At 47.1% G+C, this 1,056,737-nt stretch overlaps 1 protein-coding gene and 1 pseudogene across 1 annotated transcript; both read right to left on the bottom strand.

Moving 5' to 3' along the window:
* Positions 1 to 191,790: 191,790 nt before the first annotated feature.
* Positions 191,791 to 1,029,112, bottom strand: ZNF451 (zinc finger protein 451). The gene is made up of 14 exons (XM_086926452.1): positions 1,028,786 to 1,029,112; positions 983,840 to 983,920; positions 942,575 to 942,700; positions 798,998 to 799,109; positions 748,731 to 748,878; positions 706,775 to 706,901; positions 652,800 to 652,959; positions 649,111 to 649,258; positions 561,860 to 563,493; positions 554,573 to 554,731; positions 432,697 to 432,827; positions 311,337 to 311,523; positions 290,594 to 290,695; positions 191,791 to 192,079 (listed from the first exon to the last, which is right to left on the bottom strand). Exons 1-14 carry the CDS (start codon positions 1,028,939 to 1,028,941, stop codon positions 192,003 to 192,005), a joined length of 3,348 nt encoding a protein of 1,115 aa, XP_086782578.1. The 5' UTR covers positions 1,028,942 to 1,029,112; the 3' UTR covers positions 191,791 to 192,002.
* LOC147707440 (small Cajal body-specific RNA 14) lies at positions 974,891 to 975,019 on the bottom strand (annotated as a pseudogene).
* Positions 1,029,113 to 1,056,737: the final 27,625 nt, after the last annotated feature.

Genomic DNA, 1,056,737 nt, shown 5'->3' with positions numbered 1-1,056,737 from the left:
AAAATTTCTCAAGAAGGTGAAGAAGCACTTATGCGCATTGTCCATGATTTAAATAAAGTGGGGGTTGTGGAAGAAGTTCCTTATAACATTTGTAATAGTCCTATTCTTCCTATTTTAAATAAAAAGAAACTGACACTAGGATTTACAGATTCATCATTGATTTACGAGAAGTTAACAAGGTTGTAGTACCACAATACCCAGTGGTTTCTGATATAACGACACTTCTTACCCTAGTTCCTCCAACAGTAACTACTTTTACTGTGATCAACCTTAAAAACGCTTTCTTTTCGATTCCCATTCATCATGATAGCCGATATTTGTTCGGCTTCACTTTGAATAATCGATCGTACAGATTTTGAAGAATTCCTCAAGGGTACACTGAGAGGTCTAGTATTTACAGCCAAGCATTGAAACGACAACTCGATTCTTTCACTTTGTCTGAAGGAGTGGCTCTCATACAATATGTCGATGACATCTTGTTGGCAGCAGATGTGCCTGAACAGTGTGAAAAATGTACTTTGTCTTTACTTTCCTTTCTTACTTCACATCATCACAAAGTGTCACGGAAGAAATTGCAATATTGCAGACCGAAAGTTACCTATTTAGGTCACCTTCTGTCTAAGGAGGGACGTGCACTTACATCAGACCATATTCAAGCAATTTTAGACACACCAGTACCTTCTACTCAGAAAGATGTGCGTGCATTTATTGGTCTTACTTCTTTTTATAAGCAATGGATATTAGGTTTTTCACACATTGTTAAACCCCTGTTAGCGCTTTTGACCAAAGACACTCCAATGCCCCTTCCATGGACGACTGAATGCCAGAATGCTTTTCGTCAGTTACGTCAAGCTCTTTGCTCTGCACCAGTGTTAGGCACTCCAGATTACACGAAGGTTTTTACACTCTATGTACACAAGAAAGAAACATGGGTGTGCATTGTCAGTTTTAGTGCAGACACACGTCGACAAGCAGCGTCCCTGTGGATATTTTTCAGCGGTTCTGGATCCTGTTGCTCGTGCATTGCCTGTGTGCTTCAGTTCAGTTGCAGCAGCAGCTGTGTCCATACGTCAGAGTTCAGGGATAGTTTTGTCACATAAACTGTTTGTGCTAGTACCCCATGCGGGCGATGCTCTTTTGAATCAGACCAAAATGCAACACTTGACTAGTGCTCGTTTGACAGGATACAAATTGATACTGTTGGCCCCTCACATTACCTGGAAGAGGTGTGCGTAACTGACAGTTTGATCTCTATTCATCAACAGGTTCGAGAAGCTCTTCTTGACAGATCTAATGGTGAGGCCCACGAACTCCGACCCAGTGACCACGTGATGGTCAATGTTTTTGAGAGGTCAGTTTGGAGCCATGGTGGCGAGGAACAGAGCAAGTGCTCTTAGCTACGAGGACAGCGTTTCGAGTGACAAACAGAAAGAATTGGATCCATAGCATTCACTGCAAACGAGTGCTGCCTACCTTTGTGGAACATGCTGTGCTGACTGACCATCGAGAGATTCTGGAAACAGTAAAAAGCCACGCTATCTTACCTGACGAATCTGAGGAAGTCTTCCTGGACCACACGATCGCCGGAGTATCCCGGTACCAGCTGAGACCGAGGAAAGAACCTACATTGTTGAAAAAGACTGGTTGAGCTACCGTCCTGGGTTTGTGAAACGGAGTGCTGATGTGGCAAGGGGGGGATCAGTCCTACATAGTGACACCGGTCTTGACCCTCGGCGAAGAAACCAACGGCTGCCCAGGACTTAGAGCTCCAACGATTGACTCAACAACGAAGTGATTATGTCTGCAGGGAGGTCAACTGTTGCTAACATCTGTAGTAAAACGACCATTTGTGCTGTAGGATTTATTGTTACTATGGTGGCTGTAGCAGTGACAAGCTGGTTTGTTGAAAAAGTGGCTCCTGCTCGACAGCTTTTGATCGCCACTACTCCAGTACCAGTTGAGCATCATTACTTTACGCTTCCATACCATGAGCAAAAGTATCGACAATCCTACCTGAACAATTCGTTTTTTCAGATGTTGCATCACACTCATAATGACACAAATGCTACCAACTGTTGGGTGTGTGGGATGTAACCTGCTCACCAGAAGAAGGGAGGACCACCTTTTATTCCTCTTCCCTTTTCTCATAATGGTTCTTGCCAAGCCTGGTTTGCGCTTTTATTTTCTTCTGAAAGGGCCAACATCTCAAGGATGACAGTAGAACAGATTAATTATCACCTCAATAAAGTGTGTTATCCCGATGAAGATGGTTACCCTCAAGCTAAAGGGACTGAATGGGAATGGGAGGAGTATCAACCTGAGAATATTTCTATGCCATATGATTTCCCAAATATGAGAACTATTAAGAACAATGGACCTTTTGTGATTTCTGTCACCAGAGCTAAAGCAGACTTGTGTATAAGTAGTGTTGGGAGAATTCCAGTGGGGAGAAGTGAGAGTACTGTGGTTTTGACTATAGAAGGTGGCAATAACAGCAGCTTCATATCCTCACATAATACCTACTTTGTCTGTGGTAACAAGGGATATTACTAACTACCGACTGACTGAAATATTTTTAAAGCGCTCGATTGCCGCGGCGTCTTGGCGCTGTAGTACAGAAGAACAGGGGAGAGCAGGTTAGGGCAAGGTTTTCAATGCCTTCCTAAAGCTCATTTTGGATTTTTGTGAGCGAAGCGCGGGAGGCAACGCGTTCCATAATTTGGAAGCTTGGTGGGAAAAAGATTTTCCACCCCATCAGGCTCTCCTTATTCTGGGCTGACATACTAGGTCCTGGTTGGCTGATCTTAAGGTACGTAGTGGCGTGTAACGAGGAAGGAATTTGGCTAGATCGTCAGGACCTTTGCCATGCAAGGATTTGTGGACCAAGCAGAGGGCCTTGAACTGTATTCTATGCCTAACTGGGAGCCAGTGAAGTTCGCGTATGGCTTTGGAGGTTGGGTGACGCTTTGGCAGGTTTAACAGGACTCTAGCTGTGGCATTTTGAATTGCCTGTAGCTTGGTCAGTTGTTTTTCTCCCATGCCCAGGTAGAGTGAATTGCAATAGTCCACTCGGGACATTACAAGGGCTCCCATCACAGTCTTTTTTAACGTAGGCGGGATGTACAGCAAGATTTTTCTGAGAACCTTAATGGTGTAGAAGCAGGCGGAAGTCACCTGGTTGATTTGCGCCATACAGGAAAGGTCTTTATCTAACAGAAAGCCAAGATTCCTGACCTTATCTGCTGCACTGGGGCAGGAGCCCGCCTCAGGAGGCCACCAAAGGTCGCTCCAGTCGGATGGTTTCTGGCCGAACTCTATTACTTCGGTCTTATCCATGTTTAATTTCAGGAAGTTATGGCTCATCCAGCTTTTTACACACAGGAGGCAGTTCCTGAACCGTTGTGCTGTAGCTTCTACTGACTGGGAGATCGACACTACAATTTGAGTGTCGTCGGCATACAACACTAATCGTAGGCCATGAGATTTAATTATGGTGGCTAAAGGTGTAACATATAGATTAAACAATGTAGGCGACAGTGCCGAGCCCTGGGGAACCAGAGAATTCGTCAGATTGAAGACCTCCCCAGTGTACTTGTTGAATTTGGGTATCCAGAAAAGATGTTAAAAGGGCCAGAGCAGTACCGGTGAAGCCTAAGGATCTTAGTCTATTTAACAGGACTGAATGGTTTACAGTGTCAAACGCTGCTGTAAGGTCTAATAAAATCAGGGCCGTTATGCCACCTTCATCCATTGATCTGCGTATGTCCTCCGTTGCCATGATTAGGGCAGACTCTGTTGAGTGACAGGGTCGGAATCCGTGTTGTGAGGGGTCTAATAACTTATTCTGGTCTACATATCTCATTATCTCTTGATTCATGGCTTTCTCCAGAATCTTGGCTGGTAAGGGCAAACAGGATATGGGCCGATAGTGCTTAGGTTCAGAGGGATCCAGGGTATCCTTCTTAAGGATGGGCCAGATACAGGCTTTCTTCCAGCTACTGGGGAATTCACCTAAGTTGATAACCTTGTTTAACAGGGGTGTCAGGACTTCCGTTATAGCCACTAGGATCATATGCAGTACATGGGGAGGACAAGGGTCTAACGGAGACCCTGATTTCATCTGTGTGAGTAGGTCACTAACCTGCGATTACTCTAATAGAGGGAAGCAAGAATAGTTGGAAGCAGCCAGAGTGGTATTCTCACTGTTGTCAGTAATTATGTGTGCTGCTAGGGTGCTAAGATCATCATAGACTGCCTGGACCTTCTGTTGAAGGAAGGTGGCGATACTCATCACAAAGTTCTGGTTGGGACTAAAGACAGTATCACGGGGGCTCTTTGCCAGGTGGGTGATTGTTTTAAATAATTCCCTGGAAGTGTTAGAGGCTGTAATCTGTGTGCCCGTTGTACCTCAATGTCCCAATTCCAAGTGGTGAGCTCTGGAAATGCTTCTTTTAACAGTGTGACTACGTAGGCCCTGGGGTTCTGCTCCTCTACCCCTTCCGGAATCCCTAGAAATCTTATATTGTTCCTTCTCTGTCTATTTTCCGCATCTTCTGCCTTCCATTGTAAATCCTCATTGAATTTCTCCTGTGCCGTCTTGAACTCTTTCCACTGTGAGACTTCATCCTCTAATTGGCCAGTTCTCTCTTCCACCTCTGTCATTCTGCCTGCCATCTCCGCATATAACTTGTTCACTTTACACAATGACCCCTCGATTTTCTTACTTGTCCGTTTGGCTCTTTTAGCTTCAGCCCTCACCTCATCCTGCATTTGCCCTTGAGAGGGCTATTTACGCTAGAAAGGGGAAAAAAGGAAGAGCACTTGGGTTACAGTTGTGGAAGCCGATTGCCGATTGGAAAGACAGGATGTTAAATGTATAAGGGGGCAATACAAGGTAGTAGGTCCTGAAGAAGTGAATGATAAGTTTTTTCTTATTTCCCTTCTACTTTAAATACTTAAAGTTTTAGTTGGTAGTCTCAAATCAGGATTTCTTTTTCGATTCTGTTATTTTATATCGTATTATGTAAGAAATGTTATTATTGTAATATGCATCATCTGTAAATGAGCAATGAGAAATTAGGAAAACATTTTTTTTTTGGTCTGGCGCGGGGTGGGGGGGGAAAACTGTTGTAAAATCTCAATTAAAAAAAAAAAAAAAAAAAGGAAGTGTTAGAGGCTTCTTGAATTCTATTTGTGAAATAGGCTGATTTGGCCTGGACTATCGCTGACTTATATTCATGAAGGACTTTGGTGTATTCTAGTTTATTTTGCTGACTGTAATCCGAGCGCCACATGTGCTCCAGTCGCCGGCATTTAAGTTTAATTGATTTCACCTCTGCAGAATACCACTGTGCCGTGGCGGACCGTCTTCTGGGCTTTTTTGTTACCATTGGGACTAGCTCATCGACTGCCTGGCTAATCCAATTATGGAATTTGATCGCTCCATTTTCAATGTTACAGGGTTCGAAAGCTGGGGGATCTTTAGCAAGTGTCTTAGCTAAAAGGTTGGGGTCAAGCTTCTTCCAGGGGCGTATTTTTTCAGGGAGCATAAGACCTCTACGACAATTTACGAGGTTACTTAATTGCAAATTGAAAAAGATAGCCTTGTGGTCGGACCAAGGAACAGGTTGGACCGAGAAGATTTTAATATGGCCATTATTTGTAAAGATCCCATCAATGGTATGTCCTGCTGAGTGCGTGGAATTCAAGATTATTTGATTCATGCCAAAGCTAAGAAAGTTATCAATTAATGTGGTTGAATCAGAGTCGTTATTTGCTTCAAGGTGAAAATTAAAGTCACCCAAAATTGTATAAGTAGTTGAGTCTAAGGTAGTTTCTAGGTAGGTGTGTAGTGCTCTGGTAAAAGGGGCTCTAGGACCTGGGGGACGGTACACCAGCAGGCCCGAGAATATCAAACAATTGTTGTCTTTAATTTTAAAGCTCATGGCTTCGGCCTCCAGGTCCAATTGCCTGAAAGCGAATATTTTTAGGTGGGATTTGTAGATTATCCCAATTCCACCAACCACTGCTCCTGATCTATTTACGTGTTCTACAGAGTAGCCTTCAGGAACTGCAACATCCAAGTCCGGGCCTGAGGCATCAGATGCCCAAGTCTCTGTAAGGAACATTAAGTCAGCAACCTGGTCAGTGATCAATGCTTCAATTTCGTGTTTATGCTTAGACATTGATCTAGCATTTAGCAGAATACATTTCAGGATTCTTTTCCTACTGGTTAGACGCTCTGATACAGCTTATGGTTGTTGTTTGTCCGCTGAGGATTATTTAGAGTGGTACACTCATTTATAGCCAAAAGCGGGACTAGCGATTTGTGTTGTGTGGGGGGAGGATTAATAAGGGTCTGAAAACCACAAGAGACACAGCTGGAGGACATGGAGATATCTACAGGGTGTGCCCTTACCGGATGATCACAAAAATGTTGATCCAACCTGAGCAGCTCAGACCTTGAGTAGTGTTTTTTGGGAAAATGAGCATAGTTTTCAGGGCGAAGCGCGGGCCCGGCACGGACAGGCGCAGACGGGCTTGCCTTTGGTGCGCTGCCGGCGCACCCGCTGCGCTTCCGGCACAGCATAAGGCTATGTAGGCTCGTATCCCGGAGAGTGCTAGAGCGCGTCCCTGTCCTCCCACCACTCCTAAGATGGCAGCGATGTGGCTATTCTAGATGACCTGTGTCTCCCTCCGCTTCAAACGGGACTTCCCGCGGCGGACCAGGGATGGGGTGTCAGGTAGGTGATAGTGCAAAATTCGCAGTCAATTGTGCAAGTGGTTCTAAGCAAAACAATTCTTCAATCAATTGTTTGAAAAGCAAGGTTAAAAAACGAAGCTTCAAGCAAACACACAGTTATCACGATTTAAAAGCAACAGATAGATTCTGGCAGTACGTATACTGGGTAACAGAGTGAGAGCTAACCGCTCCACTGCCTTCTGACTAGTGGTGGTACCAGTTGGATGGTCAGGAGTATGCTATGCGTCCTCTCTGTTGCCCCCTGTGTTTCTGGCACCTGCGTCGTATCACAGAGACTTTAACCTGTACAACAAGGGGGCGTGGCCAAGATGGTGACCTGATTGGACGCAGGTCTCTGTGGCTCCCTGCCCCGATCCCTGATAGCAGCCTTCAAATATAGCAAAATCCCCCCAAAACCTGCAGCTGAGGGTCGCTAAGTGTTCACAGCAGTGGTCCTGACCATCGACGTAACTGACGGACCTGTGCGACCCCCGGAGGGGACAGGAGGACGAGGGGCCGGCGGTCGCGGTGTCGAGACGGGCGGCCGCCCGGGGCCCGCAACAGCTTCGCGCCGAGCCGCAGCTGAGGACGGGGGACACGGAGAACAGCCAAGAGCCTGGGGAGCCGACCGATGGGCTTTTGCCGCCCAGGCACGATCAACGGGTGAGAGCGTAAAGCACCACCTGCTGCTGCGAAGCTTCGGCCGGTGGAGTGGAGGAGGGCCGGCCAGCAGCCGCGAAACCTGAGGCCCCGGCTTCTGGGCCTACGGAACATTTGCGCGCCAGGTCGCGGCGCAAATTGAGGAGGAGGGGAATCACCCGGAGACTTGGATGCCAACGGAGAGACAATATCTGCCGGAGCCCATTTGGAGGTGGGGAGAACTAGGGCGCCGCCTGCGGCTACCACGACCCGGCCGGCGGACTCAGAGAGAACCGGCCGGCAGTCGCGAAACTCGAGACCCCGGCTTTCCCGGCCTACAAAGACTCACAGCCAGCGCTGGCGGGGCGTCCCATCGGCTCCTCGAGCGCTTCAACGGTGGATGGCCTCTCCCTGACTGGGGCTGTGCCTGGAGGTGGACAAGGTGCGAGATGAAGCTCCTGCAGGAGAGGCAGCAGAGCCTCCTGGGAAGCAGTAAAGTCGGAGAGGATGCGGCCTACGGTGGAGTACCCCCGACACACCAACGGTCCAAAGCAGTGGCGTCTTCAGGAATTGAGGTGAGGAGGGACGCTGGAGGGCGAGAGGGGCATAATCGAGCCCCCGGAGCTGGGCCCACATGACTTGAGAGCCATTTGGCGACACGAGGGCATGGACAAGCCCTACCATATGCGCAGGAGCAAGCCACAAGGGATACATCAGCTGTCGCCCCGACCCTCACGGGACTGATCCTCTGAAGGGGAACGCGCCGCCCTGTGCCACTCCTTGCTGCCGGGACTGCTGGGCCACGGACTGGCTTTTTAAAAAAAAAAGACATCTGCATGAGCGAGGTGGGAGCAGAACACTCCTGAAGCACCTGCGTCGCTGTGCCCCGGAGGGGCTTGCCGGGCGGAGCTGTCTGCGGGCCTACAGTGAGATTGGCCGGTCACCAGACACGAAACGCCGGGAATATCCGGCCCATAACCTCGGGCCCGGGAACGGCCCGGACACAGAGGACACAAGTGGGCCCAGACGCACAAGCGCTTCGCCAGGGCAGGTGCGCAGAGGGGCATCAGTACCGTGACCAAGGCCTGAGGAAGAAGCGCTCGGGCGCAGCCAAGGGGAAATATGGCCCGGCCCGTGCAGATCTGGGCCTCTCGACACGACTATATAGGAGGGACCCGGGGCTCCAGGCGCCCTCATGGGAGGGACCGCAACAGCGACGGCCTAGCCACCATCTAGCCCGCCAGCTCTGACGGAGGGTGCCTGCCGAAGCCTCTGCATAGGTCTGCCAGAAACTCAGAGTAGCCTACACTATAGGATTGGGAAACATCAGTGGTCTAGATACCAGAAGGCTGCAAGGGGCCCCGACACCGAAGGCGGAATGGCGAACGCAGGCTGAAGGCAATCGCAAAATCACTGATATGCTGACGAAAACCACCCCCAAAGGAGGGAAAACTCAGGCCCCCCACTCGCCGACAGCTACCACTACTGAACCCAGGCAGGAGAAGGAAGAGGTGCCTATCACGAGGGCCTTCCTGGAATCCCTCTTTAACACCCTACGGGATGACTTCCAAGCACTGAAACAGGACATAGCGGGGGAGCAGAGGGAGCTCCGTAGAGACCTTGATGGACTAGGCGAGCGGGTTGCCGCAGTGGAGGACACAGGCCATGCCCCCAGTGAAGAGCTGGTTCAGCTTCAACAGGAGGTACTTCGCCTTCAGGAACAACAAGTAGACCTTCAGGCCCATGCGGAGGACCTCGAGAATCGTTCTCGAAGGAACAACATCCGAGTCCGGAATGTCCCGGTATAAGCAGAGGGGAATAGCGTTGCCGATTACCTGCAGGACCTCTTCAGAGACATTCTTGGAGGACCACCTGACTTAGTCATCCGCATCGACCGAGCATACAGGGTGGGCCTAGCGAGACGTGCGCCGGCCCCACCACCAGACATTCTTGCATATCTCCCTGACTTCCCCTTGAAGGAACGGATCCTCCAAATGGCGCGCCAGAAGCAACCTCTGCAATTCAGGGGTGACACCATCGCCTTATTCCAGGACTTGTCGGCCATCACGTTGCAGAAACGGCGAGCTTTCAAGAGGGTCACAGCGTTCCTACGCGAAAAGGAGGTACCCTACTCTTGGGGCCACTCTTTCAGAATCATCTTCAAATGGCAAGGGAAATTGCACCAGCTCCGCTCCCTCAGTGACACCTGTGCCCTATTGCAGCTCGACCCCCCTGAGGACGAAGATGGAGAGGGGGACTCACCGCCTAGTACGCAGGATGGACCCGGGCAATATTCCAAGGAGGAATGGCAGCGAGTTAGGCGGCGTCGCCGATCCAGGGGACACCTTAAGCCGGACACAGCGACAATTGCCCAGGAGCAAGCAGCTGCCGTCCAGGAGGTGGCAGAAGAAACCACAGACTCATCCTGAATAACTGAATAATGGGGGGATCCCTCCACAATTTGCAATAGTGAGGGGGAGGGGTGGGGGGCCAGAAGGGTTGCCGCTGCCACATTTCCCACCAAGATGACTTTCTACGGACCTACACGCTGTTTGGATAGGCCCGAGACTTTGGTTCGCAATGGGAGTTTTCCAGTTGGGGTGCGGGTGGGAAGGAGGGAGTGGGTGGAAGAGGGGAAGGAGTTGTGGGGGATAGGTAGGGGCTTCGATGTTGGGGTTAGGGAGGGATCCGGGAGCGTAGAGGTTGGGATTGGGGGGGGAACCGGGGGGAGAAGAGGGGTCGTCCAGTGCAACGTACAGGTTACAGAAGCCCCAGAGGCACTCACACACATAGCTCCGCCCAGACAGGGATACAACGCTCATGCTCCCATTACTCCACATGCCGTCCACAACCCTTAAGGTTCTGACCCTCAATGTCAGAGGGTTAAACAACCCAGTTAAGCGGCGCGCAGTACTGTCCCAGTTAGAGAGTGCTCAAGCGGACATTTGCCTATTACAAGAAACCCACCTGCTGCCACGCGACTGCCACCGGCTGCGTTCTCGCAAATTCCCAACACCGTTTTTCTCTTCTGGCAACACCAAGATGGCAGGAGTGGCGATTCTGGTGTCAAAGCAGTTCAGGGGAGAAGTCTTACACAAATGCACGGAACAAAGGGGCAGGTTGCTAGCATATAGATTTAGGACAGAGGGTATTACACTCACAGTTGGGACCTTGTATAGCCCCAACGATCAGCAGGAGCGCTTCCTCAGAACAGCCCTGATAGATATTACAGCTACGCCAGATAGGCATATAATTCTTGGAGGGGACTTCAACATGGTCTTTGATGCGGTCGTGGACACGTCCGCACAGCGTACCCCACAGGCTGGGACATTCTCAGCTGGGTGTAGGGAGCAGCTGGCGGAATTGGGTCTGCATGATCTCTGGCGCCGAATGCACCCCACTGATAGGGAGTACTCATACTATTCCAACGCACATAAAACGTACGCAAGACTGGACTATCTTCTGGTCACAGAGTCTGTGTGTGAGTTAGCTACAACGACGGAAATGGGAGTCATCTCCCTGTCGGATCATGCGCCAGTCATGACCACGCTCACCTTGCCGCCGACATCTTACTCACCTATAGTCTGGCGCCTTAGGGACACGCTGCTGCACCGGAAGACAGTAGTGAAACACATTACAGAATCTGTTCAAAACTACCTTGCACACAACGCTAATGGTGACACTTCCCTCGCAACACAATGGGCGGCCATGAAGGAGGTGAGCAGGGGGGAGTTCTTGGCCCTCTCCGCAGCGGAGAATAAAGAGCGGCAACACAAACGGGACGAACTTACCCAACGCGTAAGCGAACTTGAGCAAATGCATCAGCGAACAGGAGCGCCCAGAATATGGAAGCAACTCAAGGTAGCAAGGAAACTTCTGGCGGCCCTAGACATGGACCGCGCAGAGTATGCAGCGCTTCGTCTGCGACACACCTACTATACAGGGGGGGACAGATGTGGCAGACTTCTAGCACATAAGCTTAGAGCGACACGTCAACAGCAGTTGGTAAAAGAGATCTCAGATTCAGAAGGGTCGCTGGCCACAGAAGATGCCCAAATTGTGAACACCTTCCGAAGATTCTATGCAGATCTTTACAAAGGTGACCCCCCAGATCATCTCACAACGGCATCATATTTAGACTCGGTCATCCTACCCGCTCTGGCTCCCTCACAGACGGAATACCTCGAAAGGGATATTTGCATTGAGGAGGTCGTTTCAGCCATTGCCAAACTCAAGCATGGTAAAGCCCCAGGGCCAGACGGCTATACGACCCTCTTCTACAAAACGTTCTGTACAACGCTGGCACCGATACTCACCCGCCTTTTCAATTCCTTCTCTGCCCCTGGCACCATCCCGCTTGATCTTTTGCGGGCTTCCATCTCGGTTATCCCCAAGCCAGGGAAGGACAGAACCAGGTGTGGCTCCTACTGGCCAATCTCGCTCCTAAACGTGGACCTTAAGCTGTACACTGGAATTCTGGCGACTCGACTGGCCCTACACTTACCGGGACAGGTGGAACCGGACCAGGCAGGGTTTGTACCTGGCCGCCAGACGGTGGACAACACCAAACAGATTGTCCATCTTATAGGAAATGCCTCCCGGATTCCCGGGGAGAGAATGTTGCTAGTGGCAGATGCGGAAAAGGCATTTGACCGGGTACATTAGCCATACTTAGAGCAAGTGCTTGCGAAGGTAGGTATTGGTGAGAAATTCCGCTCCCTAATATTCAACTGCTACAAACTCCCCACAGCGGTAGTACGGGTGAACGGGCATAGCTCGCAGAGTTTCACCATCGAAAGAGGTACGAGACAGGTGTGTCCGCTGTCGCCCCTGCTCTTTGCTCTATATATGGAACCGTTTGCCCAACTGATACAACAGAATCCGGCGGCTACGGGGGTGAAATTCGGTGGCTTTGATCATACCATCAGCCTTTATGCCGACGATGTGATACTGTCCTTGGACAACCCGCGGGAGGCTCTCCCGGCATGCGTTGCGGAGTTAAACGCTTTTGCCACCGTTGCAGGCTTCAAGATGAATATGGACAAATCGGTAGCCCTGGACCTGTCACTCACACCAGCCACGAGAGCTTATCTACAGGGCCTTTTCCCCCTGCACTGGTCGTCGGACCTCGTGCCATACCTTGGGATTCAGTTGACTCCTACCCTACCTGTAATGGTACAGGCCAACTATACTATCCTGGGCCGAAAAATTCGAGAAGAGCTGGGGTGTTGGAACCGCAGCACTCTCTCCTGGCTGGGAAGAATAGCCGCGATTAAAATGACAATTTTGCCACAGATTCTCTACCTCTTCAGGCTACTACCGCTGCAGTCACCTGGAGGGTGGATTCAACAAACACAGGCGGACCTCTCGCGCTTTATATGGCAAGGCCGGAAACCCAGACTGAAAACAGCACTGTCCACATTGGCCCCGTAAGCCAGAGGATTGGGGATAGCAGACCTCCGCAAATATTTCCAGGCGGCACAACTGCGTTACCTGGTGGAGTGGAGCAGGTGGGAGTCGGACAAGCACTGGCTCTTTCAAGAACAGGCGGTGGCGGGCCAACCCCTGCAGGAAATACCGTTTCTACATAGAGCTCACCGCCCCGCTAATCTGTATGCGTCTCTTGTCACAAGGGTTCCCCTGCAAGTATGGGATGCAACTAACACCACGCAAGGACTCACCACATTCCCTTCGTTGCTAACTCCTCTGGCCGATAACCCAGACTTCACCCCGGGACTAGAGAACGGAGCCTTCATGTACTGGAGATCGACAGGATGCCGGGCCTTGTGCCACATATACGGCCCAGAAGACGAAATGGACCATAGCCTGGAGGGGGGAGGTAGGCACACTATCACACATCCTATGGGGCTGTCCACTTCTACACGCATATTGGAAGGAAGTGATAGATGACATCGATGCTCATTTCGACACTGAACTGCCGCGATTCCCTGCATACATACTATTGGGACTTCCTAACGATCTGACGTACCCTCTGAGGTCCCGTAGGGGACACCAGATTGCTATTGCTTTAGGCTCGGCAGTGCAGAACATCCTCTCGCATTGGCGCACCGCCACACTCCCCTCTATAACAGGGTGGTTACATAGGCTGTGGCATGTGTTGGGAATGGAGAAGCTATCGCTCACTTTAGCTGGGGATGTGGAGCAGTTCGATGAGCTTTGGCAGCCGTTCCAATCTCTGTTGGCCTCAGAATTTAGAGAAATCACTTGCCTACGATACCTTCGCCTCTTGCGGCTCACGACACTGGAGGGGTCAGCCCCTTGATCGGGCTTTAACTGTGTCTCTCTTTTCTTCCTGAGAGAGTGGCGGGATGGACCGGAATGGGGCAGGTTACTGCACTGGACGACAGGAGGGATATAAGTGCCTCGGAGCGCAGCAGCCTTACACCTTCTATGCAATGTATGTTGTATTTCTCTGTGTTGCCACAATAAAAATGATTTCAACATAAACTGTACAACAATATCTCTAAGAGCAGATATAAGAGGACAACAAGTACTGATGAGGTGGACCAGACTGACACCACCTTGCAACAATACGTTGATTTCAATTTTTTTTTCTTTGTGGGTGCTGCATTAAACAGTAGAAAGATAAGACGATTCAATCAATCAATCAATCAGTGACACTTATATAGCGCGCTAACTACCCGTAGGGTCTCAAGGCGCTGGGGGGGGGGGGGGGGGGGGTGCCGCTACTGCTCGAACAGCCAGGTCTTCAGCTTCTTCCTGAAGGAGAGGTGGTCTTGGGTCAGGCGCAGGTCGGTCGGGAGGGAGTTCCAGGTCTTGGCGGCCAGGTAGGAGAAGGACCTTCCTCCCGTAGTCGCTCTTCGGATGCGGGGGACGGCGGCGAGGGCGTGGTTGGCTGATCGGAGGTGGCGATTGGGAGCGTAGAAGTTGATTCGGCTGTTGAGGTAGCTCGGGCCCTGGTCGTGTAGGGCTTTGTGTGCATGGGTGAGGAGGCGGAAGGTTATTCTTTTGTTGACGGGGAGCCAGTGGAGGTCTCTCAGATGTCCGGTGATGTGGCTGGTTCGTGGGATGTCGAGGATGAGTCTGGCTGAGGCGTTCTGGATCCGCTGGAGTCTCTTCTGGAGCTTGGCGGTGGTACCGGCGTAGAGGGCGTTGCCGTAGTCCAGTCGGCTGGTGACGAGGGCCTGGGTGATGGTCTTCCTGGTCTCGGAGGGGATCCACCAGAAGATCTTTCGTAGCATGCGTAGGATGTTGAAGCACGCCGAGGAGACGTTGTTGACTTGCCTGGTCATGGAGAGGGAGGAGTCCAGGATGAAGCCCAGGTTGCGTGCATGGTCTGTCAGTTTCGGTGCGGTGCCCAGGGCGGGAGGCCACCAGGAGTCGTTCCAGGCGGAGGGTGAAGAGCCCAGGATGAGGACCTCCGTCTTGTCAGAGTTCAGTTTCAGGCGGCTGGTGGTCATCCACTCGGCTACCTCTTTCATCCCTTCGTGCAGGTTGGCTCTGGCGGAGGCGGGGTCGTTGGTCACGATTGACTCGTGTTGTAGAAGCTGTTACCAATCAGACAGCTATGGCACTTGGAAACATTACAGAAGAACTACAGATTGCGAGGATTGTAGCACTCCCAAATTGTATGGTTCTGGATGTAATTCTGGCTTATCAAGGTGGTGTATGGCGCATCATTGGTCGCAGTTGCTGTGTTTACATTCCGGATCACTCACCTTCAGTGTTTGATCCAATTTCTAAACTGCATAAGATTACTGCTGAAATTCACCCTGAGACAGGCACCTGGACTATGCAAGTTGGTTTAGGACACTCTTTGCCACTTGGGGCGGGAAACTATTGACCATCCTATGTGTAATACTCATGATATTATTTACATGCTGTGTTTGTGTTAAATGTGGTCCAATGCTTTGCTCCATCTGTAATACTGCCTGTACTCCTGCCAAGCGAAATGTTGCAGAAATTAGGACACAATGTGTGCTAAATAAAGAAGCCACTGAAATGATAAAAATAGATGTACAAGATGTGAACCTAGATTAACCCAAATGAACGAATGTCTTCAGCTAATGCTAAAAGGGTCGTCTGTTGTAAATTAGCAGCGATCGCGGTTAGCATTTAGCTGAAGCCATCTTGTATTCGGCAGCCATCTTGTCTGCCATGTACTCACCATGTGCTCTGTCCTTCCTTGCTGTTGTTTGCTCCTGTACTCTGCTTAGAGACAGACTATATTTGGGCTCTACTACTCTGCACATGCGCAGAGGAGACTGTGACTGTCCATGCACCTGTTCTAGTCTGTAACTGTCAGGTTATTCTTACCAGAGTCAGCAAACTGCTAGCTCCTCCCTTTTGTTGACTGTGCATTTCTGTATGACCTTTTATGTATGTAACCCATCTCTTCTGTACTTGTACCGCCTTCTTTTGAGCCCCTGTGTTGGTATAAAAGAACCATGCTCCTTCTGTTCAGGGTGCTACTTCATACACTACCGAAGGGTGTTGTGTGAATTGGTTCTACCTCATGAGGTTTATTAATTAAAACTTTGTTTTATATTCCAGTTTCCGTGCCAACTTCTATTCTATTGGTCTGAGGACTTGTGCAGAGAAGGGTGAACCCCTAGCACTGGTAGGCCTAGCTGAGGCCCACCCTGACAACCCGTTATCTTTCTGACACATCTACTGTACGCTATATCCAGGTGTTCAGCATAGCTAGTAATTTGACCCAAGAATCCCAAGTAATCATCTCATATTACAGATTTCCACGAGTGCTCTTCAACTGAATTTATTCCTGAAGAAAAAAATCTTCAATTATAGTCGTAACCTATGCTTTTTTTAGGCTTTCTCTGGCTGACAGATTTTAGTTATATGCGGTTGACAGCCTCTTGTGAACCATGTCAAAAATAGTGGGACCACTGATTTATTTTTACTTTCATTTGCTTTCCTCTTATTCAGCGGCTTGCCTTCCTTTTCTTGTGTTTGTCCGTCCCATGTTGTATACCCTTTTTTTGATTGGATGACATATTTTCTCACTAGTCACATTCTGTTAACTACATTTTTCTTTTTTTTTCTTTCAGCATTCTATGGGAGTGCACATGTTTTTTTCTACTGCTCTCCCTTGTGTGTTTGCTCTCTCCCCTACAAACACTCGCACCCCATACCTGCTCCATGTGGCTCCCATTAGTGAACCAGATAGCTGAAAAGGTTGCAATATCAGAGAAATTAACGGTAAACACCGGCCCACCTGGCCATAAAGCTGGCACATAACTGCAAAAAATCAGCTCACACACTGATTTGTCAGACCAGCCCATCGGGCACTGCCTGATTGCCCTATATGCCAGTCCGACCCTGCATTATTGGCATAAGAAAGAAAACAAAAAAGTTATGTATTGAATGTTTGAATTAATGTCAGCCACTGGTAAATACTCTGACCACATCTCAGTCCATCTTTTTTCCTTCATCCTTTCCAAGCAACCCTTCCATTACTTTGTTGTTTTTTGCAGTAGATGCTCCAAATGCAACAGGTATGCCCAGAAGTGTATTCTGTGCTTACTGTGCCGTAGGATTCAATCTATACCTCACTGATGAGACCTAAATAGGTTAAAACCAACCTGTGTTTCCTCGTGGTCCCACAAGTGGCATGGCCGAGCAGTTCATATTGGACTGTTCCTAGTGGAGCAGAGCCAAGACTGATTTGAATTGGGTGGGGTCTCTGTTTAGAAAGACACAGTGGGTAGAAAACTATGGTCAGGAATGCGGCCCAGTAGCTGAGAATAATTCAGTCATTCCATCACCTTGTTTTTACAGCATCAGGTAACCATATTGCAAAGCCAATTAGTCCAAAAGGTGAACCATGTTGGCTTTGCCAAAACTTGTCTATTCTTCTCCGGTCTTTTTTGTCTGTTTGCTGTAATAAATCTGTACAAATGTACTGGGTATAAAATACTGTAGAGCAAGTTATTATCTAACAGCAGATTCCTCACCTTAGAATACTTCACAGGTGCCAGACTGGATTTGGAAAGTTTTGTTCAGTAGTGGTTCTGTGAACCACTAGGTGGTGCCATGCTGTTCGTTGCTGGCTCCATACTGTCTCGGAGGTGAGAGCGGAGCCAAGTATAAGTGCCAGCCCTGCTCGCTGACATCAGTTTGTTATTTCCCTATCTGCACTGCCAGATGGGGAGGATGAACCAATGTTAGTAACAATAGACTGAGCTCTGACTAGGGATCTTTTTAGATGATAAAATGAGGGCACTCCAGAGAACGGGGAGGTGGGAGAACAGTGAGGAATCCACCAGAAAGAGAGTTAACAAAGATTAAGTAGCTTGTTCTTCTGATGGATACATCTAACCATAGATTGTTCAATTTAGAATAGATACCAAAGAGGTACCTCCCTTGGTGGAAGGTCTGGGGAGTGGAGTCAGTCTAAAAGGTTCTACAGGACCAAGTTGATGAAGTGTCCTTGCAGCAGGACTCGGCCTTCAAGACACTAGTGCTTTGTGAATATATGCACTAATGCCCACATTACAGATAGGCATACATCAAGAGCAGGAACTCCATGAGCCAATGCAGGGGTAGCACAATTAGTCCTGGTGGAATAAGCTCTCAGACCTTCCAGGGGCTGCTTCTTGGCCAGTACGTAGCAGATTTGAATGACTACTTACTACAAACTAGGAGTTGGGAGGGGTGGTAAACCATTACCCCAACCCGGAGGAGGGAGAGGTCCTTTCGGAAAAGAGAGGTGGGATACGTCCTCCGTAGCCATATATACAAACCTCGCTAGTATACCACCTAAAGTCACAAAAATATAGTGTGATGGGAAGTTCTCGCCCTCAATAGGGCAGTTCAGGAAATCTTTAAAGACTCTCCTTTTCCCTCAAACATAATTTCCGTTAGACGGCTGAAACCCCTGGAGAAGCAGGTCCGCGCTGGGATGCTCATTGAGTTACTACGCGCTTTACAAAACCATTAAATAATAATAATAGATTCCGCATGACTAGGCGTGGGAAAGGAAAGACTTCCTTTTCTTTAAATAACCCTCACACACTCTAGTAGTGTCATGCTTCATCACCGTGTTCACACTGACTCCCAAAGGTCAGAGTCGGCTCAATCATCTTCCAGGGAGCTCTTAAAAGAAAAATACTACATGGTGTGAATATAGATTAAAAAGCCCTTGATTGCTCCATGGTATCCCTTTATTAGCTAAGTGGTCTGGGCTTTTGAAAGGAAAATAGCAAAGAGTAATTTACAATGGTCTTATTACACTTTAATGTCCACCATGTTTCAGCCCTATGCTAAAACACTTAACAGGTCCGTACTTTCATCAGGGTGATACATCTCATCTCCCCAGTTTTTTAGGTCTCGCTTGCGATTACTGCGCATGCGCAGTCTCGCTGGCGAGATCTTATGATCTTGAGTGAGATTCGCTGGCGGGCTTTAAGCCTGCCCCTCTTTCCCATTGGCCAGCGTCACCATTTAGGCTAAACGGTGGCCCGTCATTGGGAAAGAGGTGTTCATGACATACACTTTTCTCTTTTACAGACGGCCCACTCAGACTCGGTTGTCTGCCTTCCTTGTGCCGCAAAAGGTTCCTTATCTTTATGGGCCACATGGCCCCATAAAAATAACAAACATTTTGCAGCAGAAGGAAGGCAGACAAACCCATCCAATTGGGCCGTCTGTAAAAGAGAAAACTATACGTCAAGGTGAGCCCATGCGACTTCTGATGCACACCTATGGGAGAGGGAGGGAGGAGAGTGTCTCTTAGCATTGCGCTCCTGTCTTCACAAGTCCACCCAGACGCTTCCCTCACCCCCGGCCCCCACTCTCACGTCTCGCATTGGAGGAGGGGCTCTTGGGTGAGCGTAGCAAGGGTACACCGCTCACATGCTGACAAAGGGCTCTTCCATGAGCGTCTGGCTTAGCCCGGACAGCATTTCCCCACCCGATGCCTGAAAGTTCCTGCCGAGTGACCTGCAACAGCGACAAGCGGGCACATTGGCCAGCAAGATGGGCGCTCTCCTTCCCACGAGGTGCCTGGGACTCCCGGTGTGGTGGTTTGCCTGCTCCCTACTAAGTGCCCCTCACAGAAAGTGCCCCGGGTCCCTGTGAGTACCACTGACGGGCGCTGAGAGGATCCGAGCCGGGAGCACGTCCTACCTCCTCCAGTGCCACTGCACACGCCTGTCACAAAGAGCGCCTGCAGACGAGTATCACTTGTACGACTATCGCCGTCCTGCACGCAGTGCACCCCGAGGCGCTGCTCGGGGGAGCTGGTTCCTCTGAAGGGACTCTTCTCCTCCTCCAGTGGTCCTCTGGCAGGTCAGGGGTGGGATACACAGCCAGCGGTGCCTCCACACAGTGGGCACGGACCCTCCTCGGGCATCCCCTGGTAACACAGGGAACCAGAGAGACTAGTTGCGGCCGGGGAGGAGGCGACGAGCCTGGACGGGGGTGCAGGCATGAGGCGAAGGGATGAGCAACAGCGACTGGCAGCGGGTGGGGAGGAGGGGAGGCAGCCAGCCCAAATTTGCAGCACAAAGGGGGGGAAACTTCGCCCAGAAAGTGATCGGCGTTGGGAAGGCAGGGTGCGGGGTGTAGGTTTGAAGTTGCGGCGAGCTGGGAGGGAACCTCTGCACTCACAAGAATCAGCATACACAAGAGGAGGGCAGGGGCAGAGCCGGGGGTTGCACAGATCCTGAAAAGTTGTTGCCAGTGGCAGTCTCTAGGACAAAAGGGGGAAGGGACCGAGGCAGACAGATTGCACATAGAGACAGAGGAACAAGCGGCGGTGGGAGGGTGCATGCCACCGGTGGAGCGGCGGCAGACGTGCACATCTTTGCTTATTTTTAACAGCATGGCAACAAACTCTCTTCAAAAGGCGGTCTTTCATACCATTTGAGAGAACACAGTTATGGTCGCTTAAACCCGGGGTGATAACATGCTCTTTTTCGGGTAATGTTCACTCACCAGGGAGATCCACGCAATAAGCGTGAGTGCTGAAATCATTTTACATAGACACAGCACCCTGTCTCGACAGGCGCTAGAACATAACATATTCTCATCAGCCTGGTACCGTGAGCCTGCTTCAATTCAGCACTCAATGCCTCTTTGTTATCGCTCCCGCGGAAGTTGAGTGGTGCAGTGGGAAGACACTGTGTGTGTTTGGTTGTGCAGCATATCTTTAAAGTCGCCTCCTCCTACATGCTCCCCTCACCCCCGCCTCCCACTCTCGCATCTTGCATTTGAGGAGGGGTGTTGGGTGGGGGTTTGTATTCATATGTGGGGGGCGGCCCACAGTTGCTCGTACCGAGGACTGCCTGGTTGTGCTGCGGGGGAGGGAGGGGGACTGGCAGTGATTAAAGGTGGGGCAGGCTGGCACCAGGCAGCAAGAGATCCGGGGTGGGGGCAAAGTTGGAGACCGGGCAGGGGCAGAGTAGGAACAGAAGGTATAGGGGGGTAGGGAATAAGAGCGTAGAGTTGTGTGTGTGTGTGAGACACTGTGTGTGTGTGAGACACTGTGTGTGTGTGTGTGTGTGAGACTGTGTGTGTGAGACTGTATGTGTGACAGACTGTGTGTGTGAGACACTGTGTGTGTGTTAGAGACACTGTGTGTGTGTGAGAGACACTGTGTGTGTGTGAGACACTGTGTGTGTGTGAGACACTGTGTGTGTGTGAGACACTGTGTGTGTGAGACACTGTATGTGTGAGACACTGTATGTGTGTGTGGGACACTGTATGTGTGTGTGGGAGACACTGTATGTGTGTGTGAGACACTTTGTGCGTGTGAAAGACACTGTGTGTGTGCGAGAGAGACACTGTGTGTGTGTGAGAGACACTGTGTATGTGTGAGACTGTGTGTGTGAGACTGTGTGTGTGTGAGACACTGTGTGTGTGAGACTGTGTGTGTGTGAGACACTGTGTGTGTGAGAGAGACACTGTGTGTGTATGAGAGAGACACTGTGTGTGTGTGAGAGACACTGTGTGTGTGTGTGAGACTGTGTGTGAGACTGTATATGTGAGAGACTGTGTGTGTGAGACACTGTGTGTGTGTGAGAGACTGTGTGTGTGTGAGACACTGTATGTATGTGTGGGACACTGTATGTGTGTGTGAGACACTGTGTGTGTGAAAGACACTGTGCGTGTGTGCGAGATAGACACTGTGTGTGAGACACTGTGTTTATGTGTGAGACTGTGTGTGTGTGAGACACTGTGTGTGAGACACTGTGTGTGTGTGAGACACTGTGTATGTGTGTGAGAGACACTGTGTGTGTGTGTGAGAGACACTGTGTGTGTGTGAGAGACACCGTATGTGTGTGTGAGACACTGTATGTGTGTGTGAGACACTGTGTGTGTGTGACACTGTGTGTGTGTTTGAGACACTCACTCTACTACTCACTCTACTATTCACTCTCTACTACTCTCTACTCTCTACTACTCACTCTCTACTACTCACTTCCTACTACTCACTCTCTACTACTCTCTACTACTCACTTTCTAATACTCACTCTCTACTACTCTCTACTACTCACTCTCTTCTACTTTACTACTCTCTACTACTCACTCTTCTACTCACTCTCTACTTCTCTGTACTACTCACTCTCTACTACTCACTCTCTACTAATCGCTCACTGTTACTCTACTACTCACTCTATACTACTCACTCTCTACGACTATACTACTCTCTACTACTCATTCTCTACTACTCATTCTCTACTACTCACTCTCTACTACTCTCTACTAACTCTCTACTCACTCTACTACTCACTTACTACTTACTTACTACTCAGTACAAACTCTCTACTACTCTCTACTACTCACTCTCTACTACCCAATCTCTATTACTCTCTACTACTCTCTACTCTCTACTACTCACTCTTTAATACTCACTCTCTACTACTACTCTACTCATTCTCTACTACTCATTCTCCACTACTCACTACTACTCACTCCACTACTCACTCTCCGACTCACTCTCTATTACTCTCTACTACTCTCTACTCACTCTCTACTACACACTCTCTAGTACTCACTCTCTACTACTCTCTACCTACTACTCTCTTCCTACTACTCTACTACTCTATTCTCTACTCACTCTCTACTACTCACTCTCTACTACTCACTCTCTTCTACTCGCTACTACTCTACTCACTCTCTAATACTCTCTACTACTCTATCACTCTCTTCTACTCTACTACTCTCTCTACTACTCTCTACTACTCACTATCTACTACTCTACTACTCTCTACTGCTCACTCTCTACTATTCTCTACTACTCTCTACTACTTACTCTCTACTATTCACATTCTACTACTCACTACTACTCACTCTACTACTCACTTTACCTACTTATGTCTACCTACTACTCTCTACCTACTACTCTCTACTCTCTACTACTCACTCTCTACTACTCTCTACTACTCACTCTCTACTCACTCTACTACCCATTCTACTACTCACTCTACTATTCACCCTAATATTCTCTCTACTACTCTCTACTCACTCTCTACTACTCACTCTCTACTACTACTCTCTACTACTACTCTCTACTACTCACTCTACTCTCTACTACTCACTCTCTACTCTCTACTACTCACCCTCTAGCTCTCTACTCTCTACCTCTTGCTCTACCACTCTCAACTACTCTGTACTCTCTACCTCTACTTCTCTACGCACATACATATGCACACATGTATATACTTATATATATGCATATGCGTTTATATATATGTATGTGTATGTATAGTGGACACTGACGAAGCTTGTTACAAGCGAAACGCGTCGGTTAGGGGTGATGGGGTTGCAATAAACATTCTGGAATCGGAGACCTGTGTGCTGGCCTGTTTTTCAGCCCTATTGGAGTGAAAAGGTATTCGAATATACATACATATATAAACATATATAATCTGCAGATCTATATAAATGCAAATGTAAATGCATGCATACGTAAAAATATATGCATACATATGCATGTTATGTGTAGGAACGTTTGAAAGACACTAATAAAATCAAAACTAAAAAGCCATCTAATTTCAATCATTTTTGCTGGCAGAGGTAAGCGGGAAGTGGGTCGGTAATTGTTGGGGGCCTTTATTATCGAGGTTGTGTTTTTTGAGTAAAGGGAGAATGGACGCCGTTTTCCATTTGTTAGGGAAATGCCCCAATTCAAACATAGCATTAAAAAGAGGCGTTAGTGCCTTGCTGATAAGCTCCGGGACAAGTTTGATTACTGGAGCTGGGAATGGGTCATTTGGGGATCCTGATTTAATGGCGGCAAGGAGTTTAGTTGTATCCTGTGTTGTCAAAGACGAGAAATTGTTTAGCATTGGTTGAGGCTCGGTTAGGTTACTCAATGGCATAACTGGCTCCAGGGTCTTTATGGTTGAGGAAAGGATAAACGAGGAGAAGATAGCTTCCACCTTCTGTTGGAAGAAAGTGGCTATTTCCTCACAGATGCATGATCTCGTCATTCTATAACTCGGAGGCGAGAATTTAGCAAGAACTACATGTTGTGCGTTATCGTATTTTGAACTGGCTTAACATGTCTGTGCCTGCCTTCTGCCATCACCCTCCAAAACGTGTTTCGTAACGGATATTTAATAAACCAACTTCTTTAAAAAGAAGGAACAACCACATATCATGACTCTAAGCATAACATTCATTAACTCACCCAGGTTGTATGAGTTTCTTACTTCTCAGTGGCTGGAGGTCAAACCATCTGATGTTTTAAGGATAAAATGCCATTAGCGTAATCATAGGGCCTTTAGCCGATATTCACATACAATTTTAGGTTAAGTGTGATCTGAAATAGAGACTTACTTTGCCAAGGGTCCTACCCTTCCTTTTCACCTGTTCGGTTCCGCTCTCCCCGGCTTGTGGCTTCCAGGTCCAGTGGAGAGCGCGGTTCTATGTGCTGTGTGGGGCGCAGCTGTGCTCGATTAATGATGCTCGCGGGCAGAAGGAGTGTGAGCTTGTTGTATCCAATTAATAACACGTGCGCATGTAGTCGTGCAAGCATTGCACTTTTTTTTGTCGTCCGGAGTGTGCGTCACTGAATTTCGGTGGCTGCCCTGGCAACCTGCTGGTTGTGCTGAACTACAATAATCCCAGAGATTCATGGGACTTGAGTTTTTTGTCACAATGTTGTATCTTTGTCGCGTTGTGCTATCCTGAACACACACACACATATACACATACTTAGGTAGGGTCTTAGTCCAACTCGTTTTTTCGGATATTAAAAGAAACTTCATTACGATGATGTAACCATTTTATATTTAAATAGTGTCATGGAGATAGGCTTTGCCTTCACACTGTGTTAAGTTAGCATGAACTTATTAGAAGTTTAAACACCATTTTTCCTTTCTGCAGCTTCTGCACACAGCACATATTGTTATTAGTGCTTTGAGCCTAGTAGAATATTTTGCTTCGCATTAGAATAATATGTTTTCCTATAGTATCAGCTTTGCTTGGTAAGCTATGTCTGTACAGTGAGTGCAGAGGCCTTCAAGGTTATTTCAACACAGTGGTTGTTGTTCGGTCTGATCAGCGTACGTCCTAGACATAACACATATGCAGCTGTGGCCAACTCTGGCTTTTGTCGCGTGCACACACACTTGATGAATATTCGCATGCAGAGATTTGGTGTAGAAGATGATGTGATCCCTTTCTACTAAAACCAGAGGTATGGGGCCGCCCTGCTAAAACCCAAAGAGACCTTCTTTAGATATAATATAATTTACTAGCAAGGGAGGGTAAGACTTAGGTGTAATTTAGCCTTCTTCCTTTTAGCATTTTACCATGCTTTCTCGCTTTGTATTTTATGGAATAGTAACTATGCTGATAATCTTGTTGCTTATAATATGTTTGCTTGTATTCGCTTAGATACTGTGCCTGAGAACACGGCATTAGAAATAAATACTTCAAACTTGCACGTGTCCTCATTTACTCTTTGTTCTGGACTGGTATGTTAGTATAACGAAAGAGTGTTCATGTGTTCCACGTGACCTGAGGTGTTCTAAGTTCATGTTCTGGGTGGTCTAATCATTGGGGGTGTGTAAGAACCAATGAGACACTGATTGCTAGTCTGGTAGGGGATTTTGGATACTAAGGTGAATTTTGGCACACCCTAATTCACTGAGGTTCCAAGTCTCTATGCACAGTTCTGTGTAGGAGCAGAATCCCTGCGACATGGCGCCCAATCATTGGTGGTCTTATTACATGACACTTGAGTAGTGCTTATATTAGTCCTTAACCCCCCTCGCTATTGTTTCCGGAAGACAGTGGTATCAGACAAACCTACCTATATTTACATAGGTCTTTTCAAGCTTGAGTCTATTCAAACGGTTTCCTTTTGAATTACTACCCAGTTGTGCTACGTAGGTTCTTATTGTACCGCTTTCTTTCTGTGTCGTTATGGCTGGCGTTGACATACCGCAGCATAGTCGCATTGCGGTGCGCAATCATTTGCAGACTTATAACGTCCCCGTGGATGGCATGGCTGTAATTTTGGCTGTGAGTGCAGAAGTGGCTTACCCTTTTGAGATTTTCTACTCATGGGTGACCTTCCCAGCAGTGAACGCAAATACTAATGTGTTCGACGCGTACACTCCCACTGCCGTGCCACAGGAATATGTTCCGTATAGGACACAAGAAGTTCCGATTAATGCTTGGCAGCACCGAGTTTGGTTTATTGGCGCCCTACCCCACACTTTATTGACTCCGAGATTAGGTCCTTTGTCCATTCCAGGCGCTACTTGGCCTGTTTTGGCTGGATTTACACCGCATCCTCAAGCAGGAGCGTGCCCCCTTTCAGATATAAGACGACTACATAAAGTCGCAGTTAGAGTTATTAGGTCGTTAGTACAGTACATTACTCGCAATCTTCCGGGCGGGGCCCCAGGTGTTGCGGCGCTTCCAGCCGGACAGGGCGAAATGAAGCTTAGCCCTGTGATGGTAACCGCAGGGATGGACACGCGCGCTCAGAATAAGGATGATTTCCTTTCTGGCTTGCCGAGAAGTTTGACCAGCTGGAAGCAGTATTTCCTAACACGACTCCTGGTGAAAAACACAGGATTCTGACAATTAGTATGCCTAAAGACTTGATCCCAGAAGCTGGTGACTGTGAGTCTTGGGGTAAGATTTTTGCGGCAGTGTATACAAGGTGCTTGGGCACTCCATCAATGACTGTCCATCCCTCCGTCATTAAGCGTGTTCAAGATGAACACGGACCTGAGGCAGCGATTGAATTGAGTATGCGCATATGCGGCAGTTTTGACGTAGTTTCTGATCTCGTACTTGCTAATGTCAAGGGAGATGCAGTAAGCTTTCAGGTGTCTAATGCTTTGCTGGCGGTTCCCGATAAACCCTGACAGTTACCAAGAATTATTGTGGTGGCTTATAAAACCTTGGGCAGCAATAGTTTAGGTGTCAATCCTTTCTCTGTTAAGGAGAAAAAGCAACCGCAAGGGCCAAAGTCAGAAACAGACGAACATCCCAAGGCTAAAAAACAAAATGGGCCCAAAAACAAAATACAGGGTAAACAACAACAGCAACAACAACAGCAGAAACAGGAGTCACGTCCTGCATCTCCAGTGCCTGTGTCTACAGAACGTGTTTATGACTTGCGTGATCGTGCGACGATAAAATCACCTGATCGTTTTCAGGTTTCTGGACAACGCTCCCCTCGTTCTTTTCAGAACTCATCGGCCTCATTGACCGGTGGTGGAGGAGGAGGCAGAGGTTGGGGTGGCCAGCAGGGACGTGACCAGCCCCGCCCCAAAGACAGTAAAGGCAAGCAGGACGATTCGACAACGAAAAGACCCCAGTTTCAGACAACACCCAACTGGTTCTGGCGATCCACAAGGACGGCCCAGCGGTGGCAGCTAATTTTCAAAGGGCCATGCTTGCTGTCAGTACCTGGATATCCTCCAATTGTCTGAGGCTTAACTCAGACAAAACCGAGGTCATGACCTTTGGTAAACTCTCCCCGGACTGGTCTTCCACTTGGTGGCCTAACCAGCTGGGCTCTCCACCTGTCCCAGTTGAAAAGGCTAGAAACCTGGGAGTCATTTTTGACAGCAAGCTGTCATTTAACCTTCATGTCAACAAGGTTGTATCATCTGCGTTCTTTATTCTAAAGAAAATTAGGAAAATACTGCCTTACCTCCCCACCTCAGCTGGGAAGACCCTGGTCTCCACTCTAGTGTTTTCCAAAATTGACTACGGGAATGCCCTCTTCCTTAATACTCAGAAACTCGTTCTATCTAAGTTGCAGTCCATACAGAATGCGGCTGCAAGAATTCTTCTTGACATCCCCCGCCGTCAGCCAACCACCTCAGCCATTCGTCACCTGCATTGGCTAAGAGTAGAGGGCCGTATTAAATTCAAGGCCCTCTGCATCGCCTACAAGGCAGTGCATAGCGTCGGTCCAAAGTTTCTGATTGAAGCGTTCCAGTTGTATAGCCCCAAGAGACAGTTGAGATCCGCCAACACCTGCCTGCTTCCGGTACCTCGCACGAGAACGGCAACCTGGGGAGACAGGCGCTTCTTGGTTGCCACACCCAAACTTTGGAACCTTCTGCCACTCACCATAAAAACTGCCCCCAATCTGATGAGCTTTCGTAGGCTCTTAAAGACATGGTTGTTCAACCAGTAAGCCTGCTGCTCGGTCTCTTTATCGGCCACATGCGCCGAGACACCTTCGGGTATTTGTTTGCGCAATAAAAATCTCGAAAATAAATAAATAAATAAATAAATAAAAAGAAAGCTGCCGCTTTAACAGAGAGATATGCCACAGATAGTGAGAACGCGGCTTCGGAATCTGACATGGGCGCTGACGTTGGACAGCGCGGCGGAGATTACCATAGTGCGAGAGGCCCTGCGTCCACTACTGAAGTTGACAGCGACTGACCGATATGTTGTTGTGGAGACAGATGGTACTAGTGTAGCTCCCCCGATAGACTTTATAAAATAGTACTTTTAATTGAAGGTGACATACAACGCACCATTGAGGGGGTATTTTGGGAAAATCTTACATCTACCTATGACATTTTGTTAGCACAGGCTGACTGGCCCCCACCTTTTGTGCTCGCGGCTCCGAAAGGGGAGGAGGTAATCCTCCGTAGTTTCGCGCACACGGTCTTGAAAGAGCATGCGCTGATTTATGCAGAAGAGTGGGCTAAGGCTCTTGCGCCAGCTTTGTACCATACACATTGTGGGTGAGATACATTTTCCCCACACCACAAGATTCCTTTACGGTCTATGGCACAGCCTCAACCTCAATATCCCATCTGACGTGAAGCTAAGGCTTCAGTCGCGGAAATCCTTGAACAATTGGAATATCAAGGTGTAATTGAAACTTGTGTGTCACCAATGAATAACCCACTTTTTACTGTGACTAAGCAAGACAGCTAGTACCGTTTGGTATTGGATTACCGGCATTTGAACTCGCATTGCCGTACCTCTGCAGTACAGAATACCCACAGCTCTGCTCTTGTGGATGGTCTTGTGCGAAAATGGTTTAAAACCACACTTGACATTTCCAACATTTATTTTGCCCACAATTTGGATGGACTGAGTTCCCAATGGACCAGTTTTACCTGTGGCGGCAAACAACGCCAATTTAAACGCCTAGCAACGGGCTATAAGAATAGTCCAGGCGTGTTTGCTGCCCGTATTGTCTCTCTCTTGGAGAGAGAGGACACGGATGCGTGTTCGTATGTGGATGACATATATCTCACAGACGACGAGCTTTGGGTGCATCTGTGTCGCGTTAACAGCATCATTTGTAACTTTGCGTACTTTGGTTACAAATTCAACTTTGCAATTTCTCACATTGCAGAGTACCCAGTGTTGTTCCTGGGCTATGAGCTCAACAATGAAGGTCGAGGATTGGCCCCTCACTTCTTGGAGAAATGCGCACAACTGCGTGCTCCTACAACTCTGAAAAAAATTACAGTCCTTGCTGGGATTTTTGAATTTCGGGCACACTTATATTCCCGAATATGCCCAGCGTATCAAGCCTTCGTATGCTTTGATACAACCTACTTTTACCAAATCTTGCTGGCTTCCAGAACATTCAGCTATTTTGCAATCTTTGCAGGCTGATCTTCTAGAATCTAAATTCTTACTGACTCATGACATCCACACCATCCTAGTGATAAGAATCATCCCTGGGGCGGTGGGTTTCACGTACCTTACTTTTAACGAAGGAGACACAGTACCTATTGCTTACAAGTCAGACTTGTACACCTCGGCTGAAATGCGGTTTTCCTCTGTGGAAAATGTTTTGACAGCAGTGGAAATGGCGATTCTTATGGAACGTGCGCTGTCGCAGGGAAAGCGCATATTGGTTGTTACCCCGTATCCTGCACTAGAAGCAGTGACGAAGGCCAGTGTACCGAATTCTAAATCTTTGCACTCACGGTGGATACAATGGGCAGCATCATTGACATCTCCGGATGTCACGTTTATTTTTGCTGCCTCCTTACAGTCGCAGGAGTTTTTGCAGTATGAATTTGTTCATCCTGCGCCTTTGGCTAGGTGGCCTTTGGAGGATTTCCATTGCATCATATACACTGATGTTTCAGCGCAAGTTGCGCATGGGTCTAAGCACGCATACGTTTCCGCTTACGCTATTGTGGTAGGTGCCATGGTGAATGATGAGTTCAAGTCCAGAGTCGTGCACACGCAGACTTTAGGGGACTGCACCGCACAATTGGCAGAGCTTCGTGCTCTGATGCCTGCATTGGAGTACGCTGATCCTAGTGTGACAACTCTTATTGTGAGTGATTCTTATTATTGTGTCCCGTCTTACAATGAAAACTTGTTCTTTTGGATTCAGAATGATTTTCGTGATTACAAGTGGCTGAACTTAAGAACGGTTACCACTCGTGTTTGTAATTCACACTCTCGGTCATCAGCGCGTTTGAGTCCGCGCTGTTGGCAATTCGCTGGCTGATGAGGCCTCAAAATCAGCAGTATCAACATATTTGGTTGCAGCAGTTATACGTTCCAAAAGTAAGACCGATGATGATATCTTGGCAGCTGTTGCTGCAACTGAGTGGGAAAGTAAATATCCTAAGGGATTCCCTTCGAAGTATTCATACCACTTAAGTCCCGGTAAAGTTCCTTATGTGAAAATACCTGACGTTGGTGAAAGGTTAATTCCCAATGCGGACCGCAGGCCCAAACTGCTTACTACAGCCCATGAAGGTGCTGCGTCTGCGCATGCGGGCGTTTCGGCTACTGTAGCTCCGTTACAACAATGTTTCTGGTGGTGGAGACTGTACAAACAGACGCGTGATTATGTCCTTCAATGTGACATTTGCTAGCAGATTAAGCCTTTAACTGCTACGCGTCCGCCCCAGACACAGTTGTACATTTCTAATAAACCACTTGGCTGTGTTTATTTAGACCACCACTGTCCTTTTTCTTCTGATACTGCGTATAAGTACATCTTAGTAGCAGTTGTTTCATGCACACGCTTTGTGTGGGTGTGGCCACACCGCAGCGCTGATTCATGAACTGTCATAAGAGACTTGCGTGTCTTTGTAGGAATTTTTGCCTGTGGTACCTTCCATTCGGATCAGGGTCCGGCTTTCGCCTCTAAGGCGTATAAGGATGACATGACTTCCTTGGGGGTCCAAGTCAAGTTTTCGTCTCCATACCGACCTGAGGGTAATAGTGTTGTGGAACGAATGGACCGAGATTTAAAGCAGTCTTTGACAGCTAGAGTTATAGGCACTGGCAGGAACTGACGGACCCACCTCAATGGCATGCAGCATGCTCTTAATAATCTCCCTAGAAGGTCTCTGGGTGGGCGGACCCCATACGAAATGCTCTTTGGTATCAAGATGTTTGTACCGGACCTTGACGGTCTAGACCAGGCGGCTGTTGCTGTCTCCTTTGACGTAGATGAACATTGCAATGTTTACAGAATCTACAAGAGACAGTCTTGCAAAGGAACATTTGCCCTCCACCTCGGATGATGCGTTGCAGATCCCGATAGTTGGCTGGCTACCCCAAGTTGGAGAACTGGTTTGAGAGAAGATCGAAAACAAGAAAGAATTTGGTCCCACTTATCGAGCCCCGGTTCCAGTGCTTGGTGTGAAGGGCACTAGAACAGTCATTTTACCACCACTTCCAGGTCGTAAGGAAAACGGGTACATCTCCATTGACAATGTCAAGATACACAGAGTGGCCAATTCTTCTTAGTATGACACCGGCGGTCTCATGTCCTTCGATTTTGAGAAATTCTGTTTTGGCTCCGGCTTCTAATCCAATGCCTGATGTTGCCATTGAGATGCCTACAATTTCTAGTCCTTTATTGAGTACACTGCCTGGTATTCAACTTAATGAAACAGACTACACTTACCCAACTGACTTATCGATGCCTGATTTGCAAACTGATTTGGCTACGGAATCCAGATTTTCATTTGACACTGATTCACACACATTGGGGAAATATTCAAGAATTTCTGTTTTGATAAGACTGTTAAAAAAACATTTTTTGATTCCCCCTTGGACCTACATTTGGCTGGTGCTTTTTTCAATTTACCTTTTTATGTCAATTGTCTTTGTGGTGTACTTTTTTCCGACTCGTGAATGGACACTATGTTGAGGAGAGAACATGCATCCGACATATCAATGGAACATTGGCTCCTCATTCCTCATCACACAGATTGAAGAGGGACCTGGCTTTTGTTAACATCACTGCTTGGCCTGTCTTAGATGGGATTGTATGGGATGCTGTTCGATTTCAAATCCATGGGCCCACTGAGGTTATAAATGTCCCTAATGTGCTTAGATTTTCTATGGGGGATGTATTTAAACAAAATATACGTTCTGATGATTGAACGTCAGTTAAACTACATTTGTCTAAACTGACTGACGATGTTGATCTGAATGATATTATTAAGGGCCCGGCTAACGTAAGATCTAAAAGATGGATATATGCTATTTACAACGAAGTCTGGAAAACATCCCAGATTGAGGCGTCTACCCGCATTAGAGCTATAGATCAAGCCAATTTAGAAAAAGTGCTAGCGGTTGTAGATAATAGCATAAACACGCTCTCTTCCCGCATTTACACATTAGACAATATTGTATCATCTGTTGTTGATATTGTGCAAGATGAAGTGTCTGTTCTGTACCATGGTCAAAATCAATTTCGTTCTAATATGCAGTTTGCATGGAAATTGCAGACCTTAAAGGCAGGAAAAGTGCCCTGGCATTGCATGAATACATCGTCCTTGTTTGCCCCGTTTAATTTGACTGACAAGCAACGTTTAATGTCGATGAAAGATGCATCTTTTTCTATGTTACATATTGAAAGGTTGGACCCTTTACCATTCTCTGAGTCAGAAGCCAATACTGCAACGTGGCTTATCCACGGTTTAATAACTCTCCCGTTTCCTCTGTTCAAGTTCGAGGGATGTATGAAGTACTTTGCCATTGGTAGATATGAACCTCTTGGCAGTGCTAATCTTAATGAAGCTTGGTCGCTTCCATTTACCTATAGATGCCTTAGGGAGGGAAAGGAAGTTCATTTGAATGGTGAAGATAGCACTGAAACACCGGATGACTTGTTGATGTGTAGACTTATCCAATTACACTGCTCCTGTAATCAGAATGAGCCAAATTTGGCCTGTATTTTGAAAGGTGCCTGCTATCGTACCCACATTCACATTACTGGCAAACGAGAGTTATTTACTTTTAAATAATGAAGATTGTTGTGGGTTAGTAGCGGGAATTGCTTATGTTGTTACCGTCAGTGAAAGGGTGGTTTGCTGTAAAAATGTAATGTATCCTCCTCCGTATGGTAGACTTGATGTTTCCATCTGGCCCAAGATTCCGACCTTGAAAGCAGAGTTCAACAAGATGAGTCACATAAGAGCTCTATTGCCTCAAAAAGAAGTTTCCCTCACATCTGCTCGTGAAACATTTTTCCTTCATATGGCTAACAACCACACAGAAGTGCATGCTTTATTGAATACTGATTTGCCATTGCATTTCGGTGAGTTAATTCACACTATCTTCAATGCATCCTCCACAACGGGGCTGGCTCACTTTTTTAAAGTTGTAAGCAGTGGCCTTGTCACTTCTTTTCAGACTATATTTGGTGTCTTTCCAGCATTTTTTCATTCTATTTTTTCCAGCCTGTTTGGTGGATTTCCCTTACTGCTGGCTCTGGCTGCTGGTGTGCTTTTACTGTTTTGCTTGTTTGAAAATGGATGCACATCCTGTGTTACAAGGAGAGCTGTTTCGGCTGGGGCTGCTTCGCGCCCGAATGCTTGAGTACTATGGAGTGCTGCCTCTTGCTACATTGAGTGCAGTTTATGGATTATCATTTTGATTTTCCTACTTTACATGCGTCCAGCCTGTCTTTCATTGCCTGAGTTGCGACTTCGAATGGGCCCTGGATTTGTGTCTCTGCAATACGGTGTCTCTCGATGCGGATTATAATCAGCTTATGAGCCCCTTAGTTGCTCATGAATTGCTTTGTTCTGATGGAGGGATTATGGCCTTTGCAGCGATGCATGGAGTACTGGGTCTTGGAATGTATTCGGCGCAAGATTTCTTGGCAAGCAGCTTAATTGAAAACCCACGAGCTGTCCTCTGAAGGTGCTAGAGGCTTCGGTAATTGAGGAACATGTATGTTCTTTCCCTTTGTTAAATTGGATGGCCGAGTTATTTTCGGATGAGAACAGTGACTTCCTGTTGGAGACTGTTGCTGCATATTTTGCATATTGATTATTGGGATGAGTTATATCTACTCTCTCTCATCTATGACCGGCGCCACTTATTGGACATCGGATATTTTTTTAACTTTTTCATCAATATTTTTTTGGCCCAGACCTATTGACTTCGCTATGTCCGCAGGTTACATTTTCATTTTTATTTTTGACAAATTGAACTGTTGACAGACTATGAGATTTTGGCTTCCAATTTTTTTTTTATCTCCATCGTTCTAGGAACAAATTGGATACTTATGTTCAGACTATTGTTCTTGGACTCTGCATTCCTAAATTTGCCCCTTATCTTATCTTATCTTATCCGTGCTCGGATCAAGGGAGGCTGTCATGGAGATAGGCTTTGCCTTCACACTGTGTTAAGTTAGAATGAGCTTATTAGAAGTTTAAACGCCATTTTTCCTTTCTGCTGCTTCTGCACACGGCACATATTGTTATTAGTGCTTTGAGCCTAGTAGAATATTTTGCTGCACACAAGAATAATGTTTTCCTATAGTATCAGCTTTGCTTGGTAAGCTATGTCTGTACAGTGAGTGCCGAGGCCTTCAAGGTTATTTCAACACAGTGGTTGTTGTTCGGTCTGATCAGCGTACGTCCTAGACATAACACATATGCAGCTGTGGCCAACTCTGGCTTTTGTCGCGTGCACACACACTTGATGAATATTCGCATGCAGAGATTTGGTGTAGAAGATGATGTGATCCCTTTCTACTATAACCAGAGGTATGGGGCCGCCCTGCTAAAACCCGAAGAGACCTTCTTTAGATATAATATAATATACTAGCAAGGGAGGGTAAGACTTAGGTGTAATATAGCCTTCTTCCCTTTAGCATTTTACCATGCTTTCTCCCTTTGTATTTTATGGAATAGTAACTATGCTGATAACCTTGTTGCTTATAATATGTTCGCTTGTATTAGCTAAGATACTGCGCCTGAGAACACGGCATAATAAATAAATACTTCAAACTTGCACGTGTCCTCATTTACTCCTCGTTCTGGACTGGTATGTTAGTATAACGAAAGAGCGTTCATGTGTTCCATGTGACCTGAGCTGTTCTAAGTTTATGTTCTGGGTTGTCTAATCATTTGGGGTGTGTAAGAACCAATGCAACACTGATTGCTAGTCTGGTAGGGGATTTTGGATACTAAGGTGAGTTTTGGCACACCCTAATTCACTGAGGTTCCAAGTCTCTATGCACAGTTCTGTGTAGGAGCAGAATACCTCGCGACAATAGGAAGGAGGCATATTTTGGATCAAAACAGTATTTCAACAACAAAAAGCGGATGAACCACAAAGTGTTCGTTGGTATGATCAATGTAAAAGCTTAAAACCCTTTTTGGTGTCCAGACGATGGAGCCTCTCCTTTTTCAAGGGGTTAGGAGGAGCAAAGAACACAGGTATGGTGATGACTTGCCATACATGAAAGGGATTCAGAACTTTTGGCAAGAATACTGCCTCAGTCCTTAGCACCATCCATCCAGGAATAAGGTGGTGTATTTTAGTTGCACCTGATGGAGTGTGGATATCAATCAATCAAAGACTTTATTTCAGCAACAAAAAGCAGCTATAAAAGCACAACACAGAATTAGCTTGGATATTATCACATCATTATAAAATTGCAAAAACGCATAAAACAGAAATATGAAAAACACATCTTAAAATTATTAACACATTGGGTGAAAGGTCATTTAAATACGATAACCAGAAATAAGCAAGCCCACCTGGTGGTCTGGTCCAAAGTTCCCATTTCTCTTGAATCTTAATTCAGATAATAAAATCACCATAAAAGAATACAAACAAAATCCTTTATTTCAAATTCATGGTGAGGGAAGTGGGGTCCTAATAAATAATGAGCCTACCTATTAGCGTAAAAGCCATATTAAAATAGGCAATCCACGGTATTAACTGAGCCCAATCAAGAGCCAAACAGTCAACCAGGATCAACTGATTTAACTTAAGTTCAACACTACTCCAAATCTTAACCCAACACAGAAGCGGGTTTATGGATATCAGGTGCAACACTTGTGCAAGCCCAAGCTCTTCCTGCACTGAAAAAGGTGGAATGGAATGTGGAACCTGTACCATCTGACCTATAAATGTATTCTTCGCCGATTGAATCCATTCCAGCTTGGCATACCTCCATACCTCGCTGTCATATTGAAGTTATGAGATAGATATTTCCTGATGGATTTTTAAAAGGTCCTTTGGAACCCTGGTGCCTAACCTATGTGAAAAAACTAGAAACCACCCCATAGTTTTAACAAACTCAGATCTGTTTGCCTCAATTGAAGGGTTCCAACAGTTTTTAACTTCAAATAAAACACCCAGGTAAGGGTACACCATGACTTTACCCAAAGTAGAATTAGCAACCTTAAAGTTCTTGCTACTTGTTGATTTATAGCCCACTACCATCACATACGGCTTTGAGAAGTTGGCCAACAAATCAAGGTTCCCCATAAAAGACACATACCTGACCAACAGTAGATCCAAACAATTTGCGGACCGAGCAATAATGTCAGCGTAAAAAAAAACAGGGAAATATCTATCACCAGCCTTAGGGCAATCCGCCAAAACTGATAATAGCGCAGACTCGAGCCCATTCACATAAAGTGTAAAAACCAATGGGGCAAGTATGCACCCTTGACGAACACCATAGCTTGTAGGGAATAAGTGAGTGCAGGCAGTGCACTGAGAGAAACGCACAGAGGCAGAGGTCTTTGAGTGAAGATTGGCTAAAAGGGCCACAATACTAGGATCAACCCCCATCTCACTGAGCAAAGCCAAGAGTTTTGCACGGTTCACCCTGTCGAATGCAACCGCGGCAGAAAAGCGGCAGACGGTCTTCCCGTCCGCCACGGTCCCCCCGCCATTGTAATATGGCGGCGGGGAAATAGGTGGCGGATGGGCAAGGATGGCGGACGGATCGCCACCGCCTGCATGGCGGTGGCGATCCGTCCGCCATCCTAATCGCCCCTTAGTTTGCACACGATTTGAGTCTGCTAATAGACCGGCCGGCAATCATTAACCAATTGCCCATCCCTCGGTGACTGCTTCAGAGCAGTCTTTAGCTAACGCAGGGATCTCGGACAGCCCCTGTCAAACCATTTAGGGTTTTGCGGTACCGGGCTACTAGAGACTGTTACCATCATTAGAATCCCTGAAGTAATACCTTTCAAAGATTCCAATACCATACCACCCCCTGCATTGCTGTCTAGACGAATTTCAATCTCTCGAGAACACATTGCAAAAAGGGAAGCTTTAAAGCACTGAAGCACATCTGGGACCATTCCAGCCTTCTCCCCTGGTCAACAATAGAGAACCTCGTTAGAGTCCCCTTTTGCTGTGATTGAGAGACCTTGGCAACATCCAGAGTTAAATATAAAGAATTATGATCAATAAAAGCACTAAAAATAATATTAAAATGATAGATCAGCAAGTATAAAGGGGCTTAGACAAATATAAAGCTCATAAATGACCTACAACCCCCTCCCTTTAAAAGTCAGACAAATTACAGGGTTCAGAGAGTTCACAAGTTTCTCCATGGTGAAAACCAAATTATGAGATTCTAGGAACTCATTGAGCTCCTGGCCTTTATGTGAGTGTACAAAGTGTACCCCTTCCTTCAGCAGACAGCTATGGATTAAAGAATCACAATCATTTTGAGGGGGGTCGCATAAATGATCATTAAAATCACCAGCAAGCACGATTAGATCTTGCCCATCACCCTTAACTGGCATCGAGCTTAAAACACGATCCAGGTGGGAAACACCACAGGTCTTAAAACTGTCCACCTTGCTGTTGAAAAAGTTAATCTACACGAATGGTAAACAACCTGGCAGTGATAACTATACCCCGTGCATAGTGTGCTCCTGCCAGTGGAGGTCCCAAATATAACCAGTTCTACTGTAATTAACATAATTAAGCGCCCCTTCACCCTGCCCGCGGGTTCAACATAAGTTGTATAACCCTCAAGAAAAAAACTATTTTAATTTCCCATGTTTTTTTAAGACAAAATATATAGAAAGATTTAATAATCAGTGGCCACTGGATTCAGGTGCCGGAACACATAACTTTCACCAGTGGTATCTCGCAGTGCGGAACCCTCGTTGTAGTGCTGTTGTGCTGGGCAGGATTTCTGTTGCTGCTGGGGAAAGGAGACCACACTCCCCAGTATTCCCCGTATGGAGAATGAAGTCTGCCTAACTAACTAATAAACACCATTTAAAAATACAGTCAGCTGTTTCTAGAACATCCATATCTCGCTCCAACCACTGCGAGTCAATCTGGTAACCACATTTGAGGGGAGTGATATATTCCCTAAGTTCCCAAATAATTAGGTACGCAGCTGCTAACCTTGCATTTTATTTCATTGTAGAACACAGTGAACAGAAGGCCTTCTCTCATCATCGGTTGTTCACAATTGTTGTCAACTTTTCTCTTCCAGGCCTCACTTTCGGCCATCTAATACTCAACAATGAGCCTTTCATTAGCTAACGAGAATCACATGAACACACCTGCAAAGAAAGGAGAGCAGCATACTGGCAGTATTACAACAAACATTGTCAACTAAGGCCTAATGTCAGGTTAAGTTAACTTGAGAATCAAAATGAATGCATGTTACAGTCATATAAATCAATGAAAATCAAACAATCAATATTAAATGGGAATATATGTTGAAAAGGAATATATGAATTAGCCTAATGCAGTTATATGTAAACTTCTGACAATCATAATGGTTACATGTTATTATTATTTTGATTAAATGTGCCACACAAAATAAGATTAGACCACGCTTTGAGTACAAAGGTTGTATATAGGTGCATAAATCTATGTACATGTAAATAGCTCCACACTGAAAGTGCCTGAAGTTTATTCATGTGAGGATCTCATGTGGAAAATAACGAAATTGATGTACATAAGCAGCGTTCATTTGCCCTTTCCCATTCCCTTCCCTGCACGTTAACCACACCACTCCGCCAGTAAAAGCCCGTGCCCACATGTACCTGATAGCCATTTATAGGCACCATGGCCTTTTGCCCGCTCATCGGAATCCCCGGCTTCCCTCCTGCGCGTATTTGAACCCCCCCCCCTCTCACATACATAGACCATGAAACCCTCTCCCTCTGCGCGACCCTGCTACGAAAAGCAACCCTCCTGCTCGACCCACGCAAAGTCCCCCATTTCTTCTTGAAGAAGCATCCCTCGCCTCAGCTGACATAACCCCCCCCCCAGCTGTATCTGACTGCCCCCGTTCTCTCATGTGCGGGTCATAAGACCTCTCTCTCCGTGCGACTCTGTCCCTGTGCGCACCCTGGCTCTCCCCTCCTCCCTCACATGGACAAGTCATAAACCTCCTTCTTCTGCAAGACCCTGTCCTTGGGAGTCACGGCCGCGCCTGACCAACACCTCCTTTCCTTTCATGAATAACCCCTCTGTCAGTAACCCTCCCTCCGCGATGGACTATCCACACATGTCCGAGGCCATCACCTAAGCCGGGAGACACTGTTTACTGCCCCTTATTGTATGAAATCGCTCCTCCTCAAAGGACCCACTATTGATCCTGGCCTCCCCACCCCCTGGGATACGATCAGGCGCACACATCCAAAGAATCGGCAGAACACTCAGCTGCTTGATTACCCCCTCCTCTTATCAGCAGGTCAAGGGCTTCTATTGTGGATGCATGTGGGGTGGGATTGACACGAGGATTAGGGGGATGTCGTTTTCTTGTTTCACAATGCCGTTGTTGCAATAAGGAATGTTCTGTAAGGTATAAAAGGCGATGCCTCTGAGAACTTGTCAGAGCACCTCCCGAAAGACACTGTGTTTCGTGTCCGAAATGACAGGCTCTCCTCATGTAATAAATCCTGTTCTGGTATTCCTGCCTCCAGCGCCCGTCTCTTTATTTGGTAACTACTCAGAATGGGAACTAAGAGGCGACTTGCGCCAGCAGCCCGGGCATCGATAGTAATTTGGGCTCACTTTCCACAATTGGCGTCCCAACGCGGGGTCCATCAGTGACATAAGGTCCAGTAAGAGAGATCCAGACGATGAGGTGAACATCTAAATGATCGGAGTATACCTGCTGAGAGGGCCCTCGTCCGGCTGCCGATCGAATGAACTTCACCGATTCTGAGCGGACCTCTCTCGAGTGACCTACTGTCCTGACTGGAATCCCACAGGAATGCTGCATGGAGTAAGAGAACGATCGGGCGCTGGAGGAGGAAGACGAAGAACTGTTCGTATGGTCCGGTCCGGGTAAGATTAAGTAGGGCATTTTTACGCCTGATTGGTAGGATGGTTTTATCCATCTGATTGTTTGATTGATTGTATTGGAATCGGTATTTGGATACTGATATTGTTTGGTTATTGGTTCATTTAGCTTTGGATGCTACTTGAAATATTGGTTCTCTTCTTGAGAACGAGACATTCTCTGTTTACAAACAGCGGCGAATAGGAACGTTCGTCTCTCTTTGCAGATAGAGAAGGGTAGGTAATGCAGACTTTTGTCCCCGTTGTAATCCGTCATGCCTACCTTTCTCCCCACTGATTGTTTGATATCGATTAATAATCGATTGTTGCTCTTTGAGATCTTCCCTGTCCACAAACAGAGACGAATAGAAATATTCTGTCTCCCTTTGCAGATAGCGAAGGGCAGGTAATGCAGACGTTTGTCCCCGTTGTAATCCGTCATGCCTGTTTTTCTCCCCACTGATTGATTGATTGACTGGACATTGTTGTCCAAGGAATTGTTCGTTTGAGGTATTTTCTGTTTGCAAACAACGTGGAATAGAAATATTCTGTCTAGTCTTTGCAAGTAGTAAAGGGTAGGTTATGCCCCTTTATGATTCGTCAGGCCTACCCACTCCCCACTGATTGACTATTTATTGGGGGTAGCTCACCTGGTCCGCCCAGGAGGCTGCCCTACTGGAGGGACATATGCTCCCCACTCATTGACCCTTTATTGGAGGTAGGCCATCTGGTCCGTCCAGGAGGCTACCCCAGTGATTGGAGGTACATCATTCGGTCCGTCCAGGATGATACCATAATGAAGGGACATGTGTTCCCCACTGATCGATAATCTAGTTCCACCCGGACCATTTATTGGAGGTAACTCATCTGGTCCGTCCAGGAGTACCCCTAATGAAAGGACATATAAAAATGAAGTGATCACCGTACCCTACTAACAGAAAACTTTAGCTCGAAACACGCTAAGGAAAGGAAGGAAAAATAAAAGAAATCGGGCTAAGTCAGTAACCCCCTGATGAGCTTTCGACTTCACTAAAAATAAGAAACATTAGAAACAGTTCGTAATAAGAAATATAAAATGGCGAAAAGTTTGACAGCAAAGACAGCCACGAGGTAGCTAGGCTCCACTGCCTATTCCTGCTCCCAACATGTCTGCCTCATTGTCTGCCACGCCCAAATAACGGTAACATGAAATAGATACAAATCAATAAAACACCTACCCCCATTCCGGAAAACTCCCGAAGTGCAACAGGTCCGCGGTTACGCCCATCCGGAAGGCGAGGCCTCAGCGCGTGCAGAGCAGGGCCTGGCTGGTCGCCATCGGAAGGGGAGGCTGTAGGGCGGACGGCCCGAAAAATCGTAAAGGTCTCCCCTTTTCCTCTCTTCTGCTGCCCTGCAGGCCACGGGGGGGCTGTCTTGCCTCAGCCACCGACCCCCCCCCCCTCTCTTGCCTGATCCGGCCATCATCGAAGACCGGAGCCAAGGCGAGGTCGTCAGTGTTTTTTTCAATTATGTCTTGGACAACCCTTGAGAGTTTCAGGTAGTCCCGCCACAAGCAGCAACCCCTGAAAGTTGCAGGTAGTCCCGCCACATGAAGGGGGGGGATGTCTTGCCTCAGCCACCGACCCCCCCCCCCATCTTCATTAGCTGGCACGGCCAATACCGAAGCGCTGGAGCTGAAGAACGGCGCGGGGTCGCTGGAAGGGGGAGGCGGCGCGAACGAGCCTCCCCCACCTCCCTCCAGGTGGAGGCTTCCAGCGACACCCCAACGCTCCTGCTTAAAGAGGGTCCATATCAAAAAGCGGTTCTTTGCCCGGGACGGGCACACGTCCTGTGCTTTCTCTCCTCAACTTTGAAGATTCTATGAGAGCCGGGGGGGGCCCCCCGACCCCTCCGCATGGGCGCCCCCGTCCCCCTCACTGGGAACCGCGACATCGGCGCACTCCTGCCATCGCCGACCTCAATTTTGAAATGACTAAAATGCAGCAAAGATACAGACTTGTTCAGTTCCGGTGGAACACCAGTATGACCCGGTAGGAAAAATCGTTGCTTCCCTCCCCACCCTTTTTTTTGACTGATGGCTCATATCGCCAGTCTGTTGCCCTATTGCGAAAAACTTTTGAACTACCAACGGAAGGTTCTGGTCCTACTACGAGTCAGTGGAGGCAATCTGACTATACTGGGACTTGCCTGACCTCGCCCAAAATGGCGCCGATACAAAATGAGACTTTTAAAAATCCTTGTTGCACCCTGATTGCTCAGCTTTGATGCCCCAAGATATGTATGCAGTTTTTGGACAATGAAAGTAGATAAGATGGATATTGAGTATGTGCTTGGAAAAGAAAGCGATATAAGATGGATATTGAGTATGTGCTGGGACGATGAACTGATTTAGAGTGGGTACTAATTATGTGTTGGAAGCAATGAATTGGTATAAATAGGCACTGATTGAGCATTTGAACAATGAATTGATATACGTTAAGTCTTGAGTAAATAGTAGGATAATGAGATGATATTATTGAAAGCTTGACACGCATTATACTTGCCCCTTAAGAAAGTTCGATATGATTTTCATTGCACTGCTGCACTTTATGAAATAAATGGCCACCGACTTCGTTCCTCTTATGCCCAGTTCCAGTCTGCTCCGTAGCCGGACCACTGGGTTGTAGGCCCGTATTTGTGCGCCAACCTTTTCATTAAAGTTTTTGAACACGCAAATATTATCGTAGCGTTTGTATTTATGAATGTTATTGAAATGTATGGCTACTTTCACCGACATAAGTAAAATGCATGCAGTATGACTAAGGTTGGAGGTTAAAAGGGTCCGATACTTAGCAGCTACATTATGTGTCACAGACAGCCGGAAAAGTGTTTCAGACGCCCTTAAAACGATACCGAAGAAATGCCACTTGACCGCCACCCTTGCACATGACCTAAAACGCCACGATCAAGTGATTCATGTAGATACGCAGACCATCGATGATTATCTATCTAACACTACTGGTCCCTCTGGGCTTAAACGCCGAGATGGTAGAGAATGCACCCCGTGGAGATAGGTCGAGTATGTGGTAGGTAAAAACATTTTCGGATCTATGCTCGTTGGTGTGTTTTGAATGCTGCCCCCACCCCCTTCTTCTCCTCCCTTCTGCAGGTCGCGTCGGAACGTCGGCTGAAGTATGGAAAAGCGATGATCGAACGACTGACGATAAGGGAAGGAGGGGATTTCAGCATAGTATTTATGCTAGACTTAGATATGACTGTTCCTCCTTAGAACATAGCGACTGGGAGGATGGACTGACATAGAAACTTGACGGGTACTGTATGACGGAAATTGACTCGAAATTAGCACGTTAGATAATACAACTATGACGTTTAACTAGATAGGGAAAGGACAAGGAAAAGTCCCGGGGTAAGGGTTACCCAGGCACCACCCGTCTGGGAAGGGAGAAATATTGTTGATGTTCGAAATGTACCACCTCCTTCTCACCCTCTTATAGATATAAACAAGCGGTCCGACTATTCTCCTGATCAATACCCTCTGTTGCATCAGCCTGGAGAACTTCCCACCAAAAGAAGAAACTCAAAAGTGGTTTAAGATCCAACCGTGGGCAATAGCTTGACCAGGTTAATTTCCGACCGGCTGACCGAGGTATGAGTATTAGTAATTGAGAACGCTCGCAAAAATAGCAAGCGAGAGGAACAAGGAGGAACAGGTAAAAAGAACTCAGCCTGATCTTTTTGGCCAATAACTGTTCTATGTCTTGTCACGAATTTCTTTGTATGTAATACATGTACTGTCTTCCTTCGTCTGAAGTTTTTGTGTGTATGTACTGTATGAGTTTATGTCTCCCCTCTGTTCGCGTCTCTGTGCTACCTAACCCCTGCTGTCCTGTTTTGTGAGTTCACTAAATGACCTATTTTCGTACACGTCTCTCTCTCTCTCTCTCTCTCTTTCTCCCCCTCTATCTATCTCTCTCTCTCTCTCTCTCTCTCTCTCTCTCTTTCTCTCTCTCTCTACATGTCATACGTGTACTGAATGGCTCGTTTAGGTTGCGGACGACTCTCACTCTCTACGAGAGTCCCCCTGTTCCATCTTCCTTTTTGTATATAAAATTGTGTCCCGCTGACACCGGTCTGATTGGATACTTATCGAACACGAAGGTGTTCAGCGAAATTGACAGAAAATAAAATGATTGTAATTTGCCATATTACTACCCCTCCTTTCTGCAAAATGAATGAACTCGAATTGGCTAAGAAAGAAAGGACAGGTGAGACGGCTAAGGTCCCCTAATCTGGCCTTCTTAAAAGGGGAACTATATGTCAATGGCACCCTATTTTCTCGTTCGTTAGAAACAAGCGCCAATGTCCAGATTGACCCTAATGCTCAAATTGGCCCACCCCCCTTTTTTTCACTTAAAGCGCGAATGCCCGAAGCGTCCCCGCCCCACCTGATTGACCCCAGCTGCTGTCCCCGATACATAACTAATGACCATGACCAACTGTCGCCCCTCGAGAAAAATGCGTTAGCACTGCCCTTCGATTATTGCACCCCCGCTCTGCTTAAAATGTTAGCCGGCTCTAAAAAGGGAAATGTAAGACTGCTAAGGCTCGGGTTGGAAGGACGAGTCTCCCCTGAATGTTTATTTTTGATGAAATACGCAAGTGATAGGAGTCTGACCTCTGTCCATATGTGTCATGAATGAACGCCGATTAGACTTGGTACAAACACAGTAGAAATACCCACATACTTACTTCATAGTAATAGACTTCTGACTTTGACCAATGAGCATAACACCCAGGTGCTAGGATTGCGGGTGAAATTCGAATGTAAAAATCTCTTATCCTGTCAGTTTCCTAAAACTTGTTTTTACCCCTTCAAAGATATATGACCATCGGAGGAGAAGGGTCGGACGTGACACACAGCCTGGCTGCAGATCATGGGACGCATGCGACCTTGACCAAAGGTGGAGCCAGAGCACAGCAGGAATACGGGACGAGGCAGCACTCTCCAATGTGGTAAACGAAAGGATGAAAGGCTGTCCTGAAGCCCTCTGTCCGCCTACCCACGCGTGCCTGAAGCCTCCGTCCCCCTTTCCAAGCCCGGTTGATGGGCCTGCTCGCTTGTTATCCATTGCTCCCTTGGTCCCTTTGGTGTGTCCCAGGAAATCTGACCCCACTCCGCTCTCTCTCTCTCCCATCGACTACTGAACCGTACCCCCTTTTTCCACGTGACTTTTTGTCGAAAGGAAGAACAGCATTTAGGTGGAAATGGGGTTACGCCACAGGAATATAGGTGCCGAGCATAAGGCGCCACTAAAAGGATTGGTTAGGGAACAGGACTGTGGTCTAACAGCAGAGGACTGACCGCACCCTGCAACGCGTAAGGATGGATCCGAGCTGGACCTATAGCTCCACCGCCGGTGCTCAACAGCGCCAACGAAAGGACACGGACTAGAGCCTACCAGTGATGGCTCACTGCTAAAAAGACACTGTGACGAAGAGATCTTGTTTGGACTGAATTCCTCCCTCAATTGCTTGGTCAAAATGTTCATTGGTCACATTTTTGAGAAAGTCAAGAAGCATTTATGCTATGTAGTATGTTTAAACGTTAGGAACCCAACAAGTGCAATTTCCTATGTGCTGCATTCTGCCAATCACACCAACTGTTCATGATTATATGCAATGTGTTAGTATTTACAAATGCCGTTTCGTCAACCACACATGTTTATATGTACGCCCATTTACTGGGAAGAATAGGGAAAATGAACTTTGTTATGTAAAAAGCGGCGACTGTGGAAAATAACGAAATTGATGTACATAAGCAGCGTTCATTTGCCCTTTCCCATTCCCTTCCCTGCACGTTAACCACACCACTCCGCCAGTAAAAGCCCGTGCCCACATGTACCTGATAGCCATTTTTAGGCACCATGGCCTTTTGCCCGCTCATCGGAATCCCCGGCTTCCCTCCTGCGCGTATTTGAACCCCCCCCTCTCACATACATAGACCATGAAACCCTCTCCCTCTGCGCGACCCTGCTACGAAAAGCAACCCTCCTGCTCGACCCACGCAAAGTCCCCCATTTCTTCTTGAAGAAGCATCCCTCGCCTCAGCTGACATAACCCCCCCCCCCCAGCTGTATCTGACTGCCCCCGTTCTCTCATGTGCGGGTCATAAGACCTCTCTCTCCGTGCGACTCTGTCCCTGTGCGCACCCTGGCTCTCCCCTCCTCCCTCACATGGACAAGTCATAAACCTCCTTCTTCTGCAAGACCCTGTCCTTGGGAGTCACGGCCGCGCCTGACCAACACCTCCTTTCCTTTCATGAATAACCCCTCTGTCAGTAACCCTCCCTCCGCGATGGACTATCCACACATGTCCGAGGCCATCACCTAAGCCGGGAGACACTGTTTACTGCCCCTTATTGTATGAAATCGCTCCTCCTCAAAGGACCCACTATTGATCCTGGCCTCCCCACCCCCTGGGATACGATCAGGCGCACACATCCAAAGAATCGGCGGAACACTTAGCTGCTTGATTACCCCCTCCTCTTATCAGCAGGTCAAGGGCTTCTATTGTGGATGCATGTGGGGTGGGATTGACACGAGGATTAGGGGGATGTCGTTTTCTTGTTTCACAATGCCGTTGTTGCAATAAGGAATGTTCTGTAAGGTATAAAAGGCGATGCCTCTGAGAACTTGTCAGAGCACCTCCCGAAAGACACTGTGTTTCGTGTCCGAAATGACAGGCTCTCCTCATGAGTAATAAATCCTGTTCTGGTATTCCTGCTTCCAGCGCCCGTCTCTTTATTTGGTAACTACTCAGAATGGGAACTAAGAGGCGACTTGCGCCAGCAGCCCGGGCATCGATAGTAATTTGGGCTCACTTTCCACACTCATATATTTCCGATGGAGACACAGCGAGCAGCTGTGCATTGCCTCGAAGGGTGTATACATGACAAATGTCAAGACCACGGTAAAATCCACTGTGATATCACATAAAACTTGGTAGGGAACATCTGTGTTAAACCTTTAATAAATCTTATCAATTGTAAGTAAATAGTATAGGCCTCAGTTAGCCAATGCTGAATTGCTACAACATCATGCTAACCAATGCAGCCACCTCTCGGTCCATTATAGCTCATGCATCGTTAATTTTCCGCTGATTAATCGTATACCTTGTTACAACCCCCGTGTTGTGGCTTTTAAAGCTTTGTAAACTATTCCCGGACTAATCGTATGCTGAATAAAATTGATAAATTCTTCAATCTTATCCGTCATACAGACTTTGAATTCTTCTTCAAGAGTAAGTGTCTGGAAAACGTCCAGCAGCTTACTTTGCTAGTTGGTTTCAATGTTATAGACAGAGGCAAGAGGATATAATCAGAAAAAATACTGATTAACCATTTGTCAGAACCCCTTCCAGTCATGCTGATTGAGGCCTTTTACTCCTGAAGTCCCAGGTCCGACCTATCAATCCTGAGCAACTGGTTCAAGTGCTCCTTCTGCACTTGCGTCTCAGTGGTAGCTGTGGACGAGCAGTCAAAGGCTTCCTCTGGAGGGAAGTGTAGATACAAGTACGTGAACACGACTCATAACTCAAAGTGCACACAGTATGAACAATAAATCAATGTCTATTCATATCCTGACTTTTCTAAGAAAAATAAGTATTTTATTTCTAACTCTTTGCATGCAAAGGAATAAAGATACTCATATGCAATAACACATTCCCTTTGAGATCAGGGCTCTAGTAGTTGTCAGGCAAATCCCTGTCCCACCCTCTACCTTGTAAATTGTTCAGGGTTATTCCCCATTTACTGGTGGACGCATCCAGGGAACGTGTAGTAGTAGACCGTACTCAAAAGTTTCCCTTTGGCTCCTTAGTTATTAGTGGGCCCGGGTGTAATTACACTGGAGTGATTTCAGTAAATCTGCACTACTTTTTGATGTGGAATAATAACACAAGTAAATTGGGGGAAACAATCCTACCGCAAGAGCAAATCTAATAACAGCTTGTGTTCACTATTTGTGTTCTGCTGTATTTCTTAACGCAAAATGCATCCTTGCTTCCATTTTGGAGGCAACGGTGCATTTTGCGCTAGACACCTGAAGTTAATAGTGGGACAATTGTACCCAAACAGCATATTTAGCACAACTTCTAAGCACAAAATGCCTCATGCACCCATTTTGGAAACGAGGGTGCATTTTGTGATAAGAAAAATAGCACTGAATTCCAAGGGGTACGTTGAGAAAGAAATCCTACCCCAAGAACACATTTACTGAGCGTAAGCACTAGTGACTACTCGTACTTGCTACTCATGTTCTGTTCTGTGGGGGGGGGGCAATTTTTTTAGCTCCTGACTAGAGTCCTGACAGAGAGGGCGCGTTGTCCTCCTCCTGGTCCAGGGGGTCAATCAGGGCAGAACTCATGGTGTGGATAGATCCGCTGATTGACAGTCGAGGGCAATGGCCTGAAGTCTTTGGTGATTTCGTCCTGGCAACCCCATCCTGGCACACGAGGTTGCCGCAGTACCTTCTGAACGTAACATAGACTCCTCCAGTGCAATCGCTCACACCAAGGCGGCCCCTCCTTTCATACATGGTCGCACTAAGTCGTTTATGAGTGCTGGCATGCTAATTTCACAATTACTGCAACAGTGGCACCCCTCTAGCATACGGAGTCACCACAATAAGGCTGTGTGGGCTTGGCACCCTCCGCACAGCGCTCGATTCTTGGCTCAGTTTACAGCAGCCCTAACCAGGCAGATGGGGCTCACCGTAAACAATCCTGCACATGGATTACAGCCTGATTGGTGCACAGTTGAGTCTTCACAGTAGGGCTCACTACTGCACCTCGCACCCCCCAACGCTCTCCTCTTCCTCACAGAGCACACTAGTCGCAGCAAGCAGGCAGTCACTGGTGAGGCAGGCAGGTGATCTTGGTTTTCCTGGGTGATGTTGTGGAATTTTAGTTTGCGATCTGAACATCATCTGCGCCAGCTTGTCGCCTATGTACTACGTGCACGGCAGCCATTTTAGATATCATGGTCTCCCTGTCCACGATCGATCGCCAGCGCGCCCCTCTGACCCAGCAAGCATCCTCCGCGCACCCTGGCTCCCCCTCCCTCCTCCTTATGAGCATGACCCTACTGCATGACCCTGTCCTTGGGAGTCACGCCAGCGCCTGACCAACACCTCCTCTCCTCCCATGAATGCCCCCCTGTTGATAAACCTCCCCTCTGCACTGGATTGTCCACGCAGCATGAATACCACTCCATTGATGGCCACACAGGTCCGAGGCCATTGCCTAAGCCGGGAGATATCATTCACTGCCCCTTATTGTATGAGGTCGCTCTCCTTCAAAGGACCCTCTATTGATCCAGGCCTCCCCACCCCCTGTGATATGATCAGGCGCACACATCCTAAGACTCGACGGAACACTTAGCTGCGTGATGACCCCCTCCTCTTATCAGCAGGTTGAGGACCTCTATTGTAAAGGTATATGGGGGTGGGATTGACACGAGGATTACGGGGATGTCTTTTCCTTTATACCACAATGTTCTGATTGTAATAAAGAAAGGTCACATGCCATAAACCGGTGTATAAGAGGCCAGGCCTCCGAGAGGCTGTTAGAGCACCTCGCGACGATACCTTGTTGTCTGATCTGATGTGTTCTGCTCCGTCGGAATAAACTTCTGTTTCCTGCCTTCTGGTCTCCTGCGCCTGCCTCATTGCTTGGTAAACTTGAATGGTACAAGGGCGGTTAGCGCCGGGCAAATCCTGAGAAAGGTCCTAGCCTTACCTTTTTCCACAATTGGCGTCCCAAAGCGTGGGGCCCATCAGCGACACGTGGATCCAGTGGGAGAGGTCCCGATGACAGAGTGAACGACTGCAACGATCGGGAAGAGCTCGTGTCCGATAGACCCTCGTCTGACAGCCGATCATCCGACCTTCACTAGTTCTGAACAGACCTCTCTCGAGTGATCTACGGTCCTGACTGGGAACCATCAGGAGTGCTGTGAACATCACGAAGGAGAGAGGACGATCGGGCGCTGGATCCAGAGGACAGAGGACAGGAAACCGTCCATGCGGTCCGGGTAAGGTCGTGTAAACACGACGAATTGAGGAAAATTGTTTTTGTTTGGATAATACTAGTATTACGCTTTGTTGAAACCTCTGGAGATTCGCTGTCTGCAAACGGAGAAAAACAACAGGCTCTCTCTTTGCAAACAGTGAAGGATAGGTAACGCAGACTTTTGTCCCCGTTGTAATCCGTCGTGCCTATCTTCCTCCCCCACTGTTTCCCGAACTGTCGTTCGTGGATTATTGTCTGGAGATTCTTTTTCTGCAAACAGGGAAGAACAAGGTCTCTCTTTGCAGGGAGAGAAAGAGTGGGTAACGATAACTTTTCGTGCCCACTTATTCTCCCCACTGAATTGTTTTGATTGACCGATTGTTCGGTATTGGTTCGTTTGAGGTATTCACCGCCGGCAAACAACGGAGAATAGAAATATTCTGTCTAGTCTTTGCCCGCCGTGATAAGATAGGTAGTGCAGACTTTTGTCCCCGTTGTAATCCGTCATGCCTATCTTCTCCCCACTGGTTGGTAGCCTGTTTAGCCCGGACCGCTTATTAGAGATGAACCATCCAGCTCCACTGGAGGGCACCCCTAATAAGGACATGTTCACTAAGTATGGACTAGTCGCTATAGCTTACACTAAACTATGGCATAAATATACGAAAAAGAACCCTGAAAGTCAGTGGCCACTGATAGGTTCCTTTAATGAAAATAAAATAAAAACATTAGAAATAGCGCTCCAGAAGAATAAGACCACGCCCACTATGCTCGACAGTATCGGCATGTGGCGCAAAGAAACGGAACAACGAAAGAAAAGAGAAGAAGCAAAAATAGGGAAAGCATTACGAAAGGCAGCCCACCTGGCCGCAAAGCAACTAGAAGAGGAAATAAAAGAAAGAAAAGAAGCTACACAGAACCAAGAATCAGGGTCAACAGGCCAATGTCCTGTTAGGACCCCCTCTGCGCTCTACCCTGAATTGCCCTCCAAACAACGGGCAAACGATGAGTTACTGCTAGGTCCCCCAATCATCTACATGCCCCCTCCATATGCTCCCAGCCAACAAAACCTGCAAGCCCCGAGTGTGAGTGAAAGTGACCCTAGTGCTAGTGCACCGGCCCTCACGGCCTCCGCACCAGCCACATTAACAACTTCGTCAGACGACCCCGAGGCTGGCAAACAGTCATCAGCCAGGCTAAGTAGGTTAAGCAAAGATGAGCGGGATGGGATCAACAAAATAGCAAAGACGTTGGTAGACCGAAGGGAGAGCGAAGAATACACAATGAGCATATATAATTCACATGCCGACAGCCACAGACGGCATTTCATCTTGCGATTCAGCTACCACACCCTGAACGCGTATGAAGATAGGTATCAGAGTAAGGGTCCCGCTAAACTAACAACACTGTATAGGAAGATTGATGTTGGAGATGGGACTGAACGTGAGGCGACGGAGCTCTTCATGCAAATGCTTGAGGTCTTCCGCCACCTCGCGGAACAGAAACCAGAAGCCAAGGTTACGGTCCCTGAAACAACCTCGGCAGAAGTAGCCAATACTATGATGCCTATCAGAGAAGCGGCTCCTTACTGGATCCCGCCACGGGGCCAGGGAACGAGCGATGATATTAATAATGAAAATGCAAAGGGGAGGGTTGTGTACAATTGGGTTTACCAACCATGGGGCCGACAGGATATCTTAACCTTCAAACAAACCCTGCCCGATTTAAGAAAGAACCCGACGGCATTTTATACCGAATTAGGCACAGCCTTGGGTTCGACAATAATGACTTTAGCGGACATTGACTTGTTCTTTGGGTTATGCCTGCCAGCTGACGTGTGGAAGCAAATCCGGAAGGCTGACCACACGGATCTGTTTGGACATACCTGGGACCAACTCGGTAAACTAGATAGACAGCGAGAGCCGGGGAGTAAACCAGTGAAAGACATACTGGAACTCCCAGACAAACTGGTTCAGAAGTTAAAAACACTGGTCCCGGAAAGAAAAGTAGACTGGTCGATAGTCACGGCCTGTCGACAGAAACCCCAGGAAGATGTGTCAGAATACTTCTCCCGATTGGAGACAGTGTTCTCCGACTACAGTGGCCAAGACATGACCACCGCAACCGGACAGCACCTGTTTGTGCAAAATTATGTAAAGGGACTAACACAAGAAGTCTCCCAAAAACTGCAGACGAGTGAGAGTAGTTGGGGGGCCTCCAAACCCGCAGCTATCCTTCAGATGGCTCAGTATTACGAGCACCAAAAGAATGAGAATGATAGGGCGTCCGAGAAAAAGAAGAAAGATTTAAAGGAAAGGGTAATGATAGCCCAGATACAGGGTATAGCGGTAGGACGGGAACACCAAAGGGGGAACTACCAATCAACCACCCTCAGAGACCTACCTCCTAAAGATCACACCCCAACATCCCACACTGGACGGAGAGACATTAGCAATGACCAATGCGCCTTCTGCAAAGGGTTCGGCCATTGGAAATCCCAGTGTCCGGTCTTGCTAGAAGTGAATAGAAATAGAGACTCCAGGGATGTGGCAGGTGGTCCGAGAAATAGAGTACAAGGACGAGGGAGCACCAACGACACCAGCAATGACAGATCAGGGAGACTGAACACCTTTGACCGTCCCCGACAGAACCAATATCAGCTGTCCGAAGGTGAAAATGCCCCCGACTTTGCATAGGACTGCCAGGGGCAAGGGAGGGATCCAGTCGAGCTCTGTGTTGACCAGCAAGGTCCTTATGTCACCGCTAAGGTCCTGGGTACAGAGTCCCCATTCTTGGTAGACACTGGGGCGACACGTAGTGTGTTATCAAAACGACTGATTCCAAGGGCACCCTTGTCTGGCTCACACATAACGTCGATAGGTTTCGATGGAACGCCCTCCACTAACCCCCTGTCCGTACCTATTACCTTTGACCTGGAAAACAACACCACTGACGCGACATTTCTACTCTCCTCCAACTCCCCTGACGCCATTATGGGCATTGACTTACTGAAACATTTTCGAGCTACCATTAGGTGTTCCCCAGATGGAATACGAGTCATCCTGTACGACAACCCAGACATGCCCAGATCCCGTCCCCCACGACACATGTGCTCCATAACTGACGCTGACCTGTCCCTGCTTGACACCCTGCCTCCGTACCTGTGGGCCAAAAATGACTCTGATGTGGGGCGAATGATGATTGATCCTATTCACATAACTGTACGACAGGACGCTATGCTCCCGAAACTCCCGCAATATCGGATATCGCCAGAGGGTGAGAAGGCACTGGTAGCGATCATTCAGTCTCTGGTAGATGCAGGAGTGGTTGAAGAGGTGGTTAGCAACGTCTGCAACAGCCCAATCCTACCTATTGTTAAGAAGCAAGGTGAAGGAGATGAGAAAGCGTACCGCTTCATCATCGACTTACGAGAGATTAACAAAGTGGTTGTACCCCAATATCCTGTAGTCTCTGATATCACCACCATTCTGACCCTCATCCCGTCCACTGCCACCACCTTCTCTGTTATCGACCTTAAAAACGCGTTTTTCTCTATCCCCATTCATCCAGACAGCCGGTATCTCTTCGGCTTCACTTTAAAATCCCGCTCGTACCGATTTTGTAGAGCTCCCCAGGGGTACACTGAAAGTCCCAGCATTTACAGCCAGGCCCTCAAAAGACAGCTGGATGCCTTCCAGCTACCAGAGGGAGTGGTGTTGATCCAATATGTCGATGATATCCTTTTGGCGGCCGACACCACCCCGCTTGCAACGACAGCCACCGTCCAACTCCTACACTTTCTTGCAGAAAATGGCCATAAAGTCTCCAAAAAGAAGTTACAGTTCTGTCAGCCACAGGTGACTTACCTAGGCCATCTTCTGTCCAAAGAAGGGAGGAAACTTACACCCGACCGAATCCAAACCATCCTAGACACCCCCATCCCAAAAACACAAAAGCAGGTCCGCTCTTTGGTTGTCCTAACCTCTTTTTGCAGACAGTGGTTGCCTAATTACAGCCTCATTGTGAAACCATTACTTGCCCTGCTGACCAAAGATGTCCCCTCCCCGCTTCCTTGGACCGCTGAGTGTCAAGCCTCCTTTAAGGAATTACGGGATGCACTCTGCTCAGCGCCTGTCCTAGGAACCCCGGATTACTCCAAACCCTTCTCCCTCTTCACCCACGAAAGGGAGGGATGCGCATTGTCTGTCCTAACTCAATCAATTGGTCCTAAGCAGCGCCCTTGTGCCTACTTCTCCGCCACTCTTGATCCTGTAGCCAGAGCTTTGCCTGCCTGCCTTCGAGCAGTAGCCGCCGCTGCTGTCTCTATCCGTCAGAGCGAGGGAATTGTACTTTCCAACTCCCTCACAGTGCTAGTACCCCATGCAGTCGACACCCTCTTGAACCAGACCAAGACCCAACACCTGACTAGCGCACGACTGACAGGGTACGAGTTGACTCTGCTTGCACCCCACATCACACTAAAGAGATGCACGACTTTGAATCCTGCCACATTGTTACCCCTGCCTGAAAATGACCCCGACATTCCTCCCATCCACGACTGTGTGACCCTCACGGACGAACAAACTAGGAGTAGGGTTGACCTCCGAGACACAGCTTTTCCTGACCCCGATGGAGAGCTATGGGTAGACGGCTCATGCATCAAACTCCCAGATGGCACCACTTCAGCTGCCTATGCAGTAACGACAGCCCGAACAGTAGTTGAGACAGCCTGCATCACACAACGATCTGCCCAGGCAGCAGAGCTGATAGCCCTCACCCGAGCATGCATCATAGCCGCAGGGACCACCACGAACGTATATACGGACAGCCAGTATGCCTTCGGAGTGGTCCACCATTTTGGGATCCTGTGGAGGGAGAGGGGATTCCTGACGTCCCACGGCACCCCGATCCTCCACGGAGATCTAGTCTCCGCTCTGATTGAAGCAGTTCTCCTCCCCAAACGATTAGCGGTGATAAAATGTCAGGCACACAAAAGGGTGACAGACTTGGTCGGACAGGGGAATGCATTGGCCGACATCACTGCACGAACCACAGCTGAGAATAGGACGGTGACACGCATGTACATGACCAGGTCACAAGCAGAAACATGGAGTGACACAAGGATAATGATCAGAGACATACAGTCGGCCAGCACCCCTCACGAGCTGACTAAGTGGGCAAGGGTGGGTTTGAAGGATGAGGAGGGCTGTTGGCGAACGAAGGATGCAAGCAAATGGTTGCTGCCCGACTCATATCTGATTCCCATACTGACAATGGCTCACTCCCCCGCACACATAGGATCTGCACCCATGATCGAACTCATTTCCAAAGTCTGGCATAACGACAAAATCCCTGACTCAGCCAGACGCCTAGTTCAGCAGTGCCTTATCTGTCTGCAACACAACCCCGGGAAAGGAACTGTAGTACCCCGGGGAGGGTTTGGGACCCCCAATCACCCCTTCGAGGTCCTTCAGATGGACTTCATCCAACTAGAGAGATGCCAAAGCCTGAAGTATGTACTAGTCATTGTGTGTGCCTTCAGCAAATGGGTAGAAGCCTATCCAACCCGTGACAACACTGCCATGACTACTGCCAAAGTACTACTGAAGGAATTCTTCCCTCGCTATGGCCTTTGTCGAATTTTATGGAGCGACAATGGCCCCCACTTCATAGCTGAGGTTATCCAATTAATCCTAAAGGGGTTGGGGGTGAAGCAACGATTTCATGCGGTCTTCCACCCCCAATCCGCCGGTCTAGTGGAACGCCATAATGCCACACTGAAGCTGAAACTGGCAAAAATAGTGGCCACCACTGGACTTAACTGGCCGGATGCCCTCCCACTGGCTTTGTTATCGATGCGCTCCACTCCCACCAAGCACCATTTGACCCCCTACGAGGTCGTGTTTGGGCGAACGATGAATCTCTGGACTGCTCCCAAACCGACCTCCATTCATGACGTCCCGGACGTCCTACTGTCTGATTATTTGTGCAAGTTAACTAAAACGTTGTCTGTCATTCATCAACAGGTGCAGCAGGCCATCCCCGATGCTTCCAGGGGCCCCGGCCATGACATCCAACCGGGAGATTTCGTATTGATACGAAATTTCCAGCGAACCAAGAGTCTGGAACCTCGGTGGACGGGCCCCTGGCAAGTGCTGATCACCACCCGAACGGCACTCCGAGTGGAGGGGAAGAAGCACTGGCTGCACGCGCATCATTGCCGGAAGGTCTCTGCAAACCTGGCCACGACAGAAAACGTCAGCACCCAAGAAGAGCTCCTGAGCAAAGACCGACCGATATTGGACTGTTATCCCGATACTGAGGCACTCGAACTTGCAAAATTCTCTGATCCCACTGTGCCATCCAGAGAAGGGTATTTCCTGCGTCGAAAGGAGGGAGTTTCGGCTAAGTAGGCCACGGACTAAGTTAAATCTCAGAACGGTGACCTAAACACAATCAAGGGTTGCCGGGAGAGAAGCTAAACGAAGTCTGTGGTTCTGCCCACTACCGAGCCCCTTGAAGGTGATGGAAGCGCCAGATAAGAAGATGATGGAAGCGCCAGATATGAAGATGATGGAAGCAACAGGAAATACTCAGTATAGAAATCCAAAGACTGACAACTTGCACAAATCAAAGACAATTGCACTCTTCATTGTCTTCCTCTTCTGCCTCCTCCTCATGACCTCCTTCTGGATTCTGGAGGAAAGCACACCGGCCCATGAGGCATTGCTACCTACTGCACAGCCGACCCCCCTGAAAGAGCATCACCTAATCTCTCTGTCGCCTCAGCTCAGAGAAAGGCGCAGGGAATTCTGGAACAATTCCTTCGTGCAACTGTTGCACCAACACAACCTTGCTGCGAATGCTACGAACTGTTGGATCTGCGGGTTGCTCCCGCATGCCACTGGACACTCCATCCCCTTCATCCCTTCACCCTTCTCAGTTCACGGCTCTTGCCTCGCCTGGTTGATCCTCATGCAAGAGAGCCACAAGGACAACGCCACCTCCAGCCGGACAGTGTCACACTTCTACTCTGGGTTCTGGCTGAACAAAACAGGAAAGACCCCTGCTGCCCTGTGTCCTGCGCTCGCAGGCGCCACCTTCATCAAAGACATTCCAGCCAAAGAACGAGTCGAAGTACAGGTGCTCCACAATCCAGCCAGAACCACCTTCACTCATCTGCAAAAACAAACTACCGCCACTCTAACTGTGGCCCTGTCTGTTATCAATGTCACAGGTCTCGTGTGTCTCGAAGGCCATGGAACGCAGCTGGTGGGTCACAGCGCCTGCCGAATCACCAGAACATTGGACTCAGCTGACCCCCCTTCCTTTGTTGCTTCTCCGAACATGTACTTTGTGTGTGGCACCAAAGCTTACACCTGGCTCCCGAAGGGTTGGAGGGGTATCTGTTACATTGCCTTCGTTCTTCCACCCACATATGTAGCCCCTGCCAACCATCACCGGCAGAGGCGTGCAGACGACCTTGGACAAGCCGACTCCACCGGAGCACAGTTCCTGGATGCAGCAAAGGGTCTTGTTCCTCTGTGGGGCCCAATGGCAAACAGCCGTGCTATCCGACACCTGACCCAGGCAGTAGAAACAACGATCAACATCACGGCTGGCATCCTCGCCAACAACACTGCGGAGCTTCAGGCGGTCCGCCTCGTGACCCTTCAAAATCGTCTTGTCCTAGACGTGGTCCTAGCCGACCGAGGAGGAGCATGCCGCATCATCGGATCCAGCTGCTGCACCTACGTGCCAGACAACTCGCCTTCAGTCTACAAAGCCATTGAACACCTCCACAGACTTTCCTCAGAGGTTCACCAAGAACAGGAAGGATGGTCGCTCGGGAGCTGGTTTTGGGACACTTTGAAGAATTGGGGCTGGAAGTTGTTTTCCTTCGTGCTGATACCTGTTGTAATATTATGTGGGTGTTGCCTAGGTATCCAATGTCTGCCACCTTTGTGCGGCCTTGTTTCTAACTGTATGTGCCCAAAGACTTTGGACTTCCGAAATGAGCACATGAGCCCCCTCTATGAAGTAGAAATACGTGGCCTTATGGGGATAAATCCAAACTGACAAGTTGGCGAGACATGTTAAAAGGGAGGACTGTGGAATTTTAGTTTGCGATCTGAACATCATCTGCGCCAGCTTGTCACCTATGTACTACGTGCACGGCAGCCATTTTAGATATCATGGTCTCCCTGTCCACGATCGATCGCCAGCGCGCCCCTCTGACCCAGCAAGCATCCTCCGCGCACCCTGGCTCCCCCTCCCTCCTCCTTATGAGCATGACCCTACTGCATGACCTTGTCCTTGGGAGTCACGCCAGCGCCTGACCAACACCTCCTCTCCTCCCATGAATGCCCCCCTGTTGATAAACCTCCCCTCTGCACTGGATTGTCCACGCAGCATGAATACCACTCCATTGATGGCCCCTCACCCCGTGTCCGACTGTCCACACAGGTCCGAGGCCATTGCCTAAGCCGGGAGATATCATTCACTGCCCCTTATTGTATGAGGTCGCTCTCCTTCAAAGGACCCTCTATTGATCCAGGCCTCCCTACCCCCTGTGATATGATCAGGCGCACACATCCTAAGACTCGATGGAACACTTAGCTGCGTGATGACCCCCTCCTCTTATCAGCAGGTTGAGGACCTCTATTGTAAAGGTATATGGGGGTGGGATTGACACGAGGATTACGGGGATGTCTTTTCCTTTATACCACAATGTTCTGATTGTAATAAAGAAAGGTCACATGCCATAAACCGGTGTATAAGAGGCCAGGCCTCCGAGAGGCTGTTAGAGCACCTCGAGACGATACCTTGTTGTCTGATCTGATGTGTTCTGCTCCGTCGGAATAAACTTCTGTTTCCTGCCTTCTGGTCTCCGGCGCCTGCCTCATTGCTTGGTAAACTTGAATGGTACAAGGGCGGTTAGCGCCGGGCAAATCCTGAGAAAGGTCCTAGCCTTACCTTTTTCCACAATGTCCCCTTACCCAGCAGGAAGACCTGCAGGCCTGGGCACCCAGTCTTGGTCAAAAGCAGAAGTCTTTCAAATCTTCCCCTTCTCACACAGACTGTCTGGCTGCTTGGCAGATGATAATGTTTAAGGCATCAACCTTCCCTTCTTATAGTGCATTTTCATACACCAAAATGTAATTTAGAGTCTAAGTCTTTGAAGTTTGATGTTGGGGTTCTGCTTCTTTTGTAGTGGACACTTCTCTTTCTCGTCTTTCCTCTTGAAAGACCGTCTGTCACAGCAGGCAAGACTCCTAAGCTGTTCGTCCCACAACACAAATCATTGGAGTGACTAGAGTTCAAACTTGGATGTCGGCCACAGTGATATATGCATCAAAAGTTTAATCTCAGCCTCATCTCATTTCATGAGATGCGTTCACTCCGCTTTCTTGTGATCTATCAGTGATTTAAAGAGCAGTCTTTTGAAGTGTAAAGGGAGTCTGTTCCTTTTCCCTACAGCGTGTGTCCCACCCAGTTCCAAGGAATGCAACAATACAAAAATTGTCTGGAGAGATTCCTTACTTCCTCATATCTTCACCAGGCAGGCCTGGACTTTCCAAAGTGGAACCCAGGATCCTCCATGTAATGTACAATTGCAGACACATTTACTCAATGCACAGTCATGGCACATTTACTGTCTAGCACGGGATCCTCCATGCATTGTACTTTTACATGTACATATGCATTCAGCAAACACACTCAATATGTGGGCACTGTTCATCACTGAAGCTTCTTTATCTATTATCAGAGTGTGCTATTTACAAACACACACTCTGCCAGCACACACATTGTTATGTTATGTTATATTTACTTTTGTATAGCGCGCGGCTACTCAAAAAGAGTGTCCCGGCGCTTTGAGTAAGGAGGGCTACATTCAATATGTGTGTGCTGCACACCACTTTACCCTTCATGTATAGTACTCCATGCAAGCACACCTACACCCAGGACATGCTTTCATTGCACATACACTGCACAACACTACAACTCTCATGTAATGTATACCTCACAGGCATACATACACCCAGTACATGCACTATGCACACATGCTCTGCACATTATTCCTCTTTTCCTGTACTATACCCTTCCCAGACACACATACATCCAACGCTGTGTCACTACTCCTGTGCTACGTAGCACTCCACATCTACCTGATGTAGGCCAAGCGTGAGTTAAATGCACAGAAGGGGGACGTTTAAAAGGTGAGTGAGCCTATTGGCCTCACTCCAGTGACACAGGGTAAAAAGATCCTGTTCACCCCTACTGATCACTACACAGTATGCTGCCACCTCCACGCTTGTGCTGCTTAACTCTTGTAAGGCGGTAGCCTTCCACCATTATTAAGGTAGCAGTTTGCGCATCCCTCCCGATCCTACAAGACCTTAATTTGTAAGACAGGCCTATGTCATGGCACACACGCATGATCTGGTCTCGCCTGTGACAAAAAAATCAGCATTAGCGATCCAGACAACGATACGGCAGGAGTAAACGTCTTTATCATGCCGAGGACTCACTTTTCTGTCTCAACACCTTTTACCAATACATTGATTCATAAGCTCATCTCAGGCAAAGGCATAATCAATACGAAAATATTGCACATGGAATAAGAGTAAAATGTAAAGCAATCAACCCAACCTCCTCTACCAATAGTCAGCCAGCCGTCTCATAGTCCCAAGACCCTGATCAGATTTTTAACTGCAGCTCTAACCTTAAGAAGTTACGATATTTAGAGGGATTGGTGACACCATGAAATCTTCCCAATAACAGTTGATATTGCCACAAAGTATGCATGGGTATGGCCAAATAGCCTGTTACAAACGAAAAAAATTATAATGAGGGGTAATCATTGTTAGTACCATACGCAGAGCAGACTTGAATTTACAAGCTCTTATGATAAAATAGACTAGTAACTATTTTTATCGGCTACTTTTCTTCCAAAGCGTACACCTTGTGAATATTATTGAGAGACGGCAATTACTACCCTCACCGTGCTTGTGGGTTGGGCAGTACATGCAGCCAAAGTCAAGCCCAAATGTTGAACCAAGCTCGGTCTATATATATGTAAACAAATAACATTACAGGCAACAATATCACGTTCAGAACGAATCTGTTGGCGCTTACTGTGTGTGTTCAAACATTGACATTACAACTGAAGATCTTAAGTGAGGATATCGCAAACTATATCCAAAGAAAAAACTGGCATGAAAATATGCCTAAGAGTGGTCTTATTGTTGTAGCCCAAAGTGGGTCAATTATAACTTTCAGTTTGTTTCTCTTATACCCTCCTCCTCCCCTGCAAGTTAAGTCCCAATTAGCAAGGGCATCAAAACAAAAAAACGCACAGCAATATTTGCAATATGCTACCTCGACATATGAGTATGATGAATCTGTTAGACTGATATTATCTTGTAAGGTGAGAGAGCGCCAATATCAGGGATGAATATTAATAAGATTAAAAATGGTCTAGGGGAGGTGGTGGTAGAACATGACACACTTTTAGACGCCTTTCATCAGTATTAGAAGAAACTCTACTTAGAGGAGGGCAGTAAATGTGAGAGCTCTTGCATAGATTATTTGGGGGTATACAGTTCAAGAGAGTTTCAGGGGATGAGGCTGCCATGCTAAACTCTCTAATTCCATTGGAAGAAGTCAGGTCTGCTAACCGAGCACTCGCAAATGGAAAGGCTGCTGGGCAGGGCTCCATAAAATGTTCATGGAACCAGTCTTCCCACTGCTGATGGATGTGAGCAAAGGTATTTATGAAGGGCACTCAGTTTATCTGTCTTGGGAACACATTATGATCATAGGCTTTTTAAAGAAAGACAAACCAGCGATAAAAGGGTATCATATCGGCCCATCTCCGCGATTAACGCAGATGCCTAAAATCTATTCAGTCACAGTAATTAAAGGGCTGGTATCAGGAGAGCAACATGGCTATATCCCAAATTGGGATACCACTTTGCAAATTAATAATGCTATTACTTTGTTTGATACAGCCAACGCGCTGTCGGAATGGGCCAGTGTGATCCTTTTGGATTCAGAAAAGGTATTCAATAGAGTGGCCTGACCATGTTTATGGCAGGTTATGCCGCAATGAATATATCAATGTGGTTTGGAAACTATATCAAAATCTTACTGCGTCTATCATAATGATTGCAAAAACTACAGAATGTCTGAACTGGGGTGGTGTGGAGTGCAAGAAAACGATGGATTTAGACCCAGATCTCTGTACTGGGGTGAATGTATGACATTGTTCTGCATTCTGTCCATCAACTGTGGTTTTTGCATCTATTATAATGATGCCTATCGTCCGAGTTTCTAGTAAAGAGAGTTACACGCTAGTGTCCTCTGTCACCTTTGTTATTTTCTCTCTATTTAGAGCTTTAGTTGGTCAAGATCAAAATGGAGGAACAGATACAGGTAGTACGACTGAACTTGCTGGAGGTATGGGTAGGCACCAATGACATTGCTATTTATTCTCAGGATATCATTAATGCTATCCCGGTTAATCAAAATATTGCTTTTCACTATAACAGATTCTTTGGATATGAGCTGAATACTGCCAAAAGTCAGGTTTTGACTAACTATGACATCAATCAGACCATTTGCAAATCTAAGTTGGTGATTAAATATCTGGGTATTTCTATTTCTGCCACCTTAATCATAATTTCGAGCTAAATTGCAAACCACTACTGGCAAGATCTGTCATCTTAATGTACCAGTGGGATAGACTGCTGATTACCCTGGCGGGTAAGTGCAATTTGATCCAAATGATCATTCTCCCTAGGTTTCTATAATTGCTTAGATCTATCCCCATATATGTTTTGCAGGTCTTTTATCTTCAGCAGTAAACGGACATTTCTTCCTTCTTAGGGGGAAATAAAAAGGTTTGACATGCGCGTTAATATATAAATATTCTGCATAATGAGGGTGGCTGGGCACTGCCTGTCTTCAAATTGTTCTATTAGATGGTGATGGATAAAAGAATGGCAAAGTTGTGAAATGATTCAGGTGATTGCTCCAGTTAGAACAGATGAGCTCTGCCTAGGAGCAGAGGTGACTGGGTGGCTTTTTTGGGTGTTCGATTCAAATTACTACAAAAGGTTTAGGTTTAAATTTGTTTAAATGTAAAAAGGCTCTGGAGATAGTGGTGTCAATGTTTAGAGATACCCAAGATACATTGGTATCTTCTGATAGGGGTGAGAAATATCCTGCCAGAAAGATATCATAACACCAATGTTAATTTATGGGTACAGTCGGGAATTACCCATAAAAATATGCTATTTAGAAAAAACATACTTTACTATTGCTTATCAACTTCCTAGAGGTTTTTTATTTTATAAATGCCTTCAAGTTTATAGTTATCTGATCCAATCTACAATATACACAGACAAGATAGAGTTATTGGAAGTCTTAGGTAACCCCTTCTTAAGTAATATTAAGGTCTTTTATAAATTATTAAAAAAGTATGTGCCCAATTGTAATGATGATTTGTCAGAAGCTTAGGCGAAGGCACTTGGGGTAACAGTTACTAGGGATGCCTTTATCAATACTATTGTGCTAGTGACAATGTCTACTGTTGGTGAATTTACTACTCCAGCATTTTAAGACAGTGTTTCAACCTTTTATACACTCCTAGTCGATTAAATAGCGCGACTAATAAGATAGATTCTAGATGCATACGATGCACGTTAGACAATGTATTTATTTATTTTGACGGTTTTGTATAGCGCGAACAAGACCCTTGCGTGTATCAGAGCGCCACACAGGGTAAGTACAGGTGAATGACATATACATATAAATAAAATGAATTATGCAAACATATTACTGGTAACTATTAGGGACTAGCACATATCTATACGAGTGAATAGAAAGTTCATGTGAATTTAGACAGGAGAATGGATTTCACTTCTTTTTTTAAAAAAGCATCAGAAGGATTGAGTCTCGTTTCTGGGGGCAAGGCGTTCCAAATCCTGGGGGCCATTCCTGAGAAGGTGCGATTGTATATTTTTTTCTTGGAAAAACGTTGTGGTTTGAGTAGAAGATTATCAGAACTCCTTGTAAATCTGTTACCACCCGATAGCTCTAGTTTCTCCGCAAGGAATCTCGGGGTTTTGTGGTGCAATGCCTTATGTGTCATACAGGTGATTTTCAAATGGATTCTGGCTTCAAATGGTAACCAGTTGAGGGAGTGAAGGTCCGGGGAGATGTGGCAGTTTTCATTTGGAGCCTGTGATGAGTCTAGCAGCAGTATTGATTGATGCTCTTAGCGGAGCGGTTGTTGATCTAGGAAGGCAGCTGAGAGAGGCACTCCCACAGTCCACTCTGGGAATTACTAGAGTTTGAACTGCCTGTTTAAAGTCATTTGAGGGTATGAGGGTATGTAAGGTTTCAGTTTTCTCCGGGTGTTCATCTGAAAATTAGCTCCTTTTAGTTGCAGCGCTGATGTGTTTCTGCATACTTAGCTTATTGTCCAGAGTTATTCCTAGAGATTTAGCAGAGTCAATGATAAGAGGTTGACCGTCGAGTGCGGTTAGGTGCCTCATCCACTCACGGATGATGGTTGTTTGGTTGGGGGGGGAGCGATTAAGAGGAATTCTGTTTTTAGTGTGTTTAGTTTTAAATGGTTCTTTGCCAGCCAGGATTGTGTTTTTGGAGCGTTGAGTTAAGGGACTTGATGTCTTCAAGAGATTGGACCTTAATGTAGAGTTGTGTGTCGTCGGCGTACATGTGATATTGGATGTTTAAGGAGTAGAGAAGCTCAGTGAGTGGTTCCATAAACAGATTGAAGAGTGTTGGGGAGATGGAAGATCAGTGGGGTACTTCCAAGGTGACTGGAGTCGGGTTAGATAGAGATTGGTTGATTTTTTTTTTTTTTTAAATAATTTTTATTGTAGACATACCTGTACAGGCTAATATACGGATAGCAGTAGCAACCTAAATGTCAGCAGATATACAGTACGTTTCATCAATCATTACACAGCCTTCCGGCCCACAACCCGGGGGTTGGGCGGCGGTAAAGTATCTGCACTTCCATGCCTGACGTTCCGTAGAGAGGAGTGGTTATTGTCCGGATTAAGTGTATGCCTACTTTTATTGTCCTACCAAACTACGCGCTGAACCCCAACTCCCCCCTTCCCCGCGCTAGCCCCTAAACACCCCCCCCCCCTCTCACCCCAACCCGCACACCATCCCCCGCCTAAGGCTACGTTAATACTAACCCTGGGATGCTAGCCTCATGCTCCCCGTATTCCTGCTGTTCCTGGGGCCTCAACTCGCTCCCTCTGTGCCCTCCCCTCCGGGAGTTTCCTCCTGTGCGTCAGCCTCGCTATCCCTGAGCGCCTGCACCATTACTTCCCATGCTGTCGCGGTGTCAGCTGCTGTCTGGTTAGGGGTCCTGCGCGCTACTTGGTATCTATGCGTGCTGTCAGCCGAGGCCCATTTCAGAAACTCCTGCCGCCACCTCCGTGGAGTAGGCCCTAGCCGCGCCTTCCAATTCCTGGTAATCTCTCTCTTCGCTATCATCAGCCCCATGTCGATAAACTTACTCGTGAGCTTATTTTTGGGAGTGTGGGGGAACCAGTGCAAAAGGCATTCGGCCGGTCCATACTCTAGCGATCGTTCCGTCACCTCATTCAGTACTTCCCCTACTTCTTGCCAAAAGTCCTGCAGGAGCGGGCACGCCCATAGCATGTGTACTAACTCAGCTCCCTCTTCCGGGCACCGGGGGCAGGCTGCTGTTTCGTCGCCAAAATACCGCCGTATTCTACCTGGTGTCATATACGCCCTGTGCAACACATAGTAGTGTATCAGCTGGAACCTGGCGTTCCTTGTGCTGTTACGAGCTCTGCGGACGAGTTGTGCCCAGGTCGTGTCCGGGATGTCCTTGTGCAGATCCGCCTCCCATTTGGCTTTCAGGGATGTGAGAGGAGGGATATTCTCCCTAACCATTCGGTTATACAGGCATGTAACTGCCTTAACCGTGCCCGCCGCCATCATGGTGTATTGGCAAGCCGCTGCCGTCTCGGGCTCCCCAAGCCCCGTGCCCCAGTGGGCATGCATCGCCCGGGTCACCGCTGCGTGCAGCAGGAATCCCCCTCTCGGGATATCGAAGCGGTCTGTTAACTCCCGGAACGGGAGCAGTGTTCCACTCTCAAAGAGGTCCCCAACCACCTGAATTCCCGCTTCTTCCCACTCCTGCAGGCTCGACCAATCGCCGCCATGTGGCAGTGCCGTCAGCATGGCCAGTGGTATCTCAGGCGCGTAGGGGCGTCGGGAACCCGCTCTCTTCTGGGTCCGATTCCAGCATTGCCGGTATGTGCGCTGTTCCAGCGATAAGTCCCGACTGTCCAGCCGCTGCTGGAGGGTTATGTACGCCAGGACGTGCCTGGGCGTTCCCCGCAAATTTTCATCCTCCGGGCCCCGGAATACCCTCGCTACCTCCTGCGTGAATATCTGTAATTGGGCCGCTAGGTAATAGAGCTCGAAGTCCGGCACCGCCAGCCCCCCCTCATCCTTCGGGCGAGAGAGCGTGGCCAGCGCTACTCTGCATCGTCCCGCTCCCCAGATGAACGATGTGATCTGAGATTTGAGGAGCTTAAAAAAGGAACCAGGTATCCAGATTGGGAGCGTCCGGAAATAGTACAGTAATCTCGGCAGGGCTACCATCTTTAGCAGGGAAATCCGGCCCGCTACTGATAGCGGTAATGTGGACCAGAAGGACATACAGCCCTTCAGTCCGCGCACGCACCGTCCCAGGTTGCCCTCGAGTAAGTTTTCCGGCTTATGGTAGATATGAACCCCCAGGTATTTCATGCAGGTAGGGTTCCAGGTCGCCTCCGACTGGTGCTGCGGCTGGGCAGTGCCCTCCAGCAGCGGGAACAAGCTTGTCTTGGGCCAATTGACCCGCAGGCCCGATATCTCTCCGAATCTCTCAAGTAGAGCTTCCGCCTTCCTCAGGTCCTCACCCCCGTCGCGGAGGAAGAGCAATAAGTCGTCAGCATACAGTGAAATGAAATGATGTCCGTCACGGGTCCGCACTCCGTGGATGTGCCGCCCCGTTCGGGCCGCGGCCGCCAGCGGCTCAATGGCCAGTGCAAATAGGAGCGGTGATAGGGAGCAGCCCTGTCGAGTGCCCCGCTCCACCGGGTATCGAAGGGATACCGCCGGACCTACCCTCACTCTCGCAATCGCTTCCGCGTAAAGGACCTTAGTCCAGTGGATATAGCCAGCTCCCAGGCCGAAGCGCTCCATGACAGCGTAGAGGTAGTCCCACTCGAGGCTGTCAAAGGCCTTTTCAATATCAACCGACAGGACCAGCTCCGTCCCTGTCCTCTCGGTGAGCCCGTCCATGATGCGGATGAGCCGTCTGATATTAGCCGTGGTGTTGTGGCTCGGTATAAAACCGTTTTGGTCGTCATGCACCAGCCCCGCCATGTGCGGTAGGAGTCTCGCCGCCAAAATGGAGCTCAGGATTTTATAATCTGCGGTGAGCATAGATAGGGGCCTATATGACGTGGGGTCAGTGCTCTCCCTGCCGGGCTTCAGCAGTGGGACCACCAACGCCTCCCTCATCGATTGCGGTAGTCGACCCGTTGCTTTTGCCTCCTTGTAAACAGTCTGGAGACGGGGGGCCAATACGTCCAGGTTTTTGGCGTAAAACTCTATGGGGAGTCCGTCTAGCCCCGGCGATTTGTTCCTCGCCATCCGCCTCACCGCTAGTCGTATCTCACCCGCGTCAATGTCCGTCCCCAAGTCCTTCGCCTGCTCCGCCTCTAACTGACCTAGGGGCAGGTCAGCCAGGAAGGGACCCACCAGTTCTGCCCTGCCTCCCGGGTCACTCTTGTACAGGCCCTCATAGTATTGCTGGAACACGTTGACTATGCCTAGTTGAGTCTGCTGTACCACTCCCGTCGCATCCCGCAGCTGGAGTATGGGAGCGCATCTCCTGGAGGGGTTCGACAGCCACGCCAGGAGGGTGCCCACCTTATCGCCTTCTACATGGGAGCGTAGCACGTACCGCTTGTGGTCAAAAGCTCGAAGCCTTTCCACCTCAACGGCTACCGCCTCCTTGGCCGAGCATAGAGAGTCCTGGACTTCCGGCCTCCCAGGCCTCTTCCTCTCCGTCTCTCTCAGGTCCGCGTCCGCCTTCGCCAGATCCCCCAGCAGTACTCTCCGTACGCCCACATAGTCTCGGATGCAGATGCCCCTTACCACTACTTTAAAGGCATCCCACTCCATCGCCCTTGAAGTTGCCGTCCCTGCGTTCTCCGCGAAATACGAGGTCACGCCTTCCGCAAGGGCCTCCCCGAAGAGGGGGTCCTCCAGTGTCTCAGGCCTCAGTTTCCAGAGCGGAACCCTGGGCTTCCCCATTACCCACGCCAGCCGGATCAAGAGCGGGTTATGGTCTGAGATTGTCCTCGTTAAGTATTCTGAGCTGGTGACGCACGGTAGCACCTCCCGGGAGCAGAGTATGGCGTCCAGTCGGACGTGCAGGTCATGGAGCCCTGAGAAAAACGAGTAATCCCGATCAGTCGGGTGTTGCCCTCTCCAGACGTCTACGAGTCCCCAGTTCTCCTGCCAGTCCCTCCTTCCCTTAGAGAGTCTGTGTACCGGGGAGTCACGAAGGGGGGGGTGAGACCTGTCCAGCAGGGGGTCGGCAATGGAGTTAAAGTCACCCCCCAGCAGGACCGGGCCCGCAAGGGGGTGGGCCAGCGTCCCCGACAGTGCAGCTAGGAAAGCCAATTGGTCCGTGTTCGGGGCATAGATGCTAGCTAACACTATATCTCTACCTTCGAGTTTCCCCTCCACCACCACATATCTCCCTTCCTGGTCAATCCAGTGCCGTGAGAGTTGGAAAGGCGTGCCTGCCCTAATCCATATGAGCACCCCTCGCGCATAAGCCGAATAGTTGGTGTGATAAACCTGGCCCCGCCATCTCCTTTGTAGGGCCTCCCCCTCCCGTTGTGTGAGGTGCGTCTCCTGCAGCAGCGCGATGTGTACTCCCCTCCGTACTAAGTAGGCATGCACTTTGTGTCTGCGTTGCATAGTGTGAAGGCCCCGGACATTCCAGGTCATACAAGTCAAAACATTTGCATTAGCCATTATCCCAGTGATCCGGTCGAAACCCTCCTCCCATGTCCAGCCCGCTGGCGGTGATGGTGCCCCCTGTGTGAAAAACAAAACCCCCCAACAGCCCTGTCGCTGGCGCACCCAGGGTCAACAGTGTCAAAAAAACAAACCAACAATCCCCAACTGTGGAGTCCCCCCCCTCCCCCAGAACAGGCCCCAATATCGAAATACCAGTCCCCATCCAAACTCCCGTACCTGATGACCCAGGTCTCAACTACACAGCCGCAGCTGTGGGTGCCTTAAGGGCCTACGGAGTGCGGCCTTGTCCAAAGGGAGGCCGCGCCGTCCAACTCCGTCCCCCCCCCCCAGTTCCTCATGGATCAACTGCCCCGAGTCCCGCCGTGTACCCCGGCCCCCACTGTGTGCGAGGGCAGCAACCCCCTCTCCCGTACATCCCAAACATTACCCGATCAGCATCGACAGTAGTTCATATATTGAGGACCTCATCCGCCGTCTGCGGTGTCACCAGCGGCCCCTCCATGCGATGTAGTCCCGACAAGTCTGATTCCGATCCAGAGGCCGAAACATGAGTGTCCGAGTCTGAGGCCCCTCTGGACCCGGAGCCTTCTGCTCGGCCGAGCTTCCCCACCTCCAACAGCGCCGCCTTCCTTTCCGCCTCCGTTTGTGAGGCCGATGGGCCCAGCTGCCCCTGACCCCTTTTCCAGAGTCTTTTCGATTTCCGCTGCCGCTTGGGCGAGCGCTCCCGCTCCTTCTCCCGCTCCTCTCTCATTCTGGCTCCATCAGTCCCGGCCTTGTACGTCTCCCACCAGTCCCAAGCGTCCGCCGATGTCGTGAAGAAAATCGCCCTGTCGTCCACTACCACTCGTAGTCTGGTTGGGAAAAGCAAGGAGTAGGGGATGCCCTCGGTCCGCAATTCCCTCTTGATCGTGAGGAAGGAGGCACGCTGTTTCTGCGTCTCAAAGGTGAAATCCGGAAAGAGCGTGACTCTACTGTTTGCAATCTGGAAGGGGCCATCCTCACGGGCCCTACGCAGGAGCAGATCTCTGTCCTTGTGGTGTAGCAGCTTGGCTATGATCGGTCTGGGTGGGAGTCCGGGTTTGGGTGGTCCTGAGGGGACTCTGTGGGCCCGCTCCAGAGTGAAGAATGGCGATAGTCCTTCTGGCGCCACCACCGTCTTCAGCCATTCCTCCATGTAGGCAATCATGTCTCCCGTCCCCTCCGTCTCCGGCACACCTACGACCCGAATGTTGCTGCGTCGGTTTCTATTTTCGGCGTCCTCCGCCCGTCTCTCTAGGGTGCTTATGCGGTCCAGGGCCTCCGTCAGCTTACTCTCCATCGCCTTGTGAGCCGGCGCCATGTCCCCGATCGCCACCTCAGCCTCCTTAACTCTGTCTTTCAGTTTATCATGGTCAGCCCGGAGTAGGCCCAGCCCCGACGCCACCTGCGCTATGTCGTTGTGGAGCGCATCCCTGGTGGCCGTTATGGCGTCCAGTATTCGGTCCTGCAGCCGCTGCAGGTCTGTCTGTTCCGCAGGGCCCCCTTCCCCTGCCTTTGATGCTGCCGCCTCCTCCGCCTTGGTCTTCGGCTTTCCCATCGTGGCCGGCCCGCTGCTCTCGTTCACCCCGACTGCCCACTGGCTCCGGCGTCGTGGACCGCCCCTGTGCTCCCCGGGGCTTCGTTGGACGGCTACTGCGCCCCAGGATGGGCGTCCCAGTATGTGCGTTTGTCGCTGTGTCCAGCCCCCAGGTGCTGTGGGGTAGCGTACACTTCGTCACCGAGGCGGTGTGACAGGCCGTATGTCAGGGGCCCTTTTACCGCCCGTTGCAGCCTCCGTGGGATCTCCCAGCGTCTCCACAAGACGTGTGTGTCACTGCCGCGGGGGAGGGGGGGGCCAGAATGCGCTGCAGCGCTCGCCGTCTCCCTCAGTTCCCCTGCTCCCCAGGAGGTCCTCGCTCACTTACTGGGCCGGCCGATGCCTGAATCCGGGTCGGTCCGCCGGACCACTGCTGTACGGGGCCACCAGGAGGCCACGCCCACTCCGCTCTCCACCGATGGCGCCGCTCGCCGCGGCCGGTCGCCGAGGAACAATCCTTTCCGTGCGGGGCTCGGCACCTCCAGCTATCGCGCCCTCACCCTGCACGCCGGCAGTGCGATTCTCAGCGACCCGCCGCTTTCTAGGGTTTCGCTGCGGCCGCCATCTTGCTCGGCGCTAGTCCCTCAGCCGCTCCAGAGGCCGCCGCGATCGGCGGTCGTTCCCAGGTCCGCGGAGTCGCCGGCTGCCCAAATCACGCCCAGGCGGTCACCGCCGGGCCACCATCCGGCGCCGGGGCACACACGGGCTCTACGGGCCCTGTAACAGGATTCTTGCGGGGGAAGAGGCGCGGAGCTCCGGGCTCACGCCGCCATTCCCTTCGGCGCTCAAGCCACGCCCCCATTAGATAGAGATTGGTTGATCTTGAATCTTTGTGTTATGTTTTGGAGGAAGGAAGAGAACCAGTTAAACACCGTCCCAGATAAACCCATTCTATGTTTCAAGGGTTCTAGTAGATTGTCGTATTTGACTGTATCGAAGGCTGAAGATAAGTCAAGTAGTATTAACAAACAGGCTTTGTTTGATCCAATATTTGTAGTGCGTCATCTATTATCTGGGTCATGGCTGATTCGGTACTGTGCCCTGATCGAAAGCCAGATTGGAATTGGTCGAGCAGGTTGAAGTGGTCAATGTGTTTACTAAGCTTCATGTGGACACATTTCTCGAGAAGTTTGGCCAGGGTCTAGATGTTGGATATTGGACAATAGTTATTCAGGTCCAACGGGTCTGCTGATACTTTCTTTAGGATGGGGATACCTGACCAGCTTTGAGGATGTATGGGATGGTTCCTTGAAAAAGCGAGGTATTTATAATCCTGGTCCATAGGGGCACTAGCAGTGGCGTGAAGGTCTTTAAGTGGGTTGCTGGGAGAGGGTCAGTAAAATGATTGGAGGGATTCAAAGCCATGAGCGTGTTTAAGATTGTTTCTTCGCTGTAGTTGAAGGTGGGTTAGAAGGCGTTGTTCGTGGGGCCGAGCCTTGGAGATGAGTTAAGCAAGGACATTGGTGTGGTCAGCGAGGGGTTCAAGTGTAGGTAGGTATGGGATAATAGGTCATTAAGTAGGTCTGTCTTTAAGTTTTCAGTCTTTGTTGTGAAAAAAGAGGCAAGTTCCTCGTGATTGGGGAGTGTTTCCAGATTAGCTTGGGGGGAGTGGGAGACACCCTTAGATTGAGCTTTGATAATTTCGAATAGCTTTTTGGGGCGATTCGTAGCTTGGTCTAATTGTTTGCATATGAAATCAGCTTTTGAATGTCTTGTCTTTCTGTAATAGGAGTTTCTGGTGCTTCTTAGTAATTTGAGGTGGGCAGCAGATGGAGCGGCTCTCCATTGTCTTTCAATAGCTCTCAGTGATCTTCTGTCTTCATTTAGCCTACCATCATATATGGGGTTTGAGTCTTTTGTGGAGACTCTTTTCAGTTGTAGGGGTGCTTGGTTGTCAAGTCCCCTGTTCATAGAGTGGAAGTAGTGATTGGTCAGATCCTGTACATCCTCTAGTCCATCTGGTGGGGGCGAGAGGATGCGGCTAGCGGTTGCGGGTGCAGGAGGATTGAGGTTTTCTAGGTTCCTCTTCTAGATTTTTGTTGTCATGGGTTGGACGGAGAGTAGTTTAACTACTTTCTTGATATGGAAAGTGATTATGTGATGGTCGGACCAGTCACAGGGGAGAATCAATTCCAACTGGGTAGAGTCTTCTTTGGAAATTACTAGACCAAGGGTTGAGCCTTTATCGTGGGTGAGGCTGTCACAGATTTAGGAAAAATTGAGGTCGGACAGGAAAGCTTTGAGGCTATTGACCTCTGGGTCATTAAGATCGTTCCAGTGGATGTTGAAGTCCCCCAAGAAGATTTGAGTATTCTATTGACCTACATTTGTGACTAGAATATCCATTATGTGTTCGGTACGGTAAGGTTGTTACCAGGAGGATGGTAGAATGAATGAAGGGTATATATTGGTTTGTTATTTCTCGTGATATCTAGGCAAAGATATTCACAGGAGGAGAATACCAGGGAGTTGGAGCGGTTCACCGATAGGCCGATAATGCAAATGACTTACACATGTTTGTGACTTGCAATAGTCTGAGGCAGTGTTGACAAGGTATTGGACTTAACATTTCCAAAGTATTCCATATGGAGCTTCTATTGACACCTTTGTTTATTCTGCTGGGCTCTTGGGATGATGCCTTGCCCCCAGAGTATGTTGGGGTAAGCTTTGTGGCAGCAACTGTGGCATGGATGGTTATTGCCAAGGTATGGAAGGATGCTAAAATACCCAGTTATTCACTGTGGTGACAGATGATGTGCTCATTTTTGGAACTAGAGTCCACAACATACAGCTTGAAAGATAAAAGTAGAGACAAGTTGTTACAAATATGGGGCAACTTTCATTGACATTACATGCATCATTTGAATTACTGGTTTCAACTTAGGTATTACTTTCATTGCTTTCAGATGTTTCTCTTTTTATCTTCCAAGAAGGATGTGAAGCAGTGACGGAGGTGGGCAATGGTTATATGATTCTATGTTTACATATATCTAAAAAACCACAAAAATCTCATCACAGCAGATGAGTTAAACAAGGATGGTTGGTCCAGTGTTCAGTGGACACTAATAGTGTCCACTGAAAGGTCTTGCTGGGCTTAGGATAAAATGATCAAAAGAATGTCCAACATCTTTCCTTCTAAGGCATCAATCATAATCTTTTGCAGGAGTATGTCGAGTTAAGAGTGGGGTGCAGTGTTTGCAGTTTCACCCGAAGAAGGGCTAATTAAGCCCGAAATGCATTAGGTTGAAATAAATGCACACTGCTTAATGATACATCATGCGCTTTTTCTGCATTCTTGAAGGAGTTACGGATGGGCACATCTTGAATAGTTTAAGCTTTCTGAAAAGGCATGACCTCGCATGTGGACTAAGATGGAAAAGGATTTAAAACATTGGAATAAGCATGGGTCAAATATATAAAAATGAACAAAAGAATAATAGTGGTATATCAGAGTATACTTTTCTGTGCAACTGGGTATGGGGCGTGATGTCGCCCCACACTGTATGGATTTGCAGTTTTGTGCCACTGGGCAAGGCATTAGCTTAGTTTGCATGCAGACTTAGATTAATGTTAAAACAGACAGTTATACTTAGCTAAGGAAGGTGTGCATTCCGTCACTCCTTTGTGTCATCAATCACACGAGTGCCACACCAGGCCTCACATTTTCCCCAGTACCGGTCATAAATGGATTTGGTGGTAGGGCACATGGTGGGAAGGATTGTATCCACCACCTCAGACAGCCATCGGTTGCTGCCACTCAGTCTTCATGCATGTAGGTGTAGATTACCAGATTTGGGTGGAGGACCCCGTCATGTTTCTGCCACCGAAAATCCCCCAAAGTGGTAGCCTGAATAGAGGGCAGATGGTCATGCCCAAGATTTTGAGGTAGTACACTCTTCTGGCCCAATCCGGAGGTACTAGGATGACATAGGCCAGGTCATTCTTGATCTTTCTCAGAACACGGGGCAGGAAAGCCAAGAGCTGAAAGGCGTACAGGAGTCCAGTGTTCTATTCCAGCTAGAATGCATCTCCTAAATAGTATTCTTCCGGAAACTCCAGCATGCTAAACATTTGATGTTACTTGTTTTCGCCAATGGCAAAAAGCTGTAGACAACGGTTTTCTCCACTGTTAGAAGATGCACTGTACTAGCTCAGATGTAGGCACCACTCATTATCTGCTAGATAGACCCTACTCAACTCATCTGCCCTCGCCAGGTGGTTCATGATTAGGGAAATACCCTTGCACTCCAACTCTAAATGTGCAGGGCCTCCTGGCCTAGGACCCAGAATCCCACTCTGCCATGATTGTTGCAATACCACATGGCATGGGTGTCTGTGAGAACCTGTGCCAGGCTCCCTTTTTTGGATGGCAGGAAGGCTTTCAGAGCCAGACAAATAACCTGCAAATCCAACAGATTGATGTGCAACTGAGTTTCTGTTGCAGTCTAAATTCCTCTGATCTCTAGCTCCTCCAGATGGTCTCCCCAGACAAGCAAGGAAGCGTCTATCACCACCTCCACACTCGGTGGGGAAAGGAGAGGGCCTGCCATTGGGCCATTTCAATTTGATAAGCCACCGCTGTAGATCGTGAGCAGTCTCCTTCGAAATCTGGATGACAAAAGGCAGATTTCCTTGATGCTGGACACATTGGAACTTTAGATTCCTTAGCAGAACCTGCCTATGCCACCTGGAATAGCTGACAAGGAGTTTACATGAAACTAAGAGGCCAAAAAACTCTGAGCTGTTCTCATTATGATCCAGGACTGAGGATGAAACTTCAGGATTATAGCTCAGATGTCCTGGACTTGTGGCAGAGAGAATGCCTAGTACTGCATTATATCCAAGACCGCTCCAAGAATGGAAGCCTTTGTAAAAGAGTTGGCTGCAACTTTGGCTTGTTGATAGTGAACCCCAACAATGTCAAGAGTTTCATTATTGTCTGGAGGTGGTTTACGACTGACTGTGTACCAAGTCTGCCTTCAACAGCCAGCAGTTGAGGTAGAGAAGGATTGGAATTAATGACCTCCGAAGATTGGTTGCAACCACCACCATCAGTTTCGTGAACACTTTAGGAGTGCTGATGAGGCCAAAAGAGAGCACCTTAAGCATCTTGCACATCAAAGGATACTATCCATGCATCATGATCCAGAGCACACTGGATCTGGGCCAGCATCAGAATTTTGAATTTCTCCTTTTGCAGCAGGGCATTTAGCGGTTGAAAGTCCAAAATAGGCCAGAGATTCCATCCTTTTTTGGCACAAATAAATCATGAGAAAAAAAACAATCCCCTCTTTACAGGTTTGGTATCCTTTCAATAGCAATACATACAACAGGGGGGTCTGAGGGAATTTTACCGACCTACAATGCTACAACCCTCAAACTGAACTTCTACCAACAACAGAGTAGCATTAGGTCAATGTCTCCAAGAAAAATGACTACAGGGTGTGAAAGAATTATTTACAGGAGTCGTACACTGGGCACTCTCAGACCTACTGGTAGTGTTCCCATCAGGCAACCAACCTGTACCGCCCTTCATCATTTGGGACAAACATCTTGAGGCTCACTGGAAGTCGCTCAGTGTGCGAGCACGCACAATAGTGCTCTAGTCGTGTTTCTTTTGTACCCCAATGAATGGCTTAATCGAGGAGTAGATAACAGGGGTTGCTCACAAGCAGTGCAAAAAACGTGAAATTAAACAAATTAGATATAAATGGTAGTGGTGCCATTAAAATAGGGTAAAGGACGGACAGCAATTTAATAAAGACCTTCCCTTCCCAATATTAAAAACAGTGGAAAAAAGGTAGCTTCAGCAAATAACTACCTTGACAGTTCTTATGGTCGACATGTTTCTGCAGTGTTTACCTTGGGCCCAGAGGTCACCTACTGCTTCTTCAGGACCTATACATTCTACTGCTTGTAGTGGAATTTTAAAGTAAATAAAGTGTAAACAATATCACCTTTTTGCTCTCCTGGACTGTGGAAATTTCCAAGTTTCAAAAAGTAAGAAACACACCAATATGCAAAAGAAATGGAGAAAGAAAACATATTAAGATATTTTTCTTAGACTGTTTTTTATGTACAAAACACCACAGCTTTGTCAATTAACTGAGGCTCACACCCTCCTAGTAATGTCCATAACTGTGTGTCACAACTACACAACTGTGATTTATGTAGGAGCTGCATGACCTCTAGTCACATACACTCACCTATTATTAAGGAGAGTTGCGCCTCACCTCACCCGGCATCAGCGCAGGTAACAGGGAGCCCCGCTCTGTGGGAAATAATACACGGATAAAAGCACGGGCAAAAAAGGGTCAGAGGAAGCACCTGCAAAGCGGGGCTAACCAACGTGTAATTTGCTATGATCGGAATTCCGAGGAAAAATCTCGTCACAGTTAGGGAGGCTTAAAACATTATAGCTCGTTTGCATGGTCTAAGCTATTGAAAAACGCCCCCCTCCTTCGATCTGGTAAAAATTACCAGAATGAGTAGAATTCGCTTTACATGCGTGCGCTGTCATTGAGTTACTGACACGCGCGTCAGAGTGTCGCTGCACCCGCTGACTGGTAATCATTCTCCGGTGGCTTACCTGCCCGTCGGTACTCCAGACGTCCTTCTGGGCTGTCTATGGGAGGTGCCGAACGGGCAGGAAGTCCCGCTATTTAACAGTATACTCTTCCGTGATTCCTCCGTGTGGCGACATGACGTCATCACACGGCGTCAAGGAATCATGGGAACTGTAGTTTGAAGCTACTGTAGTAGTTCCAGCGCCCGCAATCATGAGAGCTCATCATATCTAACCGTTGATATGCACTATTAACCGTTCGGGAGATCACACTCTGATTATTCAATATGGCAGTGAAACCCAGCCTAAATACTTCAAGTTGAACAGAGTTACAAGGACCTAGTGAAACATATTACCTCGTGTTTGAGGCATAAGTGGGTCAGTTAGTTAGTTAATCAGTTACATCATCCTATTCAGGAAATTCACTCTCACAGAAGGATCAATGGATGGTCTCTCAACCTCCCTGAGTGCATACCTTGGATCCCAAATTGATGCAATGTTCAGGTCTCAAAAAATTATTATCAATGTAAGACTTTGATAATGTGAGCCAGACGAACATTCCATCAAGGATCTTGGAGAATTTATAGAGACATCCATGGAATGTCTTCATTTAATCCATCTTTGTCCGTCCCAAGCTTGTGCACCCATTTCTGTTCACGTCTGAACAAAAACTTTTTTGTGTCGGTAATATGTGTGGGAATCAGTGGTTGTTCTAACACTGTCCAGTGTAGATCCTGCGGAGTGTGTTTTACTTGCAAAAAGTGATTCCTGAGTTTCGTTGACTGCCTGGAACACCGAATCGAACTTTTGTGCTCGGTGATACGTATCCTCACTTTGCGAGTCGTCATGCCAACATACCTTTTCTCGCAAGGGCATGTGACAAGGTAAATGAGATTGGAGCTGTTACACGTGGTGAATCTACGTTGCTCCCAGGGGCGGTCTGTACCAATGTCTATGGTTAGTGATCTTGTAGTGTTGGGACATACGGAACAGTTGCCGCAGGGATGGTGCCCGGTGGCGGCAGGCATATCCCATAGGGTGCCCACTGCTCTTGGTAACTCGTCTTTTGGCCGTGTGTGCACGAGTCTGTCTTTGAGATTTTGTCCCCTCTTAAATGCAAACAGTGGCATCTTAATGCCATCTGCCCCCGTATTAAGAATACTCCAATGTTTCTTCACTATTTGTTAAATACTGTTGGATTGTGTTGTAAAAGTACTCACAAAAGTCATACGTTCTGGTTCAGATTTAGATGGTAAAGTCTCTAGTAACCCCTCACGGTTGTTATTTGAGGCTCGTTTCTTACATCTCCGAACCAGATCCCTGGGGTATTCTTTATGAAGAAGATCTTGTTCCAGACTTCTCGCATGATGTTCGAAGCGCTCTCGTGAGGAACAATTCTTCTGAATCCGCAAAAATTGCCCGAACGGCAAATTGTCCCTTAAGGATTTAGGGTGACAACTATTGTAATTCAAAAGAGAATTACGTGCCATCGGCTTGCGGTAGAGTTCGGACGCCAAACCAGTGGCCGTTGCAGTGATAAGTAGGTCCAAAAAAGGCAAGTGTGTCCTATTGTATTCAATGGTGAATTTCAGGAACTGATTCCTGCCATTTAGCCATTCATGGAAAGCAGTAAGTTCAGCCTCACTCCCTCTCCACACCACCAGCACATCATCTATATACCGTTTCCACAGATGTAATTTGTCTGTGAACGGATTGGTTTCAGAGAAGATGTGGTCAGATTCAAATTTGTGAACATATAGATTCGCTAGGGAAGGGGCAAAAAAACTGCCCATGCTGGTCCCACTGATTTGTAAATACAGTGAGTCCTCGTAGCGGAAGAAGTTCTCAGTCATTGCCAATTTCGCCAGTGTCATTATTAGACTAACTGGAGTAATAGAGTCTAATTCCCTCTCTGTAAGAAGTGCTTCCACTACTTCTAATGTTTCTAACTGGGGAATCGAGGTGTAAAGACTCTCTACATCAAATGACACCAGGATGTCTGTGTCCGCATTAAAATCGATGTCGGGAAGGAGCCTCAGTACATCGTTGGTGTCCTTGAGGTAAGTCGGCATTTCGCTCACCATGGGTTTTAAAAATACGTCCACGAATGTCGATAGTGGTTCTAAAAGTGACCCGATTCCGGAGATAATCGGGCGGCCTGGAGGTGGTCGTTGTGGCTTATGTATCTTGGGTAGATGGTAAAAATAAGGCACCCTGGGGTTATCAGTAGTTAAAAAATGTCCTTCCTTAGCTGTTATCCAGCCCTCACTAAGGGCTTCTTCCACAATGCAACGTATCTCTCTAGACAATCTCTCTGTAGGGTCTCTTGTCAATTTCTGGTAGGCTCTGGTGTTGTTAAGTTGACGAAGGCACTCTGTCTGATAGGCAGCAGCATCCAATAGCACAGTTGCCCCGCCTTTGTCCGCCGGTTTAATAACTACGGCCTGATTATTTGATAAGTTGGTAATGACATCTTGTTCTTTTCTTGAGAGGTTGTGGAAAGGTCTATGCTCTTGCTGAAACAGTTTCTTTAAGTCAGCATCTACCGCTTCCTCAAAGGTCAATACCTTTGCAGGGAGCCCGATGGTTGTGGGGTTAAAAGTGGAGGGTCTATGAAGACCTGTATTCACCACTCTTACAGTCGTCTCTTCAGGAGACTGTTGTTTCTGGCCAAAAAAGTAATGTAACCTTATTTTCCTGTAGAGCTTCCCCATTTCAATCTGGGTGACAAAAGGGTCACTCTTGTTAGTAGAAACAAAACCGAGGCCTTTATTCAGTACCTCTTCTTCCTCTTTAGAAAGATGGTAAGAGCTCAGGTTTATCACAATGTTGGTCCTGTCGACGTCTCCGCCTGTTCTTGGCCAAGAACTCTCCCGCTCCTCAGGCCCATTGCTTGGGGGGGAAAGGTTCCAACGTACCTGGCCCTGTTGGGCTATTCGTTGTCTGCCCCGCTTTGCAGGTGCTTCCTCTGACCCTTTTTTGCCCGTGCTTTTATCCGTGTATTATTTCCCACAGAGCGGGGCTCCCTGTTACCTGCGCTGATGCCGGGTGAGGTGAGGCGCAACTCTCCTTAATAATAGGTGAGTGTATGTGACTAGAGGTCATGCAGCTCTTACATAAATCACAGTTGTGTAGTTGTGACACACAGTTATGGACATTACTAGGAGGGTGTGAGCCTCAGTTAATTGACAAAGCTGTGGTGTTTTGTACATAAAAAACAGTCTAAGAAAAATATCTTAATATGTTTTCTTTCTCCATTTCTTTTGCATATTGGTGTGTTTCTTACTTTTTGAAACTTGGAAATTTCCACAGTCCAGGAGAGCAAAAAGGTGATATTGTTTACACTTTATTTACTTTAAAATTCCACTACAAGCAGTAGAATGTATAGGTCCTGAAGAAGCAGTAGGTGACCTCTGGGCCCAAGGTAAACACTGCAGAAACATGTCGACCATAAGAACTGTCAAGGTAGTTATTTGCTGAAGCTACCTTTTTTCCACTGTTTTTAATATTGGGAAGGGAAGGTCTTTATTAAATTGCTGTCCGTCCTTTACCCTATTTTAATGGCACCACTACCATTTATATCTAATTTGTTTAATTTCACGTTTTTTGCACTGCTTGTGAGCAACCCCTGTTATCTACTCCTCGATTAAGCCATTCATTGGGGTACAAAAGAAACACGACTAGAGCACTATTGTGCGTGCTCGCACACTGAGCGACTTCCAGTGAGCCTCAAGATGTTTGTCCCAAATGATGAAGGGCGGTACAGGTTGGTTGCCTGATGGGAACACTACCAGTAGGTCTGAGAGTGCCCAGTGTACGACTCCTGTAAATAATCCTTTCAATAGCACCCTTGGAAAGTAACGCTCACACTTCCTGCAGAAGAATGAGCCGATGCTCTTCTCAAACTCTCTCTCTGATGTGGGTGAAATGTTTGGCAGGACAAAAATAAAACGTAGGGTACAGCCAGCTGAATAATTTTTAAGACCCATCTGTCAGATGTGATGAATTACCACCCTGGGTGGGAGTGCTGGATACTGCCCCCCCCCCCAATACACACTGGATGGGCATGCACCACTAAGGCAAACTATAGTGATTTGGTGGCTGGGGCAGCAGAGAAGGGGGAATTGGGAGGACTCATGCCCCTACTGGCCGACATTGCCTTGAGGAAATATAATTTTTGATCGAGTAGTGTTCCCCAGCGAGTACCCCACCGTCTCCATGTACTAGCTTGCAGTGCATGTTATTTCCCTCCTGTGCCAGCTACGAAGACGCAAATACATTTGCGTCCATCTTTAACTTGTCCTCTTTCAGATCCGCCATGAACGGATTGAATATTCAGTTCCTATATATGTCGTGCCACCGTCTTTTTGTGGTACACTTTACACGTTTTTCAGCTCTGGCGAAGTAGGCCCAGAATATGCCATTGAGTCTTTTTCCGAGTTCTCTCCTGCTTTCTGACTCCGAGGGCCTCAGTCCAGGCTACCTCTGTACCAGTGGCCCCCACCTTACTCCTTGCGCGGCTCCGGCGCATAGCCTAACCTCTGCCTGCCAAGACTGTATTCAACCTTCGAATTATCTGCTCCACTCCTCGAAAACACATTCCTGTCTCGTAGCTCAAGTAAACATCCTCCCAGCTGCAGGAGCAGAGGGCCCGGTTCTTCTGTCTCCGTGCAAGTAATTCATAGACTCCGTTGCCATGGTAGGCCCATGCCCCCTCACCCCGCATACCAACACGTAGACGCATACATGCAGACAGTATAGAGTAGTCTCCGCCCGAGAGACCTTTTCCCTTCCAGATACTACTGTTCCTTAAACATACGATACCAGATACAATTTGGGATTAGGTTGATCTGACATCCCAGACTTATGTCTACACTTATGTCTACACTTGTAGTGCTAAATGTCAAGTTCTTTCACCTTCTGGTTATACGTCAGACCCACGTCAAGCTGCTGCGCGCGCATCTCTGCCATATATTTCTGCTGACATTGCAGGATTCTCCTATGGATCCACCTACTTGTGACCTCATGACAAGTGACGTTTCTAGTGTACGCCTTCATGCACGCCCATTGTACCGCCTTTTTGATGACGTTTCCATGTTTTATCTCTTCTTTTCCAGCTGTTACGCCTACTATATGCTCATACATTGTAATGCATTGACTATATATATGTACCTCTGTAAACAATATGTTGTCTGTCTGTCCCTTCCTGAACCTGTGTGGTGATGGAATGGTTATGCCACCTTGGCTCGAGCCAATAACCCAATTCCTTTTACAGGAATAAAACCCTTTTGAGTTTACCTCAATATCCCGGATTTTGCCTCTTATTTTTCTGAGTTATTCTTATTGATTATTGATAGCAAATTAAGTATAGGTAATCGATTTTACCACAGTTCTGGCGCCCGAACAGGGACCCCTCCCCCACCCCACACGCCGGCGGTGCGTTGCAGGCCTAGCCCCCTGCCACAGCCGGACGGACAATTACGCGTACCCGCAGGATTTCCTGTATCTCCCTCAGGCCAACGGAGGTGACTGAGGCTGCGATCGACACCCAGACGAGGCGGTGAGGAGTGCGGAGGATCCCGACCTGAGCCTAGCTGAGAGAGCAAGATCCGTGGTATACCGAGGCCCACCAGAGTCCGAGGTTCCGAAGTATCTGCGTCGAGTCCGAATCCAGTCCGTGTCGAGTCCAGTCCAGAGTTTCCGAGGCCTTCTGTTTCCGTGCTTCCTGGTGAGTACCGTTGCTAGGGACGCATCCTGATGTGCGCATTAGTTTGTGCCGGTCAAGTCGGGTTCGGGTACACGAGCCTGTTCTGCACTGTTTAGCAGTGTATCTGTACTGTATAGCAGTATATCTAGTCTGCGCCTGTATAAGGTGTATCAGTGCCGTTTAGCGGTACATCCTGTTGTACTTGTCACTGTTACCTATTAATGTGATTCGTTCCTGAAATGTTTTAATGTGTCATTCAAATGTCGTGGTATGAGTGAATGTTCGATTTTCATTGTTGTGCTTAGACGTGTCTTATGTATAGTGTGTTCATATCTGAGTAAGAATCAAGTAGCCTGATTTCAGAATGCCGTTGTTCTCCAAACTAAGACAAATAAAAACCCGCAAAGGGGTTCTAGAAGAAGCTGTTCCCATTCCACCTAGGGACACTCCAGGGTACTTTATGTACCATAAACACGGCCTAGACGCTGTTTTATTTCTCGACTTGTGGGTAGACTACACTAAAGAACTGTCAGAGAATCAGAGATGGCCCGCTGCAGGGACATGGGATGCAGATTGCATCATGAGAGTAGAAGAAGCATTATGGAAAAAGAAAGCCAGACAGTCACAGAAAGATGCCATCGAGTTATGGCGTAAAGAGTCGCATAGGCGCACAGAAAAAGCTCACAGACTAGAAGAAAAGAGTAAGGAGGAATCCGACAAGGTCCGAGAAAACGCAATAGTTGAGGAAGGTATCAGAGTAAAATTAGAACAAGTAGACAGACAGCGTAATACGCTTATGAATGGCATGTTCCCCATCCTATCAAAAGGCTTGCCTAAGGCCTCTCCAGAAGTACCGAAGGACCTACCACCCCCATTGCTCCCGACTAAAACGTACCCGAGGACAGCAAAGGACGTTTTCCTTTCTTCCTACTTAGATGATGTTGCTCCCACCTATGTTAATACCCCATTGCCTGCGCCAGGGCCTGCGCCTAACGGTCAGAACCCTTATGCTCTTCCTCCCCGACAAGCTACTCCTCCCCGGAATCCTCCCCCTGATCTACCTCCTCCTACTCCCCGTGATACAGATCTGACTAACCCTTTCGGAGCCGGTGCCTCAGGAGGCGCGTCCGGAGGGGCAGGTTACCAGACTCCGCCACCAAACCATCGCCTGAGTCTTAGAGAAATAGCGCAACAGCGTACACCTAGAACAGATATTACATTTTATGGAGATCGCCTTTCAGATTGTAGATATGATCCTGTACCTGGTAAAAAGAGTGACGTGGACATGTTACTCGCATCAGTACGTTTACGACGAGTCACGAACTTCCTGATGTCACTGCCTGAAATGACAGATCACTTAGATCGAATATATAAGTTTGTGCAGACAGGAGTAGGGCCTGAAAGCATTAAGGAGGCCATGGCCCATCAGAAAGTGGATACTAAAGCCAAGTTATTACGGTTTCTTATAAACTGTTTCATTCGAGAAGCAGATAGGCCGGGTACGAGCCCGGAAGATTTGAAAGCACTCCACAAATGGGGCCGACATATAGCCGATGGACAGCATGACAAAGAAGCCTGTATAGATAACATGTACCGAAGAATCAGAACTGCAATAACTAAGATGCACGAGAAAAGACAGCCCGTACCGGAAGTAGATTCCGACAAACATGAATCCACAGAGGAGGAGGCAGAGGAAGAACCAGAGACATCAGCACAAGCACAGTCGCCAGTCAGAGAAATGGTAGCGTATGTAGGTAAAGGAAAGCCATTCCATAATTCGATGCGCCCAGTGCGCCCAGAATGTAAAAGAATATATCAGGAAGCCATGTGTAATCCTAAAACACCCGAACACCTATTCCAAGCCACCGACCGAGTACTTCAAGAGCGCATGGGGTATCATGTACTTGACTCTATGGATGAACAAGAATTAGCCAGGTCAGCCGTGCAATGGGCTGACAGCTCTGAGAAATATGGTGATGATGTGTTAGCACATACGTTCCTGAACTTGACACCGAGTGAGCAGCGTTTAGCTGGTATGTACATGATACAGCATCTGCTTTTGTTATATAAAAGCCAACATTCTGATCCAGGTCCCCTGCGCGATATACTAATAGAACTGGTCACGAACAGATGGAAAGGTCTAAGTACTGACCTGATTAAGGTAATTCTAGAACACCGCCACAAGTATGATACATTTTTATGTCCACAGATTAACGCAGCACCCGTTATGGAACGAAAGACCATGTATTACATGGATAGACAGAATCCGTTGCGAGAAGTGCACCCCGTACAGAACGCAGACCACACGCTTAGACGCGTGTTCGTGTATACTCCTGTAACTAAAATGGAATTATTGGAAATGAAGAAATTAGTACCCAGTCACGATAAAGACCCTGCAGGTTTTCACCGCGAAATAAAGGATATGTTATTAATGGGCGATTACACTTATCCCGACCTCATGAAAATACTGAAAGTATTACTGCCTCCAGGCATATATGAGAAACTCAAAGAAAAAGAGTGGGAGGTGGGTGATGCAAAGATTGATTGGGTTGCATTACAAGATGAAGAGAATACCCGAGTGCCAGGCCTAGGGCTTGGAGATAAAGTTAAAGCGTTACCAGGTTTATTAGTACAAGTGTTGCCACGTTTATTGAGTACGAAAAAGGAAGATTGGGGTGCAATTTCAGCATGCAAACAGAAACCTGATGAAGACACTAGTGATTTTTATACACGATTTGAGAAATGTTTTGGTATTAACAGTGGTCTGAAACCAAGTAGCGAGTCATATCCACATCTTTTTGTAACGAAATTAGTCGAGAATTCCCTACCCCAGGTCAAGAATAGAGTATTGAAAGTAGAAAGCACTTGGCAAGCTAATACCCCTTCGCAAATGTTACAAATGTTACAGTATCACCAGAATAGAGTTAGAGAAGAACAAGAACATGAACAGAGACGTATGAAAGATACGAAAATGAAAATGTTAGTTGCTCAGTCGGTTCCTGCTGATGGTCAGAAGAAGGGTGCGAACCAATCTAGTAATTCGTCAGCTCCCGTAAAGGGTTTATGTAATTATTGCAAGCAGCCAGGTCATTATATAAATGAATGTGCCGTTTTGAAGCATAATATTGCCACGGGCAAGACTAAAGAGAGACCACGTCCTCCTAGACAAGATCAGACTTCACAACAAGTACCCCAGAACATACAGCAGATCGCACCCATGCCAGCTCCTTCACAGACAGTAGCGATACCTCAGCAACAGCCCATTGCTGCAACACAAACCACGACACAGCAAATGTATCAGTATGCACAGAACGATTACCCTGATTACCAACGATACACATGAAACAGCCTAGAGAGTGAATTCCGCTTGCCTCTTATTGAAGTTCCTGTAGATCAGAATGGTCCTTATGTACATAGTCAAGTTTTAGGGAAAGACAGAAAGTTTCTCATTGACACAGGGGCAAGCAGAACCACGATAAGTCACAGTGAAGTACCAGGGGCACCCCTCTCAGGCTCACAGAACGTGTCCCTCGGATTTTCAGGAAAACCGATTATCAACGAAGTATCACAACCCCTCCCTCTTGCAGTAGGTCCTCTGACACGGACTACAGACTTATTGCTCACGAAATCATGTCCAGAAAATCTATTAGGCATAAAAACACTGAAAGCTCTAGGAGCCATTATTTGTTTTTCTCCCGAGGGAGTACGATTATTTTTGCGAGATTTCAAAGGCCATTATGTATTGAGAGATATGGATCCCCGACTACAGAACGTCCCTGCCCACCTGTGGGCGCAGGGCCCCACTGATGTAGGTTGCATGCACATTACCCCGTATCGAGTCACACTTAAAGCAGGGGTGGTATTACCACGAATTCGACAATACAAGTTACCTCCAGATGCTGTAGTGGCTTTACTGAGAATCATTGACGAGCTAATCGCACAAGGAGTGGTTGTGGAAACCGACTCTAATGTGTGTAATTCTCCTATCATTCCTGTTCTCAAACGTACTGACCAAAATTCCCCACCTGTTTATCGATTGGTTATTGATTTGCGCGAATTGAACAAATGCATTGTACCACAGTACCCTGTGGTCCCAGATATCTCTTCGTTACTGACAGCCATTGATTCCGAAGCAGCGTTCTTTACTGTAATCGATCACAAGAATGCTTTCTTCAGTGTCCCCATTGATCCGGAAAGCCAATATTTGTTCGGATTCAGTTTAAATGGACGATCTTTTAAATTTGCCCGTGCACCTCAAGGATTCACAGAAAGCCCCAGCATCTATAGTCAAGCATTGAAAAAACAACTAGACAGTATCCACATGCCAGTTCACACTGCTCTGCTTCAGTATGTCGATGATCTGCTGATCACCGCTCGAAGCGAACCCGAATGTGAAAATGCATCTCTGATTGTTTTGAACTTCCTGGCTGACAAGGGACACAAGGTGTCTCCTTCGAAGCTACAATTCTGTGTTCAGCAAGTTGTGTACCTGGGTCACTTGCTGTCCAAAGTGGGGAGACAGCTCACACCTGATCGCATTCAGTTAATTGTTAACATGACGCCACCCAGAACACAAAAGGAGGTACGGGCTTTTATAGGCCTCACCTCATACTGTAGACAATGGATTCCCCAATATGCATTTCTAGCAAAGCCACTCATTCAGTTAACAACACAGGAGGCAGCGACTTCGTCTGTCCTCCCTTGGACTCAGGAACATACACAAGCTTTTGAGGACTTAAAGAAAGCCTTATGTCAAGCACCTGTTTTAGCAACACCATGTTACAGTAAGCCTTTTACACTTTTTGTTACAGAACGTGAAGGTACTGCATTGTCAGTCCTCACCCAGGAACAAGCAGGTTCACACAAGCCTTGTGCTTATTTTTCCAGTACATTAGACCCAGTCGCACAAGCCCTTCCTGCATGTTTGAAATCAGTTGCAGCCACAGCTTTAGCAATCAGACAGAGTGATTCTATTGTGTTAGGACATCCATTGACAGTACAGGTTCCACATTCTGTAGAAGTCCTTTTGAATCGGACTCAAACCCAACACCTGACCATAGCAAGATTGACAGGTTATGAATTGACATTGTTTCAGCCACACATCGAAATCAGACGCTGCAACACATTGAATCCTGCCACGTTATTGCCAATAAATGGAGTAGATCCATTGGCACATGATTGCATCGAAATTATCACTATCACAACAAAGCCCAGACAAGACTTAACAGATGTTCCGTTACCAGATCCAGACCTGACACTTTATGTGGATGGTTCATGTATGAGAACAAAGACAGGTGAATTAGTGGCAGCCTACGCCGTCACGACAGACACGGAAGTCATTGAAACAAATTGTATTGACACTTTGTCAGCCCAAGCAGCAGAGCTTATTGCTCTGACACAAGCATGTATACAAGCTAGGAATAAGAGAGTTAACATATATACTGATTCACGTTATGCATTCGGAGTCGTTCACGATTTTGGAGTCCTCTGGCGAGAAAGAGGTTACTTAACTTCTCACGGTGCCAACATCCAGCATGGTCCCCTCATTCAAGCTCTGTTAGATGCAATACATCTACCTACTGCAATCTCTATCATGAAATGCAAGGCACATACTAAGGTTACTGATGTCATTTCCCAGGGTAACGACCTGGCAGACCGAACAGCAAAGCAAACTGCTCAAAACCGAACTCATGTAACTGATCAGACACAAATAGGGGTACCAGCACACTGTATGACAGTTAGGGATCCCGCACATGATGTGATCGACATACAGTCACATGCAACACCAGATGAAATTAAGGAATGGACTAGACTAGGAGGGGTCCAAACAGATCAGGGATGGATGACGAAGGGAAAATCTACATGGTTTCTCCCCGATTCTATGGTACAAGTCATCATTAATACAATACATAGTCCCGCACACCTTGGAGAGAAAGCAATGCTAGACAGTATTCAACACATATGGTCCAATAAAAACTTACGGGCAGCAGCCAAACAGAAAGTGCGTACTTGCATGATTTGTGGTCAGTTCAATCCAGGTAAAAGCATCCCCGTAGAACAAGGTGGATTTCAGCCTCCCGATCACCCTTTTGAAGTCCTCCAGATGGATTATATCCAGATGGAACGGTGTCGAGGATTCAAGTATGTTCTCGTAGTCGTGTGTGCTCTTTCCCGATGGATAGAGGCATACCCAGTTCCCGATTACACTGCTCCGACCACTGCCAAGCAGTTGGTTCGTGAATACTTCCCGCGGTATGGTTTGCCCCGTATCGTGTACTCAGATAATGGTCAGCCATTCTCATCCGAACTTGTGAAACATATTACACTTCTGTTAGGTTACCAGTGGAAGTTCCATTGTGTCCGGCATCCCGAGGCAGCAGGTCTCGTGGAGCGTCATAATCAAACACTGAAAATCCGACTTTCCAAGATCTGTAGAGATAAAGGTATAGACTGGATAGTTGCCTTGCCGGTCGCCCTCTTCTATATGAGGATGGTGGCCCATTCCCGTTCTGGACTATCCCCGTATGAAGTGGTCTTTGGTAGGCCACCGAATATGTGGGGGACGCCCATTCCGCGAAAAATAACTGATGTTGATTGTCTTATGCTGACAGATTACCTTGCCTCCTTGATGTCTGCACTACAATCTTGTCGTTCACAGGTAGCTGCAGCCTTTCCCGACAACACCGAGACGAAGCCCCATGAGGTGGTTCCTGGCGATTACGTCTACGTTAGGAATTTTGATCGGAAGAGCCCACTGGAGCCCCGCTGGCAGTCGCCGAAGTTGGTTTTGCTTACAACAAGGACAGCGGTTAAGATAGAGGGCAGGAAAGGATGGCTGCATTCCAGCCATATTAAAAAAATACTTTGGACTTCCTTCGGACTTGGACACTAAGCCCTGCCCTCCTCCACAAACTGACACGAAACTCCCTTTGGTTGAGAAAACTGCTTCAGAAATTTACAGACAAAAGTTACGATCTAGCAAGTCAGACAGTTTAATTGTTTAAGTCCTCCCCTAGGTGAATCGGTTGAATTAGTTTCTGACATGTATCCCCTAGATCGAGATAGAGAGACAGATAGACAAAGACAACATAAGAAAAAGGCGTATTGCAAATCACTTCGTAGTCGCTGTATAGTGACATTACTTGTTATGTTTTTTCTATGTTTGCTGGTTATCATTGCTGGTATTCTTCTACATATCTATTATCCTATATTCAAGCGTGCACAATCTACTTATAATGCTTCTACTGAACATTCTTTTAGTGACTTACCGCCTCATGAATTATCATATAGACTTGCGCTGCGCAACAACACTTTCATTAGTATGTTACATCACTCCCATCAGGCTACCAATGCTACTAATTGTTGGATATGTGGTCGACTCCCTCCTTACCAAGAAAACAAGGGTGTTTTGCCCCTTTTCCCGTACCCGTTCACTCATAATGGCACATGTGGTGCATGGTTTAAAATGCTCAATTCCTTGGTCTCTACTGCTGCTATTTATGAAGGTAACTGGGTTTGGGGTAACCTGAACTTAGTCCTGCTTAAGGTATGCTACCCTGACAAGGAGGGACTTCCCGTTGATACTGGAACTGATCTAGAAAACGAAGTATATGGGTTAGGAAATTACACAGTCACTTTCATGATTTTATCTGTCGAATCCGAAGCTGCTCCTGTTCTACCTGCTATGGTAGTATTGCCTATTACTGGTGAACTATGTGTTCGCAAGAATGGTTCTGTACACGTAGGCCATAGTAAATGTACCACTGTAGTCGAATTTACTGACCATGGTAGATCCACGTTTAGGGCTCTACGTCATTCCTATTTTGTTTGTGGTCATACCGCATATGTCCGTTTGCCTTTAGACTGGGATGGCACCTGTTATATTGCATTCCTTCTGCCACCTGTTTTTCTAGCCCCTCCCGACTATCATAGAAATACCAATTTGGTAAAGCATAGATACAAGAGAGATCTCCCGCTTGTCGATTATAAAGAAACTACATGGGAACAATATACAGATTTCAATAAAGGCTTCTTCCCCTACCTAGGTACTGTTTCAAATAGTAAACTAATCCGTAGATTAACCAGAACCCTCGAAGCAGTGGTACTTGAGACCGCTTCAGCTCTAGGTAACTTAACGGAGGAGCAGTCCGCCATGCGGGTTGTTGTTCTTCAAAATCGTCTTGTTATTGACGTCATCTTGGCAGATAGGGGTGGAGCTTGTAAGGTCATCGGGTCAAGCTGCTGTATTTTCATCCCCAATAACGCGCCAACCGTGTACAAAGCTATTACACGTCTCCATAAAATTGCGAGTTTAATTCATCAGACTCCAGGCACCTGGACTTGGTCCGGTTGGTTCTGGACAACGTTGTCAGCTTGGGGGTGGAAGATCCTATCCCTCCTAGGTATTGGTTTTCTTGTAGTATTCAGTTGTTGCCTGTGTATCCAATGTGGACCGGCAATTTGCGGCCTGTGTGCCACTTCATGTGTTCCAAGTTCAAGTTCCCATTCAAAGCGAGTAAAGAAAGAAGAGCAAATGATGTTAAGTGAACAAGTCGATCAATTAATGAGAATCGATGTATCATGAAGGGTCCGTGGGGAACAAGGAGGGAATGAGGAAATATAATTTTTGATCGAGTAGTGTTCCCCAGCGAGTACCCCACCGTCTCCATGTACTAGCTTGCAGTGCATGTTATTTCCCTCCTGTGCCAGCTACGAAGACGCAAATACATTTGCGTCCATCTTTAACTTGTCCTCTTTCAGATCCGCCATGAACGGATTGAATATTCAGTTCCTATATATGTCGTGCCACCGTCTTTTTGTGGTACACTTTACACGTTTTTCAGCTCTGGCGAAGTAGGCCCAGAATATGCCATTGAGTCTTTTTCCGAGTTCTCTCCTGCTTTCTGACTCCGAGGGCCTCAGTCCAGGCTACCTCTGTACCAGTGGCCCCCACCTTACTCCTTGCGCGGCTCCGGCGCATAGCCTAACCTCTGCCTGCCAAGACTGTATTCAACCTTCGAATTATCTGCTCCACTCCTCGAAAACACATTCCTGTCTCGTAGCTCAAGTAAACATCCTCCCAGCTGCAGGAGCAGAGGGCCCGGTTCTTCTGTCTCCGTGCAAGTAATTCATAGACTCCGTTGCCATGGTAGGCCCATGCCCCCTCACCCCGCATACCAACACGTAGACGCATACATGCAGACAGTATAGAGTAGTCTCCGCCCGAGAGACCTTTTCCCTTCCAGATACTACTGTTCCTTAAACATACGATACCAGATACAATTTGGGATTAGGTTGATCTGACATCCCAGACTTATGTCTACACTTATGTCTACACTTGTAGTGCTAAATGTCAAGTTCTTTCACCTTCTGGTTATACGTCAGACCCACGTCAAGCTGCTGCGCGCGCATCTCTGCCATATATTTCTGCTGACATTGCAGGATTCTCCTATGGATCCACCTACTTGTGACCTCATGACAAGTGACGTTTCTAGTGTACGCCTTCATGCACGCCCATTGTACCGCCTTTTTGATGACGTTTCCATGTTTTATCTCTTCTTTTCCAGCTGTTACGCCTACTATATGCTCATACATTGTAATGCATTGACTATATATATGTACCTCTGTAAACAATATGTTGTCTGTCTGTCCCTTCCTGAACCTGTGTGGTGATGGAATGGTTATGCCACCTTGGCTCGAGCCAATAACCCAATTCCTTTTACAGGAATAAAACCCTTTTGAGTTTACCTCAATATCCCGGATTTTGCCTCTTATTTTTCTGAGTTATTCTTATTGATTATTGATAGCAAATTAAGTATAGGTAATCGATTTTACCACAGCCTGACCCATGTCCTGCAGAGGACTGGGGTGACTGCTGGACTGGTTGGGGAGACTGCCTTTGCCTTTGCCTTTACCCCAGCCCTCTGGAATAGCCCTTGATATTTTTTCATTGCTGTGGAAACTACTTGACAAGGGTCAACAGACCCAAGGAGCATGTTGTGTCTGTACTTATCATAATAGTAGGGAAATCAAAAAGGGGGGAGGAAGAGGTGGTGCTGTATGGCACCGAGGTGGGCACGTCCTCCTCTTGCGAAAGTAACAGTAATCAGAGAGGTCCACCTCTAAGAGTATCAGTGTGTATCCTGATGTCTATGGAATACACACAATGTGTTAAAATACCCCTCACACACCAAAAGGGCCCTTGGTGTCATGCTTCATCATCGGGGTCTTCCGGCCCGGCTGCCGGACGGGGCAGTGCTGCGACAAGCGACTACGCTTGAGCACCTTTTAAATGTGGGTGCTATGTGAGTGAATTGGAGTGAGTGTCAGTGGGGTCAGGAGTGATGAAAAAGTGATGTTAAAAAATACCTGGCCTAGTGATAGAAAAATTATTTAATAAACACTGGCTGGTATTATTAAAAAAGTGGTGTCGGAAAGGGTAAGCGGGTTAATGGGCTTACTTTCCTGTGCGGGTCAACATGTTTCGGGGCGCCATGCCCCTTCGTCAGGACCGGGGACAGATCCCCCTGTCACTCACTAATGTTTCTCCACAATAAAGTGTATGTACAAGAAAAGGTGTGGTGGTAAATTAATTTATCAATGTGTATAGATATACAGTTTATATTAATACACTTCCCTTGCTAATGCTAAGATACTATTGTAGTATGCTTAGCAAGTTGAGGAACAATGCCCCATAGTGTAGATATCACGGAAGCCACGGACGGAGGAGGAAGCACAACGAGGCTGGGGGTTGATTGGACCCTCAAATACCCTTCGATCTAGAGTTGGCTCATGGGGCATTGTTCCTCAACTTGCTAAGCATACTACAATAGCATCTTAGCATTAGCAAGGGAAGTGTATGAATTTAAACTGTATATCTATACACATTGATAAATTAATTTACCACCACCAGAGCGGCAATGACACAAGTACGGGTACAATCAAGTTGGTCTTCTCAGGGCTACATACAATGACGATCACGGTGACAATCTGGGGTAATAGGAGAATAGGAGTAAAAATTAAAAAAGGAGGGAGTGGTCTTCTAATTTCTCTCATTCCCCGGGTTCTGTCTTGTTGAGTTATGCACCTCCCCCTCTCCCACCTCTAACCCATAATATTTTAACCAGGGGGTCAGGATTTTTCAGAGTTTTTGGAGGCATCCTATCGCCTGGTATGTCACCTCTCTACCACCATATAGAGATCCATATAGGCCTTCCATTCTGTAAGTGTGGGCAGATCCGGGACTCCCCAGAAGCGGGCTATGTTTCTTTGGGCCACTGTTACCCTATGTTGCATAATAGGAATAGTAGGGTAGGAATGCCCAAAGGGGCATATATGGGCTCCAGCTCAAGTTGTGCTCCTAACACTGTTCAGTTCCCCCAGTACGGGTTCCAGTATATTTTGATTTGGCTACAATCCCAAAGCATATGTATGTATGTACCCTGCTCTGTTCTACATTGTAGGCAGTAAGGTTTCTCTGCTCTGCCCATGGTATGAAAGCGTGCGCTATCATAATACACTCTGTGAAGAATTTTAAATTGTATGAGGCTTAGCCGCTGTTTAATGGCCACTTCCCTCGGGTGCATTAAGGCCGCCTCCCAGTCAATGTCCTCCAACAGTCCGGTGGTGATTTCCAATTTGGCCCTAATAGGTCCCAGCTTATCTGGAATGTTATTCATTAGCGTTTTGTACGTCCATGAAATAGCTCTGTTGGAGAGTTCTTCATTAAGTGAGCTGCCTTCTAGGGTTGTGAATTATGGGTTGTCTGTAGCATCTATCCCCTCTGCCCTCCATGCATGTTGCAGCCTAAGATATAAATATCTTTGAGAGTCACATAGTTGGTATGTATTTTTTAGCATATCAAAAGGGGCCAGGGTGTCTTGTTCCAGGATATCACCAGGCCCGGACTGGCCGTTGCGGGCACCAGGCAATCCCCCGGTGGGCTGCACGGGTGGTGGCCGGTTTGGGGCCCGTTTTTGTCACAGGGTCGTTTTTGCAGCATAGCTGCAAAAGTGGCCCTGTAACAAAATCGGCCGAAAACCGGCACTGGCAGAGAGCGCGGTCGCCCCCTCTCCCCCAGGAGAGGGGAGGGGGGGCCGGCCGAGCACTTTGCCAGGGCCGGTTTTGGTTCCCAGTCCGGCCCTGGTATCACCTAGTTTACATGACCCCAATTAAGTCCCACTGTTTAAGCCCCTGGAGCTTACTAATTTCTGGCATTCTCGATCCCACCTAGAGAGGGGTCGTCTATCCCACTTCATTTGCCTTTCTGCCTCTCTCCAGGCCTCTACCATCCTCTGAGTGGCCGGTAGCAGTCAGTGGGTTCCCTTACCCCCGTATAGGTAATGAAGGTGTGTGTGGCGTCTAAACAGAAGTTGTTCTAGGGCATATGTGGGGTGATCTCCCGCTGCGTGTCCCCATTTGTTATTCACTATGAGGTGAGCCGACCTATAGTAAGCTCTGGTGATGCAAGTCCCCTGTTTTATTGGTTTCGCTGGAGTGTCTGTAATGCTAATCTTGGGTGTGCCCCATCCCATAGAAGTGTACGTAGGTCAGTGTTTATCGTTGTGAATAAAGCCTCGGGCATTCTGCAATATGTATTTTGTAGCGTTTAAAGAAGCTTCAGGAGTGTGATCATTTTGTATAGTGCTGCTCTGCCCCTTATTGTTAGTGGGAGCTGCCTCCATCTCTCAACGTCCCCATGGAATTCTGTGAGTACCCTTCAAAACTTTTCGTTGAGGCTTGCTATATAATTGATGGTGATGTACAGACCCAAATAGAGGAGCCCCTCCCTAGCCACCTGAAAACACCCTGGGAGTCCTCCTGTGTCTATGGTGCCCCTTACCAAGTAAAGATTGGATTTACTCCGGTTGATGCTATATCCTGCGTGTCGGCCATATTCTTCAAAAATGTGCAAAACTGTCAGGAGTGTCCTATCAGGGTTAGTGACATACAATAGGATGTCATCAGCATAAAGCGATATGCGCTCGTCTTTTAGGGCCTCCTCACTATCTTTAAAACCACTTATTCCTGGGAGCATTTTAATTACACTGGCCAGTGGTTCCAATACTAGCCAGAACAGCAATGGGGACAGGGGGCAGCCCTGTCTAGTACCTCTCTGGACCGGGAAGGCCACCGAGGTCTCCCCATTGACTCAGACCCTGGGCACTGGATTGGTGTATCACAATTCAACCCAACCTATAAAGACCGAGCCAAATCCAAAACTCGACCGGGTTTGTCGCAGGAATGGCCAATGGATTGTATCGAAGGCCTTCTTGGCATCCAGAGAGGAACACTTGTGCAGTGGAGCTGTTCTTCACCATATCCAGCAAGTTGGCTAGTCGGCGGAGATTAAGTCTTGTGGCGCACTTTGGCATAAAGCCGGACTGGTCCCAATGAATGAGGAATGTTATTACTGATAGAAGGCGTGTCACCAGGATAGTGGCCAAGATCTTTGTTTCCACGTTAAGCAATGATATGGGTCGATAGGACCAGCATTTTGATGGGGGTTTCCCTGGTTTATGTATGACCACCAGTGTGGCATTTCGAAGATCAGGTGGGAGTGTCCCCTCTTAGTGGGAAGGCAAAACATATTCAAGAGGTGTGGAGCCAGCAGGCTGGCATTACGTTTGAAAAATTCAGCAGGAAGACCATTCAGGCCTGGGGCTTTTCCCGACTTCAGTCTGCCAATTGCATCTATCACTTCCTCCAGGGTCAGTTCCTTCTCTAAAATTTCTCTGTCCTCTCTAGAAAGGGTAGGGATCTCTACGGTTTGTAGATAAGAGTCAATTTTGGGCGCTATCTACCCACTGCCTGGCCCTGTATACTTTTGTGTACTAGTGGGCAAAGGCGCTCTCTATGCTTAGGGATGCAATATGGATCTCATCCTGCTCGTGTATAGAGGCTACCCGTCGGGCCTCCCTTTCTTTCCTGCTGAAAAAGGCTAGCAGTTTTTCTGCTCTGTCTCCTGCCTCGAATAGACGGTGTTGTGTGGCTAGAAGTTGGGATTTAACTTTACCAGTGTTCTATACTCTCCCCATGTTATCTCTATCTGACGTAACTTGTGTTGGTCGACATTGGAGTCTATTTGTTCTTCTAGTTCTACAAGCCTGCGTTCCGGTGTTTCGATTTCCCGGGTCTCTACCCGTTTCTTGTGAGCTATTATATTTTGCGCCCTATCTCGTAGAACAGTTTTATACGCCTCCCATAAAGTTACTGACACTAAGGCCTCATTTTCTTGAAAGTAGAGCTCCTAATCAATTTGTATCTCATTGGCGATCTCCTTGTCCTGTAGAGCCCAAGCCTGCAGCCTCCATTCCCATCTGCTCCCTGTTGCTCTCCCACCCACAGTGGTCAGAGATGCCCCTCGCCAGATATTCCACCTTATCTACTGTCTCCACTTCTCCCACAGGTGCAAAGAAATGTCTAATCTGGAAAAGACCTTATGAGCTCCCGAAAAGTATGAATATGTGCAGTCAACTGGGTGTTGTGGACTCCAGAGTTCAGTCAGACCAAGTATGTTCTGGAATTGTTCTAAAGGGGTGAGGGAACGTGTTCCGGGGCCTACATGGGTATGGTCCAGGTGTCGATGTGCGACGTAATTGAAGTCACTGCCAATAATATGCATGGAGGAACCCAATTCTAAAGTCTGCTGTTGTATTCTTGGGAAGCATAAACACTGATCAATGTAAGCTTTCTACGGCTCCACGTACCCTGCAACAATACAAACGTGCCATTTGGGTCTGCCCATGCTCTAGCGGTGTGAAAGGGTGGAGATTTCCTAATCAGTATGGCGACTTCCCTAGACTCTGAGGAGAAGCCCGCGTACACGAGTGTGGTATACATACCCCTCCCAGAAATGAACAGTCTGAGCCTATTAAGTGTGTCTCTTGTAGGAGAACAATGTCTGGTTTGAACCTTTTAATGTATTTGCTGACCAGCTCCCCTTTTAATTTTGTTGCCTAATCCGTTGACATTCCATGTCAACACTGAGTAGTTTCCCTCGCCATTTGCACGTGTTTGCGTTTTTTACAAGCATTTTGATGTGTCTTCCCTAGATTCTGGTCACTCCTATCTTTGTCCTTGATCTCAGTATTTTTATGGGTACTTTTTAAACACAATAAAACAAACCCCGAACTTGAGCTTTGGCCTTTCTGTAGTTTCAGGTTAACCCCCCCTTGCCCACACTTTCCCTCTACCCACGCCACTCCCCAACTAGTCAACATGACAACTGTAGCACAGGTGAAGGGTGAAGCTTGAGAGGGCTGTCACCCCCCCTTACCACAGCTTCCGTTCAATAACTAGAGATTATTAGGTTGTTCTCAATCTATCGCCCCATGGGCTTAAAGTGAAGTGTCTATTAGCACTGAACAAATGTCTTACTCTCTCTCAGTGGCTTTCCAGCCCCAACATCTCAGCCTTCTTCGCCACTTTTAGATAATTACTGCTGCTGGATCTCAATGGTAGCGGATTCCGAGCCTAGTTCTTCCAGCTGATGAATATTTTGCAAGATTGGGTGGTCGCTATCTGCGTCTGTCGAGTATTCTTTGTCAGATGGATCAGAGGTGGTGTGATCTCGGGACTTGCTGTGTTGTCGGCTATCTTTGCACTGTGCGGTTTCTTCGTCTGAGTCCAATATCTATGTCTTCTTTTGTGTGAGTCATTTAGCATGGAATGGTGTTCCAGTGTATGCCCTGCATGACTCCGTTGATCTGCGTAGTCTTTTCCCCTTCTATTTTCCAGAGCCTGAGCTCCCCTGCAGGACCGCGTGGCAAGTTTCCATAGTTTCCAGTTGGGATCTTATGGGGGGCTACTCCTCAAGCCAGGCCCTTGCCTCTTCTGGCATTTGAAAAAAATTTGATGTGTCCAGGAATATGACTGAGTTTTGCCGTGGACAGCAGCATGTATTGAATCTTAGGTGTTCTTAGTTTAGCCTTGACCGAATCGAAGGTCTGCAGTTGTTTTTGTACTTCATGGGAATAGTCTGGAAACACAATTTTTCTTGTGTTGGCATGTTTGATTCCACCCTTTTGCCTTATTTCCCAAATTATGAGGTTGCGGCCCTGAAAGTTATGGAAGCGTGCAATCAAGGGTCTCAGAGGGGCTCCCGGAGGTGGCTGGAAGCCCGGCATCCTGTGCGCTCTTTTATGAAGCAGGTTCAAAACTGTGTGTTCGGGAGGGAGTCCCTGGAGCCATGTCATCAGGAAAAATCCAGGTTCCTTTCCTTCCATTATCTCTGGAAAACCAATGAAGCATAAGTTATTCCTGCGGGCCCTGTTTTCCACGTCGTCCACCTTCCAAGCCATTTCCTTCAGTGAGGCAGCCAGTCCTGTGACCTCTTTCTGCATTTTATAAGTTATATATTCCACCACTTTGGAAATACAGGTTTCTGCTTGAGTCATTCTTTTTGAGACTTTACGCAGGTCTTGGTGCAACAGGGTCACCTCCGTAAGCACCTCTGCCATCCTCCCCTCTAGAGCTTCTCTCGAAGCATGCATACCCTGTAGTATGGCCACGTTGTCCAGCACGGAGCTGGCCTCACCCTCCCTGAGGTTGGTGCACCACTTTGGCATATCTGTCCATTCACGATTGTTTTGTGGGTTTAAGATCTGTTATGTTATGTTAAAAATACTTGTAGAGCTCACTTACACCAGATGGTTTCATGGCGCTATCAGTGGAGGAATGACGGCAGGGGGAACAAAACTTTAATATTAGGCTTGAGAGAACAGGAGAGTTTTAAGAAGAGTGCGGAATTGCATGTAGCACGTAGTAAGTCGCAGCTCATTCGGGAGGGAATTCCAAAAGCGGGGGTCAAAACAGAACCTAAGGCTGCCGTGTTTTTTGCATTTGAAGGAGGGGGTAGTGAGTAAGTTGAGCTGAGAGGAGCGGAGTTTGCGTGAGGGACGTACCGTTGGATCCTAGATTGGTGCAGCCCAATTTAAATGCACAGCTTTTGGCTACCGGGAGCCAATGAAGGCTCTTCATTATGGGGCTGACATGTTGATGTTTGGGTTGACCGAAGATGAGTCTAGCTGCTTGATTCTGTACCAGTTGAAGACGGTGGAGCTGGTATGCTGGAATGCCCACATAGAGTGAATTCGCATAATCAGTGCGAGAGGTGACCATGGCTAAGATGACAAGGTTAAGGGCTGGGTTAGTCAGGAACCTGCAGATCTTCCGAATTCTGCGGTGGTGAAAGAAACAGGAGGATACCACAGCATTAATCTGTGGCTTTAAGGAAAGGTCACTGCAGATGATGACCCCGAGACTTTTTACAGAATCTGCCGGGCAAGGGGAAGTGCCCAGGGATGATGGCCAGAAGCAGGGGATCCAAGGCTTAGTGGCGCCTCCGGTAAGTATAAGTTCTGTTTTGTCGGGGTTTAATCTTAGTTGATTTACGTACATCCATTCACTGATGGAAATCATAGTGTATTGGAAATTGCTAATGGATGTGTTGGAAGAGTCTACGTTGAAAATCAACTGGAGATCGTCAGCATAGTTAAAGGTAGTGGCTGGACTGTTGTGCAGAGACACAATCAGAGGTTGCATGTATAGGTTAAACAGGAGGGGCGATAGCGCGGAGCCTTGGGGGACTCCACAGGTCATGTCTTCTTCCCCGAGAAGTTAGCTAGGCGGACTGCCTGGAAGCGGTTATGTAGGAAGGAGGTTATCCATCTTTGTCTCTTGCCACGGTACAATCTGCAGCTGGGATCGGCGGGTGGCCGCGGTAGGGTCTGCGCTTCCATCTCCAATCAAGGGACCATGTCTAGACGGCTCGTGAGTGGTGACTATGTTGGACTGCCTGTTAGTCTCCTTTCCAGCATACCTGGCCAGTGAATCGTTCAGCCCCTTCTCATTACAGGACCTCACTCGGTTTTTATCTTTTCCCTCGAGGCCCCGTCTGTTTCTGCCTCCTCCACGCGGGTAGCCGCCGCTCAAATCTGCCAGTGCCCCCATGAGAACAGATCTTCTTTGCGTGATCCTTGATTTCATCAAGTCCCGTGCTCTTGTCTGCCAGCCACCGGTGTCGGTCCAGCATCTACGGCCACTCACCAGCTCTCCTGTGTGTTGGGCCATTTTGGCTGGGTGTGGTCCCTTCTCTTACAGGTGTTATGGAACTGGTTAGCTGGGAGCCTATAGGTGCGTCGCGGAGGAACGTCGCCTCGGCGCCCCAGCCGGGGGCCTCAGCTTCAGGACCAAGACCTCCCCCACATCATTGGGGCACCTATCTTCTCAGCCCGTTATAAGGGGAGGCATCTGACTGCCTCTCCTGCCCATCTCCAGCACACTGCCCTCTTCGGGTTTGTGCCACTTATCACGCAGGCCCCCTATCCGGTGCATATTACTGGGGCCTGCGCTATGTCTACAGCAGTACCAGGTGCACCCCCACTCCCAGGATGTGGGCCCGCAGCCACAGGTAGCTGCAGGGGGAAGCAACACGGAGAATCCCTCACTGCCGCAGAGGGTACCACCATCCCGCCTCAGTCAGTGGCCACCCTGTGGCTCACCTCTCCGTCACTCACCAGCGTTCTTGGCAGTTAGGCCCCTCACGTTTATTGGGCCATAGGCTCCAACACTGGTATTTAGAAGCTGCCTCAGGCCAACCAGGCCTCTATGTTTGGCGCTTCGGTTTGCGGTTCTCCCTTGTCTAGTGTAGGCCCTGTGGGGAGCGGCCGCCCCAGGGGCTCCCACTGGCGTTCTGTGTAGGTAGGCCCCTTGCCGTCTATGGGGCAGCGGGCTCTATCACGGGCATTCAGTAGCTGGCTCTGGCCGATCAGGCAAATGTTCATCACTCTTCTTGCTGTACAGATGTAGGCCTCATGGGGTGAGTCAGGCCTCTCTAGTAGGGCGTCGCTCGCCTCCTTAATGTCAGATGTGGCCCCACAGCATCAGACTTCCCGCTGCTGGCGGAGGCCTTGCAGTGCCCGGCCAACTCACTCTGCTGCTGCCGCAGTACCTTTCCCATCAGCATTCGCCGATCCGCCTCTCTGTCCGGCCTCACAGTGCTGGTCCTCTTGTGTCTCCAGGGGCAATCAAAAGCGGGCACTCTGGAGCCGGCCATGTCCTATCAGGCCTCTACGGTCGACATCGCCATTTGCTGTTCTCCCCCCTCACAGTGTGTATGCCTCGCAGGAAGAAGTCAGGCCTCCCTCACCAGACATCGCACGCCTCTCCAACGTCCAACAGGGCCCCACCGCGCCAGACCTCCCGCCACATTAGGGGGGGCTTGCAGCACCTGCCGCCTCACTCCACTTCAGCTGGTGCACCTTTTTGATCGTCCGGTGTAACATATTTGTACAAAATGGCTATGAGCTAAACAACATGTCAAATGCTAATATGGCATTCAATCATCATGAAACAACAAAAGGAATTCACAATAATAGTGCAGCAGAATTTGATATGATCTGGAGAAGCAATGATTTTGTACAATGGACGCTTCCCTTGTAAGTTAAAGATACTAAAATCCATTAATATTACAAAAAACATCAATAGTAAAGCATTGCAGAAGAAAAATAGGAACATCCAAAAAAAGTAACTACCCAGTTTGATCAATAAATTACAGGGAAGACTAAACCCTGGAAACTTCAGGCATCATCCTGAGCTACAGAAGCAGACTCGGGCATGTGCCTGGCGCGAATGGATGCATGGATATGGAGATGCAGCCTTTTCTAGGCTTGCCTAGACTGCCACAGTGAATGGGCAAATCATAGTGTTCGTTAGTAACTGATAAATAAAAAACATTGTAAAGCCACTCCACACAGGGACTACCAAAAGAACATAGAGCCAAATTATTTACCAGATAGACTTGGCAAATTCATTATGTGATGTGTTGTTGTCATGTCGATCAGTTATATGTAATTGATCCTTAGCTGTTAATAGAATACCCAGGTGATATCTCAATCACGGAGATGCATGCGAGTGTGATCATGGTTTATGACTTAAGATAATTTAGGGGTGTGGAATTGAATGCCCAGGACAGATTGTTTGGGGTCAAACACAACAAGTTTTCATGTTTATTTTGTCCTTGGGAGTGGACAAGTAGGTCGAACCCCTGCAGCACAAACCCTCTGAATGCTAGTTTACTTTACCGCATTATGGATCAGGGAAAGGCATTGTCTGCAGTTAAGGTAATATTTGTGTCCATATGTTAATGGTGCTCCAATTTGTATTTATGGTGCTTTAATGCAGAGTCTTTATTATTAGGTTGAGTCCTCTAAGGAAACGTTGTAAGCTCCAACTGAACTACAGAAAGTGGTTTCAGTATACAAATGTGTACACAGATCTGCAAAGTTTAATATGAGGCTTCGTATAATGCACCAAGAATGCCCTCTGATTAAATGCAAATATTTGCAGAAGCTTGAAAGCAAGACTGAAGATGTTTTGCTTCCAAGATAAAATGTTCACAAAATATGCAACTAGGAAAAAAATGATTTGCTGAACTACTGTGAAATTTTAGGGACTACTGCTTTGAAGTATCATTTGTGTTAATCCATGCTCGTACTTCCCCAAAAAATATTCATAATGGAAAATTATTTTAACACGTTTGAACATGATTATGAGAAACATGAAAATATGTCTGACATTGGGGGTCAGTCTTTGATTTTTATTAATGCAGGTCTTGTTTCAACATGGTTTTTGTAAAACTTTATTGTTGTGGGAGTTGCCGGGCCTTCGCCATTATAACAAACTTTGGCAAAAAGCCCAAATACGTTAGGTCTCAAAAAGCACAAATTGCCACAGTAGTCCTAGCACTGAATAAAACTACTTTGTGTTCCAATATGCTCCTTGGGATCGAGAAGAATGCTGTCACTCACTAGAGAGAATTAAATAAAAACATAGGTCCTGGTTAATACCAAAACAAATGAGGGGCACAATTCTTAAAGAGGATCACAAAAGTGCAGACATGGTATTCATTTCATTAGTGTTGATTTAAGGCTTTCATGAATTCACAAGAATTTACAGAAGTAGGCCAGGAAATCATACTCTTAGAAAATATTTGTGAACTGAATTTTAGCACAAGCAAATATGCATGTGGAGATTTGCTCATGAGAAATCGGTTGTGCATTTACAAGTTCACTTTCCCTCCAATCACTTTTTTCGCAACCCTGGAAGACGTTTTACTTCTGCCCTTGTCAGGAGTAAGTTTCCAACCTTTCTCAGTATTGGAAAAGATTAGAGAAAAGCTAGCGAAAATCCCTAAAACATGTCAGTTAGTAGGTTTACACAGATTGAAAAAGGAATTCCAAACCTACAAGTTTTGCATACTCCTACCTCCAGGCCTTCTACATAGATCCTCGGAAGGTGGCAAAATAAGAAAATTGCTAGTATTAAAACTCTACAATAGCCCTGGCATAATCAGAGAGGTTTTTAACTGAGCTCTTATAGAATGAGATTGCTGCCATAATTTTCTGCCACACTACGTGGGAACACATGGAAAAGTGGATTTTATTATAGGACAAGTAGATTTATGAAACAACCTGTCCCATGGACAAGTAGATATTTTATTAAATTCCACACCCTTGCAAATATGTACATTTCTTTTTTTCCACGTACTGTGTTTTAAGGTTTTTAAAGGGAAAATGTGGGAAGAAGTAAATTATAAAGCACTCTGGTGAAAACAGACAGGAAGCAAGATTTGCAGTTTATGTCACATTTCATGTATTCAGGGCAATTAACCTGACAAACAATCGGTTCTAGCATTTCATTTAGAAAATATTGTGGCAAGTAGTTAATTATTTAATCATACTGAGATAGCCAAAACCTGGAATTCAGTTAAATATAACTTCACTGGAAGGATCCTTGCTCTGCGGTTATCTTTTAATTACATTAGTGTACAATAATACATTTCGAAGTGTATTTAGCAACTGTGTCAATGGCAGTACAATGGGATTCAGGAGCTGTTCAATCGGGAGCTTCATCTTCATAAATAATGTTGATAACATGTACACCTCCGTGCTAACTGCCCACACCAGGCTCATAGCTAAATGATGGTGAGAAGCAGTACATGTACCAGGACTGCACCATGATAGAAAGGCATTCATTTTCTACAATGGTAGCATGATACACATATCTTCCTACATTGATGGATATTTTTCTTTGCTGCACACATTTATTTAATGTCCACAATTCCACAGCCATGCACATTTGCCCAGTTTTTGCTTTGCTGCCGGAAAGATGTTTCCCACGGTAGACAGCATGGGAGAGACACCACCGTCTTGATATGAGCTGTGACTTACCTCACACCCTGCACAACAGGCGAATCTTCAGAAGTAAATAAGTTTCAATAAGGGTATTAGTATTTGGTAGCAAGTCAGAGTGTGAAACCCATCCCGAGAAGAAAAATGCGTCGAGCGTGTGCACAGCAAAGCACCATATGGGTGCTTCGCAACAGACCAAAAGACATGAAATGTGAAATCTAAGCTAAGTAAAACGTTTAATAAGAAAAATTACACCAAACTGAAGAAAAATAGATCAAACATTCAAATTGTATATAGAAATCAAATTATTTCTATAGAAGATCAAAGGAGGGCAAAATTGACTCTGTCAAGTGCAATACAGTCTAGGATAATTTGTTATCCAAAATGGCCCTGGAGGACAGGAAGGCACCAATGATGCACATCAGCTGCTTCTATGGAGCCTAAACCTCATAAAGTCTATTTTGACAAAGTGCCTACTAGTTTAAACATGCCCACAATGCTCTTCTCACTGTATGTTCTGGTAGTTCATATTCTTTAGAACAGGTTTCCAAGATACCAGTTGAGTGTCAAAAAGATTCAAATATGGTTATTTCCTTGAAACCAACAAATACATGATTTCAGTCTGCAGACTCATGCGCTGATCAAGAGATCCCACATACATTACAGATTGTTCTTTGATTTTAGACGCTTTATTGCAGGTTTCCCTCCAAAGTCCAGCAGTTCTCAGCATCATAGGAATCTCCAGCCAAATGGCATTAGAGTGCCCAGTATTTGTGGTACCTCCAATAAGCTCTAATAAACCAATCCACAGTGCTTCTGCAAGATGTAGCAGCTTCTCAGACCCAGCTTTCAGTTGCGGTTTAAGTAAGAATATTCCTACGTAAGTTAAGTATGTAATGACATTTATTCCTCAACCCTGTTCATGTCTTAGTCGATGCGAAGTCAGGTGCAACTGACTTCTCTATTACAAAACCAATCACACCTTCTAAACATACATTATTACCTCCTGAAGACATGAGAGAAATCCAATTCCAACATCAAAAACTCCTAGATTCTTCAAGGCTCAAGCTCTTTCCTTAGTAACGACAGATATGCTTAAGATTACAAACTCCCAGTGCCCGACCAGGCCAGACTAATTCGGCCGACGTCTTTGAAGTATTGTGGTAAATAAAATTACCGGGACTATTTTTCCATACATTAATAACAATAAGAATAGCTCATAAAATGAGAGGCAGAGTCCGTGGTATCCGAGTCATACGGGCTTTAATTAAGATGACTCGAGTCACTGAGAATCGGGTTCCATCACCACTAAGGTTCAGGAAGGGATATCTAACGTTTTATTAACATCACACATTATATATAGTAAAACCATACAATGGTAATGAATACAGTAGGCGTAACAAATGAAAGTAGAGAGAGATAAGAACATATGGGCGTAAAAGAAGGCGTGTAAGGAGGCGTACACGAAGGTGTGCACTTGATGAGTCATAGAAGTGTCGTAGGTGGGTGGATGCATAGAGAAAATCTGCAGGGTCAGCAGAAACCTTTACCCTACATGTGCGCGCAACTAAAACATGACGTGAGATTGACGTGTAGCTGGGGAGAGCTGGGGGTTTGACTTTAGCACTAGTAGAGGAGTCTGGAGTCTGGGATGTCAGAACGACCTGCACCTTTGGCATATCTGATATCTTGTGTTTGGAGGAGGTATTATCTGAAGTAAAGGTCTCTCGAGCAGAGGCCGTTCATCACTGAATGCTAGTGGGTGCATATATTTCTTCGTGCAATACGCGGGCCATGGGCATACTATGGCAACGGGTTCAGTAAATCACTTGCATGGAGACAGGAAGGCTGGGCCCTATGCTCTGCAGGCGGAAATATGTTTACCTATTTCACTAGACTGGAATGTGTTTTTGCGGAGGCTGAGCAGATAACTGTAGGCAAAATACCGTCTTGGCAGGCAGGCCAGGCCGGGCACCGCTCGGCTGGGCAGGGAGTAAGGTAGAGGTCAGGGATGCATACCTAAGCCGTAGTTTTCAGAGACAGAAGAGGCTCAGAGCCTGAATTCAGGGCCTGGCTCGGCTGAGCCACAAAAACGTGTGCTTCGCGATATTTAAAAGTGCACCATGTAAATGCATTGGAAACATAGGCCTCAGAGTGGAATTAACATTACATATATGGAAGGCCTAATAACTGACATGCTAACGTTTGAAGGAAATGCAGGGGCATTATTATGACAGGCACGGGAAGGGAATTACATGATAACAAGGACATACATGGGGCATAGGTACATAGATAGGGTGCGAGGGGGGGACACACTGACTACCTCAAAATTTCTGTTTCCTCAGTATTGTCAACCTCCCTTTATGCCTCCAAAGCACAAACACTCCTCCTTCCTAAGTGTCATGACTGAATTCTCGTGAGCCTGGCAGACACTCATCTTCATCTTTTCCCTCTTGTGAGCTCAAAACTCCAGTCACTGCGTCCACATTCTTGCACCATTCTGTGCGACTCAACGAAACACATTTCACAAACCAAGGCACCACAAACAGCCTGCTATTCAACCACGCCATCACTAAAGTGAGTTAAAACAGCATACATTCAAATGCATACTTGATACTGTTTGTGCAGCTAATGTAATTCATTTGTCGTTTCGGAGCCAGGCAGGTAATGCTTAAATCATACACAAAAAGGAGCGCAAGAGGGAAATAATAATCAGGTTGCCCCCCCCCCCCACTCATCAAATTGCAAATACACAAGACATGATTATTCATGAACACTAAAAACTTTTTAAGGGATACCAGGAGCAGTTTTAACAATATCTCTGCCCACGGGGTGGCCTTTAAAAAACATTTTTGCCAGTCACCTCCAGATCCAAGTGTTCAATTTTCACTGTTTGTCAATACACCAGGTGGAATTTCATCTTGTCAACATAGCCAAGAGGAAAAATTGTGTGAAAGGTTAGAAAGTACCTCACATGAGCATCACCAAGGGAGCTGCTGGTTGCTACCCACCAGTTTGCCCACGCTATCATCATTGGTAACTTTCATAACCATAAAGTAAAAGAAAAAGTGTTCTGATTTAAGAGGTGAAGAAAAGAAGGAAGTGATGTCTTTAAGAATGCACTATAAGTGCTTGTGTCATTCTATGCCAACAGGACACCATCGTGAAAAGATAAAAAGAAATTTGCTTCTCCAAGCTAAAATGAGGTGTGACTCACTTGCAAATGTACATACTTTATTGGATGCCATGAGTACCTCCAGATTAAAAGAAAGGTATATATTTACCCATTTCAATTAGGAAAAGCCGACATGTTTTGTTGCCAATCTACTTGCGGCAACTTCATCAGGACTCAGGGACCAGTCTTCACCTCACTGGTACATCAAGCATAGCCAGGTGGTTGCTGTCAGCTTTCATACCCTTCAACACAGCATTGAGGGGTGCCCACAACTTTTAGCCACGCATCCCCTGGAGATAATCAAGGTGGCTGTCCATCAACCGCAATCACGGACGCCTCTGTCTTGTGCTCAGTCTGGGGCTGCGTGGCTAAAAGTTGTGGTTATGGATATTGAGGCACTTTACACGAATGTCCCCCAAAATGAAGCTCTAAGAGTGATTGAGGACATTCTTAGGAAAGAATAAACAGTGACTAAATCTAAATGTATCCTTCAAAGTCTGGAATTAGTATTTTCATACAACTTTTTTGAGTTTGATGGAGTTTGTTACCAACAGACGAACGGGGTTAGCATGGGGGCTGCCTGTGCTCTCAGTGTTGCGAACCTCTATATGGGACATTTTGAGAACAAACATATTTGCAATGAGGTTGCCCCTTTCTTTGAAAGCATCTCTTACTGGTATTGATATATAGACGATATCTCCTTTGCATGGCACTGCAACAAACAAGATCTCAAAGAATTCAGTCTTTGGATTAGCCTCTGTGACCCCAACTTGAAATTTGTGATTAAATCCAGCAAATACAAAATTGAATTTTTGGACCTTTGTATTGAGCAGCAACATTCACAACTCCAAGTGTCACTGTTTACTAAATCTACTGATAGGAATACTATCCTTCACTTTAGCAGCTTTCATCCACAGTGCCTTCAGCCTATTCTCCGTTTACGTACAAATTGTACTAGTATTAAACAATTTATGTCTCAAGCTGAAACCATCAAAACCAAACTCTTGGACAGAGGCTACCCTAAGAATGTAGTGAGAGAGGCCTACAAAAGGGCTAGATACTATAACCGAGACAGTATGTTTGAACCGAGACAGTGGCAGACTGAGGACAAACTCATCAGTGTGAGAAAGTGGCTCTATATATACTGGACCAGAATAAGGTACAGTGTGTATAGAGTCCACAAACCCCCGAGGTATAACAGAGGTTAAAGTCCGGGCTGACCTTACTCTCAAAAGTGGTAGCATGGTCGGGCAGTAAGGCAGTACCAGAGGACCATGTAAAGCATTTGTTGTACACACTCAGTCAGCAAAAGGTTTCACACACTCAAGGACTGAACTCCAGGCCAATTGTTTTTATATCAAAAGTTATAGTTATTTTATTTTTAGAACCAACAGGTATCAAAATACACTTTTCTCACTAGGATTACTCTCAGGTCATAACTTCGCAAAGAGGCAATAAACCTTGTAAATACAATAGGTACAATGGCTGCAGTAGGCAACATAATTCTAAACACAATTTAACATTGAGCTCAATGGGTTTTTCTAAATAAATGCAGCAGATTACTTTATAGATTACTTTTGTAACTTCAGGACAGGATCCTAGATTCAGTCCTGGGGTCTAAGCTGAAAACAGTTTAGTAAAAACGTTTTAGTTATTTCAATGATTTTTAAAGAATATAAAGGTGTTTTAAAAGTTGACATTAAGAAACTTTTCAGTGAAAAACTAGCAATGTTATCCAATGGAAGGAAATTCAAAGCACCGGTAAAGCAGGTTCTCGTTACTTTTGTAATCCAGTACTCGACTCCTAGGTTCAGCACTGGGGTCTCTACCTAAGACAGGTATGTAATTACGTTTTAGTAGTTGGTCTGATTTTTAAGGAATATTTGTAATTTTCAAAAGGAGACAAGAATTTTCACAGAAAAACAGTCAATAGTTTCCTATGGACTAAATTTAGATTACTAATAATCACGGTTGTGATTAATTTTACGGTTCAGTACTGGGCTAAAAGATACAGCTCCGGCATCTCTCCTGATTACAGGTGAGTACTTCGGAATTCGATATTAGTCTGATTTTAGATGAATATTTTAACATTTCAAAACTTCACATTTAGAAGAAATTTCGCAGAAAAACAGTCAATGGTTTCCTATGGAAGAAATTTAGATTACTAGCAAACACGGTGGTGATTACCTTTGCAGTACAGTACTGGGCTACAATGTACAGTACTGGCTTCTCTACTGATCACAGGTGAGTAATTCAAAATTCGTTGTTCGGCTGATTTTAGATGAATATTTTAAAGTTTAAAAACTTCACACTTAGAAGATTTTTCGAGTCAAACCAGTCAATGTTATCCTACGGCAGGAAAGTGAGTTATTGGTTTCAGGTGAGTACTCGACTGGTGAAGTGAAGGTTCTGGGCATAGACTATGGGGTCCCCCAGGGTCAGGTAGGTACAGTTGGTACACCCTCAGCGGCACAGGGGCATCCGGGTGCAGCGGTAGTTAGGCCCAATGTTATCCAAAAAGAGGCAGGGGGCCTTCGGTTGGTGGCTGCTGGCTAGCAGGCCACATGGCTCAGGGAGCGGGGCTCCTGGTCACTTGCTCAGGGAAAATGGGGAAGTAGAATAGGGTACAGGTTGCACTGCCAGGGGCACTTGGGCGGCTGGGGGCAGTGTGCTTTTGAGCCGTCGGGCACTCAATGTTATTCAATGGAGATCTTGAAAAGGGAACGAAGGCTGCAGGCTCGGGGACGGCAGATCTTCTGGAGCAACCAACACTTCGAGGGGTAAGTTGGGATCTTGGAGGATATGTAGGCACCCAGGAGTTGGGCACAGGGGGCCGTGGGGCGCCGGGTGCAGGGGTGTCTTTTAAGGTCTGGAAATCTTACCCCCTGCTGGTCGCAGTCGGAGGGGTTCTTTGTCCTGAGGCTGCAGGCATTGTCAGGGTCGTCGAGGAGGGCCCTTGGGCACTGGATTCCAGGTCACAATCGCCGGCGGGACGTCCTCAGGTTCTTTCTGGCACTCCAGCACAGGCCAAGCTTGGCGGGTGCAGAGTGTGCAGGGTTCGCGGTTCCGGGCTGATGCCAGGGCTTGTTACTTGCTGTGAGCAGTACCACTGCTCGTGGGAGACCCAGGTAATCAGAGTCACAACCCAGTAAGGTCTCCGGGGTTTTTGAGGTTGCTGACCACTGGAGACGCCGGGGTTTAGCAGGAGCAGGTTCGAGGGTCGACAGGCCGGTAGGGCTGGGGCCAAATCAGTTGGTGTCTTCCTCTTTTTAGCAGCTGCACAGCAGGTCTTCTTGTTCCTTGTTCTTCCTTTTTTTTTAACTTTATTTTTGAGAGTTTCTGGGTACATACAGTCAGACAGAGTAACAGGTGCGAGGCAGCAGAACAGCAAGTAAATCGGTGAGCATTGGTGTACAATATAACACGAGGGCAGCGCCCATGATTATGCAATACATATCCATACATATAATTGTTCATACAGTGTAAACAGGAGGCACCATATATCACATCAGAACATAACCAACATACGCATTGAGGAAAAAAATAATGCCAGGAAAATGCAGTCTGACTCCCAACGTGTGAGCATACTTCCTGATCAATACAATCCCAGCTGGCCACATTCTCCTTATCCAACAGTATTGCAGTCAGCAGTAGTGTCTGGGTTAGGTATATCTGGGGAACGCCCCCCATCTGGTGTTGTCTCTTGTTGTAGTAAGTAGGACTGCAACGGCCCCCATATATCTGTAGGCTTAGAGGCTGTGGGTAGAGTCTCTGCATGAATCCTATTCTGGTCTTGACAATAGACCATATCCTGAACCCATTCCTTAAATTTAAGAGCTCGCCCCCTACCCCACCTGTATGCAAGTCGTCGTTTGACCTCCAGCAATGACACATCTAGGAATTTCCTGCTGCTCTTGGGTATCTGTGCCGGGTAACCTAACAAAAGCAGCAATGGGTCTTTGGGAATACTGACTTCTAGCATCATATCTAGTGCATCATGTACCTGTTCCCAATACAGCGCGACCTGAGGGCAGTCCTACGCTAAATGCAAGAACCTGGCCCCAGGCCGCCTACATCGCTCACAGCAGTCCGAGTCAGTGAGGTGAAAACGGTATTTACGCGCAGGAGTATAATATATTCTGTGTAAAAATTTGTAATGGATGATTTTAAAACAACTGCTAGACGATATGTGTCCCGTGACCTCACAACAATGTTCCCATTGCTCATCCTCACTCCAGTGTCCCCTAGCCGGTCTAGTCACTTCCAATGTGTGGGTGCGGAGGCTATCATATATGCGTGATACCATGTGTGCACCATCAGTGCTGCCTAAAACAGTGTCTAAGGGGGCAAGGCTGATCGGTTCCTTTGGGTAGTCTGGAAGGAGAGCCTTCATACCTTCCCTTAAACGTATATAATAAAACAGCTCCAATGGGTTAGTAGCGTGCTCCCCAAAAAAACAATCACAAGAGCGAAACGCTCCTCCAATGAACAGATCCCCCCATGAAGTCATGTGGAGCACTCAGCACATTTTCTGAAATCCCACATGAGTTGTATACGGGGATGATATGTAAGAGGCAGTCGAGGGGCATAAAGCAAAGAAACTTGTACTCTATTCGAAATTCTTCGCCACGCATCCATCGTGCATGATACTGTGGTCGGTGGAGTGTCCAACACACCAACAGGCCCGTAAATGATTCCATTTAGAGGTACATGATGAGCAATTCAATCTTCCACAGCGATCTGGGGCATGTAGCGGACAGGCTTAACCCAATAATAGAGATAATGAGCCTGCGCACTGAGGTAATACGCTTCAAAATCTGGTATGTCAAAGCCCCATTTATCATATGGCTGCGCCATAACAGCCCACTTAAGTCTCGGCTGACGGTCCCCCCATACTAGACTAATTAATTCGGACCTCAGAGTCTTAAAGAAAAAAGCACCTGGGTAATAAGGAATATTAAGAAAATAATATAGGAAGCGAGGTAACACAACCATCTTAATAAGGGAAACCCTGCCAGCCATCGATAAGGGAAGAGCAATCCAACGCGTGACAGTGTCAGACAATTTCGTAATAGCTGTACCATAATTTAATCGTATTGTCTCCTCTCTATCCCTGGAGATCTGAATCCCCAAATAGCGCAAATCAGAGTGACACCACTCCAGCGGGAAGTCCAAGAAAAATTCAAGCACCGCGGAAGTCAATGGGAAGAACTGGGAATTCCCCCAATGAATGGCAACTCCCGATAGCCTGCCAAAGACAACGAATTCACGCAGCAAAGCAGTCAGATTATTTTGAGGATCCTTGACATAGAGGGTAACATCATCAGCGTACAATGAAATAGACAACTGATGCTGAAAGCAGCGAAATGCTCTGGCTTGATGTAACTGTTGGATACGACACGCTGACGGCTCAATCGCTATAGCGAAAAGTAACGGGGAGAGAGAGCACCCCTGACGAGTGCCCCTCATAATCCGGAAGGGTGCCGATAGATGCCCATTGGCAAGGACTGTCGCCGTAGGGTCAGTGTACATCAACAGTATCCATGTTACAAAAACTGAGGGAAACCCCATTTTGCCTAAAACAGTAAAAAGATAGCGCCATTCCACCGAATCAAACGCTTTGGAGGCATCCAAAAACACTGCTGCAAGTGGGATCTCAGGAGCAACCGTGTGTATGAGCGAAAAGAGCGTACGGAGGTTGTGAGACGTTGCTCTCGTAGGGACAAAGCCTGATTGATCGGGTAGTATTATCTTAGTCATGAGTAGTGACAACCGTGTGGCCAGCACTTTAGCCAGGATTTTAGCGTCACAGTTGATGAGGCACAGTGGCCGTTAAGAGTCACACTGTGTAGGGTCTTTACCCGGCTTCAATAGGGAAGTGATCACTACTTCCCTCATCGACCGGGGCAGTATTCCCATCTCCAGAGAATCCTCAAACACCTCCTTCAACACCGGCGCCATAATATCAATATAGCACTTGTAGAATTCAGTGGGAATTCCATCTAGCCCCTGTGCCTTACCGTTACTCAGAGACATTACGGCCTCCCTTATTTAATCCACTTCCAATGGGGCACTCAGGAATGTTCTCTGCACATCGCTCAACTAGCACAGTGCCAATTCCCCTAACAAACCGTCCAAATCAACTTCCCCCTCAGACTGTGTAGTGTATAAGTACGAATAGTGTGTGTGAAGAGAATTCAGGATGCGATCATTGTCCCTACAGGCCTCACCTTCTCGGTCAACAATTTCCAATATGGTGTTAGTGCCCTTGGTCGTCCGCATCACCTCCGACAATGCTCTCCCTGGTCGTTCCCCCTCGCTATATTTGCGGGCCACCCAATATTTATTTCTAAATTTCGCTTCACGTTGAGCCTCCTCAAATTCAGACAATATATGTCAAAACTGTTGATGTGCAGTCCCCGCGTCCCGTCCCGTCATCTGCCTCTCCAGTGCCCGTAGCTCACCCTCAAGGTTATGTAGCTTGCGCTGGATATCTTGGAGTACCCCAAAGCTTTTGGCAATACACCAAACCGTGACCTTGAATGCCTCCCACACCATCTCAACACTATCCACTGTGTCTTTATAACAAGGGAAGAAGTCCTTTATATCCTCCTCAAGTTCGGCCCGGAACACAGTGTCCAGGAGAGCAGTTGGTTGGAGCCGCCAGGTGCGTCTAGGGCAGTCGTAGCCAGGTATAGCCATTGTGACCATCACCGGGCAGTGATCGGAATGTGTCCTGGCCAGATGTCTAGCCTCAGTGATGCCGAGTGCCTGGTCCCTGGACAAGAAACAGTAATCTAGTCTCGCCCATGAACCTGTGTAAGAGGTGAAGTATGTACCTTCCTTAAGCGTTGAATGGAAATATCTCCAGCTATCTACCTGACCGCCCTCCTCCACAATGCCCGCAGCGCCTCCCGCATCCTGGGATTATACTGTGCATGGCCATCCGCCCTATCTAACGCGGGTGCCACTGCCACATTAAAATCCCCCCGCCCCCCAAATAATATGCCGAGATCCCACATCCAATACCTTCCCCATAATAGTGTGAGAAACTCCGGCGTGTCCGTGTTCGGAGCGTAACAATTGACAATGGTGATCGTGTCTTGTCCTAGTCTACCCCAAAATATCACATATCGTCCTGCCTTGTCCACTTGTTGTCCCAGTAATGTGAAGGGAACCGCCCGGTGTATCAGTATGGCAGTGCCTATAGCATAAGAAGAAGAATTAGAGAATACTCTGATCCCCGCCCACTTACTAGCAAATGAGGAGATGGTCTGGGGGGGGTATATGCGTCTCCTGTAACAACACCATATTTACCTTGAGTCTATCTAGGTAGGCTAACACCTGTCTACACTTACGGGCGTCTTTAAGCCCTCGTATATTCCAGGATAATATCGTACACTTGTCTGTAGGGTGGTCACCCATCACCGTGCCGCATCATATATGCAAGATACGACCACCTTGTGCGCACCTGTACCATCAGCAGCCAGCAGCTAAAGTCACCCATAATCCACCCTTGGTCAAACAACCCCACTATAACAACATGAAACATTACCCTCAAGTCTTCTTGCGTTACGAAGCATCCCCAACTGCTCAACAAATCCCTCCCTTGCCCAGTCCCCCCCTGCAGTGCAGTTAAACAGTAGAGGTAAACATAGTCCAATTCACCCCCCACTGCCTCCCCATCCCCACCCTCCAAAACAACCAGTCACACCGCATTATCCCCACTGTCTTCCATCCCCTACCCACTGAAGCATCCCCAACTTGCCAGATTCTACCACCCTCCCTCCACCCCTCACCCCCAAAGAAATTAACATCGCCAGTGAGATAACATGAACCAATATTGGAGAATACCCATAGGGGAGAAGCATCAGACGTTCACACAGTCCCGTCTCCAAGCCCTTGAACCTGTGCTCCCACTGGGCCCTAACGGAGAAGGGACGGTGGGGCCTGGAATACGTTACCATAGGAGCCACTGCAATCGTCCCGGGCCTGTTGAATACATAATGTCCCCTGCCTGCCTGCTGTTTCGAGGCATTTCAGTACCACACATACAAGCCATTAGTAAGGCTACCAATGACAGGCGTAATAAGTCAAGCTTCCTCATCTTCCTCTTGCAGGTTGTCGTGCTGTGGCGGATCTCGCCCAGTCTCTCCCCGCTGCATCCGTTTCAGGTGTCGTAGATAGTCCTCTACCTGCTGCGGGGTAGTGAAAAAGCGTTGTTTGCCCTGGTGTGTCACTCGGAGCCTCGCCGGGTAGAGTAAGGTATAATCTATCTGGGCCTCCCACAGCTTCTTTTTCACAGCTAGAAATTTGCGCGTTCTTCCTGCACTAATGGGGTGAAGTCAGGATAAATAGAGAATGTCACACCTTCATACACCAGTGATTGCTTCGTGCGCGCAGCGCGGATGGCCACATCGCGGTCGCGATAATTGAGTAAGCGCGCAATTATGGGTCGTGGCGGCTGTCCCGGTTTCGGTTGTGGGCCCAGGGACCTGTGCGCACGTTCCACTATGAATTGTGTGGAGAAAGCATCAGCGCCGACTGCAGACAGGAGCAGCTTCTCAATGTAGCCTTCAATCCGTCCTGTGTTGGTTGATTCCGGAATGTTAGTCACGCAAATGTTATTACACCTACTACGGGCCTCCAAATCCTCATTCTTTCTTGCAATGACCCGCAGTAGGTTATCCATCCTCGCCAATTGCGTTGTATGACTCGCAGTGGTATCATCCGCATCCAAAATGCGCCGCTCCGCCTCTTTCAGCCGTTCCTCATGCTGGTCCACCTTGTGTACCATTGCGTCCATTCTAGAGGACATCTGGTCCACCTTGTCCACCACAGTAGCGAACCCCTGATGCATTTCTTGCAATATTTGGTGCATGTCTAGTTCCGGAGGCGGCGCTCTGCCGATCGCCCCTTCCATGCCTTGTGGAGCAGCCACTGACGATGCTGGTTTGGGCCCCCTCTTTGACGCGTCAAAAGATAGCTTCGGCTGACGGGCATCCTGCTTCCCCATAGTGCCGCGCATGAGGTAGTGTCACAACCCTGCTTCAGCCACACAATCGCTAGCCGCTGTTTTTCTGAGTCAAGGAAGGTCCTTGCACCGGCAGGCAGCAAATCACCGTGTCCCGGTCCCAAGAACACCAAGCACCTGCACCAGATGCTCGTACAATCCCGGCAGCCACGCGCCGAGAGGTCAGGCACCCATCAGGCCGCAGGGTAGATCAATCCCCTTAGCATGCCCCAAATGTATAGTGTGGCACAGATAGGATTGCTTCAGCAAGGGTCACCACCATCCACCGCTCGAGCCAGTCCTCTGGACTCAATCCAACGTCGCCCGCATCTCAGCGCCTAGCAGCCCCTCCACGCATCCCGCCAGGTATCCCATCAGTCGATGCGGCACTACGTTATCAAGAGTTTGCCAATCTTCCAGCGGGGATCCCGGGGAGCGGCTAGTATATGTCCCCCTCCGCCTACAGTCAGCGCCACAAAAATAATGTCCAGCGCCACCACAGAGGGTCGTAGCACACTGCAACAGCGATCTTGCGTCAGTTCTTACCAGCTCATGTGTGCTGCAGGAGCCCCTGATATTACACCAGTCGATGCAGCACCACGTTGTTGAGAACTCGCAGATAGTTTAGCGTGGGGCACAGGGGGCAGCTGGTTCATGTCCTCCTCTATCCACAGACAGTGCCACAGCAATGATGTCCAGCGATACTGTCGAGGATCACAGCACACCGCAACTGCAGTCCGGCGCCATCACCCGCCAGCTCATGTGTGCCGCCGGAGCCCCCGGGGCATAGCCGCCCAACCACCGCGCTGGCGTTCACTGCTGCTGCCCATGATCTCTGCAGGCGATGTCCGTCGTCCCAGGTGTCTCAGTAACGCACCTCGTTCTCATGCGTTGTCCCTCGGTCCCCCGACAGCAGGCAGCCCTCCACTCCGGCGTGCATCCGGGTGCCACTCGGTCTCCGGCTGCGCTCAACTCAGCAGGCCTACCACCCTCATGGCGAGCCACAGTCTTTCCTGCCACAGGGCGCCGCACACCACACTGTCCGTTGTTCCAGCGCTGTCCCCGGTCAAAACCTTCACACCGCCTCGGTCCGCCTAGGGGGGCCGGCTTCGCTCCAAACTTTCACCGAGGCCAGGATTCAGGTACTTGCACACATTTGTACAGTGACTTCCCGATGGTTACTGATTTAAGCAGGATAGATGAAGGATTAACGGTCCAGGCAGCGGGAGCCTCACCAAATGGCGGCCATTTCGCTTGTGCGCCCTCTAGCGCCCCCTCTTCTTTCTTGTTTTGGAGTCTGGATCTGTGGAAATAGGTTCAGGGTGCCCCTAAATACTAAATTTAGAGGCGTTACAGGTAGGGCAAGGGCAGGGACCAATGGGTCCCTGCCCTGGGGTGGGTACACCCCCTAGCCTGCTCCTCTCCTGTGGGAGGGGGGCAGAAGCCTATCTGTGATTGGGCAGTGCTCCCCATCTTTAAGATGGCCGGAGCCTGGGGTCGTGTATCACCTCACCTCTTCCACCTTAGGGGTGGAGTTGGCACAGGCTGGCACTCTCCCCTGTCTGACGTAGGGTTTCCCGCTAGTCTTCCCGCCAGAGTGGGGGTCAGAACGGGTGGGGGCCAGTTGCTGAGTACAGCAAGTGGTCTGGAGAAGCTCATAAAGGCCGAATGCATTTGAGGCTTCCCCTGCCCATCCTGCGGGAGGAGGCTTGGCACCTCGCCCCAGGATGTACATTGTTGCAGCCCAGGAGAGCAGAAGCTCTCCACCCAGGGGTCCAGCAACAGGTCTGCTGTGTGGCAGCCTAGGCAGCCACTCAGACAAGAGGTGGATTGTAGGTTAGGTTTCAGGGGGCATCTCTAAGATGCCCACTGAAGTGCTTTTTACATTAAATCCCACACTGGCATCAGTGCGGGTTTAATGTGCTGAGAAGTTTGATACCAAACTTGTCAGCCTTCAGTGTAGCCATTATGGTGCTGTGGAGTTCGAAATGACAACCTTCCAGCACCATATACTCTTAATGGCTTCACTGCACTTACAGTGCCCAGGAATGGCCCTGGGTACTGTAGGGGCACAGGGCTCATGCACCTGTGCCCACACCACTGGCGGTAAACAACCGTTACAACGCAACTATTATAACGGACTACTTTTACAACGCAACTACTACAAAGCAGGATCCTTTACAACGCATGACATTACATCACAGATGCTATTACAACGCATGCCATTACAACGTAAGTATAGGTAAGTATATCATTTTATTGAAACATGTATTTAATTTAAAACATGTTTTAATTAATTAAATATTAATAATTTAATAAATATTAAAAATAAAAATAATTATTAATCAAGAAAGTACTTTAAATAAATTAAATAAATTAATTTAAGTAATTTTAATATTAATTAAAAAAAGTTCTAAAAATTAAAAATATAAGTAATTTTTACCCCTACACTATCCAGCACTTACCCTACTATTACATCCCCCTGGAGTTTGAATAGTAATTTTTACCCCTACACTATCCAACACTTACCCTACTATTACACCCCCCTGGAGTTAGAATAGTTATTTGTACGCCTAAACTATCCAGCACTTACCCTACTATTACACCCCCCTGGAGTTAGAATAGTAATTTTACCCCTACACTATCCAGCACTTACCCTACTATTACACCCCCCTGGAGTTAGAATAGTAATTTTTACCCCTACACTATCCAGCACTTACCCTACTATTACACCCCCCTGGAGTTAGAATAGTATTTTTTACCCCTACACTATCCAGCACTTACCCTACTATTACACCCCCCTGGAGTTAGAATAGTAATTTTTACCCCTACACTATCCAGCACTTACCCTACTATTACTCCCCCCTGGAGTTAGAATATTATTTTTAAACACCTACACTATTTTTAATATATATATATATTTTTTTTCAAATACATTAATAAATCATTGTAATTATATAAATTAAATATTTATTAATTACATTTTTATTTAAAATGATATACTTACCTAAACTTACGTTCTAATGGCATGCGTTGTAATAGCATCTGCGATGTAATGTCATGCGTTGTAAAGGCATTCGTTGTAAAGGATCCTTCGTTGTAAAAATTGCGTTGTAATGGTATGCGTTGTTAAAGTATGCGTCGTAATGTCATACATCGACCACTGGCATGGGGCACCCAGCTAGAGGGTTGGCTGATGTATGCCAGGGCAGTGGGTTTGTGGGCATGGCACACAGGGATGTGTGCCATGTCGACTCTTTGTTTAGTTCTGCACCAGGACACTCCGCCTGCAAAGGCAGTGTGTGTGTCAGGGTAGAGTGGTGTGGCTCACTGGTTAGAGGTGGCAGACCCGTAAGCAGAGGACGGCCCGGGACCAGGGTTCGATTCCCGATGCGGCAGGGTCGTGGACCAGGGTCAGCGGGCTCGATAATTCTCGCCTCGGTGCCTACTCCAGTCAGGGACCACACTCGGCAACTCTGGGCATTAGCTTGCCTCATCTTCACAACGGCCCCCCCAGACCGCCGGGGATGCTTGGTCGCACCTTAGAGATACCCATTAGGGACCATCTCTCAGGGTGAGCCAGGACGGGTTCCCCAGTGGTCGAAGTGTGGAGATACTCCTCCGGGAGTCGATTCTAGCGCTATATAAACCCACAATTAGGGTACAGGGCCCCTAAGGGTGGCACAATAAGTGCTGCAGCCCTTAGGGGTCTTCTCTGGTCACAATGCCCTGGGTACCTAGGGTACCATTTGCTAGGGGCTGACTTGTGGCCAGAGATGCCAATTGGGTTTAAGCTTTAGCACAGATTTTGATGACGGGACACAGGCCCTGGGTACCTGATTGGCAGGGACCCAGGGTAGACCAAGGTGATAGTGCATCAGGCATCAGGTATCAGGCAAAAAGTGGGGGGGTACTGCAACAGAAACTCACTTTCTTACAATCTGCGTTACCCAAAACTCACATTTTGACCATAAGGTGAGACAAACTATCAATTCCCAATGGCATCCTCTGAACATCAATAAGGATGAGGCCAAAGATTCGCATTCAGGTGAAACATAAACCTACGCAACCTACTAGTCAGTGCTAAAATCAAAGAGACAAAAACCTTCATAGAAAAATCAATACATGGGACACAACCGATAGTGGGGAACCACATATGTGGGACCTGCCATACTTGTGAAAATGCTATTGTGTCAGATGTGATCACTGTAGGAGCAAACACCATCAAACTCAAATGTATGACCAACTGCAGACATAGTATATCTTGTTAAATGTCCCTGCGGACTGGCGTACGTGGGAAACACTGGACACAAATGTAGAGTAAGAATGGGAGAACACAAATCCAATATCCGTATTCAAAAAAACACTGCCCCTCTTGTTCAACACTGGCTGAGGCAAAAACATCTTGAGAAAGACCTCCAATGGACGATTTTTGAATAAATTCATCCAGTTAAAGGAAGGGACAGCAAAAACATTGTAAGAAGAGAGAGGTCCTCTGGACATTTTTTCTTGACACTGAAAAGGGCGGACTAAATTAAACAACACCTTAGGAATGCTCCCTTTGATGTGTTATTCTGCCTTCCCGTGTTATCCCTCCCACATTGTCCCGTGACACTCAGCATTTTCTCTGTTTCAGAGATTTTACCTGTGGGGCTGCATGCGCACATGAGACTTGTTCTCTCCCATTTTGGATACCATTTTCCCTGGCCCCTTACTTTTGTATTTATTTTGATATTCTTAGGCCCATTTATTCGGGCATGTCGACTTGTATTTAGTAATATTATGTTCTGTTCACGTCATCTCACACCTTTGTGTACACCTCTCCTCTCGCTTGCTAATTCTGTCTATGTCCTTGTGATATCTCTTGGTAAAGCATTCCTAGGCATTAGCACTTGGCCTTCTTCCCCTTCCCCGTTTATCTATTTTCGGATTCTGTTTTGTTTTGTTAGTTACTCTGTTGTTCTCGGTAACCAACTTCCATTCCAATATGGGGCTGGTGGAAATCAGCTGACCGCTAGCACTGAGCTTGATGTTGACTGGAGCTGCACCCTCACCTGCCTACGTTGACGGTAAGCTACTGTTGGACGTGGCCCTGTTTCTTTCTTATCCATATTGTTGTGAACGGGCTTGCGCGATTATGTTAATTGCGTTATCTGCTCAAGTAGCGATGCACTTGATACAGGTTCCTGCTTATTTTATGGCAGTTCTTAGACATCTATCTTTGCGGCTGGTGCACTCTGTCTTAATACCAGTTATGGGACTTAGATCTTTGGTTCTGGATATACGCCACAGTTAGTGCCCCATGTGCCTTAATCCGTTTGAACGTACACTGCATTGGAGCCAGTGTCTGGACCCTGATCTGTTCTGAGATATCTTGTATTCTCTATTTTTTTTTCAGATTTGTGTCACTCATTCAGTTCAACCAAAGTCTATTTCATCTGAGGGATGGTAGATATCCCATGATTCTCTTTCTTCCCTCTTGAAGCCCTTTACCCACGCATATCTTTGTCGAACACTGGTCTAGGTTTAACCATCAAGAGGACCGTTACGTAAGGTATTTCCCCAAGGTATGTGAGAGCTGGGACCAAGCCCCTGGATTGACCCCCAGTTGTTCTTGTTATCCCATACTGATTAGATTATTCTTATCTTTCCTTACATGCTGGTTTTAGGATCCCTTTCTGTTGGGCCGCCTGTGTCTTATCATGGTTACTTCCAATGTTATTTCCTGGACCTAGACCCTTGGACAGGTAAGTTCCATGGGTTTTTGGCCCTACAGGCACACTGCACTCATAGTGACTCTTGTAAATGTAAATTTGTTGTATTTGTATAGCGCGAACAGTAACCCGGAGGCATCCCGGCGCTTGTACTCCTACCACAAGGGAACCCCTCCTGCCTTTTCCTTGTGAGGTGTCCACTCCTGGGCATCCCATGGTGAAACCAGGCATCCCATGTGCATCGGGGGCCGTTGTGGAGACTAAGCAAGCTATTGCCCAGAGTTGCAGGGTGGGGCCCATGCTTAGATTCGGCACTGAGGCGAGAATATCCGGTCAGAGGAATTTAAGCCCGATCCCGCCGAGGCGGGAATCGAACCCTGGTCCCTGGCCAGCGTTCTGCATCAAGGTCTGGAGCTCTAACCATTGAGCCACACTTCTCCACAACCTCTTAAACCCTCTGTGTCTGCAGTTATCCTCTAGCAGATACTAGTACAACAGTTTCTATTCACTCACACCCCTTGATGTCTAACAGCTGTTATTCTCGATAGTACATATAGAGGGGGATGTATGGTGTAGTTATCTGTACTTCATTTTTCATCACTTGTTTTTCCAGTGAACCCTATTCTAAGTTTCATACTGGACACTCCTGGCATTCTTTGCACGTATCAAATTAGCAGCCAGACTACGAGCGATTTTCTACTCTTCCCCCTTCCCCTGTCTATTGCGTAGTATGTCCATTAGTACATGAGCCTAGCTATTCCGTTCACTGTTTCATATAACTTTTTTTACTTTTAGATTTTGTCTTCTGCTTGACACCAAGACCCAATGATTCTCCTACTTTTTTATCACCCTGAAGGTGCGATCTCTTTGTTAGGACAATGCCGAAACGTGCGTTGGCGCACACTGAGACCACCTTAAACAGAAACGTTATACAATATGCTCTTCGTAGCGATAATACATATAGTCACTCAGAACTGTACTTCCTCACCATACTGAAATATCCCTTTTGTGACTAAACAGCTTTATTGTTAGTAATATCTGCTTGCTTTCATTATCGGTGAAGGACACTAAGACCGATCCAACTTTACATAAGCAGATTGCTTATCCTGGGTTGAGCTTCGATCATTGTAATAGGATGATCTTCCTAAAGCTGTCTATTTCTTTGTGTTGTTTTTAGAATGTGTTAACTTTTTGTGAGACAAATGTGGTATGTCTGGAAGTGAGAGATCAGATATAAAGATACTTTCTGTGTCTTAGTGTTTTTGTTTTCATTAATTAATTTATTCTTTGTATTGTATTAATCATCCTGATATGGTCATAAAATGTTTAGTCTTGATTGTTTTGATACGAATAAAAATAAGACTGCAATTTATGTTTATTTTTGTGATCTATTTAAATGTATATTTTTTGACTGAATTGCTGTACTCTCATCAGCCATATACCTAGTGATCTGAGCTCCGCTAGGCTCATGCTGTGACTCGTGAGAGCACTATTTAGAGATGAGATTTGCCGTCAATTGAAGCATTTTGCAGACAGGGTAGTGCCATACAGTCCCCGGATATCCTGCCTGCATATATTCTCCCTGGGCCCCTCTCTTTTTTGTATTTATAGCGTTACAGAGCAGTCTAAGGCTTACTCAGGGAGCTGGTGTGGGCTAGTACTCACCATTAACAGGCATGCAGAAATAACACTCAATAATTGATTGTCCAGTCTGTACTTTGCTTTATAAAAAGGAAGAGTACATTTATTACACACACACTACTCAATACTATGCATCAATTTACAAATATACATAAGCTGTTGGAAATACTTCTTGACATTGCATACCTTCCCATACCTCCCGCCCGTGGGGGGGCTGGGGTCTAATACCACCACTCACATGTATGCACATCAACTTGCCCTAAATGCAGTGCGTTGACCATAACCTGGAGCGAGGGCCCTCCCCACCGGCACCATCCCAGTGGAGGCCCACACCATTTTCTCAACAAGCATTTATATTGGGTACACCTGCAATAGTGACACATAACCCTAACTGAGTATTTCACACTGACCATACAGTATACTCACTTAAATCACAGTGGTTGACAATGAGTTGTTCAACTAACAAGAAGCAAGAATACATGTCTAAGCATCATTTAGAATGACAGGTACTTATCATATCTGATAACAGATATAATGCAAGTCAATCGAAGCCCCTAAAAGCCCTTACATTTATAATCACATGATTATGCATTTACTACCAGGCACCCTGCCTAACCACACATTTCCAATTTACTTATTTCACATGTTAAATGTCACTTCCAGTCCCCATTAGGAACAACATCATGTAAATGCACCATTTGTGCCAGTACACCTTTCCCCCCTAGGGGGCGTCACCTCGATGACAATCCATGTTTAACCTCGCACACTTCAGTGCAGTCCTAAGCAACAGCTGCAGAAAAAAAGTTCCAGCATTAGGTCACCTTTAATAAACATAAATAGCCCTTAGGGGGTTATTTGCTTTCAGTCCCCAGAGACTGAGGGTGTGGATGTTTCACTTTTGTGCTGGGGGATTCTGCGTTGCTCCTGCAGATCCCCCTGCACCTTAGCCAACAAATGGCGATGGCCCCATCCTTCTGGGGCCACAACATGTAAAGAACATGCTGCTTTTCCGTGCAGGCCTATCTGCGTCCTGCAAGGCATTACGGGACGCTTCTTCCAGCGCATGCATATTGTAGCAGCGGCTCTCCCGCTGCACCGGGGAGAACCGCCCTGCCTCGTTGGCGGCCCCTCGCCGAGTCTCCACTTCTTTGGGGGCCCAGTCCCACCCTGGCACTCCGCATCCAGGCGAGGTTGGAGAGCAACTCAGGGAACCCACCGCTAGCTGCTCTCGCCGGCTCCCCGACTGGCCAGCACCCTTACGTGCTGCCACAGGAGCCGGCTCTTCATTCTGGTCTGCCCGCTCCTGCGGGCAGACATGGATGATGTCGCCGGGCGGGGCCGCGGGGAGTGCGACAGCACTCCCCACCTTCTTTTTCTTGCTGCAGGGGAGTGCAGCAGCACTCCCCCCTCCTCTCCGCTCTCACTGGGCCCAGAGTTGAGGGTCCCGAGCTCCAGGAATTTCTTCACAGGTGCGTGATGGCGTGCCCCAGCTTCCCACTTCACGGGGGCTCGATAGCTTTCCAGACTTCTGTAGGGCTTGGAGTTGGGGGTCCCAGGCCCCAGGCAACACTTCACAGGGGGCACGAAAGCACTCCCCGACTTCTGTTTTTGTTGGGGGGCAGGGAAAGCTCCTGGCACTCCTTGGGGGCAATTTCACAGGGAGTATGATGGCGCTCCCCGACTATACTTCCCGAGGGCCCAGGATGGTGAGCCTGGACCCCGTAGGCACCTTTCCGGGAGCGCGATGGTCGTCCCGGCATCTCTTTTGTCTGGGGGCAGCCCCGGGACCTGAGCCACCCCGGGGCACATCCAAGACCAGCAGTGGAGCCCCCCTACCCCTGCGCTTCTTCGTCGGTCTTCTCTGAGGTCAAAAGTTGCATTCAAACAATAATGGAGCTCAGAGGGAATACGGAAAGGGTCGCCCTCCACTCACAGTCAATAATACACAATAAGACCCAGTCCAATGGCGAGCTCATATATCAGTGACTCAAGGGGGGTCAACTAAGTCCTAATCCCCACTACTCTCTTATCCACATTATAATGAGGTAATGCACTGTGCTCTGCCCTGTTTAAAATATCTGTTCTCCAAGACAACACAACAGAACGAAGCACTCAGAGTGACCCAGATCGTAGTGGTTCACAATAGTCCACACCACACATTGGACCTTACTCTGAATAGAGGAAAAAATGTGCGAGAAGCAAGTGACCCCTCACGGAAACACCACCAAACGGGGTAACTGGTATGCAATTTCCAGACAGGCCCCTGTCTCATCATCGGTGGTCACCCGCTTCTCGGAGGAAAATAAGATGAAAGGAAAGAAGAAGTGTCCAAAACAAACAACATATAATGTGCTAAAGTGAAGTGCAGAGAAATCTGCTAGTGACAAACACACACAAAAATAATGATAGAGTGCCTAAAACCACACACAGTCCACCAATCCCTTAGCCACTTTTATTCGTAGGGTGGTGATCGCGTGCTGTTGATTATTAAAAAGGCTGGTAGCTAGTCATGCGTACCATTACCTACAGTGCCGACATGTTTCACTGCTGTATTGCGTAGAGCAGTTTCATCAGGGCTGCACTCAAGTGCTGCCACTTCACTCTTTTTGGACACTCAGTTCTGTAACGTGCTGTCAAGGGAGAACAGGTACGTAATTAAAAACATGTAGACTCAAGGATGGCCAGAGGCATACTCTGAAGGGATACACAGATGGGTAATGTGAGGAATATTTACCCGAGAGCAGCAAAGCTTTGCATACCAGCCACTCCGGTATCAAACAGGGACCCTAGGTACTTCTGACGTAAGTGTGCCCCTTGTTTTTTTGATAAAAATATTTTATCTGTAGATGGAGGAAACATATAAGCAATTGTAATATGCATTGTACTGCTGATTTTCAAAGTGCCCCGTCGCACCTCATATACAATCCACCGGTGCTCCAAGTGAAGCACAAAATGACATATACACTCAACGCTGACCCCACAAATCAATGTCTGGGGTTGCTGCCCCCTAGAAAAGGTAAACCACTTAAGCGCTAGTTGTAAATACCGCTGTGCAGCGCACCTAACACAATGACCACACACAGATCCTAAACAGTGTTGCCTAAGCGGTCAAAACGTCCCTAGTCTCGATCGTGACAAACTACGCTCCGAGGTTGTAACACTACATGGAGCCCACGGACTCCAACATATTGCATTTAGACCAACACCAAAAGTCAGCATTATACTTCCCTGGCGCGTGGTTAAAGAACACCGCCTCACCGTGACAGGCTCGGAAGACGTCTTTCCTCAGCCGTGACGGAAGCCTGGTCCCGGAGCAGTGTAAATCGGAGCGCCGGCAGGGCCACGCCCATAGCGTAACACCACGTGATCGCGCCTCCGTGCGTGGCGGCCATCTTAGCCTAGTCAAAGGGCTAGACCTGTAAGTCGAACTATGGGAGTATTCAATGACTTGACCTCACATGGGGAACCCGGTGCTATACCACTGCAACACCCCCATAACAAGGGTCCTAAATAATGAAGAAAGGCTCGGGAGACAGGGCCATAATCATAATCGTTGCCTGCAATCCACCCCATAGGCATTATGAAAACAGTGTGATGAGATCCCAGGTTACTCTAGTGAGACACATAGGAAGGGGATGCTGTGCCATGTAGGGACCCGTACCACGGGGGCATCTACTGTAGCCTCTATAGAGTCCGGATAATGGGCCCAGCTAGGGCAAAGGCAAACATTCCCTCACATAGCCTGGGAGTTTGTAAACTCATGTGGTACCCAGGAGTTGGTCCATGGAATTAGAGGGGTTCCTTTTCAAGCTAAGACAGGTGAAATGGAATTATATTTCTGGGTAAGACCATGATTCACAATGTAATCCTGTTCCATTCTATGATTTTGTTGAGCCCAACTCTATCCGTTTTCTCATTATAGATCCAGCGTGATTCTTTGGCTAACAAGATCTCATCAATATTCTGGGGGGAGCCTATGATCTTCTCGAGCACTGTCCACTGGAAGGTGTGTTTTTCAGTAGAACAGTGCTGGACAAGCTTAGTTGTTAATTTGCCTGCCCTAATTGTGCTAAGATGTTCCTGTATACGCACTTTGATCTTGCGCGAAGTCAGACCTATGTACTGTAACCCACACTGGCACGTTAACCTGTATACAACTTGTGTGGAGTTACAGTTACTAAACTGATTTTGAAACCACTCCTTCCCTGATGTGAGACTCACACTTTTGCTCTTCTTAGTGAGTGGACATACAGAGCATGTCCCACATGGAAAATGGCCTTTGGGTACGGTGGAATTGTGATCAGTTAGTGCCTGGGGGGCCTTCAAATGTACAAGTTTATCCTTCAAATTAGTCGCCCTCTTAAATGCAAATCTCGGTGGTGGCATACGAAACTCGCTGTTAGACAGAATGGACCAGTGTTTGCGGATGGACTGACGGATTTTGGTGGCCATAGGATCATACGTCATGACCACAGGTATACAGTCATCCCTCTTCTTGGCTACCTTTTCTAAAAGGGCACTCCTAGGTGTGTTGAGCGCTCTCTTTTTAGCTTGTTTTACTATCTTCATAGGGTAGTTCCTATTAGTCAACTTAGATGTCAGTCCTTCAGATTGTTCTAGGAAAGTACTGGTGCTGGAACAGTTGCGTCTATATCTCAGGAACTGCCCTACGGGCAAGTTGTCCCTCAAGGCTCTAGGATGGAAGGAATCGTAAGAGAGCAAGGAATTCCTGTCTGTGGGCTTTTGATGTACACAGGTGTTAATGGTGCCCATGCTGTATTCAATGTCTAGGTCAAGGTACACTGCCTTGTGTCTGTCATATGTCCAAGTGAACTTGAGGTTCTCATCTTGTGCATTCAGCCAGTTAAGGAATTCCAACAGGAGTTCCTCCGTTCCTGACCAGATGCATAGCACGTCATCTATATATCTCTTCCAGAGCCGGATCTGGCTCTGGAAGGGGTTGTTGTTATGATAGATGACGTGCTCCTCGAACTGTCCAACATAGATACAAGCTATGCTGGGTGCCATTGTAGCCCCCATAGATGTACCAGACACCTGGAGATAAAGCTGGTCTTTATAGCAAAAATAGTTCTTAGTAAGGGCTAACTCAATACACTGCAGTACGAATGTCTGAGTTGTGTCATAGAACCATTCCTGGTCACCCAGGGCGCGGGCCGCTGCCACCAGCGCCGCGTCCTGGGGGATGCAGGTGTACAAAGATTCGATGTCAATGGTGACAAAGAACTCATTTGCAGGGTCATACTGGATGTCTTCAAGTACATTTAAGATGTCAGTCGTGTCTTTGACAAATGACTTTTGGTTGACCACAGACTCTCTAAGGAAGTAATCCGCGTATTGGGATAGCGGTTCCAGAATAGATTGAATACCCGCCACAATTGGGCGCCCAGGACGTGGACGAGTGGGCTTGTGGATTTTTGGAAGGATGTAAAACGACGGAGTCCTAGGGCTGGTGTTTACAAGGAACTCCGCCTCTTTAACTGAAATCCACTTTCTTTCTTTAGCTACTCCGACCATGTCGCGGATGGTTTTTGACAATTCTTCCACCGGATCTTTATTGAGCGGTACATAGTTAGACCTGACACTCAAGAGGCGTAGTACTTCGGCCTCATAATCAGTAGTATTGAGAAGGACAATGGCACCGCCCTTGTCCGCCGATTTTATAGTCAGCATGTGGTTGTTTTGGAGACTTTTGACTGCTTCCCAGTCTTCCTTCGTCATGTTTTTGTGATGAAACTGTCTCTGAGTGTGTTCTATTTTTTCTATGTCCTGTAGGACAAGGGACTCAAAGACCACTATTTCAGGACTCACCGCAGAAGAGGGTGGGCAAAAAGTGGAAGGTTTTCTCAAGTTGGAAGTATAGGTGATGTTCTCTGATTGTTGCTTATCTTTAAAAAACTTTTTCAGCTTAATTTTACTCATAGTTTCCTGGAATTCAATCCTACATTTAAATGCGTCATGAGTAGGAGTAGGAATGAAACCCAAACCTTTATTCAGTACTCTTTTCTCATTGTCTGACAGGACATGATCAGAGAGATTGACTACAATGTTGCCGCTTACTTCTGAGTCCTGCCTCTGCTGCGGGTCAACCTGGGCGAGAAAGTCTGCCATTGCTGGCGTTGCTGGTTCAGCTGATTGGTGTGGTTTCCTCTGCCTCTTCCGCCTCCTTGACCTCCTCCACGGTTGGTTGTTCTCTGGCCTTGGGCTAAAAAAGACCTAAGAAGTGCCCCCAAGTCCTCACTGTTTTGATTCTGTTGTTGGAATCTCACCCGACTGCCTTGAGGTGTTTCTTCCTCGTCCTCACTGGACGTGTTATCGAAGGTCCACTGGTTGGGGGTCCGTCTTGGTTGTTGTCTGCCTCCTCGGCCCCTCTGTCTTCCTCCAAAGGACTGAGATTCCTGAGGAGCTGTGTAGTACTCGTCCTTCACATAGGGAAAAGCCCATTCATGTGTGTATCTCTCAAGATTACGAGTGAGGCCCTTCAATTTTTGGGTTACCATATAGTTTCTATATTCAGAAAGATCGTCCTGGATCCTTTGGAGTTGTTCTTTGGTATCCAACAAGGTGGTGTCCCTCTGTATGGATTCTTCCAGTTCCAGGATCTCTTTCAGTAGATCCTGGAACTGGAACAGTGCATTACCTCATTATAATGTGGATAAGAGAGTAGTGGGGATTAGGACTTAGTTGACCCCCTTGAGTCACTGATATATGAGCTCGCCATTGGACTGGGTCAAAAGTTGCATACCTTCTAAGGGGCCCATCTCGGCCCCGTGCAGACGATTGTCACAATCTTGGCCTCTTCTTGCTCCTGGTGGCAAGCCCTGGCCATCAGGAGCACTTTTCACCACTCTCCAGGCCACCAAAAGGCTAACACTGCAAGGAGCGGTCTTCACTGGTTCCCTGTGCCAGCCTTTCACCTGGCTCTCTTTCTGGGCCTCTCTTCTCCTTGCGCAGAGGCCCAGGCTTCTCCACACTGGGCCTGGACTCTTCAAAGGCGCAGTACAGAGTCTTGGTACAGTTAGGGGGTTCCTCCTTAAGCACCAGTCTTCTGCAACAAGACCACACCACAGACAGAGCTCTTCTTCCTGTGCAAGACCTTTTAAGAGAACTTGGAGAGGGCTGGCAGGAAGGCACTTCTGCCCTATCCTGCAGCAACACATCATCTCTCTGCCCCTGCTCCCTCCTTCCGGCACAGACCTCTGGGATACTTCAAGATGGAGTCGTCCAGTGGTCTCATGCTACATGATCTCTGAAAAGCCCCCTTCCCCTTGCTGACTTCAGGACCCGGAGCAGGCCTGGTGCCTAGCACTGGGTGACAGCTACTGATGGATAACCTGCAACTTAACCCCCATATCTCCCTCCTGGAGAGAAGACCTTCGCCGCTTGGGAATGCTTGCAGTGAAGGGCTAGGCCTCTGATGCTACAGCTTGGAGAGGAAGATAATTAATCAAGCCTGGCAGGGTCACACCCGGCCAGGCTTTGGTTATGAGCTGAGTCAGAGGAATATGACATTTCTGGATGATTCATAAGAAGTACAGATATGGCTTTGGACTACGCAGAATACTTCTTTTTACACAACTTGCGGTGTACTTTGGTGCACGTCTGGAATTTATAGGCCCTAGGGAACTGAAACTACCCCAGTGGGTCTCTGTCTCCATAGGAGTGTAATGGGGTGTTCCTACAGTGAAACAGTAAAGCACACTGACTTTCCCTTACATGTGTCTCCCCACATTATAAAGCCTATTCCAAGCCACCACCCAACTCTGCATAATTCCTGCTACACCATTCTATCTGTACCTGCTCCTGGTGTGCGCACCACAGGAATCTCTCCTGCGCAGCCATTACACAGGTGCACACGTGTCAACATGCAACCAGTCCGGTGCCCCTTACCCAGGATGCAGCGCAGCGACCTTCTTCCACAAGGCGGACACCAGTGAAATCCAATTGCAGTCTATTTCCGCATGAGTTCATTGTGGGTGAGTCCCAGCTTATGAGGCTCTCCCACAGTAAAAGCAAAAAAATTAGGTGTTCAAAAAGCGAACAATCCGGGAGGCTCAGACTGTCAGAACCACCTTATCACAATCAGTGATTGCCGGTCTGACTTTTGTGGCTTGGATGGGTTTGCTCCTTGCGCTGAAGCGCTTAGTTACTAACCCCAGTCGGGCGTATGGGGGAGCTGTGCATGTCCTGGCACAAGCTTAGGTTGGGCGATACGACTGCTGCATTAGCTCGTAAATTGTCCGTGGGTGGGGAGTTTGGTCTTACTGTTTATGTGTTGTGTTGCGCACCTCGAGGGTAATCTGGGCAGGGAGTGTTGATGGCAGCTGGGGGTCTGTGCCCGGCACAAATTCCAACGTGAGACAGTATGACAGCAGAGGTCAGGTCCTCTGCTGGAATGTCAGGGGCATGGGTAGTTGCATGACACGGCTCTTAATCATCTACCTGCAGGAGACACTGTCTAGAGGACAAGGGGGGCGCCAAAGTGTCCAAAAAGTGGCGGGCAGTTATTTCATTGCTCCTAATCAACATCTGCTAGAGGGACTTTGGTGTGGGTGGCCCGGGTATCCTGTTCATCCCACAGTATGTGGAGGCTGCTGTGGGCGGCAGCTACGTACCACTAAGAGGTGTCCTTGATGGGCGTGAACTCGCAATATTGAACACCTATGAACCAAACACAGACGAGCTTGCCTTTTATCAGACAATACTAGACCTGGTAGCCACGGATCTGGATGTGCCACTTCTGTGGATGGGGGACTTCAAATGCATTCTAGATTCTGACTTCGACAGGCATCCTCCCAGAAGTGGCACAAAACCACAAATGACCAAGAAACTGCGTGCTGTCATGGGGGAACTGGGCATGCATGATGCCTGACTGGTACGGCACCCAACCCAGAAGGTTGTTATGTGTTATCCGCCCACACACAACACGAACAGTAGATTAGATAGGGTGCTGGTGTCTGGTGTGCTGGCCTTTCAGGAGTTGGAGGTGAACCATCTGGCTAGATTCCAGTCAGACCATGCCCTGGTTATTTTCGTGGCTCAGTGGCATCCTCCAACACTGGGGCCCAGGCGATGGAGGTTGTTGCCTGACATACTGAAAGATCAGGAGGGTAGGGATAAGCTTTCCCAGGCCATAACAGACCATATGTCGGATAACAGAAGGGTGACCTCTAACAGAGCAAAGAAATGGGAGGCGCTGAAAGCAGTGTTACAGGGGCAGGCTATGAGGTTAACCTGTGGGGTTAAGCGTCTGCTGCAACCGGAATTAAGAGAATGGGAAGATTAAATAGTAGAGACCCAGACGGATAACTCAGCACATTTTAAAGATGACAGTCACGAGCACAAGATCCGTGAACTGATTAGCGACACATGGGACAGGCTGGACAAATACATCTCCAGCCGGTATTGCCAGGGGCTGCACACAAAAGGAGATAAATCCAGCCACCTATTGGCATGGATACTAAGATGGGAGCCATCTCCACTAGCGCTGACGTGTCTGAAGGATTCCACTGGGGGAATGGTTTACAATAGGGCGGGCATAATGGAAATCTTTAAACAGCACCTACAGAAGGTTTACATGGCGGATCTTACCATTTGTGCGGACAGCTATCTCCCTTTCCTGCAGATGAAGGAGTTGGATGCACGGTTGACACTAGAGGTAATTCTAGAGGCACTGAGGAAACTCCCTAGGGCTAAAGCACCGGGGGGGAGACTGGTTTCCCCAGTAATTTTACTAGACCTTCTCGGAGAAGCTCGCCTAGCATCTGTTACAGGTTTTTGAGGAAGCATTTGAGCTTGGAGTTTAACCCTCAACCATGTGGGATGGGGAGATTTGCATGCTTTTGAAGCAGGGGAGTGATGAACGCGACCCAGCAGCACATTGCCCTCTAACTATGATTAACACTGATGTCAAAATACTATGTAAAGTACTGGCTAAGAGTCTGTCTCCATACATGCCCCTTTTGATACATGAAGATCAATTCGGGTTCAACTCTGGCTGTAACCCGGGCATGAATATATGACGCTTAACGCACGTCATGTACGAGGTTTCGGTCTCAATGAGGAACTAGCACAGAGGGGCCATGGACCTCGAGAAAGCATTTGACACCATTGACCTGGGGTACCTGCTGGAAGTCCTAGGGTCGACGGTGTTTGGTCTGGGTTCTGTAGATGGAAGGTGCTGGAGTTGTAGGAGACATACTGTATGTGTTCAAACAGACCGTACAAGTGGGGCAATTGTTTGTAGAACGTGTATCAAAGCACAGGGAACTCCCAGTATGGATACTCTCCTCAGTGCGAAACATTATGGAGGGGATGTTGTTGCAGGCATGGAGGGAGGGGGGGGGGGGGGGGGGGGTTGCCAGGTGTTGGCGAGCCTGTACCTAAACGAAATGTTTATCTCATATGAGCAGGCTTGTGACTGCTTTGGGTTGGGATGGGTAGGGTACAATGTCTTCAATATGCTGGACTCTTAGACCTAGCTAAGGCAACATGGATCACACACCATAACATCCCGCCCAGAACACAAATGTTGGATGTAATGCTTACTTGCGGCTCAGGTGTTCAGCTTATCTCCCTTCTTTATAGTTCTATGAGATCAGACGTGGTGCCCCCAAAGGGCTCGCTTGGCATGGAGAGCCATAAACACCCTCACACGTAGTGTCCTGCAATACGCACTTCAAGCTGATGCACTTTAACTACCTACATCGCACATATATGACTCCGTTAGGCCCGAGCCGCATCGACCCCACACGTTCAGATATGTGCCCACGCTGTGGTGCCAAGGGGCAGATTTTTTACATCTGGCATGGGGCTGTCCCGAGATACACTGCTTTTGGTCCCGCGTTGTGGTGATGAGAGAAAAGGGTATGGGGTTTTGGGTGCAGATGTTCCAGCTACATTGTTTACTTGCTCATGTTTCAGAACCCAGGAAACGCAAACTGGAGTACAAACTAGTACAACTCCTTCTGTTCGTGGCCGAATTCAGGGTGGCGATAACCTGGATGGGGACGCATTCCCTCTCCTTGGATGCATGGTTGAGGGATGTGCTTGAGTGAACTTTGGCTGGGAAGATGCACATTAAGGTTAGCAGAAGGGATGAGGGGCTGGAGGAGGACCTCAGGTCTTGGAGGGAGCTATGCCATGTGTTCTTGAGCCCTGGGGGGCACCCGGGCGATCAGCTTGACTCAGATGCCAGTGGAGATACAGCAGTGGAGGATGCCTGTTGAGGCTTTGATATTCTTATTATAATGTTAATGCTGTGTAATGGCTGCTAATGTTGATAATTTATCATGCACTGGTTTGTGATGTTGTGCAATGACGAAGATCTGCCCCAGCTGTGCTCTCCCCTCTGTTAGTGGTGCTGTCCAAGGTAAACTAAGATAATTGTTACAATTTTTTTTAACTGATTATATTTATTCCCCCACCTTATTTAACAGTTCATCTGACCCAGGATCACTTCTCAATCTATTTCCACATATTTTATGAACACTAAGCATATTCAGTGAACTCTGCACGTCAACTCTACCCATTCTTTCAATAGCTCAGGATGTGGTTTCTTGTAGCTAGCTGTTATCATTATTCTTAATTCTCTGGTTATTTGTCCTACTTCCACATATTTTCGGAGGGACATGCCCTTCCACCTCTTGGCGGGCTCAGGCTTTGGAGTATGGCTTTCACTTATAAAACCAATTCCTTCCACCCATTTCACCGAGAGAATTCCCTATGCCCACAAGTGTCCTTCGACCCTTCTACCACGAATTTCACCTTCAGGTGTAGCTCTACAACCACTGAGATTTCTATCCGTCATTCATCCCACTCAATGAAGTAAAGGAATGGCACACCAGGGCTAACTGCTTGATTCATTTATTCTTAATTGTTAAAATGCAGAGGTGCAAAACAAGCGTTAATGTGTTTCATCTTTTCAGCCTTGATCGGTACGCTGGCCGCCATTCTACAATAATATTGAAAGTGAACATTAAAAAAATGGAGTGCCTCACTGGTGTCATATTGGCCTACTAATACATTAACCGTTTTAATTTTAAGTTGGGCAACTCCATATTACTCTACTACATTGTTATGCATCATTACAGTGTAGCGTTCAGCCTCGTGAACTTATTGACGCTTGTTTTGCAGCTCTGCACTTTAACAAGAAAAGAAATTCAAGCAACAAGGTTGGGAGTGCCATTCTCTTAATTGAGTGGGAGAAAATATATGTCATATGAGCAAGGCTCCTCGGAGCCGAAACGTCATGCGGCTGAATTTGTACGAATAAAGGTATTCAGCACTTATTTGGCCCGTGTCCGTTCAGTTTCTATAGCGGTGGTGGAACCTTGCCACTGGGTGGAGACGCGGTGTACCGGATATATATATATATATATACATATCATCTTAACGATCAACATTTTCAAAGGATTCTCTTTTTTAGAAGAAATACTAAATATAAACAATTCCTACTGCGTATTGTACACAAAACATAATAATTTATCAAAAGTTAATTGAAATGTAACAATTGATCAACAATTAAGCACATACTATGCCTACTCGAGAAAAATCTATGGTAAATATCCACACTTGATTCCACAATCTCTTCACGTGGATTTATATGCAATACGTACTATTCATCCTAACCCAAATACTATACTATGTTTGTACTTCGTTGAAAAAGCACTGTATAATTTACTGCGTATGTGCAGTTATAACCTCTATTTCGCACAAGTGGGCTATTCAAGGACTCTATTTCCCAATCCTATGACAAATTATAAAGCTCATATCAATATCTCTAGGAAAAATTAAAATGCAATGTGGAAGAAACACGAAATAATACATCAATTGTCTATAGTGCTCATGATAATTTTTAAGAAATAAAATACTACTCCGCACTATATCATCGCATAAGGAAGGAAATCAATGGAACATACATTTATAAAAAAAAATATATGCAGATCTTGCTATCTAATTCAAGGATATATATTTTACCTCTAAAAACCTTAATGTTCCTTCACAGGTACCTCCCATGTAATTCTGTTTACCTGCATCAATCACAAAATCCTTGCTACCTGTCCTTAATTTTAGGGCCATGATGCACTGTAGGATTCTCCTACGTACTGGTAATGTCCTGCTCCCCACATATCTAAGATTAAATGAGCAGGATAGCACGTAAACTGGAAATCTAATGTTTTTGTTGGTTTTTCACGGAATGGAATAATATACTCAGTGGAATTTACACCTACTTGTTATGCCTTTCATCTGCTGCATTTACAAAAGCATCTACTATGGTGGAGCCAAGTTTTTTGTATGGTTATTTCGGGCTGCTTCTTAGCAAGTCGTCACGCATAGAGCGTGCTCTCCTGAAGGCGATACTTGGGGCCCTTGGTATTTTTGAACCAATTACTGGCTCACCCTCAATCAAATGCCGCTGTTACAGTGGCGTAGCAAGGTCAGGTGGTACCCGGTGCAGAAAAAGTCTTGTCTCAATTCATTCTAGCATCATAGCATTGTGTTCCGTAAATTTTTTTCGGGCAATTCTTTAGTAAAAATGCTACTGCCTTAAGGCCATCTTTGTGTACAATGAATGTACACAAACTAGAAATGTCCAGAACCAGCATTTCGAATCCCCTTTCCCATTGTACCCCCGTTAGGTGTTGCTAAAAGTCTTTGGTGCCCCTAATGTATGTATTAGGAAACCACTGAAAAACTCAAAGGTTAAGAACCATAGAAATTCACCAGTTATTGTTAGTTATCTCAAGTAACTATTATTACTCGCGCCCCCACCATGCACAGTTTTCTCATGAATAATTTCACCGCTAATGTTGCAGTGATATTATCAATTATGTCATAGAAGATGTCATGAGTGATGTAATGTGGGGTTTTTAGCAGTGCATGGGGAGGTTGCGAGTGATAGTTACAGTAGAGCACGAGTTATAGTTACTTGAGATTGTGTGGATTTTAGAGTTTAAAACGTTACGTTGTTACTGAACATTTCACCTAACTATAAGGTTATTTTAACCTTTGATATTTTCAGTGAATATCTAGTTTTTTAAATATAAAGTAATATTTAATTACCATACATAAATCCACCCACTGCCATGCACGGCCAGCAAACCCCTGCATGCAGTTAACCCCATGCTGCTCACGCCCTTAGGCTATGAACACTGAGGAGGTTGGCCACAAGACGTAGTGGCCAACCCCGTAAAGACAGCAAACCCCACAGTATGCAGGGCTTTTGGTCATGCGTAGTGGGGGATAGCCACAAAGCCTGTTCTGTGGTCATGGAGCCTACCCGGTGCTCCTCCGAACCTAGTATGGCCCCAGGGTCCCCTTTTCCCTGGGCTTTATTTATGTAAAGGGGAGGAGTCTGCGTGACCCTCCTCCCAAAATCTATTATGACTCCAGGGACCCCATCACATGAGAATTATGCACAGCATTATTAGAGGGGCTGGCTCCATTCACGCTGCAATCCAATAAGTTCCTACTTGTAGGAGACTTAATTCACCATCTCGAGGCTCTCACTAACAGTGAGTCGGCCAGCTTGCTTGCAGCCATGGTGTTCCTTGAACTTCTCTCTAGAGTAACAAGACAAACTCATTGGGCAGGCCATGTTTTGGACACCATCTTTTACAGTATCTCAGATTTAAGAGTAGATCTCCCGTTAGGGGTAGACTGGACAGATCACTCACTACTACGCTTTTCCTGGGCCCCTCTGAAACCGTACGGTTGTCCGCAACCCCACAGAGAACCTCGTAGAGTCTGGAAAAAGGTAACAGCCTCTGCTTTTAGCATGATCTAGCCACCCCACCTGCATTGTTGAACTAACTGTGATCTGGCATTAGAACAATTTGAGGCCTCTATAATAGAGGGCCTCAACGTGATTGCACAGTTGAGGTTGGTAAATATCCAGGTTAGAGCAGCTCCTGCTCCGTGGTATACAGCCACACTCAGAAAGGAGAAGGCCTTATGTAGAATAAAAGAAAGAAAGTGGAGAAAATCCAAATCCGAGTCAGATGAACGATGCTATCGAGAGGCCCATAGAACTTATTTAAATAGCTCCAATGCAGTTAGGAGCGCCCTTGTAGGCTCCTGTATTGTGGAAGCCAAGGACTCATCGAGGGAGCTCTTTACCATCTTGAGAGAGTTCACAAATCCACAGGCAAATAACCCTCTTCCGCCAGCCACACAGGAGCTGTGTGATCGTTTAGCAAGCCATTTTACTAATAAGATCGATATAATGTATTGCTCCTTTGGCCGGAAGAGGAAGCCCACGAGAGAAACCCCTCGAGGTGATCCCCGGCTCCCTGACCCTAGAAGGGTTCCCTATTATCACGGGGGAAGAGGTGGCTGTTCTACTGTCTCAGGCTAAATCGGGTTCAGCCTTAGACCCGGTACCACCCACGGTCATGACTGAGCTAGCCCGATTTTAGCGGACACCTTGGCTGATATCTGCAATATCTCACTAGCAACTGCCACCTTTCCACACAAATGGAAAAATGCGCGTATTAAGCCCCTGCTCAAAAAAGATCTAGCAGACCCAATAGAACTACAGAATTACAGACCTATTTCCCTTCTCCCTTGCTGTTCTAAAATCATGGAGACACTAATTAACCGACACCTGTCCAGTTACTTAGAACAGAACAAGATACTGGACCCATCTCAGGCCGGCTTCCGGGCATCCTACAGCACTGAGGCTGCCTTATTGGAGGACACTGACACGCTTAGGATGTCTCTGGATAAGGATTCTCCAGAGATGCTGGTGCTGCTGGGCCTGTCGGCAGCCTTTGACACTATCTCTCATCATATCCTGCTGAACAGGCTTCAAGAGATTGGTGTCGGCGGTTCGGCCTTTAAATGGATTCAGACCTATATTTCCAAAAGAACACAATGTGTCCAGCTGGACTCCTATGTGTCACATACAGCGGCAGTGGACAAGGGGGTCCCTAGAAGCTCTATATTGAGCCCTACATTATTCAATCTGCATGTCGCCCCCTTGGCCTCAATCATCAGGAACAGTGGGTTTGAAACCATCTCCTACGCAGCTGATACTGCACATAGAGAATGATCCTGCTGTAACCAAAGCTAAGTTCATAAATTGTATGACTAGCATAGCAAACTGGATGAGGAAGAACTTTTTGCAACTTAACTACTCTAAAATGGAGATACGTCTGTTTGGTAAGGCAGAAGAACTGTGGGCTTCTGATAGGTGGCCATCAGAGTAAGGAGAAGCTCCCTCCCCCAGAGGTTGGACGAAGAACCTAGGGGTAAGAATAGATAATAAGTGGGGGCGTGGCCGAGGAAGCCAGCATGGCGGACGCAGCCTAGACAAGCTCCGTCCCGCCGACAACTGATCCGCTGAATCATCCTATCCCTCTCCCACCCAGCACTAACCCAGTGAGGTGCTCTGGCAGCGAAAACAAGCGGCGAGCCTGGCAGGTGATTTTGAGGCGCTGCAGTGCTCAGAGGGCCGAATGGGAGAGGCCTACATCGCACCGCGCAGCCGGGACCTCGAGTTTCGTGAGGCCCGGCGGCGGCTACCGGAGAGCGCCGGACCGGGAGGGCGGGCAGCGCTGGTGTCGAGTGGACCCGTGCGGCGCCCCGGTGGCAATACTGGGGCCCCTGACCTCACTGTGCGTGGATTGGAAGCAGGGGCCGTGGCCATCTGACGGCCCTGGGGACACGCGTCGTCGTGAGGCCTACGCGACGAATCAGAGCCGGGGACTGAAGTTGCGGTGATCCGCTCGCCGGTCTCTGTGGCGACCTTCCTTGGCGGTGCCTGGCCCTGTGGGGCGGAGGTGAGAAGGTGTGGTCCCCCGAGAGTGCTGTGCGGGCCCCGGTGGTGCGGGGCCTGTCGGGGTTGACGCTGGATTACTCGGCGGCTAATTCAGGCCACAGGGGCGTAGTGTGGAGGGTCGGAGCGGCTGTGGGTCTACATTAACTGAAGGACAGACTATTGAGGTGCAGCACGCTCCGGGACCTGGGCGGTGATGCCCTGCTCGCCATTGGCCCCGTGCGCGCCGGAGGAATCTGCCCGCCGAGGGGACTGTGAGGGACAGGGGCCCACGCCGGGAGTCGCTTGGTGGACTGCAGAAAGGCCCAGGTGGAGGGGGCCTGAGTCCCGGAGCAACGAGGGGCAGTGAGGTGTGTGCCCCAGACCGCGGACTGCTGTGGGCGGATAGTGCCGCTGGACGGTCCCGGGGTGGGCCCTGAATTGGAGCTGAACTTGTGGACAATGCTGGGAGGGGACCTTAGTGGCGCCGTGGGCGATTGCAGCCGAGGAGAAGAGCGGTAAAGCGGGGCAGTGAGACACTGAGTGCCACATTGGCAGTGCGGCTGGCGGGTCCACTGGGCCTTGGAGACTGAGTGAAGCTTTGGTGAAGTGGCCCCTCTCCGGCAGTGCCATAACAAGAACCTGGGGATACGCACAGCGGGGCCCGGAGTGGGGACCCCAGCCGCGATCAATTATGACCTGAGGCGGGAGTGGTGGAGGAGCCTCGAAGCAGGGGACCATAGACAAGTTCACAGGCCCAAGTGGGGGTGCGGGGCCTCAGGAAGCCAGCAATCGCCGGGGCCGGACAACGCAGCTCTCATGGCGGCAATTACACAATCTAGGAATATGCTAGATGCGAAGATTGGGGCGGACGTTACACTGCTACGCCAGGACCTGAGGAATACCGTGGCCCGTATAGCAGAAGCTGAGACCAGAATATCAGGAGTGGAAGGCGATGTGGCGATCTTGAAGAAGAAGGTGGCTCGCATGGAGGGGATTCAGAGGGGCCTGGCACTCCGGGCGGAAGACGCGGAAGGACGGCTCGGCATAACAACCTGAGATTTGTTGGTTTTCCAGGGGGCTGCGAGAAGGGCAACATGGAGACCTTCCTGACTCAGTGGCTGGAGGGATAGCTCCCGCCGGAATCCCTCTCACGCTGCTTCGTAATTGAACGAGCACATAGAGCGCTTATCAAGAAGCCCCGACCGGTGATAGCCAAGCTGTTAAATTCCCATGACCGGGACACTATCCTGCGACAAGCGCGAGCAAAGGAGCCCCATATGTGCGACAATCAGAAAATCCTGATATTCCCGGACTACACAGGCTGGTGCAGCAACAACGACAATCCTTTACAGCGGCCAAGGGACGCTTGCGAGACCTTAAGATCCCTTATGCCTTGCTTTACCCGGCCCGCCTACGAGTGGAATTTCAGTCCCGTACCCTCTTCTTTACCACTCCGGAGGAGGTGTTCACTTGGACCGATGAAACTGTCCAAATCAGGGTGCACACTCCGCCAGGTCGAGACTCTGACTCATCCTCCATGGCGGCGCCACCGCGGACCCCCGTCGATCACGGAGCAGGAGCAACTGGAGATCCCGACCTAAGAAACAATCTCCCTGCAAGGAGGTTGTGGTGGAGACAGTTGATGCTCCTGACACTCAGATGTCGGATCAGTGAAGGCTCGATTTGTACTGATCAAAATTTTGGTGCACAGATACATGTGAGAGGCGTGAGAAGCCACGAGATTCCTGGCAGAGGATTCACGAAGACTTCGGGAATCATCACTAGACATGTTTGGACGACTATGGGTTTGCTGACATGGGATGTGTGAGGGTGGGGGGGGAGAGAATGGTGGGCGGACGCACTCCCCGAGTTCAGAGGAGTTTATTCCTTAAGGGGGGGCAGGTTGGGGATTGGGGGGGCAGTTCATGGGGATCCATTGAGGTAGATGGTCTCCGGCCTCCCGTTGGGGGTCGGCGATAACCTATATCACTTCAATATTGCTGAGGTATGGGGGGGAGGCTGGGGAGTTGAGGGGGAGTTGGGGGGGTGGTATGGGACTTGGAGTTGGGGGGAAGGGAAGGGGGGCGGGATGGGAGTTGGGGGGGAAGGGGTTGCTCTGCACAATGTCGTTGAGATCTTCATTCTTGCTGTGTACATGCCCACTATGCCCGTTGCTAGGTCCTGTGATGTGCTTGCGATTGGATGGCGGTTGAGAGTATTGGGCTGAAAGCGCCTAAGGCCTCTATGCAAGTGTTGAGCAGGAATGTGCGGGGGATACTGGATAAAATTAAGAGAGGTGCAGTTCTGAGGTTGGGGAAAAGGGAGAGAGTGGACATTCTCTTGTTACAGGAGACGCATCTGTTGGGCAACAAAACGCTTAGCCTGAAGAGATACGGCTATGACCAAGTTTATCATGCTGGGTTTGCGAGGGGGTCTCGAGGGGTGGCCATTTTGGTCCATCGTAGACTGTCCTATGTCCACTCGACACAGTGGATTGACCCACAGGGCCGATATGTGTTTATTAAGGGGATGATTGGTGCGGAATCCCTGGTGATCGGAAGTGTGTACGCCCCGCCCCCTTTACAGTGGTCACTAGTGGAGAAGCTGTTTACAGTGTAGGCGGAGATTTCGGAGGGACTGGCTGTGGTTGGGGGCAATTGGAATGATGTTATGCATTGTCGAGTGGATCGATGTAGGCCCGGGGGTGGACAAGTTACAGACACACCCACTAAACTGAGAAATATGGTGCAGGGAATGGGATGGGTAGACGCGTGGCGTTATCTGCACACACATAGTCAGGAGTATACATATGTTTCAGCGGTCCATAAATCGTTTTCTAGACTTGACTACATCTTTATCCCCACTGCAGTGATAGGGAGAGTTGACTCGGTGTCTATCCTTCCACGGGGGCTATCTGAGCACTCTCCAGTCACTGTAGACATTACTCTAGACAGGGTGAGACAACCATTTCGATGGCGCCTATCAGCGTGGAACCTACAGCAGGAGGATTATCATAACCATATGGGGGAGGCCATAGCTCATTACTGGGAGGATAATCTGGGCTCAGTGACAGATGTAGTGACGCTCTGGGAAGCCCTGAAGCCCATGCTCCGTGGCGTGGACATTGCCTGGTACTCGGCGGCTCGTAGGAAGCGCAAGGAAGAGTTGGCGAAGGCCGCAGCAACGGTGGAGTTGCTGGAGACTCGATGCGGGGTGGCCCGAGACGGTAGGGAGGTGGGGCAGTTACTCTTGGCCGAGCAGTCTTATGTGTCCCTGCTGCTCGACGAGGCCCGGCAAATGTGGTTAGCGACACGGAGTAGAATCTATCAATGGGGCGACAAATCAAGCACAATGTTGTATAGACTCTGCCAAAACACATTCCGGGCGCAGGCCCTGCCCGGCCTTAGAGATGAAGCTGGGGCCTCGATCTCGTCCCCAAAAAAGCTGGCACACAGCTTCGCTCGGTACTATGAGGCTCAGTATGCCCCACAGGAGTGTCTATCTGCGCCGGACATAGATACATTTATTGCTGATCGCCCACCATGCGCACTCCCAGAGGACGTGCGAGAGCGCCTCGAACTTCCGCTGTCTGCCGAGGAACTGGGCACGGCCCTAGGGGAACTTAACACTGGCAAGGCCCCCGGGCCTAACGGGTTTCCGAGCGAGTTCTTCAAGAAATATCATCTCCAATTAGGGCTACACTATAAGAATGTCTTGGAGGCGGTGAGAGAGCACGGACTCCTGCCGGCAAATAGGAGACATGCTGAGATTGTAGTGTTCTGCAAGCCCGGACGACCCCCGGACAGACATGAGTCATATCACCCGATTTCCCTTCTAAATATCGAAGCCAAGATACTGGCCAAGGCACTCGCAAACCGGCTCCTCCCCCTTATAACGGACCTGATCCACCCGGACCAGGCCGGGTTCATGCCCATAGGGCCACAAGACACAACATCAGACGCGTGCATGTAGTGGTAGAGGCGATTGGGGGCACCGGGGCCCAGGCGGCACTGTTACTGGCTGACATTGACAGGGCCTTTGGCTCCCTGAGCTGGGTCTACCTCTTTGCACTCCTCTCACACTTTAAGTTTGAGCCACACTTTATGTCCTACCTGAAGCTATTGTATACTGAATTGACGGCCTCGGTGAGGGTGGCGATGGCCACGTCTGCGGCCTTCTCCATAAGGCGGGGCACTCGACAGGGATGCCCCCTCTCGCCGTATCTGTTTGCTCTCGCTATGGAGCCGCTGGCCGCGTGGGTCCGAGTGGACGCACAATTACGGGGCTTCGAATGGGAAGCTGGTCCATCGGACAAAATCGGATTGTATGCGGATGACGTCCTGTTCTTCCTTACAGATTTGAATAGGTCGGGGCCTCGAGTCCTGGAGATCATGAGAGTATTCGGCGAAGTGTCGGGATTGTACATGAACTCGCGTAAATCCACTCTGTGGGTACTGGGGCATTCCGGAGGGCTCGGCTCGTGGGCTTCGCCACTGCAGGTAGCTACCGGGGGAAACAACACTTACAACACAACTTTTACAACGCACTACCTTTACAACGAAACTTTTACAACGCAACATCCATTACAACGCATACCATTACAACGTAACCATTACAACGCATGTCACTACAACGCATACCACTACAACGCATGTCATTACAATGCATACCATTACAACGCATACCTACACTATCCAACACTTACCCTACTGTTGCACCCCCTGGAGTTAGAATAGTAATTTTTACCCCTACACTATCCAATGCTTACCCTACTGTTGCATCCCCTGGAGTTAGAATAGTAATTTTTACCCTTACACTATCCAATACTTACCCTACTGCTGCACCCCCTGGAGTTAGAATAGTAATTTATACCCCTACACTATCCAATACTTACCATACATGCAATGTAATGGTATGCGTTGTAATGGTATGCGTTGTAAATGTAGTATGCGTTGTAGTGGAATGCGTTGTAAAAGTAGTTTCAAATTATCCGTTGTAATGGCATGCGTTGTAATGGATGTTGCGGTCTCTTTACACCCAGTTGATCTCGGCAACATCTCCAGTGATTTTGGGCGGAGACTTTAATATTATTTTAGATCCAAACTTGGACCGGAACCCAAGAGGCAAACAAGCAAGTTTGCCAAAAATGAGAGAGTGGTTGGGAGTCTATAAAAGAGATCTAAGTCTAATCGATATATGGAAAGAGAAGGGTGTTAAAAAGGGCAATTTCACTTTCATTAATAAAAAACTCGGAATACAATTGAGAATCGATTTTTTCCTAGTTGACCTAGGGTTACTAGAAAAAGTCCAGTCTGTAGTCCATCTCCCAGCTCATCTCTCTGACCACCCTGCCGTTCAAATCACTTTAAAAATAAATGACAAACTAACGTTGCCAAGATGGACGCTGGATCATTCAGTCCTTTTGGATTCTAAAATTATTGACCAGCTCATACAAGATACAGAGCTATATTTTAAGGATAACATTGAATCTGCTCCTTTACAAGTGGTCTGGGAAGCTTATGAAGCAGTAATTAGGGGGAAAATCTGCAGGCTAACCACACATAAATCAAGGGAGCTTAAAATAGAAATTCAGAAAATAGAAAGTAATTTAAAAATCTTGGACCAGCAAATATCTTCAGACAGCTCGTCCACGAGAGGGCAAGAACTAGAAAAGGAAAGACTAAAACTAAAAGACAGCTTAGCGGCCATATTAAAGGTCAAAATTAGAGAGAGATGGGACTGCAGCAAACTAGCCCATTACGAATATGGAGAGGGATGTGGGAAAATGCTTGCTTGGAAGATTAAAACAGATCAAGCAAGAAACAAAATTGGCAGTATAGACCCAGCCAATCCCTCCCTCAACGGTTCGGAAGAGGCAGTGATCAAACAGGAATTTTCAACCTTTTTCTCAAATCTATACTCGGAGGATTGTAATCCGAAAGTCGATGAAATAAAATCATTCCTGGACTCGCAAAATATCCCCACTCTGTCCCCTGAAGAGAAAAAAATTCTAAATTGTGAAATAACAATTTAGGAGGTAGACAGAGTTATAAAAAATCTAAAAAGAGGTAAAGCGGCAGGACCTGATGCTCTCCCTAATGACTTCTATATGAAATTAAAAGACACCCTGGTCCCCTATCTAACAGTTCTCTTTAATAACATTTTTCTGGATTATGGCAAAATTCCTGAGACCTGGAATGATGCAACCATCTCCATTCTTTTAAAGCCAGGAAAAAATCCCCAAAAATGTGAGTCCTACCGCCCAATATCTATTTTAAACTGCGATTATAAGATCTTCACCCAAATTATGGCTAAAAGATTAGGGAAAATTGCGGGGGCTCTTATAAACTCCAACCAAAAGGGCTTCGTGGCAGGAAGACACCTCCAAGAACTTACACATGAACTCATTGGAGCAATAGACATTGCCATCACTGAGAAGCTTCCTCTATCGATTGTTACAGTAGACGCAGTTCCATAGAGTAAATTGGATTTATTTAAGCAAGGTCCTAAAGAAATTTAATTTAAGGGAAAACATAATAAAAATGGTAGAAAACATCTATAATTCACCTAAAGCGAAAATTTTGGTCAATGGCACGCTTACAGAGAACATCAAGATAGGCAGAGGAACACGCCAGGGATGTCCCCTTTCCCCCCTGCTTTTTAATTTTTATATTGAGCCAGTAGCGGAATGCCTTAGGATCCAACCCTTAATTTCCCCTTTTCATTACCAAGGGTGGTATAAAAAAGTCGCACTTAACGCGGATGACCTCATGATTTTTTACCTCTAACCTAAAAGAAGCCCTTAAGGCAACAGAGAAGACTCTGATTAGTTTTGGGAAACTATCAGGCTACTAGATAAATCAATCCAAAACTGAAATAATGAGTTGGAATGAGGAATTCTCAACCCCATATTGTAAAGAAAAAATAAGATATATGGGTATCGACCTGGTAAAAGACATCGAGAAAATAACTCAAATCAATATTCATAGAATCGAGGTCGAGGTAAAAAGGTTGTTGAAAGTATGGAGCGGGCTACCACTAACATTCCTGGGTAAATCAAATATCCTAAAAATGTCAATATTGCCGAAATTTACTTTTATCTTTAGCTCTATTCCATTGGAGGTAAATAGAGAATCCATCAAAAGAATTCAGGGAGACCTCTGTAGCTTTATTTGGTCCTCAAAGAAACCAAGGATTGCCTGGCACAAATTAAGGAGAAGAAAGGAACAGGGAGGCATTGCTAGCCCAGACCTCCTAGAATATTGTAGGGCGTTTCAACTCAAAACCAGCAAGGTGCTGCTGGGCTCTTCCAATAACTATCCAGTATTTTTACAGAAAATGACGAACAACATCAGTTATTTCTTATACAAGTTCGGCCACCCGAAATTCTTTAAAAAAATTAAATTAAAGATCCTGAAGTCAGCCGCTAAGTTGTGGTTCTGCTTAAGATCTACGCTGGATATTCCTCTTTACAGCGACAAGGCTCCCATCAAGGACTCCCCTACCACTCCAGACTGTCTCAAGGACAGCTCAGCAGTTCCTCTAAAAACAGCAGGAATACTGGAATGGGGGCAACTCCTGTTTAAGAATGAGCTTCTATACTGGGATCTATTATCAGACCGTACAAAATTTACACTTTCGAAATTTAAATATTATCAACTTCTGAGTTGGTCAAAGTTGCTTAAAGATCAACAGATCCCTAGAAGTAAAATTATTGGACAGGAAACCACTCAAGAAATAAGTCTCTTACTGGTATTAGGCCCTAATCTCAGCAGGGGAGGAGGACTTCCGGATCCCGGAGCGCATCTGGGGGAAAGACCTGCCGACGCTGGATATAAACAATACATGGCAAGTATATACGAACAAATGCTGGTCGATTGTTACTTCTGCTGCCCTTAAAAGAAACCACTTACTTACCATCCATAGAGCCTACTGGACCCCGATAAGATTATCAAAACTGAACGGGGCCACAGTGAAGAGCTGTCCAAAATACGGATTGCAGAGGGCCGACGACTTGCACATGTTCTGGCAGTGCCCTAGACTCGATGGTTTCTGGAAGGACGTGGGTAACACCTTAGATGGGGCAATGGGAAGACATCTAACTAAGTATAGATTTTATCATTTTCGGGGTAATGGGCGGACATGCACTAAGGCTACTTACTAAAGCCCAGGAAAACCTTATGTTTATTTTGATCCTGTCGGCAAGGAGGGAGGTATGTCTACAATGGATAAGACCAAATCCATCGACTCATAAATGGTTAGCCTCAGTCTTAAAGGTTCACAACTTGGATAGAAATAAGAAATCCCTTTCTAAGAATTACAAATTCTGGGAGATATGGGAAGAGTTTCATAGAGCTTAATCGGGTTTAATGGGGGGATACCATATATGTTTGAAGCACACCTTTGTTTGGGCACGTTAGTCAATCACCAAGTCCAATGATTACGTGAATGCAACATCTCAGATGAAGGCTTAAAAGAGTAGCCATAATGGCTAGCTCATCCCCCAATCATAAAAAAAATCCTTCTTCTTAAAAGCATATGGAAGTAAGGGGATTCCTGTTCTCTGAAAAACCTGAAGGTTATGGCCCAGGACCCACAAATAAACAACAGGTTGATTAAGAGAAAGGACCCTGAGAATCTCCTAGCTTCAAACTGTTGCAAAATGAGGACACAAAGAAAAAAAAAGAAAAAACAATTACGGGGCTTCGAATGGAAAGCTGGTCCATCGGACAAAATCGGATTGTATGCGGATGACGCCCTGTTCTTCCTTACAGATTTGAATAGGTCGGGGCCTCGAGTCCTGGAGATCATGAGAGTATTCGGCGAAGTGTCGGGATTGTACCTGAACCCGCGTAAATCCACTCAGTGGGTCCTGGGGGATTCCGGAGGGCTTGGCTCGTGGGCTTCGCCACTGCAGGTAGCTGCCGGGGAAAACAACACTTACAACGCAACTTTTACAACGCACTACCTTTACAACGAAACTTTTAAAATGCTACATCCATTACAATGCATACCATTACAACGCAACCATTACAACGCATGTCACTACAACGCATACCACTACAACGCAACCATTACAACGCATGTCACTACAACGCATACCTACACTATTCAACACTTACCCTACTGTTGCACCCACTGGAGTTAGAATAGTAATTTTTAACCCTACACTATCCAATGCTTACCCTACTGTTGCACCCCCTGGAGTTAGAATAGTAATTTTTACCCCTACACTATCCAACACTTACCCTACTGCTGCACCCCCTGGAGTTAGAATAGTAATTTTTACCCCTACACTATCCAATACTTACCATACATGCAATGTAATGGTATGCGTTGTAATGGTATGCGTTGCAAATGTAGTATGCGTTGTAGTGGAATGCGTTGTAAGGGTAGTTTCAAAGAATCCGTTGTAATGGCATGCGTTGTAATGGATCTTGCGGTGTAAAAAATACGCTGTAAAAGTATGCGTTGTAACGACATACATCCAGCTACCGGGGGCCTCAGGTATTTGGCTGTGTTTTTGATGGTTTCACCCGCCATTTCTTGGGAACGCAACATAGTGCCAGTCTGGGACCGGGTTCGGACAGATATGAAATCTTGGTCTCGCATGCCCGGCAGATCGGATATTTTTAAGATGGTTGCCCTTCCACGCCTGCTGTACCAGTTGCAGATTCGGCAAATAAACTCGGCTCTGGGTCAGTTCCTGTGGGCAGGGGGGGCTTTGAGAGTGGCCTTGCGCACCTGCTTTTTGTCCACATACTGCAGAGGGCTGGCAACATCAGATATTCTGTCTTATTACCAGGCGTCCCACCTCCTCATTCTGAATGAATGGTGGTATAGAGATAGGGGGGACCCGGCGTATGCCCTTGAGAGATACCTCATGGAACCTGATACTCTACACACCATCTTATACTCAGCACGGCTGAGAAAAGGGCTGCCCAGGGTTACCCAAGTGGTCTTCCAAATTTGGAGGCAGGCGTTGCGACGCATGGGATGGTGGGGCAGACTGACGGAGGAGACTCCGCTCTGGCAAAATGGTCGACTGCCGGCACTGGCGTCACTGGGGGGCTTTCAGGGTTGGGATTCTATAGGAATCTCCACATTAGGACATGTTCTGAAAGGCACGTCACTCAAATCCTTTCAAGAGCTCAGCGAGGAATTTCACATGCCCCGAACGCAGTTCTTTATGTACTTGCAATTCCGTCATGCCATTACACCTACCCTGGAGGGACTGGACTCCTTGGCCGAGTTCAGCCCGATAGAGGCAAAAGTGTTCATGGGAGACCTGGAGGAAAAGAAAATATCCTGCATCTACCAGACACTGGTCACACATTGCTCCTCCTCATTGCAGAAGCTGCGGGATTCCTGGGAAAGGGATGTGGGGGAGCTAGAGAAAGAAGATTGGCGAGAAGCCCTTGAGGCCCCAAGAGGAGCGGCTATTGCCATGCGCCTGCGCTTTATCCAATTCAAGTACCTACATAGGGCTTACTACACCATGGAGAGATTGTGGCGGGCTGGACTGATTGAATCCCCTGAATGCTTGCGATGTGGTCATGAGGTGGGCACTCTCCTACATACTGTGTGGAGCTGTGGCAATTTGGCTAGATTTTGGACCAGGGTGTGGGACGGCTTATCCGAAGTGCTGGGCTGGGACCTTCCTTGTACTCCCAAACTAGGGCTTCTCCAAGTCTTCGAAGGAGTAGGTGGCAATTTATATAAGAGACATCTGCTCCAGTTGGTTCTTACGGTTACGAAGCGAGATGTGGCTCAGGCCTGGAAAGACCCCCAGGCTCCTAAGGTTGTGGTGTGGAAAAAGGGCCTTGATTTTTGTATGGGGTTGGAGAGGCCAGTCTTTGAAGCCAGGGGCTGCCCTAGGAAACATTACAAAATATGGAAACGATGGGCGGACTACAGAGGTATATGGCCAGCGCTATCAAGAGACACCGAGGGGCTGTTGTGATGGGGTTATGGGGGCGACATAGTACACATTGCTATATGTATGTAATCTTCTTTTCTCTACAGGACTGAAATGACATTGTGCCGGGGGGGGGGGGGGGAGGGAGGGGGGAACCCGGGTTGGGGGAGGGGTGTTGGCAGAAGGGGTGGAGTAGGTAGGTGGGGGGTTAGGGGTTATGCTCTAAGATGCTGTATAGATCGCTGCTTATGATAAGTAATGCTTGTTTGCAGTCCTTCCGGGGTACGGAGTGCTGCGTCTTTTGTGCGATCTGTCAATAAAAAGAGTTGTTAAAAAAAAAAGAATAGATAATAAGTTATCAATGGAGGAACAGGTGAAGACTCTTGCAGGCACCTGCTTTGGGACCATGCGGATGCTTAGAATGATCTTCCCATGGATCCTGCTTAATGCCAGGAAGGCTCTTTTTCATTCTCTCCTAATCAGCTGCCTTGATTATGGCAACCCTTTGCTGGTAGGAATTAGGGAGGATCTGTTAACTAAATTACAGGTCGTGGAAAATACAGCAGCCCGTCTTGTCCTGAATAAACCAGCACAAACCCCCTCTCTTCCTCTCCTGCGCCAACTGCATTGGCTTCCGGTCAGGAAACGACCATCTTCAAGCTGCTATGCTTGGTCTTCAAGTCCCTGCATGGAATGAGACTGGTCTATGTGACCTACAAAATTGAGCGGTATCAACCTGGACGTCAACTCAGATCTAGTAATCTCAGCTTGCTCTGCAGCCGAAGAATATGGAAAATTAAAATGGGTGGTCGCGCTTTTTCTTATCTGGCACCCAATCATTGGAATGACCTCCCCGATCAAATTCGTAAATGCCCTAATCTGCCTCAATTCGAAAAAATGCTCAAGACCTGGCTATTTTAAGATCTTGCATTGCATGAGGTCTTTCTCCCTCAGGCACCGAGAGATTCCCCTGGGGATGATTTGTGCGCTGTATAAATGAATCTAATAATCACTCAGGGCATTTGTTTTTTAATAAGGGCACGGCCTTCCTCCCTGAGCCTTATTAGGCCCTGGGGACCCCACCCAGCAGGGGCATTTCTAAAAATGAAGGAGATGGGGCCACCCCCAGAGTCTTAAAAGGGCCAAAGGGACTCAAGGTGTTTTTTTTTTAAGGGTAGGGGGTCTTGCAGACCCCCTCTCCGAGCCGCTATCGGCCGCGGGGACCCCATTCCTGGTGCCCACCTAAGGCACTCATATCAATGCGGGCAGGGAAACAGATCAAAAGTCTGCTCCTAGCCAGCGGCAGCATTTTTAAAGCTCCCACTGGCTGGGAAAAGATTTTGTTTGGCTGGAGTTTTGAAAATGCTCCCGCCATTCGAGAGCAAACACAGGTTTCCCTGCAGGTGCGGGCAGAGAAACCGCTGCATCCTAGAGGTGTGTTCCTTGGGACATAGCTTCTGATCTGGCCCAGGTGGTAGGCTCCCCAGGGCCTTTAGAGGCCCGGGAGGGCATGTGTCCCCCTTCCCACTTCTAAATATGCCAGGCCCAGAGGCCGAAATTGGTATGGGCCACATGTTTCACTTCGCCTATACAAATTGCTGTGGGATGAGGTCCCCAGTGCTGAAAATGGCCAGAGGAGGGAGGGCCGAGTGCCCCCCCCCCCCATGAAAACCATGCCGTGCCCAGGGGTCCCTGCGGCCAGGTACTAGCCCTGGGAGTGGGGCTGCATGCCCCCTCCCCCTAAAAATCATGCTGGGCCTGGGGAGATGGGTTCCCAGGATCCAAAATAGGCCTGGGGAAGTGGGCCACAAGCGCCTCCCTCCTCCCAAAAATAAACCCCTCTTATCCCTGGGCCTTGGCCCACTCTGGTGTTTATTTGTATTTGTTTATTTTGGCATAGATTTGCAGATCCTCTGCAAATTTGTAGCAAAAACAAAAAGGTTTAGGCACCGCACCACCAGGCCTAGGGGGTCAGGGGATCCCTACCCTGCCCCCTTATGTTTTTATTTACCTTTTCCTAGGCCTTGGGACTAGTCCAGAGTTCTGAGATGGCTGCCACCACTTCCTGATTGAAGTGGTGGCAGCCAATCAGATCTCAGCTTGGAATCTGTCGGAATCCATAAAGGCTCTGTGTCCCTAGATATACAAGGTTTTTGAGTATTAATTGCTCAAAAATTACTGAATGAATTTACACCAAAACAAAAGTATTTTTTCTGGACCAAGATTTAGCTTCCCCCCAAATTTGTTAAAAATCTGTTCAGCGGTTTAGATGGTAGTTGTGTCTAAATTTCCTATGGGAAAAAGAACTGGGAAAACTCGTTTTGGAATCCCCCTTTTTTTCTCTGCCCCTGCTTGATGGATCACCCCAAAACTTTTCATGCACAAACTAGGCAGAAAGAGCATTTTTTTTTTAGGAAAAGTTTCATGCAGATTTGTCAAGCGGCGCCAAACACACATATTTATAAATATATATATTTGCCAAAATTATAAAAGACAGGAACAGGTCTTGTGCCCAAGGTCCGCACAGAGTCACGTTGTGGTGCTCAACTCAGCTCTGCACTTCTGGACATGTTGTAAATGGTTTTATTTAGTCATTGCATTATTTTTAGTGTTAAATCTTTTTATTTGTGAGAAGAAAAAAAAAAAGAAGGGCTCTTACACACAGCTGGGAAATATCAAAGTATCATACAGACAACAAAGTGCCCAATGTATTGCAATATCCGCAGAGCTCCACCCTACGAAAAAGTCACATTGTCTTGTAAGCCGTGGGAGCTGCGAGCTCAACCAGCAGAGTTTGTCCAGCGCTCATAGAGCCACAAAAGGAAAAACACATAACTTCAACCCATCCCCTTAAACTATTCCCCAATCCCCCACCCCACTCCCACCCCCCCGGATCCATCTTCCAACACCATACATACCCCACCATACATTCACACAGGTTCGTCATTCACATGTGACAAGCGGAGCAACCTTAAATACCTAGGACAGGTCACTTCTCGAAATTCGGTGGCTAGCAGGGATAGAAAGGGCTGCCACAGCTCCGCATATCTCGCCCCTTCCCCGGCTTTCAACAAGGAGAGTTTTTCCATACCAAGGACAGACCAGAGTCGCCATAGCCAATTCTGAAGGGTGGGGACTTGCGTGGTTCGCCATAAGGCTAACAGGGCCTGCACAGCGGAGCCCAGCGCTATCGCTATCAATCGACCCCTGCGGGCTCTTAATGGATAGGTTAGAGCATTAGGAAGCCCCAATAGGACATAGGCCGGAAATCACGGGATCTCCGTCTCAGTGTGCATCGACCTCATCCAGAATCAATTTCCAATAACACTGTATATGACTGCAATCCCACAAAAGGTGTGTCAGAGTGCCTCTCTCCCCGCAACCCCTCCAGCAGAGTGCATCCCCCATTTGGCCCATCTCATGCAAGCGCTCCGGTGTGTAATACCAATAGGTTACTAGTTTGGCAAATGTGTCGGTCAGCCCCATATGGTAGGCCGAGTGTTGGGCGCGGTAGTAAATGTCCTCCCACTCCTTGTTGCGCAGAGTCCGCCCTAGTTCCCTTTCCCATCTTGCCCGTCCTGCATTATAAACGTGCGAGTATCTGTCCAGGAGTTGGTATATGTCTGAGATGAGCCGCTTATCTGTGGTGCACGAAAGAAGCCAGTATTCATATTTACTGAGCTTACGCGTTGCGTCCCCACGGGTCAGGGGGTGAAGCGCCCAGTGTCGGACCTGTAGATACCTAAGGCATTCGGCCTCCGGAAGATCATAGGTCGTCCGGAATTCCTCAAAAGGCATCACTCCTTCACCGGAGTACACATGAATGAGGCACCGGCATCCTGCTGGGCGCCACCGTGCAAAAGCCTGGACATCCCTACCCGGGCCAAAGTCAGGATTCTCCAACAGGGGTCTGAGGGGGGACAGGAAGGTCGTCAAGCCGTGCCGGATGCAGGTTCGATCCCAGGCCTCCAGCGGTACCCTCGTAATGAAGGAGGCATATAGATTTGGGGGCCGGTGTTGACGACGCAAGAAAGGCACCTCCTGTAGCGTACGCCCCGCTACCGCCTGGTCCTGGAACAACCAATGTCATTCCGATTCCCATTTGCTCCATTCCACCAGGGTCCAGAGTTGGGTCGCCTGGTAATAGAGTTGTAAATCCAGCAGGCCCAAACCACCGCCCTCCGGAGGAAGCATCGCTAACCTCAGCTTGAGCCTGGGCCGTTTCCCGTTCCAAACGAACTGAGCCAACTCTGATTGTGTGCGGCGGATCCATCCCTCCGGGGGGCGGAGCGGGATAGCCCGAAAAACATATAGAACTTGCGGGAGGATCGTCATCTTTACCGCTGCCACGCGGCCTAGCCAAGAGAGCGGGAGGTGCCGCCACCGCCCGACCTCCGTGCGAATAGTGCGACTAAGGTTAGCGTAATTGATACGCACCGTTTCCGGCAGCGTGGCCGCCAATTGTATGCCCAGGTAGGGGACAGCACCATCCGCCCATCGGAAGGGGAATTGCGCTTCTAGCGAGGCCCGCGTCTGCGCCTCCAGGGAAAGATCAAGGGCTACTGACTTCGCCATATTAACCTTAAAGCCAGAAGCCTTTGCAATCGCATCCAAGATGGCCACACCGGCCGGCAAACATGCCGCAGGGGAAGCAAAGGAAAGCAGGAAGTCATCAGCGTATAAGCTGATCGTGTGGATATAAGCCCCGAATTTAATTCCTCTAATGGTCGGATGTGTTCGCATGGCCTGCGCCAGGGGTTTCATATACAGCGCGAAGAGCAGGGGTGATAGCGGGCACCCCTGCCGAGCTCCGCGTTCGATTGCGAATGTGGGTGATGAGCAGCCATTTACCCGAACCGATGCTGTGGGGAAGGTATGGTATAAGGATAAGGGTTAACCCAATAACGTCGCTGGGACCTGGGTGACTATCATTAAGAATGAGGGGGTCCCAGAGAGGGAAAGAAACATATTATTTAAAGGCTATTTGAATAAATCTTAGTCGAAAAAGAATACCTCTACAATTTTTTAATTCACATTATAGGAAAAAGCAGTAATAAGCATTTATGAAGCATACAAAATTGTGGTGGTACAGGTGCCCCTGGGGGTGGAAGGGACGTGATGTAGTGAGGGTAGAGTGGGGGGTATTTGATACGCACCGTTTCCGGCAGCGTGGCCGCCAATTGTATGCCCAGGTAGGGGACAGCACCATCCGCCCATCGGAAGGGGAATTGCGCTTCTAGCGAGGCCCGCGTCTGCGCCTCCAGGGAAAGATCAAGGGCTACTGACTTCGCCATATTAACCTTAAAGCCAGAAGCCTTTGCAAACGCATCCAAGATGGCCACACCGGCCGGCAAACATGCCGCAGGGGAAGCAAAGGAAAGCAGGAAGTCATCAGCGTATAAGCTGATCGTGTGGATATAAGCCCCGAATTTGCGTTGGAAAGTGGCGGGACTTAAGCCTATGACAATCTTTAGCTAGCAAATGCGTTTCCTGGAGGAGACAGATATCTGCTTTCGAATTCTCTAGCAGGGACAGCACAGCCTGCCTCTTAACGGGATTGTTAAGCCCACGCACATTCTTTTTTAATTTTTGAAAACCTTTATTGTGCATCGAATCAGAACAAATACGGGCCTACAACCTGCCGGCTGGCCACGAAAACAGTGAAGCACCAATGCAGCGTTACGGCGACACAGTAATATCTCTCATTGAAGCAAGCATTAAAAAGGTTACACTGTAATTACCATATTACCATGTCCCAGAATCAGTGAAGGTTAATTTTTAAAAGTTTTCATCGCAACCATTAAGAGCAGGTCGTATTACTCCGTACTTATACAAATAAGAGAAAAGAAACTAGGTCCATGTAGGTGGGACTCGAAAATAGACACCCTTACCAATCAGTACAGTTCGCAACATGCAGGTTCCAGCCAGAGGATGGCCACAAATTATGCACACCCCTAGAGAGGGCGCAACATCCCAACTAATACCGCGCTATCACCCATTCCCCAATATGCCTAACACGGGCCAAGAAAAAAAGAAGAAATTATATAATAGCAAAAAGGCACCATAGAAAGAAACACGAACTAAAATTTACCCCCCCACCCTACACACATGCAGAGGCTACGGCCTACCCCCCCCCCCTAGCAGAGTGTTTGTCACCCCATAACCCGAAATATAGCGAGAGAAGAGAAAATTGAGAAGGAGAAAAAGAAAAGGAAAAAAGGAGAGAGAGGAAAGAATACAATTCACTTGGAGAAAGAGTTCCGTTAGGAAAGAAAAAGAAGGAGTATGAATCACATAAGACCGGGGGAGGGCCGTAAGAACATGTCCAAAACCGCCAAAGTACGTTATTCCGGCCACCCTTACCCCGACCCCACCACCAATACAGTACCAACATATGAAATCCACCGGCAGTCCATCAGTGTCCCAGCATTACAAGAAAGACAGCTCCGAGGGGAAAGGGGACACCCTCAACCTTGCCCCTTACGGTAAAAGGCAGCGACGCAGTCCAACTGGATCGAAAACGGAGCAGATGAAATAAGGGGATGAGAAGACCTCGTCAGGATAGGAGAATGGTCACAAACGTTCATCCAGTCCGCTGCCGAGAAGACGGTAATGATACAGGAAGAGGCATCGCAAGGTAATGGTCCAACGAGTGCAGCCAGTCCCAATATTCGCCACCGCTCCAAGAAAGGGAAGTGCATTCCGCTAGCCGCCATTGAGGGATCTTCAAAAAATGGCGCCTGATGCCGTCTCTCCAACCGTAAAACAGTCCCAGACATTCCGGTTCTACCCAGGGGTGTTCCCGCCAGTTCACATGCAGGATTGGAGTCCCGCGTCGCCCCCACTTCAGCGGCGACCGGGGCAGTGGAGCCACGAGGATGCATCACCGGGTGTGGCGTAGCGGCCAGATGCTGCGGACTTTCACGGACAGATAGGGGGGCCGCGGACAGTATCGCGTCCATCTGAGCCCCCAATTCCCCAGCGACGGTACGCAGGTCAGCCCTCAAGGCAGACAGGGTGCTCAGGATGTCACATAGCCGCAATGGCTCCATGGGGAGAGAGGGCGCAGCATTGTCCTCCAGTTGGGGCAGATGTGCACAGAGCCGTTCCGTCGGTCGATAGCCTTTATTGCCAGCATTCCCTAATAACTCCAGCTGGTTCATAGCAAAGCGAGCCCGGACGGGGGGCGCAGGGGCAACAGTCTCTATCACCCGCGCCGCAATGCTTTCCCAGTCCCGGGTGTTCACCTTCGGAGGATGAAGGCAGGCGAGAAGATGGCGCCCGTCCCTGCACTGCAGTGAAACAAAGTAGCGGCGGAGCCGATTCGGGTCCGAGGGAGTGCTACAGTGTAGCTTCAGCAGCTTCGGCGCACAGGTCAGAGGAAGCGGCAGGCAGGGCTCCAGGATCGAGATGCAGCTTCGGTGACACGGCAGCCAGCCCCGTCCAGCAGTCCCAGGCGATCGTCGTTTCACACGGGGCTGGGCTCACACTGAGGACAAAGACCCCGAGTCAGCCTCGCCGAGTCCGGAGAAGGTGAGGGCGTCGCGGCGCTTCCACTGCCGGGAGCAGGCGTCAAAGCACAGCGGCAGGATCAGGCTCTCCTCCCGGTTCCGCCAGCGCCATGTAGTCCGAGGAGTGCGTGCAGGATATCGCGGAAACCGGGAAAGCAGTAAGAAGGCGAGCGGAGCCGAGGAGTCAGGCGGCCATCATGGTTGCTGGCCAGGCTCCTCCAGCCCACGCACATTCAACGTGAGAACACACAACTCAGTCGCAGGCATAATGAGTCATTCCCCACACGCGCTCCGAGACACCATCCATTGGCCGAAACGTCAGCCATGGCCCGTTTCGTAGTTGCCCCGACCACCCGGAACCCTCAGGTCTTCTCAGTTCACCGCTCCCTTTCGTCCCAGCACTCACTCGGATCCGGAGTTCCCCCCCTTACCAACAACACCCCCCTCCCCACCATGAACAAAACCCTTGACAACCCCCATCCCTCCCACAAACCCAAGACACAAACTTTGATAGTCCTTCATCCAGAGATGAATAGGAAATATCTCTCAACACGGGGTAGTTTTACTAGGGCGTTCGGGATCTCTCTGCCGCCAACGGCCACGTGTATTGAACGGGTAGTATGCCACCAGATCACCGTAGGTCTTTCACCCTGTGGGGTCAGCACCCCCATCAATAGCTACTGCCTCCAATGCTGCACGCTGGCCCTCTGCAATTTCTGTCGCTGGAGGTTTCGTCACTCTTTTCCGTCGCCGTTGTTGGTGCCATTGGGGCCTGTGGTCCCCCGTCTCTGAGGCGGTTCTCTGAGTCTCGTCATCGTCTTCCGGCTGCTCAATTCTCAACAGACGGCAGGCTTCCTAAACTGACCGTAGCTGGTATTGCTTGTTCTCCAGCCTAAAAACTAGACGGAAGGGGTGGCCCCAGCTGTATGGAATGTTCTTTTGCTGTAAATAGGAAGTGATCGGCCTGAACAGACGACGCTTGTGTAGTGTGAGGGCCGCCAAGTCCTGGAAGTGCAAGGGCGACGTGCCCTGGGATGAGAGCGGGTGCTTCTGTAGTGCCCTCTGCAGTATCTCTTCCTTGGGTCCGAAAATCCTGGACGCACACCAGTATATCTGGGGGGGGCGCCGTTGATGCTCTGGGAGGACCCGTTCTGTGTGCCCTATCGAGTGGTAGGGCCGAGTCCAATGGGCGCCCCAGCACATGATTGAAAAGTTCCCGGGCATAGCGGAACACGTCCTGGGTGGCCTCGGATACGGCAACATTGCGAATGCGGATGTTATGGCATCTCAAGCGGTTCTCCAAATCTTCCATGTGGAGCTGAAGATCCACCTGCTGGTCGTGTAGGCGGATGATTTCTTGCTGTAGAGCCGCCAGTTCCGTGTCCTTGTTGTCGCTTTTGGTTTCAAGGTCCGCCACCCTTTCACCTGGACCATCCACTTCCCGCCGGACTTCTTTAATTTCGCTAGTAAATTCAGTTTTGAAGGTTTGGATGTCGTCCCGCAGGAAAGTAAAGAGGGATTCCAAGAACGCCTTTGTGATGGGTTCCGACCCGCAGTCTGCCCCCTACTGCATTTTCCTCGAGCCTGGAATCGCGGTGTCTTTTTGTGGCGGGGTCTGTGGTTTCGCAAAAAGGTCTTTCACCGTCTTGCCGTGGTTGCCCCTGTTAGCCGACATCTCAAGGCCCCTCGGACTGTAGGTCTAGTCCTTTCCCATGCCGCCCCTGCAGGGCGATTCTAGACCTTCGCGACGTCCGCACTGCCACCCTGCCACGTCTGTCGCAGTCGGCACGGTCGTCTCCCCTGCTGACACCCTCTTTTCGTCTCTTCACCCCTGGCCTCGCAAGTTCTGGGGCAGCCGGGCACCTCTTCACACCTCCAAGATGGCTGACCACTCCTCCGGGCCTCAACACCACCGCCGCCCTCAGTCCCCGCAGCGTCCTCCTCACTGTGCTACAGCCCCCGAATCAGCAGGCCTCCTCTCTCGCCCAGCCTCTCATTTCAATGGGCTTCCAACACTGTCCACTCCTCAGCTGCGGCCCCAGGTGCCAGCCAACACCACCCAATGGCATGGACACACCTCGAAGCCTCACCACTGCTCTCGGGCGATGCAGCCAGGGCTCACTCTGCACCCCGTGTTCGCCTCAGCTGTCATATGCAGGTCTTTCTATTTAAGGGCGCCTCCTCTGCCGCTAAGCACTCTTCTGCCCCACTCGCCAGCCGCCACACACTGGCCGTGTCACCGGCTGCCTCCGTCTCACCTCAGGCCGTTAGTCCGGCTCCCTGGGTTCCTCTCGCGGCTCCGCAGCTCCGCCGCTCCTCCGGGCCTCAGCTGCCCCAGGACCTCGTCACGCTCTTCTCCTGTGGCGCTCACAGCTCTGGTGTCCTCACTCTGCCGGACTCACCCAGGGAGCCCCAGCCGTAGCCCCGTGCTCACCGCGCCCGGGCTCCGCCGCAAGGCCCCTCTCACAGGCTCGGGGAAGGCCTCGCTGCAGGCTCTGTGGGGGATGGGCGCTCCGCAGCTCACGAGCGCCAGGCAGCCGGGTGGGTGCGATTCTCCCCTCCCGGCACGATCTCGAGCCCCGCTCCTCTCTTTCTACAGTCCCGGCCACTCACGGATCCAGCAAGGAGGACTCCAGAGCGCCGGAACCGATGCTATAGAAAGGCCGTCGGCATGAGCGGCGAAGTTACACGTCTGCTCTCGCCGCCATCTTGGCCACGCCCTCATTACATTATTTTTAAACATGTTCAAAATTCAGGGACAGGAAGTCAAATGTTTCCCATACAGAAGAAGGGGTGGAAGGACGAAGCCCTTAATTATTCTCCCACTGTCTTGGTTGAAGGAAAATATTTGCCAGTGTTATACTAAACTACTTAGAGACATGGGTTTAATAGAAGATAGATAATAAGTTTTATAAGCGGTATTATCAAAATATCTGTTGAAAACCAAAATCTAACACATGAATTAAAATGCAGAATACTAGCTGTTTTGTACATAGAATTATAATATCGTAAAAATCTTTTTAAAATATTTTTTACAGCATGATGGTACAGTCCTGAAGAAGGCACGTTAAAGTGTCGAAACGCGTAGACAGGAGACAGTAAACCATCCAATTGTTTTTTATATCTATGAATTACTGTATATTTTTTAATCATGCATATGCTATAATGCAAAATAATTTTTTATATCTTGTGTGTATAATTATGTCAATTTTATCAATTGTGATGCAATTCTAATGAGTATTAAATTTGAATTCTATATATGTACAAACAGTAGTGGAATATCTTTTCTTTATGTGGTTTAAAACACTTTTTATGTGTTAATTGGTTTATAAATTTGCCTGGGTAATTTACTCACACTCGCTGCCATCTTGGCCACGCCCCCATTGCATTATTTTTAAACATGTTCAAAATTCAGGGAAAGGAAGTCAAATGTTTCCCATACAGAAGAAGGGGTGGAAGGACGAAGCCCTTAATTATTCTCCCACTGTCTTGGTCGAAGTGCAGAGGAAAATATTTGCCAGTGTTATACTAAACTACTTAGAGACATGGGTTTGTGCAAAACATATTTTATCAATTGAGAATCTGGGTTTTCGAGATTCATGCTCAGAAATTGATAAAATAATGTGCCAGCGACTTTTGAGTGTCTAATGTGTGGAGCGGGCAAATGAAACTATATATTATATGTGTTGTTTGTATTTGTGCATGTTATCCCATTGATAGACCAAAGTTGTTTTTTCCAAGTACCTCTTCATTGATTTTTCATTATTTTGTATAGGACAATTTATCACGAATTCACAAAAGGTGATCGAAGGAATGCTTGCAATTTGGCTAACCACTGGCAATCGCTCTGGGTAGCGTTCCAGCCCGTCATTCTTTTGCTCATCATGCCACCTCTGTTTGGACCTAGCCATGTGCAAAACAGTCTTGACCCTGCTCCTCATGGGAACAGCCAGGCATGAACAATTAGGAGAATTTACTATAACATTTCTGCAATGTGTAACGTCACACAAGTCGGCGTCTTAAAAATCATCTGATAAAGCTACTGTATCACCAACACGCCTATAGGGAATCACCTGGAATTTTAAATGTAATTCAGACAATAAATTCGAAACAAAATGAAAATTCTGTATCCAATTGCTATCTTAGTAGACTTTACTTGCAGTAGGCTACACGTGCAACCCTTAGCTAGAAGTGTAAAGACCCATATCACAATTATTAAGCATGCCTCCCATAACCCCTCCAGTCACCCAACTTCAACTGGCAAAACAGTTCTTGTTTAATAACCACAAATCTACATCCAGTCAATCATGACGAGGCACAACAACCACATGAAGAGATACATTACATTCATATGATTTGGCTTCAAGTTACCCAGGAGGCCATCCGACAGTTCATAGCGACCTTCTCCACCCTTCAACCTCTGCACACTACTTAATATAGAAATGTAAGCATATGTCTGTTTTCTAAAATCTCTCAGCCAGACCGACTGTGGCCTTCCGTTGTACAGCAATGGCATGCACCTCTTCGTTAATACCATTGCCAAGCCTATGAACTTGCATTTATGCTTTGTTCTCTTAGTGAATTTCATCAACTCTAACAGGCATCCCAGCGGATCCTTTGGTGTCAACCTACAAGTCAACTTCACAACACATTCCAGCATGTGAGCCCAAAATTGAGATGTTACAGGTCATTGACATACCATATGACATACAAACAGTTGTCAAGCCTTTGAACATACGCCTAATAACTTTTGGAACCAAGTATGTACAATTCATTTAACTAAATTGGGTGTACATGAATGAGGTATTTCTTGAGAACGTCTTCACAGATAGTAAACAGTTGACCAATTATTATCAGACAATGTCTGCTTTTTATGTTCTTCCCATCAGCCCATGAGGTCCCCCAGCCTTTGCGATGCTGGTGCAGCAAGGTGGCATATCATACTCATGGGCTTCTTATCATGCCCATGAGTCAAGAGCACCTGTCGCACTGGAGAAGTGTCTGGCATTGTTTGGGACGGGAGCGACATGCAGTCACTACATAACAAAAATGTACCCTGCCCAAGGCCATATACGTCCACTAAATGGTCAAAGGACCTCAACTCCCTGTGCTCTGTAATATCGTCCCATGGTAGTAACCTCACCTTTGCCTAGGATTGCGTGTTTTATGAAGCCCTGAGACTTAAACTCCGGGATCACCCAAAACAGCAAACCAGGTGCAAACGAGGATGTCTTGGACCATATTCTCACATGTGTTTTTCTGAACTGTCGTGCTACTGTTATGAGGATGGTCATTGTTAGATTATTAACATTCCCTCCAAACAATCACTTTAGCATGTTGCCCCCTTCTCAGTTCAAATTGTATATCTGTCTGGACTAACATGCCCTGGTACTCTCTTATAAAGTTACCACCCCTCTAATCTGGTCGGATCACTTGTGTATATCTTTTGACATAACTGGTCATCGTGAATATGTAACTAAAAGAGCCCCAATAACCCGTACCTGTAGACAGTGGCACAAACTCGCCCTCAGCGAATTTCGTGCTGCTTACACCCCTGATTACTCTTCCACTTCGGATACAGTCGACAATGAACTGTCGTCCTTTCATAACACAATTAAGCTCACTCTAGATGTCATACTCCCTGAGAAGAAATCTTGTGTGGCCCCTACTCGCATACCAACACCCTGGTACACAGTAAATCTGCGCCTAGAGAAAAGTAGGTGCAAAAGGCTAGAGCGACAATGGCGCCGAAATAAAGTTACTACAGCCAAGGAACATTATAAACTGGCCCTAGACATTTATCACAAAAACTTAAAATCCGCACGAAAAAAATCAAATAGCCAGCCAGCAGGAGCAAGCAGGCAATACCTCAAAAACACTCTTCCACATCCTTAACTCTCTCATCAATCCAAAAGCGTGCATTTCAGATGAGGAAGCATCTTAATCACTGTGTGACAATATAGCCCTCCATTTCTCTAAAAAAATAGAGAACATTTATAATAAGATACTAGCTTCTCCCATTAACACCAATTACATTCTTCCAACCTACCATGACCTGGCTCCAAAAAATCAGCCTACTCTAAATGAATTTCCCTTGCTTACTACTCAGGACACGGAATCTTTACTGAACTCCGCTAAATCGGGCTCTCCCAAAGATTTACTACCCACCAAAGAAGCTAAAAAACTAGCAGCTGAATTAGCAGAGCCCCTTTGCTCTATTCTTAATTGCTCTATCAAACAGGGCCGTCTCTCAAAAAGAATGGAAGGAGGCGCAGATCATGCCCATTAAAAAAAATCTAAAACTACCCCCTAATGAGGTGTCCAACTATCGCCCAATCTCTTTACTCCCCCTGTATAGCAACATTCTGGAAAAGCATATTAATACTAGTCTTTCTGCTTTCATAGAAGCCTCCAACTGCCTTGACCAATCCCAGTCAGGTTTTCTTCCCATGCATAGTACTGAACTAGCATTGGTGAACGTAACCGATGACATTCGTATGCTGACAGACGATGGTCAAGCAGTGATTTTTATACTGCTTGACCTGTCCGCCGCTTTTGACACCATCTCCCATCAAATCCTGCTGAGCAGATTGCGCTCTATAGGCATCCAGAATTGCGCTCTGGCCTGGCTCCAAAATGTCCTCAGCAACAGAACGCAAACTGTGAACCTTGACCCTTTCTTCTCCAAAACTAGCCAAGTCACCAAAGGGGTACCACAAGGGTCCTGCCTGAGCCCATCCTTGTTTAACATATATATTGCCCCTCTCTCAGCGCTGCTTAGGAAGTTAGGGTTCATCCCGATCTCTTATGTGGATGACACCCAACTTATCCTATCTTACAAGAAAGACACCCCTGACATCCAAACCATGTTCAAGGAAGGGATGAGAGCCATAACAACTTAGATGAGCAGTAACTTCCTACAGCTGAATGCAGGAAAGACCGAAGTAATACTCTTCAAAGATGCAATCAACAGCTGGGACCCTAGTTGGTGGCCTGATGATTTGGGGCCATCACCTCTGCCAAAGACAGTTGTTAAAGACTTAGGGGTGCTAATGGACAAAGATCTTAACGTGGGTGAAAACATAGCTGCAACCAAAAGAGCTTGCTTCCATGCACTTAGCCTCCTTCGCAAGGTTTTTCACTTTTCACCCGTATCTACACGTAAAACCCTGGTTCATTCCCTGGTACTCAGCCGCCTAGACTTTAGCAACGCTCTGCTGATCGCCGCTAAGGAATCAGCACTGCAAGGTCTTCAGGTGGTCCAGAACACAGCCGCACACCTGGTAACAAATGCCCCCTACCGTGCCCCCTCCTCCCCCTGTTGCGTAAGCTTCACTGGCTGCCTGTTTGTAAAGGAATACATTTTAAAGTCTGTTGCATTGTTTTCAAAGGCATAAACCAGATGGGCCCTGCCTTTCTTGCAGAAATGCTAATGCGATACATACCACCTCGCTCCCTTCGTTCCAAAGGGAAGGGCCTGCTCATTGTCCCGCGCATAATGCGAGCCAGGTTGGGAGGAAAATATTTCTCCTACCTGGCCCCCAAACTGTGGAATCAACTGCCTCTCGAGATTCGTCTCACCACTAATTACCTACGCTTCAGAAAGAAGCTCAAAACGCTACTTTTCTAACTCTGTTACTCATACCAACTGCTGTCCTCAACGCGGAGATATCCCATTCGGGGTGATTCAGACGCTTTATAAATGATGTAAATAAATAAATAAATAAAACCAGAAGCAGCTGGCCAAAGCCTCGGACATTGCTGCTGTGTCACTACATAATTAAGTTTGTAATTAGGAGCTCCCAGCCCTAGCAGAGCACACACTTTACAGATAGCGACCCTGCCCCTCCCTCCTCTGCACACCAACAAGGTAAGTATGCTTTGTAGTTCCCTAAAGTATGTTTTGTAAGTATCAGCGGCAGTGCTTCAAAATAATAAAGCAGCCTAGAAAGGACCACTGTTTTTGTCAGCACAACTCTTCCCAAAGACGACGATAGAAGCGTGTTCCAAAAGGACACAGATTGGCAAATTGCAGACATCGCTGTACCCAAGTTACCCACAAGATCAGCCTAACTGTGTTAAATGTTCACACCTGAGTATTTGTAGTCTCAAATGTCCATATTATTCTAGCATCAAGGGGAAACCTGAGCTACTTGTCCAATGTCTTTCTTACCTCAATTTATTTTAAGCCGGACATGACTCCACATTCATACAGTAAATCCATCAGTGCTGTCAGCAAACTCTGGCCTTCTCGAAGATAAATGAGCACATCATCAGAGCACATAGATATTATATGAGAGGTATCAATTACAGCTAATCCCCATTCCACTCGTTTGGCCCTCAGCAAGCAAACCAAGGGTTCCATTGTTAGTGAGAAAATGAAGGATGAAAATGGGCACTTTTGTCTTGTGCTTCCCCCCAATATCTTTTCTTTCATATCACTCTTCCTGTGTGGACTTGTGTCATCTTGCTTGTGCTTGAGTACAGTAGGCATTCTCACTGCAGATACCCAGGTCAATTCTATAATGGACCTCCAACAAATATAACAAACAGAGAGTATCAAAGGCCATTACTGTGCCTAACGAAGCCACCCAATGCACAGCTTCCTGTCTTCAGCACCAATACATCACTTTGAGTAGAGTTCATAAGTTAAAAGACATTTCTCCCCAGAATAAAACCATTCTGGTCTGGGTGGATTACCATTTGAGCTATGGGCCTTAGGTGGTTAGCCAGTAACTTACCAAGAACCTTATAATCAAAGTTTACCAGGGAGAAGTGGTGGTACAAGCTCATATTCAGAGAATCTCTGCCCTTTTAAGGGCTTCTCTAATACATGAAGGTAGCATCCTATTATTTGCCTTTTCGTAAAACTGAACTAGTCAGGCATCAATAGTGACCCCCCTATACTCAATAAATTCAATGGGCAGCCCATCTGAACCCGGTGTCTTACCTCTGGCTACTTAACCAATCGCGAGTTGTAACTCCTCAACCTTTACTGCTTTCCTCTAGTTCTAAGAGTTGTACTGCATTCATTGTAGGAATTGGTATCTCCTTAAAATCATTATATAACACTCTTTCCTCTACGTCGGAAGGAGTTTCAAACAGTTTTCTACTATATGCCCCAAATACCGAACACCTAGGTATTGTAGATCAGGGCCGGAGTAGGAGTATAAAGTAAATAAGTGCTTGAGCCCAATTAGGAGCATAAACAGCTACCATCGATAGCAGCTCTCAATCAAGCAATCCCTCAGAAATCAATCAATCAATCATTGCATTTGTAAAGCGCGCTACATACCCGTGAGGGTCTCAAGGCGCTGGGGGAGGGGAGGGTAGCTGCTACTGATCGAAAAGCCAGGTCTTGAGAAGTCTTCTGAGGGTCAGCAGGTCCTGGGTCTGTCGTAGGCTGGTAGGGAGAGTGTTCCAGGTCTTGGCGGCGAGGTAGGAGAAGAATCTACCACCAGCGGTGGTTTTTCGGAAGCGTGGAACCATGGCAAGGGCAAGGTTAGCAGAGCGGAGGCTGCGGGTGGGGGTGTAGAAGCTGAGTTGATCGTTGAGGTATGCTGGTCCGGCGTTGTGCAGGGCTTTGTGTGCGTGGATGAGGAGTTTGAAGGTGATCCTGTTGTTGACGGGGAGCCAATGCAGGCTTCTCAGGTGGGGTGTGACGTGGCTGCATCGGGGGACATCGAGGATTAGTCGTGCCGAGGCGTTCTGGATGCGTTGCAGCCGTCTCAGGAGCTTGGTTGTTGTTCCTGCGTACAGTGTGTTCCTGTAGTCCAACCTGCTGGTGACGAGGGTCTGGGTGACGGTTTTCCTTGTGTTGGAGGGGATCCATTTGAAGATCCTGCGGAGCATTCGGAGAGTGTTGAAGCAGGAAGCGGAGACGGCGTTAACCTGCTTGGTCATGGAGAGGGCGGAGTCGAGGATGACCCCCAGATTGCGTGCATGGTCGTGGGTTTTGGGACTGTGCCTAGTGATGTTGGCCACCAGGAGTCGACCCAGGCTGAGGGGGTGGGGCCGAGGATGAGGACCTATGTTTTGTCTGAATTCAGCTTCAGCCTGCTGTTCTTCATCCATTCGGCGACGGCCTTCATTCCTCTGTGGAGGTTGGCTTTGGCGGTGTGGGTGTCTTCGGTGAGGGATATGATCAGCTGGGTGTCGTCGGCGTAGGAGATGATGTTAAGGTTGTGTTGTCGTGCGACGTGGGCGAGTGGTGCCATGTGGTTGGTCAAACTTGGTCTTAACACTCGGAAATTTTTACTAAACTTGGGAATCCTTCTCTTGTGGTTACTCACTCAGCCTACAACACCTGCGCTGCAAAATGTGAGCCGTTCTCCATCCTGAGTGTGCACCACTTGGCGGGCATCACGTCTTCAGTCCATCACTGTGTGAATTACAGGTATGATTCACATTCTCTAAGGCCTTGCGCTATTGCTCTAAACATCCCAGATACCCCGTTTGTCATCGTGCTGAGTACTTTTTTGTATGTTCTTTCAGAATTGACTGCTCATTGAGATTTACCGACACTACGGCAACTTGTGTGCCCCTGTGCAGGTAATCAATTTTTCTTTCTTGTGGAGTCAGAGTAGACCGTTATAGTACTTTGATATACAATTCTGACACCAACTCTGTATATCTTTACAGATTTACCGTCCCCAGTCCCTGTCCTGAAGAGAACCTACAACATCTAGGTTCGAAACGCGTCGACACTCCCACCCTGTGGCAATCTCAAAGGGTGCATCTAGGATATAATTCACCTCACTACTTTGGACCCTAGTCGTGCAACCCCATATAAACATTTGACCACAGGTTTTGGTAGACAGGCAGGCACTCCTTTCTATCTATCCCGCCTGTCCCTTGGTTTCATAGTTCTAAGGACTGGTTCTCTCTTCTGTTTCATGCACTAATTTTGCACTGTATATAACTGCAATTTATTTGGATCACTGTATGTTTTACTGTTCCTTGGTGTGTCATTATTATTTGCTTCGTTTGACTCGTTGTTGTAAGTACTGTACATTTGTAAATTTGTATTTTTGTAGATACTGTATACATGAACTCACTGTTGTGATGGTTTTTTGTTTGTGCCCGTGTTTTTGAAACTTTGACAATTTCAGTAAAAAAGAAAATAAATTTGTTTGGGATATAAACTCTGTGGTCACGTGGTACATATTGACTGCGTGTCTGTATAACTTTTTTGCCAATTTTCCTGTCCAGCCAATTTGTTCTGTTTTCCCTGTTGTTGAGATCCGGGCTGGGCAGATGTAGGATTCAAAACCTTCACTGTTCCACAGTCTGGTTGAGCGAGCGCTCACTCGCAAGGTTCTTCTTTCGTTTCGACATAAAATATTGTGGTAGATTCTGTACATTAATTGTGTACAGGAGGGCTTGCCTTCCTGTAAACTTAACATGGCAGAACAAGATACGCTGTCGTTCAGTGAGGATCATATAAAAAAAACTCCTCTCTGACTACTCTTTTCTCTTCTGTTAAACTCAGCAGCACAGCCAAACAGCTCAATTATGCAGAAAAACTGACTAGACTTCGGAAAAAACATGTCCGAACGGAGCTACATGGCCATTTCTTACTTGCTAACCTTAGAGCTGGAAGAATCCCTTGGGGCCTCCAGATCAAGAACGTCCCTGTCATTTTCACCGACGACCCAGTCTACCGTAAAGGGTTCAGCTTCATCAGTACCAAATGCAGTAGGGATTTGATGGTACACACAGTGGAAACTGCCCAGCGAATCCTTAAAAAAGAGGAGGAGGAAATTGAAGAACAACTCCAAGCCATCAGAGACAACCACACTGAAACTGAGGCAAAGGCCCTTTTAGAAAAGATCGAAAAGGAACTGGTCACATTTAGAGACAACACCATCAATTTCAAGACCTCAAAGTTTGAGAAAGATCAGAAAAACTTTAACATCGAGACTGTGTATCCCTACTTGAAAGATGAATTCTACAGTAGATCTGATTCTATTAGGTATCTGAATTCCAACCAGGGGAGATCCAAGAGAAGATTCACTACATTCTCTGAGACATCCTCTTCCGAATCAATGGAGGACTCCGATGCAGGAGAGGGCACCTCGAATAGAAATCAGCAGAACAGAAACACCCCCAAGAGGCCTTTTTTAGGCCAGGGCCAACAGCCGAAGCGGACGAGATTCAAACCCCAATGGGAGATGACCACACGCAAGAAACACTACAACTCGTGAAACCATCTGCCATTATTAACATCTCTGAGAAGATCTTGTCAAAAGCGGAGCAAGAAGTTCTGGAAATGGGCCTTTCTTTTGTACCTGGGGTTGCCATGGATTTCACTAAGATCAAACTGGAAGTCATGGAATTCTTCCGAAAGGTTCGTTTGAGATGGTTTTTCAAGGATGCGACCGAACAAGTTTCCACCGAGGCCTCAGGATTGAGGAATAAATCCTTCTGTCCCCCTAACCACAACGTCTCCAAAAATATTTTAGCCTTTGAACGCTCAGTAATGTCACCTTTGAATATGTTGGAGAAAAAAACGTCCCTTCGTTCCTAGAAACATCACGAAGAAACACAGAGAAGCCATTCAAGAACTTAAGACTCAACAGGAAGCTGTCATCAGGCAAGCTGATAAAGGGGGTGCGGTGGTCCTCTGGTCCAAAGACTTATATCGTACTGAGGGGCGGAATCATGTGTACAATCAGGAGTGGTACCGCCGTATCACCCATGATCCAACTGCCCGGATTCAGGATGAAGTAAGAAGACTTGTCAACGCTGCGAAGGAGGCAGGGATACTTGGACCTAAAGAATCGGAATACCTCGTCAAGCAACACCCACGGACCCCGCATCTGTACTTCCTCCCTAAAGTACATAAAGACCCCAAAATACCACCAGGACGTCCAATCGTGTCCGGTTGCGACTCTGTTTTTGAGCCTATTTCTAAATTTGTGGACGTATTTCTGAAACCCCTTGTGGTCCAGGTGCCATCCTACCTGAGGGATACCATGGATTTTATAAACAAAGTCGAAGGCCTGCCGTTCGATCCTTCCAGTCAACTGTTAGCTTCTATGGATGTGTCATCTTTATATACACAAATCCCTCAGCAAGACGGCCTGGATGTCATGGAACTTTACTTGGACAGTCGACCACGCCCTCATAGGGTTCCCACCGAACTTATAATCTCCTTTGCAACTGTGGCTCTTAAGAAGAACTTTTTCACCTTTGAGGACGAAATGTTCTTACAAATCAAAGGCTCCGCAATGGGCTGTCCATTTGCCCCCGAAATGGCCATCTTGTATATGGGCCAATTTGAGGAGAAATATGTTCTGAATAACAACCCCTACAGAGGCTATATTGGACAATGGCTCCGATATATAGATGACGTGTGGTGTGTGTGGAACGGAACGTCGACACAACTGGAAGAATTCCACGTATGGTTGAACGATAGGAGCCCGGACATAAAGTTCAGCTTGAGCTATCATGAAAGATCTCTTCCATTCCTGGATGTCGAAATATCAGTCAGAGACAATGTGCTGTCATGTTCATTGTATCAGAAAAAAACGGACAAGAATAATGCCCTTCATTATAAGAGCTACCACCCGCGGAGCTTAAGGGATAACCTCCCTTATGGTCAATACCTCCGGGTGAGACGAAACTGCTCCACCATCCAGCAGTTCAAGTTGCACGGACAAGGACTGACCTCCAAGCTACAAGAAAGAGGTTACCCTCATAAACTCTTGAAGCACTCTATGAAGAGAGCGAGATGGACACCCAGGGAACATCTTCTTGAGAAGAGACCCAGGCCTGCGACTGAGAGGATGGTATGTGCATCCACCTTTGGCCCCCACACCAACCAACTCCAAAAAATCATCAAAAGAAGTTGGCATTTGGTGCAGGAAATTCTTCCGGACATAGGTGCCCCTCTCTTTGCTCTCAAAAAGAACAGGAGCATTGGTGAAATGATTACATCTACCAGACCACCTCCGAAAAGGGACTCTCAAGGCACAATTTTCGGAGCTAATCCAGTCAAAGGGCACCGAAAATGCGGGACATGTTCCGTCTGCAACCTCACAATAGAAGGCTCACTTTTCACGGATGGGAACAAGTTTTGGCGTCACAATGAACACACGAACTGCAAGACCAAGTATACTGTGTATGCCATACAATGCCCGTGCAAGAAGCTGTACATCGGCAAAACCACGCAGGAGGTCCGCCAGAGAATTATCCAACACCGTTCAAGAATTAACAACAAAAACATGACAGCACCCCTGGTCTCATTTCCTGCAACAAAAACACTCCTGTCACGACATAAGATGGACTGTTCTAGCAGTTATCAGGGGTGGCAGTGGTGACCCTGATCTTCGCCTTTCTCAAAAAGAGGCGTACCTCATACTAAAGTTCGATACATCCAACTCCGGTCTGAATGAAATGTCCGAAATTGCCAGTTTATGAACTTCTTTCGATCTATGCTGTTGAGCTTGGCTGTGCTGCAATTCTTTACTGTTTTTTCCTTCTTTCATTAACTCCAAACGGCTGTTTGGTTTCTAACAGTCATTTTCTGACACGATGATCAAACTGGTCATGGGATTATAGAGTCTTGTTTAAAAACCTGTGAATATGTGCCGTCTCAAGGCTTTAGACTGATGTTGTAAATATGCTCACGATATGCTTCTGTGATGAACCATCTATACAAGCAGCAATGTTATTGTTGAGACTATGCGACTATACAATGAGATCGTATGTTCTTAATTGTGGTTTGTGGTATTCAGACTCTTATGGAAAATGTTAGATGTCTTCAAACTGTTACAATTGTGGAATTGGGTTCTCTTGTATCACTGTGAGCGTGGTATATTCAAACGACATCTACCAGCATTCCTTAGCAGTCCCCCATTGGACACACCCACCAGTCTCATGACCCGGTTGTTTTAAATACCCCTTTAGGGCGCCGCGCCTTATTCACAGACTGAACTTCTTTTGGAAACGACTGATTGTTTCCTTCCACACGAGTAAGTGTCTCGCGCAAATTGTGTGCGCCCTTCTGTGCTGTTAGCGTTGCCGGCTATCAGACCACGAGACCTACACTTAATCGTTTCCATTCCTTTTGTAGCGGGCCTCGGTTAAATCGAAAACCGCCTGCCGGCTTGAATTTGGTTCAGTGACCAGGCGCCCCCATTATCGCTATTTTGAATTCAGGTAGGAATTTTTCCCTTTCTCCGTGCCTGTGACTTGTTGGTCAAACTTGGTCTTAACACTCGGTAATTTTTACTAACCTTGGGAATCCTTCTCTTGTGGTTACTCACTCAGCCTACAACACCTGCGCTGCAAAATGTGAGCCGTTCTCCATCCTGAGTGTGCACCGTTTGGCGGGCATCACGTCTTCAGTACATCGATGTGTGAATTACAGGTATGATTCACATTCTCTAAGGCCTTGCGCTATTGCTCTTAACATCCCAGATACCCCGGTTTGTCATCGTGCTGAGTACTTTTTTGTATGTTCTTTCAGAATTGACTGCTCATTGAGATTTACCGACACTACGGCAACTTGTGTGCCCCTGTGCAGGTAATCAATTTTTCTTTCTTGTGGAGTCAGAGTAGACCGTTATAGTACTATGATATACAATTCCGACACCAACTCCGTATATCTTTACAGATTTACCGTCCCCAGTCCCTGTCCTGAAGAGAACCTACAACATCTAGGTTCGAAACGCGTCGACACTCCCACCCTGTGGCAATCTCAAAGGGTGCATCTAGGATATAATTCACCTCACTACTTTGGACCCTAGTCGTGCAACCCCATATAAACATTTGACCACAGGTTTTGGTAGACAGGCAGGCACTCCTTTCTATCTATCCCGCCTGTCCCTTGGTTTCATAGTTCTAAGGACTGGTTCTCTCTTCTGTTTCATGCACTAATTTTGCACTGTATATAACTGCAATTTATTTGGATCACTGTATGTTTTACTGTTCCTTGGTGTGTCATTATTATTTGCTTCGTTTGACTCGTTGTTGTAAGTACTGTACATTTGTAAATTTGTATTTTTGTAGATACTGAATACATGAACTCACTGTTGTGATGATTTTTTGTTTGTGCCTGTGTTTTTTAAACTTTGACAATTTCAGTAAAAAAGAAAATAAATTTGTTTGGGATATAAACCCTGTGGTCACGTGGTACATATTGACTGCGTGTCTGTATAACTTTTTAGCCAATTTTCCTGTCCAGCCAATTTGTTCTGTTTTTCCATGTAGATATTGAACAGCGTTGGGCTGAGGATTGATCCCTGCGGAACGCCGCAGATGATCTCGGTGGTCTTGGAGCGAAAGGGTGGGAGGAGGATGCTCTGGGTTCTGCCGGAGAGGAAGGATGTGGTCCAGGCCAGGCCCAATCCTTGGATTCCGGCGTCATGGAGGCGTGCTGTTAGGGTGCGGTGGCAGACCGTGTCGGAGGCTGCTGATAGGTCCAGCAGGATGAGGGCGGCCGTTTCTCCTTTGTCCATAAGGATCCTGATGTCGTCGGTGGCGGTAATGAGGGCGGTCTCGGTGCTGTGGTTGCTGCGGAAGCCAGACTGGGATGGGTCTAGGACGTTGTTGTCTTCGAGGTAGCGGGTTAGCGGTCTGTTGACGATCTTCTCCATGACTTTCGCCGGGAAAGGGAGGAGGGAGATGGGCCGGAAGTTCTTGAGGTCGTTAGAATCCGCTTTGGGTTTCTTCAGTAGGGCGCTGATCTCGGCGTGTTTCCAGCTCTCTGGGAAGGTTTCTGTTTCGAAGGAGATGTTGATTGTTTTCCGGAGATGGGGTTCCGATTGCTGTGCTGGCTTTGTTGAAAACGTGGTGAGGGCATGGGTCAGATGGGGATCCGGAGTGGATGGAGTTTATGGTCTTGATGGTGCATTCGTCGCTGATGTTGGACCAGTCGGTCAGGCGACTGGTGCGGGTGGTGGTCTCAGGGGTGGTGGTCTCTGCGGTGGATGTGGGGGTGGCGGTGTTGAAGCTGTCGTGGATGTTGTGATCTTGCGGTGAAAGAAGGTGGCCAGTGAGTTGCACAGGTCTTGTGATGGTGGAATGTCGTTGGTGATGGAGCTGGGGTTGGAGAGTTCTTTCACGATGTTGAAGAGCTCTTTGCTGTTGTGTGCGTTGTTGTCTGGGCGGTCCTTGAAGGTGGTCCTCTTGGCGGTCTGGATGAGTTGGTGGTGTGTGCTGGTGGCGATCTTGTGGGCTGTGTAGCTGTCTGATGATCGGTCGCGAATCCATCTCTTCTCCAGCTTCCGACAGGTGCGCTTGGAGGTTCGAAGGTCTTCGTTGAATCATGAAGCTTTCTTGTTGGTGTGATTGGTGGCGGAGGTCTTGAGTGGGGCGAGGGTGTTGGCACAGTCGTTGATCCACTGTTTGAGGTTGATGGCGGCGGTGTCTGGGTCGGTGGGTGGTCCTAGGGTGAGGGTGGTGGTCAGTTGGCCCTCGGTGACCTTGTTCCTGCCTTTGTTGGGTGTGGTGGTGGGTTTGCTGAAGGTGAAGTGGACGCATCTGTGGTCTGTCTAGTGAGTTTCAGTGGTTTGGTTGAAGGAGACGTGGGGACTTGCGGAGAAGATGGGGTCCAGTGTATGTCCAGTGGCGTGGGTGGGTGTCGTCACGAGCTGTTTGAGTCCGAGGTTGGCGAGGTTGTCGATCAGGGCGGTGGAGTTGGCGTTGTTGTTGTTCTCGAGGTGGAAGTTCAGGTGTTCGAGGAGGATGTAGTCCGTGGAGGCGACGGCATGGGTGCTGATAAAGTCGGCGATGGAGTCTCTGAACTGTGGTCGGGGTCCGGGTGGTCTGTAGACGAGTGTTCCTCTGAGGGTGGTGTTGGGGTCGGTGCGGATCTGGAAGTGCATGTGTTCGGCAGTGGTGAGGGTGTCGTCGGTGTTGGTTGAGATGCTGAGGGTGTCCTTGTGGATGATCCGATTCCCCCTCCCACTCCGTTGGTGCGGTCTCTAGGGAGAAACCACATATCTTCCCTCCGTATCTATTCTGGTGTGTTACAGTGCGAAGGGGACCCTGGGCACAATCCATAGAAGTACTCCCCTAATGTACGAAAATTATGTGCTTCAGATTAGCATTCCCTGCCACCTTTTGGGTAACTTAGTCAATTCTTGAGCAGTGATGTGTGTCTCTTTTAAATATGAAAATTATATGTGCCTATGCGTCAAATATGTTTGAATGCTACATTGCTTCATTGGATTACCCATGCCCCATATATTCAAAGTGAAGAAGTTCTCTCTTTCACTGGGTATTGTATCATCCTAGGTTCGCGTTTAGACGCACGGCGAACCTAAAGGACAAATTGGTGCATACCAGACCACTGAGAAAAGAGACGATTACCCAGTGCACTTTGTGGGACCTACCCCCTGTCACTGGGCACTACCCTTGTGGTGGTTGTGCGGTCTGTAATCCGAAAAGCATTCATAAAGATATCAAACTACGTGAGACGTTCACCTGGCACCTTAAGAGACATTCAAACTGCAACACACCCAGATGCATTTACCTTCTCATATGCCCCTGTGAGAAGAGATACGTGGGCATGACCATGAGGCAGGTTAGACTACGCATCAGTGATCATAAGAGTAATATCAGATGTCAAAAAACCCACACCAGATTATACACACATTACAAAGACATGCACCATTCTGCAGAAAGCTTAACATGGCTTGTATTGGAATCACACCCACACATAACACAACAGGTTCTCTTCACTATAGAGCAGAGGTGGGTGCACCGTCTTGGTACTGATGTCACTGGGCTTAATGATTCAATTCCCTGGGCTACACTAGCCAGGGTTAATTGATGCACCACATTCTCCCATGAGTGCGACCATACTCTCCCATGAATGTCTCTGACACAAGTAATTACAAGAGACGGATTATTACACTACCTGTCTCAGTTTAAACGCTCCCAGGCTTGTGTTGGTTCCTGATAGTTACCATCGTGAGAGTGCACTGGTTTGTAAAAGTAAAGAAAATAATTTCTTTCCCCTGTAATTTTCCTTCTCCTAAATAACAACCGACTAATATGTCCTGATTCTATTTTATTTTACACAGCTTAAGAGCAATAATATCCTCGTGCTCATAGGGTGGGCTTCATTTTACTCCGGATATCTACATAGCCCCAGTCATTCCAATATGGAGCATGCAGCAAGATACCTTCTCTTACTTGCATACGCGTCTTTGCAGCTCCGCCCATACCGTTGCTTGAGCATACGCAGTCTGGCCGCCCACCACATACTCAGAAGTACGGGATGCACGAGCGGTTGGACGTGTATTTAAACCGTGGCCCTCCGGCTCCTGCACCCCGTGTCTCGTGAAGGTAGGTTCACTAACGGAACGTGCTCTGGCACAAGGTTAAGTGCGAGCTCCCGCCACCAAGATCCCCGGTTGCTGGCTCTAAAGGCTGACAGCCGCCCCTTGGTGCCATTACTTCCCCTGCCATGACCGGGTTATATTAGAGTGGTGCCATTGGTTGCCGGTTTTTATTGGTTGTAATGTCCTTTCCATGCAGCCCTAGGGTACACGTGGCATGTGTGGCTGTGCCCTGGATTTTCTAGCAGCGGAGCCCTTGGGGGGCCGCGGGGCCCCTTCCCCACTATCACCACGACCCCACCCGCACCCTGCTGGTCTCCTGTGGTCCAGTTGCCCGCGGCGTTTACCTCCTGAGCGCCGGCCAGCACTACCTGGCACTAACTGTACTGCCACTATACCCACTGTGTTGCTCCCTACTCCCTAGGGGGATAGACCTGCAGGGGCTGCTGGCCTGCCCGTTGAGAGCCGGCTACTCATCCCACATTCCCCGGGGTGGCCATCTTAACCACTCTTCCCTACTTTCCCCATCAGGGCACCTACTATTGAATGCTCGGTACACGGGAGGAGACCGCTGAAGCCACTTACTGTAAACATTAGGGTGAGGATGAGCGTTCCTTTGTTGTCTCTTCTTATTTAGTTGCGCGCTTGACATGCGCGTTCTGTTCCGTTTTTGTTTTTAATTGTGCCACGTTTTTAAATATGCACTCGCCTTGACAGGGGTGAATTAGCTAACCCTTGCCTAGCATACTCTTGAGTAATTAGGGGTGTTCATAGGTCTGACAGTAATCTCACTGTTTTTTCCTGTATCAATTTGTTTTTTCCTCCCCAGGTTCCACTAAGAAGTGGTAGGACCATCGGCCTACTCTTAAACTCCCTGTGGAGTAGGTAATCTTTCTCCTTCCACAGCGTGTAGATAGTCTTCTAGCTTTTAGGTCCTGATGAATTGCATTGTATCCCTCAGAACATATGCATGAAACATGTTGACCAACCACTATCCGACCACCCGGTAGAGTATACTTCTTTGGATCTTAGTACGAGGAAGTCCTCTCTCCTCACTGTTTTTTATTAGGGTAGATAGCCACGCCGTTAAAAACACATAGTGGACTACTTAACCTTTTTTCATCACCACCACTTCTTCACATCTACACCTCCCACTAGGGCCCTCATACCCACATGCACCCACTGGCAGGGACAGAAGATCTCCGATAAACAGCCCCGACTGGGTGCCCGTCAGACATTGCACTGCCAGTTTGACGAGGAGCAAACGCCAGATGATGAAGCATGACACATAGCTTGCTGGGTGTGTGAGAGTTTTAGTCCCGAAAGGGAGGATCCCCCTCCCCCTTTCTTGTGTTTCCTTCCTACGTGTGCACCTGGCTCCCCCTCTTTCACTCCTTGGGTATACCATTTTGGGAACTGCGTACCTTTCTTTATTTATATATTCTTTGGGCCTGTACGCTGGACCCCGATATTAATAGCCCAACTTGTCCCTCTCAATGTGAATCGTTCTATGCAAGGGTAACCCCCTTGGGACTTCAAAATAGGTTACCAGCGGTGTACTATACACTGTCTGGCCCATCTCTACTGCATTAGCTTGATTGGTATTCTCCTGAAATCAGGTAGCTTTATTCTCCATACAATATGGAAGATACACCAGGGCTAAGCTTCGATGAGGAAGCAATAGCTGATATCCTGAGAACAGCTCCTTCCTTATTTGGTACATGGGTAGTTGTTGCCTCCAGTTCAACAACAGACGAATGGGTCACCATTACGCAACTAAAAAAAGATTGGCCCCACATCACACTCCATGGGGCCCTCATGACTGAATACTTTTGAGCGAAAATAGCACCTCATGGCCTGATAGTCAATATCTTGCCTAGAATCTTCCTCGAGGATGGTCCATTCAAACTTGACTGGTGCCAGATATCCTGGAAGTGCACCAATGACCTTCTTTTCCTCATACTACAAACTGCCAAGAGGTTGGCTGATGCCATCCTCGTGAAAATCCAAGCAGCTGAGACAGCCTTGAAAGGAACTATTCCCAAACCTGCATTCATGACTAAACTAAAAGAAATCAATAATGAAATTGCAGAAAACAAAGAATTTCTACTAAAACAAAAAATGAACAAACTCCAGAAGGACGTGGCTAGATTTGACAAAGAGAAAGTCTATCCCTACCTCAAGGATGACTTCACCTCTGCAAAAACCAGCTATTGCTCGGATGAGAGCTCAGAAACAACAGGCCGTAGGGGTTCATCTAACTGTGATTCCAGTGGAAGCAGTTGGAGCAATCGCAACCAACGCAGACCCCCTTTCACTCCCTTCCAGGGTTTTGATAGTGGCCCGCTCTACCAAGGACCACCCCCGCCACACCCTCCCCCGCCCTGGCACTACCCTATCTACCCACAGGGCCCTACACAATACTACCCCTTGAGTAACCCCCCTTTTTAGGCAGAGGTTGGGGCAAAGGAAGAGGGCGCAGAAGAGGACAGAAGGGTGTTCAGTGGCAGGATCAACCCACCGCGATGGTGGAGACCAGGAGCACAACCTGGGGAAGGAGAGTTTAGTAGTTAACCTCTCCACAAGGATCCTCACTCCAACTGAGCAGTCATTTCTGGAAAAGGGTTTGGGATTTGTCCCCACTCCTACTCCAGATAGGTTTAATGAAACCTGCGAACTTAAATAATTCTTCAGAAAAGTCCGCCTTAGGGCATTCTTCCAAGACGAACCAGAATCTGAGAAGACAGACACAGGCCTCCGTAATCCTTCCACCTTTACCCTTACCAACAACATGGTCCCACCTGAAATTCTGGCCTTTGAGGGGGCAGTACTGAAAAGCATAGAAAAGATGCCACGCACCCCCCCTTTTCACAACTTGAGTAATTCTAAGAGAAAGGCAATTGAGACACTCTCCCAAGACCAAACCATAATCATCAAACAAGAAGACAAAGGGGGCGCCATAGTTATTCAGGCACTCAATAATTACGATGTAGAGTGCAGGCGACAACTTTCTGACACCAGATATTATGCCCCTTTGACCAGCGATCCGACTCCAAGACTCAAAAATGAGATCACATCTCTGGTCATGGAGGGAGAAACCAATGAGTGGTTGAGTAGGAATGAGGCCCTTTTCCTAGTCACGTCCAACCGTAAGACATCCTATTTCTACACCCTCCCGAAGATACATAAGGGTACCACCCCGGTCCCAGGGAGACCTATCGTGTCTGGAATAAGTTCCCTCCTTGAGCCCTTGTCCAAATTTTGTGACATTTTCTTCCAGCCATTAGTCAAGAAAATACCATCATTTTTCCAGGACACTAGCGACGTCTTGAGACTAATAGACACCTTTGAGGGTAGGGAGGGGGTTGACTTACTGGTTACCCTAGACGTGGAAGCACTATATACGAACATTCGCCAAAGGGCTACCCTAGAGGCAGTAGAAGCGAGTCTACTCAAGGAGGAATGGTGATCTCCAACTCAATCCCTGCATTTTATATTTATTTTATCTTTGTTCAACCCGTTTTTTTCCCCACTGTCCAGACCTCCTTCCCCCTTCCTCGCCGTTGCATCCCCACCCCCTTCGCTCGCCCATTTGTGTATCCCTCCCCGCCTCCCAGCTGCTCCTCCCTCCCACCTCCCCATATTATGGCAGCAGTGCCAAAGGCAAGCCCGTCTGCGCCTGGACCGCACCCAGCGCCAGACCCCTGGCCCGCACAATCTCCGACACCGCTACCCACTTTCTCCATGCTCTCAACGTCGACCGCTCATCCGTCAGGTTCCAGGCCTCACCAAAGGGCACCCATGGACCCTTTAAGCCACCACCGCAGGACACAAAACCCTCAACTGCATACTACTCAACACCCGCTCCATACACAAGCACGCCATCGAACTCTGGGACCCATTAGATTCATCCTCCCCGGACGTCACCTTCCTGACAGACCTGGGTGAACCCTGCCTCGGCACCCGACATCGCCATTGCCATCCCAGATGGCTACAAAATCACCCGCAGGGACCGCACCAACAGAGTTGGAGGAGGAATCGCCATCATCCACAAGAACACCCTCAAAATCACGACCAACCCCAATGACAACCTCAGCGCCGCCGAGCACCTGCACTTCCACATCGACCCAAACACCACCCTCAGAGGAACCCTCATCTACAGACCCACATGGACCATGGGCGCAGTTCAGCGACGCCATCGCAGACCTAGTCAGCACGCATGCCCTCGCATCCACAGACTACATTCTCATCGGAGACCTGAACTTCCACCTCGAGAACACCGACAGCCACTCCACTGCCCTACTCGACAACCTCGCCAACATCGGACTCAAACAGCTCGTCACGACCCCCACCCGCTCCGCGGGACACACGCTCGACCCCATCTTCTCCGCCAACAACGTCCCCTTCAACTACACCACCGAGCACCTCTGAACCGACCACTGCTGCGTCCATTTCACCTTCGAAAAACCCACCACACAACACCACCGTCTACAGCCCCCCTCGCCGCAGCTGGACCAAGGTCACCAAAGCCCAGCTTATTGCCACCCTCGCTCAAAACCCACCAACCAACTTCACGGACACACTCACAACCTCAGGCAATGGCTCGACAACTGCGCCAACAGCCTCGCCCCAATCAAGAAACCCTCCAAAAGACGCAGCGACAGGAAAGCCATCTGGTTCTCCACCGACCTCCAGGCATCCAAACAGACCTGCCGAAGACTCGTAAAAATTGCGCCACGAACAGACACCAGATAACAACGCAGCCTACAAGAACGCGGTCCGCAAGCACCACCAACTCATCCAAATCGCCAAAAGGTCCTTCTTCATGGAACGGATCAACAACAACGCACACAACAGCAAAGAGCTCTTCAACATTGTGAAGGAACTCTCCAAACCCAGCTCCAACTTCATCCCGCCGTCGCAAGACTTCTGCAACTCGCTAGCCACCTTCTTCCATCATAAAATCACAGACATCCATGGTAGCTTCAACACCTAGACCACCCCCCCTGACATCAACAGACATCTCAGAATCAATGCCCCCCCCAGCCACACAAACCTCTTGCTCTCCTGGACCCACGTCAACGATGATGACACCATCGAAATCATGAGCACCATCCACTCCGGATCTCCATACGACCCCTGCCCACACCACATCTTCAACAAAGCAAGCACCATCATCGCACCCCACCTCTGCAAGATCATAAACACCTTTGAGATCACCACTTTCCCGGAAATCTGGAAGCACGCCGAGATCAATGCCTTACTCAAGAAACCCAAGGCAGACCCAAAGGACCTCAAGAACTTCAGGCCTATCTTCCTGCTCCCATTCCCGGCAAAGGTCATCAAGAAGATGGTCAACAAGCAACTGACACGCTTCCTCAAAGAGAACAATGCTCTGGACGTATCCCAATCGGGATTCCGCAGCAACCACAGCACCAAAACCGCCCTCATCGCCGCCACCGACATCAGGACCCTGCTAGACAGCGGCAGAACTGCGGCCCTCATCCTCCTGGACCTGTCGGCCGGCTTCCACACAGTCTGCCACCACACCCTACGCACACACCTCCACAACGCAGGGATCCGCGACAAAGCCCTGGACTGGACCACCTCCTTCCTCACCGGCAGAACACAGTGTCCGCCTCCCCTCCTTCCGCTCAGAATCCACCAAGATCATCTGCGGCGTACCCCAAGGATCATCACTCTGCCCTACACTCTTCAACATCTACATGACACCGCTCGCCAACATCGTCCGATTACCCAACCTCAACACCATCTCTTATGCAGACTACACACAGCTGATCCTCTCCATCACCAAGGGTCCCACCACTGCCAAAAACAACCTCCACGAGGGAATGAATGCTGTCGCCGAATGGATGAAGAACAGCCACCTGAAGCTGAACTCAAACAAGACGGAGGTCCTCCTCCTAGGATCCACCCCCTCCACCTGGGATGACCCCTGGTGGCCGGCCACACTGGGAGCAGCACCGACAACCACTGACCACGCACGCAACATGGGAATCATCCTAGACTCATCACTATCAATGACCCAGCAAGTCAACACAGTCTCATCCTCCGGCTCCAACACCCTCCGCATGCTTTGCAAGATCTACAAATGGATCCCCACCGAGAGCAGAAGAATGGTCACCCAGGCACTAGTCAGCAGCAGACTGGAATACGGCAATGCCCTCTAAGTGGGAACTACGGCCAAACTTCGAAGTGACTCCAATGCATCCAGAACGCCTCTGCACTTCTCATCCTAGACATCCTCCGCCACAGCCACATCACAGAACACCTGAGAGACCTACACTGGCTCCCCGTCAACAAGAGGATCATCTTCAAACTACTCACAAGGCCCTCCACAACACCGGACCAACATACCTCAACACACAACTCATCTTCCATACCCTGAACCCTCAGCTCCGCTCCGCCGACCGCGCCACCGTCCCACGCATCCTAAGAACGACCGGTGGCGGAAGATCGTTCTCCCACCGAGCCGCCAAGACCTGGAACACCTTCCCCATTGACCTACGACAGACCCAGGACCTACTGACCTTCAGGAGACGCCTCAAGACCTGGCTGCTCGAGCAGTAGCAGCACTCCCCCTCCCCCTCAGCACCGTGAGACCCTCAAGGGTGAGTAGAGCGCTTTATAAATGATTGATTGATTGAGGTGTTATCTGGACCTTCCCCAATCAATGTTTTAATGTCCTCAGGTGCATCATTTTCTGGGTGCCCTATCACCTCTTGACCAACTGACAGAGTTGCGCTATTAGAGCTTTTGTGACACTTCACCCATCACTAGGGCGATAACGGTCTATTACTTAGTGGGTTTGCTCCGCAGTCTTCTAGCAGTTTGTCTTCTAGGCCTTTGCAGCAACCACCAATCGTCTACCAGTGACCTGTCCTTTGCTGTCACATTACTCATGACACTAGCTACGTTCAGGCCTCTGCAGAAGTCTGAAAGAAATAAGTCTTATCACAGTGTATCACTTGAAGCTTAGCAGGAAACATGAATACATTTGACAGTTGTTTTTTGACTTCGAGAAAGGATTCAATTTTTCTATGTACCTGAGCTGTGTAGTCTGGGAAAATATTGACCTTCTGGTTTTCCACTGTCCAAGGCCCTTTGTTTCTTGACACCTGAACGATATGATCTCTGTCATGATAGTTAAATAGCCTTGCCACTACTGGTATTGGAGAAGTTCGGTAAACGGCATGCCGGCCGGAACTCTATGCATCATCTCCAGTGAGTCTTTTTGCCTTCCAACACTGTGTGGGGCAACCATTCTTCGGGGTATAATTCCATACTTAGACCATATGCCCCCTCCAAAAGGCCCACAATCCCATTATTACAACGTAAGCAGCCTTCTGAGTAGTCTGCATTCATCTTAAGAACTCTCACTTCGTCTTGTGGTTCTTTCGGTTGACTTTGCATATCTTGTACAAACAGTCTCACCGCTGCCACACTAGACTCGTTGCTCATGACCCTGTCATTACTTTTCTGCTCTCATAAGACCTATCTCAATTGCCAGTGTGTCAGGTTTAGGTTCAATTGTGGCTTTATTGACTGTGATAGCCTGCAGAAGTTTGCTAACTTTTCCTGCGTGGACCTGCAGAGTTTTCTCCATCTGGTTCAGAGGAGCATCAGCTTCCTCTCACCCTGAGTGCGGGCAAGTAACATTAGCCTTCCAGGCATTATGTCTCACAAGAGCACGTTATGCCAATCACATCGTCGATATCTAGAGTAAATCGGCACCATAACTGTATCCAATGTGGTTTCCCCAGCTCCTCTCCTCTCAGGTATTAAAACAGCACTCTTTATGTTAATGCAACCTACTCTCCGGGGATGGACCATGTCGACGCCAGACTCCTCCTTTCTTGCCTCATGGGTAGGCAGGCCACAACTTACCTTCACCACCCGTCATGACGAATGAGACAGCTTTCATCCGCTAAGTCCGAAATGCAGGTAGGCCGCCTGGCTGACTCTGCAGTAAAGTGCAGCCTCCTAAGCCCCGACATTGAAACGACTTACAGGGTAGACCACACACTGTAGTGTAGTTCCTATTTTCCCTATAGGCCCTGCACATTGGAATAACAAACAGCAGTGTAGACGTAGGAGTGCGGTCTTCTAGGTCTCTACTGACTATGTTAGACTTAATTTGTTTTGTATCAGCTAGCTCAGAGGTCACTGGAAACTTTCTTGACTGTATAGGAAGTGATCAGCTTCCCTGGCTCAGACAAGAAGGGATTCAGTTTTCCAACAACCGCATTAACATGACAACTTTGCTTTGAGTCGTGTGAAACAATAGACAGCTATTTCACTCAGTCAGTTGTGCAGAATTACTTTCACCAGTTATGCAGAGAATAGAGAGACGGGCGTTTTCAATAAAAGGTATTATTTATTGAACAGTCTTTCTTCTCATGCAAGAGAAATGAATTGCCACAACTGCAAGACTGGTTATTATAAAAAGTGCGTACAGTAAAAGGAGTATTACGAAATAATACTGTAAAAGCATAGATATGGTTTCGTAGCCATAAGATGGTTAAAATGAATAAAATATATACATTCATATATACATTTGGCTATCGTACTCAACTGGTGCTTCTAACTACGCCTACCCCAATGTACCTGACCTAAGCCTAATACGTGGGAGGGAGTAAGTAAGTAGCAGTTTAAGTTAAGTTGGTTTTGCCAAGGGTTTGCTTCAAGAATTCTCTCTATGGGTTTAGTCAGCACCGTATGGAATAGAATGTTGGAGGTCTGGTATCTCCTCTCAGGACTCGATATTCCAGTTACCCGCAAGGGTAAGCTGGAAACGCCGGAGCTGGATTTTCTCGGCAGGAGAAAAGACAGCGTCTTTCTCAGCGCGTCAAGGAGGAGGGGCAGCGTCCTTGGGCTTCTCGCATCTGCTGGGCTCTCTGCAAGGGACAGCTGTTCTGCTCCAGTATTCACCACCACCGTGTTTTCTTAAGGCAACGTTGGTATTTATACCTGAAACGTGCAGAGTTTGACATAAGTTTTTGGACATAAGACGTCAATAAAGATGTCACTAAGAACTGGTCGTTCTTACAGTGCTTGCAAGAGTTCTATTACTAATCAAAACAAAGCAAGCGGGGCTTTCCCAGGTTGCCGGGGGTTTTGAGCTGTCGAAAGAACTCGGTGTGTTATCTAGGAATCTAAGGAAGTGGCTTCTGCTGTGTCATGTACTGTAATGAGCTGCAGAGACGAGTTACTGAAATATGGCTCTGATCGTTTATGCCATTATGGGGATATCTATTGAGTATAGCCGTATAGGGGCATAAGGTCACAATATTGATCGGGGTCCTAGATAGAACACAACAACACTTCAAAATTGGGCCAGGGGAATCCAACCAGGGATCACAGCGTGCCCTGAAGACAGGACCCCAACTCCACTCCAGCAAGGTCCAGGGTTGCCTTCCCATGCATCTGATGGCGCTGCCATACAGCCAGTCAGAGCATAAAGAAAAGAAAAGCACCACAGACAATCGGAGCGTCAGGGGGAGAGTTCCAACAACCCACTGATGCAGTAACAAAGTGGCTAGCAAAGCAGGATCCTTGTAACAGGGCGCGTATGCTAGAGCTCATAAGGTCGCGTCTGACTCAGATGCCATCTGGGCCACCTGTGCGCTTGAAACGTTATGGCAAAAATTCCAGAATATGAATCTTCACTTCGACAACTGTGTACATGTTTTGACTGGGACTAGTATTTAAGTATCAGGCAACATTTACTTTATTACTGGTATAAAACAGGTTTGTTTCCTAGCCCCCGTTATTTCATTGTATGCAGTGCAATTCCCAAAATTTATAAAAACGTCGAATCCCTTTTCACCTAAATTAGAGTTGAAAGAATAAGTCACTATAATGTACACAGGTCATTTAGTACAAGTCCACCTTACTTTGCTAGGGTTACAATGACAGTTTAATTCTTTGGCCAACTAATCAAGAGCCATATTAGTAAATGCAAAAAAAAATCATGATGGGCACTAACAGATTGGGAACTGCAACTCTCCTCCAAAGGATGATGTAGTCAACATGAAATTATACATGGACGATATGAAATTGTAACTAGCCTCTGCCAACAGTGTGTTGTTATCCAATAACCTAACATCTGAACACTGAATCAGTGAAGACTATCTCTGTCTGTCTGGGGCGACTTACCTTTTTTAAAGTTTTCTTGACAAGAGGTATGACTTTATTAAGAGTCTAAGGACCTGATTCACAAACAGCACTTAGTAGTATGTTTTGTTGTAATTTTGCCCATACTAGTAATTGCGGAGGTCTGTGCACACATAAGTATAGATTTCAATAGTAATAGTAGAGTGACACAAGGGTGTGGGTGAGAAAAAGGGGCTGACTTACTGTTCAAGGCTGTGGGATTAGGGAGGAGTAGGGGGCTTAAGGGGGTGTCAGAGAGAGGTTTACAGAGGGACGTCACCCACCCTCACAAGAGTAAGCCAATTGCATTACTCTGGGGGTGGAGACATGTAACCTACACTTCTGCTGTACGTTTACACTCTGAGTTTGTGAATACTAAAAGAATAAACTTCCTAAAAAGTGTAAACTTACTCAGAAATGTAACTTACTTTTGTAAATCAGACCATGCGTCCCTAAAATTTCAACCATTGTTTTGTATGCCATTGAAACCTAACCTCTAATGGCCAAGACATGTTGCTATCACAAATTGAATATGGTTGATTCCCGACTCTAGAACGCATACTTCGGAGTAAGGCAGTGTACTGTAATTGACAGCTTGAGACTGGAGTTAGGTTTAACCTTATTGAAATTCTGTGTGATCTCTTAGGTGGTATGCTATTTTAAGCATCTATCTAAGACACCTCCTTCAGTCCTCAAAATTATTCTTTTGACTTAATAATCAAGTGATGTCACACTTGAAGAAAATCAACTTTAACACATGGTTCCTGTCCTCCTCTCTAGAAGACACTGTTGGTATTTTCATTGTGCACTGAGAAGCCACAAACTGGTTTCTCAGTATGTGTTTACTTTATGATATATGAGTTGATTGTATTAATTTCTCAGCTGCAGGCACACAATCGGTCTGTTCTTTGCACGAGTGTTGATTTTATTTGCACTGCCTAAAACGGCCTGCAGTCTAAAGGGGGAGGTAGGGGCTTACAGCTATCTTCCTAAGAATCCCAAGAGTGGATAAAAGAGGAATAGACACACACCATTTTAAGCGATGAGTCGTTGTGTATTGCCTGTTAGCCACCGAGCCCAGACTTGTGAGGATCCCAAACAGACAAAAAACTGCAGAAAATCTGAGAAGACAGATAGACCCATGCAGATTTGCGTGGTGCAGGACTTCGAGCAGAAAAGGACTGTAGAAATGTGTGTGGGAGGGCGATACCCGACCTCTTGAAGAGCTAAGAGGATTGCCCTCTAAATAAATATAAAATGCACTCTTCTGGGAACTCCAGTGCTGACTATGCTAACACTTAGGGGTGAACAAAACTTCAACAGAGAGACCTTGCTTACCATTGTTGATTGAGACCAAGCAGCTCAAAAATTTCCTTCAACAGTAGGTTGGTGGGAATCCATGCGCCCTTAGTTGTTACTTTTTCTGAGCCAAATTTACTTAAGAACAAAGTAGAAAAACAAACATATCTATTATTTTACAGTGGATTTTCATCAATATCAATAGGGATCTTAGATCAGGATTAAAATCCTCTCTCAAGTAAATTTAACATATTATAAATTAATCATCAAATATTCAGCGGCATTGTGTTCTGGTTGCATTATATGTATTAATAAATGAAACTTAGGTTTGTTTGGAGCGGGATGTCAAATAGAATTTGTTTGTGTAGACGTCTCACATGTTGCGAGAGGTTGCAGTATTATTTTAACTCTGGCTTGTTCCTTCCTGACTGGTTACTAGGCATTTGTAGAAGTTCAGACCAGACCGTTTAGTTTCCCCTCAACCTATTGATTTACTAAGGTGTAATTATCCCAATATTCACTTTTTAGCATAGTTCCACTGCATATGTTTACTCGTATCTATATAAACAGTAAGTAGAAATTGGTGTTTCCAATCACACACTATGGTCCCATATGTGAATGCAGACAAATGTACACATTAATTTTTTGCCTTAAAATATATTTATTAATTTGAATTTAATGTACATTCATCATACGACATGTATATCAACATACGACATGTAAACTCTACAACAGTCTGCAGAGTGCAAATATTTCAGATTACGTTTAGCTTTCCGACCCGAAAAGATTATTCACATGTTTACAACGCATGTGTTTTTGAATATGTTCCACATAAAGATACATGAGTGACGCTTTAGTCTTCATTCAGGGAACATTCTGTGGGTGGTTTTTCCGCAAGACTTCTTCTGATTGCTTCCTTCATTTCTGCCTCTAAATAGAAAATTTTACAAAGCTGTATTATCCAGTTAAATGCATCACATATCAAATATGTCAAAATAGATATTCAATACATTACTAATGTTCATTCAGTAAATGATCGAAGCGTACTCAATGCAATGCAGGAGTCATATGTTTTCAAAATGAATACACTACACATGATAACAACCATGCTTTATGACAATTCGAAATAAGGATCTACTGTAAAACGTTGACACACCGGATCTATTACTTTACTTATGGCTTTCAAAAATGTACATCATGTTGTGAGATTACAAACATAACGTGACTGATACTGACCCTCAAGAGGATTTGTGCTAATGTTGAAACGCAGCTATTCCAGGCAAACCAGACAGGCAATGGTGTAAATTAACGAGAAAAATATATCAGAAACTGTTTATATTTGCAATGTATTTTCAAATAATCATCTGCCCAGCTGTATACATGATTTTCCTCACTCAGTGACATTATTTACCATAAAAAAGGTGATTTTAACAGGTAGTCTACGGGAACACAATGTGTTACAATATAGAGTCCGGGGTATGGGGCTATCATTCAACTCGTCAAAACTTTCATACCCAGTCATTCGACTAGTATTAAGCAAACAGGCCGAATTAAAATTACAATTTGCTTCAACCGCTTAATTTCCTAATTGAACATTTAAAGACGAAAGAGTTTTGACTGAGGAAAATCACTCTATATGCCAAGGTATTATTGCATTTTTATTCTGAAAAACACTACATTTCCATGCTGCAGCTCAGGACTGAAAAGGTCAAAGTGTCATTGTTAGTGACCTCTGAGAAAGGGAGAGAGAATTGCACAAACAGTGGCACTGTGCGGTATTCTAAGAATGTCGGTAGTCATGACAATGGGCATGCTGGGAGAAGAGCAGAACTGAAGGAAGAGGAGGAGACAGTTGGTAATGGCTGAGGTTGTTAGGGTCTAAAATAAAGACGCTGTTTGGAAATTAATAAAACAGACTATTATCACTGCACTGGTGACCTCCACATACGACCTCCGCATCCTTTCAATTTCATTACAATAGATGAACCTCATTTTGGTATTTTTTTTATACTCTGTCTCAATAAACATAACAAGCATTTGCAATGCAATAGGTCTCGAATCTATGCGAGTTTGAGCTATTGACATTGCAATTAATGCCTTTTATTTTTGTTTTTTTCGTTATTAAAACATAAATAAAAGGCATTGTCATTTACAATGCCAATAGCTTAACCCCTTAGCCGCGGCTTCGCAGCAGTGCGGCACTTCCACAAAATGGGCGGGGCCGCGTCAGCCGTTGGCAGCACTAGTGAGGTAGTGCTGCCGTCGGCCAACGGCAGCACGCAAGGAGTTAAACTCGCAAAAATGTGAGACCTATTGCATTGCAAATGCTTGTTGTGTAAGGATTCAGTTTCCAGACCTGTTCTAACAAAGCTGCCTTTGACCCGTAAGATGGAGTTCAGAGCCTTGAACTTTGATGGTTATTTATTTACCTGGCTACCAATAACCTGCCGAGAATTCCTATGCAGGGAGAAGCGTCCTGTGACTTGAGCACAGATTTCATATTAAATCAAAGTTCGGTGTAATGCCTTTTCATAAGCAGAAACAAGCAACGCTCAGGCCACTCTAACGTGATAAGCCCACCACCCAAGATGTACTACAGACCCCGCTAAACCACCCCCCTCTCCTCATGCCCCCCGTACAGAGCCGAGTGCTCCCCTAGCACTTTACGGATCTGCTAACCGGGTGAAAATCCCAGGGGGGATTCTCACCCACCACATACAGATCTAATGTACCACTGACACACGCACGCACACACAAACGCACACCCACACAAACACTCGCAATCACACGCACACAACCCAAAATAAATCACAGTCCAACTACCTACACCCCTCTTGATGCGTGAGAGGGTGTCATTCCCAGTGCCGGCGTGTGTGTTGGGGGTACAGCAGCGGGTAACTTCTTATCCAGGGTGAAGGAGAGGAGTCACAGCCACACCCAGCCCTGGGAGTGGCCAACGACTCTATGCATGTCTGCCCGGGTGGGATGAACGGCCCTCCCCAGTACCGTCGAACCAGGCGTTCGTGTGAGCGGGCCCTTCCCACCCCACACCCCAGGTGTGAGGACCCTCGAGTGAGGAGCATCCACCATTCATATCTACATATGGGTAGCGGTAATATGCCCATCACCCCCGTCGCCCCTGCCAAACACCACATCTATAATGCACAGTCAGCACCGGGCACAGTGGAGAGCATGCCCTTCCATTGTCCCCCTCTCCGTAGCAGCGATGGTGCCTTTATATCTTACATACACCCATCACAGAAAGAAGACAATAGCTGGCCCCTCATACTTACACTCACATTGGGGGCTTGGAGCATCCGCCAGGGAGCGCCCCCCAGCCCTGCCCGAAGATGCCCAGCAAGCTGAGGCGGTGGAGCCCCCCCCCTCCGCACTAGCATCTTCGGAGCCCCGGTGTGTCCCCCCTGGAGCCTGCTCAGCCAAGCGTGGTGGGGGCGGCAGGGACGCAGGGCTGCGGAAGAGGGAGCGCTAAACACAGCGCCCGAAGCTGGGAAGCGCAGCTGCGACAGAGCAACCTCCCTGCCAGGCTTGGAGTAGATCCGGTTACATAGTGATTGTTTGGCTCGCCCCTTTACATGCAGCAATCCATGAACAGAGAATCAGCAGCATCTCAAGGACGACAGGAGGATAGGTGCACACAAGCACGTCACACAGCGCTATGCAAAATCTACCATTCCTACTGCCGTGTACTCGGCACTGCACAAGGAAGAACAGCTTCTAGGCCATGGATGCTCGCCTAGCTACACATGCGGGAACCCTCGCACTGCGTAATACTATCAAACAAGCCCTCGCCATTGCGCAAAGGCAGCCGCTTGTTTATATTTGCATCGTGCTTTCACTTTAACGCGATGCAAAAATAAACACGCAGCTGCCTTTGCCAATCCCAAATGATAAAATAGAAGTGCTTACTGACTAATTGAAGGAGACTGTGTCACGCCCCAAGTGAAAGATCCAGTCGGGATGGGAAGTTCGGGAAGGAGATAGGGCGGTAACAAAGAAGCCTCGTTTTGAATCAGAAGCCAGCGTTTTATATAAATGATGACGCCAGCCACTAGGATTGATGGGCGGGGCTTCAAGTCCCCGTCTGAAATCTATAAGATTACAAGAAGCTTTGCAGTGCGAGCAGCGCATGTGCGCTGCAACGCAGGTCTGCAAGACCTAAAAAGGATGTGATTTTTTTCGCATTTAACAGAAACCCCTTCACTAATGACTGTCAAATTTCTGAAAAATAAAACCTTGGGATAAAGGAAGGAAAAATTGGAAATCGAAAGATAACACTCCTTGCCTTCAGGCCAGTCTTTTTGAGATTACTGCTTTATTAATAGCATATATCTTTATGCTGCCCGCCCCAACAAAATTAATTTCAAAAGATGCTTATCAAGTGCCCTGTCTCGTGGGCCCTGCCTGGCTCCTTGCCCCATGGGTCCAAGTGCATCACAGCAACGAAGCTTTGGAGCATCACAGCAATGGAGCGTCTTCTCTTCATGCACAATAACCACATGCCTTCGCGCCTCTGACCTCCTATTTGGGGAAATTATTAACTTTGTAAATAACGGATATTTCGGTGAGAGTACGATCGATCTTCAAGCAACAATATTTTTAATTTGATAAAATATTGAATCCAAAGAAAATTTAAAAAAAAGCCTCCTGTCTACTGGATAACTAGTCCTAAACTAGAACATTAACCCTTTCTTCCACAGGCTGGGGCCTTAACTCGGATGTCATATTGGAAGCCGGTGAACACAATCTGAAAAATGATCTTGGATATTCAATGGAATACGGGCTTCCATTTTCATTCTTGATACTTTACTGTTTGGTCATTCTTATTTACGAAACATTATTTTTTCCTCTCTATGCCAGATGAACCCATACTCAGTTGGGGTCAGTAGAAAAGTTTTGAATCACTATGCAAGGGTTTGGGGCACATTTGTCAGTGTTGAGTGTAAAATGTCTCTCTTAATGCATTACTTAAGCCTTGAAGAACAGGAAGTATTTGGATATCTTCCTGATCTCCTGAGGATATTTCTGGATTAAATGAACTCAAAATCTGAACTAAAAAATGTGATCTGCTATTCCAACTGTTCGGCAGGTACTACGGCTAACAGATACATCAGGAACAGTGCCTTGTAATCGTGCTGGCTGGGGATGCACCGGCCTTGCTGTCCAGTGGAAAAACGTACTAATTAAAGACAAGTTTAAATACCTGGGCATCATGATCTCCAAGTCAGAGTACCTGGCCGACAATTTCTACCCACAACTACAAGAGTTGTGCAGGGATGTGTTACATTGGAAGAAACTGCCACTATTGCTATTATTAAGGGAAACCCTGTTTAAAATGATGGCATTGCCATGTCTGGGTTAAGTCCTTCGAAACACCCCTTGTAAGATACCATCAGACTTCTTTCAGAAGATTGACCATGAAATAAGACCGCTTCTGTGGGATGGGGGAAGCTCCAGGATAGCCCTACACAATTTACAGAGGGGAATGTTTGAGCGTGGATTGGCAATTCGGATATAAGGGAATATTACTGGGACTGCGCAGTTAGTCATTGTTAATGCCTGGGTATTTGCATGATGGGAGGAACCTGCTTAGAGAGTCGATCACCATGCAATGGGACGGGGTGGGGTGTATGTGCGGATGGGAAGACCCTGCGTAATACTGTAGAAAAATGACTCCCTCGGTACACACAAACAGTGGTGTGCATATAGCGGGAAGCGACTAATTTCCTGGGCTGGGACGGGAAACTAACCGAAAGTACTCCCTTGTGGGACAGTGATGTCCTGAGGGAGTTTGGCAGACTGAAGGGTTTCAGTCCCCGAGGGCTGCTGGGGATTGACCACCTAAGGGCTGTTTGGAGAGGATAAGAAATTGCTGAATTTCCGGACTTGCAGGCAGAATATCAGTTGCCAGATTTGTAATGGTTCCGATATTTGCAATTGAAAAATGCATTGCGAACCCACATTCCGATGGTGAAAAACGACCAGATTATACACTGCTTGAAGACAGGGTATTATTAGATCCAATGCCTGATAAGGCCATCTCCCTAATAAATAAATTTAAATGAATACCACCCCAGACCCCTTAGAGCTCTACAAGAGGCATGAGAGGCAGAGTTAGGCATATTAAAAGAGAACGATTTTAAAAGAGGCGACCCAGAGTCCCCGGGAGGTGGCAATAAGAGCATGGCTCCGCCTTATACAACTTCGTATTTTACACAGATCATATATCTCTAGGGTGCTGTTACACAGAATGGGTTGTTGTGCTACTACACATTGCACAAGAGGCTGCGGTGAAGTGGGCACTTTCTTTCATACATTGTGGGCATGCCTCCGAATTCAGCAATACTGGAATGGGATTATGCGAGTCATGTCTAAGGTGGGGGGTCAGGAGGTCATACTGGAAGCCCAATGGACTAGACTATGTGTGATAGTGGATGACCCGTGGCCAAAATACACACTAATATGGCTAATGGTGGCGAACATTGTGGGCAAAAGTAATATTGCAAGAGCGTGGAGTGCGATTCAACCTCCGGGCGTTACAGAGCAGAAAGCGGACCTCGATTGGTGCTGTACAGCTAAAACAATTGTATACCAAAGACGTGGATGTCCGAGGAATAAGGGGCAAGATATGGGGTTGGTGGGTGGAGTATAGAGGGACCTGAAATGTTTACACAGTGGACGATGCTATGCAAGGGAGGGTTGTATGGAGTCTCAAATTGTAACGGAATGTGGTGAGGATTGAACACATTGAAACTATACTGTATTGAGCGGACTGTATTGATTACAAGCAATTTACCTGATGCCCTCACTGACATTTGTCAAATGATTCTGTACACTAAAGTGTTTTGTCAAGTATCTGTTCAATTAAAAGAATTTAAAAAAAAATGATCTGCATTATCTCCCCAAAGTAAGCATGATATTAGAGTGCCATTACTTTGGGAAGCGAATGCAAAGATCATGGGAATCAGAAGAAGATTATATAACTGCTTTAGGAAAATTAGCAAACACTTGTAACTTTGGAGCAGCATGTTAAGCAGGTTTGTGTGATCATTTTTATAGAAAAGACTAGAGAATATCTATGGTAAAAAGATGATTCTGCATTGAATAAACTTATCTCTGCAGAAAACCTTATACAAATTCATTAGCATGTGTTGAGGCGATTTAAAAGGACTCTTATATGGAGGGGGCGATAATGAAAAAATATACTTTGTAAAAGAAAACCCATCACCCAAGAACAGACAAAAAAGGATGAGTTAAAAATCTCAAAGAAACTCCGATGGAAATGTTATTGGTGTGAAAGTGTGGGTCACATGGCGAATGTCTGGGGAATGTCCGGTTTGGAAAGCCCTTTGCAAAGCATGTGGGAGGAACAGCCATCATACCAATTGTAGACCGGATTGGATTTAAATGAATGTTAAAGAGAGAGATCATTTTACTGAGGATGATTCGGAAGAAATAATTTTACAAATCAACGGTAGTAGTGATGTAGGGCCATTTGTGGAGGGACAGAGTGAAGGTATTCCAGTCGAAAAGTTGTTCGTCTCAGGAGCAAGGGTTTCTTCAAAGCCGAATTAGAAGTAAGGTGAATACAAGCCTCACATAAAATCAAAGGGTTATGGTGGTGAGTCCATCAAATTGCGGTGTTATTTTTGGGGAACTATAGAGTTCGGAGGAAGATTTGTTGCAGGGAAAAAACGTGTGCAACAAGGGTGATTCCATAATTAGTTGGTTTCATCAAAGGTACCTTATTGTGCATCTTAAACCTAACGAGACACCTTCAGTTAGATTGAAAAAGAAAGCTGAAAAAGTTAAGGTTTCCTTTAAGGCTTCCAGTTATGAAGATGACATTTCTGAAGTTTTTAAGAAAGAATTGGGTTGTCTGAGAAACTACAATCACCTTATTAGACTTAAACCTGGTTTGCAACCTAAAGAAAGTAAGGTAAGAAAGTATTCAGTAATGGTAAAGGAGGCTATGGCCCAAGAGATTGAGAAATGGAAACTGAATGGCATTATTCAAGAAACTAAAGCAACATAATAGTTTCCGCCAATAGTGATGGCATTTAAGGCTAAAGGCAAAGCATGATTATGCAGACCTGAGATGGCTTTCTAAGTGCGTTATTGTTGAACATTGCCCTTTGCTGAATATTACAGCGATGGCATGCTCACTGGGTGGTGCTAAGCATGTTTCTTCTTTAGATTTGACATATGTTTACCACCAGATTAAACTACACCCACAATCCAGGAATTTACCTCAATCGTCAATCCTTTGGGCACTTTCAAATTAAGTGAGGATGCCTTTTGGATTTATTTCAGCAACTTCAGTTTTTTTCAAAGAGTGATGAGGTATGTGTTACAGAGCATATATGGTGTTAAAATCTCCCAAGATGATAATTTTGCTGAAAAAAGTAAAAGCATGACAGTTTAGATGGAAAAAAGGACGGAGTTTTTGTGGGATCATATTTGTGAAGAATTTAACAATGTAAAGATGTTTTAAGCAAAACACTTTGTTTGAGTAGGGAACCAGGTAATGACAGTATTTCTATACCAGATTGAAGGATTTGGGTGTGGAGCGTATGTGACGAGCACATGGCATCGGGAAAGCCATTTTTATTATTTTGCATAGTTTGAAAGAGGCAGAGCTTGATTACTCAGTCAATGAAGATTTGGCAGTATACTGGGCAGAGAGAAAGTTAAAAAAGAAATTTTAATGGGGTGGTCGATTCGCGATCAAGACTGATCACAAACTAATGAAAGAAGTCTCTGCCATGAAAGGGATTGATTTAGTTTCTAGCAGGATATGCCAATGGGAAGTCGCTCTCCAGGAATTGTATTTTACGTTGACATACGTTTTTCTAAGTTGTGTGATGTCCAACTTGATGAAGATTTGATTACAGATGATTTTGATGATGACATTGATAAGGAAGACATAATGTAAGCACCGTCACGGGCGGCAATATTTAGGAGGAAGAATGGTAAAGAGAGTTAGGGGATTACAATGTTTTGCAAAAGGTGGTTGTCATGTTGAGGGGAGGATGGAAATCTAGGAATGAGAGTGATGAGGACATCAAGTATTACTGGAGTATTAAGGATGATCTCCCTCTATAAGAAAGCAATTTTTATTATTTTGCATAGTTTGAAAGAGGCAGAGCTTGATTACTCAGTCAATGAAGATTTGGCAGTATACTGGGCAGAGAGAAAGTTAAAAAAGAAATTTTAATGGGGTGGTCGATTCGCGATCAAGACTGATCACAAACTCATGAAAGAAGTCTCTGCCATGAAAGGGATTGATTTAGTTTCTAGCAGGATATGCCAATGGGAAGTCGCTCTCAAGGAATTGTATTTTACGTTGACATACGTTTTTCTAAGTTGTGTGATGTCCAAATTGATGAAGATTTGATTACAGATGATTTTGATGATGACATTGAGAAGAAAGAAATAATGTAAGCGCCGTCACGGGCGGCAAGATTTAGGAGGAAGAATGGTAAAGAGAGTTAGGGGATTACAATGTTTTGCAAAAGGTGGTTGTCATGTTGAGGGGAGGATGGAAATCTAGGAATGAGAGTGATGAGGACATCAAGTATTACTGGAGTATTAAGGATGATCTCCCTCTATAGGACGGTTTGGTTTTAACCTCATCCATGCTCATGACGAGCCCAGCTCGTCATGAGTCACAGTGGAGCTGTGCTCATGACGAGCTGGGCTCGTCACAACGGCCGCGGTCCGCCCACGCGTAATTTATTCCCCGCCTGTGCGAGCTAATTAATCAGTGGGCGGAGTCGTGACGAGCCCAGCTCGTCATGAGCACAGCTCCACTGTGACTAATGACGAGCTGGGCTCGTCACGAGCACCGTGGCCCCCCGTGCCGTGGGGGAATTACCCTGCAGCTAAGGGGTTAAGAGGTGATTGATTAATTGCTTTCAGTGGTTTAAGACGACACTCATTTGACAATGCCCATGAGAGTCGTTAAGGCATATCCAAAATCAAGGAGTGTATCTGAGAGGGATATTGGTGGCCTGGCACAGACATCATTATAGAGAGAGAAGTTAGGGACTGCTGTGTATGTCTTAATAGCATCAAGATTCTTAAGTGCCGAAATCAACCTCTGGTTATGCGCGAGGCAGTGTCTGAGCTGTGGGTAGATAGCATTGGACATTAGAAGTCCCATCGGAGCATCTTTTTTTGATAAGTATGTTTTAAGTTGCACTGAGAGGCACTCATGGTGGCCTGAAATTACGGTAGTCAATTCTGTAGAAACTGGTGATGTCATCTGTTTTCTAGATGAATTGTTGGAAGAGAAGGTTACCCCTCCACCTTAGTGACATACTATGGTGTACTAAAACAAGAAGGTGGGGAAGAAAAAAGAAAAGACCACGTTGGCAAATCTTAGGGGATCCTAATGATTATTTCTTAATACCCTCACACATCCAAATGGATGTCATGCTTCATTATAGGGCATGCTCCTCGTACGGCTGGTGCTGCAATGTCCTATGGGCCACCCAAGAGGGCTCTTTTCGGAGATCTTTTTAGATTTTGATGTAATGATGCATGTTGTGCGAGGAAGTCAAATGTGTAGGGTAGAGTGGGTTCAAAAATAGTGTGAAAAATAAATTGCAATTGTCTAAGGAATACCAAAATGTATTCAATGTGAGGGTTCCCTTGACAGAGTTAAAACCAATGAAAGGGGGCTATCATAAGGGCTTAATGGACCAAGATACCCTTAACAAGTGTGTGCTGTCATGTCGACATATTTCGGGTCTGTCGGTCCAAACAGATCCCTGGTGTTTCTTCAGGACCTAAAAAGATCTCTACCGGACACCTAGGATGTGACGTATAGTGCCAGGTACTCCCCTATAGAAAAATACCTTGTTGTTCTCAGATTATCCAACATAGATAAAATATAGAAAGGCAGTATAAAACCAGTTTTTATAACATACGAAAAGGTGCTTCTCAAGTAGCACACTAATTGCTTGTGTCTCCTCATGGTAGACATACTCATGCTTTTACCAGCGCTAAAAAGTCACCATAAAGTGAAAGTGTTCATACACACAGCAGGCCAGGAAGAGGGACACACGTGTAAAAACGACAAATATATACCATGATATCGCAGCGCATACAAGGGAATGTATAATGTGGTCATATGCTACTTTGTGTATCATAAAGAGGATTTATGAGTGCCACATTTGAGAAATATATGAGCTGTAGGAACTTGAAGATGAATCAAATATGAGGCAGCAGCCTAATGGTCCATATCTCCTCTATGAAGGGTGTGACATACGTAGCAGGGTGTTACAACAGCAAACTATTCAAACCTCGCACAAGGTATATCATCATTTAGACCCTAGTGTTGGTAGAGAGGCGAAACACCCATTGTTGCTCTCTCAAAGAGTGCTGTGCTACTCCATAGGTGGTTGGCCTCCAACATTGTCCACCTCAGATTATCTGGTGTGTAATTGAAATTGCAGAAATGGACGCACATTTTGGTGGAGCTGCGTCTGCAGCAGATATTGCTGTGATGTTCATTCATACTAATGCTATAGGTCTTGTGGTCATTCCACATAGTGGAGGCGACGGGCAAGTTATGAGATTTTACACAATTTTTGGTGTTGCAATTTGTGTGTATTCTTTCTGTCCAGATCTGCCCATGCCCCAGTGGTATCTCTTTGGTGCTTCTGGTCAGGTGGCAAACTCCACAAGACCCACAGGGGTAATGCTCCGTGACAGGTGGCAGAGTCTAAGGAGAAGTTTGTATTGGTGTCGGGTTTGATTTGGGATCTAGTGTGTACTAGAAGGTCTTTCAAATTGTGGGTGCACTCAAAAACGAAGAGCAGTCATGGAATTTCCAAAAATCCTGAGTGCAGACTGTTCCAGTGCTTCATGATGATGCGCTGGGTGCGGTTGGAAGTTGGAGTTAAAGGTGGTTACACAGGTTAAAAGATCCTCTGTAGGTAGGTCGGTTTTTAGTAACCACCTTTACGCCGAAATATAACCACACCCAGCGCATCCTCATGATTAGATCGTCCGCTTTGACATTCAAGGATCCTACCAGGTGGTTCGCTATCAGGGAAAAGACCTGATGTTCCAACCAACTCCAGAGGCACCGATCCTCTACTAAAAGACCCCACTCCAACCTACTTGTTGCAATACCAGATGGCAGTGGTGTTGTCCATTAAAACTTGCACCAGCCCGTGGCAGCAGGAAAGCCTTAAGTGGCAGATGAATGGTCCACAAATCTAACAGACTGATATGGCACCGGGCGCCCGTTGGAGACCATACTTCTCTGATCTCCACATCCCTAGATAACCTCTTCAACCCAGAAGTGATGCCCTAGTCACCACTGCCAGGTCTGTTTGTGTGTGTGCGTGTGTGTGGGGGGGGAGGAGGGCATGGAGAACAACCTTTTGCTGAACCAGTTGGATTCAAGAAGCCACTACTACAAATTGTAAGCCATCACTTCTAAAATGTAGATGGCATTCAATAGGATTTCTTAAGTGCAATGAAACTTCAGATCCCGGCGAAGCACCAGCATGTGCCACCTGGTGTAGTCAACCAGGAAGTTGGAGGAGGGTAAGAGGCCAAGAATCCTAAGCGCTGTCCTCGCCGAAATTCAGGACTGAGGTGGAAACATCATGCTCATATCTGAATGTCCTGGACTTGTCGCGCAAAGAGAAGGTCTTGAACTGCACTGTGTCTAGGATAGCTCCAATAAATGGTAGCCTCTGAAACGGAGTCCGATGCATTGATTATGTACACCAACGATATCAAGAGGTTCACCATCACCTGGAGGTGGTCTACAACTGACTATAGTGATCCAGCCTTCAACAGCCAGAAGCAGAGTACGGGAGCCTAGGAAAACTTTAAAACCAGCGCCTCCTGGCACGAAGCAAATTCGGCCGGCTTCCTGTGGTGGTGAAAACTGGGGCTTGTAGCCCGCCCCTCTATGTTGCATACCACGGCCCCCGTGCTGCAGGAGCCCTGAAGGACTTTAAAACCAGCGCCTCCTGGCGCGAAACAAACTCTGATGGCTTACTGCGGCTCCATGCCGCTGCAATACCTTAGGCTTGTGATCCACCCATCTATGCTGCTTACAACAGCTCCCGTCCAGCTTGTCTCTTTGGGTATTAGAACTACTTTAGCTGGAGCATTATGTTATGAAACCGTCCATTTGGTTACATTGTTCTGGTGTGGCGGATCAGAGAGCCGTTTTTTCTGTGCTGTATCTTTATTGGAGAGGATGGCACTTTCTCATCACAGCTCTTGAAAATACTGTTATAGCCTAAGTCTTAGCGAGGGATAACTGCACACTGCACTGTTTTTATTGTGGTATCTTTTTTAGAGGAGTGGGGGGACTTTGGTTTTTGGTCTCTGTTGTTCCTCCTTCCTTGATTTGGCGGATTACCTCATGATGCATGCCTAATTTTACTTATTTTGCTTGATTATTTTTACCCCCAGGTTGCTCAGTGATTTGCCCAGCTGATCTTTTCTCACCTGCTGTGTGATCCATATATCAATTGACAATTGACTGATTCGATGTCTCCTGATTTACATACTCATTTTGGGCACGGAAACTAGCAGGCCTGTGGTTTTCTTTTGGTGCTCTTCCACAAGTTGCCTTCAAATTTGCTTCCTTGTGGGTTGCTGGGCTCGCAGCACATGGCAAGAGTCAGCTGCTCTCAGCCTTCTATTGACATGCTTGCCACTACGATACTTTTCAGAGTCTCACTATGGCTCTGCAGTGTGATGGAGATATGAAGGGGGTTCGTACTTTTGTCAGTTTGTCTTTGCTATTAAATTTGGTCAGACCCTTTGTGTTTAGTGATAATCAGGAAGAAGAAGGTCCTTTAGAGTACCAGCCATCATCTGTGGGGGGGGGGGAGGGGGGGGGGATTGGGGGGGGGATTGGAGGGGGAGAGGGTAGTGTACCAAAGTCCACTCTCATGGTTGTCTTACCACTCTATTATTAAGCTCCTTCCTCACATATGATATGTTAAGCTGAATTTGCCCAGCAGGGTTATTTATAGCCGATGGATCGCCCACAGTCTTGGGTAACCATAACAGTAGCTGCTGGCATAGCGGGACCTGCCACGTTTGAAAATGTTTCTGAGGATGATCCCTCTTTCTGGGGACATTTTAGGAAGTTATAAACCTCAGCCTTCCTTAGAAGATTTAAGAAAGTCATAAACCTTGGCCTTCACTATCTCCGATTTGTCTCCGAGATAAAAGCATTCGTCTTTGCTTTGGTCATGCCAATTTCTGGTTTCTCCGATTTCACTTCCTTATTCTTAGTTCTTATTTGCTCCTGTCTTACAGACCTCGATATAACATGTGTGCCCCCTATTTTGGCCGGAAGATCAATCAGCTTGTCTTACTTCCAATGGAGGTATGGAAATATGCCCCCCATTGAGCGGATTCTGGTCTGCAATTTATCAACTAACTTTTGCCTCCACTTCTGCGGTGAGGTCGTGTTCTACTGTATTATTTTCATGTAGATTAGCTCAGAAGTTTGATACTTCCCTACTTGCACTGCGCTAATTATGCTCTGCTCTTCCGCCTCAGGCTTTTACATCCTCTTGACACTACATTATCTGCCTCTCTGGGAGTGCATTTAACCGTGTGCTTATAAAGAGGTATAAGTGTGGATAAGTGACCCTGCCCTCACTCTTTCAGGGGGTCAATCTCAGTTAAATCTCAAGTGTACACTTGTTAGACGGAGACCCGGAGGGTCGGCCGAGTACAGGGGGAGAGGCCTCCGGTGAGGGCCTTCTCCGGTGACCGTACAGACAAGTAACTTTCCCCCCACAGATGGACACCACACAAAGAGGAGTTCTGCACACTTTATATAGAAATCTTGAGGCAAGGTGATAAACGATACAGCGGGACCAGGATACGAGGATCCTGCCAATTCTAGTCTCTTTGGGGAAAAGGGGTAGCGGGACAGTCTTAGTACCGGGCCGGTACGGGAGCAGCAGGAGATGGAGCTCACAATCCTCGAGCTTGAGGGTTCGCAAGGATGGGCTGCGGCAGCGCCAGCAGGCTACGAAGATGGTTGAAGATGATGAGGGCCGCGGCAGCGCCAGCAGGCTTCGAAGATGGTTCACGATGATGAGGGGCGCGGCAGCGCCAGCAGGCTTCGAAGATGGTTTCACGGTGAGGAGGGCCGCGGCAGCGCCAGCAGGCTTCGAAGATGGTTTCACGATGAGGAGGGCAGTGGCAGCGCCAGCAGGCTTCGAAGATGGTTTCACGATAAGGAGGGCCGCGGCAGCGCCAGCAGGCCTGGAAGATGGTTCACGAGAAGAAGCCGCGGCAGCGCCAGCAGGCCTCCAAGGATGAGTTTGTCTCGGTGTCTCTCGACTCCAGGATACAACGGCCTTCCTGCTCTGGAGCTGCCCCAGTTATAGGTCTGGCGCCCTTTGATGTCCGGACCCTCGCACTTGGAGGTCAGGTTGTCCGGGATGAGGGAGTCCAGACACCCAGCAGGGCGGTGGAGCCAGCGCCCGGGAAGGCCGGGGGCGATCGACACCTGGCAGAGGGGAGCCATTGACACTCCTTCTCCCATTGACCTGCCAAGTGGTCTCTTCACCTCCTGGGTGGATGGTGGTGCCTCGATGTCGGGGCCTGGCCAGGCCCGGGGTCGGGGACGATCCGAGGCCACGCGGCCTTGTCGTGTAGTGTCTAAAATGGCGGCTGGGCCGGGGTCATTGGTCCTGGAAGGGGCCCGGGCCAGCCGAAACCGGGGTGTTCAGGAGCTGGAGTTCCGTCGGGGACGGGCCGTGGGTAGTTCCGGTGGGTTGCAGGGATAGTTCTGGTCTAGGACACAGGAGGAGCAGGGGCCCGGGCCCCGCCATGCGGGGAGGGAGCGGGCCTTCCACGAGGCCTGTCCAACAACACTGTTTTCTGTTTGAGTGTTCACAAGTGCCTCTTATGCCTGTGGTTACGATACTGTCGCCAGAACTGGGCTTCCCTGCATGGGTAAGATAATTAACCTACTAACTAATGTAAGATGTGGAATTGGGATCCTCACCTATTAAGATAAACAGTATCATAGCAACTCTGGGAAAGTAGCAACATATGGCTAAATGAGCAGTAAGCTCCTTCACAGCTGACACAAATGGCACCTTGTTCGTGGCATTGAAGATGTTCCTACAACTTTGACCCTTCCTGAAGATGAGGACAGGAATGGCAAAGCAGTGACCCAACAAGCTCTTAATATCGGCCAGTCAAAATGCTTGAACCCTGGAACCTATGGCACAGGTCGTGTCTTAGAACAAGACCTCTAACAAGGGGGCAAGGAAAGAACCGTTGATTCCAAACTGCCAAAGTGGGACCCTCGACCTTTCAGCATAGAACTGCACAGCATTAGTACATTTTGTGAATTTCTATGACTCATTCAAAGGCGATCATCCCGGCAATTACACTGAGTCCACTTTCCCATGACAGCAGGTTTCTTTACTGTAGGAGGCTGGCTTAGTATATGGTGCACACTTATTTAAGTGAAGCAGCTTGCACTAATAGAGGCAATCCTTAAAGTGAGTTTAGTGGTCTTAGACAACCATGGAAAGCTCTCTAAGTGGTAACTGTGGAGAGCGGCTTTCAGGCTTAGTCCAGGTGGAGTGTTAAGCAGCTTGCTTTACCAGAACTAATCATATAGTGCAGGTTAAACGAGAAAAAACACACAGTGTAGTTATATAGTTATAAAAATAAGTATATTTATTATACACAGTTACCAACACATTGGTATAACTCCTACCCGGAGATATCAACACAATACACAATATTTCTAAAGTAAACCAGTAAGTAAGCAAGCACAAATACACAGTGGTCTCCAAGGGAGACCAAACCATATACTAATGAAAGTTGAATGCAAACTGCGACGGAAGTCGGAACTTGGACCAGAAGAGCTGGGGACCCAAGGAACACCACAGAGGCTGGGTACAGATTGGAAACAGTTACCTCACCCGTGGAAACCCCAGAAACCAGGATACCTAGATCAGAGAAGCCGGTGCATAGGTGCGAAGTAACGTTGGAAACCTTCTTAGACCACAATGGAGGACTTCAGTGAAAATGCAGCTGGAGAAGAAGGTGAATGAGTCCAGAGGAATCCAAGGACGGATTCTTGAAAAGAAGTACCTGCAAGCAGAGGGGACAGAGTCTATGCCACTCAGAAGGGACCAGGAGGCATGGAAGACCAATTACCACCGATGACAGAGGATGCAGGAGTGTTGATAGTGACCTTGTCGCAGCAGCTGTAAGGACCAGGTGACTCTGTGGAAGACCAGGAGCCGTTCACGAGCTGCCCCACGTCGGAAGCCAAGGACAAGGGAGTTGGGTCCAGCAGGAGCACCAACAAGTTTTGGCAGCAGCAAAAGACGTAGTAAATTAAAAAGGTGCAACGTTGGGACCTGCAAGGTCCAATGGACTCACCAAGTGCAGGGTAGTCCGAGCAGGCACCGAGCAAGCAGGGGAGCCCACTGAAGCCAAAGAAGACCCTCAAGAAGAACCACAGGTCGAAGGCACAAGAGTTGCAAGAGGACCTTGAGCAGCTCACCAAAGATGCAGGCCCACGGTGCAGAGGATGCGGTGAGAACGAAGATCTTTTCCAGCAAGAGATGCTGGAGCTTCTTGTAGTCCGAAGATCTGTGGAGAATAAAATCAAAACGCCTTGGCAAGTCAACGCGGTGCACAGAGTTTCTGGTCAATCGGTTCAGACAAGGGATACTGGTCTCAATCTTACAGAGAGGACAGGTCAGGCCTTGAGGGACATGTAGCACCACCAAATGTGTTGCAAAGCCTTTTGGAGTCTGTGGGACGTCAAGAGCAGCAGACCGGTCAGCTTTGATGTGGTGCCTTCTGATGCAGGAGAGTGACTTCTTCACTCCAAGGGAAATTCCTTTGTGTGTCTGTGATGCCCACAGGCCTGGAGAGTAACCTGGATGAAGCACAGGCACAGATGACGAAGAAGACTTACAGAACAGCAAGACCAGGAGCAGCGGGAGTCTTCCTTGGTGCAGTCTCAGTTACAGGTGAAGGCCAGCGAAGTACAAGGTGCCCATATGGTTAAAGTTTAACTGGTTTCGGATTTAAATCTTGTCCAACAATTAATCTGAAGAGCCACCCACAGGTAAGCTCTAGGGAAAGAGGTGGGACGGTTCAATGATCCCTCCCAGAGGGGAAGATACTCCCATGTCCTTTGTTTAGTTTTGTGCCAGAGCAGGAGCCTAGGCTCCCTGAAGTGGCTCAAACTGGAGTATGCAAGGAGGGCACCAAATGTGCCTGATGGTGCTGGTGGCAAGTACCCACGCCCCAGCCCAATACACTAAGTCCTGTCTGGGAGGTGGTCACACCTCCCTGAGGCATGAAACATATTGTTCTGCCTTCCCCTGCTTGAGCTCAGCTCATCAGCAGGAGTGCAGAAATGTTTCTGTGGTCGGCAGCAGCACTAGCTTGCTGTTAGACTCTCAAAGGCTAGTACCGGGAATACAAGGGGGGCACTCTAGAGGGCCCCCCCTAACCCCGGTGCATGGAATCCTACATCCAATACTGGAATCTGTGTTGGGGTAAGATTACAACATATTTGATACCAAACAGCCAATATATAGTTAGACATCTGGTAATTGACTTGATGTCCATTATATATATTAAATGGCCGACCATACTTACAAAGCCTGGAGAATCGACTCAGGGGTTTGTAGGGGTGCTCCGCTCATGCAGGGGCACCCTCACACTTGTAGCCAAGCACCCTGCCCTCAGGACTGACAAGACTGCCATAGTAGTGACGTATAGGTTTTAAGTGTAGCGACCTCAGATATAAGGAAACATATCTGTGGTTAGGGGTGCAAGTACCCACTCACGCAGGTTGCAATGGCAGGTCTGTAGTCAGAGTTTGAGTGATATTTCATGGGTGGCATAATAAATTCTCAGCCCATGGGAGACTCCGGATATACCTATGCCCTGGGTACCTTAGTACCATATACTAAGGACTTACAAGGGTACAACAGTAGCCAATTTTGGAGGTACCAATGTACTTACCATTGTCAAATTAAGGGAGACAGCACAGTGACATGGGTCCTGATTAGCAGGATCCAAATAAGACTAGTTCGAAACGAACAAGTTACTTACCTTCGGTAACGCTTTTTCTGGTAGATACAATATCTGCATGTGGATTCCTCACCTTGTGAATATCCCCTTGCGTCAGCAACATTCGGAAATTCTTTTTGTAGCTTCGAGGACGTCACAGAGGCACGGCATCGCGCGCGACTCCGCTGACGTCACCGACTATATAATAGGTCCACACCGGCGTGATGACATCAGTTCCGCCCTTTTTTTCTGTGCCTTCGAGGCACACGGACGGACCGATGACAGCAGATATATACACAGTACACAAATGTCAAGATAACACACACAGAGTGAAGCCAATGCAGGAAAACAAATTGCAATAAACATTTCCTTTGACAATAAAAATATATACATTACAGTAACTCAGGTATAGAAGAGAGGACAACGGGGAGGCGGGTGGGTCAGTGAGGAATCGACAGGCAGATATTGTATCTACCAGAAAAAGTGTTACCGAAGGTAAGTAACTTGTTTTTCTGATAGATACATCTGCCAGTGGATTCCTCACCTTGTGAATAGAGTCCCACAGCAGTCCCCACTCTCCTATACCAGAAAATCCTGGAGGACAGAACGTGCAAAGTGGCCGTCCCTCCTCACCTCGGAATCCAAGCAGTAATGCTTCGCGAAAGTGTGGAGGGAGGCCCAAGTCGTCGCTCTACAAATATCCTCAACAGGTACACCCCTAGAGAAAGCAGATGTAGAAGACTTTGCTCTAGTAGAGTGAGCTCTTATACCCTCAGGAGGTTTCTTACCCACCAGGGCGTAGCAGATCTTAATGCAGAGGATGATCCATCTCGAGAGCGTGCGCTTGTGCATCGCCTTCCCCTTTTGCAGCCAGCAAATCCAACAAACAGCTGGTCATCCAACCTGAACTCTCTTGTCCAGGTAAAAGCTCACCGCCCTCTTAGGTTTCAAGCGGTGAAATCTCTCCTCCTCCTTGGAAGGGTGAGGGGGAGGATAGAAGGTAGGGAGGGTAAAGGACTGCCCCAGATGGAAAGGAGTTACCACCTTAGGCAGAAAAGCAGCCCTGGTCCTGAGAACCATTCTTTCAGCATGAATGGATAAAAATGGGGGCTTTGAACTAAGAGCTTGAAGCTCACTTACCCTCCTTGACGAGGTAATTGCCACTAGAAAAATAGTCTTAAAAGACAAAAGTCTCAAGGGACACTTGTGTAAAGGCTCAAAAGGCGAACCCATCAAGAATGTAAGAACAAGGTTCAAGTCCCATTGAGGCACATTAAAAGGTGTAGGAAGAAATGTATTGTTAAGGCCCTTAATGAATCGTAATACAATAGGAGATTTAAGAAAGAGACTGGTTCGGCAAACAAAGGAAAGCCGATAAGGCCGACAAATAACCTTTGATAGTTGCCACCGCAAATCCCTGCTGGGCCAAGGAGAGTGCAAATTGAAGTATATTGGACAAACAAGCCTTTAAAGGGTCAATGGAATTCTCCCCACACCAAGCAACAAATTTAGACCATCTATAAGAATAAATGGACTTGGTAGAGTCACGCCTGGCCGATAAGATGACATCCACCACATCGTGTGGGAGAGAAAAGGAAATCCTGTTACCCCGCTCAATCTTCAGGCATGAAGGTGTAAGGTCTGGAGGTGGGGGTGTAGAACCTGCCCCTCCATCTGGGAGAGGAGATCTGCCCTGTGAGGGAGACAGAGCGGAGGGCACGAGGAGAGGTGGAGAAGATCTGTGTACCACACCCTTCTTGGCCAATCCGGGGCGATCAATATAACTTGGGCCCGGTCTTGGCGAATCTTCCTCAGAACCCGAGGAATCCAGGGTATGGGAGGAAACGCGTAAAGGAGTTGCGAGTCCCAGCTCAACTGAAACGCATCCCCCAAGGCTCCCTGCATCGGAAACTGGAGGCTGCAGAATGACGGGCAGTGATCATTCTCGTGAGTGGCGAACAGGTCCACCTGAGAAGTTCCCCACGTCCTAAATGCGTGACGAACTACCTCTGGATGAAGCCTCCACTCGTGGTCGGCGGAGAACTGCCGACTGAGACTGCCTGCACGAACGTTCAGAACTCTGGCCAAATGATATGCCATCAGACAAATCTGATGGTCCTGAACCCAGGACCAGCGACGCAGAGCCTCCCTGCTGAGACACTGCGACCCCACTCCTCCCTGCTTGTTGACATACCACATCGCGGTCGTGTTGTCTGTCAGGACTTTAACTGACTGACTGCGAAGGGAAGGGAGGAAGGCCTTGAGCACCAGACGTATAGCCCGCAACTCTAGAAGGTTGATGTGAAGTAACCTTTCCTCTGGAGACCAAAGACCTTTCACTTCCAGATCCCCCAGATGAGCACCCCACCCTTGAGTTGATGCATCCGTTATCACTGTGGCCACTGATGGAGGTAGTTGAAAAGGCTTTCCTTGTGACAGATTGCCTTCCACGCTCCATCAAGACAGATCCGCTGCAGTTTCTCTCGAGATCCTCACTGACTCCCTGAGATCTCCGCTGTGCTGATACCACTGCCTGCGGAGGCACCACTGGAGTGCCCTCATGTGCCAGCCTGCATGGTTGACCAACAGAATGCAAGAAGACATCAGACCGAGCAGACGAAGGACCTTCAGGACTGGAACGACTGCTCCATTGAAAAATAAAGGAATCATTTCCTGTATGTCGTGAATCCTTTGAGGTGGAGGGAATGCACGACACAAAGTAGTGTCCAGTACCGCACCTATGAACAGGTTGAGCTGGGAGGGAACCAGGTGAGATTTGGGTACATTTATCGAAAAACCCAACCTGTGCAACAACTGAGTTGGCTCTTGCAGATGATGGAGCACTATCTCTGGAGATTCTGCTTTGATCAGCCAATCGTCCACATACGGGAATACTGGTATCCCCGATCTTCTGAGATGTGCAGCCACCACAGCCATCACCTTGGTGAAGACTCGAGGTGCAGTAGTAAGACCAAACGGAAGGACCGCAAACTTGTAGTGTTGCGATCCAACCGTGAAACGGAGATACTTCCTGTTCGACTTCAGGATGGGAATATGAAAATACGCATCCTGTAAGTCGATTGACACCATCCAGTCTTCTTCCAACAGCGCTTGAAGAACCTGTGCAAGGGTGGGCCTCTTGAACTTCTCCTGCTTCAGGTAAAGATTCAAGATCCTGATGATGACGATGATGATGATGATGGGGGATTTGTATGGCACAACTTAGCCCAAGGGCATCAAGGCGCCGACAATAACAGAGAAGAACAAACAAACACAGAGTCCTGCAACGCCAGATCCAGGATCTACGGGTGAGCATCCAGAAAGAGACAGGTTTTTAGTTGTTTACGAAAGAGCCAGGCGAAGATTGAGCAGCCAGCAGTGCAAGGAGGGAGTTCCAGAGCGTAGGCGCCAGAGTGAAAAAGGATCTACCTCCCCATCTAGCCTTTGCAAATCGCGGGACAAGAAAAAGATTTTTAGAGGAGGAGCGCAGCACTCTACTAGGACTGTAGGGCTGAAGAAGGGACCTGAAACCTTCAGAGCCAGCGCCATAAAAAGCCCCATGAGCAAGACGAGAAGTTTAAAAGAAATCCTAGACTGGACAGGGAGCCAGTGTAGGTTTTTCCGGGCCAGTGATATTGAGGCAAGCCAAGGGAGATCCAGAACGATCCTGGCCGCAGCATTCGGAACCATCTGAAGGCGATGGACAGAAGACTTATTCACACCCCCGTACAAAGCATTACAGTAGTTCAGTCTCGAAGAGCCTAGAGCAACTGTAGCTTGCTTCCGGGCAGCTGGAGAGAGGTATGCAGCAATCTTTCTGAGGACCCTGATGATACCACAACAGGTGGACACAGTCCTGCTGACTTGAAGGTCAAAAGAAAGAATGGCATCAATCAGGACCCCCAGATTTCTGGCAGAGTGAGAGGGGACAGGACAATCCCCAAGAGAAGCCGGCCACCAGTCACTAGACCAGATATCATGATTGCCTCCAAAAATCTCCGTTTTGTCGCCGTTGAGTTTTAAAAAGTTCCGATCATCCACTTAGAGACTGCATCCATACAAGATCTGAACTTCGAGGCAGAGTCGGCCACCGATTGAGTGAGGGAGACCAAGATTTGTGTATCGTCAGTGAATGATAACACCTCAAACCCAAAGGATCTCACAACTGAGGCAAGGGGGGTCACTTAAATGTTTAACAATAAGGGACTTAGAGAAGAACCCTGAGGGACCCCACATTGCACAGGCTTGGAAGGGGACAGAAACTCGCCCAGCTTGACTCTCTGCTCCCTTTGATGGAGAAAGGAAGCCAGGAGGCTAAGTGCTGAGCCTCCAACCCCTATCTCCCCCAGCTTGGAAACCAAGACCGAGGGGGACAGGGTGTCGAAGGCTGCCGTGAGGTCGAGAAGGACTAAAAGAGTGGTATGGCCCATGTCAACCTCAGCACGGATGTTGTCAATAACGACTGAGGGGGGATTCTGTGCTGTGTTCACTTCGAAAGCCAGGTTGCAAAGTATCCAAGAGGTTTGAGTCCTCAATGAAGGTGGTGAGATGGCAATTTAGGTGGGCCTCCAGAATTTTAGCAGGAACCGAGTAATTGGACGAAAGTTTTTAAAGACCCCCGAGTCCAAAAAAGCCTTTTTCAGAAGCGGTTTAACCACCGCCATTTTCCATGGGGATGGAAAAATTCCCTCTGTAATAGCCCGGTTCATCACCTCAAGGAGGGGGGGAACAATCACCTCCCTACAAGTTTTCAAGGTTTTTAAGGGACAAGGGTCCAGGGGAGAACCTGACCTTGTGCTATCAAGGAGGTGATTAGTCCCTTCTAGAGTGAGCAAAGGAAAGTCAAGAAAACTCGACACTGGCTTCACAACCGGTGGGACAGGTGCATGGGAGGAGGGCAGAAGAGCGCTAGCATCCAGTTCTGCGTTGAGGAGTTCGAGTGAGTTATAAATATCAGCGATTTTAGTGTGGAAAAAAGTTGAGATGTTGTCACAGAGCTCCTGGGATTCAACTATCGGATCCTCGGTCTTAGAGGCAGAGAGAGAATCAATGATGCTAAAAAGATCTCTGGATGATTTTAGCGATGCCGTCAGATTGGCATAGTAAGCCCTTTTCTCCTCCATTATCGCTGATTTGTATGCTTTAAGGAGAAGTTTGTGTTGTGTTTTTCCAGAGGGTTCAGGATGGGCATGCCACTTCCTTTCTTGTTTTCTACAGGCCTGCCTCAGACCTCTAAGACGATCAGAGAACCAAGGCATGGAGGGACTCTTACGAGCACAGTAGTGTTGCTTAGCGGGAGCCAGAATGTCTACGGCTCTAGAGATGGAACTAGCCAAGTCCGTTGTTGCAGAATTTATGTCATTATTAGAAGAAGAGCTAAGCTCGTTCACAAAAGGGGCCAGAGTTTCAGTTCAGTTTTCAGTTTTCAACGTCTTTATTTCGATTTTTCATCATAAAAGACACACATATAAACAAAAATTACATAAAATACAATTGGTGTGACAGAGTCATAAAGTCATAAATATTTATATGAGCATACTAAGCAAAATCAGGAAAAAACAAGACAAGAATAGTTAAAGCAAGACAAAAATAGTTAAAAATCTCAATTAAACATACATATAAAGACGTCAGGAGAAATTGTAGAAACATTTAAGCATGTATAAAAAGGCAGATCATCAATACTGGTAAAATCAAAGACCAAAAAATAGTAGACTAACATATTATATGAGTTATTCAGGTCATGATGCTATGAACTGACTTAATCCTTATTAGCCAAGCCCACCCAAGGAATTTGGGCAATCCAATGGTTAGCCATTCAGAAGTGTTAGTTCTCAAAATGTACAATGCTTCACTACTCACTCGGGTGTTTAGTCTAGTACATATAGGTTTCAGCCACTTATAACGCGGTTCACGATAAGCAGTACAAACAAATAAAAAATGACCTAGTGTTTCTTTACAATCGGTACAACAGGGGCAGAAGGTTGACTCAGTCTTCTGCCAGCCACTAGTAAAAGCCCTCAGTGGCAGTGTACCTACACGAAACTGATGGTATAGTTTCCTATCTAATGTTTTAAGGATAACATCCCAATATACTTCTTTATGGGGAACTGCTTTATGGAGCAAAAACTGGCCTGTCAAGTTCGATTTCTCTGAGAGTGCGACGTGTTCCGTTTTTACCATGGACCAAAAAAGAAGTTTAAATTCTTTCTTTGTAGGGAAGGTATGAGAACCCGGCTCCGACCAAAGCAAGGGAAGACCCATTTCGGTAAGAGTATTCTTAATTAGCTTTAGCCATGGTATATCACCCGCCCCTTGTTGCTTTCTCACATCCTGTAATTCAAGGGCAAACATAGCCAGTTCCGGGGTACACCATATGCGTCTCCATAACGCCACCATCCTATAGAGGGCCTGGTGTTTAATGGAATAAATGCCCATATCCATCAAGAGTGGAAGGACTGGTGTTGAGGGAGGGAGACTGACTAAATTTCGAAGGAATTTATTCTGTATCCTATCTAGGACAGCCAAGTCCACACAACCCCAAATATCGGCCCCGTATAATATGGCTGAGCTAATTTTAGCACTATAAATTTTAAGTGCGGGCAGAACTCTTTTGGTCAGGGAACACCGCTGCTCTTTTACTAGACAACCGGACAGGCGAGCAAATTTCAGACTGAGTGCCGCTATTTGCTCTTTCCATCGCAGCCTATAATCCAAAGTAACACCAAGATAAGTCATTACATCAACCTGCTCCAGTCTAGACCCATTCATTAAAACATGGCCCCTCAGTGGTTTTTTCTTTGTCAGGACCATGAACTTGGTTTTATTAATATTGATCTCAAGATCGTTTTCATTGCAAAAGTCCATAAATTTATTTATTGCTGCCTGTAAACCCTTCTGTGTTTTGGCCAGTATGAGAGTATCATCTGCAAAAATTAAAAGAGGGAATTTAGTCCCACCCAGTGAAGGAGCATCAGTAGGGGTTTCTGAGAGGAACTTAACCACCTGATTAATGAAGAGTATGAATAGGGTGGGGGCCAGGACACAGCCCTGCCTCACACCGCGAGTCACGGGGAAGGATTCGGTAACCTGGCCCGGACGACCCCATCTGACTCTTGCAAAGTTTCCCTCATGCATCCTAATGGTAAGTTCTAGTAGTGCAATAGGGACCCCCATCCTTCTCAAAGCTGCCCACATCTTCCCTCAGGGGACCAGATCAAACGCTGATTTGAGGTCCACAAATGCAGCGAAAATCTTCCCATCTCTCAGTAACACAGTTTTCCAATAGATCATGACAAATCTTAGTATCTGATCAACTGTGCTAATGTGAGCCCTAAAACCCGCCTGCAGTGGAGACAGAATATCGACTTCTGACATCCACGTATGGATTTTCCCTAAAAGCATTCTGGCTATTACCTTTTGTAGGGCATCGATGAGGCTGATGGGTCGGTAATTTCCCGCATCAGATCTATCCCCTTTTTTGTGCACTGGCAAGATCTCAGCCCCTTTCCAGGAGTTTGGGATCCTAGTCCCTCTGGCTATTGCATTTGCTAAAATTGTTATGAACGGGACCCAATGTGGTTGATCATACTTAAAGAGGTCCGCAGGGATGCAGTCCATGCCGGGGGCTTTGCCATTCTGCACTTGTTTAAGAGCAGAAATAGCTTCAGTTTCAGTGAAAACAATGTGGTCAAGTGAGGGCACCTCAGACTGCACACTGGCATCTTCCCTAATAGTGAGGGAGATCCGTTCCGTGTGGCTGAACTGTGCCTCATAATGCTTGACCCATTGCTCTGCAGGGACATGGTTTACCGGAGTGTGCAGTTCCCCCGACCCTCCCCATTTCACAACCTCCCAAAATTTTTGTTGGTTAGATGAGGTACTTGCCTGATATAAATCTAACCAATGCTGATCATCCCATGTAATTTTTGCCACTTTTAATGCTTTCCTATAATTAACCCTAGCTATCCTTATATCCATAGGTGATTTGGATTTAATAGCAGTTAACAGAGAGCTATGGGCAATACGACAAGTCTTGTCATACCATTTCATCCTAGTTTGTGCTGGGCCATTATTTCTTCCTTTTACGGGTTCAATAAAAAAAGACTTAATTTTACTAAAAAGAGACTCATGAATCGTCCCGATTTGATCAAGTGAGGTTCACGCATCAAGTATGGGTACCATCAGGTTTGTAGCCGCTAAGACCTCTGTGGCAACCCTATTGGTAGTAGCAGGGTTGTCTAGGAACCTAGCCCATCGTACCCTTCTGCAATCATTCGTAAGACCAGCGTCTGCTGTAGCAATATTGGTTGCAGAATTCATGAGGAGACCCTCATACACTGATAATTTTATTACCAGGGGATTATGATCACTCTCAGGTCTTGTGACTACTTCCATGTCCACCAATATTTTCCAAAACTCTATCCTTAACAAAAAATAATCAATGCGGCTCGATTTCTGGGAATTATCAAATGTAACCTTTCCCATCGAGTCTGATTTGGTCCTTCCATTTGCTGCACGCAGATCCCATTCAAGACAAAGACCCAACCACTGCATAACTGCCTCCGTAACTTTTTTAATTGGAGGAATAGACAAAGGGGGAATATTCCAAATCTGATCAGTTTCCCCATATCCCCCACTGTCAAGATTGGGAAACGGTTCGAAAGAACAGTTGAAATCACCTGCCACCATGACACATTTGTCTCTACTAATATTATTCAATAGGGAGTCTAGTTCAGCTACCACTCCCGCAGGCTTCCCACCTGGTTGCCCTCTTGCATATATATTAATCAGGAAAAGGTCCTGGTTATTTTTACCGGTTAATTTCAAGGCTAGAATGTCATTGCTCAGAGTAGGAAGGTCTGTAATAGTAATAGCTAAGGATTGTCTAATCCAAATAACCAGACCTCCTGAAGGGCGACCCTTAGGTCCTTTACAGGCTGGTTTATAATAATTAAGGTAGCCAACCCGATATATAGCGTCAGTTGACCAACTTTCCTGTAAGATGATTACATCGTGTAAATCCATAAAGGAGCCCCAGTCCGCCTCTGACATTTTCCCCTTTAGACCCGCTATATTCCAAGACAAGACTGCGAGGGTGTGAGTTGGTTTCTCTGCCATCTTGGCAACTAAGTTCACAACATCCTCAGAGATCGAAGGTCTAGGGATACTGGATGAAAATGTTTCCCTTGTTACCACCCTCTGTGTTATTGCACTTGATACTGGGACAGTCTCTACCCTAGGGGCACTCACGTTATTTGGGGAGCAGGTTACTACAGCGCTAGAAAGCCCAGTGACCAAAGGTTCTACATCATGTCAATCCACACCTTCCAGACCAGAAAGGGGAGCAAACCGGTTCGCAAGGTGGGGATAGAACATTGGATAAAGCGGAGTGTCAAAGTGGAATCTCCCTCTAGACCTGTCCCTTCTTGAGTGATGAAACGGAGTTTGGGATCTATTTGCATATAAAGCTGGGTAAAAATAATGCAACGATAAAGTTTGCACATCCCCAACTCTTCCGAATTTTGGTTCCCTGCAGATGTATTCAGCAACCCAAGGCTCTCTAAAGCTAACTACCACACAATCCCCCTCAAGATCTTTCTTACCAAAACCTATCCAATCCACCCTCCTTACATTGAGTATTTCGGGATTTAGGTTAGGAGGGAGTGGCCGGTTTTTATTGAGCCAGAATGTAACCTTATTATAAAGATCCTTGTGTGTTTCCCTCTTACCATCTACAAGCGGAGCCACGCCAGTTAAGATGATTGTATAAGGCACTGACTCTGGTGGGAGGTTCACACACTGTTTTTTTGGGATGGGTTAGGCGATGGGCTGGTGGCTTGTGTTTTGGCCCCTAGTGGAAGTGGGGTTTTTCTGGACCTGCAGATTTTTTACAGGCTTTGGCCTTGAAGAGTTCTCTGTAGAAGTTGCTTTCTTGGGAGCGGGTACAGTTTTTTGCGGGGCCTTTGGTATAGAGGGTCCCACCTTAGAGCTATTACCCCCTGCTTTATTATTCATGATGGTGGGGTTCGGGATGGTCGGGACAAGAGGGGTCAGACCAGCAGATGTTAGGCTGGCGAGGATTCTGTCAGAGGTCGCTATATTATCTTTTACTAGCATATCTAAGGAATCCATTTTAGTGTTTAATAACCTTGTCCTTTCAAATAGCGGTAAAAGTAGAGATTTGAATAGCAGCTCAATTTTAGCCAAGAATATCCCTTCTGTGATGCTAATTATGGTCTCACCTTCCCCTGACTGGACAGCAGCGTTAGTGATAGGTAGCTGTGGGGGGGGATGGAGTGACGTTTCCCAGCCCCTCAGTTTGTTCCTCCATGTCCGGTGAGTCTATCCTTTTGCGTTTCCCAGGGTTATGAGTGGGTGTTTGTTGTGATTGGGAAAGGGAATCCATTTGTTCAGTACTAATATTAAGTTTTGGTGAGTCCGAGAGACCAGAATTATCCCTGGACTGATCTAGGTAAATGGTCCCACCATTTGGTAAATTATCATGCGCAGTATTAAATGCACTTTCCTGGTTTGAATCCACTATCTCCACAGTGTGAGTCTCAGGAGCAGTTGCCAACACTGCTTCTACATTGTCAAGAAGGCTATCAGCGTTCAACGTGGAGAGTGGGACAGGGGAGACAGCCTCATTAATTTTACCTAGTGAAGAACGCTTGCCTGTAATGATATCAAGCGAAAGGCGTTTTTCAACTAAGGCGATCTCCTTCTCCAGTATAGCAGTTGAACGTTTAAAGAATTGATCAATTGTACCAGTAAAAGTACCATTGGAGGTGGAGACCTGAACTTGCCTCTCTTTACCAGACCTTAAAGTCATTTTTTTAAAAATACAACGAGCGAGATTAACACCAACCTCAGTACTCAGTCAACAAAGCCACAGGATTATTTCCTTCCAAATATGGGGACTCAGACGTCACTTTAGACTCAAACAGTAAAAAATAAATATACCAGTTAATATGACTTAAAAATAGGAAGAAAATGTTAGTAAAATGGCCCAGCCCGGCCTCCTCTGGCCCCGGACGGCCACAGACAGTCCCGCCCTTGTCCCGGGCTTCTCCCGCTCGCTCCTGCGAAGCGGGGATACTGCGCTCCTTATGTCTCTACAACTATGTCTTCATTGGATGTTAGGCGAGGGGGCGTGGCCAGCGGGGAGAGCAGCCCAGGTGTTGCTGATTGGGCGCGCAGGGGCTCCTGGACACTGGAGTCCCCTGCCTATACTCGCAGCCCCGCTGGTTCACTCGCCTGTCCCCGCGCTCCTCCTGGAATCCTTGGTGCTGCCTCCTGGCAAGCGACGCGCTGCGGGACCCGCGAAGCGGGTCCGGCGAGTCGTTGAGACAGTGGTAGCAAAAGGGTCAGCTAAGCAGCAAGTCCGCCGTGCTCCTCTGGCGTCCTGGTGCAGGCAATCCGTTTAGAAAAGGGTCCCACAGGCTCAAGGTGAAGTCAGCTTTTACCTCCGTTGGCGGGGGGGCGTGGCCAGCGGGGAGAGCAGCCCAGGTGTTGCTGATTGGGCGCGCAGGGGCTCCTGGACACTGGAGTCCCCTGCCTATGCTCGCAGCCCCGCTGGTTCACTCGCCTGTCCCCGCGCTCCTCCTGGAATCCTTGGTGCTGCCTCCTGGCAAGCGACGCGCTGCGGGACCCGCGCTGCGGGACCCGCGCTGCGGGACCCGCGAAGCGGGTCTGGCGAGTCGTGGAGACAGTGGTAGCAAAAGGGTCAGCTAAGCAGCAAGTCCGCCGTGCTCCTCTGGCGTCCTGGTGCAGGCAATCCGTTTAGAAAAGGGTCCCACAGGCTCAAGGTGAAGTCAGCTTTTACCTCCGTTGGCGGGGGGGCGTGGCCAGCGGGGAGAGCAGCCCAGGTGTTGCTGATTGGGCGCGCAGGGGCTCCTGGACACTGGAGTCCCCTGCCTATGCTCGCAGCCCCGCTGGTTCACTCGCCTGTCCCCGCGCTCCTCCTGGAATCCTTGGTGCTGCCTCCTGGCAAGCGACACGCTGCGGGACCCGCGAAGCGGGTCCGGCGAGTCGTGGAGACAGTGGTAGCAAAAGGGTCAGCTAAGCAGCAAGTCCGCCGTGCTCCTCTGGCGTCCTGGTGCAGGCAATCCGTTTAGAAAAGTCCAGAGTTTCATTACTAAACTGCTTAAAATTTCGTCTGAGTTCCCATATCTTGGTGTCAGCGGGAGAAGGCGAGGATTGGGGAGCATTCAGCTCAAAGGGCACTGCCAGGTGGTCTGACCATGCCAGAGGAATCGGGGTTCCTATCTTGAGTCTGGTGTTATTGGAAAAAATGCCATCAAGCGTGTGGCCGGCTAAGTGGGTGGAACCACCCACGAGCTGAATCAGGCCACATGGGGCTAAGGATTCCACCAAGGAAGTAGTGTCTCTAGAGCTAACTTTCTCTAAGTGAAAATTAAAAATCGCCTAGGAGAGTAAAGTTAGGCCTATCCAGGAAAGGTTCAAAAAGATTCCTCAAGCCTTGGGTAAAAGAAGTTCTAGGACCCGGAGGCCTATAACAAAGGATACCTGAGAAGGAAACTGTAGAGGTGGAATTTATTGAAAAATATAAAGCCTCAAAGGTATCGGACGAGGTAGAAAGAAAATCAAACCGGCAAATGAAAGAGGTCTTATGCAGTATTCCTAGGCCACCACCTCTTCACCCCGTTCTGTCCATTCTAGTCAGAACATAGCCCGGGAAATGGCGGCGACCAGGTCAGGGCCTGAAGATTCTGAGGCCCAAGTCTCAGTGATAAAAACCCAGGAAGGATTCCTTTGCAAAACAAAATCATTGAATGCAATATTATTTTTGCACAGAGACCTAGCGTTAATAAGGAAACCTACCTCTTTTACAGAGGAAGTAGTCCTCGGTGCTTTAGTGGACACAGGCAACTTTTTAAAATGTATATTCCTATTGTATCCATGATTACAACCACAAGAGTGAGCAAGATGTATCTTGTCAGGGGGAAAAGTATGCTGACATGATTTAGATGGGGGCCTTAGGGAAAGTAGGGTGTTTAAGGAATAAAGGGAGCTCCCTACCAGTAAGCAGAAACGAGGGGCAGCCCGCCTGGCCCCTGGCACGTCCTCTGCGCGGACGGGCACAGATGGGCCTTCCTTTGGCGCTCCATGGGCGCGTGGGAGACGCGTCCGCTGCGCCGAGCCAGGACTGCCTTGATTTATAGCGTCACAGCGCGATCCAGCAAGCCTGGACCACCGACCTGCGAGCCTGCCTCCCCCAAGATGTCCCCCTAAGCCACAGGCAGCCTGCTAATCCCCAACTGCAGCCCCGCTCCTAATCGGCTGAGTGAATGCAAAAGAGGCGGAGTGCGGCGCAGATTAAGGCAGTGATGCGGTGGGTATACAAGTTTCACTTATTAAAAATATTATCTTGAGAATATTAGCGTCTCCCGGCTTCCGCCTCAGGAGAAATACGAAGTGCAGGGATACACGGCGCAGGTTAAAACACAACAAAGGAAAGCAGAATAAGTGTCCAAATTACACAATACAGTTTTAAAAATCACAGAGATAGCCAACTCGTAGCTCCCGGCTTCCGCCTCTGGAGTTATGCAGAGGGTGCAAGAACTAACTAACTAACTAACTAACCATGAGATCCAGGATTGGACGAAGTCTGCCATCCTTCTTGGGGATCAGAAAATACCGGGAGTAGCATCCCTGACCCCTCTCCTGCTCCGGAACCACCTCTATCGCACCGTTTCTGAACAGTGCCAGGACTTCTTCCTGCAGGAGCAGCAGGTGGTCCTCCTAACAATAACCCTGGCAAGGAGGGTAATTGGGGGGAAATTCCCGAAATGGAAGAGCATACCCATTCTCCACGAGATTGGGAATTGATTACATCGGATCTTTGGGTTCTCAATCTCGTAGAAAATGGGTAAGCCGGCCCCCCACTGGGCCCACATGATCCGGAATGGCGGATCTAGGGCTGCTTTGCTGTGGTGGCAGGGGGCTGGGAAGGGGAAGAGGAGGAGGAGGAGGAGGAAGAAGAGGAGGAAGCTTGGCGACCTCTAGGACGAACTCTCTGTCTGCCCCTGTACGACTTGTACAGCGTATTTTCCTGCTGCTGCGGCTGCTGCTGTGATTGCTTGTAGGCCCGAAAGGAAGATCTGCCAAATCCTCTGAATCGCTTTCCAAAAGAGCCCCTGGTCTGAAGGCCCAAAGACTTTGCTGTCACTCTGCTGTCTTTAAACTGCTCTAAAGCAGCGTCAGCTTTCTTACCAAACAACCCTGACCCATCAAAGGGCAGATCCATCAAAGCAGACTGAACATCTGCAGAAAATTCCGAAGATTTCAACCACGCAGCTCTCCTAGGGGCCACTGAAAAGCCCATTACTCTCGCCACTGAATCGGCCGTGTCCAGCCCACTCTGGATTACCTGCCTCGCCGCAGCCCGAGTGTCAGAAATCACCTCCTGAAAATCCTTCTTATTGTTCTCAGGAATTTTAGGCACCAATTGTTTGAGGGAATCCATCAAAGCATGGATGTATCTACCCATCAGGCAAGTTGCATTTGTAGACTTTAGCGCCATGCTGGCTGAGGAAAAGATTTACTTTGCCGCCTGGTCTTGCTTCCTCGTTTCCTTTTCCCCAGTAACCTGTGGAAAAGCACCCGTAGACTTTTTGGGCAGGCAGCCTGCACAACCAAGCTCTCTGGCAGGGGGCGCGTTGACAAAAAGTCTGGGTCACCATATGCCACTCTATACCTCCTCGCAACAGCCCTTGAAACAGCAGGAGCTGTCAGAGGTTTTTTCCACACTTCATAAATAGGCTCAGCCAAAGCGTCATTAAATGGGAGCATTGGTTCAATAACAGAGGAAGGAGAGTGAAGGACCTCAGTTAGAATGTTAGACTTGTATTCAGCAGTAGGCAGAGTAATATTCAACAAGTCTGCAGCCTTCTTAATAACAACGTGATAAGGTGTTACATCCTTGGAAGGTACGTCAGATACAGAGGCCAAATCCCACTCAGGAGACAGCTCAAGACCACTAGCCTCTCTCAGGTCATCAAAAGGATCCTCCGAATCCAGCAGTTCACCTTCCTCCAAATTTTCATCACGATACCTCTCTTCTTCCAGAAGCCTCTGTGCCTCACGCCTCGACCTCTTCTTCATAAACGAAGTTGACGGATCCGGGAGCGACTCCACCGGAGCCGCAGCCGACACCGACCTCGAAGTCGGGCGAGGCAGCTTAACCCGAGGACAAACTGGATTCGGCATCGGAGTCGAGGGTATCGGCGTCGATGGATTCGGCGTCTGAGGCTTCGGAAAATGCCAATGCGGAGCTGGAGCTGGCATGAAAGGTATAAAAGGCGCAGGAGCATAAGCCTGGGGTACACCTAGATTAAATGCTAATGGGCCCGTCGGACCAACTGGTGCACCAGAGGGGTACATTGCCCTGGAGTAAACTCCAAACATGGCATTCAGGAACTGAGTTGGATCCTGACCTGGAGCCGGAAAGGCTGGATAAAAGCCCCCAGGTTGCTCTTGAGGGAGCACAGTCTTCTCAGCCTCCACCTCAGGCTGGTGCACCGGGGTCGACGATCCCGTAGACAATGAAGCCTCGCCCTCTCCTTCTTCCTCATCACCTTCATCTTCTTGACCAGAAGGATGGGATGGATTCGGAGAAGGATTCAGCAACTGCTTCGGTGACACAGGTGAATCCGCACACGAAGCCTCACCCTCGGAGACCTGTACTTCCGAAGCCGAGGCCACTGCCTCCTTTCGAAGTAACTTCACCTGTGACTTCGGCCTTGAACTCGAGTCTTTCTCAGAGTGATGGCGAGATTCATGACTCGTCTTCTAATGCTTTTTTCTCGAAGACCTCGAAGCATGCGCCGACGACGACTCAGAGTGCGACCTCTAACGAGACCTCGACCTCGAAGGCCGAGTTTGTGACCTCAAACTCTTTTTATCCTTTTTGCTTTTCAACTTCGCTACGAGGAGTTTTGTCTCCCTCTCCCTGAGTGCCTTTGGAGTCATCTTTTTACAAGGACAATCTTCGACGTCATGATCGGAGCTCAAGCACCAAACGCAGCACTCGTGTGGATCAGTGATAGACCTCATCTTGCCACATTCTCCGCACGCTTTAAATCCAATCTTCATCGAAGTCATCACGACAGAAGACAAGAAAACACCAGTAGAAACGCAAAGTAACAAAGTTACAATGCAGCTACAGACGATCCCTTGAAAACCATTTGCGTCGACGACGCAGAAAAAAGGGAACTGATGTCATCACGCCAGCGTGGGCCTATTATGGTGTCGGTGACGTCAGCGGAGTCGCGCGCGATGCCGTGCCTCTGTGACGTCGTCCACGTCGGTGCGAACTACAAAAACAATTTCCGAATGTTGCTGATGCAAGGGGATATTCACAAGGTGAGGAATCCACTGGCAGATGTATCTATCAGAAAGCATAACACCAGCAAAAAGTGGGGGTAACCATGAAAGCAGAGCCTACATTTACTCTCAGCTTTTTAGGGACGCATGGATGTTGGGTTAACCTATGCTGCTACGGGGAGGTGATGAAAATGTCAGTAGATCACAATGCAGTGGGTCTGATGAGACGGCAGCGCACATGGTAAACTCAACCATGTGTACAATACAGCGACGAGGGTGGCACCATGTACTGCGGAGGGCTGGGGCTAAGGGAACGAAGTAAGTGAGGCCATGGCAAAGAGTAGAGGCTCATTGAACTACTGTATGTGAACTTAACGTTGATTTTGAGAACCTAACTGCAGTTTTTTTTTTACAATATATTACAAATATAGGGAAAATCAAACCTTTAACATTTCTAAATTCAAATTGAAACTGACATCATTGTTGCGAAATAGAGAATTCCTTGGATTTAGTTTGATTTTTTTTCCATTTTACATCTCTCACAATGATATTATTGCATGTACGATGCCAAGATTTACGGGTTTAAAACTTGTTGGATGCAGGAATAAATGATATCATTTTCGTGTTAAATTTTTCTTTTTAAAGAAAAAAGGATTCAATTATTCCAGACTTTAAAAGAAAACTTCTTCAAATAACACTGAGAAGTAATTTACGGTGCAATGCATTAAAAAAAAACAGAATAATTTACGTTAATTCCAGCTGATTTAGTTAGAATAACACAAACTATTAGTTATGGGATGAAAATGACTGACTTATTGAAGAATTCCGCTTGATCATGGCAATAAACTGGACTAAAACAGTAAAGTCAAGCAGCCACTATGTAATAACCCATCTCCTTTCACCGGAATTCCCATTGTTTTTGAACCCCTCAGGCATGGACACCTGGGAATTGAACGCAGTGTGTTACATTTGTTGGAACAGGATGCTTCCATTTAGAGAATGCACTCACCGAATGAGTCTTCAGGCAGGTGGCACAAAATCAAGATGTGGGCTCACGTCCAAGCACTACAGTCTTTCTGTTAAGCACGCAATGCAAACTCCCAAAGTGTACGTCCTCAAAGTAACGCCGAGGCAGGAAACATGGTGGTGTTATAATTGGGCTGGCAAAGTATTGTGATTTAGCCTTCAATGCACGCGGCCGGAAGGTCTTCCAATCAAAGCCGCGAGAGCCCCACCGCCCTCAATCTTTGGTCTATCCTCCATCTTCCTCAGCATCGCTAAAAGGTCCGCATTTGTCATGAACCATTAACAATGACACTTTCAAAACTAACTTTTTACATAGCATGATCATTTACAACGCGTGCATTTATTTCGCATACATTTATCTTTTTTCAAAAGGATTCTTAGTCTATGTAACATAGCATGTACATAAGTGTACATTATTTTCAATGAAAACGGTGATGAGATTAGGACAATTTTTCAGCAATAAATTAAATTAAATTAGCACTAAAGTGTATTTACGGAACGTTATCTAGCTCAAGCATCTTCGTATATGAAAACGCTGTTTAAAAATGAACTTAAAATATAGTAGACGACAGCGTTGAGTGTTGAGGTAACATCCATATACAGCTCCACTTGCTGTTTTTCAAAGCGACGACAATGTCCAGATGACAACTATTCACCTTAAAATATTTACCTTTTAAATTAATTGTCATTTTCATTAAAAAGATGCAACAAAATAAACATACATTCACAAGGTGGAGGGCAAATAAGAGGGGAGAACGGGGAAGCAGTATTAAAAAAATGATTTCTATCTGAAACATTACTTTCTATTATTTGTACAATTAATCGTAACATGCCAGCCATACGCAGGTCGCTACTCCCGCATCGAAGTTCGGATAACATTGGCGGCTATTAATATATAGTGGCTATATAAGCATACCGCCCTACTTACAGCCAATGTATTGATACAGCGTATTGTGCTACCTTCCATACAACGGCGGGCTGTGCTGGGAACACTAACTTTAAAAAAAAAAAAAAAAAAAAATTCCAAAAAGGGGGGAGGTAGAGGAAAAAATTAGCCAGGTTCGCCCTCCACAGCTTTAAGTACACAAAAAAAGATCTGAAACATTCAGATCAAGAGAACCTAGCTAGCTACTGAGACATTTCACAATTGGATCTGTCTTAGGAAAAACAAAATAGGGCAGGGAAAGAAAAACTTTTTTTTTTAGTCCCCTCACTCACCGGAGTTTCCTCACGGTGACATGCTTCATCATAGGGGCTTCCCAACCCGCTGCGGATTGAGGCGTGCTACAACTAACGATATTGCGTAGGAGCACTTTTTTCGTGAGGACTATGTGTCGTGTAATGTGAAAAGGGGAAAGTGAAGTGGAGTGATAAGGGTTAAAAATATCCTACTAGTGAGCTAAACTAACTTTATTCAGGCGCCTAGCGGATACATTAAAAATGGGGTGATTTACCAGGTGAGCCGGTTCTATTATGAAACACAGTACCCTAGTAAAAAGTCAACTAGTTTCGAGCTGTACCCCCCAGCTCTTCTTCAGGACTACACAGGGTCCCGCCCTGTGAGTACCACTCCAAAAAGAACTTGAAAAGTATGCCTATGGTAATATATGGTTATGCATACTATTTTTTCTGCAATTCAATGGCATATCTGTAAAGAAAAAACACAATTTCAATGTTATATGCTCAGAACCATATCGATATTAGAATTTCCAATGGTCTTTTTTACTTTTTTTCTTTTTTCAATGTTCAAGTAGTGTCTAGTGACATTCATAGAAGAAAAGTGTATTCATAAAGAATTAATTACACATTCACACGTTTTGCACATACGCTCCAAAAACGAGTGATCCCCAAGTGTAGGAACACCCTTAGTGATTTGCCTGTGACGATATTTACATTAATTTAAAAGTAATTTAAAAGAGCACAAATGCGGCGCAGTCTCTAGGTTCAACACAAAACATGACGGACATACAAACAAATGAACGTAGAAGCAAAACATACTTTATCAGAGGCTTAACTGAACCTCATGGTCAATCGCGGGAAAATTATTTGTCCCCGTAAACACCTAAAAAATTGAGTAATCAGAGAATGGTATAGGTCTTAAATACCTGGGTTTAGGTATTTCAAAAAACGCGCGGCATCGTAACTGTTCCATTTCATTAACTAAGACAGATCTTACTTGTTACGAGGCTCTGTTATTGCGGAAAACCTACTCGGCTTCCCTTGAGACCGGCGGACCCTGTCTCGTTCTCACAGGGCGATTATCAAGCTTCCCTGATCCTGGTCTTACTTCCGGTGGGTAGCTAGACCGCGTTTGTTATTCAAAGATGGCCGTTCGTGTTGGAACCGAACGAGGGCCATCTTTGAATACTCGGGATGGAAAAATAAACAGATTCAAATGGAGATTTAGAATATACAGTAAAAATAAATGTAGATACAGACAACATGTGATGGGACTTACGATTATTTCAGAATATTCATTTTACGATCTTTCCATATAGAGATCTTCAGGGTATGGTCGTTCGCAGGGGGTGTATTTATGATGTTAATAGAAACAGACCCTTTACATTGTTTATCATTGTTTTGCCAAAAGGCCCCAAGGGATGGTATCCTTTAATCCCTGAGTGTCAGTTTTCAATTTATACACCCACCGTTGTTCTTTTTCCAGCAGACGCTGTTCCAAATTGTCTTGTCCATACAGTTTATCAAGGATTACCCACTTCATATCATTTGGCGTATGATTGCATTCAATAAAATGGGATATCATTTTGGTCGTGATCTTTTTCCGTCTGATATTGCTTCTATGTTCTACTATCCTGGTGCTGGCTTTTCTGGTTGTCATGCCAATATAGTGTAAATTGCAATTACAAGTAATCATATACACTACACCAGAAGTGTTGCAATTGGTGAAATCTTTTATTTCCCAGGTCATGTTATTGTTGAATGTTATTTTCTTCGTGATACTAGTCAAATGACACACTACAGTCCCCACACGGGTAATGTCCTGTGGGTACTGTGCTGATAGTTCTTTGTTTTGGGTTCCTATTTTCCACTTTTGGGCGAGTATGGACTAGATAATCTTTCAGATTTTTTCCTCTTTTGTGACTGAACATGGGTTTAGGTATATCTAGAGTTCCGCAGTTCAGGGTGCGCCAATGTTTTCTGATGATATTGGTTACCTTATTGGAGGCAATGTTGTAGGTGGTGATACATATGGGTCTTTTTTCAGAGGTATCTTTGATGGTTTTTGGTTCCAACAATGCCTCTCTGTTGTTGTTGGCCGCTCGTTTTTTTGCTTTTTTTACCAGGTGTACTGGGTATTGTCTGTCTAGTTGTTTTTTTGTGAGATCGTTAGCTTGTTGGTTAAATGCTTCCTTGGAACTGCAGTTGCGTCTTAGTCTTAAAAACTGACCAAAAGGTAAGTTCTCTTTAAGATGTCTCGGATGGAAACTATCAAAAACTAAAAGGCAATTTCTTGCAGTTGGTTTGAAATGAGTAGTTGTACTGAGGGAATTTCCATTAGCCATAATATTTAAATCCAAGAACACCAATTGTGACCTACTCATAGTGTGTGTGAACTTGAGGAAAGGATCCTGTTGGTTTAACCATATCAGAAAATCTTGTGCCTCTATCTCCGTACCTTCCCAGATGAGAAGGACATCATCGATGTACCTTTTCCAAAGACTCACATGTTGTCTGTGAGGATTCACGTCGTTGAGGATTTTCCATTTTTCAAGATGGTGAACGTATAACCCTGCTACGCTCGGCGCGAAAGTACTTCCCATGCTGGTACCATGGGACTGCCGGAAGAGGGTATCTTCAAAACGAAAAAAGTTTTCTGTTAAAGCCAAGCGACAGCATTCCAGGACGACATGGCGAGGTGTTTGATACTCCCATACTTGTTCAAACAAGACATCCTCCAGTATCTGTAGTGTGTCAGCGTGGGGTAAGCTTGTATAAAGACTTTCCACGTCTAATCCAATCAGAATATTCTTGGAGGGGTCAAATGGTAGGTCTTTGAGTACTGTAAGGACCGATTTGGTGTCCTGTAAATAGGTTTTAGTAGATTGAATCAATGGTCTTAGGAAAGCATCGGCATATTTTGATAAAGGTTCCAATATTGATCCTATGCCAGATACTATCGGTCTGCCAGGGGGGTGTGTTATGGATTTATGAATTTTTGGTATTGTGTAAAAGTAAGGAGTTACTGGATTTTTGCTTTCTAAAAATTCTGCTTCTTTTTTCGTTAGCCAGTTGTTGGCGGTAGACTCTTCTACTAGATACGCTATCTCCTTTCTAAGACGATTAGTAGGGTCTTCTGTGATTTTCACATAATTCCTTCTGTCAGACAGGAGACCAAGACAGACTTCCCTGTAGGTGGTAGTGTTCTGCAGCACTATCGCACCCCCCTTGTCCGCTGGTTTTACTGTAATCTCCTTTATGGATGAGAGTTTCTTCAGCGCTTCGTTTTCTACTTTGCTGAGATTGTTGAAAACTTTAATAGTTTTTGGGTCAATTTCATCAATGTCCTTCATTACCGCCTTTTCAAAAGCTAAAACCTCCACAGGAAGGTTTGCACTGGGGGGAGTGAAGGTAGATTTTTTATGTAGACCTGTGTCTGTGGTAGGTTGATTGGTTAAAGGTTTATCTTTAAAGAAAACCTGTAATTTTATCTTCCTTATGAAGTCATTCATCTCACGGGCTAGAAGGAACTTGTCCATACTGGGGGTTGGGACAAAACCTAATCCTTTCTCCAAAACCTTTCTTTGGATATCTGTGATCTGGATGTCAGATAAGTTTACTACTAAGCTGGTGGTTTGCTCGTTGTTGGTTGGTCTACTGGTCCCATGCTCCTGGTGTGACTCCGGGATGTTTCTAATGGTTGGGCCCATTGGACTTGTTGAGTTTTTCTTGTCTTTCCTCTTTGTTGACCCCTGCCTCTCGATAAAAAAGGCTGCTGTTGTTGTTCTTGTCTTTGTGTGTTTTCCCAGAAATTATGTGCTTGATGGGGATATTGTGGAGGGAAGCCTGGTGGTCCGTAGAAGAAATGATGAGGTGGTGGCGGTGGGCCATATGAGGAAGGGCCAAAGAATCCTGGCCAGTTCGGATTATAACCACCTCTATTCCTAAAATGACCTCCTCTGGAGCGTCTAGTTTTATTTCGACCATAATTGTCACTGTTGTTGGAATTATCTGATCCTGTATCAGAATTGTCTGAATCCGTATTGTAGCCTGGATTTCTGTTAGGAGGGACGTAATCATCTTTTGTGTATGGATACATTTTTTCACGTGACAAATTCTTTAGATCTTTCTTGAATTTAATGGTCTTTGTGTCTTTTAGACTTATCTCAAAGTCTGCCATTTGTTTATTCAGTTCATCCAAACGTTTCTTAAGGTCAGTTACGTCCTGAAAGGTTTTCAATTGTACTTCAATTTTTATGGCCTCTACTTTCATCTCCTCACCTAATCTTGCAGCAGTTTTTATTATCAAAACGAGCCAATCTCTGGTACAGTGCCAAGAGATTAGCGACCAATCAATTTTGAATTGTTTGTCATGCTGGAAAATGAATGGTTCGTTCCTTACTACTAATCCCCTTGGTGCTGTATTTGCCCTTAGGTACTGTGCCATCATTACACCATGTATGAAAGTTTTTACTTGATTTCTTTTGAGTTCCGTTAATTCATCCCAAACCTGGTTGAAGCCATCTGAGTCCCTGTGTGTGTTGGCTGTAAATGGAATCATTGATGCCATGACTCTCTCAATTTCTTTCTCCGAAAAAGTTAGGCCCGTGATCTCTGCCATTGTCCCTATTCTACGCCAAACAAATGTGCTACTAGTGAAAAGAAAGGATAAACTCCCACAGCTTCACACTGAGAATAACAAAATTCCAAAAAGGGGGGAGGTAGAGGAAAAAATTAGCCAGGTTCGCCCTCCACAGCTTTAAGTACACAAAAAAAGATCTGAAACATTCAGATCGAGAGAACCTAGCTAGCTACTGAGACATTTCACAATTGGATCTGTCTTAGGAAAAACAAAATAGGGCAGGGAAAGAAAAACTTATTCTTTTAGTCCCCTCACTCACCGGAGTTTCCTCACGGTGACATGCTTCATCATAGGGGCTTCCCAACCCGCTGCGGGTTGAGGCGTGCTACAACTAACGATATTGCGTAGGAGCACTTTTTTCGTGAGGACTATGTGTCGTGTAATGTGAAAAGGGGAAAGTGAAGTGGAGTGATAAGGGTTAAAAATATCCTACTTGTGAGCTAAACTAACTTTATTCAGGCGCCTAGCGGATACATCAAAAATGGGGTGATTTACCAGGTGAGCCGGTTCTATTATGAAACACAGTACCCTAGTAAAAAGTCAACTAGTTTCGAGCTGTACCCCCAGCTCTTCTTCAGGACTACACAGGGTCCCGCCCTGTGAGTACCACTCCAAAAAGAACGTGAAAAGTATGCCTATGGTAATATATGGTTATACATACTATTTTTTCTGCAATTCAATGGCATATCTGTAAAGAAAAAAACAATTCCAATGTTATATGCTCAGAACCATATCGATATTAGAATTTCCAATGGTCTTTTTTACTTTTTTTCTTTTTTCAATGTTCAAGTAGTGTCTAGTGACATTCATAGAAGAAAAGTGTATTCATAAAGAATTAATTACACCTTCACCCGTTTTGCACACACGCTCCAAAAACGAGTGATCCCCAAGTGTAGGAACACCCTTAGTGATTTGCCTGTGACGATATTTACATTAATTTAAAAGTAATTTAAAAGAGCACAAATGCGGCGCAGTCTCTAGGTTCAACACAAAACATGACGGACATACAAACAAATGAACGGAGAAGCAAAACATACTTTTTCTGAACCTCATGGTCAATCGCGGGAAAATTATTTGTCCCCGTAAACAAATAAAAAATGGAGTAATCAGAGAATGGTATAGGTCTTAAATACCTGGGTTTAGGTACACCACGCCAACAACAACAGAGAGGCATTGTTGGAACCAAAAACCATCAAAGATACCTCTGAAAAAAGACCCATATGTATCACCACCTACAACATTGCCTCCAATAAGGTAACCAATATCATCAGAAAACATTGGCGTACCCTGAACTGCGGAACTCTAGATATACCTAAACCCATGTTCAGTCACAAAAGAGGAAAAAATCTGAAAGATTATCTAGTCCATACTCGCCCAAAAGTGGAAAATAGGAACCCAAAACAAAGAACTATCAGCACAGTACCCACAGGACATTACCCGTGTGGGGACTGTAGTGTCTGTCATTTGACTAGTATCACGAAGAAAATAACATTCAACAATAACATGACCTGGGAAATAAATACGCCAAATGATATGAAGTGGGTAATCTTTGATAAACTGTATGGACAAGACAATTTGGAACAGCGTCTGCTGGAAAAAGAACAACGGTGGGTGTATAAATTGAAAACTGACACTCAGGGATTAAAGGATACCATCCCTTGGGGCCTTTTGGCAAAACAATGATAAACAATGTAAAGGGTCTGTTTCTATTACCATCATAAATACACCCCCTGTGAACGACCATAACCTGAAGATCTCTACATGGAAAGATCGTAAAATGAATATTCTGAAATAATCGTAAGTCCCATCACATGTTGTCTGTATCTACATTTATTTTTACTGTATATTCTAAATCTCCATTTGAATCTGTTTATTTTTCCATCCCGAGTATTCAAAGATGGCCCTCGTTCGGTTCCAACACGAACAGCCATCTTTGAATAACAAACGCGGTCTAACTACCCACCGGAAGTAAGACCAGGATCAGGGAAGCTTGATAATCGCCCTGTGAGAACGAGACAGGGTCCGCCGGTCTCAAGGGAAGCCGAGTAGGTTTTCCGCAATAACAGAGCCTCGTAACAAGTAAGATCTGTCTTAGTTAATGAAATGGAACAGTTACGAGGTCCGCGCGTTTTTTGAAATGCGTGGTGTACCTAAACCCAGGTATTTAAGACATATACCATTCTCTGATTACTCCATTTTGTTAGGTGTTTACGGGGACAAATAATTTTCCCGCGATTGACCATGAGGTTCAGTTAAGCCTCTGATAAAGTATGTTTTGCTTCTCCGTTCATTTGTTTGTATGTCCGTCATGTTTTGTGTTGAACCTAGAGACTGCGCCGCATTTGTGCTCTTTTAAATTACTTTTAAATTAATGTAAATATCGTCACAGGCAAATCACTAAGGGTGTTCCTACACTTGGGGATCACTCGTTTTTGGAGCGTGTGTGCAAAACGGGTGAAGGTGTAATTAATTCTTTATGAATACACTTTTCTTCTATGAATGTCACTAGACACTACTTGAACATTGAAAAAAGAAAAAAAGTAAAAAAGACCATTGGAAATTCTAATATCGATATGGTTCTGAGCATATAACATTGGAATTGTTTTTTTCTTTACAGATATGCCATTGAATTGCAGAAAAAATAGTATGTATAACCATATATTACCATAGGCATACTTTTCACGTTCTTTTTGGAGTGGTACTCACAGGGCGGGACCCTGTGTAGTCCTGAAGAAGAGCTGGGGGGTACAGATCGAAACTAGTTGACTTTTTACTAGGGTACTGTGTTTCATAATAGAACCGGCTCACCTGGTAAATCACCCCATTTTTAATGTATCCGCTAGGCGCCTGAATAAAGTTAGTTTAGCTCACTAGTAGGATATTTTTAACCCTTATCACTCCACTTCACTTACCCCTTTTCACATTACACGACACATAGTCCTCACGAAAAAAGTGCTCCTACGCAATATCGTTAGTTGTAGCACGCCTCAACCCGCAGCGGGTTGGGAAGCCCCTATGATGAAGCATGTCACCGTGAGGAAACTAAAAGAAAAAGTTTTTCTTTCCCAGCCCTATTTTGTTTTTCCTAAGACAGATCCAATTGTGAAATGTCTCAGTAGCTAGCTAGGTTCTTTGATCTGAATGTTTCAGATCTTTTTTTGTGTACTAACACTAACTTTAGACATGGAGCACGACTAAGCTCGCGCCCAGTACCACTGTTCGAAGTAATGGTGACGTTTTATTCCCGTTCAGAAGCTTTAGTTTGGATTCTGTCAGTTGCTATTGTTCTTCACCAGGGTGCAGTTATTGGCTGAAAATAAACGTACCTTCTGTAACTTCTGCTCGCACGAGCCATCCTTACAGCGTTGGCTGCGAGCTGGAGCAGCCCCGATGTACGAGTCTGCAGTTTCAGGATGCGGCACACGGCTCCGAGTCCTGGTTCGCGTTGCAGAAGTCTCTCTTCAGTGCTGTGCTGCCAATGCTCTTTCCCTCCATTTAAGGGAGTTTGGACATTTCAGCCTGCTATGGTACTTAATTAGTTGGTGAGTTTTAATCACATTTTCTAAGCGTTAAGATCGAGTGTACACACACAAACGGTCTCGACGAATCTCAGAGGGGCCCTTGGTAAAATAGCGCCGCATGTAGAGAGAAATTTGGCGTCATTGCCAATGCTAGAGAATAAAATGAGGCAGCAGGGACCCGTTTTTTTGTGTTCACTGGTCAGGCCCTAGCTGACCAGTGAATGGTCCCTGAACACAAACCTCTTCGAACCTCACCTAAATTGCCCATAGCTTAGCTGCCACACGCTTAATAGGGTGTTGGTGTGTGTCAGCAGGGGTGAGAGGGAGACAGGCGGGTGAGGAAAGGGGCTAACGGGGTGTGAAAAATATCCTTTAGGGTATGATAACGAAAGACCACTTTAAGATGGCGAATCTGACAAAGAAATACGCATCCAGGGACGTGGATAAGGCTGGAGCAAGATGCGGTGCCCTGCATAACCTGAATGCACACAGCTCCATGCGCCTCAGACGACAGACGTCCAGGGTCTGTGCCCAGCTCTGAGGCGCCCTGCTGTTTGCACAACCTGAATGCATAAAGCTCCGTCCGCCTCTCAGAAGACTGACACCCTGTGTCTGTGCCCAGCTCTGAGGCACCCTGCTGTGTGCCTAACCTGAATGCACACAGCTCCGTTCGCCTCTCAGAAGACTGAGGTCCTGGGTCTGTGCCCAGCTCTGAGGCGCCCTGCTGTTTGCATAACCTGAATGCACACAGCTCCGTTCGCCTATCAAAAGACTGACGCCCTGCGTCTGTGCCCAGCTCTGAGGCGCCCTGCTGTGTGCCTAACCTGAGTGTACACAGCTCCATGCGCCTCAGACGACAGACGTCCTGGGTCTGTGCCCGGCTCTGAGGCGCCCTGCTGTTTGCATAACCTGAATGCATAAAGCTCCGTCCGCCTCTCAGAAGACTGACACCTTGGGTCTGTGCCCAGCTCTGAGGCGCCCTGCTGTTTGCACAACCTGAATGCACACAGCTCCGTTCGCCTCTCAGAAGATTGAGCCCTTAGTCTGTGCCCAGCTCTGAGGCGCCCTGCTGTTTGCATAACCTGAATGCACACAGCTCTGTTCGCCTCTCAGAAGATTGAGCCCTTGGTCTGTGCCCAGCTCTGAGGCGCCCTGCTGTTTTCATAACCTGAATGCATAAAGCTCCGTCCGCCTCTCAGAAGACTGACACCTTGGGTCTGTGCCCAGCTCTGAGGCGCCCTGCTGTCTGCACAACCTGAATGCACACAGCTCCGTTCGCCTCTCAGAAGATTGAGCCCTTAGTCTGTGCCCAGCTCTGAGGCGCCATGCTGTTTGCATAACCTGAATGCACACAGCTCCGTTGGCCTCTCAGAAGATTGAGCCCTTGGTCTGTGCCCAGCTCTGAGGCGCCCTGCTGTTTGCATAACCTGAATGCACACAGCTCCGTGTGCCTCTCAGAAGACTGACGCCCTGCGTCTGTGCCCAGCTTTGAGGCGCCCTGCTGTTTGCATAACCTGAATGCACACAGCTCCGTTCCCCTCTCAGAAGATTGAGCCCTTGGTCTGTGCCCAGCTCTGAGGCGCCCTGCTGTTTGCATAACCTGAATGCATAAAGCTCCGTCCGCCTCTCAGAAGACTGACACCCTGCGTCTGTGCCCAGCTCTGAGGCACCCTGCTGTGTGCCTAACCTGAATGCATACAGCTCCGTGTGCCTCTCAGAAGACTGACGCCCTGCGTCTGTGCCCAGCTTTGAGGCGCCCTGCTGTTTGCATAACCTGAATGCATACAGCTCCATCCGCCTCTCAGAAGATTGTCGCCCTGTGTCTGTGCCCAGCTCTGAGGCACCCTGCTGTGTGCCTAACCTGAATGCACACAGCTCCGTGTGCCTCTCAGAAGACTGACGCCCTGCGTCCGTGCCCAGCTCTGAGGCGCCCTGCTGTTTGCACAACCTGAATGCATAAAGCTCTGTGCACCTCAGAAGACTGACACCTTGGGTCTGTGCCCAGCTCTGAGGCACCCTGCTGTTTGCATAACCTGAATGCATAAAACTCCGTGCACCTCAGAAGACTGACACCTTGGGTCTGGGCCCAGCTCTGAGGCGCCCTGCTGTTTGCACAACCTGAATGCATAAAGCTCCGTCCGCCTCTCAGAAGACTGACACCCTGCGTCTGTGCCCAGCTCTGAGGCACCCTGCTGTGTGCCTAACCTGAATGCACACAGCTCCGTTCGCCTCTCAGAAGATTGAGCCCTTGGTCTGTGCCCAGCTCTGAGGCGCCCTGCTGTTTGCACAACCTGAATGCACACAGCTCCGTCCGCCTCTCAGAAGACTGACGCCCTGCGTCTGTGCCCAGCTCTGAGGCGCCCTGCTGTTTGCACAACCTGAATGTATAAAGCTTTGTGCACCTCAGAAGACTGACACCTTGGGTCTGTGCCCAGCTCTGAGGCGCCCTGCTGTTTGCACAACCTGAATGCACACAGCTCCGTTCGCCTCTCAGAAGACTGAGGTCCTGGGTCTGTGCCCAGCTCTGAGGCGCCCTGCTGTGTGCCTAACCTGAATGAATACAGCTCCGTCCGCCTCTCAGAAGACTGAGGTCGTGGGTCTGTGCCCAGCTCTGAGGCGCCCTGCTCTGTGCCTAACCTGAATGTACACAGCTCCGTTCATCTCTCAGAAGACTGACGCCCTGCGTCTGTGCCCAGCTTTGAGGCGCCCTGCTGTTTGCATAACCTGAATGCATACAGCTCCGTCCGCCTCTCAGAAGATTGTCACCCTGTGTCTGTGCCCAGCTCTGAGGCACCCTGCTGTGTGCCTAACCTGAATGCATACAGCTCCGTGCGCCTCAGAAGACTGACACCTTGGGTCTGTGCCCAGCTCTGAGGTGCCCTGCTGTTTGCATAAACCTGAATACACACATCTCTGTGCGCCTCGCAGAAGATTGATGCCCTGGGCTCCGTCCGCCTCTCAGAAGCAGAGGTCTTCAAACGTTTTGAAGGCAAGACACCCCTGTCAAATTTTTTTAGGCTTAAGGACCCCCTCCTGACAAAAATTTTGGGAACTTGGTACTCCTCATCATTGACAACTATCGACAACCATAAAAGCCCCCAATTCCCATAGCAAATCATTTTTAAAGTGGGGAAATAATGTGTAACAGTGATTATCAAGCGAAAGATCACTGAGCGTGGGGGAGTGGTCAAAGGTGTGGCTTGAAACAAAAGGCCTAATTTATGAGGAACTGGCCTTGGACAGCGCCGCAAGTCTTCTTGTTGCGCTGCCTATGCCAATGTAAAAGGGCAGGACTGCACCTTATTTATGAAATATGGAGCATTCCTGTCCTTTCCGACTGCATTGGTGCACAAATTGCTGCCTAGCGCCAATGCAGGCAGGATTGTTTTTGTGCAGGAAGGTGCCCAAGAGGGGCTTTTCTCTTTCTTTGTGAGCTGCAGAATGCAGCACACATGGAAAGATGAAAAAATATGAGGAGACATGAAGACATTTCTCCTCATTACACCTGCTGTGGAGATGCGCAAGGTTTTGCCGCTGCCCCGGGTTTACATGGTTTAGTAAATCTAGGGCAGTGTCATAATCCATGGGTGTTGCGTGGGAACACCCACCACAATGCCCATGCAAATCCTACTTTACAGACTAAGTTAAGGCAGTGACTTGCACAGCTTTGTCTTAATCCATATGTACGAGGCCACACAGGTTGATTTTGCGTCACCTCATAGATACGACTGCGATGATTGTGCACCCGGAGCTTTAAAAAAATAATGTTCCCGGCGTCTCAAGCCTCTCATAAATCAGCCCCAAAACATTTTGCTAGTTTTTTAGGTCTTTTACCATCAGGTAGCTACATATAAAATAATGGGTAGCTTAAATGAAAAATGTATTTTACAAAGTTGTTACTCGGTGGGAAATGCACTGTAGTACATTAGGAAACCTCTATTAAGTAATGCACTGCAGAGAGCCGCAGAATTAAATTTGGTTGGTAAATTGGGGAATAGTGGCTTGTGGATTTTTAGTGCTACGAGGTCACAGCCTGTGGCAGAAAGCACTGTGAAAGTGTAAGTCATAAATTTATTCTTGCATTACTCGCATTATAAGGTAGAAAGCTACAAACGGTGAAAATAGTTTTAGGATATAACGGAGCTTCCAAAATGCAGATTTTAGCAATACTATAACATAAGTAATTAATTTTTTTGAATAACTGTCCCGTTAACACCTCCTCAGAGGTACTAATTGATTAAAACACGCACTTTACAGCCCAGTTGTTAACTCTTCTGACTACCAGTAAAATAAAAAAATAAAAATAAAATGTTTGTCATCACAAAGTAATTAAAGCCAGAATCACTCCCAAGCACAATTTACATTTGCAGATTAACTCAAAACACACATTTGCATTTCATTCAGGCAAGCAGGCACCCTGGAACAAAGGATTGTTTCACCTGTCTGCCCAGCCTCTTCCTTTCACATAACAGGAGACTCCATTACCTTCAGCTGAAGCATTTTAAGGAGCTGAAGCGTCCCGTTTTCAAAAGGAAGAGCACATGTTTAGATTCCAGGCAGAAGTGGGGCCTGGAAATGTGCAACCCCCTTCCCAGAACTCAAGAGTCCCCATAGGGGTCGCGCCCCACAGATTGAAGACCTCTGCTCTCATTCTCTTGGTCCTGAAGAGACGAGTACTTACAATCAGAACGTAGGGGGTGAATTTTCACAGGCATTAATGAATTTAGAGGATTATTGTTGCACTTTCTATTTGCATTGCCAGCGACCGCTATATGTTCGAGCCCCCAGGAAACCAGAGCAGAATGAAAGCATTGAAGACTATGTATCAGCCTTGAAAAAGCAATCTCTTATTTGTTAGTGTATATTTGGTACTTTACATAATGAGCTTATCCAAGATCAAATTATAATGTATGTAAATAATGAGGCGATTCAGGCAAAGTTGTCGGTACATGGGGACTCGGAACTGAAGCAAGTAGTAGCTATTATACAGAAGGCTGAAGTTTCTTACAAATACTCTTTTTGTTCTCATCATTAATAACTGCTGTAGCTTAAGTATAAAACAAAGATGACAAAGAAAGGCTACGAACCTAACAGCTCTGAATCAGAATATCATTGTGATAAGGTTTCCCCTACTCAAGATCAATGAAATGCTGGCATTCGCGAAGGGTACACAATTGTTTCCTTTTATTGACATCTGGTTTGCTTATCACCAGATTTGTTTACATACAGAGAGAAAAACATTTAGAGCATTCATGATGGTTGTGTACAATATGGAGATATACCTTTTGGATTAGCAGCAGCATTGCTTCAAAAACGAATGCACACACAGTTTTGCTCTCATGAAGGAGTTAGGTTTCCCCAAGATGACCTCTTGGTCATTGAGGAAAACAAGAAAAGTCATGATAAACGCCTCAGTGATGTGCTGTACACTATTGGAGAATGAGGATTAACTGCTGAATATGCAAAATGTAAATGTGCTGTACAGAAATAATTAAACTACCTTGGTCAGGAAGGTATTAGGTCAAAACAAGACTTACCACCTGTTATTAATGATGCCATATGTCCCTCCAGCAAGGATGAGCCAAGGTCTCTACTACAATTACTTGAATTATATTCCACATTTCTAAAGAATTTTGTGGGAAACACATACTAGGAGACAATTATTGAAGAATAGGATTACATTTGCATGATTGGATGTTTGTCAACTGCTGCTAAAATTGAGAATGTGTTCATCTAACCCCATTCTTGGTTTTGATTCTACATTACAAACTATTATAACCACTGAAGCCAGCTGTAAGGGACTAGGGGATGTGTTAATTCAAAAGGCTCATGGAGGCAACGAAGTAACAATTGTGCTTGTTCGAAGGCACTGTCCCCACCAGGGATGCACCATTCAGTTACATAGAAGGAATCTCTCGCTTCTGCTTGGGGTTTGGACCCTTTTAAACAATTTGGGCGGGGAGCACATGTTGTAAGGTGTTATCATAAACCTTTAAATAATGTTCCCTTACAAAAGGCTTACTTAGTGCCACACCCAGAAATGCCAACTTTTCTGTAAGGTTGGTGGACTATGATTATAGTGTTATATATGACCTAAGTATTAATAACAGGGTGGCTGATTACTTGAGAAGATTTCCTTTCCCTCTAGAATAATTTTCTCAGGAAATTACAGAGGACTGTAGTGTAGCAAGGTTGAATAATGATGTTTGGAAAATGATTACCAAAGAAGAATGGAGTGAAACCAGAGAAGAGGATGAATTGTTGTGGGTTTTGTGTGAACATCGAGAGCATGGTTGGACTTCCAAATGTGGCTTGGATTCTCGTATCAAGCCTTTTTGGGACATTTGTAATGAACTGGAAGAATGCAATGGAATAAGAGGTTCCAAAGTTGTTCATCCAGACTAGTTAAAGAAAATAATTCTGAAGGTATGTCATGAAAGACATTTAGGGATTCTCAAATGTAAAATTTTTCTGGAGGTCAGGGTTTTATAAGGACATGGATATCTTAGTAAGATTGTGTACTGATTATGAGGGTGCCAATAAGTCACGTCACTTTGAAACCGCCTCTTCATCAGTTGGAGTGTCCCAACATGATATGGGAGACAGTAGGTCTTGATATTATGGGACCGGTGGAAGAGTCTAATTGAAGTTGTTTGTGATGTCACTAATGGATTATTTTAAAAAATGGCCTGAAGTGAAGTTTGTGGAGTCAGCCAATACTAAATTAGTCTTAAAAAAGTGTCTTCCTGGAACATTATTTATGATAATGGTGCACAGTTTACTGCTATTAAATTCAAAGGACTGATGGAACGGAATAGTATTTCACACAAGCACACATCAGAATATCCTCCTGAGGGCAACTGTAAAATTGAGAGGTTTAACAGAGTTATAAAAGGAACATAATAATTCGGTAGGTAGAATAATTGGAAAAGGGAGGTAGCGAAGACTGTTTCGGAATATCGCATCACTTCGATTTTGACTGGTACTCGCTCATTTTCTATTATGTTTTGGAAGACAGCTTTAACTAAAGATAATCGGACTTGGATGATGAGAAGCAAGACAATTGAGTGATGTTGCTAAGGGAAAATTTCTGAAAGCACAATTTAAGTACAAAAGGCATACAACGAGAAGAGAGGTGTAAAAGGGTGTGTGTGTTGAAGAAGGGCGATTTTGTTAGGGTTAAATAGTCTGGGACGGTTTGCAAGAGATAGATCTGCTTTCTGATCCGCTCGAGGTTTTAGAAGTCTCAACCAATGCAGTCAAACTGGGTGATGGAAGAGTGTGGTGTGTGTAGGTTGGCGGGTTGTAAGAATGGATAGAATACCCTGAGAAGGGAAGCAGTGTGTGGAAAGAATTTACTTGATATAAGGATGAGGAGAGCATTCAGATGAGTGATGTTAGTGGTGTGGGTGAGGATTCAGTTCGCCTTTTGGTGAGCACGGTAACATTAGTGGCGAGGGTACACAAAAGAGCAAATTTTGACGTGTGATTGAAGTAAAAGATTACTGCAATACTTTTCAAATCTCTCACATCTTCTGAGAGGAATTCTAGACCAACCTCTCCACCTTACAAAATAGCTTAAGCTCTGTGATGTTGAGGGTCGTTCTTTCCAAAGTCCTCTTTGGCCTCTCGCCATAAAGCCAATTCCTCTTCTGCCTGCTCATCTATCAGACACCCGCGTAGGCAGAATTCCTCCGCTACAGCCCATTCTTTGACATCCTTACTCCACCATAACAAATTAGGTCCCCCAGTGCCCATCTATGTCATGGCTACTCGATTTTTCGCAAGCAATAGCACCAGTTGTGCAAATCGCCATTGAATTTTTCCTTCCTTACGTTGTTTAAGCATGCCCAATAAACAAGCTGTGGGTTCCGGCTTTAGTGATGCACCCCCAACACACTGTAGTGTCTCAACCACCAGGCCCCAATAAGTGTGTACCGCGGGACAATCCCAGGCCAGGTGTAGAAATGTTGCCGGAGCCGTGTGGCATCGTGGACATGTGTTCGGTTTCGGGGGTCTGTGCGGTGTAGTAGCACCGGGGTGATATATGTGCAGTGTAGAAAATTGAAGTGGGCTAATTTAAATCGCGTGTCGCATGAGCCCTTTTAAAAAAACTAATTTACAGGCCTTCTTCCACTCTGAGTCTGTAAAGGGTGCCCACAGCTCCTCCTCCCATGCCAATCTCGCCCTTGGTCTTGGTATGTCCATATTCATAGCGTTGTATAAGTGGGATATCAAGTGTCTACTCCCGCTAAACTCCTGTAGCGTTCTAAACAAGGCTGAGGACTCCGGGGCAACTGGGCACGTAGGCCAGATGTCTTGTACTATATTAGTGATGCTGGCGCAGAAAAGCAATTGCCCCTGTCTCACCGCAAGACTGTCTTGTACTGCTTCAAAGGAAATCAGTGTGTCGGGGAAAAGATCTGCCAACGTTATGCATCCCCTGTCTTTCCAGGCCAAACCCTCTATCACTTGGTCTATATTGCATTGCTTCTGTTTCTGAGCAGTGTGCTTGACCATGATGCCCAGGTATCTGACTAGTCAGTTTCCCAACGTAACAGCATCAGTGGAAGCACTAGGGAATCTCCACGACCCAGGGCACCAAGCGGAAAGATTATGGACTTGGCCATGTTAATGCACAACCTGTAGAGATCACTGAAAGTATTAAAGTGTTCCAACAAAAGTGGCAACAACACCGCCGTCAGGTAAAACAACCTGCCGTCAGAATATAGTGATATCAAATGCACTTTTCACCAATTCGTCTCTCATAGCACCCCATTTCCTTTCTAACTCTGATAGCTAACAGTGGTTGTGAGCGGGCGGTAGGAGGCCGGATCCGAGGGATCCCCTCCTGACTTTGGAATCATTACCATAGTGCCCTCTCTTAATGTGGGAGGAGGGCTCCCTCCCGCCAGGTCCTCTGCATAGACCTCCTGAAGGCGAGATGCCACCACCGCCAAGAATGTTCAGTGAAATTCTGCAGTAAATCCGTCACTACCTGGTGCTTTCCCAGATGGGAGCAAATGGATAGCCATCTGTACTTCTTCTACTAGCAATGGTTCGTCCAAGATTTGGCTCCCCTCCTCCCCCAGTTGAGGGATCAAGAGGTCTCTAGAATACTCATAAAATTGATCCTCCCCGTGGGCTCCAATCAGCTATGATGACCCAGCCGGGCGTAAGGACACTCACCCTGCTGCTCCTGCAATCTCAGTTGGCAGGAGGCATAATCAGTTGGCCTCGCTATGTAGCTTTCTTTGCCTCCTTGCGATCATGATTGAGAACGGGAGTTTCACCCTGCTGCTCTCGCAGCACCGCTCTTCTACCTAGCAGGCCCGGGTTGAAGGCTCAGTCCGGATGCAACCGCAAGTCTTGTGTTGCTGCTTGCTCGCGGCCCCACCTCAGGGCCACCTGCTTCCCAACCGCTGGATTTTCTCTGGAGCGAGAGTTCCCAGGTCACTGCCTCTCCTGCCTGCTGGGGACCGCAGCCTGCTGCAGACGCCGATCCTGGGCACTGCAAGACGGGTCTCTGATGTCTGTCACGCCCTGTTCAGCCAGGTCGAGTCACTCACCACACCATCTGCTGCTATCGACGCTGTCTTCCCTCAACTGCTTCTGGTAGGTGGGTGTACGGATTACTGTTTGTTTTCATCATGACCGCTTCTGTCCCTGTGCCCTCTGGGCCGCAGGCAATTGGGCCTGTGCCACCTCTGGAGCAGATCGCAGGGCAAAAATCCTTTGCATTCCCACTGTTCTCCGCGCTGGATTTACTGGGTCCTTACATTCGCTGTTGGGGTGTTTTTAAATGATGTCTTCCAGGATCACTTCTTTTTAGAGGATTATAAAAGGATTACGGGGTTCACTGAGACCTGATGAGGAGAGATCTCATGTCTTCACGGCCATGATGCCAGGCCACGCTCCCAGTGTTCTTTATTTTTAAGTAGGCCTACTTCATCACCCCTTACCATCATGCTTGATGGTTGGCATGGAGTTTCTAGGACTGTCGTTGCACCCTTGGTTGGCAGGGGCATTTACCATGAGAGCATCTAGGAATTCTGTGTACGTTGTATCTATTTCCTGTACCCCTTCATGATGTTAATGACCGATGTGTGAATATATGTGATAGCCACCAATTTATCTGTAACACTTTATGGAACCCGCTCAAACAATCCAGCGACCTGCATAAATTGATTTCATGGCAGACCTTTTGGCAGCCAAGATGATGCCTGTAATCTCTGTTCAACAGATAGGTGTACCATATCCTTTTCTCCCAATCGAGGGGAAAGCACCTTCAGAAACAAAATTGACAAAAAAAGGAATAGGTGAGAATATGTTAAGCACGCCCCACGACCAATTGAACTGAAGACTTTCTCCAGGGAACTATTCAGAGGAAATTGTGTGGCACAAAACTGATGCCACTTCTTGTTCAGGGCTATGGTGAGGCTATCCATGCATGGAGCTTTCACTTATGGTTATTGAGGGAGAGATGATTCAGCACATCCACTATCATTCTGGGAGCCTGCAAGGGGGGCCTCTATCAGAAAGAAGCCCACTTGCTGTGCCCAGTTCATAGCTATATCACCACAAGGTCCTAGACTATACACTGTCAACATCTTCCTGCAATGGAAGGGAGGAGTACCTCCAAAGTGAGGCGGACAGACTGCATTTCCAACACCTTTATATGTAGGTGAGGCACCAACACAGATAACAGGTCCTGCACTGTGTTGTTCTCTAAGTTGGCACTACAGCACAATGAAGAATCTGTTACCATGGTAGCCTGCAACTATGGAGGCTGAAGGGTTGATCCTCAAGAAGGTTAGAGGGGCACATACAACAGTGCAGATCCAGTTGAACAAAATCAGAGCTATGCACATCAGCTGAGCGGCTAGCTTATGCTGTAGGCACAATCTCCCCACACACTACTGAGGGGTCCTCATTTGCCCAATGGCATTAGCCAACAGCCTGCACTAGGCCATCAGGCCTAATAGATGTAGGTCTTGGAAATGGAGTCTTAACTAGAAACATTGAAATGATTTAGATTATCTACAATACTCTGAGGAGGAAGAGGAAAACCATTCAAGGACGTTGGGTCTAGAACCACACCTATGAATATCAGCCTCTGCATGGGCACTATATGGGACATTAGTGAAAACTCAAGTGGTGCAGCAGAAACATGGTACACGTAAGATGGTCAGTGGCCAGCCACTTGGATACACCTACACTAGCCAGTTGTCCAGGTATGGAAATACATATACTCCCAACCTCAGTGAAGTTACCACACTACTTCCTGCGTGCTGTCGTCAGTCCAAGTGGTATTGCTGAGACCCAATGGTGAACCTCCATGAATACCTATAGGATGAGATTGACAGATGAAAGTAGGTGTATACTTGGTGACACTAGGGAGATACAGAGTGCTTGTCTTAAATAGTGTTCATGTATATCACTTCCCATGATGACCCAGAAGTAATTTTGTAAAATCTTGACTTGGAATAACTTAAATGTATTCCTATTGAAGTCTTGAGCCATCTGTAATAATGTTTGTGGCCAGCAAGTGCACTTTTTTCAAGGTACACATAATTTAAGAGAAAGGAGTGTTCCATTTCTTTTTTCATTAAAATGAATGTTGGATGCTAGATGTCACCTATCAAAGACTCATTACAGCAGCCCGAGTGAAATCAAGCAAAAGACCAGATAGAAGCATGAGAAGCCCCTGGAGTTAGTTACAGGCATAGTGTTGTGCGTCAAAACAGTTGTCGGTGTGCAATTGCACAAGTCTTGTGTGCCCTTTGGTGCAGCATTACCTGTGTTGCTAGACGGCTCTGCTTCTAGGAGCAGTTCACAGCCATTTGCTGTTATAAAACTAAAGTTGGAGTGGGCTGGTTAACTGTTTAATAATGGAATTGGTGCTCAGTGTCACATGCTGCAGTGAAGGCTCTAGCGCGGAACTTGTAATACAAAGAAGGATGTCTGTAAGAACTGGGGTCATCAATCCACGGCGGTAGCTTGGCCTGAGCGGGAAGGCACCCGAAAGCTAGGTGTGAAGTAGAAGTACAGCACACACTCACAGTGAGAAAGGGAACACACGCAATAAAAGGACACCACTCCAGCTAGTCTTTTTAAAACAAGATGCTTTTATCTAGATTTGGCTCATTGCTGGTAAGTAATTCATTGTAATCAATTCAGCATTACCTCATCAGGCAACATTTCATTGTGTAGTCATAGGTAAAACCATTCCTCGAGAACTCAGGCAACATTTCATTAGGTAGGCATAGATAACATGGGATTAGGCATATGCAGTAACATTCCTCATTCACTGGTTAATTATGGGCAACATTGCATAAGACCACTGGCAATTGGAAGTATTCCCTATGCATAAAGCGTATCAAAATAGATCAACCCCTGCTTAAGCGTATCAAAATAGGTCAACATCTGCTTGAAATGGCATAGCCCATCAGAAACAGTTCCCTGCTGCAGGGCAGGATATAAAGACCGGCCCCCCAAGCCAGGGGTTAACTTCCAGCATCCAAACAGTTAATAAGTGAGGCTAATGCCCAGTTCAAGAGGTACCCTCAGTCACTCCACCCCCTCTGGTTCGGGCCCTTATCAGGCTACCTGGGGCTAACTATAGTTCTCCCAAGGGGAGGGGCGGTCAAGGGGCTTCCTTCCGGTCTGCCGCCCTCTTCCCCAGGGGGGTTACCTTATTCTTCAGCCCTCTGGGGCCCTTGCAAGGTGCGGCAGGCTTTGGGGCCGGAAAGGGGGCTAACGCTCTCTTGGGACCCCCCGGGTAGTGGTCTGGCCCGTCCGGGCTGGTGTTGGCTGGTGGGGGGCTCTCCCTCTCCTTGGAGCCCCCGCGCTTCTTCCGGACCCGATCCCGGGCCTCCAGATGCTTCCTGGGCCCAGAACCAGATGCTTCCTGGGCCCTGAACCAATCCGTTGCTGGCACAGACGGGGCGCGCCCACAGCCGCCAATAGCAGCGCGGCCTGGCAGGGGGCGCGGCCGATGACGTGGCCGGCGCCCCAGCCACGTGATGACGCCCTCTCCGGCCTCAGAGGCCGGGCGTGGGCAATCGGAATACTGCGGCGGCCCTCCTTTAGCTTCAGGGGAGGGAACCAGTAGCGGCGGCTCCGCTCGGTAGGCGCCAGGGGCCGCGGCGATGATGTCAGGTCTCCAGACTTCGCAGGCCTAGTGCGGGCCTCTCCGATACCGCGGCAGCCCTCTCCGGACTCCGAGGGCTGCAGCGGGGGCGCAGACAGCAGCGGCACGTTGCTGAGTAGGCGCTGGGCCGCGGCGGTGATTGAGCGGGCTTCCAGACTTTTTGAGTAACCGGACAGGGGCCTGCGGCGGTGAGTTAAGGTCCGAACAGCGCTTTGAGGACACAGTGCTTCGAGGGGCAGCAAGGCAGTTTTGGTCACAGCACTCTGGAGGCACAAGGTAGTCTCTAGTAGGTCAGCGCTGGGAGGTTATTCTTGGCAGAATCGCTCTGGGAAATATTAGCGCTTAGAGAACAAGCCGTTCGGGGCAGTCCAGAGTCGGCAGCGCTGGGGATCAGGCACAGCTTAGGCAGGGCAGCGCAGAGACACAGTTCAGGTGGGAAGCGCTGGTTACCTGGTCGATCCCCCAGCAGACCCCACGCAGGTAAGTGGTTCCTTGTGGCGCTTGATGGTTCTTGAGCCCTTCTTATGTAGTTTCTTGGGGGGGGGGAGAAGAAGGGGGGTTGAGTTGGTGGCACAGAGGCAGGATGGTTTCCTTGGCTCACTGGAGGTGGTTCCCTGGGTTTCCCAACGCTGGGCCAGATCAGTGGGTTTGGTAGAGTCCCTCACCTAACTTAGAAGGCAGTGCCTAGGCCCAGTCACTCCCAGTGATGTAGGTTCCTCCCCTAGGCCCTACCGCCTAAACTCCTGCAGAGGTTCCCCCAGGTCCAGTGATGCCCCAACTGACAGGCAGGTTTCCCTCCTTTCCCCTTATACCCCTAGGTCAGGTGACCACTCTCTGAAGGCGGCCAAGTGTAACCCCTCCCCTATTCCAGAAGGTTCCAGGAGCTTCCACAGTCTAGGCAGTAAAGGCGGGATGGCAGTGCTACTGTATCCTAATGTTCCAGCCTGCTCCGGACTACTAGTGCTTGACTAAAAAAAGACCACTCCGCAGTAGCAGGGGCCTGTGGCAGCCATGTTGTTAGGAGAGAGCACCTGCACCTTAGCACTGATTGTCAGTGGTAAGACGCCCAGAGACCTAGGTCCAACGAAAAAGATGGTGGAAAAAACAAGGCAAAGGGCGTAAAAAACAGGGTAAAACCACCCTAGGGCTGACAGGTCTAACAATGTCGGAGCACATTCACAGGGAACATTACTCATGAGTAGGATGAGGGACGATGTAGTGCCCTTTGTGGTTGTGCTAGTGGCACAGGCTGAGCAATGCAGAAGGCCGTACAGCACTGTTGTCTTTGTTACACGGGAATTGGCAGTCACAGGTGACAAAGAGCACTTTGAGCAATCTCCACAAAGCAGTGGATCACCCAGTGGGTTCTCTCTCCTCTCTCAGGCTAACATAGATAGTGGTTGCAGTAATTAGATTGCTTTATTTGTTGAGGTCGTGCTGTAGAGTGATAGAATCACACGTCTCAAGCAACCCTTCTCTTGAGATGCACTTACAGTAGGAAATTCTTCTTCAGTCCTGGAATGTTTCCTATTGTTTCTGGAATAACTACCTGTTCCTGGCTGAATCCTTTCCTTTGAATTTGAGCACAGTGATCCTTGAAGTAAAAGGGGACATTGATATCTGCATACAGACCAGTTTATATCAAAAGACTATTGTAGTTGAAGTTGATCAACTGGTCAGTTTGAAAATTTTGAGGGACCCAACGATGAACGTATGCACTCTCAAAGAGGTACACTTGAGTCCTGATGAACTAGTATGTCAAAATGTGCAGTCACACTGGTTACCTTGGTTATGATTAGCACCCCATAACGTTCACTGGGTTAGTGGATCTGACCTAGATACTCCTACAGTCAATCAGTGACTTTAGCTGAGCACAGCTCTCCTAGCCATCGCTAGACACAGAATGTGCTGACAGTCAGTCAGTTCATCTCTTATGATGTGACTATGCACTTTGCCAGTCACCTGGCTTACAATAGCTGAGGAGTAGAGGGGGACAAGGAGAGAACAGTGCAGGGGTCATAGAGGATAGGGGAATACACATGCGCACTGTGTAGGTATATTTAAATCCGAGTTTCCACAGGAAGATAGTTTTTTGCTTTTCTAATAACTATGGAGCAGTTTAATGGATCAGCACAAACGTTTTTCCCCTGCAGGCCCAAGGGTGATGCACCCATTAGGCATCATGGTAATTGTTGAACGGGGGAGCTGATGTTCATGCTTGCACCCCATGGGTAATGCAGTTTCCCTGAGAAAGTTTGCACAGTACTGCAGTATCATGGGGCGGAAAATGAACTGGCAAATGTTACCTGGAGACCCACTGGATGGTTTTAACGAAAATATAAACAGCATGCCACAGCGCAGAAACTACTGAAGGGTGAGAATTGAATAAAGGACACTATAGGTCCCAGCCTGCACCAACAATTCAAACTTATTTGAAAGGCCCACCAGAGGGCAATAAATGCAATCAACACGAGTGTCCTTTGATCTGAGCAGTTGCACCAACAGCTTGTTGGCAAAAAGCGAGGCAGCTGCGAAACAAGTTAGGCATTTCATAATTTGGATGTAAGTGGCAGTTTGCCTAAATAAAGAATTCAGCCGAATGACCTGTTGTGGAGTGCGTCTTCGTGCATGGATTAATCTTAAAAAGATATATATATATATATATAACAATACTTCGTCTCACAATTCACCACGCTCTCAGACACCAAGTAAATGCCAGAGATCAGCAGAGTCCAAGGGTGTTTATTGACACCTTACCTAGTAAGGTGTCAATAAACACCCTTGGACTCTGCTGATCTCTGGCGTTTACTTGGTGTCTGAGAGCGTGGTGAATTGTGAGACGAAGTATTGTCATTTGAAGCTACCGGCGTGCTCTGCCGGCATTCACGCCACTTCCCACGGGGCCGACCGCAACCCTTTGGAGCAACCTAGGAACTTGGATAGATATATATAGATATATATATATATATATATATATATATCCAAAACTGAAGTTTCGCTCTGAACCCCTGCCCCTTACAGCGGAGGGCCCAGACGGGGTAGCGAATCCCCAATAAATCCAAAGATAATTCCCAACACGATAAAGAAGGAATGTCCGGGCCAGCTTCTGCAGTTTAACGAGCTTTAATGGTTAGCTCCACTCGACGCGTTTCGAGGAAGTGTTCCTCTTGGTCACAAGTATATATATATATATATATCCTTGTATTTGATCCTTGCATTTGTGTGTGTATGTATATATATATATATATATATATATATATATATATATATATATATATATATATATATATATATATATATATATATATATATATATATATATATATATATATATATATATATCCTTGTATTTGATCCTTGCATTTGGCGCGCTCACCAGCTGGTGCTCTGCATAGGGGACGGATCCTGGCCCAAGGTAATTTTTTACAACAAAGGACGCAGCACTCCGGAACTGGCTTTTGCACATTTATTCAAAGCAACTTCTCAAAACCAACTCGTTTCAGCCTCCCCACGGCTTTTCTTATGGTTAGTGAGTTCTATGTTAATTACACTTATTTATACCCACGTCATGCCTTAATGGTGTATTGTGGAATCTGTAGTATTTTGATTATAAAACTTTATTAACAATGAAAATAAAATAAATTAAAGGACTTGACATTTATTGTCAGGTTTAACCATGCCCATTCATTTTAAATTTAAATTACTATTATGTCAAGCGCTTAAATTATTTGTATGTGGTAAAATTTCTTGGCATAGTACCATAGTATAGGTCACATTATTGACAGTCATATTGACTAGGAATAGTTCCGATTAACCTTTTAAATTAATTCATTTGATATAGTATCAAACAACTATTTCGGACAGTTCTCATTATTGGTATAGTACCATGGGACATTTATTTTATAAATCTATTTTTCTGTAAGCCTCTCTTTTTAATTTAATTTATTTATTCCAGATGTATAAAAAGTTCTTCATTGTTATTGATGCCCCTCGGAGCCTTAGTTCTGAGTCTGATGATAAACCTTGATTCTGTTGGTCTCAGTTGTTTGATTCGATCACCACCAAGTTCTTCAATTGGTATCATGTCGATTCCATAATAGCACATATTTTTCCAGTCACCATTCTGACATTGTTGCATGTGTTTAGCTGTGGCATATGTCATGTCTTTGTTCTTTACCGCAAGTATGTGCTCAAGAATCCGTTTTTTGAGCATACATGTTGTGCTCCTGATGCATTTCATTCCACAGTCGCACTCAATTATGTAGATTACAAAGAGATGTGCAGGAAATGTTTTGATCAATGTTTGTCAATTTTCCATTTACTTCCATGATTGCTTTAATATTTTTTCCGATTTTACAAGCCTTGCATAAGTTTCATTTTTTAAAATCCTTTTGTTGAACCAGTACCACTTCGTTTTGGGTTTTTATTGAAGTGACTCGGAACAAGCATATCCTTTAGAGACTTCATCTTTCTATAATTAACTGCAGGTTTTTGTCCCCAAGATTTTTCCAATATCTGGATCACTAGCATTGAGATGCCAGTATTTTTTTATTTTATTAAGTATTATCCCACTTTCTTTACTGTATGTTGTTATGAATATTGGCGCTAGTTGTTTATTGCCTTCATCTTCCTCAGTTTTATGAATTAATGTTTTCCGTTCTCGGTTTTTGGTCAATCTTTTTCTTACATTTTTTCTGAGTTCTTTCACTGTATCCTCGTGCTTTCAATCTTACCATGGTTTCTTGTATTTTATTCTCTGCATCTTCTTCCTTAGAGCACGCGTTTCATGCGCGTAAATTCTCTGTATGGAATACTGTTTTTTTAGTGGGGTCGGGTGGAAATTTGTTCCATGTAGGACACTATTGGTTGCAGTTTCTTTCCTAAATAGGGTAGTATGTATCTCTTCATTCTCAATAAAAACCATAGTGTCCAGAAATGCAATCTCTTTCTTACTGATTGTGTATGTAAAGGACAAGGCAATATCGTTGTTGGATAATTTCTCAACGTATTCTTTAAATTCTGCCTCTGACCCATTCCAATTTAAAAACAAATCGTCGATGTACTGGACCCATTGAACAGTTTGTTCCAGCTCATCTTGAAATGTTACAACATACAAATAATTCAAGCGCTCCACATAAAAGTAATTTAAATTTAAAATGAATGCCCATGGTTTAAGCCGAAATAAAATGCCAAGACCTTTAATTTATTTTCATTGTTAGTAAAGTTTTGAAATCAATACACTACAGATGCCACAATGCCCCATTAAGGCATGACGAGGGTGTAAATAAGAGTAATAAGCATTGGACTAATAGTGAGAAAAGACGCGGGAAGGCTGAAACGTGTTAGTTTTGAGAAGTTGCTTTGAATATATGTGCAAAAGCCAGTTCCGGAGTTCCGAGTCCTTTGTTGTTATATATAAACTATATGTTAAACTCCAAGATCCCGTTCGGTTTGAATGCGGATGAAGCCCTTAGTGTCCACCTATAACCCAGCCAATTCCTCCGCTTCTCTTTCCGAAGTACCCTTTAAACATCTGATGTTTCACTTAATGTTTCACATTATTCACTTAACTTCACCTCACATGTAAATTGGGTTTGCGCACACACAATTGTGTCGTTTCACTCACCTCACCTCACGTCACTATCTAAATCACCCACCCTGCATCACCACGTAGATATTCTATACAAGTCCTAATGAGTAGCTCCACTTGGAGTCCGGTAACCCCTTGTATGTAACACGGCACCTTTTGCAATATGGTATCAATACCTAGATCCCAGTAGGTAACACACATCATCAAGCAGCACTTTAGAGTGGTCCGCGGCTGTGGTATTAAACATGTATAATGTGCATGAACCGTGAATTATAGCAGGCACTGGCCTTTAATATGCGACAAATTTTCAACAGTTTGAGAAATCACTCACTCGCTTTATCGGTCCGTAATGTCAATTTCACTGGGCCGGCATTAGCAAACAAACCAGCAGTCTACATATCGGTATTCACCTCCCGCCTGACCGCCCAATAGCAGGTTAACCTACTATCAACATTGCAGCAGTAGCCAATCACGACTCGCATGACACTCATCAACCAGGTATGAGCGGACACACACGAACTTACCCCGGACTTATGTAAACAAACAGAGTAATGAATCCATAGGAAATAGTTTAACGTGGAATGTTATGTGGGTATGCTAACACAGTCAGCACTTTGAAGTAATGTTTTGTAATGAGAACACAATTCATGATTTTATAATTTTCATTTAAACGCATTTTGGCGAAAACAAGTGAAAAAAGACAGCCATGAATTTCAAATGTGCAAAGTCATGAACTTGTCAATGCATGGGGAGTGAGTATGAAACCATAGCAACAACAAGTTTAAACCAGTCTGTTAATTGAACCCTTGACAGCATGTATATGTATTTATACTCCAGTAATTAACAATGCAGATGTTAGTGAACAAGGCGGGAGCAAGCCGCCGAAATGCGTCTGAGCAGCAACTGATCATGTAATAAATCGTTTGGATTAAGATTCACGGAGTCAGCGCCTTCTTTGATTCGAAGTTTGGTGTGGTAAAGAATATATATATATATATATATACATATCGGTTGAGTGAATGTGGCGAGAAGTAGACCAGGACTAGATATGCTCTTTTTGTCAGATGGCTATTTATTGAGGCTTATAACAGAAGAAGTGATTTAGAATGGGGCTGTTCCTTCACAGAAAACCCAATTAGAAAGTTCTCACAAAGTCTTTTCCCGGGGATTATGGGAGTGGTAGTCCTCTTCCTTTATGGAGTTCGGGGAAGAACAGCTTACTACTCTCTGGTACCGCCTCCCTTCTGGTCTCGCTCTCGTTGCACCGGGTTGAAGGGAAGAAAAAGAAAACAAAGAAATATCAGGAAGGGGTTTCTCCTTCCTATGTCGCGGGTTGCCGGGGAAAGTGTAGGGAAATCACCACCATCACCAGTGAGCAGCGAGATAGCACAGCGGGTTTTACGCTTTCTCAGACGTGCCGTTCCCAGCCTTCCCTGAACCCCGAGTCCCTCCCAGTGATAACGCGAGTCTACCCCGTACCTTGTTAAGCCACGACCCTTCTCCTGGGCCGTAGCGGGCTTCAGCGCGATGCCAGCTAGGGTCTGGCTGCCCTTCTTCGCATTCGTCAGGTCTTCGGTCGCACAGTGACGACTCCTCAGCAGCAGCTGGTTCCGGATCCTCCGACGCGTTGCTCCAGGGAAGAGTTTCCTCCGACGCGTTGCTCCAGGGGGGAACCTCGAAAGTTGTCACCAGCGTCTGCTCCTGACCGGTAGGTCCAAACGAACGCCGGTCATCCTCGGCGTCTTCCTTTTTCAGCAACTCGCGACCACGTGATCCTACCAGCTGACCGGCCCAGGCACAGGAATTAAAAGGGTCGTATTCATTCCGAACGTTCTGCGAACACAGAATAGGAGAGCAATGAGGGGAAAAGTGCCCAGAGTGGGCATCGAAGGAGTCCGTGTCCTCACAGTGAACAAGCGGCTGCAGCTGTGAAACGCGTCTTTGACACATCAGCAATAAAGAAAATTGAAGCACTTACTTTGGGTCCGTGTCCATGTTCGGCGAGCAGTGTGAGACTGTTGGAGTCGTTTTTGGAAATATATATATATATTTCCACAGCTACCCCTTCAGATGAAGGACACACTTGGGATCGCTCCTTTTTTGCAGGTAAGTTTCCAACCACAACCTCTTTAACTTTGGCCTATGCGTTTCAGGCAGGAATGCCCTTCTTCATGGGCCATGAGTAAAGATGACGACAAGCAAGCGATGCAAGTGAAATCCCTCTTTTATTTCAACAATCAGCATGTTAATTTCACCCAATGAATTCTGGGACTCGCAGTGCAACATTAGCTCACCCCTGTGGGCGTCATCAAAGTCGCTCGTTTGCACAATCAAAATTGGGATAAGTGTGCTGTCCACTCCTCTGCACAATATAATTGGCATCTCCCGCTCCACTCAAACTGTACAATCCAAACAGCAGGCGGACCCGTGTGGCTCGGCCGAAGTTAAAGAGGTAGTGGCTGGAAACTTACTTGCAATAAGGATCCCGAGTCTGTCCTTCATCTGAAGGGGTATCTGTGGATATATATATATATATATATATATATATATATATATTACCTACTGGCTATCGCCAGTAGGTATATATAGTTAGGATTTTTTCCCTATGGGATTTTTGAAAATTCTATGTCTAATAACTTTGGCGTTTGTGGACGGAATCGGCTGAAATTTTCAGGAAAATGGCACATTTTGTTTCTGAGCAGCCCCTGAAAATTTGGTGGGGTTTCGTCAAGGGGGGGCTGAGAAAAAAGGGGGGTCCCAAAACGCGTTTTTAACATTGAGTTTTCCATAGGGCGGTTGGACTCACTTTTAGCTCGAACGGCTGAATGGATTTGCACGAAACTTGGCAAAATTGTAGGGACTGTTAGCCCGATGTGCCTTTGCTAGGTCTCAATATATGTGCTTCAGTGGATTTTGAGAAATTAACGTTTAAATCAAGATATATATCTGTAACAGCGCTCCGGGCAGCGATCCGGTCCGCTTACTTTTCGCGTTTCGGAACTTTGCGCGCAGAAAGCTGATTGGCTCTCCGGTGTCTGTCAACATTCTAAACAGTCCGGAGCGGCCGCCATCTTGTCTCTCGGTAGGATCGAGAGAGAAGAAGAGGTGAAAAACGAAGGGGGAATTTAATGAAAGGGGGCAAGGTATCCCCCTCTTGACCCCCTAGGAATGTTGTTGGGGTTATTAAAGGGTCCCGTGGGGAAAAGAAAAAAAAAATGATTTTTCACGGTAGAAGCGCTTCACGGGCCGCGAACTGGGCCGCAAACTGGTAGCGAAACGGGAATTCGCCATTTTGTGCTTCGTTAATTAAATTACTAGGTATAAGGGGGTGCGGGAGACGTATCCTAATCCCCTATGTTTCCTGAGGGTGGCTGAGGAGGCTGATATATGTTGATACATCTCTTCCAGCGGCTGTGCGTGAGCTTTTTTTTTTTTTGCTGCGTGACAGTCCGGAGCGGCCGCCATCTTGTCTCTCGGTAGGATCGAGAGAGAAGAAGAGGTGAAAAACGAAGGGGGAATTTAATGAAAGGGGGCAAGGTATCCCCTTCTTGACCCCCTAGGAATGTTGTTGGGGTTATTAAAGGGTCCCGTGGGGAAAAGAAAAAAAAAAAGATTTTTCACCGTAGAAGCGCTTCACGGGCCGCAAACTGGTAGCGAAACGGGAATTCGCCATTTTGTGCTTCGTTAATTAAATTACTAGGTATAAGGGGGTGCGGGAGACGTATCCTAATCCCCTATGTTTCCTGAGGGTGGCTGAGGAGGCTGATATATGTTGATACATCTCTTCCAGCGGCTGCGCCATCTTGCCTTTTTTCCAATGCCACAATTTTGTCGTGCACGGCAGCCATTTTAGATGCCAGGCTGGTCCCAGGCTATCACCTACCCCTGCGGATGTAGTTTATGGCCCCAGCTGTAGAGAATTCAGACATGCCAACCCTCCCGATTCAGGCGTGAGACTACTGATTTCAGTGCTAGTCTCCCGCCTTCCGATTTCTGCAAGCATAAACCCGGGGGCATATTACGAACAACTAGCGATAATTTTTGTCTCTAACTTGTTTAGAGACAAAAATTATCGCCGCACATCGGCGATTTTTATCGCAGATAAACCTTGCTATTATCGCAGAAAAGTCAGCGATATTCATGTATTATCGAGAAAATGCTCTTAGCCATGTTATCCACCTCCCATTGGATAACATGGCTAAGAACTGCTCAAGGCAGGTGTTAGATTTTGGAGATATTCGCGCGGCGGCCTTCGACACGGTCAATCACACCGTTCTGATTGACCGTGTCGAGGAGATGGGCATTTGCTCAAAGGCCAAAGAGCTTCTGGCATCATTCCTGTCCAATAGAACACAGGCAGTGACATTGGGCGCATTTCAATCCCCTCAGCTCGCCCTCCCATGTGGCGTCCCGCAAGGCTCATCCCTAAGTCCGACACTCTTTAACATCTATGTGTCGGACTTAGCAAGGGTGATCAAGAACTACCGGATGAGCCTTACCTCCTACGCCGACGACACCCAACTGGTGATCGCTATCAAGAACAACGGTGAGGAGGTTGCCGCCAGATTCCAAGAAGGCATGCTTGCCATCAAGGAATGGATGTCTGAAAACTGCCTGCGCCTCAACTCGGAGAAAACCGAGGTAGTGATCTTTGGAAATTTATCACCACAGTGGTCCACTCTTTGGTGGCCGACACCCCTCGGAGCCCCTCCAGAACCAGTAAAAAAGGTCAGGAACTTAGGCATTATATTTGACGACAATCTCAATTTTTCCAACCATGCCAACCAGGTTGCGTCGTCTGCTTTCTACAAGCTTAAGATAATTAAAAAAATCCTGCCCTATCTCCCTGAGAGTGCTAGGAAAACAGTGGTGAGCTCCTTAGTACTCTCTTCACTCGACTACTGTAACGGACTGTTTGTAAACGCCCAGGCAAGGGTGGTGGCCAAACTCCAGCTTATACAAAATGCGGCCGCAAGGCTACTAGCTGGTATTCCTAAGTTTCAGTCCACCAAGCATGCGATAAGAAATTTCCACTGGCTAACAGTGAGAAATCGCATCAGATTCAAGACTCTGTGTCTCACCTACAAAGCTCTTAAGGGTCTCGGACCAGCTTTTCTCAAACGAAAACTTCATTACTATTCACCAAAAAGATCCTTACGCTCCGAACACAGTCACCTACTGGTAGTGCCACGCACCAGGACGGTGACATGGGGCGATAGAAGCTTTACCAACGCTGCAGCCAAAATCTGGAACATGCTCCCAAAGGAAATAAAACTGTCACCATCGTTATTACAATTTAGAAAATTGGTAAAAACCTGGTTATTCGATCAATAATCCGCTCAGTAACAATACGTTTGAAGGCAGATACCACCTTATTCTGGGATTTTCAGCAAAATTATAGCGCCAAGACACCCATGGGTATACGCCGCGCTTTATAAATTTTTAAAATAAATAAAAATAAATAAATAAAGTTGGTAATAGGAGATAGCGATGTTAGGGACTGTTTCCAGTCGCTAACATCTTGGCACGCCACTTTGCATGTCATTAGTGATAAGTATCACTGACATGCAAAGCGGGGCCCAAGATGGTCGCTATCTCCTTTTAGCTGTCACTAACTGGTGTTAGCGACAACTTGGTAATAGGGAGATAATTTTATCTCCGCTTTCTTGGCTTTTAAAGCCAAAAAAGCGGAGATAAACCCCCTTGATAATATGCCCCGCGATTCCTCGGGGGTTTCAGCTGACAGGGCTTGGTATTGTGTTACGTGGTAATTCTTCCAGGAAACGTCAGAGGGTCGATGCAGGGGTTCTAGCAGGGGTGATAAACCATTTAAGCCTCATGAACAAGCGCATGGTCTTTTAAAGATTTGTGAAGTACTCGGGGCGGCGGTGTGTGTGTGCCCTCTTTCAGGAGCGGGCGGGGGGGGCACTGCCAGCAACTTGCCAGGCCAGGCAGTGTTCAACACGTACATCACCCTTTCTCTGCCTGCTATTGCGCTCCATGCTTCGGAAAGGTAAGAAAAAGAACGTGCATTTGAGTTTGAAATGTCCGATCTTGTAGCAGTACACTTGCAAAGCCCACACATGACAATAACCCGATTCAAAGCCCCATTCACCCGATTTTTTAAACATATATAGCACTCCAACAAAGCTTTATTAACATTTAACTATAATGAACGGAACAAAAACTGTAAAAACATTTAAAAAATGTTCACCCAAAAAACAATGGTCAGAAGCTGTCTTTTGTGCGAATAGTCCCAAGGCAGCACAACGTGCAGAGTTCTGGACGGCACCCAGGTGATGTCGCCTGGGTGCCGCACTGGTTTTGGGATCCTACAATGCTGCTCCGAAAATTGGCGTGGGGCGTCCCGGGTGGGGCGGGGGGAGGCCTCGTCAGTAGCGGTCTGTTGTGCGAATAGTCCCAAGGCAGCAGAACGCGCTGAGATGTTGATGGCACCCAGGTGATGTCCAGTAAACTGCTGCACTGGTTTTGGTATCCTACAATGCTGCTCCAAAAATTTGCGTGCGGCGGCCCCGGGGGCGGGGGGGGGGGGGGCGTGGGGGAGGCGGCGTGAACGGGCCTCCCCAGGTGGCGGCCATCCAGCTGAGTTGCGCCCGCTCTTGCGGCTACAGCGTCTCGCTCACCATGTTGTTGAGTTGCTCCCACTCTTGCAGTGCAGCGATAGGCGCCTGCCACATGACTCTTAAAATGGCGTACGGCTCTTCGGTTTTGGGCCTGGTCCACTGAAATGGCCCTGGGACACCTTGGAACTCGGACGCTTGCCTGCTAGGGCTTGGGCTCCATTCTCGAAAAGCGTCCCCTCAGCCGTGAAGATTCTACAAAAGTCTTGGGGGCCCCCGACTCCCGCAGGCTTCCGGTGGGGAGCGGCTGCCATGATTGCTCGCGGAATGACCACGACGGAGCCACGAGATGGTGGTGCTCTCATGCTGACGCCAGCTTCAGTCTGAATGATCCAGAAACAAGGTGGGGCTTTCATCGTTTGGGAAAAAAAATGTTCTAAACCAATGAAAAGTGTTATTTTTAGGTCATATGACCAAGCCTTCCATCTTTAGGAAACCAAAAGTAAAATGATCCAATGAAAAGTTTTATAAACAAGTCACATGACCTGTTATGCGGCATAGGGCTACAAAATGCGTAGAAAATCCGTTGGCACGTGAGGCGGCGTCAGTAGCGGACCAATGTGCTAATAGGCCGAAGGCAGCACAACGCGCCGAGATCCGGATGGCACCGAGTTAGTGCACTGGTGTGGCTATCCTACAATGCTGCGCCGAAAGACGGCGTGTCCAGCTGAGTTCCGGTCACTCTTGCGGTACAGTGAGTCGAACGTGCCGAGATCCGGATGGCACCGAGGTGGTGTCCAGCAAATTGCCGCACTGGTGTGGCCATCCTACAATGCTGCGCCGAAAGACGGCGTGTTCAGCTGAGTTCCGGTCACTCTTCCGGCACAGTGACTCGAACGCGCCGAGATCCGGATGGCACCGAGGTGGTGTCCAGCAAGTTGCCGCACTGGTGTGGCCATCCTACAATGCTGCGCCGAAAGTCGGCGTGGGGTGCCCCGTTGGCTTATGAGGTGATGTCAGTAGTGGACCGATGTGTGAATAGGTCGGAACCAGCACAAGGTGCCAAGATCCGAATGGCAAGTCCTGGATGTTGAGTGCCTCAGTTGAGATTTCTGAGCAGTGCTTGTAAGACTGTCTGAAGCTTATTTGCACCTGCTGCAGCTTCACTATTGCCCTGGTGTGGCCAAAGGTCGCACATGACATAGGCGGCCGGCTCCCGAGGTCCGGCGGAACTTTTTTCCTTTTCCTTTCTGCTTCTTTTCCTACAATGCGTTTCATCTGAAGACACGACCAGGTCCCTGAATGTGTGCAGGGGGACGCTATTGATTGAATGAAAATGGCGGCTTGACACAAAGCTGACTCAAGCGTTGCTGTTGATGCTATACAGACAAAAATTGGTTTTCAGTTTGTACATTCTTCAGGATTTTTTTTTCTATCCAAGTCTGATTGAGAGTTTGTAGAAAAATGGCTTCAGATTTTCCACATACTACTCTTAAACATTCTTCCTAAATGTAACAATGTGAAACTCACTAGGAGAACGGCTGTTTCTGTTTCCTTTCAAAATGCTGCCAACAATATTTTCTGAATGGAAGACACCGTCTTGTAGCATAAAGGGCCGAAAGGGGTTCTGGTCTGGCCGATGGTTGGTGGAGACATTTTGACTATATCTTGGACCTGCCCGGCCTCGCACAAAATGGCGCCGTTATAAATGGGACTCGTAACTCCTTGCCCGCAAATGTATATCTAGAAAATGTTATTGTAAGTGGCCCTGTCGTATTTTAATTACAAAATGTACGTCCACCGATTCCGCAACTGTTAGACACCTTTGTTCTTGCAACCTAATGGCCCGCTCGTTACGTTCCTCTACAGTGTAAATGTCTCCTCATCATATACGATTTCAGTTTGCTCCGTGGCCGGCCCACGTGGTTATAGGCCCGTATTTGTATACTGACATTTTCACAATAAAGGTTTTTAAAACAAAACACAGTAGTAGTATTTACATTGGTAAAGTTTTTACTTTTAGTCACTGTTTTCGAATCAGTAAAAGGCAAGTGAAATAAAGCAGTCCAATTACATGACGGATAAAAGGTATAATATGTAGGAACGCAGTAAAGATAAATGGTCAAGGGCAGTTGTGTTTTTCATTTCTGCAACATAAAGTGATCGATAAGAATCTGATAATCAGGCGTATCGGCGACTAAGACAGCAGGCCGAGTCTCTTTTACTCAACGGCTCCGTCATGGAACGAAGAAACGCCCTTTTTCTCGAAAAAGGAATATATTTTACTTGCAGGACAGTTGTAAATTTTCCGGGAAAGTACATTAGCCTGGAATATTATAACATATATGTTTTTAAAAAAATAATGTTCGAAAACAATAAAAAGCGTAATTTTTAGGTCCTATGACCAAGCTTTTCATCATTAAAATAACAAAAGCAAAATGAACCAATGAAAAGTTTTATTAACAAGTCACATGACCTGTTATGCTTACGTTACGCGCCGCGCCTCGGATCACTTCCGGGTGCGCTAACGCGGCGTGTCATATCACGCATTACGCGACAACGTAGGTCAAGAATATAGTCAAAATGTCTCCACCAACCAGCGTTCGGAACACAACCCCTTTCAGCAGTCCAAAAAGTTCTGTTAAATGACAACAGAGGGGACAGGCAAGAAGAACCATCAGTCAAAGAGGGGAGGGCAAGTTCTTCTCTTCCGGGTCATGTTGGGGCGCTACCGGAACTGATCGAATTGGTAGTCTAAAGTGTTTCTGGATGTTTCAGACTAAAGCTGGCGTCAGCATGAGAGCACTACCATCTCGTAGCTCCGTCGTGGCCATTCCACGAGCAATCATGGCAGCCGCTCCCCACCAGAAGCCTGCTGGAGTCGGAGGCCCCCAAGACTTTTGTAGAATCTTCACGGCTGAGGGGACGCTTTCGAGAATGGGACCCAAGCCCTATCAGGGAAGCGTCCGAGTTCAAAGGTGTCCCAGGGCCACTTTAGTGGACCAGGCCCAAATCCGAAGAGCCGGCCGCCATTTTGAGAGTCCTGTGGCAGTCGCCTATCGCTGCACCGCAAGAGCGGGAGCAACTCAACTACATGATGAGCGAGACGCTGTAGTCGTAAGAGCGGGCGGTAAACAGCAGAATGGCGGAAGAGGCACAGTGTAGCAAAAGCGGGCGGAATGGCAACTGAAACGGTAAAGGGGCGCCCCACTACAGCGTGTCTTCAGGTCAAACGGATTGTGGGACAAGGTCCAGAATTGAAGAGTCATCAAAAGGCAAAAAGTTCCGCCGGACCCCGGGAGCCGGCCGCTTATGTCGGGGGCGATCTCAGGCTACACCAGTGCTATAAGACTTGGGGAGGGTGTTGGAGCCAAGCGTCTTCTCCGAGTCCATGGCCATCACACCGCCCCTCAGGGGCCTTCGTCAAGCTGTTTAGGAATGTAACATATCACATTGTTTTCTAATGCAGTCAGGTCCACAAACGACACTCACTTACTTTGAGAATAGTGAAGCTGCAGTAGGTGGAAATAAGCTTCAGACAGTGTTACAAGCACTGCTCAGAACTCTTAACTAGGGCATCCAACATCCAGAACTTATGCCATTTGAGAATGGCAGTGACATCGAAGCAACTCAGGGACCAAAACCATTAACGTACTTTCACGTATGAAAATCTTACTTGGGGAGGGGGCAGGAGCGAGTTTTTCCCCCATGCAATTTTCCATAGGAACCGTTCATCGCGGCTACAGACCGAACTGCTGAACGGAATTACATCAAATTTGGCGAAGAGGTAGTCCTTAGTTCAGACTCGTGCCTTTTTGCTTAAATGGTGTAAATCAGTTCAGCAGTTCCCGAGAAAATTACAATTAAAGGTACATATATATCCATGGCCGTGGTGAATCCGCGCATCCTGAGCGCACTCTTAAGCGCACCATCCTGATCAGGCACTGAATGCTAATTGGCTGTCAAGGGATTGTCAACATTCGAAAACAGGAAGTGTTGGCAGCCATTTTGTGCCTCAGTAGATGCGAGGCTGAAGAATTCAGTGGAATAAGTGTGCAAAACGTATAAAGGGGCAGGGTAGAAATACCTTGACCCTCGAGACCTGCTTAGGGGGTCCCACAAGGACTTCCAGGCCCCCCCCCATCCCCCCAATTTTTTTTTTAGTGCGTCAGGGTGCACAGATAATGCCATAAAAATATAAATAAAACGGAGCTTCTTTAATAATTAGCCCCGGGGGGGGACCAAATCCTGAGGGGAAAATTATAATAATGGGGCTAATTTTGTAATGGGGCTACAAAATAAATGGATAGGGGGGCTCAAAGACCCCAAGCAAAATATGTGGGAGGGGGGACTCAACAGCCCCCCCAAGCCCCAGGGACCACCACCCCAGGACTTTGTGTATTGTTGGAGGGGAGCTGCGTGGCCCCCCCCTCCTGGAGCCGTTGAGGGCCCTGGTGACCACCACCTCCCAGGGCCGGCTCATGCAGTGTTCCGGGGTGCCCACCCCCGGGACACTGCTGTTTGCTATGAGAGGGCAGGCGTCTCGCGGCTCCCCCACTCCCACAGCATACTTGGTTTGGATTTTGAATAAAAGAGCAGGGAAACCTGCTCTCTCTTTCAAAATCCAAACCATATTGCTTTTCCACACTGGGAGCTGCATGTTAGCAGCTCCCCATGTGGAAAAACAATGCCGGCTCCCGAAGGACGCAGGGAGCTGGCAGGGACCGCTGGGGTATTGGAGCTCCCCCCACGGCCCCCAACGTTTTATGTAAGCCCCGGGGGATGGGGTCCGCGGGGATAACAGAAATTAGTGATAGGGGCTATTTTTTTTTAATGGTAAAATTTGGAGTCACGCACTCAGTGCGGCCCCCTGGTGTGCGCGTGTTCGATACACGACTCCTAACGTGTAGGGTGTGCGATTCTAACACGTTTGGTGCGCGACTCCAAGCAAAAAAATTTTTTTTTTACATATACATGTAGTTTGTGTTCAGATCTTGGGTGGCTCTAAAAACATCCCTTGTGTTTATTGAGAGATTTTGGTACCTACAAGTAAGTACCTATGCAGAGTCTAAAGTTGATGAGGAAAACTCTGTTACCCTAATCTGTAAAATGTACACCATTTCTCCAATAGATGAAATCCATATTGAAACGCAGATGGTTGTGGTAAATGGACCCCATCCTATAATCTCGGAGAAAAGCAGAAACAGATTTATTGACATGTTTCCTAGCTTTCTCAATCTGTGGACAGAATTGATTTGCCCAGTTCCACTTCTGTCTTTGACATATGTTAGAATGGACAAAGGCAGATTGGGGGAAAAGTGACATCAATTCTGTAAAGGTGCCCTTCATAAGCATTTCCATACCTACCCCAGTCAAAGTGCCTAGGTCATTGCCACCACAGTGCACAATTATGAGGTCAGGGTGTTGGAGATGCAAAAAGGCTTTAATCAATGGCATCAATTGGTGCCACGTTAACCCTCTCTGAAGAATCCATTTAATGTCTACATTTGGCAAAGCTAGGTCTTTGTCCATGCCTCTGTTTTCTGCATACCTTTGGCTCCAGAAAATATAGCTGTGTCCCACAATCCACACTCTAGGCATCTTGAAGGGAGGTCTAGATGCACTCAGAAGGTGTCTGTATGTGAAATGGCAGTTTGAGAAGTGAGATTTTTCTAAAATGGTAGATAAGATGCAGTTTTGAAAAAAGAAAATAAATGATAGGCTGTTTGAGAGCATTCTAGTCTGAAAAGTAGGTTGCATGTTTCTTTTTTAAAAGCATGTTTCTTATTGGTTAAGAAAAACTGTTGGAAAGGAACATTACATAAGATAAGGTGATATTTTGAAAAGTCAGGCACACTTGCTGTTTGGATTAGCAACATTGTGTGCTGAACTTGTGACCTGTGTGCTCATTTAAGTGTTCCTTGAACTGTTATTATGGTAACAGGCAGCGAGCAGATTGGGGGTAGGGTTCAAACGCATTTGAATTGGAAAGGGTTGAAATGTGTAACCAATAGAAATGTGTTTGCTTTTGAATTAATGTGGGAAGCAATGTGATTTGATATTTACATGTATATGTGTGCAAAATCAGAGGGAAACTTTGCCATTTTTTGGTTTTGTAAGAGCAGCACAGTACAGAGATTCCGCATAAGAAAATCTGGTGTGTGACCGATATACGTCTTAATCTACAATCAATTTGATAGGTGAGTTATTAATTTGTGAGGGGTTGTATGTGGTATGTTTGTTTTCAATATGATTAATGTGTTTCTCCTAGTAAGGTCCAGGGAGTAGTCTTGCTTGTCTAGAATCAAACTGTGAGCCGGTCGAAATTTGGGCAACCATTGTGAGAGAAGGATTTGGTAACTTCATGTGTTTGTTGACAGATAACTGCTTTAAATGATGTAATGTTTTAGTAGCATTAGAAGCCAGTTATTGGTTATGTATTTGTAAAACGAGTAAGGCTTCCACAGTACAGTGCAGTTCTAAATATGTGGAATGTGTGCAGTCATCTCACCTGTTCCAGACTACTAAATGTTTTTTGGTAAAATGCAAAGGATACTGTTATTTGTCTAGAATCACACTGATTCAGTGTGCATTTGGGAGAATTGTGAGAGAAGCATTTGGTTGCTTCATGTGTTTGCAGTTACATAAGTGCCTAAAAACCTTTCTTGTTGTCCATTTTTGATAGAATTAGAAAATAGTCATTGCTTATGTATTTGCAAAATGAGTTAGGCTTTAACAGTAAAATGCAGTACTGAAATATGTGGAATGTGTGCAGTCATCTTACTTTTCCTAGATCAGTAAATGTGTTTTGATAAAGTCCAAGGGATAGTTTTGCTTGTCTAGAATAACACTGTGAGTCTGTGTACATTTGGAAACTGTTGAGAGAAGCCTTTGAGTACTTCACGTGTTTGCAGATATATAACTGGTTAAAAACCTATCCTGTTGCCAAGTTTTGGTAGAATTTGAAAGCAGTCATTGCTTATGTATTGTAAAATGTGTCAGGTTTGTACTTTAAAGTGTATTAATGAAATATGTGGAATGTGTGCAGTCATGTTAACTCTTCCAGACGAGTGAATATTGTTGCTTGTCTAGAATCACGCTGAGAGTCTGTGAGCATTTGTAAAGCATTGTGAGAGAAGCATTTGGTAACTTCATGTGTGCGTGTACTGCTGTAATCATTCGATCATTATCCAAGTACTCATGCAGCGATTTAGGGCCTTAGCACATGTACTGCTTCAAACTCCTATGGACTATGCATGTAGTGGTTTAACCACCTTCACCCATGTGTTTCAGGCCTACAATTCCACATGTCAGTATCCATAGACTCCAGCAAACACCCTGTAACTGCTTTGCAATCCCATAGTGATCCTTTAAGCTACATGTACTAATCCATTCCGTAAAGTAAAACTCAACCAAGTATTAATACACCCAGTGTCTCTCCTTATAGTACTGTAATCTTTCAGACTGTATGCATGTACTCATGCAGTGAGTCAGGCTTTAGGGCATGGAGTGATTAAAACTCCTATGCACTATGCACGTAGTGGTCTAACCCCCTTATATTCAACCATGCCTTCACAGATTGTTTTTGTGCAAGAAGGTGCGTCTTCCTGCACAAAAACAAATTCTGCATGACACAGATATCCTTGCGCCATGGTGCAAGGGTGCCTGTGTCACCGCATGGCTGCAGTTTAAGCAGCAGTGCAGAGGGAAGCGTAGACTTGCAACATATTTATGTACATATGTTGCATCGGAAGTACCACAGCACTCTGCAGCTAAAGAGCTTAAAGTGTCATGCTACAGCACTTCCTTATAGGTCTGTACTTATACATACACTATACAGTACTAATGCATTCTTTCAGTCAATTATGCACTATGCGGACATTCAAAAAAACTTCCACACACTATCATACAAATATAGCTCTTTCTTTAACCAGAGAAGTTCGTTCTGAAAAGAACTTTTTTTTATAGTTTTTTTTAACAATTTTCTGATTTTTGTTCTTTTTTCAAAAGAAAAAAGGACGAAAAAACAGTGAACTTCAAGAACTAACAGCCCAGAAAAAAAATTCTTAACAGTGGTTTCGTTGTGCTGTACAGAGTAAGTCCACAGGCTGCTCTCCGTAGCACAGAAGTTGGTTGCACTTCATGCAGTGTATTTACAGGTGTGCAAATTTGGAATGTATGTCCGGACGTGCTGGCGAAGAGGAACTGGCAGAAGTACTTGGCACTGCAGTTGGAGGGTTGTCTCGAAGTCTCCTGCACTCCTCCCGAGACAGATTAACAGGGTGCAGATTCTTTAGACATTTTTACATACTTGCAGTGCCGCACGAGTACTTCTTATCGGTACTGCCTCTTGAAAGAACGTTACCACAAATTTTACAGGTGACTTTTGTGGCATTCACCTTCTTTTGTCCTTCAGGGTAGGTAAAAAACTTCCGCACCACCGAAGGTCTTTTTGGAGGTGGAGGTTCCACAACAAATTCTTCGTTCGAAGAAAGGTCCGATTCTTGTGGTGGCAGTTGTCCTGAAGCATTTTGACCTCAAATTGGAAAATATTTGAAAAGAAATAATCCAAAATAAGTTCTTAGCTTAGAGATCTGTCGCCAAAGAAGCTCAAAGAAGAATGATTGAAATGGGTGGGGTCTTTCAATAGTTACAATGGGAAAAGTTATGAACCAATCAAAGCTTTTTATTTTTCAGGTCACATGGGGTCCACGCACAGGCAGCATGCACACAACACGACTTCGTGAAATTGCATTTAAAAGTAATATAAGTTTATTAAAAGTAAAAATATATTATTTTTATGATTAGGTTAGATAATGTCTTGCCCTAATATGTATATTAAATACATATGTATATATCATTTTAGACATTTAAAAATTACGCGGGAGTGGCGCACCCACCGCGTCAAACATGTATATGACGTCCCGCGTAAGCGTGCGAGCGTTGTATAAAGTAATGGTCATATGTCGCGTATGTGCCTGGAGTCGCATACCAGTCACATAGCGATTGCGCATGAAAATACGCACCCGCACACCCTACGTGGATCCTACACAATAATTCTAAAATGGCGGCTAGGTTCCGTGCAGTGATCGAGTAAGGTGCGCTTTGGGTGCGCAACCCCCCCAAAAAATAGAAAAAAATATATAAAAAATTACATATTTTTTATAAAAACATTTATATTACAAATGTGTGTAATGTAATTTAAAAAAGTAAGACATCTAAAATAAAAAGATAAAAAAAAGTAGTAAAACAATATGAAAAAAATTAATATAACAATTAATACATTTAAAAATTATCATTGAAAAAAACCTTTGAAATTCACTGAACAAACCTTAGGTTTTAGACAGGTTATAGTTAGGAATTAACATTTAAAAAAACCTAAGAAATTCACTGAAAAAAACACAGTTTTCAGAGGTGTTATAGTTAGCTGGACATTTCACTCGTACAAACCCATTGAAATCCCTCCGTTATAGTTAGTTGTACTCACTATAACTCGCGCGCCCGCAATCCACTGCTGATGAGGTCACATATTACTCGCGCGCCCGCAATCCACTGCTGATGAGGTCACATATTACATCTTTCATGACATGGTCGGTGACATCATCCATGTGACATCTCATCATACACTAGTACAACCTTTCAACACTCATTATAAAATATGGAGTACCATATTTGAAACCATTAACACACCAATACAAGTTTCTAAAAACCCACTCAGTGATTCCTACATCTAAACACTTACCTATATATTCACTTATATATGCTGACAAAGATCAAAAGAACAATATTAAATATACTTGTACACCTATATCGACATTATACACCAGCACACATCCTATTCACTTATGCAGTCATCCTACTCACTTATGCAAACAATTGATCATACTTACATTTACTAAGCTACACACTTATACAAACACCACTTTATTTAATCATTTAAATAGTAACTCATACTTAACATGTTATAAAATCACTATTACAAGAATACAGTTTGAGATACAGTCACTCATACAATCACTGAGTCTTATGTATACTTATTTATATACAACTGTCACATACACTGCCTTTTATATTTCTAGTTTGTTGTACATGTATCATTGAGAAATATATTTACTCATCACCACACCCATAAAGAGATTCACTCACCCAAACAACTGTTTCCATATACAGTCTTAACCTCATATACATATTAAATCAACTATTTACACATCTTTGGACAGTCACACACCTCCCACCCAACCACACACACACACACACACACATTCACTATCCCATAGAAATTCTCACTTAACTAATTAATAACTAATATAGACTTTCACACAGCTAGTAACCAACTTATGTAGTAGTTTACACAAGATATAGGGTGATACAGATATTCACACAGTTTAATCAGTATCACATATATTTAGTGAGATACTTTAAATTAGTCATTTAGACAGTCAATCATAGTGCTACTAAATCCTCCATCCAGACACTTACACATCCGCCCAGTCTTCAATTCAGATAGATAGCTATATATATATATATATATATATATATATATATATATATATATATATATATATATATATATAGATATATATTCAATGAAAAAACCATTGGTTTTAGGCCATATATAGTTAGGGATTTGCATTTACAAAACCTTATTTTACTCGCATAAAACCATTGAAATTCCATATATAGTTATAAGCGCTAACTATATATCGCGCACCCGCAATCCACTGCTGATGATGTCACATATTACATCATTCATGACATGGTTAGTGACATCACTGATGACATCACTGATGACATCTCAAATGACATCACTGATGACATCACTGATTACAACATCCAGTGACTGTATGTTTCTGTAAAGTTAAAATATGTTTTACATATTGAAGAATGAGTGGATATATAAGTGTCTGGATGAAGGATTTACTAGGTGCATGACTGACTGATTGAGTGAGTGATTAAATGTGTCTCACTGAGTGCATGGGTTAGTGAGTAAACTGTTTTAATTTGTGCATCATTATATCTGTTGTTCTACAAACTGCTGCATATGTTGATCAGTAGCTATATGAGTAACTGTATGGGTTATTGATTGGCTGTCCAAGTATTTGTATGGGAAACTGAGTGTGTGTGTGTATGGGTGGCTGGGAGGTGTGTGACTCTGTACATAGATGTGTGAGTAGTTGATTCACTATATGTATAGATTCAAAAGTGCATGTGCAAACAGCTGTATGGGCGGTTGACTGTGCATGAGTGTATTAGTGAGTGAATGGATATCTCAGTGCTACATGTCAAATTAAGTACATATGTAAAACACAGTACATGTAAGAGTTGACATCTATAAATAACTGTGCATAAGAGCCAGTGAATGTGTGAGTGGCTGTATGGATCATTGTGAACATGTATCAGAGATTGTATAAGAGAGTAAAGTAAATATGTGTTAGTATATGTTTGAATAAGTAAGTTGTGTATAACTGTATAGTTGAGAAAATGGAGGTGTGATAGATTTTTGGCATAACTGACTAGGTGTGTGAGTAACTCCATGGATGAGTGACAGTCTGTGACTGTCTGTTTACACTGATTGTATCTAAGGTTATATTAGAGTCTGAAGAGGTTCATGGTATTATCACATGAATGATATCATCAGTGATGTTATCAGTCATGTCAAATAAGATGTTTTCAGTGATGTCATCAGTGATGTCATTTGAGATGTCATCAGTGATGCCACTAACCATGTCATGAATGATGTAATATGTGACATCATCAGCAGTGGATTGCGGGTGCGCGATATATAGTTAGCGCTTATAACTATATATGGAATTTCAATGGTTTTATGCGAGTAAAATAAGGTTTTGTAAATGCAAATCCCTAACTATATATGGCCTAAAACCAATGGTTTTTTCATTGAATTTTCAAGGTTTTGTAAATGCAAATTCCTAACTATATATCCACTATAACCTATGTTTTTTTCTGTGAATTTCATTGGTTTTTTAATAGCAAATATTAAAAGCTTTAAAATGTCAAGTACGTGATAGATAAAAACATTTTCGTATTTATGCGCGCTGATGTGCTTTGAACGCTGCACCCCCCCCTCCCCTCTTTTCTCTTAGTAGTACTCTCTCTTTGCAGATAGTGAACCGTAGTTAACGCAGGCCTTTGCCCCCGTTGTAATCCGTCGTGCCTGCTTGTCTCTCCATTTGATTGATTGTTATCCAATCATTTACTGTTTTAGAATTGGTTCTCTTTGGATCATTCTCTATTTACAAACAAGCACAAAGTCGCAATACTCTGTTTAGTCTTTGCAGATAGTGAAAAATCGTGTAAAAAAATAAAAGTAATCGAGCAAAATCAGTAGGCCACTAATTGGATCTCTTTTTGACCTCGCTAAAATAGAAATATTAGGAACAACCCTTCATGAGAAATACGAAAATAGTGAGATGAACTGAGCTCCACACCATGAGGGCTGCAAGACAGCTCGACTCCGTCACCCACCCCGCCCAAAATAACGACAAACCCTATGCAAATATTAAAAATATAGACAACACACCAGCAAAGAAACAGGGTAAAACATTTTATTAAATAACTATTTACATAACTATTTTATACTTTTTATTGCCCGATCCGGCTAGCTCAATCGATCGAGCATGAAACTCATGCACTCTGATAGCAAGCGTTGCTACTGATGCTATGCAGACCAAAACTGGTTTTCAGTTTGTACATTTTTCTAGATTTTTCAATCCAAGGTTGGTTGACTATGTAGAACGATGGCTTCAGATTTTCAACATACGGTGTGGTGGCGCGGACTGGGAGGGGGCGCTTCGCTCCTGCCCCCTCCCCAAGTAAGATTTTCATACGTGAAAGTACGTTAATGGTTTTGGTCCCTGAGTTGCTTCAATGTCACTGCCATTCTCAAATGGCATAAGTTCTGGATGTTGGGTGCCATAGTTAAGAGTTCTGAGCAGTGCTTGTAACACTGTCTGAAGCTTATTTCCACCTACTGCAGCTTCACTATTCTCAAAGTAAGTGAGTGTCGTTTGTGGACCTGACTGCATTAGAAAACAATGTGATATGTTACCTTCCTAAACAGCTTGACGGAGGCCCCTGAGGGGCGGTGTGATGGCCATGGACTCGGAGAAGACGCTTGGCTCCGACACCCTCCCCAAGTCTTATAGCACTGGTGTAGCCTGAGATCGCCCCCGACATAGGCGGCCGGCTCCCGGGGTCCGGCGGAACTTTTTGCCTTTTGATGACTCTTCAATTCTGGACCTTGTCCCACAATCCGTTTGACCTGAAGACACGCTGTAGTGGGGCGCCCCTTTACTGCTTCAGTTGCCATTCCGCCCGCTTTTGCTACACTGTGCCTCTTCCGCCATTCAGCTGTTTACCACCCGCTCTTGCGACTACAGCGTCTCGCTCATCATGTAGTTGAGTTGCTCCCGCTCTTGCGGTGCAGCGATAGGCGGCTGCCACAGGACTCTCAAAATGGCGGCCGGCTCTTCGGTTTTGGGCCTGGTCCACTAAAATGGCCCTGGAACACCTTTGAACTCGGACGCTTCCCTGATAGGGCTTGGGTCCCGTTCTCGAAAGCGTCCCCTCAGCCGTGAAGATTCTACAAAAGTCTTGGGGGCCCCCGACTCCCGCAGGCTTCTGGTGGGGAGCGGCTGCCATGATTGCTCGTGGAATGGCCACGACGGAGCTACGAGATGGTAGTGCTCTCATGCTGACGCCAGCTTTAGTCTGAAACATCCAGAAACACTGTAGACTACCAATTCGATCAGTTCCGGTAGCGCCCCAACATGACCCGGAAGAGAAGAACTTGCCCTCCCCTCTTTGACTGATGGTTCTTGTTGCCTGTCCCCTCTGTTGTCATTTAACAGAACTTTTTGGACTGCTGAAAGGGGTTGTGTCCGAACTCTGGTTGGTGGAGACATTTTGACTATATTCTTGACCTACGTTGTCGCGTAATGCATTATATAACACGCCGCGTTAGCGCACCCGGAAGTGATCCGAGGCGCGGCGCGCAGCGCGTAACGTAAGCATAACAGGTCATGTGACTTGTTAATAAAACTTTTCATTGGTTCATTTTACTTTTGTTATTTTAATGATGAAAAGCTTGGTCATATGACCTAAAAATTACGCTTTTTATTGTTTTCGAACATTATTTTTTTTTAAACATATGTTATAATATTCCAGGCTAATGTACTTTCCCGGAAAATTTACAACTGTCCTGCAAGTAAAATATATTCCTTTTTCGAGAAAAAGGGCGTTTCTTCCTTCCATGACGGAGCCGTTGAGTAAAAGAGATTCGGCCTGCTGTCTTAGTCGCCGATACGCCTGATTATCAGATTCTTATCGATCACTTTATGTTGCAGGAATGAAAAACACAACTGCCCTTGACCATTTATCTTTACTGCGTTCCTACATATTATACCTTTTATCCGTCATGTAATTGGACTGCTTTATTTCACTTGCCTTTTACTGATTCGAAAACAGTGACTAAAAGTAAAAACTTTACCAATGTAAATACTACTACCGTGTTTTGTTTTAAAAACCTTTATTGTGAAAATGTCAGTATACAAATACGGGCCTATAACCACGTGGGCCGGCCACGGAGCAAACTGAAATCGTATATGATGAGGAGACATTTACACTGTAGAGGAACGTAACGAGCGGGCCATTAGGTTGCAAGAACAAAGGTGTCTAACAGTTGCGGAATCGGTGAACGTACATTTTGTAATTAAAATACGACAGGGCCACTTACAATAACATTATCTAGATATACATTTGCGGGCAAAGAGTTACGAGTCCCATTTATACCGGCGCCATTTTGGGCGAGGCCGGGCAGGTCCAAGATATAGTCAAAATGTCTCCACCAACCATCGGCCAGACCAGAACCCCTTTCGGCCCTTTATGCTACAAGATGGTGTCTTCCATTCAGAAAATATTGTTGGCAGCATTTTGAAAGGAAACAGAAACAGCCGTTCTCCTAGTGAGTTTCACATTGTTACATTTAGGAAGAATGTTAAAGAGTAGTATGTGGAAAATCTCAAGCCATTTTTCTACAAACTCTCAATCAGACTTGGATGGAAAAAAAAATCCTGAAGAATGTACAAACTGAAAACCAATTTTTGTCTGTATAGCATCAACAGCAACGCTTGAGTCAGCTTTGTGTCAAGCCGCCATTTTCATTCAATCAATAGCGTCCCCCTGCACACATTCAGGGACCTGGTCGTGTCTTCAGATGAAACGGATTGTAGGAAAAGAAGCAGAAAGGAAAAGGAAAAAAGTTCCGCCGGACCTCGGGAGCCGGCCGCCTATGTCATGTGCGACCTTTGGCCACACCAGGGCAATAGTGAAGCTGCAGCAGGTGCAAATAAGCTTCAGACAGTCTTACAAGCACTGCTCAGAACTCTCAACTGAGGCACTCAACATCCAGGACTTGCCATTCGGATCTTGGCGCCTTGTGCTGGTTCCGACCTATTCACACATCGGTCCACTACTGACATCACCTCATAAGCCAACGGGGCACCCCACGCCGACTTTCGGCGCAGCATTGTAGGATGGCCACACCAGTGCGGCAACTTGCTGGACACAACCTCGGTGCCATCCGGATCTCGGCGCGTTCGAGTCACTGTACCGCAAGAGCGGGAGAAACTCAGCTGGACACGCCGTCTTTCGGCGCAGCATTGTAGGATGGCCACACCAGTGCGGCAATTTGCTGGACACCACCTCGGTGCCATCCGGATCTCGGCGCGTTTGAGTCACTGTACCGCAAGAGTGACCGCAACTCAGCTGGACACGCCGTCTTTCGGCGCAGCATTGTAGGATGGCCACACCAGTGCGGCAATTTGCTGGACACCACCTCGGTGCCATCCGGATCTCGACGCGTTGTGCTGCCTTCGGCCTATTCGCACATCGGTCCGCTACTGACGCCGCCTCACGTGCCAACGGATTTTCTACGCTTTTTGTAGCCCTATGCCGCATAACAGGTCATGTGACTTGTTTATAAAACTTTTCATTGGATCATTTTACTTTTGGTTTCCTAAAGATGGAAGGCTTGGTCATATGACCTAAAAATAACACTTTTCATTGGTTTAGAACATTTTTTTTCCCAAACGATGAAAGCCCCACCTTGTTTCTGGATCATTCAGACTGAAGCTGGCGTCAGCATGAGAGCACCACCATCTCGTGGCTCCGTCGTGGTCATTCCGCGAGCAATCATGGCAGCCGCTCCCCACCGGAAGCCTGCGGGAGTCGGGGGCCCCCAAGACTTTTGTAGAATCTTCACGGCTGAGGGGACGCTTTTCGAGAATGGAGCCCAAGCCCTAGCAGGCAAGCGTCCGAGTTCCAAGGTGTCCCAGGGCCATTTCAGTGGACCAGGCCCAAAACCGAAGAGCCGTCCGCCATTTTAAGAGTCATGTGGCAGGCGCCTATCGCTGCACTGCAAGAGTGGGAGCAACTCAACAACATGGTGAGCGAGACGCTGTAGCCGCAAGAGCGGGCGCAACTCAGCTGGATGGCCGCCACCTGGGGAGGCCCGTTCACGCCGCCTCCCCCACGCCCCCCCTCCCCGGGCCGCCGCACGCAAATTTTCGGAGCAGCATTGTAGGATACCAAAACCAGTGCGGCAGTTTACTGGACATCACCTGGGTGCCATCAACATCTCAGCGCGTTCTGCTGCCTTGGGACTATTCGCACAACAGACCGCTACTGACGAGGCCTCCCCCCGCCCCACCCGGGACGCCCCACGCCAATTTTTGGAGCAGCATTGTAGGATCCCAAAACCAGTGCGGCAACCAGGCGACATCACCTGGGTGCCGTCCAGAACTCTGCACGTTGTGCTGCCTTGGGACTATTCGCACAAAAAACAGCTTCTGACCTTTGTTGCTTGTTTGGGTGAAAAATGTTTAAATGTTTTTACAGTTTTTGTTCCGTTCATTATAGTTAAAAGTTAATAAAGTTTTAAAATCTAACTTTGTTGTAGTGCTATATATGTTTAAAAAATCGGGTGAATGGGGCCTTGAATCGGGTTATTGTCAAGTGTGGGCTTTGCAAGTGTACTGCTACAAGATCGGACATTTCAAACTCAAATGCACGTTCTTTTTCTTACCTTTCCGAAGCATGGACCGCAATAGCAGGCAGAGAAAGGGTGATGCACGTGTTGAACACTGCCTGGCCTGGCAAGTTGCTGGCAGTGCCCCCCCCTGCCCGCTCCTGAAAGAGGGCACACACACACCGCCGCCCCGAGTACTTCACAGATCTTTAAAAGACCATGCGCTTGTTCATGAGGCTTAAATGGTTTATCACCCCTTCTAGAACCCCTGCATCGACCCTCTGACGTTTCCTGGAAGAATTAGCACGTAACACAATACCAAGCCCTGTCAGCTGAAACCCCCGAGAAATCATGGGGCATATTATCAAGGGGGTTTATTTCCGCTTTTTTGGCTTTAAAAGCCAAAAAAAAAAAGAGATAAAATTATCTCCCTATTACCAAGCTGTCGCTAACACCAGTTAGTGACAGCTAAAAGGAGATAGCGACCATCTTGGGCCCCGCTTTGCATATCAGTGATATTTATCACTAATGACATGCAAAGTGGGCGTGCCAAGATTTTAGCGACTGGAAACAGTCCCTAACCATCGCTATCTCCTATTACCAACTTTTGGAGATATTCGCGCTAAGCGCGAATATCTCCAAAACCTAACACCTGCCCTGAGCAGTTTTAGCCATGTTATCCAATGGGAAGTGGATAACATGGCTAAGAGCATTTGCTGGATAATGCATGAATATCGCTGACTTTTCAACGATATTCATGCATTGCGGCCGTTTTTTATCGCATTTGCGATAAACCTTGCTAATAGCAAGGTTTATGTGCGATAAAATTCGCCGATGTGCGGCGATAATTTTTCTCTCTAAACAAGTTAGAGACAAAAATTATCGCTAGTTGTTGGTAATATGCCCCCGGGTTTTTGCTTGCAGGAATCGGGAGGCGGGAGACTAGCACTGAAATCAGTAGTCTCACGCCTGAATCGGGAGGGTTGGCATGTCTGGATACTCTACAGCTGGGGCCATAAACTACATCCGCAGGGCTAGGTGATAGCCTAGGTCCGGCCTGGACAATCGGACACAGAGGAAGAGGAGTGTCAGAGGGTGCGGTAGTGAATAGGGTGAAAGGGAGGTGTCGGGCGGGCACAGGGTGTGATTCTCAGAGAAGAGCAGCGCAGATGGGGGGAAGTATATGGCCCATGCATGAGAGAAAGAGCGGGGGTGACCAGTGCGTGGGGGAGATGCTTGCGAGGGTGGGGAGCCATGCTGAGGATCGGCGGCGTGCAGAGAGTGGCCCTGGTCAAGGCATCTAAAATGGCTGCCGTGCACGACAAAATTGTGGCATTGGACAAAAACGCAAGATGGCGCAGACAATGTTTATCAATAAGGATTCATTTATAACAAAATATTTACTCGCAGTGACAAAATGGTGGTCAACACTTCCTGATTTCCATCGAATCGAACGTTAACAAACGTCACGCAGCAAAAAAAAAAAAAAAAGCTCACGCACAGAACAGTTTTTAGCCATGTTATCCAATGGAAGGTGGATAACATGGCTAAGAGCATTTGCTGGATAATGCATGAATATCGCTGACTTTTCAGCGATATTCATGCATTGTGGCCGATGTGCGGCGATAATTTTTGTCTCTAAACAATTAAAACGAAGCACAAAATGGCGAATTCCCATTTCGCTACCAGTTTGCGGCCCAGTTCGCGGCCCGTGAAGCGCTTCTACCGTGAAAAATCATTTTTTTTTTATTTTCCCCACGGGACCCTTTAATAACCCCAACAACATTCCTAGGGGATCAAGAGGGGTATACCTTGCCCCCTTTCAATAAATTCCCCCTTCGTTTTTCACCTCTTCTTCTCTCTCGATCCTACCAAGAGATAAGATGGCGGCCGCTCCGGACTGTTTAGAATGTTGACAGACACCGGAGAGTCAATCAGCTTTCTGCGCGCAAAGTTCTGTTTCGCGACCAGATCGCTGCCCGGAGCGCTGTTACAGATATATATCTTGTTTTAAACGTTAATTTCTCAAAAACTACTGGAGCACATATATTGAGACCTAGCAAAGGCACATCGGGCTAACAGTCCCTACAATTTTGCCAAGTTTCGTGCAAATCCATTCAGCCGTTCGAGCTAAAAGTGAGTCCAACCGCCCTATGGAAATTAACATGGGGAAAACGCGTTTTGGGACCCCCCTTTTTTCTCGGCCCCCCCTTGATGAAACCCCCCCAAATTTTCAAGGTCTGCTCAGAAACAAAATGTGCCATTTTCCTGAAAATTTCAGCCGATTCCGTCCACAAACGCCAAAGTTATTAGACATAGAATTTTCAAAAATCCCATAGGGAAAAAATCCTAACTATATATACCTACTGGCGATAGCCAGTAGGTAATATATATATATATATATTCACAGAAAAAACCATAGGTTATAGACCATATATAGTTAGGAATTTGCATTTACAAAACCTTGAAAATTCAATGAAAAAACCATAGGTTATAGACCATATATAGTTAGGGATTAGCATTTAAAAAACCTTATTTTATTTGCACAAAACCATTGAAATTCCATATATAGTTAGTTGCACTAACTATATATCGCGGACCCGCAATCCACTGCTAATGATGTCACATATTACATCATTCATGACATGGTCAGTGACATCACTGATGACACCACTGATGACATTTCAAATGACATCACTGATGACAACACCCAGTGACTGTATGTTTCTGTAAAGTTAAAATATGTCTTACATATTGAAGAATGAGTGGATGTATAAGTGTCTGGATGAAGGATTTAGTAGGTGCATGACTGACTGTATGAGAGAATGATTAAATGTGTCTCACTGAGTGCATGGGTTAGTGATTAAAGTGTCTTAATTTGGCAATCATTATTTATGTTGTTCTGTAAACTGCTGCATGTGTTGATCAGTAGCTATATCAGAAACTATATGGGTTATTGAATGGTTGCCCAAGTATTTGTATGGGAGACTGAGTATGTGTGTGGGTGGCTGGGAGGTGTATAACTCTGTGCATAGATGTGTGAGCAGTTGATTCCCTAGGTGTATGGGTTCAAAAGTGCATGTAGAAACAGCTGTATGGACAGTTGACTGTGTGCATGAGTATATTGGTGAGTGAATGGATATCTCAGTGCTACATGTCAAAGTAAGTACATATGTAAAACACACTCCATGTGAGAGTTGACATATATAAATAACTGAACATAAGAGCCAGTGAATGTGAGAGTGGCTGTATGAATCATTGTGAACTTGTATCAAGGATTGTATAAGAGAGTAAATATGTGTTAGTATATGTTTGAATAAGTAAGGTGTGTATAACTGTATAGTTGAGGAAATGGAGATGTGATTGATTCTTTGCATGACTGACTAGGTGTGTGAGTAACTCCATGGATGTGTGACAGTCTGTGAGTGCCTGTTTACACTGAGTGTATCTATGGTTATATTAGAGTCTGAAGATGTATTATCACATAAATGATATCATCAGTGATGTAATCAGTAATGTCAAATGAGATGTCAGTGATGTCATTTGAGATGTCATCAGTGATGTCATCAGTGATGTCATTTGAGATGTCATCAGTGATGCCATCAGTGATGTCACTGACCATGTCATGAATGATGTAATATGTGACATCATTAGCAGTGGATTGCGGGTCCGCGATATATAGTTAGTGCAACTAACTATATATGGAATTTCAATGGTTTTGTGCAAATAAAATAAGGTTTTTTAAATGCTAATTTTTAACTATATATGGTCTATAACCTATGGTTTTTTCATTGAATTTTCAAGGTTTTGTAAATGCAAATTCCTAACTATATATGGTCTATAACCCATGCTTTTTTCTGTGAATTTCATTGGTTTTTTAAAAGCTAATATCTATAGCTGTAAAATATATTCTTTATTAAGTGACGTATCACGTAGCCCGTGAGACGCCTCATGATGCATCGCATAACCGTGACGTATCGTCTCTGCAGCGCAAACCAAACCCAAAACGTAAGCGCGCCAGAACACGCTTAAAGATATATATATATATTTTTTTAACCTTAATTAGACAAAATCTACACGTGCACATATCACAAACGTTCAAAAAACACAATATGTCGGACTACCGTTACGCTGCCGGTTAGCTGCCCGGTTAACGTACCAGGAAGCACCTTTACCGCGAAAAATCGCAATTTTTTCTTTTGCCCCGCAGGGAACTTTAATAGCCCCCTCATCAATCCTAGGGGTTCAGGAGGGGTCTGCCTTACCCCTTTCATTCATTTACACTTTTTTTTTTCCACCTCTTGTCTCTCGATCCCACAGAGAGACAAGATGGCGGCCGCTCCAGACTATTTACAATGTTGACAGCCAATCAGCTACTCCTCAGACTCCCGTTACACTGCCGGTTAGCTTCCCGGTTAACTGCCCGGTTCGCGTACCAAGACGCGTCTCTACGGCGAAAAACTCGGAATTTTTTTTTTTTTTGGGCCCCGCGTGGCTCTATAATATCCCCCTCATCAATCCTAGGGGGTCAGAAGGGGTCTACCTTGCCCCCTTTCCTTCATTTCCCCGTTTGTTTTGGCCTCCTCTTGTCTCTCGATCCTACCGAGAGACAAGATGGCGGCCGCTCCGGACTGTTTAGAATGTTGACAGACACCGGAGAGCCAATCAGCTTCGCATCGCAAAGTTCCGTTACGCGAAAAGTACGCGAACCGGAGCGCTGCCCGGAGCGCTGTTACAGATACATATCTTTTTTTAAACGTTAATTTCTCAAAATCCACTGAAGCACATATATTGAGACCTAGCAAAGGCACATCGGGCTAACAGTCCCTACAATTTTGCCAAGTTTCGTGCAAATCCATTCAGCCGTTCGAGCTAAAAGTGAGGCCAACCGCCCTATGGAAAAATGAATGGGAAAAACGCGTTTTGGGACCCCCCTTTTTTCTCGGCCCCCTCTTGACGACCCCCCCCCCCCCCCCCAAATTTTCAGGGGCTGCTCAGAAACGAAATGTGCCATTTTCCTGAAAATTTCAGCCAATTCCGTCCACAAACGCCAAAGTTATTAGACATAGAATTTTCAAAAGTTCCATAGAGAAAAAATCCTAACTATATATACCTACTGGCTATCGCCAGTAGGTAATATATAATACCTATTTAAATATCGAACCAAATCACATTCACTGGATTATGTCATCAGTGATGTTATTTGAGATGTCATCAGTGTCACTGACCATGTCATAAATTATGTAATTTGTTACATCATCAACAGTGGATTGCAGGCGCGCAAGTTATAGTGAGTACAACTAACTATAACAGAGGAATTTCAATGGTTTTGTACGAGTGAAATGTCCAGCTAGCTATAACACCTCTGAAACCTATGGTTTTTCCAGTGAATTTCTTAGGTTTTTTAAATGCTAATTACTAACTATAACATGTCTGATACCTATGTTTTTTTAATGAATATATATATATATATATATATATATATATATATATATATATATATATATTTTTTTTTTTTCACTGAAAAAACCATAGGTTTGACACCAGTTATAGTTAGCTGGAAATTTTACTGACATAAAACCATTGAAATTCCCACGTTATAGTTAGTTGGACTCACTATAACTTGCACGTGTAATGCACTGCTGATGACATCACATATTACATCACTCAAGACAAGGTCAGTGACATCACTAATGACATCACTGATGACACCATCCAGTGAATCTGTGTCTTTCTGAAAAATAAATATGTTTTATATATGTATATGTAAAGGTCGATGGAAGAATAAATGTTTAAATAAGTGTCTTAATGGAAGTTATTTTTTTAAAAAATGATTGGTTAACTGGCTTATTAAGTGTATTTTAGTGAATACATATATTAGCGAGTATTGTTTAAATATTTAAATGTTTGTATCAGTGTTTCACTTTGTGTGTAAGTGGCTGCATGGGTTGGTGAGTAGCTACATGTGTGTGTATATGGGTTATTAGATTTTTTTTAGTATCAGTATTAGTGTCTGTATTGTTTGGTGGGGGTATTACTTAGTACATAGATGCATCAATGACTGACTCACTGTTTATGTGTTTGGAAGACGGCATATGTGCAGGATTGTATGGATGGATGAGTGTGTATATGTGTGTGTTAGTAAGTGAATGACTGTCTCACTAGTGTCTTTATCAGTAACTACATATGTTTTAATCTAGTATATGTGAGTATTGATGTATATAAGTGAGTATATGTGAGAGTGAGAGATTGAAAGAGTTCTTGTTTAAATAAGTATGTGTTTCTATAAGTGTTTGTTTAAGAGAGTAAGTATGTGTAAGTTTCCTTAGAAGTAAGGTGGTAATGTGTGTATAGCTGTATATGCAAATAAATGGATGTTCAATAGTTTATTTGCATGTGTGAGTAGGTGTGTGAGCAACTTTTGGAAGACTGTCGGTGTGTTACAGGATGTATAGGTGTATCACTACATATGATGAGTGAGTATATGTATGAGTGACCATATAGAACTGTTGGTGAATGAGTGAATGTGTATATAAATTGTGGAATTACTGAATTGGTTGTTGTAACTGGTATGGGTATCTCCACTTTTTTGAAAATGTTAGTTTCTATTTTTGAATATGTGTTTCAAGGGCTACTTTACAGTGAAAGGAGGTCTGTCACAAGGATGGTGTCATTAGGGATGTCATGAGTGATGTCACTGACCATGTCATGAGTGATGTAATATGTGATGTCATCAGCAGTGTATTACACATGCAAGTTATAGTGAGTCCAACTAACTATAACGTGGGAATTTCAATGGTTTTATGTCAGTAACATTTCCAGCTAACTATAACTGGTGTGAAACCTATGGTTTTTTCAGTGAATTTCAATGGTTTTTTAATAGCATTTCTCTATAGGTATAAAAAGTAAAAATTTTTATAACTAATTTTATATTGTATAATTATGTAATATTTTATTTATTTATTTTGTTTGGCCCCGGAGCGCTCCCGGGGCGCGTACCAGTGAACGCACGGGTAAGCGCAGTGCTTTTGCGCGCCCCGGGGCGCGTACCGGTGAGCGTCCAGTTAGCGCTATTCTCGCGTACGAAAACAACATTGTGACGTTTCGCGTAACCGCGTGATGCATCATATGACGCACTGCGTAAGCGCATCTGGGAGCACGCGAGCGCATACGATCGCGCAATGTCCTGACGCGCTTACGCTACGCGCCCCCGACTACGGGCGCGCCTCGAGGCGCGTAGCGTAAGCGCGTCGGGTCATGGGACATGAAAATAAAACTTTTTATTGGTTTATTTCACTTTTGGTTTCCTAATGATGTAAGGCCAGGTCATGTGACCTAAAAATAACACTTTTCATTGGTTCAGAACAGTTTTCATTTCCAAATGATGAAAGACTCCACCTTTTTTCCTCATTCTACCTTTGTGCTTTGAGAGAGGTAGACCTGCAGTTATTTCAGTAGAAAATGGCTACATTAGCTGCTGGATCTTCTGGACCACCACCACCACCACCACCACTTCACAGTGGTGGAGATCAAAAAGAGGAGGAGGATGAGGAGGAGGAGGAGGGGGAGGAGAAGAGATTCGTCCCAGAGGACAATATTACCTACAAACCTAAAGAGCACATCATCTGGCAATTATTTTCAATCCCCAACGACAAAAAAAAGTAAATGCGCCTAAGGCAACCTGCTTAATATGTCATCAGGAGCTGTCAAGGGGGAATCCCAACAAAAAATACTCCTTTGGAAACCACACCATGATCAGACACATGCAACGGAGGCATCCAAATACCTATTCTAGGGCAGAGGTCAGGGAACTGGCCAGAAACCCTGTCCAATCTTCTGCCAGCACCTCCCAAACTAATGTTTCCACCCCATCAAGACCGGAAGTTGGGGAGATGTGCTCCACCATACAAACCAAGTTTTCCAATTTTAAAATGGTTTGTATTTTTTGTGGACAAACAATATGCTATGGAGAGCAATGCATCACACTTATAAACCGTGCTTGGGATAACCACAAGTGCCCAAGGAAACATTAATTTTTTAGGCTTTTTTTTTGCTCCTGTTGAGCCCTTTAGAATTCCCTGTTTTTCGTTTCTCCCCTGAAAAAATAAAAAAAAAATAAAACAACAAAAAGAATAAAAACAACAGTCCTTTTTAGAACTACCTCTAATGTATAAAAAAAAGCAACTTTTTGGGTAAACTGTCATGGTTTTTTTTCCACGGTACCCTCCCCAGTACGCGTACCGGGGCACGTACCAGTCGCTCCCCCCGCGAAAATCGATTTTTTTTTGTATTCAGCGCCGGGGCCCTTTTATGTCCCCCACATCAAACCTAGGCGGTCAGGGGGGGGGTCTACCCTGCCCCCTTTTGGTTATCTCCCCCTTTGTTTTTGGCCCCTCTTGCGTCTCTATCCTACCAAGACACAAGATGGCGGCCGCTCCGGACTGTTTAGAATGTTTACAGACACCCGACAGCCAATCAGATTTCCGGGCGCAAGTCGCGTGGCGCGTCCGGTGTACTGGGGCGCGGCCATAGATATATATATAGTTTTGAACCTAAATTATTTAAAATCCACTGGAGCACATATCTTGAGACATAGCAAAGGCACATCGGGCTACCAGTCCCTACAATTTTGCCAAGTTTGGTGCAAATCCATTCAGCCGTTCGGGCTTAAAGTGAGTTCGACCGCCCGATGGAATTTAACATGGGGAAAACACGTTTTGGGACCCTCCTTTTATCTCGGCCCCCGTTTGACGAATCCCCCCAAACTTTCAGGGAAGGGCCGGAGCTCGGCGAGGCAAATTTGAGGAAACTTTCAGGCAGATTCGTCAACCGACGCCAAAGTTATTCACAATAGAATTTTGAGATTTTGCATTGAAAAAAATCCTAACTATAACTACCTACTGGCGACCGCCAGTAGGTAATATATATATATATATATATATATATATATACACACACACACCAATTTATGTATACATACATACACATTATAGGTACATATAGGGAATCATCATAATACACATGTAAAAGTTTCAGCCTCAAGCCTTCTCTGACCTTTCATGTAAACTAGGCAGCAGTGGTAGAAAGATTTCCAAAATTGGAAAACGTACGCCACATAGGATAGACAGTAAACAAAACAGTTGATAACAGTAGTTCTTCCACAAACACCTTCATTCTGAAAGCCAATCCCCGACAAATGTGGAGCTCGATGAAGCAGGCATGGCACTCAAAGGTTGCAATAAAAGTTATTATTTCAGAGAGAACCATTAATTCAGATAAAGTAAGACATTAACAAAGAGCAACCCAGCTTTTAATAAAAGGTTGACATGGCATACTTAAAGTTAGCTGAACCAGCCTCTTTTATTTAAGCTACATTAAAGTAATATTTTTGTGGATCACTCTGATAATGGAAATGAAAAACTGAACAGCATATTATTCTTGGAGTATGATAGTATGCCAAAGTAGCAGACTTTGACAAAAAATGTTGATTGGATATGGGGTTTAAGGGGTCTGATGAAATGTGCAAGTTTAATTATTCATTAGGAATGATTTATTTCATTTTTACTAGACTGATTTAACCGACACTTGCATGTACATAGGCTAGTTGATATGAGAATTACAGATATGGACTGGAGTAGTGTGGCTGAATGGTTAGAGCGGCAGACCCTGATGCAGAAGTCGGGCCCGGGACCAGGGTTCAATTCCCGCCTCGGCGGGTCGTGGGCTCAATTTCCTCAGACCTGTTAATTCTCGCCTCAGTGCCTATTCTAATCATGGGTCCCACTCTGCAACTCTGGGCAATAGTTTGCTTAATCTCCACAACGGCCCCAACAATGCCTGGCTTCACCTTGGGGGTGCCCAGGAGTGGGTACTTCACAGGGAAAGGCCAGGAAGGGTTCCTCAGCGGTATTCGTACAAGCGCCGAGATGCCTCGGGTAGTCGTGCGCTATACAAGTACCTCTACATTTACATTTACATGCGGGATGAGATAAATATGTCCTGAGAACGTCTCTCATGTTGCTGCTAATAAGATGACAATCATCTACGTATCACCCTCTTTAAACTGTGATAAAGCAACTAAAAATGCAAACAGGAAAAGATGGTGGAAATGATCCAGGGTATGGAAAACTGCAAACAAAATTAAGTCCCAGTCAACATCAAATAGTGGAAAAATGGTAACTGGCCAGTGGGCAGACAAGCCTAAGTGTATGGTCGCATAAGCATTCACCAAAGCAGCTTTGGTTTTGTTAGCTAAAAGCAGCAGCTTCTGGCCTAGAGATATGGCAGCAGTGGCGGCTGCCACAAACAAAAAGTGGTGAGGCGGGTGGATGGGGTGCGGGAAGAGGGGAGGTGTAATGATAATTTTTAAAATGGAGACTTACCTTAACCTGATGACCGCCTTGCACCTCGGTCTTTCTGTGCTTCCTGGCCAGCAGACACTAGGACAGCATCACAGATTCCCTGTGCAATACTCTTGCTGCTCTCATGCTATGAGAGCAGCGCAGGGATTGGCCTGATGAGGCTGGTTTAGCGCTCGTTCAGGCACAGAGATCTGTGCTATTTTCCAACCCGGCTTTGCAATACAGCTGGGTTGGAGAAACCTAAGTATGCATGTGTGTTTGGCCACCCAAACACATATGCGCACTTAGGAGTGCACCAACCAGTCCTCCCCACCCCCCTGCCATTGCCTCTCCCCACCCCCCTGCCATTGCCTCACCCCTCCCCACACAAGCTGGCTGAGCCAGCAGCTGAAAAATAGAACAATGATAAAATATTGTTTTATTTTTCAGCTACTGGCTTTGAGGCAGTGGGGCGACGCTCCTTCCCCATTGAGGAGGAGCTACCCCTGTATGGCAGCGTGACACAGGCAAGATGCAAAAGAGAGCAGGAAGTCGGAATATTTATTGAATAAGTCTTCTTTGACCCAATATACTATAAGCATGAAGCGGTTCAAAATGATGGATTACTACACATATTGCACAGAGTGGCTAGAGGACTTCAACTTCACAACCATCATTTTTTCTGCCTGCCCATTTTAATAATTCAATGAAAGGTGTCCACAATAGATTATTCTGTCTGAGAACACCATATTTGGGTAAGCAATCGTGTTTGGTTACATCTCACTACAATGGGGTTATCGGAACAAGAAACACACACAACCTCCACGCCGCAGTGAAATAGCTTTTTAGTTGACTAAGAAGCACCTTCATCACAATTTAGGCATCATCTTCCCTTTTCCATCTGCCCTTCAATAAAAATAAAAAAAAATCACCTTCATCAAGTTGTTTTTCATCAGTTGTCATTTGAAGTTCTTTCAAACTTAACTCCATGGTCAGTTTAAAATCACAGTCCTCTTCAGTGTCATCATCACTCTCTGTGAAACAGTAAATAGATTGTACATTTATATTCTATCATTGTTTTGCAATGCTACTTTAATCAGTGGATCGACAACGTAAAGATGCCAGTACACAGAGAATCTTAAGTGATTATCGTCAATACCTACAAGAGCCATTGCAAACAGTCTGTCGAGGTCCACTTTTGACAGACAATTCTGGCATCAGATAGAAAAAGTCCCTCACATACTAAAAGATAATAGAAAAATACCACCTTCAGAAACTTTGTTCTTCACACTGCAAGTTCCCCTGCATATTATTTAATATTGAAGTGTCACTCAGGTTGTGATGCTGAAATTTTGTATATGGACACAGGGGGATACCTCATAACAGCAGTGGACTTCAGAGCCAATAACCAATAGAGAACTCCAGAAGAGAGGCTTTTCACTTTTGTCTCATAGTTTAGCCTGTCCGAAAAGTCAGAAGTTCAGGATCTTCATTTTGGGAAGAACTGTACAAAGTCTTCTTGCTTGTGCTGAATGTTTCATGTTGCAGGTAACTGAAGTACTTAGCCTGACGGAGAGGCTGTGTGCCTGCCCAAAGGCAGGGAACCCATGCACCATTATGGACCTTATGACTCCAGCCTCGTCTTTCCCTAAATAATACTGCTTTGGGACACATCCATATGGCTGCCATATGCATGTGATCCCGAAAATCTCAGGGTCAGTCAGACTCCACAGACTAATCCATTAAAAACTCCATAAGCATCATCCGCTATAGCACCAAGTGCGTAAGCAGCCTGATGAATAGAGTCTACTGGAAGATTGCTCAAGGGTGTGTCACTTAAGAAAGGACTGTGGCAGGTAAGTGCTATGTAAAGGCCTACTGAAGGGATTTCTGGAGATGCAATAGAGCAGGACCCAATGATCCAACATGTCATAAAAGCAGCAGGCCTCTACCTCAGAAGCAATGGCAAACAGTGCATCATAGGTGTAGTACAAAAGCCTGAGGCGAAGGCAGGAACACCTACCTTCATTGTGTTCCATGCACGATTAGGCTTTTGTAAAAATGTGGGTTACTGGTGGGGGGTAGGCGGGGGGGGGGATTGCAAATGCTACTTACTAGTATGCATCTGTTCTTGGCATGTAGGGCTGCTGACATTCATATCTGTGCATAGATCGCCGCCTAGTGTTGGGTCCGGATGATCGCACATTGTTGTCCTGGAAGAGTCTTCGAAGTATCACGAGATAGGTGGCTCCTCCCCTGGACTACAGTGCGCATGGGCATCGACTCCATCCCCAGAATGTGTTTAGCCATTGTGGCCGAGATGGAGTGAACTTTGTGAATGATGACCATGCCATGAAATGATATGTAAACACTGCAGCTGCTACAGGCGCCGGGGAGGAGGGCGGGCGATATGAATGTCAGCAGCCCTACATGCCAAGAACAGATGCATACTGGTAAGTAGCGTTTGCAGTTCGAGGCATGTGGGCTGCTGAATTCATATCTGTGCATAGAATACATAGCAGTCCCTCCATTAGCGGCGGCCGCCCGTGCCAGCTGCAGCAGTTTGGAAAAGTGTCTTGAGAACAGCCTGCCCTACAGCTGCCTGCTGTTTAGAGTGCACGTCTACACAGTAATGTTTAGTAAATGTATGTGTGATAGACCATGTGGCTGCTCTACATATGTCCTCTAAGGGAATGTTTCCAAGGAAGGCCATAGAGGCCCCCAACTTTCTGGTGGAGTGGGCTCTCGTGGAATTGTAAGAGTGCGTTTAGCCTTTGCATAACAGATCTGAATACATTTCACAATCCACCTAGCAATACCGGCCTTGGAAATAGAGTTACCTTTGTGGTGTGACGCAAAGGCAACGAAAAGCTGCTTAGTCTTTCTAAAATCCCTGGTCCTATCAATGTAATACATTAGGGCCCTTTTAACGTCAAGGGTGTGGAGCATCCGCTCCGCCAGTGACTCAGGATTTTCAAAAAACACCGGCAACTCAATTGTTTGGTTTATGTGGAACTGAGACACAACCTTGGGTAGAAATTTTGGGTTAGTGCGGAGCCCTACCCTGTTAGCATGAACCTGGAAGAAAGGCTCTTGGATTGTGAGGGCCTGCAGCTCACTAACCCTCCGTAGCGATGTAATTGCTACTAAGAAAGCCACTTTCCAAGTCAAGAACTGAAGTTCGCAAGAATGTAGTGGCCCAAAGGGAGGACCCATCAGTCTTGTAAGAACCACATTGAGGTTCCATTCTGGAGCTGGTGGGGTCCGTGGTGGAATGACCCGTTTGAGTCCTTCCAGAAAAGCTTTGATAGCAGGCACTTTGAAAAGTGAAAGGTGGTGTCTATTCTGGAGGTATGCGGCCATCGCAGACAGGTGAATGCGGATGGTAGTATATGCCAAATTACACTGGTACAGATGGAACAGGTAACAGATGATGTTCTGAATGGAAGCATCCAGTGGATTAATGTTGTGGTTTGCGCAATAAATGACAAACCGCTTCCATTTGGCCGCATAACATGCTCTGGTAGTGGGCTTTCTCGCCTCCCGAATGATGTCCATGCAATTGGGAGGAAGGTTAAGGTAGCCAAACTCTAGGACCTCAGGAGCCAGATCGCCAGGTTGAGCTGTCGCGGATCCGGGTGCTGAATGTCGCCATGGCTCCGCGTCAGAAGGCTGGGTGTGAGATGAAGCCTTTGATGCGGTACCACGGACAGTTCCAGAAACGTGGTGTACCATGGTTGGCGAGCCCAGGTTGGAGCAACCAGGATGAGAGTCATCGAGTGTTGCCTGAGCTTGCGTGCCACCAGCGGTATCAGGGGGGCTGGGGGAAAAGCGTACGCAAATTTGCCTGACCAGTTCATCCATATCGCATTGCCCTGCGATTGCGGGTGTGGGAACCTGGCGGCGAAGCTTTGGCATTTTGCGTTCTCCCTTGTGGCGAACAGGTCTATTTCTGGATGACCCCATCTTTGAAAGTACGGCTGGAGTACTGATGGATGTATCTCCCACTCGTGCATCTGGTGGCTGTGCCTGCTGAGCAAGTACGCCATCTGATTGTCTTTGCCTGGGAGGTGTTCTGCCATGAGGAAGATGTTCCTCTGAATGGCCCACTTCCACATGCCCTGAGCCAGATGAGACAGCTGCGGAGAGTGTGTTCCTCCCTGTTTCTGAATGTAGTACATGGCCGTCATGTTGTCCGTCCGGATCAACACGACCTTGTTGCACAGATGTACTTTGAACGCCTTTAAGGCCATGAAGATCGCCATCAGTTCTAGCACATTGATGTGCATCTTCTTTTGCTGTAGTGTCCATAGTCCCTGCACTGTGTAATGGAGTACATGCGCTCCCCAACCCTGGAGAGAAGCATCCGTCGTCAGGATAATCTGTGGCACAGGCTCCTGGAACGGTCGGCCCTTGCAAAGGTTTTGTGGATTCCACCAATGCAGAGAGTTGTATGCCCGACCGCTCACCAACACTAGGTCTTTTAATTGCCCGTGAGCCTGAGTCCACTGACGTGCTAAGCACTCCTGAAGCGGACGCATATGTAGTCTCGCGTGCAGGACAATGGAGATGCAGGAGGCCATCATGCCTATCAACTGCATGAACACTCTTGCTGGAAGCGAGTGCTGAGGTCTGAATCTTTGGATCAGCGACTGAATGCTGGCGACTCACTGAATTCGGCTGCGCAGTGGCCGCCAGAGTGTTTATGGTCGCACCCAGATACTGCCGTATGTGGGCGGGCTGGAGATGGGATTTTGGGTAATTCAGTGAGAACCCCAGATCGTGCAGAAGGTGAATGGTGTGGGACACGTGGTCGGGGCACTGCTGGTCCGACTTTGCTTGAATGAGCCAGTCGTCCAGATAGCGGTAGACGTGGATGTTCTGACGTCTTAGATGCGCCGCCACCGTCGCTAGGCACTTCGTGAAGACCCTGGGCGCTGTGGTGACCCCAAAAGGCAGAACCTTGAACTGGTAGTGCTGGTTTTGAATGGTGAACCTTAGGTATTTTCTGTGTGAAGGATGCAGGGGAATGTGAAAGTATGCATCCTTGTGATCCAGAGTCGCCAGGAAGTCCCCTTGCCGAAGCAGTGGGAGAACCTGCTGCAGCGTGAGCATATGGAAATGTTCTGACAGAATGTACTAGTTGAGAGGTCTGAGGTCTAGGATGGGCCTGAGGGATCCGTCCTTCTTTGGAATTAGAAAGTACAGGGAGTAAACCCCTGTACCCCTTTCTTGCAGTGGAACGAGCTCTATTGCCCCTTTTTGCAGCATGGCGTTGACTTCCTGCTGGAACAAGTGCAAGTGCTCGCCGGACATAGGACGGCTTTTTGGAGGTATGTTGGGTGGAGTGGATGTGAGCTCCAGACAATAACCGTATTGGATAAGAGATCTGACCCACCTGTCTGTGGTGATGGACTTCCACACGGGCAGGAACTGCTGGAGTCTCCCCCCGACCGGTGTTGCGTGGTCGGGGGGCAGTGACAAGGCGTCACTGTTTGTTTGCTTCCTTGAAAACCTCTGGCGCATGTTTTAACACTCCTTTGAGCATTGGCAATGTCTTAACAGTCTTTTCAGCCACTGAAAAGGTGTCAAAAAGAAAATCGACGTCCACTGGGTCTGCATGGAGGTCTACGTCATGATTGGCTGCAGCTCTTTCAATTAGGGCGTTGAAGGCCGCAGAGTCTTCTGTTGGGGAAGTCTTTGCAGCAAAAAGCTGCGGCTCCTGTCCCGAATGAGGGTCCCCAGGGTCGCCCCCGGCAGACCATGGCTCCGTCACATCCTCTGGGTCTGAGTAAACTGGATAAGCATACTCATCCTCATCGTCTCCATCACCCTCCCCAACATTAGAATGAGTGGGTGAGAGTTCCTGACTTTGTGGAGATGCAGGCTCCATAGGGGCAGATGTACCCGCAGAGTCCAACTTCTTTTTAAGTGGGATGTGGAAGTGCTCCAAAGCCGGCTCCGGGGTGATCCTCCGTTTAAGGAGAGAGAGCTTGCCTGTGTTGGCGTCGATGATCACCTCTCAACGCTCCTCCTCCGCCAGTGGTTGGTGGCGCGGGCTTGGAACCACCAACGATGCCTTTGGCGTCGAAGTCAACTTCAAGGGCACTCCGGCCCCAGGTTTCGCAGTGAAAGCCTTCGGCGCCGTCTTCGGCGGCAACGTGAAGAGAATCGGCGTCTGCGCCTTCGCCGGTTTCTGTAGAGGCTTGGGCGGCACAGTGTTTTTTGGCTCGACCGCCGCGGCCCCCTCCCGAATACGCTGAAGGGCCTCCGAGACCTTCTTGGTGAACGAGGCGGAGGGACTGACCGGCTCGAGAGAATCTTCCGACGCCGGGTTCGGGTCGGCAACCAAGGCCGCAGTCTTCGGAGCCGACGCAGCTCCCCCCTTTGCCTTGTCAAGTGGAAGCGGTGCAGCCAGAGACTTGGGGTCGTCCTGCCGCTTCTTTGGGGCCTTCTTATGGTCATCGACCTTCTTGGTGTCGACGCGACTCTTCAGAGCGTCGACCAACTTCGGCGCCGACGCAGCCGCGTCGGGCGTCTTCGCCTTCGACACCGTAGTCTTCGGATTGACCATTTTGGCGTGGCTCTTGAGCTCGACGGCCATCTTGGATTTCTTCGGCGCCGAGGCCTCCGAAGTCTTCGACCCAACCAGTGCGACTTGCGCTTTCGGTTTCGATACGGGTGGCGTCGACACCGATGGTTTCACTTTCGGTTTCTGCACCGGGAGTGGTGCCGCACCAATGTCCGTGGCCGGGCCGGAAGGCGGAGCCGTGGGACGGGTATCGAGGTCTTGGGTAAGGCCCGAAGGCGATCCCTCGACCTGGGCCTCATAATGGCGGATGGCCCCGGAGTCAGTTTGAGGAAGTTCCTCCTCCGAGCTATCCTCTACGGTGGCAATGGCCCCGTCGTCGTCCCCTACCTCCTCGACGACTTCCTCGAACTCCTCGTCTTCCGCGTCGTAGTTTTCCTCGACCTCCGACGCCGGGTTAGAGTCCGAGACATTCTGGACGGAGTCGTCGTCAACATCCTCCTCGAAGATGTTCGCTGGAGGGGGTGCCGAACTCTGGGCTTGCAGTCTTGCGGCCCGGCGTAGCTTGAGAGTCTTCTTCGACCGGAACTTGGAGCAGGCCATACACTTGGCCTCGTCGTGGTCCGGTGACAAGCACTTATTGCACACTGGGTGCACGTCAATGTGCGGGTACTTCGAGGCACACACTGGGCACCTCTTAAATGGACTTCGTTCCATGATGAAGTAGTCTGGAGCGTCGTGTAGGCCTGTCCGCGCCGAAAGCACGCGGAAGGGCAGCAATGGTTTGGAGCCGATGAACAAACAAACCCGAACGATAGACAATACCGACGCGAGTCCTAAAGACCTTTTGGTCTCAAGTAAAGAAAGTTACACAATTATCGATTCCGACAGAGGGAACCGAAACACATCCGAACCCAATGGCGGAAAAAAACAATCTGGGGATGGAGTCGATGCCCATGCGCACTGTTGTCCAGGGGAGGAGCCACCTATCTCGTGATACTTCGAAGACTCTTCCAGGACAACAATGTGCAATCATCCGGACCCAACACTAGGCGGCGATCTATGCACAGATATGAATTCAGCAGCCCACATGCCTCGAACAGCAGTGGACTGAAACCTTACTCAAGCAGCAACCAGCTCGTCAGGGTGAAGTCACAAGTCAACCTGAAATTAACGGGTGCTCAAGCCTCTTGTAGCTTGGCACAGAGCAGTCAGGCTTAACTTAGAGGCAATGTGTAAAGTATTTATGAAGCACTTCAGACAGTAATAAGGTGAAACAGAAGAAAAATCTCACATCAATGTAGAACAACTGAATAAATATTTTAAGGCCAAAACGACAAATTCAATGAACAGAACTGGAGACATGCAATTTTAAAGATTTAGATGGAAATAGCACCAAAAAATAAAGTGCCAACTGTGGTTAACTGGCGCACAGGACTAGGACAAAGTAACAAGTTCATGCCGACCGTGATGGAGCGCGAGCTAGCTACATTGAAAAAGTCTGGTCAGCTGAACAAGTGTAACATAAATCCTGGCTGCGGAGAGTTGAGCGATTGTGTGTCGAGGATGCATCACACAGCCGAGGTGATCCGAGGTCCTGGTGTTAAGATGTGTCGCGCAGCAAATGTTCCAGGAAGATGCAAGGCTACAATGCAAGATCCTGCGTCACAGTCAAATATGTCGTCGACGAGGGGCTTGTGATGCGAAGTCCAGTATGGAAGATGAGTTGCACACCGGCTGCTTCAGAAGTTGTGGGGCTTGCAATGTGGTGCTGGGTTCAAGATGTTGATCCAGTCCTTCTCACTCAGACAGGAGGACAACACAGCAACAGTCTTCCTTGCTGAAAAGCAGTCCTTTTTCTGATTCTTTGACAGGGGCAGAGGTGCACCAAAGAGCTGAGTACGACGGGCCATTATTTATAACTGGTGCCGACTTTGAAGTATGAGAAGTTTTTGGAGGTTTCCACGCTCCTGAGGTGTTGGGCATCTCCTTCCTCCCTGCCCAGCCCGTCATGGGACACAAACGACTAGTGATAAACCATCTGTGAGTGTGTTCAGGCAGAGCCTTTGTGATGTGCAAGTGTGGTAGGTGACAGCTCCATCCTCTCATTAAGTCAGAGCGGCTCATCCTGCCAAACACCTATGTTCCCCTCTGTCTCACTGCCTGGGAGTAATACACAAAGACCAATTGCCAGCTACACCTAGACATGCGAGCCAGGGACAGGCTGTAGGCACCAAATGGTTAGGACAAGAAAATGCCAAGTTTCTATAGTGGGAGTTTCAGAATAGAGACTTTAAATAAAACTTACCATTAAAGAGAGATTTGAAGTACAGTTCTTTAGACACTTGCTCCCAATTGAACGTTACCACTTATTAAATGTAACAAGGGAACCACAAAATAACCTATTGGAGAAGTAGGCCTTGCAGTAGTAAATAACAAATGTAACAATAAAATAACTTCCAAAACATATGTAACTTTAAAAAGTACATTTTCAATGCACTTCCCTTTCCCTATGGGCTATTAATGCCTACACTAGGGATGACATACGCATAAAAAAAGTTAGGTCTGGCAAATAGGTTTATTTTGCCAGGTTATATTTGCAGTTTAAAACTACACACATAGGCTGCAATTGCAGGCAGAGACATGTTTTTACAAAGCTACTTAAGTGGCACAATCAGTGCTTCAAGCCTACTAGTAGCATTTGATTCACAGGCCCTGGGTACATATGGGTATCACTTTACCAGGGACTTACAAGTAAATTAAATGTGCCAATTGGGCACAAGCTGATTCCCACATGTTTAGGGGAGGTAGAGAGAGCACAAGCACTGGCTAGCAGTGGTAAGGTGCACAGAGTCCAAAGGGCAACAAAAACGAGATCAGCAAAAATAGGAGGGGTGAAGGCAAAACGTTTGGGGAAAGACCCCCCTAAGGGTGACAGTTCTAAATCTTGCCCCAGCTTATCTACAACACATTTTACAATTGTCTACTCCTGCAGGCAGGATTAGAAAAGCGTTCTCAAATAAGTTGTTACTCTAACAGTTTTGTTGTTTTTATATGCCAGATACTCAGATTCATATTCTATTTAAATAATTCTGTTGGACTCACTTCCCATTGTAAATTTCGCACACTATCAGACCTAAGATTTCAATCTGAAGATTACAGGGCAGAATCCCTACAGCAGTGGTTCTAAACCTGTGGTTCTAAACCTACGGTCCAGGTACTTCTGGGGGTTTACGTTCCCTACGCAGAGGGTCCGCGACTGCTCTGAAAAATTAAATATGAATTTAGAAAAGCCTCAACCCTCCCATTGAAATGATTTTTAAAAAATGTGTGTGAATTAAATAAAATATTTAACCCGTTTGCTGCATGTGCGGCCAACGGCCGACGCGAGCACTACCTCTGTTGTGCTGTGCACGTCTGTTTGCCAAAAAGGCCGTTCCCGCGCACGGAAAATGCTGCACCACGGCGTATTCTATGCCGCGCTTAACAGGTTAATAATTTATGCTTTTGTTTGATGAATGTTTATGTATTTCTGTATACTATTTTGAGGTTCAAATCATCGAAATTGCATAAACCAGGACCCCGGCTTCCAGCGTGTCTCAATAGGGGTCCTCGGATTCCAATATTGACTCAGTGGGGGTACCCGGAGTCCTTTAACGATTAAGGAGTGGTCCACATAAGTCGAATGGTTAAGAACCACTGCCCTACCAAATTCTGGGTGCTGTACTGAAATACATGAAACTCCATATTGGGGTAAGTCAGCAATTAAAAGTTATTAAGAAGTAGGCAAGTCAGCAATTACAAGTTAATTGAGAAAAAGGAAGGGATTCGAACAGTACTGGAACATGAGATACTTCGTAAACCAGAACTTGCGGTGAGACGGAGATAAATAAAACAAGGGCAATGATCTATATGCATCTCTGAACACTTGTTCACACACAAAGTGTAGACAGAGGTTTACCATAGAGACGATCTCGGTCTGGAAGAATACTGATTTGGCTTATAGAGAGTCCAAGCAGGCCTATCCTTCATGTTGTTAAACACAATGGGGGAAACGACAGACCGACACACACACTCTTTTATAGATATTTTAAGTGATTGCACTTGAATACCAGTACTCCTGGCCCATACATATCCCAAGCTCTCTGATGGGAATGAAACTCCCACAATTGAATGCAGAGCAAAGGGAGACAATGGATAGTCCATTAAAAAAAGAAAGAATTACGGATCACCATGGAACAAATGAAAAAAGGGTAGACTTCTGGAATACATCAATCAGTCAGTCAATCAATCAATCAGGGGTTTATAAAGTGCAGCTGCTCAACCAGAGGGTGTCAAGGCGTGGGGCCAGGGGTTGCCAGGGGGCGTGCAGCTCCTGGAAGTTCACAGAGCTGCGTCAAAGAGCCAGGTCTTGAGGTCTTTCAACAACTTGGGGAGTGATGGTGTCTGTCGCAGGTGGGGAGGGATAGAGTTCCATGCCTTGGCAGCGAGGAGGGAGAAGGAGCTCCTCCTGGATCTGGTTTTCTTGATACGCGGTACTATCGCAAGGGAAATCAGGGCTGACGAGGGATCTTTGGAGTGCATGGTGCGCGAAGCGGTGGTTCATGTAGGCAGGTCCGGTGTTGTGAAAAGCCTTGTGGGTGTGAAGTTTGAAAGTGATTCTCTTCTCAACTGGGAGCCAGTGTAGTGTCCGTTGGTGTTGACGGACATGGTAGTGGCGCAGTAGGTTGAGTACTAGTCTGGCGGCGGCGTTCAGGAGTTTGCTGGTGAGGTTTCTATTGATCCCGGCAAAGTGTGCGTTGCCGTAGTCCAGTGAGCAGTTGATGAGGGCGTGGGGGACGGTTTTCCTGTGTTCAAGGGGACTCCAGTTGAAGGTCTTTCGGAGTAGGCGGAGGGTGTGGTAGCAGGAAGAGGTGACACGTTGATCTGGTGGTACATTTTGAGTTCGAAGTCCGGGATGATACTGAGTTTGCGTGCGGTAGGCAGCTGTTCTTCATCTACCTGGTGACTGCTTCAATTCCATCTCTAAAGTTGTATTTGAAGATGTTGGGTTCGTTGGATAAGGAGAGGATTGGGCGTCGTCTGCGTATGATAAAGAGTCCTTGTTATCTGATGATGGATGCGAGCGGGCCATGTAGATGTTGAACATATGGAACACATTACCTGAGCCACTACGTAAGGAAGGAAACCTCCTACGCTTCAGAAAGGGGTTGAAAACGTTGCTATTTAGGAGAGCCCTGTGAGCCACTTAGGCTAGTGGATGCCTTCTGTATTGTCAAAGTTGTTGTTTTACCATCGATTCCCGAGCGCTTAGAGGCCTGTAGGTGATTGAGCGCGCTACAAATCAAAAATAACAATAACAATAACATGGTCGGGCTGATGGAGGATCCTCGGGGGACTCTGCAGGTGGTCGGTGTGGGTTCCGAGAAGAAAAGAAGGAGTCTGACCCGGTGCGTTCTACCGGAGAAGAATGAGCAGATCCAGTCGAGGGCCTTGTTCCGGATTCCCACATCGGGGAGTCTGCGGGCTAGGATACGATGAGAGACTGTGTTAAAGGCCGCGGAGAGGTCCAGGAGGATGAGGGCCATAGTCTCTCTCTTGAGGAGGGAGCCAATGTCGTCTGTTGCACCGAGAAGCGCAGTTTCAGGGCTGAGGTTCTTCCTGAAGCCTGATTGGGAGGAGTCGAGGACGTTGTTTTCTTCTAAGAAGCAGGCAAGTTGAGTGTTGAGGGCTTTTTCCATGACTTTCGCCGGGTACGGTAGTAAGGAGATTGGTCTGAAGTGCTTGAGGTTGGTGGGGCCCACCGAGGGTTTTTTCAGGAGAGGGTTGATCTTGGTGTGTTTCCAGTAGTTTGGGAAAGAGGCGATCTCGAAGCAGGGGTTAATGATCCTTCGAAGTTCGGGGGCAATGATGTCTGCAGCTCTGTGGTAGATGTGATGGGGGCAGCGGTCTGTGGGGGCCCCGGAGTGGGTGGTCTTCATAGTCTTTATGCTGTCTTCCATGCGGAGTGCAGTCCAGCTGTCCAGTGTCTGCTGCGTGGTGTGGGAGAGGGTTCCTCGTGGAGGTTGTCGTCATCAAAGTTGTCAGATATGGACTTGATTTTGTGGTGGAAGAAGGTGCTGAGTCTGTCACAGAGGTCCTGGGAGGGGATCTTTGATGATGCCGAAGAGTTCCTTGCTGTTGTGTGTGTGGAGATTCTGTCCTGGAGTGCTTTCTTCCTTGGGTATCTGATGAGTTTGTGGTGGGCGTTGGTGGCTGCTTTGAAGTTGTCGAGGTCTGCTGGTGCATCTAGATTCCCTGAGTTCGGTGGAGAACCAGCTGGCTTTCTTGGCGTGAGGGTTGGAGGCTTTCCTGAGGGAGGCAATGGTGTTGGCGCAGTCGGATATACAGTAGTGTAGGGTGCGGGCGGCGGTGGTAGGGTAATCATCTATGGGGGTGGGAGTGGAGCTGCTGAGTGCGGCGGCGAGCTGGTCATCGGACATCTTGTTCAAATTCCTGCATTGGAGCTGGCGTGGACGTATGTGGGAGATGTTGGTTTTGAAGGTGAAGTGGACGCAACGTTGGTCCGTCCAAGGGAGTTTGGAGGTGTGGCTGAAGGTGCTGGAGTTTCCTGCTGTGAAGATGGGGTCGAGGGTGTGTCCTGCTGAGTGCATTGGGTCTGGTACGATCAGTTTGAGTCCGATGTTGTGGAGGTTGTCCAAGAGGAAGGTGGAGTTGGGGTCTTGGCGGTTGTCGAGGAGGAAGTTGAGGTTTCCCAGCAAGGTGTAGTCGTTGGAGGTAATGGCATGCGAGGTATGATGTCTGTGGTATGGTATGGAGAAGTGTGGCTCAATGATTAGAGCGGCAGACCCTGATGCAGAGGTCTAGCGGGGGACCAGGGTTCAATTCCCCGCCTCGGCGGGTCTTGGGCTCAAAAATTCCACGGACCTGATAATTCTCACCTCGGTGCCTATTCCAATCATGGAGTCCCACTCTGAGACTCTGGGCAATAGCTTGCTTAATCTCCACAACGGCCCCCACAACACTAAGGATGCCTGGCCTCCACCTTGGGGGTGCCCAGGAGTGGACGCTTCACAGGGAAAGCCAGGATGGGTTACACAGCGGTATTCGTACAAGCGCCTGGAGACCCTTGCGGGTGAGTAGTGCGCTATACAAGTATCAATTTACATTTACATGTCTATGATGGAGTCAGAGGAAGGTGCGCTGGGTCCGGGGGTCTGTAGATGAGGGTGCCTCGGAGGGTGGGGGACGGGATGGTCAGTAGCTTGACGTGGAGGTGTTCCATCAGGTCTGTGGGTCCGTCAGTGTAGGTGCTCAATCGAAGGTTGAGCTTGTGGGGGATGGTGATGCCTCCACCGTGGCGGTTGGGGCGGTCCTTCCGGGAAATTTTGGATTCTTCGGGGATGGGATTGAGATGTCTGGGCCCAAGGCAGCGTTCGTCCTGGTTTCGGTGAGGAAGGAGACGTCAGAGGAGGCGCTGTCGAGGTCTCTGATTTCCGCGGCTAGTCTGTGGAGGGAGCGGACGTTTAGGAAGATGCAATGCAGGGTGCAATAGAGATGTTGCAGGAGGTGGGTCCTGGGTCTTGGTGAAGGAGTGTCGGCAGGTGAAGGGGCAATGGGTGTCGAGAGTTCGCAGTTTTTTCTTGTCAACTTTCAGTGTGTAGAGACCCGAGGAGCTGTATTTCTGGTAGGTCGGAGGACCAGGGTTCCTGGTGCTGATCGGTCAGGTACGGGCACAGATGGGCTTGCCTTCGGCGTGGCTGCCATTAAATGGGGGTCGGGGGAGGGTGGGATAGTTGGGAGGGGGGTGCAGGAGCAGGAAACACGCAGGAGTGGGAAGGTCCGCGGGGACAGCAGCAGCGGGAGCAAAAACGGCACAAAAGAAAGCGGGGAAAATAAAAAAGAAAGAAAGAAAAATAAAGGAAAAGGAGGGAAAACTGAATTTGGTATACAAGTGTGAGGAAAACAGAAAAAGGGAAACCAGGGACCGAGAGGAGGCAGTCAGGCACGCAAGAAGCAGAGAGGCCGGCTAGAAGCGAGGCAGTCCAAGAGAGAGGCACAGGGCCTCGAACCGAGGTCCGCGGCCCTGGCTAAGCAGGGCACTTATGGTGGAGCTGTGGGAGCAGAATCCTGACCAGAAGGTCAAAGGTCTTGCTCAGTCCAGTGCAGTGCACGCCACTAAGTAGGGGTCGGGCGGGAGGTCTAGGAAGCGGCACAGGAAACTAGTGGGAGCGGCCACGGGAACAGCAGCTGTAGGAGCAAAAACGGCACGAAAGAAAGCAGGTAACGTTAAAAATAAAGAAAAATTAAAGGACAAAGAGGGAAAACTGAATAAGGGATACAAAACTGAGGAAAACATTAAAATGGAAACCATACATGAGCTCCAACGATAGTTCTATCAGACATACCACAGAATACTGAAACAAACATTTAACAGATAAAACTGGCTCCTTCATTCCATAAGAACAGCTATAATTGTAGAGGTTTCTAAGCCATATAAGGATCTGCAGACTTCAGGTCTTACCATCCTTTCTTAATGAAACATGTTGACACTGAGATCCATAGTGGAAGTTTAGAGTGAAGATTATTTACTGTAATTTCAGACCTAACACACTCTGACCAGTTGGGGGTTCCTCCCATGATGCAATGCTACATGTAATTTGTGTATCTTTGTATTTGTGAAATCCTTTCTAGAAATATCTGTAGAAACGTAATGTGTAGTTGCCTCTCTAAACACAGAGAAGGCATTTGATCCAGCAGAACGTAACTCTGTGTTCCATGTGCTGGAAAAGTCTATTTTTTATAACAGTACTGTAGTGGCTATGCCTGCCATACTTAAAACTAAAATTTCTAGCACGCATCAGAACAGGCAAGATAGTATCAGACAGGTGGCCCTAAATTGAGAGATGACCTAGAAAGCTGGAGAGAAGTCTGTGTGTGCGCGCACATATATCCACACACAGGTTGGTACAGATACTTAAGACTGAGGGAACACCAATTTAAATACCAGGAAATCCTTCTACTCCTTTGAGCTACTGAACATCTATTTTAGCCCAACAAACCCCTAAACAGGTGACTAATCATCGATATTATAAATGTAGACCTCACTGCAAATTGGCTTAATGTTATGTTTTCCCTCTTCTGACTTCAAAACAATGAAAATAAACTTCAACAGTGTAAGCGTTCCACCATACGAATAGGTCTTGCTTTCTTCCTGTGAATCAACAACCTCTTAGCACATTTCCATGGCATAATACTAATGTGGATGATGGTTGAACAGCTGTTGAGAAGGAAGGCAAACAAAAACTAGGAGCATCATAGCGAACATGAACAGGATTTTCGCTTATCCTTACCTGAATGGGGATCTGATTTCAGTCCGAATGAATAGTGAAGGTTGACGGACAACCTTAGGAACCGGGCAGAACCAGATAAAACACTTTTACTTGGGACCAACAAGGCTACAGCTGGTACTAAGTTAGATTTAGATGTAACCTTTACCTGTTTGAGTCCAATTTCTGTGTGTACAGGATTACAAATGTGGCCTCCTGAAGGGTTCTGATAGTTGAAATGTTTTGACAATAGGCATTAAGTGCAGTGGGGAAGTGGAATGTTTAACTACCACAGTATGAAAGTGCAGCCTGGAGGCAGTTGGAGAGATTGCTTTGTGTTTTTTTATCTTGAATTTTGAGCCACTGCATTGTTGATCTCTTGTAGTAAAGAGGAAAATAACACTGTGCAGTTAGCCAAGACAGTACCAGGATTGGATAGATAGGGCTAATATCAAGTGGATAATCGTATGGATTCATGGCAGAACCCATATACGCCACTGCTTTTGAAGGCTAAATAATGAACATGCTTGTTTAGAGTACATCTTAGGAACACATGGCCTTGGTAGACTTTGAAAATGCCTTTAATCGAGTGCACTGGCTTTTTATTTTTCAGATGTTGAAAGGTATGAATGTTGGTTCTCTTTTCAGGGGTCTAGGTCACTCTCTCCCCGCACCTTCGCTGTGCCGTCTCCTGCCTCCAGAACCCGATCTCCTCCTTGGGAGGTTAGAGGCTGCTGCCCACTCCTGCACATGCTGCCAGCTCCAACTGGGACCAGACTACCTGCAACCACCGTACCCTTTCTCAGACATTTTTTTTCTTAATTTTCTCTGTTGTGCCACTGTTCTTGTGCCCATCTGTGCCTTGCTCTAATTCCACCACTGTTTTCATTTTCTTGTGCCTGCCTGTTCCCCCCCCCCCCGAATTACCCCGCTCGCTCCTACCAGCCTCTCCTGCCTCTCACCTCCCCTACTTAATGGCGGCTGCTGTGCAGTCGCGCCAAAGGCAAGCCCGTCTGCGCCCGTCCGCGGCCAGCGCCAGGAACCCTGGACCTCCCACTACCCATCACTACGACACCACCACCCTCCACGCACTCAACCCTGGAAGACTTAGAGAATGCCAACAGGCCTCGCCAAACACGACCCACGGGCAGTTCTCCTGCCTCCACTGCCGCCAGACCCTCACTGCCACCCCAGCCTCCAACACCGCCGACGCCAGCACCGGCAACACCCGAAAATGCATCCTTCTCAACGTACGCTCCGTACACAAACACGCCATGGAAATCTGGAACCTACTCGACTATCTCGCCTGACATCACCTTCTTCACAGAGACCTGGACCAACCCATCCTCCACCGCTGTCAGCACCGCAATCCCAGACAGATACAAGATCCAGAGGAAAGACCGCTCCAACCACCCAGGAGGGGATCTTGCCATCGCCCACAAGAGCACCCTCTGCCTTACTACCTCCAGCGAAACCTTCCCCTCCACCGAACACCTGCACTTCCAGATCCAGACCAACCCCCAAAGCCACACTCCGAGGAACACTCATCTACAGACCCCCCGGTCCCCAAACACGCTTCGCCACCACCATCACCGACTTCATCGCACCACACGCCTTCGCCTCAACAAACTACATACTCATTGGAGACCTGAACTTCCACCTCGACAACCCCAGCGACCCAAACTCCACTATACTTCGTGACAACCTTGCCAACATCGAACTTAAACACGTCAACACACCCACCCACAGAGCAGTACACACCCTCGACCCCATTTCCGCGGCAGGAAACAGCATCCAATTCAGCCACACAACCCAGCCACCATGAACTGACCACCAATGCGTACACTTCGCCATCAACAAACCCAAGGCACCCAAACCAGCCCAACGCCCACCAAGAAGGAACTGGAGCAGGATTACCAATGAGCAACTTAACTCCACCCTCACCCGAGACAACCACACATGGGCACCCAACGCAAATGACACAGCCAGAGAACTCCACACCTGGATCGCCAACTGCGCAGATGAGCTCGCCCGCAACGCCCCAGGAAAGCCACCTTGTTCACCACCGCTCTCCAAGAAGCAAGACGCACCTGCAGACACCGGGAGTAGTACTGGAAAAACACCAAGACAACCGAAAACCACACCACATACAAGAATGCCATGACGGATTACCACAAGCAGATCAAAGCCACAAAGAGGAACTTCATCCACAACAAAATCCTGGCCAACTCCACCAACTCCAAGGAACTTTTCAGTGTCATTCAAGAATTCACCAACCCACGCAGCAAAGCCGCAGACATCACCCCATCCCAAGACCTCTGCGACAAGCTTGGAACTTATTTCCACCTCAAGATCAAAAACCTCTACGACAACTTCATCAACCATCCACCAGGTGCCACAGACGGACCCCGCCCCGCAGAAACAGCAGCCAGCCCACCGTCTCCAACTGGACACCGATCACGGCGGAAGACACCGCCTCCACCATAAAAACCATTCACTCAGGGGCCCCCACCGACCCCTGCCCCCTCAAATCTACCACAGGAAACCATCACACCCGAACTATAACACACCATCAACATCACGTTCATAACAAAGCAAAGCAAAGATATGGAACGAGCTACCAGCCGATATAAGATGCGCCCCCTGCTTGAACACCTACAGGAAGACTCTCAAGACCTGGCTCTTCAGATAAACAGATCTGCGCCCCCCCCCACCTCTCCCCCCCACTCTGAGCGCCTTGAGATCCTCACGGGTGAGTAGCGCACTTACAATTCCCTGACTGATTGATTGAGGCCGATATGTCCGGATCCTATATAGACCCATAGGTGCAGGTTTCGGTGAATAGCATCCTTTCTATCCTCTTTGAAGTTAGATGGGGCACGAGGCTGGACTCTTGCCCCTGCTTTTTACACTGATGATTGAACCACTTGCAGAGTGGATCCGTAGGGATGCACTATTAAGCCAATTTAGTTGGAGCATGCAGTGGAAAGAACTTCATTATATGCTAAAGAGATCTTAATAGATGGTTAGAACCTGGCAGTCTCTATGCCCAGACAGATGCATATACTGCACATATATGGTGAGATAGCTAGCTTGGTAGCAAATTGGAAAAGTTCAATGTAAATGCCGGTGTCGGACAACCATGGGGATCGTCTGGGACTGGTTAATTTACAGAGGGTGGGTGACCACTTCAAATACTTGGATACACATAACTAAAACTGGAATGGTGACCTGGGATTTAAATATGGTCATATTATTTCAACAAATTAATTATGACATGGAGGCCCAGAACTCTCTTCCCAGTAATTTAGCCAGAAGAGATGCCTTGTTCAAGATGATCTCCCTTCCTTGTCTCCTCCATGCCTGCAAATTTACACATATCATAAACCACCAGGTTCTTTCCGACCCTACAAGCAGCAATCACTAACTTATTAAGGGCTGACACACAACCTTGTACTGACTTTAAGATATGTGTGCTGTACCCATATGAAGGGACTGCGACTAGCAGACATCAAACTATATTAATGATCTATTCAACTTGGCTTTTTGCAGATCGTGATGATGCTAGTGTTTGCTTAGCAATAGAATGTGTACAACGGTATGGCACAGGGAGATTTCCAGAAATTTACCCTGCTACAAGAACCACAATACTTTGTTGGCAGGACAGGATGGGACAGTACTTTGACTGATGAGATTCCAGAGGGGCTTTTGCTCTTGGGACCTTTTTGGTGTCTCGAGGCTGGGAAATGTGTGGGAGGGGGACTGTGTTAGATCCATTGCACAATTGACAGAGGCATTTTACTACGCTGCTCACAGTTCTACAGATACCTACAATTGTGACACACTTCAAGGAAAGGTGAATGCAGGATGTGAGCCCTCTCTCGGATTCTGATTGAAATGAGGCAAGGATGGGTCCATGGAATATCTATGCGACTTCGACTTATCCATCTGAAATATTTCCACAGAATTTCCTATTGTCCCACCAACTAAGTGCAATGAAAAGTAAGATAATACCTAACTATCTGAGATGTGGGGTGGAATGGAGTACCTTGATCCACAGATCTTGGAGTGCAGCGTTATACAACGTTATTTGTACAAATTCCACAGCACACTTACTTGTGTTATTGGCAAAAGGGTGACACCCAACTCTATGATGAGCTTCTGGGAATGATGGATGAGCAGGCGGTCTAAGGGGCACAAGGCTTTGGGGGCTGTGGGAATACTGATTGCCAAGAGGAACACTGCGCATCACTGGCGCTTGGAGTAAGCCCTCTCCAAGGAGGAATGGAGCCGTGAACGGATTACTGTGCTGAAGCCAAGGAATATTTCTACAAACTTACTGGGGCTGCCCTCAGAAGTATTATATTGTTAAGGTGGCAGGGTTACTTGAGGCATACCAGTCTGCTCCTGACTTTCCCCATTATAAGATAAAGCTTGAAGAACTGTCTGGGGCAGTCAAACATTACCTGGGACAGATGGTAATGCTGAAACACCTCATAATTGCTGATGTAGTTCTATTATTCATTTTAGTTGTCACTCACTGGCTTTATTTGGACACCTGGGGTTATCTTCCATGATTTGGGGCAGGTCTTCCCTGTGTGGATAGATCAGATGTTTTTTCGCAGATCTCCACTGCTGTCTTTGGTGGTTGTGTCAGAGATTCCATACATACCCTCTATTGGATATCAGTGTTCTTAATAGTCAGTTTAATTTAATGAAGCATAAACCAGGGATAAAGCACAAATTTAATAAGCTAAATTACTGCCCCCAAAAGACTGGTATATGGTTTATTAAGGTGCTATTATATTTCTGTTGCAGCTTGTGAATTATCATCCAGCGCTCTTGAACTTCCCGGGTGAGTACCTCATACAGTCAGGGTTATCCTTTGTATTCTCGGATTTGTAGTTCTATTTTTACAATGGGATAAACTCATGCACATTCGCAGGATACAAAAGGAAAAAACTTGAACTGGATGAGCTACTCACACGTAGACACAGGATACTTGAGAGCTATGTGAATATGACCTTCTGAAGCAATGCAGCTGTTTTAAAACGGTTTCTAATCCATTATATTACAGAGAAGGGAATCTTTTTCGAAATCTATCTCACTGCATATCCATAACTACTTAGATCTACTGTTGGTGAAATGTCACTCAATGTGTCACTGACAGCACTGAAATGTCACACACTGGAAACATGGAAATGTCACACATAAGCAATCTGTAAATTTGGTAGCTATGCAATAACTGCCAATTGCTCAGGGGGCATTTCAACCTATCGTACTTTTGGCCATCTGCCATCTCCATTTGGTCACAGCTATATGCACACCAGGCTTGACCCTGCTCCAACAGAAACAGTCCAGCCCGAACTGCAAAGCCAGGTCCTCCCTGAGCCAGAAAACAAACAACCTAAGATCTGTTTCGCAAGGATTGGGGCAATTCAGACAGGTGTAGCTTGGTTCCACTGGTATAGTGAAAACATGCACGTGGAGTTTGGGTAATGCCATTTAAAACAAACAAAAAAACCAACAAAAAGTAACTCAATGTCTTTCAATTAAAACTGGGCCCACCAAACAGAAACAAAAAGGGCTGAAATGTGACAACACATATTTCTAATAAAACGACACTTTGAGAGACATTGTACGCCCATTTTCACTAAATTGCGTTGGAAAAAAAACGTTTTACGACAAATTTGATTTAAATCAACAGTTTATATTTTGTAAATATCAGACTTTAATCAGAAATGAGAAAGCCCCGATTCTATTTACTCGAGTCTGGAATAGGCTGCATTCAGCGGTTGCCTTGCCACCGTTCTCTACCTTTAACTGTATCGGCTATGCTGTTTAGCAATGCGCACATCAGTTCCCCGTCGATGTGGTGAGGGTTCAACACACGTGCAGGCCGCAGGGTCTTATTGAACTGACTCTCTAACTCCAGAAATCCTTTGTCCCCGGAGAGGATCGTGAAAGGGATTTGCTTGGGCAGCTGTTCATCCATTCGACCAGCCTATAGTAAAAACCAAACGAAAGCGTGTTAATACCAGTGAGAGGTCTGTGCCAGTGGGTTGGACATACTGCAGTTTAATAGAGTATGCACAAAAAAGACACTTTAGAAGATTATTTCATTTAATTCAAATTAAACCTTTGTTGAATCCTGTCTGCAGCACAATATTTTCAAGTGTCTCTCAAAAGTCTAAAAATAAGTTGGCTTACCTGTAACCATGTAGGAAGGATATTATTCGGTCTTCAGACTGTGAAGCAGGAATCACTAGCGAAAAGTTAAAGCATTTATTATAACTGCTGTGCGACAAATGACAATGGGGAAGCAACTGAGAGGAAAAGCAGATCGGACGGCATGCGTCAAGTGGAGGAGTGGGCCACAAAGCCAAGGTCTCGCTTTAAGGGCTAAAGCATGATGGAGGCTCAATCTGTTTAACACCTTGGCTGCTAGGCGTTTTCCCCCTCCTGTGCTGGGAATTACCATTTTGCTGTTTCCATGACGAGCTCAGCTCGTCATCAGCACACGACACCCGTGGGTGATGACGAGCTGAGCTCGTCATCAGCATCGAAAGGGTTAAGGAAACCGGAAGTGCTAGATATAGTTGGGCTGGAGAGGAAACCTAAAACTGCAACTCACGACGATCCTAAAAGAAAGGAAACACTACTGAGCAATGTGCCCTCCCTATGGTGAGGTGAGGAGATAGGATACAATGATACTTTTTTGAGACTTGGTTCGCACATTGTGGCGAGGGCGTTGTCACCATGGAGTTTTACTGCAAAAGGCCAAATGGAGATCAGGACCAAATCATTGGCTCTCCCTGGCTGGCTTGGAACCAGCGTGGAACAAATAAAATATAAAAGTGAAACTCTACAAGCAGAGTTAGGAGTGACTGGAGGCAACTAAGGGATGGAAAACCACATCAAGCCTGGGAGAATATAATCCAGCTTCTGGTCAAAGATGAAGATTGTGGTACTGCTAGGGACCGACCATACAGTCGTGGTGGCCTTCTTTCTTGCTGAGATTCAAATAGGTGAACTTCATGGTACCCCATGAGACTAGTGCTTCATAGCAACAGATAGCTCCAAAACAAATGACTCCATTAAGCTCAAGAACTGGTTTCTGGGACGTCCACATAAGAACTCTGCTGGAAGCCATTCCCTATTGTAAACAGTGGCAGTGGGGAAAACGAAAGTCAGGTTTTGATTGAATAACCAACACGGAATATTTGAGACAACAAACTATGTGAAAATGAGATGGTGGCGTCCTCTGCCTTGATTTCCTACTTCCCATGCAGTAGTCGCGGTGATGGCGAATAGCAGGAATAAATAAGAGTCCTGGGTGAAGGAAATTTTGAAGAGCAAAATAAAAAAAGAAAAAGATCCCCCTTAGCTTGAAAAAACAGACCTTACGAAACACTTCATGCAACAATTCTAGAAGTGATGTTCAAGGAAGACATAACCATAACTAAAATGGAAGATATACGAACATTTGGATGGGACTCCTTACTGACTAGATACAACCCTACCCTAGTGTTCTCATCTACATTTCTACTACTATATTGACCTCCATAAAAAAATGGTGTATTCACATACTCTTTTCTAGACACCATATCAGACCTTGCCATCAAGTACTGCCAAACATTTGGGCTCAAGAACCAAAAACGCCACTACCTAGTATCTGCATTTTGTCCCTCAATTGTTCTTTTTGCAACTACCTAGTATCATCACATGGGAATAGCCACCCTCAATCTCTTCCAAATCATCTCTGAGCTGACTCACACAGTTGGATACACAATTGCCAATATCTTCTGCAATCCAAAGCTAATGCACATCACAGAAATTGCTCATCTCATGGCGTGACCATATCCTCATGCTGAAGAACCAATAATATTTTAATAAGAACTCTAACCAATTTTATGTCTCACGTGGCAGCATACTGACAATGAAAAAAGCTCTTCATGGACAACAGGAGGACAACTTTACAAAAACCATAGCTGCACCAATAAACTCAATAGAGAAGGTGTGTAACTGGAAGAACATTATCTTCAACCAAGTTCTCACGAAGACAAAAGAACAAATATGTATCCCAAAATGATCATAATACAAATCAACCACCTGCCGGAAATTTCACATTCTTACAATACAACAGGATGAACAAATCATACATCAAAAAAGACCTAGATATTAACCCCTTCGCTACAAGACCTCCACCCCCCCCCCAACCCCCCCCCCCACTGTGTTAAGCCTTTTCTTGAGTATTTGGGGTAGTTCACGCTTAGGCCCCAGTAACATTTTGTCCACATAAGGTATCCATGCCAAATTTGCATCCTTTTCTTCCAGCATCCTGAGGATCATAAAGGTACCCAGGGTTTGTGGACTCCTTTGGAGGGGACCGGGAAAGTAGCCAAAATACAGCAACATTTTTTTTTGTGGTAAAAGTGGGGAATAAGTGCTTGTTGGACTTGGACCTCTGGGCAGGGTCATCCTTGAACTTTTTGCCTTCCTGTAATATTCTCTCTGACCTGTTTTTGTTGGTTTAATGACTCTGGGCACTTTACCACTGCGGACTAGTGCTAAAGTGCATATGCTCTCCCTGTGCAAAATGTATATGTGATTGATTTCCATGATTGGTTCATTGGATTTACTGTCAGTCCCCAGTAAAGTGAACCAGGAGTGCCAGGGCTTGTAAATGCCAATACTGCTAGTGGGCCTGCAGCGCTGGTTGCGCCACCCACAGAAGCAGCCCTTTAAAATGTGTCTAGGGTCTGCCATTGCAGAACCTGCGTGCAAGTCTGTCATGCTGGCTGGGCACGTGCACACTTGCCAGCCTCTAAACCTTCCCTTAACTTCATATTAGTCACCCCTATGGTAGGCCCTATGGCAGGGTGCATTGTAAGTGTAAGGTAGGACAAGCCCTGATGTGTGTGGCATGTCCTAATAGTGAATTACAGCCAATTTCGTTTTTCACTATTGTTAGGCTACCTGTTCTCTTAGGCCAAGATGGGCTGCTGGAATTATTACACTCTATAATCCCAGCAGGCTCAGGGAACATGGTAGAAAGTCAAGTTTAGTATGCCTGAACTCAGAATAACAAAATACATCTTTTAGTAAAGTTAATTTTAATATCCTGTGTTTGCAAATGCTACTTTTAGAAAGCTAGCATTTGCTTGCCTGACCATTTCAGCCCGCCTCTGCTCGGATGTGTATCTGACTGTCTGGGTTATGTGAGTGACAGGGCTGGTGGATGAGAGGTGGTGAATGCAAGTGGTGCGAGGTGGGAGTGCCCCTGGACTCTGAATAGGGCTGTGCTCTACCACCACAATGCTGGCTTCGCCCCCTGGGGAGCGGCTGATGACTCAGCCCGACACCTGGCCCAGGAAGGGAGAAGCACTGTTAACAAGGTACTCCTGGCTGCCCCTGTCCACACAATGCTGGCTCCACCTCCTGTGGAGCATCTGATGTGCCTGTCCCTTACACTGAAAGAAGAGACCAGAGTACACCCAACAAAGTGCTCAGAGGCTGAAAGAAGTTATGCTGAGGTCCCCCTGGCCTGCAAGAACAAAGAAAATGATGTATAAAAGTAGTAGCCCTTCTCCTTGTAAATCAGAATCCTGTTTCCCACAAAGAACCTCTGCCAAACTAGAAGGGGAAGACGCTGGAAGGACTGGCCTGCTGCTTGCTTTGCTGAGGAAGGAGAGGAAAAGACTTGCTGAAAAGACTTTGCTGATTTGTGCTAGAAACTTTCTCCAAGGGCTTGACTGAGCTTGCCCCCTGACCTGAGCCACAGGATCATCTGGCTCAACCTGCTCTCTGCTTGTCTGCCGGTAATTGTGAAGATTTCTGCTCCCGCCGGAGCAGTGACCCTGGTGCCCCCAGCCCCTCCTCGAGGCAGTGACCAACTGTGTTTCCCCATTCCCGCCGAGGGAGAGCGCCGAGCCGCTCCCGCCCCTGCTGAGGGAAATCGCTGTGTCACCTCACAATTTGGAGGCTCGCTGCTGTGACCTTGGTGCCCCCCAGCCCCTCCTCGAGGCCGTAATCAACTGAGTTTCCCCATCCCCGCCGAGGGAGAGCCCCGCTCCGCCGAGCCGCTCCACCCGCTGAGGGAAATCGCTGAATCACCTCGCTATCGGAGGCTCGCTGGTGTGCCCCCCACGCTCCCGCCTGAAGCCTCCGCCGGACCCCAAAGACCCAGAGGACAGACCCACCGAAGCCCGGACGCCTTGGACGCCAGCCTCGCTCTGACCGGGAGCGGCTGTGTGCCTCGCATCTGCCTTCTTGGGAAATAGCACCGAGAACCGAGTCGCACTGCCCAGGCACGACTCGGCCTGAGAAAAGAACTGACATCCTAAGGTAAGTGGTAGCACCAACGGGCTCAGGCCCGCAACGCTCTTATTTCCCCGTGATCGAGTTAGAATCACCTGTGCACCTCGTACCCCCAAAGAGAACTGTACCTTGCACCTTCCCTGCGCTTGACAAGTACGCCCCGTATTGCCGGAGTGCACCAAGGACTGGGAGCTGTGCACGCTGTGGAGTTCGCCAGTGCGCTGTGAAATCCTCCTCTCCCCGCCGTACGTGTCGCACCAGCTGGGTACGGCTCGCACCCTTGTTTTCAGCAGCTAGGAGCGGTACACGTCGTACCCGTGCTCACGCTAGATGCGTGAGACGCGGTAGGGTGTCGCCCGTTCTCACCGGGAGAAGCGCACAGTAGCGCTACGAAGCGGCTAGCAAGCTCCCATAAGGTACTAGGGAACTAAGAACAGTTTTAGGAGTCAAAGAGACTAAGAAGAACATTTTTGAACGGTAACTGAGAAGAAACGCGTGTCTATTTACAACCTTGTGGCTAAACTAAAATGTTATTATTGGTCTTGTGATAAGTCTTACCTGAATATATATTTTTACATAAAGAAGACGTATTTTTATATATCTACAGCCTGGTGTCCATTTGTGGGGGGATTGGTACATTTACTGTGTGTGTTGTTACAAATGCTTAACTCAGCAACGCCTGGAGAATAGCCTTGGCAGCTCACGCCACGCACCTAGAGGGTGAGCAAGGGTAATTCTAAGGGGTCACCCTTCGCCCTGACTTAGAGGAGAGGGTCCCTGCTTGTCACAAGTGAATACTTGCGCCAACCAGAGACCACCAATTCTAATAGTGCTGCAGAATAAAGAGGTTTTTTTCCCCTGGCAAATGGTATCCACAAACTGAGGTGCTGATATCAACATCCAGCTTTCAGGAACAGGTAGACTTTTGCCAGAAAAATAAACTTTCTACACAGTTTTGGCATTTTACTGGGGCATAGCCTATTGTTTGTTCTTTCAACCTCATTCCAATTAGTGGTAGAAATGGGTGTGAAACAAATAATGGATCACGGAAAGTTAGACATTTCTGAGAAGTCTGAATTCAGCAAGGAGTCATTTGTGTGAATCCTTCAAGTCTAACCCACAGAAACTAACAGTTGAAATACATAAATATTGAAATAGAGTTGAAAAAAACAGCCATTTGTGCTTAGGCTTTCACCTGTAACAAATTATAAATATGGCAGATTTTTAAAAGCAATATACCATTACGTCCGCGGGAAAGGTCTGGTCGCGGGGATATATAGGACTTGTAGGTTTCACCAAGAACCAAAGATAACCAGATCCAATAACTGAGCTGCACCTTGCAATGGCAATTAATTTGGCAAAATATAAAAAGTGAAAATTAGGTATCATAGAAACCTATGTATTTCCGAAATTAAAACAAAATATACAGTTTGGAAGCAGTGGTTATTTGAACATCTCCGAATTTGGCATGTGAATTAGAAGGCATTTTTAATAGGATTTCTTTTTTACACATTGTCTTAATTTGGAACGCAGAAATGTATAGAAAGTCAATTGGTAATAACACTTGTTCTACTGTTCCATGTTCTCCTAAGTCTCCCGATAAAAATAGTAACTCACTTGTGTGGGTAGGCCTAGTGCCCGCGACAGGAAATAGCCCAAAGCGCAAAGTGGACACAACACATTTTTACTGTAAAAACTGACCTTTTTTTTTTTTTTGCAATGTGCCTAGGTGTGGATTGGGACACTAGCTCAGCTAGCACCTAGCTAACCTGTACAATTTTTAAAACTAGACACCCAGGGGAATCCAGGATGGGGTGACTTGTGTGGCTCTCACCAGGTTCTCTGACCCGGATTCCTTTGCAAACCTGAAACATTGTTAAAAAAAAAAAAACATTCTCCTCACATTTCTATGATGGAAAGTTCTGGAATCTGCAGGAAGCCACGAACCTCTCCCCATCCAGCATCCTCCCAAGTCTCCCGTTAAAAATGGTGCCACACCTATATGGACACAACAGGAAATGGCCCAAAACATTCTGTGGACACTTCAAAATGATGTATCACAAAAAAGACTTTGTTTTGTAAAAGTCGCCTGTGTTTTTGGTCCCGGGCTCAGCGGGCATCTAGGGAAACATGCCAAACCCAGTCATTTCTGAAAACTAGACACCCGGGGAAGTCCAAGGAGGTGTGGCTTGCGTGGATCTCCCAAAGTATTCCTACCCAGAAACCTCTGCAAATCCCAAATTTAGCAGAGGGATCCACGCAGGTCACACCGCCCGCCAGGCAACTCACACCACCAGCCGAGCACAAACCAAGGCACACCGCCAGGCAAGCGCCAGTCTACACACACCCCCACCAAGCGCTAGCCCACACACACCACCAACCAAGTGCAAATCCACTCAAACAGCTAGTTAAATGCCAGTACACACACAGCCAGCCAATGCAGACCATCAGATGAACTCCAACTCTCCCACACACACACTTTTCCTGGTATCTAGTAGTTTTCTGCCAGACAAGCCTAACAATATCACTGTCTGCCCCCAAGTAGAGCAGAAACGGCTAAAATATGTGCCTAAAAAAGGGGGAGCGACCTTTGACTACGTAGTCACTCCCAACATGCCCATAAACAAATCCCTGGTGCCTAGTGGGCTTCCTGCCCCCACCGGGGAAGGAGGGGTTGGGTGGAAGAGTAGGTCTGTAATAACCACCATCTGCCCCAAAAAGGGGGTGAGGCCAAAATGATTGGCCATTTTTTTGAGGGGATGGGGGCATAGACATGCCCATTCTGGGCAGCCCCACCCCTACACAAAATAAAAATAGTCCCTGGTGTCTAGTGGGCTTACTGCCCACCTGCCCCGGGGATAAATTGGTGGGGATTGCTTCATATGACCCAGGTGGGCTGAAAGACTGCGCCCATTGAGGAGGGGGGGGGGCATTGGCATGCCCATTCTGGGCAACCCTCACCAATTTACAGAAAAAATAATCCCTAGGGCTTAGTGGGCTTTCTGCCTCCACCCCTCCCAGGTTGTGGGGGGGCCTGGTCTGACCAAAAGATATGGGAGGAGCAAAGCCCTTGCTCAATGGGTCTCGCCCCCCTCCCTGGTGCCTAATGAAGTGGATCCCTGCTTGGGGATCACCGTCCTGTGGCGATCCTCAAGCAGGAATCAACTAGGGAAGGGTACCATTTGAAAGGAGGGGGAATTCCTATCTTCGCAATGGTATCCGTCTGCCTAGGTGCTTGGGGGCTGAGATAGCCCAGCAAATATGTAGGCAGTGAAAGTGAAATGAGGCGATCAGCAGAGGGATTTGGTGCTCGCGTGCAGAGGACGAATAGTTCTGTCTTTTGCACACGAGCACTGTGGCGCTTGATGGAACCATTCACTCATGCGCACACAAGTGTTTTTTTTTATTATTTTTTTTATTGCAAGCGAGTCAGATACAGACAGTACTCAATACAAAAACAGTGTTAGAAAAACAGAAAATAAGACATTACAATTCATTAGGAGATCAAAATACAAATAATGGTAAATGAAATTGAACCAAGGATGACTTGCCTTCTAACCCCCCAATTCCCCCTGAATCCATTGCTGCACGGGGGCCATATCTTCCCCCTGCAAGTCTTTTAGTGCGATCTTTCGTGGCATAAATGGCATGTTCCAGATTATATTTAGCTAGGAGCCGTGCTCTACAAATATGGAATAATGGCGGGTCTGGGCTTATCTATTCTTGAGTAATACAAGCATGAAAGACAGACGTGCAAATAAAGATCAGCTTTTTCTTTTCTTCAGGTATGTTATCAGAGGATAACCCTATCAGTACTAACTCTGGCGTCAGGTTTACAGAGCTTCCAAGTATTAACCCCTTCGATGCTGATGACGGCCGGGAGCCGTCATGGCACACAGCGCTCGTGTGCTGATGACGGCTCCCGGCCGTCATGGCGCCTACCTGCGGGAGGAGGGCTGCAGCTCCACCCGCGTGTCGTCGATTTTTTTTTTTTTACTGCGGGAGGCAGGGGAAGACCTTCCCGTGCCTCCCCCACCCGCCCCCTCCAACGTCACTGATGACGTCAGCGCGCGAGCCGCGCTGACGTCGGCACTTGTTTACTTTCTGTTTCCCCACCGGTGGCCGCCATTTCCAAGCTGCGCCTCGGTGGGGAAACAGGTACGTACAGCGATCTCGCTGCAACAATCTTTCTTTGCGAGGCACCGGGGGACAGAAAAGGGTTTGCCTTTCCCCCCGGTGCCTCTTTTCTGCATTCCTGCTGCACGGTCGTGCAGCAGGAATGCAGAATAGTCTGATTTTTTTGTTTTTTTTTGGGATTCCTCTATCGGGGAGCGGCCCCTTGAGCAAGGGTCGCTCCCCCAGGGGTGCATATTGTTTTACTGTGCTTGCCCCCCCCCGGGGGGGGGGCAGGAGATATATTGCTGATTTGTGTAGCCCACTGGACCACCAATCCAACATTGTTTGGGGAGTGGCCCCTTGGGCAAGGGTCACTCGCCTTGGGGGCATGTTTTTGGCGATCTGCCCCCGTGGGGGGCAGATCAAACAACGCTTTTTGTTTTTTTGTAGCCCACTAGGCCACCAGGGATGGGGCAGGAGATATATTGCGGATTTGTGTAGCCCACTGGACCACCAATGCGACATTGTTTGGAGAGTGGCCCCTTGGGCAAGGGTCACTCGCCTTGGGGGCATGTTTTTGGCGATCTTCCCCCATGGGGGGCAGATCAAACAACGCTTTTTGTTTTTTTGTAGCCCACTAGGCCACCAGGGATGGGGCAGGAGATATATTGCGGATTTGTGTAGCCCACTGGACCACCAATGCGACATTGTTTGGAGAGTGGCCCCTTGGGCAAGGGTCACTCGCCTTGGGGGCATGTTTTTCGCGATCTGCCCCCGTGGGGGGCAGATCAAAAAACGCTTTTTGTTTTTTGTAGCCCACTAGGCCACCAGGGATGGGGCAGGAGATATATTGCGGATTTGTGTAGCCCACTGGACCACCAATGCGACATTGTTTGGGGAGTGGTCCCTTGGGCAAGGGTCACTCGCCTTGGGGGCATGTTTTTGGCGATCTGCCCCCGTGGGGGGCAGATCAAACAACGCTTTTTGTTTTTTTGTAGCCCACTAGGCCACCAGGGATGGGGCAGGAGATATATTGCAGATTTGTGTAGCCCACTGGACCACCAATGCGACATTGTTTGGAGAGTGGCCCCTTGGGCAAGGGTCACTCGCCTTGGGGCATGTTTTTGGCGATCTGCCCCCGTGGGGGGTAGATCAAACAATGCTTTTTGTTTTTTGTAGCCCACTAGGCCACCAGGGATGCGTGAAAGGAGAGTGATCCCTCGAGCAAAGGTCACTCTCCATTTAGGCCCCACTAGATCACCAGGGATGTGTGTGGGGAGTGGCCCCTTGGGCAAGGGTCGCTCCCCAAGGGGGGCATATAATTTTACAGTGTCTGCCCCCCGGGGGGGGGAGGGGCAGGACATATATTTATGTATTTTTGAGCCCCCTGGACCACCAATTTTACTCTGTATGGGGAGTGGCCCCTTGGGCAAGGATCACTCCCCTTGGGGGCATGCTTTTGGCTGTCTGCCCCCGTGGGGGGGCAGATCAAGCCATGCTTTATGTTTTTTGTAGCCCACTAGGCCACCAGGGATGGTTATAAGGAGAGTGTCCCCTTGGGCAAGGGTCACTTTCCATTTTGGCCCACTAGACCACCAGGGATGTGTGTGGGGAGAGGCCCCTTTGGGCAAGGCTCACTCCCCAAGGGGTGCAAATATGTCTATGGTGTCTGCCCCCCTTATATTTTGTATTTTTCTGCCTGCCTGAACCACAGATTTTGTGTTCTATAGGGAGTGGCCCCTTGTGCAAGGGTCACTCCCCTTGGGGGCATGTTTCTGGCAGTCTGCCCCCTTGGGGTAGGCAGATCACGTCGGTATTCTATTTTTTTGTAGGGCCCACTAGGCCACCAGGGATGTTTAGAAGCAAAGTGACCCCTAGGGCAAGGGTCAGTATCCATTTGGCCACTAGACCACCAGGGATGTGTATGGGGAGCGGCCCCTTTGGGCAAGGGTTGCTCCCCAAAGGGTGCAATTTATTTTGGTACATTGAATGTTTGATAATGTATTGGCCCACTGGACCACCAATGAAGCCATGTGTGGGGGGTGGCCTCAAGGGCAAGGGTTTCTCCCCTTTTACAGGGGTGAATATTTTATTTATACTCTTAGGCCCACTTACCCCTTAGCTTTTTTGGTGTATTGTGTGTTGACTGGTGCATTATTTCAATATGTGATTGTAATGTTTTTTCTTCTCCTTTTTATTGTAGTGTAAAGCTTGTGATTCCTGTTTGTGGTTTTGGCAGTGGTTGTTCTGCAGTTTTGCGTATTTGCATTTATTTGGTAAGAAAAACATTTTTGTAGGGTTTACTTCAAATGAGTATTATTGTTATGCATAAATGTCTTTTTTTGTAAGTGCTGTCATAATGGCTGTATTTCTGTTTGTGTTCTGAGCATGAAATTAATTGCGATGTTTTTTGCGTTGTTTTATGTGTAATTTGTTTTTTTACCTTTTTCTTTTTTAGTGGGATATTGTTGATCCTTTCCGTGTCTGTGCAGAGTAGGTGGTGCTGAGTCTAGCTGCTTCTGTCAAGTGAGTGGTATAGTGTTGGAGTATATAGGTCTGTGAGATAAAGCAACATTGTGTTTATTTCTTTTTTTTCAAAGGATTTGTGGTTCACGTGTTTGACAAATAATCTTTTTTAGTTAGCATTATGGCTAGCCGTAGAATGACTGCTCAGCAGGTGATTAGTTTGCTTCTTGAATCTTCCTCTGAGCTGGATTATGAGACTGACAGTGCGTCTGAGGGAGAGGATGATTCAGGCAGTGAGTTTTCTCTCCACATGGAATCATCGGATGATGAATCCAATCTCAGTGCGGACGAAGTGCCTGTTGTAGAGGAGGAGATTGATGTGCCGATGCAGCAAGAGACATCTGGCTTGCAACCTGGTGCTTCAAGCATTCCCATTGGAAGTGCTGGACTCTGGGTTGATCCAAAAATGGTGCAGCCGGTGTTGTCTGACTTTACTGGTTATGCAGGGTGTAAAGTGGATTGTGAAAATTTCTTGCCTATACAGTTTTTTAAGTTGTTCATGGATGATGTCTTTTTGGCTGAGATTGTTGAGCATACTAATTTGTATGCGGAACAGTTTTTGAGGAAGAACAGTGCCAAACTTAGGCCCCACTCTAGAGCTACCCGTTGGACTCCCACAAATCTGGATGAGATGAATAGGTTTTTCGGTTTGACTTTTTTGATGGGCTTGATAAGGAAGCCTTCCCTGGCTTCATATTGGTCTTCCAGTCCCTTGATGGCAACGTCTATATTTCCTGCAGTTATGACTCGTGATAGGTATTTACTTTTGCTTCGTATGCTGCATTTCGTTGACAATGATTTGGCGTTGCCAAGAGATCACCCTGACTATGACCGCATTTTTAAGATTAGGCCTGTTATTGATCATTTTGTAGATCGATTTTCAGAGATCTATTCTCCAGGCAAAGAAATTTCTATTGATGAGTCTTTGGTCTTGTTCAAGGGTCGTTTACTTTTTAAGCAGTACATTCCTAGCAAGAGGGCACGTTATGGAATTAAGCTGTATATGTTGTCTGAGAGTAGGACAGGATATGTCTCCAATTTACGTGTGTACACTGGTAAGGATTCCACTATTGACCCCCCTGGTTGTCCGTCCACTTTTGGAGTGGCAGAGAAAATTGTCTGGGATCTTGCTAGAGGACTGTTTAACAGAGGCCACCATTTGTACCTTGATAACTTCTACACTGCTTTGCCATTGTTTAAGGAGTTGTTGAAAGTAGACACTTTTGCCTGTGGCACAATCCGCTCTAACCGTAAAGGTTATCCGAAAGAGCTTGTTTGCAAAAAGCTTCAGAGGGGACAGTGCAGTGCCTTGCGTAGTGATGAACTGCTAGCTGTAAAATTTGTCGACAGGAGGGATGTGTACATGCTGAGTACCATCCATGATGAAAGTACTACATCTATGCCTGTTTGGGGTGCTGTTGCTGAAGTGCGTAAACCTGTGTGCATTGTAGACTACAATAAGCACATGGGTGGTGTTGACAGAGTTGATCAGAGGTTGGAACCTTACACTGCTATTCGTAAGTCTTATATTTGGTATAAGAAGTTGGCCATCCATCTGTTCAATTTAGCAACTTTTAATGCTTTTGTTGTGTTCAAGGAGTGTTCTCCTGCGTCAAAGTCGACTTTTGTTCAGTTTCAGGAGTCTGTGATAGGCAGCCTTGTTGTTGTGGAACAGGCACATATTCCTAGAGTCGGAGTGGTGGAGGAAGTGGCTAGATTGCGAGATCGCCACTTTGCTGATTACATTCCTGCCACGCCCAGAAAAAACAATCCCTGTAAGAGATGTAAAGTCTGCTATCGAAGAGATGTGCGGAAGGATACTCGTATGCACTGTGCTGATTGTCCTTCTAATCCTGGGCTTTGTGTGCCCAGATGTTTCAAAATGTATCACACTCAAAAGAAATTTTGGGAGCTACCGTGAGTCTAATGGTGTACTGCCTGGTCTGTAATGTTTTTTATTGGTTATTCAGTTGCATCTGTGGCATTAGTATTTTGTTTTTTAGTTAATGCTGTTTGTAGTTGTAGTTTTATATCTAGTTCCAAATGGTTTGTAATTTTTTTCTTTGTTATTAAAAAAAAAATATTTGGCGGTGTGCATGGATTGGTGTTTGGCTGGCGGCGTGCATGGACTGGTGTTTGGCTGGCGGCCTGCATGGACTGGCACTTGACTGGTGGTGTGTCTGGACTGGTGCTTGGCTGGCAGTGTGTGTGGATGGGCGCTTGGCTGGCGATGTGCGTGGGCTGGTGCTTGGCAGGCGGTGTGCGTGGGCTGGTGCTTGGCAGGCGGTGTGCGTGGACTGGTGCTTGGCAGGCGGTGTGTGTGGTCTGGGGCTTGGCAGGCGGTGTGCGTGGACTGGTGCTTGGCAGGCGGTGTGTGTGGTCTGGTGCTTGGCAGGCGGTGTGCGTGGACTGGTGCTTGGCTGGCGGTGTGTGTGGAGTGGCGCTTGGCTGGTGGTGTGTGTGGAGTGGCGCTTGGCTGGTGGTGTGTGTGGAGTGGCGCTTGGCTGTCTGTGCATGGAGTGGTGCTTGGCTGGAGGTGTGTGTGGAGTGGTGCTTGGCTGGTGGTGTGCGTGGAGTGGCGCTTGGCTGTCTGTGCATGGAGTCGTGCTTGGCTGGCGGTGTGTGTGGAGTGGTGCTTGGCTTGCAGTGTGCGTGGAGTGTTGCTTGGCTGGTGGTGTGTGTGGAGTGGTACTTGGCTGGTGGTGTGCGTGGAGTGGCGCTTGGCTGTCTGTGCATGGAGTGGTGCTTGGCTGGCGGTGTGTGTGGAGTGGTGCTTGGCTTGCAGTGTGCGTGGAGTGTTGCTTGGCTGGTGGTGTGTGTGGAGTGGTACTTGGCTGGTGGTGTGCGTGGAGTGGTGCTTGGCTGGTGGTGTGTGTGGAGTGGCGCTTGGCTGGTGGTGTGCGTGGAGTGGTGCTTGGCTGGTGGTGTGTGTGGAGTGGCGCTTGGCTGGTGGTGTGTGTGGAGTGGCGCTTGGCTGGTGGTGTGTGTGGAGTGGTGCTTGGCTGGTGGTGTGCGTGGAGTGGCGCTTGGCTGGTGGTGTGTGTGGAGTGGCGCTTGGCTGGTGGTGTGTGTGGAGTGGCGCTTGGCTGTCTGTGCATGGAGTGGTGCTTGGCTGGCGGTGTGTGTGGAGTGGTACTTGGCTGTCGGTGCGCGCTGAGTGGTGTTTGGCTGGCGGTGTGCATGGTCTGGTGCTTGGATGGTGGTGTGGGTGGACTGGCGCTCGGCTAGCGGTGTGCGAGTAGTTACTTTTTGTTGGTCACTACACACACTGCTAGGTGAGTGACACTCCACGCAGTCCATCATTTTGTGTTGTTGCAATGTCGGAAATGTGGGCGTGTGAAAGTGATGGGCCCTTGAATGGCGCTGTCTGCTGGTGTGAGTGTTGAAATGTGATGGGTCCGCGGCTGGCGGTGTGAATGTTTTGTATGTGTCACACGTACGAAAGGTGTATGAATGGCCTGTAAAGAGGTTGGTGCCTTGACGTGGCTTTACAGCTCACGAGCTGTGAGTCAGTGGTTCAGTTTATCATACTTTCAATTATACGCAGTGTATTTCATTTTTTTGAAATTACTTGCGAATACAATTGTATGTACTGAATCATCACTCACCCTCGTGCCAAATCCAACCAGAATGTGTGTGTGCTTGCGGATTAGATGGCTGTGCAGTAATGTTTGTCTTTTATCTCTTTCTGAAGTAGGATGTACCTTGTCCCTTATTGTGATTGTTGTAATGTGTTGCTGTTCTTTCTGGATGGTGTCAATGGTCTGGTTTGTATCAGGTATGAAAGGCGCGTGAATGGCCTGTAAAACGGTTGGTGCCTTGTCGTGGCTTTACAGCTCACGAGTTGCGAGTCACTGGTTCGGTTTTTATGCATTTATTTATTGACAGAGCATTTCATTTTTCGAAAGTTCTTGTTAGTAAAATTTTATGTACTGAACCATCACTCGCCCTCGTGCCAAATCCAACCTGTATGTGTGTGTCTTTGAGGAATAGTTAGCCATGCCTTGAATGTTTCACTTTGGAGTAACTCTGTTACGGTGTACATTATAGCTATAAATAACGTACTAAATTTAGTTATTATTGTTAAACCATGGAAGTATATGTCATGTCTTTCTGGTGAATTCTATTGATTTTTATACAGAATCTCCTGCAAACTTGAAATTGTCTGTCACAATTTCCTTGAATCACACGCTCTCAAATTGAAAACTTAATTCTCCACCGTACAATTTGAACCGTTTCCTGTTGCAGCCACTATGCCTACCCACGCAAGTGAGGTACCATTTTTATCGGGAGACCTGGGGGAACGCTGGGTGGGAGGAAATTTGTGTGAGCCCAGTGACGCCACGCTTTCCCACACAAAAAAAGTGTGTCAAAACTGATTTTTCCATCAAAAATTGTGGTTTGCAAGGGATTCTGGGTAAAGGAACGTTGGAGGATCCACGCAAGCCATACCTCCTTGGAAGCCCCCGGGTGTCTACTTTTCAGAAATGTGTGGGTTTGCTAGGTTTTCCTACATGGCCGCCTCGCACGGGGCCAAAAACCCAGGTAACCCCTCTTTCAAAAGCTGGTGGGATTGACATTCAATACCACCAGCTTTTGAAAGAGGGGTTACCTGGGTTTTTGGCCCCGTGCGAGGCGGCCATGTAGGGAAACCTACCAAACCCACACATTTCTGAAAAGTAGACAAACGAGGGCTTCCAAGGAGGTATGGCTTGCGTGGATCCTCCAACGTTCCTTTACCCAGAATCCCTTGCAAACCTCAATTTTTGATGGAAAAATCAGTTTTGACACACTTTTTTTGTGTGGGAAAGCGTGGCGTCACTGGGCTCACACAAATTTCCTCCCACCCAGCGTTCCCCCAGGTCTCCCGATAAAAATGGTACCTCACTTGCGTGGGTAGGCATAGTGGCTGCAACAGGAAACGGTCCAAATCGTACGGTGGAGACATTACAATAACCAATAGCAAGATTACCTTCTTTTTTTTGGGGGGGGGGCTGAGTTTTTGGACCGGGGCTCGGCGGGCATCTTTGGAAACTACCAAACCCAAACAGTTCTGAAAACTAGACACCCGGGGGAGTCCAGGGAGGTATGGCATGCGTGGGTCCCCCAATGTTTTCCTACCCAGAAATCCCTGCAAACCACAAATTTAGGTTAAAAAAACAGTTTTCCATACATTTTTGCGTGGGATCGCCGTGTCGGCACAAATGTCCTACCACCCTGCGTTCCCCTTGTTCTCCCGAGTAAAATGATACCTCACTTGTGTGGGTGGGCCAAAGGCCTGTGACTAAGGCAGGGGGGCTTAATTTGTTACACTGAAATACTACTTTTTTCAACATTCGTTTTTGGCCTGTTCTGCTTTGGGGCACCCACACAAGTGAGGTATCCTTTTACTCGGGAGAACAAGGGGAGCGCTGGGTGGTAGGACATTTTTGCCGGCACGGTGATTCCACGCAAAAAAGTTTGAAAAAGTGATTATTTTACCTAATTTTAAGGTTTGCAAGGTGTTCTGGGTAGGAAAACGTTCGGGGACCCACGCATGCCATACCTCCCTGGACTCCCCCGGGGGTCTACTTTTCAGAACTGTTTGGGTTTTGTACTTTCCTAAGAATACCACCGAGCCCCGGGCCAAAAACTCAGGTGCCCCCCCCCCAAAATCAAGGTTGTTTTGCAATTTGGTATTGTAAATTCACCACCGTACAATTTGAACCATTTCCTTTCGCAGCCACTATGCCTACCCAGGCAAGTGAGGTACCATTTTTCTCGGGAGACCTGGGGGAACGCTGGGTGGGAGGAAATTTGTGTGAGCCCAGTGACGCCACGCTTTCCCACGCATAAAAAGTGTGAAAAAACTGACTTTTTAGCAAAAATTGAGGTTTGCAAGGGATTCTGGGTAAAGGAACGTTGGAGGATCTACGCAAGCCATACCTCCTTGGAAGCCCCCGGGTGTCTACTTTTCAGAAATGTATGGGTTTGGTAGGTTTTCCTACATGGCCGTCTCGCACGGGGCCAAAAACCCAGGTAACCCCTCTTTCAAAAGCTGGTGGGATTGACATTAAATACCACCAGCTTTTGAAAGAGGGGGTACCTGGGTTTTTGGCCCCGTGCGAGACGGCCATGTAGGAAAACCTACCAAGCCCACACATTTCTGAAAAGTAGACACCCGGGGGCTTCCAAGGAGGTATGGCTTGCGTGGATCCTCCAACGTTCCTTTACCCAGAATCCCTTGCAAACCTCAATTTTTGCAGAAAAAGTCAGTTTTTTCACACTTTTTATGCGTGGGAAAGCGTGGCGTCACTGGGCTCACACAAATTTCCTCCCACCCAGCGTTCCCCCAGGTCTCCCGATAAAAATGGCACCTCACTTGCGTGGGTAGGCATAGTGGCTGCAACAGGAAACGGTCCAAATCGTACGGTGGAGACATTACAATAACCAATAGCAAGATTACCTTCTTTTTTTTGGGGGGGGGGGCTGAGTTTTTGGACCGGGGCTCGGCGGGCATCTTTGGAAACTACCAAACCCAAACAGTTCTGAAAACTAGACACCCGGGGGAGTCCAGGGAGGTATGGCATGCGTGGGTCCCCCAATGTTTTCCTACCCAGAAATCCCTGCAAACCACAAATTTAGGTTAAAAAAACAGTTTTCCATACATTTTTGCGTGGGATCGCCGTGTCGGCACAAATGTCCTACCACCCTGCGTTCCCCTTGTTCTCCCGAGTAAAATGATACCTCACTTGTGTGGGTGGGCCAAGGGCCTGTGACTAAGGCAGGGGGGCTTAATTTGTTACACTGAAATACTACTTTTTTCAACATTCGTTTTTGGCCTGTTCTGCTTTGGGGCACCCACACAAGTGAGGTATCCTTTTACTCGGGAGAACAAGGGGAGCGCTGGGTGGTAGGACATTTTTGCCGGCACGGTGATTCCACGCAAAAAAGTTTGAAAAAGTGATTATTTTACCTAATTTTAAGGTTTGCAAGGTGTTCTGGGTAGGAAAACGTTCGGGGACCCACGCATGCCATACCTCCCTGGACTCCCCCGGGGGTCTACTTTTCAGAACTGTTTGGGTTTTGTACTTTCCTAAGAATACCACCGAGCCCCGGGCCAAAAACTCAGGTGCCCCCCCCCCAAAATCAAGGTTGTTTTGCAATTTGGTATTGTAAATTCACCACCGTACAATTTGAACCATTTCCTTTCGCAGCCACTATGCCTACCCAGGCAAGTGAGGTACCATTTTTCTCGGGAGACCTGGGGGAAAGCTGGGTGGGTGGAAATTTGTTGATCCACGCAGATTCCGGAACTTTCCACCACAGAAATGTGAGGAAAATGCGTTTTTTTTCCAATTTCTTAGCTTTGCAAGGGATTCTGGGTAAGAGAACCTGGGGGTAGGCAGTCGAGTGACCCCATCCTGAATTCCCCTGGGTGTCTACTTTTCAAAAATGTATAGGTTTGCTAGGTTTCCCTAGGTGCCGGCAGAGCTAGGGTTCAAAAACAAAAGGTAGTCTCTTTGCCCAAAACGTGCACAATTTCACTGAAAAATTGAGTTGTGACCACGTTGCGTTTTGCACTGTTTCCTGCAGCAGCCACTATGCCTACCCAGGCAAGTGAGGTACCATTTTTCTCGGGAGACCTGGGGGAACGCTGGGTGGGTGGAAATTTGTTGATCCACGCAGATTCCGGAACTTTCCACCACAGAAATGTGAGGAAAATGCGTTTTTTTTTCCAATTTCTTAGCTTTGCAAGGGATTCTGGGTAAGAGAACCTGGGGGTAGGCAGTCGAGTGACCCCATCCTGAATTCCCCTGGGTGTCTACTTTTCAAAAATGTATAGGTTTGCTAGGTTTCCCTAGGTGCCGGCAGAGCTAGGGTTCAAAAACAAAAGGTAGTCTCTTTACCCAAAACGTGCACAATTTCACTGAAAATTGAGTTGTGACCACGTTGCTTTTTGCACTGTTTCCTGTCGCAGCCACTATGCCTACCCAGGCAAGTGAGGTACCATTTTTCTCGGGAGACCTGGGGGAACGCTGGGTGGGTGGAAATTTGTTGATCCACACAGATTCCGGAACTTTCCACCACAGAAATGTGAGGAAAATGCGTTTTTTTTCTCCAATTTCTTAGCTTTGCAAGGGATTCTGGGTAAGAGAACCTGGGGGTAGGCAGTCGAGTGACCCCATCCTGAATTCCCCTGGGTGTCTACTTTTCAAAAATGTATAGGTTTGCTAGGTTTCCCTAGGTGCCGGCAGAGCTAGGGTTCAAAAACAAAAGGTAGTCTCTTTGCCCAAAACGTGCACAATTTCACAGAAAAATTGAGTTGTGACCCCGTTGCGTTTTGCACTGTTTCCTGTCGCAGCCACTATGCCTACCCAGGCAAGTGAGGTACCATTTTTCTCGGGAGACCTGGGGGAACGCTGGGTGGGTGGAAATTTGTTGATCCACGCAGATTCCGGAACTTTCCACCACAAAAATATGAGGAAAATGCGTTTTTTTTTCCAATTTCTTAGCTTTGCAAGGGATTCTGGGTAAGAGAACCTGGGGGTAGGCAGTCGAGTGACCCCATCCTGAATTCCCCTGGGTGTCTACTTTTCAAAAATGTATAGGTTTGCTAGGTTTCCCTAGGTGCCGGCAGAGCTAGGGTTCAAAAACAAAAGGTAGTCTCTTTGCCCAAAACGTGCACAATTTCACTGAAAAATTGAGTTGTGACCACGTTGCGTTTTGCACTGTTTCCTGTCGCAGCCACTATGCCTACCCAGGCAAGTGAGGTACCATTTTTCTCGGGAGACCTGGGGGAACGCTGGGTGGGTGGAAATGTGTTGATCCACGCAGATTCCGGAACTTTCCACCACAGAAATGTGAGGAAAATGCGTTTTTTTTTCCAATTTCTTAGCTTTGCAAGGGATTCTGGGTAAGAGAACCTGGGGGTAGGCAGTCGAGTGACCCCATCCTGAATTCCCCTGGGTGTCTACTTTTCAAAAATGTATAGGTTTGCTAGGTTTCCCTAGGTGCCGGCAGAGCTATGGTTCAAAAACAAAAGGTAGTCTCTTTGCCCAAAACGTGCACAATTTCACTGAAAAATTGAGTTGTGACCACGTTGCGTTTTGCACTGTTTCCTGTCGCAGCCACTATGCCTACCCAGGCAAGTGAGGTACCATTTTTCTCGGGAGACCTGGGGGAACGCTGGGTGGGTGGAAATTTGTTGATCCACGCAGATTCCGGAACTTTCCACCACAGAAATGTGAGGAAAATGCGTTTTTTTTCCAATTTCTTAGCTTTGCAAGGGATTCTGGGTAAGAGAACCTGGGGGTAGGCAGTCGAGTGACCCCATCCTGAATTCCCCTGGGTGTCTACTTTTCAAAAATGTATAGGTTTGCTAGGTTTCCCTAGGTGCCGGCAGAGCTAGGGTTCAAAAACAAAAGGTAGTCTCTTTGCCCAAAACGTGCACAATTTCACAGAAAAATTGAGTTGTGACCACGTTGCGTTTTGCACTGTTTCCTGTCGCAGCCACTATGCCTACCCAGGCAAGTGAGGTACCATTTTTCTCGGGAGACCTGGGGGAACGCTGGGTGGGTGGAAATTTGTTGATCCACGCAGATTCCGGAACTTTCCACCACAGAAATGTGAGGAAAATGCGTTTTTTTTTCCAATTTCTTAGCTTTGCAAGGGATTCTGGGTAAGAGAACCTGGGGGTAGGCAGTCGAGTGACCCCATCCTGAATTCCCCTGGGTGTCTACTTTTCAAAAATGTATAGGTTTGCTAGGTTTCCCTAGGTGCCGGCAGAGCTAGAGTTCAAAAACAAAAGGTAGTCTCTTTGCCCAAAACGTGCACAATTTCACTGAAAAATTGAGTTGTGACCACGTTGCGTTTTGCACTGTTTCCTGTCGCAGCCACTATGCCTACCCAGGCAAGTGAGGTACCATTTTTCTCGGGAGACCTGAGGGAACGCTGGGTGGGTGGAAATTTGTTGATCCACGCAGATTCCAGAACTTTCCACCACAGAAATGTGAGGAAAATGCGTTTTTTTTCCAATTTCTTAGCTTTGCAAGGGATTCTGGGTAAGAGAACCTGGGGGTAGGCAGTCGAGTGACCCCATCCTGAATTCCCCTGGGTGTCTACTTTTCAAAAATGTATAGGTTTGCTAGGTTTCCCTAGGTGCCGGCAGAGCTAGGGTTCAAAAACAAAAGGTAGTCTCTTTACCCAAAACGTGCACAATTTCACTGAAAAATTGAGTTGTGACCACGTTGCTTTTTGCACTGTTTCCTGTCGCAGCCACTATGCCTACCCAGGCAAGTGAGGTACCATTTTTCTCGGGAGACCTGGGGGAACGCTGGGTGGGTGGAAATTTGTTGATCCACGCAGATTCCGGAACTTTCCACCACAGAAATGTGAGGAAAATGCGTTTTTTTTTCCAATTTCTTAGCTTTGCAAGGGATTCTGGGTAAGAGAACCTGGGGGTAGGCAGTCGAGTGACCCCATCCTGAATTCCCCTGGGTGTCTACTTTTCAAAAATGTATAGGTTTGCTAGGTTTCCCTAGGTGCCGGCAGAGCTAGGGTTCAAAAACAAAAGGTAGTCTCTTTGCCCAAAACGTGCACAATTTCACTGAAAAATTGAGTTGTGACCACGTTGCGTTTTGCACTGTTTCCTGTCGCAGCCACTATGCCTACCCAGGCAAGTGAGGTACCATTTTTCTCGGGAGACCTGGGGAAACGCTGGGTGGGTGGAAATTTGTTGATCCACGCAGATTCCGGAACTTTCCACCACAGAAATGTGAGGAAAATGCGTTTTTTTTCCAATTTCTTAGCTTTGCAAGGGATTCTGGGTAAGAGAACCTGGGGGTAGGCAGTCGAGTGACCCCATCCTGAATTCCCCTGGGTGTCTACTTTTCAAAAATGTATAGGTTTGCTAGGTTTCCCTAGGTGCCGGCAGAGCTAGGGTTCAAAAACAAAAGGTAGTCTCTTTGCCCAAAACGTGCACAATTTCACAGAAAAATTGAGTTGTGACCACGTTGCGTTTTGCACTGTTTCCTGTCGCAGCCACTATGCCTACCCAGGCAAGTGAGGTACCATTTTTCTCGGGAGACCTGGGGGAACGCTGGGTGGGTGGAAATTTGTTGATCCACGCAGATTCCGGAACTTTCCACCACAGAAATGTGAGGAAAATGCGTTTTTTTTTCCAATTTCTTAGCTTTGCAAGGGATTCTGGGTAAGAGAACCTGGGGGTAGGCAGTCGAGTGACCCCATCCTGAATTCCCCTGGGTGTCTACTTTTCAAAAATGTATAGGTTTGCTAGGTTTCCCTAGGTGCCGGCAGAGCTAGAGTTCAAAAACAAAAGGTAGTCTCTTTGCCCAAAACGTGCACAATTTCACTGAAAAATTGAGTTGTGACCACGTTGCGTTTTGCACTGTTTCCTGTCGCAGCCACTATGCCTACCCAGGCAAGTGAGGTACCATTTTTCTCGGGAGACCTGAGGGAACGCTGGGTGGGTGGAAATTTGTTGATCCACGCAGATTCCAGAACTTTCCACCACAGAAATGTGAGGAAAATGCGTTTTTTTTCCAATTTCTTAGCTTTGCAAGGGATTCTGGGTAAGAGAACCTGGGGGTAGGCAGTCGAGTGACCCCATCCTGAATTCCCCTGGGTGTCTACTTTTCAAAAATGTATAGGTTTGCTAGGTTTCCCTAGGTGCCGGCAGAGCTAGGGTTCAAAAACAAAAGGTAGTCTCTTTACCCAAAACGTGCACAATTTCACTGAAAAATTGAGTTGTGACCACGTTGCTTTTTGCACTGTTTCCTGTCGCAGCCACTATGCCTACCCAGGCAAGTGAGGTACCATTTTTCTCGGGAGACCTGGGGGAACGCTGGGTGGGTGGAAATTTGTTGATCCACGCAGATTCCGGAACTTTCCACCACAGAAATGTGAGGAAAATGCGTTTTTTTTTCCAATTTCTTAGCTTTGCAAGGGATTCTGGGTAAGAGAACCTGGGGGTAGGCAGTCGAGTGACCCCATCCTGAATTCCCCTGGGTGTCTACTTTTCAAAAATGTATAGGTTTGCTAGGTTTCCCTAGGTGCCGGCAGAGCTAGGGTTCAAAAACAAAAGGTAGTCTCTTTGCCCAAAACGTGCACAATTTCACTGAAAAATTGAGTTGTGACCACGTTGCGTTTTGCACTGTTTCCTGTCGCAGCCACTATGCCTACCCAGGCAAGTGAGGTACTATTTTTCTCGGGAGACCTGGGGAAACGCTGGGTGGGTGGAAATTTGTTGATCCACGCAGATTCCGGAACTTTCCACCACAGAAATGTGAGGAAAATGCGTTTTTTTTCCAATTTCTTAGCTTTGCAAGGGATTCTGGGTAAGAGAACCTGGGGGTAGGCAGTCGAGTGACCCCATCCTGAATTCCCCTGGGTGTCTACTTTTCAAAAATGTATAGGTTTGCTAGGTTTCCCTAGGTGCCGGCAGAGCTAGGGTTCAAAAACAAAAGGTAGTCTCTTTACCCAAAACGTGCACAATTTCACTGAAAAATTGAGTTGTGACCACGTTGCTTTTTGCACTGTTTCCTGTCGCAGCCACTATGCCTACCCAGGCAAGTGAGGTACCATTTTTCTCGGGAGACCTGGGGGAACGCTGGGTGGGTGGAAATTTGTTGATGCACGCAGATTCCGGAACTTTCCACCACAGAAATGTGAGGAAAATGCGTTTTTTTTTCCAATTTCTTAGCTTTGCAAGGGATTCTGGGTAAGAGAACCTGGGGGTAGGCAGTCGAGTGACCCCATCCTGAATTCCCCTGGGTGTCTACTTTTCAAAAATGTATAGGTTTGCTAGGTTTCCCTAGGTGCCGGCAGAGCTAGGGTTCAAAAACAAAAGGTAGTCTCTTTACCCAAAACGTGCACAATTTCACTGAAAAATTGAGTTGTGACCATGTTGCTTTTTGCACTGTTTCCTGTCGCAGCCACTATGCCTACCCAGGCAAGTGAGGTACCATTTTTCTCGGGAGACCTGGGGGAACGCTAGGTGGGTGGAAATTTGTTGATCCACGCAGATTCCGGAACTTTCCACCACAGAAATGTGAGGAAAATGCGTTTTTTTTCCCAATTTCTTAGCTTTGCAAGGGATTCTGGGTAAGAGAACCTGGGGGTAGGTAGTCGAGTGACCCCATCCTGAATTCCCCTGGGTGTCTACTTTTCAAAAATGTATAGGTTTGCTAGGTTTCCCTAGGTGCTGGCAGAGCTAGGGCTCAAAAACAAAAGGTAGTCTCTTTGTCCAAAGAGCTCAAGATTTCACTGGGAAATTGAGGTGCGACCACGTTGCGTTTTGCGCTGTTTCGTGTCGCAGCCACTATGCCTACCCACGCAAGTGAGGTACCATTGTTTTTGGGAGACCTGGGGGAACACTGGGTGGGTGGAAATTTGTTGATCCAAGCAGATTCCAGAACTTTCCTCCACAGAAATGTGAGGAAAATGTGTTTTTTTTGTCAAATTCGTAGGTTTGCAAGGGATTCTGGGTAACAAGACCTGGTGGTAGGCAGTCAAGTCACCCCATCCTGAATTCCCCTGGGTGTCTACTTTTCAAAAATGTATAGGTTTGCTAGGTTTCCCCAGGTGCCGGCAGAGCTAGGGTGCAAAAACTACAGGTAGGCACTTTGCTAAAAAAGGGTCAATTTGTAACTGCAAAATTTAGGTGTCACCACTTTGCATTTTGCGCCGTTTCCTGTCGCAGGCACAAGGGCGACCCACACAAGTGAGGTACCGTTTTTATCGGGAGACTTGGGGTAATTCAGATTTGTAAATCAACTGTTATTACCAATTGAGCCTTTGCGCATTTCTCCCTTTCAATGAAAGACATTGTGTAACAAAAAAATAATTTTGAAAAATGACCAATAATTCTCATGCTAGTATGAGTATTCCCAATTTTGAAAATTAGCAATAATATACTGTTTCTGAACTCTATATTTTGTACCCAATTCAGAAATACATAGGTGTCTTTCATACAGATTTTTCCATGTATACATTTTCCAAGACAAAGTGCTCTATACCCAGTAAATGAAAAAATACCATTGCAAGTTGCTGCTCAGTTTTTGGATCTGGGTTCGTCGGGTTCTTGGTGAAACTACAAGTCCTATATATCCCCACAACCAGGAAGGTCTAACGGATGTAACGGTATATTGCTTTCTAAGAGCTGTCAAAACTAGAAAAAGTTATAGGTGAAAACGTTGAGACAAAAGGCTGTTTTTTTCAACAAATTTTCAATTATTCAAATATTTAACTGTTAGTTTCTATAAAGAAACCTTCATGGATTTAGACAAATGACCCCTTTCTGAATTCAGAATTTTGTCTACTTTTTGAAAATGTACAGCTTTCTAGGATCCATTATTGCTTTCAAACTCATTTCTACCATTCACTGGAAGGAGGTGGAAAGCTCTAAAAATAGCAAAAATAGGCTATGTCCCAGAAAAATGCCAAAACTGTGTGAAAAATGTCGGTTCTCTGACAAAAGACTGTCATTTCCTAAAAGCTGAGAAAATGGAGATTTCAGCCCCACAAACCCTTTTTTGATAACATTTTCAGGGAAAAACCCAGAGGCTTTCATTTGCAGCCCATTTTTCCCATTTTTCTGAAAAAAACAAAAAAATCACTATATTTTGGTTAATTTCTGGGACCCCTCCAAGGTAATCCACAAACCCTGGGCACCTTTAGAATCCACATGATGTTGGAAGAAAAGGACGCAAATTTGGCGTGGATACCTTATGTGGTCAAAAAGTTACAAGGGCCTAAGCGCGCACTACCCCAAATCGCCAAAAAAGGGCTTAGCACAGGAGGGGAAAAGGCCTAGCAGCGAAGGGGTTAAAGACAAAAAAGTTTGAATTTCAGAAATAACAAGTGATAGCTGAGGGCAGAGAAAAAACATGTGAATTGAGTATTCGGCCTACAACAAACATCTATTACAAGCTGTACCAGGTGATGTTCCCCATTTAGAGATTTTTGCGGGTGTATGATATAAATCAAAGGGGACCATGTAGTGCTGAGTACGGGATCTGCCCGTCAGAAGGATAGAATTAGCTATCAGGATAGAGTCTTCAATCAGCACATTTGTTTCCCCCAAGTTCACCGCCCACCGCTCTTGTACTGTTATTAGGTCATCTGAGTACAGTGAGATCAATAAGTTATAAAAAAAATCCAATCTTTCTTTTGCTATATAAGGAATCAATCAAGGGAATCTTGTGAAGCCCTGAACGTTCGCCAGGTGATAAGGTTTTAAAATAACTATGCAATTGAAAATATTTAAAGTAATCAAAAGATGAAAGGTTAAACTTAGCTTGAAAGGTCTGAAAGGGAATCATTTCATCATTCTGCCATAGATTGCCAATGCAGTTAATTCCTTGGTTACTCCATTTTGTCATAATATAATCCCTAAAAATAGCAGGAAAAATATGCTCAGATGTCAAAGGGGTGTAGCTCAAAATTTTTGGAATCCCCACATGTCGCTTAATAATCTTCCAGGCCCGGTATTCTGCGATTACAATCTTAAATTTCGTTTTCACACAAGTGGTTTAAAAGAAATTATCACCGGCAAACATCCCTCTAATAAGCTGTACAAAGTTCTATCACAATTCCATAATCCAGATTGTACAATGACATTAACTTCTCAATCTCAGAGAGTCTGCACCCAAATAGCCAATTATTTCATCGTTTAAGCTAGTGCCCTATATGACTACCTTGTACATAGAAGCGAAAACATGCTGTTTCAAAACCCGGAAAAGGAGCTCATTGTTGAAATCACACTCACTCTGCCTCCTACAAGGAATTTTCTCTTACAGGAGGCACAGATGGTGCACCCGTATTTCCTTACCACAGACACATTTCAGTACACTTCCATCAACTTCAGTAGCAATTCCAACAGTGAATATCATATCAAGTGATTAACCACAAGAACATTTCAGTCATAACTCTAAATATACACAACTGCAACTTGAGAATAACTTAGAGCTAACATACCCCATTCACTACAGACCCAGTTCCAATGGAACATTCCTTGGAAAACCGATAAAAGTGACTGCTGTCTGCTAGATCTAAATATCGGAGGGAAACTCCTTACTATCGGACCATCAAATAAGTTTCAAGTTGGGAACAGGCACGGAATCTGCCAGATTTTCATTTGGGACGACCTGAAAACCACACTGGATAAAGTGGGAGTGGCAGGCTCTGTCTCTTCAACATCATTTGGCAATGTCAATCATGAAATTTTACTGAGCAGGCTTAATGGGTATCAAAAGAAATATCCTTTACTTGATCGCCCCCTAACTTAAAAGACAGGTCAAACTTCATCCCTATCCCCCATCTACTCCAAACCATAGAAATATGAGTTATTATCTTACCACTTTTGCTAAACATTTACATCAAACCACTCTTGAACCTGATCAGTTGTTTCAATCACACTCGGAATTCTAGATAATCTTTAAAGTGGGAAAATCAAATGACCGAACTAAAAAAAAAAAATAGATGACTGCTTCAAAGCAAGGAAAATTAGATAATACGGAGTCACCTCAACGCCTCAAAAATAGAAATCCTAAAATGTGGGGAATAAAAAAACTACAACATACTAACAAAGAGGTCTGAAGAACTAGGAATGCTGTTATCCTCCTCTGAGGTACTGAACATAAAAATTATTTTGGATTCATTCCTCGCCATGATACCACAAGTCAACCAATGTGTCAAATACACATTTCACATCATGTGAACACTCACAGACTAGCATCGCTCATCTTGGATTCCCATAATAGCTCCAGCCCACCACTCACTCATCTTATTACATCGAGATTAAAAATGAAAACATCCAGCTGCAAGACAACTTCTGCACTTTAAGATTCACAACCACATCTCACCTGCGTGGGGTTCTGCACTGGCTACCTGTTGCCAGAGGACCTTCAAACAACTGTGCATAATGCACAAGACAATAAGAGAAAAACAATCAATATTTGTACAAATGACACACAAGAAATACTCCCAGAACAGGATGCTATGCTTCAGATTGGCCCTACAACTAACTGTTCTGCCATACAAGAAGAAATCTATCCGTGATGCATCCTTCTAAATCCAAACTGCCAAATGAATGAATTTAACCCTAGCCAGATACAATGACTGTAAATCACCTGATATTTTAGAAGGATGCTGAAAACATGGTTATTTTTCACTTAAACCTTGGCGTGTAAAGCAAATGAATGATCTCAGGAGTTAGGGACTAAGTGTAACACCGTGGAACAAGAGGAATCACGTTCATAACCTAAATCGAACAGCATCCCAGAAAAACACATCACTGACAAATATGGAATACCAGGTTACACCTGAAAAGCAGAATGAAACCCTGATTCTATCCAACACATCTATATAGACCAGAACCACCAATTGAATTCTGACAACTTTTGGTACTTGCATGACCTGAAGGACACAACTTTATAATTACAAATAAAAAATCATCAATAAAAATCTCTTCTTGTACTAGAGCTCCTTTACATGACAGCATGTGTGCCATGACCAAAATGTGTATGGCCTTTATTATTCTGTCCTTCCCTACTATACATGTCTTCCTAACTATAAGAAGACTTGATAGGAAATGGAAAGCAAGGGGAACTGCAAAGAGCAACACAAAGGCCACCCAATCAGAACATCTCTGCACAAGAAAAGGGATGAAAGAAGGAGGAAAGTCAAAGGAGGAGTTCAGAAACCAAGATGGAGCAAGAGAAAGAAAAACCAGCAAAAGACACCCAGATCACTGAATGCGTGTCTACGAACGTCTCAGCATACATTCTCAGGGAAAGCTTCCTTTCTGAATTTGAAAAAATCCAGCGGAAGCCCTGGTCCCCCTCTCCCTTAGAGAATGTCAGAGTCACTCAGCTTTCAGGAAACGCCTAAAGACTGTACTATTCTAGGAGGAGTTCTTCTACCTGCCCACCTTACAGCACCGCGCGGAGATACACCTTCGGGTGTGATGCCGGCGCGTAATAAGCCCATAAATAAATAAATAAATAAATATTGTTCCATGATGAAGATCCACAAATGCTGAACATTTTCGTTTCAAGACCTTTTTTTGCTGACTGGTGCTGTGGTAATTCTGTTGTCCAGTGAAGATCTAAGCGTACATGAAGGCTGGTACTTTGATAACAGTTCTGACAAGTTTTTTGGGCCCTGGGACCAGGATGCTCCGTGGGTGGCAGTGAGCACCTTGAAGGTTATTCATTGTTTAATGGGAAGTTAATGATGGGTGTGAGGGTTTGGGTAATGTGCTCTGATCTTTTAAGACCGGGTGCTAGTCTTGGAACTCTCGTTTCTGGACTCGTTCATCCTTCCTTATTGTGAAGGACAATATCCATACTATTACAAAAACCAAGCCAAGAAAATACTGGTGCACATATGAGTCAGCTTAATAATGGTGTCACTTTTCTGAGTACACTGAAGTAGATATGTGCTCTCATTATCACAGCATTCAAGTGGGCAGAGAAAGCCATTTAGTGATCATAGACTACACCTAGGTTTCTTGCTTCCCATATTGGAGATGGAGGTTCTCCTAGTGAGTGTAGCCATTTGAATGGTGATGAGGTGATGTCTGTTAAATTGAGGTTGTTTGGAAACTGAACAGGTTCTGAGTCTGGAATGGAATCCCTAGTTTCTTGATATCATCTGATAAGAGACAAACATAAGCAATGAAAAGAAACAATCACTGGGGTTCCTACAAAGAATGGGACGGGTATCCAATGTGAATTTCCCCAGATTGATCTGTTGAGTAAGAGTCTAAAGAAATGAATGAATCCAGGCCAGTACTATGCAATTTATTCATATCATAAGAATATTGTGGTCTAAGGTGTCATATGCAGCAGACAGTCGAATAGTATTAGAGCAGTAGTTTGAATCGTGTCTAGTGCTTTGAGAATCTCTTCACAGATGTCAATCAGGGTATATTTGATGCTACTACTGCCAATCGATAACAGTGTGCTAGGACAATCAAAAATAGTTACTCACACTCTCTCTATTCACTTTAATCACGTAGACATGATTAGGAATGCAAATTGACAGGTAACTAAAGTATCTGTAGCAATAAGCATTAACAAATAACTTGCTTCTAGATTAGAAACTGCATGCAACTAATCGATACACTAAGTCTAATATTGTTACATAACGTGCTATACTCCTAACAGCAAAATTTATAAGTCATGTTACAAAATAACTGATTCCACACAAGGGTAATAAGCTCTATATACATATACAAATCTATATAAATCTACAAATCTACAATGCAAAAAAATCAAAACTTAAGTGAGTGTGTTACAATCACACATCGAAACATGCTTCAAAGAACCTTTCTTCACTGAGGACCAGTGTGGACAACCTTATTAAACAAGCATTTACAATGCAATAGGTCTTGCAGCATTAAAGTTTGAGTTATTGGCATTGTGTATGACAATGCGGTGCATAACATTTTTAGCAAAATTTGAATTGGTGAGCAGTGAGAGTGTGTGCAAGAGTATGCTGTTTTTGAAAGCAGTGTGGTAGAGAGTGCAGGAATTTGGGTGACCTGAGCAATGTGGATGATGCACCTCACGCACGGGGCTGCCGCAGTTATTATTCACACAGCTCTGATGGTGCACCTCCGGCACGGGCTCACAGCTGTTATTATTCACACAGCTCTGATGATGCACCTCCGGCACGGGCTCACAGCTATTATTCACACAGCTCTGATGATGCACCTCACGCACAGAGCTGACGCAGTTATTATTCACACAGCTCTGATGATGCACCTTACGCACGAGGCTGACGCAGTTATTATTTACACAGCTATGATGCACCTTAGGCACGGGCTCACAGCTGTTATTATTCACACAGCTCTGATGATGCACCTCACGCACGGGGCTGACGCAGTTATCATTCACACAGCTCTGATGATGCACCTTAGGCACGGGCTCATAGCTGCTATTATTCGCACAGCTCTGATGATGCACCTCACGCACGGGGCTGATGCAGTTATTATTTACACAGCTCTGATGCACCTTAGGCACGGGCTCACAGCTGTTACGGTGCTTCCTTCTTTTTACTGGGGGCAACCTGGCTGGATAAATGCAGTGAAGTTTCTCAATGTAAAGACTTTGCTGCCTCAGCTGCATGTTTAAGTCTAAGCTCGGGACTAAGCTCGGGAGAGGATCCATGCAGTGCAGGTCGGACCCCGTTTCACTCTCACGGGCTCTCTTCCACCTGTTGCTCCGCAGCAGGAGCCCTCGGGAAGCATCACACGGGTCGTGAGGAGAGTTCAGCCCACAACGAACAAAGTGTCCAGCAGTCGGAAAAAGATGTCCACCTATCAGGCTGTTATGGGGCCAAACCAGTAATAACGAGCAACACCTTGGGGTAAAGTTCGCGCTATACAAATTTGCATGACATAAATAACAATAACAATAAAAAAAGATCGCTATTGTAAAAAAAAAAGGTAAAACCCATACCAGATATGCGACCCCAGGGCGAGAGAGCGGAAGCAGGAATAGACGTGCGCGTGCACTGCCGAAACCTGCCGTGGGGCGGAACTTCCGTTTCTGCTGGAAGCCCGTGCCCACGGAGTGCCCGGCCAGAGGAGCAGTGGTGACGCGGGGCTCCCATGCCCGAGGGAGAGCCCTGCGGTGGCGGCTGAAGTCCGGAGTGAGGTGAGTGGGGCTTAGTTGAATTGGGGGGTGGCGGCGGGGGAGGGGGGGTGTTTCTGTGCGCTGGTGTGTGTGTGTGCTCGTGTGTGTGTGCGCGCGTGCCCTTGTGTGTGTGCGGCGGGGGGTGTGCGCTCGTGTGTATGCGTGCGTGCGCGTGCGTATGTGTATGTCTCTGCGTGTGTGCAAAGAAAATGAAAGCTGGCAACACTGTCCCTCTAACCGCGAACTCCCAGAGCCATCTGGACAGCAGTAAAAACGAAACTTAAACAAAGTGAAAGCACTGTCTCTCTAAGCACGCATTGGAAGGGAACCATAAGCTGCTCAATGGAACGCGCGTGCGCGTGGTCAGCTCAATTCCGACTTTCACATGCGCGTGGCCAGTCTTGTCTCCTGGAAAGCAGAGTCGCTAACAATAGGTCTCTGGCGAGACCGCGCTTCGCGTGGTTAACGCTACGAGACCTAAAAACCTCTTAAAGTGTGAGGTGTTATCCATGGGCAGCAAGGTCAGAACATAGAGAGACAAATTGAAGACCGAAGAGTTGTAAAACAGACCTTAAATAATGATGTATGCATAAGGGGTCTTCTAAGAGAGGTAGTATGCGGAGACAATCAAATCATTGTCCAAGAATTGCTGCATGACATTAGAGGAGAACCTGGGAACAGCCCATACATCTTGTCTACACACACACACTGAACAACAGACTTTGGAGGTCCTTACCGAAATGCTTGACTCTTCCCCCGGACATTCTCACAAGTGCCCACTTTTTTGCAAGAAAGAAAACATACTGGCTGGGACGTGGCCTGGCCAAGCACCAAGATTGCAGCTCGTCGTGAAGCTCCGAGCCAGCACTATGCAGCCACGTTTTTTTCTGGCCCTGTGGTAGTCTCAAGGTTAGGGGATGATTCCAGACTTCCTGTAGATCCTTGGGGGCTACTGGGGGGCTACTGGAGGACTGAACGCTTGCCTAATGATGCGGCGGCCTACGAGAACGGCAACCTGATGCAGCCCTCAGGGGGCTCGTGGCGACAGGGGCCACTGGTGAGCCTGAGGGCAGGGCTGCTGGCATGCAAGACAGTGGTGCCTCATTGCAGATCGTAGCCGTTTCGCAGCCCCGCAATGTAAGAATGCCTGACCAACAGAGGTCCCAGTCTGCTGCCAACTCTGGGCTGTGGAGGTGAGTGTCCCCGATCATTTGGCTGCTGCCTCTTCTCACTCCTGGCTGGCTGGGCCTCCTGCCTGGTTGTGTCCTGGGATGGTTGGGTACTGTGACCCATGGAACTGGACCGAGAACACTCCTTCATTACAGTAGCCCAAATGCCATGCACAGCAGATTAAAAAGGGAGGATTGCTGGAGGGCACAAGCTCCCCCATTTGATACCAGGGTGATCTTACGATCCCAAGGATTACGGGCAATTATAGTGAAACATGTGGGATTGGTGATGTGATAGCCGCACAGAGCTCTACACAGACACATGCTTTACTGAACCACTGAACCCCTCTTTGGCACTCTTTCATGCTCCTGCACTCCTTGCCTGCTCTGACCTCAGAGGGTGCTGCCTCATCACGCAGTGTTTTAAATGGGAAAAAATAAGTGCAGGAACTCGTTAATTTAAGCAGTGAATGGAGGAGGGGCAATTGTGGGCAGGGCTAGAGGCGGAGTTTGGAGGCAGGCATTTAATGGGAGCCATTTTTTCTTAGTGCCAATAATGCTTGATAATACAGAAACATTTCTTCTATCTGTAGAGTATTTGGTTTTTCCTCCCATGTGTAAAAGGTTACGTTTATTATTGTGCAGATTGTCTCCTGAGCCTAGGCACACATGAAACATAAAAGTAATTTGCCCAGAATCACAGGATGTTGAGCTGAATCTGGGACTCAAACTTATTTCCATAGTTCCCTATTAGGCAGCTCTGTCCCTAACATTACATCCTCTCAATGTTCCTATCTGGGAAAGATGCCTCACAGCCTATGCAAACATACACCCCCACCACTCCACCAAGGCCTGAAAAGACACTGGAGCAAAGGTGTTAACAGGCACACAACAAGGCCAATTCATTAACTCTCTCCCTTTCTTAGCAAACTATAGCTTCAGGGCGCTAGCCTGGACAAGCAGGGAAGAAAAGCAGAGACCCTTAGGCACCATCTCATCACCCAATATCTGCCTTCCCAATCTGATGCTGGGTAGTGTGTGAAATTCCCCCCCCTCCGCAGACTTGTGCTGAGGTGCACTCATCTCAGGTGTCATGCTGTAGTTCGATCTGTGGGGTAGGGATCGGCTCAGAGTTTCACACCTACAGTGTGTGATTGGCTGGGCAGGGTCTGATTGGACCCTTAACTTTCATTCACAGAGGGCCCCAGGGCATTCACAACCCTAAACAGCCCTGAAGTGATCCAAATGAGCCGCTGTGGGATTTCTCAGCAGGGGCTTCATTCAGAAGTATACACTGCCCCTCCCTCCATTCTGCCTTCTCTTATTCGGCAGCAGCTGAGCAGAGCACTTTGTGCGCAGCAGCACAAACCCCAATGCCACCAAGTCTGCACTGCCTAACTTTCCCCTAAGAGTACCGGTACTGTCCTTGGCGAAGGAAAAGTTCTGGTTCTAAAAAGGAGAAAAATAAAAAGTGGCGGTACTCCGTATCGGTGAGTACAGGCCCATTTAAAGCACTGCACACACGGATATACTGCCCTCCTCTCCTGGCGCTGAGTATTTGGACCTTTTTGCTGAGAAGTAGTGTCCCCTCCAATTCTACTATGGGGCATGGTGACCCAAAATGGTGCCGGCTCTCATTTGATGCTGGCCGGACCCCCACGGATGGGGGCCCTCAGCGTAGGGACACCCAAGGGCATACTGAATCGGAGCACTCCCTGCCGGATAGGGCCACAGCCATTATGGCAGAGCTGCGAGCTGGATTCAAGGCCATTGATGCACGCTTTGATAGCCTAGCTACTTAACTGGAGGAAATGCTTCGCCACATAGAACATGGGACTCGCATCGAGGCTGCTGAGCACCGAATACCAGTGATGGAGAATACACAATCTACGCTTTACAAGTGGTTGAAGTGCACAGAGCGACTCCTCAAAATGGTCACTGCCAAAGGTGAGGACTTGGAGGCACGTTCGTGGTGGAATAACTTCTGCATAGCTGGAGTGGCAGAGTCCACTAACACGGGCCCTATGAGTGAGTACGTGGACCGCCTGCTGAAGGAGCTGTTTGGAAGCGACGCATTCTCACCTAAGTTTGCTGTGGAACGGGCCCATTGCTCGTTACCCCCTACAGCTTCTCCTGAAGCTCCCCCATGCTTAATTATAGCTCGGCTCCTCATCTACCACGACCACGATGTCGCTCTTCACCTGGCCTGGGACAGAGAATCCATTCAATATCAAGGCACAATGCTTGCCTTCTATCCCTCCTGTTCCCCCTTGGTACAGGAGGCCTGGCTAAAATTTGTGGATATAAGGCGGTCTTTACAGAAAGCGGGAGTACAATATGCGAAGCTTTACCCAGCGTAATTGCAAATCCATCTGAATGGTAAAACTCATGTTTTTGACTCACCTGCTGAAGCGGCCAATTTCTTGAAACAGCACTGAACTAGCTTGCATCGTCCACTGGTGGTGGAGCGACTGGCTCATCGCGTTCACCTTTCACTGACCCGTAAATCTTGAAGCATGAAGCAAACATTTATGTATTGGGCTATCATGCTTTTCTATGCTTCTCTAAACCACTGACTGGTTACCCCTTTTCTTCAGATAAGCGGACCAGTGGTTGTTATTAATGTTCTTTAGCTATATCAGACTTGGTCATGCACCATATAATTTTTCTTATATTGTCAATTTTCCTGCCTTAGGCAATATATGCTTGCATCAATTCATGGGTGTCGTCGGTCGTCTCCTCTGAGTGTTGCCTCCCCCCAAGGAGATCACCTATTGTTTAATGGGGAATGTTGGGATTCAGTGGATACTGGTTGGGTTGTTGTCCGAAGTGGGTGGGCGGTTGGGGATAGTGGGTGGTTAAATGTTATATGTTTTATGACTGTTTTGCACAGGGCACCGATAATACTAAATCAATCAATCAATCAATGACATTTATAGAGCGCACTACATACCCGTAGGGTCTCAAGGCGCTGGGGGTGGGGGGGTGCCGCTACTGCTCGAACAGCCAGGTCTTCAGCTTCTTCCTGAAGGAGAGGTGGTCTTGGGTCAGGCGCAGGTCGGTCGGGAGGGAGTTCCAGGTCTTGGCGGCCAGGTAGGAGAAGGACCTTCCTCCTGTAGTCGCTCTCCGGATGCGGGGGACGGCGGCGAGGGCGTGGTTGGCTGATCGGAGGTAGCGTTTGGGAGCGTAGAAGTTGATTCGGCTGTTGAGGTAGCTCGGGCCTTGGTCGTGTAGGGCTTTGTGTGCGTGGGTGAGGAGGCGGAAGGTGATTCTTTTGTTGACGGGGAGCCAGTGAAGGTCTCTCAGATGTCCGGAGATGTGGCTGGTTCGTGGGATGACGAGGATGAGTCTGGCTGAGGCGTTCTGGATCCGCTGGAGTCTCTTCTGGAGCTTGGCGGTGGTACCGGCGTAGAGGGCGTTGCCGTAGTCCAGTCGGCTAGTGACGAGGGCCTGGGTGACGGTCTTCCTGGTCTCGGTGGGGATCCACCAGAAGATCTTCCGTAGCATGCGTAGGATGTTGAAGCATGCCCAGGAGACGTTGTTGACTTGCCTGGTCATGGAGAGGGAGGAATCCAGGATGAAGCCCAGGTTGCGTGCATGGTCTGTCGGTTTGGGTGCGGTGCCCAGGGCGGGAGGCCACCAGGAGTCGTCCCAGGCGGAGGGTGAAGAGCCCAGGATGAGGACCTCCGTCTTGTCTGAGTTCAGTTTCAGGCGGCTGGTCGTCATCCACTCGGCTACCTCTTTCATCCCTTCATGCAGGTTGGCTCTGGCGGCGGCGGGGTCGTTGGTCAGGGAGAGGATCAGCTGGGTGTCGTCGGCGTAGGAGATTATGCTGAGGTTGTGTTGGCGTGCGATGGCCGCGAGGGGGCTCATGTAGACGTTGAAGAGGGTGGGGCTCAGTGAGGATCCTTGAGGGACGCCGCAGATGACTTCGGTGGCCTCTGACTTGTACGGTGGTAGGCGGACTCTCTGTGTTCTTCCGTCGAGGAAGGAGATGATCCATTCCAGCGCCTTGTCCTGGATTCCGACGTTGCTGAGGCGCTGTACTAGGGTGCGGTGGCAGACAGTGTCGAATGCCGCGGAGAGGTTTAGGAGGATGAGGGCCGCTGTTTCTCCGTTGTCCATCAGGGCTCGGATGTCATCGGTGGCGGCGATGAGGGCGGTCTCGGTGCTGTGGTTGGCTCGGAAGCCAGACTGTGAGGGGTCGAGGGATCCATTCGTCTCGAGGAAGGCGGCCATCTGCTTGTTGACGGTCTTCTCGATGACTTTGGCTGGAAACGGGAGGAGCGAGATGGGGCGGTAATTCTTGAGTTCGGTGGGGTCCGCTGTGGGTTTCTTGAGTAGAGCGCTGAGTTCGGCGTGCTTCCAGCTCTCAGGGAAGGTGGCGGTGTCGAAGGATGTGTTGATGATGCAGGTGGGGTGCGATGACAGCGTCGGCCTTGTTGAAGACGTGGTGAGGGCAGGGGTCGGTCGGTGATCCGGAGTGGATGGAGTTCATCGTGCGGATGGTGTCTTCGGTGCTGATCGGGGTCCAGGCGTGGAGGGTGGTGGTGGGGGGTGGTTGTTCGGTCTTGGTGTGCGTTGGTTGGTTGTTGAAGCTGTTGTGTATGTCCGCGATCTTGTTGTGGAAGTATGAGGCGAGGGAGTTGCAGAGGTCTTGCGATGGGGTGATGTCGTTTCCTGCGCTGGGGTTGGATAGCTCTTTCACGATGTTGAAGAGTTCCTTGCAGTTGTGTGCGTTGTTGTCCAGCCGGTCCTTGAATGCAGTTTTCTTGGCGGCGCGGATCAGCTGGTGGTGCTTCCGGGTGGCCAGCTTGAAGGTGGTCCTGTTGTCCGGTGTAGGTTCCCTTCTCCAGACTTTCTCGAGGGCTCGGCAGTTCTTCTTGGAGCTCTTGAGTTCGTCGGTGAACCACGGGGCTTTCTTGCTGCCGGGTCTGCTGGGCGGGGTCCTCAGCGGGGCGAGCTCGTCCGCGCAGTTGCTGATCCACTTCGTGAGGTTGTCGGCGGCCTGGCTGGGGTTCGCTGAGCTGGCAGGAGGGTGCTGGCTCAGGGAGGTGGCGAGCTGGTCTGCTGTGATCTTGTTCCAGCTTCTGCGGGCAGCCTGTTGCTGGTGGTGGTGGGTCGTCGTTCTCTTGAAGGTGAAGTGGACGCAGCTGTGGTCCGTCCCTTGAAGCTCTGTGGAGTGGCTGAAGTCGATGTCTGTGCTGGAAGAGAAGACTGCGTCGAGTGTGTGTCCGGCGAGGTGGGTGGGGGTGGACACCAGCTGCTTGAGTCCAAGGTTGGCGAGGTTGTCGAGCAGGGTGCTGGTGTTGCGGTCGTTGTTGTTCTCCAGGTGGAAGTTGAGGTCCCCCAGGAGGATGTAGTCAGCGGAGGGGAGGGCATGCGGGCTGACGAAGTCGGCGATGTCCTCGCTGAATTGTGTGCGTGGTCCCGGAGGTCGGTAGATCAGGGTGCCTCTGAGGGTGGTGTTTGGGTCGGTGTGGATCTGGAAATGCAGGTGTTCGGCGGTGGTCAGGGTGTTGTCGGTGCTGGTCGTGAGACGGATGGTGTTCCTGTGGATGATGGCGATGCCTCCTCCCATCTGGTTGGCGGTGCGGTCCCTCCGGACGATCTTGTAGCCCTCTGGGATGGCGATGGCGATGTCGGGAGCTGAAGAGGCGTTCATCCAGGTCTCTGTGAGGAAGGCAACGTCAGGGGCTGTGGCGTCTAGGAGGTTCCAGAGTTCGATGGCGTGTCTGTGGACGGAGCGGGTGTTGAGCAGGATGCACTTGAGGTGGGTGCTGCTGGTGTTCGACTTGGCGGGTGCTGGTACGAGGCAGGTCCGGATACAGGTGAACTTGCAGGCGTGGCAGCTGAAGGGTCCGTGGGTGCGTCGTGGTGTGGCTTGGTGGCATCCTGGGAATCGGCCGGTGTTGAGTGCGATGAGGGTGGCGGCGGAGTACATCAGGCGGGTCGGTCGGGGTCTTCGTGGGCCAGGGGTCCTGGCGCTGGGCGCGATCCGGTCGCGGACGGGCGTAGACGGGCTTACCTTTGGCGCGCCTTCGGCGCACAATCGGCGCGGTCGCCATATATGGCGAAGTGCGCGGGTGGGCGGAGCAGCTGGGAGGCGGGAGCGGGGAGGGAACAGAAGGAAAAAAGGGGCGGGTCAGCAGTGGTGGCGGGGAGCGGGGAGGGACGACGGAGGGCGGCAATAGGCAGGAAAGATGCAGGCAATACAGCGGGGGAGACAACAATACTAACAATAACAAATCTACTCAGGCAATACAGCGGGGGAAACAAAAATTCTAACAAAAACAACTCTACTCGGAAAATACACCAGGGGCACAGGAGCGCCGATCACGGACCACGCCGCTCGGAGGAGGGGGCGTGGTCACGAGGCAGCAGTCGGGCAGTGAGGCACACAGGGAGGGAGGCGCACGCAGCAGCTGGTGGCCGTGCGGCGCGGGAGCGTCCTAGGACTAGGACACACTCACCTGCGTCGCACGGTCGCCATATATGGCCAAGTGCGCGGGTGGGCGGAGCAGCTGGGAGGGAACAGAAGGAAAAAAGGGGCGGGGTCAGCAGTGGTGGCGGGGAGCGGGGAGGGATGACGGAGGGCGGCAATAGGCAGGAAAGATACAGGCAATACAGCGGGGGAGACAACAATACTAACAATAACAAATCTACTCAGGCAATACAGCGGGGGAAACAAAAATTCTAACAAAAACAACTCTACTCGGAAAATACACCAGGGGCACAGGAGCGCCGATCACGGACCACGCCGCTCGGAGGAGGGGGCGTGGTCACGAGGCGGCAGTCGGGCAGTGAGGCACACAGGGAGGGAGGCGCACGCAGCAGCTGGTGGCCGTGCGGCGCGGGAGCGTCCTAGGACTAGGACACACTCACCTGCGTCGCACGGTCGCCATATATGGCCAAGTGCGTGGGTGGGCGGAGCAGCTGGGAGGCGGGAGCGGGGAGGGAACAGAAGGAAAAAAGGGGCGGGGTCAGCAGTGGTGGCGGGAAGCGGGGAGCGGGGAGGGACGACGGGGGGCGGCAATATGCAGGAAAGATACAGGCAATACAGCGGGGGAGACAACAATACTAACAGTAACAAATCTACTCAGGCAATACAGCGGGGGAAACAAAAATTCTAACAAAAACAACTCTACTCGGAAAATACACCAGGGGCACAGGAGCGCCGATCACGGACCACGCCGCTCGGAGGAGGGGGCGTGGTCACGAGGCGGCAGTCGGGCAGTGAGGCACACAGGGAGGGAGGCGCACGCAGCAGCTGGTGGCCGTGCGGCGCGGGAGCGTCCTAGGACTAGGACTAAAGGCCATCTTGTGGCCCTTCCATGCAGTGTCCCAAGCTCATACACACATCCGCAGGCTACATGACACCACCAGCTAACAGTCCTGAGGTAGTAGGGCTGAAATGTATATCATGGAAGGTGCAGGGACTGTCCAACCCTCGGAAAGGACAGATACTATCTCATCTTAGCCGACAGGATGTCCAAGTGGCGTTCCTACAAGAGACACTACATCCCGGTACTCTGTTAATCGGTTTGCATCTAATTAGGGTGACAATCGTTTCTTCACAAACTATAGTTTCTTCTCAAAGGGGGTGTGCATCCTCATTCATAGAGCAATACCTTTCCAAACACGAAGTAGTTGCAAACCCGAGCACCTCTATCTGTTACTGACAGGAACCCTGGGGATGGAGGATATACTACTAGTGAACATTTATGCTTCCTATGTCGAATTGCCAGATTTTTTTCCCCTAGTAGATCTACACATATTTCCCAACTGGACATTGACACTATTTTAATGGGTGGGGATTTTAATCTCACATTGAATCGGACTGGACACAACAGGCACTGGGCTGATCACCAGACCCCACTCTGTGCAGGCGCAGACTACATTGCTGCGGTCCTTTCTTTTGGCGGATTCGTGGCACACCGGTAATCCTCTAAGTAAATAATTTTTCATTTACTCGTCCCCGCATGGGATATGGTCAAGTATAGATAATTGGTATCTCTTGCCCAATCTTGCATTGGCTCCCCTCACTCTTAATGATCTCCCTTGCACACTTTCAGACCATTCGCTGGTGCATTTGACCCTCTCCATTCCCAACGCCATGTGAACGTGTGCACCTGGGTGCTTCCTGGCTGAAGCTCTACAAGATAGCGATAGGTCAGGGATGCCATAGTGGAATTTTTTAAGCTGAACACTGGCTCAGTATGTAGTTATGCCAAACTTTGGGGAGCGTTTTAAGTCTAGATTTAAGGAACTTGTATAGCTAAACAGTTTGGGGTTCTTCGCTCCATCTGTCGGGACCTTGAGAGTGTGGAGAGGGCCTTGTTAGACCTTGACGCACGGGTTTTGCAGGGAATTACCTCACCTCCACTGCATCAAAGGGACTGGTCAGGGAGTTCCAGGAACTTGCTGCTCGTGAGGCCAAATACCAAGGCAAATATGCGCGGGCCCGGGTATACGGCGAGGGTGAAAGACCGGGGCGTAAACTGGTCAGACTGCTGTACCCCTAAAATCAGTTTTCCTTTATTACACAGGTTCAGATAGCAGATGGCACTTTGAACACGAACGGTGCCGACATCACCCCCACTATCCTCTCATATTAAGTCAGTCTATAGCAGATGACCCACAACAATTCTTGGCATTGCCTGTCACAGTCGATGAGATCTCCCAAGCCATCGTTGACCTCAGCGGAGCACCCACTCCCGGTACAGACGGGCTAGCTGGCAAATTCTATAAAGCATTCAAGCCATTGTTCATCCCTCACTTAATGGAGGTCTATGCAGAACCCCTTGAAAACGAATCTCTTTCCCCTATGAGGTGAGAGGCTGTTATATTTCTGCTCCTTAAACCTGACAAACCTCCATCTCGCTGTGCTTCTTATAGGCCCTTTTCTCTACTAAATCAAGAGTATAAGATCTTAGCTAAGATGCTCGCAACTCTTATTTCTCGTTTGGTGGATAAAATAATATTGCCGTTTCAAACTGGATTTAACGAATATGCTACTTACCAGTATGCATCTGTTCTTGGCATGTAGGGCTGCTGACATTCATATCTGTGCATAGATCGCCACCTAGTGTTGGGTCCGGATGATCGCACATTGTTGTCCTGGAAGAGTCTTCGAAGTATCACGAGATAGGTGGCTCCTCCCCTGGACTACAGTGCGCATGGGCATCGACTCCATCTTCAGATTGTTTTTAGCCATTGTGGACAAGATGGAGTGAAACTAAGTGAATGATGACCATGCTAGAAGTATATGTGAATTCTGCAGCTGCTACAGGCGCCGGGGAGGAGGGTGGGCGATATGAATGTCAGCAGCCCTACATGCCAAGAACAGATGCATACTGGTAAGTAGCATATTCAGTTCGAGGCATGTGGGCTGCTGAATTCATATCTGTGCATAGAATACATAGCAGTCCCTCCATTAACGGCGGCTGCCCGTGCCAGCTGCAGCAGTTTGGAAAAGTGTTTTTAGAACAGCCTGCCCTACAGCTGCCTGCTGTTTAGAGTGCACATCAACACAATGTTTTGTAAATGTGTGTGTGGTAGACCATGTGGCTGCTCTGCATATGTCTTCCAAAGGGATATTTCCAAGGAAAGCCATGGAGGCCCCCAACTTTCTGGTGGAGTGGGCCCGTGGTGGAATGGTGAGAGTACGCTTGGCTTTCAGATAGCAGATCTGAATACATTTAACGATCCTCCTGGCTATACCAGCTTTGGAAATGGGGTTACCTTTGTGTTGTGGCGCAAAGGCAACAAAGAGTTGTTTAGTTTTTCTAAAATCCTTGGTCCTATCAATGTAATACATCAGGGCCCTTTTGACGTCAAGCGTGTGGAGCATTCTCTCCGCCAATGACTCAGGATTTTGGAAGAACACAGGTAGTTCAAAAGTCTGGTTAATATGGAATTGAGACACTACCTTAGGAAGGAATTTAGGGTTAGTGAGAAGCACCACCCTGTTAGAATGAATTTGAATAAATGGCTCTTGGATAGTCAGTGCCTGGAGTTCACTAACTCGTTGCAGCGACGTGATCGCTCAAAGGAAAGCCACTTTCCATGTCAAGAATTGAATCTCGCAGGAAGGCAGTGGTCCAAAAGGGGGACCCATCAGCCGGGTGAGGACCACATTGAGGTTCCACTCAGGAGCCGGTGGAGTCCGCGGAGGAATGACTCGTTTGAGTCCTTCCAGAAAGGCTTTAATGGCTGGCACCCTGAAGAGTGAGAGGTGCTGCCTGTTTTGGAGATAAGCAGCCATTGCGGACAAATGTATGCGAATGGAAGCATAGGCTAGATTACATTTGTACAGATGTAAAAGATAACAAATGATGTTCTGAATAGATGCATCTAGCGGGTTAATGCTGTGGTCTGCACAATAAATGACAAACCACTTCCACTTTGCCGCATAGCATGCTCTAGTGGTGGGCTTCCTTGCCTCCCGGATGATGTCCATACAGTCAGGAGGTAAGTTGAGGTAGCCAAACTCCTCAGACCTCAGGAGCCAGATCGCCAGGTTGAGCTGTTGCGGATCTGGATGCTGAATGTCGCCATGGCTCTGCGTCAAAAGCCTGGGTGTGAGGCGCAGCCTTTGATGCGGTACCACGGACAGTTCCAGAAACGTGGTGTACCATGGTTGGCGAGCCCACGTTGGAGCAACCAGGATGAGAGTCATCGAGTGCTGCTTCAGCTTGCGTGCCACCAGCGGTATTAGAGGTGCTGGGGGAAAAGCATACGCAAATTTGCCTGACCAGTTCATCCATATCGCATTGCCCTGCGACTGTGGGTGTGGAAACCTGGCGGCGAAGCTTTGGCCTTTTGCGTTCTCCTTTGTGGCGAACACTCTATCTCTGGATGACCCCACCTTTGGAAGTACGGGTGGAGTACTGATGAATGTATCTCCCACTCGTGCATTTGGTGGCTGTACCTGCTGAGCAGGTCCGCCATCTGATTGTCCTTGCCTGGGAGGTATTCTGCCATGAGAAGATGTTTCTCTGAATGGCCCACTTCCACAAGCTCTGAGCCAGATGAGACAACTGTGGAGAGTGTGTTCCTCCCTGCTTCTGAATGTAGTACATGGCCATCATGCTGTCCGTCCGGATCAACACGACCTTGTTGCATAGATGTACTTTGAAGGCCTTTAGTGCCATGAAGATTGCCATCAGTTCCAGAACATTGATGTGCATCTTCCGCTGCTGTTGAGTCCAGTAGTGTGAAGTAGTGTGGCTCACTGGTTAGAGGCGGCAGACCCGAGAGCAGAGGACGGCCCGGGACCAGGGTTCGATTCCCGGTGCGGCAGGTTTCTGGACCAGGGTCAGCGGACTCGATAATTCTCTCGCCTCGGTGCCCACTCTGATCAGCGATCACACTCGGCAACTCTGGGCATTAGCTTGCCTCATCTTCACTAACGGCCCCCCAGACCGCCGGGGATGCCTGGTCTCACCCTGGAGATACCCATTAAGGGACCATCTCTCAGGGAAGCCAGGAAGGGTTTCGCAGCGGTCGAAGCGCCAGGACGCCTACGGGTAGCAGTGCGCTATATAAATGCCTACACATCTACATTTACATTTACATAGTCCTTGCACAGTGTAATGGAGTACATGAGCTCCCCATCCTTGGAGAGATGCGTCCGTCGTCAGGATGATCCGTGGCACAGGCTCTTGGAACGGTCGTCCCTTGCAAAGGTTTTGTGGATTCCACCAATGCAGAGATGTATGCCCGACCGCTCACCAACACTAGGTCTTTCAACTGTCCGTGAGCCTGAGTCCACTGACGTGCTAAGCACTCCTGAAGCGGACGCATATGTAGTCTCGCGTGCAGGACTATGGAGATGCAGGAGGCCATCATGCCTATCAACTGCATGAACACTCGTGCTGGAAGCGAGTGTTGGGGTTTGAATCGTTGAATCAGCGATTGAATGTTGTTAACCCTCACTGATTTGGCTGTGCTGTGGCTGCCAGAGTGTTTATCGTCGCACCCAGATACTGCCGTATGTGGGCGGGTTCCAGGTGGGACTTTGGGTAATTCAGTGAGAATCCCAGATCGTGAAGAAGGTGAATGGTGTGGGACATGTGGGCGGCACACTGCTGGGCTGACCTTGCCTGGATGAGCCAGTCGTCTAGATAAGGGTATACGTGAATGTTTTGTCTCCTCAGGTGCACTGCCACTGTCGCCAGGCACTTTGTAAACACCCTGGGTGCTGTGGTGACTCCGAAAGGCAAAACCTTGAACTGGTAATGTTGGTTTTGGATGGTGAACCGGAGGTATTTTCTGTGTGACGGGTGCAGCCGAATGTGAAAATACGCATCCTTTAGGTCTAAAGTTGAGAGAAAATCCCCTTGACTGAGCAACGGGAGCACTTGCTGCAGGGTCAACATATGAAAGTGTTCCGATAGAATGTACTGATTGAGGGGTCTGAGGTCCAGTATGGGTCTGAGGGACCCGTCCTTTTTTGGTATCAAGAAGTACAGTGAGTAAACTCCTGTGCCTCTTTCTTCCACAGGCACGAGCTCGATTGCCCCTTTTTGCAGCATGACTATGACCTCCTGCTGCAATAAATGCAAGTGCTCGTTGGACATAGGACGGTGTCTTGGTGGCAAGTTGGGTGGAGTGGATTTTAACTCCAGACAATAACCATACTGTAATAGCTGTGTGACCCACCTGTCTGTGGTGATGGTTTTCCAGACCGGCAGGAACTGCTGAAGTCTCCCCCTGACCGGTGTTGCGTGGTCGGGGGGCAGTGACAAGGCGTCACTGTTTGTTGGTGGCAGAGGATCTGGAGTTGTTGTTTCCACGACCCCTGCCCTTGGCGCTGTTACCACGATATCCACCTCGACTTTGTTTGGTGTATGTGGACAGCGTGTTGCCTTTGTAGTACTGCGTGGTTTGGGAGAGCTGGCCTCTGGAAACGCCTCTAGTGCTTGAGCGACGAAAAGACCCACCCCTGAATTGCTGGGACTGTAAGGCCCCCATGGACTTAGCAGTTTGTGTCCTTCTTAATGTTTTCTAAGGTGGTGTCCACCTCTGGGCCAAACAGATGATCTGGATTAACTGTCTGATTAAGAATGGTGGTGTGCATCACTGTCTTAAACCCCGAGATTCTGAGCCAGGCATGTCGTCTCAATATGACACTAGTGTTGACAGCCCTGGCTGCGGTGTCAGCCGCGTCTAGTGCACATTTAATTGAAGCATTGGATATTAGCTTCCACTCCTGAATAAGCATCTCAGCTGCCTCCTTGTATTCGTCTGGCAGGTGCTGCAACAGGGTCTCCAGTGTGTCATAGTGTGACCTGTCATACCTCGCTAGAAGCGCTTGTGTATTGGAAATGCGCCAGATATTGGCCGCTTGGGCTGCCACCCTTTTCCCTGATGCCTCAAACACCTTAGATTCTTTGCCTGGGGGAGGAGCATCACCCGTTGTCTGAGAATTAGCCCTTTTTCAGGCATTTGAAACAACAAGAGAGTCCAAAGGCAACTGTCCTTTGATGTAAGTAGGATCAGTAGGCGCTGGTTTATACTTCTTCTCAATCCTAGGGTTTATCACCCTGGCTCTGGTAGGCTCCTTAAAGATCTCCCCAGCATGTTTTAAGACACCCTTTAACATAGGCAGAGTCTTGACAGTTCTCTCTGAGACTGAAAAGGTATCAAAAAGAAAATCCACGTCAATGGGGTCAGCATGGAGCTGGACGTCATGGTTTTTAGCCGCCAGTTCAATGAGGGCATTGAACGCTGCTGAATCTTCTGTAGGTGATGTCTTTACAGAATAAGGTTGAGTGTCTGGGGCAGCATGAGGATCACCTGGGTCAGCACCAGCAGCCCAGGGTTCATTGGTATCATCAGGGTCTGTGTAGACAGGATAGCTGTACTCATCCTCATCATCGCCCTCCCCAGCGTCCACGTGAGAGTGAGTGGGCGAGACATTATGGGCATGTGGAGAAAGTGGTTCCACAAGGACAGGAGTCGAAGTAGAGTCCTTCTTTTTCATTAAAGGAATTTTGTAGGACTCCATTGGCTGTTCCGGGGCAATTTTCCGCTTGTGGAGGGAAAGTCTGCCCGTTTCGGCATCAATAAAGTGTTCTTGTTGTTCTTCTAATGAAGATTGCCGATGTTTCAAGTTGGGAACCACAGTCGTCGACTTCGGCACAGAGGGCACCTTCTCGGGCACGCTGACGACCATTTTAGGGGTGAAAGCCTTCGGCGCCACCTTCGGCGGCAACGTGAAGTGAATGGGCGTCGACGCCTTGTGAGGTTTCTCGACCGGCTTCGAAGGTGGAGGGTCTCTTGGGCCAACCGCCGAGGCCTTGTCCTTGATGCGCTGTAGGGAGTCCGTCACTTGCTTGGTGAAAGCGGCGGACGGTTGCGTCGATCCGAAGGGATCCTTCGAGCCAGCCGCAGGTGTGGACACGCGGGCTGCGCCGCTTCTGGCCTTGTCTTGTTGACGCGGAGTCTAGAGAACCTTCGGATCACCGAGTCCTTTGTTGGTGTCGACCGTCTTCGGCGCCGATTTACTCGGCTCGACCACCTTGACCTTTGTCTTCGGCGTGGCAGACTTCGTCTCGACGCCCTTGACTTGCGCCTTCGGATCAACAACACCCTTCTGCTTCTTTGGCGCCGAGGGCTCCGAGGCCTTGGATCCGACCAAAGTAATGCGCACTTTCGGTTTCGAGGGGGGCACCAGTGCTGTTGCTTGTGTCGAGACCGTTGGTTTCACTTTCGGTTTCGATTTTGCACGGTGCGGCTCAATAGTAATGTCCGTGGCCGAGCCCGAAGGCGGGGCCGTAGATCCCATTGTAAGATCTTGGGTAAGGCCTAGTGGCGATCCTTCGACCTGAGCCTTATGAAGCGGTACGGCCCCAGTGTCAGTGTGAGGTAGCTCATCGCTCGAGCTACCTTCCATGGCCCCAAAGGCCCCGTCGTCGTTCCCTACCTCGTCGACGACTTCTTCAGCTTCGAACATTTCAGCGTCCGCGTCGTAGTTGTATTCGACCTCCGACGCGGGATTCGACAGGTTGTCACCGATTTCCCGGTCGGCTTCCTCCTCGACATCCCCAGCATCGAAAATGTCCACAGGCGCAGGTGCAGTGTGCTGGGCCTCCTGGCGCGCAGCACGTCGATGCTTAAGCGTCTTCTTGGACCTGAAACGGGAACAAGCCATGCAACTGGCTTCCTCATGGTCCAGTGACAGACACCTGTTGCACACCGGGTGGAAGTCAATGTGGGGATACTTTGAGTTGCAGACGGGACATCTTTTGAATGGACTTCGGTCCATGATGAATAGTCGATAGGGTCTGTGGCGTCAACTGGGCCCTCCGCGCCAAAAGCACGCGGGTGTATGGAATCCGGCTCGGAACCGAGCTGGAAGAATTAGGCACCGAACGCAAGACTATACCGACGAAGAAAATTAAAGACCTTTTGGCCTTAGGAAAGTTTTTTAACGATTCCGACTAGAGGGAACCAATATACATCCGAACCCAATGGCGGAAAAAACAATCTGAGGATGGAGTCGATGCCCATGCGCACTGTAGTCCAGGGGAGGAGCCACCTATCTCGTGATACTTTGAAGACTCTTCCAGGACAACAATGTGCAATCATCCGGACCCAACACTAGGCGGCGATCTATGCACAGATATGAATTCAGCAGCCCACATGCCTCGAACCCCAAATCACTCCACATCGGTTAATTTCCGCACGGTATTTGCAAGTATTAATCCAATTACTCCTGAGCTTCCAACAGCACCGATATTGCTTGGCGCTGAAAAATCGTTTAACTCCTTCGAGTGGTCCTTCCTCTAAGCCACATTGCAAAAACTGAATCCCAAGAGTTTCTCTGACCTTATCCACGTCTTGTACAGGACTCTTGTTGCTTGATCAATCAATCAATCAGGGTTTGTGAAGCACAGCTACTCACCCGGGAGGGTCTCAAGGCGCTGGGGGAGGGGCACGTGGCTCCTATGTCCTCGTGGAAAGATTTGGATAGATTCGAGCTCTTGCAGGGAACCAGACAAGGCTGTCCTTTGTGCCAATACTGTTTTTCATTGCGATGGACCCCCTTGTCTGTCATTTGAAGGAGCGTCATCTTCACCGCAGGCTCCGTTTTCACCGAGACACCTTATTGGCTTTACTATATGCAGATGACGTCATACTGTTCATTTGGGACCCTGAAACTAATCTCCACCCCTTCTCCAGGAAGTTATGCGGTTCAGGGTCTTTTCTGGGCTTGTCATCAATTGGGCCAAATCTGAAATATGGCCGCAAACAGATGCCACGCCCGTTTTACTCTCGACTTCCTCATACGCTGGTGTACCAACCCACCAGATATCTTGGTGTTTTTTTTGCACCGCAGTGCAGTGGTGGTGATTCGGACCGCTTATCGACGCAAATTGATAGATGGATCACCCTCCCTCTGTCTATTGATGGAAGAATTGCCATCAATAAAATCGTGGTATTCCCTCGCTTCCTATATTTGTTTCTAACATTCCCATTTCACTCACCTCTAAATTTTTTGACACACAGTGGGGTATGCTTACCGGACTGATATTGGCTGGTGGACAGCCGCGTATCAGTTTGCAGACATTGACAATGCATTATCAGCAGGGAGGGTTCAGTGTCCCGGATTTTTATTTGTACTACCTGGTTTCACAGGCACATTTTGTGTACTACTGGTACCATCCAGATGCCAGATTGCAATATCTAAAACCTGAGTGGACCCAGGCTCGGCCTCACTCTCTCAACTATTATTCCTCACAGTCTACCTAAATCGCCCACTGAAATAGAGATCCGCCAGACAACATTTTGGGCCTGGACAAGACTATGTCGATATTTGCGTGCTGATCTTCTTTACTCTTTGCACATATGGATCCAGGACAACCCATGGCTTTCCTCAACTAAGGAAACCTTGGTCAAAAGAACCTTAACTCAATGCGAGATGCGCAGTCTTGGATACCTTTTCCATAATGCCCAGCTACAATCAATCTCGGATTTTGTGGGGGGACATGCTGTGTCTCATATGAACAGGTTTTTGCTGCATAGGAAGCATGCCTCGTGGCGGCCACAATTCAAACATATGCTGCAGAGCCGGCGGAATTTCTCCCACTTTCACTTGTTATTACATCTACTTCTGGTGCCCACCTGGACTCCCGACTAGCTCTTACACTTCAGCCACAGGTGGGCCTGGGGGCACCCGGGGCTTGGGAAAATGATCTGGTACACCCCTTGTCAGACAAGACCCGGACCTACTGCTGCAAATAAATCCATTTATCACTTGAAATCATCGCCATAAGCTTTTGCACTTTAAATACATACATAGAGCAATTCCATTTGGTGTGGAATTGCACACAAATATTAGCATACTGGTGTGAACTTTTTCGCTACCTTGATTTGATGATTGACTCTGAGCTGACCCCCACCCCATAAATGGCTATGTGAAACCTCTAGAAGCTGGAGTTTGTTGCTTTTCTGCTATGGCCTTGCTCCTTGCTAAATGGCAAGTCTCTAAACACTGGAGCAGCCCCAAAGCGCCAACAGTTAAGGCCTGGATGAGAGATTTAGTACAATGATTCACTACTAGCAACATTTATGCTTCCTTGCAATAATCACCTACAGGCCCAACGACATTTGGCAGCTGCTTCCCTCTTACTTACATTTGCACCCCGAGGAGACAGAGTAAGTATAAACCTGTATGTTGCACAGTAGTGCCATGTATACACGCAGATTGAAGATGATAATGAGATTGCTCCTGGTTCTGTTCCGCTTATGCAATGTAGGGTCCATCCTGCCTGATATAATGCGGTTTGCTTGGAGACACATTTTTCCTCTCACGCCATGCTTTTTGTAATACCCTCCCCCTCTGGACTATAAATGACCAGTGCCTCTAATAATAATGCTCTAATCCGCATTGTAAACGATATGGTTTTCCTATTGGTGCCCTGTGGGGGCAAGCGAAATACCCCTATGTGTTTATGTTCTTCTGATTTGTTCTTTTGTATTTGTTCTTTTTCTGTATTGTAGAAAATGCAATAAATAAAAATGTTTAAAAAAAGAAGAAAACATACTGGATAAAGCTCTGCCAAAAGGAAAAATCATATTCCGAAGCCATAAAGTACAGCTGAATCATGGTTTAATGGCAACAACGATGAAGAGAGAGACAGAAATTTGAAGCCTGTCAGAGACTTCCACAACACCCAGACAGTAGCAGATCAATGGGTACACTTGTTTACTTGATCTTCACCTGACAAGGTAAAAAGGTAAATGTCAGATTGCTTCAAGAGGCAAAGAAACTTCTGGACAAAAAGGACGGCAAAGGTGCCAGCACAGCAGATATACACAGAGAATATGGTACCTCCACATGACGTTCACTATGGCAAAGAGCACGGGGCCACAAAAAATAGAACAAATCATGTCCAGAAGATATGGCTGCAGACAGAGAAAACATTCTTTGACACTTGACAGCATTTAGCCATCAGAAAGACAACCCTTAAAGCAAAGATGAGTTTACATCCGAATCACATACCAAAGGGTTCACTCTTGGCGTCCCCTTAATCATGTACTACTTTCATTCTATAACACAGGAGTCTTGATGTACAGTGTAGGGGATTGGAGAGATTGGGCGGTTGCTGAATAGGACCTCGGGCAGTAAGCTCAAGGTTCCTGGGAGGGGTGGAGGACTCTCAAAATGTTTCGATTTGATCCTAAGTTTAGTCACAATGATTTTATGGACTTAAAGAGGTAGTTATATTTTCAAGGTTCTAATTACCATTATATTATCTCAGGCAAAGGGCTATGCATAGGTGAAATAATGCAATGTTATGTTATATTGGTATTTATAGCGCGCACAACTACTCATGAGTATCCTGGCGCGATCAATGGTTACATCAAGGCTGTTGGATTCCCAGGTCTTCAAACTACCCAATTATTTACTCCCATATACAGACATTGTGTTGAAATACATTAGCCTCAATATTCCTGTTAAACATTTAGTGGTTAGGAATATCTCGCATTAGGTTAAGTGTGATATCTGCTAATTGGCTGAAAAAGACGTGTTGTGACTTAGATTTAAGTGATACCTGCTCCTCTTTTCGGATCCAACCAAAATGAAAGTGGCCAGCATTTAAAATGTCTATTTCCTGTACGTATTAGCTTGCAAAAGTTGTAACCAATTCCAACAGAAGGCTGAAGTGATTGTAGCTGGTGATTTTAACTCCTAATTTGAACCCACTCAAACTCTTAATATAACAGAAAAGGAGGATGAGCAATGGGGCATCCCTAACCTTGAGGGTAAATCTGTTCAATGCCTGTCCAAAAGAGCCCAACAAATTTCATCTGTGGTGGCCAGCCGGATGTATGATGATACATCGCCAACCCTAACAACGCCAGCAATGACCACGCAGTTTTACATCGCAAAGGGCATTACATCGCACGCACTCACTGCGCATGCTATTCCCACGCTATTGTAGTGTCTCTGCTGGTTTAGGAAAATACAACGCAGTTCACGAAATCGCATGCTATTACATCGTTTTGACAAGATAACTTTACACAAAATGTCCGGCATCCTTTCGCCTTTATCCTGCACTTCAGAGTGTTTGAAACTATCTTGTAAAAAATTACAGATTGCGTGTTTGTGTTGCGCAATGCTACTTTTTTTTGTCTATTAGCTACTTGAATAATCTTGTGCACGCATCTGTCATCTTGCACGGATGCATCGTAGCACTCATGTCGCATCATCTGCTATAGTGGCAGTTTTTGGCTAATATGTCATCCATCTGCAGTGGCAATGCTAAATGCATCTTCATGTCCCGTGGCTATGCTAGGACGTCATCCTGCATCTGTCATCATCGGTGCACGCATCGGTCATCTTCCGTGTTCCTGATCACCCCCAAAATATTCTTTGCCAGGTCTTCTTGCATCAGTCATAATGCGCATCTGTCATGTGCACGCATGTGGCATGTTATATGTCATCTTCCGCATCTAGTGCCAGCCTTTGCCAATATGTTTTTTATCGCAGCACATAATGTCGCTAGATTACAAACACAAAATAAAAGGGGAAATCAAACTCATCTAAAAGTCCACCTGGCAGTGCACACCTAACATCTTGCATCAGTCAGTCATAATGCGCATCTGTCATCTGCACGCATGTGGCATGGTATTGGTCATGTTCCGCATCTAGTGCTAGCCTTTGCAATATGTTTTTCATCGCAGCACATCATGTCACATCATGTGCTATAGTGCCAGCCTTTGCTAATATGTCATCCATCTGCCGTGGCTAGGCTAATTGCATCTTCAGCTCCCGTGGCTATGGTATGACGTCATCTGTCACGCATGTCATAATTAGTCATCTAAAACTTCTTTTCCATCTGCAATGTCATCTTGCATCAATCAGTCATAATGCGCATCTGTCATCTTCCGTGTTCCTGATCCTGCCCAAAATATTCTTTGCCATGTCTTCTTGCATAAAGTCATAATGCGCAAATGTCATGTGCACGCATGTGGCATGTTATATGTCATATGTCATCTTCCGCATCTAGTGCCAGCCTTTGCCAATATATTTTTCATTGCAGCACATCATGTTGCATCTCCCGTGGCTATGCTATGATGTCATCTGTCACGCATAATGTCATAATCCGTCATCTTCCATCTCCCATGTCATCACATAATCCGTCATCTTCCATCTCATGGCAGCACGCGTTGTCATTGCTAGCGATGTTAATGCGCATTAGTAGCATGCGTTCTAAAAGCATGCGATGTAAAGCCTCCTGCGATGTGAAAGTCGCGTTGCGATGGCAGCGCGTGTAAAGACTGTCATTGTAATGGGTGTTTCGCAGCAGGCTGGAGCTCGAGAGCCCGCTCCAACCAAAAGAGAGCACCCACATTTAAGACGGGAGGCACTAATGGTGTGATTATGTTTTTCTGGAGGTCAGTCTCTGGACACTTCTGCTTGATATGGAGATTTTGCCGCACACAGATAGTGACCACAACCCCCTGACAGTCACACTTAGGGGAAAGGATCTTGCAAGATTATTATCTATACATACCGGTTGTGGTCAACAACTACAGAAGAGTTTCTTGGTCTAAGGTTCTGGCAAATGAGAACCTTTAAGCCAAGATATACCATGATTTACACATTTTCTAAATCTATTTATGAGAACTCCCCTTGCAGGCTATACTAATCCTAGATATAAGTGATAGTTTTTTTTTAACAAGACCCAACATGGTATTCACCTGATTTTGAGCAGGCAAAGAAAGCACTGAAAAGCGCTATTAGGGGCCGTAACCAATTTGAGATTTGCACAGCCCGTCAGGAATATAAACAAACACCTGATTTAGCAAAAAGGAAGAGGGAGAACGCTACCTAGCAAGAAATGGATGATGGCAGGACATTTTGGCGCATTGTCCATGGGACAATAGAAACCTTTATCCTCAGAAGGGATAATATCCCGCCAGAGAGATCGAAAGAAGATTTTGCAAAACTATATACTGAGGATCTGCCCACAAAACCGCCCCCCAATGTTGGTAAGGAGTGCTCAGAGAGTGTTACTACTATGCAGGGAACTGAGAAGACAGATAAGATCATCATCAGCCTAGAGGACACTCTCTCGCCTATTAATAGTATTAAGGCGATAAAGGCCCCTGGTCCCAATTGTATCCCAGGTGACTTATATAAATCAGAACCTGGGCTGTGGGCTAGTTATGTGAACATCTTCTCTAATGCAATAGCATGGGGTGGGGAGATCCCGGACACCTGGAGAGGGGCAGTAATAATCCTGATATTTAAAAGTGGATAAAATATCAGAGGATTTGAACTCCTTTTCGGACAGGGTTTCATGCTAAAGATAGTATTATAGATCAGGTTTTTAAATTTGCCCTGCTTTATTTGAAATATGCCCTGTTGGGCAACCAGAAACTTTATGTGGCATTTGTCGATCTGCGTGCAACATTTGATGTAATACCCCGGGAAAGCCTATGGAGAGTACTGGCAGGCATGGGAGTTCCAGGTGGGTTAATTCAGTTCCTAACTAGGATGCATTAAAAAAAAGTATGAGCAGGTTAGGTGGGGCAATAGAGGAGAGTTGACAGGGCGCCTCCCAATCGCAAGAGGGGTACACCAGGGGTGTGTTTTGGCTCCCACCTTCTTCACCCTATATAAAAACGATGTGGTCGGGGAACTGACAAAAGTGTGTAAATGACTCCCTGACCCTTAATGGGGCTAAAACACCTATACTATTGTTTGCAGATGACTCATTATTCATTTCTAAGTCTCGATGGGATTACAGAACCTGCAAAATAAATTCTTGGAGATCTGTGGTCAGAGGTTTGGAATTAAATGCTGCAAAAACCAAATTCATGGTCTTTGGCAAGAATGAAGGCAAGAGCTGTCTGGTTATAGCTGGTAAGGACCACCTGTAAAGGGTCTTCTACATCGATTATTTGGGGGTGACCCCATCAGAAAAATGTATGTGGGCCCAACAAATAAATAAAGGAGCCCTCACAATATTACATAGATCAAAGGCCATCCTACGTTTTCAGAAAAATACATATTTGGGTTCTATCTCCCCGGCCTTGGAAGTCTATCAAGCGAAGGCCCAAAGTGCTGCACTATATGGCGCCGAAGTTTGGGGTTACACCGACACCTTGAGGGTCGCAGTGAGGGAGAATGAAAAATGTCCTAGTAATCATGAAGGAAAGTTTCAATTCTATTAAGGACGCAGAGGCGAGCATTATGCTGAACTTTCTTTATTCCTTTCTCCAGCAGATTTCAACTTAATAAAAAATTAACATTCCCATAAGTCAAATAACACAGGGCATCCACAATCCACCAATAGGCAGTACTTGCAGACCCGAGGGCGTGTGCTTCCTGTAAGACTTCCTTTTTCTCAACTGCAACCATTCAATCCTCGAGCCCGGTTAGTCCGTCTTGTTACCCTCCGAACTTGGAAGACATGGAGAAACAACCACTTGACTTGTATTTCAGGGGAAACTCAGGAAATACAGCAGACATGAAGTTGCTTTATCAGAATGCGAACATTAACAACTATGGACATTATACATATCCATTTAAGGACCTTAAATTAGAACTAGGTAATAAATAGTCAGAATCACATACTTATACCATACGATGGTATACTACTTTCTGGTATCATAATTCCTCTGTTCCGGGTTGGATCAGGTCTCTAGTAGCCTCAGGTGGGAATAATACTCGCCTCCGCGTCCTTAATAGAATTGAAACTATCTGTCATGATTGCTAGGAAATTTTTCATTCTATGTCAGGACTGGAGGCGAGGATTATGCTCATTCTAAGCTTATCCACCACAACCCAAGCCATATCCACGACTGGCTTCAAGTAGAATCTCTTGAACATAGAATTGGAAGACCAGTCTGCAGCGTTTATGATATTTTCTAACCTGGCACCCAGAGACAAAGCTTTTCAAGCCATAGCTCCCCCACTGAATGGGCACGAAACTGGGAGACATTTATACTAGCCTCTTGCATCACCCATCTGATCCAACGGGCTATAGTTGGTGGGGAGACTGCTTTAAAAGGCTTCCTACGAGAGATCAACAACTGATGTTCCCCTTGTGGATGGGTTTCCTCAGTCATATTCTCATATTCCTTGAGACAGCGAACCACACACAGCTTAGGGGAATTATCGAAGGTTGGATAGGACACTATCCTGGAATCCGTCTTGGTTCTACGAACAATGTGGAAGTTAACTGGCTGAGGAGTAAACACCCTTCCCGAAATATGCAGGGCTCTAACATCAGATACGGTCCGACATGACACTAGACACAAAAGCATAGCCAGTTTAGCCGAAAGCTCTTTATGAGACAGGCTTGTTGGGTTGCTAAGATTGTAAAAGGTGTAGAACCTTATTGACGTCCCACAAGGACGAGTACCTAGGTTCTGGAGGAAGGGTGAGGTGGGTTCCTCACATCAACTTACAAATGTGGTGATGCTCCTTGACCTGGGCACCTTGTACAGGCACATAGCCCGCTGACATTGCAGACCTATAAGAATTGTTAGTGCGGTATATTAGACCCTGACCCGCTAGAGATTAATAATGGCAACCACTTCGCACCCAATGGGATCTTGGTCATTCCGAAAACACCAACTGACCCATGCCCATTGGTAGCACTTTCCTGTGCTGTCAGCCCAAGCTGCTACCAGTAGCATCTGAGCATCGTTCAATAGGCCTGAGAGTCTCCAGCGATGCCAGAAATCCACCAAGCCACCAAGGGCATTCTCCCTTGCTGGACTAGAGGGTGGGGATGCCCTGAGGATCCCTCAGCATAAATAGTCGGATTGGAGAATCACAGGAAAGTTCCAGAATAACTGGAAACCATACTTGAGAACTCCAATAAGGCGTTATCAGCACCACTTTTGCCCGTTTCCTGCGGACATGCGCCATGACTCATTATCATCGTGAATGGTGGAAAGGCGTACCCCATCTTCCTGAACCAATCTGGAGAAAAGCGTTGGTTGCCGCTGCAAGAAGGTCTGGTTTCAAACTGAAGAATTGCGTGGTTGGTGGTCCAGAAGGGATGCAAGAGGTCCATGGAAAACGGCCAGCAAATTGTGAAGTCTCTGAAAGAACGGTGGTTGAAATTGCCACAGGCTCATGTCCGACCAGCTCCTGGAGCACCAGTCTGCTATCACGTTGGATGCTCCGGGGAGATACTCTGTAGTCACCGAAATGCTGTGGGAGTGTTTCCTGTACGAGAGCACACTCTGTGGGCACTGAAGCGCATCGACTCATTCCGGACACGGGCTCCGTGCGGTCGTTATTCGACTCCTTACGACTTGTCATAGCGCAACTCAAGCCCACACACAGGATCAAATTTAAATTGTACACTGCGGACATTGACCCACACCAATCATTTTTTCTGCAACGGACGCCCCAGGCGGAATTGTTCGTCGCCGGGTTGTTTTGGTTGGAGGCTCCTCACCAGTAGGAGCTATGAGGTCCTGATGAGAACTCCTAACCCATTTGGAGTTCGAAACGGGTAGACCGTTTTGTTTATTCAAGACTTAACTAGTAGTCTTTTGAAACCCACATTTGGTTCCAGTTCAATGTGCTGTGAAGAATAATGGAGATTGAAGATAACAGTACTGGCAGTTGTTTTGTTTATTAGTAGTCAGTGGCTTGGCCTTACTGTTGGGAGTCCGTACCCAGTTTTGTTTTCTGTGGGAGAGACAGAACATCCAAAGCTCCTTGGCCAGGTCAGACAGGGCTTTGGACTTTGTTCCCCGTAGATGATTGATGTAGCGGACTGCCGAGACATTGCCCATCTTCTGAAGGACATTGCAAGAGACCTTGTCCTTCATCCATCTCTGAATGGTGAAGGAGCCCGTCATCAGTTCTAGGCAATTGATGTGGAGGCGGCTTTCCTCGGCGGACCGCTTTCCTCCTGTAAAGGAGTCGCTGCATCAAGCACCCCAACCAGTCTTGCTAGCGTCGGACTCTATCACTAAGTCTGGATCGAATACAAAGATGGCTCTGCCATTCCAGGCCTCTATATGGTCTAGCCACCACTTCAATTCTGTGCGTACTTCCTACGAAATGGGCACCTGGTTGAAATACTGAGGCCCTATGCGAAGATGACAGGCTTTCAGGCATTGCATGGCTCTGTAATGTAGTGGCCCGGGAAGATTGCCTGAATTGACAAGGCTAGCAGGTCTACCAACCAAGCTATTTGCCTCAAGGAGGTGGTGAAATACACCAACATCCGCCTGAGCTCCCTGCGAATCTTGGTCATTTTCCTCGCCGGGAGACTTGGGGTGCGGGCCACCGAGTTTTTGACAAAAGCCAGGAAGGTTACCTGCCTGGAGGGTACCAGAAGTGACTTCTTGGCATTGACCACGAATCCCAGGTTCTGGAGAAGATCTACCCTCTCCTGCAACCTTTGTGAGAGTTAGTGCGGACATTGCTCCAAGAGAATAATGTAGTCCAGGTAGAGGATCAGGTGGCAGCCTCTCACCATGAGTGTCTCCACCACCAGTTTGAGCATTCTGGTGAAACATCACAGGCTTAAGAGAGCCCGTAAGGAGGGATGCAAACTCATACATCCGATCCTTCCACCTGAACTGTAACAACCGGCGGGGGAAAAATAGCGGACCGCCAAATAGGCGTCTTTCAAGTCCAAGCGCGCTATCCAATCGCTCGGTTGGTGGAGGTCCTTCAGAAGACAGATGCCCTCCATCTTGAAGTGGTGATAGACCAACCATTGGTTTAACTCCTTTGGGTTTATCACTGGTCTCTGACCCCCATCCATTTCGCCCACCAGAAAAATATCGCTGAGGAACCCTCTGCGATGGAGACATGTTGATACAATCACTCCATTTTGCAGCAGATCAGCCACTTCTCATCTATAAGGGTGACTTGATCTTGTGCAAAAAACAGCGGTTTGGGGTGAGCACCTTGTACAGGAGATCTGCACAATTCTATCTGAAACCCTTGTTTGGTCTGTAACACCCATGCATGGTCTGTAACACCCATGTGTGGGAGGTAATAGATTTCCAGTTGCTTTTGAAAACTGCCAACCTGCCGCCCACCTTTAAACGGGGAAAGGCTCATCTGGATTGTCCAGGGATTGGTCTCTGGCTGCTCCTCTGGCACCGTGACTGTCTGGATCCTAGGTCTTTTTATCACCTCATTGAGAGCCGTGGGTATAGTTGCGCCCGACTGAGCACCCTCTACCACGCCTGCTTCAACAAAAATTCTAGGGTTAAAAACTTTTTTCATAGAGGCTTGCGTCTTGTCCAAAGATGTAAATGTGCCCCAAACATGGTGAGCTCTTTAATGATCGGTTCTCTGATGATCCGGCCCTGTGCCACCATGCCCGATTCAGAGGAAGTCAAGTCTCCTAGCTTGGGGTCGATCTTCAGCAGAAAGGGGCGTCTCCTCTCGGTAGAGAGTGCACAATTAGCGTTCCCCGGGAAGGCTATGGCACGTTGTGCCCAATTAGAGATTCTTTCAGGAGAAAGGGGGGTGCCTGCCAGTTTGGCCTTCTCTGCTAATTCTAATATTTTCGTAATGGGACTGGATATATCCAAAAGTTTATCCTGACAGGATTTCCATTAACTATCAATCCCTTTCTTTGGATCTCGTATATATTTTTGGAGGAACGTAGCTATTTTGGGATCCACCTCCGGTGTTAGCGCCACTTTACCTGGTGGGTTGAGGGCACTCTGCCTAGAGACAGGCTCTTACCTCTTTCTCCAGTGGCTTGCGCAAGCACCCGGCTACAAAAGCTGAGACCTTGGGAGAGGGCGCCCTCTCTGAGGACCGGGGGTTGACCAAATCCTCCGGAACCAACATGTCGGAAATTTCCCCAGGTTGCCTGGAATCCAAAATGGGGACACCACAGGGCGCCAAGGTCTAGAGGGGCCTGCCTCATCTGCTGGTTCCCCTAAGAAATCTTCCCCTTCTTCTTGTACCAAAGGAATTCCTGGGATGTCAGGGGCTGTGTCTTGCCCCCCCACATCTGGGTGTGCTAAGAAAGCTTGTTTCAAGCGCTCAAACGCCCCCATATCTATGCCCGCGGCACTCTTCCGCTTCTGGGCACGTTGAGGTTGACCTGTTTAGCAAGCGTAAGCTACTTGCATAATACAACGTTCAAACGGTCCCATGGCTGCTGACACCGCCTGCTAGATCGTGACCTCCACAGCGTCACAAAATTCATCATCAAGGGGAAGAACCTCCAGACTCCTACTCTACATATCCTTCTTCCATGATGATGAATGCCACCACGACCTCTCAATAGTAATCAGTATAACTCACTCGCTCTAAGCACTAGTGGTTTGCTCTGTTGAAATATGCGATTGTTATTTTTGTTATATTTATCTGTTGGAATATGCAGCAAGCATTCTGAGACTTGACTGTTTTGGCGTGACCAAATGTACAAGTTACTTACCTTCGGTAACAGTGTATCTGGTAGAGACAACTCTACCTGCAGATTCCTTAACATAGAATATCCCCAAGGCATGAGACTGGACCCGGAAAAACTTCTTGCCTAGCATCCCTGCGTGCTGGGGGGGCCGGTGCCATGGGACTCCACCAGACGTCCTCCGCGGGCGTGATGTCAGCGAGGTCACATAAGCCCCACCCCGGCGCGCTGATGTCAGTTTGCTTCCGAGAACTTTTATGCGCCACAATGCGGAGCCATCACAACAAAACTGAGGAGAACATGGGAACAGTGTGCAAAAACCTGAGAACGAATAGAGAGAAATAAAAGGCAAGGCACACCACTTGAAGGCCCCAAGGCACTAAAAGGCGACAACAGCGGGCCAGAGCAGAAAAAGGAGCAGAGCACCACACTAAGGATCAACTCGTACAAGCCAAGGCGAAAGCACCGGGTGGCAGTAAAGCACCAGAAGGTTACAGCAGCAAAGCCATAGCAAGAAATCGCAAAGCACCACTCAGTGGAACCACCCTGCAAGCCAAGGCTAGAGCCATTCTGAAGGCACAAGCATGTGAAAGCGCCTCGACAGAAAGAGAGAGAAAAGAGAGAAAAAGATGAAGAAAGTCTGCAACTACAACCACAAGGGGAAGGGTCACACCCCCAGGATAGAGGAGCAAAAGTAACCCAACCCCAGATTACCCTGCCAAAGAAGGACATACCACCTGAAAGGAGGAGGAGTCAAGGAAAGGAAACCCATCTGCGGACCACAGTAATATCTGTAGGGAACAGGAGGCCAAGGACAGGTAAAAGAACCCCCGAGGTAGAAGACCATGCGAGGATCAGAAACTCCAACTGAGGGAAAGAGCAAGGTAGGCCCCCACGCTGAACAGAAACCAGCTGGAGGGAAGCCTGACAGAAAAAAAACGAAGAAGATACCCACAGAAGACAAGGCACCCAGAGGGAGGCAACTGCAGAAACCCAAGCAGAGGGTCCTCGCAGAAACGGGGAGGAAGGGTGGTTCATGAAGGACTCTGCGGCTAGAATCGTCTCTCTACCAGATACACAGTTACCGAAGGTAAGTAACTTGTACATCTGATAGAGACTAGTAGCCGCAGATTCCTTAACGTAGAATAGATACCCCAGCCATACCCAAAGGGAAGGAGGGTCTGCGAAAGGACCCATAAGCCCGGACTCAACAAAGGGCCCCGAGGGGATGAGTCAACCGGACAGGGAACAGAGCTGTGTCCCCCCCAGGCAAAAAAGAACCCCCTCATCCAGAAGACCACCAGTACAAGAAAAGAAGCGGCCCGCCCTGCCCAGCAGGAGGAAACAAGGACAAGGCGAAGGGAGGCCAGAGTACCCGAGCCCAGTCAAAGTACCAATGATCTCCACCGGAAGTCCCAGAGGCATAGGCAACGCAGAGGAGCACCAAGAAAGAAGAGCTACCCAGAGACTCCAAGGAGAAGAGGCAGAACCAAGCCCCCCCCCCCCGGTAACAAACCAGTGAAGAGGGCATCCAAGTCTGTCACTACCGGAAGGCAACAGATAGGACCGAACGGCGCCTCAGCAAAAAGGCGGACGGGAAAAGAAGGGACCAAAGGCACAATGGTGCAGAAGAACAACAGGTCTGCACTGGCATGCACAGCCAGCACCACGGAACAGTGCACCCGGAAAAGCCGGACGCCAGCCGAATCCAGAGGCCACCGAGGGCCAAGAAGGGCCCGGACACACCCCAAGGGAGGGGTCATCCCACACGGGCCCACGAGAGAAGTGGAACCAGGCAGAGTTACCAGGAAAAAACACAGACAGCAGGCAAGCCCAGGCTAGCGACACAGCGATCCAGAAGAAGGACAGACCGTGGCGCAATGCAAGCCACTCCAAAACCATTAGTAAGAGGATCGCACCTGCGACATACTGTGACGCCACGGAGAAGGACGACCACACCTCCCAGCACATGACAGAGTTATATAATAGCTACCAATACCCCACATATTGCATGTTACGTCCCTAGTCATGGGAATCCTAGAAGGAAAACGTATACGCAGCAGAGGACTAACAAAAAGACCTACGGAGGAACAGCAGACGGCTTGCCAATCAGCCAACAAGAATACACAGAAGGCCTAATCTCAGGGCCAGCACGGCTTACCAACAGCCAAAACCACAATCAAAAAGGGCCGGACCAGCAGCCAACAGCACCAAAGTCCTAACAAAAGGACGGGAGGCACAACAATCACACAGAACCCACACAACCGGGGCTACTCGCAGCAAGGCCCCAGAACACAATGGAAGAACACCTCCCAAAAACCAGAATGACTCACTGGTCACTGAGGGGGAGAAGGATGAGGACGAAACCCCACCAGAAACGTCTGAATGGCAGAGTACGCAGGGGCGTGGAACAAAAGAGTGCCAACAAAAGGAAGGTCCACCAGCCATTTCCTGGGAACACACTATCCCGCAGCCAGGCATGTCGTCAAAGGGCCACAGAAGAAGCCATGGTACGACCAAGCACCTCCGAAATGTCCAAAGCGGAGCAAAGAATGAATGAAGCCAGCTCCCGGCCATCCAACACATGGTTTCGCAGATCAACACAGGCACCCTCCCGAGAAATGGCAGACAGAAGGGACTCAGCTGAATTCCACGAGCAAGAAGTGGCCCTAGCCAAGACACACAGAGTGTTAAGGGCCCACAAGGCCGCGCTGGTGGAGGTGAAGATATTGCGCCCCCAAGAATCTAACCAGGGGGCCTCCCGTGACGGGGGAGATAACACCGATGGCAGGGAGAGAAGGGCGGTCTGTAAAAGACGGCCCGTGGTAGAAAGGTGAAAGGAAAGATAGAAAGGGTCATGCGGCGCAGAAGTTGTTGGGGCACCGGGTCCTCCGTGGCGGGCCGCCCTCAAGCCCCCAAAAGCGAAGTGTGGAGCGAAGCCTCTAAGGGAAGAAGCAGCTGGATCGCCCATGCGCAAGATTCCCGCAGCCGTGAAAACAGCCCGAGCGAAGGCAGCACCCGCCTCCATAGGGTCCTGCGGTGGGGAAAGTAGCTCCTCTGTGGGCGATGGCTGCAAGCTAAGGTGGCTGTCCCCCAGGCCCACCGGAGGAAGGAAAGGCCAAGTCCAGAAAGGGGGAAAGGTGACTGAGGAATGGGAAACCTGAGGCGCCTCCGGCGAAGACTGCGGTCGCCGCGATGGTGAGGAGCAGTCCTTAGATGACGCCGGTGAAAAAGCCACGATGCGGCGACCTGTCTCCGGAGAAGATGAAACCATCAACCACCGAACCTCTGGGGAGGAGGGGGCGTCTGAAGACAAATCAACAACCTGACGCCGGTCTGGCACCGTTGAGCGGCGCCGAAGTGGACGCCGAACGACCTCCGCCTCAATGCGCGGCACAGGAGACCGCAGCTGTGCTGGGGCGGCCAAGGAACGTCGCCAGAAAGGCGTCGACTTTACCCCCAACGAGGTAGCCACCTGCGAGGAGGGATGAGATGGGCTCGAGGACACGCCCGACCCCTAGGCGGCCCCTGCGGCGCCGCCAGGACCAGCAACCACCAGCACCTGAGCGGCGCCGGCCCAGAGGACCGAGGGGGAATCGTAGACACGCCCCAGCAACCTTCTGTAACACCACTGGGACCCCGGCAAGGGTTTGCAACAAGGCAGAGGCACCGTGGTCTGAAGGAGGGAACCCCAAAGGGTCGCACCCCGACTGCACCACATCCTCCGAACCTAGAGCCGAACCTGTCGGCGCCGGGGACGCATCAGAAGTTCCCGTATGCGGCAAGGGATCCACAGGCGTCCCAGGAGAAGGCAACGAGGCCTGCAAGGCTGCCGCATAGGCCTCCATCTGGGCTCTCATCGCCCCCGCCCCGGGAAACGGTGGATAGGGTGGTAACGGGCGGGGCCGCACTACCCGCGGAGAAACCACGCCCCCTGCAGGCCAGGGACCAGCCGTCGGGGACAAACTGCGACACTTACCAACAGGTGAGCGACGCTCTTGCGGCCAGGGAGGACAATGTCGGAGACGCAGGTGGCGGTCCTTAAAGCCGTCCGCGGGGTAAGGACGCGGTGACGTGAGTGCCGATAGGAGTTTCATCCGGCACTCCAGCCGGTACTTCGGTTTCATTTGCTGACACGCCTCATAGTCTGTGGAGTCTTGGTGCTCCCCCAAACACCACATGCAGACGGAGTGAGAAACCGTCGCCACCATCCAACGCGCGCAAGATGAGCACGATTTGAAGCCCGAAGGCATTCCCACACTGTTCTCAAGAGAAACACTCAAGGCGAAAAAGGGAGGCTTGAAACAGGCCAGGATAAACGATTCGGGTCCGCGTTGCACGCGGAAAAAAAGAAAAACTGACGTCAGTGTGCAGGGGTGGGGCTTATGTGACCTCCCTGACGTCACGCCCACAGAAGACGCCGCGTGGAGTCGCGTGGCACCGCCCCCGGCACGCAGGAATGCTGGGCAAGAAGGTTTTCCGGGTCCAGTCCCACGCCTGGGGGATATTTTACGTTAAGGAATCTAAAGTAGTCTTTATCAGATACACTGATTTTATGCACGCTAGCTGGAATACAAATAAACTGCTAGGGGCAACTCACCCTACTTGCATCGGGTGTCTTAACGCCTGGGTCCACCCCATTAGCCTTGCAAAGAGAAAAAACAACGTATATATGCCTTTGCAGCGATTTGTATACAGACCGGCAAAGCGGGCGTCAAGCAAGTCACTGGGCAGATACGGACCTGCAAGTGAGGGGCTTCAGGGCTTCCATGCCGCTCCGGCTGTTTGCGGTTGCGGCGCTGTGTCCGGTGCTGGATGGTCTTTGCAGCTAGGGCCCCTCAGACCAACGAGATACGCGCCCCCTGTCAGTTTCACCTGCGCACCGCAAGAGTGAGACAAAGCAGAGCCGCGAGCAGAGCGAACAAACACGCTCCTGTGATCCCGATTGGAAAAAATAAACAAGCAATTAATTAACAAGAACCTTAGAATACTATCCTGCATTAAGGAATATGCTCAAAACATATAACAAACAGTAAATTCTCTGACACCATAGGAGCAGGAGGAAAAAGTTTAAATCTGATGGGGACAGGAATAAAGAAAGTTAAGCATCATCCTCGACATAATCCTGACCTAGAACTCATTTTTCAGAACATTTCCCTCAGTTCCTACAAGCACCCCCATGATCCTGCTCTGTTTTGACACAGGGATAAAAAGAGTATCTGTCCAGGCGCACTTAAAACCATTACTTTTCTGGATTCGACTTTGGATTACTCCTGAATTAGGCGAATACAGCGATTTTTTGAGGGATGTACTGAATTTGGATCGCGCCACTGCGATCCCTTGGTTAAGGTTTATTCGTGACTGGTGCAAAAAATTGGGTTTCATCAGAATGTGGGATTCGCCCGTAGTTCTTTGGAGGGCGGATAAGCGGATTTTAAAATCGACCTGTTAGTCCCTAGTGTGGCAAGAGACAAGTAGGGGCTCTCCAGACAATCTTACTAAGTAGTTCTTGTCATTTAAACCTATTCCAGGTTTTGAAAACGACATGGACATTATTACGTCACCACTGGCCAAGAGCTTGTTTATCCGATTTAGAATTGTTTGCTTTCCCCTTTGATCATTCAGCAAAAATTCTAATAATAACTCTCCTGATTTATTCTTAGTTTGTGGCATGAATCCTTAGACCCTTGATCATGTGATGTTTGTATGTCCAGAATACTGTGGTGCATGCAGAAAATGATATGGTAGTGACCAATCTGTTTGTTCTTGGAGGTACTTCATTTTAGGGAGGCTAAAAGAATATTTATGACTGTTACATATGTTCTGGTTGTTTTTTATGTGAGCCTTTTCTTGTTTAACATCTGGATTAAGCGGAAGAAGTTTTTTAAAGTAGTGTAAATTCAAGTATCCTCATTGCATGTGTTGGCTTAAGAAAACAATTTTTAAAGTTTTAAAAAAATTCTTTTTACTGAGTTTTACAATAGAAAAATAGACAACAAAGGCTTCTAACAAGCCTTCAACACAGTATAGCATTGAATTATATAAAGTTGTCATGGTAGATACTATTTGGTGCATTCGAAGTGTGACTCAACATTAATAGAAGCATTATTACTTATGTCTGAACCTCATCCTTCATGTTCCAGTACAAGAACCCTGAACCTCTTATAGCAGACTCTTCTCTGTCCCACCGTTTCTATACATTCACTATAGGTTCTGCTTCCTGTGTTCGCACAGAACCCTGAGCATCTTCTCCCCCTTCCCCATCTACAGCAGAATGTTGGAGTAAATATGTGCGCAGGGGCTCCAATACATCTTCTGGCCAGGAAGAGGGCGGCATTAGCTCTGCATAAGTGGCCAGATGCTCCTGACAGATTGTAAGATCATTCAGCCATTCCTTGAATTTAGGGGCCCTCCCTCTTCCCCACCTACAGGCCACCCTACGTTTGGCCATTTCCATGCCTAGTGAGGCGTATTTTCTGATTGAAGGATCAAGATCTTTCGTGTATCCTAATATCACTGTGAGTGGAGCATGCGGGATGGGAGATCCAATCATCTGGCTCAGAGCTTCAATCACCATCCGTCAATTCTCCTGAATGGGGCCGCATTCCCACGCCAGATGTAAGAACCCAGCTCCTGTCTCTCGTCATCTGTCATATTTATCATTTTGTCTTAACTTAGAGTGATGTAGTTTCGCTGGAGTGTAATATAGACAATGTAAATAGTTTAAATATATGACGTGGAGTCTGCTACTAGCAGTAATTTGTCCAGTCTACTGGCAGCAGTATGTCCATTCCTCGTCTCTGAGGGTGCTACCCGGCTCCTCCTCCCAATAAATGAGTGATGTATGATTCACCTCTGGACTATCTGTCGGCGTGGTGTGGTATAGCAGAGAGACCACATGCGTAGGTGTGTCCCTTTGCAGTAGGGCATGCAGAGGGGCCATGGTCGAGGGTTCGGCGAAGAAGTCAGGAGTAGCAGCCCTAACGTCTTGGTGCAGCCTGACATACAAAATAACCTCCATTGGAGTAGGCTGTTGATTACGAAAGAACGTTTCACGATCACGAAAGGTCCCGTCTTTATATAGGTCCCCCCAAGTCAACACATCCATTTTACGAAGCAGTTGCCGAACAATTTTTTAAGTATTTATGCGTCATGTGTAAATGTTTTATAGTTCTTACTATTGACTATTTTTCTTTTAAAACACATTTATTAACAATGCACTTTTTAATACATAATTAATTTTAAGCCATTAGGAACTGGGGAGAATTTAACATTTTTGCAGAAATAAGAAAGTTATGGATTATTTTGATAGTTTGAGAGTAACATCGGTAACAAAATCATATTGTGGGTGGCTGTTGGGGACAAGTTTTATGATTGCATTTTATTGTTTTATTTTTTATATATTTATATATCAAGTTATTGAATGAGGCAAAATTTATTGTATGTAATATAAATAGGTTTTTTGGTTCCTTTGAAGGTTTGAAAACGAATAAAGTATCATAACTAGACCAACACAATGGTCAGCAGGACGCCACATTAATTTGGAAAAACTATTGTAAGCTTGAATGAAGCAGATATTTATTGGATTGGTTTAAATACTTTAAATGCAAAGAAACACAAAGGCTAGAAGGGAAAGGAAACCTGTGAAGGACATTTCCCATAAGCTGTAATAATAGCTACATATTTATTAATAAAGCAGTGTTGCAGACCATACTGTGAAAGATGCAGAAGATATGGGAGGATTGGAGATATTCTGCAAGTATTTGCGTCATAGGATATTTGTAAGCACAAAATGCATAATCTTTTCTACGTGAAGGCATGATGAGATGGCTATGTGGAATAATATCATACCTCCTTTGGTAAGGTTATAAAATAACTTTAAATTAACCTATTGCAAGGCAGCGATTAGTGATGGTTACGTAAGGTGAAGAATTCTGCCACAGAGACTGGAAAGCACATCTGCCCCGTATTACAAACTCCTGTGAGGGCTTCCTGGCATGTGTGGAGAGACAACCACTGATGAGGCCACTCCGGGGCGAATGAGATCAGGCTGCAATGAACTTCCAGATCTTGTTGATGACCCCTGAAGTCAGAGGAAAAGCATACAGAGCTGTGACCAGGTGATCAACATTGCATTAAGTATGGATGTTGGTCAAGCGAAAACTAGATGTGTAATCTGTGCATTTCCTGTCACTCATGAACAAGTGTATGTAGAAACCCACAAAACTGACTAAAAGCGTTATTGTTAATGATGATCCATTATTGATTTTCTGGAGGCATACTACATAATTGATCTGCTTCAAGATTTTGCATACTTGGCAGATGTATTGCTGTCAGGTCTCTGACAATTAGTCTGTTCCAAATATTTTTGGCTTCAAATGATCGAGACTTCAATCCTGTGCTCTCTTCCTCCAAATAATGTAAGGATGAATTTTGCTTGCCTGTCTTAGAATTGACCTGTCTCACCGAGGAATACACAAGTTTAGGACTACATTAACTGCCCTTCTCTATTACAAATTGACATGGTGCATTTTCTCCTGTGCTGGGCATAGGCATGCATCAACCAGGACCAATAAATGCCTCCCATCTAATCAGGGAAGAATTCTGCACCACTTCTACAATTCCAGGCTTTGATGGAATATAATGTCCACAAGCAAACTGATTTGAGAACACCACCACAGAAGTGGCTGAACTATCTATTGCATCTCTCTATCAAATTCTTGATCTTGCTGTACACTTTCAAACCCTAGGATAAAAACATTACTCACCAGGGATTTTAACTGATGGGTTGACAAACCGGACTAGAAACTAGCCATGGACCGCACCTAGACACTCTAGATTTTGGCAAAGGAGTCGAACACATTCAGACGACCACACTTCGAACCTCAATTCTCAAATAACATTGTAATTACACTTAAAGGCATATCAGTAGTCACAGTCATATCACTCCCTCAACTCCTGAATTTGTTCTTCTGACTGAATCCTCACATTAAGAAAACTCAAAAACCTGTCCCACTAGGCTAGAAAAACACAAGTGAAGACAGTTTCACAAGAAGGTAACTGCAAAATACCATACATCCAGAGTTTACACTTAGAACTCTACATTGATATATAATTAAACCCCCTAGATGAACTGCACTCCACTAAACTAAAAATCAGATGAATACACATGAATTAAATGGGTTTGCTTATCTTGAGCCGCACATCACAAAGTAAAGCCAATTATGTGAGAAGCATCAATTTACATCAAAAAGCAACTGAGGCTAGGGTGCTCTTAAGGTATATGACACCTACCCACCAAAGTGTCAATAAGTACCTGGATTCAAATGAACCCAGGTCATACATACATACACAGTACACCTGAGCACACCAGTATCATTATTTCCAAAATAAGTTACATAACTAGTTTGCAAAGCAATCAATAATGTCTCGGCGTCCTACAAGTTTTTTTTGGTCCAGAGGTTTTTCAAAAAGAGAAAGTAAATAGTCCAGACAGATCTTCTTGGGTTGGGGTCTGTTTTTAATTTCCAAAATTTCACAAGAAGAAAACAGCAGCCGACGCGCGTTTCGCCCGCAGGGCTTTCTCAAGGCTTAATATTTGTTTCTCCAACCGTCTATAATTGTGAAGATTCCCTTAGATTTGTCACTCTTATTTGGATGGAAAGTTCCCGGAAAATTGAGAAGAATTTTATGCCAGATTATAATTTGCCGGTTTGCACTCCTATTTTTCAATCATCAATATGATAGTTGTGGTCCCAATATAGGAATAATTGTCCTCTTTCGAGTTTCACATTTAATCCTAAGGTCCCATTCCATCCAATAAAACGTTTTCAATTCCATTCAGATCATGATAAATCCAAAAGTGTGCTTTTCCAATCTTTAACGCACAGAGCAAGGCGCCCACTCGTACTTCTCGGTCGTGTGCTAAAAATCAGCACACAATTTGATGACCCAGATGCTCTAAAAAGAAATACAATCACATAATACAGGCAAACAACATTTCAACAACTTCAGGACGTGCTTTGAAACAAAAGCTGCAAATCTGACTTAATCATGCCCCATCACCATACCACTTCCAACATGTAGTGTCGTTCCTCATTCAACTTGATGGAAGAAGACCAGGTTATAGCTCTAGAATGGAAGATCAAATCATGTAACTTTGAAATAGAGCTGCTTGCTGCAGACCCTATGAAGCCATCTCTCAAGAGTCTAGGTTTCACCTCAAACATATTAAATACTCTCCTTCCCAAGGGAATCCTCCCCAGCCAGTTGAAACATGCCATTACTACACAGTTGCAATACAACCACCGAAAAAGGAAAAGTTAGTCACTCAGTGTTCACTTCACCTCCAGTTCCAGCTAGCTACGATGACGGAATCCCCCCCCCCCCTTATCCCTCCCCCAACCCCATTCCCCGGCAAGTGCTTCGCAATGTGCAGCATTATTCCTTAACCAAGTATACATCCGAGCCTCAGAGTGTATGTTCCTCACATCTCTCATATCCTATCTTCACCCCGAAGGTCCCTCAGGGTTGAGCCAATCCCCCTCCCATTGTCCTCGAACTGCAACCTCTGTGTATAGTCCGAATGTTCGGTGCCCTGAGATTGCAACCCCCGCTCAATGCCCCCAATTGCCCCAGTCTGCATGGCCCCCAACAGTGTTGTCTAAATTTCCAAATCATCCTGCAGTTTGTCAACCTGTCTATTATCATGTGTGCCTCATCTGCTAGTGCCCACTCAGTGTCATCATTATACCACAACGTGGTCGAAGGGGCTCTCGTACTTAGTCACCCTATAGCCACACTCAGAAAAATTATTCTTTGGATGAAAAAAGGGTTGAATTCTTCAGTGCCCTCATCACTCCATGTTAGATCTCTTCTCTACTTGGCTTTCTGGTCTCTCTTCACTGTACCTAACATGAAGCAAGACATCAGGCCTATTTCCACCATAGCTGGAAGATAAGCAAAATCAGTTGAAAAAGAGTAAGCTTCAGTCGATTTTTTTGGAGGTTTTATATGGTGCAACACATTGTCTTATTACTTGAGAGTGCTAAGCAGATGTGAATTAAAGTTGCGGTTGTTTAGGACAGCAGGGCATAACCCTGATATTACTTACTTGCTACCACGATGTTTGTGGTCATTGATTGGGCATTGCCCTGCTGCTACAAAGCATTAAAATGAACACCATAAAGTTCACTTTCCCAATGTTTTTCAAACCTGCAGTGATTAGTTTCTGTTTTAAAGGAAGGATTCAAACAAGTCTAGTGATTGGAGCCATGTCTGTGTTTTGTTGTCAACAGATTTGTTATTTTGTAAGGTACAGGTTGGATAATGAAAGGTCCCTGGTAGTAGCCATGAGCATAGCACAGAGCATCTGGAATGTTACTCTCTGCTGCACTGAGAGCTCCTTGGTCATCTTTATTGTGGTAGCTTTTCCACCAGACTGAGGCTTAATTTGGCTGCCTGCTTTTTTTTTATACCATTTGCAGTATGTCACTAAGCTTTGTAGGTAGTGAGGTGCTGAATATATCACAATAGTCCAACAATCCCATTACTAAGGATCTGGATCTAGTCATCCCAACAAGGTGGTTTAGTTTGCAGAAATCGCAGTATTTTCCTGAGTAAGGAAAGTTGTAGGTTCATGACTTTAACTACTGCATTGGTTTCTGGTGAGAATTAACAGCTGGGTGTCGAAAATTATTCCCTGATTTCTAGGTATTGTCACCAATAGAATATGAGCCCAGGCATTTAGTAATGTTTGCCTATTTTCTTGGTTGGTCATTTATTCATGTATGGAATCACTGGATTCCATACAGCAATTGGATTTGCCCACTCTGTAGTATAGGGGCCAGCGGGAGCATGTATAGTTTGAACAAAAAGGTTGTGAGAGAGGCGCCCCTGTGAAATACTAAGTCACCTTTTAGATTTATAATTCAACTTGATCACTGCCACTTACTGACAGGGTTAATGGAGCAAGGGATTGATCTTCTTTACACCTGTGCCTGATACCCCTATACATACATTTAGTCTGTTTAGTAGGAGTTTGTGGTCCGCTGTGAGGTATTGAAGTATTGGACCGCAAACTTCACCAGTATGATGAGATCTTGCCTGTTAGTGAGCATTGTGTTTGCTCTTCGCACTGGCCTAAAGTGTGATTGTAGGTCATAAGAGATTTTTTGCTCAATATAGTCTTACAGTTGGTGTGTTACCACTTGCTCTATGATTTTGCTTGGAAGCGGAAGATTAGAGATTGCTTTTTTTCAGGAGGGGTAGTAATGTCATTATATGTGAACTTGGCAACAGGCTTGCTCCGAAAAATAACTAATAAGATTTATTTTTAAATAAAATAATATTAATTCATTTTTTTCTATAAGGAGTTGAACTCAGAAAATAAACTGCTATCAGGAAGTTTGGAAATCTAAATGTTTAAACAGCGGTCCTGAATTTCAAGAGGAGTAACTTTCATTTGAGCTATTTAATAAGAGAAAGCCTTCATCATTAATTATTTGCTTAGAAATGCATGAAAATAATTTGTTTCTGACGTTGAACTGCCCTCACTGCAGTATACTTAGAAAGTGTGTATGGGACTGGTTTGATGCCAAAGGGGAGGACTTTGTAATGATAAGAATTCCCCATTGTGAACTGTACAAATTTGTTCTATGTCTTTAAGACTGCGATATCAAAGCAGTGTCAATATGGTTGATGGTGGACCTTCATTCCGGTTGATGACACTGAAGGAAGATTAGAGGTAGTGTCAAAATGGAATGCTTCTTCCGGATAGATTTTAAAAATATTTTTCTAATATAATATGAATCTGAATTTCTGCTCTATACCTATCTTCTATAAAAGTAAGTCCATTTTCTTTATGAAACTAATGAAGAGGTTCCACCACTTGTTTCTGCAATAATTAATGCACCTCTTTCTGCAGCTGCTGATGATGATTATTGCAAGATGCTTTGCTTGGACTGGCAGGTGGAAGAATTGTTATCCTCACAGCATAGCCATTTTGCACACTATTCAGCTTCTGGCGATATTTGGTAATCTTCCATTCTGAAAGATTATAAGTGGTGATTCTTCGTCCACTACCCAGAGAAATGGATGAATGAAGGGGAGTGGAAGAAAGTCATAACTTGTTACTGGATTACACAGTAATGATCGGTAGACCATAACAAATGAATAACGCAGTTTGCTAACGAAATGCCTTGACATCTTTCCTAATCGAATATCCTTTGTTTAGGCTGAGTGAATGAAGCTTTGAAACAAGTGTTATCCCTATGATTTATAGTGAAGATTTCCAGTCAACTGGGTTTGGTTTAACATTACACTTTGAAGTCAAACGTTTCCCTTTACAACTCACATTCCAGCACAAGAGCAGAGTGAAAAAGAAAATAAGTTACTTACCTGTAACTGTATTTCGCCAGTATTTGTAGGTTTCATAGATTCACATGCTTGAATCATTCCCTGTCAAAATGGAGTCCCACGGTACCATAGCAAGCAGTAGTCAAAGACCAACATAGGAATTAATGTTTAATACATTTACTAAAATAGCTTATCCTCATCATTTAATAAGACCCAAAGTCCAGCCAATCAGTAAACAGCACGTTTTAGAACCCTCACCACAGAGGTTTAAGTCCCTTAGTTTTTCTAGCATAAGTGAGATATAGTCAGGGCTGGACTGGGACCCAAAACCGGCACTGGCAAAGTGCTTGGCAGCCCCCCAGAGGTTTGGGGAAGCAGCCGAGCTGCTTACCAGAGTCGGTTTCTGTTGATTTCGTTACAGCGGCCGATAATGCAGCCATGCTGCAAAAACGGCCCTGTAACAAAATCGTCCCCCAACCCTGGCAGCCTACCGGGAAAAGGCCCAGTGCCCGCTATGGCCAGTCCGGCCCTGGATATAGTCACTTTACAGACAAGAAGGTGTGCTTTAGGACGACTCTATCCATGTCGACCACTTAGGTAAGGATTGCCCCAGGGATCATACCGGAGTCCTACCCTATTTGCTGTATACATGAGGCCACTGGTGGACATTGTCCTTCCATTTGGGATAACAATCATCACCTACGCTGATGACACACAGAGTGGTCTCTCTACAGCACCTGCACAATGCCCCCTCTGACCTAGAAACATGTGTGGAGAAGGTGGCTTTATGGATGCAAAACTCCTGCCTTAGGCTCAATGGTGACAAATCGGAAATCATGTATCTGAGCAATCTACTAAACACTGACTTCAAAATGCAATGGCCTACATGCCTAGGACAAGCACCTATGCCAAATCCCAAGATCAAAAGTTTGGGAGTGTGGCTTGAAGATCAATAAAATTTGAGCAGCAAGCTGTGGAGGTGGCTGGTACGTTTTATGGCATCATAAGAATGATGAGAAAAATTCTCCCCTTTCTCCCCAGCGGTGCAAGTAGAACGGTGGTCCAGGCCCTAGTCCTCTTGTGCCTTGACTATGGTAACTCCTTGTAGCTGGGAGCGCCAAATCCACCATTAGGAAACTCCAAGTGGCCCAGAACTGTGCAGCCAGGATGCTGCTTGGAGTGCCAAGAACACAATCCGAGAATCCATGTCTGAAAGAGCTTTATTGGCTACCTATTCTGGAAAGAGTCAAATTCAAAGCCCTTTGCATAGCACACAAAACGTTGATGGGAAATGGCCCCACCATCTTTAACTCTCTTTTTACCTTTTACCACTCCAGGAACCTTCTGCACTCTGCCAGTAGGAGCTTGGCTGTGGCCCCCAAAATCCATAGAACTCGCAGTAGGGGCAGCTCCTTCTCGTATAGCATAGCCTGGTTATGGAATGCGCAACCCTTGCAGCTACGCTCAGAGACCCATCTTCTCACTTTCCGAAAGTACCTGAAAACGTGGCAATTTCAAAACATCAGTCTGTAGACCCACCCTCCATCTTACTGCTATACCGACAGCGCTGAGATGCCTCTGGGTAGCTACTCACTCTAGAAATGTTAAGTAATATTAATAACCCCAGTTGTTCAGCCAGGTTCTCTCTGCTGCGTGTGTCTAAGATCAAGACCCTGTTAGGACCTTGGGCTCTCTGGATGACCCCTGTCTGTCTAAGGTCCTGCAATTAGTGCGGGATCTGATGGCTGAGGCTATGGAGAAGATCTATTCAGCGGTCCTGGAGTGTACCCAGAAGGCTGGAAGGTGGCAGTTGTCATCCCGCTGAAGAAGCTCGATGGGGACTCCAACGATTTGAAAAACATGCGCCCAATCACTTTGTAGCCTGCTCCTGTGAAGATCTTGGAGAAGCATTTAAATCAGGAATTAGCCAAATACCTCTTTGATTAAGAACTTTTGGTCCATTCACAGAATGAGTTCAGGAAGAGTCACAGCACCAAATCAGTGCTTATTGCTACCGCGGATTCAATTCGCAGACAAGTAGATAAGGAAGGCACGGCTATCCCGGTTTTAGTAGATCTTTCAGCAGCCTTTGCCACCATATCTCCATTGTTGCTGGTACAAAGGCAGCAACAGGCCGGGCTGAAGGATGTGGCCCTAAAGTTGTTGGAGTCTTTCCTGTGTGATAGAACAATCAGTTAGTTGCAGAGACTTCAGAGAAGCACCCCTTTAGCTCCCCTGTGGGGTTCCCCAAGGGTTGTCCCTTATCCCTACTCTACTTAACTCTGGCGACAGTGGTACACTCTTTCGTTTTCAGGTATTGTCCGATGCGGACAATACCAGATCATCCTTTCCATCTCCGTTGACTGGGAAGAGGTGTTAGAAAGGTTTATGGATGTATGCGGGAGATTAACAGGTGGATGACGGAGAACTGGCTAAAAATGAATGGGGAGAAAACAGAGATGGTGGCATTCGGATATGACAGCTCAATCTGGACTAACTGCTGGTGGCCGGAAACATGTGGTACCTTACCTTGCCTCTTCTTTTGAAGAAGCTCAGGGTGTCAGTGGTCATTGCACTCATCACCTTCAACTTAGACTACTGAAATGCCTTGTGACCAATTCTCTTTGAACAAGTTCCAAATCATTCAGAATGCAGCCGCATGCTTTGTCCTGGGAGTACCCAAATGCTCCTTGTTCAGGGAATGCATTGATATGGCTTCACTGGCTATCAGTAAAGAAGAGGATCTACTTTAAAGTTCTTTGCCTGGGGCAGAAAGATCCATTCTTAGGGGTCTGGTTATCTTAGGACAGCCCTGAATTGGCATGTTCGCAGGTGTTCTGAGGTCAGCTGGATGTTATAAGGTGAAGGTTTCTTGATGGAAGTAAGCCAGGTTGGGGGGACATGATTTCAGAGTCGCGCCTGTCAGGCTGTGGAACTCCCTTCCTAAACGTATCAGGAGCCTTAGCTTGCACCTGAGAGTTTGTAAGTGAATTAAAATGTGGCTCTTTGAGGATTAATCTTTTGTTTGAGGTTGTCTGTAGAGGGGTTTTCTGGTTTGGGCTGTCATTGTTCACACTGTGCTCTTCTATTTACAGCGCTTTGATGCTTTCTGGTGCAATGGGTTATAGAAATGCAACAAATACAGATGGCGCAACACTGCTTGTCCCACAGTTACATTCCTCGTCAGAGGAACCTAGGCAGTAATGCTGTGTAGAGTTGTGCCTGTTGGACCATGTTTCTGTCCGCATACTTGCTGAATAGGCACACCAGCAAAGAGAGCTGTGGTAGTAGAAACAGTTCTGGTAGAATAACCCTTGATCTTGTATGTCAAGGGTTTTCCAGCTTGTCTGTGACAGAACTGAATAGCTGCTGCAATCAATCTAGCTATGCTTTGCAACTGGGAACCTTTCCGCAAATTTCCATATGCCACAATTGATCTGCTTTACAGAATTATCTAGTCATGTGCAAGTAGGATTTGACACACCTTTTTACGTCCAACGTGATTTTTCTGCGACAGCTTGAGGATTGGCAACAAATATTCTCAGTATTATGTGTTCATTTAAGTGGAAATTCTAAGGGACCTTTGGTATAATCTTAGAATTGGTTCTCAATGCCACGTTTTGAATTGCAGATTTTTTTTTTATTGTGAGTGCTTCAATGTCACTAACCCTTCTAGCTGACATTAGCACTAGAAGCAGTGTTGTTTTCCATGTCAAATATTTTGAGTCTGTCTTCTGAATGGGCTCAAACGTAGCCTTCAATAAATGTCCTAGTACTGAATTTAGATGCCAAGCAGGAGGAGGTATTCTTACAGGGGGAAACACTGACAAGTCCCTTGAAAAACTGTTTTGATCATTCTGTTAGTGAAGGTAACTTATTCGATCTTCGAAATGATATTGCTTCCAGATGTACTTTAATGGACGAGTGAGCTAGCCCAAACTTTGCCATCTATAGCAGATACAGAAGGAGTTGTTCAGCAGAAGATGAAATAGGATCAACATTGTTTACCTGACACCGCAAACCAGCACTTCCACTTATGCATGTATATTATTTTTGGTTGTATCAGCCCTGCCTTTGCAAGAATTTCCCTGCAATCTGTCCGAATATTCAACATTGCAAAGTCATTGAATTCGGGAGCCAGCCCTACAAGTGTAGCAATGTCAGATTTGCATGAAGTACCTGGCCGTGGTTCATCATCAGCAACGTTGGAATGGGATACAACTGAATGTAGACCTGTTCCGAGAGGACCAGGAGTAATGTGAACTGGAATAGTCTGGGCCATATAGGAGCATTCAGGATCACTCAGTAAGGTTCTCTCTTGAGTCTACAGAGGAACCTCAGGATTAATGGGACTGGGTGAAAAGCATACACAAAGATCCTTGACCATATGATTGAAAACGCATTACTCCTTTACCCCTCCCATTGCTGCCAGCTTGCGTAGAATTACATTTTTGGGTTGTCCCTGGTCGCAAACAGATCCAGGTTTGGTTTGCCCCAGTGATCAAAGATGTCTTCCAGAATTTGCAGATTCAGCTCCTACTTGTGAAAGCTGGTAGTCTGTCTGCTTAACTTGTCCGCTAAGACATTGGTTGCGGGGGAACACATTTCCTGCCTTAAGTGTTACTTGGTTGTGCAGGGACCATTTCCAAATTTCTTGCTGATAACCTCGTCCCTCACTGTTTGTTCATATAATGCATGGTGGTGGTATTGTCCGTGCGGATTAGCACAGATGATGTTGCTATCCTGGGAAGGAAAGAGATAACCGCAAGTGCAATGGCTTTGAGCTCCAGCAAGTTTATGCGCATTTTCTTTTGGAGGTTGGGGATTGTCAAACCCAGGAGATGAGAGCCCAATCCCTCCAAGGACACGTCCGTTGTTATTACAGTCTGAGATCTATGTCAGGAATGTAAGCCCATTGGCTAGGTTTCCACTCTGAGCCTACCATTGCATGGATGTTATCATGGCTGAGGTAATCAATGATGTTGTCGAATGACCCTTGGCTTTGCAGCCATTGTTTGTCTAACTCCTCTTGTAATGGTCGCATTTGAAGGTGGCAATTCGGAGTTAGCAAAATACAAGAGGATATCATTCAGAGAAGTGATTTGTACAGTCAAACTGAAACAGACTTTCTTCTACTTAGCTGCCATGCCAGCTGTTGAATGTTCAACTGTCTTTGCTGTGAGGCGAATGCCTTGTCCTGCTTTGTATCTAGAGCCGCTCCAAAAAAAGATAGAGTTGTTGACGGTGTGAGATAGGATTTTTGTTTGTTGACCCTCAGGCACAGTTCTTTCAAGAGTGTGAGACAGGGTGATGTATCTGTTGTTGCTTGTCCAGACGTGGCAGCCTTTATCAACCAGTCATCTAGGTATGAGAATATCTTCACTCCTTTTTGTGTCAAATGCACCGGAGCTAGAACTTTGGTAAAGATACGGGGAGCCGATTTTAGTCCGAAAGGTAGAACCTTGACTCGTAAGTGTTTTAGATGCTTTGGGTTAACTGGAACATGGAAGTATGCATCCTGGAGATCTAGTCATCATGTGATCCACAAGAAGATGCAAGATATCTTGCAGGGTAATAATGTGATTGTTTTCTTAAATATTTGTTGAGTTTTAGAAGATCTAAGATGGGGCACCAGTCTCCTTACTTTTTCCTTATCAGGAAGAAACCAAACCCCCTCCAAGTCTTCTGTACTTCTTCTATTGCTCTCTTTTTAGCATGGTTGCTATCTCTAGCAGAAGATGTTTTAGATGGGGAGGTGGTTCCCCTTTTGGGGGAACATTTGGTGGTCTTGTGATGACCTCCAGCGTGTATGGGCGAGTTATGACACCTAACACCCATCTGTCCGTGGTTATCAGGGACATTTAACAGAGATAACTGGAGATATGATTGCCAAGTTTCCTTTGTGAACTGCGGGGTTGGGAGGGGGGGGGGGCGGGTAGGTAACCGACCCCATTGAAAGGTAACTGCTTTCTGACAGTGTCTCTCCCTCGGGGAGGTTGTTTACAAATAGGTGTCTGTATTGCTGCTGGAAATATTGGGAGCTTTACTGGGTTTGAAAGGGCTGACATTACTGCCTGTATGATTGATAGCCTCAACTATAGAAGAAGGATGATTCTCTGCCCCAGGCTTCTCAAAAGGGCTGTTTCCACATATGTAGCATCCCAAGGACTTGGCCATATCCATGTCTGTCTTTATAGCTTGTAGTGTGTCGTCAATATATCTACAGAATAAAGCCTCACAGTCATACAGCATATCCAGGATCTGATCTGGAGAAAGGGTCTGCGGAGATCGCAATGGCCATGGTGACTGCTGTGGAGGATTATTTGATGCAGGATCTGGCAATTTCCTGTATCGTTTTGGAGCATATGCTGGAAATTAGTGACCAAAGTCCGTGGCATTTGCACCGACTGTTCCTGTTGACCCTAATCACGGTGCTTGTCAGCATATTATGCTTGTTGTTCATCTAAGTATAATATTGGTCCCATAATATTTGCCATTTTCGTCCTGGCACTTCACATGAAGCTCAGAGAGACTATACGGCAGTCCGAAGGAGCCCTCATTCTCCAATTCAACGGCATCCAATAAATGTGCAGGTGGGAAAGATGAAACCTTACTAGGCGACGTATGAATAGGTAAAATTGTTTTTGTAAGGGATTTTCATTGTGTAGAAATGATTAATACAGGCATCAGTGGTGTTAATAGTATCTTTGCCGTCAGTGCCGTCGTTGATATGATTTGTAATGATGGGGTCTTCGTTGACGCAAATTGTTGAAAACTGAGCAGAGCTCAGGGAGACTCCCATCACACGACACACAGTAGAAATGAAGCCTCCGTGGTGAGGGTCCTAAAGGGTGCTGTTGCCTGATTGGCTGGTCTTTGGTTCTTATTAAATGATAAGGATAAACTATTAAAGTGTATGTTTTTTAACAAACTCATATGCAGGTCCTTGACTACAGCTTTACATGGTACTGTGGTACTCCTACTATGACCACGAGGAATGAATCATGCATGTGAACCTATGAAAGATCCAATCTGGAAAAGAAAGTATATATTAATAAGTATTTACCCACAAACAGGAACAGAACATAAACATATGTGCATACAGCTGTTTAATATACTGAGAGGTAGCCTGAATAGCCATTGAGAGTAACTATCTCCAAGTAAAACCGCCACCTCTAACCACCTTTCCTCAGAGATGTAGGGACCACAAAATTCTGGCCTGACACTTTTATCACTGACTGAATTATGTCATAACCAAATTGGCCCTTACACAATCTCTGTTCAGAAGTGATTTGCATTTATTTTTTTATAAATATATTTAGGAACAAGTAGTCAGCATGTTGCTTGGAAATGTCTTTTACGTGGTTGACTGCACACATAGCTAAGTAGATATGATGTAATACAAAGGCCAGAAAGGAGATTTAAGTTTTTGAACAAATAAGCTGTTCTGTCAAGAATAAGCAGCTAAGCACATACAAATGGAAAATAACTACTGAGTATAGTACCATGGGAACCTACTTAGGCACAGTGTGCTTCATTAATTGTAATTTTGTCTCAGAAGCATGAGCTGGTACTTCAGGATAATCTTAAGCACATTCAGCGTGGGGCATGCTCTACTCAGCAGGAACAGTGAGTTATAGTGATAGGGGCCTAGAAGGTAAAGAGAAAAAAACTACATGCTGCACAAAGTGATCTTGGTGAAACCGGCATGTTCTGGTGAATAGATTGTAAATACCTGCAGCAGGAGTAGTGGATCAGTTTGTTGGCAAAGTAACTTGGAGAGGAATAATGGACAGCTATTATTAACAACAAGCATTGGCATAGCAAATAGGTGTCGCCTTTGGGACCTTATGAGTGTTTAATTATGCAGCACAATATCCTTGGCGCAACATCAACTGTTGTGTGGCTAAACACTTATAATGTCCCGAAGGCGAGACCTATTGGCTATGCCAATGCTTGTTTATTTTTATGGCCAGTGCTGGCATGTCAACAAGCATTGGCAAAGCACTAAGCAGAAGGTCAGATAATGCCTTGTATATCATGATCTATTGGTTTTGCGGTACAAAAGGAGGTGGTGATGGACGGAGCATCTGAACCAATCAAACACTCACACCCAGTCAGCAGATTTGGGCTTAATCCATCACCGTTCTTTAGCTCACTCTGCCACCCCAGTTCAGACATGGCCTTATGCAAATCAGTCTGACCCTGTGCCTCATGGGAACCGTCCAGCCCAAACTGCCAAGCCATGCCTTCCCTGGACAGGATTCAAGCTTCCTAGGACCGGATTGTGGCATTACAGCCGTCTTCAGCCAGGCTTGCTTGAATCCAGTGGCAAAGTGAGCAAGGGACTCACGTCTGAGCAAACCCTGCCAACTTATGGCGAACAAAGCGGTACAAAAGGGAGTGGTGATGGACGGAGCATCTGAACCAATCAAACACCCACACCCAGTCAACAGTTCTGGGTTTAATCCATCACCGTTCTTTAGTCCACTCTGCCACCCCAGTTCAGACATGGCCATATGCAAATCAGTCTGACCCTGTGCTTCAAGGGAACAGTCCAGCCCGAACTGCCAAGCCATGCCTTCCCTGGACCGGATGCAAGCTTCCTAGGACCGGTTTCTGGAGAGCGAAGCGTACGGTCGTCTACCAACACCAGATCTGTAATCTGACCTTGAGCCTGATTCCACTGTGTCGCTAGACACTCCTGTAGTGGACGCATTTGTAGTCTGGCATGTGGTATTAGCAGTATGCAGGAGGACATCATGCCTAACAGTTGCATAAACACTTGTGCTGGTAGTGAGTGTTGTGGTTGAAATCTTTGTATTAACCCGACCATTGTTTGTATCCTGATCGGATTGGGGTATGCTATTGCTCTTTCTGTGTCTATAGTAGCCCCCAGGTATTGCTGAATCTTGTTTGGTTGCAGGTGTGATTTGTTGTAGTTCACCGTAAACCCTAGGTGGTGCAACAATTGAATTGTCTTCTGTGTGTTGTGAAGACATTCTTCTTGTGACTTGGCCTTTATTAACCAATCGTCCAAGTAGGGGAAGACATGTATTTGTTGTCTTCTCAGGTGTGCTGCCACCACAGCTAGGCATTTTGTGAACACTCTTGGTGCCGTTGTGACACCGAACGGAAGGACTTTGAATTGATAATGTTGTCCTTCCACTACAAACCTTAGGTATTTCCTGTGGGCTTTGTGAATTGGGATATGAAGGTAAGCGTCTTTTAGATCCAGTGTAGAAAGAAAGTCCCCTTTCTTCAGTAAAGGGAGTACCTGTTGGAGCGTGACCATGTGGAAATGTTCCGAATTTATGTATGCATTGAAAGGTCTTAGGTCTAAGATTGGTCTTAGGGACCCATCTTTTTTGGGGATTAGGAAGTATAGAGAGTATACTCCTGTCCCTTGTTGATGTTTTGGAACCTTCTCTATTGCATGCTTTTGTAGCAGTGCTAGCACTTCTTCCTTTAACAATGTCAGATGATCTTGACTCATTGGACGCTGTTTGGGGGGGATGTTTGGTGGGATAGCTGTGAGTTCTAGGCAATAACCATGTTGGATAATCTGTCTCACCCACTTGTCTGATGTGATGTTTTCCCAGACAGGTAGGAACTGTGATAGACGTCCCCCGACCGGTGTTATGTGGTCTGGGGGAAGTTCTATGAAGTCACTGTTTTGGGGTTGAGGCGTTGCGGTTGTTATTATTTCCGCAGCCTCTACCCTTGTTGTTGTTACCCCTGTAACTACCTCTTGAATTACCTTTGGGTGATGTAGGTGTGAAAGAGGTGGATTGCTGATTTGTTCCTGTATTTTTTGAGCCTCCTCTATAGGTGGATCTACGAAAGGAACCTCTTTGTGTTGGCTGTTGCAATGCTCCCATTGACTTATCCGTTTCTGTATCTTTTTTAATTTTTTCTAAGGTCTCATCTGTGCTTGAGCCAAAAAGTGTTTTTTGATCAAAGGGTTGGTTCAATAAGGACGTTTGTACTTCCTTTTTGAATCCTGAGATTCTAAGCCATGCATGTCTCCTTAACATGACACTGGTGTTGATGGATCTTGCTGCAGTGTCTGCTGCGTCTAGGGCGCACTTAATGGAAGTATTAGTTATTATCTTTCCTTCCTGTATTAACTGATCTGCCTTTTTCTGATGTTCTTTGGGGAGATGTGTGATGAGTTTTTCTAATTCATCATAATGTGCCCTGTCATAACGTGCAAGTAGTGCCTGTGTATTGGCTATACGCCAGCTATTTGCCGCTTGTGATGCTACTCTTTTGCCTGATGCATCTATTCATTTTGACTCTTTATCAGGTGGAGGAGCCTCTCCTGTGGATAATGAGTTCGCTCTTTTACGAGCGTTTGAAACTACAAGCGAGTCCAGAGGTACCTGCCCTTTGATAAATATTGGATCCTTTGGAGCTGCCTTATATTTCTTATCAATTCTTGGGTTTAACACCCTAGCCCTCACTGGGTCTTTGAATATTTCTTCTGTGTGACTGAGAAGACCCTTCAGCATAGGAAGAGTACCTGATGTTCTTTGTGCATTAGGTAGCGTCTCTAATAGGAAGTCCTCTATTTGAGGTTCTGTATGTATATCTACTTTATGATATTTTGCTGCCCTATTAATGAGCTGTACAAACCCTGTGTTATCATCAGGTGGTGAAGGCTTTGAGGGATATAACTCTGGGTCGTTGTCATCATCTGACCCTACGTTATAATTTTCCCATGGGTCATCCTCATCTGGGATAGTTTCATCATCCCCTTGAGGTACTCCCTCCCCTGGATCACTGTCTACATCAGACTGATGTGTAGATGGTCTTAGTGTAGAAGGTGCAGGAATATTTGGCATAGTGTGAGGAATAGGAGAAGAGGGTGTGACTTTAGGTCGAGGAGAAGTAGGAGGAGTTGTATTTGTCCCCAGTGTTCTCTTTTTTGAAGGAAGAGATTTGTCTTCTATCTGTTCATTCTTCCTCTTCTTCGTCACTACTTTGCGAGTTTGCGGATCGATAAACAAAATCTTTTGTTTGGGATCTGTCTGCTGCTCCTGTATCGGTACTGAAGGCCTTGCTTCCGAAAGGTGCTTTTGTTTTCGATCGTCAATGTTCGGTGTTTTCAGCACCGAGTATTTACTCGATTCCGACTTCTTCGGTGTCGAGTGAGTCTTCGACGTCGAATCATGTTTCTGTTTCGACATGGAATGTTTCGATGCAGAGCTTTCCCTTGCATGAAGCTTCGGTGTCGAAGTCGATGTCGACCGTTTCTCGGATCCGACATGGTGGGAGACAGAGTGTTTCGGTTTCAGTTTCGGTTTCGTTGCCGGGCCCGAAGGCAGGGCGTCGGAAACTTTTTTCTGCGGTTTGACCGGGCTCGAAGGCGGGGTCGTTACCACACGGGGTCGGTTTTTTGGTAAGGGGACGTCGTCACTCACGGTTTGTTGCACGTCGAGTTCTTCGACATCCGACTCGTCCCCTTCCGACCCCGACTGATCCTCATTATCCTCTTCTTCCTCAAGTTGCTCGTCTCCGAACAGCTCCGGGATCGCCTCCGACTGCATTCTGGAAACCTCGTGTCTTCGAGCTCGACGATTTCTAATCGTCGACTTGGAGGAGAATGCTGCGCAGGCTTCGCAGTCCCTGGATTCGTGTTCAGGCGATAGGCAGAGGTTGCACACCTCGTGTAGGTCCTTGTGTGGGAACTTAGCACCACACGCTGGACATTTCTTGAATCGAGTCCTTTCCATGGACTCCGGGCTTGACTGCCTTGAGAAAGGCCTCCTGTTCGTCGACGTAGATCAAAGTTTTTTCTTCGATGTTGAAGTCGAAACGCGCCGGAATGGAAATGAAACGCGTTTGATAACAATACCGTCGAATTGGAAAGGGAATACGCGCCGATAAGTCACTTCTTTTCGAAGTCGATCTGGAGCGTCTCAATCCTCATCCGAACCCGATGGCGGAAAAAAACAATCTAAGGATGGAGCCGATGCCCATGCGCACTACCAACCAAAGGAGGAGTCACCAAGATACAAAAGACTCTCCAAGAGAAAAACAAAGTGCAATCATCCGAGCCCAACACCAGATGGCGATCTATTCATAATGTACCATCTGCAGCCCATATGCCTCGAACATGCCTGTTTCTTCCAGTACAGCCAGGAGGTAGCCTTACGCAAAGTCTGTAAAGCAATTTGTAGTTTCATTGGTCATTAGCTGGCGGATAAGCATATCTAATGGGACAAAGTCACACATTTCAATCCACACTTTAGTAAAATGTCTTTGTTTTAAATGCATGGTTAAAAAATGAAGACAGCTTTGGGCAAAGGGCTCACCTCAAACCACAGAGGTGATTTTTGCCCATCTGTGTGTGTGGCTCTGATTTATTGGGAATCAATAGCTTCTGTATTAAACACGTTTTGTTTTTCTCTGTCTTTCTGTACAGCCGCTCTTGCGCGTGCCGACTAATTCCGTTAAGGATGCAGCCTATATTAAATGCGACAGAATAAAGAGGTGTTAATTCTAGAAAAAAAGACATGTGGATGCGAGATGTTAATTGCAGCTGCGATGCACTCCTGCTCCTGTTGCATTGCAGAGAAAGTTCTTGGAATGAAGTGTTAATAAACAGAAAATAAGGAATTTGCTGGCGAGTGTTCTTACTCGCCGATTACATCAACCTCATGGTGCTAATTGACAACAAGATGCTATTTAGCACTACGTTGCGAATTGTAAGGGCGGGGAATCATATGGTTTCATTTCTTATTGCACCTGTAAGTTCTATTATGCGTCAGCAAAAATAAATGCCTTTATCTATAAAATAAAATATAAGTTTAAAAATAATACACGAAAACAGCACACCCTTCCACATTAACGCCTCGTCTGGAGTAGTAAGCGCTATATAAATGCAATTAAATGTAATAGGGTAATAGCAGTTCGATGTAATTGAGTAGCCCCCGCACAATTTATGCACTCTGACCTCCAAGACACGTTTTAATGGAAAAAGTGTGTCATTTTTTATCCACAAAGCATAAAACCTCTTGTATTTAGCAATTGAACGGTGACTCAGTTACACCAGGTTCAGCCAGAGGCCTCCATATGAGATATTATCCACATGTGGCCAAACTATCAAAGGCTTCATAAAAATAACTCTTAAAACTCACTGAAAGACGCTGCTACTCGCAGGAATGGTATTTCTGCCCAAGGCACGTTGACATGACAATTAGAGTTTGGGCTGTTTTTTTTATTTTTTATTATAGCACGAGGGAAAAAAACTGTGGACCTGAAGGGAAGAATAGAGTCAGACCTGGGCTGGGATGCCGCACGCAGACAGCCGTATGAGTCTCACAGAATGCACAGCGCAGACCCGGGCCTGCCTGGAGATGGTGGCGCTGCCCGCGAGACATGGCAACCTCGTGGCAAACCGCAATTCAGAAGGTGTAAAGTACACCCGGGACAGTGTTGGATCCCTCTGCCAGCCAGCCGCCAGGGACCCAGAGTGAGGATTTGGAAGGTGAACCTCCCTCTCTGCATTTTCAAGCCTCTAAAAGAAGACTTCACTTGTAGGAACTAGTTGTGGGCAAGCTAGAGAGTTTTTGGTAAGGGGTGAGCTCGAGTCGAGGAAAAGGGTTCGGCTTGGCTCTGAGTCAAACACAAGCAGAGCCAGCCAAAAAACAATATTGTCAAATCTAAAACAAGCACGGCAGGCGCTGGCAGCAGGGGGAAGCACGTGTGCTGGCGCTTTGCGCTGCAGCAGGGGGGAGAAGGTGGGGCTGCACGATTCCCTTGCGAGAGCGATAATTGCTACCAGATGGCGGCGCTCGCTCCCGCAAGTGAATCGCCAGACGTGCACGCGTTGCCATTTAATGGCAATGGAACGTGTGCAAGTTTTTTTCTGAAAAGCCAAAGCGATAGCTAAAGGTCTTTTTGCGCATGCGCGCTGCATAGGCGAGACCTAAAAAGGGCACCAATTTTATCTGAGACACCCAACTTTGAGGTGAAAGGGAGCGATGAGTCTAGTGTGTATAGGCAGACTGAACAAGATTTTGGTGGCAAGCTGAAGACATTGCCCATTGGGGAGCAGGCAGCTGCAATAGGACTGGAAACTGAAAACATCCCTGGCAAACATGTCCAAACCAACAACCCAATTTTCGTCTTTCCACTCCTTCTCTCTCTGCTTTCACCTTATTCACTGTGGTCCAGGAAAGTAAAGAGAATGACATAGGCAGAGGTTGCAAATTACAATAAAACACAGCCTCCAATAGTTTGAGACCCTAGTAAATGCCCAATGGAATAAAATGCCACTCCAGACCTGCTTTGCTGTAATCCAATGTACTAAGTACTAGTGACTTAATTAGTAACTTGGAGGAGTGGAATGAGAGACGTGTGCATTTATCATTTAATGTCAGATAGCATGCTCCTGGGGCGTTGGCAGCAATAAACTACTACATAGATATAACAAGCATTATCAATGCAATAGGTCTCGCAATTTTAAAACTTTGACCTGTTGGTATTGTAAATGACAATACCTTTCATTATTGCAGGTTTTATAAACACATAAATAGAAGGCAGTGTCATTTTCAATGCCAATAGCTCATAATCTCGCACATGTGAGACCTATTGCATTGCAAATGCTTGTTACTGGTTAAAGTGGCAGAAGATGCCAAGAGAAGCAACCGGTGAAGTGGCTTATCCACAACTGCAGAAATTCAAGGAGAGTTAGTTAAGCTATTTTTTATTTCTAAATCACGGATTGTTCCACAGACATTAAGCATTTTAATGGGTACTGTTACGGAAGGGTAAAAATAGTGATACATTTTAAAATAACGCTCATTGCTTGAGTAAATGCTTGCACTCAGGTTAAATAATCATTCGCAGAAAATAACGACAGTCTCCTGACATCTTAAGCAGTGTCTACAGTGACTGATACTTTGTTTCGATATTATTAATGCTCTTGATTACAGATTACAGTTTACACTTTTGAATAAATTAAAAGTAGCAAAGCATTTAAAAAAGGAATGATATAGCATGTGGGTCAAGTAAGTGAAGTGAAATGGGAAGAAATATTAAGAAGCAGAATGCCACCAAGAATACAACAGAAAATAATAAAACAGAAAGAGTGGCTACCTGCATCCGCGGGAGAATGGCTGGATGGTGACGTTTCATAGATGTATCTTAAAAATTGATAAAATTCATGTGATGTCATGTTTGACGATTTTTTATGCTGTCGATTCGATTTGTTCTGCCGGCTTAACGCAGTTTGAAACACGTTTTTTTGAGTTTTAGTATGCAGGTGAGCTTTGAGGCATACCCATGCAGATAAAGATGGTAATTTAATTAAATCAAATTGCAGTACAAGTTTGATTCGGATATGCGTGGCAGCACTTATTCACCCTCACTCCTAGGCGCTCAGTAACCCTCTTTACTTGCATTTAATGCACGCGGGAGCAATAAACATGCCATTCACTCCTGCATTACGAGAGCACAGCCGTGGTGCCAGTGCTATAAATCTTTGCCATTGGCTGACGTTTTATTGCTGACAAATACCGTTTTGTAGCGTTGATTCATTTCTGAGTCAGCCCTCACTCTGGCAACCTTGGCTCCCCGCGGACCGCAGAGGTTTTTAGTTTGTGTTCGTAACTAAACATGAACATTCATCTTTGCTGCTGTGCAAACCTGGTAGATGTTAGCAACCTTTGACAAAAATAAAATAGAAGCAGCTCCACTCGTTCAGTACATCTGCTCTCCACGCTTGCAGCCACCAGCGGCTCTGGATTGATTTGTATCACCTTGCTTGAAGGGGGAAGTGAACATTTCGCAAGGGAAAGGGAGGTGTCGGACAGCAGCAATTGCAAGTCTTCTTACTAAACGGCTCCCAGCCTCAAAGGGGGTCAGATGCCTCAGCGAGGAATGGAAACACCCGCTCACCAAAAATATAATAAACAAAAACGACATGCCCAGGCTCCACATGTTACAAGCATCTCTTTCCAGGTTTAAAAACAAGCTGGCTCCGTGGAGCCGACTGGGGGAAGGAAAATGAAAGCGCAATGCGCTCGCTGCCAGCCTCCGGGGACAGGAGATGTGCACGCGTATGGAGTGCACATCTCCTGGCCGAGCGTGCCACCTCCTGTCTCCCTTCGGGACAGAAAGCGGCAGCAATAGAGTCTCGCAAGGCAAATCAGCGCACACGCTGCGTTCACTAGCGACAAGGCGAAGCAGCGCATGTGCTGAGTTCGCTAGCGAGACCTAAAAATGGTATAGAATCCACAGGCTCGTGGCCGAGGAGGATACAATCAAGGTCTCCAGGGGAAATTGTACAGAACTGTGTTTGTGTGGGGGTTCACAGGAAGAGGAAATGTAAAGGACCTCATTTTGGAGGTGCTCAACATGAGACCTGACGCCCATTAGAAGTCGGATAGCAGTGAGGCATTAAGAGTTTTGTCATTGGGTGAGAGGCTGAGAAAGGAGTAGATATTTCTGTGTCATCTGTATAAAGGTGATATGAGAAGCCAAAAGGAGGAGGAGTTTTAATGTATGTCCTTCTGGAGGGAGAGAAGAAGCAAAACAGTAGTGAACTTGAGCTAACCCTTGAGGGACCCCAACTGGTAGAGGTGCTGATGGTGATCTCTTGGAGTAATGTGCTACTTAGGAGGGGCAGTCTGATCGACTGAAGGAGAACTAGGGATAAGCAGAACCCTTGATCCTAGTGGAAAGGAGAGAGTGGAGTAATGTGCAGTGATCTACAGTGTCAAATCCCACAGATAGATCAAGATGACTGACTACAGAAGATATGCGATTGTGGTGAGCAGAGAAAATGAAGTTGATAACAGGAGGGAGTAAAGTTTCAGTACCATGAAAGGCCTGGATGTCTAAATGAAAGGGTTTGAGAAGGTGGCTGGAAGAGCAATAAGCTGTAAGCCAACTAAAAATAACCAAGTTACTTACCTACAACTACAGCTTTCCAGAGTTGGCATTTTTTATGGCTTCACATGTTTAAATCAGACCCATCATTGAGGTGGGTGTCTCGATTGTCCTACAATGACAGTTGAAACTAACATCAAGCTGCCATAGAAACAGATCTTAAACAGTGTCAATTTAGTAGCACCTTTACCTGTTTGGAAAGCATCAAAACGTTTAGTGAGACGAAGGGCTCTGAACTGCACTCCCATTGCAGCACAACATACCTCAGATTTTGGAACACAAGCAACTATAATTTAGACTTGGTGAGCCTGGAATGTGCTGACACTTTTACCCTCAAGGGGCAATTGGCCTTGTTAGGTGAGAAAGTGAGGTAGTAGCCATCTGGCATATGCTTTTTTTGCCAGTGACATCCTATGTTTGACTCACCAAAGTCAGACAACCGATCTGCAGATCTAAAATGCTTTGTATTGTCAAAGTACAACTTCAAGCACTTACTGTTGTCCAGATACATTCAGAATCTCTCCTTCAGTGTTGAGGAATTTGGAAAGATGCCAAGATGAGTGGCTTGTTCAAGTGAAAGTCAGTAGGAACTTTCAGTGGGAATTTAGGATTACTTTGAAAAAGACTTAGGGCCCGATTCAGATTTTGGCGGTCTTCCCACTGGCCCGTCATGGACGTGGGCCTGAGTACTCCATCAAGCTGACTGGCTCCCGCCCACCTTATTTAGATGTGTATGTGACACACACAAGACCGCGAAGCCAGCAGTCTTCTGTGCTGGCTTCATTGCAGACTTGGTGGCGGGCTCCTGATGAGCCGATTTAGATGTTCCTGTTGAGCTGGCGGTATCCTGTTGACAGACTCCAGACAGAGGGCGACCGCGGTGGTGGGGAGACAGTTAAGTCACATTTTTTTCTTTCTTCTCATAAAACATGTATATGTAGTGCATGTGTACATATGTGTATGTAGGATTTTTTTTAAACTCTTTTTATTAACAGTTAAAAACAAAACAAACAAACAAGGCAATAGTAGGCAGCACATCTGGATACGCGTTCAAGCAGGGGAGGAAGTGCATCACAAATTGGTATAAATCATTAGTGCAAAAAAAGGGGGGGAGCAGGGGGGAAACAGCGTCACAACACTATTAGGACTAAACAACACTAGGAATGTCGGATCAGGGGGGAAGTTACATCTGGTATATCGGTGAGGGGCGGTGTGCAAACATCACCCCGGTACGAGTTCCACTGGCCCCAAATTTTACCCCACTTCCTCGGTCTGCCGCGCGCCACATACACCGGTTTCTCACAAAACATACACCAGTCCATATTCTCCTTCCATGCCGAGATAATGGGTGGCCTCTGGGACCCCCACAACTGTGCTTTATCTCTCTTGGCAATCATATTCCCAAGGGTCACCCACCGAGTCTGTGCCACATCATAATCAGTCGGTTCCCATACGTTCAACAAACAACGCCTAGATTCAGGCAGCAGTGGAACACCCGTGACTTCTTTCATCACTGCATGCACTCGATTCCAAAACAATACCACTTCCGGGCACTCCCAAATTATGTGGAGGAAAGTACCAGTTGAGCCGCATCCACGCTTACACAACCCTTCCACAGAGTATGCCATACGAATCAGGCGAGGGCCAGTCAAGTAAATCCGATGCAGAATCTTAAGTTGCACAAGTCGGAGCAGGTTGGTATCGCGACCTCCTTGGGAGAGGATATCGCAGACTGCCAGTCCTCATCATACAGCTCTAAACCGTTGCTGGTCCAAACCTCTCTGAGGTGTACCAACAGGTCTGTACGATCATTAATCAATTTCTTATAGATCAGAGAGATAGTGCTGTCTGGTACGTATCAGTCGAGCACCCGATCTTCGAGTGGGGATGATTCCGGGATAGCTACACCGGCAGGAAAAACCGAACTCAAGGCGTGGCGGATCTGTACATAGCGGAAAAAATCCTTATCACTAAGTTCATATTCTACCATCAACTCCTCAAAGGTCTTAATCCTGTCTTTGGTCCAGAGATCCCTAACCTTACATATACCTATCATATCCCACTTCTCAAAGCCTTTCGTCCTCCACAAGCTGCCCAGTCTTTCAGACACATATAGCAGAGTCGCCCGGGTCAATCGATCCGTCCACCCCATTGCCGCATTCGCACATTGCCACACTCGCACTGCTATCTCAGTAGGTCCCGAGAGTTTCCCTCCCACAGATTTGGAGTAAAGCATCCTATTATAATCTCCACCCGGTAGTTGCCACTTATCCATCTCAAACGCAGAGTTTAACGCGGGGCGGTAAATTGCATGATCAATCGCTCCCAGCTGGGAGGCCCAATAGTATTGCTTGATATCCGGAAGTGCGATACCGCCGTCATACCAGGGAAGCGTCAATTTGGCGAGGGCAATACGCGGACGCCCACCCTATATCAATCGCCTGTGCAGACTCTCCACCCCCCGGAAGTAACTTGCTGGAATGACATCAAACGTGTTCTGAAGTGAGTACAAAAACCGTGGCAAAGACATCATTTTAAAAAGAGCTGCACGCCAGAGGGGGGACAATGGCAGACCACACCAGGCCGCAACGTCAGATTTTAACCGCTGGAGCGGAGGAAGCAAATTACGCTCATAGCGGACGATGGGGCATAGCGAAATAAAGACCCCCAGATATTTAAATCCCATCTGCGTAACTTGTATGGGGCAGACGCGTGGCAAAGGCAGAGTGTCTCCTGAGAGTAAGTAAACACAGGACTTTGTCCAATTAATCACTAGGCCGGAGTTCCTCCCGAACGAATTCAGCACATCAAACAATACTATCAACGACTTCCGAGGCGACGTAAGATACAGCAGGATGTCATCTGCATAGAGTGATATTCGATCCTCAAAGTTAGGGGTCCACTGAATACCCTTAAGCGATGGTTCCCATCGGAGCCAAGCCGCCAGGGGTTCCAAGGCGAGGGCGAATAGGAGTGGGGACAAAGGGCACCCCTGCCGCGTGCCCCTCCCCAGAACAAAGGACTAAGAAACCCGACCATTCACAACAATCTCAGCCAGTGGTTCCTCGTACAGGAGTTTCACCCAGCCGATGAAACCAGGACCGAAACCGAACTTTGCAAGAACAGCCCAGAGATATGGCCATTCCACTGTGTCAAAGGCCATTGTAGCATCCAAGGAAACCAAAATGACCGGTTCACGCAGCGACGCCGCTTTCGCCAGGACGCCATGTAGGCGCCGCAAGTTCAATGCTGTATTACGATGTGGGATGAAACCAGATTGATCCGGATGAATCAGATCACCTATCACCTTTATCAATCGGTTTCCCAACAATTTTGCGAGGATCTTGGGCTCTGCATTCAGGAGCGATATAGGCCTATATGACGCGCAGCGATCCCGCAGTTTCCCCTCCTTGTGAATCACCACGATGATCGCAAGACGCTGATCACGGGGAAGGGAGCAGATGTCTCGCGATTCCAGGAACATATCACGAAGATACGGCGCCATTTTGTCAGGACGTAACCTGTAAAGCTTGATGGGGAGACCATTAGGGCCCATAGCTTTTCCGGAGCGGATGGAGCGAATGGCAACCGCTACCTCTTCGTCAGTAAATGCCGTGTCCATCAGATCCCCATCTGGGTCCGACAGACGAGGCAAAGCAATGTCTCTTAACAGCAGATGTGAGTCTTCCTCTGGTCTGTCAGAAACTGGGGAATATACATTTCGAAAATGTTTAGCGAAACACTCGACAATCTCAACCGGGTCAGTCACCTGCACCCCGTCAGCTCTCTCAACCACAGGAACCACACGACTCGCCCTTTCCTTTCTGTCCAACCAAGCGATCAGCTTTCCTGCCTTATCTCCCACATCATACAGCCGTCCTTGCTGCTCTCTACTCCTAGCTCTAGCAGCGTCAGTTACCATCATGAGTGACACCCAACTCCAAATCCCCTTCCAACTCAGTTATTTCGGTCTCAAGGCGGACCACTGCCTCATTTTTACTTTTCTTGGCGCCAGCGATTAACAATAGTGCCTGACCACGGATAATCGTCTTGAAAGCCTCCCACAGCGAAACAAAAGAGGACACAGACCCCACATTTTCAGCAAAATAGTTATCCAAAGACTTAACCAACTCTGTCCGGGTTTAGAGGTTGCGGAGATGCCAAGGATTGATCGGAGCCACTCGACCCTCAGAACCCATCTTCGTGTCCATCAAAAGCCACAGTGGGGAGTGGTCCGAAATACCCCTGGCCAGATGTCTGACTTCCCTGACCGAAGAGGCCTGCGCTGCTGGCATCAAGACATAGTCAAGCCTAGAGAGACTACTGTGAGCGCCGGAGTGAAAGGTGTATTGCGCCTGTCCCGGGTGCAGCAGCCTCCAACAATCTACCAATCCCAACGTCTCCAGAAAGCCACTCAACCAAGACTGTGATCTCGTAAGGTCTCTGAGGGGGTTACGGTCCTCCCTACCGGAAACGACAGAATTGAAATCTCCACCCATCACCAGAATGCCCTCAGGGAGCCCCAACACTACTCACCCCAGATCAGCAAAGGTCGTAGTCTGCAAACCAGGTGGAACATACACAGAAAGCAGTGAAATAGTTTTCCGCTCCCACCTGCCAGTGAGCGCCGCATAGCGTCTCCTATCGTCAAGGATTATGTCGTCCAACTCCAGGGGGAGGGAACTCCTAACTAGGATACCCACCCCTCTAGATCCAGTAGTAAATCCAGAGTGTGCTATTAGACGATATCCTCGTTGATTCATAGCATGGCATGCATTTCCGATCAAATGTGTCTCTTGCAATAACACTACATCAGGGGAGAGGCGTCTCAATAGCTGCAACACTACTCCACGTTTTATCCTATCCCCCAACCCGTTAACATTCTTACACAATAATTTCAACCCCCTAGCCCCCCATCCAGGCAGTAAGAGCAGAATCCACCCCGCAGCGACCACAGCACCCAGATCAGAATGTAAGATAATGCGTTGCCTTGAAACAAAATGAAACACACCCAAACCCCCCCCACCCTCCAACAAATACCCGAAACACACCTCTCCACCCTGCACCCCTGCGTTAGACTCAAAAAGCCACCCCAACTTGCAGTGTGCCTGTCGCCCTAACATTAAACTAGTCTACAAAAAGAAACCCGGAGGAGGGAGAGTTCCACCCCCCTCGCCACCTCTGGGTATAACACCATAGGTATCGCAAATGCAAAACTCATCAAACCACAGCTGCCAGTTCTGTACATTGCCCGGAGACCAGAAACGACTTCTCATTCTTATTCCAATGGGCCACCTTCAGCACCTCCAGAATGTTCAGAGCGCTCACACTGTGTAGATAACGTATCCAGCCAGTCACTAACGTTCTCAGGGTGGTCAAAGAAGAACGTCCGGTCATTGTGTTCAACACGTAGCCGAGCTGGAAAAAGCACCGCATATTTCATACCCATGTCTCACAGTCGCCGCTTCACACCCTAGAACCCCATCCTTTGTTTCTGAACGAACTGGGTGAAATCAGGGTAGAAGCTCACCGTTGTGTTTTCAAACTTCGTGGGACCACCCACCCGAGATGCCTGTCTCTGAAGTTGAAGATTCTGGCGATTATAGGCCGTGGGGGGGCACCCGGCTTCGGCTTCCCACCCGGTACTCTGTGTGCACGTTTCACAGCGAAAAAGTTACTCAGGCCTTTGGGGGCAAGATGGTTTAAGATGAGGTCTTCCACAAGGAGATCCGCGGTTGACTCTTCAGATTTTTCAGGGACCCCAATGATACGTACGTTAATGCGTCTTGCCCGACTTTCAAAATCCTCCAGCCGGCGAGCAAAGACATCGTTAGAGGATCGCAATTTGCAAACCTCAGTCTGTAAATCGGACATATCAGTCGTAAGGCTGGAGGTCTTCAAATCTAGGGACTTGACCTTTTAGTTAGTCTTTGATAAGTCTGCCCTGATCAAGTTGACATCGATTGCCACAGTGTCAAGCTTTAGAGCCAGTGCCTCATATTGTTGGCCTATGGAGGTCTTCATGCCAGCAATGGCGCCCATAATATCTCGCAGGGTCAAATCATCCACCCGCATCTTCCAGAGACCTACCCACACCTCCGGGGGACCCTTTAGGATGGGTATAGCGATCCATAATGTTCGATTGGGTAGCGCCCCCTCGGTGAATGGTCTTGGTCTTCCGTTTCTCGCTATCGGGTTTGCCCGCCATATTAGATGCTGCGCCCCGAAGGGGCCTTTGAGACCTGGTAAAAAATGACTCCTCACAATTCACCCACAGGGATCTCCAAGTGTGAGTCTCAACAGGATATCACGACCAGGAACACTCGGTAGCTGGCATACGGTGAAGTTGAGGGGTCCGGCTCCCGGTCTGCCAGAGCGATGTTGAGATAGGAAGAGGCAGAGGAACCAAAAACGAAACCGAAAGTTAACTCCAAGGACTTGGGCAGGACCCCTCAGACCGTTGTTGTTCAACTACCACCTGGGCACCACAGTGACTCGAGCCCCGAGCAGATCCATGGAGCAGGCCGCAAAAGTTCAAAGTACCGTAGTTTCGGTTGCCAGGGTCCAAATCGATTTCTGAAAGCAGCTATTATATCAGCTGGGTTGCGATTTCAATAACCAGTCATCATAATCAGGATAGAATTCAGGATAGATGCGGGAGGCGGCGAGGGTCTCGGGAGCCCTGTGCTCACGCGACCATCTTGGTTGCGTGCGAAGCTCCTCCCCCTATATGTAGGATTTATGAAGTAAACTTAAAATGTTCATACTGCAGTGCACACAACCAACATACACACACCATGCAACGTATACCCGCACACACCACGAACATCTACCTTTGATTCTGTCAAATGTGGTGCCGGTCCGTCGAGGTCAAGGTGCTGCAGGACGGGGGAGCTGGACAATGGCGAAGAGGACAAAAGCACATCTTGTACCACCGAGAAAAGGTGAGTTCTCACCCCTTTTCTTACCTTTCCTCCGACTCTAAGTAGGAAGGATTCCCACCGTAATTTCTTTAGAAACAGCCCACATCCAAATCTGGAGGGCGGGAATCCTAGCTGGAGTTCATCCGCTGCCTGTAACAGCCCAATCCGCTGTAGGGGCAGGGAGAGACGTCCTGGCAGAGTCTGCTGGACCATGGCAGCCTCGTCTCCCACTGCCAGCCAACGTCTAAATAGGGCGGGCGGACCGCTAGGTTGGTGGGTGGAAAGCCAAAAACGCCCACACTGTCGCTGTCCCACCAGCATCTAAATCAGGCCCTTTGCCTTAAGGAATCTGGCAAACATTTACTTAATGTTTAACACTCTAATCTCGCTTTGCTAGAAGCTAAGATACTTTCTTTGAGGTACAATTAAAGTTTCCTTTATGAGTATGCTATATAAGCCCCTATGGATAGACAGAAAAGATGTGGAATGGCGGCATTAAATTTCTATCTGGCTGGAGGCTGCAGTACCCGAGAAAGGACTTCTGAAAAGTCATTTGAGTGAATTCCTTAATTATCCTATTTAATAGCTGAGACACTGCATTGCTGGAAACCTTGAACTTGCAACAAGGTGCACTCTATTGAGCTGTGTCTGAGTCCTGACTTTGAAAGCAGCAGGAAGCATCTCAATATTTCATGCATTTCACATATAATTAAATTCAGTCCCTGCGTCCCACACTAACTGCAGAATCTTTTCCATTTGCTTTATGGGTCTTTGTAGTCGACGGGGCACTAGCTTGGACAAACACTGTAATAGCTTGTTGAGTAAACCCTGCTTCCTCAGGAGCCACACAGCCAAAATCAAGGGTACTGTGCCTTGATAGAGGACCTGACCTTTGCACCAGGACAGTAGGGTTGGATGCCAACACAGAGGAATATGCCAGGCTTCTGAGAGGCGAAGAAGGTTCCCAGTAATGTCTCATCTATGATGCAGCTATCAGCATCAGGAACCATGGTCCTAGATTGATCATGGCAATTATTCTTGGGATATGGTGAAGCAGTGGAAAGGCACAGGTTTTGTACTATGTTCTTTAAAAGGCATACCCTCTTTTTCTGGACTGCTAGTTCCTTCTTGCAGATTACTACTAATTTTTATTGGTCTTGGTGGCAAAGAGGGCTAGAGTGAGCCTTCCTCATCTGCAAAATATCTTGTATACCTGTGCTTAGCTCCCACTCAGAACTCTCTACCACAGTCTTCCTGTAGTATTGCTTATAGGTCCATTGTCGACATTTGCTAAGTTAGCATGAGCTTCGCTGCCATGAGGCTGCTTTTGCACACAAAACTGCATGCATATATTTCGCAAAACCCTGTTCATGCCCATTTCACAAGAGAACTGCCTACATTGCACATTCTGTGCTGTGCTCGGAGGTTTAGTCTGCACATGCTGTTAAAGGTTAAACAACAATGCCCCTTTTTATTCCGTTCTGGTCAGTCCCTCGCACCTAGACATAACATGCTACACACAGCTGCACTATTGGAAATTGTGTGCTTTAATATTGCAAGTGCAACAAGTATTGAGGTACTTGGAGAGACACCTTTCCTAAGAGAAGAGCTGTGGTTGTCCGGAGATGTGAAAAGTGCATCTATGCCTTGAGGTATGGGGTCTGCTGACAAAGCGCAGAGGTCTTCTTTTGTATAATAAACTATCTCTTACCACGGGGTCGTTCAGTCCTTTTTCACAGTTTTTTATAACATTATATTCGCGTTTGTATTCTATAGTATTGTAACAATGCTGACTATATTGTGTTTATGCATTTTACTGCTAGTATTGGCTTGTGTACTGCACCATAGAGTACGTTAGTTGAAATAAACATTTTAAACTATTCCTCTTCTCAGATTACTCGAATTGTGGACTCGCGATTCAAGATAGGGTGACGTGTTCTGGGTTGTATAATCATTGGTAGCTTTGCTGTAGACGGAGAACGAATGAGACACTATAGTTAGTCGGTTTGGGATTTTGGGTACTAATGTGGTAGGTTAGTACACCCCTATTTACTGAAGTCCTGTTTTCCTGTGCATAGATCTGTATATGTACAGAATCCTTGCAACATTCCTGAGCAAGTTCGCTCACTCGTTAATAATCCTGTGCAAATATTCTCTTTTTAGAGAGAAGCTGTATCTTATTGCTCACTTCCTTAACAGCTGTGCTTTCTTTAACAGGTCTTGAAAACAAGCTCATATAAAATACAGATATTGTGTTATCCAAGTATCCTTTCAAATCCTTGAAAGGAAAGATGACAGCCCTCTGCAAATTGTTTGAAGTTCCAGAGCATTTACATGCAGCAGTACTTTTGACTGCACCCACAGATCTTTTGCTGATAACATTTGAAAGCGTGCTCCCCAGTCATTCATGGATACGCTCTCCGTAATGCTGAAACGAAAACGCTCAGATTGGATGTGTAGTTGGACTTAAATGTGGCTCCTGCAGTGCACCACTTAAAACACAGAAAAGATATTGACATAAAGGTGTCTCTGGGCTTCTTCCTCAAGTGTACATTTGAGGCTTTCTGCTGTGCGTCACACTCCACAGTATAAACCAGAAGGATTAGGTGTAGGACTCACCTGTTTGAAGTGATGCACACTCATTTTAGTGCACAGGTAGAGATTCTCTAGAGATACAAGATGTACTGAAAGGAAGTGTAGCCTGTGCTTACGTAAGTCACTGCCGCCTTGAGTCTTTGATCTCAATTGATGCCACTTCTCTTTTTGGTTTGTGAGGAATACAAATGTGACATATATGGCTCTTGTCCTGCTGAGGAGAGAGGTAGATTTGCTGTCTGTAGTAGTTGCTGGTGTTGCGACTGCCGACAGTGATAGTAGTCTTGAAGTAAAGACGGGCTGCGACTTGGGGCTCCCTGGAAGGACTGTGGATGTGAGCATTGAAGGATGCTTAGAAAGCAGGCGTCTAGGTACCGTTTTTTTGTTCCAAAAATTTTCATCCATGTGAGGGTCGAATTAGGACTCCCCATCGAACAGCATATATATTTTTTTAAAGATATTTTTATTGCCAGTTTTACAAATCTGTACATTGATTGCATTAAGGATGAAAAAAAAAGAAACAGACAATGTTGCATCAACACTTATTGTCAACTTTCTGGAGTGTATGCTCCACCAAACCATTTACATCATGGTAAGTATCTGTGAGGTCATCCAACCACGGTTCAATATATATATATATATATATATATATATATATATATATATATATATATATATATATATATATATATATATATATATATATATATATATATATATATATATATATATATATATATATATATATATATATATATATATATATATATACATATATACATATATATACATATATACATATACACATACACATATACATATTTGAAAATGCATTCATAGCATGCCATTATCAGTGCTTGAAACCAAGAAACAAAAAGAAGAGGACAAATATGGAAAAGAAAAGGGAGAGAAAAAGAAAAAAAAATGAGAGAGGAAACTAAGCAACTCGTGCAAGGGAGTGATGTTAACGCGTCTGGGCTATGACATCGTTGGAATTTTAAACATAACCTTACCATGAGCGGGACTACTGGGGGGATCGCCCCCGTCCCCACAGCTGGCATCTCTCTTGTATGGAACAGCATAATTAAACACCTTTTCTGTACTTCTAGGCCTAATGATGTAGCCACCTCCAGCTGTCTAAAAGAAACATTGGAGATGTCCATAGATAACTGCTGCAAGTGCTTTCTCTCTCCCTTCCTTGCGTAGAATGAAAATTGGCCTCTACTCACTTATTCTCAAAATGTTAACCAATTTGCAGATCACAGCACTCCATAATTGCCTTCGAGAGGGCAGCCAGGAACGAATCTCTCTTCTGTCTGGGCAAGCCGTGCATAGGGATGCACGCTTGTCCCAAGGCTGCTTCGATGAGTAGATTGAGCAGAACTTTTTTTTGTTACCATCTAACTACAAATGGTCTACCACCGGGTTTGGATTGCAATATAGGAAGCAGAAAGTTTGTAATACCGCCTGTGGCAGGACACACCTTGTTGAAACTTTCTACAAGGGCGTGGAATCTTGTGGCATAATCCGGTGGCGAATTTGCCAGAGGATGATTTGAATCAACGGTTGTGGCAGCAACATAAACATCCCATTCGTTGCCCTGAATAAGTGGCGTATCATCTGGGACTTGTGCCTCTTTGTCCTCCCTTTTGTCGGGCCTCTGCTTAAAGCAGAAGTGGTGGCAATTGTGTTAGTTGTGGAGGGAGCAGTTGAATCGAGTACAGTCATCAGCCATCATGTATTTGGCTACCTGCCTTATCGACTGCTCTTGATAGGACCAACCTTTAAAATATGGGCTGTATGAACTGTCTTAATGTAGATGCCCGGTATTTATTCCCAACATTGGCCTTTCTGAAGGTAAGGGTGTCTAAAGCTGTGCTCTTCTGGACACACTGGCAGATCCTGGGGAAACGTGATCATCGTTGTTTTGATTCTTCACTTTCATCACTTCTATATAAAAAAAAACAAGCTGTATGCGGCAACAAACAATTTATGGTCCCTGGGCCACAGCCTTAGTTTTTTCCCCACCCTGCCACATCAGCAGGTACCAGACACATGCAAATCAGTCTTGGTCCTAACTCCAATAGGAGGAGAAGAGTCCAGCTCTAACTGCTAGAACAGATCCCCTCTACACCCCACACCAAATGTGGGCTAGTTAGACATCCTCAGAAAGGTATAGCTGGAGTCCAGAGGTACAGTGATGACAGGGAGGTGGGAGGTAGGTAGAGGTACCCATATGTAACTTCAGACGGTTGACAACGAGTAACCTCAGTACACCCCAGACAGATGAGCACGTTCTCTGATACTATGGTCAATGGCACTACATCTTAGGTAAGCTTCCACTCCCTCAAATATGAGACATCGATTTGACAAATACATACCTGCTCAAATAATGCAGGCTTATTCCTGTTTAGTACTGTTACTGCTAGACAGTAGCATTGAGCAAACAAACAGAAGCTATATTGAAAGAGAAGTCACTGATTTACAGGTGTAGTGAATTTCTGATATCATGTGTTTACAGGTGTCATTAAATGTTCAAGACACATGAACTGTTTAGACTGTGACTGAAGATGTTATAACATAATTAAATATAGTTAAGAAGATCAGTTACACTTTAGAAAAAGGCAAAGATGATCCAAAGTGAACATATATAACTGGGAGATTGCTATCCATACTGACTGTAGTCAGGTGTCATTACAAATGAAAAGGTTAATGTAACAAGACTCTTCATACACATTATTTTTAACACTGAGAATGTTGAGAATCTTCACACTTTGTGGCTGATAGATGCGTCCTATTTCTGTACATTGAATAGTTCCCTGGGGAAGTGTTAGTATGAACTCAAGATGCACCAGAAGTCATTTTTATTATATTCTGACTTCAAATATGAGACTACAAATAAATAAGCTTGTTTGATTGAATAAAACTGCAATTAATTAACTAGACAATAACAAACCTGGATTATTTTCTTATGGACATGAAGAACAAGTTACTTACCTTCGGTAACAATATACCTGTAAGAGACATATATATAAGTTATTGATTCCTTACCTTAGAATTACCCCCAGGCGTCAGACTGGATCCAGAGAATGTTTCTTCAGCAGTACGCCTGTGCGTCGATAGGTGGCGTTGGTTGACTGCATTTATCTTTGGCGTCGCCATCGCTGGAATGATGTTGCGGTATCTACCCCTGCGCGCTGACGTCAGTTTTTTACATGACACTCCACATGAGAAGTCCAGAGCCATGCAAGACAGACCACTGGTGCACAAAACTAGGGAATCAACAACAAGATCCCTGTACCTGGGGCGCTAATAACTTAGCAAAGACATGAGTACACATTACTCGAATTGCGTTCATTTTTTTGCATAACGAGCTAGACCCCTGCTATCTATCGCAGTGTGGTATTGCTCCTCTAATGTCTAGTAGTCCCCACTCATTCTATGGTTCCAAAAAAATTAAATACTGTGGTCTCAATTCAAAAAATGTCCAGCGTGATGTCCCATAGATGTCTGCTGTATAAACTAACAGTGCATCTATCCACACTTCACCATATGTGTCCACACCTTAAGAAGAAAAAATGTGTGGTGGAGAGGAAGACACCTCACGGGCGAACACCCTCGGGGATGTTGGCAGATGTTACCAACTCAATGCCCCTTTCTCATCATCGGTTGTCTTCCAATCCGAACAGAAAACAGAAAAAATTACAACACACAAAAAGAAATGCGTGTAGAGGTGCAACATAAAGAGTCCAACAACATTAACTCATAACAGACAGAGTGACATAAAATCAACAGCCACACCCACTCAATTACTTTATTCTTCGTATTAGTGTGAGCTGAAGAATTAAAAATAAGGTTGGTAGCTTAATATCGCCTACCAGTACCTGATACCGACATGTTTCACTGCCCTGTAAATTTCGGCAGATTCATCAGGGTATAGAACACTCGGTCAATGCACCAATCTGTTGAACATCCGTTTTGGACACCCTAGTCAGCATGTGTAACTCATACCGGCTGACTGAATCACGATTTGACTCGATTAAAAACGATTGAGGTAGCAATCGTACGGTATGGAAACCGGGACCGTCTCTCATCCCAGGAACCCACACAAAACTAGGGCCCTGAAAGGAAGTCTCTTACCCTAGAAGTCAGTTCGCAGAACAGTGAGGATGGGCGGGGAGGTAAGAAATCCATAACGAATATATGTCGCTTACAGATATATCGTTACCGAAGCCTCTCCTCCTCTTTAGAAGGATGCGGGGTGGGAATAAGGTGGGCAAAGCTGTTGTACGTGGAAAGTGGCAGCCACTTTGGGAAGAAAGGAAGGCATAGTGCGAAGGACAACCGTGTCCGGATGAACAGCCAGGGAAAGAGGTTTCGAAGAAATTGCCTGAAGCTCTCTCACCCTGCGAACAGACGTGATGGCAACCAAAAAGGCAGTTTGAGTGTCAAATGTCTGAGAGGACAGTTAGGTAGTGGCTCGAAAGGAGCGCACATAAGGTAGGTCAGAACAAGATTCAATTCTCACTGGGGCATTACGAAAGGAATAGCAGGAAACATGTGAGTAATGCCCTTAAGGAAACGATTTACAATAGGGGATTTGAAAAGAGAAGGTTGATCTCGGAGGCGAAGAAAGGCCGAAATGGCTGAAAGATAGCCTTTAAGAGTGCCCAGCGCAGAACCTTGCTGGGCCAAAGAAAGAATGAAGAGTAGAACCTCTGAAAGAGGGGCTGAAAGGGGATCCACAGCCTTTGCTGTACACAATGCCACAAATGTAATCCATCTACAGACGTATACCGTTTTGGTGGAGGGACGCCTGGTTGCCAAGATAACATTACAGACTTCAGGAGGAAGGTTAAAAGCTCTCAACTGTCGCCACCCAATCTCCATGCAAGGAGATGGAGGCTGGACAGGTTCGGGTAAAGGACCGTCCCCTACTGCTGCGACAGAAGATCCACCCGAAGGGACAATCTGATCGGAGGATCGATGGGCATGCTAAAGAGCTCAGGATACCCGACTCTCTGTGCCAAGTCCGGAACCACAAGAATGACTTGGGCCTGGTCGTGCTGGATCTTCTTCAGCACTCTGGGCAGAAGTGGTATAGGCGGAAAGGCATATAGTAGATCGCAACTCCACTTGCGACGAAAAGCGTCGCCTAGCGAGTGCCACCATGTAAATTCCAACACGCAGAACTGCTGATATTGCGCATTCTCTTTGGTGGCGAATAGATCTAACCAAGGCTCTCCCCACTGATGAAAGAGACCTTGCACCACCTTCGAGAGAAGACGCCACTCGTGATCCATCATGCACCGGCAGCTGAGTTCGTCCGCCCTGGCGTTCAGAGAACCCGCCAGGTGTTGAACCACCAGGGACATGCCCTGATGTTCCTGCCACTTCCAGAGATGAACTGCCTCCTGACATAGGGTCCGCAACCCCACCCCGCCCTGTTTGTTGCAGTACCACATGGCGGTGGTGTTATCCGTGAACACCTGCACTACTCTTCCTTTGACTGACGGAAGGAATGCCTTCAGTGCAAGAAGGATCGCCCAACGCTCCAGAATGTTGATGTGGAGCCCGGACTCCGCCGGAGACCAGAGGTCTCTGATCTCCGCCTCACCAATGTGGCCACCCCACCCCAGAAGTGATGCATCCGTCAGCACTGTGAACTCTGGTTGGGGAAGGGAGAGTGATCTGCTGTTGACCCAATCCTGGTTCATTAGCCACCACTGCAATTGATGTGCAGTGCCCTACAAGATCTGGATGCAATTGGAAAGATTCCCCTGATGCTGTGCCCACTGGAACTTCGGGTCCCACTGCAGAGCCCGCATATGCCACCGGGCATAGTCCACCAGCAGGATGCAGGAGGCCATGAGGCCCAGCAGCCTCGGGGTCTTTTTGACCAAAATCCGGGATAGAGGCTGAAAGATCACAATCATAGCCAGAATATCCCTGACTCGCTGCTCGGGAGGATAGACCCGAAACTCTGCTGTGTCCATAAACACTTCCATGAAAAGGAGCTTCTGAGAGGGAATCAGGTGTGACTTCGGCACGTTGATAGTGAACCACAGCGAATGCAGGAGGTCCGCTGTAGTCTTGAGGTGGGAGACGACAGCCTGGGCCGAACCCGCCTTCAACAGCCAAGTGTCGAGATAGGGCAAGACTGGAACCCCTGATCTGGGCAGATGAGCAGCGACCACTGACATCACTTTTGTGAACTGTTGAGGGGCACTGGTAAGGCTAAAGGGGAGCACAGAGAACTGAAAATGCTCGTGGCCCAACATGAACCGTAGGTAATGCCGGTGGGCAGGCAGGACAGGGATGTGAAAATAGGCGTCCTGCAAGTCCAAAGCTACCCTGCAGTCTCCAGGGTCGAGGGCAGACAGGACCTGAGCCAGTATCAACATTTTGAACTTCTCCTTTCAGAGGAAGCAGTTGACGTCCCTGAGATCCAATTTAGGACGCAGACTTTTGTCCTTCTTGGGTACCAGGAAGTAGTGGGAATAACAACCTCGGCCTTCGTCTGGCACTGGGACTGGCTTGATGGCACGCTTGGCTAAGAGAGCTGTAACGTCCTCACGGAAAATGGCTAAGTGATCCTCCGACATGCAATGGGATTGCGGTGGCATGGATGGAGGAGTAGTGTCGAAGGGGAGGGAGTAGCCCCTTCGGACGATCTGCAAAACCCACCTGTCAGACGTGATGGTTTGCTAGTGGGGGGAGGGGATGGCGGATCCTGAAAAGTCTGACTTGGAGGGCTTGGAGGCTGCTGCTGGGAGGCTGCTGCTGAGGGGCTGCTGGAGAGGGACCGCGGGTGGACTGGCTCGCCTGTTGGCCCCCAGACCCACGACACTGGGTCCCACGTCCCCGGCCTCTCAGAGGCTGGACAGCTTGCGCAGGCCTGTGGCTCTGGTGGAAACGTGGCGAGCACCCCTTCCATAGCCATGAAAGGGGCAAAAAGCAGACTGCGCGGGCAAGAGGTGGTAGCGAGGCCCAAGGATCTGGCCGTAGCCCTGGAATCCTTAAAGCGCTCGGGCGTGTTGTCCCCTTTGTCGCCAAACAAGTGACAGCCATCAAAGGGCATGTCCAACAGTGTTGATTGGACATTACCCGAGAAGCCAGTAGACCTCAGCCAGGCGTAGCGTCGCAGGGCTACCGACGTTGAAATCATCCTGCCTAGCGAGTCGGCGATGTCCTGTCCACATCTCATGGCGTACTTGGCTGCGTCTCACCCTTCCGCAACTGCACGGGAGAGTAAGGCCCAGGCCTCCTCCAGGCACTGTGGCAGTACCTGCACGACCGTGTCACACACAGAATGGGAGACATGCGGTGTTCACCGACCACAGTCCTAAGCTGGCGGAAGTAAACATCTTCTTCCCAAAATGGTCCAGCTTCTTGGATTCCCTATCAGGTGGAGCAGTAGGGAAGGCACCCTTGGACTTCGAGGCTTGGACCACCAAGGCTTGGGCCGGGCAGTGGCGTCGGGCAATCATCCTATCCACAGGTGCTCCTGTGCTGGGCTTGGACCAAGTGCCCAGAAGGATGTCCCCGAGGGCCTCATTATGTTAATGTTTTATATGCTTGTAAAGCGCTCGAATGCCGAGGCGTCTTGGCGCTGTGATGTGTGGAAGGAATGGCTAAAGGAAGTGAGGTCTTATATGGCTGTAAACAGCCAAGTCTTCAGGCTCCTTCTGAAAAGCTGAAGATTGGGTTGGGTCTTCAGAAGGAGCGGCATCTTGTTCCAGAGTTTGGATGCACAGTGCGTGATTGCTGTGATAGGCCATCTCGCCTGTCTTACCTTTGTGGTATTGATGAGGCCCTGATTGGCTGATCTGAGGTGACGGGCGGGGGTGTAGAGTGTGGAAAGAGCTTGGAAATCTTTGGCAACGCCACCATAAATTGCTTTATGTACCACAGTTAGAGCTTTGAACTCAACAAGCTGTTTGATGAGCAACCAGTGTAAAGTTTTTATGCAGGCCGAAGTTGGCTGACCTCTGGGAATACCCAGTAGGAGTCTCGCTGCAGCATTTTGAAAAAACTGCAGTTTTTGCAGCTGGTACTTGTCAATTCCCAGGAACAGGGCATTGCAGTAGTTCAATTTCGATAATAAGAGAGGAACCATCACTGTCTTTTGAAGCTCTTTTGGAATATAGGGGTGTATTTTCCTCAGAATTTATACATAGCAACACGACGAGGTCAGACTATTTATCTGTGGACCAAAATGCAGTTTGGTATAGAAAATGATACCCAAATTTCTGACTTTTTCTACTGGGGAGGGGCAGACTCCACGGGCCACCAGGACCGGTCCCATAGGGGTTGTCCCGGCCCGAACTCCATCACCTCCGTTTTGTTGGTGTTTATTTTCAAGTGATTCTGGCTCATCCAAGCCATAATCTCGGAAAGGCAGATGTGAAATCTGGCTGCAGTGGTCTCTGGCCGATCGCTCATGAATATGACGAGTTGAGTATCGTCGGCGTACGAGACCAATGCACAGCCATGCCTTCTAACGAGAATGCCCAACGGGGTGATGTACAGATTGAACGGCAGCAGGGGCTCCGTAGAGGCAGCTGCCGGTTGAGGCTCCTCAGTCAGGAGGCTGGTCCTGACCGCCATCATAGGAAGCTCAAGGCTCAAGGCCCAAGGCCTCAGCTGCCCTACACAACACTACTGAGTATCAGGCTCCCTCCTCTGTAGCCACGGTAGGGGAGAAAGCATGCAAAGGTAAGGAGAAGTGACCAGACCACTGGCTTCACCTAACTCCTCTTTCCAGTCCGGTCCTTCTAACTGGCCTGCCAGAGGGTCCCCAGACCCCTCCCGGTCCTTCTCACCCTCCTCTGATAGCCACTCAGGGCGATAGGGAACACCAGGGAAGAACAGGGTACAAAAGTACCAGTCAGTGCCGGTCCTGACATCGGTCAACAGCGGTCCGGCTCTGTGTCCATGTTGAGAAGGAGGCTGGGGTCGACGTTGGTTTGGGACACAACCGGCATTGAAGGAGGCAGAGGTGTCGCCAATGGATTCGGCGCCAGAGGAGGTGTCGTAAGGTCGACCAGCACCAATTCAGATCCAGGCCTGGATCCCTGGGAGCCCAGCGGTGCCGGGACCGAAGTCGCCGGCATCAAAGGCCTAGAGCCCGCAGCAGAGTCCGCAGGGCCCGAAGGCATGCCAGCGGTGCTGTGATGGTGCTTCTTCGCCTTCTTTTGGGCTTTGAATTACCCGAAGACGAAGCCTTCGACAAGGAGGGGTATGATGGCTCGGCAACCAGTCCCGCAACCTCCCCCTCGAGCGGGACCTTGAGCGGCACGGAACCGACTGCCGGGCTCCCAGAAGCTTTCGGGACTGCTCCCGCAAAGAATTGGGGGCCATGGCCAGCAGTCGGATCACATCTTCGAGTCGTGGTCGTGCTCCAGACACCAGAGGCACACAAGATGGGGATCCGTCACGAAAATCATCTTGTGGCAGGAGCCACAATGCTTGAAGCAGGTGCGCCGATGAGACATCCCTGTGCACCAGGAGTCAAACGACTCGACAAAAAGTCGAAAAATGTTAGTCAGAAAGTGACTAGAGGTACCACTCTCTCCAGTTCTGCGCTGGCTGGCGAGGAAAAAGAAAGAACTGTCATCAACGTGCAGGAACGGAGTCTAAGTAGATACCGCAACGTCATTCCGGCGATCACGACACCAACGATAAACACTGAGTCGACCGACGCCACATACCGACGCGCATGGGTACTGCTGAAGAAAAATTCTCTGGATCCAGTCTGACGCCTGGGGCAATTCTATGGTAAGGAATCCATAACTAATAGTCTCTTTCAGATTGGAATGTTATGAAAATTGGATGGGCGAACAGTGGTGCCCAGCTTACAACACCCAAGTTTAGGGCGGTGTATACGGAAAATACAGTGAGGACAGGACGCATAAGAAGCAATGTCAGTATTGATTTGCGTAATGTGGACCTCTGGCTAGACTAGAACAGTGAGGGAGAAACCCAGAGCGATTGCCAGTTTTTTAGACTTTCAGCAGGGATTACATTTGCATCACCTTTTGTGTGTTTGATTTAACCATTAAGTGGTCAAAGATGTAGCTAGATGTTGGGGCCATTGCTTGCTGTCCCAAATGATCTAAGACATACCTCAGTGAAGAGGACTATCAAGAATTATTTGCTCCGAGTTTCTTTGTTCTCTTACGAAGGGGGCATTACCTAGCAGTTCAGGATGAACTGTTCCCAGGAGGAGCAGGGTCAGTACTGATTTGCACAGGATGGGCCTTTGTCTATAGAACCCGACTTAGAGCGCCCTGCTGGCAGTATTCTTAGGACCCCTGACGGCTGACATTGATGTAATTCAATTACTCGCTCACCACTTCTTTATCCGAATAATTGGTGACGGACTGATTACTCACTGCTACGACTTGGACCTACGGTAACCAAGGGTTGCCGTGAACAACACCAGCAGCCGACTTGGTTTTAATTGACAGGAACATACCCCAACTGGACACCATCTGAAGCACCCTCATTTACTTAGGAAGAATTCTACATTTTGGGCGCTATTATGTGCTAATTATCCCCAGAACTTTTGTCCTGAAGAGAGACAGTATCTCGAGAGGGTTGAAACGTCGTGGACTACTAGAAAGAGAGAGCTTAAGAAAACTAAACATTTCTTACAGAATTGATTGTACTAAAACTCCCAAGAGCTCCTCTTCTTCTAATTAGGGGTGGGCGGAATTTGCGTAATCGTTTTACGCAAATCTCCGCGAAACGGTAAAAAATCTCCGCAAACATGCACAAATTCCACAAACAAGCAATTCCGCAGTGTGATATGAGGAGCTTCTGAAGACATGCTGATCACATGGAGAACTCTGACATCACCGCTGATTATGACCAGTCTGATTCATGGCTGTTTTTGAGGACTGCAGCTTGGTTAAGGACAAAGGCTCAGTATGAGAAACTTTGGGAGGAGGACATCAACAAAGTGGTCTTCAACTCTGACCATGATTTTAGCTGGACTTCTTTTTAAGAGAGGTTATTCACCTAAGATGGAGATGATACGTGTTTGTTGAATTTTTTCTATGCCTTTTTCTGCTCATTCAGAGGTGGCTCCAGCAACTTTATATTAAATTAAAGCTGAATTGAGTGCCATTTTGCCTTTTTCCAAATCTATTTTTTACTTTTTTGTTTGTGTGAGGGGCACTCATTGGTTTGACACATCAAGGAGGTAGGATGTTTCGTCAGGCTGCACAGGACACCGTTTTCCTTGTCCCGGGGAGTTTCTACCAATCGTTTAAAGCAGAAACTGATTTCTTCTGGCTTGTGAGTACAAGTAGTAAATGCATTTCACATGTGAGTCAGTATGGAGACTGCTTCTTTCCAATGGTTTCACAGGGCTTGAAAAAGGATTTCCTGAGTAATTCTTTCATTATAGATGAAGCGAAGACTCTGTCTGGTCAACAAGAACGGCAAATAATCTAGCAAGGAAATCGGCCAACTAGGCATACTAGGAAACATTTAAATGAAGAACAAAAACCAGTTTGTGAGAAGTTGTCATCTTACTGTAGACTCCCAATACATAGGACAGAAATGGTAGAAATCTAAAGTATGGTAGCTTCTTGGGGAGTGGGTAGCAGGAGTTGAGCTCAGAGCACTTCTCCTCACTGGCTGAAGTTTGGGTGTTTTCCAATCAGGTGAATGATCGCTATTGAATGCCCATTTTTATGTCAGATTGATATGTTTGCTACTAAACTGTTAGTTATTGTTCGACACTGGAAGCCCCAACCTGCGGGATGTTTTAAGCATGTGAATCTTCGAAAGCTTCAATGGAGGAGAAGATGCATGAGAATATTATCACTATTCGGGTAAAAAAGAACAAAAGCTGGCTCTGAAATCACAAGGAACTCAGAAAAGTTTCATTCTTCACAACAATGAACAATGATAAAAATAAGATTTCATACTTCTCAATTACTTCTGTGAATTGAAGAACAGCTGTTAGGAGGGAAGCCAAGGGATTTTACCAGAGACCTAGTTGTTCTAACTGAAACATGGCTAAAGAACGACTATGCACCAATCCTTGACATCTTAATCCCTCCAGGCCATGACATTATAAGAGCAGACAGACCAAAAAGACCAAGGGGTGGCATAGAATTCATACACTGCATTAACCTTATGTTGACCTTACTACGTGCGAATACCTAGGCATAAGCATTACGAAGAACAACAGTTCCCTATGTAAATTACATTTAATCTACCACGCCCCAGGCAAAAATCTTGCATTCATGGAACAAATCATGGAAATCATTTCCTCCAACGTGGGGCAACACTGCCCCCAAATCTTCCTCTGTGACTTCAAACTTAATTGGAACAACCATAACAATCTCACAGTTAATAGCCTAAAAACCTTCCTAACTGACCTCAAACTTGTCCAATTCTGCGATACCCCAAAACACATCCTGGGCGCAACACTGGAACTTGTCATTACTAGGGCAAACTCCATCATACTTGAACCGATCGTCCCATGTGACTGGACAGAGCACCACTGCATCTCCTTCCTGATCACTAAACCAACGAAAACACAAAATCCAACTTAAGAAACCCAAACAATGGAAAATGAACTCTTGCGACATTAACCACAATAACTTGACATCCCTCAGCAACAATTTACTATCGCCACCGGAGGACATGACAGATGTCCACGACCTCACAATCCACTATAACAACTCTATGACTAGCATCCTTGACACTGTTGCGCCCTATCAACTGAAAAGGCTGTCCTCTAAAGACTCCAAACCATGGTCCAATGGGAGTCTAAAAGATAAAAGACGCAACCTAATAGAAGAACGAGCCTGGAGATCTTCATCATCCCTAGAGCACGCTAAGCAACTAAGATCAAGGAGGAGCAAATACAACAAACACACTAGAATCTCAAAAGCGAATTTCTTCAAAGATCAACTAAACAATGCTAGAAATCAACCAAGAAAACGGTTCGAAATTATCAATCATCAATCCTTTTATCAACCCAACGACTCCTCATCAGGTCCCAACTCACAACCTAACTGCAACACATTTGCCTCCTACCTCCTGGAAAAATCTAAAAAGATAGAAAAAGAGCTCCAACCAGCAAAGGAACAACTCACATTGTCTGTTCAAATCCCTAACTAACACTGTCTAACCCTCAAAAACAAAGTGTCTTGGAACACTTTCAAAAGCTTTGATGAAAACAACATACTCAAGTTAGAACCAACACTTAAACCATCAAATCACTACTGCAATTCCTCTTCCAGCCAACATCTTCAGCGAGATCAAAACTTCTGTTATACCCATCTGGACAAAGGTAGTGAATGCATCACTACTGCAAGGAACCCTTTCCAACTGCCTAAAAGCAGGACAGGTAACAGCTATTCTAAAAAAAACTACAGCAGACCACACAATCCCAGATAACTACTGTCCAATATCCACCATTCCTGCCCTAGCAAATATACTTGAGAAATGCATCCATTGCCAACTATGCAGCCATATAGCTCAATTCTACCTCATTGACCAGTTCCAATCAGCTTCAAGCAGAATCATAGCACGGAAACTGCCATGACACACATTGTAGATGACGCGCTCAGAATCCTAGATCAAAACTAATCCTGCCTCCTAATCCTCCTGGACCTATCATCAGCTACGATACAGTCCAACATAACAGTCTCCTGGACTTACTTGAACACAGAATGGGTTTATCAGGGGCTGTCCCTAAGTGGTTCGCCTCTTACCTGGACAATCGAACTCAAAGACTCAAGATTAACCAATCACTGTCCATGACAGTCACACTGGGAGTCCCTCAAGGTTCCTCCTTATCACCTACCCTCTTCAATCCAGTCATGGAACCCTTAACCGATATTCTGAAACTCTCTGATGTTTATGTGGATGATACCCAACTATACCTATAAATATCATCCTCGGATGATATCAGTCTACTCAACACAACACTACAAAAAACACACAACTGGCTGACAAAAAACACCTCAAACTCAATGCGCTTAAAACCGACTTTCTCTTAATTTCCCCACCACATAGACTTGGTGACATAGAAAACTGGACGAAACATTTAACAGCCTTTAACTGCACCGCACACATCATAGATTCCACAAAATCACTGGGACTAACACTAAACAAGAATCTCACCATGCAGGAACACATCAGCACAGCCACCAGAGGAGCAAGCTTTCATATGAACATTCTTAGAACACTAAAACCGTTTGTCAACGATGACGACCTAAAAACAGCTGTACAAGCTCTAGTGAAACACCGAATAGACTACGAGAGTACAACACTTTGTGGTTTGCCGAGATCCAGCCTGGCTCCACAAAGAGCCTCACGCAATGCGGCTGCAAGATTCATCACCGGCTCTATAAAGAACAACCACATCACCCCTGATCTAAAGGAACTGAATTGGCTCCCTTATGAGGCAAGATCACTGCTACAAATTGCCTATATGACACACTAGGCCCAGCACTTCAACACACCAAAGTAACTAGCCAATAAATTGTAATTACCAGGAGGTAGCAGAACTTAGAGAAGCACCAACATCATGCAATTGAAACCACAAACATTTCGGAAAACTAAAACCTACAAGTACACCTTCTCAGGCTTCGCACCTAGGATCTGGAACACCCTGCCCCCAGCAATCAGAATGAACCCTTCAATCTCCTTCTTAAAAAAAAAGTCAAACTACTTCTACTGAACACAACTCTCCTCTGATCCCAGTTCTAGAGCAAGCTGGGTACCATCTACCGCTCACCTAGTAGGATCTGTGATGAATGAACGTGAAGCGAAAAGGACTTAAGCACTCCTAAATTCCTCTAGAGCTACAACGTTTACTGTCAACATTTAACATTCTTCTGTAAGCTACTCATTTTTTTCCCTTCAAATCTCTTTATTGTGTTTTTCATAGTTTTCCATTTTCTTATGTTACATGACAAAACAAAAATATCAAAAGCATTATTCCATTCACATATTACAATGTTGCAACAGTACTGTTGTGAATTAACTACTCATGTTACAGCAAATTGTTTTCCGATGTGTTACAACACACCAACTTATCATCAAGAGACCGTTTCTCATAGCGTCTTCGTGATTGCCAGTCCCATACTTCACCCCACAGTGCCCAGTCGCCTACGAAGAAATAAGAGTTTGACAGAGAAAATAGGAGATTTGCCAATACCACATAATAGCATTGCCTCGAACATTAAAGCCACTCATGTCCAACTGACATAAAATTAACAGACGTTGAAGACAGTTCAATAGGCTGACAAGAGGATTTTTCCCAAGGAATAGGGATAAAGGCAAATGCACCAATAAAGTGTATATTATCAATAGAACAAATGTCAACAATCTATTTAAAGGGCTGCTATCTAGAAACAATTAAATGAGCCATTACACATTACTGAGTGTGGGACTGTACAGTGTGTGAGTTACGACATGACAATACCCTAGGGTGGCACTCAGACTTGTATGGGTGTTGGGGGCTAGTTTCACGAGTGCAGGTGCCAGGGCCAGGAGGAAGCAGGGGCCCGCTACACCAGGCCCTGCCTCCGAGGTGATACCTAATGGGGTGCAATTGTTTGCTGCCATCCTCCCGCCCCCGCCTCCTGGGATCTTTGGCATGTGCATCATGGAACAGCTGGTTGGGTGTCATTGCCCTCCCCATTAACTTCAGTACTTAGAGCTGCTAGAATGCTATCCCATTGTTGCGCTATGGGATATTTGCGGAGCCCCACCGTTTCCTCCCTGTGCAGTGCTGTACTCTCTGCCTGCGCCCATAACTTAAGTGAGTTTGTCCAGCCTGCTTCCATCGTTTCGTAATTAAGCGCTTGGCAACTATGAGACCTGAATCTCTGTATTGTGATGTAACTTTATTCCTCTTGGACCTGACATAGACCCCTAATAGGCAGAGTTCCCATGTGGGCGGCAAGGATATGTCGGTACAGAGCGCTAACGCTGCTGCAACTTCTTGTCAGTAAATTCGGAGGGAGTTGCAGGACCATAGCATGTGGAGCAGATCCTCATCAAGCTGTTGACAACGTGGACACTCAGATGTAGCAATGTTAAAATATCTGTTTATTTTGTCAGGAGAGAGATACGCCCTTTGTATTATGTATGTTTGTATTAACTTGAATTTAGAGCTTCTTGGTATATCTATAGCACCTGCTAAGATGGTGGTCCACTCCTTGTCTGTCCAGGGTTGGCCTCTGTCAGCCTCCCAGCGGGTGCGGAGTGCCAACATTGGCTTCAGCGTGTGCAAGGCCGTCACCAGCCAGTGTACTATGTGTGAACCTGCCCCCCATTACGTGTAGGTATTGCAGCAGCAAGTGTGTCGGTGGCTCGGACATTAAGCCTCCTAGAAGGGCCGAAAGGGCTCTTATGAGAGAGGTATGTAGAAGGAATTGTCCAGCAGGCAAGTCAGTGTCTTCCACCCGTTCCTCAAAATGTAAAGAGTGTGCCATCTCTGTAAAAATCACCCAGAGTGTCTATTCCTGCTGTGTGTCAATGCCTGAGACCGACTTCAGAGGTGCCTATGTCCCCTCTAAGAGTCCCCAAGAGCGGTAATATTGGGGCGTACAGGAGTGTCGCACCGGTAAGGCATAAGCTCCTCCTATAACATCAATGGGCTAGACCCAGATACAGTTGGAGCAGACGTGGGGACCAGGCAGCCGGATGGAATAAATGATATATTTGAGTGTGAGTCCATGGTTGCTGCAGGGTCGCCGTGTCTTCCAAATTAGTGCCATTGAGCCACTTTGTTACCCACTGCAGCTGAGCTGCTATGCAGTACAGCTCCAGATTGGGAATAGCTAGTTCTCCGCGAGAAGTGGGAGCATATAATTTCCACAACGCAACTCTGGGTCTGCCATTGTTCCATATAAGGTCTCGGGACATACGCTCCAGCTCATGGAAAATCTTAGTTGGGACATAAACTGGGAGGTTTGAGAAATAATACAGTAGTTTGGGAAGGAAAATCATTTTTAGCAGGGTAAGGCAACTCATGACATTCAACGGGAGTGACTTCCAGAAGTGCACTTGGGCCCTTACCGCCGAAATCGCCCTTGTTAAATTGCCCTCCAATAAATCATCTGGAGTTTGATATATGTGGACTCCTAGATATCGAAAGGTGGTGGAGTACTATGGGAGCCACAAACCATTATTCAACACGTCAGTTTCTGTCGTGGCCGCGCTAAAGGCGACACTCCGGACTTGGCTCAATTGACCCGGAGGCCTGACATTTCTTCAAACACACTCAGCACATCCACCATGGGTGCGGGTATGTCAGTGACATTGCGCACATACATGGACACAGCATGTGTCCCATCTCCCAGCTGTATGCCCCACTCCTCGCCTCCTCTGTGGATTAGCATCGCCACTGGTTCCATGGCTACAGAGAAAAGTAGCGGGGTCAGCGAGCATCCCTGGCGCGTTCCTCTTTTCACTCTAATGGGAGCAGATACGAGCCTGCCAGTGCGGACACAGACAGTAGGGCGCTGATACAATAATTGTACCATATTGTAAAAAAGATCACCTAGCTCATATTTGAGCAGCACTGCCACCAGATAGGGCAACTCCAAAGAATCGAAGGCCTTCTACAGGTCTAACACGTCCTGTAAGCTACTCATATCTATGTTCCTAGTTCGCAGTGCTCTTTTAGTTGTAACAGTTGTAAAGCGCTCTGATACCCTCACTGGGTCTAGTTTGTGCGATATAAAACTTTATAAATAAATAAAATAAACAAGTGTTGGGTTCATGAAACTGGATATGTGGAGAAAGGAAGTGAGATAATCCTAGACTTGGAAAGAAAAGCAAGAGTTGGTTAACAAAAGTAATGGTTTTTCACTGGGTTGAGCTTCAAGCCCAAAAGAGAAATCCACTCATTGTAGCAAAATGTCCACGGATGACAGTATATGTTACTGTTGAACAGAGATATTTAAGCCAACCAACGTATCCCTCACAGGCTCCTTATAGAAATAAAATAACATTGGAGTAAGAGCTAACCCCCTTGGACATTCCACTCACAGGTGAGGAGGGTTGGACCCACATGTACCCACCAAAATGAGCTGATTACGACCAGAAAAAGTAGAATAGAAAAAATCTAATCTGTACAGCATGAGTTGGATTACAGAAACATAGTCACAGTCAATCAGGAATATTTGTATGTTCTCTTGTAATAAGAATGGCTCATCAACTAGGCCTTTATAGTCCTGTGAATGAACATTGCCACTGGAAAGCGGTATCCTTTTTGCACGCCCCCACACCCTTTCTTATTCACATTACTGGCAGAGAATGGGTACAATAGTAGGGTCTGAAAAAAACAACCCTACTAAGGGAGACTGCATCCTGATTCTGAAGATTTAAAAAAGGCTACACAATTCAGCAGTTAACTTTATCATGCAGCATGTGAGATGACGAAGGAACATCCCTATGAGGATGTGAATCTTTAACAATTTACTTCGAGAGAGCTAATTGTCCCCTGAGTCCAGTGGGTTCTCCCTAGAAAAGTAGCATAACGGTGGAGCCATGAAGATTTAGGATTGAGTATTGCTGGACTGCCTCTACTCCTTTGAGGCATTGCAGTGTTGGAGGGATTACTGACATCAGAATTCAAGGTATTGTTTATTGAAGTAGTTAGGTCACAGAACTCCAGTCAGCAAATGTTATTTTTGGAGCAAGATGTAAGGATGAATGACTTTCTATAGGTCATGGGACACTTTTTAGTTCAAGTGAACTAAAGCTAACTGGCTCTAATATTACTAAGAATAGCTGTTGTAGCCAGTAATACAGTCACTTACGTGAGTGGATGGAGTTGTACAGTCTTTTCCTGGCTCAAATTACCTCTCAACAAAAGATCCAGCAATAGCCTATGAATGGCTTTCTCTAAGCTATGTATGATCTAAACAGCAACAGGATTCTAACTTTCCTCTACCTTTCACTGTTTTCATGCAGCCACTGGTGAGGGACGCACCAAGTTTAATTTGGAATTCCAGACATACATTGAAATTTCATTGAGATTCATATGAATCAGAACAAAGGAGAGGACTAATGAAGGCTACCAAAACACACTCGAGTCAGTCTCCAGCTACCCCATGACCACCAGAGGGTGAATGATTATTCTATCCTCACATACATCATTTTGCCTCAAAAACCCAATAAACTCTGAGTAGATTCCAACTCAAACAAAATAAAGGAGGAGAGGATATTGCCTACTGGCTAGGGCTGTCAACCTCAAATCTAGGGAACCAGGATCGAGTCTTGGGAAGACGCTCAACATCCTGTGATTCTGAGAAAATCAAGTAATCTCCCTGTGTCTAACAAAAAAATGAACGAGTCCTTGTGTAACTCAACTGGTGCGAGTTTGAAGCACTCGGATACCCGATACCTTCGGGTCAAGTTCACACTATATGAAACTCCCAAAATAAAAACTATTTAAAAAAAGCAAGCGGAATGATTTTTAAGCAGAAATCTACATCCATACCAGGTCTTCTCTGAAAAGCCTAAGCTTGTTCCCAGTCAGGGCTCATGTGATTTTTCAAGTCCTCCTGCATCGTGCAAAAAGCACAAGCCCATAAAGGTCCTGCATATTTTCAGTGTGGGGTCAACAGATATGTGCCTTCTGGGCAACCATGATTAACATATGACATTGCCTCATGATTCACGTATCCAAAAATGTGATTTAGCAAGACAATGGATATTCATCCTGTGTGCATCACAGGGAGATGACAGACATTGACACAAACACCCAAGAGCCAGTCTCTTTCCTTTGTCATCCGATTCTAATGACCAGTCAACTCAATAGTACCTGCCCCCTCCTTCTCCACCAAGTGACTTGCCTCAATGTTACACATTCTGAAGTGACATTATACAGCAAACTCCTAAAAGAAATGTACAATAAATACATACACATTCTTGCAGATACTTCAGTCCTTTTATACTCTATCAAAGCTTCTCAATGAATCACCTATTTTCACCTACATCATCTCGCATCATATGCCTATCCATCGGAATGTAAATATGTCACTTTTAAACATTGTTGCCACCAGCCAACATAGCTGCTTTGTTAGGTTTACATTATGATTAGTTCAGCAGCATTGTCCTAGTAAGAAAACTATCAAGAGGCCGTGGCAGTGTGATCTCAGTCACCGATACCGATATGGGGTACCTTAGGAATCGGATTTGGAGTCATAAAATCGCAAGATTTCGAAATTATACAAAAACTGATGTCATCAATTATATATAAACCCTGCAGAAGAGTACTTGTCCCTCGAAACGCGTGTTTGCAGCTGTACAATTGGATTTAAAATAATGTATTTAAAGAAATAGGAATTTAGACTGCTTCGAATTACTGCGAGATAAAGAATAAAACAAGGATTATAATTGACTTTGTACCTCCTTTGATGGATTTCGATGATTGACATAGGAGTGGTGCTGGTTTGGAAGTGAAGGTGCCGGGCTTCACATCCCTAACAAGATCTTTTTGTTTTTCTGTTCCTAATCATCGTTTAACTGTAACTCTGATTAGCACTTCTGGTAGTCTGGGAAACTGGAAACTCGTTATAAACATATTTAACTACCTATAATTAATGCCAAGGTAACATATGTTTATAGGTTTTTTCAAATCTAGCATATACAAACATTTATTTGTAACAAGGCATGAACTTGATCCTTGATATCATGCCCAAATGTTTAAAGTCAATACCACATTTAACTTCTAATGTAACGTTACTTACATGCATACAGATTGCAAAATCTGCAGCATCTTTACGATTACTGCAGCGTGGATGTAAGAAGAAACTTCCAATGTTTTCTAGATGATTGAAGACTGGGCACTTTTCTGGGGGTCTCCAATTGGTATTACCACCTGCATGGATATAAGAAAAGTTAGGCAAATAAATGTATTGGCCTATCACTAGATAAATACCCAAAAAGACAACATTTCTGCATAAAATGTAAAGATAAATCTGATACTCATATACTACATTTCATACCAACCACCACATGGTTGCCAATCTATGTGTTGCAAGCATGATACATCTAGACGAGCTAAGCCTAGAATGGAGGGTCATGTGCTGGAAACAAAAATGCAGTTGTGTGTTAGATATAGTCATTACTCAACAAGTAACAAGGGACTACAACATTTCTAACAATTACCACCTCTTACTCCCCAGTTATGCTAAAGCCAATGCTATATGAAAGAAGAGTGCGCTGGTAACAGAGCAAGGCTGAAAGTCATTATATATAAAAGTCAGACAAAATCAGAGTGCTTGCATTATTCTGACTATTCCCCATAAGGATCTGTTGGCAAGAAGATCCTCTGCATGGCTTTGTAAAGCCTTGCCACCCTGCTCATATACAGACAGCCATGTTCTTCTTTAACAGCCATGTCGGCCCACTGAAGGGGTTTCATTTGTCAATTCATTTTAAAGTCATTCTGTGGGAACCCAATGTGCATTCTCTTTTGTGAGAGTAGTTTTGGTTCTCTGAACCCAGGCTGTGGGTTAACAGCAGCCAGGGCTTTCACTTGTATCCCTATATGAAGAATGAATGTCTGCTCTCCACTTGGAAAGTTCTGTTTAATCCACACAACACTGGTCACTGGCCTTCATATGGATTGGATGTGGACATTGTGGAGTCCTTTGAACTCAATGTGTGCCCTTCAAAATGGTGGCTGGCTTAGCGTATCAGGTGCCCAGGGTCCATGCTAAGCATGGGAACGTTCAGGTTTGCATTCATTTGCCTTCTTCCATAATTCAGTTGTTTCTGTGGGTGGGGGAGGTTGCCCTTTGCTGTACTCACAGTGCCTCCACCAAAGTGTTTCTAGTCTCTCTCTCATTTTTTCTCAAAATGATCAACATCCTAACGCATGTGACAAGATGTCTGATGGGACTGGACCAACACACAAGTGAGAGAGAGGATTGTGTGCCATAACCCCATCATCCACTGTTCATGCAGACCCAATGCCATTCCAGGACCTGACGGGATCCTCAAATTTTAAAAGTGGAGACAATGTTACAGGTCAGGACTAGAAGCCGAGAATAGAACCTGGCTGGGTGCGACCTGTTCTGCGCAAGGACTATGTACGAGGCTGATCCCCAGACAAGTGTTGCTGGGACAATCCCTTGGTGAGCGAGATCTGTTATCCCGTGGCTAAGTCGCTGGAATGTTTCTTTCAGAAGTAGTACTCACCTGACACCCTAATACCAGCAGATTAAGAGGACCTACCTGAGCAGTTGTGGGATTATGCCAGCCAGCTCCATGGCACAAGGTCACCGCCAGACAACTGTTCAGGAAGTCATCCATCATCTTCTGCAGCACATCACTATCAGGCCAAAGGAAGTAGTCATTGCCTTTGTTCTGTAAGGCGATAAGTCGGTTTTGTCCATGTACTCCTTATAAAGATGCTGGTAGCCTGTTTGTGCATGCTGGTTGCCTCCAGAGGCCTTGAGGATTACATAAACCAAAGGTGGAGGGCTCCCCCATTCTGCACCCCCCCCCCTCAAGCTCCCCCCCACCCTTGCCACCCACACCCCTTCCTTTATCCCACCACAGGCAATACAGGAAGGCACCTGCTCCTGCCCCATCCTATGCGCCTGTCACCACCATGCAACCAGACACATAGTGCACCAATACCCTCCTTAGGGAGGTAACCCCACTCTGTCCCCCTCTGCAGTATCCAGCTTTAGATCACAACAACCCCCATAACCATCCCCATCATCACACCACACCCTACTGCCCCCCTATTACCCGTCATTGATGTTCAAGATCCATAGTACTCTTTCAATCCACATCTGCCAAGGGGGTGCCCACTCCACCTCTCTTCCTACACCACCTCAGTCCCCCCTCCTATTTCCACAGACCCTTACCACCTCGTGGACTCCCCCTCCTTCCCCTTGCTCAGCGGATCCGCTACAAGCTGAGGCATCACCTCTACAGTCCACTACCTTGAGTCAGAGTACTACATATTAATATGTTTGGTTTCTTGCAATGTTTATGATGCTGATATACTCAACAGTTTTATTTATACCACATTGGTATGCTCTCTCATACATAAGCTAGGATAAGTGACCTGGTGTGACTTAAAGTACCTGTAACAGCTAGTTTTCAAAAAGGCATGCAGATATTGTATTATCCAGGTGTATTCACGCAGTACATCACATATATACACACACAAAAAGGAGAGTTAATACATGAATGTAAGTCATCAGACTCCTAGTGTTTCCGGTGGGGGACATATGTGGCAGCGGAGATTATCCAAGTCTCATTGGAGCAAATGTAGGGACTTGTTGTGATCAAATGTCACACCCTGCAAAAACATGTTAGAGATAGCCCTACATTACTAGAAAAAAAGAATAAATATACCATGAATGACACAAGGGGATAACCTACGGCACCAATGCTTAGTGAGGACTTCCCAACCAACCTTTGTGGACCGCCTCTACCTAATGTGGTAGTGGGAGAGCTTGAGCTAGTCCTTAAACAGTGCAATGTGTGCTCTGATGATCAGATACACCTGGAATTTTTCAAGAGAAATTAGTCCCAGCAGTCGGGGATAGCCGAGGCCATTTTACAACAGGTTTCACTGCTAAATATACTAATGGTTCTATCCCTATGTCCAGGTGCAGCATCAATTGCTACTGATAGATAAAATTATTTCTTCCAATCTTGACCCAGAGACAAAGTCATTAATAGATATTCATAAAATGCGCATGAGACGGGCGTGGCTTGCGCGCCGCTTCAGCATGGCGGTCCGCGCTTGAGCTCCGTGGCAAGAGGCTCCCGGCCGGCTATTTCTCCGCTCCCCAGCTGCCCTTGTGAGCGGAAACGGTGGTATTCAGCAGCGGAATATGCAGGGGACAGAATGACGGTGTTTTCTTGCTGTTTCTGTCACAGGCTGCATGATTTCTGCCTCAGGCGTCCGAGACGCTCATTCTCTTCACGGATGGCCGCCATTTCCTGCTCCTGACGCACTTGGCTGTTCTCCTCAGGAATGCTGTCGTGGATACATTATTGCAGCTCGTGGGGTCTGTCCTGGCAGTTTCTGCTCTGATGCTTACATTTGGTAACATTTTTTCCTTTTTTATGCTCTTTTCCTGCTACTTGGCTGGCAATTCACTTGGCCTCGCGCTGTTCTCTCTCAGGGCAGTTCTATTATACTAGTGTGGTATTTTTCGCAAGAACTCTTTGCTGAACCCTCCTGCACTACTTGTAGTTATCTAACTCAGTAACTACCTATCTACCTGGCATGTAAGTCCGCCGCTATTCTCTCCTTTGCGCCTATTGAGCTCAGTGTGCTATATCTGTACTTTTTTGGACTTCAGTCTGCGCACTTTTTTCATTCAAGTGGTTATTTATTGTTTCTCAGCGGCTACTCCTTCATGGCTGCCAATATGGGTCGTTCCTTGAATACCAAAGACTCTAAAGATGTTGGCACGTCGCTGAAAAGGCTTAAGTCGGTGTCTCCTACGCCTGAGTCTACTCATTCAGATTCTACTTCCACGCTGGACACCATACGCCTTAATGAGGTGCATGATATTGCACAGTCCACAAAAACTAACACAGACTTACTGCAAGTGGAGGTATCTGCTATCAGGAATGACTTTAAAGCCCTCTCTCTTCGTGTTTCGACTGCGGAATCACGGATTAGTTCTGCGGAGGATGGTATGCACAAACACTCCAGATCCCTTAACCACTTGGAGCGCTCAATGGCGGCATTGCGCAGAGATCTTACTGAGCAGGAGGATCGTAATCGTAGATCTAACCTACGCATTTTTGGCCTGCCGGAAGATTCGGAGAAGTCATCTTCATCTATGATAGAGTTCTTATCTCATTGGATTCCAGACACCTTACAAATCTCATTTCACAGAGAGTTTGAGATAGAAAGAGCACATCGTGTTCCAACGTTTCGGTCTAAAGCGGCAACCCAGCCAAGAGCAATCATCTTTAAGCCTTTGCGTCATCAGCATACTGAACAGATTCTCTCTCATATGCGCAAAGCTAAACAAGTTCTTTGGGATGGTCATCGTATCTCAATTTCTCAAGACTTTGCCAGAGATACTGTCATAAGAAGAAAGGGTTTCCTTAATCTTCGTAAACGTCTCTCTGAAATGGGCATTCCTTTTTCGTTTTCTGGTCCATCGAAGTTCCGCATTACTTATAAAGGTCGTTCTAGAATTTTCGATGAACCGGCTGACTTATCTACATTCCTGGACAACCAGCTGGAGATAGAGATGGAGATTCAGAAGGCGACTTCGCAGTCTGCTAGTGCCTCGGGCACTTGATGTGTTTTCTTATTTTTCCTGGCTGTATTTTCTTGTTGCTCTGGTTCTCTTCTCTCTCATGTTGAGTTTATTTGTCGATTTTACCTTCCAAGGCTGTTGCTAGACTTTTTCTGATTTTTTTTTTCTGTTCTTCTGATATCCGTAAGGGTTTTTGTTCTCTTCTTCTTCTTTCTTTTCCTTTTCTCTGCTTCTATCTATTTCTCTCGTTTTTTAGTTAGGTTTTCTCCATTTCTGCCGCTCTTCTGACCTTTACCTTCGGTCATTGTTTATCTCAAGTTCTGTTTGCGCTCTCTTTTTCCTTTCTTTCCTATCTACTTTCACTTCAGATATCTGTTGTTCTTATCTACAGGTAGTGTTTGTTCACGTACGATGTCTCTATTTCTCGAATATGCATTTTGACCTTCATTAATTTCTCTACTATTTCTGGTTACCTCTTGCATTGGTTATTTTCAATTAGTTTCTCGGATTGTATGCATTCCTTTACCTATGTATTTTTGATATTAGACTGCTAACTATAAGTGTTTATGCAAGCTTTCCTAGTTCAGTATTGCCTATTTACATTTTTCTAGTTGTTTTGGATTGCTACTTGTGTTAGTTCTTCATCACTATTTTCCTGTTTCTGCTTGCTATGGTTTCCTTTAGGTCACTGTTATTTTGAATCACTCTTCTTTTTTCATGACGTTTCTATCTTCATATTTCTTTTGTTTTTTTTTTCATATGTGTAGTTTTTCTCTCTTTCTTTTATCTCTCTATTTCACTATCTTGCCTCCTTGTTACCTATGTATCTCCTCTTCAGGGATATATTGTTTTATATACAGTTATAGTTGGTTTATTCACTATATTGCTATTTTTCGAATATGCATTTTGAACGTCACCCATTTACCTATTGTCCATGAGTTACCCTATGCTTTTGTTGGTTCTCATTAGTTTCTCTGCTAGTTTTCAATACTATTGATTAGTCTATTTATTTTCAATTGCTGCCGTTCTGTGATTATTCAATTACATTTGTTATGTTAAGCTTAATTGTATTATCTTGACGTTTTTGCGTTGCTACTTCTGTTTGTTCCCAAGTCCTCTATTACTGCTATCAGCTTAATATTTTTTTTGGGGCTATTGATATCACTCAATTTTCCTCCTGGTGCGGGTCCCTCATCTGCCCTCTTCCACGTTCTCCTTAGTATGATGTTGGTCTCCTTTAGACCTTCCCTCCTGCTTCTTATCTCCCTCTTTTCTTTTCTCTTTTCTTTTCTTCTCCCTTTCTCTTTTTCTTGGATTCCCCAAATGAACCCTCCCACAGTGTTTCTTTTGCCTGAAGATTGGCTCCTTGTAGTTCTGTCGTTGGTCATGTTTCTGTCACCCTTGTTGTCGTTTTTTGATTTTTATGTTTTTCCATGCCGGGTTTGAATGTATTGTCCCTTAATGTTAAGGGGTTAAATCATCCGGTGAAGAGGTCAAAAATTTTAGATTATTGTAAATCCCTATCGTCTGATGTGGTTCTTTTTCAAGAGACCAAGGTCACTAACAAAGAAGCGTTGTTTTTGAGGAAGGAATGGGTTTCGGATGTTGGTTGTTCTGATGCCCTGGGTAAACGAAATGGAGTTATTACATTAATCTCCAAGAATTCTGGTTTATCGCTACTTTCTTCCGAGCATGACTCTGACGGTCGTTGGTTGTTATCTAAATTGTCGGATGGCCAGCATGAGCTGTATGTGATGAATATTTATGCACCTAATATTGATGATCCATCATTTTGGAAATCGGTTACCAAAAAACTAAATGACACCCCGCACTCTGGCAATCTTATTGTTGGGGGTGATTTTAATTTACCAATGGACCCTCTTTTAGATAGGAATTCTGCATTCCAGTTTCGTCCTCCTAAATCCCACAAACAAATGCTTAACATGTGCTCCATTACTCATCTTCAAGACATTTGGCGTCTTCATAACCCCACTGGTAGTGATTTCTCTTTCTTCTCTTCGCCTCACTCTTCCTTCTCTCGTATTGACTATCTCTTAGTTCATTCTTCTCTTGTTTCATCTTCTTCTTCTCCGCTTATACATCCTATTTTAATCTCTGATCATGCTGCGGTCACTTTTACTTTATCATCGTTTGCCCCTAAATCACGCGCTCGCTCGTGGAGATTGAATACCGAAGTTTTACATGATTCTTCTCAGGTTGATGAATTCTCTAAAGCTATAGATACCTTTTTTCGTGAGAACGAAGGCTCTGTCTCTTCCCCAATTGTTCTATGGGACTCCTTTAAATGTACTTTCCGTGGTCAGGTCATTAAATGTATGTCCAAACGTAATTCGGATATTAAAAAAGAACTTACAGACTTGTCATCTGCTATAAAGGCTTTGGAAGCGTCCTTCAGGCATTCTAAGGATCCCACTTGTTTACAGCAAATAAAGTTACTTAAATACAAATATAATACCATTGTTACTAAAAGAGCCTATATTGGGGTACAAGCTCAAAAATCGAAGAAGTTGTTGTTAAAAAATCGAGCTGGGAAAATCTTGGCTGCTACATTAAAATTTCAGGACTTCTCTTTTAAATCCTCGCAGATCTCTTCTATTACTGACCACACCGGTTCTAAAAAATTCCAAACACATGACATACTTGAAGTTTTTCGTGATTTTTATAATAAGCTGTATACTCCTTCTAATCAGTCCTCTTTTGACCAGTGTCAAGCTTTTTTAAAATCGGTTCCGATTCAGTCGGTTTCTGATGCTGATCGCTCTTTTTTAAATAAACCTATATCCCCGACGAAATTGAGTTTGCGATTAAAGCTACTCGGTCTGGTAAAGCTCCAGGCCCTGATGGGTATCCAATCTTATTTTATAAAACTTTTCTTCCTACACTTGTCCCCAAATTAAAATCTGTCTTTGACTCTTTTATTGAAGGTGGGTCTGTATCTGGCACGGCCGCTGAGGCTACTATAGTAGTGATCCCGAAGGAGGGGAAAGATCATTCGGATCCTAAAAATTTCCGACCTATCTCTCTCCTTAACATGGAAGCAAAGATTTTTGCTAAAATCCTGGCCAAAAGACTAGAATCCTTTGTCCCTCTTCTTGTTCATCCTTCCCAAACTGGTTTTGTGAAAGGCCGTCTTGCGCGTGACAATATACGCACTTTCTGTCATGTTCTCGGGGCTGCCAAACGCTCTTCACTTCCTGCCGCGGCCTTGGCCCTTGATGCGGAAAAGGCTTTCGACAAGGTCTCTTGGCCGTTTCTGCGTGCTGTTTTATGCGCGCACAATCTTGGCGACTCTTTCATTAATATGATTATGTCCTTATATTCTCAACCCAAAGCTAACATTAGAGTTAATGGTGCTACGTCTTCTTTTTTCAATCTTAGTCAGGGCACTCGACAGGGTTGTCCCTTATCCCCGCTCTTATTTTTATTATCCATTGATCCTCTTCTTCGTTTGATTGACCTACATCCTGATATCAAGGGTTTCTCCTTTGGCCCTAACTGTATTAAAACTGCTGCATACGCAGATGATGTTCTTATTTTTTCAGACGACATTGCTCTGGCAATCCCGGCTATTTCTAACATCATTTCCTTATTCTCTTCGGTTTCGGGGTATACCCTAAATAAAGACAAGACTGAAATGTTCCCTTTGAATGCCTATTGTTTCCCCGCGCATATGGGATCAGCGGGTTTTAAGGGCAGTCTACACACTTGAAATACTTAGGAATTTATTTTTGTTCTACTCTGTCTGCCACTATTGCCTATAATGAATCTCAGACTATACTTAAAGTGCGTCGTCTTTTGGATACATGGTCTCCGAAACATATTTCTTGGTGGGGCCGCCTCCAAACTCTCAAAATGATGATCACGCCGATTATTAATTTTGTTTCCTCCATGCTGCCGATTAAATTGTCAGATTCCTTTTTTCGCGAAATCGATATTCTGACTTCTAAATTTTTGTGGAATGACAAACGTGCTCGACTTGCATATAAATTTTTACGTCGTCCTTGTGATATGGGTGGTTGTAATTTTCCTGATTGGGAGAAATATCAGATTGCTTTTTTAGCGTCTCAAGGTGCTTTATGGTTTTCTCCACCATCCCTGCATGTTCCTTCTTGGCTGCTCATAGAACAGCATTTAGCATCTCCTTTGACTACTGCCTCTTTTTGCACTACATCCACTTTGCATTTCCTATTTTCCCGGTCTATCATTCTTGATACAATTGCGGCGGTCAGGAAAATTGACAAGGTGGCAATTCCGTTGCATAAAACCAGGTGGACATCTATTTGGCGGAATTCCAAATTTAAGCTTCTCATTTCTCCCACCCTAATCTCCTATTGGGCAGGCAAAGGAATCTCTCTTGTTAAACAGCTCTATGGCGCTTCTAATGAGCCATTACCCTTCTCTACCTTGGCTCAGAAGCATTCCTTAACGAATCTTGATTTTTATACTTTTCTTAAAATTAAGGTGGCCATTGCCAAAGTTCGTCTTCATCCTACTTCTTCTACCATTTCACTTTTTCATATTTGGGTCAAATCGGGTCATGTTGCTTCCAAAATTTATAAATTTCTGTCCTCTACTTCACTCCCCGACCAGACGGTTGCTCATCAAAAGTGGTTACATCACTTTGATCCTGCCGTTACAGAGCATATTTCCTCTGAAACTTGGCAATTAATTGGTAAATCTTCTCTTCGTAATAAAATCGCGCCTTCTTTAATGCAGTCTAAGTTTTTTTCTATTAACCTCCTCCATTGGACGCCTGTACGTCTTCACTCACTTAACCTTAAAGTGGACAACCTATGCTGGAGCTGTGGCCTGATGGTAGGCGATTTTCCTCATATGTTTTTTCATTGTTCCTTGCTTCAACCTTTTTGGAACCTCATTCAGAAACATCTCTCTCTTATCTTTGGTATTGAGCTCCAACTCTCCTTCCCCGTAATTTTATTAGGCCCACTGGCTGCCCCTACTCCTCTCCCTTTAGATCCATTGGAGCTACAGTTGTTGGATCTTCTCCTGACTGTAGCGGTGAAAATTATTCTTATGGAGTGGAAATCCTTTGCATCGGTTTCCTATCATACGTGGTGGGCTTGGGTCTCCTTTTTACGCAGTGCACACACTTCGGTTGATCAAGCTCACCTCTCTCCATCGATCTCTAGTGGGGTTTGGAAAGCGTTGGATGATTATATGGAATTGTCTTCCAAAGGGTTGGTTCCTCAGTTTCCTTTTGATGTGTCTGTCTAATTGTTGTCTGCTATTTGGTCTCTAGGCTGGGTTAGTCATGTGGGAATCCTTCTCTTCTCTTTTTTCCTTTCTCTCCTTCCTGTCTTCTTTTCCTACTCATCCTCTTTTTGCTCTTTATCTTTTCTCCTCTCTTCTTTTTTTCTTTCTGTTTCCTTCCCTATCCCCTTCTCCACATTTTGATAGTGATACGTCTGTTTTATTGCCTTGATAGAGGCTTTTACTTACTGAAATCTATATCTCTCACAGGCTAATGCTCCTTATATATATATGATTTCTTGGTTTTAATATCAATTTTAGCCCTTTGCATATCTCTATTGCATCGATTGTATCACTTATATTGTCTTTTGTATTCATTATTCTTACCATTATTCTCATCAATAAAATTTTTTTGAAATCAAAAAAAATAAAAAAAATGCGCATGAGACCGCCCTAATGAGCAGGGATGCGGCAGCCATCTTGAAATTCTCAACAAACTGTATATAGGATTGTGTCAAGCTGGACCGCTGCTGTAACTATTCAGTCATGAAACGTGGCGGCCATCTTGAAATTCTCAGAGGGGCATCTAATACTTCTTGCTGAAATATCTTGAATTACATTTTTTGAAGCAGCATAGTAGTAATTTATAAGATTACGTATACATTGCTGTAATCTAAAATAGATGGATGTAAGCTAATGGGGGGATGCTAACAACGTGTCCCCAGGAAAAAAATAAAATGAAATCAAGAACGTGTCTGATATGTCCCCTTAGCACTGTGGTTGTATACACTGTGAATCATTACCTATCACAATGTGAGTCTGAGCAGGATCATATAGTGACTCCTGACACTGAAACCCATATGTGTTTCTTCAACTGGGTGCATGGAATGTTGTTGTTTAGACTGTGAATATGCATGTCCACAATACGAAGAGGGAGGGACAAGGAGCTAATTGTAAAAAGGTCCTGTACAGATGCTCCTGAAGATAATGTAAAATACTAAAGATGGTACCAGTTCCTAAGAGAAGGTGAGAGGACGGCAGCCTGTTATGGTTGCAGGTGAGGATAGGGTGTCTCCAAGGACAAGGAATGAGTGTGTCAGAGTGGGAAGTGGTAACTCCTGTGTGTGTCGTGCCCTCACACACCCTTGCGAGTGTAAAGCATCATCATTTGGCACTGCTCCTCGTGGGGGTGGTGCTGCAGCCCCTCACGGGCCCTCCAAGAGGGCACTCTGATGGAGATTAGGAGTTGCCGCAGTTGTGCATGCGGGCCAATTGGATGTGTGAGATAAAATAACCAGTTGGTACCCTTATGTATTTATTACAGCGTCTTCAGGATTAAGCTAAAATCTGGACGGGGATGGAGATGCACTTTATGCTGATAGAGTGGGGAAAAAACCAAATAGATTCCCACTTCTCTCAACCCGTGTAACAGTGTTGTTGTGGTGTTAAAAGTGGGAGGTCGACATGTTTCGCGCTGCTAATGGGCCCCTACTATGCATGTCCAGCCTGTAAATCCACTGTTTTTCTTTTTCTAGAAGTTGTTTGCTCAAGTCAGTATCGGTTTGGTGCAAGATGTATGCGTTCGATAACAGTCCAATGAAAATCATTGGCAGAGTGGGTTTTAATAATGTAATGTGTGGTCATCTGGGTGGTTGCTCTTCTACATTGGAGATAACTCCTATTCTCACGGATTCTCAGCTTTAATTATTCTCGTGGTCATGTTCACATATTTCTAGTTACACAGGAATGTAATCAGATACACTACATTCATGGTGTAGCGCTTTGTGTGTCCCTTCTGTAGCCACTTGCGTGTTAGTCTCAATTTCAAGTCTGTGCTGTTCTTTGGCAAACACTACACCCACCGTATGGGTGATATCTCATGAAAGGTGGGAGGTGCCACAAAGTTGTATTTGTGTTCCTTACACTAACTGGAATTCTTTTTGCGTGTGTGTACTAAAGAATTATGTACATTTAAGTTGCATTTGATCGCAAACAGAGGTTTGGCCAAATGTTGAGGATAGTCCAGTTCTGTTAATAATCTTTTTGACCTCATTTGTGGCCTGGCTATATATGGTCGCACATAAAAGTTGTTTAGTCTCATTTGTTGTTGTTGACATGCTTTTGGAGGGCTTCCTGTTGTCACCTTTAGCATGTTTCTGTGACTTCTGGAGATTCTAAACGCGGGGAGCTCAGGTTTCTCATTGCGAGTGGTCGCATATGCATGTGACCGCTCGCGAATGGAAACTACCAGTCCTTGTTGAGAAAGCTGCCACTTGAGTAAAAATTTACTCGAGCGGCAGAGAAATACAGCTCGCACTGTGCAAGATGCCATTTTCTGCACAGTGCCGGATGCTTGTCCGCACTGTGCAATCATTGAAAACGGCATCTTGAACAGGGTACTACGCAGTTCGCATAGTGCTGCGCGTAGCTCGTGTAGTGCTAAGTGCACTTCGCGTAGCTACACGTAGCGCTACTTCGCGAACTACGCCCACCCCTAATTACGACGACACGAAAGTCACTAATGAGGTTTAGTCTGACTGCAGTCTAAAACAGACTGAATTTCAAACAGTAAATAGGGTATGGGTTAGTTAAAACCAATGTATGTATCTTGGTTTCGAAGTAATATTCAGGTTATTTCATTTATATTCGTTTTTAAAAGAAAGTACTTTTCTTACTTCTATTTTAATAGTTTTTTATTTTCTGAATCTGGTGAAGTACGAAAACATCACAAACTTTATTTACAGGAAATGAATATCAATATCCATAAATGGAACATCCAAATAACAGCTAATTTACGTACAAAAGAAATTACATTTTTGGATGTTACTACCTACGTATAGCAAGGATGGGAAAATACATACTATTTTATACAGTAAACCTACATCTGCAAATTCCATTCTAAGGGCAGATGTTGCCACCGGCAAAGCACAATCAGGAATTACCTTAAAGGAGAACTCCAACACATTAGATGCAATATATCGACAAAGAGCTCTACTGATCCAAGAGCAAAAGAACTCATTGAGCTTCAAGAACAAAGATGTTATCTGAGAAACTATCTTCAAGGTTCAGAATAGTAGAGTTTTAAAATTTGGACGCAGCAAAATTAGTTTTTTCATTTTCACCTGCAATTACCATTTGTGTTATGTATTGGATTAACTGTAACATCACTTACATAATTGAACGTACATGCAATACATTTTTTGTAGGCAGTATCAGACCGTCATAGTACAAAAACATTATCGGAATATCAATAAACTCAAAATTGGCCAACCATTAACCGAATATTTCAACCAGTGCCATCCTAACTACAAACGTTTTTGGGGACTGCAATATATTAAACCTCGCTCTTGAGGCGGTAACAGAACTCATTATGAGTAGGCAAGGAAGTGAACTAATACTCAGGTTAGGCCTGTTAAAACTTGACTGAATAAGAATTCAGATATTCATTAACCGCTTAAAGAAACCCAACAACTCTTGTCCATTACCTTGGAATGAGTGAGAAACTCAAACCTTGTCCCCCCAAATGGGTTACACATACATCTAAATAAAGTGATACAATATGCCAAATATTTACTAAGTGCGAAAGGATATGCCTAAGAATACCAACTAAAACCCTAGACCATTATGTGTTTTTCACCCTCTGAGACAAGTTACGGTACAAATATTTAAGTTTGTAAATAGCGAAGCTTACTGATTTTTACTTATATGAATGACATGTAATGGAAAGGAATCTTTTCCCTTCTAAAAGGGAGTCAAAATCAGACAGTATACAGCAACATCACCTGTAGCCATTAACCACTATATTAAGTAGTATTCAGATTTGGGGGGCTTGGCCACGAGCCGAGCATGGCGGACGTGCTGTAGAGCGGCTCCGTCCACTGCCTACAATATTAGCAAAATATCCTGCTTTTCCCTGCTCCCCCGATCGCCACAATATGTCCCCTGGTTCCTGGGAGGCAGTGCGAACCTCCCAACAGCAGTCTGCTGTCCCTGACAACCGCCGGAGAGAAAACGCGGAACACGGCCTGACCGCGGCCTGGACCCTGTGGCGCAGCCGCGGGCTGGAGTGAGGGGGCGGCCCGTTGCTACCGGGGCTGACTGCGGGCGAGACACGGGACGCTGAAAAAAGGTGAGCCGGCCTGCGTGGGTAGAAGACCTTAGTAGCGACGGCAGCGAGGACCCTGAAGCCCACCGGAAATCGGGGAGAAGCCGGTGCGCTGCTCGTATGAGCTAACTGAGGAGCCTTCCTGAGCGGAGGCGGCGCCGGGCATACTGGGCCCCTAAATGAATGTGCCTCCCCTTGACAGGCTGGGCTGGAACCACAATGGCGCTGGCTGCTGCTGCTCTACCCCGTGCAATTGTGACCGGGAGGGCCGGCAAAGAGTGTTGACCGAATTGCGCCGAGCAGAGGACCTTCACAGCTTCGGGGAACATTGCTTGCCGAGCACCTCACGCTGTCTGGAGATATATCCAGTGTGGAGAAGGTAGTGAGAGTAATCGGCCCGTCATTTTGAAACTACACTGGCATTGCAGCACTGCGTCTACAGTCCCGGTGTCTCCTTCGCGTGCTGAAGCCCTGGCGGTGAAGTGCGACAGCCATTTAAGTGACTAGGGGCCGCCATTTTCCAATTGATCGCCTTCGGTGCCCTGGCGTACTGTGCCCCGGGGGTACTGGTGAGGCCTCCTACTGTAGAAGACTGCGGAGCGGTCACACTATGGGCCACTGATTCACACCCTACTGCCAGCGACTGCACGCAGACCGCACTAGTGGCATACTACTTGTCTGCGAGACCCCTTTGACTGCCCTGACCCGGTGGCACAGGAGGAATGCTACGACCGCCACCCTGCAAACGAGGGCCATGGGCAGGAACAAGACCAAGGTGCAGGAACACGGAGCCAGCGCCGATGTGCAATCTACGGGATCTGAGGATCCGCTGGCCTCCTCAAACGTGGAAATGATTCCCCCAACGGGCAAGACCTCGCAGGACGAAAAGCTGGACCTCATTCTAGCTGAAATCAAGGCGCAGGAATCCGGAATGGACAATATGGCGACGGGCCTGTCGCTACTCCGGGCAGATCATACCAAACTGGCGGAGAAGGTCACCGAGCACAAGATAGCGCTGGACGACCTTTACCGCAACAAACGGTCCACTCCACGAAACTCGAAAATATGGACAAACAGATTAAAATGATATGGGACAAACTGGATGATGCAGAAGGGCGTGCGCGCCGAAACAACGTGCGCATCCTGGGTATTCCGGAAAAAAGCGAAGGGAAGGACCCTACACAATTTGTGGAAGACTGGCTGAAACAGATAGTGGACCCCTTAGGATCTCACACTGATGTATATTGTGGAGAGAGCGCACCGGATGCCGGCGAGACCACCGAAACCGGGGGCGTCGCCGCGCCCTCTAATCGCACGCCTGTTGCACTACAAGGACCGAGACTCTGTCCTGAGAGCGGCAAAAGAAAAAGCCCCATTGCGCTATGAGGATAAGACTATCTCGGTGTACCCGGACTTCACCCCGGCGGTAGAAAGAGCTAGATCATCGTTTCTGGGGGTGAAACGCAAACTGCGGGACAGGAACCTGAAATATGCACTACTGTTCCCGGCCCGGCTTAAAATACTTTACGAAAACAAGTCATACTTCTTCGAAACACCGGAGGAAGCGGCGGAGTGGATGGAGATCACTCTGACGCCCCCGAACACGCAGGACCCCTTCCAAGATGACCAGGGGGGAAGGACCTTCGCGCCGGGAAGAGCGGAGCCAAACTGGAGAGACCATGGGACGTACGAACAGACACACGGCCCCAGGAAGGCCACCATCGGCCAGGTCTAAGGATGCGATGGGAATCGGTCAGCTAACGACGGCCGCTCTGGCAGAACACAACGCTCAGGACCCTGCAGCCTCGGCTAGCCACTCCGCCACGCACACGGAGGTGTCGGGATCGGCAGACAGCCTCCAACTGTTCCCCAAGATCACAGCACAAGAAGCGAATGATCTATGACTGTAGCTGTGGAAGACTTCGGGTGGTAACGTATGAACTGTATGTAAGGCGATCGGGGTGGGGGCCTCACTTGCTGTGGGCACAACGGAGTACTACCAACAGACTCTGGACTGGTGTAAGTGGCCCCAGCTCCCCACTATATAGACATGTTTAGATGTAATGCACGCCCACGTTGGGCAGTACTGTTTGGATCCCGAAGGGTTTTATTCGGGGACCTGGTAGTTATGGGGTTGTTTTTTGTAATGGCACGGGACTCATGGCTGATTATGTGCACCTGCTCTGTGGTGCGATACTTAATGACTTTACCTGCTACTAACTGGAATGGGGACTCTTAATGATTACAAGCTGTGCACCTGGAAGGTCCGTGGTATGGGGTCAATCCACAAAAGGCACAGAATCCTAGCTCAACTGAACCGTAGGAATGTCAAAATTGCCTGTCTTCAGGAGACCCACTTAACAAAATCAGAAAGTGGGAAATTGCTTAAAAAGTGGAAGGGGCAATTGTTTGCTACCTCTTATTCAGTTTTCTCGAAAGGGGCAGCTGTATGGCTGAGGAACTTAGTCCCCTTCAAACTGGTGGAACTGAGGTCAGATACTGAAGGCAGATATGTGTTCATCCGAGTGTTATTGGATGGCTCCCCTGTTGTGTTGGGCAGTGTATATGCACCGAACTCGAGCCAATCGGCCTTCCTAGTAAATGTTAACGGAGTGCTAGCCGACTGGGCAGATTTTCCTTGGTTAATAGGTGGGGAATTTAATGCTGTACTGGATGTCTCCCTGGATAGGTCCCACCTGCCCTTACAAGCCACTGAGAGTAGAAAACAAGCTGAAGCGCTAGCGCAGTGGGTGGAGGGATGGAACCTAGTGGATGCATGGCGGGGTAAACACCGTTTAGACAGGGAGTACACATTCTACTCACCGCCCCATAAATTACACACCAGAACCCACCATGTTTTTTGCACTACAACACTGCTGGGGTTGGTAACAACAGCGGAGCACATGGGGAAGACTTTCTCGGACCACAACCCGGTGGAAGTCAGTTTCCAGTGGGGTAGGATCCCAACACCCATTCCTACTTGGCGCCTTACGCCAGACCTCCTTGAGGATACGACTTTCCACACAACACTTGAGGAAGCCATCACATCTTACTTTGCTGCAAATAGCGGGTCCGCGAGTTCCCGCCAAGTAGAATGGGACGCTTTTAAAGTGTCAATTCGGGGGGAGGCGATGAGCAAGCGGGTGGGTATAAGACACAATGTGCTAGATAGACTCCAGGACGTGGAGGGGCTGCTGGCCATGCTCGAAAGTGAAGCTGCCGGCACGAATGTGCCCTTCACACCACTACAGGAAGCACACATCCAACACGCAGAAATACTAGAGGAACTACGCATACTAGACCACAGGGAGTACACGAGCCGACAGCATGCCCAGGCAGATAGGGCAGGTCCTCTTGGCCCGATTGGTGAAAGATGAACCGGTACAGCTACCAATACTAGAGGTACTTGAACAAGGGGGGTCGATGGCAACAACACAGCTGAGTATTAATACAGCATTTAGAGATTATTATGGGACGCTATATGGCCTCCCGCAGACTACGCTGCAGGCCCTAATAGTGTCACTACTGAAGCCGGGAAGAGACGGCTTACATATGGCAAATTACAGGCCGCTATCGCTAATAAACACGGACTACAAAATATTAAGTAAAATACTAGCGACGAGACTGGCCCAATATATTCCGTCTCTCATTCACCCAGACCTTTGCAGCTTTGTACCGGGCAGGAGCACTGCTATGAACCTGCGACGACTTAGCCAAATTATGCTAGGTGCACCAGGACGTCCGAGCGCGGAGGGATGCATCTCACTAGACCTGAAACTGGCGTTTGACTCGATTAAAAGGGATTACATGTTTGCGGCACTCGAATACTTTGGGATACCGCCAGAGTACATTAGCTGGGTAAGGCTGCTTTACACCTGCCCGACGGCACGGGTCCGCACGAACAGATGCATCTCTACGAAACTGGAAATAGCAAAGGGTACTAGGCAGGGCTGCCCATTATCCCCGCTATTATTCATACTGGCACTAAAGCCACTACTGTGCAGACTTTGCGAGTCTGCACAACACAGAGGCATACAGAGAGACGGGGTAACCCAAGTAGTGTCAGCATATGCGGATGACATTATCCTTTACTTTGGAGACTTGGGAGGGGACTTGAGACCTGTACCTGACATATTCGATAGCTTCAGCACGATGTCGGGACTTACAATTAGCGAACCCAAATCGTACGGGTTTTTCTTCTCTGCAGACAGAGCGGAAACCCACTTACTCTTTGCACCTCACTCTTTCCAGGTGGCGGAGACCACCTTCCGTTATCTGGGGATACAAATCTACAGAGAGACAAGGGATCTGTTAGAAGGCAACCTAGGAAGGGCGATAACGACATTGAGGTCACAAAACCAGTTCTGGACCACGCTGCCGCTTGCGGTGGCGGGCAGGGTGATCATTTCCAAGATGGTAGTTCTGCCCCGACTGTTGTACTACTTTACTGGATTGCCGCTGAGGGTCCCTGCCTCCATTTTCAAAACGCTAGATACCCTGCTGATCGAACTGGTTTGGGGCTCCGGGAGGCGACGTATCAGCCTGAATAAATTGCAGCTCCCCGCGGATGCGGGTTCCAGACCTCCGGGCTTATAACTTCGCCTGCCAATTGCAATGACTCGCCAACTGGCTGGCAGGACGCAACCTACACGAAATTGGCATGTCAGACGCGGAATGGAACAGGGGAGGTGTCCATACCCTGCTACTCCCGAGGGCGGAAATTCCGAGGTCAACGCCCCCCCTGCTCCGCATAGCGATCGAGTACTGGAAACGTGCGGTGAAATATACGTCTTCCACGTCAACTTATGCCCCCACGATACCACTACTAGGACTCCCAGTTGGATTGAGAACACTCGACTCAAATGCTTACGGACTGGCATGACTCGGGCGTGACACAGGTAGGGGACCTATTTAGAGATGGCAGGATAATGGCATTCGAAGACTTCCGGAATACACACCTCACACCCGGAGGATCGTTCCTGCAGCATGCAGGGGTAAAATGCTACATCGCGCAGGTGTGGACTCTGGACGGGCTGGAGCCGCCCACAAACCCACTACTCACAATGCAGTACCTGATGGGCTCGGGAAGCCATTTGACCAGGTGGATAACACACGGTATAAGGGAGGGTAGAGCTATCTCATTGCAATCCATACGAGATAAGTGGGAACATGATATTGGGAGGCCACTCAGGGACAAGGAATGGGATCGGATTTTGAAATACCCTAAAAAGATGTCAAGAAACCAGAAATTCAAATTCATACAGCTCATGCTCCTACACAGGGCATACCTGACACCCCACCGCCTACACACAATGTTCCCAGACACACCTGATACATGCCCAAGATGCGGGGCAGAGGATGCCCGCCTGGTGCATATGTTATGGACATGCCCCAAATTAGGGTATTACTGGACTACGATACAGAATGACCTGGCTAGGCTGGTCCCCGACAAACCATACACCACACTGGAATACACCCTACAGGGATTAGGCCCTGTGGAGCAGAAAAAGAGTGTAGGCACACGCTTCACTGACTTAGCCATGATCTTAGCGAAGCGTACCATAACCATGAAGTGGAAGTCGCCAAGACCACCGGACCCTGAGGTGTGGAGGGCGGAATTGGTGAGATGGGGGAAGGCAGAGAGCGTAACATTGCAACGCGAAGAACGCAGAGGGCTCAGGAAAAACCCCATTTCCCTGGACTGGAATATGTTGTTGGGGTCATTTGAGATGGGAAGTGACAGAGTCAGACCACGCAATAGATATTGGGCAACAGGAGTGATGGCAACTACAAGTATTAAGATACCCCTCAGTTGTATTGTCTTAAATAGGATGGATCTGATGCACGCAGTTCCGGGTGCTCAGGAAGCGTCTAATAAACGTAAAGCATCCTGTACACCTTCAGTACGGTTATAGCAGGATATTATTACGCGATGTCCATGTTTAGAGAGATCGAAACCGTGAGCGAATGTAATGTTACGTGGATAAGTGCCATGAGGGAGAGGGAGGGGGGAGTTATGGTTGGGCTGTTCTTCAATAGTAACATGAAAATGAAAATGATTATATCCTGCTATCACGACAATATCATACAAATGAATAATATGTAAAATGTGAATAATCTGCACTGTCGAATAAGAACTGCATTTCTCCTGTTAATAAAGAAATTTTCCAAAAAAGTAGTATTCAGATTTTTATGACCAACATAAGGACAACGTCTCATATTTGTAAATCTGCCCAGGAGCACCGTGGGACGGTTGGCAACCTTTCTTTTTTGAACCACTCGAATCTATTTTCCATTACATATTTTTAACCTCACATACACTCATTTTCAAAACCAGATATTTAGAAATATTTGGTACCCTGGGATTAGGCTACTGTTCCAATACGATCAAACCACTTCATACTCTGTTCCAAGATGGCCACCCCACTTTCCTTTCACCTTGTTTTTGAGATGGTCTTTCTTGTACATACCAATTTTGAACTATTTTCCAGGCGAGTAACCATACATTTCTGGTCTCTCTGGGTTTCAAACCAGACAACGGCAAGAACGAAAGCAAGAAATAATATTTCTTCAAATACGACTGCAGTGAATGATTGCAGCCTTTCTCACAATATTCTGAGGTAAGCGCTCTGTCGAATATATTGGACTCTTCACCCATAGTGACATTTTCTTTCCTGAGGCCACCACTAAGAAACTAATTTATTTTTATCAGGTCAGGTCTTTTTTCCTTGGCATAGGTAAGCTTTTCTATTTCCTTCTGGATTTGCGACTACCGTATTTTCTGGCGTATAAGACGACAGGGCATATAAGACGACCCCCTACTTTTCTTTTTAAAATATAGGGTTTGGGCTATATTCGCTTCTTATAAAATGACCCCGGCGTATAAGACGACCCCCAACTTTTGAAAAGATTTTCAAGGGTTAAAAAGTCGTCTTATACGCCAGAAAATACGGTACATTTTTCAATACTGTTCACAATAATTTCAGATAACGGCAACATTGGTCCTAAAACATTATTTTCTTACTTCTCATGCACCGATGATATTTCTGCCATACATGAGACCATTTCTCATCTACTCAGGAACAATATAGCACCAGCAGAACCATTTGCCCTTCTATTTAATTATTAATTTGATTTCATTTGTCCTAATCCTTTATCCCTCTCTTGACAGACTCCCTGAGACAGTTTGATATTCAGCTTTATTAACTGGTGGATTGGTAGGAACCTCCTTCAGTTGAAATCCTCAGCATGATGTCCCACCTCTAGTCACTCAACCCAGCCTGAATTCCGTTGAGACTCCTTCGTACTAACCCGGCTTCAAGCAGATTACTTCTGATTCATAGCTCAAGCCAAATGATGTTTCCTTGACTATATCATCTGATCAGCCTATTCCTATCTCCTCACTTCCTTAAGGGCCTTAAAATGTACTGGAATAATTTCCTCCTATTAATTATGATGGCCTCGGTCCTCCCCTCCCCAGTTACTATTTTACTTGGACAACTCTCTATGGCCAGCAAAATCTCATCAAGCATAGTGGCTAGCAAACTTTGTTCTAGCTGGTAGTTCTAAGAATAAACTGCTTGTCTACAGCTTTACCTTTAATGCACATCTGCACTAAACTAGCACTGCACTGACACTCATAATTTAAATGTCATCAGCATTAATCTCGAGTGCGGTGTTTCCCACCCTTTTGACACCTTTGCAGTGAACACATAACATTGTCAAATAATATCAGTTACTTTGATGTGATATCTGGCAAATATGGATTTATTCTGCAGTTTATTTTGACTATTTGTTTGTTTTTACTTGTTCGTACCATGATGTTATTCATAAATGTTGATTATTTTGTTATAATTTGGTTCAATATATTAACTTCTTTATTTAATGACTAGAATATGGATGCTATTTGTATACAGTCTTGAAAACTAACTTCTCCCATTGCTTGTTATTGTATGAAAAAGAGGCCGTTAATATTCTAGAATAATTTGCATTATGTTAAACATAACTATGAATGTGCAGCAAAACTAATTCCCTCTATCTGAATATTACTGTTTTAGCACAGAGACCAATGCTTAAAGATTCTCAAAATAGCTGTAGGAAACCAAGAAAGATCTTGTTCTGAAAGCAATTTTCTTAGGACTGTACTAGCCTTGCCACAGAAGCCCAAATGTAAAAAAAATAGGTCAAGATATACCCCTATCAACGGAAAAATATGGTTTGAATATATATTTCACTATTATTCACAGTCAAAGTATACAAGTGAGCAGTAAATGTTGTAAGCTGATGATCTGCATAAACAGAAACAAAATAGATGTAATATTTGCACAACACAGCCATCAAATAAAAACCCTCTGAAAACTGTATGGTTACAGTAGCATAAACGTTTGAGCATATGTCTGCAACTGATGTGAAAATTCACAACAGTCTCAATAAACACAAACTGATAGTAGTTTAGTGATCGACCAATAGCATGATCACAAGCAGCATAAGATCTAAAATGTACACATTGTCACATAATACATTTAAGGACATTTCTTAAAAATGATGATTTCAAACCTTGCTTAAATCAACTGTCAGGCATAAAAGTTACCATTTTACAATTCTAAGAATAAAGATTCAACTATAAGACATGTTTTAAAATCAGTTTGACCTCAGCACTTATTGAGACAAAGGTTTCGATCTCTGCCACCAAGCATATAACAGGTATCTACGTATTGCAAAGACAAGCCGCTTTGTTGTGTCTGACTGGAATATGCGTAGTGCTTCGGAGGGGTGTGAGAAAGAAAGCAGTTAGCAGGCTGGAATTATCCAAGTTTTCCTTATGCTTCCATACGCAGGTCACAAGAAAATAAAGTGCTCTATGGTCTCTTGCGTAGCCTGACAGAATGGGCACACGGGAGAGGTTAATACATTTGCTAAGCTATTTTTATATGCATGTATTGCAAGAGTTCCTAGCCTGAATTGAATATAAAGTGCACGTGCCTGGGGTGGTTCAATTTCATCCATATACATGTCGAAGTTAAAACTGCTTTTAACATTTAAAAATTGCAGGGTTAAAGTGCCACGTGCTATAGCATCATTACAGGAGCTTTCTATAAAATCCTAGTATCCCTTCCTTAGCAAAGGCGTTATGCTTTTTTTGTAATAGAGCTAGGAGCCTCCCACATCTTACCCAGGCCCAGCCTATACAGCCACTTCCTGACCCAATTAAACCAGGGCAGTTCGCCTTTCTGACTTTGGAGAGTTAGTAAATTCACCACTGCTTCTTTTACAGGGATCTCTGTATTATTAATCAAAATTCTAACCCAAAACATCAATGCTTTGGGGGAACAGCAGAATTTGAAATGGATTTGATACCTAAATCGAGGCGTAGTGGTAATATTGGTGTATTGATTGAGACACTGAGGATTGCCCTTAAAAATGTATTTACCACTACCTCTAACTGTTTTGTATTCTCGAGGAACCATAGTTTAGCTCCGTATAGGGCTGCCCCTAGGCCTTTGGCTCTGTGTATTTGAAGTATAGGGGAAATTAGGCGAAAAGTTGAGCACCTTAACCTCCTTGCTATTGCACAGGCCACTGTGGTAATACCAACTCGCTCTTCTGTATTTGGGGAGGCCATGCTAGGTTGTCACTAATTCTGACTCCCAGGTAATCAAATACCTTAACCTGCTCTAGATGTGGGGTACCCAGCATCAGTTTCCCTTTGGTGGATTTGTAGGGGTTAAAACATATATATTTGAGCAATTAATCTTAAGGACCAATCTTTAAAAGCTTCAGCAAACTTACTTAAAATATTCAAGATACCCATCAGGGTCTTGGAGAAGAGCAATGTGTCATCTGCGAAAAGCAAGGAGGGCAAAGGGCTGCCTGCTAATCTGGGAGGATCACCCCCACAGTCTTATAGCTCTTTTATTAACCCATTAATGTACAAGGTAAAAAGGGTTGGGGTGAGCACACATGCCTGGCGTACACCTTTAGTAATGGATATACTATTGGAAAGACTGCCATCTGACTTCCACCTGACTTTGGCATAATTATCGTTGTGTAGGCAAACCAGTAACTGAAGTAAGTCACTTGGAAGTTCTAGTTTTTTAAGTGTGGCCCACAGCTTGTTGCGGTCAATGGAGTCAAAGGCTGTTTTAAGGTCAACGAATACAACATATAGGTGACCCTTCCAGATCTTCTCTTCATCCCAAATAAGCAGCAAAAGTCTAAACACTTGCTCTAGGGTGATTGTCGATGAGCTAAAGCCTGCCTGCAGGTGGGAAATAATGTTATTCTCATCCAACCAATTTTGAAGACGTAGCAGAATTACCTTGGAAAAAACTTTTTGGGAGACGTCCGTCTGTTAGACTTATCGGTCTGTAATTAGAAGGATCCCCTTTCTCTCCTTTTTTAAAAATGGGAATTATTTCAGCTCCTTTCCAGGTTGGGGAGATATCCCCGCCACATAGGGTAGCATTAAAAACCTTTTGGAACAATGGGCCCCAGATATTAGGCTCAGCTTTATACAAATCTCCTGGGAGTTTATCCAAGATAAGAGCTTTCCCTACCTGGAGTTGGTTAATTGCTACTGTGATTTCCCTTACACAGAGGCCTTCTACATGTTACTGTGTTGACACTAGAGTGTCTTCCCCTGTGACTACTACAGTGCCCTCTTCGAGATTAGGGACCGCTCCAATATAAAACTTTTAAAAATATTCTTCCCAAACCTGTGGTTGTATATAATATTCATCTTTGCTGACCTGCTTAGTAGAGCCCTTAGAAAGCAGGTGCCAAAACAATTGACAATCCCTCTGTCTAGAGGTCTTACCAGTTATCGGCCTCCCGGCTCTTTTTTGCTCCAACCTGGGCCCTCTTGTATATCCTTCTTCCATTCTTAATGTCCTCTCGTACTCCCTGCTTAAATACCACGGTTAGATTAGCCTTTGCTAATCTACAATCCTCGTTAAACCCTGGGGCAGTATTCAATTTAAAATTATTAAAATTAGATGATTTACTAAAATATTGTTTAATGCTATTGGACAATTTCTGATAGCTGGCTAAGATAAGATCATCCTCATTTTGGTCTAGCTCACTAAAGGTCATAAGAGTCTGAGCCACTTCTTCATAGATTTTTGGGAGAGTTTTCCCGTCTGCCATTACCCTGGGCCATTTAATTCTTCTGTCATTATTTGTAGTTACGATCAGGGCTGTACTTTGAGGGGTTTGATTATCAAAAATTATAAGGCCAATTAACTACAAAAGGAGGGCATTATGATCACTGTCATCGCAGTTTTGGACAGTCATATCCTTAACATATGGCCACAAATCCAGGTCCACCATGATGTAGTCTATCCTGCTTTTAATACTCCCCATCTTAAATGTAAACTTGGCTGCCTCATCAGATGGTGTCCGCCCATTACAGGCTCGGACCCCGTGCACTTATGTAAGAGACAATACCTGCTGCCCAACTTTAGTAAGTCTTTTAATGGCGGAGGTATGTAGCTTATTAACACAATCTACCGGCCCATAGGTCGTGCTGAAATCGCCAGCAAGATTAAGATAGGGATCTTCCCTACAAATCTCTAGACAGTTAACTAGCGTTGTTATAGTTTCCGAGTGCTTGTGGTGGCTGCTGAACCAGTTATAAATGTTAAACAATCAAACTGATTTAAATCATTGTATTTTGTAAACTACCAAGTACTTCACAACATCTTCTTGTGCCCTGCTTGTTAGCTAGAGTCCAGTGCACAGAAATGAGTGCAAGCAGAGCAGTGCATTAGTCGAAAGACTTTAAAGGTCAGGTCTCAGTATGGAATAGCACAGTCAAGCTGCTCTTAGTAGCTGGACAAATTCTAACTTAACTTCTGATGGATACTTAAAACCACGTATTTCTCGCCTTGGAGTAATTCCTAGAAGCCAGACTTAGTAGAGAAATTGTTATAGTAGCACTCAGCTAGGTGGTTCTGTGTTGGCTCCATATCACCCAGGAAGTGAACGAGCTGATCCCTGCGTGCTGTCAGTTCTTTTCTTTACGTACTCTGCTTTCGATTATCATACCTTCCGACGACTCAGAAACAAAGATTTTTAGGGAACAATATCCCACCACAAGCTGTGCTGACTGCAGGAAGCAGATATTATTCATAGACCTGCACAGAATGTGTCTCAGGATAAGACTCCAAGTCATATAATAGGTGTATACTCAAGCACCCAAAGGTAATTTAAAACAGAGAAGTGAAGCTGTAGGTCTCCGAACACAAGAAGAAGCTGACCGAGGCCTGGTCATGGTGCTGTTCCTGAGCCCGCTCCACTTCTTGCTCACAGTTCTCCAGTATGTCAAATCCAAACAAAGGCATAAAAAAGTGAAGCAAGATTTGACCTCATCTTTCCAGTACGACTCGAGGAGAAGGTGCAAGGGCATCAAGATGTGACAATCTGTTGAGGCTGATTGCCACTAAGCACATTACTTTGCTTATACCGACAAGCGTCGAGTTTCTCAGGCAGTCATCAACTCCACAACAAATCGAGGCCCTCAAAGAGGCCATGTTGCAAAGATTCAGTGTGCTACCGGCTCCCTCTGTTGCCCTTTCAGGCCCCAAAGAATAGCACAGGACTCCAGTCAGGTTACAGTGAGTGGCCCCTCCCCACCACCTTGGGTCCCGTTACTAGGTCTGTACCAACTCTGGAACACATTTCCACCCTGGCCCCGCAATTCACCTGGTTCCCACCACCTTGGCACCATTGATGTGGCGGATGATCTGATGTAGATGCCCATGTCAATCTATAAAATTACAAAAGGGCAGCAGATTGTCAAACATATTGACACTAAACCTGTTCCTCTACGTGCCACATATTTTAGCAGAGGCTTCTTTATCTTTTTGGTTTAGACTCGCCACATGGGCCACCATCAGAAAAGTCTCTCATTCACAGTGGTGATTTGAAGGGAAGCTGAAGTGCCAGAGTTACAGCTGACCTCTGTTGAGACGAACACGTTTTAACAAAAATCCTGCAGCTTGGTCAGTAACTTCTGAGCACTTATTTTCGTTTAACAATGCCCTCACAGATACTTAGGCGGTATATGGTTGAAAGCATGTCCTTGTTGACGTGTGAGCAGAAAGGTGGCCAAATGTCACAGACTAGCACCTGGAAACCCATACATTCTCATTAAGGAGTCTACAGAGCCTTTTTGTGGAGACTTGAACCAGTAAAGTGAATCCTGAATAATTTTCCACTGCCCTAAAGGGCAGATAAACTAAAAGGATTAATCCCTTGGGCAAACTCATAATTTCTTCGGCCAGTTTGGCATTGTGGTCTGTTAACGCAGTATGTCTATTGGGCTGACACACCCTTGCCCTTAAGGACATGGTCAGCCTGATCTTGCCAGCTCAATAAAATCTTAGGGACTCTGGCCAGGCAATAAATGATGACCAATACCAGACCAAATAGGATATCTAGACAGGTTTCAATACCACAGGATTACCTTGGTTGAGCTTTTGGTACCAGTGTGGAACTTTGTCAGCATGCCTGGATGAGGTTTACTGGGTTCTCCAGTAATGTGGAGGCTTCTCTGATGGATATGCCCGTACAAGGGTAACATCTCTTCAGTGAGAAGGTGGACAAAGGTTTGTTGCTTTAAGGACAGCAGTGTTACAGTGTGTGTTTCTTGGGGCTAGTGGAGGCCTGCTAAACAATTTTGCAGCAGTTTTGGAAATTTAGAGGCTACTCCAGAGGTGTGGCACATAGACAGGGACAGGCAGGCAGCCATCTCAACTAGTGATGCAAAAGACAGCCCAGTTCTTTCAGGGCCATAGACATGGGCCATGTAGACAACAGGAAGGCAATCACGGACTTCCGTTGTCTAACTTCTCCTTCCCTGCAACAATGGCTTACAAACCACTGTAGTTTGTCCATGGGACAGCATGCCCACCAAGTGGAAGGTAGTATAAGACACTTCCTTCCGGGATGGTGATCCATCGCATCTGACAGATTGGTCTTACAAATCAGTCCAAGTGGTTATGCCCTACCATTTCTTTCCTCCCATACCAACATTGCTGTCACACTTAACAGAATTCAGAGGAGCATCTCCCCATTCTGCTACAGTAGGTAGGCCTCCTTTTCTGCAAAGGTGCCACAGAGAGGTTACCAGACTTAGAGAAAGGCAGGGGTTTTTACTTTTACTATTTCCTTGTGCCAAAAACTTACGGGGTCCTTTAGTCTATCCTGGAACTTCATGCCCTCAATAACTCCGTAGCGAAGAACAGATACAAAATAATCACACTGGCCCAGTTCCTATCTGCTCCTGATAGAGGCGATTAGATTGTGTCCTTGGGCTTGAAGAATGCATATCTTCATGTACCTGTTCTGTAATCCCACAGATGTTACCTGTGTTTCAAGGTGTACCGTGAGCATTTTTAGTTTCCCGTGCTCCTCATTGGCCTCAGTAGTGTCCCATGAATGTTCACAAAAGGGATGGCACAGGTCAGGAGTTGCTGTATTCCTGCACCTCAAACTATGGCTGCTGAAGGCGGGTATGCAACAGTCAGTCACTGACCACCTTCAGACAACGTTGACCTTTTGACATAATGGGGTTTCACCATGAACGAGCTGAACTACAACCTGATGCTCTCTCAGACACTGCCACTGATTGGAGCAATCCAAGATACTGTGAATTTTAGGACTTATCCTCAGCAACAATGAGTCCAGGACATTCAGACTCAGACTTTGAAGTTTCAAGCATGCTCCAGGATCAAGGGAAGGGTGGCTCTGAGGTTTCTTGGCCTCTTAACCTAGTGCATCCACGCCAAGTGGCACATTAAGCCCTACAGTGCAACTTGAAGACCCATTTGGCTCAGCATCAAGGCCACCTTTCCAACACCATTCAGATCTCAGAGGAAATAGCTCAAAATGTGCAGTGATGACTGACCGACCGCAGTGTGTCCAGCAGCAGGCCACTCTGGCTTCCCCACTCAAGGCTAATATTGGTTCCTTGATGATGGTTTCCAGTGCGCAAAAACGCAATTGGCTGATGCCGTGGCCTGCTTCAAGAAAATGCTGCGCTATTGTGGATTTAATTTGTTTGGTTCTTATGTTAGACTTATGTTCCGTTAGTCTTGTTTTAAGTTTTCTTTCGGTCTGTTCAACATACATTTTGCCGCATGGGCACTTCAATCCGTATATGACGTTGGATGTATCACAAGTAGCTGTTGCTCTTATTTTGATTTGATGTCCTTTCATGGGATGATTGATTGTTGTGCCTTTTATGACACTGCTACAGTGGCTGCAGTTCCAACATGGATTGGTTCCTTTGAAAGTTTGGTTCGTGTCTTTAGGATGTTTGATGAGTTCTCCCAAGTTTTTAGCTCGAGAGTAAGCGAAAATGGGTTCTTTCTCGAAGATTTTGTTGAAGTCCGGTTCGACTCGCAAAATATTCCAGTGTTTTTTGATAATTTGTTTGATTTTACAACTTGCTGTGGAATATTTGGAAACCATGGTAATGACTTCTGTTTTGGGTGTTGTAATCGAATCTAAAAGATCGTCTCTGGATTTGGTCGCACATCGTTGTTTTGCCTGCTCAAGGATCTGGTTTGGATACCCTCGGGTTTTGAAGCGTGATGTTATGTTGTTCGCTTCCTCAATGAATTTATTAGGATTGGAAGTTATTCTTTTGGCTCGAATGAGTTGACTGTAAGGTAAATGATTTTTGAGTGGTAGAGGGTGAAAGCTTGAGTAGTGTACCGTGTTATTCCTGTCAGTTATTTTTCTGAACAAGCTTGTTTCAAATCCTGTATTAGTCTTGGTGATCTTGACGTCCAGATAAGTTATGGTGTGTGATTGAACTTCATGGGTAAATTGTACCCGTGGATCAATGGTGTTGAGTTGGGTTAACTCGTTAAGCAAGATATCTTCTGGACCCTGCCATATTAAAAAAATGTCATCAATGAATCTGACAAACATTTTCAGATGATCTTTCCATGTCGTTTTGCTGAGAATATGATCCTGCTCAAACCTGTGCATGAAAATATTTGCATAGGCAGGTGCTGCAGAATTGCCCATTGAAGTACCAGTCAATTGTTGAAACCATTCGTCTTTCCATGAAAAATAGCTGTGTAGTAAGCTGAATTCTAGTAGCTCCATTAACAGTAGTTTCAAATCCTGGTTTAGTTCTGTCCTTAATAGACTGTGTTCTACTGCTTCTATTCCCATGGAGTGGGGAATGGACGTGTATAGAGATGTAACATCTACTGTACTTAAGATTAAATTGCTGTAATCTTCACTCTCCACTGTTTTCAATTTGTTGAGAAAGTCTGTGGTGTCCTTCAAAAACGTGGGTGTAGAGGTGACAATTGGTTGGAAATATTTATCCAAGAATTTACCCACTGGGTCATGAATACTTCCGCATGTGGAAACTATCGGCCTGCAGGGATGCGCTCGGAGGTCTTTATGAATTTTCGGGACCAAGAAAAACTTGGGATTTTTTGGATATTGGGTTATGAGGTATCTGGTGGTTTTGTTGGTTATAACTTCGTTCTCTTGAGCTTTGTTAATGATTGCGTCAAGTGTTTCCTTGTATGAGGTGGTAGGGTCATCGGGCAGTTTAAGATAAGTATTGGTGTCCAAGAGGTGGAAGGATGCCTGACCTTCGTAGTAAGTGGTATTAAGGATGACTATAGCACCCCCTTTATCAGCTTTAACGCAGGTCACTTCTTTGTTGGATGCAATGGATGTGAGGGTGTCAATTTCTTTAATCGTGTAGTTCTTGTTTTTAGATCTGGGTTGACAATTGATTTTGGATATATCGTTTTTCACCAGGATCTCAAAGGTGTCTAAGCTTTTATGTGAGACAGGTGCTAAGTAAGTACTTCTCGGTCGTAGTCCCATAAGCTGGTCTGGTTCTGTGTTGTCAGAAGTTTGAGCAATGTTTTGGAAAAAGTGTTTGAGGCGAAGCTTTCTCATCAGTTTGAAAAAGGAAACTTCCAATTCCAGTTTGTTGGTGTTGGACGTAGGGATGAAAGATGTCCCTTTTTGTAGAGTCTTGGTTTGTATGGGGTTCAACTGGTAATTAGAGATGTTAATGACTAAGTTGTCGTCGGTTTCCCCTTGACTTTGTCCTTATTGCTGGTCACAGTTCGGGTTTGTGGAGGTTCTTTGGTTTTTTCTTTTTGCCCTCCTGGGTCTTCTTGTTCTTGGCCAACCTCTAAAAAAGGCTCCGTTGAGGTAGATGGAATATCAGAGCTGGTGGAGGTAGTTTGGATGTTAGTCGTGGCCTTTTGAGGGGGAAAAGGTCCTCTTCTCCCTTGTGGATTGAGTGTGTCATCTTCTGATGATGATGTTTCTGTGTTCGCAGAGTAGGGTTTGTTTTGACGACGTTTGGCGTAAATATCTGCCCACGTGTAAACTTCTCCCATCTTGTAGTCGAAGGTGTCTCGTCTTAGTTTTCTCCCTTTGCGTTCACTCACTTCCGTTGTGTGTCTAGAGAGTTGTTGATTGATATCCTCGAGAACCTTAGCTAACTCCTGCGCATTTTTCCACTCCCTTGGTCAGAGGGAGATACTCCGGAGCACCTAACAAGCTTTAACATTACCAACAACAACGCAGTGCGTCCATCTATACCCCCTTTGAAATGTTTATGTACGTCAGGTACAGGGATTAAGATAGGATACCAAGGGCCTGGTTGTCGAAGAGAGAAGTAAGCTACTAGTTAAAAGGTTACCCGTGTTTAGGAACATTATGTCTTTTGGATGTATCACAATTTATGTAATCGGTGTGTACATGATGGGAATATCCTAAAGAACATGACACCCACTCCTCATCAAAAGGTCAACAAGGTCAGCCTTGGAAAAGATAGCGAAGCCAAAAAAGGCATAATAATTGTGTACATAAAAATACACGAAAAAGCTCCTAACAAATTCTTTAAAAATGTCCATAAAAACAAGGTCTATAGTTAAAGCATTCTTCTCTAAAAAGCGTTCATAAAAAGGTCCTTTATATGTTTGAATATATATTTTCATTGTTTTTATGAGCACCTTGAAAGCCACTATGTTGGGATAGAGCAGAGAAGAAAAACAAAGTCAGTTTGATCTTCAATTTGGCACATGTTAAAAAAGTTGGCAAACATTTCCCAGCACAGGAGAGGCCAGATTGTTCAGGTATCCTGCGCTGAAGACTCAACATCACTGAACATTTCATCCGCAGAAGGCAGTGCTTCTAGCACCTTCAGTATGATATCAAGGGAGCAGAGGTGGTCATCACTAGTTCCCATGGCAGCCGTCTGAGAAGAATTAGAAGTCTGTGTGCCTGAGACTGATGCCTGCACATCCGAGATGGAGCCGATTTCCGTTCCAACAGGATTTGAAGCATCCCGTGGAGGCTCTAGGAACAGTGCACATGGGCCCGCAAAGCAGCATGTCTATGTCGAGCGACGCAACCGATGGAAGTGTCAGACAGAGGTCCAACACATGTCCGAATCCGCAAAAGAGGCAACAGAATACTAGCAGGATGCAGTCAAGCCAGGCCGGTCTGAAAGACGGGAACCAATGCTCACTCAGCTCTCGTAGCGGAGGTATATCCACTAATAACACCAATCACTCACGACAACGTTGCCCCAGCAGTGTTCTCTCCATGTCCCGAGTGATGTTGATATTCATTGGGAAGCAAATAGAATTAAAATAAGGATGTCCCCTATTGAAAACAGGACCAAAGGAAGCCCTCCAAAAATGCTTCCAAGTACGGAGTGAATAAAAGATGGAATCACTCCGAAAATGGTTTGAAAGGTGATTAAAATACCTGATCCAATGCTCTTAAGTGTACTATCCCTCGTGTATCTGATATGTTAAAGATACGATGGACCATTTCTCCAAAATGGAGCAGGAAGTTCGTACGGACAAGAGCCTGTATCTCTGCTGAAGACCTTGCCACTTGGAGATCAAAAGTCTCTCAGGCTTAAGTTAAGGCCACAGTATGCTGAAATGGCGTCTTTCAGTCTGAAGGCAAAACAGGGGGGAGAAAAGAGGGTTTAGAAGCTAGATCCACCCTCCATTTATAAACTGTAAATCATCCCAAATTAATGGATAAAGGATCTAGCAAATGGGTAGGGTTGGCTATCCTAATCAAAATTGATGGGAAAAGCCTACAAGAAAGAAAAATTTCCTTGAGTCCCCTCACTCACCAGGGTTTCCCCACGGTGACATGCTTCATCATTGGGGACATCTCAGCCCTCTACAGGCGTGCTGCAACTTGCGAAAATACATAGGAGCACTTAATCGAAGACTATGTGTAGTGCAGAAGAGTAGTGGAGTGGAGTGGGTTAGGTAAATAAAAATACTTTCCTAGTGGGCGAGAAAAATGTATTGTTGCTCCTAGATTGATATATCTAAAACTGGTACCAGGGATCCTAACTATAATGGGCTAGTGATTCTGGATATGTGTCAACAAGTTTAGAGCGTTCCCCCAAGCTCTTCCTCAGGACCACACAGGGACCAGCCCTGTGTTTGCCACTACTTAATGAAACCTAATGTGGTGCTATAAACAAGATAAAATAAAAGGGAAGAACTCTGCAACTAATAAAGCATGCGTTAATTACATACATACGATCAAGGCCTGTCACGTAATATCTGTTTTGGATAAAGAAGATAAAGAAGTTAAAAGGCCACCTCTCTCTGTTAGATTTGGTGAGCATGCATTCATTTGATGTAGACATCTTCCATCATCGTATACAAAACTCCTAATCAATGCGTGCACACATTCAGCTCTGCGTGAGGTTTAAACATGTGTAGGAAAACGACATGCTGAAAGTACATGTGTCTCAAAAGATTGCATTATTGTTTATCAAGGAAAAACACACATCGTGACTACATAACATACAATACACATATAACACAAAGTGATGGTATATTTGTCCGGTACATACTTAAGAGTAGAGCAAGATTGTGCCCCATGGACCGTGGGAGGCAAAGTACTCCTGAACCTATGTCTGGAGAAGGGGAAAATAATGGGGTTAATTGCGGGAAACCTCGTTGTCATGAAGAATTGAATTCGGCCAGGCTCCGTGTCTTGTATGCCTGGGAAGTAGCTAAAGCCTGTTGAAAAATGGGTTGATCACTTACTCGTAATGTGAGCGCTTCGCGGGTAAATACCTAGACACGTCTCCCCACCGGACCGCATATTGCCGTTTTGGTGGAAGGAGACTCGTTATGTATTTTCCGTGTCCGGGCTGAGTCATAGTCGTGGATTAGAATGACTAGACCGCGCAGAGTGTATAAAGATGGCCGCTGGTTATGGCAAATGATCTCGCCCATTTTTCATGTGGTGAAATGGGTGCGTAGTTCGTATATAAATGCTACAGGCTGCACATAATGAGAATCAGTGTAACATATGTTTAGCGGAATTATGAGCTACCGCCCAGAATATGTAATGTCTAAGTACTACATAAACCATGTGCTCGTATATATGTAAAAAGCGCTATGTTGCAGTATTATATATTTCATATGTTTAGCGGATTAATGAGCAGAAGTGCTATCAATGCTCTGTATAGACCATGTGCTCGTAAATGTGTGAAGGCGCTATGGAGCCAACGATTTCATAGTGGTTAAACCAACAAGATCCTTACCTCAAATTCACATGTACCATGAGCCGAACACATTTGGTGTTCCTTGACCTTAATATCCTGGCAAGAAATGGGTCCCTGGCTACCACAACTCACTTCAAACCGACGGCAAGGAACTGTTTACTTATTTATGACAGTTTCCATTCGAGACATCTAAAAGACAACCTCCCCTTTGGGCAATTTTTGCGCCTTAGAAGGAATTGCATGGACATAGTAGATTACAACACACAAGCAAAGGACCTGTCCACAAAATTGATGTGGCGTAAATATCGCAAACACTTGGTATCCCAAGCAAGAAAGAGGGCTTCCAACAACCATAGGGATGCCCTTTTGGAAGACAAACCAAAAGACTAACTCTGAATACAAGAGAGCAATATGCATCACAACATTTAATGTAGCATCAGACAAAGTGACTAAGATAGTCAAAAAACATTGGCGTACACTTAATAGTGGCGGCCTGAGTATCCCTACACCCATGTTTAGCCACAGAAGGGGCAGAAACCTAAAAAACTATCTAGCACACACATCCCAACGATAACCCAGAAAAAACGGGCTACACCCTCTCCGCAAGGTCATTACCCATGCAGTAATTTCAAAGTTTGCCATTTGACAGCAGCCACTAAAGAAGTCAAATTCAACAACCACGCAACTTGGGAATTAAGAGGTTTCACAAACTGCAACACAACAGGTGTTGTTTACCTTATCACCTGCACATGCAACCTCCACTATGTGGGGATGACTACCAGGAAAGTAAGCACTAGGATAGTGGAACATCGTAGCAATATACGGTGCAAACGTGCAACCACAAAGATGAGTACACACTTCCTTGAGACATTTCATACCCCAAATGACATGAGATGGGTAGTGCTGGAACACATCAGTGGCAAAGAGAATTTGGAAAATAAACTACATGAGAGAGATCAACGTTGGGTGTTCAAACTACGCTAAGATACACATGGTCTAAAGGATGATATCCCGTGGGACAGTTCAGCTGATTTGTCTAAAACGTGTGCCTATTTTCTCCTTTTTGTTCCGCTGAAACAAACTTCCGACAAGAGATCGCCTTGTTTAGCCATCTGACAATAAATAGGTGATGTTTAACTTACCTGTCTCGCTCCATGAGCCATATAAAGCGGTTTGAGCCAATACCTCTTCATACTCCAGGAGTGTCGCTTCTAAGGGAAAGAAGCCCAGACTACTTGTTTCTGCACCTATAATTGTATGGTAACTCAGTTTTTTCGTATTTACCCTTCGCCCAATTCTTCATACCTGCCTACTGGGTAATCTTTCAGGCAGTACTGGAATTGGAATGTCGTGATGGCAGTGTGATATAGCCATGGATTAATCATTCCGTAGACAGTGACCCTGCTACAGTAAAAGGTAACTTCTCTAGATTTTCAATGAGCAGCATGCTTTACCACGCATACGTTACAACGGAATGCTTTTTTTACGCATAACGTTTCCCACGAATATTCCTTTACCACGCATAGATTAACAATAATTTTTCGTTGTTAATTTATGCATGGTAAGGGCATACTCTTGGGAAAGGTTATACCCCTCCCATTTACCCATACGTGTCTCCCAGCCATCCAAACCATCGTCTATTTACCCCTGTCCTTAACCCTCAATCTTTTTTTTATTTTTTATTCCCCTTACCTCTTCACGTCTTTCTTTCTTCGTCTTCATCTTCCTTGATGACGTTCTTCGTCGGATAGAGGAGGCAGAAGTTTCTTTCCGTTTCCTCTCTAATGACGCCGATTGTATCCATTTTGCTTCGTAATTTCTTTTTTTTAGGTGGGGACCCCCCTTTTTATTCTCACTTTTGTTTTTTTGATTGGGTTGGCCCCCGATGCCCCCTTTTGTTATTTTTTGCATTTACCACACATGCATTTACTACGCCTCTTGTAGTAAAGGTATGCGTGGTAAATGCTTCCGTGGTAACCACGCATGCGTTCTAATGCATGTGTGGTAAAGCCTTTTGTGGAAACGGCTGCGTTGTAGTGGCAGTTTACCCTTTGCATCTCGGTGTGCCATGGTCAATTGTCTGTCATCCAGATTGTAAGCTGAAAACAGATTTGTATCCTTAATGTATCGCCATGGAATGTGGCCAGAAGGCAATGATTGAAGCGTCCAGCTTAGAAGCATAATAGCACGTAGCGGAGATTGCCCATGTTGTAGAATAGACAAACCTTGTTCCATTATGTCGAAAGCTGAGGACACAATGTTACCCAGTGAATAAATACGAGACGAGTGTGGGGTCATGACTGTGTCTACCACAGCTAAAGCCTTTTCCAGGTTAATTCTATCTAGTTCACAATGTCTCTCTGGGACACTTTCCAAACCTCATTATAGATGGTATATAAGAAGCGTTTCCTACGAGGTTTCTTGGGACCTAACCAGAAATTCCTAAGAACCATGTTGTCTGACAGACAAGACAAGTGTTGTTTCACCTGTTAAAGTGTTGAGGTCTTTAGCCAATCTAGGCACAACTTCCCGACACAATAGGAAGTCACCACCCCTGGGTCGTCTGTGTACATAGCGTGGGTCGGCCTATGGATACTAAACCCTTAGGTGGTACCCTTGAATCTTGCATTACACATATTCGTGTCTACAGGCCAAACCAACCAACCCTTCCAATCAGGAGATGAACTGTATGTACTAGTACCATGTGTCCCCTCATTAGTTAGTGTGTTAATCGTGAAAACCCTAATAGGTGCGGGTGAGAGGATGATCTGTGTTTCAGGTCTTTGATTTTTGCAAACCCATAACAGGTAGTCTGTTGCGCTGTTCTGTACAGGAAAATCATCTGTAATGGTAGGAGGCAAGCCTCAGTTCCCTGAACATGTCAATTTCTTTCCCCCAGATAGATTTGGTGTCTATGGTGTCTCTTCATTAGTCGAAACAGTGTATTGACAGTTGGGAGATAAAAGGTGCTGAATATATCTGTTTAGTATTAGTCAGCATAATCTTCGCAGTTGTATTAGTCTGTGCAAGTTTGCTGTAAAATGATTCTGGGTCTGATGTATTGAACCCTGAAAAGTATGCGAATTTCTGTGCAAATGTGGCAGAACTACCTTTTGGTGGCGTTTGGCAATGTTACCATTGATGGTAAATGTTAGCATTGCGAGGTACACTTGCTCTATGCAAAAAATGATGACCATAATGCTGGTAACCAAACATGGTATTGTGGTCAGTTGTATACTCATACAATTACCTGTAACAAAATGCAGCAGATTGTTCTAAATCGGTGAGCATAGTATTTACAGTCTCAAGGTCACAATCATCAGATAGTGTACCGGGGGTAATTAAATCATCTAAAGAAATTTTTAACAAATGTGGAATTTTCAAATGCTCAGTTTGACCATATACATCATAATAAATGTTATCCCAGACTATACCATGAGGTATTAGAATTGCTGACCTGGGAATTCAGATATATCGTCAACCGGCAGACCTTTTTGATGGTAACCTGGGAAGGGCCTTCACGGCCATCAAGTCGCAAGTACGTTTCTGGAGCACACTACCGCTAACGGTCAATGGCAGGGTAGCACTATCCAAAATGGGGATTCTCCCCAGACTACTGTATTACTTCGCTAACTTGCCTTTATATGTCCCGTTGCCTTCTTTGCCACACTCTCTAAACTGCTCAGGGACCTCATCTGGGTGAGCAGCCGACACAGGATGACACTAGCGAAGCTGTAACTCTCCATGCACCAGGGGGGACTGGCTGCGCATTGCTTCAAGCACTACTATTTAGCTGCACAGCTGCAATGGATAGCCCCCTTGCTTGCGGATAAGGGCCGGGAAGATAGGGCATCTACACTGCCCACGCTCCCTAGAGCCGATACTTACACTCTTCCACCCAGCCACCAAATCTGGGACGCTGACACCGCTCCTTCTGGTGGTGGCGTACAAATGCTATCGCAGGAACCTATTCCTCACCAGAGCTTTGATCCCCTACGCACCGGCAATACTGCTGGAAGGCTCCCCTAGTGGGGCAAGGGCAATCACCTCTCTTGCACTCATGCGCTGGCGAGACGCTGACATACAAACCCTGGGAGATCTAGATCGTGATGGCACACTTATTCCGTATGGCTCCCTGGTGAAGATGAGGGATTACCACTGGGGCAATTCCTAATACACCGCTCACTGATTACGACCCTGACAGCTAAATGGGGAGAAATATCCACAGAACCCAGCCAACACCTCACCATACAATACCTCCAAGTTATGGGGCGAGGCAAATACCTGGTCTGTTGGTTCGCGGCATCACTACGTACGCATGCAGCGATTACCCAAGTACCCCTTCGACACAAATGGGAACTAGACCGGGGGAGACAACTAAAGGACAGGGAATGGGAACGGGTACTGAAGAGTCCAGTGCGCATACCCAGAAATATGAGGTTCCGACAAATACAATTGTTCATTGTGCATAGGGCATACCTTACACATGAGATGATCAATAGGTATTTCCACCGCACGGATGCAGTGTGCCCTAGATGTGCCGGGCCCGGGGCTGATCTAGTTGCCACAGATTACACACATATTGGCACACAATCAGTGAGTTACTACGCATATGCCACAAAAGTAACATCCCGGTTTCATGACCTGGGGTTAGTGGTCGCCAAGTGACTTCTCACCAAAAGGTGAAAGGCGCAAGACCCACCTCATACGCTAGCATGGAGGCACTCGCTCTCCGCATGGGCCAGGGCAGAGGGAACTGCCATCCGACAGGAAGAGGCACTAGGATTGAGGAAGGAGCCCATAGTTACTCAGTAGAAGGGACTGCTCCAAGCACTTCAGCAAACTGGGGAAGTATGCTTAGGGGGACAACCCGAGGGGAGGGATGTGGCCCTGAGTAGGTGCCGTGGGCCATGTCCGTGTGCGGCTGTAGTGTTCCATGTATATGAATGTTCGAATAGACACCATGAGTGAACACAGCTGATGCCAATGTAGGAGAGTAACAGCCAGACTCACATGATATGGCGCGTTGTTGGGGAAGCAGAGGGGTGGTCGGGATACTTGCATTAGCACCGGTCCGTGTTGTGGTTGTTGGTTTCAACTGTTTTAATTACACGATATCTGTTCAGAAGTCCACAATGATCCATCTGAAAGACTTTACACGCTGGACTAATGGAACCATGCTATCACTGAAATCTAACCTATAACATTTATGGAATGAGCTGAATACTGGATTCACATACACGCTGGTGCAACAGGCAACCTATGTCTACTTGTATTTCTCAAACGGTATGTAACATTAGTATGTTGATAACTATTGATAAGTGATCCAATGCATGGATAGTTCTAAGAGTATATCACCTTTCATGTAACCTAAAAGTCAATAAAAACAGATTTAAACAAAAACAAAAAAATTAAGTATTGGAAATGCTGTAATGTTCACCAGGGACAAGTCTCTTTGTTAACGGTGACAGTCACTGTGCCAATCCAAACAGGTATACTATCCCTATTGCAAACCTAATATGCAACCAAGGTGGCACTAAGTAAGTCCTTTTGAGCAAAAGATAGAATTGGCAAAATTTTGCTTTCTTTTAAGTGGGTGGCGTATGATCAGGTTCACCTGGATCTGAAGAAAAATCATCAAAGTTGATGAAGTATACAGACGCAGTTCGATCTATCTTTAGTAGCTCAGCAGGTTTTGCAGAACTGGCATATTTGCTGTTTTAAGGCACATTAATGTAGACATTGTTGGGCCGAATTACACTGTTTCTTCTTGAGGTTTTTTAATTTCAACTGGAAAGATTTGTGCTCCATTATTTGTTACTCCTTCACATTGTGTAGTGGAGTCTTGAAAGGTTATTAGTCTTTCCATTTGACCTTCCTGCATAGGCGGAAGAGGAATTCTGCGGCTACCCAGGAACCAACGTGGCCAACTGTTGAGAATCGGCCACATGATGCAGTTTGAGCAGATCAATGGAGATTAATCTTTTTTCCTTTTTTGCTGCCAAGAGGCAGAAGTACTGTTCTTGTTCCCACTGTGAGAAGTTGGCCTGATATATGATGCTCACTTGTTCTAGTGATCACCTTGAATCAGTCCAAACATCCCTTATGGTGATTGGTTGTAAAGGCAACCTTATAGACCAGCTATCCTAATGGTAGCATGGACAAAGCAGTCTTAGGCTAAACTCTTTTGGCATGTGAAGCCAGCTGTTTTACCACATATAACCCCTTGAATACCAAGTGAAAGGACACCACACAGGTTGTTATAAAAATAAACAATATATTTATTAACTAACACACACCTCTGAACTCTTTATGAGATCAGAGGGCTAAGCACATGACAATCTCTTAGGAAAAATACGTTTAAGTTGCACAAATTACAATGGTGCCCTAGGGGCACGACAAACCATGTTATGTTATGTTATGTTAAATAAATTTATTAAGCGCGACTAACACCATTAGGTTTCTTGGCGCTTTGCTGAGGGAACAAGGGAAGAGAAACGTGAGATAACAACTAATTATAGGACTCAGTGAAAAGGAAGGTTTTAAGAAAAGATCTGAACGTGGAGTAAGGAGAAGACAGCCTAAGAGGAAGGGGTAGGGAGTTCCAAAAGGAAGGGGCTAAGAATGAGAACCTGAGGCCGCCATGTTTCTTCCTCTTGAATCTGGGAACTGATAACAAGGCCATCTGAGATGACCGAAGAGTGCGAGGAGGAACATACGGGTGAAGAAGGGAGGAAATAAAAAGGGGGCTGTGACCTGCAAGAGATTTGGAGATAATGCAGCCAAGCTTGAATTTACAGCGGGCGGATACCGGGAGCCAATGGAGACTTTTTAAAAGGGGGCGAACATGTTGATCTCTGGGTTGGTGATAAATCAAGCGAGCGGCCTGATTTTGGATCAACTGAAGTCTCCTGAGTTGGTAAGCAGGAATGCCTACATACAGTGCGTTTGCGTAGTCAAGCCTAGACATGACTAACGCAAGCAAGGCCAAAGTAAGGGCCTCGGTAGTAAGTAGGCGAGAGATTTTACGTAATTTCCTGAGTTGGAAGTGGCTTGAGGATACTACTGCGCTTATCTGGGGCGTCATAGAGAGGTCGCTACTAATGACGACTCCTAGGCTTTTGGCTGAGTTGACAGGGCAGGGAGGACTGCCCAGGCTTGCAGGCCAGAAGGAAGGGTGCCAGGGGTTGGAGGGTCCCCCGACAAGAACCAGCTCGGTCTTGTCGGGGTTGAGCTTCTGGTGGTTTGAGCTCATCCAATTACTGATGAAGCAGAGCGTATTTTGGAAAGTGGTGATTGATTCGTCAGAGGAATCAATAGTAAAAACCAGTTGGATGTCATCCGCGTAATTGAACGCGGTGACATTAAACCTGCGGAGGGAACGTATTAACAGAGCCAGATACAAATTAAAAAGGAGGGGGGATAAGGAAGAGCCCTGTGGGACGCCGCAGTTCAGCTCGACCTGGGTAGCGGAGAACTGGGACAGCCTGACGGCTTGATGGCGTTGAGTTAAGAAAGACCGAACCCAGTCCAGGGCGGTACCCTGGATGCCAGCCTCTCTGACACGGTCGACCAAGATATCATGGTCGACCGTGTCAAAGGCGGCCGACAAGTCCAGGAGGACCAGGGCCTGACAGGTGTTAGCGTCGGCCCCCCTGCGCAATTCCTCCATCACAGAGAGGATGACTGCTTCTGTGGAGTGCGCAGGTCTAAACCCGGCCTGCTGGGGGTCCAAGACGCACGAGTCTTCCACAAAGGTGCTGAGGGTTTGAGTAACATGCGACTCCAGAACTTTACTGAGGAAGGGAAGAAGGGAAATATGGAGATAGTTGCTCATGATGGAAGGGTCTGCTGAGGGTTTTTTCAAAATGGCAACCACCTCGGCCTGTTTAAAGGAACCAGGAACCTCCCCAATAGTCAGAGAGTTGTTTAAAAGGGCTAGGGGGGGTTCAGGACAGGAAGTGAAAGCTTCCCGGAGGGCCGAGGGGGGGGGGGGGGGGGGCAATCGCCAGGGGAACCAGAAGAGATACAAAAGAGTGGGGGATACCAACCAATTATGGGCGCACTAACCTTAATATCAGGGTACAAATTTATACAAAATTTACAGTAATAAGATGGTGCCTCTAGAGAAATGATGCGTATCCTACACCACTGGCTCCTAAAAGAAGCGGCAATATATATAATATCCTCTGAGCACACACCCACAGTTCACTTGTATAATTCAAATGTATATTTGGCAAGTAACTCCAATCCTCAGGAGTCGAATTAGTAAGTATAATTTCCAAAGTCAATGTCAAAAAAGTCAAACTTCCAATATGAAAAGTCCTTGTAGTTTATTTCATAGAATATTCAATGTTGATTACACCAGCCAACACGTGTTTCGTCGTGTACTTTATAATACTTAGACTTCTTCAGGGCTCTGAATTTAACAGTTGTCTTTCACTACAATACGGTCCACCCAGCATAAATCAATAATCAGTCTCAGTGTTCTCATTTAATCCAATCCAGCACTAGCATACAGCGTTCTATTCTCCACTCGTCTATCTGCTTCCACCAGTTTCTATTATCTGGTGTGTTCAACAAAAATATATCTTAGGCTTCACTTATCCACTACGCTCCGTTAGTGGTCTGTCTATACACATAATACCCCCAACGTATAATTCTCTATCCACGGTCTAACAATAATATATTCAGCACAGGGTCGTTTTCTTCTCAAGATTCTATTTGCGGCTATCAAAATTACCGTTCCTTCTAGTTTCACGACCACCTGTGTTTCGCGCAATCGTAGCGTGTCCAGTATCCTTCGGCGTTATCAAGCACTGGCGTCTGTGCTTGATAACGCCGAAGGATACTGGACACGCTACGATTGCGCGAAACACAGGTGGTCGTGAAACTAGAAGGAACGGTAATTTTGAGAAGAAAACGACCCTGTGCTGAATATATTGTTGTTAGACCGTGGAGAGAATTATACGTTGGGGGTATTATGTGTATAGACAGACCACTAACGGAGCGTAGTGGATAAGTGAAGCCTAAGATATATTTTTGTTGAACACACCAGATAATAGAAACTGGTGGAAGCAGATAGACGAGTGGAGAATAGAACACTGTATGCTAGTGCTGGATTGGATTAAATGGGAACACTGAGACTGATTATTGATTTATGCTGGGAGGACCGTATTGTAGTGAAAGACAACTGTTAAATTCAGAGCCCTGAAGAAGTCGAAGTATTATAAAGTACACGACGAAACACGTGTTGGCTGGTGTAATCAACATTGAATATTCTATGAAATAAACTACAAGGACTTTTCATATTGGAAGTTTGACTTTTTTGACATTGACTTTGGAAATTATACTTACTAATTCGACTCCTGAGGATTGGAGTTACTTGCCAAATATACATTTGAATTATACAAGTGAACTGTGGGTGTTTGCTCAGAGGATATTATATATGGAACCAGAAGAGACTTTATGCAGAAGTGAAAGAAAGTTGACCTTTGAGATAAGGGGGATCTGGGTTAAAGTGTGGGTGTTAGAATGACAAGAAACACTGGACGGAGGGGGGACAGGTGAAGCTGGGGCAGAGATGCTGGTTTTAATCTTGACAATCTTGTCCACAAAAAATTGGTTCAGGGAGTCACATAGGGACTGGGAGGGGAGGGGCGCAATAGTGACTCTCGACGGATTGGACAGTTCCTCGACAATTGAGAATATGTCCTTGGACTTGTTTGAGGAGTCCAGAATTTTATTGGAGAAATAGCGAGATTTAGCCAAAGTTATTGCTGACTTATACTCCGTCAGCCGAGAGGAGAAAATCTCTTTTGTCTCGGGGGAGTACCCCTGGCGCCAGCGCCGTTCTGCCTGACGAAGACTAAGTTTTAAGGCTCCGAGGTCCTCGGTGAACCATCTTTGGGCGTCATGACTGCGCCTCGTCTTAACTGGTTTTAGAGGTGCCACCGAATCAGCAGCAGAAGTAAGCCAGTGGGTGAGGCCCTGTGACTGAGAATCAATGGAGATGGTAGGTCCAGTGTTGGATGGAGCAGATGAACTAAGGAGGGAAGTGAATTTGTTTAAGTCAGCCTTGTTCCAATTACGTGCCAGGAAGTTGGTTTCTCGGACCGTAGTGACAGGGAAGGCATAGCTAAAGTGAAAGTGATTAAAAAATGGTCTGACCAAAGACAGGGGAGGATAAGTGGTGCAGAAATGTCTAGGCAAGAGGTCCAAACCTGGTCCAAAATATGGCCCTTAACATGCGTGGGTGAATGTATATGTTGGGTACAATTTAAGCCTAGCATGAGGTCTGAAAAGGCCAATGAGTCAGGGGTTTCATGAGGGTCCGACGGCCAGTAATTGAAATCTCCCAGGACCAAAACGTTAGCGTTATTAATGGTGAGCTGGGAGATGAGGTCGCCGAACTGGACTGAGAAACTGGGCATACATTGGGGGGGGGGGGGGGGGGGGGGGGCAGTAAACCAAGACGCATATGAGTGATGACCCTGGCTGCTCCAATCTGAGTACGAGACAGTCGGTCAAAGGGATGCTGGGAACCATATACTAAGTAAGTGGAATGTGAAAGTCGATAGAAGGAATGGAGCTGTCCAGAGGCTGTAGGATCGCTGGGCCCACGCTACACTAACTTTAGGTAAGTAATAGGAGGCCCACGGAACGCGTGTGCAGAGTGTGAACTCACACGCGAGATGCGTAACAACGTCTATGGACAGTACAGTTCAAGTAAAAGGTAAGTACAGACAATCCTGACTAGTTAGGACTAAAATGACAATGGAACTGGACACTAGGAGAGTCAAGCTACCCTTGAGCACCGAAATGCTCTTGTTACCTCACCCACAGGCTGCGGGTGCATAGGTGCAAAGTCGTGTTGGGTTCCGGCGTTGAAGTCTATGGAGCCTGGAAGAAAAGATGCTGCAGGCGACCAGGAGGAAGATGTCCGGTGTGATCCAAGGGTGGATCAGAGATGTTGAAGACCTGAAAGCAGAGGGGACAATGTTCAAAGTCACTAGCCAGTGACTGGAGTGGAAGCAGGAGTGGAACCAGATGTCGTCGCGATCAGGTGAAGTGTGGACGCTTGTCTCTGCAGCCACGTGGACAAGGAGGTGTCTTCGACGACCAGGATGGAGGCACGAGCTGTCCCACGCAGGCTCTCGCTGTCGGCGGTGTCGGATCCGGATTTGGAGTCAACAGGCCGTGGCAAAGGCAACCCACGCGGTGAGTGGAAACGGCGTCTGGTGCGGACCAGGAGGGTCCAGGGTGCTCCTCTTTTGGAAGGGAGCAAGGGCCAGTCTGGAGCAACCAGACCAGCAGTGAAGATTTCAAGGTTCGTCGTCTAGGAGGCCACAAGCCAGCCGGCAAGTGACCAGACAACGCGTTGAGCAGCAGGCAAGCAGAAGGGCCCCACGCAGATCTCGTGGAGGCTGGAGGGCTGATCTTTGGTGCAGGAGCTGCTCGGGGCTGGGGCTTCTCAATCCCCAAAGCACTTCGTCGAGGTTACCTCAGAAGTCGTGCTGGAAGCGAAGTGCAGTTTCTTTCAAGATGGCGGGTCTCACGTGTCTCGTCGCACCCACGGATCTCAGCTGTGCTGCAGATGTAGGTAGAGGTCGGAGAGGTCTGGGAATCTGGGTCTCGTCAGGCTCTGAAGTCTGGATCCTTGAGGGAAGACGACAAAGTGAAGCCGCTGGACGCTTGATGGTGCCTGCAGTTGCAGGGTGGATACTCCTTGCCCACATGAAGATTCTTCAGTCTTCTGTGGAGCAGAACGTCGAAGTCCAGAGTTTCTTCTTGTTCAGGATAATCTAATTTGGAATGGGACCAGCTCCTACCTTTATCCGGCTAAAGGGGGCTGTACTACGACTAGGTCCCTCCTCTGGGTGGGACCAGGAAGGGGGGTGGTTACACCCCCTATCCTTTGTCCGGTCTTGCGCCAGAGCTGGGACTGGAGAGCCCCAGGAACTGGTTTAGACCGGTGTATGCACAGGGACACCTAGTGTGCCCCAGGCATGTCTCATTCCTTTCAGCCCTGTCCTACCCAATACACAAAACCCTGTCTGGGGTGGTGCTAGCACCTCCCAAGGCAGGAAACCATTTGTCCAAGCCTCCCTCGCTGGAAGGACTCCCAGCAGCAGGAGGTCAGACTTCTCTATGGTGGCAGCATCCATTTTGTGATGCTGAGGCTCGTGTTAACTTTAACCGGGGTTCACAGTTACATACATGCCGTGTCCCTCTAGAAGGGTGGAATGCTACCCCCGTCGCCAGAATTGGCGAGGGGGTAGCATTTCAATTCGTATGACACCTTACTCGACATGTTTTGATAATGCTGTACCAAAGTTAGCAAGAACCGCGAGGATTATTATGCACTTAAGAGTATATGGTATAGCGTTATCAAGGAAACAGCTAAAGGACTTGGTTCCGAAAGCTGCAGACAGGCTCAGCTCATGCTAGAGCACCATCTCACATAATTCCAAGCACTCTGCCTTCAGGATTGATAAGGCCTGCCATAGGAGTGACGGATAGGAGGATATGTGTCCATTTTAGGGTTAGATATAGGGATACTATATCTAAAGCAAAGGGTGATTACACCACCTTGCCCCAGCTGATTGATCAGCCAGTTGTGTCAGATTTGGAAGGCCAGCCAGGGGTGGCATAATACATGCTGCAGCCCCTGAGTGCACCTATGCCCTGGGTACCTGAGGTACACTGTACAGGGACTGATAAGGTGACTCAGTATCCAATTGGATATGCACCTAAGGTACATGGATGTCAATTTAGAGAGAGACAGCTAGGCTGTGGGTCTGATTAGCAGGCCCACAGCCAGGGAAAGTCATAAACCAGTTGAAGCAAAAAGCAAAACTCGGGGGTGACCATAGGATTGCTGACACCACTCTCCTACATAACCCCCCCCCCCCCCCAAAAAAAAAACTTAGGGACATTAAACTAACCGTGACCAGGTGAGTCTTCCTGTTCTAAGTGGAAATACCTGGAGAGCTCCACTGTAAAGTCCATCCCCTGTAGGGAAATGGACCACCTAAGAACTTTGGGGTTTTCTCCCTTCATTTGATTTAGCCATAAGAGGGGCTTATGGTCGGTCTGAATCTTGAAGTGAGTTCCAAACAAGTATGGCCTCAACTTCTTCAGGGCCCAAACCACAGCAAAGGCCTCCCTCTCAATAGCTGACCAACATTTCTCTCTAGGGGTCAGCCTTCTACTTATAAAAGCAATGGGCTGGTCATGACCATCAATATTCAGTTGAGATAGAACAGCTCCCACACCCAACTCAGAAGCATCTGTTTGGACAATGAAAGGTTTGGAGTAGTCTGGACTCTTGAGAATAGGTGCAGTGCACATGGCCTGCTTTAGGTCATTAAATGCCTTTTGACAGCTAACTGTCCACTGAACTTTCTTTGGCATTTTCTTACTTGTCAGGTCATTAAGTGGAGTCCAATGGTTCCTTAATTTCAGACAAATTTCCTATAGTAACCAGACAGGCCCAAGAAAGCTCTGACCTGTGTCTGGGTGGTTGGAGGAGCCCAGTCCTTTATGGCCTGTATCTTGCTCTCTAAAGGTTGAACCTGGCCTCCACCTACAAGGTGGCCCAGATATACAACTTGACTCTGCCCTATCTGGCACTTAGTAGTCTTGATAGTGAGGCCTGCCTTTTGCACGGCCTCCAAAACTTTCCTCAGGTGGATCAGGTGATCCTCCCAGGTGGAGCTAAAGACAGCAATATCATCTAGATATGCTGCACAAAAGTCATCCAGCCCAGTGAGAAGTTGGTTCACCAACCTTTGAAAAGTTCAGGTGCATTTTTCAAACCAAAGGGCATCACCACAAACTGGTAATGACCTCCTGGGGTAGAAAATGCTGTTTTGGCCTTGGCATCCTCAGCTAACCTGATTTGCCAATAACCAGCGGTCAGGTCAAATGTACTCAAGAATTTGGCAGAAGCCAATCTATCTATGAGTTCATTTGCTCCTGGTATTGGATGGGCATCTGTCTTAGTGACAGCATTGAGACCCCTGTAGTCTACACAAAACCTCATCTCTCTCTTACCATCCTGGGTGTGAGGTTTTGGCACTAGAACTACAGGACTAGCCCAAGGGCTCTCTGAGGGTTCAATGACTCCCAATTCCAACATCTTTTGTATTTCTTGTTTTATGCAGTCCCTGACGTGGTCAGGTTGCCTGTAGATTTTACTCCTTATTGGCAGACAGTCACCAGTGTCCACCTCATGGGTGCACCAGTTTGTCTGACTGGGTGTCAGAGAGAACATTTGTCTAAAGGATTGAAGAACCTGTTTACAATCCTCTTGTTGATGCTCAGAGAGGCTGTCAGAAAAGACTACACCATCTACTGACCCATCATCAGGGTTCTGAGTGAGCAGGTCTGGGAGAGGGTCACTCTCTTCCTCCTGTCCCTCATCTGTGGCCATGAGCAAGCCCATGTCCTCCCTGTTGACAAATGCCTTGAGCCTGTTCACATGAAGTACTCTGTGAGGGCTCCTGGGAGTTTCAAGGTCCACTAGATAGGTGACCTCTCCCTTTTGTTCAATAATGGTATGGGGTCCAGACCATTTGTCTTGGAGAGCTGCTGGGGCCACTGACTCCAACCCCCACACCTTCTGTCCTGGGTGATACACAGTCAGGACAGCCTTTTGGTCATGCCAAGCTTTTTGAAGTTCTTGGCTGGCCTCCAGGTTTTTAGATGCCTTCTCCATGTACTCTGCCATCCTAGAGCGGAGACCAAGTACATAGTCCACTATGTCATGTTTAGGCTTTTTGAGAGGTAACTCCCATCCTTCCTTCACAAGACATAGGGTCCTCTTACAGGGTGCCCAAACAGAAGCTCAAAAGGGCTGTAGCCAACCCCCTTCTTTGGGACCTCTCTGTAAGCAAACAGAAGGCAGGGTAAAAGGTTGTCCCATCTTCGCCTAAGCTTTTCTGGTAACCCTTTTATCATCCCTTTTAGGGTCTTGTTGAATCTCTCCACAAGCCCATTGCACTGTGGAGGATAGGGTGTGGTAAATTTATAATTTACTCCACACTCTTTCCACATAGCAGTCAAGTATCCTGACATGAAGTTTGCACCTCTGTCAGAGACAACCTCCTTAGGAAACCCCACTCTGGAGAAAACTCTAAGTAGGGCCCTGGCCACAACAGGAGCTGTAGTCGTCCTAAGGGGAATAGGTTCTGGATACCTGGTGGCATGATCCACTACCACCAGTATAAATCTGTGCCCAGATGCTGTTGGGGGGTCCATTGGTCCACCAATGTCAATTCCCACTCTTTCAAAGGGCACCCCCATCACAGGTAGTGGTATACGGGGGGCCTTTGTTGTGCCACCTGATTTGCCACTGGCCTGACAGGTGACACATGAGCGACAAAACTCTTTAGTGTCTTCAGACATATGGGGCCAGTGAAAGTGTGGGACAAGCCTGTCCCAAATCTTGTTCTGGCCTAAGTGACCTGCAAGGGGAATCTCATGGGCCAAGGTAAGAAGGAAACCTCTCAGAGACAAGGGGATGACCAGCCTCCTGGTAGCACCAGGCTTGGGGTCTCTTGCCTCAGAGTAAAGGAGTCCATCATCCCAGTACACCCTGTGGGTACCTGTGGCATTCCCTGCAGCCTCAGCAGCAGCCTGCTGTCTGACGGGTTCAAGAGAGGAACAGTCTAACTGTGCCTGCCTCAAGTCTGCCCTGGAAGGTCCCCCTGTCCCAAGAAACTCAACCTGGTCAGGTTCAAGTTCCTCTTCTAGGACAGTTCCTTCTGGGGTCTGTAGGTCAGCCTCCTGTGAGGGATGATCCTCCACCTGAGGCAGGGGGGAAGGCACCGCCTTAACCCTACTGCTCTTACTCTTGGTTAGTGTCTGGTCCATTGTTCCAGGATCCAGCACTAGTTCAGCTGGGCATTTCTTGGCCTGTGACCTGGTCACAGCAAGGACGTGTGCTGACAACCCTAACATTTCCACATGAGTCCTATACTCCACATCTGACCATAACGAGGATTCCAAATCATTGCCCAAAAGACAGTCCACTGGGAGGTCTGAACTAACTATAACCCTTTTGAGGCCAGTTACCCCTCCCCAGGAGAAATTAACAAGTGCCATACTATGGTTGGTAGTGACATTGCTAGCATTGGTCACTAGGTAGTCTGAACCTAGTATTACCTGTCCAGGGTCCACAAATGCTGGTGGCACCATAGTGACACTGGCACAGGTGTCCCTGTAGGCCTGAGCCATTTTTCCATTGATCAAATGCGTTTGCCTGTACTTGCCCAGAGTACTGTGACATATTGTAGGGGTCATATCTATGTCCCCAGTACAAACAAGAACAGCCTGAGTAGGTATCCTGACTAAGTCAGAACCCACCTCAGTTCCCAGGGTTAACCCTACTATAGCCTTGTGGGGAACACTACCACTACTAACTGTACTAGGGGGTGCAGGTGCCTTAGGGGCAGTAGTGGTAGGAGCTGGGCCTTTCTTGGTGCACTCACTAAACCAGTGAGTTTTACTTTTACAGTATTGGCACCATGGTTTCCTCTGACCATTATTCTTCTTCTTTTGGGAATTCTGGGACCCACCCTCCTTAGATTGTTGGGGCCCTGTTGAAGACTTCTGGTCATTTTGCTTATTCTCATTACCCTTCTGGTCTGCTTTCTTCTGGACACCACCTTGGTTCTGGTTCTGCTGCTTGACCCTTGTCCTGACCCATCTGTCTGCCTTCTTTCCCAATTCTTGGGGAGAGGTCAGATCTGAGTCAATAAGGTGCTGATGCAACAACTGATTCTGACAATTATTCAAGGTTTGCTCTCTCATAATTAGATTATACAATCCTGTGTAATCAGTAACTTTACTTCCCAGTAACCAGCCTTCAAAAGCCTTAGTGGCACAATCAACAAAGTCAGCCCAATCCTGAGACTGAATTTTCTGGGTGTCTCTGAACAGCAACCTGTACTGCTCAATTGTTAAGCCAAACCCATCAATCAGGGTATTCTTCAGGACTTGGTAATTGTTAGCATCCTCAGCTCTAGTAGTGAGGAGCTTATCTCTACCTTTACCTTCAAAGGAGAGCCACAATATAGCTGCCCACTGACTCTGGGGGATGCACTGTACAGTGCAGGCCCTCTCCAGAGCAGTCATCCATTTGTGGATGTCATCCCCTTTCTTAAAGGGGGGCACTATTTTACTCAGGTGTCTAGTATCAAAACTCCTGTCTTTATCTCTAGGGATAATGCTGCCACCAGTGGGTTCTGACCCACTCAATTTCTGCTCTCTGGCAAAGGCAAGTCTTTATTTGGCAAGGGCAAGTTCTTCCCTCCCAATCCTCAGATTGACTTCCCTCATCTTAGCTTCATGCTCTCTTCTCTGAGGGAATGTCATCCCTCTCTGAGAAGATGCCTGAGAGACATGGATGTGAATAGATCTCTTAGAGCCTCTGGAGCGAGACCTAACTCGTCTATTCCCAAGGTTAAGCCTGCTTGAGGATAGAGCTGGGGCTCCCCCAGTTCCATTCTCATGCCTGCTTAAGTTGGCCCTGGTAAGTCTGCTGACTCCCTGACCATTGTCTACCTCTCCATCAGATGAGTCTCCATCTTCCTCTACTTCTTCAGTTTCAGGGAGATTAGAGTCCTCCTCTAGTAGGGGTACGTTTCCCTCTGTAGGGTCAGATGGGCCTGGATTAGAAGCCCTTCTGGCATCAAATGTCTCTAAGAGACCTATCAGAAAAGGAAGGGTAGGGTTTGAACCCTGTTTTAGCTTCCTGGAGGTACACAGTTGTCTCATCACCAGGAAGCTAAGGGCTGCATATCTTGACATGACCTGTGGAGGGTCAATATCACCAAGGGGAGCCACTGTGTTCTCTCCTGTGATAGACATGCTTTTCTAGTGAGGTGTAAGTGGTGCACTTACCTACACTATGGGTTCTCCTACTGATCCCTTGCTAAGAGTTGTAGTCAGGGTGTGCTACTCCCTTTATACTACAACAGCAGGTTCATTAGAACTCAGAGTATTTCTAAGCTTGTTATATGTATCTATGGTACCTTATGTGATCTTTCAAATTATATCTTAAGATTATATTTGGTAAAAACAACAGCAAGCTCAAATCCCACCGCTGCCACCAATGTGAGAAGTTGGCCTGATATATGATGCTCACTAGTTCTAGTGATAACCTTGTATCAGTCCAAACAACCCTTATGGTGATTGGTTGTAAAGGCAACCTTATAGACCAGCTATCCTAATGGTAGCATGGACAAAGCAGGCTTAGGCTAAACTCTTTTGGCATGTGAAGCCAGCTGTTTTACCAAATATAACAACCTCTCTGATTGAAACAAACAGGACAGCACAAACAAAAAATGTGTGAAAAAGCGAGATGGCACCTCACGGGCGCACCACCAATGGGACCCCTGGTTGGTACTCACCAGGATGGCCCTGTTCTCATCATCGGTGCCATCAAGCTAAAACCAAAAACGTGTCTCGAACCTCCAAAATAAAAAGACAGTGAATGGTGCAGTGGACACAACTTATATGTGACAAAACTGACAACATTTAACATATAAAACACTGTGCAACTGGGACCATAAACTTTACTTTCATTCCCTTCTCTGTCGCAAAACAGTGAACACACATATACTAAAAAAGAAGAGAGTGAATACTACCTATCGATTCACTCTCTACTTACAGCTGTACCAACCAGGGGTCCCATTGGTGGTGCGCCCGTGAGGTGCCATCTCGCTTTTTCACACATTTTTTGTTTGTGCTGTCCTGTTTGTTTCAATCAGAGAGGTTGTTGTTTTAAAGAGGCAATACATTGAATCATCTCAGGATTTCCTTCAGACTAAAGGAACCCTTTGGATTAGGCACTTTGGCCAGAGATGTTTTACAATGTTGCGATGGAATATTGCCATGAGAACTAGGACTGTTGTTGTTGATTAGCTTTCAGAGTGGAGGGCGTCCTAGCTCGGTTTGTCTTTCCCTCTAGACTCCCATTTTTGTAGTTACCAAATATAACCCCTTGAATACCAAGTGAAAGGACACCACACAGGTTGTTATGAAAATAAACAATATATATATTAACTAACATACACCTCTGAACTCTTTATGAGATCAGAGGGCTAAGCATATGACAATCTCTTAGGAAAAATACGTTTAAGTTGCACAAATTACAATGGTGCCCTAGGGGCACGACAAACCATATACTAAGTAAGTGGAATGTGAAAGTCGATAGAAGGAGTGGAGCTGTCCAGAGGCTGTAGGATCGCTGGGACCATGCTACATTAACTTTAGGTAAGTAATAGGAGGCCAACGGAACGCGTGTGCAGAGTGTGAACTCACACCCGAGATACGTAACAACGTCTATGGACAGTACAGTTCAAGTAAAAGGTAAGTACGGACAATCCTGACTAGTTAGGACTAAAACGACAATGGAACTGGACACTAGGAGAGTCAAGCTACCCTTGAGCACCGAAATGCTCTTGTTACCTCACCCACAGGCTGCGGGTGCATAGGTGCGAAGTCGTGTCGGGTTCCGGCGTTGAAGTCTATGGAGCCTGGAAGAAAAGATGCTGCAGGCGACCAGGAGGAAAATGTCTGGTGTGATCCAAGGGTGGATCAGAGATGTTGAAGACCTGAAAGCAGAGGGGACAATGTTCAAAGTCACAAGCTAGTGACTGGAGTGGAACCAGGAGTGGAACCAGATGTCGTCGTCGCGATCAGGTGAAGTGTGGACGCTTGTCTCTGCAGCCACGTGGACCAGGATGGAGGCACGAGCTGTCCCACGCAGGCTCTCGCTGTCGGATCCAGATTTGGAGTCAACAGGCCTTGGCAAAGGCAACCCACGCGGTGAGTGGAAACGGCGTCTGGTGCGGACCAGGAGGGTCCGGGGTGCTCCTCTTTTGGAAGGGAGCAAGGGCCAGTCTGGAGCAACCAGACCAGCAGTGAAGGTTCGTCGTCCAGGAGGCCACAAGCCAGCCGGCAAGTGACCAGACAACGCGTCGAGCAGCAGGCAAGCAGAAGGGCCTCATGCAGATCTCGTGGAGGCTGGAGGGCTGATCTTCGGGGCAGGAGCTGCTCGGGGCTGGGGCTTCTCAATCCCCAAAGCACTTCGTCGAGGTTACCTCAGAAGTCGTGCTGGAAGTGAAGTGTAGTTTTTTTTCAAGATGGCCGGTCCCACATGTCTCGTCGCACCCATGGATCTCAGCTGTGCTACAGATGTAGGTAGAGGTCGGAGAGGTCTGGGAATCCGGGTCTCGTCGGGCTCTGAAGTCTGGATCCTCGAGGGAAGACGACAAAGTGAAGCCGCTGGACGCTTCATGGTGCCTGCAGTTGCAGGGTGTATACCCCTTGCCAACAAGGGAGATTCTTCAGTCTTCTGTGGAGCAGAACGTCGAAGTCCAGAGTTTCTTGTAAAGTTGTTCAGGATAATCTAATTTGGAATGGGACCAGCTCCTACCTTTATCCGGCTAAAGGGGGCTGTACTACGACTAGGTCCCTCCTCTGGGTGGGACCAGGAAGGGGGGTGGTTATACCCCCTATCCTTTGTCCGGTCTTGCGCCAGAGCTGGGGCTGGAGAGCCCCAGGAATTTGTTTAGACCGGTGTATGCACAGGGACACCTTGTGTGCCCCAGGCATGTCTCATTCCTTTCAGCCCTGTCCTACCCAATACACAAAATCCTGTCTGGGGTGGTGCTAGCACCTCCCAAGGCAAGAAACCCTTTGTCCAAGCCTCCCTCGCTGGAAGGACTCCCAGCAGCAGGAGGTCAGACTTGTGTCTGTGGTGGCAGCATCCATTTTGTGATGCTGAGGCTCGAGTTAACTTTAAACGGGGTTCACGGGGGCGTGGCCAAGATGGCGGAGTGAGCAGACGCTTCTTCCCGCAGCTCCTCCGGCCCGACTAGGCCCGAGTCCTTTTTCGGCAGCTTCTCTCCCCCCGCTGGAGCACAGCGGCCGAGGGACGGGTGGCGGAAACCATGGTGCACGCATGGCAGACAAAATTAAGTCCTGGGTGCTGATGTAAGGGACCATTTGGGCGATGGCGAATTGACCGCGAAGTGCCACTGAATCACGGCGGCGCGAGCAACTGGAGGCGGGGTCCCGAGGACAGAGCCCTACAGCTAGCCCCGGCACGGAGGCCGCGGCTGGGAAGCGTGGCGTCTCTTTGCCACTTTGCAGTGGTTCTGTGACTTTGAACCCGATGAGACGGACGAGCAACCCGTGAGGGACGCTGCGGAGAGGAATTGTCGCTGCCTGGGAATAGCGACAATCGAGACCGCGGCTGCGGCCTAGAATGCCACGCGCCTCCCGGTCCCGACGAAGCTCGAGAAGAAGCGTGGATTGAGGGAGCAACGCAGTTGGCCCTGCTAAGGACCGGGAGACCCCGAAGGGGATTCATTGCTGGAGCCCTGGGACTGAGTGGTGACTTGAGCAGTGGCCATTGGAGAAGGAGGGTCTTCCAGGAGAAGCCTGGCCGCCATTTTGTCCCCGAGGGGACGACGGAGACAAGGCCCTGAGGTCGCGGCCTAAGTTACTACACACCCCCCGGCCCTGAACGACGAGTGTGAAGTAAGGGTGCAGCACGGTTGGCACTGCTGCAGACCAGGAGGTCTCAGAGCGGACTCATTGCTGAGGCCCTGGGACTGTGTAGTAGTCTGGACATTGGGTATTGGAGAAGGAGGGTCTATCCGGTGACGCCCGGCCGCCATTTTGTCCTCGAGAGAACAGAACGGACGAAGGCCCTGAGGTATCGGAGCCTCACCCTAGCCGCATCTGCTCCATACGTGGAGCCCCAGCGACGCTGGGACCTGCTATTGGAAGTCTTGAACTCCTTCTCCCATCGGGCGGTGTGCCGCGATCCACGGTGAGCAGATGGCGAGCGGCCGGGGCGTGAAGAAGGGGGATCGTACGCTCCCGGACATGCTCAGCAGGGCCCATCAACAACGGGATAAGGCACAGCCATCACCGAGCTCCTCCAGAGGCTCAGGTGACCCGGCTGGGGGGGGAGACCCCAGTCACGAGATCTTTCATGGAGGCCCTTTTTAGCTCACTCAAAGAGGACTTCCAGACGTTGAAACAGGAGGTGGCTAGCAAGGTGCGCGAGGTTCGCAGAGAAGTGGAGGGCCTGGGTGAGCGCATAGACACGGTGGAGACGGCGGCCCACCGGAGGGACGAGGAGATTGTCCACCTACAGCAGGAGGTACTCCGCCTCAAGGAACAGCACGTGGACCTCCAAGCGCATAATGAGGACCTGGAGAACAGGTCGAGACGGAATAACATACGGGTCCGGGGGGTCCCGTCCGCCGAAGAGGGGGCTGATATTGCCGGCTATCTGAGAGACATGTTCAGGGAAATCCTGGGTGAGCCAACGGACTTCCCAATCCGGATCGATAGGCCAAAATGGCCGGTGGAGGTGCCGTCGATTGTCGCTGACGGCCAACCCTGTGGGCCCTATCTACCTGATTTCCCCGTGAAGGAGCGCATAATGGCGGAGGCGCGCAAAAAGCAGCCACTAAGCTTCCGAGGACGCTCTGTTGCACTGTTTCAGGACTTGTCTGCCATCACGCTGCAAAAACGCAGGTCCTTCAAGATTGCGACGGACTTCCTGAGGGAACGTGAAACACCGTATACTTGGGGGCATCCCTTCTGCCTCATCTTCCGCTGGAATGGCACGATGCACCTACTGCGCTCCCTGCAGTAGATATGTGGGGTCCTGGGACTCACAGCGACGGAGGAAGACTAAGCCGGCGGCGCTCAGATAGAGGTGGACGGCGGAGAACAGCGAGAAGGCGGTCGGTGGCTAGTGTGGGGAGGCCAGATTTACCCACCATCAGGGCCGAAATGGCCAACGCTTCGAGAGAGGCGGCCAGGGACTCTGCTGCCACGAACAGCGTGGCCCTGACAGCGTAGAAACGCTGCGGGGGGGAGAAGGACATAGCATCTGAAGACAGCAGGTTTGGGGCCGAGTGGAGGGGGGGGGGAGGCGGGAAGAACGATTGGCCGGACGTCCACTTTAAGTACTTTCCACAGACTTGTCCGTTCTGGGACATGGCTGGGACATTGGGTTGCACAAGTTGGGGAGGGGAAGGGGGATTGTTGGCCAGTTGCCGTGGGGTTGGTTCAGGGGAAGTTTGGGGGGAGGGGGGATACTGTCCAGTGCCTTACACATTCTTGCATTTTTTCAGTAGAGCGCCCTTTCGCTGCCACCCCGTGACCTGTCCTACTCGAGTGGGTTCCCGCTGCTTAGCGCACACTGGCCTTCATGAACATGGCAACGCTTAAAGTGGTGACCCTTAATGTTAAGGGGTTAAACAATCCAGTTAAAAGAAGGGCAGTTCTGTCTCTGTTAGAGGGAACACAGGCGGATATTTGTCTCCTGCAGGAAACCCACTTGTTAGCACACGACTGTCATAGGCTGCGCTCCCGCAGGTTTCCCACGCAGTTCTTCTCCTCCACTACTTCTAAAAAGGCGGGAGTAGCCATATTGTTATCGAGTTCCTTCAGGGGAGAGGTGCTGTAAAAACTCGCAGAACAGAAAGAGAGGCTGTTAGCGTACCGCCTCAAGCTGGGGGGCGTGACACTCACCGTTGGCTCCTTGTACAGCCCGAATGAACACCAGGAACGTTTTCTAGACTCAGCACTGGTGGATATGACGGCCTCCCCGGACAGACACATCATTTGGGGGGGGGGGACCTGAACATGGTTTTTGATTCTACATTAGATAGATCCGCGCAGAGAAACCCGCAAACTGGGGAACTCTCACAGGCAGGGAAGGCTCAACTCGCTGATCTGGACATACATGACCTCTGGCGCACGCTGCACCCCGTGGATAGGGACTATTCTTACTATTCGCATGCGCACCGGACGTATGCGAGGCTAGACCATCTGCTGGTCAGCGGACCGATGTGCGCCTCGGCCATGTCGGCGGACATAGGGGTCCTGTCATTGTCGGACCACGCACCGGTTTCGGGCACATTCAAGTTGCCTCCGGTCTCCCCCTCCCGTGGTGTTTGGCGTCTCAGGGTCACTCTGCTATACAAGAAATCTGTAGTGAAACACATTGAGGAGTCGATCCGGGAGTATCAAACGCATAATAGCAACCCGGACACATTGTTAGCGACACAGTGGGCGGCGTTGAAAGCGGTCCTGAGGGGGGAGTTTATTTCTCTCTCCTCGGCTGAGAATAGAGAGAGACAGCGCAAGAGGGAGGAGTTGACTTCCAAGTTTCGAGAATTAGAGCACGTACACCGCCGCACAGGAGCCCCTAGGATATGGAAACAATTGAAGGCAGCTAGGAAATTCCTTTTGGCGCTAGACATGGACAGAGCAGAATATGTGGCGCTGCGCCTGAGACATGCGTTCTGCAAGTTGGGGGGGGGGGGGGGGGGGGGGGAGACAGATGCGGCAAACTCCTGGCAAATAAGCTTCGAGTGGCGCATCAGCGGAACTCGGTCAAGGAATTGTTGGACTCTGACGGGGTGGCTGTCTCTGAGGACGCAGCTGTTGCGGAGGTGTTCCATAGGTTCTACGAGGACCTCCACGCAGGGGAGCCCCCTTCGCCGCAGGATACCGCGGACTACCTGGAGTCAGTGGCCCTTCCGGCCCTGACCCCGGCACAGGCGGAGCATCTGGAACGTGCTATTCACGTCGAGGAGGTGATCGCCGCTATCTTCAGGCTCAAGCATGAGAAGGCCCCGGGCCCGGACAGTTACACGTCCCTGTTTTATAAGACCTTTTGCCCGGTTGTGGCACCTATCCTTGCCCGCCTTTTCAACTCTTTCTCTGCACCGGGGGCTATTCCACCGGATCTACTGAGAGCTACGGTATCAGTCATTCCTAAACCAGGGAAGGACCGGACCCAATGTGGCTCGTACAGGCCAATCTCCCTCCTGAACGTTGACCTCAAGCTATACACAGGGATTTTGGCTTCCAGACTGGCTCTGCACCTGCCAGGCCTGGTGGATTTACAAAAGGGGGTGGTGATGAACAGAGTGTCTGAATTGAGCAGACCACTCTTACCCAGTCCAAAGATCAGGGCTTGATCCATCACCGTTATTTATCTCACTGCCCCATCCCAGCTCAGAACCTGGCTATATGCAAATCAGTCTGTCCCTGGCCCAGTGCATCATGGGAACAGGGCAGACTAAACTACCAAGCCAATTCTTTACCAGAAAGGAGACAAGCTACCAGGGACCGGTTTCTGGCATTTCAGCCTCTTCGGCCCGGCTTGCTTGAATCCTGATGGAGCAGTGAGAAAGGGACTCATGTCTGAGTATACCCTGCCACACCTATAGTGGCCAAAATCGATTTACAAAAGGGGGTGGTGATGAACAGAGTGTCTGAATTGAGCAGACCACTCTTACCCAGTCCAAAGATCAGGGCTTGATCCATCACCGTTATTTATCTCACTGCCCCATCCCAGCTCAGAACCTGGCTATATGCAAATCAGTCTGTCCCTGGCCCAGTGCATCATGGGAACAGGGCAGACTAAACTACCAAGCCAATTCTTTACCAGAAAGGAGACAAGCTACCGGGGACCGGTTTCTGGCATTTCAGCCTCTTCGGCCCGGCTTGCTTGAATCCTGATGGAGCAGTGAGAAAGGGACTCATGTCTGAGTATACCCTGCCACACCTATAGTGGCCAAAATCGATTTACAAAAGGGGGTGGTGATGAACAGAGTGTCTGAATTGAGCAGACCACTCTTACCCAGTCCAAAGATCAGGGCTTGATCCATCACCGTTATTTATCTCACTGCCCCATCCCAGCTCAGAACCTGGCTATATGCAAATCAGTCTGTCCCTGGCCCAGTGCATCATGGGAACAGGGCAGACTAAACTACCAAGCCAATTCTTTACCAGAAAGGAGACAAGCTACCGGGGACCGGTTTCTGGCATTTCAGCCTCTTCGGCCCGGCTTGCTTGAATCCTGATGGAGCAGTGAGAAAGGGACTCATGTCTGAGTATACCCTGCCACACCTATAGTGGCCAAAATCGATTTACAAAAGGGGGTGGTGATGAACAGAGTGTCTGAATTGAGCAGACCACTCTTACCCAGTCCAAAGATCAGGGCTTGATCCATCACCGTTATTTATCTCACTGCCCCATCCCAGCTCAGAACCTGGCTATATGCAAATCAGTCTGTCCCTGGCCCAGTGCATCATGGGAACAGGGCAGACTAAACTACCAAGCCAATTCTTTACCAGAAAGGAGACAAGCTACCGGGGACCGGTTTCTGGCATTTCAGCCTCTTCGACCCGGCTTGCTTGAATCCTGATGGAGCAGTGAGAAAGGGACTCATGTCTGAGTATACCCAGCCACACCTATAGTGGCCAAAATCGATTTACAAAAGGGGGTGGTGATGAACAGAGTGTCTGAATTGAGCAGACCACTCTTACCCAGTCCAAAGATCAGGGCTTGATCCATCACCGTTATTTATCTCACTGCCCCATCCCAGCTCAGAACCTGGCTATATGCAAATCAGTCTGTCCCTGGCCCAGTGCATCATGGGAACAGGGCAGACTAAACTACCAAGCCAATTCTTTACCAGAAAGGAGACAAGCTACCGGGGACCGGTTTCTGGCATTTCAGCCTCTTCGGCCCAGCTTGCTTGAATCCTGATGGAGCAGTGAGAAAGGGACTCATGTCTGAGTATACCCTGCCACACCTATAGTGGCCAAAATCGATTTACAAAAGGGGGTGGTGATGAACAGAGTGTCTGAATTGAGCAGACCACTCTTACCCAGTCCAAAGATCAGGGCTTGATCCATCACCGTTATTTATCTCACTGCCCCATCCCAGCTCAGAACCTGGCTATATGCAAATCAGTCTGTCCCTGGCCCAGTGCATCATGGGAACAGGGCAGACTAAACTACCAAGCCAATTCTTTACCAGAAAGGAGACAAGCTACCGGGGACCGGTTTCTGGCATTTCAGCCTCTTCGGCCTGGCTTGCTTGAATCCTGATGGAGCAGTGAGAAAGGGACTCATGTCTGAGTATACCCTGCCACACCTATAGTGGCCAAAATCGATTTACAAAAGGGGGTGGTGATGAACAGAGTGTCTGAATTGAGCAGACCACTCTTACCCAGTCCAAAGATCAGGGCTTGATCCATCACCGTTATTTATCTCACTGCCCCATCCCAGCTCAGAACCTGGCTATATGCAAATCAGTCTGTCCCTGGCCCAGTGCATCATGGGAACAGGGCAGACTAAACTACCAAGCCAATTCTTTACCAGAAAGGAGACAAGCTACCGGGGACCGGTTTCTGGCATTTCAGCCTCTTCGGCCCGGCTTGCTTGAATCCTGATGGAGCAGTGAGAAAGGGACTCATGTCTGAGTATACCCTGCCACACCTATAGTGGCCAAAATCGATTTACAAAAGGGGGTGGTGATGAACAGAGTGTCTGAATTGAGCAGACCACTCTTACCCAGTCCAAAGATCAGGGCTTGATCCACCACCGTTATTTATCTCACTGCCCCATCCCAGCTCAGAACCTGGCTATATGCAAATCAGTCTGTCCCTGGCCCAGTGCATCATGGGAACAGGGCAGACTAAACTACCAAGCCAATTCTTTACCAGAAAGGAGACAAGCTACCGGGGACCGGTTTCTGGCATTTCAGCCTCTTCGGCCCGGCTTGCTTGAATCCTGATGGAGCAGTGAGAAAGGGACTCATGTCTGAGTATACCCTGCCACACCTATAGTGGCCAAAATCGATTTACAAAAGGGGGTGGTGATGAACAGAGTGTCTGAATTGAGCAGACCACTCTTACCCAGTCCAAAGATCAGGGCTTGATCCATCACCGTTATTTATCTCACTGCCCCATCCCAGCTCAGAACCTGGCTATATGCAAATCAGTCTGTCCCTGGCCCAGTGCATCATGGGAACAGGGCAGACTAAACTACCAAGCCAATTCTTTACCAGAAAGGAGACAAGCTACCGGGGACCGGTTTCTGGCATTTCAGCCTCTTCGGCCCGGCTTGCTTGAATCCTGATGGAGCAGTGAGAAAGGGACTCATGTCTGAGTATACCCTGCCACACCTATAGTGGCCAAAATCGATTTACAAAAGGGGGTGGTGATGAACAGAGTGTCTGAATTGAGCAGACCACTCTTACCCAGTCCAAAGATCAGGGCTTGATCCATCACCGTTATTTATCTCACTGCCCCATCCCAGCTCAGAACCTGGCTATATGCAAATCAGTCTGTCCCTGGCCCAGTGCATCATGGGAACAGGGCAGACTAAACTACCAAGCCAATTCTTTACCAGAAAGGAGACAAGCTACCGGGGACCGGTTTCTGGCATTTCAGCCTCTTCGGCCCGGCTTGCTTGAATCCTGATGGAGCAGTGAGAAAGGGACTCATGTCTGAGTATACCCTGCCACACCTATAGTGGCCAAAATCGATTTACAAAAGGGGGTGGTGATGAACAGAGTGTCTGAATTGAGCAGACCACTCTTACCCAGTCCAAAGATCAGGGCTTGATCCATCACCGTTATTTATCTCACTGCCCCATCCCAGCTCAGAACCTGGCTATATGCAAATCAGTCTGTCCCTGGCCCAGTGCATCATGGGAACAGGGCAGACTAAACTACCAAGCCAATTCTTTACCAGAAAGGAGACAAGCTACCGGGGACCGGTTTCTGGCATTTCAGCCTCTTCGGCCCGGCTTGCTTGAATCCTGATGGAGCAGTGAGAAAGGGACTCATGTCTGAGTATACCCTGCCACACCTATAGTGGCCAAAATCGATTTACAAAAGGGGGTGGTGATGAACAGAGTGTCTGAATTGAGCAGACCACTCTTACCCAGTCCAAAGATCAGGGCTTGATCCATCACCGTTATTTATCTCACTGCCCCATCCCAGCTCAGAACCTGGCTATATGCAAATCAGTCTGTCCCTGGCCCAGTGCATCATGGGAACAGGGCAGACTAAACTACCAAGCCAATTCTTTACCAGAAAGGAGACAAGCTACCGGGGACCGGTTTCTGGCATTTCAGCCTCTTCGGCCCGGCTTGCTTGAATCCTGATGGAGCAGTGAGAAAGGAACTCATGTCTGAGTATACCCTGCCACACCTATAGTGGCCAAAATCGATTTACAAAAGGGGGTGGTGATGAACAGAGTGTCTGAATTGAGCAGACCACTCTTACCCAGTCCAAAGATCAGGGCTTGATCCATCACCGTTATTTATCTCACTGCCCCATCCCAGCTCAGAACCTGGCTATATGCAAATCAGTCTGTCCCTGGCCAAGTGCATCATGGGAACAGGGCAGACTAAACTACCAAGCCAATTCTTTACCAGAAAGGAGACAAGCTACCGGGGACCGGTTTCTGGCATTTCAGCCTCTTCGGCCCGGCTTGCTTGAATCCTGATGGAGCAGTGAGAAAGGGACTCATGTCTGGTGGAGGCTGACCAGGCTGGCTTTGTCCCAGGAAGACAAACAGTCGATAACACCAAGAGGGTGGTGCACGTCTTGGAGAAAGCCTCACGGATCCCCGGAGAGAGAATGTTGCTAGCGGTGGATGCGGAGAAAGCATTTGACCGCGTTCATTTGCCTTATCTTGAACAGGTACTGGGGAAGATGGGTATCGGAGAGAAGTTCTTCTCGATGATTTTTAACTGCTATAAGTCCCCATCGGCGACGGTTAGAGTTAATGGCTGTAGCTCCCGCAGCTTCGAGATAGAAAGGGGCACCAGACAGGGGTGCCCGCTCTCCCCACTTCTCTTTGCCCTATACATGGAGCCATTTGCCCAACGGATTCGCCAGAATCCGGATGCGATGGGGGTGAAGATGGGACAATATGTCCACACGGTTCGTCTCTATGCGGACGATGTCCTATTGACCCTGGATGACCCGATGAGGGCCCTCCCTGCATGCATTAAGGGGCTGGATGATTTCTCGAAAGTGGCGGGCTTCAAGATGAACATGGGCAAGTCGGCGGCCCTGGATGTGTCCCTGGCAGCTGATACGAGAAGAGACCTGCAGAGGCTTTTTCCTATGCAGTGGTCATCGACCCTGGTACCTTACCTGGGGATTCTCTTAGCACCAACGCTGCCGGCGATGGTGACGGCCAATTACGCAGCCCTGGGCAGGAAAATCAAGGAGGAGTTGGGCCGCTGGGGTAAAGGGATGCTGTCTTGGCTCGGCAGAATAGCTGCGGTCAAGATGACGGTCTTGCCCCAGATCTTATATCTCTTTCGGGCCTTGCCACTTCAGCCGCCCACGGGATGGCTCAGACAGACGCAGGCAGATATTGCACGCTTCGTCTGGCAAGGCCGCAAGCCGAGAATGAAGAGGGTTCTCTCTACACTGGCTCCGGAGGCGGAGGCCTTGGCTTCCCGGATCTCCGGAAATATTTTCAGGCTGCACAGTTGCGCTACTTGGTGGAATGGAGCAGATGGGAATCTGACAAGCATTGCCTCTTTCAAGACCAAGCGGTGGCGGGACGTCCCTTACAGGCGATACCGTTCTTGCGGCGGGTCCACCACCCCCCCAATTTGTACGTGTCCTGTGTTACGCGAGTTCCCATGCGAGTGTGGGACGCTGTTAATGAAGTTCATGATCTTACCACGTTCCCCTCTCCATTTACACAGATAGCCGAGAACCCTGATTTCACCCTGGGTCTAGAACCGGGCGCATTCATGCGCTGGAGAGCGGCGGGCTGCCGTGTGCTCTTCCAGTTGTATGACACGGAAGGGGTGGTCCCCTTTCAGCACCTGAGACAGGAATACCAACTGGCCGAAACAGAGAGGATGAGGTACATGCAGGTTAGACATTGGGCGCTTCACCCGCAGGTACGCGAGACGGCGGACCGTCGGTTGACACCGTATGAGAGGTGGTTGGTGACTCGCACCTCAGACGCTAAGCTGATCTCGGACCTATATAAGTTGTTGCAACCTCCCCCATTTCACTTTTATAACCCTGGTAGGGAGCGCTGGAATAGGGAGCTGGGGAGGACGCTTAGCCGTAAGGAATGGGATCAGATTGCATACCGCGCGAGACACTCAGCATATCACACGGGGCTCACCGAAACCCTCACAAAGGTGTCTACATATTGGTATTATATCCCAGAGAGATTGCATGAAATGAATAGGAACATTGGGAAGGTGTGTTGGAGGGACTGTGGACAGACTGGGACTCTCACACATGTGCTTTGGGATTGCCCTTTGTTGAAGGATTACTGGAAGGAAGTTATTGATGAGGTGAACGCTCACTTTGGCATAGAATTGGCGCGCTTCCCAGCGTATGTTTTGTTGGGCCTGCCAAATCAGCTGATGTACCCGCTGAAGTCCCGTAGGGGTCGGCAAATAGCGATAGCACTAGGTTCAGCGGTCCAGAATATACTGATACACTGGCGTACCACCACAGTTCCCTCCATGACAGGTTGGCTTCACAGACTCTGGCATGTCCTGGGCATGGAAAAACTATCGCTCATGGTGGCGGGGGACGTGGAACGGTTTGATGAGCTGTGGCAACCCTTCCATGCGCTATTAACCACAGAATTTAGAGAACTTACCTGTCCGAGATACCTTAGACTCCTGAGACTAACGCCTCCCATAGACCCAATTGCTTAAATGGACAACGAGTGGGGAGCTCACGTAGGGTGGGGTGGGGGAGGGGGGGCAGGGCGTAGGAATGACCCAGGCACCGGACGGGGGGAAGTTGGGGGGGGGGGTTTGGGAGGAGTTGCGGGAGTTGGAGGGGTGGGGTTCAAGAAGGGAGGGAGCTCAATCTATTGTTTGCTTTTTCTTATGCTTTCCAGCTTTATTGACAATGGCGGACACTCCAGGACTCTTTTCAAAGGAGCTTTATATGCTACTGCCATTGTCTATCACTAAGCTTTGACTACTTATGCCTTGTATTCTCTTGTATTTTGCAAACCCTATACCCTCCTTGCCCCTTTTTTTATGTTATGCCTTAATAAAATGCTTTAAACCTAAACGGGGTTCACAGTTACATACATGTCGTGTCCCTCTAGAAGGGTGGAATGCTACCCCCATCGCCAGAATTGGCGAGGGGGTAGTATTCCAATTCGTATGACACCTTACTCGACATGTTTTGATAATGCTATACCAAAGTTAGCAATAACCGCGAGGATTATTATGCACTTGAGTATATGGTATAGCGTTATCATGGAAACAGCTAAAGGACTTGGTTCCGAAAGCTGCAGACAGGCTCAGCTCATGCTAGATCACCATCTTACATAATTCCCAGCACTCTGCCTTCAGGATTGATAAGGCCTGCCATAGGAGTGACTGATAGGAGGATATGTGTCCATTTTAGGGTTAGATATAGGGATACTTTATCTAAAGCAAAGGGTGATTACACCACCTTGCCCCGGCTGATTGATCAGCCAGTTGTGTCAGATTTGGATGGCCAGCCAGGGGTGGCATAATACATGCTGCAGCCCCTGGTAGGATCTGAGTGCACCTATGCCCTGGGTACCTAAGGTACACTGAACAGGGACTGATAAGGTGACTCAGTATCCAATTGGATATGCACCTAAGGTACATGGATGTCAATTTAGAGAGAGACAGCTAGGCTATGGGTCTGATTAGCAGGCCCACAGCCAGGGAAAGTCGTAAACCAGTTGAAGCAAAAATCGGGGGTGACCATAGGATTGCAGACCCCACTCTCCTACACCCACTACCGCTAGGACAGGTACAGCTGTTCTGTAAGATAGCTCAAACTCTCTTCTGTACATGATCTTTTCTCTAACCAGGCCCCCAATCTTCGGGATCCAGGTAGGTCTTGCTGGAACTGGTTTTACTTCCCCATTGGTGGTGCGTTAGACTTGCATGTTGCTTTGTAACACTCAGAATTCATTGAGATCCTGTAAAACAGCCAAACGGTCAATCAGTTCAAATAGTTTTGCATGTGCCACTGTGCTGACACAATCGAGATCAGGTACCCACATTTTTGTCGCAAACAGGATTTCATAAGGGGTACGACCTCCCAAGGGTTTTCTTGGCATGTTGTTGAGTGCTCTCTGGACCCCATATAGGTGATTGACCCATGTACCACCCGAGACCAATACCCTAGCTGTTAAGGATTGCTTTAGGTCCCGGTTTCCTCACCACCACCGAATTTCCCTCAGGATGGTAGGAGGAGGAGTACCGCAAGGCCACGCCCATACCTTCCATGGCTTCCTTGTAAGCCCGAGTGATAAACGCAGGGCCACAGTCGGAATGTAACTTGTCAATTGCGTATGTCCTGATGAAGACTCACAAATCCTGTATAAAGTTCGAGCATCAGCCGCGGGCTGGGGCCAAACCCATAGGAACGAATCCACTGCCACCAAGATGTACTTGTAAGTCCAATCTGCATTTAAGGGGCAGCAGCGGTCCAAATAGACACATGCGAGTGGTCTGTCTGAAATCAGTAGTTGTGTTTGTGTGATGGCTTGTGATTGGTAGAACCCTTAATCTGCAGGCATATATCGCACTGCAGCACATATCCCTTTGTTTGTTTTGTCAGACCCCACCACCAGTAATTCTGCTTCAATAATGAAATTGTTGCAGTGACTCCTGTGTGTGCTGAGCCCAGACCCTCGTGTGCAATTAGTAATAAACCTAATCTGCGATCTTTGTTTGGTATTACTCTGTCCCCCACTCCTGGAATTTGAGCATACGGTGTTATGCGCATCTAACTTGTAGAGTACTTGAGTGGACAGCCTTTTGGCAGGGCAGCAGAGCCATTCTTTGTGGCATTGATAGCTACTAGTATATATCTCGGTCTATTTTTGTTTGTGAAAGAGTGATGGCGGGAACAGCAGCAGTTTGCACTGTCGCATTGGTGGCTTCATCTGCCAGAGAATTCCTTTCAATGTGTATGCTAACACGCTGATGACTCAAGGTGTGAATAACTTGAGCCCATGGCAGGCATGCTTTCAGCTTTGCTGCTTGCTTCCATAAAAATGTGTGTTTTATCGTGCAACCCTTGGAGTCTCTGAACCTATTCTTGCCCCAGCAGTGAAGATATTCCTTGTACACAGTAAAACGAATCGCACACAATCAGTGTGGGGAATTCCCAATCTGTATACTGTAATGCTAGTATCAGGGCTTTCAGTTCCGCCAGCTGTACTGTACAATCTCCTAGAGACTGTGTAGTCATATTGCTTGCAACTTACCATCCCGCATCCGACCTTTCACTATAGCGCGTGCGGCGCTATGTTGTTGTATACTTCCAACAGCCGGTTGGGCAGAACCATCAGGGCAAATGATATATTCATACTGATCAAGAGACAAGATCTCATTCGGGAGAGGGTATTCTTGTTCATACTGCAGAAATGCTTGTGTTTTCAGTGCAGGATCAAATCGGTATTCTACATCTGTTGCAGTGGGAGAATTAGACCATAGAAAGGTTTGACTCTTTCCGCGAGTCTTGAATTTATGTTCTGCTGAAATGTAAAAATCCTAAAATGGATTGTAAATCCTTCAGAGTCTTTGGAGGCCGGATTAGCGCACATTTTTCTAGAAAATTTGCGGCCAGGCTTTTGCCTTCACTTGAAAGCTTATATCCCAAAAATAGGACGCGGCGATGGGCAATTTTTGATTTCTTGAAGTTAAATTTGTATTCCAAAGTGGCGAAACCAACAATTATGTTGTTCAACCTGCACAAGTGATTCATCGTCCTTCAGATAAATATCGTCTACGTAGGACTCTTCATCGCAAGTTTGTAATAGTTCCGACACTCTTGCCGAAAATAACCCAGGGCTGTTCCTATAGTCTTGGGGCAGGCGACAAAATTGACGCTGAAACCGAGGCCAGAAAATCGTGTCAAATATCTGCTTTCAGGAGCTCTATTTTGGCATAAAAATCCATTCGAGAGATCTAGTGTTTTATATTTCTTCCGCAAAATGTTATTCATTAATACGGCACTATGTGTGTTCTGAACTGCAAATGTTTTTGTGCATGTTTTCAAGTGTCTAATCTAAAACCAAACGATATGTGTTGTCTGGTTTCATGACGGGAAAAAAACAGGTTGTTCTTTGGCGAGGTGCAATTTTCAATCACACCTTTTTTAGTCAAGTTGGTCTAGGATTTCCTGACCTGTTTCTTAGCCTAATTTTTAATAGGGTACTGTCTCTGTGGAGTTGGAGTAGTTTTTAATGGGATCTCGTGGTATTTGGACTCCACGTCCCACCCTACATGTCTGCGGTATAAAGCCGGAGCTAGAACTTGCACCCACTACGGCACATATGTGTTTTTTAAGGAAACGGGAACAAGGTTGGAAAAAGCAGGCATAATGACGCTTTCACCTTTTAGGCAATCAATTATAAATTCAGGCAGCAAATGTTTTGCTGCTCATAGGATGTTGTATCCAAATGTCAAATATTTCCAAAAAAACCATTTAATTTTTCTTGAGATGTCCCCCTCTATTTGGAGATTAATTTAGTGTAGAGCGCGTGGGACACTCACTCTTGTATCAGGTGTTTCCACCGTGATTTATTTATTAAATACTGCTACCACTAGAAATCCCTTCAGGTTCTGGCGAGCTATTGTTACTTATGCCGTGTTGTCTAGCATCGGCAGAGCCTATTCCCCGTTCAGAAGTTGAGTCCTCAATAACCTGGGCATTTCTAATTTTTAAGCAAGCTACTTTCTTCTTTTTGAATTCAGGTTTTGCTTTATGTTACTATTCCTGATTGGTAATGAAATCTGAAGTGCGATGTGTTTCCCACTTTCCCTTTGGTCGATCTTCAATTTTTTGTTCTGTCTGACCCTAAATGGAACGAAAATAACGCGTATCAGTATCCTAATACCTGTTGGGTTTCTTGATGTTATCAAGATTCCTAAGGTTGTACCTCTTTTCAGAGGACTCCCGTTTGGGAGACCCACCCCTTGAGCGTGAAGTGTTTCCTTTATTATTATTATAATTATTTCTGGATTGATTATCTGATTTCTTTTTAGAAGAAGTTGGTGCTCTGCCCCAGCAGCTCTGCTGTTGTGCCACTGGCCCCTACACCTCTCTGAGAAGGTAGGTGCCCGAGGCCCTCATCCACTTGCAGGCTCCAGCCTGCGCCTCATCCCGGGTGGTCCAGTGTAGAGCCTTGCTCTTCTGCTGGTCCGCTGTTGTCTGTCTTTGTGTTTGAGCCTGTTTCCTGTCTTACATCTGTCTTTTTGTTATTGTGCCTTTGTATTTGTTATTTTCGGTCTCTTGTTTCTTCCTGCCTGTTTGTGTCCTCTGTGCCAGTTTCCTCTCCTGCCGCTGCTGCCCCTGCGGTCCGTCACTCCTGCTGGTTCGTGCTTCCGTCTCCCAGCTGCGCATCCCTCCCCCTTCCCCATTAAATGGCGGCCGCTGTGCGTCCTGCGTAGCGGGCCCGCCAAAGGCAAGCCCATCTGCGCCGGTCCGCGACCAGAGCCAGGGACCCTGGCTCTCTGACCACCCACCACTACGACTCAGCTGACCTCTGCGCACTCAACCCCAGAAGGAACAACTACTGCCAGCTGTCTACGCCGAAAACCAACCACGGCCAGTTCTCCTTCCGACACTACCGGCAATCCTTCACCATCCTCTGCACCCCCACAGCCACCACACTCATGCCAGACACCAGCACCCCCGAAGCCCTGAGGTGCATCCTCCTCAATGTGCGCTCCCTGCACAGCCATGTTGTAGAGATCTGGGACCTCCTCGACACCCGCTCCCCAGACGTCTTCTTCACAGTAACCTGGACCAACCTCACCTCCGCCCCGGACATCACCACTGCCATCCTCAAAGGATACAAGATCCAGAGGAAGGACCGCCCCAACCATCTTGGAGAAGGACTCGCCATTGTGCACAAGAGCTCCCTCAGACTCTCCACCTCCAGCATGAGCGACTCTCCACTCCGCCAACCTCCTGGACAACCTCGCCAACCTCAGATTAAAACAGCTCGTCACCACCCTCACCCACAAGGCAGGACATAGCCTTGACCCCATCTTCGAAGGAGGTAACAACATACACCTCAGCCACACCACACAACGCCCCAAGACGGACCACCGTTGCGTTCACTTCTCTTTCGACAAAGCCACTGCCCTCACACTACACCACACATTCCGCGGAGCACCTCAACTCTCCCCTCATCCACGATCCCCCACCCGCCTCGACCAACACCTACTCTGCACCTAAAGAACATCACAGATGGATTGCTAACTGTGCAGACAAGCTCGCCCCCTCCGCACCCCGACAGACAACACCCCAGTAAGGCCACCTGGTTTGCCGCCGACCTCCAAGAATCCAGACGCACCTGCAGATGTCTCAAGAAGAACTGGAGAAACAGCGAAACCTCAGAAGATCGTACCACCTACAAGAACACCATAACGGAATACCACCAACTCTTCAGATCCACCAAAAGGACCTTCATCCGAAACAAAATCCAATCCGACGCCAGCAACTCCAAGGAACTCTTCAGCATCATTCAGGAATTCACCAAGCCCCCCCAGCGAATTCAAACCCTTCCTGGACCTCTGCAACAAACTCAGATCCTTCTTCCACCTGTAGATAAGGTCCCTCGACAACAACTTCAAGTAATAGAATCCGTACACCGAACCCCTACCCACCCCCAGCAACGACATCCAGCCTCCCATCTCCTCCTGGACCCCAGGCATGACCAAAGACACCGCATCAAACATGAAAGGCATTCACTCAGGAGCCCCCAGGGACCCCTGCCCTCCGCACATCGTCCACAGAGTCGCCACTGCCATAGCACCTGAGCTACGATGCACCATCAACGCCACCCTTGAAGAAGGCACATTCCCAAACGAATGAAAACGAGCAGAAATCAAGCCCCTCCTCAAGAAGCCCTCGGCAGATCCAACGGACCTCAAGAACTACTGACCCATCTCTCTCCTCCCCTTCATGGCCAAAGTCACAGAGAAGATCGTCAACGGCCAACTAACTTACTTCATCGAAGAGAACTCCATCCTCAACCCCTCCCAATCAGGATTCCGCAGCAACCACAGCACAGGGACCGTCCCACTTGCCGCCACAGATGACATCCGCACCCTCATCAACCAAGGCCACACGGCAGCCCTGATCCTGCTTGACCTCTCTGCAGCCTTTGACATCATCTCTCACCTCACTCTTACTGCCAGGGTCCACGACGTGGCATACAGGGAGCCGGCCTCGACTGCCTGACTCTGCTCCTTCATCACCTGGAGGACCCAAAGTACCAGACGCACATCTCTCGGAACCCATGGAGATCAACTGGGGAGTGCCTCAGGGATCGTCGCTCTGCCCCACGCTCTTCAACATCTACATGGCCCCCCTCGCTGCCATCGTCAGACAACATGGACTCAGCATAGTATCCTACGCCGGTGACACCCAGCTCATCCTCTCCCTCACCAAGGACTTCCACACCACTAGACTCTGCTACCAGGAAGGAATGAAGGGCGTCGCATACTGGATGAGCAGCAGCTGCCTGAAGCTCAACTTGTAGGAAACCGAAGTCCTCGTACTCTCCCCCTTTGCATGGGACACCACCAGGTGGCCCAACGCCCTCGGCAGCCCCTGTTGTACATCCCTGTTTTTACGCAGCATTAACACCTGGTCAACAGAGACCGGCAGAGTATGTGAGGGTGGCTTGCTCAAAAGAGGTTTGCTTATTTTAGTATAATTGTAGTTTGCTTCAGCTATGTTTTCCTGCTCATGATAACATTGCCCACAAGTGCCCATTTCCGACATGTTTTGCACTGGCACTAGAGATGAGAAACTGTACAAAGCATGTTCTGGCAAAAAATGTTTACATTTTTCTAACTCTTGAAGGCCATATCCTATGGGACAGTGAGCAAGGGATCCATGGCTCGGCATACCTGCCAAACTTATGTAATCTACTACAAAAACTGCTAAGTGGCTAAGGATATACCCAGATGTGGGTCCCATGCACATGGAGCCACTGGACCTAAGTTACACTCAACTGAAGAGCTCCAATCAGGGGGAAACCATTCTAACGTTGTTTGCTTTCCAGTTCAGGGAGGACGTGGCCTGGCAGTTCGGGCTCCACTGTTCCTTTTGGAGCACGGCCAAGTCTGATTTGCATGTGGCTGGATCCAAACTGAGGTGCATGACAAAAGAACGATGAGTTGGAATGCCACCCCAAGAGATTGCCAGCAGTGATACTTATTAGAAGCATTCCAATCATCACCTTGTGTGTCTCTTTTTTTGAAAATATTTTTATTAACATTTTTCAAATATACTCCTATTACAGTATGACATGAATGTACAAGTCACCAGAATATTGGCAGTCAATTAGTGGACATATCGCCTGCATCACGCAGGGGTACATGAATCATTAGTCCTCTTGTCCTTGCTGTAAAAACAAGTTTTGGTGGAGGAAATAGGGGTGATAAACCGGGTATGTATTGCGAGGGGGGAATAAGAAAAAAAGGGGGAGACCCATGTATAGATCGGGGCTATCTGATTAAGGGTGTCACGGGGTATAGCCGGGGGTGACAGCGCACCTCAGCACTTGTATGTTGCCCTGAATGACTTGGGGAGGGGGGGGGGGGGGGGAGACTCAGGGAAGGTTGCCGTGTGTACGCTCTATTATGAGGTTTGTGTTGTCAGGGTTGCCGGAGCGCTGTGTGGAATGACCGGGGCCGCGTGGGTGTGCTTTTGTTGGAATTGGTGGAGGAACATGGCCCATTCCATTGATATGGGGTGCTTCCTCTGCCCTCTTGCCTCCTCTTCTCTCAGAGTTTCCTCCTCGGCTTTCGCCCATTTCTGCACCACCTCCACCCATGCTTCTAATGGGGGCCCGACGCTGCTCGCCAGTGCATGGCGATGTTCCTTTTGGCCAAGACTAGTGATAGAGCTGCGAAGCGGACCTGCACTTTGTGTGATTTTGGTCTGCGGAAGACTCCAAGTGCCACCGCTTCCCACGAGTGTAGCTCCGTAAGACCTGTGAGTGTTTGGACTGCATCCAGGATGGTGGTCCAGTAGTGTCGCAAGGCAGAGCAGCCCCAGAACATGTGTTGGAAATGCGCATCGGGGGAGTGACACCTGGGGCATAAGAACAGTGAATCTGGGTAGAACCGTTGGAGGCACGCTGGTGTCTGGTATGCCCTATGCAAAATGTAGAATTGTATGTTTTTGAAGCGTGCATTCATGGACACTTTCTTCGGGAATTTTAACGCCCTGAGCCATTCTCTGTCATGCAACTGTCGCCCAGTGTCGTCCTCCCAGGTGGCCCGGAGGTCATGCAATGGTTTATGTGCGAGCTCCCTTATGGCTTTGTAGAGCCAAGTGACCAGGTGGCGCCCGACTCCCATGTATAGGATGGTGTGGACTACTGGGTTTGCCGCTGGCTCGCCTATCGTGAGGGCATGGTGCGGACGAAAGCCGCGTATGAGCTGGCGGTGTGTTAAGAATTGTCCCGGGGGGGAGGTCATAGTCGTTTATCAAAGGGTTGTAGGGGCGGAGTTGCCTGTCCGCGAAGAGCTCCCCCGCCTCCGTCAGCTCGCGGTCCGTCCAGACACGTAGCGTGGCGCATGTGAAGTAGGTTTCTCGCCTAGGCCAGCCGACCAGCGGCAGCCGAGGGGAGTAGCATGGAGTCGTTGGAGGAAACATGAATGAGCATGCAGCGCGAGCCACCGTCACTTGCAATGGATACGTCTGTCGCGGCTTGGTACCCGGGAGTAATAAACAGCATAGTTCGGGAGTAGGCATCAGTCCCTGTGCGGTGTGCGCTTACCCGGTGTATCTATTCGCCGTCCACTACGAAAGCCATTGGAGTTGCGCCGCTTGGAAGTCCGACTCGAAGGCTGGGGCGCCCAGACCGCCCTGTGTGGTGGGTAGATGCAGTTTGGCGAGAGCTATCCTGTGGCGACCCACCCCCCAAATTAGTGTCCGAAGGAGTGTGTTGAGTTCACAAAAGAAAGTCCTGGGTGGGATAACCGGTAGATTCGTAAAGTAGTATAATAATCGGGGAACGATTATCATCTTGGCTATTTCTACTCGGCCAAACAGGGCCAAAGTGAGGTTCTTCCAGAAGCCTACTGATGCCCTGATGCCTGTTGACGGAAACATAATGGAGTCTGAATGTACAACCTGTATTTAATAATTTTCATGTTTTACCTTTTCTGTCTCTAGTTTCAATTGTGCAGGCCATAATTGATTGTCTCGTTTTGTTTTATGTATTTTAGACTAGGGCACTAGATTAGTTAGCCCAACAATATTGTTTTTATTACAATGTATTCATAATAAATGATTTTTTAAACTGTCATTTTTTAGTGTAATATATGATTGTACTCTTTGCATTTGGAGGTATGTTTATGTGAACCTGTATTTAATTTGACTCAAGGGAACCTTTGGAATTTTTGATATCTCCCCCCACCAAGGTGTGCAGGTGACCCTGAAATCTGTGCCCCCGATGTGGTGTAGGGTAGAAGGTAACTGGGAAAACAGAACATGTAACTGGGTAGGAAAACAGTCCCAATACCTGGGACGTGTCGGCGGATCCGACACGTCCAAAAGAGCTCCCATGTAACCGGAGAGCGAACAGTTGATGCGCGGGGGTGGTAGCTCGCGCCTGCGAGACTGGGTCCTCTGGTGCGTTGGAAGGATCATTGATCGTCGGGTGAGATGGTGGTGAGTCGGTCATCTGGCGGTGCAAAATGGAGGCGGCCATTGTGTGGGAGGGGCCGCTTCCAAGAGTCTATCTGGTCAGAGTTGTGCTCGGCAGTCTTTTTTTTTGGGGTCCCTCAGGGTATAGTGTCGCCAGTTTGAGGGATAGCCGGGGGCAAGGTGATGGAGTTAGCCGTGGACCGGGCTTCATTGCGGTCATCGTCGCTCACGGATGAGAAAAGGTGGGGGAACCACCCGATATCCTCTTCGAGTGGGGGGATCCCTAAATCAGTCAGCTTGGAGAACCCTGCGACGTTCCTTAATGATTTGTTCCAAGTCAGGGGAATCAATCGTGTGGCACCCCGTGGACTCTCTCCGGCTCTGGCTTCTCTGCGTTTGTGGTGGTTGTGTGGCGCGTTTCCTGTTACGTGTTGGCCTTTGGGTGCGCCTGCGTGGTGCTTCCGTCGTAGGGTCTAACGTGCAGTGGCGGTCTGCCCACTCACATGCATCCAGGGCGGTGAAGAAGTGTGTGGTACCTGCGTGGATCACCTTAAGGTGGGCAGGATACAGCAGGGAGTATTGAATGTCATTTGCCCGCAATCGGCGTTTTACCTCGAGAAAAGAGGATCTCAGCTTCTGTACAGCCCTCGCGTAGTCTGGGAAAATCATGACGTGTTTGTTCTCCACTTGAAGTGGACCTGCGAGTCTGGCGGCTCGCAGCACTGCATCTCGGTACTGGAAGTGGAGGAATTTTACCAGAATTGCCCGCGGTGCATTGCGGGTGGAGGTTTGCCAGCAGGTACCAGGTGAGCCCGCTGTATGGAGAAGAAAGTGGTGCGGTCCTTGGTCGGGGTGAAGGATTTGACCCACGCCTCCACATATTCGATTGGGTGTGTCCCCTCGATGCCTTCCGGCAGGCCGAGCACACGGACGTTACAGCACCAGGAGCCCCCTTCCAAATCATCAATGCGCTCCTCCACTGTAGTCAGTCGCCCCAAAACTGTGCGGATCGTTTGTTGTTGTGCTGTAAGAGCGGGCTGCATGTCTGCGAGGGATTTTTCCACCTCCCTCACATTGTCCGCCAGCTTTCGATGGTTATGTCTGTAGTCAGGGTACCCAGGCGTTCCTTCATGGAGGCCCGAGAGAGTTCAATGGCCGCCAGGACTTGATTCAGTTTGTCCGAGATGGTTGGGTCTGGCTGGGTCGTGGGCGCCTTCGTGAACGTGTTGGTGCGAGGTTTATTCTCCGGCGCCATTTCGGGGACCGATGTCTGCTGCGTGGGCCTGGGCTTCCCCATATTGTCACTCTGGGCGTGCAGTCTCTCACCTGGTGGTGCAGGCAGTGGGTCAGATCTAGGGACCCCCGCGAGGCCGCTGCCCTGTTCGTAGACCTATTAGTATAGGGGGCGTAATGAGTTTGCAGGTCGCCCACGCCCCAGCGGGGCTTGCCCTGGCGCACCGCCAGTCGTAGTAGTAGGCCAGATCTCAGTGCGGTGCTTGATACCACGAAAGATGTTGTCGTCCCACCCCGCGTGGGGGCTCTCCCCGCTCTGCGCGTACGTGGTCCGGCAATCTCTGTGGCATCGTGGAAGGAGGCGTGCCCATATGGCCACTGGGGGTCTAATCCGCGATGTCCACAGGCGAGGTGTGCGCCCGTATGGGTGGGGGCGCAGTGGCAAGGCAGTTGAGGCCAAATTACAACGCCTGGGCTGTCCCGGCAGGCGCCATAGTGAGGTCAGGCATGGAGTGTCCCACCTCTCAGGTTCGCAGTGGCTGGCAAGGGTGAGGAGGGTTGCAGGGCAGAAAGATTGCAAGCATCTGCGTCCCGCTCACCTTCTCGAGCCGCTCACATCCAGGCTGCAGGCGATGTGGTCGGCAGGCGCGGGAGCATCCCTCTCGTCGGCGCCATCTTGTGGTCAGGCTGTGGTAGGCACAATGGGCAGCTTCGGGGGAGCCGTCGCGAGGGGGGGTCCCCCCAGTCCTCTTGGCCGCCGGATCCGTCTCCAGTGTTGTGGTCAGGGTAACTCCGAAGGCTACTCCGGTGCCAGTCGTGTCAGGAGAGTTCCGGCGTTATGGCGCCGTTTCCGGCCTCACGGAGCTCCCGGTGTAGTGTCAGATCGAGATATGGGGCGCCGAGGCAAGCGTACAGCTGTGCTCCGCTCCGCTTGAAATCGTGGACAGTAGCTGGACTTCCCGCCGGATCCGGTGAGTAGTGCTGGTAACGGACTTGGTCAGGGTCGGGTGGCCGCCATGTTGGTTTCAGGCCTGGGGTCTTCTTACGCCTGTATCTCCGTGGAATGCGCCGCTCACGGGACCGCAGCAACCTCCTCGGGTGCAGCTGCCGCTCCGACGGTAGAAACGGTGGTTTACTGCTCAAGTCGACGAGATGGAGTAGATTGCAGGGCCGCCCTGTAGCGGAGCCTCAGCAGAGCGCCTCCGCCACTGTGGCTTGCTTAGCCACGCCCCCTCACCTTTTGTCTCTCTTATGTAACACACTAGGTGGCCAACAATATGCTCAGGCATGCGTCCTGTGCTCATTGTGCCCACTGCAATTAAGCTACACCCAACTTAAGAGCCCCAATCAATGTGAAACCGGTCTCCGGTATCTTGTGTTCCAGTTCAAGGAAGACCTGGGCTGGCATGTTCAGACTGAACTGCTCCTATTAGAGCAGGGTTAAGACTGATTTCCATATGGTTGGATCCAAACTGAGGTGGCATGGTGAGCGAAAGAACAGTGGGTTGGAATGCTAACCAAAGAGATTGCCTGTGGTTAGACTTATTGCAAACATTCCTCTCATCACCTTTTGTATGTTTAATAATAATATACTTATAATAATATTTAGAAGGCGTCTGAGGTTATTGTCCCATACATTTTTCATATCTTTCACACTGCACAGTAAATAAGAAACCTTTAGTATCTAGAATATAGGAACCTAGTGCTTTACGAATTGTGATGTGTATCTTTAAAGAATTCAGAACGTTTTTATGTAAAGGAGTGATTAATGGTAAAAATGTCTCTTCCTCAAGGCAACAGCTGAGGTTTATGCGCTTTAGGTCAAAATATATTATCAGAAGTCTTGATGTTTCTTGATTAGAATTTCTATTCTCAGTGAGTAATCAAACTTGTCTCTGAAACACTTTTTGTAATAAGCTCTGAAGAAGCTGCTCAAAGCTGCAAAACACATGCTGGCTGTATCTTATTCAAATATGTTATGGTGCAATTTGGAAAACAATAAAAAGGAAATATTTCTTGCCTGTAAACTACAGGACATTTTGGAGCATTTAAAGTCAAATACCTGTGTACACCCCATGCTGGTTCATTAGACCTGAATATCCTAATCTCTCTGTAACATAATATACGTGGCTTAATTAAATAAAAATCGCAAACTCCAAAAGCATCTATAAACTTAACTAATTATTTGATGACAAATGCCAAGATAAAATAAAGCTTAAAAAACAAGAGAAAGGAACTTGGCTACTGAATATTGAACTCAAACGGGTGAAACTATTTGGCTATATATTCAACATCCCAAGCAAACATTATTTTATTTAAAAAACAGAAAGTTTGTGACCCTTTAAAAAAAAAATAGAGAAACCTAACCTAATAATCTTGTCAACTGACAATGTTAAACAGCTTTACACATGCAATTAACTCATCAGCAGAGTAGCAGTAGTTGAGGATGGCAATGGTTGTCTGTCCAAAGTGGAGCTGCTAAACTAAGAAGTATTGGTGGAACTAACCAACTTTATCACTTCTGAGTCACCGCTCAATTCAATCCTTACCAGGATTTGGAAAGAAATATCTTCCTAAGTAGCAACCCCACTGGTGGACATCTACAACAGATTGGTAACTAAGGCAGTGGTGCCTGCTGAGCCGAGAAGAGTATTAGTAGTTCCTTTACTGGAAAAGCCGGACCTGAGTCCACCAGTTCTGCATAACTGCTGCTCAGTATCATTACTGATATTTCCTCTTAAAATCTTGGGGGAAAATGTCCACAGGTAGATTACTGGTTTTATTGAAGATCACTATTTTTGCGATCCAGTCCAGTCTGGATTTTACCCTGCCCATTAAACAGTGACTGCACTAGTTTTTGTACTGTATGATTTGAGATTGGTGGCTGACAAACGTCAATGTCGCTCATGTGGGATTTGACCTTTCTGCTGCATTAGACATGCCATCTCACACCAGATAGGCATAGAAGGACCTGCCTTGTAATGGAATAGGATCTTATTTGGAGGACGGACATTATGTGGTAAATCTTTGACCTCAGTTTAAGGTAATGGAACAGGGCATACCAAAAGAGAGAAGTCTTCTGGATTTCCTACTTGAACTCAGTAAACAGAGGATTGAATGAAGAATGCCTATGGGCTAATGCCATCCTGTAAGGATGACCCATTGATGGTCTGGGTCTTGGCCCTGAGCCCCTTATGACCCAGTGCTAGTGGCGTTTAATTCAGCTTATCATGGGTATAAACATCTACCAATGAGTTCCTGCTGGCGGGTCAGTAGATACATCCAGCCACTTTGGATGTATGAACCAAGTTGGATTGGAGATGTGAGGCATCTTATACTTTATATTTTATATTTCAATCTTGGGTTTACGAGCCCACTTGGATATTGGGTTTCCCATATCTTTACCTTCGATTTAATTTATGATATTGTGCAGCCCGTATGATTTACTAAGAGTTATGATATCTTTCGATCCGTTAGGGCTCTCCTCAGTTTCCATTCTTGATCCTGCCTTAACACGATGGATCTTTGCACTAGTTCATCGACCAGGACTTTGTTTGTGATTTTAGATACAAGTCCGGCTCCCATCAATCCATTCATAGGCCCTACCTCGGTTTCCATTTTTGATCCTGCCGTAACACGATGGATCTCTGCATCAGTTCATTGACTAGGACTATGTTTGTGATTTTAGATACAAGTCCTGCTGATGCATTTCGGCCCCCATCATTTCATTCATAGATGGCCGCAAAGCGCGTTTTTTTTCCGGGTCTCATTAGGAACAGTCCTATTTTCATCTTCAGATATAAATCCCTATGATGAGTCTCGGCCCCTGCTACTCCATTTAAAGATGGCCGCCGACTGTCTTGTTGCGCGTTTATCAGGGAACTGTCCTATTTTGTTTTGTTTTTTATCTTTCCTGTAATCCACGATCCGGCCTGTTAGCCCGCCCTCGGCACGTCCTGATTGGTAGTGCATTAATACATGCGGCCCTTTAAATGTACGGGCGGAACTTCCCTCACCTGATGGAACCGGGGAGGTTTCCGACTCCTTTGCCGCACGTTCGAAGGATGGGAGCGGTCTCATTGAATTAAACCAGGTAAGCGGACTCTGTGTTTCCCTATCCCCTGCGCAGGACATTGTTCGACCCTTAACACGCATCTCTGGGCAATGGTAACTATCTATCTTCCGTTTTTTTACAGGTCGCGTTTTGAAAACCTCGGCTATACCAGCCTGTTGTAGTATCCATGCATTAGCGCAAGTCCATGTTTTTCCTTGCGATGACATTTTACTAAAATAACGGGGATCCGCACCGGACTTTTTTTAAATATAGGTATGTCTGCCCCTGGCTACTTTTGACATCTTTGGACACCAGGCCATATCTAGAAGCATCTCTGGGCCATGGCAACTTTATCCATCTTCTGGTTTTCTACAGGTCGCGTTTTGAAAATCTCGACTATGCCAGCCTGCTGATGTTTCCATGCATGAGCGCAAGTCCATGTTTTCCATTGCAACGACATTTTACTAAAAAGACTGGGATCTGCACCGAGCTGTTTTTAAATATCGGTATGTCCACCCCTGGCTACTCTTGATATTTCTCGACATCTTCTTGAGGATCCTCCCGGGGGTTGGGCTCTTTATTAGGCCCCTCCATTGTTTTAACTGCGAGCTATGCGACAATAGATTCTTACACCTTTCTTTCTTTACCTGCCTGGAATAGAAGAACAAGTTACTTACCTTCGGTAACGATATATCTGTAAGAAACATTAGTTAGTGTTAGATTCCTTACCTTAGAATATCCCCAGGCGTCAGTCTGGATCCGGAAACTTTTGCGTAGCAGTACCCTTGCGCGTCGGTAGGCGTCTCCTGCGGCTCCGCGTCCGTCGTCGGCGTCGTGCGCCGTGATGACGTCGCTGGAGTATATAGACGCCGCCTCCGCGCGCTGACGTCAGTTCTTCGTACACAGCTTTTCCGCGCCAGAAGACGCAGAGCCATGAGAGAACCAACACTGGTGCCATTTGAAACTAGGGCCCTGAAAGGGATGTCCTTAACCCTAGGTATCCGTTCGCAGAACGGGGAGGATGGGTGGGTTCGGTAAGGAATCTAACACTAACTAATGTTTCCTACAGATTTATCGTTACCGAAGGTAAGTAACTTGTTCATCTGAAAGAAACACGTTAGTGTTAGATTCCTTACCTTAGAATAGATACCCCAGCAATACCAACCCCGGTGGTGGGTCTGCGAACCAATACATTCCTACATCAGAAAGTCCTGGAGGACAGAACGGCCAAAGAAGCCATCCCTCCGGACTTGACTGTCCAGGCAGTAGTGCCTCGCAAATGTGTGCAGCGAGGCCCACGTAGCCGCTTGGCAAATGTCCTGCAAGGGGACTCCCCGGCCCAGGGCAGTAGTAGCCGCCGTGGCCCGAGTGGAATGGGCCCTCAGCCCAACAGGAGGCTCCTTCCGAGCCAAAGAGTAGCACGCTTTGATGCAGAGAACGACCCACCGCGAGATGGTCCGTTTATGTACCGCCCGTCCCTTCTTCGCACCCACGTAGCCAACAAACAGTTGGTCATCCACCCGGAACTGGCGTGTGCGATCCATGTAAAATGAAAGCGCACGTTTTGGGTCCAGACGATGGAGCTGCTCTTCATCCTTTGAAGGATGCGGAGGCGGGAAGAAGGAAGGGAGGGTGATGGACTGCCCTATATGGAAAGCAGAAACTACTTTGGGCAGGAAAGAAGGTCTAGTCCTCAGAACCACCTTGTCAGGATGAATGGACAAGAAAGGAGGTTTGACAGAAAGAGCCTGGAGCTCAGTCACCCTCCTGGCAGAGGTGATGGCAACCAGGAAAGCCGTCTTTAAAGTCAGGAGACGGAGAGGGCAAGAATGAAGGGGCTCAAAGGGAGCACACATCAAAAAGGTTAGAACCAGGTTCAAGTCCCACTGAGGCATCACAAACGGAACAGGAGGATACATGTGTGTGATGCCCTTCAAGAATCTCGTTACAATGGGGGACTTGAACAAAGAAGGCTGATCAGGAAGCCTAAGAAAGGCTGAAAGGGCAGAAAGGTAGCCCTTGATAGTGCCCAGAGCAGAGCCCTGCTGGGCAAGAGAGAGAAGGAACAGCAGAACCTCGGAGAGAGGGGCAGAAAGAGGATCCACAGCCTTTGCTGTGCACCATGCCACAAACTTGTTCCACCGACAGGCGTATACCGATTTCGTGGAGGGACGCCTGGCTGCCAGAATTACATTACAGACTTCAGGAGGCAAGTCAAATGGTCTCAACTGCCGCCGCTCAATCTCCAAGCATGGAGGTGGAGACTGGACAGGTTCGGGTGGAGGACCGTCCCCTGTTGCTGCGACAGAAGGTCCTCCTGAAGAGGCAGGCGGATCGGGGGACCGACTGACATGCTGAGTAGCTCGGGATACCAGTACCTTCGAGCCCAGTCCGGAGCCACAAGGATAACTTGGGCCCGGTCGCGCCTGATCTTCTTCAGCACTCTGGGCAGAAGTGGTATAGGCGGAAAGGCGTATAACAGACCGCAACTCCACTCGCGCCGAAAGGCGCCGCCGTGCGAGTGCCGTCTTGGAAACTCCAACGCGCAGAACTGATGACATTGCGCGCTCTCTTCTGTGGCGAATAGATCTAACCAAGGCTCTCCCCATTTCCGAAAGAGGCCTTTCGCCACGTCCGAGTTCAGACGCCATTCGTGATCCATCGAGCACCGACGGCTGAGTTCGTCCGCCCTGGCGTTCAGAGAACCTGCCAGGTGTTGAACCGTCAGAGTCACGCCCTGACGTTCCAGCCACTGCCAGAGGCGCAGAGCCTCCTGGCAAAGGGTCCACGACCCCACCCCGCCTTGTTTGTTGCAGTACCACATGGCGGTGGTGTTGTCCGTGAACACTTGCACTACACTCCCGTTGACAAAGGGGAGGAATGCCTTCAGTGCTAGACGAATCGCCCGCAGCTCCAACAGGTTGATATGGAGCCGGGACTCCGCCGGAGACCAGATGCCTCTGATCTCCGCCTCTCCCAAGTGGCCTCCCCAGCCCTGGAGGGACGCGCCCGTCACGACAACGTGCTCCGGTTGGGGAAGGGAGAGGGACTTGCCCCTGACCCAATCGCGGTCCGTAAGCCACCACTGCAGTTGTCTCGCAGTGCCCTCCGAGATCAAGACGTGGTCGGACAAGTTGCCCTGATGCTGGGCCCACTGAAACTTCAGGTCCCACTGCAGAGCCCGCATCCGCCACCGGGCGTGATGCACCAGAAGGATGCAGGAAGCCATCAGCCCCAGCAGCCGCAGCGTCCACCTGACCGAAACCCGGGATAGCGGCTGAAAGATGGGAATCAATGCCTGAATATCCCGGATCCGCCGTTCCGGAGGATAAACCCGAAACTGCGCCGAGTCCAGAACCGCTCCGATGAAAAGGAGCTTTTGAGAGGGACACAGGTGTGATTTCGGCACATTGATGGAGAACCCCAGGTCGTGCAAGAGGTCTGCCGTCATCTGGAGGTGGCGGACGACTGTCTGGGGCGAGCCCGCCTTCAACAACCAGTCGTCTAGGTAGGGGAAGACTGAAACCCCTAACCTGCGCAGATGGGCTGCGACCACCGCCAACACCTTTGTGAACACCCGTGGGGCGCTGGTAAGGCCGAAGGGGAGCACGATAAACTGAAAGTGCTCCTGGCCTACCGTGAACCGCAGGTAACGCCGGTGGGCCGGCAGGACGGGGATGTGAAAATACGCATCCTGCAAGTCCAACGCTACCATCCAGTCTTGCGGGTCTAGGGCAGCCAAGACCTGAGCCAAAGTCAACATCTTGAACTTCTCCTTCCGGAGGAAGCCGTTGACGTTCCTTAGATCCAAGATAGGACGTAGGCCCCCTTTGTCCTTCTTGGGTACCAGAAAGTAGTGGGAATAGCAACCACGTCCTACTTCTGGCCCAGGAACGCGCTCGATGGCCCCCTTGGCCAAGAGGGCCGTAACTTCCTCCTGCAGAAGTTGCAAGTGGTCCCCCGACACACGGTGGTTCTGCGGTGGCATGGCTGGAGGAGTCGTCTCGAAGGGGAGGGAGTAGCCCCTTCGGACGATTTGCAGCACCCACCTGTCCGATGTGATCGTGCGCCAGCGGGCGTGGTGATGGCGAACCCTGCCACCCACTGGCGTCACATGGGCCTGAAAGCACAGACTAGGAGGATTTTGAGGCAGATGCTGCGGGGGGAGATGTGGCCTGACCCCGCCGTTGTCCCCGACCGCCTCCACGGCGGTTTCCACGGCCGCCACCGCGTTGAAGTGATTGCTGCGGTGCGTGGCTGGCAGCACGTATGGGGGCGCCCCTTCCGTGGCCACGAAAGGAGCGAAACGAACCCGTTTGCTGGCGCTGGGTCGATAGACCCAAGGACTTTGCCGTGACCCTGGAGTCCTTGAAGCGTTCCAGCGCGTGGTCCGCCTTGTCACCAAACAGATGACAGCCATCGAACGGCATGTCCATCAATGTGTTCTGGACATCTGCCGAGAAGTTGGCGGATCTCAACCAGGCGTGGCGACGAATCGCCACCGTCGTGGACATCGCTCTGCCTAGCGAGTCGGTCGTATCAAGACCACATCGAATAGAATATCTAGCTGCATCTCGGCCCTCAGCTACAGCTTTGCCGAGTTTAGCCCGCACCTCCATGGGGCATTCTGGCAGCAGCTCCGCGACCGTATCCCACACAGAGTGGGTGTAGCGGCCCAAGAGGCAAGCGGTGTTGCAAGACCGCAGTCCTAAACTCAGGGACGAGAAGACCTTCTTTCCATATTGGTCATACCTCTTGGATTCCCGATCGGGCGGGGCCGACGGGAATGCGGACTGGGAAGTAGAGGCCTGGATCACCAGGCTCTCAGGGGTGGGGTGGGTGGACAGGAACTTGGGGTCGTCCGGACAAGGACGGTGGCGTCTGGCCACGTTCCGATCAACAGGCGCACCTGAAGAGGGCCTGGACCACGTGCCCAACAGAACGTCTGATAAGGCTTCGTTAAACGGCAGCAGAGGCTCCTGTGGGCATGACCGCGGTTTGAAGACCTCGGTGAGGATGTTAGGCCTCACGGCCGCGACGGGGAGCTCAAGGTTTAAGGCCTTGGCAGCCCTCATCAACACCACTGAATAGGCAGCTCCCTCCTCCGATGCCACGGAAGGAGGAGAGACAAAACCAGGGTTAGGAGAGTCATCCAAACCACTGGCGTCCCCCAAATCACCTGTCCAGTCCATGTCATACTGACACTCACGTGACAGAGGGTCCTCAGACCCCTCCCAGCCCTCACCGTACTCTACATCATCACCATAGTCGGTGTCAACCATGTAGACCGGCTCCACGGGGTCGACAGGCCCCATCGGCGTCGATCCCGGCGTCGAGCGACGCCGGTCCGACTCCGCGTCCGGATTCGGTGAGGGTATGGGGACGGCGCCGCCCGGAGCCGGCGCCGGAGCCGGAGCCCCAGTGCCGCCCGAAGCCGGCACCGAGGAACCGGCGTCGCGCGGAGGCGGCGCCGGGGGCAACCCCGATGGAATCGGCGCCGGATTGGATGGACGTCCATCCGGCGTCGACCCCGAAGGCCCTAGCGGCGCCGGGATCGGCGCCGCCGGAGTCGGAGCATCCGACGGCGTCGAGGTAGGGTCAGCTGAACCGCTAGGGCCCCTGGACGGGTTCACTGGGCCCGTAGGCGCCGTGGAACCCGCCGGAGGAGATAGGGCCCTCATGGCCACGAGGAACGCCTCTATCTCCTCAGGCGTCGCACCTTGCCCAGGGACCTGAGGGTATGGGGCAGGCCGCGCCGGCGACTCTCGCGGAGCCGCGGGGTTGGGGTCACCCTAACCCCCGGCCGCATCGCGCGAGCGTCGGGGGAGTCGGGGGTACGATGACGACGCCCCGACTTCTTGTGTTTCTTACCTGATGAACTCGACGAGTGATGTCGACTTCCGGAGTGCCCGGCGCGGCTCCGCGACCGCTCCCTCGAACGCTCCCTGGATCTCCGGCCGGACCGCGACCTCTCTCGACGCGGGGCCGACACCCGGAGCTCGAGCAGCTTGCGGGACTGCTCCCGCCTAGCCTTGCTAGTCAGAGCCCGGCAATCGACGCAGGAGTCGACGTCGTGGTCGGGGCCCAGGCACCGGAGACAGAGTCGGTGATGGTCCGTGACCGACATCATGCGGTCACAACCGTCACAGTTTTTTTAAACCGGGCATCCTACCAGGCACAAAAGATAGATATAAGTTGAAATAACTTGGTCAAAAGACCGGGTACCGCTCTTCAGAACTGCGTCCACTGGCGCGGAAAAAAGAAGAACTGACGTCAGCGCGCGGAGGCGGCGTCTATATACTCCAGCGACGTCATCACGGCGCACGACGCCGACGACGGACGCGGAGCCGCAGGAGACGCCTGCAGACGACGCCTACCGACGCGCAAGGGTACTGCTACGCAAAAGTTTCCGGATCCAGACTGACGCCTGGGGATATTCTAAGGTAAGGAATCTAACACTAACGTGTTTCTTTCAGATTTTTGCTTTTGGTGATATCCTACCATAGAACACCATCTCAGCGGCTCCCTATTGAAGAAAACCATTGTGTGGACCTCAGGCTGATGTCTCCCTAGACTGACCGAGTTCCATGGCCTATATCCTTGCGAATTCTACACTGGCGAGTCTGGCCGTAACCTGCGGCATTTTCGATTTAGATCATTCCTAGGTCTTGAGATAACCTTTCCATGGCCCCGATAAGCGCCAGGGTAGGGATATGTCCATCGCCCCCATAGACTGTCTAGATCACAGCATCCCGCTACCATATATTTGTCGCTCAGTCTTCTGTCCGAAGCTGATAGTGACGGAGGAAAGTATTGCATGTGGATTGAAAAAAATTCTAACATATCTCTTTATTTGATATCTATAGATCTCTGATCATTTTAGTTATTGTATTCGATGTTTTATAAAGCTGACAATCAGGGTAAATAATTTCACATGTTGGTCTAATGTTTCTTATGCACTATTCTGTGGAATGCTCTAGCTTTCGTTCTGTTTGTTATATTTTACACTTTTCATTCCTTATTCTTTATTTAACCTATATGTGCAGACTCACTGTGGTTTCTGCGATTGAATGAATTGGTATTTATTCTGAACACTATGAAGGCGGATTTGTGCCATAGGATATGAATGTGCACTACCGTTTTGTAAGCCTTTTTGTGCATGAACTGTTCTGGCCAGGCCACGAGTTTTTTTCCCTCTTGATAGTATATATATATAAATGGTATTCTAGGGCACGGAGCACCCAATAGAGCCTCAGGAATATTTGGTGCGAGAGCCATAATGTATCAGATGTTCTACTGCGCATTATTGTTATAAATTTTTATATATCATTGATACATGTATATATACCTTCATTCACAGACGTTTTGTCCCCTACTCCGTGTTACATCATCGCCCTGACTAAGGTGTGGCCCTTTACTGGGCCGGACACCGAAATGCGCGTTGGCGTTAACTTTGTGGGCTACAGGATTGTTCTTGCCACCTTCAGTCCTAGCCGTGTTCCTGCCCCCACCTTTGTTTCACTTGATGATCGTTTTTGTCATCTGGTCATCAATTCAACTGATGGCGTTAATGTAATAGTGTGACTATATGTGGAGTGTTGAATAAGAGATTTGCTGCAGGAGTAAGAGTGGAGAATGTGTTATGAGTGTGAGTTTGAACGGTGTGTGTGGGACGGTATATTTTGATAATCTGATGTGCATGTTTTATATAATGGTTGTATAATGAAATGGTCTCTATTTTTGTAGCATCTATGCACTTAATTTGAATTTTGAAAAGAAATGAAAAACTGAAAAATAAAGAATAAAAGCATTTGCTTGCACATCATTGGTTGTGCCCTTCCTCTTGCTCATGGGTGACTGTTGACTTGCCTAATATCCAGGACCCTTTATAGGGCCTTATGTAAAAAAAAGTGTTTGGCAAGGTTCTCCTCTGTTCTCATTGACTGTTTGGTTTCCCCCCCTGCAAATTTGCCTACATTTCCTTTCTGGGGGGCCTTCTGTTTAGCATACCACAGGTTCTGCCCTAAGTTCCATTCTTTTTAATCTGTACATTTCTCCCTTGGCTAAGCTCATCAGATCATATGGAATTAATTGTATTAACTATACAGACAATATTCAATTGATTATTTCAATGGACTACTCGATGTCTCACCCTTTTGAAGTTTTTAATCAATGTATGAGAGATGTTTCGGCTGGGGTGATGCTTACTTCATTGAAATTTAATGCAGACAAGACAGAAGTACTGTGAGGCATGAACAGGAACCTGGCCCAAGCCTTACCCTCTTTAATCAACCAAACTAATAAGATTTCAGCTACCTGTTTTGCCTTGCTCCATGTGTTGTCGAAAACCTTGCCTCTCGTGTTTGACCCCAGGTGTCAGGTAGTTATCCAGTTGACCAATAGACCACTGCAAATCTATATTCTTGGGCGCCACTACACATTGTTTAAATTGAATGCAACAAATTCAAAACGCTGCAGCCAGATTGGTATTACAGTGGTCTTGTTACTCATCAGATTCTGTAGCTTTCGATGCCCAACACTAGTTGCAAGTGACTAAGATGGTCATGTTTAAATTTATCTGTTGTGCAAAAATTATTTTATAAGACTGCATCTTTTTACTTGCAACACACATTCTTACAATATGCCCCTGTCTGTTTGTTATGCTCTTCGGAAGCAAACCTTATTATCATTCCAAAGTACAGTACAGTGACTGGGGGCACAGGCTTCTTAATAAAGGCGCCTCACTTATTAAATCCTATTTCTTCCTGTGTTAGCCACACACAATTTGTTGGCCTTCAGAAAGGCTCTAAAAGCGTTTCTTTATATATTATAATCAGGTTTGCTAGGCAGTTTCTTCTATGGCAGTTTACTACAGCCAGTACCACTATATAGGTAGCAGCGTGTTATACAAAATGATTAACATAACTTGTTGGCCTTCTCACAGGAAAATGGAGACTTCCTATGCATGCTTTAGAAATTCCTGGTATTTATATGTTTTGGCTTCAAATTAGGAAACTGAACAAGCAAATTATGAAGAATAAGGTATCTCTATTATCTCAAAATATCTTTCAGGTAGTTGTCTTAAATTGGAAAATAGAACGAGTGAAGGCAGAATATCTGATTTGTTATTAGCAATAGTGTTCTAGCAAATTATGATACACAGGAAAGATACTTCAAAGATCCAATTTACAGCATGATAGAATGGTATTGAAAGAAATAGAGTTTTTAATTGATGTGCATCCTTTACAATTAATAAGTCTGCAATCTCCCTCTACTGGGACCTAAGTACCCCTTTGTGCCACTTGACTCTCTCATGATAGCGAGGCAGAGCAGTCCAAAGCCTACTCATGGGAGGTGGAATGGGTTAGTATTCCAGTCACGCAACAAACAACATTCAGTAAATCATTGTCCAGCTTGTGCTTTTTGCAGTAAAGAACGATCTACGTTTATAGTCAACCCCACATTTTGCCTGATGCAAAGCTGTATTATGACTAGTCTGACTGGGGTCCTGCTAAACAGGACCCCAGTCTATCTGCTTTTTCCCTAAATTGGTGTTGAGTACTTGGGTACACTCCAGATTGGATACTGGGGTACCCTTATCAGTCCCTAGTATATGGTACCAAGGTACCCAAGGCATAGGTCCCCTAGAGTGCTCCCATGGGCTGAAGCATGCATTATACCACCCATGGTAGACCATGCAAAATGGAACTACAGGCCTTCCATTGCAGCCAGTGTAAGTTGGTGTATGCACCACTTTCTGAAGGTATAGATGTACTATTTCGAAGGGTCACTGCACCTAATACCTATAAGTCAACCCAATAGCAGGCCTATATAATCCTGAAGGCAGGGTGCCTGTAGCCTACGGAGTCCATTCTCCCGGGTTGTCAGTGAAGTGGCCATATACTATATAGAGGGGCAGGCCCAGTCACTGCAGGCAAGTGAGACCCTCAGCAAGTGGCGCAAGGTCTAATCAACTCCCCACTTCAGAGACGCACCGTTTGTGACGGCCCACAGCCACATGTAACATGACTAGGATTGGGAACGGTATTGAACATCGAGTCGGTTGGTGCCTGCCTGACCCCAACATGGCGGCGGCCGCACGGCCTCCGTGGAAGAAGATCCCCAAACTTAACGATTTATATGTTTGTATAAAGTGCCTCTTAAGAAATGCGCCTGGTTCCAAAATGGCTCATGCAGTAGATTGACGCCTGGGGTCTTAGCAACACCATAAAGGATTCCCCCGCTTTGCATCTACGGCGTAAATGCCACATAATAGAACGGAAATTGTATCTCCTGTCCAGACCTATAAGGATGTCCCAGATTTGCCCCCGGATTATGCGAAAATGACTCTGGAGGCATCACTCACCCCCTCTGAAGACATGCGGACACTGGCCCTGTCCTCCTGCCGCCTAAGTGCATAGATTACACCCCCTATGCTTTTGAGTCATTGAGAATTTAACTTAACACCAAGGTCACAACCCACCTGCCTGACCTAAAGATGGCCGCCTCAGTTGGTCTCTACACAATGCTCCACCACTCCTGGATAATAGAACTGGTCATCGACCTGATCTTAACCACATCCCTCACCTGATCTTGATCCTGCTCTCCCTCTAGGTTGAACTTTCCTTCGATCGTGGAGACCCTGTCATTTGACTGATGCCCGGTGGAGCTACCTGTTAGCTGAAGAGGAGACGGGCTGTGGATCCCCCTATGCCGTCACCTACCCAGCCGGACATTGGGCAGACGTTTCTTCGTCTCTGTCGTATCTCCCTCCTACTTCTTCACCCTACCCCCTTCCCCCTCTAAGCACCCTTCTTCTTGCCTTCTATCCCTAAAATGTTTTTCTGTTGAGACCTAGCTATTTGACTGATGCCCGGTGGAGCTACCTGATAGCTGAAGAGGAGATGGGCTGCGGATTCCCCCTCAGCCGTCACCTACCCAGCCGCACCGTGGGCAGACTTTCCCTTCGTCTCTACGTTGTATCTATAACCTACCCCTTTTTCCCCTACCCCCCTACCCTTCTCACTCCATTTTCCTTTTCTTCTATGCACCTTAAATGTTTTTACTGGTATCATAGGTAATATGTAACTGATGTAAGTTTGCAACTATGTGGAAACCTATGTAAAGCACTCTGATACCTTAGGGTCTGCCAGCGCTATATAAAACTCTTTAAATAAATAAATAACGACACAATGGCCATCTCGAAAACGGCTGCAACAAATCTTATCATGTATGGTATCAAACATGTTGGAATCATATCCCATACCATAAACAGTGTGGGGGTATGATTCCAAGCACTGGATGAGCCATCCGTTAGGCTCTCAGTGTGGCTGGTACCAGTCTTCTATACCCATCCAGCACAAAATGGTTGCTGCTGACCAGAGACACATTTCTGATCTCCTGCTGCTCTGCCAAGCTCGAGCAGAAGAAGGTGGAACAATAGTCATCTTGTCACAGGGAGATGTGACCACCTCCCAGAAAGGATTTAGTGTATTGGGAGCGGGTGGGTGCGTTTGCCAGTGCCAGAAAGTCTGCATGAGGGGCACACTTGGTGTCCCCATGCATAGTCCAGTTCAAAACAGTTCTGCAAGCCGTTGACTCCCGCTGTTGGGCGAAACTGGACAAAGGACATGGGAGTATCCTCCCACCTGTCCAGACATTCTCATGAGAAAGGACTCCTGAATCATCCCAACCCTTTCCCTAGGGTAATTAGGAGCTTACCTGGGTGTAGGTCCCTATATTCGTCAAGGGATAAGATTCAGATCAGACACCACTGCACTTCTACCGTCTGGGCACTCTGGACTTCGCTGGACTTCGTTTGGGCCTGACTTAGTATTCCTGCCAGTCTGCTGCATTGTCTGTCTTGTGCATCATACAGGAACGTTCCAAGGCCTGCGAAACACCAAAGACACCTGAAGTAATCTCCTTTGGAGTGAAGGAGTCACTCCCTTGCATTTGCAGGCACCGCAACTAAGTCAACCGGTCTGCAGATTCAGTCCTACTCCGGACTCCGCGGGCTCTGCTGAACATGTGGTAGTTTTCCACAGCTCCCGGGGCCTGCTCTACCCTCTCACCAAATTTGAGGCAGTATCCTAGTATAAGATTGCAGAATTCCTCGTTGGGGTTGCAATAATCCAACCCCGGTCTACTGCGTCCAACTTGCAGTTGCAAATGCTTGTTGGTTTCTTTGCAAGAAGATCTTTGGGCTCCAAGCAGCCCCAACCTTGAGCATCTCCTGTGACCAGGATCGCGAGCCACACCACATTGTGTGCACCGTGACCTGCATCTTTTGGTGAGCTGCTTGAGGTCCTCTCGCAACTCCAGTGCCTCCAGCCTGTGGGTCCACTTGAGGGTCACACTTGTTTCTTTCGGGCTTCCTGATTGCTCGGGGCCTGCCATGACTCCCCTGCCTTTGTTGATTCCCCTGGACTTTGCTGGTTCCGTCATTGCTCCTTCTTTGATTCCTGCATGGCTTGCCTTTGGCAAGTGCAAAAACAACAGTTGATGGACAGAATGCAGAACAATGTCATACATTCACCCCAGTACAGAGATCTGGGCCTAAATCCATCGTTTTTTTGCTCACCACACCATCCCCAGTTCAGACATGGCCATATGCAAATCTGCCTTGACCCTGTGCCTCATGGGAACAGTCCAGCCCGAACTGCCAAGCCATGTCTTCCCTGGACAGGAATCAAGCATCCTAGGAACGGTTTCTGGCTATCAGCCGTCTTCAGCCAGGATAGCTTGACTCCGGTGGCGTGGAGAGCACGGGACTCACGTCTGAACATACACGTCCCACACGGGGTGACAAATGCTAAAACAACAGTTGATGGCCAGAATGCAGAACAATGTCATACATTCACCCCAGCTTGATTCCTGTCCAGGGAGGACATGGCTTAGCAGTTCAGGCTGGACTGTTCCCATGAACAGCGTGCGCCAACAAGAGCTATATAAATATAAACCCTTTTCCTCCTCTATCCTTCTGCTATCAATCCAAATAACTGACTAACCTATCCACCACTTAAACATACTTGCATGTTTCACTATACTAATTCAACACTAATCCTCTATGGGTCCCGGAGTAGCGTGCTAATTGCCGAAAAAGCGCTTTATCGCCTCGTCAGGGGTAGTAAGCGCTATATAAATGCAATTACATTACAATACAATAAAATAGGCCAGCTTCTCACACTTATTTATGGAAAGGAGAAGTATTTATTATGAACACACTACTCAAAACTATTCATTAATTTACAAATATACACAATTTTTTTAACCAATATTTTTCGTTTTCACTATGGTACATACTTTGAAATACTGTATCAATTGAAAGCATTCATATACTTACGACAGCATGTCAGAAACAGTATTTGGTAAGGAGTAGACAGTTCACCATATATAAAGACCAGTAACAAACTTCAGATCACAACAGTGAGAGTCACACCTCATCTGTTCAGGGCAGCAAGTTAACAATCTCTGTAATGTTTATGCCTCCACATTATCCCTACACACCTAGAATGATGGACATTGTGCTGTTTCGCCCGCCTCCCCTACCAAATAGCGTTGGTTACATTTGTACCTCTGAGGAAAAAGAGCCAGAGCCGATTGGAGGGAGATCCGAAGACCACTAGTGAGGTGGATAAAGAGGGTTGACGAATGGGCTGGCAATTGGTTTTACCAGTTTTAGATGTAAGATGTTCCCTATCTAAGCCACATCCTTGAATGTCTGTAGCTCGTGCAGTAGACCATCCCACGAGGCTGCTATGGGAACCCTAAGCAACCCCCAGACTGTTCCCGCCTCAGTACCACTGCTTCGGCCGCCATACTTAAGAGTTGCTGTGCACCTGTGTTGTAGTTTCAGGAGGGCGTGGGCCTTCCAATTCACTGCTTTGGACTGCCAGGTTAAGAGTAAAGCCAAGTCTAGGAATTGGTATGTGCTTTTATCAGGTTAAATGTAAATGGTGAGAAACCATTCCTGGCCCTTCACTTCTAGTAATGCCTCAGCATCCTTCAGCCAGGGAGCTGTGGCAGTCGGGCAGCTCCAAAACATGTGCGCCATGCTGGCATTCAGTGCTCAGTACCAGAGGCAAAGTGGAGAAGACCCAAACATTTTATGCAAGCTATCAAGGGGTGAGGTATGCCCTGTGAAGAATATTATGCTGTATCTACTGGAATTAAGCATTCCGGGATACTTTCCCCAGGTAGTGCAGGGCTTTTTCCCATTCTTTGGATGTTAAATCTCGGCTGATCTCTCTTTTCCAGCATCTGCGCGTCGCCTGTGAAGGGTCTAGTGTTCTGTGCGCCAGTGCCCTTCCAAACCAAGTAATGAGCCTGCATATATTGCCCACAATGTGAAGGATATGTTCAAACGAGTGTTGCTCCAGTTCAGTGTCTGTAATCTTCCATAACAGTTCGGTCATCAACCTGCCGTATGCAAGGAAGTGTCCCAGCAGCAGCTCACATTCCTCTTGTAACTGGTCAAAGGGGATAAGTGCACTATCACAGAACAAGTCACCCAGTGTTCCCACCCCAGCCTCAGCCAATGTCACCACACCCTCCCTTCCAAGTAATGCACAGAATGATTCAATATTGCTGGGGATTACGGAGTGATCACCTGCATGAGTCTTAACCCCCTAAAGTAGCTTCTGTATGCTATGCACATTAAATTATTGGACTCCCAGGGTATTTTGCCTGTGGGAGTAGTCGGCAGACCCATTTCTTCTGTAAGACATCCGCCAGCCATCTCTCAGGCCACTGCAGCTGTGCTACCAGATAATAATGCTCAAAATTGGGCGCCCCCTTTATCTTCGGGCAGTTGTGATATAGACCATAGAATATGCACCAGAAGGAAATAAATGCAGGAGGCAGGAGAACATCACCATTTTAGATTAAGATATTTCCCCTTGAACTGTTAGGGGCTCCAAAATGTCATCTGAGGGTGGAGCATATGGCTCTAGTAAAATTCCAGACTATGAGATCGTAACTACTATGGTCCATGCAAATCCCCAGATAACGAACCGTTCAAGGCTCCCATTTCAATGAGTGGGTGTCTACTATAAGTTGTTGTGGGGGCCAGTCCTCCTGGATCGGGAAGGCATACTACTTGGTCCAACTAACCCCTAGCTTGAGGCCTTCCGAAACTCCTTGAAGGTCTCTTCAATCCCATTGATCCCATCCTGAATGCAAAGGATATAAATGAATAAATCATCCGCATATTGAGGAAATATAAATTTTATGGTCAAGTTGTGTTCCCTATCGTGTACCCCACCGTCTCCATGTACCAGCTTAAAGTGCATGTAACTTCCCTCCTGTGCCAGCTATGAAGACGCAAATACATTTGCGTCCAACGTTAACATGTCCTCTTTCAAACCCACCCTGAATGGGTTGTATAGTCCGTTCCTAAGTATGCTATGCCAACGTCTTTTTGTAGTGTACATTAAAAAGGTTTTTCAGCTCTGGCAAAGTAGGCCCTGAATTTCTGCCATCGAGCCTTTTTCTGGCTTCTGACTCTGAAAGCCTCAGCCCAGGCTGTCTCTGTACCCGTGAACTCTGACTTACTTCCAGCGCGGCCCACCGCGCTTAGCTCAGCCTGCTGCCTGCCAAGACTGACTACAACCTTCGAATTATCTGTTCCGCTCCTCGAAAAAACATTCCTGCCCACTAGTTTAAGTAAACATCCCCCCAGCTGCAGAACTGTCTCCGTGCAAGTAATTCATAGCCTCTGTTACCATGCTCCCATGGAAGGCCCATGCCCCCACGCCTCTCATGCAGACACTTAGGCGCTTATACACGCACTCACAGTCAGTATAGAATAGCTTCTGCCCCAGAGACCTTTTCCGTTCAGATAATATGGTTCCCAAACATCAGATATCAGATATGATAGAAGTACGAGTTGATCTGACATGCCAGACTTCTGTCTCTTTCCGCTAGTGTAAATGTCAAGTCCCCTGCACCCTCCAGTTTCACGTCAATCACACGTCATGCAGCTACGCGCGCATCCAAGCCTCCGATTTCTGCTGACATTGCAACATTTCTGTTTTGTGCCACCCACTTATGACACCTACCTGTGACGCTTCTAGCACACACCTCTAGTTCACGCCTAGTTCACGCCTCCTGATTACGTAGTATTAACACGTGGATGCTGTTATCTTGTCTTCTCTCAGCTGTTACGCCTACTATATTGCTTTCTATGATGTGAATTAAGTATATAAGCTATGTATTGTCAATAAAATATTGCTCTATCCCTTCCTGAACCCCTTGTGGTTGCAGGAACATGATATCCAGTTCCGGAACGATTCCTTTTTAAGGAATAAAACCCCTAAGAACTCTAACACCACGGACTCTGTTTTTTTCTTCCGATTGAGTTATTATTGATTAAGTACTTACCTGCATAGAAATTAAGATGGTAAATTAAATATTTACGACATTTTGGCGCCCGAACAGGGACCCCTCCCCCACCCCACGCGCCGGTTGGTGCGTTGCAAGCTCTGTCCCCTGCCATCAGTTAGACGGAAACTACGCGTACCGGCAGGATTTCCTGTATCTCCCTCTGGCCCACGGAGGTGACGAAGACTGCGATCAGCACCCAGACAAGGCGGTGAGGAGTGCGGAGAATCCCGACCAGAGCCTAGCCGAAAGAAGCAAGGTCAGAGGTGTCAAGAGGCCCACCAGTTTCCGAAGTATCCACGTGTCGAGTCGAGTCGAGTCTGGTCCAGTCCAGTCGAGTTTTCCGAGGCCTTCTGTTTTCCGTGCTTCCCGGTGAGTACCATTGCTGGGACGTATCTAGACGGGTTTGGGTACACAAGTCCGGTCTGCACTGTTTTAGACAGTGTATCTGTACTGTTTAGCAGTACATCAGTTATTCAAGTTTTTGCATTGTCTCTGACATTGTATCTGTACTGTTTAGCAGTACATCCGGTATAGGGGGTAGTCATATATGTCTCAAATGTCTTTTCATGTGATTAATGTCGTGGTGCGAGTGTGACTGTTTTAATGTGCATTATTGTGTTCTTGTATAACTAGCTGTATTCAGTATTAAGTAGTTAGGATTGAGCATTCAGTACTAAGTAAAACAAGATGCCGTTTTTCAGCAAGTTAAAGCAGATAGGAACTAGGAAAGGGATACTAGAGGAAGAAATTCCTATCCCCCCTAGGGACACTCCTGGAAATTTTATGTACCATAAGCATGGCTTAGATGCCATATTGTATCTAGATTTATGGGCCGATTATACTAAGCATCTAGACGAGAGACACAGATGGCCTGTTACCGGAACATGGGATGCCGAGTGCATCATGAAGGTAGAGGAAGCATTATGGAAAAAGAAAGCCAGACAATCTCAGAAAGACGCCATAGAGTTTTGGCGTAAGGAATCACATAAGCGTGCTGAAAAAGCACTACGTAGAGAAGACAGACTCAAAGAATCAGATCAAGCCCAAGAAAACGAATTAGTTACTGAAGGGATCCGAGTAAAATCAGAGCAAATAGACCGTGCACGAAACAATCTCGTAAACGGTATGTATCTCGCGGCCGAGGGTTCGCCTGAGGCCATTTCAGAAATACCGAAAAATCTGCCGCCACCCTTGGTTCCAACTAAAGTAACTCACAGGACCACTAAAGACATATTCCTGAATTCCTATCTAGAGGATGTAGCACCCGCTTACACCAATCTGCCTGTTCGCGTCCCGCCTACTGACGGTGACGGAGGTGGCAACCCGCCACAACTGCAACCAGGTTTCCCCGTTCGATCGCCCACCATTCCTCCACCTCCACCACTTCCCGCACCTAAAGTTGATCTACCGAAAACGCTTCTACCTGACCCTACTAAAAGACAAATTCAAGTACAGATACAGACTCCACAGAGAGATAATGTCCAAGCTTCCGCCTCAGGGGGTGCGATGGGGGGTCTTCGGACCCCGCCATTAACACACAGATTACACCTTAGGGATATGCAGAGTCCTTTCACGTTCAAATCACCCCGTCTTGACCTACTCAAAGAACCCCTTGCAGTTTGCAGATATGATCCAGTACCCGGCAAAGACGATAGAATGATGATGGCATCACTACGGTTACGATCTGCTGCCGATTACCTGCTGTTATTTGCAGGAATGAAAGAGCGCCTAGATAGAATATATCACTTTGTTCAGACTGGGAAAGACCCTGACAGTATTAAGGATGCCATGGAGCACCAGAAAGTTGACACTCAAGCATATATACTACGTTTTTTTATAAATTGCCTAATAAGAGAACGAGACAGGCCTGAAACGGAACAGGATGAATTAGATGGACTCAACAAGTGGGGCCAAAATATATCTGAAGGAAAACATGATAAGGGGACTTGCATAGCCAGTATGTACAAGAAAATAAGAAAAGCAGTGATAGAAATACACGAAAAAGAGAAAGAAAAGGCCTCCTCCGAGGAGGAGGAAGAACTTGAAGAACCAGAAAAGACTACAGATACGATAGCGTATGTAGGTAAGGGAACTTACCTTAGGAAAGGTATTCGTCCAGAAAGCAAGAGAGTTTTTCTCTCTGGCTTAACGAACCCGAATTCTTCTGAACATCGGTTCCAGGAGACTGATAAAAGGCTTCGAGACCGAATAGGGTACCATGTACTCAATTCTATGGATGAACAAGAACTAGCCCGGTCAGCAATATTATGGGCTGACAATCCAGACATATACAATGATGACACCGTAGCGCAGACATTCCTGAACCTTTCCCCAGACGAGCAGAAATTAGCAGGTGTATACATGATGCAGCACCTCCTCACGTTGTACAGAAACCAACATTCTGATCCAGGTCCCTTACACAAAACATTAGAAGCGCTACTCATGGATAGATGGAGAGTTCTAAGTACCAAGTTAATACAAATAATTCTAGAACAACGACATAGATATAACACTTTCGTAAGCTCCGAATATGTTCCCCCTCCACCCCCAGAAAGAAAAATGTATCATATGGAGCGTCTGCATGGCATTGAAAGTCAGAACCCCTTACGAGAAGTACATCCAGTTATGGGTACCGATCATACCTTGAAACGTGTGTATGTACACACGCCTCTGACCAAGTTAGAACTGTTAGAAATGAAGAAACTAGTACCGTGCCATGATAAAGACCCTGCAGGTTTTCACAGAGAGCTTAAAGACATGTTACTGATGGGGGATTACACATATGAAGATATCATGAAAATGTTAAAGGTACTGTTGCCCACGGGCATCTACGAGAAACTGAAGGAAAAGGAATGGGAGGTGGGAGAGAAAAAGATTGTATGGGCAGAAATAGAAGACGAAGAGAACAAACGTGTCCCAGGGGTAGGCCTTGGGGAGAAAACTAAAGCATTACCAGGTTTGATAGTACAGGTTCTGCCAAGATTATTGACAACAAGAAAGGAAGACTGGGATGCAATCTCAGCATGTAAACAGAAACCCGACGAAGATACTAGTGACTTCTATTCAAGATTCGAGAAATGTTTTATTATTAACAGCGGTCTTAAACCAAGTAGCGAGTCGTACCCGCATCTTTTTGTATCAAAGTTAGTCGAGAATTCCCTGTTAGCAGTTAAAAACCGTGTATACAAGGTTGAGAGTACATGGCAAGCAAATACGCCCTCACAGATGTTACAAATGTTACAATACCATCAGAACAGAATTAGAGAAGAACAAGATCATGAACAGAAACGTATGAAAGACACGAAAATGAAAATGTTAGTAGCCCAATCAGTTCCAGCCGACGGTCAAAGAAAGGGTACGACCCAGACAGGTCACACCGCAGCTCCCGTTAAGGGGACATGCAACTATTGCAAGCAGCCAGGTCACTACGTACATGAATGTCCAGTTCTGAAACATAACATATCAACAGGTAAAACTAAAGAGAGACCGCATCCACCAAGACAAGATCAGGCCCAGCAACAGACCTCGCAGAATGTACAGCCCATGCAGAACACGCAGCCTATGCATGCTTCATCTCATACAGCACAGACAGTAGCGGTATCACAGCCACAGCCCATTGCCGCGACTCAACAAGTTTCCCAACAGATGTACCAGTATGCCCAAGCTGCTTACCCCGATTACCAACGATACGCATGAAACAGCCTAGAGAGGGAGTTGGGATTGCCTCTTATTGAAATTCCTGTAGATCAAGAAGGTCCTTATGTACACAGTCAAGTATTGGGAAAAGACAGAAAGTTTTTAATTGACACAGGGGCAAGCCGCACCACAATAAGCCATGACGAAGTCCCAGGGGCACCCCTCTCAGGCTCACAGAATGTTTCTCTTGGGTTTTCAGGACAGCCTATTGTAAATGAAGTATCAGAACCAGTCCCCCTGGCTGTGGGTCCATTATCACGTGTTACAGACTTATTACTTACGAAATCATGTCCAGAAAATCTGTTAGGAATTAAGACATTAAAGGCTCTAGGAGCCATAATATGCTGTTCCCCGGAAGGAGTTAGACTCTTTCTGCGGGATTTCAAGGGTCATTATGTATTACGAGAGTTTGATGTCAGATTGAAAAATGTACCAGATCACTTGTGGGCAAAAGGCCCAACTGATGTAGGTTGTATGCATATCACACCGTACCGTGTTACACTCAAGACAGGAGTTGTTTTACCCCGAATCAGACAATACAAGTTACCACCTGATGCTGTAGTGGCTTTACTGGAAATCATTGAAGAGCTCATTGCCCAAGGAGTGGTCGTAGAGACCGACTCCAATATCTGTAATTCACCCACCATCCCGATTCTTAAACGTACTGATCCCAATGCACCACCAGTATATCGGCTGGTGATTGATCTGCGAGAACTGAATAAATGCATTGTACCACAGTACCCTGTGGTTCCCGATATCTCTTCCCTATTGACTGCTATTGATTCTGAAGCAACGTTCTTTACTGTAATTGACCTCAAGAACGCTTTCTTTAGTGTACCCATTGATCCAGAGAGCCAATACCTCTTCGGATTCAGTTTAAATGGACGAAGTTTCAAATTTTCCCGCGCACCTCAAGGATTCACAGAAAGCCCCAGCATCTATAGTCAGGCACTGAAAAGACAACTAGATTGTATTCAAATGCCAGTTAACACCGCTTTACTGCAATACGTCGATGATCTGCTGATCACCGCACGAAGTGAGCCCGAATGTGAACAAGCATCACTGACAGTATTACATTTTCTGGCCTACAAGGGACACAAGGTGTCTCCTTCGAAGCTACAATTCTGTGTTCAGCAAGTTGTGTACTTGGGTCACTTGCTGTCCAAAGTGGGGAGACAGCTCACTCCCGATCGCATTCAGTTAATTGTAAATATGCCACAACCCCAGACACAAAAGGAAGTGCGGGCCTTCATAGGCCTCACCTCGTACTGCAGACAATGGATTCCTCAATATGCATTTCTAGCTAAACCACTCATTCAGTTAACAACACAAGAGGCAGCGACTTCGACTGTCCTCCCTTGGACTCAGGAACACACACAAGCCTTTGAGGAATTAAAGAAAGCATTATGCCAGGCACCAGTTTTAGCGACACCATGTTACAGTAAACCGTTTACACTTTTTGTTACAGAACGTGATGGTACAGCGTTGTCTGTCCTCACCCAAGATCAAGCAGGTTCACATAAGCCTTGCGCTTATTTTTCAAGTACATTGGATTCAGTAGCCCAGGCACTCCCTGCGTGCTTTAAGTCAGTAGCAGCGACAGCATTAGCAATCAGACAAAGCGATTCAATTGTTTTAGGCCATCAGTTAACAGTACAAGTTCCACATTCTGTAGAGGTTCTTTTAAACAGAACCCAGACTCAGCACTTGACTATAGCACGACTGACAGGTTACGAATTAACGCTATTCCAGCCACACATAGAAATCAGACGCTGCAGCATTCTGAACCCCGCAACATTGTTACCTACAAGTATGACAGATCCAGCCCCGCATGATTGTATAGAGATCATTAATGCAGTAACAAAGCCTCGACGAGACTTAACAGATGTTGCACTGACAAATCCAGACCTGACACTTTACGTGGATGGTACATGTATGAGAACAAGTACAGGAGAATTAGTGGCCGCGTATGCAGTGACCACTGAAACTGAAGTCAAAGAAACATATCGTATTGATACACTGTCTGCTCAAGCGGCAGAGCTCATCGCTCTGACCCGAGCCTCTATACTAGCCAAGAACAGAAATGTTAACATATACACTGATTCCCGTTATGCGTTCGGAGTTGTACACGACTTCGGAATGTTATGGCAAGAAAGAGGTTTCTTGACCTCTCATGGTGCCAAGATCCAACATGGTCCCCTCATTCAAGCACTGTTAGAAGCAATACATCTGCCTTCAGGCATATCCGTCATGAAGTGTAAGGCATATACTAAAGTTACAGATTCTGTTTCCCAGGGTAACGACCTGGCAGACCAGACAGCAAAACATACAGCATTGACTCACACTCAGACAACTGACGTGACAAAGACAATAGTACCGACACATTGTATGACAGTTAGGGATCCCACACTAGATGTAATCGATATTCAGACACATGCTACCCCAGATGAAATAAAGAAATGGACTGAACTAGGAGGGATCCAGACAGATCAAGGTTGGATGACGAAGGGAAAATCTACATGGTTTCTCCCTGACTCTATGGTTCAAGTCATAATCAATACAGCACATAGTCCAGCACACCTAGAAGAGAAAGCGATGTTAGACAGTTTACAAAATCTTTGGAGCAATAAACACTTACGAGCAGCAGCAAAACAGAAAGTGCGTACTTGCATGATCTGTTGTCAGTTCAATCCAGGTAAAAGCGTCCCTGTAGAGCAAGGTGGATTTCATCCTCCCGATCACCCTTTTGAAGTCCTCCAGATGGATTATATCCAGATGGACCGTTGTCGAGGATTCAAATATGTCCTCGTAATTGTTTGTGCACTTTCCCGTTGGACCGAAGCATATCCAGTCCCAGATTACACTGCTCCGACCACTGCCAAGCACCTGGTTCGAGAATTCTTCCCACGAAACGGCTTGCCTCGTGTCGTGTACTCAGATAACGGACAGCCATTCTCATCCGAATTAATGAAACAAGTTTCCTTGCTGCTAGGATATCAGTGGAAATTCCATTGTGTCCGACATCCCGAAGCCGCAGGCCTTGTAGAGAGGCATAACCAGACATTAAAGACCCGCCTTGGTAAAATATGTCAAGAGAAAGGGGTCGACTGGATAGTCGCCCTGCCAGTTGCACTGTTCTACATGAGAATGGTTGCCCACTCGAGATCAGGACTATCCCCGTACGAAGTGGTCTTTGGTAGACCACCGAATATGTGGGGGACGCCCATTCCTAAGAAAATTACTGATGTTGATTGTAACATGTTGACAGATTACCTTGCCTCCTTGATGTCTGCACTCCAATCATGTCGTTCACAGGTTGCCGCAGCCTTCCCTGACAACACTGATGTAAAGCCGCATGATGTCCGTCCTGGGGACCTGGTCTTGATTAGGAACTTCGACAGGAAAAGTCCGCTGGAGCCCCGCTGGAAAGCGCCGAAGACCGTCCTTCTTACTACGAGGACCGCAGTAAAAGTGGAAGGCAGAAAGGGGTGGATCCACACGAGCCATATTAAACAATACAACGAACTGAAACCAGACCCAGACTCGTCCACCCCTTCCAAAGACTGTACTGAGCCTAGTGACTTTAAAGTTTCCGAACGAGAAAAAACTCCCCAAGAGGAGTATAAACTAAAACTCCGATCTAGCAAGTCAGACAGTTTAATTGTTTAAGTCCTCCCCTAGGTGAATCGGTTAAATAGTTTCTGACATGTATCCCCTAGATCGAGATAGAGAGAGAGAGAGACAATTCAAGAAACGTACATATTGCAAATCACTGCGTAGTCACTGTATAGTGACATTATTAATTATGTTTTTTCTAAGTCTTCTGATTATTGTTGCAAGTATACTGCTTCCTATCTATTACCCTATTTTCAAGCGTGAACAATCGGCTTACAATGTTTCTGCTGAACATTCTTTTAGCGAGTTACCTCCACATGAACTTTCTTACAGACTTGCGCTGCGCAACAACACATTCATTAGTATGTTACATCACTCCCATCAGACTAATAATGCTACAAACTGCTGGATATGTGGCCGACTCCCTCCCTACCAGAATTACAAGGGAGCTCTGCCCCTCTTTCCGTACCCGTTCACTCACAATGGCTCCTGTGGTGCATGGTTTAAAATAATGAATTCCTTAGATCCTGATATTGCTGTTTTCAAAGGGAGCTGGGTTTGGAGAAACTTGAATTTAGTTCTGCTCGATGTCTGTTATCCTGATAAGGAGGGACTCCCCACTTGGATTAGGAACTTCGACAGGAAAAGTCCGCTGGAGCCCCGCTGGAAAGCGCCGAAGACCGTCCTTCTTACTACGAGGACCGCAGTAAAAGTGGAAGGCAGAAAGGGGTGGATCCACACGAGCCATATTAAACAATACAACGAACTGAAACCAGACCCAGACTCGTCCACCCCTTCCAAAGACTGTACTGAGCCTAGTGACTTTAAAGTTTCCGAACGAGAAAAAACTCCCCAAGAGGAGTATAAACTAAAACTCCGATCTAGCATGTCAGACAGTTCAATTGTTTAAGTCCTCCCCTAGGTGAATCGGTTAAATAGTTTCTGACATGTATCCCCTAGATCGAGATAGAGAGAGAGAGAGAGACAATTCAAGAAACGTACATATTGCAAATCACTGCGTAGTCACTGTATAGTGACATTATTAATTATGTTTTTTCTAAGTCTTCTGATTATTGTTGCAAGTATACTGCTTCCTATCTATTACCCTATTTTCAAGCGTGAACAATCGGCTTACAATGTTTCTGCTGAACATTCTTTTAGCGAGTTACCTCCACATGAACTTTCTTACAGACTTGCGCTGCGCAACAACACATTCATTAGTATGTTACATCACTCCCATCAGACTAATAATGCTACAAACTGCTGGATATGTGGCCGACTCCCTCCCTACCAGAATTACAAGGGAGCTCTGCCCCTCTTTCCGTACCCGTTCACTCACAATGGCTCCTGTGGTGCATGGTTTAAAATAATTAATTCCTTAGATCCTGATATTGCTGTTTTCAAAGGGAGCTGGGTTTGGGGAAACTTGAATTTAGTTCTGCTCGATGTCTGTTATCCTGATAAGGAGGGACTCCCCACTAGAATAGGAACTGATCTAGAAAATGAAGTATATCGATTAGGTAATTACACAATTAACCTTATGATTCTTACTGTTGAATCCGAAGCTGCACCAGTTCTGCCCGCTATGTCAGTATTACCAGTCGCTGGTGAATTATGTGTCAGTAAGAGAGGTTCAGTACACTTAGGTCATAGTAAATGTACTACTGTGGTCGAATTCAGTGATCATGGTAAATCGTCCTTTAAAGCTATCCGTCATTCTTATTTTGTTTGTGGTCATACCGCATACATACGCTTACCTCCAGATTGGGATGGTACCTGTTATATTGCATTCCTTCTGCCACCTGTTTTTCTAGCCCCTCCTGATTATCACAGATATACAAATCTAGTAAAGAATAGACTCCGAAGAGATCTCTCGCTTGTCGACTACACAGAAACGGCATGGGAACAATACACCGATTTTAATAAAGGATTCTTTTTCTTTTTAGGCCCCGTCCAAAATAGTAAACTGATACGCAGATTAACTAGAACACTTGAAGCAGTAGTGAATGAAACTGCCTCCGCCCTAGGTAACTTAACGGAAGAGCAGTCCGCCATGCGGGTTGTTGTCCTTCAGAATCGTCTTGTTATTGAAGTCATCTTGTCAGATAGAGGTGGAGCCTGTAAGGTCATCGGGTCAAGTTGCTGTGTTTTCATTCCAGAAAACGCGCCATCCCTATACAAAGCTATTACCCGTCTTCATAAAATTGCCAATCTGATACATCAGAATCCAGGCACCTGGACTTGGTCCGGTTGGTTCTGGACAACGTTAACCGCTTGGGGATGGAAGATCCTATCCTTCCTAGGCATTGGCCTAGTCCTAGTATTCAGTTGCTGCCTGTGCCTACAGTGTGGGCCAGCGATTTGTGGACTGTGTGCCACATCATGCATTGAACATTCCAGTTTTCTTTCAAGACGTGAAAGAAAGAAAGATGAGCAAATGATGTTACAAGAACAAACTGATCGATTCATGAGGATCGATATATCATGAAGGGTCCGTAGGGAACAAGGAGGGAATGAGGAAATATAAATTTTATGGTCAAGTTGTGTTCCCTATCGTGTACCCCACCGTCTCCATGTACCAGCTTAAAGTGCATGCAACTTCCCTCCTGTGCCAGCTATGAAGACGCAAATACATTTGCGTCCAACGTTAACATGTCCTCTTTCAAACCCACCCTGAATGGGTTGTATAGTCCGTTCCTAAGTATGCTATGCCAACGTCTTTTTGTAGTGTACTTTACACGTTTTTCAGCTCTGGCAAAGTAGGCCCTGAATTTCTGCCATCGAGCCTTTTTCTGGCTTCTGACTCTGAAAGCCTCAGCCCAGGCTGTCTCTGTACCCGTGAACTCTGACTTACTTCCAGCGCGGCCCACCGCGCTTAGCTCAGCCTGCTGCCTGCCAAGACTGACTACAACCTTCTAATTATCTGTTCCGCTCCTCGAAAAAACATTCCTGCCCACTAGTTTAAGTAAACATCCCCCCAGCTGCAGAACTGTCTCCGTGCAAGTAATTCATAGCCTCTGTTACCATGCTCCCATGGAAGGCCCATGCCCCCACGCTTCTCATGCAGACACTTAGGCGCTTATACACGCACTCACAGTCAGTATAGAATAGCTTCTGCCCCAGAGACCTTTTCCGTGCAGATAATATGGTTCCCAAACATCAGATATCAGATATGATAGAAGTACGAGTTGATCTGACATGCCAGACTTCTGTCTCTTTCCGCTAGTGTAAATGTCAAGTCCCCTGCACCCTCCAGTTTCACGTCAATCACACGTCATGCAGCTATGCGCGCATCCAAGCCTCCGATTTCTGCTGACATTGCAACATTTCTGTTTTGTGCCACCCACTTATGACACCTACCTGTGACGCTTCTAGCACACACCTCTAGTTCACGCCTAGTTCACGCCTCCTGATTACGTAGTATTAACACGTGGATGCTGTTATCTTGTCTTCTCTCAGCTGTTACGCCTACTATATTGCTTTCTATGATGTGAATTAAGTATATAAGCTATGTATTGTCAATAAAATATTGCTCTATCCCTTCCTGAACCCCTTGTGGTTGCAGGAACATGATATCCAGTTCCGGAACGATTCCTTTTTAAGGAATAAAACCCCTAAGAACTCCACGGACTCTGTTTTTTTCTTCCGATTTAGTTATTATTGATTAAGTACTTACCTGCGTAGAAATTAAGACGGTAAATTAAATATTTACGACAATATAGTGAGACTATTCGTATATCCTCATTCAGAGGGATTCTCCACTCCTCACCCCATTGTCGGAGCCGCTGGGCTAATAACTCCATAGTGATACCAAATAAAATCGTGGAGAGGGGACATCAGAGTCGGGTCCTCCTACTCACTTTAAATGGGAGTGAAATAAGCTGACCAATTTTTACACAGGCCTAGAGTTGGCAAGTGATACTCTTTATACTTAGGACAGCGAAGGGTTAGTGGTAGTCCACCGTGTCGAATGCCTTTTCAGAATCTTGGACTAGGCAGGCTGTTCATGGCCACCAGCTAGGGTCAGCTCAATTACTCTATACAAGCGTCAGACATTAAGGACGTTAAATTTTCAAGGAATAAAAGCATTTTGATCTGGATGTACCAGAAGCGGCATGTGTTCCAATAGGCGGATCACTACATTCTTACTGAGTATTTTATAATCCGTTCCCAACATGGACAAGGGGCAATAAGAAGTGACTTCCATATTCTTGTCTGGCTGGGTTAAGGACACCAGTAAACATTTGTAAATGGACTACGGAAGGTGGCCCTCTATGAGCGCAGCCTGGTACAGCTCCAACAGTTTACGGGCTAAATTAACTCATATGCTTCGTAAAATTCAACAAGTATTCCGCCAAGGCCTGGGGCCATCTGCATGGCTGCACCTCAGATTTCCTGAAGTGGGTCTTCTCTAGCCCTCCCACCACTGCCCGAATGCATTGGCCCCTGATTATCACTTTTAGCGCATACCATTCAATTTGCCTGAAAGTGGCTGAACCCCAGTTTCCCTTAAAATAATGTTTTATGACCTCTGTTGTCTCTTCTCTTAGGACCTGATCTTCAAACATAGTCGGCTGGAGGTGCCATGTGGGGACTGGGGGTCTCGCTTCCCCCAAGATGTATTGGTAGTGTGCTATGGTTAGACAGGGTTTTCCTGAGGTACTCAGCATATGTAACCTACGTTTGGAGAGTAGAGTGACATAGGATGTAGTCTAACCGCACATGCAATTCATGTGGGGCTGAATAGTAGGAGTAGTCCCGAACCTCGGGATGTAGTACTTGCCATCTATCATGTAGGGACCAATGATTAAGCCATGGCGTAAGGCAAGTGGCAGCTGCCACCACCAGTGAGGTTGGTAGCGGAGGATGTGAACTGTCAATCTGTGGATCTAGGACACAATTTAAATCTTCTCCCAGCATCCATTGTACACGAGACCAATGGATAAGAATTTCAGATAGACATGTAAAAAATGCCAACTGCACTGTGCTTGGGTTGTAGATACTCCGAAGCAACAGTGGCTTTCTACGTAGTTGGCTCTCCACTAGTATGCATCACCCCTCTGAGTCGTCCATCTCCTCAACCGTGGGATGGAATGGGACTTCCAGCCAGATCCATATGAGTGCCCTTCTCATAAACCTTGAATAAGTAGTGCTAAAACATTGCCCTCACCAGCGCTTCTGTAAGTGACACTCTTCACCTTTGGCAATGTGAGTTTCCTGGACTCGCGCTATCTACGCTCTTCTTCGTCATATGTATTGCTCGACTGCATGTTGTTTCCGCATTGTCCCCATGCCACACACTTTCCATGACAATATACCAACTTTAGCCATATTCAAGCGTGCTGATGGGAGAATGGAGAGGGTGAGACAGGTTGGCATAGAACAATGGCGGAGCATGTAGGACTGCGCAAACCTAGTCTACGTACTGCGTTTGGGAGGGGGGTGCAGCAAAGTATAGCTTGTCCTCTTTCACCATGTTATCTGAGTAATACATACTAGAAGCAAACCCCTCAACTCCCAACATAGGGCAGTACCAAACATGGGACCACCCAAACAGTTAACCAAAAGACCCATGATTGGAGAACTCTAAGTCGCTCTCACATACGCTGTTGCTGCGAAGATGGGGGGGGGGGGCAGGAGGGGGGGTGAGGTGATGTTGTGTATAAGTAAATCCTTCACACTGAGGGTTCTTAGAGCAAACCAAAATAAAGAGAGAAAGAAAAGGTCAGGGGAGACATGTCAGACCCAATTTTTCACTGTAACCGTTAAGAGACAAATAGTTAAGTCACATTCAGGTACTCTGGTGAGCCATTTCAGCCGCAGCATAGTAGTTTTACGATGGTGGCACAGTTGCATCCTCCAGGTGTGGGGCACTCCTTTTGAGTGGATCTACAGTTCCACCAACCGCAGTTCCCAGTAACAGAGGTCAGTCAGCCGCTAGAAGGGACACTCGTCAGATAGCATCTATGTTATCATATCAGACTGTCAGCTGTCTGCGTTGCGACATAAGGGAGAACCACAAAGTCTGTGCTCCCCGCTGAAGCATGGGAGTCGGTCTCTGAAAGGTTGTCATCCTCCAGACCGGACGTCAAGGAGAACATCTCAGCCCACCAGGATGTTGCTGTGGACAGGGCATTCGCCTGTGCCGGTATGAGAGTTCTGCTTATTTATACGGTTCCGATCCCCGACTCCCCTTCTGAGGCCATCCACCTGCGTCCTCTCTAACAGTGAGGTTGGAGTGCCTGTGTCATATTGGCACTGCTCCACCCGGTCCCAAGCATCTGTGGGTTCGGTAAAAAAAAAGCTGGTGTTCTTGGCCACAACTTTTAGTTTTGCTGGTAATAGCAGAGAGTATCAAAGCCCAACTCTCCAGAGCTTCTGCTTCACTCCTAGGAAAGAGGCTCTACAACCCTGTACTGCCACTGTGTAGCCTGGAAAAAGGTATATACGTGCATCTCATGTAAGAGTTGGCCAGCAGATCGGGTCGCCTGGAGGATGGTTTCCTTGTCTCATTAATTCATCACCTTCGCCACCACCAGTTTAGGGGGGGGGGGGTGTCAATGTCAGGCTGGGACTCAGTGGGCTTGTTGGATTAGAAAGTGTGAAAACAGTTTTATAGGTGTCACTGTCTTCAACAGCCTGTCCTCAAATAATAATATGGGTCTGACCCCGCCGCTCCCTCCGGGAGGCCAACAATGCGTAGGCTGTTGCAGCAGGACAGCCCCTCAGAGTTTTCTGCCCTTCCTTCGAGATACTGGACTTTAGCGGTGAGAGATTTGACTTGGTTTTTTAAGTCCCTTAGGCCAAATTGTAGATCTGTTGTGGCATTCTCAACATTGTGGACACAAAATAATCAAGTTGGCAGGTGGAAATACCTATGGGGAGACGCTGCAACTGTGTACATGCCAGCAAGCCCTGAACCCTAAAACTACAATACTCCCAACCCCACCTATGCTGAATCCCATGTAATGGACACAGTTATCGAGAATCAGATATACTCGCTGTGCTGGGGTGTCACCATGATGATAAAAGTAGAAATAATTTAGGAGAACCCAAAAGACATCAAAAATTCTCAAGATGGGACCTTCATACAATAACATTCATTAATATATGCAATATTACATTTCTAACTTGGCCATTGTCAATAAAGCAATACATTATTAATGTATAAAGTAGCCTTAGTTCGAAAAAAAAAAAAAAAGGATCCATGCACCCCAGAGGCATAAGTTTTAAAGCCCTAACACCAAGAATGCTCACCTTGGGAAAACGTCTCCAGGGTCAACAATTCAAACCACTGGGAGACTTAGGGCAAGTCTGTAAATGCGAGTGCGTGCAGGGAAATGCTGTATAACATAAGTCCAATTCCCTAAAAACAGGCAGTGGGGTGGGAGGCAGTATGGTGCTCTGATACTGGGACTCTGATTCTCCTCTAGAGCCTGTAGGGTTCGGAGTGCGACGGCTCTCCCAAGCTCCTCAGCCGTCCCTAGGGGGATGGGAGCTCCCAGGGGACAATTTTATTTCATGTGCATTTTCTTTTCACTGCACCAGTCATTGGGGATTAAGCGGAAACCAAGGACAATTTCATAAATTGGGGTGGGGGGATGCACAACCCCTTCCCCTCTGGGGAGTCCTCTCTCTGGGCCCTTGGAACAACAGAGGGGGGGGGGGGCGTTAATCATAGGTGTAATGTGCCTTGCGGTACCAGGCGAACTTGTTCTCTCTGGGAAACCACCCCTCTTTCGGTTTCCTGTGACCTCATTGGCCAATTTTTGGTGGGGTGCACTGCATTTTGTTCCTGGCACAGTGCTCCACCCATTAGGAGGGTTTATTTTATGCAACCTAGTCTTTAGTAATTTTCAATCCTTTAGGAGTTTGGTATTCTACACTGCTCTCCCTTCATAGAGGGAGAGCTCAGAGCATGCTCTGCTGCCCTTTAGCAAATCACCAAGGTCCCATCCTCTGTCAGAGCTCCAGTTTCCTGTCATCCAGCAGAGCACCCCTCTCTGACTGCATCCCCTAGGTGCCACAGTCACCTTTGGTCACCTGTACAGTGTCTACGTGTTTTGGAGCCACACTCCTACATAATTAGTCCACAGAAGATCCAGGGAGCCCTTTGAGGTCCTCCTCGCAAGTCCATACCTCTTAGTGTCACCCTGAGGGAGTAGGAGGCCAGTACTACTGGCCGTGGAGAAACAAATCCTAGTCCATGGGTACCAACTGAAGTCCAAAATCTTTTAGTCCGTCTTTATAGTAGCGGTCAAGTGTCTAATCCATTCCAGCTGAGAATTTCTGTGGTGTATTTTCTCCCAGATACATACTGTTCTTAAAAGTCTCTACCTTGCGCATAGACACTGAAATTGGAGGGAACAGTGTCAGCAAGTGGGCTCCTCAGCCCAATCCTAGGATGACATTACTCTACTCCTGCCCTATCCTTCCTGCACAGCATTTTGGGACTTTCCAAAATTACTACTTTAAGTGCAGCCTTAAAAGACCTTTTCCGAGGGCCTCAACCAAACCCTTTGGTGCCACAACTGCCTGGTTTCTTATCTCCAAAACATCAAAGAGGAGCCCCTTTGACTGGCTTTCAGAGGTCTGGCAACCCTTCTTTGTTTCTGTGAAGTCGAGCTTTCCTAAGAAAGGTGCAGTGTGAAAGTAATAAGCACATGTCAATCCTTTTCCCACATTTTCCTCTTCCAGGTACAAGACTGAACAATGTCAAATGGCCCTATTGCACGAGAAAACCTTTGACCCTCCTCTTCGTTTTTCCCCAGAGTTTTATATAGCGCAAACTTGACCCGCAGGTATTGGGCATCAGAGCGCTTCACACGAGCAACAGGCGTGTTACACAAGGACACATTCATTTTTGTTAGGCACTGGGAGATTAAGTGATTTGCCCAGAAACAAAGGATGTTGAGTGTTGTTGCCGAGTGTTGAACCCGGTTCCCCAGATTTGAGGTTGACTGCACTAGCCGTTAGGCCCATCCTCCCCTCTTGACCAACAGAGTAACTCACTTGGCCCAGCAGGACGATTTAAAATCCAGAAACTAAATAGAGGCTGAGTCAGAGAAAATGTAAATCTGGAAGCGCCAGATGGAAAACAATGTCATGTGCATTTGGGAACCTGGTTTACCATAAAATTGGCGCATCAGTCTAGGTTTAACTGGCAAAACTGTAATTTAGGGCATTTTTTGCCCACAGTGTGTAGTACAGTGAAACACACACTTCCCAGAAAAACATAACAGATAAATATAGTCACCTTATGAATGCCCACTCAACTTTAAAAGTGATGCAGAGGTCAGCACCAATCCATAAAGGGTCCCTTCTGCAACAGGCTACCTGTGCACAGATACCGGGCCGCGCAGATAACGGACTGTGTTAGACGGAGTCTCACTCACCCTTTACATATTTACACACAAACAGGTAAACGTGTGTTCACATTTAGCCATCCCAGAGTCTCTTAACCCAGTTAAACATCAGTAGACCTAATCTTAAAGCCAACCTAATCTTAAAAGACAGATAATGGCAGTTAGCATTTCAAATACATTTAATGAAGCTTCACGTGTTTCACTCAGTGAAAGCAACTTATGGTAGAAGTCCAAACTAGGCAGTCCAAAAAGCAAACCTTTAGGGGGTTACTTGGGTAGGAACCCATTCTCAGAGCTACATATTATAATCCTATATATATTCATTTCAACTAGTCTTTCAATTAAAAGACAAATGGAGTGGGCTCCTTTCAACTCACAGATATGCAGTTCCAGGTCTGATGATTATTTATTACTCAGTACTCATGTATAGGTTTTCGAACCTCTTTATGCACATACTTGTTAGATTTTCCTCTTATTTTTACAGTGATTAGATGATTGCACATAATAGGTAATACAGACATATTACATATGACGTAGTTTCTCATATTGCATGCATGTTTTAAAGTGCTTTAAACAAAAATGCATCCTAAAACAGTATGGAATATGCTACTTACCAGTATGCATCTGTTCTTGGCATGTAGGGCTGCTGACATTCAGATCTGTGCATAGATAGCCGCCTAGTGTTGGGTCGGGATGATTGCACATTGTTGTCCTGGAAGAGTCTTCGAAGTATCACGAGATAGGTGGCTCCTCCCCTGGACTACAGTGCGTATGGGCATCCTCTCCATCCCCAGATTGTTTTTCGCCATTGTGGCAGAGATGGAGTGTAATACTGAAAGTGATGACCATGCCTGAAAATGATTCTGAGTGCTACAGCTGCGACAGGCACCGGGGAGGAGGGCGGGCGATATGAATGTCAGCAGCCCTACATGCCAAGAACAGATGCATACTGGTAAGTAGCATATTCCGTTCGAGGCATGTGGGCTGCTGAATTCATATCTGTGCATAGAATAAATAGCAGTTACCGCCTTAGTGGCGGTTGCCCGTGCCAGCTGCAGCAGTCTGAAAGAGAGTTCTGAGAACAGCTTGTCCTACAGCGGCTTGCTGTTTGGAGTGTACATCTACGCAGTAGTGTTTGGTAAATGTATGTATGGTGGACCATGTGGCTGCTCTACATATATCCTCTAGAGAAATGTTACCTAGGAAAGCCATGGATGCCCCTAGCTTGCGTGTGGAATGCGCTCTTGGGGGAACTGTTAAAGTGCGTTTAGCCTTGTGATAACAGATTTGTATGCATTTAACAATCCATCTGGCTATACCGGATTTGGAAATAGGATTGCCTTTGTGTTGTGGGGAGAAGGCAACAAACAGTTGTTTAGTCTTTCTAAAGTCTTTTGTCCTGTCGATTTAATACAGGAGAGCTCTTTTGACATCTAAGGTGTGCAGTGCCCGGTCTGCCACTGAATCTGGGTTTGGAAAGAAAACTGGCAGTTCTATAGTTTGATTAATGTGGAACTGCGAGATTACCTTAGGCATGAATTTGGGGTTGGTGCGCAGCACTACCCTATTAGCATGAATTTGTAGGAAGGGCTCTTGAATTGTCAGGGCTTGAAGCTCACTGACTCTTCGTAGCGATGTGATGGCTATCAGAAAAGCCACTTTCCATGTAAGAAACTGTATCTCACAAGAATGAAGAGGCTCAAAGGGTGGCCCCATGAGCCTGGTGAGAACGATGTTTAGATTCCAGACAGGCGAAGGAGGGTGTCTGGGAGGGATCACTCTTTTGAGGCCTTCCAAGAAGGCTTTAATGGCAGGCACTTTGAAGAGGGAAAGATGCTGCCTGTTCTGAAGATAAGCTGCCATGGCGGCCAAATGTATCCTAATGGAGCTATACGCTAGATTGCATCGATATAGATGCAGCAAGTAACATATGATGTTTTGCGTGGACGCATCTAGCGGATTAATGTCATTGTTGGAACAGTAGATGACAAAACGTTTCCATTTGGCTGCATAGCACGCCCTAGTTGTAGGTCGCCTTGCCTCCTTGATGATGTTCATACAGTCAGGGTGCAAGTTGAGGTAGCCAAACTATGACCTCAGGAGCCAAATCGCAAAGCTCAACTGTTGCGGATCTGGGTGCTGAATGTCTCCATGGCTCTGAGTGAGGAGACTGGGCGTGAGGCGCAGCCGTTGGTGAGGCACCACTGAAAGTTCCAGGAACGTGGGGTACAAATGCCTGCCGTGCTCACGTTGGAGCAACCAGGATGAGCGTCATGGAGTGCTGCCGCAGTTTGCACGCCACTAGCGGTATGAGTGAGGCTGGGGGAAAAGCGTACGCAAATCTGCCTGACCAGTTCATCTATATCGCATTGCCCTGAGACTGCGGGTGTGGGAACCTGGCGGTGAAATTTTGGCATTTTGCGTTCTCTTTTGTGGTGAAGAGGTTGATCTATGGATGACCCTACTGCTGGAAATATGGTTGGAGCACCGAGGGGTTAATCTCCCACTCGTGCATCTGATGATTGTGCCTGCTGAGCAGGTCCGCCATCTGGTTGTCTTTGCCCGGGAGATGTTCCGCCATGAGGAAGATGTTCCTTTGGATGGCCCACTTCCACATGCTCTGGGCTAGGTGAGATAGCTGCGGGGAGTGTGTGCCTCCCTGTTTCTGGATGTAATACATGGCAGTCATGTTGTCCGTCCGGATCAACACGACCTTGTTGCACAGGTGCAGCTTGAACGCTTTCAGTGCCATGAAAATCGCCATCAGCTCCATAGTCCTTGCACAGTGTAATGGATGACATGCGCTCCCCAGCCCTGGAGAGATGCGTCCGTCGTCAGCACTATCTGTGGGACAGGCTCTTGGAACGGTCGTCCCCTGCAAAGGTTTTGTGGATTCCACCAATGCAGAGGGTTGTATGCACGACCGGTCACCAACACTAGGTCTTTCAGATGCCCATTAGCCTGGTTCCACTGTTGTGCTAAGCATTCTTGAAGGGGACGCATGTGCAGCCTCGCGTGCGGGACTATGAATATGCAGGAGGCCAATATACCGACCAGCTGCATGAATACTTGCGCTGGGAGCGATTGTTGAGGCCTGAACTTCTGAATTAACAGCTGCATGCTGTTGACTCTGGCAGAATTTGGCTGCGCTGTTGCCGCTAGAGTGTTCAATGTTGCCCCTAGGTACTGTTGCACATGAGCGGGCTGAAGGTGCGACTTTTGGTAGTTTAGTGAGAATCCTAGACTGTGTAGGAGGTGAGTTGTGCGTGACATGTGGCTGGCACACTGCTGGGCCGACTTCGCTTGAACAAGCCAGTCGTCCAGGTAGGGATAGACATGGATGTGTCGTCTCCGAAGGTGCGCGGCCACAGTCGCTAAGCACTTGGTGAACACTCTGGGGGCAGTGGTGACCCCGAAAGGCAGGACCTTGAATTGGTAATGCTGATTGTTGATGGTGAATCTGAGATATTTCCTGTGACTTGGGTGAATGGGAATGTGGAAATATGCATCCTTGAGGTCCAGGGTTACTAGGAAGTCGTCCTGACTGAGCAATGGTAGGACCTGCTGTAAGGTTAACATATGAAAGTGTTCTGACAGTATGTATTGGTTGAGGGGTCTGAGGTCGGAACCTCCTTTTTTGGGATTAAGAAGTACAGAGAGTACACCCCTGTACCTTGCTCTTTTGCAGGCACAAGCTCTATTGCCCCTTTTTGGAGAGTACTTCTTGCTGCAATAAGTGCATGTGCTCTGCGGACATAGGACGGTGCCTTGGGGGTAGGTTGGGGGGAGTGGAGGTTAGTTCTAGACAATAGCCGTATTGGATAAGTTGTCTCACCCACCTGTCTGTGGTAATGCCTTCCCAGACTGGCAGGAACTACTGGAGTCTTCCCCCGACAGGTGTTAAATGGTCGGGGGGCAGTGACCAGGCGTCACTGTTTGTTGGGAGCGTAGGATCTGGCATTGTTATTTCCACGTCCTCTGCCCTTGGCGCTGTTCCCACGATATCCACCCCTGTTATTCTTTGTGTAGGTGGTTTGTGTGCTCCCTTTGCTGTACTGGGCTTGCTGTAAGGCTTGTCCTCTAGAGGCTCCCCTATTACCGGAGCGACGAAAGGAACTGCCCCGAAACTGCTGTGACTGCAGAGCCCCCATGGATTTTGCCGTCTCAGTGTCCTTTTTAATTTTTTCGAGGGTAGTGTCTACCTCGGGACCAAAAAGGAAGTCCGGGTTAACTGGCTGGTTGAGCAAAGATGTTTGAATCTCTGGTTTAAACCCAGAGATGCGGAGCCAGGCGTGACATCTTAACATTACACTAGTGTTAATGGCCCTAGCTGCCGTGTCTGCCGCATCCAGTGCACATTTGATGGATGCATTAGAAATTAACTTCTCCTATTGTATGATCATTTCTGCTCCCTCTTTGTAAACATCAGGCAGGTGCTGCAACAGCTGTTCTAACGTGTCGTAGTGAGCCCTATCGTATCTAGCCAATAGGGCCTGTGTATTTGAAATCCTCCAAAAATTAGCAGCCTGTGCTGCCACCCGCTTTCCTGACGCCTCCAAGATCTTTGATTCTTTGTCCGGAGGAGGAGCATCACCACTAGGTTGCAATTCGCCCTCTTGCGAGCATTGGCCACTACGAGGGAGTCCAATGGGAGCTGGCATTTAATGTAGGTAGGGTCCACGGGAGCAGGCCTATACTTTTTTTCAATCCTCGGGTTGATAACCCTTGCCTTTGTGGGCTCTTTGAAAATGTCTGCAGCATGTTTGAGGACTCCTTTCAGCATAGGCAATGTCTTTGTCGACCTTTCAGAGGTGGAGAAAGTATCAAACAAGAAATCTTCTTCCACAGGTTCTGCGTGCATTTCCACGTCATGGTTGAGGGCTGCCCTTTCTATCAAAGCGTTAAACGCCGCCGTGTCTTCAGTAGGCGAGGTTTTGACATTGTAAGACTGAGTGTCCGATGCAGCTTGTGGATCGTCAGGGTCTACAGCATCAGTCCATTGCTGAGGTTCCTCCTGATCAGTGTCAGCCTGATAAGTGAACGACGTCTGACCGTATTCATCACCCACGTCCTCCACGCTTTGCGCTGGAGTATATGCCATTTGTTGTGAATAGCTCTCAACATGTTCAAAGAGAACTGGTGAGGTGGTCGAGTCTTTCTTCCGTTTAAGAGGTATTTTGTACGCCTCTAAAGGATGTTCAGGTGCGATCTTCCGTTTATGGATGGTGAGCCTGCCAGATTCCGAGTCGATGAAGAGTTGTCATAGGAGGGTTCTTGGAACATAACCCCCTCAGGAGTGGACTTCGAAGGCGCGGACACTGTTTTGGATGGGTCGGTGCCTTTGTGGTGCTCGAGATGCTTGGGTCGAGCCGTTGGCGGCAGACCGTATTTAATTGGAGGGTGACCTGTAGACGGGCCGACCTTCTTAGAGCTTGCCGTAGTGTTCGATCCGAGCTGTTTCGGCGACTCACTAGCATGCTTGCTTCCTTGCGTCGACTCGAGTTCACGGAGCGTAGCATGTACGGCCTTGGACGTCGATGCAATATGCTGCTTTGGGTCGGTTTTGGTCTTCGACTCGAGAGCTTTGCCCAGTAGCGGTTTGAGCGCTGGAATCTTCGGCTCGACAGCCTTTTTGGTCTGGAGACCTTTGGTCTTGTCGCCATGCTTGGGCGTCGACGTCGAGTCCGAATGCGTCGATGTGACGTGCTTGACTGTAGAGCCTGGCTTCGGCGCCCCGGTCTTCGAGGCGGCGCCCCCTTTCGACCCCGAAGGGTTGCCAACAGTCTTCGACTTGACTGGCGTTGACATGTCTGATGGCGTCGATCCGATGACCACCTTTAGTAGTTTCGGTTTCTGTTTTGGCTCTGTATGTTTCGGTTTCGATTTTGAAAGATCGATCGATGGCTCCTTTGAAGTATTCTTAGCCGGGACTGGACGCGGGGCTATAGAATGTGGAGTACGATCTTGGCTAAGGCCTTCCGGCGATGCCTCGACCTGAGCCTTAGGGAGCGTATTGTCAGTATTAGGCCCGCTACTACGGTTGGGCCTGGCTCATCACTGGAGTCGTCATCGACGGCCCCGATGGCCTCTTCGTCGCCCCCTACCTCGACGACGTCTTCTTCATGGACGTAGTCCTCATCCTCTTCGTCCACATCGAAGTTGGAGTCATGCTCCGACGCTGGGTCAGACTGCTCGTCAGGATCTTCTTCGTCGGCGCCTTCTTCGTCACCGGCCTCGAAGATGTTGACCGGCTCGGGCGCCGACTTCTGCGCTGACTGTCTTGCTGCGCGTCGAACTCGAAGCGTCTTCTTGGACCGGAACTTCGAGCAGGCCATACAGCTGGCCTCGTCGTGGTCCGGGGATAAACATTTATTGCACACTGGGTGCACATCAATGTGAGGGTATTTAAAATTGCAGACGGGGCATCGTTTGAACGGTCTCCGTTCCATCGTCGTCGTAGTTTGGGCCTTTGGTGTCGAAAGTCAAAATCTGCCTTCGACGTCCGGTTCGAAGAAATGGAGAAAAACAGGCACCGAACGAGACAATACCGATGCCCTGAAGGCCTTTTGGCCTTAGTAAAGAGTTAGAACAAAGTTTCCGAACTGGAGTTGAGAAAGTACATCCGAAACCAATGGCGGAAAAAAAACAATCTGTGGATAGAGAGGATGCCCATGCGCACTGTAGTCCAGGGGAGGAGCCACCTATCTCTTGATACTTCGAAGACTCTTCCAGGACAACAATGTGCAATCATCTGGACCCAACACTAGGCGGCGATCTATGCACAGATATGAATTCAGCAGCCCACATGCCCCGAACACTAGTCTATGTACTATAATATCTGTTAAAATATAACCGTCAACACAGTACAAGTGACTCCCAGGTTCTCCACAAGAGATGGCTAACCACTCTGGTACATGAGGTAGGTGGTAATAGCCCTGGATCTACCACCCCTTGTCACTACCAGCTAGCTCTCTTCCATTTGATGTTTACCTTGTGGTACATCTCTTTGAGATCACAAGATGGTGTCCCATTGGTTAGGAAAATGGTGGCTATGTTTCGTCTGCACATTATCTTTGGGGACAGGTAAGCAAACGGTCGCCCGGAGTTTGGAGAATCTCTTCTATTGTTGCGCCATGCAGGAAATGTAAATATTGCTATAAAATGCTACAAATGAGGTCTGTTCCCATAAATATCTCGTGAAGCATCGCCTAGCACATTATACTTTTCTCCTGCAGTATAAATGTCACAAAGGTGAAATATATGTTTATCATTCCATAATCACCAGACAGATGGAACATTTATCAAAGAAAGCTGACATGTTGAAACCAAACAAGATGACAAACTCAAGTTAATTTTACAACAGCAAAGGAAAGTATCCACATTGAATGTAGTGCAAAATTCAATTCCAACTCAGATTTAAAGCTCAGTTTGAGTGCACTGCAGAGCCATCAAAATGAACCTAGGGTTGGCAAAGCAGTGCGGTGCGATACTAAGAAAAAGTGCAGATTTGCAGTGGTTTGAAAAAATATTTTTGGAACAGAGATTCCTCTCAAACTTGTAGAAAAGTGATAAGATTAGGTTAGTACTGTGGCTGTCATTACCTTGAAACCCCCAAACAAATGTTCCCTGGTTGAGCTGTCCTGGAAGGCGATTGAAAAATGTTGCCCAGTTGTCCAAATCAACAAAAATGATATGAGACATTGTCCGGAGATAATCCAAATCCGGAAGTTCGATAAACTCAGATGAATCTGTTGAATACTCTATAATTGGCAAAGGCAAATTGAGAAAAAAATGCACAATTTAAACATGCATTGTAACAGTTGAAAAGAAATATTAAAATATAGTTTTGTACACAAGTGCATTCTCAAAATAAGTTCATAAATAAATGGTTTTTGGTTCTAAACACCCTATTTCTCGAGCTGATTTCCCAGAACTGTGACACTTCTAAATGTTGACATTTAAAATACAATTATTAAGACCAGCGAAATTATGCAGCAATAGTGTATCAAAGTATGTGCAGGGTGGACTAGAGTAGGAAGCAGGATTAAGCGGAAAAGGAAAATTATGAGTTAAGGAAGGCATGTTATTTGGCATCTGATAAACAGCAAATTATTCTCTGGATTTTCAGCTACAAATGACAGACTGACGCAAAGGAATGCTAAAGCTACAGAAAATAGAGGTTCCCAAATAAATAAAATAATATGCATGAAACAGATCTTAAACAGATATTAATCATCAACTACGAAAGATATCATCTGGCATTGCAGCAAAGGAAAGCAGTTTTATTACAAACGAGTGTTCTTAATCTCCGGCAAGTAGTTTATTTAAAACAAGGCTACACTCATCAGAAAGGAAATTTGCATGAACTGGTCTTATAGTAAAAGTGTGAGAATTATTTTGTGATCACAGCAGTGTTTCAAAACGTGTCTTTACTCTTGGCCATAGTATAGACGAGATTAGTGGCAATGCTATCCATGAGCAGACCAACGCCTAGGATGGAGCAAAGGGAGGTGGAAGACAACACAAAGAAATATGTTGGGATGCATGCAGTAAACTACACACAAACAAACAAAGTTAAGTCATAAAACTTCCTCAGGAATGCCCCAAATATTGGTATCATAACCTGAATATCCTGGAATCGCCGCTCGGGAGGATAGGCTGGTATCTGCAGTGTGTTCAGAACATCCCCGATTAAAGGGAGCGTCTGAGAATGAGTCAGGTGTGATTTTGGCACAATGATAGTGAACTCCAGTGACTGCAGAAGGTTCACCATAGTCTGAAGGTGGGAGACTACTGCCTGGTGCGAGTGCGCCTTCAACAGCCAATCGTTGAGGTAGGGAAAGACTAAAATTCCTGACCTACGCAGATGAGCTGCAACCTCTGCTATTACTTTTAGGAACCTCCGTGGTGCGCTGGTGAGGCCAAAGGGGAGCACTTCAAACTGAAAGTGCTCTTGGCATTCAAACATCTGACAGCCATGCCAATTAATGAAACATGGACATCCTCCGAGAAGCCAGTGGTTCTCAGTCAGGCAGAAAATGCTCTGCCAGCGAGTCAGTTGTGTCCTGCTCACATTGTATTGTGAACGTGGCTGTATCCCTTCCATCAGCAACTGCTTGAGAGACTATGGCTTGGGCCTCCTCTAAGATCATGGGCAGCCCTTGCGCAACCAAGTCCCAGATGGTATGGGTGTTCATGGACTACACTGCCAGGCTAGCAGAAGGAAACATCCTCTTCTGAAAGGTATCCAGCCTTTTAGACGACCTATCCGGTGGAGCGGTAATGAATAAGAACAATAGTTACTTACCTGTAATCTGTGGTTCTCCAGTATTGGTGTCTAGATTCACATGCCTGAATCATTCCCCGTCGTCGAAGTGGAGACCCACGGTACAAAAAAAAGCAATAATATGCCATAAATATGTAGTAAATACTAATAAAAATAAACCAGGAAGTAAAGTAGCCAATGCTACAGTGGGAAAAACTTCCACATCTATGACTATCCTAGTCATCTTGTATAGTCCAAACTACAGCCAATCAGGCGCCAGCACCCACCAGAATGTTCTCCCCAGAGGCTCAGGCTCTCAGATTTTCTACCGACTCCAAAGTGCAAAAGAGCTGATATTGTGCTCCCAATTCGCAGAAGAGACCTTGCGCCACCTCTGATATTAAGTGCCACTTGTGATCCACGAGGCGCCGATGGCTGAGCTTGTCTGCCTTGCCATTCAATGATCCTGCCAACTGGTTCCCCACTAGGAAGTTTCCTTGGTGCTCCAGCCACTTCTAGAAGCACAAGGCCACTTGGCACAAGGTTCGTGACAACCCCACCCCCACTCATTTTTTTGCAGTACCACATGGTGGTAGTGTTGTCTGTGAGTACCTTCACCAGCATCACTTGGATGGAAAAAGGAAGGCTTGCCTCAGCTCCAGAAGTTTGATATGTAGCACGGACTCCACCAGAGACCAGATGCCTCTGATCTCCACCTCTGCCAGGTGGCCTCCAACTCCCAACAGTGACTACTGTCAGCTCTGGGTGTGGACTGGAGAGGTCTACCGTTGACCCAATCATGGTCCCGTAACCACCACTGCATTGTTTTTGCAGTCCTCCAAAATCTGGACGTGGTCGAAGAGGTCCCCTTGATGTTCGGCCCACTGCGACTTCAGGTCCCATTGTAGAGCCCAGATATGCCACCTGGTGTGCTCAACCAGCAGGATGCAGGAGGCCATCAATCCCAGTAGCCTCAGAGTCAACCTCACTAATTTCCAACACTGAGGCTGAAACACCAGTATCATGGCCTAAATGTCTTGGACATTCTTTCCCAGGGGAAAGGCACAACATTGAAACGTGTCCAGAGTGAGAAGGAGTCAGCTGTGACTTCGGAACGTTGATAGTGAATCCCAAAGATGACAGGAGGTTCTCTGTAGTCTGGAGGTGGTTGACTACGGTCTGGGGTGAGCCCGCCTTTAACAGCCAATCGCTGAGACAGTGGAAGACTGGCATTCCTGACCTCCGTAGGCATGCCCCACTGCAATCACATTCATGAACGCTGGTGGGGCAACGTTGAGACAAGACCGGGGCCAGCGTGAGCTTCTCAAATTTTCCCTTCCAGTAGAAGGTGTTGAGGGCGCAGATGTAAAATAGGACAAAGGTTTCCATCCTTTGTGGGCACCAGAAAGAAGCTAGAATAGATTCTAGAACCTATTTCTGGGGCAGGCAGCTCTCAATATACCACTTGGGCAAAACAGCTTGCATTTCCTGCTGCAAAACAGAAAGATTGTCCTCCAACAGCTGTTGAGGAAGGTGCGGTAGTGCTGAAATGAAAGGGAGGCCATAGCCCTTCCAAAAATTTGCAAGACACACCTGTCTGATGTTATGGCTTGCCACCCCTGAACGAAGCTTTAGATTCTGCCTCCAATTGGGTGGCTGTGCCCCACGAAGGGCACGCTAGAGGGGTTTGGCAGGTGGGGCTGTAGTGGCCTATTGATCTTGGCCATGGAGGTCGTGGACACCATGGCCACACTACTACTGGGCATCCTGCTGTGGCGGGACAGGCTGGTGGTATGGGGCACCTTTGCAGAAGCTGAAAATGGATTGGTATGTCTGGTGCAGACGGCGAGGTACGGCAAATAGGCCTAGAGAGCTTTGGTCCTGCACTACTTGAACCGCTTGAGAGTAGAGTCTGCCTTATCCCCGAACAGGCCACTCTCATTGCACAAACACAACAATTGATGGGCAGAATGCAGAACAATGTCATACACTCACCCCAGTACAGAGATCTGGACCTAAATCCATTGTTTTTCGGCTCACTATGCCATTCTAGTTGGAACCCAGCCATATGCAAATCAGTCTTGACCCTGTGCCCAATGGGAACAGTCCAGCCCGAACTGCCAGGCCAGGGCCTCCTTGGACTGGAAAAAAGCATCCTAGGACGGGTGCCACTGGATTCAAGTTGGCCTGGCTGATGAAGGATAATGCCTAGAAACCGGTCCCAAGTTGCTTGTTTCCGGTCCAGGGAGGACCTGGCTTGGCAGTTCGGTCTGGACTGTTCCCATGAGGCACAGGGTCATGAGTGATTTGCATATGGCTGGGTCTAAACGGGGGTGGCATGGTGAGCAAAAAGAACGATGGATTTAACCCAGATCTCTTGACTGGGGTGAATGTATGATTTTTTCAACATTCCGTCCATCATTTGTTTACAAAGCTCTTTTCACCCCAAGTGGATGGATATGCCCAGACGTGGGTCCCTTGCTAACTGTGCCACTGGATCCAAGCTAGCCTGGCTGATGAAGGGTAATACCCAGAAACCGGTCCCAGGATTCTTGTTTCCGGTCTAAGGAGGACCTGGCTTGGCAGTGCGGTCTGGACTGTTCCCATGAGGCACAGGGTCAAGACTTATTTGCATATGGCTTGGTCTAAACTGGGTGGCATGGTGAGCAAAAGAACAATGGATTTAACCCAGATCTCTTGACTGGGGTGAATGTATGATTTATTCAATATTTCGTCCATCATTTGTTTGCAAAGCACTCTCATCTTATGCCATGTCCATGAGAGATGAATGGATGTCACCTTAAAAATTACAGGAGCACAACCAAGAATGGCGGCGAATGGCGACACTGTTGCCAGTGGCCAGCCTGACAGACTCAGTGGTGTCCAATCCACAACAGATTTTAAACTTGGCTGCATCCTGACCAACTGGATGGCTTGGGCAAGGGCAGGTAGGAAAACTTCGGGGACACCAAGGAAGACTTGAGCCACCGAGTCTCACAACAGAGATTACAGAGCTCAGTTGAAGAGCCAGGTCTTGAGGTCCTTCAAGAACTTGGGGAGTGATGGAGTCTGTCGGAGGTCGAGAGGGAGTTCCATGCCTTGGCAGCGAGGAGGGAGAAGGAGCGTCCTCCTGATCTGGTCTTCTTTGTGCCTGGTACAGTTGCAAGGGAGAGCTGGGCTGAGCGGAGGGATCTTTGGGGTGCGTGGAACTTGAGGCTGTGGTTTATGTAAGCGGGTCCGGTGTTGTGGAGGGCTTTGTGGGCGAGGGTGAGAAGCTTGAAGGTGATTCTCTCCTTGACAGGGAGCCAGTGTAGAGTTCGTAGGTGTTGGCTGATGTGGCAGTGGTGCTGTAGGTTGAGGACTAGTCTGGCGGTGGCGTTCTGGACATTCTGTAGTTTGCGGGTGAGGTTATTGTTGATCTCTGCGTAGAGTGAGTTGCTGTAGTCTAGTCTGCTGCTGATTAGGGCGTGGGTGACGGTTTACCTGTGTTCAAGGGGAATCCAGTTGAAGGGCTTTTGGAGTAGTCAGAGGGTGTGGTAGCAGGAAGAGGTGACGGCATTGATCTGGCACCCTTTTTGAATTCGGAGTCAAAGATGATTCCGAGGTTGCATGTCTGGTCCGTGGGAGTCCTAAGGGCAGGGGGCCACCAGGTGTCATTCCAGGCGTCGGGGTGTGGGCCCATGATGAGCACCTCCGTTTTGCCAATGTTGCGTTGAGGCAGACGTTCTTCTTCCATCTGGCGACAGCTTCCATACCATCTTGAAAGTTATGTTCGGAGAGGTTGGGTTTAATGGACAGGGAGAGGGGGAGTTGGGCGTCGTCTGCGAACAATAAGATGTTGAGTGCGTGTGGTCCGACGATGGATGCGAGCAGGCCATGCAGACGTTGAACAGCTGATGGAGGACCCTTGGGGGACCCCACAGGTGGTCTGAGTGGGTTCCAAGAGGAAAGGAGGGAGTCTGACCCATTGCGTTCTGCCAGAGAGGAAAGAACGGATCCAGACCAGGGCCTTGTTCCGGATTCTGACATTGTGGAGTCTGCGGGCTAGGGTGCAATGGGAGACAGTATCGAAGGCCGCGGAGGGGTCTGGAGGATGAGGATCACAGTCTCTGCTCTGTCGAGGAGGGAGCGGATGTCGCAGTGAGTAGGACAGTTTCGGTGCTATTGTTCTTCCTGAAGCCTGATTGGGAGGATTCTAGGATGTTGTTTTCTTTTATGAAGGTGGCTGTTGATGGCTTTTTCCAAAACTTTCGCTGGGAACGGGAGTAAGGAGATCGGGCTGAAGTTTTAGAGGTTGGTGGGGTCCGCCAAGGTTTTTTTTTTTTAGGAGAGAGTTGATTTCGGCGTGTTTCCAGTCGTTGGGGAAGGAGGTGGTCTCGAAGGAGTGGTTGATGATTTGTTGAAGCTTGGGGCGATGTCTTCTGTGGCTCTGTGGTAGATGTGGGGGAGGGCAGGGGTCCATGTGGGCCCCCAGAGTGGGTGGTCTTCATAATCTTTAGGGTGGCACCAAGAACGAACCCACCTGTAGTACTCCAGATGAAAAGCCTTTCGTTTTTTTGGGCCTGATGGCGCACAATAGGGAGTTGGCCTCTGGTGCGGGAACAGGACCAGGACCGAACCTTTGACATGGACCGTGACTTCCACCTTTCTTGCTGCAGGGTCTTCTTATGCTCTGCAAAATAGAGTTTTGCCTCTCGGTCTCGGATGGTCTTTGTATTCATTGAACTGCCGTCGCTGCAGGCTATAGTCACAAAACTCGACCCCAAGCAGCAAATGAACAAGTGATGGTATCTGTCATAGAAATTTGTATACAACAGTCCTTACAGGGCTTAAATCCTGTCGTTTTGGGGAGTGACATTTGCTTGCACACTGTGAATTTTTGACAAACTATAGGAAGAAAATGACTATGGATACTACAGGGTGCTCGAGATCCATAAATAATGTCATAAGGGGCGCCTAAATAAATCAAGCACATTTTTTCTTATTTTTGGAGCAGAATCGTTACGATGCAGTAATGGTATGTCGCCACCTACCAACAAGCAGAGGTACAGCAAAAAAAAAAAAAATATCCAAATCTAGTCTGATGCTTGGTGAATAGTCAAAAGGTGAGGAATCTGCAGCTAAAAGTCTATCAGAATGGAAAGTACTTACTCTTGCATCTCACAAGAGCAATTCTGCAAAGGTTTCCAGAGTGTGAAACTCCCCACATGTTAATTGTGAAAAGCCATGAAGTTTCGTATTCACTGCAGTTTACATCTCATACTATTAAATATTCAGAAAATCCAATATGCGAATGCATCTTTCAGATTCAGAATGTCATTTGTCAGAGTGATACTCCACCAATTGTGAATAAGAAAGTGAAGTTTACTTTTACAAATGGCTTTTTTTGCTCATCTCAATCGAATTTGGTTGTGCATAAGCATAATCATTTTACAAACAGGCGTTCAGTAATTAGTTTACATTACAAACAAACAGAGTGCGTTTGTGGTGCAGCTTCGAATATCCATAAGAAAATAATGTATGATGTGAGTACAATGCAAAAGTCCTCATTTCCTCAAAATGTTTTCTAACCATAGACATTCATTTTAATGGCATACATGGATAAACACATAATGAAAGTTACCTGTGCCCGTACTAGTTGACTCACATCCCCGACTGGTGTCAGAAGATGACGATTCTGTGGTGGACATCGAACTACAGGGGCGAATACTACTTTCTACATGTCTTGGATGACTTGAGACTTTGCTGGCAAGCGGCTTAGCTGTACATGTGCTGCTGGCAGTAAACTTGAACACCCCATCTTTTGGTACAGTGGATCCAAAGGGATGACTCAGATTTGGCTTCTGCAGAAAGCTGTGGCAGGCGTGGTAGTGCTGTTGGGCACCTTCCATGTCATCGAACGATTTTGTGCACGTTCCACACTTTACTTCGAATGATACCCGGCCGGACCGCTCTTTATGCTTAAAACAAAAATGTTCCAATATGTCGGCTTCCTTTTGGCCTGTTGCTTTACACATGCTACAGCTGTACCACATAGAACCTTTGGCCAAAAGATTGTCTTTACACTTCACTAGGTCATCTTTTCGGTGATTTTTATTTGTGTAAACTGTCAGACAGCCGCATGTTAAACGTGCAGTGTCTTCTGGTGTTGAAGAAATGGTTTCTTGGTCTTTTATGGACACTTCTGCCTGATCAGGCAAAAACACATACTCTCTGCTATGGACATTTGTGTAGTGCACGAGAAATTCTTCCTCTGCATCAAAGAAAAGGTCCTCACATAGGCCACACACATATTTCATCTTGATCTCCCCGTTGTGTTGCTCTTGACAGTGCCGGTAGAATCGCTCTACCTTGTGATAGCTCAGTTTGCAAAGGTCGCAGCAAACCTTGTGGAATTGATGACTACCCAATGATTTACAGTGTTGCTGAACGCTTTCTTCACTATCAAAGAGCTCTTCACAAATGCTGCATTCCCACTTTCCTCTAACAGGTGAGGGAGGAGATGCTGACAACTTCTGTTTGGATGAGGGCTGTGGCAAAATTTTTGACGAGGATGAGGGTGGCTCTTCTTCAGCCTCTTGATCATAATAATAAGTGTGGCCACTATGACATTCAGCTATATGTGCCAGAGCGTTCTCCTTCTTTGACAGCTCGGCTTTGCAAGTATTGCACCAAAAATAATAATTTTTCAAATGCGCTCCACCATGGAAACGGCTCATGTGCAACTGAATGACGGTGGACTCTTCTGACTTTTTCCCACAAACCATGCATTTATAACAGAGGCTATTTGCAGATAAAATGTGTTTCTCTGCCACTTGGTCAGTTTCAAACTTCTGGTTGCACTCACAGAACCATACAGTTTTAGTGACTATCATATTTTCTAATTTTAGTAGTCCCCCGGTTGCTTGAGATTTTCTTTTCAAATTATTGACTTTCAAGGATTCATTCTTCGAACTTAGGTGATCAAACGCTCTTTTAAGCATATTAGAGTTCTGATTGGACCGACCCACGGATAAGCGCACATCAGAAGGATCTAGGACTCCTTCGTTGACATAGCAGAAGACCAAGACCGATTCTTGCAATTTGGTAATCAGTTTTGGATTGTGGTTAGTGCTTTTTTTATGCTGGCAGACTTGCTCATCACTGCTGAACAACATTTTGCAAGATAAGCAGTGAGCTTTAACAAGAAATATCTCCGCAACTTGGGCTATGGTCTTCTGCGACACTGCAGCGGCACCTGCTTCACGGCATCGGGTTCTAAATGAGGAAAACCGAATGAGAATATTTCACATTACAATATCCAAAATACTTTTAGAGATCAACGCAGCATAAGCAGGTAAATAGCGCACATAAGATGAAATTGTGTACAGAAACAGAATATCTAGTCTAGAAGGCTTTAGGTCCAGAGAGGTGCTATGAATTTATGACAAAAATGGAGGCCTCAGACTATGCCCGATCTTTCTCTACATATTGCTCAGCAGCATAGTTCCCAAACAAAAGATTACCATGTCATAAATGAGTAAAAAAGTAACAAAGGAACGGTGCAAGGCAAAATCAGTTTACAGCTAGAAAACCCTGCTGCTCAAGAACAACTCCACTTTCTACTGTTTTGTGTATTTCAAATGCATTTTCCTGTTCCTTGGCAAGGTCACAATGTACTCTCCGGTTAATCTAGTACAGGCGTCTCCAATGAGTAGCAGCTACCCGAGAGTTGCGCGCTTCAGCCTACTAACATGAAAGCCTTTGCTCGGTTATATTATTTGTATGCTAAAATTAAAAAGCATGAATTTGAGACGAAAATGTGTGTATTTTCAGAACTCATAAGCTCAAGCTTGGAGAAAAATTGTTCAATATCCAAAATAAATCTAATTGTATTATTGGAGTTGGAGACATGTATTACTCATATTATTACCTTGGTTCCGGGGAATAGCAGCAATGGATGTACTACAATGCATTCCAAACGGCTTGTTTTTTACTTTACTGCTAGCAACCCTGCCTAATGCACTCATCACTGCTGACAGTCTTCAATAGACTATCACATCACTTACAGTTGCTCGTGATAAGTTTGATTGAGCATAAGTAGCCCTTTTACAGAAAAGGTTGTAGACCACTAGCTAGACAGGTTTCATGGTCTGGCTTGACAGCTTAGCTGTCGCCATACAATTATGTGATCCTCACTAGGAAGGGGTATTATCTCCGCACACATGTTGGGAGTAAGGAGTATGTTTTGATTGGGCAGAAGTTGTGTGCTTCTACAAAAAGTGCTTGCCTTCCATGCAGAAGTGATTATATTTACTTATCCAGCTGCCTAAGCTTGAACGTTCAAGGGCAAGTGCATTGCATAGGAGTGCTATTAAAGTATATTGAAAAATAGATAATTTATATGTTTTTTTTCTGCAAGAGCACAGATGAAGGAGGGCAGTCATTAACCTACATGGATATGTAGGTCTGGATTGACTGTGCCTCTGTCACCCGGCCTTTTAACCTACATCAATATTATTCTACAGTTATTTGCTTCCACACAAATACATGTGTATTTCCATGCTATTTAATTGTAATTCTTCACATTACCAAACAACTTTCCTTTAAAGCCAGACGTATTGGCATTACTAATACTTATGGTGTATTGTTTGAAAGGGGTGTTCGTAGAAGGTTTCAACTAGGAGTGGTGCATTTGTTGTCATACATGAGTCCGGGAGATGTGCTTTTGACTTAATGTGGCAGTAGAAAGCAGTGTCTTATGAGTGGAGTCGTAGGCAAAGGGAGCGTGAGGGCCAGTTTTAAGCAATGCATATACAAACCATAGTGACCTGTGGTCTGACAAGTAACTGTGTAATGTTTATGGTAATAGCAAAGTCTTTATTGCGTTTCTGAATTTTTTTCATAGTTGATCATCCTAGTCTTTGGAGCATGCTGCTCAGCAGATATGTTTCCTTTCGATAAGTTATGACCTTGAAGATGCTTTTATTTTGGACTTATTTCATGCTTTGCCAAGGTCAATCTCAAGAGTACTAGTTTTAATGTAATTTTTGCTGACAAGTGTACAGTAAAAAAAAGTAGGTAAGGCCTCAAATCTTGGGAGAGGAGGTGCCCAGCGTTGAAGGGGGAGCGGAGTTTAATTTGGCAGATTAGTGTGCTAAAAAGCAGAAACGAGCATGTGATAAGCATGATACGAGAGGGGTTGACGGTCGTTGATAACTTTTGATTTACTCTCTGTTTACTGCTAATAATTGTCACAGGGCTACCACTATCTATGTAGATGTAAGTATGAGTAAATTCTGCTTGCGAACAGTGAAGAGAGGAGTTGCTGTCTTTTCTCCCTGTGATCACTGTACTTTTAATAAATGTGATTACATATTTTACCAAAAATGCAGGCTAAAAATGTTTTCTTAGTCATCCAGGAGCTGTGTATTCAAATCACAATGCCAGTCTCTGGTGACCACTGTTCTAGGACCATATTCCCTCCTAAAACCCAGCGTTCCAATAGAAAAGCACCATGTTGGTAGGCTAACACATTTCAAACACAATAACAGCGTAATATGTTTTTATTGTTTCTGCATTGACACATTACGTTTGTAAAAGGGAAAATAATATATACCTTTAAGGGTCCAAAACAATTTAGTAAAATATTTAGGACAACGGGAATGATGCCCAGGATGATAAAAACGGTTGGTTCCACGCAGAAGAGACTTTCAATATTAAAAAAGTTTCAGACCTTCAGGGTATACTCGAGGAAAATGCAAACAAGGTTTTGGATGGTCACTGGAAGGCACTTATTAGATTGATATATGCAGAGGTTGAAGTGCATACAAAAATGAAGGGGAACTATTCGGAGTGCAATGAGATGGGGTCCAGGAATTTGGGGGCGAGGTAAAAAGAAGTATGGGAACTGTTGAAAAATACTTACCTTGAGCGACTATCTAGCTTCAGATTCCTTACATTCAAATTATTCCCAGGAGTCAGGCTAGATCAGAAATTTTCGTGAGCAGTACCCCTACATGATGGTAGATGGCCTCGATCAGCTCCGCATGGCATTGTTAGTGTTGTCTGGAACATTAGTGACGTGCACGGTGCCTAAACAGAGGGCACCCCTGTGCGCTGACGTCAGTTTCTTTTTGTGACAGCCAACACCAGGAGCGCTGAGCCACGAAGAACACTGGAGTGTGGAACTAGGGCCCTGAAAAGAGAATAGCAGAGGACTTAGAAATCCCTTTGTAGAGTGTGAAGGATGGGAAGGTAGGTACGGAATCTGCGTTTAAATAGTGTCTCTACTAGATCAGATGTTACCGAAGGTAAGTAACTTGTTCATCTGATAGAAAATTCAACCCACACAATTCTTATCATAGAAGAGATTCCATGCAATACCTCCCCGGAGGAGTGCCTGCTAACTAGATTTAGAGCAGAAAGTCCTGCAGGCCTGAATGGGCAATGTACCTGTAACAATGGACTCAACTGTCCAGGAAGTAGTGCTTGGTAAACACATGCAGCCAGGCCCACATTGAGCCTGGCAGATGTCCAGGACTGGTACTCTGCATGCTAATGCAGTGGTCGCAGCCTTTGGCCTGGTATATGAGCATGTAAACTCTCAGGTGTTGCTTCTTGGCGTAGCAGATATTAATGCACAGTACAATCAAGTAGATGGTTAGTTTATGCACAGCCTTCCCTTTCTTGGCTCCGACATGCCTCACAAAGAGTTGATAGTCTATCCAGAACAGTTTTGTACGATCAATGTAGAACAACAATGCTCTATTTGGTTCCAGTCGTTAGAGTGTCTCCTCTTCTTAAGACTTATAGGTTTTAAATGCAGTGACCTCAGATATAAGGAAACATATCTGTTGTGAGTGGTGCAAGCACCAGCTCACAAAGGCCTCAATGGCAGCACTGTAGTCACGGTTTGAGTGGTGTCTCATGGGTGGCATACTACATGCTGCAGCCCCTGGGAGACCCCTGGTGTACCTATGCCCTGGGTATTTTAGTACCATATACTAGGGACTTAGAAGGGTACACCAGTAGCCAATTAGGAAGGTACCAAGGTACCTACCATTGTCCAATTTAGGGAGAGAGCACAGTGACTGGGGTCCTGTTTAGCAGGATCCCAGTCAGACTAGTCCAAAACACACGGACACCTGGCAAAAAGTTGGAGTAACCATGCCAGAAGGATCCTACCTTCCTACATGCCTTTCTAGGAAGAAATTGAGAGGGTGCAGGTCTAGAATAGGACGATGGCCTCCATCTTTCTAGGGCACCAGAAAGTAGAAGGGATAACAACCACGACCTATGCCAACACCCTCTCTATGGCTCCTGGACCAAGAGAGCCACCACTCCCTGGCAGAGTGATGAGATGTGGTACTCTGTCATCCAGTCAGTAGTGGGTGGCATGGGTGGAGGTGCTGTCACAAATGGGAGGAAGTAGCCCCTTTGGATAATCTGGAGAACCCCGCGGTCGGATGCTATGGAACTCCAGCAGTGCAGGGGATGGCATGCACTGTCTCTCACTGGATGACCATTATTATTAGAGGGCAAACAACAGAGACTTGGAGGCTGTGCGGGCCGGAGGGGTGGTGGACTAGCCTGAACTCTGACTGACCCACAAGGTCTGCAGGTACTGCGTCCTTGACTACGCAGGGGCTGGGAAGGCTGTGGTCCATGGTGTCTGATTGGGTAGAGACATGGCTGGAAACCCCGTTCTCTGCCACATAAAGAGTGAAAGGTGGATTGTGGATGTCGAGGGGCCATGGAAAGGCCCAAGGACTTGGCCGTAGCTCTGCTGTTCTTTAAGCGCACCAGCGAGGAGTCCGCCTGGTCTCCGAAGTGAATGGAGCCATCAAAGGACATGTTCATGAGCAAGGCATGGACATCCCCCAAAAAGCCAGTGGAGCTCAACCAGGCTAAGGACTACGGACAATGAAAGCGCTCTGCGTTGAACTAAGCTGTGTCCCTCCCATCAGAAATAACTAAGGAGAGTATGGCTCTGACCTCCTCCAAGACCATAGGCAGCACATGCGCAACTGAGTCCCAAAGCGAGTGGGAGCATCTACCCAAAAGACATGCAGTGTTCACCAACTGCAGTTCCAGGCTAACAGAAGAAAATATCTTCTTTCCCAAGGTATCCAGCCTCTTCGATTCCTTGTTGGGGAAGTGGTATGAGCTGTGGCAGGATTTACTTTGGAAATGGAGATTTGGACCACCAAGTGGTAGGTGAGGAAATATGGGTCCCCTGGGGTGGGGCAATGGTGGAGGGTATTTGTCATTCACAAGAGCAGGGCTTGGACTAGGTTCCGAGTGGGACGTCCGTGAGGGTTTCGTTAAATGGGAAAAGCAGTTCGGATCGGGTCACTCATAGCTGAAGCACCTCCATTAAGACGTTCATCTCGACAGCCAACAAGGGCAGCTGAAGGTCCAGGGCCTCAGCCGCCCTTTTCACCACCGTAGCAAATGAAGCTCCTTCCTCATTAACCATGGTAGGAGCGACCAAACCAATATCTGAGGAGGTATGCAGATCAATGGCATTTGCCAGATCCTCACACCAGATGTCCTCAGTCGAGGGCCTGTATTCATCAGGGTCCAGTGGCCCCTCCCAATCATCTCAGAGTCCTAGCCCAAAGGAACAGGGCACAGGCTCTGGCCTGAAAGGAATGCCTCCTGTCGGCATAGGACTACACCCATCCAGCTCCGTGTTGGAGTCGGAGAGGAGTATGGCGGTGCGTTGACGGCAAGGGGCTAGCGCCGCAAGAGTTAGAGGTGGATCGACCGGCGCTGGCACGGATTCATCCATGAATACAAGGGGCCTAATAGGCGCTTAGGGCGAGCCTGCCAGCAGGAAACCATTAAGGGCCCCTTCCAAAGCTGCAGGGCCCGAGGGTGCGCCAACAGGGGCAGCCCACACAACTATTTGCTACAAAGCCCTATAAAACTGATTGGGCAGGGGACGCTCCCGTAAACTTGGGGAGGCGTGGAGACGCCCTGGCACAGGCTCAAATGCAGAGCCAGGCCTTGAATTCCAGTGTTCCCTTGTCTTGCCGGATGACTAACGGACAGGGAGATGTTGAAGAGACTCCCTAAAGCCAACAACGCCATAAGAATTAGCTGAGAGAGTTGATGAATGGGGACTTCCCTTTTAGCCCTTGGTCATTGGAAATCCTCCATTAGAAACAGGGTTTTGGGATTATTGCCCAACTTCACACGGAGCAGAGAAGGGGGAGCCTCCAGATGACATTCTCTGTCTTTCAGCGTGGAATATGGTGAGATTCGGGAAAAAGCTTGCAGCCACAGAATGAGGGTAGTTCATAGACGAGTATCAAATTATCCGTTTCCAGGAGACTTGGGCGGTGGAACCAGTTTTTAGATCGGACTATGTCACATTTAATGTTAACGCTGTCCCATCCTTGACGAGGAGAGCATCAGGGACCTACTGATATGGCGAAGGCTGGATCTCTTTCCAGCAGCTTAAGTAATTCCCTCAAGTAGCATGTATTTACAGGGTCTAGAAATCAAAATACATACCCCCCAAGGGGCCAGGCATATTGCTACTGCAAATATGTATATTAGATCGGTACCCTATAATACTCAATCTTCCACTGTGAATTATCTCATAGATATATGTTGGACGTTTTAATAGGAGTACCCTAAAAATCAACACAGGCGATTGTAACACGAGACTCACTGTAGAAAAGAAGAATTTAAGAAGGTTTACCCACTTCTTTGTATCATCAACTACAGCTAGGGGGGATGTCATAAAACCTACGTCTGTGGCAGTGCAGTTGGAGGATATGGTTGTGGAATATAGCTTAAGAACAGCAAACGGTAATACTAGATCTGACGATCCCCCACCAGCCCAACTTTCAAAAGGGGACTTACTACTAGTATTATTGATTATATACTCCTGGATCAGACATTATGGCCATTTTTAGATGACATGGAAATTGTCCCAAGATCAGACGGTGAGATCAACATTTGTAATTAATATGTTTTTGAACTCAAGCTGGTCTCTGCTAACATATGAAGATGCTAACATCACAGTTCAGACAAAAATCTATTAGATATTTGCAGAGAAACTGTCCTTGACAGGTGAAATAGATATGCCCAGGTGGATTTTGTCATTTTACATTGCTATTTAAGTTAATAGAGCAATTGAGACCTCTTTTTGTGGGGACAGGGAAAGGGGAGTGATGGGGGACATTGAGATTCCATGGGACACTCTCAAACGCTATTAAACGGGGAGTAAAGCAGGGTTGCGTACATCCACCTACACTTTTTAGTCTCTACATTAACTGGACTGTCAAATGGCTATCAGAATGCAAGCATGATGCACTCAAGACTGCAGGGGTATTTGTGCCACTTCTAATGTTCGCTGATGAAATTCTACTTATTTATAGAACGTCTATGGGTTTACAGGAGGAATTGAACTCCTTTGCCCACTTTTGCAAGAACAAGGGCCTAGAGCTAAATCCAGCAAATTCAAAGTATATGGCAATAAATCCACTGCGGTCTTTTCAAAACAGAACAGGTCAAACATTTTGATTACTTACGAGTAAGGGTGACAGATACTATGGCCCAGGGGGCCACTTGGAAAAGAGTAAAACTTTGCCCAACCAGAGAATGTTGCCTATTAGGAGAAAATATTAGGCCACCTAGGGCGATGCGGTGTCACCTGATATATATATATATATATATATATCTCCACCTGTAAGTTACGATAAGTAACTCAATGACGGCCACTCCAATTGTGCTGTTTGTAGTTTCTTTTAATGGAGACAGCATTGCACATTGCACGACGCGTTTCGCCTCTATGAGGCTTAATCATATGCAGCTTTGCAGGGGATGGGTTCGTTAGCTTTCTTAAAACGTGACTCTAAACATCGAGAAGGGACTAGTGCCCAACAGTTCAAATTAAAGTGACAGCAAGGTTCTTGTAATTCATCATTTCATGGCATAGTGCAGGGAAGTACTCCGCAATTACCTCTGGACAGTTCCTTAGAAATGCAGTATTTTTAATACAGGTTTCCCGTTACTATTTTTCATTACTGTTTTCTCCCTGTGTCCTTTGCACCACAGTAACCAGAATGCACCATTGCTGTCTCTTCGTAAGTAGTGTCCCCCAATGTAGTTTTTGGCAAGACTTTCACCTTCGGGTTAATCAGCAGCTTAGTACAAAATGCCTTTAAAAGGAACAATTCCAAGTGTGGCTTGTATTTCCCAGCAGTGATATGTTCCGAAGGGTATCTCGCTACCATCCACGTATTGTTCCGTTTTTTTTCCTCATTTGTCCTCCAAAAAGCATCTTTCAGCACGACGGGCTCGGAGACAGTCTCCGTCGCCGACTCTGGCTGCGTTGTGTTCTTCTCTGCAGTCGAGGCGGGCCCCTCACCGAGGCCACTTCATCTTTCTGTAGTAGAATTGCATATCACAGCCGGCGGGCGCTTTTAAATTGGATTCTCTCCACTCTCACGATCCTGACAAGGAAAGCGCCTCCACCAAGCGCGTCAGGGCCGTCCTTCCAAGGTGTGTCAGACACCTTACAAATCTCCACCTGTAAGTTACGATAAGTAACTCAATGACGGCCACTCCAATTGTGCTGTTTGTAGTTTCTTTTAATGGAGACAGCATTGCACATTGCACGACGCGTTTCGCCTCTATGAGGCTTAATCATATGCAGCTTTGCAGGGGATGGGTTCGTTAGCTTTCTTAAAACGTGACTCTAAACATCGAGAAGGGACTAGTGCCCAACAGTTCAAATTAAAGTGACAGCAAGGTTCTTGTAATTCATCATTTCATGGCATGGTGCAGGGAAGTACTCCGCAATTACCTCTGGACAGTTCCTTAGAAATGCAGTATTTTTAATATATATATAGAGCTATGACGGTGGCTGCAGCATATATGGGAAAGAAATATGGGGGTATGTTGATGCAACTGTTCTTACCTTAGTTAAGAATACATTTATAAAGGGGACTCTTTACCTTACCTATGAACATTCCCCTTACGCTCCCAAGGATGGATCCAACCCTAAAATTGCATACATATGGTCTCCTCTCTAAAATCATTGATGTACTGGGTGTGGCTTTGGTCAACTCCAGAGCAGACTCCCTACATGGAATCGCTAGCAGCATTATTTGCATGTGACCGGCAAGTTCGCACAACGTGGTTAAAATATGTTAAGAAGTATTGTGAAATGGTGAAGATGGAGCAATTATTTAACTTCCCATCAGCAATAAATAAATCCACCAGATTTCTTTTTCAGAGTAATATTGAATCACTTCTGTGCCTGCCGGCTGGCTTTGACGTGATTCCAAAATGTGGAATATCTGTTAATTGATTTGGTGCGGTTTCACATTGAAATGTTTAGCTAATGAAGACAAGCGGACCTTGCAGCGGAGAGGCAGCATCCCTGGCGCGGACTTGGCATGGCACGGACGGGAGCAGACGAGTTTGCCTTTGGCTGCTTGGGGAACAGGGCATGCTGTTTATATAGGTATAAAGGTTTGGCTCACTAGAGCACTAACACCCCGTCTCCACCCCTTGCCAGCCGGCAGAGGAGCAATGGAGCCACCTATACCCTCAACACAAACGGTAGAGACCCAGGTGGACCAGGGTGCACGGCGGAAACAGACCCCCGCCCCTCCCACCCAATCAGGTAACAATATTGAGGACAGGAAACAAAAATAATGATTTTAACACACACAAAGCAGATCCAAGGTTTAAAAACAATGTCCCCCAAGAGACTGTTCTCAAGCAGGAGAAAAGTACCTCCATAGGTCTGTAACACAGCGGGCACAACTGGCTGCATTTGAAGGTTTGGCGCACTAGAGCGCTAACCCCCCTGTCTCCGCCCCTCACCAGCCGGCAGAGAAGCAATGGAGCCGCCTACACCCTCCACACAAACAGTAGAGACCACGGTGGACCAGGGTGCACGGCGGAAACAGAAACCCCCCGCAGATCAGGTAACAATATTGAGGACAGAAGGCAAAATGAATGATTTTAAAACACACAAAGCAGATGCAAGGTTTAAAAACAAAGTGTCCCCCACGAGACTGTTCTCGAGCAGGAGCAAAGTACCTGCATACGTTAAGTGGCTGTACTGCTCTCTGTCGGAAGCAATACGTAAATGTTGGACTTGGCCCTTTTTGCAGGGTCATCCCTGAACTTTTTGCCTTCCTCCTATATTTGGTCTGACCGGTTGTTGGCTGTTTTATGACTCTGGGCACTTTACCACTGCTGACCAGTGGTAAAGTGCATATGCTCTCCCTATTGTAAATTGATGTATGGGTTAGTGACTCCATGATTGGCTGATTTGGTTTACTTGTCAGACCCTAGTACAGAGCACTGAGTGTGTCCAGGGCTTGTAAACCAGACGCTGCTAGTGGGCTTGCAGCACTGGTTGTGCCACCCACAGAAGCAGCCTGTAAACGTGTGTCTCAGGTCTGCCATTGCAGAGCCTGTGTGCAGTCTGGTACTGCCATGCTGAATGGGCAAATGCACCCACTTGCCAGTCCCTAAACCTGCCCTTTTCTTCATATCAGACACACCTATGGTAGGCCCAAGTGAAGGGTGCATTGTATGTATACGGTAGGACATGCCCTGGTGTGTGTGACATGTCCTAATATGAATTACATCCATTTTCGTTTTTCACTATTGCAAGGCTACCTGTTCTCCATAGGCCCAAGTGTGACTGCGAAGATGCAGATTTTGTCCTTATGGTACGGGCATGCCCTGGTCAGAGGTCATATTGAAAAGCAGTGGTGGTGGCAGTGAATGTAACACAGGGGAGTACACTCTATCCTACTGTCGAGGGCTCCCTCCTGGGACTTCCCTCATCCGTCTGAACGGAAAGTTGGGAACAGATTTCTAGATTTGGCCCTGGTACTAGCCAAAAGGAGAGTAGCCATGGCCTGGAAGTCTGCAGCTGTCCCAGTGGTAGTGACCTGGAGACAAGACGTGATTTATTAGGCAGATGCAGATGGGAGGGCGCAGAGTAGGGAGGAGGCGAGGGGCTTGCGAAGGTGCCCCCATTGTGGAGCAATGGTGGAAGACCCTAGATGCTTGGGAGCACCAGGAACGGGAAGAAGATTCTGAACAAGGTCAACTGGATAGGTCTCAGACCAGTGATTGATGAGTGTCTACAACCGGGGTTTGGATGAGCGAGCTGGCTCGTAATAAGTGACAAGAATAAGCAGTGAGGATAATAAGACACTGAGGGCGGGACTGGTGGGTTGAAATGGGATGGAGAACATAGACAATGGGTATCCCTGGGAGCCTGTCTGGATGTCATGGTGTTTCGAGTGTATGGGGTTGTAATTTGAAGATTGGGCTGCTCCCCCAACCCCCGACTACCTAGTGTAATCCACATCTAGATTGGGTTGTTTTCAGATCCTGAAGAATAACAGGTCACCCTGCATATGTTCGCTAACTGTCAAGTTTAAAAAGGCACCGTGAGATGGCTCTGTCGGAGCTCCTACTTGAGATGGATTGTTCCATCAGACATATATAGGTACATGAGGTCTAGAGAATATATTGTAGCGGTTAGAACTTTATTAGTGTAAAGTACTCAGAAAAGTTTAACATCCCCGTTTACGATATGCGAGTTATCCTTCTCAGTTGTGTATAGTAAATACTGGGTCTGAATCTGGTGGGATGAAAATGGTACCCGACTTGTGTGATACTCTGTAACAAAATGGATAAATGAAAGTTAGTCATGACTGTATCGGTTCATGTGAGATTGTGATAAATGCTAATAAAAATATGTTACAAAAAAAATGATGTGCCTATCAGAATGCATTTTTCGAAGGCTGGAGCAGTCTCTAACAGAATACACATTCCACGACAGAAGGACATTGCCTGACCTCTAATAAAGAGAAAGGACTCTGATCTAAAAATAAATGAATATCCTAGAGCAAATCGATCGGTATAATGTCATTAAAGTATTTGTTCAAAGGTGGGTATTTTATAATCAAGCTTTCAACATTCTGCCAGCGCCGCTGTGGAGCAGACTGGTCAAGTTCAGAAGAGAACAAACTAGGGGTCAGGAAAATAGTTCTAATGAATAGTGGACATATTCTACATCAAGAGGCTAGACTTATGTGGCCAGGTAACCCACTCCTAATTACAGTGCAGACTTTATCTTATATGGAGAGATGAAGTGCCGCCTGATGATGCATAAAGAATCTAGCACTGGGAATATTCTGTCTAAATGTATTATTTAGCATGCCAAAAGTACCTACTTTCGAATCACTTCCTAAAAACATGATCACTAGAGCGTTACTTTTTAATTATTATAGCAAAATTATGATGAGGGGTGCATACATGAATTGGCCAATGGATGCAAATGCAATTTTCTTGCCACCCTAATGCTGACTTGGTTTTTCAAGGAGGAAAGCCAAGTGGAATAGGATCACTCAGACATTTGACAAAGAAGAAATAAAGTTATTTGAGCATACTAAGCAGGTCAGCTGTTACCACAGGATAGAACATTCATTAACTTTTTATATAAAGATGCTCTATATATACAGAGATCAGTACCTGCAAAGGGATTCATGTTCACTACTTCATATGCCAACTTTTTCATGAGGGTGCCTGAAAGTGAGTGAGCCTCAAATGATGAATTATATATGTGAAAGATATTATGAGAAAGCATCCCTATATGTTTGGTTTGTAGATGACATTTTGCTAATCTACCATGTTATTATGAATGAACTGCAAGATTTTGTCAAACTAAATCAGATTATGAATGTTTCACTGTGATTTACAGATATGAAACCATGGTGTTTCTTAATGTAGAATTACATGTTAAAGAACACTTTCTGCAATAAAAATTACATGAAATCAACCCTGATTAACAGTATTTTACAATCGACCTTAGCCCATTACTACTATCAGAAAAATAACATACCATTTGGTGAATTTTTTCATGATCTCCATTATTGACAAACATAATAAAGCTGAGGCTGGGAATTTTATTACATAAATAGCTGGTGGTGGACGAGAACAGTCTATTATGTGGTAAAACGAAAATTGAAACAGATGTAACATTTCACTAACGGTTCATAGCTAGACATTTAAGAATAATGCCAGTGATTTTAAAGACATGACTGTTCGTTTTAAATACAGTGCTAAGGAGCCAAGTGACAAACCACTAGTGACATTTAAAAATCTGAAAAATACTATGAACCCCAGCAAGACCATCTCCAGAAGCAGCATCCATTGACGGAAGAGAACTTTCGCCATTTAGGAAATATGCTTTCAATAGAGAACGTATCTGATGTGCCTACACGATTGTCATAAAATTGAGAATCCAAGCAATGGAAAGAAAGATTTGTAAGTATTTTATGATTTGCACTATACACTTTGTGAACAGGTAATCAATCGTATGTGCCTAAAACTACAGAAAGGCTCGACCATCAGACCTCTGAAAACCAGAAGGAACACATAAGGGCAACCGCTTATATGAACTTCCAATATCCAATGGCCCAACAATATGGATCTGATAATCTTTAAGATATGAAAAACATTAAACTGCTATGAATTCATCATTTGCCTGCAAAACAAAAAGGCAGTAAAAGGGAATACAAACTATGTGGGCAAGAAGCATTTCAGATCAATAAACTCTATGTTGCTGCATCTAGAGGTGCAAAAGCCTGCGCAACTACATTGCGATTGGTCGCGAATTCACACGCCAAGAGGAGTGCAGTGATTGGTTGGCCACAACCTGTGTAGAAAGTTACTGCTGCCATTTTGTGTAACGGTCACGGGGGTTAAAAAATGAATGATGAAAGAAATAGAAGGGGTCAGAGTAGAAGTACCCTGACCCCACTTTTTAGGTCTCGCCTAGGACAGCGAGCATGCGCTGTTCTGGCGAGAGTTTCAGTAAGGGGCTTCAAAAAGTGACCACAATTTTTTTGTGTGGCCTAAAGCGTGCGGTTACACGCACAGACGCCATCTGGATTTCCTCTCTCGTCATGGCTCATTAAGCGCACCGCTCGCAGGCACCCTTACAGGGCGCGCACACCGCAAACCACTCGCAAGACGTGCCTCCTTGTTTTGAATGCTTCCTGGACATTTTAACCACTCACACAAAGGTACCCAACAACAAACTACTGCGCTTGCCAAACCTCTTTGCACACTAAAGAGACAGTTGATTTACGGATTCTTTTTCTGGTTCTTCTTTTACTGTGACAAGCACGCGTGTGACGCACGCTTTAAAATATCCGCATTGCTTTAAAATATCGGCATTCGTTTTTCACTAGTGCACAGCTATTTTTTTATTAACCATTCACAATTTTTTTTTTTTTATTATCCCACAGGGCAAGGTATCATTAGCTGTGTGCTTCAAAATATCAGCATTTTTTATTCACTCATGCACATTTGGAGGGAGTTCTTTACCACTGTGACTAGCAAAGACACTGTCACGACATCACTCAGCGCCACCGCAGCTCCACTCCGCGCCACCGCAGCTCCACTCCGCGCCACCGCAGCTCCACTCCGCGCCACCGCAGCTCCACTCCGCGCCACCGCAGCTCCACTCCGCGCCACCGCAGCTCCACTCCGCGCCACCACAGCTCCACTCCGCGCCACCACAGCTCCACTCCGCGCCACCGCAGCTTCACTCCACGCCACCGCAGCATCACTGACCATCGCCTTTGCACTAGTAAACCATCACATCATCATCACTCAGCAAGACCTAAGCATCATTCAGCAGTGGAAGAGGTGTGGTGCCGCGGCCAGGGTGACTGATGCTGGAATCTGGGGCTCACGGTTCGATACCCGGCGCTGGCGGCAGGTCCGCCCAGCACCATGTGACTCTGGGCAATAACTAGCTTAATCTTCCCGACGACCCCTAGCGCCGGGATGCCTTCGGGTAGCTGTTCAGGCTTTACAAATTCTGGATTTACATTTACCTCAGCATCGTCTCCGCACCAGTCACCACCACCAAATACTTTTTTTATTATGTTCGTTCAGTTGTACATAATGCTTTCTTGGTCATATACAAGGTAACAGAAATGCTTCTGACACTTTATCGCAACTTTTCAGCCTGCTGCACAGGAGCCACACTTCTCTACAGCACAGCTTAAAGACATTGGCAACGTCAATAGCTCTGGCTAAACACTTATAAGGCCCCAAAGGCAAGACCTATTGACTATGCCAGTGCTTGTTTTTAATATTCTTTTATTGGGACTTTCCACAGTATAATAAGATCAGTAATACAGTAGGAACTACTCTTATACAATCATGAATAACAGGAGGTGTTGAAGTTAACAAGCGTTACATGCATAACAGGTGGCATTCTTAGTCCCAGCAGAATGTTGAATCAAACCAGAAAATGCAATAACAAGTAAAAAGTCAAACAACAGGATAGGGGGACGGGGTTGGAGGTACTCACTGTAGGCATTGCAAGTATAGGTATATGATAGGGGTGGGAGGGGATAGCGTAAGATGTATGAGTGGAGTAATCAGTGGTAGATTTCGCATGTGGCATATGCACATTTCACAGGAAAACAGGGGACATGGAGGACTATCTCTGTGAGGTTTAGGGTATCTTAGGCAGGTCGGAAGGGAAGCATGTATCCAAGTCGCTCATATTTACAGCATCAACTATGCTGAGTCCCAAGAGGGGTCCTCTGGGGTATCGGGTGTAGGAACTGGGAGAAAAGCCAGCCCCACTCAGGAGAGATGAGAGCATCTGCAAATTCAGTGTGTCTCTTCATATCAGAGAGCTCCACAATTCCCCATTTCTGCATCGCACCAGGCTTCCAAGGGTGGGTGCATTCCAATGCATTGTGTTTGTTTGGCTAATAGTAAAGCCAGGCTCACAAATCTGGTGCGGCAGCAAGGCGTAGTGTTATATATATATTTTTTTGGAAATGCTCGCTTCAGCCACCAACTCCCATAGGGTCAGAAAGAAAACGAGGCAGACCCTTCTTAGTGCTTTCGTTCAGTTTATTTCACCAGTCCTCACGACGCGTTTCGGCAGATCCCTGCCTTGATCACATGACCAATATATATATATAACCAATAGGCGTGAAGCACTGTGCAGGCCCATAGCATATGTTGGAGGTCAGCTTCATCTGCCTGGCAGCAGGGGCAGTTTAGATTGCTGTAGTAAAGTTCTTGTCTAGTTGTGTCAGGGTTATAGAAGCATGGTGTAGTATTTGAAAATGCATATTTTAAGAAAAAGAATAGACCTTTGAGGCATTCCTTCAAAAGAACATATCGCCCATTCTTATTATAGTGTCTTCTACCTGGAAGGGAGTTCCCGGGTGAATCAATATTAATGTGCCCCTGGCATATGTTGAGTAAATGGTGGCATAAATGGAACCTCGTCATCTCTTTTGAAGTCGGGGTAATTCTGCTAGGATAGTGTAGGTTTCTAGAAGGAAGACGATGTTAGGATGGTGCTTTTTGAGATAAGTATATATGGAATACTGTTAAAGTGTGGTGTGGATATCCCTGAAATTGAGGGTGAGGAATCTAGTGAATATTATAGGTGCTATTGTAAGAGCACTGAGATAAAGTGGAAGTCAGGCAAAACATGCTTGGCAAACACCCTGGTGAACTCCCCAAGAATACATTCTTGTGAATGTGAAGTCAGGTGAGTATTGTGTGCCTCTGTGGTGCGCAATCGGGAACAATACAGGATAAGGGGAGAACATGTACCCGGAAACATTAAGAGCCTCCTGCAACAAGCAGAATGCCCAAAGCAGGTGTTGATAAAAACAGGTCATGTTGAGTGGGGAACGATTGTGATGTAAAATAAGAGTGGGTTTAGAAGGCCACCCTTTAAACGTTTAAAAAGGTTATTGGGTCCCAGCAAAGCAGACGCAGCAGCTTGCGGCAGGTGTGGCCCTGTCTCGCCCTCATGCATGCAGTAAAGAGCACTGCAAGGTGGAGATAGAACATAGTGAGAGTAATGGTGCAACATAGCCGCATGTAAAATGAGATTCAATAATTTAAAAAAAAAATAGCAAGCATCAAATTATTGTCTCTGAAGTTTAAAGTGCCAACAACGGGAGAACAGGTAAGGACTAGGTGGAGATCTGGGAGGGGCTGTCAATGTGGGTGGCTTTGGGGGGCCCTCCATGTTCATTTCTTCACTTTCATTGACATCTGAGCAGCACATAGGAACCAGCAACTTAATATGGTAAGAGAGCATCAACATTTTTGTCTAACCAGTCCTTTATCGCTTTCGGATCAGTAAAAAATTGAGGTTTGCCCTGATGCATGGTTTTGAGTTATGCAGGATATAGCAGCGAGTACTAAATCGCCAACGGTCTAAGACATTTTGTGGCTTCAAAAAACGTGGTGTGCGGACGCTGTACTGCTATTCTATAATCCAGGAAATATAATTATGTGCTTCTCCTTCGGCATTGGAGGGCCGCTTAAGTGAGCAGCACGCAGCACAGCGTTCCGATAATGCAGGAGTTTTGCCAGCATAGGCCAAAGCGACGTCCCTGGGGGGTAGTGTGGTACGCCGAGTAGGAACATGATGTGCTCACTCCAGTGAAAAGTAGGCAGTGAGGTTGAGGCAGGGACAAAGGAGGGAAATCAGGTGTCCAGGAACTGCGCTGGGTCCTTATTCCTCAATCCATTCTGTCAACCCAAATATTCAGACGTTGCACCGCTGGGAGCTGCCCTCTGCTTCATCGGTATGTTCTTCAAGTGTGTGAATTCGGTCCTGCAACTGATGACTTGACTGTGTATGGTCATAGGTTTGAGGCTGAAGCACCGCCTGAGTTTTCTCCCCCTGAGCTACCTGATCCGCGAGTTTTCGATCATCATTTCTGAGGAAGGTTAGTTCTGTGATTAAAGAACCCAGGGCTGTCTCCATGGATTTGCTAGAGCTTTCAATGATTGCTAAAATTTGATCCAGTCTGTCTTGTGGGGGCTGCAAGGCTGCGTCTGGTATATCTTGTTGTAGGGTATCAAGAATTGAGAAGGGTGGATCGGGTTGCGGCATTTGTGGTTAATGCATTTATATTTGGGCGCCTCATGATGTAATATTGCAAGAGGCTGCAAGCCGTCTAGTGTAGTGAAGAGCAGGCAGTGGCCTAGATCAAAAGTGGTTGGATGGCTTCAGAGGCTCTGGGAGGGGTATTTCAATCCTGTAAGGAAATTGTCGAGAAGAGACTCCAGCACGTTGAGAGGAGCATTGGGTCCCTATGAATATGTTGATGCTGACCGGGGAGGTACGAGTACCGTTCTCCGCGATGGGGTGAGAGTCGCTGTGTCTTGGACACAGAGAATGTCTGGAGCGTCCCACAAGGCTGGGGAGGCCCAGCCTGCTTTGCAGCCCCGTCATGCCCTGTCCCGGATACTGAGAATCCCAGCTCCTTCACAAGATATATTAATTGGCAGTCTGAAGAGGGGCATGTGCATAGGAGTTCACTGCAGAACATCATTGTAGAAAAAAATTGTGTGTTTATTGATGTGCATCCTACAGGCCGCTTGGGATACGGCGCCAGTCAGAGCAGAGGTCGGCAGTTGAGGGTGGCTCCAGGGGGCCACATGGAAAAGGAGGAAGGCCACCACTGGTAGAACTGGATGGAGCGAAATGGGCCAGTAATCCTCTATAGTCTCTGCGCAGGCCGAACAACCCCCAATGCATGGGTTTTCCCAGGTTGCAATAAGTGGGGGTGACGAGCCCCTGGGAAATTATCAGGTTGAGAGGATAGCTATGTCTGATCGTCAGCTGGCAGAGGTGCAGTTCCAAGTGTCCCAAGCAGAATCAGAAAATGTACACGGGGAGTCGCGGCCTACCATGTTTGTCTATCACTGTAGCTACAGCCAGATGTGAGGGGGAATACATATTGAAGTCTCCCACCAGGCAACCAGACAGTTCCTGTGCCGTGCGCCACGACTGCGCCAACACCCTCGCCCCACTCAAGAAACCCTCCAACAACCACGCCAGCAAGAGAGCCACCTGGTTCACAGACGAGCTGCAGACCTCCAAACGCGCATGTCGGAAGCTGGAGAAGATATGGCTCCACGACGCACTACGGACAACCACGTAGCCCACAAGGACACCACCCGCAGACATCACCACCTCATCAGATTAGCCAAGAGATGCTCCTTCAAAGACCGCCTGGATAACAATGCACACAACAGCAAAGAGCTCTTCAGCATCGTAAAGGAACTCTCCAACCCCAGCGCCAACGACGTATATCGCCCTTACAAGAACTGTGCAACTCACTAGCCATCTTCCACCGCAAGTTCGCGGACATCCATGACAGCTTCAACACCATGACCGCCCGACTACGCCAGACCCCACCTCCCCTGTGAACACCACCAGCGCCAACAGCCTGACCTTCTGGTCCAACGTCAACGACGACGAGACACGCAAGGTCATGAATTCCATCCACTCAGGATCTCCGTCAGACCTGTGCCCACACCACGTATTCAACAAAGCAGATGCAGACATCGCACCCAAACTACGGAAGGCCATCAACATCTCCTTCGAAACAGCAACATTCCAGGAAAGTTGGAAACAAGCCGAAATCAATGCCCTCCTCAAGAAGCCCAAGGCAGACCCCAAGGACCTCAAGAACTTCCGGCCCATCACCCTGCTCCCAGCGAAGGTCATCGAGAAAATCGTCAACATGCAACTGGCCCGCCACCTGGAAGACAACAACATCTTGGACCCGTCCTAGTCCGGGTTCAGACCAAACCACAGCATCGAGACAGCCCTCATCGCCGCCACAGACGACATCAGGCGCCAACTAGACAACTGCGAAACATCAGCCCTCATCCTACTGGACCTGTCAGCCGCCTTCGACGCGGTCTGCCATCGCACTCTTAAGACACGCCTCCTAGAAGCCGGAATCCAAGAGAAGGCCCTTGACTGGACCACGTCCTTCCTCTCCGGCAGAACCCAGAGCGTCCACCTCCCGCCCTTCCGATCCGAAGCCACCGACATCTGCGGCGTCCCCCAGGGCTAACCCCTCAGCGCGACGCTGTTCAACGTCTACATGGCACCCCTTGCACAAGTGGCCCGCCAACACGACCTCAACATCATCTCCTACTCCGATGACATCCAGCTCATCCTCGCCCTCACTAAGGACCTGCCTACCGCCAAAACCAACCTCCACGAGGGTATGAAGGCAGTCGCCGACTGGATGAGCAACAGCCTTCTGAAGCTAAACTCGGACAAGACAGAGGTACTCATCCTCGGACCCACCCCCCTCAGCCTGGGACGACTCCTGGTGGCCGACCACACTGGGAACAGCACCAACACCCACCGACCATGCACGTAACCTAGGATTCATCCTCGACTCCTCCCTCTCCATGTCTAAACATGGTCAATGCTGTCGTCTCCTCCTGCTACAACATCCTCCGCATGCTCCGCAGGATCTACAAGTGGATCCCAACCGAAACAATAAGAACAGTTACACAGGCCCTCGTCAGCAGCAGACTGGACTACAGCAACGCACTCTACGCAGGAATCCCAGCCAAACACCTACGACGACTACAACGCATCCAAAACGCCTCTGCCCGACTGATAGTCAACGTCCCCCGCCGCAGCCACATCACCCTCCACCTGAGAGCCCTACACTAGCTCCCCCTCAACTAGAGGTTCACCTTCAAGCTCCTCACCCACGCAAACAAAGCACTCATCAACGCCGGACCAGCCTACCTGAACAGCAGCTCCACTCCTCCAGCCTTGCCCTCGCCGCTGTCCCCCGCATCCAACGAACAACCTCTGGCGGCAGATCCTTCTCCTACCTCGCTGCCAAGACCTGGAACACCCTCCCTACCCACCTACAGCAGACCCAAGACCTACTCGCCTTCATAAGACTCCTCAAGACCTGGCTCTTCGAGCAGTAGCGGCACCCCCTCCCCTCAGCGCCTTGAGACCCTCACTGGGAAGTAGCACGCTTTACAAGTACTCTGATTGATTGATTGATTGACGAAGTTCGTACTATTGGCTTTGAAATGCCGTCATGTCCTCTTGAATCCTGACTCTGTCTTGCTACAGCAGAGCTTTCCAAACTCTGTGTTGCGACACGGTACTGTGTCGCCTGCTAATAGTGGGTGTGTCACGGGATGACGGCGGTACTGCGATGCTCGTCCGCCAGACGTAGGTGGAGAAAGGAGGAGATCGGTAGGCGATCGTGTGCGTGCGGCACATGTGCAGTTTTGAGACGAGGAGGAAACAGCAGGTGTTTAATTTTCTGAGGTAGGGCACAGTGCGTGCTTTTCTGTCTGTGTTAACTGTGCTTCAGATAACACAGCTTGCAGCAGCCTCAGCTGATCCGACCAAGGCGGATAATTGCTGCTGGGGTCACTGGCTTGATTTAGCAGAGCTGCCCGGGCAGACTCGTGAAAAGTCACTTACGCGCCACACCACGCTGTTGCAGCTGGCTAACATTGACGATCTACGCCTGCCACTTCACTTCAAGTACTTGTCATAACTTCTACTTTTTCCGTTATAAATACAACAAAATAAATGCTAATTATGTCGAGCAAATAACTTTTTTTAATGTTCCGTAGGAGCGAGTGATCTCGTTAAGGCCGTTTGGGGAACTTTAATCCATCAGCTCACCCAGACCCCATGAAGGGAATGCCCGACATGAAGTAGACTACAGAATTGGGGCGGGTGACACACACAGCGAGTTGTCAGTCACTCGGGGCATCACTGTGTGCTGCAAAGATCCTAATATTTTCACAGCACTGTGCCGATCACGTTTGGCTGCCTTCGGTGCGGTCCAGCAGGACTGGCTGTCCATTTGATCCTTCTCTGCAGCTAATACGGCCCAGGACAGCCCAACACTGACTGGAGGACAAAAGCTGGACCAACAGGACCCTAAGAAGGCTGGAGGTAAACGGAACCTAAACTGCCAAGGTGACTTGCAGTCTGCTTGCCTTGCAGTTGCTACCTGCAAAAGAATCAAAATAAGTGCCAGTCATGGGAGCGTGTGTGTGCTTATGCGACCCAGCGAAAATACATGCTGAATATTTGGCTAAACCACAAACAAGCCAAAATAAGTGATAATGGTGATGTACAAAATGACAAGAACATTGATGCAAACATTAGGAAATGCCATGAGTCTGCCTGAAATTATGAAAATGTCACACGTGGCAATCTGAAACCTTCGCAGCCATGAATACATTTCCTAGCACTTTCAGGTGCTAAGGCACTATGCAGCATATGTATAAAGATTAGAACATGTACACGTGAATGCAGTTTGTAGTACTGCTTGAAAAAGGCTCCACTTGGGCATTATCTACCAGTCCCCTCCACCCAGCCCCCAACTGCATTAATATGGTCTCTTCATTTTCAAATTAGATTTTTAAAGTTTCGGGAGGGGGAAAGGGGGGGGGCGTGGATTTGACGCCGAGAGAAAAGGCGGCTTAGGGCTTTTCTCCTCCCGTGATGTAGCTTTGATTACGGGATTGGAACCTCTTCCGGTGACCCAAAATCGGATCCACTCCCAGAATCGTGAATCGGAGTGTAAGGAGCGTATAATGAGCAGTCTTCAGGCGTGGATCTTACCTCACAGTTGCTGACGGCCAGTTAACCACGCCGTGATATACCTACGATCTAGCGAGGGAGGAACACATAAGTCCCACGATCTTACAGCTGCTGACTTCACAATCCGGCGGTTAAAGTCCAGATCCGACGTAATGGAGACCAAGGAGCAAAAAAAACTGAAAAGCGTCAAATCTTACCATTCAAACCCAAGCTCACCCGTTAAAAGCAAGAAAGACACTACTGAAGCAATAGAAATGATCCTAAGCAGATTGGACGAGGTGAAAGACTTAGCCAAATCAACTAAGGACGAAGTAGTAGCAATACGACAAGACATTCGAGATACCAATGCAAGGCTTACAGAGACGGAATCAAGGATTAGCCGGTTGGAGGATATAGAAGTCATAACATGTGGAGCTTTCGAGCGTCTGAACATAGCCTCGGACCAAACAACAAGGAAGCTGGCCGAGTTGGAGGACAGGAATCGGAGGGGGAACTTCCGCATTTTCGGCATACCAGAAGGGTCCGAGGATTAACAGGGCTCCCTGTGTGCCGTTCCTGGAATCATGGTTCACACAAAGCACACCAACTTGACCATCATTCATCCTCTAGAATTCGACAGGGCGCATAGAGTGCCGGGTAGGATTACTAAAACCCAAAAAGGGCCTAGACCCATCGTATGCAAACCATTACGATACCAACATGTGGAACAGATCCTTGCTTTTGTTCAGAAACACAACCACATCTTATGGAAGAACGCCAAAATTTACATCTCGCAGGATTACAGCAAGGACACAGTGGATGTGAGGAAAGCATTTCTAGCGCTTCGTCCACAGCTGAAATCAAAAGGTTATCAATATGGCTTCATAGGGCCAGCGAAATACAGAGTGATCATACAGGGATCCTCTCATATCTTTTCAGATCCTATGAAACTCAAACGAATGCTGGATGACCTTGAAGAACGAGATATGGACACTAACAGCTCAGGCACCATGGCAGCCTCGACCTCCGGCAACAAATGAGTATCCTTTGCTTACAAACTAGCTATGTAAAGACGCTCTTTCTGATATTTTGCTATGCTATGGTCAATGGTAAGACTTTTCATGGGTATGGCGTTGGCAGGTTTGTTGACCTTCATGTGGCATAATGGTGCTACTGACACCTGGATGAATAACTGTTGGTGCCTTGCTGACTTCTGCTTGTGATTCGACATGGTGAATTAGTCACCAGGTCATGTTCAAGTTATTGACTACTTCGTCACACGTCATGACTGACTCAACGCACCCTACTGTACTGATCTATTACTGTGCTACGCGCCATATACAGTTGTATTTGGAAATTACTGGTCTAAATGGGGATGATGGGGTGGATTTGGCCATCGGGCGTTGTGTTACAATCTGTACTTGAAATGTTGAAATGTTGTCCTTGTTGCAGATTGGTAGGATATGACAGGAAACCTCATTCTACATTCGATCTTTTAGGCCTAGAGCGACACTGATTTCTAGTGGTGGGGATGAATACAAATTTGTCCACCGAGTTATCCAAAGCGCAAATTTGATCGCATATTTGTTACATGGTTGGGCGCTTGCCTCAACTTTAGTGTAGCTGGGATCCTGATTTTGGTATACATCTCTAGTTATGATTAGCAAAAAGTTTATTTGTTTAAGGAAACAGTTCCAATGTTCCTTTGATGTTACGTATTCATGTGAGGAGGGCGCTGCAATTTTTCTCAAGTCACCATGCCTACAGCTTACTGCTTACTGTTGGGGAGGGTGGGGTGGGGGGAATAGGGGGCTAGGGGAGGGTATGTGTTGCATGTTTTCTTTTCCTCTCTTATTTTTTGTACTGATAACATCTGACGATTGCATGTCATTCTCACAAGCTCATATGACTATTTGCTATCTAGGTTGGTCTGCTGCTGCACTTAGCATGTCTCTTAGGTACGTCACTGTCTCTACACGTAGTGACTCGCATATAACAAGCTTAGCTAAGGGTCAAGTGGATTATGTACTGTTCATAATGTCTTAAGATGGTACACCCTACAATTGATACGCCGCTTGGCGTGGCCGCTGCGGACACATTGAAAATACTGTCCCTGAATGTAAAAGGTTTGAACCAACCTAAAAAGAGGCAAAAGATACTAGACTATTTACGCAGACAGAGAGGAGATATTGTTCTGTTGCAGGAGACCAAAATTGATGTTAAACAATTTTACACGTTAAGGAATGAATATTACTCTGAGGTTGTGGGGGCTGAGGCGGTGGGGAAGAAGAACGGAGTTTTGGTGTTGATAGCGAAAAAATCAAAAGTTGAACTTCTTTCATCCACATCAGATGAAAAGGAAGGTGGGTTACAGTTAAGCTGAGCAGAGACAGCACGGAATTCTATGTTACTAACATTTATGCCCCTAACACTAGCGACCTAAAATTTTGGGAGGACTTGGCTAAACAAATCGAGACCATTCCGGATTCGGCCGTACACCTATTGGGTGGGGACTTTAACCTTCCCATGGACCCTACCCTAGATAGAGACTCACGGTGCACCTTTAGGTCGAACAAATCCCACAAAACATTTATTAACTTATGCAACCGTTTCCACTTTGTTGACGCGTGGAGACTACAAAATCCCACAGATAAGGACTACAAGTTCTATTCCTCCCCACATGACTCTTACTCTCGTATCGACTACATTCTTATAACACAGAAGATACGTCAATAGAGCCAAGAGTTATGTCCGATCACTCATTTATTTCCCTATCCATCACCAACGTGAAACCCTCTTCCCGACAAACGTTGTGGCGCTTGAATGTTGAAATACTGAGCAAGGAGCAGCACCTGGATCACTATCCAGTCTGCTATTAACTCATATTTGGTCCTTAATAAGAGGGGAGATACCTCCGATCTCATCCGCTGGGAGGCCCTGAAAAGAACGATTAGGGGGGTGTGCATTAAAATTCGATCAGCGATTAACAAAGACCATAATATGAAATTGGAAACCTTAGAGCGTGAAATATTGGACTAGAAAGTAAACACCAGATAGACAGGGAGAACACGACACTGAATGCAATGGCTAGCAAGAAGTATGAATATAATAAAATAGTGAGTGAGAGGGCTGGAGTATGGTTGGAAAGGAGACGGAGGTTTAAACTCTGAGTCTAATAAAGCGGGCAAGAGCCTGGCCGCGTACTTGAAATTCAAAGTTCAGAAGAACACAATCAATGTCATTAAGAACGCATCAGGGGATGCGCACTCAGAGCCAGACAAGATAGCGGAGGTATTTAAAGACTTTTAATAAGCTTTATATGCCAAAAACGCATCTTTGGAGGACAAGATTCAGGAATACTTAAACGAATGTGACCTCCCAATGCTCTCATCTGAAGAGCAACTACGCCTTAATGCACCGATCACGACTACTGAAATAGAACAAGAAATAAAATCATTAAAGTGCGGAAAAGCCCCAGCCCAGATGGGTTCACAGCTAAATTTTATAAAACCTTTCCCTCTCTGCTGGTGGAACCTCTTCTCCACCTCTTTCGGGAAATAAATGACACAGGTGAAGTTAAAGGTACCCTGGCAGAGGCTATAATCGCAATACTCCCAAAATGGTAAGGATCCCTCCCTCCCGAAAAATTATAGGCCCATCTCCCTAATTAATCTTGACTGCAAACTTCTAGCTATGATCCTCTTGGCTCGCCTTCAACGAGTACTACCCCAACTAATCCACCTTCTCAAGCAGGGTTTCTAAAACACAGACTGTCTAGTGATAATACTAGGGTACTAGCGCACGTTCTGGAGAAAGCGAAACTCCTGGACACACCCGCTGCAGCAATAACATTAGACGCCGAAAAGGCTTTCAACAAAGTCGATTGGTCCTTCCTGGAAGCAGTTTTACATAAGTTCAACCTGGGGGTAACATTCACAAAACTAGTAATGTCCCTTTATTCCTGTCCTACTGCAAAGGTTAGGGCAGGTGGCTCTTTCTCCTCCTCTTTACGGTTACAACAGGGAACGAGACAAGGGTGCCCCCTCTCTCCTTCTTTGTTTATGTTGGCAATCGAGCTATTCCTTTACCACATAAGACATAATGATGCTATTGCCGGTATTCCATTTCAGGATTGTACTATAAAACTCACCGCGTATGCGGATGATGTGCTTATTATGTCGGAGAAAGCAGATGAGGCCTTCCCCGCACTCATGGCAACCATCGATGAGTTTTCCCGGGTCTCGGATTACAAGCTGAACAAGGATAAAACGGAGGTCAAACTCCTGAATAACATTGGTAATAGATATATCCTTGGAAGCTTCGGTCTTACTTGGCAACCACATTGTTTTAAGTACCTAGGACTTGATTTTGATAAAGATCTAATCTCCACTTTAAAAGTCAATGAGGAACTAACCCTAAAAAAGATCTCCTCCTTATTGAACGGATGGTCACCCAAGTTCCTTTCATGGTGGGGCAGGGCAGAAACCCTTAAAATGATGTCCACCCTGCTGGTGAATTATCTGGCCAGCATGCTGCCTATGACATTCACTGATGACTTCATCAACAAGGTAGATAAACTGTTTGGCGGATTCCTGTGGCAAGGCAAGAAAGCCAGGGTATCACTGAAAAAGCTGCAACTAGCGAAAGATAAGGGCGGCCTGGGTCTTCCCTCGTTCAGGAATTACCAGACAGCATTCCTCTGCAAACAGGGAGCACAATGGCTGGTTGACTCCCCATCTTATGTCCCAATGTGGTTAAACATTGAGAAATCTCTCATCGCTCATTCGCCTTTACCGACCCTGCTTACCATGGATCTAGCTCACTTGCCTCCAAGTACATTATGTTAAATACCAGGCGAGCTCTGTTAAGGCTCGACCAGACCCACAAAACTAACTTAATCAAAAAATCCACGTTTATGGCCCTTTGGAGAAACCCCTATTTTAAATCTGACGGCAAAACTCTCTATTGGGAATCATGGTCCAAGAAAGGCATTAACATGGTTACGGACCTCTATGAGGGGGACACAGCCCCTTCCTTTCTTGTCTCTACAGGCGACATATAACCTAATGCCCATGGACTTTTACGAGTTCTTGAAACTGAAAGCCATCATATCAAACTGCGGCCTTGCTCCTCACACACCTTGGCTTGTGACCCATTTAACATGTCTCATACACGCTGGCCACTTCGTCTCTAAAGTGTATAAGCTTCTGCTCCCTCTGCCCAGGAAATCCCACAGACAGGTTGAAGTCAAGTGGGAATCAGAACCCAATTCTACTGGGGTGGGGTTTGACAGGGATATGATCCATAGAACCGCCTTATCCAATAAGGTGTCCCCAATCCTCTACCAGACTAACTACATGTTATTGAACAGGACGTTCTGGACCCCAATAGACGTTTTAAGTGCCACTTGAGATACCCCCACTTGTTGGAATTGTCCGTCAGGGATTGGTGATCTTGCCCACATGCTCTTTTACTGCCCCTTCTTGCAGACCTACTGGGGGAAGATCTTTGATTGCGTACACCAGGGGTCTCCAAACCGGTCCTGGAGGGCCGGATCCATGCCAGATTTTTAAAATAACTACATGTATCTCAATGGGGATATCCAAAAAATCTGGCACGGATCCGGCCCTCCAGGACCGGTTTGGAGACCCCTGGCGTACACCATGTTTTCAATATAAATCCTGTGAGGGAATTTGTATACGTTATATTGGGAGCCCTTGATCCACAATTACCAAACACACAGGATCGCCAACTCTTGGATTTGATGCTAACACTGACGTGTAAGGTGATTTTGTGTAAATGGAAAAACACATCAGAAGTTAGCTTTAAAGTCTGGCAGGATTGGCTCTCCTTCCTGAGAGGAGCGGATAATCCGGCGCTGCAATCTGCCACCAGGCGAACTTCCAATAAGAGACTCTGGAAATCACTTAATATATCTTCCTTTCATTTTGACCCTCCGTGATGGAATACTTCATGCTGTATACTCCCGCGACGGGCCTATTGACTGCGGAGTCCTGCACCTGACCTCATTATTAATAGCTTGGATTGTCATGTAACTGTACATTTTTTCACTTCTTTATTTTGTCTGTGTAATTATCCTCATGTAGTCCTGCTTACAGACTGCTAAACATGAGACGCTGGTATTAGTTTATACAGAAAGAGCTGTGCTGTGTTTTTCCCAGCTGTCATTTGAGGTGTTCCTCAGAAAGTTTGGTGACAGAAGAAATTATGACTCCTCTAAATTCCAAAAATGAGCATCAATTGCTTTGGAGCAGTACTTGTCAATAACTCGAAGGAATTTTCCATTCAGTGTATCTGCTTTAGAAAGTACAATGGATAAATAAAAACAAGCACACACCTGCATGATACAGTACGACGTGGTTTTAAAATAGAGTGCAAAATCTTCATGGTAAAAACAATGTCCACGTCCAATCAGCGAAGAGCTTAAAGGGATTGTGTCAATTTTTAGAACGGTGCAAAGTTCTATATATAAGAAGCAGTGAAAAAAGAAAAAGGGTTTCAATCACAAAAACAATTCTCTTTGTTGTCCTCTTTTTCCACATTAAGAAATTCAGTCCTGCATTGGAAATTAACCCTGCAATCCCAAAAGCTTTGAAAGGCCATGGCTTGCAGGTGGACTCTTTCATGCGTTGGGCCAGTTTGTTGTCATCCTCAGCAATGCTCTGTTTGATGGCTTGGCAAGCTGCCCAGGTATTGTTCACGACTGAGCGTCGAGTCACAACACATGGGCGCAGAAAAACAACACTAAATTTAGAGGGCAGGACGTGAGAGTTTGGTCTCCAATTAATCTGGCAACAACAAAACATTAGTTTCACCTCGTGTGAAAGCACCTCAAAGGATTTTGCTAGAGCGCTTGTGAAACAGCACTTGTCACATATTTCTATAGATTTGTCTTTAAAATTGAACATTGTTACATTAAAAAATAGGTACATTGAAGTTACCTTTACAGTGGTGCGGCGAGGGGGGGCGCGGTCTGCCCCAGGTAGCACTCTTTTTGGGGGCAGCCACCTAAATGAAGCTCACAAAACTGTGGTTTACGCCTTGCGCCTACGCTTGCCTTTTAGACATAGGTTGTGCCATAGAAGTCTATGTTCATGCTTTATTTTTTCATATATTTTATTTTTCCTTGTGAAGTTTGCCATTGTTGTATATAAAAGGAGGCAGAAGTTGATGCACAATTTGAGTTTCTGATACAGATATGTGGTACCTCTGGCTATTTTATTGTTTGGTAACCAATATTCTCGGCCAGGCAGGTTGCGTTTTGCCACTTCAATTCTGCATGATGTCTGCTACATTCACCGTCTCTCTTGATCTTACCCTGAAATAAAACCCAATACAAGATTTTTTATTTTTAAGAGGAGGTCTTTCTTCAAATTCATAGTGGTCTTGCCCCAGCTATATCCCTTCTTCCGATGCAGACATTCGGAAAATGCCACTATTATAACTCGTTTTCCGTTTCAGACATTTACTGTTGGGATTTGGGAAGTTGATGCACAAACTTTTGTGATCTTTCTGACACAGACTCATCACTTGCTCCGTATTTTTTTGGGGTGGAGTTTTATATAGCGCAAACTAGACCTGAAGGTATCAGAGCGCTTTGTTCCACTGCAGGTAACTGGTGCTCATGTAGTCAGCTATGCTTAATACAAGTTTCCAGACGTTTCTTTGAATTGAGGCTGCAACAGACCTCTTTGCTTCCTTATATTTAGAAACAAGACGGATGTAATGTGTCTGGATTACATTACATGCTCAAAGAGAAAATAACATCACAAAATAAGACTTTTTATTGGAAAGAAGCGCTATGACTTATGAAGAATGTGGTATTCAACTGTACATAATGCAGTATAGTCGTGTTCAGTTACTCTGTCACTCACTGGACATTGTTACCGGTTTCCCACAAGAGACTGGTCCATGGTTAATTAGGAAAATTCATAGCACTTTATCTTGCTTCACTGAGAAATCTCACTACTAGGAACTTGGGGTGAAGTCAGGTTTTCAGGACATTCTTGGTGCAGTGTCTTTCTGTGACTGAAGAGATCAGTCAGAATTACAGCAATTTTGACTCACCCTTCCATACTTCCAAAACATTGGTAACTATATTGCCTGTATTTTACAGCACTTAGAAACGGCCACATGCAAAATGTAGCACAATATTTAAGGCATAAGTTCTCTTTTTCTCTTCAGTCTGCCTATGTTTAATTTTTGAATTCTTCTATTTTTGCACAACATTGCCTTCAAGGTCATGAACATATTCCACACCACCTACATTTGCTGTTGGTGGGTACTTCAGTAGCTTGCAATGCATAATAAAGGCAGAAAGATGGAATTAAAATGTTTGCATTTGCTATTGTTGGCAAAGAGCTGAGTCGCATTTACCTGGATGAGCCAGGGTGGGCCTAGTCTCAACGTTTGGTAGATGGATGTGAGTGAGGAGGTAGGTAGGCAGTGGCGGAAGAAGTACGCCTCCGTAAAATGAAGATATGATGATAAAGTGGAAGATGATCTGCAGGTTTGGGGCGTGCTGTCTTTGTTAGAATAGATTCACAATTGCTTTATTAACCTTCCTGCTTTTTCAAATGTGTTTGAAAATGCACCATTTGCCCACTATTTTTTCAAAATATTCTTGAGGGGAGAACCCCCCGAACCCTCCTTAGGTGTTTCAAGCTTGCTCTCTCGCATTACGGGTCACTAAAGCAGGAATGTCGAAAAAGTGTGTCACCAACATGAAAAGTTTGGAAAGCTGTGTGCTAGAGCTTTTCACGATCACAGGTTGGCCTTCAGATTACTCATGTTGTTTAGGTTATTCACGTGCAAGGTTGCTTTGTTAGGTCTCAGAGAGGCGTGGGCTTGAGCAGCAAAGCTGCTGGCCACGCCTCTTTGAGAGATATTGTTTGTAAAAAGGGTACTGTCAGCCCTGCCCCCTTTTCCATTGGGTAGCGTCAGGGTTCATGGTAAACGCTGGCTGTCCAATGGAAAAAGAGGGGTTTTGGGTGCCACCCTGTCAGCTTTTTAGACAGCCCTTCCAGACACCGTGGCCTGTTTTACGACTGTGGTGAAGAACTTGTGCCTGCTTGTTTATTTTAACAAGCAGATAAGAACATTCCTCACCACAGCTGTGAAGCAGACACGGAGAGTTGAGGCGCAGGGGGCACAGGGACTGCAGCTCTCCCCCACCCACCCACCCACCCGTCTGGGCTCTCCCTCCCAGCGTCTGCCAGCAGACAGGGGAGAGTATCTCCCCCGCCCTCCCACCTTCAGCCTCTTCCTGGTCTTTGCTGCAAAGACCTGTCATTTGTTTTTATAACGCATCCATTGCCTTAAAGGAATGGGGCTGCTTAAAAAAATTTAGAACTTGGAACAAGATATTAGAGGAGCAGATTTTAATATTTTCTTTTTCACTTACTGTACATTTCACATGACTTGGTATTTGGAGAATTAGGAAATGAATATCAAATCCTATTTTTACATCTCCCATTGAAACTCGGCCTACATGACTCAGCAGGTCGTGTACCTAGTGCAGTAATTTCTATAACATGCTGCTCACAGTGAAGGCACGTTGACTCAGTCTTTCATCTTTCGATGGTTGATGACAATCATTGTGTTGGGTCCTAATGAGAACGGTTCTCAGAGGGAAGAGGCGCTAAGAGTTGCTGTTTGTTCTACATCAATATCTTCATTATGTGCTGTAAAATCTGGCTTAAGTCTTCAAGTCTACCTGTCTGGAAGGGAGTGTCTATATCCTATTATGGAATTCTTATTCTCCATGCCGTAGGAAGGGAGACAGGAGAAAGGGGAGTAAAGGTATTGCCACGTCAGACCCATGGTTGGTACTTTTCAAATGGAGAGGAGATAGGCAGGCGTGATCTGGGTAAAACCAACCGATGGTGACAGAGGCTTGGACAAAGATGTGAAGGGGGAACCAGCAAAATACAGTTTACCCACCCACTCCTACCTGGTCCCTGCCTGCACCTGTCCCTTTGAATCCAAGAAGCCCCATGGAATGTGTAACTCCAAGCTCAGCCGGTATATGTCTTTAGGAAAGCGAACATGTTATTTTCAACTCATACATACATTATTGCGCTCGGGACTACAAGTACCAGAATGCAACTGGCAGGTCTTCTGAGAGGGACGTCGGAGGCGTCACACATGGGAGGGGCACTGATGGCAGCGGTCCACACCAACCTTTGACCCCTCACAGACCCTTCCACTTCACCCCACGCGTCGCATGTCACAGAGGCAGAGTCCATACAGATGTGCATTTGTCTGTCTCGCTCAGCTGGCTGAGGTGCGTAATGGGGCCTGGCAGGGCTGGCACGCGCCTCTTTGCCTCTGTCCAATTTCCCCATAATTGCACTTTCTAAGTGATCATCATCTGCGGAAGATCAGATTCTGACAAACGCCTGTGCCAGCGCGTGAGTGCACAGAATGGGGGGTGAAATGTTACGCCATCCCATCCTGAATTATAACAAAAGTACCAGCGCACATCCCGTTCTAGTTACTGTGATCCAAATGGCATTGAGCCACGGCAATCCAAAAAACATTTTTTTTTCTCACTCTCCTTGTAGTCCTCAAAAAGACATGTGCAATATTCGTTATTATTCAAAGTCCATTTATTAATAGTTTCTTTCTGTTGCTACACCGTCACAGCCGACACGCGTTTCGCCCTTTCGCGGGCTTTTTCAAGGCAAAGAAATTATACGATGAGCGAAAATAGATTGGCAAATTCAGAGTATCATATGGCCTGTTGGGCTGTTGGACATTGATCCTTTAGATCTTTTGTCTATCGCACCATAAATTAAGCATATAGGATATGGGGTTGAGTACTCCGTTCTTTGATTAATGCAACGGTTATTGCACACTACATGGAGCCATAATACGTTCCATCGCCGTAGCGAGTTATCGCGGCGTGCGTGTGGAGTCCTTTCAGCAGCGTAGATTTTGACAGCAGCCCCCATTCTGAATGTAAAAACTGTGAAGAGCGAAAAGAAGGCAGTAATATACTGGCACTCACAATCTCCAGCACCCCATCCAGGAGGGGTGCAATCTTAGAGGCTCGTGAGGCACCACAGTGCCAATCCTCAACTAACCAAAGACGCGGGGCTCCTCTCCACACTCTGCACACAAGGGGAAACCAACGGTCACCATTGAGGGGGCCTGGCGGAGAATTGTAACACAGACGACTGATCTCCACTGCTCCGCATGCACGGGCCCCTGCCCCTCAACCTAGGGAAAGACAGCGTTGCTCAACAGACTTCACCAGACTCCACAGGGAAAGGTACGAAAAAGGCTGCCGCCTTGACACAGACGGCGCCCCCACCCAAGCGTACACTGCTATGACTACCGGCCACTACGGACGTAACTCGGATCTGCCCACCACCAAGATGGGCAGGAATAAATTGGACAGACCTCAGACATAAACAGGGGGTGCATCTAATATCGTAGACATACCACCTGACACTGCCCAAACAGCTAGCTTTGCTACTAAAGACAGACTCATCCCAAACACCTTTCACCGCCATTCATGATTCGGAGGGATACATGGGTAACTCACAGGCTGAAATCAATCTAGCCTTAGAGAAATACTACGCCTCCTGGTACAGTGCCCCCTTTGGCCTACGATACGACAGAGTTAAGGTCCTTCCACAGGGCAAATAACACTCCCTCAGATCTCCTGCGAACACTATATAACCTAAGAGTCGCCCATCTTGAATGTAGAGATAACAGAGGCAGTACAACAACTAGTTTGTCATGGATGCCTTCTGTTTGCCACAGGTGCCCCATATGACAAGAATTACATACAGTACACTAGAGCTAGAATTTTGCCATTGACTGGATCCATATACAAGTGGTGACCTGTATGTAAAAATTATCTCTAGTACGTCGGGGACAGCATTTCGTCATGGTTCTAGGACCACATATCCTATTTGCCTGCTGTGGCTGTCTTTAATAATGGCATGCATTTCCTCCAGTATGTTAGCAACAACATTGTGTCAGGGGTATCCCCATATTCCAACAATTGCTTCTGGTGTGCCCACTCCAGCATTGTGCCATGGGTAGTCCTTATTCCTAAAATTATGTCAAATAACCCAGTGCCCGTATTTTGCTATGAGTGCTTTTATGCCAATAATTATATCCCATATCCCCGTATTCTGTGGTGGGTGTCTCTTCCATCAAGAATTATATTCAAAATGCCATCGCTAGCTTTTTGCCATGGGTATCTCATGTATGAAGAATGATATCTAGTGTGCCAGCATTTTGCCATGAGCCCTCCTTGTGACGAGAATTATCACAAATATGCCAGTATTTGCAATCGGTGCCCCTGTAAGCTAATAATTATCTCCAGGCCAGTGGCAGACTAACAAGTTTAACTCAAACATGGTCACTTTCATTCATTCAACCGTGTTCTCACTCATACACCTTAACTCTTTCACACTGTCTCACACTCATTTTCACTCACTGTGTCGGATGGATGCTACAGGCAGCTCAATGCACCTGCTCGAATATGACTCGATACAACGCAAGTCATCACAACGCGTGCCAGATACTACTTTGGTATCCGACGGTTACACAGTACCAAGCCACGCGTTACGTCATGTACGTATGCGGCCGCGTCTGCTGCTTTCTGCGTATTCAACGAGTACACGTTACCAGGCCCTGTGCTACGTCACAGATGTATAGTATCGCGCCTGGTATGCCATTCCCTTTTTTTTTTGTCTCAAAAGTATATCTAAATAACTTTAAACAGTATATGAGAGCATGCGAAAATCTAAATTATTTTACACATTTATATATTTCTAACTGTAATAAACTTATATTATGATAAATATATTTTGTCAAAATTGCGTCGGGTGCAGCCTCCTTGCGTTCGGTGAGGGATTGCCATGTGACCTTAAAAAAAAGCATTTAATTGGTTCCTAACATTTCCCATTATAACAGTTGTATGACCCCACCCATTTTACACATTCAGTATTTTCCTGTATACACATAGCTTATACTACACACGACATGTAACGATCAACTCTATCAATATTCATGCTCTGAACATTAGCCTTCCACGTGAGATTGCCATGCATCTCAAGCGTTCCATCAAAAAACAAATGTGTTACACGATGCCCCTGGTGTGTGTGTGTGTGTGCACATTGTTGTGCTGCCTTTCGGCCTAGGTATTGGTGGCTCTAAGGAGTATCATCAGCCACGAGCAGACTGCACATCCTAGATCACATGCCATCTCATTAACGATAGTTTTCGCCCTCCCGACACATGCTACACTAATCTAAATTGCACACTCTGTGAGGTCAAAACTACAAAAGAAACACACATAAGTACACGTCCTGGCCAGGCAGGAACTGAACAACGCCCAAATCGCCGGAATAATTATTCACACTCCTACGCTGGCCTGGCGTACGCAAGCCCAGCCCACTTTGCATACGTATTAATAGGATAACCACGACCCTACACGTCCCTCTTCTTCCACACTACCTCAAATGATATGAAGCATCCACCTCTCATATCACAATGCACAATAAAAATGAGAAATGGATCCATGAGGTGTACACCATCCTGGCAATCAATACGGGCTCTAAATTGTGAGCCCTACTGCCAGTCGTCTACGAAAGGGATCCATGAGGTGTACACTCTCCTGCAATCAACACTCCATCTGAATTGTGAGCACTGCTGCCCGTAGTGTTTGCTCATACAACGACAGCAGGTAAGCAGAGCGATCTGGGTACACAGGGCCTCCAATTGAGCACGGTGCGGCGGGAGGGGTGGGGTGCTTCAGCTTGGCTGCGCAGGTGCGTACAAACTATATTGCTGTACGTAATGAAGAGATCTCTGACCTTATTCAGTCTCATTTTATAGACCTTCTAGACCGTACATTAGGCCTGAGCCAGCGGGCAGCGCCGCCCTACAGACACCTCTTCAGCCTGGTGCTTCGGGAGGGGTGGGATGCATCAGCCAGACTGAGCACGTGCGAATAAGCGATATTGCCATGTTGTGATGTGATCTTTGACCTTATTCAGTCACATCTCTGTCTCATTTTAAAGACCTGTTGTACCATAAGGTAGGCCTGAACCTACAGGCAGCGCTGCCCTCAGACACATGTTGAGGGCAGTTCTGCGGGTGGGGTGCATCACCCTGAGAGCGCATGTGCGAAAAAGCGATTTTGCCGTGCGTAATGATGTGATCTCTGACCTCATTCAGTCACATCTGTCTAATTTTAAGGACTTGCTGGACCGTACTGTAGGCATGAGCAGGCGGGCAGCACTGCCGTACAGACACGTGGCGTTGGCTTTTAGGCCACTGTAGTGACCTCCTTACTAAGTGTACATGCACACAGGCTTTTGCCGAGCACTTCACAGGTCATTAAAAGACCATGTGCATGTTGAAGAGGCTTCGTTGATGTTTCAACCCTTCTAAGAGCCCCTGCAGCGCCACCCTACCCACTGCTTAATGTTTCAGCCCCCCCCCCCACTGAAATATGGCTCTAGTTGCGCCTCTGCGCTGGGGGGTGTCTGCTGCTTTTAATATGCTCTGTAGCGCCTCCCTCCACCCTGGGCCCAGCAGGCACCAGTCTTGCCTGCCAAGCACCAGCCTTAGCCAGGGGCACCGGCTGCTGCGAACATGATTCCGGCTCCTTGACATTGTCGGACACCTGGCAGTGGCAGCTTCCGAGCAGTTTCGGAAGGAGTCTCTGCTTGGCGCACTGGTTCAAGGCGCTGCATCTTATTACTTCGAAAACTCAGGCGTTAGCAGAGAGGTAGGGACTCTGTCCAGCCTCAGGTCCATGGGCTTTTTATCTTATGACCTCCGCATTTATTTATAAACATTACATCATTGTATTTGTCTATTTTGTTGAATTTATTTCTCAGCAGTTGCAGTATAAGGGTAACAGCCCTGGCATCAACTCGAATGAGTATATGTTTATGTTCACATTGTATCTATTCACATTATGGTTTGGCAGCGCTAGTCTGCTTTCTATGGTTATGCTCTAAAATGTCACATGTTAATTTAAAGCCTATCCAGAATGAAACACTTTCGCTCGTGAGCAAGGGAGGTGAGCTCCTGAAACGCGTTGAGTTTTGGTTGCCTTTACACTGCATTAAAGGCTATTTTCCAGCAAAGAAGTGTTCGTGTGTTCTTGACTAGAAGCAACAGGTCAGGATTTGAATTGATGTGTAGGCTCGCAACCTACACATGAACCGCCTTCGTCCAGAGGCTTAAGCAGAGCGGAGCTTGGCGGCTGCTGAGCTATTTGAATTGGGATATATATATATATATATATATATATATATATATAAAACCTACCGGCGGACGCCAGTAGGTATAGTTAGGACCTAGTTTCCATAGGAAATCCGCAACATTCTATTTGGAATAACTTTGGCGCCGGTTGACAAATCTTCGCAGATTTCTCCAAGAAAATGGCCTGCTCCGCTCCGCTCCGTTCCTTCCCCGAAAGATTCGTGAAGCGGGGGCTGAGAAAAAAAGGGGGTCCCAAAACGTGTTTCCCCATGCAATTTTCCATAGAACCTTTAGCCAGGGCTACAGCCCGAACGGCTGAACGGAATTACACCAAATTTGGCAGAGAGGTAGAGTTCGGTTCGCAGATCACCCATTTTGTTAAATGGTGTAAATCCGTTCAGTAGTTCCTGAGAAAACCAAAAGTAAAATCATTGATATATATAGGCACTTACTGCACGCGTACTGTCCGCGTACAGGTCCATGTACGCGTAAGTACGTTTACCTTTCCAAGCAGGAGCTGCATGCTCATTGGCTATCAACACTCCAAACCAGGAAGTGTTGGCAGCCATCTTGTGCTCAGTAGACCGAGGCACAAGAAAGCAGAAAAACAAACGTGTAGAACGCAAAAAGGGGGCAGGGTAGAAACACCCTGACCCCCTAGGCCTGCTCAGGGGGTCCCACAAGGTTCCCCATGCTCAAAAACATTTTTTTTATTTTTTCCAAAGAAAAAAACAGTCTGCTTTTTTTCAAATTACCCCCCGGAGGCACCAAATCCCAGGGGCATAGTGAAAAAGAAGTGTGGGGGGCCCCAATCCCCCCCACAGTGTCTCGGGGACCGCCACCCCTGGGGCAAAGTAATTATTTTACAGCTCTCTGCAATGCAGCCCTCTGGCGCATACTGGAGGCTCTTGGTGGCCTAGTTGGCCCCCAGGGACCCTCAGTATGCAAGGGAAATTAGTTCCCCCCTCTGCAAACGTGCCCCGGGGGCTGCGTTGCAGAGGTGTAAAAAGGGGTGTGGTCTCATTACACCTCTCTGCAATGCAGCAACCCTGGCGCGTACTGGAGGTTCCTGGTGGGCTAGTTGGCCCCCAGGGACCCCCAGTATGCAAGGGGACTTAATCCCCTAACTTAGAACACTCTACAGGGCGCGTTTTCACAGTGGTGAAGGGAGGGGGCGGGGATTGAAGTGATGTGAGTGCATTTATGCCCTGAGGCGCGTTTTAAGCTGGGGAATTATTTCCTGTTAAATCCAGAGATCCCCTAGGGGGCAACTAGTTCAACAGGTATCTCCAGTAAGCGCCACGGAGCTGTGTTGCAGAGTGTTGTAAAAAGGGGGCGTGCCCTTTGAACACCTCTCTGCCACACAGCTGCCTGGCACATACTGGAGGTACCTAGTGGGCTAGTTGGCTCACAGAGGACCTCAGGATTGAAGAAGAATTAATTCCCCAACCTAAAACGCATCACAGGGCGTGTTTGTACAAATGTTGCCACAGGCCCCGCCCCCTTCCTTCACTATTGAGCAAAATATTCCTGTAAATTCTGCCGAACTATGTGATAACAGGTTATCACAAGAAACGTCAGTGCTGCATCTTTGAGTGCACTACTGATCCGGAAAAGTAATTCTAACCATATGTACAGTAACTTGAAATTCCTTCCATAGGCTAACATTGACTGGTTTCATTTGGAAAGTTTTTTAAGTGTGGAGTTTTGGAACTTAAAAAAATTCCTCTAAAATCAGCCGAACTACAAATTCCACTGCTGATGATGTCACATATTACATCACTCATGACATGGTCAGTGACATCACTCATGACATCACTGATGATATCTCAAATGACATCACTGATGACATCACTGATGACATAATCCTTGTGAAAGAGTGGCAGACCTCCTCTCACCCTAATATAACCTTTGATACACACATTCAAAAATAGAAACTAAAATATTTAAAAAAATGGGGATACCAATACCAGTTACAACAACCTATTCAGTAATTCAAACATCTACATACACATCCACTCATTCACAAACAGTTCTATATAGTCACTCACACATGTACTCACTCATCATATGTACTCATACACCTATACATCCTGTTACACACCGACAATCATCCATAGAGTTACTCACACACATACTCACACATGCAAATAAACATCCATTTATTTGCATATACAGCTATACACACACACCACTACACTTACTTTTACTGAAACGTACACATACTTACTCTCTTAAACAATCACTTATAGAAACACATACTTATTTATACAGGAACTCTTCCAATCTCTCACTCTCACATATAATTACTTATATACATCAATACTCACATTTAGTAGATTAAAACATATGCAGTTACTCATAAAGACACTATTGAGAGTCATTCACCAACACACCCACTCATCCACCCATACAGTCCTGCACACATGCTGTCTTCCAAACACATACAGTGAGTCAGTCATTCATGCATCTATGCGCTAAGTAATACACCTCACCGAACCATACAGACACTCATTCTGATACTCAAAAAAGCAACTAATAACCCATATAGACACCCATGTAGCTACTCACCAATCTATGCAGCCACTTATAGACCGTGAGACACTGATACAGATATTTACATATTTAAACATTACTCGCTAATACATGTATTCACTAAGATGCACTTAAGTCAGTTATGCAATCATTTTTACAAAACAAACATCCATTTAGACACGTATTTACATATTTATTCTTCCATCGACCTTTAGAAATACATATATAAAAATATTTATTTTTCAGAAAGACACACATTCACTGGATGATGACATCAGTGATGTCATTTGAGATGTCATGAGTGATGTCACTGACCATGTCATGAGTGATGTAATATGTGACCTCATTAGCAGTGCATTGCTTGCGCGCGAGTTATAGTTAGCTGAACTAACTAGAACGGGGGAATTTCAATGGTTTTGTATTAGTTAAATTGTTAAATGGTGTAAATCCGTTCAGTAGTTTCTGAGAAAATTGCAAGTAAAATCATAGAGATATCTAGAGACGAAGTTCAGCACGTGTACGCAAATCTGTTCAATTATGAGCGCGAGCTGCATGCGGATTGGCTGTGAACTGTCTGTCCACACTCGAAACCAGGAAGTGTTGGCGCCATCTAGTGCCTCGCTAGAGGCACAAGAACAGAGTCACAAGAAAACAGTAAAGCAAAGTTGAGAAATAAGGGAAGGGGGTAGGCTAGAAATATTCTGACCCTCTAGTCTTGCTCAGGGGGTCGTACATGGATGTTTAGGCTCTATTTTTTCTTCTTCTTTTTTTAAAGGAAAATCGAGGCGTACGCGTATGGAAATATGTACAATTACGAGCAAGAGCTGCATGCTGATTGGTTGTCAATACTCCAAAACAGGAAATGTTGGCAGCCATCTTGTTTGTCGCGAGAGCAGAGTCATAAGATAGCGATAAAACAAAGTTAAGAAATAAGGAAAGCGGGCAGGGTAGAAACATTCTGACCCTATAGTCTTGGTCAAGGGGGTGGTACATGGATCTTTAGGCTCAATTTTTATTTAAAAAAAAATAAAAAATGGCCGGGTACTCGTGCAGTACTTGTACGCGGTGGAAAAGGTGAAAAAAAACTAGAAGTCCGTTTTGTTTATTAGGTCGGGGGGGTTGGAAGGGGGCAAATTACGGGGGCAATTTTTAGAGCTATATTTCTATAACATTATTGAAAACTTTCAGGTTTTTTTTGCTGCATCAGTTGTACTCTACGCATGCGCAGCCTTGTTTGCAAGTGCACTTTTTTTTCTTTTTCTTCAACTTCGCCAAGCAAACCTCACCTGATTTTAGGTATTAAATTTGCTGCTTTCTTTTCCCAGGTCATGTGTGTTATCCGGTGCTATACTTTTGTAATATATTAATAAACATATTGTATGTATATTTATTTGAAATGTAGTGTTGAGGCGCCAAACGTTGATTACATATTCCATCCAACCGACATTTTAGTAGTTTTCCTCTGTTATTATTATTATACCTGTTACTTTCATTTTACCCTGCGCATATTTTCTCTGTGTTCGATGAGATTTCGTGCCACAGATACCACGGTGTTTGTCCTTGGCTTCCGATCTTATGAGACTTGGTCACACATATACCTAGAAACTAATTTGAAGGACGTAAGGCACAGGCATTACAACACATGTTGGTCAACAATAAAAACATTATTAAGATTATGCATTTATCATGTGTGGTAAATGCATACTAGTTGTAAAAGCATGTGTGGTAAAGCGATATGCGTGCTAATGGTTTTGTGGTGACGATCACGCGTGCTTATGAACTGGGTCTGGGCATGGTGGAGTCTAGGGTACCAGGCGGAGGGGCACACAGCTGCACTCATACAATATATAAGTAATATAGGATTTTTAAAAATTAAAAACAAAATATTCATTATCCTAGATTAAGTCTTCTGTTAGTATGTTCATTAAATACATGAATATGTGTTTTTAAACAATGAAAAACCATGCGCGTCTTTTTTGTATGGGGTGCGGTGCATGACGTCACACGGAAGATTTGATGCAACACGAAACCTCGAAGCGTATTCGTAGCGTATGCTGAGAATGATTAGCAGTACAAACTATAGTGCAATCACTCTCTCACTGTCAAATCAGAGCAAAGGGCGCGCAATGAGAATGGTTAGAAGTGGTCACTCATTGGAGATCCAATTCAGGTGTGTGGCTTATCCACAGTATCATAACATTATTTTTTAACCTGGTTAAGTTTGAGGTTTGCAAGAAATACTATGCTATAGGCAGATATGGCTGTTTAGGGAGCGGTTATCTGCATGACGCTTAGTTATTACTATTTACATATAGGTGTCTGAGGGAGGGAAAAGAAGTCTATGTGAATGGCGTGGATTGCACAATAGCAGCAGATCACTCCTTAATTTGTAGACACATACAATTGCATGGCTCTTGTATACAAGATGCGCCTAATTTGGACTGAGTTTTGAAAGGTAGTCCGACACCTGCTATCATAACAACGTTCAGTTTACTGGAAATGGGCGTTATTTACTTTGAAATAATGGAGATTTTTTTGCAATGTTAGCAGGCATCGCTTACATGATTAAGGTAACTGAGCGTGTGGTTTGATTAAAAAAAAGTTGTGTTAACTCCTCTGCATGGGAAGCTGGATGTTTCCATCTGGCTGTCTATTTCAACCTTGAAAGCAGAGTCAACCAAATGAGTCGTATAAGAGCGCTATTGTCTCAAAAAGAGGTCGCTCTTATCTCTGGTACAGAAACATTTGTCCTTTATGTAGCAAACACCCGCACAGAAGTGCATGAATTATTAAATACAGACGTGCTCTTGAATTTTGGGGTGTTTCTTTAATGTGTCCTTGACTACGGGGTAACCTCACTTTTTAGGTTTCGCTGGGGGACGGAGCCGTTAGGCTCCGCCTCCAGAGAAATCTATTGAGTACAGTAAGCACTCTGGAACACGCCCCCCGTCCCATTGGCTAGCTCCATAAATGGAGCCTAGCCATTGGAACAGAGAGGCGTCCGTCATGGTCGGACCAGACACGGGGGCGTTCCCGAGATTCTTTGGCTTTTGCCGACGTCACGCGACGCCGGGAACGCCCCCGAGTCTCCTCCGGCCGGGCCGTGCTTGCTGCTGTCCTGCCTTGTGTCCGGCCGGGCCGTGCTTGCTGCTGTCCTGCCTTGTGTCCCTCCTCCCGCTGTCCCCACGTTTCCCGCCTCCCTCCCGACGTCCGTGTCCTTTCCCGCCCCCCTCGTCCTCTCCCGCCCGCCCCCCTCGTCCTCTCCCGCCCCCCCCCCCCGTGTCCTCACAAATTGTGGTATCCCGTCTCGCCCGGGGGTCAACCGGCAGCTGCTCGGCACCTTGACCGAGGCACGAAGGGGCTGCGACCGCATTGGTGGCTTTTCGGAGGCTCGTCGGCAGAGGCGCGCTCTGATTGGCCGCTGCAGTGGGCCTGTCCCCGTGAGCTGCGCCGCCGTTGGTTGGAGCCTCGCCGCGTCATCAGGATCTGCCCCGGGAGCCGCGCTGTGAGTGGCTGACTCCGGGGAACCCTCGACGTCAGCGGAGGCCAGTGGGAGCTGCGACGGGGGCCGTGCCTGCGAGGGTGAGTCTTCGGCCCAGAAGCTGGGGGAGATCGCCTTCCACCCCGCACCCGGTATTGACACCGGCTGAAGAGAGGAAGCGCTGGGGGGCTGTGCGCTCGCTCGCCAAAGCGTCACGGACGTGCGCCTCGCCTCCCGAGTGCCCCGCATTGCGCGTGGGTTAAGTTGTGTGCGTAGGCAGTGGTAGTGTTGCACACACACCGCTGTCAGAGATATGGAAGGAATCCTATGCCTTCAACTCTGGATGTGTGTAATCTACCTACCGATTAAGGGGAGGGCCAACTGCTTCCTGATTGTATTCAACTGTGCCTTTAGAATACAGGGGTTCACCAGCAACTCTTCAATTGGACGTTCATACACAATGCATTTCCCCCTGTACCCCAGGGATGATACTCAGTAACAGGTTCTCCAATGAGAAACGGCGCCCATTCAAGTGCAGCACGCACTCTTAGTATGATCGCTTTTATATTCGGCACCGCAGTGGAGCTTATTGTTGTATATTTATTTGACGTTACAAGCATTCCGTGGTGATATGTGGCAGGTTTCTATGTTTAAGTTAAGAACGCAGACTTCCCACCGGCAGTAAAGCACTTTGGTCGACGTGGCCTTTTTCGGAACGATACTGTGTATTCTATATATATATTTTCCTCACAGCAACATTAAAGGTTTCAGAAACGCCAATATTTTCGATACAACGTACTGCATAATGTTTCCTCATGCATGCATTGCATAGGCATCGCTAAGGTGTATGTTTTCGTTGAGGACCCCTGCACAAACTACTATCGCAGCTAAAACTCAGGGCCCCAGATTAAGAACACACTTCCGTGGAGGCGGCCACGCCATCTGCCTGCCTCTGGAGGAAGTAGCAGCTACAGTAAATCAGCCCCTTTGATGTCAGCCAGGGATCCTGGGATGGCATTCGAGCTTGAGCTTGTGACCTGGTAACCATAGAGACATTAACCCATTGGAATTATTTTGTCCTATGCTTTTCATGCACGGAGGACGTTAAACGGAAAAAACGTTGTTCCTAATTCTTAGCGGCATCAAAGCAGACTTTGCTCCAGACCTTGTACTAAGTGGTGAAAAAATGATTTCTATGTGCGCTCTAAATATTTTCTTCAGTATTCCTTTTCTTTGAAAAAGAACAAGCGATATGTGGTTGAATGAATAATACAGTCTGACTTAGTTTGCACCAGTCATTCTTTTTTTTTATTAAATCTTTTTAATATGCAGTTTCAGTTTGGGGTTTCTACTTCAAACTGTACTTGGATTTAAAAGGAACCTGTCTTGTATTGATTAATACATCATATGATTTTAAACCTTCGCCGTTTTGTGCAACAGGCAATACACTGTTACCTTGCTTCATCAAAGAAACCTATAATGATTTTGTATGAGTTACGCAATGCATATAGCTATGAGGATCACCTTGCAACTAGTTGACAAGCTGTGTGTATACAACAATAGCAGGATTATATATATATCTATTTTTTTTTTAGCAAAAATACGCCGCACTCAGAAATCCTTCACTTCAGGTATTTAATTAAGTAAACAGAGCCAGTCTGTCACACCGACCTGTTTCGGCCACGCAGGGCATTTCTCACTGTTGGAGGACACTACTTTATAGCCTGATAACATTTCTTGCTAATAAAGAGATCAAAGAGGGGTTCTCAATACCAATCATTAAGAAAACAACTGAGATGCTAAAACTTACAAGAGCAGGTGGCACAGATAACTTATCAGCAGTAATAATAAAAACAGCTATTCCCCTTGGAACAACTTGCTCCACCTGCTTTTTCAAACAAATTCTCCTGAAAAGAGCTTCCTAGATTGCTGGAAGGGGCAGTCCCTCGAATCTGGGGTACACCTCCTCCACCTCTGGCCAAGTTCGACCCCCCGCCCCACGTATGGAGCTCTCCCTTCATTGTTTACCTCCTCTCTTTCATCACTTCTCCCTTACCCTCCCTCTATTTCATGCTAGAGGCTTCATGCAAGCCTCAGCTGGTGAAACTCTGCTTCTGTGCCACCCCTGACCTCTGCGTGGGGCTCTTTGCATGTGTGTGGGGCTCTTTGCGTGTGTGTGGGGCTCTTTGCGTGTGTGTGGGGCTCTTTGCGTGTGTGTGGGGCTCTTTGCGTGTGTGTGGGGCTCTTTGCGTGTGTGTGTGTGTGGGGGGGGGCTCTTGCGTGTGTGTGGGGGCTCTTGCGTATGTGTGTGGGGGGCTCTTGCGTGTGTGTGTTTGTGTGGGGGGCTCTTGCGTGTGTGTGTTTGTGTGGGGGGCTCTTGCGTGTGTGTGTGGGGGGCTCTGGTGTGTGAGGGGGGCTCTTGTGTGGTGTGTGAGGGGGGCTCTTGTGTGTGTGTGTGTGGGGGGCTCTTGTGTGGGTGTGTGTGTGCAAATGCAATACGTCTTGCATTTGCGACAGAGTAAGCTATTGGCATTGTAAATGAGAATGCCATTTATTTATCTGTTTTCAAAACCAACACATAAATAAAAAGTTTGTCATTTACAATGCCAATAGCTCAAACTTTTCCGAAGGCGAAACCGTTGCATTGTAAATGCTTGTTTAAAGTTAGAAGCAGTGGCCTTGTAACTTCTGTAGAAAGTATATTTGGTGTCTTTCGGGGTTTTTTTCATTCGATTTTTTCCAGCATCTTTGGTGGATTGCGCTTAATACTCGCATTAGTTGCCGGTGTGCTTTTATTAATTTGTTTACATAAATATGGATGCACATCCTGCAGCAGACGATAATATTTCCCGGCTGTTGCTGCTCCGCAACCGAATGCTTAGTTACTATGGAGCGCTGCCTTTGGCTACATTGAGTGCAGCTTATGGATTATCGTTTCGATTTTCCTTTTTCACATGCGTTCAACCTGTATTCCATTGCCGGAGCTGTGATTTCGACTGGGCCCTGGATTTGTGTCTCTGCAGTATGGTGTCTCCCAACGTGGATTATGACCAGCTGATGAGCCCCTTACTGGTTCATGACTTGCTCTGTTCTGGTGGCGGGATTATGGCTTAGCAGCGACACATGGAATAATGGGACGTTGGAATGGTTTTGCAGCGGCGCTTGAGTTCTTGGCACTCAGTTATATTGAAGATCACCAGAGTTTTCCTCCGATGGTGATAGAGGCTTCGGTTGTTGAGGAACATGTATGTTCATTCCCACTATTGAATTGGATGGCTGAAATGTTTTCAGATGAGAACAATTACTTCCTCTTGGAGGCTGTTGCTACAGACCGTGCTTACACACGGTTGGATTAAGACTCTGATTTTTCTACGTATTCTTTATTATTTAGTTACTGTTTTCTATCAAAGAGCGAATAACTTTTTTTAAATCTGAACTTGACTCTGCTTTTTAGGCTTGGACTCTGCGTTCCTAATTTGCCCACGTTTATATCACGTGCTTTGATCAAGAAAGGGTGCCGTGGGGCTGAGCGTTGCACTCACACCCTGCAAAGTTAGCATGGGTTTATTAGAAGCTTAACCGCTATTTTTGCTTTCCTACTCTGCTTTGCACACAACACGTACTTGTGATAGTATTGCTGAGTATTTTGCTTTATATAAGAATAATTTGCCTCGCTAGTTTTGTGTGTATAGTGAGAGCATGGAACATCAAGGTTATCTTGAATACTGTGTCTGTTATTCAGAATGATCCTCACACGTTCGAGCCATAATACATATGGAGCTGAGGCCACATCTGATACTTGCGCGTTTCATGATCCATTGTGGAGGCAAAGTTACACACAGTTGGAGAACATTTGTATCTTGACAGTTTGTGGAGCACTGAATGTGATCCACTACTGCTGAGTAGCAGAGGTATGGGTCTGCCCATGTAATCCTATGAGACTTTTGTTATATTTCTATCTAGGACCCTAATTCGATATTCCCGACTCATGCCCATAAGTGGTTATAATAAATAGTATCCTTATAAAGGCATAAGAATCATATCCATATTCAGTAATAGCACATGCAGTCAAAAGCACGGCAAGGCTACTCTCATAGACTCCTAGAAAGCACAACGCGTTCTTTACACAAACCAAGCCTCCAGCAGCCCGGGAATCCCCCCCGCTCTTGTTTTGATTTGCACAAGAACTCCTGGAGTCCAGAAAGAACGGTTAGTTCTCAGTGACGTCTTATGTCCAACCTTACGTCAAACCCGGCACCTTTCAGGTATAAATATACCAACGTTGCCTTAAGCAAACACACGGTGGTGTGGAGCAGTGCGGTTATCTACTTATCCAAAGCCCAGCTGATGCGAGAGCCGAAGGAAGCCGCCCCTCCCCTTTGACGCGCTGGAGAAACTGCCTTTTCTCACGCCGAGAAAATCCAGCTCCGGTGTTCCCGAGTCACCCTCGCGGGTTGCTGGGAGAGCGAGTTCTGTGAAACGAGATACAAGACCTCCTTCATTCTATAACCAAGGTACGGAGCTGATTAAAACCTTAGAGAGAATTCTTGATTCCGATACTTGGCAAATAACTTAACTTTAACTTAAAACTGCTACTTACTTACTCCTTCCCACATATTAGGCTTAGGTCAGGTACACCGGGGTAGGCGTATCTTAGAAGCACCAGTTGAGTTAGTTAGTCAATGTTTTTATGTATGTATATATTTTATCCATTTTAAGTATCATATGGCTAAGAAACAATATCAATGCTTTTACAGTATTATTTCATAACACTACTTTTACTGAACGTACTTTACTAGATAATAAGTATTGCAATTGTGGCAATTCATTTCTCTTGCATGAGAAAGAAGACTGCTCAATAAATAACACCTTTTAATTGAAAACGCCCGTCTCTCTATTTCTCTGCATTCTGGTGAAACTAAGTATGCACTGCTGATTGAGTGAAATAGCTGTGCCGCTCGAAGTTGTGTGGGGCGGACTTTGGATTTTGGAGTGTTTTGCGGACGGAAGCCGCCCCTCCTGTTTGACGCACCGAGAGAAACGCTGTCTTTTTCTCCAGCCGAGAAAATCCAGCTCCGGTGTTTCCAGCCTACCCTCGCAGGTTGCTGGGATATCGAGTCCTGAGGAAAGAGATACCAGACCTCCACATTCTATTCCCAAGGTACGGAGCTGACTAGACCCTTGAGAGAATTCTTGATGCAGATTCTTGGCAAAATTATCTTAACCAGGGGGGGCGTGGCTTGGCGGGCGAAGATGGCGGTCGCAGCCTTGTAGAGCTCCCGCCGGCCCGGACTAAATCCGATCATTTATCCTGACCCCCGAGCCCACTGTTGGTGCCCAGTGCCTGTACTCGATCCGGTGAAGTCTCCAGTCTGCATTGGTGTGTGGATCCTGTGATTCCTCCCTTCCTGTGATCGAGGGGAGTCGGCGGCAGAGTGCGGCCTGGTGGCCGGCCGGAACCGGGGTCCTCGAGTTTCGCGACGCCTGGTGGCAGCTGTGACCTGGCGGGTGCGGGTGGCATCCGCTGCGCCGTCCTGGGCTTATCTCTCCGCCAGCGATCGCCTGGAGTTTGAGGCGGAACCAGCGACTCCTACCCATCGGCTCTTCCCCTGCACGACCGGCGAGTGGTGGCGGCGTGGCCGGGCCCTGCGACAGTCTGGTGGCGGGACTCCTTGTGCCCGGGGGCGACCGGGGCTGGACTGGTGGTCGGCTGGCCCCCCTGATCCGCCTTCCCTGGCTAGGCCCGCTGGATACGGCGACCCCTGGCCCGCGGACCCGCTGATTCTTCCTGATATATCCTAGACGGCTGCCCGTGGGGACGAGTGTGGGTGCGGCCTGTCCTGCTGGGGTGACGCCGGGGCCTCGATTTTCGCGACATCCGATCGCAGCGTCCCTCCCCGGGGCCTCATCTGGGCCGCCCCGTTCCAGTTCTTGCGACAGTGCCCGAGAGTGGTGTGGGCCCTGCCCGGCGCTTGCCATGACCAGGGACAGAGGAGGTGGCCCGCCCAAGCATGGACCCATAGATAAATTCACAGGGCCGAGTGGTGGCGCTGGGGCGACCGGTGGCAGCGGCGGCCCCGGGCCAGACAATGCAGCTATCCTAGCGGCCATAACCCAGTCTCGGGACATGCTCGATGCCAAGATAGGCGCGGTCGGGGCGGATGTCACGCTCCTACGCCAGGACCTCCGCAATGCAGTGGAGCGGATTGCTGGGGTCGAAACCCGGGTCACGGAGACTGAGGCGGACATTAGTGGCCTAAAGAAGCGCCTTGCGGAGGTTGAAAGCGTCCAGAAGACACTGGCGGCCCGCGTGGAGGATGCAGAAGGGCGCGCGCGGCGCAACAACCTCCGCTTCATTGGTTTTCCGGAGCGGTGCGAGAAGGACAGCATGGAGAGGTTCCTGACCGGGTGGCTGGAGAGCTGGCTCCCTGAAGGGGCGTTATCTAGGTGTTTCGTGATCGAGAGGGCCCACAGGGCCCTGACCCAGCGGCCGCCGGAGGGTGGGCGCCCGCGGCCGGTTATAGCCCGCCTGCTGAACTATCATGACCGTGATGTTATCCTACGGGAGGCGAGGAACAAGGGCTCCCTCGCCTTTGAGAATCATACCATTATGATTTTCCCGGACTACACAAAAATGGTGCAACAACAGCGGCACTCCTTCATGGACGCTAAGGCTAAGCTCCGGGGCCTCAAGCTCCAGTACTCGCTCCTGTATCCGGCTCGCTTGCGGGTCATATACCAGTCTCGTACCCACTTCTTTGACTCGCCAGAGGAGGTGTTTCGCTGGACGGATGAGGCAGTGCGACTACGTCCCCACGCCCAACCGGGACTGGACCCGGGCAGGTCTCCAGGTCCGTCGCCGGAGCGGACACAACGCCAGCCCAAGAAGGGCCGACATCGGAGGTCTCGCTCCAAGAAAAGATCGGCTTCCGCCTGTGCGTCGCAATCGGGTGGCACCAGGGACTCTGAACACTCCGATGCGGGCAGCTGAACACTGTTGGGCCTCCATACATTCTGTCTGCTGCATATGGACATGCTCTGCCTTGGCTGGTGAGACTGTTTTATTTTGCCCTTGATGTGCCAGCCGGCTCCCATGTGGAGACTTCAGCTATAGACATGGGGACACAGTGTGGCTCGGAGGGTACCTTATACGGGCCTCAGACCCTCACGGATGTGAGTGTTGTTGGGGGGGTGGTGAGTGTGCGTCTTGGTGGGGTTTTGGGGATCCATTGGTATGGCGGGCCCTGAGTCCTCTGTTTTGGGCTCGGGTCTCTCCATGCCGCGACAGGTACTTCACTGTTTTCTGAGGTATTGGGGTGGGGGGGGTGGGGTATGGGGAGGTGTTTTGGTGTTGCACTTGTTGTTGGGGGGGCTCTGGGCTGGAACGGGGGAGTTGTGTTTGCGGGCTGGGGGGGTGGGTCCACACGTGTCGGGGGCTGTGCTTTTTGTCGTTTTGCGGGTAGCACCTGGGTGGGAGGGTGGGCCAGATCTTAAACTGTGTGTCGATAATGGCTAGTGCTGCGAGTGTGACTCCTTTGAAGACCCTGCGGGTGGTGACGTGGAATGTGCGGGGTGTCCTGGATAAGATTAAGCGGGGGGCTGTGCTGCGGTGGGGGAAAAGGGAGATGGTGGATGTTCTTTTGCTTCAGGAAACGCAGATGCTGGGATCCAAAGCCCTTAGCCTCCAGAGGTTCGGCTACCACCAGGTCTATCATGCTGGCTTTACGAGGGGCTCGAGGGGGGTGGCCATACTGATTCATCGTAGGGTGGCCTATGTCCACGAGAAGCAATGGATTGACCCCCAGGGCAGATTTGTTTTTGTTAAAGGCCTACTGGGTTCCGAGCCAGTGGTTTTTGGTAGTGTCTATGCCCCTCCCCCCCTGCAGTGGGCACTGTCTGAACGGCTGTTTGCGTTGTGGGACGAAATCCCCGAGGTCCTGACTGTGGTGGGGGGTGATTGGAATGAAGTCATGGATGTGGGCCTGGACCGCCAGCGGCGAGCGTGTGTGGTACCTAACCCCCCCCCCCGCGGCTGCCCCCACCCGGTTGAGTGCAACGGCACGCAGTATGGGCTGGGTTGATGTGTGGCGGCATTTTCATCCCGCAGTACAGGCCTTCACGTATGTATCGGCGGTGCATGGGTCATTCTCGAGGCTGGATTACTTGTTTGTACCCGGGGCCTGCCTGAGCCGTGTTAGGGACGCCTCGATACTCCCCAGGGGCCTTTCGGATCATTCCCCTGTCCTGGCCACTCTGACCCTCCCCGTTAAACGGCAACCTTTTCGCTGGCGTATGTCCGCCTGGCAGTTGCAGCGGCCGGACTATGTGGCGCACCTACGGGTGGCAATCGACCACTTTTGGCGCGAGAACTTGGTGGGGGGAGCCGATGCTGTTGTGGTGTGGGAGGCGATGAAGCCCACGATCCGGGGCATCGACATAACTTGGTGTGCGGCCGCTCGGCGGAAACACCGGGAGGCCATTGTGGCTGCCGCGGCCCGCGTGGAGGAGCTGGAGCAGCGTGGTCGACTTGGAGGTGAGGAGGGCGTGGTGCGCCAGCTCCTGCAGGCCCAGCAGACTTACTCCTCGGTCCTACATGAGGAGGCCCGGCAGGCGTGGCTCGCCACGCGCAGTAGGGTATATCAGTGGGGCGATAAGTCCTGCACCATGTTGCATAGACTTTGCCAGGCGACCTTCCAGCCCCTGGAGCTCCCCGGTCTCACGGCGGGGGATGGCTCAGTCATAACCGACCCGGACCAGTTGGCGGCCAGCTTTGCCCGCTACTACGAGGCACAGTATGCCCCTCGCGATCCATCGGGGGAGAGCGGGATTGCCCCGTACCTGGATGCTTTACTCCCGCAGGCAGTCCCGGAGGAGACTAGAACGGCCCTGGAGGTCCCACTTACGTCCGAGGAGCTAGAGGAGGCCCTTGGCCAACTGAACACTGGGAAGGCGCCCGGCCCTAGTGGCTACCCTGCCGAATTTTATAAGAAATTCCACGTCCAGCTGGGACCCCACTTTCGCAATGCGCTGGAGGCAGCGCGGTCTAGGGGCGAGCTGCCACCTGACTGGCGTCATGCTGAGATCGTGGTCTTTTTGAAGCCTGGTAGGGCGCCTGACCGTCATGATTCATACCGGCCTATCTCCCTCCTCAACATCGAGGCCAAGATATTGGCGAAAGCCCTGGCGAACCGCCTTCTGCCCCTCATAGCCGACCTGGTCCACCCCGACCAGGCCGGGTTCATGCCGCACAGGGCCACCCGACACAATATCCGGCGGGCACAGGCAGCGATCGACGCCATGAGTGCTAGGGATGAACAGGCCGCACTTCTCCTTGCGGACATGGACCGGGCCTTTGACTCGGTGAGCTGGGCGTATCTCTTCACCTTATTGGCTCGCCTAAACCTCGGGCCGGTCTTTCTGTCCTATATCCGCCTCCTGTATACCAATGTCACGGCGTCGGTCCGGGTGGCAGGCGCGGTCTCAGGACGCTTCCCAATCGGCCGCGGTACGCGCCAGGGTTGCCCGTTGTCCCCATACCTATTTGCCCTGGCCATGGAGCCCCTCGCAGCGAGGGTGCGGCTAGATGCCCAGCTGCGTGGCTTTGTCTGGAACGATACTCTTACAGATAGAATTGCACTCTACGCGGACGATGTCCTCCTGTTCCTTACGGATCTGCGGCGCTCTGGCCCTCGAATCCTGGAGATCATGCGGGGGTTTGGCGAAGTCTCCGGCCTTACCCTTAACCTATCTAAGTCGACCCTGTGGGTTTTGCATGGCGGAGTAGTGGCCGACGATTGGGCTGCTGATCTACGAGTGGCGACAGACGGCCTGAAATACTTGGGTGTTTTCCTCTCGACTTCGCGGGCCGTGGCCTGGGCGCGTAGTGTCCTGCCGGTATGGGAACGGGTCCAGACGGATGTTAAAACGTGGTCCAGGATGCCGCTTACGATCTTTGGAAGGTCGGCCATCTTTAAGATGGTGGCGCTGCCGAGACTGCTGTACCAACTCCAACATTTCCCGCACCCTATCGGCATGGAGTGGTTTCGCCAGGTGAACTCTGTGCTGGGCCGCTTCCTGTGGGAGGGCGGAGCAGCCAGGGTGGCCCTAAAGACATGTTTTCTATCCACCTACTGTGGTGGCCTGGCCACGTCTGATCTCCTCTCCTACTACCAAGCATCACATCTGCTTGTTCTTAATGATTGGTGGTACGGGGATAGGAGTGATCCGGCATATGCCCTGGAAAGGCATCTTATGGGTGACCATACGCTCCACACCGTTCTATACTCGGCGCGTATACGCCGTGGGTTGCCATCGGTGACAAGGGTGGTCTTTGCAGTGTGGCGGCAGTCCTTGCGCCGCATGGGATGGTGGGGCAAGTTGACGGCGGAAACGCCGCTGTGGCACAACGGTCTGCTTCCAGAGCTGGCGACTCTGGCTGGGTTCGAGGGTTGGGAGACTATTGGGATTACTCAACTGGGTCACGTCGTGTCCGGCGCAACCCTCAAGTCCTTTGCAGACCTCCGAGTGGAATTCCAAATGCCTCAGTCCCAGTTTTTCCGTTACTTACAGCTGCGCCATGCCCTCGCCCCAAGCATTGCTGGCCTTGACTCCCTTCCGGAGTTTAGCCCGATTGAGGCGAAAGTCTTTATGGGCGACCTGGGAGACAAGAAGGTTTCCAGGATCTACCAGACTCTGGTTATTCACTGCTCGTCTACTCTCAGCTCCCTCCGGGAAGCCTGGGAGGTGGACGTGGGCACCCTGGACGAGGACGACTGGAGAGAGGCCCTGGAGTCTCCTCGTGGCACCGCTATCGCGGTTCGGCTCCGTCTCATACAATTCAAGTATCTACATCGTGCCTATTACACACGTGAACAACTGTGGAGGGCTGGTTTGATTGAGTCATCGGAGTGCCTGCGATGTGGGGAAGTGCCTGGCACCTTGTTGCACACAGTGTGGTCATGTGGTCGCCTGGCTGGCTTCTGGAGGGGTGTTTGGAATTGCCTGGCTGAGGTCCTGGGCTGGGATCTTCCCCGTACTCACCGGCTGGGCCTACTGCACGTCATGGACGGGGTTGGGGGCAACATCTATAAACGTCACCTATTGCTGCTGGGCCTGGTGGTGGCTAAGCGCGACTTGGCTCGGGCCTGGAAGTCAGTGAGGGCCCCCCCCCTGTCGGCATGGAAGGCGGGACTGGACTATTTTATGGGTCTTGAGAAACCGATTTTTGAGGCGCGGGGCTGCCCACGCAAGCACTTCAAGATCTGAAAGCGGTGGGCTGACTACCGTGGCCTATCCTTGGAACCCCCGGCGGAACCGGAGGAGGACATTTGATCGCAGCGCTGTCTCTGGCCCTAAAGGCACATCCCAGGTTGCTTCATGCCTGCTTCTCTTATATGAACCATCTCTGTATTGCCTCTGTACATGTGTGGAAGGGGGGGGGGGGATAGTGGGTACGGGTGGGGGTGTAGTTGGGGTTGGGATGGGTAGTTGGGATTTTAAAGCTGAGCTTCCTTGATACTTGCATAGTATTTCTTGTGTATATGATCCATACATTGATTTTGATGTGGTGACCTTGGTGTGGGAAGGTGCCTCATGCGTGTCATTCTTTTGCTCAATAAACTTGGTTGTGAAAAAAAAATTATCTTAACCAACTTAACTTAAAACTGCTACTTACTCATCCCTTCCCAAGTATTAGGCTTAGGTCAGGTACACCGGGGTAGGCTTAGTTAGAAGCACCAGTTGAGTACCTTAGTCAATGTATTTATGTATGTATATATTTTATCCATTTTAAAGTATCATATGGCTAAGAAACCGTATCAATGCTTTTACAGTATTATTTCATAATATTACTTTTACTGTACGCACTTTACCTTACGTTAAGTATTGCAATTGTGGCAATTCATTTCTCTTGCATAAGAAATAAGACTGCTCAATAAAATAACACCTTTTATTGAAAACGCCCGTCTCTCTATTTCTCTGCAATCTGGTGGAACTAAGCATGCACAACTGACTGAGTGAAATAGCTGTCGATTGTTTTCACACGACTCTAGAGATACACTCTTTAATCTGAGGGAGAAAAGTTGTCATGTTTATGCGGTTGTCAGAAACGGAATCCCTTCTTGTCTAATCAGGGAAGTTCACTCCTCCCTGTTCATTCGAGAAAGTTTCTAGTGACCTCTGAGCTAGCTGGCAAACCTAAATTAAGTCTAACATAGTCAGTAGAGACCTAGATGACCTAAGTCCTACGTCTACAATGCTGTTTATGTTATTCCAATGCACAGAGCCTATTAGGAAAATAGGAACTACACTACACTTTCTGTAGTTATAAACTAATCTGCTAGGTAGGGAGGGTGAAATGTAGGTATATTTCAAATTTGTTTAAATTTAGCATTATAGGATGCTTTTTCCATTTGTATTTCATAGAATAGTAACAATGCGGACAACCTTGTTTCTGATAATATGTTTGGTTGTATTTTCTATGGTACTGTGCATGAGATTATGGCGTTAGAAATAAACATTTCAAAGTTGCACATGTCTTTATTTACATCTTGTTTTTGACTGGTGTAAGAGTTTATTGAAAGAGTGTTTTTGTTATCCACTTTACTTCATGTAATCTAAGTCGCATGTTCTGGGTTGACTAGTCATTGGTGTTTTTGCTCTAGGGCGAAGAACCAATGAGTCACTGATTGCTAGTTTGGTAGGGGGTTTGTGTAGTAAGGTGGGTTTTGGTACACCGTAATTCACTGAGGTCCTAAGTCTTTATGCACAGTTCTGTGTATGAGCAGAATTCCTGGAACAGTAGTTACAACAAAAAGGCTCGATAAAGGGCTTGCACTTTGAATATGAATGTAAAATAGAAGAATAGTTGATACACACATCTAATTGCTGCATTCCTTAGCTGTGATTATGTGTTGATGATGTGTCGATTGAGTGGAAGATGAAAAACTTGAAAAATAAGAAAGGTTGGAGAGACGCAAACTACCCACTGCATTGTCAGTGAAGGATAAGTTACTTACCTGTAATCCTAGTTCTCTGCCAGGGGTATCCTCATCAAACTCATAAGCACTGAATATTCCCACCCATGTGCGGGACCCCGGAAACAATATAAAAATATATATGTAAAAACACATATCTCGCTCCCCATATATGTAGATACATATATTATTTTTCTCACACCAATGCAGCTCCAAAACTGAGGCTAAAACAATGTAAACACGTGTATATGTACTGCAATTAGTAAGGAAACAAAAAAACACATTAGGTCAAATATCCCTTGAACTTTGTGTTTTAATGAGTAAAACCACTCATAAATCCTGATAATTGCTTATAAATAGACATAGTTAGCCCTCAGGCTGCATTGTAAAACTATAGCATAGAAAATGAAACCATTTTCAACAAAAACTGGCACCGTGCCTTTAAGGCAGCCCTCACCCCAGGCTTCCCATCATGCCTCAGGGGGGACAGTTAGGTCAGTTCTTTGCATAACCCTGAAGACAGGGCTCAACCATAAGATTGCAATAGTACCGAATCTCATTTACCTGGGGAGGCGGGTGGGTTGCTTATGACTTTGATGAGGATACCCCTGGAAGAGAACTAGGATTACAGGTAAGTAACTTATCCTTCTCTTCCAGGGGATCCTCATCAATAGTCATAAGCACTGAATAGAATAGCAAGCCCATCAACCACCTGCAGGTAAATGAGAAGTACATGACCCAACTATATCATAACAGCCAATATCTCAGCTGCTAAACAGATTCCTCAAGGAGGCCTGGCCCACCTGGGTATCTGCTCTCGTGTCCGAATCTAGACAGTAATGTCTGGTAAATGTATGGACATACCTCCAGGTCGCCGCTTTACAAATCTCAGACATGGGCACATTCTATAGGTAAGCTGCCGTGGCAGCTCTACCTCTAGTGGAATGCGCTCTAGGGGTAAACCCCAGAGGTTTTTGCGCCAATTGGTAAGCAAGTTTGATACAGGAGACGATCCATCTGGAAATGGAATGTTTCGATGCTGCATGACCAGTTCTGATCGATCCATAGTTAATAAATAACTGATCAGAATGCCGAATAGACTTGGACCTGTCCAGATAGAACTTTAAAACCCTTTTCAGGTCCTAAGAGTGTAAAGCCCTCTCAGATGGAGTAGAGCAGAGGTCTTCAATCTATGGGGCGCGACCCCCAGGGGGGCCGTGGAGTCCTGGGAAGGGGGTCGCGCATTCCCCAGCCTCACTTGTGCCTGGTTTCCAAAACGTTTGTTTTCGTTTAGGAAAAGACATTCCTCCTGGGACTGCTGATTTCGCAACTTAAAGTACTGTGAAAAGCTTTTGTGCCACGATGTCTGGTCGCCTGAAAGAAATGCAAATGTGCCCCATTAGTTAATCTGCAAGTGCAAAGGATGCTTGGGACCCCGTGAATCATGACAAATATTTGATTTTCTTTTTAGTGGTAATGCAAACGGCTAACACCTGGGATGTGAAGTGTTTATTTTTAATCCTAACTGTATTTACTGCCCTTAGTAGCCCTAAGAAGGTGTTGAACGGACATTTATGTAAAAATAAAATGCATTGCATATGCCCTAGTATTACTAAAATCTACATTTTGGAGGCATCATTTAATCGTAAAGCTATTTACAAATGTTGTATCAGTCTATCTTATACTGTGTGTAATGCAATGCAAATATAAAATATTGACTTACATATTCACAGTGCTTTCTGTCACAGGCTGTGACCTCTTAGCACAAAAAATACACTAATCACTATTCTCCACTGCACGAACCAAGATTTAACTTTGTGTCTCCCTGGTTAGACATAGACCTTTGCAATGCATTAACTAATAGAGGTTTCCTAATGCACTACAGTGCATTTCTCACTAATACATTTTTTAATGTATTTTTCATTTACTCTGCCCATTATTTTATAACTAGGTACCTGATGGTGAAAGACCTAAAAAACGTACAGAATATTTTGGAACGTATTTATTAGAGGCTTGCGCCACCACAGCATCACTTTTGTCATGCACCAGCAGTGCAAGTGTCTCAACCATACCTATGAGGCGACGCAAAGTCACCCTGCATGGCTTTGCATGGCCTCATAGATATGGAGTAAGACAAAGCAGCGCATGTCACTGCGCTGCCTTACTATGCGCCAAGGAGATGTTCCATAGGTGTATCGTGGGTGTTTCCATGCAACACCCATGGATTTTGATACTGCCCTATATTAACAAAATTTCGTAAACCTGGGGCAGCGCCAAAAATGTATGTCTCCTCAGCAGAGGCGTAAGAATGAGAAATGTTTTAATTTCTCCTTGTTTTTTTTTCTTTCCATGTGTGTGCATTCAGCCACTCACATAGAAAGGGGATAACGCCTCTTTGGGTTGTTTTTGTGAAGGAAGGTGCCCCTTCCTGCACAAAAACAATCCTGCCTATGTTGGTGCTAGGCAGCAATTTGTGCATCAATGGGAAAGGACAGGAATGCACTGTATTTCATTAATATGGTGCATTCCTGCCCTTTCACATTGGTGCAGGGCAGTGCAGCAAGAAGGCATGTGGGGCTGCTCTACGCCAATTCTTCATAAATTAGGCCCTTAAGGTACACCTCTGACCACGCACCCACGCTAACTGACCTTTGGTGAAAGACTGTTCAATATGATTTCCCCACCATAAAAATATTTTGCTGTGGGAATTGAGGGAGTTTATGGTTGTCGATGAGCAGCATCAGGTTCTAGAAATTTTTGCCGGGAGGGGGTCCTTGCACCTAAAAAATCTTGACAAGGGGGTCTTGCCATCAAAAAGTTTGAAGACCTCTGGAGTAGAGGGATTGGGAAAGAAAGTGGGCAGAGAGATCGACTGATTGACATGAAAATCTGACACCACTTTCGGCAGGAAAGAAGGGTGCGTTCTCAGCACTACTCTATTCAAATGAAACACTGTATATGGTTCCTTGGTACAGAGGGCCTGAATCTCGCTCACCCTACGGGCTGACGTAATCGCTACCAAAAAAGCTGCTTTCCAGGAAATATGCTGTAAAGTAGCTTTATGAATGGGCTGTATGTGGTAGAAAAGACGCAAGAAAGGACAGAAGTGTACAAATTACCCACTGCTATTCACGGGTAGTAGTTACCAAAAGAAGGCTGAATAAAGGGCCTGCACTTTGAATTTGAATTAAAGAAGAATAATTGATAAGCTTAGGCAAGAATGGTAGCAAGTAGGTGTGTGTATTTGTGGTTGTTGTGTTGATTGAGTGGAAGATGACTAAGGTGAAAAATTAGAGAGGTTGCAGAGATGCAAACTTTCCAATTCTTTGTATAGGAGGTGGGTGTTTAGTTTTCCAGTGCATATATATATATTCACTGAAAAAAACATAGGTTTCAGGCACGTTATAGTTAGGAATTAGCATTTAAAAAACCTTAGAAAATCACTGAAAAAACCATAGGTTTCACCCACGTTATAGTTAGCTGGACATTTCTCTCATACAAAACCATCGAAATTCCCCCGTTATAGTTAGTTCAGCTAACTATAACTCGCGCGCCCGCAATGCACTGCTGATGACGTCATATATTAGATCACTCATGACATGGTCAGTGACATCACTCATCACATCACTGATGACATCTCAAATGACATCACTGAAAGATATCAATTTGCACTTTACTTCAGAAATCAGCACTACTTGCGTAATATTCTTGGATGTGGAGCTATATGTAGAGGGTGGGACAATAGAGACAAAAATACATAGAAAACCCACAGCGGTAAATTCCATCTTACATGCCAATAGTCACCACCCCAGACATCTAATACAGAGCATCCCCTATGGGGAAATGCTCAGACTAAAGCGCATATGTAGTACATCACAAGAATCTAAAAATAGCCCAACAAACAAGCAAAATGAGGTTCCTGCAACGAGGGTACTCGGTAACATGCATTGACACTGCCATAAGAAAAAGCAATGAGGTAGACAGAACATTACTCCTACAACCAGCCCTAGCAAAAACGACAGCAATGATAAAGGTACCAGACACATCCTCACAATCAGAAAAGGAATTTAGGATGATTGTAAGGTACAATAAGCACCACAAAGAAATCAGACGTATAATACAAAAGAACTGGCCCCTGGTAAAAAATGATCCAGTGTTGGGACCCCATCTTCCTAAAAAACCGACCGTTACGAATAGGAGAGCCCCAAATATGAGAGATCGTCTGGTGGTCAATAACCCAATAGAAATCCCCTAAAAGAACTGGTTCAATCAAAGACGGGGTTTCTATACATGTCAAACTTGCAAGGCATGTATAAATGGAGTAAACACGAAAAGTTTTGCATTAGCATTTGGTAAGGGAGAACACCAGATACAACAATTGCTAACTTGCAAGACAGAATATGTGATCTATGTTCTGGAATGCCCCTGCAAGCTGAAATATGTGGGAAGCACAAAGCTGCAGGGACATAAGAAAATACTTCAACATATACGGGCAATCAAACATCGAGACCCAACATATCCCGTTGCCTGTCATTTTAACGAGAAACATCAAGGGGATGTTAGACTTTTAAAGTATTTCCTGATAGATACCATACCCCAAAGTAAGAGAGGAGGAGACAGGGATGAAAAACTTAGAAAACTGGAAACCAGGTATATCCTGGAATTAGATTCCAAACATATAACGGAAGACCTATACACCCGTCTATGAAATGAATAACCTAACAGGCCATCAAGGAAATATGGGGGTCAATCTCAATACCATAAGAAATTTTGAGATTGGCAAATTTAATGAACTAAAAACTAACATCCCAAATGAGAAAGTACACAAACAAGAAACCTCATGAAGTAGAAGAGAAGATTTATAAACTACATCTTAAAAAACAGAGATAAAAATTCTTTTAAACTAAAAAAATGCACATATGGAAATCTGTATGTCCTTTTTATCAATTTTCTTTCTCACCAATTAGATTCTAGCACTAATTTTATCCAACCTCACTTTTATAACACGTTTTACCATGGATGTACTCCCACCAGAGGCTTCTGAGTGAAGAGATACAAAAGCTACAATTGTTGGAGAATCAAAAACATATAAAACCTAGACACCCTTTAAGATCATGGGAGATAGTGACCATACTAAAGACCAAAACTATACAAGTATCAACACTTTAATTGATAAATACAAGGAGAAATAATGCAAACTATATGTAAATATTTTATGTATGGCAAATGTATAGAGTTGTATTTGTATATAGATAGATAATATAGTTCTTATGAAAGCTTTTATTTATATAGGGGCTTGAATTTGCACAATATCTGCATACAATATCGATTTGCTCATTTGCACACTTAAGCGAGATTTGCACAGAGGGTATTTAAACCGAGATAACTGTTGCGAGCTTTGCACGAAAAACAACAGAAATTTGCACAAAAATGATGTACTGTATTGCAGAATTGCACATAATGCGAAAAAGCACAAATCAATATGTAAAATCATGTGTATAAACTTGTAAAAAGATCAGTTGTAATTGGGTATTATACCGATATAACAACTAAGATGTCACTAATGTAGCGTTTTGCACATAAATATGAGCACTGTCACTTTAAGAGTGCATCACAGAAAAAGTGAAAAAATTTTAGAACTGTTGGCATTTAAAGATCCAGGTGAAAACTTTCCGTGTCATGTGATCAAGGTACGTGGAGTACCTAAACGCGTAATGGCCAACGGCACAACAGCTAAATAAACAAAAATTCTTGGCACCAACCTGGGTCTGTGCTCCACGTTTTTTCTGGAAAGAAAGCGCAAGCAACCAGCTCGTGGGAGATATATATATATATATATATATATATATATAGGTCGCCAGTAGGCAGTTCTAGTTAGGACCTAGTTTCCATAGGAAAAGCGTTTTTAGATTTGCCAATATCTTTAGCGCCGTTTTATGAATCTTCGTGAAAATGTCAATACTAATGGCCCGCTCCGGTCTTAAAAGTTTCAGGGTGATTCATCAAGCGGGACCAAGAAAAAATGGGGGGTCCCAAAACGCGTTTTCGCCATGTTCATTTCCATAAGAACTTTTGTTGTGGCTACAACCCGAACTGCTGAACGGAATTACACCAAAGTTAGCAGAGAGGTAGCTCTTGGTCCACAGTGCACTCTTTACTTTAAATGGTATAAATACATTCAGTAGTTCCTGAGAAATTTAAAAATAAACAATATTGATATCTGGTGACCGCAGTGGATCCGCGAACCCTCCCAATCAGGATCTTCATTCAGATTGGCTGCCAAAACTGCAAACCAAGAAGTGTTGGCAGCCATCTTGTGACTCTGTAAAACCGAGTCACAAGCAAAAAAGAACAAAATTATATATTTTTTTTTAAAGAAAAGGGGTAGAGTATAAACACCCTAGGCCTGGTCAGGAGGTCCCACAGGGACCCCTACGACCACAAAAAATAATGTTTCTTTCTTTTTTTAAATGGCAGGGTTTGCGCTGGGTGAAGTGCGGTCTCCTGATTTTTGTTTTAAACGGCCCCTGGGTGGGCCAGGTCCTGGGGGCAAACACAAAATATGGTGCGGGGGCACCGCAGCCCTGGGGACCACCACCTCTCCGGGACCATGCTGATTACACCTCCCCCGGGCTTTTTTCCAAAATAAAATGTGGAGGGGGGGGCTCAAGCCCTCCTCCCCCCCCCCCCACTCAGCCTTGGGGGCCGCCACCTCCCCGGGCTGGGTGGGGGGGGGGGGGGCGGGGGGGGCTCCACCCCCCCCCCCCATTTTATTTTGGAAAAATGCCCTGGTTCCTTTTTAAGCTTCGACGGGTGTGCCCCTTGGAGATGTAACCCTTCCGATCCCCATATTCGTGTTAAGTTCACTTTACTTGTATGTTCCCATCATGTTTTCACCACCCCACAGCTTGTACTCCCCACAGCGTGACCGCGCCCTCAGTGCGGCCCCGACTGTAGTCCTAAGGTGTTCCAGTCTGGGTGCACAAACCGTGTTTGAGCAGAGTGACGCTACCCTGATTGGGTAAGGACCGCTCTTTTCGTTTTTTTTGTTTTAATTAATCTACACAGTGCACAAGTCCACACTCACTTTAGTCCCTTAATGCCTTGCTTTTCCCACTCACTTTTCCAACACTCGGTTTCACAGAGCATTTGGACACGTTCTCTTAAGAGTTTTTTTTCCTTTGTCCTTGTTTCCTTCTCTTCTTTGTTCTTAACTTCGGTGGTTTGGTTTCTGTACACCATGTGACTCGTACTAACATCCAGATGGTGATTGTAAAGGCTGTTACCTAGTATAGCTTTCCTAACCGCATGTGTAAGCTTATGAATTTACGCCCTTCAGCAGAATGCTAGTAGTAATGATTTGTATAAACTATTTCACAGATTCCCCTGATGAAGGGCGTGATGTGTTGCCTGAAATGCATTGGGATTTTTAAGTTGATTTGATGATGCCATTGTTACGGATATTGTGATTGACAACAATTCCTATGAACAATCAATAAACAAGCATCAGAACTACGTTGGAACACTCCAAGATTTATGTTATTTTGTTACCAAACTCTAAAGTGTTGAGTACATTTTATCTTTCGTTTGATAAATGTCCTTGTAAACAAGATTAACATTGTGTAAAAGTGTTAACACTCTTTCGAGTGTTTTGAGCAGTGCACTAGTTTTTCCAGACCAACATCTGGAGATTACTCTACTGTTAGTACTGAAGGCTTCGCATGGCCTTTCACCTGGTGCACGCATGTTGGTAAATGTGATTTCTCTTACAGATAAATTGTATAGTTAATTAGTTAGTTGACCGAGCTCAGCTGCTTCTTTACCAATGGGTCAGCTGAGGCAGGTCCCCCAGTTCAGCCACGTGTTCCCCTGTAGGCTCTAGAGAATCCTCCTCAAGGTTTGCCTCCTCCTGGACCGTGGGAACTTTGGGGGCCGGTTTCCCATGCTCCCTGCCTCTTCTTTTTAGGGCAGGAACCTGGGCCACTCTTTCAGGCTCCAGGTCCTCTTGAATACCCTTAGCAGGAGCCATTGACTGAGTGGTCACACACGCCCACTCAGGCAGACCCAACATCTCCAAATGAGACCTCGCTCCACCTTCGCCCAAGGGGAGCTCTCCAAATCTGGCTGGCCTCACAGCTACTTGAAAGGTACTTGACACCCCGACCCCCCCCCCCCGTCCCCCCACTCAAAGGGAACCTGTGCCACCTTGCAGTGGCACTCTGAATTGTCAGCAGTAAACTAGGGGGTAGAATGCGTTGGGATAACCTGCTCTTCAGACACCAGTTGACAACTGACAGCTGTCACACTGGCTCCGGTGTCTCTCAGAGCCTCCACCCTATCGCCATTGATGGTCACCCACTGCCTGTACTTCTTACTGTTATCAGGCAGTTGAGTCCTAGGGACCATCTCACTGTCTCCTAAACAGACTAGGTTTTCTTCTTCGTGGGAGGCTGGGAACCCTTGCCTTAGTTCCCTTGGGGATTACTTTGGGGCCCGTTCTGGAACTGTTTCCCCTTTTCCCTCCAATCATCTGCTGGGGACCCTGCCCACCTTTGGTGAAGTCACCCACAGTATCCTTGTGGACCCTGGTACTGACCCAGAGGTCCGCCTCCACAGCAAGCTTCCTGGGCTCAGTAAGCTTACTGTCAATCAAGTGTTGGCGTAGCCGTGGAAAACAATTACTGGACAAGTGCTCCCATGCAATTAAATCACAGAGGTCCTCAAAATCATTTACTTTGTTACCCTTCACCCAATCATCCAATACTCTGCAAAACAAACACACATACTCCACCCAGGTACTAGACTCCAGCTTCTTGCAATTCCTAACTTTCTGCCTATAAAGCTCTGGGTTGTCAATCCATACCTGGCTATTAAGGCTTCCTTCATGGGGGCATAGGACATCTGATCCTCTTTGGGCAGGTCTAACAAGATGTCCCTCCATTCACTGACAAAGCAGCCCCACAACCCCACTCCCCAGTCTCTCTCAGGGATTCTATGGGACGTCATGGTTAACTCATAAACCTTAAACCACTGCCCAATGTCCTTATGCTTTATGAAGTCCTTCATCACATCTTTGGGAATGTATACTTTTCCTTCTACAGGATCTGATGATGAGCTGCCACCAGAGGGAGTGATCTCTAAGCGCTTTGCTTTCAGCTCCAGCTCCCTCATCACTCTCTTACGCTCTAAAAGCATCTTCTTCTCTTCCATGGCTAACCTCTTATTTTCTAACTCCAATTTCTTACTTTCTATGCTATTTTGACTCCCCACTTTGAGCTCAGTTAGTTCCATCTCATGCACTCTGCTTTTCTTCCTGTCCTCCAACTCTTCTGGGGATGGGTCTTTTGAAGAAACACTGCTGCCCACCCTAGAAGGCACTTTCCCCCCATACAGGCCCAATTGTCCCTCCAGCTACCCATCTTAATTCTCTGCCTCCTCTCTTGGCTCTTCAGGATGCTCACTGGCATTCCTAGATTCCAACCAGGCCTTCAGCACCTTTTGGTATTCCTCCTTCCTGGTGAGGCCTCTTATAAAGATTTTACATTTCTTGCAAACAGCTTTGAGGTGTGGTACAGTGTAGGTATCAACCCTCTCTTCTTCAAACTCAATATCCACAAATGCAATGGATCCCACTTTGCTTATGGTGAAAAAGATTGGCAGTTCTCAAAAAATAGAAGTTCCACAGAAAAAGTTCTACCAATATGTACTTGGTCGCGTAATGGTCTGCACTCACTAGTAGTGTACAGCAATCACTGTATATAAATCACAACTGCAAGTCCAAATCCCACCGCTGCCACCAATGTTAGAAATTAGGATCTCTAGTTGGCAATGGTTTGCACCTTTGTCCAAATAGGGACCCTTGTTTCTAGTCAGGGAAAGGGGGATACACTCCTAAAATAGCCCCTGTCACCGCCATTGGTAGCTTGGCACGAGCAGATAGGCTTATTTCAGAAGACATGTAAACACATACATTAACACAGTGAAAACACTACAAATGCACACCACACCAGTTTAGAAAAATAAGTAATCTTTATCTAAACCAATACAAGACTGTTGGAACTGGGGTAGCCTGGCCTAGGGCAAGACTAGCATTCAGAGGCACAGTGTAAAGGTTGCAGACCACCCAAAAGTAAAACCACGCAATAGCACTCAAAAAGAAAACGCTACACCAAAAATGTGGAAAAATAAGTATTGCTTTATAAAAATAATATTCTCTTTGTTTTCAAAATCTTACAATTTAAGCATTACAATTTGTCTTGAAAGCAATTACTATACTCTTGAATTCTTATCACAATTTAGCAAACAGTATTTCCAGTACTATATATTTAGTAATCTTCAAATTAGCAGCCCCACTTCCAGGGATGATAGCTCAATACATTATAGTCACCAATTGATACAGTCCCTTCAGAAATGCTAACTCAAACCATCAATTTCACATCACTAGCACCGTTACTCAGATTCTAACATTTAACTAGGTGAGGTTATGAAGTAGAACTCTAACCCTTTAATCACATCAAGGGCGCACACGCAATGAGAAGTGTAGAAATCACACAAGCTGTATGAAACCACCTGTGTGCTGCTTGAGGAGCTTAAAGCTTCCCTCAACCCAATAAGAGTACCACAACACCACGTTAGTAAACTCCTCCTTATAACCACTGTTGATTAGCTTCTTCACTTGACCCCCTCTGTAAAGGAAGCCGACATCATTTTCACCAATATTACTTGAATTATTGACTGGGCCACTTTGCCCTGCCCCAATGACCAATAAGGCTTCCTGATGCAATGCTCAAGTACTTTCCACTTAAGAGAGAAGATGATTTGGTTGTCTAACACCTTCTAAACACTAGATCCTGTGCATAGTAACAATCCCCAAGAGGGCACAGCACCTTACTTCCTCACCCCCACTCTCCTTACTGTCTCCGTGGTAGTTCTACCACAGTCCTCCGGCTTCTAGCTGTCAGCCGGCCTCTGGCGATCCTGCTACACTTCCCCAACCAGCTACTTGCCTGGTGCTGGCGTGGGGGGGTAGATCAACTATCAGAGCGTGGGGGGGGGGCAGGTTTCCTCAGCCCAGGCGCGCTTCCTTTTCACAGCGCTGGGCGAGGGGCCTCGTAAATGGACAGAGCGATGCACTTCTCACTATCAGGGCGTGGGGGGGGGGGCTGGTCAGATTTCCTCAGCCCAGGCGCGCTTCCTTTTCACAGCGCTGGGCGAGGGACCTCGTAAATGGACAGAGCGATGCACTTCTCGCTGGCTCCGTTGGCGAGAGGCTGCTCCGCCTTCCGCAGGTTCTCTTCCTTCGAGACCACTTCGCCGGCCTCCCACTGGGCTTGCGCGTCGTTTAGACGCTTCCCGCGATGTCACTCAGGCCGCCGGAATACGGAGGCGGCTCGCCTCCGAGACACTCCTCTTCCCGCAGACACGCCTCCCGCAGGCCTCGCCTCCTCAGATCCGCCTCCCGCAATGCAGAGCTGAACAGCGCGGGCGCGAGGGATTAGTATTCCCGCCTGGCGCCGCGCTGTCTCCGCTCCTCTGCGCAGTCTCTCCCCTCACCTGGCTCCACCGGAAATACACTCCAGAGCGGCGCACTCGCTCCCCAGGTCGCTAAGGCTCCACAGACACGCGTCTTCCCCACAGCGCGTCAAGGGAACACCGGCCACAACACGGGGCTCTCAGCTGCTCTTCAACGCTGGTATGTGAAGCGCTGGCAATGGGAAATTAGGGAAGTCCTCTAATAAGAGCGTCCTGACAGGGTTCACTGGGGCTCAAATTTAGAAGGGGCTTCCTTCACAAGTAGATTGATTTCCTCAACAGAAGAAGATGGTTGGGAGGGATTGGTCAGGGGTTGAAGGGGGAATGTCTCCCTGTAGTGGCTGTCTGTCACAAGGACAAACTAACTGCTCCCAGTGCGTCCTCCTCCTCTCACCACTGCCTCACTCCTCCACTCTCTGGTCAGCACAAAATGGCCTCCTAACCTCTGCCCTTATATAGACAACCCCCACAGAGTCCAGTAGGGTCCAGAAGGTTCTGGAAGGCCTAATGTTATCCTATGGGGCTGACTAAGGTGTGGCAGTTGGAAACAGTTAGGGCCCTCCATTTTGTGAATACAGGAGTTTCCTGACAGAACAGGCCTCTGGGCCTGAGGTAAAAAACTATGAGGGACAAAAGAACACCTATCCCCTTGGCCAACACCTATAAAAAGTCAGTGGACCAAAAGTATCAAGGGTATGAGGGGCAAAAAGGGGACAAAATAAATAATAATGAGGAGGGACTATGTCAAAAAGCCAGACAGGTCTAACACTCGTCCCCCCCAGCTGAAAGTGGGGAGAACTACCCAACCCCTTGGGAGTCCTCATCACTAAGGCGGAAATACCTGGAGAGACCGTCTGCATTGGCGTGGTCCACTCCAGGCCGATGTTCCACCCGGAAGTCCATTCCCTGTAGGGAGATGGACCACCTCAACAACTTGGGATTTTCCCCCTTCATTTGCATCAGCCAACGAAGGGGTCGGTGGTCAGTCTGAACTAGGAAGTGCGAGCCAAAGAGGTATGGCCGCAGCTTCTTCAGAGCCCACACCACCGCAAAAGCTTCCCTCTCAATGGCACTCCACTTCTGTTCCTGGGGAAGCAGTCTCCTGGACAAGAAGACTACAGGTTGATCCAGGCCCTCTTCATTCAGTTGCGATAACACTGCCCCAATGCCATGTTCTGATGCATCTGTTTGGACAATGAACTCCTTGGAGAAGTCTGGGGCCTTCAGGACCGGTGCCGCACACATTGCCTGTTTCAATTTCTCGAAAGCTTGCTGACAAGCTCCCGTCCAAACTACCCATCGAGGTTGTTTCTTGGAGGTGAGCTCTGTGAGGGGCGCTACAATAGTGCCATACCCCTTCACAAAGCGACGGTAGTAGCCTGTGAGGCCCAGGAAAGCTCGGACCTCAGTCTGTGTCTTGGGGGGTTCCCAGGCCATGATTGCCTCAATCTTCGCCTGCAGGGGCTGCACAGTCCCCCTACCCACCAAGTGTCCAAGGTACACAACCGACCCCTGCCCAATCTGGCATTTGCTGGCCTTGATTGTCAATCCAGCTTGTCTCAGGGCCTGGAGAACTGCCTGCAAATGCTGCAGATGGTCCTCCCAACTGCTACTGAAGACAGCAATGTCATCCAGGTAAGCAGCAGAGAAACTCTCCATTCCAGAGAGGACCTGGTTCACCAGCCGCTGAAATGTGGCAGGGGCGTTCTTGAGCCCAAAGGGCATCACACAGAACTGGTAGTGTCCCTCAGGCGTGGAGAAGGCTGACCTTTCCCTTGCTCCATCTGTCAAGGAGATCTGCCAGTACCCTGAAGTGAGGTCAAAGGTACTCAGATATTGGGCAGCTCCTAGCCGGTCAATCAATTCATCTGCCCTAGGGATCGGATGAGCATCAGTCCTTGTCACTGAATTCAGTCCTCGGTAATCCACACAGAACCTCAGTTCAGGTGTGGTGCCTGGTGGTGCGGCTTTTGGCACGAGCACCACCGGACTGGACCAAGGGCTGTTGGAAGGTTCAATTACTCCCAGCTCTAGCATCTTGGCAACCTCTCCATGGATGCTAGCCTTCACCTTGTCAGACAGCCGGTAGGTCTTTGACTTCACTGGTGGGCTGTCTCCTGTGTCCACGTCATGGGTACACAGGTGGGTCCTTCCTGGGACAAGGGAGAACAACGAAGAGTACTGCTCCAGTATCTGGCGGCAGTCCTCCCGTTGCTTAGGAGTTAGAGTGGGAGAGAGAATCACTCCCTCCACTGACCCATCCTTCTCTTGAGACGAAAAGAGATCTGGGAGAGGTTCGCTTTCCGCTTCCTCTTCCCCGTCAGTCACCATCATCAACATGACTTCGGGCCTCTCCTGGTGGGGCTTGAGACGGTTGGCATGCAGCACCCGTAGGGGCTGTCGAGGGGTCTTAAGGTCCACCAGGTATGTGGCCTTACCCTTCTTCTCCAACACCTCAAAGGGGCCTGTCCAGCGATCCTGGAGGGCGCTAGGCTCTCCAGGCTCCATCACCCACACTTTCTGTCCAGGCTCCAATTCCACCTGGTGAGCATTGTGGTCATACCACTCCTTCATGACTGCCTGGCTGGCCTCCAAGTTGTCAGAAGCTTGCTTCCACAACTTCGCCATTTGGCTCCTGAAGGCCAGCATGTAGCTCACCACATCCTGGGGGGGTTTCCTGGGAGACTTTCCCAACCATCCTTCACCAGGCTGAGAGGACCGCGTACAGGGTGCCCATACAGAAGCTCAAAGGGGCTGAAGCCCACTCCCTTCTGGGGCACTTCCCTGTAGGAAAAGAGTAAACAGGGTAGGAGGACGTCCCATTTCCTCCGCAGGCTTTCGGGCAGACTTCTGATCATGCCCTTCAAGGTCTTATTAAACCTCTCAACCAGTCCATTCGACTGGGGGTGATAAGGAGTGGTGAACCGGTAGGTCACTCCACACTCCTTCCACATTGCCCGCATTTAAGCTGACATGAAGTTGGTCCCCCTGTCAGACACAACTTCCTTGGGAAATCCCACTCGGGTAAAGATTCCCATTAGGGCTCTTGCCACTACAGGTGCAGTGACTGTCCTCAGAGGTATTGCCTCTGGGTACCGTGTGGCATGATCCACCAGCACCAGGATAAACCTGTGACCAGCTGTGGTTGGTGGATCTAAAGGCCCTACAATGTCGATGCCCACCCTCTCAAAGGGTGTGCTAACGACTGGAAGTGGTTCCAGGGGAGCCTTTAGCTTCACCCCTGGTTTCCCACTGGCCTGGCAGGTTACACATGTCCGACAGTATGTGTTGGACGCCACTTTCATCTGAGGCCAGTAAAAGTGGAGGACAAGCCGTGCAAAGGTCTTGTCCTGGCCTAAGTGTCCTGCCAGGGGTATGGCATGAGCCAATTCCAAAAGAAAGGCTCGGTACTGTTGCGGGACTACCAAGGCCCTTGATGAACCAGGCAAGGGTACCTTGGGTTCACTGTAGAGGAGTCCATCCTCCCAGTAAATATGGTAATGTCCCGTAACATCACCTGCTGCTTGGGCTTCAGCCTGGCGCTTCAGTCCCTCAAGGGTGGGGCACTCCCTCTGCCCCTTACAGAATTCCTCTCTGGTAGGACCTCCCTCCACATGCCACTCCGCAGGGATGGGTAAATCCTCCAGAGAGTCTACTTCCCCCTCCACGGACTCCTGGTCCACCACCGCAGGTGGCCGATCTGTCTCATGGGGTGTGGAAGCCGGAGCAGGCTGTCTCTGTCTCCGGGTCTGTCCCTTCTTAGCAGCGGGTTGGGCCATTGTTCCAGGCTCCAACCCAGGCGAACTCCCTCTCCGGGCAGTCGCAGACCGTGTGCTGACACAGGCCCAGTCAGGTGTACCCAGCATCGCAGAATGCGTCCGGTATTCCACCTCTCTCCAAGTGTTGTGTTCCATGTCATTCCCCAACAGACAATCGACTGGCACGGCAGGGCTTACGGCAACTCGAAGTGAACCTGCAACCCCCTCCCACTCAAAGGGAACCTCAGCCACTGGATAGTGGCCCATTCTGCCGTCAGCCATCGCGGCGGGGTGGAGTACATTAGGAACAACCTGCTCTGGAGACACCAGCTGACTTCTCACCATAGTCATGCTGGCTCCTGTATCTCTCAGAGCCTCCCCTCTCTGGCCATTGATGGTAACCCATTGCCCATACTTTGTAGTATTTGGGGGCACCTGGATCTTTGGCACCATCTCCCGCTCTCCCAGGGACACTAAGGTGACACCCTCCCACTCACCCCCCTTATCTAAGGGCAACTCCTCCCCAAGCGCTACACTAGCTACTCCCGGTGACTTTCCTCCGGTGGGAGGGGGTGGTCTCTTTGGGCATCTGACATCTCCCTTATAATGTCCAACACCACCACATTCAAAACAGTGGAGAACCCTTGGCTGCTGGCTTTGGCCAGGATTAGGGTTTCTGGGCGGGTTTGCCCTAGGGGTGAAACTTGCTCCCTTCCCTTGGAAGTTATTTTGGGGACCTTTAGAGAACTCTTTCTTTTTCTCCCCCCCCTCCTCCTTCTGGGGGGCGCCCTGTCCGGCTTTTTGAGATTCCCCTCCAGTCCCCTTGGAGGACACCTGGGTACTTGCCCAGATGTCCGCCTCCTCTGCATGCTTCCGGGGATTGGTCAGCTTGCTGTCCACCAGGTGTTGGCGCAGCTCGGGAAAACATTTCTCGAGGAGGTGTTCTCTCAAAAATAGATCGTACAGCCCCTCATAATCTTTTACCTCACTGCCCTTGACCCAACCCTCTAAGGCCTTTCTGGCGTAGTCAAGGAAGTCCACCCAGTTCTGAGTACTTAATTTGTGGCTCCCCCTAAACTTCTGTCGGTACCTTTCTGGGGTAAGCCCAAACTTCCTTAACAACGCCAGCTTCATGGTGGGGTAGTTTGTTTGTTCCTCTGGTTCCAGGGCCAGCAAGGTGTCCCGACCAGCAGGAGGCATGTACTTATACAAACTACCCCCCCCAGTGCTTTTCCTGCACCCCATGAACCCTCAAAGAAACCTCATAAAAAGCCAGCCACTTAGCTATATCGTCCCCCTGACTGAAGCTCGCTATCAGGTCTTTGGGTAAGTAGGGTTTGGTCTCCCTGGCTGTCTCCTTTGGTTCTCTGCCACCATTCCTACCAGGAGAGGACCCCCTTCGCAGGCTTTGGAGCTCCAGCTCCTTCAATCTGAACTTGTGGGCCATCCTCCTCTCCTCTTTCTCCTGCTCCAACTTAGCCAACTCCCACCTTAACTGTCTTTTCTCCCTCCTATCGGTGAGCTCGGCTTCCGTTAGGCTTCCCCCAGAGATGCTACTGCCCCTTCTGGAGTAGGACACTGGTCCTGGGAGTAAGTTTTCCCCTTCAGTGTGGAATAACTCTTCTACCTCCCCCACCGTGTCCTGGTCGGCCTCTTCTCCTCCTCCTTCTTTTCTTGGTGTGCCTCCACCCAAGCCCTAAGACTGGTCTGAAGCTCCCCTTTCCTGGCACCATGTTTGAAAAATACCCCCATTTGCTGGCAGAACATTTTCAATTGTGACACGGAATAGACCTCTAGGTTTTCCACAGCGAACTCCATTGTGAGTCAGGCAAACCTAGATGCACACCAGAAATTTCAGAGTTGCAAGGGCAACCTAAAGCCAACTCCACCCACCACCAGGAATAAATTTGGAAAAATCGAAAAAGACAAATTGTGAGGGCCGCAAGGAGAAAACTCCTGGTGTAGGTTTAGTGTATTACGTCGAATTACTAGTGAGTAGCCGCAACCAAGTCAGTATCCCACCGCTAGGCACCAATATGCTGGAACTGGGGTAGCCTGGCCTAGGGCAAGACTAGCATTCAGAGGCACAGTGTAAAGGTTGCAGACCACCCAAAAGTAAAACCACGCAATAGCACTCAAAAAGAAAACGCTACACCAAAAATGTGGAAAAATAAGTATTGCTTTATAAAAATAATATTCTCTTTGTTTTCAAAATCTTACAATTTAAGCATTACAATTTGTCTTGAAAGCAATTACTATACTCTTGAATTCTTATCACAATTTAGCAAACAGTATTTCCAGTACTATATATTTAGTAATCTTCAAATTAGCAGCCCCACTTCCAGGGATGATAGCTCAATACATTATAGTCACCAATTAATACAGTCCCTGCAGAAATGCTAACTCAAACCATCAATTTCACATCACTAGCACCGTTACTCAGATTCTAACATTTAACTAGGTGAGGTTATGAAGTAGGACTCTAACCCTTTAATCACATCAAGGGCGCACACGCAAAGAGAAGTGTAGAAATCACACAAGCTGTATGAAACCACCTGTGTGCTGCTTGAGGAGCTTAAAGCTTCCCTCAACCCAATAAGAGTACCACAACACCACGTTAGTAAACTCCTCCTTATAACCACTGTTGATTAGCTTCTTCACTTGACCCCCTCTGTAAAGGAAGCAGACATCATTTTCACCAATATTACTTGAATTATTGACTGGGCCACTTTGCCCTGCCCCAATGACCAATAAGGCTTCCTGATGCAATGCTCAAGTACTTTCCACTTAAGAAAGAAGATGATTTGGTTGTCTAACACCTTCTAAACACTAGATCCTGTGCATAGTAACAATCCCCAAGAGGGCACAGCACCTTACTTCCTCACCCCCACTCTCCTTACTGTCTCCGTGGTAGTTCTACCACAGTCCTCCGGCTTCTAGCTGTCAGCCGGCCTCTGGCGATCCTGCTACACTTCCCCAACCAGCTACTTGCCTGGTGCTGGCGTGGGGGGGGGGGGGTAGATCAACTATCAGAGCGTGTGGGGGGGGGGCTTGTCAGGTTTCCTCAGCCCAGGCGCGCTTCCTTTTCACAGCGCTGGGCGAGGAGCCTCGTAAATGGACAGAGCGATGCACTTCTCGCAGGCTCCGTTGGCGAGAGGCTGCTCCGCCTTCCGCCGGTTCTCTTCCTTCGAGACCACTTCGCCGGCCTCCCACTGGGCTTGCGCGTCGTTTAGACGCTTCCCGCGATGTCACTCAGGCCGCCGGAATACGGAGGCGGCTCGCCTCCGAGACACTCCTCTTCCCGCAGACACGCTTCCCGCAGGCCTCGCCTCCTCAGATCCGCCTCCCGCAATGCAGAGCTGAACAGCGCGGGCGCGAGGGATTAGTATTCCCGCCTGGCGCCACGCTGTCTCCGCTCCTCTGCGCAGTCTCTCCCCTCACCTGGCTCCACCGGAAATACACTCCAGAGCGGCGCACTCGCTCCCCAGGTCGCTAAGGCTCCACAGACACGCGTCTTCCCCACAGCGCGTCAAGGGAACACCGGCCACAACACGGGGCTCTCAGCTGCTCTTCAACGCTGGTATGTGAAGCGCTGGCAATGGGAAATTAGGGAAGTCCTCTAATAAGAGCGTCCTGACAGGGTTCACTGGGGCTCAAATTTAGAAGGGACTTCCTTCACAAGTAGATTGATTTCCTCAACAGAAGAAGATGGTTGGGAGGGATTGGTCAGGGGTTGAAGGGGGAACGTCTCCCTGTAGTGGCTGTCTGTCACAAGGACAAATTAACTGCTCCCAGTGCGTCCTCCTCCTCTCACCACTGCCTCACTCCTCCACTCTCTGGTCAGCACAAAATGGCCTCCTAACCTCTGCCCTTATATAGACAACCCCCACAGAGTCCAGTAGGGTCCAGAAGGTTCTGGAAGGCCTAATGTTATCCTATGGGGCTGACTAAGGTGTGGCAGTTGGAAACAGTTAGGGCCCTCCATTTTGTGAATACAGGAGTTTCCTGACAGAACAGGCCTCTGGGCCTGAGGTAAAAAACTATGAGGGACAAAAGAACACCTATCCCCTTGGCCAACACCTATAAAAAGTCAGTGGACCAAAAGTATCAAGGGTATGAGGGGCAAAAAGGGGACAAAATAAATAATAATGAGGAGGGACTACGTCAAAAAGCCAGACAGGTCTTGGTAGCTTGGCACGAGCAGATAGGCTTATTTCAGAAGACTTGTAAACACACACATTAACACAGTGAACACACTACAAATGCACACCACACCAGTTTAGAAAAATAAGTAATCTTTATCTAAACCAATACAAGACCAAAAGATAAAAATCCACAAAACGGTATAAAAAATAAGGCTCTTAAATGGTAGAAATAGTTCAGTTCAATGCAAGTTGTAAATGCAACACTTTCCCCACAAAGTACTTTAGATGTGTCACGCAAATCAAACAAATGGGTCACAGGGAAGATGATGTGTCAGTTCCTTGCTTCGGGGGAGGCGATGCCTCTGTTCCTTAGCAGAGAGGAGGCGATGTTTGTCTGTTTCTTGTATAACATTGTCGATATAAGGTTTTGTTCTTTTTACCTCTTAAACAAATTACAACTTGTCCACAAGAGACCTTGCAGTGTCCACCTCCATCTTGGGATGACACTACACCAAGACCCCCTGAAACTTCAAGTGCTTCAAATCTGATCACTTTTAAGACACTGTATCTAATGCACCAAACACCCAAAGAACTGGAACTAAGGTTCCTCCAGGAGAGTCTCCAACCTCACCAAACACAAGACAGCTTCAACTTCAATATTTCTTTACAAATTAAACAACCACAAGTTAACAAATCATGATGGAAAAGTAGGTCTCTCTCACTCCAAGCCAGCAAACTCCTACCATTTAACTAAAAAAAAAAATGAAACCTCTGTAGGGCCATGGAAAATCGAACTCTTTGAGCCTTAGATTGTCTCCCTGATTCTTATCTCTGCACAAGACCACAGTGATTAATCTACTGAACACAATGACCTATTTCTCACTCAGACACATCTAGGCCCCATGGCAAAATATAAACTATGGTTGTCAGCACATTTCCGGACCCCCTCCACCCCTGCCACCTAAAAGTCCCTCAAAACTATTCTGACTCTCCATAACAAAAACTTGATAGAAACCAAGTGGGTAGAATGACCACCATGTTATGATTCATCAACTATTCACAAAGGATAAAAAATGCAACATGAACTGTGCTCTATCCCATCTCACAGGTTTTCCTAACAATGGCATGAACAGAAATGACGTGCGACACAATTGGACCATATGTCAGGACCTTACACATCACACCCAGATCTTCCCACATACGCCAGAGAAAACTTCAACCACACAATCAAGCAACCAAGCATACAGATATGGCTGTAATTGCTCCAGAAGGAGTAGGCACTTCTCTGCTAAACGTTTAACAGTGTGCACTATACAAATGCTAACTACCATAACATATCACTCTTACATAACAAAGCATAATCTAATCAATCAATCATGGCATTTGTAAAGCACTCTATACACCCACGAGTGTCTCAAGCGCGGGGGGGGGCTGCTACTGTTCGAAGAGCCAGGTCGTGAGAAGCCTTCTGAAGGTCAAAAGGTCTTCAGTCGGCCGCAGGCAGTGGGGAGGGTGTTCCATGTCTTGGCGGCGAGGTGGGAGAATGATCTGGTGCCAACGGTCACTCTTCGGATGCGGGGGACGGTGGTGAGGGCACGGTCTGTGGAGCGGAGCTGGCGGTGTAGAGGCTGAGTCGGCTGTTGATGTACGTTGGTCCGGTGTTGTGGAGTGCCTTGTGTGCTTGGGTGAGGAGTTTGAAAGTTATCCTTTTGTTGATAGGGAGCCAGTGTAGGTCTCAGGTGGGGTGTGATGTGGCTGCGGGAAGGCATGTTGAGGAACAGGCATGCGGAGGCGTTCTGGATGCGTTGAAGCCGTTTCAGGATTTTGGCCGGGGCTGCTGCGTAGAGTGCGTTTTCGTAGTCCAGCCTACTGCTGAAGAGGGCCTGGGTGACCATCCTTCTTGTTTCGTGGGGAGCCACTTTAAGATCCTGCAAAGCATGCAGAGGTAGTTTAAGCAGGAGGAGGCGACTGTGTTGACCTGCTTCGTCATGGAGAGGGTAGAGTCGAGGATGACCCCTAGGTTGCATGCGTGGTCGGTGTCATGATTTCCTCCCCTCGTCATGCCTTCGCTGTTGTCGCGCGCCGCTGGCAGACCGGACTACAAATCCCAGGAAGCCTAGCGCGGCGAGATTACGCAACACCTATAGTACGTGTTGCATAACATGAAGGACCGCCTATATAGGCGGAAAGGGAAAGGATGCCATGTCGGATATTCAGACTCCAAAGCCGACGTATCCTGAAGCAGAGCGCTCCGTGAGCAGTGACTGTTGAAACTATTGTGGATCTTCAAGAGAACGGAGGTAGGAACGCCCCGTGTCTCTGTTACTAGCGGAACAGTGGTCTGCAGCGCGCAAGCGTCGTCTGACTCGGAGGAGTCAGCGAGGCTCGGCTCAGGATCCCGAGTTGAGGCTGGTAGGAGCGGCTGCTCCCAGCCCGGTCCAAGGGTCTTATTGGAAGCCAGGTAAACGGAGGTTGGTGTGAGCCGTAGCTCCCAGGCCCCGTCCTTGTACTAGTCCGGGATTAGTGTTGAGACGCACTCCGGGAGGAGTTTGCGGCGTCTCCGCGGTCCTAGCATCCAGAGGTAGGTCTGATCGAGTGGCTGCTCTCGACCACCTCTCTCTTTTGGTTCTTGGGTGATAAGCAGCGAGAAATCGCCTGTTTGAGATACCGGTAGAGCGGCTGCTCCCCGTATCCACAAGGAAGTTGTGGTAGAGAACCCGGCTGGGCGACTCCCACCTTCCTCACGTCTGCTACCCCAACGTCAGAGATCAAGACCCCTCACAGCTATCGAATGGCATTGTCGGCCCCTTTTAGCACAGTGCCCTCCGTTGGCGTACAACGGGACCGTTGTACATGCGGAGGACGGTGCATAACACCAGCTCTGTGAATGGGGTAACATATACAGACCTGGTGAATTCTAAAGAACATTCTGTGTGTTTACTTCCCGCTACCTTGCACATTATCAATAAATCCCTAACTCACAATAAGTGGTTTTGTGTTCTGTGGGTGTCTGTCCCCGATCCTGGGAACGCCAGGTCGTTACAGTCGGTGGGTGTTGGGGGTGTTCCTAGTGCAGTCGGCCACCAGGAGTCGTCCTAGGCCGAGGGGGTGGATCCGAGGATGAGGACCTTCGTCTTGTCCGAGTTCATCTTCAGTCGGCTGTTCCTCATCCAGTCGGCGACGGCCTTCATTCCTTCGTGGAGGTTGGTTTTGGCGGTGTGGGGGTCCTTGGTGAGGGAGATGATCAGCTGGGTGTCGTCGGCATAGGAGATGATGTTGAGGTCATGCCGTCTTGCGACGTGGGCGAGTGGTGCCAAGTAGACGTTGAACAACGTTGGGGTGAGGGATGAGCCTTGGGGTACGCTGCAGATGATCTCGGTGACTTCAGAGCAGAAGGGAGGGGGGGGGACGCTCTGTGTTCAGCCGGAGAGGAAGGAAGTGTGTAGTAACCACAGAGGCAGTGGTTAATGAATAAAAGCCTTTATTCATGGAAGTACATCTTCACAGGTGTACAGGGACCTCCAGCTTCTTCAACTAACTGTTTTCACAGAATCTCTCAGTGATGTCATTCTATGGCATCACTGAGTTCTACAATGAAAGAATGAAATCTCCACAAAGTGGTCCAGTCCAGGGTCTTCTCTTGGATTCCAGCGTCGTAGAGGCCTGTTCGTAGTGTGCAGTGGTAGACCGTGTCGAAGGCAGCGGACAGGTCCAGGAGGATGAGGGCTGCGTTTCTCCGTTGTCTAGCAGGGACCTGATGTAATCGGTGGAGGCAATGAGGGCAGTTTCGGTGCTGTGGTTGCTGTGGAACCCGGACTGGGATGGGCCCAGGATACTGTTCTCCGAGGAAGCTGGTCAGTTGTTTGTTGACGGCCTTTTCGATGATCTTCGCCGGGAACGGAAGCAGGGAGATGGGTTGGAAGTTCGTGAGGTCCTTGGGGTCCGCCTTGGGTTTCTTGAGTAAGGCGTTGATCTCTGCGTGCTTCCAGCTCTCCAGGAAGGTCGCTCTCTCGAAGGAGATGTTGATGGTTTTCCGGAGATGGGGTGCGATGGTGCTCCTGGCTTTGTTGAAGATGTGGTGTGGGCAGGGGTCTTCCGGGAATCCGGAGTGGACGGTGTTCATGATCTTGATGGTGTTGTTGTTGATGTTGGTCCAGGAGATCAGGCGGTTGGTGCAGGTAGTGGTCGTGGGAGCGGGGGTCTCAGTGTTTGCCAGGGTGGGGGTGGCGTTGAAGCGGTCGTGGATGTCCGTGATCTGCGATGGAAGAAGGTGGCCAGCGAGTCGCACAGGTCTTGTGTAGGTGGGATGTTGTTGGTGTTGGAGCTGGGGTTGGAGAGTTCCTTCACAATGTTAAAGATATCTTTCCTGTTGTGTGCTTTGTGGTCTAGGCGGTCTTTGAAGAAGATCCTTTGGCGGATCTGATGAGATGGTGGTGTCTGTGGGTGGTGTAGCTTTCCGGTGTTCGTTCACGGATTCAGTTTATTTTTTTTAGTTTTCGGCAGGTTCGTTTGGAGGCCTGGAGGTCTTCGGTGAACCAGCGGGCTTTCTTGCTAGTGTGGGTGTTGGAGGGCTTCTTGAGAGGGGTGAGTGTGTTGGCGCAGTCGTTGATCCACTGTCTGAGATTTCGGGCGGTGGTGTCCGGGTCGGTCGATCTGTGGGTGGGTTCCGGGCGATGGAGCTGGAAAGCTGGTCTTCGGTGACTTTGCTCCGGCAGCAGCGCAGCATTTGGTGGGGGCAGTGGTGCGTGGTGGATTTCACGAAGGTTAAGTGGTTGCAGCGGTGATCGGTCCAGTGGAGCTCAGTGGTGTGGTTGAAGACGTGGGAACTTGCAGAGAAGAAGGGGTCAAGCGTGTGGCCGGCGGAGAGAGTGGGTGTAGTGACAAGTTGTCTGAGTCAGAGGTTGGCGAGGTTGGCGATCAGGGTGGAGGAGTTGGTGTCGTGGTTGTTCTCCAGGTGGAAGTTCAGGTCCACGAGAAGGATGTAGTCCATGGAGGCGAGGGGGTGTGTGCTGACGAGGTCGGTGATGGAGTCGCTGAACTGTGCTCATGGTCCGGGGGATCTGTAGATGAGGGTTCCTCTGAGGGTGGTGTTGGGATCGGTGTGGATCTGGAAGTGCAGGTGTTCGGCGGTGCGGAGGGTGTCGTCAGTGTTGGCTGAGACTTTGGGAGTGTTCCTGTGTATGATGGCGATTCTTCCTCCTACTCCATTGGTGCAGTCCCTGTGGGTGATCTTATAGCCTTCCGGGATGGCTATGGCGATTTCGGGTGCTGAGGAGGGGTTCAGCCAGATCTCCGTCAGGAAGGCGACATCTGTGGTGTTGGAGTCCAGTAGGTCCCAGAGTTCCACAGCGTGTTTGCGTGCGGAGCGGGTGTTGAGAAGGATGCATCCAAGGTAGTTGAGTTCTTCGTTAGGTGGGTTGGCGGTCCGGATACTGGTGAAGCTGCAGTTCCGGCAGGAGAAGGGTCCTTGGGTGCGCTTCTGGGTGGATAGTTAGCAGGTGCGTGATTGTCCGGCGTTGAGTGCGTGGAGGGTGCTGGAGTCGTATTAGAGGCGGGCATTGTGGTGTTCGCGGGGGCCAGGGGTCCTGGCCCTGGGTGCGGTCTAGGCTTCGGCGCGCCAGCGGCGGGCCTGCTGCGCGGCCGCCATATATGGGGAGGAGGGAGGCAGAAGGAGGCGGGAGGTAGGGGCAGCGAATTGGCAGTCACAGGAGCGGAGCCGCAGGTGATGCAGTGGAGGGAACGGGGGCGGGGGAGAGGGCACAGAATCACGGGGTCACAGGGGAGAAAAAGGGGCACAGAGGAAACAAGCATTTGCAATGCAATAGGTCTCGCAGCATTAAAGTTTGAGTTATTGGCATTGTGTATGACAATGCGTTGCATAAATGTTTTAGCATACTTTGAATTGGTGAGCAGTTTGAGTGTGTGCAAGAGTGCTGTTGCTCACAGCTGTTATTATTCACGCAGCTCTAATGATGCACCTCACGCACGGGGCTGACGCAGTTATTATTCACGCAGCTGTAATGATGCACCTCACCACGGGGCTGACGCAGTTATTATGCACCTCACCACGGGGCTGACGCAGCTATTATTCACAAAGCTCTGATGACGCACCTCATGCACGGGCTCACAGCTGTTATTATTCACGCAGCTGTAATGATGCACCTCACCACGGGGCTGACAGTTATTATGCACCTCACCACGGTGCTGACGCAGTTATTATTCACAAAGCTCTGATGATGCACCTCAGGCACGGGCTCACAGCTGTTATTATTCACACAGCTCACAAAAAAGTGTCACTCCAAGTGTCACACGTGAGGTATTGAAATGTCACACATAAACACAATGCAAATATGGGAATGTCACACATACATACACAAACCAAAAACTTGGCAGCTATGCATAAGCAAACTGACAATTTGGCAGCTATGTGCAGCCTGCCCTCTGCTGAGAACTGCAGTCAGGCAGTCTGTCTCCAGTTAGTGCCCTTCCATTTCAGGTATTTTGCAGCAGTGTTGAGATCTTCTTAGAGTTGTTCCTTGCTCAAATGGGTGTAATTTCTGATGTTTATGTTTTGCTTGATTTTGCTCGGGAGAAAGTGGTACTCATAGTTATAATGGTTGAAATGTCACTCATAATTACACTGAAATTATGAAAATGTAACGCATAGCACATAGCTGCCAAGGTTTCAGATTGCCATGTGTGACATTTTCAAAATTTCTGTGAAATTATGAGTGACATTTCAACAACTTTGAGTGACATCAAGTAATATCAGAAATAAAGTATATGCCGAACGGCTCCCCCCACACACAGATGTAATGCCTGTGATTAACATTAAAGGTATTGGTAAGGTTTTCCGAACTCAACGTTATAAGTAACAGCTTTTATCTTTAATTGACTGTAGGATGTGACCAGCTAAATGGAAAAACTGTACTTTTCAATTCAACTTTAAACTCAAAATTATGGCGTCGCAACCGTGACTGGAAAAATTAATTAACATTTTCGCACCAGACACAAAAGCGAATATAAGCTGCTCCCTCAGTTGAGCCAGTTTGCGCAGCATATAAACAAGCTCGAACCTGGAAAATTACTGCTTGCGCATTAGAAATATAGATATCTTGGTAGTCAGTATGTCAGCTGCTCTATCGTTGTCCGCCGTTATACTCTAAAAGCTAACACCGGGTTCCCAAATATACATCAAACATCTGCTAATAGAAAGTATTTCTTCGAACTCTTGACTCTGTGGTAGCTTCACGCTTTTCCGGCAGAGCTCATTAACCAGTGTAATTTTATCAATAGATGCGCACTCACACTGCCCCCGTGGTCTGGTGTGCAGCCACCCGCTATTTGTAATGATTTGCATGCACCTCTACACACCCAGGACCTACCACGCAGAAGAAAATAAAAAAACGGATGCTCCAAAGACACTGCTAACTTTAATTTCAAGTGACTCCATCTGAAGAGCGGGACGTCACCAAAGGAAAGGAAAAGGCCAGGGGGCAGCAGCACAGTGGGATTCAGATCATGCTGCAAAGGAAGGGAGAATGGCACAAGCACCCCCTGCGGCTCTTGTTAACTACTAACAACACGCCAAACTGCCAGTCAAACTTTAGAACAATGAAATTACAGCATGGCAGGTTTTAACTATTTAAAACAATTACTCACTCGGACAACACTTACTGATGAGGCGCCATCCAGGCTGGGGTCAGTTGCATGGCCAGGGTGAGAAGATTCACGTTGCTCCAATCACGGGCAGTGGTGGCGACGAGGAGCACTTGGCTCTCACCTAATCTCTTTTCCTGCCCCGCGCAGCATTCGACTCTCACCCCCCACTGACCTTAGGCTAATTAACACGGACAAGCCGTGACTGGCCGGGCACTGATTTTGACTTCAGTTATGCTGGGTATTGGGGCTGAGGGTGTAAAGCTTGGAAACGTTGCCAGTCCTTTATGCTGCCGGGAACAGTGCGCACTGCGCTACTTCAGCTTACATAGTTATGACATTATAGTGCATTATAGCAGTGCTCTGCAGTGACGACTGAGCAGCGCTATAATGCGTCACTAATTCATTTCAGTGCGGTGATGCGGATCTTCACAATGAAATGCACTAGAATCACGCCTGATGCGTGATTCTTGACAGGACTGATAGCATTAGGAAACCTTGGCCACTATGAACACAGTATTGAACGCACTGTAGGCCCTCGAGAGAACGCGCTAGGACCCCCTATATCACCTGCTCCCGTTCAGAATTATTCTAACCAGCCTTTTCAAAGATGGCGGCTGCCTCCGCAGGCCACGTAGAGCCCCGCTCCGTTTTCTATGTTTATGCCGGCTGCTATCTATGCTAATGATATAGGAAAGCAGGAAGTGATAGGCGGAGTCCCCGCTGCGCGCTGGTCGATGGGATCGCTGGAGGTCCTCCCTCCGGCCGCGCGCGGTGCAGGCTGGGATCGCGGTGGCGGCTGCGGGCACCGGCTGACGGAGCCCTGGGAGATAGCTGGAAAAGAGTGCGGAGGACCCGGCGGCAGCCCGCAAGGAGCGGCTCACACCGGGGAGGGGGGCACCCGGCACCAGCGAGCGACCCCGCCCCCCCCCCCCCCCCCCCCCCCGGGATGGGAGATAGCCGGGGTGAGCTGCGGCAGCACGCGGGGCACTGTGGGAGCTGGGGGGAGCTATGTGACCCCCTCAGGGGAAGGGGGGGATGCCTATATGTGTGCGTGTGTGTGTGTGTGTGTGCGACGGCGGAGGGGTGGGCGGGGGACGTCTCCCCGTGCTTGTATGAGCGCTTGTGTATGTGTGTGGTGCTGTGTGCACTTGCGTGCAGGGGGAGGTGTGCCTGTGTATGTATGCTTCCCAGGAGACAGCCACGGCGCGCGCGTTCGCGCGCGCGTGGCCTGCGCCGATCGCCTTTTGCGAGATGCGCACGGCCAGGTGCTGTCTCCTGGGAAGCACAGTCAGTAACAAAAGATCTCGGCGAGACAGCGTTTACGCGCTGTTTTCGCTACGAGACCTAAAAACGGGGCACAGAAAAAAACATGGCACAGAGCAAGTGGCGCAGAGGAAAACATGTAGAACTGTTTCAGGAAAGGACACATACACTGGACATTTCAGTGTCACAGACACACTGACGTACCACCGGTGGAGTGTGCACACAGTGGCTTGTTGCGTCATCAAGAGTGAATCCTGCAGGTGGCTGCACACAAACGGTTAAGGAGTCCTTGAGACACTCAGACAGACACACATGCCCCCAAAGGTTGAGCTTTCACTCTGGGCAGCTGTGAGCAGAGGCTTTAGTGAATCCCACATGAGGACCATATGCAATGACATCTTCACAAATTGGATGAACGGCAATTGGTTATACTCAGCCAAATGCTACATTCATGAGCCAAACGCAGAGCCTGTAACCTGACAGCTGTCGAAGAAAGAGTATGTGGGAGTCTGGTTATACATCTGCACCAGACCCCTGCGAAGCAAACTGAAAGTAGCTACTTGCAGATGTTGCTAAAGACCCCCCAAGCGCTTTTCTTAGTTCTGTGTGGTGCTATTTATGAGAATAAGACAGCCATATTCCCTGGAGGAAGCTACACAGACCCTTCTAGGTGCCTGCCTACACAACAGCACCAAAGACTACACCTGGATATGGCTGCATGTAGATACTCATGGGGCTCACATTTATTCTGAAATTTTTAACAAGGAAAATAGATTAGACAGTTGCAATTTTTTTTATTTATTTTTACAAAGTAAGGGACACTTCTTACCTGAAATGGGCAGTTACTTCCACGTCGGAACGCAGCGCCCTCCGGCAAGCGGTACACCTTACTTGGAAAGTTACATCTTTGCATAATGATATTAAAATCTTCTTTGCATAGGACGGAAAAGGTACAGGAACTGCTACTCCCTTTTCATCTGAAAAAGAACGTATAATATTAAGGTCTCATTTTTAGCTGACATGTGATCTACACATTTGACTTCTACAAAACAAATTAACAATTACCAGGTTACAGCTGCAACTTAAATGGGATAAGTTACCTTTTGGTAAGGAAGCTATTTAACTGCAAAAAATAAGTAAAACAATACAAATTTATTTACCATTTTTATAGTAGCGGACAGTGCACTGTATTCTATGGTCAGCATTATGCACTTATAAATCCACCAAAATTTTGCTAGCCCATTAAATATCAAGCAGGTCTTCCAAACAATCATAAATGTTTATTAAATCATCATACTATTTATAAGAATTCCAGACCACCTAAACACCAAACTCAAATATTTCCATCTCTATTTAAAGACCGGTTGGAATTACATCACCATCCATCTCTTCAGTTCTGAGTACGGTATTTTACAGAAAGGTGATTCCCCCAAGAATTTCATACCTCTAAGCTCAGGAAACCTCAATGTTACTTTGCAGAGGACCAACTGTTGCATAGCATGATCTCTAATGTTGTCTGAACGCACCTAAAAAGGACTACAACAATTGAGTAATATACAAGTCATGTTAAAATTGCCCTGATCTCCCAAATTTTTGATTCCCACAAAACCTAGGACAGCATGGGTTATTGTGGTGCCAAACTATACAGGAGAGGGCTCCCTTTCATGTTACGGTGTGCAAAGTTGTGCAGGTAATTACACACCATATATGGTTGCCTCCAACTAGTTATCAGGGTTTGGGTAACCAGTCAGGCTGTCTCCAGTCAAGGAACAATTCTCACGGAGAGACTGAGCACCATATTCAGATGTTTACTATACAGTGTACTTTCTTTTGCAGAAGGGCAAAGCAACAAACTATGTACATGGCCATAGCTATCCAGAAGGCAGTAAAATTTGCGAAACACATAAATCACCAGTCCTTCACAAGCTGGACATTGTGGTTCATATATGATATTCTTACAATCTTAGTGTTTATCAACATGTATGAGAGGGCACCTAAACGGTAATAATTGTGCTCAAGAGTCCTAAACGTGCTCAGGGGTGGTAGACATTCAAGCATTGAGATGGCACGGGAACGTTTGAATAGTAGTGGGGGGTTGCAGGCTTGCTTTGAATCCCTAACTGGGAAACATTTGTCTTTCTTGTGTGACAACTGGTCAATATTAGAAGGAAGGGAATGGTGTGTGGTCCAACCGAATGCACTTACTAAGGGTTGGTAACTAGAAATGTGGTGATTGCAGACCACATCCCGCTGAATGCTTGTTCAGTGATCATCAGATCAGTGTTCCTGCAAACTCTGTCCACGTTCTGTCCCTCACACATGGTAAGATGGAGTGCCAAAAGCTGGATGGCTGCAGTGAATCTGCTGAACAATGACTAACACCTAGCCTAGCTTTAGCCCATCCAAACATGTGTCCCTGAGGACCTATTTGAAGGCCTGAAGGAGGAACATTGTTTGTCTGCTCTCTACCACAAGGGAGGCTAAGGCTGTACACGCTGCTTGCCTAATCTATCTGCAGTCTGACTCCGCCTAAAACGGAAATCCATCAAATTTTTTGTATCTTTCACAGCATATGTGCTTATTTAGCAACCACTCTGCCGCTGGTATATAAGAATTACTTTGTTGCATACATGAGGATAGCTCTGGACTCAGCCCAGGCATATCTAGGAGTGTGAACCTACCTTTCAAACAAGATACAATATTTGTGGTTCCTCTAGCACACCTTAACAGTGGTACTTCAAGGGAATAAAAATAGCACCTGTGCTGCCAACACTCTCTGTACTCTAAACATACTCTGTAATTAAAATCGCTATACAGGTTCTCATTCGAACCCAGGTCAGTCACTCTATACTGGTCCTAAGTTTGTATTCTCCTATGCTGACATCAGGAGTCTTAGTATACTAACAGGGCACGAGTCAGGTTACCACACCAGTGGACGGCGTCCCCCTACTTATTTTCCAGGGTGGACGCTGTCCACCCTGCTTATCAAAACAGCGTCCACCCTGCCATGCTCATCCAAAGCGTGATAAAGCACGCACCAACCAAACCACGCATTTCTGGGCGATTGCCTCCGACTGGTGTGCAAAAACACCACCACATGGTTCTGCTGAAGAACGTTCGGTACCGGCGACCTCACATTTTTAACCCCTAGTGAAAATACCTCTACAGGGCATTATTACCTTTTAAAAATGTACAACTTGAGTGCTCTACCACATCTGACTCCATGTTAGTTCCTGTACACACATACTCTTCATTGTTTTTCTCTACATTAGGTGAACCATGTAAGTCAAGGAACCCCCCTTTAGACTAATCTTAGAGCGTAGGAAAGAAATGGACTGATACAGCACTCAGGCAGTGCCACTCTTCGGTGCTGATCACATATTGAAGACATTTGAAATTATAATATCTGTCATTTACCCCTATTGACCCAACTCATGTTGATCTTGGTGTTGATATTCTTGGATGATTGATACGGCTGGTGTTCCACGCCCTTACTAAGGCTCTTCTCCCCATGGACTGGTCGAGCCTGGAAGCTAGAGGCCTGACTCGAGCTGCATTATTTATTTTCCTGGGCATGATCTCCCGTCTTATCGGCTTGCTCTGTGGGGATCCCACATACTTGCTTCTTTAACAGCCTGACTATGATACTATAAGGCAGTGTTTTTTCTTGAAAATAAAAATAAAGATGGCAAAATATATTCATCATGAAGCCTGCAGTGATAATCCTGGTGAAATTGTATTAATGATGTCCACAACCGGCGAATCAGACTTGGATAAAATGCAAGGACATGGTAGAAGAAATATAGCAGGGAAAGGGGTGTCTTCACAACTGCACGATCTAGAAATTAAACATGAAGTTCATACAAGTATCTACATTTTTAATTGAACTGAAGAAATATTTAAGATGGGATATCCCCTCACCCGAATATGGACTAGGAAAGAATTGCTTATACACAAAAGTCTGCTAACTCAAAAACAAAGGTTTTAGAAGATATGAATGTCCAATTAAAAATCCAATTACTCATTAAGACAAATCTCAAGCATATACACTATCGACCAATTCCTTCTCAATCAGCAAAACAAACCTGGTAGCTTCCTCTCGCTGGAGTACAGCACAAATAAAAATAAATGTAACTGGAAATGATTAAGTCTACGTAAGTCTCAGAAACTGCAACTCTGAAATCATTATGAAGAACCGTATTATCACTATCAAAGGTATTTGTACAGATCAGCATCGCTGCCTTGCTTGATGCAAGAGCTAAATGTATGGTTGGAAGATATGAACGGTGAGCTGTCTCATATGTGAAAAGAGGTGGCGTCATGCATGAGAGTCCAAGAGTATGCTCAGATTGTGTTGTATCAAATATTGCACAGATGCCAGCATTCAAATATCACATGTTCATAAAAATTTCACGGACCCACTTTTTTACCACCTCTCAGGAGCGATTTTTGTTCACTACCTGTTGCCACGTTACATACAGAGAAAGGGCAGAGGGCATTACAGAATTTAGAACGTACCCTTTAATTTAAATCGGTGTACAAAGTGATTATCGGCAGACATATGCTTCAGACACTCGTCCCGGATATTAAAAAGGAGGAAACAACTTGGGCAGGCAAAGCACTGGATGACCAGGGGAGGAGGGTTATTGAAATGTCCATCTGTCCGCTCATCAGATTTCTGAAAGGCAAAAGAGATACCAGTGACCATAATCTTCATCAGAAATTGTGACTAAGGATGTTACTATCAGTTTGGGGGAAGACACTTGCAAATCCTCAAACAGAAATCATTTGTTTGAAAAAAGAAATTATACTTACCTGCAGAACCAATTCTAACCAGAATTCCCATTGACTACATGACGAGCTATAACGCTTTTAAAAGTAATAGATAATTGGCACATATTTTTTTTTTGGCCAAGAAATGCAAACTAAAATACGTTAGAAAGTTCTAGGGAATGACAGACCAGATAGAAAAAAAACAAGCACCTACAAAGCCAATCTCACCTTTAAAATGTGAATGTTGACCTGTTGGCATTGCCAATGTTTGCCTATAAAGCATTGTTTTAAGAAACAGTACAAGAAAGGAAAATGCTACTTACCAGTATGTATCTGTTCTTGGCATGTAGGGCTGCTGACATTCATATCTTGGAAACAAGCACTGGCGTTGCCAATAGGTCTCGCAGTAGGAAAGTTTGAGCTATTGGTCTTGTAAATGACATTTTTTTTTATTTATGTGTTGGTTTTGAAAATAGCTAAATTAATATCTTTGTCATTTTCAATGCCAATAGTTATAACGTTCGCAAATGGGATACCTATAGCATTTGTAATGCAACATGTTTTGTATTTACGTGACTTGGACGTATTGATATTACAAATTACAATGGCTTTTAATTTTTTAAAATAATTAATACTTAAATAAAAGTGATTGTAATTTATAATGGCAATAGCTTAAACTTCTGTAAATAACTTTTGTGAAGATTATGTTCAGTGTATTTTATTGTGATGAAAATCCAAGAACAGAAATGAAATATTAACTTTTTTTGTGACATTTGTAATAAAGCTTGAAACATTGAGAGAACATATTTGAACCAGTTGTTGTTAATTGGTTGCAGAGATTGATGCAGGGGTTGTGCTGAGTGATGCAGGGGTTGCGCTGAGTGATGCTGCGCTGAGTGATGCAGGGGTTGCCCTGAGTGTTGCAGGGGTTGCGCTGAGTGATGCAGGGGTTGCACTGAGTGATGCAGGGGTTGCACTGAGTGATGCAGGGGTTGCGCTGAGTGATGCAGGGGTTGCGCTGAGTGATGCAGGGGTTGCGCTGTGTGATGCAGGGGTTGTGCTGAGTGATGCAGGGGTTGCGCTGAGTGATGCTGGGGTTGCAAGGGAAAAACGAGTCTAACAGAGGGCAGAAGGGCAGAAAAACGCGGCCGCGAAATAAAATTAAATAAACGCGGCCGGGAAATGAAATTAAAAGCGGCCGGGCCGGCGCATTCCTTTGTACTGAAGCAGGGGGTGGAGGAGCGGATGCCTTTGAAGTTAAGCTCATGGCCTCGCCATACAAAAATTAGCCTGTGAAATAAGAGCTGCTTGTGTCCAGAATGGCAAAGTAATTGAATAAAAAGAAAGCAAAAAAACAGAGGTGGGGGTATAACGTTGGCAGGGTAATAAATCGTCTTTGATTCGTACTGCCAACGACACAGGGCCGGATCCCTAGGAAGCCTTTGCTATAATTATAAAATCAAGTTTAAACATAGATAACGACCCCATCCTACCCTTAAACGCGACCAATTATTATGCACCTCTCAGAGCAAAATACACAAAAGCTGCTGCGCAGTGTGCCGACATACGTGTATAACCCAAAGTGCCCCCACCACACGTGGACCCATGTGTGAAAGGACTAGCAGCCCGTCCTGATCATAGCAAGATGGCCCGTTTAATAGTTGTTCAAAAAAGCACCATTGTTGGGTAATCTACACCCGAAAGTACGCAGGGATGTCACACTCCCTTCTTGGCACTTGAGAACTTTGAAGTGCCAGGTCGCTAGAGCAAGCGGTCAGGGGCCATGGTGCAATTAAGTGTTTGGATTGTGGCAAGCTGCGTGTAGGACAGTTTAAAGTGCAGGTCTGTGGAACAATACATCAACGACAAAACTGAATTTAAAGTGCTGGATAGTGGGTGAAATGGCTACTGTATCCTGCTTTTTGCACCACGTCCAGAGATCTGAAAGGCAAAAGCAGGGGCATGCACGGTGCCCCGTTTTAGGTGTTGGCACTTGTGGCGCATTACAACATGATCACAAAGCAATGGCTGAAGGGGGCTGACCGGAAGTAGGGAGCTCAAGGGGCTGGGCCAGAAGCCCACTGTATGTTAAAAAAAAAAAATCTTGGCTGCATTAGTATATTAAAGCAAGACCGACCAGCTTTGGCGTGCGGGCAGAATCAAACACTGACACACAATTGCACGTCAGAGAGACACACACACAGACTGACACATACTCAGAGGCACACACACCATCCCCTTCCACGACAACAGTCTTGCAGAGCAGCAGACCTTGATGAATGAGATCTCATTAAGGTGATGTCAGTGCCCAGCAAATAAACACGGCCCGGATGTCAGGCGGGACGATTGTTGTTAAACTGCTGGTAACCTGCGCATTTGTCCCCAGTAGCAGCAGATTGCAAAGGAGTTGACTCACTGCGCAGCAGCTCTCGGAGGGCTGGAAAGATCAACGGCAGAGTCCAGAAGTCAATTACGAGGCTTTTGTTCAGAGCGAGGGTTTTAATAAAAGTACAGCGTCGCCAGCCTCTTCCTTGTCCTCAAGAATGCCCGAAGCGGAGGGAGCGGGTTTCTTTTTTTACGCAAGGGGCACTGGAAGAGGGCACTTTTGAGTTAATGAATGAAGGAAGGCTCCCAGCCCTCCAGGCCGTAAGCGGAAGTGGGGCCGAGGGGAGGGGTATTGATTTACACATATCTATAGAACAGGTTTTACGAACAAGGTGAGAAGCTCCCCCTGCTTACACAAAGGGGCTTGTGGGAGGAGCTGGGGGGCCGTGGGTGCACGCTTAGCGGGGAGGGGTCTAGGGAACAGAGATGTGTGGGGGAGAGCAGATACCCAACAAACCGAAACTGCCCCTCCCACACCGCAATAAACGTGTGCCCACAAACATTGCATTTCAGTGCACAGAAGAAAAAAATATGAGAGGGAGCATTTCAGGTAAGTACCTTTGTGAATCAATGCCTTATGGTGCAGTATACACTGGTTCCCTCTTGGGCGCTGGCGGTAGTAGCTGTTTGCTGTATTTAATACACATGGTTAAGCTTCTTACTACCACAGAATGGTAAACCTGTAATATTACACTCACTCTTGGTTTTCTATAAAAATATTATCCTTGGCGGTGGAACACGTGTCTTGTGGTAGAAATCCTTTTTGCCATGGAACGGTGCCTGGCAATGAGCAGAAGAACACATTAATTGACGTTTTAATAACTGTATATACTGGTTAGTAATCTGTGGACGCAGTGTTGAGATCGTGATCATTTCCAACCCCCCGCCGTGTTAGAAGCTCCCGGGTAGTTCCTTGCCTCGGTTACCGCAGTTTCCCAGAAGTGTGCACCGGTTGTGGAGCCGGGTGAGCAGAGGGGTTTGTTGCTGCTTGGTTTGAGTAACAGGCCGTCCATCAGCTCATCTCAGCTCAGCTCGTGAAGGGGACATGCTGGACGGGAGGGAGCTTGATGGGCAGAGAAAACCCAGTTTAGCAGCCTTTGCTCCTCAGAATTTTTTTTCACCTAGTATGCTGACACCCATGCCTGCTTACACGCCCTTTTACACACCCTACTACAGAAGGGAAATACGGAGCAGGAGTGGTGGGGTCAAAGCAAAGCAGATGCTGCTGCAGACAGAAAGAGAAACTGTGTTTTTTTTGTTGTTGAGGTTTTATCCTGAAATGATATAATGATTGCAGCTGTTAACGAGAGAGCTGGGCTCCGAGTTGCCATAGCTTTGTCTCATCAGTTTCAATGCGCTCTGCTGCTACGGCCTGCGCTCTTAAAGGGGCGGGTGCCCCTGTACAGTGAGAGCCGGTAGCATTGCCCTTCAGCATCCTTGGAAAACTCATATGGCTTTAAACATAAGGTCACTAGGTCCGGTGCCGCTGCACCTGCTGCACTGTTACCAGCTAAGCCTCTGGGATAATAATTCACTTTTTCTGTAGTGATATAGCTGACAACACTATGAATCACGAGGGGGATTTTTTTTTCACCCAGCTCATGTCTGTCAGGCAACTGCACAAAGCATGCTGGAACTTGTAGTTTCAGTTGCCCTTATGAACATCAGCCGAAACTGGATCAAACGTTGGGGTGTTAGAACTGCCAAGACTGAAAAGTGTGTTGTTTATGAATTTTAGTGCATCATTTTTTATCAGCAGCTGTCTGCGTGAATGGGGGATCGGCACGTAGCCTTGACAAGTGAGGACGGACTTCAGAGGTCAAATCAAGGAAAGCAGGCGAGATAAGCCTGTTAATGAGGGGAAAGAGAAGGTCTGATGCTGATGCGAGGCACAGCAAATGGTGGTGTGTGACATGGCTGGTTAGCAATTAGGGGGGGAGAAGTGAGGCCAGCGCTGGGTGCAGCAGGGGGCGGAGCGGATCACTTTGAAGCAGCTCACGGCCTGGCGACCGTGAAAAAAACAAACAATTAGGGGGGAGGAGAAGGGAGCTGGGGGAAGCTGTGGGAAGCTGTGGGAGGGAGGCAGGGAGCCAAAAGTGCCGAGAAGCACACAAGCAGTACGTGCTGTTGGGATAGGGTAACCGATGACTGACAGTGATAGAGGTCATTCCACAAGAGAAAGGCATGTTAGATGCTTTATGAATCCAAGGAAGTGATATCGGACCGTTAGCTTGCTTATAGTTCCTCAATTGGAATGGCAGGGGCAGTGTGCGAGAACACAAACGTAGTTACAAGGGCAGGGTTTAACAAGCGATGCGCGCTCTCTGCTGGGGGAGGGAGAGGGCCATTAAAGGAAGGGGGCGGAGAGGAGCCTGAAAGTTCAAAGAAAAGCGAGATCAAAGGAAGGGTGGAAGGGACATTGGCGAGCGAGCGTCATTAACACACAAAACATGTAAGCAACAAGAACAAGTTGAAGAGTTAATGGGAAGATGCTCCTGAAACAAGGAAAGCGAAAGTAAATGGGAAATCTAAAGCGGAGCTGGAGAGTGAGCGCACGCACGAGCTGCCTGTGAGAGGGAGGCTGATTACCTGATATGTGTCACTCGAGTGCATTCAAATATATGCGTAGATAAGTGACGGTTGCACAGAAGTATATAATTGTGGTGAAGGCACACTATTAAGAGAAGGAAGGGAAAAGAGCCAAGCTATAGGTCGGTCAATAAGGCACTTATGTTTAAGAGGTAACAACCAACATAATCACGTGAAACACTAAGGGAGAAGCATCGTGCCATGTTTTAACAAGTTGAAGAGTTAATGGGAAGATGCTCCTGAAACAAGGAAAGCGAAAGTAAATGAGAAATCTAAAGCGGAGCTGGAGAGTGAGCGCACGCACGCGCTGCCTGTGAGAGGGAGGCTGATTACCTGATATGTGTCACTCGAGTGCATTCAAATATATGCGTAGATAAGTGACGGTTGCACAGAAGTATATAATTGTGGTGAAGGCACACTATTAAGAGAAGGAAGGGAAAAGAGCCAAGCTATAGGTCGGTCAATAAGGCACTTATGTTTAAGAGGTAACAACCAACATAATCACGTGAAACACTAAGGGAGAAGCATCGTGCCATGTTTTAACAAGTTGAAGAGTTAATGGGAAGATGCTCCTGAAACAAGGAAAGCGAAAGTAAATGGGAAATCTAAAGCGGAGCTAGAGAGTGAGAGCGCACGCACGAGCTGTGGGAGGGAGGCTGATTACCTGATATGTGTCACTCGAGTGCATTCAAATATATGCGTAGATAAGTGACGGTCGCACAGAAGTATAATTGTGGCGAAGGCACACCAGAAACAAAATGAAACGCCGGATGGGGGCGGGAAAGCCTGGTGGGAGGCGTGAATGCGCGAGGGGAGGCAGGCGGATTGGGAGAGAAGCCTGATGGGGGCGGGAGAGCCTGGTGGGTGGGCGTGAAGGAGGGGAGGACTGGGCTGGGCTTGCATGCGGATTGGGAGAGAAGCCTGATGGGGGCGGGAGAGCCTGGTGGGTGGGCGTGAATGAGGGGAGGACTGGGCTGGGCTTGCATGCGGATTGGGAGAGAAGCCTGATGGGGGCGGGAGAGCCTGGTGGGTGGGCGTGAATGAGGGGAGGACTGGGCTGGGCTTGCATGCGATGCGCGTGCATGTTGACGGGCACTGCATGAAAACCGCGGGCTGAAAGCCCTTTGGTTTGAAGAGAAAATAGCCGACTTGAATTCTCCCCATTTCCCATTCCTGCGGAATGGTAAAGGCTCGACCTAAAAAGAGGGAAAGGCTGGGTCCTGTCTCTGACCGGCTTGGACCACTCTTATGAAACAAACAAAGCAAAGTGCCGGACAGTAAGTTATTAGCAACAAATCCACACCTAGTACAATGAATTGCTAGGCTACTAAACCATTTGTGTTTTAGTCACTTGTTTTTTATGAAAAAAGATTTTTAAACAATTGTTTTGGCATCAAGGGATACACCGCCACATTTACAGAGGTTCACAAATGCATTGAAAAAAACCATATACAATACATTCAATCAAATCATACACATATAACAATTGTGATAGCAATAAATATGGACAACTGTGCAAGGCCTCAAAAAGTTACGTCGTTGAGGCACCAATCCTGGATACACAATGAACAAGTGGACTGGCAAGATGACAAACTAGCCTACTTGTTTCCACCACCACTAGATACGTATTTAATTTGTCATATGGTGCGCAAAATAGGAAGACACAAAAAACTATGCAACAGTGTAGAGTTGTGTGAATTCTATTCCTATTGCGCCCTGGTAGTTCAGTATCTGGGTGGAGCTGGACGCCGACGCGTTTCGAACCCGTTCAATAAGTTAGGGGTTCTCCTCAGGACTTGGATTGGGGAAGTCGTTGTCACTTATGCTTGGGATGTCCGGTTGCTCCCTTGATATGTAAAACACTGGGAAGTGTTTAGAGTGCCGGTGCGCCTAAAGTCAATAGGTAAAGTGATGCGCCTTAGTTTGTAGGCTTGCAAGTCTTTGTACGAACGCGAGCGGCAGCCGCCGCGGCAGTTCAGTAAGTTTAGGTTGGATATGTTCGAGCTCTTCCACCGGCACCCGAGCAGCAGAGAAATGGCAACGCGAGTCAGCTCCACCCAGATACTGAACTACCAGGGCGCAAAAGGAATAGAATTCACACAACTCTACACTGTTGCATAGTTTTTTGTGTCTTCCTATTTTGCGCACCATACGACAAATTAAATACGTATCTAGTGGTGGTGGAAACAAGTAGGCTAGTTTGTCATCTTGCCAGTCCACTTGTTCATTGTGTATCCAGGATTGGGGCCTCAACGACGTAACTTTGAGGCCTTGCACAGTTGTCCATATTTATTGCTATCACTATTGTTATATGTGTATGATTTGATTGAATGTATTGTATATGGTTTTTTTCAATGCATTTGTGAACCTCTGTAAATGTGGTGGTGTATCCCTTGATGCCAAAACAATTGTTTAAAAATCTTTTTTCATAAAAAACAAGTGACTAAAACACAAATGGTTTACTAGCCTAGCAATTCATTGTACTAGGTGTGGATTTGTTGCTAATAACTTACACTGTCCGACATTCATATCTTAGCATAGATTGCCGCCTAGTGTTGGGTCCGGATGTTTGCACTTTGTTGTCCTGGAAGAGTCTTCGAAGTCTCACGAGATAGGCGACTCCTCCCCTGGACTGCAGTGCGCATGGGCATTTTCTCCATCTCCAGACTGGTTTTCACCATTGTGGCAAAGATGGAGTATAGAAAAGTAAGAGATGACCATGTAAATGTATGTAGAAAGAATTACCGCAGCTGTGACAGGCACCGGGGAGGAGGGTGGGCGATATGAATGTCAGCAGCAAGGAAGAATGGGGAGTATACTCCTGTCCCTTGGTGTTGGAAAGGGACTGGCTCTATGGTTCCCTTTTCTAGCATGGATGTTATCTCTTGTTGTAACAGCGTGACGTGTTCCTTGGACATAGGACGGTGCTTGGTTGGTATGTTGGGTGGAGTAGAAGTGAGTTCCAGGAAATAACCATACTGGATAATTTGTCTCACCCACCTGTCTGTGGTAATTGCGTTCCAGTGTGATAGGAATTGTTTTAGTCTGCCTCCGACCGGTGTTGAGTGGTCTGGAGGGAGTGTGAGCAAGTCACGGTTTGGTGGCGGTGGAGGCTCTGGTGTTGTTGTCACCACGTCCTCTGCCCTTGTTATTATTGCCTCTATAACCTCCTCTGTTGGAGCCTTTATTAAAGGTGCTCTGGGTACTTTTGAATGTAGAGGAAGTTTGTGTTGTGTTGCCTCTACCTGAGCCTCGAAAGGAGGAGCAACGAAAGGAAGTTCTGGCTTGTTGTAATTGAAGTGCGCCCATTGACTTAGCAGTATCAGTATCCTTTTTCATCTTCTTTAAGATGGGATCTCTACAGGGCCAAACAGAAAGTCTTGGTTAACTGGCTGGTAGAGGATGGTTGACTGCACTTCATTTTAAAATCCGGAAATGCGTAGCCACGCATGCCGGCATAGTAATACACTAGTGTTAATAGACCTAGCTGCTGTGTCAGCTGCGTCAAGTGCACACTTAATGGAAGCATTTGTTATGAATTTGCCTTCCTGACTTAGGTCGTTAGCTTTAGATTTGAATGGTTCTGGGAGGTGTTGTAGTAAACCTTCCAGCTGGTCATAATGTGCTCTATTGTATCGTGCTAATAGAGCCTGTGTGTTTGCAATTCTCCAAGTGTTTGCTGCTTGGGATGCCACTCTTTTGCCCGAGGCTTCTAGTATCTTTGACTCTTTGTCAGGAGGGGGAGCATCTCCTGTTGTCTGTGAATTAGCTCGCTTTCGAGCGTTTGCTACCACTAATGAGTCTAAAGGCAACTGTGATTTAATATAAGAAGGGTCTGTAGGGGCTGCCTTATACTTTTTCTCAATTCTGGGATTGAGGACACACGCTCTGGCTGGATCTTTAAATATGTCTGGTGCGTGTTTTAGTACCTTTTTTAGGTCTCGCCTAGACGAAAGCAAAAGAGAAGCTTTTGCTGTCTAGGGCGAGACCACTTATGTAATCACTTTTGGGGGAATGTGGACAGCAGACTGTCACGAGCTTCTCCTGCCGGAGATTGGACCTCGTGGGCGCGCACGCCCAGCCGGCGCCGTGCACATCCCATGCCTGGTGCGCGCTGTTCAATGAATTAAAGTGAAACTGGCTGCAGTGCCTCGCATCTCGGGCTCAGGGCAACAGCAGGGCATGGGCGGAGTCCCTCTCGGGGGGACTCGGACGCGGTTGGAGCCTCTCGGGGCTCAGGGCAACAGCAGGGCATGGGCGGAGTCCCTCGCAGGGGACTCGGTTTTTGTTGGGGGCGTCCCGGGCCTCTCGGACCGCGGCGGCAGGGCATGGGCGGAGTCCCGCTCGGGGGACTCTATGTTCGTTGAGGCCTCATGGGCCTCATGGCACAAAAAGTCTTGGCATGGAGGGGAGGGGAGGGGCGGGCACCAGCAATGTGCCCCGACGCCCCTCCTCACTATTCGGGACTCACCGGGTCGGCTGGCGCTCGGCGGCGGGCCGGTCTCTCCTTCTCCAGCGGGGGCTCCCTCTTCTGCACAGGGCCCCCACGCCATGGCTGGCACGGCATCTCCGGTCTCCCTCATGACTCGGGAGACCGGAGGACAACAGGCAAAGCTTCCGCAAGGCAGTGGGAGCGGACACACCTCTTCCCGGCCCCGCCCACAACCAGGCGGCGGGCCGGACATCTGCTTCCGGTGTTTTCCTCCGGGCTGCGGCGGTGATTGTTCTCTCGTCTTATCTTAGTGGGAGTGTGCACGCACCAGTCCAGCTCTGTGGTTGGGCATGTATTAGAAATCACAATGCCTTCAGGCCGCATTCCCGGGCTTGTTATTGCTTCCTTCATTGACTCCGAACGGCAAGGACTCATGTTGCACAGGCACAAGTCTGACATTACGGCACAAATTGCTCTCTGTTACCTAGACTCGGCTCGTTAACATGCGCGCTCAGTAAGAGCCAGCACGACAACTCTTCCACCCCGGCCATTACCGACAGCTGACAGGCCAAGGAATCATTACCGAGAGCGGGAGTCATGGATGGGTCGAGGCCTGTCTGTCTGAGCAGGTGCCTCTCACGCACACCCGGATCTGCCTAGGGTCTCAAGTTATTGCCATTAGCCTGCCCAGCAGTGTTTTTTTCAGTCAGAAATGAGTGCTCTCAGCAAGACGCACCGCGGGAAGCGCAGGCAGGATGGGCATTAATAATGCAGCCTGACTTCGGATCTTCCTGTGATTAGTAATTCACGAGCATGGCCAGCTCGTTGGATTTTGTCCTTCACTTGCCTTGGCCCCATCACGCGTTGTCTTTGTCTGCTAACATTACATTTTGAAACTCGGGACGACGGTAAGTGTTTTGTTTCATTTCACTCCCATCCGCAATCTTCTCGTCATATCTTTGTCCTACACCACCCCTCTCGCACCCACCCTCTTGCAGCCTTCCCTGTTCTTCTGAGCACAACCAGCCTGGCTCACACCCGTGCCAGCCACCCCACCCCCACTCCTCCCTCAGGTTCCCCCACACCAGTCACAGGGCGGTCTGTGCTGCTCATTACCTTGTAGGGCCGGCACAGGAGCCACACACTCCACACATGCACTGGGGTATCACTGGTGATGGTGAAGTATTGAGAGGGGGGCCTCAAGATGGAGAGTGCGGCGGCAGAGAGGGCCCCCACCCTCTCATCCCTGCCCTTTCTCCTGCTGGATCAGGCCGCATTGCTATGGCGCCTCTGAGAGGCCCTTCACTGCGCTCCCAGCCCCTCTGTGCACCTCTGGCAGCAGACTCGGGGAGGGGTGTACCTGGCATATTCCCCCCCTTTACCCCTCCTCCGGCACCACCACGCTGCTGAGAGCCCCCTCCCACCAACGCACATGTTGAGCAGATTCGTCTGGGTCTCTGGGCTCTATATGACTGTCCACCCTGCCCTCGTCTGTGTGTGTGCTTCCGTGAGTGGGGGGAAGGGGGATCTGTGTGTCGGGTAGGCGGGGGTGCGTACGTGTGTGTGTGCGGGTAGGTGCACGCTTGTGTGTGTTTTGAAGGCCCTAATCAAATGTGGGTATATATATGAATGGGTGTGTGCTGGTCTGTGTGTGCATAAAGTAGAAGTGCATGTTTCCTTCTACATGTGTCAGTGTGTGCTTCTGTGTGTGCTTGCACGAGTGAGTGCGTGCACGCATGTGTGTGTTTGCTTGCTTGCATGAGTATGTGTGTGCCTGTCTGTGTGTGCATAGATATATAAGTGTTTGTTTCCTTCTGCATGTGTCAGTGTTGGCTTGTGGGTTTACTTGTTTTAAAATGTTGATAATAACCTAGCAACTTTACCAGCAAAACCGAGTACGTGTGAAATATGTGGCAGTACTGCGAGCCAACCACCCACTCTTCATGTCCAGCACTGTCTTGACCCCTCTCCCCCACCCCCCACCTCCCTGCACCGACGGTCCGCTGCACTCTGCATTCCCATAATCTCACCCCCCACCCCACCCGATGAGTCAGAATGTGACTCCTATACTCGAGCCCGTGTTGCTCTGTTATCCTGTTAAGGCATGTTTGCCTTCATCACCTGATCTCATCCGTGCATTCCTGAATTTACTGCCTTTAAATAACTATTTTCGTCTGATCAGGGAGGCTAATGGATGAGTCTCCTTCGCATGGCTGGTCCTTTTGCAAGCAGTAAACAAGATCAGAGAACTCTTTTGAACGTATGCAAATCGTAACTGTGTGAGCAATTCAATCTCATTTGTGCAAAGTGTTGTAATGGGCTTATTGGAGAGTTAGAGAAACGTGCTCACAAGTTACATTTTGATGCAAATCATCCGAGTAAATAAATAATAGCATGTTGCCGTTTGCGTCCTTGACTTGATCTGGTTTTTTTATTTTTCTTTTGCTATGCTTCTCACAAAGGCCAACGTCTGCCTACTTTAGTAATAAGGGCTATACGCTAACTGAATTGTACCTAGACAATATCCTGTATCTGCTTTGCCACACAATGCAAACTCTGTCATGTATATAATATGACTGAATGTTGTTTGCGTCTGAGCAGCGCAAAGTGTTCCATCGGTATGAAGTCACATTTCGTTGACTAGGTGTGACTTTCCAAAACGTGCCGCGTTTTCCGCTGCTGATTGCAAACTGATTAGGCTAAATAAGGTGCTTCAAGTAGTATTTCCCATATTAGGCGAATGTGTCCACTTATGTGGCAGTGAATGAATGGCTGAATGCAGGGCTTTGAGTGGGATGAAAAAACACCACATCCTCCACCACATGCACCATCCACCACCACCACATCCACCAGATCCACTACCACCACATCCGTGTGTGTGTGTGTGGCTGTGTGTGTTTGGCTCTGTGTGTGTGGGTGCAAATGTAATAGGTCTCACATTTGCGAGAGATTAAGCTATTGGCATTGTAAATGACAATGCCATTTATTTATCTGTTTTCAAAACCAACACATAAATACAAAAGTTGTCATTTACAATGCCAATAGCTCTAACTTATTCAAAGGCGAGACCGTTGCATTGTAAATGCTTGTTAACATAGGAAGTGTACGTACGCTTTTTTCTGAAGTAGGAAAAGTGTTGAATAGGAAATCCTCTTCTATTGGGTCAGTGTGCATATCTACATTATGATATTTAGCTGCCCTATCCACTAGTTGGTTAAAGACAATGGTGTCGTCAGTAGGCGACGTTTTTGTAGGATATGTAGAGGTGTCACGGATGGGTTGTGGGTTGTATGTATCATAAGGATCATTCTGGTCATCCCATGTGTTATCCTGTACATCCTGATCCTCAGGGTCTACAAAGTTATCTTGAGGATCGTCACCTATGTTTTCTGTCTCATCATAATGTGAAGGAGAGTAAGGTACATAAGGCATGTCAGGAAAGAAAGGAGGAGGAGTGAAAGGCCTTGAGGGAGATGTTGCAACGTCTTTCTTCTTTGGAGGAACAGGGGAAGAAGTGTTCGTGTCTGAAGGTCTCCTCTTCCTGTGGTAAACTATCACCGGTGCTGTTTTAGGGTCAATATACAGTTTAGGCTGTTCTTCCTCCACTGGATCCGGGTGGAAAAGTTATTCCTCAACTGTCCGTGGTTTTGGCGCCAATGATTTTGGCTTAGTCACTTGTTTATGAGTCTTTGGCTCGAGGGCCTTCGGCTGTGGAGCCTCTTTTGGCTCGACTGCTGTTTTCGGGTCGGTGATCTTTTTCGGGTCTTTTTTGGTTCGGCGACCTTCTTTGGTTCGACGACCTTTTTCGGATCGACCGTGCTTTTTGGCTCGATACCTTTCTTCGGGTCGACCGGTGTTTTTGGTTCGATACCTTTCTTCGGGTCGACTGGTGTTTTCGGTTCGATAACCTTTTTTGGATCGACCGGTTCTTTCGTCGACTCAGCTGCCTTCTTCGGGACACCAGGAATTTTAGTGGGACCTGCTTTTGGGAGGTCGACACTCTTTCGGCTTGATGGCCTTTTTCGGGTTGACTATTCTCTTGGGATCGACAACCTTTTTTGTTTCGATGTTTTTCTACGGCTTGACAACCTTTTTCGTCTCGGCTGCATTTTTGGGAATAGTGTAGCTAGTTCCCGGAGTCTCAGAAGGCTTGGGTTTGGTCTTCGGAGCCGAGCCGGAAGGCGGGGTCTCTGAAGGAGTTTGTCGATCTCGGCTAAGGCCTTTAGGCGATGCTTCGAACGGAGCCTCGTCTTGAGATGGAAGCGGGGTAGGGGGCGTTGTACTCACAGTTTGCCCCGGTGTGATCTGGTCATTGGAGTCCGACTGGTCTTCTACTGTGACAATTTCTAGGTCGGAATCCGCTGCTTTTGGGAGGTCATGTTCGTCATCGAAAATGTTCTTCCGTTCCAGTGCCTGCCGCTGCATCTCTTGTCTCGCGGCCCTTTGGTTCCGGATAGTTTTCCTCGACCGGGACTGAGCACAAGCTGGACAGTTTTCCTCGTTGTGCTCGGGAGAGAGTCACTTGTTGCATACTGTATGAGTATCAGTATGTGGGAACTTGGAATGACATTGTGGGCACCTTTTAAATGGGATATTTTCCATTGGCAGAAGCCCACGTGGAATTGAAAGGGCCCAATCGAGATGGAAAGTGTTATCGAGTGAAGGTTTACCAAACGAGAACAATACCGTCGAGGTAGAAGGCCTTTTGGCCTTAGAAAGTTGAAAAGTTTCGGTTCCGAAGTTGGAGTTGAGGAATAGCATCCAAGCCCAATGGCGGAAAGAAAACAATCTGAAGATGGAGAAGATGCCCATGCGCACTGTAGTCCAGGGGAGGAGTCACCTATCTTGTGATACTTCGAAGACTCTTACAGGACAACAAAGTGCAAACATCCGGAGCCAACACTAGGCGTCGATCTATGCTAAGATAATAGCAGCCCACATGCTTCGAAAATCCATTTTAAAATACAGGAGGAAAAACAAAAATATCTTATGCTATCTGAAAACTGCAAATTAAATTCAGTGTTTACAATTTTTATAAACAGCATGGTTTGCATGTTTTTAAAGCAAAATGCTACTTACCCATATGCATCTGTTCTTGGCATGTAGGGCTGCTGACATTCATATCTGTGCATAGATCGCCGCCTAGTGTTGGGTCCGGATGATTGCACCTTGTTGTCATGGAAGAGTCTTCGAAGTATCACGATATAGGTGACTGCTCCCCTGGACTACAGTGCGCATGGGCATCTTCTCCATCCTCAGATTGCTTTTCACCGTTGTGGCAGAGATGGAGATAGTAAAGTAAGAGATGGCCATGCAAAAGATAATGCTGCAGCTGCAACATGCACCAGGGAGGAGGGCGGGCGATATGAATGTCAGCAGCCCTACATGCCAAGAACAGATGCATACTGGTAAGTAGCATATTCCGTTCCAGGCATGTGGGCTGCTGAATTCATATCTGTGCATAGACTGTATAGCAGTATCTCCTCTAGCGGTGGTTACCTGTGCCAGCTGCAGCAGTTTGAAAGAGTTTTGAGGACAGCCTGGCCTAAAGCAGCTTGCTGCTTTGCTTGTACGTATACACAGTAGTGTTTTGTGAAAGTGTGTATAGTAGACCATGTGGCTGCTCTACATATGTCTTCAAGAGGAATATTCCCTAGGAAAGCCATGGATGCCCCCATTTTGCGCATAGTGTGTGCTCTTGGGGGGACAGTTAACGTGCGTTTAGCTTTTTGATAACATATTTGAATGCATTTAACTATCCATCTGGCTTTTCCTGACTTTGATATGGGATTTCCTTTATGTTGTGGTGAAAAAGCAACAAATAATTGTTTTGTTTTTCTGAATGATTTAGTTCTGTCCACATAATAAAGCAGAGCTCTCTTAACATCTAGTGTGTGTAGGGCTCTTTCAGCTACCGACTGTGGATTTTGGAAGAACACTGGCAGTTCTATTGATTGATTAATATGGAAAGTGGATATGACCTTTGACATGAACTTAGGGTTTGTTCTAAGTACTACCCTGTTAGCAGGTATCTGCATGAAGGGTTCTTGAATTGTTAGTGCTTGTAGTTCGCTAACTCGCCTGAGTGAAGTAATGGCAATCAAGAATGCCACCTTCCATGTTAAGAATTGCAATTCGCATGAGTGTAGAGGTTCGAAAGGAGGTCCTATGAGTCTGGTGAGTACTATATTTAGGTTCCAGACTGGTGAAGGTGGGTGTTTTGGAGAAATCGCTCTTTTGAGACCCTCCATAAAAGCCTTGATTGCTGGTACCCGAAACAGTGAAAGGTGTTGTCTGTTTTGGAGATATGCTGCTATAGCAGTGAGGTGTAGTCTTATAGAAGAGTATGCTAGGTTGCATCTTTGAAGATGCAGTAGGTAACATATAATGTTCTGTATGGAAGCCTCTAATGGGTTGATTTGGTTACTGTTGCAGTAGATAACAAATCTCTTCCATTTAGCTGCATAGCATGCTCTAGTAGTCGGTCTTTTTGCCTCCTTAATGATATTCATGCAGTCTGGAGGCAAGTTAAGGTATCCGAATTCTAAGACTTCAGGAGCCAGATCGCTAGGATCTTCTGATTGGGATCTGGGTGTCTGATTTCTCCATGGTTCTGAGTTAGAAGATGGGGTGCGAGGCGTAGCCTTTGATGAGGAACTACTGAAAGCTCCAGTAACGTTGTGTACCATGGCTGTCTCGCCCATGTGGGAGCAACTAGGATCATTGTGAGTGACTGTTGCCGTAGTTTGCATGCCACCAGCGGAATCAGTGGTGCTGGGGGAAAAGCATACGCAAATCTGCCTGACCAGTTCATCCATATCGCATTGCCCTGGGACAACGGATGTGGGAACCTGACGGCAAAGTACTGGCATTTTGAGTTTTCTTTTGTGGCAAACAGGTCGATCTCTGGGTGACCCCACTTTTTGAAGAATGGCTGGAGAACTTGGGGGTGAATCTCCCATTCGGGTAGTTGTTGGCTGTGTCTGCTGAGCAGATCCGCTATTTGATTGTCTTTTCCTGGGAGGTGTTCTGCCAGGAGAAAGATGTTTTTTGGAATTCCCCACTTCCATATGCTCTGTGCTAAGTGGGACAGCTGTGGAGTGTGTGTTCCTCCCTGTTTCTGAATATAGTACATGGCTGTCATGTTGTCCGTCCGGATCAACACAGTCCTGTTGTACAAGTATTTCCGGAATGCTTTTAGGGCTAGAAATATCGCTAGCAACTCTAGTTGCTTGATATGCAGTCTCGTTTGATTGTCCAGAGCCCTTGTACTGTGTATTGAGGTAGGTGGGCTCCCCAACCTGTCAGTGATGCGTCCGCTGTTAGTACTAGTTGTGGAACTTGCTCTTGGAACAGTCGCCCCTTGGAAAGGTTTTGTGGGTTCCACCATTGCAGAAAGTTGTAAGCTCGACTGTCTACCAACACTAGGTCTTTTAGTAGTCCTTGAGCTTGGTTCCACTGTCTTGCAAGGCACTTTTGCAGTGGGCGTATTTGAAGTCGGGCATGGGGGACAATGAATATGCAAGAGGCCATCATGCCTATGAGCTGCATGAAGACTCGAGCTGGCAAGAGTGTTGTGGCAGAAATTTGCGAATGAGCATTTGCATGCTGGTTATCTTCACCAAGTTTGGATATGCCTTTGCCACTGAGGTATCTATCGTAGCTCCCAGATATTGTTGTGTCTGGGATGGTTGTAGGTGGGATTTTGGGTAGTTTATTGAAAAACCTAGGCTGTGTAGCAGATGAAGTGTCTTAGACGTGTCTCTTAGACACTGTTTGTACGATTTTGCTTGTATTAGCCAATCGTCTAGGTAGGGAAACACATGGATGTGTTGCCTCCTGAGATGTGCAGCTACTGTCGCTAAGCATTTTGTAAACACTCTTGGAGCCGTGGTTACCCCGAAGGGGAGAACCTTGAATTGGTAGTGTTGACCTTCTATTGTGAACCTGAGATATTTTCTGTGAGCTGGATGGATGGGTATGTGAAAATACGCATCCTTGAGGTCTAATGTTGCTAGGAAGTCTCCTTGCTGGAGCAACGGGAGCACTTGCTGTAGTGTGATCATAGGGGTCTGAGGTCCAATTTTGGTCTGAGGGAACCGTCCTTCTTGGGAATAAGGAAGTATAGTGAGTATACTCCTGTCCCTTAGTGTTGGAAAGGGACTGGCTCTATGGCCCCCTTTTCCAGCATGCATTTCACCTCTTGTTGTAGCAGGGTGATGTGTTCTTTGGACATAGGACGGTGTCTGGGCGGTATGTTGGGTGGAGTAGAAGTGCGTTGTAGGCAATAACAATACTGGATAATTTGTCTCACCCACCTGTCTGTGGTAATTGCATTCCAGACTGGTAGGAATTGTTGAATTTTGCCTCCGACCGGTGTTAAATGGTCTGGAGGTAGTGTGATGAAGTCACTGTTTTGTGGCAGTGGAGGCTCCGGTGTTATTGCCTCCACGTCCTCTTCCCTTATTATTGTTGCCCCTATATCTTCCTCTGTTGGAGTTTTTGTTAAAGGAACCTTGGGTGTTGCTTTTGTATGTAGACGAGATTTGTGAAGTATTGCCCCGTGTAGCTGCTCTGTATGAGGAGCGTCGAAAGGAACCTCTGTGTTGTTGAAACTGTAATGCACCCATTGATTTTGCAGTTTCTGTATCCTTTTTCATTTTGTCTAAAATGGTGTCGACTGCAGGGCCGAAAAGAAAGTCTTGATTGATTGGTTGGTTAAGAATGGTGGATTGCACCTCGTTCTTAAAGCCCGAAATACGTAGCCATGCATGTCTTCGTAGTAAGGCGCTAGTGTTAACGGACCTGGCTGCAGTGTCCTCTGCATTAAGCGCACATCTAATGGAGGAGTTTGTAATAAATTTCCCCTCTTGTATGAGGTCATTAGCTTGGGCTTTGAAAGGCTCAGGCAGGTGTTGATTTAAACTTTCAAGCTGGTCATAGTGTGCTCTGTCGTAACGAGCTAGTAGAGATTGTGTATTTGCAATTCTCCATGAATGGGAAGCCTGTGATGCTACCCTTTTACCCGAGGCCTCTAGTATTTTGGACTCTTTATCAGGAGGTAGAGCTTCTACTGTTGTCTGTGAGTTGGCCCTTTTGAGTGCATTAGCCACTACTAGTGAGTCTAATGGTAACTGGCCTCTGATATAAGCAGGGTCTGTAGGGGCCGCTCTATAATTCTTTTCAATCCTGGAATTGATTACGCATGCCCTGGCTGTATCTTTAAATACATCTGGTGCGTGTTTTAATACCCCTTTCAACATAGTAAGTGTTCTGACATTTTTCTCTGAAGTAGGGAATGTGCCAAATTAAAAGTCTTCATCTATAGCAGTGGTTCCCAAAGTGTGCGCCGCGGCGCCCCGGTGCGCCGTGATGAGAGGCCAGGGGCGCCGCAGCGCTGCGCAGGATGTGTCTTCCGGGGTCAGAGGTGTGGTGCATCTCATTGTGGTTTGAGTGGCGATTCAGGAGCCTTGTGGGGGTGTGCTTGTTTCAGCTTCAAATGTAAGTGACTAGGGGAAAGAGTGATGTACACGGCCAGCCGGTTGCCAATTTGCGTCGCTAAAAGCACTCAGGGGTTGACTGCCTGCTATATAAATCTGTGTGCGCGGGAGATTATACCTACCCCACCTGGGTGACACCCGACTTTCAACGGTCTGAGCTGTGCAAACTGGGCACTTTTCACGTTTGTTATTGCAGCGCCTAGATTTGGGTTTCCTCGAACGAGGAACTGTTTAAAAATCTGTTTATTAGCATACACGCTGTAGAATAGAATAATTTTCTGAGTTCAGCCCATGCTGATGCCAGTGTACTCCTTCATCCGCTTCTCGGATGGGCTCACCCCAGAATGAAGCTCAGGCGGAAAGAACACTCAGAAACACACATTTTAAAATGTAAAATCGAAAGGCAGTGTCAATCTGTCAAACCAAAACACATTTCTCAAAAACGTTCAACAATCATAGATTTGTTTGTGCCTGTTAGACTGCTCTAATATTTTGGTGCTTTTGGCTTTAACAGTAAAGTAGCTTGAAGGAGGTATGTAGAAATGAGGAATGTATATTTGTGCTTCAGAATAAATTAAATCTTTTATCATTTTATTTATTCACCTATCACCTATCATGCCCCCATGCTATAGACTTTTGCAGAGTATTGAGTCAGTGAAGCAAGTTTGCCTGTTTCTCTTTGGGCGGTCTTTGGTCAAATGTTGCATTTTACAACCCAGGGGCATATTTACAAGGGAAGTGCCAGAGTGAGGCATTAGCCTTTCTGCCTTAATGCCGTACTCCACCACTTCTGAAACGCAGGACTGCACCATATTTACAAAAATATGGTGCAGCCCTGCATTTCCCCCTGTGCTGGCGCTATATTTAGCAGCATGGCGTCAATGCAGACACTCTTGTACCAAAGTGCTAGGGTGTCTGCGTTGAGGGGAAGATTTTTTATGTGCAGGAAGGTCACCCTTCCTGCATGTAAACAACCTTATGCAGCAGATGGCGAGCCATGCAGCTCATCCCCAATCCTGCAGAGGGGCAGCTTCAGCAGAATCACACCACTCCAGCTGCACTTTTCAAAACACAGACCCATGCAGCTAGTAGTAGCATGACGGGTGAAGCACTCCTACATCCATGCAAATGCAGGGCCCCAAGTGGGATGAAGGGAGACTGGGGGGGGAGGGTCTCAAAGTGGCGTGGCTGATGCAACAGGGGGCGTGGCCTAAAACACTCAAGCCAAAAATCCGTGCCTAGCACAGTGCGCTGCCTGACCCACTGGCAAAAAAATGGTGGGGAGCCGCGGCCAGCCGCCAACCCGGTCGGGGGAGCCACGAGTCAAAAAAGTTTGGGAACCACTGATCTATAGGGTCATTGTGCATGTCTACGTTGTGGTTACTGCGCTGCCCTATCTATTAGCTGGTTGAAGACAATGGTGTCGTCAGTAGGTGACAGCTTTGTTGGGTATGAGGAGGTGTCAGGGATGGGATGCGTGTCATATGGATCAGTTGGTTCACCCAATGGTTTGTCTTGAGGGTTAGTCATAATCATGTTGAGGATCTTCCCCTGAGTCACCCTAATTGTCCCCAGAGTGCGTAGGAGAGTAAGGAGCAAAAGGCGTAGTAGGCATAGTGGAATAGAAAGGAATGAAGGGTCTAGAGGGAGAAGTCCCAAAGTCCTTTTTCTTTAGAGGAATGGGGGAATGAGAGTCCGTGTCCAATGGCTTCTTCTTCCTGTGTAGGATTGTGACTTTACCAGTCTCAGGGTTTATATATATATTTTTGCCTGATCCTCTGATGGATCTGGATGGAAGAGTTCTTCTTCCACTGTCCGTGGCTGTGTCTTTGACTTCTTTGGCTTAGACTTTTTTGGATCGACTATTGCCGCCGGGTCGATAAGCTTTTTTGGTTCGACAACTTTCTGAGCCTTATTGCTCTCTCTCGGCCCGGCCTCTTTGTCCGGGTCGACGAGTGATTGCGGATCGACCGGATGTTTAGGTTTGGCACGCTTTTTGTGCTCAACAGGTTTTTTTTAGGTTGACTGTCTTTTGTCGAGTTGATGACTTTTTTCGGATCGACCGGTCTTCTAGGAGCACTTGTATTTGGTTCGATGCCTTTCTTTGGTTCAATAGCCTTCTCTGGCTGGACCACAGGCTTCGGTACAACGCCCTTTGTGTCGACGACCTTCTTCGGTTAGACGACCTTCGGCACAGCGGCCTTCTTTGGGTCGACGGCCTTCTTTGGTTCGGCGCCCTTCTTTGGCTCGACAGCCTTCTTTGGTTCGGCGCTTCTTGGCTCAACGGCCTTCTTTGGTTCGGTGCCCTTTGGCTCAACGGCGTTCTTCGGGTCGACGCCCTTAGGCTATACGGCCTTCTTCGGTTCAACGCCCTTTGGGTCGACGACTTTTTTGGGTTCTAGAACCTTCTTTGGGATAACATTACTTGGACCTGAGGGCTCTGAAGGCTTAATCTTTGTTTTCAGAGCCGAGCCGGACGGCGGGCTGCTGAATTATGTTTTGGATCTTGGCTAAGGCCTTTAGGCGATGCTTGGACCGTAGCATTCTGTAACGGGGTAACTGGTGTCGGGGGAAATGTACTCACGGTTTGCCCCGGTGGGATTTCGTCATCCGAGTCAGAGTGGTCCTCCATGGTGACGATCTCTAGATCCGAATCTTGCGCTTCTGGAAGATCTTGTTCATCCTCGAAGATGTTGTCTGGTTCCAGTGCCTGTTACTGCATCTCTTGCCTAGCGTCCCGTCGAATCCGGATGGTTTTCTTCGAACGGAATTGGGCACAGGCTGAGCAGGTTTCTTCCTTGTGGTCTGGCGATAGGCACTTGTTGCATACTGTGTGTTTGTCAGTATGCGGGAACTTGGAGTGGCATTGTGGGCACCTTTTGAACGGGCTCCTTTCCATCGACAGCAGACCCACGTGGCGTCAAAAAGGCCCAACGGCCCGCGTCGACAACCAAGCCGAGATGGAAAGCTTGATTGAGTCAAGAATTACCGAGTGAGAACAATACAGTCGAAGTCGAATGCCTTTTGCCTCTAGAAAATGTTAGTTTTCGATTCCGAAGTTGGAGTATAGGAATAACATCCGAACCCAATGGCGGAAAAAAACAATCTGATGATGGAGAAGATGCCCATGAGCACTGTAGTCCAGGGGAGGAGTCACTTATCTCGTGATACTTCAAAGACTCTTCCAGGACAACAAGGTGCAATCATCCGGACCCAACACTAGGCGGGGATCTATGCACAGATATGAATTCAGCAGCCCACATGCCTCGAACATAACTTTTAATGAAGAACTGTGAACGGAATCTAAAAAGAATAAGAAAGTGGCAGAATGTAAAGGCAAATGCTTGCCAAATCCTAATTTACTTTCCATGTAATTCAATCATTTGCTTCAATGCCCTAGGCCAGGAAACAGATTTATAGGCCTTCCTGAAAAAGTGTTATGTTAAATACACTTTCTGCCTCCGACGTAATCTATTGAGTGCAGCATATATAGCCCCTCACCCAATGCCAGGAAAACATTTGGGTGCCTAGGCTTGTGTTTTTACGCAATATGTGAAATGCAGGAGAACCAACAAAAAACACTCTCAAAGTTTGAAGGTCAGCAATACACCAGCGCTTACAGACAAACGGAAAGGGGGGCAGTGTTGGATGAAGGATGGTATGTGAGGGGTGAAGCAGCATGGGAGGAAGAGAACTAGCAAACAAACTCATGGAAAGCTAAATGAAAAAGAAAAAAAGGAGTTTCTAAAACATGAGCGTTGAGAGATACATGTCAGCCATTCAAAAGAATCATAATAAGGCTATGCTCCAGGGATGAGAAAAACATAAGAGGAAGGCCAGCCATAGAATAAGAAGCAAGCAAATGAGAATGACAAAGCTAAATCACAACAGATCTTTTCCAACTACTGTCTGGTAGGCTTCACCTAAAATGGGTACAAATGCCATCAAACACATCAACAGATGCCAATTCCTAATCTTAAAGCACAATATGAAGAGAAGTATTCAGAAGAACCACTGTAGCATATTTATTAAGGACTGAGCTCAATCATGTAGTAACAAGTATTCCTCACCATACCTCTTGTGAAACCTTTAAGTGCTTGTAGTAAGATTTCTTGTTTGAAAGGTTTGAAATTATAATTTAATAAGCATAGACTGAGTAATCAGTTGTTCTCATTCAGTTTTCCCCATGATCAACCCAAGCTTCTTACAGTTTAATACATCCTCAAACAAAATCATAAGAGAAAGGGGTCAACAACACCCAAAAAACTCCTGTTTACTCTGGAAATATTCTTGAGGAGATTAAGCATGTATCTGAAAAGGAAGGGACATGTCACATCTGCAACTCCCTCTGTCACATTATTAGTGACAATCGTCAACTACAGCTCTGTGAAACAAAGCTATGCATATATTTACCTGTGAACACTATTCACCAGTTCTGGTACTTATACAAACACACAATTTTAAAATATCTGTAATCTTGATAAGAATTCAGTGTCTCATAATAAACTATTAGTATAAAAATTCATCCAATGTAGTTAATTACTTCCAACACTTGGCCTCTTTCTAGTTCAGCCAAAGAGTTAATGAGACTTAAACCTCCTACAGAGGTGCTTTATCACTAGAGTTATAGGTTAGCAGCTTCTGTACTCAGCACTAGACCCTTTAAATATATTACTTAGTAAGGTGGGAAGGGTCTTCTTTGGCAAATAAATTGCTCAGCATCAACTGTCTCACTTCCAACTCCTCTGATATCATCCTTCACATAGTAAAGTTTAAGGAAAGCGAGTGGAGTTCATCACACCTCCTTCAGCAGCTCTCTTGCAGTACAGAGCTTATGTGCAAAGCTATCACTATTACTTTGGTATTCTTCTTGAGAAACAATTCCATGGCTCCTTCAAAAGAGTAACAAGGTGCCTTCTTCATGCTGTAACTAGGCAATGCATTCACAGCAAGATTGAAAGGCCTGTGGAAAAAACGTAAGGCAAAAATATCTGGTTAACAGGAAAGTCTCAAAGCATACTAGGTATAAATGTAAGAGAAGTTGAGAACCACCCAGTCTTTAAAGAGTCTTACAAAGTAAGCCTCCAAAGAAAAGATTTGAATTTGAATGCTAGCCTGCCTAGAGGTTGGGCCAACTGTCAAGTTTTATTTTTAATAAATATTTGGTATTGTACCAATGATTGGGTTTGAAATGTGCGCTAATCAGGTGAACGGTGCGCCAATCAGGTGTGAGTGCGGTACTGAACAGTAAGAAATGGTTACTTAATTGTAGCCCTGGTTCTGCATTACATGAATCTTTTCTTGAAGTTATAAACACTGGAATAATTCCCTGCTGCAACAAGGGACTCCGAACACTTTAAATCCATACTTATTAAAGAGGTTGAAAAGTCTAGCCTTTCTACTGCAAACAAACACGCTCCTGAGAAGGTCAGCAGCATTTTCTTCTGAATTAAACTGTTACAATACTGCACTGTAGTACATAGCAAAAAAAAATATCTACTTGCTGCCTAGGCAATATGAATATAAAAAGCTGCAATAAATGAGAAAAGTGTCGTCCGAGATGTTTTTATGTTGGAAGCACTGACAAAGCACTGTCTGGATTTCTGCCACAGCTCATCTCTCTTGTGCATCACAATATACCATGACTCATATCATTCCTCCCAACACTTATGAATGAACAAATGTCTTGTACCATTGTATATGCTATTGGTAATAGCCAGCTGCAGCTTGTGCTCACCTGTTTGTTTGAAAAGGCGTAATAGATTTTACGAATGTTCCACCATGCAGTCTTCCGGACTAGTTTGTTTTCAGACAGAGGCTCTAACCTTAGTAATAATGGGCTTGTCTTTGAGCTAATAGACACCTTTGGGGTAATTTTGGGCGTACTTTGGCTAGGACACTATAATCCAAAAATGGATTGGGTACACTGTACTGTAACCTTGGACTCGCCATTCTGCACTACTACCTGCTGCCAATAGGCTCCAAAGGTGGAAATACCTCTGCTTTGTGCCTTGGTCCAAAGAACAGAACACTTTAAACTGGACCGATGGGTCAGCACCTGCCTGTCAACCCACCTCGAGCAGCATCACGTTCTGGACGACTTCCAATTCGGATTTCGTCCAGCCCATGGCACCGAAACAGCAGTGCTTACTGCCATGGAAGAACTTCGAGTGCGAGCAGACAGGGGCCAAGCTGTGGCCTTGATCCTATTGGACCTGTCTGCCGCATTCGATACTGTCAACCACGTGATCCTGCTAGAGAGGTTGAGAGAGGCTGGGGTTGATGGCACGGCCCTGCTCTGGTTTCACTCTTATCTCAGAGATAGGAAACAGGCCGTATCCCTCCCTCCTTTTCAATCTGCCTTCTCCCCAGTCCCTCACGGTGTACCCCACGGTTCTTCTATCAGTCCGATCCTTTTCAATGTTTACTTAAAACCACTGGTCACTTTAATCAAATCCCATAATATGACTACAGTAAACTATGCGGACGACACCCAGCTCCTTTTCTCTTGGGAGGGCGAAGATTCCATTCCCTTGGAAGCCTTCCACAACTGCCTAAGAGACACTGCAGGTTGGTTACACCGGAACTCCCTCCAATTCAACTCCTCGAAAACCGAGGTTCTGTTCTGTCCTGCGAGCCGTATCCCTCGCCTTCTGCCTGTGGAGTTCTGGCCCCCGGAAAACCCAAACAATCCGCTACCTGTCGCCAGCGTTCGCAATCTGGGCGTCATGCTAAATAACAAACTTAGCATGGAAACGCAGGTAACAAGAACAGTCGCCACCTGCTCGGCCCTTATGCGCTCATTACGTAAAATCCTGCCATTACTACCACCTCCAGCCCGAGCATTGATAGTCAGGTGCACTATTCTGAGTCGCCTCGACTATTGCAATGCCCTCCTGCTTGAATCTCCTACGGTACTGTTGGACAGACTCCAACGAGTCCAGTCGGCAGCAGCCAAACTGGCCCTTGGATGGACCAGGAGATCCTCGGCCACCGCTGCCTTAGCCGAGCTACACTGGCTTCCCTTGAAGCAACTAATAGCCTTCAAGGTCCTTTGCTTGGTCTTCAAGGCACTACACGGATCAGGACCAAGACCTCTTCAACATCTGTTCTCTTGGTACATCCCTACCAGAACGCTACGATCCGCGACCGCCTGCCTTGTGAAAGTACCCAGATTTAAGAAGGCCAGGATCGGGGGAAGATCTTTCAGAGTAGCTGCTGCCAAGCTCTGGAACAGTCTGCCTGCCGACATTCGCCAAATTCCACAGCTCCTACCTTTCAGGAAACGAATAAAAACATGGCTCTTCCCCCAGCCCTCCACCCCGCCCCCCCCCTAATCAATTCCCATCGCTTCTAACCCAGGAGTAAGCTACCAGCGCCAGGATACCTGCCAGGTGACAGCCGCGCTCTATAAATGTTTTAAATAAATAAATAAATAAATACCCAAAGAATACCAGGATTTTCAAGATAGATGTTTCTGACCCAGTAAAAGGCATCCAACTGCCCCCACACAGAGCATTTCATTGCCGCATAGATCTCCTCCCAGTTGAAAAGTTGCCCTGCAGTAGAGTTTACATGTTAAACAAAATATCCTTCCCGTTGTTCCTTTGTTATAATCCTCCACGTGGTGGGCAGACAAACATGGACAACAAACTAAGGCTGGGTGTGAGATTCCTATATGTATAGTGTTGACTCTCTCTAGATTTTCTCGATGCTCTCAGTAACACAATAGTTTGTTGTCCATGTTTGTCTGCCCACCATGTGGAGGATTATAACAAAGATACAACGGGAAGGACATTTTGTTTGTTTACAGTGTATAAAGGAGGGAGGATGTGCCCTTTCTAACCTCGTGATCGAGGACCTCTCTACCCACCCCGGGCATGTGTGACCCTGGGGATTTGTGATATAGAGTTTACACGTTGACAGAACCTGAAACTCAATATCTACTCAAATATCTAAATGAACAAATTAGAGATTATATATGCCACTCCACGTCACCTGCGTCTTTCCCAGTCTTCTTTGTATAAAAAAATGGAGTTGAGGGTTTGTGTGGATTATAGGGCGGTCAATAAGGTGACTATTAGAACCGCAATCCTCTCCCGTTAACACCTTCAATGCTATGGGAATTCCCCTGCTGCGCTGACTTTGGCCCATTTCCATTAGTTCATGACGAGCTCAGCTCGTCATGAGTGTAGCAGCAGGCTACTGCATGACGAGCTGGGCTCGTCATGAGCGTGGAAGGAGTTAATTCCGGTACTACCTACTTGAGCACGTCAGAAATTCCACCATTTACACAAAACATGATTTACGGGGAGCTTACCACTTCATTCGTGTACGAGAAGGTGATGAATAGAAAACTGCCTTTAGAACTAAGTTCAGGCTGTTTGAGTATACTGTTATGCCCTTTGACCTATATAATGCTCAGGCAGCATTTCATTAAAAAGGTCTTGAGAGAGTTTTGGGATGTTTGTGCAATCGTCTACATAGACATTAAAATTTACTCAAACTCAGAACAAGAACTTGTACAGCATGTACCATCTTGCAGCGCCTTAGGGAAAATGCACTTTGCAAAATGAGACAAAAGTTCCTTCCATGTACAGTCAGTAGAGTTTCTGGGGTATCACTTATCTCCGACAGGCATCACCATGCACCCCAAAAATTTAGAAGCCACTACCAATTTGCCAACTCCAACAAATGTCAAGATAATTCAACAAATACTTGGCTTTGCCAATTTTTATCGTCGTTACATCATGCACTTTTCAGAGATAATGACGCCCATGCTGCTAAAAAAAAAAGGGCAATCATTCGCATGGTCCCCAGAAGCCAATCAGGCATTGCAACAGTTAAAATCTAAATTCCCGACTGCACCCATTCTTCAGCATCCTAATCCAGCCAAGCCCCATTTTGTTGAAGTTGATGTTTCGCAGGTAGCCATAAGAGGATTTGTATCTCAAAAGAACTCAAGAACTATTTAATTGCATCCCTTAGGCTTTTATTCCCCAAAACTTCTACCAGTAGAGCAAAACTATATGTTGGCTGAAAGAGAACCTCATCCCATCAAAGTTGTATTGAAAATGAATGGAGGCATTACCAACAGGGGACTAAATATACAGTCACAATATTCTCAGATCATTAAAATGTACAATTCTTTAGCTTCGTCAGGGCTCTCACCCCTTTAAACGTGATGACTGCATTTCTTTAGTGGGTTAGAGTTCATCATCGCCTATAGGGACCAAGCAGTTACAGTCTAATGTTCTTTCTAAACTGGGGTATGCTCCGTCTTCCCATTCCACATCAGATCAGTGGTGGCTCCTTCGCTAAGATGGAGGGGCATCACCCCACTGCGTTGCAGCAGTGACGTAAAGAAAACATAAAATGATACTAACTCACATTATCATTTTGGGTTACCTTCTGCTGCAGCTTAGCATTTGAGGCAGGGCTGCTCCAGATGACAGACCACGTTACGCTAGCTGCAGCTGGTTTTCCCCGGTTTGTTTGAAAAAAGCTTAATAGCTTTTACAGATGATTTACCATGCATATGCATGGTCAGGTTTCAGGCACCACAGAAACAGCAAGAAAATGCACCAGAATAAGCATCAAGCAACCGGCATAGATGACCTAAGTGTGAACCTTTCGGAAGATAGCCCTCATCAAAATAATCTCCTTCAACTGTTCTTTGCTATAAGCAATTAGGACGCGACCTTTGTGAACATTCTAAAACACCTTCTGGAAGACTGCCTCAAACTAATCCTCTGCACCTGTTCCTTGCTATAAGCATTTGGAACACGATCTTTGTGAACATGTTAAAACACCTTCTGGAAGACATCCTCATCAAATTAATCTTCTGCACCTGTTTATTGCTATAAGCTATTAAAACAAAACCTTTGAGAACATTCTAAAAAACCTTCTAGAAGGCATACTTATCAAGTTAATTATCTGCACCTGTGCCTTGCTACAAAAAATTTGAATGTGACCTTCATGAGCGTTCAAAAGCAGTCTTATTTAAAGACCTTCCACACTCCTCCCTTTCGCCTCTTCATCCGCCACTTATTGGTTTCCAGGCTTGCCGGCTTCCTTGATCCTCCCGCTTCAACCTCGCCACATGGAAAATCCCGCATTAGTCTCACATTAGGATGGAAAAAAGAAGAACAAGAGAAGGAGTGACGCCTTAACAGACTTTATTTTACTATGTGTTGAGCCCATTCGCAACATCGTGCTGCAAACAAAGGTAAACAGTATTTTTGTTCAACTTGTACATACTGTTGGCAGGGTTCTGTCAGACAAGACTTGGGTGAAGCTAACACCCTTCAAATTTACTTGTGGGTTTGATGCTGAAATCCTACTCACTACAGTTTTCAGAATTTTGATGAAGGGGTCTCTACGGACAATCTAAATGAAACAGAACTAAAGGATGGTTGAGAATTGAAAAGGTTTTGTGAGGTGATACCTTAAGAAACAGAGTGATTACTAGACTTATTTGTTTGTTTATATGTACCATATCTGCCGGTACCATTCATCAGATGGATGTGAATGCCTGCTGCAGTGCTGCTGATGAGTAGACAAACCACAGCCTCTGAATCTACTCGCTCTCTACATCCCAACCCTGTTGCCCCTCGGATTTGCCACCGGAGCAGTGTTTCCGTAAGTCTCAGGAGGATTTGGGAAATAGCGTTGTCGCCCTATTGGAATCTTCTGGGATCTAGGTAAGTAGCTTATGACAGATATAGTTGTATACCGTTCGTTAAGAAGACATATTTTGTTGTTTCACTTCACCTGAAAATGTTCTTATTATTAGTTAAAAGATTGCCTATCCCTAGGGAAAAATTCAGATGGGACAGCCCTAAACTGCTGGAGTACCTCTTCACCTGAAGAAACCTATATATACATTTAAAAAGAAAATATGTTTCCTGGCTCTGGTATTCAAAGATTTGATGGTGATACTTCGACATATGGTACAGCTGTACTCATTATGATCAGGGTAAAAGTGATGAATGCAGGTATGTGCAATTATTATTGTTGCACATTGTGCCAAAAGCATTTGTTAGTGTTTAAACCGGTCAGCTTTTACTTTTTCAGCCATATTTAAATTAGGGAGTAGACTACTGACTGACACATTGAGTCCAGAGTACTGAAGCAATTATCCTCAGCACTGTTGATCAGACGTCTGCCAAAAGCTTCCAATTGCAAATAATATTGCAGCTTAATAAAGAAGGAGCTTGACAGAATAATTAAAGCTTTAAAAGTTGGAATTAGTAAAACAGCAAGTGCACAGAGGATGCCCTCACTCTAGTGATCTGAAAAATATACTCTGCATGGTTGTATAAGCTGTGCCTTCCTTACCTGTCCCTTTTGTCTGACTTGACCTATACTTTCTTCGAGTGTATTCGAGAATTTGAAAGTACAGTGGAGAGGTGCCACAGTTTTACTGTATCATTTGTCAACAAAGCCCTGTTCTGGTGACAGCGAGTCGCCAAAAGTGGACCTCCAACCAGTCTGAGCACAGGTACTTGCCCAGCCCCCATCCCAAGTCTATGACGAGACTGCTGGTGGCGGCAATGTAATTTATGTCCAGAGGCACGGGGCTATTGAACTGTAGCTTCAAGGAAAGACTGTCTATTGGCTCTACTCTCTAAATGTGCACCAAGTTGAACATTATTGGGACACCTTTCACACAGTCACATGCAGGACATGTATGAATATGGTGTACTTGTTACTGGAAAGTTTTTGACAACATAAATATTGGTATTTCTTAAGGGCACAGTAAGACTGCTGTACATGAACGTATATACTTCCATTCAGATTTTCTTTGTCCTTTTGTGAACGTTTCAAATTTGCTTGTTCTACTGAAACAACTTGCTGAAACTGATTAACTGCAGATGTTGAGTCTTCCCCTTTCTTTAGAGCAGGATTTGCCAACCTTTTCTGTAGTGAACTACTTCTGAGCAGTGTAAATCATTGTGAGCTACTGAAGGATAAACAACTCGCACATTCTTACCAGACACCCCGCTACGACCAGCTTCACTGATTTTAAACAAAATGATTATAAAGGACACCCGTTTAGCAGCAGGAGGAGGAGGAGCAGGACCACATGCCCAGGCCCACCAGGGGCCAGTAACGCCGCAGCTGGCATTCTGCGCCAGGAGGCACCTATATTAACGGCCAAGGGCTCCCACTCAGTGGGCCGCCCGTTTAGGAGCAGGAGGAGGGGCAGGACCACTAGCCCCAGCACCACCATGGGCCATTGACGCCGCAGCTGCCATTCCGCGCCAGGAGGCGAGTATATTACCGGCCAGGGGCTTCCGCATGCACCCGGGCGAAGACTGACCCGTCTTAGCCTGTAGGAGTCCGGAAGAGGCTGGGCTGGCCCCACCCCTGGTTTCACTATTTGCAGTTCCTTTTATTTTTCAATATACTAGTTCTATACTCGTTACAACAAGGCTAAGTATACGTACTCATTCTACTTGACAGTCATTAACTAACACACCCAAGCCCATAACAAGATCTTTTCTTGGCAGTATCCATGTGAAAAGTCAACAACGCCAAACAGTAAGTGGCCATTTTATTTTATTCTCTTATTGAATTGTTACTTTGCATTCTATCCCTTGAGGTCTGTCTTTTATGGTGGTCATCATAGGAGAAGGGCCCTATTAATTCCTTTGCAGTTGAAGAGCAAGAATGGGGAAGCGACCTAATCCTGATAAACAGCGAGGGCAGCCCCATATACTGTTCCTATCCTTACCACAAACTTCGATCAGATGCTACAGCGAGCTATAGGTGTGGTGGCTACCGAGATAGAACTCAAAGAAAGACGCCTGTCCTTGAGCCCAATTTTACGATGTTCCCTAACCGGCTCAGCCTCTCCACACCCATAGTTGGAACCGCCCTGGAAAGTACTCCCACATTGCTCCTACAAGCTGCTGGCACGGAAATGATAGCTATAACCACACCACACATGCAGAAGGGAATCAAGAGTAAAGGCCCACCTAAGATCACCAAGCTCAAACATACAACAAGGGTAGGGGTAAAAAGTAAAGTCTAACAATGGGACACCAATAAGGTCAGCGCCACTGATCGATCATGTCCTGGACAATGGATTCAGCTCACAATTGGGTTTGTCCTCTCCGCCTTGTGTGACTTCTCTGATGGAGGATTTAAAGGATCAGATTAGAATCATTGTGAGGGATGAGTTTGCCCCTCTGGTATCCCGTCAGGAAAAGATGGTCAATATCTATGATTAGATGGATGGAAAAGACGATGAAAGGGCAGCCTTGGTCAGAGCTAGAGGAATTGTGTCAGCTGCTGCGTGTGCTCCCCGCCTGCCTGCCTCGCTGCCCCGGCCGCCTCCGTGTGACCACGCCCCCTTCCACCGAGCGGCGTGGCCTCGTTGTGCTCGCCTAACCTGCTGCTGTTGTTTTCTGTGTCCCCCCTGCCTGAAGTGCTATTTTGCCCTTTTGTATTGTTTTACATTGTGTAATTGTCTTTTTGGTTATCTGTTTTGCCGCCTGACTCTCGCTCCCCGCTTCCCGCCACCACCGCTGACCACGCCCCTTTTTCTTCTGTACCCTCCCCGCTCCCGCCTCCCAGCTGCTCCGCCCTCCCTCGCACTTTGCCATATATGGCGACCGTGCAAACGCGCAGCGGTAACGCGCAGCGGGCGCGCCGATTGTGCGCCGAAGGCGCGCCAAATGTAAGCCCGTCTGCGCCCGTCCGCGCCTGGACCGCGCCCAGTGCCAGGACCCCTGGCCCCCGCCAAAGCAAGACGACCCGCCGGACTACGACGCCGCAACACTCATCGCACTCAACACCAGCGGGATCCCTGAATGCTACCGAGCCACTCCGAAGCACACCCACGGACCCTTCAGCTGCCACGCCTGCAAGTTCACCTGCATCCGGACCTGCCTCGCACCAGCACCCGCCAAGCCGAACACCAGCAGCAACCACCTCAAGTGCATCCTGCTCAACACCCGCTCCGTCCACAGGCACGCCATCGAACTCTGGAACCTCCTCGACACCACATCTCCTGACGTCGCCTTCCTCACGGAAACCTGGATGAACGACTCCTCAGCGCTCGACATCGCCATCCCAGAGGGCTACAAGATCACCCGGAGGGACCGCACCACCAACCAGATGGGAGGAGGCATCGCCATCATCCACAGGGACACCATCCACATCACGACCAACACCGACGACACCCTGAAAACCGCCGAACACCTACACTTCCAGATCCGCACCGACCCGAAAACCACCCTCAGAGGCACCCTGATTTACCGACCCCCGGGACCACGCACACAATTCAGCGAGGACATCGCCGACTTCGTCATCCCGCATGCCCTCCCCTCCGCTGACTACATCCTCCTGGGGGACCTCAACTTCCACCTGGAGAACAACAACGACCGCAACACCATCACCCTGCTCGACAACCTCGCCAACCTTGGACTCAAGCAGCTGGTGTCCACCCCCACCCACCTCGCAGGACACACACTCGACGCCATCTTCTCGTCCAGCAAACACATCGTCTTCGGCCACGCCACTGGACTCCACTGGACGGGCCACAGCTGCGTCCACTTCACCTTCAGGAAAACGACGATCCACCACCACCAGCAACAGGTTGCTCGAAGAAGCTGGAACAAGATCACAGCCGACCAGCTCGCCGCTTCCCTGAGCCAGCACCCTCCCGCCAGCTCAGCGAACCCCAGCCAGGCCGCCGACAACCTCACGAAGTGGATCAGCAGCTGCGCGGACGAACTCGCCCCAATAAGGACCCCGCCCAGCAGACCCGGCAGCAAGAAGGCCCCTTGGTTCACCGACTAACTCAAGAGCTCCAAGAAGAACTGCCGAGCCCTCGAGAAAGCCTGGAGAAGGGAACCAACACCGGACAACATGACCACCTTCAAGCTTGCCACCCGGAAGCACCACCAACTGATCTGCGCCACCAAGAAAACTGCATTCAAGGACCGGCCGGACAACGCACACAACTGCAAGGAACTCTTCAACATCGTGAAAGAGCTCTCCAACCCCAACGCCGGAAACAACGACATCACCCCATCGCAAGACCTCTGCAACTCCCTCGCCTCCTACTTCCACAACAAGATCGCGGACATACACAACAGCTTCAGCACGCAACCGACACTAGCCACGTCCGAACCACCGCCCCCCACCACCAACATCCGCGCCTGGACCCCGATCAGCACCGAAGACACCGTCCGCATGATGAACTCCATCCACTCCGGATCTCCAACCGACCCCTGCCCTCACCACGTCTTCAACAAGGCCGACGCTGTCATCGCACCCCACCTGCGGGACATCATCAACACCTCCTTCGACACCGCTACCTTCCCGGAGAGCTGGAAGCACGCAGAACTCAGCGCCCTGCTAAAGAAACCTACAGCGGACCCCACCGAACTCAGGAATTACCGCCCCATCTCGCTCCTCCCGTTCCCAGCCAAAGTCATCGAGAAGACCGTCAACAAACAGCTGGCCGCCTTCCTCGACCCCTCATAGTCTGGCTTCCGAGCCAACCACAGCACCGAGACCGCCCTCATCGCTGCCACCGATGACATCCGAGCCCTGATGGACAACGGAGAAACAGCGGCCCTCATCCTCCTAGACCTCTCCGCGGCATTCAACACTGTCTGCCACCGCACCCTAGTACAGCGCCTCAGCAACGTCGGAATCCAGGAGAAGGCTCTGGAATGGATCATCTCCTTCCTCGCTGGAAGAACACAGAGAGTCTGCCTACCACCGTACAAGTAAGAGGCCACCGAAGTCATCTGCGGCGTCCCTCAAGGATCGTCGCTGAGCCCCACCCTCTTCAATGTCTACATGAGCCCCCTCGCGGCCATCGCACGCCAACACAACCTCAACATCATCTCCTACGCTGACGACACCCAGCTGATCCTCTCCCTGACCAACGACCCCGCCGCCGCCAGAGCCAACCTTCACGAAGGGATGAAAGACGTAGCCGAGTGGATGACGACCAGCCGCCTGAAACTGAACTCAGACAAGACGGAAGTCCTCATCCTGGGTTCCTCGCCCTCCGCCTGGGACGACTCCTGGTGGCCCCCCGCCCTGGGCACCGCACCCAAACCGACAGACCACGCACGCAACCTGGGCTTCATCCTGGACTCCTCCCTCTCCATCACCAGACAAGTCAACGCCGTCTCCTCGTCATGCTTCAACATCCTGCGCATGCTACGGAAGATCTTCCGGTGGATCCCCACCGAGACCAGGAAGACAGTCACCCAGGCCCTCGTCACCAGCCGACTGGACTACGGCAACGCCCTCTACGCCGGAACCACCGCGAAGCTCCAGAAGAGACTCCAGCGGATCCAGAACGCCTCAGCCAGACTCATCCTCGACATCCCAAGACACAGCCACATCTCCGGACATCTGAGAGACCTGCATTGGCTCCCCGTCAACAAAAGAATCACCTTCCGTCTCCTCACCCACGCACACAAAGCCCTACACGATCAAGGCCCGAGCTACCTCAACAGTCGCGTCAACTTCTACACTCCCAAACGCCAGCTCCGATCAGCCAGTCACACCCTCGCCGCCGTCCCCCGCATCCGAAGAACGACAACAGGAGGAAGGTCCTTCTCCTACCTGGCCGCCAAGACCTGGAACTCCCTCCCGACCGACCTGCGCCTGACCCAAGACCACCTCTCCTTCAGGAAGAAGCTCAAGACCTGGCTCTTCGAGCAGTAGCAGCACAATCTCTGTAATGAGAGCTTCTTATTTTCAATGAAACTCTTCGAGAGCTATCAATAGTATTAGTGTTGTAACAGTAACCAAATCAGACAAGATTTCATTAGTAGCCACCATATGCAACGGGGAATGATTCAGGCATGTGAATCTATGAAAGACACCCCTAATACTGGATAAGCAAGATTACTACCAGTGCCTACATCAGTGCATCAAGCATGGTTGCCAGCAGTAATGTCTATGAAAAATTTTAAAAAAGATTTGTCAATCTAGAATGTCTCTACATGGGTAATATAGAACAGACCATAGCTGCAATGTCTTCGGCACCAAGATAATATTTGTAAAAGGTATCTCCAACGCCACATGATTTATCACTCGAATATCAGCTTCAAATATATTTTGAAAATACATCCATTCTATGTCAGGACACAGAGGAGAGGATTAGGCTTTTCTTTCCTCGTTTATTACACCAGCAGCCATTTTCAAATTGAACAGAACCAATACCGAAGACTTCATATCCCATGAGTCTTCAGAAAAGCAACACATTCCAGAACAAAGAGTCTCTAGCTAATCAGGAGTCTCCTGGTTCCATAACTGACAACGAGTCCTGCAGCACTTCCTCTTTCTTCGATGCTGCATCCTCGGTGTCAGTTAAGTGCCTCACTTCCTCAGGGGTTTGGGGATTTCATGTGGCCTTGTTTTTTTGGCACCTTTCTTCATTTTAAGTCATTTATCGGTACTGTGTGTGGCAGCGCGTTCTAGTTGTTGCACGTCACGTAATGACGTGACGTGCCAACGGCCATTTTGAGGCAGCGCGCGCATCGCGCATTGTGTGGAGCGAAAGCCGAGACCACGGACGTGGCGCTCGGCGCTCTTTGTACAGCGTAAAATAAAGTTAATTATAGCGCAACTACCTGAGGCTGCAGCATCATCATTGGGAAGATAACAACATTACAATGGCGACGAGGGTGGGATGCTGAACCCTGGTGTGCCACGGAGGACGAATTTCACAACAAAAGTCACCGAGGGAAACATCACAGCACCGGTGCACAGCCGAACCCTGGCAGTGAGCAGGACCACGAAGCCAGAGAGGCCAACAGCCACTGACGGGTACCCCACCATAAAGAGCGCGGCAGAGCCCACGCCCGCCCCTAAGGGAAGCAGACCAAGCTAAAGGGGAGAGAACAGAAACCAGAAAAAAGTTAATAAGCGCGCTAGCCCACACAATGGCCCACATACAAACGCAACTGCGCTGGCTGCTCCACAAAAGAGTGAGGGGGCTGACGCAGGTAGTCCCCAGTATCACGCAGAAAAGGAGGAACAAGATAATACACCGGGCAGTCCCAGAAGCCAAGGGAGCACACAACCCGAGCTCAAGAGAGAGAAGATGAGTGCGCAATGGTGCCAGTGCAATTTCTGCCCAGGCCAGGCGAACCATTAATGAAGTGAGAGGACTGGAGAGAGTATATTGATAACTTCATAGGGGTCTTGGAAGATGAGAATGAAGAACAATTCAATCCCAAGAGGAAAAAACGCATCCTATTGCTCAACTTAGGCCCGGAAGGTCTGAGAATCTACAAGAGCTTAGTACCGAAACAAAGAGCGAGCACTGATGATAACATGTATGCCCACGTCATTGAAGACCTGAATGAACATTACAGACCAGCGGTGTGTGTGTCTGTGGACAGGTTTAATTTCCAACAAAGAAAACAACGCCAAGGTGAAACGGTAGAAGAATATGTAGCGGCCCTGAAGAGACTAGCGTCCACGTGCAGGTACGACAATTGGGAAGAGGAATTCATCAAAGATCAGGTAGTGATGCACACCACAAGCACGGGCGTGCAGGACAAACTATGGGCCAGTGGGGACACGACACTGAAAGAGGATGGTAATCGTCAAGAGAGCAGAACTGGCGTGCAGGTGCGCGGAGGCAACGAAGAAGGAGACAGTGCCCAGCACCATGGTGAACAAGGTAGATGAAGAGGAGCCCCGCAGAGACGACAAGTACAAAGGGTCGTTGGCGAAGGGACCCATCAGATGGCAATGCAACCCTGGTCCCCCAGGAAAACAAGCAGGGGGCGGAAAGAAATCATGTTACATGTGCGGGAGTTGGTCTCACGAGGCGCACAACAGAAGTGCCCGGCGTTTCGCGCCAAATGTATGTTCTGCGGCATCGTGGGCCACTATGAGAAAGTATGTCGAAGGAAAGCATCTAGAGGCATGGTGAAATACGTCGGCCAAGAAAGCGAAGAGCAAGACGAAGGCACGGAAGAGGACGTGGTCACGGTACTCTGCATTTACGACCAAATCCTGAGTGTAGAGGGTCAAGTGCTGAGTGTGGACGGCAGAAGAACGATGAAGCCCATCTTGGAAATGTCGATCGGGGGCGTACTGATAAAAGTGGTAGCCGACACATGGTCGCCCTACACCATTGTCCAGAGAGCGGTGTGGGAGGAGAGCTTCGCCCCACATCTAGGCCCGGAACTAGATAAGTTGGACATCCGCCCAGTAACTTACAACGGGGACCGCATACCCATGGCAGGTTTCAGACCATTGAAATTTGAGTTTAGAGGCCGGTCCGCGTTCTGCAAACTGTACATCTCAGAAAAAGGACCCTCGGTCCTAGGGTGGCTTGACCAAGGCGACCTGGGCATCAAGCTGGATCCAGGCGGGAAGGAACAAATACTACTTACCGAACTAGAAGACTGGCCCTGTAGGAAGGTGGATACCTGACTATGGTTGCCCTCAACTTTTTTGCCTGGTGTTTTGCTGGTTTTCCGACTTAGTTGACCTGGGGCCCTGCCAATCAGGACCCCAGGCCTACTGCTCTCTCTCTAAAATGGATTCCATGTACCTTAGGTACATTTCCAATTGGTACTGGGCCACCTTATCAGACCCTGTAACTCAGGGCATAGGTGTACCCAGGGCCTACCAGGGGCTGAAGCATGTATTATGCCACCCCTGGATGGCCATCTAAATCTGACACAACTGGCTGCACGACAGCTGGGGCAAGGTGGTGTACTCACCCTAAAAATGGACACACAGATTCCTATCAGTCACTCCTATGGCAGGCCTTGACAATCCTGAAGGCAGAGTGCTTGGAATCGTGTGAAATGGTGCTCTGGCATGAGCTGAGCCCGTTTGCAGCTTGCGGAACCAAGTCCTAATAGCTGTTCCATGATAACGCATACCATATACTCTTAAGTGCATTATAATCCTCGCGGTTAAATGCTATATCTGGTATCGCTTTATCAAAACATGTCGAGTAAGGTGTCATACGAATTGGAATACTAACCCCTCGCCAATTCTGGCGACGGGGTTAGCATTCCACCCTTCTAGAGGGACACGACATGTATGTAACTGTGAACCCCGGTTAAAGTTAACTCCAGCCTGAGCTCCACAAAATGGATGCTGCCACCACAGACACGAGTCTGACCTCCTGCTGGCGGGAGTCCTTCCAGCGAGGAGAGCTTGGACAAAGGGTTTCCTGTCAGGGGCGGTGCTAGCACCATCCCAGACAGGGTTTTGTGTATCCTGGGTAGGCAGGGCTTTACAGGAAGGTGACTGCAGAGTGGCAACCCGGTGCTCACTACGCATCTGCCGGCTAGAACCAGTTCCAGGGGCACACCAGCTCCTGGCCTGGGGAAAGTCCGGCATGGGAGAGGGGTGTAACCACCCAACTTCCTGGTCCCACCCCTAGGGCAGGACCTAGTCGCGTACCCACCCCTTTCTTTAGGATAAAGGCAGGAGCGGGGACCCTTCCGAATTAGATCATCTTTGAATCAAGAAACTACTTTCTACGGAAGGAACTCTCGACTTCTTCTAAAGATTTCTCCCTTGTTGCTAAGGAGTAGTCACCCTGCATCCGCAGGCACCATCTAAGAACTCTGCGGTTTGCTGCACGTCCTTCCTCAGGAATCCGACCGACCAACACGACGAGACCCGGCTTCCCTGGCACCTCTGACCTCTACCTACCTCTACAGCTAAGCTGAGAACCGTAGGTGCGACGAGACCTCGAGGGACCGGCCATCATCAGAACTGCACGACTTCTATCCAGCACGACCGCCGAGGGATCCTCTGGTGAGTGCTTTGGAGTCCGAGAAGCCCCGACCCTGAGCAGCTCCAGCACCGAAGTCCAGCCTCCCAGCATCCACGAGATCTGCGTGGGGCCCTTCTGCTTTTTGCTGCTCACCGCGTTGTTTGGCTACTAGCCCGCTGGCTTGTGGCCTTCCTAACGACGCTCGAAGACATCACCGCTGCTGGTCTGGTTGCTCCAGACTGGCCCTTGCTCCCTTCCAAAAGAGGAGCACCCCGGACCCTCCTGGTCCACCCCAGACGCCATTTTAGGTCCACCGCGTGGGCTTGAATTTGCCAAGACTTGTTGCCCCAATCCTGGGTCCAGCGACGTCGACAGCATCATCCATCGTGGGACAGCTCGCACCTCCATCCTGGTCGCCGACAACGCCTCCTGGTCCGTGAGACTGCAGAGCACAGCGTCGCCCACTCACCTAGTCGAGGTGACTACCATCCGGTGCCCTCCTGGTGCCATCTGACTACTGGCTAGTGGTCACGAACTTGGTCCCCTCTGCTTTCAGGTGTCATCCATCTTCGATCCAGGCTTGGATCACTCGAACAATCTTCACGGGTCGCCTGCCAGCAACTTCTTTTCTTCAGGCTCCTGGTTCGTCTACGAGGATTCCCGACGTCTTTTGAGACCTATGCAGCTGCAGCCCCTGGGCTAGGTAACTTCGGCATTTCGGTGCCCCAGCATAGCCTCACTATCCAAGGGTCAGGATCCACTGTCGTTTTCGATCTACCTTATCGGGTTCGCCCGAGAACACTAACTTTGTCTTTACTAGCTCCCATAGACTTTGTCCCGCATCCCGCGTGAGAGTGCACACTCTGCACCCGAGTCCCCTAGGCCTCCTACTAGTAATCTGAAGGCTCAGTAACGTAGTTCTAGCGATTCCAAAGCCTATTAGTCCAGTACTTACCTGCTAGTAATTTCGCATTCCACTTCCATAGTATATGGTTTTCCGTGCCCCTCGGGCATTTGTGTAAATTGTGCAACTCAAAGTATTTTCGTAAGAGTTTTGTTGTGTGCTTAGTACCCTGTCCTCATAAAGAGTACAGGGCTGTTGTGATTCTAATAAATACACTGTATATTTTCATAACACTTGTGTGGTGTCCTTTCACTTGGTGTTCAAGGGGTATATGTGATGGTATAACAGCTGGCTTAACACGCCCTCTAGAGTTTAGCCCGAAGACTGCTCGTATCCACGCTACTAGGATAGCTGGTCTATAAGGTTGACTTACAACCAATCACCATAAGGGTTGTTTGGACTGATGCATAGTGATCACTAGAATAGTGAACACTGCATATCAGGCCAACTTCTCACAGGCCCAATCTGGAAAAATGGTAAAGTGAGTACCCCAAAGTATTCGGGGGCACGGTGGGAAGGATGGAGAAGTTCTCCCACAAGATAATCCTGAAGGTGGATGCCATACCAGTCGCCCACAAGGTGAGGAACGTACCTCAGGCGGTGAGAGAGGCGGTACAGGAAGAACTGCTGGACTTGGAAAAGAAAGGGATCATTGAACCCATCACGTCCGCGGAGTGGCTGGCGCCCTTGGTGGTAGTCATGAAACCAAATGGGAAGGTCAGGCTGTGCGTCGACCTGCGCAAACTGAACAAGAACATTGTGGTAGAGAAGTTCCCCTTGCCTAGAATTGAGGAAATGCTGGCCAGCACGAGGGGAATCCAGTGGTACTCCACTATAGACTTGACCTCAGCCTACCACCAGATTGCACTACACCCAGAGAGCCGAAAACTAACATCGTTCATCACCCCATTCGGGTGCTATCAGTTTTGCCGCATGCCGTTCGGACTAGCCTCGGCGGCTGCGGTGTTCCAGAAGCTGATGCACTAACTGTTTAAAGACACAGACGGCGTCCAATACTTCCAGGACGACATCCTGATGATGGGGCGAGAAAGACCAGACCATGATGTGAAGCTCAGCAAGGTCCTGAGGATCCTAGAAGGGAAAGGCCTCACTGCGGAATGGACCAAGTGCAGGATAGGAATGGAATCGGTGACCTACTTGGGACACGAAATAGGGGTACGAGGAGTGACCCCGAAAGCAGAGAACGTAAAGGCAATTTGTGAAGTGCCACCGCCCGCCAACAAAGAGGAAGTCAGGTCATTTTTGGGCATGGCGGAATATTATAGCAAGTTCGTGCACCACTTTGCCTCCAAAACCCATCACATGAGACAGCTGACGAGGGACAGTACGGAGTTTCGTTGGACGGAGGAGGCACAAGGAGAATTTGAAGTCATCAAGAGGGAAGTGGCGGGAGGGATACCACTCCAAGGCTATGACCCCAGGGCAAGACAGTACTTTCCACCGATGCCAGTGACAAAGGACTGGGTGCTGTATTGATGCAAGACAGCGGACAAGGGAGAATGGAAACACTCAGCTTCGCGTCCCGCACCCTGAGTGAAACGGAAAGGAAATACAGCGTGATAGAAAAAGAAATGCTGGCAGTCGTGTGGGCAACAACCAGGTTCAGGCAGTTCCTATGGGGCACACGATTCCAGCTGAGGACGGATCACAAGCCCCTACTGAAGGTGCTAACATCTAGTGGACATGCCAATGCCACGCCCAGGATCTCCAAAATGACCATAAAACTGCTAGAATTCCGATATGACGTGGAATACATCCCGGGTAGTAGAAACAGAGTCGCAGACTATCTGAGTAGAGCAGCGGCCATGGAACAGGGCGAGGAAGACCAAGAAGGAGCAGAAGAGCTAGTGGCGCTCACAGAAGACCAGGAAAGAGTGATAGGGAACCAAGAATGGAAGAAAGCGTACGATGAAGACTAGATTTTAGTGGAAGTGAAGTTGTATATCACAAAAGGATGGCCAGGCAAAAGGCAAACATGCGAGGATCTCAAGCCTTTCTATGAGGTCAGGGATGAGTTATCAATGGACGACCAAGGAGTGTTTGTGCATAGAGGGGAGAAGGTCATTCCCCCAAAGGACATAATCCCCACATTATTAAGCATGCTCCACGAAGGACACTTGGGGATAGGAAAAATGAAATTGAGAACCAAGCAGAATTACTGGTGGCCCGGAATGGACATGAGGGCCAAGACACATGTCAGGGACTGCCCACAGTGCCAAGGAGCAGATAAAACACTCAAACCTCTACGCCCGGCCATAGGAAAGTTTGACCATCCACTGAATCTGTGGGAGGAGTTGTCAGTGGACATCCTAGGCCCGATTCTAGATGTACACGGAGTCCAAAAGTATGTGTGTGTCCTCATGGATAGGTACTCGAAGTGGACGGAGTTGAAGGTAGGAGAAGCGATGGACACAGAGACCATCATAAAGTTCCTATCAGACACCTTTGTGAGGGAAGGCATCCCAAAGTTCATTCTGAGCGACAATGGCCCCCAATTCAGATCGGAAAAATGGAGCGACTTCATGCAGAGAAATGGTATCCTAGCCAAACACACAGCCATTTACCATCCCGCAGGAAACGGACTAGTAGAGCGATTTAACAGAGTAGTGATGGGCTCGGTCCAAGCGGCTATCTCCAACAACAAGGATTGGGAGAAGGAAAAATTGCACATGGTGAGGCCGTACAGGATCACCCCCACAGGGACAGGATACAGTCCCTTCCAGATATTGAGGGGCCATGAACCATTCACCCGGGACAATCGCGTATGGAAAGAGAAGGTCATAACGAGTGAGTGGTCTCCAGCTGTGGTGAGAGCTAATTTGGAAAAAGCACAAGCCATTTACTCAAGACACTAGGACAACCGGAAAAATGTGAGAGAGACAAAACTAGAAAAAGGGGAATGGGTGCGAGTAAAACTGGCCACTCTACAAAGAAAAGGAGAAAGCAAATACAGTAAGCCCCTACAGGTCAAGGAAGTGCTAGGCAGAGCGGCCTTGTTAAGTGACGGAAACGTGTGGTCGCAGGATCGCATGGCAAGATGCAACAGAATGGTAGGTTGGAACCAAGGTGGAGCGGACCTAGAAGACACAGAAAGAGACAATGAGGGGCAAGAAGAAGCAAGGGAAGAAGCAGATGACAAGAGTGAACAACAGCGAGAAGAAAGAGAGGAAGACAACTACCAAAGGGCTGTGAGTGCTGGTAACACGGCGAATCGAGAAGGAAGCGCGGCTGCGCTTGGAGGTGGAGAGATGAGCGAAGAGACTCAGGAGAGGAACATTCCATCTAGCCTGGTGAGACTGACTCGGAGGGGTAGAGCGGTAGTCATACTGGCGAGGTTCAGAGACTTTGACATGAACGGCGGACTGTGAGTTACAATTGCTTTGTTGGGAAAAAAGGGGAGATATGTGGCGGCGCATTCTAGTTGTTGAACGTCACGTAATGACGTGACGTGCCAGCGGACATTTTGAGGCTGCGCGCGCATCGCGCATTGTGTGGCGCGAAAGCCGAGACCACGGACGTGGCGCTCGGCGCTCTTTGTACAGCGTAAAATAAAGTTAATTATAGAGCAACTACCTGAGGCTGCAGCATCTTCATTGGGAAGATAACAACATTACACTGTGTGCTGTTTTTTTGGCCTGTGAAGCTCTGCTTCTTCAGCTGCCACGGTTATCCCCTCCTACGCGTCCGCATTCATCAGTTTCATTTGCTGGCTTTGAGGGCACGGCAGTCCGCCGGCCACCAGAGGGCGGGCGTCTCTGCGTCTGTCTTCAGGCGCTCTTTGCTTGGCGGGCGCAGGTCGGAGGTCACGTCAGTTTCAGGCTTTGCCAAGCAACTTCGTCCACGTCGTTAGGCTCCCCGGCTGCCTGGTGTTTTTGATAACCCCCTCTCGTGGGTTAAAACCTGCAGGTTCAGTAGCCTGTTGTAAAATCTTTCCCAGGCATTCTTCTGTTTTTCAAAGCCTGTGTAACATTACGGGCGTTTACATGTTTCTGTAGAGCAGTGTCTCCTATCAGCCTATTATCGAGAGCCTGTTACTGCTGTACCTCAGTGGGTGGCCCCATCCCCTTCCCACCCTTATTAACATTTAACTCTCCCTTTTCATAGTCCCTTAACCTGGGAGTTCCCACCCATTACTATCAGCCCTCTGACCCGGTGGGTGGCCACCTTGCTTACCTGATACTAACCTCTTGTCCTCCATTTCTTCAGGACCGCGTTGGTCATGGAGGAATTTGACGACTATTAAAGGGAGGGTGAGGAGGCTCAGTATTTCCCTATCACTGATGATTTTTATGATGCTGCAGACACCTCAATAGTCAGGGAGGTCTCTATGCCGGTGGCCCCTCTGGAGAAGATCTAGCGCAGAAGCACCTCCAACCCCTCCATGCAAGGAGAAGCTTCCAGAGCCTTCGAACCCTCAGAGCAGGCCACCCCCCCCCCCCCCCTCTGAGAAACCGTGCAAGCACCCAAATCCTGGAGGGGTGGATTTGGATGCGTTTGCCCAAGCCTTTGGCCCCAGCCCCTCAGGAGGTCCCCCCCCCCCAGGGGGGCAGGTGGCAGTGGCTTCTCCACAGCCCTCAGATGACTCCCATGGCTGTTAGGACGGAGAATCCAGTCTTGGCGGCCATCCCCTTCACCTGCGCAGGTTACCCAACAGGCTTCTGAGGCAGTTGCGGATCCTCAATCGGATCTCTTGGACCCGGAGGATCTCCTCCATCCCAAATCATCAGAATAGGTTCCTTGTGAAAAAGTTGCAAAATACGTGGCCAGTCGGCTGCAGAAGACCCTGGACCAGGAGGTCCGCCCCTCCTCGAGGCGGAGTGCCCGTGACCTTGCCTCGAAGGTAAGGTATCCAGCCTCCCGAAATAGACACCAGGATGGCGACATTCCTTACCAAGTATATCAAGTATCCCAAAAAGGGCACCAACAGGTCCTGGTGGACATGCCAGGACAAATTCATGGACGTCACGGGCCCTTTGGTAAAAATATTTGACAAGGCTGAGGACGCCAAGGCGTCGGGAGCCCTCATTCCCCCAGAGTTCTTGTCCAGTTGGGCTCAGTGAGCCATTATTTTCTCGGTAACGCAAACTGCGCCACCTCAACCGAGAGGCGCAGATCGCTCCTTATCAAACTGAACCCAAAGCTGGGCGAGTTAGCCACTTCTGAAGTGGGTCAGGTGGCCCAAGGAGGCCTCTTTGGAGATCCTTTTGTGAAAAGGGTCAGCAACTTAGTCTCCACCTTTAACTCGCTGAACAAGGCCCTGTCCACTGTTAAGGGTATTTTTAACGCTCTGGGCCGGCCAACGTAGGGGGTGCTCGGCTGGCAAATCTTTACAGACAGCCTCCGGCAGAGTACAGTAGTCGCAAAGGGGACAGTGGCAGAACTGCTCTCGCTTAGGAGGTTTCTACCCGACCAGAGGCTGCTCCGGTGCAAAGGCCAACGCAACGGAGCCCGGGCTGGCGGAGCTCCTCAAGCCCACGGTAAGTTGTGGACTTATCTCTTGTCGTGCTTTGGGGGTGATTGGGGGAGGGGGTTGGCGATTGGCACAGTTTCTGGAGAATTGGTGGTCCCTGACAGCAGACGCCTTGGTTAGAATCCAATCGCAGCGGTTGCTCCCTAAATCAAATTTATGTTTGGGACCTGCCATTGCATGTTTCACCCTGTCAAGGTCTAGTCACTTGAGGAGCTAACATAGCTTTTCTAACTCCATCCACAGTCTAGGGCCCGTGTGAGCTTGTGTATGGCTTCTAGCTCTTGCACTTTCTGTTCCAGATTGTGTCTTTTCTACTTCTAGCAGCAGTTATCTGCTGCTGAAATAGCAATTAGCTCCCCCCGACCACCAGCGTCAGAAATTCCCATAGAGAGGGCAGTGATGTCTCACCGGTGTCATTGTTCCGGAGAAAGTAATCGGTCACTTTACGCAACGCCTCTGGAGTGGATTTCGGCTGGAGGAGACTATGTCTGAGCCTCTAGTGAGAGGTCAGATGCTGACACAGGTCCACCAAGAACACCAGGGTGAAGGGGACATGGCCAGAGAGGGACATGGGGGCAATGTAACCTCTTGGATAAGGGTTTGTATCGCAGGGGACTCTAGAAAAGTGGTACATGCGGGGTTACGGATGTGGGCTGCGAAGTAGTATGTATAATCTTTTGTGTTAGGGTGGTAAAGTCCCCAGACATCCCTCAAGCCACAGTCATTTAGCCACTAAAACCCTGTGCTAAAAAGGCACCGGACTGGTCAAAATGTTGACTGGAACTGTCCATGTCGGTGCTCATAACTCAGTTCAAGTTCCCTCCCATCAATATGGCAGCATCCGCTGGTTGAAACACAGAGGAGATGGCCGATGTGATGAACATCTCTTGGTGTTCATTGGGAGTGTAGATGGAAGCGAGCGTAAAGTGAAGGCTGCCCAGCTGTAGCCGATAGGCAAGGAGTTGCCTTTTGATCGCCACTTTAATCACAACTTCTCTGAACCCCTTAGAGAGGAAGATCACCCCCCACCCTCTTTGTTCGCATGGCCCGAGAACCGATGGGGGAACCAATAAGATTCCATCCTGTGTTCATCCTTGGGGAGTAGGAGGTCTACTGTAGAAGGTACATGTCACTGCCAGAGCGTTCCAGGCGTGACAAGACAGCTGCACATTAAGTCGGGTTGTTAAGGTGTCACACGTTGAGGCCTATCATTTTAATCTCCATGGAATTGGGATAGGTTGGAGGGCTGTAGTCTGTTCCCTGAGGAGGGGTGTGGGTGGGTTGGATGTTATGGCTGTGGCTTGGGGGAATATAAAGCTAAGTTGTAGACCAGAGACTTGAGCCCCGAGCTAGCTTAGCAGTATTAATAGGTCACGGCCCGGGACCAGGGTTCGATTCCCGACGCGGCAGGTTTCTGGACCAGGGTCAGCGGACTCGATAATTCTCTCGCCTCGGTGCCCACTCTGATCAGCGATCACACTCGGCAACTCTGGGCATTAGCTTGCCTCATCTTCACTAACGGCCCCACCAGACCGCCGGGGATGCCTGGTCTCACCCTGGAGATACCCATTAAGGGACCATCTCTCAGGGAAGCCAGGAAGGGTTTCGCAGCGGTCGAAGCGCGGAGATACTCCCCCGGGAGTGATTCTAGCGCTATATAAACACGCAAATTAAAATTAAATGTGGTGTAGAGGAGTAAACACAAGTAAAAACAAGTCCCAAACAAGATTTCTATTAAAGCAATAAAATTAAATTCATTGACAAAGGAGGATCACACATTAGGCATGAAACGGTCGGACGGGCAAGGTACACTCACCATGGAGTCTTTTGAACCATCCACCACCACAGGCCAGGACGACAAAACCTTGGTATGTTTCATTTGGGGTAGGCGCAGATTGCAGATAGGACCAAAGCCACAAGTTAGACTTGCCAGTACCTGATGCCAACTGTCCAGAACCGTTTGGAGCTCCTGAGCACACTCATTTGGACTGGGGCATGGGTACTTCTTGTGCTTATAATCAACCTCTGGTGGAAAATTCTACTAGTTTACCAAGCGCACTCCTATATGTTTAAAGTATAACCAATGTGAACAATTGATAACCTATAATATTTCAATGTTATCACTCGAAGAGAAAATTCAAAGGAAGAAATTCTTTTTCAAAACGTAGCTTTATATAATCTTTTGCTTGTAAATCTTGTTCATTACAACATATTCATTTTGAAATCAATACACAATCTGAAAATTAACAAGTAAATGTCATCACATTATAAATTTGTTGTAATAACTCTGATGTTGAAAAACTTTTTGATGAAGGTGAAGACATAGTTGAGAAATAAGCCCAATGCATTTCCGGGGGTTCCCTTCTTCAGGGGCACTGTAAGAATGAGACAACGTATCAATAATCCGTGTTAACATTTCATTTGTTTACAAAGAACTTCAACTAACATCTCATTAAATAATTTGCGAAGGCAGTTCATGAAAAACACTGAAGCTAGATATATGTGTTCTGGCATCTAATTTGAACAGTTGATTACATGAATGATTGTAGACGGGCCCTGTGTACCAGGAGTTGGGGTGGTATCGGATGGTGGGGTAGGAACAGGCAGTACACTAATTCTTGGTGTTAACGAGGGTTTTATTGGTATTCCCCGTTGGGTTTTTAACATGAGAGTTCTCCGGGTTCGGAACGTAAGTCTCTCCCTCGCGAACCGACTGGGTTCCGTTGTGGCGTCTGGATGGTATTCCTCTCCTAGGTTGTGTGTCGCGGTCCCCTCGAGGTCTGGTCACTGATGGTGGGGTGTTTTCTGGCCGTCGTCGTGGCTCCGGTGACCCAGGGAAAGGGGAGACCAAGCAGAAAGGGGCCGTTAGTTCCAGCGTCCACTGGGAAGGCATGCACCGGGGGACCCAGGTGTGTAGTGTAGGGAGGCACCACTCGTGATCACACACTCGATATAATGCAGTGCGGAGGTGAGGGGAGGTGACAGACTGTGAGGGGGAGTAATCGCGGGATAAATGGACACAAGAGGGGGGAGGGGGACGCAGGATCTCACACGGGGCTATTTACACTAAAGTACACGCTTGCTCCCCACCCAAGCCGCCATACGCTGACGTACCTGGGCAAGCCACGCTCCTCCCCCGGGAGAGTGGCACGGCGACTCGCAGGGTCGTTGGCCTCCTGGCTTCCCCTCGGTCGCTCCTTCGCTAGCTCCCAGCTGTTCGTCGGGTTCTCCGCTTCTTCCTCCGTTTCTCTCTTCTCCGGTTCCTGGTTCTCCGTCTTCACTCTTCTCCGGCACTTCGGGGGTGACGTCACACGCCATCCACATTGCTTCCTCTCTTTTGGCCAATCCAGGCCGGCTGACGTGAACAGTGGGCGGATCCTCCTCCTCTGTGTAAGTCCAGTTAAAGGAGCCACGTTCTTCCTCGGCGTACTCCTCGGACTCCGTTTCCCATGGATCAGTCTGCAAAGAATGAGGACGTGTCGGGTCAGAACCAGGTGCCCACCAGTCACTTGCAGCGCACCCCCCTACAGCACGTGGCCTCACCCTGTCACAATGATATAAACATCGGACAATTGATCCAGGTCAAAAAATATGGTTTCTATTTGATACGTTGTCTCATTCTTACAGTGCCCCTGAAGAAGGGAACCCCCCAAAATGAATATGTTGAAATGAACAAGATTTACAAGCAAAAGATTATATAAAGCTATGTTTTGAAAAAGAATTTCTTTCTTAGAATTATCTCTTCGAGTGATAACATTGAAATATTATAGGTTATCAATTGTTCACATTGGTTATACTTTAAACATATAGGATTGCGCTTGGTAAACTAGTGGAATTTTCCACCAGAGGTTGATTGTTACTTTGGGCTGGCTGCCTTACAACCAAACAGTGTACAAATATTATATGAACAGTATATTAGTATTACATTAGGGAGTGCGCAGATAAGAAAAACATTTACTTCTTGTGCTTGCCAGATTTTCGGTATTGCAGTGGTCGCGCAGGGAAGCCCTGGGGAAGTCCGGCACGGAACAGGGAAGAGAATCTTCTGGCAGGACAAGAATGTGGTAAGACTCCCTGAGTGTCTTTGGTTGAAAAAGGTAACCCTCCCATCAGAAGACCAGTCTAAAGGGGTGTCCCCATCCATAGGTCACTTCTTTGGCACGAAGAAACCCAGTAACAGGCTTGAAGTCTCTGTGGCACTGGAGGTTGAGAAGCGAAATGTCTTGGAAGAGTCCAAATTGATGTCTGCAGAAGTGGACCGGTTGCTGGGTTCTGGCTGATCTCAGTATGCCTTCCATGGCTGAAAAGTCAAGCACGCTGTCCAGGGTGTCCGTTGACTTGGTGTTGGGAACTTAGTTCAGTGACCTCAGCCCAGCCCAGCACGGGATCGAGCGAAAAGACCTGTACATATGCCTGGATATGAGAACCTTCGGAGCCCATGGGGATCCCCCTGAGACAAACATTATTATGGCGGAACCTGTTCAAGGTCCTCCACCTGGGCCAAGAGGTTGTTGTGATGCTCATGAATCCAGATTATCTCCTGACGCAGCATTTCCAATTCTTTGCTTCTGGACGATTTGTTGTTTTCAAGGGAGGAGACTCACTAACCCCTTGAGGACAGATCCTGTCTCACCTCACCTGACTGAGGTCTATCTTGAGGGCCTGTATGTCTGTCTTAAGAGAGTCAAACAGGGAGGCCAGAAAAGCCTGGGTCACCAGGGCCTGTTCTGAGTCAGGGGCCTCTTCCGAGTCTGCTTGCGTAGACCAGGCCGGGTCCTTGGAGAAAGCACGTCTGGAGAAAGTGAGCATATCCCGCACTGATTGGTCAAGCTTGCCTTTCGCCCCTGCCATGTCCTGTGAGGTCGAGCGTGTGATGGTGTCTCTGGACACCGCCTCACACCGATTTTTTAGTTACAACGCCCAGCGCGCCTCTCGGCGGGAGAGGTCAACTTGGGCCATCCCCGTGTGAGTTTGGGAGGGATAGGGATAGGGAACAGCTCCTTGCTAAGAAGTAGCTCATTTGGGTGCTTATACTTCGGCATGTGTGCAGGCGGGGCAGAAAGGAGTTTAGCGTTGATACAAGTCATGGCAGTGGAACCATAGAACCCCCAGTGTATCACCTCACGGACCACTTGCTCCCTCTACTGGCTGTGCTTCTGGTGCCAGGGGCCCCAGGGAATGCCCTAGTATCCACATGGCCCCCACCGGGTGAACAAGGTTCTCTCTAGGGCACAGTGGCGTTCCCTTCCTCAGCAACCCCCATCCGGGGTGACCCACTGGAGTTGGTGCAGTAATCCCAGAGTAAGGGGGGTGCCAGGCGCCAAGATGAATGTAGGGGAAGGTGCCATTTTGTAGGTCTCGGGTTTGTCCAGGCAATCAACTGGGGCCAGGTGAGGGTCCCAGGTTCACAGTGTGGCCTAAAACCAGCCCTGGGGAGGAGGAACAGAGTCTGTCCATTTGCCAGCCGTTAATGGCGTGGGAAAGGTGATGTATCAAGGCCAGTGGCTGTGCGACTTGTAGCTCTGGCCACAGGGCCCTAACGTTTCTGGTGCCAGGAGCAGTTATTGGCAGAAGTGGAGGGCCTGGCTGGTGGAGGATTGAGGAGTATGTCTTACTCCAATGCCATCTTGTCCACGCCCCAAACATTTTCTTTTTTAAATGGGCAAAATTCTAAGTTCAGAAAAATGTTCAACAAAAATGTTCATACTATGGAAACATGTTTAGCACTTTAAATTCTCCCACCTAAAATAATGGCTGTATTTTTCAGTTATGAATATGACACTGTATCTACCAGCCACTGGGTGCCAGGGGCCCCAGGGAATGCCCTAGTATCCACATGCCCCCACCGGGTGAACAAGGTTCTCTCTAGGGCACAGTGGCGTTCCCTTCCTCAGCAACCCCATCCGGGGTGACCCACTGGAGTTGGTGCAGTAATCCCAGAGTAAGGGGGGTGCCAGGCGCCAAGATGAATGTAGGGGAAGGTGCCATTTTGTAGGTCTCGGGTTTGTCCAGGCAATCAACTGGGGCCAGGTGAGGGTCCCAGGTTCACAGTGTGGCCTAAAACCAGCCCTGGGGAGGAGGAACAGAGTCTGTCCATTTGCCAGCCGTTAATGGCGTGGGAAAGGTGATGTATCAAGGCCAGCGGCTGTGCGACTTGTAGCTCTGGCCACAGGGCCCTAACGTTTCTGGTGCCAGGAGCAGTTATTGGCAGAAGTGGAGGGCCTGGCTGGTGGAGGATCGAGGAGTATGTCTTACTCCAATGCCATCTTGTCCACGCCCCAAACATTTTCTTTTTTAAATGGGCAAAATTCTAAGTTCAGAAAAATGTTCAACAAAAATGTTCATACTATGGAAACATTTTTAGCACTTTAAATTCTCCCACCTAAAATAATGGCTGTATTTTTCAGTTATGAATATGACACTGTATCTACCAGCCACTGGGAGCAAGATGCCTGCTGTGTCTAAAGGCGTCACTTTTTCTAGGTTGGGCCCTTTTTAGCAATACCAAAGAGGAACTAAAGTTTGATTAAATCTGGGAACGGGATGATAATGCTCAGAAGGTTGGACACAGCTATTTTCTCTGAAGTGCTTCTCCTACCACTTAGGTACAAATGACATGTAGAGAAAGTTTTTACCTTGTCCCTATTCTGTTCCTCTTACCTACCACAAAGAAGTCCTTGCATATGCGTCACATAGGAGCACATGGATCTCATAACAGATCTTTAGGTCTATTGACTACAGCCAAAAGATGGCAAATAAAATGGTACTAGACATTGTGCTGTCTACATTTTCCTGGTTTCCGAAAGAACGTATGGCGTAGTGGAGACTTTTAGGAATTGTCTTAATGCCCATATTTACTCAGGAATTCTGGACCTTGTCAGACACCATCCGACAGGACTTGTTAGTGGGACTTGATTGAAAGTGTCCATGGCAGGAAGAGCGTGCTACATGAAAATCCTTCCAAACAAACTGACAGCTCAAACTCCTCAAAGATAGACTGCGAGTGGCGGAAGAAGGTAACATATAAATGAAAATGTTATCCCCCAAAAGAAAGCAATGCAAGTTGTCCCAGAAACAGTTATGGTGGAGGCAAAAGGGATTGAATTGAGATAGAGTTGAGGGTCTGTGCATTCAAACCTCCCATATGCTAAGTAATAGTTTCCTCCCCGACCTCACCAAGAGGGAGGTGGAGAAGAGAACACATACTAGCACAGTGTGCTCTTGTTTTAAGACCCTATAATTAGTTACAAGTGTGCCCACAGAATTATAAAGTTGGGTTTCAGGCAGTTGCAAACTGATAACATCTTTGTGGCCATCTCAGTTAGTATACTGCAGATGTTACATAAACAGCCCTTTCCTTCAACAAGTTTTAAGTGCTCTCAACCTCTTCTGTAGTGGCTGCTTCTAAGCGGGCAATAGCTATGCTACCCACCACAAACTGTCCATAGTTGATCACAGTACATCATAAGAAAAGCAAAGGAATCGTTATTTTTATGGCAACTCGTTTGCTCTTCGTTAATTTTAGCACCACATTATGGTGTCAGTTGACATGATTTATGAATGCAAGAGACCAGCATGACTATAGTTTAATCATCATAAAAAAAGATTAAAGAATCTTGTACTCCTGTGTACACAATAAATTTCATGCAGTTGTGAAACAATTTTTGCTGTAGTCTTGCCTTCATTAACAGGTGATCTGTATACTCCTGTTGAGTCGTGAATCTTCTGCAGCAAACCACACAGGCATAGCTGCTTGAGGGAGTTCCATGAAGAGTAACTGTAGGATCACATGGAGAGTGGTCAAACCTGTAACACAAAAAAACTAATATTAATACTGAAAACAAAACCATCTAGTACTGAACTTAATCAGATTTTCTTAAACAGCATTACTATAAAGTAAAAACCAGAAGGAAGAATCACTTTAGACAAAGAGCTATTAGAGATATCGCCAATGGGGATGTTTGGTGATGCTAGGACTTTTACTGACAGAGTGCAAAGGCCCTATCGGGTGCTTTCTCAGACCATGCTGTACTGTAATAAAAGAACATTTGGACGCAGTGGCAGCTTTGATACCAGTAAGCACCTGCTTCTAATAACTTGTAAGAATTGAAGAACCAGTAAGGGTAAGTCCACAGTGGTGACCCTTACAAGCCAATGAAGGACTCATCACTGGCAAATTAAACTTCGCCACTGTCGCTAACATGCTTCATTCTATGTCAGGAAATGAGGCTCAGATAATGCCTTCATCCTCCGCTTAATTTTTTACAGCAGACATTTGTTAAACATAATAACAAACTACTAGTCCCATGAACAGTAGGGAAATAGGAAAGTTCAGAACAAGTCCTTCTTCTCTGTCCACACCCCAGCCTCCACTTGGTCCTTTCACTCTGTTTCATCTTTCTCTTTCTTCGCTCCTGTTGTGGGGGTAATGCCTTGATTAATTGCCTGAATTGTGGTGCGGTTTCACCTTATCTGTTTTCTTTGGAGATTCCTATAGTTGCGGGACGCGTTTGCTTGTCTTACACAACAGTATGCCCAGCTAATACTGCGGTGGGGTCCTCCCACCACTTGGGGGCGCTGTGCCCTCTCTATGGACAGCGCCAGTCAGGCACTGACAGAGTGCTGAGGAGCGCTGTCTGGTAGAGAGCCTAGCCTGGCCACCACCTACCCGAGAAACACTCGTTTTTGGGTCTGTAGATGAAACTTGGGCCAGGAGACTCGGAGGAGCCAGAGAAAAAAGGACTCAACCCTATGTAATTACCTAGGAACTCCAAGGAGGCTGTATGTAGAGTGGAAACACAGCTGTGTGTCCAATAGAAGTCAACGGGGAAGTCGTGGCTGCAGTTCTTTAGAAGAAGGACTCTTCCCAGTGGACCATGAGGAAACCTCGTGGAAGACAGAAGGTTGGAAAGTCACCCCACCTGTGGATACCCCGGGAACCAGGACACCTAAACCAGGGAAGCCGGGTGCACAGGTGAGAAGTGACGTCGGAAACCGCCGTAGACCACAAAGGAGGACCTCAGGAAAGAATCCGCTGGTGAGGACTATTCAAGAGTCTGGTGGAATCCTAGGGTGGATTCTTGAAGAGGAGAACCTGCAAGCAGAGGGGACAGAGTCGATGCTACTCTGAGGTGGCCAGGAGGCACAGAAGAGCAATGCCTACCAAAGTTGGAAGGTTCCGGAGTAAGGACAGTGACCTTATCGCTGCAGCCGTGAGTACCAGGCAACGTTGAGGAAGACCAGGAGCCATGCATTAGCTGTTCCACGGCGCTTTGGAAAGGTTAACTTGCTCACCTATTTGAATTTGATTATTGTAAAAGTTTTTACTAAGCTTGTTACGGCATGGGGAATTGTGGGGAATGTTTTCTATAAATACTGCAAGAATATAGCTGCTATTTTTTAACCACAGAAATTGTTTTACTTTTGTGTGTTATCTCTTTTTAACTTCATTTGGAGTGTGCTATACTCCACACAACTTTATTTGCACTTTTGGGAGGCTACTGCCGGTTAGAGGCCATCTTTGACGTGACTCGCGCTGATCGCGGTTAGCGTTCCAGTGGTTGCACGCTGCATGCCAGTATCAGCCATACCCTTTTAAAATGGCCTCCGTTCGAACATGCAGCGGTCGCGCCGATGGTGCACCTAAGGCAAGCCAGTCTGCGCTAAGTCAGTGCTCAGGGCGAGTCATTCCGCCCGATTTGAAATAGGGACTAGAAAGAACACCAAATTATCGAGTGAGTTCTTAAAATCCCTCAGACCTCCATCATGCCCCTCACATAGCAGCAACTCAGTAGGTTTTACAAGTTATTCTGTCTGCTTGGATTGTGGGTACATACTTACACCGGAGCTCTCTCTGAATAACATGTTTGCTGAGTCATTCATGCTTGGGAACATCAGTGCCTGCCTTATCAATGCCAGATCACTGAGAAAGCACTATGTAGATGTTGCAGACTTGGTCTCTGACAATCTTTTTGATCTACTGTTCATTTCTGAGACATGGCTTAATGCCTTTTCAAACCCCATCGTGGCCTTGGCCACACCTGTTGGCTTTAAAGTTCATTGGATGGATCGCCCAGTTGGCATAGGTGGTGGTTTGGCTATTCTGTACAGAGAATGCTGGACCTTTCATAGTGAAACAGCCACTCTCTGGAGTGACTGTGTGGTCCTGGATTTCAGCCTACAACTTTCGGCTCATTTTACTCTTGGGGGTGGGGAGAGGTTCCCTGATATATCGGCCGCCTGGACCAGCCAGCATCTTTCTGGAAACTTGCGGGGACGCGCTGGCAGAGCGAGCACTGCGCTTTTCGAACTACATGCTCCTTGGGGATGTCAATCTCCACCTTGACCACACAGAGGCGACCGACTGCGGCTTTTCTCGACTTCCTTCACTTGGCCCAGCTCTCCCAATGGGTCAGTAATCCTACCCATCAAGGAGGGCACACTTTGGTCACCATCTGCTCAAATGTCTCCATTTCGGTTGTGAAGCCGTTCCTGGTCTCCTGTTGGACCACTTTCCCATATTTTTCTCATGGGATATTAAGTATCCTTCACAACTGACAAGCTGCCATCGTCCCCCGACCTCTAGGAAAATTGACCCTGGGCAGCTTAGTAGCTCTCTGGCAGCCTTGCGGCCTACCCTTGAAGGGGACATGAAGGAAAATGTGTCTAGATTTGCAATTTGGATCTCTGACTCGGTTTGTGCTCTATCTGCACCATGTCGGCCCAAGCTGAGGAGAGATACCCCCTCGAAGCCTTGGTTTACCTCTTAGCTGAAAACTCTGAAACATGCATGGCGCTCCAGTGGTTATTGTTCCATTACCAAACAAGCTCTTAGCGCCAAAGAAAATCTCTACTATGCGGCTATTGGAGTGGCCAAAGGCCAGCATTACTCCGCACGCATTGACCGGGCCAAGAACGATTCGAGAGAAATGTTTGTAATCGTGCAGAGTTTCTTGGTCCTCAGCGCCCAGGCTAATGTGGCGCCAGCCTCGGAGACCTGGTGTAACACCTTGGCAAAAATTTTCAGGGACAAAATAATTAGTATACAAGATACTTTTTCGACTACTTCCAGGAAGCTTATGGTCGCCCCGTTAGGGAAGCTGGTGTCAGAATCTGCCTCCATTTTTTCCACGTTTAGGCCTGTCGATCTGCCCAGCTCTCAGAATCCTTAAGGCACTGAAGTCAGGATCACCTAATGACCCGTGTGCAGCCAGGCTTTTGTCCAAAGTGGCGGATACTATTAATCCAGAGGTGAATTTAATGGTTAACAGGTCGCTTTGCGAGGCGCTCGTTCCAATGTCGTGGAAGCTGGCGCTGATTTTGCCCCTTCTAAAAAAGCTGTCGCTTGACCCTCTGTTACTTGGGAAATATCGCTCTATCTTGCTTTTGCCAAGCTTGGCTAAGGTCTGCGAGAAGGTGGTCACTACTCAACTTACCAACTATGTAGAGGCTTCAGGTCTGCTTCATCCAGCGCAATCTGGTTTCCGTGCCTCGTATAGTACGGAGTCAGCATTGCTAGAGGTGACAGAGGCGATCCGGGAGTGTTTGGATGCTGGCGGGAGAGCAGCCTTGGTTATGCTAGACTTCTCAGCGGCATTCAACACTGTGCCCCACTCCCTGCTCCTTGATCATCTACCAGAAATAGGGATATAGGGATTTTGGAATCTACTCTGCAGTGGATCAGGTCCTTCTTGGAAGGCCGGTCGCAGCAGGTCTGCCCCCCCCCCCCCCCGTGTGCCTCCGTGCCTATGCAGGTGACAACTGGCGTGCCGCAGGGGTCATCACTTAGCCCGCTACTTTTTAACATCTATGTGACTCTGCTGGTCTATCTCGTGGAGTCATTAGGGGCCAAACTGATGGCATACGCTGATGATACTCAGCTTTTGTTTTCCTGGAGTAAGGAGGATGACTCTGTTGTGGCTGCGCAACACTGTCTGTCTTCTGTCTTTCACTGGCTTGCGAATGCACAGCTGAAGTGTAACGAAGGAAAGTCCGAGGTGCTCTTGTATGGCTCTTCCCTGGCCCATTGCGGGAAAAGTGCAGTAAAAAATCTTGGCGTCTGGTTCGAGGAAAATTTGAACTTCGACACAATTGAAAAAGTTGGCAGGGATCCTGAGGAAGTTTTGTTCCCTTCTGCCTAGAAGTGCCACAGAAACTGTGGTCCGTGCCCTGATCTTGTTCCGCTTGGACTATGCCAACGCCCTTCTGGTTGGTAGTCCGGGTTTTCTTGAGAAGAAATTGCAAGTAGTCCAAAACTCGGAAGGCAGACTGCTATTGGGTCTGTCATCTAGGCATAGTGTACGCACAGACCTGCGCACCTTGCATTGGCTCCCAGTTGAATCTCACCTAAAATTCAAAATGCTGGCCTTCACTCATCAGGCCCTCTACGGTTTAGGCCCTATTTATCTTCAGAAGAGATTTGTGTTCTATAAACCAGGGAGACTGTTGCGCTCGTCCTCTCAGCTGCTGATATAGACCCCCAGGTTCAATTGGCAAAGGCTCGGTGGGAGCTCCTTTGTTCGGAAAGCTGGTCTGGCCTGGAACATGTTGCCCCTGGCGCTCCAGGGCACCCAGGATCCTTTGGTTTTTTTTTACAACTAAAAAAGCTACTCTAGCTTTTGATCTGTGTGCATTTTCCTTTCCGGAGCAAGCAGAGTAGCCGTACGCTGTATAAATTAAATATAACATATTACATAACATAACATCGGAAGTCGAGAACCAGGGAGTCACTGTCCGGCTGCAGCACCAACAAGCCATGGCAGCTACAACAGGCATGGAAAGAGAAGAAGAAGCACCATGTAGACAATCAAGGTCCAAGGGACTTACCACAAGCAGGAGAATCAGAGCAGGCCCCAAGCAAGCAGGGGAGCCCACTAAAGCAGAGGACCCTCAAGAGACTGAAGGCACAGGAGTCGGAAGAGGACCTTAAGCAGCTCACCAAGAATGAAGGCCCATGGCGCAGAGGATGTAGTGAAGATGCTGTACTTGGAATGACTCTGGTGTCCCTCCCAGAGCGTCTGGACAGCGGGTAGTATACTCCCATGTCCTTTGTCCAGTTTCGTGCCAGAGCAGGAGCCAAGGGATCCTAGACCTGGTTCCAAATACAGTATGGAAAGAGAGCACCAAATGTGACCTTCAAAGCAGTCTGGTACAGCTGCTAAGTGCCCCCACCTCAGCCCAATACACTAAGTTCTGTCTGGGAGGTGGTCATACCTCCCTGTGACAGGAAACCTATTGTTCTACGTTCCCCTGCTCAAGCTCGGCTCAGCAGGAGGAATGCAAAATCGGGTCTCCGGTCTGTAGCAGCACTAGCTTGCTGTCAGACCTGGGAAGGCTGTAACAGGGCATACAGGGGTGGGGGGTACCACAAGGGAGGGCCCCAGTACATGGGATCATACTAATGTTAACTATACGTATCAAAATGGAGGACCTACAAAGCCTGGTGAATCGACTCCGGGGTTTGTAGAGGACTCCTGATAATGCAGGGACCCCCTCACACTTATAACCAAGCACCCTGTCTTCAGGACTGGAAGGCCTGCCAGAGGGGTGACATAGGTTTTAAGTGTAATGACTTCGGGTATAAGGAAACATCTGTTGTGAAAGGTGCTAGCACCAACTCACACAGGGTGCAATGGCAGGGCTGAAGTCACAGTTTAAGTAATCTCTCATGGGTGGCACAATATATGTTGCAGCCCATGGGTGACCCCTGGTGTACCTAAGCCCCGAGTACCATATATTAGAAACTTACAATGGTACATCAGTAGCCAACTGTGGAGATACAGAAGTAATTACTATGGTTAATTTAGGGCAGAAGCACAGTGACTGGGGTCCTGATTAGCAGGATCCCAGTCAGTCTAGTCAAAAACACACAAACATCAGGCAAAAAGTGGGGGTAACCATGCTAAGAGGATCCTACCTTCCTACACCAGGCATAAACCTTCCCTTTTTATACATATAAGTCAGGCCTAAGATAGGCCCTGGACAACCCAGAGGGCAGGGTGCAATGTATTAAAAAGTTACAGAATGTACTATTAAGTTTTACATGCCCTGGTAGTGAAAATCGTCCACACTGTTTTTCTTTTATTGGATAACGTTGGGATTATGTTATTATGGGCCAGATGTATCAAAGGGTTTTACCCATTCTGTGTCTATGGGAAAATGTGTTCATACATATGGCCCTATATCCTAATTCTAATTCCCAATTGTGAAAAGATGGACTTTTTAAGTTTCGTGTCTGAGGATTCAAAATTTTATACCCCTAATTATGGTGAAGTTAGATTCTATGTCAGGACCGGAGGCGAGGATTTTGCTCATCTTTCTTTTTTTTTTATTCAAATCTTTTCTATTGAAGATTGAAGAAAATGAAAGCAAAGACAATACAATAAATCATCCAATACATAGATAAATGCATTATTGGCCATAATGACGCGCACCAAAAGTCAAAGGAATAGATAAAAAAAATAGGGAGAGTCGAGAGGAAAGGAGGAGTAAGAGAAAAGGACAGATGCATCAATATATCATTAGCAATCGGCTTACAGAAATATGGGTCGCAGTATAGGAGACATTAAGTATACAGTAAAGTATTTAAACATGGAATATATGGGGTCAAACAGAGATACTGATGTACATAAAGACAGCCAATCTGTTGAAGTTTGTATCATGGAGGTTCAAATCATGGAGGTTCAAAGTGGGAGGATGACGCATCTAAGGAGGACCACAATTTCCTGTTAGAAGGCTTCCATGTGGCTGATTGCAGTGCTGGATTGTCCGCCCCTCTCAAAAAGGAGAGCCATTCCAACCATATTTTAAAGTTGACTTCCTCAAAGTTTTTCCATTTACAGAGAATGACCTTGCACGCCAATGTCAACATGATATCTAACAGTTGTCGGTCATGTATGTCAGGTAATTGTGCTTCTAAAGGGCCCAAAATGACTTATAAAAATTCCTGAATGGGTGTGATTCCAAATACTTGTTGGATATAGGCAAAGATTTTTCTCCAAAATGTACTTAATAGGGAACAATCAAAAAGCATGTGCGCCAGGTCTCCAGGTGCTGCATGGCAGTTCCAACAATTGGGCGTATCTTTTAGATTACATTTGAACAGCTTCTGAGGGGTCCAGAACACTATTCAGCAACATGTATTTCGTTTGACAGAGAATTTGGGAGACCTTATTTGATAATGCAGTGTTGTGTATTACCTCCCAATCTATTGATATCCCTGTCGAGTTTGGTTCCGACTCCCACTTGCTTTCCGTTAACTTATGTGGCTTCTTGGGCAGGGGGAGGAGCAATTTATATATTCTGGAGACAAAATGGTCAGCATGGTACAGTAGCCGGAGACGTGTCAAGAGCCATGGTAAATCTGTAGTGCGGGCACGTTTAGAGATAACGGCATTCAGTTTCAAGAATTGATAGAATTCTATGGGTGGCAAATAAAATTTCTCTTGCAGTGTCGAAAAAGGGATGGGCATACCGTTTTCATAAAGGTCATTTACCATATGGATACCACGTTTAGCCCACAACTCCCAATAAAGGGTTTCCCCTCTATCCGAAACATAGGGTTATGCCATAGCGAGACTAGGGTAGATTTCTTAATCACCGCGTCAGTTTTATGGGACTGGTCAAGCCTGAGGAGGGCCCTTCTGGTATTTAGTAGGATGTATTTGTAGTGAGGTAAATGGGTCAAGTACATGCTGAGGAGAGCCGAGAGGGGTGCATGCGCCATTAATGATCGCTCAATAGATAGCCATACTGGAGTATAGGATGTAGAGTCAACTAGCCAAAGAGCCCCCTGCTTACAAAGGAAAGCAGTCTGGTAGTTCCTGAACAAGGGAAGGCCCAGGCCGCCCTTTTCTTTTGCCAGTTGCAACTTTTTAAATGATATCCTGGCTTTTTTCCCTCGCCTCAGAAACTCTCCAAACAACCTATCCACTTTTTTGATGAACTCGTCCGAAAAAGTCATTGGGAGCATGCAAGCCAGTTAATTAACCAGAGGCATGCACATCATTTTAAGGGTTATGTTATGTTAATTTCGATTTATATAGCGCCAAATCACCGACAGGTCTCTCAGCGCTTGCTTTGGGAACCCGTCCTGGCTTTCCCTGCGAGATAACCCCTACTGGGCATCCCCAAGGTGAAGACCAGGCATCCCATCGCGGTAGGGCCGTAGTGGAGATTAAGCAAGCTATTGCCCAGAGTTGCAGAGTGTGAACCCATGATTCGAGTAGGCTCCGAGGCGAGAATTATCGAGTCCGTGGACATTTTGAGCTCAAGAACCTGCCGCGCCGGGAATTGAACCCTGGTCCCGGGTCTGACCTCTGCATCAGGGTCTGCCTCCTCTAACCAGTGAGCCACACTTCTCCACTCAGCCCTACCCCACCAGGACAAAAACTTGGGTGACTAGCCATCTAATAACGCAGAAATCTTTTTTAATGTTAGGTCCTCATTCACCTTCAAGGTTGTTATTAAGTCTTTCTCAAAATCTAAGCCCAGATATTTAAAAGCTTTTGGCTGCCAGGTGAGGCCGGATGAACCAAGTATTCTTTACACCCGATGTTATTTAACAGCTTGACTTCTGTTTTGTCCTTATTCAGCTTGTTCCCTGAAACTTTAGAATACTCGTCAGCTTTCTCCGTCAAAATGAGCACATCATCAGCGTATGCAGTTAATTTCACAGTACAGTCATCAAACGGAACACCAGCAATGGCCTCATTATTCCGGATATGGTATAGAAAAGGTTCTATCGCTAGTAAAAACAGAGATGGTGATAATGGGCATCCTTGCCTTGTTCCCTGTTTCAGGCAGAAGGATGAAGAAAAGGAGCCTCCCGCTCTAACCCTAGCTGTAGGTCTGGCATACAGAGCCATTACAAGTTTAGTGAATGTCGTCCCTAGATTAAATTTGTGTAAAACTGCCTCAAGGAAGGTCCAATCTACCTTGTCGAAGGCTTTTTCAGCGTCTAATGTGATTGCTACCGTGGGGGTATTCAAAAGTTTTGCTTTTTCTAAGGCGTGGGCTAATACTCTGGTGTTATCACTAGATAGTCTGTGTTTTAAGAAACCCGCTTGAGATGGGTGTACGCGGATAGGGAGAACTTTTTGTAATCGGGCTGATAAAATCATGGCTAGCAACTTACAATCTAGATTAATCAGGGAAATCGGCCTATATTTTTTTGGTAACGATGGGTCTTTGCCATCCTTTGGTAGAACTGCGATAGTCGCCTCCGCCAGTGTGCCCCTTACTTCACCTGACTCCGTGAATTTGTGGAAAAGGTGTAGAAGAGGTTCAACTAGATCTGTTGCAAACCTTTTGTAAAATTTAGCCGTAAAACCATCAGGGCCAGGTGCCTTCCCACATTTCAACCCTCTGATTGCTTTCTCTACCTCACTAATCGAGATCGGTTCATTAAGGCTGTGTTGTTCTTCCGGCCTTAGCTTTGGCAGATCGCACTCCTGCAAATACCCTTGAATTTTATCCTCATCAACTAATTCATTTTTAGCATACAGGCCCTCATAAAAGTCTTTAAAGACCTCAGTTATTTTTTGGGGGTCAGAGTGGCTTACTCCCGTAGAGTCCTTTAGGACATTAATAGAATTTTTCTGCACTTTGAATTTTAGGTATGCAGCTAGGTTTTTACCAGCCTTGTTAGATTCGCAGAGCTTAAATTTCCGCCTTCTGTCCAGCCACATTCCCGCCCTTTCGCTCACTAGCTTGTTATATTCATATTTTCTATTAGTCATGGTATTAAGTGTCTCCCGATCCCTTGTCAATTGGTGTCTGTTTTCTAGATAAGCTATCTCTGTTTCCAACGCTTCTAATTTTGCATTGCAATCTCTGTTCATTGCCAAACAGATTTTGATGCACAGGTACTTTTCAAAGCCTCCCAGCGCACAAGATCTGAAGTGTCCCCTCTACTGTTTATATCTAAATATGACCGGATGGCTGCTTGAATGGCAGCCTTATTTTGTTCTTTGTTTAAGATTTCCTCATTGAGTCTCCATGACGTTTGTTTAGGGGAGGGTTTAATGTTGCTGATGGAAAGGGAAATGCATGAGTGGTCTGACAGTACTCTTGGTTCCTTTTGATGTATCTTCTAACCTTGCAACTCCATTTTGTGAAATGAGGATGTAGTCAATGCGGGAGTACGAATCGTGAGGGGAAGAGTAAAATGTGTAGTCCCTGTCAGTAGGGTTTTGTATTCTCCACGTATCAACCAAATTAAAGCGTTGACACAATTTAATGAAAGCGTTATGTGATTTGTTCGGTTTAAATATACACTTCGAATCTCTGTCCAGGGGAGGATCAAATGGAAGGTTAAAGTCTCCCCCTAATATATGTACTGCCGTATCAGGTATCGTTGCAATCTGTTTGGCTAAGTCTTGCCAAAAGTTTAGATCATTAGTGTTAGGTGCGTAAATATTCGTGACAAAAAAATCTGTGTTGTCTCTGGCGAGCTTTACTGTGACCCAGCGTCCCTTTTCGTCTGATGATGAAGACAATAGTTCTATCATGGATCTTTTCGATAATAATATCAGTACCCCATTCTTTTTACCAAGTGCACTTGACCCCACAACCTCCGAATAAAACTTATTACGTAGAGTATAGAACTGTTTTGTGTCTAGTTTGGTCTCCTGTAGCAGAACAATGTCTCCTCTCTGCCTACGTACATAGTCTAATATCTTCTGTTTTTTTATGAGTTGGTTCAAACCTTTAACATTCATACACAGAATTTTTAGCTGGTCAAGTGAGGTCGTTCCAAGCGGAGTGTAGAGTGTAACATTTATATTATTACATGTATCATGAGTGCATTATGAATCCCAAGGAGTAATGTGCCACGCGGCACCTTATGTGAGGAGTACCCTGCTTTAACAAATATGTGGCTAAATTGACAGAAACCATGAGCAAACGCTGGTACATGAATGATCCAAGTGTGGGTATACAGATACAGCATGTAAATGATACAACTTGTCCAGTCAAGAGAAAAGGAATAGATTTGAAGAGAAAAGAAAAGCAAAGAAAAAAGAGGAGGAATCAAAAGCAAAAATGAAAACCATAACATACAACACCCCCCCCCCCATCCCCCCTATCCCCACCATCCCCACCATCCCCCACCCCACCCACCCCAACTGCAGTGCAGAAGCATGGCGACGTGAGGAAAACCGCAGTAACCCTCCCGTCCATACCAATCTTGCATAAACATTCGAACAACTATGCGCAATGCATATAACCATACACGTAAGCAATGAGAACATTTAAATGGTGTGGTTTAACCAATAAAGTACATTCTTGATAACCTGATATAATCTGAAATACTTCTATGAGATTGTAGCAATAGAACGGCAAGTAGAAGCAATATAAAGTACAATGAGGACCCTTGTAAGATATTATAGCATCATATTGTTCGTCAAGGGCACCCTAAGAGCTAGTAGACTCTAGGCCTATTCAATATTGATAAGTAGCATAAACAAGAGCAATAAACTACCAACGAGCGTTCCCTTAGTGAAAGAATCTCAGCGCGGCCGTGATGAGACCTGATCAGCACCGAAGTAACATGCCGGTGCGCTGAAATATGGACATATTTAGATCATTCCAAATTACGCCTCTTCGGGACTAGTGACAGTATAAACCAAACAAGGCAAATCAAGTCAAGTCAAAAAGGTTAGATCAGCAACAGCAGATCGATATCAGTTCGATAACAAGAATTGAAGAGCAAAGAGATTGCCAGAACGTTGAGCCAAACCCTTACGCCATAGTACAACTCACGGTATCACTTCCAGTGTCAGAAGGTGACTACGAGCATGGAGCCTGATCCGGCAAGTGACAAGCCTACCAGGCCCGCGATCCTATCAGGGTAGAAATAATCAATTGTAAACAGCAACTCCCAGAGATGTTAATTTGTATCCTGAAGCCGAGGCCGTCGGATTGTCTGGGTTGTTGGTTTCCATGTCGCGTTCCATGTCGCGTTCTTCCAATTCCTCGAGCATGCGTACGAGTTTCATAGGATCTGTGAAATAGTGAGGCGATCCACGTATTGTTACTCTCTATTTCGCCTGGCCCACAAAGCCAAATTGATATCCCCTCGATTTTAGTTGTGGTCGCAGGGCTAAGAAGGCCTTCCTGATTTCTACAGTCTCCTTACTGTAGTCTTGAGAGATATAGATCTTTGCGTCCCTCCACAGGATATGATTGTGCTTCCGAACAAAGGCAAGTATTTGCTCCACATGTTGATAGCGCAACGGCTTACAGACGATGGGCCTAGGACCTTTTTGCGTCTTAGTGATTCTTCCAGGCACTCTGTGCGCTCTGTCGAATTCTAGAGGGTTGGCAAAAGTCAGGTTCGTGGCTTTAGCACACCATGATTCCAAGAACTGAATACACGACTCCTCTGAATCTTCGGACCCCTCCGGAACCTCAAAAATGCGTAGGTTCCTCTTCTATTTCTATCTTCCAACTCGGCCAGCCTTCTAGCAGTTTGATCGGAGGAAATGTGTAGGTGTTTCAGAGCCGCAGAGGTCTTAACCTCTATATCTTCCAAACGACTGATCCTGGATTCCGTTTCTGTCAAACGTGCATTAGTGTCTCTGATATCTTGACGGATTGCCACCACTTCCTCTTTAGTGACCTTGGCTAGGTCCTTCACTGCATCCAACTTATTCAGTATCATATCAAGTGCTTCCATAGTAACTTTCTTTGTTTTGTTCGGTGATCCCGGGTTTGAGTGGTCCGATTTAAGTCTTTTAAGGGTGCCCTGATCTTTGGTATCCATAGTGATATTTGGAGCCTTGAGTGGAGTTTCGACAATTTCTCCACCGCACGCGTGAAAAGCAGACTTGGCAATGGTCTATATGGCTGACGTAGACGCAGTCACGTCTATGTAGACAGAAGACTGGAGGTAGGTCGGCAAAGGAAATTGTGGCGCCTCGTAGGGATGAAGAACAGAGAAGCTCGGGAAGACCTGCCTTGAGGATTGCAACTCGATCAACTTAACGCCATAGAATGCCACACACCAAGGGTGCACACAAGCAACGCTGCTTCCTGTATGATCGGTCAACTCCCAGGACACCTAGCAATTATGGTGCACCACAAGGAAGATCTTGGAGTTGCCTCAGGGTACAGAATCACCTAGAATCCACACGTGGCATCATGGGAGGAGTCACTGTTTGAGAACATGTGCTTCCTCAAATGGTGCAAATGTATTAAAAGCATTAGGTTCCCGTTGCCAGATCCATAGTACATGCCCATTGCCTTGCCAAAAATCATTAATTCTGTTAAGACTGCCTTACATCAGTGGGAGTCTATATTAGAGCCATTCACACTCGATTTTCGTTACTGCAAAAGCGGTGGCCGCCATCTTGGTAAAGGCATTAGAAGCTCAGGGTGTCCACATGGTGGGTCTGACTGTACTCATGCGTCCGCAATACAGGGTCTGCAATTCAATCCTCCTCTGGGACACCTCCGCACACCAGCGTTCAAGTCCACTGTGGTTACAGTCCTTAGTAGCACCTCAGTGAACGCTCGGTGTCCCGCATTTGCTCCCTCGCCTTAGACGCTGCAGGAACCGTCCGGAGTCCCGCTCGGCGTATCTCCCGATCTGGAGCAGCTCCCGACCTGAAAAGCAGTTCACTGCATGCCCGGAGTTTTCCGATCCCCTAATCTGCGTTCACATCGCAGTTGTGGTCGGAATGAAGCGTTCCAATGTTAAAGTGGAAATTCGTGACGGGAGGAGAGACGCTCTACACCGCCATCTTCCTCGGCATCCAAGCCACGCCCCGATTATGCTCATCTTTCTTCACTTTTAATGATAGCAGCCATTTTAAGAAAACACCTCAACAAAACGACAATTCCCATGTTGCCTTGGGAATTTCAACAAACAAGAAAACAAGCATTTACAATGCAATAGGTCTCGAAGCATTAAAGTTTGAGTTACTGGCATTGTAAATGACAATGCTTTGCATGAATTTATTTTTTTTAATTTGCAATTATGCAAGATTAAATATTAGGGCCATGCTCAAAGCGTGGGGTTAAGAGGAGGGTTAGGTTTTCACGTTATTTCTAAGAAAAAATGTTGATTGTTAAAACTGAAGTATTTTCGTGGGTATGACTGAATACAATCTTTCAAAGAAATGTTTCAACCCCACCTTTCACGGAATCATCAGTTTCAATGTAATGTAAAGCAAATCGCACTTCAGATTGTGTTCAATGCAAACATTTTACTAGCACTGTAGTCGTCCTACATGCACAGAGAAGAAACAGATCTAACAATTCACAGTCTTTTAAACACAAAAAATAAATGTGTGGACATTGGCGCGCTTTTTAACGGGACGCTAATCACAACCCCGCCAAACCTAACGAGGAACCTAATGGCTAGCTATACAGGGTTGTGGAAATGTTCGCCAAGGTACTAGTACCGTGGTCCTTTTTTAATACACAGCAATTCCAGAATCTACAATGCACGCAAGTTTGTCCAGATTACTGATGTTTCACAAGTTTAATATATTCGCTGGCAGCACGCATCTCACTGAGCGAAAAATGTCAGCATTTTCGCAGCATATTTTTAGACGATACTAGTATGCCCACGACCGCTTGCATTCTCTTGTGAGCTAGATTCCGAACCAATCTGCCCCTCATCATAGACACCATTGAGCATGGTCTCGCACATGCTTTGTCTGCACATAGTAGTCTTTGTGCGCTGTTATTGATAAGGGAGAATAAATACCCTTTCGGCTTGTTCCGGTCATCCCTCACCCCCTGTCGGGTTCTTATATGCCCTGTCCAGGACTGTTTAAAGAAGCCGAGTTAACAGACTGAACGTCCGTACTTGTTGTCTTACCACTGTTAGTCCTCTGCCTCCCTTTAGCCAAAGGCAGGGAAACACTTGAAATTGGGGCGTTTGACGGCGGCAGTTTAATGGACAAATCACTGAAAACCCTCTTTATTACTGTTGGCCATTGAACGCCCGAAGTGAATGGGGCACAATTGCGAGCGTTAGTGTAAACTAGTGCGAGTCGGGATCACAACGCTGCTCCATCTCTTCAACGCTTCCTCCCTGGAATCAATGTTCATATTATCAAACATACGGTCATCGAACTCCTTTTGAATGTGGTTCCGCAGATGAATATTAGTTAGGGATAGGTAGTCGTAACATTGTCAAAAGGGGCGGCGGGTGTTCTGAAACGTTCTTGGATCCACTTTGTTTTGCACCCATGCCTCAGCCCTACAACAGCTCCACAATACAACTAGATTGCGCAACTGGCCAGCACGCTGCGTTGTTTGGGTTTGGAAAGGATCACCCCCGTCTTCCTAGCACTGAAGATGAAAGTACTGGGCTCGATTGGAGAAAACATCAGAGCTGAGAATATTAATCAAAATCACGTCTTCAGCTGTTTCTTGAAGTTTAGAGATGGTAGCCACAGGTAGAGAGCATAGGGTCTTTAAATGACGAGCTGCCAAGAAGGAAAAGGAGCGGCCGCTGTGGTTGTGTAGTGGTTACGGGGGACCGAGGCAAATAAGGTCGGGTGAATAGGAGCTGGAGGATTTGTAAGGGATGTTGCTTCAGTGCTGGGAAAACATTTTACTTGTGGAATCCATTAATTAGGCGTTAAAGATGTGGCTACAAAAGAGGGTAGAGTGTGTGGTGTGTCTGTGTGTGCATGCATGTATGTATGCATGTGCACTCGTGTGTGTGCCTGCATGTGCGGAGTGTGTGTGTGTGTGTGTGTGTGCCTCCGTGTGTCTCTCTGTGCTCTGGCTCGTAAGGATTTTCTTTTCTGTGCTATTTCGTCTCACCCTTGTCCTCGATAGGATACCTTGGTTAACAGCCTGCGTTCACAAGGTAAATTTGCCACATTTATTTTTCACCTCATTATAAGACTGAATATTTAATATGGAAAGGTTGTACCTGAGCGCAGAGCTGCATTTAACAAACCCCCAGTAAATCACAGCCGAGCTCTTCAGCAAACTCCACACCGTTACTTTTAGAAGCAATAAGGCGATGACAGGTTGGCCCTGTGTGTAATAAATAAATGCAAACAGGAAATATCTTGTGTGATTTCAGACTCTATGACCCATTACATTTTAACACTGTGTACCCATGTACTTACTTTTCTCACGGTGACGGGTCTTATTTTATCCAGTTGTCCGTTTGAGCCCAGAGCTTTTACTGGCCAGTCACATAATGGAAACAAGACTTGCGCGCGCACTTACAAAAACGAAACCTATCGTGGGGCGGGACTTCCGTCTTGTGAAGCCCGCACCCACAGAATGCCTGGCCAGAGGAGCAGCGGTGACGCGGGGCTCCCATGCCCGAGGGAGAGCCCCGCGGAGGCTGCAGATGTCCAGAGTGGCAGTAAGTGGGCCTTAGTTGTAGGAGGGGGGGTCTTTGTGTGTGTGTGTGTGTGTGTGTGTGTGTGTGTGTGTGTGTGTGTGTGTGTGTGTGTGTGTGTGTGTGTGTGTGTGTGTGTGTGTGTGTGTGTGTGTGTGTGTGTGTGTGTGTGTGTGTGTGTGTGTGTGTGTGTGTGTGTGTGTGTGTGTGTGTGTGTGTGTGTGTGTGTGTGTGTGTGTGTGTGTGTGTGTGTGTGTGTGTGTGTGTGTGTGTGTGTGTGTGTGTGTGTGTGTGTGTGTGTGTGTGTGTGTGTGTGTGTGTGTGTGTGTGTGTGTGTGTGTGTGTGTGTGTGTGTGTGTGTGTGTGTGTGTGTGTGTGTGTGTGTGTGTGTGTGTGTGTGTGTGTGTGTGCGCGACGGTGGGGGGGTCTCTGTATGTGTGCGTGCATGTGCGCTCGTGTGTGTGTCTGTGCGTGCGCATGCGTAAGCAGGGGGAGGTGTGCCTGTGTATGTTTGCGCTTCCCAGGAGACAGGAGATGGCCACAGCGAGCACGTTCTTGCGGGCGCGGCCGGCTCCGACCGCCTTTTGGAAGATGCGCGCGGCCAGCTCCTGTCTCCTGGAAAGCTGAGTCGCTGACAATAGGTCCCTAGTGAGACCGCGCTTTCGCGCGGTTAACGCCACAAGACCTAAAAATAGAGTTCCAAATGGCGACAGTCTCTTCCTTTAGCCAATCAGGAGCCTGCAGACCCTGATATAGAACTTTAACTCTGTCCACCCATCCCCTTTCTTCCCTACTACGCAGCAAGAGTAGTGTTTAACCTTCTTTGTAAGTGTTTGTGCTGTTTTGATATTTTACTCATACCGTGGTATACTCTTTATTGCTGTACTGCTTTCAGATGTACTTCTGATATATTTCTGATGTATTTCTAGTTGTTTCCGCGCTCCCGCAGACCCATTTCTCTGTTAATTGTTGAATTTAATTGCCTGAAGTTTACTCTGTGCTTCATTTGTTTTTTTTCCACTCTGACGTTGCCTGATTTAATGAAACGTGTTAGCCGCGGGAGCATTCTTTGCTCCTTTGCGGCCTCTGTGGTGCGGCTCTGCAGTGCATTCCTCCCCCCACTTGAGGGCGTCTGACTGGCGCCTCCGGCCGCAACAGCTCTCGGGATTACACGCATTCCTCAGTTTCCCGAACATCTCGCCGCGGTTGGGAGCCTTTTAGTTGTGACGCCCTTCGTTCTGGAGGGTCTGTACTGCCATTACGCAGCTTTGTTGTTGAAGCCCTGACTGGGTCGGTATTGGAAGTAATTTTCCTATTACGTTCCCGCAGGAGTCTGCATTTTGTTCAGTACGCTGTCCTGCAGGTACCCTTCCAGGCACTTTCCCCTTTAAATTGCTTTTTATTGCACCAGGGGTGTACAGTCCCTGGGGCTTGGAACACATGCAGTGAGCCTTTCACGACCAAGTTTAGTCTGACACCCAGCCCTCCACATAACAGCTGCTCTGCCTGAGTGCAGCATATTTTCTTCCCTTTGCGCTGCATTGTCACCAAGGGACATCTTCCAGTCATGGAACCCTTTGATGACTTCCAGGGGAGGAGGACACCTTGGCAGGGCTTCCCTGGGATGATGAGTTTTATGATGCAGTAGATGCATCAATTCATAGGGCAGTGTCTGAGAACATGGCCCCTCTGGAAGAGTGCCTTACGTGCCAAATAGCCCAGGCCTGTGACCATCTCACGCGAACCTCACCCCCGCTTTACCCGCAGACCCCACCCCGCCCCAGGATTCAAAACCCCCTCCCCCTAAGCGTCTTTGCGAATCGGGTGGATATAGACGCCTTTGCTAGGCTGTAGCAGGCATTGTTGGCCAGTACTGTGCCCACCTCAGTTTCCCCATCCCCTGCTGATGCTAACCCCGCCCCAGGATTCGACGCCCCCTCCCCCTAAGCGTCCTTGCGAAGCAGGGTGGATATAGATGCCTTTGCTAGGTGGTAGCAGACATTGTGCCCACCTCAGTTTCCCCAACCCCTGCTGATGACGAGCATCAGGACACGGATGACGATGCAGGTCCGTCCCGCCCCTGGCACCTCTCCTCTCAACTCCCGACCAACCCTCCCTAGATGGCAAGGTGGCGATGACGCCGGAGATAGATCCCCAAATGGCCACTTTCTTGCAAAAAAGTATCAAAGATCCGAAGAAGGGGATAGACAGATCCTGGCGTGCTGAGTGGTTCTGTGGTGGTGCTGAGTGGTGCTATGGTGGTGCTGAGTGATGCTGGGGTGGTGCTGAGTGATGCTGGGGTGGTGCTGAGTGGTGCTGTTGTGGTGCTGAGTGATAATGTGGTGGTGCTGTGGTGGTGCTGTGGTGGTGCTAGGGTGGTGCTAGGGTGGCGCTGAGTGGTGCTGTGGTGGTGCTGAGTGGTGCTGTGGTTGTGCTGAGTGGTGCTGTGGTGGCGCTGAGTGGTGCTGTGGTGGTGCTGAGTGATAATGTGGTGGTGCTGAGAGGTGCTGTGGTGGTGCTGAGTGATAATGTGGTGGTGCTGAGTGATAATGTGGTGGTGCTGAGTGGTGTTGTGGTGGTGCAGAGTGATAATGTGGTGGTGCAGAGTGATAATGTGGTGGTGCAGAGTGATAATGTGGTGGTGCTGAGTGATGCTGGGGTAGCGCCGAGTGATGATGTGGTGATGCTGAGTGGTGCTGAGTGATGCTGTGGTGGTGCTGAGTGATACTGTGGTGGTGCTGAGTCGTGCTGTGGAGGTGGTGAGTGGTGCTGTGGAGGTGGTGGGTGGTGCTGTGGAGGTGGTGAGTGGTGCTGTGGAGGTGGTGAGTGGTGCTGTGGAGGTGGTGAGTGGTGCTGTGGAGGTGGTGAGTGGTGCTGTGGAGGTGGTGAGTGGTGCTGTGGAGGTGGTGAGTGGTGCTGTGGAGGTGGTGAGTGGTGCTGTGGAGGTGGTGAGTGGTGCTGTGGAGGTGGTGAGTGGTGCTGTGGAGGTGGTGAGTGGTGCTGTGGAGGTGGTGAGTGGTGCTGTGGTGATGCTGAGTGATGCCGAGTGATGCTGTGGAGGTGCTGAGTGATGCTGTGGAGGTGCTGAGTGGTGCTGTGGAGGTGCTGAGTGGTGCTGTGGTGGTGCTGAGTGATAATGTGGTGGTGCTGAGTGATAATGTGGTGGTGCTGAGTGATAATGTGGTGGTGCTGAGTGATAATGTGGATGAACCGCATGAATGACGCAGTGTCATTTCTGATAAGGGTTTGTCCATTTGGTCAGGTGACTGTCTTGTTTGGTGGTGGGTAGGTTAGCAAGGAGTAATCTGCTGTTTGTTCCGTTTGGACAGTTGCTGTAGAGGTTTGCGATTTTGCTGTTAAAAAAACCTGGATAGACTTGTATACAGAATGTGAGGGTTCTTTACAACGGATACACTAGTTTAATTGTGAAGTATGGGGGTTTATGTGACCAGATAAAGTAGCTTCTACAAGAATAAACATTTAGTTGAAAATAAAAAACAAAGCAGTAGTAAAGTGTGCATGTGGCCCGATTTGGAACTCGGTAAACCATAATTACCAGAACTATGCCCCAGCAGACTCAGTTCTTCCCTCATACATTTTTACAGAGGCAGCTGCAGATTGTGTGTCAAACACCAGAAAGACACTACTACTGAAAAGTTTGTGCATGCACACCGGTTGTTGATTGTGCCTGGAAAGAGTTTAGCCGCAGTCAAATGATAGATTCAGCAGGGTCCTTGAGGAAACGCTGCAGTGCACGATACAATTGTATACATACACATCCCTATCTCCCCTATTCAATCGGGTCTTTCTCTAGCTATACCACAAAGACACTAATATCTTTCTAGAGACTTAAACTCCTGTTCTTATTATACATTTGTTGTTGTTGACTTATAACTTTGTCAGGTTCTTGTTAGGCATTCTGCCACTCTGTGCTTAAGGTCCAGACACGCTAAGTCAAGAGGTTAAAAACAATAAATGATGCCCCATCGGTGTTTAAGAATGAAAAAAGTAGATGTATAGCACTTAGCGTCTCAAAGTGTATTCGTCTCACCTAAAGCCCTCTCGATCTAAGCCACCCTCAAGGCCCCCGCTGACTGATTCAAACTTCCACCCTGGAAGAAACATTTATGTCTTTTAAATAGTTAGCCTGTGTTCCAAAAAGCGTCAAACCTCACTCGGATGGATAATTGATATCAAGAACCATGATTCCGCCCCCTGTGTGTTAGAATTGTGGTGTAACCCTTCTAGCCCGTGGACCGCTATTGTCTGCATTGAAATTCTTAGACTTTCTCAGAGGGAGAATACCGGCACTTCTCAGAAACAAGCAGGTTCTATGGTACAAGGTATCAGCACTTCTGCAATCCTTTTCTAGCACGGTCATGGCGTCTGAACCTTCCAGTGAAATGGAGCTATGTGACTGTCAGCTCCCTTGGAAACATCCCCGCCTCTTGTAGGCTCACCTGGCATCAGTTACAAAAGACCTGTATTCTCTGGGAATAAAAGAACGCTTTGTGGGCTGAACGGGCACGGAGTCACTCGAATGGACTAACGCACTGTGAGGATGTTAGGAAGCATGTTTCTTGAAAAGGTGCTCGACGTGTCTCGAACCGGGGCAGAGCGACCAGGGCAAGCAGGGGTAAGGATGATTTGCTACAACGCAGACCAAAGAAGATCATGCCAGCACTATTCCCAACAGAAACTCGCAGAAAGAGCAGTTTTAGATGGGAGCACGTTACCCCTCTATATTTAAGCACATAAACGTAGGCTATTTTATTACAGTGAGCCAGCCATATAAAATACTTATTTGGCTATGGCACTACTAGGAGGTGCGGGGCGCGCGCAGGCAGTGATGATGATGGTGCTGCAGATCTGCGGCCGGAGTCTGTGCGGAGGGGAGAGCGAGCGCTCCAGCAGTGAATAATTAGGGGAGAGAGAGGGGAACAGATGGCTGTGAAGCAGGGGGCGGGGCAGCGGAACCCTTTGAAGTCACGGCCTGAGGCCGTGAATAAGTGACGGCGGGGGGAAAAAGAGTTTAACCGCAGTCAAATGATAGATTTAGCAGGGTCCTTGAGTAAACGCTGCTGTGCACGATACAATTGTATACATACACATCCCTATCTCCCCTATTAAATCGGGTCTTTCTCTAGCTACACCACAAAGACACTAATTTCTTTCTAGAGACTTAAACTCCTGTTCTTATTATATATTTGTTGTTGTTGACTTATAACTTTGTCAGGTTCTTGTTAGGCATTCTGCCTCTCTGTGCTTAAGGTCCAGACATGCTAAGTCAAGAGGTTAAAAACAATAAATGATGCCCCATCAGTGTTTAAGAATGAAATAACTAGATGTATAGCACTCCAGCGCTCACACTTAGTGTCTCAAAGTGTATTCGTCTCACCTAAAGCTCTCTCGATCTAAGCCACCCTCAAGGCCCCCGCTGACTGATTCAAACTTCCACCCTGGAAGAAACATTTATGTCTTTTAAATAGTTAGCCTGTGTTCCAAAAAGCGTCAAACCTCACTCGGATGGATAATTGATATCAAGAACCATGATTCCGCCCCCTGTGTTAGAATTGTGGTGTAACCCTTCTAGCCTGTGGACCGCTATTGTCCGCATTGAAATTCTTAGACTTTCTCAGAGGGAGAGTACCAGCACTTCTCAGAAACAAGCAGGTTCTATGGTACAAGGTATCAGCACTTCTGCAATCCTTTACTAGCATTGTCATGGCGTCTGAACCTTCCAGTGAAATGGAGCTATGTGACTGTCAGCTCCCTAGGAAACATCCCCGCCTCTTGTAGGCTCACCTGGCATCAGTTACAAAAGACCCGTATTCCCTGGGAATAAAAGAACCCTTTGTGGGCTGAACGGGCACGGAGTCACTCGAATGGACTAACGCACTGTGAGGATGTCAGGAAGCATGCGTCTTGAAAAGGTGCTCGACGTGTCTCGAACCGGGGCAGAGCAACCAGGGCAAGCAGGGGTAAGGATGATTTGCTACAACACAGACCAAAGAAGACCATGCCAGCACTACTCCCAACAGAAACACGCGAAAAGAGCAGTTTTCGATGGGAGCACGTTACCGCTCTATATTTAAGCACATAAACGTAGGCTATTTTAATACAGTGAGCCAGCCATATAAAATACTTATTTGGCTATGGCACTACTAGGGGGTGCGGGGCGCGCGCAGGCAGTGATGATGATGCTGCAGACCTGCGGACGGAGTCTGTGCGGAGGGGAGAGCGCGCGCTCCAGCAGTGAATAATAATTAGGGGAGAGAGAGGGGAACAGATGGCCGTGAAGCAGGGGGCGGGGCAGCGGAACCCTTTGATGTGGCAAATGCTGCTGGCAGGGGGAAGCCTGTGGGGAAATGCAAGCTTGTGCACGAAGGAGCTTGTGGTCACGTGATTTCACGTGAACTTTTGAAAATCTGCATCGTAAAAAGTCAGCTTTTGGATGGACAGCAAAAGGTTCGAGTAAACTCGACCTAATAAAGGGGGAAGAAGGGGGGGGGCAAAACAAGAGGAAAAAAAACGTCCGAAAAGGGCCCCAGAGGAGGTTATCAGCAGTGATGGGTCGGAGAGTGCCAACAGGAAGCGAGCGAAGTAAAGTGAAGAAGATAAGAGGCTGGGGTGAGAGCGGAAGGAAAAGGCAGAATCGGTGAACGGGGGAGGAGTAGGGGAAAGGCACAGGAGGGGGGCAAGAAAAGTGGGTGTGCGTAGTAATAGGGAGTGAGTCAAAGAGGGGAGGGGCTTATATAATGGTTAACTCGCCTAATTTCATTAGCATGAGAAAGGAGGAACGGCTGTCAGGTGGCCTCGTGCCACGTCAGTTTCAGCCAGCCCGGGCTTTTCGCTCTCACAGCGCTTTGTATTCTGGGACTTGTAGTTCAGCTTTTACAATTAAAACGCTGGGGGTTTAAAAAGTAAAATAACTCGAAGGGCGGATTTGGTAAAAACATAGGATTGACTGGGGAATGTGACTCATTAAATCTGGCCCACTTGACCGCCGCTACTCTATTTAAAACACGGAAATAAATACATGAAGGTGACTTCAGTCAGTCCTGCTTTTTTAACGAGAGCTCTAACTATGCTGGCACTTTAGACCAACTTGAAACCGGTGTCTAATAAATAAGGAAGTACTTATAGCCCCCTTGATGAAGGCTGTAACTAATTCCTGCCAGCTGCAGGGCACAGCTGGCGGCTGACCAGGCACACAGAGCCGGCTAGGGAACAGCAGCTTTCGGTCCCCGCCTCGGCTTCCAATAGTGAACCCTTGTGAACAGACATCCAGCTGAGCTGGGGTGGGGGGAACGCTGGAATTTATTTCCAGATGTTTCCGAGAATGATGGAGGGGCTAGAAATATCAGACCAAGCGACTGAAGGGATTTGATTCAGTGTTCTGTACTGGGTAACAGTGATTTTAATGTGCTAATATAGCACAAAAAAAGTCTCGGCTTTTCATCAATGTCCACCGAATAATTAACAGACGAAGACAGAGGTGGGGGGAGACAGCGAGCAGGGGGCGGATAGAAGAGACAAGCAGAAACAAGTGGGTCGGGCAGACGAGTGCAGTGGGGGGCAGGAGAGCCTTTCAAGGAATGCAGAGTCTGCAGGGGGCACACAATGTAAAACAAGGCAGCGCTGGGAGGGGGGCTGGGAACGAAGGAAGGAGAAACGTGAGTCACGGCGGCCGTGAAGTGTGAAGCAAATCTCTTTGAAGCTCGGAGGCAGGAGCAAATGGTAAGGGGAGGAGAAATGCTGCTGGGGTGAATGCCTGAGGCCAAATCCGGATCGTAAAAGTCAGCTTTGTGGATGGACGGCATTAGGTCTCTCTCTACGAGACCTAAAAACCAGCATAACAGGTTTTGTAAAGACAACATATGGCGCAGAAGCTCCCTCTGGTGGCAGCTAGACTGGAATTAATTATTCTGTTTCAGTTTCTCAGTCGCTGTAGAATTCTTATTAATAGAAACGGTATACTGCAATCAACATTCTGCGCTCTACACAGCCTCGTCTTGCTATTGCCACCCTAAAATGATGCGTGTATATGTTTGATACGAAAAAGGATCACATGACAGAAGAAAGCAAATTGTTGGTAAACAGGCGTGTGCACAGACACACAGGGAAGTCATACGGCCACGCTTACATCTTAACATACAAAATGACAAAAGAAATCCCCAAGGAAGACATACAGACCCAAGCTCAGAAAATCAAAAATATACCCACAGGCACCAGCACAAATAAGTGCACCTATATATACTTGTAGAAATGTGTAGACTACCTTTAAAGACATGTAACATTGATTGTTTTTATCTCACGCTTGATATTTAATCGGAAAAACCACCACTGGGTCTGGGCTCCCAACGGCACAGCTTGCCACAAGCTTATAATGAACAGAATAGGTGCATGTGCCGCTAATAAATTACCTTGACATCATTTAGTCCAAACATACGAAAAAAACGTTATGTTTGTTGGATTGAATTCCAATTCTTCTATTTGCTATTTATTTTGTTCGATGATCTTATACTTAATCTTATACTTTCTCAAATTTGCATTTATTTTAAAAAAAGAGACCTTATATACACAACAGAAAATTGTAGTCAAATTCCTATTTCAAAACAGGACATTCCTATTTACGAAACATAAATATACATTCCAAAAGTTTCATCATTCAAACCATCAGTCATCCATCAATCAAACCAATACATATATATACACAAACAAGACAAAAGTGCATCAATGATTAAATGAGTGTTGGAATCACAGTATTCACAAACAAAGCCAATAGTTATTTTTATACTAAACACAATTCTATTTTATTAGCGTCCTATCACTTTTTTCAATTGTATGGCTTTTTTACAGTCTACGCGTTTCGAACCGTCCGAAATGTTCAAATTATAACACTAAGGTTTTGTATATTCTTTTATCCACTCACACGGTCTCTTCGAGAATTGACAATTTAATTATCTGCAGTAGTACAATCGAGAAGTTTAGACCCTCAAAACCTGCGAGAGGATTAGCCAAAAGAATCGTAACACACAAACTGACACGATCATTTGCTTTTAGTGTTGTACAATTGAAGAGTCGGCACCGTAACATCAGTTACGAAGTTTCCAGACACACAAGCATCCCCAGGACCGGCGCCGATGTATGTGGAAACTACAATTCCCACCATGGCCGGAGAATAAGTCGGGTCACGACATGAACGATTTCCCACCAAAAACTGTTCCCATATATTGCCAGAGTAAGAAAATTATTGCAACACATGTGTATTAAAATATCAGACAGCCAAGAGTCTTCCTGGCCATTTCTACACGTGGAAAGCATACCCATGGATTGATGCATAAAAACGATCCCGACCGCACTACACCTCCCATGATCCTTTGCGGACCCAGAAGTGGATACCATTGAGACGAACCGTTCGAGATAGGAATAAAGTGATCGGTACACTGCGGTGTGCCCCGTCCCTGGAAAGTAAGCAGCCACAACCGACTCAAACTGCTGTTCCGTCTTTCGAATCTGACTGACTTCTCCAGAAACTGACTGCAACGTTTTTCATTACAGTTACCACCGGCGGGGTGCAAAACTCTTGAATCAGCCTGAGCCCTACCTGAGGTAAGCACTGCGAAATGACCGCTGCATGTGCTAAAAAAATAGTCACATTGAACCATATGTTAGACATGGCTGATCCGGTTCCTCTCTTCCTCCAGAGTGGTGAGAGCCAGATAGTGCAAAAAGAAAATAAGGACACTTACATCCACTTAGAAGTAAGTGATGACGTGTGCATTATAGAAGAGATTGGTGTTACATGGCTACAAGCAGGTTGTGACTTTGAATTTTTCCGTAATAGATTGTTGTTGGACGTCGCGGACAATACAACTTCCTCTGCACTCTGATGAGCGAGAGGTAAGATTTGGAGGCATCCTAATAGTGGATAGGGCAGCAGACATATTTTGAAATGCTTGTTTTAAAGAAAGGTTTATTTTCTTTATTACAGATAATGGTCCTGATGAGAACTCCTAATTGACGTAGTTCGAAACGCGTAGACTGTAAAAAAGCCACAAAATTTAAAAAAGTGATAGGACGCTAATAAAGTAGAATTGTGTTTAGTATAAAAATAACTATTGGCTTTGTTTGTGAATACTGTGATTCCAACACTCATTTAATCATTGATGCACTTTTGTCTTGTCTGTATATATATGTATTGGTTTGATTGATGGATGACTGATTGTTTGAATGATGAAACTTTTGGAATGTATATTTGTTTTGTAAATAGGAATGTCCTGTTTTGAAATAGGAATGTGACTACAATTTTCTGTTGTGTACATAAGGTCTCTTTTTTAAAATAAATGCAAATTTGAGAAAGTATAAGATTAAGTATAAGATCATCGAACAAAATAAAAAGCAAATAAAAGAATTGGAATTCAATCCAACAAACATAACGAGGCTTTTTACTGAACCACTGCACAACAGGGGCAGCGCTAGGCATGGGCAGTGTGAGCAGCTGCCCAGGGCCCCGTAGTCACCCCTCCAACTTAGGGCCTTGCACCAATAAGACCCAGCCAGGTTATGGCATTAAAGATGCGACCTTGTAAGTGCGCCGCCACCACCTTAGGGAGCCCCCTCCCCTGGCCTTATTGCTTTGGTGTAGGGAAGCGAACCTGAGGGGGGTGAAGGGTGGGGGGCAGTACCAGGTGCAGGAAAACACATTACTAATTTTTGTCCAGCAATTAGGTCTCCACCCCCACCCATGCAGAGGCACTGTGTGATGGCTATTGTCCCTCTGTTTAGCTCCCTGGCAGTTTGCACAGATGCGCATCCCTCACATCTCCAGCCCTTTATGAGCTGTTAAGAGGCACTTAAGGAGAGGGATGGGCTGCATCTTCATAAGCAGGGGCATCTATTGAGATGCAGGCAGCCCTTTATGTGTCACATCTATGAAAATTAGAGGGGCCTAACAAATTCCCTTTCTGCCCAGGGCCCCGAGAATCCTAGAACCGGCCCTGCTGCACACGCCCGTGAAAAAATCTCTGCACCTCAGAGCCATCGGGGATGACTTAATAAGTGACACGCGCTGCGTGCACTGTGCCTCTCGCTCACTAGATTTCTTTAGGCAACCTCCTTGACCCTGCCAGCACATTTACTCACCCTGCCCTCACTGTACTCCAGAGTAAATTAAGACAGCCTGGAAATACGGCAATTAAAGATCGCCGCACATCCAGGCCATCTTAATTTACATGCATCTGCAGAGCTATTTGCGCCCCCCTTGGAACCACTCCACGCCCCCCTAGGGAGGCGCGCCTCACAGTTTGAAGACCTCTGCTCTAGTCCTAATGCATATGGCAGGCTGCAGTGGTCCATGTGATGCTCAGAGAGGATGGAATATTGGACACAACTTCAGGTGTTCGCTTCACAGTGCCCTCCTCTGTCACACTGTGCCACATGCTTCGGCAGGGCATGCGTTTTTCATGGTAAACCATCATTCTCCTATCTTAGCATGACCAGGCCCAACATCACAATCGCCAAGAGATAGATCTAGAGAGTTCTAACTTTGATTACATTTATGTATTTCAGAATTGACACCTGCCCATCCAAAATAACTGGGTAGGTTGGTATGGTACGAGTCTCAGCCCCTTTCCCTTAAAGTTGTATCACTGTGAAAACAACCATTGGCACCGTCTTGGTCTTGCCTTTTTAGGTCGAGCCTTTACCATTCCGCAGGAATGGGAAATGGGGAGAATTCAAGTCGGCTATTTTCTCTTCAAACCAAAGGGCTTTCAGCCGCGGTTTTCTTGCAGTGCCCGTGAACCACGTGATAACATGCACGCGCATTCAGGGCCAGCCAGCCCAGCACATCAAAGGGCTTCTCCTCCCCTAATTATTCATGGCCGGCCGCAGGCCGGCCGTACTTTCAGTTTCCCCAGAACGGCTAATTAGGGGAGGAGAAGCCCTTTGATGTGCTTCACACCAATGCGCCTCAGTCATTCCTCTTCTTTGTATTTGCTTCCAGACTCCGATCTGCTCATGTGCACAAGACGCTTTACACATTACACTCATCTGCCTGAAGTGGGAGTTTTAAACAAGCAAAGCTGGTCCTTCTGTACTTGCAGTTTCACTTCTAATGTGTGTTGTTATTTATCATGATTTTTAGCTGAGGTGTATCACGCTTGTTCATGAGTTTGATCTCTTCATACTGTCAAATGTTTTCTACGTTGTTTTTGATTGTCTTACCACTGGAGGTCTCCCTGTGCTACATTTAGCCTCTGACACATGCAACGCCACTCAACCACGCAACGCCACTCAACCACGCAACGCCACTCAACCACGCAACGCCACTCAACCACGCAACGCCACTCAACCACGCAACGGCACGCAACTACGCAACGCCACGCAACTACGCAACGCCACGCAACTACGCAACGCCACGCAACGCCACTCAACTACGCAACGCCGCTCAACTACGCAACGCCGCTCAACTACGCAACACCGCACAACTACGCAACGCCGCAATGCCACGCAACTACGCAACGCCACGCAACAACGCAACGCCACTCACACATGCAACGCCACGCAACTACGCAACGCCACTCAACTACACAGCGCCACTCAACTACGCAACGCCACTCAACTACGCAACGCCACTCAACTACGCAACGCCACTCAACTACGCAACGCTGCGCAACTACGCAACGCCGCAACGCCACGCAACTACGCAACGCCACGCAACTACGCAACGCCACGCAACTACGCAACGCCACTCACACATGCAACGCCACGCAACTACGCAACGCCACGCAACTACGCAACGCCACGCAACTACGCAACGCCACGCAACAACGCAACGCCACGCAACAACGCAACGCCACTCAACTACGCAACGCCACTCAACTACGCAACGCCACTCAACTACGCAACGCCACTCAACTACGCCACGCCACTCAACTACGCCACGCCACTCAACTACGCAACGCCACTCAACTACGCAACGCCACTCAACTACGCAACGCCACTCAACTACGCCACGCCACTCAACTACGCAACGCCGCGCGCAACGCCGCAATGCCACGCAACGCCACGCAACAACGCAACGCCACTCACACATGCAACACCACTCAACTACGCAACGCCGCTCAACTACGCAACGCCGCTCAACTACGCAACGCCGCTCAACTACGCAACGCCGCTCAACTACGCAACGCCGCTCAACTACGCAACGCCGCTCAACTACGCAACGCCACTCAACTACGCAACGCCACTCAACTACGCAACGCCACTCAACTACGCACACATGCAACGCCACTCACACATGCAACGCCACTCACACATGCAACGCCACTCACACATGCAACGCCACTCACACATGCAACGCCACTCACACATGCAACGCCACTCACACATGCAACGCCACTCACACACGCAACGCCACTCACACACGCAACGCCACTCACACACGCAACGCCACTCACACACGCAACGCCACTCACACACGCAACGCCACTCACACACACAACGCCACTCACACACACAACGCCACTCACACACGAAAAACCACTCACGTTGCCAATAGGTCTCGCAGTACGACAGTTGGAGCCATTACTATTGCAAATAACAATGCCTTTCACTTTGGTTATCATTTTAAATACATAAAGGGCTTTGTCATTTACAAAACCAATAGCTCCAACTTTCCTACTGCGAGACCTATTGGCAACGCCAGTGCTTGTTGAACTATTTACTTTGCCAATGCTGTACGGTATCTGCAAAAATCAAAGCTTTATACCTGATGCTATGCAGCACGAGTAAAACCCCACCCCCCACTCCTTAAAATAAAATAAAAAAGGCTCAATTGCTGGTGACTGCGTGATGACGTATGCACTTAAAAGCGTTATGAAGGCTAGACTTAAAACAGATATCATTTACACCGCCCTTCTAGAGTATGTTTTTGTACCCCTTCAGTGAGTCAGGTAAGTGTATGGTAAAGTGCACACAGGAATCTGATGTGCGAACGAGGAAAGGAGGAGGATTCACAATTGTATTATCAGTAAATCAGTTTTACAGATATACATTTACTTATCTATTTAAAAATGCCAACCAAAAGGTCTCAGACTGCTGTTTGCCCCTATTACGGACGAAGCAATGTCACTGCAAATAAATGTTGGTGTTTCTGGCAGCAGTGCAAACAAATTCATCTTCTACCTACAGATTGATATGTGAAATTCTCCTCTACCAGAACTTTTAAGGTTTTATAATGGCTTTGAATTTGTTTATATAGTTTACCAACTGAAGAGTGGAAAGTGCCAGAGCTCAAAAGATTCTGGGGTGTACCACACATCTCGAATTCGTGGGGCTGGTCAGTGGGCGGAACTTGACATGAAACCAATATCAGCACTTGCATGAAGGTTAAAACCAGTCCTGCACAGCAGGAAGCAGCAAATCAAATAGGGCCATGGAGTCTGTCTTGACTGAGGAAAATGCAAGAGTGCAAAAATGGCTATGATGGTGGGTGGTTCAGTCACTAGGGCCTATTTGTTCGTAAGCACCACACCTCACACAATTCATTCATATCTCTCTCTCTCTCTCTCTCTCTCTCTCTCTCTCTCTCTCTCTCTCTCTCTCTTTCTCTAGAGAGAGAGAGAGAGAGAGAGAGAGAGAGAGAGAGAGAGAGAGAGAGAGAGAGAGAGAGAGAGAGAGAGAGAGAGAGCGAGAGAGAGCGAGAGAGAGAGAGAGAGAGAGAGAGAGGACACACACACACACACACATTCGCTCTTGCATCTCTGCGCCCCCTATTCTTTTGAGGAACCAAGGGGCAGCTGCGAGAGATGGGGAAGAGAAAGGATCCACAGAATGGTTTGCTGGGGACTAACAAGAGGAGGGTGTATTAGGAAAAGGCAAAGACGCCAGAGCATCAACAGCAGAGGAGAGATCAGGAAAGAGGTAGGCGGCACTTAGTGCAGTGGCTTCACGTCGCTTTTCTGTATATCATGCTTTCATGAGATACAGAAATACATTTCTGATTACAGCATAGTTTTAAGCCAATGGTTTGTCTAGTCAATAGCCATGAATGCCCATGGGCGTCTTGGCGCTGCTTTCCAGACAGATGCCAGATTGCTACCGATGATAGGAGTAGTTGTTACTTAGTGGATAAAAAGCCAGGTTTTCAGGGATTTTTGTTATGTTTAGAGGGAGCGTGTTCCAGAGTTTTGCTGTTTCTGAAATAAAACTTGCTCATCCCCAGTGCACACTCTTGGCTCTGGGGAGTATACGTTTACTAGTGGAGAACACTAGATTTCTAGTAAGGCATTCCAGATCAGACGGGCCTTTAAATATTTTGGGCTGATGCAGCTCAGTGCTTTAAAGGCTAGACAAAGATTTAAATTTGATCCTTTAGTCGACTAAAAAACAGTGCAATTTGGTCAAGAAGGGGGGCCACCGACTGATATTTTGGGATATCCAGCAGCAGGCGAGCTGAAGCATTTTAAAGCTGCTGTAGCTGTTGCAGATATGATTTTGGGATGTTTACATAAAGGGCATTTTCATAGTCCAATTTAGCCAATAGATGTAGGGGATTGCCTCAAAGCCTACTACAATTATATTAAAGACAATATATCTGTTCAAGCTATATTTTCCTTGGTATTCAACATGCTGATCCTGCTTCACTGTCTACCTATTAACATCCAGGTTGCTGACATAACAGTCGACTCACCATCTCAATGCTGCTTATTAAACATCCATTCTGTTGTTAAAAATCAAGTACAAATTACTACAGGCTTTCTAACACAGGAAAGTATACGTAAGTGATTTCTTACAGAAACGCGGTTGTCATAAGTAGCGGCTCTATCCAGTTGGACACTATTCCTGTGAGTTCTTTTATTACTCCACCAGGACTAAGTTCAAGTTCAGGAATTTGTATAGCGCACTACTCACCCAGAGGGTCTCAAGGCGCTTGGGGGAGGGGGTGCATTATTTATCGAATAGCCAGGTTTTAAGTTCCTTTCTGAAGGATATGTGGTTCTGTGTGAGGCGGAGGTGAGTGGGGAGAGAATTCCAGGTCTTGGCCGCCAAGTAGGAGAAGGATCTTCCTCCCATGGTGGATCTGTGGATGCGCGGAACTGCGGCGAGGGCTTGATTGGAGGATCTTAGTTGGCGGGTGGGTGTGTAGAAGGACAGTCGTGTGTTGAGGCATTCGGGTCCTAGTTTGTGAAGGGCCTTGTGTGCGTGGGTGAGGAGACGGAACGTTATTCTCTTGTTGACGGGAATCCAGTGGAGGTCTTTCAGGTGACCGGTAATGTGACTAGCCTAACTATATTTTAGATTCAGCTCCATCTTGCTTTAGTTCATGCTGCAGTCCAGGCAATCTTTGGTGTTCACAAAAAAGGTACAGGAGCCATCAATCTCTGATCAAATTAGGTTTATGATTATGTGTCTGGTGTAAAATTGCTTTCACCATTAAGCATCTGAGTATCTTTGCCCTAAAAGCTCGCTCTATTGCTCTGGATAGTATCTTTACAGCAAGGGCAAACCTTTGCTTGAAATCCTTAGGTATACCATCATTATAAAAAAGTCAAAAAGGTTTATTGCATAATTAATTAAAATTATTAAAATTTTAACATAAAAATAGTAGTACAAAATGAAATTAATTTTAATAAAATTGTTACTGCTCCGCGGCTAGGAAATGGTATAAAACAATATTCAAAACTTTGGTCCAGAGCATCTCCACCCATCTCGGGGTCTCAGTCTGTTTTTAAAGGTTAAGATTTCCTTGACAATCCCTGGAGTTAGGGTGGCCACAATGTCCCGCCTCCTCGGCCTTCCCCCGGTTTGTTTTGACCCAGATGGTTTTTCACCTCTCCTCATAAATTGGAGCTTAGAGGGAGGAACATAGGACCCAGGTTGCCCTCCACTCACAGTATACTAAACAAAAAGACCTGGTCCTAATCATTATAGGCAATATTTTTATCATCAACTGTCTAATCATGTGTGTGAATTTACTTAAATCTAACACTGATATTATTTCTATCGACAGAGTGTGCCTTCTTAATATCTTCTAAAACCCACTATGTGTCTATATGTGCCTGCTTAACTGTCATTCAGGCAATCTACTAGGTGTCCGTACAAAAATGTGTGGGGAAGGAAGGAACCTCACGGGAGCAACCACCAGGGAACTACTGACTGGTACTCGTCAGTTTGTTCCTCTTATCATTGGCTCCTTCCAACCATAAATGAAAAGAATTGCAAAAATGATGTAAAAGGAAATAGTAATAAACAACTCAAAAGGTGATTCTAACTAGTTACATTCATGTGCACCTAAACCCCCTAGGGTACAAGAGCCGCTATTCGTCACTCTACCTATGCTAAAAATGGGTTAGATATCCCTAGCTGTGTGATACTCTTTATTCTGTGCTGGGTATCTACTCCTATTAAAACCTACACTCTACAGTTGAGCTTCGTTTTAATGTATAAGAAGACAACATGTTTCGTTGCCGGTCTATCTTGGTCGTCAACTTCTTCAGGGCTGGGGGTTACCTTTGCCACACATTTCTGGATTCTTCCATTGCTTAAATCTTCACGAGGGTGTACAATGGCATACCTGTGGTTACTCATATGCCGGTATTCAATATTGGTCCCCTTTCGTGTGATGCGGCCGCTATGTCGACCATCATCTGCACTCGGTCTTCACTCTTATCGGGCTCCCGTTCCCGCTGCCGTTTTTTCACCTCTGCCAGGAATTTGATTCCCCGGCATGCCAGAATTATAGAACTGCCTCCCAACCAACTTGTTACAGCTTGTCTACAGGAACGGATCTTTCGCTCGTTAAAGATGGTTTTCAAAAGTCGTTGCCTCTGTGCTATAAATGCAGGACATACACAAAGAAAATGGGCTAAGGTTTCCGTTTTGTAGCCACATAGACGACATTGCTCCGTCTGGTGGGTACCTTTCCAGGATGGTAGTAGATCCTTCGAGATATGCATACCCATCCTGTAATCTATAAAGGCTCTTTTTAGATACTCGCTGAAATGGGAAGTTAAATAAGCGTGTGGTTTTCCTGCTGTGAACGAGTTGATGATGGTCCAGCCGTGCCGACGTTTTGTTAGTATGTATTTATCTTCTTGAAAGGATTTACTTTTTGCTGCCATGTTGGCCGATCTACTCAGGCCTGCTTTATCCATCCTGGATTCCCATGCTGATTCCAGCTCCAAGTCTTTCAGACAGGATTTCAAATACTTTCCCCAGGTGCACGGGGTTTCGGTATCCACCTGATTTTTAATTTCTTCCCAATTTAGCCAGTCCATTGTATTTGGGTCTGCAGATCTAAGTTTATGACAGAGTTTGACGAAGCCGCTCATGCTCCGGAATCTCTGATTTTGCAGACCGAATTCAAGCCTGACTTGCGACGCTGAGGCAGATTTTGGAAGATTAAAAACAGCTTTATAGATTTTGATTTGCAGATCATTTGATAGGTCGGCTTCCTTGCCACACCAAGTAACCAGGCCGTAAGATAGGCTGGGTAGAATTTGGGCCACCATAACTTTTAACAGGTGCTTGTAATTCGGGCAGTCCATTTTAGATTTTAGTAAACGGTAAGCGAAAATGAAGGATTGGGCTATTGCTTGTATTGCTGTTTTGTGCTCTGTGTGTTTCGCTCCTTGTGATATTATTATTCATAGGTACTTGTATGACCCTTGTTCTTCCACCTTTGTACCGTTCGCCATCCATTTATACTTCAGCTTATGTGGATCGACTAGACGGACCACTTTCGTTTTTTCTTTGTTTAATTCCAGTCCTTCCTGTTTCAAATATGCTGTTAGTTTGTTTAGTGCTCTTTGTAAGCCAATTAGCGTTTTACTTAACAATACGATATCGTCTGCGTATTGTAGACAAGGAATTCGATTGTTAGCCAAGGCTGGTGGGTGAACTTCTGTCGACTCCAGCACATCAGAGAGATCCGAGAGGAAGAGATTAAAAAGGGTAGGTGCTAAAACGCAGCCTTGTTTTAGACCTTGGTGCGTTGGCATACTCGATGTTGTACAGCCTCCATTTCCCAGTTTCACTTTTGCCCAGGTTTTTTTATATAGTGCTTTTATTGCCTTTATTAGTTGGCTCGGCACACCGCAGATCTTTAATTTTTCCCACAGGCACTCTCTGTTGACCCGGTCGAATGCAGACTTGATATCGACAAAGCAGGCATACAGCTACCGCTCTGTCCATTAATAATGACAGGCTGGTCAGGTTTGTTATTGTTCCCATACTTCGCCTGAAGCCTGTTTGAAACTGGGGCATTATATTTGTTTCTCCTATCCAGTCTTGTATGTTTGATAGAATGCAAGAGGCGTAGAGCTTAGCCTCCACATCTATTAACGATATCAGCCTATAGTTTGCTGGATTACGATGGTCACCATGCTTAAATATTGGATGAATAATATTACCCTTCTAAGAGGAAGGGACCTCGGCTTGTTAGTAAAGGTGGTTAAAAAGTGGCGTTAGGGTCTCTGCCCAAAAGGCCGGATCATGTTTGAAGATTGCGTTTGGCAGCCCATTCGGGCCTGCTGCACCTTCTGACTTCAGTCTTGATATTATATTGTTCAATTCGTCTCTGGTGATTAAATCGAGCAATTCGGTAGGCTCTTTTGGATCCTCCTCCGACTAAGCCTTTAGATTCCTTATTCTTTCTACCCTTTATTTTCTCCTTGTTTGCATTTGTTGCCCGTAAGCCATTCACGAGGCCTGCGGCTGTGTCACCATATAAAGTTTGCACATGCAGGGCCCAAGAATCAGCACAGACCCATGCTTCCTGATGAAGTTTTGATCCTTTGTTTAAATCGTTAATAATTCCCCAGAAGTCTCGGCTGTTAGGAAGTTTTCCTGCGCTTAGAAGTTTGTTCCAGAGCATTTCCTTGTAAGAGGACTTCGCGACCCTCAGTGCCTTCCAGTAAATGCTCCTAGCTTCCTTCAGGTTACCTTTAGTTACGTTTAACCCCCGTTTTTTTTGGCAGGCAAGTGCTCGGACCTCTTTAGCGACCTTTCTTTTTTTTGTTCTTAATTCCGAATTAAACCAAGGCTCCTTCTTGAAGTTTGAGTTACCCTGTTTCCCTGGAGCTGCTGGAAACTTTTGAAGTAGGTCCAGAATCCTTTGCTCCCAGTTGCTTGCGGTGGACTGACTTTTTTCCAACCCTTCTCTGCGCCATTTTAATTTTTTTAAGTTGAATTTTGAGGCATGATGTAAAAGGGAGGTCGTTTTCGGCGCCAGGGTGGGCGCGGTATTCAATCTTGTTATTTGGGGGAAGTGATCACTTTCTGCAAGTTGATCGATATAAAATGCATCAATGATGGGGTTAGCTTGGCACTTACTATGGTGTAGTCCATCGTTGAGTGGACCCTGCCACTCAAAAACGTTATGCCTGCAGGCCTGTCCCCCTTTGTGTTACCGTTCAGAATCAACAGACCTAGTTCTCTTATTCTGGTTGCTAACTTAAGTCCACCGCTGGACGATGACCTCTTTGCTTTTGCCCAGTTTTTGCCAATAAGATCGTGGTTGAAGTCCCCGGAGATAAACAGTGGGCATCGCGAATACGTTCTTTGCATCACTTTTATCAATGATATTAGGCTTGCATGTTTTTCTTGTTGCGACTTCCTGTCGGGGTGGATATAAACATTGATTATTAAGAGTTGCCACTGTTTAGACCCAAGTAGCGGTGTTTCGGTGATTCTGATCACTTGAGCCCAATTGAAGCCCACATCCATTCCCTCCGATACCCAGATGTATTTTTGGGCTATGTAGGTGCCCAAAGTTTGAAAAATCTTTCTGCCAATATATGATGGTCTTTGAATCCTGGTATTACTGTGGGGGTTAGTTTCCATGACTCTTTGATCAGGATTACGTCTTGTTGATGAAAGAAGGCTTGTGTGTCGTGGTCGAGCACCATTTCTTGGAAACCGTGTACGTTCCATGAGCAAAGTGAGAGACTTGGTGGTTTGTTTTCGCTCTGCATGTTTTTCCCCATATCGGTCACCATGGAAAGATATTGCTCAGGGTTAGGTAGCTTTATTATCCAGGACCGTGGGAACCCAAGACCAAACCATTCTGTCAATATCGTACTGCCTAGTTGTTTGCGCGTTTTCTGTCGGGAGTACCATATTCCTTGTACTTGATGCTACAGGCGAGGTAGCACGGGCACTTTGTAAACAGGTGAGGGGCGATCCTCTGTTTCCGTTCCCGTTTTTTTGGTTACGCGAACTGTTTTGTAAGGGATAAGGATTTCTTGGGCGTTTATGTCGGACAATGGATATGCCCAATGTTTCGAAGTGAGGTTTTGTGGAATATATCTTGTCTGCAATGGCCTTTGAGGCCCAAGTTGTAACGGTATTTTCAGTGTCCGCGTTGTGACTGTTTTGTTGAAATTCAACAGCTAGAAGGTCCAGAGAAGTGATCTCTCTTAATGCTGATGTTACGTTAAACAATTTTAGCAGGTTGCCTCGATTGAGAATATCCTGTGGCCCCTTTGTTGGATATTCTGGGATGAATGTTAATTTGTGATCAGGTGACTCAGGATGGTAGGGGAGTTCTTTAGACAGTAGTGTTAAGCCTGCTTTGGTCGATAAAGGATTGTTGGGTTCATTGGAATCGCTCATTGTCGAGGGGACGTGTCGTTCTTGTTCCGTCTTTGCAAACTTCATTGAATTTTTTGTGTTTTGGTTTTGTCCAGTACTGCATCCCTTGGTTGGAAAAGGGATAGATTCCCTTTGGGTTAGCGAGCAGCTACGCTCTTTTGCAGAAACTGATTCGCATAGGGATTTGTACGATTTTAGTCTCTGGTGCTGGTAATTCTCCTTGTTTTTCGTTTGAGTTTTTCCCCAATCTTACAGATGTATACTGCGTGCTGGAGACTATTGAGCCCTGGTTGGTGTCCGCTTTGGGCATGCTGTATATACCCAGGTTTTCTCCCAGCGCTCGTGTTGAATTTACTTGCTCGGGGCCTCAGTTACCGACGATATTTATAGGCTTTATATTTCCTTCCAGCGGCTTTTGATCTTTCGTTCGCAATACAGATCTTGTTTCTCTTTGATGACTAAGGGCTGTAGTCGGTGAGAAGCTCATATTGCTTTGTTGTTTAGAGGGGATGTTAATAGCTCCCCGACGTACACCTCCTTCCCGTGAGGAGATTTGTAGGACCGACTTATCTGGCGAGCGATTTAATCCCTCTTCTCACCTAGCGAAAGGTTCAGCGATGTAGTGTTAATTTCCTGGGGGTTGTTTTGTTTAAAAATCGGGAAGATACCGCCTAGATCTGTATTTAGTTGTTTTTTATACTTTAATCTGGCCTTCCTGGCCTTTTTCCTTTGTCTCTTTGTTGGTTTTTCCTCCCTGATGGATTTTGGGTGGACTGTGTTACTTACAGATCTAAAGCTGGTCTTATTAAACCCGCTTCCCTTCAGTTTTGATCTGTATCCGTTAATAGATTGCTGCTTGTGTGCTCATTTCTGAGCTTCTTCTTGGCTAATGGCAACTTGTCCGGATTAAGTACGGTTTCTTTCCTCAACGGGCTACGGGATTGTTTTACCTCCCCTAAAATTCCGTCAGGATGACCGGCAGGATTGCTAACTTTTCAATTACACTCCCACATCCACAGTTACACTGTTGTTTATTAAAGCAAGTGAATGCATTTGATTTCCCCTGGTTTGTGAGAAGCGACGATAGTGTGTCCAATTTTGTGTTTATGCCTGAAATGTGACCTGCCACTAAGGGGTCTATCTGAATCTCCATTTTATTCGATTGGCAGTTCAGGACCCTTATTACTTGGTCTAGGGAGCTTAACAGGGACTGAGTCCATGATGTAGATGGCTGATCTTCTTTAACCCCTTCCATGCTCATGACGAGCTCAGCTCGTCATGAGGCACAGTTGAGCTGTGCTGATGACGAGCTGAGCTCGTCATGAATAGAGGAGTTCACCATAAATCAGCACAGGAGGGGAAAATGCACAGCAGCCAAGGTGTTAAGTTTGCTTGGGTCCTTGAGATCTGAATCCAACGTGTGACCTGATGAAATAGTAATCGGCGCAGAATGATTTGGGTGAAGATGGTTTATTGGCATGATAATACTGCCGTTTATTGTAAGGTTTTGTTGGTCTCTTTTTGCCGCTGGGCAACGCGGAGTTGAAACCACCATGCCAGGTCTCAAGTGGAGGTTGTTAGAACCAGGTTCTGTTCGCAGAGCTCTACCTTGGGTATCTATATACTTCGATATTCTGTCCGTAAGTTCCTCCAGTTAGGAATCATTTGGTAAAAAAAGCGGTTTTAGCCATGGATCCCCTTCATGAGAGGATATGGAGGATAAATTGCTATGTCTTACGGTTCCCTCCTTGGAGCCATTGGGAGCCTTTTTTCAACCGATCTGGTAGTTGTTACACTGTTACTCGGGTTCAAACAAATATCCTTTACGAGGGGATCATCCATGATGTCCTTTGAAGCTTCCCATTCAGTATATTCTTTTGCAGCTGAGGGGGAGTTCGAAGGGTGCACTTGCGCGGTAACAACCGCTGATTTTCCCTGGGGTAGAGGACCCGGAAGCTGCGGAGAGGAATGTGACCCTTGTTGATCGCTGATCCCATTCAACGGGCTTTTGGCCGATAGGGAAAGTGCGTTAATTGGGACGATGGGGCTTGGCAATTTGCAAGCCTCGGCTGTAGGTGCGTAAATCGTAGCAATTGGATCCTTTAAATAAAAGAATTTTAAGAGACCAGATTTTCGTGTGGAGTTCAGTGTAGGTTCTGGGGTTGGTGCTGAAACCAGCCTCTCCCTTGGGCTCAACAGGACCCCTGTCAATTTATCTTCCGCGTTTGACTTCCTCGATTTCTTATTTTTTTTTGCTTTCTGCAGGTTGTCGCATTTTCCCAGATCTCATTTCCAGTATGAGTTTTTCACGATGCTTTCAATCCTGCCTGGTAATCTGGGCGTGACCGTTTTGAATTTTTTAATTTTTTTATATTTCTCATTTGTCCCTCGATTGTAAATTGCGGTAATTAGGTAACCTAGTGGTGGCATTTGTTTAAGGGCAAGCTTTTCAGGTGATGTTGTTCTTATTGCTCCGGTTACTCCTTACACCAAGGTTGGCAGGATAAAAGCAGGAACGGAAGCAGAGGGAGTGCAGATCCTCGTTACTCAGGTTTGTGCGCGGCACCTCTGCTGCTGGTGCTTCCGTCTTTAGTGCCTCCGCTACCGCACCTTTTACAGCTTCTACCCACGCTACGCACTCCCAGCTTCTCCTGCCTTGTAATAGATGGCAGATAGCAAAGCTAGGCTTGGCTTGGCGCTTGCCGATCTCTGAGGCAGTAATAGGAAAGCGGGTGCAGCCCGCAATGAACTGCAATGTACTGGCCCCGTGCATTGATGGTAACTGCTAGAAGGGCAGGTATGTGCTATCCTCGCAAAGTTTGCCTGTAACCGGCACAGCGTTCCTGTGGACCAGGGTCAGCCACACCTCAGCACAGTCTAACCGCTGGACCCTCTGATAGCTATTATCCTGGCCCCTGCGTTCCGGGTCACTGGTCACGGGTACATGACCCAGGTCGCATGTCGAGGCACACAGGGCACACGAGGCACAACTGGTCGGGGTCTCACCTGGCTGGCTGGGCTAGCCTCTGGTACCGCAGCTGCTGCTGGTATACACCAATTGCCAACCACCAACCGCCTCTCCGCTTCTTTGCTGCTCCGCTGCCGCCAATGATCCTGCGGTCTTACAGGCCCGTGCAGACCCGTGCTCCGGCGGCCATACCCCGGCGGCCTCGTCAATTCCCCTAAATCGGCCCTCGAACCGCCGTGGAGCTTACAACAAGAAAGCAACGGGGCGGGGGGGGGGAGGGGGAGGGTGGTGGGGGGGGAAGGGTGGTGGACGGTGGGGAGGGTGTTCGAGCTTTTCTTCCAAGGCCGGTGCCGGAGCCGTCTGGAGCCCTGGGTGCCTCGGGCGGCTCCTCCTCGGCAGCAGCGCTATGTTTGGCGTCTGACGTCACAAACAGCTCCGACCACTCAATCACTCACTCGGAACTGTGGCTATACCGTCATTATATCGCATGGCGCCAGTCCTTTTTAAGTGCCATGTCCAAGATTATGGAATACACTACCTCTAGTCCTTAAAAAATCCTCCTCCCTCCTGAACTTCAGACAAACGGAGGACTTGGCTGTTTGGCTAGGCAGCAGGTAAAACTTACACCAAGAGACCATTGTGAGAGCACGTGCTATACAAATGTCAATCAATCTATAGAGAAAATGTAGTGTAAGCATGCAAATCTTACTGCTCTAAAAATAATCCTGTAGGCAACCACACTCACCTTTTCAAGTGACCCAACAAAAGATGCCCGTTGTCAAACTTTCTGTTGCAGTACGTGATGGGACATGTGATTGGCTTGTTATTCTGTGGACTTTGCTGAGCAATAGGTAACCGTTTGCGACCTGTAGTGACTGATCCTGGTCTAAGACCTACAATTTAAAACAGAACAGATCAATCAGACACATTTTAGGCTGCAAAATTTAACAATACCCAAATCATGGACGTTTGCACACTAACAGTGCAAATAACACAGGCCGTAACTACAGCATCACAAATCCGATGATAACTGGAACTTCAGCAATCGCAAAATATATATATTTTAAAAAAAGGCAAATATATGTTTAGCTGAAGCATTTGTACTGGTGCCTGCTAATTAAAAACAAAACCACAGTTAAAAAGCGTAAATCTACTGTTCTTAAATATCCCTTTAGGACATTTGTTAAAGTTTCTAAATATCAAGAAAATAATGTGCACCACTGCCACTGGGCAATTTCTAAAATAGTAATCTTTAGCATACACAAGAAATTCGGTGGTCCAAAATTAGCATCAAACTACTTGTCAGCGATCTTCTTCACATTGAGTCTAACTTTTCGTAACAACAGGCTTTATAATTGAGGTTGACTCCAACCCTGGATGGCAGGTTACTCAGCGAATTACTCTAAGAAATGTGTGATTCTTAAGCCCTACCCTTCCCATAGGTACAAATATATGGAACTAACCTAAAACTCTTGCCCATGAAACCCAAGCAGTATTTGTGGCTGAAAAACCAAGGAAGTCCCAACCATGAGAAATTTTAACCACTAGGGTTGTATGAAGGAAGATTTAGCCTCTTCAATGAAGAACACCTGTGTGTAGCCCTCATATTATTCCTGTTACAAGATAGGGCACTATTTTATTAGATTTTGAAAATCGAAGAGGACATTCTGAGAAATTCACAACCATCCAGCCCACTAAGGCAATATCCTTTAACAGAGCCTGGAAATTGATGCAGCGAAGACCAACATCTAGAAAACTGCAAGCTGGAGAAAGTGTTTTCACCCCTATAATTTCCCAAATCAACGGTCAAGAAAAGCAAGAACTTATTCCTCTCCCAAAGTCCTATCGTTTGCTGCAAGTGATCTTCATGGTCTACACTATGTTAAACCAAAATAAGACCTGGATTCAGATAAGAGGAGTGACAGTCAACCATCTCTTCAACATGAACATAAAAGAAAGATTAACTAAAAGAAACATTTGTCAAAAATTCATGTACCAGAAAAAGCATATTTGCTAGGAAAGCCTGCAATAAAGCCTTGTGTAAACAAGGGTCAGACCTATCTAAGTTCATGCTTATGTCACAGCTATGAAAACAAATTTCAGCAAATAAAAAGGTTCAATCTTAACTTTTCCACCCACAAATTATACCTCAGGCCCATTATCTGTGTTAGTGCCCGAATTCACCCTTAACAAGGTGTTCCTGGTGCAGACTAGAAAAGGGCACCCAATTACACTAAAGAAGAGCTGTTCTCTGTGCTGTTTTAAATCCAGACACCTGGCACCTGTGCAGAAGACAGCCTATTAGCAAAAGACAGAGAAACTGTTTGAAATTGAAGCTCAGTCATTCACTGGAGGCAGACCAGCCTCTGTTTTAAGATGGGATAGGAATTGTAGGAGGCTGGCTTAGTATATGGTGCACAGTTATTTAAGTGAAGCACCTTGTACTAATCCAGACAACGCTTATGGTGATTTTAGTGGTCTTAAACACGCATAGAAAGCTCTCCAAGTGGTAGCTGTGAAGAGCAGCCTTCAGGCTTAGTGTAGACAGAAGGAGTGTTGAGCAGCTTGTTTTACTAGATCTAATCATGTAGTGCAGGTTAAACGAAAAAGAATCATACAGTGTAGTTATAAAAATAAGTACATTTATTATACACAGTCACTAAAACATTGGTATATCTCCTACCAGGAGATATCAACACAAATATTAAATAATACTGCAATTGCAAGAGGTAAGTAAGCACAATACACAGTGGTCTACTACCCAAGGTAGGAACCCCATTGAGGCTGTGTGAAGAGTGGAAACACAGCTGCATACCCAATAGATGTCAACTGGAAAGGTGCGTTTGCAGTTTTTAAGAAGGACCCTTCCCAGTGGATCCTGAAGAAACCCTGTGGAAGTCAGAACGTTGGAGTCACCCCACCCATGTATACCCCCGGAACCAGGATTCCTACACCAGGGAAGCAGAGTGCATAGGTTCAAAGAGACGTCGTAACCTGCTGTAGACCAAAATGGAGGACTTCAGTAAAGATGCCCCTGGCGAAGACTGTGCAAGAGTTTGGTAGAATCTGAGGGTGGATCCTTGAAGAGAAGAACCTGGAAGCAGAGGGGCAGAGCCCATGCCATTCGGAGGAGAACAAGAGGCACGGAAGAGCAATAAACACTGATGACGGAAGATGAAGGAGTGAAAACGGTGACCTTGTAACTGTGAGGATGAGGCGACGCTGAGGAGCCATGCACAAGCAGTCCCACCTCGAAAGTCGAGAACCAGGGGGTGGGTGTCTGGCGAGAGTACCAACAAACCTTGGCAGCAGCAATAGACTTGGTAAATGATAAAGGAGCAACTTTGGGACCAGCAACGTCCAAGGGACTTACCAACAGCAGGAGTGTCAGAGCAGGCCTGGAGGAAGCAGGGGAGAACACTGGAGCAAGAGAAAACCCTTGAGAGGATCCACAGGCCAAAGGCACAGGAGTAGCAAGAAGACCTCGAGCAGCTCACCAAAGAAGAAGGTCCACGGTGCAGAGGACGCAGTGAGGATTATGATCTTGGCAGGAAGAGTTGCTGGAGGCTGGAACTTCTTGTAGCCCGAAGATCTCTGGAGTGAAGAGCCAACAACCCTTGGCAACAGCAAGTCGACACAGTGCACAGGTGTTCAGTACCATCGGTTCTGACGAGGAATATGGCCCTCAAAATTGCAGAGAGGACAGGTCAGGCCTCGAAGGAGTTGAAGAACCACCACCTGTGTTGGTGAGCCTTTGGAAGTCCGTGGGCACCACTTTGTTGCGTTGCCTGCAGATGCAGGGGAGTAACTCCTTCACTCCAAGGGAGATTGCTACAGGTGTCCTTGATGCCCACAGGTCTGTTGAAGATCCTGGAAGAAGCACAGACACAGACGACGAAGAAGACTTTGGGAACAGCGAGAACAGGAGCAGCAGTCCTTGATGCAGTCTTGGGTCCAGGCGAAGTCCAGTGAAGTCCAAGTGTCCAGATGGTGGAAGAGTTACATGGTTTCAGGCTGGAGTCTTGTCCCACAATGAATCTCAGGACCCACCCACAGGTAGGCCCTGTTATACCCTAAGAAAGGGGTTGCGATGACTCAGGGGTCCCTCCCAGAGGAGGGCCTGGACAGAGGGGAGGGTACTCTCCAGTCCTTTGTCTAGTTTCGTGCCGGAGAGGGAGCAAAGGACTCCCTGCACTGACTCAAACCTGAGTATGCAAGGAGGGCACCAAAGGTTTCCTTCAAAGCAGTCTGGTGGCACTGGCAAGCGCCCCAACCACAGCCCAATACACCAAGTCCTGTCTGGGACGTGGTCACACCTCCCCTTGCCAGGAAACCTATTGTTCTACCAGTCCTGCTTGAGCTCACCTCAGCAGCATGGGGGCAGAATCGTATCGGTGGCGAGCAGCAGCACTAGCTTGCTAGCAGACCCTGAAAAGCAGTTACCAGGACTAGTGTGGGCTTCCGGGAGGAGCCCCCCAGGCCATTGAATCCTACCTCCAACACCAGTGACGGTGTTGGGATATGATTCCCACAAGTTTGACACCAAACATGCCCAAGTTCGGCACAGCTACTATATAGTTAGCCATCACATAACGACGTATGGTCACTATATGTAATGGCTGATAACACTTACAAAAGCCTGGATAATCTACTCCAGGGTTAGGAGGGATGTCCTGCTCATGCAGGGGCACCCTCACACTTATAACCCAGCACCCTGCCTTCAGGACTGAAAGGCCTGCCTTAGGGGTGACTTATAGGTATTAAGTGTAGTGACCTCACATATAAGGAAATGTAACTATCGTAAGTGGTGCTAGCACCAGCTTCAGTCTGCAATGGCAGGCCTGTAGTCACAGTTAGAGTGGTCTCTCGTGGGTAGCATAAATACATGCTGTAGCCCATGCAAGACCCCTGATGTAACTATGCTCTGGGTACCTTGGTACCATATACTAGGAACTTACAAGGGTACACCAGTAGTCAATTGTGGAGGTACCAAAGTACTTACCATGTCCAATGTAGGGAGGAAGCACAGTGACTGGGGTCCTGATTAGCAGGATCCCAGTCAGACTAGTAAAACAAAAACATACTGACACGGCAAAAAGTGGGGCTAACCATGAACGCAGATCCTACCTTCCTACAGGAATCCTCACACCTCCTGACAGCTTCTTTGCCAGTACACCCACATATGTTGAATGGCAATAGTGCAATGCCAAGAGGAGCGTTCACCTGCATGGGCTCTTCTCTCATGCAAATTAGTAAACGTCCCCTGGTGATCAAACTGGCACAATTCATCTTCTCAGTGACTACTCCCTTCCTTGCACAATTCCACCTGATAGCTGCTGCCCCCAAGCTCCCTGCTGATGACTCGCCTACGCCTCAACCCTGGAGGCCTAGTGGTAGAGCGTCTCTGCTCTGCTGCTGAGCTTCCCTCCGTCCCTCTTTTCTGCTTTCTCTGATTCTTTTTCTTTCCTTTCACCCTTTAGTTCACTGTAACTTTTCTTTTTTGCAACTTCTTGACACTTTTGCCCCGTGATAACGCTCTCTTCAGTGCCACTTTCCGCTCCCTGCGTTTCCTGCCTCCCAGCTGTATAGCCCCCGCACACTAAGTAATGGCGGCCGCTGCAAAGTGAAGGTGCAATTCACTGCTTGCTTCCTTGCACAGCTCTGCTTCATAGCTGCTACCCCGAGCTCCCTGTTGCTGACCATATGACTCTCGGGTCAGTGGTTCGAGGTCGTCCTAGACGTGCCAAAGGCAAGCGCGTCTGAGCTTGTCTGCACAGGGACTGAGCCCAGCACCAGGAACCCTGGTCCTCGGACATGCCACCGTTACAAAGCCAGCACCCTCCACGCTTGCAATCCTGCACGCAACACTGGCTGATTCCTTTGCAACACCCAAGGTCCCTTCTCTTGCTGCCACTCGAACCTTACCCACCTCCGCACTCCAGCTTCTCCTGCCGCCGGATCGACCCATAGTGTACCCAAAAATCTCAGCTCATCCTCAACACTTACTTCCTCCACACACACGCCACAGAAATCTGGGACCTTCTTGACTCCAACTCCCCTGACATCACCTTCCTCACAGAAACCTGGAGGAACGCCAGCTGAGCCCCAGATATTGCCACCAGCATCTGGAACTGAAACAAGATGATCTGCAAGGACCGCAGCACCAAACCAAGAGAAGGCATCGCCATCATCCACAAAAAGAACCCCCGTCTGACCACCCACTCTAATGACCCGACAAGCATGGATCACCTCCACTTCCAGGTGCAGACCAACCCCAACACCACCCTCCACGGCACCCTCATCTACAGATCGCCTGGCCCTGCCCGTCCTTCAGCGCCACCAACATTGACCTCATTTCACCCCAGGCTCTTGCATCCACCAAATACATTCTACTCAGTGACCTCAATTTTCACCTGGTCAACCTCAATGACCTGAACACCGCATCCCTCCTGGAGAACCTCGCCTGCATAGGACTCAAGCAGCTAATCACCTCTCGTACCCACTCAGCAGGACACACGCTCGACCCAGTCTTCGACCACACCTCTGAACTTCTGTGGACCAACCACCACTGCTTCCAATTCGCTTTCAACGCCACTGTGTACCACCACCTCCCCCACAGAAACTGGAACAAGGTCACTGAAGAACATCTCTGTCTCCCTTAGCACAACCCCACTGCCGACATCCACAGACGCCAACACATCAGCACATAACCTTCACCGATGGATCTCTAACTGCTCCGATACACTGGCACCGCTCAAGTAAGCCCTCAACATGCAACACTCCAAGAAAGCCTACTGGTTCACTCCTGCCTTTCAGCAGTCCAGACGCACCTGCAGACGGTTTGAGAAGAGATGGAGGAACAGCAAACTCCAGAAGCCCACAAAGCCTTCAAAGCTGCAGTCACCGCACACCACCTCATCCTCAAAACTACTAAGAACAAGCATTGGCATAGCCAATAGGTCTCACTTTTGGGACCTTATGTGTTTATCCAGATCTTTTGGCTATGTTGTAGAGCATTGTGGATGCTGTGCATTATGTGGAAAAGTTATAATAAAAAGTTTTAAGCATTTTTGTTACCTTTATATAAACAAAGAAAACCTTATATACAACTGAAAACCCGGATTAAAAAAAGACTTTAACATAAAAAATATCTTCTAGTTTTTTTGCACTTGCACGGCTGGCAACTTCTCCCTGCCTATTCTCAAGCTTGTTGGTTATCATTTTTTTTGTTATGGGGGAGCTGGACATAAATAACGGGGGAGTGGAGGTTGGAAAACGACAATTTAATTAGAACACAAGCGGCGGAAGGACAATAGGGGAGAATAAAAAGATACCCGATTCCAAGGGCAGACTGAAGTGACGCTTAGGTGGTGCGCTGATGCAAAATGGTGGTGGTGAATGATGTTTGGTGCTCAGGAGGTGAAACTATATGGTGTGGATTGGAGGTACGTTTTGGATTGTGGAGTTGAAATATGTTGTTTGATGTGTAATTATGCGGTGTGTATTGGAAATGTGTGGAGTTGAATTGTGTGGCCTGGAACTGTGGTGTTGAGTGAAATGCTTAGTGAAATTGTGTCATGTGTGGAGTGCATTTATGTTGATTGGTGGTATGTGGTATAGAGTGCATTTACGTGGAGCGTATTTATGTTGCATTGAGTAGAGTGCATTTATGTGGCATGTAATTATGTGCCACAGTGGTATTATGTGGAGTGTATTTAGAGTAAGTATGTGACGAGTGATATGGTGTTGTCCATTTATGTTGCATTAAGTAGAGTGTAAATATGAGGCATGTAATTATGTGGCACAGTGGTATTATGTGGAGTGTATTTATTTTGCATTGAGTAGAGTAAGTATGTGGCATGTAATTATGTGGCACTGATTGCTATTATTTGGAGTGTATGTTGCATTCAGTGCAGTGTAATTATGTAGCATATAATTATGTGGCACTGAGTGGTATTGGGTGGAGTTTATGTTGCATTCAGTAGAGTGTAATTATGTGGCATATAATTATGTGGCACTTTGTGGTATTATGTGGAGTGTATTTATGTTCCATTGAGTAGAGTGTAATTATGTGGCGTGTAATTATATGGCACTGTGTTATTATGTGGAGTGTATTTATGTTGCATTGAATGGAGTATAATTATGTGTGTACAGAGTGGTAATATGTTGAGTGTATTTATGTTGCATTGAGTAGAGTGTAATTGCGACGTGTGATTATGTGGTACTGAGTGGTATTATGTGAAGTGTATTTATGTTGCATTGACTAGAGTGTAATTGCGACGTGTGATTATGTGGTACTGAGTGGTATTATGTGATGAATAAGGAGTAGTTTCTGTCCTGTAACTCCAGTTCTGTAGTAGGGGTATCTCTGTTAAAGTCATAATCTAGTGAATAGTCCCGCCCATGTGCGTGGACCCGGGCAATCAAAAATAATCTCTTAAGTTGTCAAATCATGCAGAAACTGCAAAGACACTTGAGAATTTAAAGACAAATAATGCAGCCTATATCCACAGGCTACACTGTCCAGTACTTCCACTAGAAATTCCACCAAATAACACCACACATAATACAGCCAGCCCAGTTTCTACCATAGAGAAACTTGCCTCCTCCAGTAAAAGACTCTGAAATGATAGAGAGGAAGGCATGGACAGACAAGCCCCATAGGCTGCCATTATGTGGCTTATCGCCACTACTGTGCGAACAAGTTCTGCAGCGAAGCCTGCCCAACCTGAGCGTCTGCCCTGGCATCAGTGTCCAGGCAGTAATGCTTAGCAAAGGTATGGACCGACTTCCAAGTGGCTGCCTTGCAGATTTCATCAATCGGCACGTTACGGAGCAAGGCTTTCGTGGCAGCTTTGCCCCTGGTGGAATGAGCCTTAGTCTTATTAGCCTTTTGTTAACATAATTGTATGCAGGACACAATCTACCTAGAGATGGACTGCTTAGAGGTAGCAAGACCCGTCCTGACTGATCCATAATTAATAAACAACTGGTCAGACCTACGAATATCTTTGGTTTTATCCAGATAAAATTTCAACACCCTCCTAACATCCAGGGAATGGAGAGACCTTTCCGCTGGAGACGAAGGGTTCTGAAAAAACGTAGGCAAAGTTATGGTCTGGTTGACATGAAAATCAGAAATAACCTTGGGAAGAAATTTAGGGAGAGTACGCATAACAACCTTAGCAGCATGAAATACAGTATAAGGTTCAGTACAACACAACGCCTGAATTTCACTCACCCTGCGGGCCGATGTAATGGCCACGAGGAACGCCGCCTTCCAGGACAGGTGCTGCAACGAAGCCTTATGAATAGGTTCAAAAGGCTCCTTCATTAATCTGGACAGCACCACATTCAATTCCCATGAAGGCGAAGGAAGCCTGACAGGAGGGAATACTTTCTTCAATCCTTCCAGAAAATCTTTGATCACAGGGATCTGGAAAAAGGAAGTCTGTGAAGGGCATTTCCTGTAGGCAGTCAATGCAGCAAGATGAACCTTAATGGAATGAACATTAAGGCCAGACTGCGCCAAATGTAAAAGGTAAGGAAGGATGACATCTTCCTTACAGGTCGTAGGGTCATGGTTCTTAGACTGGCACCAAATACAAAACCTCTTCACTTGTAAGCATATGAAGTTCGAGTGGAAGGCCTCTTAGACTCCTTCAGTATGTCCATGCAATCCTCAGGCAGATTCAGATGGCCATATTGCACTATCTCAGGAGCCATGCCGTCAAAATTCAAAGACGAGAGGTTGGGGTGTAGCATCCGTCCCCCGAACTTCATGAGAAGGTCCGGCCTGCACGTCAGCCGAATGTGTGGAAGGAGAGATCGGTGAAGCAGGTCCGTGAACCACCACTGCCTGGGCCACTCCGAGGCAATGAGTATCATCCGAGCCCTGGACCGGGCCAGCTTGATGAGCACCGCAGGAATCAGGGGAATGGGAGGAAAGGCGTACAGAAAGCTGTTCGTCCAGTTGATCCATAACGCATTCCCCAGCGTCCCCTGCTGGTAGTACCTGGAGGCGAAGTCTCTGCACTTGCTGTTTTCGGCGGGGGCGAACAAATCTACGTCTGGAGTTCCCCACCTTGCGAAGGCTTCTCCTAGTACTTCGTCGTTTATGACCCATTCGTGGTTTTCCTGAACCAGCCTGCTCAGTGCGTCTGTCTGAACATTCTGCACACCTGGCAGATGGGTAGCCGTTATCGTCAGTCCTCTGGCTAGGAGCCAATGCCAGATCGCCTGCGCCTCCTGTGACAGAGTGCGTGATCTCGAGCCCCCCTGCTTGTTGAGGTAGTACTTCGTGGTGGTATTGTCCGTCTGTAAAGCAGAGAGTTGGTCTGGAAGGACGGAAAAAGGGCCTTCAGTGCCAAGTGAACAGCTCTGAGTTCCAGGAAATTGATTTGATACGTGGCCTCCATCGGTGACCACGTTCCCTGAATCTGTAGGTTCCCGGAATGCGCTCCCCATCCCAGGAGAGAAGCATCCGTCACGACAGTCTGCGAGGGAATGTCCTTGTGGAAGGGAACCCCTCTCAGGAGATTCTCCGCCGAACACCACCACTTCAGAGACTGAAGAGCATGCAGAGACAGTCGTATCTTGTCGTCCCAAGATCCTTTCCTCTGATCCCACTGGTCTTCCAAGCACTCCTGCAGCGGTCTCATGTGCAGTCGTGCGTGTGGCGTCAGGAAGATACAAGAGGCCATCGATCCCAGTATAGAAGACACCGTCCTCACTGTTGTAGATAGAGTTGTCATAAGAGCCTGAGCCTTCCGAAGGAGAGATAATCCTCGCTCTTCCGAAGGAGACACGCTTGCTGACTGCGTATTGATGGAGGCTCCCAAGTACTGTATGCATTGGACCGGAGTCGGGACAGACTTGGCGATGTTGATGTGCAACCCCAGCTTGTTCAAGAGAACGCACGTCTTCTGGAAGTGTGCTCGCGCTTCCGAGAAGGAGGATGCCTTGATCAACCAATCGTACGGGTAGACAAACACCTTGTTCTTCCTCAGGTGTGCTGCTACCACCGCCATGCACTTCGAGAACGTTCTCGGCGCAGACTTCAGTCCGAATGGGAGTACTGTGTATTGATAATGATTGGCGCCGACTTTGAACCGCAGGAACTTCCTGTGTTTGTGTGCAATGGGCACATGGAAGTAAGCATCCTGTAGGTCTATAGCACATAGCCAGTCTCCCTGTTGCAACTGAGGATAAATCTGATGCAACGACAGCATGCAAAACTTTTCCCTGCAAATCCATTTGTTTGCCTGTCGCAAGTCTAGAATGGGCCTGAACTCATTCTTGTCCTTCTTGCGAACCAGGAAGAACCGGGCGTACAGACCTCTTCCTCTTTGAGACAGAGGTACGTCTTCTATCGCCCTCTTCCTTAACAGGATATCGGCCTCCGCCTGGCGCTCGCGCAGCTGAAACTGCGAGCTGACCGGAGGAATCGCCGGAGGCGGGCTCGTGAACCGAAGACTGTATCCATTGCAAACAATATTCAGCGCCCACTTGTCCTGAGTAATTTTTCTCCACTCTGCCAGAAAAAAATTGAATGCTTCCCCCTACCGGAGTGGGTAACAGCTCCGGGGGAAGTAGGTTTCTAGGGCCTAGACCCAGCCTGGCCCTTGGGCGCCGGAGCTGACTGCTGGCCTCCTCTGCCCTTCTGGCGCTTCTGGAACGGCTTACGGAACTGTTGTTGTTGCGACTGTCCCGAAGCTTGGCCACGTCCTCTGCCTTGCCCACCGAACCGCCGTTGGAATGGGCGGTACGACTTCTTCGTGTCTTTAGGCTTCTCCAGGCCCACAGCCGTGAGCGTTTCGGCCTCCGCCTTCATGCGGGCCATCTCATCATCCGCATGCTTCCCGAAGAGGGTCTCGCCGGAGAATGGCAGTTTGGCTACCCTCTGCTGCGCGTACGGTTTCAGGGACGTAAGACGGAGCCAGGCGTGACGTCGTTGGTTAACCCCATGGCAAAACCCATGAGCTGCCAACAGGGAAGAGTCCGCTGCAGCGCTGATAATCTGGTTCGCCACCAGCATCCCTTCATTCAGCACTTCCTGGAAGTCATCGCGCTTCTCGCGAGGTAAGTGCTCCGCAAACTGCTAGAGGGAGTCCCAGAGGGCGCGGTCGTAGCGTCCCAACAGCGCCGTGGCACTCGCAGCCTTCATGGAGGTCGCCGGTGTTCCACACACTTTCCTCCCTGCCGAATCCATCCATCTGGACTCCTTATCAGGGGGAACCGTGGATGACGGGGTGGTGGCATGTTGTTTGCGGGTCGCCGTCACAATCACAGAGTCCGGAGGGGGTTCCGCCCTCAGAAAGGCCGGGTCCGAATCGGGAGCCCGGTACTTTTTCAGCAACCTCGATGGAGCCGCCTTCGTCACCGCAGGGGTGAGAAAAAGGGCCATAGCCGGTTCCTCCAGGCCCGGCACCAGAGGCAGGAGTGGACGAGACAGGTGTTTCAATGCAATGTCTCAAAAATGACTGAAGTCTTAGGAGTAGGCACCGTCAAGGATATGCCCAACTTCGCCGCGCCTCTTAAAAGGACATCTTGGAACGCCACCAGGTCATCAATCGGGGACACCCTCGTGTCTGGTGACCCCGACAAGGTCGGAGAATAGTCCCTGGTACCAGAGAACCTTGTGTGAGAGCGAGAGTCGTGCCTCCTACGGCGGCGTCTCGACCGAGTGGACGATCTGTGTCGCGATCTCTCCCTCCTCCCAGAGCGAGAGCAAGACCTGCCAGCCCGTGGCCGCTCCACCGGTTTCCGTGGTGGGGTCTTCCTTGGCTCCTCTCGGGGTTTAGGTTTCGGCGTCCCCTTAGGAGGTAACGACGTGGACCTCGGCGGAGGAACCACCGACCGAGGGGCGGGCCCATGCGGAGGAACCGGTGGCGGTGGGTCGCCTGACGGAAGCAGAGGGTTGGTGGGGGGGTCCTCTTTAGGTACAGGCGGAGGTGGCGACCTAGGCCGAGATGGCGTGTACACCTCTGAGTACACCGAGCCCGGTGACCCCTTAGGCGAAGGGGGCTGAGATCCAGCCCCTTCAGCAGGTGATCGCTTCCTCTTGCGTCCTCCACTAGAAGCAGTCTGACTTCTGGGACCAGAATCCCTCTTGCGCCGTTTTGGAGAGGCAGAACGACTCCTAGACGCCGACCTCTTCCTTCTCGATGCTGAGCGTCGCTTTCCCGGCGTCGAACGTCGCCTCCGGCGTCGAACGCTGCCTCCGCGACGTCGACCTCTTCTTCCTCTACGTCGAAACGCCGTCCCCGCTACGTCGAACGTTCCGTCTTCGACGACGAGCGTCGATTCCTCCTTCTTGATGCCCTTGACGTCGAGGAGCCCCTCGACGTCGACCGGTGCTTCGACGGCGATCGGCGGCGTCGCCTCAACGGCGAGCGCCGATGCTGGTCATTTCGTCTCCGACGTCGATAGGAAGACTCCGACAATGACGATGACGTCGACTGTGGCTTCGACGGCGACCTCTCCAGGCCCTTCGACGTCGAGCCGTCACGCCGTCTCGACCCGGAGCCCCGGGGAGAAGGGGAACACACCGCCGTCATCCCTCTCGACGTCGTCGATGCAATCGACGTCGATGGAGACCGGGACCGTTTGCTGGACTTCCTGCCTCTGGGGAGCCCCCCAGAGGCCTCAGCAGAGGCAGAGGGAACCTTCCCAGCCTGCCCAGACCCACCTGCCGCGTGCAGACGTCTCTCCTCAAGGTCTGAAAGCCTAATCTTCAGCCTGTCCCTCAGAGTCCGAGCTGTAAACTGGTGGCAGATGACAGTCTTCAGGGACATGATCTTCAGGGAGACAGACGATGCAGACGTCGTGTGGATCACTCTTGGCCTTCTTCCTCCCACATGCTGGACACTTATCAAAAAGACAAGGCATTTTAAAGCCCTAAAACGCCTGAACCAACACACAAAAGAGAAGGAGAACACCAAGAAAGTAAACTGAAACACTTTTAAAACACAAAAGTGCCAAAATATCCAATAAACCCTTGAAACAAGGGAGAGCTCAATGCCAGGGTCCCGTTAGCAGGAGCTGGAAAAAAGAACTGAAAGTAGAGGGACCTGCTATGCATTCTGGGATACTGGGAGAAAGTTCTAGAAAGCTCTCTTAAAGGCACAGTATCCTATTTAAGCCACATAATGGCAGCCTATGGGGCTTGTCTGTCCATGTCTTCCTCTCTATCATTCCAGAGTCTTTTACTGGTGGAGGCAAGTTTCTCTATGGTAGAAACTGGGCTGGCTGTATTATGTGTGGTGTTATTTGGTGGAATTTGTAGTTGAAGTACTGGACAGTGTAGCCTGCGGATATAGGCTGCATTATTTGTCTTTAAATTCTCTCTTAAGTGTCTTTGCAGTTTCTGCATGATTTGACAACTTAAGAGATTATTTTTGATTGCCGGGGTCCACGCACATGGGTGGGACTATTCACTAGATTATGACTATACACAGATCCCCTACTACAGAATGGGAAATGCAGTGATGTCTCTCCCTTTGTAGGTGTGTGAGACTGTTCAGTGAAGTATGACAAGTCTGGCATGCAACAGTCTCTACACCAGTCCAGGAGACTGTAGATGCCAGCTGGCATCACATTATTGGGTTGGTGGCAGAGATTGCGGGGGAGGAATAACTTTCAATCATTCCTGGTTTTTAGTCAACAGCTGCAGCTGTAGACCTACCTATCATTTGAAACTATAGCTCCCAGAAATCGTTGCTCCCAGGGCTGGTGTTACAAATGAGAGAGACCCGTTTGGCAACTATTTAAACCGTTTCCTTAATAGAGTGCCACACTACTCGACAGACCCATCTGTTTATTTCTACATGTCCGTTCACTGAATATCCAAGAGCTCTAAATAACAGGGTCTATTATTAGCCAACTGAATTGAGCTCCGTACTAATTTTTGGAGACTGAAATGCTAAGCCAGTATTTAAAGGCTGTAAAGCTGTAGCTCTGCGAAAAGATCTTTGCAGCGGGTGCATTAGTCCAGTGAATTAATTGACCTGTATAGCATAGATTAAGAACATTGTTTTTCAGCTTTTCAAGCCTAGTAGCAAAGATGGTGCTCCTAGACAGAAGTAATGCCAATCTTGGTACTGCTGCCTGCTAGAGCTATCCAGATGCAGCCTTCTCTCTAAATAGTAACACTGAAGAGGGCACTGTAAAGTTGAACCCGATCCCGCTTAGTTGAACCCAATCCCGCTTACCAGCCCTGCCTTGATATGAACTTGTGCTATGAATTAACAGGACGCGCTTGTATTGTTGGAACATCTTTACTGGTACTATGCCAAACATGCGACAAAGCATGGTTTCCTCCTCGTAGCGACTCAGTTTACACTGCCAGCTCTCCCTTCAAAACACCAAGCATCCCATGCGTCATTGCATTCCATCCGCATCATCACCCAGCATGCTGAAGACCACACAGCAGGCTCAGCCCAGTAGCACACCTCTTCAAAAGTCTACCACAGACATACGTTTTGGGTACAGTTATTGTTGCAATCGTTGCTAAATCATCTCGGTCACACTGCAGTACACTTAAAATGCTACTACCGGGTGCATCCATATATATTTATTTAGGAGTTTATATAAAGCGCAGACTCTACCCGTCAGGGTTTCTTAGCGCTCGGAATTTTAAGGTAGGTATGTAAGAGTGGGTAGACCAAAGGGAGTTGGTTACAGAGCAGGCCATAGTACTGCGAACCCTGGAGTGCTGTGAATGCGAGCGCTGCGAAGAACGGAGCGTGGGTAGGCTGAGTGCTGCGAAGCAGAGTGCTGCCAAACTCGAGGAGAGCTGTGAGTCTGACAGCACTGTGAGGCCCGGAGCGCGGTGAGTCAGAGTGCTGCGAAGCCGGGGAGCTGTTAGGCTGAGTGCTGCGAAGCCCGTAGCCCCGTGAGCCAGGGTGCTGCGAGGCCTGAAGCACTGCAAGTCAAGAGTGCTGCTAACCCCGGAGCGCCGTTGCTAGGAGTGCTGCGAAGCTCGGAGCACTGCAAAGCAGAGTGTTGCGAGACCCGGAGCGCTGTGAGTCAGACTGCTGCGAAGTCTCGAGCGCTGTGAGAGTCATGTGAAGCCGGGAGCGCTGTGAGTCTCAGATGATCTTTACGAGGCCCGGAGCGCCCGAGTGCTGTGAAACCCGGAACGCTGAGTCAGCGTGCTTCGAAGCCAAAAGCATTAGAACCAAATCCCGTAGGCCAAGCACGGCCTCAGAACCAAGCCCAGAGTAGGTGTCCTTAAACTATGGGCGGACTGCTGGACACTGGGATGGTGGTGCCCCCAGAATGGCCTGAAGCCTGGTGCAAGTTAAAATACTGTTTATGGTAATGACGACAAGTTGGTGGGCTATTAACACTTCTTATAGCAAAAGTGTTTTAGTGAGAACTGGCAGAGTCTGCGTTGGTTTAAAAAGTGAGGCTTGATTAAAGTGTCACCTGTAACACAGGGCCATTAGGCAGCTGCTTCAAAGCAATGAAAGCGATGCGTTTGCCCATCTGTTTTCAATTAACGGGATCGCGAGACGGGGTGCGATAATTGGAAACAGATGGCGCTGCCTGCTGCTCGCTCCAGAGCACCCTAGGCCAGGGGACAGAGAAGGCAGGACATGCACCCGCCTTGGGCCATTTGCGTGCTATCTTTCTTAGAAAGAGGCATGCAAAGCCCAATAGCGGTGGAATTAAAAAAAAGCACACGCACAAGCGTGTGTTCAGAGTTCAAAAGCCCTTACTAAAAGCCTCGAAGAGCAACTCATGCGCGCTGGCTCAGGCGAGACATTAAGCGGCCCTCCAAGACAGATTCAACGTAAACGTACACAATAGAAAAGAACTCTTTGCCATTGTCAAGCAGTTTTCCAGACCCAACAGCGAAACCGCCCTCCCTAGGCCTCTGTAACAAACTCTGCACCTTTTTCGACCACAAAATCAGGCAGATCTGCATCAGCTTCGACACCCAAGACCCTTCCACCACACCCGTCACTACCGCTCCCAATGAACGCCACCTCCCCAACAGACCATGCTCAACTAGATCCCACTCAAGATCATGAAGAGCATCCACTCCGGAGCCCCCTCATTCCCCTGTCCACACCATATCTTCAATAGAGCCTCCATTGTCCCCGAGCTACGCAGCACATTCAATTGCTCCATCAAGACCGCCAACTTTCTTGAAGACTGGAAACATACCAAGATCAACCCCCTGCCGAAGAAGCCATCCGCCGAACCGACAGACCAAGAATTTCAGCCCCATCTCAATGCTCCCCTTCCCAGCCAAGGTCATCGAGAAGGCCATCAACATTGAACTACCTGAGTTCATCAAAGCCGACCACGTCCTGGACATCTCCCAATCAGGTTCCGAAGCAACCACAGCACCGAGACCACCATCCTTCCCTCCACCTACATCTGCTCCCTCTTCGACCGGGGCGAAACCGCATCCCTTCGACTTCTTGGCCACCTTCGACACCGTATCCCACCACATAACTCTAAAAGGCAGGCATCCGCGACAAGGCCTAGGACTCCTTCCTCACCAGTCGAACATAGTGAGTCCGACTACTACCGTTCCTCTCAGAACCCACAGAGAGCAGCTGTGGAGTGCCGTAGGGCTCCTCCTTGAGCCTCACCCTCTTTAATGTCAGCATGCCCCACTCATAACCATCGTCCGGAACCATGAACTCAACATAGTCTCCGAGGCCAGCGACACCCAGCTGATACTGTCCCTCACCAACAAACTCCTAGCCGCCAGAAACAACTTCCACATCATGATGAAGGCTGTGGCCAACTGGATGAGAGAGAGTTGCCTCGAACACAACTCGGACAGGACAGAAGTCCTCATCATGGGACCCCCTCAGCTTGGGAGGACTCCTGGTGGGAGCCCCCTCACACCTACTGACCATGCATGAAACCTCAGCATCATACTGGAGTCCTCGATCACAACGAACCGCCAGATCAAAGGCATTTCATAGTCATGCTTTCACACACTTCGCCTGCTTAGAAAGACCTTCAGATGGATCCCCACCGAATCCAGAAAGACAGTCATCCACTCAATCATCAGCAGCAGACTACTACTGCAATGCAATCTACGCCTGCATCACTCAAACTCCTGAGGAAAGTACCGAACATTCAAAACGCCGCAGTCATACTGGTCCTTAACACCCCCCACCGCACCCACATCACCGAACACCTACGAGAACTCTACTGACTCCAAGTAAACAACATAATTACTTTCAAGCTCCTCACATCTCCCTACAAGGCCCTCCACGACACAGGACCAGCATATCTGAACCACTGTATCTCATTCCACTTACCCACCAAACGCCTCCGCTCCGCGCAACCGGCCCTGGCCACCATCTCACATATTTGCAGGACCAGGACTGGAGGTAGATCCTTCTCCTACCTTGCTGCCAACACCTGAAAAACCCTGCCTCTCCACCTCAGCCAATGCCTATCGCTGACCCAATTCAGGAAGGATCTCAAGACCTGGCACTTCGACTGAACCCCAGGGCTCAGACGGATCAGCAGCCCCACTCCTCCCTCCGCCCAGTGCCTTAAGACCTTCACTACACAACCCCTGATTGATTCAAATTCATACCATTAAAGCCCTTTACTGTAATGCAAAGGCACCTGGGGAGCAAACAACGGGTGCATAGGCCTGTACGCCAATGAAGTCTTTTGTATAATGGAATGTATAGGTGAGCCTGCTAGAAGGCTTCCAGAACTAAAGGCCATTAAGGGTACTTTGATGAACAACTGACACTCAAAATATTATTCCATTGCTCTTTTCACACCATTACCAGTAAACCCATAGGGGAGAAACTGATAGACCCCCACACTTAAGTCCACCAAGTAAAGATCAAGAATCTCAAGATGATAGGAAACCGATTGCCTGTTAATTATAGATAATACGGGCCGATAGAAAATACATAGGGCTGAAGCGAATGCACGCTAACACCACGTATTGATAGGAATTGTTGATGGACACACACATATAAACCAAAATGTGACGGGGCAAACATCAACATTTCATGGTGCTAAAAAGAAATAGAGTAACCCGTAAACTAGCAGAAAAGCAATGAAATATAAAAAAATTTGACAAAGTAAGAATGTTTTGTTTCCAAAGCATAAAAAAACAGTTGGAATTGTAATAGATCATTTTGATGTCTCTACAATAAGTTTGGGGCTCTTCCATGTCACAGGCACCAACGACATGAACGCTGGGTGGTAGGAAATGTGGGCGGATGCAGTGATCCCACAATTTTCCGTCAAATGTGAGGAAAATGTGGCTTTTTAGCGATAATTTGAGGTTTGCATTGGATTCTGGGTAAGAACACGTTGGGGGATCCGTGCAAACCACACCTTCCTGGACTCCTCCAGGTGTCTAGTTTTCAGAAATGTTTGAGTTTCGTAGCTTTACCTAGATGGCTGCCGCTCACAGGACCAAAAACGGCAGTGCCCCCTAGCAAAAACAGGTCTTTTTGTGAATGATAATTTTGATGTCTCCACAACACGTTTTGGGCCCTTCCCGGTCACCGGAACTAGGCCCACCCACACAAGTGAGGTAGCATTTTTATCAGGAGACATAGGGGAATGCAGGGTGGTAGGCCTGTGGCTGCCTGCAGATGCCAGGACATTTCCTCACACAAATGCAAGGACAATTAGTTTTTTTAGGCCAAGTATGAGCTTGGCAGGAGATTCTGGGTAAAAAAAAAAGCTGCTGAGACCCACGCAACCCCACCCTAGACTCACCCAGGTGTCTAATTTTCCAAAGTGTGCTGGTTTGGTAGGTTTCCCTAGGTGCTGGCTGAGCTGGGGCCCAAAATCCACACCTAGCCACATTGCAAATAACTTTGGGGTCGATTACGAGTTTGGTGGTGATGCACCGGCTATCCACCAACGCAGCACTGCCAAAGCTACGCAACGACCGACTGCCCACCTTATTATGAGTGGACCATATGTAAAGTTGACGGTCCTTTGCCTTTCCCATGGCGGTGCTTGGAAAATAGGCAACACAATTGTTGGACCTGGCCTCGTGGCGTGGCCCTCGCTGACCCCCATAACCCCGACCGACAGAGCTCATTTCCGTCCACCCAGAACTATACCCAAGACTCCTACATCAGACCTGAAACGACCTCCAGACCGCGTGCCTGCACCCATGCACGTGACCGGCAGACTCCATGTTTGGCCACCCCGGCCAGCCGGCCGCCTTCTTCCCTTTCGGCAGCCTCTGGTCGCTCCCGGCTGCAGCCAGGCAGGCGCGTCCGGCGCGCCCCGACTCATCCAGGGGGGTGAACGACTCACCAAGTACCCGAAACCAAGGCTTCCATCACACCTCCGGCTCCCCTCCAGAGGAGCTGGTTGTCCTCACACCTCCGAGCCATCCCTGGGGGCTGGTTTCGATCGCACCTTTTGGCTTCCTAGTGAGCTGGCTCCAGGCCTTGATGGGCGTCTGGGATCCCCTGGACACATGGTCCAAAGCATCAAAGATCCAACCGCCCAGACAATCAGGCGCCTGGCCCTCGGACCTCCGGCCTCCTGCCTCTGAGGGTCCGGACATCAAAGAGCTCCTAGACTATAAGACAGCCTGCCTTCCATCTAGCCGGCAGTTGTATCTTGGACAAGAAAGCCCTGCTGATCTGATCGCGGCTGACCTTGAGGAGAACAGACTCTGACCCACGAGCCCTGCTGACGTTGTCGCAGCTCATCCTCGAATCCACGGAACTGAACCATCGGAGCCCTGCTGACGCTGTCGCGGCCCCCTCTCGAAGCGCAAGACCTGAACCATCGGAGCCCTGCTGACGCTGTCGCGGCTCCCTCTCGAAGTACGAGACCTGAACCAGCCAGAGCCCTGCTGACGCTGTTGCGGCTCCACCTGCCTACGAGTACGACGGAGTACTCCTGACCAAGCCCTGCTGACCTCGTCGCGGCTTGAAGAACTCTCTGGTCCGGCTGGACCATCAACGCTACCCTCACGACCATCTAAACTAGAAGTGAGTAGGACAGCAAGTCCCATCGCCAGCCCCGTACCCCCAGTTCGAGGATTGAGAACTGTGCGCCGGGTACGTGGTGCGCCAGCTGGCCCTTTAAGACTGTCCTGCTTCCCCGTTCCCCTGTTACGAGACTTTCGCGATCCCTCGATCGCTGTGTATTGCTCCCTACTTTTATCTTGATAAAGTTCATTCTTGATAAAGATTCACGGTGTGGTGTCCGTTCGTAAGTGTGGTGTGTCAACAGTGTGTACGATCAGTCCTCCCCGGTGGGGACTCCCCCTCGATAAGACTCGGCAGTAATTGTGGGAGAGGAGGTTCCGGGTGGTTAGGAGAGTCCTCTTGACCCCTGGGGTCACCGCCTTCCAACATTGGTGGCAGCGACGAGATACGAACCTACATCTAAAGATCGTACCACTGACACACTACCTGAACCCACACGCAGCAAACGCATGAGAAAAGAAGAGCAACAATGACGACTACAGAATCTGGTGTAAAGACAACCTTCGACAAAGACCTCCTGGAGGACTACACCCATAGAGAGCTAAAGCAGTTCTGCAGAGAACTGAGTATCCCGAGTACCGGACTAAGTACTAAGGAAGATTTCCAGAAAGCGCTAACCGCTTGGGTAGAGTCCGGAGCACCTCTTCCCCCGACCGAAGACGAGGGAGGGAGGCCACAGACCGAACCCGGTACACCGGCCGGTGAGAGAAACCAGCAGCCGACCCGGAGCCCAGCAACAGGGAGAGATCGGTCATCGGAAGAGATGGCCGACCGAGAACGTGACCGAAACCATGAGTTCGAGTTGGCGCGCCTCAAATTGGAGGGCGAACTCAAACTTGCAGAGAAGAAGTTGGCAGTTGCGACTCCAGTGAGAGCTGGAGGAAAAGAAGCTCCAGAGGGAGCATGAAGGTCGGAAACTTCAGCTCGAGCACGAGCGCAGCCTCAAAGAACTCGAATTGAAAGCCAGAGCAGAAACAACCAGATCACCGGGACTTGGAGAGCAGGTGACCCCCAAAGAAACGAAGGTGCACATCCCCAAAGATGTCGTGAAAGAGTTTTACAAAGGAGACGACATCCAGCAGTGGTTCAAGGCCTACGAGGTTGCCATGTCCGCCCACCGGGTCCCCGAGAAGGACTGGGGGGCCGGCCTGTGGAGCCGCTTCCTCAGCGAGGGAAGAGACACTCTGCTGGACCTACCGACTGCACATATGGACGCCTACCCCCACATGAAAGACGCTCTCCTATTCCGCTACGGCCTGACGCCCGAAATGTATCGCCAGCGGTTTAGGGAATGCAAGAAGATTCCTGGCACCACCTGGGTAGACTACGTAAACTACTACACCCGGGCCCTAGATGGGTGGATCAAGGGCAGCAATGTGACCACCTTCGAAGGCCTAGTCGACCTAATCGCTTATGAACACCTGTCCGCCAATTGCTTTGTGGAACTAAGGCAGCATCTCCTGAACAGCAAGCTCGCCAACCCACGGAAACTGGCTGTTGAAGCCGATCGCTGGGTGGCCACCCGAGTCCAAAAGGGGCCCGGGGGAGACCCCCCACAGAACGACCAAGGATCTTCCCGCCAGCGAGGTGGGGGGAGGTCGAGGCAAACAGCAAGGATCCCAGTCAGGGCCCCAGTGTAGTCCCCCCAGAAACCAGGCCCCACGCTCTCCTCCCGCGACGAGAGCCGCCCCGAGTGCAGGACCCCCGGGGCTCCGCCCCAGCTCCACATGCTACAAGTGTCAGCAACTCGGGCAGTATGCCGGTGATCCCCGATGTCCCATGACATCGAAATCCACTCCCACTGGCCCCTCCACCAGACAGATATCCTCAGTGGCCTTAGAAGAGGAAGAGCCAGAAGAACAGGGGGAGTGGGAGCCCGCAGCCATGGTCTTAGCCTCCCTGGGGAATAGCGAGATGATCCCAGGAGGTTACCTGCCCGACAACACAGAAAAGTACCGCCAAACAGTGAAGGTCAACGGGCGCAGCATAGGAGCCCTTCGGGACACAGGAGCCAGCATCACGTCTGTTAGATACACGCTAGTTCCTGAGTCCATGATCATCCCCCACACCTCCTGTAGGGTGATAGCAGCCGATAATTCCGTCCGCACCTGCAGGATAGCACAGGTCCCGTTTGAGTGGGACGGAGTTTCGGGCGATCTGCGGGTAGCGGTCCGCACGGACATGCCTGTAGACTGCCTCCTGGGGAATGACTTAGAGAGTTCCCAGTGGAAAGAGGTAGAGAGAAGGACCCATTTAGCAATGCTGGGACTGCCCCAATGGGCCTGTGTGAGCACCTGAGCCATGACCGCCAGAATGTCCAACACCGGGAACGAAGAGCCCGAGTTCCCCAGTTCAGCCCCCGATGTCCCCGAGGGTGGCGAGCACCCCACGGTCCTCTACCAGCCCTCCATCGAAGAAAACGCCTCCGACGAGGGTCCCCTTGGACCCGATGTCGAACCCGTCCCGACCCTAGCCGATCTCCTTGAGTTGGCCCAGTTGCGCCAAGAGGGAGGACCGTCCCGAGAGGAGTTCTGCCAGGAGCAGACCTCCTGCCCTTCCCTTGAGGGGCTCCGGCGACAGGCCGCAGCCCAGGCCGCTGGAGACCAGTCCGGCTCCCATTACCTTTACTGGGAAAACGGCCTACTGTACAGTGAACAGAAGACCGCTGAACTAGGGTCAGCCCGCGTGCTGGTGGTACCCCTACGTTTCCGCGGTCTCCTCCTCAACCTGGCCCACGAGGTGCCCCTGGCGGGACATCTGGGCCAAGATAAGACATTCCAACGACTAGTGACCCATTCATACTGGCCCCACATGCGGGCCGATGTGGAACACCACTGTAAGTCCTGCCCCCCGTGTCAGGCTAGCGGCAAAAGCGGAGCCAAGCTTAAGGCTCCCCTCCAGCCCTTTTCCGTTGTCAGCACCCGCTTTGAGAGGGTGGGGATCAACATCGTCGGACCTCTGGACCCCCGGACCTCCTTAGGCCACCGGTTCATTTTGGTTCTGGTCGATCACGCCACCCGATACCCCGAAGCCATCCCCCTCCGGACCGTGACGGCCCGGTCGTGGGCCGGGCCCTCATGGGGGATCTTCTCCCGGGTGGGTTTCCCGCGAGAAGTAGTGAGCGACCGAGGCACAAACTTCATCTCCCGGTATATGAAGTCCCTTTGGCAACAGTGTGGGGTGTCGTACCGGTTCACCACCCCATACCATCCCCAGGGTAACTGCCTAGTCGAGCGGTTCAACCGCACCCTGAAAGGGATGATCATGGGTCTCGAGGAGCCCCTGCGACGCAAGTGGGACGTCATCCTGCCCTGCCTCCTGTTCGCAAACCGAGAGGTCCCCCAGAAATCCTTGGGGTTCAGTACCTTCGAGCTGCTCTATGGGCACCCCGTCCGGGGTCCCCTCAGCCTGGTCAAGGAAGGCTGGGAGACAGCCTCCCCAAGCACCCCCCCCAGATGTGTTCTCCTACGTCCTGGCCCTCCGGAACCAGACGCGGAAGTTTCGCGAGCTGGCCGAGGCCAACCTGGAGGCCAGCCAAGAGGAGATGAAACGCTGGTACGACCAGAATGCCACTCTGGTCGAGTTTCAACCAGGCCAACAGGTTTGGGTCATGTCCCCAGTGGAACCTTGTGCCTTGCAGGACAAGTGGACGGGACCCTTTAAGGTGATAGAGCGCAAGAGCTAGGTCACCTATATATATTCTTATATAGCGCCAGATTCGACCCCCGAAGGGGTATCTCTGCGCTTGCCTTGGGAACCCGTCCTGGCTTTTTCCCTGTGAGATAGCCCCTACAGGGCATCCCCAAGGAGAAATCCAGGCATCCCGCCGCGGGGGGGGCCGTTGTGGAGATTAAGCAAGCTTAATGCCCAGAGTTGCAGAGCGTGAACCCATGATTAGGTCAGGCACCGAAGCGAGAATTATCGAGTCCATGGACATTTGAGCTCAAGACCCTGCCGCGTCGGGAATTTAACCCTGGTCCCGGGTCTGACCTCTGCTTCAGGGTCTGCCTGCTCTAACCAGTGAGCCACACTTCTACCTCGTTGATACGAAATCAGCCAGGAACGCCCTGAAAGTCTTACACGTGAACCTGCTCAAACCCCACTTTGTGCGTTCTGAGTTAGGCTTACTCCTTGCCACTGACGACGGAGAGGAAGAGGAAACGGACCCTCTCCCAGATCTCCTGTGTGCGAAGGATCAAGACGGCTCCGTAGAGGGAGTGAGTCTCTCCTCCTCCCTCACCCCCTTACAGCAGGAAGAATGTCGCCACTTGTTGGGACAATTCTCAGACCTCTTCTCCCTCACCCCCGGCGTCACCAGTTGGTGCGTCCACGACGTGGATACCGGGGACAGCCCTCCGGTACGCCACAGAGCCTACTGAGTCCCCGACCGAGTTCGAGCCTGCATCAAGGCAAAGTCGACAAAATGCTGGACCTAGGAGTGGTAGAAGCTTCCGACAGCCCATGGGAAAGCACCGTGGTCCTGGTTCCGAAAGCAGCCGCCCCCGGCACCGTCCCTGAGCTGAGGTTCTGTGTGGACTACCACGGACTCAGCGCAGTCACCCGAACAGACGCACACCCCATCCCCCGAGCCGACGAACTTATTGACCGCCTAGGGTCGGCTCCGGACCTTCGATCTCACCAGTGGCTACTGGCAGATCGGCCTCACGGAGCGGGCCCAAGAAAGGTCTGCTTTCTCCACTCCAGATGGCCATTTTCACTTCAGGGTGATGCCCTTCGGCATGAAAAACGCCCCCGCCACCTTCCAGCGACTGGTCAATCACGTCCTGGCCGGGTTGGAAAGCTTTAGCGCAGCGTATCTCGACGACATTGCGGTGTTCAGTGCCCACTGGCCCAAACACCTGCACCACCTCTGGGAGGTGTTGGACGCCCTGCGGCGCGCCGGGCTCACCATTAAAGCTAGCAAGTGCCAAATAGGACAAAGCTCCGTAGTATACCTCGGCCACCAGGTCGGGAGTGGTCTCGTAGCCACTCTCCAACCCAAGATAGACGCTATCAATGCCTGGGAGACCCCCACGACCCAGACCGAGGTGCGGGCCTTCCTAGGCCTCAGAGGGTACTACCGTAGATTCATCAAGCGGTACGGGAGTATTGTAGGCCCCCTCACCGAGTTGACAGCCAAGGCCAACCCCAAGAAGGTTAGTTTGACCCCCGCCTGCCAGAAGGCGTTCGAAGAATTTAAGCAAGCCATGTGCACCGCTCCAGTACTACAGGCCCCTGATTACTCCAGAGAATTTGTGGTCCAGATGGACGCCTCCGAACATGGCATCGGAGCCGTGCTCTCCCAGATGGACGACCAGGGGATTGATCATCCAGTGGCCTTTATCAGCCGGAGGCTACTACCCCGGGAGCAGAGATGGAGCACCATCGAGCGAGAGGCCTATGCCGTAGTCTGGGCCTTGAAGAAGCTGAGGCCCTACCTGTTCGGTACCCACTTCCGGGTCCAGACCGACCACCGCCCTCTCCGGTGGCTCATGCAGATGAGAGGAGAGAACCCCAAACTGCTACGCTGGTCCATCTCCCTCCAAGGGATGGATTTTACTGTGGAACACAGGCCCGGTGCAGACCACGCCAACACCGACAGCCTGTCCCGCTTCTTCCGCCTCAGCGATGAGAACCCCCAAGAGGATGGGTAGTTCTCCTCGTCTTTCAGCTGGAGGGGACGCATGTTGGACCGGCCTCGTGGCGTGGCCCTCGCTGACCCCCCATAACCCCGACCGACGGACAGAACTAATTTCCGTCCACCCAGAACTATACCCGAGACTCCTACATTAGACCTGAAACGACCTCCAAACCGCGTGCCTGCACCCATGCACGTGACCGGCAGACTCCATGTTTGGCCACCCCGGCCAGCCGGCCGCCTTCTTCCCTTTCGGCAGCCTCTGGTCGCTCCCGGCCGCAGCCAGGCGGGCGCGTCCGGCGCGCCCCGACTCACCCAGGGGGGTGAACGACTCACCAAGTACCCGAAACCAAGGCTTCCATCACACCTCCGGCCCCCCTCCCGAGGAGCTGGTTGTCCTCACACCTCCGAGCCATCCCTGGGGGCTGGTTTCGATCGCACCTTTTGGCTTCCTAGTGAGCTGGCTCCAGGCCTTGATGGGCGTCTGGGATCCCCTGGACACATGGTCCAAAGCATCAAAGATCCAACCGCCCAGACAATCAGGCGTCTGGCCCTCGGACCTCCGGCCTCCTGCCTCTGAGGGTCCGGACATCAAAGAGCTCCTGGACTATAAGACAGCCTGCCTTCCATCTAGCCGGCAGTTGTATCTTGGACAAGAAAGCTCTGCTGATCTGATCGCGGCTGACATTGAGGAGAACAGACTCTGACCCACCGAGCCCTGCTGACGTCGTCGCGGCTCATCCTCGAATCTACGGAACTGAACCATCGGAGCCCTGCTGACGCTGTCGCGGCCCCCTCTCGAAGCGCAAGACCTGAACCATCGGAGCCCTGCTGACGCTATCGCGGCTCCCTCTCGAAGTACGAGACCTGAACCAGCCAGAGCCCTGCTGACGCTGTCGCGGCTCCACCTGCCTACGAGTACGACGGAGTACTCCTGACCAAGCCCTGCTGACCTCGTCGCGGCTTGAAGAACTCTCTGGTCCGGCTGGACCATCAACGCTACCCTCACGACCATCTGAACTAGAAGTGAGTAGGACAGCAAGTCCCATCGCCAGCCCCCGTAACCCCCAGTTCGAGGATTGAGAACTGTGCGCCGGGTACGTGGTGTGCCAGCTGGCCCTTTAAGACTATCCCGCTTCCCCGTTTCCCTGTTACGAGACTTTTGCGATCCCTCGATCGCTGTGTATTGCTCCCTACTTTTATCTTGATAAAGTTCATACTTGATAAAGATTCACGGTGTGGTGTCCGTTCGTAAGTGTGGTGTGTCGACAGTGTGTACGATCAGTCCTCCCCGGTGGGGACTCCCGCTCGATAAGACTCGGCAGTAATTGTGGGAGAGGAGGTTCCGGGTGGTTAGGAGAGTCCTCTTGACCCCTGGGGTCACCGCCTTCCAACAACAATGGTAACTGGAAGGGGGGGCGTGGCTTAGCATCCAATGGAGACGGACGCACCCAGGTAGAGCTGCTTAAGCTCCCCTATCCCGGGTCAGTTCTCCGGCGAAAACTATCCTCACTGGCCTGAACCTGCTGGCCGACCTGCCCGCAACCTCTCCCTACCTGCTGGCTGACTTCAGTGAGAATTGGCTATGGGACCCCGCTCCGGTGACGACCGCAACACTACGGCCAGCCTGACTGCGACACAGCTGGGGTGCCTACCTACGCGAGACCGAGGCTTTTGGCGGGCTGCTGGGCCTCGAGACACGGCCTGCGATGGGAGCCACTGGAGCTGGCGTAGACCCGCGGCGATAGCTGGGCGGCCCCTAGCAGAGCCGGATTCAACCCTGCAAACCCACCCGACCTGAAGCAGCAAGGCCTGCGGCCTCCGGAGGTGCCGACGTGAGCAGCGGGGAGCCCAGGACGGCTGAGACTCTGTGCCAGCAACGGCTTGGAGAGCTTCGAAGGCGCAAAGGTGAGCTGGGGCCCAAGACAGACGAAGCGGCGCCTGGTTGGGAGCAGTGCCTCTCCCCTCCCCTGCTGCACGTTGTCCCTGCCGAACACGGCCGGGAGGAAAGAGCTGCTCTTGGGGGCGCTGGGGCCAGGGGACACCTGGGGACGACCGCGTGCCCTCCCCCACCCCCTCCGGACCTGGTGGGCTGCTGAGTTTGGGTGCCCCCCCCCCCTCCCCCCTCCTGAAGAGAACTACCTGCTGGGGGCCGCGGACTGCAGCAGGCGGAGCTTTGACACCCTGACACGGGAAGGGACACTGGTGAGGTGCGGCGGTTGCTGTGGACGCCCGCACCGCCCAGCGCCGGTGCCAGCGACGCAAACCCTAAGAAGCTGCTGGGGATAGATTGGAAGGCTCCCTCGTCCCCCCCCCGAGGCGAACCAGCGACACCACCGGTCAGATCCTGCTGCCCACCACCAAGTCGGGCCTGCGCGCCTGGCCGCCACGGACACTACAGGACTGCCCCGTGCGGACCAGAGACTCTAGCGGAGCTGCGAGTGCTGCCGGGGGGCGCCCACATTCCACCTGAAAGACACTCGCCTCCCACGGCCTGGCACTACTGATGCTGCGATGGGCGGCGCTCATCGCACACCGCCCGGAGGCCCACAGTCACGATTTTCGGACGCTCACATAGTGAGCACCCCTCACCACCGAGGAGGCCTGAGACTTGCAGAGACGATCCCGCCTCAGCGACTACGTACTGCACATTGCAGCCTCTCCCCCTCTTGATAGCAGGAGCCACTCGCACGCTCTGCCTGACCCATGTCTGGAGGGGTAATGACATGCACTGAATCTGGAAACATGTCGGCGAAAGGAAAGCAAACAAAAGCGGCGCCCAACATGGATGCGGAACACGTGGCATCAAAACTAGACAGTGTGCTGGCGGCCATGGAGAGGATGGAAGAATCCCTTCAGCAGACGCGCACCTCCCTGGAGACCAGGATAGATGGTGTGGCAATAGACCTGACTCACCTCAGAGCCGACCACAAGAAACTTCAAGATCGCACCACGACGCTGGAGGGCACGGTGACAGCTATTGAACCAAAGGTGACCCAGACAGACAAGCACATACAAGACCTCCTGAACAGAGTGGAGTTTCTAGAAGACCGTGCTGAGGATGCGGAAGGGCGGGCGCGGAGAAACAACATCCGCTTAGTGGGCATTCCGGAGAAATGGGAAGGGACGGACCCTGCTCGCCGCGTAGAGGACTGGCTACGAGACCTGCTGCCAGAAGACGCGCTCTCACCCCACTTCGTGGTGGAGCGGGCCCACCGAGTGCCCACAAGACCCCTTCCCCCTGGCTCAAACCCCAGACCATTTCTCCTCCGCGTCCTAAACTACAGGGACCGCGACGCGATCCTGCGCGAGTCCAGGAAGCTCGGGGAAGTCAACATAGACAATGCCACAGTGATGTTCTTCCCTGACTACACCGTGCAAGTACAAAGACAGAGACACTCCTTCCTGGCAGTGAAGAGACGACTGCGCCAAGCGGATCTCAAGTACTCACTACACTTCCCTGCCAAACTAAGAGTGATATTTACAACAAGGGGTGGTGAGGGACAGAGTCTCTGAATTAAACAGAATACTCTCACCCAGTCAAGAGATCAGGGCTAGATCCAACACCGTTTTTTAGCTCACTGCACCATCCCAGTTTCAGAACCTGGCTGTATGCAAATTAGTCTGTTCCTGTCCCAGTGCATGATGGGAACAGGGCAAACCAAACTACAAAAGCCAATTCTTACACTGGGAAGGAAACAAGCTACCGGGGACCGGTTTCTGGCATTTCAGCCTCTTCGGCCCGGCTTGCTTGAATCCTGATGGTGCAATGAGCAAGGGACTCACATCTGAGCATACCCTTCCACGCTTAGGGTGGACAAAAATATTTACAACAAGGGGTGGTGAGGGACAGAGTCTCTGAATTAAACAGAATACTCCCACCCAGTCAAGAGATCAGGGCTAGATCCAACACCGTTTTTTAGCTCACTGCACCATCCCAGTTTCAGAACCTGGCTGTATGCAAATTAGTCTGTTCCTGTCCCAGTGCATGATGGGAACAGGGCAAACCAAACTACAAAAGCCAATTCTTACACTGGGAAGGAAACAAGCTACCGGGGACCGGTTTCTGGCATTTCAGCCTCTTCGGCCCGGCTTGCTTGAATCCTGATGGTGCAATGAGCAAGGGACTCACATCTGAGCATACCCTTCCACGCTTAGGGTGGACAAAAATATTTACAACAAGGGGTGGTGAGGGACAGAGTCTCTGAATTAAACAGAATACTCTCACCCAGTCAAGAGATCAGGGCTAGATCCAACACCGTTTTTTAGCTCACTGCACCATCCCAGTTTCAGAACCTGGCTGTATGCAAATTAGTCTGTTCCTGTCCCAGTGCATGATGGGAACAGGGCAAACCAAACTACAAAAGCCAATTCTTACACTGGGAAGGAAACAAGCTACCGGGGACCGGTTTCTGGCATTTCAGCCTCTTCGGCCCGGCTTGCTTGAATCCTGATGGTGCAATGAGCAAGGGACTCACATCTGAGCATACCCTTCCACGCTTAGGGTGGACAAAAATATTTACAACAAGGGGTGGTGAGGGACAGAGTCTCTGAATTAAACAGAATACTCTCACCCAGTCAAGAGATCAGGGCTAGATCCAACACCGTTTTTTAGCTCACTGCACCATCCCAGTTTCAGAACCTGGCTGTATGCAAATTAGTCTGTTCCTGTCCCAGTGCATGATGGGAACAGGGCAAACCAAACTACAAAAGCCAATTCTTACACTGGGAAGGAAACAAGCTACCGGGGACCGGTTTCTGGCATTTCAGCCTCTTCGGCCCGGCTTGCTTGAATCCTGATGGTGCAATGAGCAAGGGACTCACATCTGAGCATACCCTTCCACGCTTAGGGTGGACAAAAATATTTACAACAAGGGGTGGTGAGGGACAGAGTCTCTGAATTAAACAGAATACTCTCACCCAGTCAAGAGATCAGGGCTAGATCCAACACCGTTTTTTAGCTCACTGCACCATCCCAGTTTCAGAACCTGGCTGTATGCAAATTAGTCTGTTCCTGTCCCAGTGCATGATGGGAACAGGGCAAACCAAACTACAAAAGCCAATTCTTACACTGGGAAGGAAACAAGCTACCGGGGACCGGTTTCTGGCATTTCAGCCTCTTCGGCCCGGCTTGCTTGAATCCTGATGGTGCAATGAGCAAGGGACTCACATCTGAGCATACCCTTCCACGCTTAGGGTGGACAAAAATATTTACAACAAGGGGTGGTGAGGGACAGAGTCTCTGAATTAAACAGAATACTCTCACCCAGTCAAGAGATCAGGGCTAGATCCAACACCGTTTTTTAGCTCACTGCACCATCCCAGTTTCAGAACCTGGCTGTATGCAAATTAGTCTGTTCCTGTCCCAGTGCATGATGGGAACAGGGCAAACCAAACTACAAAAGCCAATTCTTACACTGGGAAGGAAACAAGCTACCGGGGACCGGTTTCTGGCATTTCAGCCTCTTCGGCTAAGAGTGATAGCACGAGACAAGACGCATTTCTTCACAAGCCCTGAGGAAGCGGAGGCCTGGCTAGATGAAGGGATGCCAGACGCGCCTAGGAAAGCACAGAGAACCAACACCACAGAGCGAACCAAAGGACCGAGACGAAGACGCCGTCGCAGGACGCCCTCATCCCCACAGACTCGAGAAATGGCAACACACTCCCAGTCCATGGATCAGATCCTGCAGGAACATAGGGATGCCCTACGCAGAGTGGCGAAATCAGCAGCTCCCCGGACCAATCGCCACACCCGAACGCCAGCCCAACCGCATCCCTAATGGATGATGAAGCGATTTACGGCTTATCGGACACCCAACGCTCTGAGGAACTCCCGGAGGTCACACCGCAGACAGCAGAACTTTTTGGCTGACCGGGACCAGGATACACCTCACCTCCGGAACACAGCGCAGCCTCAACTAGGCAGCTGCCTAACTGACTCGCCTCCTAATGGGTAAACGGTGCACCTATCTATAGAAGTAGACTCTTCAGCTCGAGGGATACAGAGTGGGCCGGACACTGTGAGTAGCTTTTTGCTTTATATACCCGGCCCAACCACCCACTGACACGAAATAAACGTTTAGACTGTAGCGGTCTACATACCTACCGCCACTACTTTGGCCGCACGAAGAGGGGGATTTCCCCCGGAGGCCCTGCCCCCACCCTCGACACTTGGGAGCGCCATTGGCGTCGTACTGGGCGGCAAGAACTGGGCGTCCGCCAGACAGCAACGGCCTCTTTGCTCACCCGGGAGGGATGCCGCACTCCCCACGGACTACACTGTAATTCCTATTGTTACACAAATAAGTCACACGATACCCCCTAGAACTGTATAGTTTACGAGCTCATTCGAGTGTTTGGACGGCGACATGTTGTGCAGCCGACCTTTTGGTATTTTCGATTGTGTTGCCATGTTGAGGCTATATGTTATCCCTTTCACCCCTACCCCTCTACACCACTGGAGATCACTCCGCTTTGTACTGAAAAATGGCAGCTATGTTGCGATGTGGATGAGCCACTGGGCTTGGTGGGGAGCCGCGCGTGGGGTTTTGACATGCGAGGGGGCTGGAATACATTGCATGAGTGGTAGCTATGGCTGACATAAGAATATGCACTTGGAACGTCAGGGGAATGCACACACCAGCTAGGCGCTACCAGATTTATTCATACCTAAAGCGGCACAAGATAAGCATAGCACTGCTCCAGGAATCACACCTGAACAAGGCAGAGGTACAAGCACTACACCGCAGATGGCGCGGCCAGCTCTATGCCACGGACTACTCCTCATATGCTCGCGGCGCACGGATATGGGTCCATCCTGGAACCCCCTGGATAGTCACTGATACCACCATAGACCGGGAGGGCAGGTTTGTTGTCGTACAAGGCAGACTAGACGGGCAACAGGTAGTACTAGTGTCCCTATATTCCCCAAACACGGACCAGGGAGGCTTCCTGACGCGCCTCTCCACAATAATGGCGACCTGGCATGTGGCTCCATGGATACTGGGCGGGGACTACAACTGCACACTTGATACGGCACTAGACTGCTCCTCCCCACCCACAATTAATGCACCTACGCGAGGCGCCACAAAGGCATTGCTTGAGTGGGCTGCGCAGTGGGACCTCCATGATGTTTGGAGATCACGCAACCCTGGGACACGGGTTTACTCCTATTACGCAGGCGCTCACGACTTACATGTCCGCCTGGACAGATTCATGGCATCCACAGACCTCCTTAGTAACTGATACGCGCTACATGGGCTGCACGCACTCAGACCATAACCCGCATTTTCTATCCATAGCTTGGGAACGCCCGCGCCCTCCCATACCCACCTGGCGACTACAGCCTGCACTGCTACTTGACGCGGCTTTCTGCGATTCCCTCCTCACACACACTTCCCAATACTTTGAGGACAACACAGACACAGCGTCCTCCCCCAAGGTGGAATGGGACGCTTTCAAGGTAGTGATCTGAGGCCACTGTTTGAGGACACAGGGACACATGAGGCACCAACTGGAGGGCGACCTGACTAGGCTGGAATCTGACTTGCTCGACAGGGAGGAGGAGGCTATTGAGGGCGATGCTGACTCGTTACAGGGGGCGCAAGCGGAACATGCGCGCCTACTGGAACGACTACGCAACATCAACTACGCTGCATACTCGGCGAGGACGCACCACCTGAGTGACAGACCTGGCAAGCTCCTGGCCTGGCTGACATCACAAGAGACTCGCTCGACCCCAGTGACAGCAATACACGTGGAAGGGAGGGGCTTGCTATACATGCAGCACAATATACATGATGCGTTCACCGCCCACTATGAAGCACTATATCGCTCCAGACTACTAAACCTCCACCCGGACATTGCTGAATACCTCTCCCCCCTGCAGCTGTCGCAGCTAACCACTGCGCAGCAGGATGAGCTGGGAGCCATGCTCGAACCGGACGAGGTCCGCGAAGCCCTATTTAACTTGCCTAACGGCAAATTCCCGGGCCCAGACGGGCTCCAAGACGAATTTTACAAAGCTAACTCTGATCCCGTCCCGGAACTCCTGAAAATGTACGCCGCGGCTGCGGAAGACGCAGCCTTGCCCCCAATGCTAAATGAGGCCACTCTGATCTCTATCCTCAAACCTGACAAAGACAGCACACGAATGGGCTCGTACCGCCCCCTGGCGCTGCTTAACACGGACTACAAAATACTGGCCTCCACGTTGGCACGGAGACTGGCCCCCTATGTGCCCCGACTGGTACACCAGGACCAGAACGGCTTTGTTCCGACACGACACACCTCTCACAATATCCGCCGCCTTTTCCGATACAGAAGTATGCTGTCCAGCAGTGGCCCAGGGCAGGATGCCTGATATTAGATCTACAAAAGGCCTTTGACTCGGTCGAGTGGCCGTACCTGAGAGCAATTACTGAGAAGTACCAGCTAGGGGGAGGCTATGAAACTATGGTGGGCCTACTATATGACAAACCAACGGTCCGAGTCCGCACAGGCTCACTACTCTCGGACGTCATCCGGGTGCGAAGGGGCACTAGGCAAGGCTGCCCCTTATCGCCTATACTGTTTTCATTGGCCATGGAGCCCCTGGCCACAATCCTCAGGACCCAGGGACCTAACTGGGGGATACCGCTGGCGGATGGCCTGCACGCAGTGTCACTATATGCTGACGACTTATTGTTGTACGTTAGAGACATAACTGACATCCCTGCCTCCTTAACTGACGTCTTCCGGAAATTCGAGGAGATGTCAGGACTACGAGTTAACTGGTCCAAATCGGTGGCCTACCCCTTTAGCCTGGACCCGCCCGAGTGCGACATTCACCTGTGTGGCGGGAGATTACAATGGTACCCCACAACATTCCGATACCTAGGGATACGAATATATCGCGATCCACTAGACGTCCTGGAAGGGAACCTCCTGCGGACAATCGCTTCAATTTGAGCGCAAATCGGCTTCTGGAACACCCTACCCCTCAATGTGCCTAGCCGTATAGCACTGACCAAAATGATTGTGCTGCCTAGACTGCTGTACTATTTCGCCAACATTCCCACATATGTGCCCAATAAGATATTTCGCGACCTGGAGATCCTGCTGCGCAGCCTCATCTGGAATGCGGGCCGCCCCCGCGTGGCGCTGGCCAAGCTGTACATGCCCACTGAATCGGGAGGCCTAGCGGTTCCCAACATGGAGCTGTACTACCTCTCGGCGCAGATGCAATGGGTGACGTGGTGGCTAAGTGGCAACCATCTAGACGATACTACCTCAGACACTGCTGCCTGGACGCAAACACAGATTTGTACACTGTTCCATCCGCTAACCCGGACCCCCTGCCCCTCCCAATTGCACCTCGCTGTGGCGCGCAAGTGCTTTCTGCGATGTCTACGACTCACCCGGGCAACAATACCATATGCCCCCATATTACCCCTCCTGGGCACTCCCGGACCAACGGGCACGCTGTCTGAGAATCGCTTGACCAGCTGGACGCAAGCAGGGGTAGACACGCTGAGTGACCTGTATGCAGACGGGGAACTACTCGCTTTCGCTGACCTGGTGGCTGGCACGAACCTTCCAGCTGGTCAGTTCCTGTTGCATGCGTCCCTCTTGCGCACGCTTACTGCCTCCTGGGGCGACATGACTGAGGAACCTCCGATGCACACCTTCATGCAATACCTGCACGTTATGGGTAACGGCTCACACATCATACACTGGCTGGCGCAAGCTCTATAGACACACTCGCAACCGTCCACGATGCCGCTACAGGAAAAGTGGGCAGCAGACAGGGGAAGGGACTGGACTGAGAAGGAATGGAAAATGATCTTAGCCGGACCGACGAATATCCCGCGCAACCCCTGCTTTAAAATTATTCAATTCTACATTTTACACCGTGCTTATCTCACCCCGACAAAATTTATAGATATTTTGCAACCATGAATGCCGCCTGTCAACGCTGCTCCCTGACTGGAGCAGACCTCTTGCACGTGCTGTGGCACTGCCCTGACATACGAACATACTGGGACGACGTCACAGCGCTACTCACATGCAACACGGACAAACAGCTACCTCACACGTGGGAGGAGTGTATCCTGGGACTGTACAAGCGCACAAAACTCAATAAAGTACAGGCGCGCTTCTGGGACATGGGACTCATAACGGCCAAGCGCCTGCTTACTAAACACTGGAAGGCCACGACCCCCCCACACATTAGACACTAGTACGCCTCCTTTACCAACTGAGCACGGGCGGAAGGCACGGTGCTACTCCGGGAGGAAATCGCGGGACTCCGAAAATTCCCCATTGCTCAGCTCTGGGATGACCTCCTTAAAACATTTCAGCGCGCCTGCCAGGAGCAGGGGATAACTTGAGATAACTGGCCCCGACGCCACTACGACGTCAACCGACGTTCACAGTGACCATTGCTCTGTATCCCTTTCCCCCATCCCCCTTTGCCTCCCTTGGCCTTAAGCCCTACCCTCGCTGACACTGACAATTACACCCCTCCGCCATGGACCTGACACTCACCCCGCACGACGCGCCCACCAATACCCTCGCCTCGGCCTGCCTACGCTCCCGCTGACCACTCCCCCCCCCCCCGCTTCCCCCCTTCACACTGCAGAAAACCCCGCCGTACCTCGCCTCGCACCAGCTGACCCCCCCACAGGAACCCACGCTGATCTCCCCCCCCCCCCCTATCCTCACTTGCCTTCCCTTCCGCAGGATTTTCCCGCCATTGCACAGGCATAGGGAACAGTTAGTTCACTGGTCATGTTTCCCGACCAGGCCCCCCTTTCTTTTTTTATTGCAGGCGAAGACCACGGAGGCATTAAATCGCTAGCGCGACGCGATGCCTTACTTACCACACGCTACCCACCGACTGCTGAGACGCGACAGCGCTTGCGGACCACAGAAAGGCGCGGACTCTCACTAAAACCTCACACACACTAGCCAAGGTCATGATATGCGGTACACCAACCGACGGCCGACCACTGCCCCAGTTTTTGCGACCTCCCAATCACAACACTGGGGAGATACATATGCACCACGCTGCCGAATATCCGGGCCTCCACGCAAAAAACGGCTGTAGACAAGCTCCGCCGAACATAACCGCTTGCTTCTATGCCTCAGCGAGCTATACCACTACACATTTTACCACACCAGCGTAAGCATTACGTACACACATCTGGTGCACTGCTTATCGACAGCTCCCTCACTATTGACCGACCTCGGCGGATTCCTAGGTCCTCAGTGGGGACTTGAGCGTTGATCACAATGGCACTAATGCTAGATTAAACCTGCACTGCTCTTGTTGATAATAAAAGACAAAACTATAGACCTGTCACTTATAAAACTGAATACCAGATAATTGTACATGCATGTTCAAAAGTTTCACCGCCGGACCCCCGGGTTACCGGCTAAATGGCTGTGTCATCCAGATAAGGATTTGTTTGATTATTATTTGCCCGGCTGGCCTCTGAGCGCCGCAAAATGTACACTGTATGATGACGAAATTGTGCAAAATAAAGGTCGTCCAAAAACAAACAAAATAAACCAAAAAAACAATGGTAACTGGAAAAAAGTTTCAGAGCGGCATGGGCGGTGACATCCATGCTGGAACTTTGGGAGAGTACAGACAGGGGAGCACATGTTGTGGCCCCCTGAATGTATCCCCATGGCAGGGGGTGAGGGTGGGGTGGCATGGAGATACTGTAGGGCCCCCTTTGTTCCTACACCATCAGTCTTTTCATGAAATGGCTGGCGATGTAGGAACTCGTAATATACTCAGCGGGACTTCCATTGTGGCGTAGCTCTGCCACTGCCAGGGAATCACTGTTGCCGAGGCAGCCGGTGATTCTCCGCAGCAACGACTTTTAAAGTCGTATTGCGACAGACGGACCACCGCTAGGACGAGTGCGGCTGTCTTTTATGACCACCGCACTCGTAATCATCCCCATAGTTTTTCGGTGGAAAAAATACAATGCCCGTAAGTTGCGTTTGCTGCCTGTTTGTGTAGTGGGCACTTGTTGGGGGGCAGCATTTTTTATCAGGAGTCTTGGGGAATCTTGAGTGGTAGGAAATGTGTGGGTGCCTGTCAATTCCAGAACTTTTCCGCACAGAAATGCAAGGAAATCAGTTTTTTAGGCAACGTTTAAGCATTGAAGGGGATTCTTGGTAAAAAAAAAAAAAAAGCCTGGTGAGAGCCACACCCCACCCTGGATTCCCCCAGGTGTCTAGTTTTTTTTTAAAAATGCTAGTTTGGTAGGTTTCCCTAGGTGCCTGCTCAGCTGGGGCCCAAAAATCTACAGATAGAAACCTTGAAAAAAAACGAATTCTGCTGGGTGAAATAGGATGTCACTTGGGTCATGTTTTGTAGGTATTTTGTGTCAAAGGCGCAAGGCACAGTCTCACAAGTGGGGCGGCATTTTTATAAGGAGACATGTGGGAATACAGAATAGTAGAACATTTGTTATTGTTAATGGGATTTTATAGCGCGCCTAATCACCTGCAGGCCTCTAAGCGCCAGGAAAGATGGTAGTAAACAATAACTTAGCAAGATGGAAGCTGGATTATACTGTGCTCATGCTTTTGCTGAACAGGAATGTTTTTAGGCTCTTCCTGAATCGTAGTAGGTTCCCTTCCCGACGCAGTGCCTCCGGCAACCTGTTCCATAACTGAGGGACTAGCACTGAGAAGGCTCTCCCTCCCTTGGTCACTAGCCTGTAACGGGGGCAGACCAGTCGTTGGGAGTCTGAGGATCGAAGTGTTCTCGTAGGGCAATAAAGTTGCAGACGATCTTTGATGTAAGTTGGGGCTTTGCCATAGATTGCCCTATGGGCCGTGCATAAGTTCTTAAATTCCACTCTTTCTTTAATGGGGAGCCAGTGCAAGCTTTGTAGTAGGGGAGTAGCTTTAGATCTCCTCGGTAATCTGAAAATCAACCGGGCAGCGTCATTCATTATGACCTGGAGTCTACTGGTCAGAGTTTTCGGTAAGCCAAGGTACAGGGCATTCCCGTTATTACCAATTGAATACCTCTATGTTTGTGCCTTTCAAATGTAAGTAGGTTTGCAAGACAGAAGACACTTTACAAAATGCCCTCTGAAACACATGCCTGTAAGGTTACCCATACATTCAGAGATGTACAAACAACCACTGCTCCTAAATTCAGTATTTGGTGTACATTTCAGAAATACAAAGTTTTCCTTCATGTCCCTTTTCCATTCTTTTTAAACGATAAACAATTAAAAACCATTGTAAGGTGTAGATCGGGTGGTGGCTCTGGTTACCTCAGGTTCTTAAAGACAATCAAGAACCTGTAGAGTGCTGTGAAAGTGCTCTGAGAGGGACATAATGCCAAGGATTTTTCAAAATGGCTGCTCTAACAGATTATAAAATGAAATACTTAGCCTACTATCCCTATCTGAACACTTACACAATACATTGTGCAGGGTCTTCCATTCCAGACCATCTGCAAAACGGCTGCATCTCTGGGCAGCACAGACAAATAGAAGTTGTCACAAATGTCTCTGTGCCATCATCCATCATAAACAGTTGTAGACTGAGCAATCCCTGACTATTAAGAGCCTAGCCCTGCCCCAAACTACTCACAAAAACAAAACTAACGTAACTCTAGAGGAAAAATTTACAATTATTAGTCGACATTATTACCTAAATTATTATATGACTCGTGTCATCATTTATGAACACATACATCGACTTATAAATACATTCACACAATTCCTTAACCCCTTCGCTGCTGATGACGAGCTCAGCTCGTCATCAGCCATGGGTGGCGTGTGCTGATGACGAGCTGAGCTCGTCATGTAACGCAGCTTTTTAAAAAAGCCGCTCAGCGCGAAAATCGCCGCAGCAGCGATGCGGTTAATGTTGCTCTATATCAAACTTATTTGTAAATGCCCCTATTAAATCAAATTACACCACCTTAAATCCAAGACCCCCCGTCCTCATATATGTAGCAGGGCATAGACCGCCCATAACATTATTCCTCGTTGGGTCCGTCATGAGGTAGTCCACTTTATGTTCCTTGCACCCGCTGCCTAATATTCTCATACTAAATAAATATATCCGGTTTTTGTAAAGCTCAAACTAATCACCCCTAAGGGTCTCAAGGCGCTGGGGGCCATCAGGGAGATTAAGTGAGCTATTCCCCAGAGTCACATGATGCTGGACGGAGCTGCCCCCGGTGCTGGGGATCAAACCACTAATTTCATACTCCGGAGTGTGCTGCTCTGGCCACTGCGCCACACCTCTACCTTACATACTGAATATCAATTGTGATTAGGTCGTAATCAGAGCATAAATCTTCCTTTTCTGTCCTTGATGCGGACTCTTCTTGAGCAATAGTCACTGCATTTCGACCAGGCAGTTTTAGGCCAGGCAGTTTTAGGCCTCTTCAATCAATCAATCAATCAATCAATCACAGCATTTGTATAACGCGCTACTCACCCGGAGGGTCTCAAGGCGCTTGGGGGAGGGGGGGGTCCGCTACTGCTCGAAAAGCCAGGTCTTGAGCTGCTTCCTGAAGGCGAGGTGGTCTTGGGTCAGGCAGAGGTGGGTCGGGAGGGAGTTCCACGTCTTGGCGGCGAGGTAGGAGAAGGATCTTCCTCCTGTGGTGGCTCTTCGGATGCGGAGGACGGCGGCGAGGGCGTGGTTGGTTGATCGAAGCTGGCGCTTGGGGGTGTAGAAGTTGAGGCGGCTGTTGAGGTATCTTGGGCCTTGGTTGTGTAGGGCTTTGTGTGCGTGGGTGAGGAGTCGGAACGTGATTCTCTTGTTGACCGGGAGCCAGTGCAGGTCTCTCAGGTGTCCGGAGATGTGGCTGTGTCGGGGGATGTCCAGGATGAGTCTTGCTGAGGCGTTCTGGATTCGCTGGAGTCTCTTCTGGAGTCTGGCAGTGGTTCTGGCGTAGAGGGAGTTGCCGTAGTCCAGTCAGCTGGTGACGAGGGCCTGGGTGACCGTCTTCCTGGTCTCGGTGGGGATCCACCGGAAGATCTTACGTAGCATGCGCAGGATGTTGAAGCATGACGAGGAGACGGCGTTGACTTGTCTGGTCATGAAGAGGGAGGAGTCCAGGATGAAGCCCAGGTTGCGTGCGTGGTCGGTTGGTTTGGGTGCACTGCCCAGGGCGGGGGGCCACCAGGAGTCGTCCCAGGCGGAGGGCGAAGATCCCAGGATGAGGACTTCCGTCTTGTCTGAGTTCAGTTTCAGGCGGCTGTTCTTCATCCACTCGGCTACGTCTTTCATCCCTTCCTGTTGGTTGGCTCTGGTGGTGGCGGGGTCGTTAGTGAGGGAGAGGATCAGCTGGGTGTCGTCGGTGTACGAGATGATGTTGAGGTTGTGTTGGCGTGTGATGGCCGCAAGGGGGCTCATGTAGACATTGAAGAGGGTGGGGCTGAGCGAGGAGCCTTGAGGAACGCCGCAGATGACTTTGGTGGCTTCTGATCTGAAAGGGGGGAGGCGGACTCTCTGAGTCCTTCCGGAGAGGAAGGAGATGATCCAATCTAGTGCCTTTTCTTGGATTCCGGCGTTGCTGAGGCGCTGCTCTTGGGTGCGGTGGCAGACAGTGTCGAAAGCCGCGGAGAGCTCCAGGAGGATGAGGGCCGCTGTTTCCCCGTTGTCGAGCAGGGCTCGGATGTCATCAGTTGCAGCGATGAGGGCGGTCTCGGTGCTGTGGTTGGTCCGGAAGCCGGACTGCGAGTGGTCGAGGGATCCATTCGTCTCAAGGAAGGCGACCAGCTGCTTGTTGACGGTCTTCTCGATGACTTTGGCCGGAAATGGTAGGAGCGAGATGGGGCGGTAGTTTTTGAGTTCGGTGGGGTCCACTGATGGTTTCTTCAGTAGAGCGCTGAGTTAGGCATGTTTCCAGCTCTCCGGGAAGGTCGCTGTGTCGAAGGAGGTGTTGATGATGTCCCGCAGGTGGGGTGCGATGACGGAGTCGGCTTTGTTGAAGACGTGGTGAGGGCAGGGGTCGGTTGGGTATCCGGAGTGGATGGAGTTCATCGTGCGTAGGGTTTCCTCGGTGTTGATCGGGGTCCAGGCGCAGAGGGTGGCGGTGGGGGGTGCAGGTGCTCTCGTGGGGTGAGTCGGCTCTGTGCTGAAGCTGTTGTGTATGTCCGCGATCTTGTTGTGGAAGTAGGAGGCGAGGGAGTTGCAGAGGTCTTGTGATGGGGTGATGTCGTTGGTTCCGGCGCTGGGGTTGGAGAGCTCTTTGACTATGTTGAAGAGTTCCTTGCTGTTGTGGGCGTTGTTGTCCAATCGTTCCTTGAATGCGGTTTTCTTGGTCGTGTGGATCAGTTTGTGGTGTTTGAGTGGCGAGCTTGAGGGTGGTCATGTTGTCTGGTGTTGGGTCTCTGAGCCAGGCTCTCTCGAGGGCTCAGCAGTTCCTCTTGGAGCTCTTGAGTTAGTCGGTGAACCATGGTGCTTTCTTGCTGCCGGGTCTGCTGGACGGGGTCCTCCGTGGGGCGAGGTCGTCTGCGCAGTTGCTGATCCACTTCGTGAGGTTGTTGGCGGCCTGGCTGGGGTTCGCTGAGCTTGCGGGTGGGTCCTGGCTCAGGGAGGCGGTGAGCTGGTCGGCTGTGATCTTGTTCCATCTTCTGCGTGCAACCGGTTGCTGGTGGTGGTGTATCGTGTTCTTTTTGTAGCTGAAGTGGACGCAACTGTGGTCCGTCCAGTGGCGTGGCTGAAGGAGATGTCCTTGCTGGAGGAGAAGACAGGGTCGAGTGTGTGTCCGGCGTAGTGGGTGGGGGTAGTCACCAGCTGCTTGAGACCGAGGGTGGCGAGGTTGTCCAGCAGGGTGGTGGTGTTGCGGTCGTTGTTGTTCTCCAGGTGGAAGTTGAGGACCCCGAGGAGGATGTAGTCAGCGGAGGGGAGAGCGTGCGGGCTGATGAAGTCGGCGATCTCTTCGAATTGTGTGCGTGGTCCCGGGGGTCTGTAGATGAGGGTGCCTCTGAGGGTGGTCTTGGGGTTGGTGTGGATCTGGAAGTGCAGGTGTTCGGCGGCTGTGAGCGTGTTGTCGGAGTTGCTCGTGACGCGGATGGTGTTCCTGTGGATGATGGCGATGCCTCCTCTGGTCTGGTTGCCGCGGTCCCTCCGGATGATCTTGTAACCGTCTGGGATGGCGATGGCGATGTCGGGCGCTGAAGAGGCGTTCATTCAAGTTTCCGTGAGGAAGGCGACGTCTGGTGATGTTGTGTCGAGGAGGTTCCAGAGCTCGACGGCGTGTCGGTGGACGGAGCGGGTGTTGAGCAGGATGCACTTCAGGTGGTTGCTGCTGGTTCTCGGCTTGGTGGGTGCGGTGTAGGTCCGGATGCAGGAGAACTTGCAGGAGTGGCAGCTGAAGGGTCTGTGGGTGCGCCTCGGAGTGGCTCGGTAGCATCCAGGGATCCCGCCGGAGTTGAGTGCGATGAGTTCGGTGGCGTCGTAGGACAGTCGGGTCGTCTTACGTCGGTGGGGGCCAGGGGTCCTGGCGCTGGGCGCAGTCCAGGCGCGGACGGGCGCAGACGGGCTTACCTTCGGCGCGCCTGCAGCGCACAATCGGCGCGCCCGCTGCACGTCAACGCTGCGCGCACGCACGTTCGCCATTTATGGCGAAGTGTGAGGGAGGGAGGAGCAGCTGGGAGGTGGGGAGGGCACAGAAGGAAAAGGGGGCGTGGCCGCACGCAGGCGGCGGGGAGCGGGGCACAGGGACAGAGAGGGAAACGGCACTTGAGCTAAACAAAGGGAAACAGGCAAAATTACACTATAATATGGGGAACAGTACAGTGGGGAGTAAAATACGAAATAAAACACACAAGTCAATCACGAACACGAAAACAGCGGCGGGGCGGGCTCAGCGAGGCGGAGGACAGCAGTGGGGGAGGACCGCACACGCTGAGGGCAGGTCACACTCACCTGCGCAGCACGGTCGCCATTTATGGCCAAGTGTGAGGGAGGGAGGAGCAGCTGGGAGGCGGGAGCGGGGAGGGCACAGAAGGAAAAGGGGGCATGGCCGCACGCAGGCGGTGGGGAGCGGGACACAGGGACAGAGAGGGAAACGGCACTTGAGCTAAACAAAGGGAAACAGGTAAAATTACACTACAATATGGGGAACAGTACAGTGGGGAGTAAAATACGAAATAAAACACACAAGTCAATCACGATCACGAAAACAGCGGCGGGGTCGTCGGGGCGGGCTCAGCGAGGCTGAGGACAGCAGCGGGGGAGGACCGCACACGCTACAGCTGGTGGCCGTATGGCGCGGGGGTGTCCTGAGGACTATATAAGGGTGTGTGGCCCCAGTTTCTAAAGATTTCTCTGGATTGCTTATAGTCGGATCTCTCACATGCAAGTCCATAGTATGTTTAGTAGATCATATATCCACATGAGTGGGAATCTATTAAGCAAAGCTTGTGTCTTATTAAAGGGCATCAGCTTTGCGGCGGCTGCACGCATGCAAAGTGTATTTCTTCATAAGTGTCTCATTGGGTGCTACACACCAAACTACACAGCATAATTCATTGAGCACCTGGACTTATTTATTTCCATTTAAAGCAATGTATGCAAGTAGCATAACATCAGCATCAGTGCACTCATGCTCAACTGCTGTTCTTAAGAAAAACTCTGTCATACCCTTACATAAGAAATGTATACTCAAACATAGCACCATTCACACACTAGCTGCAAAGTCATCTTCTCTGCCTCTCCAAATCAAATCACCATTATCTCTTCGGTCATCCATCCCAAATAACAGAGTCAAACTATAGCACAGCTCTAGGCAATGGGCTGTTCCCATCCTACTGAACAACGGACACAATCGGGCTCACTCACTATAGCAAAACAAATACGCTTGCTGCAATAAATGGAATATATATTATATATATATATATATATGTATATATATATATTACCTACTGGCGTCTCGCCAGTAGGTATATATAGTTAGGATTTATTCCCTATGGGATTTTTGAAAATTCTATGTCTAATAACTTTGGCGTTTGTGGACGGAATCGGCTGAAATTTTCAGGAAAATGGCACATTTTGTTTCTGAGCAGCCCTTGAAAATTTGGGGGGGTTTTGTCGAGGGGGGGCCGAGAAAAAAGGGGGGTCCCAAAACGCGTTTTTCCCATGTTAATTTCCATAGGGCGGTTGGACTCACTTTTAGCTCGAACGGCTGAATGGATTTGCACGAAACTTGGCAAAATTGTAGGGACTGTTAGCCCGATGTGCCTTTGCTAGGTCTCAAGATATGTGCTCCAGTAGTTTTTGAGAAATTAACGTTCAAAACAAGATATATATCTGTAACAGCGCTCCGGGCTGCGGTCCGGTTCGCTTACTTTTCGCGAAACGGAACTTTGCGCGCAGAAAGCTGATTGGCTCTCCGGTGTCTGTCAACATTCTAAACAGTCCGGAGCGGCCGCCATCTTATCTCTCGGTAGGATCGAGAGAGAAGAAGAGGTGAAAAACTAAGGGGGAATTTATTGAAAGGGGGCAAGGTATACCCCTCTTGACCCCCTAGGAATGTTGTTGGGGTTATTAAAGGGTCCCGTGGGGAAAATAAAAAAAAAATGATTTTTCACGGTAGAAGCGCTTCACGGGCCGCGAACTGGGCCGCAAACTGGTAGCGAAACGGGAATTCGCCATTTTGTGCTTCGTTTTAATTAAATTACTAGGTATATGGGGGTGCGGGAGACGTATCCTAATCCCCTATGTTTCCTGAGGGTGGCTGAGGAGGCTCATATATGTTGATACATCTCTTCCAGCGGCTGTGCGTGAGCTTTTTTTTTTTTTTTTGCTGCGTGACGCGCTCTGGATCGTTTCCGGGAAGCTGCGCCTTGCGCACCGGAGCACTTCCGAGGCGCTAACGCGTCGCGTCATATGACGCATTACGCGACAATGCAGGTCCAGAATATAGTCAAAATGTCTCCACCAACCAGCGGTCGGAATACAACCGCTTTCAGAAGTCCAAAAAGTTCGGTTAAAACTTAAGAGCGGGAGCAACTCAACTACATGGTGAGCGAGACGTTGTAGTCGCAAGAGCGGGCGGTAAACAGCTGAATGGCGGAAGAGGCACAGAGTACCAAAAGCGGGCGGAATGGCAACTAAAACGGTAAAGGGGCGCCCCACGACAGCGTGTCTTCAGGTCAAACGGATTGTGGGAATGGAAGAGTCATCAAAAGGGAAAAAATTCCGCCGGCCGCCTATGCCGGGGGCGATCTCAGGCCACACCAGCGCAACACGACTTGGGGAGGGGGCAGGAGCCAAGCGCCCCCTCTCAGTCAGCGCCATCTCACCGCCCCTCGGGGGCCTCCGTCAAGCGGTTTAGGGAGGCACCGTATCACATTGTTTTCCAATGCAGTCAGGTCCACAAATGGACCCCACTTACTTTGAATAGTGAAGCTGCAGCAGGTGCAAATAAGGTTTAAACAGTGTTACAAGAGCTGCTTAGAACTGTGAAGTATGGCACTCAACAACCAGGACTTATGCCATTTGTGTAAGGCAGTGACATGGAAGCAACTCAGGGACAAAAAGCATGAACGAACATTCACGTATGAAAATCTTATTTGGGGAAGGGGTAGAATCCAAACGCCCCCTCCCAGTTCGCGCCACTACACCGTATGTGGAAAATCTGAAGCCATCGTTCTACAAACTCTCAACGCTTGCTATCAGTGCATGAGTTTCATGCTCGATCGATTGAGCTAGCCGGATCGGGCAATAAAAAGTATAAAATAGTTATGTAAATAGTTATTTAATAAAATGTTTTACCCTGTTTCTTTGCTGGTGTGTTGTCTATATTTATAATATTTGCATAGGGTTTGTCGTTATTTTGGGCGGGGTGGGTGGCGGAGTCGAGCAGTCTTGCAGCCCTCATGGTGTGGAGCTCAGTTCATTTCACTATTTTCGTATTTCTCATGAAGGGTTGTTCCTAATGTTTGTATTTTACCGAGGTCAAAAAGAGATCGAATTAGTGGTCTACTGATTTTGCTCGATTACTTTTATTTTTTTACACGATTTTTCACTATCTGCAAAGACTAAACAGAGTATTGCGACTTTGTGCTTGTTTGTAAATAGAGAATGATCCAAAGAGAACCAATTCTAAAACAGTAAATGCTTGGATAATAATCAATCAAATGGAGAGACAAGCAGGTACGACGGATTACAACAGGGGTAAAGGTCTGCGTTAACTACCGTTCACTATCTGCAAAGAGAGAGTACTGCTAAGAGAAAAGAGGGGAGTGGGGGGGGGGGGGGCAGCGTTCAAAGCACATCAGCGTGCATAAACACGAAAACGTTTTTACCTATCACGTACTTGACATTTGACAGCTTTTGATATTTGCTATTAAAAAACCATTGAAATTCACAGAAAAAACCATAGGTTATAGTCGATATATAGTTAGGAATTTGCATTTACAAAACCTTGAAAATTCAATGAAAAAACCATTGGTTTTAGGCCATATATAGTTAGGGATTTGCATTTACAAAACCTTATTTTACTCACATAAAACCATTGAAATTCCATATATAGTTAGATACGCTAACTATATATCGCGCACCCGCAATCCACTGCTGATGATGTCACATATTACATCATTCATGACATGGTTAGTGACATCACTGATGACATCACTGATGACATCTCAAATGACATCACTGATAAAATCACTGATAACATCTCATTTGACATGACTGATCACATCACTGATGATATCATTCATGTGATAATACCATGAACCTCTTCAGACTCTAATATAACCTTAGATACAATCAGTGTAAACAGACAGTCACAGACTGTCACTCATCCTTGGAGTTACTCACACACCTAGTCAGTTATGCCAAAAATCAATCACACCTCCATTTTCTCAACTATACAGTTATACACACCTTACTTATTCAAACATATACTAACACATATTTACTTTACTGTCTTATACAATCTCTGATACATGTTCACAATGATCCATACAGCCACTCACACATTCACTGGCTCTTATGCACAGTTATTTATAGATGTCAACTCTCACATGTACTGTGTTTTACATATGTACTTACTTTGACATGTAGCACTGAGATATCCATTCACTCACTAATACACTCATGCACAGTCAACCGCCCATACAGCTGTTTCCACATGCACTTTTGAATCCATACATATAGTGAATCAACTACTCACACATCTATGTACAGAGTCACACACCTCCCAGCCACCCATACACACACACTCAGTTTCCCATACAAATACTTGGACAACCAATCAATAACCCATACAGTTACTCATATAGCTACTGATCAACATATGCAGCAGTTTGTAGAACAACAGATATAATGATGCACAAATTAAAACAGTTTAGTCACTAACCCGTGCACTCAGTGAGACACATTTAATCACTCACTCAATCAGTCAGTCATGCACCTAGTAAATCCTTCATCCAGACACTTATATATCCACTCATTCTTCAATATGTAAAACATATTTTAACTTTACAGAAACATACAGTCACTGGATGTTGTCATCAGTGATGTCACTAACCATGTCATGAATGATGTAATATGTGACATCATCAGCAGTGGATTGCGGGTGCGCGATATATAGTTAGCGCATCTAACTATATATGGAATTTCAATGGTTTTATGCGAGTAAAATAAGGTTTTGTAAATGCAAATCCCTAACTATATATGGCCTAAAACCAATGGTTTTTTCATTGAATATATATATATATATATATATATATATATATATATATATATATATATATTACGTCAGTTGCAGGTTTCCCCAAACGAACAGAGGCAACTGGAAGACTGTCTTATCTCACTTTTGTTTAATGGCAGCAGGCGCGCACAAGGCTACACAGCAGTTCCACTTCAATTGAATAGTTCGCCTGACGCGTTTCAGGAATACCTTTCCTTTCCTCAGAGGCGTGTTTCTTGCTGGCTTCTATGGCATCATTTTAACATCTCGCGCTCTTCCAAATAAACACCTGCCTTAAGTGGGCGTGGCCAAACCGGCTTTCTGGGTGTTGTAGTGCAATTTGTAGTGCGAAATTGTCTCTTACCCCAGTGGGTTTGCGCATAGTGTCCAATCTTAAAACCATTGTTTTTTCCCCAGTGGGTAGAAGCGGTTCCGCCGCTGTCCTGTGCTTTGCTTTGTTGCTGTCATCGTGAAGGGGAACACTCTCCTGCAAGGATGCTCACCCTGCTTCCTTCTTGTAATTCGAACACCGATGAAGTGCTCGAAAAGAACCGCTCTTCAGCGATGGGCTTCTGTCCTCGGCCGAGGCCAGCCGATTTACATTACGTCAGTTGCAGGTTTCCCCAAACGAACAGAGGCAACTGGAAGACTGTCTTATCTCACTTTTGTTTAATGGCAGCAGGCGCGCACAAGGCTACACAGCAGTTCCACTTCAATTTAATAGTTCGCCTGACGCGCCTGCTGCCATTAAACAAAAGTGAGATAAGACAGTCTTCCAGTTGCCTCTGTTCGTTTGGGGAAACCTGCAACTGACGTAATGTAAATCGGCTGGCCTCGGCCGAGGACAGAAGCCCATCGCTGAAGAGCGGGTCTTTTCGAGCACTTCATCGGTGTTCGAATTACAAGAAGGAAGCAGGGTGAGCATCCTTGCAGGAGAGTGTTCCCCTTCACGATGACAGCAACAAAGCAAAGCACAGGACAGCGGCGGAACCGCTTCTACCCACTGGGGAAAAAACAATGGTTTTAAGATTGGACACTATGCGCAAACCCACTGGGGTAAGAGACAATTTCGCACTACAAATTGCACTACAACACCCAGAAAGCCGGTTTGGCCACGCCCACTTAAGGCAGGTGTTTATTTGGAAGAGCGCGAGATGTTAAAATGATGCCATAGAAGCCAGCAAGAAACACGCCTCTGAGGAAAGGAAAGGTATTCCTGAAACGCGTCAGGCGAACTATTCAATTGAAGTGGAACTGCTGTGTAGCCTTGTGCGCGCCTGCTGCCATTAAACAAAAGTGAGATAAGACAGTCTTCCAGTTGCCTCTGTTCGTTTGGGGAAACCTGCAACTGACGTAATATATATATATATATATATATATATATATATATATATATATATATATATATATATATATATCCCCCCCCCCCCCCCCAAAGCCATCTTCCCTCCTCCGTCGTCGTCCAATCGGTAATGGCACTAAATTAGCTGCTTTCAGAGGCATACTAACTGGAGGTGCAGTAGGCCATTCTTAAGTGTTCCACTGTCCTTGCACAGTCCCTAAATTTGCAATTACATTTAGAAGAATATAGTGATTATTCAATGCTTGTGAAACTGAAAATATTCTTCCTGCTTAGCAGCCATAAAAAGTCAAATATGTAAAACAGTACATGAGGGTAAAGCTGCATATGTACTAGCATGTCCTGATTTAAATACCTGGCATTTTTACCCAATGGTCCACACATCTTCGTGCCTCTTCAGTGCCTTCGTGTCCCTTTATAAACTCTAGCTCCTGTAATCCATGGGCATGCAGCGAGTCCTTTCTTTCCTGCAAATTGAAATAATAAAACATTAAGACAAAGATGGGAGGTAAATGACAGAATCCTAAAATGTTAAGTCTCATTTTCAAGTGACTATTGCCGTAATTATATTTTCGACTGGAAGTAGGAAATTTATTTTTTTCCCATTGTGGGTATCACCCTCGTTCACAAACAACCTGTGTTTCTCTCCCACATTTTCAGAGTAGAATCCATTGGTTCTTACACTGCTATTGTGGCAGAGCATTCTGGGGGGTGTCTTACTTGGGCGCAATCCATTGGGGACCAGTTCATGATCTCTTATCTTATGTCCTTCTTGACCGGAATAATCTTCGTCATTACTGGTGTACCATATCATGTGCTTGGTATGAGAGGCTAGTAGGTGATCCAGCCAGATCCATTAAGTTACACAGAAGTATCCAATGCTCAATAGCACGGAATGAAATGGCACTTGGTGGTCACTAGTTCACTTGACATATAGAAGGACGTACACAGCAAGCACAGAGCAGGGGGCACGACAGTTGTTTCAGATGGAACCTTAGGGTGACCAAAGAACATATAAAGAAAGTACTTCACCCTGAGCTGTCATGCCATACATAGGTCATATTCGTGGGTTCCAATAAAGCTTTCAAGGAGGTAGATCATCTTACCATGACAGCTGGTGATATATGACAACAGTTAATCCAATAGCTGTGCATGATTTCACTGATGAAGACCCAATTAGCTAACCTGGAAAGAAAGTAGCTTGATGGGAACAACTACATGCCAAGCAGAACCAGATTCTGTGCTAATGGATTGCACTGCAACAACATTTGGATCACTAGTGGAGCGAGGCATAACCAATAGAATGTGTTATTTTACAAGGATGCTGCCTGAATTCAATGCACCTACCAAGCCAATGACTATCCTTCTACACCCCCTCCCGCCAACTTCGCTCTTCCAGCCAAGCCCTCGCCACTGTACCTCGCATCAACAAGACCACCATGGGAGGCAGATCATTCTCTTACCTGGCTGCTAAAACATGGAACTCACTCCCCGCTTACCTTCGCCTCACCCAGAACCACCTAGCATCAAGAAAGCAACTTAAAACGTGGATATTTGACAAGTAATCCTCCTCCCATTTCTAAGCGCCTTGAGACCCTCTGGGTAGGTAGTGCGCTATATAAATTCTCTGACTTGACTTGACTTGACTACTAAGTCACTAGAAGCAGCATGCAGAGTCATTTTGTTTTTCTAATTAGTTGGTCAACTGGCAAATATATCCTACAAACTGCGTGTAGGTTTAATCCAAATAAAGTACACGAGGAAAGGACAAACAAGCATTTGCAATGCAATAGGTCTCGCATTAGTTGGACTTTGAGCTATTGGCATTGTAAATGGCAATTTTTTGTTTCAGTGGACTATATATATATATATATATATACTTATAATGTGGTATATGTGTGTGTGTATATATATATATATATATATATATATATATATATATATATATATATACATACACACACACACACACATATACATATACCACATTATAAGCTTTTATAGGAACTCTGCAGTAAAGTTATGGCTATGTTAAAATAAAGGGGTGCGAATGGATGAATGAAAATAAAAAAAAGGGTCTTAAAATGCAAGATACAATGTGTTGCAGGTGACAGCGACGACCTATCGTTTAATAAAAATACATATAGAAAAAGCACCTACATAGAATGTGAAACCTGGGAACTTCAGGAAAGTGGCTGGCACCAACGCGGTGACAGACAGATAGGGATTCATGTTTAAGTATATATACATACAAATACACCACGAGATGGTGTCCTTTATGTTCTAATTTACCATTTTAAGATGGTTAGACACCCACATTGGAGGGCTAAATTAAAACAAAAACTGTTAAGAGCGGCCCACTAAACATTTCTTTTTTTTTTTTAACAAAGGAGCAGCCCCATCTCAAGTTTGAAATAAAGCAGGATGTGGGAAAAAGAATGAGGGGGGCAGAGGGAAGAGGAGGTCACATTGCTGAGCGCAGGAGGAGCGAAATAGGAGCCGACTTTGCTGCATGTAAAATGAGGGGACAAGAGACTGGGAATGGTTCAGCTGCCTCCTGCATGCACCAGTCCTTTTATGTTAGGGAAGGTTGCACTGCTGCTCCAATGCTTGCTAAAAACATTTTCGCTATACAAATGCTAAAACGATTAGCTGGTCAGTGGCGGTTTATAGTAAACCTGAAACACTATTCGAAGGTGGGTGTAATGCTTTAATTCTTTCAAGTATTCACACCCTGGGGATTAACTCCTTCCAAGTATGTATATACTCGAGGCCAGAAGGGATAGTTCGCCTGTTAATAACGAGGAACTAATTCGATTACAACATGAAGTTAACAAAAACATCTTTGTATACCTAAAGGAAGTGCTGACACGCTTGCAAAGGCCTGTGGTATGTTCATGCAGCTTGAACACGGTGTCCTTACTGCATGCACTGTACTACAAATGGCCCGAGTGCTCCTAAATCAGAAAGGCAGATTCTTGGCGCTCGATGACGACTGAATTGAGGCGTTTCGTTGCGTGCGTGCGTCAGTGTTTTAAAGCACCAGGCCTCACCCTTTCAGAAGTAGACACCTCACCCTATGTATCCTCGCTCTATGCTCCCTTGAGTGGCATTGGAAAGGGTTCCTTAAAGCTTGGTTGCCAGTCAGTGTTGAGAGGGCTGTACAAAAACGAGTTTGAGCTATTGACATTGCAAATAATAATGCCTTTCTTTTTTTTGTTTGAAAAACCAATAAAAGGCATGGTTATTTTCAATGCCAATAGCTGAAACTTGCGTAACTGCGAGTACAACATTTGTGGGAATGCAAAACAGCAAATATAACGGGTAGATGTTTGTTGTTTGTAATTGAGGGCGGGCGATAGATGGTGTGGTAGATTAGGGTAAGGGATTTTTCTTGGAGACAGTGGGCAGTGCTGCAGGCCGGGCATGATTCTGCTATGCGCAAGTATGGAGTTGGCTAAAGGATTATCGGCTAGTGTGGAGTGCAGCGAAGGGGCTTAAAGATGTATTCATTATAAATAACTTTGCCCACAACTTCCTCGGGCTGTGGTTTAAATATAGTACAGTAATAGAATGCAAGTGTGTGCAACTGTATACGGTTACTGACAAGTGTTATATGTACATGTGTGTGCTCATAACACACTACACACAATATTCATGTATGACTGCCCACAGCTTAAGGCAAATCGCGTGAACATCTCGCTCTACCTCTTTTTTCACCTTAGTTGCTTAGCATTGCATTGGATCTTGTGGTTTTGTTGACACTTTAGGAATACCGAGACGACAGGGGGGGGGGGGGGGCACTCCGGGTGACAGCGCTGCGGGCAGCGTCGAGGCACATCCCGCTAGACTCTCTGTTTAATATGGCACTAAGTGGGTGAAAGGGGATAGCATAGGCCTGTGCACTCTCTGCCAGGACTTACACAGATACGGTGCTCATGCAGTCTCTGATTGTCTGTATCATTAAAAACATGTGGAAGACTCCCCCACAGACACCTGCCGAATGCGGTACACCCCCTCCCTTCCGTATCTTAACTCTTAAAACAAAGGTGTGCCAAATCCTCTTAACGCACGTCACTCTAAAAAATGGACCTGATAAAAATTCTTTATGACAAAACATCAAGGCTGCTATACATGTGGATACATGAAAAATCCTAAAAAGGCGTACGGCAAGCAGAGGTGCAAGATGAAAGGGTAGGTATATGACTATATACTCACCCCCCAAAAACTTCTACTATAGCTTCAGTAACCCTACATAGAAGAAAATGTAAAGGTAACCCTGAGATAGAACAAGGACAACAGGACTGGGAAGGAATAAAGACAACAAGGACAATGGGGAGGGGTGCGGGAACAAAGGAATACGAACAAAGGGAGAGGGCAGGAACAAAGACAAAACAAACTACTGCAGGAGGGGAGGCGGGAGCAAAGTGAACACAGGTAATCGGAGGGGGCCAGGAGCAAAGCAAAACACGAATAGGAACGTTACAAAACAGGCCGAGGCAAAAGAAAAAGTAGTGCGCATACCAAAACGTATGGCCCATATTGAAAGGATCCATGTAGCACGGGCGGTCCGCAGGGCGGGAACAAAACAACCACAATGCGGGACAAATGTCCTCTAGTCATAAATGAAAACTATGAAAATTATGAAGGCAGACCAGCAACCAATGAACAACAGTGGACGTGTGATGATGTGTTCAAACTCCACAGTGGTATTACAGCATTCCTCACGACACAGCGAATGCACGCTGTCTCTAGGCTCGGCATAAAAACGCTGATGCTGTACAGCATGAACAAAAGGACAATAGGTGCAATGATGAATTGGTAATTAAACAAGGTAACCAACCACAGATTCAAACGAGCGCAGGCGGGCCCGCGGCCCTTGTACCTTGTACTTCCATGGCCCTGGTCTGCCCGCTGTCCTCGGGCTCGGTCAGGCGCAGCTGATATTAGATCCGGGTCTTTCTTTCCGCGGCGGGCTGGCACGCGCGCGCTCACTCAGTGCGTAGGAGCTTTCGCAGCTGTATAGGAGGGCGAGAGGGGGCACGCGCCGGCAGTCAGTCAGGCAGACTGACGGACCGAGCGCCATGGAGCCGCTGCTGCTGCTCACCGCCTGCCTCCTGCTGCTCGGCGGGGCCCGCGCCGACCTCTCCGGTGAGTGTGAGGAAAGGGGGGGGGAGGGGGGGGGGCATCTCACCCCTGGGCGGGTGGCGGCAGGCAGGCGGGCGGTATGTGTGTGTGTGTGTCTGCGTGCATGTGCGCTCGTGTGTCTCTCTGTGTGTGTGCTCGTGTGTGTGTGTGTGTGTGTGTGCGTGCTTGTGCGAAAAGCTGTGGCTGTGTGTGTGTATGCGAGAAGTGCATGAGGCACAAACTGTAGAGGGTCGCGTGTAAAACTGAAACTGCCACAGTTGACGCGCGCGACCTAATCCCAGTCAAGGAGCTGCGCGTTCACATTGCTTGTCCGCTGTCTGTTCCCCTTGAGCCCTTGAAAGATGAAATGATCACAATAAGTCTCGCAGCGACGGATCGCTTTCGCGATCCGGTTCGCAGTGCGAGACCTAAAAAAGAAACACTTGAAACCGGGAGCCCTACTTAAGATTTATTAAAATTCCAACTTCAACATTGGATTGGATATTTATTAACTATTAAAACAGAATTCTCATTATATGTCGAGCTGATCTCATTCCTTAGATACAGTAATAGCATTTTCATCTGGATTCTGATTTCCTACAGAGGATAGCTAATAATAACAGTGAAAATAGCTGTTAGGGCCCGGTCACTGAAGGGACATGATATGTTTTACATGTACCACTTTTAAATACTATCAGTTGGCCCCTGTGGGCAACAAGGCCTACATAAGAAGTGACCAACTGATATTTAAAAGGGAGGATTTTTACCCATCAAAACGCTCTTTTAACAGATTGCACTGCAGATCTTACACTGCAACAGTTAGGCTACAATGTTTGGTATGAAACCATGTTTTCCTTTGTCACACTAGTGGATGGCACAATAAGTGCTGCAGTACAAGTGTGACATTTAATTTTTCATAAGAGTTTAGATCAACCAAAGGGTCAATCCAGTCACGCACTGTTCACTTGGTGTTATGCCACACCTTGTATTTTTACGAACGTAATCAAAACTTAATAAATTGCTTTACATTCATTGATTCTATTATTATTATGTCTAAAAAGTTCATGTTTTAAATCACATGTTATTCGACAGTCACTTTTCATTGTATAAACACGACATTTATATCTTAATTATCACATTTCCCATTGATAATTAACAACAAGCTTTTTAACACATAACACCTCTTGATCGCACGCCCGGTGCATTTCGGCACCCAATTGGTGCCTTCCTCAGGGGCCTCACTATAAGAAAAAAAAAACCATAATGATTGTCTTATATGCTCATGGATGCTCACTAATGTATTGAAAACTTGCCATGTGTGGTCATACCTTGCGGATGGTAAGGTTTTGCGTGTGGAATCTGTAATAGATATATGTAAGAATCAATAGATGTATTCCTCACTTGTAGTACGGGGGAAGAACATAATTAATATGTATAAATATCTTACCGATACAGTGCTGGGGTGTGACAACATATGTGCTGTAAAAAGAAACACAAAGAATTTCATGCCTTATAGTCATACTGTAAGTGTCATAAACACTTAGATCTTAGTGCTTAACTGTCTCATTTGAGACTGAACGTCCTACCTGTGACTGTTGCTCTCTGTCTCTAACCTGGATATCAACAAGAAAACGCATGTAGCAGTGTTAGGTACGGGCTTATATTTAAGGAATAAGTTCTGCATGAATAAAGATAATGATCCAGATCTCATACCTGTAGGAAATGTGATATTGTGATCTGCGGAAAGATACAAGAAACAGCATTAAGAATAAGTATCACCACGCTACCATTCGTTTTTAAAAAAAACGTTTTAAAAAACTAATCAAATTAGAATGCTACTCGAGACAGATATTGCCCAGTGGTCGGCATATAGTTTAACTTGGACTGTGCCCTGTATGCTAATAGAAACAAGATGGTTACGGCTTACCTAAAGTCGATATCTCTGCGTCTGTAATCAGATTCTCTGTAGTCGTGAGTACGGAAGATTTGCCTTCCTATGCGGTGATCGCGTTAAGACGGCGTCTCGCTTAGTGGCCACTAACGACGGACTATTCGTCGGCAGTGGAACGTAACAGATGTTCCGGCGTTGCCATCTTAGAATGACCTAAAACAAGTGCTTATACGCTAGTTCTCGAGTGTAAAAGAAGAATTGTCCTGTAGAGCGGATTCCGAATATTGATTAATAATAATACGGTTAATGTCTGGAGAGATGTGTGAATTTATTGTGTCAGATGCCGGATCGAAAAAATTGTCCACGTAATGTATGTGCCAATGTGTATATTGCCAATATATTTCGGAGAAAAAAAGGTCCTAAATGTAGGTGTTTGTGGTGATGTGTACTAGTGCGCTTTCTGTTCACAGAATAAATGTTCAATGAAGTGTGAGTGTTTCCATAAAAAATATTTATTTGCATCAACATTTCTGCCCAAATCAATATTGATATTACAATCTAAGGATCATACATGAATGCCCATTTGTTCAAGTTAAAGACATTCATGAAATCTTTATCCAATCCCCATTGTCAGATAAAATTGCACAGTCTGTCTAGGTATATATTGAAGTTATGAAAAGATATCATAGAAACCCTTGTCACCTATTTACTGCAAGTGGTGAAAGTTCTATGTCATTGCGTACTCTTTATTCAGTCTCTGTCACAGAACTGATTCATAAATGGCACGATAAATCATATCTGTCATTAAGCCCTGCCGGCTTCATGGTATTCCGATTTTTTACTAAGTAACCAGTGGCAGGACGCCTCCCGCCCTCCCGGATATTTAAGCAGTAGTGCCCATCATTCTATGTACTTGTTTACTCTCCCCTGAGGCGGAAGTCAGAGGCTCTACTCTCTATCCCTTTTGCGGTGTAATTGTGGTAACTTTTAAAACTTGAAAATATTTTAATTGTTGCGCTTTTAATACCACTGCATAACCGCGCTCCTCGAGTGCAAAATTTGCTTTGCACCGAGGCACGCTCCTCTCACCTTTCCTTCCCGGCGTGGCCGATTAGGGGCTGACGACGCGGGGTAAAGGCGACATCTTGGAGGGAGAAAGGGTTGGCGGTCCAGTGGCAGGACGCCTCCCACCCTCCTCTGCAGAGTATAAAATGATGAGGCCATTCCGTCCGCGCAGCGGGCGCGCCGGACAAGGGCCTAGGGCCACCACCCCTGGCTCTACCGAATGCACTCGCCTCCTATCCTACACTCACTCCTCGCTAACTGATCTACGCCCACAACTTATGGAAGGATGTACCAGATATAGTCCGGACTCCATATCTTCCACTACAATTTTAAAATGTAAGCACTGTCAGGCTGCCATCCCCCTTTTAAACAAATCGGTGGGAAGCGACAATCAAAATCAGACAACACAAAAATTTATAACTGCTCTCATTAATGTTCGCTCTTTGGCTAAACACAGGCAAGAAATTGCCGACCTACTTCTAGACAGGAACATCGATATAATGTTCCTGACAGAGACTTGGCTGGATAAAACATCGGATCCAGATCTTGTGATAGCCGTCCTAAAAGGATTCAAAGCCTACAGGCTGGACAGAACAGGCAAAAGAGGAGGCGGGATAGCTAAAATTGCCCGGGACTCTCTCAAAATCCGCACCACGGCAATACCCTCCACAGCATGTGAGGCGTTCCAATTTGATATCTACCTGTCTCCCTCTTATAACTTTAAAGGCATACTATTATATAGACGACCTGAAATTCGGTCGGGATTTCTTACAGAAATCCCCACTATCTTAGAAGCCTTTGCAACTGAGAAGTCTATAACATTGCTAGGAGACTTCAATTTCCATCTGGACTGTAATAGAGATAAAAACACCATATCTTTACAGTCGGAAGTGGAGGTCTTCGGTCTATCACAGCTGGTGATGTGAATTACCCACAATGCAGGACATACACTAGACGGAATATTTACTAATCTAGACAATCTGCTAGTTACTGACGTCCTGCCAATGACTTGGACTGACCATTACTTGGTACTAGGTACGATAAAAATTTGCGAAACCTCCACTGTTAAAACACCTACCCCCAAACAGGAACCTTTTAAGGTATGGAAAGACATCAATATTCCTAACCTTAAGGTAGCATTAGACAATTCTAAGCCCACCTTGTCTAATGATCTAGAAATAGCTACTAAGCAATACCAAGCTTGGCTGTACCAGGCTACTAACAAATTAGTACCAGTTAAAAAAATGTGCAGGAATAGAAGTTCCCCATCAGCACCCTGGTACACAGAGGAACTCAGAAAACAAACAGCTATGTAGAAATAAAGAAAGACACTGGAGGAAAAATGAGGACGATGAAAGTAAAAATATGTATAAGGAGCTTCAAATTCAGTATAAACTTGATTATAGAGGCTAAAAAAAAGTACTACAAATTGGAAGCGCAAAAAACTAATAAAAAGCTCTATGACATAACCAAAGAGCTTGCAGGAGGTGCTCCTGACTTGAACCCCCCTTGTTCACAAAGTTTCTGTGACTCATTAGCATCCTTCTTTTTCACTAAAGTGAATGATATCTTTTCAGCATTTAACTCCGCTGATAATCAAAGCACCGAGGATATAACAACGCCACTTACTGACAATATTTTTCCTCAGTTTGCAGAAATTACAGAAAATCAAATCCAGGACATCATCAAATCCATTAAGTCAGGCTCAGCATTGGATCCTTGTCCCCTGAAAACTCTCCGCCAATTAATGGACACCGTGGTTCCAGTCATAACCCAAATTTGTAATCTAATGTTCCGCACAGGAATTTTCCCTAATCCTTTAAAAAAGACCTTACTGAAGCCACTTCTGAAAAAATCTGGCCTAGATAAAACGGAGTTGAAAAACTACAGGCCTATAGCCAACCTCCCGTTTCTTGCCAAAATAGCAGAGAAAGCCATGAATACTGAACTTGCGGAATTTATCGAGCAACACCATCTGCTCGATGAAACCCAATTTGGATTCCGCAAGTTTCATGGAACAGAAACGGCGCTTATCAAAGCGGCGGATGACATCCGATTAATCCGAGACCAAGGAGGCGCAGCACTGTTGGTGCTTCTAGACTTATCGGCCGCCTTCGACACGGTTGACCACAAGATCTTGGTCGACCGTGTTGAAAAGATGGGCGTGCAAGGCCTAGCTAAAAAACTACTGGCATCTTTCCTGACGGATAGATCCCAGGCAGTCACCCTACGACAATTCGAGTCAGCAGAGTTGTCCTTGCCATGTGGGGTACCTCAAGGTTCATCCCTTAGTCCGACACTATTCAACATCTATGTGTCGTACCTCGCTAAAACAATCAAAGCGCATGGGATGAACCTTACCTCATGCGGATGACACCCAGTTGATTCTGGCCGTCAGAGATGATGGGGAAACAGTAGCGGAGAGTTTTAAAGCAGGTATGATGGCCATCGGACAGTGGATGTCAGCAAACTGTTTAAAACTGAACTCCGATAAAACCGAAGTGGCAACCTTTGGTCATCTCAGCCCAAATTGGTCCCCGGAATGGTGGCCGTCATCCTTTGGAGCCTTGCCCAAACCAACCACGAAGGTGAGAAACTTGGGCATCATTTTTGACGACAACTTGAACTTCATGGCTCATGCCAACCAGACGGCCGCCACAGCGTTTTACAAACTACGCTTGGTTAAGAAGATCCTTCCTTTTCTCCCCAAAAATGTAGGCAAGACATTAGTTAGCGCCCTTGTCCTGTCAGCATTAGATTATTGCAATGGCCTGTTTGCCAATGCCCAAATTAGTATCATCAAGAAAATGCAGAAAGTACAGAACGCAGCGGCCAGACTTCTCTCGGATATTCCCAAATTTAAGTCCATAACTGAGACCTTGAGAAGCTTTCATTGGCTCCCTATCAGGAATAGAATTAAATTCAAAACATTGTGTATTGTTTATAAATCGCTACACCAACAAGCCCCTCAATTCCTGAGAGACCACCTTATTCCATATATTCCTTCTCGACCTCTCCGTTCAGCTAAGCTGAACGATCTGGTAGTACCACGGACTAAATTAGTCAACTGGGGAGACAGACATTTCCTGGTTGCCGCCCCTAAACTATGGAACACACTTCCTCAATCCATTAGATCCAGCCCAAATCTCCTGTCATTCAGAAAGAAACTGAAAACATGGTTGTTTAACCTCTAAGAGCCAGAAGCCAAGCATAGGAGTGTTCACAATAGTACAGCGCCGAGACGCCTGCGGGCATTTGTTCGCGCTTAAGAAATGCTAAAAATAAATAAATAAATAAATAAATATAATTCTCGCTGCAAAAGTTTCTGCCTCATGTCGATGCCTTGTTTAGATTCCACTCTTTCTATGATCAAACACCGTAAATGAGAAATGGAATGATTCTGATCCTTCCAATGGGTGGCCTGGGGTGATGTTAGAGACTGATTTCTGATTTTACTTTTATGCTCTGTGATTCTGATTTTAAGTTTACGCTCAGTTTTTCCCACGTACATCTGGCTGCACGGGTATTTAATACCATATATCACATTCTGTGTATTGCAATCACTTGTGTGTCTTAATTTTATCAGTTTGCCAGTTGAAGGGTGGTTAAAAGAATTTCCAGTAATCACATTATTGCAATGTGTGCAATTTAGACACCGTGATGTGCGCTTATTGATGGTCTCCTTAGGAGGGGTATTGGGTCTTTTAAGAAGTTCCTTTAGGTTCCTGCCTCTGGTATATGCATGCATTGGTGGCTCCTGGAATATGCCCTTAAAGTCTGGTTCGTTAGATAGTAGTTCCCATCTCTGGTTTATGATCTTTTTGATTGCTGTGGATTGTGTTGTGTATTTAGACACAAAAACCATTTTGTTGCTTCGTGCTTTTGCTTGGACTACGTTTTACACAAATTTGTTCAAGGTTGGCAATCATACATCAGGGATACAACTGATTTTTTAAATAAACTTGCAGATTTAACCAAAGATTTTCAAAACAACTGGATTCTATGTACCATCGACGTGGTAGTGCTCTACACGTCTATCCCGCATATGACAGGTATAGAGTCAGTTGAATGGGCACTTTTACAAATGGAAGATCTACAGACAGAAAAGATTTTGATATTACAACTCTTGAAATTCTGTTTGCAAAACAGTTATTTTGAGTGGAACAACAGGCATTACGGTAGGTTAACAGGTACCTCCGTGGGTTTTTCGGGGGCATCTGGGTATCCAAACATCTTTATGGCTCAATTTGAAGCAGACAACTTGATGAGCACAGAGCAATGGAAAAACATCAAAATGTATTGTCTATTCATAGATGATATATTCTTGATATGGCAAGACACGCAAGAAGAACTGGAGCAATTGATCATACATTTAAACGCAGTAAATCCGAGGATACAATTCACTCATAAAATTGATCATCAAACTATGGATTTCTTAGACGTGAGAATTATCAAAACTCAGACTGGGTTTCAGCACCAATTGTACACTAAACCAACAAACCGGAATAATGCTCTGGCCTATACCAGTTTTCACCCAAAAAGCCTAATCGGGAATCTACCATATTCGCAATTGATACGAATTAAACGGATCTGTTCTGACCCCCAGGTTGGTCAGGCTAAAATGGAGGAACACCTAACCAAATACAAGGACAGAGGATACCCAATAGAGGTGTTGAACCAAAGTAAGGACAGAGCCTTGAAAATAAGCAGACAGCAATTACTCCAAAGAAAAGCAAAAGCACGAAGCAACAAAATGGTTTTTGTGTCTAAATACACAACACAATCCACAGCAATCAAAAAGATCATAAACCAGAGATGGGAACTACTATCTAACGAACCAGACTTTAAGGGCATATTCCAGGAGCCACCAATGCATGCATATACCAGAGGCAGGAACCTAAAGGAACTTCTTATAAAACCCAATACCACTCATAAGGAGACCATCAACAAGGGCACATCACGGTGTCTAAATTGCACACATTGCAACAATGTGATTACTGGAAATTATTTTAACCACCCTACAACTGGCAAACTGATAAAATTAAGACACACAAGTGATTGCAACACACAGAATGTGATATATAGTATTAAATGCCCGTGCGGCAAGAAGTATGTGGGAAAAACTGAGCTTAAACTTAAAATAAGAATCACGGAGCATAAAAGTAAAATCAGAAATCGGTCTCTAACATCACCCCTGGCCACCCATTGGAAGGATCAGAATCATTCCATTTCTCAGCTACGGTTTTTGATCATAGAAAGAGTGGAATCTAAACAAGGCATCGACATGAGGCAGAAACATTTGCAGCGAGAATTATACTAGATAAAAAATCTGAATACCATGAAGCCGGCAGGGCTTAATGACAGATATGATTTATCGTGCCATTTATGAATCAGTTCTGTGACAGAGACTGAATAAAGAGTACGCAATGACATAGAACTTTCACCACTTGCAGTAAATAGGTGACAAGGGTTTCTATGATATCTTTCCATAAGTTCAATATATACCTAGACAGACTGTGCAATCTTATCTGACAATGGGGATTGGATAAAGATTTCATGAATGTCTTTAACTTGAACAAATGAGCATGCATGTATGATCCTTAGATTGTAATATCAATATTGATTTGGGCAGAAATGTTGATGCAAAAAAATATTTTTTATGGAAACACTCACACTTCATTGAACATTTATTCTGTGAACAGAAAGCGCACTAGTACTCATCACCACCAACACCTACATTTATACACATTGGCACATACATTACATGGGCAGTTTTTTCGATCCGGCACCTGACACAATAAATTCACACATCTCTCCAGACATTAACCTTAATATTATTCATCAATATTCGGAGTCCGCTCTACAGGACAATACTTCTTATACACTCGAGAACTAGCGTATAAGCACTTGTTTAGTTCATTCTAAGATGGCGACGCCGGAACATCTGTTACGTTCCACTGCCGACGAATAGTCCGTCGTTAGTGGCCACTAAGCGAGACGCCGTCTTAACGCGATCACCGCATAGGAAGGCAAACCTTTCGTACTCACGACTACAGAGAATCTGATTACAGACGTGGAGATATCGACTTTAGGTAAGCCGTAACCATCTCGTTTCTATTAGCATACAGGGTACAGTCCGAGTGAGACTATATGCCGACCACTGGGCAATATTTGTCTCGAGTAGCATTCTAATTTGATTACGTTTTATAAAACGTTTTTTTTTAAAAACGAATGGTAGCGCGATGATACTCATTCTTAATGCAGTTTCTTGTATCTTTCCGCAGATCACAATATCACATAGATCTGGATCATTATCTTTATTCATGCGGAACTTATTCCTTAAATATCAGCCCGTACCTAACACTACTACATGTGTTTTCTTGTTGATATCCAGGTTAGAGACAGAGAGCAACAGTCACAGGTAGGACGTTCAGTCTCAAATTAGACAGTTTAGCACTAAGATTTAAGTGTTTATGACACTTACAGTATGACTATAAGGCATGAAATTCTTTGTGTTTCTTTTTACAGCACATATGTTGTCTGTCACACCCCAGCACTGTATCGGTAAGATATTTATACATATTAATTATGTTCTTCCCCCGTACTACAAGTGAGGAATACACCTATTGATTCTTACATATATCTATTACAGATTCCACACGCAAAACCTTACCATCCCCAAGGTATGACCACACATGGCAAGTTTTCAATACATTAGTGAGCATCCATGAGCATATAAGACAATCATTATAAGTTTTTTCTTTCTTATAGTGAGGCCCCTGAGGAAGGCACCAATTGGGTGCCGAAATGCATTGGGCGTGCGATCAAGAAGTGTTATGTGTTAAAAAGCTTGTTGTTAATTATCAATAGGAAATGTGATAATTAAGATATAAATGTTGTGTTTATACAATGAAAAGTGACTGTCGAATAACATGTGATTTAAAACATGAACTTTTTGGACATCATAATAATAGAATAAATGAATGCAAAGCAATTTATTGCGTTTTGATTACGTTGGTAAACATACAAGGTGTGGCATAACACCAAGTGAACAGTGCGTGACTGGATTGACCCTTTGGTTGATCTAAACTCTTATGATTCCAGGACTGACAACCCTCATCAGTCACAGCACCTTTAGAATAGTAGGATACATTTGAATATATCTGGAGTTCCCCCCACGAACTTTCCAATAACCATTTAATTTTTCATGCCATGAGTGTATTTCCAACCACATATGGCCTTATAGAAAAGTTAAGGTTGCCAATTAGGAGTATGGCAAATTTGTCAAACTTTGGAGGTCAAAGCACATACACTGGGACCTGTTTGGAAGTGCCCCAATGCCAGGGTAAAACAAGCATTGGAAATGCAATAGGTCTCGGATTGTTTTGAGTTAGAGGTAATGGCATTGTAAATGGCAATGTGTTTTATCCATGTGTTCACCCAGCACACTCATACACTGTAATCACTGTCACTCCGCAGTGGCAGTCACTCCGCAGTCACTCCGCAGTGGCAGTCACTCCGCAGTCACTCCGCAGTGGCAGTCACTCCGCAGTGGCAGTCACTCCGCAGTGGCAGTCACTCCGCAGTGGCAGTCACTCCGCAGTGGCTGTCACTCCGCAGTGGCTGTCACTCCGCAGTGGCTGTCACTCCGCAGTGGCTGTCACTCCGCAGTGGCAGTCACTCCGCAGTGGCAGTCACTCCGCAGTCGCAGTCACTCCGCAGTCGCAGTCACTCCGCAGTCGCAGTCACTCCGCAGTCGCAGTCACTCCGCAGTCGCAATCACTCCGCAGTCGCAGTCACTCCGCAGTCACTCCGCAGTCGCAGTCACTCCGCAGTCGCAGGATGTGATGGTGGGCGGACTGCAGGCTGGAAAAGCAAGCGAGGAGGCCGAATGTAGTGGGCGATGTTGTTATTTATTCAAAAACAAGGTAACCAACAGGGTACGGGCCACATAACATAGTCCAGGTAAGGGATCCGAGGTCGGGTAGAGGGCTTGTGTCTGGTTCCTTTCTTCAGGTTCGTCTCTGGGGTCCTTCGTCGGGGAGGTACCTCGGAGGGCAATAAGAGACAAAGAAAGGACCTGTTAGTCTGGTCGCTCACTCTAAATACAATGCTTCCACCGTCAACCGGGTAGTGAGGGAGAGAAAGGAATGACTGTGAGGAAGGGGGGAGGGGGGGAGGGGGGGGGGGGGGGAGCGGTATCCAGAAGGGAGGTAGGGTGAGAGCGAGTCAAATGCAGTCGTGACGGGCAGGGGTTTCACGCAGTGAGGTGCTATACAACTAATATACAGTGAGACGAAGTGCCTAGGGGATAGTCTATACATACAGTATATACAACAAGCACCTAGCGAGCTCTCAGGTGGAATTACGGTACTCACACGGTCCGCCGTGACTCTCCGCTGAGTCACGGCCGCTCTTCAGCCACCTCCTCGGGTCTCCACCAATCCTCCGTCCACACGTCTTCTTCGGGTGCCTCGTCTCCGTCGCCAGCTCCGGTTCGAGTGTCCTGCCACGATACTCCAACGTCGGTCGTCTGCCAACTCTCGGCTTTTACCTGTTCTGACGCTGCCACGGGGTTGGAACTTCCGGGGTTAGCGGGTTGTCCTTCCTGTGGTCGAAAGTCACTGATTGGCTCCTGCAAGAGAGAGGAAGGCGGAGTTCCGTTGGACATGGTTGTAGCGCCTATGTTCGTTACTGTCGTGGGGAAATGATCGCGGCGCTGCAGTCCTGGCGGGAAGGAAGCTGATTCAGGTGTGTGGGAGTGTTCGTAGGATAGGGGGCTCCGGGACTCCGTCTTACACAATCACTCCGCAGTCACTCCGCAGTCACTCCGCAGTCGCAGTCACTCCGCAGTCGCAGTCCCAGTCACTCCGCAGTCGCAGTCACTCCGCAGTCGCAGTCCCAGTCACTCCGCAGTCGCAGTCACTCCGCAGTCGCAGTCACTCCGCAGTCGCAGTCGCAGTCCCAGTCACTCCGCAGTCGCAGTCGCAGTCCCAGTCACTCCGCAGTCGCAGTCGCAGTCCCAGTCACTCCGCACTCGCAGTCGCAGTCCCAGTCACTCCGCACTCGCAGTCGCAGTCCCAGTCACTCCGCACTCGCAGTCGCAGTCCCAGTCACTCCGCACTCGCAGTCGCAGTCCCAGTCACTCCGCAGTCGCAGTCACTCCGCAGTCGCAGTCGCAGTCCCAGTCACTCCGCAGTCGCAGTCGCAGTCCCAGTCACTCCGCACTCGCAGTCGCAGTCCCAGTCACTCCGCACTCGCAGTCGCAGTCCCAGTCACTCCGCACTCGCAGTCGCAGTCCCAGTCACTCCGCACTCGCAGTCGCAGTCCCAGTCACTCCGCACTCGCAGTCGCAGTCCCAGTCACTCCGCACTCGCAGTCGCAGTCCCAGTCACTCCGCACTCGCAGTCGCAGTCCCAGTCACTCCGCAGTCGCAGTCACTCTGCACTCGCAGTCGCAGTCACTCCGCAGTCACTCCACAGTCGCAGTCACTCCGCAGTCACTCCGCAGTCACTCCGCAGTCACTCCGCAGTCACTCCGCAGTCACTCCGCAGTCACTCCGCAGTCACTCCGCAGTCACTCCGCAGTCACTCCGCAGTCACTCCGCAGTCACTCCGCAGTCACTCCGCAGTCGCAGTACCTCTGCAGTCACTCCGCAGTCGCAGTCGCTCCGCACTCGCAGTCGCTCCGCAGTCGCAGTCGCTCTGCAGTCGCTCCGCAGTCGCAGTCGCTCCGCAGTCACTCCGCAGTCGCTCCACAGTCGCAGTCACTCCGCAGTCGCTCCACAGTCGCAGTCGCTCCGCAGTCGCTCCGCAGTCGTAGTCCCAGTCACTCCGCAGTCGCAGTCGCAGTCCCAGTCACTCCGCAGTCGCAGTCGCTCCGCAGTCGCTCCGCAGTTGCAGTCGCTCCGCAGTCGCTCCGCAGTCGCAGTCGCTCCGCAGTCGCTCCGCAGTCGCTCCACAGTCGCTCCGCAGTCGCAGTCGCTCCGCAGTCGCAGTCGCTCCGCAGTCACTCCGCAGTCGCAGTCGCTCCGCAGTCGCAGTCGCTCCGCAGTCACTCCGCAGTCGCAGTCGCTCCGCAGTCACTCCGCAGTCGCAGTCGCTCCGCAGTCACTCCGCAGTCGCAGTCGCTCCGCAGTCACTCCGCAGTCGCAGTCGCTCCTCAGTCACTCCGCAGTCACTCCGCAGTCGCAGTCGCTCCGCAGTCGCAGTTGCTCCGCAGTCACTCCGCAGTCGCAGTTGCTCCGCAGTCGCAGTCGCTCCGCAGTCACTCCGCAGTCGCAGTCGCTCCGCAGTCACTCCGCAGTCGCAGTCGCTCCGCAGTCGCAGTCACTCCGCAGTCACTCCGCAGTCGCAGTCGCTCCGCTGTCGCAGTCGCTCCGCAGTGGCAGTCGCTCCGCTGTCGCAGTCGCTCCGCAGTCGCAGTCACTCCGCAGTCGCTCCGCAGTCGCAGTCACTCCGCAGTCACTCCGCAGTCGCTCCACAGTCGCAGTCGCTCCGCAGTCACTCCGCAGTCGCAGTCGCTCCGCAGTCGCTCCACAGTCGCAGTCACTCCGCAGTCGCAGTCGCAGTCCCAGTCACTCCGCAGTCGCAGTCGCTCCGCAGTCGCTCCGCAGTTGCAGTCGCTCCGCAGTCGCAGTCGCTCCGCAGTCGCAGTCGCTCCGCAGTCGCAGTCGCTCCGCAGTCGCAGTCGCTCCGCAGTCGCTCCGCAGTCGCTCCGCAGTCGCAGTCGCTCCGCAGTCGCAGTCGCTCCGCAGTCACTCCGCAGTCGCAGTCGCAGTCGCTCCGCAGTCGCTCCGCAGTCACTCCGCAGTCGCAGTCGCTCCGCAGTCACTCCGCAGTCGCTCCTCAGTCACTCCGCAGTCACTCCGCAGTCACTCCGCAGTCGCAGTCGCTCCGCAGTCGCTCCGCAGTCGCAGTCGCTCCGCAGTCACTCCGCAGTCGCAGTCGCTCCGCAGTCGCAGTCGCTCCGCAGTCGCTCCGCAGTCGCAGTCGCTCCGCAGTCACTCCGCAGTCGCTCCGCAGTCGCAGTCACTCCGCAGTCACTCCGCAGTCGCAGTCGCTCCGCTGTCGCAGTCGCTCCGCAGTCGCAGTCGCAGTCGCTCCGCAGTCGCAGTCGCTCCGCAGTCGCAGTCGCCCCGCAGTCGCTCCGCAGTCGCAGTCACTCCGCAGTCGCTCCGCAGTCGCAGTCACTCCGCAGTCGCTCCGCAGTCGCAGTCACTCCGCAGTCGCTCCGCAGTCGCAGTCACTCCGCAGTCACTCCGCAGTCACTCCGCAGTCACTCCGCAGTCACTCCGCAGTCACTCCGCAGTCGCAGTCACTCCGCAGTCACTCCGCAGTCGCAGTCACTCCGCAGTCACGTCGCAGTCACTCCGCAGTCACTCCGCGGTCGCAGTACCTCCGCAGTCACTCCGCAGTCGCAGTCACTCCGCAGTCACTCCGCAGTCGCAGTACCTCCGCAGTCACTCCGCAGTCGCAGTACCTCCGCAGTCGCTCCGCAGTCGCAGTCGCTCCGCTGTCGCAGTCGCTCCGCAGTCGCAGTCACTCCGCAGTCGCTCCGCAGTCGCAGTCACTCCGCAGTCGCTCCGCAGTCGCAGTCACTCCGCAGTCGCTCCGCAGTCGCAGTCACTCCGCAGTCACTCCGCAGTCACTCCGCAGTCGTAGTCACTCCGCAGTCACGTCGCAGTCACTCCGCAGTCACTCCGCAGTCGCAGTACCTCCGCAGTCACTCCGCAGTCGCAGTCACTCCGCAGTCACTCCGCAGTCGCAGTACCTCCGCAGTCACTCCGCAGTCGCAGTACCTCCGCAGTCACTCCGCAGTCGCAGTACCTCCGCAGTCACTCCGCAGTCGCAGTACCTCCGCAGTCACTCCGCAGTCGCAGTACCTCCGCAGTCGCAGTCCCTCCGCAGTCACTCCGCAGTCGCAGTCCCTCCGCAGTCACTCCGCAGTCGCAGTCCCTCCGCAGTCCCAGTCGCTCCGCAGTCGCAGTCCCAGTCGCTCCGCAGTCGCAGTCGCTCCGCAGTCGCAGTCACTCCGCAGTCACTCCGCAGTCGCAGTCGCTCCGCAGTCGCAGTCACTCCGCAGTCACTCCGCAGTCGCAGTCGCTCCGCTGTCGCAGTCGCTCCGCAGTCGCAGTCACTCCGCAGTCGCTCCGCAGTCGCAGTCACTCCGCAGTCACTCCGCAGTCGCAGTCGCTCCGCTGTCGCAGTCGCTCCGCAGTGGCAGTCGCTCCGCTGTCGCAGTCGCTCCGCAGTGGCAGTCGCTCCGCTGTCGCAGTCGCTCCGCAGTCGCAGTCACTCCGCAGTCGCAGTCACTCCGCAGTCACTCCGCAGTCGCTCCACAGTTGCAGTCGCTCCGCAGTCACTCCGCAGTCGCAGTCGCTCCGCAGTCGCTCCACAGTCGCAGTCGCTCCGCAGTCGCAGTCGTAGTCCCAGTCACTCCGCAGTCGCAGTCGCTCCGCAGTCGCAGTCGCTCCGCAGTCGCTCCGCAGTCGCAGTCGCTCCGCAGTCGCTCCGCAGTCGCAGTCGCTCCACAGTCGCTCCGCAGTCGCAGTCGCTCCGCAGTCGCAGTCGCTCCGCAGTCACTCCGCAGTCGCAGTCGCTCCGCTGTCGCAGTCGCTCCGCAGTCGCAGTCGCTCCGCAGTCGCAGTCACTCCGCAGTCGCTCCGCAGTCGCAGTCACTCCGCAGTCGCTCCGCAGTCGCAGTCACTCCGCAGTCGCTCCGCAGTCGCAGTCACTCCGCAGTCGCTCCGCAGTCGCAGTCACTCCGCAGTCGCTCCGCAGTCGCAGTCACTCCGCAGTCGCTCCGCAGTCGCAGTCACTCCGCAGTCGCTCCGCAGTCGCAGTCACTCCGCAGTCGCTCCGCAGTCGCAGTCACTCCGCAGTCACTCCGCAGTCACTCCGCAGTCGCAGTCACTCCGCAGTCACTCCGCAGTCGCAGTCACTCCGCAGTCACTCCGCAGTCGCAGTACCTCCGCAGTCACTCCGCAGTCGCAGTCACTCCGCAGTCACTCCGCAGTCGCAGTACCTCCGCAGTCACTCCGCAGTCGCAGTACCTCCGCAGTCACTCCGCAGTCGCAGTCCCAGTCGCTCCGCAGTCGCAGTCCCAGTCCCAGTCACTCTGCACTCGCAGTCCCAGTCCCAGTCACTCTGCACTCGCAGTCGCAGTCCCAGTCACTCTGCACTCGCAGTCGCAGTCCCAGTCACTCTGCACTCGCAGTCGCAGTCCCAGTCACTCTGCACTCGCAGTCGCAGTCCCAGTCACTCTGCACTCGCAGTCGCAGTCCCAGTCACTCTGCACTCGCAGTCGCAGTCACTCTGCACTCGCAGTCGCAGTCACTCTGCACTCGCAGTCGCAGTCACTCTGCACTCGCAGTCGCAGTCACTCTGCACTCGCAGTCGCAGTCACTCTGCACTCGCAGTCGCAGTCACTCTGCACTCGCAGTCACTCTGCACTCGCAGTCGCAGTCACTCTGCACTCGCAGTCACTCTGCACTCGCAGTCGCAGTCACTCTGCACTCGCAGTCGCAGTCACTCTGCACTCGCAGTCGCAGTCACTCTGCACTCGCAGTCGCAGTCACTCTGCACTCGCAGTCGCAGTCACTCTGCACTCGCAGTCGCAGTCACTCTGCACTCGCAGTCGCAGTCACTCTGCACTCGCAGTCACTCTGCACTCGCAGTCGCAGTCACTCTGCACTCGCAGTCGCAGTCACTCTGCACTCGCAGTCACTCTGCACTCGCAGTCGCAGTCACTCTGCACTCGCAGTCGCAGTCACTCTGCACTCGCAGTCACTCTGCACTCGCAGTCGCAGTCACTCTGCACTCGCAGTCGCAGTCACTCTGCACTCGCAGTCGCAGTCACTCTGCACTCGCAGTCGCAGTCACTCTGCACTCGCAGTCGCAGTCACTCTGCACTCGCAGTCGCAGTCACTCTGCACTCGCAGTCGCAGTCACTCTGCACTCGCAGTCGCAGTCACTCTGCACTCGCAGTCGCAGTCACTCTGCACTCGCAGTCGCAGTCACTCTGCACTCGCAGTCACTCTGCACTCGCAGTCACTCTGCACTCGCAGTCGCAGTCACTCTGCACTCGCAGTCGCAGTCACTCTGCACTCGCAGTCACTCTGCACTCGCAGTCGCAGTCACTCTGCACTCGCAGTCGCAGTCACTCTGCACTCGAGTCGCAGTCACTCTGCACTCGCAGTCACTCTGCACTCGCAGTCGCAGTCACTCCGCAGTCACTCTGCCGTCGCAGTCACTCTGCACTCGCAGTCGCAGTCACTCTGCACTCGCAGTCGCAGTCACTCTGCACTCGCAGTCACTCTGCACTCGCAGTCGCAGTCACTCTGCAGTCGCAGTCACTCTGCACTCGCAGTCGCAGTCACTCTGCACTCGCAGTCGCAGTCACTCTGCACTCGCAGTCACTCTGCACTCGCAGTCGCAGTCACTCTGCACTCGCAGTCGCAGTCACTCTGCACTCGCAGTCGCAGTCACTCTGCACTCGCAGTCACTCTGCACTCGCAGTCGCAGTCACTCTGCACTCGCAGTCGCAGTCACTCTGCACTCGCAGTCGCAGTCACTCTGCACTCGCAGTCGCAGTCACTCTGCACTCGCAGTCACTCTGCACTCGCAGTCACTCTGCACTCGCAGTCGCAGTCACTCTGCACTCGCAGTCGCAGTCACTCTGCACTCGCAGTCACTCTGCAGTCGCAGTCGCAGTCACTCTGCACTCGCAGTCACTCTGCACTCGCAGTCGCAGTCACTCTGCACTCGCAGTCACTCTGCACTCGCAGTCGCAGTCACTCTGCACTCGCAGTCACTCTGCACTCGCAGTCGCAGTCACTCTGCACTCGCAGTCACTCTGCACTCGCAGTCGCAGTCACTCTGCACTCGCAGTCACTCTGCACTCGCAGTCGCAGTCACTCTGCACTCGCAGTCACTCTGCACTCGCAGTCGCAGTCACTCCGCAGTCACTCTGCCGTCGCAGTCACTCTGCACTCGCAGTCGCAGTCACTCTGCACTCGCAGTCGCAGTCACTCTGCACTCGCAGTCGCAGGCACTCTGCAGTCGCAGGCACTCTGCAGTCGCAGGCACTCTGCAGTCGCAGTCGCAGGCACTCTGCAGTCGCAGGCACTCTGCACTCGCAGTCGCAGTCACTCTGCAGTCGCAGGCACTCTGCAGTTGCAGTCGCAGGCACTCTGCAGTCGCAGGCACTCTGCACTCGCAGTCGCAGTCACTCTGCAGTCGCAGGCACTCTGCACTCGCAGTCGCAGTCACTCTGCACTCGCAGTCGCAGTCACTCTGCACTCGCAGTCGCAGTCACTCTGCACTCGCAGTCACTCTGCACTCGCAGTCACTCTGCACTCGCAGTCACTCTGCACTCGCAGTCACTCTGCACTCGCAGTCACTCTGCACTCGCAGTCACTCTGCACTCGCAGTCACTCTGCACTCGCAGCCACTCTGCACTCGCAGCCACTCTGCACTCGCAGCCACTCTGCACTCGCAGCCACTCTGCACTCGCAGCCACTCTGCACTCGCAGCCACTCTGCACTCGCAGCCACTCTGCACTCGCAGCCACTCTGCACTCGCAGCCACTCTGCACTCGCAGCCACTCTGCACTCGCAGCCACTCTACACTCGCAGCCACTCTACACTCGCAGCCACTCTACACTCGCAGCCACTCTACACTCGCAGCCACTCTACACTCGCAGCCACTCTACACTCGCAGCCACTCTACACTCGCAGCCACTCTACACTCGCAGCCACTCTACACTCGCAGCCACTCTACACTCGCAGCCACTCTACACTCGCAGCCACTCTACACTCGCAGCCACTCTACACTCGCAGCCACTCTACACTCGCAGCCACTCTACACTCGCAGCCACTCTACACTCGCAGCCACTCTACACTCGCAGCCACTCTACACTCGCAGCCACTCTACACTCGCCACTCTACACTCTTTCGGTGCCCGGATCATATCCTATGCTGACGACACCCAGCTTATTTTTACGTGCAACAAGGGTGAGGACTTTGACAGCGGCCGGATTAAGGAATGCCTGGGCGCTGTATTTGACTGGTTCCAGAGGCACAGTCTGAAGTGCAATTCTGATAAATCAGTGCTGCTTTTCTTCGGATGCCCGCCAGATCCCTGTTGGAAGACATGGTGGCCCGCGATATGTTCCCGCCTGATGCCGCCTCGTCAAAAGCCAAGAATCTGGGTGTCCTGTGTGATGAAGATCTCTCCTTTAGACCCCAGATCATAGGGCTGACAGGGAAATGTTTTGGTATCCTGAAAATGCTGCGGAAATTTCTTCCACTGCTGTCTCTGCAACATAAAACAAGCATTTACAATGCAACGGTTTCGCCTTTGCAAAAGTTAGAGCTATTGGCATTGTTAATGACAACATTTTTATTTATGTGTTGGTTTTGAAAACAGATAAATAAATGGCAGTCATTTAAAATGCCAATAGCTTATTGTCTCGCAAATGCGAGATCTATTGCATTTGCATACACACACACACACAGAGCCACACACACACAGAGCCACGCACACACACTGAGCCACGCACACACACTGAGCCACGCACACACACTGAGCCACGCACACACACTGAGCCACGCACACACACTGAGCCACGCACACACACTGAGCCACGCACACACACTGAGCCACGCACACACACTCAGAGCCACACACACACACTCAGAGCCACACACACACACTCAGAACCACACACACACACTCAGAACCACACACACACACTCAGAGCCACACACACACACACTCAGAGCCACACACACACACACTCAGAGCCACACACACACACACTCAGAGCCACACACACCTGTTCAGGCGCTTTTTGTGTTAAAAAACACAATGTTCTTTTTCCATGAGAGTGGTATTTCTAGGTGTACACCAATATTTGACTTCGAATGAGCATTGAAAGGAAGTTCGACACTATTTCATGTGCTCTTTTGAATGTGTTTCTATACATTTTAAGACACAGAAGCGCTGAAAAGGGAATTACGCATAAAATGAGTGTAAATCAAAAAGTTAACTAGCACATAAATGCTCCCAAAAATATATTCTGTGCCACAAAAATGTTTTGTCTTATGCCACAAAATGTGTTACTCCATGCTTAAATCTTCTAGGAGTTTGGAACCGCTTATGGTATGGTTCTGGCTAAAATTAATGTATAACGTCTGCACATAGAAAGCTGCAAGACATAAGCCGTAAACAGAACTGCCAAAAGTACTGTGCCATTAAATTAACAAAATTGAGGAAGGAAGCGCCTCTGTGACACCCTTGAGGTTTCAACTCTTGTGAGTCAAGACATCTCTCCTCACAGTCAGAACTGGTAATAAATAGCATATTACATATTACACTTCTAACACATTCATATATTCCATCCTCACACAACCACTCACCTGCCCTGCATTTATGTGCCTTAAAATATTAGTAATAACCAATTGTAACCAAACATAAACCTGACAATATGTTCATACACTGAATTGACACCCAGTTTGTACTTCCTATTTCAGCCCACGTTTTCATACAATATCAAAGAGTGACTTTGAACAGGTTATGCCAATCCATCATCGTCTAGCATAAAACATACAATGGTGGTAGCAGTTGCCAAACTTAATGGCATAACCTTCAACCACTCCGATGGGTTCAATTCCAAATAAAGCGCAGTAGCCTAGGATTAAACAAATGATAATACACATTTAGGTAAGGATGTTTATTATCACACCTATAGAGTAATATCTTCAGAAAATTCCTTATGGGATCTGAAACGATGATAACATTAAGATGTAATTGTGCACTAAATACTACAGGCTGCAGAAAATCCAAATGAAAAGACAAGTTCAAGATCACTGTTCAAGAGAGGCATTCTGGGTAATTCCCCACCCAAAGTATACAACATGTGGACATAAAAACACACACCCTCATTGGCAAAGAGCACGTTCATGGCAATGCGTCTTTCTTCATTTACTAAATGTGTTCTCCAGGCCCACACGACTGACCAATGAATTGAAGGATTTTCCTCGGTGCTTAAAATGGAAAAATAGAGGTGCAGGAAAAATAGAAGGGCTTGTTTCTGGGAAGTGCTGCTACTTTCCAAGTAAAAGTATTATGTTTCTCTTGAGAAGAGCAGGTACGCTCTCTCTCAAAATAAAACCAAGTGCAGGTGCACAGTACCGGCCCATTTAAAGCACTGTCTTTCTATACCAGTGCTGATTTTGTGCTTGCTTGGAGTGTCCCTTACTATGGGTTTTCTTCCCTTTTCACTGTAAGTTTATTGTGCCAGGGCCTCGTTGTGAGGGCGCGTTTTACTTAGTTGTTTTTTTAAAATATACAATGCTCCGGTTCACGTAGGTTGAATGCTTAGCCTGCCGAGTTTGGGTACCACTTTTCTCACACCCAAAAGGGTGTTCGGATGAGCCGAGCCAGGGTGTGGCGAGCACCGTGGAACGACTAGCAGTTCTGGGAAAAGGAGAGAAAATAGTTGATAATGTGGCATTATCCTGCCGCTCGGGCTCACACCACCGGGATGTTGTGAGACTGTCTGGGTGAGCTGATGTCACTTCAGAGGTGCGTCATTTGCTCGAATGAAGCATATTTCGAGAAAAGGGGAGGGGCGAGCCTAGTGGAAACATTGGTAATTAGCAGTGGAAAGCCTGGAGGGTTGTTGTTTTTTTTTCTTAATGTGACTTGCACCCTATCAAAAACCATCAGGAATAACAAACATTCATGTGCAAAGAAACGTCATGATAGCCTATTTAGTTGTTATAATCTTATTTTTTCCCAGCAGACCGATTTAGTTGCAGCATAAACGTTGGGGATGTCGAGAAGCTTGTCCGGGGCGGGAAACAGAGGGGGAGAAAGGGTGGAGATATTGGGGAAGCAGGGAAAGAGTGAGGTTAGGCACACCCAAGTGGGGATAGAGAGAGGACACGCAGATGAGACAGAGAGGAGAGACTGGCAGAGTCACTGGAAGTTTAGATTACTAGATCTGTTTATATTAAAAGGAAGAAAGCGGAGGGGGGCAAAGAGACGAGAATAAAGAGAGAAAGAGATTGGGTGGAGTATACTGCAATCAGCTGATAAACTTGTTTTTATTACTGTATATGTTAATGTTTGTGGGTGTGCCCTCGCGTGCTTGCGAACCTCGTTGTACAACAATAAATTATTGTGTATTTTTTTTTTCAATTTCTGTACCCACCCCCTCTTGCCTAATCTTTCAAATCAGTTTATTATCACCTGGCATACATGATGTGCAACAGTGTATTGTCACAGGCAAGTGCCACATTGATAAAAAAAAAAAAAGTAGTGGTTAGGGGGACGACCCCACTTTTATCACGATGGGATATTTAATAAAGGACGCGCACTTGAATAGCTCCATTTTATACATTGCTGAAATCCCAGCCCACGACCTCCGAGCTCAGCGGCCAAGTGAAGGAAGAAGGGCGAGTTGGGCGGCCTGTGTCACCCGAGCAGCCTGCAGCTGGACTCCCGGCTACCTACCCCTGGTCGGGCTCTGAGCCTGGGCCACAATGCGGGATGAAAGCGTGCTCTCCCTGTACCGAAACGGATAATGTGCCCCCACCCCTCCCCCTTCTTGACACAACACACTGAGACTAATCGCTCATAATTTAGGGGGAGGGGCAAGGGGTCATCTATTGTGCCGAAAGTGCAAATGGTCAGCACATGAGGCGTCACTCCCTGTGCTCCTGATGGAGAAAAGGTACCACAGGAAAAAACATAATATTTCAGTTTACATCCCTATTAAATCATTGCCTTGTTTGGAATGATTACCTGTGAATAACACCAACAGCGCCAAGTACCTTGCAAGATCATTCCATCCTTTGCCCCTCGTCTCTAATGTGCAGCTCTGTAATTCAAGGCATTCATGTATTTAATAATGATATGTGAGGCACTTAGATTTTCCATCCATCTACAACACTGTGTGCCCAGGCCTGAGCTTTTCCTTTACAAGTACTTGTTATTATTATATGCATTGAATAGTTGAAGCAAACAAGAACTACAATTCCCAGAGTGCATTCATTTTCAATGGAAAGCCCAGAACCAAAAAACATGGTGCCAAGGCTACTTGCGCATTTACACATTCCGGCTTTAAAACAAATTAAGCGCGCCCTGACATTTCACAAGATAAGCACATTCACTGGAATTTTTCTGTGCTCAGCATATTTGGTCTTTATGAAATGTTATTGTTTGTTACTACTTTCAATAGAAAGTAAGATTTTTGCCAGTTGGCAGCACGAGTAGCAACTGCTCCCCAAGTTCTCATTAGTTTATTTACCACCCTTGGCTATCTGCATCTGTGTATTTAATTGCTGACGATTGATTCTTGGTGATAAATCACTTTATTCCGAGGAGGGAGTCGTTCTTTCAAAATGAGGGCGTGTTACCATCAGCTGGTAGGCATTGATGTGAATCGGATAACTGTGCAACAAATGCCTGCCCGGATGTGCTCGCTGCACAAACAGCCCATTGTTTCCAGCAGTGCCAGTTGTCTATTAATGAAAAGAGGAATACAATTGTATTAATTTGCGGGAAAGGCATACTCAATTTCTGATGTATGACACTAGTACACTTTTTTCATCCGCTCTCTCAGCAATCCTTCACACTATCCCCGAGCCCCTCCTGTACATTCAGTGCTATGAATGTTAAACGTATTCTTAAGTTAAACAAAAATGTAACACTGCAACAGTTCGAAAGTACAGAGTGGCAGCGTAAGAGGTGCAAACTGATATTTAGATTTATTTTGGTCTATTTCAGGTTTTTGTACTATAAGAAATTTACACAACATAAACGTTCTTGTTTTGTGCAAAGGTCGGGAGAGCGTGACACTGGCGCCAGAACACAGGGATTTCAGGGGTGATTTTTGTATCTAATCAGGCTCTCCAGGGGAGGATTTGTCCGCCCTTGCAAAGGTGTCTTGGTGCTAGAAAATAAGGGAACGGTGTCTGTTGTGGGCTTAGGCGCAGTCAAGCTGGCATTACGGCTCAGTGAGATAAGCACGCGCCAGTGAGCTGCTTGGTGGTTGAGGCTTTAAGTCTGAATCTGCTAAGGCCAATATAGCTGCCAAGCCTTCCGTGGTCAATACATTGTGTGGCGTGTATTGCATAATAACAACACTTGCGATTTATAGCGCTTAGAAATAGCAGGTGTGGGGTGAAGCGCTACTTTAAAAACAAAGTATTTCTATTTTTTACAGGCTCCGAGTTATGGTGACCAGGCTCGGATGGAATTGTTAGCAGAGGTGGCAGACGGTTGTGCAGCCTCAGCAGTCCCTGCAGATAATGATTTACACTTATCACAAAGTGTGCATGAGAGCTGCATTGACGCCTTCTCGAGGGTGCCAGAGGCCAATCGAATCTGCGCTTTTAACCCTTGCGCGCGGCGCCGAACACGTCACGCGAGGCCAGTCTCCCCTCCCGCCCCCCCCCCCATACAGACCACACCCGCCCCCACGCATGTACCAAGAGCGGCGCCTCTTCACGACTGCAGATGTGTCTGCTGAGAGAGAAGCAGTGCGTGTGTAAAAAGGTCGGCAGCGCCTGTCGTGACATATCACAACCACTAGTCTCGGTCGTGTCTGTCGTGACACCATCATTCACAAGACGCGCCTGCGCTGCATTTATCTCGACATATCATTCGATGCTGGGTTGCTACGGTGAAGGCACAGGTCATCAGTCATACCCCATAGAGACACTGCCCATCTGTGAAGCAGCTGTAGGTTGTCTTGGTTACACGAAAAAATGAAGACAACAAAAACAAGTCAGGTCCCGGGCCGCGCTGTGATGGGCTGACGTCACGGGGGTGTCCCGGGCCGGCAGCCAATCATAGCGCGGCCCGGGAATGACGTCACGGGAGTGTCCCGGGCCGGCAGCCAATCGCAGCGCGGCCCGAGACAAAGGGGCGGGGCTTAAAAAAAGCACCAGAAACGCCCCGGAATCGCGTTTTCTAGAGAAAGCGCGATTGACAGCCTCTGTCTCCCAATGGCTAGCCTCCATTTATGGAGCTAGCCAATGAGAGGCAGAGGCTGTGCCGACATCCATACTGAAGACAAAAGTTTTCAAACTGGGAGGGGCACTTTCGTGCCCCTCGCCAGGTTCGAAACCTAAAAATTACTGTCCAGGCCTTGTTAGGCTCGCGTCTCGATTACACGAACGTTCTCTACCTTGGCCTTCCCAAATACCTGATGGCACGCTTGCAGGTTGTGCAGAATTCGGCTGCCAGAGTCATCTTTGGATTACCACGAAGAGCAGGAGCTTCGGAATTACTCAAGAGACTGCATTGGCTCCCAGTCTCTAAGAGAATTACTTTTAAGGTCATGACCCTTGCCTCTGACACTGACGAATTTGGTGTCGGCAGACCGGTAATGATTAGGACATTATCCCTATGCATTTGCGTCGTGATTGAGTGATGCTAACACCCTTAAATCATGGTTTCCGTCTCGAACCCTCGGGTTCCATTTTGTGAACGGCATCCATCTTGTGGCTTGCATATAGTCAATTGATTAAGTCCAAGCTTGATCTGAAAGGACACGTCCACCTTAGCTGACTTCCCCATGACCTGGCCGAGCTGACTCCACTGCCTCCAGCCAAACCTGTTCGGGCAGTTCCTCGCCCAGTGGCCGAGTAAGATAGCATCAAGGCACAACATGCCATAAACCATTCACTACATACAAACCATGTTATCCACACACATACACCTGTCCATGTTTCTTGTTTATGGCCGGTTTTACGATGAGGAGGTGCCTGATTTTATTGGGGTTTCATCGATATCTGATGGGAGTTCTGGGCCTGGCTGGGTAATCCATCACAAACTGGACACACGAAAATGTGGGTTTGCCATCATGACTTTGCTTTTTTAGTGTTTTGGAAATATGTATATGACCGTATTGTAAACTAAAGAATTCTTGCCTGCAGCTGTTATTTTTGTAGAAAAGGAGAAGGCTGGTTCTGTAAAAACGAACAGTCTCCTGAGAATCTACAACCCGTGCTGTTGTACTTCTAGGACGCTTGTTACTAGGTTGCAGCCAATAAAACTCGATCCTTGACTTCACCTAGAAGACTGTGTTTCTGTGGTCCGGAACAGGGAGAACTCAGAGGTCTTTGGGTGTTTTCCCCTGGCACCACCGGGTTCCTAAAAACCCGGCACCTCAGTTGGCGCCCAACTCGGGGCGGTATCAAGCGGTGACGGTACAAGCCAGATGTTCGTGAGGAGCTTCTTGTGAAAAAATTCCAGAGGACGGCCAGCCACTTCAGCGACCCCTGTATGTCGACGTGGTTCCGAAGGTCTTTGCTGCGAGGTTCCCCGCGTCCCGACAGCTACGAAGGACTGCTGCCCTGACTATCGCCCTGTTTTGGACCCAGTGATCCTTGGTAGAGCGAAACGATAGACGAGTCTTCTAGTGACGTCATCGATCTTCAATACTTCAGTTAAGTATAAGTGGAGCGTCTCCCAGTTCTTAGTTTGATTCTTAGTTTTGGTATCCTTGAGATACACCTTGTTTGGAACTTCAAGCGCCAAAACCAAGGGATTCGTGTATTCACGAAAATATCGTATTCGATAAATCCATTGAAGTTTGAAGCTAGACTAGTGAGCGAAGATGCCTGGTCTTAGCAGACTTGGAAACTTGTTTTGTCTTGGTTGTAGTAAGGACTCCCGATTAGAGGATGTGTGTCCGGTTCCTCCGATTGGAACTCCAACATATGAGATCTATATAAAGCACGGAGTAGGCCCTATCACATATAATGAAGTGTGGATAAAATACACCAGAAAAGATGGTGTTTTAAAATGGCCCCAATATGGTAGCTTTGACTTAGAAATTTTAGATAATCTCGAGGTCAAACTCTTTAAGAAGAAAGCCCGGCCGGCGATGTTCGACTCTTTTCGCTTATGTCGCAAAGAAGCCAAACAGAAAGAAATGAAATTAGCAAAGAAAAATAAAAGAGGTATGTCAATGGAGCAAGCTGCCGTTGCATACAGGTTCAATAAGGAAGAGCAAGAGAGTGAACAAATGCTCAGAAGCAAGAAGTTAGCAGTAGATAAATGCTACCCAATGTTGCCCCATGAAGGACAAGGTTCAAAAGAGACATCAGAGAAGGATCCATTAATGTCCCATTTATTGAGTTCACCACCCCCATATGCACTAGATGTTACTGCTCCCCCGAAGCGCTTTGTTATACCGCGCCCCGGTGCACGAACTCCAGTTCTTACACAAGCACCAGCTCCTCTTCAGCTGGTTCCTACTTCTCTGGCGCAGCCCTCTCAAGGGCCGCCGCCTTTGCTACATACTCCATCTACTTTTTCTACGGCTTTGCATACTGCTCCAACTGTTCATCATGATACTACTTCTGCCACTGCCTCGACTTCCTCTTTACATCAGCCTGTCTTTTCTGGCACATCTGCCTCTCCGCAAGCTTCTCCTTCTGTTCGACAGAGAGTGGCAAGTACTGTCACTGGTCTGTTCTCACCTTTCTTTGGGTCGCCTAAGACGACCCCTAAAACAGGAAGTAGACAGTTGCGTAGTCAACTGCCTGATTATCAGGAAAGAGAAGTGCTGAATGAGTTAGCACGAAAATGGGTTACTGATACTGCAAGGTATGATGTTCAGTCTGTCATGAAAGTCTTCAGTCAGAGGGACGCACCCACTCAGAGATATGTATTCGAAGAGATGTGTGTATATCTTTGCGAAGATTTGGAGACAAATGATCCAAAACGCAAAATGCAGGAATTGTTCCGTATGCGATTCAAGTTTTATGAAGGCATGATTGTAGGTGCCGATGTTGAACGAGCAATAGATTTGTTGTTATCTTATAGGAGTAAGGGAAACGTCTCTAGATCACTGTATGAGGATGACATGCCAGGTAGGAAAAAGGCGCAACAGTACCCCATGAGAGAAGTTCCTCCAGTTTGGAGGGAAGGTGACGCAAATGCGAATCCAGCAATTCTGCTACATTTCCAGCGTGTATGGGTACATGTCCCCTGGAAAAGATCTGAAGTTTTGGCACTCAAGCAAACATTGCCTGATCCTCATAAAAATCCTGCAGGGTATTATAAGGAGCTATCACAGACTGCCAGCTCATGTATAATGAATTTAGCAGATGTAGACATGTTGTTTGGGAATGTTGTTCCACAGCCTTTATGGAGTAAGATTCGTCATGCAGATCATGATCAAGAATTAGGTGACACATGGGCTAATATTGCTGCTGCTGATGCTAGACAAGTTGGTGGCGCTAAGCCTGAGCCTTTAGTAGCTTTACTTCCTGGTAGAATTATCACGTATATGAAAACTTTAATGCCTGAATAACGTGTGAATTGGGACAAGTTGTCTGCGTGCAAGCAGAAGAAAGATGAGAATGTGTCTGACTTTTTCACGAGGTTTGAAGAGACTTTTGTCGACCACAGTGGTCAGGATATGGCTACCGAGGGTGGCCAGCAATTGTTTGTAGACAAATTTGTACATAATTTGATTCCTGAACTATGTAATAAATTGAAAGATTCAGAGAGTGCTTGGGCTGTTTCCACGTCAGCGCTGATTTTAGCCACAGCCCAGTACTACGAAAATAGGTGCAAAGACGAGCTAGAGAAGGCAGATAAAAAGACTAAAGATTTGAAAACTAAAGTCCTTCTCCAGCAAGCCTATCCGCCTCGCACTACTAGTCAGCCCGATTATCAGCAACCTCAGCAATATTCGAGAAACTCAAAAAGAAATGAGTCTTCTCAACAGCGTTTATAGTATGGTCCGAATCAGTGTGCGTATTGCAAGGAAGAGGGTCATTTCAAGAATAGTTGTTCAGCTTTATTGCGACGTTTAAATGGTGTTTCTGGTGGTAGAGGTGTTCAACAGGCTCCTAGGGGTAGGGGCCGTGGAAATTTCCCCCAGAATACTACCTCTTTTCCGCCCCAGAATTCCATGAACAGCTTTGACCAACAGAATAATGCGTCTTCTAGGTCAGCCCAGTACTATGCTGATGATTACTATGCAGAAAACGAGAATGAGGGTAATAATTGCTGAGACAGCCATGGACAAAGAGAGGGAGTTGTTTCAGTTCCAGTAGATCAGAATGGACCTTATGTTGAGGTGATTACATCAGGAGTGTCAGAACCCTTTCTGCTGGATACTGGTGCTACAAAAAGTTCTATTATGCACTCAAAACTTCCTGGCGCACCTTTGTCTGGCGAAATGAATGTTTCAGTAGGTTTTTCTGGCGCCCGGTTAGAAACCCGATTTCTAGTCCTATGCCCCTTTCTGTTGGCCCATATGAATTAGAAGCACCCCTCATTCTTACAACAGGTTGTGGCGAAAATTTGTTAGGTTTGGATTTGTTAAAGAGATTATATGCGACTTTGTACTGTTCTCCTTCGGGAGTACAACTTACCCTAGGTAAGAAAGCGAACTCCCCAATGTATTTGTCAAGGGAGAATATTCCAACTGAATTGTCATTTCTTCCAGATATACTTAGGGCTACTGGTTCTAACGATGTGGGTCTTTTGGAGATAGCGTCATATGTCATAACATTGCGAGCCAATGTTAGGTTGCCACGTATTCCCCAATACAAGATCTCTAGCGAATGTGAAAAGGCGTTGTTAGAGATCACTTACGATCTGATTGAGAAAGATGTCATTGAAGAGACAACAGGCAACATTTGTAACAGTCCTATTTTGCCTGTTTTAAAGCGTACTGATCCTTCACAGCCACCTGTGTACAGATTTGTGATTGATCTCAGAGAAGTGAACAAGATTGTTGTACCACAGTTTCCAGTTGTTCCCGACATTACAGCCCTACTGACTATGGTTCCAGCTTCAGCCACTTGGTTCTCGGTGATTGATTTGAAGAACGCTTTCTTCAGCATCCCGATTGCTGAGGAGAGCAGAGATATTTTTGGCTTCAATTTAGGAGGTCGAAGCTTCCGCTTCAAACGCGCTCCTCAGGGCTACTGTGAAAGTCCATCTATATTCAGTCAGGCTCTGAAATCACAACTTGACACGGTTGTTCTACCTGATGGTGCGACTCTCATTCAGTACGTAGACGATTTGCTGGTCGCTGCAGATACTGAAGAGATTTGCAAGGAAGCCACATTGTCATTGTTGCGTCATTTATGTGACATGAAGCACAAAGTCTCTCTTTCGAAATTGCAATTTTGTCGACAAGAAGTGACCTACTCGAGGGAAGGAGACTGACCCCAGAGAGAATACAGGCGATTGTAAGATTGAGTGTCCCAAGAACACAGAGAGAAGTGCGTGCTTTCTTGGGCATTACATCATATTGCAGGCAATGGATACCAAATTTCTCATTGTTGGCCAAACCTTTACTGGCACTAATCTGTAATGATACACCCAATCCTGTGCCTTGGTCTGAAGGTTGTCAGAAAAGTTCACAAGTTGCGTGATGCATTGTGTTCGGCTCCTCTGTTGGGCAACCCCGACTACAGTAAGCCTTTCACACTATACGTCCATGAGAAGGAAGGTTGCGCATTATCAGTCCTAACACAATCCTTTGGGGACAAACAGCGTCCATGCGCGTACTTTTCCGCGACTCTAGATCCTGCAGCTAAGGCATTACCAAGTTGCTTGAGGGCCACTGCTGCATCAGCTGTCTGTATTCGACAGTCTGCTAGATTAGTAATGACTAATACACTGATCGTTAGGGTCCCACATGCAGTAAACATTTTGCTAAACAGAACGAGGACACAGCACTTAACTAGTGCTCGACTGTCAAGTTATGAGCTGACACTATTAGCGAGTCACATACACATAAAGAGGTGCGATACACTGAACCCCGCTAAGTTATTGCCCATTCCAAAAGAGACAGATGAGGTCGAAAAACATGATTGCCGTTTTAGGACAGAAGAAGAGACAAAAGGGAGAGTAGACTTACAGGACACTCCCCTTCCGGAATGTAATGATGCTTTATGGGTTGATGGTTCATGTTTCAAGTTGCCAAATGGTGATACGACTGCAGCATATGCTGTGACAACATTGCACACGATTGTAGAAACTGCACGTATCCCACACAATTCTGCGCAAGCAGCAGAGTTAATTGCACTTACAAGAGCTTGTGTGTTGGCAAAAGGAAAACGATTGAATGTGTATACAGACAGCACGCCTTTGGCGTGGCTCACAGTTTTGGACGATTGTGGCGTGAACGTGGGTTCCTGACGTCGCATGGTGCAAAAATACAACATGGTCAGCTAGTTAACGAGCTTCTTGAGTCACTGACCTTGCCACTACAAGTTGCGATCGTGAAATGCAGTGCACACAGAAAGATTCAAGATGATGTTGGTCGTGGGAATGCATTTGCAGATGAAGTTGCGAAAGAGACTGCAAGGAACGCAATGAGTCGAATGTATGTTGTAGGTCCTGCGAGATGGATTGCTGATGTGGGTATGTGTGAGGACACTATTGAAAGTGTGAGGTCTATACAGTCCGAGGCCACTGAGAAAGAGGTGAATGAATGGAGAGAAAGCAAGGGTAGATTGGATGCGAATGGTTGTTGGGTCGAATTATCAGAGCATCAAAGATGGCTGTTACCCGACGCATATGTACTTGCAGTGGTGACAATGGCTCATGGGATGGCTCACATCAGTGTGAAAGGAATCTGTAAGTTATTGGCCCCAGTATGGCAGAATAGTGGCATCCCAAAGTGTGCAGACAACTTGGTCAAGAACTGTATGGTGTGTCTGAAGTACAATCCTGGTAGGGGAACTCCAACTCCAGCTGGTCATTTTGCGCCTCCAACGTATCCGTTCGAGGTTTTCAGCTCGATTTCATCCACATGGAGAGGTGCAACAATCTGAAGTACGTGCTTGTTGTTGTTTGCGCGTTCTCCAAGTGGGTGGAAGCGTATCCCCTTGAGGACAATACTGCCTTGTCCACAGCCAAAGCTCTGGTCAAGGAATTCTTCCCTAGGTTCGGTATGCCTAGAATTGTCTGGAGTGATAATGGAAGTGAATTCGTGGGACGAGTGATGGAGAGTGTGTGTGTGTCTAGGCATACACCAGAAGTTCCACGCTGCAAATCACCCCCAATCAGCTGGATTAGTAGAATGCTACAACAGCACATTAAAATTGAAATTAGCCAAGATCCAAGCCAGCACAGGTCTTAAATGGCCTGACGCCCTGCCTCTAGCACTCCTGTCTACCAGAATGACTGTCCATTCTAGACTGGGACTTAGCCCGCACGAAATCGTGTTCGGTCGCCCAGCTAATATATGGGGAGTACCAAGGCCCAAGAAACTCAGCGAGATAGAGCACCCTGTACTGCTTGACTATTTGCACGAATTGACAACTAAATTGCATGTTTTACACCAACAGGTCCACAGTTCCTCTCCGCCAGCGTCTGATGATCCAGGCCACACCATTGAACCTGGCACCTGGGTACTGGTGCGGAATTTTCAGCGCACGAAGAACCAACAGCCCAGGTGGACTGGCCCGTACCTCGTCCTTCTTTCCACAAGATCAGCCGTTCGGGTGGAAGGTAAGAAGAACTGGATCCACGGGATCCATTGTAAACTGATCCCTCTGCCCCTTCCATATGACCGATGGGTCCAGGAGGGAATTGCTGACTCTGAAACCGAATCCGTGCCACGCTTTGTACCCTTCAGTGATGCACGATTGAAAGGAACTGGTACAGAAAAGGAGAGTGATCACATTCTGCAAGGATTTGTGCCACCGTCAATGCAGTTGGACACTACAGAACCTGAAATCTTGTTTGAAGACCACACCGTACCTGGGAAAAAGTAGACAGGATATGTTTTGATTCTGTGCATATGTGGGAGAAAGAAGTACGAGAGAGAGTGAAGACAGCAGAAGCTAAAGCAGAAATAGATCAACAAAAAACGATATATCAAACACCGCTAGAATTTAAAAAAGGAAGAAATAGAAAAAGAAGATGGAGAACGGCGATTAGAGGTGGCGAGTACCCTATTAAGCAACCTATTTATCCTATACTTAATAAACCTCAGGATGACGGCATCCTATTAGAACGCCCCCTCCACCCCTGAATACATTTTCCACTCCAAGTGCCCCTAATGAGGTTTCTAACTACGGGAATTTGTCTTCAGACGACAAAGAACAAGATAAACAAGATGGGCGACAAATTCACTGTACTTTGACTAAAGCAGAAAAAGATAAATTAAAAACCGCTGCTAGGAAGGAGGCTCGCCGGCCTCATGCTGCATCACTCATAGTAACTATGGTTCAACAGTGGAAAAATATGGAGCAATTTTATTTTGTAGAAAAATTTGTTTGGGAGGTAATATTTGATTATAGACAAATTCCTCAGGAATTAGAGCCAAAGGATATAAATACTGATTATAAACGATTAACAGATGGGACTTTCCCTTTTTCGGCCTTATCTGAAATGATTAGACAAGTGGTTACAATAAGAGATGCAACATTGCGTTTATGAAAGGAGCAAGAAATAGCTAGAAAACAGGCAGATGTAGAAACAGTTCAATCCCCAGCGCAGACAGTAGATGCCCCGGTGGATGAAGTTGCACCTGTTAGTAGTACAGTTGCTATAAAACCTATGCGTGAAGCTGCATCGTTTTATGTCCCTCCAAAGGGTGCGGGAACAAATGATGATAAAACTTCGGGTGATGCAAAGGGATATTTTATATATAATTGGGTTTATACTCCTCGGAGTAGAACAGATGTGATGGCTCTTAAAGCTGCTTTGCCCGGCCCCCGGAAAAAAATTCGGCCACCTTCTATGAGGAGGTAGAAGGAGCCATTAGCTCCTGCACTATGACCTTGCCAGATATTGAAATGTTCTTTGAGCTTATTTTGCCTCTTGATATGTGGAGAACAATACGCAAGATAGATGATTATGTAGCATCTGGTGATGTCTGGGAACATTTAGAACAAATAGATGTGGAAAGGGAACCTGTGCAGAAACCTCAGAAGGGGATATTACATCTTTCTAAAGCTATTGTGACTAAGTTAAAGACTCTCATACTCCCTAAGAAAATAGATTGGACTACGTTAGCATCCTGTACACAGGAAACGGATGAGTCAGTTTCTGACTTCTTTTCAAGGTTTGAGGAAACATTCCATGATTTTAGTGGTCAGTCATTGGCCGATGATACGGGTAAGCATTTGTTTGTTGACATATTTGTCGCTAATATGTTACCGGAAATAGCTAGTCGCTTAAAGGCCAGAGGGAGTTCTTGCACCACGTCTTCCCCAGTTTCCCTTTTGCCTATGGCCCCATATTAATGGTGGCAGGAACAGGGAGATAAAGGAAGGGTTGATAAGAAGGTTAAGGAGTTAAAGACAAAAGTTATGTTGGCTCAAGTATATGGTCCACCATTTAGGGGAGGTGGAAGTGCAGGGAATTTAGGAGGTAGGGGAGGTACAGGAGCTCGCCCCAAATTTGAAGCAGTCAAACAAGGACCAAATTACTCCAATACTTTTGATAGACTAAATCAATATCAAATGTCTGATTATTCTGCTAATGCCCTTGGGGATTCAGATTATGCATAAGGATGCCTAAGATAGGGTAAGGAACCGGTTGAGGTGCCAGTAGATCAAATGGGTCCCTATGTTGACGCAAACGTCTTGGGATCTACTGATCGGTTTCTGGTCAGTCTAAAAAATGGTTCCTAGGGATCCCCTGTCTGGCACAATGATAACAACGATAGGATTCGATGGGACACCTACACCTAGCCTACTTTCACAGCCACTTGAATTCGAACTTGACAAATTCTCTGCAGCATGTCCATTTTTGCTTTCCTCTAACAGGCCACAATATTGTGGGTATCAATATGCTTAAATATTTTTGTGCCACAATACGTTGTTCTCCAGAAGGTGTTTGTGTTATTTTGAATGACAATTATCCTATGGTTGAGAGATCTTGTGTTATCAATGAGGATGTCGCTCTGGCATTGTTACCCAGTACTTTGTGGGCTGGATCAGATACAGATGTGGGTCGAATGGTAATTCCACCTGTGCATATCCAAGAAAAGAAAGGTGTTTCATTGGCTCGTCTGTCCCAATACAAAATATCCCGAAAAAGTGAAGAAGCATTGGCACACATTGTTAAGGATTTGATTAAAGTGGGGGCAGTGGCAGACATCCCCTATAACACTTGCAATAGCCCTATCCTTCCCATTTTGAAAAAAGGCACAGACACTAAAATGTACAGATTCATTACTGACTTGCGAGAAGTTAATAAAATAGTGCCCCAATATCTGGTAGTTTCTGACATCACTACACTTCTCACTATGGTCCCTCCTACTGCCACTACATTTTTGGTGATCGATTTGAAGAATGATTTCTTCTTGATACCCATTCACCTGGACAGCCGTTATTTGTTCGGGTTCACCCCGATTCCTTTCCTGTACCCAAAGGGGTGGCTCTATTTCAATACGTAGATGACATCTTGTTAGCTGCAGATACACCTGAGCAGTGTGAAGGAACACTGTTCTTGTTATCACTCCTTTCCTCTCACAATCAGAGAGTCTTGCGAAAGAAATTGCAATATTGTAGACAGGTTACCTATTTAGGTCACCTCCTGTCTAAGTGGGGGACGTGCACTCACACCAAACCGCATTCAGACCATTCTAGACACTCCTGTACCCTGCACTCAGAAGGATGTTCGTGCACTGATTTGCCTCCCTTTTTTTTGTAGGCAGTTTTTCGCACATTAATAAACCTTTGTTGCCCCTTTTGACTAAAGACACTCAGATGCCCCTCCCATGGACTGCTGAGTGCCAGAATGCCTTCCAACAGTTACCCAAAGCCCTTTGTTCTGCACCACCATTAGGTACCCCAGACATGTTGATGAGTGACTATTTGTCCCAGTTAACCGACAGCTTATTTTCTATTTATCAGCAGGTGTGGGAAGCTCTTCCTTCGTGAGCCCTGCTCTGCTGATAGATCATCACAACATTTTGGTAACCGAAAAAGGAATAGCTGTGTCGCCTGAAATACCGGAGGAAGTCTTCCTGGACCACATGATCCCTGGTACATCTAGATATCTGCTTCAATCCAGGAAGAAAGACATTTCATCGCAGAAAGAAACTGTTTGAGCCACTGTCCTGGGTGGTTAACGGCGGACTACAAAGAGGAGTAGCCTATTTGTGACTACTCGTCTCAACGTGAGTGAAGAAACCAACGCTTGCCCAGAACCTTAGGGCATCATCTATTTTGTTGTTTTCCAGTGAAAATTAGCTCGCCTAAGAAGGAGATCGCTGAGACAACGTGCAACGGCTATACAATCTGCATCCTTAGTCTAACTTTGACTGTTGCCATCATCGCTACTGTAATGTGGGAAGTGGAGGAAGTGATGCCTGGAGCCTCCTTACCTCACATTAAAGTTACATCACTTGCTGCAAAAGAGCACCATCATTTTGATTTGCTGCAACATGAACAGGGATACCGGCAAAATCTGAGAAACAATTCATGTCTTCCAACACCAGTCAAAAATTCAATGCAAAACACAGGGAGCCCCACTGGTACATCATTTTTTGGAGTGTGACCAAAATGAAAATGACATCAAGCGGTCAGTCCTGCTGGTCGTAAAAGCTCAAAGTAAGGTAAATGTACAAACGGCACTAAATAAATTAGAGGCACGTATGAGTGAAAAATATGAAACTGCGAGGTCTGGCTTGAATGACCGGGACGAAATCTGGGCACTTATAAGGTAATAAACTTAGTTTCATCAAAGATCTGATATATTGGAATTGCTGAACCCTCCTCGTCTCCCCTATACTGTATGTTACATGATTCTGTGAATATAGTTGAATATACTTGCATGCGTATATACTCATTGTATAGATCTTTATGTTCAATATTTGTATAAGGTTGTGTTGTGTGATTATTGTGACGAAGGGTTTGTCTATGTACACTGTGTAATTTGTCCTAAGATTGTACGTCTATCTCTGTGCCCCCTTGGCATCCCCGGATCCTTTTCTGGCCACCCCTTATATGTTTGATAGACCATGAGCACTGTGGAGTAGGTATGTTTATCTATGGTTATCGTGCAATTTTTGTGCCCTTTAGACGGGAATTTGATTTTCGTTTTTTTAGTTTTTTCGCAACTATGTTAAATCTTCAGTATGTTTCGAGTTGGCTAAGTGATACATAGTGTCTTCTCTTTACGAACGTTTTCGTTCGTGTTTACCGCTTTTCCGGGCGCTTTACCTGCTGTCTAGAGTATTGGTGGTGTAGAAGTCCTCTTTCGTTGTCGGTGACCCTACTCTGCGCGTGGTGGTCACGTGGGACGCCTCCGCCTATCTTTTTGGAGAGCTAGCGGGCAGCCACGTACATGCCGGTAATTGATTTACTTTGATGGCGCCCGTTCGTTGTGGATTAAGAGATTTGAGCTACATTGAGTGAAGGTGAGGCAGCGTTCTTGTAATGCGTGGTCTTTTAATTAGGATGTGTGCCTTGCTCGCACTGTATTTAGTTTTATTTGCGTTATCATGGATATATATATCCTTTGAATTGAGTAGTGTTTGTGTGTTTCTTTGTTTATAGCTGGTCATGTAGGGATATTGTGATTGCGGAGCAGGATTCCCGCAAGGGCTTTTCCTCCCTATCTCTTTCCGCCCCCGTACTTTTGGTATTTATAACAAAACGGAGCAAGCTGCTCATTAAGGTATGACACTTGGGGATAAGGGTCTGCGGTGTGGGGCGTCATGTGGTATATGTGCCTTGTTTTACTAATAACTTGCTGTCCTTATTGTGTGTTTTGTCCAGGACAGATTCTCTCACTACTGTGAGTTCTTACGTAGGGTGCCATTAGATTAGCTCCAGGAGTAAGTGTTTGATCTTGATTTGTTTGTTTTTTGCACTTTGGCTGGTTTGAATGCCGTGGTGATATTTTCACGGAGTGCTTGGGCTCCCTGTGGATTTAATACATGTGATTTTTCTTTTCCTTGCCTTGGGGCACCACCTGTGTTTTTAGCTCCCCAAACCTACCATCAAGATTTACAATTGTTCAATCAGTATGCTGGTAGTAGGGGAAAACGTGCAATCAATGTCTCTGTAGTCGACCAGACAGACACTACATGGGAACAATATAGACTGGAGCATGCTGTATCATCGGATCCAGCTGTTGTGTCTTCACACCGGGCAATTCACCTTCTGTATATGCGGTCACCTCCAATCTACAAAAAATTGCTACTCAGATGCATCAATATTCAGGAACATGGACTTGGGCTGGATGGTTATGGAGCGTATTTTCTGTATGGAGCTTAAAAATATTATCGCCCTTGTTCATAATTATTGCAATTCTTTTCTCTTGTTGTTTATGTATCCAATGCAGGCCGATGCTTTGTTCCCTCTGTATTTCCACTTATATTACTTGTCTACCATCTAAAACTAATGTCGAAAATGTAAATGCCCGTTTAGCAACAGATCATTAAGTCAGCAACATAATGCTAATTGATATACATAACAATTATCGTACCCCTTTAAAAAGCATAAGAAAATGTCTTAGCTTATGCCAAAAGGGCCGTCTGTGGAAAACGTATAATATTTTACTTGGCATAAGCTGCAGCCATTTGGCTGTGGTGTCTATTTAGTTTCCTTCGTAATTCTCCCGTCCTCTCCTGCTTGTCTTTTTACTGTGCTTGTGTTATCTAGTTTAGTTAAATTCCTGACTCAGCTAAAAGCAATGTACATGCTGAGAGTTTGTAGCTGCCAGTACACCTCTTAAATGTCTATCATTTACTGCTGCCATAAGCATTTCTGCTCCCCCTCCCACTTTGCTCACCACGTAGTTATTCATCTGCCCTTGTTTGCTGAAACTATTTCTAAAACTTTTTGTTCCTATTTCTGTTACCCTGCTTACACTGCACAAAATCTGTATAAAAGGGGACTGGTTTGTAAAACCAGTGTACTACTACCTCCAGCACGAGAGTGCTGTTTGGATGTGGTTCCACTCATGACTGATTAATAAACTTGTTATTTATTTCCTACTCCAGTGCTGATCTCTACTTTGTTAGTCTTTGAACCCGTGGACAAAAGGGTGAACACTAGTGTACCCCTAAAAATGTATATTTCCACATAATGTATGGGGTATCAACATTCAGCATTACTTGATTGAGGGATTATTGTTGGGTAACCAATCTTGGGTTGCTTGTGTTCCTGTTCGGAGGGAACCTGGCCAGGCAGTATAGTATGGACTTTTCTTACTGGAGCATGATGGCTGTGTGTTCTCTGAGGTGACATGGTGTACAAAAGTACAATGAACTGGAATGTGGCCCAGAGTAATTACTAGTTCAGAATAGCTCCAATAAATGCAAGCCTCTGTGGAGGAGTCTGGTACGACTTTGGCTTGTTGATAGTGAACCAAAATCATGTCAAGGTGGTTTGCCATACTCTGAAAGTGGTCTACGAATGACTAAAGTGAGTCTGCCTTGAACATCCAGCCATCACGGTAGGGGACAACTGACTTACTGGTACTCTGGAGATGAAGAGCAGCCACTGCCATCACTTTAGAGAACACCCAAGAGGCGATGGTGAGACCAAATGGAAACAAGACAAGCTGAAAATGCACCTGGCCTATCTTGGACTGACCATGGCACTGTAAGAGGAGTATAAGATTAGGTCCGGCTTTGGCAGGATCTTGCCCAGCATGAGCATTTTGGATTTGTCCTTTCACAGAAAGGGACTTAGAGAGCAAAGGTACAAAACAGTTTAGAGACCCCCGCTATCCTTCGGCAAAAGGAAACAAAGTTCAACAATTTCCTCCTCTTTCACAGTACAGAACTCAATAACTCAATAGCATCCTTGGATATTAACACTTGAAACTCTTGCAGATGTTCTTCTGAAATTCACTATGTTGTGAGACAAAAAGAAAAAGCAGAGCATAGCCATGTTGAACAATTTGTCAGACCCATCTGCCGGACATGATGGATCGTCACCTTAGGAGGAAACATTGGATCACGCTACAGGATGGCCTTGCACCACTAAGGGCAAACTAAAGTGCTTTGGTGGCTGTATCAACAGGGAAAATGGAATTAAAGGACCAATAGCCCTGCTGGCCCATACACTGCCTGTCAGAACCACATCCACAGCCTCAAAAGGATTGGGGTGACAGCAGTACCGGGTGAAGACACTTTCCTTTGGATTAGTCTCTGGACTTTTTGAACTGGTGTGGAAGTTATTTAGCAGAGGTCAACAGACCCAAGGAGCGCGAGCTGTAGCTCTAGTTTCGTTAAAGCACTCCAATTCAGAATCTTCATTCCCACTGAAAAGATGTGACCCATCAAAATCCACAGCCACGATAGAGGCATGTACAATGCTGGAAAATCATTTTTTCTCACTTGTGCCCCACCCAGGACCCATTGCATGCTTTTGTTTCACCTTAATGCACACCCCAGATTCAGGCGTTCAGGTTGCTACAAGGATTCATTTACCCAAGACATCCTTGGCTTTGGTGCAAAGAGGTATTTAGCTTTTTCATTGTAGCACATCTAGGAGATTTTGCCACAGTGTTTCACATGTTCTTTTGCGAAAATAGTGGGTCTGCCTCTAGCTGTACATAGTTTGTATACAGCCATGGCTACAAAGGTTGACAATAGTATGGTTCATCTTGCAGTACACAGTGGCTGATCAGTCTTTCCTAGGACCAGATTAGAAATGTGGTTTGTTTACACCTCACACAGGTTATGTTATGGGATATGAGTTTATAACACGCGCAGCTTCTCATGAGTGGTCCGGCGCGGTGCCAAACAGGGTAAGTGAAGAGGGATTCAGGTAAATAGATGTGTTTTCAGTTTCCTCTTGAACGCAACTGGGTTCTGGATGGTGCGCAGGGCAAGAGGAAGAGAATTCCAAGCAACCACAGCTTTTACTGCAAATGAGCTGCCCCCTATCCTATGAAGCTTGAAACGAGGGGCCTGAGCATAACATGAGAACGAAGAAAGCAGGGAGCGCGCAGGAACACAGAAGGAAAGACTCCTCTGCAAATAAAGAGGGCCACGCCCATAGAGAGCACGGTGGGCCAGAGCCAAAAGTTTAAATTTCACTCTATCCACCATAGGAAGCCAGTGCAGAGAGCGTGCAGTTGTTGGCGAACACTGTCCCTATCCGACAGGCCCAATAAGAGTTTGGCTGCGGTATTAGGAACCACTTATCACTTCTTCAACATGTAGCCTGGGATACCAACATAAAGGGCATTAGCATAGTCCAGCCGTGACAAAATCAGCACACAGGTGACCTTTTTCTTCGCCACCTGAGGCAAGAGTGGGAAGAATCTTCTAAGAGTTTTGAGCAGGCCAAAACAGCAGCCAGCCAGCTTCTTGATTTGTGTTGAGAAGGAGAGGCCTTCATCGAACCAACCCCCCTGATTTTTAGCTGCCTTCACTGACGTGGTAGGTAGTGGAAACCCAGGAGGAATCTCTGACTTTTCTTCATTGCACTTAAGCTGTGCTTCCACCAGCCATTCAAAGATAAATGATAGGCAATGTTGAACCACTAGTACAGAGTCCGCTTCTTTGTCCCATGTAAAAAGCAGCTGGGTGTCATGAGCGTAAGCCATCACCTTGGCCCCGCTCCTCCACCAAGTATATCAGAGGAGTGACAGATATTGAAAAGAAGGGGACTATGGGAGGATCCCTGGGGAACTCCCGGTTACTGGCTGAGGGGAAGAGGACGGTGGAATCCAAATCTGCTATACCCACCCTTCCAGGAAGGATCAGAGCCAGCCACACACAGCACCAGACAAACCAATCTTGGCCAGATGTGACAGAAGTAGTGAGTGTGGGACTGTGTCGAACGTCGCCGAGAGGTCAAGCAAAATTAAAGCAGCCCTCCCGCTGGCGTCCAAACAATCCCGAATGGCCTCCACCACCGCAACCAACACCGGGTCTGTACTGTGGGACGCCCAGAACCCAGATTGGGCTGGATGCAGGAGCGCCTCCTTTTCCACAAAATCGGTGGGCTGTTTATTTACCACTTTCTCACACACCATCGTCAAAGCAGGAAGGAGGGAGATAGGCCGGTAATTCCCCGGACAGAGGGGGTCCAATTGATCACTTGCCAAAACCTCAACATAGGTGGTAAGGGACTTGCTTTGGGAATTGGGGTGGCAACCTCAGGGGGAGAAACCAGTGGTCCTGCGACACATGTTGTTCTCCCTGGCGTTTTCCCAAATGGAAACTTTTTTTAAAGCATCAACAGTTCCTCTAAGGAATATGGGCAGCTTAAAAAAATTATATTCAATAGGCATGTCATTCTGCGTCTCCCTGCAAATGGTGATTTTGAGTGTTGACTTACAAGTACTTATGTTCTTTGGCCAAATCATATTCTGGCCACAAAAAGACAGTGCGCAATTTGTGATCACTTTTTGTTATCAGTATATAAATACATCTTGCTGCAGGCAATTGTCAATGTTTACTGCAGGTCCACTAAACAAGGTCCAGCAGTTATTTTATGTGTTTGGGGTTCCTATCTAGCAAAGAAAAACCATTTCAAGTTCATAGATTTCTTTGATGAACAAAGACTGTCTGCACAAGTTACTCCCTGTAAAGACCTCCGACTCCCTGATATGAAACGACACTGGGTATTCAATTGGTCTTTATTTCGATTGTCAAATCATTAAAGACATCGTACTTCAATAAAAATCTAAGAATTCATTATATAAACCATTTGATGCAATCATATACTAAAAACTTATAGCAAACTGGATCGCAAGTATAAAACATTTGACATTAAAATAATAAAAACAGGTTAACATGATTTACATAAACCACTGATATACCACCTCGGAGGACTTTCATGATTTGGCGCACAACAGCACTAGCTCAGTTGTGGGGAGGGAATCCATATGCATAGACAATAAGGAATAAACAGCTATAAGCTCATAAGTGCTAAAAGTATTAATAAAAATTGTCACAGTTGTATTGTTCTTGTCATTTTTGCTCGATTGGCCCACACCCATCCTAAAAATTTAGCGAGAGCAAACGCTATGGACTCACATATATCTGACTTTAGGATCCTTAGTGCCTCTGCGCCCGACCTAGTACCAAGATTTGAACAGACTGGTTTAAGCCATCTGTTTTGGGGGGCTTTGAAAGCAGGGCAGACAAACAGAACATGTGCTATCCTTCTGTGATGGGCCTACTGTACATTTGTCTTCATTCAGAGGGTGCCATTTACATGTAAAGGACTTGATTGGGAGGGAACCAACACTGAACTGGTGGTACAATTTCCTATCCTTGAGTACAGTAATAAAATCCCAATAACATTCGTACATGTACTCTTGTTTGTTCTCCAAAAAAAACCCTTGTCATGGTAAGCCTCGGTAAAGATGAAAATCGCTTCATCATAGTCATGTTCCAATAAGCTACCTTGAACTCTATCTGAAGGGAAAAAGGTTACCTGCAGGATTTTCCCATAAGCTGCTCATCCCCATATCACTCAGGGTATCTTTTATCCTTCTTAACCAGGAGATCTTACATGAGCTGTCAGCCCGCCAGGTTTCAAGAAGAGCTTGGGCCTTCAGGGACAGTTCAGGGATAACCCATAGCCTTCTCCAGTATGCCACAGGTCTAAATTGAGCTATATCCTTGATTTTGTTACAGCCCAAATCTAGATAAAGAGGCATCAATGGAGTTGATGGTGGGAGACCTAATAAGGCTCTCACAAACTTGTTTTGGGCTGCCATCAGGGGTGTTAGATCTTCAAAGCCCCACAGCTCCGCCCTGTAGAGTACCGAGGTACTAATTTTCGTTTTGTATACCTTAAGGGTAGACAGGCCTATCAAACGCGGGGGAGGGGTGGCCATTATCCTTAGGGACCACTTCCCGGTTAGATTTTACCCGACCTCCACACCCTTTTACGAGTCCTTACTCTTTATAATCGAGCTGAATACTAAACAGACTTTTCTATCGGCCCCCCGGGTTCAGGAGCCATTTTATCTCCAACATAGACAGCCTCTTAGAAACCTCTTTACAAAATGATAAATTCACTATTTTAGGAGATTTCAACTTCTATCTCGAAGACAGAAACAACAGGGAGACTGAAGCACTATTGGAGACCCTGGAAGCAGTAGGTCTCAAGCAAAATGTTCAGACCCCCACCCACGAGGCTGGCCATACGCTAGATAGCTTTTTCTCCTCAGTTAATAACCTTGCCCCTATTGAAACCCTAGATTTAACTTGGACCGATCACGCACTTATTAAATTCGCACTTCCTTTCACCCCCCCCCCCCCCCCACCCCCCCGGACCGTCCGAGGCATCGAAAACCTCTGCCACAACAAAAAGAAAATGAGAGCGTACGGATAAACAATCCCTCCGCTCCCTGCTAGAAGTGTCCCGTTGCCTACTTCTAGGGCCCCCTGAAATCTCAGCCCGAAAAATCTTAAATGGCTAAACGACTTCTTTAATACCGTCGCCCCTATAAAGAAAACATCAGGAAATAGGCGAAACCCCTCAGCACCCTGGTTTACCGAAGTTCTTCGGAAAGAAAAACAGCTCTGCCAGCAACTAGAAAGACGCTGGCGGGCCAACTATTGCCCAAACCAGAAAATGATCTATAAAACAGCCCTATCACAATACAAAGACCACCTAATAGCCTGTAAAAAAGAGTGTTATACTAAACAGATCGAGGAAGCAAAAAACTCATCCAAGGAACTTTTCCGAGTGGTGAACATACTCACCTTGGCAAAGAGTCCAGGGATCAAGTGTAACCAAGAGTTATGCGACAACATTGCAGCAGCCTTTAAAACAAAAGTGTTGAATATCTTTAACAACTTTCAGGATTCCACCCCTCCATCCCCGACAGAATCCACTTGTAAAGAGCATTACGCCAATACGCTGCTCGCTTTCTCACCCATCTCTTCTGATACCCTAGCCAGATATATCCAAGATTCTAAATCAGGATCCCCTACTGACCCCTGCCCGCCAAATATTCTTAAAGAAATCGTTGACCTGGTCAGTCCAGGTCTCTCAGAAATTTTCAACTCCATGTTCAGGTCCGGATCCTTTCCCTCCATCTGGAAATATACCTCCATCTTACCTTTACGGAAAAAAAACTTCCCTGGAGCCTGCGGACCCTAACAATTATCGTCCCATCGCTCGGCTACCTCTACCAGCCAAAATATTTGATAAAATTATGAATTCCCAATTGATCCAATTCATTAATGACAACGACCTGCTCAACTCCTCTCAGTTCGGCTTTGGCCGCGAACATAGCAGTGAGACGGCTCTGATGAAAGCTACAGAAGAGATTAGGGTGGTGATGGATCGGGGCGGCACAGCCGTGCTCATACTCCTCGATCTGTCACCCGCTTTTGATGCGGTTGACCATTTTCTCTTGCATGAGCGTCTCGAGAGGATAGGGATTGGGGCAGCACAGGCTTTGCTATCCTCCTTCCTTAAAGATGAAAGACTCACGGTCGAGATGGACGCCTTCCGTTCAGACGCGTACACCCTTCCCGGTGGAGTGCCACAGGGCTCTTCCCTAAACCCTTCACTCTTAGTTTATGTCTCAGAGCTGGCCCCATTAATTCAGAGCTTTGTCTTCTGCCTCACGTCTTATGCAGACGACACTCAGATTGCCGTAACAGTACATAAAAATGAGACTTCTCCCACTGTGCAATTCCAAAACTGCATGTGTACGACCAACCATTGAATGAACACTCACTGCCTCAAATTAAACTCCGATAAAACAGAGACCTTGATCTTTGGCAACGTTCTACCGTGCTGGGGCAACCTTTGGTGGCCAGTGGAGATGGATGAACTCCTAAAACCGGCGACGAAAGTCAAGAACAAGGGGGTGTGGCTGGATCCTAAACTTTCTCTTATTCAACACACCAATGCTACTGTGTCAGCTAGTCATTTTCTCATCAAAAAGATCAGGTAGATTCTTCCATACATTCCAGCAGGATCTAGAAAAACGGTAGTAACAACTTTAATCTAGTCTAAACTGGACTATTGCAACGGATTATTGGGAAATGCACAGAAACAATGCTAAAAAAATTCCAAAATGTGCAAAACTCTGCTGCAAGACTTCTACTCAATATCCCCAGAAACAACTCAGTCACCACCGAAGTTCGTAAGCTGCATTGGCTCCCAGTGGAGCAACGGATCAAATTCAAGGCACTGTCTTTAGCCTACAAAGCCCTGAACAAAAAAAGGGCCGATCTTTCTTCAGAAACTGCTTTCTTGGTACGAACCCCCCAGAAACCTCCGTTTCTCTGGCACAAAACTTCTGCAGGTACCAAAAATCCGCACTGTGCAATGGGGCGGGCGCAGCTTCCACTTCAACACCTCAAAGCTCTGAAACTCTCTTCCTTTCGAGCTTTAGGAAGGGCCTGAAGACCTGGCTATTTCAGAACTAGCCGCCAGTGCAGAAACCTCACTGTCCATAGCTCCAAGACACGGGTATACGTGCGCTCTATAAATTATAATAACATATCTTTATAACAGGGGCCACTGGCTTTGTATAGGAGAGTCTCTGTTCCTTCTTAAGAACTCCTATCAGTTGGGCATGTTTGAGAGGCAGGATATCGGTCTGGGGTTCCCAATTTAATTTCCTTCCTAAAGTGATTCCCAGAAACATAAAAACAACGGTCTGCTCTAGTTGGCCTTTATTCATAAAAACACACCTTTGATGACCGTACGATTGTGGAGAACCATAAACTTGGTCTTCTCCACATTTACCACAAAGTCATTATTGCGGCAGAACTCCTTGAACCTAGGAAGGGCTGTCTGCAGCCCTCTCTGGGTCTTAGATATTATCAGAGTATCGTCCGCGAACATTAACAGGGGTATCTTCAAACCTGTTAGGGTGGGGGCATCTGTGGGTTAGTTAGAGTAGTATTGCACGACTCTGTTAATGAATAGACAAAACAAGGTCGGTGCAAGGACACACCCCTGGACAACCCCCTTAGAAATGGGGAACTTGTTCGTAACATCTCCATTCATACCCCAGCGTACCAGGGCGAAATTGGAGTTGAGTAAGGTAATTAAAATAGCCAATATTTCGGGTGGCATCCCATTATCCATGAAAGCTCTCCACATTTTAGCGCGGGGCACCAGATCAAAAGCCGATTTAAGATCAATAAAGGCAGCGAATAATGGACCCCCTCCTATAATAACCCCCCTCCAGTAAATAATCACAAACCTAAAAACCTGGTCAATAGTGCCAGTGTGTGGCCGGAACCCTGCCTGCAGTGGTGACAAAATATCAGTTTCATCCATCCACGTCTGGATTCTACCCAAAAGGAGCCTGGCAATAATTCTTTGAATGCAGTCGATGAGGCTTATTGGCCTGTAATTTCCAGGTTTGGATTGATCCCCCTTTTTTAAGATCGGGATGATCTCTGCTCCAGACCACGATTCCAGGACGGGAGCGCCACTAGCTATCGCGTTACCAAGTAGCTGAATATATGTCACCCAATTATCCCTATCATGTCCGCTGGTATGCACTCTAGGCTGGGAGCCCTACCGTTCGGAATTAGTGTGAGGGCTATTTGGACCTCTTGCCTAGACAAGTGCAGGGTGGTAGTGTCGTTGGGCATATTGAATTTAACTATGCTATCATTACTGGCGGCAAATTGGGCCTCGAAATGAGAGGTCCACATCTCGGGTGCAACATGGTTGACAGGGGCTGGGTTTGATGCGCCACTACCCCATTTGACGAAATGCCAGAAATTGGCCATATTTTTTTCCTTACTCGCTCTAAGCAAATCTTGCCAATGGTTTTCATCTCAAACACTTTTGGCTCGTGATAGGGCTTGCGTGTACCCAGCCCTTGCCCTTTTGATGTCTTCCATGTTCTTTAATCTAATGGCTCTGGATAGTGTCCTGTAGGCCTCTCTACCTGGTTTATTATACCACGAGGCTGCCTTTGGACAGGATTCTTTCCTTGAGTTTTTTTACTTTTTGGTAAAAAAGGTTTTGAGAACAGCTCGTTATAGACCTGCAGAATAATTACATTTATATCCTCCTGAGTGTCACAATTTTGAAAGGGTAGCTATTGAACGCTCAACCAGTATCTTTATCTGTTCTAAGTGCCCTTTTTGACAATAACCGTAGCCCATTTGACTCTCCTGGTGTCATTGGTAAGCTCCACTTCTACAGTAGCCTTCGCGGTTTCCTGGCAATCGTAAATAGGAAGACCAGGGACCTGCAGAGAAAGTACTAAAGGGTTATAGTCGCTTTCGAGCTGATACTACCATGTCCTATATGGCGGACCAGAATTCCATATTAAGAAAAATTTAATCAATACGGATGCTTCTCATCCCATTATTAAAAGTGTGTGAGCCCCGCCTGTCTGACTTGGACCTTCCATTCACTGCCCTTATTCCCCGTTCCAGACACAGCCCTTTCCTCTGTAATGCCGACTCAGTCCATCTTTTTATGGGTAGGAGGTCAAGGGACGGAATGTCCCATTGTGCATCCTCCTCAATACGAAGATTGCCATCTTCATAATCAAGGGGCTCAAAGGTACAGTTGAAGTTCCCTACAATTATCAAAATACTGCGCCCCCTTTGCTGATCTAAAAACCCATCTAAACGCGCAACAGTACTAGAACCTCTGCGCCGGGAGTCCCTCTTGCATAGACACTAATGACCAATATATCCAGAATATTTCCCATCAGCAGTCTGAGGACTATAATATCCCTACTGTCAATCATGACTTCCTCCACTGTATAGCCTGCTTGCTGTCTGACCCAGATGACAAGTCCCCCTATGGATATACCCCTCTGTCCCCCCAGGGCTGGTTTGTAAAAGTTTAGGAAGCCTAGGTGACAGATTTGTTCTAATGCCCAGGTTTCCTGAAATGCCCAAATGTCATGATTATCAATGAATGCGAAACATTCAGATGAGGAACGTTTGGTAGAAAGACCAGCAATGTTCCAGCAAACTAGTGATAGGTTAGGTTTACTGGGCCCTTGGGTAGGAATGCTGGAAATAACAGCGGGATTGGGAACGATGACATTATCCGTAGCCACCTGCCTAAATCCGTTATTGGACATAAGGAGCCCTACAAGAAGGAGGGTGGAGAGATGGTCCTCCTTCAGTGCACTACTCTATCCTCCCCACTTTGGCTATTTTCCACCAAATCAAGGGTACCACCCACATGTCCTGCCCCTATCGGATTGTATTTTTTAATTGAAATTAGTTCCTTAATGGACAAAGAATTAGGATCAGAACCGTTCTTACAAAAGCCCCTGAGATCATACAAACCTAAGAACGGTAAATCAGTATCAGATCCAAGTCAATCAATATCATATAAAGAGGCAAAAATGGCAAAAAGATTATAAGTGGGGATTGAATAGTTATGTGTGAGACAAGCTTGTGGTGCCACCCCCGTTTGGTGCCCCTGTTAACTGTAGTCGGTTGATAAAAAAAAAACCCAGAGGGAGGATGTTAATATCATCCGTCTTAATTTGACGATTTCCTGCCCTGTCCGAAACCTGTTGGACCAACCCTGGGGACCCAAAGCTTAAAATCACACAGTCCCCAGATAGTGACTTACTTGAACTACTGATCCATGGTATTCTTCGGACCATTTTAAAATCGGGGAAGAGGTCATGCTTGATACCTTTCTTAACAGTCAGCAGATGTAATGCTCTATTCCTCAGCGAAGACCAGTGTTCCTGTGCTGCAAGCTGTAACACTGGGACATTGGCCAAAACAAATGTATAGAGTGTGGCGTCCAGAGGGAGATGTGAAGACGTATGGGCATGAAAATTGCTAGTGATACATTGTTGAGGGACCCGAATACAAGAATCACCTGCTATCATAGCTGATGTGGGAGGTGTGCCGCTATAAATGGAATGCAAGGGTTGTTTGGTCGTGGGTGCTGCAGTGGCTGCAGGAGGGTGGCAGGGTGCAATGTTTGTGGGTGCCCTTGAGTATGTTGCGCTCACTAACTGAGAGGCCGACCATTCACCCTGCAGCTCGTTGGAATTAGTTAGCAGGGTGCTCGAAATAGACTTCTAGATTTTAGTTAACCTTCCTTCTATCAGGATCAATTTGTCTAAGAGCGGGTTGATCAGGGCTAGAAGTTTGTTTTCTATCCGTGTGAAAAGAACATCCTCAGACGGACATGATGGTAAATCGGTTATTTGTTGGTGGAGGGGATTATACATGCTTTATTAGGGGCAATATTATTCTTTAAACTGCCTTTGCACACATTTTCACCCGCCTTACGTTTATACGGTCTAAGTACCTGCTGAATGGTCTTTAAGGGACCCGAGCTTTCCTTTTTTTAGAGGGCGCTTCCCCACCACTGACCTGGCTCTACTTTTGGCTCCTCGTATGTACCATAGGGGTATCGATGGTGTGGACTATGTTCCCCGTATAGGGGGGTGGAGAATTTGGTGGTGCCAGTGGAGCCTGACTAGTCAGTGAGATTGCATCAGTAGTGATGTTGCACTCGGAGAGAGACATCTACACTATACTGGTCAGAGGTAGTGAGGGCTTCAGCGACAATCGACGTTCTCATGAATCAGAGCCGATTCAGCCCTAGAAAGGAACAAGTCTAATGTCCCCACAACTCCAGAACCCACACTCAAAGTACGCTTGTTCATTTTAGCCGTGATTTAAGATCATCAACAACAAGGACTACCAATGCAAAGCTTACAAATTGGATGTTACAGGGGTGGCCCGGCCCAGTCTCGGACGGGCTCAGACGCACCCGGCCTTGGTTCGGGCGTTATGCGCAGTGACCACACCTCCCCCTCACTCGTGGCAGCTGCAGTGTTACTGGTGCACCCTGGGGGCTGTAGTGCTCTCCCAGGGTAATGTGGTAATTAACAACTTGGGCGGCAGCACGTCTGCGTCCTGCGCGGCCAACCACCAACAGGGCAACAGGTAAGCAAAAGAGGGCTCTCCCAGCAGTAGAAACAGCAAGGGCAGGGCCATGAAAAGTCTACCGCACCGCAGGGGGAGAGACATTGCTTTATGCACCGGTGATCACCCCTCCCCCTCACTCGGGGAAGCTGCAGTGTTACTTGTGCACCCTGGGGCGGTAGTCCTCTCTCAGGGTGATGTGGTAATTGACAACTTGGGCGGCAGCACGACGGCTTCCTGCTTGGCCGACCACCAACAGGGCAACAGGTAGGCAAAAGAGGGATCTCACAGCAGTAGAAACAGCAAGTGCACGGCCAAGACAAGTCTCCTGAGTATTTGTTTTTATTCTTTTTTTATTGTTTTACAGCAAGAACCTGAAATTGTATTTAAACTACAAGTACATGTAATAAACTCACCCATCCCCCTGGCCTTAGTCCTAAGAGCATAAAGGCTCTTCTCCCTTTGACTTAAGCTCCTTATGTCTCCACCAAAAGATTCGATACAGATGTCTGTAAAGAGGGGTGGGGGTGAGGTAGTGGATTACCTGGAGAAAAGAGGCCAGTAGGATAAAGAATAAATTAGTATTTGTGGTAAGTAACTATTTATAAGTTCCTTGTTACTGATCAAGGGAAATATTTCCTTGCATTGAAAAACCCAAATGACAGGAGTGAAACATCGGCGAAAGATGTGAAATTTCTATTTGGATGCACAGCCTGACTAAACTGATTCTGATCAAAAGTACCTAAAAAGCACGAAGGTAGCCCACGTTGCTGCCATTAATGCAACAATAATGTGCTGCTGTAAAGACGCCACCACTTCCTTACCCGTAAATGTATGTGCACGATTATCAGGTAGAGGCAACTGTGTAATGTTCCAGAATACCAGGCACAACCGCGAGCAATGTAGGCTTTGAAGGCCTAGTTTCAGGTTAGGCCACTAAAATTTCAAATAAGGTATTTAAGTTCTTTCTGATCAAGCTAAAAATAGACATCCCTCTTGACATACAGGTAATGGAGCCACTTCTACGGGTGACGTGAATGTCTTGGAAGATAGATTTCGAATTGACCTGCAATGTCTTTGGCAAAAAAGAACTCTGTAACTGTAAAAATAAAAAAAAGTGCATAGAGTTTACCAGTGAAATAAATAAACTACAGTTCACTTGATTATCCATGAGTTACGATACATTGATATACTTGCATGCCAGCCTTCACAAAAGCAAATCACAAAACATGTTCCAATGTATAAGAAAGTAGACTATTTTCTTATGAAGCCACGTTACCATACATGAACACATTAAGTAGCAGATTGCTTTCTGCCCATTTGAATGATTGCCATAGCAGCTATAGCCCGTGCAAGAAAGCTAGTCAAGTTACATAAGTCATAATTAAGAAGTAGGTACCACTAATTTTAAGGTTGACAATTGGGTTTTATTTCCGAAAATCAATCAATTTCATAAACCAAAACCTATTTGGCCACTTGAAAGTGACTAGAATTATCAGAATTGCATAGATTCAACAAAACATGAATTTCAATTTGGAGAATCATGAAAATTACGTAAACAAGTTGTTCGAGAAAACATTCAACAAGGAATCCAGTGTCTTACGTACCTAGGAAGGTATTTCACATTATCCAGGTTTAAGAACAAAATAAACTAGGAGCATCATTACCAACATCTTTATTTCTGCTGGCAACTGCTAAAGAGAAGGATATGCATTAACCCACGGGTACCATAAGCCAGCACTTTCAAAACTCCATCCAACCACAGAATTGAAGGACAAATAGATGTTATCTCCCACGCCCCACAACACCACTGCCTTTAAGCATAATTGAACTCCACTGCCTTTAAGCATACTTGTGGGGAGTTTGTATGGACCTGTGGGTTAATGTGAAAATATATAGACCCCTATACATTGAACAAGAATTTTTCCTACCACAGATGAGACAAAGGCCTTCAAAGTCAGGTACACCATCTTCACGTTTAGGGGGTTATGAATGTGCTGGAAATCTAATGGTATGAATCTATGGTAGACTTCAATTGATTAATGGCACCTGTAAAGCCATCTTTAAGATGAGTTGCTCATCAATGGGGAATTTTGAATTCAGGATGAAACCAATAACAACCAAAAACTGTTGGGTAGACACATCAATCAAAGTTTAGGATCATTTAGTTAGAAATGGGGATCAGATGAGGCAGCATCTTTATCTTAGCCCCACTAGTGACACAACCACAGTTCTGTGCACTTTGAAAAAACGAAAAGAAAAAGAAAAATCTATTTTTGCAAAATTCTGGTCTTTTGCAATTTACTTCACGATTGGTGCTGCCTCCACGCTTTTCACAACCACAGTTCTGCACAGTTCATGTGAAGGGTGAGTAAAGGACCACCTAAAAAGGAGGTCCTCAAACCATATGGCTCTCTAGAGGAGTTCAAAAAAGAAAGAAGAACTTAATTTACTGAAAGGATACTAAACTTTTCAGGGAGCATTGAAATGAACAACAAAGCTCAAACAACAGTGCTAGGACCAGAAAATAATGTAACTTATTTAATGAGTTATAGATACACTTTGTAAGTAGTTACTTAGTTGCAGTCATTCAAGGAAAATATCTCAACTGGCAATCACCAAAGTAGGAACTGAACTGACTACTCTAAAACTCAACTGATCGGCTATTTATGTCACGACCTTGGTGAAGATACTTGTGGAAAAGCCAACCCCAAAAAGGCCACCTGTAGTAACAGCATATTCTGAAACTAAGAACCAGATGCCCTTCCTCTATAGTTGTCACAAAGGGGAATAACGGTGCATGGCTAGAATAGATTAGATTAGGTTTTATAAAGCGCGTAGTCACCCGTAAGTATCCCAGCGCTAAGATCCACACATCTGAGGGTCACTGGGGCGGGGGGGGGGGGGATGGGGGGAGTCAGATCAGGGGAAAAGGTGCGTTTTAGGAAGCTTGATGGACACTTGCAGGGAACAATATGACTAATACAGACTCAGTGTGGTGACAAACTGTATAGAAGACTTTTTATAGCCTTTCTTCTATTGATTGGAACAACTGCTTTTAGTGGCTCATGTTAAGACCAGGAACCTCATGGAACGGCATGTAACTTACCACGGATTTTTTAGCACGCAGTACCGTTACCACGGATCCGTTACCACGGATCCATTACCACGCAGGATCCATTACCACGGATACCTTTACCACGCATTTTTTTACAACGCAGGTACTATTACAACGCATACCATTACATCATAAATTTAGGTAAGTTTAAAGGTAAGTATTGGGGTATTGGGTTTGTGTTTTGGGGTACAGGGGTATTTTTAGGTTTTAGGGTTGGGTATGGGTTTTGGGGTACAGGGGTATTTTTAGGTTTTAGGGTTGGGTTTGGGTTTTGGGGTACAGGGGTATTTTTAGGTTTTAGGGCTGGGTTTGGGTTTTGGGGTACAGGGGTATTTTTAGGTTTTAGGGCTGGGTTTGGGTTTTGGGGTACAGGGGTATTTTTAGGTTTTAGGGCTGGGTTTGGGTTTTGGGGTACAGAGGTATTTTTAGGTTTTAGGGCTGGGTTTGGGTTTTGGGGTACAGAGGTATTTTTAGGTTTTAGGGCTGGGTTTGGGTTTTGGGGTACAGGGGTATTTTTAGGTTTTAGGGCTGGTTTGGGTTTTGGGGTACAGGGGTATTTTTAGGTTTTAGGGTTGGGTATGGGTTTTGGGGTACAGGGGTATTTTTAGGTTTTAGGGTTGGGTTTGGGTTTTAGGGTACAGGGGTATTTTTAGGTTTTAGGGTTGGGTTTGGGTTTTGGGGTACAGGGGTATTAGGTTTTAGGGCTGGGTTTGGGTTTTGGGGTACAGGGGTATTTTTAGGTTTTAGGGTTGGGTTTGGGTTTTGGGGTACAGGGGTATTTTTAGGTTTTAGGGCTGGGTTTGGGTTTTGGGGTACAGGGGTATTTTTAGGTTTTAGGGCTGGGTTTGGGTTTTGGGGTACAGGGGTATTTTTAGGTTTTAGGGCTGGGTTTGGGTTTTGGGGTACAGGGGTATTTTTAGGTTTTAGGGCTGGGTTTGGGTTTTGGGGTACAGGGGTATTTTTAGGTTTTAGGGCTGGGTATGGGTTTTGGGGTACAGGGGTATTTTTAGGTTTCAGGGCTGGGTTTGAGTTTTGGGGTACAGGGGTATTTTTAGGTTTTAGGGTTGGGTTTGGGTTTTGGGGTACAGGGGTATTTTTAGGTTTTAGGGTTGGGTATGGGATTTGCGGTACAGGGGTATTTTTAGGTTTTAGGGCTGGGGTTGGGTTTTGGGGTACAGGGGTATTTTTAGGTTTTAGGGCTGGGTATGGGTTTTGGGTTACAGGGGTATTTTTAATATATATTTTAAAAATTTACAATTAAAAATAATTTCATTAATATAAATATTTAATGATTAAATAATAAATAATTAAATTAAATATTTAAAAAATAATTATTTTAAATATAATAATGAATTATTAAATTAAATATTACAAAAATATTTTTAAATTAAATATATATACTTACCTATACTTACGTTGTAATGGTATGCGTTGTAATAGTATGTGCGTTGTAGTGTATTGCGTAGTAATGGTATCCGTTGTAACATGACCTGCGTTGTAAAAAATCCGTGGTAATGGTATGCGTGCTAAAAGTACGCGTGGTAACATGGTACATCCCATGGAACACCATGGCCTCTTTTGAGCCACCTTTCATAGATTCACATACTTGAATCATTCCCCGTCGAAGTGTGAGTCCCACTGTACCATAGTAAGTAGTAAGACTTGTACCATAGGCCATAATGGTAAGAGAAGACACTCTTAAAGCCTATCTAGGCCTTTTTTTTGTTTAAACAAACCAAACTTCACATATAGCCATTAAGGTTACAGCACTCTCTAGAACACTCAAGACAGAGGCTGAATCCCTCAGAATTTCTACCGCACACCCTGTGAAGGGAGTCTTCCTGAGTTTCTTCAGATTATTCTGTATTTGGTATATCTTTACCATGTCTGACTCTTCAAACACAGGTCTCTTCAGATCCTGCTCATCCTTTGGGAAAAGAGCCTTCATGTGGATGATCCGCATAAAGACTGCCTGTGCTGCCTTAACCCTCAACACTAGGTGGAGGATTTGTTGCAGTTTTTCTACAGACTCTACAAGACAGACCAAGATGTCTTCTTATATGGCTGAAGAAGTCAAAACCCCCAAAATCCAAAGCTTCTGGTGAACACAGCAGCGACTCTTCTCATGCCACCCTAAAAAGGTCAAGATCCTCTGACTATGGAGCTCCTGAAGGTAGTAGGAAAGCCTTAAAGAAAGAACCCCTTGGAAAGGGGAAATTTCAAATTGTCTCCAAAGGGGCGACCACTTTTCATCCCTCTACTCCTGACAAGAAAAGGAAAAGATGGAGGGCTCCTTCATAGAAGCAGTCAACGTCAAAACCGGATAAATTGTTGACAGCCCAGACAACAGGTACATCGATATCGTAGTCTAAAATAACGTTGTCCAAATTGATGGCAACGACTCCTGCCGTTGCGGTCGTCTTTAAAGCATTGTCGATGGAAGATCAATCTTGATAGGACCAACATTTCTCTGAAGATGAAGTGAGGAAGGCGACATTCAGGAACACCAACCACCACCTGATGAATGAGAAGACTATTTGATTCCTATGCCATCTCTCCGCTTGCCTCATTTGGCAGATTGTCCCCCAAAGGACATTGGGTGCTTTCATAACTTAATGGACAGAGCAGCGGCAAGATTCCATCTCCCCATGTCTATCAAGTAATCCAATCGCTTCCTCCATGATTTTAAGGAGCAGGAAAGAAATCTGTTAGAGCGATTCCGATCATTGATTACCACATGCCTGGGTAAAAAAAAAAAATAGAAGGCCACAGATAATTCTCCAGCCTGCCTTGTTAGCCATCTCAAGACATTACGTTATATTGCAGGCTGCGGAAAGGCATTCAAAAAAACTGTCCACTCCTATTTCAAAGCCTCTGGATAAGGAAAGGCGCCTCGATAATATAGGGAAGAGGTTCTCACTTATGTCAGCAATTACAGTCCGAGCAGCAAATTCCCTAGCTATATTAGCGTGCTATGACTGGTAGATTTGGTCAGATGTCAATAGCCTTCTTGACCTTATTACTGAAGTAAAGAAAGCAGAGGCACACAAGATGAAACCGAGCGCCCTTCTGCAGAGATTATTGATTGCGCTCTAGACATCACCGCAACTGGGTTTTCGGCAGCTAGCAGGAGCGGCTGTCAAAGGTAAAACATTTGGACCAGAGGTTCAAACGAAAATACTTGATATGGCCTACAATGGTGAGTCCCTATTTGGGAAACATGTTGACGAAGCATAGCTGGTGAGAAAGACTGATACGGACACTGACAGATCCCTTGGCACTTTGCAATATTGGAAGTTTCCCTTTCGTGGTGCCACAGGAAAATGTTTCTCTACCTATATCGGAGGATACCAATGATATCCACTGTTCCAGTCCAGGACAGGCTATCAACAACCCTACCGCCAGCCACCTTCTGCGGCCTACAACAAGCAAACCACAAGGTGTAAACAAGCTACTCGGGGTCGACGACACCGGTTGCAGGCAGTGACCACGATCAGGCACTGGCTGCTCCCCCTCCAATTAGGTAGTTGGAGACATCCCCAACTACTTCACACAATGGCAGGAGATAAAATCCGACAGATGGGTGTTGGATTTGGTAGCATACGGGCACATCCTGGAATGTGTGCAGAGACCTCCAGTTAAGCCTCCAAAAGGAGCGCATTCACCTCGCCTTCACTTATTATGGAAAGAGGATCAAATTATGTTAGAAAAGAAGCATTAAAGCAAGTCCCTGTTCCACAGAAGAATAAAGGTTTCTACTCCCATTTCTTCCTTATTCGACAGAAGTCTGGGGAGTGGAGAACCATCTTAGACCTCAGAGCATTAATCAATTCCTGCGCAAATAGTCTTTCCGTATGATTTCCCTTTTCCGACGTTCTCCCTCTCCTGAACAGCTGAGATTTTGTGACTTCCCAGGATTTGCAGGATCCTTATTTTCATACCTCTATACATCAGAAGCATCGCAAGTAACTCTGTTTCACCGTAGCCAGTGCCCATTTTCAGTTCAAAGTTTTGCCTTTTGTGCTCAAATCTGCCTTGAGAATCTTTACAAAATGTCTTGCCCTTGCGGCAGCTACACTTCACAAGCAAGGTCACCTCGATGTCTGGCTGCTGAAAGCTTCGACACGTGAGGGAAGGGGGGGGTTTCCCCAAATAAGTCACTAGGGACCTGGGTGCTATATAGTACATGAAATGAGGGTCCCAGTGAACTGTTATCTATTCCTTCTCTTCTTCACAGCATTACGCTATTTCACTTTTTCCTTTTCTCTTGGGGCACTGTTATCATAATTTATATATTGTAGACCTTGCCCATTGTGATTAATTTACAGTGTGTTTGCTTTAAAAAAAAATGTTGCTATTGTTGGTTTAAATAAGTGTGAATAATGTCATAACAGTTCACTGGGACCCTCATTTCATGTACTAGAAAGCTTCGACACAGCAACAAACCTCCTATAGAGGCATGTCTGGCGTTATTTCAGAGGTTGGGTCTCAATGTAAACTATTGGAAACCCTTTCACTTTCAGAGCCAAGAAAGAATTTTCTTAGTATCCAATAACATCAACAACAAGGCTCATCTGTCTCTGGACAGACAACTGCGACTGTCAAACCTGTCCTTAGCAATCTCACAAAGAAAGTCAGTTTCAGTGTGGATGCTCAAATCAATCCTTGGTATGAGGTTCTGTGCCACAAACGTAGTCCCACTGGCAAGACTAAAGATGAGACCTCTGCAGGAGAAACTTCAGATACAATGGGTCTAGTCGACCAGCTCATTCGACGACTTCATATATGTCACCTCTGGAATGCAAGAAACACTGACTTCGTTGTCCCAACTGCCTCGTTTATCACAAGATCTCACATTTCCGTCTCCAACACCAGATTACATCATCACCACAAACGTGTCTCTAGAGGGCTGGGGAGGCCATTTACAGGACCTCAGGATTCAAGGGAGGCGGGCCCAATCCCAGAAACTACTCCACATCATCCTCTTAGAGTTAAAAGCGACTTTTCTCATTCTCCAAGCATTCCTCCCACCTATTGCAGGATTGTTGGTTCGGAGAGACAGCATGACAAGCATGGTCTATATCAACGAAAAAGGCGGCACAAGATCTCTCCCTCTTTCTCAAGAAACTCAAGCCCTCTGGAGATGGTTGCAGACGCAGCAAATCACCCTGTTCCAGGCATCAACAACGTGTTAACAGGCGTGCTCAGCAGAACCATGGACAGTTGCCACAAATGGAAATTAGATCAACAAGTGCTAGAAGGGACTTTAGCACTTAGGGAAACACCAGCACTCAACCATTTGCAAACAACAAGAATGCAAAATGCTGACTTTAAGCCAGTCGATACCGCTCTCCGGGGCATGCAGAAATGCCCTTCCAATCTGGTCAGGGATTTATATATACGGTTTTCCCCCCTTCCCTCTCATTCCGAGGACTATCACCAAATTGAAGGAGGAAGGATGTCGCCTCATCCTTATAGCTCCTTGGTGGCCCTGACAACACTGATTCACCGAGCTTCTCCAATCTCTGAAGCCCAGCCCATTAGGCTTCCCAAGAAACACAACCATCTGACGAAGAACAAAGGACAAATTCTCCATCCCGAGCTGGCATCTCTTCTATTGCATGCATGGCTCATGAATACCATGAATTCTGTAAACTAGATAGTTCTCAAGACTGTAGAGACATTCTGGCCAAAGCAGACTCCACAAGTCAAGACACACAAGCTGAAGTGGAAGAAGTTCTGCTTGTGGTGCCAAGCTTCCAATATTCATCCTTTGGAATCATCCCAGAACAAGTTCTTCACTGTCACCAAAGCTACCATTGCCAGATGGATAGCTGCTATGATTCAATTTGGTCACTGTAAGGCTGAGAAACCCCTTGCAGCCAAACCAAGAGCACACTCTACAAGGGCAGTTTCTACTTCTGTAGCCCTGTTTGGCGGCATTCAACTGGATAGAATTTGCAGAGCGGCAACACAGAAGAATGCGCATAGATTTACTCAACACTACTGCTTGGAATCAGACTACAATAGGGATGCTGCTGTGGGGCAAGTAGCTTTACACCCTTTATTCCAGTGAGGTGAACCTTCAAAAGTGATTTGGCTATATTTAAAATATTTAATAATTTACGTTGTTATATTCATTTTTCAAAAGTTGATGTATAACATGTTACATTGATACCCACCATCAACAATGGTAAATTTATGTGAATACCTATGTATATCTATACAGTCATGGATTGCTTGCTAGTCTGATTTAAGCCTGTGAATCTATGAAAGATACCACAACACTGGATAAGAAAATAGTTACTTACCTGTAACTACAGTTATCCAGTATTGGTTATCTTTCATAGATGCACATGTAACCCACCCTCTTCCCCGCAGAGGCTCCCCTCATAGTTTGGGATGTTTTATTCCCACTTGTGCTTGAAAATCTAAGGGATTCAGCTATGTCTGTAATGTTCCAGAGGGTGCTGTCACACAATTGGCTGTATGTCAAGTTTGGTACTTTTTTTTAAAAATGGAAAAGGACTAAGAAAAGCTTTAAGAGTGTCTCCTATTGCAATTATGGCCTATGGGACAAGTCTCATTGCTTACTATAGTAGCTTGGGACTCCCACTTCGACTGAGAATGATTCAAGCATGCGATTCTATAAAAGATACCAATACTGGATAACTGTAGCTACATGCAAGTAACTATTTTCATCCACTGCAAGGCTAACTGGATAAGAAAACTCCCGGAAATTGGAGAAGGAACCCCAAGAGATCCTTCATGTAAACTCACAGAGTGAAAGTTTAGTGCTTCCAAGGAGACTCAATTAAGCACTTGAGGGGGGAAGGGTGTTAAAGACCATATAAAAGCACAAGCGACCTTTTCCTTCAAAGCAGGCAAAAAGACTTACCACTTTCCTTCAAAAGTGTGTCAACTGGAAAGCCAAGAATGTTTTTCTTTTGTATTAATTACTTGAGGACAGGATATTTCCTACCAAAGCAAGGAAGAACGTACCACAGATCTAGCATGGGGATTCACTGACTTACCCCTCTAGAGTGAAGAGAACACTTTACAGAAGCAATACCAGGATGGAAAAATAGAACTCTGACAGCATCTGCGCCAGAATCTAGACTACAAACAAAGCAAGATTAGATTTGCTATGACAAACTGAACGCAGGTAGTTAAGATTAGGAATGGTTTCTCAAATGGGTGTGACTTTAATAAAGATGTAGGTTCACAACATGGATTCAGTAAGGAGGAGAGGGACAGGTGTAGAACACTTTTGTGTCACTGGCAATCAGTATCAAAAGCAGAATTAAGTACATGGAGCATCTCTGGGGAATACACTTGCTAAGCCTAGTGGATAGACCGCCAGTGCAAAGTCGAACTTCAGGATTAGGCACCAGGAGCACCTGATTATAGACACCAGTATTTGCCCTGGTTGACACCTACCTAAAGATGGGGAATTAACTGGAAAACTGATTGTGGAAAATCGGCTACAGCCTTAGTAAGCATAGTTAAATAGGTCTGTCACTACTTCTCTCCCAATTGCTTGTGAGGCCTATAAGAGGGATGTGTCCACCTACCAAACAAACTTTTAATAGTACTAGTTGAAAAAGAATGACAAAATAAGCTTAATTACATGGGGCAATAATGCTCCGGAGGCAGCAGATATAGGTTCTAAATGACATCTACCAAAATGATGTATGGAGGACTTAATTATTAAAGCTGGGGCTCGGTGGCAATCAGGAGCAAAGGAATAAATGCAAATCAACAAACCGGAATAATACATTCTTAGTCTTAAAAGCCAATAAGGTGATCAAGGAGACAAAAGTTCTGTATGATCCTCTGGAACAAAATCTGTACTAAGTTAGAAGATTACAGAAGAAATTCGAATGTCAGAGGCCCTTTTGTGACTGTGCTTTAAAATGAAATCCATTTTATGCTGTAAAAAATTATTTTCTGTCCTTTTCCAAGCCTGGATGGAATCCCAATAGTTGGACAGAAGAGGGGACTTGGGTAAACTATTTCATCTTTTTCACCTACTGCTCGCTCCTGGAAAGGAAAGGACCTCAGTTTATTAAAAGACATGAACAATGTACACTCACAGATATTCGAGTAGCGCTGTTCTCATATTGTCCAAAAATATTTGATTCCCATAATCTGATAAATGCACACCGTCATTGAGAAACAAATCTGGCACATCAAAATGAATATTATTGTTGTAGATCGACTGCATCCCATAATCCCGGAGGAATGCCGAAACTGCTTTATTCACATTACGACGGGCTTTCTCTACTTTTGGACAATACTCAACAGATCCATTCCACTGTTGTCTTTGTCCGATGTTTGAGAACACAAACAGTGAGTTAGGATAAAGTTGCATTAGATTGGAAAATGTTTCTTTCATCTGAATTACGAGCCCAACACCAGTTAAATTACAAAGGTCTTCTGCGCCACAGTGAACAATTATCACTCTGGGAGGCACAAAAGTAGTTAATCTTTTGATTGTCGGTAAGACCTGATGCCACCTCATCTTATAAAACCCATGCCAAGCAATTTTCAGGGTAGGGATTCCGAGGTCATGGTTAAGTCCATTACGAATGGCATACTTCAGCAACCAGTGGATCCATGAATCGCCAATAATCCATGCCTGCAATCTTCCGTATCCAAAAGCCACATGCTTCTATTGAAGAGAGAGTAAAAGCTGAAAAAGCTTTATTATATACAAGAAGTATTATAAGCAAATACATTTCTGAAATTCAAACGAGTATTTATTAATGCAGAATTCTAATAAATGAAACTGTTCAAGCTTAGTCAAACTCAAACTTATATCTGATTACATTTTTTATTTGTTCACTTTCATTTGAAGGAGCTCAAATATGTAAACTTTCCTATTGCTTTCATTGTATAGATCTGCAGTACGACCAGGTGATCAGTGTATTAAAATTGAATAATACACTTAATTTAAAGCCACATGCAAAATACATATTTAGAAAAACAAATCGATTTAAAAAAACAAATTCGTATAGTGCAATATTGGATCAGCCATGAAAAATAAACCTGTACATAACAATGAATGGACAGTAAAAAAAATACAACCTGAAACAGAAAAATACTCAAATTATTAAAGGATTGCGGTAAACAGATACTCATCTTTTAATAAAAAATACAACAGAGTGTAGTACTCAAGTTCGAGAACACATTTGATAATATATTTTCCCTAATGAGCTTTCAACAGGCAGTTAGAGCATGGTCTAAAGAAAATTTGTGTAACAGATCTGCATAAGAATTCAAGAATTGGCAAACTTAACTATTCCATTCAACTCTATGCCGGTCAATTTCTTTAAAAACAAAAATAACCTATTGACTACTAGGTTGTTCCCTGTTGGGGGCTAACACCCTTTTTGGGATGTTCGGTGTTAAACCGGCATCACTGTTTTCACACCCCTTCCATCCCGCACCACCAACATCCTCTGGATTCTAAAGGTACTTCGTTTGTACATTTCCCGGGGGGGGGGAGGGGGAGAACACTGCCAAAATGTGGCTTAATTTGTGTTGTGTGTGAAAAATGGTATAAAAAAGGGTGATGCAAAAGGCCTTCTGCACCATCTTTCAAGAAAAATATTTTTTACAATCGTTTTTGTATTTTCCTAAGAGGCAGTCAATTTTTCCTAATTTTAGCCGACTTACAGTTTGTGGTGGAAACAGTTTTGAAATCCATGGGTGGTCTCCGAAAGCTATCTATTTCTAAAAGTAGACACTTTTAAATTCAGAAAGTCTGTCATTTGTGTAAACACCCCCTAGTTTCCTAAACTTTGGCTAAACACACACATTTTACTCTGCAGTGGTCCACTGAAATAAAAATAATGAAAATAAGTAGGAAAAACAGCCATGTATGACATTTTCATCTGTAACTTTTGCCATAATGGCCGATTTACAAATGCAATAAACAATTCTATGTCAGGACAGGAGGACTTGGATTATGCTGTACTTTATTCACTTTTATTTTTCAGTAGTCATTTTGTAAAGATTCACAAACCACATTTCCCAGAACACCAGGGAAATTGGGAAAAACAAAGAATGGACAACAAGTCCATAACCGTCCTCAGCCAGTCAAGAGCCAGGATGCAGCACATAGCCCTTCCTCAGTGTCCAGGTCTCCCTCTTTCGTTGCTGCTAGCAGCTACAGATAAGTGCATTCCTGTTCTTCTCGCACTGGAATGTGATTGCATGCCTTTTACAGTGTAGGTGTTGTGTCACGGGACTGCCTTGCGTTTCTATGCAACTTTAACACCATCAATGTTGGTCTTATTCTCCCTCTGTGCTGAACATTATTGAATCCCATTGTTCATGACGAGCTCAGCTCGTCATGAGCACAGCTCCACTGTGCCTCATGACGAGCTGAGCTCGTCTTGAGCATCGATGGGGTTATGGCCATGCTGGTATCCCTTCTTGGTAGTAGAGTACGGTGGTGATCTCCGACCGCTAGGTGGCACTGCGGGAGCTCTAAATCTCTATGGCTGCGATGCGCGAACTTTGGTTTCCCTGACAGGATCCAAAATTGGTCCATTGCCTGCCAGAGCCTCGGTCAGCCCCTGGGGAGTGACGCCCTCTCCGAGGGTCCGTACAGGCTAAGAAGTCTGCACTGTGTTGGACACCCCGGGGCCCCTGAGGGTAGGTGTTGTGTGTGCCTTATAGACGCCCAGTGGGTCAGTAGTTGGCAGGTTGGCCCAGGGGACCTGCAGGAGACACGCTCCAAGGAGAATATTGCGCCGACAAAAAAATTAAAGGTGGCAGGACGGTGTTCGCTGAGGCTTAGAGCCCTTAATTGTAGGGACGAAGACCCCGTAGCCCACCTCCCTTGAGAGGACGATTTTTATGGCACTGTGGATGCATTCATCTATAGCAAAAACAACAGTTGATGGACAGAATGCAGAACAATGTCATACATTCACCCCAGTACAGAGATCTGGGCCTACACCCATCGTTTTTTTGCACTCCACACCACCCCAGTTCAGACATGGCCATATGCAAATCAGCCTTGACCCTGTGCCTCATGGGAACAGTCCAGCCCTAACTGTCAAGCCATGTCTTTACTGGACCGGAATCAAGCATCCTAGGACCGGTTTCTGGCTATCAGCCATCTTCAGCCAGGATAGCTTGACTCCAGTGGTGTGGAGAGCATAGGACTCGCGTCTGAGCATACCCATCCCACATCCATCTATAGGCCAGTAGAAGAGGTTATGACACCCATGGAGGAGCGTATAGCTCAGCAGATTGCGCGGTAGTGCGCTAAGTGGGGCCCACCTCAGAGTTCAAACCCTAAAAATGCACAGCCAGAGCAGGGGGATTCACAACCGACCCCTCCTAATGCTGGATGCCTGTGCGCGCCTGCGGGATGCCTGCGCGCGCCTGAGGGAGGCCTTCTTTGCCCAGATTCAGCCATTACCCAATACCTCAGATCCCTTCCCTGCCCCAGTACCGTTCGACCTGCGACCCCCGGGGTGGGGGATGATGCCCAGGGAGACACTGAAGAGAAGGCCAACCCCTCACGGCTTAAGGGCGCCCGAGGAACCCAGCTGTGCCTACTGACTTCCAGGGGTCGGAGAACACGTCCAACATGCTGGACCTGGAACTGATTCTACACCCACAGTCCTCCGAAAGGACACAAATCTAAGGTGGCCAACTGTGTGTCCAGTAAGATCCGCACCTCCATGGACAGGGAGGCCAGTAGCAGAATCTGGACGGAGTGCCCTCATCCTTACCTCAATAGCAAGGTAGCCCAGACGCCGGAATTGGACCCTAGGATGGCCACGTTCCTGGCTAAGTTTACCAAAGATCCCAAGAAAGGGGTCAACAGAACCTGCCGAAGATGCCAGGATAAACTCTTGGTCGCTCTAGTCACGCCAACGATGATCCTGGATATGGCGGAGGACGCGAAAGCCTCGGGAGCCTTTATTTCTCTGGAGGCCCTGTCTGGTTGGGCGCAGCGGGCTGTGGTGTTTCTGAGTAACGCCAACTGGGTGCTCTCTACTGAGCAAATGCGCTCTCTCTCAATAAAGGTGGACCTGAAGTTGGGGGACTTGACGGACTCCCAAAGCGGGAGCAGTGGCCGAGAGTGGTCTGTTTGACGAGCCTTTTATAAAAAAGCTCAGATAGTTTGTGAATACCTTCACTTCCCTGGACAAGGCCCAGTCAACAATTAAGCAGATCTTCTCTCCTCGGGTTTTCCATGGGGCCGGTCGAGGTAGGGGCCGGTCGAGGTAGGGGCCGGTCGAGGTAGGGGCCAGTCGAGGTAGGGGCCAGTCGAGGTAGGGGCCAGTCGAGGTAGGGGCCTGTCGAGGTAGGGGCCTGTCGAGGTAGGGGCCTGTCGAGGTAGGGGCCTGTCGAGGTAGGGGCCTGTCGAGGTAGGGGCCTGTCGAGGTAGGGGCCTGTCGAGGTAGGGGCCTGTCGAGGTAGGGGCCTGTCGAGGTAGGGGCCTGTCGAGGTAGGGGCCTGTCGAGGTAGGGGCCTGTCGAGGTAGGGGCCTGTCGAGGTAGGGGCCTGTCGAGGTAGGGGCCTGTCGAGGTAGGGGCCTGTCGAGGTAGGGGCCTGTCGAGGTAGGGGCCTGTCGAGGTAGGGGCCTGTCGAGGTAGGGGCCTGTCGAGGTAGGGGCCTGTCGAGGTAGGGGCCTGTCGAGGTAGGGGCCTGTCGAGGTAGGGGCCTGTCGAGGTAGGGGCCTGTCGAGGTAGGGGCCTGTCGAGGTAGGGGCCGGTCGAGGGAGGGGCCGGTCGAGGGAGGGGCCGGTCGAGGGAGGGGCCGGTCGAGGGAGGGGCCGGTCGAGGGAGGGGCCGGTCGAGGGAGGGGCCGGTCGAGGGAGGGTCCCGGTCCTCCCAAAACTCCAGAGGGCAAGGCTTCAGGCGCGGTTAATTCCAGGCCTGCTACAACAATGTCTACCCTTCCCGTGACACACGCTCCAGAGGACGTGGATTTCAAGGAGGTGACAATGCCTCAAACTCAGGTGAGTATCTACTTCTTTCCTCTTGCAAGAGGGTGGCCACTTGGCCAATTATGTACATGTATGGGAGACGGTCAGGAGCGATGCTTGGGTACTGCAAACTATGCAAGGTTTTCGCATAGAGTCCTATGGCTCCCCGCGCTGGTGGGCAAGACCCAGGCCTATTCAGGTCTCGCTGCTAGAAGTAGAGCTTATCAACGCAGAGCTGGCCTCCCTCCTCGAGAAAAAGGCTATTTCCCCACGACACTGCATCCGCCAGACTTTTTAAGAAATATGTTTTTGGTAGACAAGGCGGATGGGGGACAGCACCCGGTGCTGAACCTGCAAGAGTTCAAAAAGTGGTTGGTTCACCGCCACTACAAAATGGAGGGGATTCACCTCTTGAGGGACGTGTTGCGAACAAACGATTGGATGATCCGTTTGAACCTAAAAGATGCCTACTTGGCCATAGTGGGTAAGGTGTTCATGCAGGTATCGACCTGTGAAGTTTTGGCGCTCATTCGGCTAGAGAAGCAATGGCATCCAAGGCCTTCTCAGTAGGGGCACGTTTGGAGGACATAATGAATGAAGTCAACTGGTCATCAGACTCAACCTTCCACAGATTCTACTTCAAGCTGATTATAGACATGGCTCGTTTGGTGGTGAGTAAGCTTTAAACTAGCTTAATCCGAAGCCTCCGGTCCTGACAAAGAAAGAAACATTTCGTAGCTATCACAACTGAAAGTTTCAATTCTATTAAGGGCTCTGAGGTGAGGATTATCCCTCCCTCGGAGATGCTCCGGGTGGCCCGCCCGTAGCGAGAAAGTAAGGTGTTCCTGAAATGATAACATGACATGACAGCATGCTACTGCTTTGACATAGCCCTTTTCTTACACGCTGAGAGGAGGAGGAGCCACGTACCACAGAGAGCTGCCGCTTCCACCATTCTCTGCTCTGCTGCCGCCGCCGCTGTTTCCACCCTCGCCCCTGCTGCCTGGTTGTTCCCATCATCGCAACGCCGTTGCACCGCCTCTGCTGGTCTGTGGTTGGCGTTGGGGGTTGCGCGGTCTCTGGCTTGGGGAGCTCCTGCGGCGTGCAGTGAGCTAACAGGCAGGGAGGAGGAGGAGGAGGTGGTGCTGCCGTGGGTCGGATTGCAAGTGTTCACCGGAGTGTGGAGAGCCGCAGATTGTTTTCCCTGGCGTGGCAGAGGTGGATGCAGAGAGCCTCTCTGTGGGGCAAGAGACAGGAGCCACTAACATTTCCTGAATGCAGCCGAAAATATACAGAACAGCCGGGAACTCTAGGTTGCTCTAGGTTGCCTCCAAAACACGGCCTGGAGCCAAAGGGAAGAAAAAAAAAAAAAAAAAAAAAAAAACTTTCTTTTAAACGAAAGCTGTGAGTCACTTTTAATGTGACAGACAGACAGAGGTATAATCACAGTACCACGACCAGAGCCCTACCTGACAGCGCCTCGACGAGGGAGCGCTCGGAGACCAACACTTCGCGGACCAGTAATCAACACCGGAATCCCGCCACCAGTCGCGCCGCCGCCTTGGGACTACGTTTCCCATCAGGCTCAGCGGCGGCGGCGCGTTCCCCGACGCGGCAAAAGCGCCGGGAGGGGCACTACTAATCTGTAAGCCCTCGGTGGAGCGGGGGGAGGTATAATCACAGTACCACGACCAGAGCCCTACCTGACAGCGCATCGACGAGGGAGCGCTCGGAGACCAACACTCCGCGGACCAGTAATCAACACCGGAATCCCGCTACCAGTCGCGCCGCCGCCTTGGGACTACGTTTCCCATCAGGCTCAGCGGCGGCGCGTTCCCCGACGCGGCAAAAGCGCCGGGAGGGGCACTACTAATCTGTAAGCCCTCAGCGTCGCGGGACGCCCGGGGCGAAGCCCGGGCAAAGGGCGGGCCCTCTACGGCCCTCTAAGGCCGGGCTGGGCCATATTCTTTTGCAGCTAGGATCATGCCTACATCAGGATCTGACGTTCTAATACCTGCAGCAGAGACCCCTATTCTCGGACCCCTTGATCAATTATTTTTCAAGGCAACAGGTGAAATCGACAGAGACCTGGCCCTGGCAGAGCGCCGTATTGCGCGGCGTCAATCCATAGAGTTATTAAAAAACATCACTCTAATACCAGATCCGACTCCTACTCCTGAGCCCCTTCCTCTTAACTCGACCCTAAAAAACATTGATGAAGATCTAATGAACACGGACAATGTTCCCTCAGTGTTCCGATCCTATTTTTCACCAAAAAATGGCTCTTCTCTCCCATCCCCATTAAAATCCACTCACAATACTACCTCTGCATCCCCTGATCTCATCGATTTGGTTACTCCAAATCTCCCAAAGATTGCAGGGTTCGTCCCTCCTGAAATTATTGAAATCCCTTCCTCTTTGCCCACCCAAAAAGTAACCATGTTTCAACCTTTGCCACTTGTTTTAAAGTTAGACAAACCCCCACTTTCTAAAAATCAACCCAATAAGAAACAGGTTACTATTAGATCTCCACCCAAAAAACGACGTAAAAAAGCCGCTTCGAAAACTATTCCAAAAATCCAACCTTCGGCTAAAGATCTATTGACCAAAGAACTACTACAAATTGTGGAAGGAACATCCAGACCATCTAGGGAAAGCTTTACTTCCTGCGTGCCCCCTACGATTAAAGATTTTGTAGACGCCATGGAACACCTTGTTAAGGCATTGCTAATACCCATACACGAGAGAGTCAAAAGAATAGCTACCCAACTTGACACTCTCTCAGAATCACCGACCCAAAAACAACCAACTAAGGGGGCTGCAAATGCAGTCTCAAATTTAACAGTTGGTAACAAACCTAGTCATGATCTAGAACCTAAAACTTCAAATACAAAACTCACTACATCGGCTGATGGGGGAACAAATTCAAAAATAGAAATAACGTCCAAAGCACAGAAATCTAACAAGCAATCCACGGCTTCAAATCAGCAAAAAACCCATCCCCCAGCCCAAATAAAAAAGACAGCAACCACGCATAATCCTGTTCCCCCTCCAAAAGTGTCTCCTGATACTCACTCAACACAAATTAATTCCCTCATAGCCTCAGCAAAAATGGGCAAGGCACAAACCACTTCTGAAAAAATGCAGCCCGCAGCCCCACAGGAAAAACGTCCACCCAAAAGATATGTTGACTTACCCCCTTCCGCAGCACAGAACGTTATCGTTCTGACGGGAGTGTTACCATTACCTCCTACAGGAGGCTATGAAAACCATCACAGCCTAAAAAATAAGGTGATTTTGTGGCTTAGAGAGAATAGGCCCCTACCCCCTCACATAAATGGTGACATAATAATGGTCAAAAGAACCCATTGGATTGGGATTCGCCCCAAAGATATTGAAGGGGACGTAGTAATTGTTACTTTCAAAGACCCAAGGGTCATCACGCACATCATAGACTGGTTTTCGGGTTTTAACAGGGGTCCCATTTCACCAAAACCCCTAGCCTATTTTTATCCTGAGGCATTAATGCACCCTAAATTACACCAATCAAAACCTTACTATGATAATCCCACGTCTGTGCACTACAGGAATTACAACCGAAAGAATGGAATAAGAGAACAGCCATTTTTTCCTCTGATTGACTACACTCATCTGCCGACTCCACGGCATTACCCAGAGGGGTTCCTTCAACCCCCCCCGTTTGTTAATCCAACATGGAACTTACCTTGCCACTACTACTATGAGACACTCTACGGGCTGGACTGTAGCAGGGTTTCCGTTCTCCCACAGAACTGTGCATAGAGATCTAGAACCTCAGTGAGTTAGGATGATCCAAAAACTCATCTCAGTGTCAGAAATCTCCTTACCTAGCTAGCTACAGTGTCTCATGGATCATTATGGAATGATCCATGTCTTAGACAAACCAGAACATGATCTTTAGAATACCTCAGGAATCGTGGAACACATGAACACTCTTTCGTTATATAATCATTTCAAACCAAAACTGAGAGTCAAAGAACACAAGTGCAAGTTTGAAATATTTATTATTCAATGCAAAGTTCTCAAACGCAGTATCTTGTATAATACCAAAATGCAGATTATAAAAATCAGAGTCAGCAGCATAGTCACTAATCAATAGTAAGCAAAAGGTGCTAGCATGTTATAATGCAAAATCTATAGAAATCTATAACACCTATATTTCGCGCACCCTATCTAGCATATTATTTTATATCTAAGAAGGTCTCATTCGGGCTTTAGCAGGGCGGCCCCATACCTCTCAATGTCAGTAGGAGCAGTTCACATCAACCGCTACCAGCTCTCTTCATGCGCAGCACCAAGTGTCTACGTTCATTCCGTGTAACTCTATCTTAAACCCGCGTAGAGCCCAAAATGTTGGCATCAACATTATTTGTGTTATGTCTAATGTGGTGCGAGGATCAAGCCTCCCAGCAACCTTGTGTTAGGTTAATTTTAGAGTGTGCAGCTCTCAGTGTGCAGACAGTTGTACCAAGTGTACCAGGCAAAGCTGATAGCATAGAAATAACATTTTATTCTCAAATAAACCACCTCACCACTTCTAGGGTGAAGGCGACAACAACAAGTATGTGTCGTGTGCAAAACTGAAGCCGAAGGAAAAAAGGCTGTTTAAACATGTAATGCACTCATGCTAACTTAACGCAATATATGTAACGAAGTATCCATATGACACCCCCCCATTGGTCCGAGCACCGTCAAACATAAGGGAAAAGGCAATACTAAATCAGATACAAAAATTGAAAGCAAAGTTCAATAATCTTGAGCTAAAATAAGCTAAAAATATGTATGAATGAATATGTATGAATGCCTACAGTGGCCTCAATTCTAAAAATAGAAACAAAACTTTCGAACCAAAAGTTATTCGCCAGGTCTCAAAAATATGAAAGTAGGACCAGGTCGCATTAATCCAAATGTCTAAGAGAAAAAACAAGGCACTTATCCGATATCCAAAGTCATGTGCCACAATGACGTTATCCTCAGCGACATCACGTGATTGAATTCTCCATCAGCTGAACACACTCCATCTCTCCAATTCAGCGAGGGGAAAGTCATATTTCACAACAAAGCACTCCTCCCAGGTATGTCATGAATGGAAAGTATATGCAAAGAAAGTTGCAACAGCCTCCAGTATGAAATCACTGCCATCATCCGAAAAAAGTTCAGCAATCCAATTCAGCAATGGGAAAGAACATACGTGCTCCTCCAGCATCGGATCCTCCTGTAACGCCAGAGGACAACTCGGTGGGTTCACCAGATCGCTGTGTGTCAGAAAGGCATCCGCCGCTGCAGAGATCTCCCATTGGCCCAAAACTCCATTTATCGCTGCCAAGGCCATAACTCTTCCGCCAGAACAGATCAGCTCATGAGCCACCACGGGACGCATTAGTTGATCAAAATCGACGTCAGGAGCAGTCCTCAAGCATAGGCACAAATCAATGGCCCAATCGAACTCGCAGCTCAGGCAGTGAAACACAGGTTGGACACACGTGAAGTCGGTGAACCGAAATGACAATCTATAGGCCGTGCTTAATGCTGCAAGCGGCAATGTTCCATAGTAATTGAGCATCCGATTACGGCACAGTGTCAGGAGGCGTTGAACGGCGTCTTGCGCAGGATGGGCATCCATGTTTTATGAAGAAAAACACCAACAGAATGCCTGCGGCTACAGCCAGCAACACAGGTAGTCCACCAAACAAACTCGAAAAAATAGTGTGGAAAAACGTGGGAATGATACCAAAAACTTTTTCAAACGTAGTCACGAGGCCACTGCTTACTAACTTGAAAAAATGTGCAAGCCCAGTCGTTGAAGAAGCATTAAAAATCTGGTGTACCAGCTCGCAGAAATGAAACGGCAAATCAGTATTTAAAAGCGCCTGCACCTCTGTGCGGGTGTTAGCTATGTGAAGGACATAAGTTTCCCGGGCCGAACTCAGGGTCACTTGTTTTTGAGACAAAAGGGCCCTTATTCTGCTTAAACCATTGAATTTTGCTTCCAAGGTTGGAATCCGTGGCCAGATGGAGACATCTAAAGACCCATGCGTGGGTGGGTATAGAACATTCTTGCAGCACACCACACGCTCTGATACAGTTACCACATAAGCCACACCAATTAATAAACCACAACATAATTCGTTGTTTAAAAGCAAATAACTATCATTAGCTAATAATGTGAATGTGGGAACCACTGCTGGAACTGGCGTGCCTTTTAAAACACATGCTAAATTTGGGCGGTCCTGATTACAAGAACCGTGTAACTGAATGTGTCTGCATATTAATGAATGGTCAGGTGACTGTGTGCATTCCTCACCATTAAGATTCACTTCTTTCCCATCCTTCAGACATCTGTATGTGTATGGTAATGACCATGCCTTATGTAGGAATGCATTGCCTAGTGGTTCATATCGTCCTATAGCAATATACCGCATACAGTTAGTAAATTTATATAAAGGAAATGGTAATGTAATTAAACCATGAATAAGCCACGTGGCAGTAGTGGTTTCAGCAACAGAAAAAGGCAAGGATTCTAGCTTCTCAATATGTAACATAGAAAATGATGCATCACGCATTGAAAGCATGCGCTGTTTTTCAGTAAGATTAAAAGGGGCGAAAAGGGATGAAACGTTCAATGAGGTCCAGGGAACTCGACCAGCCTTAATTGTCTGTAGAGTCCAGGCAAACTGCATTACAGAACGCAATTGATTTTGACCATGGTATAACGTGGACACTTCATCATGTACAATATCAACAACAGAAGAAACAATATTATCCAATGTGTAAATTCTGGAAGAAAGCATGTTAATACTGTTATCGACCACTGCAAGCACTTTTTCCAAATTTGCTTGATCAATAGCCCTCAGGCGTTTAGCAGCTTCAACTTGTGAAAATTTCCAAATTTCATTGTAAACAGCATAAATAAAGCGTTTAGACCTACCCCTAGTCGGGCCTTTTATAAAATCATTTAGCTCTATATTCTCATTCAACTGGGACAGATGCAGTTTAACTGCAGCCAAAGTGGAATGTTGTAACCAGTTCTGACACAATTTGCCTACTGAATAAGTTGTAACAGTGTGATCTGTTTCAAACCTGGGATCTGGCCTGATGTGTGTAAAACCTTCAGACAAACCCAAAAAACGACGTTGGCAAGAATCAGAGCTTCTTTGCCACAAAAGCCACCCATCTGGATCAAAACTGGAAATATTAAAGGAGGAATTCTGCAAAAGTGCTTGTATCCCACTGATGGATAATGTAGTGAAATTACTCCAACCTGAATATTCTTCCAAATCAGGGATAGTAGGGGTATTTAATTTTTTAGATGTAGCCAATCCAAAACATGTTGTTTGGGAAATAGTAGAATTTAAAAACAACATGTGATTCGGGATGAGACATGCACGATGCAAAGCCTCAGTGCCTTGTACCTGCCAATCTTTGGTACCCCAAACCGATTTAAGGTCAATAGCATCCTTCCATAACTCATAGCCATCCACAGATAGCCTTTCTAGAAAGGACTTTGAATACAGCAATTTTGTATCAGTAAGTCTAACTTTGGGCATGAATTTCTGGTTCACTTTAAAATAAAACGACTCAGGATTTGATTGATTAAAATCTGTAAAGTAAGAGTATTTTCCCAGAAATGTACTTGAGCTCCCCTGTAAAGGAGTAGGGCAATGTTCCCACTGAGTGTAATTCACAGGAACCCTCCTGGAACTTGTCTTGTGTAAGAAATGATTTCCATAATGTTGATAACAAAACAAATCACCATAATTGACAGAATCTAAGTACAAATCCTCATCATCAAAGGCCGCATAATATTTAAAATCAGAGAACAATGCTTCTACGGCCTGAAGATCCCAATCATCAGAACGAATATTTTGCTTAATCACATCTCCCATGTTTACTCTAAGCACATTAGGAACATTAATAACTTCTGTGGGGCCATGTATCTGAAACCTAACCGCATCCCACACAATCCCATCAAGGACAGGCCAAGCAGTAATCTCTACTGAATGTAAGTCTCTCTTTAGTCTGTGTGCTGCATGTGAGGAGGAAAGAGGGGCCAATGTTCCATTAAGGTACCGAATTCCTGTTCTTTCTTTCACATAATGGCCATCGATCAGGCGGAAAAAATAAAACACAAAACCAATGGACATAAAAAGATAAAATGAAAATAGTATCAGCCAAATGTATGTCCAAGGTGGAACTAAAAAATGTTTTTTAAACAACGTGGCATATTTTGCAATAGTCGATGGTTTCTTTGAAAGTTCCGAATCAGAGTCAAAAGAGAATCTGGACTGGTTAGCCAAACGAGCATGTAAATCGGACATAGATAAATCAGCAGGATCTGCATATGTCACTTCATCAATGTTAGTAACAGGAATAGTATTTAATAAAGGACTGGATATGGCAGGCATCTCGAGGGACACCTCCTGATCTGCACCAGATGTAATAGCCAGCACAGAGTGCCTCACCATGGAAGGACAGGATACAGCCGGTGTCATGCTATGAAGAATCGGCCACCCTGTGTGTCTTGACATTGTCAATAGAAATAAATCTGTTTTCTTTACGACCTGGAAGTGGTGGTAAAATGACTGTTCTTGTGCCCTTCACTCCAAGGACTCGAACTGGTGCACGATACGAGGGACCAAACTCTTTCTTGTTATCGATCTTCTCTCGAACCAGTTCTCCAACTTGGGGTAGCCAGCCAACTACCGGGATCTGCAACGCATCATCCGACGTGGAGGGCAAGTGTTCCTTTGCAAGACTGTCTCTGGTCTTTTGTAGATCCTGTAAAACATTGCAATGTTCATCTACGTCAAAGGCCGCGGCCTGGGCCTGGCAGTCTGCACCATCAAGGTCAGGGACGTACATCTTGATACCAAAGAGCATTTCGTATGGGGTCCGCCCACCCAGAGACCTTCTAGGGAGATTATTAAGCGCACGCTATAGAGGTGGGTCAGCCAGTTTCTACCAGTGCCTATAACACGGGCTGTCAAAGATTGCTTTAAGTCGCGGTTCATTCTTTCTACTACAGAATTGCCCTCAGGCCTGTAAGGACTTGAAAACTTCACCTGTACTCCCAACGAAACCATAGCATCCTTATACGCCTTAGAGGCGAAAGCCGGACCCTGGTCCGAATGGAAAGCACCACAAGCAAAGATTCCCACAAAGACACGCAAATCCTTAATGACAGTTCGCGAATCAGCGCTTCGATGAGGCCATACCCATACAAAGCGTGTGCATGAGTCAACTGCTACTAAGATGTATTTATACGCAGTATCAGAAGAAAAAGGACCGCAGTGATCCAAATAAACACAACCAAGTGGTTTATTAGAGATGTACAACTGTGTCTGAGGCGGACGCGCAGCAGTAGAAGGCTTAATCTGCTGACAAATGTCACACATAAGGACATAATCGCGCGTCTGTTTGTACAGTCCCCGCCACCAGAACCTCTGTTGTAGCTGAGATACAGTGGCTGAGACGCCCGCATGCGCAGACGCCACACCTTCATGAGCCGCTGTAATCAGAGACGCTCTGCGATCCGAGTTGGGAACTAAACGCTCTCCAACTTCAGGAATTTTCACATAGGGAACCTTATCGGGACTTAAGTGGTATGTGTACTTCGAAGGGAACCCCGCAGGATATTTACCTCCCTTCTCCGTGGCAGCCACAGCTGCCAAGATGTCATCATCTATTTTGCTTTTGGACCTCGTGACTGCTGCAACTAAGTATTTTGATACCGCTGACTTCGCTGCTTCATCAGCAAGCGAGTTGCCAACAGCGTGGACCCCCACGCGCTGGTGGCCGAGAGTATGAATCACAAACACGAGCGGCAGTTTCTCTTTAACCCCTTTAGCGCTAAGGTACAATTGCACTTTTGGTTTAATTTCCATTGAAATCAATGGAAAGTCCATGACGAGTTACCCTTGTCATTAGCGGCGAAGAGGTTAAGTTCTGCCACTCGGACCCAGATCATTTTATGTTTTATTGTGCTACCCTTGGAATCATGAAAATCATTCTGAATCCAAAAGAACAAGTTCTCATTGTAAGACTGGACACAGTAGTAAGAATCACTTACGATTAAAGTCGTCACACAAGGATCAGCGTACTCCAATGCAAGCATCAGAGCACGCAGCTCAGCTAATTGTGCGGTGCAGTCCCCAAGCGTCTGCGTGTGCACGACACTGGACTTGAACTCATCGTTCACCATGGCACCGACCACAATGGCGCAAGCGGAAACGTAGGCATGTTTAGAGCCATGCGCAACCTGCGCCGAACGATCCGTGTAAATGATACAATGGAAATCCTCCAACGGCCGCATTGCTAAAGGAGCAGGATGAACAAATTCATACTGTAAATACTCCTGCGACCGTAAAGCGGCGTCAAAAATAAACGTGACATCCTGAGATGTCAAGGATGTAGCCCACTGAATCCACCGAGGGTGCAAAGCTTTAGAATTCGGTACACTGGCTTTCGTGACCGCCTCCAAGGCAGGACACGGGGTAACAACCAACATGCGCTTTCCCTGCGACAGGGCACGTTCTTTAAGAATTGCCATCTGCACAGCCGTTAAAACTTTCTCCACAGTGGAAAAACGCAGTTCAGCCGAAGTGTACAAGTGTGACTTGTAAGCAATAGGTACAGTATCCCCCTCATTAAAAGTCAGGTACGTGAAACCCACCGTCCCAGGGATAATTCTTATCACCAGGTTGGTCTGGTTATCACGCGTCTGTAAGTAGTCAGAAGTGAGCAAATCAGCCTGCAAAGACTGCAGAATGGCTGAATGCTCAGGCAGCCAGCATGATTTGGAAAAAGATGGTTGTACCAAGGCATATAAAGGCTTGATACGCTGGGCATATTCCGGAATGTATGTCCTCCCGAAATTTAAAAAACCCAGTAAAGACTGTAATTTTTTCAGCGTTGTCAGAGAGCGCAACTGCGCGCACTTCTCCAGGAAGTGAGGAGCCAATCCCTTTCCTTCATGGTTAAGTTCATAACCTAGAAACAACACTGTGTACTCCGCAATGTGTGATTTTGCAAAGTTAAACTTGTAACCCATGTCTGCAAAGTTACAAATTATGCTGTTTACTCGACACAGATGCACCCAAAGCTCGTCGTCTGTGAGATAAATGTCATCCACATACGAACATGCAACTGGATCGAAACTCTCCAAAAGAGAGACTATGCGGGCGGAAAACACTCCAGGACTATTTTTATATCCCATTGGGAGTCGCTTAAACATTTTTTGTACGCCGCCGCACGTAAAACTGGTCCATTGGGAACTTAGACCATCTAATCTATGTGCATAAAAACCATTGGAAATGTCAAGCGTGGTTTTGAACCGTTTACGCTCAAGACTATTTACTAGGGCAGAGCCGTGAGTATTCTGTACTGCACAGTTACGGCAATGCGAGTTCAAATGCCGGTAATCCAAAACTAGACGATACGAGCCGTCCGGCTTGTTAACAGTAAAAAGGGGATTATTCATTGGTGACACACACGTTTCAATTACACCTTGATATTCCAATTGTTCAAGGATAGCCGCGACCGAAGCTTTAGCTTCACGCCGTATGGGATACTGGGGTTGTGGCTGCGGCTGTGACCGTAAAGGAATCTCATGGCTAGGGGACAATTTATCCCAGCCACACTGATTTCGGTACACAGCCGGCGCAAGCGCCAGAGCCCACTCTTCTGCAAAATGCAGCGCTTCCACTCTCGGTACAGTGTGCGCGAAACTGGGGAGGATTACCTCCTCCCCTCGCGGAGCTGCGAGAACAAAAGGTGGGGGCCAGTCAGCCTCCGAAAGCAAAATGTCATACGTATCCGAAAGATTCTCCCAAAATACCCCTTTTACAGTTCGCTGCATGTCACCTTCAATTAACAGGACAATTTCAAAAAGTCTTTCAGGGGGAGCAACATGCGTATCTGCTGTTTCAATCACAATAAAAGTCTCAGTCGCTGTCACCTTCAACAGTGGACGGAGGGCCTCTCTCACTATGGTAATCTCCGCCGCGCTGTCCAGCAAGGTCAGAGCCCACGTCAGATTCCGAAGCCGCGTTCTCACTATCTGGGGCATATCGATGCGCCGTTAAGGCTGCGACTTTCTTCTTGGCAAACTGCGGTCTCTTTGGCGTAGAGTCGTCCCGCTGATCCCCTTCACTTCGCGTGCGGGGCTGGCCACGTCCTTGCTGGCCACCCCTGCCCCTGCCGCCCCCCCACCACCGGTTGACGGAGCCGATGAGTCCTGAAAGGAACGAGGAGAGCGTTGGTCAGAAGCCTGATATCTCTCTGGCGTTTTAATCATCGCGCGATCGCGCAAATCATAAACTCGATCTGACTGCGCAGGCTGCGAAGGTGCAGGACCAGAAACCTGTGTCTGCTTTTGTTGTTGCTTACCCTGCTTCTGCTTTTTAGGCCAATTTTGTTTTTTTGGACTTGGGTTGTCCACCCGTTTCCGAAGACTGTCCCTGGGGCTGCTTCCTCTCTTTTTCAGAAAAAGCTTTCAAACCCTTAGAAGTGCGGCCAACCATTTTATAAGCCGCCACAATAATTCTTGCCAGCTGACGGGGTTTCTCGGCCTCGGGAATTAACGCCAGAGCATTGGCCACCTGAAAGTTCACTGCATCCCCCTTGACATTTGCAAGGATAAGACCGCAAACCGTCTCAAACGAGCCGCTCAGGCGCATACCCAATTCAACCGCCGACTCAGGTCCGTGATCATCCTGAACACGTTTAAGGACCTCAGAAAGGTTTGACACAGACGGGGTGCCATAGCACCTCGAGTAAACCGCTGCAAAAGTCTTACCCCATGTTTCACAGTCAGCAAGTTCAGGGGCTAAATCTTTCGGTAAACTAAGCGTAAGAATCCGGTGTTTTTCACCCGGAGTCGTATTAGGAAACACAGCCTCCAGCTGGTCGAATTTCTCGGCAAGCCAGTAAGGAAAATCATCCTTATTCTCTGGCTTTCTGCCCATAACGGAATTCACCAAGACAGGACTGATTTTCAAACCAGCCTGTTCTGCCCGAAGCTGCGCACCTGCGGGGGCTGCGCCATGAATATTACGACCAATTTAATGAACAAGCGCTCTAATCACTCCAACCGCGACCTCATGAAGACGCCGCAGGTCACCCACGTTACAAGTGGCGAGATTAGGATGAGGAGTAAATCCACCCAAAGCGGGCCAATTTGTGCCCGGAATGGACAAAGGACCTAACCTCGGAGCCGTTAAAGAATGGGGTAGGGCGCCACCAAACCAAACTTCGTGCTGCCAAGCGTCGATAGGTACTTCCAGTGCCCTGTACGGAGCATAAGCCGCCGGTACATCCGTGGCAGTGTATGAATGGAAGACACCCGAATTAGCGTCCAAAGCCGGAAATGTTACCCAGGAATAAAACAATTCGTACGGGTACGCATGTTCCGCACTCACCACTAGAACCACAGCTAAGCCTTCCGCAGGTACATTATAACCCCGCAAGTGGTCGCGAACCGCGACGCGGCTATGCTGCGCTATGTCCACGGCCATGTTAGCACAGGAAGTGAAAAGAGACAAAGAACAGTTTGTAGCACAACTGGGTAGTAATTCAAAGAAACCGTTTTCAGAAGAATTCAAGCTTGAAAAGACCTATTTCAAAAATAGGTAGGTTTTACCGACACCACCGTTTACCGGAAACGGGAATGAAGGTGTAAAGGTTTGAATGATATACTACTCGAGTGTCATGAAATAAGGCCAACCAAAACGTTGGGCGCCATGTAGCAGGGTTTCCGTTCTCCCACAGAACTGTGCATAGAGATCTAGAACCTCAGTGAGTTAGGATGATCCAAAAACTCATCTCAGTGTCAGAAATCTCCTTACCTAGCTAGCTACAGTGTCTCATGGATCATTATGGAATGATCCATGTCTTAGACAAACCAGAACATGATCTTTAGAATACCTCAGGAATCGTGGAACACATGAACACTCTTTCGTTATATAATCATTTCAAACCAAAACTGAGAGTCAAAGAACACAAGTGCAAGTTTGAAATATTTATTATTCAATGCAAAGTTCTCAAACGCAGTATCTTGTATAATACCAAAATGCAGATTATAAAAATCAGAGTCAGCAGCATAGTCACTAATCCATAGTAAGCAAAAGGTGCTAGCATGTTATAATGCAAAATCTATAGAAATCTATAACACCTATATTTTGCGCACCCTATCTAGCATATTATTTTATATCTAAGAAGGTCTCATTCGGGCTTTAGCAGGGCGGCCCCATACCTCTCAATGTCAGTAGGAGCAGTTCACATCAACCGCTACCAGCTCTCTTCATGCGCAGCACCAAGTGTCTACGTTCATTCCGTGTAACTCTATCTTAAACCCGCGTAGAGCCCAAAATGTTGGCATCAACATTATTTGTGTTATGTCTAATGTGGTGCGAGGATCAAGCCTCCCAGCAACCTTGTGTTAGGTTAATTTTAGAGTGTGCAGCTCTCAGTGTGCAGACAGTTGTACCAAGTGTACCAGGCAAAGCTGATAGCATAGAAATAACACTTTATTCTCAAATAAACCACCTCACCACTTCTAGGGTGAAGGCGACAACAACAAGTATGTGTCGTGTCCAAAACTGAAGCCGAAGGAAAAAAGGCTGTTTAAACATGTAATGCACTCATGCTAACTTAACGCAATATATGTAACGAAGTATCCATATGACAGGACGACGTAGAATGACTCAATCAACACAAGGAACTAAATCATGATAAGGGGAGTCGGGATCATATAATTACTTATACTGATGCCATTCAGGACGATCCAGTAGATGGGTCCATTAAAAACCTTACAGTAAACGAGTCTAGAAACAGAGTAACAATTCTAGAAAGGGGCAATCCCATAAGCCCATCCTGTCTTTCCTTAAATACATCTGACAACCTAATCTCCATCCACAAGGCAGACCGAGACAATACGCTCATCCTCCAATTCCTTTCATGGAATTTGGCAGGACTCTCTTCAAAAACTACAATACCGGAATGGCTACAGGTTGTTAACCAATATTCCATCTTGTGTTTTCAGGAAACCTGGGCCATTTCTCCCATCCATCTCCAAGGTTTTCAGACATTTCACTCCCCGGCTGCCATGAGTAAACAGGGCAGACATAAAGGGGGGCTATGCTCTTATATTAGCGTAGAAGTTGGTCATAGGATTAGGAAAACAATACTGAGAGACTCTTTTCAGGTAATTGTAATGGACATTGCCCCGTCACTGTTATTGTTAATTGTCAACTTCTACAACAACCTCCCGGCAGAAAAATTGGGGGCTGACTTGGAAAATCTTCATCAAGCTTTGCTAAATATTAAAGAATCTTCTGGCGGAGAGTGTGCAATAGCCTTTTTGGGCGATCTAAATTGCCATCTCTGCCCACACATGGTTAGAGACGATTGTGACATCTTCGTGACATATGATTCAGACTCTGTCAACACTACGTTTAACCATTTTTCGCACACAATACCTGGGGATCTTTTCAATAATTTCGTGACCTCATTTAATCTACGTTTTGTAAATGAGCTTCTTCACACCCCGCGACCTCACAAATCAACCTTTCATGGCAGAGGTTTAAATACCACCATAGATTTTATTCTATTCTCAAAAACACATGCAACGTTAATACAAAACTGGAACACCCTTGACCACCTATACAGTGACCACTATCCTTTGTCCATGTCCATCGAGCTACCGGGTTCTATGAAAAATCAAAGCCCACACAAGGTTAACTATCAACAACCTATTAAAATGGGAGCTACAAATGGATATTGTGTTAAATGGTCCAAAACCAATCCAAATAACCTTCTTAAAAACTTAGTCGAAAAGAGGAAGGAGGAAATCTATACCTGTCTTACTATTAATAACAACCCCGATGACATCTGTAAAGCCTTCATTAAAATTCAGGACACCCTGAAAGAACTTCTAACAAGACAGTTTAAACCAGGTCCCATTGAACATAAAGGATGGTTTGATGCAAATTGTTCGAAGGCTTTGAAATATCTAAAAAACTTACTGCATGTCACACCCAAACCCCAAACAGAAATACGTTTGGCAAGGATTCAATACCGTTTAGCCATAAAAAATAGGAAAAGGACACTAAAACAGGAAGCATGGCAGAACTTGGTCTTAACATCAGAAATGGGTGATATGTCAGCCTTCTGGAGACTTATTAATTCCCCCTTACCATGGGTGAAAATACCTGAAAGGAACTTGGATATGGCAATAAGTGGAGAGACGTGGGTGGAACACTTCCAGAAGTTATATTCGAATCCCACATGTTCGAATACTCTGGAATTAGAATGCATCTCTTTATTAAAGTCAAACCCACACCAAGAAAGTCCCCGGATAACTCCTTTTTCACTTGAGGAGGTGGAACTGGCGATCGCAGAAAGCCCTGCAGGGAAGGCACCTGGCCCGGATGCAATTCCTGCAGACATATACAAGGCGGAAATGAAATTTTGGGTACCTCTTCTGACCTCTGTCCTAAACTCGATAAATATGGTCGATCTCCTTCCAACATGGGGAGAGGCAATTGTAATTCCGATTTTTAAAAAAGGAGACAGACATTCGCCATCATGTTATCGGCCTATATCCCTCCTCGATACCCTGATGAAAATCGTCGGTCGAATAATTCTGAAAAGACTCACCATCTGGCTGGAGGAAAAAAACGTATTGTCGCAATTACAATATGGCTTTCGGACAGGCAGGGGGACGATTGAACAGGTCCTCAATCTGCATCTAATTAAATCCAAATACATTGATATTAAAAAATGCAGCCTGTATATAACGTACATAGACCTCGCGTCAGCATTTGACTGCGTCCAGCATGACCTACTATGGGACACGTTACAACAATTTGGGATAGATCCATCAATCCTACTATTCATTAAGGCGCTGTACAGAGAAGCCGGAGCTAGAGTTAGATTTGGTCTTAGGGGAGAGTGCTCGCCACGTTTTAATATCAATAGAGGGGTCAGACAGGGGTGCATTTTGGCACCTCTGCTCTTCTCCCTCTATATAAATGCGATTGGCGAGCATCTCAAAAACATCGAGTGTGATTTCCCAAAAATAGGAGGACAACCGATTCCAATTCTGCTCAATGCGGACGATGCCGCAATCCTTTCCCAGACTAGAATGGGCCTACAAAAGGCAGTCTCAGAGTTTACGGTTTTCATGAAGATCAAGGGTCTTAAGGTGAATATAGGAAAATCTTACTCCATGTTAAGCAATAAAGGACTTAAAAAAATCCCCTGCCCTATCTACATCGAGGGCCAAAAATTGGAAACAGTGGAGGTATTCACCTACTTGGGTATCTGCCTTCATAGAAAGTTATCCTGGAAGGCGGCAATAGACAAGAGGAAACTTGCTTTTGTGAGTGCTATTGGCGGGCTCCGTGATTTCGCAAGTAAAATAGGGGGAAGACCGGTGAAACAATTACTAACAGTATATAAAGCAAAATGTGTTAGCACTGCTACATATGGGGCAGGCCTCTGGGGAATTGACAAAAACCTCTCGCCAATACAAATTGTGGAAAATAACTTTCTTAGGTATCTCCTGGCCTCCTCAAAGGCAACTTCGGTGTATCAGATGCACATCGAATTGGATCTACCGTATATATCAGATGTCATAAAATCTGAACCTCCCTTTCTTTGGCACAAAATTTGGACCACGCCTGAGACTGATTTTAACAGAGAGGTGATACAAGACATCTTGAAATTGGAAGGGGCCACACATTCTCTACCAAAATGGTTGGCCTACGTGAAAAAGTTCTTTCTGGAAATTGGGCGCCAAGAATGGTTTACAGATCCTTCTTCATTAGAAAATATCTCACGGAAAGGCCTAAGAAAGACGCTAATGGCCCACCTGGAAACAGCCAGATGGAACAAACAGAAGCACTGTGATACTATTCTGGCATATCAAAGGGTGACACCACACAAGGGCCTCCAGCTTTACCTTTCAACAGACTTCTCGTGTTATTCAAGGATGCTGCTTACCAGATTCAGACTGGGTTCTTTTTTTCGTTATGTAACATTTCCATTAAGTAATGATTGGTCTCGGACTCTTTGCTCCTGCCCCTGTGATAACATATCTCAGCAAACCAATATCCATACCATTCTTTTCTGTAAATATTATGGGTTATTGAGAAAAGCTTTATTATTACCCCTGCTCAAAAGATGGAACCTCAGGTCGTGTAAACTTGCCTATGAGCGATTACAGGAACTCGAAGACAGGGAGGTGATAACAAAAATGGAGCAGTTTTTAAAATTGATAAAATTTAGGAATACTTTAGACTAATATCGGAGAAAACAATCAGTCTTGTTTTTAACTGTCGTCTTTTATGTATTTTTAATAGTCTTTGTACTAATGTTTTTTAATTTGTTTTCGACCTTTTGATGATTTTTTATCTCTCCTATTTTTAATGCTTTACAAATCTGTATAACAATGTATGCTTATATGATATTTGTTTGAATATCGAATAAAGCTTATTTTGAACCTTTGAACCTTTGATAACATGTGTATGTTGAGACACGGAAATTAGAGACATGCTCCAAGGTTTCTTCAGTTAGTAGTTGCACTTCTGAGCATGCTCTTCGCTGAGTTAAATGTTGAAAGACTGTGTTGCATTCTATAATTGTAGTTTCTGCGGTACTGATCCAATTTCTTTGATTCCAGGAGGGGACTCGAGCAAACAGGACTCATAAGCAGAGACAAGTGGCGTGACTCGCGCCCGTAAGAGGGAGACCTTAACACTGAGGAAGGGCTATATGCTGCATCCTGGCTCCTGACTGGCTGAGGACAGTTATGGACTTGTTGTCCATTCTTTGTTTTTCCCAATTTACCTGGTGTTCTGGGAAATGTGGTTTCTGAATGTTACAAAATTGCTGCTGAAAAATAAATCCTTACCTCAGAGTCATTAATAGAACTGAAACTTTCTGTTACTATAGCTAGGACATTTTTCATTACATCCGACAGACCCTTCTGGTCACAGTGACATATAAGGTTTGTAGGTTCTCCAAAAATCCGCAATACCCAGAGTCAACAAAACAACTGAGCTACACCGTTCAATTATTTTTCATTCTGTAGCGACTATGCAGCAATTCATGAAGCAAAATCTAAAGAATGTGAAATAGTTATGAGGGAAATCTATGTATTTCTGAAATGTACAAAAGTTACAGAGTTTATGAGTGTCAATTTGAACACCTCTGAATTTGTGGTGAGCCAGGCTATAATATGAATCTAAGGGCATTTCGCAAAATGTCTTTCTTACACCCTGGTTTACATTTGGAAGCCACAAATGTAGAGAATCCAGTTGGTAATAACAAATGTTCTACTATTCTGTGTTCCCACATCTCTAGCAATACAAATGGCATGTCACTTGTACGTCTGGGGCCAGTGCTTCTAACAAAAAACAACCCAAAAATGCAACCTGAACAAAAATCACATTTATTTTGGTAAAATTAATGCTTTGTTTTTTTGTTTTATTTACAAAGCAGGTTGCTGTGGATTTTGGACCCTTGCTCAGGAACCACACCAGAAAAACTAAGCCCAAATATTTCTGAAAATTTGACACCTGGGGTAACTTGTGTGGTTCTCACTATATTTTGTTACCAAGAAGCCTTAGCAAACCACAAATATTGGTTAAAAACACATTTTCCTCTCCAGGGGTCCATATATTCCCTACCACCCAGCATTTCCAAGAGCCTACCAATATAATTGCCACCCCACATAGGTGGGCCTAGTGCCTGCTATAGGAAAGGGCTCAAAATGCAACAGACACATCAAAATATTCCATGCAACCGCATGTTGTAATACAGGACGTCCCTCTCTGCAGGAATCTTCATGTAACAGTAAACTGTGGTGGGGTACTCCTTATCAGGTGATCGATAGTAGCCGTTTGCCCCCTGTGTGGAATCAGGGGGGCATTGATAAACTTTCCACCCACAGGTCTATATAAAACATTAAGAAAGTTCTGAGATAAACTGAGTCCACACCCAACAAAGTGTACACAACTCCAATAAAAGTTCCTCAGATCTCATCGCCTATATATAACAAACATTACATTGTGCATTAGGATGTAACTGTTACAGAAAAGTAACCAGAGCCTCATAGAACAGACAACGCTGCATTAGTGATAAGTCTCACATTAATAATCTCACGTGCTCAGTCCTCAAAATCAGCATCAGCTCCCGCTGTTTGTGTTGATTCCGGTCATTTAATCTGGCACACATATTGTAGGGCTTCTTTGGGAGACGTGAAGATTCGGGCCTTACCGGCATTTTGTATGTGCAACCGCGCAGGGTATAGCATAGCATATGGAATCTTAAGTATTTGCAGTTTCTTTTTTACAGCATGGAATTCACGACGTGCCTGCTGCACAGCCACCGTAAAGTCCCTTTTTCCCTGGCCAGCCGCAGGTTCGTATCTTGATAGTTCAGGAGTTGAGCTATGATGGAGCGCCAACAAGTGGTGGGTTCTTTCCACAATCAGTACATTTGAGAAATGTTCTGCTCCCAGCATATCTTTGAGCAGGGTCTCGATGTAAGACTCCATGGGGCCGTGTTGGTTGATTCCAGGTTCCCCATAATGTGCAGGTTGTTCCTGCGAGAACGGGCTTCAAGATCTGCGTTCCGCCATTGGATCACCGCCTGCATCTTTTCCATGGTGGAGCATGAGGCACTAACGACCTCCACCTGGTCTTCAGTAGTCGCGATGTGCTGCTCCTCCTCTGTTATCCGCGATCCATGCTTATCAAGCTTTGTTGCCATACCGTTCATTTGCAGGTTTAGGTGGTCTATCTTAGCGTCAATGGACTGCAGACTCCTGCATTATTAGCATCATGCGCTCCAGTTTGTTGCTGGCACCGGATTCCAACTCTGGTTCAATGTCTGATGTAGCTGGAACCAGGGACTTTGTCCGCCTCCGGGTCTCAAAGTTCAATTTTGCCTGTTGCTTGTCCGTCCGGCCCATGATGCGATCTACCTTGTGGGACTGCTTACCTGGCGTCACTGCATGATCAATGCTAGGGCTATGTCCTCCGCTCAGTTTACCGTGCTGATAAGGTACACGTGTTACAGATAGTGTTGTGGCACTGTGCTGTGTGTAGTTCCCCGCAGATGGAGCCCCTTAACATGCAGGCGGTCGTCACTATAAGGGTGCAGTGTGGGTCCCAGCCACGTCAATAGAGTAGTCCGCGCTGCCTAGTGCTCCCAGCATCTCACCGCCCGTTTCAATATAGGGCCACCAGTGATGCGCAATCTCAGACTGTCCAGGCGATGTACGTACCACAAGTAATGCAAGAGGACAGGTTGCATTCAAACTTCAGCACCCCAGGAAGACACTTTGACGGCAACTCCACACCAGTCACCCAAAGCGAGCTAGGCCACAAGCAGCAATATGTTTAAAGTAGCCGCAGGTTACTGAGCAGTGTTCTGGGTTGTGATAGGCAGACCAGGCTTCCTTGGGCTCAAAGATGCCCCTGTAGTGTCCGCTGTCTCCCCCTGGAGAATTAAGGAATGGAGCTCCCTCGGCAACACCGGCAACAGTGGTTGAGCCACTCTCCCGGCTCTATGGAGCACCACAAGTAAAAGGCCCTTCCCGCGACAGGCACGAAAGCAGCAATATCAGCGGGCCGTCTTCAGCAGGATTCCAGCACTCAGCAACGGTGGTTAGCAGGCCGCCGGGCGACCTCTGCGCCACGGTAGCACGAGCCGGGCATCCGCATAGACAGGGACGTGGGCTGCACAGTCGCGCTCCATACCGATCAGTCGCTTCTGCAACACTCTGAGCACCTCAGATCTCTCCGGCCGCCAACAGCTCCACGGAGCTTCGCCAGGCAGTATTCAGCAGCGGCGCAGGCGGGAATGGGCGTAGTATACATATATATCTATATATCTATGAAATTCAAGCAATGAGTGACCCGCAACAACAAAAAACTAAAATGAATGAGGAAATGGAGCAAAGATTACAAAAAGGGGAAGAAAAGATAAAAGCTCGCAAAACCTATAAATTTAGAAGTGACAAGCAAGATTATGAGAATGGAAAAATATTTACTTTCTCAAGGAAATATGATACATTTCGGCACAGTGAAAAAAAGTCATCAAAGTGAAAATAGGTCTTCTCAGATAGCTGAGGAGCCAGAGCCTGAAATGTCATCCATATCAGAAGAAAGCTCAGCAGTGGACAGTGAATCCGACCCTGAAGGGCGTGATGAGCGGCGAAATAATATAAGCTCACAATGGGTGAGGAATTGGAATACATCAGACGCAGGTCGGCGGGAAACCCTACGTCCTAGAGTAGCACAGTCGGCAAAAAACAGCGCACAAGAAGGAGGAGGGTCGCCAAAGAGCAACGGACCAAACGAGGAGGATGGGGTCGGGGGACATGGAAAAACAAACAATCCAAGTAAATAAAGAAACCCCAGAGAATCAGTTAAATGCCAATACTATCAACCTGGCAAAAATCAATTTATCAGTGGCAGAAACCCAACTGCTGTCCCTAGGACTGTCATATTGCCCTTAATCCAACTTTGAATCCACATAAACAAGGACAGATGTGTTTCGATACATACGGAAGCTCAAACTTAAAAAATGTCATAAGTTGCAAACGAACGCCAAACATGGACCCTGTCCATCACAGAGAACTGACATATCAGTGTTAGCAGCAGGAGACAATGAATTATTAACAGATCTCCAGTCAATGGTTAATTTACCTACTGGATCACAGACCAGTAATTCTTCGCAGTTATCTGGAATGAGCCCGAAAGGATTCCAACAACTAAACACACAGGAGACGGTGGGAATAGGAAATAAAAAACCTTTGACAACATTTAAAAAGGAATCTAAATTTATTCGAGTGATGGCTAAGGATCCAATTGACGTTTTCAATGAAATAAGTTGTGGCGCAAGTTAAAAAACTCAATGTAACTACACACATGACTAGAAGAAAGTTCACTAGTCAAGAAAGAAGATATGGACAGTTAATGGATAAACTGAAAAAGGAAAACAACATTGTGATAAGGGGGGGAACATCGTGTTGTGGCCGCTTTCAGAATATCTGGCAGAAGCAAATAGCCAACTGAATGACACCAGGATGAACTGTGCAACAAATGACTTGCCTGGAAAAGTTTGGGGCTTTTGAGTCTGGAAGAATTCAAGTTTTTAAAAAAGGAATACCCCAAAACACCTGTGATATACTTCATACCGAAGATCCACAAAAATAAGGAAAAACCGCCAGGAAGACCAATTACAGCGGCCTGTGATGGACCCTTCGAAAACCATAGACTTCTTTTTACAATAACATGTATAAGGGTTGGAATCTAATGTAAAGGACACGGGTGATTTTATTTGCAAAATTGGCAAAGTTAAGTGGCAGGAAGGATACCTATTAATTACCTTAGATGTATCCTCGCTGTATACCTGCATAAGTAATTACGATGGTTTGAAAGCGGTGGAATACTTTTTATCCAAAAGATCCATAGATTTTACACAACACAACAGGATGTTAATGGACATGTTGATCTTTTGTTCAGAACATAACTTCTTTCTTTTCAAAAAACAGATGTTTCGACAGATACAGGGGGTTGCCATGGGGGCCAGCTTCTCCCCCAGCTATGCCTGTATTTTTATGGGCTGGTGGGAGGAGCTGGTCCTCAGAAGGCAATACCAAAACACATACAGGGGAAAGATAGTGTCTTGGCTTAGATACATAGATGACCTCATTATGTGGAACAGAACAAAAGGTGAAGCTGAGGATTTTATCAAATGTATCAATTCCAATGATATAAACTTAAATCTTACATCCCACATAAGTAATCAGAACATCCCTTTCCTTGATGTACAGGTTACCATAGACAACAATATAATAAATACATCTTTGTACCGAAAGGAAACTGCAGGCAACACGTTGCTTCATGCAACGAGCGCGCATCCTACGCACTTAATTCACAGCATCCCCTATGGGGAGGTGCTAAGACTTCGGAGGATATGCAGCAATGATTTGGAGATGAACAAACATTAACAAGAGATAAGTTACGATTTATTGATCGTGGATACAGTGCCAAGACAATTGGCACAGCTATCAGGAAGTCGAGGCTAAAAGCAAGGGAAGATCTGTTTAAGGAAAGGAGACATCCTGAAATGAGTCAAGTGAGTAGTGCATCAGATACTGAGGATGCTCCAAGACTAATCTAGACTTTTAGCCGACAACAAAAAGAATTACGCAAGATCATTCAGCGTAATTGGCACATTGTTAGAGATGATCCAGTCATAGGTAACTTACTTCCAGAATATCCGTTAATAACCTATAGGAAGTCCACATCGATGGCCGACATTTTGGTAAAAAGCAGCCCAGAGTGTAAGGAAGATACATGGTGGCTCACGGCTAAAAGGGGATTTTTTAAACGTTCAAGCTGCAAAGCCTTCTCTTTTGGTATTAACTAAACTTCTTTTCTGACCGCCTTTAGTGCAAAACCCCAAATGATTAAATATCACTTAACATGCAAAAGTGAATATGTGGTGTACATCCTAGAATGTAGTTGTAACTTAAAGTACATAGGAAGTACAAAATTGGCAGGGCACAAAACGGTGTTACAGCATATTAGGGCTATTAACAACAATGACCCCAATTACCCAGTTGCTCGCCATTTTAGAGAACATCATGGAGGAAACACAAAGGATTTGAAATATTACATCATAGACACTGTTCCGATACAAAGAAGAGGAGGTGATAGGGAGGGAAAATTACGTCGATTAGAAACCCACTACATATTGCAACTTGATACCAAACAGCCAAATGGGCTCAATACGAGTGAATACCTGCATACATATCTAGACTAATTAACCCTACCCTTATACATCATGTCAATGTTCACCTCTCCCGAGAGGGCTGTCACAGAAAGGAAGAAAAATGTGTAGATATAGTAATCGGTTATGGCATCCTAATTTGCATTAGCGACTATTTTAGTTTTTTGTAGGATCAGATCATGAAATTTTGTAAATAATGTTTAGGAATTTTTATGACATAAAAATATATATTTTTTGTATCAGGGATTTTATGGAGATTTTACAAATTAATGAATTGTATTTATACAACTTTTAAGATAAGCATGAATTCTGTTTTTTAGCCTAAGAGCTGAATTGATTCTTCTGAGAAGTTAGTATGTATAATTGTGGTAATCATTCATCCATTTACCTATGTCCCTCTTTTTGGTACCCCGACTGTTTACATTACTTGAGACTTTGCACATATTGCGTATTTTGCACAAAGTATGGTTGCATATACAGCATCAATTTAAATTTTACTTAACAATCATTCAGTAAATATTGAATTTAGTCTCTAGAATAGCAAATATGGCACCTATGCACTTTATGGTAGTTTGTATTGGTTATTGTAATTTTTGCACACTTAGGAGAATTATCAGGTGATTTTCCTACTAGCACTTTTTGCACTTTATATAAATAAGCAAGTTTTGGACAAAGACGACGCAAAAGCTCAGTTACGACATCACCTAGTACAATGACACATAAGAAAGATCATAGTCTAAATGGTTTTTAAATATATTTGTGATGAGTAATTAGGTCTTGGAATACGTGATCAGGAATTTATTAACTGAATTATAGTGGCATTGTGTTTTTTGATTAGGATTAGATTCCAATGATCCGTATGTTAGGGTTTTTTTTTTTTAAATGGGCATTTAAGCCATTATTAATAATCAAAATGTATTATACAACAAATAATGTGTTAACCAAACAAGACATTATTGATGAAATATAGGAGCTTTCAAATGCACGTCTTCTAAAGCACTGTCACTTTAAATAAGGTAGTGGTTCACAGAAATGTTGTCATGTGATCAAGGCAGGGATCTGCCGAAACGCATATATATATATATATATATATATATATATATATATATATATATATATATATATATATATATATATATATATATATATATATATATATATATATATATATATATATATATATATATATATATATATATATATATATATATATATATATCTCAGGAAGTCAGCCTCACGTTCTGTAGAAGGATGACAGCGGACCCAGGAATTTTCAGGTGCAATCTTTATTATGTGCAAAAGCGCCCCCGCACCATAGCCATGACGCGTTTCGGGTCTTCCTCGACCCTTGATCACATGACAGCGCTTAGGAGGTGAAATTCAAACTTTAAAGTGGCAGTGCACAAAGGAAACACATACGTCATCATAGATATAAACAACATACTATAACAGTGTAAAATGTCGGTAAACCTATTTTTCAAACAAGCAGCAATAAATGTACTGTTTTGTATATTAAAAAATAAGCTAAAAACGTTTCCCATATAAATACAAAAGATAGATATATTAAAATATCATATTTAAAATGTATCTAATAAAATTGTGCAAAAAATAGCTGCTAAAATAGCAAATAGCGACTTTGGGCAATCATTCTATCAGTAAATGTCACACTGGGAAAAGCTACTTGTAGGATACTACCTGTAAAATACACATTTACTATCCAAAACCAGACCTAAATGCCTTTCAGTTTAAAGTGCGAATCCGACATGAAACGTATGTTAAATAGTATTATACCAAGTTAAAATGTCTAGGTATGATCCAATGTGCAAAGTAGTGCATTGTAAACAATAAAAGGTACAACCCTTGTGAATGTGCAAAAAGTGCAAAACATGAATTAATAACATTTAAAACAAATGCATGTTATAATCACATTCCAAATAATAAATTAGTCAAACAGATTAAAAATATTATATCTGTTTACGTACTTGAAAATTCATTATGGTAAGAAGAGTTAGCATTATAAACTATTACCATATACTTAGATTTCATAAATAGAACCAAAGATATCGATGAGATGAATGCACATGAGTGTTATTCATTACAGACATGTATACTGATCTTCCTCTGCATTCAATCCATTAGGATGTTTGCTATCTAGGTTCAAGATGTAAAATGTTTCCAGTTTGCGAAGAGCACCCTCTCTGTCGCCTCCTCTTCTAAGGGGCATAACAGCATCTATTGCATAATATTTTAATAGATGGGGATTTTGATTATGATATTCCTTAAAATGTCTGGCGACAGGGTAATTTTCGTCAGTGTATAATCGCTCTTAAATGCTGGAGCACTCTCCTATGGACTGGGAGTCTTGTGCTACCAATATATCTAAGTCCACAGGGACATTCAAGAACATATATCGCAAACTCAGTTTTGCAAGTTAGGTATTTTGAGATGCTAATCTCTTTCTTAAAGAAAGGAGAAGTAAACGTTTTCTTGTTGACTCCATTCTGACAAGCTTTACATATGGAACATTTAACAAACCCTTTCCTGTTACTTAACCAATCAGTCTTCACAAGGATTTCAGGGCTGCTACTAGTCAGACCCCCCAGGATATAGCGGCATGGATTGGCAAATTTAGCGGCACAAAAATGAAAATTTAGCGGCACAAAAATGGAAATTTAGCGGCATTTAGCGGCATTTTATTTTGGGTTTTTTGCAACACCAAACACAGATATCTTACTGTTTGAGTTATTTGACAACATGGAGCTATGTACATTTTGTTTATTTACAATTCAACCCATTTGTTTTAGGTAAAAGGCATGTTAATCTTGGCCATGTACGTTCAGTTCTTCAGAGCACTCCAAGTCTAGACCAGTATTGTGTTGCTGGTTATAATGTAAAAACAATAATGCCCGGATCGATTGTTCTGAAAGGGACCGTCGTCTGGAAGAGAGAATAATTTTGTATATGCTGTTGCTCCTTTCAGCATCTGCAGAGCTTGTTACACAGTCTTTGTACACAGCTGCAAGTTGGGAAAGAGCTGGAATGCGGTCAGCCAGCCCACGCCAAAAGAGGTCGGTGTCAATAAGTCCAGAAACAGACGCCTGCACTGCTTCTGGCCCTACATTTTCAAAGTACAGGCGAAGCTCCTGATCGGGAACTTCGCTGAAACCAGGGATGGCTGAATAGGCAGTCTTGTCATTAGGCAGGATGCAGAGCCGCGCAGGGTTAAAAATGCGCACTTGTTTTAAGAATTGTATGCCTGGCTGGGCCTCCCCCATGTATTTGGCCACCTTGTCTAATGAATGTTCAAAAGCTTCATTAAGCTGGGCTGTTATTTTTTTTTTCTGTGCCAGACTTAATTTTGCCCCTGCAGTGGTCCGTAGAAATGGCTCTAGTGACTCCACAGTGAGGACTGAATTGTTGGTAAGGTTCATGTGGAGGTCCTCCAAATAATCGTATACCTTCATGGTCACTGGTGTCTGGCTCTGGAATAACTCCATCAGGTTTAAAATGCTTTGGCATTTTTCTGCCACAATGTCCAATTGGACTTTTATGCACTCCCTTTGGTCGGTGTTAAAAATCTTCTGTAGGTTTTCAAGGGAGTCTGGGGGAGACTTGCTGAGTTGCATCTCTGACTCCACAAACCCAGCATAGGCCTCAAAGTGCTTGCAGTGGTACTGGACAGCGGCAAACCAGGAATTCCAGCGGGTACTGCAAGGATCAGGTGCCACCAGTGCCTTCATCCCATGGTTCTCTGCAAGATGGTGCAAGTACCTTCTCTTTCTGCTGCCGGCCATGTAAAAGATGCGGGAGAAGTACAGCAGGAAAGCATTTAGCTCCACAAAAGGCTTCCTAAATGACTCTCCAACAAGATTCATTATGTGTGCCAAGCAGGTGATGTGGATGGAGTTTGGGTACAGATTCCTCAACACTGTGTTGAATGCCTTGAGCATGTATGCCGCGTTGTCAGTGTTGAAGGAAACAACGTTCTGGAAGTCTATGCTGTACTCTGTGAGCACCTTTACTACAGCTTGCGCTACAGTCCCATGGTTGCACTGGGATAGGAAGACTGTGTCCACCAGGTAGGTATGGATCTGGCGAGCACCCTGCGGAGAGACTGCTGCAACTAGCACATTCAAAACACACCGCCCTTCGACATCTGGCGTTTCGTCAAAGATAACGCTGATCTTCTGATCTTTCAAGAGCTCTTTCAGCTCGTTCTTGGCACTTGTATATCTCTCTGGGAGATACCGTTCTTGCAGCTGATGACTCCCAGGTATCGCTCCACCATTCCGTACTCGCTCATGCAGGAACTTGCGCAACACAGGGTGGTCGGTTTTGCTGAGCGGAATGTTCAACGCGGTGCAGACGTTAACCCACTCAGTTATCATTTCGTGGTTTGCGACACCGGCAGCTGTACTCTTGGTGAATAGCGAGTTCACTGTCATCTGCCGTGCACGTTTCGGCGAAGATTGAAGGTCAGGATCATCTGAACAGCGCTTCAAATGTTTTTGGGACCGCACATGCATATCCACAGTGTGCTTCCGGATGTGGTCCACCGCTACATTGCACACACTGCAAAACAGCACCCCACCATCAGCGTGCATCACATTGCTGTAGTCTCTGGCCCGGTCTGCTGCGGTTATCTGGGTGGGCAGATGTGATCTGTGCTTCACACCCTTTGCAAGCTGGACAAACTTATCCATTCTGCTTTTCTTGTGGTGGCTTGTGGCTCCCTTGTAAAACAGAAGATCTCCCGGTTGTGGCGCAGTCAACAGCAGACCCTTCCCAGTGATGCTCTGCAAAAGAAACCAAATAAAGAGTTAGGAAACTCATCAGGTGCCCACAACCCCAAACTTACCAGTGCGCTGCGGCAGCTGGGCAAATGAGTCTCGAAACCGCATGCCCCGTTCCCCACAGAGAAAACAGCAATTGCCTCAAACCAAAATAAACAAATAATAAATTCCCCTGAGGTGCCCACAACCCCAAACTTACCAGTGCGCTGCGGCAGCTGACCCAATTCTGGCTCTTTCAACAGCAGACCCTTCCCAGTGATGCTCTGCAAAAGAAACCAAATAAAGAGTTAGGAAACTCATCAGGTGCCCACAATCCCAAACTTACCAGTGCGCTGCGGCAGCTGGGCAAATGAGTCTCGAAACCGCATGCCCCGTTCCCCACAGAGAAAACAGCAATTGCCTCAAACCAAAATAAACAAATAATAAATTCCCCTGAGGTGCCCACAACCCCAAACTTACCAGTGCGCTGCGGCAGCTGACCCAATTCTGGCTCTTTCAACAGCAGACCCTTCCCAGTGATGCTCTGCAAAAGAAACCAAATAAAGAGTTAGGAAACTCATCAGGTGCCCACAACCCCAAACTTACCAGTGCGCTGCGGCAGCTGGGCAAATGAGTCTCGAAACCGCATGCCCCGTTCCCCACAGAGAAAACAGCAATTGCCTCAAACCAAAATAAACAAATAATAAATTCCCCTGAGGTGCCCACAACCCCAAACTTACCAGTGCGCTGCGGCAGCTGACCCAATTCTGGCTCTTTCAACAGCAGACCCTTCCCAGTGATGCTCTGCAAAAGAAACCAAATAAAGAGTTAGGAAACTCATCAGGTGCCCACAACCCCAAACTTACCAGTGCGCTGCGGCAGCTGGGCAAATGAGTCTCGAAACCGCATGCCCCGTTCCCCACAGAGAAAACAGCAATTGCCTCAAACCAAAATAAACAAATAATAAATTCCCCTGAGGTGCCCAACACCCCCAAACTTACCAGTGCGCTGCGGCAGCTGACCCAATTCTGGCTCTTTCAACAGCAGACCCTTCCCAGTGATGCTCTGCAAAAGAAACCAAATAAAGAGTTAGGAAACTCATCAGGTGCCCACAACCCCAAACTTACCAGTGCGCTGCGGCAGCTGGGCAAATGAGTCTCGAAACCGCATGCCCCCTTCCCCACAGAGAAAACAGCAATTGCCTCAAACCAAAATAAACAAATAATAAATTCCCCTGAGGTGCCCACAACCCCAAACTTACCAGTGCGCTGCGGCAGCTGACCCAATTCTGGCTCTTTCAACAGCAGACCCTTCCCAGTGATGCTCTGCAAAAGAAACCAAATAAAGAGTTAGGAAACTCATCAGGTGCCCACAACCCCAAACTTACCAGTGCGCTGCGGCAGCTGGGCAAATGAGTCTCGAAACCGCATGCCCCGTTCCCCACAGAGAAAACAGCAATTGCCTCAAACCAAAATAAACAAATAATAAATTCCCCTGAGGTGCCCACAACCCCAAACTTACCAGTGCGCTGCGGCAGCTGACCCAATTCTGGCTCTTTCAACAGCAGACCCTTCCCAGTGATGCTCTGCAAAAGAAACCAAATAAAGAGTTAGGAAACTCATCAGGTGCCCACAACCCCAAACTTACCAGTGCGCTGCGGCAGCTGGGCAAATGAGTCTCGAAACCGCATGCCCCGTTCCCCACAGAGAAAACAGCAATTGCCCCAAACTAAAATAAACAAATAATAAATTCCCCTGAGGTGCCCACAACCCCAAACTTACCAGTACGCTGAGTTGCGTCCTGAGTACACACGCTTTTAGTATGATGATATACACATTCTTGTTTAAAGCAGGCGTGCTGAGCGCCACCGCACCTCTCCTTCTCCTCGGGAGACCGGACCCGTCCGCCAAGCTAGGAGCGATTGCCGCTGTTCAGCAAATGCCCCAATTGCTCCGCTACATGTGAGGACAAAGGTGGGATCAGAAGACGGGCTAGAGCAGCCTAGATCCGGGTTCGTGCATAAAGAATGCATCATGATAAAGAAACTGCTTTTAATAAAACTAACCAAATAGATGAGTATAGGCCAACAATGATAAATAGTGGATGAGACCTAGCTATCTTGCTTACAGAAGCCCCAACTGTTTGCTTTGAATTCACTTAGGCCCACCTTTATTAATGCAATTCATTTTTAACAGAGCAACTTGGGTTACTAGGACTTTTGGGGAAGATGTAGGGTGTTGTCCACTGGTGCTCATCCTTTGTGCGTCACTCAACTTAGGAAATTTTGGTGTGCCACTGAAAACAAGTGTGATGTACGAAGCCTGGCATAAAACAAAGCTGGGCTCTGCTTCAGCTGTGGCCTTCAGCTCAGTGCAGATTATTCTGCTAGTTTCCACTATAAAAGGTTCAATCACAAGCTGTGGGGTTCAGTATAGAAAGATAATTTGAATGATTCAAGTTCAAACTTAAAACAGGCTAGCATTGAAAGTGAACTGGTAAAGCAAACATTTCGCTAAAACAAGTTATTCAAAGGTTCATGGATGTTGGAGCTTCAAGAATGCTAGCATGGATCAACTACAACAAAATCCTAGAAAACTGTTTGTTTGGGTGACTGCAGGTTTTCTATAACAACTCTTACTTTCTAACAATTTGTTGCAGGTTCTGATCAATGACGTTTGTTAAGCAAATAAAAAGGTGAATGGCCTAAATAATGGACTGTTACAGCACCCACTTTTTACCTGATAAATTCTCCGCACGAGTCCTCAAATGTTTAATGTTTCCCCTTGAAGGCTGGTACCTAGCATACTGGCACCCTTCCTCACATCTAAAATCTAGCCATCCTGAATTATCTATGGTGAGCATTAAGTCGGGGAAGCAAACTAACCATGAATTGCATGTACAAGTTTAATAATCAAACACCAAAGTTTGTCTTCTGGGGGTTGAACAGAGAGGGAAGAGGAGAGCGTATGAGAGAGACAGGGGATGAACAGGGAGGGAAGGAGAGAGTGTACGAGAGAGACAGGGGGATGAAAAGGGATGGACGGGGAGAGTGTACGAGAGAGACAGGGATGAAAAGGGAGAGAAGGGGAGAGTAAGAGACAGGGGGAAGAAAAGGGAGGGAAGGGGAGAGTGTACGAGAGAGACAGGGGATGAAAAGGGAAGGAGAGAGTGCACGAGAGAGACGGGGGTTGAACAGAGAGGGAAGAGGAGAGTGTATGAGAGAGACAGGGGATGAAAAGGGAGGGCCGGGGAGAGTGTACGAGAGAGACAGAGGGATGAACAGGGAGGGGGTGGAGGACAGTGGAGGGAGGGACACGGAAGGGTAGACACGGAGGAAAACCACACTGAAATGGTCGGTTAACCACACAAACTCTGCAGTCTGTCTCTGTAATGGCTCCAGGGGAGAGAAGGAAAGGGGCAGTCTGGGGGGTGAACAATAACCATGGCAACCGAAACTACCTCCATGACAGGCACTGCCCAGGGCAGACCCCTGAGGGCCCAAGGGGAAAGAAGAGCCGGTGTGTGTGGGCATCTGAGGGCCCCAGGGAGGACAATAGCCAGTGTGTGGGGGCATCTGAGGGCCCCAGGGAGGACAATAGCCAGTGTGTGGGGGCATCTGAGGGCCCCAGGGAGGACAAGAGCCAGTGTGTGTGGGCATCTGAGGGCCCCAGGGAGGACAATAGCCAGTGTGTGGGGGCATCTGAGGGCCCAAGGGCCCATCAGAGCCAGAGTGTGTGGGCATCGAAGAGCCACAAGGGCCACCAAGAGGCAGTGTGTGTGGGCAGTGCCCATGGTTGCTATCTGAGGACTCAACGTATACATGCCCTGCAAGAGGCTGACCTCTCACTGCCCATGGGCTGTCCAGTGTGTGTTGGCACTGCCAAGGGCTGACCTCTGAGGATCCCCGGACTCCCACAACAGTGCTCTGCTGTGCGCAGCGCAGCTTCTAGGAGCTGTACGAACTTCAGGAGGCATGGACATCAAGTCTCACTCATTTTGGGTGAGAGTCTCACATTCTGAGTTCGGGTTGAGCTCACACTCACAAAAGGTTACATTTTACAACAGGTAAGGGTTATAACTTGTACTCTGAATGAAGCACTTTTAGAATCTGCGCCTCTGTGCCATGTTTCCCCACAAGGCCTTCGCAGGGACGGAGGAGAGGGGTCACGTCTAACAATTATCAGATGAAGCCGCTCCGGATTTCATTAATTATTGTGAGCGGTAGGTACAGGAGCAGTGTGACCTCGGAGGCAGGTATCTGATTAACCCGGAGCTCCAACTCTCCAGCTGCGGGCTGCAGCAGGTGAAAGGCGGAGCACCGAGCTTGAGACATGTAACAACTTTACGGACTCCATCTGCACTTTGCAGTGATTTCCAAATTGGAAATCACTGCAAAGTGCAGATGGAGTCCGTAAGGGTTAAAACTTGTACTCTGAATGAAGCTCTTTTAGAATCTGCGCCTCTGTGCCATGTTTCCCCACAAGGCCTTCGCAGGGACGGAGGAGAGGGGTCACGTCTAGCAATTATCAGATGAAGCCGCTCCGGATTTCATTAATTATTGTGAGCGGTAGGTACAGGAGCAGTGTGACCTCGGAGGCAGGTATCTGATTAACCCGGAGCTCCAACTCTCCAGCTGCGGGCTGCAGCAGGTGAAAGGCGGAGCACCGAGCTTGAGACATGTAACAACTTTACGGACTCCATCTGCACTTTGCAGTGATTTCCAAATTGGAAATCACTGCAAAGTGCAGATGGAGTCCGTAAGGGTTAAAACTTGTACTCTGAATGAAGCTCTTTTAGAATCTGCGCCTCTGTGCCATGTTTCCCCACAAGGCCTTCGCAGGGACGGAGGAGAGGGGTCACGTCTAGCAATTATCAGATGAAGCCGCTCCGGATTTCATTAATTATTGTGAGCGGTAGGTACAGGAGCAGTGTGACCTCGGAGGCAGGTATCTGATTAACCCGGAGCTCCAACTCTCCAGCTGCGGGCTGCAGCAGGTGAAAGGCGGAGCACCGAGCTTGAGACGTGCAACAACCCCATACAGCAACCCGGGCAGCGCTGTCCCAAATACGCGGCCCAAGCCGGGGGCCAGGTCTGCCACATCTCTACTGAGCCCCCCTCCAACCCGGGCAGCGCTCTCCCCTATGTGCGCGGTGGGCCCCCACAGTGTAGGACGGACGTACCTGTCGTCTGTTTGCCGGCCGGCTTTCCTCCTGCTCCGAGCCCCGGTTCTCTTCGTGTCGCTGCTGCTTCGTGCTCTCTCCCCCTCTTGGTGTGGTGCAGGTCTTCTCCGCTGATCTTCTCCCTTCGCTCGGCCGCCGTCCTCGCCGTCCACGACCTCCTGGCTCCTCCTGGCTCCTTCTCCGCAAATGAATCCTGGGGGGAATGGGAAAATGGGTGCCTCGCGCCTTCTTTTAAGCGGAAACGGCGGACGGGCGCGGAAACGGCAAATTTCGCGGGCTTTATGCCAAATATCGCGGCATTTGCGGAGATCGCGCGATTTCGCGATTTTTTTGCAAATCGCGAAATCGCGATAAGCTGGAGGGTCTGACTAGTCAGACTATTCTGCATGGAGCCAGCTTTTTTGAATGTTATATTTGGAGACATGGTATCACCCATTTTCAATACAGAATCATCTATACTACTATTATAAAGAGAGAACACAAACCTTTTGGCAAGGTAAACTCGGGAACCACAGCGCCAATCCACACACCCAATACATTTTTGTAATCCCCAGGGTGTGCAGATGGCCATAGGCTATAGAAAATTAAAAAAAACGTAAATTTAAAAATATAACTTTAAAAAAAAAAAGTAGTGCCCTGAAAGTAGCGCCGGCCGCGACATAGCGCTGGCCGCAACGTACGTGACGACGAGAAGGAGCGGCGGTGAAGTCAGGAGCGCGGGGAGGAGCGGCAGCTCAGGTGCGTCATGACGAGGAGAAGCGGCGGTGAAGTGAGGAGCACGGGGAGGAGCGGCGGCTCAGGTAAGTCTCTGGGACACGGGAAATATCGGGGCGGGAGGGAGCCGGTGCGGGAGGTTGGCCCTGAACAAATGCGGCTGAGGTAAGGCTCTGGGGGCAGCATTTCAGGCTTGCGTGCACTCCCGCCCCGGCCCCCGCCGCCACGACATTGTCCGGGACACAGACAATGTCGTGGCGGGCGGGGGCCGGGGCGGGAGTGCATGCAAGCCTGAAATGCTGCCCCCAGCCCCCTTCTGCCCCAGGCAACGCTGGGGCGGGCTGCTAGTTCTTAATAAGATCCCAATGTTTGGTTAGAATTTTTCTGATATCACGATGTTGCTTGCTATATGCCATGATAAATCTTATAGTATCATCAACAGGGACCTCAGCAACCTGCTGTCTCATCGCTTTTGTGACTAGGGCCTCATCTCTAGGCAAAAGTTGTGTTCGTTTCACTGCTGCCTGAATATTTTTGTCCGAGTATCCTCTTGCCAAAAAACGTTCCCGACATGCAGACTGTGCTTTTACCATATCTTCATGCCTACTACAAATCCGTTTAATCCGAAGCATCTCCCCATAGGGGATGCTCCGAATTAGATGGCGTGGGTGATTGCTGGTAGCATGCAATAAGGTATTGCCAGCTGTTTCCTTTCTGTGTAATCTCGTGTGGAGTACTTGTTCATGAATGAATACCTCTACATCTAAGAAGTTAGCTGATGTTTTACTGATATGAGAGGTAAATTTTAAATTAAGACAATTTACATTAATTTCTTCGACAAAAGTGGCTGCTAAAGCTTCCTCTCCCCTCCAAATCAGAAACAAATCATCAATGTATCGATACATGCATATGATGTTGTTATTGATATTTTCAGCAAACTGTAGCCCGGGTACCTGCTTCTCCCACAGCCCCATGTGCAAACATGCGTATATATTTTTTTTTTTCATCAAACTGACCCTTTGGGTCTGCCAGTGTGGGCCACACCACCTTTTTCTATAAAAAGACTATTGTACCTGAGGGCAAACCTCAAAATCTGCCTCTAGGAGGAGGGGGGCAAAAAGACTATTGTACCTTTGAGGGTCGGTGCATGAACATATGCCAGGGTGTACCATCTCCCATAGTTGTGTTTAAAAAAAAAAAGTATACTTTGCCTGGTGTCTAGTGGGCTTTCCTCCACCCGCGGATGGTGGTGGTGGGAGAGGGCAGATTAAGGGATATCCACCCAAACTGCCACCTATGAGTGGGGAGAGGGTAGAAAGACAAATGTCTCTTTGGAGTTGGTGCATGGCTTAATGGCAAGATGGGCCACCCCCTTCTTATTTCCCAATAAAATGTACTCCCTGGGGTCTAGTGAGATATTTGCCTCCCAAGGAAAGTACGCTGGGGGTAAAGGTCTTTATCAGCCCCTGGTGCTTGGGGGGAGGGAGGGGGCAGAAAGACTTGAGCCTTGGAGGTGAGGGAAGCTCTAACCAATTGCTGGGGGTGGGGAAAACACTCCCTCACCCCATAAAACAAACTCCCGATGTTCAGTGGTCAAATCCTTGCTTGGGGATTGCCCTCCCATGGCAATCCTCAAGCAGCGCTCGCTCCATTAGGGAGAATACCATCCACCCCTTTCCAACGAAACCTCCCCAAACCAATATATCGCCACCCGAACCACTGATGTAGTAAAAGTAAAACGAGCCAGCCGAGGGGCTTGTTTTACTTTCACTTTTAGCAGTAAAGTCACCAGCCAGCCATGTGCACTGATAGTCATTACATTAAAAAATAACTCTGGCTTCTGGGGATGCTCTTGCCCACCGGCCTGATTTGAAAAGACAGAAAAAGGAATCCCTGCGTTGCCAGCACTGGGCCTATTCCCTGCTCTTGGAGGTGTGAAGTTTGACAAACAACACTGTGTCCCAAATCATATCCAACAATAATAGCTCAATAGCCAACCTTCCAGAAAGGAACTGGTTTCCTAGAACACTAATACAGGAATTCACTGTGTGAAATCCACTGACACTAAAATGCGTGTGCTGATGCTTTAATTCTTTTTTACATATACTGGGCATGAGTGTGGCACTTCTGGTGGTGCTGTGTATCCCACTTTTTTTTCTATTTCACCAACACCTCATAGCCATTTCTATGTGAAGACCGGAGACTCCGGTTATACTCAACTTTCTTTATTTACTTTTACTCAGAAGCCCAACATTAGCTTGGAAAAACAATACCATAGCGGAGGACCACAAATCCCATGAGCTCTAGCAAGCAGAAACAAATGGCCATCAATCAGGAATGTCAACCATCCCACAATAACATCCACTGAGAAAAGGACTTTCTTCACAGCTCAGTGCCCAGATAAGTATGTTTCCTTGCAGATTTTCTGGCCTTAGGGTTATGTGTGCTAATTAAGTGATTTTAGTGATGTCTGTTTAGTGGCAATCATTTTTAGGTCGAGCATTCAAGACCTCTTGTATATACTTTAGTATATACCTATATGTGTATGTACTTTGAAGGCTCTGGAAATCAGCCCTAGGACTTGTATACTTCCGCTTAGGGAATTATTTTTTCTGGTCAACTGCCTCTATTTAACTGTCTTGATAGAAAACTACTAGTAGGTCAGTAAAATACCAGAATCACTTAAGCATTCTATAGATTCCAGTCCCTAGAAATTGTCTTCCAATAGCACCCGTAGACAATAATATATTTTTTAAATCTTGTATTTTCAGAGGGGAGACAGCCTTAATAACGAAGCCTTTACAACGAATGAACTGAACAACAAATTCCAAACAACGACCTTTCTATGAACCACTACATCATTAACCACGACTTACACGAACAATGATTTTCAACTCTATGCAACATCCTGGGCTACCCAGTGGAGCATGAACCTCTCAGGGCCTTACTCAACATTCACAGGGTGCGGGACAGTCCAACTGGGGACAGGATACTGTAGACCTCACCCATTTTGTTAGCATGAATAGGGTGCCAACGAGAAATATTTTTTTTAACCAGAGTCTAGTGTGAGTTATGTCCAAGCTTGAACAGGCACTTTCTTTCTCGCACTCCCGCCACACGTGCAATCGATTTTTATTTTAACACCATTTTCAGGATTGGTGAGCATTATAGGCATTCTTTAATACACCATACCACAGAAGAGGTTTATTTTATAGCATATTTAATTTACAACAGAGTGAATTACATCCAGAATCAGACAGTTCGTTTTCTTTAACATGTTCTTGCCTCATCACTTTACACACATTCTACCCCACCATGAGCTGAATTTTCAAAGTTTATTTTCATGGGACTCTATCTAGTTCCAGTGAAATCACATTAACTATGCTTAGAGTAGTTGCCACAAATCAAGCATCTTCTTTGACCAGCAGGGGGTGGACTTGCATAGCAAACCACTGTTGGCATTTATCAAGAACACAGTAGCTTTAAGCGTTTATTAATGTCTTATTGTAATTCGCCTGTCTCTGTAAAAAATGAATATCTAATTGATAATTTGTTACTTTAAAGATTATTAAATTAAAAATGCTTATTCTAAAAATCATGTTTAATTTAATTACATGTTTTTCCGCGTTTCAAACATGCGTGTTTTTTAAGAACACAGTGGTATATTCAGGGAATGAGCCAATTAAATAATATTCGTAGTTTAGGAAGTCGTTGTTAAGAATGTAGTGGTTTGGAATTCGTGGTTCAGGAATTCGTTGTTAAAGTAGTAGTTGTTAAATCATATAACCTTTTCAGAGATATGACCACCGAAGGCCATGATTTTATATTAAAAACAGAGTTGATAGGCAATATTTCTCTCCATGTGTTCCCATACCTGGCATGTCCCGCTGTTGGGTGCTTACTTTCTCTCCATGTTAAAGAACAGTTAATGTTTCATCACCCAGGCTAATGTGTTGCATAGCTGAATACATATAAAGGTCCCAAAGGCGAGACCGATTGCATTGCAAATGCTGGTTTCTTTTGTGGTAGGTAACATTAGGATCGGTTTTTCACTCATCTTTTTATTCTGCTAACGCATGTGTGGCGTGTATGTACATGTTACTGTACAGTTCTGTTCCACTTGCCCACATTCCTTTTCGCCAGGGGATGCTACCCATGCATTTTGCGTACTTGTTCGAAATCCTACAGCTGGCTGCGCAGGCAGCTGCTTTGCAGCTCAGAGCCTGTGGTTTTGCATCAGCACTATTAAAGGTGCTTTGTGCGGGCCAGCCGAGTAACCCTGGAAGTCTCATTCATCTCCTAATCCAGTACCGGGCAGGAGACTGAGTTTGCGCTTGCACCGGGACTTGCTGCTGCTATCTGCCATCTGTTCATACTACACATTTTACTCATCGCCATCAAAGAGACACAATTTACGGCACGGGCTGCAGCTGCTCCAAGCCCTCAGTTGACTTTCGCCCAAGGTAACCTGTCCCTGTACCTAGTCTATTATATCCAAGGGCGCTTAGACATAACAGGTTCTTCCCTCTCTTCCAAGAGCGCATCCTGAGGCACCCATACATGTACATATTGCCAAGTTCATGCACTCAACTGCTACTGATTATCATGGCAGGGGTTTCAAGGGAGAGCTTTCACGAGGAGACCCAAGAAGGGCTTCCGCCTTCCTCTTGACAAGGAATTTGTAGATGCAATAGATGTCAGTCCAAAAAGAAATGTCTCATCCTTGAAACTCTGGAACAGACAGACTGATGTCAGCATGAACCCTGTTGTATGGCTTGTTTTTTTCTCAAATAAAACAATGTTTGTTGGACTACAAAGGGAACTGTGTGAGACTGATTCTGACCAAACCTAAGGATATGTTGGCATTTAGTACTGCTAGCTCACAATGAACCATCTGTACACCTAACCTTACAGGGTAACAAATGGATGTGCAACCTCAGAACATGACAACCCTGATTCCCCAAGGAAATCGTGGTAACAGATCTAGAACGCTTTAACTTAGTCACTTACGCATATCCAAAGAGATGCACAAGAAATTCCCAGTGCAGAGCTTCAAAATGTATTGAAGCATTGTGATTCTTGAGTAGAATACTTTCACAGCAATACCAGAAGAAAACAGAATAATGTAATTAGCATTATGCGAATGGTAAAACAGATATAGTTCAACTATTTTGCTGATTACAGAGGGCATATATTTGTATATAAGTACTGTAATATATAGTACTCCTACCTAGAGCATTCTAGCCTATCATGTATTGGCCGAGTGAATCTGCCAAATCCTTATAGGGTGGTCTAACTCCAGTAGTTAAGTGTCAGCATGCTGCCCGACTTAGTGTAGAGTTGAATAGCATCCCTTGAATGAGATGAGCTAGAATTCTGCCATGCAAAATTCTCCTGTATATATATATATATATATATATATATATATATATATATATATATATATATATATATATACACACGACGTTGCTCGCACCAACTGGCCTGTTCTTGCTGATTTCCCCGACGCGTTTCGAGGCTTCAATGCTCTTCCTCATGGGGATTGCTTGTACAAATGGCATCACAGACTCACTTGGTTTTCGGCATCTTTTATTTCTACCCCCCCCCCCACAAAGATTGGCTAAGTGCAGTTTCATCAGGGTGCATCATGGGAGATGTAGTTGCTGAATGTGAGTCAAAGTTTATTCCTTTAGTAGGTGCGATGTCCTTTTCTAAAATTACCGCCTTTTCAATGTCCTTAGTAGGATGTGGAATACTGGGGGAGAACACTCTGTTGCAAACGGAGCGACGCGCTGAACGGAATGAAGCCGTTTCATCCCACAGCCTCTCAGGTGAGTTTTGAGATGGTGCTCCTTCCAGGACGGGGCCGCCCTGCCAACAATGAATCACTAAGGACAATTATGCACAATTGAGCAGGAAAACTCGACCTTACTGAAAAGTAAAGAAATGTACTTTGCATCATTCAAGGACCACAAGTCCCAACAAGTAGTGCGAGCGGTGTACTAAGCACACGCCCACTTGGAGGCTTGTTTAAATAAAATGGTCAAGCAATGAGAAAGATGCCTTACGAGTGTTTCCTACAGCAGCCCATGAGGAAGGGGGTGGTTTTCCCTGAAACGCGTCGGGCAAGGTAACAAAGAGAAGCGGAAAGGCATGTTAAAAAACCTGCAAGCCCTGTGGGCGGAGAACTGTTGTGTGCCTCTTGAAAGCTTTGGGCTATTGGTGATTCATGTTCCTGCACAGCAGCTCGGCCGTGGAGAGTGCACCATCGTGCACTGACATTGAAACGAACTGTCAGCGCTACGAGGCTCTGAGGTCTCAACTACTGGGAACTCCTTGAGCACGGGACTCCAACCCTCAATAATCAACGTGCCGGACCGCAACTCAGCCTACTGAAGGCTAAGGACAATTATGCACAATTGAGCAGGAAAACTCGACCTTACTGAAAGGTAAAGAAATGTACTTTGCATCATTCAAGGACCACAAGTCCCAACAAGTAGTGCGGGCGGTGTACTAAGCACACGCCCACTTGGAGGCTTGTTTAAATAAAATGGTCAAGCAATGAGAAAGATGCCTTACGAGTGTTTCCTACAGCAGCCCTTGAGGAAGGGGGTGGTTTTCCCTGAAACGCGTCGGGCAAGGTAACAAAGAGAAGCGGAAAGGCATGTTAAAAAACCTGCAAGCCCTGCGGGCGGAGAACTGTCGAGTGCCTCTTGAAAGCTTTGGGCTATTGGTGATTCATATAGATATAGATATAGATATAGATATATATACACACATATCATATATATATACACATCTCCATGTTTCCATGCCGAAGCCCCAGCCAGGCTGCTATTATTTATTTTTGTTGTGATAGCTCTAGTGCCGAGCAGCCAAAACAAATGACATCTTGTGTGATGAACTTCGCCCTCGTACAAGATATTCAAGGTGTTCTGATCGAGTGCCTATGAAGTGGTAGTGTAAGCAAAACTGAGTTCTAAGAAATGTTACCCTGCAGATACATGCAAATTAATGTGTGTTAAATGTCATTGTGTGCAGGGAGTGAAGGCAACTTAAGAAAGTGAGCATGTAAGATGGCGTTTAACGGGACCTAGTGTACCCACGTGACATCCGTTGGGGAAAGAATTTGGCCTACCACATCCCCTACAACCAACACATGGTAAGGCTGAGGCCAGAAGATTTTCTCCAAATCCCCTCAAACACTTTTGAAAGGCTGGGTTAAGCATTCTTAAAAAGGTGTGCTACTACCTTAAAAGAGCTTAATGGCCAAGACCGCCCTGGGCATACTCCCTTGAAGGATGAAGGATTCACCAAATGGAGGGCCTCCAGGATGGGGAGAAATTTTGTGACCCCGACGAGGATGAGCTGGGGTCTCAGGAGACCAGAAAGAGGGCCCTAACTGCCCAGGGTGGAAGGCTCCCTTACGGAGGTCACAGTGGTGGGGTAAAACACACAGTGGGCATGATGGACCCAAAGAACATCTATCACCTGCACTCAGCGGAGTCGGCTCTGGTGGCAAAGGTAGCCGAGTATATGGGCAGCAGGATTAAAAAGCCCATGCATAAGGAGGTTCTGAGACTGTCAACAACTGTCCTTAGACGGCAAGGTAGCCCGAATCCATAAACTAATGGCAAAGTGGCAAACATCATAACCAAATTTATCAAGGATTCACAGAAAGGGAGAGGTCATTCCTGGCAAGCTTGCTAGGACACGTTGCTTGATACCATAGGAACAATAATAAAAAAAGATTAGCTATGGTCGAAGAGCCGAAAGATACTGCCAATATAATATCCCCAGGAATCTTGTTGTGCCGGGAGCAGAGTTATATGCTATCTTGGGAATGCCAAATATGCTCTCTCCATGGACAGACGGCACTCCATAGTAATCAAGATTGACCCAAAGCAGTCTCAGGATAGCACCAATATGAACTGGTGGAGAAATTGGGGGCCACTACTATGGGATCTGGGGTTAAGCAGGTAGACTGACTTGTGGACCCACATAGACAATATTGTTTACTGGTAGGTGCTTATAAATGGTCCTTATGTGAGAAATATTCAGCACTAGTTGGCAGTGACTTTCTGTTTTTTAATAACATAAAAGACTTGTTTTAATTACTTTTCATGAAATGTTAACCACAACTGTTTAAGACTGACCCAAAGCTGGGCATTCTTGTCAACTTCAAAGTGGGCTATTCGCAGGAGGGAGTCTTTTCAGAGATCTACTCATTAACCCCTTGTGTGCTGATGACGGCTCCCGTCAGTCATGCATCACAGTGCTCCTGTGCTGATGAAGGCCGGGAGCAGTTATGACCGCGCCCGCGATCTGAATGTCCAGCACAGGAGCGGAATTTCGGCCGCGGGCAAGGGGTTAAATAACTGGGCAAGCTGGTGACAACTTTTCTTGTCTGGACAAAGTGCAGCAGCCCATGAAGAAAGTTTTTTGCACAAAGGTTTTTGGAGGGAGTGCTCAACTGGTTTTCCTTATTCTCAAGAGTCCCATAAATAGCAAGGATCACGGCAGTTCCAATATCAGGATCATAAAAGATTTGGAGGTTTCTTCCTGACAGATGAGCGTCTCAATGGCATGGATGAAGGGTAAGCTGCTGCGAAGATGCTCCGGAAGGAACCTCAGGTAAGGGGTTTCCCCTTCTTTCCAACTAAAAGTGGGGGAGAAGGCTGGGTCTATTTGTTCACAAATGGAGGGAATCGTACCAGATGCTTTGGCTCTGCAGATGTGCTGAAGTTTTCAGAAAGAGTTCTATGAACTCCAACTCAAGCAAAAAGAACAAAAAAAGATTTCTACAAACAGATGAACAGCTCAAGAGGTATGCTCTACCCTAGAGAAGGGATCGATCACCCCTTCCTCACTACACCCATGTGGGTTTTGGAGCTACCTTTTCACAGTAGACAAGAAAGACAAGGGCGGTGCCTAGTGGTAAACCTAAAAGAGTTCAACGAACAGCTGGTTTATCGTCATTTCAAGATGGAGGGGCTCCATCTGTTGAGAGACATCATACTGCCAATTAACTGGATGGTCAGATTGGATCTAAAGGACTCATAGTTCACAATCTCAATTGTTCTGCCCCAACAAAGGTTCCTTTAATTCATGCGGGCCGAGAGATATAGGAGTTCATGGCCCTTCCCTTCAGATTCTCTTCTGTTCCTAGGTGCTTTACCAAGGTGCTCAGGTACAGAAGGGCAAGATTAATGATCTATCTGGCGATGTTTTACTAATGAATAAGCACTGGCAAAGGCAGAAGCTAAACGGCTGAGAGAGGGGCCACATCCTGCAAAACAGGGCACTGAGCTGTGAAGAGGTGCAGAATGAACTGTTGCACAGGGTAAAGGATCTTCATGTAACCTCACCCTATCACAACACCCAGTCGGAAAATAATGTCACACTCATGCAGCCTTCCTTACATTGCCATGACTATCGTACAAGCGGATAAAAAAGCAACAGCAAATGGCTGAACCAAAAGCACACTCTCTCTGCACTGTGTGGTAAAATGGCATCTCTGATGATTAACTACAGCTGTCTGTCCGCAAGACCTAAAAACATTAAATTGCACAAGTCTGCAACACTGATTAAGAATTCTATTTTCAGACTGCCATGTGATGCTATAAAGATAGAAACTGAACGTTGTTACCAGGTAATTCGTCCCAGTCATCGATTTCAAACAAATTAAATGCCTGTTTTGAATAGGTTCGTTTTGTAAAACGCACACTCACTAGATTCCCCAGTGACGCATGAAAACGTCCTACACATGTGTTCCAAGCACCTCCCAAACTCCAGTTTTATGTTAACAGCTGCATTAGTCCAGAGCAACACATATCCGTGACGTTTACCACACTGCCAAGTCACCCAACCAGAGGGCGAACTGGGCGGGGCGTCATGCTCTCTGCAAAGCAACTCACTTGACACCAAACCAAAATAAAACAGCAACAAGAAAACAAACAGAAATAAAAATGGAAGGCAAACGGTAATCCCTACAAAACAAACAGATGATGACAAGAAGTAAACTAATGAAAAGAATGACTAGGAAACCAAATTCCTATGTGTCAATAGCCACTGCTAGTTAAAAAAAAAGGAGACACAGCCTGGCGTCCGTGAAACTGAAAGAACGGCCGGCCGGCCGTGAAAAAGCCTTTAATGCAGCAGAGGGAAATTAGGGGAGGCGAATGGCTGGGCTGAGGCAGAGCGCAAAGCCTTTGATGCAGCAGGGGGCGGAGCGGGAAGAGCTGCTGGCGGCACCAAGCTGACGATTTGATGCTGTGCACGCGCATTTTAACTCATTGCGCTTGCGCATTGAGCTAAAAGCGCACATGCTCTGCATCAAATCGCCAGTCTCGTTAAACTCTGGATAAGCCCCTTAATGTCTCACCAGCTCGAATGCGCAAGCGCATCGGCAGGCGAGACCTAAAAATGATGTGGCATGCACCTACCGTAACCAGCACAAACATGAAAGAATATGCTTGATTTTTGATTCAAAGAAAATAGTTAAACATCAGGACAAAAGCAAGTAGAAGTCAAATTAAAAATGTAATTACACCTGCAAAAAGAGGCATGGAAAAATAAATGGGCCATTTTGAACAAATAGTAAAACTCAGAACATAGTTAACGTGCTGTATAAAAGACAGTTTAAAACGAATAAAAAGAAATTGTAAGGACTTAGAGGGAATGTTTACCAATAAGTGAAATCTCCTCTATTCAAATATTGTAACGTTTACCTACCATAAACTGCAAACATGAAATATGCTGGGTTTTGTTTAAATAAAAAAAAAGTTACAATGCAGAACGTGGGTGTGGTGCACTGTTGAATCAGACCTCCCAGGATATTGCGGCATAGATTTGCAAAATTTGCGGCTTAATAATTGAAATGTAGAGGTATTATTGCAGCACTTTATTTTACTCGTAACCTTTCCTTTTCAGTCTTAAATCACATTGTATATGGTCTTTACTGTGGATTTGAGAGGGCTTCTTCAGCTTTCGTATTATTCACAACTAGTAATTGGGTCAAGGATTAAAGATATGGAAGTCATTTACCATCTTTATTACTTGTAATCCATTATCAATTAAATACGAACTGCCCACCCTCACTTGACTGGATCAGTTTACCTGTTTAGCAGCATATTTTTTGACAACCACATACGGGTGCTCGGCCTTTTGTTTGCAGCACTTACCCAGAGTTTTTCTGTCTCAGGGTGGGATTTACCATACATATAATTAATACAACGAGGCTGAGCAGGACTAGGAGTAATGAAGATGACCAGTAAGTATTCAGGAACTTCCGTAACTTATCTAGATTCACCCACACACCCACTCACAATGTGACCAATTGTGGCTCACATTTCACGCATACATACCCATCGTTAGTAATAAACACACATACATACACACCCATCTTTAGTAATAAACAGTCAGGCCGATTGTGTTTTTCAAATTAATTTTTAAACCTATGCAATATATTTTTCTGTGTGTGGAATATTTATGATGGCTACTTAAAATATTTTGTGTAAGCAAAATTGTAAAACGCTTCCAGCTCTCAAATGTTTGTGTAATGCTTGTTAAAAAACAAGTGTGGGCACTCCAGGTTGTGTTGTTTTGTAAGTAGCACAAAGTTGTTACAAGTATGCTAAAACGAATCGTAAAAATAAAAGTAAGTGACTCAACTGAACATTGTATTCTGTTTTTAAGTCATTTTTTGCTTTGAGAATATATCCCATCTTTGCTTCTGTGTATGGCCAGGAATGGTGGTTTTTGCACTTCAAGAAAGAGTACCTTTTGAAGAATAAAAGCCATGTTGCTGTGAAGAATACTTCAGTCTTTGCGAAACTAAGAAAAACAATTCTAAAATGTTAGTGCCGATTATTATAGGTACTTGGGATTCTTTATTTCTGACTAGAATAGCAGGAGTTAAAAATAAGATGAAGGCTCTAACTACGACGAAGCCGTCGTACCCGCACGAGAGAGAAAAGTGGGTAAAAAGAGTGTAAAATGTGCGATACTGATTAATCTGCATCAATAAATCTTGCTCACTTCATCGAGGGGCTCAGAGTGTGGCCCATTTCTTCTCACAGTCTGGGAACAGAGCTTTTCTTCCCCATGTAAGTTAAACATAAAAAAAAATTAGCCACCAAGCCTCGATTTCACGGGGACTTTTGTAAAAAAAAAAAAAAAATGTGCGGGTTTTTTCAAAAGTGCGGATTTTTGCAAATTGTAAAATCCGGAAGGGTCAGGTTAAAGAATGTTTCAATGTAAACGGGAAAAAAAAATTGAGGATCTGTACGAAGTACACAAAAGCTAAAAAAAAAAAAAACAGAAAGATGAGGCCGAGATGCACTTGCAAATACTAGTGAATGTAAAAAAACAAGCACTTACAATGCAACGGTCTCGCCTTTGCAAAAGTTAGAGCTATTGGCATTGTAAATGACAAAATTTGTATTTATGTGTTGGTTTTGAAAACAGATAAATACATGGCATTGTCATTTACAATGCCAATAGTTTAATGTCTCGTAAATGTCACGCGCGGACACACAGAGCCACGCGCGGACACACAGAGCCACACAGAGCCAAACACACAGAAACAGAGCCAAACACACAGAAACAGAGCCAAACACACAGAAACAGAGCCAAACACACAGACACACACACACACACAGAGCCTAATTCCAAGAGCCACTGTAGTTAAAATATTACTTGTGAAGAAGAATCCGGGGCACTGTGGAGGCGCTGACAGCTTATTTGCTTACGTGCTCCCTCCCCCAATGCTTTAATACGCTCAGCCTAGTCCAACCAGTCATGGCCCACAGACACTTTCTATCATAAAGTTTGCGCAGACGATCTGCCAATGCAGGGACCTAACAAAAAGAAACAGCGTTTCAGATCGGGTCAAAAAGCAAGTCACTGGACAACTGCTGCTTAAGTAGTAAATGAAGAGGAAAAAAAGCTCAAAGTTGCAAAGAGGATCCAGTAGTGTCTTCTATAACGACGATATCAGCAGCAGCTGTGGGGTTGCCCTCCAACGTGCTGAAAAATGTAAGGCAGCGCGGCTTCTTCCATATAAGGGAATCCAAGGGGCAGGCCTGAAATATGGCAGGTCTACAATGTTGAGCACGACTTCCTTCTGAGCAGCTTGAATCGGCCACCATATTGGGGGTAAAATAAACCCAGATTGGGCTCAATAAACTGTGGATAATTACTGGTATTCCAACTTTCTATAAAAGTTGACGTCCTGAGAGGCCCTGTAAATTAAATGAATTAATTAAACAAATGCCAGAGATGGCTCCAAGATGTGACGTAACTCTTTAGCTAGGAGGATGTTTTATATCAATAGAATATTCACTTTACCAGCTAATGAAAAGATGATTGAGTACTGATGAGATAGGACCCCCGTGTTAGACCTGTCTGGCTTTTTGCATAGTCCCTCCAATTTATTATTTATTTTGTCCCCTTTTTGCCCCTCATACCTTTAATAATTTTTGTCCACTAACTTTTTCTAGGTGTTGGTCAAGGGGATAGGTGTTCTTTTTCCCCCTCATAGTTCTTCACCTCAGGCCCAGAGGCCTGTTCTGACAGGAATAGTTGGAACCACAAAATGGTGGCCACCAACTGCCCTAACTGCCAAACCCAGAACTTGCCCATAGACTAGTATAGGGCGTTCCAGAACCTTCTGGTCCCTTCTGGACTCCTGAGGGTCAGCCTATAAAAGGCGGAATGCTGGACAGCCATTTTGTCTGTCAGTGAGGAGCAGCTAGAGTGAAGGCTGAGGTCTGGTAGGGGTAGGATCCTGAAGGGTGGATTGCTCTACAAGGGTAGCCCTCTGTCTAGGTTTTTCCACCCCCCCATACCTGTTGTCCTAGCCAAGTTAGTTCATCCTGCTGATCCTGGACAGTGAGGTGGAAGGGGTTAATTCCAGTAGCCTGTGGAGCTGAGTAGGACCCTGCCCTGGGAGCTGAACTAAGAGTTCCCCTGTGCCTCTAAGTCTGTCCAGTAAGGAGGGATAGGGGATTAGTGCTGAAGAAGAGCTCTGTGCTCTATTCTGAAGGAGCCCCCCTTTTTACCCCCCCCTCCTCTCTAGAGTGTGGAAAGGAAGCACTTCCTCTGAATAACTTCAAGATTTCCTTACCATTGACTGGTCCTGTGGTGTGTGGCAAGCCTCTCAGCCTGTTAGGTGGAAAGTGAGGGGCTAGGATCTCGTTCTCTTCATTAAAATTGGGAGCGGGACCCCTGGGGCACCGATCGCGCTCCCTGTCAGCGCCTTCACAGGATCCACTGAGCCTGAGAAGCCTTGTGAGGCTTTCTTCGTGAGCGGGACCCCGGGGACCCCGGGGGCGCCTACCACGCTCTAGTCGCGTTGCTGTGCAGCGCCCCGGTTGTCAGGAGAAAGTGAGGGCGAGACACTGCCAAAAGGCGCCTTCGCGCATGCCCCAGTCGTTGCAGTTATCCGCAGTTATCCCCGGAAGGAGGGGCCAGGAAGTGAGCAGGCCCGCGAAGGAGACGTTGTTCTTCCCTGAGTGCTTGCGAAGTAGGAGGCAGCGCCAGCGTGGGCGCACCGCGCCTGACAGCGAGAGAAGTGTCTTCGCTGGACCGGCGCTGAAGAGGAGCGCCAGGAGCCACGACCGCTGGAAAGTGTGTTCTGCCTTCTCCCTTCCGCTCGAGCGCCACATCGAGGAGTTGGCCCGAGTGAGGAAGGGAGAGCTGAGAGGCCCGGTAGTGGCCTGGGGGCATCGTTGATTCTGCCTGTTTCCTTCCGCTCGAGCGCCACATCGAGGAGTTGGCCCGAGTGAGGGGGGGGGGGGGGGAGAGCTGAGGAGCTTTCGGAGGCGAGAGAGCCTTTCCAGCCCTCGGTCCCTTGGCCTTATCATCTGTTTTATCCCCCTTTCTTCTGGCGCAGGAAGGTTCCAGCATCAACCTAAACTCAAGTAAAGAGATATTCACGAGGGGGAAGTGACCTTCACAACCAGAGTAAGACTAGTGCCCGTGATTGAGATCTGATAAGTAAATGAACAGAGAATCTGTCCCCAGGAGAGCAGTGCCCTTAAGGAATCCCTGTCGAGACTTCATTGAATGCTAGTTTAATTGGATATAACCAGTTCTTCTTTGGTCCATAGTAAAGGGGAAAGAAATGTGTAACCTTCTCTAGGGGAGTACAAGCTATTCCACAGGGAAACTAATGTTCTTTGATGGGGAGGTGACAAGCTAAGCAGGGGCAGTGTAAGGTTAACAATGAAATGGTTATTGCTTGCCTGACTAAATATAAAGTGCTGACACTGCCTCTCCTAAAGTAATGTTGTGATGAAAGTTATAGAAAGTCAAAATAGCAGAGTTTAATGGAATGTACTGTTAATACTGATTAATGTGATAAGTTGATACTTCTGAAAGTGCTGATACTACTTTTATATGACATCTGTATGTACTGAGTTATGATTTCCAGAGGTATAAAGTAGAGTATATTATTTTTATAAACAAGCACGTAGTATATTATTTTTATAAACAAGCACGTATTTTTCTAACTTTGGTGTAGTGTCCTTTTTAAGTGTTATTGCGTGGATTTACTGCTGGGTGGTTTGCAACCTTCACATTTATGCCTCTAGTGTTTATGTCTTACCCTAGGCCAGGCTACCCTAGGTGACCTGACATCCCAGGTTCCAACACCCCGCAATTCGAAAAAAGGCATCCAAAGGAAGATATCCTTTGTAAAATATAATGAGTGGGGGCTATACAATCCTCATATGTATACAAGTAGATCTACACTAAACAGCTTTCAGTTTCAGCCCTGGGGAGTGACGGGGACCTGCAGGGGACTCTCTGTGGCATGTGTGCTGGAGGCAGCATGTCCGAGAATTACGGTAACCCGGGTTGCTGTGCGAAGCGGCAGCCTCTTTCTGGTAGCTGTGCTTAAGAGTTTATGCTTACATCCCCCCTGGCCACCTTCTAGCACAGGTATCGTCACCGGGGACAACAGCAGGGAGGGGAGCCCGGAACGGACATGGTAGAGCGAGGGCAGTGTTTGTTGGGCAGCATGAGAACAGACACCCCAGGCAACCCTTGCAGCTCTGGAGCACATGCTCTGAGGCAGGAGATGAGCACAGGAGCCCCACAGCTGCAGGCTTATTATTAGCAGATTACTACAGCCCCACACGTAAGAGAACCTCCGAACCCTGCCGCCTGGCTGCCACCTCCTCCTCCTTGCGCCTGCTGGTGCAGCTGCATGCCGGGCCCGAGCTGGCGGAGCTGCAGGCCAGGGCCCAGTGAGCTTATGCGGCGGGTCCTCTCCTGGGTGCCCCCGGTGCTTCTAGGCTGTGAGGTCTGGCCTGGCAAGAAGAGTGGGGGTCTCTGTCAGCGTTCAGATGGGGGAGGGATTTAGATACTGTATGATGGGAATAATGTTCGGCGGAAAGTCAACGACCCCGGGCAGAAAGTTAAGGTGTAGAAGGGTTGGGGAGGAGTAATCGAAGCCGGCTTGTGGTGGGCAGAACTCACGCATGCTGCTCCCTCTTGAGGGCGAGGAGGGCACATCTCCCGCAGACAGCCGCTCAAGTGCCCTGTGATACCCATGGATACCACTGGGCCTGTTGTCTCCAGCGTCGTTCACCAGGGGCGGTGCCAGGTTGACACATTTATTGGGGGGCACAACAACACTGAAAGCAGTTTGCGGGAGTGACGCAGTGCGCCGAGTGCGCAGTTGTGTTCCGTCCCGGGTGCCGTTTAACCCTTTCAGCACCTGACCTGCGTGGGTCTTGAGCTTAAAGGCTGTGGTCAGGTTCGACCCCCTGCCCCCACCTCAGACATATACGGGGGTGCGGGTGGGGGGTGTCATTAGATATTCTAGAGAGCACGGGAAACCAAGGCGACCAGTTGACTCCACAGTGCGTGGGGAATACCGCCCTCCCCTCATAGTCATAGTGTGAAGTACCCTTATCAAATAATAATAATAATAAAAATAATGATGATTGTGATAATAAAAATAATGATGATTAAGAGAATAACAATGATGATTGCAATGATAACAATATTCATAATAATAATAGTTGTGAATAACAAGGGTTAATATTATTAATATAATAATAAGTTATTAATATTGTTATTCTAGGATGCTATGGGCTGGGAATGAACTGTATATTGGAAGCCGGGATGTTAATGAGCTGCTTATGAGCTGTAATATTAATGAACTTTAAGGAATGTTACTGAATCGGTGTATTAATAATACAAGGAGGTTATGGTCCAATGTGTTATTTAACCCTTTCGATGCTCATGACGAGCTCAGCTCGTCATGATGCACAGTTGAGCTGTGCTGATGACGAGCTGAGCTCGTCATGAATAATGTAAAATATCCATATCCAGCACAGGAGGGGGAAAACGCCTAGCAGCCAAGGTGTTAACCTGGATGTTATAAACCGATTGTTATCTTTCTGTTACTTGTTATGAGCCGGAGTGTGATGGATCCAGGCTCACCGAGTCGGGATGTTATTAGTCGGTTATGATATGGACCAAGGTGTTTCTTAGACAGGTTGGGAATCAGACAGGCATTTTAAGAGCTGGGATATTATGCTAAAAGCCGATATGTTATGAGCCAGTAATGTAATGAAGCGGGCAGATAACCCGGGAGGTTATGAGTCTGTTATGAAACGGACAAGATGTTAATGAGCCAGGGGATATTCTGTGCGTGGAAAGTTATGAGCCAGGAGTGTACACGAGCCGGTGGGGGAGGGCATTAATGAGTAAGAACTGCTAATGAACAAAGATGGTAAGATCCGGGGATGTAATGATCAGGGGTATTATAACCCGGGGTGTTATCGAGCAGGGCTTTTTTAGGTCTCGTCCTATTCCATTCCGCAAGGAATGAATAGGACGAGACTATTGGGGCTAAACTAAGAGCTAAACTAAGCTCTGAGAATGTGGATTTCCAGAAGTGCATGTGATCTCGTGAACGCGCTTCTATCCGCCTGCCACGCGTCCCCACATGAAAGCCATTTGTTGCTTGTTCACACTTCTTTCACGGCCGCGAGGCCGTGCGTGCTTCAAAGGGATCCGCTCACTTCTCCTCCCCCTCGCCGAGAGCTTCATTTCTTTTTTGGTCTTTCCTCGCCATCTGCTGCTTGCCCATTCACATCCCTGCCCCCCTTTACTGCTTTGCTTGTTTACCTTACGATTGATGCTTGCTCTGTGCGAACTCAACTTGAAGGTATTGAAGCGCTTTTTTCCCGGCAGCTCTGTATGTTGCATTACATTTAATAAACAACTAGCTGTGGCTAGCGCTTAATGTTCCTTTATATTCAGCGTGTGTTAGGCACTTCACTTGTGGCACAAACATGTGGAGTGCTACCCCCAATTTGGCAGAAGTGTGCAGCTTGTGCAAATAACTTACCCCACTTCAAAAAGGAAACAGTAGCATTCCTAAGGTGATGCATAGGGAGTCCTTGGTCTGCTTCTGACCAACATGATTCCAAAGATAAGTGCGCACTCCATACTTTTCAAAATGAACAGCATTTAAGATGGCTGGCATTCCATTGGAAAACACAACTATTATGGATCCCAAAGCAGCCTGGCCATCTTTTTTTGGGGGGGGTATTTAAACGAAATGCTTGCATTCATGCTGCAGACCGCACCTCCTGTCATTCTAAGGGGTGTGGGATGCTCGGCTCCAAAGAGGTGCCACCGTGATGAAAAGGTGAGTTGCCGATCCCTGCAAAAATCAGCAAACGTAGTATTTTTGACAGAAGATTCCAACTACTCGCTAAAACCTCGCCTCTGGTGATGCCTGCGCTTCAAAACTGGCTCTCACACCACTACTGCAACATACTCACACACACCCACGCCACCACATCCCCTTATTACAACAAACAACACATGTACTATAACCTTGTACAAGCTGGTTTCGTTTGCTTTCAGCACTCTTGCTTGGTATTTTTCTTTTCTTGCTGAAGGAGAAAGTTCTAACTGATTCTTATCTAAAGATGGTGATGAGGAGGATGTCCTCGAGGCATGCCTTGTTTCGGAAACGTTATAGTGACAACTTCTTCCTATCCTAGCGCAGCTTAAACATGCTAACACCGTACTTACTGTGCCCTGGAAGGGAGGTGCAACGGAGCGCACTGTACAATCGGATAGTTCTAGGTTCGGAATTTAACACGGGATAAATGGTACCCATCACAAATTTTCAATTTCCAAACGAGGGATAACATCTGCGTGTCCTGATAATTGCTCGGTATTGTCAATAGTTTAAATCCAGCAGGCCTTAACTGCTCAAATTTATCATATTGATGTAAACTTAATCGCGCCCGGGTGCACCCGCTAATTAGCGAGTGCAGCAAACTCCTATTCAATTGAATTGCGGCCCCATTCTCAAACGTGTGTGTGCAGGACTGAGTTACCAGAGCACCCATAAACGATGCCCTGCTGGCAGGCTGTAATGTCAGCTGCGAGATAGCGCTGGTATTTCCTGCTTTCAAGAGCGCAGAAGAGCGCCTTGTGAATGCAGTGTGCTGGAAGGCGCTGTCTTCAATGCCTGACCGCCCCATTTGTAAACGTGGTGCGCTCAGACTGGAAACAGTGAAAGGAGAGCACTGGTGATGAATTCATGTGCCACAGTGCGGGCCTTTGTGGTGCATTTAATCCCTCAGCTGCAAACTGTGTGCAGCCAATTTGCTTTGTTTTGAGTGAGGGCGGCCGCCTGAAGCCCCTGGATTAGCAGATGCCGCTCTCAGAAGAGTGGGCAGGCTTTCACCAGGCACACACACACCACCAGCTGTCAGTGCACGCTTTCACCAGGCACACACACCACCAGCCATCAGTGCACGCTTCCACCAGGCACACACACGACCAGCCATCAGTGCACAATTTCTACAGGCACAAACACCACCAGCCATCAGTGCACACATCAATTGTTAACGCATCCACAATTAACTATTGTAGCAATCGCAGTATGGCGCACTTTACTTTTTAACATATTCATCTACCAGCGACCCAGGACTAAAGTGTGCCTGTGTCCCAGTTTGACGCAGCTTTCCTCAGACGAGACACGCCGAAGAAACAGAAAAAGGACAAGGACAGGTACCCCGAAGAAGTCATTCTAGCCGGTAGCAGGACCGTTAAATAAACGGCCGTTGTTGAAAAGGCTGTACACTCTTGGTTTATAGACCTGATGAAGACCCCACGGGGATGATGCCTATCCACACTCGTATATAGGGAGGGGAGTCGAAACGTTGACGTTAACTGCACAAGCGTTCATTGCTCAAATACACATATTTATGCTTGGAATGAAAATCGCATGTCTATCAAGTGTGATCTAGTATATATTGATGCTGAAATAAGACTTTGTTTATGTGTGAAACCTGCCCCTTCTTTGCTGGACTCGTCGCCAATTGCCGCAGTGCCTGCTCTCCCCCCGCTGCCGCATCCCTGCACCAACTGACCGCGGCCGCTGTGTGTGTGTGTGGGGGGGGGCCTCCGTGCTGGAACTACACCTCCCAGCCTGCAACGCGGCCGGAAGCCGCCTACTGGTAATTCGCGCCAGGAGGCGTTTAAAGAACTCTGCTATTCCCCGCTACGCGGGAGCGTCCCGGGAGAAGCCCGGGACAAGGGCGGCCCGTCTGTGGCCGTCCGGGGCTGGACAAGGCTGGGCCACCCCTCCATCTTGACATCCGTTAGTTCCACCGTGTACTCATAAGTAAGAACTGTTGTTAACATTATTTCAACATCTTGTTATTACATTATAGGGTGGATACTTCACAATGAGCACAAAATCTAGTCTGGGTGGGAAACTGGTAGTGGGGGGGTTCATCTACACCCTTTAAAGGGACCCTAGATAACTACATCACTAGGGTCGTTACAGTTGTAGAACGAGAGATAGAGCAGGTTGAACGGCGCATATCAGTAGAATGGCAGAACAAACGCTCACCTTAGGCGTTATTCAGAAAGCGGTATCTCCAACTGTGCCCAACGCTGCCTCTGCTATATTAACGGATATTGGTATCCCGCCCCAACTCCAAGATCTATCTTTAGCTAGTTTGGGGGTTTGTAATTTTACTAACATTACAATTGACTCCCCCACGGATAGTTCTTTGGAAGATCAACTTCCAGCAGGAAATGTTAGAACTGGAACACCTGCCCCATCTCTCCCCAGAAAAAGAAAACAGGGTTTAAACAAACAAAAAGGTTCGAGAGCAAAAAACCCTAAAGCCACATTCCCACCAAAACTGCTAGCACTGATCCACAAAGTAAAAACGATCAAAATTCCCTGTATGCCTTTTCTCCAGATGATCTTTTTAGAAATATAGAGCAGCTGTTGAAATCTTTATTGCTCCCTCTTGTAGAAAGGGTCAAGCGAATAACAGATCAACTTGGATCAGTTCAAGCCACTGGTATCTCGAATATGAATTTACTTGAAGAATTATCTATAACTAGGTATTCTTCGAACACCTCTGTACTCGCAGAAAAGCTTAAACTCAGCGAGTGCCAGTCTAGGGGCAAGCTCCAACCAAGTGACAAAGATATTCCTGTCACTAGTCGGCCTACTAAGCCAGCTCCTCCTATTTCTAAGCTAGGAGAAACCCGGGATTCAGAGCAATCTTGTAACAGGAGACAAGCAAATGATAACTTTGGGGGGGAAGCGAATGGCGACTAAATATCCCAGAGGGAATGTGCAGCATGTAAATCTTCCACCTGAATCAGAACCTTACTTAATTGTATTATCTGGGGTTCCAGAATTAAAGCCAGGGCAATTCGAAAATTACCAGGTTCTGAAAAACAAAGTCACTCACTGGCTAAGCGTTAATAGGCCATTACCCGCAAGCATTGATGGCAACATTTTAAATGTCAGGAGGTTACCATGGTTGGGACAAAGACCCAAGGATATACCAGGGGACAGCATAATTATAAACTTTAAAGACTACAAGGCCACAAATTTCATTCGAGATTGGTATAGTGATAGTTATGAGGGAGGTATATCAACAAGATCACTAAGCTACTTCTACCCAAGAGCCTTGGTGGAAACTCACATCCCTACGAACCTCAAGAGTATCTTGGGCCCAGTTTTCAATATTGATACCTCCAATCGTTTTGTGGCTCTCTCGTCCTTAGAGGGGGTAGACTGACTTGCAGATGAGCCAGATAAGATCCAAAAGGCCATTGTAATCCCAATTAATATAGGCAGTGAGAATGTAGTTTATAATGTCCAGAGAACTGAGCCTCATTCTAGGTGAACTGCAAGCCATATGGAATTAGAGGAGGTGACGCTTATCAGTGAAGAGCTGGCAGGGTCAATGGAGGAAACCTCTAGTATAGTGCAAAATAGTGTTTGTATAGTCGACGAGCTATCTGCCCCCAAGTAATTCATAAGGGAGCTGAGGCAAATTCCATCGTAATAAACTTGCTTTCATGGAATATAGCGGGGCTTAAAAAAAAAATGGCCATCCCAGAATGGAACAAATTTATTGATGCATATGAGATATGCATGTTCCAAGAAACATGGAGCATGATCCCACTTTATATAAAAATGGGTATGCCACTTATTTCATTCCAGCATCTTCGGTAGGAAGGGGTCGCCCATCTGGTGGCCTCCATATATGGATTAGTGTGGCATTGAATTGCGCTGTCACTGTGCATTATCTACCTTCAGAAGACATATTATATATATCTCTAAAAGGCCGCCATGTGGGATATTCTATGGAACTATTCTGTGTATATGCTATAGGTGCCCCGGGTGGTCAATCCTCAACCACAAAAGAATTACTAGACGCAGCACTAACAACTGTCTCCCCTGTCCAATGTAATTGTTGGGGGAGATCTCAATTGTACATATGAACCCCTAGCTGAGGAAGATCTCCTTGGCTTTAGCACAGAGGACATGAGGCTATCTATTCCTCTTTTAAATGTGGCATCTATTAAAAAATGGACAGCTAGAGCAATTCAAATAAACGCATTGACACTAGAACATAATCTGCGTGCACTAAATGGGAGGACTATTTCTAACCCCAGCGGGGCAATGACATATAACAGGCTTAGCTGCCCGTCACGTATTGATTATATTTTACTTGACACCCGTTCATAGGACAGACTAGTGGATATGGAGATTGGGAAAACCCAGGATAGCGACCATAACCCACTCTGTATGAAATTCAGATTGGTGAGTGAGAAAGAAATAAGGAGTGGCCCCCTAATGGTTGCAAAAGAAGTAATTCCCTCCAATTGTAACCATAAGTTAAAATGGAATAGGGTAATGTGCGAAGAGAAATTGAATAGTATTAAAGAGCTTGTGCGAGCAGAGATTAGAGACCTTTTACCCCTTATGTCTTATGCACAGATTAATGGCAAAAGCTATATTCTAACTGATTCCTACAAGAACCTAATAGAGGAAATTGGTGTTTTTTTACTATTAGGGAAAGATGAAGAAAAAAAACAAGGAATGGTACCCCATGGTATACAGCGGAATGTAGGCAAAAGAGAAAGGCCATGTCGACCTCCATTAGGAGAAAGGATGCGATAACAGTGAGGTTAGCTAGAAAAGAGTATAATATTTGTATTAAATTGGCCAAAGGGGAGTGGGAGGAAGAGCATTGGCAGCAATTGAAGCAAGCAATCAATTCGAAGGACTCAACTGTGTTTTGGAATTTGGTAAATAAATTAGACAGAAGGGGAGTAGAGTAGAGCCCGTACTTAATCACATAACGGAGCATCAGTGGTATACGCACTTTTTTAAACTGTATTGTGGTGAAGTAGTCATGGATCAACCATCATGGGCAACTACCGAGCTCTCTCCAGAAAACCGATCACATGTGGAACCCTTTACTGCCAGGGAAGTGCATGATGCTATTATAAAGATATCCCCCGGTAAAGCTGCAGGGCCGGATGGGTTACCAGGTGACCTACTTTTGAATGACCCCAAGTTGTGGTCCGACTTCATCGCCCTTCTAATGAATTTGTTTCTTCATGGACATCCGGTCCCTGAATCTTGGAAGGGCGCCGAAGTAGTGACCATATACAAGAAAGGCGATAGGGAGGACCCTGCCAACTACAGACCAATAAGTCTAATTGATACCATCCAGAAAGTAGTTGGCAGGGTCATTGTCACTAGAATAGGGTCCTGGTGCGAGGAGGGTAACATTCTGACCCATTTTCAGGCGGGTTTTCGCCAAAATGTAGGCACGATGGACCAGGTTTTCAGGTTTTGTGTGATATATTGGAAAACTGTGTCCATCGCTAAGGGCAGCCTATATTTGGCCTTTATTGATTTAAAAACCGCGTTCGACGTGGTCCCTCGCGATAAGCTCTGGAAGGTGCTGCTAGATATGGGGTTTCCGTGTTATCTTCTGGAGCTCATTGTAAGGCTCCATCAGGATAATTACGCAAGAATCCGTTGGGGGACCCAAGGACAGCTAACTGGGAGGGTGCCTGTGAACAGGGGGGTCCGCCAGGGCTGTGTGATGGCTCCGACATTGTTCTCTCTTTATTAATGGGGTGGTAGCCCATCTGAGGGAGGACCCTGCGGATGCCCCAGTCCTGGCGGGGGAGTAAACACCTACCCTCCTCTTTGCAGACGACACCCTCCTGATGTCCAAAACCCCCACGGACCTCCAGAAATTGCTAGATAGATTTAGTCTGTTTTGCGACGAGCGGGGGATAACTGTAAATACCACCAAAATCAAGTTAATGGTGCTATCTCCCCAAAATAAAGCTAGGAGAGTACATATAACCCTTAACGGGTCCCCGCTAGAAGTGGTGGAGAAATTCGACTACTTGGGAGTCAGGATTAACAGCAGAATTAAATGGGACTCCCTCGTGGCCAAAATGCTACTAAACCTCAAAGGAATTTCTGGAGCAATTCTAAGGAATCAGCGCATGCAAGTTAGTAGGCCAATATCTCCGGCTCTAGCCGTCTATGAAGGCAAGGAGCTGGCTTCAGCGGTCTACGGTTCTGAACTATGGGGCTGTGAAAGCACTAAGGATCTGACAAGAGCTGAGAATAAGTTCGTTAGGGACTTAGTTTCCCTTCGTCACTCTACACTTTTCAAACCCCTCTTTAATGATACAAGCAAACGTCCAATTGATGACATAGTACGCCTTCGACCCTTGCTGTTCTAGGTGCGCCTGAGAAGGACACCAGAAATGGAAAACTACACTAAGGTCTTGGATGAATTGATTGTCCTGAATAGCTCAAACAAGATACAGTGGCTTAATAAACTAAGGCAGTTGATTGCGAGCTTAGGAATGGGCACACACACACAAGCAAATTGTCAAAAAAATCTATTGGGAGTGGGTACAGGCCGAGAATCTAAAGAGCACTAAGTGGGGGGTCCTTACTACTTAATTCCTAGAACATAAGCCCACCAGAAAGCTAGAGCCCTTTCTAGACTTTATTCAAAGCTCGAGAGATAGATCCCTCTATCTGAAAATGAGATACAAGTCAAGTCAAGTCAAAAAGGCTTTATTTCGACATATAAAAATATCTTAAAAAGCATGCATACAATAAAATTCATTTCAATACATTTAAAGGTAGAAAACCACAGAATTAAAAAATACCCTAATTAAAAAAGCGATTAAACAATTTGCCTAAGTCTTTTTGACCGAATTCGCCATGCCCACCCAAGGTACTTCGAGGTGGCACAAGCGTAAAAAGTACGAGTGTCTGAGAGTAGGATCCTTAGGGCCACGTTACAATGCCTAGTACCCAGGGTACGACACATGGGTTTTAGCCATTTTGACCTTGGAACTCTATATGCAGGACACTCAAATAAAAAGTGGGGGACGGATTCTTGACGCTGTGGGCAGAAAGGACACCAAGGGGCGGTCTGGTATGGAGTTTTCCAATGACTAGTAAATTCCATTACAGGGAGGAGGCCAATTCTAAATTTAAAATACAAGGACCTTTCCCAAGGGGCTGAGATTATGTCCAAATACAATTCTCTAAAAGGAGTATCTTTGGACTCCATGAAGTTTTTTGTCGACTTACAAATCGAGGTGGAAGAAATCCTTCTATTTGACACCCAGTTCCAATAGAGCCGTTTTATTGTTGATTTTGGCGGAGCTGACTGTTGGTGCCATGCTTCTTCCAACCCCAAATTGCTGAGTAAGGCTTTGACATCCGTTAGCCACTTTATTTTCGCCCACCCTGTTGATCTTAATATCTCACGTAGACCATCCGCATAACTTGAGAGTTCAGGGACTCTCCAGATGCGGGCCCACAGGAGCAAAGGGCGTAACTTCGCTAGATCTTCAATAGCCCGACAGCCCATATCCAATTGCAGAGGCAGGATGGGGACAGAAGGGCCAAGGGACATCAGGCTTCTCAAGAAAAAGTTCTCAGCTCGAGTAAGGTCTTTCAAGTTCGTCATTCCCCATAGTTCCGCTCCGTACAAAGCGGCACTTACTCCTCTAGCCGTGTAAATGTCCAAAACTGCAGCTATGGGTTTGATTGAAGCTGCTCTCTGCTCTTTTAACAGGATCCCGGTTACTCTTTTTAAGTTTAACAGCATTTTGAGCAAATGTTGGTCCCATTTCATGGAGTCCACCAACCTGATACCCAGATAATCAAAGGTTTTGGTCCTGTCCAATGCCACGGAGCCCAGTGTTGGCGGAGGACCAAGTTTTTGCGGAGGGTTCAAAATGAGGTACTTTGTCTTATCTGTATTTATACTGAGTCCTCTTTGTTTACAAAAATCGTCAAAGCCCAGAAGAAGCTGTTGTAGGCCCATTGGCGATTTTGATAAGAGCAAAGTATCGTCCGCAAAAAGCAGGGTGGGGATAGAACGCCCTGCCAGACGAGGGGCATCTGCTGGAATCCTCGACAAGTGGTCCACCACCCCATTAACGTAGAGCGAAAAGAGTGTTGGGGCTAGGACACACCCTTGCCGTACTCCTCTGTTCACGTCTATTCTTCGTGTCTTTTGGCCATTGGGACCCCAGCGGATTTGGGCATAGTTGTTTTCATGAAATTTCATGACCAGATGGAGCAGGTAAGGTGGCAAACCAAGATCACTAAGGACCTTCCATAAGATATTTCTTGGGACCAAATCAAAGGCCGTCCGGAGGTCGATGAAGGCAAGATATAATGTGCCCTTCCCAATCGTGACGACCTTCCAGTAAATCATGAGGAGCCTTAATGATTGCTCAATTGTTCCGGTTCCAGCTCGGAACCCTGCCTGGAGATCCGAGAGGATCCTATTCTCATCTGCCCATTGCTGTATTCTAGTTAGGAGAACCTTGCCTGCAACTTTCTGTGAGCAGTCAATCAGACTAATTGGCCTGTAATTCCCTGGATCTTCTCTTGAACCTTTTTTGTGCAGGGGGACCACTTCAGCGGCCATCCAGGAGGCAGGCAGAGGTGCACCCGCCAACGCTGCATTCAAGACGGATGAAATCAGCATACTCCAATCCTCTAGGTCAGCACGGAGCAGGTCACCTGGAAGACCATCGGGGCCAGCCGCCTTGCGGGGGACGAGGGATTTTATTGCGCCTTCCGCTTCTTTCTTGGTAAACAGACTTTCATCGGGACTTTCCCCCACACCAGAGGACTGCGGTAGTGCGAAATCCAATACTTCTACATCAGTTGCAGTGTACAATTTCGAGAAATGTGTAAACCATTGATCCTCGGTTATGTTACACGTGATGACTGTGTCTAGGGGTCTGTTTTTCTTGTGTACTAAGTCCCAAAAACCTTTTGCGTTTTTTCCCATGCTGGCAGTTCGGAGATCCTGCCAATACTTGTCTTCCCAGTCTCTCTTTGCTGTTTTGAGCTCCATTTTATAACCCTTCCGTTTGGTGGCTATTAGGGCGGCATCTCCGCTTTTCACTGCCGATATCAGAGCTCTCTTCATGGCACGACACTCCTTTGAGTACCATCCTTGCTTACCCTGCCAATTATCACGATTTGGGTTTCCCTTTTTTACTTTCACCTTAAAAAGGTCCCCAATCGACAATGAAACCTCGCAGAACAATGCTGTGATCTGACTTGGGCAAATAGGCTGACTTTTTAAAATGGCACAGGCTGTAGAAGTAACAGCTCTAATGCATGCCATTTTCTCCTCATCTATTGCCACTTTGTCCCATTTCAGACGTCTTAGACAGTTTGATGGAACCACCTCTCCCAGTTGCCCTGTCGCTAGTGTGTCGTGATTTCCGCTTCCTGTGATATTCTCTTTCCACCAGATTGATAGGGTCAAAGAAAGTGCATTATGGTCACTATCCAAAGAGGGTAGGACCTTCATATCCTTCATGTATACCCACAAAGAAAAGTTTAAAAGGAAGTAATCAATCCGGGAAGAGTGGCCGATCCTATTGTATGTGTGAGCCCCCACTAAATCTGATGGAGTCCTCCCATTGGCTGCCCGTAAGCCGTGTTCTAGAGTAAGGGAATTTAACTGAATGATTCTGGGGGTCCAACTATTTATAATAGGGAGATCGAGTGACGGGACACCTCTCCTAGAGTCTTCTTCATATAAATCTAGGGATTCATCGGGCAACAAGGGCTCGAATGTGCAATTGAAATCCCCCATAACCAAAATTAAGGAATCATTACTACACTCACCCAGGGCTGCCTACAGGTCCAAGAGCGTTGGTGACAAAGCTCTCCCGGAGGTCCCTCGTGTATAGATGTTAATAATCTCCAGTTTTTGTGCACTCCTGTTACAAGTTACAGTAAGATGCATCAGATCTGGCGATTTTTGGGGGTGGTGGTGTACCCTCCATCCCAACGTGATGTTTACCCAAACCAAGAGACCTCCATATGGGCGACCTCTTCCCGAAGCTGGAATTTCTGCCGGGACAAAAAAAGTGGCATAACCTACACGGTGCCTTGGTTCTACGCACCACGTCTCTTGGAATGCACAAACTGAGTGAGGTTCGACGAGCGCCACCCAGTCTGGAACATCTTGCTTGCTGCTTAAGCCTGCCACATTCCAACTAATGATTTTCAAATGTGCATAGTGCTGTGGCTCATTACAGCCGCTATTCCCACCCTGAGGGCCCCGTGTTTGAGATCCATCCACTAATTCAATATTTTCTGGCCCTTCGTCTGAAAGAGTGGATAAAATTGGGGAAGGCGGGGGCTGGTGCACAACAATATTTGTCGAGGGTACCTCCCCTACTGTACAAGTTGTTTTAATCCTCGGTGCGGATACATTATTTGCCACTGAGTCTTTAAGTCACCAACCCCAACCCTGTGGGTTGGGTGGTTGGGTAGGAGTCCATACCCTTGCTCTAGGATCCAAGGTTGGATAATGAGGGAACCATACGCCTCTACCCCCATCTTGGGAAATTTTATTAAGCCCCATTAATGGGGGCGGATGATAAAAATACCCCAAGTCCCTAGTTTGTATGTCGCAGAAGTTATGGTGCGACTGTTGGCTACAAATCATGCTGGCTGCTCTAGGGTCGTTGAAATTGATCAGCACACAGTCCCCGGTAATAGCCTTGCGTCTATTACCAATCCAACCCACGCGTCGGACGAGGGCTATTCTACCGTCAATGTGCCCTGGGAGGGGTCTATTAGCTTTTAGCCAGGAGAGCGTCTTGTGTTTGAGTTCAGAGTAAGACTCACAAGAACCCTCTTCAAGCTCGGGTACCCCTGTTAGAATAACCACATAAGGCTTGCAGCCAGGGGGAAGGCTAGCATTTGGCGTACGCCGTTTTACCCTGTCCATGGCCGGGGATTTTACTGTGGTTATTGCTGGAGATTTGGGCACAGCTTGTGTAACAGGAGTGGGAGGAGGTGGAGTTGTGCCACCCTTACTTCCGGTTACTGTATCTCCGGTTACCTTGGTGTTAGGGACAATAGGCTTTGGATTGGCCGCAAATTTAACCTTAAGTACCTTGGGAGCCTGGGCACTGGGTTTATTCAATGGACAGACCACACTAGACTCAGGAGTAGGAGTAGATGGGGGGGGAGTGGTACCTGTTTTGGATTGTTGGGATTGAGGAGCCTTAACCACGGCGGGCTTTTTTTGGGAAGATAAGGGCTCAGGGAGGGCTGTAGAAATAGGGAGAACCAGTGGAACAGCACCACTCCTTAAGCCACTGTTTTCTTCAGCATAGGATTTGGCGTGAAATTTGACTAACGATTTCACTGCATAGAAGTTGTCCAGCATTGTCTGCTCAAGTGAGGCTAGTTTGCGTGTGAGGCCATCAAGCTTATCTACAAGAGGCATCACCACAGACTTAATAATGCTCTCGACTTGGGGGAGAATGCTAGCATCTATAGGGGCCATTTGACCAGGATTGCCCTCAAAGGCGGAATCTCCGGTATGAGGTGTTTGGGGTTTTAAGTGAGGAACCTGGTTCTGGGTAATGCCCCCTTTTGATATAACGTTCCTACTAACTTTGCTGTGGGGTTTTAGAGAGCCACCCCTGCGGGGACTAGCGGGGCGCTTTCTCTTTTTTTGGGAGATTATGCCTAGGGCTGGCTTCCCTACAGGTGCAGTTTGTGGGGCTGCTACTCCAGGAGTGTTAGTGTTGGAATGGCCTGCGGTTAGAGGGGACTTCGCAGCTTCACTAACAAGTACGGGGGGACTCGAGGCATCAAGTGTTTCGGAATTATAATCTGGGATCTGGCCTCCAGGTGATAAGATACTAGGAAGAGAAGAAGAGGAGTGTGTTGGGTCAAGCACAATACTTGGTGCTGTAGTAGTTACCCTTTCTATGCTAGCCCTAATGCAACTCACTCTCTCGTCAATAGTAGGCGACTCAATTATCAACAGAGGAGTTGGGGGAATTTGACCAGGGCTATCAGCTAGGGCAATGACGCCCAGAGAGGAGCGCTTGTTGGACATACTCAAGGAATCCCGTGATAACCTTCGCTCTGCCAAGATTATCTCCTTCTCAACTATGGAAACTGCACGGGTAATGAACTGGTCCATAGTACCTAGCACAACGTCTCCAGCAGATTTCTTTGTCTTACAGGATCGAGTACCTGAAGCCATTGTCCTGGTGACTTATCGTCCGCTTCACGAAACCAAGGGATGTGGCCCAGCCCGGCCTCCTCCGGCCCCGGACGGCCACAGACGGTCCCGCCCTTGTCCCGGGCTTCTCCCGGCGCGCTCCCGCGTAGCGGGTACGACTCCCTCCTTTTGTGTCAACAACTGATAGGATTTGATAGGCGGGGGGCGTGGCCAGCGGGGAGAGCAGCCCAGGTGTTGCAGGTTTGGGCGCGCAGGGGCTCCTGGATGCTGGAGTCCCTGCCTGCGCTCGCAGCCCCGCTGGTCAACTCGCCTCTCCCCGCGCTCTTCTCCACCGACCAGCAGACACCGGCAGCAGATGGCACGCTGCGGGACCCGCGAAGCGGGTCCGGCGAGGTGTCGGTCGGGAGGCGCTGAGGGTCCGTTCTACACAAGGGACAGCAGGAAATCCACGCACTTCCGAAGTCCAGGTGAGGTTTGGGCGAAAGAAACAGCTTTCAAGGGATACAGCATACTCCCTCTTAATAAATTTATAGAGGGGTGGAAAAGACTGAGGGACCAATGTTTCACCTGCCCAGGATGCCCATGTGTGAAGGAATCCCTACCCCACTTCTTGTTCGCTTGTAAGGCATACAAGAGGCCAAGATCAAGGTGGCTAAAACCAGTATGCAGGGAGTTGGGCGTCATATTTTAGGATTGCCCTACGTATCCTTTTAACAGATTAAACTTCATCTCCGTATATTGCTTGGTTTGTACGCACAAGGCTGCTAAATGAAAACAAAAACTAGATCATGCCTTAACTTTTAATATATATACATATTATTGCGACTGCACTTTATCCTCTTGTAACTACTCTTTTTAAATTGTACATAGTTTTTTTATCGTTTTTATGTCAAGAATTAGACAGAATACTTTTTAAGTAACATTTTATGTCTGGAAATGTTTAAATTTGTGTACTTTTATCATATAAATATATCGAATAAAGTATTATAACATATTCATCTAAAGCGCAGCATGCCACCATTGCTACAAAAGTAAATGCAATTTATTTGGCCTACAATTTATAGACTTTTGTTGCAATTGGTGTTGCAATATTTAGCGATGCCAATAGCTCAAACTTAATGCGAGACCTATTGCATTGCAAATGCTTGTTTGAGATTGGGATGTTAATGAGCAGGGGATGTGATCACAGGAGACATGAGTTACCTTGGGATGTCCATACGCTGGGCTATTAAGTGCCAATGATGCAATGAGCCGTGGTGTTATAACCCGGGATGTTATAAGTGGGGATGTTTTGGACCTGTGCTGACCCAAGGGGGCCCTAGACCCAGGGCGCTCTTGCACCAGGAGTGTCTGTATGTGTCTCGCCCAGGGTTAGAAAGCGCTGTGTAAATGCAATATTGCCCCTCCCCTATGCTGGTATGCAGGCTCGTCTGCAGGCTGCCAGAAGCCCCCCTCACTGCTCCAGCAGGAAGGGTTCCTTACTTAAAACATACATCTCCTCATAAAATATATAGAGTCTAACACTAACTGCTACTGTGGGAGCGGATGCGTTATCGCGTCAGGAGTCCAGACGGATAACGGTAGGGAGGTGACAAGCCCTGAGCCACTCATCTTCTACAGCACTTCCACGCCCTCACTTTCAGGAGCTTTAACACTAACCCTCTCCAAAGGCGGCAGCTCCCACCCAGTCTGAGTGTGTGCAAAGTGGGTGTGTACTTTGATGTCTTTAGCGCTTTAATGCGTACGGTGTACCTGGAGCAAATGATTCATACAACGATAATAATCATTATTGTGGATTTTGATGGTGATTGATGTTGTTGTTGCTGTTTCGTTATATATCTTATTGTTATAATTATGTTATTATTATGAGTGCATGACGTCGCGCCAGGCCCCTGTACTGAAACGAGAGTGGTTCGGTCCGGAGCCCCTTAGGGCGCTCACGTGGCCTGTGCCACGAGCTGTCGGACAGTGCACAGCCAGCGCGCGCTTCTCCAGATGATAAACAATGTAATGAGTTTGTAATAAGATTAGGGTCTGGTCCGTACCGCGCGCTGCCTGCCCGTGTCCCTCTGCAGTAGCTCTGTGGGGTTGTCGGTGTTGCCGTAACAGCAAACAGACCCCCTTGCACCCCAACCAGCGGATCGCGTGGCCCTGATCCCTGACCACTCCTCCTAGTGATCTGGCGCAACGCTTTACGGGCTGAGCCCGAGCCAACCCGAGCCCCCTCTAAGTCACCCCTCCCATCTCCTCACACTCCATCCCGCTCCCCAATTTACCACTTGGACGCAGTAAGCCCTCCCGGGAAGCACGCCCCGACACACCCAGGGAAAAGCCTCCAGAGTACAGCGCAAAGGAGCAAGTATTACTGGTACCCGCGGTCAGCGGTGCACTGTGCAAAAGGACAAGCAACAAGTTGCGAGTTCTCTCAGAAACATGTATTCTGGGAAATGAAGTTTTTATGACGCCCTACTTTAATTAGTACACTGTAAACAAAGGCTTTATCAGACTTTAACAATTAAAATTAGCTATGTTGTATATACATTGTGTTGTATGTGCCGAATCTGTGAAACGCGCATAACGAAAACCCCAAAGTGGAAGGCAATCAAAAAAAAAATTTCGCTCGATAAATTAAAGTCAGGCTGAGAAATGGAAGATCTTCAATAACGCGACCAGCGTTCATCCAGTAACAAGCCCCGTCCTTTTCAGACTGGAGCCCGGAGTTCCTGCTGGGATAAAAGGTTTCTTATTTTCTTTATGGGGCCATGTGGACCCATAAAGAAGATAAGAAACCTTTTACTTCAGCAGTAAGTCAAGGAACCCAATCTGAAAAGGACGGGGCTTAAAGAGAAAGAAGAACGTCACTAGGACCTCTTTTCCAATGGCTGGCCACCGTTTAGGAAGCCAGCCAATGGAGAAGAGGGGCGGGGCTTAACCTCGCTAGTGATGTTCTCTCTATCTCATTAAATCTGGCCAGCGAGACTGCGCAAGCGCAGCCATCGCAGGCTGAGACCTAAAAAAAAATGCAGGATCTGTACAAAGTTCGATAAAGCAAAACAGTGGCTCCCACAAGAAAAGTAGTGGAAGGAAATAAATACTTGAGTAGTGCTCCATGAGAGGGTTCAGCACATCATGCTGCCACGTGCTGACCACATACAATCAAGCATGTAAGGGGGACAATGAAGTAGACTAATAATAAGCAATAGGCGGCTGTAAGCCCACTGATAGTAAACAAAATGCCTTAAAGAGACAGCACCGGGTCTGTTGGGGGAGACCTCAAAAGGGGGTAGGTAGTTTGCAGGTGTTAGACGCTGGACCAACCACACACTGGGCACGACCAAATGCTGTGCGCAGCAGGAGGTGGCAAGATGCCCGCGCGGTTGGTTGCAGGGCCTCGGCTTGTGTCCAACCCCACACCACACACAGTGATGGGCATCTTACTTTTATTTATTAAAAAAAACTGAAATTCACTAACAAAAACAAAGGTTAAAGTGAAGTTATAGTTAAGAGAACATGTCAGTTAAAACACAGTTTTAAACTAAGAATACGATGGATAATTCATCAGTTATAGTTATCTCAAGTGAGTATTACTTGCGCTGTCACCATGCACTTCTTGTACCCTCACATATTACGTCACTCATAACATGTTTAATGACTGCATTAATAACATCCTTAAAGGCTTCTGAAATGACATCATTGACAACACTGTATATAGCGAGGGCACAAGTTAGTTACTTGAGATAACTATAACCGGTGAATTTAAAAATGATGGGCTGAATTATGGCCTAGCATATCTACCAGTGGGTGAGATGAACTCAAGTAATCCAAACATCATTCTTTTGCTTTCCCCAATAAATGTGGGAATACTCCTATGAATAGGAATTGCTATTTCTAAGTTTCTATAGGAATATCAAAAAATGGAACAAAAGCCACATATTATTCTTCTCTAGGCACGTAAAATCAGCTTCACAAAGTAACAAAGAATATAATCCTCTGGACGTATATACAATTCAGATATTTTGGAGTCCAGATTTCGGTACACTTCTATGTACAGGACAATATCAGCAAATGGCATGGTAGCCTGTAGCTCGTGTGCTCCTTCGTATTCTGGTTCTGGAACCAGAATACGAAGGAGCACACGAGCTACAGGCTAGACGCTACCATTCCATTTGCTGATATTGTCCTGTATATAGAAGTATACCGAAATCTGGAAACCAAAATATCTGAATTGTATATACGTACACAGGAGTATACTCTTTGTTACTTTGTGAAGCCCTGAAGAAGTCTCTTTGGGAGACGAAACGCTTTGGCTATAATAATTTGTCCTTGTGAAAACAATAAATAAAGAGAAATCCCTTTAAGAAACGTACATCTGGGATCTGAATATTTTTTCGAGTGCTCACTATTACTTGAACATAGATATTGAATTGCTATGATTTGTTAAACAGTGCTGAACCATTTTGTGTTGAAGGACACCTATAATTAGATAAACAAAGATATACATATTTACCCCTGAAAAAGTTATTTCAACCACACAAGTTCATTATAAAAGAGATCCTGCTTACGGCAGAGAAATAACAGGTTTTAAAAGTAAAAAGAGAAACCCAAGGAACTCATAGAATCAAAGTGTGATAATCTGTCCTCCAAGAGCACAGCATTTGAGACCTGGCTAAAGATCGCAGCAAAGAGAGCGGTTGAAGCACAAAGGAAAGTACATGGTGTTGCAAGCACAACTGTATTTTGGAGCTCAATAGCCCATCAAAAAGAGGATGCTGAAATTTACTGAGTTCCAGCAATGTACAGTGGCCTCCATCACCTGTCGGACAACAAATCAAAAGTTTATCGGAGGTACGATACACCGTTTGAAAATAGGAGATTATGGTCTTTGTAAGGTTCTTGTTACATTGCAGCCTTGCATGTGAGAGAGAATATGGAGGGCAGACCCACGATAAAAGGGATACGTTTTTTAAGTAACAATCATGTTCCAAAATTCAAATCCTGGTAAGTTCGATGGGAACTCTATTAGAAATTGGGGGTGCATATATACTCACAGACTAAAGGCTGCAGTGGAAGGCAAACCATATGGGACTTCATTAAGTTGAGGCTGAATGTTTATAAAGATTCATGAAGCAGGGACGTAGAGTACTGAAAGACCAAGCCTTTTTTTCATTACTATGTTTGGTAGTGATGATTAGGGAAAACATTTCGGCCAGTTTATCTGCAGTAGGACACCATATCAGTGGCTATCCTGTTAGCTAGTCTGTATCTCATTTTGAAGGAACTGGGGCTGCAGTGGTTTAACCAACGGCATACTGTATTTATGGAAATCCCTTACCTTACCCTTTCAAAAGTTTATGTATATATATGTCTTCAGAATGCCCTGGTCATACAGGGTCCCCTTCATACAAGCATAAGTGTTAGGAAAGAGAGTCTTATTTGGGGCAGAAAAAACAATCTTATTTAAAGTGCTAGATCATTTACTCAAATAAATTCAGATTTTCGCAAGTTTCACTAACAAACATTTCATTTAAAAATTGTGCACTTAAATCAGCCATGCATTAGGTACCTTACCAAAAACTTTCTATTCCGCGCTTCCTGCTCCTTCTTTTCCACCTCAACATGGCGTGCAAGACGGTCTAAAGTGGAAGCTACCCTATCCTTCTGCCAGTCAATGTAGTCTTTAGATTTCACTTTTCTCTGCAATCAAAAAAGAAAAGTTGGTAAAACGGAGGAACTGTTTTAAAAAGATGATACTTTAATTAACAGTGTGGGGTACACATTCCAACAGGCAGCAGCATAAAAAGTAAAGTACTAAAGGGACAATCAAAAAACTACTTCTTCAACATGGAAGAACTAAACAGAATTCTATGTCAGGAGTAAAGGCGAGGATTATGCTCAACTTTCAGTCCTATATTCATCTAAAGAAGACTTCAACATTAAGAGAAAAATAACACTTTTCACATTAACCCACAGGAAAGGGACTACAAAACTTGAATAATCAGTCTATATCCGTCCTCATATGGCATCGCTCTTCCTGACACCTCCTCTTTCTTGCCTGCTCCAGCAGGCAGATAAGTGCTCTCAATCTTTATTTCTCCAAGAACTGTCTGGCAATTGTGTTATCCGTTGTTTGATTGTTCTTTCTACTGTTGCTTGCTTTACGCTGTGGGACAGCACATGAGCGTGCCCGTCGCGGCTCGTTAAGAGTTTTTGAGTTCATTAACTCCATGGTCGCATGAGTGAGATGCGAGGCGGGGCATAGAGGGAATATTCCTCTTTGTGAAGTTCTCAGGGTCCTGATGGTCCGCAGCTGACCGGTATCAAGCGCTTGAAACGCAGTCAATGCATATTGCATGAAGCGTTTTGGACTCCGGCAGGTTTGTTTTCTCTAGGTATTCGAGAGGACCCGCTGTGCTGGAATTGTAAAAAAATAAACTGGGGATCTAGCCCATCTCATACTGTTTTGCGAGGCTGTCTCATCTTTTTGGGACAAGGTTTTTGTTTTTCTTTCCCAGATATTTAAATGTGAGTTAAAAGGGGAGTTTGCTGTATTGGTTTCTGGTTTTTTTGAAGGTGGATACCTGTTCCGATACCGACAGGGCTCTACTGGACCTTCTACTTACATCCGCCGTAAAGATGGTGCTCAACAATTGGAAGGACACACACAAGACCTCGTATATGGATGAACTGGGTCACTCACCTTAGAGGAGCGGATAATATTGCTTTACAGAACTCTCCATGGAAACCCCAGTTTAGACCACTATGGGAATAACTGGACATCTATTTTAACACACACAAACCTCCGTGAACATACATGTTTTGGAACCACCTTATCTAATGTTTCTGTATGTTTAATATATATGTTGTTCGAGTATCAATTTTCTTCTTCGTGCCTGCAGTGAAATGTTTAATAATCGGGTTTTATTGAAATATAAGTTTCAACAAAAGGTTGCTCTTGTCTCTTCTCGGATAGGTTTCCTATTTCTTTTTCTCTCTTTTTCGTTCTTTTCTTTTTCTTCCTTCTGTTTTGATTGGAGTATTTCAATTCCTCATCTTGAGACTACATGTTATGGAATTCTAAATGGATCATTTGTTTAGGATAATGGGTTTCTAGGCTGTGTTTCATGATAAAATGTCAGTGGTTTTGTACCCCAAATGTGTAATTTACTCACTTGCTTTGTTATATCTTTTTTGGAAAAATTTAATAAAGGATTTGAAGCTAAAAGAAACGTAGTCATTGCTGCGGAGCCTTTTGCCTCAGGAATTCTCCCACAGGGTGCCTGTAAGCCTTGTATGCCACGTTGGTGTCTGAAGCCTTTGTTGACGCCAGTCATCGTGCGGGTCTGCCTTTCTCCATTTGCAGTCACTTACAAGACAAAACACTCAGTTCTGCCGCTTTTTGCACATCGAAATTTTAACTGGTGCCAATCCAGTGCCAGATTACAACCCTTGCTGTGTATACAAAATATTCACAGAAATTGCGCGTTGTACTCCATTTACCACTACACAGTGTCTGCCATCAGTGCCCTGATTGTAGTATTATGGAGGCCAGGGCTTTAGGTGGGATGAAAAAACTGGGGGTCTCTCAAAGGGGTGTGACCAATGTAATTAGGGGGGTGACCAATGTAATTAAGGGTGTGGTTTTAAAACACGTAAGTTAAAAATCTGTGCTTAGCAGAGTGTATTTTGCTATTTCTGTCATTGCATCCTTATATATGATGCAGCACGTAACATAATACCTACAACAAGTCAGAACTATTGGCTTTATCAATGGTTGTTAGTTGTATAAGATAAATTAGCAGCAGCTATGGCTTGTACAAAATATTGAAAAAGCTTCCACTTAAAGCCCTGATGACACCACCACGATGTTGCTGCTCCTGAGTTTCAACAAGAGAAGGGAAATACAGAGAGAAAATGGCTCTCTTTAAAGGATTTCCCTTTCACTACAGCACTCACCTGGCATGACGTCATGCAGTAATTTATCCATTAGTGACAAGTGAGCCGTGTGAGCATGCGCACATCGATGTGCCTGCTGTTACCGCAATACGGAAAAAAGGACCACCTGTGTCAGTGCACAAAGTAGAGCCCAATAGAGACCAGCTTTGAGGACCCACTTAAAAAAAACTGCTGGTGCTCAGCCCCGGTGAGGCCCGGCCCACTTAAAGCACTGATGGAGGCGGACTATGTGGAGGAGGAATCCTGTGCCGTCCTGCCTTTGGGTGATTAATTTTCTGACACAGTGGATGTCTCCAACCAGCAAGCAGTGTCCTCTAGTATAGCGCCCTTAGAACAGCACTTACTGCATTACACTATACCCAGCCCAGGATTCAACACAAGCAATAGTGTAAAGCGGACTCAAGGATGGACCTAGCACTTTCGAGCCCCTGATAAATGGATTCCTGGCCAGGCCAATCCCATTTGGGATTAGGGATGATTCAGTGGCGCTGCTAGACCCACTGCCGGATGGCAACCCCTCTAGTTCACCTTCCCGATAGAGGATGACAACGATTCCCATGGGGATTCCAATGAGGACCCAGGCCCTTTCTGTACGGGGCGTCCATCCCCGAAATGCACTCCCACTCCCTCCAATGATGACAGGATGATCCTTTGGATATGCTAGACCCCTAATGCACCTCATGCCGGCGGAATGGGCCTCATCTGCTAATGTCGCCAAATATGTGGCAAAGAGCGTACACCAAACACTTGAGAAAGAAGCACGCACCCACCTACGGGCCGAATGCCCCCGGCCCTCCATAGCATATAAGGTGGCTCTCAACCCAGACATAGATCCCCGCATGGCCACCTTCTTGGCATAAATTATTAGAGACCCCAATAAAGTTATAGATCGGTCCTGGAGCTCCTGCCAGGGCAAGCTTCTGGATAGACCAGGGCCTCTCACAAAAATCCTGGAGTTGGGAGAGGCTGCAAAGGCTTCTGGTGCACCGCTCTCACCGGAATCAATTTCTGGCTGGGCGCAATGCTCTCTCATTTTTCGAGGAAATTCGATCTGGCTTTATCCACAGAAAGGCGGAGGTCATTATTGATAAACTTTGATCTTAAGCTCAGAGATTTGGCTCCCTCCCCCGAACTCCAAGGAGAAGGCTACAGCCAGAACCAGTCCCCACCAGGGAAGTTCTTCCCCTCCGGAGAGGCCAGAAGGGTTGTGACAGAGGTTCCTCCAGAGGTCAATTCCATGGGAATCAAGCAGGTGAGAGTATGCTCATCCTCCCATCAACAGGTGGGGGGCAGGTTGGCATTCGTCCTATACAACTGGGAAAAGTTAACCTCAGATCTGAGTCTTACAGACGGTTAAAGGGTTCCATATAGAGTTCTACGGGTCCCCATTGGTAACCATCCACGCCCACTAGTCTTCTCCGAAGCACAATTCGCCTTAGTATATCAGGAAGTGGCAGGCTTGCTTTGCGCAAATGGGCCATCGTACCAGCCGCTCTTCACGCAGGAGAGTTTGAGCAATATCTTCCTCTTAGAGAAGTGCGACAGGGTCAAAAGCCATGTCACCAACTTAAAGGAGTTCAATGGCTGGCTGGTTTACCGCCACTTAAAAAAATGGAAGGAATCAATTTGATCTGCGACCTCCTCAAGCCAGATGCATAGTTGACAATCCCGATTTTTCAACCCCACCACAAGATTCCTGCTATTTAGGTGGAGAGGGCAGGCATTCGAACTCCAAACACATCCTTTCGGTCTCTTGTCTGCTCCTTGGCACGGCAAGATGGTTGCAATGCTGTGAGGCTCTGACATTACAGAGCCACCATCCACAAAATATCTGCTGCATTTATCGATTCAGACACCAGCTAGTAGACGGAGGGCCCTTCCTATTGCTTACTTAACCCCCATATGCCACTTGCACGTAGGCTCCCTTCTACTGGACAAAAACACGCGGACCTTGCCCTAAAGCTGCGCTGGGGAAAATGGCTGCTGCCGGGCCGCAGTAGGCCGCACTATCGCTTCGGGCCTGGACGCGACATCTGCTGCCCGTCTCCCCTGCAGATGTCGCGTCCAGGCCCCAAGCTGCTGTGCGGCTCAACTTGACGCCGCCGTAGCATTGTGCTGCTCTATGTGACCGCGGCTTGTATCAAGTGAGGCGACCGCTGTAAAGTGGCAAGCGGCGGTGCCTGGGAATTAACTGTGCGACGGTCCTTACCAGCTGAGGTGGCCCCCTACGGAGAAGCAGAACATCACTGGATCTCATATGCGCATGTCGACGCTGGTTGCGTTGAGTGGGATCGGGGCCAGACGGTGATCTGAGCTGCAGAGGAGGGCCTGGAGTGGGGCCGCAACCTGCGGCTGGCGCGGGGTGCTTCTTTGCTGGGTCTGCAGCTGGGCCTGCCGCGCAACAGGCTTCTGTGGTACCTGCCATACTGCCCGAACGGCCCACGGTTGACAGTGCATGTCCCCCCCTGCTGGTTCACATACCTATGCCGCTTGCCCTGTGCTTTGTTGAGGCCATCTACCCAGGTGGTGGCCATTACTGTGCTGGAGCTTCCTATCGTCTGACCTAAGTGGTGCTCAATACTTTCATCTCATTTGCCTGGAGCGCGCTGCCTCCCCTTTGCTTGCTGCCTCACATACCTGGCTTGCTTGGATAGATCCCTGGGCGTGCTCTTGCCAGTGTAACAGATCTCCAAAATTCCTCATTGCAAGGGCCTGCGGTGACATTCAGCGCTAGACATATAGTGCTGTTGTGAGACTGTGAGAATATAGCGGTACACCGCCATTTGGTTTTCCCTCAGCTGCATTGGCAACATTTTCTTCACAACTATCGGGAGGACTGATAAATCCCAGCCGCGTCTCACCTTTGAGTTGCATTGGGCCCCCAAGACACCGCAGAATACAGCTATCAATTCTGAGTCCATTAAGGGCGCGATGGCTGCGGAGAATCACCGACTTGACCTTAGGTCTTCCCAGCTCGAGAAACAAAACCTGCACATGCGGGAGGCTGAATACAGGTTCTCGGCAGCTGAATATGGCCTAAGCTCGGTCACAGATAAAACCCTCAACATGGAGAAAGTTCTGGCTCTTATCCAAGCAAAAAATGAAGATTTGGAGGCACGGTCCCTGCGCAATCTCCGCATCACCGGACTGCCAGAATCGACAAATGTGGGCAAGATGGATACTTACATTGAGCTTCTAGTTTCGGACATTTTTGGTAAAGAGCAACTATCCAGCATGTTTATAGTGGAGCGAGCTCACCCCTCCTTAGCTGCTCGGCCGGTCCTGGGGGACCCTAGTCGCCCCATAATAGCCAGAGTTCTCAATTATAGGGATCGTGACACTATTCTGTGTCTAGCCCGGGAGAAAGGTACCATTGTTTATCAAGGTAACACACTGGCCTTCTTCCCTGATTTTACGGTTGTCGCTCAGGCAGCTAGACGCAAACTTGCCACTGTGAAACAGCTTTTGCGTACCGAAGGGGTCCCCTACGCCATGTTGTACCCGGCCCGGCTTCGTATTGGTGTGGATAACGACAGTAAGATTTTTTCCTCTCTGAAGGCCGCAATGGACCATGCCAAGCAGCTTAAACCTAGGCGACGAGAATCTTCTGTTGCATCTGAGGAAGAGGAATAGCGCAACGTTGGGCTCCCTGTCCAAAGCTGAGGGACTCTTATTGCCTTCTGCTTTCTGTTGTTTGCCTAATTTGGAGGGTATTCAATGTCAACAGTCACCGACGATTTTTCTTTGTACAATGTAGATGCCCAACATAAATGTTGTTATATACCTGGTTCTGCAGCCTCTTTGTTCCCATGTCTGCTAGGCTGCTCAGCTACCTCTTTTTTCGCTGGGCGAGCTCCTCACACAGGCTCTGTCTATGTTCTTCAACGCTCTAGGCCCTCAGTGTTGACATATCCATGTTGGCTAGCGTTATCTGGGACACTGTAGTGCTCAGGTTTAATGGTGTAGGACTACTGTTGTTCATATGCAATGACTGTATGTGGTTTCTTTTAGCTCTGTCACCCCCTACCTAGTAGGAGGCATGCATCTCTCTGTGCCCCCCGAAAATGGGTGTAACCCACATTTATATTGTTGTTCTAGGGTGGGGGGTTGGGTGCTGGGATGGCTATAGCATGTTTGGGTTGCTGAAGTGGGTGGGGGGTTGTGGGTGTTTGGGGTGGGAACGGCAGAATGATATTTATACTTTTCTGGACGTACAGCTTGAGTATACTTCTGTCCTCTGAATGTTATCGCTTAACTTACACCGTTTGTTTCAAGGTATTTCCTCATGTTGACCCTTCATGATGAGTAACGTCATCAAATTTCTCACTTGAAATGTACGTGGACTCAATATGCTAAAAAAGATTAGAATGATGTTCTGCATATTTGGATCGTATGGGAGTGCATGTTGTCCTTCTGCAAGAAACTCATCTGACCAAAGACACTGCTAGCAGAATCGGTGCGCGCTGGGCAAGTGCAAAGGTGTTCTCCTAATCATCCTATGCTAGGGGTGTCTGAATCCTAGTGAAGAAGGGAGTGCCCTTCACAGTCATTAGCACTTCAGTGGATGATTGTGGCCGAATTGCGATACTACATGGCAGGCTGGGCGGAGAGAGTGTATTACTTGTCAATGTTTACGGGTCGAATGTGGATGACCCTTCGTTTTATTCCGATGTATGGCGCAGGATATCACTGTTTCTGCCAGCAGAAATCATTTTGGGAGGGGATTTCAACCTATGTTTAGATGTCGACATGGCAGCGGTGAAGCCTGGCCCAAACGGGCTGCTGACATGCGACTGGGTTTATTGGACACAGGACACGTCCACGACGGATGGCGCCAACACTACCCTTCTGGCCAGGAAAGCACGTACACCTCTTCGATAAATGGCTCTTGGTCCCGCATTGATTTTTGGCTCGTTTCAAAAGTGGTTTGCACCTGGACGGTAACGGTGTAACATGAGGCCGGCACTCTGTCCGATCACTCTCCGGTGCTCCTTTCGCTACAGCTCCCAGCTTATCAGTCACCAAGTTTTGCGTGGCGGCTTCAACCCTCTGAAAGATCCAGTATTTAAGTAAACTTTCGCTGAGACGATTAGGAATTATTTTAGAGAAAATTAAGGCACAGTGGATAGTGCGGGAGTGCTCTGGGAGGCATTTAAAGTTACCAAGAGGGGAGCTTGTATTGGGGCACAATCTGGGGTTCTGCGGGAAATCCGACATAGAATGAAGAAATTGGTGTCTGATATCGCTGTATTGGAACAAGACTTTGAATCCGATCCCACCACTGCCAAATTAGCGGCAATAAGAGAGTTGGTTACAACCCGATTGAGGAGATGCATAACTATCTCGGCAATGTGGTGCTTGGATGACTGATGCCCATCGGGAATATCTTGTACAGCCATTCGACGAGGAGGATGTCAGGGAAGCTATTATGTCTCTCAGTGGCGGTGCGTCAATTGGGGGCGTTGGGGCGTTGCCCCACTAGCCTGGACGACCGCACTGCCAACAGGTGTTAATAAATAAGTATTTTTAATTCCAAATTGAAAAATGAATCGGTGCGCCGAGCGCACTAAGGCCCTGAGAGAAGCCCGACAGGATTGGGCATCCATAAGGAAGTGGGCCGGCCCGTGGGGGGCAGGGCTGCGCCAGAGAGTGGCAGGCAGGCAGAGGGTGACGTGACTGTACTGCGAGTGCGCATGTAAAAGGCCGGAGAAGACCGGATTTCAACTGGCCCGCATATGCGCACACTTTAGACTACCCCCTCTACCACTATGGAATATAGGCAAGGACCCGGGGCCCCGGGTCTCAAAATGGGCAGATTTCCGTCTGCTCTGAGCCAATCCTGGCGCAGTGGCGCTGCTAACTCTGCGCCAGGATTGGATGCTGCAGCAGGATGATGCCGCGCGTGGGTGTTGGCTGGTCTGAGCCAGACTCGTCGGTGATTGGCCATTTGTCCCGCCTCGTCACTGCGCGTGCTGGAATCATGCCAGAGAGCTGCCAGTCACGACAACAACACCGTAAGTGAAAGTGGAAGTAAGTGGATCATGTGATGACTGTCTGAGTCATAGTGAGACTAGAGTCAGTGAGCGCGTGACTGAGTCTGAGGACGGAGTGACCAACTACTCATTGTTGTGGGAGTCGTCGTCGTGACCACCAGTACTGCGTGTCGTGTGTGGATTCGACTGTCGGACCGCCTGCTGCCACCCACGTAAGAAAGACAGTTATTTATTTATGATTTTCATGTGTGTCATCATGACGAAGCTGTTTTTTGTTTGCTTATACGTAACGTTATTTTTATTATTGATGCATGAGTGACTCCGTGCCAGTATTAAGAGTCAAAGACGAACCTCATATTTGGAGTCAGTCAGGTCATGATATACTAGAGTCAGTGGTCGCGTGACTGAGGAGTGAGTGACTACTACTCATCATTGTTGTGGGAGTCGTCATGGCCACCAGGTCCAGTACTGCGTGTCGTGTTGTGTCGTGTGTGGACTCGGACCGCCTGCTGCCACCCACAGTTATGATCATCATGTGTGTCATCATGACGAATCGGTTTGGTTATACATAACGTTATTTTTATTAATGATGCATGAGTGACTCAGTGCCACTGGCCGGGCCCGGTCATAGTAGTAGTTCAAACAAAGACGGTCCGGACCTTTAGGAGTCTCAGTCTGGTCATACACTACTAGAGTCAGTCAGCAGTGGGTGCGTGAGTCTGACTGAGGAGTGACAATTGTTGTGGGAGTTGTGTCGTCGTGACCACCAGTACTGCGTGTCGACTCGAGCACATTTACGAAAAACGAGAACCTCTGACAAAATACAATATATGGCTAACAATCAGTTTAGGGGAGAACCTCGGAGCATACAGATTTCACTATTTCTGAAGGACATGGCAGTATTAATATAATATAAAGCAATATTATGTGTGTTTACTTAACAGCCGGCTAGTGTTTCTATGGACAGCCATCTTGTCCTAAAATAGTATTTTACCAGGGCCAGTAGGCATTCTTCGAGAATCGAGTGCCTTTCATGTGTTTATATTGACCATGTGTGTGGCCGGGCCCGGTATATCAGACTCCAGCTCGGTATGAAAACGTCAGAGTCTGAGCGCCGTCCAACGGCAGCCAATAAACAAAAAATCATTCTCCAGTCCTTTGTGTTATCGGGAAATCAAAACAAACTGATTTCTACCAACAGAAATGGTGCTGATTGAATGCAGAGGCCTTTAAATAGTGCGGCACGCTGCAAGTACATCTTTCTGCAAAGCAAAGCCGCTGCAGTGCCAGATGAAGGCTCCGCACAAGCGCCATTTCTGCATGGCGTGGCGCCGGTGGTGTACGCGCGCTTATCACGGTTATGTGACGTGGTTTTGATACAGTTAGGCTCACCCATCAACATTCCAAGCAGGGCTAGCCTTTGGCATTGGGTAACCGGGCGCCGATCTTCAGAGGGGTGCAGGAGTGGCGTACAACAGCTGAGCCTCCCTCTAACCTGGGGCTAGAAAGAAAAGTGTAGTAAACACACTGTTCTAAGTCTGTCTGTCTTTCTCCCTTCTTTCGCTCCCCCTCACCTTCCCCTACTTTCTCAACACACTGACAATTGAAGATGACAAGTGCGTACCTTGTGCCAAGTTTTATTTCGCCCAGGGCTCTGTTTGAGCAGAGAACAGCAGCTCTGATTGCAGGCCTTGATACTGCCATGCTAAGCAGTCTGACAGACAGAGAAATATGTGTGACGAGAAATTTTGAAATCAACACAAGATGTGTTAATGAGGCTCGTAAAGTTAAGCTGACATGTGATATTTTCTGTTTTAAAAAACATATTAGGAGGAACTACTACACCTGTCAACATCGAAAGTAAAGAGTTCAAATCATAATTAAAAAGAAGGTGGTTTCCTTCAAGCCAGCAACAGCTACAGCATTCGAGGGCTTCCCCGCGCAAATTAACTGCCCCAAGCCAAGACAAATCATTGATTCCCCATGTTAACTCCCATACTTGCCTACTTGGTGTAAATCTATTCAGCTCACTGCTTTCGAGCAATGTGCTTTTAAATTGGTTCCCATGGTGATCTTGAAGGGGATAACAATGTAGGCATCACTGGACTGTAGGTGACAGGTCCCATGGGACCGTAATTCCAATGTGGCCTCATGAGTTTTTTCTTCCTTGGACCTTTCGGGTACTGCACAACCGGTCCCACTGTACCGAGAATTGAAAGCAGCCTATAAAAAGAGGGGGTTAGCAGACTGTGGCCCCACGACCATTTTCTGTAGGTAAAAACAATCTGTGTGGTTCTCAGCATTGTATCTTGAAGTCTGTTATGAAGCTCTGTTATACTGAATAAGCAGCTACCTAGTATGTTATATGACAGCTCTTTAATAATGTAATACCTGCACTTTCACAATTGCTTTATTAACATTCCTGCTTTCTCCAATTTGCTTGGAAATGCACCATTTTCCACTATTTTTTCAAAATTTTCTCGGGGGGAAATCCCCCCCGAACTCTCCTTAGGGGGTTTGGGCTCGCTCGCTACGCTCGCCCGCTATGGTGCAGTATGATTATCAGTTTCCATCTCAGAGGATGGGGACCGAGACCAGACGGAGGGGGGCGCCGCGGGCCAGGTACCTGCGGACGACATCTGGGCAATGTTTCAGAAGCTAAAGAACGGCCTGAAGGGAATAGACTCTAAAATGGACGCCCTGGCTGACCAAATGGATGAAATCACCCAGCGCATGGAACAACAGGAAGGACGGGTGAGTGTCCTTGAGACGCATGTGACAGAGACGGAAGAGGGTCAGACCGAGGTGAAAAGTGGATCCGGGGCATATACAAAGTGCTAGAGCTTATACACCAAAAGAATGAGGATTTGGAAGCTCGCTCGAGACGAAATAACGTACGCATTACCGGAGTTGCGGAATCCTCAGACATTCCTAACATGGAATCTTTGTGGAAGACCTGTTCGGCCCCAACTTGTCCCCGATGTTTCTCATAGAAAGGGCATACAGAACACCAGGTCCGCGACCCAAGTCGGGTGCACCTGCGAGGCCAATATTGGCGAGAGTTCTGAATTATAGAGATCGCAACACGATACTCCGGCTTGCAAGAGAAAAGGGAGCTATTCAGTATAAAGCCAATGAGATCGCTCTGTATCCGGATTTTACTTTGCAGGTTCAGGCGGCGAGGAGAGAGTTCATCCCTGCTAAGCAGATTTTTCAACAAATTGGAACGAAATACGCCTGGATATATCCGGCCAAGTTGAGGGTGCAGGGACCTGGGAAGCCCACCTTTTTCACCTACGCTAAGGCCGCATTGACATTTGCGAAGCAGATGGCAAAGGACCACAAATCGCAGAAGACGCAAGCCGATGGACAATCACAGGACAGACTCAGAGATAATGATTGATTTTGAATGGCGCGAGCAGACAGCGGCAGAGCCAGTCGGAGATTGCAGAAGTTGAAGGCCTGAAGATGGCAGAATTGGGGTAAGGTGATCGCCCTGATAAGGTGTATGGGACGTGATTTATACTGCTTATTGGGGGCTACCTTGGATGACTGGAATAAGAGTGTCTTTGGGCGGGTTGCGTGAGTGCTAGCGCAATGGTCGAAGCTTGACCACCCTGCCATGAGCGCAGGGGTTTATGCCGGAAAACCCGACGTACCCATTGGGATGATTCCCCTAGTTTGGCTGTATTTTTTTACTTGGGGACAGTTGAGGGGAGGGGGGCTCCACAACCTGATTGGGGGTGTTGGTGTGGCAGGTGGGAAGGAAGATGGGTTGTTTCCTTTACATACAATGCCGTTCCGAGCTCTGACGACAAGACGGAGAAAGTGTTCGATATATTGGATATGTTGTTATGATGTATTGCCACAAGGTACTGGCCTGAGACTGAAAGAGTACAGTTTAAGAGGCTATTGCGGTAACAAACCTGGCTTTGCTGATGGACTGCTACTTCCCTGACTGAGATGGCAGATTCAGATAATATTAATACACTGAAATGTCTTACTTGGAATGTGCGCGGCCTCAACGACCGTAGAAAGACTAGGCTCATACACTCCTATTTGACGAGACATGGGGTGGATATTTGTTTTTTGCAGGAAACGCACCTGACTGGCTCAGCGGCGGGGATACTTAAGAACAGACGTTGGGAGGTGGTGGTAGAGGCTGGGTACTCCAATTACTCTAGAGGGGTTGCAATGCTCATGCGTAGGGGACTGCACTGGCGCACACACATTATCACAGATAAGGAGGGCAGATACATAATATTGCAGGGGGAGCTATGTCACACGCCTTTGGCCTTAGTCGATACGTATGGCCCAAACACTGATAGTCCGGACTTTTTCCAGCATATTTGGCACGAGCTAAAAAAAAACTGGGGGAAAACGCAATACTGGGGGGGGGGGGGTAGGGGGGGGGGGGAGGCGAGGGGGGATTTTAACGTAATATTTTCAACTGCCCTAGATAGGCAGGGGGCTTCACGAACGCACCACCCGAAAATGGCGGAGATACTCCACGAGATAATAGAGATAATCGATGAACTCTTCCTAATTGATTCCTGAAGAGCCACACACCCTACGGCTAAGGAGGGAACGTGCATCACGCATCATAGAAATGTGTGGTCGAGACTGGGCTTTTGCCTGCTCTCCAGAGACATGCACGCATGGCTGACAGATGCCACACATCTTCCCCGTACCCTATCGGATCATGCACCCGCCCAGATAAAACTACGCCTTCCCCCGGCGTACACGCAACCGTTCTCAGGCGATTCCCATCGGGTGCTCTACGAGAGCTAGTTTTCCGAGAGGAGCTCCGTTAAAGGATTGAGGGGTACTTTGAAATAAACGATGGGTCGGTTCATTCGTCAGGTGTTCTCTGGGAAGCCTTTAAGGCGGTAACTAGAGGAGACTGCATAGCGATAAAAACTGAGGTACGTAGGGACATCCGCACCACGCTGAGCAGACTGGAGCGTGATATTGGGGAGCTAGAACGACAGCAGATGCGAACTTCGTCACAGGCAACTGCAGCTACAATAAGAACTAAACTCACAGAATTCCAGGAAGAGGCTGAGAGAGAGACCGCATATTTGCATAAATATGCACAGGCCGGGCGATATGGGGAGAGCGATAGGCCCGGTAGGACATTGGCAGGCTTGCTTTGCACACCCAGAGGTGCCTCTTATATATCAGAGCTCCATACCGAGGGTGGAGCTGGGCTTCACACTCCGCCTGATATTTTAGAAGAATTTGCACACTATTATTCCACATTATATACCTTCCAAACGACCCCGTCGCAGGCAGATATAACTGACTACTTAGACGAAATAGCTCTGGCATGGTTTAATGACTGTGCTCGTAAATATATGGAGCTGCCAATAACAGTTGAGGATGTAAAACAAGTGATAAGTGGCTTGCCGGGAGACAAGGCCCCTGGGGCAGATGGACTGACGGCGGCCTTTTATAAGGAATATGTTGATATTTTGGCCCCCAGATTGCTGCAGGTGTACATGGAAGCCATGGAGACAGGGGTTCTGCCGCCTACGCTGCGCGAAGCAACTATAATTGCTATTTTGAAGCCGGGAAAAGACCCTGCCAGGGCAGACTCGTACCGCCCTCTGTCTCTGATCAACTTAGATACTAAGATATATGCCAAATTAATAGCAAACAGATTACAGCCCATGCTACCGCAGATAGCCCTGACAGATCAATCGGGTTTTAGACCAGGCCGCTCCACCGCCCACAACCTGCGTACCATTTTTGGCGTCCTACATTATTTGGCACCCCATGTGCAGACCACGGCTGCCCTACTTGACGCCACAAAGGCATTCGACTCCTTAGAGTGGTTGTTTCTATTTACACTGCTTACGCGACTGAGTTTTAGCCCACTATTTCTTAGACAGATCCAGGTGCTGTATACGGACCCAATGGCTAGAGTACAGATGAATGGTCACATATCCCAACCCTTCTTCATAACCAGGGGTGCCCATTATCTCCCCTATTATTCGCAATTTCTACGGAGCCGCTTGCGGCGAAACTCCGCCAACATCATGCTGGCAAGAGCATGGGATTCACCACAAGGGGCATAATTGTCTCAATGTGTGCAGATATGACGATTTATCTGATCAACCCCCGTGATAACTTTGATATGCTAATGTGGGAATTTATACGATATGAGGGACTAACGGGCATGGGGGCGTGGCTTGAGGCGCGATGCGAGAAGACGCGCGCGGGTAGAGCTCCTGCCTGAGCTCCCCTCTCCCGGGCCGCTTCTCCGGGATAATTATCCTCAGAACCCGCAAACTTCTGGCGGACCTACACGGGATCCTAACCCACCCGCGGACCGGCTGTGGAACGAATCGGAGGTCGGGGTCCGCAGCGGGACAACCCACACGGCAGTGGCCGGCACTGACGCGACCCTCCCTGGGTTCCCTCACAACGCGAGGCCGAGGCTTCGACACCGGAACTGGGCCAGACCTCGAGGCCTGCGAACGACCGGACCGGACCTGGCGAGGTCCACCGGAGTAGCTGCCCGGACACCAACACGCCATCGGACCCCCCCCCCCTGCCTAAGCCCCCGCCGACGACTGTGGTGAAGAGCCAGGGGAGACTGGAGACCCAGGCGAAACCGTCGCCCAGGTGGCTGAACACGAAGGCGCCATAACGACCACAGAGCGCCATAACGACCACAGAGCGACGTGGCCACATCGGCGACCCCCCCCTGGGGACAGAACTTGACCGCACTGGGGTGAGTGCAGAAGGAGGGCGATATCAGTGCAGGGACAGCGGCTCCCCCCACACAGCTACTCTCAACTGCTTGGGGCGCCCAGAGACACGGCCGGGCGCACCCTGACAAGACTCACGCCACCTGGGGCACCGAGACAGTGAGCACTATTCCCCCCTGCCCACCTCTATTAAACCACTTCTGCCACGACGCTTGCCTTCTGCGGCGCGAAGAGGGTGCTAGGCCCTGACCGTGACCACCATGCGGCAGCGGCAGTGAATTTGGGGGCGGCCTGCCATCAAGGGACTGCGCACACCCTGCAGCGCATGCAAGACGCTCCTTTGTACCCCCATTCAACACCAGAACCAGGCCAAAGCAGTCAGCACTTGACTCGGTGAACTGGCGCACGTGAGGTGCTGAAACCGTACCGGGATTGCCCGCCTACCTCCGCCATTACGGGATGCAGCTGTGAGGATCCGACACCCCCGCCGCCCCCACACTTTCGACGATACAACACTGAGGGACGCCCGGAGGAATGGACATGACGATGGAAAAGTGAAAACAGCGGGAGGTGACGAGCAGGACCCACCCCCCCCCCCACCGGAGGGTAGGCACAGCTCTGCGACCTGGGACCCCAACGCTGGCTGCAACCACACAGTTGATGCGAGGATTCAAGCTGCCACATGCTAGAGCATCCGCCCACGACTGGTGATTACCCTGCCTAACTCAACGACCTGTCACCATCGGCTGTTGCTGACCCTACTGCTCGGGCCTCCTTGTAGCTGCGCCGGACATAAATATCTGACCTGCCGCACACCTGAACTGACCCACTGGCGGACAGTCCGAGCGCAACTGCCACACCTGGCTCATGTCTGGAGGGGTGAAGATGCGGACCGGCACTGGAGGCACGGCATCTAAAGGGAAAATTTCCAAAACAACATCCACGGTCGATGCAGAGATGGTGACGTCCGAGTTGGATAATGAGCTCGCCGTCATGGAACGACTGGAGGAGTCCTTGCAACAAACTCGCACCTCACTCGAAACCAAAATAGACAGTGTGGCGATCGACCTGACCCACCTCAAGGCCGATCATAAGAAACTCCAGGAGCGTACTACCACCTTGGAGGGGACAGGGGCAGAACTGAAACCCGCGGTGGACCAGGCAGACAAACATATCTGCGATCTGCTCAACAGAGTGGAGTTTTTGGAGGAACGGGCGGAGAATGCAGAAGGACGGGCACAGAGAAACAACATCCGCCTCGTGGGTATCCCAGAGAAATGGGAGGGGACTGACCCCACCTGGCGAGTGGAAGATTGGCTTCGCAATTTGCTACCGGAGGGCAGGCTATCGCCTCACTTCGTGGTGGAGCGCGCCCACCGGATACCCACGAGGCCCCTCCCCCCGGGATCAAACTCCAGGCCACTCATATTTCGAGTCCTGAACTACAGAGACCGCGACACTATATTGCGGGAAGCCAGGAAACTCAGCGACATCCAAATAGACAACGCCACGGTGATGTTTTTTCCGGACTATACCATACAGGTACAAAGGCAGCGTCATTCCTTTCTAGCAGTGAAAAGACGACTACGGCAGGCGGACCTCAAGTACTCGCTACTCTTCCCTGCGAAACTGAGGGTGGTGGCACAGGACAAAACTCACTTTTTTACCAGTCCAGAGGAAGTGGAAGCCTGGCTTGACGGAGGGGCAACCGAGACGCCCAGGAGGGCACATGGAACCACCACTTTCCCGCGCGGACCACGACGCCGCCGCAGGCGTAGAACATCCACCCCCCCACCCGCACCCAGGAATCTTCACACTGTTCTCCGCCCTCGGAATTGATCCGACAAGAACAACAGGATGCACTTCGCAAAGTCACGGAGATCAGTAACTCACCGACCACGTCCTCCGCTCCAAATGCCAGCCCGACCACATTTCCGAGTGATGATGAAGCAATATATGGCTTACCAGACTCCCAGCACTCCACGGGTCTTCCTGACGTCACCCCACAGACAGCGGACCTTCTCGGCTGAGAGAGAACTGAGAAGCCTTCCTTTCCTACCAGGCACGGCTGGCGTTGCCACATAATTGCCCGGATGACTTACCCCGAACTGAGCTGACCACAGGGCTACCTGATGCGTGAACCTCCCTGCCCTGTAAACTCCAGCGTGTCCAGGTCGCAGTGAGTAACATTCTTTTTTTCCATATACGCACGGCTCTTCACGCAGCATTTTAGCGGCGACTGTATATCTCCTGGGGGCCTCTGTACTGAAGTCTCCAGAGACAGTGGCCCAGTGAGAGCCCTTCTTCCACTCCCTGGTGGCGGGGAACCCTACCTGGAACACTCCGGGTGGGTGGACTAATGGGCCTACTGGACAGACATGGCAACTTGTTAAAGGCCCGGGAGAGGTGGTGTAACGCTTTTTAGCTGCACCGACACCAAGTCTACCGTCGCAGCAGCCACCTACCACCCCTAGAACTGTATAGTTTACTTTAGCTCATTAGAGTGTTTGGACGGCGACATGTTGTGCAGCCGACCTTTTGGAATTGATTACAATGTTGATGTTTTTTCTTGGTTTTTAATGTCCCCCTTCCTTCCTACCCTTTTGCATCAGGAGACATCATGGGACGATGTGCTTATTGCAGGGTGCGACATGGGGGCGGGCATTCGGCTGGGGGGAGGCTGGGTCTGAGGGACAAACCCAGACGGATGAGAACGAACCCTTTAAGACCAATGATCATGGCTGAAATCCGAATGTGTACCTGGAATGTCAGGGGCATGCACACAGCAGCTAGACGATACCAGATTTATTCTTATTTGAAACGCCACAAGATGAGTGTAGCGCTACTTCAGGAGACACATCTGAACAGGGCAGAGGTACAGGCCCTACACCGCAGATGGCGCAGGCAACTCTATGCTACAGATTACTCCTCATTTGCACGCGGTGCCCTCATATGGGTCCGATCTGGGACCCCATGGTCGGACACTGATACACACATAGACTCTGAGGGCAGGTACGCGGTGGCACAGGGCAGGCTAGATGGACAGCAGGTAGTACTGGTCTCCCTCTACTCCCCAAACACTGATCAAGGTGGCTTCCTGACACGCCTCTCCGTGACGATGGCGACCTGGCACGCGGTCCCGTGGGTGCTAGGGGGCGACTACAACTGCGTACTAGATATGACACTAGACCACTCCTTCCCGCTCCCGCCCAATGCACCAACACATACTGCCATGAATGCATTACTTGGATGGGCCACGCAGTGGGACCTACATGACGCTTGGCGATCGCACAACCCTACGACACGAGTGTATTCCCACTACTCAGGAGAGCACAACTTACATGTACGTTTGGATAAATTCATGGTGTCCGCTGAGCTGCTCCCGCTAGTGTCAGATGTGCGATACATAAAACGGAGGTTCTTCTTCTTGGAAGAAATAAAGGGCTCTGGAGCCCCTTACACTGGCCAGCAGAGATGGGTAATCTTCCCATCCCAGCCACTCAAGTAAGGAACCTAGGAGTCATTATCGACAATACTTTGTCGATGAAGCAGCAGGCAAATAAAGTCGCTGGCCTCTGCTTCACCATAATAAAATGGCTAAAGAAAATTATTTGGATGTTGCCCCAAAACACCCAAAAGACCGTAGTCAATGCACTAATAACATCACGCATTGACTACGGTAACATTCTTTACTTGGGCTCAAATCTTGCAGTGTTAAAACGACTCCAAATGATCCAAAACGCGGCTGCACGACTCCTGTGTCAGATCCCAAAGTTTGAGAGAATATCTAAACATCTGAATGACCTACATTGGCTCAGGATAGAACATCGGATCAGCTTTAAAACCCTGACATATATGTTTAAAATTAAAACCAGAACTGCACCCGCCTACCTACAAACCCTGGCTTGTCCCTACCTTCCAACAAGAAATCTCCGATCTCTAACAGCAGCAAATTTTGCTATTCCTAGATTTAAACTCCAAAAAACGGGAGCTCGTTCTTTTGCTGTGAGAGGGCCCACTCTATGGAACTCACTTCCCCCTCAGATCCGGAAAGAAGAGAGCTATACGAAATTCCGGAAATATGTAAAAACCTGGCTGTTCCAGAAACAACTGCAGTAATACTACAATTTGGCAACTTTCCTTCTATCTAATCAAATGACTCAGGCGCCGGGAAACCCTTTTTGGGTAGCTGTAGCGCCATACAAATTTAAAAAATAAATAATAAATAAACATGGGACTCACACATTCAGACCACAACCCGCACTTCCTTACCATCACCTGGGAACGCCCACACCCACCTATTCCCACTTGGCGGCTGCAACCAGCGCTACTGCTAGATGCGGCATTCCGCGATTCTCTCCTCACACAAACGGCCCAATATTTTGAAGAGAACTCTGGTACGGCATCCTCACCCCAGGTCGAGTGGGATGCTTTTAAAGTGGTGACGCGTAGCCTGGAACATACTGACGCTGCCGTACAAAATGGGGAGACTTGGAGCGCCTGACCTGGAACTAAACAATAGAGCTGCGCAATGCTCACATGCATACCACTGGATGCATGGACCCCCGGACATACCTCACATAAGGATTGAGACCATAGTTGCAGATCCCAAACCCCTTCCGGCACTGCTGTTCTCACCCCGAGACAGACGTACTGGAATACTGGACTCTCTGAATTCAGTTACACATGTCTGGCACTACATGCTGGATTCACAAGCCAGTAATATATTGTTTGCCCCATTGGCCCGTCTAGACTGGTGCCATTAGCTCGCTCGGTGCACCAACAGGGGAGTCATACTTGCATTGCAGACTCTAAATCTACACACTATAGGAGACCTCTTTATGGATGGCATTGCTCGTGCTTAGGAGGATGTATCGGAGGGGGAAGATGTGCAGCCGCTCCTTGCACAATTCCAATTTCATAGAGTTAGACATGCGCTTAAGGAAGTCCGTGGGGACGATATGGCAGAACCCCCGGAGCTTCCGGCGCTAACAGCAGTCATCCGGGCAAAATCACCAGCTAAGTTGGTATCCAGAATATACCATACGGGGCTATCTTCGAGAGAAGGCGAATACATTAAACCGTGTCTCGCGTGGCAAAGGGATTTGCAGGTGGAGCTGACGGATGACAAGTGGCTGAAGCTGTACTTTGGGGGCTACTTGTAGTCCTGACCCCGAGCAGTAATTTCACCTAAGATTTCCGACCTACACTCCATGAGTGTTCCGTGGGCTGGTACTTTGTGATTCCTCTCAGGGTCCCTACGCGATCCCTGATCCGTTGGCCTGTGGGTCCCTGTGAAGATAACTAACATTCAGGGGGCTTTCAAGGTTGCTCCAGGCGTGCCCTGACTCTCCATCACTTGGGGAGTCCCCAGGACCTTGCTGGGCCTCACCAAAGCATCTTTTCCCTGACCATGTGGGTTGCAGTTGCCAAGGCTTGTTGGTGTTTCATCCGGACACTGACCCCTCTCCCACCCCCCCACCCCCCACCCCCCCCAGCATTCGACATCCTTCGTGGGACAGCTCACCTCCGGACTTTGATCTTCCTCAATGTCTCCTGGTCCCCGTGGCTGCAGAGTCAAGCTTCACCTCTTCTCACCTGAAGCACCTGTCATCGTTGGGGAGTAGTCTACCAAGCACCTGGTCACCCTGAAGTGACTCAGACTCTGTCCCCTCTGCTTTCAGGTTCTTCTCAGCTTCGATCCAGGCTTGGATCACACTGGACACTTTTCCTCTTCACAGCAGCAGCACTTTGCAGCACCGCACCATTGAAAACTACGAAGATTCCCAACACCATTTACACCTATGCACCTGGCTTCCCTGGGTTAGGTAACACGAGTACTCTGGTGCTCACATGGGTGCTGGCCTTAGGCCCTTCTATATTTGTAAGGGTTTGCTCAAAGTCCTCTTCGAAGAGTCCATAAACTTTAAAATTCCCGACTTTCCCATAGAGTTGTACGGAGCTCGCGGCTGTGTTTTCACACTGCACACGTCCCCCATGGGTCCCCTGTGTCACTACCTTGGGTGATTCCTAGGGGTCCCAGTGATTCTACGTGCTCTAGGCACTGTGTCTAGTCAAGTCGTGGTTGTTATACCACTTTCTTAGTATATGGTTTGGTCTCCCCCTGGAGCCCAGTGTGTATTGTGCTATTTACTGTCGTGCTAGTAATTTGCTATTGTACTTCATGCTCTAATCTCATAAAGAGATTAGTAAAGAGTGCTTAGTAATAAATACATATTTTTATAATAACACCTGTGTGGTCCTCCTTTAATTTGGTCATTCAGGATGTTACGATCTGGTAAAACAAGCTGCTTTACATTCCTTCGAAAATTTGCCTGAAGGCTGCTCTCCATAGCCACCACTAGGATAGCTTTTAATAAAGGTTATCTTTTAACCTAATCATCAATAAGGGTTGTTGGGACTGGTACAAGGTGCCCATTATAATTAGTGGTCAGCATATACCAGGCCAACTTCTCAAATATACATAAAAAACAAAAGTTAAACCAGAAACTTTGCTTTATAAGAATTTCTTATATATTTACAAGTATAGCAAAATCACAAACACAATTAATTTAGACAGTGTTCATTACATAACAAAAGTAATTAATAAACACTGTGGGGTCCACAAACGAACTTGTTTGATGCCCTACGCATTTCGGAACAGACGGTGCCTTCTTCGGGGGCACTATTTTCATAAATAAGAAAATGCCAATTAAATTAACGAAATGTTCATTGTTCCATAATGTATACATTTCCCAAGAAACCAATGTGAGGTATATCAACTCACAACCCTTGCTATAATAAAACCAACGTGAGGTGCAACAATTCACAGCTTCTCCAGCTGTTATCCATCTGAATTAGTGGCAACCATACTTTAACATCGTGTGGTGGAAGCCAAAATCAAAAACCCTTTGCTGTGCTCATTATACAATGACCGTCACCCTTGTACGATTTCACTGAAATCAAATCTTATTGTCAGTGCCCAAACCAGTGAAGGGTACTTACGAAAAAATGTGGACCAGATTTACTGAAACAATAACCCACCACATTGTAATCCGCATGAGTTGAATTTTAAGTCAGAAAACACGAGACACAGTGGGTAAAATATCCTGTGCGTACCTCAGGAGTAATCCAACCTGCTCAATCTTGTCCATCTCGTCTCCGTTAACCTTTTCAAACGACACGCCAAACAAGAGCTCGAGTCGGGGGTACACACAGGTGGACGGTGTCCACCCACTCTTTTCACAGGGTTGGCGCCATCCACCCTGTGCTGAACTCGTCGCGGTGTAAGTTTTAGACACCGGGATTCATTCAGCAGCGCCTGCTCGTTATCTGCTTTCCTTCAGAGCAGCAACGTACAGAAGGGGAGAGGGGTTTTGTTATTTGAGACTCCAGCTGAGCCATCACAAAGGCCGAATTTAAGGGCCTATTCGGCCTTCTTTGTCCCAGTATCCAGGCAGGGGGCTGCCTGTAACCTCACTCCTAGATGTAAGTGCCGAGGAAGGGAAACAAAAGCTGCAGCTTGTTAACACTTCAAAGGCGCATAAGAGAGGCACGGTTTTGACTTTCTTCGCACCCCCATATATAATAGCTATTCACGCACTTTAAGAAAGCCAGATGCGTTACTCAGTCCCAGTCCAAAATAACAATATAAACACCACTATTTTTTATTTGTTTTACAGCGCTATTCGGGTGCCAGATCACTTTACAGCAAACACACATATTATATTGTCAATAAATCACACAAGTTTGTAAATCATTGTACAAATTGTGTTACATAAAACAGTGAGGATTACTGGGTGTAGGAGTCACCAATCATCCTTCAGATCCTATACTAGGATTACAATGCAACTGCTTGTATCAAAAGGATCTGTGTTCAAAGCAGTAACCTGCATACCTATTGACATAAAATAGAATCTGCCATCTGTATGTTACAGAATGTTCTTAGCAGGAGGCGCATTAACCCTGTATGCTACTTTAAGTCAAAACTAGGACTAAAAAACAGATCTTTCCATCAAATCTGTGAACTACCAGGCAGCTAAAGCAATCATATCTACATGGAAATGGGCTGTACATAGAATATTACTCCTGGTGGGGTAGGCTGGCAGCAAAGTTAGTTTGTTAATCCTTGGATAAAGGAACCAGTCACGAGAAGTTTAGTCACTTCCTGTGATAATTCCTGAAATGCCACACGCCGTGATGTCACTTCCTGTCATACTACCTAACATGGAGTGTCCCCATCACTTCTTTTTTGGACTTATGCCCTGATGCTGCATAAAACCATGACAACATCATTAAAGGTCTGTTCAACAACCGGACTCCTAATTTATAAGCCTGGTGCCTGATGGACTCATACCTGAGGGGGTCACGCTCAGATGGTAAAGCCAAACTTCAATCCAAACTTCAGTCGAACACCTCCCCTGTGACGAGTACGTACTCAATGGCATCGTCTGCCTCAAACTTTATTCATATTCTCAGCGTCTGCCAGAAATAGACATTTTCTAAGGACTATGAGGTGTCGTAAACCTCAGTTTCAAACTGGCGGCCATCTTACAATGTGTTGGATACCTCTTTGAAACCAACTCAAACCGAATGACTTGCACACATCGTGTCTATTCCTCGAGTCGCCTCACATTACTTTCAAAGTTTACCAACCACAGCTCCCCTTAGTGCAATGCAATGCCACCCTGTATATCTGCTTTCAAAAGACTGTCAAACGTCTTTACTTAATACCGAAACCTTCAAGCAACATGATGTGCTTATATACGAGTATGCAGAGAAATCTTCAATCTCCCTAAAAATAAACGACGACCATCTTGGGAGGGTGTATAACGCATGCAGCTCTTTCTTATAGTGAAACATATTGAACATTAACAATCTAATATACAATGAATTCAGCATGACCTTATCATCGTTTTAAGTTTTTACAAATAGTACTTTTTTTACCATAATGAACAGTACCATCTGAATGAAAGACAACCCAATAGCCATTAGTGAAGAGTGTTTGTGGGTACGTGTCCTATATGAACACAGTGTATCATGTATGTGTATAGAAAATCAGATCGTGCTTGCTGCGACAGAAGATCCTCCAAGAGTACGGACCCTGAGAAATCAATTTCCTCCCCTCCTTCACACCACAACACCGCTACCAGCTGTCACATGATTATTTAACCACATTTTGAACTGTTCTTATAATGTTTAGTGATGTGCTTTAGACTAAGAAATTGTTCTTGTTATCATTTTGACCTGAGCACATACATTTTGAGGAATTGTATGCAACCTGTGTACAATGAACGCACTGAAACCTCCTTCAACAAATGTACAGATATCTTTTCAGCAGCATTGCTTAAATACAGGAGTGTACTCTCCGTTGTCAAATATGTTGTCGCTCACAATATCAATCAAGAAAAATTCTTTAAAAGACAAAGAGATCCTCCAGCTTGGTTGAAGGGCAGATGCTCATGCCCAAGTCTAGGAGTTTCCAATACAACATACTTGACCCAATCTGGTACCAGTAGGAATACTTGGGAGTAGTCGTTCCAGATCTTCTGAACGTGAGCAGGAGAGACAGTGTCAGCAATTCGTTTTATTTCCGTTTACTACGTTTCATGTATCAAACTATATAAACAAATTACATCCATGTAAAATTACTTCACATACATCAACTATAACATTTCCAAGAAGAAACATGAATAACTCTATTGAACATTTATATGATCTCAACATTACACTTTGAAATCACGACCAACCCCGGATTTGCGTACTACTCCTATGACATATACTCCATCAGAGTCTAGTAGTGACTTCCAAACGTTTGTGCCCCAAATTATAACTTTCAAAGCAAAAGTGGTACAACAAACACATCATGATTACTTTTAATATATGATATTGCAAAAAATTGATATTTTAATATTGTATATATTTGAGCATGAGTCACATCCTCGTTTCAAAATCTACATAAGCAACCCTTCCCACTTATGCCCCTCTATGCCCAGTAACATGTTTGTGTGTGGTATTTTTATGTTGTGACCTGAGCCAAAAGGAAGCTTAGTGCAGTACAGAATTAAAGATGGACATAAAGTCAGCTGGTGCTAGGAGAGGTAGCTGCTTTATGGACTGTTAATGTAGTAGTATACAGCTTTATTCGATTTTAGAACTGGATAAAATCATAAAAGCAGTCAACATGTTATACAGTTTCATCGTACTTAACATAAAACAAGCTAAAATTGATATTAAACAATTTCGTTACAATTGCCGAATAGAGACTATTATATCTAAAAATGAAAAAATAAAAAGATTATAAAGGATTGGGTACCGTCGGTTAATGGTATATTTTCAGCACCAGAAGCAATTAGATAGTTTAAAACTCCAGAGAAAAATATTATAATACAACTTTGGGACTATGGTTGGTCGTAAGAACAACGTATTTTAAAACAATTTTTAAGAAACATAGCAATACTTTTGGCAGTTGATGCAGTATCTAGGTGTTGTAAAGTCAGAAAAGCGGGTCGGCATCTCCTTAGACCTCGAGTCAACAAAATTGGCAGTAACCAGCGTTTGCGTGGTAAGTCATAGAACTTACAGAACAGTACTACGTGAATGTTAGATAGTTTCGAGATACCATTGCATGGACACCTAGTGATAGAGGTAGACCAGTCTTGTCTCTTCGGAAATGTAAGCAGGCGAAAGAAAGTATTAAATCTAAACCGTGTCAACATATGTTTTTCATAGTTGGTCAAGCTATACATTAGCTACGGTTGAATACCCTGGTTACATTGAATGCTTAGCAAGTGTCGATTTGAAGCTTTGTTAGATTTTTGGGCTAAGCGTAGCTCTCTTAAATGTGACAGACATGTTGTTTTCAGAGACTTTCTTGGGATTCCAGTTAAAAGCAACGGCTCATTAAAATATATAGAAAGGTTCAAATCCCTGAAGGTATCATGTACAAAAGACAGCCACGGAATATTTGACCAATTATGTAAGCCCAGACAGTCTAAAATTAAAGCACGAGTTAACGAACATTGTTCTGTTGTCCAAATGCGGTGCCACAATAAAATAGGCTGAAGTTTTATATAATCCGCTATGTAGTCCATGCCCAGTTCAATATGGCAACCGTACGTTGGAGAACGCTGTGAGGCGGCCAACAAATAACAGATCAAGGTGTTCTCCACCCTCTGCAAAATGTCGACTGGTACATAGCCCTATACCCCGGTGCCATAGACAGCTACGCTGTGGCACTTTGCATAGTAGATTTGTAAAAGTTCTTTTGGGGGGGGCTTCCCTAGTTTGCGTGCAAACATAATTAGGGCAGATGTAGCTCTTAAGAATAGGAGATGTCTGCTAACAATTGCAGGTTTCCAAGATGAAGCACTATCAAATAATATACCCAAATAGGGGTATGTTTTAGTGCACTCCAGCCTAGATTCTGCAATAGATATCGGTTTGTTTTTGGATGTCTTTTTCCCAAAGTGCATAACAAAAGTTTTTTTAATATTAACCTTGAGGTCCAATGAGGCCATAAAATTACAGTAGGAGTTTAACTGTTTTTGGAGTTGCACTGGAGTACGCGCCATAATCACCGCGTCATCCGCATAGAGTAACGCAGGAATAGGGCGAAGAACAATAGCGGGTAAGTCCTGGCTCCCTTCTAACATAGCCTTCTCAAGCCCGTTTGTATAGAGGTTAAATAAGAAGGGAGCCAGTACACATCCCTGTCAAACCCCCTTTGTAACAGGGAAGTGATGACTAAGCTCTCCGTTCACACCAAATCTGACCCTGGCCGTTGCTCCTTGGTAAAGCTCACGTAAAAAGCATATTATAGGGAGGTCAACACCCAGTTCTATTAGGATTGACCACAGCTTTGAGTGTGAAACACAGTCAAAAGCTGCGGTCAAATCCACATAGACCAGGTGAAGGTTACCTTTCTTGGCCTGAACATACTTCCCCATTAAGAGAGAGAGAGATTCAAGGCCTGATCTACTGTGCCCAGTCCCTCCCGGAAACCATATTGCAGGTCGGTCAGAATGTGATTATCTCCTGACCAGATCTGAAGTCTGTCTAGAATCAACCGACCCGCAACTTTACCAAAGGAGTCCAGGAGGGAAATGGGCCTATAGCAAGCCGGGTTATTACGATCGCCCTTCTTAACAAGCATTTACAATGCAATAGGTCTCCCAGCATTTTATTTATTTATTTATTTATTATTGCACTTATTAAGCGCACAGCTACCCGGAGGTTTCCCGGCGCATTAAAGTTTGAGTTATTGGCATTGTGTATGACAATGCGTTGCATCAAATTTTTAGCACACGGGGGAGGAGCCAAGATGGCGACTGGTGAAGACGTGTAGGCTCCCGGCTCCGGCAGCTACCTTTCCTCCGCGCTGATTATCCTGCATCCTATCCTGTAATTTTGGTGGCGGAATGCGCGCCACGTTGTGCTGACTCATATCGACTTTCCCGGGCCTCTCAGCTCGCCCGGCAGCCGGAGATAACTGAGTGACGACATCGAGCCCTGGCCCCGGGACTACGCCACCGAATGTCCCCGAGTCTGGGAGGCTGAGGGGCGGCTGATCTGCCTGTGGTTCGCCGGCGCTGTGAGGGTGTCACTCTCCTCCCGAATCGGACTCCTGGTTGTGCAGCCTGCCGAGGAACGCCGCAACCTGCGCCCTGTGATCTATTACCCCTCAAGATGCATTTCGAACAGAGCGTCTTTGTCTGAGGCTGGTGGAGAGAGAGAAGGAGCACACGGCCATGTTGGGACGACGTTGGATGCCTGCTCCCTTGGCCCGGTGTGACGGCTAGTAGCGCTGCGGTCCCCAGTGTTGACAGCTCGACCTCCCTCGATTTTACGGGCTTGGAGCCCTGTGCCACTGTTGGACCGCGCTGCACTCGCATTGAAGGTTGCGCTGTGCCTCGACCACCAGGATGGGATCTGCTGCCCCGGAGGCTGGGGGTGAGCACCCGTCCCTGTTTGCCGGTGATGTCGCCCGACGAGCACTGGGGGCCAGTTTGCTCGTTCCTCTCCGGGAACGTGCAGGTGAGAAGCTCCAACCACCGCTCTCCTACAAAACTATCCTGGCCGCCCTGACCGAATTTAGGACGGAAATGAGTGCAGGTTTTCGAGCGCTGAGTGATTGCCTCGAAGCTATGGCGTCTGATCTACGGAGGGATCGTAATGCGGGGGGCCAGCCGACTCTGGGACTGTCTTCATTTGAACCTACGGGGGATACAGTGTCTCTCTTTACTGGCGGTGAAGACGTGAATTTCCCTGTCTCTATGGATGCCTGCCACCGGCCGACCAGTGTGTGTGTTTGCGATACTTTGTTTCCTTTGTCTCCGGGGCTTGTCGCTCTGCCGCCTGAAACAAAGTTACTGCCTCATGCCCGGGACTCGCAACAGCTGGCCCCCTCGGTGGTTTTCCTATTGTTGCCTTCATTCTGCGCTCCGGAGACCCCATATTTCCCTGATGGCCTATGGAACTTGATTGCGCAGGACAAAGGATTTACTGGTGACGTTCGATGGCCATTTTGTGGGACTGCTTTACTCTCCTTCAGTATGCGGCCATGTTGGTTCTTTGTCTGGGTGGGGGCGGGCCTTCTTTGTGCGCTTCGTTTTGGGGTCTGTACGAGGTCGGGTCAGGGCTAGGCTCTTCTTACGCTTGGCTGGTTGGACCGGGATTGGAAGTGGTACATACTTGTTTAAGTCGCACACGATATACTGTCTAATCCTGACTGCTTTTGTATTAATGTCTGATTCTCAGTAGTCGCAAATTGAGTGGGGATAGTGTTCCTGACTGAGGGGCTGGGAATGTTTGGATTGGCTCCTCCTCCCGCTTCACTGGTAGTTTTTGAGAGTCGTAGACTAGAATGGCCTTGTCTCACTCTCTATATCTCAGAGTGTATATTTTTATTATTTTCTTCTCTTTTCCTTTCTTCTCTTCCTTTACTCTTGCTACTTTTCGGGTTCTTTATGGGGCGACAGGCACATTTATTTATTTATTTATTTATTTATGGATTTTGTAAAGCGCACGGCTACCCCCAACGGGGGTGTCCCGGCGCTAACCCCGACATTGTCGGGGGGGGGGGTAGGCCGTAGTCTCCGCATTGGTGTAGGGTGGGGGGGTAGATTTTATTTCTCTTATTTAGTTTCTATGGGCCTTTTTTCTCACTTTCCTGCGCTTTCTTGTACTGTTTCCCTTTCTGGGTCTGTGATAGAGGATGGCTGGGAGTGGGTGGCGCTGGGAGTGGTACGAGCTTGGTTCCTGTCGTCTGCTTTGTTTTTCTATTGTATTGCCACTCTGATGAGGTGCTTCACGCAATTGCTGCTATTATTCTTGCTGCCTACTCATGTGGGAACTACTGTACGGACTCGGATCTCCTTTACACCTATCCTTCATTGATTTCTATTTAATCCGGAAAAAACTTTAAAATTTAACCTTTACTGCTCCTTCCCCCTGGCGACATGTTTTTTCAGTATAAATGTTATTAATTGTTGCTATATCGCCTGACGCCATTGGGGGACCGTATTGTTGGCACCTGTGCTCAAAAGTCTTGTGGCCGGCCGGATGGTTGTAGGCCCGTATTTGTTTTTCTGCAACATGCGCAATAAAGGTTTTCAAAAATTTTAAAAAAAAATAACAATTTTTAGCACACTTTGAATTGGTGAGCAGTGTGAGTGTGTGCAAGAGTATGGTGTTCTTGAAAGCAGTGTGGTAGAGAGTGCAGGAATTTGGGTGACCTGAGCAATGTGGATGATGCACCTCACACACGGGGCTGACAGTTATTATTCACACAGCTCTGATGCACCTCAGGTACGGGCTCACAGATGTTATTATTCACACAGCTCTGATGATGCACCTCACGCACGGGGCTGACAGTTATTATTCACACAGCTCTGATGATGCACCTCAGGCACGGGCTCACAGCTGTTATTATTCACACAGCTCTGATGATGCACCTCTGGCACGGGCTTACAGCTATTATTATGCACACAGCTCTGATGATGCACCTCACGCACGGGCTCATAGCTGTTATTATTCACACAGCTCTGATGATGCACCTCACGCACGGGGCTGACGCAGTTATTATTCACACAGCTCTGATGATGCACCTCTGGCACGGGCTTACAACTATTATTCACACAGCTCTGATGATGCACCTCAGCACGGGGCTCACAGCTGTTATTATTCACACAGCTCTGATGATGCACCTCATGCACGGCCTCACAGCGGTTATTATTCACACACAGTGATGACCCCGGGGGCAGCCTGCACCTTCCTACGCTACTGTCTCTGCATATCACAATAAGTCTGGTAATGGGCAAACTGTCTTGGTTGGCATGACATGAGGAAGTCTGGTAATGGGCAAACTGTCCTGATTGGCATGACATGAGTAGGGAACTTTGAAGGAAAAAAAGGCAAAATTCATTTTCACAACCTCTTCTTTGAACTTTGCCAAGCTAACTATTTTAAAAAGACCCATGAAGACACCCGCCTGATTTTTCCACTCTGTGCTAGCAACATATGGGGGAAAGGCTTAAACGAAGGGCCACAGCTAAAGTGCACTCATTGGATTCAAAACAGAGTTGGTAGGATCCTGGCATCTGGAACATTTACACTTCTTAAAACGGCACCAGGGACACAAACATCCAACAATATCCAGTTTGCTGTGAGAATAAGCCATCATTTTCCCTTCAAATATTAAGCAATTTAAATGTTACTGCATGCAAAATGATGGGGGAAAATACATGTACTGTATGCAGCCTATGCAGTAAAATCAGAAACATTGACCGTAGTAATTCCCACTAATTCCCCCACAGCGAGTTATCAGATGCTTTCATTACAAATCCAGATTGCACTTTAACTTCATTTTAAAACACATCAGCACTGCAATATGGTGGCTCGTGAACAGGTAGGTGTACAGTAGGCTTCCAGGAGTTGTGCTTTAAGGGGTAACGTTGGCGCCTCCTGGATCCAGCGGTCACTGGATGGTGATGCGGGCCCTACAGTCATGTCAGAGGGACTGCAGGAGCAGGTGGTTATTACATGAGGTCCGGGTAGCTGAGGTGACGAGCATGCCGCCTCTTGCACCACCGCGGCCTGCCTCGTCCTCTAAGAGGTCACCCGGGAAGCGGCCGAGCAGTCAAGAAAGACATCAGGTAAAGCAGAAGAAAATAAAGCGGTACACAAAAATATGGCAAATGGAATCTGAACCTCGGCTACATTCAGTACCCCCTAGTATTGCAGTCATTATGATATTTTCTCTACTCGAGGTGAGCAAGTGGCAGGCACACTGCGCAGGTTTTCTAACTGACCCTACTACAATAATTGACTTTGCTGACATTTGCAGAAACGTTCTTTTGTTTGCAGTGGTGCAGTGTGGACTTTCATTGAGAGGGGTGCACATCGGAGTCCTCGTTTCTTATTAACAGTACGATCAGTTTAGGAGGGCAGTAGGGCTTCAGGTTGCAGATATGTATGACTTCCCAGACTTTATTGCTTCATTTTGCTTCCGAAAAAGTATCACTCATAACCGCTGAAATGTCACTCATAATTACACATAAATTATGAAAACGTCACACATAGCAATCTGAAACCTTGGCAGCTATGAAGGTCTACGTGCTCTTTCGAGACAGTTGACCACTTTCAACAACACCCCATCCCTCCCAGCCTCACCCCAAGCCGGGCCCCCTGTGCATGTTAAAGGTGCAGGCCTTACCTTGCTGTAGAGCTCAGAGGCGGACATCGCGGCGCCTCGTGCCCCTCCTTGCAGGGTGCACCGGATGAACGGAACTGGAAGCGTCTAGGCCGTGACTCCTCGCAGGTGGGCCTGTCCTGAACCCAAATAAGGCCTCACCCGAGCCCGGCTCCCCGTACTTAAGCCCACCCTCCCCCGGCACCCCGCCTGGCCTCGCTTTGGCGCTGCAGGGTGTTTGAGCCGTTGCCAGGACTCGAACCCCGTAGCCCGGCTTCATAACCATCTGCTTCAACCTTGAAGGTAGTTATTACAGAACCTAGAGCCTTTACGTCAAAGTGTGTTTTGCATGCTTGTAAAATGGCCTGCCCATCCCCACTTCGCACTTATTTACACACACGTGCGTGCACTGAAACCTACGCACTGCTCCTGTCTGTACAAATTTCGGTGGAAACGTTTGGTTTGTTTCCTGTCTCAGTATCTCCATATCTCGGTGCAGGTTCGCGCGGCGTCCTCGCGCCGCCTTTAAAATGCTGTAGGGAGCCGTAGCACAGGCACCTGGGGGTCCTGTCGGCAGTGGGCCCCCTCTCGTTGCTGTACGTGGCTGCCTTGGGGTCACATGGTATTACTGACGCATGCAACCGTCAGAGAGGACACCCACGTGTGAGGAGGAGCGGCCGGGGATCGAACCGCCCACGGAGAGAAGCCGCGCCCACGGAGAGAAGCCCATGCCCTAGAGAGAGCCCCGCGGTGGCAGCTGAAGACCGGAGTAGCGGTAAGTGGCGGCGGGGGGGGCGGGGCGGGGGCGCTTGATGCACGTGTGTGTGTGTGTGTGTGTGTGTGTGTGTGTGTGTGTGTGTGTATGCGTGTATGCGACAGCAGGGGTGAGTTCTCTTTATGTGGGGGTGCATGCGTGCATGGGCGCTCGTGTGTGTGTGTGTGTGTGTGTGTGTGTGTGTGTGTGTGTGTGTGTGTGTGTGTGTGTGTGTCTCTGCGTATGCGCATGCGCATAGGGTGTTGGAGCTTCCCAGGAGACGGCAGCTGAGCGTGTTCGCGCGCGCGTGGCCTACGCCGATCGCCTTTGCGCGCGGCCGGTGCTGTCTCCTGGGAAGCATAGTCAGCAAGAAAAGATCTCCTGGCGGACACAGCGCTGACGCGCTGTTAAACGCCAGGAGACCTAAAAATGGGGAGCAGGATGGAGGTTGACCATGATTTTACGAGACTCCCTTTTAGGGCTGCTTCGAGTACTCTGGTTAATACCGGAGCCCAGAGTTCCTGGGTATGGGTGTAAATATCTAGCAGTGCACCATCCGGCCCCGGGGCTTTACCAGATTTCGACGAAGTCAGGGCCTCAATTACTTCCTCTAGGCTAAAAGTTAAATCAATTGGATATGGGGAGGTATTTGTACTTGGAATTGAATCACCAACAGTTGCTGAGAATATTTTTGAAAAAATGTGATACCCATCCGTCTGCATTGATTGCTACCTCTAAACTTGGTCCATTATTCCCATCCTTCAAGAAGGGTGAGTTAGGAGAGACAGTGGTGGGAAGGCATACAGGAGTCCTCAGTTCCACTACAGACACAAGGCATCTCCGAGCAAGATCTTCTTTGAAACCTCCAGCTCCCAAAATCTCTGACATTGCTGAAAGACGGCCTATGTACCTCGGGGTGCAACTGGCATTTGTGATCTGCAAGGCACCTGCAGCTGCGTTTGTCCACCCTGGTGTTTAAAGATCCCGCCAGAAGTCTTGCCACCGGAGGAATCCCATGGTATTCTAGCCACTTACAGATGCACAGAGCCTCTCTAAACAGGAACCCACACAGTCCTGCTTGTTGTCTTACCGTGGCTGTGATGTTGTTCTTGAGCACCTGACCCAGCCTACCTTTGATGGTGGGTAGGAAGGCCTCCAACACCAAGCAAATCCTCCTCAAAAATTGATGTGGATGTTGGCACCACTGTGGGCAACAGGGTACACTCACGCACATACTTTGGCAATGTCCCAAGTTGAAACCCTTCTGGTCCAAAGTCTTGGAATCTGTCAACACCATATTTCACACTGATATACCCAAATTGCCGAGCTACATACTATTAGACCTTCCCAATCCCCTTACATAGCAGCAGTGATCACACAGAGGCAGAGCGATCACTCTATTGCTGGGAGCAGCAAAACAAATATCTTACTCGCTAGGTGGGGAACGTACGCTGTGCCAACACACCGAGACTGGTTACATAAGGTCTGGGACATATTGGCCATGGAAAAGTTGACCGCAATAGCCACACAGCAACTGCCTCGCTTTGATCAAATATGGCATCCATGCATACAGTATTCGTCAGGAGCATTTTGAGAATTGCCATGCCCTCAATATTGGAGAATCCTGCGTAAGGACACCAATATCAGCTGTGGACCCATAAGGAACAGAGTTAAGAACGGAGGAACGCCTTGAATTTTAACTCTACTCCCACGTCCGCCTCTCCCCCTTTTTTTCTTTCTTCTTGGGTCCGACCTCTTTTTCACTCTCCTTGTTCTCTTCTCATTGTTATTAAAGGACACTCAATGCCTGCTAGAAGTTCCATCACTGTCGACCTGCGGATGTATGCGGTTTGTTATGTAGTGGTTTAAAAATTAATAAAAGATTTCAATCCAAATATGTATGTGGATTTGAATCTCCTCAGTTGACCAGAGGCCTCTGATCTCCACTTCTCCAAGATGCCCTCCCCAACCCAGCAGTGATGCATCCATGATAATATAGTCAGCTCTGGCTGCAGTAAGGAGAGAAGTCTGCCACTGACCCAATCACGGTCCAGTACCCACCACTGCAGATCTTTTGCAGTCTCTTGAAAATTCTTGATGCAGTCCCAATGATTTTTCTAATGATGTGCCCACTGGGATTTTAGGCCCCACTGCAGAGCCCATATGTGCCATTAGGCAGGAGTTATCAGCAGGAAACAGGAGGCCAACTATCCCAGCCACCTCAGAGATCCAGGACAGAGGCTAAAACATTGGAATCATTGCCCAAATGACTATTTTTCACCATTACTTAAAAAGGAAAGGCCCAAAACTGTCCATTTAGAGAATGGCTTAGATGAAAGAGTGTCTGAGAAGGAGTCGGGTTTGACTTTGGCTTGCTGATAATTAACCCCAATGATATTAGGAGGTTTGTAATCGCCTGGAGCCAGGTTACAACTTCCTGGGGCGACTTGCCTTCAACAGCCAGTGGCTAAGGTGATAATGCTTGGGGCCTAGCAAGAAACACAGGTAGTATCTGTGAACCTGAAGGTTGGGGAAGTGAAAAATGTGCTGCAGGCCCAAAACCACCATCCAGTCTCCAGGGTCTAGGGCAGACAGGACATGGGTTATCTTGAGGATCTTGAATTTGTCTGTCCGCAGAAAGGCGTTGAGAGGGTAAAGATCTAAAATAGGAGAAGGGACTCTGTCCTTCAGCACAAGGAAACAGAGTGAGTAACACTCATTTCCTACTTTGAAGGCCGGAAATGTTCTAATCTTTGAGAACCTCAAACTCTGCCACAAAAGGGCTAAAAGGCCTTTTGTGCCGGGGAATGGGTCAGGCGCAAATGGGCAGGAGAACCTCAACTATAGCCACAGAGAGAAGGAAATTGAAGGGGAATTTGGCTTGTGGGAGCAGGAAGGCTCAAGGAATGTGCTGTAGCTCTGCTCTCTTTTAAAAGCTGTAATGCAAAGTCTGCTTTATCCCTAATAAAGTGAAATCTGTGAAAAGACATTCCCATTAAAGATACCTGGTTATCCCCAAAGTCGTGTCAAGACCTGAACAAATCATGAATTTGGCTTAGTCACGACCATCCTGAATAGCCTAGAGTAAAGGGTGCCCAAAGATCATTTGGAACTGTAGATAAAACCTGAGCCACCATGTCCCAAGGGAATGGGAGTAAAGGCCAAAGAAAAAGCTGGCATTTACAGATCTCAAAGCAAGGCTCATTTAGGAAAATAATTCTTGCCAAACAGCTCTATTCATTTGGACTCATGATGAGGAGTGGTACAAAGGCATTGGGATGAACCCTGCTGGTGGACGCTAAGGCCCCTTATACAAGTGGTCATCATATTTAGGAACACATTTGCCCCAGTCATCGTAGTTATCATTTTCAAAATCTGTGGCAAATATACTATATAAATCCTGGGTCCTCCCATCAGATAAGGGCAAGGTATCAGAATCTAGATGGCTTGCAAAAAGTAGGCGTAGCTTCGGTCGAGGTAGATTAATTTTGGAGTCAAACAGCACAATAGGCTCTATATCCGCATTTGGTGTTGATGCAAGTGGGGGCCAGAGCACTGGATGACACTGAAGCCAAAGCAAACACCGGAGTCTGTGCAGAACTCAAAACGGGTCCAAGAGGCTGGTGCTGGGGGTGAACCCTCCGGTTTGAGCCCTACTGGAGGCCCCTGTGGTTCCTTGGGGCTGGAAGGTGCGCCAGAGGAAGCCAGTAAAGTGCCACAAATCTGCAGCATAGCATCCCCAAAGGCATCTATCTACTAGATGTGAAGTTGCAGGCGGACCGGGAAACTCTAAGTACGTTGGGGCTCGATTCTGAATCGGGATTAAAAGTGCAGGAGAGTAGGATCTGCTTCTTATAGTTACCCCCACTTTTTGTTGATGTTTCACTGTTTTTCGACTTTAGTCTGGCTGGGGCCCTGCTATCCAGGACCCCTGCCTAGCTGCTTCCTCCTTAAAATGATTGCATGTACTTTAGGTACACCACAGATTGGATTCTGGGGTACCCTTATAAGTCCCTAGTATATGGTATCCTATATACCCAGGGCATAGGTACCCCAGAGGCCTCCTAGGGGCTGCAGCATGTATTATGACACCCCTGAGAGACCATGCAAAATGACAACAGGGTCTGCTACAGCAGCCTGTGTAAGGTCGTAGACAGATGTTAGCATACCTGGACCTGCGTCATGTCCAGATTGCAATGCTTAAAGAGACTCATTTAGACCCCGGGTGCAACCCCTGGTTTGCTTGCAAATGGGCGGACCAAAGTTTGTTCTAATCCTACTGCACGTATTCAAGGGGAACAGCGATCTTCATAAAGAAAAACACTCCATACATCGTAAGAGGTACATCCTTTGACAGACTGGGAAGATATTGCATCATGTGGGGGGGGTTGGGCACTAACTCAATTACACTAGCAAGCTGTTAAGGGCCTAATGTGGATGACCCAGACTTTATTCCACGTTATGGGAGAAAATACTAGAGATCGGATCTACACACATAATCTGTGGAGAGGACTTCAATACAACATTAAACCCAAGGTATGACAGGACTAATCCACTTCTGCACCACTACACCAAAGCGTAAAAACTATTGAAAGGAGTGATAACTGACAATGGTCTATTGGATACATGGAGACATGTACACAATGGGAAGAAGGAAGGTACACACTTCTCAGCAGCTCACTCACTATGGGCCAGGCTGGATTTTTGGGTGGTGCCTAGGGGCGTAGGGCCATGGATCAATGCTGTGGAGCATCTAGCGAAAACGTACTCATATCATGCATACGTCCGGCTGAGGCTATCCCACCTAACGATTAATGCAAATCATAGGAACTGGAGACTCCTGCCACTGGCGCTGCTGGGCACAGTATTCCAAACAGAACTTGGCCAGGAAATTTCAGATTTCTTCGAGCAAATATAGGCTTAGTCACACGCACGGACACAGTATGGGAGGCTTTTAAAGTCACAATTCACGGATTCTGCATTGCCAAAAGTTCAGGTGTCTTCCAAAATATTAGCCAAACATTACAGAAATTAGAGACCGAACTGAAGCAGTTAGAAAAGGAAATTATTGAAGACACAAACGGAAAGCTCCAATTTGAATTAAGGGGCAAACTTTCAGAGTATAAAAAACAGCTGACAGAGAGGCTCACTTCTGGGGAAAATATTTTACGGCACGTAAATATGGAGAGGGGAAACGACCGGGCAAGGCATTAGCAGAAGAGATCCGTAAGCCTCCCTTCTCTAATTATGTGCTGGAGGCCAGACCCAGAAGGGAAGATATATAAAGATAGTACAGACATACTCCAAATATTTGTGGCACACTATGCCAATTTATACACCACCAGACGGCAACACCCTCGGAATCTAGATAGGTGTTTGAATGATGAGGCCCTAGGTTAGTTGGGGAATTCTCAAAGAGAGTTCTTTACCGCTCCATTAGAAGATGAGATTCGGGTCGAAATAATGCAGAGGAAATCTGGCAAGGCACCGGGCTCGGATGGCCTCCTGGTAGATGTTTATAAAATTTACATAGATCAACTTGCACCCTTATTAAAGACAGTCTATGAAGTAGCCCAAGAAACTGTCACTCTTCCTCGGTCTATGAGAGAGGAGCTTATAGCCTTGCTCTTTAAACCTGGGAAACCTCCGGATCTATGTGATTCGTACAGACCACTCTTCCTAATCAATAATGATGCAAAAATCCTTTCCAAATTATTGTCAAATAGACTCCGCCTACTGATAGAAAAACTGGTCCTACTGGATCAAACAGGTTTCATCCCTGGATGAGCAACATCCCACAATCTACACTCTTTTCTCCATCATGCAGAATGTAGACCAAGACCTAGCGCTCGTGACAGTCTTTCTAGATGTCACAAAAGCCTTTGATTCAGTGATTTGATTCTATTTATTGATTCTATTTATTGAGGATATTACAATGTAAGGGGCCTCCCAGAGGGGTTCTGGTCATGGTACACTTCCCCATTGGCCACAGTCTTGGTCAATGGACAGACATTGCCATCTTTTTCTATTATTAGGGGCACGAGAGATGGCTGCCCTCTCTCCCTATTACTTTTTGCACAATCTATCGAACCCTTAGCAGCCAAGTTGCGACAACATCACCAGTAAAAAGCATTAAGATGCCAAGGGCAACCAATACTCATCTCCCTCTATGCGGATGATATTACCCTGTATCTCAGAGACCCACAACAAAATCTTACCCCCATAATGCGGGAGTTTATTGTCTTTGGCGAACTTTCAGGAATTCATATTAATTGGGGAAAGTCGGTGATATTCCCGCTTATAGCGACTGCAGCACCGGTTTCCCTCGACTTTCCCCATAGAGTGTTATTACTCAGTGGTCAAGTACCTGGGGATATGGGTCACGTCGGACCGAGCAGAACTCACGAGACTTAAATATGGGAGAGCACTGGAGGCTATCACAGGCCATGTTACACAGTGAATTTCACTGCCTTTATCTCTGGCTGGACAGACTTCCCTTATAAAAATGATGATCCTCCCCAAATTACTATAACTTTTCATGAATATATCTTACTATCCCGGGTGAGCAATTCATTCCGACTCTGCGCACAGAATTGCTCAGATTGACATAAGGAGGCAAACAAGCGAGGCTAAAATGGGAAACAATCACTAGACCCTATCCCCAGGGGGGATTTGAAGTCCCAGACCTGGAATTGTATTATGTTTGTGCCCAAGCTCACTATGGGCATTACTGGTTCCACTCACCCAAATGTATGCCACAAGTAGCTGTGGAACTATGGCTAAACGAAAGGGGATGATGGACGGACTGTTGAACATTGTAAGCACTCACCCCCAGTCAACTGAACTGGGTTTAATCCATCATCATTCTTTAGCTCACTCTGGCACCCCAGTTCAGACATGGCCATATGCAAATCAGTCTGACCCTGTGCCTCATGGGAACAGTCCAGCCCGAACTGCCAAGCCATGTCTTCCCCGGACCGGAAACAAGCATCCTGGGACCGGTTTCTGGATAATCAGCCGCCAGCAGCCAGGCTAGCTTGAATCCAGTGGCAAAGTGAGCAGGGGACCCACGTCTGGGCATACACTGCCAACTTAGGGCAAACAAAGAAAAACCAAAGGGGATGTTGGACGGAGTGTTGAACATTGCAAGCGCTCACCCAAAGTCAACTTATCTGGGTTCAATCCATCATCATTCTTTAGCTCACTCCGCCACCCCAGTTCAGACATGGCCATATGCCAATCAATCTGACCCTGTGCCTCATGGGAACAGTCCAGCCCGAACAATGGCTGTCTGACCCAATTCTATTGACGGGGGCCCTACAGGATGTTTCTAGGCCCGGGGAAAAAGACCCAACTACGGTCACATGTTCCGTAAAAGCTTGGCATTACATAGCTGAACTATTACAAGCTCTAGTGATATATTCACCCCTACTCCCGGTCCCGATAACGAATATACAAGTAATCCAAGAGGGAGGATTTTTAAAAAGTCATGCAAAAGACAGATATTAATTGCTGGGGAGATCTATATCAGGATGGTAAATTCCACACACTAGAGCAGTTTTTTATTAACCAGATACCCACCCCTATGGAAATATTCCTATGTGTTAGATTGAGATAAGGCATCAAAGAGGTTACGCCTTCCTATCCACTAGAACCACAAACGTTACCACAGCTCCACTTACTGCTGCAATCTGAGACAGCTACCCATATAGTCTCCTCTTTATATCATACTATACACACCACTGAGGTGCTAGACTAATGCCCCGTTGGAGGAAGCTGGGATAGAGACCTTGGTATTGAGATATCAGATAAGCAATGGGAGTATTGCTGCTCACAAATGGAAAAGGTGTTCTCTAGTAATTGCTTTCGCATCATAAACTTTCAATTTCTTCAGCGTATTTATTACACACCTGTCAAACTGCACAAATATAAGCTCAGAGATAATGACAGATGCGGAATGGAGGGTGAAGATTTCTTACACTTGGCTTGGAGCTGCAAAAATTAATGAGTATTAGCAGCAACTTTTATAGCTCTGGCACAGATGACATGGTTGACGCTAATAGCATCCCCGATGGTGGCTCTTTTGGAATACACTGAAAATATTGGCACTGGGCATAGAAAGTATGTGGCATTTGGTTTATTACTCGCCAAGTGCAGAGTGGCATGCAGATGGGGACGTGGCAGAGCTCCTAAGTTTAAGGAATGGATCAAGGATTTATTGTTCTGGCAGGAGCAGATACTTAACTACGCAGAACTACTCCCGCCCAACTCTCTGCCAAAGGATGTATGGGACCCGCTCAAAATATGTGGAACTAACAGACAAACAGGCACCAGGATGTAAAAAAAAAAAAAAAAGGGGTAAACTCTAGAATTAGACCCCAAGACGACCCCACTCTGGAGTTCCACATAGGATTAAGATTGAAGTTCCCTGCGGGATTAGACAAGAGCAATTGTGTAAACTCTGAATATCTCTCTCTCTCTCTCTCTCTCTCTCTCTCTCTCTTCCTCTCCCTCCCTCCATCCATCTCTCCCTCCATCCATCCATCTCAGCTCTGATGTAGACTGGGAGGCAATTTCACACTTAAGGAGTGATGTAATGCTCTATAGTCAAAATGTTAAAACAAATAAAAAAACAGAACATTTTTTAAAAGAAGGATTTCACACTCAGTTGACCTTAGAAGTGTTGGCTTAGTAAATCTACATGTGAAATGAGCATTTTGCACTTACCACAACCTGAGAACAGCTGGGCTCTTCATCATCACTATCAACCAGGTCAATGAAATCCAGGACAGGTCGCGAAACTGCCTCCTAAAAAAAACACCAACAACCAAATCTCAGTACCAACTAACACGCATGTTATCAACATAGTAAAATGTATGCACCAGACTCTGCCTCCTAATAAAAACACCAACAACGAAATCTCAGTACCCACTAACACGCATGTTAACATAGTAAAATGTATGCACCAGAGCCTAGAAACATTGAACAAGACTCTCCTGGCAGAAGTTTGTGGATGAGCACAAATATCAAAAGCGTGAACTTGATAAATAATGTTATGTCCAAAGACCAAAAAAATGAGCAAATGCACATTTTTGTAGATTTTAGAAGGTGGGGTTTCTAATGAAACAACATTTTGTTGGACAAAGTTCATAAGAAAAAGGAGCAATTCAAGATTCCTAGCAATGCAAGTATGAACAAAAGGTGAAACATCTGATACAAAGAATAAGTAATAAATGTAGGTGTTAGTGGCAGCTTTGCTTCTCTCAGTTTCTAAAATATATCAATACTTTGAAATATATTGAAGATGTTTTAATTACAAGAAACCAGGATGGGTGAGTTGTCCAATAAATACACAGGAAGAGATATTCAAACAAAGCAGAAATAAGTAGCATAGCTCGGAAGACACCACGGTGCCAGTATTCAAATTTTACTATACAAACAAAAACCTACCCTCAAATGACTGCTCGGTTAATTAAGATAGCTTGGCCATGGCAGACATTTAATTGTAGAATAGGGGAACTTAATTTATTGTGATCACCAATAAGCTTTTAGGGTAGTGTGATGGACTTGCTACTCACTTGGAAAGTAATAGTTGTAATGCACTAAATGATAATGCCTAATATACGACTTAATTGCCATCCTAAATTCCTCATATAATGGCAGTATCAGTGAAATACTGGTAATAAAGTTAAAAGTGGACAAAGATGGACCGCAAGCTAACTTAATAGACTCCACTCTGATGAGGAATGTGGCTCACTTGGAGAGACAACCTCTCTTGCTCAGTGGGACTACATTTGTACATCTCAATTGGATAATATTAGGACAACGAAAAGAAACCCCTATTAAGGACATCTCAGTCACAAGTGAGTAATTAAGATTACACAAATCCCACTTCCATGAGTATCTAAAGCTACAATATGAGCGTGATATCTATAATTTTGAAATGCCCCCTCTTCCAAAGTTCAGCATCCTCAAGGCCAAATTAGCAGTTGATTAGTTAAAGACCAAAGGAGTATACCAAGTGTACCAAATATTGATGTAAACGGGGCAGAACCTTCAAATTATCTGACCAGTTCTGCAAATGCTGAAAGGAGCAACAGTATTTACAAAATTATTTTGTCAGCCAGACCGTGGTCCCTCTCAGAAGAATCCATCGAAGCATTATTGTTTTTAAATTATAATCAACAGCACAATATCTGGCTAGATTTGGGCTGCTCAGAAGAATGTTGAATACATGGCCAAGATTAAACCCTAAAGAAATAAGCATACAAGTTCCATGGGTATAATTCATTAACAGATTATATATATATATTTCACAAATCCATCAAACGATAGAAGAATTCCGCACTCACAAAAAGTTTTTCTTCCCAAATTCCAGATTTTATTAGTCAAGATTTCAGCATGTAAGGGTACAACACCAACGCGTTTCGCAACCCACAGTTGCTTGTTCACGGTAAAATATGTATATATATATATATATATATATATATATATATATATATATATATATATAAGACCTTGAACATAAATAAATTGTCTCAATTATAAATGATCACAATTCACACAGGCCTTCTCATTGGTAACAATTACAATTGTATTCTCCACCAAGTATATACAAATTAATAAGTGATGATGGCAAAGTGCTCAAAGTGAATCTAATGTGAACATAAATACTCCATGATACATGCAGTGAATAGACCTGGCAGCATAAATACTATGTACACCAAGCTTTGGTGTAAACTTTCATTTTGTAATATAACTCACAAAACAAAGAATAAATGCCACAAAATGTCCATATATGTGCCGCGAAAACTCCATATTTGTGCTGCAAAATTTGCTAACCCATGCTGCAATATCCTGGGGGATGAGGGACTGTTTAGGTCTCGCCTACGCAGCGCACATGCGCTGATTAGGAAAAAGACCTATAGAAATCGCTTTGGCTTTTCAACCAAAAACGTGCACGCATTGCATTGATTTCAATAGCAATGAGTGCACGTTTGGCATTTCCCTTGCGGGAGCGAGCTTTGGCAACATAGGTTTGTTCGCTCTTGCAAGGGAATCGCTCTCCCGCACTCCCACCATTCCTCCCACTTGTTAGCCCAGTAGTTTCACTTTCGCTGCGGGCTGCGTATGCATCTTATTTATGTTAGTCTCCGTCTTGTCCATGTTATATTTGAACTTTATTCTCCTCTTTAATAAATATTGTTTTAATGTTGCATTTCTTTCTTTTCTCGTCTTTCCATCTTGTATCATTAGCGCTTTCACAGCTTTGGGTTACTCTTCCATGGTTACTGCTGCAACTGTGTGCGAGTGTCCTGGTTTGTTCAGTCATCCAGGGTCAGGACTAACCCACCTCAGTACTTGCGGTCTGTTTGGCCATTTTCGAACACAGTGCCAGCAGGGCGAGTCAGTCTCTTCCAGCTGTCATCGCCCATGTTCACTTTTGATTAAAGAGAAGCACCCTCTGTCCTAGCCTGTCTGTACACAGTGGATCATTGTATTGGCCAACGCCTGGGGCTAAAACGATGCGTCCCATGGCCAGAAAAGGGCCGCTATTCCACCATTGATAATTAACACCATGTTCAAGCAAGTCAGCGGTTTTCATGCCTTATCCTTCTGCCACCCTTTTCAGTGCATATACAAAAACACTGTGCCACTCTGCCCACTGCCATTGTTTTGTAGCATGATTTCAACAAGAACTTGTTTTTTTTAGCATTGGTTTTCTTATGATTTTTTTGTCATCCTCCAGCATATTTGGTGTTACTTTTTTGATTTTCACGATCTTTACTTTTTTCGTATTGATGGTACAGTGAGATGCAGGCCTTTCCTAGTTGTTTAGTTGCGATAGACCTCTCAAGGACGGTGCCCCGCTATAATCGGTTGGCTTGGTCCCTCGTTTGCTTGCTTATTTGAACCTCCACCAGCACAGCCTCTTGTCCTTTTTGTAGATGACTTGGTCTTTCTCTTTTCTCTCTTTAACTCGGGTCTTCTTTCTTGTTCTCACCCCTCTCTTCATTGCTTTTTCTCATTCTTTCTTACTTTCACTCACTCTCCCTCCAGCCCGTCCTCTCTCCCTCCCTACGGCGCGTCCTCTCTCTCTCCCTCCCTCCCTCTCTCTCTCTCTCCCTCCCTCCAGCCCGTCCTCTCTCTCTCTCCCTCCCTCCCTCCAGCCCGTCCTCTCTCTCTCTCTCCCTCCCTCCCTCCAGCCCGTCCTCTCTCTCTCTCCCTCCCTACGGCCCGTGTCCTCTCTCTCTCCCTCCCTACGGCCCGTCCTCTCTCTCTCTCTCTCTCTCTCTCTCTCTCTCTCTCTCTCTCTCTCTCTCTCCCTCCCTTCGGCCCGTCCTCTCTCTCTCTCTCTCTCTCCCTCCCTACGGCCCGTCCTCTCTCTCTCTCCCTCCCTACGGCCCGTCCTCTCTCTCTCTCTCTCTCTCTCTCTCCCTCTCCCTCCCTTCGGCCCGTCCTCTCTCTCTCTCTCTCTCTCTCTCCCTCCCTACGGCCCGTCCTCTCTCTCTCCCTCCCTACGGCCCGTCCTCTCTCTCTCTCTCTCTCTCTCTCTCTCCCTCTCCCTCCCTTCGGCCCGTCCTCTCTCTCTCTCTCTCTCTCTTCCTCTCCCTCTCTCTCCCTCTCTCTCCCTCCCTACGGCCCGTCCTCGCTCCCTACGGCCCGTCCTCTCTCCCTCTCTCTCCCTCCCTCCCTCCCTCCCTACGGCCCGTCCTCTCTCCCTCTCTCTCCACGGACTCGATAATTCTCGCTCCGGTGCCTTCTCGACTCACGGGTTCACACTCTGCGACTCTGGGCAATAGCTTGCTTAATCTCCACAACGGCCCCTCGCGGCGGGATGCCTGGCTTTCACCTTGAGGATACCCTGCCGGGGTTATCTCACAGGGGAATACCAGGACGGGTTCCCTAAGCAAGCGCCGGGAAACCCACTGCAGGTAGCTGTGCGCTATATAAGCTCAAATACATTTACATTTACATTTACGGCCCGTCCTCTCTCCCTCCCTCTCTCCCTCCCTCCAGCCCGTCCTCTCTCTCTCTCTCCCTCCCTACGGCCCGTCCTCTCTCCCTCTCTCTCTCCCTCCCTCCCTCCAGCCCGTCCTCTCTCTCTCTCTCTCTCTACGGCCCGTCCTCTCTCCCTCGCTCTCTCTCTCTCCCTCCCTACGGCCCGTCCTCTCTCCCTCTCTCTCTCTCTCTCTCCCTACAGCCCGTCCTCTCTCCCTCCCTCCCTCCATCCCTTCCTATCTCCCTCCTTTCCCCCTCCCTCTCTCACAACCTCTTTTACTCCCTCCGTCCCTTCCTTTCTCCCTCCATTTATCCCTTCCTTTCTCCCTCCATTTATCCCTTCTTCTGTCACTCCTTCCCACTCTCCCTCCCTCCCTCCCTCGTCCCTTCCTCTCTCCCTTCCTCCCTCGTCCCTTCCTCTCCCTCCCTCTCTTCTTCCCTCCCTCCATCCCTCGCTCTCCTTTCCTCCTTCCTTCCCTCCCTCCCTCCCCCTCGATCTGTCCCTACCTCTCTCCATTCCTTAGTCCCTTTCTCCCTCACTCCGTCCCTTTCTCCCTCACTCCGTCCCTTTCTCCCTCACTCCGTCCCTTTCTCCCTCACTCCGTCCCTTTCTCCCTCACTCCGTCCCTTTCTCCCTCACTCCGTCCCTTTCTCCCTCACTCCGTCCCTTTCTCCCTCACTCCGTCCCTTTCTCCCTCACTCCGTCCCTTTCTCCCTCACTCCGTCCCTTTCTCCCTCACTCCGTCCCTTTCTCCCTCACTCCGTCCCTTTCTCCCTCACTCCGTCCCTTTCTCCCTCACTCCGTCCCTTTCTCCCTCACTCCGTCCCTTTCTCCCTCACTCCGTCCCTTTCTCCCTCACTCCGTCCCTTTCTCCCTCACTTCTCGCTTCAAGCATTCATCTGCCTCGGTTCATGTGTTAAATATTTATAAGGTGAAAGCACGCACAAGATGCAGTAAAGTTGCATTAAAGTGTGCCTTCTCCATTGACTGAGGATTATAAAAGGTTTCCGCATGCCCTCTTCTCGTTTGATTTAACTGCAGTTGTTTGTTGAGGTATGCTGGTCCGGCGTTGTGGAGTGCTTTGTGGGTGAGGAACTTGAAGGTGATCCTCTTGTTGACAGGAAGCCAATGCAGGTCTCTCAGGTGGGCAGTGGTGTGGCTGTGGATGTCGAGGATGAGGCGCGTTGAGGCGTTCTGTACGCGTTGAAGTCTTTTCTGGAGTTTGCTGTGGTTCCCGCATAGAGGGCATTGCTGTAGGCCAGCCTGCTGCTGACTAGGGCCTGGGTGACCATCCTTCTGGTTCCAGTCGAAATCCATCTGTAGATCTTGAGAAGCATGTGGAGGGTGTTGAAGGAGGAGGAGATGTAGTTGACTTGCTGGGTCATTGAGAGTGATGAGTCCAGGATGAATCCCCCGTTGCGTGCGTGCTCGGTAGGAGTCAGTGCAGCTCCCAGCGTTGCCGGCCATCAGGAGTCGTCCCAGGCGGATGGGGTGGAGCAGAGGATGAAGACCTCAGTCTTGTCTGAGTTCAGTTTCAGGCAACTCTTCTTCATCCATTCAGTGGCAGCCTTGATTCCTTCATGGAGGTTGGTTTTGGCGGTGGCGGGGTCCTTGGTGATTGAGAGGATCAGCTGGGTGTCGTCGGCGTATGAGACGATGTTGAGGTTGTGCGACTGGAAGATGTTGGCTAGCGGTGCCATGCAGACGTTGAAGAGGGTTGGTCTGAGGGATGATCCTTGGGGCACGCCGCAGATCTTGGTGGCTTCGGATCGGAATGGAGGAAGGCGGACTCTCTGGGTTCTACCGGTGAGGAAGGAGGTGATCCGGCCTAGGGCTTTGTCGGGGATCCCCGTGTTGTGGGGGCGTGTGCATAGGGTGTGGTGGCAGACTGTGTCGAAGGCGGCCGAAAGGTCCAGGAGGATGAGGGCCATGGTTTCGCCGTTGTCCAGCAGGGTCCTGATGTCGTTGGTGGCGGCAATGAGGGCAGTTTTGGTGCTGTGGTTGCTGCAGAATCTGGATTAGGACGAGTCCAGGGTGTTGTTCTCCTCGAGGAAGTGGGTCAGTTGCCTGTTGACACTTTCGCTGGGAACGGGAGCAGGGAGATGGGCCGGAGGTTCTTGAGGTCCTTTGGGTCTGCCTTGGGTTTCTTGAGTAGGGCGTGGATCTCAGCGTGTTTCCAGCTCTCCGGGAAGGTGGCGGTCTAGAAGGAGCTGTTGAGGATCTTCCGGAGTTAGGGTGCGATGATGGAGCTTGCTTTGTTGAAGATGTGGGGGTAGGGGGTTGCTAAGATGCCATACATTTCAGACAAGTTGGTTCGTACCCTCCCAATCATTAACAGTTGGACATATGATGTTTATCAGGCAGCTGGCCTTTGCCTCAGGGTCGGGAAAATGTGCGACTGGTCAGGGTTTAACGTCCTTTACTATTGATAGGAAAACAAGTTCCATTGTCCATCGGGAGGTGCATTCTTTGGGGTGCAATAAACCAGGTTTAGTGCTGGACCTTTTGGTATCTACAATCTTTGGATACATGCACAGGGGTGGGGGGGGGGGGGGGGGGGGGAGAAGAGGAACAAGGAATGGAGAGGTTTGCGGTGGCAATAGAATGTCGTTCTTAAGATAACATCAAACATGGGCATGTCCACTTGATTATGGCCCTTAGCACACATACCAAGTCGGTCAGAAGGTTATACAGATACTTGTGGAAGTGCAGGTGAAACAGGGATGAACAACAGAACACAAAATGTTTGCAGTCGATCAAAATGGCTGCGGGCTATGTGAGCGTAGAAAAGGACCATCGGGCAAGATGGCGCAGGTAATGATCACGATTATCGGCCCAGGTTTCAAGGGTGGACTTGGAGGGTGGAGTTGACACCACAATGATTCAGCTGCAGCTGACAGAGCTCAGACATGGCTAGGTACGGCTAGTGCAGTGCAGCCCCTGTGTGACACTGAAGAGTGAAAGAAAAGAGTCAACAGTGAAATAAGGAAGTCATCCGTAGAGGGAAAGCTGCTTGCCTCAATAAGTGAATGTGGATGTTTGCAGACCCACTGAATTTGCTTTACTTAACTTAATTTCACGAATGGTGACGGCTGCATGTTTCCATCAAAATGCAGCAACCAGGCTGTGCTCATGTGGCATTTGTCTGCTTCTGTGGAGTATTTAGTTGCAGTGGGGCAAACTTACTTAGCAGCACCCCCCCGAGCACCATCGTGAGAGAGGGGGCTGTGAGTTGAGAATGTCAGCTGGGTTAAAGAACGCACTGCAAATAGCTTGCATTTTTGCGTGAAATGAATTGAACACTGACTTTCTGTACTTGCGTATCGGACCTGCTTAACTTGGCCTTTTTAGAAGTTTTACTTACCTGGCTATTGTTCTGGGCATGGTCGGGCTCCCCCAACAAAAAGCATCTGCGGGTTTGCAGAGAGGCAGCTCGGAACTAGTATGAGGACGCCATGCTACAGTTTGAGCTCGGAGGCAGTAAGCAGAAAACGGAAGAAAGGAAGTGGACAGAAACTGAGGCAAGGTTGACAGCAGGACTGTTCACAAACAGGCACACTCCGTGTGTGCTGAGCGTTCAGCGCGTCACAACACAGCATTTGTGTCGGGCCTATCTAATAAGTGAAACGCTGTGTTTATGTAGGAGGGTGGTGGCCAGGCGGAAGCAGCGACGGTGGAAAGCAACCAGGGAAATGCTGCTATTGTGTATGAGGGCAATATTAAACAAGGAAGCGAGAAAGGAAACAGGGAGCTAGGAAGATATTTTAGGGAGGGAAGTGGGCAGGGTGGGCAGAGGAGGTGGGTGGGGCAGGGCAGAGGAAGGGGCGAGGTGAAGCTCAGCTAAGGATGTGACCAAGTGTGAAGGAAAGGGATGGAGGAGCGGGGGAGCGGCAGGCTTTGAAGTCGGATGTGAGGCACAGACAAATGCTGATGGGCGGGGGAGCGGCAGCCTTTGAAGTCTGATGCGAGGCACAGACAAATGGTGGTTTGTGACGTGGCTGGTTTGTGAACGCGCATAGATCACATGAACTGTGGCTAAACCGCCATTTTGTCAGACTTTTCGGACCGCTTACTAGAAATCTCGACAAACACGCATTGCTAAAGCAATGCTTTAGGTCGAGACCTAAAAAGCAACCCAGAATTGAACAGAGGATACAGAATATTTATTTATTTTGAAGGTTTTGTATAGTGCTAGCTCCATCTGAGGGTATCAGAGCGCTTTACATCATCAATGGAAGTACACAATAAAAAACAATCTAAAACTTTATAAATAAATGGTAGTTGACCAAAAACGGGTATGCCGGTGTTAAATAGTGATTAACGCTTTAACCGCGGCGGTTTTTCTGCCGATAAAAATGGGGGCAATATTTTCACAGCTGACAGCCAAAAAAAACAGGGTGCTTCTGGTGTAATCAGAATTTTTAAAAGAGTCAATTTTTCATAAAACTTTTTGTTGCGGTTGTGTGTGTGGTTGTGTGGGTGTATGTGTGGTTGTGTGTGTGTATGTGTAGTAGTAGTATAGCTTTATTTCGATACGGTACATATCATAAAAGCAGTACAAAAAGTAAAATCATTACAAAGGTGCATAATAAAAATACCGTAGGGAATCATAATAGACATTAATACATAAAATACACGATTAAGCTATCCTTACAAATGTTTACATTAGTATCTAAAAACAGATCACAGAAAGGAGGACATTATTGAATCAATAGCTTTCTTGCAGATCGTATGCGCCATGCCCAGCCGAGAAATTTTGCCATGCAGCATGCAAAGAATGGGCGGGGATCAGAGCGCAAGATACGTAGTGCTTTAAGGTGTGATCTTGTTCCCAGACTTCTGCACAGGGGCTTTAACCATTTCAATCTAGGAGCTGCATAAGCATTGCACTCAAACAAAAGGTGGGCGTCAGACTCAACCCTTAGGTCGCAAAAAGGACAAAATGGCACCGTTTGATAGGGAGGATTCCAAGAAGAAGTAAACAATCCTAAGGGGAGAACACCCACCCTAAATTTGAAGTAGAGTGATCTGTCTCCAGAACTGTGGATTAGGTCCAAGTAGGGTTCCCTGAAGGGGAGATCTTTAACAAGTAGAAATTGGGCAACAGATTTGCTAAGATTGGGGCTACGCATTCTGTTATTATTTACCCATAGCCAGTAGGCATTCTTTAGAAGCAGCTTGGACGGTGCTGTTTTATTGGCCCAAGCATCTCCCAATCCCAGCTCATAGAGCAATCGTTTTACCTCCCTGAGCCAGGGTATCTTATTACAACCTGGGAGAGACAACAGATCTTTCAGGGCATCAGCGTAGCTACACAATTCTGGGACATTCCATACCCGGGACCAAAGTAGCAGAGGGCGCAGTTTTGCTTGCTCGCAAATTGGGCGGGTGCCTGCATCCAACAAGAGGGGGATTGTGGGAGTGCTGTGGGGTAGCCTCATCAGATCTTTATGGAAGTTGTTTTCCATCTTTGCCAACGTATCGACTCTCTGCGTGCCCCACAGTTCGGCGCCATATAAGGCTGCACTTACAACCCTTGCTCTGTAGATATCTAGCACTGCCCCGATTGGTTTCAATGAGGAGGCTCGTTGTTCTTTGAGCAACACACCCGTGACCCTTTTGTGCGTCAGGAACACCTTTTGATGGTGTGCCTTCCAACTCATTGTGTCACATAAGCGAATTCCCAGGTAGTCAAACTCTTTGACTCTCTCCAGGGGGGTGGAGTCTAAAACAGGTGGGGCGACGGATTTCTTGGGTGGATTAAGGACAAGGAATTTGGTCTTGCTTATATTTATAGCTAAACCCCTGCTATCACAGAAGGATTTAAAGCTAGAAAGCAATTTCTGAATGCCTGCTGGGGATTTCGAGATCAGGAGGGTGTCATCCGCAAACAGGAGCGTTGGGATCTTTCTGCCCGCCAGGGTAGGTGCATCCGCAGGGTGTTGCAGCAGATGGTCCACCACTCCGTTGACATATAGAGAAAACAGAGTGGGGGCAAGCACACAACCCTGGCGGACGCCCCTGTTTACTGGGATGCGAGATGTTTTTTCTCCCTGGACACCCCACCTGATCTGGGCGAAATTGCCTTCATGGAATTTTTTAAGCAAGAACAACAGGTAGCTAGGTAGCCCTAGACCATCGAGGACATTCCATAGTAGTTCCCGTGGGACTAGGTCGAAGGCCGTTCTCAAGTCTATAAAGACTAGATATAACGTACCCCCTCCCAGCACCACCACCTTCCAATATATCATCAGAAGGCGGAATGTTTGCTCGATGGTGCCTATCCCTGTTCTAAAACCTGCCTGAAAATCAGACAGGATCTTTTCCTCGTCGGCCCATTGGAGGATCCTACCCAGAACAACTTTCCCCGCAACCTTCTGGGTTGAATCCAGCAAGCTTATGGGGCGATAGTTTGCTGGGTCGTCCCTGCTGCCTTTCTTAAAAATAGGCACAACTTCTGCGCCCCTCCAAGAGTCAGGAAAGGATCCCCCTAACAGAGCCTCATTCAAGAGTAAAGCAATTAATCTGCTCCATACTACCGGGTAGGATTTGAGTAAGTCCCCTGGGATACCATCAGGGCCTGGAGCCTTGTTGGGGACAATGCCCCTAATAGCCCCTTCAACTTCCTGGCTAGTGAAAGGGAAGTCTATAGGAAGATAATTAGCTATTGTAATGGCCAAAGGTCCCGGGCATGGGGGAGGCAAGTCCAGTGCAACAGAATAAAGCTTGGAGAAGTGGGCAAACCAAGCATCACCCGGAATATTGCAGGTTATTTGTTGGTCAACAGGCTTGTTCCTTGCTCTTAGGAGATCCCAAAACCGCTTGGAATCCTTCAAGGTACTAGCTTCAGTTAGGTCACACCAGAAATGGTAATCATGAGCCTCCTTTGCCTCAACCACTGTTTTTTTGTAAGATTTCCTCGCACAACTAATAGCGACCTTGTCCCTACTCTTAACTGCAGCAATAAGCTCCCCCTTGGCAGTACGACATGTAGGAGAGTACCAATTGTCTCTAGCATTGGAATCACTTTTGGAACCCACCCTGGGTCTAGCATATTGAATAGTAAACAATTTGTTCAGTGATACTATGGTCTCAATAAAAAGTGGTAAGACTTTTGTACTGGCTGGGCTCATAGCGTCAAGCCGAGGCTCCACCACTGACAAGATGGACCCGGCTTGCGCCATCCTTGCCTCATCAGCTTTAACTTTTGCCCACTTCAAACGCCTACCACAATTGGACGGAACAATTTCATGGGATGACTTCCAAATGGGTGCTTGCTTGTACTTCTTGTTTAGCCAATTTGGAGAGAGGGTTAAGCAGAGGGGGTTGTGGTCGCTATCGCAGGATGCAACAGCCTCCATATCCAAGTGGAATGCCCATAAATTATAGTTCAGGATGATAAAATCGATTCTAGAGGAGTGACCCGTTCTATTGTAAGTGTGAGCTCCCATAAGGTCCGATTTTGAGCGGCCATTCGCTGATCTCAAATTATGCTCCAAACAGAGTGCATTGATATCTATCGCACTTTGTGTCCATTTGGGAATCGGGTCCAGGGACAAGGTCGGGATACCCCTTCTTGTATCTTCTTCAAAGGAGTTCAAGATATCCTCCTTTGCCAGCGGTTCGAAACAACAGTTGAAGTCGCCTGCAAGGAGAATATAAGAGTCAATCTTGCAAGCAGCTAGGTCGTTGCTAAGACCTGTCTGAGGTAGGCTTGACGTCCCGCACCTGGCGCTCCTCAAATATAAGTTGAAAACCTCTAGCATCTTACCCCCCTCGCATTGTATTGAGATCCTCTGCAAGTCAGGAGAATGAGTGGGCCTATGGCTCACTTTTAAACCCAAAGCAATTCTAACCCATATTAAAAGGCCTCCAGACGGACGACCCTTTGAACCCCTTTGTTGAAGAGCTGGGACAAAATAGGTGGTAAATCCTGCTCTATGTTTTGGGTCCAAGGTCCAGGTTTCTTGCAAAATGCAAATATCAAAAGGCTCTATGAACACATTCCATTCGGGATTATCAAAGTTCCGGTTTAGCCCTGCCACATTCCAGCTTACAATCTTTAAAGGAGGTACAGCTGTGGTAGGTTGACTGGGGGAGTAAGCAAAAGCAGTTGAGATAGGCACAGCCGCTAGGGGTGACCTGTCAAGGGGCTCATCTTGTGAAGTTTTGCAGGAGGTTGTAAGGACCATGGTTCCCTCAGACTGACTTCCTACAGATACAGGTGAGACCTGTACAGGGGCCTTTGGTGGGATATGCGAGGATTCCGACTGGGCATTCCTACCTTGTGGACTAAAGGCTCCCAATGCAGTCAGCTCGGGTTGGTCTGCACTACTCTTAGCTAACATACCCCCCTCAAAAATAGAGCTGTGTTGTGTTCGAACTAGGCCAAAAGGATGTACAGTAGCTGAGGGTTCGATGCCTAAACAAAGGGACCCGGGACGCCCATGGGCTGGGAAAGATGGTACATTGCCCGCTATGTGGGAACCTGAGTGCCTAGGGAGTCAATCTACTTCCTCCAGACCTCCGAATCTGTTTGAGATTGGGAAACCGTTCCAATGTGAAAGGGGGTCCACTTGATGGTTAAAATGGTTTCTCCTTGGTTGGTGATGGACTAATGACCAATTGTCCATCTGGTTGTGGATCGGTCGTGGGGGATAGAAGAAGGACAAGGGTTTCGGAATGACAGTGGACCCTTCACTACAAGGCCACGAGCATATGTGCTGTGCTGTGTGCGGGTCATCAAAGGTTACAACTATACAATCCCCCGCATTTGTTTTCCTAGTTGGGCCCACCCAGGAAGTTCTGCGCACCATCAGCACTTTACTTCTACGGCCATTGGGGATAGGTCTATTGACATTAAGCCAATGCATTATTTTGTTTTTCAAGGACCAATGATCCTCATATTGGCCATTGCTGATCTGTGGAACCCCCATCAACACAACTACAAAATCATTTGCTTCCGGGGGAAGGTCAATATAGCCCCCTCTAAAATTGTTCTTAACCTGGAAGTCCCTGGTAGGTGGTATAGTTACCTTGTCAGGCTGGGGTTTTGAAGTTAGCCCAGCTTTAATATTGTCAGGTCGGTGGGTTGAGGTCCGCTTCGGGGCCTTGGGGATTGTGGCAGTAGGTATGTGGTCCACCTTCACAGTCCTCGGTTTGGGCACCTGGCGTACAATCGTGGGTATAGTGGGCTGGCTTTGGTGAGTTTGCACTATGGGAGCTGGAGAAATAACATCAGCTACAGGGAGGCCCTGATTCTCAAGACTTCTCAAACCGAGAGTGGCCAGAGCAATAATGCTCTTTTCCATCTCAAGTAAATTGTTTTCGATTCGTGAAAGTCTGAGATCTAAGGGGGAAAGAAGCTTTTTAAGCGATTCCCATACCAGATCTATAAATTCCCTATCATTGTTACCCAGACCATCTATCTGTGGACATTCAGTCACTGGGGTGGAAGCAGGTAATTGATCAATGGTTGTCCCCACCCCAACTCCCTCCTGTGGTGGCTGCTCCCCATACGGCCGAGCAACTTTGATGGTGGGTGTTGGGCCATTCGTCGGTGTCAAGTGTTGTGGCACCGCAATTTTCGCCTTCTTCCGTGAATAGGCGGAACGAGAGCGAGCCTTCCGGTTTAATTGGGTGGCACTAGGGGCGCTAGGGGCGTTGAAGACCACTGGGGGGGGAAGGGGGGGAATGGCATTCTGGGCGCACGAAGTGACGGGCGCGCACACTTCCAGTATATTGGGTTTTGGGGTGTGGTGTGGGGAAGGGATGAGTTGGGGAGGAGTTTGGTGTACCTCAGCCTGGGAAATTATACAGTGGGGGATGGGAGGACGCTCTGGAGTGACCGCCACAGCTATAGAGCCCAAGGAGGATTTTTTGGTAGTAGCAATGACTTCAGAAAGTCTTCTGGCCGCTGCCAGCTCGAGAGATACCCGAGTCTGAAGCTTGGATATTTCCTGGTCGATGGCGAAGTTAGTGCGGGTAATGAAGTCATCCATAGGACCACTAATTGGGTGACCACCTTTGGAGGCCTTACTCCTGGTTATTCTAGTACACATATCTTAGGCAAGGGGCAAGGCCAAACAACAGGATATATGTAAGAAAAGAAGGGAATGGAGCGAGCTTTGCGGACCTCTGTGGCAGGAAGTAGCGGGCGAAAGAGAGTAGGCCAGTCCAGTCCGCTCAGTCCTCGAACGGCCTCAAACGGCCCGCTCTTTGCCCGGTCTTCGCCCTGGGTTTATGGACCGTTTGTGGGCGGTGGGCGGGCCACAGGGAGAGCGGACCGGAAGGTCTTAGAGGTCACGCAGGGACTCCTGGACAATGGAGTCCCTGCACACGCTCGCAGCCCCGCTGCGCCTCGCACCCACACCCAACTCCAGGCTCCACACCAGAGTCTCAGAGCAGCCCCCAGCCAAATGGTGCGAAGCGGCACAGGAACAAACAGGCAAGTGAAGGTCCAGCAGCAGCGCCAGGAACAGCGCTACGAACAGCAGAAGCGTCCCAAGGAGCTATGCGGAGGGAGGAGGTAAAGTACCCTCCTGTGGGCGGTGGGCGGGCCACGGGGAGAGCGGACCGGAAGGTCTTAGAGGTCACGCAGGGACTCCTGGACAATGGAGTCCCTGCACACGCTCGCAGCCCCGCTGCGCCTCGCACCCACACCCAACTCCAGGCTCCACACCAGAGTCTCAGAGCAGCCCCCAGCCAAATGGTGCGAAGCGGCACAGGAACAAACAGGCAAGTGAAGGTCCAGCAGCAGCGCCAGGAACAGCGCTACGAACAGCAGAAGCGTCCCAAGGAGCTATGCGGAGGGAGGAGGTAAAGTACCCTCCTGTGGGCGGTGGGCGGGCCACGGGGAGAGCGGACCGGAAGGTCTTAGAGGTCACGCAGGGACTCCTGGACAATGGAGTCCCTGCACACGCTCGCAGCCCCGCTGCGCCTCGCACCCACACCCAACTCCAGGCTCCACACCAGAGTCTCAGAGCAGCCCCCAGCCAAATGGTGCGAAGCGGCACAGGAACAAACAGGCAAGTGAAGATCCAGCAGCAGCGCCAGGAACAGCGCTACGAACAGCAGAAGCGTCCCAAGGAGCTATGCGGAGGGAGGAGGTAAAGTACCCTCCTGTGGGCGGTGGGCGGGCCACGGGGAGAGCGGACCGGAAGGTCTTAGAGGTCACGCAGGGACTCCTGGACAATGGAGTCCCTGCACACGCTCGCAGCCCCGCTGCGCCTCACACCCACACCCAACTCCAGGCTCCACACCAGAGTCTCAGAGCAGCCCCCAGCCAAATGGTGCGAAGCGGCACAGGAACAAACAGGCAAGTGAAGATCCAGCAGCAGCGCCAGGAACAGCGCTACGAACAGCAGAAGCGTGGTTGTGTGTGTGTGTGTGTGGTTGTGTGTGTGTGTGTGTGTGTGGTTGTGTGTGTGGTTGTGTGTGTGTGGTTGTGTGTGTGGTTGTGTGTGTGGTTGTGTGTGTGGTTGTGTGTGTGGTTGTGTGTGTGTGTGTGTGTGTGTGTGTGTGTGTGGGGTTGTGTGTGTGGGGTTGTGTGTGGGGTTGTGTGTGTGTGGTTGTGTGTGTGTGGTTGTGTGTGTGTGGTTGTGTGTGTGTGGTTGTGTGTGTGTGGTTGTGTGTGTGTGGTTGTGTGTGTGTGGTTGTGTGTGTGTGGTTGTGTGTGTGTGGTTGTGTGTGTGTGGTTGTGTGTGTGTGGTTGTGTGTGTGTGTGGTTGTGTGTGTGTGGTGTGTGTGTGTGTGTGGTTGTGTGTGTGTGGTTGTGTGTGGTTGTGTGTGTGTGTGGTTGTGTGTGTGTGTGGTTGTGTGTGTGGTTGTGTGTGTGTGGTTGTGTGTGTGTGTGGTTGTGTGTGTGTGGTTGTGTGTGTGTGGTTGTGTGTGTGTGGTTGTGTGTGTGTGGTTGTGTGTGTGTGGTTGTGTGTGTGTGGTTGTGTGTGTGTGGTTGTGTGTGTGTGGTTGTGTGTGGTTGTGTGTGTGTGTGGTTGTGTGTGTGTGTGTGTGTGGTTGTGTGTGTGGTTGTGTGTGTGTGGTTGTGTGTGTGTGGTTGTGTGTGTGTGTGTGGTTGTGTGTGTGTGTGTGTGTGTGTGTGTGTGTGTGGTTGTGTGTGTGTGTGTGTGTGTGTGTGGTTGTGTGTGTGGTTGTGTGTGTGGTTGTGTGTGGGGTTGTGTGTGTGGTTGTGTGTGGTTGTGTGTGGTGTTGTGTGTGTGGTTGTGTGTGTGGTTGTGTGTGTGTGTGTGTGTGGTTGTGTGTGTGTGGTTGTGTGTGTGTGGTTGTGTGTGTGTGTGGTTGTGTGTGTGTGTGGTTGTGTGTGTGTGGTTGTGTGTGTGGGTGTGTGGGTGTGTGTGTGGGTGTGTGTGTGTGGTTGTGTGTGTGTGGTTGTGTGTGTGTGGTTGTGTGTGTGTGGTTGTGTGTGTGGTTGTGTGTGTGTGGTTGTGTGTGTGTGGTTGTGTGTGTGTGTGGTTGGTTGTGTGTGTGGTTGTGTTTGTGTGTGTGTGGTTGTGTTCGTGTTTGTGTGTGTGTGGTTGTGTTCGTGTTTGTGTGTGTGTGGTTGTGTTCGTGTGTGGTTGTGGGTGGTTGTGTTCGTGTGTGGTTGTGTGTGTGGTTGTGTGTGTGGTTGTGTGTGGGGTTGTGTGTGTGGTTGTGTGTGTGGTTGTGTGTGTGGTTGTGTGTGTGTGGTTGTGTGTGTGTGGTTGTGTGTGTGTGTGGTTGGTTGTGTGTGTGGTTGTGTTTGTGTGTGTGTGGTTGTGTTCGTGTTTGTGTGTGTGTGGTTGTGTTCGTGTTTGTGTGTGTGTGGTTGTGTTCGTGTGTGGTTGTGGGTGGTTGTGTTCGTGTGTGGTTGTGTGTGTGGTTGTGTGTGTGGTTGTGTGTGTGGTTGTGTGTGGGGTTGTGTGTGTGGTTGTGTGTGTGGTTGTGTGTGTGGTTGTGTGTGTGGTTGTGTGTGGTGTTGTGTGTGTGGTTGTGTGTGTGGTTGTGTGTGTGTGTGTGTGGTTGTGTGTGTGTGGTTGTGTGTGTGTGGTTGTGTGTGTGTGTGGTTGTGTGTGTGTGTGGTTGTGTGTGTGTGGTTGTGTGTGTGGGTGTGTGTGTGGGTGTGTGTGTGTGGTTGTGTGTGTGTGGTTGTGTGTGTGTGTGGTTGTGTGTGTGTGGTTGTGTGTGTGGTTGTGTGTGTGTGGTTGTGTGTGTGTGGTTGTGTGTGTGTGGTTGTGTGTGTGTGGTTGTGTGTGTGTGTGGTTGGTTGTGTGTGTGGTTGTGTTTGTGTGTGTGTGGTTGTGTTCGTGTTTGTGTGTGTGTGGTTGTGTTCGTGTTTGTGTGTGTGTGGTTGTGTTCGTGTGTGGTTGTGGGTGGTTGTGTTCGTGTGTGGTTGTGGGTGGTTGTGTTCGTGTGTGGTTGTGGGTGGTTGTGTTCGTGGGTGGTTGTGGGTGGTTGTGTTCGTGGGTGGTTGTGGGTGGTTGTGTTCGTGGGTGGATGTGTGGGTGGTTGTGTGTGTGGATGTGTGTGGATGTGTGTGGTTGTGTGGATGGGTGTGGTTGTGTGGATGTGTGTGGTTGTGTGGATGTGTGTGGATGTGTGTGGTTGTGTGGATGTGTGTGGATTTGTGCAAATGTGTGGATTTGTGCAAATGTGTGGATGTGTGTGGTTGTGTGGATGTGTGTGGTTGTGTGGATGTGTGTGGATGTGTGTGGATGTGTGTGGTTGTGTGGATGTGTGTGGTTGTGTGGATGTGTGTGGTTGTGTGGATGTGTGAGGTTGTGTGGATGTGTGTGGTTGTGTGGATGTGTGTGGTTGTGTGGATGTGTGTGGTTGTGTGGATGTGTGTGGTTGTGTGGATGTGTGTTGTCGTGCACGTGGTTGTGTGTGGTTGGGCCTGGCCATGTGTGTGGTTGTATGTGTGTGGTTGTGTGTGGTTGTGTGTGGTTGTGTGTGGTTGCGTTTGTGTGTGTGGTTGCGTTTGTGTGTGTGGTTGCGTTTGTGTGTGTGGTTGCGTTTGTGTGTGTGGTTGTGTGGATGTGTGTGGTTGTGTGGATGTGTGTGGATGTGTGTGGATGTGTGGATGTGTGTGGTTGTGTGGATGTGTGGATGTGTGTGGTTGTGTGGATGTGTGTGGTTGTGTGGATGTGTGTGGTTGTGTGGATGTGTGTGGTTGTGTGGATGTGTGTGGTTGTGTGGATGTGTGTGGTTGTGTGGATGTGTGTGGTTGTGTGGATGTGTGTGGTTGTGTGGATGTGTGTGGTCGTGCACGTGGTTGTGTGTGGTGTGTGTGTGGGTGTGGTTGTGGTTGTATGTGTGTGGTTGTGTGGTTGCGTGTGTGTGTGGTTGCGTTTGTGTGTGTGGTTACGTTTGTGTGTGTGGTTGCGTTTGTGTGTGTGGTTGCGTTTGTGTGTGTGGTTGCGTTTGTGTGTGTGGTTGCGTTTGTGTGTGTGGTTGCGTTTGTGTGTGTGGTTGCGTTTGTGTGTGTGGTTGCGTTTGTGTGTGTGGTTGCGTTTGTGTGTGTGGTTGTATGTTTGTGTGTGGTTGTATGTTTGTGTGTGGTTGTATGTTTGTGTGTGGTTGTATGTTTGTGTGTGGTTGTATGTTTGTGTGTGGTTGTATGTTTGTGTGTGGTTGTATGTTTGTGTGTGGTTGTATGTTTGTGTGTGGTTGTATGTTTGTGTGTGGTTGTATGTTTGTGTGTGGTTGTATGTTTGTGTGTGGTTGTATGTTTGTGTGTGGTTGTATGTTTGTGTGTGGTTGTATGTTTGTGTGTGTTTGTATGTTTGTGTGTGGTTGTATGTTTGTGTGTGGTTGTATGTTTGTATGCTTGTGTGTGGTTGTATGCTTGTGTGTGGTTGTATGTTTGGTTTTGTGTGTTGTACGTTTGTGTGTGGTTGTGTGGTTGTGTGGATGTGTGTTGTGTGTTGTGTGTTGTGTGGATGTGTGTGTGGATGTGTGTGTGGATGTATGAATGAAATAAAATGTATAATGCGCAACTAAAACCCGAAGGCATCAAGGCGCCTAACAGAAACAAATCAAAACAAAAAAGGCAGAACACAACTACAAGTATGACTTCGCGAAAAGCCGAGTTTTCGGAGCCTTTCAAAATGACTGCATGGTGGGAAGGGACTTAAGTTCCACCGGAAGAATATTCCACCACTTAGGTGCCAGAGTGGAGAAGGCTTTGCCACCCCATTTAGCTCTACGGGTGCGGGGGACTGATAACAGAAATTTGTTGGCAGAGCGCAAGTTCTTAGAGGGGCTATAGGGAGACAGGATGGATCCGATCCCAGTAGAACTGCCTCTGGCCAGGGCCCCGTAGGTCATGCACATAGTTTTAAAGAGGATCCGATCTTCGATGGGGAGCCAGTGTAGCGATTTTCTGGCGGAGGTGGCCGAGGCACATCTGGGCAGATCTAATACAAATTTGGCCGCAGCGTTCTGGACCATTTGCAAGCGCTGCAGCAGACCCTTGTTTAGTCCCGCATACAGCGCATTGCAATAGTCCAGACGGGAGCCAATGAGTGCAACCACAACTTGTTTTCTCGCCTGCTGAGAGAGATAGTGTCTAATGATCCTCAGTACATAGATTATGCCCCAGCAGGTTGAAACTGTTCTATTGACATGTTGACGCATGCTGAGGGTAGGATCAATCAGGACTCCTAGGTTTTTAGCTAATGTAGCAGGGACAGGACAAGCTCCCAGTGAGTCCGGCCACCAGTTCGCCGACCATATCTCTTCTTTTCCTCTGAACACCATGGCCTCCGTCTTCTCCCCATTTAATTTCAATGAATTGTGGATCATCCATTGAGCGACTGCCTCCATGCAAGACCTAAAATTGGAGGCAGCCGAGCTGGCCGGCTGGGAGAGAGAGACGAGGATCTGGGTGTCGTCGGCGTAGGAGACTACCTCCATCCCGAAAGATCTAATCAGTCTGGCAAGAGGGGTCACATAGATGTTGAAAAGGGTCAGACTTAATGCCGACCCCTGAGGGACCCCACAATGCACAGACAGGGATGGAGATAGAAAATCCCCCAGCTTCCCCCTCTGCTCTCTGGTCGAGGAAAGAGGTCAGCAAACACAGGGCAGACCCCTCAACCCCAATCTCCCTCAGGCGTGATGTTAAGACCGAGGGAGAAAGGGTGTCGAAGGCAGCCGTGAGGTCTAGCAGGATCAGGAGGGTGGTCTGGCCCCCATCAGCTGGATGTGTGGAGGTGTGTAGTTGGGCCTGGTCATGTGTGTGTGTGTGGATGTGTGTGGATGTGTGTGGATGTGTGTGGATGTGTGTGGATGTGTGTGGATGTGTGTGGATGTGTGTGGATGTGTGTGGATGTGTGTGGATGTGTGTGGATGTGTGTGGATGTGTGTGGATGTGTGTGGTTGTGTGTGGATGTGTGTGGTGTGTGTGGTTGTGCACGTGGTTGTGTGTGTGGTTGGGCCTGGTCGTGTGTGGTTGTGTGTGTGGTTGCGTGTGTGTGGTTGTGTGTGTGTGGTTGTGTGTGTGTGGTTGTGTGTGTGTGGTTGTGTGTGTGTGGTTGTGTGTGTGTGTGTGTGTGTGTGTGTGGTTGCGTTTGTGTGTGTGGTTGCGTTTGTGTGTGTGGTTGTGTGTGTGTGGTTGTGTGGTTGTGTGCGTGTGGTTGTGTGGTTGTGTGGTTGTGTGGTTGTGTGGTTGTGTGGTTGTGTGTGTGGTTGTGTGTGTGTGGTTGTGTGTGTGTGTGGTTGTGTGTGTGTGGTTGTGTGTGTGTGGTTGTGTGTGTGTGGTTGTGTGTGTGTGGTTGTGTGTGTGTGGTTGTGTGTGTGTGGTTGCGTTTGTGTGTGTGTGGTTGCGTTTGTGTGTGTGTGGTTGCGTGTGTGTGGTTGTGTGTGTGGTTGCGTGTGTGTGGTTGTGTGTGTGGTTGTGTGCGTGTGGTTGTGTGGTTGTGTGTGTGGTTGCGTGTGTGTGGTTGTGTGTGTGGTTGCGTGTGTGTGGTTGTGTGTGTGGTTGTGTGCGTGTGGTTGTGTGGTTGTGTGCGTGTGGTTGTGTGCGTGTGGTTGTGTGGTTGTGTGCGTGTGGTTGTGTGGTTGTGTGCGTGTGGTTGTGTGGTTGTGTGCGTGTGGTTGTGTGGTTGTGCGTGTGGTTGTGTGGTTGTGCGGGTGGTTGTGTGTGGTTGTGTGTGGTTGTGTGTGGTTGTGTGTGGTTGTGTGTGGTTGTGTGTGGTTGTGTGTGGATGTCTGTGGTTGTGTGTGGATGTCTGTGGATGTCTGTGGATGTCTGTGGATGTCTGTGGATGTCTGTGGATGTCTGTGGATGTCTGTGGATGTCTGTGGATGTCTGTGGATGTCTGTGGATGTCTGTGGATGTCTGTGGATGTCTGTGGATGTCTGTGGATGTCTGTGGATGTCTGTGGATGCGTGTGGATGCGTGTGGTTGTGTTGATGCGTGTGGTTGTGTGGATGTGTGTGGTTGTGTGGATGCGTGTGGATGTGTGTGGTTGTGTGGATGTGTGTGGTTGTGTGGATGTGTGTGGTTGTGTGGATGTGTGTGGTTGTGTGGATGTGTGTGGTTGTGTGGATGTGTGTGGTTGAGTGTATGGTTGTAAGTGTGTGTGTGTGCGCATACTGTAATCCATGCAAGTTGTGTGTTGGGAGCAATTAAATTAGGCCTGATACCAATTTGTATAGTTGGTAGGCATTGACGAGCAGAGTAAATACGTGGTCGTGCACGGAAGAGACTACAAAGTTTGAGACCAATACGTTTATTCATAAGACTAATAATAATAAGACTACTTGCACACCATGGTAATTTACAGTTGGATTCAAACAAAAGTGAAAATGATTGGACGGAGGCAGAGGGGAAAGCACGGGAAATAAAAACAAGCAACTTTATGACCCGTGACGGAGGAGACAGATGGCGTGATCGCAAGCGTGTAGCATGCCAGTAGCACTTTGAAAACTCACCTACTAAATGTCTCGGCCAGAGCGGCGCATGCGCTGGTTCAGGCGAGACCTAAAAACTGGCCTGGGATTTCTCCAAGACGAGTGCAGACTCTGTGAACCCAGCAGGTGACGCTCTGCCCTCAACTTGGAGTTTGGGAGATGGCATTGATGGACTAGCCTCAGCCGATGGTACTTGTGTGTGGAAAAGGCCCCAAGAGATGAGGCGGTTTAGCAAGAGGCTGCAGGAGAAGCCCAGGAGACATTTCGAAGTGGATTGTAGCCTAGAGCTCCATTTCTTTGCCCCCCTTGTTCTGGCCTCTCCTGCCCCCACTTTATCAAAAACCAGAAGATACAGCCATTGGCAAGAGATGGTGGTAAATGACACCAAGGAGATAAGTGAAAAAACTGAATCACAGTTCAGTCACAGCAGAGAACACAATCACACTCTGTCCTGAATAAGTAAGTGATATATCCATAAGGAACATTATTTAATGATGATGAAAGAACTTGTAGAGCTCACAAATTCAAGGTGTCTTGCAGCTGTAAGTAACTACGGTCGGAGAGCCCTTATTAATTGCTAAATAGCCAGGTTTTTAAGGATTTCCTAAAGGGTAATAAAGCAGTAGCTGGTTTTAGATTTATAGGAGACTCATGTTAAGGCAGTGCAGATAAAGCGCCTGCCTCCCCAAGAGGAACATTTGAAGGTAGGAACAATCAAGTTTCTGAATGAACTAGACTAACGTTCCACTAGAAAAAAACCAATTTAAAGCTTTCTTTCAAATAGTCAGGGCCTAGTCCGTGGAATACTTTGAATGCAATGCAATGGGTCTTGAAGTTAATTCACTGTTTAATGGGGGGCCAATGTAACCTACTTATGGCGTGGGGTTTGGATTGCAATCTAGGTATTTTCAGAAGCATCTGCGCTGCAGTTTTTTAAGTTTGTTCAAGGATCTCTTTAGCAAATTTTGATAAAGGCCACTGCACTAATAAAGTCTAGATAGCACGAGGGCAGTGACAACTGTCTTCGGTAAGTCAAAGGGAATGAAGTGAGCAATTTTCTTTATTACCATAAGCGTATAGAAAGAAGAAATTACCAGATTAACTGAATCTTTATAGATCAGATTCTCATCAAATATAACACCTTGGTTTTTTAGCTTCTTCAGGGTCAGTGGTGCCTGCAGAGGAAGACTTTGGAGCTGCAATGAACAACAGTGAGTGAATACCAGACAGCGAAACAAAGATAGACAGATTCCGAGTATGGTTAACATGCGCCCAAGGCATGCCCAATCAAACACCAGGGCATGGAGCTGGAAAAGAGTCACAACATTTAATACTGATGAGTAATAACACCCCAGTACCAACTAATGCACCAGCCATGGAGACTCTAGGAGGCAAGCCATTAAAGGACAAACTCTAGGATATTAGAGGAGATAATACAAACACTAAATCAAAAGTACCCAAGAATAAAATGAACTATCCGGTGGTAGACATGTGCCTGCTTAGTGAAAACCAACATACTGGCAGATAGGGTCAAGGAGAATCAAGAGAAACTACTGACTTTAAAACCCTGCCTGCAGAAACAAGTAATTGTACTGACTGACTGAGAAGGGAAAGCCATCTGGGATACCGGACAGAAGACGTGGGAGGCTGTCTCCATCATGACATAAAGGTTACTGGCCTAACAAGAATATAAAAGAAATACGTATTGTCAAGCATATGAAAGAATAGCTGAAAAAACAAACAGTGGCAACGGGTCTCTCTAGGCTATAGGTAGTGTAAATAGCAAACAGAGTTCCAACGTTAAAGCACCCTCTGTGATCTTCCCCACTACTGACATAGGTGCGCATACTCAACTACTATGACAAATATTCTGCTGCAACTTGCTAGGAAGGCGGGACATTTCATTGGTAAACTGTAAAATTAGGCTCTTTCCCGACTATATGGAAGTATATGGAACTACTGGAACAGTCCTGGGGCTCCTTTAAATAAAGGAGGAGGCACTTACGAGAGGCAGGTATGAAATATATGGGGTTTCCTTTTGTGCACCATCAAGTAATTAAGGGTGAAAAAAGGTATTTTTTCACCAAACAGCAAGGACTAGGTGTGGAATTGACACAGCCACCACCACAGAAAGGAGTCAAACACCAGAGTGAAACAAACTAGCACTTCCCCAAAAATGTTTTTTTAAACACAAACTCCCCAGAACAAGAGGAAGGGAACAGCTGTTCACAGAGAAAGCAATACGGAATTCATTGGAGAGACAATCATACAAACTTTGCGGCAGGCTCAGAGTTAACTGAAAGAGTCCAGCTTGTATAGACAAAGAAATCAAAGAATGAAGATGAGATGCTAGTGCTCAACCAGCAGATGTCATAACTTGATCTAGAGCCTAAGGACTTGTTATCTATGATAAGGACCTGGAGATTAACATCTCCTTAACTTAAATTCTGCAATAAACTGAAGACCTGGCTTTTCAAGTAGTCCCACTAGGCCCTAGGTTTGGCTATAACCACACTTGTTCAGCAGCACCAGGATATCCCCGGGAGATAGTGCACTCTACAAATCTTCATAACATCAACATAACATGTGCAGTACTCAAATTTCTACCAGTGTGTCTCCACATGCACACATCTAGTTCTGCCCCAAGACATACAACCACAATCTGTTCGCGATTGTACAAGAGTAGAAGGCATTTCATACCCCTGTATCTCTGGGGCTCACTAGACTGCACAACAGGGCCAGCAGTGACAACTACCGAGATGTGTGATTTGGCCGTCTAGGTAGGGGTTGTCACAGGGAGGGCAATAAGTGTGATGAACAAAACCAGGTGAGGCCAATGAAATTAAGGGTGTGGCCTAATTTCCCATTCACCTGTGGGCACTGCATTTTCTATTACTTTCGCAATATTAATATTTTGACAACTGTGTTCCTCCTGCACACATCATCTGCACAGAAGTGCAACACACAGCCTAAAGTATCAAAGGAAGTAAGAAACCTCGGAATGACCATGGACTCCAAGCTGTCGATGAATGCCCAAGTGGACAAACTAGCAAGATCAAGCTTTGTCAGTATAAAAACGCTGCGTCGAATTTTCCCTCATTTGGGATTTCCACACAAGGTCCAAGCTACCATCTCCCTTGTTCTGTCCAAACTTGATTACTCCAATAGCCTCTACCACGGATCACCTTTAACGACCATGAAAAGACTACAACGGTGCCGCTCGTGACTGGTGGCTGAGAGGGTGCTTTCTGGCCGTATTTCCTACCTGACCTGCGGAATCCTTGGTGAACGGCTGAACTTCCCTGTACGTTCCGCCGATCTTGGGGCTGGACTCTGTGGTGTTACCTGCAGCGGGACTGCGAGGACCAGACTGCTGTGCGGCCTGTGATCCGCTGCAGCTGGCCCTCTTCCCACCTCCATCCACTGCTCGTTAAAACCTCTCGCAGCCCCCGCTCCGCGGGGGTCGCTCGTGACTGGTGGCTGAGAGGGTGCTTTCTCCGGCCGTATTTCCTACCGGACCTACGGAATCCTTAGTGAACGGCTGAACTTACCTGTACATCCCGCCGATCTTGGGGCTGGACTCTGTGGTGTTACCTGCAGCGGGACTGCGAGGACCAGACTGCCATGCGGCCCGTGATCCGCTGCAGCTGGCCGTCTTCCCGCCTCCATCTATTCTACTCCTACTTAAGCACGCCCATTGTCGCACATGCGGAACGCGCGCGGGCGCGCGCCGGACGAAGTCCGGGCCAAGGGTCGGCCCGTTGTAGTCAGTTAGAGACCGGTCGAGACTGGACTGGGCCCACCCTCTAACTCTGTGCTTACCGTGAACTGTTAATCGACAGCTTTTGGACTCTGAAGTAAGTGAGACTCTAATTTTAAATCTCGGTGGTAGAAATGCCGCCCGTGAGAAAAAGAACAAGACTGTGGAGGGATCACTACTTCTGGGGACTTTAGATAACTTCATAACTAGAACCAACTCAGTGATAGATCAGGGGATCACTTTAATGGAAAGGCGAGTGTCGCAGGACCTGGCACTCGCAAAAAGGTAGTCTTTGGGGCCCTTAGCAAATGCACGCTCTCCAGAACCAGCTATCCGAACAAATACTGATGACAGTGATGCACTTTTGCATAGTTTCCCCAGCTTGAATGGTTCTTTCTGCTCCCTTCCTGTTCCCAACGTTGCTCCTTCATCAGAAATGCTAGATGAGACTGAAAAGGTGAATGAGGTGGTAGAGAGAGGGGAGGAAAGCCCACTAAAGCTAACTAACACTAGGCAGTTAAGAGGGAGGAAAGAAGGTGCGGTCCCAAAAAAGAAACAGCCAGTGCCTGTTGTTGCTAGCAGCAATAAATCGAAATCCACAAAGGGCCCGTGCAGAACTACTATAACACCACATGTTCAGATAGTGGAAGTACATAATTCTGAGCACTCGGGCCCGTACAACCTTAGCTCCGTAGCTGTAACTAGGCAAGAGTCAGCAGGAATGACCGGAGATAATAATAACACAATTAATACTCATGATGGTACAGGTCTGGCTGGTTTTAATGAGGATTCCCTCCTAACCAATTTGGCATCACTTCTGAAGTCATTACTAGCCCCTTTAGAAATAAGACTTCCTGGGATTGAGAGACAGTTAGGTAGGCTAGAGGTGGAGGTGAAAAATAATAAGGGGGTGGGAAGTCCAAAAATCTTGTAACTAGCATAGTCAAGGAATCGGTGACTCCCAATGTCCAGGCTTCCCTTCCACCCAAACGACTAGTGTCCCAAGTTAACTTGAATCCCCATAATGCTCGTGTTGTAATTGGTGCCTCTAATTTGCCACCTAACTCCAGCACCGAAGGCAAATCATCCATGCCATCTGCTACTCAAATATCAACTTTAGGGAAGGCTGTTACTGAAGATATACCTAGGCAGACTAAACCAGTGTTTCTCCCTCTGCAATCAAGCCTGTATGTGGTAGTTCTAACAGGGGTGCCGAAATTAAATAAAACTACACGAGTCATTTACCTGCCTAAAAAAGAAAGTTATGATTCCGAAAAGGGGGTGGTGATGGACAGAGTATCTGAATTAAACAGAACACTCATACCCAGTCAACTGATCAAGTTCAAGTTCAAGTTCTGGCATTTGTAAAGTGCACTACTCAGCCAGAGGGTCTCAAGGCGCTAGGGGAAGGGGTTCATTATTTGTCGAAAAGCCAGGTTTTAAGTTCTTTTCTGAAGGAGATGTGGTTCTGAGTAAGGCGGAGGTGGGTGGGGAGTGAGTTCCAGGTCTTGGCAGCCAGGAAGGAGAAGGATCTGCCACCCATGGTGGATTTCCGGATGCGCGGGACTGCGGCGAGGGCATGATTGGACGATCTAAGTTGGCGGGTGGGTTTGTAGAAGGACAGTCGAGTGTTGAGGCATTCGGGTCCTAGATTGTAGAGGGCTTTGTGTGCGTGGGTGAGAAGGCGGAAAGTAATTCTTTTGTTAACGGGAAGCCAGTGGAGGTCTATTAGATGTCCGGTGATGTGATCTTGGCGCGGGATGTCTAATATGAGTCTCGCTGACGCGTTTTGGATGCGCTGGAGTTTTTTCTGTAATTTTGCTGTGATTCCGGAGTAAAGTGTGTTACCATAATCCAGTCGACTCGTGACCAGTGCGTGGGTGACAGTCTTTCTTGTCTCGAGGGGGATCCAGCGGAAGATCTTTTTGAGAATGCGAAGTACGTTGAAGCAGGAGGACAAGACGGCGTTGACTTGTCTGGACATCGAGAGAGAGGAGTCTAGGATGAAGCCATGGTTACGTGCATGGTCTGTGGGTGTGGGTGCTGCGCCCAGCGCGGAAGGCCACCAGGAACCGTCCCAAGCTGAAGGGGAAGATCCTAGGATGAGTACCTCCGTTTTGTCTGAGTTGAGTTTTAGGCGGCTATGTTTCATCCATTCAGCTACTTCTTTCATGCCTTCGTGAAGATTGGTTTTGGCGTTGTTGGGGTCTTTGGTGAGGGAGAGGATTAGCTGGGTGTCGTCGGCGTAGGAGATGATGTTGAGGTGGTGTTGACGCGCGATGGAGGCGAGAGGACTCATGTAGACGTTGAAGAGGGTGGGACTGAGTGAGGATCCTTGAGGTACGCCGCAGAGGACTTCGGTGGCCTCTGAGTAGAATGGGGGAAGTCGGACTCTTTGAGTTCTCCCAGCGAGGAATGAGATGATCCAGTCGAAGGCTTTTCCTTGTATGCCGTGGGTTTCTTCAGAAGGGCGCTGAGTTCGGCGTGTTTCCAGCTTTCTGGAAAGGTGGCAGAGTTGAACGAGCAGTTGATGACATCACGGAGATGGGGTGCGATGATGGAGTCAGCTTTGTTGAAGATGTGGTGGGGGCAAGGGTCAGTGGGCGAGCCAGAGTGGATGGAGTTCATGAGGCGAATGGTGTCATCAGTGGTAATTGGGTTCCAGGCGCTGAGGTTGTTAGTTACTAGACAAAAAGGGGGGTTTGGCCCTGTAGGGAAGAGGGTAGGTAGGGCCTATTAATGCCAAAAAAGGGGGGATTTACCTATGCCTCTGTGTGCATAATTATCACATTTGATGTTCATCAAAGAGAAAACCACACGGTTAGTTTACTCAGACACTTGATTTATGTCAGTTATTTTTGAAATTCATAAATTGTCCGCTACTTGCGACAAGAAAGAATACATAGTCAACTTCACATTGAACGCAACAACAAATTTTTAGCCTGGGAAAAAGCACAAAAAACAACCATGTGAACAGTTATTGTGTAAATTAAAGTGAAAATATCAACATAATGTGCATATACATTGTACACAGTGGTGAGCAATTATTTCAAAAACAGTAAGAAGCAAAATTTCAGCAAGTACAATCAAAAAAATATAACAGTTTGGGGGGTACGTTTTGTTCATTACCAACCCAACTTCCTGTAACACTATTTATTATGGTATTGTAGTTGTGTGAATACAGGAAAAAGAGAAACCCAACATTAGTTAGGACATGCCACTAATTTTCGGCAAAACATTGATGCTAAATGCCAACGCGTTTCGAATGCCAATGTACAAATCATCGGATTCTCATCAGGGCGTGGAGTTTATCCGCAGATACTGTTTGGGAGGAGAGAAAAGGGATTGGATTTAGAAAGATGGACATTTAAAATCAGAGAGCTTTTTCCAGTTGAATGCATCGTCCGATGCAGCATACCTTATGCGACCAATGGATTGCGGTCGTTTTAGTCTTTTTAGGGGATGGTCATCATGTGACGTGGGAGTCAACCTGCAATGGAGTGACATTGGTATGATGAGTATTAATATTATGATGTATGGGCTGGCACTACTGCGTGCACGCTGTTATGTAGCCGAAGAAATTACCTCTGTGTCTGAAGCAGCCGCTCAGAGGTCGAGGCCGGAAAGGATACAGTTCCCAGTTCAGTATTTTATCCCTTTGAAACAGTCTACAAACACAAAAAAATGTGTGGTTTTAGCGAGGACGGGTATTGTAATTTTTGGAGCCCAAAGAAGGTGGAATGTAATGAATCGCTTACTTTTGTCCATGAATTCGGCGAAGAATTTTATCTTCAGCGTATCCTGTGGAAGAAAAGGCAGGCGAGAGGCTAATGAGTGCCCTGTCTATATTGTTTCCAAACACAAAAAAGCAGGATCGGTTTTACGCCGTGGGGCGTCTTACCGTGAATTACGGCCCTCGGGACGTCGAGTCACCCGGGTGCTTGATGGGCAGGGGTCTTGATCAAAAGAATGAATCCTAAGAGGGAGGGGGAACCAAGCAGGTTATTACCCGGTTGCGCCCGAGCTTAAGCGCGAGTGTGTGCGCTAACCAAGAAGCGGGTCTTACCTTGGGTCAGAGAATACCCGCGTTGTATTTTTGAATCGGGATGGACACAACAGCTCGCCGCCGCGAGTGAAATTGACTAAGTTGTGTGTGCTGGTCACATGGCGCAGGGAGCCAATCAGTGTGTGGGGCCCTCTCGCTAAGGATTGTGGGATTTGTAGTTTGTGGGGACACCGCTTTATACCAAAGGGAGAAAGGCCAATTATATTCAGGTAACTTCGCTAAGCACATTTAGCCCATTATTCACAGTATTAAATTTCATAATGAGATAAGCCTCCTTGCGTAGTAATGCCGCCTCAATGTCGTGTACATACTGTTTAGGGTCCGCCCATGTAAGGACAGTCCATTTAAAGTCATTTTCACCATGGTTATGACTTGTGAAATGCTCAACCATGGGTGCAGAACACACTTTTTTCTTTATTCGGGATCGATGTTGTGTGATGCGCGAATTGACAGATTGACAAGTTTTCCCTATGTACACTTTGTCACAGGGACAAACCACGGCATAGATGACATTTTTCGTCCTGCAATTTGTGAACATATCATGCTTCCATGTGACCCCGTCATGGTCAAATGTATTACCTTCCAAGGTGGTGGACCACGATACACAGTTGCCACACTTATGGTGCCCGCTTATCGGTTTTAGGTTCCACTGCAAAATCAGGTCACTTTTAGGTTTTGGGATGTAACTGTCTGCTCTAATCAATTGTTGTCCATTGCTTTTATTTTTGCGCATGGCGAAAATGGGTTTCTTTAGGGGAATTGACAAGTCTTCCAATAGGTGCCAATTCATGGACAAAAGTAAGCGATTTATTACATTCCACCTTCTTTGGGCTCCAAAAATTACAATACCCGTCCTCGCTAAAACCACACATTTTTTTGTGTTTGTAGACTGTTTCAAAGGGATAAAATACTGAACTGGGAACTGTATCCTTTCCGGCCTCGACCTCTGAGCGGCTGCTTCAGACACAGAGGTAATTTCTTCGGCTACATAACAGCGTGCACGCAGTAGTGCCAGCCCATACATCATAATATTAATACTCATCATACCAATGTCACTCCATTGCAGGTTGACTCCCACGTCACATGATGACCATCCCCTAAAAAGACTAAAACGACCGCAATCCATTGGTCGCATAAGGTATGCTGCATCGGACGATGCATTCAACTGGAAAAAGCTCTCTGATTTTAAATGTCCATCTTTCTAAATCCAATCCCTTTTCTCTCCTCCCAAACAGTATCTGCGGATAAACTCCACGCCCTGATGAGAATCCGATGATTTGTACATTGGCATTCGAAACGCGTTGGCATTTAGCATCAATGTTTTGCCGAAAATTAGTGGCATGTCCTAACTAATGTTGGGTTTCTCTTTTTCCTGTATTCACACAACTACAATACCATAATAAATAGTGTTACAGGAAGTTGGGTTGGTAATGAACAAAACGTACCCCCCAAACTGTTATATTTTTTTGATTGTACTTGATGAAATTTTGCTTCTTACTGTTTTTGAAATAATTGCTCACCACTGTGTACAATGTATATGCACATTATGTTGATATTTTCACTTTAATTTACACAATAACTGTTCACATGTTTGTTTTTTGTGCTTTTTCCCATGCTAAAAATTTGTTGTTGCGTTCAATGTGAAGTTGACTATGTATTCTTTCTTGTCGCAAGTAGCGGACAATTTATGAATTTCAAAAATAACTGACATAAATCAAGTGTCTGAGTAAACTAACAGTGAGGTTGTTAGTTGGCGGAGTAGGATCTGAGGGGGGTTGGGAGGGTTGATCGCTTGGAGAATTCTCGTAGCTGTTGTGGATGTCGGCAATTTTGTTGTAGAAGAAGGAGGATAACGCGTCGCTACATGCAAATTAGTCTGTCCCTGGCCCAGTGCATCATGGGAACAGGGCAGACCAAACTACCAAGCCAATTCTTATACTGGGAAGGAAACAAGCTTCCGGGGACCGGTTTCTGGCATTACAGCCTAATTTGCATGTAGCCAGGTTCTGAGCTGGGATGGTGCAGTGAGCTAAAAAACGGTGATGGATCAAGCCCTGATCTGTTGACTGGGTAGAAGTGTTCTGCTTAATTCAGATACTCTGTCCATCACCACCCCCTTTTCTGAATCGTTTTGTCCACCATAAGCGTGGAAGGGTATACTCAGACATGAGTCCCTTGCTCACTGCACCATCAGGATTCAAGCAAGCCGGGCTGAAGACGGCTGTAATGCCAGAAACCGGTCCCCGGAAGCTTGTTTCCTTTCCAGTTAAAGAATTGGCTTGGTAGTTTGGTCTGCCCTGTTCCCATGATGCACTGGGCCAGGGACAGACTAATTTGCATGTAGCCAGGTTCTGAGGTGGGATGGTGCAGTGAGCTAAAAAACGGTGATGGGTCAAGCCCTAATCTGTTGACTGGGTAGAAGTGTTCTGCTTAATTCAGATACTCTGTCCATCACCAACCCCTTTTCTGAATCATTAAAAAATAAAGTAGCACAGTGGCTCAATTTAAATAGGCACTTCCCCCCCACATAAGAAGTAATATTTTGATGGTGCGTAGGGTACCCTGGGTGGGATACTCACCAAAAACTGTTGGGGGGGGGGGAAATGTGTGTTGGTGAACTTTAGAGATCCGTAAGTTGCAGACCTACTGCTCGTAAGTCTGTCACCCTAGGCACTGGGTTGATGCTGAACTTTATTCAGCCCGCAATTCATTCATACTTCAATTCACTTATTCTCCTTAGTTTCATCTTGCTGTTCCGTTTATTCTTCAATCATGATTTTCTGATTATAAACATGTTTCATTCACATGATTTCATCTTGCTGTTCCATATATATATATATATATATATATATATATACACACACACATATTACAATGCATTTCGGTGCACTCTGCACCTTCATCAGGGAACAATCTGCAATTAATAAACAATCATAAACACCCATAATATTTCAACTTGACCATTTCATATGTACTGCTTATGCTCTTGACAATGATACCTTTAACCTATGTTACACGCTCGCCTATGTGAGGTTTTACTCCTACGCGCATTGCATTTTCTGTTTTAAAAAATACTACTGATGTCTAAGTATATCCCTCAGGTTCTTAGTCTGTTCAATAGTTGCTACCAACGTTATTACATTATCAATCCTCTAAATTCAAGGGTAAAGGCTATCTCTATGTCACTGCGCCATTATCTGCTTGCGGTTCGGTGACTTAAAAAGCTCCACGTTTATGCCTCAGTTCGTGAAAAAATAAAAAACTCAATTGTGTCTGCTTCGTTCCACCTTGCTTTTTAAGCTTTTTTGGTTGGTTAATGGGTAGGTGTTAACGCTATTCGACTGCGCCGATGTATGCTTGCACTCACTTCATTATGCATGAGTAAACGCCCAGTCTATTTGCCGCGTTTCATTAACAAACGCCGAATGTGTTAATGGCATTTCGACTAGTTCCATGATCTTTCGCTGCTTAAATGTACGTTCTCTCTGCTCAACTACGCTATTATTTGTTCGCGTCCTCGTTTACGTTGGAACTATGCTCTGCAGTTGTGTCGCGTTCCGTAAGGGAAAAGCAGAGTTTTTCTGTCTCAGCTCACCTTGTTAGTTTAAACGTGTCCGCTTAGCTCAGCCGATGCCGACGATTCTCCCAGGATGTTTCCGTGACGTCTTAGTCATGTGATATGTACCCTGAATGTCCTTTCGCGTATGCGTACCGTTGGATACTGGTGCTTTGCTAGTTTTTGTAAAAAACTTTGAGGCTTGCGATTCTAACTTCTTCTAAATGGACTATCTATATATTGTCAAAAAGCGTGCTATATAGCCCGTAACCATGACCCTCCTATGGCGTTTTGAATAATTTAACTAATGTTCATAACGACCATTATTATCACAATATGGTTATGCATGAATACCAAGTTCATAAATAGCAAGTAAATCCAGTCCTGTCATTAGGCCCATATGGCTTTAAACTGTTCAGATAATATATCCAATGGTTCTCTCTTTTCAGCAAATTTTTCTTGTTCAGTGGACCTTCTTTTTTAGGGATGATTTCCAATACACAAGCTCTTAACTGACTGATGTGATAGTTTTTTTCATGAAAATGTACCGCTACCGATGACTTGGGTGAATTAGTGTGAATATTACTTTTGTGCTCATTGTGCCGGGTTTTCAATTTTCTTTCCGTGTGCCCGACATACACCGAACCACACGGACATTTCAACATGTTCACCATATTCATGGTGTCACATATCGCATTTACTTTCAAAGGAATCTTGTATCCCTTCATGGGATGGGAGATGAAGCTCCCCTTCATCACGTTGTGACAATTGGTGCAGTTTAAACATGGGATCGTCCCCCGGAATGAGCTCATAGGTGGTTGTTCTCTAGGATTTTTCAGGAATTCCCCCAAATTCTTAGCCCTAGTATATGCGAATAGAGGTTCTTTAGGGAAAATTCCTTTGAAGTCTGGTTCCAAAGTTAAAATCCGCCAGTGTTTTTTTATTATGGCTTTGTATTGAAAAGTCACGTTTGAAAATTTGCTAACACATGTAATTCGTTGTTCTGAAGACCGTGTCTTGCTTGTCAAAAAATCACGTCTGGATTTAGTTTTTGTTCTTGTCAGGGCTTCCTGTATTATTTCTTCTGGGTATCCCCTTTCCTGGAATCTTTTCATCATATTGTCTAATTGCCATTCACATTGTGTATCCTCAGAGACCACTCTCCCAACCCTAAGAAACTGGGAATAGGGTAAATGTTTTTTGAGTGCGTGGGGGGGATGACTCATATTTCAGAAGATTATTTCTGTCCGTTTTCTTCCGATATAGATTGGTGCTGAATTGGTTCCCTTCCCTAGTGATCTCTACATCTAAAAACTGAATGAGTCTGTCACTTATTTGCCATGTAAATCCTATGCGATCATCTTTGGTATCTAAGATCTTTAAACGTCTCTGTAATGACTCCGTGGTACCTTTCCAAATAATAAATATGTCGTCTATAAATCGGACAAACATTAGTAATTGTTGTTTCTATTCGTCGTTTTCATAAATATGTTGTTCCTCAAATGATGTCATATACAAGTTCGCGTAAGCTGGGGCGGCACAATAACCCATCGATGTTCCACTACGCTGGATAAACCATCTGTTTTCATAGGTGAAGTAACTATGCATAAAGGTGAATTCCATCAGTTCCATTAAGAACACCTGTATTTCATATGGATAGGTACTATTAAGTAAGGCTTTTTCAACTGCCTCCAGGCCTTGTTTATGGGGTATCGAAGTATACAATGCCTTGACATCCATTGTAGCCATGATTATTGTTTCCTGTGTGGTGAGAGTTTCCAATTTCACCAAAAAATCAGTAGTGTCCTTTATGTATGATCTGGTTTTGTGAAGTAATGGTTGCATGTAATGTCCAAAAATTTCCCTACTGGTTCATGTAGACTCATTTTAGTAGAAACGGCATTATTAATGACAAAACCAAGAAGTACTTGACACAGGATAACCCCATCAGTCCGAACCTCTACATGGTACTTAAGTATATAAAGATCTGACAAATCCATCATGTCGCCCCATCGTTTCTACTAAAATGAGTCTACATGAACCAGTAGGGAAATTTTTGGACAGATACATGCAACCATTAGTTCACAAAACCAGATCATACATAAAGGACACTACTGATTTTTTGGTGAAATTGGAAACTCTCACCACACAGGAACCAATAATCATGGCTACAGTGGATGTCAATGCATTGTATACTTCGATACCCCATAAACAAGGCCTGGAGGCAGTTGAAAAAGCCTTACTTAATAGTACCTATCCACATGAACTACACGTGTTCTTAATGGAACTGATGGAATTCACCCTTATGCATAGTTACTTTACCTATGAAAACAGATGGTTTATCCAGCGTAGTGGAACATCGATGAGTAATTGTGCCGCCCCTGCTTACGCAAACTTGTATAGGACATCATTTGAGGAAGAACATATTTATGAAAACGAGGAATGGAAACAACAATTACTAATGTTTATCCGATTTATAGACAACATATTTATTATTTGGAAAGGTACCACGGAGTCATTACAGAGACAATTGGAGATCTTAGACACCAAAGATGATCGCATAGGATTTACATGGCAAATAAGTGACAGACGCATTCAGTTCTTAGATGTAGAGATCACTAGGGAAGCGAACCAATTCAGCACCAATCTATATCGGAAGAAAACGGACAGAAATAATCTTCTGAAATGTGAGAGTCATCACCCCCACGCACTCAAAAAACATTTACCCTATTCCCAGTTTCTTAGGGTTAGGAGAGTGGTCTCTGAAGATACACAATGTGAATGGCAATTAGACAATATGGTGAAAAGATTACAGGAAAGGGGATACCCAGAAGAAATAATACAGGAAGCCCTGACGAGAACAAAAACTAAATCCAGACGTGAACTTTTGACAAGCAAGACACGGTCTTCAGAAGAACGGATTACATGTGTTAGCAAATTTTCAAACGTGACTTATCAATACAAAGCAATAATAAAATAACACTGGCGGATTTTAACTTTGGAACCAGACTTCAAAGGAATTTTCGCTAAAGAACCTCTATTCGCATATTCTAGGGCGAAGAATTTATGGGAATTGCTGAAAAATCCTAGAGAACAACCACCTATGAGCTCATTCCGGGGGACAATCCCATTTTTAAACTGCTCCAATTGTCACAACGTGATAAAGGGGAGCTTCATCTCCAATCCCATGAGGGATATAAGATTCCTTTGAAAGTAAACGCGACGTGTGACACCATGAATATAGTGTACATGCTGAAATGTCCGTGTGGTTCGGTGTATGTCGGGCACATGGAAAGAAAAGTGAAAACCCGGCTCAATGAGCACAAAAGTAATATTCGCACTAATTCACCCAAGTCCTCGGTAGCGATACATTTTCATGAAAAAAACCATCACATCAGTCAGTTAAGAGCTTGTGTATTGGAAATCATCCCTAAAAAAAGAAGGTCCACTGAACAAGAAAAATTTTCTGAAAAGAGAACCATTGGATATATTATCTGAACAGTTTGAAGCCATATGGGCTTAATGACGGGACTGAATTTACTTGCTATTTATGCATAACCATATTGTGAAAATAGTCGTTATGAACATTGGTTAAATTATTCAAAACGCCATAGATGTGTCATGGTTACGGGCTATATAGCACGCTTTTTGACAATATATAGATAGTTCATTTAGAACAAGTTAGAATCGCAAGCCTCAATAAAGTTTTTTACAAAAACTAGCAAAGCGCGAGTATCCCACAGTACGCATGCGCGAAAGGTCATTCAGGGTAAATATCACGTGACTAAAACGTCACGGAAACATCCTGGGAGAATCGCCGGCATCAGCGGAGCTGAGCGGACACGTTTAAACCAACAAGGTGAGCTGAAAAAGAAAAACTCAGCGTTACCCTTACGGAACGCGACACAACTGCAGAGCATAGTTCCAACTTACACGAGGACGCGAACAAATAATAGCGTAGTTGAGCAGAGAGAACGTACATTTAAGCAGCGAAAGATCATGAAACTAGTCGAAATGCCATAAACCCATTCGGCGTTTGTTAATGAAACGCAGCAAATAGACTGGGCGTTTACTCATGAAGTGAGTGCAAGCATACAGCGGCGCAGTCGAATAGCGTTAACACCTACCCATTAACGAACCAAAAAAGCTTCAAAAGCATGGTGGAACGAAGCAGACACAATTGAGGTTTCTTTTTTTCACGAACGGAGGCATTAACAAGGAGCTTTTTAAGTCACCGAACCGCAAGCAGATAATGGCGCAGTGACAGAGATAGCATTTACCCTTGAATTTAGCGGATTGATAATGTAAAAACGTTGGTAGCAACTATTGAACAGACTAAGAACCTGAGGGATATACTTACAGACATCAGGAGTATTTTTTTCAAACAGAAAATGCAATGCGCGTAGGAGTAAAACCTCACATAGGCGAGCGTGTAACATAGGTTAAAGGTATCATTGTCTAGAGCATAAGCAGTACATATGAAATGGTCAAGTTGAAATACTATGGGTGTTTATGATTATTTATTAATTGCAGATTGTTCCCTGACGAAGGTGCAGAGTGCACCGAAATGTATTGGAATATATATATATATATATATATATATATATATATTTGGAACAGCAAGATGAAATCATGTGAATGAAACATGTTTATAATCAGAAAATCATGATTGAAGAATAAACTGAACATTGATGAAACTAAGGAAAATAAGCGAATTGAATTGAAGTATGAATGAACTGCGGGCTGAATAAAGTTCAGCATCAACCCAGTGCCTAGGGTGACAGACTTACGAGCAGTAGGTCTGCAACTTACGGATTTCTCACATACACTCCAGGAGGGGAGTGATACTCTAGAGCACAGATAATACGGACAAGCACAGGCAGTGCACAAACCCCTCAACCAAGAACTTTAGAGATCCCCTCATTGTGGAGTTTCTGTTCCTGGGGTCATAATAATTTTAATTTGAACCAAGGAACAACAATAGAAGCTAGACCTTTATCGTTCTTCTTTCCACCACCGATCGAATGGTAAAATTGAAGGAATATGTTCATAGGTGGGTTTTGGACGAAACAGGGTGGGTGGCTATAGGCAGGAGACACTTTTTCATGAGAACCACTTACCCTTAGATAACAGGTTTAGTGCGCTAGAAATGGTCGACTGACTGAATAGTGTCACTACCCCCATTAAACCTACAAAAGTGGTTAGAATAGAGGTGCAAGAACCAACTTCCATGAAGCAAGCTACCCATAAGTAGAAGGTCTGTACCCGGGTGTAAATCATCTAGCTGCTTTGGACTCGGGGGCTGGAGCCTGTGGCGACCTCGTGGAAATGGTGCAGGGGGGCGGGGGGGGGGGGGGGGGGCTGTGGCGGAGATTTCTCCGATGGACGCTCTAGTGTCCCCCGGGAGTCAGCATCCAGATTGTGAAGGGTCTTGCAACTCCCAATATGTAGAACTGGCCCAGGTGGTAGAAGTCAAAGGCAAATATTTAACATTTACCTCGTGGAATGTGGCGGGTTTGTCCAATAAGATTAATGATCCCACCTTTCTGAATTATATCAGGGATTTTTCTATAATTTGCCTCCAGGAGACGTGGGAAACGGAGGCCGTACACATAAACGGGTACCTCATGTTTCACACACCTGCCGAGCTAACACTCCGGGGCAGAAATAAAGGGGGGCTTTGCTGCTTGATCTCTAACATTCCCAAAATAAGGGTGAAGAAATGTATTTCCACATCTAAATACTACCAGATGTTGGAACTTACCCTAGAGGGACACGAGACCATTAATTTTGTACATTTTTTCAATAATATCTCACAGCGCGATTTCCCCTCCGTTTTGGAGGGTCTAACTCATATCATGCTTAATTCAAACAGGGATGGTCCCTCAGGAAACAGGGTAATATGGGCGGGGGACTTTAATTGCCCGTTGTGTCCGAATAGCCAAACCAACATATGCGGAGTAGTAAACATCAAAGGGGAACCTTGCACCCATTTTTCTCATACCTACACGGGAAACCTAAATAACCTGATGTCTGATATGGACATGGCTTTTGGTAATGAAATGTGCGACCCACAGGTGAATTTCAATCTAACATATAATGGCAGGGGCTGCAATACGCTTATCAATTTCGTCCTGGTTTCTAGTAGCTTCTCACAGTACTTGCTGGATTTTAAAACAGGCGGAATCGCGATCAGCGATCACTATCCACTTAGCCTCTCTTTAGAAATAATGAAGGATAATAATGCCTGCAAGGGAGTGGTTAACAACCTCTATTCCCATAAGTTAGCTTTAGCAAAGAAAAATGGGTATGCCCTAAAATAGAGTAAATTCGAGCCCGCACCTTTCCTCCAGAAGTTAATTTATAAGAGAGCAGTCGAATTTACGACTTGTCTAACGGAAACAAGTAAGCCTGAAGCCGTGATGCTGGCTTTTTCCAAAATCTGAGGAGATTAGTCAATCCTTGGTTGGAACAGAAAACAAGAGACAAGAGTATAAGAAGAAGGGCTGGTTTCATTCAGAATGCTCCAAAGCCCACGCAGCATTAAAAATAGCATTAAAAAGGACACCCAAAAACGAGGATGATATACGAATTACTAGGAGTGCATACTACTCCGCGGTTAAGCAACGGAAAAAGACCCTAAAGCAGGAGGACTGGGAGGCACTACACAAAGCAAGCCTCCAGAAGGATAATATTAGCTTCTGGAAGGCAGTAAATGCCCCCTTCTTCCAGGAGAGGAAGGGTGATTGTATTGGACTTAGTGATTGAGGAAGAAACCTGGGTCAATCACTTCACCGGCCTTTACGAGAAAGATTCTCTACCAGGGGAAGTTGATATGGGTAGGGTGGATGAGGCAGAAAGTAACACTTTAGGGTTATTTCCTCTGGATTTAAATTTCGAACTCTCAGATTGAAGTGGCAATAGCTGAGAGTTCGGGAGGAAAAGCCCCGGGACCGGACGGGATACCGGTCGATATCTATAAATCTAACAAATTATGGGCCCCTCTCCTGACCAATGTGTTAAACTGCTGTAACACTACTGGCTTTTTAACAACCTGGCAGGAGGCTATAGTGATTCCAATTTTTAAGAAGGGCGATCGTCAGGATCCTAAATGTTATAGGCCCATATCGTTATTAGATTCATTAATGAAAGTGGCAGGTAGGGTGATTTTAAATAGATTACACTCATGGGCAGCAGACACGGGTGTGCTCTCCATTTATCAGTATGGATTTAACCCCTTCGATGCTCATGACGGAATGGTTCCGTCATGAGCATCGGTTGAGCTGTGCTCATGACGGAACCATTCCGTCATGACCACACCCATTAACATTAGGGGTCAGCACTGGTGATAAATGTGGGCAGCAGTCAAGGTGTTAAAGAAGGCCTGGGCACGGTAGAGCAGGGCCGAAATCTAGCAATGTTAATTAGCAAACATGTGGTGGCGAAAGGGGGCAAACTTTTCATGACTTTTGTCAATCTAAGCTCTGCTTTCGATTGCGTCAGTCATGAAAAATTATGGGAAACCCTCTCACACCTAGAAATTGACCCCATTATCATAGGCTTCATAAGGGAACTGTACCTGGGGGCAGGTGCAAAAGTCCGCTTTGGTCTAACGGGAGAATGTACCTCAAAATTCCCAATTAAAAAGGGGGTACGACACTGATGCATACTAGCACCGTTTTTATTAAAGTTATACATCCATAATATAGCATCCCATTTGCTAGAAATCCGGCAGGACTACCCACAGGTTAAAGGGCGGCCAGTTTCAATCCTCCTTTACGCGGATGACGCGGTTATTATGTCGCGCACGCAAATGGGACTTCAGAGGTCGCTTAATTCTTTTTCAGACTTTATGGGTGAGAGGGGCCTTAAATTTAATAGTAGAAGACCTTTAGTATGTCCTATCCAAGAAAAAGTAAGGCCAATTGCAATATATTCCTGGTGGGGGAAAAGATTGCCTCTACTAAAACATTTTCCTACTTAGGCATTGTTTTTGACAACAATGGGACGTGGGTCTCAGCTGCAACCGCAAGGAATTTAGCCTTCTACCTTGCCATTGGTGCCGTGAGGAATTTTGCAACCAAATTAGGAGGCAGACCGGTAACAGTCCTCATGGACATTTATAAAGCTAAGTGTGTGTCTACAGCAATCTATGGGGCAGGCATATGTGGTATCATGGACTCCAGCAAGATCCAGGTGCGTGAAAACGCCTTTCTACGGTATCTGCTGGCAGTGCCAAAGTCAACTTCCACATATGTCTGTCACAAAGAGCTGGGCATAGCCTATGTGTCCGATCTTATTAAGGTGAGCCCAGTACTGTAGTGGCACAGGGTTTGGGTCTCTCAGGAGACAGGGTTGAACAGAAACATTATTAGTGATTGTATGATTCATCAGGGGTATACGAAAATAGAGTGGCTAATGTATGTTAGACGCTTTTTAATAGCTATTGGCCATCAGGATTACTTCGATAATCCATGCAGTATATCTGGTGTCTCCAGACGCAAACTGAAGGACAGATGCCTTTCCTTCCTGGAAGACTCCAGGTGGCAACTGGAGGGCAAGAAAACATCGGTCATTCACAACCATATGTTGTTAAATGGCCCTGGCCTGCAGAAGTACCTATCCCTCACTCAAAGCTGCTTTACTCAGATGCTGCTCACCCGCTTTAGGGTGGGCAGCTTTTTCAGACTGATGACTTTTCCGAAGACAAACACCTGGATAGACCCATTGCCTCTCTGTCCTTGCGATGACGTATCACAACAATCAGCTCTACACTGTATCATGTTTTATAAATTTTATGCCATAATTAGGAAAAGGTACATACTTGGCTTGCTTAGACAGTGGAGCTTAAGACAGTGCAGACCTGCCTTGCTGAGATTGCAAATGATGGAGGATGAGCTCACTCTGTTTATTATTTCAGTGGTTTTAAAATGTTTGCTGAGATTTAGACTATCCATGAATCACAGTTTTTAAATTTCAGTCATAGATAAGTGGCATTTCGGGTCCTTTTAAATTTGTCTTTTTTTCATTGGAATTAATTAATATTGCAGATGTATACATGAATTTTAGGAATAATGATGAACTTTGTAATTGTATTTTAAAATGTGCTTTTATGGTTTTCTAAAATTGATACCGAATAAAGCTACTTTTTGACTTTGACTTGACTACAACGGATTCAAAACTCCGCTGCCAGACTACTCTTGCATATCAAACCGCGAGACCACATCTCCCCTGCCTTCAAAGTCTTTCATTGGTTACCGGTTGCCAGAAGATCCACGTTCAAGCTGCTTTGTATCACCCACAAAGCAATACATGGAATGGGACCACTCTTCATCAGGAATAAAATCACCAAACACATTCAACAAAGGAACTTCCGCTCTAAAGGAGCATCTCACCTCAAAATCCCAAGATACAAGGAAAAAACCATGGGTGGCACATCCTTCTCTGTTCAAGCAGCCAAACTATGGAACTCTTTACCCCCCAACATAAGGTCCACCGACAACCACCTTATCTTCAGAAAACTACTCAAGAATTGACTCTTCCCCACATAAGCATCATATGCAAAGAGACATTTACAGCATATCCCTCTGTATATAAGCATTTGTTTTTACTATAGATATGTACCTATCTTTGTGTATTGCTTTGTATAAACATGTAAAATAATTATGTTGTTGAGAGGGAAGAAAAGAAAAAAAAGATTTTTTTTAATATTAATAAATAAATAAAAATCATCTTTGGTCTACATATACATACTTCCATTGTGCATCTATGTACCTTCCATGTACTTGGATCTGTGGGTCTGTTACTTTTCTCCTGAAAAAGCATACTACCCTATTTCTCATCCTGTGCATCTATCAATATCTTTAATCTACGTATACTTACCTCCTTTATGTATCTGTATACTTTCAATGTACTTATGTATCTATATATTTATCACTTTCTTCTAATTTAGCATTTCCAGTGCACTGCCCTATTTCTCAGCCTATACTTCTCTCAATATATCTTCTAGCCCAACCTACTGACTCATCTCACACTTCTTTCTACAACTCTTTCCAATGCACTACCTTATCTCTCATCCTATACATCTATCAATATATCCTGTACATCCACTCTTTTATCCCAAACCCCATACCTCTACTATAATCCCAAAAAAAACTTTCTAGACTCTCTCCTACTCTACCCCTCCTTGCATCATCTGACACCTCTTTTACTATACTGATCCTCTAAAACAAACCTTTCTAAACTCGTCGCTCTGACTCCTTCCCTCCAAAACTCCTTTTTTATTCATCCAAAAGCCTCCTCCTACTGCTAAGACCTAAAAATAAGAAAAATTCTTCACTCTTTTATCCCTCCACTATCCTTTTCAATCAAGATTAACAGACTTCTCAAATTCAACTATACTAATTCACCACTAATCCTTTATGGGGTGTAGCGTGCTACTCGCCAATAAAGCGTCTCAACACACCATCAGGGTTTTTACAAGCGTTATATAAATGCAAACCTTTTCCCTTTCCTACCCCTCCCCAACCCTTCTCAACGCAAATAACTAACATATCCACCACTAAAATTACTTTCATGTTTCACCATACTAATTCAACACTAATCCTTATGGGTTCCAGAGTAGCGTGCTACTTGCGCTTCAAAACCCCATCAGGGGTAGCAAGCACTTTATAAATACAAACCTCTTTCCCTCTTCTATCCTGCCACCCACCTTTCTCTACCCAAATAACTGAATAACATATCCACTACTCAAATTACTTCATATTTTACTATACTAAATTTTCCACACTAATCCTTTATGGGTTCCGGAGTGGTGTGCTACTGCCAAAATAGCGCGTTGGCTCCTCATCTGGGGTAGTAAGTGCTATATAAATGCAAATACAATACATGATGACCCCTGCTCGGTTCACTCTGCTGTGATCAAGAATTGGATGAACATGTATTCTGAACACATTTTTTGACACATTGACGGGCACTGTGAAAAACCCACACTGCTTTCAGCCTCAAATCCAGAGCTCTCAATCGTGCCTGTTAAATAAAAACCCTGAAAGTGACTCAGTTTGTAGAAAGCATTATACAACCTTAATATTTTTTTACACGACAAACAATACACAAACCCAACATCCTAGAAATAGCGAACACTCTTAAGGAATGCAGGATAATAAAACATGACATAAAAACAGCTTGGATTCGCGTTTTCAAGTGCATTATTAAGAAATCGATCAATGTTTTTGCCACTGAAGTTATGGCCAGGAATATTGGGTCCGATAGGGACACGTTTTAATATCAGTTTAATTGGTACCGGGTCAGAGAGTGGTGGGACACAGCCCATTTAAAGCCCTGCTCACAGGTAGACGCCGAGCCGGGGTAGGCAACAAGGGAGGAATACTCACACTCACGAACTCGATTTCGTCCTCTTTAGGGTGAGGCTCCTCTGCTTCCACTTTTAAATCCGTGCGCTCCTTGGCTTCCACCTTTAATTCCTTGCCCTCCTTCGCTTCCACCTTCAGATTTTTGGGTTCACAGCCACTCGGGTTAAAGGCCTCCATTCTGTTAAAAGTGAGCTAACTATGCTGTCTGCGTGAGCGACTACGACTGTTGATGATCATGTAGGTTGGTAATCCAGGGAGCCAAGATTCACCTAACACGCCCCTCTCTTCCACCGTACGGTACTGCTAACCGACTTACTTCCCGCCTGGTGCTCTGAACAATCAAGTTCCGGGTTAGTACGTCACCTCCGACTCCACGCGCTTGGGCGAATAGCACGCTTCCTCGTCGCCATGGTAACTAACGCCTATGCAAGAAAGTGGTACTCGCAATGTCCACGGAGAAGCGGCGAAAAACCAGGGGAAAACGACTACTAACTCGACTGCTGTGTTTTAATGCTGTCGCGAATGTGTGAATTTCAGAGAAAATGGTTTAATAGCCAAAACTGTAAGAGCATTCACTTGTCTGTCGAAGAAGAGTTATATGCCACCGTTCCCATAAGAAAATAAGTCCTTTCAGAAATAGAAGCAGTGCTTTAAATGGGGAAACATGCAGGTAATTGACCAGATTTTTTTCACAACTTTTGCGGAAGAATAAGGACTCATATAAAAGTATATTAAAGGAGGTTTATTGCAAGAAGAAGTAAGGTAAAGACCCACGGGGAAAACGGACAGATCAGGTCAAAAGGGCAAGGGCGAATGGAGGGACAGTAGGGGTGACGTCACATTTAAAGCGTCCGAACATTCGGATGAGAATCACAGTGACTATACTGAATAAAGAAATGGAAAACATACTATTAGTAAGTATGCCCATAACAATAGGCCATCTTACATAGAATAACAATAAAGTACATATAAAACATCTCCTTTTCCCCTAAAATTTGAAAAAAAGAAACTAGATCATAAGAAGACAGTCATCAAAACGTTTAGGAAGTCTAACTTCTCTCCCAGAGATGGTCTGTGTTTGTGCTGTATTGTAAAGTTCAGTTGATATTAGCATCAGTCCTTTTTTGATTTACATTTTGCAACACACTAACTGCTTCTGTGTCGTATGTTTCGTCTAGGTCTAGGGTACCATTCATATCCTCAATGAAAATATTGTCTGTACTGTTGTTGACAGTATAGTCTGTGTCTACTGCAGACGAACTATTACTTTCGTTCATGTCAAAGAAACTTTGGTCACAGGACACACTTTCCTCACAATCAGATATGCTGTTATTGCAACCTTCCACTAGTTTTGCCCTTCCTTTCATTATAATTTTTTCCTGACCAGCCTTTAACTTCAGCACATCATCTTTGCTTTGCCATCCTTTCCATCCTAGGAACACTGCACCCTTTGAAACCTCCTTCACACAAACCTGGTGAGTGAAAACTGACTCTCCTTTAGCAACTTTGTATGGCTTTTTCACAATAACCCAATCACCTTTTCCTATCAATTTCTCCTTAGCCTTATTTGTCATGTCAGCATATTTTTTAGTTATTCTCTGCTTGGCAATTATCTTTTCCTTTACTTTGCTCACATCGTCATTTATGGTTTCCGTTTCTGTGTCATTCTCATACCATTCATTGAATTTTGGGGTAAGTTCATTGTTACATATCCTTCACCTCATCAGATAGAAAGGTGTTTGTTTAGTAGTATTATTTGTAGTATTGTTGTAGCTGCTTACCTTTTCTCTTAAGTAGTCTCAGGGCTTTAAGTGGGATGAAAAAACTGGGGGGTCTCTCAAAGGTGCGTGGTCAGTGTAATTGGGGGCGTGGCTTTAAAACACTTACGCTAAAAATCTGTGTTTATCAAAGTGTGCCGCCCGACTTGTATTTTGCAGTTTCTGTCATTGCATCCAGATATGTGACAAGTAACATCATAGATACAATAAGTAAGGACTGTTGGCTTTGTCAATGGTTGTTAGTTGCATTAGATAAATTGCAACTATGGCTTGTTACGTATAATATTGAAAGAGCTTCCAATTAAAGCCCTGGTGACCCTACCACAATGTTGCTGCTCTTGCGTTTTAGAAAGAGAAGGGAAATCTAGAAAGAAAATGATCTTAAAAGGATTTCTCTTCCCCCACAATGCTCACCTGAGATGACGTCATGCAGCAACTTCTCCACTAGTGAGAAGTGAGCAGTGCACATCGATGTGCTTGCTGTCTTGAAACAGTTCTAGGTTTTGCGCCCTGGCACTTTTTTCTGGACTGCAGTCCGGGGAAAAAACTGACCCCCTGTGCCAGGGCTCACAACAGAGCTCGATAGAGACCCGTTTCAAGGCCTCCTTTAAAATACTGCCGGTGCTCAGACCCCTTGAGACCCGGCCCACTTAAAGCCCTGAGTATTCTTTTACTTGCAAATTTGAAGCAATTGCTAACTGAACCCCTTCTTTTAAGAACCTGTTCATCCTTTCCACCTGCCCATTGCTTTTGGGACTATATAATGGAGTTTTCTCTTGTCTAATTCCTAGATCTTTCAAAAAGTTAGTCATTTATTTGGATACCAATTGCGTTCCGTTGTCAGAAACTAGAATTTTAGGTTGCCCTTCAATAGCAAAAATCTTTTTTAGAAATTGTATCACAGATTCGGTAGTTATAGTCTGCACAAACTCATATTGTACCCGTTTAGAATAGTAATCCGATAGTACTATTAAGAATTTGCAATCACTTTGTAAAACACTAAATGGTCCTGCAAAGTCTATTGCTATTTTTGACCATGGTCCATTTGGTATTTCGACCATTTTTATCTCTCCTTTACTCACTCTCCAATGTTTGTCTGCTTTCAGGCACTGTTCACATTTAATGAGCAAACAAAAAGCGCCCAAGGATCAAAGACAAATCACGCTTTATGCTAAAAGTAAGACAGAAAACTCTAAAAGAAAAAGAAAGGGTTTCAGGGATAAGAATAAGACCTCTAGCCCCTTATAGGTATTGAAGAATACCCATCAGTAGCCGTCCTGTACCGCCCTATTCATCATTTGGGCTTCCTCATATTCTCTATCGTAGGTATTCACCCACAGGAAATAGATGTATATATCCCATAAGTTGGTGTGGGCAAGATAGAAGGAGAACAGGGTATAGATGTTGTGGCTACTGAATTTTCAGTGCAAATAAAGTTGTGAAAAAAAGTATATCTTGTGTGTGATAATTAAAATTGGAGAGAATGGGAGAAAAAAATGTTTTAATAGTGTCTCTAATTCGTCCAAGTGTTAAAACAGTGCAAAATAGCAGTATAACACAAATATCTGCTATATCTAATAAGTGGTCGGCATGTTTCAGCAGACTAATGGACACAAGTGTCCTCTGCTTTCATCAGGACCTGTAGATAGGTGTTTAGAGCAACTGCAAAATTAAGTGAGTGAATCAAAAATATAAATTAATTAAAACAATATCACCTGAATCTCTAGGTGTAGTTCCTTTCCACCTCCTGACGTAGGAATTTTTCTGTAGTAGGATATCCATCATAAATCAAGAACAAAGGGAAAAAAAGGGAAATAAAGATACACAAAAACCAAATCATAGGTAACATATCAATCAATAGTATCCATCACGTCACCCATGTAGTGTATCCAACACTATTGTACCTTGAGAATAGTTCACAGGGTACCTCACCTCTTACCTAATGTGCAGGAGGGATTTGCCTCACCTCCCCTGGCTGCGGCTCAGGAAGAAGGAGCACCGCTCTGAAAAGGCAGAAGTTGTGTATAGACTTAACAAATGTCATTACATCACATTCTGTACCTCGTATATGCATGTTTAAAACTGAAAACACCGTTCCTAAGGACATGATTAGTTGAGCTGATAGGTTATGACATATCAAATTGACTATGTCTAAAGTGCTCATTCACCCTACGTGGCTCAAAAGTCACGTTTGCAGGTATTGATGTTGAGTGAAACACAAAATTAATGGAAGGCTGATATTAAAAGTGAAGATAAGAAATATGGCGTCTAACAATGATATCAAAGGAATAAATATCCGAGATGTCAGCAGAAATGTTGTTTAATTTAAATAAAGTTTTATAATGCCTCCCAAGTAGTATGCAGTATGACTTCTGAAAGGCGTGATAGCCCGTCTCCTTACTCAAGAGAAGGGCCAAGAGCTATTTGCCACATAGAACACAAACCACCTGGTAATGCAGAGAGGGAAACTACCTTCAACAAAATCCAGAATTCGGAAAACACAACACAGGCAGCCTGTTAATCGGGAGAGCGAGACTGCTCTCTAAGCGATCGGGGCCTCGAATCAGAGGCTGTAACGGTAGCTTGTAAAAAATAATAATAAGGACTCTCTACCCACCGGCCTACTTCTCCGTCGGTACTCCCGGCATACATCCAAGCCGACTCGGGGAGGTGGTCGGTGGGAACCCACCGCTATCTTTAAACTCAGTTTAGATTCACGTATACGTGACGCGCAATAGTGTAGCCTTAACAGGCATTATGGGAACCTGAGTCCTATTAAAGCGCGAAGTCAGGCGTAGATAAAATCACAACCGAACGAGCCGGTATTTCAGAATTAAAATCAGGCAATCTATGAAAAGCAACGTTTTAGTATGCCCAGGTTTAAATAGATATTTAAAGGCGAATAAACCCAAAGTCTAAATGCCGGAACATAAATGCCGTAAAATACAACCAATACCGGCATATAATTCATCCTGCCAGTAAAGTGCAAAAACAGACAGCCAAACCATGTGATAGTATACCAAGTGAAGCTGCATGGCTCAAAATCGCTGTACTGGCAGCTGGTATGATATTTAATCGCGGATGGAGACGCGCCAAGTAGTCATGAGACACGTAGTCACTAATGGTAATAGGTGTCCCAATAGTTATATCTGAGAGATAAACAACCAACTATGTAAGACAATAAATCCCCATTGAAACACTGATTTAAGGACTGAAATGTACCTAAAAGGTTCATAATATTGTTGTCAAAAATAGTATGCAGAATAAGTGAACCAAAGCACAGATGTTTTTTTTCTTTTTTTCTTTTATAACAGCAATATTTAGAGTAGAGAAAATAGCCATTGGCAGTATGAGATGCACTTGTTTCTAACAGTACAAAGTACAGCAGAAAATGCCAAAGCTATATCAGGACAATCATGAATGGTTAAATGGCGATATCAGAGAGTGACAACACTGGTAAGTTCTTAAAAACCACTTCACAAGGAGATCCAAGGTATATCTTCATTAAGGCCATTCTTATCAGTGCCAAGCTTATATACCCACTTCTGTTCTTTAATTAGTAGGTATTTTCTGATGTCAGCTGTGTGTTCTGGGATAAATGGTTGTTCAACCACTGTCCACCTGAAATCAGTGGGGTCATGTTTTGCATCTAGGAAATGGCTGGTCAGTCTGGTGGCTTGCCTTCCGCACCGTATTGTGCTCTTATGCTCTGAAATACGGACCTTGATCTTTCTCGTCGTCATGCCAATATATTTTAATTGGCATGGGCAAGTGATCATGTAGATTAAACGTTCGCTATTACAGTTAGTAAATCTCCTTTGTTCCCACGGTTGATCTGTACCTATGTCAATGGAGATAGATCTCGAAGTCTGGGGGCAGGCCGCACAAGTACCACACGGGTGATGGCCTACCACTGCTGGAAGATCCCATAGAGTACCAACTGCTCTTGATGTTTTGGTTTTTGGTCGGGTATGGACCAATTTGTCTTTGAGGTTGGGGCCGCGTTTAAAATCAAAAAGAGAAGGCGGCAGTGTATTTGTAACGGTATTCAAAATTGACCATTGTCTCTTAACAAATTTTTGTATTTGATTAGACCTGGTGTTATAGGTGTTGACAAAGGTAATTCTTTGAGTCTTCTCTTTCATTGGTACTGGTTCCAAGAGTGCTTCTCTGTTGTTGTTTGCAGCCCGTTTGAGTGATTGGTGCACCAATTTCTTAGGATAATGTTTAGCTAGTAGTTGTTTCTCCAGATTGTGTGCATGTTCTGCAAAGGATTCTCTAGTTGAACAGTTCCTTTGAATCCGCAGGAACTGCCCGAAGGGTAAGTTGTTCCTGAGAGCCCTTGGATGACAGCTGTCAAAGCGAAGTAGGGTATTGCGTGCCATAGGCTTCTTGTAGAGTTTGAAAGCCAAGCCGCTGGGTGTCGCGGTAATCAACAAATCCAAAAACGCCAGTCTGTTACGATCATACTCCACTGTGAAGTGCAAGAAATGGTTACTGGTGTTTAACCACTGCAGGAACACGAGAAGATCTTCGATATTGCCTCGCCAAATTACTAAAATATTGTCAATGTAGCGTTTCAAGCTGCGTATGGAATCACGGTATGGATTTGTGGGTGTCAGGACAGGCTCCTGTTCAAAATGATGAACATAAAGGTTCGCCAAGCTTGGAGCGAAAACGCTTCCCATGCTGGTCCCTGACGTCCGGAGGTATATAGTATCCTCAAAACGAAAGAAATTTTCTTTCATCGCAAGAGATGCGCAAGCCATGATAAAACTCACAGGCTTAATAAAGACAAAACTCCTCCTAAGCAGTAGAGAGGCTATAACTTCAAGTGTCTCCTCCTGGGGAGTCGACGTATACAGCGATTCTACATCGAAAGACACCAGCAGGTCCCTAGTGGTGTCAAATTCAAAATCAGGAAGTATCCGCAAGTGCACTTGGGCTTTTTGTCCTCTCCGTCTCCCTCGTGGTCTGCCTCGGCCAAACCCTAAAAAAGGTTGGCTGTTAAATTCGGCTTGAAACTGTTGTGGAATAAATGGTCCCATTTGTTGTGGGAACATCGGTGCTCCATATGACCAAGGAATGGGTTGGAACCAGTGTGGAAATTGATTCTGGTTGTTACCTCTCCACCTCTGTGGTCTTCCTCTCCCTCAGTTCTTCATTGAGGTGTTACTTCTATTAGATGATTCGGAGTCACTTGAACCATCTTCAGAACTGGAGGTGCCGTACGTAGAACCGTCCTTCCGCCCATTCCTGTTGTAGTCTTCTGGGACATAGTTATCACTGGTGTGAGGATAGATTCTTTCTGTTGAAAATCTGGCCAAATCTTTCTTAAACTTCTCTAGTTTTGTAAAGAGGATAGAGTCCTTAAATTCCTTGTTGTTTTTGTTGTTTTCTTCTTGACTTTTCTTGAAGAGTGTCCCTGTTATGGTTGTTTTTATCTGTGATTCCAAAACCTGAATCTCAATCAGGATTTGGTCAGCCACTTTCTTGGCGGTTTTTATTATTAAAATGAGCCAATCTATTGTGCATCGCCAAGCCACCATAGACCAGTCTTTCAAAAATTCTTTGTCATTCAAAAAGAGCCTAGGGGCATTGTTAACTAGTAAGCCCGTTGGGGCACAGTTGCCTCGCGGATATTCTGCCATAGTGATTCCATGTACTGTTGTTCGCGTGTGGGATCGCTTGAGGACTAATACTTTTGCCCATTCATCTTCGTTGGTAGAAATCGCTACCGGTATGGTATTCAGAATGCTAGGGTTCTCTGATAATATTTGTTGCAATTCTGCGTCATCAAATGCTAGCCCCCAATTTTCAGCCATTATGTCAAAACCAAAAAATCTGTTGAGAGCGGTATCTAACTAAAAAAACACACAAAACTCTTAGCGAACAATCTCTCTACAAATTTAGGAGACTGGCACCTTAATCGGCCGATAGACCGATTGTATTCACAGAAAGGACCCGCAGCCGTAGCAGCACAAGAATATACAAAACAATCTTTTTATTTATGGTCCAAGGGCATATTTAACGACCTCTTGGGCAGCGACCTCCCCGAGTCGGCTTGGATGTATGCCGGGAGTACCGACGGAGAGGTAGGCCGGTGGGTAGAGAGGGAGAGAGTCCTTATTATTATTTGTTACTAGCTACCGTTACACCCTCTGATTCGAGGCCCCGATCGCTTAGAGAGCAATCTCACTCTCCCGATTAACAGGCTGCCTGTGTTGTGTTTTCCGAATTCTGGAGTTTGTAGAAGGTAGTTTCCCTCTCTGCATTACCAGGTGGTTTGTGTTCTATGTGGCAAATAGCTCATGGCCCTTCTCTTGAGTAAGGAGACGGGCTATCACGCCTTTCAGAAGTCATACTGCATACTACTTGGGAGGCATTATAAAACTTTATTTAGATTAAACAACATTACTGCTGACATCTCGGATATTTATTCCTTTGATATCATTGTTAGACGCTGTTAGACCTGTCTGCATCTGGGGATACTCTAACCAACATAATTTATTTTTGTCCCCCTTAGCCTCCCAGAGTTTCTATTTTTATTTTTATATATCCACCAGGATTTTTCAGTGCTGTCAGGGGGGCTAGGTGTTCCTTGACTATGACGCCATTTTCCCCTCATATTCTGTGAGGCCTAGTTTAGCCCCTGGAAAATCTAGGGACATCCATGCACCTAAAATGATGTCCACCAACTGCCATAACGGACACTCCTGGAGAACAGGCCCATAGGCTAATATGAGGAAGGTTCCAGAAACATCTCGTGGCTTCCAGAGGTCTCAGGCCACTCTATAAAAGGCCAGTGACCAGCAGCCATTTTGTGCAGTCTCAGGAGTGACCAGTGAGGAGAGAGGCGACTTGTGGAGGAGGATTGCGCACCAGTGGTGACCAGATCGACCTGTGGGCCAGCTGTCGCGTTATTGGGAAGTGCCCCCTTTCAATCTGACCAAACCCCACTGTCACGTCATCCATAAAGCGTGACCAGAGACTTTATGACCAGATTGTGAACCGGGTCGTGTTGTGAGAAGACCCTCAGTAACTGCAGCCAAGCGACCCCTGTGAGCGTCCTGCGCAACTGCCCTGAAGGCTGTGGGCAGATCAGGGCTCTGCTGATTGCCTGAGGAGTAAGGACCGTCCCTGTCTTGACCTTCGTGACCGCCTAGCACACTGTGGTAACAGGCGGTGAAATCAGCAGGGATTCCTACCTGTTTGAGGCGCCAACACCAAGCCTGTCCCAGGCGCGAGGGAAGAGCCCAGCTGTTCCGTGTGTCGACGGAAGAAGGCGGCGCTGGAGGAAAGGCGGAGTCCGTAGCCGTGAGGAAGCCAGCGGCGTCACAGGAGGCGCGCCTGAAGGCCACCCAGCTGGTCGGAAGAGGCGGAGCCCGAGAGTGAGAGCGCCATCAGCCTCGTCAGCGGAGCAGCAAGAGCGCCGTTAGCCTCACCAGCGGAGCAACGAGAGCACCTTCAGAGTCGCCGGTGAGATCGCGGCGAACCGAGCTGCCCCACGCTCTTCCGTCCCCGCCTACCGAGCTCTCACCCACGGCACCGAAGGCTGGTAAAAGACCGAACAACTCCAGCCGGGTGACTCATCTTAACTAAAGTAAGCAGGGTAAAGCGAGGGAAGCGGGAGGCGGCAGCGCCGGTTAACAAAGAACACCAAAAGCGGCAGTGATAAGGAACTAGGTGATCAACTGAGGAGCCGCCAGTAACAAGAACACGAGGAATTGGGCTATTGATCCGTCCAGACCGTTTGAATTGCTATCTCTCAAACTAGATAAGGGGGGGAAAGCGGTGTGAAGGGAAAAACTAAGCATTAAGTACGTGTGCCTAATATAGGAGTGCTGCAGGTTGAGCCCTAGGGTGTCAGAAGCGGACAGGGCTCACTTTTAAAAACCCTACCAGTCAGTTATTCATTGGGGTGGCAGATCTCCCACAAGTAAGGAGTAGCCAGAGAATTGATCAAGGGGTGCCTTATTATTTTACCTTGTCTTCTTCTAGCCAACTAGTTAGTGGCATATCCTGTGAAGAACGCTGCTGGGGGTTGAAGCCTGTTGAGCTGCTCTGGAGTCTGAGAGGAGAGGGGTAATGTACATGCCAAGTGGCGCATTGAACCTGTAATGTGAAATTTCCTTTCTGTAATAATTAATTGAAGAAGCATACTGTGGAACGGATAATAAGTTATCTCAAGTGAAATGTACCTATGATTCAGCTTTGCTAGAGTGAGACATGTATTGAAGTCTGTGTAACATATGTGAATTTATGCTGAGCTAAATGAAATCAGATTTTGCATAAGAAACAGAACAAACATTATTTTTATAAAAGGTACTGGTATTTTTCTAAAACTGGTGTAGCGTCTTTTATTTTTAGTGGTTAATCATTGAGTTACTGTGAGTGGGTCCTGTAAGCACTTAACCAACGCCTTGGAGTTTAGCTGTCTCATACTGTGCCAGGCTACCCTATGTAGTCTAGGATTTCCTAGGTCTAACATAATTGGTGTTTCAGCGGTGGGATTACGGATTTGTGCTTACACTCACTTAGTAGTAACGCAGTGCCTACCATGGGACCACACCTGGAGTTTTCTCCCTGCGGCCCTCCTAATCTGAATTTTGCTTTTTCTAAATTGACTCCTGGTGGTGGGTGGAGGTTGACCCCAGGTCACTTTTTGGATTCTCCTGTGTAAAAGTTTATCCTCTAAGTGGAAATGGAGGTAAATGTGGAAGAGCTGGAAAACTATACCGTGACCCAACTAAAGGAATGGTGTCAGCAGCAAGGGGTGTTTTTTAAGAAAGGCGCCCGGAAGGGTGAGCTGCTGACCAGTATCCGGGCATGGGTGGAGGCTCATTCCGGGGAGGAAATAGATCCAGAGGGGAGTGACAGGGACACTGTCCTGGAGACCGCAACACTGTACCAGGCGGGAGGGGGGAACCTTTTAACAGGTCCTAGGACACCTTCCAGAGTGGGCAGCAGCGTCTCGGAGAGGGGTTTGACCGACTGTTAGACGGACCGGGAGGGTCGGCCGAGACTACGGGGAGAGGTCTCCGGGGAGAGCCGTCTCCAACGACTGTACAGACAAGTAACTTCCCCCCCACAGACGGACACCACACAAGATTGAAGGTTAACGAGATTTTATAGGCAATTCTTAGGTTACGATGATATGATACAAGGAGGTCTGGACTCAGGGGTCCCCTCGGTTCTAGTCTCTGGCTTAGGAGAGGGGTAGCGGGACAGTCTTTGTTACCAATGAGCGAAAAATAGCTCTCAATCCCCGAGCTCGGCGTTCTAGATGATCGGGCCGCGGCGGAGCCAGGCAGGTCCCGAGATGGACGAAGGAAGACGACGGTCCGCGGCGGAGCCTGCAGGTCCCGGTGAAGATGACGGTTACAACGGTCCGCGGCCACGCCAGCAGGTCCCGACGACGATGAAGGATAAGAAGGTTGCGAAGGCTGTGGCAGCGCCAACAGGCAGGACGATGGTGCACAAGACAGAGCTACGGCAGCGCCAGTAGTCCGTCAAGGATGAGTTCCTCTTTACGTCTCTCGACTCCAAGATACAACTGCCTTCCTGCTCTGGAGCTGCCCCAGTTATAGGGCTGGCGGGCTTTGATGTCCGGACCTTCGCACTTGGAGGTCGGGAGGTCCGGGATGAGGGAGTCCAGACACCCAGCAGGGGGGTGGAGCCAGCGCCCGGGGAGGCGATGGGCGAGCGGCACTTGGCGGGGGAGAGCCATCGGCACCTCTTTCTCCCATTGACTTGCCAAGTAGCCCGCTCACCTCCTGGGTGGAGGGTGGTGCCGGAATGTCTGAGGCCGGCCAGGCCCAGGGTTGAGGTCGATCGGGGGCCAGGCGGCCTCGTGGTGGAGTGTCCAAGATGGCGCTCCAGGCTGGGCGCGTGGGCCGGCAGTGGATCGAACCCACGAGGTCAATATGCTCGAGGGCAGGGGTCCCTGAGGGGACGGAGAACGTGCAATGGTGGTGTGTGGTACTTGCGTGACTGAACTCAGGCCTGGTTGGGCCGGGGGAGAGCGGCCCTTCATGTGGCCTGTCCAACACCGACGCTGAGCTAGAAGATAGGAGGAAGGAGAGGAGGATGAAGTTAGAACTAGCCAGGATGGATATGGAGAGGGAGGACAAGAGGTTGGCACATGAACGAACCATCAAAGAGATGGACCTCCAAGCCCTAAACCTAAGGTCCCCCAAATCTGAGAATGGTGGCAGCGATACTAAGGCAAACATCAGAGAACCCAGACCTTACTTGCCCAAAGATGTCATGGCTAGCTATGTACCCAGTGATGATATTGCAAAATGGCTAGCCGCCTATGAGGTCTCATTGAGGGCCCATGGTATCTTGGAAGCCCACTGGGGGGGTGGGTTATATAAATACATGCCACCTGCTGGCAGGGATACCCTATTGGCCCTGGAGCAAAGTGAGCAGACCTACTACCCTGCGATGAAGGTGGCGCTGATAAGGAAGTTTGGGTTGACTCCTGAGAAGTATAGGCAGAAGTTCAGGGGTAGCCACAAACTGGGCACGCAGAACTGGGTGGACTTTTTGGATTACGCCAGGAAGGCCCTGGAGGGTTGGGTGAAAGGCAGCGAGGTAGGGGACTATGCGGGTTTATATGACCTCATACTCAAGGAACACCTACTCGAGAAATGTCTTCCCGAGCTACGACAGCATCTGGTGGACAGCAAGCTGACCAGCCCCAGGAAGCTTGCTGAGGAGGCGGACATCTGGGTTAGTACCCGGGTGTCAACTAAGGGGACTGGAGGGGATTCCCAGAAGTCTGGACAGGGCGCCCCCCCAGAAGAAAGAGGGCGGGGATAATAAGAGGGAGTTCTCAAAAGGTCCACAAAATACTTCGCAAGGAAGGGGCAGAGGATTCATCCCTAAGAGTCACCCCCCTCGCAACCCTACTCCTGGCCAGAGCCAGCAGCCAAGGGTTGTTCATTGTTTTGAGTGTGGTGGTGTGGGACACTATAAAGGAGACGTGAGATGCCCAAAAAGACCACCCCCTCCCACTGGAGGAAAAGCCCCGGGAATAACTAGTGTAGTGCTCGGGGAGGAGATGCCTTTGGGTAACGGAGGGGAGCGGGCGGGTGTCACTTTAGTGTCCCTGGGAGATAAGGAGATGGTTCCATAGACCCAACTGCCCTCTAATACTACTAAGTATGAGCAGTGGGTCACCATTAACGGCCGTAGAGGGGAGGCTCTGAGAGACACAGGAGCCAGTATGACTATGGTAAGGAGTCAACTGGTGTCTCCAGAGCAGGTCATCCCAGATGTACTCCATCCCGCCGTGATGGCTGACGGCAGATTGGGCCACTATCCTGTGGCCGAGGTTCCCTTTGAGTGGGGAGGGGTTGCAGGTCCACTTCGAGTTGCCGTAAGCCCTGCCGTGCCTGTTGACTGCCTGTTAGGAAATGATATGTAGCACAATGCTTGGAGGAGGGTGGAGTACCAGACTCACTCTGAGATGCTGGGACCCCCTGACTGGGCCTGTGTCAGCACAAGGTCCAGGACTGCCCGGAGGGGGAGTTCGCTTACGCTGGAGCCTGGAACAATGGCCCAGCCGGCTGCCAGAGAAGAGAAGGACAGGAGGCCGGAGGACCCTGCCTCGGCATCTCCACCTTGTGAGACAGACGGACCACCTGCGGAGGTGGATCTGGAGTCCACAGGGGAGAATGTTGCTTCCTTGGGGAACCTACCCATCCCTACTGAATGGCATGTGGAGGGAGGACCTTCCCGGGAAGAATTCTGCAAAGCTCAGAAGGAGTGTCCTACTCTTGAGGGGCTGCGGCAGCAGGCCAAAGCCCAGACAGCAGGAAACATTGTAGGGAGCTACCAGATTTACTGGGAGGATGGACTCCTCTACAGTGAGCCCAAGGCACCTGGACATGGTTCATCCAGGGCCTTGGTGGTCCCTCAATGCTTTAGAGCCTTTCTTTTGGAACTGGCTCATGAGATACCATTGGCAGGACACCTAGGACAGGACAAGACCTTTGCCCGGCTTGTCCCCCACTTCTACTGGCCTCGAATGAAAGTGGCGTCTGATACATATTGTCGGACGTGTGTGTCTTGCCAAGCCAGTGGGAAAACAGGGGTGAAGCTAAAAGCTCCCCTGGAACCGCTACCTGTCGTTAGCACCCCCTTCGAGAGGGTGGGCATCGACATTGTAGGGCCATTGGATCCACCAACTTCAGCTGGTCACCGGTTCATCCTGGTTTTAGTGGATCATGCCACACGGTACCCAGAGGCAATTCCTCTGAGGACCATCACTGCACCCGCAGTGGCAAGGGCCCTGATGGGGATCTTCACCCGAGTGGGTTTCCCCAAGGAGGTTGTGTCCGACAGGGGGACAAACTTCCTTTCAGCATACATGCGGGCTATGTGGAAGGAGTGCGGTGTTACCTATCGGTTTACCACCCCTTACCACCCACAAACCAATGGTCTTGTGGAAAGGTTTAATAAAACCTTGAAAGGTATGATAAGGAGTCTACCTGAGAGCCTTGGAGTTTAGCTGTCTCATACTGTGCCAGGCTACCCTATGTAGTCTAGGATTTCCTAGGTCTAACAGACGCCATATTTCTAATCTTCACTTTTAATATCAGCCTTCCATTAATTTTGTGTTTCACTCAACATCAATACCTGCAAACGTGGCTTTTGAGCCACGTAGGGTGAAGGGGCACTTTAGACATAGTCAATTTGATATGTCATAACCTGTCAGCTCAACTAATCATGTCCTTAGGAGCGGTGTTTTCCTTTTTAAACATGCATATATGAGATACAGAATGTGATGTAAGGACATTTTGTTAAGTCTATACACAACTTCTGCCTTTTCAGAGCGGTGCTCCTTCTACCTAAGCCGCGGCCAGGTGAGGTGAGGCAAATCCCTCCTGCATATTAGGTAAGAGGTTAGGTACCCTGTGAACTATTCTCAAGGTACAATAGTGTTGGATACCCTACATGGGTGACGTGATGGATACTATTGATTGATATGTTACCTATGATGTGCTTTTTAGGTCTCGCCTGTCGATGCGCATGCGCATCGAGCTTGCGAGTCTATGGTGGCTTATCCACTCTTTATCCCCAACTTGCAAGGAATCGTGGCGATTCCTTGCAGTGCACGAGAAATTTAAGCTCAATGCGCATGCGCATTGAGCTTAAATGCGCGTGCACATGCCCCCAGCCGCCTGCCTTGCCTACTCTCCCAGCTGGTGCCGCTCCACCCCCTGCGGCATCAAAGGCTTTCACGGCCGGCCGGCCATGCTTTCAGTTTCACGACCGGCCGGCCGTGTGAAGCCCGCTCTCCCTGCTCCGCCCCCTGCTCCAGCCGAGACGCATTTCTCCTCCCTCCTCCAGTTAAAGGAGCCTAACCCCAAACCAATCATGCATCGTGGTCGCACCATAATCTGCATTTGTTTTATTTTACCTATAAAATGTAAACCATTAACGAGTCTGAGCATTCTTACAATTAAACGCTCTGATGTGTTCACATCCCCTGCTAAAGCCCTTGGACTCGCTCTTCCTATGGGCTACTTCAAACATGACTCGTTATTTTGCCTTACTTGGTTGCAGTGTTACTAAAGCCATCGAATGCAGCCCAATCTGTAGACTAGTGTAAAAGCATGCACCGTGATGTTGAAAAAAGCGATGTCCTGGCGAATGCTTTCCAGTGCCTTATTTATTTCCGTTGTGTTTTCTCTTTGTCCTGAACGTTGACCCGCCTCCTTGCCTGGAGGCTCAGAAAAGAGACAGCGCGCGGGAGCCTCTGTCAGGCACGCAGCATGTCGCGCACGGTTGAGTTCACCGTGAGAGCGCCTACCCCCCTCGCCTCACCACTCGGTTCTTAAGGTTTGTTGTCCAAATGCGGCAATGCCCGGGGCTGGGACCAATTACCATCTGCTGTTGTCATTAACATTAATACCAAGATACAGTTGCACATTTGTGATTGAATTGACGGGAAAATATGACAGGATATTGTGGTATTCCAGTCTCTTAATTTAACGTTCGTTTTCATTGTGTAACGTAGCTTGGACCTAACCATGACGCGTTTCTTCTAGCATGTTCCCAAATCATGTCTCTTTGTTGCTTTAGGTGCGGTACGCTAATGAGAAATGATGATCGTTGTCTGAGAGAAAGCAATTGTTAAATTGTTGTAGACTCTAATGGCTTACAGCTGGGTATGTTTTCGAATTTGTTCTCGCTAGCCCAGGCTCATTTTTAGCCACCGTTACCAAGCACAGTCAGACGGATGTGTTCTCTTTGTGCAGCCCAGTTACATACATAACAATAAATAATAGAAGGGTGTTGTTTTACATACATTCAGATCTGTGGCGCTGCAGCTGTGTAATTCGGTGTTTGCGCAAGAGCACCCACCCTCAAACCCTCACCCTCACTCACCCTCAACCCCTCACCCTCACTCACCCTCCACCCCTCACCCTCAACCCCTCACCCTCAACCCCTCACCCTCATTCACCCTCACCCTCACTCACCCTCAACCCCTCACCCTCACTCACCCTCACCTTCACCCACCCTCAACCCCTCAAACTCACCCTCACTCACCCTCAACCCCTCACCCACCCTCACCCTCACTCACCCTGACCATCACTCACCCTCAACCCCTCACTCACCCTCCCCCTCACTCACCCTCAACCCCTCACTCACCCTCACCCTCACTCACCCTCACTCACCCTCACTCACCCTCAACCCCTCACCCTCACTCACCCTCACCCTCACTCACCCTCAACCCCTCACCCTCAAACCCTCACTCACCCTCAACCCCTCACCCTCAACCCCTCACTCACCCTCACTCTCACTCATCCTCACTCACCCTCAACCCCTCACCCACCCTCACCCTCACTCACCCTCAACCCCTCACCCTCACTCACTCACCCTCAACCCCTCACCCTCAGCCCCTCACTCACCCTCACTCTCACTCACCCTCACTCAGCCTCAACTACTCCCCCTCAGCCTCACTCACCCAAAACCCCTCACCCTCACTCACCCTCAACACCTCACTCACCCTCACTCACCCTCACCCTCACTCACCCTCACCCTCACTCACCCTCAACACCTCAACCTCAACCCCTCACCCTCACTCACCCTCACTCACCCTCACTCTCACTCACCCTCAACCCCTCACCCTCACTCACCCTCACCCTCACTCACCCTCACTCTCACTCACCCTCAACCCCTCACCCTCACTCACCCTCACTCACCCTCACCCTCACACAGTGCAATAGTTCTCAGACCATTTCAGTTAGAGCTTTTAGAAATGTTTATGGCTTTTTTTATTTGTAATACTTTAGCATTGGCTACAGGAAACAAAAATGCTAAACATTTACAAAAAAACCCATAAACAATTCTAAAAGCACTAACTCTAATGGTGCGAGACCTATTGCATTTCCAATGCTTGTTGTGTATCTTTCTTTTCCCTTTTTTCACTTTGTTCTTGATTTATGACGGATATCTTACTCCAGAAAAATTCCTACGTCAGTAGGTGGAAAGGAACTACACCTAGAAATTCAGGTGATATTGTTTTGATTCATTTATATTTTTGATTCACTCACTTAATTTTGCAGTTGCTCTAAACATCTATCTACAGGTCCTGATGAAAGCAGAGGACACTTGTGTCCATTAGTCTGCTGAAACATGTCGACCACTTATTAGATATAGCAGATAATTGTTTTATACTGCTATTTTGCACTGTTTTTAACACTTGGACTAATGAGAGACACTATTAAAAAAATGTCTTCTCACATTCTCTCCAATTTTAATTATCACACACAAGATATACTTTTTTTCACACCTTTATTTGCACAGCAAATTCAGTAGCCACAACATCTATACCCTGTTGTCCTTCTATCTTGCCCACACCAACTTATGGGATATATACATCTATTCCTTGTTGGTGAATACGTATGAGAGAGAATATGAGGAAGCCCAAATGATGAATAGGGCGGTACAGGACGGCTACTGTTGGGTATTCTTTAATACCTATAAGGGTCTAGAGGTCTTATTCTTATCCCTGAAACCGTTTCTTTTTCTTTTAGAGTTTTTCATCTTACTTTTAACACAAAGCATGATTTGTCTTTGACCCTTGGGCGCTTTTTGTTTGCTCAGTATTTGGTCATGGGGGACGCTGCCCAAGAGGTCGTTAAATATGCCCTTGGACCCTAAATTAAAAGATTGTTTTGTACTGTTCACATTTATCCACGTACGTATTAACATCACTACTTATACCTGGCCGCCAATAGTATTCCTTTAAAATCTTTTTTGTAGCAGTGCTTCCCGGGTGGCCCTTGTGTGCAATTTGTACTAGTTTTTTCCTCAACATTGTGGGTGGTATGAAAAGGTCATGCCTTTTAAGAAATCCATTTTCTATAGTTAGTTCATCATTAATTTGTAGATAACATCTTAGTTCAGCTTGTAGGTTCCTGACTGGAGGCCATTTTGTGGTTAAATATTCAAATACCTTTTCCAGTACCTTGTCTTTCTTTTGATTATCTAACCATTCTTTCTCTGTGATAGATCCATTAAACATGATTGTAGCATCAACATGAGCTACCACACATTCTGTGTCATCTAGAAAATCTTCCTTGTCATCATTTATCGGTAGCCTTGACAAGCAATCCGCCCTGCTGTTTCGACCTCCTTTTATGTGCCGTACTTTAAAGTTATACTCTTGTAGTTTTGATAGCAGTCTTATTAGTCTTGAACTAGCCTTCCCATTTCCACGTCCAGATCCATCCATCATATATATCAATGGTTTATGGTCTGTGACTATTTCGAATTCCTTCCCCCACAAGAAGGTTTTCAACTTTTCCACAGCCCATACGCAAGCTAGTGTTTCACGTTCTATAGTACTGTAACTTACCTCTAAGTCACTTAACTTCCTTGAAATAAATGCAATAGTGTTTTCCATTTGTCCTTGCTTTTGGCAGAATTCTGCACCAATACCTTTTGCGCTTGCATCCACTGTTATTATATTTTTTAGGGTTGGGTCAAATGGTTTTAGAGCAGGCGCCTCAGCTATGTCTTTTTTGATGGTTTCAAATACAACACTTTGCTCCTCATCCCATTGGTATCTCAAATTTTTTCTGTAACAGTTTTCTTAAGGGTTCTACTTTGTCTGCATAAGCTGGTACGAACCTTGAATAATACTCGCTTAGCCCCATGAAAGACTTTAGGCTCTCTTTATCGTTTGGTTGAGGTGCATCTCTTATTGGTTTTTTGAGATCATTCTTAGGCTTGATTTCTTCAGATGTTAGAACATGCCTTAAATACTCAATCTTATTTTCCATAAAAATACATTTGTCTTTTGCAACAATCATTCCCTTTTCCTTTAATATTTTAAACACTTTTCTTAAAATTTCATAGTGTTCTTTTTTATCCTTTGAATGTATCAAGATGTCGTCTTGAAATGCTTCGATGCCTTTGATGTCGCCAAAGAGAATGTCCATTAATTTTTGGAAAACGCTTGATGCGGAAGCTAGTCCGAATGGCATTCTGATGTACCTAAATGCTCCGAATGGAGTTACAAACGTTGTTAATTTTTTGGATTCCTTAGTCAAACACACCTGGTGATGCGCTGATCTTAAGTCAATTATTGAAAAGTATTTTGAACCTGCAGTAGACGTTAGTATTTCTTGGATCTTAGGGAGTGGGTGGCAATTAACCAAAATATTTTTATTGAGTTATCTGACGTCAATGCACAATCTCATTTCACCAGATTTCTTCTTTTTAGAGACTACAATTGCTGATACCCACTATGATGCATCTGTTGCTTCAATGACCCCTTAATTACACAATTTGTCTAGAACATTTTTTAATTCATGCTTTACAGATTGTGGTATTGATCTCACCTTATGTTTCACAGGTACTGCTCCTTCTTTTAGTTTTATTTCATGTTCAAAACCTTTGACACAACCTATTTCATTTTTGAAAATATCCTTGAAATTCTCTAACAATTGTTTTAGATTACCACAATTTTCTTTCACATTAATTTAACCTACATATTCCTCATCTATAATTATGGGTTCCTCTGCCCCTGGTTTCCATATCACTCCCAGCTTAGCCAGATCCTTCCATCCGACCAAATTCCGTCCACGTTTTGCCACATATATTTTAGTATCTATTACTCTTCCTTTAAATGTGAGTGTATCACTGAAATAGCCAACCATGTCAATATCAAATTCACCAAATGCCGTTGGGTTTACATCAGTGTCGTACACTTTGATATTATGCCATTTCTCTTCAAATAAAGTGCCAGATATTATTGTTATAGGTGATCCTGAGTCTTCAGTGAACTGCAACTCAACTTCGCCTATCATCACTTTGCCTATTGGTCCTTTAATTTTTCCATCAACTACATCAATTGACTGTACTATATTTGCGCACATATCCTCTTCAAACTCACTTAATGCATTGACTTTCACATCATTCATTAACTTTTCCGTTTTGCACAAGGTTGTATAATGACCAATTTTTTTACATTCAACACATCTCTTGCCTATAGCAGGGCATGTTTTACAATTTGCTATGTGTTCCTGAGAACCACATCTAAAACAGCATACATTTTTACCTTCTACCTTCTTGTTACCCTTATTTCTTTTGTAGTTTCGTTTTTCATAATTCTTTTTTCCCTGTAAGTAAAACAAATTAGAGTTAGAATTTATGCAAGACAGTTATTTTGTAGATATTAGTGACCTCTCAATACCCTTCGCGATATCCATTACTTCTTGTAAGGTAGGGTTCCTACATGCTAACAATCGCTCCTGAACTTTCTTTGAGTAACAATAAAATACTAGCTGGTCTCTTATATAAATGTCTGTCATGTCCTCAAATTCACAGTCTTTTGCCAAGATGCGCATGCTCGCAACATATTCTTCAATTGTCTTTCCTTCCTCTTGTTTCCTCAATGCAAACGTGTGCCTTCCCACCATGACATTACTGTCTTCTGAAAACTGTCTCTCAAGTCTCTTAATTGCTTCCTGGTACTCATTTAATGGTATGAAAACCCCTGGTGGGCTTTCATACTCTGGCAGACTATCAAATATTTCCTGTCCTGCCTTCCCCATGTGTCCAAAAAGTAGTGCTTTTTTCCACTCAGCATCATACCCTTTTCTATCAATTGAAATTATATAATTTTCGAATGCTCTGAGCCAACTCTTCCATTTCATTTGTGGTTTCCCTGGTTCATCCAAGAAGAGCGGTGGCACACATACATTAATGCTTTGTGCCATATTACCTTTTATTTTTTTTCCTCCTAAATATAGTTGTTTACTCACTTCCTTTACTCAATTTGTCTTATCCTCTTTGTCACAGTTCTATATTTCTGCATTTATATATTCACTTTTGCACTTAACTTACGTGTTTAGCGAATATTTTAGCATGTGCTCCTTTGTTTTTGTTAAATATGTATATCAAAAAAGAGAGGTACCCCTTAACACATCAAGGGAATTGAGGTTCAACCACCTAAAGTAACTGTATTCCCCTGAGAACCAATTCACAATGTCACGATTACAGCAATAACAGCCTATAAAGTACAACTAGGTTAAAAACAAAGTAATTTCTTTGGTGTTTTATTACACATATAAAATTGTACATCAGCAAATAACACATAAAAAAATCTTCCTGACAAAGATCTAAATTACCAAAGCAAAACTCATAAATTAAAACAATCAATTATGACCTGCATAATTGCATTAACAGACAGAAAACAGTTGTAAAAATATTCAATTTGCTCAATACATGGTGTATATTCAGTTATCCTTATAATTGCCCTCTATGTTATGTCACAATCTAATCTGTGTGTCAACACAAAGGCCGGAAGCTTGAATTATACTGTGATGAAGCGTTGACGCGTTTCGATGGGTTCAGCTGATAAAAACTATCTTTATCAAGACTTTGCAATGATCTGTCATGTCAAGAAGGACAGTAATGTTGCCCTATAATAAACATACATACAATTAGTGTAATACATTGCACATAAAACAGTTCCTATAAATATTTACCATTCTATTTTATCATTAAACACTTAATGTACTGGATTTAACCATCTATTGTTACATTATAACATATAGTTATCTCTATTACCCCTTTATCAGAGTTCTCACTACATTCTCCCAATCCTCTCTCTTACATAATATTCTAGTGTTGGGTGTTTCTCTTTCCATCCTGGTTTGCTTATTTATGTTGGAATTCTTTTCTATTCACATAGCATATTTCTGCTGTGAGAAAAGGCCACAAAAGTTACTATGTTACAAGAAAAAGGTTTAAAGAAGTTGGAGAACAGTCACCAAACTGGGTTGCAGGGGTATTGATGTCAGTAACCCCTGGAAAACTCAAAAAATGAGTTCTATGAATAGAAACGGAGTCCCAGTAACATGGACTTATAGCTAGTGGACTTAAAACCAGCAGAAAGAGAAAGAGAGCAGGAAAAAGACCTTGCCTACCTGTCCGTCGTTGCCTCTGGTGGATCCTGAGTCAGGGGGAGGCAACGACTGGACCGCCAGATGTGCTTTAAATAGTAACTGCTTGCACTGTTGGTCCAATAGAGTCACTAAACTGAATTGGCCAATAGCTGATGCAAATAATCGAATAGCACCAATCCTCAGCTTCCAAAGTGATATTCAAATGTACCCTCCTAGAAAGGGACCAATGGACTCACTTTGGGCTAGTACTGCATCAAAATTGTTTTGCACGCATAATCTCGCGATATTTCAAGAACTACAGGATGACATCGCTTTTCTGAGAGCTGTAGTCCTATGTCTAAGAAAGTAAAACCCAGTTCCGGCATTATATCTAAGAATGCTATACTTCGCTTTCAGGGCGGCTCGTTTTCGTGGTTATTCGTATTTAGTGCCCTGATGGACATCACGTTAGTAATCTCACGAGATCACAGAAACTACCGAATGACATCAGCATTCACCATTCGGTAGTTCTAATGTCTAAAAACAAAGGTACCAGAGTGAAAAAGAAGCGACAAATCCCCCACATTCAATTACTCAATGTCAGAGTCCATCTATCACATTACAGGCATGACCTAATATCAAGCACTTACGAGGGCACAACGGTTTTGAAGGTTGACTCGTTTTACAATCCTTCAATGAGTATCGCGTTGGAGTTGCAAGCGTAGTCTCGCGAGACTAATAAAACTACCAAATGATGTCAGCATTCGTCATTTGGTAGTTCAAGCCCATGAAAACAAAAACAAAAAACGGATATATTAATCAGCAACGTAAGGAGTCACTATGTTCTACAATATGGTTTACTAAACAGGGAGATGGTATTTAAATTTACACGGGCACAGGAGACTCAAAACTTTTAACACTAGAAGTGGCCTCGCGATAATATTTGGAACTACAAATCGACGTCAGAATGTAGTTCAAAAAAAGCCAAAAGCTAGTAATATTGACAGTAAGAGTATTACTTCTCCTTAGAATAGAAACACATTGGTGGTATTGGTGATATTGGTGGTTGTGAGAAAGTGCCCCCACTTTTTGCTGAATTGCTGATGTACTTTGACTGAGTGTGCCCTGGCTTCCTGCCTATCAGGTACCCAGGGCCTGTGTTCCTTCCCTAAAACTGCATTGACGTATTGGTGGTGGTGGCATTGGTGGTAGTATAGGTGGTGGTGGTGGTACTGGTATTGGTGGTGGTAGTATTGGTGGTGGCGGTATTGGTATTGGTGGTGGTCGTATTGGTATTGGTGGTGGTATTGATATTGGTGATGGTGGTACTGGTATTGGTGGTGGTGGTACTGGTATTGGAGGTGGTGGTATCGGTGGTGGGGTATTGGGGGTGGTATTGGTGGTGGCGGTATAGGTGGTGGTGGTATTGGTGGTGGTATTATTGGTGGCGGTGATATTGGTGCTGCTATTGGGCGTGGTATTGGTGGTGGCGGTATTGTGGTGGTGGTATTGGTGGTAGCGGTATTGGTGGTGGTATAGGTGGCAGTGGTATTGGTATTGGTGGGGCTGGTGGTAATGGTGGTGGTGGTGGTGGTGGTGGTATTGGTGGTGGTGGTGGTATTGGTATTGGTGGTGGTATTGGTATTGGTGGTTGTATTGGTATTGGTGGTATTGGATTGGTGGTGGTGAAGGTCGTCTTACTCATGGTGGTGGTATTAGTGGTGGTGGTATTGGTTTTGGTGATATTGGTATTGGTGGTTGTGGTAGTGGTATTAATGGTTGTGAGAAAGTGCCATCTTTTTTGCATGGTTTGCCCCCACTTTTTGCTGAATTGCTGATGTACTTTGACTGAGTGTGCCCTGGGCTCCTGCCAATCAGGTACCCAGGGCCTGTGCTCCTTCCCTAAAACTGCATTGAAGTATTGATGGTGGTGGCATTGATGGTGGTATACGTGGTGGTGGTACTGGTATTGGTGGTGGCGGTATTGGTATTGGTCGTATTGGTATTGGTGGTGGTATTGATAGTGGTGATGGTGGTACTGGTATTGGTGGTGGTGGTGGTACTGGTATTAGTTTTGGTGGTATTGGTGCTGGGGTATTGGTGGTGGTATTGGGGGTGGTATTGGTGGTGGCGGTATTGGTGGTGGTGGTATTGGTGGTAGCGGTATTGGTGGTGGCGGTTTTGGTGGTGGTATAGGTGGTGGTGGTACCGGTATTGGTGGTGGCGGTGGTATTGGTATTGGTGGTGGTATTGATATTGGTTATGGTGGTACTGGTATTGGTGGTGGTATTGGTATTGGTGGTACTGGTATTGATGGTGGTGGTGGTATTGGTGGCGGTGGTATTGGTGGTGGGGTATTGGTGGTGGTATCGGTATTGGTGGTGGTATTGGTAGTGGTGGTATTGGTGGTGGTGGTATTGATGGTGGTGGTAGTATTGGTGGTGGGGATATTGGTGGTGGTGGTAGTATTGGTGGTGGTGGTATTGGTGGTGGTGGTATTGATGGTGGTGGTAGTATTGGTGGTGGTGGTAGTATTGGTGGTGGTGATATTGGTGGTAGTGGTGGTATTGTTGGTGGTATTAGTGGTGATGGTATTGGTGTTGGTGGTGGTATTGGTGGTGGTGGTCTTGGTATTGGTGGTGATGGTATTGGTGGTGGTATTTGTAGTGGTGTTGGTATTGGCGGTGGTATTGGTGGTTGTATTGGTATTGGTGGTGGTGATATTGGATTTTTGGTAGTGGTATTGGTGGTGGTGGCGGTCGTGGTATTCATGGTGGTGGAATTAGTGGTGGTATTAGTGGTGGTGGCGGTATTGGTGGTGGTGGTATTAGTGGTGGTGGTATTAGTGGTGGTGATATTGGTGGTGGTGGTATTGGTATTGGTGGTGGTAGTGGTATAGGTGGTTGTGAGAAAGTGCCATCTTTCTTGCATGGTATGCCCCCACTTTTTGCTGAATTGCTGATGTACTTTGACTGAGTGTGCCCTGGGATCCTGCCAATCAGGAACCCCGGCCCTGTGTTCCTCCCCTAAAACTGCATTGAAGCCTAAACCCAATTGGCATCTCTGGCCACAGGTCAGCCCCTGGTAAATGGTACCCTAGGTACCCAGGGCACTGTGACCAGAGAAGGCCCCTAAGGGCAGCAACACTTATTGTGCCACCCTTAGAGGCCCAGTACCCTGACACACACCCACACACTGCCCTGGCATACCTCAGTCACCCCTCTAGCTGAGTACACTATGCCAGTGGTGTGGGCACAGGTGCATGAGCCCTGTGCCCCTACAGTACCCAGGGCCATTCCTGGGCACTGTAAGTGCAGTGATGCCATTAAGAGTATATGGTGCTGGGAGGTTGTCATTACGAACTGCACTGCACCATAATGGCTGCACTGAAGTCTGAGAAGTTTGGTATCAAACTTCTCAGCACATTAAACCTGCACTGATGCCAGTGTGGTATTTAATGCACAATGCACTACAGTGGGCAACTTAGAGTTGCCCTGTGAAAGCAACCCACATCCCATGTCCGGACTGAGAGGTTGCTTAGGCTGCCACCCAGCAGACATGTTGCTGGACCCCTGGGTAGAGAGCCCTCCGCTCTCTGGAGCCTGCAACAATGCACACCCTGGGACGAGGTGCTAGGTCTCCTCCCCCAGGATGGGCAGGGGAAGCTTCAAAGGCATACCGCTTTTGTGAGCTTCTCGAGGCCACTTGCTGTACTCAGCAACTGGCCCCCACCAGTTCTGACCCCCACTCTGGCGGGAAGACATGAGGGAAAAACAAAGTAAGGAAAGGGGGTGTGCCCTACCCAATCAGAGCTAGGCTCCTGCCCCCTCCCACTGGATAGTGGCAGGATAGGGGATGTACTCACCCCAGGACAGGGACCCATTGATCCCTGCCCTTGCCCTACCTGTAACGCCCCTAAATGTAGTATTTAGGGGCACCCTGAACCTTCCTTCCTCAGATCCCGATTTTGAAACAAGAAGAAGAACAAGAAGAAAGAAGACCTGCTGTGCAGCTGCTAACAAGAGGACAACACCAACTGACTTGGACCCAGCCCTACCTCCCTGTTGATCCTTGAACCTGCTCCTGCTAAATCCCGGCGTCTCCTGTGGTCAGCAACCTCGAAAACCCCGGAGGACCTGACTGCCTTGCTCATCTAAAGACTGGGACTCCCATGAGCAGTGGTTCAGCTCAAACAGCAACAACTCCTGGTGCCTGCCAGGAACCGCGAATCCAGCACACTCTGCTCCCGCCTAGCCCGGCCTGTGCCTCAGGGGACAAAGAACCACAAGGACGTCCCCCCGGCGACTGTGACCACGAATCCAGCACCCAAGGACCCTACTCAACGCTTCTGACGCCTGCAGCCTCACAACAAGGGACCCCTCCAACCGCGACCATGTGAGGGTAAGAATTCCCGACACCAAAAGACACCCCTACACCTGGCGCCCCATGTGCCAACTCCTGGGTGTCTACCTATCCTACAACTTCCCAACTTACCTCTCGAAGTGGTGGTCGCACCTGAAGAATCTCGGTCTCCGAGTCTGCAGCCTTTGTTCATCTTGCAGCTTTCCGATTGAAATACAATAGGTGCCCGAAGGCCCAAAATCACCCTGCACCCAGCTGCCCGAGTGCCACTGGAAGTGCAGCAACTATTCTTGTGTTGCATATTGAAACAACTGTATCTATTGCATTTAAAAGTCTGTTGCTATTTGAAAGTATTCAATTACAACATCTCATTCTGAGATAGTATTTTTATATCCACTTGGTTCTAAAATAAACAACAATATATTTTTATATACAAAGCAATTGGCCTAGAGTTCACTTCTTGCATGTGTGAGACCATTTGCTGTAAGAGGGTGTACCACACATGCTTTACACTGTCCTCTCATACTGCCTTACTGCTCGACCAAGCTACCACTTTAGAGAGTAAGGTTATATCTTACTTTAGCCTCTGCCATACCTCTGGGGACTGTGGACTCTGTGCACACTGTACCTTACTTTGGTCCAGTATATACAGAGCCGCTTTCTTACATTGGTGGATCAGCGGTGGGATACAAACTTGCATTTGTTGGACTACTTGGTTACCATCTGATCACACAACAGAACTCTTAAATTGCCTTTAGAATTTTGATTCTACTAAATTGGTTATTCCAAAATACTAAAAATCTTGTCAGGGCCTTGCTTAAGTCCTCTTAGAATTTTAGAGAAATAAAAATCACTGTAGTCAAGGGTAGAGGGTTAGAACTGTCTGGTTAGAATGTCTCAAAAGACCTCAGCTGAAGATAATAACATGCAGGACCTGGTTGAGGAACACAACCTCACACCTTACACTTGTCTTTCAAGGAATTGAGGTCCTTATACAAACTTAAAAATAAAACAATGGGCCTGCATCCAACCAAACAAGGGCTCCGGGAGCTCCTGGCTGAGGATGCTCAGGACCACCCCTCTGAGAATGGTGATGACCAGTCAGATGGGGAAAGGGAAGGGGAGCAGGGGGATAGTGACCCCCTCCAGTCATCCCTAGGAAGGAAAGGGCCCCCATATCCTTAACTCCAATAACCAATCTCTGGGAACCTAGAGACCACACAGGTGGACCAGGTCCCAGGGAAAACATTGGGAATAGCCCCAATGTAGAGGACAGCTTTTTAGCAAAGCTGGCCAAGAGATTAGACCTAGAGTCCAGACTCCTGGCTCTAGAGAAAGAAGGAAAGAGATGGGTTTAGCACCCATGAATGGTGGCATCAATACTAATAATAAGGATAAAGAGCAATCTTATGATCC

The sequence above is a fragment of the Lissotriton vulgaris genome, chromosome 6 (genome assembly GCF_964263255.1).
Source record: "Lissotriton vulgaris chromosome 6, aLisVul1.2, whole genome shotgun sequence".
In the NCBI taxonomy this organism is placed as follows: domain Eukaryota; kingdom Metazoa; phylum Chordata; class Amphibia; order Caudata; family Salamandridae; genus Lissotriton; species Lissotriton vulgaris.
Note: the sequence above shows the minus strand (reverse complement) of the source record. Positions and strands in the feature narration are given on the sequence as shown.

What these genes read in the sequence shown, in the direction of transcription:
- ZNF451 (XM_086926452.1), bottom strand. Translation starts at nt 1,028,941, where the DNA reads ATGGAGGCCTTTAACCCGAGTGGCTGTGAACCCAAAAATCTGAAGGTG. An exon ending in CGCGGAATAGAAAGTTTTTG is followed by an intron (nt 799,110 to 942,574) that starts GTAAGGTACCTA and finishes TTCAATTTGCAG; the next exon opens with GAAAGAAAGGACTCGCTGCA. An exon ending in TGAAAAACAACTTGATGAAG is followed by an intron (nt 192,080 to 290,593) that starts GTGATTTTTTTT and finishes TTTTCTATTTAG; the next exon opens with AGGCAGAAATGAAGGAAGCA.